At 37.4% G+C, this 1,153,433-nt stretch overlaps 1 protein-coding gene and 1 long non-coding RNA gene across 3 annotated transcripts; one reads left to right on the top strand and one right to left on the bottom strand.

Moving 5' to 3' along the window:
• Positions 1–291,163: 291,163 nt before the first annotated feature.
• On the bottom strand, positions 291,164–1,091,990 carry Lrrtm4 (leucine rich repeat transmembrane neuronal 4). 2 transcript variants are annotated; one of them, XM_042273499.2, is made up of 4 exons: positions 1,091,643–1,091,990; positions 1,091,139–1,091,221; positions 1,087,748–1,089,294; positions 291,206–292,378 (listed from the first exon to the last, which is right to left on the bottom strand). In XM_042273499.2, the coding sequence occupies exons 2-4, from the start codon at positions 1,091,140–1,091,142 to the stop codon at positions 292,157–292,159; spliced, it is 1,773 nt and encodes a 590-aa protein (XP_042129433.2). In that variant the 5' UTR covers positions 1,091,143–1,091,221; positions 1,091,643–1,091,990; the 3' UTR covers positions 291,206–292,156. The 2 variants fall into 2 exon arrangements, with proteins under 2 accessions (XP_042129432.2, XP_042129433.2); XM_042273498.2 differs by lacking the exon at positions 1,091,139–1,091,221 and having other exon boundaries at positions 291,164–292,378; positions 1,091,643–1,091,989.
• LOC143272171 (uncharacterized) lies at positions 577,169–587,192 on the top strand. Its single transcript, XR_013049610.1, has 3 exons — positions 577,169–577,272; positions 582,460–582,530; positions 587,054–587,192. It is a non-coding gene; the product is annotated as an uncharacterized LOC143272171 (long non-coding RNA).
• Positions 1,091,991–1,153,433: the final 61,443 nt, after the last annotated feature.

Below are 1,153,433 nucleotides of genomic sequence, written 5' to 3'. Positions count from 1 at the left end.
ATCTGTCCACAAATCTAGCCCTACAGAAGATACTAGAGTGAAAACTTCAACCCAAGGAAGTTAACTATACCCACAAAAGCACAGGTAATTGTTACTGGACTTGACATTGTTAATATATATAATGGAGTTTTTATCTGAATCTGTCAAATGTTAATGGACTAGACATCATTAATGTAATTCTTGACTGTATATATTGTATATACTTATTGGATAGTTTTTCTTGTATTAGTTATAAGCTTTTTTAAAAAAAATATTTAGACAAAATAAGGGGAAATTTGGTGGTATTGTGTTCCCCAAAATATTGTACACCCTAATAAACTTATCTGGGGTCAGAGACAGAACAGCCACTAGACATAAAGGGTACAAAATGGTGGGACTCACACCTTTAATCCTAGCATTCCAGAGGCAGAATTCCATGTGTTCAAGGATACAGCCAAGCATGGTGACTCACGCCTTTAATCCCAGAAAGCCAGCCTTTAATCCCAGGGAGTGGTGGTAGAAAGCAGAAAGGTATATAAGGCGTGAGGACCAGAAACTAGAAGCATTTGGCTAGTTAAGCATTTGGTTAGTTAAGAAATTGGCTGGTTAAACTTTTAGGTTTTGAGCAGCACAGTTCAGCTGAGAGCCATTCAGATATGAGGACACAGAAGTTTCCAGTCTGAGGAAAAAAGATCAGCTGAGAAATTGGCCAGGTGAGGTTAACTGTGGCTTGTTCTATCTCTCTGATCTTCCAGTGTTCACCCCAATACTTGGCTCCGGGTTTGTTTTATTAATAAGACTCTTTAAGATTCATGCTACAGGTAATAGATAATATCACACCAGCAAAATCCAAAGGGAAACACACACACACAACACACACACACACACACACACACACACACACACACACACACACACACACACACACTACAATCGCTATCACCACTACCAACATAAAAACAGGAATTGACAATCAATGGTCATTAATATCTCTTGATATCAATGAACATAATTCATCAATAAAAAGACACAGGCTAAGAGACTGGATAAGAAAACAAAATCCATCCTTCTGCAGCATACAACAAACATATCTTAACATCAAAAATAGACATTACTTCAGTGTAAAGGGATGGAAAAAGATTTTCCAATCAAACAGACCTAAGAAGCAACCTGGTGTGGCTATTCTAATATCTAACAAAGTAGACTTCAAACCAATATTAATCAAAAGAGATGGAGAAGAAGGACATTTCACACTCATTAATGGAAAAATCCACCAGGAAGATATCTCAATTCAGCACATCTTAGGCCCCAAATGCAAGAGCCCCCACATTTTTAAAAGAAACATTACTAAAGCTTAAATCACACATAGAACCCATACATGAACAGTAGGAGACTTCAACACCCCCTTTCACAAATGGATCGGTTGTCCAGATAGAAACTATGAAAAGAAACAATGTCACTAACAGACATTATGACTCAAATGGACCTAACAGTTATCTATGGAATATTTCACCCAAACACAAAAGAGTATACCTTCTTCTCATTACCTCATGGAACCTTCTCCAAAACTAACTAACTAACTAACTAACTAACTAACTAACTAACTATATATATATATATATATATATATTTATATATATATATTTATATATGTGTGTGTGTGTATTCAGTCACAAAAAAGTCTCAACAGATAAAAGAAAATTAAAATATCCTCCTGTATCCTATCAGAGCACCATGGATTAAAGTTGAATTTCAAGAACAGAAACAACAGAAAGCCTACAAACTCATGGTAACTGAACAACTCTCTACTAAATTATCACCAAGTCAAGGAAGAATGAAAGTAAAGACTTCCTAGAATTCAATGAAAATGAATGTATAATATATCCAAACTTATGGAATACAAAGCTAAGAGGAATGTTCATAGGATGAAGTTCCTGTATAATGAAATTAGAGAATTCTCAGATCAGAGACTTAGAAATGCATCTGAAAAATCTAGAACAAAATGAAGCAGACACACTCAAGAGGAGTAGAGGGCAGGAAATAATCAATCTCAGGACTGAAATCAGTAAAATACAAATAAAGAGAATACAAACAATCAGTAAAACAAATAGTTAATTCTTTGAGAAAATCAACAAGATAGGTAAACCCTTATTAAAACTAACTAAAAGGCAGAGAGATAATATCCAAATTAACAAAACCATAAATGAAAATGAGGACATAACAATAGACATGGAGGAAATCCAAAGCATCATGAGATCATACTTCAAAAAAACTGTACCCCATAAAATTGGAAAATTTAAAAGAAATGGACCATTTTCTCATTATGACCCACTTAACAAAGTTAAATCAAGATCAGATAAGAAGTCATTAAATGTCTTCCAACCAAAAAAAAAAAAAACCAAAAAACAGGTTTTAGTGTGTAATTCTACTTTCAAAGAAGAGCTAATACAAATTCTCCTCAAATTATTCCACAAAATGGAAACAGAAGGAACACTTCCAAATTAATTTTATAAGGTCACAGTTAGCCTAATACCCAAACCACCCAAAGATTCAACAAAGAAAGAGCATTACAGACCAAATTCCCTCAAGAAAATATATGCAAAAATACTCAATAAAATACACGCAAACCAAATTCAAAAACACATCAAAAAGATCATCTACAATGATTAAGTAGTCTTCATCCCAGAGGGGCAGGGATATTTTAAAATACAAAAATATGTCAGTGTAATCCACTGTATAAACAAAATGGAAGAAAAAAATCACACGTGATCATCTCATTAGATGCTGGAAAAAAACTTTGACAAAATCCAGCACCCCTTCATGATGAAAGTCTTGGAGTGATCAGAAATACAAGAAATATATCTAGACATAATAAAGGCAGTATATAGCAAACCTAAAGCCACCATCAAATTAAATGGAGAAAAACTTAAAGCAATTCCACTAAAATCAGGGACAAGACAAGGCCATCTACTCTCTCCATATCTACTCATTATAGTACTTGAAGTTTTATCTAGAGCAATAAGACAACTTAATGAGATCAAGGGGATACAAGTTAGAAAGAAAGAAGTTAAAGTATCACTATTTGCAGATGATGTGATAGTATACATAAGTGACTCTGTAAATTCTACCAAGGAGCTCTTACAATTGATAAACACCTTCAGTGAAGTGGCTGGATATAAAATTAACTAAGAAAAATTAGTAACCTGTTGGGGAATATTATTTTAAGGTGTGTTATTTTTGTTTATGTTGCATTTATTTAACTCTGTGAAGCTGTGTTACTGTGCCTGTCTAAAACACCTGATGGTCTAATAAAGAACTGGATGACCAATAAATAGTGAGGCAGGAGAGAGATAAATAGGTGGGGTTAGCAGGCAGAGAGGATAAATAGAAGGAGAAATCTGGAAAGGGAGGAAGATCGAAGAAGCAGCCAGAGAAGGAGGAGGATGCAGGGGGCCAGGTACCCAACTACACAGCAAGCCATGGAGTAAGATTTACAGAAATAAGAGAACAGGAAAAGCCCAGAGGCAAAAGGTAAATGGGATAATTTAGGTTAAGAAAAGCTGGAAAGAAACAAAATAATCTCAGGCTGGACATTCATAACTAAGAATAAGCCTCCATGTGTGATTTATTTGGGAGCTGGGTGGTGGACCCCCCAAAGAGCCAAAACCCCCTAACAACAATAGCCCTCCTATGTACAAATATTAAATGGGTTGACAAAGAAATCAGGGGAGCAACACACTTCACAATATCAACAAATAATATAAAATATCTGGGGATAACTGTGGTGGTATTGTGTTCCCCAAAATATTGTGTACCCTAATAAACTTATTTGGGGTCAGAGAACAGAAAAGCTACTAGATACTTAGGATAGACAGTTGTAGCACACACCTTTAATCCTAGCATTCCAGAGGCAGAATTCCATGTATTCAAGGATACAGCCAAGCATGGTGACTCACGCCTTTAATCCCAGAAAGCCAGCCTTTAATCCCAGGGAGTGGTGGTAGAAAGCAGAAAGATATATAAGGCGTGAGGACCAGAAACTAGAAGCATTTGGCTGGTTCAGCATTTGGTTAGTTAAGCAATTGGCTGGTTGAACTTTTAGGTTTTGAGCAGCAGAGTTCAGCTGAGAGCCATTGGGGTGAGGACACAGAAGTTTCCAGTCTGAGGAAACAAGATCAGCTGAGAAGTTGGCCAGGTGAGGTTCGCTGTGGCTTGTTCTATCTCTCTGATCTTCCAGTGTTCACCTCAATAACTGGCCTCAGGACTGATTTTATTGATAAGACTCTTTAAGGTTCCTGCTACATCTGGTGCCCAATGTTCGTGGTATGAATTCATGAAAAAGCTGCTTGCCTGTGGCCTTGTGGGCCTCACCTCAGACCCGAGCTACACTCAGCTGGTTGTGGTGGTGCATGCCGGTTGGATTTATTGAAGAAGGCAGAGGCAGAAGGATCCTGAGTTTATGGCAGTGGCAGTCTAGGAGAAGTTTTGGTTGGGGCCGAGCCACAAATGGTGGTGGGACCTTGGAGGCAGAAGCTGCTGCTCTGAGTTGCTGGCTCCTTCCCATCATGTTGGTGACTGCGGTGATGCTACCAGAGATGAAGGCTTTACTGCTGCTTGTTCAGAGAAGAATTGCCAGGACCATCGTGTTACAAGAAAGCATCAGTAAAGGTCAGTTTGGAAGTTTGGCAAGACAAATGGTGGGGAGAAAATGCTGTGAAGATTTTCTCTTCTAGGGAAGAATATTCGTGCTTCCAAGAGACAGACATTTATCAGACTGTGATTGCTCCAACCCACAGAGGAGGCACAAAAAAAAAAAAAATGTCTGCAGGGAACCATGGCCACGCCTAACAGCAACTGTGAAATCTTCAAAAAGTGATGGGATCCCACAATGATGATTCCACATAGACTATGGTAAAGCCATTAAGCTGGTTAACTCCATGGAAAGATCAACTCTGGACTACAAACTACTCAGGACAATTTTGAGATGGCTAGCTGAGATGATCCAGCCTGACAGACTACTTGAACAAGGACTTGAAATACGCCCTGCATTTCTCATTATGTAGTGACTGGACAAATGATACAGGACTTGACAATTAAACCCCCCAATTTTTTTCAGGATCCCCTAAAGATGTCTTCACCCCTAGAAAGCAGGAAGTAATTTTAAGAAAAAGACGCCCACATTCCCAAGAAGTGGGGTGGGTAGTTTTTGGTCGTTTAATGAGTTATGGATATTGTCATTGTTTATGACAGTTGGTTAGAAGTTGTTAATTGTTAATGGTCAGGAAAAAAGCTGAACATGGAGATGAGATTCAGAGGTTTTGTTTAAAAAAGAAAGAAAAAAGGAAAAAAGAGAATATAGATTTGAGATAGATCATTGAAATCTACTCTGAGAAAAAAGATAAAGAAATAATAGGATAAATGGGTAGATCACTAAATCTATTGTAAAAAGAAAAAAAGGGAAGATATAAAAATGACAAAAGGTTTCCAGGTTTTGGCTATTACAAACAATGCTGATATGAACATAGCTGAGCAAGTACTCTTGTGGTATGATTGAGCATTTCTTGGGTATATGCCCAGGAGTGGTATAGCTGGATCTTGGGGGAAATTGATTCCCAATTTTCTAAGAAAGCACCATATTGATTTCCAAAGTGGTTGTACAAGCTTGCATTCCCACCAGCAGTGGAGGAGAGTTCCCCTAGTTCCACATCCTCTCCAGCATAAAGTGTCTTCAGTGTTTTTGATCTTAGCCACACTGACAGGCGTAAGGTGGTATCTCAGAGTTGTTTTGATTTGCATTTCCCTGATGATTAGGGATGTTGAGCAATTCCTTAAATGTCTTTCAGCCATTTGGGTTTCCTCTGTTGAGAATTCTCTGTTTAGTTCTAAAGCCCATTTCTCAATTGGACTGTTGGTCGTTTTGATGTCTAATTTCTTGCGTTCCTTATATATTCTGGATGACAGTCCTCTGTCACATGTGGGGTTGGTGAAGATCTTTTCCCATTCTGTAGGGTGTCGCTTTGCCTTGTTGACCGTATCCTTTGCTCTACAAAGGCTTCTCAGTTTCAAGAGGTCCCATTGATTGATTGTTTGTCTCAGTGTCTGCGCTACTGGTGTTATATTTAGGAAGTGATCTCCTATGCCAATGCGTTCAAGACTACTTCCTACTTTCTCTTCTAGCAGGTTCAGAGTAGCTGGATTTATGTTGAGGTCTTTGATCCACTTGGACTTAAGTTTTGTGCACGGTGACAGATATGGATCTATTTGCAGCCTTCTACACGTTGATATCCAGTTATGCCAGCACCATTTATTGAAGATGCTTTCTTTTTTCCATTGTACACTTTTGGCTTCTTTGTCAAAAATTATATGTCCATAGGTGTGTGGGTTAATGTCAGGGTCTTCAATTCACTGAAGAATGGATAAATAAATTGTGGCACATATACACAATGGAATACTACTCAGCAGAGAAAAGTAATGACATCATATGGTTTGCAGGCAAATGGATGGATCTAGAAAAAAATCATCCTGAGTGAGGTAACCCAGACTCAGAAAGACAAATATGGTATGTACTCACTCATAGGAAGATGCTAGATGTGGAACAAGGATGACTGGACTGCTACTCACATTACCAGTGAGGCTACCTGGAAAACAGGACCCCAAAAAAGACACGGAGAAATGGATGAGATCTACATGAACAGCCTGGTCATGAGTGGGAACAATGAAGAGCAATGGTCGAGGGAAAGAGAGTGGGAGATCCTAGCTGGATCAAGAAAAGAGAGGGAGAACAAGGAATAGGAGACCATGGTAAATGAAGACCACATGAGAAGGGGAGGAAGCAGAGAGCTAGGGAGGCCCACGGAGATCCACAAAGATACTCCTGCAAAAGACTGCTGGCAATGGTCGAGAGATGGCAGGAACTGACCTACTCTGGTGATGGGATGGCCAGACACCCTGATAGTTGTGCCATAAACCCCATCCAAGGACTGAGGAATCTGGATGCAGACATCCACAGCTGGGCCCCTGGTGGAGCACTGGGAGTCTAACTAGTGAGAAAGAAGAGGGTTTATATGAGCGAGAATTGTTGAAGCCAAGGTTGGATAAAGCACAGGGAAAAATAACCAAATGAATGGAAGCACAGGATCTATGAACCAAAGGCTGAGGGGCCCCCAACTGGATCAGGCCCCCTGAATGGGTGAGACAGTCATTTGGCTTGATCTGTTTGGGAGGCAGCTGTGTGTTGGTGCCGGGTCCTGGGCTCGTTGCATGAGTTGGCTGTTTGAATCCTGGGACTTATGCAGGGATGCTTGGCTCAGTCTGGGAGGGGGGGACTGGACCTGCCTGGACTGAGTCTACCAGGTCGACTCTGGTCCTCGGTGGAGACCTTGATCTGGAGGAGGTGGGAAATGGGGGGTGGGCTGGGGGGAAGGGAAGGGGGGCGAGAGGGGGAGAACAGGGGAATCTGTGGCTATTATGTTGAACTGAATGGTGTTGTAAAACAAATTTTAAAAAAATGACAAAAGGTCATTTTGGTCTGAGTTTATCAGATGTTACTGGACTGGACATTGTTAATATATATAATGGAGTTTTTTGTCTGGATCTGTCAAATGTTAATGGACTAGACGTTGTTAATGTAATCTTGACTGTATATTGCATATACTTATTGAAAATAGTTTTTCTTGTATTAGTTATAAGCTTTTTTAATTTTAGACAAAAAGAGAGGAAATGTGGTGGTATTGTGTTCCCCAAAATATTGTGTACCTTAATAAATTTTACTGAATCTATTATGAAAAGAAAAAATACTTTTAAAAAGTAACTACTTATTTTAAATAAGATAAGTAATGAATTTTTTTGTCTGGGTTTTTCAAATGTTACTGGACTGGACATTGTTAATATATATAAAATAGAATTTTTATTTGAATCTGTCAAATGTTAATGGACTAGACATCATTAATGTAATTTTTGACTGTATATATTGTATATAGTTATTGGATAGTTTTTCTTGTATTAGTTATAAGGTTTTTTTTTAATTTTAGACAAAAAGAGAGGAAACGTGGTGGTGGTGTGTTGCCCAATATATTGTATAACCTAATAAACTTATCTGGGGTCAGAGAACAGGACAGCCACAATATTAAACATGAGGATAGGCAGTGGTAGCACACACCTTTAATCCTAGTATTCCAGAGGCAGAAATCCATGTGTTCAAGGATACAGCCAAGCATGGTGACTTAGCCAGCCTTTAAACCCAGAAAGCCAGCCTTTAATCCCAGGGTGTGATGGTAGAAAGCAGAAAGGTATATAAGGTGTGAGGACCAGAAACTAGAAACATTTGGCTGGTTAAGCATTTGGTTGGTTAAGCTTTTAGGTTTTGAGTAGCACAGTTCAGCTGAGAGCCATTGGGATGAGGACACAGAAGTTTCCAATCTGAGGAAAAAAGATCAGCTGAGAAGTTGGCCAGGTGAAGTTAGCTGCGGCTTGTTCTGTTTCTCTGATCTTCCAGTGTTAACCCCAATGCTTGGCTTCAGGTTTGTTTTAATTAATAAGACTCTCTAAGTTTCATGCTACAGATAACTATAACAAAGTAAGGGAAAAACCTGTACAACAAAAACTTCAAGTCTTTGGAGAAAGAAATTGGAGAAGATATCAGAAGATGGAAAGATTTCCCATGCTCATGAATTGGCAGAATTAACACAGCAAAAATGAGCATCTTACCCAAAGAGATCTACAGATTCAATGCAATCCCCATCAAAATTCTATCACAATTATTTATAGAGCTTGAAAGAAAAAAATACTCAAGTACATATGGAAAAATTTAAAACCCAGGATAGCTAAATCAATTCTTTACAATAAAAGACCTTCTGGAGGTATCAGCACTCCTGATTTAAAGCTGTAGTACAGAACATTAGTAATAAAAAGTGCATTGTATTGGCATAAAAATCAAATAGGCTGATCAATGGAATCAAATTGAAGACCCAGAAGTAAATATCTACACCTACGAACACTTGATTTTTGACAAGCCAAAATTATATAAAGGAAAAAAGAAAGCATCTTCAACAAATGCTGCTGGTCTAAATGAATTTTGGTATGTAGAAGAATGTCTATCACCCTGCACAAAACTTGAGTCCAAGTGGATCAAAGACCTCAACATAAATCCAGATATACTGAACCTGATAGAAGAGAATGTGGGGGAATACTTTTGAATGCATTGGCATAGAACACAACTTCCTGAACAGAACATCAATAGTGCAGGCACTAACATTGAAAATTAACAAATGGTACCTCATGAAACTGAAAAGCTTTTGTAAGGCAAAGGACACTATCAAAATGACAAAACAACAGCCAAAAGAATGTGAAAGGTCGTGACCAAAGCCACATCTGACAAAGGGCTCATATCCCAAATATACAAAGAATGCAAGAAACTAGACATAAAAATAAAAACAAAACAAATAAACCAATTTGAAAATGAGGTACAGATCTAAACAGAATCTCAAACTCAGGAATCTCAAATGCCCTAGAAACAGTAAAAGAAGTATTCAACATCCTTAGCCATAAGGGAAATGCAAATCAAACAACTCTGAGACTATTTTATACGTGTCAGAATGACTAAAATAAAAAACACATTCGACAGGTCATGCTGGAGAGGATGTGGAGTGAGGGGAACACTCTTCCATTGCTGGTGGGAGTGCACACTTATACAGCTTCTTTGGAAATCAATATAGAAGTTTCTCAGAAAATTGGGAATTGAACTATTTCAAGACCCAGCTGTACAACTCCTAGACATATACTCAAAGGATGATCCATCATACAACAAAGACACTTGCTCAACTATGCTCATAGCAGCTTTATTGATAATAGCCAGAAACTATAGAAACAACCTAGATGTCCCTCAGATGCAGAATGGATAAAGAAAATGTGGTACATTTACACAATGGAGTATTACTCAGCTGTTAAAAACAGTGACATCAGGAAAGTTGCTGGCAAATGGATGGGTCTTGAAAAGATCATTTTGAGTGAGGTAAGCCAGATCCAGAAAGACAAATGCGGTATGCACTCACTCATAAGTGGATATTAGCCATAAAGTAAAGGAAAATGGTGCTACAATCCACAGACAACAAGTAACAAGACAACAACACAATAACTCACAAAGATGGCTCAGGTGGAGGGGGAGGCATATATCTCAGTGTGAAGGGGAAATAGAATGGACATTGCCAGTGGAAAGAGAAAGGGGCCTGGAAGGGACAATTGGCATGGGAACAGGAGGGATCAGGTCGGGGAAGATGGAGGGAAAAAGTACTAGCAGAGTCTGCTAGAATCTGGGGACATCTATGGGATGAGCACTGGAAACACTCAGGAATTTATGATGGTGAATCTAGCTGAGACTCTTATCAATAGGGGATAATCAGGCAAGACTTTACTAGACACCAACTCAGAAACAAAACCTTTGACCTACAATTTGCCCAACTACAAAATCTGCCGGGGGTAAAGATGGTGTAGAACCTGTGGGAGTGACCAACTAATGACTGGCACTGCTGGAGACCTATAACCTGAGAGGGAGTTCACCCTTGGGGACCACGACGCAGAAGTGGGATGGATACTCCAGAGACCTAGGACAGAAATAAACATGAATGACAAAAGAAAGTCAATAAAACAATTCCTAATGATATTCTTCTATACTCATTGGGAAAACCAGAATTTTAAGTTCACATGAATGACAACTCTAATATTGTCATTTATTATTATTTTGTTTTTGAGATGAGATCTTGCTATAGTATAGCACAGCATAATATAATATGCTATAGTACATAGCATTGGATCTAGAATACAACCTAAGATAGACCTAGGATAGAACCAAACAAGAATAGGGAAAAAGTCAATGAAATAATTCTTAATGATATTCTTCTATACTCAAATATTGATGCCTAGCTCATCAGACAGGCTTCACCCAAAAACTAATGGAAACAGATACAGAGACCCACAGCCAAATAATGTCTGTATTCACCTTTCACCTCATTTCACTTAATGCCTCTTATTCATCTCTTCCATACCTGGCTAGCTGGCCTGTGAGCCTGCAGCAACTGCTTGTCTCTCTTATCATCAATATGAGTTACTTCTCTACTGCTGTGATGAAACACTTTCGGTTTGCTCTCTCTGTTTCATGCTTGTGGCTCAAGAAATGAGTCAGCTTCCTGCTTCTGTTTCCCTCCTTTGTCCTGGTGAAACTGTCTCTAAGCCTCTGGAACAATGAGCCCAAATCAACTCTTTCTTCTATAAATAGTCTGGGTCATATATCTTGTCTTCTACCAGAAACTCTTCAAGATAGTTCACCCCATGGGGCTTCATCTCCTAACATTTTATTATCTCTTTTAATGGGGCAGTACATAGCTGTGGCACCACCAGTTTATAGGGACTTTTCAGACTTGTTCTGAGATAGGATAATTCTACACCACTTATACAGAAGAGGATCAACACTCCTTTTCTTTATCCTTGCCTCAACCAGGTTGCCATTTTTCAGGCAGCACTTTCTCCAAAGGATATTTGTTAATTAATTGGATTTGTTTTCCCAACATCTATCTGTTCACATTATTTTTAAACTATAGCAACTGGACTCTGCACACATAAAATTGAGTAAGATAATAGGATATAGGACTCTAACTAATTTAATAAGTACAGTTCCTGGAGATTTTAGAGATCGGAAGTATGCATAAATCTTTCCTGCTCTGCTTTTCCAATGAGTACCTTAGGAATATCGTGTACTGATGTCTTCTGTGTGAAAATCAAAAGGACATTTTCTTCAGTTAAGTTGCTTCATCTAATTTCTCAAGATAATGAATGAGACCACATATTCCTAAGACTGGAGCCATCCATTACAGCATGGTATCACTAACAGTACTCCTGTTTTTCCACCAGAACTTGATGGTAAGACTATTGCTGCAGACACCACCTACTTTGGACAAGGACATGAAGAAACAAAGCTGGTACTAACAAGGGGCCTTCCGTTCTGCTGGCCAGCTTTCATAGCACCAGGAAGTGGTATTTAGACTGCTAATGAGGGTGTCATTTACTATCTGATCTGGCTGCAAATCCTGCATACTCCAACAATAACAAGCATGGCAAGGTATGCCTATGGGGGCAATAATGGCACAGGTATTATGGGGATCACCAACTACTTTCTGGTTGTTTTTATGTCCTGCTTCACATAAGAAAACTCATACCTGTTACTGTTAATCTGTACAAGAACCCATGGTTTGGGAACTCAGGGGTGAACATACTACTATTATTCCCTGAAATGGACATAAATATTAAACTGCCTTTTAAGTTCATCTCTACACCCATAGATTATTGAAGCTCTCAGGTCTCATCTTACAAACGTTCTTTAAGCAGTGGATAGGGGTTAACACCTAAACTCACAACTTGTTAGAGTGTAGAGAATAAGTGACCTTGGAGTTCTCAGCCACAAATGGGACATCTACGTTATATCAGCTACCTTTAAAGCTTGGGGGTCAGTGGAGAAGAAGCAGCAGAAAGATCCTAAAAGTCTGACTTCAGGAAGGAACAGAACAAAGCAGTTACAATTGCCTGCCCAAGATCAAGCTACAACATTATAAGACAGGGCATGGGGGAAGATCTCATGAGCTCCCACCAATAGATAGTTACTGGGGATTGAGAGGCAGGAAGCATTCTTTTTTTTTTGAGACAGGGTTTCTCCTTTTTTTTTTTTTTTTTTTTTTGTTGTTGTTGTTGTTGTTGTTGTTCCTGACCTGGATCTCACTCTGTAGACCAGACTGACTTCGAACTCACAGAGATCTGCCTGGCTCTGCCTTCTGAGTGCTGGGATTAAAGGTATGTGCCACCACCACCTGGCTAGCAAACATTCTTAACTGTTGATTCTTCTCTCTTGAAAACTTCATCCTTGATATTGAAGGTAAATACGATGTAATAATGTCATGAAAGAAGGAAGATGGCTAAGTAGGAATAACACATTTATAAAAGTAAAGAGATGCAGAGTTATCACAATGCCAAATATCATAAAGTTAGTGTCTGAGAAAGAGATTAGAGAGATAATACCATTACTTTACACTAAATAAATTGGATATTTAGTGAAAATACATGGGATCATTTTGCATTGATTTTAATGATTGTTCAGGAATGTCATAACAAATTTTTTTCTCTCCTATCTTCAAGTGAAGGTTAATTTTGATTTTATACTCTTACAAGTTTAAATATAGGCTTTGAAAGAAGCATGGTGCAGATCAAAGTAGAGGGTTTGTCTCTTGATTATATGAGGGTAGGGTAAATCTCTGCAGATTTCCAAGAGGTAAACATATCAGCTTGATTCTCTCACTAAAGAATTGTCTATGTAAAACAGAAGGAAAAATATCAGTGCTTCATGTGAATAGCAACCAACTATTTTCATTAGTCATGGCATTGGAGGAGACTTTAACATTTCTGAGAATTTATAATAGTTCTGTCGGGATGGAGGTGAAGCTCAATGGCAGAGTGTTTGCTTAGCATTTATGAGGGCCTAGTTTGGATGCTCAGAATCACATATTCACACAAAAAAACACACATAGAGACACATGTATAAACACACACAAACTTGCAACCTTATATAAACACATAAACACATAAATAGACATACAAACACATAGACACACATAGAAATACATACAAACACTCAAAAACACAAGCAAACACGGACACAAACACTGGCAATAACTTCCAACTTCTTTTTGTCTTTATTTTATTTTATTACTGGGGATTATTCGGCAGCAGATATCCTGGTCATGTGGTTCTTCCAATATTTCTGCTTTTTCTTCAGCAATGCTCCCTGACCCATAGGTGTAGGAGTTGCATTATGAATGCATTAATTAGGGGTATGTAATCTCAGTTGGTTAATATCTGAATTTTGAACACTTGTGGTTTTCTTTAATGATTTCTGTCTACTGCAAGAAGAAGCTAAACCTGCCTGTGGGTATAAAGGTAAATATTAGAATGAAGGTAGACATAATGGTTTGAAATGTGGCAGTAGTGGGATCTCCTCCAGATTCCATAATCTCACCAGCCATGGGTAGTTGGGTAAATGTACAGCACCAGGGTGAATTCTCTCCTGTTGAGCTGTTCTTTTTTTTAATTTTTAATTTTTTTTCATTACAAATATTTTTATTTTATAATTAATTTAATTTTACATATAGGTCATGGATTCCCCCGTCCTCCCTCTTCCCACCCTCTAGTCCTCCCGTCCCTGTCCACCTCCCACTCCCACCTCCTCCAAGGCAAGATTCCCCTGGGGAGTCAGCCCCGCCTGGTAGATTCAGTTGAGGCAGGTCCAGTCCCCTCCTTCCTACACCAAGGCTGAGCAAAGTGTCCCATCATAGGCCCTAGGTTCCAAAAAGCCAGCTCATGCACCAAGGACAGGTCCCAGTCCCACTGCCCAGGAGTCTCCCAAACAGTTCAAGCTAATCAACTCTCTCACTTATCCAGAGGGCCTGGTCCACTTCCATGGGGGCTCCTCAGTCATTGGTTCACAGCTCATGTATTTTGGCTAGTTTGACTATTTGTCCCTGTGCTTTTTCCAATCATGGTCTCGATATCGCTTGCTCATATAATCCCTTCTCTCTCTCTTGCCAATTAGACTCCTGGAGCTCCACCTGGGGGTTGGCCATGGATCTCTGCATCTGCTTCCACCAGTCACTGGATGAGAGTTCTATCATGACAGTTAGGGTGTTCGGCCCTCCGATCACCAGAGCAGGTCAGCTCAGGCACTCTCTCAACCATTGCCACTAGTCTATTGTGGAGGTATCTTTGGATATCTGGGGACATCTCTAGCTCTCTGCCTCCTCCCAATCCCATGGGGTCTTCATTTATCGTGGTATCTCTTTCCCTGTTCTCCCACCCTGTTCTTGACCCATGTGTCTTTTTCTTAGGGTTCTCTTTACTAGGTAGCCTCCCTGGAGTTGTGAGTTGCAGTCTGGTTATCTTTTGCTTTACATCTAGTATCCACTTATGAGGCAGTACGTACCATGTTTGTCTTTCTGAGTCTGAGTTACCTCACTCAGGATGATATTTTCTAGTTCCATCCATTTGCCTGCAAACCTCATGATATCATTCTTTTTCTCTGCTGAGTAGTACTTCATTGTGTCTATCTACAGTTCCTTACCTCCAGGATATAAGTGGCACTATTGCAGCTTTGTAACAATGACATACTGGTCATCAACATGCTTTGCAAGCATTACAGCTAGATAGGAACGTTTCTTTCTGGGGAGCTTGCATAGTTCCTTCTGATACTATGAGAGTGATGGGATTTACCAGCCAGCTAGCCTAGGCTGCTTGGCAAGCTATGGGTCAATGAGCACCTCTGTCTCAGAAAACAAGGTGAACAAGCTCCTGAAGAATAGTGCTCAAAGTTGACTTCTAGTCTGGAGACACGGGTTTATATACAAATATGCACACTTGGGAAGGATATATACACCCTCCTTCCAAGTATTTCTGAAATTAACACTTACTCTCAAAGCCATCTTTCTTTTTGCCGCATTATCTAAAAGCTATTCCTCAGAAAGGGGGCTTCTAGTATAGACCCAGACAGATTCCTTTAATGTGTCCAAAGTGTCGGTGTCATCTGCAGTAAGGCCTTATCTTCTGTTTCCGGAATGCAATCAAGGTCAACAGCAACAATATAATCTGTATTGTTTGGGAGAAAGGATTCATGGACTCTTTTGACTAACAACTCAAAAAGATGTTCCCCATGTCTGGCACTGTGATTTTTGTTAGGTAATCTATAGTTTAAAGGGAGCATTGTCACCACAGGAGACTTAGCTTTAATTAAACTGTTATACCTGCATATACATATATAATACGTAAGTATAATATATCATACGTATTTTCAGTAAAGATAAAATACTATAATTCCCTATGGCTTCATCAAGTGTCACTATCAGTATTATCTAATCCCCACATTCTGTCCTCTTCTCTGGTGTTACTGTCTCTTCTCCCTCCCCAGTTAAGTCTCCTCTACCAGTTTTTCCCATTTCCTCTTTCACAGCCACTGTAATCTACTGTGCCCCTCTTTATATATCCCGTATCTCCTTCTGCTCTGTGATTCTTTTTTAACTTTCCTGGTATCCTGGTATCTGAGTTTACTCTTATTATTTATTCACATCCAAAAACCCAGAGCTTGCTGTCATGGTTACACTCAAAATGGCATAGACTGTCTCTCTGAAAAGAGGTGGTTACCGTTAGAAAAGAGTCAAGCTGATCAAGACAGAGAGCCCTGCAGTGGTGGCACACACCAATCACCCCAGCCTTTGAGAGGCAAAGGCAGCAGGATTGATGTAAGGTGTGCACCGGTCAACTCTACACAGTCAAGTCCATTGCAGGTCATCCCTGGTCCACACTTGCCTCAAAAGACAAAACCATGTCCCAGAGACACACTTTGTTGTTGCTGTTGTTTTGTTTTTAAAAAGGAAAGAAAACCTAAATTTGGATTTTCAAAAATTTCCATGAGCCAATACGTTCCCCAAGCACCCATCTTTGAAGTTATGGTTCGAGTTGGGAAGGGAATTTGAGTTTTCTAGAATTACAGCCCAAGTAAGGATCTGATAGTTTAAGATAAGGATAACAGCAATAATATTTACCATCGCTTACACATGGAATTAGGCACTGGAAAAACACTCTACATTGAGGCTGTCAGAGCAGTGTGGGTCACTGTGATGAGGTCACTGGAGTCACAGGAGACCACAAAGGGTGGATGACCTTCTTGAAGGACTCCAGGAGAAGAGAAAACTGATATTAAATCATAATATTGTGTCTCAAGCCAGTTGTTCTCTACCACTGGGTTTGCTGCTACACAGAGAGGGTGCAAAAGTAATAGATGATTCATTTGTTCCTATCAGAACATAGACACGTTTGAGATTTGGGGTTCAAGGTGGACGATGAGGCCAGCTGCTATTTGAGTAAGAGTCTTACTAAAGGAGTTATTCAAATCACAGCTGAACAGAAAAACAGCAGAATGGTAGGGGCCCTGCAGAAAAATGAAGTCCATTTGGCAGAGTGAGGGTTCCTTCTTATACATTTTAGCTACCCAACATTACAACTCTCAAAGAGCTGAGACCCCAGAATATTTAGTACAATGCCTGGCTATCATAAACTGATAATATTTCCTATTGTTGCACAGCCAGATAGGAGTTTATCTTGTTGTTAAAAATAAGGCTATTTCATCTTTCCAACTTAAATCTTCATATCGGTTAAGAAGCTACAACAACATTTGCCCCACCCATCGCATGTAATCATCATCCAATCAGAAAATACAGGAGAGTTATCTCAAATCTAAAATGAAACTGAGACAGATTAAGATGACCTCAGCAGCTCTAAGCTACCAAACAGTCTAAGAGTGACAACAGAACATCTTCCTCAAACTCCTCACACCATTGCTCACATTTGATTGAATCAATCTCTCTAGGTTAAAAAGCAGGCATTCACAAGGGAAAACATCTTCACAGGCAATTCTGGAGCTGACTAGAAACTAGGGACTGGTGCTTTTGTGGAGATTCTGAAACTTGACCTTGCATTGCAGTTGCCTGAGGAGCTTTACGAACTACAGAGATCCAGGATCTAGTCCAGTGTAATTCAGTCAAAACCTTGGCAGCAGGGTTGATAGGATCCATATTTGCAGAGGTTCATTGGGCTGTTCTAATGCACAACTCAAACTGAGAAATGTTGTGTTAAGGAAAAGAGAATGCAAATGTGTTTATTGAGGTCACCATATGCAGCAAGCATGGGATTAGTACTTTGCATATATTACCTTAACTTCAACTTTAAATTAACCACATAAAATTACTGGCTATATCCATATGCTGTAATTAGGAGCTAAGGCAACCAAAAATCAAAGGGTATGTTCAAGGAAATACAGTTAGCACATGATAAAGTAATTGTTTCTATCTTTGCATCCAATTTTCTATTTATTATTTATTTATGCTTAAGATTTGTTTACATCTTATTATGTGAAGTGTGTCCATCTCTGTGAGTATGTACATGAAAATCCAGTGCACACAGAGGTGAGAAGAGGGCATGGGATCCCTTGGAGCTGGTGTGACATGTGGTATGAGCAGCCTCTTGTCTGTTCTTGGTACGGAACCTGGATCCCCCAAGGTTACTAAATGTTCTTAACCTCACCCACCCCTCTTCTATTTATTTATTTGTGGCATTACTTCCCTCATTATCTTTAGTGATTATCAGCAAAAGTCTGCAAACAAAACTCAGTTTAAAAAACGCTTCTTGGCTATTGAAATGTATTATTTACTTCATGACTTTTTTTTTTTCAATTTATGTCACACTACATGTATACTGCATAGGAATTTCAAAATAATCTGTAATCACAAATTCACAGGCAAGCCTATTCCGCTGACTGTGGCAGTCTATGTTTTCCTCAGAGAAGCCAAAGTTTTGAAACAATCATTAAAAGAGCCTTCAAAACTTAAACCCTTCAGGAATATGGTGAACAATCATAACAGCTTTAAAATGAGCAGACTCTCATCAGGTGTTTGACAATGCACATAAAACAGTTTCTTTTGGGGAGCCAAATTAAGGAACTTAGAAAGTGAATGATAAACCATTGCATTACCTTAGGGAAAAGAAAGTAAAGTTTTTAACTTCATGGTCCCCTAATGGGAAATCTGTATCTGGTGGTATTTCAAAAGATAACTTCACTTGAATTGTCTTAAAAAAGTGAAAGAACTCTTTATAAAGGCTTAACAATAGATCTCTCATTTCTTAAAAAGAAACAACAAGGAAAAAAGAAACCCAGTGGGAATAGGAGTTAGGTAGAAGAGGAAGTGAGTTTTGAAAACCCGAGTAACAGTTCACACTGTGAGGAGTTACAGAAAGTTTCATATATACTTTGCCATTTTCCCCTAAACCAGTGGGTTTGAACTTCACATTAACACAGCTGTAACACTAACTGTGTGCCTATTAATACTGTCTACTGACCTCAAAGACTGTGGCTGCCAGCTTGAGCGGATACCTACAATGCAGGAAATTGAAACCACTGAATCCACACATTAAATTTCTGGGAAGACAGATTCCTAAGCAAAGTGGCAGAGGTCAGAGACATCCTTGCTCTCTCCATTGGTTGATAAGTACTTGCAGGTGTAGGCCAGGAGATATTTTTTGACTCATGGTCAAACCAATTTAATGAAAAATATATATTTTCAAATGGCAAAAAAAAGATTGACAAGAGAAGCTCCCAAGCTATTGGCCTATATTTAAAATACAGTTGAATAAAGTACAGAAGAATACATCTTATTTACTGAAGGCAATGAAATGTAGCTGGGCCTATGATTTTAGTGGTTAGTAGCATTTCAGTGCTTAGAATAATGGCTGTCAATCATCAGTTTACTTGTGTGTTACTGGAATATCTGTTGGCTAGAATGACATTAAGAATGAATGTTTGTGTACATATAATTATTTTGTCATGTGTAGCTGCCATAATGATTTTGAGTTGTATTTTCATTTTGACTTACTGAAATGTATTTGCTAAAAAGTTTCATGCTAACAGAGTGTGTTAGCTGCTTTTCTCCTTGCTCTTGCCAAATACTTGAGAAGAAGCAACTTAAGGAAGGGAGGGTTTCTTGTGGCTTTCTCTTCTGTTTGAGGAGATACAGTCCATCACCACAAGGAAGTCCTGACAGCAGGAATATGAAGTGGCTGGTCATGTTCTGTCTGTAGCCAGTAAGCAAAGAGCAGATAGGAAATAGGGCAGGGCTATGAATGCTCAAGGGGCAGCTCAGTGGCTCACTTCCTCTAGTAAGTATCTACCTTCCAAAAGTTCCATGATTTTCCCAAACAGTGCCACCAACTGGGGTCCCAGTGTTCAAACACATGTGCCTATAAGGGACCTTTTAAATTCAAACAACCACAGAGGGCTACTATACATCAGTGGATTTCAAACTGGAGCATGAAGCAGAGCCCCGTGGAGGGTATATTAAGGCCTGTATCAATGGATAGTGACATTAGTGAGTCATCAAATTTGCTAAATTTGCAACCACTTGGAGACACACCTTTAGGTGTGTCATTGAAGAAGGCATTTCCAGAGATGATTAAACGAAGGGGAAAGACCCATCTTCACTGTGGGTAGTAAGTGGACTTAATATAGAAGTAAAAGGGAATAAGCCAGCTGAGGGTCAACATCCCAAGTTCTTTGCTTCACAAGTATCAGAGTGTTTGACTTACTAGCCTCATGGTGCTGAGGTTATGAGCTCCACTAGGCTTTTCCTACCATGGTGGACTATACCCTCGGTAGTCATGAACCAAAACACCAGCAAGAAAACAAATAAGACCAAAAATAAACAAAAGCCCTCCTTCCATTGGCTGCCTCTGTCAGGTTTTGTCATAACAACAAGAGCAGTGGCTAAACTTGTGAATTTGTTTGAAATGCAAATTTCAAAATAAGATTAACAATCACAAGGTGTTTGCAGCTGAATTGCAATACTATAACTTTGGAAGAAGAAGGAAAAGAAGAAGAGGAGGAAGAGAAGTATGGGGAGGAGGAAGAGGATAAAGAGGAGGAGGAGGGGAGATGTCTCAAAAAAAGGAAATTGACACTGGACAAGAAAGTAGGTTCAGCCACTCTAGTGTTTAGGGCTCTAGTTGAGTAACTCAATAACTATCTGTCTAGTTAGCTTTAATTGTCAATTGACACAGCCTAGAGTCATCCAAAAGCAAGGATTCCATGGAGAAATTGGCTAGACTGGATTGGTCTGTGGATATACCAGATTGTCTTGAGTATTAATTGATGTGGGAGGGTCTGTCCTACTGTAATTGGCACCATTCTTTGGGAATGTAGTCCTGAACTGTGCAAGAAAGCTGGCTAAGCATGAACCAGAGAGTGAGCCAGAGTCAGTGTTCTGGAGTTTTTTTTCTTGGGGGAGGGGTGCCACCCAATTCCCAAATAAATATACAAGAGACCTATTATTACTTTTAATGCATAGCCTTAGCTTTGATTGTTTCTAGCCAGCTTTTTTAGTTTGTTTTTTTATTTTTATTTATTTATTTTTTTGATACATGGTTTCTCTGTGTAGCTTTGTGCCTTTCCTGGAACTCACTCAGTAACCCAGGCTGGCCTCACAGAGATCTGCCTGCCTCTGCCTCCAGTGTGCTGGGATTAAAGGTATGTACACACCGACCAGCTTAGCCAGCTTTTCTTACCTTAAGTTATCCCATCTTCCTTTTCCTCTGATCTTTGCCTTTCTCTATTCTACACCAATCAGGTGTTTTAGACAGGCAAAGTAACACAGCTTCACAGAGTTAAACAAATGCAACATAAGAGAATGCAACACATCTTTGCATCATTAAACACATATTTCACAGCATAAAGGAATGTAACACATCTTCAACAAATGTTCCACAACAGTGTTCTTTTTTTTTTTTCTAGCTCTTGCCTGAGTTCATACCCTAGCTTCCTTCAGTGATGGAATGTGACCGTGACCTTGACATATAAGCCAAATAAATCCTTTCCTCTTCTAAAAAAAAAGACATTTGGAGGAAAGGTAATAGAACAGTAATTTAAAAAATAGTTTCTATTTAATGAACACTTATGTGCCTAGAGTCTGGCTTAGACCTCACAGATGAGAAAGATAAATCTAGAAGGACTTAAAGACACTCCAAAAGTGCCAGCAATAACACTAAAAAAATGCTTGTGACAAGATTTAAACCCAATTTTCTTCAACCCCAAAAGCTTAGATTTGGTCCCATACCCAATTCTGTGCTATGATACTCACTTCTTAGAACAACTGCATTAAATTTTCTACACAGAGTTATTTGACTTTTCTAAATGCAGATGTGTTCACCATTGAAATCAGATAATGTCCATTGTGTATATTGCATCAAAAGCTACCCCATTTAATATTGATCAGATCTTAGAAACAATGAAGGAAGTAACCATAGCTTCAGTGAGGTCATGATTTCAATAGCCATGTCATGTCAAGAAGACAGCAACACAGAATACTCCTTTCCACAAAGCCAGTCAAAATACTGGTGGAGATGGAGGAGATGATCGCCTGGACTCACTCACTCATCTTATACTGGAGATGTTGGCATATTGGTGAGGAAGGTAGAATCGGCTTTTAGTTGAGGGGTATGGATGGCTTCCTGTGCTCCTGAGGATGCTCCCGCACTCATGCACATATGAGCAGCACTAACTAGACACAACAGGTTATAGTAAAAGTCATGAGGTTGGGTTGGGAATGTGTTGGCAGTATATAAGATGGGCTGGGAGATGATGGAGCTTATAAATGATCAAGTATCATTATATACAGGTAGAAAATTCTCAAAAAATAAAAGAAAATAAAAATGTAAAATTAAAGGTACCTATAGAATACTGCCTTCAAATCACCAAAAGTAGGTAGGCATTTTGGAATTTCACTCTAATTTATATGATACCAAATATAGTTATGGAGGAAGGCGTAGAAAGTGAAAAATAAGGCTATTGGCACTAAAGCCACATCCAATAAACTGAATCTGATTATACAGTAATGAAACAATCTGTGTTCCCCAACAGACCAAAGCACAAACTCACAAAAAGAAACAGGGAACAGGATGGTGTGGCAATATCCTTTATACTCACTTATCTTCAACCCCCCCTCTGGCTCTGGGCATAGTGGAAACTAATCTGAAATCTGGGAGCCCACTCTACCAGCATGACTCCAAGGGAACTGGGAATCCCTGCATCTTAGGAATCCCAGGATAATCTTGAGAACAACCCATTGCAGACCTTTCCATTTTCTTAAAATGTATGTGTTCAAAACAGCAGAAAATCAGATTCTGATAAAAGATACTGAAATGCCGTCTCTTAGAAACTGAAATTGGAAAAAAGTGAGCTATATTTCTCCATAAAATATCTAAGGAGAGCATGCAGTCATCACGTGATGTGGAAAGTGGCCTGCACTGAGGAGTTCTCACTTATTGAGTAGTGAAAAAGAAGTAACAACTCTCTCAATCCAGTATGAACACACACACACACACACACACACACACACACACACACACGCACGCACGCACGCACGCACGCACGCAAGCACGCACGCAAGCACGCACGCAAGCACGCACGCAAGCATGCACCCACACTGGATGTGCAATTGAAAGGAAACAGAAAAACACAGCTCCCAACCTGCTTAACTCCATACTTATGTTCCTATTACAATTGGTAGTTAAAGTTAGTATGTAATAGCTGTGTTATTTTAAAAATATTTGAGAATCATTTGGCAAATATGGCAAACATTTAGATAATTGCTTCCGTGTGTTAACCAAAATAGATAGTTGAGTGCCTCAGTATTACTAAATAAAAATACTAAAATGTTATCACTTACATAAAGTAGAGGATAGCTTAATTTTAATGTACATTCTTAATAGAAATAACATGGAAATTTGGTAAACAAGTTTTTTATAAGGTAAATACTACAACATTACATTGAAATAAACAAATATATTAAAAGCAATTTGGATTAATGCTAAGAAAAATAAGAGAGATGAAGATTGGGGTCTTCAACAGACATCTGTATTTGAAATCAGTCATCAAAATTTATAGCAACCCAACACAAATAGGTCAGTGATTATGGACAGAGAATTCAAGTTTTACCAATAGATTAATAAATAAATGGAAGTACCTTCAAGGCTGGGCACATGGAGAGAAGTGGTAGAGAGTTTGCCTAGCATGTACAAGGCTCTGGGTATAATGCTCAGGACTGAAAAAATAAACAGACAAACGATGATGTGGTAGATATTCTCAGTTGTCAGCTTGACTACATTTGAAATCAACTAAAACCCAATCAGCTGGGTAATCTATGAGGGACTTTTTTTTTTTCCTTAACTAAATAATCCAAAATCAAAAGACACAATTTTAATCTGGATCTTCTGAGGTTGGAAGATACACCTTTAATTCAGTTCTTTTGAGGTGGGAAGATCAACCTTTAATGTGTGTCATGCTTTCTGAAGACCAGCCAAGGCATCTAGCTTTGTGGACTGGACAGCTACTGGATTCTTAAACCTTTTATTGGTAGATAGCCATTGTTAGACTAGCTGGACCACAGCCTGTAAGTCATTATAATATATATGTATATTATAAATACATGCATATATATATATGTGTGTATTATAAAAATTCTGTTCCTCTAGAGAACCTTGACTAATATAGATGGGCTCTACTAACTTACTACAAATCTACATTAAATAAAAAAGTAACAGAACCCATAGGATGAATTTTATTATTCTTTTCCATTTGTTGGTGAAGCATACATTATCTCAGATTTTCAGTTGAGTAATTGAATACTATATCAATTTTCAAATTTATTAATCATTTGTTTAGTAATTTTACTTCTAACACAGATACAATTTTACAGAAATAAATCTATCAATATTAAAGACAGAGATTATAATGTGTTGTGAACAAATATATTGATTATTAATTAATGTGTGTCCATGAAAAACTTCAGCCCTGCCTTCACCTAGTCTTAGCTGTGTGTTAGTCTCAGTGCTCACAGTGGGAAAGTGTTGACATCTTCAGATCTGGCCATTCCACCCTGTGGAAACATCCTTCGTGTTTTCTCCACTTACTCTATTCTTTGACGGCATTTTTATCTTGTTCTTGTTTTATATTATGTAGAATTGCTATGTCTTTATTGTCATTTCGATCACATTTATTACCAGATTTCTATGACAATATAAGCTTGTCTGATTATGACCACCTTTGGCAATTTCAAGTGAATTTCAATTTCAATTGAAGTGACTCCAGCTTCACTTTTATGAATGAATCCAATGTGTCCAGTGTCAGGAATATACCTCATACAAGGTTGTTGTGGTTCAAATTTGAAATGTCCCCACATAGGCTCAATTATTTGAACACTTGGTCCCATATGATGAAGCTGTTACTAGAGATTATGGAACTGTTAGGAAGTGCAGCCTTGCTGGAGGAAGCATGTCATTGAGTGAGGACTTTGGGGGTTTGCTTTGCCTCACTTACAGTACACTCACTGCTTCATGGTTTTTGAAGATGTGATTTCTCAGCTTCCTTCTTCTGTTGCCATGACTACTGATTACTCCCCTGCCTTTTTCCAGCATTTGGACAATCCCTCTGAAACCATAAGTCCAAATAAATTCTTCCTTCTATAAATTGATTTTTGCCGTGGTATATTATAACAGCAACAGAAAAGTAATTAATTCAACTATCATGAGCATGCTGTGCCAGGAATATACACTGGTAAGTTTGTGTTTTTCCATAATACCAAAATGAATGAAAATGAATTCACAAAGTTCAGCAGTGTGAATGACAGCAGTTTATCATATAATCCTGACTACCGCAGTAATCCGTAGAAGGTGGAAGCAGGTTCTTTTATTTCAACCTCAGTTACTAGTATTAATTCTCACATCACATCCCACACAGTAAATATATCTATATGCACATATGGCTTGCAGAATGAATGCAAATTTAATACATTGCAGCAGACTCCAAAAGGTTCCAGAAGTTGACTGACAGTGAGTCTGTGTTGATAAGATAATGAGCCAACCAGTGCTGGGAGGTAGTTACTGCTGGGTCCGAGTGAGAGTGGAGCTGCTGAGCTTAGCTACAAGGTGAAAGGCACCACCAAGTACAGGTCCAGATGAGTGAACAAGTGGATGGACAGGCATTTGAGCAGCTCTTGTCAAAAGCAAGGGACCCAGCTGAGCTGAACCTCCAGGGGCAGTCAATGTGTTTCTTGGTTCATGACACACACAGCAGGTATCAGATGATAGGTTGGTATTTCACCCTGATATTGCAATGTTAGGTTCCATCGATTTATGGGGTCTAGTTGAGGAAGTTATACCCTTTCCTTGATCTGGCATGCTGAATGTATGCTCGGCCTTATTCACCTAATATGATTTTAATATACCCATGTGCTCAAACATTTCAATTCTCCCCAATAAACTAATAGGGTGGTCTCTTTCTGTTCTTGGGAATAAGTCATTTATCAATCTGTGTTGGATGGGTGGTGCCTGATAATGATGCCATTTTTGAGACCACCCAAGGCAATGGTTCTCAATCTTCCTAAAGCTGCAACCCTTTAATATAGTTCCTTATGTTGTGGTGACCCCCAACCATAAAATTATTTTTGCTGCTACTTCATAACTGTAATTTTGCTACCATTATGAAATATAATGTAAACATCTGTGATTTCCAGTGATCTTAGGCAACCCCCGTGAAAGGATTGTTCAACTCCCCAAAGGGGTCATTACTCACAGGTTGAGAACTTCTGATCCATGTACTACAATCATTCTTCTTGCTCAAAATGGACTCAAAGATAATTGTAAGTAGAGCTTCCTAGGGTAAACACAGACAGAAAAACAACTGTTATATATAATATGATCTATCTTAGCATATGAAATGGCCTGATCTCATTATATAAACAAAAATATTTGTAAGTATTCAAATACCAGTTATTTACAAACATTTCAGCATATAGTAATGCATTTACAATAGTCTTTAAATTATTTTACAGTGTATTTTAAAGTAGTATAAATCAGTGCATGTGACATAAGTATATGTATGCATATATGTAATAAACTACATACATGCAAAATTCATAACATATAATCTCATAGATGTTTTTATTTTCTTCTAGAGATTCATTTCCATTAAAGTAAATAATAACATAATTTGCATTTATATAAGCTAAATGTAATACAAACATTTAGGTTTTATTATCCTGTCCCTATGGTAATTAAGGAACAAAGGAGGCTCTGGTAGCATCAATATCCATAGATTTGCTCAGTTTCAAAGATTGTAGCTATGGTAAAGCGTAAGATAAGCAACTAATTTAAATTAAACTAATTAGCATAGACTAGCTCATTGATTAACCTTCTTTTAAAAGTTAAAGCTCCTATTAAATTAAGGTATTTTCATGAAGAACGCATATCAAGTTTAAAAAAAATCATAAATGGAGAAAGATATTTTGTAAAGTCATCATTAAAATAACATTAATGTCATTGAATTTAAATTAAAAGTGGCTTGTATCATTAGAATTCCATTTACATTTCACATGTTCTGTGGGAGCCCGTTCTGGGGTTCCTCGTGGCTTTACCCAGCAGGTCCGAATAGAGGATGATCAGGACCACGGGCCTGAGTGCAGGTGTCTGAGATGGCCTGCACTTGGCTGTGCTGGGGGAGGAGGTCTTTTGCTCCACCCCTTGGCGTCTCTATAAAAACCCTGGACCAGAGACAGTCCGGGCCCGTTGGAATAGGTTCCAGGCCCTCTCGAGGCTATCCTTTATTTTCTATCTGTTTATCTCCACAAGATTCTCCGCTATAAATTCTTCTATCTAATATTTCCTGCTGCTCGCACTCAAGAAAACTCTGGGAAGCTGTGGGGGTGGTGGGTAAACGCCCCACAGAATGGCGCCGTGAACAGGGACTAAAGAAAAAAAGGGACTAAAGAAAAAAAGGGACTAAAGAAAAAAAAAGGGACTAAAGAAAAAAAGGGACTAAAGAAAGGGGAAAAAAGGGACTAAAGAAAAAAAGGGAAAAAATAAGGGGGGACTAAAGACAAATGAACAGGGACTAAAGACAAAGTAATAGGGACTAAAGATAAAGGAAAATAATAGTTTTAATACAGAGTTTTTGGTGAAAGTGCTGAGTCAGCCCTGCCAGTGGAAAGGCATGCCGGTGTTATGGAATATATATTTTTATATATATATTTTTTGGGAAGGCAGGCGTTTTATCCTCGAGAGAAAAGGAAAGCGGACTGGAAGGATGTCCGATGCTGCAGCGAAATTCTCTTCTGTCAAAATTTTCTATCTTCTATCCCTTTCTCAATTTCTATCTGTGATAAGTATAAGATATAGGGTAGTAATATAGTTTAGGAAAAACTTAGAAGTATAAGATTGTGTACGAAAAAATAAGTAAGGCAACTAGACAGAAAAACTCAATTTTCTAACTTTGGGGGCTTTGAAAGCAAACTGGGGAAAAAATCTTTCTTTGGGCTTTTCGGGTAGTAAAAAAGCTCTTCTTGGAGCTTATGGGGAAGGAAAAGTTTCCTATGGAAGCTTTTGACCTGGGGACAGCTGAAATGCTAAATTCAATCGGCAGGAGAAAGTAATTTCTCCCTGAGGCAAAAATGGGGGTGTAAGAAGTCAAAGTTTAAAGTTGGGAAGTTTTGGGAAAAGTTGGTCTTTCTCCTGGGGGTAAAAATCTTTCTCTTAAACTCTAAAGCTTTTCTTGAAAATTTTTTGGGGAAAAATCTCTCTAAAAAGCCTTAATCTTTTTCAAAAGCTCTCTTAAACTTAAAAACTAAATTTGTCCTTCTGGGAGATGACAAAAATTAGAATCACCTGAAGATATTAGTATGGGGACCACCTGTGATTAGCTCTAAGGGAAAACAACAAACTTAAGACAGCAAAACCTCTAAGTTCTTTCCAGCTTTAACAATCCTCCCTGCAATGCAGGAGGCAGGAAAAAGTTTCTAAAAACCCCTTCTAAGCTCTGTCTCTTCAACCTACTAAGACAGTGTACCCTGAAGGAAACGCTTGGGAGAGTAAGGGTGAAGAGCTACAGAGAGCCCAAAAGGGCCGGAAACTTTACTTGAGAAAAGCAAAAAAGCCAAGCTTTTCAGTTACAGCCTAGCTGAGGCATCAAGTGCTTTGGTTCTGAGTGAGCGTTTCAGAATGAAAAGGTGCTCCTAATCGTCCAATGCAAAGATTCCCTGAAACTGTTAGCATTGAATCCTCACTTCTGAGCAAAAACCCAGAGGCGACTGGCCAGCGTCTCTGAGTTGGAGTGCATTTCGGGGATACTAGGGTTCCTGCAGTTGTGGACTTCCTGGAGCACAGAGCTGAGGCAGGAAGGTGCAGGACCAGGGGGAAGATTGCTAATGAACAAACAAAGCTAAAGCCGATGGGAATGGCACAGTTATCTGCTTTCCTACAAGTCCCGGGGTTGATAGGTCCACAAATGCAAAAAGGAATCTGAGAAAAGCTTCCCTATCAGAGAAAGGACCTTTCTGGGAAAACAGTAAAGCTGAACTGTGTCTGAAGCAGTTGTGCTGCTGGGTCAGAACGCTGTCTGGGGAAAGAGCCCAGCCAGGGCAGAACAGGACTATCCAGGAGTAAAGCTTTCTTTTCTGTCAGAGAAAGCACCTCTTTGAGAAAAGCTTTGTGTCAACTGACTCCCTGAGATGAGGGAGTGTAGCCCTGAGGGGCGATTACCTCTGGCATAAATAAGCTCTGTCCTTGAGCACCCAGACAAGCAAACACAACCCACTGGGGGACTGGGCCAGGTGAAGGCCTGATGAGGCAAAACACCTGTCCAATGGGAGTTTAGAAATGGCGAAAACCTCCCTTGCTAAGCTTGATTTATGAACACAAACCTCAGACCCTGAAAAATAGAAACGTACAAAAGCCCCTACCTTCAGTAGCAGGGAAAGCCGCCGCTGTAGTGTCGGAAACCGTTTCTGGGGTAGAGGGGATAAACTGAGACCAAACTGGGAACTGACTGTGAGAAAGACTCTGAAGAAACAGAGAAGGGACAAAATCCTCCCCAGAAAATATGACCTGAAAAAGCTGCTAGAATTTGAGGCAGATTCAGGGGGAGAAAAAAAAGCCCCTACCTCCAAAGGCAGCTAGCAGAGGTACAGAGCTGCAGACAGATACCTGAAGCTCTGCATCTGGGGGGTAAGGAATAAACAAAATGAGAATAAGATCAGTGGGAGAAAATCTCTCTGAAAGAGCTATGGAAAAGCTGTTGTAAATGATCTTGTTTTTCACTGACTGGCTAAGGAAAGCACAAGCCCCGAGGAAAGTTGCTATCAGAAATGCCAGCCTCAATGCGCGCTAATGAGGCAGGTGTGGTTCTGATCGGGGGTCCAGTGTCAAATGAAGGAGAGACACCTGTTGAAGCCAGCTGAGGAGAATAGAAACCTCCCAATGTGCCATAGCTGAAAATGTAAAATGCTTGTTCAAATCTCCCGTTGCAAAAGCCAAAAAACTTTGTTCAAACCTCCCGGGCAAGAATTTGTAAGCAAGTCTGGTAAAAGAGAACCAGTTGACTCTCCGACCCAAAAAGAACTATGGGAAATGATATAAGGGACTGATATTATTATGGACTGATATAAGGGAAATGCATTCTGGGAAAGGTAGTTTTTCCGCTAAAGATGGCGACATTGCCCTGAAACACTTTTGTCAGCTCTAAAATTAAAATACAGCTTTTAAAAGAAAAAGGGGAAAAGTCGTCTAAGGGTTTAAGTATCAGTTCCAATGAAAGATTGAAAGGATAGGAAAGTAGGTGCTTCGCGGTTTGGGGCTCCGTTGGTAAAATGCCTTATTTACCCTAATAGCTGTGCAAAGTTTTTACGGTAGTTGGATGACAACAAGCTACCTATAAGAGCAAACAAGTCACTTTAAAATCCTTAAAATACCACCTAATAGCTGTGCAGTTTTTGGCGAAGAGCTTTACAGCAGCTAAATATGGTAATTTCTCCTTCAGTGTGAAGTGAAGTTTTTCAGTAGAACAAACCAAAAGTACTGCTGTGATAGAAATGTTTGTTTGAGTTGAAGTTCTTAGGGGAGCTATTATGAATTTGGGTGAAGGGACAGCCTCTAGTTAAAAACCGTTTACCACTGACAGTGCATCTCTGCCGGTTCGAAAAGGCCCACTCGCAACTTTGTGGTGTGGCTTTGTCCTGAGAATGTTACAATCCCCTAGCAACAAGTATCACAACTCTATAATGACAACAATCACTAAATCCCAGTGCTTTATAACAAAGCTAACTATAAACTGTAAACTTTAGAAATGATGTACGTACTTCCTGTCTAGTTAAGAGAATCTTTCTGATAGAGATGGTGATGATAATTAAGAGTAAGAAGTAGAAAGACGTATATAAGATATGTGAGTTTGTAAAAATTCTGTCTTGTTAGATCTGTGTTAAGAAATCTTTAGGTGTTTGCTAAATATATTTGCTAAAGTAGTTCTATAGTTTCCTTAAAGTATATATGCTAATGGTAGCCTAAAATAGATCTATAGAAGAAGTATCTAAGGTAGTCTTAAGACATGTAGTAATAAACTTGTAAGATGCTAGTTGTAAATGTATAAATAAGTAGATGTTAATATGTTGTATGTGAGTTTGTAAAAACGTGTAAATGTTGAATATGAGTCTAAATGCTTTGCAAGGCAAAAAATGTTATATGTGAGTTTGTGAAAAAGTGTAAATGTTAAGTGTGAGTCTATTAATGTATATGGTGAAAACACCTGAGACACAGGAGATAGTGTCCTAGTAGACTGCAAAATAGGCAGTCTGAATGGTTTCAAAAGCTCCAGAAGCCGCTAAGAAGCTAAGAATGGCGGACGCCAGAACCAGCACAAGGCATCCGCAGCCGAGATCCGTGGAATATCAACGCAGCACAGAAAAACCTGAGCTTAACAGCAAAAACGGTGCGGTTTAAAATCTTACTATACTAAAAAGGTCTGTCTGTGAGAACAAAAGTTGCAGAGACGCTTGTTTGAACAAAAATTATTAACTGCAAAAAGTTTTGGTTAAAAAAGTCTCTTCATATTTGGAAGTAAAAGCCTGGTACCAGAATTTATTTCTTATTTAAACTTTTTGAACTTAAAATGAGATAAAATTACAAAAACATTTTGGTTATGGATTTCTTCAAATTTGGAAGGCTAGTACCAATATTTATCATTTGAATTTTGGTACTTAAATGAAATGAACAATAGAGATTTCATTGCAATGGGACAATTTTGAGCTTACTTATAGTAATGACCTAGGAACGGTTTTCTGGAATTGGGTTAAAAAGGAAACTGTTTAAATGAAGAAATGTATTTCTACTTAGAATCAAGATGCAATTTTGTGTATGCGTATATGCTTTATTAACTGGAGATTTATGAATTGTTTTGTGGAACTGTTTATGTAAAAATGGAATTACTTATGGAACTGGTTTTGTGTTACAAATGGAACTGTTCAAACAGATAAGTTTGGGTTCCTCTAACTAGGTTTGAGACTTTGTTTAAAAAATTATAAAGAAAAGGAGGAGTTATGAGATTGAATTATGTTCGCAGAAACCTATTGATATTAATGCACCCTGGCTTTGTGGAATTGAGGAAATGTTTAAGTTTGATGTGAATACATCGAAGTTTTTTCTATGTTCTGTTAACAAGAAAATTCAAATGACTGAGTTAAAGTTGTAAGACGAAGAAAATTGTTAACTATATATAGCACCATATATGCTAATTCTAATGGTTCTGTTAAGAGTTTGTTTTGAGTTGTAAGATTGAGAGAATTGTGACTATGTATAGCAATATTTATGTTAACCTGTTAATGGTAATGATGAAGCTAAGGGATTCTTTAAGTTTGTAGTCGCCTTAAGAGTTTTGGTTTAGAAAGGGCTTGAGGCAGCTAAGACTGCTGTGGTCACCTTGGACCTAATTCAAAAGAGAAATGCCATCTATATCATCCTCTACTCCCATACTGGGAGGTGTAACAGCTATGGAGATTGCTGTAAGACATTAATAGTTGTTTTTTTATATATTAAGAAGGGGGGACCTGTGGGAGCCCGTTCTGGGGTTCCTCGTGGCTTTACCCAGCAGGTCCGAATAGAGGATGATCAGGACCACGGGCCTGAGTGCAGGTGTCTGAGATGGCCTGCACTTGGCTGTGCTGGGGGAGGAGGTCTTTTGCTCCACCCCTTGGCGTCTCTATAAAAACCCTGGACCAGAGACAGTCCGGGCCCGTTGGAATAGGTTCCAGGCCCTCTCGAGGCTATCCTTTATTTTCTATCTGTTTATCTCCACAAGATTCTCCGCTATAAATTCTTCTATCTAATATTTCCTGCTGCTCGCACTCAAGAAAACTCTGGGAAGCTGTGGGGGTGGTGGGTAAACGCCCCACAATGTTCTCTAATCTCTGGACTCTTACAAACAGACATTATTAATTGGCTTTTCTTCTTACATCATTTATATTTTGGGAAGCATAGACTGATCTGCACTGGGCAAACTTAACCAAGCAGACCACTAAACCCTGCAGAGCCAACGAAAAATGTGCTAATCAGAAGTAATGACTGAGTCACCCACCTAGCCTGGGGAGGTGACTCATCAGAGACATCAGGAGTCGGAATACACAATCCAGATGAAAGTAGTTTGTGCCATGAGGGACCAGGGGTTGACAGGAAATAGAATGCACAGGGAACAGGTAGAGGAATGCTGGATTCATAAGCCAGTATTTCTTTGCTACTCTCTTTTCCCTGATGCACAGTGTCCCAGTGCTTTGAAGATACAAGTGACTCATTTTTCTCTTTGTGTGGTAGCTTATAAACTTCTCATGTAGTTTCTTTGGATGTAGGTGTGGAGGGGTGAATGAGAAATGTCCTCCATAGTCGTGGATATTTGAACAATTGGTCCTCGGTTGGCAATACTTTTAGGGAGGTTTAGGAGGTGTGGCCTTGCTTGATGAAGTAAGCCACTGGGGATAGAAGCAGAGTCAAAAGCCCGGCTTACTTCTAGTTTTCTCTCTTGCATCATACTTACAGATAAATATGTGAGCTCTGACTTGTCTGCCCCTGATGCCATGACTAACACATACTTTCATGTTGTCCCCACAATTATGGACTCTAATCCTCTAGAATAACATGTCAATATATGTTACTGAAAGAAGGCCAGCTAACTGAAGTTGTTACGAAATGACTGGCTGGGAGAAACTAGGCTATCAAATTGAGACTTCCGAGCACGACCAATAAAGGAGAAGAGGAAGTCAGGAGTCCGGAGAGCTCCTATAAAAAGTCCAACCCAGAGCTGCAGGGCAGATTCCCAGCTGCAGGGCTCCTCCCATCCCCTTGATGAGAACTGTTTGCTTGTTCTAATAGTTTATTGTTTTGTTCATTGTTCTTTTCTCTGTGGCTGGTGTTTTTCTATTCCTTCATCATTCATAATTTATTTTCACTCTGTCAGCTTACCTTCAGGATTTATAATTGCTCCTTCATGTAAAAAGATCCTCAGCATCTCTACTTTTGTTTGTTGCTGGTAGTGGCTGCCTTGGCTTCCCTGCTTGAGGAGCTGGAGATGTTCAGTCTGTGGAAGTATATATATATCGAGTGTGTGTGTGTGTGTGTGTGTGTGTGTGTGTGTGTGAAGCACAATGGTAGGCTAACACTTTTGCTGTGGATATTGTTCTATATAAATAAAACACTGATGGCCAGTGACCAGGCAGGATGTAGGTTGCCAGGCAGGAAGTAGGTGGGACAAGGAGAGAGGAGAATTCTGGGAAGCGGAAGGCTGAGGGGAGAGACACTGCAGCCACCGCCAGGACAAGCAACATGTAAAGACGCCGGTAAGCCACCAGCCATGTGGCAAGGTATAGATTTATAAAAATGGGTTAATTTAAGATAAAAGAACAGTTAACAAGAAGCCTGCCATGGCCATACAGTTTATAAGTGATATAAGCGTCTGAGTGATTATTTTATAAGTAGATTGTGGGACTGCGAGGCTTGGGGAATCTGGAGAGAAGCCCTCCAGCAACACACTTTCTCTGTGTTTTTAAAATCAATGCTAATCAGGAAAGATTTCTTTTTGTGAAAACATATTGCTGATTGCATATGTGTGTGGTGCTAGGAATTGAATCTGGGGCTTCACACATTTTACAAGTCCCACTAATTCTAATCCAGCCTCATTGCTGGTTCATTAGATGAGGAGTCAATTGAAAGCCTCCAGGCCTTCCATAACTACTGCCAACTTTACTTTTTATCCATTCAGCATCTCATTAGTTCCTGTTCACCATTTCAACCTATTAAGCTACTTTTGGATTCTGACAAGATACACCTGACAATTTATAATTTTACTCTTACCTTTGTATTAAGAAAATACATAGTTTCCCATATCTGTGTTTTTGTGGTTCTCTGCTTCTTGCGTTTATTCATGAATTCTCCATCATATTTATGTAAGCAAGAAGTCTTTCATGAGAAACCTCATCATTAATGTACCGAGCAGATAAGCAGATATGGAAAGCCATGACAGGAAGTTTCTCTTCATTATCTCATTTCATTTCTTTATTTTGTTCTATTTTTTTTTTTTTTTTTGCAGCATGATAAGGAATAGGTTATTACAGAGAAACTGAGGCTCAGGGAGATTGAGCAACTGCTGAAATACTGAAATTTAAACACAAATGTTTCTTCTCTCCCATACCTTTGCACCAAAAGATAGCAGTCCTGACTATGGACAACAGCCCAGTCAATAAATCAAGAACCAGCAAAGGCAACAGACTTGTGATCTCTCCAGAAGTTGGCTGTGCATTTTCTTTTGAAAACTGCTAAGACGGTTGAGAACAAAAGTTATTTTCAGTAATGGAAACAAATCCAAATGCATCTTATATAAATAACCTAGAAGGACTTGCTCTAGGGAAAATATGTTTGAGAAGGAAGTATCCACTTAATTATAAAGAATAGGAAGAGGTTGGGGTAAAAAGGGACAGAAAACATCTGGTACCCAGATGCTGAGAAGATGGGGGCAGACTTGTGAACGGGGCCCCACCTTCTCACCTGTGTCTGTAAGATGTGAAACCACCAGGTGTGATAGGATGTAGAGATAGGTTAGTAGGTGAAAGCACTTGGTGTGTAAGCATGAGGACCAGAGTGAGAATCTCCAGCATCCACGTCGAAAGTCAGAAAGTGGCCATGCGCCTGCTGAAGTCCCAGTGCTGTGGAAGATGGAGAGAAAAAGGAGGGTGGCTAGGGTTGCTGACCTAACTCTGGGTTCAGCGAGAGATCCTGTCTTAAAGGAATAAGGTGTAGAATAATGGGTCAGGACACAGGAAGTCTTCTTACGTCTGTGAACATACATATGTACATGCAACATATATCACCCCTTGTTCACACACATACAAACACACACACACACACACACACACCAAGTGTTAAAACTTTCTAGCTCTCTGCTCAAAACTGGCTTCATCTTTGATTACTAGATATTTATTAATTACATACGTACTCTAGATATAAACACAGGCACAAACCTGACTGTCTCCTTCCCCTCATATTTCCTTTGTTTATAATCTTTACATTTTGGTTGAACTCCAGCAAGCATTACCTCCCTGTCTTCAAGGGCAGTCATCTTCAATCTTCTTGCATCCAGGTTCACCCTCTTTGATCCAAGTGACCAACTGCCAGGACAGTTTGGAGAAAAAAAACCCACATCTCATTCGAATATTTTTTGAGATGAGGTGGAATGCAGCTGCCTTATGTGTACTGATATATAAAAGTGAACAAACACCAGTCACCCCCATTAAAAGGTTAAAAGTATAGTGTTTACTTGAAGTAGGCCACCATTTAAATGGCAAATCTAATAATAGATGAGCAATACAGATTGATATAGATTAATAGGGGATAGAAGAGCACCTGTCCGTGGGAGAACTGCCCACTGTTTAAATCTAAATTCCTTTCTTATCCCATGTGTAGTGTACAGCAGAGTCCATCTTCCTTGGAGGTTTTTATACTTATTTTCATGGATAACCTGTAGCTTGCCAAAAGTTTTTTGAAGCCTAGTTCCACTCAATAAAACATAGTTGCCTTTTCTATTTTTTTTTTGTATTAGTACTGACTTAAATCAAAGTCATCAATTCAACTAACAGCCACATCCAGCTATTTTGTTTGGCTCTTTTAACTTCTCGATTTTGATTACTGGAGATGAAGTCTCAGGTCGGCTTCAAAATGGCAGCATTTGACATTTGCACTTTGCTTGACTCCTTTCCCCAGGTGAATGATCCAAGTGTATTTCAATTTATTGTATGTGACATTAACAAGATGAGATCTTTATTGTCTGCCCTCCCCAAAAGGGAAGTACTTCTGTTTTTAAAGGTTCTGTGGCATTTTTTATTCCTAATTTCTCCCTCAGGTCTTCTTTAATACACTTTCATGTTGATATTGTCTCCCCCCCACCTGACATTTTTGTCATTAAATCTTCTCTCAAGTTAGAAAAAAAAAGAAGAGGGGTGTAAGATATGAGACTCTTAAGAAGACTGGATGGGGAGATGTCTCTTAGGTGAAGGGCTTGCTGTGCAAGCTTGAGGCCTTCAGTTTTGATTCTGTATACCTTTGAAAGTCTGGACATGGCAAGATGCATCTGCAGCCCCAACATTGCAGGCATAGGCAGGTGGATCTCCAGGGCATAGCTCAAATAGCAAGCTCTAGACTCAGTGGAAAAGCCTGCCTTTAAAAATGAGATGAAGAGTGATGAAGAAGGGACCCAGAGTCTCTCCAGCTTCCACATGTGCATGTATGTGTATGGGGTATGAATATGTTGTATGTGGGCAAATGTAAGTGTGTGTGTGTGTGTGTGTGTGTTTAGGCGAGGATGTTGCATGTTCTCTACCAGTCTCTTCCTTGTTCCTTTGAGGCATGATCTCTCACTGAACCACTATCTCAGATGTTTCTTGTCCAGCTAGACTGGTGGCCAGCAAGCTCCTGCCATCCTACTTTCTACCTGCCCTCAGTGCTGGCATTATAGGCATAGGTGGGTCACATGAGTGTGAGGATCCAAAATATGGCCTTCATGCTTGAATAGCAAGTGTTGTTAAGCAGTGAGCCATTGCTTCAGCCTCCAATTCTCTATGTTATATGTTTGTTGTTAAAAGTAAAAATAGGCACCTATTTGAGCATAGTATCTTACTCAAGATAGACATTTAATCTCACTCATTAATGGAGTAAGCAATCCGAATCTTGTTCAGTTTTCTATTTGTGGTATTTTGGTTGTTTATTTCTTTTTGGTTTTTGTCCATTTTCTTGGAAGCCATGTTACTTTCCTATTCTCTCCAGCTTTGTTAACACCAGAATGGATGATGTCAGATAGCAATACTTACTGTTCAGAAATATACTCACTGGAAAGAGCTACACAATGCACTTCAAGTTTATAAATACAAACTTGCTGAAATCTCCACCACCATTTTTACTTTAGATTTTTATTGTGATTATCTTGCCTTGGGGTAAGCTTTGGGCCTATGCCCATCATAGATTTATTCTCTGCGTGAGCATTCAATGAATAACTTCATCCCTTTTCTAGAATATTGATAGCTATTTTGCCTCAATCAGAGCTCAGTATTCTTTCTCTTAAAAAATATTTATTTTTTAACCATGTAACTGTGTGTGTGTGTGTGTGTGTGTGTGTGTGTGTGTGTGTATGTATGTATGTACAAGAATTCAGGTGCTCTGGAGGCCAAAATGTGGGTGTCAGATCATCAGATTCCCTGAAGCTTCTATTATGGGTAGTTGTGAGCCATCTGACCTGGGTACTAGAAACTAAGCTCAGGTCATCTGTGAGAGTAGTAAATGTTCTTTACCCCCAAGCCATCTCACCAATTTCAGTAGAATATCTTTTTGATTGTTGGTGTTTTCAAGACAGGGTTTCTCTGTGTAGTTTTGGTGCCTGTCCTGGATATCGCTCTGTAGATCAGGCTGGCCTCAAACTCACAGAGATCTGCCTCCTGAGTGCTGGGATTAAAGGCACGCACCACTGCCGCCTGGCTAGAATGTCTTTTAATAGAAAGGTAGAGACACTAATGGGTAACTAGATACATCTAAAGAAGTTAAACAAATGTGATAATATAGTAAATCTTCATAGATGGTTAGCTAAGTGGGAGAATATTAAGACAGTTAATCTGGTGGTCAGCCTGTAGCCTTTCCAGTCACCCATGGTGATTACATTCTCCAGATTATACCTTAATATATCATCCAGAAGATAATGCAGGGGTTCATAACTTCCTATTCTGCCCTGTGGTTTTCCATGCTTCCCATTAGGGTTGACCTAGACCATATCCAGGAATGGATACTCAGAAGAATCACCTTACAACCCCCTTTGTAAGATTCCTCTAGAATCAAATAATTTTTATCTAAATATTTTCTTCTACACTAATTAATTAACTTATTCATTTATTGTGTGTGTGCACGTGCATGTGTGTGTGTGTGTGTGTGTGTGTGTGTGTGTGTGTTTGTGTGTATGTGTGTGTGTGTGAAGGAATTAGTTCTCTCTACTGTGGGATCCAGGAATCAAATCCAAGTTTCTATTCTTGGCAGCAAGCCATCTTGTCCACTGAGCCACAGCATCTTCCCAGACTTCTCAACTAACTTCTCTATCTGTTCCTCCTTCTTCTCTCCCTTTAGGATACTGCAAAACTGGGTATCAGGTGGGAAGAGTGGTTTCTTACTCTAGTTTTCAATCTATTCCTACATTTTTTTTTTTTTTTTTTTTTTTTGGTTTTTCGAGACAGGGTTTCTCTGTGTAGCTTTGCGCCTTTTCTGGAGCTCACTTGGTAGCCCAGGCTGGCTATTCCTACATTTTTAACTCTTGATTTATGATTAACTACCTTAAGAATTGTCACATTTTCTACGTGTCCTATTGTTCACTTCAGAACTGATCCTTTGCATAACTTTACCTATGCCCACACAATATCCAGGTAAATCTGGACTCATCAGTCTTCTTGTGTCTGCTGTCGCATCATTGTCTTGGTCAGTTCCTCTTGGTTTCAAACTGCTGGCTTTACATTCATGCTCATCTGCCTGGTCAGAGTGCCAAGAATGGTTTGGGTCCAGGGTTACTTCACTTGTGGCAGCTTCAGGTTATTTTCACTTTGAGTTGTTTTATGAAAATGAGTCTCACTCAGATATGGTAAAGCTGTCCAAGGATACTAGCAAACTATTCATGTGGCAACCTATTTGATGGACTATGATAAATTGTCCTTGTTTCAAATATAACTATGGATGCCCTTGCAATTGTCGATTTACTTGTCCATGTGCTTTTGCAGGGAAAAATAATAATTTGATGTTCTCTTTTGCTACTATTAAATTTTGTTCATTTGCTTGTGCTTGAAGATAGTTGGTGAAAGGCATTTGGTGAAATTATATAGCATGGAGAGGTGAAATTATATAGCATGACCTATTTTCTATCCTGGAGGCATCAATTAAACCTTATTTGGAGGAACAGCACCAGACCTATATTAAATATTTGTATTCACTCAAGTTATTAAAAAACGTGCAGAACTAAAAATGTGAGTATTAGATTTTTCAAAAAATTTTATGTAGAATTCTTCTTCAGACTTTCTGACTTACATCCCTCCTTCATGTACAAAAGTTGTGTTGGTTGTATTGAGAATAAAAAGTCTATTTTCTATGTGTCTTAAAGAAATGAGCCTGCTGAGGGGGAAAATAACAGCTATATAGTGGAGTGTTAAGCAGAATTTCTTCTTCCTTGTTAAGAGCAGGAGAAAGTTCCTGTGGCTCTCACATCATTAGGGGGAAAGCTCACCTTGTTGGCTGTGTGTTATCTTATGTGTTATCTTTCGACTTTCCCTGCAGATCTTTTTTTAAAAAACTTTATCCATGTGACATTTGCTATTGAATCTGAAAAAGAATGAGAAAAGATGAGATTGTCGCTCCTTGGATTCATCTGCCTGCATGCAGCTCAGTGAGGCGGTTCTGCGCTGACTCTTCCAGAACACAGCGAGGACTAGCTTAACTTCTAAGAATCAATGTCAACTTGGAGGATTAGGCCTCCATATTCCACCAAAAAGTACTCTTCAGATGTGAATTAAACTGCCACCCAACAATAATGATTACTGGGAGTTCACAGGGAAAAATGTTCAAATCTGTCTGCTCTACACTAAATGATTAAAACACAGCAATATTTGTCTTTAAAGTTGTTACTTCTTAAAAATATTAACCTTTCTATTATTAGAGAGATTGTCTGAATAGAGTACTACCTAAAAATTCTTTCTACAATATCTAAAACCTGAATATTGTGTGAATAATAAGAAATATTTAGAATAGTATAGAAATATATAATTTCCTAGAAAAGAAATTAAAAGATGAGCCAGGCATGGTGGTGCACACCTTTAATACCGGCACCTGGGAAGCAGAGGCAGATGGATCTCTGTGAGTTCAGGACAGGCTGATCTACATAGTGAATTCCAGGACAGCCAGAGCTACATAGTCAAACCCTGTCTCAAACAAACAAGACAAAACACAAAACAATTAAGAGACAGGTAAAATTCCACAGATTACAAACATTTTAAACAATAGAATGCATATTTGTCAATTTTTATACTTTTCATTCATGTGCTTATACTCATTGTTTGCTTACTGGTTTTCATTGCTTTGAGACAGCGCCTTACTATACAGTTGGGGCTATCTTGAAACTTATTAAGCAAATTAGTGGGCTTGAAACATGGGCCCCAGGCTCAGCCTCCGAAGTACTGTAAATGTGGGTCTATACCAAGGTTCCCAGCCTACACAGTCATGCTACTATAGTACATTGTTATTTCTGTTTCTATCAAATTACTTCTAACTAAATTACATAGAGTCTAAGAATAGTGAGAGATAAAAATGAAAAACTGAAGAATTTCCTAACTTCACTTTGTAAAAGTTGATTCAGGCCAGATTTTCAAAACATACTGATCAACCTGAAATTAATATAAAGATGCCCTATAAGTCAGAGGAAGGGTGTCTACATTGGGTTTGTCAATTTAAAGGTGGTAGGCTTAGCGTAACTAGGGATATTGTTATGGGAAGACTTGCTTATTTAACAATCTCCTGTTTTCCTGTATTATCTTGAAAGTCCAGTCTGTTATGGTCAACAGGTATGTGGAACTATCCCTTTAATCCTGAAATTTCTGTTCACCTTGTATCCAGAGCTTCCCTTTGGGTCCCCACCTCTTTTGCTGTGAAATCTGAAGTGGTCCATATGGTCTCTGGGTGCCAGACACCTTTCTGATGTCTTCTTCTGTTTTCCTCTGCACTCTTCCAACCTAACTGGTGCTTTGAGTGCTTTGAGTTTATCAACAAAAATGCTTCAGAGCTTATGTCTTCACTTTTCTTTGTGCAACAATATTCTCCCAGATAGTCAAAGGGTTTGCTATCTCAATGCATTTAGCTTTGCCTGGAAATGTCATCTCTGAAAGTTTTCTTTCTTTCTTTCTTTTTTTTTTTTTTTTTGATAATCTGTCTAATTAGTGCCATTCACATGCCTGTGACTACGGAGCTATCTATTGTACTATAGGCAGCTACTATGAGTGCTCATCCATAGATAGAACATCTATTGATATAAACCTCCCCAACGCGCGCGCGCGTGCGCATGTGCACACACAGAGAGAGAGAGAGAGAGAGAGAGAGAGAGAGAGAGAGCGAGCACAAGCTCAGGAAACATGGCAGAAGAGGGTCCAGAAAGAATGTAAGATCAGGAGGATTGGAGGGGATACTGTGAAAGGCTGACCTCTAGACATACCGTTGCTATTATACACATGAACTCAACAGCATCTCTAGTTATCTACACAGAATCAAGACAATTGAATGTGTTTTGAAATCTGTTGTTCTGTGTGGTCTGGGTTCTGACCTAACTTATGACTAACATTTTCTCTGGTATTTGGGGTAAGTCATATGATATTTCAGGGCATCTAAGACTCCATCTATTGATGATAACAACATATATTTTTCATGATTTGCAAGACTTAAAGATGTAGGGATCAACAGACTTACTAGCCATAAAAATACTTGGAAAATATTAGGTAAACTATAAGTAGGGCATTTTCTAAGTTGATATAAACACACATTCCCTGGCCCCTAAGTACTAGGCTACTAAAGGGCAAATAATAGAATTGGTGAATAGATAAATATTAGTTGCAGAATATTCTGCTTTAATTTAACAGTTAGGTCTATGGCTCTTCAAATACTCTGAATTTATATAAAAATCTCATTTTAAATAGCACTTTAACCAGAACATATCAAACAGACTACCAGCCTATAACATAATGGCTCTCAGTTTATATATGCCAAAGCAAAATTTTTAATTATGCAGAAAAATGAGAAAAATATCTTCACCCATTTCCATGTAGGGATTGAATGTAAACTGGTGTTGGCACTGGCAACATTAATATATTTTGTCTAATTAAGATAAGAATGTAGCTCTACAGAATTTAATAATAGAAAGAGTGCTGGTACTATATTAGAAACTTATGCCAAAGTCAAGCTATGTAGAGAATTGCAAATTCCATGAGTGAAAATAGATCTATAAGGTCTAAGCAAAGTGCAAAGAAAACTTGGAAGAGCTGGAGGATGGATCAGGTGTGGAGACTGCCTACTGGTCTTGTAGCACACCTTAGTTCAGTTCCCAGAATTGATGTAGAGTGGGTCACAACCACCCGTACTCCAACTCCAGGGGATCCCTGATTCACTCTTCCTGTCTCTGCTGGCATTACACTCAGGTGCGCATATCTGCACACATACACACACACACACACACACACACACACACACACACACACACACACACACACACACACAGAGAGAGAGAGAGAGAGAGAGAGAGTTACACATAAATAATAATAAAATAAATCTTTAAAAAGCTATTTCACAAAGTAGTAAAAACGACCTTTGCCCTAAAAAGGTGAAAAACCTCTTCCACATCATGTTTGTCTGCAACAAACCCACCATGCTCCCTGATGTCATCTGGGTTTTGTTTCAGTGATCAAATGTACCCCAAAGCTGCTATTTCCATAGTGATAGGATACCTTTTTGGCTACCATTTCTTCCTTTAGATCTCTCTGTGCTGGAAAGCATCACCCTCTGTAGGACATTACTTATCATTTGGGGTTAAGTGACTTTCACTAGTTGTTTTCTTTTAAACTAAGCATCTCTCCACAGACTTCCGGCCTGCAGTCAATACTTATTTGTAGTAAAAACCCTGGCATGAATTTATATACATCTTCCACACCGTAAAGTATGCGCTGCCTATGCAGCTGTAGGCACCATAAAGTATCTTTGCCTGGCACTGTAACTTCCCAACTTCTATAATTTTTGCATTTTCCAGGCCAGTCGTACAGGTTAGAACACTGTATCAGTTTGCACATTTTAATAGAGGTCCAATAAAGTAGTTTAAACAAAATAAAAAGATTGATGTTGGGTTCATGTGCCTATGCCTGAGAGACAAAGTACATTGATTACTTGGAATAAGTCTTCTTGCATCCTTAGATATACTCTCTCTTATGGTTCTGCCTTTTATCATGGGTACCCTGCTTATGGTTGGAGACAAAATGAGCATGCAAGCTTCCTATCATCATTTTAGCCAGTGGGAAAAAGAAAGCTAAAATGATGGGCATGTGGCTTCCTTTTAAGAATGTGGCCTAGAAACTTCAATAATCATTTCTGTTCTTGACTCACATTTGATCAAAATAACCCAACAACAATGGAGAGTGGTCAGCATTGCCTATATCTAGAATCCTTCTACCCAGCTGAAACTGTGGGTTCTCTTGCTGAAAGGAAGCATGGGGGCAGATGTTGAGTAAAGAAGACCATTATAATGATACAAAAAGAGGGGGAATGGATTTCTCATATATAGATTTCAAAGTTTGAATCTGATATATGAAGAGATAGCTGGTAAAGGGGGCTTTCACAATGACAAAGCCTTCTTTGGGTTCAGGTTGTTGTATTTAATCTGAATTTAAGCAGAGATGGGTTCTAACTGGGTCTGAATTATTTCCCTAAATTCTGTGTCATCAATAGATTTTATATGTGCCTTTCCTATACCTCCAAGTAAATATTGGCACAGGTAAACCCCCAACTCCATAGCCAGAGCAAGGTCTTCCTAATTTCCCCCTTGGATTTGTGAGAATGTGAGGCTATCAGGATTCTGACTTCGCTTCATGTGATAGACAATGGAGAATCTGGTTCTATCAAAGGCCAGGTTTTCTTCTGTCTCATACCAGTTGGGTCTTCTGATATGAGACAGAACCTCCTAATATTTCTTTTTGGCAATATACTTGGGTTTAGAGAAGAGATTCACATTCCAACCCCAAAGCCAGCTTGATTTATAATTGACTTGGGACCACAACTACCCTAGAGTTAAAGAGATATTGATGTTAGGCAGTTAGATATTACCCTGTAAAGTATATTGGTACTAATAGGTTTTTCCCTTCTGCTGTAGATGTCTGGGTGTCCAAGGCCTTAGGATTTCTTGAAGATGGGTATTCCTATTATTGTGTAAGAACAAAAAACAGAACCCTGCCCCAACCCTGCTTTGTTGAGTTTTCCTTATAAATGTAGAGTTGTTACATTGGTGAATGAGCTATTACTTCTCATTAAGAGGTTTCTCCTGTTCAAAGTGAATTTTTATTAATTTTGTGGGTATCCATAGCTTTTCTTCTTTTGCAGAAACAAAAGCAAAACCTCTTCCCCAACACAGGACAGATCCTGGTTTCCAGTCCAAGGTCAACACATCTTTGAAGTAAACTGCCTTGTTTAGCTCAGGAGTTTATTCTGTTGTCCAATGTCTCTCTGCAGCTGCTGTTCCTTTCTCATCAGCATTAAGAAAATTCAAGGTTAATAAAACATTATGTAATCTGTTTCTTGGAATCATTGTTACCTCTTTCTTTCTATTTAGCATATCCTTTAAAGTTTGGTTGGATCTTTCTATGACTGCTTGACTTGTGGGATTGTGTGGTATGCTTGCAACATGTTTTATATTGTAATAAGCAAAAACTGTCTCATTCTATTTGAGATATATGCTGGATCATTATCAGTTTTAACTTGTATAGGTATTCCCACGATGGCCATAACTTCTAATAGGTGTGGAATCACAGATTCAGCCTATTCAGAACTCATAGGAGTTGCCCATTGAAATCTTGAGTCGGTTTCAATGATATGGTGTATATATTTTAATCTTCCAAATTTTGCAGAATGAAACATATGCATCTGTCAAATTCAATTTCTTTGTACACCTTTAGGATTATTTCCTGCAGGTAATGGAGTTTGGTTATAGAAGGAACAAGCAGGACATTCTGTTACAATTTCCTTGGCTTGTTGCCAAGTGGTGGAAAAGTCCTTTTCCAAACCTTTGCTATTTACATGGTGTTCCTTATGAAATTCTAAGGCTTCTAGCACATTACATATTAATAACTGATCAATCTCATCGTTACTTTGTGTTAGAGGACCTGGAATAGCCATATGGGATCTGATGTGCATTATTTATGTAGGATGTTTCCTATTTCTGATGATTTCCTGTAATTGGATAAATAGTGAAGTTAATTCTGTATTATTAGGAATAAATTCAGCAGTTTCAGTTTGTAAAACAACTCTCTCTGCACATTGAAAGTCAGTAACAATATTGAGAGGTTCTGTGAAGTCTATTAGTACTGTAAGAATGGCATACAGTTCTGCCCTTTGTATAGAATTGTAGCAGTTTTGAACCACTTCACTTATGTCCCCAGTTTATATCCTGCCTTTCCAGATTTATTTGCATCAGTATAGAATGTGGGGACTCCAGACACTATTTTGTGCCATACAATGTGAGGAAGGACCCATTCAGTTCATTTGATGTATTGTATCCTCTTGTTTTTTGGGATAGCAATTGTTAATCTCTCCCAAAATGTTACTGCAGGTTCTTTGCCAGTATTCATTATTTTTCCATAAAGAGAAAATTTCCTCATTAGTTAAAGGTACTACAATTTCTGTTGGGTCCATTCCTGTCAACCAATTAAGTTTTAATTTTCCTTTTAGAATTAAATAAGAGATCTTTTCTACATAAGTCTTTAACTTCTTACTCAGTTTACATGGTAGAAATATCCATTCCAATATAATCTATTCCCTCTGCATTAAAATACCTGTGGGAGAGTATCTTGAGGGGAGTTTAACTAGAATGCAGTTAAGTTCTGGATTCACATGATCCACATGTACCTCTTGTGGTACTTTTTTTTTTTTTAACTTTCTTTTCTACTAGAGCCAATTTCTTCTTAGCTTTAGCTGATAATTCTTTTAGACTCTTTAAGTCCTTGTCCCTTGCCAAATTTACTAGTCCATCTTTATTTAGGTATTCCAATATGCTGTAAATAGGAAATGCTTCCTAACAATTTTTGAAAATCATTAAAAGTCCACAATTGATGAATTGAAAGTGAGGTAACATCATATATTCAAACATATACATGCTCTAACTTTAAGAAAAGTTTGCAGCAATTGTCTGATAATATGAGTTTAATGATAATGTAAATCAGACATTCACAGTCAATTCCTCCACCTCAAGTTCTCGTCTAGACAGGAGATGATGAGAACGTTCTGTCTGTCCTTGCTCCTAATTGCACTTAGGCTTGCTGTTTTAATGCCTTTCAATCCTGTGGCCACTTCTGTTTCCCACCCTATGTTATATAATCAAATCAGACAGTATTTTCTTAAAGTTAGTATTTAATTTAATTCAATATCTCTTATTATTAGGAGCTGCTAATAGCAAAAGTCAATGGGAGTATACAGCAGTGACAACTAGTGTTCAAAAGGTCAACCTACCAGAACTAAGGGTTCTGTTAGAGAAAACCATCATGCAAGGTGTTATGGAATTATTGCCTTTTGAATGAATTGGCTGTTTCTTGTTGTAAACTTCTTGTGTAATAACAGCTGTGGTTCTTCCCATTTACCATGCATTTCCATATTTTGTGTACATGTAATCTCATGATTGCATTTCAATCTTAGGCAGAATTTTCCCTATACATTTGGGGTAATTGGATAACTTTTCCCAGCTATGTTTATTTTTCATTAACATATATCTGGCAAAAGTGCTTCAGCTAAGATACCTTATTATCCAAGGACAAATGCAGATAGATAAACATTAGCTCAAACCACTTACAGATAAGAGAAATAACCACTAACAATTAAATCCTCAGCTTTTCACCTTCATCTCAGGTTATTTACACAAGACTCTAATTTAAAAGATTCACTGCTCACATTTCTGGGATGATATTTTAGCCACTTGCTAGTTCCTGGGTTATGGTAGTTATTTCGCACTGACCAAAGGAGATTTCTGACAAGGCCATATGGATAATAGGTGTCAAGCTTTGTTACTTGTACAAATTCACTCTCCCTTTTGGGTTGCAATTGGAAGCAGATAATTACTACTTTATGTGTGGACCCTTATCACCTTTTTCTGTGACCCTGAAAACTTCAAGCCTCACATTGCTTTGCCAAAGAATTACTGCTTGTTTATATATACTGGTCCCCCTACAGCACTTACGGGAATTGATTTAGAAGAACCAAAGATAAGGACAAAGATTGAAAGAACTAGATAGATATGAGAGAAAAGCAGAAGGGACTGAGAGAAAAAGGGACTGAGAGGAGCTAAGTATGAGAACAGAAAAGAAGCTGTGTAGATAGAATTGATTTATAAGAATAAAATGAATGGGCTAAAGAACTCAGTGTTGCCGGGTGTTGGTGGCGCACGCCTTTAATCCCAGCACTCGGGAGGCAGAGGCAGGCGGATCTCTGTGAGTTTGAGGCCAGCCTGGGCTACCAAGTGAGCTCCAGGAAAGGCGCAAAGCTACACAGAGAAAGCCTGTCTCGAAAAAACAAAACAAAACAAAACAAAACAAAACAAAAAAAGAACTCAGTGTGCTTAAATTCACTGAATATCCCTCAGACAAATCCTAGCCACTTGTGGCTTCCGTTGTGGACCCTGGTAGAAATCTCAGGGTAAGCACCTGTGGAGAATTCGGTATCTTATTTTGTATTTATGATTCAAAATTTATATTTTGGAATGTGAAATATTCAATAAAGACATATTCATTATTTTCCTTTAACTTTGTTACAAATAGCCAACAACAATATAACCACAAATCCATGTTGTGATGATGTGTCTGCTTTCTACTATGTTCTGCTCTGGCTGCTGTAAGACTTGGTCTCTTCTCTGTACTATCTTAGAAAAATATATTTAATAAATTTCAAAGTTTAAAAAAGCTTCAGGCCTAGGAGTGATTTCTCTCCTCCTATGAGATTCTTTTTTTTTCCCCCGAGACAGGGTTTCTCTGTGTAGCTTTGCGCCTTTTCCTGGAACTCACTTGGTAGCCCAGGCTGGCCTCGAACTCACAGAGATTCACCTGGCTCTGCCTCCTGAGTGCTGGGATTAAAGGCGTGCGCCACCACCACCCAGTGAGATTCTTAATCTGTTATATTCAGACAATATTCCATATGTGATTTAATGGGATCCAGTTACTGATTGGTACCATACTTGAAAAGAATTCAGGACAGAATATAATGAGTATACAAAAAAATAAAGTTCCAGTACCACACAGTGATTGAGACAATCATGTAGCTCATACTATATATCTATGGATTAATAATATATAAAACAACAATTATGCAACTAAGAGAAGAAATGATGAAAATAACAACATTTGAAAATTAGGGGGAAATAACAGGTATTTATTGCTTTCTGAATACTCTTGAAGAGAATTAGAAACCAAAATGTGGATTTTGAGAGTGCTTCCACAATAGATAATTATGGAAGAAGAGATAGATGTTACATAGGTAGACATACAGATATATCAATAGATAAATGAGCTACGTTTAGATATTGTTTGGTAATTGCCTCCCATCATTTTGTGTATGTGACTAGACATGTCAGAGTCTTTTAGATAACTCCTGGAAAATACATGCTTCCTCATCTAAAGAAAGCAGAAACTCTATGTAGAATGAGTTGTGCCATTCCTAGTATATCTAGCCAAAAGATTCCAAGCCATCATCGAGGTTCTTAAACATCAATGTTTCCTCCTACACTTCACAACAGCTAAGTTATGGAACCAGCCTAGGTGTCCAGCAACAGAGATGTACATAAGGAATATGTGTACACAAAGGAAAAATATTCATTTGTAAAAAAAAAAAAAGACTAAATTTTGGTCATTTCAGGAAAATGGATACTACTCGGGATAATTACATCATGCGAATTAATTCACTCTTAGAAAGACAAATATGGTATGTTTTCTCTTATTTGTGGTTCCTAAATTTTATACAGATATGTGAAATTACACACACACACACACACACACACACACACACACACACTTGTGTATGTCATGAAAGCAGAAGTCAAACTGTCTGAGGACAAAGGATTCAATAGAGGGAATCATAATAAAAGAGAAGTTAGGTTTGTATTAGAGCAGGATGTTTCACAAAGAACATGTGCTTCATTTTCAGTGGTTTGGAGTGAGAGAGTCTAATCGTCACAAGGCCACTAGTCAGTGCTTATCAAGAACAAGTGACAAAAAGATGCTCACTAGAGATGTCTTGATTAACTGGTCTTGATTTTGGGTTACATCACACCATCTCAAAAGCCAGTCTGTGTCAGGGTAGCAGGTATGCCACCACAGAGACCTGGACTCTCCACTTCTATCCATTTTCTACTCACTACCACCACGAAGTAGCTTCACTTGATTTAGAAAACTCAGCTGTGATACTTTTCTTGATAAACAAGATTTTTTTTTTTAAAAAAAGAAGCTCTTTATCATTTCTTCTCGCTTCTGTATCCTCAAAATGACTAATTTGTCACATCAAACGAAACACCCCACAGTTTGTTGCCTCTTTGAGTATGGTTTCATTGTTCCAATTATTTTTAATTGTGAATGTTCTCACTGTCTATGGATTATCCATGTCCAGGCTTTCATATTCACAGTGGTATATTTCTTCATAAACTTGATAAACAATCTTGAACTCTAAATTGTACTCTATGTGTTATCATGCCACAGCTGTGAGGTTCGGTAATAAAATGTGAACCTGGAGTCCACACCAGAACAAACAAGGTCATCATCAAATAACTGCTGAGATTAGCCTGCTTTTATCACTGGCTAATTGCTCTGTCTGTCTGTTGAACTGAAGAGAAAATGCAATATGCCTTTTACAGAGAGCTTTGCAACCAGCATGGTGTGGTAACTGTGTTAACACTTTGGGCTCTGCAATTTCCACAGTAAATGAGAGCACAGGCTTATCCTTCCATTCTATGGTTATTAAGTATCACTCATTCATTTGCCAGACTCTGCTCCATGTATTAGAGAAAGGCAAGAATAAGCTGTAATTCCTTCTTGAAAAGGTTTTTATAGCACACTTAGGGAAACAAATGTGTCATACACAAGTTCGTGAATGACTGAAAGCATGTTTATGGATATCAAGCCTTTAAAAGGGAAAGAGCTGTGATTATCCTTAGTTGCTATTTGTCATCTGTAATACATATACAAAAATCTGCCAAGGATGTCTCCAAAATGACAGTTTGTCAGTTATTGAGAACACTCACCAAAAAATGAGGAAATCAAAAGAATAAAGTCCACGAAGCAGGAAAATAGTCAAAAAGATGTATATTGGACACAGTTTCTTCTCCTCAGTGTAGTTCCTTAAGTTTTCCCATCATCGGTCACTTCACAAAGTCTTTCTGAGCTGTAGCATTCAACAAGGAACTACATAGAGGAAAACAGCATGCTTTTACAGGCACTGTAATACACAGCCATGTGAAATATGTGAGAACTCTGAAATACTTGATTTCGCTAAGTTGTCTTCTGACCTCTATCCAGGGCCTTGATATGAAATCTCCCTCCAAAAAGTAATATTAAAAAGTTTCCTTTCCATATCACATTATAGCAGAGAAGTACAAAAGCTTTGATTCCTGCAATCAAGTAGAGATAATCAGATTACATTTAAAAATGCCACATATAAATGTGTCACATACAATGAACTTGGCAGCATGCAAATTAAGCATTTACATCAATAAATTTTTATTTCCATGGCTTTCTGGTAATTGTTCAAATTGATTTTTGAATTGTGAGTGAGAAATGGCATTTAATGTTTCCTTCATTTCTAATTTTCCTTGTGGGTCTTTTCTGAACATGAACAATAGGCTACTTTGTTTCCTCTTGACATTTCTGAGTCAGTGTTTTGTAAACTAGCTAAGTACTTCTGATTGTGGTGTGAGGAGACGGCTCAGTAGGTAAAGTGTATGCTGTCTAAGCATGAGGACCTGTGCTCAGACCTAGAGTCTGGGTGTAATGCAGCTACAGCCCCAGTACTGGGGAAGCAACCAGGTGATGGGTAGGTCCCAGGGATCTCCTGGCTGGCTCATTAATCTGAAAGTGAGAGCTCTAGGTTCAGTAAGAGATGTTAAAAATAAACAAAGTGGATAGCAATAGAATTAATTTCCCCAAATCCATTTCTGGCCTTTAGATGTCATACATGGGTGTCCATGCCTACACCCACACATGCATAAATGGCATACACAGGTATATATACATGTATGTATGGTGGTAGTATGTGGATGTAATCCTTTTTTAATTTCATTTTTAGTGGGAAAATCTAATTTGATGTCTTCAGAAATCTTGCTGGAATCTCCTGAACACATGTTATGTTCCTGCATGGAGATGACATAAAGAGGAATGGACCATTCCAATGAAACCAGGAGAAGTGTAAGTCATCACTGCCATGTCTCTCAGTGACCCACTACTAAACACCCAGTATGATATGAAAACCACAGGAATCTAGGAAATATTTTGCTTAAATGAAGTAAAGCAACTACATTAAACTGCATCCCTGTGAGTTGCTATTTTCAAAATTTGCAGGAACAGTTGTCAGAGAGTGAAATGCAAAGTGTTAATATTCTAAATATGCAGCATCTTTTTCTGCTCACAGGCAAATATTTGCTACATTAAGATTATGACATATTGAACATCACACATGACTTAACTTACTTCCTTAATCATAACTGTGTATGTATATTACTGGTTTGCCTATAACCTTAAATACTCCTTAAAATATTGTATCTTAAGGTAATTTGATCCTAATTTCAAATGCTAAAGGAATAAGAAAAGAACATAATTTTCCTGTTGCTTCCAGAAGGGATGAAACAATTAAGGGAGAAAAAAATCTAAGTCAAATGGCAGAGTAATGGTTCTTGGTCTCCTGTCAATCTCATTATTAGGACCTCATAGATTATGGAGGGAAAATACTTTTTATTTAGTGTTGGGGAGAGATCACTCTAAAAGGGAAATAAGAGTTCTCTATCTTCTGAACCGAAAGAATCAGTTTCTTTACTCGGTGGATCCTCCTCTTTCCTCTTATCCTTGAATTCCTTAGTTCTTTCATTCTTATTTTGCATCAGGTTCCAGGACTAAACTCTTTTCAAACTGCAGAAGACTATGGATGTGTCTTTTCCAAATTACTTCTAATCTCTTTCTACAAACACCCATATGTATTGGTGAAATTATTAAGGCCACTCCACATAGTTAAAAGGGAGGATTATTTTGTGGGGTAACTTACAAGTGAATGGATAGTTTACAGAGTTTGGGAAAGGCATGGCACAGTCCGGCGGTGTTCTCTGGAGAACTCTGCTTGGTCTATCTCCAGTGTCCAGGGTTCAGGAACCAAGAGAACCGGCACATCCGGATCTCAGGTCTTCAGGGTCCTCTCTTGGCCACACCTTGTAGGCGTGAGAGTTACGGAATCCTCAGTGGGGATTGGAACTTCCAGATCAAAGCTGGAATGGCTACCACTACACATGTTTCTTCTAAACACACACCTATATTAAGCAGGATTAATCTTTTATTACTGTAATACTTTCTAATGAACAAGCCATTTAGCCGTTAATGCATTAGAAAGATTTGCAATGGTTGAATATGTATTCTATTAACCAATGGTAGAAGGAAGGGGAAGCACTATAAATAATTACATATAATCTCCTTTTCCTGAGTTGTCAAAGAATAGTGGACAAGAACCTGTGAATAAAGTCCTTCAACTTTCAGAAGTGAAGTTAGATGCTATGGATGGACAGTTCTGTAGTTTAATGTCCCTAAAGTTTGAACACTTGGTCTCTAAGCTGGGGTCACTGTTTGGGAAGGTCTTAAAACCATTAAGAGGTGGAGCTTTGCATGAGAAAATGCCTTAAGGCTTTATAGTCTGGCCCCATTTCCTGTTCCTTCTCTGCTTCCCAATGGCCAATACATTGTAACCAGCCAGCCTCCTGTTTCTGTTGCCAAGTGCTGTAGAGTATTATTTGAAGATATGTTGCATTTGTTTATGCTGTGGAACATTTGTTTTATGATGCAAAGATGTGATACTTTCTTTTATGTTGTATTTGTTTAACTCTGTGTAGCTATGCTACTTTGCCTGTCTAAAACACCTGATTGCTCTAATTAAGAGCTGAACAGCAAGACAGGAAAATCAATAAGCAGACAGAATAAACAGGAGAAGAAATCTGGGAAGAAAAGATTGGGGAGAAGGAAAAGGAGACGAAGACATCAAGGGCCAGTCACCCAGCTGCAAAACCAGCAATGCAGAAAGAAAAAGAAAGAGAGAGAGAGAGGAGAGAGAGAGAGAGAGAGAGAGAGAGAGAGAGAGAGAGAGAGAGAGAGAGAGAAGAAAGAAAGAAAGAAAGAAAGAAAGAAAGAAAGAAAGAAAGAAAGAAAGAAAGAAAGAAAGAAAGAAAAAAAGAAAAGGAGGCATATAGAATAGAGAAAGATGAAAGCCCAGAGACAAAAGGTAGACAGGGCAATTTAAGAAAAGCTGGCAAGAAACAAGCCAAGCTAAGGCCAGGTATTCATAAGAAAGAATAAGGCTCCATGTGTATTTATTTGGGATCTGAGTGGTGGCCTCACAAAAGAGTAAAAGAGTAAAATCCACCACAACAGACAAGCTTCCTCTACTGTGAGACTGTCTTCTGTAACTGTTAGCCTCCTTAACTAGTAGTGTTGGTCAGTTGTTTCATCATAGGTATGAGGAAAGGAAAAAGTGAGTAGTACAGATTCATTACCCTAATACATTATCAAAATGCTGATTTATGATGTAAGGAAACCTACAAATCCATTAATACACGGAAAACTAAAACATGTCTGTATAACAAAAATATGAATTTTAAATACTTGTCAAGTGGAATTTATTCATTCTGTGAGAATAAAGAAATACATCAATCTACCATTTTGTCTTTGTTTAAGTGAAAGACTGAAATACTTTGTCTTAAGATAATAAGAGAGATATTACAAGGCACCTGACATCTTCCTCTGCTTCTACATATGTGCCTGGGCATACAAAACACGCACACTCACATGCACATGCACATGCACTTACGTGGAATAAGTGAGGAACCATATTGCCTCACATTTTATTGACTCACATTTCTTCTGTAGATTCTGCTATGGGCTCTGGTTACATAATCTGGAAAATGAGCATGTTTCACCCTGGCAACTCATTAGCTGGACCACATTAGCATATGTGGAGACAGTTCCACTAGAGTGGATTCTATTCTGCCCTTAATAATCCTTCCTGTGATGGTTCTCCAAGCATACCAGTGTTGGCTAGAACAATGAGAAGGCAGAAGAAGAATGCTTCTTGTTTGGGAGTATAGATCTGTCTATGATTTAGTAAATAACTAAAATGTCTGAATACTTAATATTACTCTGCCATTTCAAATAACTTTACATGTTAGTTTTATTTGTTGACTCTGAAGTCAGCACTGTTACCTACACCTTAAAAGTAACAGAATTGGACAGCCATGTTGTTGGTTTTTTTCTTTTTTTTTTTTTTTACTTTTTTGATTCTTTGCTCTTTTGTGGGACCTGCCACCCAGCTATCAAATAAATACACAGAGTCTTGTTCTTACTTATAAATGCCCAGCCTTAACTTGTCTAATTTCTAGCCAGGTTTTCTTAACTTAAATTATCCTATCTACCTTTTGCCTCTGAGATTTTTACCTTTCTCTATTTCTGTATATCATTTTTCCCTTCTTATTCCGTTTTTGGATGTGTGTGCCTGGGTAGCTGGCCTGTTCTTTTCTCACTTCTTGATCTTCTTCTCTCAGATTTCTCCTCTTAATTATTCTCTCTGTCTGCCAGCCCCGCCCATCCTTTCTCCTGCCTTCCTATTGGCTGGCTCTTTATTAGACCAATCAAGGGTTTTAGATAGGCAAAGTAACACAGCTTCACGAAATGAATCAAATGTAACATAAAAGAATGCAACAGATCTTTGCATCATTAAGCCAATGTTCCACAACATAAACAAATGTAACACATCTTCAAATAATATTCTACAACACAGACCAAGGTTTCATAAGTAGATACACACTCAAATTTTAGGGATGAAAGTATTAGTGTAATAACAGGAAGTATTTTATAGTAGTAATTGGGGTCATGAGGAGTTGAGTTAGACTAGTATAAGCTGTCTAAAGCACTGCAGTTCAGGCATGGAGTGGTCAGTGTGGGGCTGGTGAAATAGGTAGAATAAGATACAATTATATCAGATTTATGGAAGAAGTGAAGTGTTCCTCCAAAGATACTGAAGTTTATGTCCACAAGTGTGGAGAGAAAACCAGATTAATGGGGTTTTAACAAAGAATTCTTTTATTCCTTCAAATTTTGTATTGTTCTTGGATATCCATTAGATGTCAGCTACAAAAGAATAATGAAAATATTACTGGGGCCAAATAAAAGAAACCTTGATGTAAAACACGACTTGTCTTATGTTTCAGTTGTTAATAATTTTAGGATGTTTCTATATTGTAAATCTAGCCTTTTCAAATACACTTTTATGTCTCATTTCTGACTATGGCAATCCTGTCCCTTTACCTTAAAAACTAAAGGCTGTTCAAAGTACTTAATTAATTAACACAGTGATAATCTCAGGAGACTATTTCCTCTCTGCAAATCTATAGACTAGATTCCTTGTCATAAGAATTTCTTTTCAATTGTTCCATCTAAAAGATGAATCTTTGAAGGTACCTAAACTTCAGAGAATGTCACTATACCCTTTGATTCTACATGTTAGCTTTCAAAAGTTTTGAAATTCTGATTTGAAATTATCAAATGCTTGTGATGAGCTTTCAAACAACATGAAGCCAATCTCCCTGTTTCTAGGTTAACGCCACTACCTGGGGTTCAGCCTCAAAGGGATTGGATTCTCTAGAGAAAAGTTTCTGAGAACATTGGCTGATGCTCCTGAGACAGGGACAAGACAACCCACTTGTGAACCTGTCCATTTGAGCTTGTCAAGTGGCACTATGGGTCATCCATTCATAGTACTTTCAAGCCCAGGGGCAACTTCCATACAAGTTTTTACACTCAGTCTTTTTATGGCCTCCCCTACAATCCCAGATCTCTCTCACACAGCTATTCAGTTTTCTAGACACTATGGTAGCTCAGGAGAAATTCAAACCATTGGTTATAAGGCCCCGTGTTCTAAACTTGTTTTTGACTCATGTTCTCAGCCACCTGCAACCCAAGGTTCCCCACAAATACTCTGAGCTTCTTTCCACCCAAACTGGAACCAATGTTACCTACTCTGTCACACTGACAACAAAAGAAAATACATAAAAATTGTCCCTATTAGATTTTTAATTAACTAATTTACTATTGTTATTATTTACTATTATTATTATTATTATTATTATTATTATTATTATTATTATTATTATTATTGTGTGTGTTTGTGCTTGAGTATGAGTTTTACTTGGGACAGTCAGCAAAGTTGAACTGCCAAGGAGAATCATTAACCACTTGAAATCTTCACAAGTGGGATAATTAAGTCAGTTGGTGGTGGCAATAAGAAAGGGCAAGCAGAGGAGACATGGTAGAAAAACATCATTTAGACTTAGGGTATGGTTCTGAAGCTCAGGGAAACAAGGCAAGATGTTTGCCTTTTAAATTGTCATCTACATAAGAGAATAAAGGCGAGGCTCTAGAATTGAAATGAGACAGAAGGGTGCTGAGAACCGGAGCTTCTTATATGTGGGTTTACTATGCATAATTTTATGGATAAACAAGAAAATCTGTGTCTGTAGGGTTTGGAGAGGTGGCACAGTTGTTATGAGCACTGGCTGCTCTTACAAAGGATCCAGGTTTGATTCCAGAACTCACATGACTGCTTACAACTGTCTGCAACTTCAGTTCCAGTGGGTCTCCTGCCCTCTTCTGGCCTTCACAAGTACTGCATGCATGTTGGACACTTGCATACATAGACATATAAAGAAATATGCTGCTATAATTGATTCTTCTCCAAAACTACTGCTATGAAATATACATTAAAAGTCTTTCATTTGATATTGGATCTAGATAAAGATAGGATTTAGATAAAGATAGACTATATGACTATAGCAATACATTGCCTTGGGATGAAATAATCAAACATCTGGACTTTGTGTCAACCTAAATAACCTCAACTGCTCTGCAAAAACCTATTAGAGATACAGAAAACTGCACAACTGTGCATATATTTGCAAATATTTCAGTAATTAAATCATCTGTTGAGTTCAGCTAATTGTGTAATAACAGAAAACACTGCAATACACTTCAAGTGTAAATGATTCACCATGCTTCCAGTAGAATTGTTTCCATCTTTTTGCTACTTCAATAAAAGAATAACACACTTAAATATATTGGATAGAAACACATTTTTAGTTAAATAGTCTTAGCTATAAAATGTTAATTGTGTTCATACTTGGATTGTGCTGGAGACACACATGACTTTATGTTTGTATAAAGACTAAACTAAAATATGGCAGTAGTTGAAGATATTGCTCTGAAGGGCTGTATAGATGGTTCAGCAGCTAAAAGTGGGTGTTGTTTTTACAAATGACTCGCTGACTTCCCAGGGCCTATGGGGGCTTCCTTACAGCTTTCAGTAACTCCTTCTTTAGGGCATTTAGCACCTTCTTCTGGCCTATATGGGCAATGCAAACACACATGTGTGCATACCCTTTCACACAATTACACACACACAAATAAAATCTCAAAATAAATATTTGAAAATGAATGTATCCGTGTGAAGACTGGGGTAGTGATTTCATACACATGCATGTAAAAGGATAATTCTAAAACCACAAAATGAACTTGTTAAAATAATAGAGTCATATTTTTAGGGGTCTACTAGAATGTAGTTTCACAATAATGGGCCTCTTGCTGTGTATTTGCCATTTAAGTCAGTATCTCCGTGCTTATAGTTGAACAAAAAAATGACAAAAAAACAGAAAATCATTTGTAATTCATGTAATGTCCAATTTATGCAGCTATATGTGTGTGTAAGCATGTATTTCCAAGTGCCATGGATAGGTGTATATTATGCATGCCTCCAGAGAAAAAAAGCAACATACAATATTTAACAGTGGATTTGAGGCTATGGGTAAAGTTATTATTATTATTATTATTATTATTATTATTATTATTTATTATTATTATTATTTTGTGTGTGTGTGTGTGTGTAGGCCAGAAATCAATATCAAGTACCTTCATCAATCTCTCTCCATCTCATTATTTGACCAAGATCTCTCACTGGATCTGGATTTCATCAGTTTGGCAAGACTATGTGGCCAGAAAGCTGTAAGGCTCCTTTCTCTGCCACACCAGGACTGGTATTTCAGACACATGTAACTTTTAATATTCATGCTGCAGATCTGAATTTAGCTCTTCATGCTTTCACAGCAAGCACTTTGCCTACTGAGTCCTCTCCTCTGCCCCATTATTTGTTAGATAATTTCCACAGATGTGCAAATTTTCTAAATTAAGCAACTATTAATTTTAAAATTGGATATAAATTATTATGCTGTTATGAAGAATATAGACATTTAGGAATATATATCAATTAATATATGCAACATTAATTATTAATATATTATATATTAATTAATATATAATATAAATCCTCATGTTTTCTTCAGCATGTATAAAACATTTTAGTCTTTTAGAAAATATCTACAATTAAGATTCATTGGAGTTTTCCATATAATGTAGAAACTGCATGGCCCATTATTCTACCTAACAGCCATTTCATAATTTCTCAAAGTTCTTCAATGGGATTAACTTATGAATAAATGTTTTAAAGGCTATTTCATTGTCCATTTTCCTATGTCTGGTGTCATTTGAAAGCTAGTGAGCTTTAGATTTGCAATAAGGTCTAAATTTTTGACTGAGACAATCAGTGGTCTACAGACCCTGAGTTCCACTACAAAGTGCAGAAGAACAAACTTGCAATGTCACCTTTGTCAGAAAGTCAGAAAGAGCCCTCATTATCTTTTTAGAACACAGCCCAAAAGAAACAGGGAGTTGATCCAAGGTTTCCTGGCTTTCCACCTATCTAATAATCTCAGAGATCTGTTTAAGGCTTCTGGTGAGCCAGGTACGACTTGAAACACAATTTATGTAATGTTTTTATTTAATTCTTACAGTTCCCAAATGTGTGAAACATTTGGTAAGTGTGGAAAGCTGAATACAGAGGGATACATTATCTAGCCAGTATGTTCTGAACTTAGGAGTCTCATGCCATAGCCATTCCTCATGATCATAGTGAATGACTGCATGCCAGCCTTCCAAATTAGGGGTGTCACTACTATTAGTAGATGAAAGTAGCCCAGGGAGACAAGATGGAGGAGTTTTAATTTTCTACTCATTAGTGCCACCTCCATAACCTTTGGCAAAGCCTTTCATTCCCTTTCACTTCTTCACATGAAAAATATAGAAGAATTTTCTTTTTTCCTGGAGCATGATTGTGACCTTTGTAATGTTCCACAGGTCTTCATAGATCAATCATATATAATTATGTGATTATGTGAGTAATATACAATACATTGGAAAATCATAAGGGTAGAAAATGCCAGGAGGATATATTTGCTCAAATAATTTTAAATGTCAAAAAAAAAATTCCTGAGGTAATCTTTATGGCCATTGAGATGGCTTAGCAGGGGATGTGTCTATCACCAAGCTTGAGGACTTGAGTTCAAACCCAAGGGCTGCTTGGTAAAGGAGAGGATCACCACAGGTTGTTCTCTGATCGGGTATGCATCCTAGGTATGTATGCATCCCTTGCGCTCAAATGTAGTGAAGTTAGTTTTGGGGAGGTGGTTCAGAGATTAAGGATAATTGTTGCTCTTATAGAAGATCAGAATTTGGTTCCCAGCAGCCACATTGGATAGCTTACAATCCCCTGTTACTCTAGATCCAAGGGATCCAGTGACCTTTCTGGCCTCCATGAGCACTGGCACTCAAATGTGCATAGATGAATATGTAAACATAATTAAAAATAAAATAAATCTTAAAAAAAGAATGACATGTAAGGGAGATGTGTCCGCAAGTAAGAGTTCTTGCTTCACGTGTGGAATGACATGATTTCAAACACATAGGACCCAGACAAAATGCTGGGCATGACCTGGAATGCCTATAACCTCACATCTGTAAGACCGAGGGGACAGATACAAGAGTATCATGCAACTAATCAAGATCTGGGTTGAGTACGAGATCCCATCTCAAAGGAGTAAGGTGGAGAGTAATGGAGCAGACACTAAATATCATTCACCGAAGCATGCACACAGGTGTGCTACTGCCCACAGACACACCCAACCCCCCTTCACATTTAAAAATAAATTAAAAAAATGAAATTTAAATAGATTACTCAAAGATATTTATTGTGAAACTTAGATCCAGTAAATATTTATTTTAAAAATATGCCCTATGCTACTTTATGGAGTCCGTATCCATCTTCTCACAGACGATATCTTGGGATCGTCCAGGTGGAATCTGTGAAAAGGGAGAGAGCCACCATGGAGGGCTGTGGCCTGAGCAGCAGCCGGATGCTGACATTGTATCCCTTTTAGAGGTGAGACATGGTTCTGCTCATAAGGTAACCGAACTACCAATCTCAAACTAAATGGAGTGAGCAGAAGGAGCAGCTGAGCAGAAGTACTCTTTGAAATCCCTGGACAATGGCGAGGACACATGCTGCAGATGCTATGTGTGTACAGAGAAAAGTGGTGCCACGTGACTTCCATTACCACTTCACAAACTGAACCTGGTAGCATTTGTAGTACAATTCCACAAAAGTACAGCTGAAGCAATCAACACAAAAGATGAATAAGCTTTTAAAGGAGAGTATAAACAGTCAAGATCTTTTGAGGCAAGGAGAAACAATGAACTTTAACCTGTTAGGCAGTATAATGTGTGAAATACATTTTTGCTCTGGGCACAGAAAAAGCCACTGACTAAATGAATCAGAAGAGTGTGGGAAGAAAAATCCACAGAGCTGAAAAAATAATAAAGGTAAATCTCAAATCAATATAATTTAACTTTTAGCAAAACAATGAAAATTATATTGTTTTGTCCTACACACCAAAGTGATGTTACATTAAATAAAATGATACAGAATAAATCTGAAATGTGTTGGAGCATTAAAGTCATAGTTTGCATTATATTCTAATTGGAGTCTTCTGTAACGTAAACTTAGATAATAGATGAGTCAAAATTATCATGTTAAAATCAATATTAACATCATAAAATGATTCTTTAAAGGTGTGTGAACCAGTTTGCAGCACAGAGGAGGAGGCTGGATAAACCTCAGGCCAAGCTCTCATAAGCCTTACACAGAGTTTGTTAAACATTCAAATGTTATTAGAATATAAAACAGTGCATCCAGTAATAAATGTAAAAACAGTAAACATTTTTTGACTAATCAAATTATTCAACCTCATTCTAAGAAGTGAAAATTGCTTGTATATATATACATACATACATACATACATATATATTTGTGTGTGTTTATATGTTTGTATAGGTATGTATTTTAAATATATCTATTTCTAGTTCATTGTATCTGCAGAAATTTAAAGCAATGAAAGCCTGGATAATATCAATCACTGGATAGGAATCAGTGTTGTGTTAGTCTAAAATTACAAATCAAAAATAAAGGAATATCTACCAAAAACTAAGAAATTTCTATGGCCTTTCTATAAGTATCTTATTTCTTGGTATATATGCCAAAGTAGTTGTTATCAATGTATGCATTAAAGACAATGATTTTTAGTGATTTAAAGGAACAAAACCGAAGAAAATTTTAATGTTCCCTCTTAAGGGATTGACTGAATGAACACAGATGTCTCCAAGGCCTTGTGTGACATACAACTATCATGCTACAATAGATAAATTGGAAAGCCTGAATATTTTAAATATTTATTATTATTGTTTTTTAAAATATTGATTATTATTTAAAATATTTATTGAATTTTAATCACGGGTACAAGTGCATGTGTCTGTGTGAGTGTGTGCCACATGTGGGTGTCCCTGGAGGCCAGAGACATTAGACACCCTGGACCTGAAGTTACAGGTGTTTGTGAGTTTTATGAAGTGTGTACTGGGAAATGAGCTCAGATACTATGTGAAAGTAATATGTGCTCTTAACCACTGAACTGTCTTTCCTGTCCCTCATCATTTTTTAATGAGTGTATGCTTTTTTCTTTGTGTGTGTTTGTGTGTGTGTGTTCACATACAAGTCATTGTGCCTGCATGCTTGCGGAGTTGGTTCTCTCCTTCTGCCTTGACAGTTGTGGGATCGGGTTATCAGTTTGTGCTGCAAGCATTTTACCTGCTAAGCCATCCTGCAACTTCTGATATTCTTTATTATCTCTTCAGAAATAAATACTTCTTTTCCTATTTTATTTGCACATAGCATTTTAAAGTCATCGTAATCAACACCAATGACTTACCTTCCTTAGTAATATTTTTGAAAGAACCATCAAATTTAATTCTACCCCACTGGAATCTATGTCCCAATTCCCATTGAAACACGTATCTTTCATCTTTTTCTCCTCATTGAACAAACAGCTTATGCTTTTGTGTATGTATGCACTGAATTGTATCTGCTACCTTATTTCTCAACAAATCTCAGGAAGCTAGCTGTGTATATTTCTCAGAAGCATTCCACATCATTGCCAAAATAAAATTCCTGTGCAAGTTACAATTCTTTTGTCCAAAGACTGTAGTTGGTTTCTGTTGTTATTTCTAATAAATCTGATGGCCTGCCTTTCAAATCTGCTTTTGCATTGGTATTGTGACCAATGCTAGCAAAGCCTATTTTATTCCTTAACAGTGTGTGTGTGTGTGTGTGTGTGTGTGTGTGTGTGTGTGTGTGTGTGTGTGTGTGTGTGTGTAAAAAGAGTTCAGGGCATTTTCCCTGTTTTGGAGGAGAGAAGCTATGTGATAAAAATTCTCTGGGTCCAAATGACCCTTTGAGAATGTATATGTAAGGCCTCATCATCAGCTTTGAGTGTATCTTCTCAAGTGGAGGTCCAGAATCCTCCAGTTGTTTCAGAACACTGCTGTTATTGAGGTAGCCATTTATGTTCACTCTCTGAGCCAGGGCTGGCCTTGGTGATCAGTTCTGGAGGTGCAGATGAAGTAGAATTGATGATGCATTTCTGATCCAAACTTGGATCAGGAAACACCAGCAGCTTCCAACTGGTTGCTGAGCCTCTGCAGCAATCCAGCTGCCCTGTGGAAAGTATAATTACCCAGAGAGCTTCATATTTCAGATGTCAGGGACTCTGGTGGAATCATCAGCTAAGCTCCCAAGTGACTGCTAACACCATCTCCACTTCCTGCATAAAATGTTCAGAGGATTTTAACCCCATAGACACTGACCTCAACTCCAGAAAAGGCTGTGAGTGTGAAGACTTGTTACTCTGCCCTTTCCCAGATTCCTCATGTGACTCTAGTATTGGAATTGAAATAGTTACTTGAAGTAGCTAAATTTGGGGGTGGATTGGTATGCAACAAGTATAAATGGAACTATTTTATGGAGATAAGTGGGCAAAAGGCCCAGATCTCTAAAACTGTGAAAATAAAAGTGGAGGACAGACTCCTTCACTTGGGGCTGCATGTGACCTAAAACCACAAGCAAAAAAAGCTGGGAGAAATAAACCATATTGTATCGAACCAATAAGGAAGCAATCAACAGATGGAAGGCACAAGATTTAGAACAAAATATTTCTGAACAATGCATCTGTTAAGAGGTTAGAATGCAGACTGTGTAAGCAACTCTGACAATGCTGGTGACAGAAACAGCCTCAGTAGAAAGCAGGCAAGAGGCTTAAAGGATGCCTCAAGATAAAGCACGGCGGCAGCTCCTGAGGATGGTCAGAAAGGACCATACTAGTTATGAGGACAGCAGAAACTTAAACCATGATGAAATATCATCCCATACGTGTGAAGATGGTCATTATCAAAAGGACAAAAGGTGCATATTTTGTCAAGTGTGTGAGCACAGTGTCTACTTGTAGAGGGTTACGAATATAAATTGTTTCAGCCACTATGGAAACTGTACAGGGATGCCCCAAGCACGAAACATGGCACTACTGGGACTAGGGTGGTGGCTGTTGATAAAGTGTTCATTACACAGGCACAAGGACATGAGTTTGACTCCTCAGAATCCATGAGAAAAATCTGGTGTGGTCATCTAATTTCTGTGTAGCCATAACATTGGAGAGACAGAGGCAGAAAGATCTCTGGGGCTCACTGGGCAGCCACCCTAGCTGACTCAGAGAGCTTTGGAATCAGTTAGAGGCTGTCTGGAAAAATAAAGTAGAGAAACATTGAGGAACACTCCCGTGTCACATTCTTGCCTCTGTATATACACATGTACACATATACATATTCAACACACATAAAATAAAATAAAAATTAGGAATAAAAACAAATACAAAAGTGGAACTACCATACAATGAAGTGAACACATGATCATGTATCAACACAATAGAAGTTAGGTCTTCACTGATCTTTTTTTTTTTTTTTTTTTTTTTTTTTTTTTTTTTTGGTTTTTCGAGACAGGATTTCTCTGTGTAGCTTTGCACCTTTCCTGGAACTCGCTTTGTGGACCAGGCTGGCCTCGAACTCACAGAGATCTGCCTGCCTCTGCCTCCCGAGTGCTGGGATTAAAGGCGTGCGCCACCACCGCCTGGCCAACTGATGTTTTATAGACATAGTTAATTAATAGAAAGAAATACAAGTGGCTGTCAACTGAAAGGAGCATATAGAAAATATGGAATGCATACAATAGTATTCAGCTGATAATAGAAAATCCTGTTGTTTGTGATGACAAAAATTAACAAGAAATTATAATATATTGCTTGGAATGAGCCAGACATAGCAAGATAAAAATTTCATGACCTCATTGACAAGAGTAATTAAAAGCAAGGAGCTCACAGAAGGAAGTCTAGGGTAGCACGGTGGTTAGCTTAGGCTGAGTAGTAAGAAGAATGTGAGGGTGGTGGTCAAACAAGACTAATATCACGAAGTCAATAGTAGTCCATTACTAATTTGAACATTGAAAGGGAAGGTTCTTGGGCTCTTACCCCAAAATGTAGGTATGTGTGGTAGTGGATACACTGTAGGCAGTTTGATGTAGCCATTGTACAATACATATATTAGTCAAAACATCAAATTGTGCACTATATAGACAATTTTTATTTTTCCCTTCTATTTATTAGGTAAAAAAAAATCACCTAAGCATATTTTCCGTCCTTCTTACTTGATCTTCCAAAATCACTTCACTTTTTTTCTAAAAGTCACAATGCATTAATGATAGCTTCAGAGATTTGTATTTTGTAAAATTTTGGCAAGGATCTAAAATAAGTGATTTTCAAATTTAATGTTTTCTTACACATAATGACATATATTTCAATTTTTTAATTTCTGTTTTTGTGTTGAAATCACATTAGCATTCTTGTTCTGTACTATCATTTTTATCCTTTATACTTGATTAAATAATCTCATATTCTTTTGATCCGATTTTTCTAAGATAAAGTGCTTCAATTCACTGTGAAATTTTTCCCATTTAGCTTACCAATTTTTGTTTTCATCTATATTAATGTAATTTGCATATATTAGCATGTTATATGACTTCGTTTTGCTTTTTCTACATTGTGTGTCTTAGGTTGAATACCAACCATTTATTATGAAATAAAAATGTTACAGATTTTTCTATCATTGAAGATTAGTTAGGATTTATCAGAAAATGGTAATTACAAATTTCCTTTCCTTTTGACTTTCAAGCTTATTTTAAGATAAAGTTATTTTATAGTTGTTTTAGATTTACTAAAATGAAGATAAAAACAGAATTTTTCACAAATTGCAGTGTCTCACTTCAGTATGATATATTTGCCACAACAGATGAAACAGCACTAATATGTTGTTCATAACTAAATACCATTGCTCACATTAAGGCTTGGTTTTTATGTGTGGCTTCTAATAGATACATATGTTTCATGGTCATAAATATCCCTGAACTTCATTGGTTCATTTTTCCTTTCTTTCCCTATGTCAATCATCTACCAGAGGATGCCATGGTCATTTCCAGTTTGGGACACCCCATGAATCAAGTAACTTCAGCTGTTCTAGTGCAGGTTTTTGTGTAGGTATAAAGACTTTGAAGGGTCACTATGGACTCTTCATTTCTGAATCTTATATAGGAAAACTTATCAACTGCTTTGCAAAATGGAAGTTTATTTTATTCCCAACAATCAGCCCATAAAAGGTGTGGTGATATTGTGTTCCCCAAAATATTGTGCACCCTAATAAACTTATCTGGGGTCAGAGAACAGAACAGCCACTAGATATAGAGGCCAAAAAAAAAAAAATGGTGGCACACAAGCCTTTAATCCTAGCATTCCCGAGGCAGAGATCCATCTGGATCTCTGTGAGTTCAAAGCCACACTGGAAACAGCTAGGCATGGTAACAAGAGCCTTTAATCCCTGGAAATGATGGCAGGAAGCAGAAAGGTATTTAAGGCGTGAGGACCAGGACCTAAAGCCTAGTTAAGCTTTTAGGTTTTGAGCAACAGTTTAGCTGAGATTCATTCTGGATAAGGACTCAGAGGCTTCCAGTCTGAGGAAACAGGATCAGCTGGGGAATTAGCAAGGTGAGGTGGCTGTGGCTTGTTCTGCTTCTCTGATCTTCCAGCATTCACCCCAATACCTGGCTTCAGGTTTGATTTTATTAATAAAGCCTGTTAAGATTTGTGCTACAAAAAGGCTTCTCTATTACATGTCTTTGTTACTATTTAGGTAAGGAAATCCTGAAATACAGACAACGAATTGTTTTCCTAGATGAAAATAAATGAGCTAAAAAAATGGCAAAAAGAAAATAATTTGAATTATTATTATTTCACTTTACTTTTAGTTATGTGTCTGCTGAGGGTATGTGTGCATGAGTGCACATGACTACAGAGGCCAGAGAGGGGGTTGGATCCCCTTGGGCTAGAGCGATAGGCAGTTGGGAGCCACTATGTCTATGTGGGTGCTGACAAAGTAAGCCCTGGTCTCCTTTAAGAGCAGCCAGTGCCATTGTCCATTGTGCCCTCTCCAGATGCCTGTATTTTAGTATTTAGTAAAGTTATTGCATTTTAGGACTCTTTTTTATCACTTTTTTTTTACTTCCTTGTATTTAGTTGGAAACACTCAGGTTTTATCTCGTTTTGTTGTTTTGCTTTCGATTGAATGTTTCTCTTTGAATGTATGTTTGGAAAATTTGAAAGCAGTCCATAAGTTGTAATAATGCATACTACTTAGATCAATTAATAACCATCCCAGCTGAACGTCAGACACCAACATTTTGCTTATCACCTCATTTCCTTGTTTTATGCTGCTGATAATTTCTTCTCATTCTGTTTTTCTGTTCTTTCACATGTGTGTGTTTATGCAGGACAGGATGCATGTAGAGGTTAGAGGACAACTTTTCGTTCTCTCCTTCCACTCTATGGTTCTGGGACTAGAACTCAAGTCATCAAACTTGTCAGCAAGTGTCCTTACATACTGTACAGTCTTGCCAAGCCCTATGGTCTCATTTTTATCATCAATATAATGATTAAAAAAACCCTCTGACTTAATAAGTTAATTGAACCTAGAGTTCTCAATTTATGAATATGCATCTGAAGGAGCATTTATTGATTTTCCATATTTTAAATGAAGAAATCAGTTCAATTTAAATTTTTGCATATGCATTTTATAAACCAATGGATTTTGTTGATTTAATGCGTGGTCACTTTGCTTTCTGGTGTTTATTGTTAATTTGAAATTTCTATGTATCTGATACTTTCAGCATTAAATATGTGCATTGATTTGTAAAATTAGTTTATATCATATTTGACTTAGTTTAAATTTGCATATGGAATCGAAGCAGATGAAGTCTAAAATATATTAGCTTCCTGTGATAGTTTGCTTCCAAAATTATGTTCTAACTCTGCTTCCTGGGAGTTATATTTACTTTTATCTCATGAATCTTGTTTAGGTGCATTATTCTGTTTTAGAACCATTAGTTTTCAGTTCTATGATCTTTGTCTATAAGGTTCAGATGTTACATTTTTTAGGTGGCTCCACACTTTCTGCTCCAATGTTATCAGAACATTGGGTCCTAAGCTGTGTGCTTGATATAGATTCGCTGACCCAGAAGTCTGAAGCAAATTGATGGTTAAGACATCCAGGCAGACACAAGCAAACCAGTTTTGAAATTGCTTTCTCTGTGTGGCTCCTTGTCCATGCCAAATAGGGGCACTCTGCTTTGGTGAGCATATGCACTGGGCAAAGGGAAGTATAAACACCCCCCTTAGTTTCTGGCCTTTGGATCACAGTACTTTCACATTGTCTGTGAATAACCAAAATTATTGGCAATTATATCCAGGATGCATGGGGTTTATTATATTAATTAATTTTGTTCCTGGGCAAATTCATATATGTATACAATACATACTGATCATTCCAACCATCCACCTCGCTATCATCACTGTCTATCCCTCCTCTTCCACACAAATCACATACATGCTTGTTCATTTTGCTTTGTCACCCATTGAGTTTAACCAGAGTTGACAATGATCATGAGTTTGGAGCAGTAATCACCCCTCTTCTAGAATCTATCAGCAGTCAATAGTTAAAGAGTAAAGGGTAGGGCCCAATGATTCGTTTCTTCTTCCATGAATGATTGACTATAGGAACAGTATTGTGTTCACCTAGTGCAGGTAACCACAGGTGTGAGTTAGTGATCACAATGGTTGCATTGAGTCTGGAGGATAGTATTTCACAACCCTTATTTTTGTCTTCTGCCTCTTACCTGCTTCCCACAACCCCCTTGATAATGATCCTCATAAGGTCTTAAACACAAAATTGCATTCCCATTTGTTTCCTTTCATAATGGCATGACCATAAATTAAGGCATTCTGATACTTAACCCTGGAACTGAAAACTAGAGAGTGTATCCAGCTGCCCATAAAACCCTCTTTCAAGATGCATGGAAGTGTCAGGGAATCTGAAGAGGAGCATTTAACTTTGGACTGAGATCCAAGTTACTTAAATAATACTAACATGGAGTGACAAACTCATCCTAACATATATTAGTCTTGTTTCTTTTTAATTTTTTAAAATTTAAAATATTTTATTTATGTATATGCATGTGTGTGAGTGTGAGTGTGAGTGTGTGTGTGTGTGTGTGTGTGTGTGTGTGTGTGCATGTGAGCACAGTGCCTGTGAAGGTCAAAGAGGTTGTTCAATCCCCCTCCAACTTTGGTGGAGGGAACTAAATTCAGGCCCTCTGGAAGAGCAGCAGATGCTCTTAACTGCTGAGCTATCTCTCCAGCCCCAGGGACTCATTTCTTTAAAAACATTAATCTCCCCATTACGTTAATAAAGTATCAGGAAAAGAAAGATGTACTTTTTATATGATTCAAATCTAAAATGCACCTAGAGTCCTGTTTTCAGTATGTGGTCCCCAGCGTGTAGCACCATTTCAAAGGGTCAGGAACCTTATGGGAAATGAACCTGGGTAACAGAAGGAAGTTACTAGGAGCGGGCCTTTGAAGGCTAGTCCCTCAAGCCTGCTTAGCTGATTTTCCCTGCCTAGACTTCTGTCATGTGAGGGGCCACTGCTTCTTACTCCTGCACCCAAAGAGAGAGACATTCCTAACCCCTTTCCTTCCCCACCAGAACTTATCAAAATCTTTCTGAAACACAAAGACACACACACACATACACACACACACACACACACACACACACACACACACACACACACACACACTTTAGGTTGCTTCTGTTAGGTTTTTCTGTCATAGTCATGAGAAGAGTAACTAATGCAGCATCTAAATCATTGGTTCTGCTAAAAGAAACAGTTATTTTGAAAATAGGCTTAAATATTTTCCAATCAAAAGCTTAGAAGGAAAGGATTATTTTCTTCTTTCTGTACAGGGTCTGAAGAGCTGTTGTTTAGATTATGCGGCTATTTATACTAACTACATCACAGAAGTACTGTTTGTTCACAAAACATTAGCAGTATCTTGTGTTGTATTTTAAAGATTTATTTTTCAATAAAGCTTTTTCTCGATTGAAGTGAAAAAGCCAAATCAATGTACCAGGGCAAAATAAAATAATACTAGCAAGTGATTTGTAATTTCTGGTGGTTATTTCTAGAACCTAATAAATTTCAATGTTTCTGTTTGTGTCTGTGTCTCAGACATTGCCCAAGGAAATAAAAAGCATGCATCAATTTTTAATTGAAAATTGTTCATATTTCTCTTACAGTTAAATTTTAAAAATTATTTTGAGGTTTTGGGGAGTTGACTAGATTCCTTATCAAGACTACATAGATGATAGATATAATATTTGGGTTTTTAGTACTTTTGTTGATTAGTTTTGCTGTTTTACAATTTCATGCATACATATTATGCATTCTAATTCCTCTCCTGTACCCCCTCATTGCCCTTCCATTCCCACCAACCTGCTCTTCTATCCTTGAGTCTTTCTCCCAGACTACTGATTTGGGGCTTAATTTTGAGGCCCATTCAGTTTAACCACACTGTCTGTGTGACAATTGGATTGGAACTATCACTTACAAACTGATGAGGTCATCAGCAGCTACATAAATAATGGTAGTAATTCCCCCTTTTCTACACTCTATTGATAGCAAATAGTGATGGGTAGAGCCCCTGTTTCCCTCCCCCATCAATGCCTGACCGAAGAGGCACCCATTCTTGTGCTGACCCAGCTCAGACATCCAGAACTGTTCTGAGTTTGTGATTGCATCAACTGTGTTAAGCTCAGAAGACATTTTTTTGATATTTTAGATTCATTGCATAAAAGAATCAATCTAATATAGCTACAATTCTAACACATAAGTGATTAGAAATTTTTTCAACACAACACACAAAACTTAGGGCACATGTCTGTAAAACAATAAAGGTAAAAGTTAGAAACAGAAGATTTGGCATCAAATAGATGGGGACATCAGTGCCTAACAATTTAACTGTGGCGTGTCCCCGTTTTACAAAGATAACACTTAAGTTAATCTCAGTTTTCTCATTAATAAAGACAAGCTAATAATTCAAATTGACACCCGTATTTGTAAATTTACACCTTCAATATATCTGTAAGGCAGTCGCAACTACCTTTTCCTCCATAGTTCTTTGTCTTCTCAATATCTGATCAAGTCATGCAGAAGATGAATGAGATCCCAGCGAAGGAATATCACTGTAGAAAACACAACAGAAAGGAAAACTATTCTAGTTTCATTTTGGTTACTGTGATAAAATATCCTGACAAAAAGCAACTATGGGAAGAAAGGTTTTATTCAGCTTAGTGTTTCCTGTTACAGTCCATCACTGAGGGAAGTCAAAGCAAGAATTCAAGTAGCTAGTAGTATTATATCCACAGATAAGGGCAGAAAGAAATGAAAGCAAGCAGAGGTACTTGCCTACTTGCTTGCTTAGCTGTCTTTCTTCTCTTACACCATTCAGAATCACCTACCTAATGACTGGTTCCACCCACAATGATGTGAGCCTTCCTATAGCAATTAAAAATCAACACAGTCTCTCACAGATGGGCCCACATGTCAATCTGACCTAGATAATTATTCATTTATTCATTTATATAGCCTTCTCAGATGATTCTATGTTGTGTCAAGTGGACAGATAAAAATAGCCATTACAAGTACATTCTGGTCCTTTTGAGATTTTGCTATGAAAAAACCAAAGTGGACTGGAAATCATCATAGAACACTGCATTTGGCTTTGTGCTCCTTTAGAGGTGCAAAGACGCCATTAGGACCACCTTTAACCATATTCACAATAGAAGATGATTTATTTCTAAGTCATCCTATGGACAAGCAAAAGCAGAGGTGGGAGGAGAGCTCAGGCCATTCACAGGCATTCCTGAATAATTATTCTTTGGTTAAGCATAAGTTAATGGAACTGGATTTCAGAGGGTACTGGGCTTCTACCTCAGGTTGATCACTAAGTGGAAGAATCTTCAGAGACTTCACAAGTCCCCTTTGACATTGCACATCACAGGGGAAGCAAAATTGTGGAGAATTATAGTCACCACACTTGAAAGGATATTGTATAATATAATACGGAGAAAAGTCCATGATTGAGCTGCGTGGATTCAAACTTATCAGTAGATGCATAGTGACTATATTATGGGACGCAAATGTAGAATGTGACATCAGTAAGTGATGTTCCAAATTATCCAATAGGGTGGCTCACACTCTCAGTGTATGGATATTGTAAAAGACCTCTGGAAAACTGGACAATTTTTTAGTGTTAGGGAGAAGCAGAAATCAAATGAAGTGAAATTCAGTTTGTGTCTTCCCTTAAGAATTTATGCTCAACTGAGGCAGGTTCAAGCTCTTCCTCCTGCATCAATGCTGTGCAAGGTGTCTTACTATAGGTAGTGGGCCTCCAAAAGCCAGCTCATGCACCAGGACCTGCCTCAATTGAATGTACCAGGCTCTGCTGACTTCCTATGGGAGGCCTTACCTTTTCAGAGGAGGGAATGGGGGGTGGGGTGGGGTGGGAGGAGGGAAGAGAGAAGGGTCTGTGGTTGCTACATAAAATGAATAAAAGTAGTTTCTAAATAAAAATGCGTATTCCCAGGTTAAAAAAAAAGAGTTTATGTTTCGCCTGGATAGATGGTTTATCAGTTAAGACCACTCACTGTTCTTAAGGATTTATTTACTGTTATCATATGTGGAAGAGTATTTTGCCTGTCCATATGTATGTGCACATGACTGGTGTCCACAGAGGCAAAAAGAATTTATCAGATTCCCTGTAACTGCAATTACAGATAGTGATGAGTAGTAGCTATGTGGAAACTGGGAGTACTTAGTAAGAGTACTTAGGCACTAAACCATCTCTCCAGCCCCAAGAGAACTTGCTGCTCTTACAGAGGAACTGGGTTTGGTTCCCAGCACTGAAATAGGGCATCTTATCAATACCAGCGACTCCAGTTACAAGGATCTGATGCCGTTTTCTGGCTTCCACAGGCACTGCACTTCCATGCGTGTGCGTGCACACACATCCACACACAAATGAAAAGCAACAGATGTTTAAATAAGAGTAATTCTTAGATAAATACTCAAGCACAGCACAAGTACTAGTTATGTTTGTGAACTCTTTTAATTAATCATCTCATTATGGCTACTAACTAAAAGATGCAGCATTGAACCATGCCCTATCATTACCGCTTTCAATATACATAGACTCTGTATCTTGAAGTAGTTAACTCTCATTGAACCATGCTGAGAATCCCCTTTTCAGTTACAAATGAAAAAGAGAGCACATCACATTCTACAGTCAATGTGTTTTTAAACCACCTTCAAAGAAGGATTGGTTGGAGCTGCTTCAAAGGCAGCATTCCTCCCTCGCCTCATAGCAGTATCATTTTCTCTATTGAGTGTCTCATAGAGAAGTTCTATTGTAGCCTGGACTCTCAACTGCTGGTTAGCAATATCAAAGAACTTGCAGTATAATTATCAAATGGTTCTAACCTGGAAAAGTGAATAATAAGAAGCACAAAGAGTGTGCATTGGGAGTGTGTGTGTGTGTGTGTGTGTGTGTGTGTGTGTGTGTGTGTGTGTAAGCTTCAGTAGTTAACCTCAAGTGTCAGTCCTCAGTCACTATCCATCTTGCTTTTTGAGGCAGAGTCTCTCAGTGGACTGAGGCTCACCAATGTGGATAAGATGGCTGGCCACTGAGTCCCACAGATTCAATAATCTCTGTCTCTACAATGCTGGTATTTTAAGTGCAAACCACCCTGCCTGGCTTTTCCTATGTAGGGTCTGATATCAGACTCTGGTCCTCATGCTTAAACAGTGTTTCTCCCTCCCCAAGATCACATCCCTTAATAAGCACGCTTTTGTGGCTGAGCTCTCTCATGCCCAAAGTTCCCTTGCATACTCTGGTGATGTGTGACAACGCAGTGATTGGCAGACTCAACAGATCACAGCCAACATTGCATACATATTACTAATATGAGTGCCTAGGAGACCAGCAATGCAAATGGGTATGTGGCATATTCTTGTGCCCCTATTGAACATGATTACATCAATGTGGATCCATATCTTGCTCAAGTATCTAAAGCCTACAAATAATTTTTCTGCATGTCCTTGAGTTAAATGTACACATTTATTGTGGGTGTAAGTACAGAGAAAGGGTAAAGAGAGCATTGAGAAAGTCACATAGATTTAGAATATATATGCCAGTGTAGGAGGGAGTGATCAGTAAAACAGCAAAGTAGTAGAAAAGACCAACTGTGTTTGGATCCTGATTATGATCTTAATCCCATATCTCAACAGAATGTGTGTGGAAAGATGGAGTCTCTGATGGGCTCTGCTCATGAGACTGACTCCCAATAAAACAACAGAGTAAAAATAGGTCAGGAGAAACAGCTCAGGAGTTAAGGATGCATGCCAACACTGCATAGGACTAACATTCAGTTCCCAGAACCACATGAAACAATGTCCTATAACTACAACACAAGGACATATAATACCCTCTTCTAGCCTCTGTAGCACCTGTACTCACATATGCATGCACATACACACACACACACACACACATACTTAATAAATTTAATATTTAAAAAGTATGCGTTTTTTGAATTGACTTATTTAATTTTAAACTAAAATAAAGGAGATATTAATTTATTTCCCAATAATTATATTCTTCCTCTATACAAAATTAAAATGTCAATAATTTAATTGAAATAATGCCAAAAATAGATAGATAAAAGCATATGAGACCTTAACCCTACACAAAAACTATAGGCAACTTACTAAGGCTGGATACAGGAGTGGTGATTTTCTTCAGGAAAGAATACACTACCAGGATGTCTAGTGCCAATCAAGTAGCTCTGAAAAATGTATGTATAAAAAACAGGTACCAACTGAACAGATTATATTTAGGGACATATATGTATACATTGCATTACACACACGCACATATATGTGCGTGTGCGTGTGTGTGTGTGTGCGTGTGCGTGTGTGTGTGTGTGCGTGTGCGTGTGCGTGTGCGTGTGTGTGTGTGTGTGTGTGTGTGTGTGTGCAATAACAATTAGTAAGAAAGGGGGCATGGATTTGAAGATCAGGGAGGGGTTTGAAGTAAAGAAAAGGAAGTGGCGAATGCCATAAATATATTATAATCACAAAAAAAGAGAAAGGAATGAAGAGAGAGGAAAAGAAGAAGTAATGAGCTTGAGTGGCCCACTGCTGTGGAAACAGATGCAGAACTATCTATTACAAATATAACAACAGCTCACACAATAGGGGTTTAGCAGATTGGATTTCCAAGCAAAGTGAAATAAGGTGCCTAACTTCAAGTAAGAAAGATAATTTCATCTTCTCTGGTCCTATTTTTAAGTTGCATAGCTTTGTGTGGTGAATCAGATAATGTTGTACCTATTTTAACTTTTATTTTTTATCAAGTCATTATACTAAAACTAAAGCCTCTAGCAGCAGATATTCTATTTTCATGCAGATCTTCTTATTAATAAAAGGTGAGCAAAGAAAAATTAGAGAATGTATCTGTAAGAAGCTGCCTCCTTTTAACTTAAATTAAAAAGCATTTAAACAATTCCAGTTAAGTCTGAAGTCATTTTTGTATTTGGTTCTTAATTGTTCAAAGCGAGAAATCTGAAATATATGTGGGTGCTCTTTCTTTCAGCTGCTCTTCCTTTTGGGGATTTATTTCACATATGAAGTCAAAGAAATATATTCAAACTGCAAACAAAGTTGGTTTTTAATTAGAGTGTTGGCAATTATCTCACTCATTTATATCTCATTTCCTATCTTAGCTGGTTTTACCAGGCATATGTCTTCAAATTACCTTTATAAAGGAAAAAAAAATGCATCCCTTCCATCCCCTCACGTTATTATCAGTTGGGAGATTGTGTTAGAATGGTGAGATAATTTTCATTATAATTGAAAAGAAACCTTAGTCACATCACATAAGGTGAACTCAATTTTTAGTTGTGAATATCTCAGAAGAACCTATTGCAAAAACTGACTCTGTGTTTGGTAGGTAAAAATTAGTATTCGCTGCTTGTCTAATGTGTTAAAATAGTAGAATATCTTATTTGTTGCACATATCTCCTGGTCAGAAAAAAAGCTGGATACAATGCATTGATTATTGAAATTATGAATGTAGAAATTATTGGGCTGTGGAGATGCATCTAGGTATAAAACTCTCACCATGCATGCGTGAGAACCAGAGTTTGGATTCCCAGAATCCACATAGTATTATATACAGTAATGCACATCTATAAATCTCAGTGTGCCTATGATGAGAGGAGAGTGGAGTCAGAACAAAGCCCCAACACTCATAGGCCAGCTCATCTGGATTTTGAAGTGGTGAATGAGAGACTGTGACTCAAAACAAAGCAGAAAGCAAGAGACAATACACAAGGCCATCTTTTAACATCCAGGCATTCGGTCTGGCATGTGAGCACCCACATTCTTACACATTCATAAACAGCAGTACGTACATATCACACACATATAATACACATCAGACATATATATGTATATATACATATGTATGTATATATCTATATATACATATATGTATATATACATATGTATGTATATATCTATATATATACATATATATGTATGTATTTATATATATATTCCACATACATAATAAAATTGAGTAGAATATAGAAAATAAATTATATTCCCCCAAAGTAAATACTTTCCAATTCTGTTACCAAACTAGCCTTTGCAGCTGATGCTAGATTTCTGCTTGCCAAGATGTCAGGGTGGAGGTGAGTTGGTTCTGAGCCCTGTGTAACTAGCTTCCAATGTCTTTTGCTGCAAGGACAATGGCTGACTATCTGCTCCACGAAGGGAACATGGGAACAGACTTGGAATATCCTAGTGATATCACAAGCAAACATAGCTTTAAGATGTTGGTGAATGTGCATAAAGACCAAAGGATGAACTTGGGAGCAGCCAAAGCCATGCTCAGAGAGTTTTAGGAACATATTATTACTGTAAACATGAGTAGAGAATGCAAATCTCAGGAAGGTCACAATTATGTTCCAGAAAGAAGCGTTAAATGAAATATAAAGAAAAAAAAATGTCATATGGCTTAAGACATCTCTGCCCTAAATGTGTGAGGATTACTTCCAAATGCCTGTGGTAATTTATTAGCAAGGGTGTTTTTCTAATTTTTTTTCACTTTTGTGATGGTCACATTTCTAGTAATATTTTAATTCTTTGGATATATTTCAAAATGCTCCCACAGAAAGGCTATCTATGGGTCTATGGAAATTGTTAAGTAAAAAAAATACTTTCTGTATAAGCATGAGGATCCAAGTTCAGGTCTACAGAATCCAGATAAAAAGCAGGCAACGTGGTGCATGCTTGTAATCCCAGTGCTGATAAAATAGATACAGGTAGATTCTAGTCATTGCTGGCTAGGCAGCCCAGCTGAGTCAGCATGCTCTAAGTTTAGTGAGAGACCCTAACTCAAGAAATAAAGCAGTTGATAGAAAAAATATCTATGTAGACATCTGGCCTACACACACTACACACACACACACACACACACACACATACATGAATGCACGAATGATTAGGTAGCTAATTGTAACTGTAATTAATGAGGCAATCCCACATAATTTATCTGATAATCAAGAGAAGTTTATTTCTGGGGTAACTTAAAGCCAATAGGGGCCAGCATGTATGCACCTTGAGTCTTAAGGGACTCCCTTTCAACCATGCCCCCTAGGGACAGTGTTTCAAGGTCAAAGGTGAAACAGCTACCCATTACATCTCCCTGCTTTTTGTCTAAATAAGAAAATTCTATGTATTGAAGAAAGAAAGTAACCTCTATTGATATTTAGGGTCATTTTCTATTCCAAATTTTATAAAACAAAACCCAAACAAATAGACAAAGGTACGCACAGATTGAAGTCTGAAAGAGAAAGGATAACTTAAATGAAATAGTTTTACAACCATAATGATTTTCTGAAACACTGTGTCAAACACATCTTTTGGCAGATTTCTATGAATTGAAGTTTATATCATAGGCATTGATTGCTGTGGGATGGTCTGTATGTCAAATTACTCTGATTTGTCAATAAATAAAACACTGATTGGCCAGTGGCTAGGCAGGAAGTATAGGCGGGACTAACAGAGAGGAGAAAAGAATGAACAGGAAGGTGGAAGGAGACACTGCCAGGCGCTGCCATGACAAGTAGCATGTGAAATGCTGGTAAGCCACGAGCCACGTGGCAAGGTACAGATTTATAGAAATGGATTAATTTAAGCTATAAGAACAGTTAGCAAGAAGCCTGCCACGGCCATACAGTTTGTAAGCAATAAAAGTCTCTGTGTTTACTTGGTTGGGTCTGAGCGGCTATGGGACTGGTGGGTGACAGAGATTTGTCCTGACTGTGGGCAAGGCAGGAAAACTCTAGCTACAATTGATCTTCTTCTAAACATGAATGGGTTAGTTTATGAGATTGCATTAAAAGCAAACTAATATACTTCCTTTTATTTTTCTGTCCAAAATTTTTGTTCCCAAACAGTGCAGACTTTCACTATAATATGATAATGTTGATGTGCTTTTCCCAGAATAGGATCCTAGGATACAGGAATTTGGGCACAGAAATATATTTTTAAAGATCTCTCTCTCTCTCTCTCTCTCTCTCTCTCTCTCTCTCTCTCTCTCTCTCTCTCTCTCTCTCTGTTTCTCTCTCTCTCTCTCTATCTCACTGCATGTATGTGTGTACCTGTGAAGGTCAGAAGAGGATTTCAAATAGCATGGAGCTGGTGTTGAAAATATTTGTGAGATGCTGAATATGGGTACTGGGAGCTGAATTCCAGTTTTCTGCAATAGTAGCAAGCACTCTGAATTACTGAGCCATCTTTCTAGCTCTGAAAACATGTTGGCTAGATACATGAAATATTATCTGATATTACCTAGGAATTTTTAAACAACTACAGTTACTTTAAAGGATATGTATCAGTTGCAGGTGCTGAAGAGGTCAGCTTTGGAGAGCCATCCACATCCTTTCTATGATCTCTTTAAGTAGAACTAAGTGTAATTAGGAATAAAAGAAAACTTGATGGAGATAGAAAGCTTTGTCAATATCCTGTTGCTAAATTTGTCTCTAGGGAGAAGTGAAGAAAATTAATTTTGTTTGGTTTTAATTTATTGGTGAGAACTGCATGAACTAGTTGATAAGATGTGACATTAGAACCTTACAAGGGGAAGTAGAACAAAAGGAACTATAATCTTCTGGTGCTGCCTTATGCAGAAGTATGCTCTCACCTGATGCTCTTTGTGTTGCCTGACTGCAGAATACTGTCTGCCAGTACAAAGAATCACAATTTGCGCACAATCCAATGCAAAGAATAAGGTGTGCATTTTAGTATGAGCTTAATAATCAGTCTCAATAGATTTCAGACATTTTGGGGGATGAGATGAAAGAGTTAGTCTTGCCAAGCCTTGTAAGATACAACTGTGTATCTATCTATCTATCTATCTATCTATCTATCTATCTATCTATCTATCTATCTATCTATCATCTATCTATCCATCTATCTATATTTTTCCTATGTGTTCCTTCATTTAAAAATAGACCTAAGTAGTAACTTAGCTCAGCTGCTAGTGCAGGGCCCCACTGTTGATTACAGTGCTGAAATGAGTGAATGTTGAGTGTTTAGCCGTATGCAGGACACTCCTTGAAGGCTGAAAGGCAAGGCAGAGAGAATTTTAGAGCTGGAGGATGGGGAGGAGATTTGTGAAATACCATCTTCCAGATATGAAATAGCTATCACCTTCACAAAATGACAAAAGGATGGAGTCACTAGATAATTCTACCAATGATTTTAAAAATATGTAATTCTATGTTTCCTATAGAAAATATTTTATTGTATGAAGTTTTTATGTCCTGATTTCAAAGTTAGACAAAAATAATATAAAACAAGGAAACTAGAGGCAAATGTCCCTCATGAAGCTAGGTATAAAACTCTTTAATAAAATATAAAATGTAAAAATACACTAAGTCCAAATAGGATTTATACCAGACATCAAAGATTAGTTCAGAGTAGAAAGTAACCTTCTAACATAGAGCCATATTGAGAGTTTTAAAATATATTCATATATATATATATATATATATATACATATATATATATATATTTAAAAGTTTTGGACTAGGTATTGAATAAAAAAGTAGTCTCCATTGATATTTACCATATTAAGTCATTTTCTATTCCAAATCTTATAAAACACATATATTTTATGAAATGACAAATATATATATTTGAAGAAACATTGATAAAATTTATTGAGCATTCACCATAGAAAACTTTGAGAAAATAGGAATAGAGAGGAACAACTTGAATTACTTACTGACTCCAAGGGGAACCATATTGGTAAGATCATATTTTGTGGTAAATGACTAGATTCTTTTCTTCTCAGACTTGGAGTCCTGTTAGTACATTCACTTGAACTACCTGTGCCATTGTGGTGGGAGTAGTAGCTAGTGCAATAAGACAATAAAAAACAAAGTAAATACTTTCAGATTAGTCTAGAGAGAGGTCTCAGCAACTGAGAATGTGTATTGCTTTTGCAGAGAATTCAGGTTTGTTTCTCAGAACCCACCCACATGGTTGCTGAGAGCTGCCTATAACTCCACTTCTAGAGAATGCAATGTCCTCTTCTTTTTTTTTTTTTTTTAAGATTTATTTATTTATTATGTATACAGAAGAGGGCGCCAGATCTCATTACAGATGGTTGTGAGCTACCATGTGGTTGCTGGGAATTGAACTCAGGACCTCTGGAAGAGCAGTCGGTGCTCTTAACCTCTGAGCCATCTCTCCAGCCCCACAATGTCCTCTTCTTATCCTCACAGGTACTGCACTAATGTGTTGTTATAAATACACAGAGACACATACATACACACATGATTAAAAATAAAAATGAACTCTTAAAAATAAAATTTTAACGGAACTCCACTCACTTAAAGCAACAATCTTTAGAGTCTTTTAGTTTTTTCTTTTTAATTTTATAATTTGACTTAATTTTACATATCAGCCACTGATTCCCCTGTCCTCTCTCTTCTCGACCCCCGCCCTTCCCCCACCCCACCTCCCATTCCCATCTCCCCCAGGGCAAGGAATCCCTTGGGATCCAGCTCAACCTGGTAGATTCTGTCCAGGCAGGTCCAGTCCTCTCCTCCCAGGCTGAGCCAAGCGTCCCTGCATAGGCCCCAGGTTCCAAACAGCCAGCTCATGCACTAAGGACAGATCCAGATCCCACTGCCTGGGTGCCTCCCAAACAGTTCAAGCTAATCACCTGTCTCACTTATGCAGTGGGCTTGATCCAGTTGGGGGCTCCCCAGCTATTGGTTCATAGTTCATGTGTTTCTACTCAAATAGAGAGGCAAACGGTGAAGTTTGCACTTAGTCTGCCATTTTTTAAAAAGATATTTTCTTCTTTATTTTTATGTACATTAGTGTTTTGCCAGCCTGCATGTCTGTATGAGGGTATTGGATCTCCTAGAACTGGAGTTACAGATAGGTGTGAACTGCCATGTGGGTGCTGGGAATTGAAACTGGGTCCTCTGCATAAGCAGCCAGTGCTCTCAACTGCTGAGCCATTTTTACAGTCCCCTAGTCTACAATTTTTAAGTTGATAAATACAGGTACTTTATACACTGGTAAATGGATCCTCTTTTATATTAGTTACTTTGCCTGTAACTTGCAAAAAAAAAGAAGGAGGAAGAGGAGGGGGAGGAGGAGGAGGAGGAGCAGGAGGAGGAGGAGGGGGAGAAGAAGAAGGAGAAGAAGAAGAAGAAGAAGAAGGAGGAGGAGGAGGAGGAGGAGGAGGAGGAGGAGGAGGAGGAGGAGGAGGAGGAGGAGAAGAAGAAGAAGAAGAAGAAGAAGAAGAAGAAGAAGAAGAAGAAGAAGAAGAAGAAGAAGAAACTCATAAAAGCAACAGAAAAAGCACACAGCTTGAGGGTACAGTTTATCATTGTAGGTAAGGCATGGTGGCATAAACTTGAGATGATGGTCACATTGAACTCACAGCCATGAATAGAAAGGCATGAATACTAATTAAAGCTAACTTTCTTCTTTTAATTAAGATCGGGGTCCCAGCTCATAGAACTGTGCTACCCAAATATACACTGGGTCTTCCCACCTAAATTAGCCTAGTGTAGATAATCCCACACAGTCTTGTCTCCTAGGTGACTCTGGAGCCTGTCAACTTGACAATCTATATTAACCATCACCTCTATAAAGCATAGGAGTTGTAGGCAGGGACAGACCTATTTCCAGGGAATTGTTTTCTCAGCCACTGTTTTTGTTCTAGGTTTTTGTGGTCCACCTTAGATCACTAGAACCCTGTCTGCTGTTTATATTCTCAGTAGGATGATATCACCAAATAAGGGACAATAATTGTTTCTGTGGGTTAAAAGTACTCTGTCTTATGCACACAGTAAAATTACACATACACTAAAAGGACACCAAGCACAGAATGTATGTGTTAATGGATTTAATGAGAGGGTCATAGGGGAAAAGGGTTTTTCAGAGATGTGGCAGAAAATAGTAAATTTTTATTCTGTTTTGTAAAACAGAATTGAATACCTACTTTGTATCTCTCTTCGACTCCGTGTGGTGATAAGTAATGTGGTGAGGATTTGTGAGTAATAACATGCAGACACTCTGTAATATTATACAGTCTTAGCTAACAACCACTCCGATTTCTGAGAATTATACAATGAGCAATGACAGACATGGGACCAAACACCTGTCACAGAGCCAAGGATCAGAGTAACTGTCTTCATGACTAGAAGGGAAAGTTTTGATACTAATGGAGGGAGGGAGGGAGCGAGGGAGGGAGGGAGAGACAGAGACAGAGAGACAGAGACAGAGACAGACAAACACAGACAGAAATAATAAAAGAAAAGAGGAAGAGAGAGAGAGTGTTATTTAGAAAAGGTTATCAGGTGAGATTGAAGAGATAATTCAGAAGTTAAGAGCATTTGCTGCTCTCAAAGAAGACTCAGTACTCATGTTTGGCAGTTTACAACTGTCTGTAACTCCAGTCACAGGAGATCCATTGACCTTTTCTGACTTACACACACACACACACACACACACACACACACACACACACGGGGGTGGGTGAGAGGAAATAAAATTAATATAAATCTTAAAGGCAATTGTCAGATGATTTTCTTTATATTTTATGTTTACTTCTTTCTCTCTCTTACACATAATAATCGTCTTTTCCTGGAAAATGCTGTTTGTTTTTGTTTTGTTTGCTTTGTAGATGTTATTGTTTTACAATTCTTGATTAAAGAAGAATTCAATAAGACCAGAGAAGTCTGTTAACATGTCCTGTGGCAAATTCAATAACAGCAGAAACGAGCTAACCATCAAGATTACACAGTACTGTGGTTTATGCAGGTAAGATCCTTGGCTGACTGTGACTATCATTCCTTAATGACTGATGTTGCAGGAACCTGGCACCTTTCTCTCTCTGGCAAGTCTATGCAGAATAAGTTATTAGCTTAGAATCATAACAGCACAGAATTTAATTACTTTAAATACTTTCAAAGAGGAAGGTAGAAGAGGCTGTTCTCAACACAAATCGACAGTAATGTTCTAGAATGGAACTCTTATAAGTAACAGTATGCTCTCCAAGCAATCTGTCTCTCATTAGAAATGATCACCTGTTTCACATGGAAGGAAAGTATTTATACACTAAGCTGGCAGCTCATCAAGTTTGTGAGAAAAATATATACCAATGTAAGTTGAGGCAAACTCAAGGAACCTATATTCCCATACACAACAAAGCAAAGCCAATTCCATCATAGGTTCAGAGCATGGGAACATGTACATATTGGTTGAATAGATAAGGAGATATTTTTTTTTTTTTTTTTTTTTTTTTTGGTTTTTTTGAGACAGGGTTTCTCTGCGTAGCTTTGCGCCTTTCCTGGAGCTCACTTGGTAGCCCAGGCTGGCCTCGAACTCACAGAGATCCGCCTGGCTCTGCCTCCCGAGTGCTGGGATTAAAGGCGTGCGCCACCACCGCCCGGCGATAAGGAGATATTTTAAGCTGAATCAAAATACTTCTTTCTCAGAATCACCTGTCTGTGTAAAATTTGAAGGAAATGGAAACTATGCAAGCATTCTAGAAGACTATATATAGCTCAAAACATGTACTCCAAGATCGCAAGAACAGGTGGAAATAAACAGAATGTTGAATCAGGGTATAGACAAATTTCTAAATAGTCTTAGTAAATAAGAAACACAGAGCCATATAGAGAGGAAATAGCCAGTGATCAGAGCAAAAGCCACAACTAACTTTAGCTTACCACTTGAAGTACCTTCCTCAGAGAGAGTGCTTCTTCCTGTCTGACTTGTCTTTTTATTGCTTTTCTGTTTTGCCTTCTCATTGGCTCTAGACCCAACCACATGACTTCCTTGTCACTGTCTGTCTATACAGACCTCCAGGTCTCTATGGTAGGTACTGGGATTAAAGGTTCATGTCACCACACATGGCTGTGTCCTTGACCACACAGGGACTCTGCCTGCCACGTGATTAGATTAAGGGCATGTGCTACCACTGCCTGACTGTGCTTATTGCTCGCTTTGACCTCTGATCTCCAGGCAAATTTGTTTAGTAACATACAAATAAAATCCCATTTCAGCACAAATGAAATATCACTATATCAGGGAATGTTAAGCCAGAATTGAACTTAATGAGCATTTTACTCCAAGACTCTAGTCATTTACTCTATGGCAAATGATGAAGACAAGGACACTGTGATCCTACAGCCAGAAACAAAACAGGAAAGCTCAGAATTGTGTGGTGGTAAAAGTGGGACTTTACATCTTTATATCCCATTATGGCCTTATAAGCCCATTATAGCCTTAGCTAAGTTTTGTGGTCTTTGGATACATAAAGATTTACCATTATACAAGGCCAAATAGTAAATATTTTAAGCTTTCTGACTATTCATGCTCTGCCCCATATTTTTCTTATTGATTGCATTTGTTATTTGACAAATACATATTCTATTTCTATTCTCTCTTATCTCACTCCTATCTTCCTCACTCCCCTCATCCTTACTAGACCTTTTCCCACACCTATGTCTTTTTTGATTACCCTCTGATTTTAATAAGAAGTATCTCTGTGGCCACATGTTTGGAATTATACATTGGAGCCTCGCAGGTTCACTGTTTGTACACAACTGCACTCAAAGACTGTTCTTTCTCCTTCTCAAATCCATCAGTTATCAGTTATTCAAGAGGGAGGGGTATGTTCCTTTGAGCCAAATATTCATGTTTACAACCCTTTCATCCTTTGTGACTATCACAACTTGCCTAGCAGGCTCAATTTCCAATCCTTGGATCAAAGGAAACTACTTTCCCTGTTCCTCAGTTTCTTCACTTTTAAAATGAGACTGGTGCCTCCTTTTCTAAATAATACTAATATTAAATTAAAAAAAAAAGAATTGTGCATGTTCATGGGGATGCTGGAGGGAAGACTAGGTAGTTAAAATCTAGACTCTTCTAGCAGAGGACCCGAGTTCAGTTCCTAGCACCTGCCTTGGCTCACAGCTACCTAGAACTTCTGTTCCTGGGAGGTTGATAGACTATTATTGCCTCTGAAAGACATCACACTCAGATGACACTATCTACACTTCTTGCACCCCTTCATCCTCCCACATCCCACCCTCACACATAGTTAAAAAGAAAAGAAAAAAAAAATAAGGTCACCACAAAATACTTAAATGCTACATGTTTGTAAGTTGTGGAGAATATCCTTACAGTACTTGACAAAGGCTTTTGAGTTTTAAAAATAACTATTGTTGCTGCTTTTATTTTTATCATACAGAATAATTTGACTTTATTTTCTATATACTACTGTGGGTATTCCACCGTAAACTAATATTCTGGGGTGAGGGATCTCTGAGATGATAATGCTTCACATCTATGTGTAAGTAAGTGGAAAAAATTGGATGGTGAACGAGAAATGGATGGTGTGATTGAATCAGTCATTGGCTGAAGTGGTGAAGGTCATTGGCAGTGGGCACTTCCTGTGTGTGTCCTGGGAGTGGTGCTGTATGCTTTTTGGTGTGAGTGTGGTGGCAAGGGTAGGATTTCAAGTGTCCTGCTCTATCACTCTCTGCCTTATTCCATTGAGACAATATCTCTCACTAAACCTGGAGATGAATTGGCTGTATGTAAGCCTCCCATCATCAACACTGAGCTTACAGATGTGGATGAGCATGCCTAGATTTTTATTTAGGTACTAGGGATTTGCACTCAGGTCCTCCTGCTTGTATAGCAGGCTTCTATACTTGCTAAGCCATCTCTCCATAAGCAGTGTATATTTCTGACAGGCTTACTAAGTGTTTGAGTACATGCCATGAAGCATTTGCAGCATGCAATCCACAGAGTGTGACATATGCTGGTCAGATAGAGGCAGAGCATAGTACTTAGTTTAAACACAACACACCATTGGACATGCGTCTCTGAGGATCAGGGTGTAAAGTATGGGGGTGTATTAGCTACTTCTCTAATTTCTGTGACAAAATACCCATGAAGAAGCATCTTAAAGAGAGATCTATTTTGGCTCATACTTCAAGGGATAGTACATCATAGCAGACAAATCATGGAGGCAAGATCATGTGTAAGGCAGTGCTCAAATGACCTTCACTGCCAGGAAGCAGAGAGGACTGAATGTCAGTATTTAGGTCACTTTCTGCTTTCATTGAGTTTGGCTCCACACACATCACTTCTACCTGTAGCTATGTTCCCAGGGCATCCAACCCCCTCTTCTTATATCCATGGGCACGGCACATACATGGTTCACAGACAAATATGCAGACAAAACACCCATACACATAAAATTAAAAGAAAATAAATAAACAAACTAGAGGATTGACTGATTCTGCAGTTGGGTCCAGATGAGTCTAGGTAAAGGTCCAAGAAAGATGTAAAGAAGGATGATGTGTCAGTGAGCAAAATGTTCCTTTACCTATTTTGATTTTTAAAAAGTTAATTTATTGAGATTTCACACAATATGACTTTTAATTTAAAATTGGATAAACCAAAATTCGAGCTTCCAGAATAAAACTTTTGTTAAAGCAGGACAGAGAAGGAAGTTAGCAGGTTTATACGGTAGGTACAATTGCTATTCTGAATGGTGCCACCTACAGCTGTCTTTTCTTTACTGATTGTCTCTCAGTGTTTCTGAAACAATTAAGCCAATGAAATGTAGATCTATTTGCTAAGGCAAGCAAACAGCAGTATTGTTTTTTCTACTGATTACAGTACCTTATTGGTCTTTGAAGTTGCATTGGTTAAAGAGACAGTGATCTGTTTGCTGTTGTCAATATTGTTACTTCAGAATTAGAAGGATGTATTTAGCATTAGAAATTGATTCTTGTTAAATAATTCTACACAGCAGGAGGATGCTCTAAGCAAGTGGCTATATTACAGGAACCACAGGCAGTGATTGTCATGTATTCAGCAGGGGGCTTGCATTTTCCTAAACATTTTTTCAGACCAATAATGATTATATGACACAAGGTCACACATAAATATTGAGGTCACAATGACAGAGATAATTTACTTCTCCTTTTGCTTCAAAATTTATAGAGCATAGAAGTCAAATAATGGTCTCATGGACAGCAATGTTTAAAATGCTCCTATATCCTATTATTTTTTGATTGCTTGTTTTTGAGTCAGGGTCTCCTATAGCCAAAGCTGACATAAAACTCACTATGTAGATGTGCTGGCTAGTTTTTATGACAACTTGACACAGACTAGAGTCATTTTGGAAGAGTGTATCTCAAATGATAAAATGTCCCCACTAGATTTACTTGTGGAGCATTTTATTGATTGATGATAAATATGAGAGGGCACAGCTCACTGTAGGTGCTGTAACCTCTGGACTATTGGCCTTGGGTGTTATAAGAAAGCAGACTGTGAAAATCATGAGGAGCAAGCGAGCAAAAAGTATTCCTCCATGAACTCTGTTCAGTTTCTGACTCTATCTTTCTATCTTGAGCTCTTTCCCTGTGTGCCTGACCTCATTTCCCTCAGTAATGGACTTACAACCTGTAAGTTGAACTAAACCCTTTATTCTCAAGTTGTTTTGGTTATGGTGCTTTATGACAGCAGTAGAAACCCTAACCAGGATAGTATCTGAGAATGAACTTGAACTTCTGATCCCTCTGCTTCCACTTTCTCAGTTCTGAGATTACAGATGTACACAACCAAGTTTTGTTTATGCAGACCTAGGTGTGAAAGTCAAGGCTTTGTGCATACTAAGCAACTGATGTGCTTGTCTTGAAGCCAAACACATCATTTTGATATCTGGTCTCTTTTGTTCCATAGGTATAAAAGACTCTGAAAAGAAACCAGTGTCTATATTGATCAACACCAATATTTTTTATCATAAACACCAAGGGATTCTTCTTGCAGGAAATGTTTTCAAGTCCTTGCACAGAATTGCTCACTTACTTCGCCCCACCACCATATTCTTTGTATGAAATCATTGTATCAATTTTAAAAGGATTTATTTACTTCTACTTTATGAGTTTGAGTGCTTGCCTGTATGTATATGTACCATGTTCTTGCAGTATCTGAGGAACCCAGTAGAGGTATCTGCTACCCTGGAATTGGAATTATATTTGGTTGATAGCTGCCATGTGGGTTCTGAAAAATGAAACTAGGTCCTTTGAAAGAGCAGTCAGTGCACCGAACAACAAAGTCATCTCTCCAGCCCATTAGATGCATTTTTTGAAGAGGAGATGAAAGCATTTAGGTGATAGTTCCCCTCTTTTAGAATATACCAAATATTGAATTGTTCATAAGCAGCAAAGTCAGGCTTCTTACACAGGTAGCTTGGCTCCAGAGTCTAAATTATGGAATCTCATTCAGTCATCACTTCTTGAGTCACTGTCGATGTTTTCTAAATATACACAGTCAAGAAAAGAAGACATCATAGCTAGAACATAACAGGAGGAAAATAATTTCATAGAATAGCTAGCATAGGTTGGGAGCATCAGAAGACCTTCATCTACTAAAGGGAAGCAATTTGCCTCTTTCCTTTCTGATGACATACTTTATCAAAGAAATTGAAGTAGTTCATTTAAGTGTTGCTTCTGACTAAAGAAAAGCAGAAGAAAAGTATTTCCGTGGCTATTTCAAAAGTCTAGGAATAATGCTATTGTTCACTTTTGGGCAGATGTGTTTAACAATAATATGTCTCAGAGCCACAAGGAAGATTTTGTTGACATCAAGTAATGAGACATCCAATTTTCTATGACTTTCTCTAGGCTGGAAACAAGCAATAAAACTCCCCAGTTTATCGAGAGACATGAAGCTTAATGGTTGTTTATGAAGGTGTGGAAATAAATGAAGTCAACCTAAGAGAACACAGAGAGGAGATTCAATCTGTCCTTTCTGTAAGTAAAGGAGTCAGCAAATATCACTTGTACTTGGCAGAAACTCAAAGACAGGCAGTGGAGGGAGATGCCTAATAGATAAGACAAGGCAAGGTGTCTATTAGGCACTAGATGGAAGTGGTTGACATGATCATGGTGGAAGCAGGCTAACTGGATTTCATGTGGTCGATTTAGGGAGCATATCCTTTTTTCTCATTTAGCTCTGAGGTAGTTACAGAGGCAAAAACTGATAACCTGGGGCTGGAGAGATGGTTAAGAATACTTGTTGCTCAATCATGAGGACCTAAGTTCAGATCCCAGAATTCATTTTGCTAGACACACAAACCCCTGAAAACCCAGCTGTAAGGTAGTTGATGACTTCTTCTTCTCTTCTTAAACAATTTCATACACATGTGTATACACACCAAGAGAGAAATAAAAATCTCTCCTTTTATAAGGCCCATTTATTTTTATTTATGTAAACGTATGTGCTTGTGTAAATATGGGCAGATACCCATGTAGATCAGAAGACACTAATGGATCCCTTGGAGCCTGAGCGAGAGAAGATTGTGAGCCACCCAGTGTGAGAGCTGAGAATCAAACTTAGGTCTCCAGAAAGAGCAATGAGAATTCTTGCCCATTGAACCATTTCTCCTGCACCTAAAATTAAGTTGGAGTTTATGGTAACAAAGGATTCAGGCCAGAGATTTTTATTTCATAGGGTCCGGCCATTGTATGTTTGTATATTAACTCTCACAGACAATTTTTTAAACATAAACTATGGCATGTTTTAGGACTATATGGGGAAGACACTCTGGAGTAATAACAAGATTAGATGCACAATGAAAGAAAAAATAGTTGCGTGTGCTAGGGTATAATGCCTGAAATCCCTGGGTCAGCATAACTGCCTGTAGCAAGCTTAGGTGTACAGGCTCAGATGGGGCTCCTGGCTCAAAAAAGGTCAGCAAATTTCCCATTGAGGAGCGATACTATTTGAAAGTCTATGCCTGGAAATTATCATCGGTATATTACTTCCACTGGGTAAGAGTGTGTTCTACCCAGGGCCTAAAAGATAATAACAGTAGACAGATGCTTATAAAGATAGGCATGTACATAACTAGAGATAGCCAAGGCTAAAGGGTGCTTGATTGGAGTAATAGAAAGGTGTCAAAGCAAATAGAATTGTGGAAAAGTAGAACTTGATTTGGGAATTGATAGCGGACTTCAGAGAATTAAAGCATCAGAGAACTGTACACCCAAGGATGGGAAGAAATGCTGAGGAAATTTGTTGAGTGCCCTGTAATGGTTGCTCATCATCACCTTGACACACCTACAATCTCCTAGAGTTGTCTTGTGAGAGAATTTCAAGAGAAACTGTTTAGATCAGGTTGGGATGTGGGAATGACCATGGTGCATCGTCTTTATTACCCAATGGATGTGAGAAGCCTTAGGATGAAAGTGAGCCTCATCATTTCCTGAGCCAGACCCTGGACTTTGTAACAACATGATGAGCAAGTGAACATGCATGTCTTCATTTCTCTCTCTTTGTGACTGTGGTGTCATGTGACTAGCTGTTTCAAATTCTTGGAGCTGTGACTTCAGGATAATACTGGTTTATAACCTGGAATTGTGAGTTAAATAAATCCCATCTCCTGATATTTTTAATATAGTATTTTTTTTCATAATAACTGAAATGAAACAAGGCTAGGGCCCATGAGCTTTTTAGAATGCACACAGGGCTTTGCATATAAGAAGTCACACGAGGTGTCCCTTAGAATATGAGTTGTAGTAATTGTGGTGATACTGCATGCTGATCAAAGAAGCTGTTGCAATGGTTCATTTCAGGAAACAGTTATTAAATACTGCTACAAAGAGAAATGTGTATACATTACCTCCTGTCCTCTAAGATGCTTAGGATCTTAAAACTGATGGAAAATTCAACTAATAATACAAGTGTTGAGCAATTGTGTTGTTCATTTTTCAAGGTCTGTCAGTGAATCAATCATGTCAAGTTTTGAAGGAAGTACTGGGTCAGGAAAAATTCTTTATCACCATTAGTTGTTATGAGTATCATCTGTCTATCTATCTATCTATCTATCTATCTATCTATCTATCTATCTATCTATCTATCTATCTATCTATGTATCATCTATCATCTATCTATCATCTGTCCATCCTCTTGACCAGGAGTTACAGGTGGTGGGGAGCCACCTGATGTGAGTTCTGGGAACTAAACTCATGTTGTCTAGAAGAACAGTTAGCACTCTCCAGCCTCTATTACTCAATATGCTCTAAGAATTATATTTATTTATTTGTTTATTTTTGTAAATGTGTGTATGCACATGCTGTGGTGTGTGTGTGTGTGTGTGTGTGTGTGTGTGTGTGTGTGTGTGTGCATGTATAGGTATACTTGTGCTACCATAAACATGTCGAGAGCAGCAGACAGTCTGTGGTAGTCAATTCTTTTCTTTTACCCTATATAACCGTAAGATTGAACTCAGATTGTCAGCCTTGACAGCAAGTGCCATTGCCCACCAAGCCCTCCCTCCACCCCTAAGAATTATATTATAGACCAAGTGAGGCAACAAAAACAAGATGTAGTCTCAATTACAGAATCATAGGGATGACAAAGAGAAAGATAATTGCAATTATAGCAGAACTTCCTTGCCTTGATTAGCATTGTAAAAACATACCACAGTAAAAGAGGAGGAACATCTGAGAATCCCAAGCCTGGACTAGGGCCCCTCAATTGGTACAATTTCATGTACATTAAAATCAGAGTTGCTTTCTGTTGGAATACAAGCCTCCCAGATGGTAACTGATTAAACTTGACCTGAGTGAACTCTCAAAAGAATTAATTCTGAATTAAGAGATAAATGAAGGGTTTGCTTTTTGAAATTTCTAATTTAGGAGCTCTTTAATTTCACACTAATTTAAGTCAAACTACTATATATTGAGACATGTCTCCATAGGGCTGGTCTGTATTAATTGAATACTCACACTGAAATTCTGTAATTGCTGCCAAGATTTTAAAATTATATATCTCAGTTATTACACAAGCAGATGAAATTAAGGATGGACAAAAAGAGTTATTTCTGATCATACATAAATATCTCCTTTAATACTGCAAATAGTTGTATCATAATAGTACCATTATGTCTAACAAAAGAAATTTTAGAGCCAGTGAGATGGTTCATTGTGTGAAGATGATTGCCGCCAAAGTTGATGCCCAGAGTTTAATCTCTGAGACACATACAATGGAAGGAGAAAAAATACGTCTGTACGTTGTACTCTGACTTCCACATGCACACTGTGGCACATGTGTATACACACACACACACACACACACACACACACACACACACGCACAAATACAATAAAGATTTTAAGAATAAATTTCCTGAAATTGTTATAGTTAGTTCTCAAAACTTTACAGTGCATTTAAAAACCAGTGTTGTTCCTTGAAAAGTAGCCACTAAGAATTATTATCTCAATTAAAAGAAATAAACAATAATAGGGCTTTTGTTTATGGAATCTAGTCACACTATCATGTTACAGCTTCCCATGTATTAGTTCACATGTGCACATATATATGCTGAGGTTATTTAGTACAACTAACAAATACATTTTTTTTCAAAACTATAGCCCAAAGTACTCAGTATTGATATGGGAAAATATCATACTGCATTCAACTGTTTAGCTTTTTTAAAGGATCTCTGACTATTTTCAGGGATAATATTGATAAATCACATGTGAATTCAAAATTTAATATATGCAACTAGAGTTAGTAGAGTATATAAACACACATACACAATAGGATAGTTTTTCTCAAATTACTAAGTTGGATCATGATATTTTCTAGCAAAATTTCTCCCAAATTTTCATAGGACTTAACAAGATACCTCACTTTTATAATTATAAACAAAACATATGGAATGTAATGGAGAAAATGTAGATAAAACATTAAATCCTGTGGAACATAATTATGATATAGAAATGACAAATGAAAAATTCAGTACGCTAAATAAACACAAATACTATAATCTATAAATTGCCATGCTTTTCAGTATGACATGTGATAGAAAGTACTGATAGAGTAGAGTTCTTTCTTAGTGTGTTGGAGGTCCTTCTGCATCATAAAAATTTGTGAGATGAAATACGAAGCATATATAGTAAAGGCTGAAAGTAAATATATTAACAAGAATGTAAATCTTTGCCTTGTACTTGATCTAAATAATTTCTGTAAGTGCCATGGAAGGGAGGAGTTGTAAAAGAAAGAAATGATGGACCAAAATGTTCTTCCAGGTGAAACAGAGAAGAAAACATGTAAGACCAAGCATTAGAAGAAAAAGGTAAAATATCTTAAGTTGACTCAGTCATTATAATGAATCAGAATATCTTATATAATTGAATATAGACCAAACTTCTTTAGAGGTTATTATTTGTGTGTGTGTGTGTGTGTGTGTGTGTGTGTGTGTGTGTGTGTGTGTGTGCATGTGAGTACATGTGCATGCGCTGGTGTCCACACATGTGTGGAGGTCAGAGGAGAGCTTGCAGGAGTTGCTTTTCTCCTTCTGCCATGTGAATCTTGAAGATTAAATTCATGTTTCCAGATTTACCAGAAAAAAATGGCTCCTTTTTTCACTAGCCCTATATTTATTAAAACAGACAAATAAACAAATAGCATGAGCTAGTTATTAAAGAAAGAAAGATAGAGAATCAATAGAAAATGAGCCAAGGACTTGGACATGCTGGCATACACTGTAATCTTAGAACTTGTGAGGCTGAGGCAGAATTGTCATGATGTCCAAGACAGTGTAGGCTAAAGAGTAGTTCTTGTCTGAAGGAAGGAAAGAAGAGAGGGAGGGAGAGAGGGATGTGCAAGGGAGGAAGCAGGGAGAATGAATGGAAATGAAACACTAGTTCACAAAAGAGATCATAGAAATATATAAAACAATGGGATTCTGAAACTCTCATTATGAAAAGTTCAGGGACATCTAATTTGCTGGAAATAAGGTTGTCAAATGAAAAATTCATCAAAACTTGGGATAGATGAGACTACACTAGAATGCCTCTGTACTGTTTGGGACATGTAAGGCTTTATAATACCATTGGAAAACAGCCATTATTCAGTTATTTTGATGTCTGTCATATAAAATCCCAGCACTTCTCCTTCAAAGAAAAGGGTTAAAAGAAAGTATACCACATATCCATTGCAATGTGTTCACTGATCAGCAAGATGACTCAGTGGTTAAGGGCGTTTGCTGCCAAGATTGTCCACCTGAGTTCAGTCTCTGCATCAGTCTGAAGAACAGACTCCTGCAAGTTGTTCTCTGGCCTACTCATGGGTGCTGTTGTTTGCATATGCATAAGTATACACACACACACACACACACACACACACACACACACACACTAAAGAAGGAAAGAAAAGCATTTACATGTGTGACAACACAAAACCCTGTTTGAGTAGCTAAAGTTTGGGAATAATGAAAATACACAACATCCAGGAGAATGGGTGAACTTTGTTTTTCCCCCTCTTTCACTGTGGGACACCTGGGAGCAGACCAAGTGAAAAATTTCATGGACTTTCATGAACCTCAGAGATAAAATAAAGTATTGGCGTTGACAAAAATACTATAAAATCATATAATAAAGATAAAAACCCGACCTAGCTTTAAGAATAATGCATTCATAGTGCAGGTATTCAAAGGGACTGAGGCTCATAAAGAAAGCTCAGGAGATGATTAGGTTTCCCCTTATGGAGAAAGGAAGAATCCATGGTAAGGTCAATATGTAGAGAGAAGCCCTCAGTGGGATTTCAGCAACAACAGTTAAAACTCAGAATTTTCAGTAGTGTGGTAAGGTTTATATGCCCTATTGGTATTGTTTTTACCTATTAAGTATTTGATAATAAATCAGAATCCTCTCTAATCATTTAAGAAATCAACTTTGAAATGTATTAAGATACTAAAATAAAACGACTAAATGAGAATATGTTTAAACTCTGATGTAGAAAGTGTTACCTTTATTTATTTATTTGCTTGTTTATTTATTTTTATTTTTTTGTGTGTGTGTGTATGTACTCACATTGTGGGTACAGGAGTATGAGGTCACCTTTACCTTTGTATGTGTGAGGGCAGAGACTATCAGGTCTTTTTCTGTCCCTCTCCAGTTTATTTACTGAGACAGGATCCCCTACAGAACACTAGGTCTCACCGATTTGGCTAGTCTGGTGGATAGCTTCCCCTAAGAGTCCTCTGTCTATGCTTTCCAATCACGAATAGTACAGACAGGCTGTCATGCCCACCTGGGTTTAATCAGATGCTGGAGATCAGAGATCAGTTCTCCATCATGAGCAGCAAGCCCCATTGACCAGTGAGCCATTCACTTCACTGGCCTGGAATGCCTACCATTTTTATGGTGTACAAGAAGGTGTTAACCAGAAATATTTACTCATGTTTTAACTTCAGAAGTAGTGGTCAAAATACACTCATATCCTTGAAGAGAAGGTGAGAGGCAAAGGCAAAGGATGGACTGAAACTTTCCACTGGGTATCTTTTGGTACCTAAGTTATAAAAATGATCATGCTATTCAATTATAAACAAACAAAATAAATGCATCAGCTTTGAGTAGAGCTGGAAGGTTGTGTTATTCACTACTAGAGGAAATCTTAGCAAGTAGGTAATTGGTGTATATTAGCAGATTTAGAATCAAAGAGATTAAAAACAACCTTACCATCACAGAATAATGGTAGAGCCAGGCCTTTAATGAAAAGTCATCAGTCAATTGTTCTATGAATAGATATGGGAATTTGGTTTAAAAAAAAGTTATGCCAAACTCATCAAATTCCATTCTAGGTTAGGGCTAGGGCTTGAGAATAAAGTGGAGTCATAGAGCTATCAATAAAAACACAAAGTTAGAATTTCACAAATATCGATGACTATCCAGGCAGCCAGCTGTCTCTGTCTTTTCATGCATTTTTTTTGGAAGTTGCTTGCTTGCATTTCCTGTTTATTCAGGTAATATTTCTCTTCTCAGGTCTTTGATGGGATTGAAGACTAGATAGTTACAGTTACAATCATTTTGTATCTTAGCTAAGAGCATATTAGGTACTAGATTTATATTCTTCAGGATAAGCACAGATTTTGGAGTAATCTCCATAATTTGCCTTTTACCTATGATCTGGACATTCAGTGCATTTTTTTTTTTACTTGACATTCTTCTTGGTCATAGTTCCATTCTTGTTTATGTTATTACCCTTCCTTTCTCCTGGACAATACTTGATCATCATTCTTACTGTATATGGTTTTGTATTAGGTTCAGAACCTTCTTATTTAGACAAAAACGGGAAGTGTAGTGGAAATTTGCTCTGCCCATGACCTTGGACTGTCTGGCCTGATAGAGGCAGTGCTTCTTGCCTGCCTACATGACCTCTTAAATGGGAAGAGGGAGGGGTTTGTGAGCTCTCTCTTGGATGCAGAAGGCTTCATGGCACACGGTTTGGTAACCTGGTCTGGAGCTTTTCCCATCTTTCCCTGGGAGATGAAGAGGCAACGGTGTCACTTCATTTTGTATCAGTGAGTCTGTTTTCCCCATAGAACCCCTATATAAATTGATATATATTTTATACATACCATTGAGGCTCTTGTTACAGATGGCCTGCTGACAAGGAGAACAGGGCAATAGGTGAAGAGGAAAGGGTATGCTGGGCAGTGCTGGGAAGTGGATCAGATTGAGAAAATACCCTAAGGAGGAGAGAGACTGAGTCCAGCAGAAACTTAGGAGAAAGTGGTCCAAGCAGGTGAAGCATGACCCCATGAAGAAACGTGGCCTCCAGACTCACAGAGTTCAATTTACTGATGCAAAAGTTGATGACTTCCCTTGCTTATGCTACTTATGGGAAAGATGAGACACCTTGTTTGTAAGACTTGCATGAACTTATTGTATAATAAAGGAAATGAAAAAAATATTCAAGTTTCCCTCATATTTTTAGTGGATTTAAACAACAGTAGGGTCTGGGGAGATAGCTGGTTGGTATTGTGCTTGCAAGGATTTAACCAGAGTTTAATCTTCAGCATACTTGTACTACTCTTTCAATCTCTTTATTTGTTAGGGGTTTGTTTAAATCATTGATCTTTTCCTGGTTTAGCTTCACTGCTTCTAGAAACTTGTTAATTTCCTTTAGCTTTTGTAACTTAATAGAGCATTAGTAGTTTTTTTTTTTTTTTTTTTTGAGACAGGGTTTCTCTGTGTAGCTTTGTGCCTTTCCTGGATCTCGCTCTGTAGACCAGGGTGGCCTTGAACTCACAGAAATCTGCCTGCCTCTGCCTCCCAAGTGCTGGGATAAAAGGCGTGGGCAACCATTCCCCGGCAATCGGCAAGCATTAGTTTTTAAAACAATCCTTTATAAGCTTCTGACTTTCCTTAGTGTCTGTTGTGTGTGTTAGTTTTCATCTCTGATTCAGTAATTGGGGTCTCCTATTTCTTCTGGTTAATAGACCTAAGGGTTTATTCATCTTGCTTGTCATTCTAAAGAAACAGCCCTTATTGGTTGATTCCCTGTGTCATTTTCTTTGTGTAAATATCATTAATTCCTGTTCTGTTTTTTATTGCTATTTTGGTATTGTTATTATTGAATTTGGATTTATTTTTTTCTTATTTTTCCAAATTGTCAAGTTGCAACATTAAGAGACATACTTGTGCATGTAAAAGTACCTGGGCATGGTGTCATGGATTTGTAATCCTGGTGCTGAGTAGGTGGACACAGGCAAATCCCAGGCCTTGGCTGGATAGGTGACCTAGGCTACTTGGTGAGTTCTAGGCAAGTAAGAAGCCTTATTTCAATAAACAAGATTGGTGTTGAAGAGAAGACTCAACAGTAAAGAACAGAGACTATTCCTCTAGGGGATCCAATTTCCACCTCAGGACTGAATCCATTGCTCCTTACTGCGTGGAAACCCAGCTTCAAAGGATATGACTTTTTTTTTCTGGACACTGTGGCCATTTGCATACATGTGTACATACCCATATGTACACATGCACATAATTAAAAATAAATACTTTGGAAAATACTGTGGATAGCACTCTAAGAATGACATAGGAGGTTTATCTGTGGCTTTAAAAGACATGTGGCCATATACATATATACACAAATGAACACACACACACACACACACACACACACACACACACACACACACACACATACACAGCGGTAGAAGGCTTTCTTCAAGAGTTACTCAAAGTTATGTTTTTTTCTGGTTTAAAAAATAAATTGTCAGTCTATAAAAGAGAAACAAGACAGTGAATATTAAACATGCAAATTGATAAAGGTTGAAAAGATCAGGGCACAGTCTACCTGGGTGGATCGGTAAAGGAGAAAGAACAAAGTTTTCAGCTTTCACCTTTCACCCCTCAGAAAAGATGCTGTGGTAAGGGCTTAAGTATTTTGCATCTTCCCTCTGCACACTGCTGCTTTCCTTGACCTTGCAAAAGCCATTTGGTATCTGCTCATGATCTGTGAAAACAAGGGCAATGATGTCTTTCCTCTCTGGATCCTTTGTGGTAATTTAGTGACTTTAATATCTCCCACCAACTACTATGCCCTCGCCTTTGTTCTCCAAGCTCACACCACTGACCTAATAATGGACCCAGTGACAGTCGTGTCCATAGCCACTTGCAACAAAAGAGTCTCCCTAGCCTCATATTGCAGGGTAATGAAGAGAAATTACAAGTGGTTAGAGAGATACAGCTGCCCAGGGAGGATCTGGGGACAGAATGAAAGGAACAGTCTCGCTGATGTCCTTATAAATGTGCTCCTAGCCTAACGGGAGAGGAAGCATGCTTTCTAGTTCATTTTCCACATTAGTGTAATGAGAAGAAATAGACAAACTGCCAGAGGGTTCATCTGGCTAATGTTTCAGCAGGCAGACGTGGCACAGCTCCTGCTAAAAGGGGTTAAAGGTGAGCAAAAATATATATCATTATAAGTTGCTTCTTCTGGCCTCACAAAACAGCAGAGTAGTGCCAGGTTGGAAAGTGGGTTTGGGAGGACACTAGCCACTTAGAGTTCATTTCTTCTACCAGATTCTGATTTTTGGAAAAGATTTTATTGTATTGAAACTCTGCTGTGTGTTATGTGCCTGGTGTGACAAGCCTAGCATTATGCTTCCTCTTGCTATAGATAGCTCCCTGGATACTCAAATAAATACTCATTTTTTTTAGAATGCTCATTCTGTCTATTTTCAAAATTCAATAGTGAGGGTCATTTTTTAAAGCTAAATAGCTACTCTTCAATATAAGGAGCATGTTTCCTTAGAACTTTGATGAGTAACAAATGAATGTAATACAAACATTCAATAAAGATTTGCCCTAGCATGTAGACTAGAAAACTACTGATTCCCAGCATGAATGCTTGGCAGTGCAACCATGGAGTGACTGGGAAAGGACTGTACTTATTAGACTGAGTACTACAGACCCACTGGGAATAGAGGTTGGTTATAAAGTTTTTACATGGTATAATTTTCTAACATGTCTCACCATCATTAGCTACTCCTGAAAACAACACCGTGAAACTGCAAAATTAATTTGTCTTATAGATGCTACAGTAGAGAGTTAGGTACAGAAATTATCTGACCCCCCAAAACATTGGGATGATTTTTCATGGCAGGACTTGTTCTGAGAGAGAAGATATCTATCAGTGTATCCACAGTATTTCATTGTCCAAGCTCAGCAGTAGAGAGAAACATCAAACATTTGCTGTATGTTTTATTCTTTTAAATCACTGAAATCTTGGCCTGTACAATGGCTAAGAATCTGAACATGGCTACTACCAAGCTGAAGACCTAAGTTTGATCCCTAGTGCCCATTAGGTGTAAGGAGAGAACTGACCCTTGCAAGCAGTCCTCTGACCTCCAGACACAGACCATAATCACACACATACATGTATGCACACGCACATGGGCACACATGCACACACATACAAACATATGTACACACACACACACACACACACACGTGTGTGTGTACGTGTGTGTGTGTGTGTGTGTGTGTGTGTGTGTGTGTGTGTGTGTGTGACTCAAAGGCAGATGCATAACCAAAAATCCTACCCCAGCTTGGATGCTAACTCATGAAAGCTACATCCCTGCCTGACTTGCAGGCAGCTCACATGGTACAGAGTCTCCTCTCCCCAGCCATCCTTATTGCTGATATGACCTCAGTGAGAGGGAGGGGTGTGTGAATACTGTAGGATCCAGGTGTAGATGAATTTCTAAATGGTCTTATTTGTTAAAAAAAACACAGAGACAAATATAGAGGTGAAAGCCTTAGATCAGGGAAATAGGGAAAGCCATCAGTAAACCTTACCTCACCAGCTCTGAAGCTTCCAAATGCGAGTTACTTCCTGTCTACCCACGCCTTTATTGCCTTGCTGTTCTGCCCTCTCATTGGCTATCTTAGTCCAGATACCTCAATTTCTCTCCCTACACAGCTCTGTCACTTTCTCTCTGTCTGTACAGACCTCCAGGCCTCTATGGTTGGTACTGGGATTAAAGGCATGTCTCACCACACTTGGCTCTGTTCCCTAGTGTGGCCTTGAACATACAGAGACCCTGCCTACTAAATGATAGCATTAAGGGTGTATGCTACCACTGCCTGACCTCTTTGTTTTCTTAAAATGGCTTGCTATTTTGTCTCATCCCCAGGCAAACTTTATTAAACCACAAATAAAATATTACCACATTTAGGAGCTACTGAGCCTTGTTGGGTTTGTTCCCCTCCTAAGCCTTATAAGTTTCCTACTTTCTGAATAGGATGGTATATTTCAGTTGGGTGGACAATGCTATACAACTACTTACCTTAAACTTAAGTATCACTGTTTTACCATATGGCTATGGATGATCAGACAAATCCCTGGCATTGGCCATCACTGGCTTGCTGTGCCAAGTTCCTATCTTAGGGCAAGAAGGAGATAATGATACAAACATTTGACAAGCAATTGTGATTAAATATATGATCCACTGTGCACATAATTGAAATTCACCAATTTATGCTCCGTAGAGGAGAATCATCTTAGTGATAACTACACTTAAAACCTATTGTAAAAAAGGCCCACAATTGATATTACTTTACTTCTTTCATCAGAGCAATTGAATACATAAAATAAAACATAAATGTCCTTGGGAAAGATGCTAGAAGTTTCTGTTGCTTTGAGTAGGTCTTTAATGTGATATGTTCGATATGCTGACATTGTTAGGTAGAAGATATACATGGAAGGAATCTGGAAAAGGATGTCCTCAAGACAACCTGAGCACTGTATTCCATTTGTGCAACAATTTAACCTATTATAAAATCCTGGCCCAGATATCATTGTGAAAAAATGAAATGACAAAATGTTTTTCTTAGCTCAGTTGAGACAGGATGTCTTCATTGATATATAGTGAGATCCCTCCATGAAATCATGAGTGATCATAAAAGGGACAAAAACCACTTTTTGTTTAAATCAGTTATGTTTATAAATATTTATTAAAGGGAGGTAAAATTAAGAATCAGCTTGGGCTATAATCAACATTCAAGGCAGAGAAGGAGTGACTCATCATAATGCAGTACCAAAAAGCAATGATTGCACCTGACCCATGGATGACCTTGGCCAGTCATCTGATTCCTTGAGAGTATAGTTTTACTTCAATCAACTGGCATTTAAAAACAAAACAAAAAACACAAAACTCTTCTCAATTAAGATGCAAGGAACACACACACACACACACACACACACACACACACACACATCCTGAGAACACTACAAATGGAAAAAAAACAATGTATAAATGAGTGATTATGGTAAAGAAGAGGTTTCTAGATACAGTCCCATAAAAAGAAAGTGGGTATCATTATGATCAGGAGTGAGGATAGCTTATTAGGAAACAATTCTAGATCCTACAATTTCTACAAAGAAAGTCATATAGAGAGATAAGAAGAATGGTAAGACAACTTTTTAATTTCATCTCTCTCTATATATATATATTTATTTTACAATACTATTCAGTTCTACATAATAGCCACAGATTCCCTTGTTCTCTCCCTTCCTGCCCCCCTCTTCTTCCCCCCCAGCAACCCCCCATTTCCACCTCCTCCAGATCAAGGTCTCCCCCGAGGACTGGGATTGACCTGACAGACTCAGTCCAGGCAGGTCCAGTCCCCTCCTCCCAGATTGAGCCAAGCGTCCCTGCATAAGTCCCAGGTTTCAAACAGCTAACTCATGCAATGAGCCCAGGACCTGGTACCACTGCCTAGATGCCTCCCAAACAGATCAAGCCAATCGACTGTCTCACCTATTCAGAGGGCCTGATCCAGTTGGGGGCCCCTCAGCCTTTAGTTCATAGTTCATGTGTTTCCATTCATTTGGTTATTTGTCCCTGTGCTTTATCCAACCTTGGTTTCAACAATTCTCCCTCATATAAACCCTCCTCTTTCTTACTAATTAGACTCCCAGTGCTCCACCAGGGGCCTAGCCGTGGATGTCTGCATCCAGATTCCTCAGTCCTTGGATGGGGTTTATGGCACAACTATTAGGGTGTTTGGCCATCCTATCACCAGAGTAGGTCAGTCCCGGCTGTCTCTCAACCATTGCCAGCAGTCTTTTGTGGGGGTATCTTTGTGGATTTCTGTGGGCCTCTTTAGCTCTTTATTTCTTCCTTTTCTCATGTGTTCTTCATTTACCATGGTCTCCTATTCCTTGTTCTCCCTCTCTTTTCTTGATCCAGCTAGGATCTCCTGCTCTCTTTCCCTCGATCCTTGCCCTTCATTGCTCCCACTCATGTCCAGGCTCTTCATGTAGATCTCATCCATTTCTCCGTGTCTTTCTTGGGGTCCCGTTTTCCATGTCAGCATTGTTTGTAATAGCCAAAACCTGGAAACAACCTAGATGCCCTTCAACTGAAGAATGGATAAATAAATGTGGCACATATACACAATGGAATACTACTCAGCAGAGAAAAACAATGACATCACACGGTTTGCAGGCAAATTGATGGATCTAGAAAAAATCATCCTGAGTGAGGTAACCCAGACTCAGAAAGACAAATATGGTATGTACTCACTCATAGGAAGATGCTAGTTGTGGAACAAGGATGACTGGACTGCTACTCACATCATCTATATATTTTTTAACACAGTATTTCACTATGTAGATCTGGTTGGCCTGGAAATCATTACATAGACAATGCTGTCCTATGCTCAAAGATCCACCTCCTCTACCTCCAGAGTACTGAGATTATAGTCGTATGATGATTCTTTGTTTTCCTCTTTGAAAATCTTATGTTCATATACTTGCCACATCCACTGTAGGGGTCCGAGAAAACGCTGAAGGAAGACCCAAGACTCAAACACTATCCAAGAACAAAGAGCATGTATTATTATTCCAGCATGCATGGGCCAAACACCTGTACAAAATGGTAATGACCCTGAGAGGAGCGTGCAGGCCTCTTTTAAGCAGAGCTAGGGGAATTTCAGGGACAGTTAGGTCATCTCAAACATAATTGGTTAAGCAAGCAGCAGCAGTTACACTGGTATACTTTTAATTGGCTGGGGTTTAGTTTTGTCATTTTTGGACATACTTGATAAAGTTTGGGCAAGTCTGGACATGACTCAGAAGGGGGTAGGGGCTGTAGGATTTGCCCTTGAAACACTGAGGGACTGACTCAGGCCCTATATGTGCTTTGTTGAGTGAGTTACCTGTCTGCCCGTCTCAGAGAACTGAAAACTAAATTCAGTTGTAAAAGTGGGGAAGTTTAAGCCCTTCACCACCTTATGAAAATATGCTATATTTGACTTTGAGTAAGACTGGATTTTGTCAATGGGAATTTACTAAGTGTGAGACAGTCTCATCTCCCATTTAAGTTTTTTGTGTCTTTAAAATGTTTTATAATGCCTCAACTCCATCGTTGAACATTGAGGCTACTAAAATATAAACTCAAAATAGTGTGATGAGTTATATTTTCAGCTTCAGTTATAGTGAGCTCATTTGTCGAGTCAAATAGAGTTTTGCATTCCTCTGCAGATTAAGATACAAGCTTCCTGATGCTGGAGAGATGGATCAGGTTTTAAGAACACTTGCAGAGGTTCCAGATTTGGTTCTGATCAAGAGGATCTGATGTCCTCTTCTGGCTTTGTCAGTGGGGCACGTGTGTGAACACATGCAGACAAAAGACAAAAAAACTTATAAATAAATAAATTAAAAAAAAAATAGAATACCCACAATGGCCTGAAAACTTTAGGACCAAGCCACAACCAAAAAGTTGCAGTCACATTTCAATATGCAGAAAGACACTTCACTCAGAAACATTCTACATGTCCCTGCAAAGCATTGTGTCCTTTGAGGTTGGACAAGATTCTCTTACAACCCAAGATGCAACTGTGGCAGCTAATTGTGTTTCTTCCTAGCTTAGTTTTGTGTGAACTAGGCAGGAAGTGGTTTTGGTTTTTTGTTCATTTATGTGTTTTGTTTTCACTGGAGCATATTACTATAGAGTATCAAGTTGCATGATAATTGAATTTGTACAGAAAGGGACCTATGTGGAGTGATGGTGGTGAAGGGTGGCTTTATTTCCTGAAGTTGTGAAGCATCCTCAGCAGAGCTCCAATGTGGTTCGAAGCACCTATGATCTGAAGCCTTCTAATTTATTCTAGTCCCTAATTTGAAATTGTAATATCCAGGTGATAGCAGCAGCAGATGGGTCCTTTGAGAGCTACTGTAGTCAAGATGGCAGAGCCCTCTTACTGGTATTAGCATCTCTGTGAAAAATGATGACTGAAATCTCCCTCACCCTTCCCACTACATTGTTTGAAAAGAGAAAATGTCTGTCTTGGACTTGCAATGGACATAGAATCTGTTGACAGGTTGATCTTGGATCCACAGTTTCCAGAACCATGAGATATAACATTGGATAGTTTATGAGCTTTTTAACCTCTGGTATTTTGTATATATCAGCCTGGATAGACTCAGAAACAAATGTTCCCTTTTTCTTCTTCTTTTTGTTGGGGTCTCAAGTAGTCTCAGTTCACAATCTTATTGACTCCACTTCTAAATAACTCAACTGCAGTTGATCATCACCACCTCCACCTTATGCAGGTCTGAGAATCAAATTCAAGGCTTCCTGTGTGTGATGGAAGCATTCTACCCACTGAGCTTCAACCTCCAGCCCTAAATCTTTACATTTTGTTTTGTCAAAACTGTAAACATATTGGACACAGAGAAAAAAAGTAAAGCAGAAATTATGTGCCTATAAATTAATATTAAATAATTTTGTTTCATGAAAAGATATAATGGATATGATGCATCTTTAAAATAAACATACTAATTTATTTCATGAAATAATTGCCTTATGTTATATGACCCTTCAAAGAGTTATATAGTTGAAGTTAGGTTTAAGCAAAAAGAAGCATCCTTAAGTGTAGCCTCATGTGAAAAAATTATAAACAGATGTAACTTTATGTTATAAAGTTTTTAAATAAAAATAAATCAGGTTACTTAAAAGAAATCAGGCTATATCTTGGCAAGTTTTATAGGCATAAAGCAATATACACCTGTAGGATTAAACTCATAATGAAGGTATACATAAACCTACTAGGCCTCTTAGAAAATTTACTGATTGGTTATAGTTTCTGAAATAATTGGATATAAAATTGTAATTCTCATATATTCATTTTTATTATTATTAACTCTGTGTGAATATGCAAGAATAATTCATTTATCACTGTTCAATTAAATTTAGTATGGCTATAATGTATGTGTGTTGAGTTTTTTTCCCCCATAACTCAGTTTTCCATGCTGTGCAAAATGGAATCACCCCAGTAGTGAAGAAAATGTAAAAAATTCACAATCTAATACCTAAAAAGTAAGTTATATATTTAAATCCCTTCCAACTCATATGCTAATGGAAATAACATTAATATCAGCTTATTGTATATCTCTATATGCTAAGTGCTGTGGTTTACAGTTTTATATTGCTCTTTACTTAGCACACCCACATTGTGAGTAGGCCCTGTTAAAATCCTCATTTTAGGAACTGGAGAGATGGCTCAGCCACAGAATACTTGCTGCCCTTCAGAGGCTAGATTCAATTCCCTGTGCCCATACTGGGTGGCTCATAACTTCCTATCACTCCACAGAAGGTTCTTCACCCTCTTCTGGGCTCCAAAAGTGTCAAGCACACACTTGGTACACAGACATTACCTAAAGGCACTCAAGCATAAAATAAAAATTAATGTCTAAAAAAAATCAAGCAGTTTACATAAAAGACTTCATGTTTGGTCATCATGGGATGGGGCAGGGATTGGTGTGATCCTCCCAGCTCCAGAGCCTATCCCTGATACCAATGCCATTACCTCAACCCTTTCTGAATACATGTTAACCTCTCTATTACCTACAGACTCAGCCATGTTTTGTCTTGTTTGTTTAATGATTGATGGTGTTAAATGGAACAGCATCGGAAATCTTGTTAACAGCAAGATATATTTAATCTATTACTTTTCCTTGATCTCGGAAGTCAGTCTGACATATAAGGAAATTAGATTAATCTGACATGATTCATTCTTTATAGAGTCTTGTTTATTACTCCCTGGTATGAGCTAGCTGGTGCTCATCTAGCTGTGGCCAATTGATTTTTGATGATAAACTTGATCTTGTTTTTTCTCTCTTACATTAAAATTTCACAAATACATGCTAATATTTTTTGATCCCTCTTGTGTTTTGGAGGATGGATACAAATGTACGTAACTACAGTACACTACTTTACTAAGAATTCTTTTAATTTAGTTTCCTGATTGTCTTTAATTTTAAGAATTATACACATGTTTGTTAAATTAATATCTTCTTCAAGAGACACTGATGGTAAATTGGGATCAATAGAGCAGAACACATAAAATGAAGATGCAGGTTGCCACCTATTTATTCATTAACATTCTGACTGAAATGAAACATTACCTTTCTTTTTAAAATATTGCTTTCATGATGCTTTGAAATAAAAGCAGATATATAGAAATATATCACAAATTTCATTTTTCAAATGCTTGCCTGACATTTGAATCTAGCATTTTTAATGCAAAGAAGCAAGGGTTTGAGGCTCACTTTTGAGATCCTAGGCTAACTGTATAAAGGCACCTGTAGCTGAGCATGACAAGCTAAGTTTGGTTCCTAGGATACATGTGGGGGAAGGAAGAACTGATCCCAGTAGGTTGTCCCGACCTCCGTCCCTACCTCCATGAGCATGTGTGTTATATGCATGCATGCGCACATGCGCACACACACACACACACACACACACACACACACACACACACACAGCTGTAATATTTCTAAGGTTCCCTTTCCCATTTGTTTCCCTGTGATAAACATATAAGACATTTGCTTTCGCTGCAAGATCTTATAATATTATTACTCAAAGTTAAAATGATTATTTGAAGATATAATAATCATATATCATATATAATCAAACAGTATTAAGAGGGTGTAAATAGCTTGGCAGAAATTGTAGCCTCGGTGCTTAAAATTTTATTAAATTCCGTATGATGGGTCATATTTCTGCTTTTTTTTTTTTACCTTACAGATGAGAGTTGGGACTTAAACTTTGTTTCTAGGGCATGGGAGAGATAAGATGCTGAAATATTTCAATTATTTTGGCTTTATCTTATTTTTGGTAATCCAGGATTGTAGGAAGAACAGGTGACCTCAGATGACAGTTAACAATATCCAATCACATACAACCAAGTATGCAAAGCAGAAAGGAGCAATTCTGTTTTAGAAGCACACAACAGTGGTGTGGGTACAGAGCCAAAGGGATGGAGGGCTATCTGAAGTTCTTTCAATATCCACAGCCAAATGCTCAGAATATAATTTCCATTTTCTTTTAGGTAATTCCTTTCCTCTCTACTATGCAGGCTTTAGTCTGTTAGTCAGTACCCTTGAGAAACTCCCAACTTGGCAGCAGGTATAAATCCCTAAATCAAAGAAATAATGTAAGCTGGGAGAGTTAGACACCATTTTATTTGGGCATGACACAGTTTTATTTGGGCATGACACAGTTTTATTTGGGCATTTAATACTCTTTATTGAGTTGCTAAAAATTCTGAATTTATTTAATTTTCTTATTGTATCTTATTACAATACTTCGTCTTCCATTTTCAAAGAAACTGTCTTTTAATATGCTTTTTCATAGATTTATTTTTATTTTATGTGTATGAGGGCTTGGCTGCATGCATATATGTGCACTATGTGTGTGCTGTGCACCCAGAGACCAGAAGATGGAATCAGAACCCCTGTAACAGGAGTTACAGGTGATTCTGACCTATCATGCTCACCCGAGGAACTGAACTCAGCTCCTCTGAAAGAGCATCAACTGCTCCTAACCACGGAGTAATCTTTCCAGCTTCCTCCTGCTACCTTGAAGTCTTTAAGATCATATAGTTCTTTCAAATATCTTCTCATAGCTTGTTGTAAATGGTGGGATACTTACTCCTCCAGTTATTAATGGTTCTTAGCAGCTGTTTGCACTCCTTTGATTCTTATCCCTTGTAATAATCATTACACTTGGAAATTCACTTGCTAACTTAGCAGACTGCAACTTTCGAAGAGTCTGAAATATTCATTTAATTACATAAAGTTACAGCGGCAGATAGAGGGATTCAGTAACAAAATGCTCGGCTCCAAATTTTCAGAAGCCTTTCAAGCACTCAGCTGACTAGTCAGAGATCTTTCTTCCCATTTGTTGCTGGAGGCAGAATGTGCAGGATGGTCTCATTATATGTAAGGAAAGTTTCCAGGCACACTGAAAACACACTAACAGAGTGGGTTTGTTATTATATTTAACTCCAAATATCATTAATCACTGAAGATAACATGATCATTTTCTTCTAGCAACAAAATCTTCATAAAGACCCAATATGAATAAAACTATATGTTGTTTAAATATTGTCTTGTTATTACTATAAAAGAAGCTTAAGATCATTAGGTATATTTATTTTTAAAGGATTTTTATTTATTTTTTACTGTGTGTGTGTGTGTGTGTGTGTGTGTGTGTGTGTGTGTGTGTGTGTATGTGTGTGTTATATTGTGAAGGTACCATCAGAGATCAGAATCTGGCATCAGACCCCATGGTGCCAGAAAGGCTGACAGGTTGTGAGCTTCCAGATGTGTGTTCTGGGAACTGAACTTGGACCCTCTGAGAGAGCAGCCCTTACTCTTAACCTCTGAGTAATATCAACATCCCTATGCTTACTTTCTAATATCCAAAAGAAAATACTAGTGCTGTGTGTGTCTTTTGAAAAGGAACTGTAGACAATGGTATTAGATGACTTATTATGCTTCCCTTGCCTCTGGTAGCTATAATCTTTTTATTTAAGTTGTTTCCTATATCTCAAGAAAATATTTTACCAATTATTTAATTTTGTATTTTCTCCTCAATGGAACAATTAAAATTGTAACAAACTTTATGCCTTTTCCCCACTTGGATTCTCTAGTGTTAAATACATTTTTTAAGTTGTTAGGGGTATCAATCTATATGAGATCTTAGTAACTTTCCATTATAATTAATAATACTTTACCTTATTTATTTAGTAATTTCCAGGGTGGGGTTCAATAAAACTTGAATGTGGTAAACAATAAATATATAAGTAAATAAGGTGATAGATATGCTATTACTTGTGGCTTGGATCATAAACATTCTCAAATTTCCATTGTTAAAGGCTGGGTCACCAGTATTCTTGTGTTGTGATGAAACCTTTAGCAGGCAGAGCTTTGAGGAAGAGTCAGGACATTGGGGTCATGCTCTTTCAAGGGACACTAGAACTTCTGCCTTTTCTTCTCTCTTTGCTTCTTGGCTGGTATGAAGCAAACATCCTTCTCCACTTGTTTTTCTACTGCAGTGTGTTGTGATGCCATCCTCTCATGGCAGCATGGATATAGGACTTTAGATTGAAATCCTGAGAAGGTGCGAGAAACATGCCTTTCTCCAGTGAAGCTGCCTTGTCCTAACATGTTCTTTGCTTTGGTGCAAAGCTTGGTGGTGAATGGGTGACAGAAATATGAGTCAATAATGTGAAGGGGAAGGACTGAAGAGAAAAGTTCAGTCACACAAGAGGAACTGAGTTTGATCCTCATAACCCAAGTAGAAAAGTGTGACATGGAACAAGCTCATGCTTATAATCCCAGGACTGGTGAGTCAGAGTCAGGAGTCCCCATGGCTCTCTGGCCAGTCAGTCAGCCATGCCTACTTGACAAGTTTCATGTCTCCAAAATTTTAAAAGGCATCTGCAACGGATGTTGTTTTCTGGCCTTCCAGTGTATGCACATCCCACAAACATACATCCATGCATTCACAGGTTTGTACATCCCCTACACCAATAAAAGTAAAGGAGAAACACAAACCATATCTAGAATTTATCAATATTTATTTAACAATGTTCCCAATATTTTTCTTACTGGACTAATACAAAGAAAATATTAATAGACATATGAACAGACAGGCAAAACATACTTTATTATTTTCTTATATTTTAGTTAAATCTATTAATGTTTACATACACTTATTAGAGGAATGTGGACTTGATGTAAAACACAGATATATTGCTGAACTTCAGAGTGACAATTTTTTAGAGTGAATATTTATTTGAAAATTGCTCTAAAGTGAGGGATCCCAGGATGCTCCTAAGACTTGAGTCATGTTGTCTAGACTTTATACCAAAGTTTCCCATGCTTCCAATTAACCTCAAAAAAGTCGATGACTCTATCACATAAGAACAGAATATTGGCATTTCTATATTTTCTCTTCCTTCCATTTCAACTCTCTGATTTTGAATTTTCTATTTTTTATATGTTCTGGAATGATATTTTCCATATTATCTGGGCTTCCTGTTGTCATTGAAATGGCACCTTTTTCTGCAGATGTCTTTCCTCCATTATGTACTTCCTAGGATCGATCTGTGTGAATATGTTTATCACACAATAAATGCTCAACAATTATTTTGCCTTTTCTCTTTCCCACCCAGAGTACAAAGCATTTTTCTGCATTGTTCCTCAGATTTCTATTCTTTTGAGCTAACCTTTACTCTTCCAATGATTTCTTTGTATATTGATACTATAGTTTAGAAAGACCGTGGTTAGCATTTGTGTCTGGGTATTCCTGATGAATCATTAGATTTCTTTCTTCCCTGTGTCACAAATAAGATTTGCATGCACAGCAAAAGCACAAATCATTACTATTTATTTGTTGCTGATATAAAATGCATTCCAAAGGGAGGGGAGAGAAAATAAATGGAAATGATTTAAAAGCAAGTTCACTTGCAGCCAAGATACCAGGATGATGATTTTTTTCTGCAGTATAAGTGACTGATGGCTTTACTGGAAGACACAATCTAAATTGTCCCCATCTGTGAAAGGTCCGTATTAATATTATTAGTAAACATTTGGAATTTATTTGATGCTTGATAAGCTAAAGCATCATAAAAATAAAACACAGGCTGATCTTCATTTTAGAAATGAATAAAAGTAATAAAAAGAATGAAATATGGAAGATTCTAGGTGACATATTTTTGCATAGTTTAGAATAATTTCATCTTAGAGCAATGCTTTTGGAAGAAAAATTTCATCCATACAGAAATGGCACCTCTTTCAATAATTATTATGCCTCTCAATTCCAATTTTAGTAACACTGATAATAAAAACTAAAGAGAAACATATTTTTATTGCTTTTAACTCATTGGAGTACACAGACTTTTAATGATTATGATTTTAACAAGTGTGATGCTGTTGGGTTTTGCAAGACTCAGAAAAGGCAAATGAGGGTTAGGAGTCAGAATTTTAATGATAAGAGCTGTAGGAAAGAAGTTAAAGGCCAAATAGGAAGTCCCAGAATAATTTATGATGATCCAAGATATTTAAAAATTTTTACAATTTGATGTATAAACCTAGGAAAAGACAATAGGAAATTCACACTAAGAGAGATGATATAATTCTCATGTGTATGTGCACACACAGTTGTGGATAATCTCACATTTCACCTTAAAGTAGAAATTAAAGCATGTAATGACTGCTGAGAGAAAAAGAAATAATCTCTCTTTGTGATGAGCCTCATCACTGATTGTTGAATGCAGTGGCCAGCTTGAAACCCTAGAAACACAAACAATGAAAGTGGACTCAGCAAGTTGTATTTATGTATTTGTGCATCTATACATATATGAAACAATAATAAGCAAAAAAGGAGGCTTTCAATATGAGAGTAGGTGGCATGGGAAGGGTTGGAGGCATAAAGGCAGGTTTAATGTATTTCTTCAATTAAAATATGTTAAAACAAAATATTAATGCCATTATTTATTCTTCTCATGCTAACTACATCCATAGGGTACCAATGACAAATTAACTAAATCACAATGATTATTGTCTTAGTTAGGGTTACCACTGTATGATGAAACACCATAACCCAAAACAACATGAGGAGGAAAAGATTTATTTAATTTATGCTTCTACATTAGTGGTCATCATTGAAGAAAGTCAGGAAGGAACTCAAGCAGGGCAGGAACTGACACCAGAAGCTTATGCAGAGATCATGAAGGGTTGCTGCTTTCTGGTTTGCCCTTCATTGCTTGCTCAGTCTGCTTTCTTACAGCACCCAGTACCTCCTGCCCAGAGGTGGCCTAATCCACAATGTTCTGGGCCATCCCCACATCAATCACTAATTTCGAAAATTCCCTATGGACTTACCTACAGCATGATCTTATGGAGGCGTTTTCTCAACTGGGGTTCCCTCCTCTCGGATGACTCTATCTTGTATGAAGTTGACATGAAACTAGTCAGCAAAATTATTATATGATTACATGTTAAAGAATGTAAGGTGCTCTGTTATTCTTATTCATCTTCTTTTTTTTTTTTTTTTTTTTTTTTTTTTTTTTTTTTTTTTTTTTTTGGTTTTTCGAGACAGGGTTTCTCTGTATAGCTTTGCGCCTTTCCTGGAACTCACTTGGTAGCCCAGGCTGGCCTCGAACTCACAGAGATCCGCCTGCCTCTGCCTCCTGAGTGCTGGGATTAAAGGCGTGCGCCACCAACGCCCGGCTCATTCATCTTCTTAATGACTGTTATTAAGACATTTTAATACTTCTGGTTCCTATAAGCGTTTTTGGAGATGTGCATTTCTACTTCTAGTCAATTTGAGTGCCCCTTGCTGAAAATCTTTGATGAAAATTATGTTATTATTGCAAGTCATAAAATGTCACTACTGTTTGATATTATATTTTGGACTTAACATTGTCCATACATGGGGTTAAAAATCACATACATTTTAGAATAGTTTATTGCTAAATATAAATTTTGAACAAAATATTTAAGTATTATATATTTAAAATTCTGAGTGTGAGTTTCTTTACTTTATTTTGAAGTCTGTTATTTTCAAAACAAATAATGACTTTTCTGTCTCTTTAGAAGAAACCAATATAATGATATCAAATGTTAAAATTATGAGATATATGCCATGGTGTAAGGTGATTTTGTGCTGTAATTATTTACTTGTTTTTTAAATGTGTGTCTATATTAATGCATATATTTTTGTCATGTGTGCACAGTTGTGTACAAATGAGGGCTCTGGATCTTTTGAATCTGGAACTTCAGTCTGTTGTGAGCCTTCACACATGGGGGCTTGGTCCCAAACTCAGGTTCTCTGGAAGAACAGCAACTATTTTAATCACTGAACAATCTCTCCAGAATATGTTTAAAATAATTTAAATACACATGCACACACACACCCATACATAAACATACATAAATGAAAATAAATCCTTATATAGTAATAATAATTATCTTCATTTTGACACTATTTATCACAGAATGGGCTCCTCCTCCTCCTCCTCAGAAACACCAAAGCACAGTGGCCTTTATTCATTATATTCTGGCTATTTTCTCAGATGTCTGGCTTTGTGTCACTGGCCTTGATTTCAGTCTGCTAGAAAGAGGTCCTTTCTGTTTCCCTCTCTTCCATTGCTAGGTGAACACCTGAAGCTAGCTGAATATATAGCTAATCCTGCTCTCAACGCTTAAATGAAGAGTAGATCAATTAATCAGGCCAGCTAGAAGCTGAAACGTCTAACTCATACTTAAATAAGGCATGCTCTCCCCATCCTTGACAAGCAAAGAAACACATTTAATTAATTAATGAAGTACAGAGAAAGGAACTAATTTATGTAGCTCTAGTGATCTCTCTTCAGTAATAGTTATAAAAATCATTTTCCATGTCATTTTACTGAGACTTCATCAAATATAAATCTCCAAAATGGAAGAACAAGCATAGAAATGCAATTCACAGAAGAACATTTTTAGCACAAAGAATGAGTAAACAAGCCTGCTCATAATGCATCTTGTTTCTATTTATTTCTACTATCTTTCAAAATGCATACCATGAATTTTTGTTTTGGTTGTGTGTATGTGTCCCTGTATGTGTGTACACAGGTGTGTGTGTGTGTGTGTGTGTGTGTGTGTGTGTGTGTGTGTGCAGGCCCATATGGAGGACAGCCTTGGTTGTCATTTCTTAGATTCTCCCCACTTGTTCTCTGAGAAAGGGTATCTTTTTGACTTGGAACTCAATAAGTAGCCTAGGCTATCTTACCAGAGAATTCCAGGGATCTGACCACCTCTGCTTCCTTAGTGTTGGCATTTCAAGTGTGTATAAGGCATGACAAAGCATGGAGAGCAGGAGGTAGTTATGTTTCTGACGGATCATACTTTCTAGTTTAACTCGAGGGTGATTAAAGATGCTTTATTTCCTATGAGGAATGAAGTTCCTCTGACAATCATTCCCAACCAGAAGAGGGAACAGAGTGTACGGAACAAAAGCCAAGAATATACCTGTGCTTCCATGGAAATCTTTGCTCTCCAAGGGCAAAGACATATTTCTGAGAAAACATCAAGAAGGCTGAAGTGGTATGAATCTAGCAGATACATCCTCAGTATTTGTTTGCACACAGTTTGTAAACATAATGAGAAGTATGGGATTTGTTGCTTCTACAGGTGCACAATTTTCTGACTTTTGACAATTTTTGTATAGTTACATTCCTGTGGAGGTAGACTTGACAGTTTTCAAGTGGTCATTGCTTTGATTACCCTGGAAAACTAAATAAAGGACCCATTTCTTTTTATGAGCCCAGGATGCTTAGGTGGAGAGCTGGAGCAGGAAAGGGATAAAAATGGAAATAAAAAAAAAAAAACTCCTTCAATTAGAGGGGCCAGAAATCAAGGCCTCTGATTATCAAGGTCAGGGAGAGAATGCCTGGACTAAGAATACAGCTTAGCCTATGAACAATACAGACCATGAGAGTTGAGTCCTTGATTGTAGGTCTCTCATGAATATAGCATTGCCTAGAGTCTAGGCCCTAGACTGTGCCCCAAGGCCAGTATGGGGAAGGGAGGAAGTGTTGCCTATGAGGTCTGCCAGGCAAAGGCTTGTAATTGCTGTGATCAGGTCTAGAAACCCATATTAGATCTTGGCCTGGAGTCAGACTTCTCTGTTCCCTTTGTAAATGTAAAATTGGAAAACAACTCATCCTAATTAGAGAGAAAATTATATATTAGAGAAAGGTCCATGCAAATCTAAATTACAGAGTAGAGATACATGACCTCAGGAACAAATGGCCTTCTGTGGTACTGTGGCAAGAGCCAATTCGACAGTGGTGAGTCTGCATGATGATACACTTAATAGAAGCTACAAATACTGTTTTCAAGAAAGAGTTCACATTGTGAGAAAATAATGGCAAACTATGCAGAAACAAAGCACATACAGTAACTTAACCAGGTGTGGTAGCACTTACCTGAAATTCCAGCACTTGGGAGTTAGAGTCAGGAGCTCATGGCCAACTTCAGCTACCTACATATCCTACCTGAAACAAACAAACAAACAAACAAACAAACAAACAAGCATAAGAGTACCATGTTCTACATAGGGTAAGAAACCAAGTCTTAGGTAAACCAGTATGAGTGTACAGGTACATGTGTGCATGTATGTAATCTTAAAACAAATAATATATTATAAAATATCTATTTGTGTTTATTTTATGTGTATGAGTACTTGTCTGCATGTATATAAGCATACCATGTGCATACCTGATGCCCATGGAAGCCAGAAGCAGGTACTAGATCCCCTGAAGCTAGAATTACAGACTACTATGAACTACCAGGTGGGTTCTGGGGACTGGACTGGGGTTCACTGCAAGGGCATCAAGCACTCTAAGCCACTGAGCCTTATTTAAGTCTAAGAGTAGCTCCTGTGGACAACTGGATTATAAAAATATTCCATAAAATGGTGAGGTTTGACAACACCCCATAATTAAATATCTTGAAATTATTAAAGGCACTGTTAAACAAAGAACAAGTTAAACAGATAACAGTCTGGAGGGCAGGCACAGGAGCTTCCACCTTTTGCTTCTATACAATGAAATTTACAGAGACACATGGGGAGTTACTGGAAAGAAGATGTATTCACGGAAAAGTTATCTGGGAACTTGGAAGGTCCAAAGTGACATTGTGTGGTGGTTTACATAGTACCCACCTCTGCCAGTTCCTATGATTGGTGCTTTTCTGAGCGTTACCTTCGGTCTTCTGAGGGTCAAGTAGATGCAGCTCTTCCCTTCTTTCTCTGTCTTCTCCTTTAGTGTGTTAATTTTTTTCTATTCCATCCCTCATTTTTCTTTTATTCTCCTACCTCACTGCAGCTCTTGGGGCTCTATGAAGCTCATTGGACCCTGCTATCCTATGAAATTTAAATTTGCTTCTTTGTAAGTCATCAGGTTTGATTTTAGATTGAGAAACATGTGTTTGGTAATAATTTAATCAGGTGAGTATCAACTATTTGATAGAATACAGCAGTGATATGTGTAAGAAATGAGGGGAGAAAAACATTATTGAGGTGTGAAGCTCTGTTATGCTATGAGTCCTATCCCCCACTAACTCTGGTTCATGCACTGCTATGTTCTTTAGCTATGTGTCCTAGTCAGTAAAGCTACCATAATGTGCCATAAGTTCTATGTCTGCAGAAAATAAATTGCTTTTTTAACGTTCAATGATTACCTAGTGGAGAAGTTCCTCTTTGTAGCTCATGGATGGTGTCATTCTGTCCATGCTCACAGAGTGAAAAGGAAGTCCTCAAACTCCTCATCGCCATTCAAGTGCACCCTTGCATCCTAATCATCTCCCCAAGACCTTGTGTGTGAATATCCTCATACTGAGTATTATGATTTCAGCATAGGTTTCATGGTACCAGATGTTGGGACTCTACATGGGCAGTCTCAGATGTGCAGCCACCTGTTTTGCTACACACACTGAGAAGAGTATTTCACAGTGTAAATGTCACATGTACCATTTCAGCCATGATCAAAGACTGACAATCACGGAAGTGGAGACCATCTTTGTACTTTTTTTATTTGCATCATCTTGACAACTCCAGTGCTTTCCCAACAGCACAATCATGTAGCTAGAGTTTTTCTGGTCCTGCCTTGCCCACAGTCATGACAAATCTTTGTCACCCGCCAGTCCCACAACCACTCAGACCCAACCAAGTAAACACAGAGACTTATATTGCTTACCAACTGTATGGCCGTGGCAGGCTTCTTGCTAACTGTTCTTATAGCTTAAATTAATTAATTTCCATAAATCTTTACCTTGCCACATGGCTTGTGGCTTACCGGTGTCTTCACTGCTTCTTGTCATGGCGGGCTGGCAGTGTCTCCCTTTCCTTTCCTGTTTCCCTATTTCTCCTCTCTGTTAGTCCCACCTATACTTCCTGCCTAGCCACTGGACAATCAGTGCTTTATTTATTGACCAATCAGAGTAATTTGACATACAGACCATCCCACAGCACAATCATTTCAGAATTTTCTTTTTTTCTAAACATAGAGATTTGTTGTAGAGGATTAAGCATCTCTTCACCTTGGTTTCACTTCTTTATTTTTTTCTTTTGTTTTATGTTTGAGAGGACTTTGCATGTATCTAAGTACTATGTGAATGCAGAGCCTGAGAAAGCCAGAAAAGTTATCAGATCCCCCAAAACTGGAGTTACAGACAGTTGTGAACAGCCATGTGGGTGCAAAGTCCTCTGAAAGAGCAGCCAGTGCTCTTAGAGCCATATCTCGAATCCCTCTACTCTTCTTAACCACTGGATCTGAGCTAGCTATTCAAACTTGTTTTTTCCTCCAGAAATTCAAAAAGTGAATTATTACCATTTAGTAAAATAAGAGAAGCTGGTCTTTGAATGACAGAATATGCATATTTTTCCTTAAAAATCTCCAAATCTTGTGACTCCAATGCCATTGCTTCTATCTCTTTCCTGAATGTTGCTTCATCTACCTGGTATTTAGAGTAATATTAAAAAAAACATAGAAATTTCAGAAGTACTGCAAAGCTCAGCCTGTAATTATTATTCAAATTAATCAAGAGAAAGTATTTATAAATAAATACATTAAAAATCCATGTGCATAAACAGAAAAGCATGGACAAAGGGTACAAAGTTGGACATTTTAATTTCTTCTTTTTTTTTTTTAAAGAAGCACCCAACTGCTTTTAACCTTACTTCTCAATTGTTTCATCACTCAGGTAGGTACATAATAATGGTGTTTTAATATTTTAATAGCTCTGTTTCCACATCTCATTTCCCTCAGGCACAGGAACAAATTGGCACTCACCTTCAAGGAATGTTGAAGGAAGCCTTTAAAGACATAAAGGATAAAAGCAAATTGCAAAGCTACAGAGACAAATGAACGTAGTTGTAATGATTTTTGCAAAAGGAATGAAAGTTTCATATACAAGTAAAACTTAAGCAGCCTGTTTGCTTTGACTTCTCCTTTATGTATCTTGAACCCAGTTGTCTTCTGTAGGCTGCTATTGGACATAGTTGGGATAACCCTCTAACATGGTAGATACAGCCCCTGCTCTGAGAGTCATACCTGACCTTGGATGGAGATCAATATAGCCAGAATCTTCCCATCTGTCTCCATTCCAACCCAAGCCAAGAGCAGAGTCTGCACCCACCCATGCTCCATGACTGAAAATATGAGAAGACAGGACACTTAGCAGTAGCTAGGTAGCTCTTGCCCTCTAAATTTGACCTCATCTTTTCTGCAAGTAAATTGCCAGCATTAGGTACCATGTTCTATTGTTCTCTGGCATTTGCTCTAGCTGAGCACATGGGAAGCAAGGACAGGGTTGTGGAAGAGCATTAGGGAATAAAAAAGAGATGTTTCTCCTCTAGTCTCTTATTTCAGCAGTGTCTCTTTGGTGATCCCTCCCAGGTTCTGGTTTGTGTTCAGCACCTGTGGTTTCAGCACCTGTGAGGCACCTCCCCCAACACACACACACACACACACACACACACACACACACACACCACTTGATACATGAAGATTAGATTCAACAGTAGCTTAAATAAAACCATGATCTTCATTCCTATCGTATTTCAAAATTCAGAAACGGTGCCCATAGTATAGATAATATTTGGTAATTTGCCATAATTATACCCTAGAAATGAAGGCATTGGATAATACAGACTAGAGATATATAATTAAGGCAACTTATTTGCCTTTGATCCACATTTTTATCTAAATTTCAGTGAGTCTCTGTGTGATTCAGTATTTTTGTTTTCTCCCTTTTGAACATTCAGCACATTTTGTAATTTGAAAACTATTCAGGTGAATCTCCTGAGCTGTATTGAGTTGCTGTAGGTAATTTATTGACAATAGTTCAGCAATTGTATATGGTAGCAAAGCAGGATGTGCAATGATAGTCTGACATGCTAAAAATAACTAACATTTGTTTAGTATTTTGCCAAGAATTATCTTACATGACTGATAATGGAACTGTTAAACATGCTTTATTATAACTCTCATTTTACGGATGAGGAGACCCGAGCTCAAGAAGCCTCTAATTTTTTTCAAAATCATTCAACTAAGAATAAGTCAGATAGATGCTAGAGAGAAATTCACAGAGCCTGGGACACCTTAAATGCAGGAATAAGCAGCTTAAAACACCAACTGTGGTCAGATACATCCAAGCCAGCAGAATGGGGCCAATACAAGGATGGATGGGGAAAAAAGGTTGACAAAGGAGTACTTGCAAAGAATTTTGGTGGCTGTGTTGCCAGGACTTAGTTTATCCATACTACTGTGTAATTTAAGAAAAGGAACTAGAAAAACCATGACATGGGATACATACTTAAGACTTCTTCACGGTAGACATGGAATACATGCTTGGCTTTACATTATTTTCATAGTAGACAAGTGTGAAAGGATGAGGATGGAACTCAAATTGTTTTCTGGTACCTTTATAGAGCAGAAAAGTGATTTTTGGTTACTATGCACATTCCCCAAATAGCCAAAGTGGGCTGAGGAGCTTACTGAATGGTAAAGAGCTTACTGCACAAATGTCAATTTGGAACCCAACTACTGAACAGGAAGAAAATAGTGTGATTTCAATTGGGCCAAATAATCTGAGTAGCTATTTCAGAAGATGGCCCCAAATGGTCTACGTATATGTGAAAAATACTTTACTCTAAATCAGGGAAATGCAACGTCAATGAAGTATCACCTCATTTGTTGTATGACTATTATTAACAAAAAAATGAAGATGGATGAGAATGGGAAGAAAACAGAATTCTTGGTAATTATAAAAATAATCTAGTAATTGCTCATAAAATTGCAAATGGAGCTAAAATAGGATCCAGCAATACTGTGACTAAATATTTACCCACTAGAAATAAAGTCAGTATTCCAAAGAAATATGCAAATCCTTATATCTCTTGTAGCACTATTAACACTAACAAAATGTGGATATACTTAAGTGTCTATAAACAGAAGAATAAATAAAATATGGTACATATACTTTTAAATATTATTGAGTCTTAAAATGAGAGTGGGATTCTATTACATGTGACAGCTTAAATTAATCAGGAATATACTATGCTAAATGAAATATTAAGTACAAAAACAGAATACTGCTCATCTTAGATACATTCAATGGAGGGAGAGAGAGGAGAACGATATAGATATAGATAGATAGATAGATAGATAGATAGATAGATAGATAGATAGATAGATAGGTAGGTAGGTAGTAGAGAATTCATAGAGGCAATTGATAAAACTATGATGACCAATGGGCTGGGTAGGGAGGAAGTGAAGGCATTGTTGATCAAATGACATATTTTAGTTAGACAGGAGGTTCATGAGCTGTGTGTGACTAGAGTTTCTTTAGACCACCAGCTACAGAATAATAACATGGAGAATTCTTATTAATTACGAAAGCTTAGCCTTAGTTCAGGCTTGCTCTCAACTAGCTCTAAAATTGTAAATTAACCCATTGATATTAATCTACATTCTACCACATGGCTAGTTACTTCTGCTCAGTACCATGCATCCCCCTTCCTCTGTATCTGTGCCTGGCTGGTGAATCTTCCTTTCTCTAATTCCTTCCCAAAGTTCCTTTCTCTGTCTGGGAGTCCTGCTTATCCTCTCCTGCCTAGCTGTTGACTGTTCAGCTCTTTATTAAAGCACTCAGAAGATGCCTCGGTAAAGACACAACTTCACAGTGTACAAAAACACTATCCCAAAACAGATGTGTTGTGAATACTATATTCTTGACAATTGTTAAGAGAATAGATTGTATTACAATTATTAAAACTAGTTATGTTTTAATTAGATTGAGTACTTTTATTATGTAAACATGTTTTATAACATGCACACAATAAATATATACGAATTTTATTTGTCAATTATTTGGTTAAAATGAACAAAGGGCTGAGGGGTTGACTTCATCGGAAGAGTGCTAGCTATACGAGCAGAAGGAACTTATTTAAATATGAAGAGTCAGCATAAAAAAGCTGGGTGTAATGAAAAGCACTTGTAATATATGATAGTGTTTAGTGGCTACTTGTCACAAACTTAGACATAACCTAATTAGAAGGGACCTCAGTTGAGGAACAGCCTTCATCAGATTGGCTGGCGGGCATGTCTGTAGACCATTTTGTTGCTTGCTATTTGATATGGAAGCACCCATCCCATAATGAAAGATGCCATTCCTAGGCAGGTGGAGCTAGGCTACATAAGAAAGGTAGCTGAACACAAACCAGGGAGCTAGTTAGTAAGTAGTGTTCCACTGTTGCTTCTACTTCAAGCTCTTACCTTGAGTTCCTGTCATGAATTTCTTAAATGATGGACTGTAGGCTATAATTTAAAAAAAAAAAGCAAAAAACAAGTCCCTTTCCTCCTCAAGTTGTTTTTGGCCTGTGTTTTATCATAGCAATAAAAAAAACTGTAAATGGAATAAAAATAAATATAAATCCATAATTCCATCTCTATGGAGGTAGAGACAGATGCATCCTTAGGGTTCACTAACCAAGCCAAGTCTATGCTGCTATCTTCAGGCCAATGAAAGACCCTATATTTAAAAAGGTGGCAGCTATTTTCATGATAAACACCACCTGAAGCTGACTTCTGGCAAGAGACAAACACATACATATCACATATGAATGAAAGAAAAAGAGACATGTAAGTATCTATTAGGACATATCATGTTTTATCACATTTCGTTTGAGAAGAGGAGTTGTCTGAGTCTATCTGAATATAATGAGATAAACAGATCAAGGAAATACAGTTATTGGCTTTACCGTCATTTTCCAGCTCTGTAAGTTAAGCATGAGTGTGATTTTGTTGAACAGGTAACTGTGTTTGACATACAGTACAAGGAGAATTCTTACGTCTGTGTGTTCCTTTTTGATACAGATGTTACTTGTAGTAACTGGACTCTTAACTAAGGAAATTCAAGTGCCCTAGCAATCAATGGTGGTACATTTATTTAAGCACTCAGAAGGAGAGACAAGCAGATCTCTGAGTTTGAGGCCAGCTTGGTCTACAGGACAACCAGGGCTACATAGATAAACCCGGGGTGGGGGGAAATAAAAGGAAATAAGTATTCCCTTACTGATAGAACTTTTAGTCTTAGAGAAAAAAAATGCATCAGTAGTTTCTCTTTATTTAAAAGAGCATCGTCCAGTACTGAACAAGATTCTCTCCCTGGCAACAAGCTTATGTTGCCATGTAACCAGAAGCAGTGGGAAATATTGAAGCTTTTCTTATAGAATGGTAGATTACTTTGATTCAATAATTCTGGCCTCACTCTGTTGTTGTAGCTTATATTAATATGCAGAAATGCAGACGTATTTGAAGTCCATGCATGATCTTCTTCTCTTGTCTCTCTGCAAATGTAGCATTTATCTTGCTGTTACATTTGTTTTTTATCTCAGTGAGAATTTGGAAGAGGTAGGCAGCAGGAAAGATGCCTAAGTGAACCCTACTCTTGAAAGCAATGCCCTCCTCAGAGCTTCGCTCTTAGAATCCCCAGACACAGCAGAGAGGACCATTCGTCTACATAACAAGCACAGAGACCTTTGGAAATAAAACCTGGAAATCCTTGAATGTATTTAGGTACATGTTGATTTGCTCATTTGTACTAGAAATCAAGTTAGTTCTAACATTTGGACCTGGATATATTCTAGTTAGTTGAATCAATAACATGTTGACAGAATACCAGCCATGGAGGCTTATGATAACCCATCTATTTTTCTTTTTAAGATTTATTTTTCAAAATGCTATTAATAACTTTTAACATTATTATTATTATCATTAGGTTTCAATATATAATGAGACATTGAGAAATATTGAATATTTGCACCTGAATGGCTTAGGTAGTGATTTGTAAGTCAAAGTTTCACACTGTACCCTGGGCTCTGATCTCAAACATATGACAATTCTTCCTTAGCTCCCAAGTTCTGGGACTACAGTCATGAGACCTTCAGATGCTATAAAGAGGGTCTATTTTATAGTAAGATATAGAAGTTGGAAAGTAATTCTGTGCTGTATGCTTATGTGTAGTATGAAAAGTGGACATACTCCCAGGGTGTGGTAGCATGCTGGTCTGAAGATTTGAGACTCTACCTAACACACAGCTGAACCCACAATGAGGTTCTGGGAAGAGGGGTAGGAAGTTCTTAGGGATGTGTTATCATCATGCTGTGTATCAGTAGGAGGGAAATTTTCCCATTAGGAAGATCTTAGGAAGTAATCATAGTAATAACAGTGATGAATATCAGAATGAATAGCTAGTCAGAATATCTAAAATCTTGCATTAGAATGTGAAGGGCAGCCAGGAATTGTCTAAATTCATTAAAGGAAGCATGGGATCTTTAAATTTGTACAGCTAGAAGAACAGGCCTATCATACATTTAAGTTAGTGATGTGGAAGAAAAACATAATTAAACATACAAATATTTTAACTGTTTTGTGAACTTAAACAGAGCTATTTTAATATTCCAATACATTGAAATATATTTTTAAATAATTTCCTAAAAGTTAAAATGACAGACATGAGTCTGAGTTGTAGTTTCCAGGGAAGACTTGCTGACATTAAGCAGTTCCATTCTGTCATTTCAGTGCCTGACAGTGTTCTGATCCATTGTTTCTTGATGATGCTCTGTATTCCCCATGATGAAGATTTATCTTTAAGGCCAACAGACTCTCATTACGTGAATATTAATGGCTATGTTGCCTTAACTTATTTTTCACCAAGCTACCATTGGCTTTTAATAACCACTAACAGTGAAAACATATATGCTACAGATATACAAAGTTTTCTGAGACCTTCACCCAGGAAATAAGAATGAGATGAACTGAAGACAACTGGTGGTTCATGGTGAGAAGCACTTCCTATGTACAGAGGAAGAAGGCCATGTTTTCTGCATCAGTTGAAGAACAAATTTTCCAACTAAAGTATGTTTAATTCTGGAGCAGATTCAAACATAGCCTGGAGGAGCAGAAAAGTAGGAGTGCAAAGGTAACTATCCTAAGATTTAACAGTGCTGGTAGAGAATCTACTTTTATTAGCCTCTGTGATCCTCTCAGGCAGGAGATATTAGTGAAGCTGCCAATGATGTGTCTATGAGCCCAGTGATGTGCTTCTGTGGTAAAGAGAATTCATGGACTAGACTTCATGTAATGGGGAATGTTATATGAGTTTGTTGATAAGGCACTGGGCACAGTGAAGTCAAATCTGTTTCAAGCAAGAATGGATATTTCAGGAGGGAGAATAGTCTGATAGAATCAAACTCCAATCAGAAAACTGGCTGGCTCTTGGGTTGTTGTGCCAGTTAAGAAAGAGCTGAGTTTTACTGCAGGTAGTGGGAACCCTCAGTTGTCCTGGGATTCAGGTCAGCCTTGGTGAGGGCACATCATGATGAACTCAATATGTGGCTTCCAACCTTGTCAAAATGTGGCTTCATTTTTCATGGGTGCATTTAAGCCAGCACTTGAGTAATTGGTGATAGAAACTAATTAATATGTACAAAGGTACAGTGTCATCATGTCCATTTGTAAAGTTTCTCATACAGTGACTTTGCTAGGTATTCAGTGGGATGAAAACATCCTCCTTCTCTAACTCTGAGATACCTCTGCATAGATCAGGCTTCCTCTACACAGAGACATATTTAAATCTATGTGTGTTAGCATTTGTTTAAATCCACTATGGAATAACCTCTGAAAAGTAGCTATTTATTTAAAATTTTTAGTTAACATCCTAGTTTTATTTCATTGCTAGGATAAAATATACCAACAAAAAGTTGCTTATGTTAGAAAGGAGTTTATTGAAAATTGAAATTCCAGGTTGAAGTCCATCACTGGAGAGAAGCCAAGGAAGAAACTTGGTACAACTAGTCAAATCATATCCATTAGTCAAGGGCAGAGAGAAATTGATGCACACATTCTTGTTTGTCTGTGCATATGCTGATTCCCCCACTCTTCTACAATTAAAGAGCCTCTGCCTAGAGAATGAAGCCATCCACCTCTGACTGGCTGCTCCTACATCATTAACATATGATTATCTCTCACAGGTGTGCCCACAGGCCAACTAGTTCTAGACATGATAATCTCTCACAGGTGTGCCCACAGGCCAACTAGTTCTAGACAGTCTTTCATTGAGAGTCTCTTTTCTAGGTTGTGTTCACTTGACAAAGTTAATCATCAAACTCACCTTTTTACTGGTTTTTATCTTTTAATCATTTTTATATCTTACCTGCGATTTATCATTCTAGTAGAAAGGTCTTGTGAAAAACACTTGAATACAGATTTATGAGTACTTTCCTCAAAGGATCCGTACCTTCAAGGTAGGTCTATAAATTGATTTAAGACAAACAACTATCTGATTCTCCACTGTGATTATTCAAGTCACATTTTCTGTTACCAAACCCAAAGGTTTGGCTGTTCTATTGATAAAGCAATATATGTGAGGGTTTATTAGTTACTTTCCCTGTTCCTGCGATAAAATGCCCCACCAAAGCAACTTAAGGAATGAAAGGTTTAGTATGGCTCACAGTGGCAGGTGATAGTCTATCACGATGGGTAAGACATGGCAAAAGAAGCTTGAGGGAGAAGCTAGCCACACTGAATCCATATCAGAAAGCAGAGAATGACAAATGCTCATACTCAGCTCACTGACTCATTCTTCTTCTGTCTGAGTCCTGAGCCCATGAAATGGTGTCAACCACATTCAGAATGTTTCTTCCCACCTCATTCATCTAACCCAGAAAATCTCTCACACACATGCCCTAAAACTTGTTTCCATTGTGGTAGTAGATACTAAATCCCATCAAATTCCCAAAGAGATTAACCATCACAGGGGCCTACCCAAATCTTTTGTGTCAAAAGAGTCCGTGACCAGTTAGCTACCACTAAGACATTTGGATTACTGTTATGTCCTTGATCGCCTTTCATATAAGTGAGCTCAGTACATGAAAGGTAAAAACGTACAAATGACAAACTTGTCTCTGGTGATTAGCTTATATTATTCTATAGTCTCTGATACAAAGAGACGGTATTACAAAACTCATCCCAGCTGTATCTTGTGATCATACGTGACTTGTTGAAAATTCACATTTCAAAGTGCTTAGGAAGCTGTTGACCTCTGAATGTTGCTCACCACAATTTCAAATTGAGCTTGGCCAGAGCACAGCTCACAGAAACCAAAGTAAGGCTTTTATATCAAATTTCCTTCCAACATTCTTTCTACTGACAATTGAAGTTGAGCTGATTGCTAATAAAAATATTTAAAGGATCCAAATATTTTACTGAAGATGAAAGGGTTTGGAGCCCATGAGAAATTCATTGATAACATATAACACGTATTCACTGTGATCTATAGTATATAATGAATATTATATATATAATATATATACTTTTTCATTTGAATAGCTATTTGTCTCTATGTGATCCAATTTTTCAGCTGCAAACTCATCAAAAAGTAATCAGATTGCCATACATTTACGCTTAAATATTTTTATTTTTTACTACTCAGCTGAAGTTCATAAAATGCTAGTTTCTCAAAGAGAATGGCCATGTTGTTTCTCCACCAGAGGGGTAATGTTATTGGTCTAATCTGTTATTGTTCACCATGAATGAGATGCATGTTTACTAGCTCATTGGATTAAGAGTGCATTGTCCTAGAGGCTGGCTCAGTGATAAAGAGCACTTACTATTCTTACAGAGGACCCTGGGTCAGTTTTCAGCATCCACATAGTAATTCACAACTGTCTGTAATTCCAGTTCTGTGGTATCCAACAAACTCTTTGGGCCTCTAGGTATTGCATGCAAATATACACATATATACAGGCAGGCAAACATTCATACACATAAATAAAAATAAGTAAACCTGAACAATGATTATGCTAGTTAATGTCTTGCATAATTTCTTCTGATCAGAGCTATGGGGTCCAACAGTATTCTAGATTATATATATATATTTGAGTCCCAGCAATTAGAGGAGATTTGACAGTTAGCAAATCTCCATGTTCTGTGAAGGGGTTGTACTTAAGTAATCAACTACTCTTTGGTTATTTGGCATTTGGGGACTCTGTGTTACTGACATGTCCTATGGGAGGATCACCAAAAATTTAGATACACCTGGAATTCCAAATAAAAATAAATCAACCTCACTCATAAGATTACATTAAGTAACCACTTTTCTGTTAATAGTTGACTTTATTATTAATGGATAACATTTGGTATATAGTAGATCTATATGCATTGTGAAATAAATTTAGAGATTATATAAGTAACAATGCTGCACATTCTACAATACAAATATTATTTACAATGCTTATTGTACAGAAACTTAGACAAACCAGTATTCTTTGATTAACCTGTTTTGTCTTTTCTGTCTTCAAAATACATACAGATTAAAAGATAAATACTTTTAAAGCTGCACCTTTTCATATGCCCAAAATCACACCAATTGTACAATGACCACTTAGTTTTTGATCCTTTAGTTAATTATTTTTTCCTGTTAAATGATTAGATAATTTCTGAAATGACCCTTGGTGTCGTGATTTTTGACATTGTATGTATTGCAATAGTTTATCTTCAGCAATGTGAAGAAAGCAAAATTCATGGCACTTACTGAATCTCCTGGAACATGTATACTCTGCTCTGTTTCAAAACTTTAAGCCTCAAGTCCTCACACATCCAAGTGAGTGACCTGCCTCACTACAGGGAGAAAGTCAAAGGAAGACATTGCCGACCTCAAGCCTTTCAATAGTTATTCTGTCTGCTAGAGAAAGGATCCTTTGAGAACCAGCCTTTTGACTATACATTCAAAAAGCTTCACACACCACAGACATTTCTCCCTCCCCAACCTCTGTGACCAGAGAAAAGTACTATGCCCGTATCCACTAATAATACTTAACATTGACGACTGTGACTAAAGAGAAAGGGGCTGAGTATGCAGGCCACATTTTAATAGAGCCTAGATTATCTGAACTAAGTTTAGAATCCTTAACATACACCTGATGGTTAATAATGGCTTGTGTGACACTGGGTGGGTAGATAAAGCTTTAAGTTTTAACCATACTTGTGTAAATGTCAGATACTGTAAAAGCAGAAATGGTTATCGTCCAGGCCACAGCATGGGAAAACCCAGAGAACATCAGCACTGATACAAATATAATACTTGGTAAGAGATTCATTTTTGGCAACTGTGTGAGCTATTTCTATCACAAAAATGAAATAAAAATATACTGTGTTATGATATTACTGTTATCACACATGAATAACTTAATATGATTTTTAGTATCAATAATAAAATAAAGAACAAAGTAAAGAAAGGGGATTCCCCCAAAATCCATGAAATATAAAGCAATTAAGATAATAAATTGAAAATTTTAATATCTCAAAACATAACAAGCATGGTAAGAAAAGAAATACAGATGGCTGATAGGTAATTTTGATAAAGCAAGTTTAACCTCAAGAATGAAATTACTTCTGAAACATATCATCTGTTGCAACTTGTTTAATAGCAAAATTTTAAATGATCATATCTAATGAGCTGAGAATTGTCATGGGCAGATGAGCATATATACTAAAGCTACAGTCTGGAAGTCAAAGAAGACATATTCGTTGCAATACTTTGCCTAGAGTTCTCAATTCTAGCACTAACAAGGTTGTTAATAGTGGCATACGTACAATTATCTAAAGGAAGAATAATAGATTTTTCAAATTATTTATAAACCCAAAAAAACATAAATGCCCAATAATATGAAAATTATTTAGTAATTAGTTTAATTTATGTTCACTTTCCACTGTTTCTGGAATTATTGCTAGGGCCTATAGGAAGGATGATATTGTTGATTAGTCTATGTTAAATGAATTATGTGAGAAACATATTCATTAGTTTCTTCTTTAGACTTCTCAACAAAGGAGCTGGAGAGATGACTTGATAGTTAAGAGAACTTGCTGCTCTTGCAGAGGACCCAGATTTATTCCCCAAATCTCCTTGTTAGCTCACAATTGTCTATAACTCTGGTTTTACAGGATCAAATAGCTCTTCTGGCATCTGTGGACCAGGAACACACATGGTACACAGATATACATGCAGATAACACAACCATATATGTAAAATAAAAATAGAGAAATCATTGAAAACATCAATGCATTCAAGTTAAAAGTCCCCTGATGCATTATCTAATCAAAAGTTGTCAGGCCTTAACACATGCGTGCACACACACACACACACGTGGGAATAATATAAATAGATTACTCGTATGAAATTCTCAAAACTTAAAAACATTAATATTAAATATTTCAAAAACTAATCAATGTTAATGAAATATAATTTTTCTTTCTAAATTTCCAAAACAAAAATAAAGAAATTTCTGTGTGGGGTAATAAAATACAGATTATATACAGATTTGAAATTACGCATTTTATTTAGTTTTACTTGTCAAAATTGTCCATATAGAAAGACATGAAACAATATTTGTGTAGTTTGTTATAAATTTATACTTAATCAAACTATAACTTCTCTGGTTAGCCATATCATATTTAATATTGCCTTTCCTGGAAAGTAAATTCATAATAATTCATTTAATCAAGATGTTGATTACTCTAGTTTCATTTCTGCTGGTATGATAAAAATATATCATGGAAATGATAAAACTATGCTGACAAAAAGCATATGCGAGTAAGATTTTTTTTTCTTTTTTGCTCACTGTTCTAGTTAACACTTCATCATTCCTGTGTGGGGAGTCAAGGTAAAAACTAAAGATCCAGTCACAACACATACACAGACAAGAACAGAGAGAAACAAAGTTGTGGATACTTTGTAGCTAGAGAGTTTCTCTCCAGCTCCAGCCAAGCCTCAGCAGTCCCACAGCCCACTTATAAAATAAACACACAGATGCTTATATTATTTAAACTGTTCAGCCTAATGGCTCAGGCTTCTTGTTATCTAGTTCCTATATCTAAAATTAACCCATATCTATTAGTCAATAAGTTGCCAAGTGGTTTGTGGATTACTGTTACCTTACATCTCACTTTTCATGGTGGTGGCTGGCAGCATCTCTCTGCCTTAGCCTTCTACCTCTCAGAATTCTCCTCCTTGTTCCACCTCCACTATCTTTCCTGCCTGGCTACTGGCCAATCAGCGTTTTATTTATCAATCAATAATTGCAACATATATTTATAGCAATACAGGACTTCCCACAGTAATGCTCACTTGCTTTCTGGCCTCTGCTCAGCTTGATTTTTCTATTCACATTTACTGCAGGGTTCTCTACTTAGCTAACAGTGCCACTCCCTGTAGGCTGGGTCTATATACAACATTTAACTTAATTAAGACATCCTCCATACACAAGTCTACAGACCAATTCTCACTGAAAGTCTATACCCCAGATGATTTGTGGTTGCGTCAAGTTGACATTTAAATCCAACCATTACATGGGTAGTTTTAAAATAAAATATGAACAAATATTGACATGATTGATGTGAAATTGAAAAGAGTTAATGAAAATAATACAGTCAAGACTCATCTCTAAAGGATTGTTATTGTTACACTAAACAATGATGTATAGAAACAATCTCAGGAATAGAAATATTCGTGGTGTATAAAACAAATTTTAAACTGGCATTAAGATCACAGATTATTTCAATAGGTTTGCAGTTCTGTATGACTAAGAAATGTTGAAGTCTTACAAAGACTTAGTTCACTCAGGAAGATATCACAGACACTTTGTAGCCCTCATAGTTATGGAGAAACACTTCCACTTACAAGTCAATAGTAAAAAGTGCAAAATTAAAAATTTATAGAGAATATAAAAATATTTTAAATAGCAAGAATTTTTAACACAGGGAAATGACTGAGAGAATAAAAATGTATAAACATGATAATAAACTACACATATAGGTATGTTAATGTTAAAATATTTAACATTGAAATAATATTAAAATAAAATATTAATGTAGGAAAGAAACATGAGACAAAATGTAACTTATGAGAAAGAATATGAAATTAATTTAAAAGTTCTTACATTATTCAATTTGTTTATATGAATTGCATACTTAGTACATGTCCAAATATGTTGGGTTCATATAATATAAAATTCATAATAAACTTGTTAAACACCTGAATACAAATTTGTGCTACAAGAGATTTCTTAAAATCAAAAATTTAAAGACTATGAAAGACTATTTCATATACTATGAAAACAATAAGCCACATAACTTGTGTTAAGCTTTTTACTACATGTTAGAAAACCGAAAAGATGTGCAAAAATACACAGAGGCTGATTAATGTTCGACAATTAGTGAGAACTGACTGATGTGAAATGTTAAAAATGCTTCAAAGATTTTATGATTTTTATATTTCAAATGCACATACACAGAATTTGTCTTTAAATGTATTTACCTCAAATAAGTTACTGCAAATAATGCATTTTCTTCCTTTATGTGTATACTGGGATAATTAACTTTTGCAATGTCTTAGTCACCAAGAAATTCTCAAGCCTTATCTAATTTAAAAATTCTGTCATCCATTTTCTTCACTTAGAAGACATCTACCTAAGCTGCTATAAGGATGGACAGAGTATGAGTTATACTCTGGGGAATGAATTTGCTCAGAAATTTGAAGAATGTTTAAATAAATAATAACTAAATAAGGGATTTTAAATTATCTGAAGCTTTATAAATCTCCTTGGGTCAAATTGCTAATTAAAACTGCAGAATATTAGCCGGGCGGTGGTGGCGCATGCCTTTAATCCCAGCACTCGGGAGGCAGAGCCAGGCGGATCTCTGTGAGTTCGAGGCCAGCCTGGGCTACCAAGTGAGTTCCAGGAAAGGCGCAAAGCTACACAGAGAAACCCTGTCTCGAAAAACAAAACAAAAACAAAAAAAAAAAAAAAAAAACAAAAAACTGCAGAATACAATTTCAAAAGAATTCTTCATAATTGTTAGTAAGGATAACATTTGTTAAAACTAAAAGATATATATATATATATATATATATATATATATATATATATATATATATATATTTTTTTTTTTGTTTTTCAAGACAGGGTTTCTCTGTGTAGCTTTGTGCCTTTCCTGGAACTCACTCTGTAGCCCACGCTGGCCTCAAGCTCATGGAAATCCACCTGACTCTGCCTCCCAAGTGCTGGGATTAAAGGCATGCACCACCACCACTCAGTTTAAAACTAAGAGATTTTTAAAGCTATACTGATAATTAATTGTCATTTTAAATTTAAACAAGAAAATAATTCTAAGAAGCATATAAAATAAATGAATTATTAAATAATTAATGATCATTAATCATGATAAAATATAATTAGCATGAAATTTATTCATTATTTTGATAAAATAATTGCTAGAATAAATATCTGATTTTATTTAATAACAGCAATAAAACAGGCAAACATAGGTAAGATAATTCACCAGAAAGGACTACAAAATTTCAAAACTTGCCTGTGAATAGCGGATATATTAACACAGACAGAAAAGTCATTTAAAAATATAACCTAAAATATTGGTTTGAAAACCAAAATGCAATAAACCATTATGAAAGAACTTATAACTTTAAGATATTGAATAACAGGTGGGATGATTTATTAACTAATAATAAGAGTGGGTGGATAATAATTCTAGGAACAGAATGAGTTGTTCAAAAACTAAGCAGAAAAGAGATATCTCATAAAATGGTTTTAATATGAGGTTTTATGAAAATTAATTTCTATTCTAAGTGTTGAAGAATTTTGAATATATTAAGAGGCTCTCAAATTATTTCACCAAGTCACAGTAATATGAAAAAATGCTAATAAACAGAGTTTTATAAGCAGCTATAGATACTGTTGAGTCTGCATATTCACAAATTCCAGTGTAGAATGATAACTCAGTTGTTAGAGCACTTGATGCTCTTCCAGCAGAAATGGTTCCATTCCCTCCACCCACAGGGCACCTCACAATAGCCTGTAATCCTGTTCCAGAGACTCTAACATCGCCTGTTATTTTGGGTACTGCACACATACACTCAGATACACATATATACACACAATTAAATAAATACTTTCTAAAATTCCCCGATAAATTAAGATCAAAATCCTTACTACATAACAAAGGGAGACTTACTTTGAGTGTGTAACAGTTTGCTAATATAAAATAACTTAGTGGATTATATTACATGAATTAGATCACATAAGAAGAGAGAAATTGACTATTTGTGTACATTACCTTTTCCTTAGTGTCTATACTAATATGCATATTGTGTTTATTAACAATTCATTATATTATCTCTTCATCCTAGAATACTGAAAGGGAAAAAAATCTCTAAACTAGGAATAGCCAGCAAGTTACTCATTGTTACTCTTCTAGGTTGTCAGCTTACATAGGCTAATTAATTCCCAAATCTACTTGTGATGTGGGTGTCAAATTCCCATATGCAAGAGAAGGCATAGAGCAAGTACATCACATGTAAGGAAACATCACCAGGCATGTCAAGACCAAGGCTGCAGTCCTAGAAATGACATTGTGCTAATGTGATTACCATGCCAGAGGGATGTAATGGGATTCAATATTCATTATTGTGCAGAGTTTAGAAAATCTCATCGATTAATATATGAAGGATTAATCTTAAATCAAAGGAAAATTCATTTTATAGTACAGAAATAAACTGAAATGTGTATATGTACTTACATAAATATCTTGAGAGATTATATGTCTTCATATACAATATTCATATATTATATACAAAAATAAATGTAATTTTAAAAACCTCAGAAAGAGAGACAGAAAGGGAATATATCAGGAGAGGAAGGGAAGGGAGGTAGGGAGGAACTGGAAGGAGTAGAGGGAGGAGAAACACTAATCAGGATATAGTGTATGATAAAGAATCTATTTTCAATAAAAGGAAAAATGATAAAAAAGAAATGCATGAAAAACAAAAATACTGATAACTTAAAATGTAATTAACATTAATAGTTGATTAATATAATATCCCAAACTCATCAGTCACTGTAATGTGTCTGGCTCTAAATTTACCTACTGTTTCTAATAAAGTTTTATTTTCTGATCCTTCAAAAAGTTAAAAAAATAGAAGGAAAGAAATTTTTGAATGTATTTTTATAAATAAAACCAAGTCTTGACTTCTGGCTCACGATGGAGCCTCTCACCTTACTAATTCTAACCTTCTACAAGCTTCTTGAAATTGATTTGTTTATTACATATGTTGCTAGAATTTTCATACATGTAGATGAAACTATTGACAACAAAAATTTGCAAATGTGTTTTGGAATTTCTATAAGTTAGATGAATGTATTTATTAGTGTTTTGGAATTTCTATAAATTAGATGAATGTATTTATTATTTTTTGTGTATTAGCACATATTAAAATTTAATTGCATTGTGATAAGGAGTTATTTCTTGACTTTAAACACTGTATTTTATAATGTGATGTGTCAGAAACTGTTAATAACATTCTATTCCCCTAAAATAAGGAACCAGACAGCAGACTAATGAAGGTTTCTCAAGTTCAGCTGAGAATCAGTGAGTTTATTGGGGTTAAACTCAAGTGCCCAGGTGCCCCCATTGGCCTCTGTTCAAAGAAAAGTCCTAACTGGAATCAATTTTTAACCTCTTATCTACTATAGACAAGGACTATATCCCACTGGTCAGAAGCAAGTGATGACCTGAATCTAGGGGAAGGTTTTATGGCCCTCTTTCATTAAACTACTGTAGACCTAGCTATCTACTTTACTGTTATGTTCATTTTGTTGCCATGAAAATGGGCCAAGGTCTCCCATAGTTCATCACAACTTCATGATTTCCATGGTCATGTAAAGCCAAGAAGAAACAGTCATACTACATAGAGGTATAACATGAAGTATTTACTAGTCTTATGTAAAGAGTCATGAGTAACAAATAATTTTGTGTGACCAAACTGAAGTATTTTTGGAATATTTATGTGTGTGTGTGTGTGTGTGTGTGTGTGTGTGTGTGTGTGTAATATACATACAGCTATGTGTGTGCGTGTGTGTATGTGTGTAGTGTGTCATCTTGATACAGGAAAAATGAGCATGGTGGGCAGTGGATTTTGATAATTATGACTCAGAATTGCCATATTCCTAAAATTACCTGTTTTTTCCCCTGTAATGATATCCTAGTTTTCTTACTCCAATATTTCCGTCACTATACAGTAGATTTATGCTCAATATCTCTTGTTTGTTTTTATTTTCTAATTGATATTAAAATTATGCTTAGACTCTGTAGAGATGGCTAAGCAGCTAATACACTTGCCTCACAAACATTACAACCAGAATTCAGACACCAATCACCTATGCAAATGCTGGACAGGTATAGGTGTCATCAGTAATTTCAGGCTTGGAAGGCAAACCCAGTGGATCTCAAGAGCAAGATATCTAGCAAGATGAGTTGAATCAGTGGGTTATATTTTTGATTGAGAGATCCTTCCTCATTGATGAAGATGGAAGAATGATGAAAGAGTCTGTCTATCTTGTCAACTAGGGGCTTACAACCTGCATATACACTTGTCTGTCTACACATATGTGTACATGTATACACATGTTCATACACATCAAACATAAATATACATGAAAGAAAGAAACAAATTGTATTTGGGGCCTGTAGGTCTACGGTTGTATATCTATATTTTTATTTCATTTCTGTTATTATATTCACAAATTATTTCTCAAAGATGTCAATGAACTTGGAAAAGTCTCATCCTTAATAAATTCATTCACTTTCACCTATTTTTATTTGCACTACCTATATCTCACTGTCCTTCATCTTTTATTCACTTATTTGTAGCATTTTTCATTCTTCATAATCCCTAAAAATTTATATGAAATGGATGAGTTTTCATTCTCACAAATGTGTAATTTCCTATAAAAACCACTTAGTGCACTTTGACTATGTGTATAATATTTAAATATTTTCATATTATTTTGAAGGAACATGCATGTCTGAGAGGCTCCAGTAGGGATGGCATAATTGAGCATGAGCAAGAAAATTTAACCATGTCCTCCTTTTTCCACGGAACTGCCACTCCACAAATCCAGTCTGGTCCAGAGGTAAACCCTGACCCAGGAGAAGATACCTCATTTGCATGGAACTGAAAGCCAAATAAGAAAATATTCTGATGCTGAGGTTGTCATTTGCTGAAAATCCTTCTGAAGAGGAATATCTCCTTCAGAAAAGAAAATGAGTTTAGCTCTGAGAAGTGAGCTTTCAAGACACAAAACAAATGTAAAAAAGGAAAAAAAGAGAGCTCTCTGCAGAACAAAAACAAGAGATGAAAGAAGGTTTTGAGCTATTGATACAGACAAAAATGAAGCCACGAATGAAAGGTGGCAATGAGAGCCTTGGGTCTTACTGTTTAAGAAATAGCTGATGTAAGATTCTTAAAGACTATGACAGAGAATCCACAAGCAAAATCACCTTTGAAGATTTTTTTTTCATTTTACAGAACATTTTTAATGCAAAAAACACAGCAAATAAAATTTACCACATTAACCTTTTCCCCTTGATATTGGGGATTAAATTTAGGATCTTAAGCATGCTAGGCAAGTGCTGGGGTACATTCTTTTTCTTTCTTTCTTTTTTTTTTAATTAAGAAATTTTCTATTCATTTTACATACCAAGTATAGATCCCTTCCACTCCCTCCTCCCACCCCCAGCCTTCCCCCCCATCTTAACCCCCATTTCCTCCTCCTCCAAGGCAAGGTCTTCTGTGGGGAGTCAGCAGATCCTGATATACTCAGCTGAAGCAGGTCCAAGCCTGCCTTTGAAGGTTTTAATGAAGTTGTGACAGACTTGATATTGGAAGAGGATCTACATGAAGTGCTAGAGGAAGAATTTAAGCTACTAAATGATGATGGTTCAGGGAAAATACACTTAAAGGATTTCTGGTGTGCTGCCAGAGAGTCTGTTTGAAATAGGGTGATGAGGAAATTGGGGCTGTGATAGAAGAACTTGATAAAGATGATGATGGAGAGGTCCATCAAGAGGAACTCATTGTTATCATGACTGGTGACACAGAAAGGATTACAAGAATCAACACCAAAACATTGCAGTTACCATCTTATATTCTAGTTTTGTGCCTGGAGTCCTGTTTAAAAAATCCAATTTATTTATTTTTCAAAAAGAACTATACTGCAGCATCCTTTGAATATGTATATTTTGCTACTGCTAAGTTTCATTTTATGAACAATGTTGCTAGTATAGTTTTAACTTCATATTTATAGTATAGATTTATGTAATGTATTAAAAACTTAAATCATGTGTTGTACATTATTTGAAGTATTAAATTTAGCATTAGCTAGCTGTTTTTATTTTAGTGCATATGTTTTACAGACTTTCATAATAAAGTATTTATTTTATTAATATCTTAATATTTTTAAGTTTTCTAATTTTTTTGATTCATGGTATCTGTTAACACTTGATTAGATTTTTTACTTGCTTTATTCTTTCATTTGTATTTTAAATAAAACTCAGAATAAACAAATGACAATATTATAGAACATTTTTCTATCACCTAAGGGTTCATCAAGTTTGGCATTTTGTATTTCAATACATAAGATTTGGTATTGGCCTAATTCCTTTCTTGAGAGTTTGGTACTTCATTTTGGAGGGGACAAGTGCCATACATGTAGATCTATCTTTCTTGTGTTTTATATTCTAGAAACCTGGTTTTGTAATAAAATTTGAGCTTGACTATTTACTAATTAAAATGTATGAGTACAGTTTCAATTACATAACTTCTCAAAATGAAAGATTTAAATTTTGGATTTTGATGTGTTAACACAGCAAGGAAATGAAAAAAATAGCCATAAAAAACAAACAAACAAAAAAACATTTAAAGCATGTTTTATCCAGATAAAGGAATGTTCCATGATGTATTGAAACACAGTGGAGATAGACTGTTCAGGAACTGATGGATCATTCTGTCTTACTAAAGTTGAGGCAAACTCAGATTATGGGAGTTATGTCAGAGAAAAAATGGTTCCCTAACACATCTTCAGTGATCTGCTTCTGACGATATGCACTCTCCTAAGATAAAAGTCGAGTTGTCAATTTCAGTGAATGCTATTTAAATTTTAGAAGGTCAATAAAATTTGAGACATTTGAAATACTTTGAGTCTGCTAGAGAAGTTTCTTACATCTTTCGTACTACAAATTAAGCAGGAAATTGCATAATAGTGGTGAAATTTTGTACAGTTATCTCAAAATCCAATTAATTGTTCATCTAAAGCATAGCAATTTTGAGTAGGATATGTATTCATGATGCTAACAATTTTCAGAGTAACAAATAGATGATGAAAATGAAAAATGATGGACCTTATTGAGGAAATGCCGCCTTGCCCATTGCCCCCTTGTATTTACCTTTTCTTATTCTGAAATGACTTGGATGGATTGTTTTCACTGCCTTTAACTTTGACTCACCTATATTGTTTTGCTGGTCTATATGGGACCTGAGGAGTTTCATCTTTTCTTCTCCATCTATCCTAACCTCAAACGCTCAGTGAGCTATTGTAGACTTGAAGACAACAGAGTTTCGCGAGCACCAGGAGATATTCATGTCTGGCTCACATTTACCATCACCCTAAGAGCAAGGGACTGGAGTTCTTCTGGGTACTTCCTTTCTCTACTATCTTAAGATCCTTGGAGAACTTTAAAGAGATTTTAAAACAACTGGGATTTCCCAGTCAACACCATTTGCCTTTGTATCTGGAAGTCTTTCTTTTCTCACAGACAATTCTCCCAGTCCTCAAGGGAGACAGACCTGTGCTGTATTAGAGAACACTCATAGAAACATTCTCCTCTACTGGTGATTGATGGTTCTCCAAACAGCAACTGTAGTTGGAAGATTTACTATGTCCTGGCCAGCAGGCAGTCTGGACAAATCTTTCCCACTCCTGTGCACCAAGTTAACACACAGAGGCTTGTATTATTTACAAACTGTATGCCATTAGCACAAGCCTACCGCTGACTAGCCTGCCACTTAAACTCAGCCCATTTCTGTTCATCTATATGTTGCCATATATTCTGTGGCCTTACCTGTGTGCCATTACATGCTGGTCCCTGGATGGCAGGCTGGTGTCTCCTCACTCAGCCTTCTTCCCAGAATTCTCCTTGTCTGCTTATCCTATCTATACTTCCTGCCTTGCTACTGGCCAACCGGCATTTCATTAAACCAGTGTACAAAAGCATTATCCCACAGCATTTCCCCTTTTCTGTTTAATTAAAAAGAAAGGCTTTAATTTTAACATAGTAAAATTGCATATAGCAAACAGTTATCAAGCAAGAATTACAGTTACAATATCTAGTCTATTTGTATTTGGCAAAATTAAAGAAAATATTCTATCTATCCTGTATTTGTGAGTCTAAATTTTCATATCTAATTTATCTTTTATCATAACCAAGGAAAATTATAGCTATCTAGACTTCAACGACACCAAAGACCTCAGAAGGGTAAAATATTATCTAAGTAAACAGGAAGAACATTGTAAGCAACTTTCAAAAATTTAGAATGACAGAAACAGCTGGCTACCTGGACAGTTACCCATGGAAAGGGGAGGTGGGTACAAAGTCCCAACCCTAGATGAGACGCAGTAGGCAATTGATAGCTTCTGGGAGAAGAGGGTCAGTTTTCTTTAAGGGTATGTTTACTGTTTGGACAATTATGTTCCAGTGAGTAGCTACACAGACAAGAATCGATGGGCAGTGCAAAATGAACTCCTTGTGGCTTAAAATAAAAAGAGTACACAAAATTGGGTGGTAGGGAAGTTGATGGTGAATCTGGGGTTAAGGTAGGGAAAGAGGGTGAATGTGATCAAAATATATTGTACAAAATTCTCAAAGAACTAATAAAAATGAGAAAAACAAGAGAAGAGCTGGAGTGAGTTTGACCCTGACTGAAGTAAAAGGCATGTATGTTCCTTAATAATGTTCTTGGCCACAGCACACACTGCCAGGCCAGAAACATGTGAGGACTAAAGGTCACTTTAGCTTGATCTTCTCTTACAGCCTTTCTAGAGAGAGAGAGAGAGAGAGAGAGAGAGAGAGAGAGAGAGAGAGAGAGAGAGAGAGGAGAAGAGAAGAGAGATAGATGATAGATAGATAGATAGATAGATAGATAGATAGATAGATAATGATGATAGATAGATAGATAGATAGATAGATAGATAGATAGATAGATAGATAGATAGATAGATAGATAGATAGATGATAGATAGATAACATAAAGTTGGGGTGGATAGGAAGATGATCTGGGAGGACCTGTAGGAGGGTGAGGACTATAATCAAAATATATTGTATGAAAAAATTTGCCGGGCAGTTGTGGCACAGGCCTTTAATCCCAGCACTCGGGAGGCAGAGCCAGGCAGATCTTTGTGAGTTCAAGGCTAGCCTGGTTTACAGAGCAAGATTCATGAAAGGTGCAATGCTACTCAGAGCTCAGAGAAACCCTGTCTCAAAAAAGTCAAAAGAAAAAACAACAACAACAAAAAAAAAAACCCAAAAAACAATTGAGTAAAGCTCTTAAAATTCTTCATAAAAAAATTATGGGCTCTCACTATTTTTTTTTCACTTGACCAGACAAGATTTATATAATATTTTAACTACCTACTGTACCTATGTGGAAAGACCTATTTTGATCTTTGGCTCAGTCATGGACTGAAAAGGCCCATGCTCCTATTCAGTGGAGGTTGTGAGGAGGGCCTCCTGAGGAAGATGCACTCCCAAAACAGACTCTATGGGGACTTGCCAAGCTAGAAGTCCAGTGAGTGGAGCCATAAATATGTCCTCATGTGTTTAATAGAATGTATATTAAAAGGTCACCAATAAAATGTTGACTATAACAAACAGAGGAAAATAACCCAGACTCCTAAGGAGAACCCACTCTTCTTATACTCCACATTGATCAAGACAAAGCCAGGACCCCAAAGGTCTTACCATTCTTATATCCTATTTCTTCAACCAGGTCTTCCCAAGATCTCAGACAAGAACTCAAAAACTGGACAAGAGGACTCAAGCCTCTTTTCTCATTTTCCTAACTTAATTCCCAAAGCTATTTCTTAACCAGGATGCTGAAAGAGAGAAAAGAAGATGTCATTAATGGCAGGCCCAATGTGTTACAGACCCAGGGTAATGTCTCCTTGAATATAAGAAGAGCCTTCCATAAGAACCTCCTTCCCTGCCTCACACAAAACCACACAAAGCTGTAGGAACTGCTGTCAACCAGGGCACATTAGTTACAACTGTTCAATACAAGCCCTCCACTATTACTGTGATGTTACTGCCACACCACAGATAATCCATTACCCTTAGGCTCTTTAAAACAAGATTTCAAATGTTTCTATGAGAGACATTCCTAACCAACTGCCCCTTTGTGGCTGATCTCCATGCTCCCCTGACTGACCAGTATTAGTAGACAGTGCTATGACCCTATACAAGAAAGGATCATTGACACCAATGGCCATGATTGGTCTTTCTGCTCCCTCAGGAGGAATGTGCAGGAGCAAGCAAATCTGAAGGGCATTGTAAGGACAGCATAGCTGAGCATAATCAAAAAAAGTTAACCGCAGCATCTTACTACAGAGATGCCCCCTTTAAAGCCAGTTCTGCCCAGAGCAAACTGTCAGAACTGCCATTGTTTGCATAATGAGAACTGAGATATAAAAGGGAGCAGTTCCTTTGTAAGAAAAAGCCATGGTCTATGTTCTTATTGCAAGCAGCTCCTCTAAGGCCCTGCCTACTGTCTGTTGGTGTTCACTTGGTACATGGTGTACCATCTCATTAATCTGATCTCACTACCATTCTGCATTGCTTTTATTCAAATAAAATTATTTCTTTAAAGCAGCATCGTGAAGCCATAATTTGTCTTTAAAACTGTAAGAATGTCATATTTTAAAGGATTATTTACATTTGCTAGTCACTCTTTCAATTATTATTGTTTCTACTTTGTACTGTTTTCTCTTACATCGTATTTTCTTTGATTGATTATATTAGCTGCAAGTTTTTTATTTTAGAATTTTTTGTTTTGCTCTAACTTGTAAAAATTACCATGTATTTTGAATTATTTTGATAATTTTGTGTCAAGAACAACATGAATATGACTGGTTCAGTACCAATATTTCTTTTGATTTCCCTGATAAAGATTCCAGGGTGTCTTAGAGTAAATGAAAAGTAAATTATAAAATCATGGTTTTAAATTCTCAAGCCTGACTTTCCCACTTCAAAAGCTCATGCAAAAATATCTGACACTTTGTCACCTCTGATAATTTCTCATTACTTGTACTTGTATCTGAAAGTGATTAAACTTTATGGAACAAGGCAGAATATTATTGTTACAGAAATAACTGTCTCAGCCAGGCATGGTGGCATAGGCCTGTCATTGTAGAGTGGAGTATCAGAATTCAAAAGCATCATTGATTAAATGCTTTGAGCCCATCTTGAACTACATGAGACCCTATCTTATAATAAGATCTAAATCAAATCTTACTTTCTTAAGTTATTCCCCAATCTGGTGTTATGTAAAATAGTAGAGAAGCCTTGAATAAAGAAAGGAATTAGGGCGTTTGCTTGTAGCATCTTGTAGCAACATTTGTGCTTCCAAGAGAAGAGGATAATCCCTCCCACTCTAAACTAAACAAACATTTGGAAATCTATCCTGGTTGGTATAGTTGTCACCTTGGCACAAGCTGGAGTCATTTGGGAAGAGAGAAACTCAATGGAGAAAATGCCTCCATCATGTTGGCCTGTTGACAAGTCTGTGGGCATTTTTTTTTTTTTGATTAATGATCAATGTAGGAGGGCAGAGCTTACTTTGAGTGGTACCACCCCAGGGCTGGTGGTTAGTTCAACAAGAAAGGAGGCTGAGTAAATCAGGAGCAAGTTAATAAGCAGGCCCCTCCTTGGCCTCTGCATCAGCTCCTGCCTCCAGGTTTCAGCCCTGCTTGAGCCCCTGCTTAGACTGGTTTTGATGGTTAACTATTATTCAGAACTTTGAGTGAAATAAACCCTTTCTTTCCAAAGTTTCTTTAGTCCCAGTGTTTCATCACAGCAATGGTAATCCCAAGACAAGTTCCTACTGTGATTTTCTTTCCTGATGGAATGTAGACTATAAGTTGTAAAAAAAACCCTTTCCTCCCCTACGTTACTTTTGGTCCTGGTGTTTGTCACAACAGTAGAAAGCAAACTAGACAAAATTCAACGATAGCTTGACATGTAGTTCTCTTTTGACAGGCATGCAGATTTACACCGAGGAGAGTTATTCTTCCAAATTTTATCATCTTCTAGCTTCACACGCCTGCTTTTTAACCCAAGCTTAAGTTTTCATATTGAGAAAGCCCTTACTACAGGAAACTGTCAAAGTTTTGTCTGTCACTCCACACAGTGGGAATACATGCATTTTTCTCTTTCACTGTCACATTTTTCATAGTGTTCCTATAGGAATTTCACAGCCCCAGACAAATACAAGAACCTTCAAGGCAGTGGTGGCACATACCTTTAATCCCAGCATTAAGGAGGTGGAGACAGGAATATAAGGCAGATGGAAACAGGATCTAGACCCTCCATTCTGTCAGAGGTAAGAAGTTTCTAGCGGCTGCTGTTCTGCTTCTCTGATCTTTTAGCTTGCACTCTTGACATCTGACTCTGGCTTTCTATTGTTAAGACCAGTTAGGATTGTGCTTCACTTCTGACTCCAAAATTCTAGTAATAAAGTCATGTACTACCATGTCCTTCCTGTAAACTGGAAAATTTCTCAGTGGTAAGCAACAGGATATCAACTATGTAAGTTAGTGTGTAGAATTAAATAGCATGCTGAATTTATATTTTTATTTAGAAAGAACACCAACACTTAATATCCATAGTATATTGATTTATGAAAAGCAAGGTAATGAAGTATATTCAGAATTCAACATAAGTTCACTATGATAGAGTGGATAAATTATTAATTGCCAACTGTCTCAATATATATTACTTCACTGACTTGTGCCAAAATAATACCTATAAAGAAGTGTTTTATTTTTAATGTTTGAGAAATCTGAAGCTTGTTAATTTGCATAAATATTCATACTCACAGGTTGAGAGGCTGAGAGATGAAGATAATTTGCCTTCCTAGGCTATCTGCCATTAAGGGGATGTTCTGAGTTTGTATTTTTAACTTACTACTTCAGTGCTTGGAGCTATGACTGACAGCTATTTAATAAGTCAAGATAAACAAAAATGTATGCTGATAACAGAGGTACCAGGAAGGTACCTGTAAAAAGGTTTGTACTGTTGTACTGATGTAGCAATTTTAACTTTGCTTGCATTACGCCATGAGGACATCATTTAGCCAATTACTAACTAATGTATTTACAGTAATTCCCCTTGCCACTCTTCACTTTTCTTGGTTTATCCATTTACCTATAAAGTCAACGTCATTCTTCCAAAAACTTTGCAGCAGTATCCTGAATTTTCAGATTTTTAAAGTTCATTTTTTATTGTTTAAACTCTGGTTATAGATTAAGCATCATTAGGGGCTGAAGAAAAAACAATATTAGAAGGTAAATGCCTATTTCCAAGTTCTATTCTATCAGGGTTCCATACATAGATTGTTAGTTCCATGAATTTATGTGCAGAACTGAAGTTAAGAATTTGGAAGAGAGCCTGGACCAGTTCCATGGGGGCTCCTCAGCTATTGGTTCACAGTTCATGTGTTTCCGCTAATTTTGCTATTTGTCCCTGTGCTTTTCCTAATCACGGTCTTGATATCTCTTGCTCATATCATCCCTCCTCTCTCTCGATTGTTGGACTCTTGGAGCTCCACCTGGGTTTGACAGTGGATCTCTGCATCTGCTTCCACCAGTCACTAGATGAGAGTTCTATCATGAGATAGGGTGTTCAGCCATCCGATCACCAGAGCAGGTCAGCTCAGGCACTCTCTTGACCATTGCCAGTAGTCTATATTGGAGGTATCTTTGTGGGTTTCTGGGGACCTCTCTAACACTCTGTTTCTTTCTCTTCCCATAGGGTCTTCATTTACCATGGTGTCTCTTTCCTTGTTCTCCCACTCTGTTCCTGATCCAGCTGGGACCTCCCGCTCCCCTAAGCTCATTTTCCCCAACCCCTCTGGATAAGTGAGACAGTTGATGAGCTTGAACTGTTTAGGAGGCCCCCAGGCAGTGGGACCAGGACCTGTCCTTGGTGCATGAGCTGGTTTTTTGGAGCCTGAGGCCTATGCTGAGACACGTTGCTCAGCCTTGGTGCAGGGTGAAGATGACTGGACCTGCCTCAACTGAATCTACCAGGCTGGGCTGAAACACCAGGGGAGACCTTGCCTAGGAGGAGGTGGGAACGGGGCAGGGGGTGGATTGGGGGAAGGTTGGGGAGTGGGAGGAGGGAGGACAGGGGAATCTGTGGCTGATATATAAAATTCAATTGATTATAAAATAAAAATATTTATTAAAAAAGTTATGTATGAACTGTATGTAGATGTGTGGTGTTCATTAGCCACTGTGTGGAAATGTGCAGGGACAGAGGGCACACGGAAAATCTGTGTCCTTTTAATTTTGTTGTGAACCTAAAATTGATCTAAAAATAATAAATTCTTTATTTTATTTCTTAAAAAACAGAATTTGGAAGAGAAGAATATGAAAATAAAAGGGAACTGCATTTTATTGAATGATTGCTCTATGATACAGTTTCCGGATACAATACATACTTTAAGTAACCACCAAAATAGCCCTTTGAGGGAAATATGTCATTCTTGATAGGTGAGAAAATTGTAATATGGAGGATGGATAGGTGGGTCCTTCCCATCTAATCTGGCCTAAAAGTTTTGCTCAAAACCAGATGATTTACTGTCTGTTCACTTGATATGAGTTTTATTCCATACTGGATGATATGTGGTGAGTGTGTGTGTGTGTGTGTGTGTGTGTGTGTGTGTGTGTGTGTGTGCGCGTGCGCGCACGCATTTCATGTGGGACAAACGCAGCTATCATTTCGTTTGTGTTTCATTTAATTTTTTTGCGATAAGGGCTCTTCTTGGCCTTCAGCTAATGTAGTAGGCTACTAACGTACCTAGCCAGTGAGCCCCAGTGTTCTCCCTGTCTCTACCTCTCCAGAACTGAGATAACAAGTTTGTGCAACTGTGCCTGGCTTTTTATATGGGTTATGGGGACTGAATGAAGGTCCTCTTCCTTGATTTCCAGACTGAACTATCATTTCATTTTTTTGTTTGTTTGTTTTTAAATACAAGATTCTATTATATATTTCAAACTTGCCTTTAGCTCACTGTTTAACAGGAGTCGTCTCACCATTTAGATCCTTTCATCTTGTCTCAGCCTCCCTGCTGCTGATGGAATTCCAAACCAAGCCCATTCACAGACTGCTGACACATAATTAGTGGGCTTTCAAATACATAGTAGACCATCTCCTAAAAGCTAGGAATTACTAAAAGTATCCATGCACTTTCTTCAAGAGGAACAGCTCTTACTAGACAGAAGATATAAAGAAATAAATGCATGCCAGAGAGAAAAGAGACTATGGAATGTATAAACAGAACAGGAGCTTGGAAACTCTTTCCTGAGAAGGTGGTAGAGATTTAAAACAGTAGAGAGTTACTTGTGAGTAACACTTAAAGGAGTTCTGTTGTACAGATTTCTAAAGGGACCTAAAAAATGTTCCCTCTCCCTTCCACCAAGTTCCATCTTAGGCTTGCAGGGAGTAATGCAAATTAAAGTAATGCATTTGATTTTCAGAACCTCATCTTTCCCTCAGAGCTTTCCCAATTATCATTATCCCTGGTAATATCAAGGCTTTGAAGAAATAGAAAATAAGCCTTCTCTCTCCCTACTGAGCTAATGCAAAGCTTATTAATAAACCTCTCTCCTCCACGAACCAATCTTTAGCAGACAAAGATTTAAAGCCTGTGTAGCATTAATTTTAAGCAACATGAAACAGAACTATATCTACATATCAGGCATAGTTTACAACTAGGAATTAAAGACAAAATTTCAGAAGTAACTTTGTAAGCTTATCCCATCTAAGAGAGGGAATAAAATACTTATTTAGATAGATGGTGTTAAAACTTCAGTATGTGTTTCTCAATAAGACCTATACTTCAGTGTCTAAACTCTGACGTGTAAAAGACAGACTCAACTCTAAATTTTGTATCCTAGCATGGGGTTATTTTCATCCAAATCACTAAAGTGATTAAGAATTGAAACACTCTCCTCATGCCTACCCAGTATGCCTCTTGATGTACTTTCTTACTCCATATTTTTATAACCTTTTCTTTTTCCACAGGTCTTTCAGATTTACTCATCTATTGGTCACCCAGTTTAATTTTATATGAAAGCGCCGCTGCTCAAATCCTCACTTTCTAACTGAAGTTTTGTTATTGCTCCCTGACTCAGCTCCAGGTTTTAATGCCATCTGGCAATCTTTCCAAAATAGTTCTATGATTTATCTACTAAAAACACCCATGTATGCAGTCCTTTTAACTAATTACCTAATTAATGAATTAACATTTACTTTTGCTTCATTTTCTATGAGATAACGTCACTAGTATGGGCTAACTTTGAGCTTCTGATCCTCCTGCCTTCACCTTTTGAGTGATAAGATTCTAAGCACATGCCTCCTGGTTTATGTTGTCCTGGGGATGGAATCCTGGCATTAGTGCATGGTAAGCAAGCACTGTGCCTACTGAACTACATTCCAAGCCCTAAGAAATTAATATTTATGCAATTAGTGTTATGTCACTTAACATAGCATGCAAGCATAACATGAAGCCAACCCAATTCTAACTTTTTCATTTCCTTCCACAAACATCTCTTTGCTTCAGATTGGCTATTTTCTTTGCTGTCCCTCACAATTCCCCTTTCACCTGGTACTTCCTTGTTTGAGAGCTCCCTGCCTCTCAACTACTGTAAAGGTTAGCCCAAGTGTCTGCACCTGTCTAGATAGACTTCTCTAATTCTCCAGAGAAAACTGTGTATCCTCACACTAGGTTCCTTGGCTGTATCTGTATCAGATACAACTCCTAACAATATAGTCTTTAAAACAGGGTTATTTGAGGCTGAAGAAATGGCTCAGCGGTTAAAAGCACTGGCTGCTCTTCCAAAGGATCTGTGTTCTGTTCCCAGTAGCCATGCCTGGTAGCTCCCACAACCACTTTGAACTCCAGCTTTTTAGGTTCTAATGCCCTCCTCTGGCTGCAGTGGGCACTGCACTCATACATGCATTAACAAACATAATTAAAAATAAAACTGCATTGTTTTTTCTTTTCATAATATTTGTATTGATTATTTGTGAATTGCACATCACGAACCTGATCATACTCACTTCTTAGTCCTCCTAGGTGTGACCCCATCCTTGGGGCCTCCCCCCAAGAAAGAGAAGAAGAAGAAGGAGGAGGAGGAAGAGGAGGGGAGGAGAAGGAGAAGGAGGGGAGGAGGAGGAGGAGGAGGGGAGGAGGAGGAGAAGGAGGATGAGAAGAAAGAAGACGAGGAGGAGGAAGAAGAGGAGGAGGAGGAAAATGAGAAGGAGGAAGAAGAAGAAAAGTCCAAATTTTGTTGCTCATATACTCATGGGAGCATGGTCAAACACCCAGTGGCCAGTCCTTTAAAGAAATCTGAGTTCCCCCACCTGCACATATTCACCAGAAGTCATCAATTGTGGAGAGATACACTTCAGCATCCTTTTATTAAAAACAGATTTTAAGAGTTCTCATCAATGGCTTTCTGCCTAGGCTGTTACTTTTTTGGAGGGGTGGGGTGAGGTGGGGGTAGGGTTGTCATATAGGCCTTCTATGTCCTTCTTTCTCAACTGTGAGTCTGCAGTCATCAATATCAAGTCAAAAGTAGCTTCCTTGTCTTATATTGTCACCAGGACCATGAATCATGGACTTGAACATGGTCTCTAGCATGGTACCCAGTGCGAGTATGTCAACATGGCCCTGTTCCCTGAACAGACCACAGACATCATCATAACCGTTGGCAGCAGAACAGGCCAATGATATCAACATGGCCTCAGGCTGCAGTAGGACCATAGACTCAGACAGGGCCCTTGTGGTAAGATGGACCACAGGGACATCAATGGGACAGCAACATGGCCTCAGGTGGCAGCACAGACCATGGACATCTGAATGGTCTTTGGTGGTAACATGGGCCATGGACGTCAGCACAGCCCTAGATTGTAATAAGACCGCTGGCCCAGACATGGCCATAGGTGGCAGCTTGGCCCATGGATATCAACATGGCCTTAGGCAGCAACACAGACATCCACATGGCTAGAGATGGGTTAGTGGTTAAGGGCACTTGTTGCTCTTGCAGCATCTACATGGTGGTTCAAAACCAAATCTTTTAAGAAAGCTTAAATGCTATCAAATTGGTAAACTTACCTACTATTTTTTTTTCTTTTTTTCCTTTTATTTTATTTTACAATTCCATTTAGTTCTACATAACAGCCACAGATTCCCTGTTCTTTCCCTTCCTGGCCCCCTTCCCTTCCCCCTAGCCCACCCCATTCCCACCTCCTCCAGGGCAAAGCCTCCCCCTAGGACTGAGATCGACCTGGTAGACTCAGTCCAGGCAGGTCCAGTCCCCTCCTCCCAGATTGAGCCAAGCATCAATGCATAAGTCCCAGGTTTCAAACATGACATTTCTAACTCATGCAATGAGCACAGGACCTGGTACCACTGCCTAGATGCCTCCCAAACAGATCAAGCCAATCAACTCTCTAACCTATTCAGAGGGCCTGATCCAGTTGGGGGCCCCTCAGCCTTTGGTTCATAATTCATGTGTTTCCATTCATTTGGCTATTTGTCCCTGTGCTTTATCCAACCTTGGTTTCAACAATTCTTGCTCATTGTCACTAATTAGACTCCCAGAGCTCTACTGGGGCCTAGCCATGGATCTCTGCATCCAGATTCCTCAGTCCTTGGATAGGGTTTCTGGCATGACTATTAGGTTGTTTGGCCATCCCATCACCAGAGTAGGTCAGTCCCGGCTGTCTCTCTACCATTGCTAGCAGTCTATTATGGGTGTATCTTTGTGTATTTCTGTGGGCCTCTCTAGGACTTTGTTTCTTCCTTTTCTCATGTGGTCTTCATTTACCATGGTCTCCTATTCCTTGTTCTCCCTCTCTGTTCTTGATCCAGCTGGGATCTCCAGCTCTCTTTCCCTCGACCCTCGCCCTTCCTTGTTCCTACTCATGTCCAGGTTGTTCATGTAGATCTCAACCATTTCTCCATCATTGGGCAATCCTTGTGTCTTTCTTGGGGTCCTGTTTTCCAGGCAGCCTCACTGGTGATGTGAGTAGCAGTCCAGTCATCCTTGTTCCACCTCTAGTATCCTCCTATGAGTGAGTACATACCATATTTGTCTTTCTGAGTCTGGGTTACCTCACTCAGGATGATTTTTTTTTGAGATCCATCCATTTGCCTGCAAACCTCATGATGTCATTGTTTTTCTCTGCTGAGTAGTATTCCATTGTGTATATGTGCCACAATTTATTTATCCATCCTTCAGTTGAAGGGCATCTAGGTTGTTTCCAGGTTTTGGCTATTACAAACAATGCTGATAAGAACATAGCTGAGCAAGTGCTCTTGTGGTATGATTGAGCATTTCTTGGGTATATGCCCAAGAGTGGTATAGCTGGATCTTGGAGGAGATTGATTCCCACTTTTCTAAGAAAGCACCATATTGATTTCCAAAGTGGTTGTACAAGCTTGCATTCCCACCAGCAGTGGAGGAGAGTTCCCCTAGTTCCACATCCTCTCCAGCATAAAGTGTCTTCAGTGTTTTTGATCTTAGCCACTCTGACAGGCATAAGGTGGTATATCAGAGTTGTTTTGATTTGCATTTCCCTGATGATTAGGGATGTTGAAGAATTCCTTAAGTGTCTTTCAGCCATTTGAGTTTCCTCTGTTGAGAATTCTCTGTTTAGTTCTATAGTCCATTTCTTAATTGGTCATTTTGATGTCTAATTTCTTGAGTTCCTTATATATTCTGGATATCAGTCCTCTGTCTGATGTGGGGTTGGTGAAGATCTTTTCCCATTCTGTAGGCTGTTGCTTTGCCTTGTTGACCGTATCCTTTGCTCTACAAAAGCTTCTCAGTTTCAAGAGGTCCCATTGATTGATTGTTTGTCTCAGTGTCTGTGCTACTGGTGTTATATTTCGGAAGTGATCTCCTATGCCAATGCATTCAAGACTACTTCCTACTTTCTCTTCTAGCAGGTTCAGAGTAGCTGGATTTATGTTGAGGTCCTTGATCCACTTAGACTTAAGTTTTGTGCACAGTGACTGATATGGATCTATTTGCAGCCTTCTACACGTTGATATCCAGTTAAGCCAGCATCATTTTTTGAAGATGCTTTCTTTTTTCCATTGTACACTTTTGACATCTTTGTCAAAAATTATATGTTCATAGGTGTGCGGGTTAATGTCAGGGTCTTCAATTCGATTCCATTGGTCCACATGTCGGTTTTTATGCCAATACCAAGCTGTTTTTATTACTGTAGCTCTATAGTTGAGCTTGAAGTGAGGGATCGTGATGCCTCCAGAGGTTGTTTTATTGTACAGGATTCTTTTGGCTATCCTGGGTTTTTTGTTTTTTCCATACGAAGTTGAGTGTTATTCTTTCCAGGTCTGTGAAGAATTGTGTTGGTATTTTGATGGGGATTGCATTGAATCTGTAGATTGCTTTTGGTAAAATTGCCATTTTTTCTATGTTAGTCCTGCCTATCCATGAGCATGGGAGATCTTTTCATTTTCTGACATCTTCTTCAATTTCTTTTTTTTTTTTTTCAGGGACTTAAAGTTCTTATCATATAGGTCCTTCACTTGCTTGGTTAGTGTTACCCCAAGGTATTTTTTGTCATTTGTGGCTATTGTAAAGGGTGATGTATCTCTGATTTCCTTCTCAACTTCTTTGTCCATTGTATATAGGGGGGCTACTGATCTTTTTGAGTTGATCTTGTATCCTGCTATGTTGCTGAAGGTGTTTATAAGCTTTATCAGTTCCTGGGTGGAATCTTTGGGGTCACTCAAGTATACTATCATGCCATCTGCAAATAGGGAAAGCTTGACTTCTTCCTTTCCAATTTGTATCCCCTTAATCTCCTTATGTTGTCTTATTGCTCTGGCTAGAACTTCAAGTACTATATGGAATAAGTATGGGGAGAGCGGACAGCTTTGCCTCATTCCTGATTTTAGTGGAATTGCTTTATGTTTCTCTCCATTTAATTTGATGTTGGCTGTTGGCTTACTGTAAATTGCCTTTACTATGTTTAGGTATGTTCCCTGTATTCCTGATCGCTCCAAGACTTTTATCATGAAGGGGTGTTGGATTTTGTCAAATGCCTTTTCTGCATCTAGTGAGATGATGATGTGTTTTTTTTCTTTGAGTTTGTTTATATGGTGTATTACATTGATGGACTTTCGTATGTTGAACCACCCTTGCATCCCTGGGATGAAGCCTACTTGATCATGGTGGATAATTATTTTGATGTGTTCTTGGAGTCTGTTTGCCAGTATTTTATTGAGTATTTTTGAATCATTGTTCATGAGGGAGATCGGTCTGTAGTTCTCTTTCTTTGTTGTATCCTTGTTTGGTTTAGGAATCAGGGTAATTGTAGCCTCATAGAAGGAGTTTGGTAATGTCCCTTCTCTTTCTATTAGGTGGAATAATTTCGAGAGTATTGGTATTAACTCTTCTTTGAAGATCTGGTAGAATTCTGCACTGAAACCATCTGGTCCTGGCCTTTTTTTGGTTGGGAGACTTTTAATGACTGTTTCTATTTCCTTAGGGGTTACTGCACTATTTAAATAGTTTATTTGGTTTTGATTTAACTTACATATGTGGTACCTATCCAGAAAATTGTCCATTTCTTTTAGGTATTCCAGTTTTGTGGAGTAGAGGTTTTTGAAATATGACCTGATAATTCTCTGGATTTCCTCAATGTCTGTTTTTATGTCCCCCTTTTCATTTCTGATTTTGTTGATTTGGATTCTTTCTCTCTGTCTTTTGGTTAGTTTGGATATGGGCTTGTCTATCTTGTTGATTTTCTCAAAGAACCAACTCTTTGTTTCATTAATTTTTTGTATTATTCTCTTAGTTTCTATTTTATTAATCTCACCTCTCACTTTGATAATTTCCTGGTGTCTATTCTTCCTGGGAGACTTTGCTTCTTCTTGTTCTAGAGCTTTCAGGTGTGCTGTTAAGTCACTAGTGTGAGATTTCTCCAACTTCTTTATGTGGGCATTTAGTGCTATGAATTCCCCTCTTAGCACTGCTTTCATAGTGTCCCATAACTTTGGGTATGTGATGTCTTCATTTTCGTTGTTCTCTAGAAGTCTTTAATTTCTTTCTTTATCTCTTCCTTAACCCATTGGTGATTCAGTTGTGCATTATTCAGTTTCCATGAGTTTGTAGGTTTTCTGTAGTTTTTGTTGTTGTTGAAATCTAACTTTAAACTATGGTGGTCTGATAGAACACAGGAGGTTATTCCAATTGTTTTGTATCTGTTGAGATTTGCTTTGTGGCCAAGTATGTGGTCGATTTTAGAGAAGGTTCCATGGGGTGCTGAGAAGAAGGTATATTCTTTTCTGTTAGGATTGAATGTTCTGTAGATATCTATTAGGTCCAGTTGGGTCATGGCATCAGTTAAGTCCTTTATTTCTCTGTTAAGTTTCGATTTGGGAGATCTGTCCAGTGGTGAAAGTGGGGTGTTGAGATCTCCACTATTAATGTGTGGGGTTTTATATGTGGTTTAAGCTTTACTAATGTTTCTTTTACATATGTGGGTGCCCTTGTGTTTGGGGCATAAATGTTCAGAATTGAAACTTCATCTTGGTGGATCTTTCTTGTGATGAGTATGTAATGCACTTCTTGATCTCTTTTGATTGATTTTAGTTTGAAGTCAATTTTGTTGGATATCAAGATGGCTACACCCGCTTGTTTCTTAAGACTGTTTGATTGGAAAGTCTTTTCCCAGCCTTTTATTCTTAGGTAGTGTCTGTCTTTGAGTTTGAGATGTGTTTCTTGTATGCAGCTGAAAGATGGGTCCTGCTTTCATATCCATTCTGTAAGCCTATGTCTTTTTATAGGTGAATTAAGTCCGTTGATATTAAGGGATATTAATGACCAGTGATTGTTCATCCCTGTTATTTTTGGTGGTAGTATGTGTGTACTTCTCCTCTTTTGGATTTACTGATGTGGTTTTATCTATTGCCTGTGTTTTCAAGGTTGTATCTGACTTCCTTCGGTTGGAATTTTCCTTCTAGTGCTTTCTGTAGGCCTGGGTTTGTGGATAAGTATTGTTTAAATCTGGCTTTGTCTTGGAATGTCTTGTTCATTCTGTCTATGATAATTGAAAGTTTTGCTGGGTATATTATTCTGGGCTGACACCCATGGTCTCTTAGTGTCTGCATTACATCATTAATTACCTACTAATTTTTATTCACTCTGCTTCAAGAACTTTGTCCTAGTGCTAATGATACTATTTCTGTATTTTTTTTCCTTCAGTAAGATGTACATCTGCCTTGACACAGCCAAGCAAATAAAATTTACCTAAAAACCAAAAACTTGTTGTTTTCATGTTGCATATAGGTCGATCGCTCAAAATTACTGTTTGCCCCTTCTCTCTTGGCACAGCTGGGTCCATGGAATGTTTTTTATCCCTGCTCTGTTTTAAGTCTGTCTGTACTCAGTGGTCAGCACATTACCATAGCAGCAGGGCTTAAAATAAAGGACAGCTCTTCCACCAGATAGGATTTGTTCTTAGCACAAATGTCAGGTTCAATCGTGGTTCCCAAGAGTTGCCTTGCTTTCCAGTTAAACTCTGGATCCTATCCAGCCAAGAGAACCTTCAAGCCCAAGTTCATTAGCAGATGCCATTGCACACAAGTGCAGATCCATCCTTGGTGAATTAAGCTACTCAGTGTACTGACCAGCACAGGCAAATGCTTGTTGAAATATCAATGGAGACTATGTTTGGAGAGGACAGTGTTGCCCAGCTAGATCAACACCAGCATCACTTCTACCCGTGGCCCACTTGTCTGAACTTTCCTGTGTCCTGTGGCTTGATCCTTTTCCCACTCTATGACATCCACCATAAACACCTGGGTAATGAAGTTGGGTGGGGGGAGGCACAGAAGCCTGCATCTATCACCCTACACTGGCTGCATTCTCTGCTGCTTCTTGCTTGATACTGATTACCAGTGATCTTGCGCTTTCCCTGTCTTGTGATGCCAGTCCTAGTCAAAACACATGTGGAAGAGGAATTATAAGTAGACCATTTCACTAGCAGCAAGTGGTTTTCCATTGTACAAGAATAGGCATATAGTGTATCTCCCCAGTGTTACCTCTGATGTTAATAAAATATATTCAGGTTTTAGTATATTGGATTCATACATGAGCATATGCATTAATTTTATTTGAAGTTCCATTGGAGATAAATGGTTAACTTTGTAGTTTTGGCTGGGGAGATGGTTTAGCAATTAACAGTGCTTTTTTTGTTGCTGATTATGATGGTGCACACCTTTTCCAGCACTTAGGGCACAAAGACAGGTGGATTTCTGCAAATTCAGTGCAGAATTTGGTTTTGGTTACATAAAGAGTTCCAGGAAAGCTAGGGCTGCAGAATGAGACACTGTCTCAAACAGACAGACAGACAGGCAGGTAAACAGACAGACAAGATGTTACTCCTCTTTCAGAGTAAGAATTTGATTTCTATTACTTTTTTCAGCCTGCTCACAACCACCTGCACTTTCAACCCAGGTGAAGAAACACGCGCGCGTGTGCGTGCGCGCGCGCACTCTCACACACACACACACACACACACACACAGAGAGAGAGAGAGAGAGAGAGAGAGAGAGAGAGAGAGAGAGAGAGAGAGAGAAGAAATAATATATAAACAAAAGGAACAGAACCTCGAGGTTCTATATGAGGTGTCTTGGACTTTTTCCTCTCCACTGTTTTCCAGTGTGCTACTCTACACTACTGTTGGCATAGACCTTATGTGTCATGTTTATAGTCTATAAAAATTTATACTAAGTCCAAAATACATATAAGTATTGGGGAAAATTATAAAGGCCACTCCACGTAGTTAAAAGGAAGGTTTATTTAGTGGATGACTTACAAATGAAGGAATGGATAGGTTGCAGGGGTCTGGGGAAGGTGTATCGCAATCCAGCGGTGTTCTCTGGAGCTCTGCACAGTCAATCTCCACCATCCAGGGTCCAGGCGCAGAGAGTACCCAGAAAGAGCGCTCGCCCATCCAGCTCTCGGGTTTCCAGCACCTCCCCTCGCCCGGCCTTGTAGGCGTGACAGTTGCCAGAGTCTCAATGGGGGTTGGAAATTCCAGATTCAAGCTGGAATGGCTACCCACTACATCTCCCCCTTTTTGTCTAAATAAGAAGGTTCTAAACTAATACAAGACTATATACAAAGGAATGGTTATCAAATATTGTCCAGAAATAATGAGGGATAATGACCTAGATAAGATGTAACTACAACCAATGCAAACAATATCAAGCAAGAAACACATTCTAAAATCCAGAGAAGTATAGAGCATAGGTAAATGGCATGTTATAAAGATCATTCAAAGGTATCCTATCCTAAAGAACCTGAATCTAATACTTAATATGTTCTATCTAAGCTATTATATATACTAAGTTGTAAGTTAGACATAAAACCTTAAACTCACAAATATAAGATAGATAGGACATCTTCTTTAATATTGTAACTATAATTCTTGCTCGGTAATTGTTTTGTTATATGTAATTTTACCATTTTAAAGTTAAAACCTTCCTTAAAAAAAAAAAAGAAAAGGGGAAGTGCTGTGGATATTGCTCTATATATAAATAAAACACTGATGGCCAGTGACCAGGCAGGAAGTAGGTTGCCAGGCAGGAAGTAGGTGGGACAAGGAGAGAGGAGAATTCTGGGAAGCGGAAGGCTGAGGAGAGACACTGCAGCCACCGCCAGGACAAGCAGCATGTGAAGACGCTGGTAAGCCACCAGCCACGTGGCAAGGTATAGATTTATAGAAATGGGTTAATTTAAGATATAAGAACAGTTAGCAAGAAGCCTGCCATGGCCATACAGTTTATAAGTGATATAAGCGTCTGAGTGATTATTTTATAAGTGGATTGTGGGACTGCGGGGCTTGGGGAACCTGGAAAGAAGCTCTCCAACAACATATAAGGGTTGAATTCTACAAGCAGAAGACTTACATCTATTTGACTGGCTATCATTGGTCCTAGATCACTTTTCTTCCAAAACATCAAATTCACTTGCAGATTCTGGGTATTTCCAGTGACATCAGCACAGGTGGAAATGCCCTTGCATGCCATCATGCTTTCAGAACTGCGCTGTTGGAATTGTCTGTTTTCTTTCCTTTAGAAGATGATAGATATAAATTGCTGGAGTGAGGTGAACCTTTGTCCTACTTCCGAATATCGCCTTTAGGGCACTTTTCCTTTTCTCTTTCCTAGTCACCAGACAGGGACTTTCACTTTAATAGTGAGCTATAGCATCTAAGGCAGAGCCAGAAAAAATATTTCATATAGTTATTGCATTTTGCGCTTGGCTGTCTTGTCAGCTACTCATTTTAAAATGTGGCGATATTATTAGCCAGTTTCCTTGTCTCTATTCAGCTCTGCTTGGTGAGGCTGCCATTCTCTGGGATTCCAGGGACCCATTTCATTAAATTGTCTATCATCTTGCAGAAGGTTTGTGGCAGGCAAGACAAGGTTTTGTGTCTGGGTTGGTGTCCCAATCCCACCACCAGAAGATGATTGGTTACAGAAGATGGCTGGTTCAGGCTCTGCATCCTGCATGACTAAGAGTCCTCACTAGGGTCACCCTCATAGATTTCAGGGAGTTTCTACTGTACTAGGTTTCCATATAATCTCCCCACAAAAGTGTCCCCTAACTCCAATCATCTCTCCAAACTCTCTCCCTTCAATATCTCCACTCCTTCATGATCCCTCCTGCACCCATCCTCACCCACCCCAGACCACCTTCAAAATCCATTCTATTTCTCTTGCTCAGGGAGAGCATACTCTCCCACCTTGAGCCCATCTTGTTACTTAGACTCTCTCCTTTTGTGGATTGTAGTGTGGTTATCCTTTACTTAACAGCTAATATTCAGTTATAAGTGGGTGCTCACCATGTTAACTCTTGTGGGACTCCTAATAGTGAGAGCCGGGGTATCTCTGACTCTTTTGTCTGCTATTGGAACCTTTTTGCTCCTACTGGGTTGCCTCATCCAGCTTTGCTATGAGGGTTTGTGACTAGTCTTATTGCATTTTGTTATGCTGGGTTCAGTTGTTATGCCTGAGAGGCCTGCTCATTTCTGCATTTTGGATGTGTTATATGAGAGAATAATAATAATAATAATAATAATAATAATAATAATAATAATAAATATTGTCCATCACATACCTTATTAAAAAACAATGACTGACTAAATTCTAAAATAACTAAAAAGACACAAATAGATTAATTGGTTTAAGTAGTTTTTGGTTAATATAGTTTTCAAGGTTCCTTGTTTATAAAATATCCATTGTATCTATATTAGAGATATGCAAAATTAATCTCCAATTTTAATTCTTAAGCCTGAAAGCGAGTCTATTTTGAATTTCCACACCACAATGAATCTCATGGGGCAGGGAAATATGATTCTATCAGAAAGTTTACATTGTGTCCTAGATAAGATGAAGAAAGGGACTATTATTGCCTTTCAGTGTTTAGAAAGATAGCAAAAATAAATAAAGAGATAGATAGCTAGAACAAAACAATTTCTAGAAAAACATCCTCTTTTACTGTTTTTCTCCTTACATTCTAAGTAAAGCCCTTGGTATGTTAAAATGAAATAATTAATGAGATGCCTATTTGAAGCTCATTTCAAAATTGTTCCTCGAATATTTTGATAATATCATGTAAGGACTCCTGTTCTCATCGAGTCAAGGTCTAAGCAGAGAGGAAAGCACATTCATATGGTCCATGAAGGGACACACCTCTAATTCCACACAGGAGGCAGCGGCAGAAGGGTCCTGATTTAAGGTCATTCTGGGCTACCTAGTGTGGTCCTTTCAGAACCAAAATACAAAAACAAAGCAAGACTGGAGGGCTGAAGAAAGGAGGGAGTAAGGGAAAGAAGGAGGGATGGAAAGGGGAGAGGAAGAAAAGAGAAGGGAAGGGGAGGGAAGAAGAGGGGAAAGAAAATATATATTCCAGAGCACTGAAAGAAATTTGGGGAAGTAAATGGTTTTGTTTGTTTGTTTTCAAGACAGGGTTTTTCTGTGTAGTTTTGGTACCTATACCAGGCTGGCCTCGAACTCACAGAGATCCACCTGGCTCTCTGCCTCTGGAGTGCTGGGATTAAAGGCATACATCACCACCACCGATCAGCTAGAATTAAATGTTTTAAAAATGCACATTATAGGGTCTGGAGAGATGTTTCATCAGTTAAGAATCATTGCTACAGCAGGGTTACTGGTTCATACCACCTAGCCAAGCTTTTAATGTGGGTCATGTTTTCACTGCAAAATCTTCCCAGCTTCCCTTTCTTTCCTTTCTTTTTTCCTTTTGAGACATGATCTTATGTAGACAAGACTGACCCTTAAATTGGTATATCCACTTCCAACTTAGGGGTTAGTCTTTATATACTTGGCAATAGGTCTGTGTCTCGGAATATAAACTTCTCTTTGATAGTCACAATTGACTTCTTTTGTTGTGGCTACCTTTAATGGTCAACTTGGTATAACCTGGAGTCTTTTTAGAGGAAAGCTTTGATTAAGGAATTGCCTTAGACCAGATTGGTGTGTAAGGATGTTATGTGGGCACTGCCTTGAATGTTCATTTATGTAGAAGGACTTAGACCACGCTGTGTGACACCATTTTCTAGGTCCTGGGCTGTGTAAGAGACCTTGCTCAGTGTGAGCCTGTGTGAGCTCAGTGTGGCTCAGTGTGAGCCAGCAGGTAGCATTTCTCCATGATTTGTGCTTCTAGCTCCTACTTAAGTATCTTCTCTGACTTCCCTGAGTGACAGACTATGATCTGAACGTATAAGACTCGTCAGTCTTTTCCTGCACTGAGCTGCATTGGTTATGCTATTTGTTACACCTACAGGGAAGAAACTACCTCTGTTGAAATCAAAATACCACTGTTGTGCTTGGACTTCCAAAATGAAGCTTGTGAGGTGCAACTACTATGGTTATAGAGGAGATAAGTAATAGGGAGAAAACATGGAGTGAAGAGAAACATTCCATCATCCCACTATCAGATCTCAATCTTCCAGGGATCCCACAATTAATTGAGGCAAAAAAGACTAAAATGAGTTTGATGGACACACTTGGTTGTCAAGTTGACACATTTGAGAAGAGGGAGCCTCATCTGAGGGATTGCCTGTATCAGATTTGCCAGCGGGTAAATCTGTGGCGTACTTTCTTAATGGCTAATTGATGTTGGAGGGCCCAGCCAACTGTGGGCAATGCCATCCCTAGGCACGTAGGTTTGGGCGGCATGAGAAAGGGAGCTGAACATGAATCTTGGAGCAAAGCAAGGTATCAGCTCCCCCTCCCCCATGGCCTCTGTTTCTGTTCCTTCCTCCAAGAGTCTCTGCCTTGAGTTCCTTCCCTGATTTTCCTCAATGATGAACCGTAACCTGTAAGATAAAATAAGCTCTTTTCTCCACGTGCTTTGGTCATGGTGTTCATCACAACAACATAAAACAGACTAACAGGAGGGTAAAGTTGATATCTGGTAGAGTATCTTCTTCTGAGGGTGGACCTTGTTAATGAAAGAATATTCTAGTCCAATTTTAAGCAGATACTTTTTTCCTTCCCCTCTCAGAAGCAGGAAGAGAGCCTTTCCTCCAGTTTTCACTGTGAAATTCTGGCAGTGCTCCTGGAAGTAAGATTTATGGGTGTCAGTACACCTCCAAGGCACAGCTCTGTTTGGATTTAGTTCTTGGCATTGTCCAGTCAGACCCTAGCAATTTGCCAATGCCCATGCAGCTTTCTCTGTGCTGACTTTGTTTCTCGGGGCGGTTTTTGCTTCAGGGTTTCTTTTCTGGTTCACAGTGGTTCTCTGGCTCTGGCTTTCTCTACATACTGGGGACGTTGGATGGTTGACTCACTTTTCCATTTGCTGAGTTTGGTTTTTGATCGTTGTTTTTGTGAATGTAAAAATGGTGATCCCCAACCTCCTGCAATTTTGTACCAAGAGTAGGAGGTCAGACTTGGGGAAGAGAAACTAATATTTTCCTGGTAACCAAATAGAAGAGTCAGACAAGAACTTCTGAAAGGAATAACCACCTCAATGCCCAGCCACCTCTTTAGGATAGTGAAGTAACTCCTCAAGAACCATGGCTGATCCATCCCAGGTGTTAAAATCCATATCATAGGGCTAAGGGGATGGCTTGAAAATTGCGAGGACTTCAGTTCAGATCCCTAGAACCCATGTAAATGCCAGGCACAGTGGTGTGCATCTGTAACACCAGCACTGATAGGAGAGAGAGAGAGAGAGAGAGAGAGAGAGAGAGAGAGAGAGAGAGAGAGAGAGAGAGAGAGAGAGGAATTTGAAGCTCATTGGCCAGTCAGTTTAGCCAAGGTGTGTTCCAGGTTCAGTAAGAAATAAGAAACCCTAGAATATAAAGTGTGGAATGATTAAAGAAGCAACTGGATCTCCACATGTATTTAAGGCTACATAGAAATGGGATATATATACACAGTATATTATGCACTGACACACACACACAGAGAGAGAGAGAGAGAGAGAGAGAGAGAGAGAGAGAGAGAGAGAGAGAGAGAGAGAGAGAGGCTCATATAATGTCAGAGTCAACCTGCTCACTGGACTGATTTTTCTATTTCTTGGCATTATTTTTACATATCTGAGCTTTTGGTAGCAGACCCTCCTGAACTTTAATCTCAGCCAACTTGATGATAGACTGGATGTTCCTTTTGAATCCCCTTAGGAAACACTCCAGATTATTGTGCATGAGTGGTATTCTGCCAGGATATCTTCTCATTATTTTCTGTAGCTCTGCACATCTTTCTTGGATTGGAGTTTTAAGTCAAGCTTTTTTTTTTCTCTCAGCATCATTACACTAGATCTCAAAACTATTCCACTTCATGTCACTCCGTGGTGATATTTTGTGCTGAAATGTGGTGATATTTTATTTGTGCTTTAATAAATAATGCTTGCCTGAAGATCAGAAGAAATAGCAAGCCATTATAAGTAAACACAAAAGTCAGACAGTGGTAGCATGAACCCTAAATCCCTTAGCAGGCAAGGTCTCTGTGTGTTCAAGGCCACACTAGGCAACATAGCCAAGTGTGGTGACACATGCCTTTAATCCCAGTACCAACCATAGAGGCCTGGAGGTCTGTACAGAGAGACAGGAACTGAAGTAGCTGGACAGGGAGCCAATGAGAGCACAAAACAGCAAGGCAGCAAAGGCTTGGGTAGACAGGAAGTAACACGTTTGGAAGCTGCAGATTTGGTGAGGTAAGGTTAGCTGTGACTTTCCCTATTTCCCTGATCTTTCTAAGGCTTTCACCCCTATATTTGGCGCTGTGTTTTTTTATTTAACAAGACATTTAGAAATTCATCTACATCATTCAATTGTGATTTAGGATATCCATCCCAAAAATACATATCTCATACATATGCACACACACACACACACACACACACACATCTTTATACATGCCTCTAATCATGAATATGTGCATGTATATGAATATATATATTTTATATGTACATGTTTATAGGCTTGTATATTCAAATATACATGTATATAAACATATATGCACTATATAAGCATATAAACATGTATATGTGTATGTATATGAGTGGTGTATGCATTTAAGTATGTGTATGTGACAATATATATTATGTGTGCATGAATATGTATGTGTGTTCATATGTACATGTTTATGCACATACACATATATGTATACAAATATGCATACATATGTGCATGCATGTACATTATACATATTGGTATATGTGTATGCATGCATACCTATGTCTATGCATGTACTTATATGTATGTGCTTATTTCCATGTATATGAAATATGTGTAAATATGTGTATGCAGCATATGTTTATGTAACTCTGAATGTGTGCACAATATGTATATATGTGTTTTATTCGAATTACATGCATCTATCTATACATTAGGTTAGGCACCCATATATGTATTTACAGTTGCACACATGGACATGCACACATATACATGAATATTTTCTGCCATATATTTATGTAAATTCCTGTTAACTAATAGAAAAAAAACATGATGGGGAAGATATGGTAATGCTCTAGTCAATGCCTTTGGTGGGATTTCTATAGTCTTTTCACAGAGTCAAGTAGAAAAATTAGAATATGCAAAGGTACCCAGGTAAAATTAATCTTGTATAATGAGAACTCTCTAGTACATAACTGACAACATTATGGTCCAGTTTGATCATGACTTAAGAGAGGAGATCATAGAATGAGGCCCATTTCAAGTCACCATAACTTTCTCAAGACATCAAGAGGCTAGGAATTGTCTTAGTGAGTAAGGTGCTTGCCCCATCAGTTTGAATTTCTGAGTTTCAATCCCCAAAATACATATAAAATCTAGGACTTGGGAGTGCATTTCTGTAATCCCTGTTGTCTAACAGTGAGGGAGCTGCATACAGAAGAATTATTGGAAACTCACAAGTCCACTATCCTAGTGTACACAGTGGCAAATGAGAAGTTATCCTGTCTCAGAATCTAAGGTTAAAGTTGAGAATCCACACCTGATATTGTCCTCTGACTTCCACACATACACTATGGCATATACATGCCTCTGCTCACACCCCAGAACACAACATGCACATAAGTACACGATAATAAAAAACTTTAGAGAGAGAAGACCTGCTGAGTTGATTAACTTGTAGGCTCATTTAAGGCATTTTATCCACAGCATACACCAAACGACGGCACTCCTATCCAATATAGATTACTGTGTTGTACACTGGCATTGAGGAGGTTTTGATAAATAAATTGTGTTTTCTCACCAATAGGAAATACTGTTCATACCTAAGCAGGGCTTATTTTTGTTGTTCTCTGAAACAGGTCATAGGTGGCTGTTGGACTAGCTATGTAGCTGAGACATCTTGGAGCATCTAATCCAGTAACTTCCAACTTCCAATTGCTGGGATTACAGACACAATCCAACATGCCTGTCTTGGGTTTAAATAATAAATGACCTTGAATAAAAAGAAAAAAGTGTGACATGTGTCAGTTACCATCGATCTCAAGCACAAAAGCAAAGGGAAACTGTCACACTGACTTGGGAGGTAAGCTCTTCACCATTCTCATTACCATAGCCTCCCCAAATGCTCACAGCTAACACAACAGGTTGCGGACAGATTCTTGTCATCTGGTGTGAAGATAGTTTCATAATCCTGAATGCTGCAACATCTTTTCAAGCAGGTTGGGGTAAGGCTTAACAGACATTTGTTAGAAGCCCAAATGCCTAAACACTGAATAAAAGGGGATTCTGGACAAGATTGTCAGTTGCATACTTGATCTGTGTTATGATATTTATTGGGCTGTTCCAGAAGGCTTTAGCTGTGCACATTTGGTAGATGGCATAAGTAGTCACTGCTATTCTGACTATAACCAGCTTTGATGTTTACAAGGCTTTACTAAATATTATAGTCCTCAGGTCTGGCTGAGAAATGGGTGGTAGCATATGGACCCAACACAAATTGACCTAGCAATATGAAAGAATTTATGAGTTGGGTTTTATAAGAAGATATATTCATCCATACTAAAGTATTGAAATAAAGTCATCAAGACTAGGAATTTAAAGCAAGAAAATACATCAGTCTGAGGGAGAAGTTCTACATTCTGCTCTTACACACCTCTCTGCAAGCCAAAAGATATACAATCTGTTTTAAAACAGCATACACGCATACACACACACACACACCACACACACACACACACACGAGAGACAGAGAGAATAACACTGACAGCTCATTAAAGCCATTTGATGATTTTACTTATTTATTTATAAGTTTATTTTTAATTGCCTGAGTCCAATTATTGATGCCCGTATGCACAGAGAGCCATCATTCTGTAATCTTATCCCTTAAAAAAACTGACTCTCCTTCCCTCCGCAACCACCAATTTTCAGTAGCTTCTCAGCTTAGAGGTCTTGAGGGCCCCTTGTCCCTTGTTTCTGAAGTGTTTGCCTGGCTTGCTCTTGTGTAAATGATTATTGCTGCTGTGAGTTTATGTGTGCAATAGCCATGTCATATCCAGAGATAGCCTGTCACAGCACTTCTTCCCATCTTCAGCCCTCACATTCTTTCCACATTCTCTTCTGTGATGGTTCATAGAAAATATGAGGTAGGGGGCAGGAATGATGAGGAGGGGTCCTAGGGAAGGGTGGGTATGATGATATACTGTACATGTGTATTAAATTTTTAAAGAATATTAAACAATGTAGGTGAGCTTTCAGTGTTGGCTTTGATACAGACCAAAATGGAATAGACTATCTCCAGGAGTTCATTTATTTAGGCATAGATTGGTTGTAATTGCTAGTCTTAGGTTCTGTGTTTTAAATGTATTTTTAAATTTTTAGGCAAGATTTTGTGATGTAGCCCCGACTATCCTGTATCTTACTGCATAAGAGGGCCCTTACTGTGAATGATGGCCTTTACTGTGTACCATGATAGCCTCAGAATCAAATACACACACACACACACACACACACACACACACACACACACACTGTGTGTGTGTGTGTGTGTGTGTGTGTGTGTGTGTGTGTGTGTGTGTGCGTGTGTACTTCTTGTATAAACCAGTCCTGATATTGTAGATTTCTAATCTAAGGTTGTTAAGAGAATCAAAGTAAAGACCAGCCTGGAATGTAAAGTGAGCTGAAGGCCAGGTCTGGAAACCTTGAGAGAGTTTATCTCAAAAACAAATATGTAAATAAACAAACAAAAGAAAAGAAAAAAGTTAAAAAAAAAGAGGTTTGCAAATATAGTTCAGCTGTAGAGCTCTTGATTAGTATGCACAAAGCCAGAGATTTAATTGTCAAAAACACCAAAGAAAACTACAAAAGAACCCTTCTTGGAAGTATCTGTTCATTCTTAAATAGACATTTTAAAAATACATGTGTTTATGCGTGTGTCTATATGTGAGTGTGTGTGGGGGTGGCAATATGTGACTATGGTGCCTGAACTGGCCAGAAAGGGTCCTGGATTTACAGGTGGTTATGAGACTCCTGACATAAGTACTGGAAATTCAACTCTGATCCAGCCCCAAAAGGGTTTTTTTGATGATCATCAGGATGCTAGTATGTTGAAAATTACTAAACCAAAGAGAACTTAAGAAAATAAGAGCCTAGCCTAGTAAGAGCCTCAAACAACTGTTTGTGGCAAATGTGTAACGTGAGACTGAATGGAAAGTTGGCACAGAGGGTAAGGATGTTCATTGCTAAATCTGGAAAGTTTGATTCAGTTCCTCAAACTCAACATGGTGGAAAGAGAGAATCAATTTCCATATGTTTTCCTCTGACCTCCACATACACAGCATTGCATGTTTGCATATGTATGGCACATGTAAACATGCACACATAATTAATGATAAAGAAGAGATAAAGAATGTGGGAAATCCATAACAATTTTACATGTCTTTAATGTCCAAAATGGTTCTGACCTGAAGAACTATGGTTCAGCGTCTTCAGTGGTTGGATGTATCATTGAGGGTTACTGAAGTTCACCAGGTTATGAAATCCAGACCAAAAGTGGAAGGTGAACTAAGAGAGGCTGAAAAGCCTTGAGGATCAGGGTATGTTCCAATCCAGATATTTGGCTGTGCAGGCTTGACCTGACTAGAGGGTCCTGGTGCATTCCAAAACAACAATCAAACATCTCTTCTGAATAGAAAATGCCTCTCCCAGAGCTCCCCTTCCTAAAACATACCCAAAACAACAAGTCTACGCCCATGCAGTGGCATGGAGCATGGGAAAAGAATGCCACCATGTTTCTTCATTGAAAAGCAATGGTTCTTAAATGGAGATGCACAGAGTTATAAAATGGAAATGAACTACAGAACTACATTCAAAATATTTCCTGTGAATCCATACTTTGATGAAATCACCTGTTCAAAATATTTTATTGTTGTAAAATAATCTTTTTTTACATTGTGAATATTTGTCAGTCTGATTGGTTTAATAAAAAGAAGAATGGCCAATAGCTAGCCGCAGAGGAAGCATTAAGGGCATTACAAGTAAAGGTAATTGAACCATGCAAAAGAATAAAAATGAAATAAAATGGATTAATTTCAGTTATAAGAGCTAGTTAGAAACAAGCCTAAGCTATCAACTGTGCTTTCATAATTAGTAAGAAGTCTCTGTTTGGTTATTTGGGAGCTGGCTGGTGGGAAAGAAAGCTATGCCTACAAATGGCATCCAATGCCCAGTCACATAAATCCACATAAGACCTGAGAAAGCTTTAAAAAGTTTCTAAACACATGAAAACAGAGCAAATCAAAGCTTCCTAGTTCCATGTCTCTCATGCTGGCCATGGTTAAGATACACATCTCCCGGCAGCTACCTGATTGCTTGAGCCACCAGTGTGCCATGAGCTGAGCCATGTGGTGGATTTAAGGTTTTGCTAATGCAGTTGGAAAAGGTTACAGATATGCAGTGAAGTTGGTTCAGATGGAAGAAAGAAAAAGAACCTCTAAAAAGGTTACAGTGTGTTTAAAAATGTATGTAGGTAGCCGGGCGGTGGTGGCGCACGCCTTTAATCCCAGCACTCCGGAGGCAGAGCCAGGCGGATCTCTGTGAGTTCGAGGCCAGCCTGGTCTCCAAAGTGAGTTCCAGGAAAGGCGCAAAGCTACACAGAGAAACCCTGTCTCGAAAAACCAAAAAAAAAAAAAAAAAATGTATGTAGGCTTGAGAAAGCAAAGTAAAAGGGTATGGACAGTCATGGAAAAAATAGTTTAAAATAATAGTAAAGTCTTTAAAGAGAGAAGAAAAGTAATATAAAAAGAATAAACTACATAAAGATGAACAATACACGGAGAGTCTGGATCCTATATGGTGTCTCGTTGGTTTGAATTTTCTGATTTGCTCATGAAAAAATGATAGCTGCTGAGAAACATTTGATTCTGGAAGCTGCTAAATTAAACCAATGTATATATTTTTAAAAATGTCTTAACTTCAAAAATGGAAATTGGGCAATGTGTTGGATTGGGGGAGGGGTTATGCTTCTGTTTCCACAGGAAATGAAAGGCTGTGGATTCCCCACAGATTAATATAGAACAGATTTGACTAGGGGATTCCTCCTGAGTATCTTGGCTATAGACATGGGCGAGGAAGTAAAAAAAGACTACAAGACAGGTGATGTGGAAGATGATGGATGTCTTGACATGGGAACAGTACTGAGATGAGATGAGACATGATAAATCTTGTTGGCTACAGAGTCCTCATATCTTATTATTGCATGCCATCATTTCATATGGCATGGACAGATTTGCATTACAAATTGATTATACAGTCCATAAAGACTTATAAAACTGAAAGATGCCTTTTACCTGCTCAAACATGAAAAAAAATCATCTTTAACTGATTTGTGCACACTGCATATTCCATACTTGTGTTCATGCAGATATGTATGTTACATTTGAAATTTTATAAATTTTCAGGGCAAGTAAACCAGACACCAATGAAAACAGGTGATCCTTGTGATCCAACCTCTCAGAGTGCCTCTGTTGCAGTTTTCTCAGAGTTCTGCAACAAGAACAGCCTCAAGGCTGCTGGCTGAAATGATACAGCCTCACAGGCTATTCCAGCCAGGACTTCAGATAAGCCATGTACTTTCTCTTTGCACAAAGACTAGACAACAAATGATGCAGCTAACTCCCCCAGGACTTGACCATTATCCCAATTTTCCCAGTGCCCCCAGACAGCAGAAAGCAGTCTAAAAAACATGATGCCTATATTCCTAATAGTGAATGGGTGCTTTTTGGTCATTGGTGGGCTATGGATGTTTATCATCATTTAATTGTTTGGTTACAAGTTGTAATTGGTCATGATCAGGAAAAAGTTAAACACAGGAGTTAGATTCAATGATCTCTTTATGAAGGAAAAAAAGGATATAGTATAGAAACAATAAGATAAAAAGGTGAATTGTTGAGTCTACTTTTAGAGAACCACTAGTCTCAACTATTTTACAGTGGTATGGATTTTTGTATATTAATACAAATTTAAGATTATTTTGTTATAGTGTATATATGTTTGTTTATATTCCTGTTTAAGATATTGTACATATGCAGCTCATTTAAAAAGGTTATGTAAAATTTTAGTCTTTGAAAGCTATTTAGGATAATAAATACAAATTAATAGTTATCTAAACTTATAGTCATGTTAGGTATGCTTTCAAGATCATATAGACATATATTTTAGATAGATAAATGATCTTCAAACACTTCAAAGGCCTATAGAATATGGCATTTAAAGTGCTTTAATAACATAAGGCTTTTTATGACAATGAAACATGTCTGCTCCTTGCAACACCAATGTTTTACTTCAGAGAAAGTGATGGACATTGAAGAAATTCCATATGAAGTTTGCTTCCTTTATGATAAAAGTTAGGCACTGGGCAAAGAAACTGCTCTTGCATCAACTATTAACAGTATGCTGTCCAAACTGGACAAGCAGGACACAAAACAAAGTGACTGCCAAACTTTGTCAAGACAAGGTAAGAGAGTCTTTCAAAATTTCTGCTTTACAGAAAAGGCTGTCAAATATTCTAAGCATATAGGCCAAAGATGGATGCCCCAATGTTACAGAGGAACCTTGAGTAACTATCCAGGCAGCCAGATGTCTCTGTCATTTCATACTTTTGGAAGATGCTTTCAATACATTTTATTTATTCACATAATATTATATCCTTCTGAGGTCTTTGATGGAGTTGAAGATTAGATAATTATATTGATAGTTTCCCTTAGTTATGATAAAACATAAATTAGGTACAAAACTTTAAACTCACCAAGGTAAGGCAAATAATAAAATATTTTCTCCAAAGTTTTCAAACACAAATGGCCTAAACATTGTGAATGTAATTCTTACCTGATATTTGTTCTTATTATATATTGCTTTACTGTGTTAGTTAAACCCTTTATTTTTTACTTAGATGAAAAGGAGGAAATGTCATGGAACAAACTTTTAGTATACTGTGAAGATTTGTCATTTGGATTGGTTTAATAAAAAGCAAAACATCCAATAGCTAGGCAGGACTTTCAGGGCAGAGAGGATATTGGGAATAAGAAGGGCAGAGATGCAGAGAGTTGCTGGCCAGATACGTAAGAAGCAGTGTGAGCATTACAAAGCAAAGGCAACCAACCCACATAAAAGAATGGAGATTAAAAGGAATGGGTTCATTTAAGTTATAAGTGCTAGTTAAAAAGAAGTCTAAGCTATTGTTTGAAGTTTCGTAATTAATAAGAAGTCTCTGTGTGGTTATTTGGGAGCTGGCTGGTAGAAAAGAAAAATCCACCTATATTTTATTCCTTATAAGCTTGTTATACAAATAAAGTTGTAATGTTGTGACAGCAAATGACCTCTTATTTATCCTCATTGTATTATTGTGTGATGCTTTATCATTTCTCTGGTTAGTTTTTGTCACCTTGACAAGCAAGAGTCACTTGAGAAGATGGAATCTCAGCTGAAGAATTGTCTCTATTTGAATGACCCATTGGAATGTCTGTAGCATGTTTTGATTACTGGCTGAAGTGGAATGACCCAGCCCACTGTGGGTGGTGTCAACCCTGGGCATGTGGCCCTGTGTTTTATAAGGAAGCTCTCTGAGCATGTGCAGGGGAAGCAAGCCAATAAATAGCATTCCTTTCTACATCTCTCTGCTTCAGTTCCTTCTTCTAGTCCTGTTCTTGAGTCCTTCCTTGACTTCCCTAGAAAATGAACTGTAACGTGTAAAAAGAAAGTAAATCCTTTCCATCTCAGGTGGATTTTGTCAGTGTTTTACTATAGTGACAGAAAACAAAGTAGGACCATATCTCTATGAGAAACCCTGTATTATAAAAAAAAAAAAAGGTGGAGGATGATGGAGAAAGTCACCTGACATCAAGCTCTGGCCTCTACTTGCACAACCACATGTATGTGAGTGAGAACATCTGGACACATAAACACACATAAGTGTATATGAACACATATACATGTATATATCACACACAAGGGTATACATGTGTACAGCATGTGCTTAAACACATATATGCAACACATCTGTGTGCACACAGGAACATCTGCGTATATGAATACCATGATGGATACACACAGGCATATTATACCATCATCTGCTGCATATGTGTACATACATAAAACAATTAGTTCACCACAACATCCTCTTTCATTAACATAGCTCTGGTGATGTACATAAAAAAGTTCTTGTGAAAATTACACACTGTTTCTCCTCACTCTAGATTTCCTAGGAGAAACTGGGTGGGAAATTTGTATTTTAAACAAACTTCCCAAGCTGACCTTTATGTGTTCTTTGGTTTAAAAGGCATTTTCATAAGCCAATATGACTGAATTTATTTACAATTTTGGTGGGGAAAAAGGCAAACAAAGAATGAGATGACAGGTTGTACTTTTGAGACTTAAAAGTTGGTGGAGGGTGAGGGGCATGGATCAGGACAGAAGTGGGCAGAAAGCCAAGCGCATTAAAATTCTGACTGGCTTCTTGCCTGATTTCCCAGTGACCTGGTCATATTTTAAGCAATTCATCAATCAAGGATAAATATTTATTGAGAATATGTGGCATACTCAAGGTGTGGTGCGATTTTTCCCAGTCCCTGGGCATATGGACATATGTTGTGTTTGAATGATTGATTGTGCATTATCTCTCAGTATTTCTCAATTCTGTTGGCAAGATGGATCCACTGCTACACCCAAATTGCCCTCAACAGGCTACTTATGAGGGAAGCAAAGAGGCCATTAAGTAAGAGACAGGTTTGCACAGACAGACCTCACAGGATTATTTTGAATGCAGATGAGGCTTTAGGACCATTTTGTCTAGGGCTGAGTATGGAGCTCAGTCAGTAGAGTGTATGTCTAGCATGCAAGGAGTCCTGAGTTTGGTCTCCAGCCCTGCATGATGGTGCAAGCCTGAAATCTTAGTAGTTAGAAAGTCAAGGCAGGGGGAATCAGTAGTTCAAGGTCATTCTCAGCTCCATTTCAGACCAGCCTGTGGTACATAATAGTATACCTTAAAAAAGGAGAGCAAGAAAGAAAGAAGGAAGAAAAAAAAGAAGGAAGAAGGAAGATCAGTTTTGGGTGTACATAAAACATGGTTCTTTACACTTTCTGAGTATAGGTAACTGAGAGAGAGAAGAGAGCAGGGAGAGGGAAGTAGAGGGAGAGAGAGATAAAGGGAGAGGGAGAGAGAGGAGAGGGAGAGGGAGAGGGAGAGGGAGAGGGAGGGAGAGGGAGAGAGAGAGAGAGAGAGAGAGAGAGAGAGAGAGAGAGAGAGAGAGAGAGAGAGAGAGAGAATGTATTATACACAAATGTATTCATGTAGGTGTATGTAGTTATGAACATGGGTTTATATCCATTTGAAGGCCAAAGACTGACATCTGATGTTTTCTTGATCTCTCTCCACCTGGTTTATTGAGACAGGGTTTCTCACTGTATTCAGAGCTCATTGACACGGTTAAGACTGGCTGACCAATGAGATCCATGTATCCACTTGTCTCCTCCCTGTCCAGTATTGGTATTACAGGAGCTTGCCACTTCCGTTGTCTTTCATGTGCATGCTAGAGACCTGAATTCAGGTTCTCATGCTTACATGCAGATATTTTACTGACCAAGACATTTTTTCATCTATTCTCTGACCATTTTAAAAATTATACTAGTGAAAAGTACCCAACACTGTAATAGTCTTTAGCATTTTTTCCTATGTTGGTCAGGTCAAGTTATTAAAAAACATAATTTGGATGGAATGTTGTGGGTTTTATTTGGGCTGAGCTTCTGATGCATCACTTCTGTTAGAAAATAATGGATCTTATAGGACTTATGTGACAAGAGGCAGATGAGTTACTTCACTAAATGTTGAAAATGAAATATCCTAAACTGTAAAGTACCATGTTCATACAGGCTGCCCATCAACTGTTAGTTTCAGATATATCATGACATAACTATACTTTATGCTTGATGTTTGCACTTTGCATATGTGTGTCATAATTTTACTTTCATATATGTTGCACGTGTGTCTCCTTGTGTATATGCCCACATATGTACAGTGCCCGTAGAGACAAGAAAAGTATTTTTGGTCCCCATGGAGCTGGATTTATATCTGGTTATAAGCAGACCAATCTAGGTCCTAGGAAATTTACTCTACTTCTCTGGAAGGGCAACATGTGTTCGAACCACTGAACCAAGTCCAGCCTCTGCACTACGGTGTCAATGGCAGACTATGTGAAAACAGGGGGAGGCAGAAATGGAAAGACTTTGGGTTTAAGATATAGGCTGCTTCTAACAAGCAGTGAGGGGCAGAAATCCAATTTGGTGGAAATGGTCCACAAGGAGCTCTTGAGGGTGCTCAACATGTCTTGTGACATTTTCCCTGTATTTGCTGTAATATGCACAAGAGCATTCATTGTAGTGATTCCAGCATCACTTATAGTTTGTTTGCTAATTTTAAAACTCTCTGCAGTGGTTTAGAGATTATCCAGTTAGTCAAACAAACAAACAAACAAACAACAACAACTGCTAACATGGCCCCATGTTCCTTTTATCAGAAATATTTTTTTGTACTCTTTACTAGTTTGTTGAACTAAAAACCAATTCTAACTCAGCATACTGTTGACTATATAATTTTGTGTCTGGTTAATTTTAGTGTGCCATATTTGTAAATATATATATATATATACACATATGTTATAAAACTGAAAAAGCAAAACCATTTTTATTTGTATGTTAATGTATATTGGCATATGCCTGGATGTAGCAGGAATCTTAAAGGTTCTTATTAATAAAATCAAACCCGAGACGAATTATTGGGGTCCATGCTGGTAGATCAGAGAGACAGAACAAGCCACAGCTATCTCACCTCGCCGGATCCTCAGCTGGTCTTGTCTCCACAGACTGGAAGCCTCTGAGTCCTCATCCAGAATGAATCTCAGCTGAACTGTGTTGCTCCAAAGCCTGAAAGCTTAACCAGCCAAAATGCTTAACCAGCCAAATGCCTCTAGTTTCTGGTCCTCACGCCTTATATATCTTTCTGCTTTCTACCACCACTCCCTGGGATTAAAGGCTGGCTTTCTGGGATTAAAGGCGTGTGTCACCATGCTTGGCTTTTTCCAATGTGGCCTTGAACTCAGAGATCCAGAGGGATTTCTATCTCTGGAATGCTAGGATTAAAGGTGTGAAGTGCCACCATTTTCTAGCCTTTGTATCTAGTGGCTGTCTGTTCTCTGACCCCAGATAAGTTTATTAGAGTACACAATATTTTGGGGAACACAATACCACCACATTTCCTCTCTTTTTGTCTAAAATTAAAGAAAGCTTATAACTAATACAAGAAAAACTATCCAATAAGTATATACAATATATACAGCCAAAAATTACATTAATGATATCTAGTCCATTAACATTTGACAGATTCAGATAAAAACTCCATTATATATATTAACAATGTCCAGTCCAGTAACATCTGATAAACTCAGATCAAAAAATTTTCATTACTTATCTTATTTAAAACAAGTAGTTCCTTTTTAAAAGTAGATTCCATAATCTCCCTTTTTATCTTATCATATCCATATTTTCTTTTTTCTTTTCATAATAGATTCAGTAGTCTACCTTTTGTCATTTTTATATCTTCCCCTTTTTCTTCAGTGTAGATTCAATGATCCACCTATTTATCCTATTATTTCTTTATCTTTTTCTCAGAGTAGATTCAATGATCTATCTCATATCTTATTCTCTTTTTCTTTTTGCTTTCTAGGGGTGAAGATATCTTTACGGAATCTTGAAAAGAAAATTTTTGGGTTAATTGTCAAGTCCTGTATCATTTGTCCAGTCTCTGTTTAAAAGGAAAGTTCAGGGCTTGTTTCAAGTCCTTGTTTGAGTAGTCTGTCAGGCTGGATCATCTCAGCTAGTCCTCTCGAAATTGTCCTGACCAGTTTGTAGTCCAAAGTTGATTTTTCCATGGTGTTAATCGGCTTAATGGCTTTATCATAGTCCATGTGGAATCATCATTGTAGGATCCTGTCATCTTTTTGAAGATTTCAAAGTCACTGTTAGGCGTAGTCATGGTTTCCTGCGGATTATTGTTATTATTATTATTTTTTGCCTCCTCTGTGGTTTGGAGCAATCACAGTCTGATAAATGTCTGTCTCTAGGAACCATGAACATTCTTCCCTAGAACAGAAAATCTTCACAGCAATTTTTCCCCACCATTTGTCTTGCCAAACTTTTCCAAACTGACCTTTGCCGATGCTTTCTTGTAACATGATGGTCCTGGCAATTCTTCTCTGAACCAGCAGCAGTAAACCCTTCATCCCAGGTAGCAGCATCACCGCAGTTACCAACATGATGAGAAGGAGCTGGCAACGTGGAGCAGTAGCCACTGCTTCCATGGTCCCACTACTGTTTGTGGCTCAGTCCAGGCCAAAGCTTCTCCCAAGCCTCCTAGGCCGGCCTCAAACTTGGGATCCTCCTGCCTCTGTCTCCTTCAGCAAATCCTACTGGCGTGTGCCACCACAACCGCCTGAGTGTAGCTTGGGCCTGAGCTGGGGCTCACAAGGCCACAGGCAAACAGCTTTTTCATGAATTCGTAACACGAACGTTGGGCGCCAGATGTTTAACCAGCCAAATTTTTCTCTGTGTTTCTTATTTAATAAGATGGTTGGTTACATCTACACCTGCCATATTATATAGGAGGAGCTCAGGGCACAACCAGAGTGAGCGAATTTTCACCATTCACTGTGTGGGCCCCGGAGATTGAACTCAGTTTTCAGGGGTGGTGACAAGAACCTTTACTCACTGAGTCATCTCACTGGCCCTGTATTCTTTTAATTTTAATTAAATGGATTCTTTGTCATTTCACACATATCTGTAATTCACTGATTGCTCTCACTCCACTCTCTTACTTCACTCCTATCACTAACAAGCTACCCCCACCTCCTTCCATTCCTTTCCCTCTCTTCATATCTCTTTGTTTTGTTTTCTGACCCCTGAGTTTAACTTGGGCTTTCTGCAGGAATAGAGGTGTGAAATTGTCCACTGGAGCCTGCTGGGCTCACCAATAGCTATGCGGCTGCATCATGCTACTCTCTCTTTGCCAGTATCTATCCATAACTAATAGTTCCCATGGGAAAGGAAGGATCTCATGAGCCTCTCATGCATCAAAAACTGACAGTTCATAGGCCCAGTCTTTTGCAACCCTTATCTTCTGGGCATGGCAAGGCCATGGCACTCATTAACCTATATTATTGTATTAGGAAAAATGAACTCACATAAGAAGCAGCTTGCCTGGTGGTTATAGAGAAAATTGGGATAAAACATGACTTCATCCCACAACTCCTATTGCAGAGTACCCCACTGTGAATTCTTCTAGGGCTTTTAATTATTTTGAATACTATTTATTAAAAGATAGTATACTAGATAGTTTTATGTCAACTTGACACATGCTAAAGTCATCTGAGAGGAAGGAACTTCAATTCAGAAAATGCCTCCAGAAACTAGGCTGAGCAAGCCATGGGGAGCAAGCCCGTGAACAGCATCCCTTTAAGCTTCTTCATCAGCTCCTGTCCCTATGTTCTGGCCCTTTTTGAGTTCCTATCCTGACTTCTTTTAATGATGAACAGTGATATGGAAGTGTAAGCCAAATGAACCTTTTCCTCTCCAACTTGCTTTTTGGCCAGGGTGTTTGACCACAGCAACAGAAACCCAAACTAAGATAAATAGTTTGAATGTATTCTGTTTATGGTTTTGAAATTTTATGAGTTTTAAAGCTGTCCTATTGAATTCTTAAATATAAATGAAGAAGGGGGGATGACGAAATGGCTCACTAGTTATAAACAACTGATACTCTTGTGGAGGATCCAAATTTGGTTTCCAGCACCCCCACTGGGAGGCTCACAATCATCTGTAACTCTAAACTCAGGAGATTTTTAATTGTCTTCCAGGTCCTGTGGGCACTGTGCTCACATTTATGAACACACTCTCAGACAAGAAATAAGAGTAAAATCTTAGAAATAAAATAGCTAGGGGTGGTGGAGGCATGCACTTGTAATCCCAGAAGACAGTAGGCTCCTGGGAGCTCCCTGGCCAACAAGCTTACCCTACATGTCAAGGTCCAGGTCAGTGAGAAGTAGTGTCTGAATCAAAAGGAAACCAGGCAGATTGTATCTGAGAACCACAGTTGAGGTTGTCCTCTGGTCTCCACACTCATTTGCATACACATATTCACATACATACAGGCATCTACACAATTACATACATATACACATGACTTTATCCGCTGTCAGGCTGAATATCTTAATATTGACTCCCTCAGAATCCTTTTTCTGTCCAAGCAAATGGGTGGAAATAATAATTTTGTAAAATCATTGCTTCACTAATAAGTCAAAGGAAACCAGTGGTCCGGATGTGAGGAGAAGAATCCCAGGTGGAGAAGGACAGGGGAACAGCTGTGTGAACCTAGTAGGCCATTAATGGCTTTAGTCTACAGATGTGGGTGTGTTCTGTGAAGGGGACATGCTTGGTCTCTCTATTCAAACATGTTTGGCCAGCTAGCTGTGTCTATTACTTCTCTCTACCAGTGACTGTAGTAGCCATGAAATTCCCAGCATGCTGGGAGGAAAGGATATAATTGTCTCAGTGCATCACAGCATACTCCAAATGATCATTTAATAATGTTTTGGTAACCTAAATCCTGTTTGTATCTTAGTTTTATCATGTATTTACTGAATATGCCCTTGACTATTTATAGCAAAATTTTTTCTGAGAGCAGAATGAGAGATGTTCATGATACTAATTTGAGTTTTTGAGAAAAGAAAATGATGTAGCATAGACAAACATATAAGCAAGCAGAAAGGTACCTGACCTATTGTCAGTACTCAGTACTGATGGCAAGATTATGTGTGTATGTGTGGGTGTGTTACTATGTATGTATGTGTGTATACATATATATGTATGTATGCTCATATGGAGACCAGAAGTTGACATCAGGTCTGTGGTTGATATATTATGCACTCCAATAAACTTATCTGGGAGTTAGAGAACAGAACAGCCACTATATTAAACATAGAGGCGCCTTTAATCCTAGCATTCCAGAGGCAGAGTTCCACTAGTATCTCTGTGAGTTCAAGGCCACACTGGAAACAGCCAGGCATGGTGACACACGCTTTAATCACAGCACTTGAGACCTCATGTTTTAATCTCAGGAAGTGATTTTAGGAAGCAGAAAGGTATATAAGGCATGAGGACCAGGAATTAGAGGCTTTTTAAGCTTTTAGGCTTTTAGCAACAGTTCAGCTGAGATCCATTCGGATGTGGACTCAGAGACATTAAGTCTGAGGAAACAGGATGAGCAGAGAAGTTGTCAAGGTGAGCTTAGCTGTGGCTTGTTCTGCTTCTCTGATCTCTCAGCTATCACCCCAATACCTGGCTCCCGGGTTTTTTTTTTTTATTAATAAGACCTTTTAAAATTCAAGTCACATTTGGCATAAATTTGTGGGGTAGGGATTTATGAAAAAGCCACTTGCCCTTGCCTTGCAGTCCCCAGCTCAGGCCCCAGCTGCACTCACCCAGTTGTGGTGGTGCTCAACAGTAGGATTTGCTGAAGGAGGCAGAGGCAGAAGGATCCCGAGTTTGAGGCCGGCCTAGGAGACTTGCTGAGGAGAAGCTGCAGCTGGGGCCGGGACAGGCCACAAACAGTGGCAGCTGGTCCATGGAGGCTGCTGCTGCTGTTCTGCATGGCCGGGTGCTTCTCCTTATGTTGCTGGTGCAAAATCAAAAAGGGATCCACGCTTATTGTATATACTTTTTCTTAAATTAGTTATATTTTTTATACACAAAGGGGAAATGTGGTTGATATATTATGCACCACAATAAACTTATCTGGGGGTCAGAGAACAGAATATTCTCTATATTAAACATAGAGGTTAGGCAGTGGTAGCAGACACCTTTAATGCCTAACATTCTGCAGGTAGAGATTCATCAGGATCTCTGAGTGCAAAGCCACACTGGAAACAGCCAGGCATGATGATATACACCTTTAAACCCAGCATTTGATATCTCATGTTTTAATCCTAGGAAGTGACTGTAGGATGCAGAAAGGTATATAATGTGAGGACTGGGAACTAGAGGCTTTTTAAGCTTTTAAGCTTTTAGCAGCAGTTCAGCTGAGAGATCCATTCATATGAGGAAACAAGATCAGTTGAGGAATTGGCAAGGTGAGCTTGGCTTGTTCTGTCTCTCTGATCTTTCAGAATTTACCCCAATATCTGGCTCTGAATTTTTTACTAATAAGACTGTTTAAGTTTTGTGCTACACAAGTTTTCCTCAATTACTTTAAAACATTGGGAAATAACCATGGAAATCAGCAATTTAATTAAGCAAACTGGCCAATAAGCTCTAAAGATTCACCTATCTCCACCTCCCCAGTGCTGGGAATATAGATGTATGCCAACATTCCCGGCTTGTTTCTAATGTGGAAACTGAAGATTCAGACTCAGGTATCCATGCTTCATCAGTAAACACTCCATTGACTGAGCTAGTTTCCTAGGCCCAGTAATTGTTCTTTGATTGTTTATTTTGTCTTGCTTCATTTTTTTTTTTTGGTTATTTGTTTGTTTTCATCTTTTGTTTTGCCTATTTCTCTCTATTGTAGAATTGACCAAACTGACATGTAAAGAAGAACATAGTTCTAATGTTTGGCTTGAATATGAGGCTGGGAAAATAGTTACTATATTACATGTATTAAAATTTCATTTTGATCATTATAAAAATATTAAGGTTTGTGTAATACAAGTAATACATGTAATTGGGATGAATACACATGCTCATTCTTGTCCTTCTTGAGGCCTGACAGTTATATTTCTTTTGTGGAAGCCAAAGCTAAAATTTTTTTTTTTTTTTTTTTTCTTTCTAGTTCAGTGTTTATTTCCTGCACAGCACAGTGCAATATGAAAAACAAACAAAAACAAAAACAAAAAAGCTTCATCTTCAGAATCAGCTCATAGTTGACAATTAAAATAATATTTTCAACTATGTCTATTTGGAGAAGTCCCCATGATTTTATTATGTGTACTCTTGACACTTTTCTTTTTAGAAACTCAAGAACAATTTTTTTTTTTTTTTTTGTCTTTCAAAACAAATTAATATATTTATTCACTTTTTTTTTTTTTTGGTTTTTTTATTATTATTATTATTATTATTATTATTTTACAACACCATTCAGTTCAACATAATAGCCACAGAATCCCCTGTTCTCCCCCTCTCGCCCACCCCTCCCCCCAGCCCACCCCCCATTCCCACCTCCTCCAGATCAAGGTCTCCCCCGAGGACCGGGGTTGACCTGGTAGACTCAGTCCAGGCAGGTCCATTCCCCCCTCCCAGACCGAGCCAAGTGTCCCTGCATAAGTCCCAGGATTCAAACAGCCAACTCATGCAACGAGCCCAGGACCTGGCACCAATGCACAGCTGCCTCCCAAACAGATCAAGCCAACTGACTGTCTCACCCGTTCAGGTGGCCTGATCCAGTTGGGGGCCCCTCAGCCTTTGGTTCATAGATCCTGTGCTTCCATTCATTTGGTTATTTGTCCCGGTGCTTTATCCAACCTTGGCTTCAACAATTCTCGCTCATATAAATCCTCTTCTTACTCACTAATTAGACTCCCAGTGCTCCACCAGGGGCCCAGCCGTGGATGTCTGCCTTCAGATTCCTCAGTCCTTGGATGGGGTTTATGGCACCACTATTTGGGTGTCTGGCCATCCCATCACCAGAGTAGGTCAGTTCCTGCCGTCTCGCGACCATTGCCAGCAGTCTTTTGAGGGGGTATCTTTGTGGATCTCCGTGGGCCTCCCTAGCTCTCTGCTTCCTCCCCTTCTCACCTTCTCATGTGGTCTTCATTTACCATGGTCTCCTATTCCTTGTTCTCCCTCTCTTTTCTTGATCCAGCTAGGATCTCCCACTCTTTCCCTCGACTGTCGCCCTTCATTGTTCCCACTCATGACCAGGCTATTCATGTAGATCTTGTCCATTTCTCCGTGTCTTTTTTTGGGGTCCCGTTTTCCAGGTAGCCTCACTGGTGATGTGAGTAGCAGTCTAGTCATCCTTGTCCCACATCTAGCATCTTCCTATGAGTGAGTACATACCATATTTGTCTTTCTGAGTCTGGGTTACCTCACTCAGGATGATTTTTTCTAGATCCATCCATTTGCCTGCAAACCGTGTGATGTCGTTGTTTTTCTCTGCTGAGTAGTATTCCATTGTGTATATGTGCCACAATTTATTTATCCATTCTTCAGTTGAAGGGCATCTAGGTTGTTTCCAGGTTTTGGCTATTACAAACAATGCTGATATGAACATAGCTGAGCAAGTGCTCTTGTGGTATGATTGAGCATTTCTTGGGTATATGCCCAGGAGTGGTATAGCTGGATCTTGGGGGAGATTGATTCCCAATTTTCTAAGAAAGCGCCATATTGATTTCCAAAGTGGTTGTACAAGCTTGCATTCCCACCAGCAGTGGAGGAGAGTTCCCCTAGTTCCACATCCTCTCCAGCATAAAGTGTCTTCAGTGTTTTTGATCTTAGCCACTCTGACAGGCGTAAGGTGGTATCTCAGAGTTGTCTTGATTTGCATTTCCCTGATGATTAGGGAAGTTGAGCAATTCCTTAAATGTCTTCCAGCCATTTGGGATTCCTCTGTTGAGAATTCTCTGTTTAGTTCTAAAGCCCATTTCTCAATTGGACTGTTGGTCCTTTTGATGTCTAATTTCTTGAGTTCCTTATATATTCTGGATATCAGTCCTCTGTCAGATGTGGGGTTGGTGAAGATCTTTTCCCATTCTGTAGGCTGTCGCTTTGCCTTGTTGACCGTATCCTTTGCTCTACAAAAGCTTCTCAGTTTCAAGAGGTCCCATTGATTGATTGTTTGTCTCAGTGTCTGCGCTACTGGTGTTATATTTAGGAAGTGATCTCCTATGCCAAGGCGTTCAAGACTATTTCCTACTTTTTCTTCTAGCAGGTTCAGAGTAGCTGGATTTATGTTGAGGTCTTTGATCCACTTGGACTTAAGTTTTGTGCACGGTGACAGATATGGATCTATTTGCAGCCTTCTACACGCTGATATCCAGTTATGCCAGCACCATTTGTTGAAGATGCTTTCTTTTTTCCATTGTACACTTTTGGCTTCTTTGTCAAAAATTATATGTCCATAGGTGTGTGGGTTAATGTCAGGGTCTTCAATTCGATTCCATTGGTCCACATGTCGGTTTTTATGCCAATACCAGGCTGTTTTTATTACTGTAGCTCTATAGTAGAGCTTGAAGTCGGGGATTGTGATGCCTCCAGAAGTTGTTTTATTGTACAGGTTTCTTTTAGCTATCCTGGGTTTTTTGTTTTTCCATATGAAGTTGAGTATTGTTCTTTCCAGATCTGTGAAGAATTGTGTTGGTATTTTGATGGGGATTGCATTGAATCTGTAAATTGCTTTTGGTAAGATTGCCATTTTTACTATGTTAACCCTGCCTAACCATGAGCATGGAAGATCTTTCCATTTTCTGAGATCTTCTTCAATTTCTTTTTTCAGGGACTTAAAGTTCTTGTCATATAGGTCCTTCACTTGCTTGGTTAGTGTTACCCCAAGGTATTTTATGTCATTTGTGGCTATTGTAAAGGGTGATGTATCTCTAATTGCCTTCTCAGCTTCTTTGTCCATTGTATATAGGAGGGCTACTGATTTTTTTGAGTTGATTTTGTATCCTGCTATGTTGCTGAAGGTGTTTATAAGCTTTATCAATTCCTGGGTGGAATCTTTGGGGTCACTCAAGTATACTATCATGTCGTCTGCAAATAGGGAAAGCTTGACTTCTTCCTTTCCAATTTGAATCCCCTTAATCTCCTTATGTTGTCTTATTGCTCTGGCTAGAACTTCAAGTACTATATTGAATAAGTATGGGGAGAGTGGACAGCCTTGTCTCGTTCCTGATTTTAGTGGAATTGCTTTGAGTTTCTCTCCATTTAATTTGATGTTGGCTGTTGGTTTGCTATATATTGCCTTTATTATGTTTAGGTATGTTCCCTGTATTCCTGATCGCTCCAAGACTTTTATCATGAAGGGGTGTTGGATTTTGTCAAATGCCTTTTCTGCATCTAGTGAGATGATCATGTGGTTTGTTTCTTTGAGTTTGTTTATATGGTGTATTACATTAATGGACTTTCGTATGTTGAACCACCCTTGCATCCCTGGGATGAAGCCTACTTGATCATGGTGGATAATTGTTCTGATGTGTTCTTGGAGTCTGTTTGCCAGTATTTTATTGAGTATTTTTGCATCAATGTTCATGAGGGAGATCGGTCTGTAGTTCTCTTTCTTTGTTGCATCCTTGTTTGGTTTAGGAATCAGGGTAATTGTAGCCTCGTAGAAGGAGTTTGGTAATGTTCCTTCTGTTTCTATTATGTGGAACAATTTAGAGAGTATTGGTATTAACTCTTCTTTGAAGATCTGGTAGAATTCTGCGCTGAAACCATCTGGTCCTGGGCTTTTTTTGGTTGGGAGACCTTTAATGACTGTTTCTATTTCCTTAGGGGTTATTGGACTATTTAAATAGTTTATCTGGTCTTGATTAAACTTAGGTATGTGGTATCTATCCAGAAAAATGTCCATTTCTTTTAGGTTTTCCAGTTTTGTGGAGTAGAGGTTTTTGAAATATGACCTTATAATTCTCTGGATTTCCTCAATGTCTGTTGTTATGTCCCCCTTTTCATTTCTGATTTTGTTGATTTGGATTCTCTCTCTCTGTCTTTTGGTTAGTTTGGATAAGGGCTTGTCTATCTTGTTGATTTTCTCAAAGAACCAACTCTTTGTTTCATTAATTTTTTGTATTATTCTCTTAGTTTCTAATTTATTAATTTCACCTCTCACTTTGATAATTTCCTGGCGTCTATTCTTCCTGGGAGACTTTGCTTCTTCTTGTTCTAGAGCTTTCAGATGTGCTGTTAATTCACTAGTGTGCGATTTCTCCAACTTCTTTATGTGGGCATTTAGTGCTATGAATTTCCCTCTTAGCACTGCTTTCATAGTGTCCCATAAGTTTGGGTATGTGGTGTCTTCATTTTCATTGATCTCTAGGAAGTCTTTAATTTCTTTCTTTATTTCTTCCTTAACCCATTGGTGATTCAGTTGAGCATTATTCAGTTTCCATGAGGTTGTAGGTTTTCTGTAGTTTTTGTTGTTGTTGAAATCTAGCTTTAAACCATGGTGATCTGATAGAACACAGGAGGTTATTCTGATTGTTTTGTATCTGTTGAGATTTGCTTTGTGGCCAAGTATGTGGTCGATTTTAGAGAAAGTTCCATGGGGTGCTGAGAAGAAAGTATATTCTTTCTTGTTAGGATGGAATGTTCTGTAGATATCTATTAGGTCCAATTGGGTCATGACATCGGTTAAGTCCTTTATTTCTCTGTTAAGTTTCGATTTGGGAGATCTGTCCAGTGGTGAAAGTGGGGTGTTGAGATCTCCCACTATTAATGTGTGGGGTTTTATATGTGGTTTAAGCTTTACTAATGTTTCTTTTACATATGTGGGTGCCCTTATGTTTGGGGCATATATGTTCAGAATTGAAACTTCATCTTGGTCGATCTTTCCTGTGACGAGGATGTAATGTCCTTCTTGATCTCTTTTGATTGATTTTAGTTTGAAGTCTATTTTGTTGGATATCAGGATGGCTACCCCTGCTTGTTTCTTAAGACCATTTGATTGAAAAGTCTTTTCCCAGCCTTTTATTCTTAGGTAGTGTCTATCTTTGAATTTGAGATGTGTTTCTTGTATGCAGCAGAAGGATGGGTCCTGCTTTCGTATCCATTCTGTAAGTCTATGTCTTTTTATAGGTGAATTAAGTCCGTTGATATTAAGGGATATTAATGACCAGTGATTCTTCATCTCTGTTATTTTTGGTGGTAGTGTGTGTGTACTTCTCTTCTTTGGGGTTTACTGTTGTGGCTTTATCTATTGCCTGTGTTTTCAAGTGTGTATCTGACTTCCCTCGGTTGGAATTTTCCTTCTAGTGCTTTCTGTAGGGCTGGGTTTGTGGATAGGTATTGTTTAAATCTGGCTTTGTCTTCGAATGTCTTGTTCCTTCCGTCTATGATGATTGAAAGTTTTGCTGGGTATATTAGTCTGGGCTGACATCCATGGTCTCTTAGTGTCTGCATTACATCTGTCCAGGTCCTTCTGGCTTTCAAAGTCTCCATTGAGAAATCGGGTGTTATTCTGATGGGTTTACCTTTATAGGTCACTTGGCCTTTTTCCTTGGCTGCTCTTAATATTCTTTCTTTATTCTGTACATTTAGTTGTTTAATTATTATGTGTCGAGGGGACTTTTTTTGGGGGTCTATTCTGTTTGGTGTTCTATAGGCTTCTTGTATCTTCATAGGCATTTCCTTCTTTAAGTTGGGAAAGTTTTCTTCTATAATTTTGTTGAATATATTTTCTGTGCCTTTGAGTTGGTATTCTTCACCTTCTTCTATCCCTATAATTCGTAAGTTTGGTCTTTTTATGGTGTCCCAGATTTCTTGGACATTTTGGTTCATGACTTTGTTGGCTTTAGTGTTTCCTTCGACTGATGGAACTATTTCTTCTACTGTATCTTCTATGCCAGAAATCCTCTCTTCCATCTCTTGCATTCTGTTGGTTATACTTGCATCCGAAGTTCCTGATCTTTTACTCAGGTTTTCTATTTCCAGCATTCCCTCTGTTTGTGTCTTTTTCATTTTTTCAATTTCCCTTTTCAGATCTTGGACTGTTTCCTTTGTTTGTTTCATTGCTTTTTCATGATTTTCTTTCAGTGCTTTATTGTTTTCTTCCAGGATTTTAATGTTTTCTTCCAGGACTTTATTGTTTTCTTGGAGGGCTTTATTGTTTTCTTCTAATTTGTTTGCCCTTTCCTCTAGTTGTTTACAGCGTTCTTCCAATTTTCTTGTCTTTTCCTCTACACAAGCCTCTACCTTCTTCATGAAGTTACTCATAAGGCTACTTTCTTCTGCTTCTTCCAATTTTTGGTGTTCAGGTCTAGATGTTGGAGGCGAGCTAGGTTCTGGTGATGCTGTATTGCTCTTCATTTTGCTGTATGTACTTCTGCTTTGACGTCTGCCCATCTCCTTGTGGTTCCTTCTTGGTCTTATCAGTGGACTTGTTTCACAAAGATCTGACAGACTCAGGAAGACTCTCTCTCTTGTCCAAAAGGGAGTTCTCTTGTCCAACTCTTTGGTCCAGAAGGGAAGTCAGGGGCAAGCTCTGGTCCAGAATGGCAGTCGGGGACAGGCTAGGAGCTCTGGTCCAGAAGGGAAGTCTTCGGGGGCAGGCTGGGAGCTGGGGCGAAAGCTAAAATTTTAAGTATTTTCAAAACATACCATATCAGAGTGGCTACAAGATATATTAATCTTAAGATGTCCAATTAAAGACTTCTGGTGAGAAAAAGAATTTTTTTCTTTTCCTTTTATTTTATTTTACAATACCATTCAGTTCTATATATCAGCCACAGATTCCCTTGTTCTCCCCCCTCCTGCCCCTCTCTCCTTCCCCCCAGCTCACCCCCCATTTCCACCTCCTCCAGGGCAAAGCCTCCCCTGAGGACTGAAATCAACGTGGTAGACTCAGTCCAGGCAGGTCCAGTCCCCTCCTCTCAGACTGAGCCAAGCATCTCTGCATAAGCCCCAGGTTTCAAACAGCCAAATCATGCAATGAGCACAGGACCCAGTACCACTGCCTAGATGCCTCCCAAACAGATCAAGCCAATCAACTCTCTCACCTATTCAGAGGGCCAGATCCAGTTGGGGACCCCTCAGCCCTTGGTTCATAGTTCATGTGTTTTCATTCATCTGGCTCTTTGTCCCTGTGCTTTATCCAACCTTGGTTTCAACAATTCTCCCTCATATAAACCCTCCTCTTTCTCGCCAATTAGACTCCCGGAGCTCCACCCAGGGCCTAACCGTGGATCTCTGCATCCAGATTCCTCAGTCCTTGGATGGGGTTTCTGGCACAACTATTAGGGTGTTTGGCCATCCTATCACCAGAGTAGGTCAGTCCTGGCTGTCTCTCTACCATTGCTAGCAGTCTATTGTGGGGGTATCTTTCTGGATTTTTGTGGGCCTCTCTAGCACTTTGTTTCTTCCTTTTCTCATGTGGTCTTCATTTACCATGGTCTCCTGTTCCTTGTTCTCCCTCTCTGTTCTTGATCCAGCTGGGATCTCCTGCTCCCACAGGCTCTCTTTCCCTCGACCCTCACCCTTCATTACTCCCACTCATGTCCAGGTTGTTCATGTAGATCTCAGCCATTTCTCTGTCATTGGGCGATCCTCGTGTCTTTCTTGGGGTCCGGTTTTCCAGGCAGCCTCACTGGTGATGTGAGTATCAGTCCAGTCATCCTTGTCCCACCTCTAGTATCCTCCTATGAGTGAGTACATACCATATTTGTCTTTCTGAGTCTGGATTACCTCACTTTGGATGATTTTTTTCTAGATCCATCCATTTGCCTGTAAACCTCATGATGTCATTGTTTTTCTCTGCTGAGTAGTATTCCATTGTGTATATGTGCCACAATTTATTTATCCATCCTTCAGTTGAAGGGCATCTAGGTTGTTTCCAGGTTTTGGCTATTACAAACAATGCTGATATGAACATAGCTGAGCAAGTGCTCTTGTGGTATGATTGAGCATTTCTTGGGTATATGCCCAAGAGTGGTATAGCTGGATCTTAGGGGAGATTGATTCCCAATTTTCCAAGAAAGTGCCATATTGATTTCCAAAGTGGTTGTACAAGCTTGCATTCTCACCAACAGTGGAGGAGAGTTCCCCTAGTTCCACATCTTCTCCAGCATAAATCGACAGCCTACAGAATGGAAAAAGGTCTTCATCAACCCCACATCTGACAGGGGATTGATATCCAGAATATATAAGGAACTCAATGAATTAGACATCAAAACGACCAATAGTCCAATTAAGAAATGGGCTATATGCCCCGGGCGCTGGTGGCGCATGCCTTTAATCCCAGCACTCTGGAGACAGAGGCAGGAGGATCTCTGTGAGTTCGAGGCCAGCCTGGTCTCCAAATCGAGTTCCAGGAAAGGCGCAAAGCTACACAGAGAAACCCTGTCTCGAAAAACCAAAAAATAAGAAAAAAGAAAAAGAAAAAAAGAAATGGGCTATAGAACTAAACAGAGAATTCTCAACAGAGGAAACTCAAATGGCTGAAAGACATTTAAGGAGTTGTTCAACATTCCTAATCATCAGGGAAATGCAAATCAAAACAACTCTGAGATACCACCTTATGCCTGTCAGAATGGCTAAGATCAAAAACACCGAGAAAAACAAATTTTAACAGTGTTGAAATAATTCAGAGATACTTGTCTAATCAGTAACCATGAATGGACATGCTTGGCTAAGACATGAATCTTCATCAATAGGAGGGCTGTCTTTCAAAGAGGGTCTCTCACATTTAAAAGCTTCAAAAGAACCTTAAGGCAGTCTCCTTTCTCTTTATATTTCCCTCTCTGCCTCATAATTTGAAACATCTTGTACTATTGTGTTATGAAGCATAAAGGTAAATAAACTTCCTTAAGAACTAAGAGCATAAGTGAGTTTAGCACTACGACATTGACTCTAGATTTCTAGGAGCTTAGCCAAGAATGTGTCATTTGGAGTAATTCCCGAATCATCCTTCAAATAATGATGAGTGCACCCAACACTCCTTTTGTTATATAAGTGTCCTTCCTGTCTGCCTTTACAGACAGCTACAGTTCAGGTGAATCTGATGTCTCTGAAACTTTCCCAAGCATCTCATTCATCTTATTTTTTTATTTATTTGTTTACTTATTTATTTATTGATGCAAAGTGATTGTTGCCAGTGCCTGGGGCTATTTTACAATGTTTCCTTCTACTCATTTTTTTTTGTCTGAGATTTTTTTTTTTCTAGATTTTATGGGAAAAGCCTGCTTTGACATCTTGGTGATTCCTAGTCATTAGAAGGAAAGGAAGAATGTAGAATCATACAAGAACAAGGACTTGTGGTACAAGTTGCTGGAAATATGCAACATGAAAGCAAGATATAAGAGGAAAGGGTATAAAAATCCCTAGGACTCCTGGGGGGAGGACTAACATGGCTACTTTGTGAATACAAGTCTTTCAGAGACAATTGATTATTGAAATATTAATGCATTTGGGCAATAGGGGAAAAAACTGAAGATAAATTAGCATTTTAGAACTCAGTGAGATTTTGGCTACATTGAAATCTACTCCAGTAATGAGGTTTCTACTTCAGAAATGACCTCAAAAACACTAATGTGTTAACCTTTAACATTATCAAGTAATACAGTGTATAGAAAGAAGTGAGAAGCCAATTAATGAATCTTATTAACTGGAAATGTCCACAATGTGTACCATAGCCTTGATACAAAATTACATCTTCAACTCTATGAAAAAAAGTTGTTTTCACAAAATATTGTTTGAAACTAAACTAGGGAATTTATAAAGAGGGAAAGAGACATAGCCATTCATGTACTATTAGGTAAAGATTAGAATTAAGTGACAATTCATACTGGCTTCATTTTATTGGAATGACTTTTCTATTTTAGCCAAAGTCCATGGTACTTCTCTTTATTAACATGCATGTAGAGCTCCAGTTAAATATTCAAAGTAAGAAAAGAACAAGAGCCCCATTCAGGATGAATACTAGAATCTTTGTGTTTCATGTGACATCATCCTGCCCTATCTGCCCTGAAGGACCAGATGCAACTGCCAAATCCAATGTGTTACAGCTAAGGACTTCCAACAGTCATTGTCAAAAAATTCTAGATCTTATTGACATGATAATTTTTTTTCCTGACAGAATAGCATATGCCCTTGAGAAGATCAGGCATGTTCAGTGTTGTATATGAGGGTTCTCAAAGGAGACAGATTTGATAGAATTAAAACCTATTAAAAGGTTTGTTATTAAATTGGTTTACATGATTCGACTGAGGCAGTCCAACAATGTCTTTCTTCATATTATCGAGATTGAGAATTTGTAAATTCTTAGTTCCAGAAGCTGTGTGCCTCAGCTGTGCCAATATAGTGTTGAGGGTATGGAGGGTTTTTGGAGGCTGAAGAATGTAGGTTCTGATAGCAACAAAAAGTGAAATCACTGGCAGGAGCAACGGGTTAGATGAACTCATGAACATGCTAGATGACATTCCCAGCAAGACGTGAAAGCAAGCAGGCAAAGCACAAAAGTTTCCCTTAGCTTCCTTGTGTCTAGTGCCTGATAGAAGATGCAACTCACATTTAGGGCTGCTTTTCACATGTCAGATAATCTTATAAGAAAATCCCTCACACGTATGTCCAGAGGCTTGTCTAATGGATGACTTTAGATCTTGTCAAGTTAATAATTGCTATTAACCACCATAATTTCTTATCCTTCAAAGAATGGTATACTTGTCATAATGTACTAAACACTTATTATAAGTAAAATATTTCCCCCTTTGTTTCCAATAAATATCAAAAAATAACTCCTTGACCATGTCATCATGATCTGTGGATCTTCATCTTCTATTATTTACGCCCATTCATGTCATAAAACTACCAAATGCACTATATTTTTTTAACAAAAGGTAAAATGAGAAAATGATAAAGAGAAGTATTTTTTTTATACCCAAAGACAAACTACATGAAGAAAAATTGTCACTTGTTTACCCTATCATCATTAATATCGTAACTATTCGGAGGGATGTTTTTCTTTTATTTATTTTCTCTAGATACAGCATAGTATTCACTTTTTCATAGCCCTTTTACAAGTGAACAATCTGTCCATAGTCAGACAGCCCAAGTATTCAATTTTAATAGATCAGGATCCTGTTAACACTCACATGTAGGGTAGTGATGCATCTTAGATAGTTACTTTTGAATATGATAGTCTATGAAATTTTGTGAGTTCCCTCTAATTCTAATTCCAATCTGTAATTTAGGATGCTCACAATTTACTATTCATCCCACAGTAATTGGGTAATACTGCCTAGACTATATCAGAACACATTTTCTGGACATCACATGTGTGAAATGGCATGGAGACAGTCTTATCACTTCTAATTAAGAGTGAATGTCACCTGTTCCGGTGGTTTGAATGAGAACGGCCCCATAGGCTCATATGTTTGAATGCTTAGTGATCAGGGAGTGGCACTATTTGAAAAGAATTATACTGTTTTTGTTTGTTTGTTTTTGAGACAAGGTTTCTCTGTGTAGTTTTGGTGCCTGATCTGGATCTTGCTCTGTAGACCAGGCTGGCCTTGAAGTCAGAGATCCACCTGGCTCTGCCTCCCCAGTGCTGGGATTAAAGACATGTGCCACTGCCTGGCTTTGAAAAGAATTAATAGCTGTGGCCTAGTTGGAGGAAGTATGTCACTGTGGGTAGGCTTGGAGGTTTCAAAAGTCTGTGCTAGATCATGTCCAGTGTCTGTTTCTCTCTATGCCTATGAGTGAGGATGTGGCTCTCAGCTACTGCCTCATTACTTGTCTTCTCAAATTCCCCTCCAGGACAATGGACTAAACCTCTGAAACTATAAGCAAACCGCCAGTGAAATGCTTTCTCTTATAAGAGTTGCCTTGCTCATGGTGTCTTTTCTCAGCAATAGAAAAGTGCCTAAGGCACCTGCCTAGTTGTAACTGAAGTTTTCCCCAAACAAATCAGAGCAACACATTCACAGCATACAGAGTGATATCCATGGCGCTTCCCCTTTTCGTTCTTTCTTTCTTTCTTTTTTTTTTTCAAAAATGAAGGTTTTAACTTTAACATAGTAAAACCTAGTGGAAATATTTATTGCTTAAGTACTAAAATTACAAAGTTCCAAATGAAAAGAGGTATTGTGATGATAAATGTGGTGGCTAATTTTGAGATACTCCACTCATTCCCAGAAATTCTCTACCAGTGACTATGAGTGTTTTCTAAAATATTCCTCTTTAGCTCTATAATCTAGGAGATTTCAGGCTGGTGAATATAGTTTGCCATAGCATTTGATATCATAATAAAATGTTTTTAAAACAAATATGCCTGCATTAATCAAAAGCATAGTTACCTTCAATTCTGGTTTACATGTCAGTTAATGCAGAGATAGAACAAATATAAAAATTGCTATCTTAATATTTTTTCTTTTTATGATAATTTATTAAAAGTGCATTGTCTAATTTTCTTAGTTCCTGATTTGTGGAAACTGAATTAGTATGCCAGATGTTATGTTATGTTATGTTATGTTATGTTATGTTATGTTATGTTATGTTATGTTATGTTATGTTATGTTATGTTATGTTATGTTATATTATGGTATGATATGGTATGGTATGGTATTGTATGGTGTGTTATGGCCATCCGTCCAACAGAACAAACTTGGGCCTTGATGGAGCAAGATCTCCAGGTTCTTCCATTGAGCTTTTTTTTTTATTTTTAAAATTTATTTATTAAATTTAATTTTACATATCAGCCACGGAGTCCCTTGTTCTCTCCCCCCCACCCCCCACCCCTCCCCTCGCCTTCCCCCCAGCCCACTCCCATTTTGATGATAAATGATGAAGGCATTCACAGGAGAAGTATGGGAATCTGGGACCATGCACAAAACTCCATGGAAGCCATTTTTTGTTTTCCATATCAAGTGAGGAACTGTCTGTGATGTAACACCTGGGACAGCTATTGTGCAAAAGCTGATTACTAGCCCATCGTAAAAACAAGTAGTCCTGGTGATAATGTAAGCAGTTGTTGTGAGAAGAGTAAGGGCAAACAAAAGAAGGAGAAGATTCAAAGCATATCTCCCTGAGGAAGTGAAGTGAAGAAGTAGAATATCTGTGTTAGTCAGGATGCTATAGTGGAACAGAACCCATAGATAAACATATTCACATATACTAAATTTTTTCTTAAGTCAGCTAATGCTAAAATAGTAACAACAGCTGTCTCACACATGAGAGTGGATAAGAACCTGGAGGAAGACACATCAGTCTCAATCTGGTGCCCTAGACCTTGAGTGTTCTCTGCAGAGCCGCTGGCCCTCTGTCAAAGACAGAAGCCATGAAGTAGGGGGTCTCATGCCAGCGAAATCTAAATCATCTAACTGGCAAGAGGTAAAGCCACAGAAGACAAAGACAAATAGCTTGCTTCTACCAGGCCTTTTCTTTTCTGGGCTGCTACCAGAAGGAGCTACCCATACTTGTGATATGTCTTCTCACATAAATTAAGGTGATCATGGAAATGCCTCAGTTGAGTTCCCTACACAAGTGATTCTGATTTGTGTTAAGTTGCTATTAAAATCAAAATTTATACTACCCATGATGGGGATGGGACAGAAAAAGAGAAAATCCATACATTTAATGCCAATGGTACCTGTGAAATTTAAATGCACATTTGTTCAATACTTCTGAATAGAAAAAAAAATGACTCATTAGTTTTGGAAATAGGAGCACTCCATAATGTTTGGATTTTCCTTTATAAAACAATTAGTTTTCAAGGGAAATTTAATTTTGTTTGTCAGTGTTTTTCCTAACTAAATGGAAAACTCTTATCGAGAGTTAATTATATTTCATTTGCTAGAATTTGTGAGAAAATAAAAGGCTGGGAAGGCAGCCGCTACTGAGCCATATGCTTGTAATACTCACAATCAACTTTCAGTTTTAATTTTGTTATGTTTGTTTTAAAATAATACCTATAATTAAAGAGGTACTCTCTCCTTTTGAGACTATGTATTTGTTTCAAGTTGTATTTGTTGAACACTTACCAGGTACTGAGGTAGACAATGGGATGTATTGAGTTTCAGTGCTATCCATCATGGTAGCAAAGCCAAGGCACACTTTCTGAGCTCATCTCTGTCAGTTCCTCCCTGTTCACATACTTCAGGAGGACAGGTAGATTTTCCAGAGTTTGAAGGAGGACAGGTATGTCTGCCATGCTATTCATATGGCTATCTTTATTCTCAATGCTCATCTTGAAGACTTACTTCTCAGAAGTGCCTCCTACAACAATCTTAGCAACAAAATATATGAAAAAAAAACCCATGTAAGGAAAGAGGGTTTGTTCTGCCTTGTGATTTTATGCTGCAGTTTGTCATGGCCAGGAAATAATGGTGGAGAGAGACAAGGTATCTGCATACATTGCAGCCATAGTCAGAAAGGAGACAGGGTTGTATGCTGGTACTCCATTCATCATCTATATTATATTTAATCAGGGACCCTAGTCCACAGAATAGTGCCATGTACACTCAGGGTGAGTCTTTCCATCAAAGTTAAAATCGTCTGGAATACCCCTAATGTCACTGCCATAGGTATATCTTCTGGATGTTTTGAAGTCCTGTCCAGCCAATAGTCAAGGTTAACAATTACACATCCACCTTTGACAACTTGACAGGCAAATGAATCACTTTAGTATCATAATATTGCACCTCTGACCGTTAACATTTCCTGTTCATTTCATAATGCAAGATACAGTTACTATTTTTCTAACATCTCCAGCATTTAAGAGCTTTAAATATGTCCATAAACTTTGATACCTTTTCAATTCATAACTATGTACTTCTACAAAGAAATACTTAATTTTGATAGTCAATATCAAATAATGTATATTCCATTGTAAAAGGGGGGGATGGGGATATAGCAAGGAAACAGCAGGTCAAATCAAGAGCAGAATCCAGAAGGGCAAGCACTGCATCCTTCAATAATTCCAGCTCTCACATCCACAGTCCAGGATGGTATCACCCAGGCTCCAACAGCCAGGGGTAGATCTGCTCTTCCATCCCTGTCAATGTCAACAACCACAGTCTCACTTTGGGCCAGTTATATTACACTCCTTCATGTCCCATGATCCTACAATCTCTATTATCCTTGGGCTTTCCTTGAAACTTCAGCTTCACCTCCATAGCTGTATAAAATGGGTTATCGGGACCTTGGTGCAGAGTATCTGCTTCTACCACACATTTCCTGACATCAGCTGATTTCTAAAATCTTCATGCAAACTTCCACACTCCATGTAATGTTGCATGCCTTCAAAAGTACCACCTTGTGGATGAAGCTTCTAAGACCCACTGCTGACTTGAGATATAGCCTGGCTCCTTTCTACCTGTGTCCCTCAGCAGCAATTCTGGGAAATCTCCCCTAAGAGGTTGTTTTAGAGCAGGGTACCACTTTAGCCAACTGTAACTCCAGCTGAAAGGGATCCAATGTCATCTACTGGACTCTGTGGGCACTGCACTCACATGTACACAGCCACATACAGTCTCACAGACATATACATAATTCAAAGTTGATAAACATGATTATTTTGAAAGGTTTCATGATCAAATGAGATATTGAGTAGAATGGAAATGTGAAGGGATGGTTCCTAGATGTAGGATATAGGTCACTGAAGAATATCTTTCGTTTCTATCATCTCTCTCATTCTTCTTGCTCCTTGTTTTCACAAAGTTGCCTGAATTATTTTTCCACTATGGCGCACTACCTCACCACAGGTTATAATGAGAGCAGACCAAAGGACCATTGATAGGACCCTCTAATAACTGGAGCCAAAGCAAACATTTATTCCTTTAAGTTGTTTTCTTGGGGAAGTTTGTCATACTGATAAAAAGATAATACACAAGGAAATTAAACTATTGTTCTCAGGAATGGTGTAGAAACCTATTGCAAGTTAATACTTTGACTCTATCACTACATCTCAGATTTCCTTATAAAACAGTAAATCTTAAAGCCCATTAATGGCTTTCAAAATTTTCAGTATTTCAAGAGCTTTCCTAAGCCTTGATTGGATTGTCCTTCTGTGCTAAGTACAGCGCCATCCCATCCAGTCCCCTGCTGTGAGATTTGTGAATCCTGTTATATCTAATTTTTAAAGCCAGTGTACAAAGGAGAAATGGAATTTTTCCCTCCTCTGGCTCCTTGTGGAAAGATAAAATGACTCTTGGGATGAAAGAACAATAGATCAAATGTGAAAACACACATCTAAAGGCATAGCAGGCAAGCAGAAAAGGATCTAGCCAGGCACTAGCTTCTAAAGAACTATTGTTCATATTGGAGAAAGATAAAAGAAAGGCAGGAAGGAGAAAGGAATTTGCTATTTAGGCTTTTTTGCAGCATAGAAAAGTGTGAAAAGTTCAACAATTTTCATTTTAGCTACTGCACTCAATATCAGGAGATAAAGAAATATGTAGAAGAAATAAAATATTAGTGTGCAACTAATTAGTGCAAATTCATGAGAATTGATCACAATAAAGCAAAATATATGGACAGAGTCCAACTGAACAGTTTTTTTTTTCAAGTTACGTCACTCCATGATCAGTTAGCAATGTCTGCATGGGTAGATGGTTGGGAATTCAGATGTTTTAATTTCTGGAGCATTCTTAAAATTCTATGTTTCAATTTATGTTTCAATGATAGATGAATGATAGAAAAATGATCATGAGCCATTCTGATTAGAAATATAAGATACACAGTTTTAACATACACACACACACACATATGTGTGTGTGTGTGTGTGTGTGTGTGTGTGTGTGTGTGTGTGTGTGTATGCTGAGGATATGAGAGACCATTGGATCCTCCTGCAGCAAAATAAAATATGAGAGAGGAAATACAAAGTATATGTTGAAAGGCATAAAGCAAATATACAGGTAGTGAATAAGTGTACAGATAGTGGGTACATTTTTGCCTTGTAAAATGGAGTTATAGAGGAGAGGAATGATAGATCAAAATGTTATTTCATGCAAAACAGAAAAGACAACAGATGAAATACTAGACATTAGAAAAAATTCCATTTAAAATAAACATGTTTGCTTTCTTGTAGAAGATCACATAAAATATATAATAATTTCCCCAAAGCAGTGTTTAAATGGAAGATAATTCCCAAATATTACTAACACTTACATGAATTTTCTTCCAAATATTAAGTTCTCTACATTAATAGTTATAAAATTTCGATGATATGATATCGATATTTATATGTGTTCTGATTTTTGATCAACAAAATGCACTAGAAATATTTTCATCTTAAAATTAGATGACATGACATAAATTGATTTAGGTTAATGTATTAATAATGATATGTTATTCCATTTTGTGACAAATAATCACTCAATATTTGTTCCCAAGTTACATATTTGTATAAACATATGTAATTATTTATTAGCATTTTCTTCCTTGAATGGTAGTATTTTACAGCCTTGCTTAATACTGTAACATCAGAGTCTAGTCCAGCTTATAAAGACTTGGTTATAATAGTTGCTGGAAGATGGACAGAGACAGACTAGAGATTTTAGGAGACAGAATTTTGGGAATAGAATGGGGAACATATGCGTCCTGTGGGAGTCAGCAGCAGAATTTGAAATCCAGAATTGTGCACGTCCTGAACAGTTGGCTGGGAATGTAGCTATGTGTGCCAAACATACCCAAGGTCCTGGTTTTGCTCTCCAGTGTGTGTATATGTGTGTGGGGGGGTGAGGAGATGGAGAGAGAGAAAGGAAGAGGGAGAGAATGGTTGATAAATAGCAAAGTATGAGAACTGATGGTTATTAAACCATGTAACCATGTACTTGACGTACTCTAGCCAGTAGAAAATGAAGAAAAAAATTTTATCAATGATTTTTTTTTTACAACTGTTATAGCTATGTCATATATTTGTTCATGGACAAAACATACAACAAGGAAAGTGATAGATTATAATACTTCAGTTATGGTAGTCCACTAGAATGGGTCTGGAATGGAGTAAAAAGAAAGACTCACTGTAAAGTCACCCCAAAACATATTAATATCTCTCGACAGAAATTTAGAAGCACCAAATCATCATTTGAAAACAAAACTAATCATAATTTTTAAAAGGATGGGCAAAGCAAAAATGAACAGTGTTAAAAGGAAAATGCAAACATTCAGTGATTGATTTGAGATGTCTGTGTGTGGAAAATCGGGAAATTGGGGTGCTGCTACATTTGGAGAACAAAGTATCTTCAAATTATCTGTGGTGTAAACTGGGTTATAGTTTCAATGGCTAATATACCATAGGTTAATACTCGATCAAATATAAGAAATGGTTTTCCAATCATATCAAGTTGTAAATTTTCTAAGTATTATTTCATATTTTCTGTACTAATGAACTTGTGGAAGAATTAACATGAATTTCAGAAACTAGAATCAGTAATACCTTGAATAGCATAGCTTTATGCAACTTGGATGAACAGGTGGATCAATTAAAATTGAGATGTCTTCTAAAACTTCAAAGTTTAACTACTGAAAATATATGTAGCCAACTGGGAGTATTTCATTGTTAGTAATTGTTACGGGTATGAGTGGGTACCTGAGGAGAGTGTGCATGGAGCACATGTACCCTTGGAGGCAAGAAGAGGGTGATAGACAATGAAACCGGAGTTACAGGTGGCTGTGAGTCACCGAATGTGGATGCTGGGAACTGAATTCAGGTCTTATAGAAGAACAGTCAATGCTCCTAAACATTGCTATTTACACAAAGTTTTTACACAATAAAGACCATAGTGAACAATATGGAAATTAATTTTTTATAATTTTTTGATTTAATAAAAGCTGAGAACCTTATGATTGCTCAAGGTTCTGTATAGAAAACACTAAACTGATATTTAGTTCTTTTAACATAACTAAGAACTCTGTTATCAATATATCTTAACTTTAACTTTCATCTGTCTATCTTTCCCTCCTCCTAAATAAAGTTATTATTCAAATCTTTTCTTCTGAAGATGTTAGCTGGGGCTGATGCATATCAAGGAGCAATCAAGTAATATAACCCATTCAGAATACTTTCCAGTTAATTAGTGCAAAGTACTGGATGCTGGAGGATTGCCCATCTTCACTCTAGAGAGAGCAAGTAGTGCTTACTTCTTTGTAGCACACTCCCAGGCTCTGTTAATGGTTGGTGTCTGGTGCAAAAGCCCAGAGGCTGAGTTTTAGTGCTGTTAGAGTATCCCGGGGCAGCATCAATTTCTGGCAGTGATAACGCATACAACGGCTTTCCGGCAGGACACTGCCACAGGGTTCCTGGCAGAGCCACTGAGCAAGGTTTTTGTAAGCAGATCCATATCATTTTTGACAGGACTAACATATGGCTTTGGATTTCTGGCCAAAGACTCTTCTGTGGTTACTATCAGAGGAGACCCTCCATGCTCTCTGGCAGCTCTACTGCACTATGTAAAGGATTTAATTCCTGGAAGTCCATTGCCAGGATGATTTGCTATGGAACAAATTTCAAATTTGGTTTCCTGCCAACATCAAATTCTATAGGTCATGTCAAGGCCAACCAAGCAGTGAGTGTTCAGTGTGGAGGTATCAAGCTGGTCTTTTAAAGCCTTCATATTCATGCATTGCCATGTCTCTAAGTACTCCTGTACCTACTGGTTATAAATGAAATATTTTCTCCATGAAATACTGCTTCAGCCATAGAATAACGTGTATACACATATGCGGATATAAGCAGTTTCATCTCACTTGTCCATGTAAGCTCATGGAATTCAATCATTTTAAAATTTCACTTTAATTTGTTAAACAACCAAGTATATTCCTGCTAAGAGCAAAGACAGAAAAACACACAAAGAAAACAAAACAAAAAATGGTTCCCTACAGCTCAAAGGGCCGTTGAATTCTTTCATCCTTTTCCTCTGATCATACACTATTTTAGGAGCTTTAATGACTGCAAATATATGAAAGAAACCTGTATCCTAAAAAATGATTAAAATCAAAATACCAAACAGTTGTTCACAATACATCCTTCATTGTGGATTGCATATCATTGAATTTTCCTATTTTTTAAAAATAGGTGTGTGTGTGTGTGTGTGTGTGTGTGTGTGTGTGTGTGTGTGTGTGTGTGTGTATGCAGGCTCCCACAAAGACCAGAAGATGGTACAAGACCCCTTGGAACTGGAGTTACATGTGTTTGTAAAAACATGAGATGGGTGTTGTAATATAAATTCTAATGCTCAGCATTGGGTAGCATGTGTTCTTTTTTTTTTTTTTTTTTTCTAAAGATTTATTTATTTATTATGTATACAGTCTTCTGTCTTGCACATATCCATGCAAGCCAGAAGAGGGCACCAGATCTCATTACAGATGGTTGTGAGCCACCATGTGGTTGCTGGGAATTGAACTCAGGACCTTTGGAAGAACAAGCAGTGCTCTTAACCTCTGAGCCATCTCTCCAGCCCCAGCATGTGTTCTTAAATACTGAGCCATCTCCCTAATTCCTAGACCAGTACTTTGTACAGTGCATAGCCTTGAAATACTTATGCAAGTCTACTATCACATTTCATTAGTATTTTCAAATGCTTCCACCCCTGGTGGAGCAAGCATCTCTCAGGTTAGCCTATAACATGCTTGTGTATTTGAGTGATTTTTCAACCTTATGGCTGCTGAATCTATGTATTTTCTTTGATAAGAAGTATAAAAAAATGAACAAGAGGAAAGCAAGCCTCCTTCATCCCAAAATAAGCAAAATATTCTTAGAAGAGTGATGGGGGAAATAGGAAAAAAAAGAGGGGTAATAACTAAGTAGGGGAGATAGATGCTTAAATAATCTTAAATAATATAGAAGTGAAAGGGGTAAAGTATCAGCAAAAATATCTGAAAAGGTGATAAGGAATCATACTATTATCTATTTACCTAGAAAAGGTACAAAATATAAATAAGTATATTCATATATAATTTAAGTGAAATTTTCTCATCTGGTCTGACCATGATCTCTCCAACATCCAAAGATCAGCTAATAAAAGTCCCAACACCAGGCATGACAACTCTTTTTGAGTTGTTGGTCAGAGTTGTCGAAAAGATACCCAAAGACTATTGCTGTTACCCTTGGTTACCCCCCAGAGGAGAAATATAGGTTCCTGTTGCTCAAAACATCATATACTTAAGAAACAGGGCCCAGAGACAAAACTGATTTGAGTGCCTACTCCATAAGACTGCTTTCATGGTACCAAGAGGTGCCATGCAAACTCCCAAAGGAGAGAAGCAATCAACATTCCTTCCAAGCTTTGGCACCTATGGACCATAACAATCAGCATAGCAAAAATAATCCTAAGGGAATGTAGTGCCAGGCATACCTTGGTAGTAGGAAACAGCTTTCTGATTAAAACCATTCAACAAGAGGGACATCATGCCTGGTACTAGAAGCCTACCCAAATACTCAGAGTTGGTGAAGGCATGGATCTGGGAGGAAAACCTACAGGCGCCACTTTACTGAACCAGCACAATCCCTAACAACATTCTAAATATTAGTCTTTATGCCCACAGATAAACATAGTCCTTACCAAATTTCCTCATCAAGAACATTACTCTTTGTATTGATAGAGACCATTACAGTGAACAACATCCAATCAAAATGCAGATTCGTGGGGTCCAGTCCAGTGGATTCATCTACAAAACTATTCCTCAGCCAAAGGGTTCATTGTGGAAGAGAAGGTGAAAAGACTGTAGGATCCAGAGTATCAGGGAAATTTCTGTGAGCTGTAACAGAAGCTACACCCATGAAGTCTCACTAGCATGGCTGCCTAAATAGGAACCGAACAAGGATAACAACAGCAACCTACAGAAAAAACTATAGATTGCCAAGGAATACTAAGAGATGAAGAAATAGTCACCTCCAGGAAAGAACACATTAACTGGTTATCCAGTTTCAAATGGTCAGCTTTAAAAACATAAATACAAGTAACATTATAGAGACTAAGAAGGTTATATATAGAAAAAATATATACATCATATACATATATGCATTTAACAATAATTATTATAAAAAGAGGCCATTAATTTGGAAGAGAGCAATGAGGGGTATGCAAGAATTTTGGAAAGGGAAGGGGGAGGTGATGTAATTATATAATGATTTCAAAATAAAAGAAAATTTTTAAAAGAATGTTTATTTTTTAACAAAAGTAAACACAAATGGTTGGGGGTTGCTTCATGTCTGGGTACTTTCAGAGTTCTATTTTACCAATTAATTCTATTTTCCAATTCATTTCTCTTTTTTTAATGCTTTTATTTAGCAAAGCTCCCAGGTGATTTTTGAGATACATTAGACAATCCACTCACTGAGGGCAATTTGCGTCATTCTAAAACGTTCATCTGTAGTTCAAAACAATTTCATCAGAGCCATAGATAAAAAGTCACTTGGAAAAGGCCATTGTACAGTGGAATTTGTACAGCTGGATTTCTTAAGACTTTAAGTCTCTCTCTCTCTCTCTCTCTCTTTCTCTCTCTCTCTCTCTCTCTCTCTCTCTCTCTCTCTCTCTCTCTCTCTCTCTCACACACACACACACACACACACACACACACACACACACACACACACACACACACCATTATATTCTTTTAAAATATCCCATTTAAAAATTAAATTTTACCTAATACATTGTGATTATAAATTGGCTCTTAGACACAAGTGCTGCATAATTCATTTCTTATCCCCCTTATAAAATGACATTCTCCTTCAATTGAACAGAGTTTAAACTCAAGGAACCTTGTGGATGTTTGTGAATTAACTTCACATGCATATGATGATTTAGGGAAACATTTCTAGGTAAAATACCAAACTAATAGACTATTATAAGATAAACAAGACATGTGTGACACTAGTTTGTTGTTCTCTTTGGTGTTTTCTGAGAGATAGAAAGCAAAATATACCTTGGAAGCTACCTGTCTAAACATTTTCTGAACACCCGTTGGGACTGAAGCCCAGGGTTGCTGAACGCATCACAGATGCAGCTCCAAGTCACTTTGACTTCCCTAGAGTCTTTGCTCCAAAGTCTGCCATAGATCACTGGCTAATATTCTTTTTTCTTTAACATGTGCAACGACATCCTGCACTAGATAAATCTCAGGCTGTATTTGTGCTTGCAAAGTATCCTAGTAATTCTCTAATTGTCTCACTACGATTGCCATAATGTTTACAACATGCCTTGACTTCCACCCTTAGTAGTATTTATTGTTTGCGTAATCCATAAATAGGAAGTAAGAGTTTGTCTTAGAACTTAAATGACTTGTTAAATGCTGTTTTTATTTAGTTCTCTTACTCTCTCTCTCTCTCACTTTCTCTCTCTGTCTCTGTCTCTCTCTGTCTCTGTCTCTCTGTCTCTGTGTGTGTGTATGTGTGTGTGTGTGTGTGTGTGTGTGTGTGTGTGTGTGTGTGTGTACATGTCTGAGGTTGATGAAATAATGCTAGCTAACTGTTCTGTCTTATTTTGAGGAGGCATTGTCTCTCAGTCAAGCCCAAAGCTCTCTGTTATAGTTAGTCTTAGTGTGATTGCTCTAGGTATCACCTGTCTTTTCTTATGGAGACCGTAATTACAGCTTTGCCCACTAACTTGGGTTCTGTGTATCTGAATTCCTCTTCTGACATTCAGATGGCAAGCATTAACTGCTGAACTGTCTTCTTCTCTGCCCTCAAATGGTGCTACTCAATGGCACCAGAGTCCAAACACTCCATCTCACCATAGAGTGAAGTTACTTGGGACTGATGATTGCCTTGGCATATGAAGTAGATTAAAAAGGAGGGAATGAAAAATAAGTCTTATGGTCTTATGATGTCCCAAGTTTTCCAAAGTTCTGTAATGAATTATGTTAATCCTGGTTACCACACTACGACCCTTTTATACCTTGGTGACATTGTGGATTCAATTCCAAACTAATGCAATAAAGCAATGAACACAATGTAGTAACTCATGTGGAGTTTTTGTTGTTGTTGTTACTCTGTGAATTTAGAAGTTATGATTCTTTTCACTCATTTATTTTCCTTTTATTGAAAATAGATTTTTTTCTCACATGAGATATCCTTATATGGTTTCCCCTCTTCTACTCCTCCCAACCTCTCCTCCCATCCAGATTCACTCACTGTCTGTCTCTCATTAGAAAACAGACTTCTATGGGAGGATAATATAAAAAAAAAACTAACACATTGGAATAGAACAAAACAAACAGGAAAAAGAGCCTCAAAACAGGCACAAGAAACAGAGATTTGCTCATCTGGACACTTAAGAATCCCATAAAGACATTGAACTGGAAGCCATAATATATACAAAGAGGATCTGGTACAGATTCTTGGACAGGCCCTGTGCATGCTGTCTAAGTCTCTCTAAGTTCATATGAACTTCGATCGTGTTGATTTAGAGGGCCTTGTTTTCTTGGTGTCCTCTATCCTCTATGGCTTTTACAATTTTTCTGTCTCCTCTTCCCAGGGGTTCTCTCAAACCTGAGGGAAGGGATCCGATAGAGACATCCCATTTAGTACTGAGTGTTCCAAAGTCTCACTCTCTATGTAGTGTCTGGCTGTGGATCTCTGTATCTATTCCCATCTGCTGCAGGAGTGATGGGAGATGTCTTTTTGTATGCTGTGAATATGTGCTGCTCTGATTGGTTGATAAGTAAAGCCATTTGTCCTGTGGCAAAGCAGCTTAGAGGCAGGCAGGAAATCTAAACAGAGAGACAGGAAGAAGGCAGGGAGAGACACCAGCAAGCTGCCCAAGGAGCAACATGTAATGGGACACAGGAAAAGCCATGGAACCTGTGGTGATGCATAGATTAATAGTTATGGGCTAATTTAAGATATAAGAGCAAGCTAGCAAAAAGCTTGAGCCATGGCCATGCAGTTATAATTAATATAAGCCTCTGTGTGTTTACTTGGGGGAAGTGAGTGAGAGAGATTTGCCCTGACTGCCAGCAGGCTGGGACACAGAAAATCTTCATACTACACAGGAGGAAGCTTCTCTGATGATGGTTAAGCAAGTCACTGATCTGTGAGTATAGCAGAATATCATAAGGACTCATAGGCATTTTATTGCTGTTTTTTTTTTTGTTGTTGTTGTTCTAACACAGGTTCCTAAATTTCATTTAGATTACCTTCATATATGTGTATATTTTAGGAAGTTTCTACTCTTTTTCCATACTACCCAGAAAATGGCCCTTAATTTAGCTGTCTCTTGCCATATTACCTTCTTTATCCCTTTCTTCTCTCTCCCCCCTATTTGAGCTTCATATTCAAGCTCCCTATTCATCTATAACTCTCAATTCTATTTCCCTTTCCTAACAAGATCTGTCTGTTTCTACTAGTCCCTTACTGTGTACCTAACCTCTGTGGTTCTACAGATTGTAGTTTGGTCATCACTGACTTAATATCTATTATTCACACATAAGAAAACACATGCCATATATTTATTTCTTACTCTGGGATCGGTCATACAGGAAGTTTTTTCTAGTTCTATCCATTTACTTGCAATTTTTTTAACTGCTGAGTAATAATACTACATTATGTAAATTACCACATTTTCATTATCTATTCTTCTCTTGAGGGACAGCTAGGCAGTTTCCAATTTCTGGTTATTATGAGAAGAACAACAATGAACATGATTGAGAAAATGTCTCTGTGATAAGATGAAGCTTCCCTTGATTATATGCCCAAGAGTGGTATAGCTGGATCTGTAGATAGACCAATTGATTTCCAGCTTCCTAAGGAACTGTCACACTGATTTCCATATTGGTTGTACAAGTTTGCACTCCCACCAGCAATGGATAAGGGTCCACCTTACTCCACATCCTCACTAGCATGATCTGTCACTTGTTTAATTGATCTTAGTCATTCTGACAGGTATAAGATAAAATCTCAAAGTAGTTTTGATGTGCATTGCCGTGATGATTAAGGGTATTGAGTATTTCTTTTTTTTTCATTTTTTAAATTTATTTATTAAATTTAATTTTACATATCAGCCACAGATTCCTTTGTTCTCCCCCCTTCCACCCCCACCCCCACCCTGGCCTTCCACCTAGCCCACCTCCCATTCTCATCTCCTCCAGGGCAAAGACTCCCCCGAGAATTGAGTTCAACCTGGTAGATTCAGTCCAGGCAGGTCTAGTCCCCTCCTCCCAGGCAAAGCCAAGTGTCCCTGTATAAGCCCCAGGTTCCAAACTGCCAGTTCATGCACTGAGGACAGGACCTGGTCCCACTGTCTGAATTCCTCCCAAGCAGATCAAGCTAATCAGTTGTGTTATTTATCCAGAGGGCCTGATCCAGTTGGGGGCTCCTCAGCTATTGGTTCATAAATCGTGTGTTTCCTTTCGTTTGTATATTTGTCCCTCTGCTTTTTCCAACCTTGGTCTCAACAATTCTCGCTCATACAAACCCTCCTCTTTCTCACCAATTGGACTCCTGGAGCTCCACCTGGGGCCTGACCATGGATCTTGCATCCGGTTCCCTCAGTCATTGGATGGGGTTTCTAGCATTACAATTAGGATGTTTGGCCAGGTGGCCTTCGAATACTTCAGAGATCTATTCAGAAGGCCTGATCCAGTTGGGGGCCCCTCAGGCTTTGGTTCATAGTTCATGTGTTTCCATTCGTTTGGCTATTTGTCCCTGTCCTTTTTCCAAACTTGGTTTCAACAATTCTCGCTCATATAAACCCTTCTCTTTCTCGCTAATTGGACTCCCGGAGCTCCACCCAGGGCTTAGCTGTGGATCTCTGCATCCAGATTCCTCAGTCCTTGGATGGGGTTTCTGGCACAACTATTAGGGTGTTTGGCCATCCTATCACCAGAGTAGGTCAGTCCCGGCTGTCTCTCAGCCATTGCCAGCAGTCTTTTGTGGGAGTATCTTTGTGGATTTCTGTAGGCCTCTCTAGCACTTTGTTTCTTCCTTTTCTCATGCGGTCTTCATTTACCATGGTCTCCTATTCCTTGTTCTCCCTCTCTGTTCTTGATCCAGCTGGGATCTCCTGCTCCCACAGGCTCTCTTTCCCTCGACCCTCGCCCTTCATTACTCCCACTCATGTCCAGGTTGTTCATGTAGATCTCAGCCATTTCTCTGACATTTGGCAATCCTCGTGTCTTCCTTGGTGTCCTGTTTACAGCTTATGCTAGAGAGGATGTGGAGCAAGGGGAACTCTCCTCCACTGCTGGTGGGAATGCAAGCTTGTACAACCACTTTGGAAATCAATATGGTGCTTTCTTAGAAAGTTGAGAATCAATCTCCCCCAAGATCCAGCTATACCATTCTTGGGCATATACCCAAGAAATGCTCAATCATACCACAAGAGCCCTTGCTCAGCTATGTTCATATCAGCATTGTTTATAATAGCCAAAATCTAGAAACAACCTAGATGCCCTTCAACTGAAGAATGAATAAATAAATTATGGCACATATACACAATGGAATACTACTCAGCAGAGAAAAACAATGACATCATGAGGTTTGCAGGCAAATGGATGCATCTAGAAAAAATCATCCTGAGTGAGGTAACCCAGACTTAGAAAGACAAATATGGTATGTACTCACTCAAAGGAGGATACTAGAGATGGAACAAGGATGACTGGACTGCTACTCACATCACCAGGGAGGTATTATTTTTTGAAGTGTTTCTCAACCATTTAAGTTTCCTCTTTTGAGAATTTTCTGTTTAGATCTGTACTCCATTCTTAAATTGAATTATTTGTTTTCTTGATATCTAGGGTTTTGCATTCTTAATGTATTGTGGATATTAGTCCTCTATCAACTGTGGAGTAGGTAAATCATCTTTTTCCACTCTGTAGGCTGCTGCTTTGTCCAAATGACAGTGTCCTTTGCCATAGAGATTTTCAGTTTCATAAGGTCCCATTTATTAATTGTTGGTCTTAGGGCATGCACTAACAGTATTTTTCTTTGTTCAGCCAGTCTTTTTTGTGCCAATGAGTTCAATGCTATTCTATAATTTTTCTTCTTTCAGGTTCATTTTATCTTCTTTTATGTTGAGGTTTTTGTTCCATTTGGAGTTGGGTTTTGTTCAAGGTGGTGCATATGAATATATTTGAATTCTGCTACATGTATCCTTCCAATTTGACCAGCACCATTTTCTGAAGATGCTGTCAGTGTGTATTTCTAGCTTCTTTATCACAAATCAGGTGCTCATAGGTATGTGGATTTATGTCTGTGTCTTCAGTTTGATTCTGTTGATCAGCATGTCTGTTTTAGAAGTTGTGTTTAATATATCCAGTGTAGCAGAATTTGTCTACACATAATTAAAATATTTTATTACTAAAAATTGCCAATATCCATCTAAATTGCTGGAGTAAACAATGTTACCAATTGATTTGGTTCACACAATGTATTATATAAATCTTCAATTTGTAAAAAGAAAAAAATGCAGTATTTACAAACAGCAAGAAATCAGAGAGTAAGAAATGAGGTATGGCTTAATACATATATAATACACTGAAAACAGAAATGTGCACAGGGCAAAAGAAATAAATGAATTATAAGTAATCATTGTTTAGTTTATTGTGTGTTAGTGAAATATTGTCTTATGATAACTTAGTAAGTGCCAATGTTTTAAGAGAAAGAACACAAAAATCCCTGGGATGGCTGAGTTGTGACCAAAAGAAAACATAAGAAAAATTAATAATAAAAGAAAAAATAACAAGAAGCAAAACCAGTGGAGGGATAAATGTGATGTGGTTGAGTCCCTGAGGGCATCAGTAGTTTTCAGGTGATAAAAAAAGAAGAATATTTTGGCATTTGACTGTACATTGCAAATGTTAGTCCTTGGCTGGTCATGGCATCAGGAATAGGAGAACACAGCGAAGTTCAAACTTCTAAAAGCTGAGATACCAATGGAGAAGTGAGACTACTGGCTGATTTTACAGAACAATAAGAGGCAGGCTGGTAGGCGAATGAGAGATCGGTGATTTTCTCTAATAGTGATGGATGCTTCTTAGCTATAATAGCAAATAACTTTGGGAGCATCAGGTTGGGATGTACTTGTCTCAGTTTGCTTTCTGTTGCTGTGATAAAACACCCTGACAAAAGGCAGCTTAGGAAAGGAAAGTGGTTTCAGGGTTATAGCCCGTTATTGTTGGAAGTCAGGGTAGAAATGCAAGCAAGAACTTCCAGCAGAAGTCAGAGTGGATAGATGATTCCTGGCTCACTCGCTTGGGCTTATGCTTAGGTTACTCTCTTATGTACCCCAGTCTACCTGCCAAGGGAATGGTGGTGTTCACAGTGGCCTGGGCCCTACTGCCTTCTTTAACATTCCAGTGAATCAAGACAGACAAACCCACAGGCCGATCTTATCTGGCCAATTTTTCTGCTAACATGTATTTCTCAGATGACTGTAGGCTGTGTCAAGTTGATGATTTAAAACTAATTAATAGTATGTCCCTCGAGATAAGGAGAACATTACAATTTTCCAAGAATGTACTGGGAAGGCATGACAGAAAACTCTATGAATGGTGTGTTCAGATATTATACTATTTGCAGAATGAGAAAAGAAGCCTTAGAAGTTAAATAAGTAAACTAAAAATATCAAACTAGTCTTGACAGAGGCAGGCATATAGGGGTGGTCAATAGCCAGTTCCCCCTTAACCCATAGATCACTGTTCTGACAGATAATGAGGTTGAGAGTTAGAAGGCACCCGATGCCACTCATTTGAAAGCACAAAGTTTAAGCCTACATTCTTAATTTCAGTCTGCGTCTTTATATTGAGCCAAGAATGGGAAATTGCAGATTTTGAATCCTTACTCTAAATGTACCATCCCTCCCTTCCCCTGCAAAGTTTCTGAAAATAATGCCCACAAATGAAACAAATATAAATAAATGAACGTATGTGATTTTTCTCCTTATCACCCCAAGGAAAATAATTTTGCAATAGCTGTTCAGCCTAATGAAAGCCATTATTGTTGTATTGAGTAGACAACACACTTGAGCCTCCCTTTAATGTTTACAATGTGCTGTTCCTCCTTTACAGCTAATCAAACTGTGTAATAATCAGGTACGCATAAGGTGACAAATTTCTAGGCTTCCCAAGGAAAGCGTAAATGACCTCTGACTTGCAAATTGGATAATTATTTTATGCTATATCACTAGCTATAAAATCTTTAGACTTAAATTGACAGAAAAATGCAAGCCTATCATTTGCAAATGATGCACTAAAATGACTAAAGGACATATTATAACTGAGTCACAAAAGAATCATTTCTTTAATTTTTCTGCATTTTTACTATGTTCTGATCATAAATATAACAGCTGTTGATTACAGAAGATGTAAGAGCATCAAAGTAATCCACAAAGAAGGAAATAATGATAGAACCCCACCACCATGGATAATTGCTATCAACATATGGAATATTTAAGCATATACATTGATGTTTTATTTTATTTTCAATTAACATTATATTTACCTATGCATGTATACATACAAGCATGAACGTGTACATACCACAACACAGTTGTGGAGGTCTGAATACCTGTAGGAGTCAGTTTTACCCTTTTATTATGTGAGTTCCCAGTAATAGAACTGATGTTTTCAGGCTTGGGGCAAGAGTCTTTATTCAGTGAGCATTCTCATTTGCCATGTTTTTTATTTTAATTTTATTCATTTCTCCAACCATCCTGCTATCCATCAATCCATCTGTCCATCATGTAATATTTACCAAATGTTCTCTGAGTAGCACTGTTCTACTCAGTGGAAACAGCCTTGAGTAAGACAAACTTCTGTCTGTATAAGATGAGTATACTCTCAGAGGGAGATATATAATGAGCAGATCATTAAAAAGTTTTCATCTTCATTTGTAAACTTCTTACCACGTAGTATCTTTGCAATTTCTGGATTGAGGTGGAAATTACCACAGTGACTAACATTTTGACAAAAAGGAGGACAATATGTAGACAGGAAGGCATTACTGAGGAATTAGTGTGGAAAAGATAGAGGAAATCACTAGAGGGATTGATTCACAAATGATTGGGGACCATTAGTTTCTAAGATATGAAGAAAATTTCTTCCCTGCAGAGCACCAATATGAGTTATACAATGGCATCAGGCTTGGCACATGCATAACTATGAAGTCTCATCTTTATGTTCTAAGCTATATTTGTCTGTCATATTTTTCACTTTGACTTTAGGAAATAAAAAAGTGGTTTGAAGCTAATATGTTTGCTTTATTCTTGTGTGGAGTATAGTGGGTTAGGGAGGTGTAAATGTGTATGTGTACATGTATCTGCCAATTTGTGTTAGTACATATGCCTGTGTATGTGTTTCTGTGCACGTGGAAGCCAGAGAAAAGCTTCAGGTATTGTTTTTCAGATCCTGACAACCTGAAACTCACTCTTTTAAACATGAAAATGTTTATTTTTAAATTATTATTATTATTATTATTATTATTATTATTATTATTATTATTCATATGTGGGGAAGTGTGGGTGTGCAACAACAGCTACCAGAACTTAGACTTTGAAAATGTCCCTTTTTTATTTGCAGGCTCTCACAGTTAAGAGCTTGTCTTGAATTTCAGAAGAGTTTTGCACAATGTTAGAATTGTTGAGATTTTGGAAAATCTTAGAGATGGACTAAATTGTCTTCTGCATTATGAAATCAACATAAGATTTAATAAATATTGTGTATGTCTGTGTATTTGAGTGTAATCTTGGATTTGTGATAATTAATTTTAACAATCAAGTTGATTATTTTAAAAATTTCCAGACTATCAGTAAGACAGTGAGACATGTCTTAGGTATAGCTATTATGGTGTTTTTTTGACGATTAACTAATCGGAGTTCCCATTCTGAGTCTATGAGACACCAACAAAGGGCTGGGCCCTAGAGTGAACAAGAGGAGAAAGAGCAGAGACCTGGATGAACACCAGCACTCATCTTTCTATGCTTCCTGATCAACAGCAATGTGAACAAGCAGCCACATGCTGGGGCCATAGCCTCAGCAGCTGCTACCACCATGACCCCTTTAACCATGGATTGATTGCATTTTAATATCTATGAGCCAATATAAATCTGTCTTCTTTTAAGTTGATTCTAGGCTGGTATTTGGTCACATGGTGAAAAATGTGGCTACCACCCAGGGCTAGAACATACTCCACTTCCTGGATTCTCAAATGACTGAATCTGTCTGTTAAAAATGCTCCAAATTCCTGCAATCACATAGTTCTCTCACTAGGAAATTGGTGAGTTGTCTCAGAAACAGGTGAATCTCTTTACAATCTTAGGAAGTATAGCTGTAGAGTTTCTAAGGCACTTCTGATTTCACATGAAAACAGCAATCACCCATGATTTCAACTATAAACTTTTATCATGATTCCATTGGTTTCAATAAAGAAACCTGCTTGTCACATCAGTGGCTCATATGCAAGAATGTCATCTCTCCTAGTTGTTAATCTTGATCATGTAGCTAGGTCTTATGACAGAATCAAACATGAGCTCATATTTTAAGAACGATTCCCAATAGAATAAGAAGTCATTTGATTATATTGGAAAAGTTATTATTTAGAAATGCATATATTATAAATTAGTTAAAATGTCATAATATGTAAGCTATTCATGCAAAGTAAAGAATGAGGTGGGGTCTCTAAGGCACTCAGGACAAAAGTTGACAAACCCCCTCAAATAGGTGATCCCTACTCACTGAAATGAGAAAAAATAGGTAACTCAATTTCAGTTGATTTCAAGTATAATGTGAATCTAGCCTGATGAGAATACAAAGTAATTTGGAGTTTAAAATTTAGTATGGGGACCAGAGAAATGGATCTGGGTTAATAGCATTCACTTTTACATAGGACCTGGGCTCTTTTCCCAGCACTCACTTTGCATAACTTACAACAGTCTGGAACTTCAGCTCCAGTGATTAGATGCCTTCTCCTGACCTCCAAGGGCAACTGTACACACACATGCATACTCATACATACACCAAGACACACACATGTACACACATACCTACATACATATGCACATATGTACACATTTGCTAACATACACATGTATACTCACACACCCAGACACACACATGCATACATCCACTCGATACATATGCACACATATACACATGCAATAACACAACACACACACACACACACACACACACACACACACACACACACACACACACCCCTCAGCATAGAAATTTGGCTGAGACAAAAAAAATCCTAGCAAGTTTCTCAAACAGACACAACCCTACCTAAGCAGCTTTTCTCAGATCGACTTACAGACTTGTAAAATGTGGATGGTTCACTTTGTTAGAGACTGTGAAAGTTGTGCTCAGAGTCTCTCGGGAGCTCAGTTACTCTTGTCATCCTGTTCTTTGTTGTATGTATTTCCTAAATAGCAACTGTATTCACAAAATCCTGAAAAATATGATAAACAAACTTAAATCCTCCCATCATAACAACATAAACAAGAAGATTAAATGGCTTGTTTGGGTGTGGGTTATTCCTATTCTTTGCCTTGATTAGAACAGTTTAGTGACTGCAACCCTCCCCCCTTTTCTCACTCCTATGCCATCTGGGTAGGCATACCCAATTAGCACATGTTGAAAGCTAGCAACACCTTTTCCAGCATTTTAAAGTTCTGGCAAGCTATAAAAGTTACTGTGTCATAGAAAAGCTCATTTGGTACATTAAGGAGGATTTGCAGTATGGATTTATCATATGGAATGATCATTTTCCAAGTGTGCTGAGAACACAGCACAATCAAATTTGGAAAGACCAGTTGAAATAAACGTCATTGCAGAAATACTAGGATTGATCTACTGCATCTCTTTCAAGGAGCCCTTTATCATTGCTACTAAAGAGTGAAGAAGTGTGGTCCTTAGGAACCTGACCTTGGTCTAAGATGCTCTACTCAGTGACATCCCATCAACTCTCAGAAGGAATTCTGGAGATGATTAAGGCTCCTATATTACAATGCAAGTTTTTATGGAAATTCTATTACTCCTATGCCTTTCTTATTGTGCTAAGTGCTTGGAAAAAATTGCTTTTCTTTAAAAAATATATGTAGTGTAATAACATGTGTTATATATAGTAACAATGGGTATTGCATTTCCCAAATATTTTGCAGTTGGAATTATAGATACAGTTTATTTCCCTGCATTTAGAGGCAGTGGCTAAGCAGTTTATCTGCAATTAAGGTAAGTGGGGAGATAGCTACACTGCTGATCCCTGTCAAGCAGCTTTATCAGGGCATCAAAGCTAACCACCCTGACAACTTCCTGTTCTTACACCAAACTCAAGCATTTGGGTCAACAGCTACTCTGTTTTCAATAATCTAGTCTACAGCAGAAATATTTCTTCTTTGGAAGGCCGGCTCTACATAACTCCTATGTGGGTTTCTTCTGTTCATTTCAGCTAATCAACATTGAGAGTGATTTGTGTGAGCCTATAATCGACAGAATTAAACTTCTGCATGTTTAGAGCTGGTGAATTTACTGAGTCATCTACTCCTGAAGGCTTAAGTTTAAAATCCAGATCCCACAGTGAAAGGAGAAAACTAACTCTCAAAAGTTGGATTCTGACCTCCACACCTATACTATGGTGCATGCACATCCACACTTACTCACATAAACACAATAACATATACAGTTTTTAAAATAAAAGTCGTTCATGTTGAAAAGAATGAGTTTTCATCTTCAACACAGCCTGCTGTTCTTTCTCACACAGTCATTTGGCACTCCAATGAGATCGTAATGTCCTTGATACCAAATTATGCTTTAGGCTATGCCTCACATTCATTTTTATCTCTTTCATATACACAGAGAGATGAGAACATAAGGAATTATACTGAAATTACAAATATCTCAGTTGCTTAAAAAAGTAGTTTATGGGCCGGATGGTGGTGGCACATGCCTATAATCCCAGCACTCTCGCGAGGCAGAGCCAGGAAGATTTCTATGAGTTTGAGGCCAGCCTGGTCTACAGGGCAAGATCCAGGAGAGGCACCAAAACTATACAGAGAAACTCTGTCTCAAAAAAAAAAAAAAAAAACAAAGAAGAAGGAGGAGGAGGAGGAGGAAAGAGAGAGAGGGGGGAGGAGAGAATGAAAGAAAGAAAGAAAGAAAGAAAGAAAGAAAGAAAGAAAGAAAGAAAGAAAGAAAGAAAGAAAGAAAGAAGGAAAGAAAGAAAGAAAGAAGGAAAGAAAGAAAGAAGGAAAGAAAGAAAGAAAGAAAGAAAGAAAGAAAGAAAGAAAGAAAGAAAGAAAGAAAGAAAGAAAGAAGAGAAAGTAGTTTATCATAAAATTCTTTGATATTTGGGTAAATTCATCTGAAGCTATTTTATTTTCTGCTATTGTAAAAAACGACATTAAAGGTACACAAACTTTCATCCCACACGTTTTAAGTATTCAGTGCACACATAAGTCTAGAGGCTCCACTGTAATCCATGTACCTCCTTTTCAGTTTTGAACTCCTAGAAGTCTGTGTCTTGTATGTTACCCCATTACTATCCATTAACTCAAGAGTAGCATTGCAGTCAGGTCAAATGGATCTATGTTTTCCCCTGATCTATTAGCAGGGTCTCCTCATTGGTTGTAGCTTCTCCAGATGAATGGTGGGACACCAATCCTGCTCTATAGAATTGATGGGTAAATATGATCATGTGCTCAATAGAAGTAGACATCTTGGGTGACTAGCACATCCTTCCTTCTGCTGTACTGCTATCATTCTCTTCCTAGTATTTGCTATTTCATACACACATACTGTGATGACTGAGAAAGATCTTCTTCTCTGTCAGAAAATACTTAGAAGAACATGGTCCAGATTGCAGATGAGTTATGGGAACATTACGTTGAGAAGGTCTCTCTGAACACTCCTCTTGTGTTGTCATCAAGATAATTTTAACTCTTCACTGACAAAATAATCATCCCTGCAAGCATTTGTCATAATAAGTTCTTTTGCAGGCCCTACATTTCCCTCACAGTTATAATTTCCTAAGTCCTTTAAAGCTAGGTTTGGGGCTTGTGCTGTGGCACCAGGGTTTGTGTTCCAGGGCCTGCTGTATCAAAAACTTGTCTGACCTAACATCCACTGAGATTTAGAATGAGGTCGTTTCTTTATAAATTTGCTTTTAAATACTAATTTAAAAGTTTTATTTGTGTGTGTGTTCAGGTGCCTGAGGAGACCAGAAGACGATGTTGGATGCATTGGAGTTGGACTTACAGGCAGTTGTGAGTTACCCAACATGGGTGTTGCTGAGAACACAACTTTAGTCCTCTGCAAGATCAACAAGTGTTCTTATCTGGTGAGCTATCTCTCCAGCTCCAATAACTAGATCATTTATGTATTTCCACAATCAATTCTCAAGCTGTTTTCTCTTTCTTGGTATGAATTTTATTTTAGTTTTTGGTGTATTCCTTAAATAAAACTCATTTTATAAATAGATAAACTGTTAGTCAGAATGTTTTGTTAATCAGAATTGAAATCTATCCAGTGTGACAAAAACTAGCTATTTTTGAAAACATGCTTAGTCACGAATCTTCTGATTTGCCGGTGTTGAAATGCCACTCTTAGAATTATCACCTTGTCAGATGTGACCCGAGGCTATGTATGGTGAGTGGAATCAGTGTCCCAGGAATACAGATCACTCTGTCCCAGTCAATTTTTTTAAACAACTAACCCATCTTGTTGCAGTCCTGCTAAAATCTAGTGTAAAAACAAATGAGAAGATGCATTAATGCAAACTACATCAATAGAGAAGTTTATTTGTTCTTTAAAGACACAGGAGCAGCATGGGCCATTGAGGCAGCTTAGTGAGTAAAGACTCTTCTCGACAAGCCAAATGACCTGACTTGGATCTACAGGACCCAAGAGGTAGAAGGGGAGAACAAAGTCCCACAGGTTGTTCAGTACTGCATGTACATTCACACACATATATACATAAATGAATGCCTGCATTTTTAAAATAATGATAGTTCAGTGTTTTAAAGCAAAAATTATTTTCCATAATTTTTCTCCATTGTGTTTTACATTATCCATTGTTATCTAGCATACAGTTTCACAGCTATGAGATGTATATCCTGCATTGCTTTAAGAAGTATGTACACGAGACAACTGCAATATGTGAAATTGGCTTAAGCGCTTTGCTGGAATTAGCCAGTTGTTGGCTAAGATAACAATCTCCCCACTCCACTAATGATGGAAATCCTCGAGCACATCAACAGGGCAATTGTTCTGCTAGGTGTCTGTTTTCTGATGCATCATCTGAATACTTATGTAATGTGGATGCTGTTCAAAAGATTCTGTGCTGTAAATGAAGAAAGCCAAAACCCGAGTTCCCAAACTGAATGAAATGTGTTCATTCCTCCCACATCAAAGAGGTGTCAAAAAAGACTGTCAGTTTCATAATTATGTCTCATGAGCAGATGGATGGTAAGGCATTCTGTGACATTTGAGAAGAAAATAATTTTAAAACCCTAAAAATATTAATAAAGGAACTTCTAAATAAAGTGCATGTTCCAACACAGGGAAAATGTCTAAAAGTAGGAATGGGCTTCTCAAAGTGACTAAAGATTCATTTGTCAGCTTGACCTTTTCTATGTTTACAGTATACATGCCATCAGGTTTTTACAGTAGGTCATAACAAAAGACAACCCTGGAGAAGGTTCTGGAATAGCTCCATAAGTTTAGCATTGATGAATTTATGGAGTATGAATCTACAGTTTGCCCCAGCTTTGAATCAAATGCATGAAGTAACCAATACAGTGAACAGGGTGAAAAATTGCAATAGGAAGTGTGTGTGTGTGTGTGTGTGTGTGTGTGTGTGTGTGTGTGTGTGTGTGTGTTTGTGTGTGTGCCTATCAATCTGTCTGTCTGTCTGTCTAATTTTAAACTTTTGCTCTATTCATTTAAAAAGAGCAAGCAAGGCAGAATACTGGGATGAAACTCTCAGATAAAATTCCTTCTATAACCTAAGGCCAACTTGGTTCTCTGAAGTTCCTGTGTATTGATGGATGCTAAAGATTTCCATTCTCAGAATCACCACACACTTTCACAATACTGTATTTTTCTGATGGTGTTTTTCGGAATCTGCTGGGCAGGTAAACACCACGACTTTAGGTGTAAATACTCTACCTGAAAAAGCTGAAAAAGAACTTTGACAGGTCATTTGTCCCTTTTGTTTTCTTCTGTCAGGCTCAGAAACTGGAGGGAGAGAAAATCAAGAGAAAAATCTGAAGAAGAAAGAGAGATTAAAAGCTTTAAAGATTAATATCCAATATTGGTTGATTTTCACAGGAGTTCTGAGTCATCCAGCACTTCTCTGCCGAGCACATACTCCACCACTTCATATATTGTACATTCTTTCCTTTTTCACATGTGCATGGTATGACTATGTGTGTATTCATGCTTTGCATATGTGGGGGCATATGTAGGCACATACGTATACGAAGGCCTGAAATTGGTGTTGGAATCATCCTAGACTACTCTTCTATTTGATTCGTTTAAATAGAGTCTTTCCTAAAATCCAGAGCTTGTCAATTCAGGCTTCTGCTCAGCTTCCTCTGAAGAACCCCTGTCTCCCACACTGAAGCCAGAACTACAGGCAGCCTACCTTGTCTGTCTGACATCTCTGTTGATGTCTGAGGATTTGAGCATGTGTTTTCATGATTGGAGATTAACAATTTAAAGATTATCCTGAGAATGAATAACTATCTCCATGTGGTTAACCATGAGGACAGTTCATCTGGTACTTCTGTGAATATGGAAATGAATATGATGGAAAAATGTCCCCTATCTGCACCTTCATTCACCACTATTCAATAAAAACTGTACAGTCCAGATCAGAATCACATTCCCTGTCAAAGATCATTCAATGTCCCACAATCCTTCAAAATCATCTGCTATAGAAACCGTAGTTATATCTTTCCTAGTATTATCAGGAACCATATTGATGCTTGAGGGAGAATGTCATAGAAAGAAATACACTGATCACAATAAGACACTTGTCACAGTAAGATGTCTAGCATAGCAAGACACCACTCACTCCAAGACACAGGTCATAGCAAGACACTATTTATTCTTGAAAATGATACTGACGGGAATGTCCATTTAAGTAAACTTCACCAAGATTTGTGTCCACTGGGCTAGGCAGTCTGAGTCTTGGGACCTCATCTGCCTTCTCTGCTTCCTTTGCACCTCAAAGTTGAGATAGTAGTATACAGCAGGGAGGAGCTACATGATCTTTTAGGCTTTCCTAATTATTTAGAGGGAAGTGCCATTCATGAGATTTTCTGTAATATGAATGCTTGACTACTGGTTGCTGAAATAACATTAATAATTTTGCTGAAGACCATTTTCATGACTTGCTTAGTTAGAATGAAGTTATGACTGATAGGAACCACTGAAGTTCTTTCAAGCACTAGATGTATATGCAAAGCCACAGGCACCGATGCTCATACATCACAGGAAGGCCATGTAAAACAGACAAGGTCTGGATGGAACAGAGTGGAGGCAGTGCTGTGTGCTCCACACTAGGCAGCATCTGCTATTGCAGTTGCTGTGATTACAGATCCACAGCTGCCCACTTAGCCCTATAGATTTCTCTGACTCAATACTAAGCTGCTTAACCTTTGTAGATATCCTACCCTTCTTCCCACAAGCAGATTGTTGACAGCTAACTAACATGAAGTATAAGATGGGCAGGGTTTTTTTTTTTTTGTATCAAAATTTTCAATTGAATCATCAGACTTTCCTGTGATCCTAAAACTCCCCTCAAGCACAAGATTCATACTTCTAGTCTCTTCCTATTTTTCTTACTTCCTTTTCTCCAAAGAACATTCCACCACTTAATCAATTATGTAAAAATCCCCATTCATTCTTCCTCCAAGAAGTCCTAAGAAAATGCAAATATGATAGGAACAATTGAACCATCAGGAAAGCTGGTTGAAAGAATTGAAAGGTAGGAAACAGGATGTTTCCCCCCAATGCATCTTAGTCCAATATATCCAAACATAACAGAGGCTCTGGATTTTGCATCTTAACAACATTTTGCAGTAGATAGTTGGGCCACTATGACTATTGTAAGTGAAAGACCCCCGAAGGCAGTCTTCCCTCTGGAGAGACCCTCGCCCAGAGATCACACCGAGACCACGAGTCAGATGCAAACAGCAAGAGGCTTTATTCAGGAACACGGGTACCCAGGGCAACACAGTCCCTCAAGAAGCTCAAGAGACTGGCGCGCCCACGGGCTGGAGTGGAGGGTTTTTATAGGGTCGGGCAGCAGGAGCACGGGGAGGGCGGGTTCAAACTCAGGGCAGCTCATGGCTTACAGGGTTCTGATTGGACGATTCAAATGAGGCCGGGTTCAAACTCAGGGCAGCTCGTGGTTTTTCCCCGAGCTTGACACGCCTGCTGTCTGGCTCCAAGTTGTTTTTCTGACCTTTAGTACCCTTTTCTGGGGCCAGGAGGCCGGCCGTAGACACCCCGCGCTTTTCAGACCTTACTTGAAATGGCGTTAGGCTAAGCTAGTATACTGGGGTCTTTCATTCCCCCATTTTCTTATCTCAGGGAATGGAATCCTCCATTCATGGGGAAGAATAGGGATGTGGCTCCATTCTCACCTGGTTGAGTCGTTGGTATTGTTGGGTCAATACCAAGGTCTGAACTATAGAAACACGTTCCCTGATAAATTGGACAAGTCTGTTTAGGATGTAGGGCCCGAGCGTCAGAAGGAGCAATAAAATCAGAAGGGGCCCTATAAGGGTGGAGATGAGGGTGGTGAGCCAGGGGGACCTTCCGAACCATCCTTCAAACCACCCCTGCTGTTCTTTAAAGAGTTTTTGTCTCTGTTCTAGTCTCTTTCTTAACTTAGCCATGCTATCTCTCACCACCCCAGTATGATCCGCATAGAAGCAACATTCTTCTCTAAGGGCAGCACATAACCCCCCTTCCTGCAGGAAGAGGAGGTCTAATCCCCTCCGGTTCTGCAGAACTACCTCCGACAGGGAGGTGAGTGACTTTTCCAAGGCACTCACGGATTCCTCCAGTGCCTGGATATCGGTATGCATGGCAACCTGGAGTTGTCGGAACTGGTTGGTTTCCATGAGGGCAGTGGTACCTGTGCCTATTCCGGTGGCGATCCCTCCCATTGTTAATCCACCTAGTATCAGGGCCAGGGTTAGTGAGACTGGCTCTCTTTTTATACGGGGGACCCCTGTTTCATATCAGGCATAGATATCTTCAGGTGTATGATAGACTATCCTGGGGTACAGTTCTATGAGCACACAATAATCGGCCGTGTTAGCTAGTATTGAGGGGGAGAGGCATGGTGTAAGTCCAGTGCTACAGGCCCAGTAAGTTCCGTTGGGAGCCACGAGATAATGGGGTCCTGGTACAAGTACCGGGGTGCGATTACACAGGTGTTGGTGGGTGTAGGGTACTGTCCCCAGACATAGTCCTTGTTCTGACACCTCGGAGATTGTGAGCTTATGCTGAGGTGTTGAGGCACATCCTGATGGGGGTGAAGAGGAATTGGTGAAGCTTCCGACTACGGCCACCCCCTCATAATAGGGAGGTGTGGAAACTAGGCATAACCAGCACTCCTGAGTCCGATTTGGGCTAGTAACATTGAGGGCTGAGTAAGCGCCCTCTATAAGATTCAATAGCTGGTCTCCCGTACCGGGTCTGGGTGGTTGGAGGGTGACTGGGGTTACAGTGGCATTCGGAGCCATGCTTGGGCGAATGGCCGAATTGGGTCGGGTGGTAGCCCTCGGGGGTGCTGGAGCAGGTAAAGAGGGGCGCTTTTGGTCAGAGAGAACCTGGTTGGGGCCTATAGAGGCGGAGGGCTCCTCAATTTTAAGTTTAATCATAAAGGTAAATCCCTGGTCCTGTCCTGTCATGAAAAATCTAAGTCCCCATGTTTTTCCTTTAATCCAATCTTGTGCCGTCCCCCTTCCTTTCTGAGTAAAGGATATGTTTAGGGGGTTGCAGGTGAAGTTTATACAGGGGCCCTCCCCCTCCCAGTATGTACTAAGCTCGCCTGGGAAACCCCAACAATGTGCTCGGGTGAGTGGGCGCCATGTGCGGCTTTCCCCTTGGGTAGTCCTTTTTACCCTAATGAGGTCCCAAGTGGATGAAGGCTTCCAATAGGTATTGCCAGTTGTTTCACATCCCCATGCTTTACAGAAGTAACTTTCATAACCCCCACATTGGCTAATCAGCTTTCTGTCCCTACCATCCCGGGGGCAGACATAGAAGGATAGTTGTGACAGGGCTGCCCTGGCTTCAGGGTGGCCACATCTGTATCTCCCGTCACTACATTTGCAAGTTCCCTTACCATCCTGACAGACGTCTGGTGCTCTGGGGTTCATGGGGTCAGTGGTAGGGATGTCCCAGTCCTCTGACCCTGCTGCTAATTGGCAGAGATCTGGATGTAAGTTAGGCCACCATGTAAAGGGGGTGTGAAAGGCGGTCGTTTGCCAGACCGTCTCCCCAGTTTGTGAGATGACCTGCCAAGTGAGCCTCTTAGCTAGGTGCGGGCTCTCTGCCGCCCTAGTCCCCTGGGGGTAGGTAGAGATTAAGAGGAGGGGGAGGAAGAGGAGCCGCGGGCCAACCTTATTTTTAAGGGGTTTTGTGTATGGCGCACTGTCCATGTTGACTTTCTGGATCCTGCTGGGTCGGGTTCCCTGGCAGCCTTCACATGAGAGGCGTGGATCCATGCAGCAATCCCGTCGACCTTGAGTGCAGTGGGGGTGGTCAGCAAGACAGTATAGGGCCCCTCCCACCGTGATTCCAGGCTCTTGGTCTGGTGTTGTCGGACCCAAACGGAGTCCCCGATCTGGAAGGGGTGGGGCACCACCGGCTTGTCTAGCTGCTCCTGATAAGCCTTGGCCAGGGGCTTCCAGACCTCCCTCTGCACCAACTGGAGGGCTTGAAGATGTGCTTCTAAAGTAGGGGTGGTGGCAAGAGAAGAAATATCAGGATGGAGAAAGTTTACAACAGGAGGTGGGGCCCCATATATGATCTCAAAAGGGGTTAGGCCGTGTGGGCCGGGGGTATTTCGGGCTCGATAGAGAGCCAAGGGAAGTAGGAGCACCCAATCTCTAGTGCCAGTTGCAAGCGTTAATTTGGTTAGAGTCTCCTTAATTGTTCTATTAGCTCATTCTACCTGTCCTGAGCTCTGGGGGCGGTATGCACAATGGAGTTTCCAATCAACCCCCAATAGTTTGGCCACCTTCTGACTTACCTGGGAGACGAAGGCAGGCCCGTTATCCGACCCCAATATTTGAGGCATCCCATACCTGGGGAAGATTTCTTCCAACAGTTTCTTTGTTACCACGTTAGCCGTCTCATTCTTGGTTGGAAATGCCTCGATCCATCCAGAAAAGGTGTCCACGAAGACCAGGAGATACCGGTACCCGTAGAGTCCAGGTTTTACTTCTGTAAAGTCTATTTCCCAATGAACACCAAGACGATGGCCTCTTTGGCGGGCCCCCTTGTTTAGATGAACCTTTCCTGCATTGACTTGAGCACAGGCTGGGCAGGTAGAAGTTACCTGCTGGAATACCTGATCCTGGTTCAGCAGCACTGCCCAGGTGTTTTCTCTGTCTAATAAGGTCTTCATCTTGTTTTTGCTCAAATGGGTCAATGCATGGAGGAATCTCAGCATATATCGGGTATGGGAGGTTGGCATGACCATCCGGTCCCCTAGTATATATGCCTGTCTTCTTTGTTCCCAGTCCGCCCCCATTTTCTTTGCTAGCTCATGGTCTTCTGGGCTATAGGGCACGTGCTCTCTCTCAGGCTGTGGTTCTTGTATAGCCATCAACTGGCTGTTTCCTGCTGGCTGGGAAGCCACTGTTCGGGCAGTCAGATCTGCCAGCCGATTCCCTCTGGCTACCGCAGAGTCATCCTTTTGATGCCCTGGGCAGTGGACAATACTGAGTTGGAGCGGGAGGAACAGGGCCTTTAGGAGGTCCAGGATCTCTTTTTTGTTTTTGATTTCCTTACCCGCGGACGTCAGCAGGCCTCTCCGTCTGTAAATTTCCCCGTGGACATGCGCAGTGGCGAAGGCATATCTGCTGTCAGTATAAACTGTGAGCTTCTTACCTTCTGCCATCCGGAGGGCTTGGGTGAGCGCAATCAGTTCTGCGCGCTGGGCCGATGTTCCGGGCGGGAGCGGCGATGCCCATACCACTTCCGATTCGGTGGTTATAGCTGCTCCGGCTCTGCGCTCCCCCTCTTCCAGGAAACTGCTCCCGTCGGTGTACCAGACAGCGTCTGGATCCTTGAGCGGCTAGTCTGTCAGATCAGGGTGGGTGCCATGTGCTTCGGCTAGAATCTGGAGGCAGTCATGCTCCTCGGAGGGGCTAGGCAGTGGCAGCAAAGTGGCAGGGTTAAGGGAAACTGTCGGCCCAAAATTTACCCGGTCTGAGTCCAGTAGTAAGGCCTGATAGTAAGTCATTCTGGCGTTAGAAAGCCATCTGTCTGGTGGTTGTCGGACCAAGGCCTCCACTGCATGGGAGGCCAGCACAGTCAATGGTTGTCCCAGAGTCAGTTTTCCCGCATCTTTGAGTAATACGGCAATGGCTGCCACCATGCGGAGGCATGGAGGCCATCCTGTAGCCACCGGGTCCAATTTCTTGGATAAGTACGCTACAGGTCTCCTCCAAGGTCCCCAGTCTTTGCACCAGTACCCCCTTGGCAACACCTGAGTTTTCATCCACAAACAGCTCAAAGGGCTTGGTTAGATCTGGCAGACCCAGAGCCGGGGCCTCGAGTAAGGCCTTCTTAATCTGTTGAAACGCTTTCTGATGTTTCTCCTCTCATTGGAACATGGTCCCTGGTTTAGTGAGGGGGTATAATGGGGCTGCCAGTTCAGCAAAGCCAGGAATCCAAAGGCGGCAGTACCCAGCCGTACCCAGGAATTCTCGAACTTGGCGGGGGTTCCGAGGAGGGGGGATGGAGATTATCGTCTCCTTCCTTGCTTCTGTCCTCTAAACTGAGGGCAAGGATTTGTAGGGGGTCTCCTTTAGGACCTGTGACTCTTGGTCCCTTCTCATCAAAGTAGATTTGTGCCTTCAATTTGGTTAATAGGTCCCGTCCTAACAGCGGATGGGGGCATTCAGGTATATGCAGGAAGGAGTGAGTTACTTGCCCTGATGCCAGTTGGACCTTTCTCTCGGCAGTCCAGTGATACCTCTTGTTTCCAGTTGCCCCCTGCACCAGTGCAGAGTGCCGGCTAAGAGGCACTCCGGCATGGGTTAGGACTGAATGTTCAGCACCAGTATCAACCAGGAAGGTCACGGGCTGCCCCCCGATCTTGAGGGTTATCCTAGGCTCAGGGGGGGGCTCCTGGCCTCGACTCCCCTAGTCCTCTAGATTAAGGAGGTCTACGGTTTTGGGCTTGGGTCGGTGGAGTCCTTGTGGCTTCTTGGGGCAGTCTCGGGCCCAGTGTCCCTTCTTCTTACAGTAAGCACATTGATCTTTATCAAGGGGTGACCTCCTTCGCTCTCCCGACCTATCTCCCTCTCTCCACTGTCCCTGAGACACAACGGCGGCCAAAACCTTTTTCATCTCCCTATGTTGTTTCTTGTCCCTTTCCTCACGTTTCTGCCATCTCCTTTCCTCACGCTCCTCAGGAGTTTCTCTCTTATTGAACACTTTCTCTGCTTCCTTCAATAAATCTGGCAAACCTAGCGCTTGCAAACTTTCCAACCGCTGCAATTTGGTTCGGATATCTGAGCTAGACTGGTATATAAATGACAGGATGACACCTGGTGCTTGCCCTGGGTCTTCTGGATCATACGGAGTGTACATCCTATAAGCCTCCTTCAGCCTCTCTAAAAATGCACCTGGTGTTTCTTCCTTTCCCTGTATCACATTCCTTACCTGAGCCAAATTGGTAGGCCTTCTGGCGGCCGCTCGGAGACCCGCTAAGAGCAACTGGCGATAGAGACGTAGATGCTCCCTACCTTCAGGTGTATTGAAGTCCCAGTCTGGGCGGGTCAAGGGAAAAGCTGCATCGATGATATTTGGGAGTTGGGTTGGCCTCCCGTCATCGCCCGGAGCCTGCTTCCGGGCCTCCAGGAAAACTCTCTGCTTTTCCTCTACTGTTAAGAGGGTCTGCAGGAGTTGCTGACAGTCGTCCCAAGTCGGCCTGTGAGTCACTAGGATGGACTCAATTAGGCTGGTCAAGGCAACAGGATCCCTGGAGAAAGGGGGATTATGTTGTTTCCAATTATAAAGGTCTGAGGCAGAGAAGGGCCAATATTGTAACTGATGGTTGAGGCCTTCCCGAAGCGGGAAGGCTTTGGACTTAGTGGGGGGGCCGGCTCGGCGGCCCCTGAGGCGGCCCGCGATGGGGGACTGGACTGCTTCCTCTTCTTCCTCCGAGTCCCCAGCGAGCGGGGTCATCACGGGGGGGGGGGGGGGGGGGGGGGGCGGCCGCCGGGAAGGTCGCGGCCAGTGCCGCGACAGGAGCCGCCGCGAGCGCAGCCGCCGGGGTCGGCTGGTAGGGCGGCGGTTCATTTACCAGCAGATCTACAAGAGGAGAGTTAGGGTCAGGGGGAAGGACAGGGGGCTTGGAAGGCTCCCTGTGGGGAAGGACTGGGTAGAGAGAAGAAAGGGGGTTAGGAGGCGCCGAAGGTTGGGGAGTGAGAGGGGGTTGTGGGAGGAAGGGCTTGACCCAGGGGAATGGGTTTTCAACCAGGGATCTCCAAATGGTGATGTAGGGAACCTGGTCTGGATGCCCATGGGGGCTAGGGGCAAACACCTTCCTCTCAACCTGTAAAATGAGAGAGAGATTAAATGACCCTTCCCGTGGCCATCCTACATTCATCATGACCCATTCGGCCTCACAGAGGGTCATCCATCTGTTTTTCTTGATGACAACACCTTCATTGCTCCCCCGGCCTTTGACGTCCGACCAATGGTCAGTAGTTAGGCTCAAGGGGGTAACGACAGTCTGTCCCATATTAATTCCTGGATGGAGAAGGATTAGACAAAGAACGCAAAACAAACCGACACCACAAACAAGAAACAGTTTCGCTGCGCGGCTCCGGTGTAAAACCGAAAGCAAAAACTCAGATGGGGACACGGAGTGTTTGAATTCTCCGTCCCCTGCCAGCACCACGTATCCTTCTGATACGGGGGTGGCCCCGAAAAACCGTGCCCCAGAGGGGACTTCCCGTGCCCCAGAAGGGGACTTCAGAGACCCGTGGAACGTCTTCCAGGGTCGCAGTGGCGAAGTCCGAGCTCGTCAGCTCCTTCAGCCCCACTGACTCCAGACCGATTCAGGCGCGCAAACAGACAACATTCAACATTCAGATAAACCGACAACACTCTGACAGGACAGAAACGACATACACTAAGGCCGGCCGGCTTACCTCCTGACAGTGGGTCGGTGGTCCCGAGGCAGGGGGTCTCTAATCCCGGGACGAGCCCCCAAATGAAAGACCCCTGAAGGCAGTCTTCCCTCTGGAGAGACCCTCATCCAGAGATCACACCGAGACCACGAGTCAGATGCAAACAGCAAGAGGCTTTATTCAGGAACACAGGTACCCGGGGCAACGCAGTCCCTCAAGAAGCTCAAGAGACTGGCGCGCCCACGGGCTGGAGTGGAGGGTTTTTATAGGGTCGGGCAGCAGGAGCACGGGGAGGGCAGGTTCAAACTCAGGGCAGCTCATGGCTTACAGGGTTCTGATTGGACGATTCAAATGAGGCCAGGTTTAAACTCAGGGCAGCTCGTGGTTTTTCCCTGAGCTTGACATGCCTGCTGTCTGGCTCCAAGTTGTTTTTCTGACCTTTAGTACCCTTTTCTGGGGCCAGGAGGCCGGCCGTAGACACCCCGCGCTTTTCAGACCTTACTTGAAATGGCGTTAGGCTAAGCTAGTATACTGGGGTCTTTCATAAGCAGTGGTTGCTTCTTGCTTGCAAAGGTGGCAAGCACCATCAAGAGATAAAAGAGTGAAGAAATATCCATTACTTGTACCAAATGAGAAAACTTGGAGGGCAATTCATGAACACTGTCTCTTGAGGCAATGCAACCACACGGATCATCCTTGACCATGCTCAATGCAAATCTATCCTTCCTTATTCATTGAATGTTTGAAAAATATCAGGTAGGAATGCCTCTTTGCCATAGAATTTGGTATTGTTTTGATAATGCTCAAGCTAGGTAATCTAAAAGAGGTGGATTTAGAGTAACTTATGATAAATTGATAGTCTGTGAATAGGGAAGAATTTTGAGTGTTTCATTTTTATTTATGTGTATGCATATTTTGTTTGCATTTATGGATGTGCATCATATGTGTGCCTGGTATCAGAGAAGCCAGAAAAGTGTGTAAGATTCAATTAAATTGGAGTTCAGGATGGTTGTGAGCTGCCATTTCAGTGCTCGGAACTGAATCTAGACCCTTTGCAAGAGCAGCAAGTTCTTTTAACAGCTGTGCTATCTGTCCATTCCCCAAACACTTATTTCATTATTTGTAATCATGTGTAGATGAGTGTGTCTGTGTACGGGTTTGGCCACATGGGGAGTACAGGGGCTCTTGATTCTGAGGAGGGAGTTGAGTTGTGTGCTACCTAACATGGGTGGGTGCTAGAAACAGACTGCGTGTCCTCTGCAAAAGCCATATGTACTCATTATCACTTGTCATTTCTACAGAAAATAAAATAATTAATTTTAACATTTAATATTACTACATTTTTTATCCTAAGTGATCTAAAAAGCTGTCTTTTAGTTCCCTGCTTTCTACTTTTCATATGCTTCTTGGATTTTGTTTATAGACGATTTTAAAGCCTTCAAGACAGTTTCGCCTATCATATGCAGATTGCCAATGTCATCAGACTTTTTCCCATCATACATTGATTTTAAGCCTAGGTTCCACTTTTATTTTAGGATTGTGAATACCCCATTGATTTTGCTTGTATCTGTGCTGTGCTATTGTGCAGTCTTTCATTTGTTGATTTTTAACTTTTCTTAAATTTATCTATTTAAAATAGTAGCATGCATTGGAGCTGTTCCTTGAACTTCTTTTTTTAACACTAACTAAGATTTGTAGAAGAAAGGAAAGAAAGAGGAAAGATGGGAATGAGCCACAAAGGAAGGAAGGAGAAGGGGCAGGGGTGGAATGATGGTAGAGTTGAACTCTGGGCATTTGATGGAGGCAGAGACAGTCAAGGTGAAGTTGGTAGACACTCAGCTATCTATCCGTTTTGGGGAAAAAACTTTCATGGATGTTTAGAAAATTTAGGCACTATTTAACTGCCACAGAGCAAAAGGAGCTTAAAAAATGTAGAAGGTCAGGGAAAGGGAAAGGTGACTCCTGAACTTCAGATTTACAACAGAAATTTATCAACATTAATCTTCTTTCACTAAATGGAAAAGCTTTAAGCATAAAAATCAGCTGTTTTCAATAAAAAATACCAATTCAGTTCAAAATAATATTTTAGAGACCACGAGAGATTACTAAGAATGGAAAATGTGTGAGGGAGTAAAGTCCTTTATTACAGGAGGAAACTCATAGAATTCTATGATTAGGTTTTATTGGTGTGTGTGTGTGTGTGTGTGTGTGTGTGTGTGTGTGTGTGTGTGTGTGTGTGTGTTTATCTGTATGGTGAATGCCATGTGAGCAGATGTCCTAGGAGTGCAGAACGGGTATTAGATCCTCTGGTGGTGGAGTTAAAGGCAATTTTGAGCTGCTGATCTTGGAGGCTGAGAAGCAAGTTCAGGTTCCCTGAAAGAGCAGCAAGCCCTCTTAACCCCTGATCCATCTCTCTAGCCCTCATGGATGAGTTATGAAAAAAATTTAAGTCAAGAAAAAAACTGTAAATCACCTTATTTTTTTTTTAAATTTAGACATATGTGCCCCAGTGAAGGAAATGGTTGTCAATTGTCTAACACTCTTTGACCTTCAGAATATATACCCTAAACACTCCTGGGGTGAAAAAGAGGTTGAGATAAGCAGATCACTAATGCAAAATCTCTTCACCTCTTTGAGAATGGATAGAGTCTAAGCTATCTCAAAGGGACAAAAGCAAGTTTGGGACAGTTAATTTAGGCATTTATTCTATTCATTGTGGCTGACTTTCTTTCCAATAACCTCAATGACACCATGAGACTTTAGCTGCCTCTGAGTTTTCATGCTCAGGATAGAAAATCCTCCAAGGGAATGGTCATCATGAGTCACCTTTCTGCCTACAGGGTTTGTCTCATCTCCACATATACACACTACACTGCACACACACACACACACACACACACACACACACACACACACACACCTGTTCTATCTACAGTGAAGTCCATCCCTCTATTGAATTCTGCAAGGCCATGATGAATCTTTGAGCTAGTAAGTTTCATGTGTACACTGAGTTCTTCTCATGTTATGTCTAATCTGTACTCCGTTTCACACACATTCTTCATATTTGACATAAGAGGTAAAAGTAACTGATGCGGGTTGTGGAGGTGGATAGAAAACACTAGAAGCCTAAGCCTAACTGTCTGAATTTATTTCTGCAATCAACATCCAAAGTAAGTGACACAAGAGAAACCATTCCACAGGCATTCCCAACCTCTACATGCTACATGTGCGCTCTCTCTCTCTCTCTCTCTCTCTCTCTCTTTCTCTCTCTCTCTCTCTCTAATGCAAACTAACTCAGTGTTTAACATAAAGATTTGTATCCTCTATTTTGTTTATTTGTTTGAATGCTTTGTGTTTGAAGAGATAGAATGAAAATTTGCCCCTAACGCTATGACTTCCCATTATGTTGGACTGTACCTCAGAGAGCCAAAACAAACCTTCCTTCACTAAACTGTTCTTGTGGGGTCATTTCATCTCAGCAACAAGAGAAAAGTAGCTCTCACAGCAGGAATGATAAAGTAGTTAATCCTGCCCCTTGACAGGACCTTCAAAATTTGTTGATATTAACAAAAAAGAGTGCTCCGTTGAGACACTGGAACATTTAGGATATCACATGGATATTGTTTTTATCATGCCCCTCTAGCTCTCCCTTATGTTCAGCATGCTCTGAGAGGTCGAAATGTCAAGGTTTCTTCGAATAGTCTCTCTCCCTTGGGCAGAGGAAGTGGCCCCTCTCTGTCTTGGCGCAGTGGTTCCCATGCAAGTTGATCAGCTGACTCAGAAGCCTGCTCTTTAGGTTTCAGGGCTGCGATTTCAGTTCCCACGCAGACAATCTCCATTTGGTCACCAGATTGGAAGGAGTGTCCCCCCGATTTTACAGGCCCCTCCGGAGGATTACTCTTCTCCCATCCCTCCCTCTGAAGCTCTGGGGAAATCTGAAGGACACACATGCTTTTGGAACTCTCCCTGATTATGCGGTGTCTCTGCTGCACGTGCCGAACGCTGGCAGATGTGCTCATTCTGCTGCCTGCTTATTTTTCTTCAAGTGGGTTGAGCAGCAGATGTTCCAGTAAGTGTTTTCTCCTTCGTCCCTTTACAACCCGACGACAAAATAGGAGCTGTGCACCTGCTAGTGCCCTTCAGATTTTCAGTGAGAACATTATTCACGTCCCCCCTTTCCACCTCAATGGAAATAGCTCACTTTCCCCCTGAGCATAGATTTAATTTTTTAAGGATTGTTTATCCCTTCATATTGTTTTCATTGACTTTTCTCCGGTTTCCAAGTGCCTTTCTCTGAAGTCTGATTATAGTTCTCCGTTTCTGACTCCTCTGTTTCTCTTAACCCAGCAGTAAGATTAACAAAGGGATTTTTCATACCCATCCTTTGTATCACAATGCTTGGGTCATGAAAGCTTGTCACCCAGCATTTTATAATTGCATTAGTAGATCAGATGAGATCATGAAAAAAAAAAAACACTCATTTTAAGAGAGTGTTTCTGAAATTGCTATTAAGGCAATAGCTGTAATAATTGTGTTTTAAATTATCACACACCTATTATGAGACTAACATACTATTTCAATAATTTCAAAGCCATTAAATACTATTGTTGAAGTGGACAATGTTGTTAATTATATTGCTATTTCATGAACATCAAATATATAACAGTTTGAACAGGGCATAGTGGGAAGATACCAGCAAACCTTGTTCATCTTTTGTTGACAACCTGGCACCCTGCCTCAGATCCATTAATTTTAATAGAAGGTCTTCAGCTTACCAAAACAGTGGATAAATAAAATTATTCATTGCTTTCACTGGAGGGCAATGTGTTATGGCAGCGTGTTGGATAGCTTTAACTGTCATCTTGACACAACCTAGAATCATTTGCACTAAGTTTTATTGAAGAAATATATTGATCTGATTGCCTCCTGGGCATGTCTGGGGTCATTTTCTTTATGAATACTTGCTCTACCATAGGAGGCACCATTGCCTGATTTTGTGCACCAGATTATGTAATAGTAGAGAAAGTTGTGTTAACACCAATAAGTAAGCAGGAATCTTTTTGTTTTATTCTCTCCCTGATCTTGACTGTAATTTAGTGCTTTAAGTTTGCACCTTGAGTTCCACACAATAATTGACTGTAACTGGAGTTGTAAAGCCAAATAAATCTGATTTTTAACAAAGTTGATTTTCTCAGGCTATTTTATCACAGAAACAGAAATGAAATTAGTTTAGGCAATAGCATTATGACTTCTAGATTTAGATCAACCAAAGTAGAGGTCACATTTAGGCCCTGACACAGGGTAGATCGATTGGTGTCCACAGGAGATGTTACTTAGCATTCCTAAGATGTGATTTTCTCATTGGCTCATTTTTATCTGTCATCGTCTTCTGGTAGGACATTCCATAGAGAATTGGTGGCATGTGCATTGACTACCTAGCCACTGTTTGAACATCACTCTCACGGCATGAGTGAGGTAAAGTGCTAAGGGTCAGTGGGAGATGACTGCTCCAGAATAAACAAATAATAATATGGAAAGTTAGAAAAAGGCCCTTAATAAATTCACAAATAATTCTTCCATCCAATAAGTAGGTAAAGGCCTTGGAGAGCCAAAGAAACCAAGACATAATGTTTATACCATAAACAGGTTAATTTTAAACCTAAGCAGAGACAATGAGAGAAAACCTAACCAACCAGTCAACTAATTAACCAGCTGAGTGATGAATCAGCCATGGAACCACCCCTTCTTTCACATACCTGTCCTTTCCCAGTTCAGGACAACCTTTCTGTTACTTAGATTATGTATGGTAACCTTTGTCAATATGCCTGAGTTGCTGTGGTTGGGGCCATAGCAGCACTGGAGACTGTGTTCTCACCTATTAAAATTAAGGCCTCAGGTCTGGGGCTAGTGGCACATGCCTTTAATCTCAGTACGTGGGAGGCAGAGCCAGGCGGATCTCTGTGAGTTCAAGGCCAGCCTGGTCTACAGAGTGAGATCCAGGACAGGTACCAAAACTATACAGAAAAACCCTGTCTCAAAAAACCAAAAAAAAAAAAAAGAAAAAAGAAAAAAAAAAACTTAAGCTCTCAGGTCATAGAGTATCAAACAGAGAAAAATTAGTAGCTCATTTTGTTCTAAGGATAGACAGAGTATATTTATTCCTTTATACACACCAAAGCCTCTGACTCAAATGTATCTATCTACCCAGCTGAGCAGTTCACTACTCTGAAATTTGTCAGAAATATCATACAGACAATAACTTGACATTCATCTACTTTTTATTTTTGCTTTATTTTATGTTATGTTTATGAATGTTTTGCCTGCATGTATGTCTGTGCAGCACCATGTCTGTACCTAATTCTATGATCCACAGAAGCCAGAAGAGGATGGCAGATCCCCTTGAAGATTTAGAGACAATTGTTAGTTGCTATGTGGGTTGTGGAACCAAACCCAGTCATTTGCTGGAATAACCAGTGCTCTTAATTATTGAGGCATCTCTACAGACCCTACTTGTCTATTTTTTTTAATTTGAAATTCAAATTTAATAGTGCAACCTTTTGGTGGTTTGTTTTGTTTTAGTCCTAAATTCCTAGTTTAGAGGAGGGAGTTCCCTTCAGGATGTTTTATAAGTGTTCATAAACTTCAAATCATGTCTAATAGGAGAAAAAGAAAGATCTGGATCAAACCTTTATGAAAACTCTTTTGGTTATATTTTTGCATCAAGTTTCTGAAGTGGTTCTCATAAAGACAAACTTCAGAAAATGAACTAATATGTGGCTAAACAGGTTAACATTTTAAAATATATCATTGCCTTAATCTTAATAAACTAACCTCCTATGGTAACAATCTTACTCTCACTTGACATATGAAAACATCAGGACTGGGATATTTTAGGTCCACCAATTTTCCTAGAACTTGGACTTAAGCTTGGGTTTTTCCAGTTGCCATGTGTGTTTGTACTTGCTGGGCTACTAACTTCAAACAATGGCTCTTAGGATATGACATAAATTATATTCAATGGCAAGGAATTATACCTGCTCGTTATTACCTTAAAATGGTTGTACTAATTATCTTGCTTATCAATATATATGATAAATATACTATATTTCAAATATTATAATGAATTAGGTAGGAGCTATCAAGAAAGCCTTTTGCTTTTCAAAAAATCAAAAGTTCAGGTTGAGCTGATCTCTCTGTGTTCACTGGATTTTGTGCTTCGTTCTGACACTGAGACCCCATGCTGTGTCGGGTGTGTTCTGTGTCCAGGAGAACCACCATTGTCCTCCAGTTTGTTCTAATACTGAGTCACTTCTCTCTTCCACTTCAGAAGCTCATCCGTGCAGTGTTTTTGTTCAATGTCCTTAATAAAAATTAAGTTTTGATACTAGGTCACTAACTGGTCAGTTTCCACAATGCTTTTTCTTACTTCCTTAGTTTGTGTCAATGCATGCTTAGGAGGGATATTTTAGACAATCTTTTCGGTGTGAATTTTGACTGGCACTGTCATGTGATGTTAGGTGTGGGATTTTCAACTTGTGACATAATATTGATGCTCAGGAAAAAAAATTACTTTTAGAGCATTTTAAATTTTGGATTTTAATTGAAACGTCAACCTTTCCATATGTATGTGTTTTTTGTAAAGATATGCAATAGAATTTTTCACTATTTCCTAGATTCAATCAGAAGTGAATGTAAATATCTGAATATAACATTTGTCATATATGAGATAGTGCTAGCAACTATCATTATCATTTCTGTGATTAAAAGACTCTTTCTGTGTGGCAAAAACAATCCACCAGCATAAGCAACCATGCTGTGTGTACTGATACTTATATTTTTTTAATAATCACAAATCAGAGATCATAAATTTTGATGGAAGAAGGGAATGGGAAAGGAATGGCATTCTAGCTTTGATAAGGCCCAGTCTCAGTGTGTGCTTTTTAATTTTAAGTATGTGGGTTTGTGTATGTGAGTATAGGTTCCTTCAGAGGGCAGAATAGTGAGTTAAATGCTCTGGACCTGGAGTTACAGATGGTTGTGAGCTGTCCAATATGGGTGTTGGGAACCAAACTCATAACTTTTAGAAGGTACCAAGTACTCTTAAACAACTAAGGCATTTAGGCAGCCAACTGGCATATTTTTCTTGCTCACTGAGTACTGTTGAAAACACAGGAACACCTTGAGTTGAAGTTGTTTTCCCATTGGCATTGTTGCATGGTTTGAATGACCCTGTATTTATTCACTGCTGTTTTGGTGCATTAGCTTGCTGCTACCATCTTCTACACACCAGAGGCAGCAGCCTTTGAGAAATAAAACTACTTCACACAATTTAATAAAATGAAGTAAACTTTTACCTTCATTACTAACACAGGACATGAAATCAGGCAGGTTTTCTCCATTGCATACAGGTCAGCCCACCTATTTTGCACTCTCTTTCTACAGATGTATATATGAATGCTAAACATTCTAGTTATCAAGAACATAGACATGTATACCTTTTCAAAAATATACAAGAACATTCCCACCACAGAACAGAGTTAAAACAGATACAACTTCCACTGTGAAGAAGGAAGCAAGATTAGTACATTGGATGCTCAACATTTCAAACACTGGCAAGGGAAAAAGGTTTTCTTTTGCTTTCCCAGTATATGTATCCACATGAAGACTTGCTGTTTGGTTAAATGCTAAGTTTTACATCCCTGCAGGCAGAGATAGCGATGTTATGGGAGAAAAGGGTACGTTTGAAGTGAGCTTAGACAATCCATTTTCCTTGCAGTTTAAGAGGTCCCTCTTCCATAAACTTACTTTAATGTAAGAAATATAATTTCACTGTAATTTCAAATTTGATTGACATTGTGCTAGTGAATCATCCCCAATATGGTATGTACTCACTTATAGGAGGATACTAGATGTGGAACAAGGATGACTGAACTGCTACTCACATCACCAGGGAGTCTACCTGGAAAACAGGACCCCAAGAAAGACACGAGGATCGCCCAATGACAGAGAAATGGCTGAGATCTACATGAACAACCTGGACATGAGTGGGAGTAATGAAGGGCGAGGGTCGAGGGAAAGAGAGCCTGTGGGACCAGGAGATCCCAGCTGGATCATGAACAGAGAGGGAGAACAAGGAATAGGAGACCATGGTAAATGAAGACCCCATGAAAAAAGGAAGAAGCAAAGTGCTAGAGAGGCCCACAGAAATCCACAAAGATACCCCCACAATAGACTGCTGGCAATGGTCGAGAGACAGCTGAGAATGACCTACTCTGGTGATGGAATGGCCAAACACCCTAATAGTCATACCAGAAACCCCATCCAAGGACTGAGGAACCTGGATGCAGAGACCCATGGCTAGGCCCTGGGTGGAGCTCTGGGAGTCTAATTAGCAAGAAAGAGGAGGGTTTATATGAGGGAGAATTGTTGAAACCAAGGTTGGATAAAGCACAGGGACAAATAGCCAAATGAATGGAGATATATTCTAAGCTCACATGACGTTATCTTTCACTGCCCCATGTGATAGTGTATCTTGAGTTCCAAAGAAGATATGGTAGTGACCTTTGCCTTCTGTAGCCAGCTCTCCCATCTGATTACATCAGTATTTAACATGCATGTGTGTGTGTGAAGCATGGATATATGGTGGATATATGAAGGCAGGTGCCCAAAGCAGCCAGAGTCATCAATTCCTCTTGGGACTGGAATTGCGGGGCATTATGAGCTGCCAAAGTGGGTGGTGGTAACCAAACTAAGGTCCTTTGCAAAGGTTGTATATTCCCTTAACTACTGAGCCATCTCTTCATTGCCCAACTTGTTGGAGCTCTGTAGCTTAGAAGTGTTGGTCCAGGTTATTTTTCTAAACAGTTACAGTACAGACTTTTATAATGTGGCTATTTTAATTTTAACTTTGCCTCCATTTGACTGCTTTTTGTAGTCTTTCAGTACATTAGATAATCAAATGAGATGAGTTTTCTACTTCAATGTGTTAGCACAGAACAGAGATATAAAGAGCAAAAATGAAAATGTGATTTTTCTTTCAGCTTTGAAATATTTATACTTTAATAGGTAAATGATCATTCAAATGAAATCAAGAGAATAAATTAAAGGTCTTTGATAATTTGTTGTCACATTTTATAACTCACAGCCACATGACTACTTGTAATGAATAAGACTTTCAGAAAGACCCAAGTAAGCACATCCTATGCCATGCCAGGACCAAACACTCTATAAAAGTTTTATACTAATGGAGAAGTACAATTCCATGTTAAGATTATGTTGCAACTATTGAGACCAATGGGATGTTTTCAGGACTAAACCTACAAATACTCCTGTCATCTATCTTTGCATGACTCAATGGTCTACAGAGAAGAAAAAAAAAACAACAGCAAAACAAAACAAAAAACCAGACAGATTGTTCAGTGGTGCCTATTATTGCTCAGAGAGAATACAGACGCTATGACTTAGTGATAGCAATTTCCAGTCAATCTAGCAAAAGACATGGCCTATCCTGAGTGTCCTGGAGGTTGGAAGAACATTGATAAATTTACCGAGCCACTGTAATGAGATAACCAGACAGAGTAGCTAATGGGCTGAGGCAATGACAGTTAAACATGATTTGCTAACATCTATGTAGTGGTGAGTGGAGTAGAATGTTGCTTGGTGCTTATCTTTTAGTTAAAATAATACTGTTTTCAACATTCTTGTAATATACAAGTTTGGAAGCTTAGATTCAGTATAGTAGACTAACCACCACCACCCCTTTATTTTTTGTTGTTTCAGATGATAAACTTTGGGAATCCAGAATATATAAATATTTCACTATCTTGATGAAGCTGACTAAAATGTCTTTTAAATTGCTTGGTCCTATGAAATTAGTATTTTAATGCATAAATTATAAAAATATTTGTAAAATAAGAACTTGAGAATTGAAAATGATGGTTGAAAATGATAATTACTCCTTTTAAAATAATTTCTAGTGGTTATTCCTTATATTACAGAATTTTAAAATAGCCCCAACTTTTAAAAGTAATTCTAAGATGCTTATTATAGCCACACATTAAGGTACTACCATAAACAAATGCAACTTTTTTATAGTCTTCTCTATGTAACTCTATTCTAAAACAATATATACTGCTAAAATTTGTTCCCATCATCTTGTACTAGGGGATAGTCAAATAATATAATTGGCCATCAAAATGTATAGGATTTTATTATACACAAAACCTTATCTTTCTAAGTCCCCTTGTTTATAGATTCTCTCTTTACTCTTTTTTTCCCCACCTTAGTTTCCCCCTTTACATCTTTACTTGTAAGTGTTCATTGTAAGGAGCCATTGGTCTGGTCTGAGTCCTCTGGTTTCTGCTACACTGTGGATACTTGGCCCTCACTGGGACTCTTCTTGGATATCCTATTGTTGCCTTGTGTTGTGGAGATCCTGTAGCTTTGGATCTGCAGGTTGGGCCCCTTCACATGCTCCAGAAATTCATAGAAAAGGCGAATGTATATAAGGGTGAGCTACCTTGTAATCCTAGTTCTGGACTTGGGTGATAGCTGGGTTGGTCAACCAGCCATCTTTCCTCCATCTTCACCACCCATGTGAATTATCCAGCGTTGCCTGGGCTAGCTTACATAATGAAGCAAGGAGCTGAGCAAGTTTGCCCACTTTCACACTCTCAGGTCCAGCTCACCTGCACGCAAACCACGAGGGGCAGCTCTGCTGTTTTGCCCAGGGGAAGTGCAGGGCCTGCTCTCCAGATTGCTGCATTGGTAAGGGTTTTATGTGTGATGTTTCTACAAACTTTCAGTTCAAAAATAACAAGTGTTTTTCATCTCAGTGCATTTTTGGCTAATTGATTCCAACATAAAGTCTACCTGTGTGGTTGAATTATATTTTTAAACTTGAGAGAACCTAGAACCATCTAGGAAGAGATGCCCTATGGAGGATTGTCCGTATAGGATTGGCCTATGGGCATATCTATGGGTGACTCTCGTAATTGGTTAACTGATATGGGAAGAGCCAGGCCACTGTGGGAAACAACGTCTTCTAGATGAAAGCATCTGAACTTTATAAGAAAGAAGTCAAGCTAAGCTCCAGCAATAAGTATTCATTTCAAGGCATCCATCTTTGTCTACTCTTTACTGTGACTGTGATGTGAATAGTTCTGGCTTTGACTTTCCCACAGACATGAAGTCTGATATGGAATTACAAACAGAAGTAAGCTTCTTTCTCTCTTGAGTTGCTTTTGTCAGGGTATTTTTCAGAAACCCAGAAATGAAATTAGAAAATTCAGTAATACTTCAGCAAAACAACATGTCTCTGATTCTTCTCTATAAGTGTCCACTCCACACTCCCTTGCTTCAATCCTTTCTTTCATGCAATTTTGTCTAATGAACTTGCCAGCTTATCACTAGTATTCTAGAACTCCTACATAAATTGACACATCTTGATTTTTCTTTTACATTTTTTTAATTCATTGAAAGCTCCACAAACACAAGCCAACACACACACACACACACACACACACACACACACACACACACACACACACACACACACACAAACACAGAGTGCTGGAGAGAAATTTCATACAATTTGTTTCCTTTCTTTCCTCCTCCTTCCCAGTGGCCTGGTTAGTCTTAGCTAAATAGCAAGCTCCATGTTCAGTGAGAGATCCTGTCTCATAACTAAAGTGGGAAGAGATTGAAGGAGACATTACTACCTCAAACTACCATCCCTGCTTGCAGGGGCAAGCATTCTACACACACATGGGCACACACAAATATACACCACAATAATAATGACTAGGACAGTCTGCTTCTATATCTTTAAATTGCATATATTTCTATTAGTTAACTAATTAGGCTTTGTTTGAGAAAGTTCAGTATTTGTCCAATTTGGGTTAATTGAAATTAATTGGAATGTCATTGGCTTTTTTTTTTTTTATCTATAAAAAGCTTTGACTTGGAATGAGCCTCTCTCTTGGAAATAGCACATGTCCTGATCTCACCCTGTCTTTCCTCTCAATTCTCATTAAAATACCAATGGGATTGGGAGAAGTGGCTACAGTACATCCAGATTTCAGTCTCTGTCAATGACAGATGGATTTGTAATAGGAAGGTACTTACCAGAACAGCACGCAATGAGTCTTTTCATCAAACAAGGTAGTGAACATTTGTCATCATCCCTACCATATGCTGTCAGTTTCATTGAGTCAAGATTTGTGATATACAAACAATAACAAATTTGTTGCTCATGATTCATTTTATTTTCATACTTTTGCTTAAGTGTTTTGTAAAGAATATCAGGATATAGTTTGAACACAATTAGGTATACAGTCCTTCTTTCATCTCTCTGTCCAGCAATCAAGAGGGCCATCAAATTAAAAAAAGAAAAAGAAAAGGAAACAACAACAATCAACCACTGAGCAAGACCCCACTAGGTTATTATAGCTGTTGGTAAGATGAAGAAAAAAAATCTAGTCTGGAGATGGTAACACTGTATGATGGAAAGAGAACAATACCTACTGTGACAATATGTGTTCAAGTTGAAAGGGTAAATATTCCAGTTCTGTTTAAAGTATTAGGCCACATGGAGATAGAACCTTTAATCTGTCCATACTGAGGATGCAATTATGATCTCTGAATGTTCTAGAAACAAAGATTTGAATGCAGAGCTGTGTGTACCAACCCAACATTCTAAATAGTCAGTCCAATCATTGAGACAAAAACATTTTGTCATAATCCTAGCTACACAAGATCATAAAATGATGTATCTAAAATAATTTATGAAAAGTTAATATGACTCAAATAAATTAACACGACTAACCATTTTAGAATCATATCAATGATGATTATCATTTTTTTGTTGAAGAAAACAAAATATTTAGCCGAGCAGGTCTAGATGAGAACTTTTAGCACAGTTTGAAATTATTGACAAATCTGAATTCTAGAAGGTACCACATATGATCAGAAATTCTGAGATGGATAGTCAAAAGTTTTTTGTCTTCAAAAGTCCTCTAAGAGATTATGGAACAAATTCAATTCATCCTGATACACACTTGGTATAATTTGGATGAGTTAATATGTCTAGAACCTCATATAGTACTCTAGTTTGTTTTCTGTTGGTGTGATTGTTAACACATTAACAAAAAGAAACTTGAGGAAAGTGTTTATTTGAAATCAAGCCAGGAACCTGGGAGCAGGAACTAAAGCAGACAAGAGTGGATGGATGCCACTTACTATCTTGATTCTCCAGGCTTGCTCATATGCCATTCTTATACATCCCAGGACCATTTTCCCAGGTGTGGCACCACCCACAGTGGGATGAGCCTTCCAACATCAATTAGTAATAAAAATTGCTTCTGTAGATACATCTGCTGTCCAATCTGATGGAAACAACCCCTCAATTGATATTGTCTCTTTCCAAGTATGTCTAGGTTTGTGTCAAGCAGACAATAAAGCTTTGTTATATGGTTTAAAAATGAAATATCACCAAAGGTTCATGCCTTACATGTTTGACCTCCTGCCTGGTGGCACTCTGTTGGGGAGTATTAGTATTGGTAACTTCAATAGGAGTGCTCCTGTTGAGAGAACTTGATGACTATGCTATGTTCTCAAAAGATACACCATGACTCTGGATCATTCCCTGTCTTCTATCTCCTCTTTTCATCTTCCTGTTTCTTCTTCTCTTTGCTTCTCTCTCCTCTCTTTCTGGTCACCAGAAGGTGGGTGAGATATTTGCTCAACTAAGCCTTTTAATAATGATACCTCACTACAACCTAGAAACAATGGAATCAGTCAACAATAGGCTGAAACTTCAAAAACTCTGAACCAAATAAAAAATTAAGCAACAAACCAACCTACCAAACAAAGAAACCCAAAAATCCATTTCATCCTTTAACTGGTTCCCCTCAGGTATTTGTTTATATTGACAAAAAGCCTGAGCAATGAGTATAAAATCAAACTTAACTCATATTCACAAGTGTGCACATGCATGTATAAGTCCTGTGATCAATCACACTTATTGAAACAACATAAAAATTACACTAGAATAGAACGACTTTTATAGAAAGGGAGGGAAGATATAGCTGGAGATTTCTCCAGTCCTGCCAAGGCCCACAGCCACTCAGACCCAAGTAAACACACAGAGACTTATATTACTTATAAACTGCATGGCCGTGGCAGGCTTCTTGTTATCTAGTTCTTATATCTTAAATTAACCCATTTCTATTAATCTATATGTTGCCACGTGACTTGTGGCTTACTGGTACTTTAGATCTTACTTCTTATGGTGTTGGTGGCAGGCAGTATCTCCTGATTCAGCCTTCCATTCCCCAGAATTCTCCTCTCTGCTCATCCTGCCTATACTGTACTTTCTGCCTGGATACTGGTCAATCAGCATTTTGTTTATCAATCAGAGCAACACATTCACAGCATACAGAAAAACATCTCCAGCAGGAAGATCTCCAAAGTATGCAAAAATAAAGAAAAAATGAAGTATAACCCCTTTTCTACGTTCTGAGATGTTAAATCAACATGGACAAAAGTCCAAGTATAGGACATGAATCTCTTAGGAGAAAATAGGAAAACAGTTATGTCATTGATTTTTTTTGGCAAGTGATTTTTTTTTAGATAAAACTTGAAAACACAGGAACAACACCAATACCAGATACAATGGACTATAATATTATAAACTTTTATGGATTAAGTGAGTGAACATGTGTGCTTAAGAGAAAGTACTTATAGATCATAGATCTGTTAAGAAGCTATGATATAGAACCTTTAAATAGCTCCTGTAACAATAACAAAATTAGAAAATGGGTTACAGGCTCATCAGTTCCATCACAGAGTTGACCTTAGGAAAACAGTTTATGTCATTGATTTTTGGCAAGTGTAGATGTAACCAACCGTCTTATTAAAATAAAAAACACAGAACCAATGTAAAAGAGAAAGCCGAGAGGTCAGAGCTCAGAGCTAAAAATCTTACCTCCTGCAGTGCTCCTAGCTTTCCGAAAGAGAGCGACTTCCTGTGTGTATGTCTTTAAATAGTCTTTCTGTTCTGCCTTCTCATTGGTTGTAAACCCAAACACATGACTGCCTCGTCACTGCCTATAAGTACCGTCCTCCAGGTCTTAAAGGTGTATGTCTCCAATGCTGGACCTAGCTCTTCTATCAAGTGCTGGAATTAAAGGCCTGCACCACCACCACCACGCTCTTGCTATGGCTCTAATAGCTCTGACCCCCGGGCAACTTTATTTATTAACATACAATGAAAATCACATTTCAGTACAAATAAAATACCACCATAGGCAAGTGATTTTTTTTTAAGCTAAAATATGTGAACACAGGAACAGCACCAATACCAGATACATTGGTCTATAATATTATAAACTTTTATGGATTAAGTGAGTAAACATGTGTACTTAAGAGAAAGTACTTATAGATCATAGATCTGTTAGGAACTATGATATAAAACCTTTAAATAGCTCCTGTAACAATAACAAAATCAGAAAATGGGTTACAAGTTCATCAGTTCCATCACAGAGTTGACCTCAAAGTCCATCTCAATACAGAATTTTGATGGTAACAATTAGCAGGATAATGTGTATTAGAATTACCAGATAACATCTTTTAATATTATGATAAAGCAATTGAGTCATAGTGACTTCCTATAAAATATAAAATTTTTTTACATATAGTTTGGAGGACATGGGGATCACAGTTCAAGGTGGCAGCAGGCTTCACAGGTGAGGGCCTTCATAAAGGGAAGGCATGCTTCATCTTCCTGCCACTGAAGTTAGGGAAAAAAAAGAAACCAGCATCCTCATTAACTACCTTTATAAGGGCATGAGCCCTCTGGATAAGTGAGACAGTTGATTAGCTTGATCTGTTTGGGAGGCATCCAGGCAGTGGGACCGGGTCCTGTACTCAGTGCATGAGTTGGCTGTTTGAAAGCTGGGGCTTATACAGGGACACTTGGCTCAGCCTGGGAGAATGGGAATGGACCTGCCTGGACTGAATCTACCAGGTTGAACTCAATCCTCAGGGGAATCTTTGCCTTGGAGGAGATGGGAATGGGGGGGGGGAGGGGGGAGAATAAGGGAATCTGTGGCTGATATGTAAAATTAAATTAAATTATAAAAAAATAAGGGCATGAGAAGGCACTCTCATGACGTAATTGGATCCACAAAGTCCCATTTCTTAATGCTTAATAGGTTTAAATACCTGAATAGAAGGGATTATGTTAAAACCATAGAAGCATTAAAAGATAGAAATAACTTTTATAAACTCTTCTTCTGTAATAAAAGATGGAGAAAAAAAAGAATGGTTCCTTTTTTTAAATTTAACTTTTTATTGATTTTTTTTTTTTTTTTTGTGGATTTCACATCATGCATCCCAATCCCACTCATCTCCCCAACCCCTCACTTCGGCCCTCTGCCCTTGCAAGCCCCCTCTGAAACAAAATTTAAAAATAAAACCTCCCAAAAATAAAACAAATATACAAAAAAGAAGCATATTAAAAATATTTGTAGTGTGGTCCAGTGAATCATGCAGCATACCCTTTAGTGCATACATTTTTACTCATATGTGTTCATTGCAATGAGTCTTTGGTCTGGTTCCAGGCCTTTGGCTTCCACTACACAGTGGATTCTGGGCCCTCATTGGGACTCTTCTTGGATATCCTATTGTTGCCTTGTGTTATGGAAAACCTGTAGCATTGAATCTGCAAGTCTAGCTCCTTTACATGCTCCAGCAGTTCATAGATGAGGTGGATGTCAGGGTAGGTTACCTCGTAGTCCTAGATCAGAGCCTGGGTGATAGCTGGGTTGGTCAGCCTGCCAGATTTCCCTCATCTTCACCACCCAGGAAAGCTCTCCAGCATTGCCCTGGCTAGCTCACTCAGTATAGCAGACAGCATTGGGTGGGGCCAGTTCTCCATAACTAGGAGGAAGTAACAGTTTTTAATGGTTTAGTTGGTGATCTAACGCCAACAAGTGATATAAAATTCTGATGGTAAAATTTTCAAGAAAAATTTAAGGTAAAGAAAATAATGTACCCATCTATTCTCATGAGAATTATGAGGACCATGTCTTCACAGTAAATGTGACTGAAATAGTAAACTTTGCATGGTATTGAATCTTCACGATGCTTTGCCCACTTTGGACAAATTTAAGGTGCACATTCAAACTTTAGACTTCAGGTTGTTTTTGTCAATGAATCATGATAGATTTGTTTTCAGCATACAATAAAAAAATAAAAACTAATTTGTGCATTTCAAAAGAGTAATTCTATCATTTGACTTCCCTGGTATATTTTCAGTCATGTTTTACATGCAATTTAAAAATACATTATTCTTTTACATTTATTCTGCCCATTAATTGGCCCTAACAACTAAATCTAGGACATGTCAAGGTTAAGTCCGTCACCTAGATATAGAAATGGAATGACAAATGTGACAGCAGAAATTGTATATGATATGCCCTTTCTACTCAATCATGTGTAGCATGTCACTTCTCGTCCAACTTATCATGAGGACCATTGAATGTATTTGACAGGACATATATTTGACTGTTAGAATGATGGACGTCTCTGAATGTGTAGACCTGGCTTGATGGGAGAGGATTATGAATGTGTGGCACCGAGGGCAGGTCCCCAACAGTGAAAAGTGGATTTTTACCTGACTCTGCACCGAGGTTCTGTGATATTTGCCCTGTTATGATGGCTGACAGTTTGCATGCGTTTTAGCTCTGGCCATCAGTCAATCTGCTCTGATGGGTAATTGCCAGCAGGGACCTAATTTTTCTACCTCAGTTGTCACATGTGTCTCTAATATTCTTATTCACTGTTAACAAGATTGACAATGTTGTTTCAGTCAAGGATGGGAGAAGTAAGGGCTCTCTCTTCCTGGAAAGACACAACCATACAGCTGGTTATATAAATAGCCCACAAGCCTTCACAACAGATATTGAAGGTTAAAACAGATGACAATGTCCAATGTCACTTTCATGCATTAGTCAATGGGACATCATTGACAGCATATTATATCGATGTGCAAGAAGTCACTTAGGTTTCAGAAGCAGAACGTCTCGGGGGCCCATTGAAAGCAGCTGTTTGATAAACTTTGTATAGATACATATCCTTTAAAAAATATGGCCTGGTGTTAAAGGAAAGTATTGTAATTCATTTTAATAAAATATAATATTGATATCAACTTTAAGTCTGGGAGACCATGTGAGATTTAGTATAATTTTTAAAATTCCAAATTACTAAGTAATTCCAACACACACACACACACACACACACACACACACACACACACACACACACACACACTACTCACCTCTGTACTTGAAGATAAGCATTCACAAGCATATTTTTCTAATTCTTTGGTTAATATTTGCTTTTGTTTTTGAAATATGGTCTCATATGCAGGCCTGGCTGGCCTGCAACTCACATGGTAGATCAGGCTGACTGGTATTCACTATATAGACCAGGCTTATTCTGAATTCACAGTAATCCACCTGCCTTTGTCTCCAGAGTGATAGAATTAAAGACATGAATGCTTTAAAACAAATTGTATGGGCCATTGTCTTTTGAGAAACAAAATTGTCATGTTTGTTTAGTACTTTTTCATTAGTTCTCTATTGTAGTGTAGTTGTAGTTGTATATTTTTAGTTTTTATGAATTATTTTGGGATAAGGAATCTCTGAGATTATCCATATGAAAATTTTAGATTTTTAATATCTGATGCTAAATCTCTCCAAATTTAACTTTTCAGCAGCATCACATAGAACTTTCCATTTTCTCCAAAAGGGGTATTTACTGTCATATACATACATAGACACATATGTAATATTTATTACATTATATTTTCATTCATGTGTATTGGATGTGTGAGGAGACATGCACACACACACACACACACACACACACAGACAGAGAGACAGACAGAGACAGAGACAGAGACAGAGAGACAGAGACTGTGTGTGCAGTTAATGGTAAAGCCTGGAAAAGGGCCTCGCATCCTTTGGAGCTGGAGTTGCAGGTGGTTGTCAGCCCTGGTAACCTAACTTCAGTCCTCTGGAAGAACAATAAACACTCTTACCATTGATCCATCTCTCCAGCTCCAAGCTTATGTACCACACAACCCCAAGGTTTGCTTACTGCTTTGCTCAGGAAGAACTGATTACTGATGGATGAAGCAGGATCACTGGACATTTTTATTTATTACAAGGCAAGTAGTATGAATATTTGTACAAACTAGTTGTTTATGAAACTCTGAATATCTTCTTATGTTTTTCTACATTTTTGACATTTTAAACATTATGGCATAATTACATGTCTATGAGAAGCTGTTGAAATAATGCAAGGATTTCTTACATGAGCTCATCTAGCTTTCTGCCATATTTGTGCATTATGTAACTGGAATGCAATGGTACAGAATTCCGATGTCACTTATATCAGTTTATATAGACATTAGAATGACACTTCTTCATCAAAATGGTCTCATCCATTTACAGTCACACTCCTTCCTATCCACCACATCTCTGACACCACTGATATCCAATAATAAAAAAATAACATCAATAATTTACATTTTTGGACTCTTTACACACTATGTATTCTACCTAGTTATTTATATTCAAAAGTATCATTTTATGATTACTGCCTTGACTACTTCCCTGTTCCCATCCATCTACTCTCAATTATTTTTAGCATTAATTTGTATATTTTTATACTTGTTAAATTATATGCAATTTTACACTTGAATATTCCCACTTCAGTTTTTGAATGGAGATATTTTGGAAATTCTCTATTTTTCTAACCCATTAAAGTCAACTGCATTGGTCAGTGTTTTCTTGAGCAAAAGAACTTATAAAATGAATCCCTCTATATACATAGAAATTGTATTTATTAGAATGACTTACAGGCTGTGGTCCAGGGCTTGTAATCCAACAAGGGCTGCCTGTGAACAACAGAAAGTCCAAGATTCCAGTACTTGCTCAGCCTACTAGGCTGGATATCTCAGCTGGTCTTCAGTCTACACTGGAATCCTAGAGAAATGGGCTCTGATGCTAATGAAGGAATGGATTTGCTAACAAGGTGAGGGGAAACAGGCAAAGAGCAAAAGCTTCCTTCTTCTTCTTCTGTGCCCCTTATATAGGCTGCCAGCCAAAGGTGTATTTCAGATTAAAGTTATATCAACCCCTCAAAGACCTGGATTGGAAGTTGGTCTTTCTACTTCAAATAATATAGTTAAGAAAAAAAAAAACTCTCAGAAGTATACCCAGCCATTTGAGATTTAGTTCATCTATGATACAGTCAAGTTGACAACCAAGAATAGCCATCACACCAGCCTTATATAATATTAAATTAAGTGCATGCAGATGAACATATGTATATATACTTGTATACTCTGCACCACTCTCTGTGGGCTATTTCTGGGTATTTAGATTTTATGTGAATGATATCTTAGCCAGAGTTTAGTTTTATCTTAACTATTGTAGCTTAGATGAAGTAAGTTCTGAAGGTTCAATCTTCTTTCACTTATTCTTGTTATTTCAATGACTTAATCAAATATTCATGCACTATCAAATCTCAATATGGCTTTTTGAAAATACAGAAGGCCCACTGAAATTGTGAATACAGCAGTCGAAATTTATTAATCAGTTTAGAGAGAATCAACATCAGCATAGAATGAATTCTTTTCACTCTGTAACCTGTAATGATTCTCCTTTTATGAATTTTTTTAAAGGCTTGTTTATTTATTATGTGATGTTTGAGTGTGTGCACTTGCTCTTGGAGGCCAGAAGAGAGCATTGGATCCTTTGGAACTGGAATTACAGGCAGTTGTGAGCAAACATGTGGGTGTTGGGAACTGAACTGGTCCTCTGGAAAGCAACTAACACTCTTCACTGGTGAGCTATTTATCCAGCCTCTTATTCAATATAGTATAATATTTAAAATTCTAGGTTACTTATTCAAGTTTCTTGTATTGCAGCATTTGTATAGCTCAGGTTCCTTCAAGGCTTGCATAATTATTGTTTTTTGTTTTGTATTTATATTAGTCTTAATTTTCTTTTTTATTAAGAATATTTTTCATTTTACATGCCAATCACAGATTCCCCTCTTTCCTCCTCCCACCCCTCCAGCATTCCCTCACCCACTCACTCCCCATTTCCTCCTACAAGAAGGTAAGGCCTCCCATGGGGAGGTAGCAGAGCCTAGTAAGTACATTAAGTAGAGGCAAGTCCAAGCACTTCCCCCTGCCTCAAGGCTGCACAAGGTTCTTATGAATCTAAATATTCATTTGAAAATATTTTATGTTTAATTTATGTATATATGTGTTTTAATATGAAAGTTTGTGATATAAGTGCAGATGCTCACAGATGCCAAAAGAAGGCATCAAATTCCATGTAGCAGGAGTTGTAGGCAGTTGGGAGTCTCTAGACATCTTGTGTGCTAGGAACAGAATTCAGGTTTCTTGCAGGAGCAATATATTCTCTAACTGATGATCCACACCTCCAAACACCGTGTGTGTGTGTGTGTGTGTGTGTGTGTGTGTGTGTGTGTGTGTCCATATGTATATGTGTATGTGATTTCCTACTCTAACAGTCCTAAATTAAAGAGTTTCTGAGAAATTTAGTTTGGGCCTTATCATCTCACATAAATACTTATGTTTAAACATGTCTACTACAGAGTGAAGTTTTAATAATATGAAGGCACTGTGTCCCATTTATAATGGTAGCATTTTCAAGTATATACTTATTTTTTTTTGTTTTGTTTTTTTTTTTTGTTTTGTTTTTGTTTTTCGAGACAGGGTTTCTTTTTTTTTTTTTGGTTTTTCGAGACAGGGTTTCTCTGTGTAGCTTTGCGCCTTTCCTGGGACTCACTTGGTAGCCCAGGCTGGCCTCGAACTTACAGAGATCCGCCTGCCTCTGCCTCCCGAGTGCTGGGATTAAAGGCGTGCGCCACCACCGCCCGGCTTGAGACAGGGTTTCTTGATGTAGCTTTGCGCCTTTCCTGGAACTCGCTTTGGAGACCAGGCTGGCCTCGAACTCACAGAGATCTGCCTGGCTCTGCCTCCCAAGTGCTGGGATTAAAGGCATACGCCACCACCGCCTGGCCTCAAGTATATTCTTATAAAAGTACAATTCTATCTTAATCAAATTCCATGAGACCTGAACCCTCTACATAGAATTTAATAAATCTGCTGATCAGAGAAATTTCTATACAGAGTAGCATCTGGCTTCATATGCTTCAAAATTTAGTTCTTTACCTCCACTATCAACATTTTTCTAATGCCAGGAGATAAAAGCCAAAGTCACTTAATGATTCCTCTGGTGACCCTACATTTTCAGCTGCAGGCAAGTCAGCAGAGTGAGCAGTGAGATTAGTCTTGGAAGCCACTCTTGCATGGGGCAGGAAGTTATAATTTATGGACACATATCAGTGTCTTGGAAACACATAAATATATCTGTCTAAATTCAAAACATGTTATTTTTTACCCAATTCCCACTTTACCTAATTAACTTTTTCCAGAAGAATACCAAACTCATTTTATTTTATGGAATAAAATGAAAATGCTCTTCAGAAATGTAAGTTTTATATTTGAGAAAAAAAGACTAAATGAAAATTCTCTTCAGAAATGTAAGTATAATATTTGAGAAAAAAAGACTAAAGGTAAATTATAGAAATATTCTACCTATAAATCATAGAACATTTTTATAGTTAAAATATTGAATCCCATGGGTGGGTGTAGGAATCTGAAAATGCTAGTAAACACGAAAACATGAATGCATTTATACAAAAGTTTATAAACTTTTAAATAATATAGAAAATAGTACTATATGCTTACATATATATGTATATATATATAGTTTATAGTCAAATCTTAATAACTAACAAATCTTGTTTATTCAAGTACTGTGTGAACATTAAGTTAATAAAGTGAAAACCTGATCATAGGAAAATCAGACCAGTTTTAATCTTACTTAGAGCTGGAATTTTCTCCAGTCCTGCCTGGCCCACTGTCAGGACAAATCTCTCTCACCCACCAGTCCTGCAACCACTCAGACCTAACTAAGTAAACACACAGGGACTTATATTTCTTACAAACTGTATGGCTTTGGCAGGCTTCTTGCTATCTATTTCTTCTATCTTAAATTAACCCATTTCTATAAATCTATACCTTGCCACATGGCTCGTGGATTACCTGTATCTTACATGTTGCAACACATGGCAGAGTCTGGCAGCATCTCTCTGCCTCAGCCTTCCACTTTGCAAAATTCTCCTCTTTTCTTGTCCTGCCTATACTTCCTGCCTGGCTACTGGCCAATCAGTGTTTTATTTATTAACCAATCAGAGCAACACATTTAACATACAGAACATCCCACAGCACTTACTTTTTTAAAAATTTATTTTCTATTTTCTTAAAAATTGTGTCCATATATAAAATGTGTCTTGGAGATGCTTATGTCCACTCCCTCCACCTAGCTCCCCCAACTTACCTTTCTCCCAGTTCATGTCTTCTCTTCAACTTTTAACCTGTTTATTCCATTGATCTCCAAGGTCTTATCAGAATAATAAATGTGTACAACACTATATGCCGATAGTGTCAAAATATAGCTATAAATAATGTTATACTAATAGACACATTTTTATTATTGCATTCAGTTACAAAGTTTTGTTTTTATAAGAGATAAATGTTAGAACACTTTGATTATATATATACATATATATATATATATATTACATCTCTTAGAAACAAACAAATAAATACCAATAATAGCAAAAAAGTCTCAGACTTTAGAATTTCCTGTGGTTTTATTGTGACTATTCACAGCAAAAAAAAATAATAATAAATAAAAATACTGTTTAGATCACAGATATAGACTTTTTCACTAAACTCATATTGACCTTGGCTTTCTATCCATCAATTCACATATTATGACTTTGACATTCATGTCACTTGATTATTATAAATTTTGTTAAGATACAGAATAAGAGCTGGAAAGATTGCTTAATGGATAAAGGCATCTGTTTCCAAGTCAAACAACCCAACTTCAATCCATAAAGAAGAAATAAACTTCCAAAAGTTGTTTTTTTGATCTCTATATAGGAACTATGACATGTGCACACACATATACAAACAAAATATACAAATAAAATTGTAATTGTAGAGATATGAGATTAAGTTCAGTATGCTAAGTTTTAATGCTCTGACCACTGATAATTTTGTTTATAGGTTGAAGTTATTGACTTTGTCTACCACTGACTCAACATTTTATTGTGCAGATAGAAGTTATTTACTTTGAAACATATATAATAATGAATTATTTCACTAGTAATTACTTTCTATTTTATTATTTAAGTTTTAAGTTATCACACTGTCATGAGCTTCAGTGTGGCATTTTTGCACCTATGTCCCAGTATACACTTTTCTATTCTGCCCCCTCAATCACTGTCCTCTCCAGTGCTGCTTCCCCCCTTCTATTACCCAGACTGTCTCTTCTTCTGATTTCAAGTCACATTTATTCAATTCTCTTTTTTCTTCCTCCTATGAGGTCCCTTCTGCTACTCTCATTATACTTGTATTAGTCTCAGCAATACTCACACACACAAATACATATACAACAGAGAGAGAGAGAGAGAGAGAGAGAGAGAGAGAGAGAGAGAGAGAGAGAGAGAGAGAGACTTAAATCTAGGCTCTACATTAAAAAAGGAACTTGCATCATTGTTCTCATTTTATTTTTCTTTAAGATTTTATTGTGTATAAAGTCACATTTTCTTTTTCAACATAGATCTTGGTCAATCTTTGAAAATTTCTAGAGATCTAACATAATGTTGTCACACTTTTAGGATGTTCCTTATATGAGTCCATGAAAATAAAGAACTCCAAACTTTACATCCCAGTCAGCTTGTTAGTAAAGTCATTCCCTTTTCCTTCACTAAAGGTCAACGTATACACTATATATACATTTTATTTCTAAGAACTTTGTCACTTTTTCTTTTGTAGTCATAATAGCTCCAATTCTTCTATTTCATTTGTTTGCAACTTACTGTATTTTCAGCTTGATTTTCTTCACCATAGATTGTTTTCTCTTGTCCTATATTGAAAACCAAGGTCAACCAATAGGGAGGGGATGAATTTTATCCTTGTGAAATACAATAAGAATGGAACAGGATGTCGAATCTTTGCTGCATTCACTTCCCTAATGAAACAACCATGCTCAGTGTTGAGAAGGAGGCTGTGGTTGCAAGACAGATGCTTCCAATGAGCAAGTTCAAGGACAGCTCAAAGATGGCACACTTGAGTTCTAAATTCTTGCATATTATAACAACTTCTACCATGCAAACGCAAATGATCCAAAAGTCTCTTATCTCTAAGATTTTAAAACTTTCTACTTTTAAATCTTTTATTTCTATGATTTATCTATGCTTTACTCTCAAGAAATTTTTTAAGATTATTGTGTAAACAGTATTTATCTCAGAATTAGTTTGTAAGTTCCCTGGGTGTGGTTAAAGAATCTTTAACATCTCTAACAAAATTTGTCTTAAAACTTATAGCATAAGGCTATAAAACCTATACATAGGAATTTTAATTTGCTACATCCTAGATATGTGATTCAGCTCTTATCTACAATATGCTGTATATGGAACTTAGATTCAACTCTTGTTTAGGAAAATATGTTTAAATAGCAACCATGTGGCTCTTCCATCTTGACTGATGACCTTCAATGTGTAAGCAATCACATGACTGTCAGCCATCTTACTAAGGCTAAAGGGTAAAAACCATGTGACTTCACCATCTTAAGATCATAATGCGGCATAAAGCAATAATTACAAAACTTCTCAGTCCTACTGAGCCCTTAATTGATAATTGCATCTCCTTTTAGACTAAGGAAACCACAACAGAATCTAAAATATTTTGGATTGTTATGAATTTTTGTATAGTGATAAAATTTTAAGATTATAAAAGCCTACTCAGATTAGCACAAGCTCATTTAAGATGTATGTTTAACTACTTATGTCTTTGCTGACAAGCTACTAGAAAATTTAGATAAGTAACAACATATGTTTGATAAATATGTTATATTTGATAATCAAAATTTGTAAATTCTTAAAATCTATAACTTTCACAGTAATATTTGTCCAAATTCTTTGTGTATTGCTTACTTTGCTTTAGCTACTTGGATAGCATATAAAACCGCTGCAATATTCCACAATGGTGAACTGTATCTATAATTAAAGAGTTTAATTATTAATACTAAAAGAGCTTCATTTTAACATATTTTTTTTAAAAGCTGAACCTAACAGGGATCAAAAATGGAATGTAAAGTCCTAGTCTTATAAAAGTTGCTTACCGCAAACTGTTAAGGATAATTAGAATCAGTCAACCTATAAATGATCAAATCTTTAATGTGTTCAGAACTATACTTGTAGTCATGCTAAGTACTAAATGTAATTAATTACATGAAAAGATTTATTTAGCCTCTTGTATGTGTTTTAAAATTAAGCCTAAAGCAAGCAACCAAATTAGGTACGCTTAATAGATAGATGGTCTTCAAACTCTTCAGAGATCTGCTGAATATGGCATATAAAATGTTTAATAAAAAAATCTTTTCATGATAGAGAAAAATGCTAGCTCCTGGCTGTGGTGATAATCTAATTGTACTGAATTATTATTTTGATTGTATGTTAATAAATAAAGTTGTCTGGGAGTCAGAGCTATTAGAGCCATAGCAAGAGTGTGGCGGTGGTGGCACACGCCTTTAATCCCATAGATATCTGTGTGTTCAGGGTCAGAGCTATTAGAGCCATAGCAAAAGTGTGGCGGTGGTGGCACATGCCTTTAATCCCATAAGATCTCTGTGTGTTCAGGGATACAGCCAGCATTGGAGACATATGCCTTTAAGACCTAGGGGGCTGTACATTCAGACAGTGACGAGGCAGTCATGTGTTTGGGTTTACAACCAATGAGAAGGCAGAACAACATACTTTAAAAAAACGAACCGACAGGAAGTAGGTCTTTTTTCGCGAAGCTGGGACAGCAGGAGGAAGGGTGAGATTTTAGCTCTGAGCTCTGACCTCTCAGCTTTCTCTTTTACATTGTTTCTGTGTTTCTTATTTAATAAGACGGTTGGTTACATCTACATTTGGCGCCCAACGTGACAAGAATCCATTAAAAACCGCTTGGCTTGACGGCAGGTCCGCTTTCCCGCAAGGGCGGCAGGCGGTGGCAGGCGGCGGAGGAAGCGGCAGGAAGCGGCCGGCGTCTTAGTCCGAGCTGCCGGCATCCTAGTCCGAGCTGCCGGCGTCCTAGTCCGAGCTGCCGGCTTCCTAGTCCGGGTAGCAACTTCTAGCCCGGGCCTAGGTCTGTGAACAGCTTGCCTAAAGCCGGTGCTACAAACAACTCAGACCTGCCCTGCCGAACAGGGCCCTGCCTGTAAAGCCAACGCACGTGGTCGGAGCTTAAGGAAGCCAGACCCAAGCCTTGACTCGGCACAAGAGGGAACACGTGGCTGCATTTAAGCTTTAGCCGGCTACGCTTTCTTGTGCGTTCTCTCTTTCCCCTCTCTCTCTCTCTCTCTCTCTCTCTCTCTCTCTCTCTCTCTCTCTGGATTTACACCTGGGACACTAGGTGGCTGCTTTGAAAATCCCCTCGGATTTCTACTGTTCTACGCAGATTTGGTAAGTCATAATATATCAGATATTTTAAAGGAAACTATCTAAAAGAGAATTTTTTTCCACATTAAAAAACAAATGGGTTTTATGTGTACATTGGAAGAAAATTGGTTTTTGTTCGAAATTTTAGGCAGTCTGGCAATGGAACAACTATATAATATTAGTATTGGTGGAATTATGCACCTTATCACTATAATAATCCACATTTTAATATTTAAAAAGATAGTCAATTTAAGTGCCAGGATAACAGCTTTAGAAGAACTTGTTAAACCTGTAAAAATTCAGACAGAAGAAATTAACAGTGAAGTTGTTTCAAGTCGGGATCATAAGGTTGCAGAAAGAAAGCCTGTTTTCACACAGTCACCCTTAATTTATCCTGTAACCGTACAGCAGATGCCTGATCAAATGGCTACACAAAATACTTGGGCTCCAATTGAAATGTTGGATTTAAAAAGGTTTAAGGAGGCAATAGTATCTTATGGCATGCATTCCCCATATGTAAAGCAAATGTTAAACACTTGGTCAACATATAATAGGATAGTACCACAGGACTGGCGGGACCTCGCACAAGGTGTTCTGGAACCCAGCCAGAGACTTCAATTTCTGACTTGGTTTAAGGAGGAGGCTAAAAACATAGAAAAACAATGGAGGGATAAAGGAGTACAAGTTTGCCAGGATCAGCTTATGGGCGAAGGCCAATATGCTTCAGCACAAGCACAATGTTTATATGATGTCCAAACCCTAATTTTATGTCGAACGGCAGCCTTGAATGCATGGGACAAAGTTGAGGAACCAGGAAAAAAATCTGAGTCATTTACAAAGGTGAAGCAAGGCCCAAAAGAGTCTTTTACAGATTTTTTTACAAAGACTGGCTTCAGCAATAAAGAGAACGGTCTCGGATTCAGAAGCTGGTAAGGCAATAATTGAATCTTTGGCCTTTGAGAATGCGAATGCAGCATGCAAAAGAATAATCAGGCCATTAAGGGCAAGATCTGCACCTATGGAAGATTGGATTAGAGAAACAATTAATGTTGAAGCTGATGAGCATGATGATACATGGGTAGGAGAAGTAATTCAAAAGGTTTGAGGAGTGTTAGATGTTTTGGATGTGGAAAGCAAGGACATTTGAAAAGGGACTGTAGACAGGTCATTTCCAGAAACAATGTTTCTTCAAGGAACAATGGCAACAGAATGCCCCTTCCTTCTGGAGTATGCAGAAGGTGTGGTAAGGGAAAACACTGGACCAACGAATGTAGATCAACAAAGGACAGACAGGGTAATCCTTTGCCTCAGTCTTCGGGAAACTCCCAGAGGGGCCTCAGGCAGGCCCCCAGTGCAAATCCAGTTCAAACCTTTCCGGCAGCCATAGAGGAAATGCCTGCTCTGGAGAGCGATTAAATAACCAAATGCCTATTGGAATAAATCATGCTGGTCAGGATGATGAAACAGAGAGAATAGAAAATTCAGGAGAAAACATAAAGAAAATTTTTTGGCAAACTTCTATTAATGAACAAAGACTAAAATTAACGATAAAAATAAATGGTGTTTTGTTGTCTGGTCTGGTAGACACAGGTGCGGACGTTACCATAATAGCACCAGAATTTTGGCATCCAACTTGGCCTCTTCAGGAGGTAAACGTTCAACTGTTAGGAATTGGGACATTATCTCAGGTGAAACAGAGTGCAAGATGGCTCAAATGTATAGGTCCAGAAGGACAGAGAGGAAAATTAAAACCATATGTGGCTAACATAACTATGAACCTGTGGGGTCGAGACTTGTTGCAACAATGGAATACTCAGATTAACATCCCTCCAATCTCAGAAACAAATCATAAACTAGCACATGTTACTGAGAGAAATATTAGAAGATATTGTTCTAATGAGTGGTCACCAGCCATCCATATTATACAAGAACAGGGCACAATAACTGATGATCTTCCAAAGACACCAACAGCTCTACCTTTAAAATGGTTAACAGACAAGCCTGTATGGGTCCAGCAATGGCCTTTAACAACAGAGAAACTCCAGGCTTTAGAAGAGCTGGTAGAAGAACAGTTAAATGCTCAGCATATTGAAGAATCAACCAGCCCTTGGAATTCTCCTGTATTTGTTATTAAAAAGAAATCTGGTAAATGGAGAATGGTAACAGACCTTAGGGCAATTAACAAAGTAATTCAGCCAATGGGCTCTCTACAATCTGGGATGCCTTTGCCTACTCTGTTACCAAAAGGATGGCCTCTCATAGTTATTGATTTAAAAGACTGTTTCTTTTCAATACCCTTACAAGAAAAAGACAGAGAAAGATTTGCTTTTACAGTGCCTACTTATAATAATTCTCAACCGGTTAAAAGATTTCAATGGAGGGTCCTCCCACAGGGAATGTTGAATAGCCCAACTCTGTGCCAATATTTTGTACAACAGCCATTGGAAGTGATACGTAAAAAATTTCCTAAATCTATACTTTATCATTATATGGACGATATTTTACTAGCTGACTCAAATGCAGATACTTTAGAAATAATGTTTGAAGAAGTAAAGAAAATTTTGCCTCGCTGGGGATTACAAATTGCTCCTGAAAAGATACAAAGAGGAGATTCTATTAATTATTTAGGATATAAAATAGAGCTACAAAAAATTAGACCCCAAAAGGTGCAAATTCGGAGAGATAGACTACAGACTCTTAATGACTTTCAAAGATTATTTGGAGATATTTCTCATCTACGAACTATTGTTGGGGTAAAAAATGATGAACTGACTAATTTGTTCAAAACCTTAGAAGGTGACAAGGACTTAAATAGTCCAAGAGAATTATCACCTGAAGCTGAGAAAGAATTAGCCTTGGTAGAAAAGAAAGTGCATGAAGGACACGTGAATCGTATTGATCCAAAGCTGGATTGCATTTTGGTTATCTTACCTTCTAGGCGTTCTCCTACTGGAATATTAATGCAGAGGGGAGATATTATATTGGAATGGATATTTTTACCAAATAAACCAAATAAAAAATTAAAAACTTATGTGGAAAAAATCTCTGACTTGATTTACAAAGGAAAAATGAGACTTCGTCAATTAGCAGGCATAGACCCAGCAGAAATTGTCGTACCATTAACTAAGGAGGACATTGAAAAATTATGGACAGAAAGTGAACCTTGGCAAAGAGCTTGCAGTAATTTTTTGGGAGAAATTAACAGCAAATATCCCAAAAGCAATAGAATTGATCTTATAAAGAGAGCTGATTGGATCTTGCCTCGAATTGTACGGCAAAAACCCATATCTGGAGTTCGTACATTTTATACAGATGCCAACAAAGAAGGAAAGGCAGGTTACAAATCAGAAAATTTAAGTAAAGTGGTTCAAAGTCCGTATAATTCAGTTCAAAAATCAGAATTGTATGCTATTCTGTTGGTATTAATGGATTTTTCAGAACCTCTCAACATAGTAACTGACTCTCAGTATGCTGAAAGAGTGGTGTTACATATTGAGACTGCAGAATTTATCCCTGATGCTTCAGAATTAACTTCACTATTTATTCAATTACAAGATACAATCAGGAAAAGGAATCATCCTTTATATATAACTCACATTCGATCCCATACTGGTCTGCCAGGCCCTCTAGCACAAGGCAATGATGAGATTGATAAATTATTGATAGGAAATGTGCTGGAGGCCTCAGAATTTCATAAAAAACATCACGTCAATAGTAAAGGTTTAAAAAAGGATTTTTCCATAACCTGGCAACAAGCCAAAGAAATAGTAAAGAAATGTCCTACTTGTTCCTTCTACAATCAAACGCCATTACCAGCAGGATGTAACCCAAAGGGTACTCAGAGAAATGAAATCTGGCAGATGGACGTGTTTCACTTTGCAGAATTTGGAAAACTGAAATATGTACACCACACTATCGATACTTATTCAGGATTTCAATGGGCAACTGCTTTGAGTTCTTAAAAAGCTGATTCTGTAATCACTCATTTGCTAGAAGTTATGGCCATCATGGGTATACCTGCACAAATCAAAACTGACAATGCTCCATCATATGTCTCTGTTAAAATGAAACAGTTTTTTGCTTATTACAATATAAAGCATATTACAGGCATACCACATAATCCTACAGGTCAAGCAGTTATAGAAAGATCAAACAGAACTCTAAAGGATATGCTAAATAAACAGAAATGGGTAACAAAAACCCCCAGAAATAGACTGCATAATGCTCTTCTAACTTTGAATTTTCTGAATGCCAATGAGAAAGGAACAACAGCTGCAGAGAGACATTGGATAATAGAAAAAACTACAGAATTAAATCAGCCTATATACTTTAAGGATGTGCTGACCTCAGAATGGAAACCAGGGTATGTATTACATTGGGGACGTGGTTTTGCTTTTGTTTCTACAGGAGAAGATGAGCTGTGGGTACCATCAAAATTGATAAAGGTTCGATTTGAACAAGAGAGACCTCTTAATTAGAGGAGGTGATAGTTCATCAACCAGCATGAACATCCAATTTAAACTAACTTGTATCAATAAAACATGCCTTTTCATTTCATCAGATAATAACTTGCCAAAAAGGAACATCCCCAAAATTAGTCTTGGGGAAAGGTTTTTGTTTTTGTCTTTTAGGAGAATGAAGGTTAAGGAATCTGAAGAACACTGGACAAATGAGACAACTGAAGAAAAGGGACAAATCATCTATCCCAAGAAACAGAGTGAAACGGTGTATGGGTATATATTATCTAAAAAAATTTTATGTCTTCCTAAATGTTTGTTTCTGCTTTTCTCTAAAGATTTAACACTATTGGTCTTCTAACAGTCCCAGTTCAATTAAAATTTAAAGCTGACTTTGGAGTTGGAGAATGGCTCTCTCCTTCTTTAAAATCAAGCATGTTGTTAAAAGGTAAATGCAAACTCCCTGTATCATGCCAGAATAAGAGCCATCTTCTGCTATGGTACAGGACAAAAGCAAAATTAATTAAGGGACTATTCTATTACTAATCTCAACTCTTTGATTCTATTCTGATTCTTTAAACTTTTCTCAAAGTATAAATTTTATATCAAAATTTACAAGATTAATATATATATATACATTTTAAACTTTGTTAAGATATGAATGGTCACATAGAGTACTAACTAATTCTAGAAAAAAGGCTAGCTGCATATATATGTTTTTGTGTTCGAGTCTCTTATCAGTTTTCTGCAGGAAATCACGGCCAGGCCTAACATCAACTGAAGTCTCCAGAAAGAAGATGGGGCCCCACAACAACAATTCCACGTGGACAATAATAATATCATTAAGCTGACAAACATCATCCACAGATCAGCTTTGAACTACAAGGTGCTCAGAGTAAATTTGAGATGACTAGCTGAGATGATCCAGTCTCAAAGACTACTTGAATAAGGACTTGAGATAAACCCTGAACTTTGGCATTATACACAGACTAGATAATGAAGGATATAGTTACCTCTCCTAGAATTTGACAATTAACCTAAAATTTTTCTTTCAGGATAAAGAAAACTTCGCCCATACCCAGCAGGAAGCAATTTTAAGAATACGACGCCCACATTCCCAAAGAGGTGGTGTGGGGCGGGTGGGTTTTTTGGTCTTTTTAATGGGTTCTGGGTCTGGGATAATTTTCAGTATTTAGGGGGGTTGGTTACAAGTTATTGTCAAGGGTTAGGAAAAAGGCTAAGCAAAGGAGATTAGATTTAAGGTTCTTGTTTTAAAAAAAAAGAGAGAAAGAAAGAAAAGAAAAAGACAATTACTAGTTTTAAATACTTTACATTGGATTGAATTGTTTTATATTGTACACAAATTTGAAACTGATATTGTTAGAAAATGCTATATGTATATTTCTAATTGTATTTATTCCATCCATTTAACAATGTAATGCAAATTTCTGATCCTTGAATGTTATTATTATCAACTATTAGGATATAAAGAAATGAAAGCTAGTAGTTGGACATTATCATAGAACTTGTAGTCATATTGGATATGTTTTAAAAATTGAGCAGAGATGTTTTAGACAGGTCATCTTCAATCCCTTCAGAGATCTACAGAATATGGCATTTAAAATGTTTTAATAACTTAGAAAATTTTTCTTTTTTTAGACATGTCAGCTCCTGGCAGTACCAATCTACTTTAGAGAAAATATGGGCATTGAAGAAACTGCATATGGAGTCAACTTTCATTCTGGCAAAAGTTAGCCACTGGACAACAAAGTATCCTCGAATCAACAGGACAAAATGGACAGACAGATCACGAAACAAGGGACTACTGATTCTTGCCAAAACAAGTGTGGTTATGGCTTTATCAAAAGGCATCTTCTGAGGCCAGGACAATATGGCCCCATCCCTGAAGTGGCCTTCGCATCCGGAAAAGGTACGGTGCCCTTTTCTTCGAAGGCAGCTTAACAGGCAGAGGGCCGATGGATTCTGTTGTACAATGGAACAGCAGCTGAAAGCTCATGCCTCTCAAAAGTAGACTGGCATTTAATAGAGGGATGTGGAGAAGAAGGGGATGCTGAGATGAAGCCATATATAAACAGCCAAGAAGAATGCACAGCTGAATTAAAAAACTATCAATAATTTCCAGAATTTAAAATCCTGAATCATGACAGGACACTAGTGGAATTCAGGTGTTTCTGGTACGTGGACTGCTCTCACCCAATGTGAGGTTGAACTGTTGACCTTGTGTACATCCTACTTCACAAATGAGTCTGTCAGATACACTAAGCCTATAGGCTGAAGATGATGCCCCAACACTGCGGAGAAACCTCAGGTGACTGCCCAGGCAGCTGGCTGTTTCTGTCAACTCACAAAATTTTTTGGAAGTTGCTTGTATGCACTTCCTGTTTTTATTTTTGTTAGCTACTATTATTCCCTTCTTGGGTCTCTGAGGGAGTTGAAGATTAGTTAGTTATGGTTGAAGATTAGTTAGTTATAGTTGAAAATTAATTAGGATAGAAAGTGCATTAGATACATCTTGGATTTACCAAAATAGGATAGATAATGGAATTGTTTTCTCTGATTTGTCAAATACCTGTTTAGGTATTTATTACTTGTATATATTGTATATAGTTATTGTACTTTTGTATATAGTTTTTCTTTTGTTAGTTATAACCTTTTGCTTTCTTTTTCTTTTTATTAAAATAGAAAAGGGGAAATGTGGTGATAATCTAATTGTACTGAATTATTATTTTGATTGTATGTTAATAAATAAAGTTGTCTGGGAGTCAGAGCTATTAGAGCCATAGCAAGAGTGTGGCGGTGGTGGCACACGCCTTTAATCCCATAGATATCTGTGTGTTCAGGGTCAGAGCTATTAGAGCCATAGCAAGAGTGTGGCGGTGGTGGCACACGCCTTTAATCCCATAAGATCTCTGTGTGTTCAGGGATACAGCCAGCATTGGAGACATATGCCTTTAAGACCTAGGGGGCTGTACATTCAGACAGTGACGAGGCAGTCATGTGTTTGGGTTTACAACCAATGAGAAGGCAGAACAACATACTTTAAAAAAACGAACCGACAGGAAGTAGGTCTTTTTTCGCGAAGCTGGGACAGCAGGAGGAAGGGTGAGATTTTAGCTCTGAGCTCTGACCTCTCAGCTTTCTCTTTTACATTGTTTCTGTGTTTCTTATTTAATAAGACGGTTGGTTACATCTACACCTGGCAGTACCCCTCGATCTCCACCAAAAGATAAGGCACAGAAAGGCTCCACCTGGTGCTTGCTTAAAATGAGGCAAAGCCAGGCACTGGGTGGAAAACTGCTGTTCATGTTGTCTGCTGCCAGGACACTGTTCAGACTGTGAACAAGCAGGACTCGCAGGAATTGATTGCACCACTGTGCCTAGACAAAGTAGGCCACCCCACCCCCTTTCAAAGTTCCTATTCTACAGAAAAGTTGGTCAGATTTTCTAGACCTGGCAGCTGGAGACTGAGGTTGCCTTGGGACCTTTGACCCCAAGATCCACAGAGGAACATAGAGTGGTTTGTCCAGGTGTCCAGTACGTCTCATTTTTAATAGATTTGAAGGCTGCTTGGTGTTACTCTTGTGTTACCCAGCACTGGGGAGTCAATGGAAGGAAGATCTCTGAGATTGGAGTTTGAGTCATCATTCTTGGTTCACAGAGCAAGTTCCAGGTCAGATAGAACTACACAGAGAAACCCTGCCTTGAAAAGAAAAGAAAAGAAAAGAAAAGAAAAGAAGAGAAGAGAAGAGAAGAGAAGAGAAGAGAAAAGAAAAGTACTTGCCATTGTGCTAAAAACATTATATACACCTAGACTTCTGGATAGAGGAAAGAGTGTTAATGTTTTTAACAAAAATCATTTTTGAGTTCTCAAGAATTTACTATGACTAAAAGACTTGAGCCTAGTGTTCTTTTTGCAATGTGAATTTCAGTAAAGATTACAAACAGTGGTAATTCTAACGTCTCAAAACTTTTACCTCTTTTTATAAACATAAAAGAATTCTTGTTAAGTTTCAGGGAATCAACTTGGATCTACTGTTCACAGGTCAAATGGACTCCAGATAAGTACTGTCAATCAACAGCCTGTTTCCCCACCTGCCTATTCCTGAATATTGGATCTTTTCCCTTTTCCCTGGTCTTATGACTCATGACTCCCCTCTCCAAGCTACCAGTGCCATGGGCCTGAACTCTCCTCTCCTAAACACCAGAACCATTGACCTAAAATTTTCAAATTTACACCTAAGAAAAAATTTCTCCTAAACTCCTTAACTTTCCTTTCTGTCCCTAACACAAAGAAGTCAAATTTGAATGGTTTCTTTAGTCCATTGAGTCTTTGTTGATGTTCCAGAAATTCACACCACCAGCTTAGTTACTCAATGAAAACAACTAAATTGAGGACTATGAGGAGGATGTTGTTTCCCTACTTGCAAGCACATGGTTTAGTTTCTCATTCATCTGTGGGAGAAAGCATAAGACAATTTATTCAGGTGGAAAGAAAACATTCCTTTTATCTCAAAGAAGCAGGGTCAGGCTACTTCAAGGTAGATCACTTACCCAGCAACTTTTATTTTATTTTTATTATTTTTAAATAATTAACTTATTTAAATTATGTGCATATGTTTGTGTTTGGGTACCTGTGAGCACAGGTACTCTCAGAATCCAGAGGTTGGATTCCTTGTAGCTGGAGTTTCAGGAGATTGTGAGCTGACTGAAGTGAGTGCTGGGCACAGAATCCACATCCTCTGGAAGAGAAGTAGTACCCCTGGACCACTAAGCCATCTCTCCAGCTTTTTGAATAACATCTTTAAAGAAAAATGTATTGATTTTTATTCATTTACAAAACATTCACTAGATATCTAATTTCCACTGATCTATGAACTCCCCATAGCGCCAGCTGGTGACAGCCACATTTCAGTCTTCAGTAAGGAAAGCAGGGGAGGAGACTCCTCAAATTCCCATTAAGATATATTTACATTGAGTCATAAAGGCTCATCTAACTCATTGAGGAAGAACGCCTAATCACCTATCAGTTGCTTGAAATAATGAGCACACTAATTAATATTAGTGCAACTGATACATGGTAAATATTTTACAAGGAATTAATTTGTTACTTGTCATAACCTTATGCATTCTGTTACAGGATAACTCACTTCAAAAGGTTAGGGTGTGCTGGGAGTATTTATAAATATTTACAAACAATTTATCTCATACAATAGTCCATAAATAATTTGTGATTTATACATTACCATATATTTAGGACATTCTGTTTACCATAAATATCTGAATTCAAGGAAATTTATTTAAAACCCACTGAATTCTGAAGTGACTGATTCAGTTTATTACAACTGGAAAGAATGGGAAAGGCTCAGTAGAGTTTTGTTTATTTGCTTTCATTTTGTTATCTTCACATATATTTACAATTTTAGAGGTAATTATATAGTGTGCCTAATGCTGAGATGGCTGAATATCAACTATGAGTGATTTATAAAATTAAATGAATGCTATTTGAGAATAATATATTTGGAAATAGACATATATGCCTTTTTATAAGGACATGAACTTGGGAGAAGGATGAGTTGGAGTAAGTTCTAGGGAGGTGGAAGTGGAAAATTGAAATAGATATAATCCAATTTTAGTGTCTCAATGTATGAAATTTTAAATAATAAGAAAACTATTTTAGAAAAGAAAAGAATTAAAATATTTTCTAGCAGAAAAATTCAGTGTTCCTTCTTCAGAAATCACTTCATAAAACTTCTTTACAGGACAGGATATATTTCAAAGCAAAACAGAATTACGCCATGACTTCCCTCTTATGCACAAACAATTTGCATCTGTTGAAAGCATTTTCACTTTTTAAAAAATTATTGTCATCATAGAGCCTTCTTCAAGTAACTGATGGAAGCAGATGCAGAGATCCATAGCCAAGCACTGGGCCCAGCTCTGGGAGTGCAGCTGAAGAGAGGGAGGAAGGATTATGTAAGAAAGGAGGGGGGTCAAGATCATGAGAGGAAAACCCACAGAGACAGCTGGCTGAGCTCCTGGGAGCTCACTTACTCTAGAGTGACAGCCAGGGAGCCTGCATGGGACCGACCTTGACCCTCTGCATGTGGGTGACAGTAGTGTAGGTTGGTCTGTTTGTGGGCCCCTAGTAGTGGGACCAGGAACTGTCCCTGGCACATGAGCTGGCCATTTTGGAACCTATTCCCATGGCAGGATGTCTTGTTCAACCTTAATGCAGGGAGGAAGAGCTTGGTTCTGCCTCAACTTGATATTCAATGCTTAGTTGATTCCCTTGGGATGTCTTACCTTTTCTGAGGAGTGGATAGCAGGGTAGAAAGAAGGTGGGGGAAGGGAACAGGAGGAGATGAGGGAGGGGAAACTGTGGTTGATATGTAAAATAAATTTAAAAATTAATAATAATAAAAATGGTTTTATGTGTATGGATGTCTTACCTGCATGTATGTCTGTACACTGTATGCATGCAGTGTCCACAGAGGTCAGCAGAGGATATCAGCTTGCCTGAAACTGGAATTACAGGTAGTTGTGAACCACCTGTGGATGCTGGGAATTGAACCGGGGTCTTCTGGAAGAGCAGCAGCCACTGTTATTAACCAACGAATCACCTCTACAGCTCTTCAACTTGCTTTCCTATCATATTATTCTAAACTATTCAGATTTTTAAAAACAAATTCCCACCATCAATAACTCTTTGCAATAATAGCAATCTTTCTTGTGGAGATTTGTGTTTTCACTAAAAAAAAATAAATAACGTTTGGTACATACTATTTGAACAGTACAGAAAGCCCCCAAACAAGCAAATACCAACAGGGGAGATGTGTATCACCCTGATTTGGGCATATATCTCCCAGTTTTGTGATTTTTTAAAAAAATAAATTGAATAGCTCTTAATTTTATTTTTTCCATGCCAGGTGTGGAGAGCTTTTCCTCCCCTGGGACATATGCTGGTTCATAGACTGAGATCATCTTAAAGCAGTGATTCTCAACCTTCCTATTGCAGTGACCCTTAAATAAAGTTTCTTATGTTGTGGTGACCCCCAACCATAAGTTATTTCATTGCTACTTCATAGCTGTGATTTTGCTACTGTTATGAATCATAATGAAAATATCTGATATGCAGGATATCTTATATGAGACCCCTATGAAATGGTCATTTGACCTCCCAAAGGGGTCCCAACTTACAGGTTGAGAATCATTACCTTTAACTGCAATCTATATTTTGAAATATATTTTTATTACTGTCACCTACTTCCACATATATTTTCTTTTAAAAATGTTTTTAGTTAGGCTTTGAAAATGTCTTCATGTGTACAATGTGTATTGATCATATCCATTTTCCACTGCTTTCCTTCAGCTATTTCTGGTGCATTTAACCCATCTCCAACTTCTGATCTGTATTTAAGAAATTTTTATTAATAACACAAATCCAGTTAGTGCCAACTATAGGTTCTAGAGCACTGACAGCCTACCAGGTCACCTCGCCAAAGGAGAGTGACTCTTCTTCCTCAGCAGCCATCAACTGCCAATAGCTTCTCCCCTTGTGACCAAAGTAATGTCATACACTTTGCTGTTTTTTGTTTTAATCGTCCTTATTTTATATTAAAGCTTGCCTTTAATGTGTGATATTGCTCCACAAGTTAGCATCTTTAGTAGATGCTCAGAATCAGGCCTGCAGTTCCCACCATTCTCAACTAGGAGGCTCGTTTATGCTGGATCTCAAGAAAAATGCAGCTTCTGTTCCTTGAGTTTTCTTGGCTCTTTGGCTCTCAGTCCCTTTTTGGTCACCTTGGGGACATTATCATTAATGCCACCTTTTTGTTCATAGGAGATCTTCCCAATCTTTGTTTTTTTATGTTATTCTTTGTGTGTACTGACATTATTAAATCACCAGTGGTTGAGCAAATTAAGACACTCTACATCATATTTTCACAGTGGTGGCATGGCTGACATCTTGTAGCAGGCTTTCCTGCACATTGCTCACATGGTTTGCAGTATCTGTGATCTCTTCTTGCTATATGCTAATAATAACCCCATGAAATCTCCTGTTACTGTGACCAAGTATCTGACAAGAAGAAACAGAGGAATGAAGAGTTCATTCTGCTCATAGTTTGTACGGTGTCCTAGTTATATGCCTGCTGTGTGATGAAATATCCTGACAAAGGAAGCTTAAAGGACAGTGGGTTTATTTTGTCTTGTAGTTCAAGAGTACCAACATCATAGTGGGAAAGTCAGGGCAGCAGGAACTTGAGGTAGCTGGAAACATTGTGTTCACAGTCAAGTAGCAGAGGGTGATGAATGCTTGTATTCAACTCACAATTGTCTTTATTTATGCAATTAAGGATGCCATATCAGGGGATGGTGCCACCCACGGTAGATGGATCACTCCAGCTTAATCTAACCGAGGTAATTCCCTCATAAGCATACCAAGATGTTAATCTCAGAGGTGATTCTAGAGCTCATCAAGTTGACAAATGAAATTAACCCTCACAGGCATATCCTGACCATCATGGAGGGAAAGGCATGGTGGCATGAGTGTGTATGTAGAACCCTTCAACTTCTCATGTTCTGAAAACAGGGAGATGAGTAAATGGGGATTGTTGATTGGCTATACAATCAAGGTTTACCCTAGTGACCTATTATCTCCAGCAAGGTTCAACCTCCTAAAGGTTCCACAATCATCTCAAACAGAATCAACAACCGAAGACCAAGTGTTCAGACACATGAGTCAATGGAGGACATTTCACATGAAAACAATCACAGCACGTACAGTGGTTAAATTTTTCTTAGATATAACTCTTTTCCAGAGTGCAAAACATATGAAGCTGATAAATCATGTACTGCTGTGAGATTTAAGGAGCACACACACACACACACACACACACACACACACACACACACACACACACACACACCACACAGAGGAAAAAAACACACAAAAAGAAAGTCAAAGGGAACCCCACAGTAAACCATTTTGTGTCCATCCTGCTGCATTTCAACTTTTGTAAAGTTCACGAATTATAGGGACAACACATTCACCAAACCCACCAAGCATGGAATGCTGTTGCACCCTTGCTGTGGATCATGGCACTGCTTCACCTGATGGATGCTGGCTGTGACTTTGTTTCCACTTTCTATTCATTTAAGCAAACTCCATATGGAGGTTCTTTGATGCCCAGCATTCTTTTTTGAAGTAGATTGGTGCTATTAGGAGCAGATGTATCTCACTGTCATGAAAAGCCTTATGTTATTAAAACATCTTTTAAAGCATCTTTATAATTTATGCCATATTCTATATATCTCTGAAGTGTTTGAAGACCATCTGCCTATCTAAAATATATCTCTGGCCTAGAAAACATATCTAACATGGCCACAAATTTAATTGTTATTTATGACTAACTACTAACCTACATTTCTTAATTACCTTATACGGTTTGTAATAATAGACTTTAAGGTCTAGAAATTTACATTACATTGTTTAAAAAAGCTTCAGAGGTACAATACCTTAAACAAGAGTACAAACATATATGTAGTATATCCTAACAAAAAGAACCTTAAATTTATATCAATATACAAAATTCCATACCAATATAAAATATTTGAGACTAGTGTTTGTTCAAAAATAGACTCAACTATCCACCTTTTTATGTTATCATTTCTATATTATATTCCCCTTTTTCTCTTCAGAAAGAGATCCCTGAATCTAATCTCCTTTATTCATTTTTTCTGACCATGACCTAAATATTTGTAGCCAACCTTCCTAAACGATGACAAATATCCATATCCCATCAAATGACCAAAAAAACCATCCACCCCACCTCTTGGGAATGTGGGCATTGTGTTCTCTAGAATGCTTCTTGTTGTCTGGAGTGCTAGAATTATTGAGGTACACTGAGAAAATTAGGATAATTGTCAAGTTCTGGATAGAATAGTCTGTGAGGCTGGATCATCTCATCCAACAGCCTCAAAGCTGTTCTGGATGCAGAACTCTGAGGAAACTGAAACAGAGATATTCTGAGAGGCTGGATCACCTGGACATTCATTTTCATAGGTGTTTGGTCTTCTTGCTCTGAAAATACACAAACTTTCAAAGGTAACATACATATCTTCAGTAATATAAGTATGGACTGTGTGTTATATACAAGACAGACAAAGACAATTTTTTTTATTTTATGTTTGAGCAGGTAAAATATATGTAACCTGTATTGTAGGGTTTTTTGTAGGTTTATTTTTTATTTCTGTAGCCAAGATTTTTAGGGGGGGTCTCCCCTAATCAAATCTAGTCTCTATCAACCTTGAATGAATCCATAGTCTTTCATTTTCTGTGGAAACAAAAGTGTAACCTCATCCCCAACATATTGTTAACTTCCACTTGTAATTAAAACATGAAAAATAGATATAGGCTGGTTTAATTTAGCAGTTCATAATCCAATGTCTCTCAGCAGCTATCATTTGTTCATCAGGAGTAAAAAAAAAAAATCACTCAACAAGACACCATTCAGGATCCAGACTCTCTGTGTATTTTCCACTGTTACATGACCTACCCTTTTTATTCTCTCTTTAAAGACTTTATCTTATAATTTATAAGCTTTTTTTTTCATAACTGCCTATACCCATCTTCTTCTCTTTTTTAAGTCTCTGCACATGTTAAAACATATTGTACCTTTTTAGAGGTTTTATGTGCCTGGACTTAAGCTTTACTAAGCATATGCAGTGTTCTCTGATTGGATGAGACAAATCTTAAACTTTCATGTCAGCTGCTGTATAAGTGGCTCAGCTTAGCACATGGTACTGGCAAATGGCACTAGTGCATGATCCTGATAGCTAGATCCAGCCTGAAGGCAGCAGTCTATAGCCATGCTTCTGTATGCCACTGAGCACCAGCCCACCTGAGAAACTGCAAGACTAGGAGCCTTATCCTGCTTTTTGTCTAGAACTTTTCTTATCTTTCCCAGGCTCTATGTTTGGATATTTGAGCCCCACACTGGGCACCATTTGTACAAGTCTTTCTATGTCCTGCCAGCCAGCTCCCAAATAATGACACTGAGATTGCTTATTAATTATGAATGCTCAGTCTATAGTTTAGGCTAGTTTCTAACTAGTTCTTATAAATTAAATTAACCCACTTCTATTTATTTATGTGTTGCCATGTGACTTGTGGCTTTTACCTCTCCTCCTGCATGTCTCGTTGACCCACCGCAGTTGGCTGACATTTCCCCTTTTCCTCCCAGAGTTCTCTCTCTGCTCTGAAGTCCCATCCATATGTATCCCTGCCTAGTTATTGGCCATTCAGCTTTTTATTAAACTAATCAGAGTAAAACATCTTCATAGTGTATAAGAAGATTATTCTACAACATTCATTGTTTACTTAAAGCTTGCTATTCTAAGTGGTGAGAGAAGTAATCTCTCATTGTAGTTTTCTGAAGCCTAGTTTTGGTTTCTATACCATACTAAGTAGCTGTTGTTTACAGGAATATATGACATATTTTGAAGTTACTAGAATTGTACAAATTTCTCAACAGATGAAAGTGATTAATGTCTTAAGAGTTATGTATTTACATAGCTTGATTTTATCTGTATGTGCTGCCTGCACACATCTCATTTTATAATATAGCTTCTAAAATAGATGTTATTTCTTAATAATAAGAGAAATTATTTTTAAATAGAATGCAAATTTACTTGGCAAAGAAAATATACAGACTGTACTAAGACATATTCAATCTATTCATTCATGCATTCAACAGAAGCATGTTAGGTTCTGGTGATGTAATCCTGAACAGAATGATTCTTATCTTCACAGAAACCCTTATTGCTAGAAGTCTTAGCTAGAGTAACCCTCATAGAGTCCTTGGAGTTTCTATTGCCCAACTGTTATCAGAGAGCCTTAACTCAGAAACTGATAGAAACAGATGCAGAGACCCACAGCCAAACATTAGGCATATCTCAGGGAATCCTGTGGAAGAGGAGGAGGAAGGATTGTAGGACCCAGTGGTGTCAAGGTCACCACAAGAAAAAGCACAGAACCAACTAACCTGGTTTTATAGATTCTCACAGAAACTTAACTGGCAACCATGGAACTTGCATGGTACTCATCTAGGTCTGCTGCATATATTACAGTTGTGTAGTTGGTCTTTGTGTAAGATTTCTAATAGTGAGAGCAAGGACTGTCTCTGACTGTGTTGCCTGCTTTTGGATTTGCCTCCTTCAGCCTTAATAGAAGAGGAGGTGCCTAGTCTCACTGCAGCTTGATATACCATAGCTGGCTAATATCCATGGGAGAGCCACCTGTATCTGAAGAGAAACAGTGGAGGAGTGAATAGAGGTGCTGAAAGGAGATGGTGGGAGGAGAAATTTTTATTGGGATGTAAAAACAAAACAATTAAGTAAACAACATCAACAAATCTGGTTTTCCCATTTATGCCTCTACCTCTGCCACACCCTGCTCTCTTCCTCTTACCTTCTTCCCTGTAGGATGATATTTCAGACACATTAACTTGAGCCTTTTGGACTGTCATTTATCACCTTTTTCTTCTCTTTCCTCACTCTGGTGTTGCAACACCTTCTTTCATTCCTCCTTTTAATATTCTATGAATGAAAATGTCTGATGAGACAAGCTGCTCCATACTCTGTTGAGGCCCTTTTGGAATTTCTGTCACTTGTCCTTTCTTGTTTGTCTTTTTCATTAAGAAAAAAAATACAACACAGTTAATAAAGTAAGGATTCATTCATTAGGTCCCCTTTGTCTCATTATAAAAGGAAGTAGTCAAAGTGATGTTCTTGATGGATGACTGGGTAGATCCAATGAATTTTGAAAATCTTACAAATCTCCTGGTATTCCCTCTAAACTGTGGTCAATAAGCCCAAGGTTATGTATGTATAAAGTATTCCTTTTTGATCTCAGAGGATATACTCCTTACTGTGGTTCATATACAGTACTGAACCCCATGTGCACTCTGTGCTTCTTAATTCGTTCTAACTGGAGATATTAGCAATGTGCCCATACAAGTTTCTTTGAGAACTCTTTTTTCTCCTCAAAGGAAGCCCTCCACTGCTTCTCTTTAAAATATCTGAGCTCTCCTCCTCGGAATTCCTAAATCATCTTATTATTAAGTAAATAATTGCCAGTAGAACATAAACTGCAATATACCAACAGTGTGAAATCAAAGATGGCTGATACATGATGAATGGATGGGTCATTCATATAACATGAATACACTAGAAAAAGGAAAGATTCATGTTCTAGGCAGGATGGAACAAGACTACAAGATATAATGAATCAGAGCATGTTGAACAACTTAAAATATGAAATTGCATATTTGTAGATTTTCCTGTTTAATATTTTCTAAATTATAATGAGTGAACCTTGAAGACTTAGGAGCTACAGAATACTTTTTGAGTCTTTCCTATTAGTTTATAAAGCTGTATAAAATGGGAATGCACTAATGTATGTTATAGGATGCATCTTTATGGGAAACATTTACTATAAATAGAATTTATATGGTACCATAAATCTCTCCTTACTTTAATATTTATGAGAAGAAAGTAGAATTACAACAGCAGCAACAAACAACAAATTATAAACGAGGAATGTGTTCCAAATAAAACATATATAAACAATACAAGTTTAGTAAAGTAAAATAATTCTCAGGTTTTTTAATCTATTTTTGTACCCATAATGTCAATCTAAACCCATAATAGATAATATGAACTCTGATTCTTCAATCTAAAAACATGATTAAGTTACCCCCACCTTTGGAGAACTAGAAGAACATGGTTTAGAAAATGTCAGCGCACTGACTAAATTTTTGTCAACTTCACAGAAGCTAGAGTCACCTGGGAAGAAGAAACCTTTGTTGAGAAATATCTCCACCAAACTGGCCTGTAGACAAGTCTTTGGTCCCTTTCCTAACTAATAATTGACATAGGGAGAGCTCAGCCTGCTATGTGTAGTGCCATACCTGGGTAGGTAGCTCTGGGAAGTATAAGAAAGCAAGTTGAACAAGACATCAGGAGCAAGCCAGTAAGCAGCATTACTCCAGGGTCTCTGTTTCAGGTCCTGCCTCCAGATTCCTGCTCAAATCCCTTTCTTGATTTCCTTTCATGTTGTAAGATATAAGATAAAATAAATCATTTTCTCTACAACTTGTTTTTGGTTAGTATTTTATCACACCAATAGAAAGCAAACTAACACAGTCACAAAGGTATCTAACACATCGTGTCATAATTTTTTTTAAAAAAATTATATGGAAAAGCATCAAAATAGCAATAAATTTAAATATATTTAAAAATTTACAATGCCTAAATATGTTTTATTCCCAAAACAATCATGATTTCTTTCAAATGACATTTACAAACCATTCATAGTAATAGTTACAAAAGATGATTATTCACAAGCAAATTAAAGCTGGTTTAAATCTGCCACAGATAATTTAACAGAACCTTATACTTCATGATTTGCTCACCCAACACCATGAGAAAATCATATTTGGGTGGATATTTACAATGTTGAGATACATTTGCACCATTCTCTTTTCAAAAAAGATTGAATTGAATGGTTATAAATGTCTGACAAAATGTTCTTGCAAAGAAAATATACTTTAAAAGGAAAATTATTTCATCCATGTATCCACTGATCAATATTTCCCAAATTTCTAAACAGTGAGCAGGACAAAGCTGTATCTAAGCCAGCAGGAGTCAGATCCTCAGGGATCCAACTGTGCTGATTATGAAGAGCCAATGATTTCAGATAGCTAGTTCATTAGCATAGATGCTGGTAAATTTTCCTGATCAGAAATAAGAACAAGGGCCTTGCTAACAGACACATGCAAATTAAAGGCACACTTCAGGCAAAGCAATCAATCTCACTTTGATGATACGTAACTAAACAGCTTCTGTAGTTGCTGCAGGGACAAATTCTAGTGCCATGGCAAGGGTTCCCATGACCTAGTCCTGTAGAGACACTCTTTTTAAGTATGTAGACTCCAAAAGGCTGAATGTGCTTTGCACCAATAACATTAAAATTAGATGAACAAGAAAAATTGTCTTCTAAGACTTAAGCAATTAAATGGGAAAAAAAAGTGAATGTGACCTCAGGTGCAAAGAACATGTGGCGGTTTTGAGAGTAGAAAACCTGAAACGATTATGGTTGGAAAGAATATCTGAAAATTACAGCAAGAGTGACATGGTAGTGTTCACTTCGCATACCAGCACTGCACAGTGGAGACTGAAGAAATGAGAACCAAGTTCAGGGCCAGCCTTAGCTACATAGGATAACCCTGTCCCAATAAAACCAAATAAACAATTAAAAATAATAGTATGGCATTATTGGATTATTATTATTTTTTTTTGCTTGAAGAAAGCTTTGTGATGTTCTGGCCCTAATCCTAGACTCACTTGTGTAACAGGAATCTTAAAAGTTCTTATTAATAGAAAAAATCTGGCGCTGGATATTGGGGTAAAAGCTGAAAAATCAGAGAAACAGAACAAGCCACAGACAACCTCACCTCGCCAACTTTTCAGCCGATCCTGATCCTGTTTCCACAAATCCTCAGACTGAAAGCCTCTGAGTCTTCACCCCTGGGGGCCTCAGTTGAACTGCTGCTTAGTTCCTGTCTCCTCAACACTTGTATACCATTCTCCACCCAGCCATGTCACTTCCTGAGATTAAAGGCGTGTGTGCTTTCCAAGCAAAGGCATGAGATCTCAAGTGCTAGGATTAAAAGTGTTTACCACCACTGCCTGACTCTCTTCTCTGTGTGACTTTGAACTCACAGAGATCTAGATGGATCTCCATCTCCAGTGTGATAGGATTAAGGGTGTGTGCCATCACTGTGTGGCCTCTATGTCTAATCTAGTGGCTGTCTCTGTTCTCTGATCACCAAGTTTTATTAGGGTGCACCACACATTTGTATACTTTCTTGCACAAATTAAGTTCCAGGAAAGGGCTCTTACTAAGTTAATTTATCAAGAATCCAATACCCTGTATCTTGTTACCTCAACATCTGATCAGGATTTTTTCTCCAGTATCATCCATGTAAGTTTTGATCATGTTCATTGAACAAAAAGCTGGGTATGTTAGCTTAGGGAGAAATGCTTACTCTTATTTGTCTCTTTATATGTGTATGTATAAACACCATAGTCATAAGCTCATACCTCTAAATTTGTTTGCACAGGTGTGTGTGTTCATATTTAATGTGTTTTATGACCTATACAGATGGTTGGGGGATATTTTGATTGCACTCTGATACTCCCGAGACTGACAATACAGTTTGCTTTGAATCTGAGGGTAGAGCTAGCTGATCAAAATTAGCCATAGAGGTCTTGGAGGACCAAGGACATTTAGAGACATAGGAAATAGTAGGGAGGGTCTTACAGAGAGGGTTGACCCTTTTCAGATCAAGGAAGGAGAGAAAGAGAGGAGGTCACTGGTTGCCTTTCTGACCAATCTTTCTTACCCCAATATCTGACTCCCAAACTTTTATTGATAAAGAATAATTAGGTAAACTCTTCATCCGGCATCCAATTTGGGGCATGAGATCACAAGCCAGCTGCTCACCACCAGCTTGCAGCCACCAAGGTTGCTACCACAGCTGGTTTTCCCTCCCTTTCCTGAGGCTCTCTGCATGAGTCTAGGATTTTCCCATTGCTGCCTCTCCACACCAGCCTCCAGCTTCTGACTGGCCCTGACACAAAATGTCACAGGTTGTTGGGCCCCAAACTTTGCCTTAGTTAGCCACCCACTCCAGCCTATTCTGTTATTCAGGTGGCTCCTGTGCCCTTGCTTCCTGCCATGCAGGCTTCTTCTGCATGTCTACCTGTGTCTCTTCTGGCTATATGGACAGGTAAGAATTAAGAAAGTATTCCCTTTCATTATTTTAATTGCCCCAATCTGCAGTGACTAATTGCTTCTACTCAGTTTCATATAACTCAATCCTGAGGCTCAGATCCTACTTTCAATGGTTCTGTGAAGGTGACTTTCCTGTGTTCTAAAGGAAGGGACTGTGGTCAGCTAAGGCATAGCACATTCTCTACTTTGCAGAATATGTGAACAGTTGGATGATTCCCAAAGTTCATGTTCACTTGTGTTCGAAAACAATTGGGTTTTGGTCATCAGTACAGCATGGAGCTATCATTTCTCAAGTCTCCATAGAGAGTTAGAGCTGCATATGTGATAGATATGTAAGAACATGTTTGGATTTATTCAGAAAAATAGTGCAAATTTGCAAGGGGAGGCTTCCCTGGATCAGGTACAGGCTCATTAACTTGCTTTACTCACTAGAACAAACAATACACCTAAGTTGTGAGTTGAAATATAAAAATTTACTCATGAAGAATGGAGGGGACTGCAGAATAAAATCACCCCTCTAAGGGGAAAATAACCCAGGATGTTATAAATTCTTTCATAACCATTAGAGATGTGGCCATTATCAAGTTCTGCTGCCATGGAAATGAAAAAATATCTCAAAATTTATGGGCAAAAATAGAGAGTCAGAATAATTTTTGAGAGCTTGATATTTTTTTGAAGGTAATAGGTATTGAGATAGATACCACCTGACACTCAAAGCCATGGAAAGTGTTAATACACAAACTGAAACTTTATCAAGGCAAATAGACAGGATCCTAATCTCCTAAAGATGGTCCTGGGTGTAGCCATAAATTTCTCTAGTCCTGCCCAGCCCCTGTGGTCCACAGCTGCTTATAAAATAATCACTCAGAGGCTTATATTAATTGCAAATTATATGACCTATGGGTCAGGCTTCTTGCTAGCTAGCTCCTATAACTTAGCTTAACTCATTTCTATTAATCTATATGTTGACACGTGGCCCTGGTGTTACCCATCTGGTGGCATCTTGTTGCTCCTGTGGTAGTGGGCTGTCATCTCCTCAGCTCCACACTTCTTCCTCTTGTCTTCAGTTTGAATGTACTGCCTGACCTTATCCTGCTCTTCCATAGACTCGTGCAGCTTTATTTATTATCCAATGGGAGCCACACATACTCACAGCATACAGAAAGATATCCCCCATTATCTGGGAGATCAGGAATTTAAGAAAGATAGCTTGGGATGTGTGTAGCTGGGTGCTGATGCTGGAATATGGCCAGACTGTGAGCAGGTGGAACATGCCTGACATGAACTGTGCAGATGACTAATAGGAAGGAAGAGTCGGGCTTCCCTCTAAGCTTGAATTGTGAGACTGCAGGAGAAAGCAACAAGTGGGGCTGGGAAGCAATCTCCAGTCACATCAGAATGGAGTCAGGTGCTGGGGCAAGGCAGCCTTGCCACAGCAGACCGTGGTCTTTCTTTTGGTCTTCATCTGAGCAGCACAATGGATCCTAAGAGGTGTTAGATTGTCTTTTTTCAAATGTTTTTTAATAGGACATTAGATATATAAATATCACAGGGAAATGAACATTGGATAGAAAATATTATATGTACTTTATAATTCTCTCAACATTTTTATGCTCTCAACTTTCACTGGAATTATTGTAGGAAGACCTTTGTAAGCTACTGTTACTTGGTTTTGAAAACTCTGGCTCATCTCCTTCATATAGACTTTCTACTGAATCTAAAGTGTGTTTATTTCAGCCTTCTAGGTCACCTACGACCCCTGTTGCCCATGGATGGCACAGTTTATTCTCTCCAGGTCCCTTGCTCACTGTAGTCTTACTCCTTGAATAGCTCATGTTCTTGCTTATCTCTGGCCTGATTGTTGCTTCTAGCTACTTTCCATGCAGTATTTCAACAAATATGTGGAATGGTAAACATTCAATTCTGCTGGTTCTTCCCCTTTGTTGCATCTGTGGTGTGAAATACAATTGCTTACCTCCTTGCCTGCAAAATTTCCCTGGGGTAGTGTAATCTCCAATAAAATAAGGCTGGGTGGCTGGGTATGCTATTTGTCACTGGATAAATATGTTTAGTTGAAATCTTATACCACAGAGTATGTCCTGTTTAACTTTTGTATAGAGGGAAAGGATCTTGTTACACTTCTACTGGTGATGTAATAATTTCAATTTTGGAAAAGGAATGCTGTTTATCCTACTTGAATCTGTTTCCTGTAAAATTCACTTATTCATTCCATATTTCATATACAGTTTCTAGCATTTAAATGTTCTAGTGCTCATACTCAGCAGAATTTCATGGTGAAAATTAAATAATCATCGATCTTATTCAGCAGTGAACCCTGCCAGCTACAATAACAACCTGCCTGGGAAGATGTGCAGATTAGTACAGTAGTGGCACAAATGTCATGTGAATAACCCACCATTTTCTGATTCCATTTAAGGTCATTTTACAAGATGGAATTCATGTCTCACACCATAATAAGGGTCAAGGACTTATAGCTAAATCAGTCATGGGCAGCAGGGAGAAAGCCTACTTCTATTTCTCTGCTAATTCATCCTATTATTGTTAGCTCCTAATGATCTCTCTTTATATCTATAGATTAGTGTTTATCTCAATTCTCATAACAGAGCATCATTTTTACAGTAGAGGAGATTAACACAAAGACCCACAACTCATCAAGGTACAGAGGAAAAGTAACTGTGTTGTGCACCTTTGTCATGAGACATCAATGTCTTATCCCTGCTTCCCAAGGCTCAAGAAACAGAAAGATTGTAAGAGTTAAAGGAGGAGGATGACTACAAGGAAACACTGTTTCCTGGACATAGCATTTTAGTTGCACATATGACCTCACAGCTGTTGTGACAGAATGCATAAGACCTGTCCAAGTTCAAGTCTAACAAGGTCCAAACACGGGGTTCGGGTATGCACAAAGACCTACATCTGGAGAGTAATTACTGCTAATTAAGTGCTTCTATAAAAGGAAGAGATGTTTTTTTTTAAGGGTGTAGCCCCTGGTAGGCTTACAATCCAGTAGATAGCCATACACCTTTGTACAGGCAGCAGTGATGGGACTTCATGTGTTTAAGAAATAAATAAAGACACAAAGTTGGATGGTATGGAGTGGGAAGTGAATCTGAGAGGATGGAATGATCAAAATGCAATGTATCAAATTCTCAAATTTTAATTAAAACATTTCTAAAAGAAAATCTTCATTCTTGGTGTAAGCATAATAGGAAATGAGACTTTGGGTGGTCTGGTTGTGTAAGAATTGCTAACTTCTGCCCTGTTTGTGCAATACACTGTGGTTGGAGATTTAAATACTTAGTTTAGTTGAAAAATTAAATACCTAATTTAGAACAGAACATTCTCAGAAAGTTCCACTACTGGTTTTAGAATCTACACCCACACTAATAGTCCTATTTCCCTTCCCTAGGTGAGGCCATTAACAGATATAGAATGTGTTCCCAAATTTACACTGTGGAAAACAAACTCTGCAAGTTCTCCAAAGCTTTTACTTCATTGAAGCATATTCTGAAATTTAATAAAATTGGGAAATTCTGAATTAAAATGGGTTATCTGCTACAAAAGTTCTCAGAGCTTTTAATACATTAAATGCAATGGGGATATCTGAATGGAGATGTAAAATGTAAATTTCTTTTTGGGATACTTGATCTTGTACCCCTTTTACTGTAAGACACAATATGAACTTGTGCAAAATCAGCTTGGGACACAGTCTTGTTCTCAGCATAACTCCTTAAAAAATTAGGATTCTCTAGAATACATAGCTAATTTAATTCTAGGATGACCTATTAAGAAATACTTTAGTACCACATACAACTAAAATGGAAAATAAACAATGTAATTTCTCCTAATAAATATATTCATATTAACTCAGAATTTCAAGGAAAATATATTTATTTCATGTGATCTCTTCTACAATATACTCCTAATCATATATATATATATATATATATATATATATATATATATATATATATATATAATTTTTTCTGAAATCAGATGGTTTGCTCTAATGTAGTGGTTCTCACCCTACCTAATGCTGTCACCCTTAAATCTAGTTCTTTATGTTGTGGTGATCCCCAACCACAAAATTAATTTATTGCTACTTCACAACTGTAATTTTGCTACCATTATGAATCATAATGTAAGTATCTGATTTTCAGGATATCTGATACGCATCCCCTCTGAAGGGGTCATTTGGTCTCCAAAGGGATCATGACCCACAGGTTGCAAACCACTGCTTGCATTGGTACTGAAGGTATTTTTTTGTTGGTTTTGCCTTCTTGTTTTCCATGAAGCTGAATCATGTTCTAAACTCTCTGTGTGGAAGTTTTTAACTCCAGTGTAGTTTTATGTGATGACAGGCTCTCTAAGGAGGCAGCTAAGGTTAAATGAGTTTCTGAAGGTGGAGATGTGATTCAACAGGATTACTGAGAGAAGACATCAGGGATCTCACTTCCTCTTGCTGCCCAGTGGGGACTCTAAGAGAACATTGCTGTCAGCAACCAGGAGGAGAGCCCGCATCAGAAAACAGGATGCAGGAACCTTGAAGGTGGCCTGCCTGGCAAAGGCAAAATACACATGTGTTGTTCAGGATTAAGGATTTTATTAGGACAGTCAGAACAGACTAGCACATTTGCTGATTAATCCTCATCTCGGGGGTTAGCTGGGGTGGATGCTCTTTGCTATTTTACTATCTAAAATCAAATCAGAATCCCCCTAAGAGATACAAGTGAACTCAAGAATTTTGATAACATGAATATTTTTCTTCCTAGAGAATAGTCCTCTTATGACTCTTGCTTTAAAAAAAATAGTTTGAGCTTGTTTAATCTGCACAGAATTCTGAGCTATAGTCCTGTTATTTTTCCTATAATATATCATTTTGGTAGAACAGATAAAGTTAATATGAGAAGTCTGAACTTCTTTGTTTTTCTGTATTATGTTATGTGGGGGGTGGGGGGTGGGGGGTTGGGGGCAGGAGTCCTAAGGAGAGGCCTTAGGACCAGTTCAGCTGTTGTGACTCAAGCTCTCCCTGTTTTTTTTGTTTGTTTGTTTTTGTTATTTTGTTTTTTTTTTTGTTTTTTACTGAGACTTAGACCTTTCACTGTCCTGAATTGTGGGGTCCTTTTTTTCCCTGTGGTCTGTTGGCCACCAGTCCATGAAGACAAAGGGACAGAAGTGACCACAGAAAGCTTTGTATGCAGCCTGTGAGTGGACTTAGCTCTCCAGGAGATAGCTTCAGTGAGTCAGCTCAACTTTATTCCAGAATATGGGGGATATATGGGATTGGGGTAGTAGCTGTTGCAAACCCTAATTTGCATTAGGTGGTATGCTCACATCATATAGTTGGATTAGTGGCAGTATGGTCCTGCGAAAATAGCTAGAGCTTGTTACTTAGTTACCATGTGGGGCAACAGGAGAAGAGTGTTTGCTGGGAACTGCCTCATGGGTCATTCTTGAAGTCAGGCATCCAGACCTAGAGACAGCCTCTAGATAAGGCTAGGTAGAGAGCAGGAATCCCCTGCTGGGTGGGAGGAAATATTGTGTCTAGCCCGGGGAGGGCTGCTAATCTATGGCAGACTTAAACCTCTGACCAGCAGGGCCTTGAGACACTGAACTGACCTGTTGTGCTAAGGTGGCTGGCCGGCCAAGGGGCCCCAGAGAATTACCCATCTTTATTTTCACAGACCTGGGACTTGAAGAGAGTATGAAACACCACACCTGGCTTCGGATATGAGTCCTGAGGGGCCCAACTCAGGTGCAATACTTGTAAGTTTAGTTCCTGCCGTGTTTCCCTTGATGATGGACTGTAAAGTGTAAGATGAAATAAGCCCTTTTTGCCTTGGGCTGCTTTTGGTCAGGGCTTAATTATGGCAACAGAAACCAAAGGAGAGCATCCCCTAAAATCCTTTTTCATGTCAACTCCTAGATCTTGGGTGACACCAAGGAACATGACGAACTGGCAGCTGAGGAGCACTGAGAGTCACAGAGGTGGTACTACCCAGAGAAGAAAACATCAGTGGTTTGTCCGGTGCCAAACAGTCAGCTCTGAAAACACACATACAAGTAACACATACAAGTAACATTATACAGATTAAACATGCTATATTTATGAATATATATGTATGCATATATATATGCACACATATATATGTATGTAATAATAGTAAAAAAAGAGGTCATCAATTCAAAGAGCAGGGAGGGATGTGTGAAGTTTGGAGGGAGGAAAGGATAGGAAGAAATGCTGTAATTAAACTATAATGATAAAAAAATATAAACCCAAATGCCTTAGGCAGGAAGAGTCAAGGTTGTCTTATTTCTCCTTATGACTGGCACCCCCAGCCCCAGAAATGCTAGAGGAACAAACAGTCATACCTAGTATGACCAGATCCGAGTGACTGGTTAGAGACTTGTGAATTTACCTCCCATTCTCCACACTACCTTGCATCCCTTGGTGATTTATAATCTCTCCAAAGTGGTTTGTATAGTTGTAACAATGAGCCAATCTCATTCAAGAAAAGACGGCTTCCCATACAGAGAGATCTGTTTCCAATTCTTCATAGCAAGTTCTTTGCATTTTAATTATTCATTCTCACTTAACCCAGATTGATTTGACATTTAATTTATTATTAGTTTAAAATACACGGAGTCCCTGATTTAAATAAGAAAGGCTGAATGCATTGTAGAAAATTGAGAACACTGTATCATCTGCAAATGTAGAAGCAGCTCTCCACTAAGGTTTATGCTTTTCTTCATGGCCAAAAAGAATGTACTCCTTAAATCAGCCTCTCCAAAATGAGCTGCACAGGAAATTTGTTCTAAAGGATTTGGTTAGCACTGAATTAAAGAAGACTACTGTACTAGAACAGATTTAGAAAAGCCAGGGTTGAAAAACATTTAATGTGTTTTAATGGAACATTTCTTGTTTTACAAGTATTACATTTGCTAATGTTTATGTTTTGCTCTTTGGTTTTCATAAATAACATTATTTATTAGTGCTATATGCACATTTTAGAAAACTTTCATAAGTGTTCGGTTATATAATGTTATTATTTGTTTTAAATAATTTTTATTTTTAATGTTCATTTAAATTTATCTACTAAGAAAATATTAGTGTAGACTTTGAGTTCCTGCATAGAGTTATCAACATATAGGGCTGTAAGCATCTATGCTTAGGGTTACCATTCTTCTAATGTGCCCCTTCACATCGGCAGTCTTAGGATATGCTGGAGTCTTCTTAGATCCCTTCTAGGACCTCATCCTAGACTCAATAAATCAGACATTTGGGCATGGAGAACACCAATTTCTTTTCAACACTCATCCAGGACACTGCACTATATGGCAACACTCAATAACCACTGATTTTGCATGCGAGGAGACTAGAAACTGATACCTCACATGTTCTCACCTATGGAGTAGTAAAGTTTAAAGGGAGTGGAGGAAAGAGAGTAGCTAGCTAGGAGGAAGATCAAGAGCAAGTGAAGGTGGCTGTGGTGCTTTGAATAAGAATGTCCCCCATTGGCTCATAATTTGAGTACTTTGTCACCAGGGGATAGAACTGTTGGAAAGAATTACAAGGACTAGGAGGTGTGACCTTGTTGGAAGAAGTGTGTCACTGGGGGGTGGGTTTTGAGGTTTTCAGAAGCCTGTGCCAATTCCAGTCTTTCTCTCTCAGCCTGCAGATCAGGATGTACCTCTCTGCTGCTGATTCAGTACCATGCATGCCATCATGCTCACCATCATGATGGAAATACTCTAAACCTTTGCAACCGTATGCAAAGCTCCAGTTAAATGCTTCCTTTTATAAGAGTTACTGTGGCCAGAGTGTCTCCTCCCAGCAATAGAACAGTGACTAAAACAGTGGCCAAAAGCACATGCTGGGCGTGTGAGGAGTAGAAAGCACTGAGCCTTCACCAGAGTTGGTTAAGTAAGAAAACATTGCAATATACAGGCAGAAATTAGGTGAGTGGTAACATGGTCAAAAGAAATAATAGTGTTCAGCTTTTAAGAAACCTGGAATCTCAGGATTTGGTAAAGAACAACTCAGAATTCCTGGGAAAATAAGAGGCAGAAAACTTTGTTATAGAAGTGCTGGTAACTCAAGATCTCTTCCTATTGATGAATACTTTGTCAGGTTTAAATGTTAATTTCAATGATAGATAACCCAAATTTCAGATTTTTTTACTGCATGTGCATCTCTGTATTGAAGAAATACATACCATGGGAGGTGGCAACTCAATAATCAGGTCTTATTCAGGATGTGCTCTATAGCCATGTGACTTCAGAATTAGATAGTTGCAGGGACGAGACCTTAAGAATGATCTAGATAAGGTAGATCCCTAAAAGTCTTAGATTCGCCAGCTAAAAGCTTCATTGTCAACACTACTTTTACTATCCAGGACTTAAACAGCAGACAGAAGTCCTTATGGTTGCCTTTCTCCAGGTTTATAGGTTTGGAGATGATCTTATGTGTGGCATCACTGAAATCCAACTTTCAGTTATTTGTTGATCAGTGACATGCACAATGCTCTGAACAATATTATATATTCTGGCTACTATATTTGTAGTTGTCTCCTTGGAAGTGTGACATTGACAAATACATTCTAAGTCTGTGTGATACGCTTGCATTCTTTATCACAGCATCACATTACAACATTCCTTCCTGGATGTCCTGTGACATATTTTTGTTGTTGTGTTGCTGATTTTGTTAAATTATTAAGTAACAAATTATGTAGTTGTTAATGAAAATTTCCATGTCTATTTATTGATATATGTATGAACTGTTCATAAAATGCACAAATTTAAGATTGGAGTGCTATATTTTCCATTTCTGCAGGTTCATGATATCAGCTATTTTGTAATAATTTAGACCTGCCATTTTCTCTACTCAGAAGTAGATAAAAGTGTAGCTGGAGGCTAAAGAGAGATGCTCCTGGGGACATCTTCCTGAGACCTCCATCCCCTGCCCTCACTGCTTCATTATCGAATAAAACTTGGTAGAATATTATAAATGTATATAGCTTTATTTTAGAAACTGCTTGGCTTTTCTCTGGCATCCTTCAAGTAAAAGTTCTTATTAATTATGTCATCTTCAGTCTCTGAAGTTCACGTGTGAAATACTGATGCAGACTTTCAAAGGGCTGAGAATGCAAGGGATGGTTACTCTTAAATACTTCTCAATTTTTGATCTCAGGTACTTACATACTACTTGTTGAAGTAAGTAGATGCATACTCTGTATTATTAATATTTATGAAGAAAATGAATCATAATATTTGGGAAACTGGCTGTTCCAAGCTATATTGAGTTTGGTATATAATTGTTTTTAGGGCTTATTTTGAGTCCCTTGTTCTGTGAATATTCCATGAGACTCTTCAGCTTTCAGACATCCAATAAATAATCTAGTATAAAGTCAGATTTCTAGTAAGGAGAGTTCTAAACAAGAGTAGGCTTTCTTCTATAGGGCTTTCTAACATTCTAACTCAAACACTCAGTAGAATCAACATAATTCCTGGCATCTAAAAGACAGTGGAAAATCTTTATATTACCTACAGTCACCATTCTGCATCATGCCATTCTTTCAGGTGGTGGAATGTGCAGCTCTCTAGGACAGTTAGCTTGCATAGCTAAGCACATGAATGAACCAGGAATGGAGTGAAAGTGACCTGCATAGGAAAGTTTGCCTGGTTGTGTAGATATCTACAAGGCAATGCAGCCTGAATGGTGATTTATTGGTTCCTCACATCTTTGCTTATAAAAAGCTTTCAGCATACAGATAATAAATTTTTTCTTTTTCGTTTTTCTCTTTGCTTAAAGGATCAATAATCTAATGTTAGAGTTTCAAGCCCTCTGATGAAATATCGCTATTTTTTATTTAAGGTATCTTTTCTTTGAAGCCTGTTATGCAGTATTAGGCCTGAAGTTTGCATTTCAGGACGTCTCCAGGACTACACAAGGAAAATTGCACTCTGATGTTTTCTTGTTTACCCGTTCTAAGCTTCAAGATATTTGCAAAACTCAATGCAAACTTATTCTGTCACATATAAATGATATGCATATTAAAATAAGTTCTTTGGAAATTTTCATGTTTAGAAGCTCAACATTTTCATAATGCTGTCTGTTTCCCTAACAGTTCACCTCATTGTTTATGTTTGACTTTAGGCAATGGTTGGGCAACTACGGTAATTTTAAATAGCAGGAGGAATCATGTCTACTTGGTATGCTTTTGGTTGTAAAATATAGAAGTAGACTGGACAAAGCTAACTTTGATCAAGATTTTTAGATGAAAACTCAATTGTCATGAATGTACCTGATGGTTTCTGTGAGAAAAGAAAATATCTCCATTTGAAAAATGGGAAAGATACCCATCCGTGAAAAAAAAATCATTTTAATTTGGAAAGTTTATTGGCCAAATCCTAAAAGCAAAGTCATTGCAGCAAAGAAGTATTTTTAAATTTTAAACTCATGGTCAACTCTTCCTATATTCATCAGTAAGAAAATACATATCATTTAGATGATAAATACTAACAAAAAATTAAATAATTGGACAACAATGGTTCTTTTAAATGTGAAAATAAGAGCTGTCTTGATTGAGTTTTCCTTTAGCACAACAGTTACAATTTTCTCATTTAATATGGAGGGTAACTTTAATTCTAATTTAGAATGGTACTTGAACAGAATGATGTTGAAAAGAAAAATGTATGTTCAGTACCCTATCTGGCTTTAGATAGCTCTGCTTTGTAGTTATTTATAACTTTGATAAAAATAATTTATAAAGCTCTTTTAATGTTAATTTCAGAGTTTAGACTAAATTTTTTAGTTCTTAAGGATATCTACAAAAATCATTGTCAAATACAAGATGTTTTAAGAAATGTAAAAATTGCCTTAATAAATATCCTCAACATCATAGATGTATCTTGTTTTAAAAAATAAAACTACTCAAATTGGACCAAAGACTACCTTAGGGAAGTGTCCATGGTGAGTTGGAGAATTATACCAGCACCCTAATGACAAGTAGAAAATCATATGACAGCCTGATAGCTGCATCATTAGAACTTTGGATGATTTTATTTTATTTTTTAATGTGTGTATGTATGTTTATATGTATATGTGTATGTGTATGTATATGAATATGTATATGTATACGTGTGGATAAGTCCATCTCTGTGCATGTGTCTATGGAGGCCAGAAAAGAGTATTGGATTTCTTGCAGCTAAATTATAGGTGATTGTGAATAGCCAGATACAGGTTCTAAGAATAAAACACTGGTCCTTCTCTGCAAAAGAAGCAAGCATTCTTAACTACTGAGCCATCTCTCCAGCCCCCATTACCTCCTTTGAGAGATGATTTAAAAAAATGATTGCTATGTATTTTGCTGTGTAGTTACTAATTCCCACATGGCTCTGTCTTTCCTACAAAATCATACAGTCTTTAATTATCCTACTGATACATTTTTCTCATGTTGCACGATATGTTTTAGAGTAAGGATACCTCTAAGTAATTTTTGGAACATGTTACTATCTCAGCTTCATTTCATGTATGTTTTCTACAATTATTGATGCTTCTCTACCTGACCATGGGACAGAGAAAACCATTGACAGATTCCTACATCATTACTCTGACACCAGGGAGGAACATTCCACACATATGAATATGGGCTATGGTATATCAACCGCCAAATAATGTATTTTATTTTTCAACATTTTTTCTTTTATTGATAAAAATTACACAAAAGCTAAGTGATAATTAAATTTAAAAGCAATATTACACATTATATTGAGTTTAGAAATTCATCCCTTGACAGTTTCTTTTACTGGACCATTCTTGTCAATTGTTCACCGAGAGCCTCTCTCTGCTGAGGGTAGTTCTCAGGTTCTTCTCCACTCCAGGTGTTCACTGGCCTGGTTATCAGGTTTCCTGCCATGATGGATACCAATGGAGGAATAAACCAGAGTTCTTAGTACCATCTATAATGTGTACTGAAGGAATATACACTTTGATGTATTTAACTCATTCCCATAGTTTATTGAATGTTGACGTCAATTTTCTTTACTTGAGGTCAGTGCAAAACAAAATCTTCTTTTGGTGCCATGTAAGTGCTCATATTTAGAAATAGAAAGTCATTCCACCAGGAAATTAAGAAAAAAATAAAATAAACAAAAGAATAAAACCAGATTTTAAAGGAAAAACAAAACGGAAACTAGGTCTCTCAGTGTTATGCACACTTTACAAGGAAAACTGTATTGTTTCCCCCAAAACTCCCACCCTCCCCCTTGTGGTTCTCATCCCAGGAACCATGCAGTGTAGAAAAATCAAATATACAAACAAACCTATAGATAGCTAGGGTGAAATCTATTTTTATAAGAACTTAACACTCTTGACTATTTACATCCGGGAGTACTTGTGTTTGTTTTATGTTTTAAAGCAAAGAAAGTTCTGTGTTCTCCCGGGTAGGTGGCAGGTTCACCAGCTGCCCAACCTTATACGCAGTTTGAATTTTGTTTTGTTTTGTTTTTTCTCACTATGCCCTAAACTTCTGTACATGAGCAATGGACTCTTGAGGCTGGAGGATGCTGGAAACCTCATCTCCTTTGTGATGAAGGTCTCCCTTCTCCTGGGAGCTCTGCATTAAGGAGTTGGCTACACGGTTAGTTTGTTATTCTCTCCAGGTAAATGGCAGGTGCAGCCGACCTGGCTATGGTGGCGATGAAGCTGTGGTCTCTCCCAAGCTCCAGGCTGGGGCTGTCGTCCTGGTCTATGGACACAGCCTCATAGGCCTTGTTGATGTGGAGAGGCTGGTGGGCCTGGCAGTACCCGATCACTGGTTGGTCGTAGCTGTAATATGGCAAGGGCTTCACATGGTGGGGTATCTGTATGTGAGAAGCAGAGAAAGTGATTGGTTAGTGCTAAATGTTAAAAAGAGAAGTCAGCTCTCCCCTGGTTCTGTTTTTGTTTCCCATGCTGATTCAAATCTTCTCTTGCTTGAAAACAGCAATTTTCCAAATTAATGACTATTATTTTGGTTATCATAATTCCTAAATACTTTGCAGGTAAATTATATACCAAGTATTTTTTATGCTTTTTTTTTATTCCATTCTCATTTGGCATATTAACATGAAAATGTTAAGAACAACCTAGATATCTATGAACATGGACAACATGCATCATACCTATGAAAGGCAGCTCTTCTTACCACTATACTATAAAAAGCACTCTACAGCCTACGTCTGAATGCACATGCTGCAAAAACAGGGAGGATCTGTTACAATGTGGCATGATAGGTCAAGTCCAAAATTAAGTGCAACAGAATGTACAAGACCTGATTAGTTGATTCTGTGACCTGAGTTCTTGTGACTTTTTTTTAACAGCCCTGTTTGGTTCTATCCTAGGTCTCTGGGCTATCCAGCCTCTGGGTCTTGACCCTCCAGGCAGTGTCAGCCATGGGCTTCCTCTTGTGGCATGGGCCTCAAATTGGACCAGTCGCTCGATGGCCACTCCCACAACTTCTGTACCGCTTTTAACCCAGCACATCTTGCAGGCAGGAAAAAAAATTGTAGGTCAAAGGTTTTGTGGCTGAGTTGGTGTCCCTGTCCCTCCACTAGAAGTCTAGCCTGCTTACAGAAGATGGTTGGTTCAGGCTCTGTATCTCCCATTACTTGAAATCTTTCTAGGCTCACCCTCATAGATTCCAGGAAGTTTCCATTGCACTGGGTTTCTACCTCACCCCTCTCAATTCCAGTCATCTCTCTGTAGCCAGAAGGATTTTCCAGTCCTGCCTGGCTCCGGGGTCCCTCAGTCACTTATAAAATAATCATTCAGAATCTTAATATTATCTACAAACCTTATGGCCTATGGTAGGCCTCTTGCTAGCTAGCTCTTATAGTTAATTAATTAATAATTAATAATTAATAATTAATAATCTATGTATCACCCCATGTTTCGTGGCTTTACCTGCATCCCATTACATGTTGCTCCTAGGATGGTAGTCTGGCGTCTCCCTCATTCTGTCTCTCTCATCCTGTCTCTCTCTTGGATTTCCCACCTACCTCTAAGCTGCCTTGCCATAGGCTAAAGCAGCTCATTTATTAACCAATGGGAACAACCTATATTTACAGCATCCCCCAGCATCTTTCCTAGTATTCTCTCCCTCTAGCCCTCTTCTTCCACAGGATCCCCACTCAGTCCAGTCCACCCATGAAACCTATTCTATTTAACCTTCCCAGGTACATGTTCCCCCAAACCCTAACCCCTTGAGTCCTCCTTGTTACTTAGTCTGTATAGGTCTGTGGATTTTAGCATGATTATCTTTTATTTTAAAGCTAATATCAATTTATATATTAGTAAATATCATGTTTGTCTTTCTAGGTCTGGGTTATATCACTCTGGATAATTTTTTTCCAGTTCCATCCATTTGCCTGCAAATTTCATGATTTCATTTATTTATTTATTAACAGAAGAATAATACTCCATTGTGTAAATGAACCACAATTTCTATAAAATTCGTAGGTTGAGGGACATCTATGTTGTTTCCAGTCTCTGACTACTATAAATAAAGCTGCTATGAACACAGTAGAGCAAGTGTCCTTATGGTATGGTGGAGCATCTTTTGGTTATATGCCCAGGGGTGGTATAGCTTGGTCTTGAGGTATATAAATTCCTAATTTTTCTGAGGATCCACCATATATTGATTTCCAAAGTGGATGTACATGTTTGCACTCCCACCATGAATGGAGGTGTGTTCCTCTTGTTCACATCCTCTCCAGCATGAGCTGTCACTTGTGGCTTTGATCTTAGCCATTCTGACAGAAGTAAGATGGAATCTCAGTGTCATTTGGATTTGCATTTCCACAATGGCTAAGGATGCTGAGGGGGTAAGAGGGAGAGGGAAGAGAGAAGGAGAGGGAGAATAGTAGAGATGGGCAGATCTTTGCCATTGCGGAAGTGAGAAGGGCTAGGATCTTACGAGATGTTAGTATGGACTTTGAAATGTTGAACAGGTAGTTTTGATACTGAGGGAGCCTAGAGGCCAGCATGGGCTTTGATATGCAGCCACAGGTGTATGTCAATGGAGCCATATGTCCCTTCTGCCAGGGGTAAAGGACTCCCTTTGGCAGATTGGAAACCAGTTCCTGAATAATTCTGTTGGCTTTTGTTTAGCCATCAGTAATTACCTTGTAGGACATGTTGAGTTGGGCCTAAACTCAATTTTTGTTGAATCAGTAGGTCTGCCCTTTTAAAGTGGGGAGTACTCTTTGAATCTGACATTGAAGTCTTTTGTTGATGATAAGGGGCAGTGTTCTCTTCTGTAACTGCTTCGCAGCTGAAATTAGTCTGTCATTGTCCAGATGCAGGAAGGCTGGAGTGGTGGTCAAAGGCTGGAGATCATGGAAGCATATGACGCAATGGCAGGAGACTTTTGTTAGAAGCACCTGATTTACTAACCCAGCCTGAAGGGATAGGGAGTAATCATACTGGCTGCACTGGTTTGCAGTGACTTTTAGCATATCCAGGTGTTGCTAGTTCTTCAGGACCACCTGAGGATGGTGAAACCCAGGCCACTTTGGAGCAGTCTGCAGGGCTACATTTGACTATGGATGATATCTGTCAATTGAGTAGAAATCTTCTAGGACAGATATAGACTAGGGACAGAAGGCATAGTTAAGGAGCTTAGGGGAAAATCTTTATCTTAAGTCTACATTTGAAACTTCTAGGCCCGTGGTCCTGGATTTTGGCAACAGATGCATGTGAGAAGCATAGTTAAGAAATGAAAATGGCAACTCCATAGGTGGAACAGGGAAAGTTTATTGGGGAAGCAATGAAATACAAGATGGGAAAACAAAAACCTCAAAGGTTACAAGGAGAACAGGTATCTTGGAAAAGAGGAGCCTATGAAGTGGGAGGAAGCTTTAAAATGTATAAGAAATAGTTGTGAGTAGTGGCTGAGGGAGCCTGGTGGCTAGTATGGACTTTGATATGATGATAGGTACTACAGGTATATGTTAGTTGGAAAGTCATATGTCCTTTCTGCCAGAGCTAAGGGAAACTACTCCTTTTGGAAAATGAGGATCACATTTTGAACATTTGCTTTTATAAACTGCCAGAAATCCTCCCATAGTCCATGTTGAACTGAGCTTTGACTCAATTTTGGACCAATAGTGGGCCTACGATTTTTTTTTTGTGGGGGTGGGTTCGGTACCCTTTGGACATTCTTTGTGATAACATCTTAATCACCTCTTTAATTAAGAAAATATCATAAAAATGTAAGTCATGAAAACAGAAGTGGGGACTGTTGGGGCCAGTGAGATGGAGATGGAGAGAATGGGGAAAACAGGTGATGACCTAAAAACACATACATACACATAGGCAAGCAAAATAAAAAAATAATAATTTTAAAAATTAAGAAGAAATGAAGTGTGGTATAAGCATAAAAATGTTAAAATGAAATCCATTTCTTTGTATGCTAAATAAAACATTAATTTAAAAATAAAGGACAAAAATTAGGTCTCTGCTAGTTAGCTTTCTTTTCTTTTTTAACTACACAGTTGTTGTGAAGCAATTTTTTGTGAGATAAAACCTTCCATCTTGACACAGGACGTTCAAAAGGGAAGTGAAACATTCCATCCTTCAGGGAAGCTCAATAACCCAGGAAAGAAACAGCTTCATGGCGTCCCTGACAGTGATCAGATTGTCAAGGACCCCTACTTTCTTAAATCACACATAAGCAGTAAGGACTTCTGAAGGACACCTCTCAGAAGACTCTTTGACAAGTCTAGCTGCCTGGAAGAGGCAGTGAGCTACACTCTTAACTACTGTGTCACATATCCAGCCCCATTTTTATTTCTTATCCATTCAGATATCTTTGTAGAAGGTAGCAAACTGTCTAGACATGAACTGTCATTTCTGTGTAGGGAAGCCCTGTGGGATTTTTTAAGTGAGTCAGATGATAGAGGAATGATTTGTGTCTTGAGTCAACACAGCTCTGACAAAGCACAGAAATGGAGGCAGACAACTTTGTTCAGGGAATTGAGCAGGAGGAGATATTTTGGGAAAGACTTTCCTATGAATACGATGATCCATTCTTATTTTGTTATTAATATGTAGAAAATAACTTGAAAAAGAAGTTAAAAATTTACCAGGTAATTTCCAAGTACAGAAACTTTTACTGGGCACAGAATATTTATTCTGTACCTTTTGTTTTTTCTTCTTTTTCTTCTGTTTACTATTTTTTTTTAATTTAATTTAATTTTATGTTCCACAACATAGGTGTGGAGGTCAGAGTACAACTTGCAGGAGTTGACTTTTGTCTTTTACCATAGCCACCCGTGCAGATCAAACCCAGGTCGTCAGGGTAGACAGCAAGTGCCTCTTCCTGCTGAGGCATGTCGCCAACACTTGTTCCACAATTTTCACTCGAAGGAATGGCTCAATTTTCTCTTTACAGATTAACCAGGTTAGTGTAAAACATCAAAGTTCACATGAAGCATTGGCTGTGGCTCTGTTCATGCCTTCTGTTGTCGTGGTCTCTCCCATAGTTGTTGTAGGTGGAAGACACTGTAATCCAAAAGTATGCAGTAGTCTTGTTTGTAAGAGAAAATAAGAGACTCATGAGCCTTCTCTATAAACAGGTTCATCTGAAGATGAAAACCAGCAGCTCATATGTCAACACTGTTGGATTTTCCATGTTTTTTTTAAAGCTCTTATGTTTACAATATTATGTAAGAGAACAATTTCATAGCCAAAAAAAATCATGAGGTTCAATGTCATTTTGATTCAAATATCAAGGGAGCATTATTAACCCCAGACATCTTGATATATATGTCATAGCATCTCTGAACTCAGAAAATTTGTTTTGCTTTTACAGTTGGACTGTTTTTTACTCTAGTAAGCAGGGGCCCATGGCATTTTCTCTATTGTACCTGAAACAAATTCTTACAAGCTAGAAACCACTGTAACATTTTTTTCTTCCAAACTGACCAATGGCAAAATAAATAAATAATCAAAAGCTAAATGAATTGGCCAGCTTTGAAAGGATAACTGCAGCATTTGCTCATTTACTCTTTGAATCTATTCTTTGGGGCATCATGTAATCAATTGAAATTGTGGTTTTGGAGCAGCTACGAGAAGGAGGTCTTGTGCTTTATAGTAATAATGTACAGTACATTAACCACCTGGGTCCCTGTGTGGATTGTTGTTTCCAGTAGTCAAAACAAAGTGTCCTTAAGTTCCCCTTATATAGCTTTCATGGTTTTGTAAATGTGCTCTTACTACTTTACAAAAGGATCCCCATGCTCCACCCATTCTCTCCTGAGCTCCACTCTGTAGCTCAGCAGAACAACACTATTTAAAGATGTCCTCATTAGCATGCCTGGCTGCTCATTGGCTGCACTGAAAGCTGTCCTTTATTTAAAGACAAATGCGTGGTGCACAGAATAGTAAGAATCTGGGAAATACATCATGCTCTTCTGTAGTTCTAACTTCTCTGGGTTATATGTACATTTGAACATAAGTCACATATAGACTTCCACAGAGGTGTATTTTATAACTACATCTGAAGTAGGTTACAGAGGGAAGAAGCTAATTACAAGTAATTTTGATTCTCCTGATTGCTGGCTATACCTCTGAAAATGGAGCAGTCCTGGCATCTCATTGGCCTAGGGTAACATTGAAAGTCTTTTCTGATCTTTACAAAATAAGAAATCTACTGAGAACATCTATTCCAGCTCTTTAAAGCTTAGCACTGTCCTTGGAAGCATATTCTGCACTTTTGGTCTTCCAGTTTCCATTTCTAGAGATGCAGGGCTCACAAAGGGGTATGCACAGTGCCTAATCAAAGCTCTCAGTCCTATCCTGTGCATCAAGAAGTTCTCAATCATTACTGAACTTTCTGGTTTTCCTAAAAACATCATTTACTTTTTACCTTGAATAAGTTTTTTTTCAACACAGTAGAAAGGTGTAAAAACAATAAACAACAAACACAACAACAATCCCCAATGAAACAGTTCTCTGAATTATGAGGGCCCATTGTATTAGTATTTCAAAGGCAGCCATTATGGAAATGGCATATTTTATATTTTTGGAAGAAAGACTGAATTACAGAGGTATGCATAGAGCTTCAAAACCTGCAATAATGACTCTGATTCCATAATTTTATATCTGTAATAATTATATTTAAAAAGAGAAATGAATGTGTCTATGCAGTAAGTGTGAGGAAAATATAAAATGGATCCTTGCTAAATTTGATCAAATACTTTAGAAATATCAACATGGAAATCCAATAGTGTTTCTTCCTTTTCTCAAAGGTTCAAACATTAGTTATAGGTAGCTGAAGTGTCTGATTGTTCTTAAATTACTGTGGTCTATCATAAGTCTTATTTATTAACTTTTCATGGCCATTGTTCAGATATCAGTATGAGTTCTTTCCACTGAAGTCATAAAAAGTTGATTTTCAATTTCCTAAATGACATTTGGATTCTAATTTCCAGAATTAAAGGGTTGTGTCAGGCTATTCAGACCATTAAAAAAGTATCATCATATAAATCCAGAGGAGGGATTCAATACAGCTGAATTGCTTAATGAAGACGGACACTTCATTTATTGGAAGTGAAACTGATTTAAACTGAATGGCAATTGCTAAGTGAATGTGTAACTTTGACTTTAATCCTTTTACTTTTTAGTATGTGATGAGAATCAAACACGTACATGTAAACAAGGTGGGGAACTGGTTTCATATTTCAGGAATGTTAACTGAAAGCTAACAGAACCTTAGCCGATTTAAGTTAGTTGGGTAAAAACTTAGTTGCCCCTTCAGCATATTGGAGGCAGAGATGGAAAAATCCCACAAAGCTCAGGGCTGACAAACAGCATGGTGCCCTGTCTCAAACAAGGTGGGCACTGAAGCCCAACACCTGAGGTTATGCTGTAACCTTCATGCTGGTGCTATGTGCAGACAGACAGTCACACACACGAGCATGTACACATAACACACACACACACACACACACACACACACACACACACACACACACACACACCTTATAGTAGAAAATAATCTCAAGAACTCAGGAGTTCATGAGGAATTCAATGCATTAGAAAAATGGCATGATTTACTAATAGGTAAAACCAGAAACATGAAGTTCTCCCTGTTTCTTCAGTGAATGGTGCCTTGCTCCAGTTTATATATGAACTTGGGTGTTATTCTATTTGGATTTGTATTAAATAGCTTATACTACCCTACACTTGTTTTATGTAAGAATCTGTCTTTTTACTAACTAGAAGGTAGTGGTTGCTCTTTGAACATAGAGCAGATGAGTCTCCAGTACCTCCTCTGTAACCGTGTAGTGAATATTCAGTAAAAGGAGAAATTATTTTAAAATGTAAAATTGAAATAGAATTCTCATGTAAGGGAGGTGCTTGAGTTTCTCCCAGGCATATGCCTTTGTAAAACAAAATTTTATACCCCAGGGTAGAACTTCAGAACCAAATAACAGATGCAGAAGGAAAACCCCAGAAGGTTTCAGAGGCATTGACAGAATGAAATGATGACTGCTCTGATTCTAGAACCATTTAAAGGAACTTCTAGGAGCCTGGCTGTTTCTAATAGAGAGAAATGTTGAGATACAAGTTTAATTATGGGAATAGGATACACCCATTTAGAAAATGCAATTATAAGTTTTATTCTGATTGACTACATTTTAGAGCAGCAAAGTTGAATGGTACATAAATAATGTTGGTTTTTATTCTTTAAATGAAAAGTGTATGGGTCTAAGGTAATGCCTGGATCTCTGCCATAAAGTATATGCTATTAAGGTACAATTATATAAAAGTGAATTTGCTATCATAATTCACTTATTTATGGGTTCATTCATTCATTCACATGACAGATACTTATCACAGGGTTGCCAAACTCTATCATGAATCAGTGCTAGTTTAGTCTTTCTATAAACACAGACTCTAGTGTTTACTACTGACATTTCCTTCGACAGCGTGAAAGTAGACATAGGCAAAATGTGGATGAATATTTTTAATATAACTTTACCTAGTGTCATAGTTAGCTTTACCTTTGAACTTGGCAGAGCCTAGAGTTGTCTGAGGAAATAGCCTCAATGGAGGTATAGTTGTCAGATCAGACTGGCCTATGTGCACATCTAAGGGGGATTGTTTTGTAAATTAATGTAGGAACGCCCAACCCACTGTGAATGGCATCATGTCCTGGGATAGTGGTCATAGGTGGTATAAGGAAGCTGATTCAGGAGTCCAAGTGAAGGAAGAGAGTCAGCAAACAACATTCCACCATTGTTTGTACTTCAAGTTCCTGCTTGAGCTCCTTTCCTGACTTCCCTCTGTGACAGACTGTGACCAGGGGATATAAGATTAATAAACCCTTTCTTGTCCTAAATTGCTTTTGGTTAGTGTTTTATTAAAGTGATGGGGAATGAGAATACTTATGGAAATGGAATTTGAATTTTATTTAAGGCTCATGGGTTGCAATATAATACAATCACTACCAAAAGTAAAACTCAGCTTGTTTGGGTATATTTCTGTAATGTAGGCATACAACAGTCCTCTGGGTCTGTAAAGAAGAAGAAAATGAAGCTGCTTTATCTGAAGAAATTATTCACAGCTGAATAAGTGAGATGAGCCTGGTCTTCTCTGACTACCATTGAGGTTGAATACTCATAGTCAGGAGAACAGAGTTCCCAGCATGTGAGCACTCTGGATTTCCAAGTGAAGACCCAGGTCTTGCCCAGAATAAAGCTCTCAGTGGCTCTCAGACAAAAAGCTGGACTCACACAACCTTGGTACTTGGAATTCAGACAGGAAACTTCAGGTGAGAGCTCTGAAGTCACCCCGAGGTCATATTGGATCAAGCATGCTATAGGAGGATCAAGGCAGACTGCTCTTTGAGTGAAGAGCTTATGGGATGCTCTTAAAGCAGAGAATGAGCTCCTGAGCTGGGGCAGCTTCTAACACAGGGGAGAGAACTGTGGTGATTCTGTGAAAGAGGTCACTGTGTTCAAAGGTCAGTAAATCATAAACAGGTAACCCACCTCTGCTTCCTCTTGTGCCAAAGTTAAAAATATGCCTTTTTTATTTTTATTTTTATTTTTGTATTTCTCAATCTCGCTCAGCCCTCTCTTATACCTAGGTCTTGGTATTCACAGTTCTTTTTTTTATAGAGTATGCTGTCTTTTTCTTCTATGTTTTCATTTTCTTTCTTCCCAACTCCAATGGGCTTATGCTAATCTTTTGATCCTCTGTTCAAATGTCATGTTTCTGGAGAGGTCCTCTCTAACCACCTTATCTAAAATACCATTCCATTCAGAATTACATATATAAGTTATCCCTTCTTTCAAAGCCCTGTTTATTTTCTGCATAGCTTTTATCAAAATGTTAAATAGTCTTAGTTAAGTCTTGTTAACTAGGACTTGTTATGACTTACTAGTTTCTGCCTCACCAAGTTGCATTCACTAGGTCCTTTCATATTCTTATCATTGATGATATTGCCATCCTTCAGTTTGGAGATGTGCATATTTGGTTTGAAGTTAGGACAAATTCAGTTGGGTAATTTTAACAACTATCATTATACACATGTTTTCTAAATAGCTACTTGTAGGTGAATTTACCTTAGCTTGGTGGTGAATTGCCCATAAATGTTCAGTCAGCTGGAGAACTCCTTTAGCTAAACGTTCCACCATGTACTCCTTTTATTTTTAAAAGTAATTTAATTTACTGGGATGGCTGTAATAGCCCACTCTGTTTGCACTATCAAGAAGAAAGGATAATTCTGTGTACTTAAAAGCAAATAAAGACTCCCACTTTTGAAAAATACTCACACCTCCTAATTATTTCTATCAAGTGATAAATTTAAAAGAGAGGCAAAAGAATGAGCCACCCGAAGTATTAGCAAGTAAGCAATGAGGAGAGCTTGAAACATATTGAGGACTGCTAGAGAGGACAGTTTTAGGCATTGGAAATATCAAAAGTCAACACAGTGGATGGTATTAGCCGTCTCTTGTGGTTAATCCTAGGGAGAAATGGTGTGTGTGTGTGTGTGTGTGTGTGTGTGTGTGTTATTGTGTGTATGTGTGTGTACCACCCAGAACTATAGCTGTCACTGTCAAGATCACAGGGTTTCTCTCCTGATTCTGAATAACCATACTCCAATATAAACCACCACACTCACATTCTCATGTTCTTACAAAACACAGAGCATCAGCATGGCAGACTTCTCTGGCCCTTGTTTTCTTGAATGAAATAGCAAGATACTCATATTCTCCAAAGGAAGTGAATCAATCCACAATCATGTATTTCATTGTTTTTTTCTTGGCCAACCCCCCAAATATAACATCTGGTAAGCATCTCTGTACAACCTACAGTATTTCTAGAAAGTTTTGTTTCTTTCTTTGCCACATTTCTGCTCTACCTACCAATAACATCTCACTGGATTCTTAAACTCTAGCATTATGACTCACCACCTGTCTTAGTTTTCCTTTTGCTGCTCTGATAAAATTCTCTGAAAACAGCATCTTCAGAGAAAAAACCTTTATTCTGACTCATAGTCTATTATTGCAGGGAAATTAAAGAGATAGTACCTTGAAGCAGCTGGTAGTATCACAGCCAACCAGAAAGCAGAGAGCGGTGAATGCACACTGCTGCTCACTCAGTTTTTTATGCTCTATTAATAGAGGCAAGAATCTCAACCAGGGAATAGTGCCACTCAGAGTGGGCAAGCTGTCTAACTAAACTAGTATGATCAAGATAATGCCCACAGGCATGCCCAGAGAGCCCTCTTCACAGTTATTATACTGCATGTGAATTTGACAATTAATATTAACTATTACATTGCACTCCATCCCAAAGAAGTATGTACAGCTTCCTCCTAGTACCTCAGATATTGTGTATATCAGTGTGAGGAGACCACATGTTTTTGCGCCCTGACTTGTGGAGACTAATCCCCATCATTGGACTTATCCTTGGTTCCTACTTTTTCAGTGCTCCCAACACACTGAATCAGAAGCTATTTTTCACAAAATGTGCCAGTCTTTCAGCAAGAAGCCTCATTGGGTAACACTAGGGAAGCTCATAAATTTTAAACTCAATCAACTAGCTGAACTTTTACCCTACCACTGAATTGGTTCATTGGTTTATTCTGAAAACTGATATATATTATTGTTGAAAAAATATAACAGATATTTAAAATATTTTAATATGTATACTAAGCAATAATATATAAATTCATAATTCTTCATAAACTTAGACCCTCAGAAAAGACCTAAATGCATGAAACAGAACCTATTATTAGATGTGGGTAGAGAAAGGTCTCACTATATTCTTTCCGAAATTTAATATTTTTTCTTCTTTTTTTATTATTAAGAAATTTTCTATACATTTTACACACCAACCATAGATCACTCTCTCCTCCCCCAGCCTTCCCCTCACAACCTACACCTCCATTCCCATCTCCTACAAGGCAAGGTCTCCCATGGGAAGTCAGCAGAGCCTGGTACATTCAGCTGAGGCAGATCCAAGCCCCTCCTCCCACACCAAGGCTGTGTAAGGTGTCCCACCACAGGCACTGGGCTCCAAAAAGCCCTCACATGCATCAGAGATGGATCCTGATCCCACTGCCATGGGGCCACTTCAACAGTTAAACCTAAATAACTGTCTCACTTATGCAGAGGGCCTAGTCCAATCCCATGAGGGCTCCACAGCTATGTATTTCCACTAGTTTGGCTAGTTGTCTCCTTACATTTCCCCATCATGATCTTCATGTCACTTGCTCATAGAATCCCTCCTTTCTCTCATAGAATAGATTCCTGAAGCTCAGCCTAGTGCTGTGGATCTCTGCATCTGCTTCCATCAGTTACTGGATGAAGGCTCCCCAGTTTGCTCATGGAGAATTCATTGATTTCTCCTTCACAGGGCAAACCATACATCCCTCTTAGGGTCCTCCTTGCTAGTTAGCTTCAGAGAATTAATTTTATGTGACTTCTGAATGCAACTCCAAGAATCAGTTGCCAAGATGGCAAATAATTTGTATTGAATTTCTTGCAAACATGAGCCTTATGATCTATTTATCTATTATCTATCTGCCTACCTATGTATGTATGTATGTATCAATCTATCTATCTACATATCTATGTATATATGTGTCTATCTATCCTCTGTTTCTATCCTCTTTCTGTTCTATCAGTTTTTCTGTCTCTCTCATATATATATATATATACCTCTCTACCGTATATTCATACATCTCTACTATCTACTACCTAATATATATACAATCTCAAGAAAAGATGAAATGGCTTTGTTAAATTACTATAAACTCTTTTAAAGTGCTGCTTTGAAAAATAGATAGCAATAGTGTGAATAAGCCTTTAGAAATGTTCAGAAATAAAGTTTGTCAAGAAAGGTTTTGTACATTTTCAATACCTGCAACAAAACTTCCAATAATGTAGTACATAAATCTATGTACCTGAAATGAAGAGAGGGCGTAGGAAAATGTAGATGATTGCACATGAAATATGTAGGCTATGACCAGCAATTCATTATGAGCATAATCATTTCTAGATAGATATATTAATACTTTAAAAGATACTGGTGGAAGCTAACATTATTGCTTGGTGGTTCTAGGCAATTAACCCCCTTTCTCTGATCTCTCAATCACTGTAATCCTGTTCATAGCAATAATTGCCCTCTTTCTGTTTACACTGAAGTATTGAGGATAGGAAAACTCTGTGATAAATTTGAATTTTTTTCTCTTTAAGTACTTGTCTTGCAAGATAAGCACAAAGGCCTCACTTTATAATAGGGAAATTTCATAGGTGTGTAAATGAATTCCTCATCTGAAATCACATTATGTCACTGATAGATCGAAACTTCTTCATCTAAACATTCCTTATATTGTACTTATTTTCTCTTTGTAACTTTCTTGAGGTTCAAACTTCAAGATTGAGGTCTATTTGAAAGTCTGAAACTGTCAGTACTTCTGACTCAAACTTTGAACCCTGAAAGACCATCACTGACTTACCCTGACACTGAGTGTTCTCGCTGCATTAGGTCTTTTCCTATCCTTCTTCCATTCCTCTATCTCCTCTCTGCTTTGGCAATTTGGGCAAAAATTTGGTCTGTCTCCTAGACCTAAATATCATTGGAGTTGTGTTCAGTTTTTAGTCAGTCTCTTGCTCAATTCACCAGGAATAGAAAGCTTCCATGAAATATTGAATAAGCCTATGCCTAAGATTTAATGAAATGTTTGGCATAAAAGTCACTGAAACATTAGTTTTCAAGTGCCTATAGTTTGACATGACAATATAAGCCAATTTCATAAAGAATTTATGATGAACAGTCAATTGATTTTTGAAAGCTATACTTAAGAAATATATGAGAGACAGGAGTAGTTTATGGGCATGCTGTTGAGAAACAGGAAGTCCTTTTGAAAAATAAGTGATATAGTTTATATCAGGTTTTGATTTGAAAATATACGATGCTGACAGGTGGGATTGTCAGTCTCTACTTTCTAAAGAAGTAGGACAGCAGGGAAACAGAAGTGTAGTTGCTTTTCATGCAGAACCCCAGGGGTGATGACTACTTCAATCCCTCACAAAAAACATAATGCATTTCAAAACTTAATATCAAAAGGCGAGTCTGGCTGACACCATGATAAATAGATCTACAAGTGGATGGAGAAGGCGGATTTTGTTATAGGATGAATATTGACCTTTCATTAGGAGAATTTGGTATCTGCAGCATGCAAAAGACATACATAAACTTGTTAGTTTCTTCTAGAAGATTTAAGTACTGTTTATAAAGGTACACAAGTTATTCTCCCTTCCAACTTTGTGGCTAACTGAGAGTGGTGTACAGCATTAATTATAGAACAGTATTGTCTTCTCACAGTTAAAGTATACTTTTAAAAGCAGATCAGAAACGTGTGCGATGATGGTAGACCAAAGCTGCAGCCAGTTTGCCTTCAAGGGTCTCTCCCAGTCTGTCTTACAGCCCCTTGCTGGAGAGCATGCTGTTCATGAAGACACACTTGGTGTCAAAGATTATTACAAATATTGAAAAGAAAAAAAAATAAAAAAAAGTATAGTTTTACTCTTCAAACTTTTCTCTTCTTATTTTGTTTCCTGTAGTACAGGGATTGAACCAAAATTTTACACATGCTAGACAAGTGTTATATTACATAGCTGCCTGTCCATCACACACACACACACACACACACACACATACACACACACACACATATACATATATATATATATATATATATATATATATATATATATATAAAATTTTTGAAAATGATCTCAATAAGTTGCCCTGGCTAACTTTGAACTCACTTTTTTTTGCAAATATACATATATATGTATACACACATATGTATGTATGTATGTATATGTATATATATATATATATATATATATTAGTACATGCATATATGTTAGTACAATATGTTCTGATCACTTTGTAGCCCTGGTTAGCTTTAAGCTTGAATCCTTCTGCACTGGTATCCTTGGTTGCTGATGTTACACAAGTTCAGCATCTCTAGCTTTATCCTTACATTAAGCATATACATAGTCTATAATAACTGTGACAATTCCCCTGTGAAGATAGAGTTTTCCTGCCTTGCCCACAGTCAGGACAAATCTCTGTCACCCACCAGTCCCATAGCTGCTCAGACCCAACCAAGTAAACACAGAGACTTATATTGCTTACAAACTATATGGCCGTGGCAGGCTTCTTGCTAACTGTTCTTATAGCTTAAATTAATCCATTTCTATATATCTATACCTTGCCATGTGGCTCATGGCTTACCGGCATCTTCACATGCTGTTTGTCATGGTGGCGGCTAGCAGTGACTCCCTTTCCCTTCCTGTTCCCTTAATTCTCCTCTCTGTTAGTCCTGCCTATACTTCCTGCCTGGCCAAAGGCCATTCAGTGTTTTATTTATTGACCAATCAGAGCAACAGATTTGACATACAGACCATCCCACAGCACCCCTGCAAATATCTCTCTAGCAGGATAAGAACAAAGACTTCCCTTGTCATTTCAAAGCCTTTGCTGAAAACATGATTCCTCCTGCTTCTAATATTTCAGGGTCTAACTTCAAGCAGAGTAATTACCTCCCCTCTTCACTTGTTGTAGAATATAGATGGGGGTAAACTACTGAAATTCACCTGAATGTGAGACATAGGAAACTTATTCTTGATGTGTCCATCACTCTAATCAGACTATGGGAAGGGGAGATTGAATAATGACAGACATTAAAGTGTAGAATGACTTCTGTTGGTTTTATTTCCCCCAAGGTTTATTTATTTGTTATATGTATGAGTTTTTGTCTTGTATATCTATGCACCAAATGCATATAATACCCATGGAGATTAGAAGGTGGCACCAGATTCCCTGGAACTGGAGATATGAATGGTTGTGAGTTGCTCTGTGGGTTCTGTGAACTGAACTCAGGTCATCTGCAAGAGCCGCCAATGCTCTAAACTGCTGTGATATCTCCCCAGTCCTGACCCTTATTTCTTTGATGGACTCTTGATAATCATCATTTCCTTTCAGTAACCTTGGGGTGCATAAATTTTGCATTTCAATACCAGACCACCGAGGAGAAAATGGTGATCACTAATATACCGACAAGACCAGAAGAGTCATTATGCTACTTGTTTTATTAATTTACCAATGCTACTCAAGGAGCTCTTCCTTATTTAGACGACATCTACCCTGAAAAGCACAAAGTAAAAAAGAGGTATCCAGTGATTAGACAATGTTCTTAATGCCGATCAGATGTAAGACTAAAAATACACTCTGAGATGTGAAATGAGTTACTTCAGAAGGTAAAGTCCATTTTTGCTTCCCTGCACACTCTGCTTATTTATTTATTTTTGTTCTTCTGAGAACACAAAACGTCCCTTTCTGTTGAGAGCAGGTAATTGTGAGAACATAACTTAGCTGTGAAATTCAAGTGTTCTTACAGAATAAATATTTTTGTTTTTCAGTACCCACATCTGGCTGCTCACAACAGCCTAAAACTCTAGCTCAAGGCATCCATCACCATTGGCCACTATGGGCAATTTTATTCATATTAACAATTGCCAACACATACACTGGATTTAATTATATATATATATATATTAAAAACACCAAACAAACAAAATTCACTAACCCTACCAAGTTTGTAAAGCTGACATACCAGTGTCTTCTGGAATCTTCGTCTTCTTGTCTAGTCACCTTTCAAAGGAGTTTGATTGACATGTGAAACCTCAGGTCTCACCCCAAGCTCACTGGATGTGAATAAATTACTCCTATTTGTATTTCGGTTTGCGGAGCACAGCTTCATGCACCAGTTGTTTGAGATTAAACATCTATAAGATGACAATGGTGTTTAATATGTGAGGACAGCTCTGTGTGTCTACACTGTCTAGATCAAAACTGCATAAAATCAAAAAGAGAGACCATCAGCACCTTCAGAAATGATGCTTCCTATGAGCATCAACAGTGTGAACTTGTGGGAAATAATAATTGTCTGATTCCATCTCAGACTCACTCAATAAAACTTCTGGCTTTTAGGCTTAGTTATCTATGTTTGAACAGTATCTACAGGTGAATCCCAACCAGTGTGGCAGGTGAGAGAGACAGTATAGCTCATTGGAGTTGCCCAATATGCAGAAAATACAGATTCCCAAAAGGCACTTACATAAAAGGTAGACTTTTTCTCCATCAGAGAAAATATAATATGCTGTATTAATGTACCTGAAAGAAACTGGACCTGCTTTATTTTGTCCAATTTAATATATATTCTTGTTTTTCAAAACTCACAAAAAATACTAATTCCTTAGAAGGAAGTGTTTCTCAGTGATGTAAGAAGGCCTATGGACAGCCCAGTGACCCTGGATATTCCTGGGAGAATTTGTCTGTCTTTCTTAGTAGGACAGTGGTCAGAAAGTCTTTGCTTTGAGTGATTTGTCATCGAGTACATACTAGTAGGAGTTATTTTAAAAAGATTTAAAGCTTAAATTGGTATTGGGTCCAAATGAAGACCAATCTGTCTTTGAAGTAACAGAGCAGGGGAAAAAATCCATGACTTAACTGTCACATACATGTGTATGGCAGTATATTCCTGTGTTTAAAGTTATGGAATCTTTGGTCAGCACACACTCACACAGATTGTCCATAACAGCCTATATGTCCATCAGGATAAAGATCCACCCAATTCCTGTCACTGTGGATTAGATCTTAACTCCATCTAGACTTACAAAAAAGAACCCCTCATGCAACTCTAGACACTGAGCCACCTGCTTGCTAGAACCACTTCTCACTGTAGAGTGTGCAATTTAGTCAATATGCTTTTGTTTTGCTGTGTCTTGTTCAATTCTACACTCAATAATCAAATAGTCTGGATACTACATCATAGGAAAAAAAAACTACATCTGGTAGCACCAGTTAGAGAAATGCTGTTGTGAAATTTCATCCCTAGTCCTGTATTGATCATGTTGCTTTTTACCTTTCAATAATAGAGGCCACAGAGAATATGTATATATGGATGTTAGGCAAATATCCATGTGACCTCAGACATGTAGGGCTATAATCTAGAGCTCATGAGAGAGCTAATTAAAATGTGTTTTTTATTTGTGAAAAATTTTGTTTGAAGTTGGAAAAGTTGATTTCCTATTTCAGAAGTCATTTCTCAAAATTAAAAAAAAATAAAACCTGTCAGTAAAATGTATTAAGATCCTTTATTATTAAAAACAAGCAGTATTTAGTACATCTCCTTTCATATATAAAGTACTAGCAAAAGAAATCTACTAACAAAGTCATGGCAGGACTTTTACCCCCAGCAGTTTAATCAAAACATGTGACATTACATAAATTATTTGTCTCCATTTGTATGCACTTAAATTTCTATTTGTTTCTCAGTCCCTCAGAGAACTTTTCTAGATCAACTGAGAACTCACACTATGCTACATGTTCCCAGAGTCCAAACTGGTCTTAACACTGGAAAGCACAAGCAAACTGAACACTTGCAGAGTCTCCCATTTATACAATTGTAGCTAGAGTTTTCCTGCCTTGCCCACAGTCAGGACAAATCTTTGTCACCCGCCAGTCCCACAGCTGCTCAGACCCAAACAAGTAAACACAGAGACTTATATTGCTTACAAACTGTATGGCCATGGCAGGCTTTTTGCTAACTGTTCTTATAGCTTAAATTAATCCATTTCCATAAATCTATACCTTGCCACGTGGCTGGTGGCTTACCGGCATCTTCACATGCTGCTGGTCATGGCGGCAGCTGGCAGTGTCTCTCTGCCTCAGCCTTCCGCTTCCCAGAATTCTCCTCTCTCCTTGTCCCACCTACTTCCTGCCTGGCCACTGGCCAATTAGTGTTTTATTTATTGACCAATCAGAACAATTTGACATATAGACCATCCCACAGCATACAAATAGTTACAAAGAGTTTATTCTCTTAATTTTTATTTTATTTTAATTTTTTTTAATGTGAAGGTTTGCTTGTCAAATGCAGCTGTTAGATAAATGCTTAGGGTGGTATTCCTAGACCTTTATATGTATTTTTCCTTCATCTTACTTAGGTCCTTGTTTAGGTTTTATTTTAAGGATTAATTTTAAAAGCAACATGTGTTATATGGTGACAAGAATATTAACAGAAAATTTGGGGAACCTCACCTGGGATACCATCCACTATTTGGAAATTGGGGACCATTCTTAAGGTTCTTAGTCTCATTAATAAAAGAATTTAAGAACAAACTAGAAAGGAAGCTCAAGAACAATTTTATTAGCATTTAAAGGAAAGTTTGTAAATATTGGGAGGTATCCAGAGGGTGGTTTGGTGAAGAACAGATAAATCTGCTTGTGGGCATTCATGTGGTAGAGTAAGATGAAACAGCTTCACAGTGAAGGGATTAAAAATCCCAAGTTACCAGAGAAAGCACACTCAGGCTCTGGCCAATATTTGAAAGAGAGGGAGACAAGAAGAAAATGGAAAATTAAAGAAACAATCAAAGACAGAAATGGGAAGGGGTGTGTGGTTAGAATGACTGGGTCAGCTATTTGGAAAGATTTAATAGAGCAGAAGTCAGACTGCAGACAGGAAACAATGTCTGACTCAGAACTACTTGGTCTGATTTAGATGAGAGCAGACAAACATCCCACTAAAATTACCTTGTTTGTAGGGATAGGGAACAGAGGAGTAGGAAGTCAGCACAGAGGACTCCACACGCAATCACTTTAACTGCTGTGCTTCCTCAACACGACTGAACAATTGCTTGGGAGAGCTGAAGCTCAGCCTGTCAATTCAAACAGCACTGGCTGGAGACTTCTCCTGAAACATACGGCTGTGTCTGATTTCCTGAATCACTGCCAGTTGCACAGAAAAGTAATTCAGTTTCTGGCTGTTTTCCCATGCATCTGCTGTGGTACCCAGAACAGGGGTGAGTCAGACCTCACAAGAGGCATCTTCCTCTTAGCATGTACCATGATTAATGCCTTCTTTTATCTCTCTTGCATTGGATTCTATATCCATTTTTTCCCCTATCATCATCTGATTTACTTTCAGTCTTCCCCTCTGAATAATGAAGAATTGGAGGAAAATTCACCCACATGATTTTGAGAAAAAAAAAAAAGTTATAGTCTGTTGTTTTACTTATCTCATCATAGAAAGAATAGAAAATAAGTGTCAAATTCAGGACACTAGGTGTAAGAGAATGAAAATACTTAAAAGAATATAAATAAGGACGGAGTTTTAGACTGAATGTCTATTCTCTCCTATGTGTTGAGCTTGTTGTGATTGTGATTTCTATTGTGGTATTGAGAGTCCATGCAAGTCAGTTACACATGAGGAGCCCAGTGCCCTTGTAAAAGAGACTTCAAAGAATTACATAAATAATACATATATTATTAATTATATAAATAATATAAATAATTACATAAATTGTGTCTCCATTTAAATTCCTAATTGTTTCTTAGTCCCTCAGAGACCTTTTCTAGGTCAACTAAGAACTCACACTGTGCTAGATGTTCCCAGAGTCCAAGCTTGTCTTGACACTGGAAATCTCAAGCAAACTGAACACTTGCACAGGCTCCCATTTATACAATAGTTACAAAGAGTTTTTTTATTTTTATTTGATTATATTTTTTTCAATGTGAGGGTTTGCTTGTCAAATGTAAACTCTTGCAAGATTCTGCCAAGGGGAAAAAGATTTTAGAATGCACCAGATACAGGGTTGGTCTATAGTGTTGACTTTACAGCCCCTAATCTATTCAGAATAATTTAAGTACACAATACTTTCTGTTGCAGCGACTTGAAGTAAGGCATCGTGATGGGTGATAACAACAGTAAACTTGAAAATGTCTACACAAATGTTGATAGCGTAGTGTGGAGTAGTGAAAAAAAAGGATTGTGAAAAGAGAAAGTAGGCAAAGGAGTTATAAAAGAGTTATGAAAATGATCAAAGTTACCTATTGTTCACTTCAGCTAGATTAAATTTTAAACATATTTCTTCTTGATTTGTCCCCCTGATTCCTTGTTTAAAATGCATTGACTTGTGAAAACATGCATATTTTAGTTCTTGCTCTGTCCTTGAGAGATACAAGGCTTTCCTCAGAATCTTGCCTAGTTGACATCAGGCATACTTTCCTCAAGGGTCTGGAAGCAATCACTTCAACATATGAGTTCCAAAAAATGGCACTTCTGTCTCAGTCACTGTACAACGACAAGAGTCTGACTTCTCTAAGTGTCTATTAGCAAATACTAGTGGCTCAATTCATTCTTTTCACAGCACTGGAAAATCCTGACTCCCCTAATACAATTGTTTTGACTAAACTATTTCTTGCCGGCTTTACTTTGTCTGGTTTATTTTATCTTCGATGAAATTCACATAATTCAGTTTAAGCTGACTTTTGAGTGATTTTTTTTTATTTATTTTTAGTATTGTTCCACTTAGGAATGTAGTTTGCTTCCAAAAGTTGAATTGGAATAAAACATGTTAGCTACAAACAAAGTTGATTCAAAGCAAATTAATAAGACATAAAAGATAAAAGTTTAAAATTTCCATATATATATATATATATATACATATATATATACATATATATATATCCAAAATATTTTAGAAAAAGTAATGAAAAATTCAAGAATTTTAAAAATTATAAAGATATGGGAGTTTTAGTTTTGAAGTAATGTATTTTATTTGCCAAATATAAAACAGTTCTATAGTTCCTATATTCCATCACTATCAAATTCTTCTTTGGTTTAAGAAAATTATAGCTAATTAAAAGAAAATATATTTTAAAAATACATATGCATTGTATTTTTTCCAATAATTAAATAAGCTTTAAATTATTACTAGAGAAATAAAGTATGTACAGTGTATCTTAAAAAAAGATTATAGATGAAAAATTAAGCATTTTAGAGGTTTATGGATCTCTTAAATGTGTCCTTTAATTTTTTTAAATCAGATATTACCTTAAGCATATGCTAGCTTAGGTACATTATATGTTATGTATTAAACTGTTCAGACATATTTACAAAAAAAACTAGAGCTAATTGTTATTGGAAAAAATTATACCCTATCAGCATAAAATGAGCAAACAAATTGTTTTTAGTGATTTAAAGGTAAATATAAAATCTTTTTTAATCTTAACAAAGGAAAAATGAAAATAAACATACTAATCACTTATTTTAACAAGCTGTGACAAAGAAAAAATCATAAAGTAAATTTCTGAAAGAGAACAATTTCATCATAAGACATTTTATTATAATAGAGCAAATTAAAAGAATGTAGCCATTTGATTAGTTACAGAAAAAATTTAACTGATACACTGAAATAGGCATAAAATACAACAGATTTCTTTCTGCCTACGTAGGTGTTCTTGTGCTTTTTGTAACTATAAGTCCTTTATGTAACTATAAGTCTCACTAGACCCTGTTTAGGAGATGCACAATGGACAAAAGCATATTGAGGACAGTGTTTTAAAGAGCGTGTGACTTACTGAAGAAAAGAGAAGCTATGATGGGAAATCATGGATCTAGGAGGAAGAGGCAACAGATAATCTGTGATCCAAGGCTGTGATATCAAACATCCAGTGAAGGGTTCGGCTTAGAGAAGACTTATCTGGTAAAGTCACGTGGTAAGTGTTCAGAGAACCTTCTGAGGTATGGGAAGTAATCTCAAGTGACACAGGCCATGTGGGCAAATATCTTGCTCATCTTAGCTCACTTAAATAGAAGAAACTAAGTGAATGGTCCTCTGAATTTTAACTGCAGTGTTCCATAGGGACCCTTTCAGATTGAGACATGGAAGGGAATGAGTGAGTTTTCAGGATGAAACTACTGAGGAGGGCTTGTTGCTTCTGAGTTGAATTACTAGGTGGGGATAATACAGTGTTTGCATTTTTAAACAGGGTTGCTATGTGAATTTCCTTTCTTTGAAAAATGGGAAAATGTAAATGACTACTTTGGGAAATTAATTTCCAAATAAAATGGTCTCTTTTGAGTTCAATCAATCCCTCAAGTCCTGGCATATTCAAATGATTTAATGTTGAGTTCTGACTACAGCTGTTTTTACCAAAGGAAGCATTGTTACCCGCTCATTAACTATTTGAAAATAATTTTTCTTCTTTAGTTCATTATCCCTTTTATATAAACAAATAGTACAGTAATTAATATTTTATGATTCATTGCAGACTTCAAAATTATTTTGGGTTAGCATCAGAATGTTCCATATTTGATCAAATGAAAAGTTTAGGTCCTATATTACCATTTGCCTATTAAAATAAACCAAGCCCATATAGATAATGCAGAGGCATTCATATGCTCTTATTCTTGTTGATTTATTTATTTTTAATAGAAGTATGGTTTATTTGGGCTTATGGTTCCAAGGGGATAGATTTTGTGATAGTGGAGTGGAGGCAGCAGGGGGCAGACATGCTGCTGGAGTAGCAGCTGAGAGCTCCCACCTTGACCTGCAAAGTTCTTACTGAGCAAGGAGATTAAACTGATATTTAGGCTTTTCTCTCATGTAACAACATAAAATGAATAATTAACATGTTTTCAAAGTTAGGAGCTCTGTGATATTTCATTTCATTTAAGTTGTGTTTATTATTGGACAATGCTGTTTTTCTGATGCAGAATATAATAGTCTCTTTATACCATGCATGGATGGCTTCCTATTACCATACTAATATCATTATTGCACATTTGAAAAGATTTATAAAAATACCACCACATAGGTAGCCAGCCATTCAGTCAGGACCAAATTTCCATGTTAAGTTTTCTATACTCAGTTCCACAAAAATGCAATACTGTGAAAATAGAGATGTAAATGGACCACACAGAAAACTGTATGTTCAGTTCCAGCTATCCTGAATACCTTGATTGTAAAATAAATTATTCTGTAAAGAACAAATTTAATTCACAGGCAGGCTCATAGTAAACTCAGCAGCAGATTCCTCTCCAAGATATACTACAGTAATTTGGGACTTTAATTTTATTCTCTCCTATCCAAATTCCCTAAAGACAGTGCTCACAACTCTTTGTTGTTGCAATATGGCTATCTCAACACTCAATTTACCAATAGTTTACAAAATAAATTATTTACTTATGGATCCTCTAAAGACAACATGCTGCTTAGATTATCAAAGGAGGAAGTATAATCACGTAATTGAAAATTCTGATCTTGTGTTGACATTGGCATCTGCTCTGAATAATTTGCATGAAACTCGGGGATAGGAATGTACTGCATGAATGACTAGCAGTATTTGTAACAACAGAAAGATTTTTCAAATGGTCATACCCTAATTTTTCTCCTCAAGTTAAGCTTGTGGAAAAATTAATGTGCTAAAATGAACGATTAGAAGAATTTGGCAGAAGAAAGAATCAAATTACAATGATGCAATTTATAACATAGAATCTGTTAAGTAATTAGTAGGTGGCTTGGATAACTTCCTGAGAAAGTATATTCTGTGACAGTGACCTTTAGCTGGGAAAATCAAATCAAATAATTTGACACCTTTGGGATCACTTTCTTTATGGTAATCTAGGACACATGTTCATAGCTTTTTTGGAATGTATTTTTAGTGTTTGTTTTCTGTTCTAGTTTGCTTCTCTGTTGCTATGATAAAACTCTGGCTAATAAAAATTGGGGAGAAAAAGGTTATCTTCTTTTAAGCTTCTAAGTTACAATCCATTATCAAGGGTAGCCAAGGCTTGAACTTAGAGGTAGGAACCCTGGTAAAGGTCATTTAGGAGTTCCAGGTACTGGCTTACTAACTCTGCTTGCTCAGGTATCTTTCTTATAGAACCCAGACCCGTCTGCTCAGGGATGGCACCACCCACATTGGGCCATGTCCTTCTTCTCAATTATCAATCAAGAAATGGCACCCCAAGCATAGCAAGTCCAAACTGGTGGAAGCATTTTTTCCAGAGAAGTTTCCCCTTCCCAAATGTGTCAAGCTGACAACAAACACTATGACTTTTTCACTAGTACTAATTCCAACTTTAACATGTATTTGTAATACATTTCTTCATAAAAGGTTATGAGCATAGTAAATGATTGGTTAACATATGTTCAATGAAGAACCCGTGGCTCGGTCATAGGTCCCAAAGGAGAACCTATTGCTATGGTTCTTCTAAATTGACCTAGTATTAAATGAAATCTTACGACTTACCCTTATACTCATAGATTTGTATGGCTTTCAACTCTTAGAGAAACTTCTATTTATAGTAGGTGATGATTAAGACAGACTTACAAGTGGTCAATGCAAGAAAAAGAGACTGGAGCATGCTCAGACCTAAATGGAACATTTCCACTGCACTTCTTTGGAGTTTATTCCAAAAGAGGGGACAAAAAGGGTGTAAGAGCCAGAGGTAGTAGAAGACTGTAAGGAAACAGTGTCTTTTGGAAACAGCAGGACAGCTGCACATGTGACCTCAGCAGTTGTGATAACAAGCATAATACCCGTGCTGAGAAAATCTCATCAAAAGCTAAGAGTTGAGTATGAAGTCACACCCCTCACCAAGGAGCCTATTGGCAATTAATACCTAATTGGAGAGGGAGAGTCGGTTTTCTTTAAGAGTATTTGAATACACTCCAATGGAAGACCACACATGCAAGAATATTTCAGCCACACAAATTGGACTTGATGGGTTTAAGAAAAAAAAAATGACACAAAGTTGGGTAAGTAAGGAAAAGAGGCTGGATCCGAGAGGAGTTGGGAAAGGGGGAGTGAAACTGATCAAAACACATTATATAAAATTCTCAAAGAACTAATAAAATGTTTATTAAGATATCAAAGTAAGAAAAAACTTTCTTGTTAACATATTTATGTAATTAAGATGAATATACACAGTGGAAATGAAACTTACTCAATGTACATGAAGCTTAATAAACTCCCTTCTGAATCAACAGCATGGCTTCACACCATCACAGTGTTGACTTTTCTTAGGGTAGATGTGAAAAGACAGAGAAGAGCCAAATAGAGTCTACAGAATTGCCTGTCAGTCCCCAAGAACCAAAATGACCAGTGGATGTCATCCTGAGCAGTACACTTGGCAGATTTCTGAAAAACACACACTTGAGCTACAAGATTCCTCACTGCTTCTGTCCTCTCAGTGTCTTCGGAGTCCCAAATTGTGACCTGGAAGAGTGTCTTGGGAAGCTTCATATTTTTTCCCTCTGCTTGTCCTAGAGAATATGCCTTCATTGACAGAAAGGATGTAAAATCTTTCTTAGTCGCAGAATAATAGTGATGTCTGTGATTTACTCTTCCATGTTTAGCAGCCATCAACTGTCAACAGTTTTTCTGCTAGCCTTGGGGCATCCAGAGCCCCTCAGCACTGCATGCTAAATTATTAACTGGCTTGATCTTGTGCAGGTCTCCTGCAGGTAACCACATCTGTGGTGCATTCATGTATATAAAAGCCTTGTCCTGTCCTCTTCCCAAAAGAACCAGTAATAGCTAAAAACAGATATAAATGATCTTTTCCAATTGATGACTTTTACTTGTAGATTTGAAAATTTGCAGATTGCATTTTTAACAGATGAAAGAAAGTCAAGGAAGTCAAAATTAGTCTGATCCACTGAGGTTTCATAATCAAAATTATCAGTATTTGTTCATTTTCAACTCTGTATTTCATTGCTATAATACTTTAAAATAAAAATAGCCATCACTGATTTTAATAAATTTTACAAATATGCACTATATAATTCTTTACTCTTTGGTACGTATTTTCAAGTCTCCTTTATTTTTTCCCATTTTTGTCTACAAATGGGAGAAGCAAAATAACCAGTGAATGAAAGGGACAATTTGCTTTTAAAAATATCTGGGGAAGGTACAGATATATGAATCTTTGATTCTTTCTTTTTAAGCACTCCCCTCCAATTTATTTGTCTTGAAGCAACAGATCCCTAGATTATTGCAAAGAAGTACATGGTTTTCCTGGCTGACAAACCCAACACATTTTGCTTAAAGATTGAAGGAAAGCTCGGCAGTTAAGAACTGCTTTTTCCAGAGGCCTGGGTTTTAATCCCAGCACCACATGGTGGGTGACATCCAACCATAACTCCAGTCTCAGGAAATACAACTGCCTTTTCTAGCATCTATGAGCCCTGCTCACACTTGGTACACATACAGTAAAAATAAATAATTTTTTTTAGCAAAAAAGAATCTAAGGAAAACCGAAAACTGGAGTATTATTTCACTTTGTCCAGTGTTTCATTTCTCCATGCTGATAGGATGGAGTACAAAGCCATCCTGGTCAGCAAATTCCTGACCCCACGATTTGCTGAGCACAGTGAAGACTAGTGGAGGGTAAAATTTCACTGTTTTTCTTTTTGTGAAAACAATTTCCAACATTAGTCTGATGATTCAGTGACCCTAAGGCATACTTGGGGGACATACACTGGAAGGTTCCAGGGAAAGCTGATGTCCACAGCTGGAGGAAGATGAAAGGAAGAAATGAAAAGGAAAGATAGCATCAATATGTACAGGAATCAATGATCTGTTGGGTAAAGTTAGGTCTTAAAAAAGAAGGATCTAGAAAATAAAACTGATCTGGAGAGCATAACAGTTGAGTGGGAAATGCTGACTAAGGGAAATCTCAGTATGTAAATAATCTGGATCTTAAATGTCCCTGGCAGGATTCAAACTGTAGGAGTTGTTTCCCAGGGTGACACTACTGGGACCTGAGAGAAGCTGTAAAGGGATTGGATTTCAAATCACTGAGGGAGGAGGGTGTGCCTTCCAAGGGCTGTGCCTTCAGAGGGGTGTACCTTCCTCTTCCTCATGTTAGCTGCCCAGGTCTTTCACATTCCTACCTCCAATGCTGCTTCACCATTGACTCTGAAGCAAAGAGGAAAATGTTTTATAGATTAGATCTTGGACTCCATGTGTCACAGTAAGCCCTTGTCTTATTGACTGACCAATCAGCTATTTGATGCAGCCTACAACTAACGCAAATCTGCAATTGTCCTAGGGAGATTAGAGTTTGTTTTTAAAAGGTTGTCCTGCCATTAGTGACAATTTCCAGCGGATAATAACATTTATCTCCTCCATCTACCTCTGCACTGCTCTATCCAGCATGCTCTGACTGGCCCCCCATGACGTTCTAATGCTTTACTCATGGCCAGGGTGCAAGCTCATCATAACAGACAACTGATTGTCTACTGAGGCCACTGAAAAAACAAGTCCACACTGCATGTGCTGTTAAAAATGGAGAGAGAAATTTGGAGCTAGGGAACAGAAAGATGAAATGGAGTTAATGGGAAAACTAGTTAAATCAAGGTCATATTACTCTTTTAATAAGGTTAGAGGATTTACAGGAAAGGCATCATAGTTGAATGGAAAACTTTATGTTGTCCAGAGTACACTTCTCCAAGATAGTGGATTCTAACCTCAAGGGACTCATTGTGCAAATATAAAAAATGAGTTGTGGGGCCTAAAGACAGGGCTGTCAGTGGTTGAAGCACTTGTCAAACATGAGGACTAGAGCTCACGTTGTACACAAATTACAGGGGTGTGTGTGTGTGTGTGTGTGTGATGGTTTACCTATAGTTCCAACTGAGATGGAGGGAATAGGTTCCCCAGAGTGAGCTGGCTAGTGAGACCAGCCATGAGGTAAGCTCTTGGTTTGTTTGAGAGACTTTGTCTCAATGAATAGAGTGAAGGAGTAGCCAAGGTAGCTTCGCAACACCAACTTTGGTCCTCTACATGCACACTTGTGCGCACGCGCGCTCACACACACAGACACATACAGAGACACATGCACTTGCACACATACAAACATTCATACACACACATACAAAACACGCATACATACACATTAAAATTGGAAAAGTTTAATTTTATATGTTTTATCACAGTGAATCAATATTAAGGAAAAGTAAGAAACAAACCCTGAGAACTCCCTGGCAGGGGTTCCAGGGAAGGAATTCCTTATGATAAACAATTATTTTCTTTCTATATACAAGTTTATTTGTTTTATACTCAGAAGAAAGCTCACCATATAGAAATGAAGTATTAAAAGAACAGTTGATTTTTTTTCTGTCCATTCTGGCATGTCCATTGGTGTCATCCTTATTTAGCTTGGATTTGGATAGCCATATGGGTGGCACTTTATGGATGTAACATCTGATATTGCTAGGAGACACAATATCACAGTAAAATCTCTAATCCTCTGGCTCTTACAAACTTTCCACCCCCTCTCTGCAATGTCCCTCTATACATATGCACATAAGTATACGTTTACATATACATATACATATATGCATACAAGGACAATTAATGACAAAAGAAGCCATGAATTTGAAGGACAGCAGGAGCTATATGAGAGAATTTGGAAGAAGGAAAGGGAAGTGAGAAATGTTGCAATGATATTATAACCTGAAAACTAAAAGATAAAACTTGCTGGGAAAGATCCCTGGTATTAAAGAGACAGATAAACATCCCATGCATTATTTTGAATATGTAAAATAAGTGGGAAGTTAAATTTCTCTCTGGCCTCTTGCTGTTGTTATGAGGAGAACATTTTTTTTCTTTCTTTTCTTTTCTTAAGCCTTGGAGTATTGCCTCAAACTCAAGAGGAGAACATTTTTGATCTGGAGTACTGGGTCACAATCATCATTATAACTGAAAGAGGTCATAGGGCAGTGGGAGAATCAAGTAAATAAATACTCCCAGCACAGTGTGTGAATGAATGTAATTGAACTAAGTACAAGGTCCTATGGAAATGTGCACAGAACTGCAATTGACTCTGCCCTCAGGTCAAGACAAAAGACATGTGTGTGGCAGCAACATGTGAGAGTTAGATTACAGAAGGAGTTATTCAATCATGTGACCTTCTCTGTCTCTCCCCGTGTATCTCTATAATCAGATATTGTAATTTTCAATACAGAATCAGAACAAACACAATGAGTGAATAACCTGTCTTTAACTCAATCAGAGCAAAAATGAGCTTGAACACAAGGTCACATTTACCAGTACTGGAACATCAGCAAAGACACAAAGTTTAATGTTCTCTACTTAACCCACGTGGATTTAGCAATGACTGAGATTAATGATATCCAAGGAAAATGGTGAGATAATTTCAAAATAAGTACAAGAAAGCCTGTAAAGCAAGATCTAGTTTAGATCAAATTTTCTGCTGACTTTTTAAAGGTATTCACACAAGAGATAAGAATAATCATATGATTCTGTGGAACTGTGTGTCTCTGCTCAATGTCCTTTTATTTATTTTTCTTTTTATTAAATAAAAATAAAAATAGTTTATTTTTGGGTGTTTTACATGCATGCATTTCTATGCACCACATTTATCCATTGATTATGGAGGCCAGAAGAAGCTCCAAATTCTCTGGAACTGAGTATCTATGTAGGCACCATGTAGATGATGAAAACTGAACTCTGGTCATCTACAGGAGCATCCAGGTTTTTTAACTGCAGAGCCATCTTTACAGGCTCCAATATCTTTTATTTTATATTATTAATTAATTAATTAAATTCTATTTCTGAAAACTTCAGAAGAGGACCCTGGGACTTTGTGGAGAGGAGTATCTGGTACCTGAAATGGCCAGTAGGTACCTGGAGTGGCCAGACAGATGACATCATAGTATAGGGACAATGGACAAAGGGGAATGTCACATTCTGGGAAGGTGAAAAGGCAGAGAATTTTCATCTCACTTCTCTGTAGACCATGGGAGTTTAAAGCAAGGGACACCTTTTGCTGGATTTTCCCATTCACTATTTTTGTACTGTGCTTGAATACAGATAAACAGAATAAACAACAGAAAGGGAAAGTATAGATAATGTGATCGCTGTAATGACTAGTTTCAGTAACTACTCCACAAAGAAAACTATACAGTATGAGTAAATCTTAATTATCTTTATTACATATGAACCATGCTATGATTTGAATGTAAAATGCCTTCCCCTGCCACCTGTTAGTGCTTGGTCCAAGAAAATGTGGATGATGGAGTCTAGCTAGTAGAGGTGGGTCACTGGGCAAATATTATCCCTGGTTGCTTCCTTCCAGACTCTCTGCATCCCATCTGCTGTTATATAAATGGCTATTCTCTGCTCCAGGCTCCTGAAGTCATGACGTTCTAATATAGGCTGGGGTGGGGGTAATTCACAATGAGACAAACTCTCTGAGCTACAGTGAGCTTTTCTCCCTCAGGTTGTTTCTGTTAGGTATTTTGGTCACAGTCATATAAAAGTAACAAATACAATGTGAATGCTAATATGTTCTTCAATTCAGTTTGGAGCCTAGTATTTTGATTATTTTAATCAATAATATACAAATGCAAAGAATATATCAAAGTGTTCTCTCTGCAAGTTGTTATTTGTTTGTCATTCAAATTATAGAGCGGTGGTGGCGCGCGCCTTTAATCCCAGCACTCGGGAGGCAGAGGCAGGCGGATCTCTGTGAGTTCGAGGCCAGCCTGGGCTACCAAGTGAGTTCCAGGAAAGGCGCAAAGCTACACAGAGAAACCCTGTCTCGAAAAACCAAAAAAAAATAAAATAAAAAAAAATAAAAAAAAAATTATAGAGCTCAATCCTAGCCAATATAAGGCTCGTTCTTCCTGCCTCAAGGGGAGAGAATATCCCAGAGATGCAGCCACATAAAAAAGGTGCTAAGTGGCATCCTCTTCAACATGCACTATACATACATCAGCGATGGTAGAGTAGGCAGGAGAACAGAGGAGAAAAGATAACACAGTTGAAATTCATCAGAGGAATTCCACCTCCACATTTTGTACCAACCTCCTGCTGACCATCCACCTCCTAGACTAATCATCTTTCTCTTCCAGGAAAAGTATTCCATAAAGATATCTCAAACAGCATGGTTGATGTAAGCTCTCTAAGGGGCTTCCACCTTGCTGGAGAGGCATTCAGATGAACACTGAAATTCTTCCTCAAGTAATATGTTATACTATTTTATAAGGGGACTTTGATTATTTTAATTCAGTGAGAACATGAAACATTAGTTTGTAACACACTCCTTTGTTCTTGCTGCTCCCTATTCATCTTTGAGTGTCAGTCACAATCATGACAAAACTCTCCACTCTGAGGTAAGAGTGCTGACTTGGGAGAGCCATATTCTAGGTCCTTGGGCTTATGAGTAAATGTTCTGAAGAGATGAAACTCATAGGGAACAATAATATGATTTTCCACACCTTCCTTTCTCCTTTTTTTTCTGGAAGGCAGATAATGAAGATCCATTCACTTTGAGGTGATCCTAATTTTCTTCTCTTCATCTCTAGTCCTCACCTGTCTCACTTAGAGGTTGATTGCATCTTCTCTCTGATCTGGAAGATCAAGAGAGCTCCTGCCTGGATGAACAGCCTGAGGCATGTGTCCTGGGGCACCTCTGGTGGAGGGAATTTGATAAAGGCTTTCCTGCTTGTTCTTTCTCCTTGATGGGTTTTCTTTCTTGCTTCGAAGGAGATCCTTTCTTATCTCTGATATGTTGGCTTCCTTTCACAAGCTTGAAAGAAAAAATAGCTTCATACTGTTAATGATGACATACACTAAGGTTGAATTCCCTCAACTTCTGTTCTAAGGTTCAAGCTTGAAGGCAAGTTATAAAGGCCACCATGGGTTTTTCCTTGCTCTCAAAATATGAAGCCAATATGTCTACTCTGCAGTTCCATTCTGGATAGCTCCTATTATGGCTCATTACTTTTTGGCTCTGAATAAAGACATATTAAGAGTTCTCAGCCCTTCAGTGGTGAAGAACACCTCTCCCACTGTCTACTGTGATTATTTTAGCAGCACTGGAAGGCATCATCTATTTAAAGAAACAAAGCTCTTAGCGCAAATCTACATTCATTAGTAGATTTGAAACTCAATGGAAGTATTTTGACTGCAAAAATTGGGGAGTAATACTTATAGGTAGTTATCAGAGAATTTATCAGAAAATTTAGAAGACTAATCAGACTGTTATGCAGATGATGAGATATAAGGCAAAAAAATGGGTTCAAAAAGTTAAGAAAAAATGGGATACTTCAGCACTAATTCTTGGGGAATAAATCTGTCCCTGCTGTATTTACAGGAAAATGAAGTAGGGTAAGAGAAGAGCACTGCAGATACTGGGCACAGCTGAACTGTATATAAAACACTCTTGAACTGAAAGGAAAACTAAAAGACATAATCATATCATCTATTATTTTCTCATGATGTGAACTGATGACAGGATCAAGCCATAGAACAACACACTCTACAGAAATACTGAAGACACAAACCGGAGGTTCCAGACGCAGACTTATTTATACTTCTGACCCTATTGGCTGTGGAAATCAAGTCAAAATATTGTAATCAGCTACTTTCTGATGTGAAATAGACTTGCAAACCCCAGAGAATTCTTGAGCGAAAGAAAAACCAAAGGGAAAAAAAAACTTAACTACTTTAGCTTATCACCCACTCAACTTTCTGTATCAGATCTAGGTCATAAATCTCATTGTATCCCAGTTTTCTCTATTATATTGTTTTTTTTAAGAGTGTGATTTGGCTCTTGTTTATCTACACATATAAACCTGGAGGCAGACAGAATACTTAAAATATAAATGCTCATATTTAGAGAAACAGAGATTTCCTCAGGAGAGGGTGAGAGAGAGAAATACAGAGAGAAAACTAAATACTATATATAAATTTTACTATAGTATTCAAGCTCTATTACAATTATGTTCTAGCACTTAAAAAGGGAGACTAAATCAGCATAAAATCAAATCAAATAAGTAAATATAAATAACAAACGTCATGGTACAATAATGAAGTCAGGACAAGGAGATGGTTCCTTAGATAAAACTATTGTCATGTAAGTGTCAAGACCAGAGCACAGAGATCCCTCATCTACATAAACATGTGGCACAGAGACCCCCTCATCCACATAAACATGTGGCACAGAGACCCCCTCATCCACATAAACATGTGGCACAGAGACCCCCTCATCCACATAAACACATGGCAGAGAGATCCCTCATTCACAAAAACACGTGGCACAGAGACCCCCTCATCCACATAAACACATGGGCAGGTACAGTGTCCTTCCTGTAATCCCAGAGCTGTGGAGACAGAGATGAGGAATCTCTGCTGCACTTTGTTTTTGGCAAGCCAGAAACAACAAGAATCTGGTTGGCAGAAATTCACATAATTAAAGTGAAATGAAGAGCAATCAAGGAAGACACCTGACATCAATGACCTGAGTTTAATCCCCAGGACCCATATAGTACAAAGAGAAAACTGACTTTCACAAGTTGTCTTCTGACCTTTGCAAGCATCACATGGAATGCACACCCACCTACCCACACCCACACACCCACACCCACACCCACACCCACAATAATTAAGAATTTACTTCATACTAATAAAGGTACATGGACCCTAAGTGCATGTGTGCCTCTGTTTTTTTTGTGTGTGTGTGAGTGTGTGTGTGTGTGTGTGTGTGTGTGTGTGTGTAGAGCCTATTCAATAACACACTTGTACCAGGATATAAGTTATACTAATTCTTCTAGTGACTATCAGAGAAAAAGATATATCAAACAGAGACTACTTCATGATGAGTAATACTGACAAATTTAGTCACCAGATAAGCACTGTACAGGAACGCTCCAAGAAGCTGTAGGGTTCTCTTGTTTCCCAAGGGTCCCTCCTTTAACATATTTTTCTGTAAGTTTCCATTACTGATGATTTTGGTTATGTTTTGTTTTCAGGTGCTGGGGATAACAAGGCTCAGCTTCATTCTTTTTGTGCTGTGCTTGGAAACATTTAAATAAGGAAACCTGATGATTGTACAGCTCTCTGACAAGTTCAAAGTTCATCTTTGATAACAAAATGAATTTGAGGGCAAACTGGAGACTGTTTCATAAAGATAACTAATAAATGTGCTTGTACTCATTTCATAAAACACACACACACACACACACACACACACACACACACACACACACACACACACCTTGCTCTTATAGTTCCAAAGTCTACTGAGCAACTATCTATAAGACATTTCTCTTTTATTAGGTATTATACATAGTAGCATTACATAGTTAGCAGTGGATTAACCGTCCACTGAGTGATGTATATACAGTCTATGCAGAGCTGGAGAGTTGGCCCAGGAGTTAAAACCACTTATCACCCTTGCAGATAACCCCCAGCTCTCACAATTTTCTGTAATTCTAGTTTCAAGATATCTAATGCTTTCTTCTGGCCCCTACCTTGAATACCAAAAGACAACTGTATTTACTGTTTTCCTCTTAACCAAGTCTGTGAAGTCTTAGAGAAAATGAAGCTAGAAGCAATTCAGAATTTACTTGATTTAAATATTTTACTTTTTAATCTTCTTTATTTTTTATTTTATTATTTTTATTTTATAATTTAATTTTACATATCAGCCACGGATTCCCCTGTCCTCCCTCCTCCCACCCATCCCGGCCCTTCCTCCAGCTCACTGAGCATTCCTGTCTCCTCCAGGGGAAGAACTCCCCTGGGGATTCAGCTCAGCCTGGTAGATTCAGTCAAGGCAGATCCAGTGCCCTCCTTCCTTCACCCAGGCTGAGCAAAGTGTCCCTGCTTAAGTCAAGTTGGAATTTGGTGGTCTCTTCCTTATGAAGCAGTGACATAATTCGGTAATAGAAGCCCCTGGCAGCCTAGAACATTCTTCTTTTGCTCATGCTTTTGGTAGAAGCTTCAGGACTCTCAGGGTTTGGAGCATGAAGGGGGAAGAAACTGACAGATGAAGACTCACCCACTTAGTGACAATGAGCCTTGCAAAGTAACTTCCATTTCCCCATAACTGGGTGCATTTTGATAATCTATATGGCATTATGAAGAGGAAGATGAGATTTGGAATTAACAAAGTTTAGACCTCTGTAAAGTATCCGTGCCTCTATAAACTTGTATCACCTCACAAATAAGACCTGGTTATACCATTAATGTATTAGCAGAGCACTGTTTCTTCCAAAAGACCACAAGAAAAAAAAATCTTTGAAACTTCCAAACTACTGCCATAGAATATCCATGTACACTTAGAGAGGGTTTATTCCTCTTACAAGTATCCATATAGTGATCTATATGAGCCAATACCAGGCTTTTTATTGAATAGTGGGGATAGCTCACTGGGGACTAAAAGCCGAAATCACTGCTGTCAGTCCTTCCACAGCAGCCCTCCTGGAGTGAAGAAATCTGGTCTCTTGGAATGATTGATGAGGCCGGAAGTGGGTCTGTTTCAAAGTAAACAGGGGTTGCTGTGTAAGCTTCATAAATTGCCTGATTATTTCTAATACTGAAAAGAAAGACAGAATTATATCCTTAGATCAGATGTAAATAATACCTGCATTAGTGTGAAAGGAAGCCAGGGTTCAGAGGAGGAAAATGAGTCTGAAGAAATTTGATGATCAGCCCTTGCTACCATCATCTTTAGAACTGTTGTGAGAATGGCTGGGGAGATGCCTCAGTTGGTAAAATGCTTGCATTGGAAGCATGAGGTCTGGGATTTGATCCCCAGAACCCACAAAGAAAATAAAAAACTGGGCTTCCTGGTGCACATCTTGAACTCCAGTGCCAGGAACTCAGAAACAGACCAATCTTTAAAGCTTATTGGCCAGAACACAAGCACATTAACAACTGCATACAAAACTCTCTGTCTCTGTCTCTGTCTGTCTCTGTCTCTCTGTCTCTCTGTCTCTGTCTCTGTCTCTGTCTCTCTCTCTCTCTCACACACACACACACACACACACACACACACACACACACACGCAAACACACACTGAAAAGGACTTAAAGGACTTGGTAGATAGCTCATTTGGTAATTTACTTGACCTGAGTTTGATCACTAGAACTCAGAGAAGGCAAAATGTACTTATAATTCCAGCAGTGAGGGGCTGTGGAGACAGGAAGACACTCCTTGGGGCTCCCTTGTAAGCCACCTTGCCTATGTTGTGAGTTCCAGGCCAAGGTGGAACACTGTATAGAAAACAAAACCAAGAACAGTGGAATATGCCTGAGGAAGAAAACCCCTCTGGCCTCTACACACATACACAGACAAACACACTCATACACAGACAGACAGACAGACACAGACAGACAGACAGACAGACAGACACACACACACACACACACACACACACACACACAGATACACACATACTTCTTGTTGCAAAGTATAACTAATGTAACTGATGTACTTTACAAGGTGTTTTATTTATTGTGTTATAATTTTAAGCGATAATATTCTTTCTATTATTTTGAGTTGGTTATTGGTACAGTAAATCCCTTTATCTTTAGTCTATTAAGCTGAATGATTAATTATTCTTAAAATTTTGTTAGTTTTGATAGACTACAATTGTCATGGTGCCAAAATGATTTTTTTCCCTTTCTCTAAAACTTCGGGTTTTAATTTTTTCCACCTTGTGCTAGAGCAGCCTTTTCAATTTAGTATTATATTTATAATTGGCTTATCTCCCTTTCTGGGTGGTGCCACATTGTGCCTAGTAGGATGTACAACATCATCAAAGCCCATGCCCACCAGACACAACAGCATCTCTGCCCGGCTCTGAAAGTCAGAGTATTCTTAGAGAATGGAATTATTCCTAGAAGGGGCAAAGGTGCCCTGAGTTTAAACATCACAGAGATGTGAGAGTTAAAATGCTCTCCAACTTAAACGATAGTTTACAGAAATTACAGAATAATAACATTAGTCTAAGGGAAGGTGTGAATTCACCAAAAGAAAACACTGGCAGATTTTATTAAAATGTCTTATATGAAATATAGAAAGCTAAGTAACTAATAAAATCTATGGCTGATATAGTGCCAATATATTCATAACATAGACATGCTAGTAAAATAATATAAAACTGAATCAACACATAAATAGCAACTGGCCAAAACACATGAAAATGTACTATCACATTGGACTCAGGTTCAGGTAGCACCTACATGAGCATTCATACAACCTCTTGTAACTACAGTTCCAGGGCATCTATCTGATGCCCTCTTCTGTACTCAATAGATATAATGCTTGCACATGATGAACATACATACATTTAGGCAGTCGTGCATATACCTATCATGAAAATAGAATACTTCTTTTACAATTTGCATATCTGTCATTTACAGTGCATTTTTTGGATTGGATATGAATTGTATATTAGCTGAGTAGGGCTATTTAATATAAGCGTTCCTTCTTAAACTCATGCTTTTATCGTACAAACTTTCAGTAATGCAGTAGTACTGACTGCCATAATCAAAATGTTGTCCACCAGATCTCTGGAACTTATTCTTTCTATTAAACTGAAACTTTATGCCTGACAACCATTCTCCACAGCCTACTCACATCCCATAATAGCAGCTATCCTACTCCCTGCTTCTGTGTGCTCAGCATCTTAATATTCTGAATGTGAGGTCTTGCATAATTGGTCTTTCTACATCTAGCTGATTCATTTAACATGTTCCATCAGCCCTCATGCTGTCACAAGATTTACTTCTATTGAAAAACTGAATGGTATCTCCTTGTGTACATGCACCACATTTTATTCATGTATACATCCATTGATAGGTATCTAGGTTATATCCATCCTTTAGCTAATATGAACCATGCTGCAGTGGATAGAACAGTGTAGCCATCCTTTTCATATACTGATTTCAATTCCTTTAGTCATATTTTATGAATTTGGCATCACACTAATATGAGAACCAGAAGATGACACTAAAAATAATGAAAATTCTAGACCAGTATCCTAGATATGAAAATGTTTGCATTGATTTCAACAGTGTAATAAGAGATTAAATTTTTAAGAGCTATCTGGATCCACAACCCTAGTGGTTCAATACATGAAAAATTACCATGTGATACATAATAGTCACAAAATGTAGGCTGGGGACTATATGCACTTCTTAAAAGACTAGGAAGATAACAGAAGATGCGTTTGATGAAATTCAACATTCTTTCATGAGAGAACTGTTCAGTAAATGAAAGTTTGATGGAACACCCCTTTACATCAGTGAAGGTAGTATAGGATGAATTCTCATCTCACATGTTGTCCAGGGTGAGAAAGAAGTGCTTCCTCTAGTAACTGGAACAAAATGAAGCTCCATCCAGCTGCTTCTAGCTAACATAGCACTTGAAGCACTAGCAAGAGTAATTAGGAAAAAAAAGAAATAAATAGAAAAACATTTCTAAAAGAAGAAAATTTGAATTTCTCTCCTTGACAGATTTATTTTATATGCATGTGTGTATTTCTCTGTGTGGATGTATGTATGTGTGTGCAAGTCCTGTGGGGATCAGAAAGTAGTTTAGAGGTAGAATGCTAGCCTAGAATGCAAACGTCCTCAGTTTAATCCAAGGATATTTTCTAAATGGCCTGCAGTGAACATTTCCATTCGGCTGACATCTTCCAACTTGGATAATGAGAATGTTTCTATTCATATAAGGGATGAGATTGGACTCTAATGCCTAAGATGCCCATGTAACTGTATGTTCTATGGAACACTGGCTTTTCTTCTGAGGGCCTGAGATTTTTGTATGATAGCCAGGTGGTGAATATCTGAGCACTTCCCACTGAAAAGATTGAAAACCAAGGCATTCATGGACATTTTCTTGCAGACAGAATTCCACATGTGATGTAGCAGTTCTTTGCTTTAGAAATTAAGCAAGCCCTCTCTGCCTCTTTGGGAGAAGCTCATCAAATGCATATGCCTATATTTTTTTCAATTTATTTCAAGCACCTATTCCTGTGTTGAATTTGCTTTGTATTCTCTTAATTCTAGAAAACATAGTTGTGGGCACATCTAACAGCTGAGTCTTAGAAGTCCTGGAGATGCAGGAGATTGTCAGGGTCATCACTAATACACAGACAATGGCTTACAGAAATGGTACTGTGTGCTAACAGGCACCCTCTTGAGAGAATTTTGTTCCAGTAGGTCTAGATAATTTCTTAATAGTGTGTATCAACATTCATCATACAAATACACAGACCTTTGCAAAAGTATTCATAATATTGCAATATTATCAATGTTTCATTTTGATATGCAAATATTATATATCAATTTACAGAGATTTACCATCAATATAGGACTGAATCAAAGACTAATGGTACATTTAGTTTCATACCATACTCTACTTTGAATTTTATTTGATGTGCCTGTTCATTGTATACATTAATATAACACACCATTCATGCCATATACACTATATCATTATTCCCTGACATTTTTACATAAGCCCTTTCCAAACTACTTATTGCTAGGTATATCCAGACCATTTAAAGCCTTCCACCATATAATCCAAAGGAAGCAGTGATGTGGGTTGGGGCAGAAATTGGGAAATTCCATAAATATTTGATGCTCTGATCATTTATGTTAACAAAGGTCAGTGACACTCTTGTCATAAGGACATGGGTGATCATGATTTCTGTATTTTTATTGTTTTGTTGTTATTGTCTGAGATGGTTGTTTCTTAAAACCACTTGAAGGAGCTAAGCTTACTTTTAAAGATCAGCAGCCTCCTTGAGGAAAGGAATCAACTACTGAATGTCTTCCTTTTTCAGTTAAATTTTCTGAAATTCCAATAAATAGATACTGTTCAGTTACAGGTTCACTATGTAAGAAAAAGCTCCGAAAGAATGAATTACTCAGCTATCCTGTTAGGCACACACCACACCTCACTTTTACTAGTACAAGAGGAGGTTGTTTCCTATGTGCTCTTTCTAAATCATCCCAAGGGTTATAGTGCACACTACATCAAAGTTTGGCAGAATGTGAAACAGGAAGATCAGAAGTTCAAGGTCATCCTCACCCCTAAAGCAAGTTTGAGGATAAGATAGAATACAAGAGATCATGTCTCAGAAAAAGCCAAGTTTGATTCAGATACTTAATTTTTTTTTATTTTGTTCAACCTCCTTGTAACTGATCCATGTAAATCTTCAGGGTGTTTAAATAGATATCATCTGATCCTATTCATATTTTAGAATATTTCATCAGTTTGACAATGGAAAACAGCTTGTTTAGGTAAAACTTCATAGTTTTGTTCCCTCATTAATGGATTCTCTGGTAATAAAATAGCTGTCAACTTAGTTTTGGATCCATCAGAAGCAAATTTACATTTCCTCCCTCTCCATATAGAAGACCTTACTCCTTTTTCTTCTGCAACTTAAGTTGATTTCAGAATATACAGAAAAGCAGCTCATAACTGGCATGTTTGCATCAATGACAATAAGTTATTTTAGGATTAATAAAGCATCATTTTCAATTCTGGAGCTTTTGATACCATTTTATTTTATGTATAGATACTGCTTCTTATTCTGTTTCCAACATCAGGTATATTGTTGATACAAACAGATCTTCCTAGTAGTTCATCATAGCTTTCATGCCTCCAGAGTCCACCATCTACCATAGTGACATTTTTTTTTTGTCATATAAATTTTGTTACAGTGCATGAACTATTTGTGAGGAAATAGATAGTTGGCCATCAAATTTGTCACAATGCAGATAATCTATTTGTGGGCCTATAGTACTCTTTCTGCTAAGTTCCAGGGTGCAAAAATAAACTGTACCAAGAATCACACATAAATTCATGAGCATAATTACTATTGTTTTTGTTTTCATTTATGTAATCCTCATCTAAGTTTTAAAGTCCTTTTTATACATCTCATGCACAAATTACTGAAGTAAAAGTGAGTCATTTGTCTGATTTTATATATATATACTTATATTCTTGAAATCTATTTAGAATATCAGAACACCTTCAATAAGAAATATCCAAGTATCTAAGGAAATATGCAGATTCAATTAAAATTATAAAATGAGAAATAAGACGGATATTTCTACATAGGTAAGCATGCTCTAGTAATTGGACATCCACTATCTAATAGTTGGAGTAGTTGATATATTTTATGGAAATGAATTAAAGATGTTTATTGCAGAGCTTGATAAATGATTATGAAGATTTTCTAAGCAAATAAAATAAAATGTGAGAGACTAATGACCAACAAGCAAACCTTCAACAAACAGTTAAGTGATGAATAAGAATTGTAATGAAAACAGAAAAACAAGTCTAGCATGGTTCTTGAAATGAGTTCTGTAATAATGTTACAATAGTTGCTTCCTAGGGCTACTGTACCAGATACCATAATGTTGGTGTAAAAAAAAAATAGAAATGCTTTGTCTTATAGTTCTAGACTTCAAAAACTGAAAATTTGTGATCCTGGGAGAAATTAAAATGCTAGCCAGGTGTACCCTTCTGAACACTTCAGAGGAGAGACTTCTTTAAGGAGCTGCCAGCACTCTAGGTGTGTGGCTGACCATACAATTTCATTCTCCACACTCAGCATTTTGTTTTGTTTTGTTTTGTTTTGTTTTATGAGACAGGATTTCTCTGTGTAGCTTTGCGCCTTTCCTGGAACTCACTTGGTAGCCCAGGCTGGCCTCGAACTCACAGAGATCCGTCTGGCTCTGCCTCCCGAGTGCTGGGATTAAAGGCATGTGCCACCACTGCCAGGCCACCCTCAGCATTTTTACATCTCTACTTCCATTCATATTCTCCTCTGTGTGTGCTCAAACTTCCCCTTGCCTACTCTCTGGAAAGGATGCTTCATGCTGTGTTGGTCCCCGTGTGGATGAGCTAGTCCCATGTACCTATTTCAAAGCCCTTACTTAATTATATGTTCAGACACTGTTTCATATGAAGGTAGAATATGCCCTTTCTGGAACTAGGAACTAAGTGGCAGATCTTTGTCCTGTCTACTATTGTCAAAATAATACAGCCAACATGCTAATACAGAGTATGGCAGCTTACAAATTCTAGAACGAAGTTAAGGGCACCAACGAACTTTAGTATGCAATAAGGCAGAAGTTTCAAATGCTTGGGGAAGGTTGTGAGTCAATAAATGGTTAGTTATGCTAAAAGAAAAAAAAGGAAAGGGAAGAAGAGCACATGTTAAAGAATGAATGTAAAAAAATCACCTAATTTTAAGCATTTTTAATGAATTTTATAGATTGAAAAAACAAATTATTAAAATAATGCATGTTGAATACTTGTATAAACTTTCAGTAAAGGATTTTTCAAATGTAACTAAAGATGGAAATTATAAAGAAAATATAGTATGACTAAAATTCATTTTAATTTCCAGATGATGGTAAGTTCAAACAGCCATAAGAAAAAAAATTACCTATCAATCTGGCAACATACTTGTATTGGTCTGAACTTTATAAGTCAGGTTTTTTTATATGTCACTTTTTGAGAAGACAAACATTTTGATAAGAAAATGAGCAAAGAAACTGAGAATGCTGTCCCATAAATGGTGGTATTCAAATGACTTATAAACTCACAGAAATGTACAATTTACTGCTATAGAGAAATGTGAAAAAAAACTAATGGTAAGGTAAGCAGAATGGGTCAGTGGTTAAAAGGCAACTACTACTCTTGCAAATAAATTCTGAGTATGGTTCTCAGCACACATATTGGGTAGACCATAACCACCTGCACCTCTAGCTTCAGGGGATCCCATATCCTTTTCAGGCCTCAAGAGACACACAAGCACCAACATACACAGAGACTCGTGTGTGTGTGTGTGTGTGTGTGTGTGTGTGTGTGTGTGTGTGTGTGTGTAGTTCAAAAGTTAAAATTAAGATATTTAAACTAATGACATTTCAAAACATTTACAATGGACACATTTTAAAAATATATTCATAAAACATGCTAGAGGTGAAGTGTGTGTAATCTGGCAGCAGCTACAATTATAGGAGTTTGGAAATTCAAAATTCTACTTACAACATGGAATTAACCCTGCTTGCATATTTAGTAATTCTGAACAAAAATATTAAATTTAATCATTTATTTATTTATTTATTTTAGTATACATGTGTGAGAGAGACTCTGTGTGTGTGTGTGTGTGTGTGTGTGTGTGTGAGAGAGAGAGAGAGAGAGAGAGAGAGAGAGAGAGAGAGAGAGAGAGAGAAAGAGAGAGAGAGAGAATGTGTGTGTGTGCGCGTGCATGTGTTGTGGGTGCATACACACAATAGCATGTGAGTGGAGGTCAGAGGACAACTTGCAGGAGTCATCCCACCAGTGGGTTCCCAGGATCAAACTCAGGTTCTTAGTCTTGACCACAAGTGCCTTTACTGGCTCAGTTGTCTCTTTGGCAATAACATTCATCACTTCTACTCCAAAGAATTGAAGCAAATGCTGTGTGATGATGCTCTTGTACACTGGTTTAATAAAACACTGATTGGCCAGTAGCCAGGTAGGAAGTATAGGCAGGGAAAGCCAACTAGGAGAATCCTGGGAAGAGGAAGGGCAGAATGAGGAGTTGCCAGTCAGACACAGAGGAAGCAAGATGACAAGGCAGAGCTAAGAAAAGGTATCAAGGCACATGGCTAAATATTGATAAGAATTATGGATTAATTTAAGTGTAAGAGCTAGTCAGTAATAAGCCTGAGCTAACGACCAAGCAGTTATAATTGATATAAGCTTCTGAGTGATTATTTTATAAGCAGCTGCAGGACCATGGGACCAGGCAGGACCAGAGAAACTCTATGGCTACAAGCAAATGCAACCATCAATTCTGGTCAAAGAAATCCTCACTAGGATTGTATAATGAGCAACAAAATTTCAACTCTAAGGTCAGGTTAGGAAGATCAAGGCATAACCACAGTGTGAAACTGTTAAGTGTTTTATAGAAAAAGGATACATGGATATAGAGTGTAGAGATGTGATAGAACATTATGTATTATGTGCATATACTTTGACCTGTATATATTATATATATATATGTATGTATATATATATGTGTGTGTGTGTGTGTGTACACATATGTGTGTATTTATATATATTCAATGTTAAAAAGTAAAATAATTTTAAAGTTTTATTTCTTATTTTTTATGTACTTGTATGTATGTGCACCTGAATGCAGATGTTGAGGGAGGCCAGAAGAGTATGTCAGCTCACCTGAAGCTTCAGTTATACTATTTGTGTGTTTTCTGCGATAGGTGCTGACCAGAACGTTTTAAGAGCAACAAGAGCAGTTAACCACTGAGCAACCTCTCCCCCTGTAAAATCTTAACAATATTGGTTTCTCCTGTATGTCATAATAGGTTTTATTTTTCTTAGTTCCCAACTTAAAATATTCACCTAAATTCTAAATTGTGTATAATGTTTATGATTGATAATATTAGTTAATTTACTTATTATTTTGTGTATATGCATATGTGTGTGTGTCACATGAGTTTGTATATATGTTCATGAAGGAGTACTCAAGAGTCCAGAAGAGTATGTCAGCTCTCCTGGAACAGGAGTTACAGGAAGTTGTGAGCCACCATGGTGCTACTGGGAACCAAGTTGGATTTTTCTAGCACTCCTAACCTCTAAGCCCCATCATGATTGTTTCTAACAATAACCTTTTATTATATAAATAATATACATATGTCATCTTTCAAAAAACCAACATTCAAATAAGCAATTTATAAAACATAAAGAAGAGAAAGGAGTCCACCCTATTCCCCTCATCTTATAAATACGATCATATTTAGGGATTATCCTTTTTTGTATCATTTCTACGTGCAGACACAGAGACAAACACACAGAAATAATTTGCATACACATATATATGCACACAAATAGATACATGTATATACATATATAAAAATACACATACATATATACATAACACACAGAGATACATACATACATATATATGCACTCACTATATTTAAATTATTTTTAAATCTTATTATTTTACATCTATGTGTATTTAACCTGAAGGTACGTCTGTGTACCACATTTGTGCCTAATGACCTTGCAACAGAAGAGAACACTGGATGCTCTGGAACTGGAGTTATGTATGGTTATGAGCTGCCATGTGGGTGTTGGGAATTGAGCCCAGGTCCCCTGGAAGAGAAGCCAGTGCTCTTAACTACTGAGCCATCACTCCAGCTAGAATATAAAAAGTACTCAACATCATTTAGACACACTGTGGTTTGGATGCATTTGGTGCCCATAATCTCATAGGGAGTGGTACTATTAGGAAGTGTGGCTGTGTTGGGGTGGATATGGCCTTATTGGAGGAAGTGTGTCTAAAAGATTTCTTATGCTCAGGATACTGCCGAGTATATCAATCAATTTCCTGTTGCCTGCAAGCCAAGATATAGTCAGCAACATGTCTGTCTGTACACCGCCATGCTCCTCACTATAATGATAGTGGACTGAACCTCTGAAACTGTAAGGGAGCCATCTCAATTAAATATTTTCCTTATAAGAGTTGCTATGGACATGATATCTCTTCAGAGCAATAAAAACCCTCACTAAGACACACACAGTTTCATTTTCCTGAAAAGCAAGTCCACATATTCTGAAGGATTGTCCAAGTTCCTTAAACAGGGTGGCATGCTTCCTGACAGTTCCATCACCTACTTCAGTGATGTGAATATTGTGATCATTGCCCTTTTCTCCTGCATACTGCCGAGGTATTCACAATGCTAAAACTTACTGAAAATATGGTACTGGACTCATATTTTTAGTTGAGCACAGAAAATAAATGACAATATTCTCAGTGTAAAGGGATGCCCCCCCCAGTCTCCTTTCCATTTCAGCAGAGACACTTCATTCACATTATGTAATATCTTGTCCTCCAAGCCAGCTGTGTTTTGTGTTTGTCAGCTGCTTCAAGTGATTTTCTAACAGCTGGGGCTTTTTTTCAGCCACATTTTACCCCAATTATCTTCCTCCATGATCTTAAAAGCTATTTCAAATGATTTTTCCTCCTGATTCAATACACATGTTTATAGTAAGAAATTTAGAAAATAGAGAATGAGATGACAAAGGAAATCAGAGTCAGCTGTAATGCTCCAACTGGTACAAATAGTGTTGCTGCATCTTCTTCTTTTTTCAGTCACTGGTTGGTTTTCCATGGAAGTGCAGCGGTCATACACACACACACACACACACATGGGTACATGCTCACACAAACACATGTGACCGTGCATTCACATGGGCACAGATACACAGGTGTGCACTCCCTGCCTCACACACAGAATCTTATTCTTTGTGACCTTCACACCTAATAGGAGCCTTTTGTACTTTTCAATGCTGTTAACTGTGAGTAGAGATGAACTGTTTGCAGCCATCCTCACCTCCTCAATTTCTTCCTCAGGGTCTCCTTGTCATTATGGCCACTTCATCTCTCACCGCTCAGGCCTCCCATGAGAGACTCTTGCGTGAATTTTTCTTTCTTACAACCCACATCCTATGCTACAAAAATCTTAGTAACAGTATCTAAAACAGTAGTTGCTCAACCTGTGGGCCGTGACCCCTTTTGGGGGGTTGACCAGCGCTTTCACAGGGGTTGCCTAAGACCATGGGCATATATAGATATTTACATTATGAATCATAACAGTAACAAAAATCACAGTTACGAAGTAGCACCGAAAAGAATTATGGCTTTGTGTCAAAACGTGAACTGTATTAAAGGGTGGCAGCTATGGAAAGTTGAGAACCAGTGCTCTAAAAGAACTTTAATAAAATAATCTGATCACTGTCACTTATGTCACTCTCCCACTGTCATTCCCTGACCCAGGGAACCAAGATTTATTTTCTAATCCGTGAGAGAAAGTTTCTACTTCCACCCTGGCCACCCTTATCAGTGATTATAGTCAACTTAGACATGCATTCCTGTTCAGAGCATCCCATTTAACTTAGTTTTCTTTTCCTGTCCTTTCGATAAAATACCCAGGCAGAAGCAACTGCCTGGAAGGGGAGGTTCATTTTAGTTCAAAGTTCAAAGTACATTCCATCGAGGCAGGAGTTGAAATTGCAGTCAGAAGAGGACAATGTATGGTGAGTTCTTGCTCAGCATCTTTGCTAGACTTGTGAAGTCCAGGACGTCAGCCAGGGACTGGTCCATCTACAGTTAAGTTGGGTATTCCCACACTAATTAAGTTAATCAATATAATCCCTAACAGACATGACCAGTAGTCTGGCTCTCAGGTGATCTCCATTCTGTGAAGTTGCCAATTAGTACTGACCTTGTCCCCATACAATGGAAAACGAAACTCGAAGCCTGTGTCTCATATTCCGAGGACCTGGGAGACAGGTTCCGGTTGTTCTCTGAATTTATCTCCTTCCTCCTCTGTTTCACTCAGCTCCAGCCCCAAGTACTTCCACAATGACCTATGAACATGTCTATCTTAGCATCTAAGGGACTTTGCAGGGTTCATTTTCTCTGCAAACAGACATTTCCCAGGTGCCCTGGGGCTCAGTTCACACAGTTATTCCCACTTCATTTGGGTCTTGGGCAAATGTCAGCACCTCAGTCCCTCCCTTCTTATCCAATCTCTTAACAAAAGTCATCAGCTGTTACTTTTTTTCTACATTCTGCTCAGTAGTTCTACACAGCATTTATCACCAGGCCTATGGCATATATTGATCTTCTCAATGTATTTCTTGTATCTCTGTAATATAGGCTGAATAAAAATAGAAACATTATTGTTTTTATCATAGTGTTTCCAGTGCCTTGACATTGGGTGACACACAGTAGGTCCTTGTAAATTTATTTAACTATCTTCCTATATTAGTATTTTTTTTCTTTTCTGTAAGAAGAGGCATTCTTTTTCATGTCTTACATATAAACTAAAAAGTAACTTATGTTATTGAAATGATTTGAACATTTTACAGCATTGTCCTTTATGCCAATTCCCCTATAATCTGTGCTTCTTTCAAAATCATATGAGAATGAGTATTTTCTTAAAATTTTATCATCACTGAGCTTTATCATCTCTTTTTGAAAATCAGTGTTTTTATTTCCCCATTTCAAGTAGCATTACTTTGAGATTATTTATCTAATAGGCCTGGAAGACGGAGAACTACCTGGACAGAGCAGTAATTCTTTTAATCATTTTTTAAATTAACTTTTATTGATTCTTTGTTGTTTCCACATCAGGCATCCTGATCCTACCACCCCCGCCCCACCCCCGCCCCCCGCAGCATCTTCCCTGTGTCCTTGCAGCCTCCTCCCCCTCTCCAAAGGAAATCATTTAATAGAAAAACCAAAAACCCAAGGAAACAAACAAAACAAATCAAGAAAGAAGAAAGCAAGAAAAAAAAAAAAAAAAAAAAAGGAATCCTTGTGGTTGTGGAAGGTGTGGTGTGGCCTGGTGAGCCACACACACATTTCACCCTTTAGTCCTTCATCTTCATTTGCAAGTATCCATTAACATGAGTCATTAGTATAGTTGGAGGCCTCTGTCCTCAGTCACACAATCCACATTGGGCTCTCACTGAGGCTTCCTCCTCCCTCTACTCCTGGAATTCTCGCTATTGTCCTATGTCTTGGAGATACTGCAGTTTTGGATTTGACACCAGCCCCCTTACCGCCCCTTCTATGCTCCCTACAGAAATTGGGAGAGAGGGCAAAACCTCCCTGGGCAAAACGGTGGAACTGGCCCTAGTGGTGTGAATGTGAGTGAGCTGGACCCAAGGGTCTGTGAGCAGAACAGTCTGTTTGATTGGTTGGTAAAGGTTATGCTGGAGAGCATGCAGTCTCAGGAAGGTAATGGTGGGGGAAAGCTGGCAAGCTGACAGCTTCAGCTGACATCCAGGCCCAGGAACCAGTTCCTGTGAGTTGGCCCACCCCAATGTCCACCTCATGTATGAAATGTTAGAGCATGAGAAGCAGATGAACCTACAGAGTAGTAAATTTAAAAGAAATTCTTAGCAAGTCATTTTGCCAAGATGTCATAAAACATACAAAAAAGTATTTCAATTTTTTTTTAAAAAAAAAATCTTTACTTTGAATTCTACTGGAATGTCATTTCCTTTTTCTGACTTTTAAGTTTGTTTTCACTATAATATCAAAATTAGTGCCTTTGTGAGATGACTGGTGTCCCAATGAAAACTATGGTTTGATGTCAATAGCTAAGCTCCATAAGCATACTGATTAAGTCTGGAAGTATTTTCAGAAGAAACTGGAATGCAACAGGCTGAGAACTAGTCACTCTTCCATAGCACAAGTTCCTCTCACTACACATGCACCTTTGGCTATGCTGAGAAGTTCTGCTCTATTATGTGATAATGTGACTACTAGACAAAAGTTTTGGAATGAGAAAGCTAAGGAGCCATCAAAGCAACTAAGAGCCCTGTTGTTCTTGCAGAGGACTGAAATTTAATTCCCTGCACCCACATGGCAGCCGAAACCACCTGTAACTAGACTTTCTGGGGATTAGACATTTTTTCTAGCTTCCTTGGGAATCAGGACATGCAAATACATGCACATGGGCAAAACACTTACACACATACATTAAGACAAATAAATAGAAAACATGAATAGAATTTTCATGATATCCAGTCCATGAAGTAGATTCATTTAAAATCAACACTAAGATGGAAAAGTCTGTGAGTCAGACTCAGTCCTCCCTTCTTGCTACCATTCATTTTGCCCTGTCCTTAAATAGTTGCTTATACATAGATCTAAATTCCATGACGATATTTTTTTCTTCTAATACTTAGCCTCAAAGAGTCAAAGGAATATGCTGAAAATCAGTTTCTGACACTTGTTAGGCATCAAATAAATATTGCCAGAGTACATACAAGTTAATGTTACCAGGGGTGGGGGTAGAGGGAAATCCTATGTTCCTCATATTGCCTCCAATTTCTATCCACTGTTGGGATTGTCACTGAGCAGCTGTCCAAGGGTCTGAGACACATGAGTAAGTATTTTGAAGAAGGAAAATGGAGAGGAGAGGAAAGTAGGGTCCAGACATGAGCATGCAGAAGGAATACTTTGAAGATGCTACCATATAAAAAAGAAAGCATGTCCCCTACAAGCTCAGAGTGGAGAGGTACATCATTATGTCTCCTACATTGTGAATTTGTCTAATTACATCCACCTGTGGGAAAAACATTTCCCTTCCCGGCTCTCATTGTAGGCTGGATATCCAGCTCTGATGCTGCCACCCATCTGAATACCACAGTAGATTTACATGTCAATAGAGATCCATACAATATTGTTAACACTCAGAGAACTCATGTGTGAGAACATGATGTGTGTGTGTGGGGGGGGTATATGATATGTGTGGGATGTGTGTTTGATGTGTTTGATGTGTGGGATGTGTGGGAGAGATGTGGTGTGTGTGTGTGTGTGTGTGTGTGTGTGTGTGTGTGTGTGTGTGTGTGGTATGTGTGTGGTGTAATATGTGTGTGATGTGTAAGATGTATGGGATGTGTGGGGTGTGTGGGAGAGATGTGTGATGTGTGTGTTGTGTATGTGTGGTGTGGCATATGATATATGTGTGATGTGGTTTGATATGAGTGGGAGAAATGCGTGATGTGTGTGTGTATGGTATGTGTGTGTTGTGTATGACCTGTGTGATGTGTGTTTGATATGTGTGTATATGTTTGGTGTACATGTATGATGTGTGTTTCATATGTATGTGAGAAGTGTGGTGTGTGTATGTGTAGTGTGGTGTATGATATGTGTGTGATGTGTGTTTGATATATTGTGAGAATTGTGTGGTGGTGATGGTGGTGGTGGTGTGTGTGTGTGTGTGTATATACGTGTTTCTTGTGAATTCATCCAAGGCAGAACTCTACTTGTAATTGTACTATCAACAATTCTTGAACAAAATCCTCAGGTACATTATTTATGTGTCCTGACCAGCAATGCAGAAGTGCTCAGCTGTAATCCAAGTTCACAATCATTGAGAATCAATATTCCTCCTTTGTGGAAGGTAGGAAGTTGTGGGCTACAAAAAAGGAAAGACACAAGCTTCTTTATTCTTTGTTGCCATTCATTGTTTTCATTATCTATTAAATTCACCCATTTATTTGTTCTTATATTCATCTTCCATTTTCCTTACTCCCATTACCATAAATATATTCCGTAAGAATTATACTTCAAATACTAAGCTTATTTTTTCCCATAGCAATAAAACATTAAAATAACTTATACTCCTTTTGATAAATGGAGTTATTTGAACTTCATAAAGCACTAAGAAAAAATTTATAGGGTAACTGAATAATAAACACAGCTAGTGGAAGTCTTGGAGGTCTGGAAGGGAAATGAAACAATGTCTGCTTCTTCCCATCTCGTATATCTAATCCAATTTTCAGATCCAAGATCCATTCTACTCATTTAAACAGCACATAAACTTTTTTGACATTTAATTATATTATGTATATGCCTGGTACGATAGGAGAACTGACAGAATGAAAAGTTCATTGAGTGTTTTCCTGGCTGCTAACCAATGAAATGCTCCCTGAGATGGGACAGTGGTTAACAAATGCAGATAGGTGTAAGGGCACTGGCAGTAAATTCTCCATCCTTAAGAGAGTGGAGGGAAGGACTGAGGGGCAGCTGGCTAAACTGTGGCTTTAATCGACGGGAGATTTTTGTTGGGATCGAAATGAGATTTAATAGGCTTAGCATGAACTTGATAAGAGCTTGTATCATCAAGAGACATTTAATTCGGATTAATAATTTGTCTTCAGGTTGAAGGCAAGTTACCCCTGCTTTCATTACTTGCCTGCCATGGGGAGAAGACTGGTGCAATGTTTTTTTGCAAGAACTTAGCCTTTTTGTGTGAGGCAGAACATGGGATGGGTATTTAATTATAAGAATGTGTGTATAGGGGATGCCTGTAGAAGCCAGAAGAGGACTCCAGATCACCCAGAACTCAAGCTACAGGCAGTTATGAACTGCAGAGCATGGGTTCTGGGAACTGAGCTCTGGCTCTTTGCAAGTGCTCTTAACTGCTGAGCCATCTCCTGAGTCCCAGGAGATGGCTATTTAATCCCAATTGGTGCTTACATTGCATTTTTAAACATTAAAATAATAAGGTTTTTCAAGGTTAGAGTTAGAGAAAGTTGGCACATCTTTGTGCCATATTCCTAGAGAAGGAATATGCAGACATATTTCATCTTGAAAGGTGTACACGGAAAATCATACCACCAGGGAATTGTTTATGGGGACAATCTTTCTTTACTTAAATCATCATGAGTAGTATAATCTAGCTTCTGTCAGACAAGGCCCATCTCTCAGCTGCTGTCTGTTCAGATGTCTTTTATCAGCCAGGGGCTTGCTTGTCTTTGGCTTATGTCAGGGAAATATGAGTTCGGTCAACAGACAAAATCAGTGACAAGTCTCAATGGCTTCTTTGTTCTTCATGTCCCACAGTCTTTCTAATTTTATCCAGTTGTATTTTAAAAAAATAATAATCAATGCATTTTAGATGCATGTTGAATTTATGTACAGAGTAATAAAAGTCATTCTTGGGGATGATGGGGGTTAATTTAGGTGATTCTCTTTGTGAGAACTGGATGGAGACTGAGTGACTTCTTTTAGGTTTTCCAACTTCTGCAGGGGGAGAATGGGGCAGATGGAGAAACTGAATTTCTTTAAAATAAATATTTTATGGATACTCACACAAAGATTGTGGAAATGGTATAGATTTTACCAATGTCACATACTCAATTTCACCAATTCTTTCTTTTAATATTTATTTTTACTAATCTAGTATGTGCATGTTTGTGAGAGGATGTTATGTATATGTGGGTACAGGTGGCTGCAGATCCCAGAAGAGGCAATCATGGAGCTCCTGGAGTTTGTGAGATATTATCCTTGGTTGCTGGAAACTGAAACTGGATCCCATACGAGAGGAGTATGCACATTACAGCTGAGCCATCTTTCCAACCTAAGCTTCACTAAATTTTGATACCTCATGTTATGAAGGTATCTTTCTTACAGTGTCATGATTAAAGGACCCTGTCGGTACATTGTGATAGTCCATTCAGATTCCCCAAGTCTACATCTCCTTGTCCTGGCATGCCTCATGACTCTTGGTCTTGATATCTAAGCCACCTCTGCCTGTGTGGGTATCTCAGACTGTCCTTATTTATTTATTTATTGGCTGTGCTGGTCAGATGTCCATTACTGGAATCATTGCCTCTGATAATCAGCTTAGAAGCAAGGTTTGTTCTGGTCACATCTTGGGAGGTTTCAGTACCTGCTATCCTGTGCCTGTGACAAGTGGACATGTAGTGATGGCAGCATGGGATGGGGAAACATGGCTTACCTTCTGACACAGAATAAGAGGAGGGTCTATGGTCCCATGCCTACACCTCCACAGCATACTTCCAAGGATGTAACAACCTCCTAATAACCCCCACCCCTTAAAGACTTCACCACCTCCCTGGGGACCTTGCCTTCAACACATGGGCCATCCATTGGTGACATTTTAGATCTAATTACAGCATTAAAACTGAGAATTTTGAGAAATTTGGGGCAAATGTGAAGCAGGAATCTTGAAGAGTTCCTATTAATAAAATCAAACTTGTGGCCAATTGTTGGGGTGAACACTGGAAAATCAGAGAGACAGAATAAGCCACAGCTACCTCACCTCGCCAGATCCTCAGCTGGTCTTGTTTCCTCAGACTGGAGGCCTCTGAGTCCTCATCCAGAATGGGTCTCAGCTGAACTGATGCTCGAAGGCCTGAATGCTTAACCAGCCAAATGCTTAACCAGCCAAATGCTTCTAGTTTCTGGTCCTCGCACCTTATATACCTTTTTGCATTCTACCACCATTCCCTGGGATTAAAGGCTCACTTTCTGGGATTAAAGGTGTGAGACATCATGCTTGGCTGTATCCTTGAACACATGGATTTCTGCCTCTGGAATGCTAGGATTAAAGGCATGTGCTACCACTGCCTATCCTCTATGTTTAATATTGTGGCTGTTCTGTCTCTGACCCCAGATAAGTTTATTAGGGTGTACAGTGTTTTGGGGAACACAATACCACCACACAAATGTTCTGTGGATTACTCAAATTTGGGATTAGTATGCACCTTTTTTTCCCAATTTTACTGAAATTCTGAAATTGAAGAAAGTGTAGTTAGGTTCCCCAAAAATGATTTAAGAGTTTATGTTGCCAGGGGGATATGTCACTGTCCTTGTGAAGTGTGAGTATCTGTCTGAATTCGCATTTGTTAGTTTTATCCACTGTTAAGTTACTGTTTATTCTTGTTAGTTTTTATTTAAAATGGACAGTCTCCGGGTTCCTGTCCCAAAGTCCTGCCTTGACTTCCGATCATGATGGATAATAAAATGTAAGTTCAAGTAACCCATGTCCTCTCCAAATTGCTTTTGGTCAGGATTTTATCACAGTAACAGGAAGTAACTAGGACACTGCCTTTTACTGTCCCTTTTATACATTCTCCACTTGGAAGAAGTCACTCTACAGGGTTCACACTTAAGGAAACAGAATTATGTGATACCTGTTTTGGGACAAATATTTACACAACCTATTTGTAATGTTTTTGTAATTGGCATTTTTCTATTCTACCTACATTTTACTCCTCTCTCTCTCTCTCTCTCTCTCTCTCTCTCTCTCTCTCTCTCTCTCTCTCTCTCTCTCCTCCCTCCTTTCCTTTCCTTCTCTCTTCCTGAAACAAGGTCTCTAGTCTCTGACTGACCTGGGATTTCTTACGTAGACAAAGCCTCCTTGAACTTAGAGATACCCATCAGCGTCTGTCCCCCTTGAGTTCTGTGCTAGTCTTAAAGGCATGTGCTACTTCACCCAGTGCCCTTGTGCTTCTCATCCTTCTGCCTGTATCTCCCAAGTGCTGAGTTTACAGGTGTGTGCACCCACATCTGGCTTATGTGGTCCAGCAGGGGATGGTACGTAGGGCTTCATGCCTGTGAGACGAACTGTCACTTCAGCTGTATCTCAGCTCTGCTCTCCTTATTTTTTACACATTCAATTGTTCATGAGTTTTAATATGTAAACTCTAATATATAGTTAATAATTTTGCTCCCAATATAATTTGGTGCATTCCTTTAACTGCTCAAACTGTTATAGTTTCACTTTCCAGGAGTGTACAATTTGCTCTGCACAGACTCTCATGTGGCTTTGCTGCTTGTGATGATGTAATAGCAACACGAATGCTGAAAAAGCTTCAAACTCCAAACAAGTGAGTAAATTTATCAGAGCAATCTCAGGTCAAACAGCTGAGATGATTAATACTGACTGCTTGACATGATTAAGAGTCACCCTGTAAGAAAATCTCTGGGCATTAATGTAAGCGTATTTCTAGTTGGTTAACTGAGGAGGTATGAAGAACCACCCTGCTAGTGGGCAGCACAATCCCACAGGCTGAAATCCTGGACTGAGTGAAAAGGGAGAATGCAAGCTGAGAGCTAAGCACCAACCTTCATAGCTCATTGCTTCCTTTCTGTTGCTGAGCTGTGACTAATTGCTATCACACCATCCATGTCACACTGTCCCGTATTCTCAACCTAACCAAAACAAACTTTTCTGTCTTTAAGTGTTTTTGTAAACTATTTTGTCACAGCCATGAGGCAAGTAACTAATGCTACCAAAAGTTAGCGGTCGGTTTTAGTGAAGAGTGTGTGCCAGGATACACTTCTTTACATGAAAACAGAAGCCAGGATTAAATCACCTCCAATCATCCATGATGACAACCCCATAATACCCAGTTATGTTATATAGATTCCTCCACAAGTAATAAGACTAAGTATATATTGACATGTGTTCATTCATGACTTATAGATTCCAACATCTGTGAGTAGATCTTAGGTTGGAAAGCAAACTACATTTTCCGTCTAAGTAAAAGATAACACAACAAAGGTATAAAGAGTTTCTGAGTCAGAGGGACAGCTCTGGCCCTGACAGCACCAGCCCAATGATGACTATGGGTTGACTCCCCTGCAGATGAAATCTGAAAGCAGGTCAAATGAATCTTTGAGATAGCCTCTTCATTTCTGCTTCTTTTTTCATCCATGTGAGAAGTAATTTCAGCCCTGGACACTCTATGCTTGGTGATTTTGACATATTTTTCTAAAACCACTTGTCACACTTGAGGGTACATTGTCTCGTAAACAAATGGCTGAATGCACCATCAATCACCTAGTGTTTGATCTTGAACTTGATGCTTAGCGTCACTCTATCAGGCTGGTGTTTATAGAACAGTGATTCTGCGCTCATCATGGGTACTGGAGGAGGCAGCAGGGGCTGTACAAAGAGGTGGATGCATAAATAACCAGGATTCGGTTAAGTGATATAGGCTTATACGCTCTGTGCTTTAATTTTCACAGTGACATTTGTGCTCCTTAATAACAGTCCATGAGAAAAATGATTACTGTAAATTAAACATAAATTACAGGATTTTAAACCTATCATTCAAAAAAAGTGATCATAGACATGATTTTAAATTCACTGGGACTCCCAGCTTAACTACTTCATCTTCTCACACACGTGTGTACCCGTGTTCACTGCTGTGTTCCTAGTACTGTGTGTGGACACCACTAGATCATATAAAGTTCTCAGTTATATTTCTTGCTTGTGTATCTTTATGATTCATTTTATTTTTGAAGTTAATTTTAGCAGACATTATTTTTAGAGAAGTTTAAACATCACAGAAACAGTGAGTGGTAAGTACACCCACTCCCATATGAGGATAGCTTACCCACCTTTGAAAATATAAATTATTTCTGAGAATTAATTCTACGACTGGGAATTAATCTTATAAAAGAAGTTCTAATTTGAACTAAATAAGAAACTCCAAAGTACTATTCAATGTCCTCATGTTTTATATTAGTAAAAAACAGTAAACAACTCAAATCCCCACTTGAGAAGTCTGACTCAATAAACTCCAGTACATTCATTACATGGATTAAAAAAAAAATTTATTTTTAATGAGAAAGTTTTTTCATGGAATAATAAATGAAAACATCTAAGATATTGTATCAAGTGGTTAAAACTGAATCAAGTTTCAAATTCAGGATTTCAGTACACTACTATTGATATAAGAAAATTAAATGTAACTGTGTATACATTTGCATATTCTTGTGCAATAGACAGCCACATAATAATGAATGACCATGGCCAATGAAATGAAGAATTGTGGGGTCATAAGGTCAGTGGAATGAAGATATATTAGTAAATTCTAAGTCTATTGGGATCTTTTTCTGAATCTTTGTGCTTTGTGAAACATGGGCACTGTTATTTTTTAAGTAAATAAGGGAATAAATAAATTCAATTTAAATGTTCTCTTTTAATGAGTCAACAAATCTTCATATAGAAAGATGATTGAAGTGGTTCCTACAAAAGATGAATGAAACTGACCTGCTCACTTGAATCTTAAGGTTGGATTAATTAATGAATTAAATAGATATTCATACTTTGAAAGTAACACAAAACACTAAAAGAACTAGGTAAATGGGTGATTTTTGTTTAAGTCACACAGATGGGATGTGATGGGATTGACCCTGACCATGTCAGTCTCAGGGGACACAGTTTTAATTAAAATGCCTTTCATGTTTATATCAACTTCACCTTTTTTTGCTTGTCTACAAGTCTGGATATCTAGCATATGAAAGCTACAATATATGATGAACTCTTTTGGCACAAAGTCATTATTACAATATAAGGATTAATTATTGGATAAATATAAGAACATCTATTGTGTAAATAGATCTGAATAGAGTCATTTAAGACTGAAAAATAACTAGTTAAGGAAATGAAAAATCAACTAGAATGTTTCTTTCTGTGGTGATATTGTGTACCCCCAATATATTATGTACCCTAATAAACTTATCTGTAGATCAGAGGACAGAGCCAACCACTAGATTAGACATAGAGGCAAGACAGTGGTGGCACACACCCTTAATTCTATCACTTGGGAGGCAGAAATCCGTCTGGATCTCTCTGAGTTCAAGGCCACACTGGAAACAGAGCCAGGTGTGGTGGCACACACCTTTAATCCCAGCACTTGAGATCTCATGCCTTTGCTTCCAAGTATTTAGGAGGCACATACACCTTTAATCCCAGCACTAGGAAGGAAGGAAGGAAGATGGCAGGGCACAGAAAGGTATATAAGGCATGTGTAAACAGGAAGTCTCATTCTGGAGGCTGAGGAGTTGGTAAGGTAAGGTTGGTTGTGGCTTGTCCTGTTTCTCTGATCTTTCAGCGTTCACCCAATATCTGGGTCCAGTTTTTTTTTTTTAGACTGTTTAGCAATTCATGTTACATCTTTCTTTGTAGTATATATTTAAACCGTGTCATAATCTTTTCCCAATTTTATTTAAAAATATGATATCTATTACTCACTAACTTAAATATGTTCTTTCAGAATATTTGGATGACAAATAGATTTTCCTTTGACTTTTTGGGTTCTTTAGTGGGTGGAGACCGTTGTAGCATTTCCTGGGTTGGAAATATTTTTACAGCCTAATTTCCATTAAAATAACTGAAAGGAGGGGAAAATGACACAATAGATGACAGCTGTGTTTTCCTCCTGACCACAGCCTTCCACTCACCACATTCAACACCAAGTCTGAAGGGAAATGGTCCCCACGTGTCTTTGCAATGGTATGCAAAGGCTAAGACAGTAAAGGAGTTTAAATTGACCAGGATGTGTTCGCTAATATTGCTTTTCTCAGCTCCTCACCTCAAGTTATTCTTAACAGTATCTTTTGTAAGAAAACACTCAAAGAATGGAAACCAAAGACTTAGACATACATGAATGTCTGTGCCGGACTTTCATCATTCTCTTTGACACTATCATCTGTATTATAGACTGTTATTCTTAATCTAGACTTGTGCTTAGACCATCAATTGAAAACAAATAGATGATGTAGTTTAGATTTTTCTCAATAATATTGTGATCACTGTGATGCAATCTTAGAATAGAGATATCGTTGTTAAGGTATCCACAGCTATGAAATAAGAATAAAGGAGCTGGGTCCCTGGCAGAGTTAGTATTAATGGGGCTATAGAAATCCCTTAATAGAACTTAAGAGGGTCACAGTTCCCTTGTCTGGGATTCTAGACATTACCCCCTCTTGTATCGTTCAGTGCCAACTGACCTTGGGATGTTAGAAGTGGAAAAATCAGCTCAAAATGGGACTCTATGATTCAGCTTCCTTGAGATCATCATCCATGACAGCATGAGACTTTCTGTTGGTATAGCTGTTTTTGAGCCACCCACGCTGCTATTAGTAGCCCCTCTACAATACTACTGTGTGTCCAGAAAACTCATGTGATAAAAATCTGGGACTTGGGTGGACTTGCTTCTGCAATGGTGCCCTCTCGGTGATGAACAAATGTTCATGTCTCCCCAGGAAAAGTTAATTCATTAATAGAAAGTGACTTGTTGAATGTGCTCACAGGTCTGTATTGTATTGCCATTCAAATTCCATGTGCATTGTCCTTCTTCCCTTCCTTTAATCTTAGTGGTGTTCTTATAGGAGAACTATCAAACTGTGGTCTGACTCCTCCACCCTCGGCCTCCATGGTCAGGTGACAAGGTCTATCAGTTTTCATGTTGGCAGTGGGGTCCACTGTGACAGGAAAATATCCTCTAACCTTCATTGACACTCCTGATACGCACCCAAAGTCTTCCTTACCTTTAGACACATAAACTTACTTTAAAAGTGAATTTAGGCATACTTCCGTTCTTTCAATTCTCACTGTTTAATGCAAGCCTTTAATAATTCTACTACACTGAAATTTCTGTATTTAATACATTTACTTGTTTTAAATTTAATCCATGCTTTATCCTTATACATTTTCATTTTCTATCAGCCCTTTTTCAAACTTCAGTGACAAATCTATCTTTCCTATCTGATTTCTTTTGTTTGTTTGGCTTTGAGTCAAGGTCTCATGTAACAGTCAGCCAAGACTGATCTTGAATTTGCTACATAATCAATTCTGCTTGCACCTTCTGAGTGCTGGGATTACAGGTATGGACCACCATGTCTGCTTTATAATGCAGAATGTAGAATGGTGGAATGTAGAAGTACCGTCTTATTCAATAAGAAACACAGAACCAATGCAAAGATGAAAGCCCAAGAGGTCAGAGCTAAGAGCCCTACCCTTCACTCTGCAGCTGTCCTCTAATACAACCCAGGGTCTCTGACGTGCTAGATAAAAGCTTAATTTTTATTTTTCACATCTCCATTTATGAACTTATTTTCTTCCTTTTTTTCCAATCTGACCCTATGTCCTCTGTCATCTCACTGCATCAAGTAAGAGGAGATGATATAAGGATAGATTGGGTCCAGTGACAAAACAATTAGTTGTTTGAAGATTAGTGGGAAGTTTAAAAAATGGTTCCAGAGTACCATGGAAGTAAGGGAGAAAGAAAACAAGAAGCTGGGATAAATCAACTTTCAGTTTGGTCTTAATCTCTGGGAGGTTGAATCCTCAGGATAGTTTCATGGTAAAACAGTGGATTCATTTTTTCATATGTTATCTTAAAGGAATCTCTGCTTCCAAACATAAAAATTGATAGAGTCAGGTTTTCTTAAGGAGAGTGACTTTGAACACATCATCCAGTCTCATGAAACTAACCAAGAAACTGAAACTCTTCTATAAAAAAGAAATAGGAAAGTAATTTTGATTACCCAACTGGTGATAGTGATAATGTACACTTATAATTTCATGATATGCCCAATCATGAGTGTTGTTATTGCCCTAATAAAATGAAAAAACTTTGAGGCACGAAAGGAAGAGGAAACATGAGCATTCTCCATTTCATTTCATCTGTTTTCTGGTGGCTGTGCCAATTATGGCTGATGGTCTGGGAACCATAACACATGTGACATTTATTATTTTGTTTCATTAAATCAAAGTGATTAAGCATGTCTTGAGGAAAAAAGCACAAGGTATTTCAATATACTAACGAGGGTATATATCTTATTGGTACTGTGATAAAAAAATATAATAGATACTGAAGAACACAAAATTAATAGGAGACCTTAATCTGTGATCAGACTATGAAGAAATGTACCATATATTGCACAGCAACACAAAACCAGAACCTTCCCAAAAGCACGTGTTTGCTTGTTTTATTTTAAAATAATGACTGTGCTTTGATTAAACATGTCCCTAAATCTATATTTATAGACTTGAGACATGAGTAGGAAAATAAATGCCTCATAACACCATAGAGAGGTCACCCCTCCCTCTTTGCTTTTTCTGGCCCTCTGTGCTATCTTCAGAGCATAGTAAAGAGTCTGGGGTGCATTAGCACACAGTCTGAGGATTTCTATTGAGAGGACACCAGACAAACTCATCTTTGCTGGTTTGCAAAGGGATTAGTTTAAACAATCTGACATATGAGAAAAAAGTGAAAACACATTTGGACATGGGAATAGTCAGGGAAATTATAGTAGTGCAAAAACAGGATTCCAGATATGAACAAAGATGATCTCTCTCAACAGTATTCTGCAAAGACCACACATTCCTTAGCTAATAGTATGAACTTTGTGATCTCAACATATGTAATGAAGACTCAGACTTGATGACATAGGAGATGCCAAGAATTCAGACAATTGAAAAATTTAAATAAAAAGACAACTAGATATTACACCAGAGGAATAAGAATTGACTAATACTGTAAGGATGGAAAATGACCCTGGTAGAGTGAAATAGAAATTACAATATAACTTAGAAACACATCATTCTAATGAACAATGTACAAATCTATGAATTTACCATCTACCCAAATGAGGACAAAGGACTAAAAAATTAAGAAAAGTATGTTTCCTAATGGAATTACCACTGGCTTTATAGTGGACTATTACCATTAACCCTTGTCTCAAGGACTGAAACAGTGCTCACTATGACTGGCTATATAAATCGAATAAAGATCAAAGGTGAGTTATTAGTTGGTACTTAATAGAAAACACATTAAGAACAAATTACTAGAGAAAGAACTGACAACTTCTTATGTAACAGAAGCAAGGAGTTGTGCCTCTACATGTAATTCCTTAAGTGAAGGCTTATACAGTGCCCAGCTATAGTTTGGCCAAAGGTATTTAAAATCAAGTCCATGATACCACTGAAATGTCCCCTCCTCATACTAATATTATACTTACATAGAAAAACAATAAAATTCTACCACTTAACTATGAGGCAAAAAAAGCTCTCAGACTTTTTTTTTAAAGAATTGAAATAATATATATGCTTTATTAATAACAATGAAACATTAAGAAGGAAGAGCTCAGTGGCTCACATGTGTAATCCTAGCTCTGCTTAGATGCTGAAGTAGGAAGGCTACAGTCTTCAAGCCAGTTACAGCTGCATATTGAATTTAAGGTCAGCTAGTATTATAGTGTGAGGCATTGTCTAAACACACACACACACACACACACACACACACACACACACACACACACACACCATTGTATCAAGAACTATAGGCAAAACAGAAAAATTCAAAAGTGGAAGAAACAAAAATAAGACCAAATAAAAGTGTATTTTCATTACTGAGTTTGGATGGAATGGTAGGACCAGATGCAGATCTTGATGTCATGATTAAAATATTGTCATGTTAGAAAGCATAGACTTAAGATGGTTGAATTAACAATAGGCTTAATGCTTACTTCTAGAGGAAACGAAATAAATAAAAGCACTGTTTGACTAAACCAAACAAAGAAAATCAGAAAGATTGATGATATAAAGCAAGTAAAATAAATCTTATTTCTAGAACAATTCATTTCCTTAAAACTGTATTTGAGAGTCGATTCCAAAGTTCACAAAGTCAGCAGAGGCAGCAACTTTTAAATGCACCTGTAAAAGTCTCTAACTATCCTCCTTTCAAAAACTGAAGCATGCCAAGGCCAGAGAGAGAGCTCAGCAGGCAAAATTATTTGCTGCCAAGGCTGATGTCCTAGGTTCAGTCTTCTGGACAATGTGGTAAAAGGAGAGAACATACTATCACATGTTCTCTAATCTATACATGGAATCAGTGACACACGTGTGTGTGTGTGTGTGTGTGTGTGTGCTCCTACAATTAAAGTTAAAGAGTAATTGAAAATTAAAAAGAAAAGGAACGAAGTGAATCCCAGAACCTCTCTTGTGTGTTGCACGGGCTGAGTAATGCAAAGCACAAGTCAGTGATGAGTGGGAATTCAAAGACAGATCATCCAAGGCATAATGGCCTCCTGACTATTCCTTGAAATGCTTCCTCTAATGAAAGCTGGGCATCTTAATTCCTAATCCTGTGCAAAATGTTTATTTTCTCTGAGACAACAAACCATAACTAACTTGTTAAAGAGCAGTGTATAACTCATCCAGAAAAGCATACATGAGTATTTTCTAAAATAACTGTCCTGTGAGTGAGTGAGTGAGTGAGTGAGTGAGTGAGTGAGTGTGTGTGTGTGTGTGTGTGTGTGTGTGTGTGTGTAAGTGCATGTCCTCCTATGTGTGGAGCACATGGGGATATGAGATTGTGTGTCCATGTGTTATGTGAACCCAAGAGAGTCTGTTAAAGGACCTCAAGAATTTATTAAGGCATTAAATGGGGATAACACACTCACTGATACAGAACAAAGTAGACACCTCTGCTTGTCCAACTGTCTTTGTCCTCTGTTCTGCCCAGAGGCTATGGAAAACAAATGTCTTGCTCTGTACACCCAAGAGAGTACAGGATCCCTATTCCTCTGCTCTTAAGAAGTCATGTAGGCAGGCAAGGCCAAGCTCTAGGGCTTTCTACTCCAAAGCTCTTTGATAAAAGGAAGGAATTCCCACAGCATACATGTACATATGCACAGAACACATGGAAACACATTTGCACACACGCAAAAAGTGTGCAGATGCATGTTCACAGAAAATAACAGACAAGTCCTTCAAAAGCATAGTAATAAACACACACAATAAAAGAATAGGGTGAGGGGTTAATTGATTTAATTATATAAAAATAAGAGTTCTGGAAATCAAAAACATAAAGAAAATTAAACACCAGAGAGATGGATAGGAGTATAGTGGAGAACTCAGACATCATTGCATACCAGATGTGAGATCTTAACCTAGTTTAATTATTATCTACTCATATACAAAAGGGAAATCATCCAGTTTGGTGATACTAATGACTGCACTGAGGATCTCCCTAAGATCCCAGGAAATATGAAAATGGATTCCCATTGAAACGACAAAACCAGAAATATTTAGTAGTAGTTTAAACAAACTGCATTAAACTCCTTAAAAATATCTCCTGTCTTTCAGAAGTGTTTGGTCAGTCATCAGGACACATATTTAACTGGGAAGATGCCCATCACACTGACGAGTGCCAAGCAACAGATTATCCTCTAACCAGAGCTTCAAAATATCTGTGTGCTAGGCAGAGCCAATCTCCAGAGGAAAAAAAAACAGGTATGCAGTTCTTCAGCAAAGGAAAAGGTATCTTCATCTTTGAAGGGAATTCATCCATCCTTGGGAAGGTCATGAACCTTTGATTTAGAAAGTTTCATTATTTTGTTTCTATACTCAAAATGCCACCTTTAGATTCCTGGACAAGTCTGTCTCTGGAAGAGAATGAACTCATGTAATAGACTATTGAGTACCTTTCTCCCCTAAGACCATTTATGCTCCTGGTAAATCAATAAAGATTGTTCTGATTTTGATATGGACTCCCATAGTGTCTGACCACTGAGGAGGTAATGGTCTGATCACATTGACTTTCTAATGCCTAAGACATTATTTGCCATTGTGAAACACTAAGTCAGAAATGTCCTGAATGGTTTAGCTCTGTGAACATTTCATTTGGCAAGATTTCACTTCTTAGGCCCCAATAGTATTTTTGAGGACTTAAATAACAAGTAGATTTGGAAATTTCAAAGGCTTATTATACTATTTTCAAATATGATGTTCTGGTTGATTTACAAGTACTTGTAAAGTTATTGGAGGAATTCAATGTGATTAAAGTAGATAATTTGCCAAAGATGCTATTATTACATTTTATGCTTTTAAAGTGTATGCATATATGTCTACATGTATGTATGTGCATATGAGTATATGTGTCTGTGTAGGCAAGAAAAAGGTGAAGGATCCCCTGGAGCTTCAGTTCCATGTGGTACTCTTCTATCTGGCATGGGTGGTAGGGACTGAATTCAGGACTCTTGACCACTTAAGCATCTCTCTTGCTCCAAAATAGTCTATTATTTATTTTGCTATTTCATAGCTGAATTCAAATGACTATAGAATATCTACCCTTATTAAAACAAAGAATAGAATACTACCTCAGGTTCTTAAGAGTCATGATGATCCCAGAAACTACATATGAATAAAGACAGCCATTTGGTGAGCTGTCATATATCTCATAGTATTAAGAAAGATATATTTGATTCTAAACATAAAGCATTTCAAGTGGTTAATTTGAGAATTTGGTAGCAATGTTGTATAAGGGCATAACCAACCCATCACCCTTAATTCTTAAATCGTGTGTTGAAAGTCAATATATTGAATGACAATAAGTCTCTAGCATATCAGCTTAGTTTGGGTCAACATCACTATCTGTCTGGACTCCAGCTACTCATGGTTGCTTTCCTCTTGCCTGTCATGTAGAACGCCAAAGCTGTCTGTCTATGAGAACTAGGTAGTCACAATAAGATTGTTTTTGTGGTTGGTGTTCAAAAATCTCTACTTCACAGCTAATGATTCCAAAAATAGCTGTCTATTTGAGGAACAATAGACCAAAGAAACAACAGAAGGAATAGTCATATCATCGAGAAGATGTTATGGTATGGGAGATCTTCAGGAAAATAAGACATTTGTTGCCAAAGTCAGAAAAGTCTTCCTAAGGCTTCCTTCTTTACACGCCAATTTGAATAGATGATACAAGGATTTATCTTCTCCATCATCTGTGTCATTTCCAGTCTTTTGAATTAGACTTAACTCCTGTGTTCATCTTTAAGGATAAGTGGTCTCTGTTAATGGTCTCTGATTGCCTGTGTGTGTCACTTAGGGTGCTCCTGAGTTCTCTGAAGAGTCCTAGCTCCCTCCAAGATTGAAGTAAAGCAGGAAAGCTCTTAAAAGTTCAAGAGCAAAGACCTCTGGTTCAACTCTTGCATAATTGTATCTTATTTGGGCTCAAGTCCTGTATATGCAGTGTTTAAAAAGGAGCCCTAAATCAAAAGAGAAGAGATATCACTGTAATGCACATTTCAAAGAAACTCTTCTGCTTTTTCTAACCCTGTGCTCTGAAGTGTTCTGAGAATAAAATGATAGCATTTAGAAAAGAGAGCTCCAAAATATCTTCTAGCATGATAACGTCATGCTACCCTTTGAGAGAGAATAAGGTGCACAGACCCATTAGACAGTTAAGAATTTCTTATCATTTCTATCAAATTGTGGATGATATAAATACTAGTTACAACTCAATTTGTCTTTGAGCTTGTCAATAACAGTCCCATCTATGTTTCTATAGTTGCAAGAAATGCTTTAATTGGAATACCTGTGAGTACACACCCTTTTCCTTCTTCACAATGGCTGAAAGCAAATTTGTCTCTAAGCTCCCAGATTCCTTTTAGTCAGGAGCAGTAGAGGAATGGAACACATTTAGCCCACATAGTACAGGGCTCATTAGTAACCCCTATTCACTCTTACTCCCCTTGACCTCCCACATTCCATCCATCCTGCCTGCTACTTTTCCTTACCACCTAGTCTGTAGTATTTAATGAGTAATTAGGCCTAGGGATTCTTATTCTACAATTTTCTATCATAAAATGCACTCATCAAAATTTTCATTGGCACCTCAGCCCTAAAGGCGCCAGTTTAGACTTTATTCCAGCTATGACCTTCCCACAAGTGCTCATGGTTCTATGTAGATGTAAAATTTCCTCACAGAAAGCTCATGCTTTCCTATAATCCATATCATTAGAAATTGTGATCTCACACTGCTGCTGACATAAGCCTGAAGTCCATTTTTGCTGGAGTTAAGATACTATGAAGACCTATGGAATAGCCCACAGGTGATAGACTAGGTCAGGAGCTAGTCACATGCAAAACCTAAGTCTTAGCCTGAGGGATTCCATCTATCCATGCATACCTGTGATGTTAGCTTTAATTGTTAACTTGATACAATGTAGAATCACACATTCACTGTTTAGTATAATTTAGTTTTAGTTTCTAAGTTATTATTTACTTTTGACAACTCCTCCAAAGTTATTTTTTTTTTTTGGTTTTTTTGAGACAGGGTTTCTCTGTGTAGCTTTGTGCCTTTCCTGGATCTCGTTCTGTAGACCAGGCTGACCTTGAACTCACAGAGCTCTGCCTGGCTCTGCCCCCTTAGTGCTGGGATTAAAGGCGTGCACCAAAACTGCCTGGCGCAAAGTTAAAAATGTTATTTTATCTTCCATCTTGTTTAATGGTGATGGTACTATCAAGGATATAAAATTATATTTGAGAAACACTATCACAGATAACAATATTATGAATTTTCAAATCTGCATTTGTGCATGTATATAATGCATATAATGTGAATACATACATCTATCTACCTATCTATTGATAAATAGATATATATAGAGATAGATAGATAGATGAGAGATAGATAGATTGATAGATATACATATATCCTGATAAAATGGACACACATACATACATAGTACTATAGTTAATATACATGAAGATGTTCTGATAGTTTTGTGTACAGTTTTCAAATTTGATATTTCTCTTTCTGTATTCACATTGGTTTATGCATTTCTACACATAAGCATGCATTTACTCTTGAAATAAAAAAACTCTCTACGTATTCAGCAAATCCCTGACACACTGTTCTCCATACACATAGGCATGCTTCATTTATTGATTAGTGACTACTTAAGTAGTGTCCTCTCAGTCTCCTGTTGATTCTTACATTGTTCATAACTCTTGTCTGTTTAGTTCATGGCATCCATAACCATAAATACAAAATTTAGCGGCTAATAAAGTCTTGCATTCCTTGGAAAGTGATCACTTAATAGTTTGTCATTTGGTATGATGCCTTACCAAATGGCTTATTCTAAATCCACAGTCTAAATTGAAATCCCACTCTAATGTACATGTCCACACACTACTGAACATGCTGACATCTAGAAGAAAGGCTATTAGGATACTAACATGTCGGTTCACTTTCTCATGGGAGCTACTGATGATGTTAAACTCTGCTCCAGTCTTCATGGAGATTTAGAACATCATGAAACCAGTTCCACATTACCCAAGCGCTTATGAGTGATGTAGCTACCATCTTTAGTATTTGCAATTTTTTTTAAATTAATTCACGGTTATTTGTTGTTTCAGAAAAGAAATACATTCTGTGACTGGCATGCATATTAGCAGCTTTCTATTCTACACACAAGCATACCATGTTGGTTCACTAAACTTAAGATAATTTTATCATTGGCATCTGAAGGCAATATATCCTGTAGGGGCTCAAAGGACTGCTATACTAGGTTTGGATAACTTTCCCATGACTTTTAGGAAGGTGTTGGAGGTTTGCTTATTCTGGGAACTCATAGCTACACTCAACCCCTATTTAAAGCATTGCAACACAAAGTTCCCACTTTCTGAAAATTTGATCTTCAATATACTGGTAGAGCAAATTGTGTTTTGATACTAAGAGATATCCACATTCATTTTATTGTATTGGCTTTCCTTATCATGTCTGAATAGCTTCTAACCAATTTGATTATGAGCAATTTAGAGGTTTGTTTTCAGCCTCCGTGTCTCCATACTGAGCTACTTCTGTGCAACACACACTCTCACAATCCCACATATTAACATTCACACACACTCATGCACATACACATGCACATACTTACACACATGCATATAATCACACACACACACACACACACACACACACACACACACACACACACACACACACACACACACACTTCTCTGACCACCAGCAGCCATATTACATATCTCATCATTTGCAGGGGTTCATTCTCTGTTTCCACGCATCCACATACTGAATTTTCTTCCAATACTATTTAAAAGGGTGAAGACTACTAAGATTTTCTTAGGTACTATGTAAATATTTGTCTAAGAGCAAAGAAATAGTTTTAACTGTTTTATAAAAATTTAAATTTTCTTGACACACAGTTTCAGGCTCATCTCCTTCACCGTGATGAAACACTATGACAAAAAGTGACTGAAGACAAAGGGTTGATTTTAGTTCACAGTTCTAGGTTACAGACCATCACTGCAGGGAAGTCAGGTGGAAAACAAAAGGTTCTAGTCACATCACATATGCAGTCAAAAGCAGATAGAAATGTGAGTGTGCCCTTTCATTTTCAGGCTTGATGTACTGAGCTCAATTCCTCTGCATTTATAGAGATCAGGACTCCCACCTGCCCAGCCTAGGGAATGAATACCTACCCACAGTAGGCTAAGTCTTGTACCCAAATCCAGGTTATAGTAATTTAAAACATATTTTGTTCATTATTCTGTTAAATTTATATGTGTCTTTATCTAGGCATATGTATAATCATATATGTGCTTGTCAGTACTCAAGAGGACAGGGAGGGCATTGGATGACATGGGGATTGAGTTATAGGTAGTTGTGAATGGCCTAACATGAGAACCAAAATCTGATCCTTTGTAAGAGCTTTAGTTAGCAAGTTACATAACCTAGAATCACCTGGGAAGAAAATTTCAATGAAGGATTATCTACATTGGGTTGGCCCGTGGGCATGGGTTTGGGAATGCTTTGATTAAATTAATTGATATGGGAAAACTCATGGAAAATATACAAACCAACAGGACACACCAGCCAGTGGAACCAGAAGCCAAAATATCAGAACCACTAGGCCACTGTTAGGTTGCTAAAGCTGAGAGATGCCCATGACACATTAGGTAGCTTGTGACCATCTTAGCAAAACTGGAGAGCTAGAGCAGGCTTCGGGCTAGGAAGATTGGTGGTAAATTTTCTAGAGTTTCAGGGCCTCATTTAACACACAGTACTGTGTGTGAAATATGAGTTCTCAACTTGGGTGAGTGATTGTGTTTGAAAATACAGATTGGGGAGTTGTTTAACATGGACATAATGGTGAAGACCATAAAAGTAAATGAACTCTGCAGGGGAGTGATCATGAAGGGTGAGGAGTTTTATTTCAGTGCTCCTGTTTTGTTTTGTTTTTTATAAGAATCGTCCCTGACTTACTAACCCACAGCCCTGCAGCAAACTTGACTTGTAAATATGTCATTTGTTTTCCACTTTTGTGTGGATGTTCTAAGTGGTCAGTCTAGTTTAATCCATAAATTTGTCTATCCCTAATATATTTTATCTCAGCTCAGAAGACAATGTATATTAAACAAATTGCTTAAAATATATAAGCTGTCCTCACACACAAAACAACTTTCAAATGTGTGATGGAATAATCATAACTAAGATGATTTTAAGGCTTGTGGTTGTTTTTCTTACTTTAAATGTACTGTAATGTCTACTTATAAATTAGTACTTATGATATAGTATTAACATATTATAGATATGAAAATGTTATTGAAATTATTTAAAGTTGTTCATGTTAAGTTATTTAGCTTAATATTTTCCCCTAACATTAATCTTGTGACACAAAATATTTTATAAGTCATTATCAAGCACTTGGAAATAGAGATAATTTTCTACTATAGTAATTTTCAAATTTTTCCTCTTAAGGAAAATGGATACTTTCTTTGTGTACATGTAATATTACATTTCAACACAAATAATAAAGACAGTTTATTCAGTTTTCCATATAAATATATTTGTCTTTTCCACAATGTCACTAGATAAACATCACATGAAAAGTCATTTTTTTTGAGACAGGATCTCACTATGTAACTATAGCTGATCTGAGACTCTCTGTATAGATCAGGCTGGCCTTGAACTTATGGATATCTGCCTATATCTGTTTCCTGAGTACTGGAGTTCAAGGCATGTGTTACCATTCCAATCTCATAAATAGTTTTTAAAGAATGTTCAGTTTTCTATGCAATTGACAACAATGATTTATCTACAGAAGCCACAACTTTTGGTTATAGAGGGTATTTTCAAATATTTGTTAATGTGATATTTATTTGTGACATCTTGACGTAGTCTATGATCAGCTGTGAACCTCTTTAAAGAGGAATGGTATAGATCAGTTTGGTTTGTGGGAAACTGTTCAAATTAAGTTAATTGATGTAAAAAGACCCAGCCTACTGTGGGAGGTATCATTCTCTAGGCAAGTCGTCCTGCACAGTATAAGAGAGGAAAAGAAACTGAGCACAAGCAAAAGCAAATAAGTGAGCCTGCATGCATGCATGCACCTCAGGTAAGATTTGAGGTTGCTGTATACACTGGCTTGCAAAGGTTTTACTATGCAGCCAAAGTTCTCTGCAGCTATAGCTGTGTAACTACCTGGTTACAGAAAACAAATTTTCCCTCCCCCCCATATTTTGATTCATCCTATTTCAGCATGCATGTAGGTATCAACTTTGCAGAGTTTTTTATTCTACTGTACTAGAATATTTGTTTTTAGAAGTTCCACTTGAGCTGTTGACTTGAATGTCATAAAAGTTGTTCAATGAACTATCTGAGTATTAAAGTCACACTCCTAAACTGAAAATCTAAAATTAAATATACTTCAAAATCCATTTTTTATTGCTTATCATATACCAGAAAGGCATTTCATAATTTCACGAAATAATAATTTCAAACATTATAATAAACTACAACTAAGGTACAAAGTGTATATACTGTGCATGCTTTTTTTTTGTTCTAAAGTTAGGTATCATCCCTGAGACAGGTTGTTAGGAAAAAGCAAGTATTTCCAAATTAGGAACTCCCCTGGTTCCAAGTATTTCAGACAAGGTCAGTCAAGCTCTAATTTCTCCTTATTGAGTGTATATTATCTACATGAATTTTCTCCAAACACATAGCCTTTCTGAGTTCCAGCTTTGTTTTGTTTTGTTTTGCCAAAACAATGTTTCTTTATGTAACAGCCCCGGCAGTCCTGGAACTCACTTTGTAGTCCAGGCTGGCTTCAAACTCACAGATATCCACATGCCTCTGCTTCCCTACTGCTGGGAATAAAGGTGTGTACTACCACCGCCAGCCTCTGGGTTTTAGTTTTTATCACATGAAGAGCTATGATAATTTATAACTATGTTTCTGTGCATGGGATGGATTGCTTTAAGTGACTGCACACCGCAAATTGTCTTCCTTCTTTGTTGTTTTAACTTTAATCGTGCAGATGTGACATTTGTAAAAATTCTATTCCAGCAAACTCTGAGCTTCCTGTCTTACCCTGACTCCACCGTCTTCCACACATTTACCCCAGAAGCCTATCTCTTGTACTTTCACCTAAGTTTTGGTTGTAAAGGCAGTGGTAAGAATAATACTAACAATAACTACAGGTTACTGTTCCATGTTTGGTTTTGTCAGAGACAGATTCTCACATTGTAATGTGGGCTAGGATAGAACTCATTAACTAACTCAGTCAAGCTTAGTCCAATCTTCCTGCATCCGATTCCTAAATGTTAGGATTATAGGTAGAAACCACCACACCACACTCTAAGTAACAGGTAAATATTAAAAATTGTGCTAAACAATTTCCATGCATATTCTGTAATTAACATGACAATTCTCCATGATACAATACATGCAATCAATACAAGGATTAAGACATGTATTTTCTGGAATGTTTACAAGAGGTAGGTGGAAGAGCTGGAGCTCAAAGTCTACCCAGAGATCCTAGAGTCTGCTTGATTTATATAGAATATGTTTTCTAATATCTAGGGAGAGAAATAGAATGTAATGCGCGTGTAGGAATAAGGGCTCTGGTGGTTATCTGGGATTTAGTTACTTAAAGTTGTCTAAGAAAATTCATTTGCACAGATTAAACCCTTTTATCTAAGAACATTAATATAAATTCTATTGCTCTGGTGACTCTACATAATTTACAATATCATGAAATCAGAAGACTTTTCTCTAAGTTGTATGAAAACAGGGTGAACGTTAAGTTGGCTTAAATCTGTCATCTTTAAACTTCCCAGAAGTCAACAGCAGAGACTTGTAGTGAGGAAGAGGCTTAGTCAGTAAAGTTCTTACTGTGCAAACACAAGAACTTGACTTCAGATCCTCAGAACCTATGTAAAAGCTGAAGATATGGTGTGCCTTTAACCAGGAATAGGTGTGGGGGCAGACAGGTGGACAGGTAGCTCTCTGTCCAGAAACAGTCTAGCAAATCTGTGAGAGCAGTTTTTGTGAGAGACTCAAGTCTCCAAATATACACAGGAGTGAGTACATATACATATCATACACACATAGGGTAGGTTGCACAGCAACAAAACTGGAGATATTTGAGCTTATTTATTACCATTTATACTTATGGTCTATACATCTCTTAGAAGTCAGTTAATTAGTACACATGAGGCACTGTTAAAATGACTTTAGTCAGACAATTCAAAAGTATACTTTCAATTCTTTTTCCCTGAACAACTTGGAAACTGCCTTCCTACATCCAAGATTGTGATGACTTCACTGCATGCTTCCCTACAAGTAGGCAAGTGGCTGAGTATGGGTTTATGCACCTGAGTGTAATGCCTTCAGAGGCCAGAAGTAGGCATTGGATCCCCTGGGGTCAAAGTTGCAGGTGATTATGGGTTATCTGACGTAGGTGCTGAGAACCACACTGGAGTCTTCTGCAGGACCAGAGCACAATTTCAATCAATGGCCCACTTCTCTCAATCCTTGCCTACTTGTTTTAATTTACACAGTTTCTTTATGTGTATTAATGGATTGTTGACAAGAAACACCACATCTCTCAATGGAAAGAAAGGAATTTGGGTACCATTATAGGAGACAAATTACCTCTAGTCTTCTGCAGTGTAAATATTCTGCACTGAGATATTTTTGTAGCATTATCCAAAGGATATTTTACCACTCCATAATGTTAATTATGTAACTGTTAAAACAAGAAAAAATAAAAGGCTACATGAGGAAAATATGAAAGAATTTCCAATTATTGTTGATGACAGATGGGGAATCAGTGAGAGACGAAGAGAGAGATATTTTATCCTCTAATGACAATTTCTGAAAGGGGATTTCTCAAACCTTGCACACTAGATTGCATTCACAGTTCTACTCAGGTGTAATAGGAGACCAGACTCTAAAAGAAATGGAACAAATGCTCACTTAGATGTTTATATAGGCTGGAAACATTTACTGGCCTTGTATTCTTTTTTTTTTGGCCTTGTATTCTTAATGGATGGATTGAGAATAAGAAATCTGTAGTATATCTTTTTTTATATCACAGCTTGAAAGTACAGTATAATAACTTTATAAACAATAACTGTGTCACTTATAATTAAGACTAATTATATTTTCCACTATTTGGAGCCTCAGTTGGATATCAACTCATCTAGTGATATGATTTCAATCCTGTCATTTCCAATTAATCATGCTTGCCGAATAGGGATGATTGTTGTGGGAGAATGTCACAGGGATGTTATTGTATTATTAAAATGCTATTAACTAGTATGATTTCCCACAGAATGAGAAAAATCACATTTGGAAGCATGCACTTATACAAATCATGCAACTGTTTCTCTATTAATAATATTTTATTGATAATTCTAAAAATATTCAGGTAAATTCTAAACATGATTTTGTGTTTTAAAAGAAGAATCATTATAAGGTATGGAAGGGACATTTGTTCCTTGAGTATGAGGATTAAATTAAAAGTCAATCATAGCTGGAAGTTTCTCTGGTACTGCCTATCCTCACAGTGGGACAAGTCTCTCCCATCCATGTCCCATAGCTGCTTGGTCCCAAGTAAAGACACAGAGGCTTATATTACAAATTGCATGGCCTATGGGTCAGGATTCTTGCTAGCTAGCTCTTATAATTTAGCTCAACCCATTTTTATTAACCTATATGCTGCCACATGGCTGTGGCATCACTGGTCTGCTGGCAACTTGTTGCTCCCATGGCAGCGGGCTGGCCTCTCCTTGACTGCACCCTTCTTCCTCCCATCTTCAGTTTCAATACCACCTAACCTTATCCTTCTCTGCCATAGGACAAGGTAGTTTTATTTATCAACCAATCAGAGCAATGCATATTCACAGCATACAGAAGGACATCCCACAGCACTTGCCCTTTTCTGTCTAATCAAAAAGGAAGCTAAAAATAGCTTCCAAGTTGTGTCTCTCAGGCAAGCCATGATACAGAGACACCGCAGTGGGTGGAATTGAGCTACAACATGGCGGGTTCACAGTGTATGGGCTTGACCTACAGTGTGGTGGATTCCTGCCTAGATACATAGAGGTGTCTCCAAGTAGTGCAGCACATCGTATAGTGGATTTAGCTTTTGCTAGTACAGACAAAACAAAAAACAAACAAACAAAAAGATTCTGGGCTACAGGCTGCTGGATGGAGACATAGACCCACTGCTTCCCAGAGACAGCAGTGAGCATCACTCCCCCAGAGCTGATGGTAATGTACCTCTGCCATGTTGGGAAGCGGAGGTGGGCAGAGTTAGCAGCCAGGGCTGCCTCGTCAATCCTAGCCACTTTGCAGTTTAAAGCAATGGATCAGAAAAGGATTATAGATTCACAATAAGACAGATTCAGATGTAATAAAACTCTAAATAGTTTAAAATATGTATAAAAGTTATGTAGGCTTGAGAGAAAGAGAAGAGAAAGGATATAATCATAAAAATAAAAGTCTTAAAAATAATACACATATATATATATATAATAAGACACATAAAGATGTAAATTACACAGAGAGTCTGGATTGTATTTTCTTTGGGATTTTTAACTGCAGAAAGACATTTGATTGTAAAGCATACTCAGTTAAGACTATATATATATATTAAAGGTATCCTGACTTCAAAATTTATGTCTAACGATCTGTTGCTTTGGAAAAGAGGTTCTGCTTTTGTTTCCACAGAAGATGAGAACCTGTGGATTGCTTCCAGGCTAATATGGTTTGATCAACCAAGACCACCTGAAAGATTGACACAGCCTCACAGATTACTTCAGCCAATATTTTACTATAATTCTTAATTTTCTCAGGATTTCCATTAGAATGCCAGTGCCCTCAACCAGCAGGAAGTAAAAGGAGGAGCTATGTCCAAATTTCCAAAATATTGTTTCTAAATGTTTATTTTTAGTTAAAGGAGGTTGATTATAAATACAATATCTTTCTAAAGAAGAAATGGGGATAAAGGTATGATAGGATAAAGAGTAGATTTTGAATCTACTTTATAGAGCAACAACTTGTTTGAAATGTTTTACGTTGATGTGGATTATGGTTTATTGATACAAGTTTAAAGTTAATTTTGTTATACTATATATGTATTTTTATTCTTGTTTGAGGTATTATGTTTCTGCAACTCATTTAAAATTGTAATATATAATTAAAAACACAAAGTAATTAATTATATATGATATTCAAACTTATAATCATGTCAATTAAGTTTTCTAGGTATACATAGATATATTTCAATTAGGTAGATAATCTTCAAACACTTCAGTAGTTGAGAGGGTGCCTGAACCAGTCTACTCTGGTAACCAGATTAGGGAATACCCTAACTGCCATCATAGAGTCTTCCTCTAGTTACTGATGGAAGCAGTTGCAGAGTTCCATGACCAGGTGCCAAGCCAAGCTCCAGGAATCCAATCAATGAGAGAGAGGAGGGATTCTATAAGCAAGGGATTTCGAGATGACGATGGGAAAACGTACAGAGATGACTAGCCACACTAGGGGAAAACCATGAACTGTGGACCAATAGCTATGAAGCCCCCATGTGACTGGACTAGGCCCTCTGGAGATGTGAGACAGTTGTTTAGCTTGAACTGTTTCGGGGAGGGGGGCAGGCAGGGGGATTGAGATCCATCCCTGGTGCATGAGCAGGGTTTTTGGAGCCCAGTGCCTAAGGTCTGGCACCTTATGCAGCTTTGGTGCAGAGGGCGGGGCATGGACCTGCCTTAACTGAATGTACCAGGATCTGCTGACTCCCCATTGGAGGCCTTACCTTTTACAAGGAGGGGATGGGGCGTGGGTTGGGAGGGAAGGCTGACAGAAGTGGCAAGAGGAATGAGAGGGGCATCTGTGGTTGGTATGTAAAATGAATAAAAATTTTCTTAATATAAAAAGTCTTCAAACACTTCAATGTCCTATAGAATATGGCATTTAAAATGTTTTAAAAACTTAGACTTTCCTGGACAATGAAACACTTCTGCTCCTGGCAGCACCAATTACTTCAAAGAGGATGATGTGCATCAAAAAAACTCCACATGGAGTTTGCTTTCTTTATGGCAAAAATAGCTATTTGGGCAAGAAACTGCTCTTGCCTGCACTGCTTGATAGTATGCTGTATAAACTGAACATACAGGGCCCATAGGAAAGTGATTACTGAATTTTGCCAAAACAAGGCAAAATGGTTCTTCAGGTTCTTGCTTCACAGAAGAGACTACCAAACATTCAATAGGACACAGGTAAAAGCAACTGAGAGACTCTGAGCCTATAGATTAAAGATAGATGCCCCAACATTACAGAGGAACTTTGGATGACTGTCCAGGCATCCAGATGTCTCTCTCATTTCTAGAATTTTGGAAATTATTTACAATGCACTTCCTGTTTACTTAGGTAATATTATATCCTTCTGGGGTCTTTGATGTAGTTGAAGACTAGAAAGTTATAATTTTCCTTAGTTGTGATTAAAGATAGATTAGATATGAAACTTTGGCCTCACTAATATAGAGTAGATGATAGGAAGTTTTCTTTAATTTTGCCAAGTACAAATAGACTAGATATTGTAATTGTAAGTCTTGCTTGATAACAGTTCTATTATATGTAATTTTACTATGTCAAAGTTAAAAACCTTCCCCTTTGACTAGACAGAAAAGGGGAAGTGCTGTGGGATATCTTTCTGTATACTGTGGGTATGTGTTGCTCTGATTGGTTGATAAATAAAGCTGCATTGGCCTATGATAGGGCAGGATAAGGTTAGGTGGTACATTGAAACTGAAGACAGTAGGAATAAGGATGGAATTGAGGAGAGGCCAGCTCACCGCCAAAGGAGCAACAAGTTGCCAGCAGGCCAATAATGCCACAGCCACATGGCAACATATAGATTAATAGAAGTGGGTTGAACTAAGTTATAAGAGCTAGCTAACAAGACACTGGGAGAGGGTAGGAATTAATGTGATACTTTGAAATCCTTAACTTTTCACTATGATATAATTAATCCCAATGATTATCGGTATACAAAACTAAAAATGGTTATCAAAATGATAGGAAGTTTAAGAGTCAGTTTGGTAAATTCAAAAAGCAAAGAAAGCTAATCAATGAATTTATGAAAAAATGTACTCAGCATTGAAGATATGAACAAAGCAATGAAAACTGTGAAAAGTATGCAAAAATAAAAGCAAAAGATAAATGAGTAATAAAGTATCAAATACTCAATTTACTAGAAAAAAGGAAGTTAACCCTTAAAAAATTACAGATAAAACAGAAAATAAATTAGGAGAGGAAGTTATTGAGGAGCTGTGAGACACTAGGGGGCTGCATAAGAGGAACAATCTGAAATTCTTATATGGCAATTCATTGTATCTGTGTACTGGACTGGGCCATGGGACACCAGAGAACTGGGTATTTGGTTATTTCTGGGGGTCTGTGGAGTTTCCTAGAAGAGCTCAGCACTTGAACCTGTCAGTGTGAAGCAGACAGTCTTTCCAACAGAGGTAGGTATCATCCAATCAGGTGAATTAAACAGGAAGTGGCAGAAAGGAGTTTAACCTTAAGGGATTTCTCTCTTCTCCTGCTACCTACAGGTACTCCTTGTCTTAAGAACACTCACAGAGAGGTTGGGTTCTGTGGTACTGTCCTTACCACTGACTTCATTGGCTCTCCAGCTTGTGGATGACAGATGATAAACTTTGTCTGTGTAATTAAGTTAGCCAATGCTTTATAATAGAGGCCTTTATAGTAACTAGAGACATGCTTCAGATGGTAAGAGTGTTTGTTCTTCTGGTAGAGGATTGGATTTTAATCCCAGCAGCTCATTGGGTGGCCCATGACTGCCTATAACTCTAAGTTCAGGCAATGTGATATTCTCTTTTGGCCTATATGGACACCCACATGGACATTCATGCAGACACACACACATACACACCGTTCCTTAGATATGCTTTGAAATAAATTGGAAGGTTTATACATTGGATCTCTAAAAGATAAGCCAGTGGTTGACAACTCTTTTGGTACATATAGGTAAATTTAAATAAGAAGCAGTAAAGGCAGGGTGTTGGGGTCAAGCCAATAAAAGCAAAATAATTGACGAAGGAGAGACAAAGAAAAACACAGGGAACAAGGAGAAATCAGAGACTGAAGAATGAAATCTACAATTAGTATAGAGTCCACTAATTTCTATTTGAGCCTGAATATATGTTGAGAATTTATATTTAACATTATAAAATTAAATAAAAATGTTCTCCTTTTAGTGATCTATAAGTCTACATTCACATATTTGCCTATATATGTATGTATACATATTTGTGTGTGTGTGTGTACTTAAACATATACTATATGACACAAATACATGCACAAATTTGCATCTGATTTAAATCTCTCTGAAGACTTTTCAAACTTATATGCCAGAAGGAAGTGGCTATACAGAGATAATACAAAAAGGAAAAATGTAGCTCTTACTACAAAATTTGTTATGACAATGCTGATTGAATTTTCAGTAGAAATGTCATATTAAAATTAAGTTCTCATTTAAAAATCACATACTGAAATAAATGCATAAACTATATTCCTTCTAAGATATATTAACACTAACCTCAGGGTGAGGAGAATTAGTGTTCCTGATGAGCCAGGATGGGCCAGAATTGATGGGAGCTACATCTAGCTACATCAGTGTTTTTATAGTATAATGCTACTCTTGCACTATAATGCTACTCTTGCCTGTTGAAAACTTCTCACGATGAAGGGTTAAAACAACATCAATTATAGATAGATCTGTCTCCAAAGCCCCCACTCTAAAACACCCACAACACACTTTTTAAATAATCACTTGAAAAGTTGGAACCATTTCTCATGGCTATTCCTATATTTGTCTAGATTTAAGCTCAGAGATTAATTGGTCTGGTTTTTTTCCCTTTACATAACAGAATATGCTGTCTTCATTTTCAAAACATAAAAAAAGAATTTTTTAGTTTCCAGTCAGGAGACATCAATACAGAGATTGGTAATGTGTACTCATGGACTTCTTTTAGGCAGAGGTGTGGTGGAGTGGTGAGTGTGATTGCAGTTAGTGAAATCTATTTCCCAAGATCAATTCTTCTTTTACTTTTCTTTAGTCTGTTTGTATGTCAGGCAATGAATATCTTGTAATTTATTTTTAAAAAATAACAAAATGCAAAACCTGGTTCTGGAGAAAGGACTCAGTGGGTAAAATGCTTGCTGTTTGTTTTGAATGCAAGAGGATCCAACCTTCAAAACCCGGCACCAAGTAAAGGTCAGGCATGGCTGTATACCTGTGTAAGCATACATGTATACCAGGACAGAGAAAGCAGGATCTCATGGCCTAATCTAATCAGTGAGCACCAGGCTTACGCTGTCTCAAAATTTTCTCTTAATAGAATGTTAGAAAAAGACATTAATGTGAACCTCTGCTTTTTACCTGCATGTACACAAATGTGGACCTGCACACATGTTCGTACACAGAAACATGAATTTCAAACCTAGCCTGATGGAGAGCTTAATGGGAAACATTTGGGGAAAACATTTTAGGATAAAAGACTACTATGGGCTGTTGAGGGATGTGAGTGCTGGCATGGGAGCTAACACACACAGGCAAAGGAGAGCACTGGACACGCTTAAAATATATCCATCCCTTTGTACACACATTTTTCTCCACAGTCTGATTGTCACTAGGAAAGCTGCCATGAAATGTATTTTTGTCTCTTTTGCTTCCAAAATGAAATGACTGTTTATAAACGTGTCCACAGTGTGGACAGCATTCTTCTCATGAGCAGTGCAGAAAATATGAGACTTTTGATAAGGAGGTGGGAGAAAAAGACTTCTAAACATGAGTCTGATTCAAGGCCTAGAGAGGGACATCACAGAAATAAGGGATGTTGGGGATGATCTGGAAGTCTGCAGATAACATTAAAAATGGAAATAATTCCAAAGAGCTGAGTTGTAGAGCTCAGCATGGTGCATGTGATGTGTCAAGTTTGAAACATTTCAAAAGCCACTGAAGCTCAGAACTTACACGTGTTAAGAACTCCCTCATAGGGTGAGGGAGCAGCTCAGTGGGTAAATGTGTTAGGTCCCTAAGCCTAAGGATTGTGTTAAATCCCTGAAAACATAATGAATAGAAAGCAGTGATAAGCATCTACAACCCCAGCACTCCTATGCTTAGATGAGGGAGGCAGAGGGTTCTACTTACTTTTGGTTGCTGTGACAAAACACTAACCCAAACCAACTTGGAGCAGAGAAGGTTTATTTCATCTTAGAGATTAGAGTCTAATATTGATAGAGTGAGGTTAAAGAAGGAAGTCCAGGTAGGAATCTGGAGGCAGGAACTGAAGCACAGACTCCATGGCTTGCTCAGTTTGATTTCTTATACAAGCCAGAATCACCTGTCCATGGGGGGCACTGGTCATTTTAATCATTAAGAGAATGTCTTAACGACTTGCCCATGGGCCAATCTGATGGAAACAATTCTTTAATTGAGTTTCCCTCTTCCCAGACGACTGTAGCTTTTGTCAAGTTGACAATAAACTGACCAGGGGGAAACAAAAGGAACAGAGACTTGCCAAGAGGCTTACCTACTTGTTTGCATGGAATATGCACAGCTGCTTAGCCAGCAAAGACCCTGTGATTCAACACAGCCAAAGGCAAGAACAGACCCTTGGTAATCATCCACTGAAAACACACTCACATGCACACATGCACATATACATGGATACATATAAATTAATGAATGAATAAGTTTTGAAATAAAAAAGTAAAATGTCAAAAGAAAGAACTTTGCAGTCTGTGGCTTATTTCTTCAATGCATCACAGAGCTCTGGTCCAGGTGCCACTTTATCTGGAAAGATTTGCTCCAGCCTAACAAAATGTATTCTAAATAATTACAGGAAATAACTGAAATGACCCAAATGTACATATCAGGTTGATGTTCTGTATTTTATATGTGTATATACATGCACTGTCTCATCATTTGCTGATATATATTATCCATCATTTTATCATCTCTCAGATATCTATCTGTTCTACCCATCCATCCATCCATCCATCCATCCATCCATCCATCCATCCATCCATCCATCCATCTATCCATTGTTCCATTCATCCATCCATCCATCCATCCATTTACAGGAGTAACTGCCAAATAGCATAATAACATTTAATCAAAAGAAATACATTGAAATGTAAATATGTCTTGGTAGTTAGGATATAAAGTTGATTTTCATATTTTGTCACATCACATACAATTGTTATGCACAATCATGTATACTGAGGTCACCTTTGTGTTCTGTTACTTCAAAGACAAATCAACCTAAAAATTTCCTAAATGTATTCTCTCATCTGGTAGAAGATAGCTTAAATGTTCATATTTACTCATAAATGATGTTAGAGAGGAAAATAGTCACATGATAAAGGCAAATAATTAGTTATTACAGTTGAAAGGAATGATAATCAGGTTCTTCTGACTGAAGGACTAAAGATAGACTTTTGTGAAGAAAAGATATTAGAGTTACATTTTGAAAGACAAATAGGGAATTATTTATTAAACCACTGTCATCTAGATAGATCAGGCTCCAAAAGGCAACTGTGAGTAATTGATTTCTTGGAAAGTCCTTTGAAGGTATAAATAGCTGATTCTTTGGGGGAAATCGGTCCTGGAGAAAGGCTATACGTTTTCTGAATTAATATCTTTGGTTTTCTACCCCTTTCCTTCAATACATACGTCTTCCACTGAAAATTCTACTTAAGGTGGTGGTGGCACACACCTTTAATCCCAACACTCGGGAGGCAGAGCCAGGTGGATCTCTGTGAGTTCGAGGCCAGCCTGGGCTACCAAGTGAGTTCCAGGAAAGGCGCAAAGCTACACAGAGAAACCCTGTCTCAAAAAAACCAAAAAGAAAAAAAAAAAAAAACAAGAAAGAAAATTCTACTTGGCCAAGCATATGTCAGTTAGAACATAACATTCAACAAAATATTTCCTTCAGATACAATTGTTATTACTCAAATACAAGAAAGACTCCATAGACCTTTTCTTTGAAATCCAAAAGAAATCCTCCCTCTGTTGATTAAGGTCCACAAGGGCCAATGACTGTTCTGCTGCTCAACTTCTCCTCTTTCCGTTTCATTTTATGTGTCGCTTGTTCTAGTCTTCTTCTCTTGACCCGTGCATTGTGTGTCATAAAGTGAGGTTTTCTTGAGAAGATGATAGAAGGTTGAAATAAGGGTTGATAACTTACGTTCTGAGATATGTGAGCATGGTGGACTGTGAAAAGAGAATGGGCCAAACCAAGAAAAGAAATCCTCCTAAAAGACCGTTTATCTCCTACGAAGTGCCTTGTCTTCTGCTGGAGGAATTCTGCTGTCAGTGTAAGCTCTTCCACTTTCTCTTGGGAAAGTACAATCTTACTTCTGGGTAAATGAAAACCCATCTATTACAATATCTATATCCAAATGAAGGAAGACTGAACACACATAGTTGAAATATTTATGATGGGGATGAAGTGATACAAAAATGTGTTTAGACAGAGAAAATTATTGATAGTAAATTCTATACATTCTGGAGAATGGTGATGGGGGATATGACATCAAAAAGTGAGTACATTGGCATCATATTTAAATGATAACTTAAGCATAGCTAGTTCTCTCAGGAGGGAAATATGCTGATCAATCAACAGTTTGTTAACATCTTTGAATAAAATATAGAGTATTTTCATATAGAACACAAGTAACAAATATTTGGAATAGATTATAATTTTTTATATTTGAGTCTATTTTTGTTATTTAAGGTCTCCCACAGTATTTAAAATAATACTAAACAACCCCCTAAAACTTGAAGACCTTTATAAAAACACAAACAAAATGAAACAAAAATGCAGAGGAAATGCTAGTGGAAAGACATTTTCACACAAATAAATGCATTTACACATTTGTTTGTGTTTCATTTTTATTCACTTGTGTGTGCGTGCACGCATGTGTGTGCATGTATATTGTAAGTGTCTGAAGAGGCCAGAAGAGGGTGCAGATACCCTGGAGTTTCAGCTAATTATGGTACTGAGATCCCTGATACATTGCTGAGAACTGAATGTAGCTCCTCTGGAACAGCAGCAAGCAGCACTTTTAACCACTGAGCTATCTCTCCAGCCCCAATTTGCCCATTTGTATTAATGTGGAATGGAAGGTTTTTAGTAGGTGTCAAGGGAAAGGTAGAAAAAGAATTGAACATAACTATGGAGATCGGAGAATTTTTTTGCCACTAAGTGACAACTATTAGACATTAAAGTGCAATTGCTTATCTTTGAATTTTAAACCTCCATCATTTGAGACCTTTATCAATTTAACTTCAACTTTCCAGTTTTACTGTCCTACAAATTCTCAGATTCAACAAGGCTTGCCATGCTGGATAAACTATTTATGTCATAGACATATTGATGCTTTGTCATTTTTCCTCTTTTTCAGCTATTCATTTGTTTTCTAATTTCCCATTCCTAGCTAACGTTCAGCATTTCCTCCATTAACAGAAACATATACTAAAAATGCAATGAACAGGGAAGCTGTTATATAACAAAGGTTAACAGACTATGGTAGCACAGGATGACAGTAGACTTTATTCACTAAGGAAAGAATATTCCAGTTTTGTTGTTCCATTAATAATTCATAGATGTTTTGTAAGCAAATGAATAACTCTAGTCTTCTCTTTTTATATTTGATGGAGATAGAAACAAGTGGTGTTTACAGTTTCTATGCATATTTGTCTGTGTTAGGTTAAGAGATATCCTTAGTATTGACTTTCAACTTGACATTCACTAGAGAAGAATGAAAAGATTTTCAAATGAGTAAGTGTGTTTAGCAGGTGAGTGTGTATGTGTCTTTGATGGGTTGACTTGATTGATAATTGTTGTAGAAGGACACAGTCCACTGTGAACACTACTTTTCCCAGGACAGGTGGTCCTGGGCTATATAAGGAAGCTATCAGGGCAAAAGCTTGAATAAGTCAGAAAACGAACCAGCTAGAAGCTGTAGCAGCATGCTCCAAGGGTTGTGCTATACTTCCTTGACTGTGAATGAATTCCCTGGTCACAAGTAATGCTGCCGAGAATAGCAAGCAGGCCTGTCTTTTGGTTCTGGCTCTGATTTCCTTTACTGACTGACTGCGATTTGGGTGTGTAAAGTGAAAGAAATGTGTTTCCCTAAATTTATTTCAGTCAAAGCACTTATCACAACTGTAGGGAGAACCTTAGGAAAATCAGAAAACCCTCTACATATGATAGGCAACTGTAAGCTCTCTCTTACCTGTGTGTCCCTCTGTTCATCTGAAAGGTCTGTGCATTCATGACATTGAAAACATGTTTGTGTTCAAACATATGCTTCCCAGTGTGTGGTCCAGTATTTTAAGTGTTTTCATAACAAATAATCTGGTCATGTCTGGCTGATTCTTAAAGTTTGTTAATCCCAAATAATTATAGGGAAAGTAGAAAAGGCTAAGGATACTTGAAAAATGGATCAACTACACACAGCCAGTGTTTACAGACTATCAGTTGATATTCTTCCTGTATTATTGCAGACTTTTGCCATCCGTCCAAAAGATTGACTCTATTTCTAAATATATGTAATCCCCCAAACTCCAGTTGATTTTGGTTAAATAGATGTGTCCAGTGTGGGTGTATCTGGAATCCCACTTGGGCTGAGTGCCCAGCTTTGCTAGTCCTGTACATTGAAGGGACAGCCTGAGCAATTCTATTTATATAAGAGTTCAGCCTTATGCTCAGATTTGCAGGTGTGGCCATAAATTTCAGATGACACACAGAGTGGGAAGCACACCAAATCTGAAATTGTAACAGAGCTCAAGGCTCACAGAAACTTTTGTGAGATGCTTAGGTTTTATGATTTGGGGTGGATGCCACAATTTTTTTTTCTTCCAAGTTCAATAAAGCAAAAAGGATGCCATTGAAGCTGAAAAGCTTAACAACCACTTTGCCTTTATTGAATCTGTAGCTAATGTACTGAAATAGCAGGGGCTTCACTGCAAATGTAATTTGGGGTTTTGTCTCAGCATTTCCTTGTGATGAAAAATTGAGTTTGCTTGGAGTTTCTGAAAAAAGGTAAAAGGTGAAAACACAGACTGGACTTCCCCTTCCCCACATAGAGTCAGAAAACCCTCCTTAGAGATCATGTAACCTGCTCCCCTTGAAGCCTTCCACCAGGCAAACTATGGGTTCAGGTACTAGTGTGACATCAGTATGGCCCTCTTTTCTTAGTACTCTGACAGAATTTTAAAGGTGATCCTCTGTTCATTCCGAGTCCACAATTATTCTCATCTAAGGAAACTATGATATTCAGCCTTTTCATTAATTACTTAGCTTTGAAACTTGTTTTCATGTCTCTTTAACCCTTGCACCCGAAGGTATATTACATTCTTGAGCTGGAGGAAGAACCTGAACTCTTCTGAAACTGTGACTTACTAATCATGTGTAAACTATCTCTGGTCACAGCTGACAAACACAGAAGGAAGAACACTACTTTCATGGTTCCGGGCATTTAATGTAGCACAGTTTTGCAGAGGTTTCTATGGTTAAAAATCCAGGAGTTTCATGTTGTCTGATCCTGTTCAAGTACATCCAATAATGCTGAATTGCCCTCTGAGATTTTACCTGGATTATGAAATGTTACCTCAGCAACTTTATTTTAAATTCCTTTCAAGAGTCAGTGGCATCTAGAATCCTACTACAAATTTCTAATCCCAAACAGAGCTTCACAACACTTTTTATATTGTGCCTACCTCTCATTACCATCCACCATAGAAGGAGAACTCAGCGGAGACACCCATGGTTACCACTAGAGTTCTTTCTAGCTTTGAATACTCTCCTGTGCTCTAACATTGACATCCCTCCATTTTCCCCTACAATACAGTCTCAAGTTTTTCCTCTTACCATGAAATTTCATGGCTGTGTCACGATCTAGGTGAGGGACTCAACCTCAGCATTTATTTGTTTCTTTGAATATTGTATGTGACTGTGCATGGGTGGGAGATGGGGCTGTTGGTAGAGATCAACACAGGTGCCTTTCTTCAGATGTCTTCATAAATATTTCATTCTTTCTGAGACAGGGTATGTTGGCTAGTTTTATGCCAACTTGACACAAGCTAGAGTTATCTGAAAGAAGGGAATTTCAGCTGAGAAAACTGAGAAAAAGATCCAGCTGTAGGTAATTTTCTTATTAGTGATTGATGTGGAAGGGCCCAGTGCATGGTACAATTTGTGCGCTGCCAGTCCTAAGTTCTGTAAGAAAGCAAGCTGTGCAAGCCATGATGAGCAAGCCAGTAAGCAGCACCCCTCCATCATTTCTGCATCAGTCCCTGCCTTCAGGTTCCTGCCCTGCTTGAGTTCCTTCTTGCTCCCACAGCTTTTGATGATAAACTATTGTATGGAACTGTGAGTGAAATAAAGCTTTTTCTCCCCAAGTTGCTTTTGGTCATGGTGTTTTATTATAATAATAATAGCCCAACTATGACATGGGGTTTCTTGCTGAACCTGGAGCTAGTGGATGGGCTGGCTGGGCAACAAGGCACTGGGGTCTACCTGTTTCTGCCTTTCCAGTGATAGATTACAAGGCCATGAAACCACAATTTTTAAGGTCTATTTTATTTTTAATTATATGTATATGTGTGGTGCCAGGCTTCAGTCCCATTTCATTCCAGTATGATATGACTATTTTGCACTAACCCAACCAGGAGAGGAGGAAAGAGTATGACTACCAGGCAGATCCTGAGTGGTGGAGAGTATGATGGGAAAGAACATCCAGCAAGTTACTGTCATTTTTAAATGCTGTTTGGGAAAGGAATTTTTTGAAGGGGGTTAGTAGGAAAGTGTATGTTTTAATTATAAACCTAGAACTTAATGAAACATGTGAGATCTTTTCCTTACAGGAATAAGTTTGGGTATGATCTCTCTCTCTCTCTCTCTCTCTCTCTCTCTCTCTCTCTCTCTCTCTCTCTCTCTCTCTCTCTCTCTCTCTCTCTCTCTCTCTCTCTCTCTCTCTCTCTCTCTCTCTCTCTCTCTCATCTATCTATCTGAGAGGACTGAGCAGATTCTACAACAGGCTGCTTAATCTTCTCTGAGGGAACTAGGCCTCAGTCCTTGTGTTTTGGAACCAAGCAAGCAGTTTCTGAGGAGAAGCCACAAACAAAAAACAATCAATCTCCAACATCCCCAACAGCAAGGACGAGGAGGCCTGGTACATGCAGTTCAAGCTTGAGTCATAAACAACTCAAGGTAATAACAAAATGAGGATGAAGTCTGGGACTTGTTCAGACCTACCCCAAAATGGAAAACTGTGCCCTGTCCAGCCTCTAACTAGCCCTGACCAATTAGAACTTACTGATATGATTGCCACTTACTTGAGCCAATCATATCTACAGTCACCTAACTGCCTTAAGACATCCCCTTGGCTGTGCTTAAAAGGACCTCCCACATCTCTCTCAGGGTCTTTGCCATATTGCCTTTGTGTGGGACGGCCAGCTCCAGCATGCTAGAATAGAAACTCATTTGCTGATTGTATACATGGATGGTGGTCTTTTGTGGGACTTCTTCAGGACCCTAATACTACCTATCTATAACTATGTATCTATGTATTTACATATTTAAATATATATATAGAGATAGATATAGATAGATAAATATAGATATAGATAGATGATAGATAGATAGATATTGATATTGATATTGATATATGTGTGTATATATCAGGTACAAGTGCTTTCTATTCTGTGTAAAAGAATAAGATGGAAACTGAGAGGTGAGAGAGCTTGTAAAGAGCTTGTAGAGATCCCAGTGCCCTGTTGCCCAGCCAGCCCATTCACTAGCTCCAGGTTCAGCAAGCATGACTATTAGAAGTTTCAGGGTAGGCTGAAAAATCAAAGGTTTGTATCGGATGGCATTTCAGGTTCTTCAGTTTGGTTTTGGGAGTTAACAAGGACTTAATGTGATTGTATTCACTGGTAGGGAGACAATGCCCTGTACAGTCTGGCCAGTGAGTTGGGGTAGAGGCTATAGTCATTTATATACTTGTGTTAGAGAAAGACAGGTTAGAAATTGATTCAAGAGATTTTCAAGAAATATAATCGACAAACTGAATTGAATTGAGATAGGTTCATGGTCCCCATAGATTGTTTTATTTTCCTTTCTTTCTAGTTTTGTTTTTAATGCAAGTCTACTTTGTTTCTAGACCCAAATTGTTGACTGCTCCTGTCACCCTCTAAATATAAACCAATTGCTTTCTTGCTTTATTTTTCTTTCTTGGTACAGAGGAACTCTAGTCCTTGCCCTTTACATGTTAAAGCAACATTAGAACATAAACTCTTCTAAGCTGGAATTGATTTACCTAAGGGCCTCTACGTAAGTTAAGTGTCTAAACTTACCTCTTCATAGCATCATTCACAATAGACTGAGTGGCAAATATGTGTGTATAGATAAGATAATGAACAAAACTACCTTAATACAAAAGAATAAAGCTCTTTAAAGTAAGTTTTAAAAAATTGTGTGTGAGAGTAATGACCTGTATGTATGTATGTATGTATGAGTACCACATGCATGCAGTGCCCACGGAGGCCAGAAGATGGTGTTGGATGACCCAGGATTGGAGATACAGAGCATTGTGACCTGCAATGTGGGTGTTGGTAATTGAACTAGGTCCTTTAGAAGAACAGCCTGTGCTCCTAACTGCTGAGCCATCTCTCCAGCCTTTGATACCATACTTTAATTAGACTTCAGTAACATATACAAAACATACATTTCAAAAGGTGTGGTGGTAATCTAATTGTACTGAAATATTATTTTGATTGTATGTTAATAAATAAAGTTGTCCGGGGGTCAGAGCTAGTAGAGCCATAGCAAGAGTGTGGCGGTGGTGGCACACGCCTTTAATCCCATAAGATCTCTGTGTGTTCAGGGATACAGTCAGCATTGGAGACATATGCCTTTAAGACCTAGGGGGCTGTACATTCAGACAGTGACGAGGCAGTCATGTGTTTGGGTTTACAACCAATGAGAAGGCAGAACAACATACTATAAAAAAACGAACCGACAGGAAGTAGGTCTCTTTTCGCGAAACTGGGACAGCAGGAGGAAGGGTGAGATTTTAGCTCTGAGCTCTGACTTCTCGGCTCTCTCTTTTACATTGTTTCTGTGTTTCTTATTTAATAAGACGGTTGGTTACATCTACAAAAAGGACTGACTTTTTAGAGCATATAAATAAACTGAAAATTTATTATGTTGGTTTTCTCCAAAACCTAATATATGTACAATCTGACCACACATTTAATACACACTGGGTTTGATTTCTCAATGTGAAAAAAAAATCAAGAGCTTTTTCCTTTCAGTTCTGGATATTTTGTTTTAATTTCATGTGTCTCTATTCACGTAAAATGTCCATATGCTCATTTTCTGTCTTAAAAAGGCTTAACACATAACAACATCTCTCTTCAGGGTCTTAAATTTTAGCAACAGGGTTTCTGAACTTCCCATATCATACACCCTTTTCTCCTTGGTAACTATATTTGATTTCATCTGTGAATGCACTTCCACTCTCAGGAGATAAGCAACACACGCTGTACATGCTCTAAGTCACAGGTGGGAGAACATTTCCTATAATTAATGTCCATTGTCCCTGCAAAGAGCCAGCTAATGTGGGACAGTGAGAGGCTAGCACTGATATTTTGGGAGGCTGCAGGCAAGTTTTCTTTCAGCTTCCCATCAAGTAACATATATGCCTTTAAGTAAAGGCATGATATCCTTGACTTAAGCCCTGTTTCCATATGATAAAACACTGCAAAGGGTCAAAATCCAAAGTGATGAAGATGGCTAAGCAAAAGCAGGAAGTGGACTTGCTCCACAGCAGATGTGCAGGCAAATAACACTCTGGATGCCAGTGTTTTTCAGGGACATGGTCCCTGGTGTGTTTCTCATGCTTCAGTGGTCAACCCTTTACCCTTGCACATACCAGCAATAGTTCAGTGGGTTCAGTGGGTTGAAATGACTGTGTGAGCACAGACACAATTGAACACATTAGCATTAGCATGTGTGCACAGGCACACACACACACACACACACACACACACACACCACATACACATATACATACATACACATTCACACACACATCCATACCACAAATACGCACACCACTGTAGCAGGAATCTTAAAAGTACTTATTAATAAAATCAAACCCGAGGCGAGTTATTGGGGTCCATGCTGGTAGATCAGAGAGACAGAACAAGCCACAGCTATCTCACCTCGCCAGATCCTCAGCTGGTCTTGTCTCCTCAGACTGGAGGCCTCTGAGTCCTCATCCGGAATGGGTCTCAGCTGAACTGCTGCTCAAAAGCCTGAATGCTTAACCAGCCAAAATCTTCTAGTTTCTGGTCCTCACGCCTTATATATCTTTTTGCTTTCTACCACCACTCCCTGGGATTAAAGGCTGGCTTTCTGGGATTAAAGGCATGTCACCATGCTTGGCTATTTCCAATGTGGCCTTGAACTCACAGAGATCCAGAGGGATTTCTATCTCTGGAATGCTAGGATTAAAGGTGTGAGTGCCACCATTTTCTAGCCTTTGTATCTAGTGGCTGTCTGTTCTCTGACCCCAGATAAATTTATTAGAGTACACTATATTTTGGGGAACACAATACCACTACACACCACACTTATACATACATAGGCATACATATATGCACATAAAGTAAAGAGGAAATTGGGTTGATGGTTTGTGTGCAGGAAGGATCAGATTGGAAAGATGAAAGGCAATTAGGATTAATGTTTATTGTATTCATGTATGAAATCTCAAAAGAAAAATAAAAGAAACATATGAACAACCAAAAGCCTCTCTGAAAAATTAAAAACAATAATAGTAACAACACCAAGCCTATCTTGCTTGTTGAAATTTGTAGTTATAAAGTAGTAAATACCCAGTACTCAGTTAATATTAGCAATCACTCACTTTCCAGTGCACACAACTTCCTGTTCACACAAAACTGAGTGATCGCTCTTACTGAAGACTATCTGCCTTAAGGTGTTCTGAACTCATTTATTTACAAAGTATTTACTGAGAAACAATGATAAGCCTGGAGCCATCCCAAGCATTTGAGATACATCAATTTGGAAAATAGAAAAAAAATACTGCTGCTTATGTGCAGCTGATGCGCAGAAGAGAATGACCAGAGAAAATAAAAAAGACATCACTATGTTATGCCATAATTCAGAAGTTGATCACTGTTATGAAAGAAAAAAAAAAAAAAACAGAGTCCAATGGCCTAAGGAAGACAACTTCAGTAACACAAAGCATAGTCTAGATAGATGCTGAGAACCTTGACAGGGCACATTCTGAAGAGAGGGACTGTTTAGCCATGTAGATTGCAGAGGGAAAAACTGCTGTCAGAGAGGAGGCTGGGGCTGCAGCCCTTTGTCCTGAGGTTCTGTGGCCAGTGGTAGCCAACTGAGGAAGAGGAGGGAAGAGGAATCAGAGATGTGTTTGTCCATTTGGAATGGAACAGTATTGCTGAGAAAACAGGGGCAAATGACCACCTCCCATCTAGGACAAAGACTGACAGTAAGAATGTTGTTAAAAGATTTTCTCAGACAACCTGGCACATGAGGTAAGTTTCTTCTTATACCTTACAAACACTCATCCAGCAGAGAGGCATGCTTTCCCCTACATAACAGGGGAAATCAAGAAGAAAACTTTCTACATTTTTATTTTATTTTAAAGGAGAAAAATATACTCTAAATTTCTTTCATTTGATAAATAATAGAATTATGGTAAATACTTTATCAAGTCTCTTTCAAAATCAGACTACATTTCAAAACACATTCTGGGAAGAGATTGGCATGAGAGAACAAAATATGTCTGTCTTTCAGCAGCTTGCTTCCTTGTCCTCCACTCTCAGCCTAATGAAACCACTAAAAGCATGTTAAAAAGTCAGATGACATTAGATAAAAACTGGAAATAAAAACGAGCAAATAACAGCATTAGCATTGTCAAAAGCTTCACTGTTTTCTGAAAATATCGAGCCTAGAGGACATTAATTTGGAAGAAGAGAGAGACATGGCACTAGTAGGCATTTCCCGAACTGTGTTGTATTGTTGAAAACCATAATGACTTTACAACAATGCATCCAGCTGCCAGGGTTTGAGTGGTCTGAACACCAGGGGAAAACAAACTTCATTTCTTTAAAGATGAAAGGCAATGTTACAACTCATCCTGTAGACATTTAATACAGAGAATATTTTTAGAGCAATGAATAGAATTTTACATAAATGGATATTCTCTATCTTTTTTTTTTTTTTTTTTTTTTTTTTTTTTTTTTTTTTTTGGTTTTTCGAGACAGGGTTTCTCTGCGTAGCTTTGCGCCTTTCCTGGAGCTCACTTGGTAGCCCAGGCTGGCCTCGAACTCACAGAGATCCGCCTGGCTCTGCCTCCCAAGTGCTAGGATTAAAGGCGTGCGCCACCACCGCCCGGCGGATATTCTCTATCTTAATCACCACAGCAAAGAAAGAAATAGAAAATTAGAAATGTAAGTAAAATGTATATTTTCAAGTAATATTGTGTCAAACGAAATATTAAGTTTGATTGAAGTGATCTTAAGAAAGACCTCCCTCAATGTACCACAAGACCCAGCTATACCACTCTTAGACATATACTCAGAGGATGCTAAATCATACCACAAGGGCAGTTGCTCAACTGTGCTCATAGCAGCTTTATTTGTGGTAAACCTGTAAACAACTTAGATGATCATCAATTGAGGAATAGATAAAGAAAATGTGGAATATTTGCACAATGGATTATTACTTAACCAAGAAATTTGAAGGCAAATGGATAGAACAAGAAAAAAATCATCATGAGTGAAGTAACCTAGAGCCAGAAAGACAAACAAGGTATGTGCTAACTCATAAGTGGATAATAGCTGTAAAATAAAAGATAACTATACTATAATCCACAGATATAGAGAGAGTACGTAACAAGGAGGGTTCAAGGTGGGATGCCTGCATCTCCCTGGGAAGGGGAAGTAGAAGAGATTTAGTGAGTGGACTGAAGGCCAGTGGGAAAGGAACATGAGCGGATAGGGTTGGATCGGTGAAGGACGAAAGTATGGAAAGAGACTACTGGAAAATGGGGGCATTTCAGGGTCATGTAAAAACATGGCACAAGGGAATCTCCCAGGAATCAACAAGGATGACACCAGCTAAGACTCCTAGCAACGGTGGATAAGTAGCCTGAACTGGCCATCTCCTGTGACCAGATTGGTGCCTAGCCCAGTTGTCATCAGAAAGGTATCATCTAGCAATTGATGGAAACAGATGCAAACCCACAGCCAAACATTAGACAGAGTTCAGGAAATACTGCAGAAGAGGAGGAGAAAGGATTGCAGGAGTCAGAGGGGTGAAGGACACCAAGAGAAAACTCAGAAGCAACTATCCTGGGCTCATAGGGGCTCACAGAGACTGAACCAACAACAAGGGACCCTGCATGGGACTGACCTAGGCACTCTGCATACATTAACAGTTGTGTAACTAGGTCCTTTTGTGGTACTCCTAACAGTGGGAACAGGGGCTGTCTCCAACTCTTCACTGGCTTCTCGGAGTCTACTCCTCACACTGGGTCACCTTGCCCTGCCTTAATACATAGAGAAGTGCTTAATCTTACTGCAACTTGATATGCCATGTTCTGTTGATACTAAGGGGAAACCTGCCTTTTCCTAAAAAGAATGGTGGAGGAGTTGATTAGGAGATGGAAACAGAGGCGATGAGGGAGGGAAAACTGTGGCTGGGATATAAAATAAAAAAAATTGTTAAAAAAGAAAACAAGAAAGATCTCCTGCTTTGTAAAAGTTAGTATTGAAGTACGTAAGTCTGTTACTAAGAAACAGTGGTCTACAATCAGCACACATTGCCTGAGTCCTGACTGAACTCCAGATGTTTGGCTGCAAGGACTCTCAGTCACAGGGTTGAATCCTTCTCAGTGTTAAATTATCTACAAAGCTCATTCTAAGGATTTTTGATAAAAGTTGATACTTAAAATAATAGGTACTTATCAATGAAACATGGCATTGCCTTTAAAATATGTATCAAATAACTTGAAAACACTTCTCATTACTATATGTCATTGAACTAAATATAAAGTGCATTTATACACTTTATATTATATATATACACACATGTATTTATGCCTAAAACGAAGGCTATTCAAATGCAAGGAAGTTTCTAATTGCTTAAGTTGTGTGGTGGTATTTTTGGGTGACTTTCTATCTCTTCCTCGACTACACATTTTCAGAAATAAAGACACATGTATTCGGTTACAACTAAAACAACAACAAACCCACAGCAGCATGTTTCAACTTGTGCACAAGCCAGAAGTTCCCCTTAATCTTTCAGTATATAAACATGTTTGTGATTTTTAAAAATATTAGACACATTTCTCTAGAAGTGCATTTGTGGCATTTTGGGTTTCAGGACTGGAAGCATGCCTTCACATACCAGTGTTCAGGCCTGCAGGTTTGTGCCGTAAAATGAGGTTCTTGCTACTCCTGGCATCACACCTTTGGGTCTGTGCTTTTGTCTCTTTTCCTGTTTTCCTGTTTTCCTCTAAGTAGGTTCTTCTCAGTATGTTTCAATTGATTCTTGGGACTGTTAGCATGTTCAGCAAAAAACGAAACAGAACCACTCACAGGACACTAATAGTGCTACAGTTATACGAAAACTATAGTGCATAATTGGTATTTGTCATGGTTGATTTTTTTATGTCACTTTCACTGCACTGACAGTACCTGAGCCTTCACCAATGATTCTGATTGGGCTTGAGAGAATTATTTGTATGACATTAGCATTTGAATTGGCAGACCTAATAAAACAGAACTCCCTTCTCAAAGTCAATAGTACTCACACTAGGAGGTGCCTGAATCACACAAAGCCTGGACCTGGTATTAGGTTCACATTTATGACAATAAACAATAACCCTTTCCAAATAAATCCTGTGTTTTTCTCTTATTGGACCTCATAAAGCTCGAAGAGCTAAGTACATTACCTTAGTGAGGATGACAAGGCAGGGTTACTGCAAGGACACTGGGGGCAAAGGAATGAGACTGATTCAGAGTTCTGTCCCTTTCAGCTCAATCTGCAAGCCATGTCCTCCTCCTCCTCCTTCAGTTTTCCATTTATTAGGAAACAGAAAGAGTGGCTTCTCCTAGGTTTGTTTAGAGAAAGATATTTCTGGCAAACACACTGAACAATGCTCGTTGCCACACTGGAGACCTGAAACATGGTAAACAGGCCTGGTGCATTTCCCAGGGCTTAGAAGACTTGCTTAACACCAAAAGCTTTGGTTCAATATGTGACATACTAGGGAGAAAAGGGGTGGGCTTTTATTATTTTCGAGGAAAAATGGGACATAGAAAAGACAAAATTACATACTAAAAACTAAGAACTGGTTATTAGAAAAGTTAATTCACTTGGAAGTAATTCTTTTTTCAGTACCCTTTATAGTGTCTAATAAATAACATTTCCTAACACTACAGATTGTGACTGAGAACAAAATGTATAGATAATCAAATACATGAAAATTCTTGCAGTATGTGGTGATATTTTATTTGTGCACTCCAATAAAGCTTATCTGGGGATCAGAGGAAAAAGCCAGCCACTATATTAAATATAGAAGTCAGACAATGGTAGCACACACCTTTAATCCTAGCATTTGGGAGGCAGAGATTCATCCAGATCTTTGTGAGTTCAAGGCCACACTGGGAACAGGGCCAAGCATGGTGGCACATACCTTTAGTCCCAGTGCTAGTTAACTATAGAGGTATGGAGGTCTGGACAGACAGACAAGAAGTGATAGAGTTGGGTGGAAAGAGAAAGTGATGAAGCTGGACAGAAAGAAAGATGTCAGAGCACAGAGAGGTATATAGATTTGAATAGACAGGAAGTAGCTCTCTCTGGAGGCTGAGGAGTTGGTAAGGTGAGGTTGGCTATGGCTTGTTCTATTCCTCTGATCTTTTGGTTTTCACTTCAATATTTGGCTCCAGATTTTTTATTAATAAGACTGTTTAGGAATTCATCTTACATTAGTACTCCAACTATCTGTTGTTGAAAACAAACATAATTCTAACAGCTAACTAAATTTCCCTAGTTCCAAAAAGTATTTATTAGACTCAAGTGAAGTCAACTAGAAAAGCTAGAATATAGTCTTAGACTACCTCTTTCCTTTCTCAGGACAACAAAATCCCAAACTCTTCTTTTGAAGTAATCTAGACCACTTTCTATCAATGGGATTAGATATTTCAAAACTGTTAAAAATAATCTCAGATACAAATGACTATATGGCATCCTCTTTCATAAATTGGTCAAAAATAGGTGGCAAAGTAAACTTCCAACCAATCCTCTTAGCAAATCATAGTCCCTAGAATGCCAGAATGCTGCCTAAGACACACCATTACTTTCCATGATGGCATGGCACTTATCTGCCTTGTGGATCTTTCCTGTTCAACCCTGAGCACTGTGGAGATATAATACAGCATGGTGATGATTTAAAAAGACACACAGAAAAAAGTAGAAAGTATATACTGACCTTTCAAAAATATTATCATAGCCAAAGACGTGCTACTCTACAGTACAGATCAGTCAGGCTAAACTATCTCATTGGTTTGACTTCAGGATTCAGAGAACCCTTCACAGATGTGCACCATAGCTCTTAGGTGAGCTCTCAGAGGCTGTTTGGGGTCCAGTTGTGCATGCAGAGTGATCAAGATTTGTGTCTGAGGTCAGAGGATGAAAAGTTTTCCCGATGTTTATAAGTGTATTTTTTTTTCACATGTAAAACAAATCCACATTCCTAAAAGCAGATACAGAACATGGCATATCTCAGAACAGCTTAGAACATAGCCTTCTGGGCTGGTTACAGATATTATATTTTAGTCTTTATTTCATGCTTGCCTTTCATTTAAGGAGTATATGAATGAATGAGAGACAAAATAGACAGAGACTGACAAAAACAGACAAACAGACAAGGAGACATACAGATAGAGCAACACACACACCTGCACCCCACTACACAAACACACACACAGAGAGAGAGAGAGAGAGAGAGAGAGAGAGAGAGAGAGAGAGAGAGAGAGAGAGAGAGAGAGAGAGAGAGCATGAGCACATAAGCTTTCTTAGGAAACCCCTATGTTAATTTTTTTATGAGTTGATGTTGATTTTGCTTATTCTTCCTAAATTGTGTAAGAGCAAACACTTGGCTATAGTGATAAGAGGGGGGTTTTATGTGGTGACTTAGAGATACAGGATCAGTTCCTACAACCTCCAGAATTATAAATATACTTTCCTTTTCTCTAGATTTAGACTATTGTACAACAAACAAACATACAAAAACCCAGGGAGTTAGAGACAAATAGAAAAGATACATCAGATACCAATAGAAAAGACCTCTCAGAAGTGGAAGAAAAGACACCAAGTGTAAGAGGAAAGGCCTGCCTATGACACCTCACACTGCAGAGGCATTGAGAGGAGACAGGAAAACAAATCAAAGTTATTAGCTGAGACAAAGTTTGAACCAATTTTTCCAGTTACACTTTGTTTGAAGTCTTTTGATTTCAAAGTAGAAAAACCTATTCAATATTAAATGATATAATTTTTATACATTATGTTGTCTGTCTAGAGTTTAGTTCCTATATATCTAAGTTCAGACATATGTACTCTTTTGAGAATGAGGTTATTTTCATCCTACCCACTTAGTATTTCAGTGACTCCATCAAACTTTTTTTTAGTACATTCCTTCTATTCCATTCACAGAACGCAGGTGACTATTAAACACCTGGAGGGTGAGCCTCTAACTGCATGTGAGTTCTTTTTGCACCAGCAAAGATCTCTCTGTACTTTCACAATGGATCTTCATTCTCTGCCTCTTTCTGATAGGCCTCTCTGTCCTGAGAGGCATGGAGGCCCTCCACTTCTCCATGAAAGTAGTTTGGTCTGTTTGCAATTTTAGTTTCTCACTGGACATGTATGAGACTATGGTTGCTCCTGTCTGGCAGAATTCATTCTGGTCACTGTACACCATCTCCATTTTTTTTACAGGGAAAGTTGACCTCACCTCAGCTGCTCCTCTTTCCTCATAAGAGCTTTGGGACCCTCTAGGCTGTCAGAGCATCATTTCACTTTCCTCCTCTAGGAAATATTATCATGATACAGGGGATTCTAGGCTATTCCTAAACTTACTAGTTTGAGTCACAGGTATAGAAACTTGCAAATCATTCTTGGACTGAGGAATGCAGTACAGCTGCAAGTGTGGCAGCCTAGCATGCGCAAAACTGTGAGTTTGATTTCCAGTACCATGTATACCAGATGTGCCAGAAGATGCCTGTAAAGGTAGAAGCAGAAAGTTCAGAAGTTCAAGGTCATCTTCTGCTATACAGAGTGTTTGGTACTAGGCTAGGCTACAGGAAACAAAACAAAAATAAAATAAACAAATATAAAAACAAACAAGTGTGTGTGTGTGTGTGTGTGTGTGTGTGTGTGTGTGTGTGTGTGTGTGCTTATGCATGCAGGTTATTTCTAACCTGCCCACCTAGCACATCAAGGAGTAGAGAGTGCTATTGAATATATTCCTTGATCACTCTCATTTTTACATATTGAGGCAGGGACTCTCACTGGAAACCAGAGCTCAAGGGATTAGCTTGTCCAGCTAGTTGGCTTCTAAATGGATCCCAGTTTTCCAACCCTGAATATTGAGATACGATAAATGCTTGACCTTTAAATGGGTTTGCGGGGACTCAAACTCTGGTCATTTTATTTTCATGGCAAGCACTTTACCCTCTGAGCCTTCTCCCCAGAAAACAAGGCAAGCGCTAAAGTTTTCTACTGCTCTAAACAAGGACACTATTCCTACAAAGATATCAAATGATAAAAAGGGAAACAATTGCTTCCAAATGTCAGCAGCATTTGCCACACCAGTGCCTCTGTATTTGTGGCTGGTAAGTCAATAGTAGTAAGACATATTTTATTCCTGGAGCAGAGCAGGGCCTCTCAGTGAAGTCTTTGTAAAGTGAAGAGGTGAAAAGGACACAGATTAAAAATCAGTTCAAAGCATCACTCAAAAAATGGTATCTTCAGGTTCTGGCAATCATTTTTCATTTGATGACGTCACCTAAAATTTGATGAAATTCATTTTTTATTCAGAGAGGGTCATAGTAAGGTTGGTGAAGCCAGTTGCCACATCTCAGGTGAGAAACAAATGAAGAGAAATTCTAAGGTCTTGATACATCTCCCAAAAGTTATTGCTTTGGATTACATCCAATTACAATAGCTTTAGAATCATGACCTTCCTGAGTAAAAGGAAAAGGAGATTGGATTTTGAAGAGAAGGTGGGAAATATTATACATGTGGAGACATAAAGACACATATTGGTACATAAATAAAGCAGTGATAATATCGATAACATCAAAGGATGTCATTTAAATACTGCTTCTCTGTTAAACTGAGTTCTATTGAACTGTGTTTGAACAATCATTGAATTGAAAATGTGCATCTAACTCATATTTATTTGTAGACTTTGAAAGAGAGTTGGAAGCAAGTAGAAAAATACAGTTTTGTTGGGGGGGCTGGAAGGGCAGGAGGAGGGAAGAGAGGGGGAACTGTGGTTGGTATGTAAAATGAATAAAAAATTCCTTAATTAAAAAATAAATGAGGACACTCAGCTGGCAAGGTGCATTCTTGTCTTTTTGGAAAAATCTCTGTTAGAGGTAGCATACCATCTGTATATTAATTTTTTTAACTCAGAGATGATACTGTTACAAGATTATTTTTCTACTGTTCAATTATCTACATGTGCAGGGACAGAATTTCAAAACACATTCCACCATACCAGTATTCTGAATTAGAATCACATGGCTGAAGCTGTGGTTTGAATTTGAGCTTCTTCTCTGCTCCTTATAGGTTCTCATTTGAACACTTCGTCCACAGCTGGTGACACTGTGTGGGACGTCTGTGGAACCTTAAGCAGCTGTAGTATCACTGGAGGAAGTTGATCACTGGAAATGGACCTGGAGGTTTCATAGCCTGACTCTTGCCTCCTGTTTGCTTTGATATTGTGTGTATGTGTGTGTGTGTGTGTGTGTGTGTGTGTGTGTGTGTGTGTGTGTGTATGTGTGTGTGTGCCTGTGCCTGTGTGTGTGTGTGTGTGTGTGTGTATGCATGTGCTTGTGTGTCTGTGTGTCTCTGTGCATGGAATCTGACCAGGTAGTCTCTTGCTTCTGATGCTGTATCCTCCCAACAATGATGGAGAACATCTTCCTGAAACCATGAGCCAAAACAAGTCCTTTGTTCTTTAATTTGCTTTTCTTGTGATGTTTGATCTCAGCAAATAGAAAGTAACTAAGACAGCTTGTGACTCACATATAGCCAGCACTTGCTACTTCAGACTTTCGTGTGGCACTGTTTTCATTCAAGTTCTTCTGTGATTTGTGAATATGTCCACGTCTCACAACCCTTCTGAAATTCTAGAAAGATAAAAGTCTAGTTTCTTATCATCAGACACTTATATATAATGCAGTTTTTTTCTCAAAAAGATGTCTTGGTCACTTGGGATAACATGTGTGTTTCCATGTCAGAAAGTCTAAATTCAAAGATTATTTCAATAACATCTTCACAGTTAGGTAGCGTTGTTGTTAATGTGGAGATGAACCTTATACTACTTAACATTAGATTTGACCTTGCTTTTGCTCTTCTCTCAGGCAGGTAGATTTTACACTGATTCCCTTGTTTTACCTTGTCTAAAGTCAACTGTAGGCTGGTTCAAGTGCTAATGCTCAATGGAGCTTTAGTTATATATACATAAATACCTCCCACAGAACTGAAGTAGGATGCAGAAGAAGGAAAAGTAATGTTGCTTCTATATTTATTGCCAGTTTAAAACATGTGATTGTTTTTCTTGTGTGTATATGGCCCTGCCCCATCTCCCTAACATGTGACTTTAACATTTGTTTTTCTTGTGTGTATATGGCCCCGCCCCATCTCCCTAACATGTGACTTTAACATTTAGAAACATTGATTCTGTATGAGATACATAGCACTTTTTCCTTGACATATTATGTGGTATATAATGATAAACTTAATAAGAATAAATTTTCATCCTACACTTGAATGTTTTAAATATTCTAAAGATTTAAATAATCATTAAGCCATGAATAGATAACCACATTTAACATGAGGAAACTAGCAGGATCCATCCCACTTAGATAATAGCAATTGGGGTTTGTAAAGTAATTGGGATTACATCATATAAGAAACTAGAGATAGTTACATATAAGGAGGAACTTTTAATAGCCTTTATCCAGCATTTCAATACGATTACAGAAAAATGAGAATTGATTGAATTGGAGGCTGAGGAGATGTCTCAGTGGTCAAGAGTGCTTGGTATGCAAAGGTGGGGAAAGGCATTCAAATTCCCAGCACCGTAGCTGTCTAACATGTAACCTCAGTACTGGGCAGGTCAGAGACAGGATCTCTGGGAATTGATGCCCAATACCTTAGATATAGGTCCAGTCATGAACCCATCTCAAGAGATAAAGGAGGAGAGGCATAGAAACATGACACCTGAACTTTTTCCTTTGGCCTCTACCAGCAAGCACAGGTTCTCTCTCTCTCTCTCTCTCTCTCTCTCTCTCTCTCTCTCTCTCTCTCTCTCTCTCTCTCTCTCTCTCTCTCTCACACACACACACACACACACACACACACACACACACACACACACACGATCATACATGATACATAGAGAGATATACACCATATAATTTATCTAATTGTATTTTTTAATTGCATTTGTTTTTGTAAGTGTTGCAATTGAGGTCCACAAGCTGAAAACAGAGCAAGATACCTTCATCTTGGTCTGGAATCTTGTCATCTAAAGATGGAATGAAGTACTTACATAAAATTATCCATACTCATTCCTGGAAAAAATTTTGTCAGAAATTTTAAAGTAATTGATAAAAATTTTATACAACCGATTACATCTTTAAATGATGAAGAAAGCTTACAATCCCATTCAAATCCCGACCTTTATTGCACATTTGTTGTAGTGCTGTGAGAGACAATTGTTATGTATAAAAGATTTCCCACCACCATCAATGTGTCTTGCTTTGTTGCAGAATTTGATGATGAATGTCGCTTGTCTACCTCCCTCAAGATTAGTCCTCACATCTAGAACTCAATCATTTTGAGGGTCACTGGACCCTTGAAGCTCAATGAGGATCTGCCCAGTGCTCTATCCTTCTCTTTGTAGCTTGGAAGAGCTCACCAGTAGAAAAGTTTTGTAAGCAGTGGTCTTTGACCATTTTCCTCAAGTTTTTCAGGTTCCCAGCTGGGTACCATACTCTCCTGACAGCAATTTCACTTTCCTTATGACTTGGCAAGCAACATGGGTCGATACTGTGATTTTTTTTTCCATCTTTCACTTTTGGGCCCCATCTTCATTCTTTATATGGCTTTTCTCCTAAGCCAAATTAAAAAAGAAAACTTTTCATTCCAAAAGAAAAACCTTTCGAGCTCCAAACCGTATCCTTTTCCAAACAATTGCCAACTGATGTATCATATCTCGTCACATCATTCTTATTATACAGATCTTGTCTCTTAGCATCATAACACCTGAGTAGGAATGATGGGCTGAGCTGAACAAGGGGCTTGAGGATGCCACGTGCTGCTCACTGGATGGGTTTCTTTGGTGCCTCACCAGACATTCTGCCACAAAATGCAAATATGAATGCTTGCAAACACAGCTGGACACAAATCAGTGTGAGTAAAAAGGGTTTAAACCCCAACTACCTGGAATGTGGCTTAATATCTGAGAACAACCTTTGTTATCGATTTCTTCCAGTTATATTTGACTGTGTGTGCTAAGTGTGCTGGTTTTCATTTTGGGTTGCTTCTTTTAATGAATATTAAAAATTTGCTGTTCTAATAAATCCCCCAGGGAATTTTTAGTTGAAGTGATATTTGCCTTTAGCTTCATGTATAAATGATGTTATAGTGATTCTGAAACCATAGGCAAAGCACTCCCTGAGCTGGGCAGCAATTTCCCCCACCTGATTACGCTATTTTCAAATGGAATCACTAGCTTTACCCTGTGAAATACGACTCTTCCAAGTGCAGTTTTCAGCACTATTGCGTCTATGTTGTTTACAATAGAAAACATTTTGCATGCCATTAAAACACTCAGTATTTAAATTCTTTCCTCTTTGGATTCCTAAAAGGAAACACATATGTTCCATGATGCAGGGGGTTGAGATTTCAGTGACTTTAATACGCATTGGAACATTCTAGATTGATTAACCCATGAGCTCTTCATACTGATTCTTACTACCATATTGACTAGGAAGTTCTGTTGAATCAATCCAGCCTGAGAGACATTTCTTGTTGACCCAGACAGTGCATCCTCTGCAGGATATTAGAAATTTAACTAAAGAAAGTTTTGGGAAAAGAACATAAAAACATATGATAGAAAAAAGATGTTTTTTTCAACTGAACAGAGTCACTCTGTTGACTGTAGAAGAAAACTGTCACAACAAATTCTCAAAATGAAACTAGACTTTAAACAATGTTAATATTCTCATTTGGTAAATTTGATAGCTTATGATGTATCAGAATCAAGATCCAGTCTCTACTCCTACACAAGCCTGAATCACATATTAAAAAATTCCAGTATCTTCTATCTATAGATAAATAGCATGGTCAGTTTTCAACAAAACTCTTTGAGTGTTAACAGAAAAGAAAAAAAAACTCTCATGTATATAGCACCTTTCAATCAGTGTGTTCTTTGTACACCACACGTGGTTAATTTTCTCCTTCAATACATGTGTTAAACTCCCACAGGTCTCTCAGCAATTTTATGAGGTCTATTTTAAGATTATATTAGAGAAAAGATTTAGCAGGATAAAAAATGCTTTGTGAATCCTTACTTCAACTTAAGGAAGTTCAAGTTATTTTTGCATTGAGTTGTATGTGGAAATATCGCTGAGACTATAACAAAAATGTCCAAGGGATTTGCAATAGGCCATGAGTAAGTAGGGTACTGGTCAGTTAAATAAGAAGTATAAAATAAAAAAAAAATCTTTAACTGAGTGAAAGTCACATGAAAGAAGTTGAAACAGATGTGTGAGCATTCTCAGGGGGCTTTTTAGATAGTCTTTTATATATCCCACACTCCACTAAATTACCCTTTGTCCCTTCCTCTACTGAAGTGTTCTCTTGATAGCTCTACTGGCCACAGCACTGGATCACTTTCAGAAAAGGATAGGAAATCCATTTAACTCTATAGCATGATGAATTAGTTACTTGTCTCCTTGCCTAGAAAGAACAGCTGACAGAAGCAACTTAAGAGAGGATGGGTTTACTTTGCCTCACAGTTCAAGGAGACACTGTTCATCATGGCTGGGAAAGGCAGGCTGCAAGGGAGCTTCTCATCCCATGGCACCTATGGCGAGGAGTTTGTTGCTCTGGGAAGTAAAGTGGAAAGAATGTTGGGCAACACTACTCTCAGTGAATCATTTCTTTCCATAATGTTTCATCTACCTCAAGTTCCACATCTTGCCCAAACACCAGATCAGGGAAGACTAGGTAAATACTTGAAGCAGTGCAGGACATTTTGCATTCAAACACAACACATGGCCAACTGGTAACAGTTTTATTTTATCTATCTTGGGTTTTGTGATCAAGTCTAAGGTAAGACCAGCAGGCCCAAGTGTCAGGTTAAAGAAGCTTGGCTTTCTCTTTGCCTCTGTGTTATATACTAAGAGTTGTCCTCCTTTGTCTTGTGATTGTTTTATTAGGTTTACTTTAAACTAACAGATGCAGGCTAAAAACTCAGATATTTCTTTGTGATGCTATTCAGCTTATTCTGACATTGATTTAAAAATGTTTGGGAGGTGGGAAAGGAGATGATGATGATGATGATGACTACTATTATTATTATTATTTAAAAGTTTAGACCTCTAGGTGAAACTCTGCAAAATGCTTCTTCAACCCAGGTACATACTTAAAGAAATGACTGTTGCTTTGTGTGATGAAATTAACTTAGGCTATTAAAATAAAAATATATGATAACCAATGATAAAATGGATCTTTTCAATCTAAGGAAAAGGCTTAAGAGTTTATGTTGCATGGAATAAGAGTTTGAAAGAAAGAAAAAAAGATAAATGCTGAGTAATGATGACAATAGCCTTGGGGATACACAGTGTCTTACCTTTTATCTAATAAATTTACACTTGAACCCTTCAAAGATGCCTTCTGAGTGAAGGACAGTGTAATTCATTTTGGAGAGAAAGTGAGATGTTTTCAACACAAATGTAAAGGAGGGAGATTTAGAAAGACAGAAAACAGTTACCCAGATTGGAATAGTGTCAGAGCATATAGATTAACAGTCCTGTCTTGTGAGGAGTGGCCAGGCCTCTCTCTCCTCACTTGTCATTAGGGTCCTTCATGTATTTCTCACCCAAAAGAAAGACAAGCCTCTCTCTCCACTGAGTCCTGCAGGATTTCCTACTTAATCAGCATTTTTACATACTGGTGAATTTGCTTCCTTTTCTGGAAAGAACATACATTATAATTTGAATCTGTGCAGATATGGACTGAGCTATTGGACAGCACCCAGTACTTAAGATGTCCTGTGGGGGGAAACTTTTATTATGTCTGTATAAGCATAGACATATACAAATTTTGTATATGTCATTATAATCATATAACCAGAAATCCAACTCCACATTGACCATTTCCTAAAAGTATGAATTCAAGGTTTTGGGAAAGAAGAGGAGGCAGATGAATATGAGGACGAGAGAGAAGAGGGAAAGAATGGAGAGGAGGAGGATTAAGAAGGAGGGGAGAAAGAAAAGAGGAGGAAGAAGAAAAGAGGAGAGCATGAGATTTTGGGGGAAGAGGGAGAAGAAGAGGAGGAGTGGAGGAAGTAGAACGGAGGATGAGAAGGAAGAAGAGATGAGGAGGAGAAGCAGAAAAGGAGGAAAGGAGGAAAGGAGAAGGCAGGAAGGGAGGGGTAAAAGATGAAGTGGAGAAGGAAGAAAATGAGGAGAAGGGGAAGAAGGGAATCATCAGTAGCAGCTGCTTCTAACAAATGAATTTGACAAGTACAGGTCATCAGGAGGTGAATGAATGTTCTCCAGGCATGTCTCCATGGTGTGCTTGATGCTTCTGGTAAACAAGGTAGCAGGTGTCCTGCTTTCTGAAACCTTCTAGAGATTTGCTGTATTTACACCTTTGCCCACACCAAAATTATGGAAAACTAAGCAAGCTTCCTTTTCAAATGATTTTTCTTCTGTAGAAAACATCACAAAAAGTCTCTTACAGTGTGAATCAACACTATTTGTAATGCTATAGAAATGGAGTGCTTATAGTACAACCTCATGTTTAGTATGCCCTAAACACAATCATCACACAGAGGGCTCCAATGAATGTGGATACAACATTGTGTAATGTCAAGATACCATACACAGAAATGTGTCCATTCCTCGGGTCTGAGCAATCCACACTTTTATCACTTTTTTTTTTGTAGTGAGGTTGCTACTCTGAGTGACCCAACGTCACTGCCTAAGACTGTGTCTGCAGAGTTCTGCATGTTACAGATTGTGCAATTAGGCTTCAGCAGAGTACCAGAGGCACTGTAAAACCTTTGAAAAAATCAATACAGCATCAGTGTGAACAGCCATATTTTAAAATGGCATATTTTGTTCTGTATCGAACAACCATTGTCCTAATTTCCATCTTAAAAAATTCTGTGGTTGGACAGGAACTTGCCTTAACCTCATTTTTCCAAACTAAGACTTTCAGATTATTGTATTTTTTGTATTTAATGAAGTATTCTCCTCAGAAGAACTGGGCAGATGGCTCATTGCTTGTTGTACAAACAAGAGGACCTACATTCAAACACATGTATCTAAGCAAATCTAAATGTGGTCTCCATCATACTTAATTCTAGTGTTTGTGTGGCAAGGCAAGACCAGATGCAGGAGAAGCTCCTGGACCAGCTGTATTGACAAACACAGTGATGAACACAAACCTGGTGTGTGATGGGGGCTGATAGCCAAGGTTGTCCTCTGATCTGAACACATGAATTGTTGCACATACATATCCAGAAATCACACATCCTTATAAGCTCTCCCTCCCTCCCTCCCTCCTTCTCTCTCTCTCTCTCTCTCTCTCTCTCTCTCTCTCTCTCTCTCTCTCTCTCACACACACACACACACACACACACACACACATATACACAACAATGTAGAAAATTATATTATGGCAACATTAATTTTTGGAGGCTTGTGAGATGACTCAGCCAGTAAAGGCACCCAGGAAAAAGAACTGGCAACCTGAGTTCAGTTCCTAGGAACCACATGACTGACAGAAGAACTGACTCCTCCAAGTTCTCACTCTGTGAGATGTGTGCCTGTGTATATGTGTATACAACACACACACACACACACACACACACACACACACACACACACACACTAAAAATGTGAAAAGAATTCTTTTGAGAAATGGTCTCATTTTCTATTTAGACAAGGGCTGGCATGGAACTCACAGTGATCCACTTGTTTCAGCCTCCCAATGTTGGGATTAAAAATAGATGTCACCACACACAGCCTAAAAAGAATTGTAAAAACGCATTAGCTTTAGAAAGCTTTGGGTTTGTTCCTCCCATGTATCATATATTGAAATAAGAGGTGGGCAGAACAGCAGTCTTTTCCAACATCACACACTCAGTTGTTAGGGAATCTGGAGCTCAGACTATACTAACAGGAAACTAGTGGAACAATACATATAGGGTTATATAAAGACACAGTCTCAACACATTTTACATATCCCAAGAAAACTTGTATGGGAAATAGACTCTACACAATATAGAGCAGTGGTTCTCAGCCTTCCTAAAGCTGCAACCATTTAAAATAGTTCCTCATGTTGTGATGAACCCCAAACATAAATTTATTTTTGTTGAGAATTCATAACTATAATTCTGCTACTGTTATGAATCATAATATAAATATCTGTGTTTTCCAATGGTCTCTGTTGACCCCTGTAAAAGGGTCATTTGACCCTCCAAGGGGTCTTGACCCAAAGGTTGAAACCACTGTTCTAGAGTGAGTACCAATCTAGAATTCTTGATCTACCTGCCTCCACATCCCCGGTTCTGAGATTATAGAAGTGTGCCTCCATGTCCAGATAACATTTCTTTTGTAAAATTACAAAGTCCTTGAAGGTGGTCTCTTCCATGGTACTCAAACTGTGGTTTATTTCCTTCTCATTGAAACCAAGCAGAATGCACCCAAGTTCTTGGCATTTCAGTCTATGTTTAAACTACAGATGCTTTTAATTTTTGCTGTTGTTAATGGATTGTCGAATTCACTATATTCAATGAAGCCAGGTATCATATAATGAACACAGCTGTAGACTCATCATCACCCTTGACAACTAGGGAGGAATTAATTTCTCTAATCAGACCATTGAGGAGGCGCTGACTCTTCCCAGAGTATAAGCAAAGGATTTCCAGTGATCCTCCCCCATCAGTTGTTCATCTTAAACTTCAGTATAGACCAGTAATATCTTTTGATTGTACATATCAGAGTCAAGCCCCCTTGATTTCCCAAGCTGGCCTTGAATTGACTGTGCAGTTGAGGATGATCTCGATTCCTGGTCCTTCTACCTTTTAAGAGCTGAGATTACAGACGTGTTTACCACCATTCATGCTTACTTAGTTACACTAATTTGTGAAATATTTATTTTTCACTGTGAAGCTGTGTTTTGCCAGCATGCCTTCTGTTTGGTTTAATAAAGAGCTGAATAGCCAATAGCTAGGCAGGAAGAGTTTAAGCAGGATTACTGGAGACAGAGAGGAAGAAAAGCAGTCACCAGCCAGACTCAGAGGAAGCAAGATGGGCAGTATGGAGACATCAGGGAGGCACTGAAGAGGTTGGATATATAGTACAGAGCAGAGGTAACCAAGCCATGTGTAAGAATATAGATTGATAAAAGTAGGTTAATTTAAGTTAAAAGAGCTAGCAGAACAAGCCTAAGCTAATGGCCAAAGTTTCATAATTAAAAATAAGCCTATGTGTTATATTTTGTGACCTGGCAGCTCAAATAAAAGGCCAACTATGCACTAATAACTTTGCTGCAACATTATTGAGACCCTGAGGCAGAAGACCTCACTAAGACACATTGGTCTCTAGACCTAGAAACACTGTTCTAGTTTGACTTGCTATGATTTCAATAATTATTTCACATCAAGGGATAAACTCATTGAATTTGTTCTGAATAATGATGGTGGGACACAAAGAAACAAGGGGATGCCACATGGGAACATGAAAGTTTTCTTAATCTTAACCAAAGATTACAATTGGAATCATAGAATATTGAATAAAACCAGAACAAAGCATTAATAACAACACAGTGAACTAGTTGGAACAAAGATGGAATGGTATCAGTAAGTGAAGAAATAATTGATTGCATCGCAAAATGTCTGCCTACAATGAAGTGATCCTTGGAAGGTCACTTTCTGTTTGCCTGTATCTCTTCCTTTCTGAAAGTGGGAGTGTGTATGTGTGTGTGTGTGTGTGTGTGTATGTGTGTGTGTGTGTGTGTGTGTGTGTGTGTGTGTGTGTACAAGCACATGCCACAATACAGTTGTGAAAGTCAGGAATAAACTCAGGTGTAAGCCCTCACTTCTTGTTTTGGTCAGGGTCTCTTGTTCATTTTTGTACACTGCAGGCTAGCTGTCCCAAGAATTTCTGTAGATTCTCTGTCTCAATGCCCTGTCTTGCTATAGGAGTACTTGTGTTGATATTATGCTACTGAGACTGGCTTTAGGTGATGTCTGGATGTTCAAACTCAAAGCCTCAGCTCTGGAGCTCTCTCCAAAGTCTCCAGTCTTCTACTTCCTCAAGTGCTCATATGTTATCTCCAATAAGCCATTCTGACCTCCAGAGCTCATGTATGGTCTTTTTTTCATCTGTCCTAACCATATGGCTCACTGACACTGAAGGTATACACACACACACAGACACACACACACAGACACACACACACACACACACACACACACACACACACACACACCTCGGTTGATAACTGCATAAACAGGAGTTCAAGATTCCGGAGAATACTAGAGTATCTCTCATTCTTCCCCACACCAGCACAGTATGCAATAATTAGTTCAGAGGATGTATGTAAAATTTTACTTTATAGGGTACAGTGACACTGCTGAGCAAAGCCCAATTTTTTCCATGCACGTGGTATACATGTATGTGATCACTTTTCCAGATATGCAGGTGCACATGCGTGGGTACTTATGTAGGCCAAAAGTTTGTGTTCTGTCTCTGGATCAAACCTAGAGCTCACTGTATGGTTAATTCTGCAAGCCAGATGGCTCTAGAGATACTTTGTCTCAGTCTTCCAAGCCTGGAATTACAGTGGGCACTCTATGTAACATACAATTTAGTGAGTTTTGTGGATCCTAACTCCAGCTCTTACACTGGTGTAGCAAGGACTTTCATGGTTGATCTATCTCCCTCACTCCTTGTACAGCTTGACTTTTCCAATTTGGTACAAACCTAGATATATTTGGTGAGGGAGAATCATATTTAAGAAAATGATTCTAAAAGATCACCTTGTAGGCAGCTTTTTGAGGCATTTTCTTGATTACTGATTGATGAGGGAGAGCACAGACAATGGTGGGTAGTGCCAACCCTGAAGAGGTGGTTTCAGAGTAAAAGGACCTCAGCAGATCTGGCAGGGCAAACCAATAAGCAGTATTCCTCCATTACATCTGTTTCTATTTCTGTTTCCAGGCTCCTGCCTTGAGATCCTACCCTGATCTCCATCAATGAAAGACTGTAAGCTGTAAGCTTAAATAAATAAACCCTTTCCTCTCCAAGTTGCTTTTGGTCATGGCTTTCAACACAGAAACAAACTAGAATTACCTCAAACAATTCATTTACAGCCTTTCTGTTTAATGATAAGATTCAAATTTCAGAGTGCTTGAAAAGAATAAGATACCCACATTGTAGTACAATGATAGGTTGCTCAGCTTTGCAAGCCCAATGTTTTGCTTGTCATATGACCCAGTTAGTCACCTTTATAAACAGCCTGGCTAGAAAACCAGTTTTTCAGGTGGGGTGTGCAGTCCTTAAAGAAAATATTGAGTTCTCTTTCATCAATCAAATGGGTAAATAAATTAATTGTCCAGTCTTTAAAGTTTTGGATTGCCTTGTGACCATGCATCCTATGAAATAAACACATGCTTCTAGGTAATAAATCAGCATACAATCTTGCAGTTAATGTCCAGGATCTGCCATTGGAAGTAGAGATTTTAGGAGATGAAGCATGTGAGCCAAGCTGATAGATTAATATACCAAATTGATGCTAATGTACTTAATACATGAGAGAACTCACAAACTGAATCATGTACAGAATGAATTTAAACATTGATTACTTCTTTGGAAGGTCAGCCTCCTTAGATCATTAGCATTTCCTGAAAATGTATAGGGTAAATGCTTCCTAACATAAGAACAAATCATATTTATTTTAACAATGAATTTTAAAAGCTAGGAAGTATGTTTTGATATCAAGAAAGATATAAGACATCATGCTTAGCATCCAGGGAGCATTTCATACACCAGATCATTCTATAAAGAAATGTACATGTTTCTCTTTTCTATGTATTTGCATATGATTTTCCTTCTAGCTGAAATGTTCTTCTAAATACTTTTTTGTCATGATTATTCTTCATATCTTACCTTAGACTACACTGAAGAATGCCTTGACTTTGGTTTCAAACAGCTTTTCATCATTTTTTTCTTGTATTCTCCTAGTAAGTGCCTTGTTCTCTGTCTCTCTTTCTCTCTGCCACACTCTTTCCCTTTTTCCATCACTTAATTTCTCTGAATCGTTTTTTTTATTTTCATGCCTAGACTAATACCCTAATAAGATTATGCTTTAATTTTATACTCCTAAAACAAGCATAGATCAACCATATAGGATAAAGCACAGGGACAAATAGCCAAATGAATGGAAACACATGAACTATGAACCAAAGGCTGAGGGGCCCCCAACTGGATCAGGCCCTCTGAATAGGTGAGACAGTTGATTGTTTTGATCTGTTTGGGAGACATCTAGGCAGTGGTACCAGGTCCTGGGCTCATTACATGAGTTAGCTGTTTGAAACCTGGGACTTATGCAGGGATACTTGGCTCAATCTGGGAGGAGGGGACTGGACCTGCCTGGACTGAGTCTATCAGGTCGATCTCAGTTTTGGGGGGAGGCTTTGCCCTGGATGAGGTGGGAATGGGGAGTGGGCTGGGGGGAAGGGGAGGAGGGCAGGAAGGGGGAGAACAAGGGAATCTGTGGCTGTTATGTAGAACTGAATGGTATTGTAAAATAAAATAAAATAAACAGTAAATGTAATAGATGAATGAGGTTAATGAATATCATCATTTGATAAATATAAATGGGACAATAAGTACATTTGATCCAATTACTGAAAGGAAATCAAACAACTGATTAATGTTTCATGAAACAGGTTAATTATTGTTTATTTATGAAGGTTTGTTATTTCTAATGCTTTGTTATTTTATGATGTTTAATGATGTTACTTGTTTAATGATGTTATTTCTAATGCTTTGTTATTTTAGTTACTGGTACAGTATCTAATTTTGTAACAGAACCCTTGTGTCTATTTCTGATGATCTCCAAAGAATAAATTCCGAGGGACAGAATACTTAGATAGTGCCTGATTAATTAATTATTGCCAGATTATTTTTCAGAAAGATTAGATAATTATATTGGTAAGAGTGTTTATTTTTATTTATGTGTATGTGCATATGAGTTAAGGGCTTATGGAGGATAGAGAGCATCATATTCCCTGTAGCTGGAGATACAGGTAGTTATGAGTGACCCAACTTGGTTGCTGGAAACCAAATTCTGGTCCTCTGCTAGAGAAACAAACAACTGTTACCTGCTGAGCGATATTTCCATTTTCTATTATTTCTTTCTTAAACTTCGCTTATGTGGTAGGTGAAATTCAACTCTTATTACAAAGATAACATAAATATTGGATCTGTTCTTCATGGGTTTTTATATATTGATTATGAGGATTTGCCTCCCTTGATCGGTTATAATTCTTTGCGTATTTATTTGATAACATGTCTGGTCCATTGTACAATGAGATTGGTATTTAATTTTAGAAATAATTTTTAATCACAAATATTTTGATCACAACAAGAAATACTGAAGCCTGGGGTGGAAAGCAAGGTGGCACATGGGTTAAAAAAAATAGCCACAAGCTCACTGAAGTACAATGTTGTTTGTTTTTTCAGTGCTGATGCTCTTGGTGGCCATTTCATCACCCTGGCATCTTCAAAATACTGCAGTGCTCTGCAGCCACTAGGCTGAATTTTCACCCAACCTCTCCTGGGATATCATCAAGTGTGAAGCCCCAGCTTTTCTCCATGGCCCTTTTCTGCCTTCAAAACTAGTACCACTTGGGTGACTCTTATATTATATTAAGGTTTGCTGCTGTCATGAAGTGCAAACTTAGCCACATCTAGAACATAGCCTCCGTGTTAAGGATACACTTCCCAAAATATTTCACCTCAATGCTGCTGTTCTCTTCTTAATCACTACTAAATTCTTAGCTCCAGCTTACCAGTGTCAATTATCTTGGAAAAGCAAAAGTTTTACTTCGGTAGTACTAGTCTTTTCTTAATTATGGCTGATTCTTCAGCCCCAGAAACTCAGATACTCAACTCAAAATAGAAAATGTTCCTAATAGAGTCTTACCTCTGAAACTACACAAGCCAGGCCTTCATCATCAGCATTGTTCTGAACATTCTTATTTTCCAAGCATGCTTTCTTATAGTACCCAGAACCACCAGCCCCGGGGTGGCCCCACCCACAATGGGCTGGGCTCTTCTACATCAATCACTTATTAACAAATGATGTACTGGTTTGTTCTAGCCTGATCTTGTTGGGATGTTTTCTTAATGGAAGTTCTATCTCTCAATTGACTCTAGACTGTGTCAAGTTGACAAAAAATAGCACACTGTAAGAGTTTGACATCGTTGTATATGTTAATGTGACTTACCAGATCCTAAGCAAGCTAGACCCTCAATCAATGCAGTTTCCCCAAAGCTATCCGTATGTGTTAACAATGCATTCTGTGGATTGTGTCAATTGCCAGCTGTAGACTCTTACTTCAGCTGAATTATGTTACAGAGTGTGATTGAAATGCCTGTTTCCAGGTCCGAACAATGGTTCAGAGGTTAAGGGCATGACCTCCTTTTCTGGAGGATCCAAGTTCAGTTTCTGGCACCCACATGGCAGTTTACAAGCATTTGTAACTTCAGTTTCAAGGGATCCTATACTTTCTTCTGGCCTCCTCAGGCAATGCACCCACATAGTAAACATATAGACATGCAGGTAAATACACGTACACATATAATTAATCATTCTTTTAAATCCCCACTTCTTTATAGGAATATCAATATGGTAAAACATCCTGCACCAATACAGAATGCCAGTCATGGAGCCAACCATCTTTCAACTTCTTTCTTTCTCTACAATAATTGAATTTAAAGGGCTTTACTGCAGTTCCTCCAAGGAATTCAATCTCTAATCAAGTCTAATTGGTGTTTTCCCATGAGGTGAGAATTAGCTCACACACAGAAAATAACTTAGTATGCAGAAAGAGTTCTTAGGGAAAGGAAAGATCTTTTCAAACAAATGAGTAAAGTTTGGATTAATTTCTATTAAATTCCTATATAGTTACAGTCAATGGAAGGATAACTTTTCTTATAACAATTCTTAATTTAAAAAGTCACATGAAAATAAATATAGTACTAAACTGAAGAGATATCAAGTTATCTAAAACCTCACATTATTATATTGTTATGTAATCTATGATATTTTAAAAGTCTGACAAAAAGTATTTGAATGGATATTATTTTACTGGAGGATTTTTGTTAAGGCACTTTGATGTATGAGAACCTGTGTACTTACCTTTAATTTAAAACTATAGAAAAATCAAAGAATGTAACAATTAATACTCAAGTATAGTTGAACTAAAATTAATCACTGTACTAATAGTTTTTTTTTTTTAATTTGCCTCAGTAAGCTTAACAACTTCTTACACAGAAATTTGAATGTGGTTCCTTATGTTTCACTAATTTTCCTTGCTCCTTCTTGCATCCTTTTTCTGTTTTTAAACTTTACTTATACTTATTTATTGTGTGTGTGTGTGTGTGTGTGTGTGTGTGTGTGTTTGTATGTTTCACAAAAGAATGCAACTTGACTGAATCAGTTCTCTCCTTACATTATACCATATGGTTCCCAGGGATTGAACTCAGGTTATCAGACTTGGCAGCAGGAATCTTTACCTGCTAAGCTATCTTATCAGTTCTAGATCCTTTTAAAAAAATAAACAAATAACAAATATTTTATAATTCATTTTAGAGAATTCTGTTTGTTATAATAAGTTTCACTTGTCAACTTGAAACACCTGGGAAGAGAGAACCTCAACTTAGGTATTGCCTTCAACAGATTGGCCTATGGGCATGTGTGTGGGACAGTTCCTTGTTTAGTAACTGAAGTAGGGTGTCCTAACCCACTGTGGGCAGTCCCAGACCTAGGCAGGTGAACCTCAGTTGTATAAAAGGTAGCTGAGCAAGCTGGAATAAACAAGCCAGTATTCAGTGTTATTCTTCATTGTTTCTGCCTTCAGGTTCCTGCTTTCAGTTCCAGCCTGTATTTCCCCTAGCTACATTTGGTTAATGCCAATAGTGTCGAGGAATTGATGGGGCAATGGAACTTACATGATTGAGGTTTGAAACAACTGTTTCTAATGCCTACGTTTTAGAAATACTATATGTCTCATATTTTGTGTATGGTGGAGTGTACTTTAAGAAAAGATAACATTCTGTAATTGAACATATTTAAAAAATAAACTAGAGGAATGCAGAGGGTCTTCATATGTTTATCATTGTAACCCATTTTGTGATAGTTGCAAACATACTTTGTGGTATATTGAACACTTTATGCTCTACTTGATTAATAATATTTGTTAATTAACTCATTAATTACAACCAGATATTCAGAAAATGGTCAATTGGTTATTCTTTATCAAGTAATACATCTATATTTTCATGAATTGGAATGATTGTTTAAAAAATATTATACAGCTAAAGACTATTTTAAATTGTTTTGCTACTGATTTTTTTCTAGGTGAATTTTTTGGTTTTGTAATGACTATTTAACCAGTATAAACGATGGTAAATCTACTAACTCACCAGCACTCCATAACTGTTTGCTAGTTACTATTTTCAGGGTGAGTGTTAAGTAATGTTGTTGGTTATTAAGATCCTATATCAAATAATCAGAACTGAAATATCTTATTTTTGTGTTTTATATTTTCACAGTACCTTATCATGGAATTATATCTGTATTTATTTCAGGAGTATAAACTGAAAAAAATGTTTGTTGATTTCTTGTTTTAGAGATTTTATTTTCTTTGCGATGGACCCATTATCTGAGGTTCTTAGATATGGATTCAATATAAAGCCTGAGTAATAAAAGGAACAGCTGAAACTTGAGAGTTTAGTTCAGCAAAGTATTTCATAAAATGGGTCACAGGTTACAGGGAGAGAACATTCAAGGGGATAGCAAAGGGCATGATGGGTCAGAGAAGGTGATATGGCATTATGTAACAGGATTTCCAGCGGGGAGTGCAGTATTATAGGAGAAGAAAACCACAAACTCAACTGTTTTTAAAATTAACCCATCGGGGACTGAATGAAGTCAATAGTTTCAAACTGTCAGAGCCCTAGACCTATTGGCCATTCTTCAAAACAGGCTTATGGCTGTGGAGATAACTGAATGAATTTTTCAGAGAGGAAACCACAGCCATTATTATTACAGAACAGCATAGCTTTTTAACACAGGGGTGAGTCTGCAGACAGTGTTTGCTTTTCAAATTTACATTGATAATATTATATGGTTGGGATTGGGGCTATTATATGACTTTTCTTAGGTGAGACACAGGCTTTACTGTTTTCTTCTTATTGTCTCTCTCTTTTTTTTTTTTGTGGTTTTTCGAGACAGGGTTTCTCTGTGTAGTTTTGCGCCTTTCCTGGAACTCACTTGGTAGCCCAGGCTGGCCTCGAACTCACAGAGATTCGCCTGCCTCTGCCTCCCGAGTGCTGGGATTAAAGGCGTGGGACACCACCGCCCGGCTTCTTATTGTCTCTTTTACCTGTTTCCATTTTTATTACATATATTGAATTTATGCTAATTCTACTGTATTACTAATTTTACCAGTCTGCTTCAAATGTCTGGGTCCATGGTCCAAGATCAGCCAGGGTCTGGGCTGATGTCAATTGCTTCTGTTACCATAGGGAGGTCATAGGAACCATGTGCATTGAAATTTAAGGGTCAGGCTGAGCCAGACCTGTCCCTCACTGACCCCGGGATTGCTGATCCTGCCCCTAGCTGGACTTTGAAGCAGGAGGGCTGGCACCCCACACTCCACCACACCCTGCCCCCTTGAAAGAGCTGACCCCAGCGCTAGGAAGGTGTCCCTACAGGCTTGGGAGAGCTGTCCCTGATGACATAGGCCCAGGAGAGCTGACTCTGTCCCTCACCTGAAGGGGTGGTCCCAATGGCCTAGACCGACCAGCTCAGCAGCTACCCAGATCCACATCCTGGGCCTTGGGTTGCCCCCCTCTCCAATAGCTGCCCCATCTATGACCTATTGGAGTGCACAAAGGGACTGGTCCTATGGAGCAATAACCGCAGGATCTCCGTGACTCAGGGCAACAACAGGTGAGGGCCCAGTGATGATGGCATACCAGAAACCAGAGGCCTTGAACCAGATCAATGCCTCATTGTAATGAGCATTCTGCTGGTGGTCTGATTGGATAAAAAGGGAATACATGACACATCGTAGCTCCCAATGCCATTAGAATGAATGAAAAGGTGTTGGAAAGTTGGGAGGTCTATGTGGGATTTTTGTTTATTTTGTTGCTGTTGCTGTTTTGCTTTGTTTTTAATTAATTTGTTGGGAAGGCATATTCCAGGGGTAAGGTGCAGACAGGGAGGGACTGGGAAGTGTGTGTGGTTGAGGTACTTTGTGTGAAATTTACAAAGAATCAATAAAGAATCACTTTTAAAAAATTTAGAAAACAACAAAAAAGTGAAACTTATTTTTCTTTTAATAACTGTCATCAAAATTGAAAAGAAATATTTTAAAATTATGTTTGTAAATCCTAAATTTAGCATATTTATTATATTTTGAACTATATAGTCTAAATAAATATAAACTGCAAATACATAAATATATAGTACAGATAACAGAAGTATAGTTGTTTTTATTTAGTCTAATTAGAAATGACTGTAAGTTTTGTGAACTGTGCTTTATGTTAAAATATATATTATGAAACCATTTTTCTGGTTGGAGGAGGATGCATTCAGTAAAGGCCATTTGGGTTCATCTAATAGCATTTGATAGACATTGACTATGAATCATAACTTGGTTTTCAGTTGAATTCTGAGTATGAAAAGTCATTCTCCAACAGTCCCTCACATGATTCAGTAGGGAGCGAGTAATGTTCAACTAAGTCAAAATTTCTACTTAATGAATCAATTCTCTCTCTCTCTCTCTCTCTCTCTCTCTCTCTCTCTCTCTCTCACCATCTGTTAGTGTGCGTATGTGTGTGTTGTTAGTTTGTCTGTGAAATTTATTTCTATATGTGAAAGTTGTTTTAGTTTGTATCACATTTTCCCTTAATTCTTATTGAAAAAATTATTTTACTTAATATATTTTAGTAATAATAAAATGATGTTAAAATAAGTGAGATTACCCTGTTATGTTTACTTTTCAAGTTAAAAAGCAACAATATAGAGCATATTATATTTTGCTGAATTAAAGAAATTCCATAATGGCCATATTATTATATGGAAAATTATAAAATAATGATGTCTATCAGGAAGGACATGCCACATAATCTTGGGACATTACAATATTATCCTGCTCTCCACTGGGTCTGAATCCAGAACCAATAGTGTTTTCTGGAAATTGGCTCCCTGAACAAGGAAAAACCAATTTCTGAAAATAGCAGCTTGTCCATGAGACAACTCAGAAGGAAGCTTACTTCTCTGCCTGGTCAGTGGAGCTCTGTCTACCATAACTCCAGCCAGAAAAAGAAAATAATTGTTGTCCCAGCATAATTAGAAATGGTACTGCTTTCCTGTCCTCTCAGAGGACTACCTTGCAATCCCTCTTGCCAGGTGTGTTTGCTATGGCTCACTATGAGATTCCAGGTTTTCAATGTCACATCTCCAATCTATACTGCAGCCAGGCAAGCATACTTGGCTTTGCTCACTTGGCCAGATCTCTCTGTGGCCACAAAGCAAGAAGAGCCAATGACTCCAATTGCTGCTCCTTGGGTTCTGCTTTGCAGAGTTGTATCAGGACCCAGAGCTCTGCCTCCTAACATGCAGTACCTCTAGACCTGTGTGAATGTCACCTATGGCCGCATTAGTTCATAGTAAGTGCCACTATTAGGAGCTGTGGCTTTGTTGGAGTAGGTATGGCCTTGTTGCAGGAAGTGCCACTGTGGCGGTAGACTTTGAGGTTTCCAGTGATCAAGCTGCTGCCCAGTGTGTTAGTCCACTTCCTGTTCCCTTCTGATCAAGTTGAAGCCAGCACCATGTCTGCATGCCTGCCACCATATTCCCCACCATGATGATTATGAACTGAACCTCTGAAACTGTAAGGGAACCACCTCAATTAAATGTTTTCCTTGTAAGAGCTTCCCTGGTCATGATGTCTCTTCACCGCAATAGAAAACCTAACTAAGACACCAGCATTGCCTCTCCTTCAGACAACAAGCGAGCCTGCATATAGTCTGATTGATTATTTTGCACTAATGTTAACCCCTGGGAGTAAAGACTGCATTCCTTTTATATCTTTATTTCTTCAATGTGGCAATGGGTATAATACCAATTTTCTTAAACAGTGGGTTGCAATTCTATATAAGGTAGTGTTGCTGAATCTGATTATTGTGAAAAAAGGCAAGAGTAAAGGATCTCTTTCTTATTGTGTGTGTGTGTGTGTGTGTGTGTGTGTGTGTGTCTGTGTGTATACACACTTGTGTGTGGGTACCCATGGGGCCAGAAAAGGGAGTCAGATCCTCTGAAACTGGAGTTACAGGAACTTATGAGTCTCTCAAGGTGGTTGCTTATAACCTAACTCAAGTCCTCTGCCAGAGCATCGAGACATCTTAGCCACAGAGTCATCTCCTGAGCTTCTATACCAATAGATACACAGATGCATAAAGATCAAAAAGGAAAGAAATTCAAGATCCAGCACCTAATAAACCCAAGGCTTTTCTGACAGTGTCTTGTTGTACAACAGCCCAGCTTCTGAACACATGCCATACAATTACACTGGGTCTAGATTCCAAACTCTGACATTCTGGACGGTAGTGCTTTTGCTACGATATATTTGCTCCTATAGAAACACAACAATTTCACTATAGAAAACAAAGACATTTCTCTATCAGCACTGCTCAGGTTAGAACAGTACATCTTTGGGTTTGAGTATATGCGAATGTTTTGTCTTTACAAACTGCTGTTTGAGAGTTGCTGACTTGAGTTTCTTCACAACACCATTGAGTGGATGTTGGCTTACAATTAGGACCTAATTTCCAAGCATTTCTGAAATGACCTATGCTTATTTCTGCCAGTTTGTACTAAGTCATTACGAGAAGCAGCATTGTCAGCAGCAGTGGTTATGAAATCAAAATATTGATCAACTCTGAAAAATGTTGAGGATGCCATTTGTCCTGCAGTGCCAAATGTCCAGCCAGGATTTAACTATGTAAAAATAAATAGGCACATTCATCTCACTGATATGTAAATATGGTGCTGTCTTTAATGAATGGTAAAATTTTATATATACTAAATAATTCTTTTGAAATTGATTTGTAATTTATTATGAGTTTGAGTTGTATACCTATTTTATTTATGTGTAAATAAACCGAGGTTTGTGAAAGTTTAAAGTGCATGATCTGACACACAGTAAATATCCTAAAATATTAGAAAACTGGGCTCACAAGATGGTTCATTATGTAAAGGTGCTTGCTACCAAGGCTAATGTCCTGAGTTCAAGCCCTGAGACCCATATGCTGTAAAGAGGGACTTGACTCTGACAAATTGTTCTCAGACCTCCACATGTGTGTCGTGGCACTGGCCTTACCACCTCAAAATCAATAATTAAGATAAAATCACTGGACAAAAGATGTATTTATTAAGGGTTAGTGTTCAATAATGTACATTCAGCATTTTCCCAGCTCCTAATTCATCCTATCCTGGCCACTGGGGAATTTTTGCTGACATGTTCCCACACCATGATGAACCCTGAAAAGCTAAGGAGACATAGCCTGAGGAAGCCAGCTCCCCATATTTCCCTAGCAGTCTTGCATATTTACTTGACAGTGATGATTGACAGCACTCAGTATGGAAACAGACTGTGTTTACAAAACCAAGCTGAGCTTTGAAAGCCCAAGTTCTATGAGCTACACCATACAGCCACTCAACCAACCTCAAGGGAAGTACACGGCTGTGGGAGAGGAATGAAGACCAGAGGAGGCCCCAGTAGCAGAAAAAAAGTTTCTTAGACTTGCCCATCTTCCCAATTTTCTTCACAAATCCTTGCCTCAGGATCTAGAGATTTTTGAAACACAAAGCAGTCATTAATACTTTCCTTAAAGCTTCCTTTACAAGCTGCTGTGACTTCTATGACTGGAAAAACAGAAGTGGAGTACAGAATGTACAGGCTGATACAGGCAGATTCTAAGCAACAATGAAAAACTGTCTTCACACTGATTTTAAACTAATCAGGATTGGGATGTTTTCCTGGTACCAGATTTAAGTTAAGCATGACAAATAAAGAAATGAGAGCTTTCAAAAAGTGCCTTTGAATTATACTTTGATTGAGGGGTGGATAATCTACATTGCACTGTATCTTTGACATATTAATTTAACAGAGTTTTCATATCAACTGAACAATATCACTATTTCCAGAAAATCTTATCTTTCCTGGGAAGAAGAAAGAGGCTTACAGAAGTAAAAAAAAAAAAAAAACTTGCCCAAGTTTAGAACTAATTAGAAATGAGCAGGGTATTCAAAATCAGCTCACAACACTCCTATCATACCTACTGAAACTCCTGATTCTATTGAAAAGAAATCACATATTTATCAAAATTTGGAAAATATTAAATCCCAACAATAAACAAACAGTTAAGAACTCTATAATTATGCCAAAAGATTGACTATATTTATAAAAGAGCTCATAGTATATGAACAAACTGAAAACAGACTAAAGATATTAAATTATATTTAACTTATGACTACTGTGTGTGTGTGTGTGTGTGTGTGTGTGCGTGTGTGTATGACGTAAAACAAAAAGAATAGATACAGTGGTAGAGAAACACAACACAGGCCAGTCCAAGACTTCTCTGTTCTTTTGAAGTATCTGCAGGGAGATTTTCAAATGTAAAGATATTGAACTAACTCAGCCATTCTATTCTTCACACTGTATTCAAAGCTGATCAACAAAAAAGGAATAAAAATTCATAAACAAAACCATTATTCAAAAGAAATTCTTCAGTGCCTGGAGAGATGGGTCAGCAGTTAAGAGTTTGTACTGCTCTAGCAGAGGACCCCATTTAGTTCCCAGAACCCATGTCAGGTGGCTCAAAACCACTGATGGCATTAGCTCCATGGCATCTGATACTTCTAGTCTCCCATAGAACCAATACTCAGGGGTAAATATACACACACACCTGTAGTCAATAATAAAAGAAATCTCTAAAAGTACTTCACATTAATCTATATAAATGATTTAAATGTCCAAGCAGACATTAAATATTACTGCAAATATATGTGTATTTGTGTGTGTGTATGTGTGTGTGTATAAAAATAACAGAAGGCAGAACTATCTTATATAAGATTGTGTGTATAGTGTGATCCTAAAATGTAAACACAGATTGAAACATACCTCCTATAAGGAGTTGAACACTGATAATTCCTGGGGAGGGAAGGACTAGTTAATTGTTCTTTTTTGAATATTTTCTCTTGCCTATGATTTTTGTACTGTCATCATGATACATAATTGTAAATTAAAGCAAACCAATACAACTCTCAAACTTTCTCTAAAACATGTGATAAAACAAATATGAAAATTTGTAAAGAAGTCTTGCATGTTAAGTTGTGGGGTGAGATTTTTCTCTATTATACTGTAGAAAAGGGGGTCTTATCTTAGCTGTCCTTTTCTTTATCCACAGCCAACAGCACTGCAGTCAATAACTGCTTATTGAAGGAATACTAAAACCTGCTCAGGATGTGAGCTGCCTAATAAACAACTTTTACAGCGAGACACTAGAAGAAAAAAAATAGAAGACTAAAAAATATTACCAGTTTTGGGCCTGTCCATGGAATATATTACATTATTTCAATTGATCAATAATTTTGTCCATAAACTTTCCAGATTAGCAAAAGGAAGATTTTTTAAATATTTTTGAAGATAATAGAATGTGTCAAAAATCAATATGAAAAAATATTATTTCCCAAATAAAAATATAGCATTATGCAAAACAAATAGAAACTATGCCTGAAAAGAATGTTGATTTCAGTTATTTATTTACTTAGAGACAGGATTTCACTATGAAACACTCCCTGGACTAGAATTTGATATGTAGAAGAGGCCGGCCTTAAATCCACAGACCTGCCTGCTTCTGCTTCCTATGAGAGTCCTGGAATTAAATGCATGCCCAACACACTTGACTGAATATGATTTTTCTCAACAAAGTTAAACTGAAAGTCATGGGAATTAATAAATAAATTTTATAAAAGTGCAATGAAATACATACCTTGAGAAAGATTACTTGAAAATTATGCAGATATTTTAAAATATAATGTGTTCCCTATGTTACAACGAAGGACATCTATTTCAACCAACAATGAGGTATTTAATAATGATTATGAATCACATGAGATGGCTCAGATGGTAAGGGCACTTAGTGCTAAGATTGACAGTCTCAGGTTATCCCTAAAACCCAGGATTCACATGGTGAAAAGAGATAACCAAATTTTGTAAGTTGTCCTCTGACTCCACATATGTACTGTGACCCATGCACACACCACACACACACACACACACACACACACACACACACACAAAGTAAATAAATAAATTCACTTTAGTGAGCCATGGTGTTTGACCATCTAAGTCACACACATTTCTGGGAATTTATCATTAATATAGAGAGTGTGAAATGTACACATTCAGTGTTTTAATGTGAAACTAGAACATGTACCAAATTGCCTTGTGTTAAAAAATTTTGTATTTCTGCTTTGTGGAGGTTACTTTAATGTTAAAACTTAGCAAGTGGCCTATCCAGAACATTTGATCTTAATCCTTAGACCAACATTATGGAAGAAGAGGACTCACTCCTGCAAGTTGTCCTTTGATTTTGACAAGCCCAATATGGCACTTAACCACCTCCCAAAGTACATAAATATATCTCTTAACGTTTTGTAACGGTCAGTAAGAATTCCTGTGATTCCACCTCTGTGCAACTATTTGCCTAGTAATACAACAAATAAAGTAAGAATATAGTGTGGCTTGAATCTGGAGGAAGAAGTGATACATGTTCAATTAAAGATGGGACAGTTCACACATGGAATGCTCAAGAGAAGAAACTGAAACAAAGAAGCAGATTCAATGTGAGCATTTGTTAAAATGTCTGGTTATAGAAACAAGAAATATGAACATAATTTTCCTATAAACTATAAATAAGCATTTAGAAAACGAAGTCAGTGAGAAAGATTAACAAACAACTTATTCTCTCTCTCCTAAGAACCATTAACACTGTTGTCACAGGAGTACTGGCAATGAAACCAAAGACATTTGTGACATCGTTAAAAGGAATAGAGAAAATTACAAGTCTTATGATGGCTAGACAGAATGATTTGATATAGGGGATGAACTGTGTATATAGTTAATCTATATTTGGAATGAATAATTTGATTGTAACATACTGACTTTCACATTAGATTTTTATACATCAAAATTGAGTAATGAGGAAAAGGTTTTTCTGTGAGTACTAAACTTTTATTTTTTTTTTTATAATTTTTATGTGTTGGAGTGCACTTTTGAGGGTACAAGTGTGAGCATGAACACACCTTGGTGCCTATGGTGAGGCTGAGGTAAACCTCAGGTGTCAGTACTCATTTCCACCTCGTTTGAGGTAGAGTCTCTAGTTTGTTGCTCCTGCACATGCCAGTTGCCCCTGCACATGCCAGGCTAGCTGATTACAGAGCTCTTGGATATTCTGTTTCTGTTTCTCCTCTTGCTTCCTGAGTGCACGCACGGGGATTACAGACCCACACTATGAAACTGAGACTCTAGAAAGTTGTTCTCTGCTTTGATGACCGTATACACTGTGGTATATGCACCCACGCTCACACTCGCACTTTGTAGTGGTACATAAAATGGAAATCTTCCTTAAACCCCAGAAAACACGTACATCATTAAAAGCTTATAAATCCAAAGGGCAAGGAAAATCAAAATAACATAATCTAATTATCTGGCAGTCAATAGATTATAACCTGAGATTATGACTTACTACTCTTGATCTGTCCAGATGTAGATATGAATTGCAAAATGAAGATAATACTGATTTATTAAGTGGAAGTCCTAATGGTCTTATAAATAAAGAAAATGATAAAAGTTTCTTGGAGTTGGTCATGATGCTGTTTGTCAAAAGTCTTAGAAATTAGTATATAACTTTATCAAACTATGTAAGCCAGCTCGTTATGGGGATCTACTTGATAGGACATATGTCATCATAAAAAAAAAAAAGATACATGCTTGTCTATGATTTCAGGGTGTTCACAATAGCCAAGATATGGAACCAGCCTAGTCTTGGTTTCTGTCAGCTGATGAATCCACAAAGAATATCTGATACAAACGCAAAATGAAATTTTATTCCTATAGGAAGTAAGAAGTTATGTCATTTGCAGAAGAATGGATGAAACTGGATCTCATTATGATAAACAAATCACACTAGAAAAAAAGCTTACATGCTTTCTCTTGTATGTAGGATCTAGAATAAGAAAAAATGACATAAAAGCAAGTCATGATTCAGGAAAAGGTTCAGGGAAAAGAGTAAGTGTAGAAAAAACAGAACAAAGGGAGTGTCAATATAACCAAAGCACCTCATGTAATGTGTGAAAATGTTATAGTGAAACATCACAGTGTACACTTAATATATGCTAATAAAACAGTAAAAGTCAAAATAAAAATATGCTTTTTGATGTAGTTATTTTATAGTAAGAATATATACATAAATATGTAAAGTCTGCTTATTTTGTAATAAATTTATGCATGCATTTATGGAAAATGCAGTTAGCAAAGTATTTCTTTAGAATCAAGTATTTATAGTATGAACATACAAAAATACTTATGTATATATAGAAAAACACATATTCATATAATTATCTTTTTATATATGGATATATTTGGATATATGGATATATTTCCTTTTTTGTGCTATGTGACACACATATAGAAATAATGTTCATGAATATGCATAAATACACCAAACATAAATACATATAAATTTGTGTGCACATGTGTATACATATATGTGTGTATATATGTCCATATGCATGATTTGAAAAAGTAAATAGGTTAGCTGTGAGTATAACATTTGAGCAATAATGAAATGTAGAAAATACTGAAGATCTGTGTCAAAGACTACATAAGTATTGATAATTTCTATAATGACATGCTAGTAGATAATTAAAACTACCATAACATAATATTTATCCTTTTGGCATAATTTTAATATGCATATATAATTTATAATGACAATTGTATTGAGAATATAAGTTGTATATACCTTGTTTTTGGACAAACACAACTGGACCTAAAAATTCGTATCTCATTTTTCAAAATATTATATTAAAAACTACTTAAGTTTAGTTGAAGAGTTTGGCTTCAGTCATGGGCACTTCGCAAGCAGAATTATCTCCTTGACTTCAAGTTCTACTCAAAAAAATCATTTGTTATACCTTTTTAAATTTTACTGTGGACTGGTGATCTCCTTGCCTTTTGTGTTATTATCTCTAATGTTTTTTATCTAGCATTGTTTTTGCTGTTTTCATGATGTAGTGGTTTCAATAGTTATGGCCCCCATAGACTCATGTGTGTCTATGCTTGGCCCATAGCAAGTGGCATTATTAGGATGTATGGCATTCTTGGAGTAGGTGTGGTCTTGTTGGAGGAAGTGTGTCACTGTGGGGGAGGGCTTTGGTGTTTCTTCTATGTTTAAACTACACCCACTGTGACTCACAGTTTCTCCTTCTGCTACATGTGGATCAAGATAAGGGTTCTCAGCTCCTTCTCCAGCACCATGTCTGCTTGCATGCTGTCATGTCCCATTGTGATGATAATGGAGTAAAACCTCTGAAACTGTAAGCCAGACCCAATTAAATGTTATTGTGGTCATGGTGTCTCTTCAGAGTAAAAGAAACCTTAACTAAGACACAGGACATAGTAGTCAATGTTTTTTGCATCTAACCTCCTGTTCTCCATCCCCCAAAGGAAAAACACTGATGACCGGTTGACTGACTTTAGGGCAGTAGTTATGGTATTTGGTGCTTAGATGTCCTTTTCTGCTCTCCATTCTTTAATGGAAAGAATTTGAGGCTAAATTCTGTTCAAGGAATGTCAGAATTCTACTATAGAGGACACATATATTTTGATTTTTTTGTTTTGTTTGCATGAGGAAATTGGTATATTGAACTCAGCTTTCCCCTGGCAGTCTATCCATTTCAACTTTGGTCCAGAATGGCAGTTGCATATAAGAAAAAAGTCTATTAAAATTGAATATAAAACACTTTATAACTATTTTTAATGGAATAAAGGAAAGAAGATGTGATTCTTATTATGGCCAAATGAATTAGAACTAGTAGAAAATTAATGATATTGTCTTAATTAGCAAGTTTCTTGCCAGCTTAGAATTAAAGCTCTGATTTCTGGTTTAAGAATATTCTAGTATGGAGATCCTATCTAGAAGCTTAGATCTAGTTACTGAAATTTATCTGTATCATACCTCTTCCACCCAAGGTCCAAGGATCATTGTTGAAGAGGGGGTAAGAAGATTATCAGAGCCAGAGATATGGGGGGAACATATCTGAAACAGTGTTTCCTGAATATGGCGTGGCTATTGTACCTATAAACTCACAGTAGCTGTGGTTGCTTGCCCAAGACATGCACAAGATCAATCTGGTCAACATTTAGGCAGGAACCTAGGATTAGCCTGTAGGTGAGAGCTGCTAAGGCAAGGATAGTCAGGACTTTTCCCCCAGGATTATGGTGCTGGTAGATTATTTTATCCTCCAGTAGATCCCTGACATCTATGCACCTAAAGATAGTGTTAACTAAGCAGAGTGTGTTTTTGTTTTGTTTTGTCCTCTTTTTAAAAGATGTTTAAAATGGGAAGAAAAGTGGTGGGGAGGATGTGGGAGGTTATGGAGGCAGGGTGAGGCTATGTATCATCAAAATATATTGCATGTATATATGAAATACTGAAAGTTCTGTATATTTAAGAAATTTTTGATTAAAATAAACAAATAAATCCTGTGCTTATTGTAGAAAACAACACAGTTATAGTCTTCAGAATTGTGCATTCTCTGTGTATCATCTTACAAAAAGTAAATAAAAATATACCTTACTATAAATATGTCTTGTTTGTGGTGATATAAAAATAAAAATTACCTCAATGATGACTCTTACAGATTACATGTTTACTGTTGGATTTATATGAATGAAAGAAATTAAGGTGTTGATATTAGACTGGAGAGTAGGCCATACACGTATGCTGATGCCTGGGCTCCAGAGAACCCAGGATAATGAGGGAGGCAAAGGAAATGTCAAGTTAAGGATGAATCAACTAAGAAGAGTCAAACAGGCATGGAAGGATTCAGCTCCTATCTGAGGTGTGAATTCCATCACATTCTCAGTGGATACTTGAATAAGCTAATAGAGAAAAATGTCTTGCTTCTGTGACCTTTGTTTCATTGCAAGCAGAAAGAGAAAAAGAGAGAAAAGTGGGCAGAGAGTAAAGAGGAGAGAGGAGACTGAAAGGGAAGGGAGGAATAAAATGAAAGAGGAGGCCGGGCGGTGGAGGCTCACGCCTTTGATCCCAGCACTCGGGAGGCAGAGCCAGGCGGATCTCTGTGAGTTCGAGGCCAGCCTGGGCTACCAAGTCAGTTCCAGGAAAAGGCGCAAAGCTACACAGAGAAACCCTGTCTCGAAAAAAAAAATTGAAAGAGGAGGAAAGGACAGGAGAAGAGAGAAAATAAAAGAGAGAAGAGGAGAATAAAAGAACAAAAGATACGCCAGACAGGAGAGACTGAGACTGAGCTAGAGTGAAGAATTGCAAAGCCAGCGATCGAGATCTATGGAGCATTGGCTGAAGTATCGAACCTCAGTTCATCTCATCATATTCTGTTTTGCCACCTAGTCTTAGATGAATGACTGCAGGGACATTCATGGAGTTCTGTCATTCTGTCAAGAGGGAAAAAAAAAGCTGAGTTCATTCACTGGTGAAGGTCTCACCTAGGATCAATGAAAAGAAATGAGTATAGTATACATTCTGTCAAAAGCAAGATAGGATGTGAGAGGCCTGGACTGGGATTTCATCATACCACCATTGCTGCCTGATATTTCTGTGCTCAGAAGCACTAGAGGTATGGTTGTCAAGAGCCACAGAGCTGCTTGCTGGCCTTGAGACTTAATGAGAGCCTAAGCCTCATGAACACAGTCAACACAGTTCTTCCCAAGTCAGAAGTCCAAGTGAGTGTAAACCAGTAATGAGAAAAAAATGACATTTTACCCTTGATATTTACAACCTTTGTTATGCAATATTTTAATTTGTGAGTGTGTGTGTGTGTGTGTGTGTGTGTGTGTGTGTGTGTGTGTGGGTGTGGGTGTGGGTGTGGGTGTGTGGGTGTCTGTGTGATGTATGCCATCATCTGTTCATAGCAGCCACAGGATGTTACTGAGTGCTGTCCTCTAAAACTCTGTGCATTATGCCTTTGAGGAATCTTCTCTCCCTGAACCTGATTCTTGAATCAGGCTTTTGACTACTGTGGCACCAGAAATATTGCTAAGGTGACCAGTATGCAGTAGACTATACAGAGTTTAGAAAGTAGGTAATGTTATCTGACCTTAGGGCTTCATGATTTCACAGCATATGTTCTTACCCACTGAGTAATCTGTTATGTCTATGGTTAAGTAGGATTTATTTAATTATCAAAAATTGCTTTAGATGATAAATATGCATACATGATCCTGTTTGTTATAACCACATTGTCTTGATTATTTTAGATTTCTTCTCCCTCAAGTCAGCCAATGTTACATGCTAGTGTACATTAATGCAGAAAGCTTGACTAAAGATTTATATATAAACTTGTATGTATAAAACATTATATATATATATATATACATATATATATATATATTTGCTTCTATATGTATAAATTCTGCTTGACAAATACTTCAGATAATGGCAATTGTCTAGTCAGGAGAATAGCCAGTTAACTGCTCCAAAATCATACATATAAAAAAAATAGCTTATTCAATGTGCCATTATTCACACGCAAAATACAAATATATGTGGCATTGAAAGTATACCATAAATCTTTATTTATACAGAAGAGGTAAAAATTCCTAAATTAGCAGAGTCAATTTTGCCTGGTTTGTCGGAAGAGAGTACTAGACATAGCTGATGTTAGCAAGAAGGCTGCAGGGACCCAAAGGAGAATGCAGAGAAGGTCTCCCAGAGAAAGAGAAGCACTTAATGGGGAAGGGAAGATAAAACAAACCTGAATGGAAGAGTGAGTCATCAAAGGAATGACTGCAGGTGACAGAGCAGGAGACCTGGGAATTCCAGGGGAGACAAGATGGGGCTTGGGAATTCCAGGGGAGACAAGATGAAGGGGTGAAGATCCTAGCATGAGGAACACCAGTAGAGGGAAAGATGAAAAGACTGCATCAACAACAGAGAATCAAATATTAGTTCCCAACTTCTCAGAGAATAGAAATATGGAAAAACTTACATTGTTCCCCATAAAGTAAGGTTGACATGCAGGTGGAAATGTATAGTATTTAAAAATGAGCATCTATGAAATTTTTAACATTATATACCTAATAGTGTAAGTTGTTAATTGTGCATCAAAATAGTGTGCTGTTGCCCGGTGTTCTTAGAAAATCAGAGAACGTTAACATCTAGTCCTTTGATAAAAGTTATATTCATAAATTGTGATAGAAAAGTCATCATTATTTCTAAAGATACTAAAAACTTTCAGGTTAACAGCCCTTCTCCCTGATAAAAATATATCATGAAAAACAGTTATGTATCAGTGACACACAGAAAGATAAACACACATACAAAAAATTAAGGTTCATTTACTCTTCAGTTCTAAAGGCAGCATTTTCTGTAAGAAGGAAATATCAGTTACATTCCCACCATGGATGTATAAATGACACAGCTGTCCATTACCTTCACTAGTACTTAATGTAGCATCAGAGGTAATAACCAAACTACTCAGATAACTACAAATATAGTAAAACATCAAAATAAGGCAAAAAATAGTAGATTCATAGTAATTGAAGAAAAAAGATAATTTTGTAGAACATAAATGACATTTATGAATAACTTCAAAGCAGAACTTAACAAACTCTGCCTCCTAGTTTGGTCAAGGATTTTGATAAGTAAACTTACACCAAAGAATATTTATGTTCACTTAGGCCTATCTGTGACTGTATAACTGTATGACTGTCTTTGTTTTCTATAGTGTGTGTTTATGTGTGATATCAAATATAAATACCATGTATATATAAGATGTACACACACACACACACACACATACATATATATATATATATACATATATATATATATATACACATGTGAGTTGATTTATTGATAACAAAGCTTAAATTATTAGTATCTATAATGTCTCTGTAGCAAAAGTGTATTAAACACTAGACACAGACATTCTATGATAAGATTGCATACAGTAACTATTTCCTCAAGGTGGATGAATAGGACATAAACAGGAAAATTTCAGTTCAGTACTATTTATAGATCATTAAAGAGTTAGTTAGAGGGCCTGAAGAAATGGCTCAATTGCTAAGGGTGCTTGCTGCTCTTCCAGAGGCCCTGAGTTCTATGACCAGCAAGCATGATGGGCAGCTCACCATTGCCTATAACTCAGCTCGAGGGGCTTTGGTATCTTCTCTGGTCTCTAAAGGCATTTGCCTATATGTGGTACACATAAACACAGACAGACACATGCACACATGCACATAATTAAAAACAAAATAAAATTATTTTTAAAACCCTGGTTGAAAGAGTAAACACAACTAATGAAAACACGGGGGGAATTAAATAAAAAAGGTTTCCAATTGATTTGAAAAAAAAATGACACAAATAAAAATGGAAGTTTATCATATGTGAATGGTTTCAAATCACTGGAAAGAATGTGAACCCTTTGCATAAATGTTATGAAACACTTAAAGAGCCATGTAACAAAGGATGAGATCAGATTAATAACTCCAATCAGAGTAAGACCCAAGTGAATAGTCACTCTAAACAGAACAGCTGAAGCCATGCAGGCATGTCAGTCTTCTTTATTCTTAGTTTTACCTTCAACAAACTGGGCCTCAAAATATTATAGCATTATAATTGCAATTGTAATTTACACAATGCAGACTTCTTTCTTGTTATTGTTCTTTGACATTTTTAGTGTGTCTGATGTTTACAGAGCATTGACTTTGAGTTTGCTATGGTAAGTACTTTAGAGAGTAAAGTCATAATAACTGGTTATGTATGCATAGACAATATACAAACAATTCTTCATTTTATTTGAAACTTGATACTGGTAGATTTTGAAATCCTTGGGTGTCTTGAGCCCAACCTCCTACTGAGAGCTAAGATACAATGGTAGAGGAGATCATGGATGGGTTAACTCATGAAGTGGTGATAAGGTAGCTTTTCTGATTAGAACTCAAAATGAAAATTCATAGACAGAAAGGACGGATTCTTTTGACAAAATTTCAGCAAAGTTCCTATAATTAATAAAGGCAAAAGACAGATTATGATCAAGGAGAAAATACCCATAGGTTACGTCATAGGAGCAGAGTATAGAAAGAGCTATGAGAGAACCAATGCAGAGATCCACGGCCAGGCCCCAGGTGGAGCTCTAGGAGTCCAGTTGGTGAGAAAGAGGAGGGTTTGTATGAGCAAGAATTGTTGAGACCAAGGTTGGATAAAGCACAGGGACAAATAGCCAAATGAATGGAAACACATGAACTATGAACCAATAGCTGAGGAGCCCCCAACTGGATCAGGCCCTCTGGATAAGAGAGACAATTGATTGGCTTGATCTGTTTGGGAGGCATCCAAGCAGTGGGACTGGGTCCTGTACTCAGTGCATTAGTTGGCTCTTTGAAACCTGGGGCTTATACAGGGACACTTGGTTCAGCCTGGGAGGAGGGGACTGGACCTGCCTGGACTGAATCTACCAGGTTGATCTCAATCCTCAGGGCAGTCTTTGCCATGGAGGAGATAGGAATGGGGGGTGGGCTGGGGAGAAGGCAGGGGGACTAGGGAGAAGAACAATGGAATCTGTGGCTGATATGTAAAATTAAATTAAATTATAAAATTAAAAAGATAAAAAAAGAAAGAGCTATGTATGGCAAAAGAGAGTACCAGTGAGGATAAGAGGCCAAATACTCTCTATCTCGAACTCTGTATAGAAAATAAATTATTTTAATAGTATTGTGGTGTTGCATAAATTGCCATAAAGCATCATTTTAAGCACTAGAAAATTTAAATTAAACTGACTTCCAGCCATAGTTATATGATCAGTTCATGTGGTGATTTGAAAAGATTAAAATGGCTTTTAGCACTTTTGGAAGACAAGATACTACTAGTATCTCTGACTGATGCTGACGAGGTAGGCCCATATGACATATTTTTGCACAGGTATTGGGCTCTTTGATTATTAACATATAAAAACATACCCATATGTGGAATGGGAAGATGTCTTTAGCTGGTAAAGATGCTTACCAAAAAGTCTGAGGATTTGAGTTCAATCCCCATGTACCACATGTTAGTAACAGAGAACCAGCTACCCAAAGTTGTTTTCTTGCTTACACACAAGTACACATGTATATACACAGAGAGAGAGAAAGAGAGAGAGAGAGAGAATAAATAAATAATGTAATTACATTTGAAGTATACAAATATGGATTTATACAATTCTAAATTTAAGTTATATAAATGTAAAATTGTCAAAACCCATGTGTCTAGAAATTATTAATATACTCATGATAATGGAAATAAAAATACTATTTGCTGTTACTTAGCAAGGCTAACATATGCTTCTCACTTCTTTACATAATTTCCACATGTCATCTCCCTGAAATTAACATAAGCTAATACATCGGCATGTGTTCATATACATTTTACATGTTAACTACAGCAAAGCTATGGAGTAACTTCACCGAGTTGGTATTCTTGGTGCAGTACTGTCAGGATTCAATCTTGGTGTCTCAGCTCCTAACCAATTATCTACCAATATTGCTTCTTATTACCTAGCATTAGCAATTTTCTGAGCATATCAGATAGGATAACTGAGGATGGGAGGCAAGGTTAATGCCATGCCTGGGTGACCTCCAGGATGATAGAAAATGTCTCAAAATGCAACACATCTATCCAGATTCTAATGACTGACAAAGCTGTGCCAGGCTCCTATTGCATCAACTCACAGGCATTTTAGAAAGTTCATCACTTTATTTGGCTGCCACCACTATCTCTGTGACTTACAAACACCCAATCCTACTTCGAAGCAGGGAGCCTTTCAGAGGTGAAACCATACTTTCTCCATGGCAAATCTTAAATTGTTGAGAGATGTGTCTCAGTTTCATTTCTGTTGTTATGATAAAATTACCCTGACCAAAAATTTAATAAAATAAAATAAATACAATGTTTTAGGGGGAAATGGGTTTACTTCATACCTAGTTACAGTCCATTATTAAAGAAAAGTCAAGACAGCGACTTCAAATAACCAATCCCATGATGTCCAGAGTCAAGATAATGCATGCATGTTTCCTTAACTATTTGCTTGTGCTCAGTTTAATCTCCATTCGGTGATTCAGAGAGTTCTAGAACCTCTACAGGGGAAGAAGGCCCATGACTCCCATGAGTCATCCTATGATCATTGGATATAAGCTATGGGCTCCCACACATGTACACATATCAATAAAATGTAATAATATTTTAAAAGAAATTTGAAAAGGAAAAAGAACAAAGGTCTCTGTAGTTCAATAGACCCTATGCTCCTCCCTCTAACCACACCCTACGCTCAACTTGTCAGTTGACCTCTCGGGGCTGAGTAACTGCCCACTGGGTTCCCTTTATCAATCTCATCTAGTTTTCTCTGTTAGAAAAGTTACTTAATAGTGTTCCTGCTCCATTTTAGGCCTTAAACAGAATGAGGAACCCAGACTCACTCTCTGTCCAGCTTTCCAAGTAGCTGTGGCAGTGGTGATATGCTATACCACTGTCCCCAGCTGTCCCAAAGCTCTTCATGGGCCTGTGATATATTATAGATCCCACCTGGCTTTTATTGCTTCTAGAAGAGACATGGGGAGCAGTACAGGTATGAAAGGCACAGTTTCTATCATCTTAGACCTTAAAATTTTTGCATATGAAAGCTGTATTTTTTGGTGGGAGGGGCTCCACAAACAGTAATGTATATTAGGAATTCCCACAACACATAACAAAAAGCCACAGAATGTGACTTAGGTTTGATTTTAAAAGCACAAACCATCAGCATGGGAAAAGGAGACTCAAAGTGAAATAGATTTATGAAAAGCTGGTGGTTGATTCAGATGTTAAGCTCAGAAAGGCACTGAATTCTTTTCTTTTAATATTCATCAAGGCATTCTAAGAAAGAAGTGAAGTGTATATTATTTTCTGAACTTCCCCGACTCACCTTTCAAGGAACATCCTAAAGGCTGCTCCTTGGGAATGTCTTTGGGAAGTAGGAGTTTAAAAGGAAATGTGACAGGGAACTCTAATAGAGAGTGCTACTGAATTCTGAGGGGATTGTCAGTCTTTCTTACTATAGTATTAAAGTCCCCAAAGCATGGATGGATGTTAGAAACCATGAGCAGAAGATAATTATTTAATTTAAACTTCAGAGAAGCAGCTATAGCTATTAGCACAAGTTATAGAGAAAAAATACATGTAAAAAGGTTTGAGAAAAACTGACCATGGAGTTTTTATATTTAAATAAATTATAAAATGAATTAAATTTTTTTCTTGGTGGTTCTTATTATTATCATCATTGTTACTTCTCTCTCTCTCTCTCTCTCTCTCTCTCTCTGTGTGTGTGTGTGTGTGTGTGTGTGTGTGTGTGTGTGTGTGTGTGTGTGTATACCACAGAACATGTGTGGAGGTCAGAGAAAAAATTTTAGGAGGTACTTCTGTCCTACTATGTAGGAATCCAGGACTGAACTCAGCTATTCAGTTGTGGTCGCAAACACCTTTACTCACTGAATTCATCTTTCCTGTTCCATATAAGTTTAAAGAAAAACAAAAATTGTGTATGAACCTACAATGTATCCATTTATGACATTTTGTTTTAGGGGAAGCATATTTACTTAGTGGCATCTGAAATAACTTCAACACTAGTTTGTTTAAGACATTCAAGGAGAGCCTGGTGGTGGGGGCACACACCTTTAATCCCAGCACTCAGCAGGCAGAGGAAGAAAGATCCCCGTGAGTTCAAGGCCAATCTGGTCTACGGAACTAGTTCCAGGATAGCCAGGGCTACACAAAAATACTGTTTCAGAAAACAAAAAACAAAAAACAAAAAAATAAAACAAAACAAGACATGGAAGGAATTGAGTTTGTCAAAGAAAGGCTGAGAAGATGGTTCCATTGTAAGTAGAAAAAGTAGCAGCGGTTTGAGCAGAAGACTTGAGTTCCGATGCAAGTACTCATGGTACACATCCAAAATCCCAGAGCTGGGGAGGAGGATACTAGAAGATATCTGTAGATTCCTGAGCAGCCCATCTAAACAAAACACTGAGCACAGGATCAGTAGGAGATCCTGGATAAAACAGTAAGATAGAGTGTGGTGGAGGAAGACACATGATGTTGACCTCTGGCTTCTACATGCATATATAAGCATGAAGATAAGATAAATAAGTGAACACACACAACACACACATACACATGCACAATCACGTCTAAATGAAACCTATAATTTTCCAAGATGAATGGTTTTGCTTCAAAATACTCCTAAGTTTAGTAGACATACAGTAATTTCTGATAAACTAATACATTTTGATAACACTAAATTGAACATTTTAATCTAATTATATTTCTCTAAAAGAATTTTGTGATGAGTATTTTTAGCCTTTGAAAAACAGGTAACTGTTTATTTACCTTATTTTGAAGTAATATATACGTGTATGATATATATGAGCATATATACATATACATGCATAATATATATATGTATATATATATATATATAATTATTGTTCTCAATTAGCCATATATAGTCTAAGAAAAACAACTACCTGAAACATGCTACTTTAGGAAAACAATTAGTAACATATTTGTGGTTGCCACTAAAATAATGCGTTCACATTCACAAGGGAGTTTACTTACAGTAGAACTCAGAGACTTTAATGTAGCCTTGTGTGTGTGTGTGTGTGTGTGTGTGTGTGTGTGTGTATTTGAAAATACTGAATAAACTAAATTGAGTCTTCTGCTAGAGCTGAAGCAGAGATTCCCCACTTGTCTATTTAAATGTCACAAACTTCCTAAGGCAAATTCATCCTAAAGAGATAGGCATGTTGTCTGACAATCCCTAACTACATACCTTGGCTAGAAGTAGGAAGGAGTGTAGTTTTCTCAAAATACCCTGTCCTTATTATCATGTACTTATGAAATGCATGAGCTCATGTTTAATTCTGAAGAATGAGAAACATTTGAAAGGAAATATTAAACTCCCAAACATCTTTAAAATATTCTCTCTCTACTCCTATTTAGCTCACACTTTAACACAAAGAGATAATCGTTTCTCAATAGTTAATGATAAATATCTATGGACAGGTTTTCCTGCCAATGATAATTGATGTGTCCTGTGAGGAGATTTTTGAAAGATATTCAGTGGTTTTAACCAAATAAGTTTGCAGAATAACTAAACCAATCAATGCCAATCAACTTCCCCACTTAAACTCAAATGCACAGATTGTATTGAAAAACATCAATCAAATACCTGTGTGTAAACATAATTGTGAGGATTTTTGTCAATATATGTTGATACAGATTCACAAACATCAACAATATATGTAATATTCAAAAAATAAACTTTAACTATTCGGACTTCTTATTCTTGAAGCTTCAATCTACCCAATGAAGCAGGTTTCCTCAGGTCTGTGAACAGTGTTTACCTAAAGCATCCATCTGCAACCTGGTCAGCCTTCTGATGACAGATATTCATAAGAGTTTCAGTAGTGGTAGATAACTGAACAAGACTGAGACAGAACGACTCATTTGACCTCATTTTCTTATTTGATAACATTACTATTATATTATCCATTGTATCTAGGTACAAACTTTGTGTGCTCATGGTTTCCAAACTGACTAGTTTTGAAGGAAATATGTTTAATTCAAGTTATTAATGAATTTTTTGTAATGTATTAAAATATTTAGATTTTATGTTGATACCATAACTGGAATCAGATGAATTTTAATTAATCAAATATCTTTATTTCAAATTAAATTTTAATTAAATTAAAACTATTTAAGTGTGTTTGTGTGTGTGTGTGTGTGTGTGTGTGTGTGTGTGTGTGTGTATTGTACATGTTATAACATGCATGTAGGGGGCTACTAGACTTTTGGGAACTGGTTCTCTCTTTATGATATATGGATCCCAAGGATCAAACTCAGGCCATCAGACTTGGTGACAAATGCCTTTAGTTCCTGACCACCTTGCTGGATCTCAGCTGATGTTTTACATACACTTCTTTTTTTTAAATTAATAAATATAGATGGCCTATGACTCCAATAAATCTGAAATCTTTTTTTACTTTGTTTCTCTATAATAACTTCTTTTTTATTTTTTCTTTTATTTTACAATACTATTCAGTTCTACATAATAGCCACAGATTCCCTTGTTCTCTCCCTTCCTGCCCCCCTCCCCTTCCCCCTAGCCCACCCCCCATTCCCACCTCCTCCAGATCAAGGTCTCTCCCGAGGACTGGGATCTACCTGATAGACTCAGTCCAGGCAGGTCCAGTTCCCTCCTCCCAGATTGAGCCAAGCGTCCCCAGGTCCTGGGCTCGTTGCATGAGTTAGCTGTTTGAAACATATACTTCATTTAACTACTTGTAACTAGCTCCAAATATTTTCTCAACACTCCAACTTTTAGCATGGGTAATGTATCGATGCTAGTATAAAGCTACTAATTGCATTTGGAGAAATTATTCTAAAATAAAATAAATGAAATAAAATAAGCATTGCAAATACTGTGAAAAGAGCTTGGGTACGATTTTTACTCAGGTATGCACCTTAGTGTGAGCCTTGAAGCTCAAATACTCCATGTATTTTAGGTGTCTAACTTACAATCCCCCTAAATCTACATGGCCGATGGTGCAATAACATACCTATGCCACCACGGCCAGCTTTAAGTAGCTAATAAAAATAGCCTTCCTCCTCAACTCAACAAGATCTTCCTGGTTATTTGATTCTAAACTTGCTCAGCAGAAGCTGTGTTTTTAATGTATGGATATAGATACACATATGTGTTAAATATGTGTATCTACTTGTCTAGGTATTTATGCTGTTTATTTATAAGCTAGGTGTCATGCATGATCAAAGAAACAATAGAAAATTAAAGTAATGCAATTCAAATGACTGATTCTTGCATATTGTAAAAGATGCATTATGATCTTGCAGGTTTTTGCCTCTTCACAAAATTCATTTATCAGATATAGGTGAATGACATTTTATTTCACAAAGAAACAAAGGCAAACAATGTGATTATTTAAAAGATGAAAGAACCAGACTTCATCAAATAATCTTAGGTAGATATCTTCCCATTATAAGGTTTCACAGCATCATTTGCATCTCTATTTGTGGCTTATCTACTTTGTATAGCTTTCTGTGTTATTAGACAACTCTATTTATATAGAACTCGTGGAAGACAGTAGACTGATTTTATCTAGATAAAAATATCTCAAATGAGCTTTGTGATTAGACTGCTTCTGAATTATTTTTGAAAAAAAGTTTTTATTTTATTTTATTTTTATGTGTATGAGTAGTCTTTTTCTGCATGTATGTATGGGCAACATATGTGTACACTGCTCACAGAGTTCAGAAGAGGGTGTCTGATCCCTTGTTTCTATGTTATAGTTGCTTGTGAGCCACATTATGGGTGTTTGGATTCAAACCTGTGTTCACAGGAAGAGTCGTGCATAATGCTCTTAACTATTGAGCAGTCTCTCCAGCCTCGACCTTTAAATTTTTTCCTTGGCAATTTACCATTAAGTTGTATCATTCTGATGCCTCATCTGTGTTTTTCTAAACTTGTACAATATCAATTCAGCTCACAACTATCGTCTAAATTTGTGACACATTCTCAGGACAAAGGCTGGCTTAGATGGCATACTAAGCTAAACTCATTTATCCTCCAAAATGTAGGAACTGAAAATGATTTGGAATGAAGCATCATCAGAACACATGTTGGGGGAGTTGGTTATACACGAATTGCTTTACAACTTCTTTGAACTCTATAATCATCCGTTATCTGTCTATAAATCCAGTAAACTCTTCAGGGTGAACAATTAAGACAACAACCTACCTACCTCCATCTTAATGGAGTATAAAGAGCCACAGGGGTAAACACACTGGCAAAGTGCACTGGTGTTTGTAGAGCCCAATGCTGCTTTGTTGTAAATAATTAAGGAAATGGCCAACTTCCACGCCAAATATGGAGGGCAGCAGGACAACCCCAATTACTTACATTGACAACTGAATTAATCTTCGTCTTTTCTTTCTCTCTTTTCTGCAGCATATGGGCTCCACTCAGCTGTGGAAGATAGTGGAACCTCACTGGGATCACATCTGTCAGGTTATAGGTTGAAGACAAGTGCTCAGCAGGCTTGCATGCTATCGTGTGGAAAGAAACAGGTACAGACTTGGAGCAAGCAAACCAATGTCCTTGGAAAAAGCACTTTGCCTTGGTCCATGGCTGTTACATGCAAGTGACTCATTGGATAAAAAGCCATGAAATATCTTAGGGTTGAATTTAAATTACTGACTCTGTGTTATTTATGCCAGAAAACATTTCATCATACATATTTTCATGCACACAAATTTTAATAGTTTACTATAAGAAATGTCTTTTTCATGGTGTGTCCAAATGATCACTTGGAAATATTTTAAACATTCAACATTATGATCCATATTATCAGAGCAAAAAATCAAAACTGAAGGAAAAATTGTGCTGTTTTAATTTCAAAAATAATCATTTACACTTGATAAATATGCTCTAATTTGTCCCATAACTTGGACCATGGCACTGCATATTATGTTCTTGTAGAGAAAAAAAACTACCAAGGTTTAACAATTCATGTGTATGTCTGTGTGTGAGTGTGTGCACAATGTGTGTGTGAGTGAGAGTGTTCACATATCAAAGTATACTCACGACCTCAAAGGACAGCTGAAACAGTATCATTTTGCTTTTTTTCTGCAAGTGTATCAGGTTAGCTAGCCTGTAAACTTCCAGAGATCCTCCCTTCTCTGTTGCCCACCTCACTGAAGAAACACTGAGATTCCAGATATATAGATATTCATTAGATGACTAGTTTTTACTCTTATGTGGATTCTGAAGATTCAAACAATGGCCCTTATTCAGAATACATTTTTATTCACCAAGCTATGTGCCCAGCCTTAGACAGTTTCTGGTAGCCACCCAGGGTGTCCCAGTTTATGTGATATATTCTTTTTACCAAGGGTATATGTTATGACAACATAAGAAGAAAATGTAAAAAGCCTACATAATTAATTTCTACCAAACTAGTACGAATTCTACAAAAAGAGTGAGCTATACATTTTAAAAACAGAAACTAGAATAAGTCCAATCTCTGTAGGTGTTCTTGGTCTGACTTTAGGGACAGTATTCTCCTGGTGCTGCCCAGCAGTGATGGCTGAGAAAGGCATATTCTTGGTTATTTTAGGTTCAGAAAGGTGGTGGTTGCTTAACAACCCTGCTGTCATTGCTTGTCATGAAGCAACCCACGTTGTCTGAGAACCTAAAATGAGGAGGCTGACTGGGATCTGAATCTTAGCAGTTTGTTTATCCAGTAATGAGTGATCTGCCTGTTAGTGTAACTGCCTTTAATGCTGCAGTCAGAGAACCTGGAGAGGTCTGACTTGAGTTCATGAAAGGCTGGAAGATTGAAAAACACGGCCACATGACACTCATGAGATCTCAGATTTTATTTACATCTGCATCTAAACTAAAAATAAAAGTTTGTTTTCTTCTCAACTACATTAGGTGTCACTGAAAGAAAAAAGTTAGCACTCAGAGCTTTTATTTTTTTAAGTCTTGTGTGTTGTGTGTAGAATCCCACATGTGTCACTGCATGCATATGGATGTCAGAGAACAACCCTGGGTATGTTTTTTATTATTCCTCTTTTTTTGTCTTTTCATCCTCTTTGGGATAAGGTCTCTGTAATTTCCCAATGTGTGCACCAGGGCGGATGGCCAGTTTTCTCCTAGAGTCTCTCCGCACTCCATCTGCACATCCATAGAAGTGTGCTACTGTGTCTGGCTTTACATCTGCTTTGGAAGTTAGGATTGAGGTCCTCGTGTTTGCACAGCAGTGTTTACTCACTCTGCAGGCCCTGATTCTGAATTATCCTAAAGATTGCTTATGCTGTAGTAATCAGCAGTAAATACATGTGAGCTGTGATGAGGTCTCAAACCCTGAGATACGTATTGAAAGTATTGAAAATAGAGACTGAAACAGTTATCACACCTAGACCAAAGTACAGGAGTAACAACTACAACCAAGATGAATCCTTGCAGCAGAGACTACCTTTTAGTCATTGCCTGAGTTATGGCCCCATGGATGCTCTTTCCCTCAGTCTGATTTCTACTGCTCAGATCCAGCCTAGCCATTTGCTATGTGCACCTGTTTCTTTGACTGTCCACTTCTTCCCAAACATGCTCTTCTGCTTGTTCACTTAAGGACAGAGCTACAGTTGCTTTCACACACAAAAAAAGAGTCTATGCAGATTTTCTATGTGGGTGGAATTATATCACCAAAGGTAAGAAAATCTCATTATTATGGATTTTACATACAACAATATATTTCAATATTTTACCTTTTCCAATTATAAATGCCAACTTCAAGTATATCTCAAAGTAACATTAAACCCACAGTTTCCTTTACAGATTCTTTTTAAAGAAGAGGTCTAAGGCAGTGGAAACACAATCCCACAAAAAATCTTTTTTTTATGAATAATTATTCCTGTGGATTTAATTTAAGAAATATCAATTGAGATACCCATATAATGATAAAATATATATAATTGTTTTTCTGCTTTTAAAGTCTACATGAAATACAATACATGCTCATTATGGAGGAAATATGCACATTTATATCTATTTCTGTTATGAGCACTGAGCCTATAAACCACACACACACACACACACACACACACACACACACACACACACACACACACGATGGGTCAGCCCAGTACCACTGAGTGTATTTTTCCAGCCCTTGTTTAATTTTTTATTTTGAAGTAGACTTTGCATAAAGCACCCAGTGTCAGCCAGGTGGTGGTGGCACACACCTTTAAACCCAGCACTCGGGAGGTAGAGGCAGGTGGATCTCTGTGAGTTTGAGGCCAGCCTGATCTACAAAGTGAGATCCAGTAAAGGCACAAAGCTACATACAGAAATCCTGTCTCGACAAACCAACGGAAAAAAAAAAAAAAAGGACCCAGTGTGATCTTGACCTCATTGCATTACTCCAGCTGCCTTGAGTCTGAGAACCTTCCTTCCAAGCTAATTTAGATCCGAGACTACAGGTCTGGATCTGTTGTTCTTAATTCTACTCTATGCTTACATAAAGCAGCCTTTAGTTCCCAATACTTCAGTCATTTGCAATTCCAAGAGCAATTTTTGAATATCAGTAGATTACCTGGCAATATTTTTCACATAAAACAGTTGTTTTAATAATTTCAATTGTGTGTCTCAAATCGATTTTCTGTTTTGAGTCAGAGCTTGGTGATGTAGCTCAGACTGGCCGTGAACACATGAGCTTCCTATACCAGCCTCTGTAGGGCATGTGGCTTCTTCTACTCTGGCTTGAAAGCATCACTATTGTAGGAAAAGATAACTTCAAAACAACACAGTTGTGGCTGTAGTTCAGGAATATTTCCCACACAAAACATGGGAAATTTATCCTATGTAAATAAATAGACTCTGGTGCTGCAGGCTATATGGAAGATGGACATTAGACCTAAGGGAAACATTTCTTGCTGGAAGATATATTAAAAAAATAGAATATATATATATATATATATATATATATATATATATGTGTGTGTGTGTGTGTGTGTGTTTATGTATGTGTATGTGTGTGTGTACATCTATAGAGGGAAATTTATATAGCAATTTTGGAGAAATTTTAGACTAATTCTGGACATCTACTTTTATATTTAGAAGTTTAAATGTTTAGAATTTCACAGACCCGGAGTTTAACATAAGAATGTGATTTTGATTAACTTTCACTCAGAAATAAGTAGAGATAACAATTTTTACGAGCAAACCATATTACAAAAGATGTTTATCTCCACAACTGAAAAAATATATGCAATGTTAGCTTCTGATAGCAAAGTGAATAACTGTTTAACTAAAATATAAAAGTAAAAATAGTAAAAATTAAAATGGAATATAAATGAACATATACATTGTGGTTTGAAAAAAACTCACCACATTTATCATAAACCATGGAGAAATACTAAGATGATAAATTGAGCAAAATTCTCAAATACCAAATACGTGTCTACCTTAATGGGGCTAAGATCCCGTTGAGGGAAGAAGTAAAGACAGCTAGGTTTTGTTTGCTTGTTTGCTCTGTTGTTTTCAATTGCAACATATTTTGTAACAATACATTATGAGTACTATTGGCAGGAAAATCAGAAATTATGGATGATGGATATGACAGGTTGGATGGAGAAGGTAACCTTCATGCGGGAGACAGTATATGATCCAAAATGAAAAGGTTGGCCTAATGAGAAAGGTCTGGGGACCTGAGTTTGATTCCCCAGACCCCGCATGATGGAAGAAGAGAAAGATGTAAAGAACTCACAAAATTTGTTCTCTGACCTCCACACGTGTGTTGTGGCATCTGATACAGTCACCAACACATGTGCACCAACACGTGCAAGCATACTAGACAAACAAAATAACAATAAAAAAAATTAGAAAAACTATGAAATCTATAGGGTTTGTCGTGGAGCTATAGTGGATCTCAAATGCTGAAGCAACAGTAGCTTCAAAGGACCTAATGTGAGTTGATGCCTGGTTCCTGAAGGGACCAACGTAACATTGATAACTAAGACAGAGGATATAGGAGGATACTTAAAATCAAGACCGGGGTAGAAGAACTGGGTGGTATTATTATATATGAGTATTTCATTCTTTGAACACTAAAAACAATCCCAAGTTTATGAAAAAGCAGAAAATATACTGAGTTAGATATTGGTAAACTATTTGGCAGAAGTCACCCACTGGGTACCAAGTTCTAGGAGATTTAGAACATTCCTTTCTACTGGAATCATAATACTGTACTAACAACATCATTTTCTTTATGATTGATACCCACCCTTATTCTGTTTAGAACATGGTTTAATAATATAAATCATGCTGGGATAATACTGCTTTTTCTGGTATCTTCCAAAGGGGTATTGAGGCTTTACGTACAGGAGAAAGTTAGGGGATGGAGGGAATGCTCATTGAAAATGAGAATATCATTTACGATTTCTTATGTGAAATATGAGCATAGATCTGGAACTCAACACAAATTTATTATTTTATAATACTCTAGTTCAAAGATTAGGCAACAATCTTTTTAGTGAGCTAAAATTAAAGGCATCAACAATGCACTATTCTTTTTTGAAAAATCTTTAGTAGAACTTTTTTTTTGTGGGCTTCCCAGCTTTCTCATGTCTGCATGCATTTCTTGTGTTTTTATCTTATGGTATCTTTTCTCCAATATCATTGTTAGATATCTCCCACAATTCCCCCATAAAGCATCTCATTGTGCTTTTCTTTTCTTTTGCTTGTGATGGTTTTTATGATTCCTGGCTCATGTATATGGCTCCATGTACAGTCTTAATTGTTAGTGACTCAGCCTGGTGGGCTGTAGGTTTCAACTGGACAAAAATAGGAACTTCCGTGGGAGACCATCATTGGACAGCTAAGAAAGAACAGTTTAAAGAAATACTACCTGGAATCAAGGATGTTGGATTCCCAAGTCCTTTTGACCAAGACAGAAAAGTTACAGACATATGGATTCTATCTAAAAGAAATGAACCTTACTCACAATACTTAAGGTTTTTGTTAAATCTTTAGTGCTGTGTGTGTGTTTGTGTGTGTGTGTGTGTGTGTGTGTGTGTTACACATAACATCTTCAGCACACAGGATACCAGCGTACATTGGCCATCTCCACACATTCCTGCTCCTCTTGCCCATACTGTAAATAGGTCATATCCATATTGTTTTTTTTTTCTATCAGCCTTAGTAAAAGCAAAACAACCAAATCCTTTGTGATTAACTAAACAGCCCAGTCCACATCTCAGTCATGTTGGAACCTAGGTGGTGAATATTCAATAATAATTCATATTCACACGTTAGTAAGAGTTTTGAGGTAGCTTCTAAATCAACAGGAATTCTTGAAGTACAGATTTGAAACACACAAATCTTGATGATCAGAAGAAATCAGGCAGTGTGGAATTTTGAGACAGAGCTGGAAGAAGGGAGATATGAACAGAAGCATCTTAGGACCAACAGCTAAACTAATGTCCCCAAAGACAGCAAGAGATTGTCCGTGAATGAAATACTATCTGTTAGCAAACTTTGATTCATTTACGTGTTACCTGGATGTGTTCTTCAGGAGAGTTCTGCTACACACTCACATTTTATATTTTATTGAAATATCTTGAAGCCTGCAGCTGCTCTAGTTTGAAAATGCTCTACTGAGTTGTTCATGTGATAGCTCACCACTGCTAGATTTATCATGTTAGAGGTTTTTTTGATAATGTGACCATGCTCATTGAAGGTCTTAGCATTTTCCACTGTCTCTTAATTAGCTCTATTTTCAGGGATTCTGAGTGACTATTTCTATAATAAATTAATACTTTAGATGAGTCAAGGTTAATGCAATTTTAAACTGCCACCTCTATTCCACAGCTTCTCAGCTTGTTAGTGTGTGCTGGGTGACTTTATTTTTCAGCTACATTTCATTAATACCACAAAAGCTTATTTTATTTGTACTTGATAATGTTTGTTGATAACATTGTGAATTTGAGCCAAATATGATATATTTCTGGTAGATATAAATGGTAGAAAGGGGACTTTTCTTATATCCTGAACATTTAGGGAGTTGGTGAATACTAATCTGATTCTGGAGCCTTCAGAAATTGTGCCATGTTTCTTTTCTCAATTATTTATTTTTGATTATGATAGAAATCCTGAAGGAGTGCATTATATCTATTTGGCAGTAACCAATAATTAAAGAGGCTGAAGGTGAAAAAGATATCCTTGAAGCTAGGGACCATTCTTCCTATGCAGGATTATACTACTTCTATGTGCAAGGCTGGTGTTTTGTATTCAAATTCATTTAACTGATGGTAGGTTTGATTCTCATCCCTGATATGAACTAAAAAGAAGAGGATAATGTCTAATGTCTGTAGCCTGGTGAAGTTAGTACACAGAATTCTTTAATTGACTACAACCACTCTGGAGGCAGAACAGCATGGGGCTTAATCTCATGGGAAGTTTCTGTGGTATGATCTACTTAAGTATACAGAGCAAATCTTCCTGTTGTCCACTAGGTGTGTCCACTGATAGCCTAAACTGAATTTGACAATTCATTGAAAACAAAATAGTTTCCTTGGGGATGAGAAAGAAGTAAAGTTGCTTAGAGCCATGATGAAAACCTAGGTGTTGTCCTGTGATCAACAGGGTGGAAGTAGAAAATAAACTACTAAAAATTATAGTCTGACCTCCACTGATAAACATGCAGTCACACACACACACACACACACACACACACACACACACACACACACACAGCACACAGAGAGAGAGAGATGCACACACACGTTCAATTTACACACATGCACTCGCCCATGCATATACACTCTAGCACATACACGAAATAAGTACATAAGTTGAAATACTTAAAGTTAGAGGAATGGAAATGATGTAAAAACAATGTGCTTGTATATGAAATCATTCAAAAATTATTTTAGGAAATTTTTTGTAAATTTACCTGGAGAAATCAATTGGAGGGAGGCAGAAATATTTACCTACAGAGAAAATGGACGAAATGCTCACTTTGAAACATAAAATTAAGGAAATACAAAAGGATAAAGGTAAACCTTGACTTGACCAGACATACTTATTTTTAGGAAAAGTGAGTAATAGAGAAAATTGGTTCTATTTTATACCAACAAATGTTAAGCATTTTCACATGATTTCTAACTTCCTGTTTACACTACCAGATTGCTTTCAGAATCCATGCAATTTACCTGAAGCCACAAGGGGCACCAGGTGTGAAACACCACTGTTCACTACAGAGAAGCAAGCAATGCTGAGCTGAACCCAGGCACCTGCCTCAGGTTAGACAATATCAGTTGCACAACACTGAACATTCCATCAGAAAACATCCCAGAAGAGATTACCAAGTGAAAATAAAATACACCACCATCCTTTTCTCAGTCTCAGAGAATCATGTCAATATAGAAATGAGAGCAAAGAACAAATATTTATAGTTTTGTAGAATCAGGCACACAGTGTAAATAAGACTGATGTGTTGAGAACCTTGATGTATCCATAGGCTTTTGCTAAAATGTGGTAAAATCATGTAGTTAAGCTTCTTGGAATTAACTATGTGAAAGGAAAAGAGTGATGAAGTCGTGGACTCTCCTGAATTCATAAGTTTATAAGGCAAAGATGATAAAGTCCAAGATTTAAAAACTACCCAAAAAAGTGCCTTCAAAGATTTAAACTTTTAACGTGCACACACACTCACACAAAAACTCTCTGGAGTGTTCATGTTAAGTTGATGAAGTGCTTTTCATCTCAGTAGTAGATAGAAATTCTGTAAAGACCAAGCCATGACCTATGGAAAGAGACTAATGAAGTAAGCTTGGATGGAGCACATTAATTAATTAATTTAGTTACTTAGTTAGTTGTTTTGACCTGGACTTTATGTCTTATTATCAATGTGATACACAAAGGCAAGGTTAGCCACAGAATGTGACCTCCTGGGTATATCTGAGTATTTCCCTGGGTCTCCAGCCTTAGGGGTGGGGTAAAGTTTACACACAGCAGTATTGTCTCATGCAACAGAAGCTAGATTTCTTCAATTCTGTCTTCCTAGGGAGCTCTATTAGGAGATATGGCAGGACCATGTTGGTCAGAGGAAGGTGTACAGATCAGTGTGGCTGACATAGACAGGGCTCTGGGGTCTGAAATCATGCTTGTGGAGTTGAGTGTGAATTTACCGCCTCCACTGGCTTGCTGGAGTCCCTGAAAGAAGTGTACAAGGAAGAGTCTCAGGTAGTATTGGGTCTAGAATGATGGAGGTAAGATGTAAATAAAAGAAAGCAAACAGGCATCTCCAGAATCAGAATTGTCCTTCTAATAAGAAGAACTCTAGGCCACACTCTCTGTGGAAATAGAGACTGTGTGTGCCAGTTTGGGAGTCTTGGGGTTTTCAGATGGAAAAAGGGGAACTTTGGAGATGGAAAAACCCGTCTGCAGGTCTGTTCCCCTGCAGTCAGGAAGTAGTAGACACCAGTGGGATGGTTTGTGGATGTGCTTAGCAGGACACTTCCACAAGTGTCATCAGTCAAGTCAATGTTCTGATCTACAGCTTTTCAGTCCACCTGAGGCCTTTCAGTAATTAACCCTTCATTCCAGACTCTGAGGACAGATAAAAAGTAGGGTGCAAATATTCTCCTTTTGGTTACTTCCTTGGAGGGTGAAACATGGATGGTTTTGGTTACACAGTGAAACAGATTCTTCAAGGAGGTTGTATAGGTGTAGGGATAGTAGAATGGGGGAGGCAGAGAGAAAAGTCAGTGAGAGGAGGTGGGTGTCCATAGACAGGGACCCATTTATAGGGTAGAGGAAGGATTTGTATTGTGTCTCAAAGAGCAGTGTTTACTAGGCAGAGACGAGTAGAATCACAATGGGAAGGGTGTCAATAGTTAGATAAGTCGGAGGAGAGGAATAGCTCATCATAAGGTGTTGTAAAAAGAGTAGAGAGATGGTAAGAAGCTAGAAAAAAGTAGAGTTGTCTTCGAATGTCTGCTATGGATTTAGGAGTTGATAAGTTGTCAGACATTTTGCAAAGATGTAGCCTGAGACCACTGTGGATCCATAGTGATGACAGGTCAGGAGCAGTCCAGAAGTGATGCACAGACAGACCCAGCAGTCGGATGAGTAGGTGGGATTGGCTGCCTTGAGGAGCTGATGAGTTCTGGTTAAGGGTACTCAGATGTCTTATGCAGAGGTTAAAGTGAAATGTAAGAGTGGAGTCCATAGAAGGATCATAATCATGGGGACAAGGGGAAAAGTAAAGGGTTATGGCTAGTAAGAAGACTTTTTTTCTTTGAAAAAATAGAGATGCTGTGGGACCCTAACAGGGGTGAAGTAAGGGTGGCAATGTGTGAATCTAAGGATTGTAGTACAGAGTATAAAAGAATTCTTAAAGAAAACTTTCCTTCCAAGTCTAATTATTTGGGGTGACAGGGACAGGAGTCAAAGGTTTAGGGACAAGAGTCTAGGGAGGGAGGGCAGAAGAGGACAAGGGCAGGGCACAGAGTTTAAGACATCAAAAGCCTGATGCCAGGAAGCTGGGTTTAATCTTTCAGGGGTTTCTTTCTCTGTCGACCTGGAGGACATCTGCTCTTCTCAGGCATGCTGGTTTCTACTCATGTCACCCAGAAGCCCTAGCAGGAGGCTTGCTGGACCACAGATTCCTTGGGGAGTTTTAATGGTAGTATTAAGTAGATGCTTGTTTGTCATATATAGTATGCAGAATTCAAGTAGATTTTTCTAATAATGGAGTGGATGCTTCTAGGTATCCTCCAGCTCCATGTCTATAAGTAATTATTCAAAAGTTACATAGCAAATATCAATGTATGTACTGCCAACAACTTTTTCTTTATTCTCTGTGAAGAGTTCAATGGGAGAACCCACCAAGGAATTAACTACAAAAAAAAAACCCTTTTATAGGAGAACATGATTTGATGTCTTGAGGAACCACATTTTCAAATAAAATAAACTAATACTAAATGTATCAGGTTTGGTTCCAAAGTTGTTGATCAAGAAAGTAAAGACCACTGATGCTCACAGACCATGCAAATTTTGAGAATGACAAATGTTCGGAGTACAGTCCTTAATGTTTATAACTAGATGTACTCTTATAGTAATATCTTTGTGAAAGTAAGCACTCTGTGCCCCTTTTATTTTGTAGAAGTGGGTGGATCTATCAGGAGAGATCATGTAAGCATTTGCAATAATATAACAGATCTTCAGTGCCTCTAGAAGGCAAAAAAAAAAAAAACAACTGTTTGAATGCTCTGTGGGGAGTCTTAGTAGGCAGATGGCATAGTGGAAGCAACAGTGACTTTGATGTTAGAAGACCTATTTCAAACATCATACACTATTAGGGAGTTTTTTTGACAAGAGATAGCAAGAAATGTCACATATGTTTATAGAAAGTGCCAGATAAAAGTATAACACTACACACCATGAAGTGTTAGAGTGAAAATTACGACAGCCACAAGCTTTGTGCTTGTCAAAGACATTTTCAAGATGCTTCATTCTTTATCCTTATTGCTAGAGAAAATATTGCTAATCATATTGAAAAGCATTGTCAATTTCCCATCGTGGTCATAGATTGATGGTCTTACTTTAAGAAATATGTGGGTCTAGAGAGATGGCTCAGTTGGCAAAGTGCTTACATGCAAGCATGAGGACCAGAGTTGGGAATCTCCAGCTGCCATGTAAAAAGTTGCTTTGGTCTGATGCATTGGCCTGAGGCATTGGTATGATGCACTGGTCTGTCTGTAACCTCAGAACATGGGAGGAGGATTCCTGATGATCTCTGCCAAATGTGGTTTACCAAGTCTATCTAGACAATGAGAGTCAGACTCAGTGAGAAAACATTCTCAAAAAATAAGGTGGAAGGTGATTGAGAAAGATATCTAATTTTAATCTCTTATCTCCACATTATAAGTGTTAATGAATGTGTGCACACACACATGCAATGAACACACACACACACACACACAAATGCAAACAAACACAAACACATACAGAATATGTGTTCTCCTCCCCAGATAGAGCTACTGTTAGAATTGTTAATTACCCTGTGAATAACTGTGTGTCTGAAGAGGCCTTTGAGTTAAATAAACACAAAAGAGCAACTGAGTCCCTTAAATCACAGAATTACTCCCTTATCTGAAAATAAGAGTTTGTAATATGTTAATTGCTAACTGTTCATCCTGACAACTAATTACAAAATATTAACTAACCTGTTATATTCTCTGTCCAAAGTGCTTCAATTTTTTTCTCCTACATAGACATGAACCTGAATTCTTTCATTGGGTACTTTTTATCTTTTTTTTGCCATTCTTGTGCATTCCACAGAAATTCTAATTGGCAATAGAAAGGATGCCAATATTTTTGATGATATTGACTCATGAAGTTCATCTTTGTAAGATATCGTTAATCAAAGGATGCTTATTGTTGAACAATGATGCAGTGAGGCTATTTTAAAGTAGAAAAATTGTTGAATAAAAAGTTTTTTTTTTAATTTTATCTATAATATTTACACATTTAAATAGGGAAAAAATGAAAGGGACAATGTGCTTTCCTTAACAGCGAAGGAGCTAGAAGATGTTGTTTTTTCTTGAAGTCAGAGAATAAGATTCAATCAGATACTGAATTTACAAAAGACGCTGTCACTGGGGATTTCTATAGATAGATGTGCTATGAAGCTAGAATAACAAAATGAGAGTATCCCACTATAATATTGGCTAATTCAATCAGCACTATTGATAAATCCCATAATTATTTAAATTCATTAAATTTTTCTTGAATGTAAGAATATCATTCCCTGGGCAGCAGAAAAAAAATGCTATCATAGAACTTGATGTTTCTGAAGGAGATGGCAACAATCCCAAGAAAATCTCTCCATTTTTGCAATTTTATCAAGTTTCAAAGATTTGTACTTAAGAGATGCAGCTTTCCCATGGTTCCCACAAGGGCAGTGGTGGTGGAATCACTGTCCCCTTGAATGAATCAATTTTGGGATACTGATACCCCCATTCAGAGGGAAGAAATTGAAGGCAAGACACATAAAGAAAGGCTAGAGAGAGTGAGATAATGAGGAAGAGAGAAAATTCAAGAAAGATGAAACCATTTCTCTCTGATGAGATATAGTACACACATTCAGTAAAGACTAGAAAAGAAAGTGAAGATGTGATTATGAATGGATGAATAGAAAGGATGTGTGTGTGTGTGTGTGTGTGTGTGTGTGTGTGTGTGTGTGTGTGTGTCTTGAAATTGCCTCAACTCTACTGCAGTGAACTAGATTTGTGACTGTAGCTGGAGTTTTCCCTCCGGGTCCCACCAAGCCCTGGCAGTCAGACAGCCCACTTGCAAAATAAACACACAGAAACTTACATTGTTTACAAACTGTATGGCCATAGCAGGCTTCTTGTTAACTGTTCTTATATCTTAAATTAACCCATTTCTATTAATCTGTAAGTTGCCATGTGGCTTGTGGCTTATGGGTACCTTACATCTTGTTTGTCATGGCAGTGGCAGGCAGGTCTCTCCCTTTGTCTTCTTGTTCCCTCAATTCTCCTCTCTGTTAGTCCTGCCTATACTTCATGTCTGGCTACTGGCCAATCAGTTTTTATTTATACAGAGCAATATCCACAGCATGTAACGTGAACATTTAACATTTGTTCTGATAATTTTTAAAATCTCAATTATATATAACATTCTATTTTCAATTTTCATTCACCTCTAAAGGTCTCCTTTCATGTGAATACCTATACATTCAGGGAAAGTGATATATTTCCTCTTAAAGATATGTACTAGAGCAGTCTTATCCATTAGGTTTCTTCCCATTATTTAGCTATTATAAGTAATGATATGATTGATTTCTTGTGGGAATAAAAGTTGATCTACTCTGAATTTTTTTCTTAGGAAAAATCCCAGGTTGTAAAGTCACAGTTTACAGGTAGTATAGAGCTCCATATTTGCTAAGTGATTAGAGGCAACATAATCCAGAAAGATCTTGCTAATTTATAATTAACTACAATCACCTTTGATTGACATAGTCTGCTATATTATCTTATCACACATTGTTTATCAGTTGCAATCTTTAGTTTAATAGGCAACATGATTCAACCTAGACTCACCGTACAAAAGAGTCTCAATGAGAAATTTTCTATATCAGGTTGGCTTCTGGGCATATCTGTAGGTATTGTCTTGATTGCTTTGATCAATGTGGGAAAACCCAGCTTGAAAGTGGACTACACAATTCCTGAGTTTAGGCCTTGGAATGTGTAAGATTAGAGGAACAATGCTGAGCTCTACATACATACACATTTATTCTCTCTGCTCTTGACTGTGATAGGATGTGACTAGTTTCTTCAGGTTCCTGCCTTGATTTCCCTGTGAAGATGGACTATAACCTGGAATTGTAAGCAGAACATACCCTCTCTCCCCAAAGTTATTTTTATCAGAATATTTTCCCATAGAAGCATAAACAAAATTAAGACATGACCCTATGGATAACCTTTATAACTTAGGGCTTACATGCATTTTAGCAATATATTTGTATCTATTTATTCTGCATCATTTATGAACATAATACATGTTTTTCCTTGGAAATGTTATCTGTATTGATGTGATATATGTCTGGGTATTTTAGACACATGATAGTTTATCAATATAATTGCCTCTTGTTTAATATGTTTTGTTTTAGCTAAAACAAATGACTGAAAATGTTATTTATATATTCTTGTAATGTTAATGAACTGTTTTTCTCATCATCCTCACTTGAAAATGATTGCTCATACAGGATGATTGACATAAACTTATTTAACTCAATACTATAGAATGTATTTTTGCTAGTTAGACCTCTTTAAATGAAATACTAACTTTTCAGGAAGACAATTTCCAGTATCCATACTGTCTCTATTATTATCATCATCATTATTTCAGTTACTTTGAAAGGTGGTGACAGACTCAGGAGGCAGAGGCAGATCTCTGTGAGTCAGAGGTCAGCCTGGGCTAGAGCGTGAGTTCCAGGACAGGCTCCAAAGCTACACAGAGAAACCCTGTCTCGAAAAACAACAACAACAACCCCCTCCCCCCCAAAAAAGTGGTAGAATTGAACCCAGAGCCTTGACTATAGTAAGTAATCACTACCCCCACACATAATTATTCTCTACCGATTACACAAACTAGACAATATGCCAAGGAATAATAATATCAGAAAACTGTTTCTCTCTTTTTTTTTTTTTTGATTATGCTCTAAATTAATGTTTGAATCTGAACTGTCTCCAATGGAGAGACATTCAAGGATTTGTCACTGCCCTGTAGTGCTCTGGAATGGTCATGGAAACCCCAGGAGGTAGTGTCTACTGCTGGATTTGACCTTAAATGGGCTGTTGGGCCTTGCCCCTCCCTCTTCTTCTTCACTGTCTACCTTCTATGAAGTGACCAAGTCGCCTTCACCAAATAACTCCCACAGTAGTATAAATCTCATCGCACATCCAACAAAAGAGCAAGACATCCAAAGCCCTGAAACCATAAACCAAGTTAAATCTAATTTCTGTGTAAACTATTTATCACTGATCTTCTGTTATAGAGATGGAAAACTACCAGAGCCACTAAATTTAAATGCTTAAAAATCTGTTCTTTAATACAAACAAAAAATATGAATTATGAAACAAATGTTTAAAGAAAAATATATAGAAACAATGTTTTATAGTAAAGGCTTAAAGTATTCTTTTATAAATCCTTTATTTCCATTATTCTTGAACAACCTTAGACCTTTCTTTCCCAGAGTTAATATTTAGTTGATGTTTCCTGGGTTTTTAATTAATATCATCATAACATGCCATATATGCATCATTTTTTTTAACTGGACTAGATTTACAAACAGCATTACAGTGTTTCCATTTTCCATTTATTATACTTACATTTGCTTTTTAATTGTGTCTTTAATGTTTTATTATTTTTTTTCTGAGTTTTGTTATGAATCAAGAATTCTGGGCAGTGGTGACACATGCCTTTAAACCCAGCACTCAGGAGGCAGAGGCCAGTGGATCTTTGTGAGTTCGAGGCCAGCCTGGTCTACAGAGCGAGACCCAGGAAAGGCACAAAGCTACACAGAGAAACCCTGTCTCGAAAAAAAAAAAACTGAAAAAACAAACAAACAAAAAAAAACCCCAAGAATTAATGCTTTGTTCCTTGCACTCTTTCTTTGCATTTGGAGCATCTTTCAATGTTGCTTTCATGGTTTGAAACATTCATGGTTTAAAACCTTCAATGGTCCATTCAAAACTGCATATTTTCTGTTTCTACAGTAACATAAATTGGTGTTTATTATATCATGATCATGAAGTAGTTATTGATGTTATTATATCACTTAAAAGTCAACCTAAAACACTGAGTGCTGTGTGAGAATGAAAAGGAGAGATTTCCATGTTCTAATGTAATTTACGTTTTTTCTTCAAGTTCTATAAATTATATTTTATTAAAATGTTATACTAAATATTCGTAAATTGAACTTTATTGAATTTTAATTTTAACATACATTTTACTATATATGTTTATTAAAAATAAAAATTAGATTTATTTCCAAGTTCAACTGGGTTTTCTTTTGTTTTGCAGTAAAAGTTATATTTTTAATTACATTTTTTTGTTTAATTCTTACAAAGAGGTGTCTAGATTCATTACATTTAAAATAAAACCTCATGTTTGAGTGACTTTCTTGTTCTTTTGTGTTCCTCTGATATCATAGTAAAATATTCATAGTACACTAGAATATATATACACATAGGCTTTATTTATATGTAGTATAAATATATTTGTCTGTCTTTAATATATTCATTTTGTTGAAGATCAGATTTTGACCAGTTTATTCGTAAAGATAAAGAGAGTATTTTAGACAAAGAGAGCAACATAGTCTTTGTTTCAACAGTCTCCCTTTACCATTCTAGCCCTTGACAATGTATAAATGATTAAAGATGCATGTTATATTATGCATCTTTATATTATATATATATATATATTATATATATTATATATTAAATGGTTTACAAAAGAGGAAGATGGATTGAGTTGGCACATGGATTGTAATTTTTCTAAATGATGGTATATAAAGTTTCTCAAAACTACCTATAGAGCATTTAAAAAATCATGTTCTCATTTGTTTATGTATAGGTGCAGATATGTGCATACAGAAGATAAGAAGAGAATATTAGATATTATAGGGATGGGATTACAAAGGGTCATCCATTAGATCCTTTAGCATCCATTAGATTCTGGGAGTTGAACTTGGGTCCTATGCAAGAGTAGTAAGTATTCTTAAGTGCAGAGCTGTCCATCCACTTCTCTAAGATTTTTTACATTTTAAATATTGTATTTACCTTACTTTCAAGTAGTGTCATTCTTAAGAATATTCCTTTAATAACATGTAAACAGCATAAGAGATTCAAAGTTAAACACATATATGAATAAGTAAATAATAGTAAATAATAAAATAAAACAAACCCTTCAATCAAAAATGAGTAAATAAAATGAACAGATTCTTCCGAAAAGATGAAGATGATGGCCAATAAGAAGATGGGAAAATAATTCAACATCCTTAGCCTTCAGGCAATGCAAATTAAAATTTAACTGGGTTTGTATTTTAACCCAGTGAGAACTGTTGTCACACAGGAAACTAATGGCAACACATGTTTGTGAAAATATGTGAAAAGCGAAGTTCTTTTTGTACTATTGGTAGGAATAGAAACTGGTTCAGCCAGCATGGAAATCACCTTGGAGTTTTCTCAAGAAAATAAAAATAGAAGCTCCAGATAAACCAGCTATACCGCTCCTGGGAACATACCCAAGCAAGTTAACAGCATCACACAGAGACTTCTCATCCATCTGTATTGTAGCACGAGTCACAATAGTTGAGTTATGGAATCATCTGAGTGTCCATCAACAGATGGAAGACAAAATCTACTACATATTCACAGAAGAATTATATTCAGCCATAGAGAAGAAAAGAGTCATCATTTGTGAGATCATATTTAGCAAGATTAGGCAGACTCAGTGATGAATATTATTTCTTTGTCAAAAATATTACATCTCTCTCTTTCTTCCTCTCTCTCTCTCTCTCTCTCTCTCTCCCCCTCTCTCTCTCACACACATTCTTACACACATACTTATACATACTGTCAAAGTCTAATGAAGACTATTTTGGAAGAAGAATAGAGTTAGCAGTAATGGCAGATAGGGCTTAGGAAGGCTAATGCAGAATGCATGTGGTAAAAGTGTAGAATATACTTAAATAAAATATTATTAGGAAACACCCACATTGCTTTTCATAATGTATAATATATATTAACCTACTTTAAAAAAATCTATCACCTCCATTTCATAAGCAGCTCCTAGCAGACTTTGTTTCATAGTCTTCAAAACTGCTGAATCTTCCTTTGAGCTATTAATCTACAGAGGAAACTATGGAAGAGTCTCTACCAACCCCTCACCTCCTCTTCACCTCTCCTTTTCCCTCTGCCTCTCTCTCCTCTATGTGGCTGGCCTATAAGTCAAGAACACCATGATTAAGATTCCCGAGTGCTGAGGTTGGAAGCTTTTAGCCACGTGCTATCATGCTTGGCTTCAGTTATTTATTATATCTACATGGCTGTGCATTCACCATTATAAATCCATGGAGTAAAAACAATCATGATGATAAAATTGAACCTCAAGTTTACTTTCTTTATTGGTTAGTTTTTGCCAACTTGACATAATCTAGAGCCACCTTTCTGGGAAAGTGAACCTCAGTTGAGAAACTGCCCTGATAGAATGATTTGTGGCTATGTCTGTGAGAAAGCAACTTGATTTATGATTGATGTGGGAGGGCCCAGCCCACTGTGATTGGTGTATTTTTTGTGCAAGTGGAACTAGGTTTTCATAAGAACTCTAATTAAGCATAGGTTTTTAAAAGTAGTCAAGCCTTGAGTCAGTAAGCAGCTTTCTTTCCTCCATGGTTTCTGTTTTAGTTCCCACCTTGACTTCCTTCACTGGAGGATTGTGACCTGGAAGTGTAATCAAAATGAAGCCTTTCATTGTCAAAAATAAGGTGTTTCTAGATTTGTGGATGTATGTCAGGTCTTTGATTTGATTCCATTGATCCACTTGTCTGTTGTTATGGCAATACCATGCTATTTTTATTACTATAGCTCTATAGTAATATATTATTATATTATACTATAGCTCTATAGTAGAGCTTGAAAAATACACAATGCAAAAAATAAAGCGTCTTCATCAAATGACATAACTTCAACATAACTGGATGTTGGCATGTAGAAGAATGTTAATACATCCATATCTACTGCCCTGCACAAAACTCAAGTCCAAGTAGATAAAAAAAAAAAAACCTTAATATAAACCCAGTTACACTGAACCTGATAGAAGAGAAAGTTGAAAGTAGCCTTGAATGCATTGGTACAGGAGACAACTTCCTGAATAGAACACCAGTAGCATAGACACTGAGATCAACAGTTAATAAATGAGACCTCATAAAACTGAAAATTTCTGTAAGGCAAAGGACACTGTCGACAAGACAAGAGGGCAACCAACAGAATGGGAGAAGACCTTCACCAACCCCATATCTGACAGAGGGCTGATGTCCAAAATATCTAAAGAACTCAAGAAACTAGACATCAAAATAGCAAATAACCCAATTTAAAATGGGGTACTGCTCTAAACAGAGAATTCTCAACAGAAGAATCTCAAATGGCCAAGAGACTTAAAGAATTGTTCAACATCCTCAGCCACCAAGGAAATGCAAAGCAATAGGACTCTGAGATACCATCTTACATCTGTCAGAATGGCTAAGATAAAAAACACTAATGACAGGCTATCTTGGAGAGGATGTGGAGTAAGGGGAACACTTCTCTGCTGCTGTTGGGAGTGCAAACTTGTACCTCAAGACCCAGCTATACCAATCATGGGCATATACCCAAAGGATGCTCAATCATACCACAAGGACACTTACTTAACTATGTTCATAGTATCATTATTTGTAATAATTAGAACCTGAAAACAACCTAGATGCCCCAGAACCAAAGAGTAGATAAAGAAAATATGGTACATTTACACAATGGAGTATTAGTTATCAAAAACAGTGACAGCATGAAATTCACAGGCAAATGGATGGAACTAGAAAAAAAATCATCCTGAGTGAGGGAATCCAGACGCAGAAAGATAAACATGGCATGCACTCATTCATTAGTGGACATTAGCTGTAAAGTAAAAGAAAACCAGCCCTTCCTTCTTAACTAGGTTCTCTGGGGCATGGGACCATGAGGGATAGGGTTGGGCGGGTTAGGGGTAGGACAGAGGGGGAGAGCAATGAAAGAAATGTCTTGATGGGAGGGGGGTTGGATTTTGGGGTTAGGGAAAAACCTGGTGCCAGGGAAACTCCCAGAAATCCACAAGGATGACCCCGGATAAGACTCCCAGCAATACTGGAAAGAGTGCCTGAACTGCCTTCTATAATCAGATTGGTGACTACCCTAATTGTCACCAGAGAGCCTTTATCCAGTAACTGACTGACACTGTGCAGAGTTCCACAGTCAAGCACTGGACTGAGCTCCAGGAATCCTGTTGAAGGGAGGGAGGAAGGAGTGTATGAGCCTGGGGGGAGGTGTCAAGGTCATGACAAGGGAACCTACAGAAACAACTAACCTGGGCTCATAGGAGCTCACACACTCTAGATTGATAACTAGGGAAACTGCATAGGACAGATCTAAATATGTGTGACAGTTATGTAGCTTTGTCTACTTGTAGGACTTCTAGCCATGGGATCAGGGTCTGTCCTAGGCTTTTGGGAACCTATTCCCCCTACTGGAGTGCCTAGTCCACCCTTAATATAAGGGGAAGTGTTTGGTCCCACCTCAACTTGATATGCCATGTTTTGTTAACACCCATGGGAGGCCTGCCCCTTTCTGAGCAGAAACAGGGGAGTGGATGCACCAGGTGGGGGGCAGAAGGGAAGCAGAGGCAGGAAATGCTAGGAGAGGAGGAGGGAGAGGAAACTGTACTTGGGATATAAAGTAAATGAAAAAAATTAATTAATGGTTAAAAAAAATGAAGCCTTTGTACCCAAAGTGGTTTTCGTCAGAGAGCTTTATCAGAGCAATTGAAAGCCAACCCTGACACTCCCTTTTATAGTTCATGTCATTTTTAACAGAGGCCATGACAGTCCTTGCCACTCTCCTGTCCTTGCAACTGACATTCTTGTGTTCCATGCAGGCGGGTTACCTATCAGTTATTCACAGCAGTCTCAGTCCCTCTTCCTCTGTTTTCATCTACCCCATGCTAGTATTTTTATTGAGGTCCACCACTCCCCCTGCTTTTGCATAAAACTGGAGATTGTGGAAGTTAAATACAATTCTTTCTGAACCTCTTTACCACACTCTTGAATCAGCTTGGTCAAAATATGGTTTTGCTTTCCCATTTCATCCAGGAAGAGTGGTAAAATAGCATGTGACTATCCAAGCTGCTGGCTGGAGTTCCACTCTAAACACTTGCCTCACCTATCACAGTTCAGGAAAAAAAAGAAAAAGAAACGATGCTTTGTTAACCATGCATCAAAACCTCAAGAGGTCATCACTGTAAAACACACCTGTATGGAAAAGCCTGCTGTCCTAATACGTATACTTGGCACTCCACTAGCTGCTAGAATAAAGATTACAACCACAATATAGCAATAAAGCTCAAGTGGAAACATGAGGTTTTAAAAGGTAATGTCAGGTATGAGAGTTTTTCCAGGAGCATTCAGACACCAGTACTGGCTTTATAGGCCCAGATTTACATCACATCTTCTATGTCCAGCTGTGAACCAACCTGCATCATATCCCTTGATATAATTTCAAATTTTACTGTTATTTCAACTTGCCCATCAGTATTTACTTTTATCTAGGAGTATATTTCACTTACCATCCATGGCATACAAGCATGACGTTGCAGATATGCCCCATGCACAAATAGAAAGAGGTGTCCTTGGAGTAAATGGGACAGCTCAAAATAAAGTATGAAGAATAATGTAAAAATACAGAAGTGGGACTATGGTGTATCAGTTTACTATGAACTGAAATATTCTCTCTAAGATGGAGGGGGGTTAGAGGCCAGGAGACTCAGGAGAAAATACCTTTCACTGCTCTGAGAAAGCTGAAATTCACCAGAAATACAAGTTCCCTCCTCAAGGTTATGGAAGCCTTAAACAACTGAGGACACAGAGACTGACCAGCCAAGCTGTTTTAGGACATTTCCTAGCCTAGATATTATACAAGGAGCCCCAAGTATAGCTCCATGATTCCTGATTCAGGCTGGGGTATGCTTTTCCATAAAGCCAAAATTGCCTTGGGGTTGCCTTTTCCCCATAGGTGACCTGTTACTCACATGCATAATCCAAGTTGTAATCTTTACTTCAGTCTGGCCGGTTTTCCCATCTGGGGTCAATAGACATTTGCGCCAAGTCTCCCCTAGAAGAGTCTTACATAGCACCCAGAAATCATCTACACCATTCCTATTAATGATCTTCTTATTGTTGCGATCATTAGAGGTTGGTTTTGTTTGTACTGAGAAAGTCTCATGTAGACTGATCTTAACAGATTTTAACCAAGACTGGCCTTGAACTTCTGATTATTCTGCCTCTACATCCCAAGTATTCATCACACCCCTCTTGTTACAACCATCCTCATGGCTTTATTAACAAGAAGCCTTTTGGCATTTTTTTCCTTGACCACAGCCTATTTCCAGTATAGAGCAAATAGATTCAGTTGCAACTAGCTGGTCAGATGGCTCCAGGATCCTCATGTCTCTGCCTCTTTATCCATGAGATTACAGGTGCTTTCTATGCTGGGAGCACAGGTACTGGAGATCCAAAATCAGGTCCTCATGATTTCCAGTTATTTCCTTAATAGCTAAGCCAACTATGCATTTTTCAAACGTTTTTCCTCAGTTCCACTAAGCTAGTTCAATGTTTTGTATAATAAATTTTATTACATTTTAATTAAAATTCCACTTAGATAATTTTGCAATGAGAATTTACCACTTTTTAAAAAAATCAACAGCCTATCCCTTTCTTTTCATGCCTATAGGTGACAAAAAGTCACCAAGAAGGAATTTTTCCCAATGTTTAATTTAATGAAAATAGTTAATTCATCTGAGGTCAAAAGATGATATTGGATCCCCTGGAGCTTCCATTACAGGAGCTTGGTAGACACCTGACATGGATGCTGAGAACAGAACTCTGTATCCAGACAGCATTAGCAGAATGCATGCTTAACCACTGATCCATCTTTCCAGCTCCTCAAGTATAAGCTTTTGAAGTGTAGCAAAATATGAAGTGATTTCCAGTATATTCATGCAAAATGAATTTATTGATTTAACAAACTGAATTTCACTATAGTTATAGTCTTTCATACTAATGGATATGAAAAAGTATACATCTAATTTTGCTTTCTCTTATGTAAACCTTAAATCCAAAGTATTTATGAAGAGCCTCGAATCCAGAGGCTTTCTGGGTCTAAATTTCTTTAGCTGCACTTTACAAGAGCAAACCTTCAAATGTCTTTCTATGTAGCTTGAAAGCTACTAGTGAAGCAGAGATGTTTTCAAAACTAAATCATGTTTGCTTACCACAAAAGTTATATGTTAAATACTAAAGCAAGAAATGCTGAAGTGGATGTCTGGGGCAGTGGAAATCACCTGGCCACCCTGGATGAGACCTCACTGGCTGACTGGTAAAAACAGTGGGAGTTCCCATTGACTGACCTATGTTTTACTTTGCCATCATCCAAGCTCTAGTAGACACCATGACACCATTGGCCAATATGCATTTTTATTTTACATCAGACTGGTGTTACACCTAATTTTATGCAAAATTACCAAGGACATTTTATCATGTTTATTTTTCTACTGGGCATGCCTCATTCTCCTTTTCTCATCTTTCCTTAACATCCATTTTTAATGTCTTTTTTGGAATTGGAATTTAGTTATTACTTATTTATAAACCACTTTGAGAAGCACTTACATAAACTGAGAAAATATAGTACAATTCGTATTTTCCACAATAATCAATGAAAACAGGCTTCTTTCCTTGTTCATTCTTGTTTATTTTTTAAGTCATTGAGTTTATTATTTTCCTATACACTGCTTTTTTTCTTACAAAGTTTTTCTTCTTTGTCCATACAAATATCATAGATTTCAGAGAAGTTTTTCTTGCACAATTGTAATATTATTATTTGTAACACACTTTAGTCAAATCACACTGCATTAACATTCTACATAGAATTCTCAGTATTGCTACTTACTTGGTGTGGTTTCTTTACTACTACATTTTACAAAGGCTAACTGGAGCACTGTGGTTTTATTGGCATAATCAGCTATTATGTCATTCATTCGGGAGGTAGGCAGCTTGAATGCAGTGTATGGTCAGGTCTTGCATGATGACACTCCACACTGCACATTCTCGAAATAGCAAAGCAGATGATACAGCCATCCTGAATATTACTTTTGCCCAGATGGGAAGTGTATTCTGCAGATCTCTTTTGATACTAAGCTTTTATTATTATTATTTCATTAGGTTCCTAACCATCTCTCTTTCTTCATTAAAAAAAAATCTGCATCCTGTGTGTGTGTGTGTGTGTGTGTGTGTGTGTGTGTGTGTGTGTGTGTGTGTGTGTGTACATGTGTACTCACTTATGCATGCCTGTATGTGAGTACGACCACATGGCATGGCTGTCCCCAGAGCTCCCGTGAAGGTCAGAAGACAACCTTGGATGTGGGTATTCCACATCATCTTGTTGTTCTCTTGATGTTCACTGCTGTTTAAACCAAGCTGTCTCCCAGTGAGCTTCTGGGGCTTCTCCTGTCTCTCTCTCCCATCTTCTTGGCAGAGAACTGGGATTACAGATACTTGTGGGGCAGTATTCAGCTTTTGAAAGGAAATTTAAACTCAGATTTTAAGCCTGAGTGACCAGCACTTTTACCTATTCAGTCAGATCTCCTCAACTCATCCTTTGTATTTATTTTCATTATTGTGGATAAACATCTACTGTGGAAGATGCTTTGAAATCTCCTAAACATAATAGGACTCTGGCTATCTGGACAGCAGTTTGGTAGCAGCTCAAGTAAAAAAAAAGACAAACCGATTCACATCTCTCTGAATGACTCCATTGTAGAAGTACTTCTATTTTTGGAATATCACTTAACCAAAACACATACTTTAAGTACTTTAAGAGCAAAGCAAATTATATACACTACAGTTTCTCCTGGTAATTTTTAAATTAGAACTCAGCCAAATGGCATCTCACTGTTCTTATGACATATTTTCCTCAACTTGACTCTTTTTGTCTTTTAGAGTTTCATGTAATAGCATAGATGAATGATATATTTATGCTTTAGCTCATTGGAACTCAAGACATCAAGGAACTGGTGATGACAGCTGATTCACATATCTATCTCAGTTTCCAAAGTGTGTTTCAATTCGTTTCATTTTAAAAGATGTAAGAGTAGGTCCAGTGCATGTCAACTTTCTTTAAGCATTGAAAGTGGTAGAAAGAAAGATACACAGTGCACTCTGCCATCATGATTGCTTTAACAGTGCACATTAGATTTAACAGTATTGATGTATTGGAGGAATTTGAGAATATAATGAAATTACATGTAATTTCATCCATGAAAGACTCTAAGCACATATAGAAAATTGCTCCCATTTGAGTCAAAACATCACAATGGAAAATACATACCTCAACTCTTTGCTCCTTGCTACCATTCAGTGTATGGGCTCTAGCTTCACTGAGCCACATCTTACAGTCAAAAAGAGCATCCAATTTCATGCTGTCCTTCCATCTCTTCACAGTTACTAGCCAGCTGAAATCTTCCTGTCTTACCTCGAGTTCTAAGTTGACTTCCCATGACTCTGTCCTGTCTGATCATTTGCTTCTGAGTGGATAATACTCATAAACTGCCTCTAAGCAATAAGCATGCTAGAGGTGTGGAGGTATTGTTTCTACTTTCATCACTTATTACATGACAAATGGTGGAAATGTAAAACTGAAGAATTATTAACTTCTGTCTCAATTATTTTTCTTTTGCTGTGAAGAGACATGATGGCTATGACAAATTACAGAAGAGTTTATTGGAGTTTACAGTTACAGAGGGTGAGTCTGTGACCTTCTTGTGGAGAGCATGACAGTAGGCAGTCAGACATGGTACTTGAACAGTAGCTGAGAGCTTATATCTTGATCTTTGAAAATTCAAAGCTTGCCCATAGTGACATACCTCCTCCACAAGACCACACCTCCTACTCCTTACCAAATAGTTCCACAACTGGGAACCAAGTATTCAGATGTATGCTCTTATGGGGCCATTCTTATTTAAACCACCCTGGTTCACTGTAATTATAATAATAGGTCATTTGGAATGTGTTTCTACTAATAATGTGAAGCTCTTTAAAAGACAATGTAGAGGAAGTCAGAGATGAAAGAAATTATGGCTACTTCCCTGTTTACCTCAAAGAAGTAACAGTTGTGCTAAGAACTCCAGTATCTATTATGACAGAATAATCAGTAACAGTAAACTGAAATCCAATGTATCTTTTCATGCCCATATATACAAACTTTTGCAATACAAAATACCATTCTCTTTATTTTGTTTTCATTTCTTAGCTATTTTCTACATGTAAATGTATGAGGCTTTTTGAAGCTCTATATTTTCTAAAATGCATTTTTAATCAAAATTTTCAAACGTCATGAGCCAAAATAGTTCACCCGCTGATTTTGGGGGTTTGCTGTACAACTGTTCATAATTAATTCTGTTCATAAATGATTCTGCTTTTGAGAATAGTACTCAAATAATTGCACACAATAAATTTGTGTAGAAAGAAGTTCATGACTATGTATAACCTTTACATACTGCAAAAGCTTAAAATATTTTCTAATGGGCTATGTTAACATGTCAACTACCGTTACACTTGTCTTTTTCAAGACACTTTATACACATGTCAACTACTGTTACACCTCTCTTTTTCAAGACACTTTAGAGTTTTATGATAAACTACAATTGGTGTAATGTTTTTTATTTCCCTATGCTTGTCTTTACCATCACCATGAGCTCTGTCTGATTCTTCTTTTAGGAATCATGAACTATAAATGGATTTCTTTGAATATCTGCATTTTCATGAATGAAAACTCAGGTTGCTTCCTTGTCTGAGGCTATCATCTTTTCCTAGTACTTTGAGGGGTTACTGGAATGTGGAATATGTCAGACTGGCTTTTTAAAGGATTAACTAATGTCTTAGAATCCCTTACAAAGATGAACTCTGTATAGAAAGTTACATTATGGCCCACTGATAATATGCCTAATCAAACTAGTTTACAGTCAATAAATTTTATATACAACTGTTTTTATTCCCTCCTGATGAAGGACCAGACTTTTACACTATTGAGGAATATAGCAGTCAAATAAAATAAAATTTAGTTTTAATTAGTAGAAGTGCTGTAATGAACCTGTTTGTACTTCCACTGAGTAAAGAAGAACTTCCCCTTTTGTGTCTATCCTGTACTCAAGCCACTTCTATCATTTGGAGGTAAATAGCTAGTGTCAGTTTCACATGTTTATACTCAGATTCAGAATTACCTCTTGTAGTCTCACTATTATTGATTGAAACCTTAGGATCCAGATGTCTGAGATTGTGTTGGATTGTGATAAAACTGAGGTTTGGGGATGAATAACGGTGACTTTGCGTGGGAGAAGTCCATGAAGTTTCAGTTCTGAGCTGAATGCTAGGGAACAATGTGCTCACCACAAGGCACCTACTGGCCACTCTTTCCTCAATGCTACAGTACTGGGGGATGAGATATAATGATAGGTGATTTTTGACAAGAGGCTCTGTCCCCGTTAACAAGCTAATGACACTTACATGGTGTGGGCTCCAGGTGGGAGAAGTAGTTTCCTTACAAGGGATATAACTGGACCACACTCATTCTCTCTTACTCTCATCTTTTGCTGTGGGATGACAGAGCAAGATGATCCCAGCCTCCTCAAGAAACCGACTCTTCTCTATGGTCCAGAGCCAACCCATTTCTACTCATAGCAAATTACCTAGTCTGTCATACTCTTTACAAAAACAGTCATAGTCTGTATGAAAACACAAAACAGACTAAATTCACCTGCCTCTGTATATTGTTCCTCGTCTATAACTTCTGAATATAAGAGAAAAACTCACCTAGATATAAATGTTCCTCCTGGTTTCAGCTGATTATCCAGATTGAGTTATTTGATGTGGAAGAGCCACATTAAATATGGGTGGCATCAGCCTTTAGACTGAACAAAAAGGAGAAAGCAAGCTGGGCACCAGCTTTCATCTCTCTCTCTCCCCTTTTTGAGCATGGGTACACTCTGACCAGCTACCACAAGTTCCTACTATCATGATATCCCCAATATGACAGACTGCTGTACCCTCAAATTATGAGCCAAAATAAAACCTTTCTTCTTAATTGTCTTTTCCAGTTCTTGGTCACAGGGGCAAGATACATGACAAATACAGTTATCTTATTCTTTTATTCATTTTAAAATGTGTTCTTACTGTGTTCCGTAGGATGGCTTCAAACTCATTATTTTCTTACTTCAGAATTCCAAAAGCTGGAACTAAAGTACTATGCCACCATACCTAGCTAGACAATTGTTTCCCAGAAAAGTCAAAGAAGGTGACAAATTTTATAAAAATATATGCTCCAATTACTTTTTAATATTTCCTGTCCCTGTAAGTCATAGAAGACAGTACTCCAGCATTGTGTATGGCTTTCAATGAGATGTAAAATAGTCAGTCACACAATAAGTGTTTGTTTAAATGAGAAGAAGGACAGGAGACATGTGGTTGTGCAAAGTGGAGTTTGTGACGAAAGTCACACTTTAGAATCACACTCCACATCTGATGCCTAAAACCCTTTAAAATATTGATAAAATAAAAATTCAGTGCTAATTGGAATTCTCTATTTTGACTGTCAGTTCTCTTATTTAAAGCATTAGAAGTGGCACCATGTGTAATTGACTGTGTAACAGTGCAAACCATTCCAAAGTGTTATGAATATGCTTAGGCAAGTGTAGAGTTGGGGCTGGGGATGAGAAGGCTTTCAATTTTGTGGCTTAAGATCACATTCTGCATTGTTCCTATGGGCCTGACCGCTAGTCACAAAGAAGCTTTGAGGATTTTTGATGATATGTAACCATCAGCGGAAAGAGATCAAAGGGTGGAATTTCCAGTGCTAGGTCTTGCATTTTAAAGGCAGATGCACCTTAAAGAATTTCAAGGACTGGGATGGAAGCAGCTGGGCTCCATGAGAGGTATAGTATTCTACCTCAAGAAGGAGAGGAAGCAAGCAGACCTTCCCTTCAGATCATCAGGAAAAGGGAATTAGGACCCTGAACTCTAGCCTCTCTGGTACTTAAAAGCTAACTGAAGTACCATTGATCCATCCAAGAAGGCAGCATTACCTGACAAAGCTGTGATATAATTTATGCTACTTTCAGTGTTTCTTCATGTATCCAGAGGTAAAAATTAAGAGAATACTACAAAACAGAATTTGGGGTATGTATTTTACTTATGCTTATTTATTTATTTATTTTATTTATTTATTTATTTTGTGTGTGTGTGTGTGTGTGTTGGGCAGGGTGTTATGTGCACAACAACAACTCCATGGGTACAAATTTCAGGGAACTACTTAGGAGAATTGGTTCTCTCCTTTTATCATATCAGTCCTGTGGTTAGAACTCCAATAGTTAGCCAATGTGGCAAACACCTTTACCCCGAGTCATTCTCCAAATACCCCAAAATAATCTTTATATAAAATGATAATAAGTATATTTTCTATTATTGTTTCTATGTTACCACATTAGATTTGATGTTACTAATGCACATTTTTAAGCAATGTAGGATGCTCTCAGAGAAAATTTCATGACAAAATAGAGGGCCAAAGTCTAGACTAAACTACTGAATGGAGATGCCTCATGTGATACTAATGAATACACTATTTAATTTCAGTGTTAGTGATTGGAGTAAGTTCTTGAACATGCTAAACTGACCACTGATTTTTCTTAGTCCTGATGATGATATTTTTGTCTTCATGTCTGACTGATTTGTTAAGAGGATTTCTGGAAAGTTTCAAGGACATACAAAGCTAGAGTCATTAGAGAGGAGGGAGTCCCAATTGAGAAGATTACCCCATAAGAGCAGGCTGTAGAAAAACCTATTGAGCACTTTCTAAGTTAGTGAATGATGCTGGAGGATCCAGTCAATTGTAGGTGGTGCCGTCCCTGTGTGGCAGTCCTAGGTTCTATCGGGAATCAGGCTGAGAAATCCCATGGGGAGCTAGCCTGTAAGTAACACTCCTCCACAGTCTCCACATCAGCTCCTGCTTTCATATTTCTGTTGTGTTTGAGTTCCTACCCTGAATGCCTTCAATGATGGAATATGATGTAGAAATAATAAGCCAAATAAAACCTTCCTCCACAAGTAACTTTGGTCATGGTGTTTCATCACAGCAGTGGTAATCCTAACAAAAACACCGCCTCAAGAAAATAAGGCTCAAAATGATAAGGGAGGACATACAACATCCTCCTCTGACCTAGTCACACATAAGCATGAGCATGTGTACCTGTAAACACACATGGGCAACAGATACACCATGCACGCACATGTATATGTACACATAAATGCACAAAATAAAATAAACTTGTTAAACATGACTTTTTCCTATTAATTTCAATGAGTAGTTCTGTCACCCTTTCATTTGTCTAAACCAAAAACAGGACTGTCAACTGAATGTGTTGCTTGTTTTCCTTCAAACTGATTCCTAGGTCTCTGATTCTCTCTCTCTCTCTCTCTCTCTCTCTCTCTCTCTCTCTCTCTCTCTCTCTCTCTCTCTCTCTGTGTGTGTGTGTGTGTGTGTGTATTTGGGGGTATTCTTTTCAATTGTCTTCTAGGTAATATTCTTAGAATCCTGCTGAAGTTGGCAAACTATTTGAGCCGTTTTTGTTTTTGTTTCCCTTTATTATCTTTTTGTAGAAAGACTAGCACTCAGTCTTGTTTTGACTTCAGGCTCTGTGTACTAATGGTGCAATTTCTAAGAGCCAAACCACAGCGAACCCATAAAACTTGTCTTAATGGGATTTTGCCTTGAGCACCATCTGTAAGTAGGTAGGGGGTTTCCACACTACTTCATTGTTGTGATGTTTAGGTGAGTGTCATAGGTTCTTTTTGGCCTCAAGCTTTATGGGATACCCTGAGCACTGGGGAATCCTCAGTGGATGCCCATGTGTGTACAAGCATTTGCATGCACAGCATGATCACTTGCATCAGCAGATTTGAACAGAAAGAATGCATCTTTGCTGTAAATTTTGTTCATCTTTTGTTGTTTTCTTCCTTTACACGTATTAGTGCTTTTGATGCAAGGGCAATCCGATCTAGAAGCACAGAAGTAACCACAGATGCCACACCAGAAGTGTGCTCTCGGCACCATCTGCTTTCTGCTATTCTCCCTGGTCATTGATTTCTTGGGAGATTTTCTTCAAACTGGTTGGGACAATCTTAAGGCATGTTGAGTGACATATGGTGTGCTTTCCCGGTACTGATTTTGGGAAGAGCAAGGGATGAGAAAAACAAAAGGCCATATTGAGAAGTCTGGACCTGTTTCCTCGATAGACAGTCAGGCATCCTTTCTGTCCTTGGTCTCCTAGTCTGTAAAATAAGGAGAGATTTTTTTTAAAGGATGGCTCAGAAGGGCTTTGATGAAGGAGAAAACATTAAAAATACTCTGTATGTGATGAGGGGCTGTGCAAAAATACATCATAATCATTATATATTTTCTTAGTTTCTTTTAAATGTATCTAGATCATTTCTTTGTGTTCAGAAGAAAGGCATCTTCCACCTAAGTCATAGTGATATTTGCACAACTTTTGTGATCAGTACCTATGAGCTCCTAGATGTGTGTGTGTGTGTGTGTGTCTTTCTGTCTGTCTGTGTATGCATGTGTATGTGACTTGTGTGTGCATGCATAAGTGTACATGTATGTGCATATGTGTGTACGATATGGAAGTTTGATGCTTGTGTGCACTTGTGTGTGTGTGTGTATGTGTGTGTTTTAAAACTTATTTTATTTGTGTATATTTACAAGAGTCTGTGTGGATGTGTGGGAATCAGAGCCTCTGATGTTATAGTTACAGGTGGTTGTGAGCCTCCTTTGGCTTCGTGCCAGGAACCAAACTGGGGTCTTCTAGAAGGGCAGCAAGTATATTGAACCACTGAGCCGTCACTCCAGCTGTGACCCTGTTTGACTATTGAGGAACTATATTTTACTTTGAAATATCATCATTCAACAGTATCTTCCTATGAGAGCAAAAGTATATAAGATAAAGTATTAGTGCAATGAGAGGGAAGCTAAAGGGAATGAGTAGGGAAATGGAACATAGAGAAAAAGAAAAAAGAATTTATGGATATAAAATTGAGAGGGGGTTGGAGTGAAATCTCAGTTGTGGAGACACTGGATACTCATACCAAGAACCTGGATTTAATTCCCAACACCTCCATGAGAGCTCACAACCACATTTAACTCATTTCTAGGGAATCCAAGGTCCTCTTCTGGCTCTAGATGGCACCTGCAGACACACAGTGCAAAAACATGTATGCAGTATACACATAACTCACAAAAATAATGAAATAAATAAAAATTTGAAGTTAGGAGTATGCCGGGTGGTGGTGGCACATACCTTTAATCCCAGGACTCGGGAGGCAGAGCCAGTTGGATCTTTGTGAGTTCGAAGCCAGCCTGGTCTACAGAGCAAGATTCAGGACAGGTACCAAAACTACACAGAGGAAGTGCTGTCTCGAAACCCTCCCAAAAAAAGGAGAATGTATATGTATATTAACAAACATTAAACATAATATCTGTAGATGTCAATATCTAGAGAAAAAAATCAACACTTTCTGTAACAAGACAAAGGATAATAGAGAAGAGAAAGCTGTTTTCTTTTTCTACACGTAACTCCTTGGCTTGAATTCCGACTGTTCTGATATAATATTTTTCTCATAATATCTTTGTGGATTCATGAATGTAGTGCAAAAATGCTTGCTGTGTTAGTAACTTGCCAGTTCCTCCACCTTCTCCTCTGCTCTTCTTTATTCTCCTTCTCTCCCTCCTTTTACTCTTCTCTCTCCATCTATTCTCTTATTGTTTTCTAATCATTCAATGCCTTATTAAATACCCACTGTTTCTCAGGACTAATACATTCCTACTGCCTGGATATGATATGCACATACACACATACATATATTCATATATATATATATATATATTAATTCTGATTTACTTATCAATTTAGAACCATAATGGAAGACAGTCCTGATAATTTCTCACCATGAAGATTGCAATTAACAAATTAGATACCAAGGTATTTCATAATCCTGAGATCAGAGGCAATAGGCCATTAGCAATGCAAAGAACCTAGCTGGTGAAAATTAATGACCTAAACATTAAAAAATAAAAGTTTTGTCAATCTATGTGACTCTAGGAGCTCTAACATAGGAGTTGATCTCTGTAACCAAGGAGCCTTGTGTTATTCCTGCACTCTACAATTCATACTAAATGCTCTTCATGCTATTTCTCTTTCATAGTAAAGATTGATTATTATAGAAAGGTTCTTCCATCACTGAGATATTTCTCTGGAGGGATTCACATTCAAATAGCTGAACTTCAAACTGTAAAATTGAGTTTATTACAAAATTTTTCTTTCTTAGAAAAGTGGGAAAATTCTCTTCCATTGAGATTTTCCCAAGAGCTATTGATGAGACAGAAACTTGCTGTCTCCCACCTGTAAGCATCATAGGCTTCTTTCCTTCCCACAGGTCAAACATCCCACAGAAAGGTATTTGTTCTGTATATTCTGTTCAAGTAAGGCAATTGGACTAAGAGTTCATGAATATGAATATGAGTGGAAGTATTGAGCATATATGGTATCTTTAAAAGGAAGGGAATTCATGTTTCTACTGAATTTGGTCTGACATCTTTCTTTTTTTTCATAATTGAAATTCAGTTTTCCTTTGTAAGAGGAAGGTTTGCACTTATCAAAATTTACAAGCAAGTTATGAATACCTGATGTTCTCTGATAACATTCTCAACAAACTCATGCATCAGGAGTAAGAAAGCAGTATGGGCAAATTTTATAATATATTAAACATATTTTAAGTCCAATTACTTTCACCTTAAGGTTTCATTCTTTTCATCGTAGATCACATCTTCTACAAAAGAAGAAAAGGGCTCATTTCATACACACACACACACACACACACACACACACACACACGCACATACACACACACATCTATCTATCTTTCTATCTTTCTATCTATCTATCTATCTATCTATCTATCTATCTATCTATCTATCTATCTATCTAGGAAAAAGCCCCAAAGAAATACATTTTAAATGACAGAATTTCATATATTCAGATATTCAGTTGAAATCCATTTGGAGAAGTGGTTGTTAACATCCACATATTCCTTAATTTTTGAAAACCTGATTTTTGTATTCTAGTTTTAAATACCAAGTCAAAATGCTAATTGCAACAGAAAGTCAACACAACAGTAGTAAATCCATCTAATTAGCATATTTTAAATCTCCTTGAACTGTCATCAAGATTTTACTCTGAAAATTATATCAAGGTCACCAGTTAGTACTCAAAGAAATGGATTTTCTGAGATAACTATACCATTATACTGATTATAATCTTCCAGTCACTATAAATTCTATGTGGTTCCTGTGTTTCTACATAGACATTCTATTTTTCCTTACACTATCTACAAATTGGTTGATAGTGGTGGAGGCTGGTCATTTGCTTTAGCATAGCCATGGGAATTGAATTTTACAGATTTGACTACATGGAATAATTAAAGGAAGATAAATAGAATGGAGGCTTGAAAAAGAGAGAAGTGCTCATTATTATTTGAAAATGTATTGCTAAAATTAGCCTCAGGTATTAATAATTGCATTCCTTCCAGGACATCATATTTTAAAATAATTATGTGCAGGGTTTTGATCCATTGGCATACTAGCGGTATCTATTATGGTGATTGAAAACCGACAGATAAATCCCTTCAGTTACAAGGTGTTGACTGGATCAGAGACTAATGATATAAATAAATAAAGCAGGAGAAAATTCTGAGCCCAGTGTTAGTGTCAGAATCAATGAATTACCCTTACCTGACACTGATCAGCACCTAGAAATTCTGGCTTTAAAAATGCATTCATGACGTTTCAGAGAAAGGGCATGGAAGTTCCTCTCTGAATTCAAAGTTTACGTGTTTCCTTTCTCTACTTAACTCTAGTATGAATGGTAAAGGCTTAAAATATATATGGCATAGATCGCCCTGCACAGGTGCTGCTATGTTGAGAAATAATGTCTTCCAGGAGTGCCTGAGACATTGATAAAGCTCTCATTGATTCAGCAGCATCCACTTCGCAGGCTCCTCCACTTCTCAGAGTGCCTTCATGTTAAATGGAAAGAGAAAACTTGATTCTGCAGTGAAGTCTTAGGAGGATTTAAACAAACCTGGGTCTCTGTCCTTGACGCCCCTAAGATTTCTTCAGAAATTCCATTATGGCTATGGTAAGTGTAGTAATAAGTAGTATATACAGTACACACACACACACACACACACACACACACACACACACACACACACACACACACACACCTCAAACATATACGTAGCTACCAGAGTACAGTATATAATGGAAGACATTGAATTAGGGACCAGAGATCTGTTCTGTGATCAGAGACTTCACATTAGAATTTTTAGATCTTACTGTCTCATTTGAAAATGCCAATTTGCCATAATTTCAGGTCACTAAAACATGTATGATGAATTTCCCTTAGGTCATCACAGGAATTTGCTTTTATGGTGTGCCTTTTTAGGAGACATAGCAACCATTTTCTCAAAATTCTCTACTTGAGATCTGTATGTGTATCCAGAGTGGGCAATTTAAGAATGTCAGTCTGCCACCAGATATTTCCAACTGGGAAGAGATGAACAGAATCAGGTCTTATAAATGAGCACAAGCCAGCTGGTTTCAGCACACTTCTGTCCCATGAAAAAATTATAAAAGATAATACCCTGTAGTATGACTTACAGAAAGCAAATGCCATGAATTTTTCATGAAGTGATATGTACTACAGGTGTGTACTGTATCCAAGTCAGAGAAACAAAGGCTGCATCAGAACTATCAGTGCTAATATAGTATCCATATAACATTCTGTACAACAAACATAGTCATTTCTCCAGTATGTGTGTGTAAGAATAAATGTATTTATATATGTGCACATGAGTAAGATATGCATTTATATGTGTACACATGTGGAGGCCACAGAAGAAGTTGTTTGTGTTGCCCCCTACTTTATTCCCTGGAGACAGGGTCTCTTCCTGAACATGAGCTAGGCTGACAGCTAGGAAGCCCCAGCCATCCTCCTAGTTCCTTCCTACCCCTGACACACATACACACATACACACATACTGTAGCAGAGCTGGAGATGCACATGTAGGTATGCAGGATTTCTTATATTGGTACTGGGTATTTGAACTGAAGTTCTCATTGAACTGGATCTCCACCCCATCATTCTGTGTTTTGATGTAAAAAAAAAAAAAAGCAACAACCAAAAGAAAAAATGAGATGACTTAAATTCTAAATTTACTTAAATATGCTCAGTATTAAACATCCTGAATTAAACATAAGTTCACTAAAAATAGTAAAAATATGTGATCATTAATAATATAATTAACTTGATTGTGTAGATACTCACTCATCAGTATTTAAGAAAAGGATAAAAGGAAGACAAAATCAGCCTTGAGTAGTTAGGTACTCAAGTTATAAGTAATGGGAACTATTTCTTTCAGGTCAAATTCCATACTGTATGTGACAGAATACTGTTTTCACACTTCATTTTCTTGTTCAGGTGAATGATGAATTTCCAATTCAAAGGGTGATATATACTGGTTACATCTATCTATCTATCTATCTATCTATCTATCTATCTATCTATCTATCTATCTATCTATCTATCTATCTATGTCTATATCTATCTATCTATTTATTTATCTATCTATCTATATCTATCTATCTATCATCTATCTATCTATCTATCTATCTATCTATCTATCTATCTATCTATCTATCTATCTCTATATCTATCTATCTATATACATATAAATCATTATGTTCAGTGACAAAAATAATGACACAGAAAGGCATTCAAAGCACAATGTGGGAGCAAAGACCAAATAGACATAAAAACAGATGGTTTGGCTTGGTCATTTTATTGCCTGACTTTATAGGAAAATTACATTCACAGCATATTTTCCTAGATAAGCCACTGAAATTTAACTCTGTAACTCCCAGCTATAACTGCATACACAGGACAAAGTTATCCACAAAGATTTTCAGCTGATGTACCTTGACTTTTGGTCCTTTTCCATAACAAGCAAAAAAAAAAAAAAAGAAGTAAAGAGTGGTATAGGCCTTTAAAAAATGCTACTAGTAATAGTGCTCCACTATGACATTTTTTCTCTGTCATTTCTCTGTCACAGCATCATAGAAGATATGATACCAGAACCAGCATGAAAAGACTCAAATTTTAATTTATAAATTAAAATGTCTTTTTGTCTTTATTAAGAAATTTTTATTCATTTTACATACCAACCACAGATCCCCCTCTTTTCCCTCCTTCTGCTCCCCCCTCCCCAGACTACCTCCCACCAACCCACCCACCATACCCTCCTCCAAAAAGGTAAGGCCTCCCATAGGGAGGCAGCAGAGCCTAGTACATTTAGTTGAGGCAGGTCCAAGCCCCTTTCCCTGCATCAAGGCTCAGCAAGGCATCCCACCAAAGGTAATAGGCACCAAAAAGCCAGCTCATGCATCAGGGATAGATTCTGATCCTACTGCCAGGGGCGGGCCCCTTAAACAGACTAAGCTACACAACTTCTCACTTATATAGAGGGCCTAGTCCAGTCTCTTGTTTTTAAGCTTATTTCTGCTTATGCACTAAATAATTTTTGTTTCAGTTTTATATGAGATGATATGTTGATTGTATTTGATGCAATAATAATGATTTATGTTTTATTTATGTGTTTGTGTGACATGAGTGTAGTGCTCATAGAGGCCAGAAGAGGGTATCATAACTTCTGAACTGGAGTCATATGTGGTGACATGCAGCCCAATATGGGTGCTGGAAACTGAATTCAATTCCCCTGCAAAAAAAAACAGCAAGTGTTTTTAACTGCTGTGTTGTATCTCCATGCCCCATTTCTCTACATATTTAAGACTATACAAACCTAATACCATTTATGTGGATTCTTGGATCTGGTCATCCTTTGTGAGAATAGGAAACTCAAAGAAGCAGTGCTTTTCCTTATAATTGGGAGGCTTATAATTGATTCATTTTACTTTGTTAATATTTCTCAGAGTATTTTTCTCTCTCCAATATTTTAAAATAAATGTATTGATGAGCTTTGCCTTCCTATCTGTGCCATTTAACTAAACAATTTATAAACCAAATTTTCTATTCGACAAGCAGCACACATCAGTTGTTCAACAACTGCTATTATTCTTCCAGTCCTCTGTTGTAAAGTCCATCTGATTGGCAGGTGTTAGAGACATTACAAGAATTAGTCTTGATTCTTAGGCCAATATAAATAAAACGCTTCCTTTGGCCCTCTCTTCTCGTTAGGCATCTGGTAAGCACATTATATTGACCTCATTCTAGAAGTTGTGACAGATTATTCTGATATATCTAAATTTCAAAGACAAAGAATGTAAATCATCTTCTGCCTCAAATCATAACAATTCTTTCAGAGCAATTTTACTGAAAGAACAGCACATGTGTCTTTAGGAAGGACACCTTCATGGCAATGTGTTACTGCTTGTAAGTTTGCTTTGGGATACATGATTTAACAATTGAAAACCTTGTCTATGAGTGACAATGAGCTGCATTTAAATGAGTCATCTCTTCACAAAATGAGATACTACATTCTGAGCATCCTATTTCCCCTCATGTTTGATGAAATATTCAAAAAAACATAACATTTAAAGACTAAGCAAGTCTTTTTACAGGAAGAGGTTTTTGAATACCATTGTATAATTTGTTAATTGAATGCAAGCAGGGACACAAATATAAAGAAAGATGACACTATTCTTTAGCATATAAGTGAATAAATAAATTTAAGGAAGAACAAATACTAAATGTTTGTAACTATTCTAAGCTTACTTTTTTGTTGTTTAGATCTGTATGAGTATTTGCCTGATGTATGTTTGTGCTCCATGTGTGTACGGAGGTAAGAAGATGGCTAAGTTCCCCTTGGAACTGAATTTAAAGATTGTTGTTATCCAACTTGTGGTACTGGAAACTGCACCAGAGTTCTCTGCAGGATCAATAAGTGCTCTTTACCACTCTTCAAGTTCACCAACACTCTCTAACTATTCTAATTTTAAATAAAATTTCCCATGTTCAGCATCTGTTTCTTATATGTACTCATTGCGGGTCTACAGGTTTAACCTAGTCTCTATCATTGCTATACAGTGATTTAGTATCAGAGATGCAAGCAAGGGCATTACCAGTGTTGGAGAAAGAGGAAGAGTATAGTTTGCACACTAACCTCATATGCTATGTAAGGTTGTGGTTGTTAAAGTACACATTATTTATCTCACAGACACTATAAATATCACACATTTCTTCAAAGAAAATTCATGAGAGGAACAGAATATTATACTGTAAAATTATGGCTCATTTGAACCTTTAGAGTTCCACTGAATAATTTATTTCATGTTAACATTTACTTGAAACAGGTCATTAATCATTTTTTCTATTTCATATATTTATTTCATATTTATATAGGGTTAAATAACCAAATACTTGTAAACTTTCATAGGGTTAAATAACTTAGTGAACTTATTTAAATTATGCACAAACATTGCAGGGTGTCTATATAATCAACACATACAATAATATCTAGAAAAACAAACACACAGCTCAATCAAGCTTTATACGGAATTCCAATACCTACTGAGTGCTTTCCATTTTTGTTCTTTCCAGAACTGGGGCAAATTCTCAATACAAAGAGCTCAGACAGTTGTTTTAGGTTTGGGGATTAGAATTTGGCTTGTTTATTGAAGGAAATTGAGTTAAGAGTGAAAACAGAAGATGAGACAAAATAAACAAAAATTTTAAATGAGCTATATGGGAAATACAATTTCAATGATAAGACCAAAGGAAAGGAAAAAGACAAAAGCAAAGAGGAGTGGTGGCATGAGCAGCAGGCTGCATGCTCTTTGCAAGCATCTTCCATAAATTGAAATATATTTCACCAATTCCCAGACAAAACACAGCTATAAATTAAGCACATTCAGAATGCATTCAAATAAGAGTTCCATGATGAAGCAGTAAGGTTTAGAGATAATTATTGCTTGGCTCCCTGGAGAAATCAAATAAATAATTATATATTTCTGATGCTTAAATTTCTGGGCTAATATTTCTTTGCAATAAAAATCTTATTAAACAGAGCATTTCAGCCAAATTTTACCAAAAATGGAACATGCATGTTTTATTGCAAAATTTCTCTGACCAAGAGGTTCAAACTGATTTAGGGGATGATGTTTGTTAATGTGCTTATATTATGGTACATTGGGAAGGCAACCAATGCCAAAAAGCCAGAGCTTTCTTTCAGTTTCTTCATCTATATGTTTATGATATTTAGGATGTGGTATAATTTGCACACAATTCTCACAACAATTGGGGGAACACTATGCATTGGACCAGAGAATGCAGCTCATTTGTAGAATGTCTGCAGAGCATGCACCATGCACAAAGCACTGGATTCCATTCCCAATTCTACATAAACCAGAACTGTAATTCCAGCATGAGGGAGATGAAAACTGAAACCTACTCTTTGCTGTTCATTTGAATGGTACTGCCATCCACTCATTTTTTTTTAAGTCAGAAACAGGAGCATCACCCTGAAGGTCTTGCTCATCTTTCTTCATGAATGATTCTCTGCAACAGAGGTCACATGTGCCTTCCATATATTTCTGTTTCCTCCCATGTCTGTCTACACTCAGGGCTGTTATTCCCCATGCTGTACCTGGACTGTTTCTGTATCATTTTGCTGGTATCTCTGATTTTGGTCTTAGTATCAGCTCAGCTTCTCTGTGAAGTCAAGAGTGTACCCTCTGGGTTAGCTGTGCTTGCCTCGCAGGTTCATGCCTTCCTTACCCTGTTAAGTACACTCAGCTATACTAACTCTCTTTCTCAAGCAGTCTTTCCTGTTTCTGTGCTGACAGCTTGCCTAGAGTCACTTTTGATTCCCCTCTCATGTGTGTTCTCATGCAGGTCCTTCAAACAACTTTCTCCAATCCCCTTTCAATGTCTCTACATGGGGCTTCTGTATAGCCATTCACTCCAAATTGAAGCATTTTAATAAGGATCAGGATGCAAAGAAAACTTATAAGTCTAGAGAAATCCCTGAAACTCACAGGACTCACGAGTTCTCTGTCCAAGTTTATATGAGCAGTAACAACATTAGAATCATCATTGGAGCATTATGCAAGCTGTGTAAAGAGCTCCAGGGATGGAAGTTTCATGAGTCTTCACTCACACCAGGAGGGCATTTTGACTAGGCAGCAACCTTTGAGTCACTACGGTTGAAAGTAACGCATCATTAGCACTCTTTAAGCTACCTCAGTGAAGTCACTAGTTTACTAAGTTAGAGCTGGGTTCTTTATTGACCATCTCCCCAGGAAAGTCACACAATGGGGCTTCTGTGGTTCAACAGTTCTTTCCTCTTAACATGTAGGGCATCAAATTAAATTATCAGCAATTATCACTTACTCAACAATATTGAGCATTCTCTGAAGGGACACACTGGCCTTGCTCCCAGCTGTGAACCAACTGATTTTTCTAATGCTCAAGAAGTATTAATTTTGCTACCAATACTGATAGTGAGTGAGCAGAGCAAATATATTATGAGAATAAACATATCTTATAACCATGCAATTGTGATATGTTCTCTATAAACAAGGACCAGAAGCAACCAAAGGAAAGAGGAAAATGATGGTGTAACATGTCTTCAGTGTTTTCCTAAAGGCAGGATTATTCTTATTCTCTGAAAATGTGAACAATAAGAAATTCAGGGCTGGTGAGATGGCTCAACAGGTAAAAGAGCATTGTTAAGCTGCTCTTCCAGAAGACCTGGGTTCAATTCCCAGCATGTACATGGCAGCTCCCTATTGTCTGTAAGTACACTTTCAGGGCATCGGACTTCTTAACACTAATGACCATAAAATAAAACTAAATAAATATAAAATGGTTAAACTGCAAAAAAAAATTAAATATATTCAGTTGGGAAACTAAGACGTTCTCTTCCAGATCTCAACAGAGTTTATTTTATAAGGACTATGATGGAACTGTATGAAAGCAAGGAGAATCATCTCTATAGTGAGCTGAGAAACAATCAAAACAGTCTATTTGGAGATTATGTCTTTTATATTTGACAGGAAATCTGCATCCAGGAAATCACAACAATACAGTTCTCTAAATAAAACCTGAAAAGGACAACACCAGAGACATGCCAGTGTGGATGAAGGTTTCCATAAGCGCCGCCCCCCATGCATAAAGCACTACACGCAATTAATGGTTTCTGAGGGAGGGTGAACCACTCTTCTCCAAGGATGAACCCCCTGATAGATTAGCCAGTACCGGAGGTCAGTCCTAAACACTTATGGGCCACAATAAATGAACATAGTAGATTGTATTGATTAATGGAATAATAAGTAACAATTAAAGTATCGAAAATTATATAATAAGATGTCATGAATTTGAGAAGGAGTTTGGGGATGCAGGAAGAATTGAAGGTAGAGGTAAGAGGGAATGATGATTAATACAGTATTCATACACAGAATTCTTAAAATAGTTAATTTTATATGATAGGGAAATATTTACAAATATTCTTCCCCTCAGGTATAAGAAAGGAGGTGACAGTCATGGGCTTGTACACAGATAGTCAGAGAAGTTTACATAAGACCCTAGGGATTATATGAGGCAACGCACTTTGTAGACAAAGAAAATTACCCTGGGCAGTTGTAACCTAGAAATAAGTATTTGAAAACTTCAATTCAAGATTAAGGCAGTAACAGGTTTCACCAACACCATGGACCTAATAAATGTCAAAGTAAGAATAATATCTAATAAGGGTATAAACCAACATAATTACTTAAGAGTTTTCCTTCAATCCTTTAAAAAGAAGATAGAATATTGCAATAACCTCACTCCAGGGAAATTGTTCATAAAAGTAAAGTAATTAATATATCTAAATTACACTCTTTATGTTTTCCCGAGGAACAAGAGTCATACGAATGTACATTTATTGGTCTCAGAGTAACAACTTTGTCAGTGTGGAAACAATTGTTTTGCAAATGCCACCATCATAAAAGGCATCATGTTTTATTTTAATAGGATGGAAATGGCCTTGGAAGGTAGGGGCAATACTGGTGGAAATGAAGAGTAATCAACTGTAGCATGTGTACAATGCACTTGGTATCAGAAAAAAATGGTACTTATGGTATAATTCAGAATATTAATTTTTTCTACTCGATAAAAAGCACCAGAAATTTCAGTAAAAACTTACATTGGGCACTTGAAAAAGACCTGTATATCTATAATGCACTAATCTTATGTATTCTATAATGAAACTCAAAATTGGGGAAGAGGATTAAAGATACTGACTTGTAAATGGAAAACAATTAAAAAAACAAAATAAAATATGTCAAGCACTCAAATTTTGAGCAAGTGAAGAAAAAATAGACATATAATTTTTGCACTACTCGTTTATTTTTGTTTGTGATTTGTGTGTGTGTGTGTGTGTGTGTGTGTGTGTGTGTGTGTGTGTGTGTGTGCATCACAGAGTATGTGTGGAGGTCAGAGGACAACCTGCAGGAGTTGGTTTTCTCTTCCCATCTTGTGAGTCTGATGCCATTGCACTGACAAGCACCACCTTCATCGAAGCAATCTCACTACAGCAGTGTGAGTGTGTGTGTGTGTGTGTGTGTGTGTGTGTGTGTGTATACCTACCCACTGCTTTTTCAGAAGAGATTTGAAGAAGGTGAATTTTATAATCAGTGCTATAAAATACAGCAAAACTGGTTTATAAAGTTGAATTCATTCAAGAGTAGAGCAATAACTGCATCCATAATTAAGAAATTATAACTTAAAAATCAACATATCTATTCTTATCTTCCCTCCAAAATAAGGATTTTTCTGAAAATAGCAATAATATTTCAACAGCTTAATGTCTACTTAACATCCCACTGTAGTGTCATTCAAGTATGACATCTTGTCAAGGTTCCCAAATACAGGCCGATAGTGTGTAGTCTCATATATAACATGTACAACTTCCTTCCTTAAAAGCGAAATTTTCCCTAGATGTAAATGCTTTTGTATGTAATGGATGGTGTGCAGATGCTGTCACATGACCTTTAGGGAAACTGAGGCTTGGGGAGATATGTATTAAGTACAGATAGGACTCCTTAAAGTAACAAACTTCCTATCCTGATGCCCCCATTTGCACCATCTTGACACTATAATGGTGAATTTAAATAAAAGTAACCATTTAAAATATAAAAATTAGCCAGGCAGTGGTGGCACATGCCTTTAATCCCAGCACTCGGGAGGCAGAGACAGGCGGATCTCTGTGAGTTTGAGGCCACCCTGGGCTACCAAGTGAGTTCTGGGATAGGTGCAAAGCTACACAGAGAAACCCTGTCTCGAAAAACCAAAAAGAAAAAAGAAAAAAAAACAATAAATAAATAAGTAAATAAATAAATAAATAAATAATTCTTATTTTCATGGAAATATGTACATTTCCTCCCATTATGTTTGCAAGTTAGATGGCAGAGTAAATATAAAATCAGAACTAAGCCTTTAGAGTAAGGAGAAAAGAGTGGACTAGTAACAATAAGGGCTGAAGAGCCATTCACATCAAGAAACTCTCATCTACACTGAATGAAGGTACAAAAAATATTGTTTCTGAACTCTTATAAAATGTTTAATAATGAAATAATTACTACATTGTTAAGTTCAGTAAAGGATGAAATAAAGCCAAATATAAAACACTTAAAGCCTGATCAATTTGTTTTAGAGTTTTTTTCAAATAATGATTTCATGAGCTTGTGTTTAGAGAGAGTATGTACACTTGAGTGCAGGCCCCTTGGAAGCTTAAAGAGGATGTCGAGTCCCCTAGAGTCAGCATACAGGTAGTTAGGAGCCACCCTGTGTGGATGTTGGGAACCAAACTCTGCTGCTCTGAAGGGGCCATGCAGGCTCCAACTGCTGAGACATATCTCCAGGCTCAAGCCTTTACCAACCCTTTAGACATGTAACAGATGTTACAAATTTTACAAACTCATAGAGTAAGAAATTTCTCTATAACTTCTAAATTACACAACATAAAATAGAAATAATTTGTCCCTATAAAGTTTTATTGAACTTTTAAAATGCCGTTTGAAGCAGCATTCAGTAGATGAGAACTTATTTATGTGTCGTTATTCAAAAAATATCCTGTCTGCCAAATGAGGTCCACCTGTTAGGCACAGGTGGAAAAGACAAAAAAGCACCATTTTCCTTTTCTTGAAATTATTTCAATACAACCAGGAAGATCTGAAAGGAAAGACAATTATGAATTATAAATGAAACATAATTGATGAGTAAATGAGTCAACAGTTCTGGATGCAGAGAGAGACTTCAAATTCCATTTCTGTTCACAGAATTTTAAGGAAGAAGGAAAAAATGAAACTATTAAAATGCTAAGTGCCCTTGTCAACTGAAAATCAACAGGAAGAATGCTGAAATGATAAGATGACGGTAATACACAGCAACAGAAGGAAAGCTAATATTTATTTGAATGCACTCAAAGATCCCAAGGCTATACTGTGAGATGTTATGTCCCTTCTCTCATTTAAGAGGCCCCATAGCCGACTGCTTCTAATTCTCCATTACAGAGATGAGAAAGTTAAGAACTAAATTAGACAGACAGTGTAACTTGCCTAGAATAGTAATGAGAGTAAGTGAATGTGCATGGAACTGCAGTCAAATACTCTATAGAGAAGACACAATAAAGATGATGTAGAAGTGGAGAAATGAGGAATTGCTGCATAGAGCTATAATTTTCCAATAGCCAATGTTGTATGGAATAGTTGAGACTTAAGTTTGATAACTCATTCTTGTATGATGAAGGAATCAATTTATACATATGATGGTGTACAAGCTCATTTTATAAACAGACACAAGAAAGATGGGTAGACATTTTTCAAAATACTGCAACAAAATTCTACTATTTATAAATTATTATAGAGGGTGGATGTTCAAACAAAAGTGTGGCAAAATACTAGACTGCTGACCACAGTGTCATTTTACTGACTTTAAAAGTTTTGTATTTAATTTTAATTCTTAGGTATGAAAGAATTGGCACACACAGTATGTCAGAAACCAAGCAGTCAAAATGAAAGCGGGCTGTTCACAACAAAATAAATTAGATGTTTCTGAAATATAACAACCTGTTTTCCTTACACACTCGCCTAAACCACTTTTATTGCATGCTCTACTCTGGACTTTGACAATTTTTTACTGTTTCCATTTTTTTCTCATCCTCAATCTGTTTTATACACAATAGGCTAAAGGAGGAAGTTTTGTTTACAGGAAGAGATAAGATTCTCAAAAACTGTTAAAGTTTCAAGACACATGTGGAAAAGCCAAGATCTCATGTCACAAAATAGAAAAAAATATGTCACCAAAAAGCATAAGCATGTGGTTTGTCCTTTTCTATGTGTTTCTTCTAGGCTCAATGTTGTTGATATTGAAAGAAAGGAGCTTTATATTGAGAGCTGATGACAAATCTGCACAGGGGGCATGGTCTTATTGTCCCCATAAATCCTATTTGCCACTTAATTAGACTGAAGATGTGTGTAACCTGCATAACTGAATCCACTTGAGCTTTGTCAAGTGAAGGCTAATGTCTTTGCATTTTATTCTTTCCTTATTGAAGTCTATTGGATCTGTTTGTAAAGGAAATTTAATAATCTTATATTATTCAGACACACTTCATTTTAGGGTGTCTCATATTTTTCATTTATCTGACTTTCATTTCCAGTAAAACTGGTCAGAGGGACTTCATTTTCAATCAATTACTGGGTCTGATTATGATTTTGCAGGTGTTATACAGTAACTTAATAATAGTTCTTAGTTGGCTAAGTCACTGGAGCTAATTTAGAGTGGAAGTGTATATGTAATAATATATTGCTGCTCTACTGGATTTCAAAGGAATTCATTATGATTAATAACATTACAATAGCATTTGGAGGAAGTTATAATGAATTGCCACAAGTTATAAGGACTCATTGAATAATTTTAATCTTACTACATTTAAATATTGAACCATAAGTAAATTAAGAAGTTCTTAATAATGAAATTTCAAACTTATAATAATACTATTAATCATCACTAGATTTTTGTACATTATATAGAAAAGGATTTATGATATTTGATAGATTTTATTTAAAATATTTTACTTATTTTGATTGAATGGTGTGTATGAGATTTGGAGCCTGTGGTAAATATGTCCTTATAAAATACTACTTTGTTTCTCATGACTGATAGACATAATCTTCCCATTGCATAGTTCATATTTACTCTCAAATTTAGCTACTTCCCACAAGTCAAACGAAATGAAGTGATTTGAGGGCAAACATATACAGTGTGCTTTAGTTAGCAAAATACATTAGCATTCAATTCTCTTTGCCTGGGTACCCTCATTTATTAAAGATATGTTCCATATTGAATCTAAGTGAAAGTTACCAGAAGTGTGTTTAAATAAATGAATAGATGCTCAGTTGCTGCCTGTGTATTCCATAGTGAGGATTCAAGCATGACAAGCCAGACTTCTTCCTCACATGGAACCTCCAATAAGCTTGATTCAGTCCCATGGACAACTTAACACACAACAAGGAAAAGTCTGCTCTACTATGGAAGAGAATGCAATAATTTCTTTCTGCCTTAATGACCTATGGACTGTTTCATAGAGTAGATGCCTCTTGTAACCAGGTTTAATGGATGGGATACATTTGAGCTATTAAGTGTGGCTGAGGGTGTTTTCCAAAAATCTGAGCAGAAAGATAGTAATCCTCATCCACTTTACTGTGGAACAGCATGATATCAGGATTTTCTCTGAAGGCCAAGTTCTTTGTTTTGGTTGGTGTGTCTGCAAAATGCACTTTTCCCTGGGAATTTGTTCAATTTTGACAGGATCTTTATTATTAAACACATCAAGAGGTTTAAAATACCTCAAGCTATTATGATACTGATATTATATTATGATATTGATATTATCTGAGCATACAATGTTTTTTGCTACTATATAATGCAAATATAGAAAAACAGGGCTGGGGAGATTTCTCAGTTGTTAACATTGCTGCTACACGTGCATGCACAAAGACCTAAATTTGATATCCTGGATCAATAGAGAAATTGGGTGTGGTTACACATGTAGTCCTATTTCCCCAGAGGTGCAGATAAGTAAATGTCTATTCAGAGAGACTCAGGTCCCAGTGAGAGATGCCATTTCATAAAAGAAAGTGGATGTTTCAAGAATTATAACCTGAGCCGGGCAGTGGTGGCGCACGCCTTTAATCCCAGCACTCGGGAGGCAGAGCCAATCGGATCTCTGTGAGTTCAAGGCCAGCCTGGACTACCAAGTGAGTTCCAGGAAAGGCGCAAAGCTACACAGAGAAACTCTGTCTCAAAAAACAAACAAACAAACAAAAAAAAGAATTATAACCTGATGTTGATCTCTGGCCTTTACAATCCTGTGTACACATGTGAACTTCCATGTGCATAGAAACACACACACACACACACACACACACACACACTTGCACAAATACATGGGGAAAATTCTGTAATTATTTCAATAGAAAATATGCAAAATTGTCAGGATCATAGTCCAATTGCTAATATAGCAAAACTGAGATTCCTGAGAAAAGCAAGACATAAGAAAAAATGAGAGCTAAGTTAAAAGAAGTATGAAAGGGACAAAAAAAACAAAACACAATACACATTTCATTCAATACACAATTTAATACCCATGGACAATTGAGATTTTCCATGATTTAGATTTTTCCATGCTCCTGATGTCCTGTGATTTAGAACCTAGTTTTAACAAAGCAGGACTTCTCCGGAAAATACATTCAAGCACAAAACTCTGAGGCGTGCTCTGGGTTTTGTTTTATGTTTCTTTTCATTTTTAAAAAAGGCATTTTAAATTGACTTTATTTATATGTATGATTGTCTTGCTTACATGGGTGTATGTGTAACAATTTTGTGCCTACTGCCTGTGGAGGCCAGAGTACGTCAGACCTCTGAAACTGGAGTAACAGAAGTTGTGAATAGCCATGTAAGTTCTGAAGACTAAAATTCCAGTCTCCAATAAGAAAACCAAGTGCTTCTATCTGCTGTGCCATCTCCTCAGCTCTACTCTGCTTTCTTAAGAACTGGATCAAGAAGTAGAGGAAAATGGCCCAGGGAACATAAACTTGTACTAGTCTTCCTGAGGACCTAAGTTCAGTTCCCAGCAAACACATCAGAAGGCTCATAACTCCCTGTAACTCCAGCTCCAGGGGATCTAATGCCCTCTTCTGGCCTCCAGGAATACACTCATGTGTTGAAAAAAAACAAAAACAAAAACAAAAACAAAAAACAAAAACAAAAATACAACCTTAATAAATAAATAATTTAAAAAATATTTAACGGAAGAATCATGCCAGATGTCAATATGTCTTCCTTTAACTACTAAACTTACTTTTAAAGGGAAACTGAAGAGGCATACAATGGTATGTAATGAGTAAGCATATGAACAATGATGTCAGGGAATACAAACTTCAGTAGTCCACAGGGATAAGGTTTAGGAAAGTCTCGCAAATAGACTCCTGAGCATGTTTGCAGTAACACAGTAATCCTTAAATAACTTTGCCAAGAAACAGTAAAAACAAGACTAGTTTTGAAGAACAAACTAGAATCAGATCTGAAAAGTTTACCTCTATGGCCTTTAGAGTATCCCTGGAAATTATCTCATGTAAGTTGGGTCACAAACACAGCATGACCTCAAATATATGCAACTCAGTTTAACCAAGTATGTGACAAAAGTTTTTGGTTTCCACCTCTGGTTAATGCCATATACAGGGAACTGTTTAAGAAAGTTCTGTAATTTTCAAGACAAAGAAAATGAATATTTTCTTTTCAATTGCCAAGGCTAGAAAAATATGAGTCATTTGGTGCATCAAGGCAATCCTGACTCATGTGATTTATATACTATTCTTTTGACTGGAAATGCTCAAACCTTCAGAGAATAGAGTTTTACAAACAACTGTAAAAACCTTGCCTTCTCAGTCTGCATAAATCATTTTTCATGTGAAGTTATTTTTAATGTTAAAAAGATATCTGGAAATATTGTTACAGTCTTCCAATAAACAAAAGATCCCTAAAGCAGTTTTGACTTGAATGTTCCTTCAGGAGAAATCTGGCATATTAAGACTAGTTTCTGAATTACAAAAATCAAGAACTTTATTTCACTGTTTAGTTTCCTGGAGCCAATAAATTTGTCTTCAGGAAGAGAGAAAAAAGCAGACAAAACATTCTAAGAATAATTGCACATGAAAAATTAACCTTCATTGCATGCAACTATCTCAGATAAATTAATTTTTGAACATTTTGCCTCTCTTTCAAAATGCTGAGAAATCACCACTTATTCTACCCCTAAATTTGGCCATAATTTGGGCATTAGAATCAATTGTCCTTGTAACAAAGCAAATCTAAGACAAAGAGGCTATTTTTAGTGTGATAATGCTGTGGCCTCATAAAATAAGCTTTGGGTGCAAGGACAATATGATGAGTCCACATCATCAAAAGCCATAGAGCATAAATTAATTGCTTTGAGAACTGATCTTTGAAAGGAAAAGACAAATACTTCTCACCTAGTTGGGTCTTGTATTTTTGTATTACTTGATATATTGGAGACAGTTTAGCTTTTCTATTTATGGATAATTACAAAGTTTATCACAAGTAAAAGCTATAAGTGTCTCATAGAAATACAAGGTTTAGATTATTTAATAATAATGCATGCTGCATTCTAAATGAGCTATTGATTAGGAATTAATAAAAGGCTATCAGGAAGTGCATTAGTCTATTTGAGTAGAAGCTATTCAGACTAAAGCTATTACTGCAGCAGCAGTGGCAGATTCTCTTGCCTTCCTGGAAAGAGCTGTGCTGTGACCATTAATACATCGTGTAATTGAGTTAGTCGGGAGCTGTTTTATTCAACAACATCTAAGTGTGCCCCATTAATGAAGCTGGAATGAACTTGATTTTCCCAAATGTCAGGAAAGTCTCATTGCTTTCCTGACAATGTATCTCCAAATTTACCAGACAGATGCATTCATGTGTGGCCTGTTTTATTTCAACACTTTAGAGGAGGAATACATCAATGTAACTTAAGACAATATCTACATGTTAATATTTCTAACACTAAGAAAAAGAGAAATATACAAGTATGTCATACATAATTCAACAATTACTTGGAACATAGGCAATCTATAACACTATTAATCAAGACTCCAGCCTCAGATGAAGAACTACAAGCAATAAATGACAGGTGAAAGATGGAAAATCTGTATTCTCTATGAATAAGCCTCCTGATAGGTTATTTGATCCCAAGTGGTCAATTTTAGATATACACACAAAGACATACACACAGAAAATAAACAGAACACACACACACACACACACACACACACACACATACACACACACACACGCATATGTAATAGTAAATGTTCTTAATAAAACACAGATAGACAGAAAGATATGTAGGTATGTAAATAGATATAGATAGATTAGATACATGTAATGATGATTAAATAAGAGAATGTGAATGTAGAATGGTCTATGAGATGCATGAGAGGAGTTGGTGAGATGAGAGGAGGATGGAAATGATATAAATACTGTAACCACATATGAAATTACCCCCAAAATTACCAAACTCGAATGCCGAATTATGATTTTTTGCATAATATTTTTAAAAGTTAGTAAAGAAAATCTGTATGAAGAAATTATTTCTACATATTTTACATTTTATAACTAATCTTTTAAGCACAAAGTAATCAAGATAAATTATTAGCAGCTAGCAGCATCTTTTCTATTGTTTTGTTGGTGAGTACAGTTTATTGGTAAATGTGTACAAGGTATAAAAATCAGGGCAATGTGACCTGATGCTTTATTGAACTTTGGACTTTGTGATCTTTTACATTTGCTTATTTATAGTTTTCTTAATTATTACCACATAACATTGCTCTCTTTCTCTCTATCTCTATCTGTCTGTTTCTTTGTCTCTCTGTGTCTTTTTCTCTCTCTTTCCTCTGTCCTCATTCCCTCTACTAATTTACTGTTATTATTTACATGTTCATTCCACAATGAGAAAAATGTTTTTCTATTAATTATAGAAAAGATCACTGAATCCTATTTTTTTAAACCACAGAATAAGATATTCTGAGACTTTTTTCTCACAGTAGGAAGATAGATTTTAAGATTATGAGTTTAAGTGGAAGGACAGTGATGTCAGCAATATGGCCTCCTTTGTAGGTCCTGATATTTCTTCCATGGCAGCACTGATTTATCAGCAAAATTCTTTCTGAACATTTCTAAAATCAGGTAGGAGGTAGCAGTATTTCCAACAAGGCAATAGCCAAGAACTTCTTATATGAGATAATGGAAGAATCACCGTTTCGTTTTAACGCAGTTCTACTCCCAAGCCACACAGTTCATGACTGAATAAAAATCGACAACCTGCCACTTCTTCTTGGGAAGGAAAAAGAAATCTAGAACACTATCAGTATTCTAACTTCTCATATGAGGTAGCAAAGGGACTGGCAAGGGATGCTGTACTGGTTGGTGTTTTTCTATTAACTTAACACAAGCTAGAGTTACATAAGCAGAGGGAGTATCAGCTGAGAAAATCCTTCCATTAAATTGGCCTGTAAGCTAGACTATAGAGTATTTTATTGGTTTCTGGTTGATATGGTTGGACCCAGTCCACTTCAGCTTGTGCCGTGCTGGGCAGGTGGTTCTGAGCTGTATGAGGAAAACAATTAAACAAGGCACATGAAGCAAGCTAATGAGCAGGACTCCAATACATTTTCTGCTTTGGGTTCTGTCTCTAGGTTCCTGCTTTGAGTTCCTGCCCTGCCTTCTATTCTTGGGGAATACTAAACTGTAAGCTGAAATAAACCTTTTCCTTCCCAAGCTTTTTTTGTTCATGATGTTTTACCACAACAGAACAAAACCAACTTGGACAGTTACTGACAAGGAGCTGGTATAGTATGGTAACCTGATTCCAAGGTAGAGAGAGCAACATGTGCAGGAACTTAGGACATCACAACAGAACATGTAACCACACACACAAAAAATAAACAGTATACTAAGTAAAATTAGATGTAAGTGCCATGATAACAGCTTCTCTCATGGAAGGAAAAAGTAGAAGGTGTGTATAATACTCAGCTTCTGGAAAGCAAGTCTGGGGTACTAGGTTATGCCCTGTCTGTCTGGGATGAATGAAAGTGTTTGTATGCCCTGGGGTCCTTGAAAGGAAGCCTGAGCAGCTTGTGGCAGGGTCAGAGAACCCACAATGGGTACCAGATGGATAAAAATGTTTACACTTCTGAGTAAGAACATGATAACCTTTGCAATTCAAAAATAACATGTACAAGGCTAAAGAAAACATCCCTCATCAGAAAAGATCTGACTAGCTTCCCATGAAGCTTCCCAGCTTCCACCTGGGCTGATGGGTGAAGGTATCTTTGTGGGTGAAGTCAGTGTGAAAAGACTGGTAAAAGAGACTGTTTCTTTTCAAATCCATGGCTCACAACTAAATTTATGGCATGTGGAGAAAAAAAAATGAACGTGTCCCAAGGAAGTAAACCAAGCAATATTAGGAATCAGTCTTCAAATAATCCCATATACATGAGTCAACCTTATAAATAATTCAGTACTATCATCGATACATAATAAAACAAGAGCTAGATACCAAGAAAACTTTAAGAGAACAATGTAGAAATTTTGAAGGTGAAGAATATACTCCATGAACTGAAAACTTCTATATGGACGTTCAACTGAAGGTTTGATTGAGTAGGGAAAACAATGGGCAAAATCGAGGAAAGATTACTGGAAGTTGGTACAAGAAATCTTAAAGCAAAAAAATGTAAACTAGTAAATAAAGTATAAATGTCCCTCAGGATCTCATCAAATGAAGTAGCATCCCATTTCAGGGGGGAAATGGACAGACAGAGGAGAGATCTGTGTCGAGAAGGAATGGCAAAATCCTCTGAAATCTGGGGAAGAAAGTGGATTTTCAGATTTGGGAAGACAGAAGGGCTACAACCAGGATGAACATAAAGTGCATGCTGAGAAACGATATTTTAAAATGTTCCAAAGTCAAAGACATAATGTGCCAAAATAGGAGAAAAGCAATTTACATACAGAAATGCCTCTACAAAAATGTAGGTTCTCTGGGGCTATAAAGATAGTTTGGCAGTTAAGAGTACATACTGTTCTTTCAGAGGTTCAAAACTCATACAGCATTTGGTGGCTCACAACTTCATATAACTCCAGCAATCCAGATATGATCTTCTCTTCTGACTCTTTTTTGTCATCTGCATACATGTGTGCATACCCACTGTGGAGGGGCTACCCACCACCCCCACATTTCCCCACACTGCTCTTGAGTAGGAGCAGCAGGAAATACTAGATAGAAGGATAGAAGGGGGAGAAACAGATAGAAAATACAGGATAGCCTCAAGAGGGCCTGGATCCTAATCCATCAGGCCCCAACTGTCTCTGCCCTAGAGTATATAAAGGAATGCCAAGGGGTGGAGCAAAAGACCTCTCTCCAGCACAGCCAAGTGCAGACCATCTCATACACCTGCACTCAGGCCAGTGGTCCAATCATCTCTTTATGCAAACCTGCTGGGTAAAGCCATTAAGAAACCTAAAAATGGGCTCCCACAACTGACAAAGGCATGCATACACACATAATCATAACTATTTTGTTTATAGAATATATGTTTGCTTAGCACATATATTGAAGAACAGAAACAAGTCATGCAAGGCATGCAAAGCATTGATTCAAAAAGTGCTGCCAAAGCATATTACGTTTAGAACAAATATCTTAGAGAAATCAAGACAATAGTTGAATAGTTTGTTTTATTAGAAATAGTAGAAGATTCCTTCATACTGGAATAAAGGGCATCATATGGCAACAGTAAAACAAGTGTGATTATAAAGATCATTGGTAAAACTAAACTTATGACTATGAAGAGAATAATGTAATACTTTATCAGTTGTATAAAAATAAGTTTATATTTGGAATAAAGGTAAGTTGGGAGCCAAAAAATAGCTATAACTAGACTGGTAATGTAACTTAGCATGTAAGATGCTTGCTGCCAAACCTAAGGGCCTGAGTTCAAACTTTTGGACACATATGATGAAAGGAGAGAACCAACTCCTATGAGTTGTCTCCTGACCTCCACACTCACACACACACTAACACACACACATATACACACACACACCACAAGTAACTAAGTAATAGATTAATTAAAATGAAAACCATTTCTCATGAAAATAACTGTAACTTTTGAAATATAAAGGATTTACAAAATAAAAAGTAATTTCTGATACCAATAAAAAAGTAGTAGTGGGAGAAAATAAGATTTATGTTTTTCAAATTAAAACCAATTAGTTTAAAACCAATTTTCATAGTTATAAAACCCAAGCCTCACAATAAGTTCAAAACACCAACATAAAATGTAGAAAAATAAATGAAATAAAATGTCATAAAACAAGATGGAAGAAATCAATAGAGAAAGTTTAGTAAAATAATCAAAACATAAAATATTTCACTGTATACATGCATGAAATTCTAAAAAATAAAACATAAATGGTAATTTACTGAATAGCAGTAGAACAAAGATTCAAAGGACATAAGGGATCTCTTTACCTAAGCGTTTCATACCTCACTGCCATTTATTTTTTGATGTTATACCAGTTTCATTTCTTAAATAGAAGTGATAGAACTTTTGCCTCGTGGGCTAAACTTCTAAATCTAAATCATATATCTCCTTATGAGCTAAAGTGAGAAAGAATCTAAAACTCTTTGCAGAATGCTTGACATGTTTTAATTAAGTGCCGAATTGTCCCTATTTTTAAGGACTAATGATTATGTCTAATATATTGTCCCTGGGCTGTGGAAAGGTGATAGAAATGAAAGGCTGTGTGATGATTTATTTTTCCAATGAGATTTTGTATTTGATGCTTATGAAAGACTAGGTAAAACAAAAATATCTACTTCAGCTTGCCTATTATCATTCAAGCAGCAAATCTATCAGCTCATTATCCATTTTTATTCGTGTTTAATACAACAACAGAAGAAAAGCCTTCTCAATATTGGGTGGAATTGGACACTGTAGACACTGATATATATCACCAAGTAGAACAAACAAATAAATATTTATTTAATATAATTGGAAATCTTTGGGCAATGGGAGCAGATGATGCCAAAATATGAAAGGCTTGTATGCATCCTTTTCTTATAATTGAATTTTTCAATTGCTGCAGAATGGCTTTGGGAATATATTGGAAGCAGAATTTCTCAAGTCTATCAGCTTGCCAACACGTTTATACATCAAGAAAAAAAACCACAAAGTTTCCCTTTGTCTCTACCAAAGTAAAGAATATTTTATCAGGAACATCTGCCTGAGGTGATCTTCAGGAATCTCATTATGTCATTTCTTCTTTGTATCTTTAGGTAGAATTGTTTGGGTAAAACACATCCTGGGTTAGCTACACTCAAAGCTTCAATATGACTAATAATTTCACACCAAGGAGAAATTTCATTCCTCAGCTCCCCTTTCTTATTAAAAATTAATGGTTATAGTAAAAACAAATCTACATTCCAAAGTAAACACTTGGTAATAAAGTATAAAAACATATCCCAATGTTAATGAAATTAATTCAGTTATATACTTTGATGTTTGGTTTCATTAATCATTAATATATGGTCAAATATAGACATTGATAAATGAAACAATATTAAGTCTCACTAAACGTGAGCAATTTTGTTTTTACAAATCTCATTGAAGGGATTACTTCTTTTCCCTACAGATGTGTTATCTCTGTTTTTCTGACAGATTCATCACAGTGAAATTTATATACACTGACGATGCCCACTGCATGTTACCTCCATGCATTTATGTTGAGTCTAAACACAGTAGAAGTCTTCTGGAGTTTCTAAGATTTTAAGGTCATGGAACTGAGGGCTGGTGAAATGTATAGACAGACAGATTTTGAACTTGGATGTTAAACATGATTCCACCTCAGTAGAAATACTTAGTGGTTCTAGCTAGTGATTTGAAAGAGAAAGACTATATAAAATATGTAATTAATGTCTGCAATTTTCATCCAATGCTTCTGTATCTACTGTTAGTAAGGAGAGTGAAATTCCAATCTTCTTTCCTATGGCTAAATGCCTTCAATTAATCATACACGTAACAGTGCCACTTCTCCTATGCTAAATTGATCTATTGAACAATAAAAAAGTATACTTTAGAAACATCTACTAGAAAATCTACATGAAAAACCTAAAGTTTAATATGATTATGATTTTTGTTCTAGAGAAGAAAGAACAGTTTAAAGGCAAATTAAAAAGAATGCGGAAATAAAATTTAAAACAAACTCATGGAGGAGACAAGAAAAAGACAAAGAAAATCAAACAGGTCAAAAGCTGTGCTTTTGGGAAGATCCATAAACTCAATGAAATGGTTAAGGAAAAAATAAACAGATTGGGTAGAAATGGGGGAAAGCCCTTGATACTTATCACATGTGCACTAAAGAATTAGAAACAGCTCTGTATTTATAACTTAAGTATTTCAATTTTTTAATTTTTCCTTTTGCAACTGAATTTAAGGAAGCAAACATGAAAGTATATAAAGGTACCATAACAGAACCATTTGCAAAAGTAATAGCAAAAACTGAAGAAATTGTAAAACTCACCTTCCTTACATAAGCACATTAGAGTTGTACAAGAGAATGAAGAGATAATGTATAAAAACTTATTAAAATGAAAATACTTTCCACTGGTGTTTTAAAATTAATAAATATTTGCTGTAAGATAAAATCATTTCTTTTAAAGAAAGCAAATTTGCATTTTCTATTTATATTGTTTGAATTATATATATTACAATATTATTAATGTTTTAGTTTTGAGTTTTGTATGACTGAAAGACAAGAAACATAAATACTCCTCCACCCCTAAATTTCCCTCTTTTAATTCTTAGGTTTCTCTCCTTCCTTTGTAACTAATTTTCTGGGAAACTTTTCCAATTTTTATCTTCTATTCACTTCATATTCGAATCTTGTCCTGTCAAACTTCTGTCTAAGAAACCAGTATCATATCTTTAATGACATTTTCATTATCCAATTTCATTGTGACTTTTTTCAGTCCTCATACGATATTTCAAAGCATGCTGCATGGTTGACTGATCCTCTTGGGAAGCCATTTCTGTCGGCTTCTCTTCAACCTGACAGCTTCAGGCTGCCTTTATTACCTCCTCTATTTCCTCAGGGTTCTCAAACATTTACTAAAAATGCACATGGCCTCTCAATTTTTACAGTAATATACTTCTTTGTATAACAGTACTCTTAAAAATATCAATTCTCCTGTCTATCAAACTAATGAATTTGTAAATTAATCACCTGGCTCTCAAGTTAATATTTCTGTCATGTATCAACTGTTGAATATCCTGAGCCCCATGTAATACTGTCTTCTTTTTTCTACCTGTTATACCTTAACTGTATTCTCTGAAAAAAAAAAGTGTTTACTTTTGTGTTGTTATTCTCAGTATCCACAATTAAATAAGTGATAAGTAACCCATACCTTGCACATTCTTATAATGCTCCAAATTCAGTGAATCAAGAAAAGCTATTGGTTTGTAAGCCCTAGGACCAAGGATACAGCTCAGTGGAGGAGAGCTTATCTAACATATATGAAGGTAAAGAAGCTGAGGGTGCAATCTCCATCATAGCATGAACTAGGTATGGTGGGCCATACATGTAAGATCAGCATTCTAGTGTAGATACAAGAGGACCAATAGTTTAAGGCCAATCTCAACAAAAGAAAGATTTCAAGGGCACCCTGAACTGCAAAAGAACCTGTCCAAAAGAAAAAATAAAACAAATAATTAACAAAACCACCAACTCGCTAGATTTAAAAAAAATTATTTCTTTTATGTATATGTCTGAATGTATATAATATAATACCATTTCACGTGTGTTCAGTAGCCATTAAAGCCCAGAAGAGAGCATTGGATGGCCTTGGAAATGCAGATATCGGTGGTTGTGAGCTGCCCTGTGGCTGTTCAGAACTGAACTCAGGTCCACTGCAAGAATAGCAAATGCCTTTAACCACCGAGCTACCTTTCCAGTCCCCAGATATTATCTCCTAAACAGGCCTCTGATCTATTTTTTTATGTATGATTAAAACACTTAATTACCATCCATCAGCCTAGTCTTATAACCAACTGTGCTGATCTTTCTATGTTAGAGATTTTCTGTATCACTTGCAATAGGAAGTGATTATTGGACCCCATGATGCCTAAAGAAACAATTCAAATTAATATTGCTGAAATGTAGGCATGTGACTTTTTAAAACAATTTATACCTCATTTTGTAAAGTCTTCTAAAATAACTTTTCCAATTGTTATTTCATACCCCATTGAACAGATCATTCAAATTCATCAAATTGTACAGGTTTATTGAAACGTGTGTTTTTTATTTCTTTTCTTGGTTTCTCCTTCTCAGCTATACATTTTCTTTTTTTAGCCCAGACCTATTTTTTCAAAGCTTGCATTTTATTTCTTTTCTGTGGTGTGTGTTGTGACGTATGGTGTGTACATGAATGCACAGGTATGTGTTTTTTGAATTTTAAAAGATATTTTAATAAAAAAAACCCAGTACCAGATATTGGGGTGAAAGCTGAAAGATCCGGGAAGCAGAGCAACCACAACCACCACCTCTTATCTCACCAACTCCTCAGCCTGAAAGAGTCTCTAGCTGAAAGTGATGCTTCTACTAAAAAGCCTTTAGTTCCTGTCTCCTCACATCTTATATACCTCTCTCTGCCCAGCCATCACTTCCTGGGCCTAAAAGTGTGTATGCTTCCCTATACTGGGATTAAAGGTGTGCGCCACCACTGCCTGGGTCTGTTTTTTCTTCTAGACTAAGTTAATCTCATGTAGTCCAGGTTGCTTTGATCTCACAGAGATCCAGACAGATTTCTGCCTCCCTAGTGCTAGGATTAAAGTTGTGTGCTACCACTGTCTGGCCTCTGTGTTTAATCTAGTGGCTTGTTCTGTTCTCTGATGTTCAGGCAAATTTATTAGGGTACAAAACATATCACCACAGGTATGCACATTTGGGTACCAGAGAAAATGCTGAGAGTCTTCTTCTATCACTCACCTCTATTACTCACCCCTGAGACAGGGTCTCTTAAGGAACTGGAAGTTCACCATTTCACCTAGGTGGCCTGGCCAGAGAATTCTAAGATCCTCCTGTCTCTACCCACTTCCCAGTGCTGGTGTAACAGGCACACATAACCATATTTGGCAATTTTCCTGAGTGTTGGGGAAGTGAAAATCAAGTCATCTTCCTTGCACAGTAAGTGCCATTATCCTCTAAGCCACCAACAGCCTCCCTCATGATACCCTACTCCCAGCCAATGGGCTTCAGTTGAGCAAGTAATGTGTCTTTATGTATCTCTGTTAACAATACCTAGCTCAGTGCTTGTTGGAACATGCTTGCTAAACAAACAGGAAGACAAGTGAATATTAACTGAGGACTCACTCTTTATTGTTCAAATATTTACTTGATTAAAAAAACAACAGTGGTTGATTAAAAGATTAAAAATGTAAGTAAGCCAAAATGAAGAAACTCAAACTTCAATTACACCATTCAGATCGGTGTGCTGTTAACATCTTGGGGGATATTTGGACATTCATTTATGCAAACTCTGTAGGAGAAAAAATAGCTCTGAAGCATATATATAAACTGTTTAATTCAGTAATGATAATCCAATTAGAGTGAATTAAAACAGCACTGGAAACCCTCTTCAAAAGGAAAACACTCTGCAATGAGCCTAGAGTCTTATGTTATGCAGAGCTATTAAAAGGGAACACCCACATCTCTGTAAAACATAAAACAAAATTAATCAAGCTTTTGGTGCCCCCTCTCCCTCTACTTTCTCTCTACCTGGTCATCTCCCTATCTACCCACCTAATTATAGTCCATCACTTAAGAGATACAAACCCAATTTAAACTTTCACAACCCACAGCTAGTCATGTTTTCCTTGGTCACTTTTCCTTTATCCATAGCTAATTTAGCCTTCAGCTAGCTTTTCTATTTTGGCCAAAGGAACTGAGGAATCAGTGTGTATGTGCATGAAGAAGAGGGACCCATAGAGTGTGAATGACAAAGGCTGTGGATATATCCAAACCTCCTGGTGGGATGTTCAGCCTGTGACACTTCCCTTCTGGCATTGAGACTTTTGGCTGGTCTTCTGCAGTTCAAAGGCTTTTGCCCAGGAAAGCATTTAAATGAATCCCTCTTTTCATTGATCTTCTGTTTAAAGACTTCCCAAGCCCAGAGCTTTGTTTCAACACATTAATGGGAGATGTAGCTTCTTCTGCCGGGTGCCCAGGGAGCTGTCAATTACCTTGTTGTCACTTATCTTGCTAATTGTAAACTAAAGACTCCCCTGCACTCTTTGCCCTTCCCAGAGGGCCTTCCCCTCATCTGTACAGGAAATCCAAGGTACTGATGTCTGCTGCAATTTTTGGAATTGAAGCAATGCAATTATTTAGAACACAGAATTACACTTCAGGAATAGCTGTAGGTTATCCTTTAGGATATCATTCTTGCATGTCAGCAGTCACTAACATGGCTGACTAGGCTTTTATAAAAAGGAGTTGAGTGCCAAGGGAAATTAGCACAGACTTTGCCTTTCATCTATTCATCTTTCAAATTAAATGTTATTCTAACTGGAAGTTTTAGTTGCTTTTTATCCCCCCCCCTTTTTTTTTTTACTTTTCACTTTCATTGACCCTAGTAGACTCCAGGTACTAAGATTCAAATATGCATGGACTAATATTTCAGTGTTTCTCTCAGAGAACAGAGGTGTGATACCTCAGTAAAACCCCCCACTCTATCGCCTACAGACAAAGAGAAGCTTAAACCAGGATTCCTAAGTGTAGATAAGAACTTAGACCCCTTTTCCCCAGGTGGCTGTATCTGCTACAGGGATTTTGGAAAACACAGTCAGGATATTCGACCAAAAGACTAAAAAGGGAGGCGGGTTAAAACAAATTATATGGTCTGTGCCTTTAAGAACTAGCCTCACAAAGAAAGGGGAGCGCTCCTTCCAACCTCTCTGCTGTGAGTGAGTGATTTGGAAGAGCCTCCCTGGAGGCTTGTAAACTTAGAAAACACCTTACTTTTGCATTCTGTACCTAAAGTCTCCAGTGGTGGCTTTGGGGAAATGATCTAGGCACAACAAGACCCTCACTTTATTGTCTCAAAAAGGGGGCCTTAGACAAAGATATCTCAATATAGATAGACCCAGGCCAGTTTCAAGTCCCCAGAAATGATGGCGCCAGCCCCAGAAACTCAAAAGAACAGAATCAGGATGTCTGATGGTAACCAATTAGCCACGAGATGCCCCTCTCTGGAGATGAGTTGTAAAACTCCGGACAGGACAAACAGATAAGCAAGAATAAGATAAAGTCCAGGCCCGGGAAAAACTGGACCAATCAAGGATGGACCTGTACTAACCCCCTCCCCTCTAAGAAATTTTATGGGTTTTGCCTATAAAAACTAACTTCCCCAAGAAAGAATAACTCTTCCCTGCCTCACTTGAGATGGCTTGAGATGAGTTCCCTGTCATGACTTGTAACAGATAAATCTTGCTTTTGCATTCTGGTATGCTCATCCTTGGTGGTCCCTCTGGGGGTTACGGGCACAACAAGAGGTACTAGGGTTTTTTCAAGAAACTTAAATCTAGGAAAATTTTTGAGTGCTGTGTTACCTATAGAGAAATGTTTTGCCCTTTAGGTAACAAAACAGCCAGCAGGTCAGTCAATCCAGATAGCTAAAATCTTATTGAACATCAAACCAAGTTCTTAATTTTTAATAATGATATTTTAATGGTAGCAAAAATCCTTATAAGAACAAATAAAAATTGATGATGGTGGTGATGATGATAGTGATAACTATAATGTTGATGATGATGATAATGATGATGTAATAGGGCTGAGTTTCAGCTGCATTCTGAAAATAAGACTACAGAGCATTTGCCGTATGTTTTAACTGTTATTCTATTAAGCATTGCAAAATCAATGAGTTGAAATTGATACCCTTTTCTTTAAAATAGAAAATAAATATAGTAAGTTAAGCATCAGAAGCAATGTTTATTTGATACAGAGTCTCCAGACTTCTAAATACTTTTCTTTTTTTTTTGAGACTGAGAACAAGATTCTTGTAACTTCAAGTCAAAAATGACTGGAAAGATCAAATGATTCCATTAACTTATTTCAGGGGGAAGATATTCAAGCCTTTCATTAGTTGATGTGTCTGTGGTTACTCAACATGTGCTTTCAATGAAGCCTTTGAATTTTGACCCCCAAACACTGAAGCTCAGTGTTTTACAGTTATAAATGTGAATAAGGACACAAGAGGGTGGGATAATTAAAACCCTTAGGCATCTAAGCCAAAGTACTTCAGCCAGCATGTCCTGTTTAGAGAAACGGAGGCACACCAGAGTAGTCTGCTTCAGAATAGCTTTTCTTTATCTCACACTCAAGAAATCTAATAATGGTTAAGCAATGGGAAATCATTTTTGTGCTATTAAAAATATCAGTGGCTGAGGAAATGGTTCAATGAAGTGCTTGCTATATAAACTTGAGGACCTGAGTTCAGATCTCCATCATCCATGTAAAAATGGGGTGTGGCAGTGTATGCCTATCATCTCACTTCTAGGAAGTCTGAGACAGAGGGATCTCTGGGATTGGCCAACCAGTACAACCAAGAACCAGTTCCAGGTTTAGTGAGAGACACTTTCTCAAAAGACAAGGGACCTAGCAACTGGAGAAAATGCATGCCATCAAACCTAGGTCTCCACATGCACAAATGTTCATACATGACCCTGCACAGTTACATACATACAATGGGAAAAGAAAAAAAGTTTAAAAGAGAAAATTCTCCACTGTCCTTTACTGTTTTTAATGAACAAGATAAGTATATTGGCTTGGGCCCTTGCCTACAATAAACTCTTGATTCATGAGTAGTTATATGAATTCAGCAATATGTGTGGCATATAACATAAACACTGTAAGTAACGTAGAATAAGTATTGCTCTTAGCTTACTAGCCCCCAAGAAATAATTGGTTGCATTAAGAAATTTCTGATTTCTAGCTAAAGGAAAAGAGCCTGAAGCCATTTCACACCATCTTCACGTATGTTCTGTCAAAAGTTATTTAAAGTTGAGCTTTACAGCCTGGAGCCATAGAATGTAATTAGATTTCTATTTGATGATAGAATATGCTGATTTCACTGAAAGTGACATTATTATGCCAATATGCTATGGACGGAACTGGAGAAGTTGAGTTACAATTAATTTCATGGTTTCATGGAAGAACCAAGACAATGACAGTGTGGAGACACCATGTAGTTAATAAGAGTCAGAAAGTCACTGGATTGTATTTATTTATTCTTTAGCTTCTACTTCTCTACTCACAGTATCTCTAGAATTCACAAGGCAGAAACCACTCCGATAGTGAAAAACAGTATATGCATGTAATATAAAGGTCCAAGTATCCTAAGATTTAGAGAGGGGGGTTTGAGTGACAGGATCATGGGCTGAAAAGTCTTCCAGAATAAAAATTAATTCTAACAAGGGCTTTCCCAAAGTCTGTTGTGAAATTTATCAGCATCTGCCCTGGTAAGATGGTCATCCTTAGCCAACCGTACCCAAACTTGAAAGTGGTGAGTTAGAATCCCCAATAATACACCTCTGAAGACATCCCTGGCAACCTTGAAGGTAGAGATTTTCATCACTGCCTTCTAAAGACTGAGGGACATTCATAGGGTAATATCTAAGCATATGACTAACATGTTCTTAACTGGTTTTGTTGAGATGTTCCATCATGACATGAGGGATAACAGGAGAGATCAAGACATCTGAGTCCCATGTGAGATAGTAGAGTGGCAGGCTCCAGCCTTCTGTCTAATCAGAGTTCTAATCCCAAGGAAGGTATGGATGTCAGTGGAGGACACTGCTAGAGCAATATTGAAAACAGCTTGGATGTTTAAAGTAGGGATTCATGACACAGAGAAACATAGAGATAGCTCTATGGTTAATAGTGTATATGGTTCTTTCTAAAATTCTGTTCACAGCACCCATGGGAATGGCTCACAACCAGCTATGACTTTAGTTCCAGGGCAACTGATGCCTTCCCTGGGTCTCCACAGGGTCCTAAACCCATTTGTGAATACATACACAAGCAGACCTTCTGTGGAATATTTCTTTGCACTGTGTGAATATATGTTGCTATAATTGGTATAATAAACAAGTTGACTGGCCAATAGCTGAACAGAATATGGTTAGGTGGGAGAGCCAGACTAGGAGAATGCTAGGAGGAAGAAGAGTGGAGTCTAGAGTTGCCAGCAAGAAGCAAAAGGGCATAAGATGAACATGCTGTGCTAATAAAGGTACCAGAATGTTGCAGAGGGTAAACAAGGAATATGGGTTAACTTAAAATGTTAGCATTAGCTAGTAACAACTGAGGTATTGGCCAAGCATTTGTAATTAATATTAAGCTTCTGAGTGATTATTTGAGAGTGGCTCCAAGACAGGAAAACCCTGTCCTACACAGACCCAGATATGCATATAATTAACAGCAAAATAAATCATCAAAACGGAAAGGAGTCTAAAGACAGTTGAGAACAAATACATGAAGTCAGAACTTTGTTGGTCTCACTGTATTGAAATATAGGCATTAAATGGTATTTTAATTTTTTTTTTATTTTTAGTTGTATTGGTACAAGATAAAAAAAGAAAAAAAGAAAAAAAAAAAAAAAGAAAAGCAGCCATGTCCTCATGTCACTCCCAAAACATATGGACAAAGCAGAGATGTAAAAGGAAATCAATCGGACTAAAGGTACAATGGGAACTTTTTAATAGTTATTTACTTTTCTATAAAGTATAGGCCAGGCAGTCTAGCAACACTGTTGCATTTTATCCCACAGGTTGTTGTATTTCATTGCCCCACTGTCAATGTGTACCATCATCATACTTCCTTTACAGCCTCCATGTAAAAAGCAACAATGAAATACAAGTGTTGTTCTAATACTTTCTCAGATGTCAGACAGTCTTGCAAAACCTCAGGGAGTCTCGGCAGACTTCTTTGTAGTACTGGTGGTCTTCTTGGAAAGATCATTTTTTTTTTGAGAACCCTGTCCAGGCACCTTCTCTCCTAGGCTCCACACTAGGGCCCACAGCCACTGGCAGCTGTACCGGAGGCCAGAGTAGTCCTAGGTACCACGGAGAAGACACTACCTACCACCTACTGAACCCCCTTAAGCCTGTCAAACAACCCCAGTCTGTACCCCCTCCCCTAGGACCCATATCCTGGCCCATTTTTTGGCTTTACCAGAGGCCAGACAGGACCAAGGAACCCTAGGTAAGACACCACCCACTGTCAGGTAACACTCCTTAAAAATCTGCCCAATAACCCCAGACTGCACCCCTGAGCCCCATATTAGGACCCAAAGCCCTGGAATCCTTATGGGAGGCCAGCCTGGTCCTAGTAACTCCAGGTAAAGGCCTGTCCACCACCCAAAGAATCCCTTTAAAGCCTACCCAACACCCACAGACTGCACCCGCTCCCCCCATCCCCAATGCCCTCACTCCCAGTTTCAGACCCTGGTCTACAACTTTTAAAGAAGACTTCCACTTGACTAGAGACCAAATCTAGGAAACACAGGTCTACAACTGTAGAACACAGGCTGGATCTAAGGACCCCAGTGCCAGCAGTTGTACTAGAGGCCAGGTTGGTCCTAGGGAACCCCAGAGGCCAGACCAGATCTAGGGAGTGCCATCCACCTCCCCTTCACTACCCCCAGCCCCATATACCTATCAACAACTTTGGAAGAGGACTTCAGCCTTACCAGATAACAGGTCAAATCTAGGGACCCATAGCTCTCCAAAAAACCAGAGGGGACACCCTACTAAAACTGAAGACATACTAATCATCAAAACACTCAGCCATTTAGGCCAGAAGACTGAGAGAAAAGAGAAACCAAGGAACTAAACATCCATCTAACCAAGACAAATGTAGGAATCGATACCCAATTATCTAAATCCAGATGTCTAAATGCCAGTGTAAGAACAAAATGAATAACAGGAAAGGCAATATGACATCACCAGAGCCCAGCTATCCTATAATGGCAAGACCTGAATAATCCAACACAGCCAAAGCACAAGAAAACAACCTTAAAATTTACTTTATGGAGATGATAGAGGTTTTTAAATAGGATATGAAAAAAATCCCTTAAATAAATTGAGGAAAAGAAAAACAAAAATTGGAAGGAATTAATAAATACCTAAAAGAAAACCAAGAGAAAACAAAGAAACAGATAAAGGAAACAGGTCAAAATCTGAAAATGGAAATAGAGCAATAAAGAAAACACAAATACAGGGAATCCTGGAAAATGAAAATCTAGGTAACCAAGCAGGAACTGCAGACACAAGCATCACCAACAGAATATAAGAGATGGAGGAGAGGACCTCAGGCATTGAAGACACAATAGAGAAAATGGATTCATCAGTAAAAGAAAATGTTAAATATAAAAAAATTCCTAACACAAAACATCCAGGAAATCTGTGACAGCATGAAAAGAGCAAACATAAGAATAATCAGCATAGAAAGAGGAAAAGAAATCCAGCTCAAAAAACTCAGAAAATATAATTAACAAAATTACAGAAGAAAATTTTCCCAACATAAATAAGGACATGGGTACAAGATACTTACAGAACACCAAATAGATTGGATCAGAAAAGAAAATCCCCTCATCACATAATGATCAAAACACTAAACATACAGAACAAAGAATATTAAAAATTACAAGTGGAAAAGGCTGAGTAACATGTAAAGGGAATTCTACTAGAAGGATACATGACTTCTCAACAGAGACCCTAAAATCCAGAAGAGCCTAGTCAGATGTCTTGCAGACTCTGGAAGACTATGCGGGTCAACTCAGACAACTAAAGGAGAAAAACTGTCAATCACCACAGATGAAGAAAACAAGATACTTCAATGCAAAGTCAAATTTAAACAGTACCTATCTATAATCACAGCCCTACAGAAGGTACAAAAAGGAAAACTCCAACCCCAGGAAGTTAACTACATCCACAAAAACCCAGGCAATAGATGACCTCATATCAGCAAAACCCAAAGAAGGGAAACACATACACACACACACACACACACACACACACTACCACCACCACAAAAAAATGACATGAGTTAACAATCATTGGTAATTAATATCCCTCAATATCAATGAATTCAATTTGCCAATAAAAAGATACAGACTAACAGATTGGATACAAAAACAGGATCCCACATTCTGCTGCATATAAGAAACATACCTCAGCATCAAAGATAGACATCACATCAGATGTGATTTTTTCCAATCAAATGAACTTAAAGAACAAGCTGGTATACCTATGCTAAATCTAAAAAATAGACTTATAACCAAAATTTAATCAAAAAAGATGGAGAAGGGCATTTCATTTTCTTTCTTTCTTTTCTTTTTTTTTTTTTTTTTTTTTTGGTTTTTCAAGACAGAGTTTCTCTGTGTAGCCTTGTGCCTTTCCTGGAACTTACTTGGTAGGCCAGGCTGGCCTTGAACTCACAGAATCTGCCTGACTCTGCCTCCTGCATGCTGGGATTAAACGCGTGTGCCACCACTGCCCGGCTTCATTTTCATCAAAGGAAAAATCCACCAAGATGATGTCTCAATTCTGAACATCTATGCTCCAACTGTCAGGGCACCCACATTTGTAAAAGAAATGTTACTAAGCCTAAATCATACATGGAACCCCACACAATAATAGTGGGAAACTTTAACACCCCACTCTCACCAATGGACAGGTCATTCAGACAGAAACTAGATGAGAAATAATGAAACTTATAAAGGTTATGACTTAAATGGATCTAACAGATATCTACAGAAGATTTCACCCAAACACAAAAGAATATACCTTATTCTCAGCATTGCATGGAACCTTCTCTGAAATTGACCAGTAGCAAGTCTCAACAGATACAAAAAGAAAAAAGAAAAAAGAAAAAAAGGAATAACCCCCTGCATCTTATCAGAGCACCATAGATTTAAGCACAGTTTCAACAACAGAAACAACAGAAAGCCTACAAATTATGGAAACTGAACAGATCTCTACTGAATTACCACTGGTTCAAGGAAAAAATAAAGAAGTTAATGACTTCCTAGAATTCAATATGAATGAATGAATGCACAACTTATACAAACTTACGGAATACAATGAAGGAGGAAAGTTCATAGCATTAAGTGTCTTCTTGAAGAATTTGGAAAGATCTCATACTAGTGATTTGACAAATAAACAAACATACCCAAGAAAAGTAGATGACAGGAAATAATCAAACTGAGGGTTAAAATCAATAAAATAGAAACAAAGATAACAATACAAAGAATCAATGAAAAAATTAGTTGGTTCCTTGAGAAAAATCAACAAAATAGATAAACCCTTACCCAAACTAACTAACAGGCAGAAATAGAACATTCAAATCAACAATATCATAAATGAAAGGGGGGACATGACAACAGATTTTGAGGAAATTCAGAGAATCTTTAGGGCATACTTCAAAAACCTGTACTCCACAAAATTGAAAGATCTAAGAAATGGAAAAAAATTCTTGATATATATCACTCATCTATGTTAAATCAAGACCAGATAAGCAATTTAAATAGATCAATAACTCCTAAGAAAATAGAAGCAGTTATTAATAGTCTCCTAACCACAAAAAGCCCAGGGCCATAAAGTTTTAGTGTAGAATTCTACCAGACATTCAAAGAGATAATTTCAATATTCTTCAAATTATTCCACAAAATAGAAACAGAAGGAACATTGCAAATTGTTTCTATGAGGCCAAAATTATTTGGATATCCAAACAACACAAATACCCAACAAAAAGAAAGAGAATCACAGACCAGTTTCACTCATTAAAGACAGATGCAAAAATACTGGCAAACCAAATGCAAAATCACATTCAAAAGATCATCCACTATAACCAAATGGGCTTTATCCCAGAGATGCAGGGAGGGTCAAACATATGAAAATCTATCAATTTAGTACACCATATAAACAAACTGAAAGAAAAAAATCACATGGTCATCTTAGATGCTGAAGAAGCCTTTAACAAAATTCAGCACCCCTTGATGATAAAAGTCTTGGAGAGATTAGAGATAAAAGGAACATACCTAAGCATAATAAAAGCAATTTACAGCAAGTGAGTTGCCAACATCAAATTAAATGGAGAGAAACTCAAAGCAATTCCATTAAAATCAGGAACAAGACATGGTTGTTCATTTTTTTCTAAACCTATTCAATATAGTACTTGAAGTTCTAGTTAGAGCAATAAGACAACTTAAGGAGGTCTTACCTCCATCTCCTTCAGCATGACATGTGCTGGTCTAGACACAGCTGAAATTAAAACTGCCCACTGCCCCAGTCATAAGGCATTTGGAGCCCTTCATGACATATATTTTTGTCTTGTGTCATCTCATTTTTCTATAAAGAATGTTTGCCAAGTTAAATTATGGAGTCCATTGGAAGTAAACATTTTGTTAGACTTAATTATGTCTCCTTTTCCTTTATTCCATTTAAAAGATGGCATGTAAAAGTATGCAGCAAATTCTCCTTTCTCTACCCATGTTCAAAGGTTGGAGCTGGTTTTTAACACATTAAGGTGGTTCTGCTTTCTATAATGCTCATGCAGTAAGATCGTGTTTTGACCCCTTGAAGAAAGTCTGTCGTCTATGGAGAGGCTAAGAGCTGTATCTGATTAGAGTTGCATGGATGCTCTGACAGAAGTAGGGATGGGAGAGTAGTAATGTTTAATTTAAATGATCAAAATGTGTTTACTATGATCTCTAAACATCTTGTAACTGCATATTACAGTATACAATATTATAGTATAAGAAATTTTTTATAATTCCATGAATATGGGTATTTTGCATGAATGTATATTTGTGAACCATGTGTGTGCCTTGTGCCTGGAGTAGCCAGAAAAATGTGCCAGATTCCCCAAAACTATAGTTATAGACAATTGTGTGCTGTGGGATGTTTTGTATGTCCTGTGGGAGCCCGTTCTTGGGTTCCTCTTGGCTTTACCCAGCAGGTCCGCATAGAGGATGATTAGGACCATGGGCCTGAGTGCAGGTGTCTGAGATGGTCTGCACTTGGCTGTGCTGTGGGATGGTCTGTATGACAAATGTTTTGCTCTGATTGGTCAATAAATAAAACACTGATTGGCCCGTGGCTAGGCAGGAAGTATAGGCAGGACTAACAGAGAGGAGAAATAAAAGGACAGGAAGGTAGAAGGAGTCATTGCCAGCCGCTGCCAGGACAAGCCACATGTAAAGATACTGGTAAGCCATGAGCCATGTGTCAGGGTATAGATTTGTAGAAATGGATTAATTAAAGATATAAGAACAGTTAGCAAGAAGCCTGCCATGGCCATACAGTTTGTAAGCAATATAAGTCTCTGTGTTTACTTGGTTGGGTCTGAACAGCAGTGGGACTGGCGGGTGACAAAGATTTGTCCTGACTGAGGGCCAGGCAGGAAAACTATAGCTACAACTGTGAGCCATTGAATGTGTGTGTTGGGGATGAAACCTGGATTTTATTATGGGAGAACATACAGGGTTCTTAACCACTGAACTATCTTACCAGTCCTTACTTTGTTCATATGCTTAAGTTAGAGGTATTTTTGATTTCCTACTGTTGAATATAGGAACTGTGCATTACCTTTAACACACATTTTTGAAGACAGACATGCCATTTAGTTTCTCCAGTGTCTATAGTTTTCATGTGGAAATAACTTTTCTTTCACATTTGGAACATGCTGTCCAAGAGAAATGCCTTTCACATAAGACCAGGGCTTTCACAGACCCTATCACTTCTGATGAGCTATAATATATACTTTGGAAAGTAATGCTCATTTCTAGTCTATCAGGGCTAATACAACCCAATAACCCATTTATGCAATTTTCCATCTTTTTGGAAGATGGATGCATGAGCTTGATTTATAAAGAATGACAAAATGAAATGTAGATGTCTGGACAGAATAGAATGATCAAGGAAGCAAAAGAACAGGTCCAATCATGAGCACCTGTCCTCCCTGTTGAGATACTAATTCTCAAGGTTGAAATTAGGAATTAGATATCACAGAATAACTATAATGTAAAGATACTTTTTACATTTTCTTAAAAAAGGGATCAATGAAATGCATACCCAGAAAAATAAATGCAACCAGTGTTGCTTGTTATTTTTTTTTCACATTTTGAAAACACAGGAATAATCTCTGCTTCATACTTAAGATGTCATATCCATATTTAAGGTGTCACCTTCATATTTACGGTGTCATACAAGGAACACAGCATTTAAAAATAATTTCCTTTTCCTTAGAGAAAAGTTTCACAGTCTCTTTATATAAGTGCAATCTCTATTGCTGAATTATGCCATTAATAATGCATGACTATGATATACAGAGAACAATACATAACATATATCCACTGAAAACAGGTGCATCTGGTCTTGGCATGCATAGCATGTATAACGAAAACATATTTTGAAATATATTTTGGGTTTCTGAATCTTGAAATAGAAAAACAAGTGTTTTCAACTACTATCATTAATTTAGAGAATGGTAGAATGTTTTAAAATAATGACTACTACATTATCATCATTATTATTATAACATATGGTGTATTTTACAGTTTTAACTACACTCTCACTATAGCTATAAACTTTCTGTAAATAAAAGAAAAAGAGATTCCCTTGTGATGCACAGATATAAAAAGGAAGTAAAGAAAAGTGAACTAATAACCAGTTATATGTACCTAGTTTAGTCTCTAATAAAAGCAGTCCTCCATATGAGCACAGAAGACACATATTTTCAGTAAATTTTTACAATAATATGAGAAAACCTGGATGTACTAATGATAAAAAGTCCACTGACTAGTCTCCTAGTCATGGTGTTTACTATAGCAATAGAATATGAATTAGAATAATAACAAACAAATAAAAACAAAACTACACTGTGCTTCAGAAGATTTTTTGAAAGTTATATACTTTATTTTTTATCTGCTTTATAATTTCAAAGCCACATACTCACTTTCTTTAAATCTAACAAAATCAATAGGCATTCAGAAAGCTATCCATGGTGATAATTATCTTGGCATATATTTTTAAATAATTCTTTTTTTCTCTATTTTATAAATTGTTATGTTTTTCTGTTTCTTGGTATTACATGTCAATAAACCATAAGACATTTTGGAGAGTAGCTAGCTATTTACAAATGCCCTATGGTCAAGGAAGAGTGAGAAATAAACAAATGTTTATCAACAAATAAAGATCCTACCAAAGAGCCCCCTTTCTGATGACCACTTGGCATATTTATAAGAATTGACATGAAGATCTCCATGGAGATCATGTTTATTTCAATCTCTATTGTTGTCAGAAGTTTTCCTATGTCCCACCCGGTTGGCAGCAGCTTATAAAATAATCACTCAGATGCTTAATATTAATTACAAATTCTTTGGTTTATGGCTCAGGCTTCTTGCTAGCTAGCTCTTTTATCTTAAATTAACCCACTTCTATTAGTCTATGTTTTGCACCATGGCTTTGTGGCATTACCTGTGTTCCATTGCATCTTGCTCCCCTGGCAGTACTCAGTGTCTCCTCCAACTCTGCCTTCTTCTCCTTGTTTCTCTGCTTTGATTCCACACCTGGCTCTATTTCTGCCTTGCCATAGGCCCTAATAGCTTCTTCGTTAACCAATGGTAGCAATATGTATTTACAGCATACAGAAAGACCCTCCCATGACACTCTATTGTCCAATAAATGAGTCTAGTTTAGAAACTGTTTTTCAATTTTAGTGCCTCTTAGGATTACTTTACAAATTCATTAAAAATACAAATTGCTGTGCCTAGCATATTCAAGGCCAAGGCACTAAAATTTTTTTCCCCACCCAACTCTTGAAAATAAAACCGCATATAAACCACTGGACTTCATTTCTAATGAATTAGATCCAGGGAGTAGAGACACTTCTGTATTCTAACCATTTTCACAGGTTCTCCCTCTGATTTTCATACATTTTTATTTTAATGTTCATTGGATTATATTTCCTTTTTCTGCTTTGTATGTTTTCTTCTTTTTTTAACTCATACTTTTTTTCACCACAAACTTTTCCACAATAAGTAGTATAATAAAGAATTGAAATATATGAATTGAATAACAAGAAGAAAAAGAAGGAGGAGGAGGAGGAGAATATGCCATGGACTGAAGGGACTTGTGCTGGCTAGTTTTATGTCAACTTGATACAAACTACAGTCACTGGAGAGAAGAAACTTCAATTAAGAAAATGTCTCAATAAGATTAGGCTATAGATAATCCCTTAGGGTATTTCCTTAGTTAGTGATTGATGTGGGAAGTCCCAGCCCATTGCAGGTAGTGCCATTCCTGGGCTGGTGGTCCTGAGTTCTATAAGAAAGCAGGCAGAATGAGGAGTTAGTGGCGCACACCTTCATTCCTAGAACTCGAGAGGCAGAGGCAGGGGGAACTCTGTGAATTTGAGGTTGGCCTGGTCTACAGAGTGAGTTCCAAGACAGACAGAGCTACACAGAGAAACCTTTTCTCAAAAAAATAAAAATATAAATAAAAACATAAAAACAAAGAAAGGAGGCAAAACAAGCCACAGGGAGCAAGACAGCTAGTAGTGCTCCTCCGTGGCCTGTGCATCAGCTCCTGCCTCCATGTTCCCACCCTGTTTGAGTTCTTGCCCTGACTTCCTTCAATGATGGACTAGGATGTAGAAGTAAGTAAGCAAAATAAACCCTATTTTTAATACCCAAATTGCTTTTGTTTGCTGTTTCATCATAGCAATAATAACCCTGCGACAGGACACATAGCTTCTGTCTACTCACCAAGTTTCCCTTCCTCATAATGATTGCATAACTAGAACCTGCTATTGCCAATCAAGTCTTGAGAATGGCCATCTTATGGCTAGACCCCAAGTTCAGACAAAATGAGTTGGTTTCACGTCCTCACCAGGGTTTGGGAGAACAGTTTAACAAGAATAAGTGGCTGTCATTTGTAGATGAATTTCTAACCTGTCTTATTAAATAAGAAACACAGAGCCAAATACAGAGGTACAAGCCATACAGACCAAAGCAATAGCCGCCAACTAACCACCATGCCATAGTTTCCCAAGAGAGCTTCTTCCTGTTTAACCTGTACCTTTATTGCCTTCTGGTTCTGCCTTCTCGTTGGCTCTAAGCCCAGCCACATCACTTCCTCATCACTGCCTGTCTGGACAGACCTCCAGGTCTCTATGGTTGGTACTGGGATTAAAGGCTTGTGTCACCACGCTTGGCTGTGTCCTTGAACACACAGAGACTCTGCCGGCCATGTGATCGGATTAAGGGCATGTGTCACCACTGCCTGACTTCTATTTATGGCTCACTATGACCTCTGATCTCCAGGCAACTTTATTTATTAACATACAAATAAAATACTAAATTTCAGCACAAATAAAATATCACCACAATCATTCTCATGCAGTAATCCTTTACCCCTCCTTTCATCTTCCCAGTAAAGATCTGGGCTCAGAGGAGAACTGCATTCAGAAATACCATCACCTCTTGTCACATTTCTGCCACATCTTACTCATCTTACATTTTTGGCCATTTTATTAAATACCATTGCATCTCAGTTTTTGTATTTTGAAATAAAATGTGTATATCTTTGCCTCATTAATGTCAAAGCATGGTTAAGAAAAAATAACTAGTTGGGGAGAACAAAAAAATGGTTTGTATAAAATAGTTTCAACCTTCACACAGCCCACCCTATTGCAGGCAAAAATCTACAACTTTTGGCTTTTATTTTTATAAATGATATTGTAACAGTATTTTCATTTACTTTCCTATCATATAAGTAATGTATCATTTCAGAGCCCTTCAAGAATAGCATGTGACATTTGGGTCAAAACACACTTAAAATAACAATTACACGAGGGCAAATAAAATCAAACCACATCTTACATATACCCAGTTGTAACTGATGAGATCAGAGACTCCTGTGCTTGATATTAAGAAATTTGCATGATAATTGCCTTATTTATTAGAATGGTTAATTAAGAAAAGGACAATCAATCAACACACAAACAATAAGGTTCACTAAGGTAATCAGTAATTATAAGATACATAGTTAACTTATCATGTACTTATTTTCAGTGTTCTGATATCATTTAACAGACTATCCTTTGAATAACATTACAATGTCTTCCCCTTTACTATATTTCTAAATCCTTCTGTAGTGTAGGTACTAATAAATTCCTCTTCCCCACACCCATGTCAAATCTCATTCAGGTTTATAAGATGAAATGGCCTCAAGAAACTGAATGGTGTCTGGTGTGTTTGTGTGTGTACAAGCGTGTGTGTGTGTGTGTGTGTGTGTGTGTGTGTGTGTGTACAAGCGTGTGTGTGTGTGTGTGTGTGTGTGTGTTTGTGTGTGTACAAGCGTGTGTGTGTGTGTGTGTGTGTGTGTGTGTGTGTGTGTGCTGTTTGCATGTGTGCACATTTCTTTTTTTACTAGGGAAACCTCCTTGAACTATCAACTTCATCACATTCCTGTTCTTTTTCTTAATCTCCTCTCATCATTAAGAATTTCTAAATGAAAATGTGATTTCATATTCACTGGCAAACCTCAATTATATGAGAAAGTATTCATTAATGTGTATGGTAGCTAGAGAGATGAATCTGTGGCTAAGAGCACTTGCTGCGTTTGCAGAGGGCTGGAGTTCTGTCCCTAGCACCCACATTAGGAGGTGTACAACTAGCTCCAGGGAAATGAACATTCTCTTCTGGCCTTAAAGGTACTCACATACACATTGTGTACACACATAAACACACACACACACACACACACACACACACACACTCACAAACAAACAAATTAATCTAGGTCCAGTGACATGTGTCAGTGAGTAAAGGTTGTCACCAGAACTGATGACTTGAGTTTGATTCCCAGGGTCCACATGATAGGAGGGGAGAACCAGCTCCTGCAAGTTGTCCTCTCACCTACACATGTGTGTCATGGAAGGTGTGTGCCCACACATAAACTAATAAATAAATAATAAATAAAATAAAACAGAAAAGAATTAAATATCTAAATGTTAGTACTGTGGATATCTATATGCTGTGAATGTGTTGCTCTGATTGGTTAGTAAATAAAGTACTGATTGGCCAGTAGCCAGGCAAGAAGTATAGGTGGGACAAAGAGAGAGGAGAATTCTGGGAATAGGAAGGCTGAGTAAGGAGATCCCCGCCTGCTGTCCAGGGAGCAGCATGTAAAGGCAATAGGTAAAGCCATGGAACACGTGGCAACATATAGATGAACAGAAATGGGCTGAGTTTAAGTGTAAGAACTAGTCAGTGGTAGGCCTGAGCTAATGGCTGAGCAGTTTAATTAATATAAGTTTCTGAGTGATTATTTTATAAGCGGTTGGTTGCAGGGTCCGTGGGGCTGGGCAGGACTGGAGAAAACTTCAGCTACATGTTAGTCATATTAATTTTCTGTTCCTTCTCCAATTTTGTATTTTCAGATTTGAAATCTTGCTAAGATCTTCTCTTGGGAATAATATGTGTGTCTCTTCTTCTTCTTTTTTTTAACCAATTTAACTGCAAATACCCATAAATTTGCCCACCTGGTGGAAATAGCAATTCTTGCTCGGAGCATACACAGCATGAAGACATTTCATTGCAAGCTGACTCTGAGTGACTGTAAGTGTGGACTAGGTCTCCATGTGAAACAGAAATTAAAGGCACCCACTAAGTATTAACCCACAGCAGTTCTTCACACTTTAACCAGCTAACTATTGGGTTCCCAAATATCTGATTCTGCCTTCCCATACCCAAACCGCTCTGTTAAAAATGATCATAAACTGTCACTGGATTCATGTGTCCTTATCACCAAGCTTACAGGGAAGGTTTGTTTTCTTTGGACCACCCATAATACACAGAGCAATGTGTAACATTCTTTTCTTCTTTCTATGGTGATTTCCAATTGGCTATTCCTTAATATTTCAGCCAGGAAGAAGTGGTTATAAAGCCTAGGAAATATGTTTTCTCTTTTAAAAACCTATTAGAAGAAAACAAATAAGGATTAAGACTTAATGTATTTTTTTTAATCCAAATGTAGTGGAAACAGTGGGATGCCCTTTTATGATAACTATGTCTAGGAAAGAAATGAAAGGCTTGCTGAAACATAAATGGCTTTGATAACTCTGGAGTTGAAAACCTTTATTTACATTCACTTGGTATGAATGGGAGCTTCCATATGGTCAGACCTGTGGCTGATGAGTCTACAGGGAAGGTTAATATGTTATCTGGCTCTTTTAGCACAAATTATATTTGGATGGCAACCATTAGCCTTCTCAGAATTTTCTTTCCTTGAACCTACACACAGTTCCCTCCTTTCACCAGCAGGTTCAGCACGAGTGACTCGGGAGGGAGGCTTATTTCTTTCCCCTCTACTGCACACAAGCAAGGCTTTGTTGAGAGATTTTCTCTGAAATCATTTAGTTGTTTGGTATTTAGACCAGAGGAAAAAGAAGACATGCTTGGCTTAAGTTGGAAGATTTTATTGCACAGTTATGCTGCTTATGATGAAAGATTATAGTCAGAGACATTTTTCCTTATAAAAGTACATTTGTCAATGTACTGTTTCTACACTTATTGTTTGCAACTCAAATGCTCACTGCTGTCTAGCCTCTTGCCTAAAGCCCTAAAATCCTAAGCAATGAATGCAGTAGAGTGGCAGAACAAAAATACAACTTGAGAGCTACCATGCAGCTCTTAATCATTCCTTTACCCATTTTGTCTTTATTCATTCAATACATATTTACAGAGGTTATATCTCTAATGTTACTCTTACAACAGCAATTGAGATTCATACTAGCCTGTGTGCTCCTGGAGGCCTATTAAATATACCTCCATGTGAATGGCTTCCATGGGGCTTTATTTATGTTGGTAGAAGGTAAAAGACAGTGTTGGGAAGCTGACATTATGAGATTTAGGTGGGAGTAGGGAACTGGCTTGAAAACACAGTGACATTCCTACCTGTATATGAATTTTTGTTCTGGGTTTGAGGTGACAGAAATGTATGGAAACTGTAGATTCTATTTTCATATAGCAGTATATGTGACATGTAGAGACAACCTGAAATCCTTATATCTCCAGACAAAGAGAAATGGGACAGAGATGAGAAGAGGGCCCACACCATTTCTTTCTTGAGCAGAAAAGACATAGATAGATGGTCAATAAGAATAACTGTCCTGATATTCCAATCACAGGCACTTTGGGAACTGCGGATTACTTTTCAGACATGGCCTAGTGCAAGAACCACACCACACACAACCAATCCAGAAAATGCCACAGAAATGGCATAAAGAAACCCAGTCACAACAATATGATTCTCCCAGGGGTTTTGCTATGGTATAGTCCTTTACACTGTGTGAATATATGTCCCTGTGACTGGTTTAATAAAGAAGCTGATTGGTCAATAGCTGAACAAGATAAGGTTAGGCAGGAGAGTCAAACTGAGAATGCTGAGAAGGGTGTAGTCAGAGGAGTAGCAAGCAGAGGTAGAAAGATCAATGCTGTACTGAGAAAAGGTATCAAGCCAGGAGGCAAAGCATAGGTAAGAAATATGGGTTAATTTATATGTAAGAGTTAGTTAGTAACAAGCCTGAGCTATTGGCGATCATTTATAATTAATGTTATGTCTCAGTGTTGGCTAATTGGGAACTGGAGGGCAGGAAAGAAAAGTCTATCTACAGGGGTTGATCCCAAGTTCCTGAGGAACATGCACTTTTGCCACAAAGCACAACAAGAAAGACCTGAAGAAGATGCAGGCAAACAATTCAAAGACAATAAGTGCATGTGCACAAACATTCAAAGCCCTTGTGAAGCCCAAGGTGAGTAAGCTCATGGTGCTAAAGGGCTCCAGCCACAAACTCAGCCATCTTAGCTTTGTTGCTCAACCCACATTTGGGGGAAAATTTAGAAGCTATATGGCCAATGGTTTTCGGCTCTGCCAAACAAAGCCCAAGGTTCAAACCAAGGCAGAGCATCAGCTCTAGCTCAGACTCAGGCTTCTGTTCAGCTTCAGCTCAATCTCCCAAAGGTGCCCAGACTGCTGTGAAGGCCCCATAGAAAAGGTTTCTATCTGTCAGTGTAGGGACAAATAGACTGATATGACATGCCTACACACTATTTGCAGATTATCAGTACCTCATGCTATTTTTCCAAATCAACATGAGGGAAGATCTGCTTATAAAAAAAAAAAAAAGAATAAAAGAATGACTGTTCTGCTTCTAGTACTATGTACTTCCTCAATTAAGTGACACTGAGTTGTAGTATTTTCAGACAATGTGTGAACACATAAAAAAATCTCTTAGAGACTGCCCAAAGTATTACCTATGTGTGTTCATGTTATTGAGATTCAATGTGCACAGGTACAGGAAAGCAAAAATGAATATTGTTGTTCTTAATTTGACTTCACTGTGGCCTGCAGATAACTAAAACCAAAGAAAGATCTCTTTTTTTAAAGAGATAATTAAGGTTGGATATAGTGACTATATAAAGGCAATACCTATAATAGAGAAGAACAATATGTCCTATGCCAAACAAGGGTACAGGGGTTTGTATATGTGGCTCAGTTGGTAGTGTGCTTGCACACTGTGCACAATGCTTCAGGTTTAATCCCCAGCATGGTATAAAATGGACATTGGGGGCATGCATATAATATCAGAACTCTGGAGGTAGAAATGGAAATACCAGATGGTCAGGGTAATTTTCTGGTAAGTTCAAGGCTAGCCTGGGCCATTTGAGGCTCTGCCTTAAAGAAATAAATAAAATAAGTAAATTCAGGCTTATGTGGCAGGGTGTTATAACCCATAGCAGAGTATACAGTAATAAAGAGACTGTGTGCAGAACATAGACTACAGGGAGCATGTTCTGAAAGATTTAGAAGAAGAAAATAGAATAGGCCCCAAAGCACCATCAGTGGAAGAGTAATAAAGTGTGTCTTCATGAACTTGAAAGTTGGAGGAACAGGTTTTAGTTAAAGCATAAGCAGTAGATGAAAAATAGGAAAACTTAGATCATAGAAAACTTGAAATAGATTTTAGCACATGCCAACATGGCAAATTGTGAAAATTGTAGATTATTGAAACAAAAGTGAGATTTTTTTTTTGGTTCTCCATTATTCTATTTTTTATGGTAACTTTTGTCCTTTTTCTGCTACAAATTACTGTACTCTGCCCAAATGTTGACCCAGATCCTTGGAAGAGAGATTCTTCTGGCTTTCATTCCATTCCATTGTATCATAATATTGATTTTGGATGATGAAAATTAAGCTTAACTTCTCTTGAATAACTACAAGTACAGTCCTTAAACCTAGGTCTTTCAGGTGACCATAGACAGTGCAATGGATGAAGCAATAGAAACCATATTTTAATAGGCAGTAAGACTATCATGCATGCCCTGTGTCTCAGCTACTTTCATATTGCTGTGAAGAGACACCATGTCCAAACAAACTTCTAGAAGAAGTTCTTTGGGCTTACATTTCCAGATAGTTAGAATCCATGACTATCATGGCAGGAAGCATGGTGCTGGAGTAGTAGCTGACAGCTTCCATTATGATTCATAAGTAGGAGGCATAGAAAGCTAACAGGGAATGTTGTGGGCTTTTGAAATCTCAAATCCCATCCCCAGTGACACACCTCCTACAACAAGGCTACAACTCATAAACTTTCCCAAAGAGTTCTAACAACAAGAAAACAAGTATTCAAATAGATGCATCTGTGGGGACCATTCTTATTCAAACCAACACATAGCAATCAAGAGGTCAGATTTTAGTAGTCAAGAAGGCCATCATCAATACCCTAAGAGGAATAAGGAGTACTGGAGACATCTTGCAGGTAGGGAAGTCCCTGAGTGAAGCTGTGCCTGAGACTGAGACACTCTATTCTCTTTCCATGAACCTTTTAGCAAGTCCTTCATTTGTTTATTCTACTTAGAGTTCAGCATAGTTTTTTGAGGAGTTGAGCCTAGATGCTTGCATGAATCAGACAAGTGCTTGACTACATACCTATATCCTCAGGCCAACATTTAGCATCTTACACTTGGGAAAGAAAATAAAATGGCCATGAATAATAGATGTAGCTTAGATTTTTCAAGTATATGATAAAAAATATGTATTTGTGTATGTGTGCTTGTGTCTGGATACAAGCATGAATACTGCGTGCATGTGGAGATCAGAGTAAAACTTGCAAGAGTTGGTTCTTAGGTCCCAAGATTAAACTCAGGGTTTGTAGCAAGCATATTTACCTATTGCACTATCTTGCTACCCTACATATGATTTTTAAATGACAATTCTAGGTGGCAAAGAAAACACAATGGGATATTTCTACTAAGTGATATATGTATATCACATATATACTCACAAGAAGATTTGAGAAAAAGGCAGCTCATAATGCAAAGTGATCCATTCTCTTAGAGTATAAACATTGACATAAGTGTGAATAAAATAGGCAAACTCTGGCCTGTTATGCTGACAAGGAAAGAAAACCAGAAAGGAATGTTTAGCTCAGGCCCCAGCTGGAAATCCAGAGCAAGGCCCCCCTGCAGTGGTCAAAGTCAACACAGGAAGCAGTTTTATCTCAGAGTTTGGTGAGAAGTACAGAGTAAGGTCTCCTAAAGTTGCTGGAGTGAACAGTTGATGATTGTGAGCACCTTCCCAGTGTTTAAAGCTCATGCCAGAGATAGTGGGGCACTAGATGACATCATTAACAGTTTAAGAATAGGAGAGCTGAATTTAATTACTGTTTCTATTAATGCATTGGATTTCATTAGTTTTTAATTTTGAAAAGGTTAATGGAAATTGGAAAACTAAGTTTTATATGGTTACACACCACCATTTAAGTGTCCTCACATACCCAGTTAATATACCAACCTCATTATTTAACATTAGCTTTGGTTTTCATGTAAAATTGCAATACTATGGTTTGTCAAGCTACTAGATGCTATTTGACCCAAGTTTAAGTACGTGTTTCCATTGTACATGTTTTAAAATTTTTATGTTTAATGAAGAAACCGAATCTGGTTTATCATGTGGTTATAAAAAAAAGTGTAATATATATTCACTCACTATTATCTCTGACTGACCTTGTCATAGACACCACATATTGGTGCATGTGGAAACTGAGAAGGTGTGATAATGAAATTGACAGTGTGTTTTCTGAATGGAAGACTCTGAGACAGCAGAGAAATAATTAATTTCTTGACTATCCCTTACTCAAAAATTTGAGCTTGAGTTGGCAACCAGGAACAAAAGAAAGAAATCTCCATTCATTTCAGTATATACTCCAGTTGCTAGAATGACCTAGTAGAGCCAGCTGGGCTTTGGAAATCCAAAATGACTTTGGTTATAGTAATTTAATGATAGAAATGCATATATCTATATGGTGCATATATGTATAATATATGAATTCTGTATGAATCACAGTATGAAATTCTTAGTCACATAATTCTGTTGATACACATTTTGCATATTTGTCCAGAATTTCACTTACATTTTTATGTGAAAGTCTCATTAAAACTACAAACAATTATTTCATAATAGTTATGAAATGCAAAAGGCTAAATGTCCACCAGTTGAAAACTGGAAAATGAAATGGTGAAACATATACACCTTGGTATTCTATCAAGCTGTACAGAAAAAATGAAAACAATAAAATTCATAAGTAAATGGGTAGAGTATAAAATATTATTCTGAGTAAATTATCTAGATAGAGACAGGCAAACACTACATGTTCTTTCTTAATTGTGACCCAGACCTTAATCTTTAAATATGAATATGTAACCTGAGTAACTACAGAAATCAAGTAAAATATAAAGTAAAAAGAGACTATGGTGGGGGATCTAGAGAGGGGATACAGGCATTATAAAGGGGGAAGGGAGAAAATGGGAGGGGGACTTTAACCAGGAAGGAGGAAGAGGACAATGGAGTAGAACAGATAAAGGGAAGAAATAACAATAAAGATGTGTGAGAAAGCAATAGTGAAATATTAATTTTTACATTTACTTAAAGTACATAATATATACACTATGTATCTATATCTATCTATCTATCTATCTATCTATCTATCTATCTATCTATATGTGTGTGCTTGATATATTGTTTTTATAAATAAGACCTTTTAAGATTCATGCTATGTGTGTGTGTGTGTGTGTGTGTGTGTGTGTGTGTGTGTGTGTGTGTGCAGTTTAAATGAAGTTATGACACATGGGATCATATTGCTTCCCCCCTCTCCCATCAAGAGCCTGAGATAACAAAATCCCCAGTGCCAGGCATAGAAAACCTCCTTTCAAGGTGTTCTCACGGTAGCCCAAGAGACCCCCAAAACAATATGAGTCATCGCTATTTATCTTGGTTGTTTTCCAGAATGTGAATATAAGACTTATTTCTGAAAATACTGAAGACTTCATGTATAAGACTTCATGGGATTGAGCTGGCAATGACCAGGAAGCGTTCTTCTTGAACACTGGCTTTCACAGTATCAAATGATGCTATTCAAATTTAAAAGAGGGGAAAATCAATCTATAGCCCTGCCCATCTGTGAAGCCTGTGAACCTCAATGACTATCTCAGTAAGATTTTCCCAATAGGGTAATACTTGCACTTTTATCTTGGTGTTAAACAACAGCTGTCTAGTTAGACACAAAGCTCTCTAAATAGCATGAAATTCATACTTGGTAATGTAAGCTTAACCAGGTACCTATGTCTGGAGAGGTCATCTGCCCTACAGACAGATCTAGTAGTGCCATTTTTCTATGCCAATATAATTTTGGACTATATTCTAAAGGTACATCCTTATATCTACAGATAATATAGCACTCGCCCCTCATTCAAACAACTTCTTTTTGCAGCAGATGGAAACTAGTGTAGAAAGCTACATGTGGTCAAACTTCATAAGTTAAGTGGCACTTTTTGTGTAGGCTTAGGCAGTGGAATCTTCTTGGAGAAATGGGGGATGGTCTTTAGGATTAACCGTATTACACTACTTCCAATTTTCCCTCTCTGATTTGTGCTTGCAGTTCAAGATATGAGTTCTCAGCTTCCTGCTCCTGCCAGCTTCTCTGCCATGATGAACTCTTATCTCTCTAGAGCTGTTAGCCAAAATAAAGGACTCCTGTAAGTTGCCTTGTCCCTGGTATTTTATCACAGCAACAGAACAATACCAAACATGGGGATCCCAAATCCCACATTACAGAACAGTGATGTGTACTGATTTTCTTTTCTTCACAACCACACAGGAGATTGGAAAGGAAATGGCCAAGGATCTCATTTCCAATCATCTCCTAATCCAGCTGAGAGGGATGAAGAGAATGGTGAGGCCATACAGATTTTGAATTTCATTTTATTCATAATGACCAAGGATAGAGCCCAAACTGCAATCTTATCAAGATGCCAGCTCCTTAGAAGCTTGTGCTGTCATGTGCTGACCACATATTTCTTTGTGTACATTTACTTTGTAAGTGTGTAGCTGTTGCCTGCATAAGTGTGTGCCACATGTGTGCTGTATGGAGGCCAGTGGTCAACTGCTGTTATCATTCCTCAGGTAGACTCCACCTCGCAGTGGTTTAGGTTGAAAACAGAGTAGCTCACTGGCCTGGAGCTCTGTAGATGTGCTCCTCCTCCTCCTCCCGAGTGCTGGGGTTCCAAGCATACACCACACTGACTTCTGAAGCTTGAGTTCGCAGATTGAACTTAAGTCATCTGCTGAGTAAGAACCTACTGCTTGCCCTGTGGCCTCAGTACTCTGCAGACATTTTAAGACTATCAAAAACTGAACAAATACTAATCAGGAAACTTACAAAACTGCTCTGAGAGTGACTCTCTGGGGGCCTTGAGTGTGGAGACCTGCCACTCAATTCAGATGCACTACATGAGTCCCTGAACAACAGGTGTTATTGATGATTTTTAATGAAGCTTGCATGTTAACATGTTCCCCTGCTCTAAGATGCATTAACAAATTAGTAACAATTGCTCTTAATTACCAAATATAATTGCTATTGGTGCACATTTATTGTCATTTCTTTCCAAATTTAAAAATGTTTATGTTTCAAAAAATTGTGAAGATCCAAGGCTAGGAAAATGGCTCAGTTGGCAAGCATCAGGACCTTGGACCTGAGCTTGTTCTTCAGAAACTACATTAAAACAAAACAAACAACAGATAGAAAACTAGACCCAGTGGCAAGGGCATTTGTAACCAATTCTGGAGAAATGGAGACAGGAGTTCCTAGGGAGCTTGATAGATAGCCAGTTTAACTTAATGGGAGAGCTACAGGCCAATGAGAGACTCCCAATTAAACAAAAAAGTGAGTAGTTCTTGAGAAACAATAAACAGGAGTGTCTTCTGGCCTCTACACTTTGGCATATACAAGTGCACATGCACCTAAATGAACAAATACATACATTTGCACACAGACACACACACACACACACACACACACACACACACACACACACACATATTCATGTATAAAATGGTAGCCTGACTGCTACATTTGTATCATTATGCAAAGAAAAATCATACAGGTTATAGAAGATTATGTTGGGGAAGATCAGTTTTTCTCACATTCATAGTATAATTTTTTTATTTGTTTGTTTTTTGATTTACTGAAATGCATGAGTGGCCATGAGATTCAGTTTTGTCCCATGTGACTCACAGAATGCTTGAGAACATTGTACATTTAAGTCATCTTCCCTTACCCCTGTTCTTCCTGCTCTAAGCTAGGACATGGTTCTGGAGTAGGAAATGGCTGCTGACAACCTGAGGCCAAGGGCCTTACATTAAGGTCCTCAGAACAAAATACAAGCAAACACTAGAGACACTGGAGACTTCCTGGAGCCAGAGCATCTACAAGAAAGTGCTAATGCCCAGCTTTGCCATGCTGAGAAGGCAAGCTACTCATTTCAACTCAGGTAATTATATTTGCTGAAGCCCAAACCATGCTGAACTCCCTTGCTCACTCAAGTCAACTTGATTATCAGACTGAAATGGACACAAAGCATCCACATTTGCATAAATCCCCATAAGGGAAGAGCTGACAAAGAAAGAGTTGTGTATTTCCAGAGTAAAGTTAGGATAATTTTCTGTATTTTGGAGGGGGTCAGAGGATAAAAGTTTCATGGTTGGAATAGTGTACGCACTCAAAGAAACTTGTCCTAGGGTAGTGTCTTTTAAAACTGATGAATTTAAGTGGCTCCTCTTATGCATTTTCCCCAGAGGGAATTCTTCACCTGTTATCAAAGCATTGCTACTGTTGAGAAAATTCTTTAAATTTCTAGTACAAGATTATTTTCCCTAAAAATTAAATTCTCAATTAGATTGTTTTGTTTCAAGACAGTTTCTCTGTGTAACCCTGGTTGTCCTTGAACTCAGGGATCCAACTGCCTCTGTTTACTAAGTGCTGGGATTAAAGGTGTGCACACAGGTCCCACTTCAATTAGAAGTCTTGATGGGAAAGTTTATATGGGAAATATCTAAAAGTTGTGTATATTTTAACAAATCACAGCTGTGAATTAACTGGAAAAGGTGATGCTTCATTTACAAAATTGAGAAATTTCTTCCTTTATAGGAAAAAAAAAATCACAGATTTGGTTTCATCTTCCAGCCCTTGGGTCCAGCATTTCCCTTCTTTCTGCTGCCAAGGCCACAGGAATAGAAAGGCTACACAAGAAAAAGTAGCCTGGCTCTTTCAGACACCTTGAATGGCAGCTAGGAAAACAGAGACATCTTTTAATTAGCTTTAATAACACAAAGCAGGATGAAAGATCCCCTCCTGAGACAAAGGATCCCAACTGCTGAGAGGAGGTTGGTGAGAAATCTGTTCTTTCTAAATCTTGCTGTGTGATTTGAGGGATTTAGAAAGGATATTAGAGGCTTCCAAATAACATCTAACAGGCAATGAAAATATATGGACTCAAATACTTTTGTTACTATTATTATGTTCTTTATTTTGTGCATTGAGGAGGCATGCACATGCCATGGCATGCCTGGGGAGGTCAGAAGACAATGTGCAAGAGTCAGTTCTCTCTTTCCACCATGCAGGGTCCAGGGTTGTCACTTTGCATACAAGCACCTTTACTCACTGAGCCATCCCACTGGGTCCTTGCTTTGATTTTTAATGAAAGCCTAACTTGTTTTCATGGCTGGTCCTCAATAGCTCTGTTAATTTTCCCAACACCCTGGGCCCTCTGCATATACATGACAGTTGTGTAGCATGGTCTTGCTGTGGGATGGTCTGTATGTCAAATTACTCTGGTTGGCCAATAAATAAAACACTGATTGGCCAGTGGCTAGGTAGGAAGTATAGGCGGGACTAACAGAGAGAAGAAAAGAAGAACAGGAAGCCAGAAGGAGTCACTGCCAGCCGCCACCATGACAAGCAGCATATGAAGATACCTGTAAGCCAGGAGCCATGTGGCAAGGTATAGCTTTATGGAAACAGATTAATTTAAGCCATAAGAACAGTTAGCAAGAAGCCTGCTATGGCCATACAGTTTGTAAGCAATATACGTCTCTGTGTTTACATGGTTGGGTCTGAGCAGCTGTGGGACTGGCGGGTGACAAAGATTTGTCCTGACTGTGGGCAAGGCAAGAAAACTCTAGCTACAAATGGTGCCCAACATGGGGCAAGAGTTTCCACCTAAAACCTGAGAAAAAAGATTCAAAAACGGAGCTAACAACAGTTCCTAGCTGTTTCTCTCAAGTTAGTGGCAGCCTGTGTGTTTGAGCTACTATGGCGGGTTACTGGTGTGTGAGCTTGACCTGCAGTTTGGTGGGAATGAGGCCTCTGCAAGTGGCACATTAAGCTGCATGGTGGATTTAGCCTTTGCTAGTACAAAACAAAAAGAGGTTTCTGGGCTACATGCTGCATTGATAGAAGCATAGACCCACTATTTCTGAGAGTTGACGGCTCCCAGACCTGGCAGAAAATGTACCACCACCATGTTGGGAAGCTGAAGTGGGCGGAGCCAGCAGCCACAGTGGCAGCACTGTTTCAGTCTTTGAATGCTGTAGTTTAAAGCAATAGGCTCAAGGTAATATAAAAATAAGCCACGTAAAGATGGCTACTACACAGAGAATCTAGATTATGTTCTCTTTGATATTCGTAACTGAAAAAAAAAAAAACATTTGATTGCAAAAGCTGTTAAGTTATGCCAAAATGTATATTTTAAAGGTACCTTGACTTCAAAATTTGGATGTAAGCATATGTTGCTTTGGAAAGGAGGCTCTGCTTTTGTTTCTACAGAAAGCCAGAAGCTATGGATTTGTTCCAGATTAAGATACATCATGTTTGACCAGCCAAGACCCCCTGAAAGGTCTCTGATGACACCACAGCCCAGATGATCCAACATCCAGAACCGTTTCAAGGCAACTGGCTCAGACGATATACCCTCACGGACTACTCCATAATCCTAAAATTTTCTTTGTGTCTCTATAAGATACAGTGCCCCCCTCCAGCAGGAAGTAGTAAGAGAAGCTACACCCAAATTCCCAAATATACCAAGCTGGCTTTGGAGATGTGTAAAAGTTAAAACCTTATTCTTTAAAAAATGAAAAAGAAAGAAAAGAAAAGGGGAAGTGATGTGGGATGGTCTGTATGTCAAATTACTCTGGTTGGTCAATATGTAGAACACTGATTGGCCAGTGGCTAGGCAGGAAGTATAGGCGGGACTAACAGAGAGGAGAAAAGAAGAACAGGAAGCCAGAAAAAGTCACTGCCAGCCGCCACCATGACAAGCAGCATGTGAAGATGCCAGTAAGCCATGAGCCACATGGCAAGGTATAGCTTTATGGAAATGGATTAATTTAAGCTATAAGAACAGTTAGCAAGAAGCCTGCCGTGGCCATACAGTTTGTAAACAACATAAGTCTCTGTGTTTACATAGTTGGGTCTGAGCAGCTATGGGACGGGCGGGTGACAAAGATTTGTCCTGACTGTGGGCAAGGCAGGAAAACTCTAGTTACATGGACTACTTGTGAGACTTCCAGCAATGGGAGAAGGGGCTGTCCCCAGTGCTTTGCTGGCTGTTAGGAACTTGTTTCTCATGTTGGATTGCTTTGCCCAGCCTAAACACAAGGGGAGGTGCTTGGTCTTGGGGCATCCTGATATGCCATGCTTTGCTGATGCCTATGGGAGGCCTGTCTCTTTCTGAGCAAATAAGGAGGAGGGATAGATTGTTGGGGGGATGGAGGGAGTCGGACGAGAGGAGGTAGAAGAGGTTGTGGTTGGGATGTAAAATAAATAAAAATATATAAACAAAATATAAGTAAATTGTAAAAAAAAAGTGATGAAGAAGAATGTTTAGGCAGTCTGAATCATGGACAAATAGAGTTGTCCTACAGCTGTTCACACACCTCACAACCTTTTAGTTTGCACTGCAAGGGTTAAATTCAAAGCCTTGACCTCTAATCTCTACTGACATCCATTCCCACTCAAGTTCTCCTTACAAATTTCCAGGAGCAGAAAAGAAACAACTTGCTCTCTGAACCTCAGAGCTCTCAATTCAGTCTTTCACTGTGTTGGATCATACCACATTAGATATGGGATGCTGGGCTATACATTCACAATTCTTTACATTCATAGCTCAATTTTAGCATCATGTATCATATCCAGCTCAGGGTTGGCTAATTTATTTCTATCTGCAATGACATTAATTTCAGATTTTCATCAGAGTCTTGGCAGTGCTACTGTTTTTGAGATGTCTCTTGTTCATACACATGTATGAGTTTTCAATTATGGACTTGAAGTGTGTACATTTACAATTTAGGACCTCCTTTGTGCTGAAAAGCTTTTTGTCAACTTGACACAAACTAGAGTCATCTGGGAAGAGAGAATCTCAATTGGGAAAATGCCTCCATCAGATAGCCTATAGATAAGTCTGTGTGCCATTTTCTGAATTTTGACTGATGTGAGGAGGGCCAGTTCACTGTGGGTGGTGCCATCTTTGGGAAGGTGGTCCTGTATATATATATATAAAGTAAGCCATAAAAAAACAAAAACAAACAAACAAACAAACAAAGTGTGTTCCTTAATAGCCTTTGCTTTGGTTTCTGCTACCAGGTTCCTCTTTTGAGTTCCTGCCCTGACTTCCGTCAGGGATGGATTGTGATGCAGAAATATAAGGCAAATAACCCCTTTCCTCCAAAAGTTTGTTCTAGAAGATGTTTTATCATATTACTATTAGCACTCTTGGACTCAGCCACTCCTACAACTGCTCTGTAGATTACGTTGTGATACAAAGCAGTACATACCAATTTTTCTGATTCAGTAAATTTGATTTTTCTTTTTGTTATAAATAAGTATAGAAAATATATTACTTCAGTTGTAGTGCATAGAGTTGTTGATCGAAATTGCTTCATGCATTACATAGTATGAATAATTTGATGCTAATTTTATATGAAAACCAATAGCTGATTCTAGGGAGAAGCTTTCCAATAAAATATGAATTACTCTATGCAAGGCATCAAATTTATTATTTTATATGAATGGCATAGGATTTGTGGTACAATTATAAAAAAAGGAAAACATAACCTCTACCACCATATATTACCATGCTAAAGACTGACTTGGTAGTGAACAGATTTATCAATTTGAAGCTGTGTGCTTGGTATGATAACTAACAGGTATTAACAGACATCAGTGAATTCTAGTTTAGGACTATAAGAATCACATAAATCATCAGTCATCCCTTCAAGTTTCTCCAAAAAGAGCTGCAGAACTATGCAAAAGCCCAACAAGATCTACTGAGTGGTTTGAATAGGATTTAAATGTGGCAGTTACACTGTACATATTGTGGTAAATATTGTTGAAGTCTTCCTTAAATAACCATAATCATTAGATGTTTATGTTCAACAAATACAACCTTTTTTTTTTCCAGTTTTTACTTTTCTCATGAACTTAACTGTTCCTGCCAAATTTGGCAAAAGAAAAATCCCAGTTCTTTCCAGGGAGCTGGGATAGGTGATGAGCATTTCAGCTATTAGCCACAAATGGGTAAAATAAATCCTCCTGCAGTGTTGAGCAAAACAAATGACCTGGGAGGAATTGTGCCTTGCAAAGCAGTTTAGGCACCATCAATCGTTATGAAAGCAGAATGAATCTTTTCTTAATTCTCACTCCAAGTATCTTCAAATTGTTTTTTTTTTCCCAAGAATTTGAAAGCCTTTCTAATAGGTACTCTTGGGAATTTAATTTCTATAAACCATTATATAAATAGTTAGATTTTCACTCTGCTGTCTCTCTTTATTCATGTGGTGTTTCAGCTGTGCCAGTCTTAGACATAGTGCTTGTCTGAGGTAGCATATAAGAAAACTAGGTCTGGAGCACATTTATTTCCTTAATATTCTACCCATAATAGTCCATCAATTTCACACAAAGAAAGCATCAATGATGGTGATGGATTTAAGGTGAAAAAACTTTCTTTTTAGACATGAAATATTTTTTATGCTTGTATGTGCCTATTCGTGGGTTTAGGCACATGAGTGCAGTTTTCCAAAGAGGGTCAGAAGAGGGATATGGACACCTAGAGCTACAGATGTGGGAAGTGTATACTATATACAAATCTTGGGTCCTTTGCAAAGCATGCATGAGCAGAATGTGTTCTTAAATCTCTCCTCCCCCTCAAATAGTGATTCTTAAAATACTGACTTTATTACTTAAAGAGTAAGTGTTCACTTGTTCTCCAATCTTGAGAAATTATTGACATTTTTTGATCTCCAGTGTGTAATAATGGCATAAAGAAAGATTGTACATTTTGATTCTAAAAGAAGGAGTTGTACTGTAATGTGAAGTTACAATTACTTTTTTTGAGAAGCAGACTACCAATAGTTTAAGAATGAATATTCTAGATATTTCTTTTCTGTTTGTAACTCAGACTTGGAAAGATGAGGATAACTAATTATTAACTTACAGTAATTGAATCATTTAAAAAAGTGGCATTTCTTTTTGGATTATTGAGTATTGCAGTGACACTATACTGTACTGTGTTAAACTATGAGTATACCCAAGGTATACAGAAATGTATATGATTACATTATATTTTTCAATAAATAATAACCTTTGGCTACATGATTGGTAATAGGAGCCATGTCGATACAAAGCTGAATAGACAGTGGCTGGGTGGGTGTAATTTTGTGTGGCCTTTTTTGAGTGAGCTTGTGGTAGCCTCTGGTCAAACATATCATTGTGGGAGAATCCTCTACGAAACTCACATAGTCATTCCTTTGTGAGAAGCATTCCTTCATAACTTCCTGGAATTGTGTAATTATGTTGTTGTTGTTGTTGTTAGGAATAACACAAGTGACTCCATATGATCATGTTAATATTTCTTCCACATCGTTAAATCTCCCTTAATTTTAGGATCTGAAAACATTCATATAAGTAATAGTACACAGACTGAGCAGATTATTTTAGGAATCTATATGTACATGCATATACTCATATGCATGTAATAACAATTAGTCAGAAAAGAGGCCATGCATTTGGAGGGGTAGACCTATATGAGGGTTTCAAGGGAGGAAAGGGAATGGAAAAATGTTGAAATCATATTACAATCTCAAAATTTAAAAATAAATACATAAAAAGAATAAAGAATAGCATTGTCATAGTTAGGATTTCTATTGCTGTGAGGAGACACCATGACCACAGCAACTCTTATAAAGGAAGTCAATTAATAGACATTGGCTTAAAGTTTCAGAGTTTTAATCTACTTTCATGATGGGACATGGTGGGATGCAGGCAGATATGGTGTTGGAAAAGGAGCTGAGAGTTCTACATCTTGATCTGCAGGCCACAGGAGTCTGAGTATTGGGCATAGCTTGAGCATATACCCACCCCCATAGTGACACACTTTCTCCAAGAAGGTCATACCTACTCAAACAAGGCCATATATCATAGTGCCACTCCCTATGGATGCCATTATTATTAGTGTGTGTGTGTGTGTGTGTGTGTGTGTGTGTGTGTGTGTGTGTATGTGTTTTCTTGGTAAGTTTTGATGGGCATTGGAAGAAATGCCATCTTTCACTCAGAAACCACATGGCTTTTACTAATAATCATGAGTTTGCCGTAGCCTAATACACTAGCTTTTAAGTAGAACAAGATTCCAGGTGCTGCAATTCTTAACAAGGATTAATTGCAGAACAATGTCAGGAAATACTGTCTTCCTAAAATATCAAAGCTCAGTGAATTTTTTTAAATGACTGTTAATTGATACACTGAAGATTTAATTCATTATTCCTCTAATGTGCCTCTTAGAATCAAATGAAATCAACAAAGCACTGCATAAAAGTATGATACTTTTTAATGAGCATGCAAAATTTATTTTCTTTAACAATATGGCACAAAAAATTCTATTAGAAAAATTATAAACTTCATCCTGTAAAGTTAGAAAACACTAATTTATGGCAGCCTATCAGAGTTGAAGGTTTACCTTATCCAAGCAATGAAATGAAGTGCGGGCTCAGAACACCTTCTGACATTTTGGGGTAAATCAAAGAAAAGTTGCAAGTGGGGAGCGCAGAGTTGAATCTTAGAGCTAAGTTTGAAGCTGACTAGTTTGTAAGACTTGGGACTGTAGAGAGAACTGGAAACTAAGAAAAAAACCTTGAGTTGTAGATTTTGCTATGTGGAGATATGATTCAGAAAATGCATGTAAGAGACAGAAAGCATGGAAAAAGTTATTTTGAGCTCAAAGGACCATGCAGAAAATCACTTACTCATCCCTCCTTATGGGTTACAAGCACACATAGTTATAAGACATTATAGTCTAATGCAATGTGTTTTATTCCTGAATTTGTGAATTTTGATTCAGCAAAATCATAATTTGATGTTTAGATTTAAGATTTTTGTCCATGTCTTGCAAACATGATGGCTAAAATATATCCATGTCATGTGAAGCACAGATATAAGAGGAACTCTCAACAATGTCACCTAATCACAGTTTTCAGAGCTTTTTAGATCAAAAAGGAAACTAGAGAACTTACCACAAAGGGAAAAATTTCCATAAGATCCTGCATGTGGCACCTAGCAAGACACATGCTTAGATGGTGTTTCACTCACAGGAAAAGGTTGTGAGAAAGCTAAGAATCCCCATCTGGGGCAGATGTTTAGGATCTTAGGGTGGGGGAGTTGAGATGTCTACCTAAGTGGGATTAGTTCAGTAACCCAGATGAAAAATCATGATTGTGACATCTCTGTGCAATGGAAACCCTGCAATTCCCATATATATGTTAGAATTCCTATTTCAGTTGTAGCAACCAAGTGACCCAAATAGGCCAGCAACAAGTAGAAATTAAATACATGCCAAATCACCGTGAGTACTGCACTAGATCTGAATACCACACACTAAGGCATAAAGAGAAACTAGTAACAAAAATAGAGTTAACACAGAGGGTTCGTTTTAAAAAGAACTTCCTTTAAATACTCACAACTGCAAAGGAAGATAGTACAAGCATAAATCCTTGCCAGGAAACAACGAAGTAAAACATGGGGACACGGAATTCCAACATTGACTGGGGTAGAAAAACACTAGTTAGAAAACCTAGAATGGAAAAGTATTGTAACCAATATAGAAATCACTTTCAAATGGGCCCCTGGAGGAGAAAATTAATGACTAAAATAGGATGTAGAAAAATAAATGTAAGAAATGTGAAAAAAATTTATACTTTGACTTACAATGAAGAGAATATTTTGAAGAATTAAAGAAAGAACATGGCAAATAGTTTGTGTTTGAATAAGAAATGGACCAGTTTTTTTGGGGGGGCAGGGTGGAAATCCAGGAAAACGCATGAGCCATGAAATATGTATTGACTGGGGCTGGAGATGGCTTAAAAGGTAAGAGCACTTGCTACTTTTACAGAGGAAATGAGTCCATTTCCAAGCAGCCATATGTCGAGGCTTTTAACTGCCTATAACCCCCAGCTCTGGAGGTCCTCCATGGACACATGCACACACCAGAGCGTAGATACATACATAGACTCATGCACACACATGCAAACACAAAAACATCAAACAAACCTTTAAAAATCAAGCATTGATGAAGAAAAATATAAACTACAGACAAACACATTAAAAAGCTGGCAAACAAGCTTAGAATCCTTCTTAACATGAACATGAAAACAAGTAACTGCACAGTGATCCCAAGGGCTCAGAAAGTGCTTTCAGCAGTAATAAGAAATTCTGAAAGTCCTGAGGTATTATTTTCTGAAGTCTGAGAGAAACTCACACCCAACCTTGGGTTGTACATGCTCATAAACTACCATTGACAAGTGTGCTTTAAAGTCAACTCTGCTTCCAAACACTGGAAGTCTGTGATATAAGCCGGTGCTCTCAGACTAACCAACAAAGGTATAGCTTGTGCAGAAGAAATGGAAGTTCACACACTGGAAGGAAGCAATGTCAGAAGGCACAGAGTGGTTAAAACAATGATGGATTGCAGGAGAGGGGCAGGCATTAGCTTCAGTGGTGTGCCTACTGAGAAGAACAACTTAAGGATGGAAGGATTTTGTTTGGCATGCAGTTTGAGGGTACATTCTGTCAAAGTGGAAAAGGCATGGTGGTGAAAACATGAGGAAGCTTGTCATTTTGCATCTGTAGTCAGGAAGCAGAGAGAAGTACAATACGACTCAATTCTGTGTCTCCTTTTACTCAGTTCAGGGATGGTTTCACCCACATTCAGGGACGGTCTATTCAGTTATTTTCAACTATTGTAGAACATCCGCACATACAGGTACAGAGGTGTGGCTCCTGGGTTATTGGAACCATGTCAGATGACAGTCAAGATGTACCATCCCAGAGGTTAGCAAATGCCAGCCCAGGTCTGAGGTGCTGGGCTGTAAAAAAAGCACTTGGCTGCCAAGACACTGAGAATGTCAATTTTTCTTGAGCAATTAACTCTTGGGTCAAAGTTTCTAGCCAAATTTTACTTCTTATGCTCAACCTCTACCTCAGAACATCAAATGTAGAAAAAAGTATCTGAAAGAAAACAGCTGTAGGAATTACAGACAGGAATCCACTAGAATACAACTTACTAATCTTTTCAAGATATAGTCATACCTGGGAGATGGGGGGAATGTGTTAGGATGTTCTTTTGCTCTTTTTTTTTTTTTTGAAAAAGAGTCCTATTAATCAAATTATGTACATTGTATTATCTAGATGTCCATCATTAGCTCTTCTACTGTTAACCCAGAATAAACAATTATACAATTGGCAACAAAGTGTTGTTCAGATAGCACTGCGTTCCCAATAGATGTGAGATAAGAGAGATCCGTAAGTGAGGAAGGGGATTCCATAATTAGCTGAAGACATGCCCGGAAGAGACTAGACATGGGCAAGGACACTTTATTGTATATGGATACCATGTCACCATGTATTTCAGTTCTTTTTTTAAAATTATACATTTATTTGCTTTTATCATATGAGTGTATTCCCTTTCATATATGTCTGTTCTATGTGTATATGTACCTGGTCCCTATGGAGGTTGGAAGAGTGAGTGTATCAGATCCCTGGAACACGTGTTCCAGGCAATTGTGAGCTACTGTGTGGGTTCTGGGAATCAAAACCAGGTCCTCTTCAAGAGCAGCCAGTGCTTTTCACTGCTGAGGCATCCTTTTAGCCCCACGTAAGTTCTTAAGATGTTTTCCTCATCATTCTTTACAGAATACACAGCAACGAGATGAGCTTTCTATTGATGTAAGATTTCTAAGGCTGGTGAGACACCTCAGTAGATAAAGGCACTTGCAGCCAAACCTGGTGACTTGAGTTCCATCCTTGGAACCTACATGGTAGAAAGAGAAAGCCTTGACACTTGCATGTTGACATCTGAAGTCCATATGTTACATGCGCGCGCGCACACACACACACACACACACACACACACACACACACACACACACACGCACACTACATAGACAAAATAAGTAAATAAATGATAGACAATATCTCCATAATACCCTCGATGCCATTATAAGAGATCAAAGAGTTGGTCTAGGTGACCATTGTTTAGAAAGTCCATGCTACTGAAGCAAGCCTCACAGCAACCTCTGTTGTGAAATCATGGAGGAGCCATCGCTTATCAGGTAAGTATCTGTGGCCTATAAATGGAAGCTGGATCGATCTCTGGAAGTTTCCAAATTCTTAAAACACAACAAGGAAAGAAATAGTTAAGCTACTGCTTTGCAGAATTACAGAGAGAAGCCAGCTCCTAATGATTGCATTCAATAAAGTAAGGTTCTGTTCCTAACATATACCTCTAAAAGTTAATAAGAAAAATTAAAAACAGGAAGAACTACAACGCTATGTTGATTACTAAGTGTTCTCCATACAGGTGATGTCTTATCTGAAAAATGTGACAAACTTCTCAAGTGTTTATGACTGCAGTGGGAGGCTAACAGGAAAAGAGCTCTGATAAATATTCTTTAGAATTAAATGTACAGAGATACTAATGACTGATGCTAAATTTCTAAGGTGAATTTGCCCAGGTGAAGTGTAAAAATAAAAGCATAGCTGCAGAAAACAAGATTACATATACATATATATTGCATAATAGAGTTAGTGGCTCAAGATTTACACCTCTGAGAACTGTTTTCTTAGGGGACACACTCCATAAGATTCCTTCCTATAACTAGACAGTGTCTGTGTATATTCAGGAAGCAACAGAGACCATGTAGTGAGCCTCACCCCTGTACTTGGTGAGAGAGGAATGCTGGTCTTGGCCAACAGAGAAGGAGCCAGAGCTAAGGGATAAGGTGCAGTTGGGGTATTCTGAATATTTATGTAGAATCATACAGCTTTTGGATGTGTTCCTCATAATCCCTTATTTCAAAGCAAATAAAATTTTAATTAACCCAATTTCCTTCATTCTGATTCTATCCTACCTGGGCACTGATCAATTTATCAAGCTCAATCAAATGAACTTCAAATATTGATGACATATCTGACAGTGATTTGTAGGGAAGAGCACCACTTTCAGTTTTTATTTACTTATTTATTTGGTTATTTGTTCATTTATTTAGTTTCCGATGTAGTTTTAATACATAGGCCAAGTGTGTTGATTGTAAATACATGGATGTGTCCTAAAATTGGTTTCTCTCACTATCAATAGGATGATTTAACTAATCTTTTTTAAATCCAATGTTTAGATGATTTACTTGAGTATAATTCAGCCCTACAGCTCAGATTTCACACATGGACTCTAAGACCTTGAAGTAATGTGACCAAACTGAGGTAATATCTACAAGACCTAGCAAAAACAAGCCAGTTACCTTTGAAACCACACTGTGCTACTTGCTCTCTGACTCTACTTATATTTAATTTATTTCAAGTCATGGTTTCTCTTTATAGATCAGTGTGGCCTCAAATTACAACCTTTCTGAATTGACTACCCAAGACCTGAAATTACTGGAATTTGCCACTGTGTTTGGTTTATTCTACCAATTTATGCAATCCCTTTCTAAGCAAAGACAAACTCATAAAGCCATTGCTAGGTATATAAAGTTAGTGATTTACCTAGAGGAAGTTAAGGCAACATTTTAAGCATTATCTACTCTATCATGAAGCACACTACATTTACTATCTCAGGGAACTTGTTCTGTTTCATGTTTACTGCTTCATGCATTAGTTACCAAGGCGACATCATCAACCCAATAGGTAGCAGAGGATTACTCAACCATTTTTTTCCAGCAGAAATACATTGTTTGTCTGCATACCTTAAATAAAGGTATGTTAAACTGTTGTCCTACCTATGTTAGAATGTACTTATGTACTGAACAAATATAAAGAATCATCCATGCACATACACACATGCAAAGACAGCAACAATAATAATAGAGGCTAGAGAAATGGCTCAGTGGTTAAGAAGGTGCTCTGCTCTTAAAAGAAGATTGAGTTCTATTTCTGTAGCTCATATTAGGTGGCTCACAGATGCCTGTAGCTACAGCTACAGGGGCCTAATACTTTTGGCCTCCAGAGGCACCTATTCTCAAATGTGATGGTTTGATTAAGAAATTCCACCATAGTGCTTGGAATTTGAACATTTGGAGTCCAGCTGGTGGGGCCGTTTGGTGTGATTTAGGTGGTGCAGTTTTGCTGGAAGAAGTATGTCACTAGTGGTTGGATTGGAGGATAGAATCCCTTCCTGTTTCTTGTATGTGTCTTCTGCTTGGAGATTGCAGTTCAAGTTGTAAGCTCTTAGAAAAGCTCCTGGTGGTGTGCCTGTTCATGGTGCCATGCCTCCCTGCCCTTGATGAACAACAACAAAAAAGTAACTAACACAATAGCACATAACCACATGGTTACCTTCCCCACACAGCTAATGGCACTTAAAATTAATTTTGAAAAGTAAAGTAATAATTGTGGTAACAGCAACCAACCGCAAAGCCAGGAGTTTAGAGGGAGGAACAGGAGTTTGTATTTGGCAGGAACCCCTTGGTAGTTTCTGTTTGCTTTGAATCTGAAGTTCTGTAGTTACATGTATATCTCCTTGTAGGAAAAAAATAAGGGTGAAAAAATGAGAGTCATTTCTGCAATCTCTGTTTACCCTTTTATCATTCCTCTCATCCCCTTCTCCCTTTTCATCCTTCCTTACCATCAGGGAAAAGCAAATGTTTCTGTTGGTCTACCCTGGCTTATGACTCAAGCTACTACAAAATCAATACATCATCTTAATTAAATCAGAATCATAAAGACTATTTCTCAACAGCAGAAGACTTGTAACTACCAGCCTTAATGCATGTTTTCTTTGCACTTCCCATCTAAAGAGAAGATGTAATCCTCAAATGAGCAGTTGCAGAAAAGATCTTGATAGAATCTCAAGATGTACTTGAGCAATTGGCACACAGTAATGATGACTATGCCTTAAGATCTCTGGGGTCCAATCACAGAGTGATACAAATACAGCAATCCCAGAAAGAGAACACAAAAGGAAACCAAGGAGGCTGATGAAGCAACTACAAAAGACACTGTGTGGCACAGAAACAGTTTCTCTGGATTTCATAAAACCAGCATGCTGTTTGCCTAGATGAGGTCAAGTAGATCACATCTGTTTTGAGCCATGAAAGCAAGTGAAGGACCTTAGAAATTTCCCTATCTTTTCCACCTTTCTGAATTTAAAATTAGAATCAGTTAAGTTGTGAATATGGAAGAAAAAAATCTGTACAGATTAGCCAAATCAAAGTTCCTTCACCTAGATAATACTTAATTCAATTTTGTCATTCATAACACACCACTTCGAATGTCCATATACACCCATTTGTCCATCTGTCTCTAGATCTCAAATAAGAAATCATATTAAGCAATGACATAGTTGTCAGACTCTGTGTGTGTGTGTGTGTGTGTGTGTGTGTGTGTGTGTGTGTGTGGTGTGTGTATGAGTGTATGTGCTTGTATACATGTAGGCAGGGTAGCAGAGATTAACATTGTCTTTCTCAGTCATTCTCCAGCTTAGTTTTTATGACAGGGTCTATTATGGTCTTGGAGTTTGACCCTTCCATTTGACTGCATAGTTAGCTAAGTCCAGCAAATCTTATGTCTCTTTCCCAGCAGTGGGATTTCAGACATGTAATGCCATGGCCTGCTTTATTTGGGTGCTGGGCTCTGAACTCAGGTCTTCATGCTCACACACTCTGTGCCTCATTGACTCCGCATCAATGTGGATGCCAAACTTTCCTCAAAGTGTGCACACATGGTATTTTTAGATGGCTCCTATTGTACCTTAAAAGCAAGTTTTTACAGTTTAAGAGTGTATAAGCTGTGGTGTGACAGCCCAATAAACTATGAAAAGAAGCAAATGGACAATGATAATAGCTTCTTTCAGCCGGGAAACTGTACAGTAGATCACTCTCCTTTACACTTTACTGAAGGTAGACTGAAAAGTATAACCTACATGCTCTTCTCGTCTTCTTAGCCTCATTTAACTTGATGAATGGACCAAACACTCAGACAATGGTTGAGATGGAGGAAGACAGGGAGAGTGAACCCCCAGGTGGAGAAGCATGACCCTGAATCAAAAGCAAGAATGAGCCTGCGGAGGCAGCTGGAGCATGGTGGCATGCTAAGCCCTCATTAGGGAGCAATTTGCTCTTCGGGACTGAATGTACAGTCCATCTCCTTCTTTGCCTTAAAGGACTTCTAGGCCAAATAAAGTGATACTAATTGTGTGGTCTCCTGCCTGACAGAGCTGCTGACATTTCAGATGCCAAAGACTGCTATAAGGAATGGGCTGGGAGAGGCAGGCTTAGTATGCAAATCTGCAGTAAAAAGGCTGCACACATTTATGTTCTTTCTCATGCTGGGCTTCTCTTCGGCATATTAGGAAAGAATTGATCCCTAAGGAACCTGCAATTTCTTATACTGTTGAATGTCTGGAGGAACAGCAGACTGCAAATGCTCAGAATTGCTGTGTGTGTGTGTGTGTGTGTGTGTGTGTGTGTGTGTGTGTGTGTGTGTTTATGTTTGCATGTGTTTGTGTGTGCAACTATACATCCATGTGCCTAAGTGATGAGGTCAGAAGTCAAGCGTGGGTGTCACTCCTTAGTAATTGTCTACAGTTTTTATTTTATGAGATGGTGTCTCTGCTTGACTGCCTGATCTGGCACTCGCTGTGAAGGTGAAACCAGCTAACCAGGGAGTTCCAAAGGTCTTCCTTTCTCCATATCCACAGTGCTGGGATTAAAAATCTGCTATCAACATCAACTTAAAACAACCAAACAACATAGACTCTGGGGATGAAACTCAGATCCATGTGCTTGTGAGGAGAGCACTGTACTGACAGAACCACCTTCCAAGCTCAGAATTGTCCTTTTATAAAGGCCGTGCTCTAGACAAGAACAGGCACAATAATATTATTAGTTAATTCTGATACTGTTCAGTGCCTCATGGCATCACCACCTTGCTCTCCTACACTTTTTTGTTTTTAAACTTTGTGGAACAGGAAACAAGACAACAGCTTTCTCCTGTTGCCTTGGGAACCTGCCGATTAGAAGAGTGGAAAAATAACCAAAGTCACGTCCTCTGCTCATCCATCTTCCTCTTGTTGTCCTCTGTCCATTCCATGGAGTTCCCATATCTAGCTTGAGAAACTTCTTTTGTAAATTTTATTTTAGTGTTCTTCCTTCCTGTCACACTGTCCTTCCTGTCCCCGTGTTCCTTTTGTCCCTCCCCGTGTTCTGCCTGAAAATCAAGCTATGCCCCTCCATGTTGACAGTGTCACCCAGAGACACCCTGTTTCTTATTTGCTCAGACTGTTTTGGCTCTTAGAAAAGCATCACTCTTCTCTAACACTGTTATAAGAAATAAAGAGAAATATATTAAAATTGTCTGGGTGTACATACTTGTGATTCTAAGAGAAGACTAAAATACAGAGGACTGTGAAGACAAAGAGGAGGTGAATATCTGCCTTCCCTGTGTACAGTGTTAAGAGAAATAGTGAATATCTGTAGACACTGCACAAATATAACAATTTTTAAAAGATCAGAAAGATGACAATCATGCATAAAATCTTCTAAGATACATTAGCTAAATCGTTAAATCTATTCTCAAATCATAGAATACATGCAGGAAGCAATTTATGACTCTAAATTATATATCTCAGTGTGTGTGTGTGTGTGTGTGTGTGTGTGTGTGTGTGTGTGTGTGTGTGTTATGTGTGTTCACACTTGTGTATGTGAGTATAGGAGCATGTATACTACGGAACATGTGTTGTGATTACAGGATAACATCAGATGTTCATGCTCAACTTCCACCTCATTTGGAAAAATAATCATAGTTTTTGCTGCTGCAAACATCAGACTAGTTTTTCCGTGAGTTTCCAAGGATTTTCATGTCTCTGTGTCCAATCTCACCATAGGAACATTGAATTTTCAGGTACCTACTACCTTTGTCTACTACTATGTCTGGCTTTGTGTAGGTTCTCAGGATTCAAACTTAGGTATGCATGCTTGCTAGCCAAGTACTATACTCACTGGGACATCTCTCCAGTCCCAAATCAACATTTCAATCCTTAGGAAAACTGAGAATAAGTACTTCTGAGGTCTTTGGAAGTGTTATCTGCAATAGTTCTTTTCATGACCACTAAAATGGCAACACAGGTGTGTTCACAGATTGTACGTTTGGATGGTAAATTTGCTGCAGGTAAATCTTTCTTAAGGAGACCGAATGAAATAAGGTATTTACAGTATGCTTATACTGGGTCAATGCAAGGGGAATGCCCTGATCCTTTGATTCTGCTTTGCAGAGAGTTCTGTGAATAGAAAATTGCCTTTTCCTCTAATTGCTCCCCTGATATGAGCTGATGAGTAGAACTCCATCACCTACACCATCTACAGAAGACACGGCAGAGGTTAAGTGATTCTGCCCTCCACCCAAGATAGCTTTCACATGGCTTCATTGTTCCTTTAATGATTTGTGAATTCTCTTTTGCAGTATTCTCATTAAATTACCCAAGATATTAATATCTGCTACACCAAACTGAAATAGGAATGGAAATCAGATACCATGCCAATCTAAATAAGGGTAGAATCCTATTGTTTATTCAAGTTCCTACCATGTTTCTCCAGGCACACCAACAAGGGAAAAAAGGGGCAAAGAAAACAACAACAACAACAAAAATTCCAATGCGTTATGTTGTCAATGTCATACATAGCATCAAACTTTACATTTTCATCTGACTGCAAAAAGAAAGAAGTATTTGAGTTTGACAAAGTGCATTTGTGCTTATCCCCAAATTCATGAAAATTAATGTGTAAAGACTCTAACTTTGATGTCCCTTATAGTTGTCCAATTTATGATATTGTTATAAAAAATTCAATCATTTAAAAAAAAAAAAAAAGCAGAGATACCCAGGAAGCCTGGCTCAGGTCGCTCAGTACAATAAAAAGGAAGCAGCTTTTTTATGAGCCAGCAGCACTTTGGACAGTTTGACTTCTCCACTGATGTGATACTGGTTAAGCTGCTGCTGTTTTGCCATGAGTAAATAATGTAAGGTTGAAAGGGATTAAATGCAGCAAGTGTTGGGAATACAGAGTCTACCATCTGTCCATTTGAATAACATCTGGATAGTAGGCTAAACCCTAGTCTTGGTTATTGAAGACTATTAGCCATATAGAAAACTCTTTATTAGTGTCAAATAATTTACATCAGCTTTGCCAATGCATAACCACTGCCTAGAACACTGTGAACTCCTCCAATTATATAGATTGTATAATTGTTTTCAAAGGCCTGAAGGCATGGCAAGGCTATGGCTGGCTATGCCTTTTGGATGGCTTGCTTCTTTGTTTTGTAGAATTCTGTGTTTCTGCCTGAGTAAGCGCTTTAGGTATAACCCTTCATTGTGTCTTGCCCTGTGCAGGCTCTCAACCACACTGGAGCTGAGAGGAAGGAAATTCATGTTGAAACACGGCTAAACAGTTTTGCTGACATCCCCCTGTCATGTTTCATTCACACAGTGTGAACCCCTGGAGTCTGAGCAGCACTTGAGATTCAAACACAAATGCAGACAGCACACCCTCACGAGAATTGGCACCAGTGAAAAACTTTGTCAAAATGGGTTTGGCACCGAAGCATCAAATGTTTGCAGCACTCAGCACTTGGAAAAAGCTGACACCATTCTCAGATGACTCATGGGACAACCCAAAGGAAAAATGTCAGATGCAGTGACTTCTCTCAGGAACTGTGTGATTTCAACCCTGAAGTTCCTAAGTGATCTGATTTTTTTTCCCCACTATGGATTTTCTTTAACAGAGGGAGCCTCACCAGTCTCCCTTCGAATTTGAGCATGCAGTTTGGAATGACAATAGTTATTTGAATTTCAAAGGAGATTACAGATGTGATTTTTGTGTCCTGATTCATCTCTCCTAAAAAATTGTAATTGTACAATTGAAGATTTCAAAGCATCCCATGAACACCAAGATGCATGGGCCCTTCATGCTTGAAAAAAAAAGTATAATTGATCCACAGCCTTTTGTCTGCAATTCAGACTAAAGCCAAGACTGCTAATCATTCTGTTTCAGACACCACATTTAAGCTCCCTTTAGGTACTTCTCAACTATCCACCATCTACTCTATTTCCATGTTCATAGTCTACTATACTTCCCACCTTTGCTGCTTCAAATTGATAAACTGAAATTTTTTGCTCTGAGAAAAAGATTTTCTATTAATAATTTCTGGGATTTATCATGATGTAAATATATTTTCTGATTAGTATGGAAAAGAGACAAGCACTTTCCACATCAAGAAAAGATTTCCCACTCTTCTATTGTTCTCTTATTTTGTCCCAAACAGTTTATCATCATTTCTTTTCTTAAACACAAAATTCACCAGTGGAGAGAAAATCATAGCTAGTTTTATGTATCATCTCAACATACCTAGAATTATCTGAGATGGGAGTCTTAACTGAGGAATTACACAGATCAAATCAGTCTATGAGCATGTCTGTGGAGGTATTGTCCGGATTGCTAATGGATTCCCCAGCCCACTGTGGGTGGTGGTGTTCCCTAGGCAGTTGCCCTGTTTGTATAAGGAAACAAGCAAAGTATGATTCTGAGCAAGGAATATCTCCCATGGTTCTTGCTGTACCTCATTAGCTGTGAAGTATTTTGTTGTTCAGAAGTAATATTGTGTATAATAGCAAGAAGTCCTGTCTTCAGGTTCCTGCCTTTGCATCCCTGCTCTGACTTCACTGAACGATAGATGTGGAAGTGTAAGTCAACTAAGCTGTTTCATCTTTATGCTGCACTTGGTCATGCAGTTACATAACAGCAACCTTAGAAATGAAAATTGAATAGGGCCTCATTTTTATAAAGTATTTATTCATTTTATTTTTCCAATGACAAGTAAGAATTTTATACATGCATAATTTACAACAAGATGTTTTAGTCATTGTATGCATCATAGAAAGGCTAAACCGGGCTTGTTAACATAAGAATTAACTCATATTATTATTATTTTTAATGAGAACTTTCAAATTTTATTCTTAGTAAATCTCAGAAAACCTCTGTTATTGCACAATCACTTTGAAACACAGGAAGTCTTTTGAATTCATTCCTATCAACTAATGAAACTGTACATTCTTTGTATTCTGTATTTTTTAGTATCAAAAACTCCTGTGTCTAGTGCCTAGCATTTATTCTTTGCTACATACTTTAAATTATGAGTAGTCTACATGTAAATGAAATTCTATTGTCTTATATTTCCATGCCTGTGTTATATCACTCAACATATGTCCCCAGAGTGCCCAGCCTAATAAAACATAGTAGGGTTCCTTTTATAATGAAAGGAAGAATAAAATTCTATTGTGTATATTACATAAATTGTGTTTTCTTTATCCATTTTCCTGCTGATGGTCACAGGTATATTCCATCCTGTTGTAAAGGGCATGAAGGCACTGTTATCTTTTTGGCAAGCTATTCTCATGGAGAGAAACATTCTTCAGGGGTTTGAATAAAGTCATATCTGCTTTTCCATATCCTATCTGTAAAAGTGACTGATGCTTCTAGAGGCACTTGCAGAACACTTGCTAAGTGGATGCATTTACTTTCCAGAAAGAAATTCACCACTGAAGTTTTCTATATGGACAGCTTCCTAATTTCAGACTGACTGTATGCTGAGGACATGAAAGGAGATGTTAGTTTGCTTTTCTCACAATGTGACCACAAGAAAAAAATAGTGAAACAGAACTGATGAAACGCACATTAACTACCAATTTGAATGCTTTCTCTAATATGATTTGTCAACATCCAGAATAAGTAACCAATAGTTTTTTTTTTTTTTTAGTCACATATTTCAGGTATGAGGGTAATTATCAAACATTCAATTTTTTCTTTAACACTACCTGTTAAAATAGATTTCTTTTTTAATTTTTATTTTATGAATACCATTGGTCTATATGTATATATGCTCACCATGTGAGTTCCTGGTGCCCTCAGATCCAACAAAGGGCACTGGATCGCCTGGGATTGGAGTCTATTGTGAGCTGCCACGTGTGGGAACTGAGCATGGAATTTGGGTCTGATGCCAGAGCAACAAGTGCTCTTAACCCCTGAGCCACTCCCCTAGTTTAGTCACCACAGTTTTCAAAGGTAAGAAAAGAACTTGATTTTATGTATTTGACCTAAATCATTACATTCCAATATACTGTTTTAATATGATCACAATTTTAATCAAATTGCTATTAAGATTATATGTGTGTGTGTGTGCTTAAATTTTACATTAAACTTTTTAAGTCAAGGCTGCATTTTTAATTTTATTTCCATATAAGACATTTGAATTGAGGCCAGTTGCATTAGTTTACTAGCTATGAGAGTTAGTGGCTCTCACATTGGATTATACAGAGATTAAGGATGCATTCTTGCAGTCAAATCTTATATATCTATGGGATTACTAGAGGAGTCTATTCCAGCTTAATCTCTGTGTTCAAGTTGTGCATGATCTCTGTGAAGCTCGGCTTGCAAAGGTGAACAGTTGTAGTTGACAGGTGAGAATAGAATGGAAGTGAAAAGCAGAAGGGAAAATTGCAGCTTTTCCAGTCTGGATGCGCTAACTCAAAACTCAAAGAAGCTGATGCTCTTTCCCATGGACCTAACTACCACTATGTTACAGAATGGGCAGGTGCCAAAGGAAGAGACCTATTGGAAGTTGAGTGAGATCTCCATAACTACATAGGGATCTGGTGTATCAATAGAGCAGGTGCCAGATGACAGTTTCAAGTTCTGCACCAAATCTTTATATTTTATTATTTTTAAATTGTGTATGGATATGTCTATGTAAGTACAGGTGCCATGTGTTCCCATGGCATCAGATTTCATGGAGTAAGACTTAAATGCAGCTTTGAGTTGCTCCTCATGGGTGTTAGCATCCAAACTCAGGTTCTCTGTGAAAGTAGAATGTGCTCTCTTAGCTACTGAGTCATCTCTCCAGCACCTTTATCAAACTTTAAATAATAAACCATGGCTTTGTTTTCTTCTGTCTTCCACATTTCCTGCAAAATACTCTTGGTGGCTGATACAACCCTCAAACCATATGGGAAATGAATCCTGGGAAATATAACTTCAGCTTAGCCAGATTGATGCAATGTAACCACTCCATAAACGGATAGTGAAGCTTACTTGGGGATTTCCAAGTCCTGTCAAACTTGGAATTATCCTTCAGAAATATTGTCTCAATATTATAACACAGGGGACTGGAACAGATGTTCCAATGAAGCTCGCTGTGTTACATAACCCAGTTTTACACTGGGAAATTAATGCCTACCTAGATTTTATTGGTGTCTTTCTTTCTTCCTGTAGTTCATTCTTTTTTGTTTTAAACCCAAGTCATAGGCAGCAACACAACATTGTTCAAATGCTAGGATGTTAAGGGATAAAAATAATCACACCTGCAAGGCTCATGCAAGATTGATAAATGTTAATTGGGCAGGAAGCCAATATTATCCACAGTTTTTTTTCTTTTTCTTTTTCTTTTTTTATTTAAGAAAAGTACCAGGAGATTTTTATGAATAGAAGTGGCCTTACAAATGTCCAAACTCCATCTCCAATAAAGGGATACCACGTTTGGTGACTTCCAAAATCACCAAAGCTATGAAACAGTTCAGCCAAATGGGGAATCTGTTTTCAGAGATTTAACAGAATATAACTCAAAGTAAGAAAAGCTGGAGATATGGCTCAACAGTTAAAAACAATTGTTCTTGCAAAGTATCTAGCTTTCTTTCCCGGCACCCACATGGCTGCTCATAGCCATCTGTAGTTCCATTTCCAGGAGTTCCAATGCATCTTCTGACCTCTGTGGGTACCAGATATGTATACGGTACACATATATACATATAGATAAAGTGTTCATACACATAAAAAAGCAAACCTAAAGAGAAGATTACTGTCAACAAAAGATCGTTATTTGTAGTCTCTTCCACTATTTATGGCATACCTATATAAACAGTTGGCATTAAGTAACTAGGATTGTGACAAATCCATATTGAAAACAGGGTAAATGTTTAGAAAGATCTTTTATTCCAAATTGTCACATAATTATAAAGAATATAGCACTAGTGGTATGAATATGTAAATGATGCCATGAATGAATGACTGAATGGATAAATGACCATCTCCACATTTTCCATAATTCTCATATTTCCTAGTTTTGCTCAAAGATTTTCCTTTGAAAGGGACCACTACTCAGTCCACTTTGGGTCAACCCTGAATCAGAAGAGTGGCACCACACAGAACACCGAGGCAGAAGCTCAATCTAGGTCTGGGCCCTGACTCTGGTTTGTTTCTTCGGCTTCTACTGGTTGTCTGCACAGAGAGGCTGTGATGTGTGACCTGCCCTGGCAAAGAAGAGCCAGGAAAAGCACATTACTATTTATTTCTAGCAGCAGAGAAGGGTGTCACCGTCCAGCCTCTTGCCTATGAAATCCAGACTGAGGTTAAATGCAGCCATTAAATAAGCATCACAGAGAAAGTCACAAAGTGAACAGAAGTTGAGGGGTTTAGAACTGTAGCACAAATCTTAAAAGTTATTAATAAAAACAAACCTGGAGCCAGGTACTGGGGTCAGTGCTGGAAGATCAGAGAGGCAGAACAAGCCACAGCCACCTCACCTTGCCAATTCCTTAGCTGATCCTGTTACCTCAGACTGGAAGCCTCTGTGTCCTCATCCGAATTGCTCTCAGCTGAATGGCTTCTCGAAAGCCCGAAGGCTTAACCAGCTCTAGTTCCTGGTTTTCCTGTCTCATATACCTTTCTGCTTTCTGCCATTACTTCCTGTGATTAAAGGCATGAGTCACCATGCCTGGCTGTTTCCAATGTGGCTTTGAACTCACAGAGATCCAGATAGATCCCTGCCTTTGAAATCATAGGATTAAAGGCCTGTGTGCCACCATTTTCTGGCCTCTATGTCTATCTAGTGGCTGTTCTATCCTCTGACCCCAGATAAGTTTATTAGGGTGCACAATATTTAGAACAGTTCTAGACTGTGAAGTAAAGGTCACTGAAATGGCTCAGTCTTACAGACACTTGTTTCAAAGCCTGGCAACACAAGGTTCATCCCTGTCACTCATGATGGAAGGAGAAAGGTTTTCATCTGATGTATAGGCACTATATGCTAAGCTGTTGCACATATCCTTGCCTGTGGATGTGTACACAAACACACACACACAAACATATGCACATCCACATACATAATACATACACACAAATACATAATAACATGTAGCATTTTTTTGTCTTTTTTTTTTTTTTTTTTTTTCTAAGTGAAGTGAGAGGTAGAGGCAGGAAGATCAGAAATTCCAGGTAATCTGTAGACTCAAGGATTGGAGTCAGCCTGGGCTACATGTGTCTTTTTCTCAAAACTCCAAGATAAATAAATGAACATACTCACTATGTGAGTAGGATACTTGTGCCAATGGTATCCCTAAAACAAGTAACTTGCTGGGCTATCTTGAAACAAGATAATAATCAGGGACCCAGACTCTGACCCATGGTTAGAGGTCTGTTGCCAGCTCTAAGGCCTTCATGGAGAACACTCTTTCCTCCATATCCACCGACCTTTTTGTAAAGAACTGAAAAGAAATCAGTACAGATGGGTATTGTTATACACAAAATGTTCTGTTTAACCCACAATATAATCAAATTCATTGTCAAGTGGGTCTGAGCACAGGGGCTTTGCTGTGCTCAAAATTCCCATTTGCTCTTGTTGATGATCTATTTTATGGATGTCAGGTCTTCCTGGACAGGCTTACCTTCCTGTAAACCAACTTTACCCATTATCTCTTAATGGATATTCCCTGATTTTTCTTCCTCAACTGCACAAGAAAGACGTTCAGCTTTTAGAAACACTCTTTTCAAGAGAATATGGGCAATGAAAGAGCAGGAAAAGTACCTAAAGAAACACACACACACACACACACACACACACACACTTGAGAACCATAACTTCCACTGAAGGGGAATCTGTAAGGCTAATTGAGTGACTAGAACTTCAATGATTGTGAAGAGTTTGCAATGTGGCAGGTCCAGAGCCAAACTCTCTTGGACCATTTTTAGCCCCTTATTATAATAGCTATTTATTGTCTTCTTCTGTATGCAACCTATCATATTTGTGAGACTTAATTAAATCATCTAAATCATCTGCAACATACAAACACTAAGACTATGGGTAAAGAATTCCTGAGGCTGATTACGAAGGTATCCTGTTTCTTTGAAGCCTATATACTTGAAGATTCTCCCAGTGAATTTGAAGTGTCTTAATTCACAATGTTTTTTTTTTTCTTTTACTATAGAAACTTTATAAAACTGTTAAGCACATCAGAACATAGAATATAGAATTCTGCGAGATCTAAAACTTTGTTTTGGGGCCATAGCTGCTTGAGTGTGTGTGGTAGTAACACATTTTCCAAGTGGAGAGAATGAGTCAGCATAAGAAAGACTTAAGTGTGTTCTCGCTTTCTGAGGCCTGATAAGTATGGCTTCCAAGCCAATGTGTCACACCAGCTACAGAAGGCTCCACTTGTACTGCAATTAGACAACATCTGAATCAAGGACCATCTACCTCATCCCAACAGATGCTGAGTTACCTCTCTCCACCCAGGCTGTTTCTGAAGAAAAGCAGCACCTTCTGCCTCTGCAAATGCAAATACACATTCCCCTACAGAGGTCCCTGTTCAGATGATAAATAGAGGCCTTGAAGTGTTTCCTCCAGCGAATTACATATTAGAATTACACTTTCTATTTCTGGGATCTCCACATTCTCACCTATTGCCTCATTCAACATTTGCAGCCTCTGGCTGCAGAAACTGATTAGGCAGCAAGGCCAATTGGAGATCCAAAATGATACTTTATTGACTTTTTTTTTTAATAAAAGAGAAGTAGCCAACAGAGAGACTTGTAGTCACACTCTCTCCTTGACTTTTGTTAGGGACATATCTTGTTTTCTTTATTTCATAGGAACAAACCAGAGTTATCCCTGCTTCCTGTCAATTACACTCAGTTGAAATATATCTGTTGTTGCTTGTTTTAAAGGTATAAATAAAGAAGCAACAGTGAGTCATAGGGTTGGTGTGTGTTATCCCCTCACTGTCATGAAAACAGGATACTGATTATCATAGAGGAGAGGCAGGAGTAGTCCAGAAAAGAAGAGAGGCGTAGTATTATAACCGAATTCTCCTGTTTTACGCAGTCACGTCAGGTAGTTCACCTGCACTCTTAAAGTGAGAGTTAAATTAAGTCTCTGTACTTTGACATATATTTTTTAATGATTTACTTAAAATAACTGTAGGCTGAAATTCCTATTATAAAACAAATAATGGCTCTACTTCTTTCCTTCATTCTCTTTTACTTAAAAACATAATGTTTCAGTAGATTTTACTTCTTTTGTTGGGGGTGGGTGATCAAATGATAAGGCAAACATGTAGAAGGCAGAGGGAAGTTGGCAGGAGTTGGTTCTCTCTTTCTACCTTGTGCTGGAATCACACTCAGGTCATCTGCCCTTTATGTACTAAGCCATCTTGCCTAAACCCCTTTATGCCTCTTTCCTGTCTGATTGTGAATAAGATGTGAAAGATGATTTTCTTCTTATTGTAGCTTCCCCAGCATCTCCACCAACTCTAAGATGTAAATATAGGTGAAAGGAACATTTTTCTAACACTAAATAAAAGTACAGTCTACTTCTGTCATGTGTTTATGTATCTCCTAGAGAGAAGACAAATTCTATACGTAAGGTGTGTTTCATCAGACCTAGCCATGGTCATAAAAGATGCAAATAAAATATACTATTAATTTAAATATCTTCTCTCTTCCTGTTCCTCTCTCTGCTATCCGGAATGACCATTAAAATAACAAAGAGGAAGACTAAATGGTCAGGGGCTATTAAAGATAAGCTTTTAGAATATTTATAATTAATTTAATAATTAATGGAGCCTTTCACAAGCTTTTAACCTATACAGATGCACTTACACATAGCATGGTTGTATAACCATGAACCAGTATATACTAGAGAATATATGCAAAAGAAAAAGTGTTAGGGGTGGAGAGTTTGCTCAGCAGTTAGGAGCTCTTGCCTTCCTACAGAAGACTGGAGTTCCCTTCCCAACACTCACAGCAGGACGCTTACAATCACCTGTAATTTCAGATTGGACACCTTCCTCTGGCCTGTATAGACATCTGTACTCAGGTACACACACACACACACACACACACACACACACACACACACACACACACACATTCACATGAATAAAAATTAACCTTAAAAGTAAATGAAAGAATAAGGTTAGTTAAAGATAGATAAGATATGAAGCAATAGTCATATGATACTTTAATATGAAAAGGGGGTTTGTATAGAATTGAGATAAATCATCTCTTGGATAAATTTAAAATTGACTTATTTACAGATGTTACAGGGACTGGTTATTGGGAAACATTGAAAAGAATTTACTTACATTTGATGTTTTTGAAATATAATTTTCATTTCAAACATTTAATTTCTGTGATATAATAAAAAGCAGGTTCCCTTATAAATGTTTTATTTTCTTTGTACAAATGCCCATTTCACCTAGCAGCAGGCTCCAAGCTCTGTATGGCTTTTGTTTTGTGCCTTAGCTCTTTCTCTGACTGTGAGCAGGTGACTGGAGAGCAGGAAGATTCTTTGATTCCAGAGGGGTCTTTCATTTGTTTATGACTGGAGCTTTTCAATTTGCATCCTTTTGAAGAACAAACCAGCATCTCGAGACCCTCCTTGGCTGCTCTGCTGTATAAGGACCACCATATAGGATGGCTATTTCATTTGCTCCTATTCTTTTGTGTGTATGTGTTTTGGGGAGGGGTAGATTGGGTCTGGACTTGTGCATGTGAGGGCACCTGCATGTGTGTACATATGTATGGTGTGAGTGGAAGCCAGCAATGCACATTGGATTTTGTTCTCAGTTGCTTCCATTGTTTTGGATGCAGGGTCTCTCACTGAATCTAGAACCTACCAAATTTGTAGTCTTGCTGTCCAGCAACCCCTGAGATCCCCTAGTCTCTGCCTTACCAGTTTTTCAGGGCTGGATTTTGCCTGTATTCTAGTTATCAGAACACTGCTCCTCATGTTTTCAACTTTTGTTCACTGAACCATCTCCCCAGCCCCACTGATTCAGATTTTTTTCTTCTGGTAAGGAATACACTTCCTCTGTACCTTAGGGGAATCACATTCCACCCAATTTCTAGACACAGCAGATTTTTATTATCATAAGGAAAGCATACTTTGCCTTGACTTGACTTAAATTACAAACTGCTAAGAGTTCAGATGAAATTAAGGTTGATGTTAACTCCGAATGCTTTCTGACACAATTGGAGAATTCAGTTTCAGAGAAGAGTTTAAAGTCTAAGAACTCACATCCTTGATGAAGTTCACAACATCTAATTTCCCTACAAATAAATGGAATGTCTACTACAATATCTTTTGTGAAAACAAGCCTTGAAGACCTGTAGAACATATCAATATTGTATTTTAATTTAAGAACATGTTTATAGTTGAATATGTTGTAGCATAACTTCTTGGTTTGTTTGGGATTTTTAGGGGTATATGGTATATGATGGGGAGTATGTGTATGTGTGTGTATGAGTGTGTGTGTATTATGATGTATGTATGTGCATATGTGAATGCAGCATATGTGTGTACATAATGAGGTCAAAGAGTAACATAGGGGTATGGTCTTCTCCATCACTATCGACCTTATATTCTTGTGACAGGGACTCACACTGAATCTGAAGCTTTCTGCTTCAGTTTTGATGGCTGGCCAGCAAGTCTCTAGAATTCATTTGCTTTTCTCCTTCCCCAGTGATAATGTTCTTGTCCCTCAGTGCTGTGCTCATCCTTTACATAGGATACCAGAAATTCAAACTTAGGCCCTTGTGTGCACACAGCAAATACTGTTTCTCACTGAATTATTGTTACACTGCTTACAACTTAAAAAAATATTTAAATCTCCATATTTCTACTTAGTCTATTATCTCTACCTCTAAAGAAAAAAAAATGAGGAATACTGAAATAGAAATATAGTGAACTTACAATTCCATCTTCAAATTTATGTCCGGGAAGGTGTCAGACAGATTGTTCATCCCATAGAGCTGTGAAAAACCTAATGACTAGGATAATAAAACCAGGTTTTAGACTTGTTATAGAAAGTAGTAAAGATAAGTAAAATAATATCAATTAAAAATTAGTTAATAATTGTGTGTAGTGTGCATGTAAATTTTCAGGTGAGTGTGTGCATGTGTGTACATAGATATATTTGAACATTTGTCCTCATATCTGTTTAATTCAGAGGTCAAATCCTAGTATTTTCCTCAGTTCCCTACCTGCTTAATTTTTGAAAATGGTTATCATACTGAATCTTGAGATTACCAAATTGGCTGCCCAGGGAGCACCAGGGAGCCAGGCCCCTGTCTTCTCACTAGCCCATGCTTGGATAACAGATGTTATGTCACCATGTCTAGCTTGTAAAAAGGTGCCATAAGTCCCAAATCAAGTCCTCATGGTTATTTGGCAAGCACTTAACCAACTAAGCTATCTCCCCCAACTCTGCTACATTTTAAACTATACATTCAAGATAGATAGTGTATAGGTATATCTTAATATTCAGATATATTGGGCTACTATTGCCAAAATCACATTGGTTACGATATCCTTCACAAGTGTTGTTATAGTTAAAAGCTCCAAGGTTTGCTCACCTCATAAGTAAGTTTTGGTGTGGGGCTACCATTTTCCACATTCCAAAGAGAAATCACAATTATTTCCATGAATGTAAAGAAGCAAGAAAACCTGTGTTTGTTATTGTTTGCATTGAATTCTGCGGGAAATAGGAAAGCTATTTTACTACATAGTCTCCCATGTGGAAATGAGATTCTGTATGTAAATCACTGTGAAGGAAGCAAAATATTCAGATTCCATATTTGAAAAGGTGGGAAACAATATTTTTCTACTGAGAAGACAGTGATGAACACTGTGGAGTTTACAGCATTGCACCCTAAAGGTGTTGAGCAAAATGGACAGGGGCTATGCTTGCTTGAAATGTAGTAAGTTTTTTGATGGCTAATGTAAAGTGGATAATGTTTTACTTGAATTTTCAGCTGACTAGACAGTTTGAGAAGTTGTTGTTCCCTCTTTCAAATGCCCTGAAAAAGAACTTTGTTCCATTTACTTGAAAATGTATTATTTCAAGTCATGCATGTCATTTATATTTACACATTTATTTGTGTGTATATGTATGTGTGTGTGTGTGTGTGTGTGTGTGTGTGTGTGTGCAAATCACAGTACATGTGTGTAGGTCAAGGGCCATCTGCTACCATCATTTCACTCATTCCACTGTGTGGTTCCTGGGAACCACACTCAGGTCGTCAGACAAGGTATAAATTGCCTTTACTGCCAAACGCTGACTAGCTCTGTATTTCTGTGTTTTAAGTTATGATAAGAAAATGTGTCCTTCTGCAATTACTGGAAGTTTATATCACTTACATAGACGTTTTAAATCCTAACAAACAGTGAGGTATATAAATGCTTTATTTCACTGCCTAAGCACTTAATCCCTGAATAAATCATACATACTGTCTCACAAAACTAGTTTGAGTACTTGTGGTATGCTATTATTAATCCTTTCAAATAATTCTTTTGATATCAATTGGTTTATGCTTACAAGTTGCTCTCCTCTTGTGCTGTTTACAACAGAGCTAATCTTTGCTCCCTGAATAATATCAACAGGTTTTTTTATCCTTAAGGAGTCCATAGAAAATGTTAGAGGAGGTCTCTTCTAAGCATAGATATAAAAAAGAAGTTTTGCTTGTCGCCAGCTACTAGTCCAAAGAGCAATTATCTCCCCTTGTTCTGGACAGACAGTAAGAAGAAATGGAAACATGCCTTATCTTCCTCCTTCCCCACTCCCTTCCTGTTCCCATCCTTCCAAATCTAGGCTCTTTTGTCCCCTTAAAGCCAGAGTGCACATTATGTCAGTGTTTTAACACATGTGTGTATCACAATATGAACATTATTGGGTGTCAAGAAGCATGGGGGCTCATCGCTTCTTTCTCTTGCACAGCAGCTCAGGAGTGAGAAAAAGGAGGAAGCCAGGCTAGAAGAGAGGTTCAAAACCAGGTGGGATATAGATGGGGAGCCAAAGAAGAAGACCCAAAGGAAGAACATAATGTCGTGAAAGCTTGACTAATTCTACCCTCTCCTCTGCTCTTGCAACACTTGCTGCTTCTGTTTTATATTTCTTATTGTAGGTGTCATCTTGTCCACAAACAGCCACATAGCCCAACAGGAGATTCTCAATTAGGTCAGTGTTCAAAAACCATAGAAGCCAATAACCACTCTTTTAGGTGTTGATCAATTATCTTGATAAGTAAGCCAGTGGTGGGCTTGATTGCCTATAAAATCAGCATATAAAGCCCTGAAACAATGGATGCAAGCTCCAGAATAAGTCAGGCATTATAAAGGTAATCAAAAGTTTGTTTTCTTGGCGATAAGGGGTTCTCCACATCTCTTCTTTGGAATATGTTTCATGGTGACCACACTGAGAAAGAGAAATCTTCTTTACTATAGCAAGGATAACTATAGCCAGCAGTCATGCTCTGAGAGTGTTCCTTTTCTTTTCTTTTTCTTTCCTTCCTTCTTTGTTTCATCTTATTTTTTCTATTTTGAGGCATTTTGTTGGCAACATTGGGACAATTCTCACTAAAATCTGAGAATGTAGAAGGACTATTCTCCTGACTTTATAGATGAGAGAAATGAAGTTCAAGAAGTTAGAGACTTGGAAGGAAGAAATTTACTATGGTATCTGCCACACTACAAGATCTAATTGTGACTAGAATAATTCTCGTGACATCCCCATCTCTTCAGTCATGATGGTTATTTGTGGTAAACTGTGACTACCAACAAGACTGGATTTAGAATGACCTTGGAGATGCACCATCAGGCATGTCTCTGATCTTGTTTCCTTTGATATACAATTGTAGCACTATTCCATGGGCTGAGGGCCAAGACTGAAGAAATCAGGAAAGCAAACTGATGGCCAGTTTTCATTTTTGTCTGCTTCCTTACAGGACAAGGAGACCAACTGCATCATGCTCCTGTCACCATGCTTTCCCTAAAAGTATCCAGTCTTAAACCATGGTCCAAAATACACCTTGCATTCTCTAACTTGCTTTTATAAGATATGTTGTCATAGCACTGTGAAAATTAGTGTGAACACTCCTTCTTGCTTTTCTGGTAAATTATTTATGGATCGCCTCCATGGCTAGTTATGAAGATGCTTTGCTGACCCAGAAAATGTAAGGTCGTCTCCTTTTATTCCCATGTCGCCTTATACCAAAGAAAGTGTTATGTAAAAGCATGGCTCAATTTTTAGTGGGAAATAGAAGCTTTAATCTGAACACTGCTTTTTAAGGTTATAAAGTTGGAGGAGATGAATTGAGTATAGAAAGGGACTAATACATGTTCTTTAAAAATAGCCTACATGCTAGAGTAAATGGTCACAGCATGCCAAAATTAATTTGCAGTGCATGCCTGAATCAGTGCATTAAAGGGTAAGAAGCAGTGACGTGCAGCTAATCTTTATCACCAGGTGTGATAAGAAGAGAAAGGATGGATATACACTCATGGTAAAAATGACTTGCTAACCAGTACAGAAGCATTTTAATTTCTTAACAGATGGCAATTAGACCAGAAGAGCATCAGTTCTGAGTGTGCAACACCACCTGAATCACTGAGAGCCTCTTAAATGTGTGTAGTTAGTAGGAAATTTTCTTAACAGTCATATTATCCAGTACACTCCAGTATTGTCATTGCAAATCTCATGTTTGGGAGCAGTGGAGAAGGCTCAGTGGGTAAGGTAGTTGGTGTGCAAGAGTGAGTACATGAGTTTGAATCCCCAACATTCAGGCAAAAGCTAGGAATGACTACACAGGCCTGTATTAAGTACTGTGTGTAGTGGAGACAGGAGGATCACTGTGGCTTGCTGGCAGTCAGCCTAGCTAGGTTCAATGAGACTGTCTCAAAGTAAAAAGGAAGAAGGTACTTGAACAACCCTTCCCCCCAAACACACAGAGAATCAAAGTTACCTCACATATTCTTCTGCTGTACTATATCTTCACAATGAAATAACAAAATACAAACAAAAACAAAAGCAATACAATAAGTACTCACTACAATAAAATTTTAAAGATGTTTTGATTAATTCAGGTTTTTTGTTTGTCCTTTATCTTACACATGAGATTGTACCACATATTTCTTTTTCTTTTACTTAAGAAAAAATTTCATTTTACACACCAAAGATTCCCCTCTTCCCTCCTCCTGCACCCTCAGCATCCCCCTCCCAAACCACCTCCCAGCTCTCCTTCCACAAGAAGGCAGGGCCTCCTATGGGGAGGCACATCCAGTAGAGGCAAGTCCCAGCCCTTCCCCCACCTCAGGGCTGCAGGAGGTGCCCCATCATAGGTAGTGGGCTCCAAAAAGCCTGCTCATGCACCAGGGATGGATTCTGATCCTACTGCTGGGGCAAGCAGATCAAGCTGCACAACTGTCTGGCCATGCAGAAGGCATGAAAGTTGGATCAATGGCTATGGAGTCTGCATGGGACTGCACATATAATATTCTTCACACACAAATAATAAGTTAGGAAAATACGGTAAACTTCAAGGCATTTGAGGTTACATACACTTCAGGGATTTTAGAATATATAATTATTCCCATGTCTTAACCATATTGATTTTAATTTATTACATTTTAAATTTTTTTAATGTCCAATAGCATGTATTTACTATGTTTTTTTAGAAAAGGCCAATCTTTCTCAATACAGAATTATAATTATTGTTAAAATTAGTAATGAGATGTTTTCTTAGGTTCCTTTATTTAAAGTTTTGAAAAGAAGACAAGCTTGTAAAAATGCAGAAAAAAGATGGCCTGGTCTGAAGGGGAAACATCCCTCATTAGCTCATGTATTTTAATACATTGACCCTATTTGGTTGCTGTGTTTTGGAAGGCTGTGGAATCATGAGGGCAGTGGTTCTTCTCCTTCCTAATGCTGCAACCTTTAAAAGAATTCCTCATGTTGTGGTGACCCCAACCATAAAATTATTTCTTTGCTACTTCATAACTGCAATTGTGCTACTGTTTTCGAATCATAATGTAAAAATGTGATATGTAGTTATCTGATATGTGACCCCCCCAAGTGGTCACAACCCATATGTAGAGAACCACGGTTTTAGGAGATGGAGTCTTCATGGAGGAAGTGAATACCTGGGGGTCATCCTTGAGGTTTGGAGGCCTAGCCCCTCTTTCTGTGTTTTTTTCTGCTTCCTGGGTGTATATGAAATGTGATCACCTGCCTCATGTTCTCATTTACATCTCTTTTCTGCTCTGACAGAGTCTGTTCTCTCCAACAGTCAGTCATTCTCAATAAATGATTCCCTCTTTAAGCTGCTTTGTGCCAGGCATTCCAGGCATTAGGTCACAGCAATGAACAAACTAAATAACGCACACACACTAGCCTCATTATTCCCCTCTCCATATTCACAGCACACTTCATGAAGTTTTGCTCACATGAAAAATTCATAAACAATTATTGGTACTACATACTATTAGATGCATGGATAAAAGGAGTGTTATTTCAACTTTACTAGAGATAGAGAAGCCAATATATTTGAATTTGAAAATACAAAGCAAATTTGGAAGAAACAAGAGGTATCAGATTGCAACTTCTGACTCACCAAGGAATGAAAGGTACAGACATTAAGAAAGTTGGCCAATATTCAACACAGAAATTAATGCTAGGAGCCAAAACGTGAATGGTGATCTGTCTCAGAAACCACTTAAAAACATCAATCCGAGGATTTCCAGGAAAAAATACCTTGAGTGTGGATCAATGTTTTATCGCTACCCCCCCCATGCCATTAAGATAATCTAGGTGCTCCCAAAAGAGCATCCAGAGATGAAAAGATTGTGATTTGCCCAGGCATTAGGTTCTCTGAGATGATATTGAAAGAAGGTAAAAGGAATAGTGGAATGACCTTACAAATTATCGTCTCTCTGTTTTCAATGAAAAGTGGGCCATTACAGTTAGCAATAGGAATATATAATAAAAAAGGGGCAATATGACTCTGACTAAAAGAAAATAGAATGAAAGATACAAATAATAAGTGGGATGGTGTCAGGGAAGGCTAAAGAATGAAAAATCTACCAAGAATTTGAATATCAGAAGACTTAATGTTGGAATCATCTATAAAGAGCTGATCTCATGAGACAAGAAGGAAAACTTGAGCCTAGGAGCAAACTCATACACAATGTTCTTCCATTCCTCCATTGTTCCTGTTTCAGATTTCTGCTCTACTGATTTCCTTCCTTGGCTTCCCTGGATAATGGACTGTAACCTATGAGCTGAAATAAACCCTTTATTTCCCAAGTTGCTTTTGATCACAGTGTTTAGCCCACATAGAAGGATTAGAGCAGTAAGTAAGAAAGCAACAACTAAAGATATAAATGCTATCAAGTATGTTCTTGCTCAAAAGAAAAGTATTTGTCTCTGTTAAAGGAATCATTTTCCACCTCAAAATAGTTTACAAATGAGTATCTGAAAAGGGTAACAGATGTTATCTTGTGCCTATTCCCTTATGTATTTGTATGTGTTCCTGTGCATCTCTCTGTCTGTAACATACATCTATGAATTAATATTTTGCAAGGGTTTCCTTTAGACTGTAGTTTTCTGTCCCGCTATTATCTTTCTAAACTTCCATCTTCTCTCTCCTCTCCATCTCAGTAGTATATCTCCTTTTGTTGTCTGTAGTAGCAGGATCTTAAAAGGTCTTATTAATAAAAACAAACCTGGAGCCAGGTATTGGGGTGAACGTTGGATGATCAGAGAAGCAGAAGCCACAGCTAACCTCACCTCGCCAATTCCTCAGCTGATCCTGTTACCTCAGACTGGAAACTTCTGTGTCCTCATCCGAATTGATCTCAGCTGAACTGCTGCTCAAAAGCCTAAAAGCTTAACCAGCTCTAGTTCCTGGTCCTCACGCCTTATATACCTTTCTGCCATCACTTCCTGGAATTAAAGGCATGAGTCACCATGCCTGGCTGTTTCCAGTTTGAACTCACAGAGATCCAGACGGATCTCTGCCTTCAGAATGCTAGGATTAAAGGTGTGTGTGTCACCATTTTCTGGCCTTTATATTTAGTGGCTGTTCTGTTCTCTATGGTGGTATTTTATTTGTACTGAAATGTGATTTTATTTGTATGTTAATAAATAAAGTTGCTTGGGGGTCAGAGCTAATAGCAAGCCATAACAGAGCTGGGCTTTCGTGGCACATGCCTTTAATCCCAGCACTTGGTAGAACAGCTAGGTAGATCTCTGTGTGGTCAAGGATACAACCAGCATTGGAGAGACACACCTTTAATCTCAATACCATAGAAGACCTGGAGGGCTGTATACACAGGCAGTGACGAGGCAATCATGTGTTTGGGTTTATAACCAATGAGAAGGCAGAACAGAAAGACTATATAAAGACAAACACACAGGAAGTAGGTCCCTTTCGGAGAGGTCTCTTGGCTTAAGAGGCTAGCTGCAGCAGGCGGTAAGGCTCTTAGCTCTGACATTTTGGCTTTCTTCTTTGCATTGGTTCTGTGTTTCTTATTTAATAAGACGGTCAGTTTCATCTACAGTTCTCTGACCCCAGATAAATTTATTAGGGTGCACAATATATTGGGGAATACAATATCACCACATTCTGGCACAAGTCTTGACTTGATTATCAATTCTTCCATTCCCAACATCTCAGTAGATCAAGTCATGTTAAAGATGCAAAGGGTCAAATCTCATTTACCTATTCTTCACTAGTTCTTCCAGTACAAATCACCACCTTAGGCCTGAAATATTCCGTTTGTCTCCTGATCAGCCATTCTGATGGTGTCTTCTCCAACTCTATAGTTGTTTCCTGCCTCAAAGCCACAGTGAAATGTGTTTGCAGAAGTCAGATAGAACTGTACCTCCTCCTTCTAAGTGCTTTATGGTTCCTAATCTTGATGTGTGAAACACGCCATATCACCAGGATCCCCAGTCTCTATCCAGAGCTCCCAGCCTTAGCTGCTGTCATTCTAGCTGCACTTGGCCTTCACACATCTTGACAGTCTGCAGGGCCTATAAGCTTACGATTGCCTTTCTGTGAAGCATTTCCCTCAGTTTGCCACCTGGATAACTTCTTCATTTACTCCAGGTCCCTTCCCAGTTTTTGTTATATCAGAAAGGTTAGCACAATAATCACAAAACAGCAGTCAATCATGCTCTGTCCCTCTGTTAATTATCTGTGGAGTTTTATAGCATTTACCATCTGACTATGTCTATCTTTTTATTATGGTTCTATTGCCTTCCACTTGATTATAATTTTATGAAAGTGCACATTTAGTTTTGTTCATATGTCCAGATGCTAGAGCAGAAATTGGCACAAAGTAATGAGATATAATCTATTTATCAAATAAGTAAATTGTGATGATTTTTTTGTTTGCAATCTAACAAATAAAGCTTGCCTGAAGATCAGAGTGTGGAGCTAAGCCACTAGTCAGCCATTGACGGCAGGCAGTGGTGGCACACACCCTTAATCTCAGTACTCAGGAGGCAGAGGCAGATGGATCTCTGTGAGTTCAAGGCCGTACTGGGCTACACAAGATTGATCCAGTCTAAAAGAGAAACAGAGCCAGACAGTGGTGGCACAAACCTTTAATTCCAGAACTTGGAATCTCATGCCTTTAATCCCAGCACTAGGGAGGTGGAGACAGGAACTGATATGGCTAAGCAGAGAGAGGAATGCAAGGCAGGAGGAGAAAGGAGCTAGGGCTCTTTAGCACTGAGGCTGGCAAGGTAAGAACTCTATGGTGGTTGGCTGCTCTGCTTCTCCGATCTTTCAGCATTTACCCGATATCCAGGATTTTATTAAGACCAATTCAGATTCATGCTACAGTAAATAAATAATGAAATCACTGGGGAAAAGAAGGGCTTGACTATGAAGGTCATTTTCTTATATGATAGTTCATTTTCCTATGAAACGTACAGTTTGAGGAAGCCAATGTCTGAAACGTATTGCAAAGTCATATATTTGAATGCTGGTGCCTAATATCAACACACAAGTAACATAAGACTCATCCAGAGTCTCCTTTAAAGCACTCTTAACTTTTAAAGCATGTTTATTTGTAGTAATTACGTCTCAATAACTATATGTTTGGGTTTACTCATTTGTCCTACCATTGGTTTTGCTTGGCTGATTTTATGGAGAGATAATGTAAGGAGTTTCTTTCTTGTTTGTAATAGTAGTTAGTTAGACCCTAGAACAGGGTTCTACCAATTTCACCAAGTAAGAATGATCCACCCACAGCATAAACTTAATATTTTTGCTTAACTATTCAAGAAGTAGTACAACCAAAAAAAATATAAGAAAAAGAAAGAACACTGTTTTGAGATTTTTTTTTAAGTTGAAAAGAAACAGAAAAGAATAACTTTAAACATAGCTTCAAAGGAAAGAACAGTATTGCTTAGGAAACAACATGAGCCCTAGTCTTTTCAATATTTAAAAGTCATATTTTCCAAACAAAATTGTTGTCACCAGGATTGATTATTTAAAATGGGCTCTCTCAAGAAAGCACGGGATTTATATTTATGGAGGCATTTATTGCACACTAAATGCCAAGTAAAGTTTATAAAAAATATCTTTATTGAAATCTACCCACAGTGAAAGGCATTTTCTATTAGTAGTATAATTAGATCATAATTAAGTAAGTAATAAATGCATAATTAGGTTTTTATTCTTATAATATTAATACTGTATACAAAACTGGCCATGAGGCTGTAAATAATATTGACAAATTAAATCAGCATTTCCCCATGTAGTGAATAGGACGTCACTTCGGAAGAGATATTTGTAAAACTGAAATGTTCAATATTCTACTAGTAGTACACAAACCTTATCCCTTTCTGTTATGCTAATATATTATAACATTTCATACTTGAGGTGTAGATAGCATTACTCTAAAATCATCTAAAATTTATCACTGGAAGTTAGATTGGTCCTTTTATTCATATACTTCATTTTGAGCATGAATGCAGACAATTCCTACTGTACTATCTCAAAAGTTAACTATTTCATGAAGAGAATTAGAAGCTACAGACAACTAGCTTATGGAAGATGAGAGAGATTCTAAAAGTGTTTGGTATATAATGGACCTTATAGTTTGTACCCATAATCTCAGACTTTTTGAAGTTAAGTTAGTCAGAACGATTGAGTATTAAAGTCCAGCCTGGGCTATGTAGCAAGTTAGATGTCATTCTGGGCTATAGAAGGAGACCTTGTGTCTCTCTGCCCCATTTTATTTCCTGCGTAGGGATCCTGAACTGTGTAAATTAGAGAACACAGCCAAGAATGCATTAGTCACTCTCTGGTCTTGGCTACAGATGGACTGTGCCCAGTCCCCTCAAGCATCTGCCTCTACAACTTCCCTACCATGATTCACTGTGTCAGAATAAACTGCTTTTTCCTTACTTTGCTTTAATCAGGCTTCTAATTACAACAGGTAAAGCAAGTAAGCCACATATGTTTTCATGTAAACATGACCCAAAGTGCTTGGCTACTGAGGCTCAGAATTTAGGACACTGCAAACTGTCACTTGTCTTCCTTCATCACCTGGCTGATTGACAACTAAGACTTTGCCATTATTAGTCAGCATCTCAAGGATGTATCATTGACCAAGAAAGATATTTGAAATATGGTTTGTACTGAATATTTATTTCTGTGGAAAAAAATGTTATGCAGTTTGATCATACCTTGGAGACCATCTGTATACACTAAAGATGATAAAATGTATTTTAAATCATTTGTATGACTTAAAAATTTCAAATTGCAAAATCTGCCCTTAAATCTCTAATTTACAAAAGGCACAGAAAATACATACAGGACTTCAGGAAATATTTTAAAGGGAGCATTCTTGTAGTTACAGATCAAGTCAAGAAACACAAATGTGTCTACACCATAGATGTCTAATTCCAGAATTTCAGTTCACTCACAATGTCTTTCATCCCTGCAGAATCAGGTTGTCCCTTAGCCTGTTAACAGAGTTCTATGCATGTCTCAACTATTATTCATTTTTTTTAAAGAAATTGTTGACTTTTTCACAGTATGCCTGTGGTGCATTAATTTTCCCTGTCATCTTGACACACTCTCGAATCATCAGGGAGGAGTATCAGCGAGGGAGTTTAGAATAGATTGGACTATGGCATGGCTAGGTCTGGATTGGATTGTCTTAAAGTTAATTTATAAGGGAAGACATCATCCACAGTGTATGGCACTATTTCTCAGTATATGGAATTTTGAACAATATATGAGGGAGAAGACTGAGGTTAACATGGACATGATATACTAATTCATTGATTTCTGCTGTTTAATGTGGATACAATGTGATTAGTTCTCCCCAGCTCCTACTCTAGTAACTTTCCTCAGTGATGGACTATTATCTGGACATCTGAGCTACAACAAACCATTTTTCCTATAGATTGCTTTTGTCAGGATGTTTTATCACAGTAACAGGAAACAAACAGGATGCAGCATCTTGCATTTCTGCCAGCGATGTTCTGAGTGAGCCCTTCCCTCTAAGTCCTCTCCATACTTTGGTGTGGCTGCTAATAATATTTTCTAACCACTCTGATTGGCCTAGAGTGACCTTTCACTGTGAACTTAATTTGATTTTTTAACACTTCACGAGGTTAGATAAGATTCATTATGATCTGCATAAAATCTAAAGTGCTGTGTCTTTTTCCATCCAGCCAATGAATGGACTTTTTTATGATTTAGGTATCTTGCACTCTAATTTAAAGAATACGTTTATTTACTCTTTATTTGTGTATGTTGGGGGAAGTTTCTCACTTACTATATGCACATATGGAGATCAGAAGACAACCTGAGGGACTTGGTTTTCTCCTTCACTGTATGGGACCCAGGGATCAAATTCAAATCATCATGCTTAATGGCAAGCATCATTATCACAGAGACATGTCACCAGTCCCAAGTTCTTTCTGTTCTAGATGTTAGTCCTTTGCATGATATTCTGCAGGAAATACTTTCTGATACTCCACAGTTTCACTTTTTCCCATTAACAAAGTCTTCTACTAGATGAACGGATATTTTGCAATTGATTCCAACAAAGTTTGTGACAGCACTTTTATCCTTTGCAATTATTTTCTGTGTTTGTTGTGAAAACTATTTAGTATTCTTTTAATGATTTTGAGATTCCTTCTTGTTTAGTTATTGTTGTCCTCTTTATACTGTTTTGGTTTTGCTCTCATTTTCTTAGCTCCTTATGCTCATTTCATTTTGTAGGTTTTTTTTTTAATGTGGATTATGAGGTTGGATATCATTTTTCAATATTTTATTCATGTTAATATACTATGTAATTTTATTTCTATTTACTCTGTCAGTTTTACCAGTCAAATTATAATTGAGTACTGCATTTGTTCCTTGTCTTCAGAGAGGGCCTGTCTTTGTAGGCCACCCAGCTTGAATAACCATGTTCCTACCTCAGTTTCCCAGGTACCAAGGTGAGGGGCATGCATAGCAAGACCCAGCACTTTTAGGTTTTGCACTTGCTTCTTGAAATGGCAGCCCTGATTATGATTTAACGAGTAGAGACTTTTCTTCTTATATGCATTATGCATTTAGTGTTATAAATTTCCTTCATATCAGTGCTTTCTCTGTGTCCCATAAAATGCCCATAAATAAGAATTCTCATTTTTATTCAGTTTAATATACTTCATGGCTTTCTTTGAGACTTATTTTTGGCTCACAACTTTTTAAAGGGTATACCATTTAATTTCCTATTATGGGGAACTTTTTGTCTGCTATCAATGCAGGAATCTAATTTCTTATTTTTGCTGTTGACACTTGCATTGTTTACATGTTGTGATAAAATTTTGAATAAAAAAAATTGCTTTAAATAGAAAGGGTTTTCTTTGGTGCACAGTTCCTGGTTAGAGTCCATCATGGAGAATAGTCTTGATTGCAGGAGATGGAGGCACCTGGTTTTGCCACATAGGTGAATAACACAAAGCAGAGAGTGATGAAATCATGCTAATATTTGGCTCACACCTTCCATTTAATATAATCAAGGGTACCAGCTACAGAGTGGTCCTGACCACACTGAAGTTGGATCATCACATATCAAGAAACACAGTCAAAAAAAGAAAATCCCCAAATGTCTCATCTCTTAGGTGATTACAGATTCTGTCAAGTTGACATCTCTACCCTTCATAACACCTAAAGAAATATCCCTTCATTATTTCAGGGTTTAAAAGAAGATTTCAACTTTCCATGATGTCTTGATTGACACTGTAGTAAGGATGTTGCGTATTTGACACTATGGTAAGGATGGTGCCTAGTCCAGAGGCTATGAAAAGCCTAGGTCTCGGAGATTTCTGCACAGCCATCCCTCAAGGAAATGGGAAGGGACTTAATCATGCCAAGTGGATGGACAAGCATAGCAAGCCCATGGTCCTGACTGCTGTCATGGTACAGCAGATCCTGCTCCCATCAAACCCTGGAAGGAATCCCAGCTCTTTACTCTGCTTTCCCTGATGCTACCTTAGTGGCAATATTAAAGTAGCTTGTCGCAGCCTCTGGATGATGCAAGTCTGTTCTCCCCTCATAGCTGTTCCAGGAACAGGTGACAGTGGGGTGGGTTTATTTGTTTTTCTAATGGTGCTTGGATATAAAAGCATTTGTTCTGTAAGTATGTCTTCTGTTCACTTGTTTGATTTTTTTTCTTTTTAGATTGTCCTTAGGCTAGAGAGAGCTCTCAACTTTTTCTGCATAGCTTGGTACTTCTGAGCTATTGACTCATTTGTGTTCAAACCTGAAACACATGAGACAAAAATATATAAACAATAAACATCACGTTTCTCAAGTCCATCAGTCTTCAGTCACCCTGTCTTTTTTGTTTATAGCTTTCTTTAAAAGACTACCAATTTTTCTTATGCATGATAGTCACGAATTTTAGAACTCTTTAGCAGAAAAAACGGAGTAAACTAGATTCATTCCATTTTCTTTGAAGTTAAAAAGGCTCATCTTTAGTTTTTGAGTTGAGAAGAAGGAAGGGGAGGAGAAAAAAAAAGATGCTGACAGGGTATACATGCTAAACTCAATACTGACTGATATTTGTAGATTTTCCTCCATATTTTTCTTTCTTATGAAAACCATTTACCTAGATACTAATTAGATTGAAGTTTAAATACAAATCAAATCTTAGCCAGGACTGTTACACAGAGAAATCCTGTCTCAGGAAAACCAACAAACAAATACCCACATAACAAAAACAAATTTTAATGTCTAATACACCATTTTTTTGTCAAAAGGTACAGGCTTTTAGCATCATTACAAGTCATTTAATCATCTAATCAATATGATTAAACCATATTGATTGAGTTGTATCTGATAGTTTTTAATAAATCATTTTCTTAATCCATAAAGAAGTATAAAATGCTGCAGTATGCATCATTCATTTTAAGTTGGGCACTAGCTAATTTTCACATGACTCAAGCAACCCGATAAACAGGTGTTTTTTAATGGTATGTCCCTTGTGTGGTCTTAAGTCAGTAACTTACTATGTTCTATGTTAACTCATGTGGACATTTTCTTGTTACAATTTTAGTCATCCAATTCTGGTTTTCTAACAGATATTTTCAGAAACTCCTGGGGAAGCTAATTTATGAATTCCTGAATGCTGCTTAGAATTTGTCTGGACTCTTTACCATTGAATGTTGAAAGGAATAGATAAAAAAAGTCTTTGCTTAAATAAATTTCATTTTTTCTTTTTCGTGTGTGTGTGTGTGTGTGTGTGTGTGTGTGTGTGTGTGTGTATGAAGTGGGTGGTCACCTGCAAAAGCCAAGGAACAACATGGCTGCTTTCTCCTATTATTCTCCTACCATCCCCCTCCTTATTACATTTAAATAGTGTCTCTCTCATTGCACTGCAAGGGGGCTGGCTGTGAGTCAGCACCAAAGCCAGCAACTCTCCTGTCTCCACAGGACAAAGGATGGGTTTAAGGAGAGTATGGGAACTTCCTAATTTTTATGTGTGTCATGGGCTTTGAACTCAGGTTCTCATTTGAGTAGCAAGCACTCACCCACTGAACCATTTTCCTGAGTTTTCTATTTATTACTATTTTCAATAATATTGCATTATTAAATATTATTAAATAACACTGCATTCCTTTTTTCCCATTGGATAATACTGATTTAGAAAATTTTAGTTGATGATCAATAGTTATTGATAACCAGTTTTTTCCTTAAAATCAATTTCTGTTTCTCTGAAGCACAACCGTTTCCTCCTTCCTTGCTTTCCTCCTCTTCTCCCTCATTCCTCTCTGTCTTTCTCTTTCTGTCTCTCAGTCTTCTCTCTCTCTTTCTCCCTCTCTCTGCCTGCCTTTCTGTCTCTCTGTATCTCTGTCTCTTTCTATGTCTCTATTTCTGTTCCTCTTTTTCTCTGTCTCCCCCCACCCTCCTTTATTCTTTCAGTAAAGGCTATGTAATGCATTCAGTGTCTACTGTTTACCTCATCACTCAGGAATGTGCTATGCTTCTCTGGTAGGATTCCATATCGCACCTGTCAGATTTGTCTTTCTCTGGGTTTAATGTTTGTATTGTATCTTGAATATTCAAACCTTTTCATTGTGTTTTCTTGAAATTGAAAATATTGTTTCACATTTTAACTTACATTTCTATTAATATGCATTCATTTGCTTTCACACTCCTAGTTTATCTGGTTATTAGTTTTTGTTATATTTTCAATTCTCAGTCTTAACTGAGATCATCCTAATATTTCTTAATCTGTGTTTTTCCTCCCTCCCTCCCTCCCTCCCTTCCCTTGTTCCTTCCTTATTATTCTCTTATTCTCATTCTCTCTCTCTCTCTCTCTCTCTCTCTCTCTCTCTCTCTCTCTCTCTCTCTCTCTTTTATGCTGGGTATTTTATTCTTAATGTTAGCTCAGTTTGAATGAAAATTCTACTTTGGGATAAATATATCTTGAGGAGAACCTACTACTGTCATTTTACCTAAACCCATATAACTTTTAACTGCTAAAAACTTATACTTGTAGCCACAAAGATTACAGCTCTCACCCCTCATCAAAGAAGCTTGTTTTACAGCAGATTGAAATTGATACAGAGATGAACTAAAAACTGATTATGGGTGCCCAACCCAAATTCATACATCTACAACACAATCCCTACCCATAATGCTCAAAGAAGACAGTGGTAGAGGCCCAAAATTGCTCTAAGAGCCCAAGGACCATGATGTCTGATGCTAGATAGTATCCTCTAGATTTGGTAAGGAAACAAAAATGAAATATCAGTGATATGATTGCTTAAACAAGATCTGCATAAAGACAGCACTGGTTGGCATGCCAATGTGGATGGGGCCATTCTCTCTCCTAGAGGAATATACACATAGCCCTGTGTGTGTGTGTGTGTGTGTGTGTGTGTGTGTGTGTGTGTGTGTGTACGTACCTGAGTGCCTACATGCATGAGTGTGTGCATGAGTGTTTGTGTGTGTGTGTGCTTCGTGTGTGTATGTGTCTGCTTGCACAAATGCTTGAGCACACAGCACGCATGCTTGGAAAGATCAGAAGACTGACTATAAGTTTAGAAATATGAAAAGCTGCCCTAAATTCATATAATTTTGATAGTTCAACTTTCCACCCATATGAGTTCTCAAGAAATTCTGTTGAATAAATTGCCCAGAATAATATCTGATTTTTTTTGTAAGAAAGACACTCTCTGATACAGATGCAAAGAGACTAATTTATAGCTTTCATACATTGTGCCTTGGTGCTTCTGCCAAAACAAAGTACACTGTGCTCTTTCGTATCCCCAAACTGTATAGTCATACAGCATTTATCATTACAAATATTTTTACTTCAGTTGGTAGTTAAACACATTTAGCCAATAATGACATTTAATTATTATCAGGGGCTTTGGAAAAACTCTGTACCCTTAGAATAAAACCTGATTAAGCTCTAAGGAGAAGCCTAATGCTTTTCAGACTTCAGGCTTCAACTATCCCTGGAGGGTTTTCACATGCTCTACTCTCTAAGAATTAGTCTAGACTCTTCATTAATGAAGATGTGTTATTCCCACAGAGATGTTCATGTTACCATGTAGAAGCTAAAGAATACAAATTGATAGCTTGTTCATACATGAGAATAGCAATGGATCACCTGCCTAAAAAAATAGTGTGGACTGAAAAGCAGATGTCATACAGAAGCATTGATATTTGAATGAAGAGAGATTTGTGAGTACTGGAGAATAGAGACAAATAAAATAAATGAAAAATAAACTTAATTTTTGGGAAATAGTATTTCTGATTTTATTCATGCAGGGATTGCACAACATTTAGGAATATAATATCAATGTTCTGAGTATGGGTTCCTGTTTTGTTCAAAACTTAACCATTATTAATTTCTGTATCTTAGTGATTTTACCTTTTTATAAAGATTTATTTGCTTTTATTCTATGTGTATGAGTGTTGTGTCTTCATGTAAGTCTGTCCACCATGTGCATGCCTTGCCCATAGAGGCCAGATGTGGTTGCAGAATTTTCTGGAACTACAGTTACAGATGATCCTTAGCCTCTATATGAGTTCTGGAAACTGAACCCATATACTCTGTAGGAGCAACAAGCTCTCTTAACCACTGTGCCATCTCTCCAGCCTCTCAGAAATTCTACTTTAAGAAAGTTGCCTTGATAGCTCGTTCTCAACGGAAACATTCTCTACTATCCTGACTAAAGTGAATCTCTTCTAACCACAGTGTGACTCTTATTATTCATACCCACTTGGCATTTTCTAAGTGGCACTTTTAAATTTTAGTTTCCTTTTTTTACTTACTAATATCTCTTATTCCTTAGTTATGTCACATATTCTGTCAAAATAGATGTGTGTAGACAATGTTATGGCTCTATGTTTTTGATCTGATAACTCTGGCTCTTGGCTAGATTACTAGATATTGCTAAATTCCAGGACAAAGGAAACTGTATTCCAGGTCAATCAATAGTAGTGACGGAAGCACCAGGATAATGAAGAATTTAAAAGATACATTTATTTTATTTGTGCGTGTATTTGTGTGCATGTGTATGTAATTAGGTGTGCAGTATCTACGAAGGTCAAAAGAGGACAACAAATCTACTATATCTGGAGTTGGAGGAGGTTCTGAGGCACTTTGTGGGTGATGGGAAGTGAACTTTGACTCTCTGTAAGGGCAGCAAGTGTTCTTAACGACAGAGCCATGTCTCCAGCACCTAATGTTCCTTTTATGATTTATTTTATTATTTTTACTTTACAAAGGATAATTTATCTATTTCCTACTTATGTCATCTTTGGAAATCTAAATATGACTTCTGTCAATCCATCCAGACATCGAAATTATTTTCTAAACTAGGATTGTGAGGGGTTGTTCTAAAAATTTCTAGAGGTGATTAAGCCCTATTTAATTCTGTTGAAAATACAAGTTACCAAGATACTTTCCATTCTAAGACGCCCAAATAACTTTACTTTATTACCTCAGATGATCTAGAAATTAGACTGAAATGAGGAAATCAATTTTACCAACTTTATTAAACCTAATTCGTATCATAGAGGAAATAAGGTGGGTTTCCCTGGATAAATAGTGCTATCTGTAAGGAAATCAAGTTCTAAATATATCTAACATCTCCTCTGTATATAGAAGCAGAAAATATGGATTTCATAGATCTTGATTTCTTATTAAAAGTCTCCATTTAGTTAAATATGTATTGAAACAACTCACCAGTTTTTCATTTGACATATGAACAATAGTTATTAGAAAGCAACATGGTCTCCTCTTATCTTGCTTTGAGTCTTCAGTTCATAAGGAAACCCATCACTGGGATCTCTGTGAACCATACTATTTACCTCCGAAATCGTTGCCTTATCTTTCTGATATGCTTTGAATATGGAATGACTACATAGATTTATGTGTTGCAGTCTTATATACCAGCTGGTGGCCCTGCATTTGGAGATGCTGAAAAATTAGGATATGGGGCTATGGTATATGAAGTAGTTCCCTGATGAAGTGCCCAGAAGATAGATTTTGGTACCTAGACCTTCTGTCTCTTCTGTTCAGGTGTTCTAATCTAATCAGTGACCTGTTTTTCCCCTCTTCTGTCCTTTGGACATAGTATTTGCAGTCGTGGTGGTCCAGTAACCATAGAAAATATTAATCTGAACTGAACACTCTGAATTTATGAGCCAAAATAAATATTTATTCTTTTTATCCCAGGTATTTGTTGCGTGATGCCATCCTGATTAGCCCACTTCCAATGAATTGGATTTCACATATTACCCAGCTCCTAAATATTCTGCTTGCCTTTCCATGTAAAAGCAATATTCATATAAAATGTATAAATATATATAAGCTACATTTTTAATTTTTATTTTTAAGAAATTTTCTATCATTTTACATACCAACCACAGATAGCCCTATCCTCCCTCTTCCCTCCCCTGACCCTCCCCCCGCCACCAACCCACCCCCTATTCCTGCCTCCTCCAAAGCAACGTCTCCCATGGGGAGCCTGGTACATTCAGTTGAGGCAGATCCAAGCCCATCCCCACTGAGCCAAGGGTGCATAAGGTATCCCACCATAAGCTACATTTAAAAATCTATTATCTTGTCATTAGCTTAACCATGGAAAACCTCATTCATTTAATTCTTTGGTTCTCATATGAAGATCACACACAGATCTCCATTTAAACATATGTAAGAATTTAAATAGCCAGAAGGGATATTTTAAGTGGGATTTAAGCACACAATTTGTGTATGCATATTTTGTTTTCCTTTTTCTCATCTCTTCAGCTTGGAGCATCTACAACCAGAGTTTATTTTTGCATGCAAAATTGAATAATTACAGATTGCACATGCTCCCTCAGTGTTAATCTCAGAATTTAAATTGGTTTCATATTAACACATTTAGTAAGAAGTACATATTCATATTGCTCACTATCTGTAAAATAAGAAGAGAACTCTGTAGGAAAGAAGCCTGAAGCCAGAAAATCCCTCAGGCTCTCTGTTGTATTTGAAGAGGTAAGAGTGGCCCTCCAACTACCTCTATTAGAGTTAGCTAACTCTTTTCTACCATGAAGAATCCTTAAAACTCCTTCTAAATATTTATTAAACACTATTTTAGTTATATGGAAGTTCTCATTGGGTTGTAGTGTAGAAAAATGGCAGGAACTAATTCAGTAGTGTTCAAACAATTTTCAATGATTCTTCTTGAGTATGGCAAATGAGGAGAGTGTACAATTGCCACACTGCACTCAAAATTCATTTTCTGGAATGATTCTAAAAAATGATTATTTTCCATGGACATTCAGACATGGATTTGCAAGTAGGACTCAATTGACCTTAGGCATGTTGAGCTAACTAAAGTTCTAAGTTCTAAGTTTTTGTTTTGCATTGGTTCAATTGGCTTACCTTTTTTGTAAGTTGCCATTTGTGTTCTGAAAGTCTAAATTTTGATTTCGGAAAAAAAATATTGCTCAGATTCCAGATTTCATAGAGTCATAATTTGGTATCCTAAATTTTACATGCCAAATAGCGGAGGAAGGAACATTTTCAGGCTCCATGCAATTTAAAAAATTTGCTTTAATTATCCCTACTAGCACCTGCCAGGGACTACTGAGAATGCTGGACTGATGGTATGATCATTTCCTCACTCCTGTTTTAGAGTCCTTCATCCTTTGCAAAGGGAGACCTCAGGACATTTATTTTTGAGGCATAATGAATTAATTAACTTTTCAGGCTGTGTGGTGGTTCACACCTGTTACTGCAGCACTTGTGAGGCAAAGGCAGGAGGGGGATGGCACATTTGAGGACAGCCTGGTATTCAAAGCAAAACATTGTCTCCAAACACCAAACCTACATAGACTAAACAAAATCAAACTGATACAGAAGAAATGGATTTTCTTGATGATTCAAGTAGGTAATGCGATCTTTGAAGTGTTTAGTATACTGGTAAATACAATTCTAAGCTTTGTTTTCTTGCATTTTTTTGTTTGTTTTGCACATTTGATTTCAGTATCAGACTAAAATGAATGAGTTCAGGAAATGTATTATGTATGGTCTGTCTTCCTCACCCAAAAACAGACATTTTTTTTTTTTTTACTGCAAATTATATGGGACAATTTGCATATCTACTAGTCCGTGGGTAGAGTCAATAGATTACTAAGATCCCATTGCAGTTCCCGATAAGGCAGAAAGATAATACATATTTACAAATATAATAATCGACAGTTAATGGAAAAATAATCAAAACTTTGTTGCTCAAAGATACATAAGGAAAGCTGTAAATTTATAAATGTGCTAAAGAACTTTATTGGACCAATAAAGAGTCAATGAATCTGACATCCTAGAATGAGAAAAGCACAGTTTATAAAATGACCACATATTGGTTAGTATTGTTTTCTCCCTGCTTTTGACTTTAGGTATGAATGCATCATAAAAAAGTAAGAAAAATTTAACTATTCCCTTTAAAAATATTAAGGGAAGTCTGCTGTGGAACACACTTTTTCTATACTATGAATATGTATTACTCTCATTGGCTAATAAAAAGCTGATTGGCTAATAGCTGGAGAGAAAGAGATTGAACACGAGAATAAGACTAGGAAAATTCTGGGAAGAGGAAGGGTAGAGTAAGAGAGTTGCTGGCAAACACAGAGAAGCAAGAGGAAAATGCAATACTGAGAAAAGGTACCAAGCCACATGACTAAACACAGATAAGAATTATGAGTTAATTTAAATGAAAGAGTTAGATAGTAACAAGCCTGAGCTATTGGCTGGATATTTAATTAATATTAAGCCTCTGAGTGGTTATTCAGGAGCTGGCAGGTGGGAGAGAACCATCCTTTACAGAAATCAATGGATAATATGAAATACTCAGGTGTATCAGCTTTAGTGACGATTTATACCCTTTAAACATTGCTGGTAGCATTTTCCTTTCAGTGATATAACTGAATCTTCATGCTCTGAGATCATAAGAGTCCTACATGATTGTAAATATAAATAAAGCAAGTGAATACACCAATGCATTGTCGATTTGTTAAAAATATAATAGGGTCCAATGACATGGCTCAGGGGATAGGACATTTGTCCACAATCTGAGCACCTAAATTCAATCCTTGATTAAAAAGTAGATAGAAGAAAATTAAATCCATAGTTTTCCTCTGACCGTAACAAGCAAACCATACTATACACATATAATAGTAGTAAATAATAAGAAAGAAAAAATATTATTTAAAAAATGAAAAAGCCCACACTGTCTATTAAATCATTAACTTGTTTGCATATTCAAATGAGATCTATATTATACTATTCTTTTTTAAATGTTATTTATTGTTTGATCATTTTTATTTTGTTTTAGTCTTTATAAAAATGCAAAATTCATTACAAAATAATTAGAACAACATTAGGCTTTAAATATGGGAAATTCTCTTTAAATTTTTAATAAAATAATATTACAAAAGGAACAGAATTCAACATCACAAATTTATTGTCAAATACAAATAGAACCCTACAAAGTAATTATTTTTCTAGGTGATGATTATTTGATGTTATGATATACCTGCTTTATAAACAACCATAGTCTATGGATCTTGTAATATCTTATTGGTTAAATAGGATTATTATAAAGAATAGTTTAATGTAAGGGAAGAAGAGGGAGAAAATAAAAGAGAGGGTCTGGTATCCTGAAGACTGATTTTTTTTGTCCAAGTCTATGAACCCCTGTAAAACTATAAAGAGTTTCCATGAATTTGTAATTAATAAATTGTTGATTAAAAAGATATCTGTTCCTTCCTTCCTCAGTGTTTCTCTCTTGAACCCCTCTTATTTTCTATACCTTATATTATGGTGATGGATGGAGTAACAGGTCTTCATTTGCTAACTGCTCAGAGATAATGACTAAAAATGAACAGGTTTTGTTTAATCTACTGAAAATCTGAATGAGATCCACATAGGCTATAACCCTATGAGACAAAAATGTATTGTCAAGTTGATGAATTTCAATGATGCTTTGGCAAACTCGGAATTAAAGAAGAATTCATGAAGTTTGATTTGATATTCAATGGTAAACTGCCCATAAAGCAAAAATGCTAAGAAACTTTCCAATACAGCTTAGTATTTAAATGTAACCCATATACACTTTCTAGTGAACATGAGCATTGTAATTGGCCTCAAGATGAATCTGAAAATAAAAGAACAGAAATTTAGAAGCAAACCTGACACTCCTTTTTTGTTTTTTTTTTATCATTACAGAGAATGGAAATGGTCCGTCAGTTTTTCCTTCTTTTTTTCTACATAAATATTTTAATTGCATTTTGAAATTACATACAACATATTTTGACCATATTCACCCCAACTCCACCTATTAGCTTTCCCCTTAACTCCTCTTAGATCCACCCTACTTCTGCAACTGCATGTCCATTAAAACAATTATTAGCCCATGAACTCTAATTAGTGATATTCATATATTTCTTGGTGTGTGTCAGACATTGTAGTGTGGTTTACTTGACAGGAGCCACATTTTTAAAGAAAAGCAACCCTGCTGGGTGGTGGTGGCACTCGCTTTTAATCCAAGTACTCAGGAGGCAGAAAAAGGAGAATCTCTGTGAGTTCAAGGCCAGCCTGTTCTATAGAGCGAGATCCAGAATAGGCACCAAATCTATACAGAGAAACCCTGTCTTGAAAAAACAAAACAAAACAAAACAAAAACAAAGAGAGAAAGAGAGAGAGAGAGAGAGAGAGAGAGAGAGAGAGAGAGAGAGAAAGAAAGAAAGAAAGAAAGAAAGAAAGAAAGAAAGAAAGAAAGAAAGAAAGAAAGAAAGAAAGAAAGAAAGAAAGAAAGAAAAGCAAGCAAATGTCCACAGTTGGGGATGGGGGCTCATGAACCCCCTTCCCAATCCACACTAGAATGTTGACTGACTTTTGTCTTTTGCTGGTGACTGCAGCTTCTGTGAATTCATCAAAGCTTTTGGAATTTTTTTTTTTTTTAACCAACTATAGGTCTGTCTTTTAGTGGCCTGGAAGAAAAATATACATGCTTCGGGCACTATTAGTGGGTGACATTTCAGGTAAAGGGAGATGTGTCATGTTTCCCTGAACCCCGCCTTTTCCCACCTAAGATTCTCTAGGTTTCTTGATAGTTACCTGTTTTCCTTTAAAAAATATCTGTTCTCATTTTCAAAATGTTTATATATGTGTGTATTCATTTGTGTGGGGTTTCCTACAGAGGTCAGAAAAGGGTGTCTGATCCTCTGAAGCTGGAATTACATTTGGTTGTGAGCCTCCTAACATGAATGTAGGGAATTGAACTCTGTAGCTCTGCAAGAGCTGTGGGCACTCTTGACCAGTAAGCACTGCTTCAGCCCCAATCCACAAGGTAGATTAACTCTGCCTGGAAATTAGGATGAAAGTATGGCTTTTTCAGTCTGTAATTCTTTCATATTCACATCTCATTGTCAGTGGTGTGTGAGCAGATATGGTTCTGTGGGAAGAAGAGGTCATCCTTTCAGTTTTGCTTAAAGATATCATAGGCAGACTCTAATCTAGGCATTCAAGTTCAGGCTTAGTTCTCTCATTGCCACCCCACCATCTTCTTTGTGGTTAACTTCTAGCACCAGCTGCCCAACTCTGTTCCTAGGGACAAAGGATGGTGATTCAGGCATAGGCTCAAACCATATTTTATTCTTCTCCAACGTGATATGCAACATGGCAAGGCACACTTATGAGAAATATGTCATTCCTTGAAGGGAATTCTTATAATACTTATGTAGGGTTCTGAATCTGCATATATCAATGTCATTGTTTTCAAACTATGTCTTCTACAACGACCAGAATCAAGTAACAACCCACAGTGACATTTCATGTGGAGAGACAGAAAGAGTTAAGTCTGTACAGTCTTACTCAAAAGAATGAAATACAAGAACATTTCATCACAACCAGAATATTATCATATAAATGTGCAGATTACAGCCAAACTCTATGAAGGATGATGAATCGGGACCTGTTTAATGATCCTATAATCTGGCAAAATACCTCCTGCAGACATTCTTCATCTTAAAGCCATGAGGGATTCTTCTTGGAATAATGACTAATAGATGCTAAGTTCTCTGTGTAAGTAAAAAGACATCAGTTATAATTTATCCCCAATTAGCCAAACAGCTTTAAGCCCACAGCTTGGGCAAAATTCAGCCCTACATCTCCACAAACATGTCGGCCTGCAGACTGACTCTGGGAGTAGTACATCTTGTGGGGAAGGATATAGAATTCTTCCAGTTTCTTCTGAGCTTCCTTATGCTTTAGACTGTATGCTATTCCAACATCAAAAGAAAATGAAGATAGTAATCATTACTGTATCTGAAATTTTATGGAAAGCCTTGTAGATATTTTAATGAACATTGTAGATCTTATTGTATTCCAGCACTGGTCTCCTAATCTGGAAATGCACTTTGAAGAAGAGGCTACCCTCAGCTTTTGAGAGCCATGAAGCCGTTTGAACATAAATCACACAAAAGCTGTGAAGGTAATATTATTTTAATAGAGCTAAGTATATACCACAGGAATAAAATAGTTCAGGCAAAGAACATCTGTGAAAGGTGGTGCTTAGATTCACTCATCATTCTGCCTCTTTCATCAGACAGTTTAAACATCAGTTTCTATAGAAAGCTCTAAGCTGCTAACCTCAAGCCCATCCTCTTAGAAGGAGAGTTATTTTGGAAAAAGAGATCCATATAACTCTTAAAGCTGCTATCCAAAATGTCCCTATGGCAATGCATTTTCTCAATAAGTTGAAATATTATTCAAGTGTTCAAGTGTGTTTGTGTGTGTTTGTGTGTGTGTGTGTGTGTGTGTGTGTGTGTGTGTGGTGTTTGCAAAAGGTGGGGAATTTGGTAGGAGTGAAAAAGTAACTTATTGGTCATCTTTTTCTTGATTAGTAGTGGGTTTTGGCTATGAAGAAGCAAAGTCTACACACATGCTTATGTTTATGCATGCAAGTATATAAACAATACCAATATATTACATGTGCACATATAATACCATTATCTATTCCTATACAAATGTGTGTGCATATACATGTATAGGTTGACACAAATGAGGCTCATATTATGTAGAGAAAGTTGTATGCCTATCACAGTTATCTATTATTAAGTCTTCATTGTGTTGTATATATTCCTTCTAGATAAGCTAATTTGGGGGTGAGATTGTTTAGTGCTTAACAATACTAGATGTTTCTTCAGAGGATCCAGATTCTATTCCCAGCACTCACATGGTGGATAAAAGCTGTCTGTAAGTTTAGTTCCAGGGAATCTACTTCCCTCTCTAGCCACATTGAGCACAGGCATGCAAGTGGTTCACAGACATGCATGTATACAAAATGCCCTTACAGATAAAAACTTAAATTGTGTCTACATAAGAAGATAAGAATGACAATTTTTTTTCAGAAAGTGATAATAGGGTCAGAAAGATGAATCCAGCCCAAATATATTACAGTGAAACAGAAAGATCTAATGAGCTCCAGAGATGTGTGAAATGAATCCTGGAATTTGTTTAAAATGTATTTATAACACGACTTTTTGAAAATTTCAAACAGTAGAGCAAATCGAATAAAAACAAACTAAAACATCTTCCAGTGAATTTCTGGGGTCTCATTACTGAAGTACAAGAAAAATAATTCTGGATATGCTGTCATTTTGCCTGTAAATTATGTATTTGTTCACCTGTTTACTTCTCTATTTATTTATTTATCATTTCTTTTTCTTTTCTTTCTATCTTTACTTATTTATATGTGTGTAAGCAAATGTGTGGTAAAGAAGAATTTTTGAGAGTTTGTCTCTCCTGCTACCTGTGGGTCCTGGGTTTCCACATCAGGCTTGGTTGCCAACACCTTTACCTACCATATTACTGGACCTGTTCATCCTTTTACACAAAATACAGATTTATGTTTCAGCTGAAACAAAGTTGCCAGTGTTTTTGATAACACCTACCCTCTATGCTGTGATCAAATTTCCCAGACAACTAGAAAAACACTGTTCGGTTTCTGTTTGAACCCAAGTCTTCTCTTTGCACTGTGTGTGGTTCTTGTCCCCTAACTATGGAACTGTGACCTTCCTTGTTTTCTCAGCACCACTGACTCCTTAAGAGACCATGTGAGTTGTTCTCTAGGAAGTCTCTCCCTCTGGACTTATTTTCTTTTTCCTCCTGCCCTCTAACAATGCTCTTTTGCTTTCTCACATCACTTGAATAGAAATCAAATCTAGCATCTTGCTCAGATTCAACTATACAGAAAGACAACTTCATAGGTTTCTTGTGCTCTGTACACTAAAACTGAATCAGTCATGGAGGCCCAGAATAACGAATAGCTGATCACACAACACACATTCTTTCCTTTGAGATGCTTTGCCTTTTTAAATTTTAATTATTATTTTAATCATATGAGTGTGTTCCTGTGTGAATAGACATGCATGCCTGGTGCCCACTGAAAGGAAAAGAGAGTACTAGTTCTCTGGTAGCTGGAATTATAGTCAGCTGTGAGCTGACAAATGTGATTGCTGGGAACAAATCCCTGGTCATCTGCTAGGGCAGCAAGTATGATTATCAGCATCTATTTTTTTTTCCTAGAGCAAAAGTTGTCTTCATTTAAATTTCTCTTCAAGCTACATTTCTGGAGTAAACTTTAAAGACACTAAGGCAACAGAAGTACAAGACTGACAATGAACACATACTTCATTTCTTAGAGAGAAAATAGTTATGGTATTTTTGTAAAAGTTGGGTTGGTGCCCACTAATAAGTTTTATGAATCTACGAAACAGTACTGTTGAAAGTACTCTGCATGGGGATGGCACATAGCCCTAGAAGATGCATCCACCTGAAGCAGGGTGCCTGAAGTACTTACTGTTCATCTGGTAGACACTAATGTTTTGGCATAGAGTACCCAAAGCATCCCAAGCAAAATGAGCTCTGCTATTCCTAGGAACATGGTGACTCATTCACACAGGGAAAATGGTAGGAGGCATGTGATTAAATATTAAAATTAAATTGCAGTTTAAAAAAGGTCCAAAAGGGAGTTTTTGCCATTTTAGACACACACTCACACACACACACACACACACACACACACACACACACACACACACACGCACCAAAGAGATTTTTTTGTAATTCAGGAAAGACATGATGACTTTGAAGAATGTGAAGCTTTTCCATCCTAGTTATAAACAAAACAAATGAGTTTATTTCTTATGCATAAATGAATGAAAGGAAACAGAAACCTAATGCTTAGAAATGAGATTCTTTTGATTGCTAATTTCTTCTAGGGTAGGACATCCGGTCCTTTTCTAGAAGCAAACTTTCAACAATCAAGACACCATTCTGCCACAAGTTTAGTTATGTCTTGGAAATTGGTTCAGAAATGTATTACATCTCAGCTGGGGAGGAAACTCTACAAGAAAAATTCTTTATTTTGATAAGCCAGCCCAATCTTGCTTAACCTTTAGCTAAGTATTTGCTAAGTACAGTGCTGTAGGAATAAGCCATCCTTAATCACTTTGGGGTATGAATTCTATTTTTTTATATTAATTCCTGAGCAGAATCCTCAAATAAACTAAGCAGTACAAGCACAGTGTATTAGTTGACCATAGCTTCTCTAACAAATAGTAGAAAGAGAATGATTGCAATAGCTGAACATGCTGGGGAAATTCCAGAAGCTAGAAGCCAATGTGGAACCTGGGCTTGGCTGGGCTGGTTCCTTCTGAGATCTGAGAGGAAGAACCTCCTCTGCTCCCTACAATTTTCCATCGAGCATAAGTCTTCACTGAACTGTAGAAGCACTGCCAAGGTGGCCATTTCTCTGACATGATCTCCTTGAGTGTGCTGTATCCACATCTTACCTTGATTCCATCACTCACCTAAACAGGTGGCCAACCTTCTCCAATATCACCCAACTACACCTTCAGTTGCATTTGCCATGATCTAATTTCTGAACAAATTTTACAGCTGAGGTGGCAATGATTAGACTTGAATTTATGGATTCTAGAAGGACACATTTTTAACCCAAACACAGCAGACCAATCCTATTACCATGGCAAGTTACTTGGTCCTATAAATATTGTCATTATAGGGAAATTAGATATTGTGTATTTTTTACAATTTGGATATAGGGTTGTTCTGTGTATTATGGAAGTTCAACAGATGTTGGTGACATTCCAACCTCCAATCACAACTAAAAAACAACGAAGCCAGACTGCTCTAATTCCTAATTCTTCTTTAGGGATAATGTAGAGTAGGATAAAACATCTCCAATGAGACTGGTTATGCAGCTTTCAAGTAATTTCCATGTTCTCATTAGAAGTTGAAAATAAATATATACAAGCTAACTGATATTACTGCCCTTCTGCAGTAAAAGTGAAATAAGGTACCTTTTTCAAAGCAGGATATTTTTGTTGCTTTGTTTTTAAATAGGACTTTTTAAGATTATAATGTAATTATATTATCACTCTCCTTTTCCTCTCTCCAAGATAATTGTTTTCACATCCAGATATAGAAATATATTGTCATGAAACCCATCTCTGTAGTCAGAGTTTTCCTATATCCCACCAAGTCCTGCAGCCACTCAGACCCAAATAAACACAAAAGGCTTATATTAATTACAAACTGTATGGCCATGGCCTATGGCTCATGCTTCTTGCTAGCTAGCTCTTACAACTAAACTCAGCCCATTTCTATTAATCTGTATGTTGCCACATGTTCCATGGCTTTACCTGTGTGCCATTACATGCTGCTTCCTGGACAGTGGGATGGTAATCTTCCTTGCCTCCCCTTTCTTCTTTCACTATCCCCCTTGGATTTTCCCACATGGCTCCATCCTGATCTGCCATAGGCCAATGCAGCTTTATTTATCAACCAATCAGAGCAGCACATGCAGCATACAGAAAGAAATTCCATAGCACATCTCTTAATTTTCTCATATTGTAAATCTCTGGACAATTAATTTTATTTTTCCCAACATAAATATAGGTATTTTATTAGTTATCTTCTCATTGCTGTAACAACATGCCTTACAAAAGAAGCTTGAGAGAGGAGGAGTTGATTCTACCTCACCGATTAAGTAAAGATATAAAACATCATGGAGGGAAAGCCATAATGAAACAGCTGGTTCCATTGAGACCAAATTAGGAAGCATAGTTGAGACAGGAAGTGATTTTACACTATAGAGCCTCAGGGGCTGAACCAATTTAGATATTCTGATTTATCAAAAAAGCAGTAATATCAAATTCTTATATGAATTACTATGATTTTATTGTTTGTGGTGAATTAAAGTCAAAAGAAGAATGGAAAAATTAGCTGCCACAGTTACACACACACACACACACACATACACACACACACATATATATGTATATATGTATATACACACATATATGTGTATATATATATGTATATTTATATATGTATACATATATATGTATAGCCAAGGACGGTGACTCAGTTTGACTTCAAGCTGGAATCTGTGGAAATTAAGGTAGCAGAAACTTCTAGAAAGAATTTGTGCAATAGAATAATTATCAATGTAAACCTGTGTATGTGACAGTCATTGATTTCCCATCATGGAAAAAGTCTCAACTGTCTGCATGGTAGTGACAGCGGCAGACAAGGTCTACAGTCTAAACCATATTTTCTTAAAAAATTTATTTATGTATTTTTTTTCTTGCAGGAAATTATATGTTATGTCTTTGAAGGAGCCCTTGGAAGCCAGAACAGGGTGTCTGATCTCCTGAAACTGAGGTTAGAAGCAGTTGTAAGCCACGGTGTAGGTATGGAGAGCTGAACCACTATCATATGAAAGAGCAGCAAGTACTCTTAACCACTGAGCAATTTCTCTAAATGCATCTTGAGTACTGTCAAATACGCTTCTTACCTCATTCTTCAGCTAGCTATATAGCCTTGACAATACCTAATTCTCCTAACTGTTCTTTCTAGTCCAGTAAGAGGAAAAGAAATCATATTTTTTTGTGGACTTTATAAATAGAGATGTAAACACAAACTAGTTGCTGAGAATTATGTTCACCATAGTAAACACTCATTAAATATTTACCATCATTGTACCATTGTTTGTATGACAAACATTTTGATAATCCAATCATCCATTCTCTAAATAATCAGCCCATAATAATCAATGGCTTATGTTTCCAAATGACCTAAAAACATTGCTTACCTTTACTCTTCTATATAAACATCAAGAAAACAAACAATAGACAGGACTAAAACTTAGAGTAATGGTTCTTAACCATGGGTGCCTTTTTGCTCCATGGGATACCTGGCCACACCAGCAGACAGTTTAAATTATGAAGAAAAAATAGAGATCCCCCTGTCAGGCAGGAAAAATCCAGGCATCCTGCTAAAATCTACTGTGCATAGAAAATCCCCCTCTTTACATGAACCATCTGCTACAAATTATTAGCAAAATTCATATTTAGGAATTTATGAATTACAGCTGTGAGAGTGGTAGAAAATGTAATTAGAAAAGGATGCCACATCCAAACAATGAATGCTCCAGTGCTCAGCTACTGACTGGACATTCATACTGCTTCCTCTATTGCTTGGTGAATGACACAAAGAGAAGCTGGGAGGAATTTGAGAGTCAGAAGATAAAGGGAAGGACTGGGAAAGTCTATCATCTGGGCATGACACAGCCAACCACGATCTCACAGCAGTACAGGCTGTCAACAAGACTGGACCTGCTAAGAGTCAATCATAATTTAAGGAGGGCCTCATGTAGCCCTACTGATCCAAGCTGAGCTGTGAGTCATTAATGGACTCTGGGAGGCATAGACATCATCTTCAGTAGTGTGTCCATTGATGCAGCCACACATTCTAATTAATAGCAGCAAAATCATGGAAACATAGACAGCCCCGTTAAACTCAGTGTCTTACAAACTGAGGAAAAAGTTGTGTTGGCAAGAGATTTCTGTGGGATGGTAATAGGGATTGAGGGAAATAAGAGGGAATGTCAGTAATCATAATGCACTATATACATATAAAGTTGTCCAGAGAGCAAAGAAAAAGAAATAAAAAGCCCACAAGGGTGAATGAGAGAGAAGGCATGCCTCCCTTGAAGATGAAGTTCTCTATGCTAAATGAATTAAGAACTACTGTCTGATATCCAGGAGGTTGACTTTAAAAAGAAAGCTTCTAGGATCAGTAAGAATCCATCATCTTTATGCCTACCATGCCACTAAGCAGTGGAAACCAAAATGAATGAAATTCCCCAGTGGATCACTGGCCATGTGTGCAGGTCTACTCATAAAATTAATACACATGACACTGTAGCTAGAGATGACTTCCCAGACTTTTTCCAAGGGACAGATAATATAACACATTTTCAAAGGTCTCTAGGTAGCTCTAAAGGCAGGTTTTATGTAAAGCTGTCATCTGCCTGCATTAACTGTTTACACAAAGACTAAATTGATTAGAAATTTTACAATCTGAGCACCTGGATAAAGTCTTTTTTTTTTAAATGTCTGCTTTTCACTCTATCACCTTGTCAATTAAAAAACTAAGAATAGTGGGTGGTTTCCAAGGCAGTAGTGGAATCAGTTCACACCCACCCAGGTCCTTCAGGCCTGCTACTGAATTAAAATAGGCGTTTGTTTCTAATAGCTTAAGTATTTTCATTTCCCTGTTTCCTTAGAAGCTATCAAAAAATGTGTAGCTTTTAAGAAATGCATTTTATGTTATCTATTTTAGAGATACGGTAAATAATCTTTGATCATAAGAGACTTAGTGACCAATTCAAAGCAAAAACAAAGCAAAGCAAAACAAAAAACTGTAAAGCAATAATATTAACAAGCACTCATAACCTCAAAAAAGGAGTGTTAGAAGTAATCAAGGGTCAGAGTATATAGCTCGGTTGGTAGATTGCTTGTCTAGCACTCATAAAGCCCTGGGTTCCATTCCCAGCAGTGCATAAACTGGACAGGGTGACACATGTATGAAGAAGGATGGCAAGATGTTCAAGATGACCTTGGGCTATGTAGTGATTTTGAAGCTAGTCTGAGTTCCATGTGATCCTGATCTCATACCCACCCTCAGCACTCAGCTAAAATGTTAGACACAGAGACAATTGTTTATAATTCCAGAGCTATGGAGACAGAGACAAGTGGATCCCTGAGGCTAACTGGCCAGTCAGACAAGACTCCAGCAAGTTCCAAGTCTGATACACCCTGTATCAAAAATCAAGGGAGTTTGACTTCTAAAGAAATGCTACCCTTAGCCTGGTGGAGGTGATGCCTGCCTTTAATCCTAGCACCTGGGAGGCAGATTCAGGCAGATCTCTGTGTTGGAGGCCACCCTGGTCTATAGAGTTAGTCCCAGGACAGCCAGTGAGTTCCAGGTTTACACCTTGAGTTCCAGAGATATGTAGAGAAACCCTGTCTCACAAAACCAAAGAAACAAAAATTCTGTCATAGATTGACATACAGCTTTCACATTTGTGTTCTATGTACACACACACACACACACACACACACACACACACACACACACACACACACACATTAAAACTGAACAGGACAGCCATGATTCTCAAAAAGTATTCTCAGATCCCTGCTGTCTTTTACTTGGTTATGAGGAGGATGCAGTACCATCCCATGTTTGGAAGTACTGCTCTGTCACGATCTGCATAACAGAGTTTGATTCTTGGGATTTTATAAGCCCCACTTCCACTGCTGTAGGCTAGGCAAGTGCATGTATTTAAATATCCTTATGAAAGGTTCTATTAATTTTCCATTTAGTCATTTTTCTTACAATGCCATGGATGCTGACATAGAGATTCAGAACAAATGCGATTAATATCTTTGGTGTAAAGTTTAGCTTCATTGATTACTTTCAGGCACATACAATAGAATAGCTTTCCATTTGACTTCATGGATGCAATAGGCTGTAGTTCCCATCAATAATTTTGGAAAAGTAGCAAATGATTCTAGGATAGAATTTTCAAATGAAAAGAAATGGTACTTTTATCTGCACAGACCAAAGGAAGGCAGAGAGATGCTGAGACTCAGTCATAGTGACTAGAACCTCACTGCATAAATAAACAAAAACAAAAACTAATAACAAATCAGCAGAAAAATGTAAATGTTTCACTAAAGTAGAATGTAGACATAGCAGAAAATCTGTGCAAGTGGAAATGGTAAACATTTTTATAGGTGTATGAAAACCCTACTTCTGACATCTTTGTTGTTAATTGCTATTAATGTTTAAGTGTAAATGAGATACACATATTTTAAAGTGTAAAATTATAAGTGAATCTTTTAATTTAGTAGGATCACCCAATGGTAATGGTGGAAGGTAAGAGAAAGTCAATAGAGGAATGAACATGCAGGATGAAACTTAGTATTCACCAGTATTTAAAAATCAATACATAGCATCAAGAGCTAATGATAACAAACTTGTGCAAATAAATAACAGAAGGACATTTGTCGGTATAAGACTCTCTATTTCAGAATAATGCCCTTAAAATTTGCTTTGTTTTTCTGCAGATTTATTTGAGGTCCAGAATGATTGCTTACAGCTGGCAGCTTGCTAGTCTCCTAGTGATTTGTATAATTATCTCTATTGAGTTAGTGTATTGATCTGTAGCTGCTAGCCATTTCAAAATTCCCCCTTTATCCTGAAAGAGGTAATGGAATTAATGAGTATCTTTGCCAAACATCACAAGAACATTAAGCACACAATTAGGTCAGAATATGAAACTGTTGGAGGGGGTATAGGAACCAAGTAAATTTAAATTTTAGTTAAAATAGATTGAAACAAGATGTTCCCACTTAATTTGTTTGTTAAATAAATGCACGATATGAAAACAATTCCCAAGAAACCCAGAAAATTGACTAGAGAATCTTCAATCCACCTGACTTGGTATGAGTGGTAGATATTCAAACCCAAAGGACTATGAATTAGGAATGTATTGTATAAGTTAAAAAATAGTATGTGACAGATACCGTAAAGAAAGGATCAGAATTCTTCTGCCTCTGAGTTGGTGTGCCTGCAGTGGAGTCTGGTTTTAACAGTTTTCTTTTTCTAAAACATGAGGGGGAAGACAGGACTCAGCACAGGAAGTCATTTAGAGGCATGCATTCTGAGCTTGTGGGAATGAACCTTGGTAGGGATGGCCAGTACTTACTGTGTAAGCTCCTAGAATGGCTAGGGGAAATGTACATTATTTTAAAGAACAAGTGGATACATTGGGACTATGTTTAGCTACTGATGCTAGAATACTTTTACACAGCTCTCCACTCTTGCTTTTTCAGATGGCCAAACCTGGAGAAAAAAATCTATATTACAATCATATTGAAGAAGAGGGTGACAAACATTTCTCACCAAACTCATGAAGCAACCCCAATTAAACTCAGTGGCAAAAACAAACAACAACACACAAACAAACAAAGAAGAAAGAAAAGTAGACAGAGTCCTTTGTAGGAAGAATAATTTCAGTGATTGATGGAAAGGAATGAAATAAATAAAATTCATTATGTTCCAGTGGATGGCTAGACACCCTTGGAAATGGTGGTAGCAGAATGGAATCACCCACTGCCTTTAAAAAATGCCATTGCTCTTAGTTACCTTCCAGAACTTGATGGGGGAAAATATTGCTGAAGACAGCATACATGCTTGAGTCATAGGACATGGAAAAATCAAACCAGTACTGGAAGTTATACAGCTACTGGATAGATTTCATAGTGCTCGGATGTTGCTGGAGGGCTTCTCTCCAGGTTCCCCAAGCCCCGCAGTCCCACAATCCACTTATAAAATAATCACTCAGACGCTTATATCACTTATAAACTGTATGGCCATGGCAGGCTTCTTGCTAACTGTTCTTTTATCTTAAATTAACCCATTTTTATAAATCTATACCTTGCCACGTGGCTGGTGGCTTCCCAGCGTCTTCACAAGCTGCTTCTCCTGGCGGTGGCTGCAGTGTCTCTCCCTCAGCCTTCCGCTTCCCAGAATTCTCCTCTCTCCTTGTCCCACCTACTTCCTGCCTCGTCACTGGCCACCAGTGTTTTATTTATATAGAACAATATCCACAGCACTTGCCCTTTTTTCTTTTTTTTTTTTTAAAAAGGAAGGTTTTAACTTTAACATGGTAAAATTATATATAACAAAACAATTACCGAGGAAGAATTATAGTTACAATATTAAAGAAGATGTCCTATCTATCTTATACTTGTGAGTTTAAGGTTTTATATCTAACTTATCTTTTATCATAACTGAGGAAATTACAACTATCTAGTTTTCAACCACATCAAAGACCTGAGAAGGAACATAATGGTACCTGAGAAATGGTAGATGGATGCAAGCAACTTTCGGGAATCTTGCAAGAGTAGACCAAGACAGCTGGCAGCCTGGACAGTCACCTAATGTTTCTCAGCATTGTTGGTGCATTCAGATTGGCTACAGGCCTAGAATATCTGACAGACCATTTTCAGAAGCAGGAATTTTCAGAGACCATCTTACCCTGTCTTGGCAGAGTACAGTGGTCACTTTCCTTGTGTCCCGCTTGTCCAGAAAGGACAGCATTGCATTTGTACTGTCAGCCATCAAGGCAAGGGCAGTTCTTTGCCCAGTAGGCCATTTTGTGCCAAAAAGACAAACTTCCAAATGGAAATGTCTTAGAAGCCCAACATTCTCTCGGGATCAATTGGTGCAGCCAGGAGCAATTGTGTCTCACATCAACAGAATTTTAAGTTATTTAAATGCCATATTCTCTAGGTCTATGAAGTGTTTGAAGATTACCTATCTATCTGAAATATATCTATGTATACCTAGAAAACTTAACTAACATGGCTACAGATATGATTATCATAGATGACTAATTATTAATCTATTTTTAATTATCCATTACAATTTTAAATGAGTTACATAAACATAATACCTCAAACAAGAATAGAAATATATATATATACACAGTATAACAATATTAACTTCAAGTTTGTATCAATAAACTAAAATCCATACCAATGTAAAACATTTTAAACATAAACTAAAATCTATACCAATGTAAAACATTTTAAACAAGTTGTTCTTTAAAAGTAGGTTAATTAATCTATCCTTTTATCTTATCATCTCTATATCCTCCTATATATCTATATTATATCCCCTTTTCTTTTTTAGAAAGAGATCACATTTATAATCAATCTGTTTTAAATAAAAATATTGGTTTTCTCTGTCCAGAGGGCTCTTCTGATTTGGGACACAAGAATTGCCTAACCATTTTTTTTTTTAAAGCAATATGTCTGGGTTTAGAGGGGGAGTGAGCCAATTCCACCTCTAAAGCCAGCTTGGTATATTTGGGAATTTGGGCATAGCATCTCTTACTACTTCCTGCTGGAGGGGGGCGCTGTATCTTATGGGGATGTAAAGAAAATTTTAGACCTATGGGGTAGTCCGTGAGGCTGTATTGTTTGAACCAGTTGCCTTGAAACCGTTCTGGATGCTGGATCATCTGGGCCATGGTGTCATCAGAGACCTTTCAGGGGGTCTTGGCTGTTGAAACCTGATGTATCTTAATCTGGAACAAATCCATAGCCTCTGGCTTTCTGTGGAAACAAAAGCAGAACCTCTTTTCCAAAGCAACATATCCTTAAATCCAAATTTTGAAGTCAAGGTACCTTTAAAATATACATTTTGGCATAACTCAACAGCTTTTGCAATCAAATGTTTTTCTTCAGTTACAAATATCAAAGACAACATAATCCAGATTCTCTGTGTGGTAGCCATCGTTACGTGGCTTATTTTTTATATTACCTTGAGCCTTGAGCCTATTGCTTTAAACTGTACCATTCTAAGACTGAAACTGTACTGTGGCTGCTGGCTCCACCCACTTTAGCTGCCCAACATGGCAGTGGTACATTTTCCGCCAGCTCTGGGAGTCATCAAGTCTCAGAAATAGTGGGTCTAAGCTTTTATCAAAGCAGCGTGTAGCCCAGAAACCTCTTTTTTTTTTTTTTTTTAATACTAGTAAAGACTAAATCTACCACACAGCTTAATGTGCCGCTGGCAGACTCCTCATTTCCGCCATACTGTTGGTCAAACACACACGCCAGGAACCCGCCAGTGTTCAAACCCGAGTTTTGCGCCGTCTAGCTGATCATATGAGACAAGAAGCAGGAACCTGGTTTTGGCTCTGTTTAGAATTGGTTATTAAATATTCTCAGGTTTAAGGTGGAAGCTCGAGCCGTTGGGCGCCATTTGTTGCTGGAGGGCTTCTCTCCAGGTTCCCCAAGCCCCGCAGTCCCACAATCCACTTATAAAATAATCACTCAGACGCTTATATCACTTATAAACTGTATGGCCATGGCAGGCTTCTTGCTAACTGTTCTTTTATCTTAAATTAACCCATTTTTATAAATCTATACCTTGCCACGTGGCTGGTGGCTTCCCAGCGTCTTCACAAGCTGCTTCTCCTGGCGGTGGCTGCAGTGTCTCTCCCTCAGCCTTCCGCTTCCCAGAATTCTCCTCTCTCCTTGTCCCACCTACTTCCTGCCTCGTCACTGGCCACCAGTGTTTTATTTATATAGAACAATATCCACAGCACTCGGAGGTTCTGTGAACTCTATTTAGAGAAACGTCCTCAAAAGTGTTTCCTCCTGTGAACCCTTTTGAGGTAGTATAATGACTGGACTGGCAGGATACACACACCAGTGCAGCCATGACGCAGAGACTATGAGAGTAACCAACCGTTTAATTGACTGGATTTAAATCCTACTCCACAAGGTAAAACCCAGGCCTACTATTGTCAACTGGATCCGCAAACCTGTGCTATCTAGATCATAGGCCACATGGGAGAACCCAATAACAATAGTCTGTTAAATGGACATGACATTAAATTGCATCCCCACCTCTAATCTTCATACTCATAGATTAGTGCATCTCACAACACTCATCAAATAAGCTCTTTTTAAATGGTAAAGATGATTAATACTAAGACCCACAGTAGATCAATGTACAGAGAATTTGTGAGCATGAAGATTCTTAGCTCTAAAAGGCACATCTATATAAAAAGTTCTCTCCCCTCAACACTTAGTGGTCATTTCAGAAGAGATGGTGGACAGATCATACAAGAAAAAGAAAGTTGATGTCTGCATCAAAACAGTGCTTCCTGGACAGAATAGCACAGTCTACCGTGAGCGCACAGAGGCTTGGACTGTATGCAAAAGACTTCAACTAGATTAAGCCATTTAAAACCTGAGCAATGATGGAGGAGAAGATCATGAAGTCACACCACTATTGGAAGATTTATTGGTAATTGATGGCTGCAGGGGGAAGGACAGTCGGTTTCTTCAGGAGTGAAACCCCTAAAAGTCTACCCGCATTTCCATAAATGGTTCTACACCCTTTTACTTATAGGCAGTACTGAATTGACCAGTAGGGTGGGAGAGAGAGAGAGAGAGAGAGAGAGAGAGAGAGAGAGAGAGAGAGAGAACACATATGAAGCTGCAAGGGAAAACAGGAGAGGGTAAGTGGTAAGAAAGGAATTGGAGAGTTGGAGGCAAGGGAGTGGGGGTGGATGTGATCAAAATACATATGCATATATTAATATTAAATAAACATTTAAAATTTAAAAAGTACAAAATTTTGAGGGAAAAGTGGTGGTAGACTATGTCAGAAGTTGGAGTGGGAGGGACTAGAGGATGTTTTTCATCAAAACATATATGCATGCACAGAAAAGTAATAAGTATTATTGTGTTTTATTTTGCATTTAATGGCAATGGCTATATTATAGCCATTTAGTTAATAACAGAAAGGAAAAATTGTGTAGGGCAAATGGAACAAGTATATTTAAATAGCTAAATTAGCTGCTTTGAGGAAAAAAAAAGAAACCTTCAGTCACTTATTTTTCAGTTGTTTGGCAGCTCACCCCCAAAAATACAGACATTACTAAAACTCCTGACTTACCTAGACCCATTTATAACTACAGGAATCATCTGTGTATTTAAGGGAATCCTGAGTTGTAGACAGAGAAAGGTTACTGCTGGCTTAACATTGTTTTTTTTTTTTTTGGTTTTTCGAGACAGGGTTTCTCTGTGTAGCTTTGCACCTTTCCTGGAACTCACTTGGTAGCCCCGGCTGGCCTCGAACTCACAAAGATCCACCTGGCTCTGCCTCCCGAGTGCTGGGATTAAAGGCGTGCGCCACCACCGCCCGGCTTAACATTGTTTTTAAAAGCAGAAATCATCAGAATACAATTTCTTTACTTTGAGTAATTGCTGTTTTTAAAAGTGAAACAGGCATTCAGTGAGTGGAAAAATTGTAAAATCAGTGACTGGAAAAAAATTCGGTTTTGTCCAATTTATCATCTCAACAAATTTGTTTTTGACTTACTCATTTGCAACAGTGCTTGGCAAAAAAAAAATCCATTCATAATCAGATCTCCTGATTCTCACAGTGCTGGGATTCAGCAGCTGCACTGTGCTCACTTCAGCGGCAAGGCTAGGGAAGGGACAGGCACTGGGACAGTTGTCTCCAGCTCTCCCTAAGCAGAACAAGCAGATGAGATGCTGGCTCAGCCACCCCAGTGTTTCCACATTGAACAGGTGCTGTCCATCACATGGTTAGCCCCACCTCCTGCACTGTCTGCTTCATCTCCTCCATTCTGGTGAACTCTTGAAGAAGCAAATTCAAAGGACCCAGCATCTAAACTGCTGCTCTTACTTGCAACCAATTCTATGGCACCTGCAAAACACATAAAAGAACTCTTCAAATTAGACTTTCCCTCTCTTCCAGGCATACATTTATATTTTTCTATATGAAAACAACTGAAGACCAACCAGTGGTCTAGGAAAAGATAATACCATTTAAAGACAAGCACAGCAGCCAAAGGATTTGAGGACATGCAGTTATGTGAACTAAACTAGCTTCAGAAAATTAAAAGGCAGGGGATGGAGCTCATGGGTACACTACTGGTTTAGCAAGAGCTAAAGGAAGCGAGAGACAGAGACAAAGATAAAGTGTGACAGAGGGAAGTAGGAGATAAAGACGAGGGAAGAAAATTAAAATTAGTCGCCACAACTTAAATTTACATCTTCTTTGAGACTTTACACACACTATTAAGCTTCTACGTATTGAAAAGAAACTTTATGGCGATGACATCGTTATCTGAGTTCAAGGACAATAGCAAGAATAAGACTGGCCGCAATCCAAAGGCAAACTGGGCAACAGGGAGCCGTCTAGAGCAGAGAGCTGAATAAATGACAACTCAAGCCTCAAGATCAGTGGGAAAGAATGAAATGAAAGCGATTGGAAAATAAGATTAAAAACAAGGAAAGACTAAGGAAAATTGCTCATGGAAAGACATATTCACACAAGTAGTATTTAAGATATGTGATTACCATACCACAAGCCAATTGTTGTATAATTATTCGATGTTTCTGGTTTTCAGGATAGCAGGGACTGTTCACAGATTCACATCTCTCTTCCTAAGAGGATTGACTACACAGTCTATCTAATTTCATTTGTCATTTCTCAGTTACATAAAGTCAAGCCTCTGCACAGTTTTGAAAGACTGTGATTATTTCCACAGACATCTCAGGCATGCCCAGAGTGTAGTTCATAGGACATAGGGAAAGTTAAATTATGGTGCTATTGCCAAATTAATGTCCACACCTGTAGCCTTACATGAAGTTCCATTTATGCAGAGATGTACATATGCCTGCCATAAGCTTCAATAATAAAGTGACTGTCACAGAAATGCTACACAAAAAAATTCATAAAAGTACCCATGCTCTTTTGCATCCTGTAAACAACCAAAATTACTTTGTGGAACATATCCTATAAATATTAATAATATATAAAATTGTGATACTATGATTAAGCATATTTGGGGGATTGCTCAGTGAGAAACATAATTGTTGGATGATCACAAAGTCTAGAGTTCAAATCCTTAGAGCGCACATAAATTCTGACATGGCAGTATGCACCTGTAATCATATATGTCTAGGGGACAATGGGGGACAGAGTCAGGAGTATTCCTGAAGTTGAGAAGCTAGCTAGCCTGGTGAACACAGGGGCAGAACACAAAAGACCCTATCTTAAAAACAATCGAAGGCAAGGACCAACACCCAGTGTTATCACACACACACACACACACACACACACACACACACACACACACACAAATATATGCACACAATCCATCACACACACATATATACAAAAAGTGGACATAAAAATTTAATTAACAGTCTATCACTATGTGTACCTACCATTAAAAATGATCGTGAAGATGTATGTGAAAATGTTTTGAAACTTGGAGCTAGCTAAACAATTTAATTGGATTATCTTAGCCATGAGGAGACCATTCATTAATGGCATGACTACTCAAAGTCAGATAACACACAATTTCGTTGTTAAACGCTAGTACAGACATGGTTAGTTTTACTTTTTCTTACCGTTAGTGAGGTGCATTTTAGGACTTGAGAACAAGTAGAGTTAGCTGGTGCTTCTAAATCCTTCTCTGTACATTACAATCACCAAGGGGGAACTTTTAGAGGGAATGTCCTTGCTGCATCCCAGCCCTAGGAAATGGCAAGCCTTTTGAACTTACCTCTCGTATGCTTTCAATGGAGGGTCAAGGTCAAGAGAGACCAAGCTACCAGAAGTACCGACTATGCCAATTTCCTAAACCCACATTATTTCTAACAAAAGTGTGCATATTTGTCCTTATTCCCACAGTTAAATCAAATTTCACCCCCTCTACAAAGAAGCTCCTTTTTGCAGTGAATAGAGACAATTACAGAAAGCCACAGCTGGTTAAAATGAAGAGCATAGACAAGTGAGAGTGGGATGACCAAACGGAATCAATACATCTCCAACACAACCTTAACGCTAAAGCTCAAGGAATATTGAGGGAGAGTGGACAGACAGATTATCAGAACCAGGAGGCCACGCCTACACTGTGAGGCAATGTCTTCTGTGTATGACAGGGATGCTGACCACAGGAAAGCACAATAGGGTCACCTGAACAAGACCTGCACAAAGACAGCAGCAGTTGACATGGGTGAGAGAAATTTCACAAGGCCCATCCCTAGAAGAAAAGCTACAAGTAATCAATGCTGCTGAGAGAGGAAAATCAGCTTAATCCATGGACAAGGACCCTGAGCAATCAGGAAATATCTCAGTTAACTTTTGGCTCTGGCCTTTATATGCATGGGCACTCTCATATTTGTATGCTCATGGGAACAAAGGCACATGTATGCATGTACAAAAGACCCATAACAATAAAAACTCACATGCTCTCTTTTTAATTAGTGAAAATTTGGGTGCTAAAGTGAAGACTTTTGATGCCAGTAATGAATTTTGGCCGTGTAGGCAAAGCATGAGAGATACTCAGTTCCCTTCAGGAGATGAAGAGGTGGGGCAGACTCAGGAGTTCTCAGCTATCACTGAAACCTAAAATGTGTCTGTGCTTTCTCTGTCATTTATTTCTGTTTTTTTTCCTCCTCTGCATCTTTCCTTTCACATAGCAATTCTTTTGACTTGTTGACATGTTTCATTTGTTCTTTAGATCTTTTGGAGAAAAAAATTCACCTTTTTATTTTTTGATTACAATCAGAACAGATATTATTATAACTATAACATAAGATTTTTACACACTTAAAATGCAAGATATGCTTTTGTAATTTTGTTTTCTATATTAGTAGTGAGACCCAAACCATATTTATTTGGAGAACTACTTTAAGCAGATACCTTATGTCAATTCAATATATTTAACACTGAATCAATGACATTGAATATTAAATCAGTAACTCCCAGTATTTGTAACTTGAATTTATTGTTGAATACCTATAAACACATTTATTGATAAAATATCCTGATCCACCGAGGACTGGAGATGTATTTTATCTAAGCAGCTTTTGTAAATCTCTTTATTACTTAAGCCAGTTGTCATTTTAAAAATACATTTGATTCTTCTCGCACTAATTTTTGTCAGTATCCTGTATTAATCTGCTGAACTTGGCAATGGTTTTCAGTATCTGAAACTGAATTTAATCATTTTTCTTGTGGTTATTTAGCATATTTGAAGCAAAGGAAGCAGGCTGTCATCCTTAAAGAATGTACTGCAAAATAAATAGATTATGTTTGCCTCAACTTAAAAAAAATAATCCTGACAAATGTCTTTGAATTTGGAAGGCCATGATCCTTTTCAGCAGTAACCTATTATCTTGTCACAGTGGATGCTTTTTCAGTAGAGTTGTCTAAATATTCCAAAGATGTTTTTCTCTTCTTGCCTCTCCCTTTAGTTTTCCTCTTCCTTCCAATCCTCCTCTTCCATGTACTTAACAACCCCCTTCTTTTCCTCCCCCTTTCCTCCTCCCCTCTGGTTTTCTCCTCTTTGTGGTCTATTATATAGCATTAGCATTGGCATATTGAAATGAAACAAGAAGAACTAAGCAAAATGGCTTATGTTTGGCACAGAATCAACACAAGCTCTGCCTGTGAGATGACTCACTCCCTGATCACCAGTTGACCAGCATAACTTATTTTTAGTTGAATCACTGCTAAGACACCTAACCATTTTTTTCTCCTTTGCAAGCAGTTTGCATGGGATTTCTAAAACTGAGCAAGCTCTTCTTTGATGGGTATTTGCTGTAGCAAATAATTGATCCACATACAGAAGTTAGTGTGATGGCAATGGTAGACCAGTTTCTACTCCATGGTCTTTTCAACTGATTATGTATTTTCCTTGACAATTTCATATATGTATGCAGTATACTCTGTTTATTTGTGCCCCCCACTTCCTCTATATCCTTCATACTCTTGCCATACACCTTCTTCCTCATAAATCCCTTTCCCACATTCATAACTTTTTGTCCTGTGAACAACTGATTATATCCAGGGAAGTGTGTGTGACCATAAGTTTAGAACTGTCCTTTTTGAGCCTGGTAGGCTCACCCTTGAGTACATAGCTCAAAACAATGACTGTCCCTTCCCCAGAGTCTATCAGTAGTCAATATTTCCCTAGAGCAGGGTAGATAGAGTTCTGTGAGCTACACCCTCCCCTCAAGGTCTATAATTGACTCTTGACAATCCCAGTCTAATTTAGGCCCAGTGCTGGCAACCTCAGCTACCTTGAGGTAACGATTGCATTAGCTGTGTCATGATAGAAGATGAAGTCGCTCAGCCCTTTTCATTATCTTCCAATTCTTCCACCTTCTGCTCAAAAATAATAATAATCTTTCAGTTTCTCCGCCATCCTCAGGTTTCACATATCAAGCTGGTTTTCAAGGAAAGGTTTGTTTTTCAAAACACAGGTTTCTGTTGTTGTTGCTTTTTATTAACTTTGTTTCTGAAATCATGGCAGGGAAGTGGCCAACCACTTTCACTGGCAAAAACTTTGGTCTTCATGTTCAATGACCCTCCTCCCTTTGTGAGACTGGAGTGATTAAATGGGGTTCTCTGAAGACAGACATGTGATACTGGGATGAAGTGGAGTCTGTCTGTATCCATCGGGCTTTTGTTTGGCTATGTAATCTTAAGCCAATTACACAACTATTTTGTGCAAATATTCTCTGGTTGAATAAATAATAATTTTGTATTATAAAGAGACTCTTCAAGTAAATAAGTAAATATGGAGGATTCAGACAATTATCCTGGTAAAAACTGCATTGTGTCATTAGGAAAATGTATTTAGGTGCATGGGCTTTTGGACTTTTTAAAACTTTCTATCAAAAGAAACATACATATTTACTTATTTGTATTTAAATGGGCACTATTTCTTTGGTAAGCCATCCCCACATAATGGGAATAAATTTAATAATTCAATGGCTATTTTGAGTTCATAGCAAAAGATAGGATATCCAATGTTGAAACTGGGGATAATCTATGTATGGTAGGGCTTTGGGTATGAGGTTTATTTATATTTTATTATTTTTATTTTTAAAGATTTATTATTTTTTCTGTTTGTGTGTGTGTGTGTTTATACTGCATGTGTGAATGTGCCTGTGGTGGTTTCAACTGGCATCATATACCAGGGAGCTTGAGTTATATGCTCTTGCCATCTTCCTAACATTGGTTCTGGGAATTGAACTTGGGTCCTCTAGAAGGGAAGCAAGTGATTTTAACCACTAGGTTATCTCTCCAGACCTATTTATAATTTAAAATAAATTTTAAACTATTTAACAGATCTTCTCTGTTCATGCATAATTTATTTAATACACAAAATGAGCCATGGATGTGCTTCATCCATGGGTAGATGGATAGAATCCTTGCTTAGCTTGCACAAAGCCTCTGGTTTTAGCTCTGGATCCACCTAAATTGTATGTAGTGGTGCACATCTGTAATCCCAGCACTTGGGAGGCAGAGGTAAGAGGATTAGAAACTCAAAATAAATTTTGAGTACACAATTTGGAGGTTAGCTTAGACTATAGGACTAAAAAAAATCTTTAGTGTGATGGCTAGCACACAGTGTTAGAACTTGATCAGTTATTGTATGCTCATACTCTATGTATAGCATACTTTATTTTAAATTTAATTGCAAAATAATATCAATAGTATCACTTATAATATGCAGGTAGTCAACAGCTTTTAATTGAACTGACGTACTGCTTAAGGTCAGAAAATCTCACCTGTCATTGGACACCTACAACTACTCAGGGGTAGTGAGGTCATGGATCTTAGAGGAGCATATACTATTACCAATTGGATTAACCAGCATGCTTCTATCACTACATTCTAAACATATATCAATATGTCAACAGATAAATATAGATCAAATAAGTATAGACCAATCCTGCTCAAAGAAGCTTCTCTTTATAGCAGATTGAACCCATTTTAGAAAGTCACAATTGTGACAAATGAAATCAACAACTGTCTTTGGGTGCCCAGCACCAATAAATACATGCACAATGCTACCCCTACACTTAAGGATCAGAGAGCATAGCAAAAGGAGGGCAGAAGTATCATAAAGTGGCAGAGGACTAGGGAATCTGCTGCCAGTTTGAGTCTTCTAGATATGACAAGGAAGATACACCTATGAAATCTCAACAAGATGATTGCCAAATAAGACCTGAAAAATGAAAACACCAATTGACATGCCAATTTGTTTGATGGAAATCTCCTGAGACCCCACCCCTAGATGAAGAGCTACAGAGAATTAACAACGAAGGAGAGAGGGGGAATTTAACTTCCCCAAGTATGGGAACCCTAAAAAAATGTTATAAAACACTAATTAGGCAGGCCTGAATTTATATATACAAACAAAAATAAATGAACTCAGCATATATATATATATATAATATGTTTTCTATTTTATTGATACACATAACTATGTATATTAATGAAATAACAAAAAATATAGAGCTGAGACATTTAAAACAAATAACACTTCACTACAATATTACAATAGCCATGTCATTTGGACTATAAAATCTTGATTTGACTCTTAATTTTGTCACATTCTTGATTCACGACACTGAAAAGGTTATGGAAATAATTTTTAAACCTGAGTTTCTCTACATCTAGACAATGGGCTGCCCTACTTACTTCACAGTTTCATGGAGAGACACAAATTAGATAACGGAACATTCCTTAGATTATCAATAGTGGGACCAATTTTAGTTATTATAATTATATTTGACTAGTCTTAAAAGTAAATTTGTGTCTCTAATGCCAGGGATTCAGATCTTAAGCTTTAGGGCTGCCTTTAATTCACTGTAGTCAGTAGAATGGGGGGAAGGATATCTTCAGAAATCAAAATGCTGTAATAAACCTGCTGAGACACTGAACGCCCACGCATTAATTACTTCTCCACTCAATTTGATGTGGAAATTTTTAAATTGAGATCTGTTTTGTTCTAGCCTAGTATAGTACATTCATCTAAGAGTTTATTACAATCACACTGATTTCTCTAAGAAGAGAGTTAGTATGTTAGTATGGTGGTCAGACTGATCTGATTAAGACTGTTTTGTATGCCATTTTGCTAGAATAAAACAGAATGCTTTTCATATATTATGTGTATCATATAATTTATATAATGACTTTCAAAAGTAGTTTTTTTATTATATATACCACATTGAATGAGATCTAGACAACTCCAATCTTTTTATTTCTCTGATGAATTAGTGTGGATAATTATAAGTTGATTAATCATTATTCTCTCTTTCTTTATAGACACACGCACACACACACACACACACAGAGAGAGAGAGAGAGAGAGAGAGAGAGAGAGAGAGAGAGAGAGAGAGAGAGAGAATCACAAAGATCGCCCCCCTCAATCTGTTCACTGAGAAATGAACATTGCATTGTCTGGTAAAGAAATAGGGCTCAAGTTGACTTTCATAGACATCCAGATACACAGGGCCTAGTATTTGATAGCTCTGAATGACCAAATTAAACGGAATATTGTATATTGTATATAGTCTCCTCAAGAACATGTGAAACACAATTCATATTTAAAGGAAGACTACAGTGGAAGTGGCCACTGTTCCAGGGTATGTGCAGGGCAGAAAGTGGAGAGCACAGAGGTTTGAGAGGAATGCCCTGCACACTTGCTTCATTTTTGAAAATTGGCTTGAATTGACCCTTGGAAAAGACTAATATTTTCTTTCTCTGTAGATCTTTCTGCATCTTTACATCATGTGACACACCTCAGGGATAACTGCTTCTTGCACTAGACAGTAATTCTCCTGCTTAATAAGATGGAAATCTCAGTATTTACAGAGTTTTAGAGCTTCTAAGCTAGATTAATCAAAGAACACACAGCAGAGAGAAAAGCTGAATGTCATTCATTATCCTATATAAATGATAAAACTCAAGATCTGAGGAGAGTAACACATGCAATTACTGCAATCAATTTAGAGTTAATAATTATTTAATCAGTGTTTAAACGGATGAACAGTCTATCTAGTAATTAATGCAGGTGTTCCAACTCCACACAGCCTTATCTGGAAATATGACCTTCTGCCTCTGCCTACTCTACATGCAGAATTATTATGTTGGTCCCTTAAATCCGGAGAATTGAGGCAAACTCAGAAAGCAACCTGGTATTCCTCCCCACAACCAATGTCATAAGATATATTTTCATATATCTCAAGATGTATTCTTTCTTTCAGTGAAGTGTGGCTGAGACAGGTGGCTTGGGGTCTCCAAAGCTTAATCACTCTTTAGCATTCTGTGATGCTGGCACAAGTCCCAGGAATCTTCAGCATGATGCAGGCAAGGATAAGGGGAAGGGGGAGCTCAGTTTCTGCCAGTGAAAATAGCAAGGCTCAGACAATCTTCACATAGTTTTCCTGAGAATCAAGTCCCCTTTGTCCTTTTGTGAAGGAATAAACATCTGGATATAACTGTGCTCTGATATTATTTTATATATTTTATTCTCTCTCATTTCTCTCTCTCTCTGTTTGTGTGTGTGTGTGTTTGTGTGTGTGTGTGTTTATGTGTGTGAGAGAGACATACACAGGGAGAGAGAGAGAGAGAGAGAGAGAGAGAGAGAGAGAGAGAGAGAGAGAGAGAGAGATATTCTGTGTGTCTTAGTATTTATTTCTGTCTCTGTGTGTAGTTATGTGCATACAAGAACAGGTGCCCTCAGGGGCCATAAGAGATCATTAGAGTGGAGTTTCAGATGGTTGTGAGCAATCAGACATAGGTGTTGGGAACTAAACAACTCTCCTCTATAAGACCAGTACATGGTCTTAAATATTGAGCCCACTGATACTGCCCAAATCTTTCTTATGTATTGAAAACTTTGTCTTGATCTTTAATGCTCTTTGTATTTATTAAATTCAATCAAATCAGCACTATTCTGTTCTTGGAAATCTACATTGCTGAGAGAAATATTAGTGAAAGCTTGGAGTGTGTGTATGTATGTGTATACATGTGTACTAAATTGGTAAATAGGAAGAAATATTATATGCATGTGCATATACTGACAATGTGAATTTTAAGGAAACCAGAAGCTTAGGAGTTGTTCCTTACATTACTTATGATTCAGCTTTATCTGACATATTATTTCTCTTTCCTTCCCACTCCCCCCTCTGCTCGTGTGTGTGTGTGTGTGTGTGTGTGTGTGTGTGTGTGTGTGTGTGTACGTTGATTTGCATGCCATGGTTGTCAGAGGGTTCAGATCCTTCTCCTTCTGGGGCTAGATTGATAGGCAGTGATGAGTTGCCCAACATAGGTACTGGGAACTGGGTCCTCTGCAAGAACAACACATGATATTAACTACTAAGCCATCTTTTCAGCCCTCATTCCTTGCATTTCTCACCCTACCTATGTGTAAACATCAACTAAAAGATAAATGCTGTGGAATACGTTAACAATTTCATTTTGGAACCCTTACAGTCTCTGGTGAAGAAGCAAGGAGTATTTCTGACATTATCTCTTAGTATCCACCACCGATAATATTGTATAAACTTTAGACAGTGATAGGAAGAAAGCGATAGTTTGGGGCTGTATGATTACAAACCACTTAAAGTGGACTTTCATTGGGCACCATGACAGCTACCTCATTCATTGCAGTATCTATCTGGCTGATAGAGTACAGAGGGTGACAGAGGAAGCTAAGAAATGGAATCTCAACAACTTAATATAGAAGTTGATTTTTAAAGTTGGCATTTCCTTACTCTCTGATGGAAGACATAGATTCAAAAGCTTTGTAAGGCATCTTCAAAGCAATTTCCCAGAATGCTTCTCATCCACATTCTTCATACCACAAAATCTGCATGTATATTAGAGGGACTAGCTTACCATCAGGTGGGTTACACTGTCCTTTAAATTCCCAGTCCAAGAGATGGATGGCATCAGTGGTTTGCAAGATACCTTTCTTAAGCCTGTTAAAACACTTCACAATTTAGAGAAAGTAATTCCCTGTAACATAAGAATATTCTCCCTAGACTGAGATTCTGAATAATACTTTGTTCTTTTCTGATTGTCAGATATAACCTACTCTGAGGAAGCTACTAGACACATTAATTTATTCTGAAGCTAATGTGGTTTTGCATAACTAATCCCCAGGTACTACAACATGTGGAAATTTTATAGATTTTCCATAGTACCTATCACACTCTTCTGATGTTTATTCAAAACACAATGCTTGAAAATTTCATGATAATTAATAATACTGATGATTCATTGAAAATCTATTCTCTGTTGTGATCACAAAGGGGAATCTAAAAGTATTCTTTCATTTAGTTAACACAAAAATGCTTTCAAATATGACCACCATCCACTAAATAAGAAATTCCCTGTATGTATTGTTAATGAGTGGTAGAACTGAGTTTTCATCTAGATGTCAGCCATGTAAATTTTACTGCTTAGATTATATTATTATCATTACCCTCAGAGAACTCACATTATAATTAGGGATGTTTATTATGAAAAAACTATTTAAACACAATGGACACTTGACGCATGTGCTTGTTTCCATTGACTGCCTGTTGTTGGGTCTTATCTTCAACATCTCAACTTACCCAGAGAGCAGGATAAATACATATTTAATCAAAGGGTGGATAAATACTACCATATGGTGCTAAATCACATTTTGTAACAATATTGTCTGACAGAATAGTGTTCTGGATTATATGAAATGAAATTTCATGTAATGCTGGGAAAAGCCTGAGGCCATGAGTCAGAGAAAAATACTAGTTATCAAAAAGAGGGATATAACAAAACAATGAAATATATGATTATAGCTCAATGGATTCTAGTTCTGAATCAGTATCCTTTGCTAATCATACCAGTTTATTCTCTTCCCATTAGATAAAAGAAAATTTACATAACTGACCATATACTAAGCTTCTATATGCATATAGGAGGAAAGGGGAAATGATACCAACCCATCTATTTCATGTCAAATGAGGTTGCATTTGTAAAATACTATAGCAGCAAAGACACAGTTAATGCTTTACAAGTGTTTCTTCAAATAAAGATGAAATAATTCTGTCTGTGTATTGTGTCAATCACTATGAGATAAATTAAGGATGTTGTAAATATGAATCTGTAGCTTCTCTGAGCAAAATACAAATGAAATATTTTGGAGTTTTCTCCTTGTCCCACTCACACAGACAGGCAGACAGACAGACAGACAGACAGACAGACAGACAGACAGACAGACACACACACACACACACACACACACACACACACACACACTACATATGAACTTGCCTTGGAGAGAGGTATAACAGCATACTGCCTAAATACTCAGATGTTGACCTTCAGTTGACTTCTCTGACCCCTGGCTCATCAATTACTATTTTCTGAATTTCAATATCATTACTAAAATTTGTAAATACCTCATTTCCACCATCTATAAAGCTGGGCCAATAGTAATTTTGGACCTGTGGTCTGCTGTGTTAGATATGTGTTAGATAATTGGAAAGACTCAACAACTTATAGACCTGTGAGTAAACACCTAAAAAGACATCACATTCGCAATTGCCTCCATATATGGCTATAGAACTATGTTCTGAAGTTCAAATTCTGTAGATCTATTTGTTTTTAAAGTCACAGATACCCCACAGCAAATAGTTAAAAAGGAACAAAGAGGATCATCTATGGGTAGAATTTGAGGTGCATAAGGTTACACCCAAATTTGCTGTGATGAAATGTCAGCATGAAGGAAAGAAATGGAAAGGAACTTGTCTTTATAGGTGTTTACAAGGCAGATGAGGACTCAGGTTTGATGCAGGGAGGGGTGGTTTGGTTCTGCCCCTACTTGGTATGACAATATTTTTAGATTTTTAAAATGTTTTCTGCTAGTATGTGTATGCATTATGTGGGTGCCTCATGCATGCAGAACAAAACCAGAAGAGAGTGTTAAATCATCTGAAATCTGTAAGGAACTCAAGAATTGGAAAGTGAATGCCAGTCCTATGGAAGAGCAAATAGTACTCTTAACTACTCAGCCATCTCTCTACACTCCTTTTGTAATGTGTGTGTATGTGTGTGTCCTTCTATGTGTATGATTGTATAAGTGAATATAAGTACTCTCAGAGTCCAGAACAGGGTGGAATTGAAGTTATATGTAATTGTATATATATAATAAACATATATGTATATACATCTATACATACATATAAAATCTTCAATGTCATACTTCACAGAATATATATATATATATATATACATACACACACACACACACACACACACACACACACACACACACACACACACACATATATATATATCAATGGAGTTGCAAAAACCACAAACAGCCATAACAATCCTAGTGAGAAAGAGCAATGTTGATCTCAAATTATACTACTGAGACATAGCAGCAACACCTGTGTGATATTGTCTCAAAAGCAGAATTGAAAACAACAGATAGTAAAGGATCCAGAAAACAATTTATACATCTCCAGCCATCTAGTCTTTAACAAAGTTGTCAAAACATACATTAAAACAAACAAACAAACAAACAAACAAACAAAAAACAGCTAACTCATGCAATGAGCACAGGACCTGGTACCACTGCCTAGATGCCTCCTAAACAGATCAAGCCAATCAACGGTCTCACCTATTCAGAGAGCCTGATCCAGTTAGGGCCCCCTCAGCCTTTGGTTCATAGTTCATGTGTTTCCATTCGTTTGGCTATTTGTCCCTGTGCTTTATCCAACCTTGGTTTCAACAATTCTCGCTCATATAAACCCTCCTCTTTCTCGGGAGGAGGGGATTGGACCTGCCTGGACTGAGTCTACCAGGTCAATATCAGTCCTCGGGGGAGGCTTTGCCCTGGAGGAGGTGGGAATGGGGGTGTGCTGGGGGGAAGGGGAGGGGGGCAGGAAGGGGGAGGAAAAGGGAATCTGTGGCTGTTATGTAGAACTGAATGGTATTGTAAAATAAAATAAAAGGAAAACAAACAAACAAACAAACAACAACAACAACAACAAAAGTCTCTTCAACAATGACATTAAATTCCTGAAGGAAAACCAGTAAAAGTCCTTAAAGATAAAACACCAACAAAGACTCTGAATTATTATTATTATTGATATTTAAAGAATCCTTGGTGGATTTTAGATGTTTAGATACTGATAAGAAATGGGTTGTATGAGTTCTTACATTGGTTTACTTCAGCTTTGTAGTAAGCGCTAATACCAGGAAGTATGTCACCAGTTGGACTTCTCAAGATCACTTTATGGTGTTCCTTACATTTTAGGTCCTGAGTCAATTTTTATAGGAAAAGGCATTCATATTTTTGTCAGTCATTGAGCTGAATTAGCAGGAAAGTTAAAGTATATTACTTTTTAAATCCCCACAGTCTACAGACTTTTTAAAATTTTAAATTTCTAACATTTATGTAATGTCTATGTCTGTGAATGAACATGCCATTATACGCATATGGAGAAGACAATTTGTGGGAGTCACTTCTCTCCCACTACCTTGTGGATCCTGGGGATTGAACTCTGGTCATTAAGCTTAGCAGCAAGCACTTTTACCCCCTGAGCAATCCCATTGGCCCCCTATTTAAGTCCTTAATTACTTTGAACATCATATGCTCTTTCTAATGAAAATTATTTTTGTCTGCTTCACTGCATTTATGCATGACTATCCTAACTTCTTTTGCTGGCACTATAAGTGAAGTTGTGGCTTCATTTTCAGATTGGTCACTGTTGGCAGAAACAATGACCTCTAGGATTAGCATAGTGACCTCTCATTATATGATCATAGGGAATTCATCTATATGATATAATTTTCTGTGTGCATATTCTTTAGCTTATAAGGTAAAGATAGTTGTATATAAGGGATTTTGTGTCAGGTGGGAATGGTTTGATTTCCTACATTGCAAAGTGAAATAATTTTATTTCCATTTTTGTTTCTCATCTGTGTGACTATGATAACTAGGACAAATGAAAAGGATTCTTGTTTAGTTCATGGCCTTAGAGGAGCTTCTATAATTTCATCATAAACCAGGACTTTCATAGACCTTTCTTAATGTATTTATCAGACTGAGGATATTTCTCCTACTTTTGTGTGTTTCCAAGTAAAACATAATCACACAGATTGTTGGTTTTCATCAAATACTTTTCCTGAGTTCATTGTGATGAGCATGTGGTCTTGTACTTTATGTTACTAACATGGTGCATTAAAATGTTTAATTTTTACATGCTTAGCAAATTTTGAATTCATGCACTAAATCCCACTTGGTCATGCAGTGCGATCAATTTTACACTTTCAAATTCTGTTTGCTATATTCATTTTTATATTTCTATTCATAAGGGACATTGTTGTATGGCTTTTACTTTTCCATATTTTTTTTTCTGTTCTGTGCATCTGGATAACAGGGCGAGAAGGAATTTCTCCTCTACTGTAGTTCCAGGAGAGCTTGAGAAGAATAGGTAGTTATGACTTAAATCATCAGTTCTCAACTTACATGCCATGGCCCCTTTGTGCATGCATCAGAGGCAGGGTTTCTCTATGTAGTTTTGGTGCCTTTCCTGGAACTCACTCTGTAGACCAGGCTGGCCTCAAACTCACGGAGATCTGCCTGCCTCTGCCCACCCCCACCCCCACCCCCGCCCCCCAGTTCTGGAACTAAAGGTGTGTGCCACTGCCCAGCATGTTTGTAGCATTCTTTATCATTGTTAGTATTTTATTCTCTATTATATTATTTCACTTTCTTATTTTAATTGATTATGCATTTATTTTAATTGTGTATGTTTCTCTATTTGTGGTTATGTGCATATGACTGCAGTGGCCACAGAGGCCAGAAGCATGCATCTAATCTCCTGGAGCTGGGGTGACAAATGGTTGGAACTATATTCTTCAAGGAGAGCACATACTGTGAATGGCTGAGCTAGCTCTCCATTGTCATGTTCTGTTTTACTCATTTGAACATTTTGTCTCCTTGAATTGAATCATGTGTTTAAATGTTTGAAAGATATCTGATGCTTTTGAAGAACCAATTTCTAGTATTTTGTCATCTCAAATATGCTTTATAGTTTCTGTTTATGTCTAGTTTTCTCCATCATTCATTCCATTTTTAAGGCTTTCTCTGGCCTGTTTTACCCACTGTGTTTTGAAGGTGATGGGGTGTTATTGATTTGCCTTCTTCTCTATTAAAGCAAGTCTTTCTAGCTAATGCATTTTTCACAAACCTACACTCTTGATGTAACCCATAAATTTCATTTCATTTTCAACTTCACTTAAAAGCATTCTTAAGCCCTCAGCCTGTTTTCTTCTTTGATGACTTTCTGAAGTACTACTTTTTGTCTGATTTCCTCATGTTTGTAAAATTTCCAAATCTCACTGGTTTATTGGTTTTTTTTTCAGTTTTATGAAACTATTTTTAGAAAGCATGCTTCTCATTGTTTTTAACGATTTATTTTTTTATTTTGTACTTGAATATTTTTCCTGCATGTGTGTATGTGCTCCACTTACTTGTGATGTTCAAGGTGGCCAGAGGAGGACATGAGACTCCCTGGTTCTAGAATTACACATGATTGTAAACTACCGTGTGGGTGATGGGAACCAAACCCTAGTCCACTGAAAGAGCAATCAGGACTCAACCACTCAGTCATCTCTGAAGCCCCAGCTCAAATATCTTTTTTTTTCCTTTTATTTTATTTTACAATACCATTCAGTTCTACATATCAGGCACGGATTCCCTTGTTCTCCCCCCTCTTGCCTCCCCTGCCCTTCCCCCCAGCCCATGCCCCATTCCCACCTCCTCCAGGGCAAAGCCTCCCCCGAGGACTGAGATCAACCTGGTAGAATCAGTCCAGGCAGGTACAGTCCCCTTCTCCCAGTCTGAGCCAAGCGTCCCTGCATAAGCCCCAGGTTTCAAACAGCCAACTCATGCAATGAGCACAGTGGAACCCTGTACCACTGCCTAGATGCCTCCCAAACAGATCAAGCCAATCAACTGTCTCACCTATTCAGAGCGCCTGATCCAGTTGGGGGCCCCCCAGCCTTTGGTTCATAGTTCATGTGTTTTATGGCTGAACACAAGGCCTCCATTGAGAATGAACTACTTCTTGAAAATCTGTGGTCTGTTCTGACAGGGTGTGGGCATTCTTTGGATGCTGCTAGGCATGTTTTCCTGTAGATGTTCAATGGTATGCTCAGCTCTCAAATTACCTGACTACAATTGTCAAATTATGTCTTCTCACATCAATACTGAGTTTTGGCTTCAGGCATCTGGGAGTTTTGTGGCAAGGTGTCTATATATTTATCATTATTTTAGCATTTTGTTCATTTTTTTTCTATGTGGAATCCTTACTTGTTTAATGAGTTAACTAATAACCTGTAATTTTAAAAAGTGTCATGTGACAACTCTACAGTTATTATTTATTAATCAGCTAATGACTAAACATTTTCTCAAATGCTTACTAAACCTAATTCCCGAATCTTTGCCAGTCTGTAATCTCTGTTTGGGTTTGTAGTCTGGGTTTGACTTAAATTTTAATGAGTTCATTTGAAATTCTAACATAGCTTCCCCTTCCTCAATGTGCAGAGCTTCATAGTCAGAGAGTAGAGAGACTATTTAGGCTTCTTAGGTCTTGGCTCAGCATGTTCATCTTTCCCCCCACAGTATTGGATTGCTGGGTTATGAAGAACACATCAAAAGTGTTTCAGAGACATTAAATCCTCATACTTTTTCAACTTCTTCCTTTCACTTTTGTGGTTGGCCTGTTCTCTGCCCAACTCTTGGATTGCTTGTCTTATATGTAGCCCCAGGTATCTGCAATGTTTAAAACATTTACTTGTACATGTTTTGGGGAAACAGTCCTCATTTGAAGAGCTTTTAGGTCTGACTAACTGCACTAAGGCTTTATCAAGACAAGCTTTGAGAGAATGGACTTTCAAGAATCTATCTGACCGAGCAGATGAGGGTAGTTCTTCAGAAATGAGGCTTTGAAAGATCTGTTCTCCCCTACATCTTCTAGTTCATGGAATGTGGGATTTTCTTTTTTTTCTAGCAAGGCCAGTGAGGAACCAAAGTCAGAAAATAGGACTAACATAAAGTAAAATAAAATGTCACAAAACTCATGAGTTTTTCCCTGATTCATCTTTTTATATGAAAACTTTCCACAGGTTGTTTCCAACCATTGGGTAGTCTTGCTATTTACATAAAGTTTCTCAAAATGTTCCCCATTTTACTGGAATTTATGGAGTGATGAATTTTTTGAGCTTTTCTCTCTCCTTTTTATACTGACATCCACCACTCAACATAGATTTTTTTTAAATATTATATTCTTTCTTTGATGACATTATGCAATTTCATCACATTTCCCACTATTACACTTTCTTCTTCCTAACCCCTCCACTACTCTCACTGAAAATAAAAATATTTAAAAATAAGATGCAATTGATCAAATCACATATTAAAATGTGCAATTTTGTGCTATACAGAAAGGTACTCTAAACAGTACTGTTACTTAACATTAAAAGAACTGAGAGATTGATTTTATTCAATCTTTTTTTCTTGATTTTCTTTCTAAATTTTCTATGAAGGAATGGAATTACATCACTTAATAACATAAACTGAATTTGTTTTAAAATAAATTGCTGTTTGCCTTCATAGTTTTGTAATATTACATTTTAGTAATCTAAAGTTAATTTAGAGTTATTTCTGGTCAAGTTTAAAATTTTATTTTTCTCTTTAACCCTAGAGATCCCAACTCTTTAAATAGTATACACATACAAATTATGAAGGATAAAGAGTGTTTCATAAAATGCCCTGAACATTCTATTTTTGAAGTAAAGCAATGAATCATCAAATAGTTCTAAAGTATGATATGAACTTTAGCATTGATACAATAATTACATAACTTGAACTTTGGGGTTTTGTTGGTCAGCATGCTCCAACAATACAATTCCCCTCCTAAACCCCTATTTATATATTTATATTTTGTTATACAAATATTTAAAAGGATTTCCAAATATTTTACAGTTTTTCAAATATTTAAAATGCTAATTAATTAATCTATAACTACAACATATACTTTAATAAAATTCAGTACAAATTTGAGGATGTAGGAATTATGAAAAAACTCTGGTAGTATATAAATATTAATTTAGTTATTATTTTGAAACACTAAATATTTTCAGTGTGATGGAGTTTTGTAAAGCAGAACTGAATTTCCTCTGAATTCTCTCCCAGATTTTGTAGATGTAACTTAAGCAATCAGTCATGGACATCACTAGCAGTAGAATAAGAGAAGTGTCTCTTCCTACTGCAAGATGCATACAAAATTGAAAGATCTGTCTTCTGAAGTTCAAACTGTGTCACAATTGTGTACTTGTAAAAGTAAATCCAAAATTAATGGCTTTATTATTCTTAATATCAACAAAGTATACTGTGCCTCTGAATTAAAGAACAGTTTGCAGTTTCTGCTGTCGATAAGGTTCTAAGACAGAAATTTAAAAAGCAACATCTGTAAGCACATCAACATCTGAGCCATCCTTTGGGTATTGTTCTCACTGGAGCCTAGGCAGGGGGAGTGTCATTGACAGTACCTATCTAGAGAAGCAAAGCTAGTGACCCGGTAGAACTCTGTTAATTTAGTGCATGTTAATAAGCAGCACAGTTATTTTTGTACTTCTCAAAGCCTTCAAAGTTACCAATGATTTAGTATTGGGGCACACATTATTTACAATGTCTTTATATAATAGTTAAAATCTCTAAAAAGTTCAGTTGTAAAAAAAAATGTTATTGGCAGTTTTCACTTTTTCATTCTATGCTGTCAATTTAAAAACAACTGACTGAGAACTAATAGCTTCTGTAAATGGCATAATAATGGGAAAAATTTAGTCAACCAATTACAATGGTGACTATATTTTAAATTATAGATGAATCCATTCTAAGTGGGTGTTCCTTAAGCTCCTACATAGCCAAACCATGTTTCTGTAGTTACAAAATACTTTTCTGTAAGTTCATTATTTTAATAGAGGCCCAAAGTCTGTAGGAAAAAACTAGCATCTAAATACACACATTATTTTTAAATTAATTCAATGATTTAGGACATATGGTTAATTAAAATTTGACATGTCATTCTAGTTATGCAAACTGTCTTATCAACTGTTTTATTATGTCAAAATTTGTTTTACCAATTTCCCTGAAAGACAACAGAGGACATGATGCAGAAGAGATGAGAAACATTCTGTTAAAGCTTATTTTACATCATGATAAGTTTATATTAAGTTTAAAGGCCAAATATGGGAATGATGAGGCAGCTCTCTAGGTTGCTGTGTAAACTAGAGGACCTGAATTCTGTCACCATCTATATTTGAATACCATGATGGCAGCCTGGGCCTGTAACTCCAGCATGGGGTAGTGGAGAGAGTTGAACCACTGCAGAACTGAAACTTTGTCTCAAAGATTTTAAAGTGGAGCAATAAAGCAGGACCCTTTATTTTCTCCTCTGGATACCACATGAGCATGGGCATACACACACACACACACACACACACACACACACACACACACACACACACACATTTTAAATTAACTTACAATTTGTATTCTAGTAAGTGCTATATAATAAAAGTTAAGAACATTTATGCAAGTATAGAGAAGCAGAAACACCCTTAAGCACAACATATTGAACCTTGTTCTCACAGTGTGGTGCCCATGACAGCATCAACATTACTAACACCTTATTGTTGGATTTTCATGTTTCATTCTGATTCCAGACCAAAATGATTAGGAACTGTATTGAACAACATGGAACCACTATAGAAAATTAATTGAGTGTGCCAAGATCGCATATCCTAGCCTTCAGAATTTATACACTCAATGTACACACAAAGCCATAGCACTCTATTGTAAATATTTTATTATTTAATAATTTGTAAATGATACTTTCTAGTTCTAGTATTACATAGCATTTTCTTTTTATTCAAACATTTCAGCCAATAAGTTCAGGAACAAAATCCCTATCAATGTCTCCTCACTCACTGCAAAATTTGGTCTTTATTGTATTGATATAGATCTTTTCCATATTATCTATTCCCCATATTTTGAATACAGACTCATTTTTTGAATGTTCTAACCAGTGCTGCTATTTTTAGAGGTTGCGGAAACTTTGGGAGGCAGTTCTGTTTGCAGGAAGTAGGGTTTTAAGGTATCATTTTTGCATTATAATTGATCCTCAGCAACTTCCACTCTCTCCCTTTGCCATGATCTGAAGAGCTTCTGTCACCATGTCCTACTGCCTCAGAATGGACATCAAGACAGTGGAACAGGCCAAGATGGGCTGAAACTCTGAGCTGAAACTTACCTGTCTTTCCTACTTCACACTGATAATGCCCAGCATTCTGCCACTGCTATGGAAAAAGTAGCTAATACACTACTATTCATACATGCAGTAGGAAGTCCTATTCAAATTTATTATCATAATTGCCTGAATATGTCCATGAGTGTACGTATGCCACATGTGTGTGGGTGTTCTCAGAGGCTAGAAGAGAGCATCAGATCCCCTAGTGCTGGAGACACAGGTAATTTTGAGCCACCTGAATGTTGGAAACAGAATCCAGGTTCTTTGGAAGAGCAACATGTGCTCTTAACTGCTAAGCCATCTATCTTATCCCTCATTCTAATTTTTAATAATTAGTTTTAATAATAATCACCTCCCTTACTATTATTAATTTAATTCTGTGTTCTAACACCTCCTGTGCCATTTATCAAATCTTGTTTCAATATCATGAACCACAAATCATTGTTTACTCAATCCTTAAGGCTGCCCTGTTCTATGTGCAGATCAGCCTTCTGATACAAAACACCATTTTTTATTGTTTAGAAACAATTTTTTAAATATATTATAAAATAGGAGCATCAAGCATTAACAAACTTTATTGTATATCATATATCAGAAATTCTCTTTTTATATGGCAAAGGTAAGCCCATTTCTTACCTTTAGGTATCGTATATTTTCCTGCCAGATTTTATATGTGGGTGCACAAGTTACAGTAACTAAATACCATGGTTAAATATCCGACCTGCAAAGGTTTTTCTAAGACCACCTTGATATGTATATTCTTGCCTAATTTCAGATGAGGGCATTTTCTTTAATATATATGATTTTACCATTCATATTTATGATGAATGCATTCTTAATTAGTGCTACAGTATTGTTGTTAAATGTTGTTCCCACAGTGCGCTTTCCCTGTCAGCATCATTGTTGCCAGCATATGATTGTTGAATTTTCATGTGTCATTCTGCCTCCCAGACCTAAAGGACTGGGAAATGTATTGAATAACATGGAATAGTAGCATTTTGCTATACATATTATCATCATGTACATGTTACTTTTATGCAGTATATTTACAAGTCCATCATTTTACTTCAGTGATTTTTTCCATTACACAGAGTTCTTTCAGAAATGTGAGATATTGTGAGGAGTCCATTTTCAATTCTTCCCCTTTGGTTGCATTTCTGCCACACCTCAGTTTTCACACGTGTCCTCGTAGGTGAGCAGCTCTTTTGCCAGCAGCATGGGGTGTGTGGCTACATTGTTCTTAAACCTGTCCTCTTGGGTATTCTGATCAGCATCTTCATACCTGCAGGTAAAATTGCATTTTTCTCTACAGTCCATTGCAATTGTTCTTGCATTGACAGCACATCTTCATATTCCTTACCCCTTGTGTTTATTGTCAGCCCTGTGCTAATATTTCCTTATTCCATGTTTCTGAAGTATGAGATATGTCTTACATAGATGTATGCATATGTGGACACCATGCTGCTTTATTGGATCACAGTGATCAAGTAGGTGTACAAAGAGCATTATTGATGCAGAGCAGAGAAGGAGGAAGATATTCTAGAAATCAGCTCTAAACATTACCATGACAGCAGATCAATTGCTGCAGATACGGGTGTCTAAAAAGAGTAAAACAAGGCTGAGGCTGGATCTGCCTATAATTCCCAGTTGGCCTTGCGAAGGTGGGCCAGTATTTGAGTTAATCATATTGGTTCCATTAAGCAATGGTTTAAAGGAAAACCAGGTACCCTGGCACATGTTTTTATACTTTATTTTTTTCCCAGAATTTAATGAGAGTTTGTTCTTTTCTTTATTTTAGAGTCTGCTAAATGAGTATATGCAAACTCTGAACTAGTTAAAAGTTTAAGCTGGAAATTCTCTCTGAGTCATGGAAGATCAATAAGGAGATTTTGTATTGTGTTTATTGTCATCATTAAAACGTGTGTGTGTGTGTGTGTGTGTGTGTGTGTGTGTGTGTGTGTGGTGTAGTGTGGTGTAGTGTGTATATGTATAGAGTAAGAGAAGGAAAGAGAGAGGCTGCCACTATTTGATGAATCTAAAGGCAGAGTAAATTAACTTGGAGTATAGGTAGAACATACTTCAAATATATATGATTGAGTTGTGATGGTTTGTCTATTTTTAAAAAAAATGGTTATTGGATTATTATTATTTCTTTCATCTTAAATTAATTTATTTATATATGAGTGTTTTTTTTGCATGTGTCTGTTTTACCTCTGTGTCTGTCTGTGTACCATATATGGGCCTGGTTTCAGGAGAGATCAGAAGAGGATATCAGATCCTGGAGCTGGAATTATGGACAGCTGTGAGCTGCCATGTGGGTTCAGATTAAATCCAGGCCCTCTGCAAAAACAAGTGCTCTTAGCCACTGTGCCGTCTCTCCAGCATTGATTAGTATTTTTTCAACTTGTAAGTATTGGGCTTCATCACAAGCTGGAGGGATTTTCTGTCCGCTTATTTTCCAGGGAAGGAAATCAGAAGGTAAATTGTATGAAATTGCTTTGGAATAAATAGAGACAGGTTTGAATTTGCAATTTTATGGAGTAAAAAAAATTGTGACATGCTTAGCAGCAATTATGGGGTATAACAAGGGTGACAATGACATCATTACCTTAGACTCCTTCATCAGTTTGTCATATATATAAGTTCTGGGTTATTTTGTGGGCACTGTGTAGCCAACGGTGATAATTAGAATCAACATGGAAAACTAATTTCACTTAAGTTCCAAATGAAGTGTCATAAGTCATTAAAAGGTTTCTTTTAGGCCCATTCTCGTGCAGGCTAGTTTCCCATAACATTCTAGTAATTTCAGTACCCTGTTAGTAGGTGAAGAGTCTGGCCCTTATATAAAGCCAAAAGAGGGCATTTTTTATTTTCCCAGAGATTTCATTTGGAGACAAAGATGCTTCAGGTAAGCCAAACATAATTAAAAGAACATCTCCAATAAATGAATTGTCACTAGTGACAACACTTGGCAGAGCTGTCACTATCCTTAGGAAACAGGAATATTCTCTTAGTGTTGCTTTTAACTAAGCAAGTTAACTAGTCTAATTCATAGAGATACGTGCTATGCATAGCTACACAGTGTTTACTCATTTGAAATATTTTAAAGAATGCTTTGTGAAATGAATCCCTCATGGATACAACTTCATTCCAAGGTTGAAAAATAAGATAAATCTCAGCTTCTGCCACTCTACAAATGCAAGATGTATAGCTGGTGAATAAACTAAGCCATACACTAAAAAACAAAAACAAAAACAAAAACAGACATTTCTGTAAGAACTACCGTGCTAATGAGAAGGACACCTGGCACTGTTTGCTTATTCCTAACAAATGAGCATGACACTCTGCTAGTGTTTCTTTGGGGAATAAGGCTGCTGCTTCTTTATATATTGAAATTAAGCATGGGTAATGTCACTGAATGTGTGTCTAAACAACCCTAAAATGTTGTATTAGTGAAAATGATAGGACATTGGTCATGCAAATGAACACAATTCATGTTTCCCACATTTCTCAGTCTTAAACAGTCTTATGCTGTGAGAACTATTTAGGTGCCCAAATTACCCAAGGGATAATGAATTACTTAACTGTAGTCTTTGAGGAAAGATGACTATGAGATCTTATTTCTAGATCAGTGAGAAAGTTTTGAGTTTCAAAATTTGCATCAATTTATCCACTTATCAAGAAGTCTGTTTTTCAAAGACCGGAAAGATGGAATTGTTGCTAAAGTGCCTGCCATGAAAGCATGAAGTCCTGAGCACCCACATAATAAAGTGGGTGTGGGAGCACACATCTATAATCTCAGGTCTGCAAAGACAGTGGAAAGAAGCACCCTGGAACTCACTAGTCAGGCAGTCTAGCCCATCAGTGAGTGTGAGGTTCAGTAGGAAACCTCACCTCAAAACATAGGCTGGTGGGTGACTTAGAAGGGCACCTGACATCAGCTTCTAACTCCAAAACCACATGATGTATGTATATTAATACAAATATGAATGTACACACACACACACACACACACACAAAGAAATCAATTTTCCTGTTCTTTCTATGTACTGTAAAGATCATAAGGTTTTACACACACACACACACACACACACACACACACACGGGGGGGGGTGATCTATTGTTCTTCTCTTACACTCTATTCTCTTCCTCAATGGATTGTTGACTTCTGTGGAGGTGGTATGAAAATCATAATTAATTTTCCTAATTATCTGCCTTAGTATGCACTTTAGTTCCTCAAGATATGAAAAGCACAGGGAATTAGCAAAGAACAGAATAACTTTTAGAAAAACATTTAATTCCATATTGGTTCATGGGTATGCCAACAAGACTTGTTTTCACATATAAAATCGCCTTAATTTTGTCAAAGGTTTCAATGTTGTCTGTATCTTTGTTGTATAGCCATAATCACTTAGAGGATGTGAGATGAGGAAAGTTGGCCTGGAAGCAACATATTTGCTTACTAATTGCTGTTCTAGGGAAATGGTAAACTTCACTACATGCAAAAAGGTTCAACAAGGTGATTAGATGTATTTTCCAGTTCTCCCTGACTTTAGTACTAGAGATGAGTCTCTGATGACTTCTGTCAGAAATCTCTCTCCTGATAGATATTTGCAACCTTTACCCTCTTCTGAATCTGCCTGTGGACCACAGTGGCAGCCCAGGTCATGAGACCATCATAGTTGTTCTAAATTGTATTTCCACATTATAGTTCAGTTAGCTTGGAACCTACTGAGATGTTTTATATGCTCTCTCTCCACAAGGACTTAGAGCATCATAAACAGGGCTCCTAAGAGGCCATAGGGATAGCAAGCAACTGCTGTTAATATCAAAAGTAAATCCCAGTGTATTAAATAAAACAATGCTTTACTTCTTGGTCTGTTTCTCTAAGTGTAGGGTGGACTTAGCAATAGCCTCTAAAAGAAGTCTGTTGACCAAGACTGAAGGAGCTTGCATGTTGATTAATGAGCAAGTTCCATGGAATACATCCATAGCACTTAGTACTTGTCAAATAATTAATCTTCATAGATGCCTGTAACAAAGCATACACTGCATCTTTAAGTGAAGAGACACAGGCAGAAGGAAAGAAAATAATGTGTTCACTCTTGTTCAGGCCCTGAGGCTCTTTAAACTTGGCTTCCCAACACTGCAGTCAGTGAGGTCCAAGCTTCTCTTCTTTCAGAAGCACTTGGCTCCTCTTTTAATTCTGCAAGGTGGATAAGTCTTTGCGATTTGATTGTCTGAGGCAATAAGCAGTATAGCCGCTACCATATCATGGATCTCCACCCCCATAAGCCATCTGTCACCTGCCACACAATATTCTGATGAAGACACTTATTAAATTGGTTCTAAGTGTTAGATTTTCTCATTACCACTCTTTTCATTCTCATTTCATTTATAAAACAGCAGCATGTCAGGGGAAGGATATCTTCCTTTTTGAAAGCATGTATGAATACACACACACACACACACACACACACACACACACACACACATTCTGCTGTCCTCTTCTGTGGTCTTGTCAGCTATAGAGAGACTAGTGCTTAGGAAAAAAATAGTGCTATAACCTAAAAGAGAGCTTCCTCATTGATTATAAACCATATGCTTCTACTAATCAATATTTTATTAACTTAGAAAGTCTTGTGCATGGATGAGCTGTCCTGATTTATGGCAGAACAGCTGTCATTATGCTGGGGAGATGCTTATCTTTGGGGACTTTGACAGAAATCTTATTATCTGGAACACATCCAGTTCAGTAAGAAACCTTGTACAACAAACAAAACACTAGAAAAAATGGACAGGTTTGGGTTCAAGCTTCCTTCTTCCTTAAATTCCATCCTGGTCCATCCCAGCTGATTTAGTCAAGTACTACAGGCAACTTTCTCATGAAACATAAGCATTCAGTTCTCAAATATGTGAATTCTGGAGAATTCCAAATCTAACTCTGGAAGGTTTTGAGGTCAGTTTTCCTGCAGATAAAGGGTGTCTTCCTTATATGTCCTCACACAGTGTGGAAAGGGCAAGAGCTCTCCCTTGGCAATACTTTTTGTGATACCAAACTCAGTTTTGAAGAGTCAGATCTCATGACCTATTCACCTCCCAGAATAACTCTTCCTATAACTTCACATTTCAGGTAGGATTTCAAATTTTGACTGCTGGTAGATGGAAATATTTAGCCATGTCAAGGCTCACAATTATCTCTAACTCCATCTCCAGGTGGCTTCAATTCCTATGCTGTTCTCTGATAACTGCACTCATGTGTGTGCACACATGCATACAGAGTGGGCAGATGATTAAAGTTAAAATGAAAAATTTAAAACAAAGATAGCTACATGGAAATAAAATCTGATATCTCTATTCATATTGGATTTGGACTTTATTAATATAGAAATGCAGCCTCTTATGAGATTAAAGCTCAAGAATGGGATCTTTTTTTTAAATGATTTTAAAATGTTTATATTAATTCCTTGAGAATTTCATAAAGTGTATTTTGATCATATTCACCAGCAACTCCTTCCGTTTCTCCTCACCAAATTAAGTCAGCCCACAATCTAGCATGTAGGGGAAAGACTCATGGACCCCCACCCATAGCTGAGGCACCTTGGACCCTTGATAGCTTCTGGGGGAGGAAAGAAAATCCATTTTCTTTAAGGGTATGTCTCCTTGTAGGCCAGCGACACTTTAGTGGATGGCCTTCAGCTCGGGGGTATGTAAATGGCACAAATTGTAGTCCGTGTATTATTAAAGAATTGTTTAAAGGAATTATTGCTTAAATAATTTGATGAATTCTTATATGGCACAAGCTTTCATGAAAGTTTGTAGATGATGGCCTGTAGGCTAGATGAGGGCCAATGCATGTTGTGGTACCTAGAGGTTGATTGACTCACAGCCTTGCCTCTTGATTTACACCTTGTCCAATGTTGACCTCGTCTGCCTTTTCAGGGCTGAGTAGTTAGGACAAAGACTGGGTGACTTGAGAATCTCAAACCCATGTAACATGTTTCACATCCGGGAGGGTGCTCAGATTCCTGGGCAAGCTTTTCCATGAAGCTTGGTGATTATCCAATACAACCTAGTATGAGAGGCAAGCACAATGGCATACCACAGTAGTCCTAGCACCTGGGTGCTGTGGATATCGCTCTATATAAATAAAACACTGATGGCCAGTGACAAGACAGGAAGTATAGGTGGGACAAGAAGAGAGGAGAATTGGGGAAACAGGAAGAAGGAGAGGGAGACACTGCAGCCTCCGCCAGGACAAGCAGCATGTAAAGACGCCAGTAAGCCACAAGCGACGTGGCAAGGTATAGATTTATAGAAATGGGTTAATTTAAGATATAAGAACAGTTAGCAAGAAGCCTGCCACGGCCATACAGTTTATAGGTAATATAAGCATCTGAGTGATTATTTTATACGTGGATTTTGGGACTGCAGGGCTTGGTGGAACCTAGAGAGAAGCCCTCCAGCAACACCTGGGAGCCATAGCAAGAGAAACAAGGCGGAGTAGAAGAGAGCCTGATCTACATGGTGAGACCAAAATGAAATCAAGCAGAAAGATGGGGGTCACACCTGTAATTGTAGTACTCCAGAGGCTGAGGCATGAGGATCTGAAGCTCAAAGTCATTCTCTATCACTTGATTTTGAGTCAGCCTGGGCTATGCAGTACCTGGTTCCAAATAAGCAGAGAGGCATTCAGCACATACTAGCTACTAAATGATACTATAATGGTAATTTTACCTCTACTTTTTTTAATTTATTTTTTCTAATTTTATATTGAAAGAATTTTAGAATGAACATGGCCTTCATAATGAAAACATAAGTGTTAATTTAATATGCATTTATAATAGTAGTATATTTTTAAAGCACTCTAAAATTTCCACATATGGGAACTGAGGTTATAGCTCACAGGTAGATAGAACACTTGCCTAGTATATATGAAGCCCTAGGTTTAGCCCCCAGAACTTCACAAAGGAAGACAAACAAAAATACATTGTCATTATTTGCTACCTTTTTCAAGAGAACTTCTCACAGGAATTATTCAAACACAAACTCTCTAATTCTTTAATTCTCAGGCTTTGAAAATCATTCCCATCAGGATTTCACCCACGTAAGATTTTTTTTTCAATTAATTTTGCCATTCAACAATTCAACACACAAATACTATACATATGACAACTGTTACTCCCCCATTTCCTACCACACTGGTCAGTCCTCTCATCCTCAGAACTGTTCATGACAGTAACCCGGGCTCTTTGTGGCTATAAGTTTGGAGCTATCTGGTGGTGCCTGGTGGGTTCAGCAGTTGGTATAAAAATAAAAACAACCTATCCCGAATTCCCAGATAAAGTATAGGACACTAAGAGCCACAGCACTATGACTGTTGAGGGGGCTGGTGCTGCCTGCAGATAACTTACAGTTGTTGCACTGCCTCGAGAGCCCCTGTGTACTTTCCAGGTCCTCTTCCCCAGTGTTCTCTGGGAGTTCCAGAGGTGGTATAAGTGACTTGCTTACAGCTAGGCCCACAACCATTGCTTATTCTCTGACTTATGGGCAGCCATGGATTTACACATCCATAGTAGTCTTCTGTCAGCAGAGGCTGTGATTAAGGTCTTCAGTGTACTCAGGTTGTTAAATTCAATGTTTGATTCTCTTTTATTTTGACTTCCTAGAGACATTTGGAATGGTTGGCTGTTCCTTTGTACTCAGAGTTCTTTCTATACCTTGAAGTTGTATTTGTGGCTGCATTTTAATTTATTTTTGCAAATTTAAGGCCCCTGGGTAGAGAAATTGCTCTATGTAGCATAGACTTAAGCCTGTTCCTTCATTGGTATCAGAATCGGCATATATATAATTTTGTGTTTGATGGCATCCCCAGCTATACTTGGCTACATGTGGCCCTCTGCCCAAAGACTGGGTACCCCTGGTATTTTACCACTTGTTTTTTACATGTTAATTTTATTTATTTATTTATTTTGGTTTTTTGAGTCAGGGTTTCTCTGTGTAGTTTTGAGCCTTTCCTGGAACTCACTTTGTAGACCAGGGTGGCCTCAAACTCACAGAGATCCGCCTGCCTCTGCCTCCCGAGTGCTGGGATTAAAGGCGTGTGCCACCACCGCCCAGCCTACAAGCTAATTGTATTATCTGTCCCTCCCATGGAAGACTATCTCCAGATACATGATGGCCTTAATTTTGTTCTGTGGTACATACCTTATGTGTTAAATATTATCATACTTATTCATTTACCTATTTACATGTGTGTGTGTGAGAAAGAGAGAAGGGAAGAGGAGAAGAGAAAGAAGAGGAGAGTAGAGTACGGGAGAAAAGACAGGAGAGGAGGGGAAAGGAGAGAAGAGAAAAGGAAAGGACAGGAGAGGAGGTAAAGGGAGAGAAGAGGAGAGGACAGGAGAGGAGAAGACAGGAGAGGAGAGGAGAGGAGAGGAGAGGACAGGAGAGGACAGGAGAGGAGAAGACAGGAGAGGAGAGGAGAGGAGAGGAGAGGAGAGGAGAGGAGAGGAGAGGAGAGGAGAGGAGAGAGCCCGTGGGAGTTGGTTCTCTCCAGCAACAATATGGGTCCTGGGAATTGAATTCAGGTTATTAGGCTTTATTCATAGCTGTTACATCCCTTAGACCTAAAATAATACCTGGTCACAGTCTATATATACTTACACTTGAGAATGTACACAATGTTAGCATCTATGTCCATATGCATAGAAGCAAACATATTTACCTGCCAAGCACGCTTAAAAAAAAAATAGGTGCTTATCACTTTGAAAGTGTTACTCTGTAGAGGTGACTTTCCTCCCATTTAATTGCAGGTATAATTTCAAATTGGAGACCATGCATATTTTCTCAAATCTTACATTTCAGGAGCAGTTTATCAAATTTGAACCACATTCTAGGTAGACTGTTTTAAACCATCCTAGACTTCATTTTTTCAATAATGCTGCATATTCCTTCCCATCCAATTCATCTAGCATCCTCACCGAAACTTGCCCTTCTAACTTCATGTGTTACCTTTTGAAAGCCACTGAATCCTGTAAGCATCACCTGCATGTTCATGGGTAGACATTCAGAATAAATCCCCTCCTTATCCCTCTCTCTGTCCCCCTCTCAGCAGCCATCATTTGTTAATAGCTAGGCTGCAGATTCCATAAGCCCCTCCTTCATCCACATCGTGTATCGGGCAGGCTTGATTTATTTCATTGTTCCCCCCCTCCATGGGAACAATGGGTAATTTCAAATATATTAACAGCTAAAAGCTCATGCAATGAGTTTGCCTAATTCCCCCTGTTAAAGATGACTACACAACTCTAAAAACAGCATAAAGAATACTATCCAAAAGAACACATTTGTTTAGAAAATGCAGTCAGTACAGAAAATGGCTGTTGGGTCAATACACAGAAACCTATTAGATACTTAGACAGCCATACATGTATGTGCTTGTTATTCCTTTCTTATTTCAAGGGAAACTAATAAAAAGCTTCGAAGACATCACTGCAGCATGGGGCTCGAGAGAAATTTCAGAGGAAAGGAATAACCAAATATTCCATACAAAACACGTTTGCTCTTTTCTCACAAGAATTTCGTTATTTCTCCAGATATGCTGCAGATTTGATGGTAAAGAAGTACTAATAAAGACCAGTACCAGTGAAGACATTCTCCATTGAGGCTCTACCTCCTAAGTGCCTCAGACCCTCCCATCCAAGGACTACCACCTAGGGAGCAAGTGACCAAACACAGGAGCCTATGGGGCATCCGAGTTCAGGCCATAACCCCCAGTTAGTCTTGCTGTTAAAGATTCTGAATGTACCACGGTTGCTATCATTCCTTCCTCCTATAGTAATTGAACAACCTGACTTTTTTTTTAACTCCACACACAATCCTGAACCACACAAGTGCCATCCCTCCCACACACATGTATAAACAAATACCATTTGAAAAAAAAAAAAAACTAAAGAAGAAAACTAACTCTGTCTTCCATCCATCTTTTACCTTAGTTTCTTATACTTCCAGAATGGGATAAAGTAGCTGAGTGATTAATTCTATCTGGAACCCCAAGGATGGGCACCCTACCTTTAGATTGGAAGGTGCAGAGCTGAAGCCAGCCCAGGTCCTCAGGACTTTGTGAAGAGTTTTCAAAGCAGTCTCTGATTTTGTATTGAACATATTGGTCTTGATGATGTTTTAAGTGCTGTGCTCTTTCTTACAGCTACCTGCAATTCTAACACATTTGTTATTTCTATATTAACCCTGTTACATTTTTTTGGAATCACCTAATAATTTAGTGTCATATTTATTTTATTAACACACATTAACAATACATTGTGACATTTTCACACATGCATGTGATGCATTTTAATTATTTTAAACTTCAAGAATGTATTCTCAATTATCTGCATCCTCTTTGGTACCTCTGTAAATAATTGTGAAGAAAATGTAAGCTGTAGAGCCTTCCAGAATTTAGTTGGCTGTTTATCTTGTATCGTGTATCTGCAAATTATTTAGTCTTTCCAAATATCAAAAGGTTTATTCAATAAAATAATTAAAAGATACCTAATATTTAAGAGAATTATCTAGATGCATATGTTGCATTGTTTTATGTCAAGCTGACAAAAATTAAAGTCTTTTGGGATGAGGGAAACTTAATTGAGAAAATATCTCCATAAGATCAGGCTGTAGGCAAGCCTCAAGGACATTATCTTAATTGATGATTTATGGGGGAGAGCACTGCCCATGGTGGATACTGCTATTCCCAGGCTGATAATCCTAGGTTCTATAAGAAGGCAGGCTGAGCAAGTCATAAAGAGCTAGCCAGAAAGCAGGACATCTCCATGGCCACTGCAACAACTCCTGCTTCCAGGTCCCTTCTTTATTTGAGTTCCTGCCTTGACATCCCTCAGTGATGAACTATCATCTGGAAGTGTAAGTTGAAATAAAGCCTTTCCTCTCAAAGTTGTCTTGGCAATGGTGGTTCATTACAGCAATAGAAACCCTAACTAAGACAATGTCTTACATGAAATTAGGCAGAGTTGAGAATTTACATTAGGCACTAAATTTTATCTCATAAATATAAAAGCATAGACAAAATGTTCTGTACTTTCCATCTTATGAGTGGTATAAAAACAATGGATGATTAATATATACTAAAGTATAAAACTTAATAATAGCATTGATAATTTTAGATTATATTAATATATCAAAAGTAAGTTTTTAATTACGTAACTTTAAATCAAGGCTATTGCCTTTCATATAAGAAAAATAATATCAGGGTATGGCATAACATGCAACTCTGAGCCGAGAGAGCTAGCTGGAAAGGGGGGGGGGCGCATTCCAGGGTCAAGTAGAAGCCTGATGCAAAGGAAACTCCCAGGAATCTGCACAGATGGCGGCAGCTAAGACTCCTAGTAATTGTGCATATGTATCTTGAACTGGTCATCTCCAGTGGCAAGGCAAGGCTGCCAGTGAAGGTATTGAGACATCAACCCAGTCACATAACTTTTGACATACAGTCTGCCCTGCCATGGGATGTGCTGGGGTAAGTGTGGCACAGAGATTGTGGGAGTGACCAGTCAGCCATTGGTCCAGCCTGAGATCCATGGCATGACAGTGAACCCACCCTTGACACTGCCTGGGGTGCCAGGACCCAGAGGCTAGATGGCCTAGAGAGCTACAATAGAACTGAACAGACTGTAGGAAAAAATGTCAATGAAATGATTCCTAACAATGTTCTGCTGTATTCATAGATTGGTGCCTAGACCAATAGTTATCAGATAGACTGCATCCAGCAATTGGTGGAAACAGCCAGAGACCCACAGCCAAACATTAGGCTGAATACTCTGGGTATCTTGCTGAAGAGAAGGAGGAAGGAGAAGATGTAGGAGCCAGGGGGTCAAGAATATCACAAGAAAATCCACAGAATCAGTTGACCTAGGCTCATAGGAGCTCACAGAGTCTGAACCAAGAAGCAGGGAGCTTGCATGGGACTGAACTAGGCCTTGTGCAGATATGTGACAGTTGTGTAACTTGGTCTTCTTTTGGGACTCCTAACAGTGGAAGCAGGGGCTGGCTCCGACTTCTTTATTGGCTTTTGAGACCTTGTTCCTCATACTGAGTCACCTTGCCTGGACTTGATGCAAGTCATCTTACTATAACTTGATATGTCATGTTTTTTCTCCATATCCATGGGACACCTGCCCTTTTATGAGTGGAAATCAGGAAGAGTGGATGGGGTGAGGGAGGCAGCTGGGAGGTGGGGGAGAGGAAATGGGAGGGGAAACTGTGGTCTGGATGTAAACTAAATAAATAAATTAATTAATTTTAAAAAACTTGCACCCCTTGCAGAATTAAATTTGTAGGCACAAAAATGATTTCTAAATTAAATGAAACTCTTTTTAATGAAAAATAAAGCCACTCTAATCTTAGTCAGAAAATATAAAAGCCTAATATTTAGATTTCTGAGAAAGACATATTTGTGTAAAATTGATGAGATGTAAGAAATTTAGCTTATGAAGAAATAATTTGTAGAATTCTTAATCTCACATTCTATTGATGTGTATATATTTATATGCATTTATCAGACTACTTAACTTCTTCACCATCAAAGAAAATATTTTCACCATCAGCATTTCTGCATAAACAGTTCTTTACCTAGAAGTGTGATGTGTAACAATAGCCATGGGACGTCTGTTCTCAATTAAACAACCTAACAAGCCTCAAGGGTTTTCCTTACATGTTGCTGTATTGTTTGTATCCTTACTTTTGGTGTGCAAATAGACAGGACAGATTAACTTCTATTCATTGTTCCCCAAAATAGGTAATTTCTTTTTCATGTTAACACTCAGAGTTACACATTAAGAAAGAGTAGTGCTAGGACTAGAGGGGGGCATAACAGCAATGGCTTGCTGTGCAAACGTAATATTTTGAGTCTGGATCCCTAGCATGCACATAAAAGCTAGGCACTGTAGCTGTCGTCTGTAATAGCAGTGCTGGGGCTGGTAGTGAGGCCTCAGGAGACTCCCAAGGACTCACTCACTGGACAGCCCACAACAGTGAAGTCCTGGTGTAGCACTATTGTGGAGGATACAAAATATGGTACACAATACACAGTTAAGCGTACCCACAGGTAAATGTACACACACCCATAGACTCTCCCCTCCACAGAACACATTGCATATGTTCATCCCTATGTACACACACACACACACACACACACACACACACACACACACCACATAGCTTAGTAATGTGGCTGTGCACTCCAGCAGAAAGCTAACTGCCTATACACCATTTGCTCATTTTAAGTTAATACTACATGAAATACAATTTTCTGCCTGACACATTTCCTTTAATTTTTACTGAGAAAAATACATTCAACTTAATAGAGCCTTCCAATTGTCTTCTATTTCCAAAGTGACACGAAACTCTTAGTATGTTTTCCCCATTTTGTGTATCATCGAATGATTTTCTGCCTGTTTAAATATGAGCTCAAATTAGAAAATGATTAGCTAATGTAAAATATATAGTGCTAGAATACTTTCCAAATGTTCTAAGCTCTTAAATCTTCTAAAGAGTTCCCATTTACATGGATATCCCAGTCCTCAGAAATCTACATGGGCAGCAAGGAGCCATAATGTACATTCTTTGATGCTGTTGTTATTATACTTCCATAGAAATTGACTTTTGAGACCAGAAGAAATCAGGTGAGTTGATATTAAAAATAATACACCATGAAAGATCATGTGATCCTGTTGACTACATAAGTCATAATCCCACTGAAGTTGGACTAGCATAAGCATCAGTGATGACTGACATTTTCCACAGAGCAAGTTAATGCATCCATCATTGTCTCATATACCTTTTCCATGCTGGTTCATTCCATCATCCCAACCACCCATTGCAGTAGACACTGCTATTCACAGGTCAGGCTTGGAAATGGTCAAAGGATTGTCTAAGACATTTGAGAGCTGGCTCTAACATCAACAAAGCAAATTGGACTGTCTTCCAAGAAAGGTTTTGTATTTTTCACTAACAACTTTCATTGTCTCTTATGTGTCACTGTACCTCAAAATTATTAAAATATTTTCATATGCAAGTGCTCTCCTATGATTATTATTGGAAGCCCTATATGAGTATTTAAAATATGGGTGTAGCGAGAGGTGTGGAAGGGAGAGAGCTCAGAGGTAAAGCAGTTGGCCAGCATGCTCAGAGCACTAGCTTTGATCCTAGGCACTACACAAAGAAATGTCCCTGAGCACAAATCTATAAATATCAAACATGGTGAATTAACAACAAAAGTCAGTGTTAAGAAACAGCTCTGAGGCCGGAGAGATGCCTCAGCACTTAAGAACACCAGTTGCTTTCCCTGAGGACACAGTTTCAATTCCCAGCACTCATAGGGCAGTTCTCAATCATCTACAACTCCATCCCCACATTCTCTTTCAGCCTCTGCTGGCAGCAGGCACATATGTGATACACACACACAGACACACTCACACACACACACCACATACACATACCACCCCCCCCCACACACACACATTGAAGCAATGAGAACACAACAAAGAAGAAAAAGTGCCTATGGATTGGAAGATAATATCCGTATTTCAGGCAGGGGTACACACACACACACACACACACACACACACACACACACACACACACACACATATATGTATGTTTATAAAAGTTGGAAGAAATTCAAACAATTCAATAGCAAGGGAAAAATATCCCAAGAGAGAGAAAAAGAGGGAGAAGGTTGAGGAGAGGGGAGATTGTGGATGGACTTATGAGAAAATGCTAAAGATTTCTGATCATCATAGAAATGCAAACTAAAACTAGAGCATCGCTTAATTCTTGCTAGAATGTTTATTATCAGAGACAAAAGACAATCAAGTTTTATTGAACACATGGAGAAAAGAGACATTTTGTACACAGTTGGTGGGGATGCAAAATTAGTTCAGTCTCTACAGAAAACAGTTTGGAGGGTTAAAAAAAAAAACCTCAAAATAAGAACTACCGTATTTATCTAGTAATCCTACTTGATATAGCGAGAGGAAATGAAATTACTCTGTTCTGTTGAATAGATTTCTGTATTCTAATGCCTATTGTAGGACTGTCAATCATAGACAGAACCTGTGTAAGTGTCTATGGAGGCCTGATTAGACAAATAAAATGGGTTACAGATACATGGTAGAATACGACTCAGCCTTAGAAAACTAAATTCTCACTTGCCATACCATGGATGAAATGAGAGATCATTATGTTCTGCTATGAAGCAATGTATTCATATATGGGATCTTCAAATGACAGAGGTTATCATATGTGGGAAAAGCAGGGAAATAAGGCGTTAGAAGTGATCTGTATATCACTGAGATATAGTTAACTAGACTCGCAACAGTGTGTTCTTGCTCAGCAGCAAGATTATAGAAGATGAAAATACAGGTTTTTAAAAGCTAGAATCAATATTTCTGACTGTTTTCACTATAATATATGATTGTTTGAGGAGCTACATATATACACATTTATATATATGTATATAATTAGATTTAAATACCCCACAATGTATACATGTGAAGAAATATTTCACGGTACACTATAAGCATATATAATCTTTATGTTTTTGTTAAGATGAATTTAAGTTAAAAGGAAATAAGAGATTTCCATAATATGATGTATATTAAAAATTTGAATAATCTGATTTTATACCTTGTTAAGAATTGTTTACAGGATTAAAACTATACGTTCTTTTTAAAAAATATTTAAATTATTAGTTTTGTGTATGTGTCTGTGTCTGAGTGTAGGTTTGTGCACATGTGCAGGTTCCTTCAGAGTTCTTAAAGGGGCATTGGGTCCTGTAGAGCTGATGTTCCAGGCAGTGTTGAACTGTGATATGGGTGATGGGAACTGAACTTTATCTCTGCAAGAACAGCTTGACTTCTGATCTGTGTCTTTCCCCTATACATGCCTGTTTTATAAACAGATATATACACATAGAATTTAAACTTATGTAAAGCTGTAAAACAATGTTCAGAAAAGTGTAAAAACTTCATTATGCAGTTAATATTGATCAACTGTGCTTTAAAAATGGAAACAATAACAAAAGTATAAGTAAAATATTAAAACATATTTCTGAATTTCTTATGAAGGAGAATCATACCGGAATTTAGATAACAAATCTTAAATACAATAATATGCATTCATAATACACATGATAAAATGATGTTATAAAAATGTAGCATTTTGATAAAAATTTTAAGCTCTGATATTTACTTTTTCAAATGAAGTATAGAAGCTACTCATACATTCGAGTTAATAAAAAATAGTATGATAATAAAATATCAGAGTAGATAAGACTTAAGTATTACTATAAATATAAAACACAATAGAAAAGTTCAATAAAAAGGTATGGTTCCCACACTCATGTCACAGCTGCCTGTAACTCTAGTTCTAGGTCCTCCACTGCCTTTTTTTGGTCTCTTCAGATACTACAATCATGTGTACATACACAGAAATAGACACACTTAGACACACCAAGAAACTAAACTAAGTATTTTGTAGAAATAAATGGAGATAAAAATTCCAAATAGCCCTAAAACTTGATATTAAATTAATAATTTCATATAAATTTTATGTGGAAGAAAAAGAGCAAAATATGTCAATTCAATTTAAGGAGAAGTTTTGGAGAACAGTGCTGTAATATAGTCTTTTGGCAATATGACAATTGCAATATGGTTATGGTAGTAAACAGTAAAGGTAGTCATAAGAAGATAATTGACAGTTTGGAGTATCAATATGGAGAGATAAAATGTTACACAGGACAAGGCAGGTATTTAAAAATGTTGGCCACATGAAAGCTACTCCTGGGGTCGAGGGGAAAGTTAGATACAAGCTGCCTAGGAACAAACTTCCATTATAGTGTAATTATCTTATGGTTTATCATATATATATATATGTGTAAAATATTAAAACATATATAAATATATGTTTAATATATATAAATATATAAAATAGATATATGTTTTAATACATATATATAAATATATAAAATATATATATAGTTTTTTTTTTATTAGTGGTGGTGCATGTTCTACTAATTGTTCTTTTTGAGGGGTGATGAGGGGTGTGTTATGTGTGTGTTATATGTATGTGTACACACACATGTCTATTTCGGTAAGCTGACCCTTACCTGCATATCTGGAAGCGAGAAGCTGAATCTGAATGTCTCCCCTCTATGTCTCTCCACCTCACTATTTGAGACAAAGTCTTTCATTTAACCTGGAATCCTTGGTTTCAGATGAGCTTAGGGACCCGAAGACCCAGGGTGCATCTACCTCCATCTACCCAAGCACTGGGATTACAGCTTTGCACAAATTGCTTGGCATTGTGTGAGAGTGCAGGGGACCAGAACTCAGTTCTTCATATATACTTAGCAAGTATTTTACCCACTGAGCGTTCTAGCAAGCCCAAGGCAAATAGTTATAGCTACAATTTCAAGATCAAAATTTAAAAACTCAAAATTTAAAATGGGAATAAACAAATACAAGAATATTGATGAGAGGTTTTACTAAGAAAACAGGCATTCGGATGTGATTAATACAACCCACAAATAAAAAGCTTGATAAAACTGATCATGCTTCAGCAATTAGAAGGCATTACTACTAAGATGAAGATTAATAAAGGAAAATGAAAATCACTGACTAAAATGACCAAGTAGAGAGCATATTCCCACAAAAGTCAGTTACCCTCATAGGACAAAGACCATCTATGAATCACTAAATACAAACAGATTAAAGAGAGATGATCAAAAGCTATGAAATGTAAATTCATAAAATGAACAGCATGAAAATGGAGGAAGAAAAATATCTAACTCCACTAATAACCACCCTTCAGGCCACCGTGAGACACCAGTTCACATCCACAGGCTTAACATAATGAAAGTTAGATGATGTGGAAGGATGATAAGTGAAAGCATATCTGATAAACGGGTAAGTTACTAACATGGTAGAGAAACTGTTGTCTTGGGTGTCACAAGAGTGTTCATAACAGTATTGGTTCCCAGGGAAAACAAACCCATCTCATTTTTAGTTCACATACAAAACTATAGTCCCTCTACAGTGGAATGGAAAATTAAGGGTAAGATAGTACCATGGAATATACCTATGGAAACAGGTTCTGGCAAGATGGTTCAGTGGTTAAAGTTGCCTGGGGCCAAGCCTGAGAACTGAGTTTTGTCTCTGGGACTCACAGGGAGGAGAGAGAGAGCCGACGCCTGTAAGTTGTTGCTCTCCACATATGCACTGTGGTGTGTGTGTGTGGGGACACACAGACACAAACACACACACACACACACACACACACACACACACACACACACACACAATTAAACATGAAAATATCCAAAATGAATGAATCACACCCCAAAAGCAAGTTTAATAGGTGTACTCTAATTTAATTTATATGCTTATTAAAACTTCTTTATGGCTGTTGTATAATGACTAAATATATACCTATATGTAAAATAACATGTAGAATGAGCATAATGATTTAAAATTAAATAAGATAGTATCATCTACTATCATGTGAGTGGTTTTTATGACTGTATAGTGCAAACAAGACATAAAAACAATGTCATTGTTTTACAGTAGCTGAGTCATCCTTTTTATTACAAAGTATTCTATCCCTAAGCTAATGATTAATTTTTTCCCCCTGCTTGGTGTCCTTTGGTCCATTGGCAAATATACTATGAATTTTCTGTATTCTGCATCATTTACACATTAACCTTCCTGTCAGCCCCAGTCTACCATTTTGACATGCTTGTGTTAATAATGTCTGCAATGGATTTAGGAATAACATCACTATTTATGAATTTAAGTCAGCTTAGTATGAAAAATTCATTTTCTCCCACAAGGCACTTTATCAAATATCACCCATAATACCTCCACATGCTTTTCCAAAATCTAGACTCCATATTGGATTTCTTCCAAATCCCAACAACAGATACCATAAGTAATAATAATAATAAATGATAATAATAATTATTATAATAATAGAAATAGTGTAGTAGAAAATACATGGGAGTATTTAAGCATTCTTGTTGCATTGGAATTGAGTAATATCTTAGGCTTATTTAGGGTTCACAAGAAAATTATTGTATAGTCCAGAACACTCTTTAGCACATTTATTCTGGCTTTGGCTATTTTACAATTACTTACAAAAACTGAGGAATGTTGGTAGCCTCAAAAACAACTTTAGATTTGTGTGTGTGTGTGTGTGTGTGTGTGTGTGTGTGTGTATGTGTGTGTGTGTGTGTGTGTGTGTGTTGTGACATATTTCCCATGTCTGCCCAAATGATCATTATAGTTGACCCATTAAAACATTGTTAACTAATGTCTACATTCTGCCTGCATGTGGCTTTTTGTGTGATATGCAAGTTGCACTTTCTGCATTCCCATGCTCAACTACCATTCCATTCCACTGTGTTAATGGTAGGAGCTGAATTCTTTTGCATTTTTTGTTTGCAGTCTTCGAGCAACAGGCCATATCTTATTCCTGCCTGTGCCCAAACACATGGTTTGTCAAATCTATGTAATGAGAGTTGCTGCCACAGTACTGGCTCCTGTACTCTGGGCTGAAAACGCACATGGGTCCAGTACCAGCCAGGCCCAGTTTTCTGCTTGGAAGCTCAGTCTCTTCTTAATCTCCACTCCACTCTCCTCTGCTCAGTTTTCCCAACAGAACAGGCCCATCTTGCTGCCCATGGATTTTGGCAAGACAGTCTCTTCTCACTTCTTTCATCAGCCTTAAGAATAATTTCCCTATAGCAGAATTACCCAAAGTTCTTTTGGAAGGCCATCCTCTCTTTACACAGATGAAGGTTGAAGATTCTACAAACCTTGAAGCTGTTCCTTGACTACATCTGACAAAGAAGCCTGTTTCAAGATGAGGATCCCACCATAGCATACATTTAAGCTCCTTCTTAAAGTTGCTACTTTTTAATAATGAGTGGAATACAATACAACCATTGAGGTAGGTGGTGAATACTGGTATGTCTCAGCCAAAAAAATGTCCTGTATGAGATTTCTAATTCAAGGAAAAGACTGAAGGGTGCTTAATAACAAGAAACTGTGATTCTTGGGCTGTTTAGGAAATAAGAGCCAAAGGAAATACCTTCCTTAGAAACCAAGGCTGGACACATTGCAATGATCTATAACCTAAGACTGGGGTAGAAATAGTTTTGGAGACTGATAGAGAGGCAGACAAAACCATCTGTGCATGTGTTATCTACTGATGATTTTGTACTATAAGTGTGTGTATGCCGGGCGGTGGTGGTACATACCTTTAATCCCAGCATTTGGGAGGCAGAGGCAGGTGGATCTTTGTGAGTTCGAGGCCAGCCTGGGCTACAAAGTGAGTTCCAGGAAAGGCACAAAGCTACACAGAGAAACCCTGTCTTGAAAAACAAAAAAAAAAAAAAAAAAAAAGGAAAAAAAAAAGGTGTGTGTGTGTGTGTGTGTGTGTGTGTGTGTGTGTGTGTGTGTGTAACTAACAGAGTTGGTGTCACAAGAAAACCTTACAGCATTTAATACCTAAGCCTCTAATTAAAAAAAAAAATGCAGGCTGGGCAGTGGTGAAGCCAGCCTGGTCTACAAAGAAAGTTCCAGGACAGGCTCCAAAGCTAGAGAGATTATTAGCCCTGTCTCAGAAATTAAATAAATAAATAAATAAATAAATAAATAAATAAATAAATAAATAAATAAATAAATACAGTATGATGAAATGGTAGTTCCTAAGTTAAAAAATAAATGCGATACCATGGACATTGAACTAATTAATTTTGACATTAATTCAAGATTTTGAATCAAGCATAGGAATTGACACTGGTGGACATCTCCTCCTGGGTTTTCATTTGGGGCTAGAGTAAGAAGAGGGTATGTTAGAGTTCTGGGGAATGGTTGTAAGAATCTGACAAGGGCAGTCAGAGCATTTAGAGAAGAAAAATTATACTGAAACTGGAACAACACAAAATAAAATCTTTCAGCACTGTGGCCCCTAGAGATGTGAGGGTACAAGAAGGACTGCACAGGCAATTGAGAATTTAAATTGGCAAAGTGATCCTAAACTTCCTCCTCTCTCTTTTGTCATTAAAGATTTAAACAATGCAGTACAATATCCAAGAGTATTCTCCGGGGTGTGAAAAAAATAGCCATTTCTCTCCAAGAGTAAGAAAGCACTTGTTCACTGGGCATGTGAATTGATTTAGCTGTTAAACCAGGGGGACCAATCATTAAACTCTATATACCAATATCCTCTTAGGAAGACATTTAGAGTGAAAGTTGAAACTTCTCGGTGATTTTAATAGACATTCTGAATATGATTGAGTAGAACACATGCGCGCACACACAGACATATTTATGTACAGATTAAGCAATGTAGTAGGGAAAGAGGGAAAAGTAATCCACTAAGACAGGTAAACACTAGGATGGAAAGATGGTTTTTAAAAGTATATTGGTGGGGCTGGAACAATTTCTCAGCAGTTAGGAGAGATTGTTGTACAATGGTAAGGATGAGAGTTCAGGTCTCAGCATCCACATGACAAGCTGACAGTCCTGCACATACATGTAACTCCAATCTGATGCTCACTTTTGGCCTCCATATATCCTCACAGGCACATACACACACACACACACACACACACAGAGAGAGAGAGAGAGAGAGAGAGAGAGAGAGAGAGAGAGAGAGAGAGAGAGATACATGCATACACACAGAGATTAATATTTTTAATTAATTCTCTGTGAATTTCATACATACAGACAGTATGTTCTGAGCATATCATATTCTTCCCCTCCTATCTTCTCACAAATCTACTCTACATCTCCACCTCACTCTCAGCTTTCTGTTTATTTTTTTTCTCGATCCACTGAGTTCAATTTGTTCTGCCCATATATGCATAGGTACAGGACCCTCAAGTAGATTGTGCTCAACCAGCCAGGAGCAACATCCTTAGAAAGCTGGCTCCCCTGTGGTGGTAATCTAATTGTACTGAATTATTATTTTGATTTTATGTTAATAAATAAAGTTGTCTGGGAGTCAGAGCTATTAGAGCCATAGCAAGAGTGTGGCGGTGGTGGCACACGCCTTTAATCCCATAGATATCTGTGTGTTCAGGGTCAGAGCTATTAGAGCCATAGCAAGAGTGTGGCGGTGGTGGCACACGCCTTTAATCCCATAAGATCTCTGTGTGTTCAGGGATACAGTCAGCATTGGAGACATATGCCTTTAAGACCTAGGGGGCTGTACATTCAGACAGTGACGAGGCAGTCATGTGTTTGGGTTTACAACCAATGAGAAGGCAGAACAACATACTATAAAAAAACGAACCGACAGGAAGTAGGTCTCTTTTCGCGAAGCTGGGACAGCAGGAGGAAGGGTGAGATTTTAGCTCTGAGCTCTGACTTCTCGGCTTTCTCTTTTACATTGTTTCTGTGTTTCTTATTTAATAAGACAGTTGGTTACATCTACACTCCCCCTCCCCCAGAACATCAAATTTTCATAGCTCTGTAGTTAGGGGGGTGGGGGCTCAAGTGCTCCTTCACCCTCCAAGTTGGAATTTTGATTGGCTAGATCTTGTGTAGACAGCCACAGCTAATGTGAGTTCATGAGTGGGTTAGCTCTGTCATGTTCAGAAGACACTGTCTCCTTTGATCTTCCTAGATCTATAACTTTTACAATACCCCCACCCCTTCTTCTGTATAATGTAAGTCTTGAATATATGTTGGAGGCAGCAAATAGAAACCACAACTGAAAGAAACTTAATTAATTAAAACAAGGCATTCTCCTAAAAATTGATTTAAAAGACTTCTTATTTTATTGAAAATCATTTTTATATAACAAGTTCTTATTACTGTTTCCTCTTCCCAAACCCCTCTAAGATTCCCCACAACAATCAAAATCTATACCCTTTATATCTTTCATTAAAAACAAACAGGCATCTAAAGAATACAATACAATAAAATAAAATAAAGCAAAGAAACAGGAATAGAACGAAACCAACAAGCAAACAACCAGAAGAAAAAGATCCAAAGAAAAACATGAGATATATAGATACTGAAACACACAAGAATACCCTGTAAACATAAAACTAGAAAGTCATATGCAGAGGACCTGTAAGGTAAAAACATGAATAAAACAGAATGATCAATCAATCAATCAATAAAACAAACAAACAAACAAACAAAAAAAACAGTCCTGTCAAAACCTTATGAGACACAGAATCTCCAAACACATGCCCTGGAGTTCGTTTTGTGTTGGCCAAGTGCTGTCAGGCACGGGCCATGCCTTAAGAGTGGTTTGCATCTCCAGTGAAATTCCATGGGAGAGAACTGATTGTTCATATGCTGCTGGTTATCATGTGGGCATAGATTGTGGGTTAGGGATGGGAACTTGTATCCACTTCTCTCAGTATTGAGATCATGTCTGGTACAGGCCCATGCTGGCCCTGGGAATGCTACCACTAACACAGTCTCTGAGTTTGTCTATGTGTTGGTCCTGCTTGATTTAGAGGGACTTGTTTTCTTACTGTCCTCCAACCCCTCTGACTCTTACACACTTTCTACCTTTAAAAAGATTTCAAAAGGAGAAAATGAATGATTCAGTTCAGGTGGAAGGCAGTTCTCATTCATGCCCAGTAATCCGGGCCCAGGCATCTGACAACTTACTAGCCAGTTCTACGAAACTGCTCCACTGGTGTCACAAGCTTCTGAACAAAACAACATTCTTTATTTCCATTCATAAAACTGTCTCTTTTAGTCTTCACATTAGTTAATATAATCTACTCCCTGTTACTGACGGCAAAAATCTAAAAGATGTGCTTTGATTTTTGTGTCCAACTCAATACAGAATTCATCAGCACACTTTATTGAGTTCATCTCCAAATCCCTCTCATCTTCTGTCAGTCTGTTTCTTTTCTACATGGCTGTTTCAGGTACACTTTATCTGCCTCCTGAACTGACATGAGGACCTCTCACAGGCCTCCTTGTTTCACCTGCTGTCCTCGGCATCCTTTTACCACAAGATGGCCAGAGAGATCTTATCAAACTTCAAACCACACTCTGCCATGCTTCCCCAGAATCTCTAAAAGTCATTCTTCTGTAAGAACACAATGCAAGAATTTGAAAGCAGTGGGGACACTAATTCTGATGTTCATACACATTCTATTTTATAAAAGTCTGGAAATCAGGGAAAACAAGACCTCAAACCACAACCATATGGTGACACATCCATACAAGGTTTAAAATACAGGCAGGGGGTAAATGAATGGTGCCCACAAGAGATGGCGAGAACTTCACCAGAATTTGGCAGGAGGATGCAATAATGGATACTGGGTCTCAGATCAACCAAGAGAAGCCACTGGGCACAGCATAAGGAATCTTCTTGATCAGGTTACTTAAAGTAGAAAGTTCTACCCTAAATGTGGGTTTCACCTTCCAGTAAGAGTCAGATAATAAGAGGTTTATTGGGAAATCTCTGCATGTCAGAGGTAAGGAAAGCACATACCAATATAAGCAGTTAGGAACTTATTAAGGTGGCAATGAATGGATAATTTTAAGGATGCATATTTTTGCATTAAATTCCTCAATATCAAAAGGAATAATGAAGATTCTCACATAGTGAGACTTCAAAACATAGACTTGCATTTGTATCTATCTAAAAAACAAGTAAAACATATAGAAATATGGCAGTATGCCTGAAACATATGAACAATATAGAGTGTGTTTTTTTTTAAATAATATTCATACCTAATCATTACAGGAACTTGAAAGACAAATCAAATATTGAAATGTGGTAACAGGGAGGGAGTGAAGGTAGAGCAGTTAGGACAAAGTCACAGATGGCTCAGATTAGAACTTCCAAATATGATACTGAAGATGTGATGGACAGACAACACTATATTGCATACTTTGAAGATTCAGAAGTGGAAATATATTTACCATAGAGAAATAGAAGATTGAAAATATATTCATATATTTATATATTTATTTATACATGTACATATGCACTAAAACCTTATTCAGCCCCCTGTGGTGGTATTGTGTTCCCCAAACTATTCTGCACCCTAATAAATTTATCTGGGGTCACAGACAGAACAGCCACTTGATACAAAGGCTAGAAAATGATGGCACTCACACCTTTAATCCTAGCACTCCAGAGGTAGAAATCCCTCTGGATCTCTGTGAGTTCAAGGCCACATTGGAAACAGCCAGGCATGGTGACACACTCCTTTAATCCCAGAAAGCGAGCCTTTAATCCCAGGGAGTGGTGGTAGAAAGCAGAAAGGTATATAAGGCATGAGGACCAGAAACTAGAGGCATTTGGCTAGTTAAGCTTTTAGCTGGTTAAGCTTCAGGCTTTTGAGCAACAGTTCAGTTGAGAGTCATTCGGATATGAGGACACAGAGGCTTCCAGTCTGAGGAAACAAGACCAGCTGAGAAGTTGGTCAGTTGAGGTTAGCTGTGGCTTGTTCTGTTTCTCTGACCATCCAGCATTCATTCCAATAACTGGCCCTGGATTTGATTTTATTAATAAGACTCTCTAAGATTCCTGTTACAGCCCCCTGTTAAGATGTATAATTTTAGGGTTTTTTTTTTTTTTAGTTAGTAAAATGTGAAAAAAGCAAACAGTATCCAAATTCTACAGAACCAGCATTTAAAGTAGGAAATACAAAAGTAAATATAACAATTTTTAAAAGGCAATCATGTTCAGCAAATTTTCATCCTTGACACAATAAAAAAGAACAAACATCAGTGCATTTATGTATCACAAAAATGTACTCAATTAAACTATGTGTAGGTGTTAATAAACATATACTGAGGCAGTACACTAAATTCCTATATATGGTAAAAAGGAGGATATATATTTTAAATCTACTTGCATGCTTTTTTCCTATATTTGGTAAAAATAGAACTTCAATATGCTTTAAAATAAAAACACCAACAGCTCACATTCTATGGCAATAGTGATTACAAAGAAGGAGAAACTAAAACACCACTGGATATGTAAAGTATTCTGAAAATCAATAGAATGTGCAATTACAAATTGTTTCAGGAATTATAGAGTGAAATTTCATACAAATGCTGGATTGGGTGACATTTTCCTCAGAAACACTTCATGACTCTGCAGATATTTACATTTCAAAAATAAACAAAGTTAATTAACCCGCTTACATCCTAGGCTTAGTTTTAAAACAACCAAGAAGAGGAATTAGGTGAAAGGAGGATTAAGGGAAACTGTGAAGAGACTGAATCAGGAGAAAGTGGCAGGAATAATCTAATAATCAAGAAATTGAGGAGGACACAGCTGAGAATAACAGAAGATGAAAGAGATGAAATATAACTCATGTGTGTTCAGTATTAGCAAAGGAAAGTTGATGGAATAAAAAAAAATGGGTCAAAAGATGAAAAGGAAGATGTAGAGGAATCAAAATTCTCCTGGAAACGTGATTGTTGCAAAACCTTGACACCACTGGCAGTGCTTTATACAATTCAAAAGGTAATCAACTGAAAATCTGTTACTGTCTTTAGCAAGTGCCTGTAGGGATCAGAAGACAGTTTTGTAACCCTGGGAGCTGGAGTTGGTGTTCTTGAGCCAAGTGACCTAGGTTCTTGCCACGAGCAAGGAATCTCCAACACATCATCTCTCCAGTCCTATAACTAAAAGTGAGTTCTGAAAGCCTATTTATGGATCCTTTTAATTTCTTTTTTGTTTCCTTTTTTGGTTTTATGAGACAGGGTTTCTCTGTGTAATTTTGGTGCCTGTCCTGGATCTCGCTCTGTAGACCTGGTTGGCCTCAAACTCACAGAGATCCACCTGGCTCTGCCTCCTGAGTCCTGGGATTAAAGGGGTGACCACCACCGCCCAGCTCCTTTTAATTTCTGAAAGAACTCCACAATTCAAGGTCCATGTTGAAAATAAGTGCCAGTATCTTCCAGAGTCTGTACATAGACACACATAAAAGTGAGTTAAATATTAATAAAAATACTTTGAAATGAAAAATACATAGCCACTTCAAGAAAAACATTGTAAAATGTAGCCTGGTATACCATGACAAAAATCCATGAAATTATAGGGAGACATCTTCCAAAGGCATTGACAGGTAGCAATGTTTTAGTTTTACATTTTCAAACCAGCCCACAAGTATATGTTGCATGAATACAATTTATTAGAATATTACTAGAGGCACAGTCATAAAGACTAGGTTGTTCCTTGCTCTCACACTCTGTCCCTGTTCCAACTCAAATCTCCCATTCCCTTATCCTCCATTGCCCCCCACCCCAAGTTTGCTCATGTAGAAAGAGATACCATAATAAATGAAGACATCATGGGAATCGGGAGAAACAGGGTGATAGGGAAGTTCCCGGGAATCAACAAGGATGACCCCACCTTAGACTACTAGCAATAGTTGAGAGCGTGTCTGAACTGGCCTACCCTGGTAATCAGATTGATGAATACCCTAACTGTCATCATAGAGCCTTCATCCAGTAACTGATGGAAGCAGATGCAGAGATCCGCAACCAGGAGCCAGGCAGAGCTCTAGGAGTCCTATGGATGAGAGAAAGGAGGGATTCTATGGGCAAGGTACATCGAGATCATGATGGGGAAATGTAAAAAGACTGTCAGCCAAACTAGTTGGAAACTCATGAACTGTGGACCAATAGCTGTGGATCTCCCATGGTACTGGACTAGGCCCTCTGGATAGGTGAGACAGTTGTTTAGCTTGAACTGTTTAGGGGTCCCCCAGGCAGTAGGATCGGGACCCATCCTTGGCACATGAACTGATTTTTTTTGGAGCCCAGTGCCTATGGTGGGACACCTTGGGCAGCCTTGGTGCAGGGGGGTGGGGCTTGGATCTGCCTCAACTGTATATACCAGGCTTTGCTGACACCCCATGGGAGACCTTGCCTTGGGGGAGGTGGGAATAGGGTGTGGGCTGAGGAGGAAGGCTAGGGGGTGGGAGGAGGAAGGAGAGGGGGATCTGTGGTTGGTATGTAAAATGGATAGAAAATTTCTTAATAATAAAAATTTTTAAAAAAAATTAAAAAAAGATTAGGTTGTTTTGCTAGGGTATTTCAGAATACTTTTAAATTAACTATTCTGCTTGAAAATATTTTTTGGAATGTTTCCACACTATAATTTCATTTTTGTAATTTAAAAAGTTATAAAAATAAGTGCTACATTTGAGTGTAAATGTAGCATCTGTTTTTTGACAGTCAGAAGATAAGGAATTCACGCACAAAAGTGTAGTAGCCATTCTATCACTTTATGAGTCAAAGAACTGAAGAGAATTCTTCATATTGAAGTACTTGTCATCTCTGTGTTGAACTAGGAAAATGTGGGAAACAGCAGGATGGAGAAGAGGTAACAGACCATGGGAATGCATGGCTGTTTCTAGGGTAAGCAGGTGCACTCTTATTAATCTCACCGTATGATAATATACGCAGGCGTCTGCAGCATAACTGCACAAACATTTACTAAATCTTACCTTCAAGAGTTACCAAGGCTCACTTTTTTTTTTTTTTTTTTGGTTTTTCGAGACAGGGTTTCTCTGTGTAGCTTTGCGCCCTTCCTGGGACTCACTTGGTAGCCCAGGCTGGCCTCGAACTTACAGAGATCCACCTGGCTCTGCCTCCCGAGTGCTGGGATTAAAGGCGTGCGCCACCACCGCCCGGCACCAAGGCTCACTTTTATCTGTTCCCGTTTTCCTTCTAAGTAGAAGTGGCTCATGTCCACTTATTTTCTCCAATCAGTGATCAATAAATTCAGATACTAATTTCCCCAGAGTCAAATGGTGACTATACATGTAACATATCCATATTCACTAAAAATTGCTCTGCAAATTAATATGACTATAAATATATCACTCCAAAAATCCCCGAATGAAATGAAAAGCCTGTCCTCATTGACATGGTTCTTACTGTAACAAATCTTTAGTAGATTTTCACAGCTATAAAATTATAATTGATTTAGAGGAATGATGGAAGATAATGTCCTGTGAAGGGTTTAGAAACATAGAAATTCTTAGAGGAATGAGGAATAATCAACTTTTCATGAGTGATTTCTAAGAGGTACAGTGAAAGTGGGGTTGGTGCTTAGTACACAGAAGTCCACGACATAGAACCTGAACAGCTTTAAAGAGAGTAAAATAAAATTCCTGCTGGCAATATAATGAGACTCTAGAAATACAATGTGTTTAGTCAGAGTTTTGTAACTTGGTAATTATGCAGGGTACTGTATAGAGGAAATTCAAATTGTGTCTGTGGCTCACTCTACCTAGAGCACTGGATTTATTCATTCTGTAATATTACTTGTAGCAGAAATAGAAAAAGCAATTCAAATTTAAAGTAAATACTATATCATAGTACCATATATAAAAGAAATTAAAGATTTGTTGAATGCATAATTATTCTCTGTGTGTAAACATTGCCATTTAGGGATAGCTAACTCATAACTTGTGCTGTGATTTTCAGGAGCATTTTGAAGTTGCTCAAAGCAAAGTAAGATTTTTCTTTATGAGGATTTTTTTTCCATTCTGACCATGATGTACAGACTTTCTGTTGCCCTATATAATCCAATAGCATCTCTTTTAAAACCTATCACTGTTTTTACATATTAGGTGGTTTTCACATTTGAAGTAATTAGTATATAACACAGTATTTTAGTCAATATACCAAGACATGCAGTTGCTTCTAAAATTACTCTTAGAAGGTTTTCATCACCCTTAAGAGAGCCCCCCTAAACCTGCAGTCCACAGGTGCACACAGGTACACACTCACATACACAGTAAAATCATAGACTTGCCTTCTCTGATTAGCTATGTGAGTGTGATTTACAATATCTGTCCCTTATTCCTGGCTTCCTTCACTGGGAGACATAAACTTAAGCTTCACTCATGTCCCAGCAGATATCCATTGTTCATTAAATTAACATCATTGCATGGTTTAATAGTTGTCATTTATCAGTTGATGGAGATTGAGTTGACTCTTTGTCTGTCTGTCTGTCTGTCTGTCTGTCTGTCTCTCTCTCTCTCTCTCTCTCTCTCTCTCTCTCTCTCTCTCTCTCTCTGTGTGTGTGTGTGTGTGTGTGTGTGTGTGTGTGTGTATTTGAGGTATATACATGTGTGCACATATGTAGGCAGGTACCTGTATGTGAAAAGCCTACAGAAGGGTATGTGATGGCCTCTCTCATTCTCTGCCTTATTTCCTAAAGGCAAGCTCTGAAAGTGATGCAGGCTGCCAGCATCACTCAGAAATCCTTCTGTCCTTGCCTCCCAATTAATGAGATTATAGGTGTTTGTGGCCATGCTCAGTGTTTTGTATAGGTGCTGGATATCTGACCTCAGGTCCTGATGCTGTGCTGCATGTGCTTTATACACTGAAACATCTCCCCAGCTACAATTTTACTTTCTATGGATCTAATTCTATGGTTACTATGAAGTATGCTTTCAATGTTTGTATAGTTTTAATTATTAAAAATAAGAAATTGGCAAATGAGATGGCTTAGTGGGTAAAGGCATTTGATACCAAGACAGTAACTTTAATTGTGTAATATTGGACAGAGAAAATGTTTTAGAAAGTTCTACTTTGACCTCCACACACACTATCACATGTGTGCATCTACACTAAAAAGCAAAAATATTAAAATGAAAAAATGTATGATCAGGCCGGGCGGTGGTGGCGCACGCCTTTAATCCCAGCACTCGGGAGGCAGAGGCAGGCGGATCTCTGTGAGTTCAAGGCCAGCCTGGGCTACCAAGTGAGTTCCAGGAAAGGCGCAAAGCTACACAAGAGAAACCCTGTCTCCGAAAAACAAAAACAAAACAAAACAAAACAAAACAAAAAAAAAATGTATGATCAAAATCCTTAGAAACATAAATATTTAAATGAATCAGTGGAAGACAAAAAACGAAAGATGTTACTTTGTTCCATTAAAAATGATAAAGGTACTTAAATATCACTATTTATATCATTAAATATATTATCAAGATTTAAATATGATCCTGATAATATAGACACCTTTATTTTCTAGAATTAAGGCAATACATTACACTCATAGTACAGCTCATAATTTTCCTCATTATCTTTTTTCTTCCGTATTTTACTCAAAGCATCTGATCCATACAGGATCACTAAGTTAATAAAATATTTTATTTTCCTCAATGACCAAATACATAAACAATTCCTAGCCAGAAGTTATCTTTTTAATTAAATTGTTACTAAAATGTGTACAGTTTATCCAAACTAAATCATGTGAGAAATTCATAGTGTTTGCACATACAAATGTGAAATGTGTGTGCAAAATCTGGTGTTTTCAATATCACAAAAAAAACTTAATTTATTCAAGCACTCTGAAATCATTCATGGAACATAGTTCGCTGTAAGTGCTAGAGCAAATTTCTGCTTGAAGATTTCTAGTAAATTGTCTGTGTTTATTTGCGTGCTGTTTAAGGAAAAGCAATTCCAACCCATTAGAAGAACTTGGCTTTCCATCTGCAAAATTCACATGTCACTGTGGAGAACTGAAAGCTGCTGACAGTCATATTCTAGACATCAGTTCACAAGTAAATTACCATTTCTTACATTCACTGAATTTAGAAATTCAGTCTAGAATAGAGGGAAATTCTCTCTCTTTAGGAAAATCTCTCTTCTTATCACACTGGCTTGGTTTGATTATACAAGGTCAAAGATTTTGGCAAATGATGTCCCTGCTAGAAATTAATAGATTTCTGCAACATCTCTCCTTGTTAGGCAAAACCAAATGAAACCAAACATCACTGAAAGATCAGTAAAGAGTATAGTGATACTATTTCTCCAAAACAAAATTACCATGTCTATTTGCCTAAGTATATTGTTACTAGGGCTGGAGAGTTGTCTCAGTGGATCAGAGCACTGACTGCTCTTGTAGAGAACCATAGTTCAGTTCTCAGCACCCACATGTCTACACATAACTGTCTATTGCTCCAGCTCCTGGGGATCCAACACCCTCTTCTGACCTCTGTTGTGCACTCAGGATGTACACACACATGCGAACTCATTCCATCAGCCCTGGCATGGAAATCTCAATACTCTGAGATTATATTTCATGTACAAACTATTGAAAATATTATATAGAGTTACTTGTAGGCTATGCTACATAGTGCACATGAATTATAAATGTGTTTCATATTTGGACTTTGGGATCTTCCCTTGAATATGTATCATGAAAACCTATCAAAATCCAGAAAAAATGGAAGTTCAAAATATTTGGCATGCCATGCTTTTAGCATAAGAGATATTCAATCTCTCCTTCAATTTTCTATATGTATAACTTATTTGTGAATATCAACTCTCTTCTTAAAATATAAAACTAAAACACTCCAGGGTAATGAGATGGTATGGTGTGTAAGGACTCTTGTCACAAAGCCTGAGCACTCTTGTTTGATCCCTGAAATTCATATAGTGGAAGGAGAAAACTGAGTCCACCATATACAAATATATAAATAAATGACATTTTAAAACCTTAAAAAATATGAAGAACTCATTATTTTGGTGAGTCAACTGATCAAGTTGTTATAAAAAGAACGTTTCTTCATTTTTTTAAGTGCCTACATTACACCTCATATCTACATTATTTTTCCATATAACTTCTTTTTTAATTTTATAATTTAATTTAATTTTACATATCAGCCACGAATTCCCTTGTCCTCCCCCCTCCCACACACCCCCACCTTCTCCCCCAGCCCACCCCCCATTCCCATCTCCTCCAGGGCAAAGACTCCCCTGGGGATTGAGTTCAACCTGGTAGATTCAGTCTAGGCAGGTCCAGTCCCCTCCTCCCAGGCTGAGCCAAGTTTCCTTGTATAAGCCGCAGGTTCCAAACAGCCAGCTCATGCACTGAGGACAGGTCCTGGTCCCAGTGCCTGGATTCCTCCCAAACAGGTCAAGCTAATCAACCGTCTCACTTATCCAGATGGCCTGATCCAGTTGGGGGCTCCCAGGGTCAAGGGAAAGAGAGTTTAGGGGAACAGGAGATACCAGCTGGATCAAGAACAAAGAGGGAGAACAAGGAATAAGAGACCATGATAAATGAAGAGCACATGAGAATAGGAAGAAGCAAAGTGCTAGAGATGTCCACAGAAATCCACAGAGAAACCTCCTCAATAGACTACTGGCAACGGTGGAGAGAAAGCCTGAACTGACCTACTCTGGTGATAGGATGGGCAAACACCTTAACTGTCAGGCTAGAAATCTCATCCAATGACTGAGGGAAGCAGATGCAGAGATCCATGGCCAGGCCCCAAGTGGAGCTCCAGGAGTCCAATTGGCGAGAAAGAGGAGGATTTTTATCCACCAGAATTGCTGAGACTAAGATTGGAAAAAAGCACAAGGACAATTAGCCAAACTAATGGGAAAACATGAACTATGATCCATATAACTTTTTAATCCTTCTTATCAGTCCCCTACCTTGCAAAACTTCTTTTCCTGTATGTTTCCTATTCACGTCATTTGTACCTTTGTACCATCAATTTGCAATAATTAAAGATATATTGGATTTTCCTTGAAAAGTTATGAAGGTTTTTTTTTTTTTTTTTTTTGTTCTCACTGAGTATGTTTCTTCTCCTTATACTCTGGATACAGAAGGTCTCTTTTTGTTTTTTGGTTGAGTCCCTGTAGCTAAAGCAACTAAAATCACAGTTGAATCTAAACCCTGTCTCAATAGCTTTGCTCATAGGTGTGGCTAGCACATTATCCTGATGCCTAGCCTTCCATATGCAGTGGGGCAGATGCTGTCACTAATAGCTTACGCTCTGAAATACAGTCAAGGGGCCAGAGAAGACTTAAGTGGAAGTAAGAAAGGAGGTATCTGAGGCTATAACCACCACTACAACATTGCCTTATGTGATTTGGCTCAAGCATTTAAAACTTGTGAACATGAGCACTGAATGCATTCGCTTCTCTCACAATTCTGTAATTTTATATTATATACAATGATACTTTATTCACTTGTAGGAAAAATGAATCACAACACTTGCAGGAAAAGGGATGGATCAGGGTAGCACACTATAAAGAAGGTCACCCAAATTCACAAAGATTGAAACCATGTGTTTTCCCTCATCTGTAGATTCTAGTCTATCATGTATAATGCATATATGTATCTCTCTTTCTTTCTCTGTCTCTCCCAGTATGAGTGTGGGTAAAACCTAAAAATAATAGAAAGAAGATTAAGAAAGAATAAAATTTGATGATTAGAAAGAGTGGGTGTGGGCAAAATTACTCGTGGGACATTAAAGAGGAAAAGAGAAGTGAGAATCAGAGGGGCAGAGGCATCAAGTGTGGGGAAGATGGGAGAGAAAAATGGTTAAAAACATGTTCTTTTACAAAATACATTAATAATTAAAATCTGACATGGTCATTTCAAAAATAGAATACTTTAAGAATTAAAATATAACTTAATTACTTCATCTCAGAGCATTGTGTATTGAGAATTAGGAAATACCTCTGTTAATGAAAAATAAACCAAGTTTGTCATTGTAGAATACATACTTCACACACACACACACACACACACACACACACACACACACACACACACACACACACATCTCCATTCCCCAGAAATGAATTTCTGCCTTTTACTCATGCTGGTCATTTTTAATAAAATTGACACAAGCTAGAATCATCTGGGAAGAGGGAACCTCATTTGAGAAGATATCTCCACCACACTGGTCTGTAGGCAAGTCTCTAGGCCATTTTTGATTAAAGATTGGTGTGAGAGGGCCCAGACCACTCTGAGTGATGTCACCACTGTGCAGGTGATCTGGGTTATATAAGAAAGCAGGCTGAGAGAGCCAGGAAGTAATGCAATAGCAAGGCATTTCTCAGTGGTCTCTGCTTCAGTTTCTACCTCCTGGTTGCTATTTGAGTTCCTGCCCTGACTTCCCTTAGAGATGGAATGTGACCTCAGAGGTATAAGCTGAAATATATCCTTTCCTCCCAAAGTTGCTTTTTGTCATGGTCTTTATGACAACAATACAAAGCAAACTAGATCATAAATTTTACTTCTTGTTGTATGAATTTCTATAGACAATTCCATATGTGTACTCCACGGTCCAGGATGATTCCAGGTTGTAAATACTCAGTCACTACATGTATGAGTTCATTAACCTCTAATAATCCAGCTCCAGAAAATCTGACTCCCTTGCTGGCATTCATAGGCATCTGCACACACATACACACACACACACACACACACACACACACACACACACACACACACACACACACACAAACACATATACACACACAGGCACTCACGCACGCAAGCACGCATGCACGCACGCTCTCTCACTCGCTCGCTCACTCACACAAATAACCAAACAAAACCACAGGTATTTTCAGCTAACTTTAAACCAGAACTTGAATGAAATTTGAAGGGAAGGGTGGAGATGGAAATTTCCCAACTACAACTTTCTTAAATAGCAAAGAAACACCTTTCAGAAGAATGGTTACTGAAACTGACTAAGAAAGAGGTGTTCCATAGTACAAGTGCAGGGATGTAAGAGAATGTTCCAGTGGATCATCTCTGAAGGATTCAATTATGAGATGAACAAAGGTTTCAAATCCTTCACTAATTTTCTAGGTCAATAAAGTCATTTCATGCTACTAAGATTTCATTTTCAAAACCAGATTGAGCTATCTTTCTTAAACTCAACTCCACTGAAAAATTCCCCAATATGGTGCCTTTTAAACATAAGGCACATATGTATCTTGGTAGGAAATCAAAACCTGTGCATAGGAAAAATTCCTTTGGCAGCTGTGACAGAGCCCAAGCTTGTGCTCACTTCACTGATTCTCTTTATTTGTGTCAGTGGAGGAGAACTTTTCCCATCAGCATCTTTGCTTCCTGACTATCTGAAAAAAAAAACATAGAATTTAATTTGTTTTTCTGTGATCTATAGTTCAGCAGTACAGAAGCATGTCTTCAAAATAATTTGACACCAAACCTAAAATGAAAGAAGGAAGAAAGAAGAGGAAGGAAGTGAGGGAGGGAGGAAGGAAAGAAGAGATTTGCGTGTCAGTGTTTGTATTCTATCCACTGGCAAACTGGGAGATAATGCCATAAGAGGTTAAAAAACAATAGTTGGGGCCTGGGGGATAGCTGAGCAGGTAAAGGGGCTTGCTCTGAAACTCTGGCAATCGATGTCTCATCCTGAGACACCACTTAAAGATGGGAGGAGAAAACAGGCTCTACATAATCTTTCTCTGACCTCCAAACACATTGTAGCTTGTGAGACTACACACACACAGTATGCACAAACACACAGACACACATACAAATCATATACATACACATATCATGCACATGTGTGCACAGATAGACACACACACACACACACACACACTCACACACAAACAGTAAATAATATCTTTAAAGATAAAAAGGAAGTATTAGTGCCAAACCTTCATTTCTAAATGGAAAAAAAACCCAGAAATTCTTGAAATAAGAGGTAAAATAAATTTAAAAAATTCTTTCCAGAGAGGACAAATGGTATTGAAACTCAACAATTTAAAGGATAAGGGGGTCATCAACATAAGTCCTTTATTTCTGTGGTTCACATTGAAAGATATAAAATAATTAAAAGTCATTCTGCTGCTTTGAAAAACTGTGATATTTGAGTTCACAGAAGGAAGCAGCATTATTTACAAATATATATGATGTTTATATAATAAAATTAATTTTATTTTTATTATAATATTTTTAAAAATTAACTTCTTTATTAATTCTTCGGGAGTTTCCCATCATGCACCCCAATTCTACTTATCTCTCGGTTTACCCATATCTTCCCCTCCACCCTGAATCAGCCCCCACAAAACAAAACAAAACAAAGCAAGCAAGCAAACAAAACCAAGAACAAAACAAAACAAAAATATTTTAAATGAAATATTTAAGATTTTTGTGCTGAGAAAGTTCTGTAAAACAGCAGAAATTTCATGCAAATGGGGATTATGATGTCTCTTGGATTCTCCTTTGCATGTTGGTTTCATTTTAATTTCCCTGTGCAAATACCCAGTTTTCCACTCTTTACTTATGCTAATTGTAATGGTGTTTAAGTTACTGTACTGAGAGAGAGCTGGAGGAGGGGGCAGTGATGGCTCTAACCCATGTGGGAGCTTCCACTGCAGTCTGAACCTTAGATGTAAGAATTTGTGCATGCATCTGGTGAGGCTGATGTGATGGGAAAGTAAAAGTTACTGAAACTCATTGTATATATTATTTATTTATTATTCATTTGTTTTGAGGCAGAACCTCACTCTGCAGCCTGCTCTGGCCTGGAACTCATGACGTATACCAGTTTGGTCTTGTGCTCAGGATTCTCCTCTTTTGGCATTAAGGTGTGCCCTACCATGCTCGGCTATTGTCTAATTTTAAAAATAACAGTTATTGAAAATTGTTGTATTATTGGTCATAAATTATCGAACATGTTAATACTTCTAATTTAAAAATAACATGGAAGTGATATTTTAGAGACTTAGATTTATATATACATATGTATACCGTAGAGAACATAAGGCTTTATAACCATTTAAATGCAAAATTTGGAAATTTAACAAGGTTTATAAAGGTCATATTAGTGCTAGATGCATTAAAGAGTTCAAGTTCTATTAAAGGTAACTATGCAAATACCATCAAGTAAAATGATCAAATTGAGTTTAACGGGGATTAATAAAATGATATAGGAATGACATTAGAAGCCTTAGCTCAATGTCAACTACTTGAAATATTTCTGAAGCACACAGATAGAGCTCTAACAGAGCAACTTGTTTTTAAGTATATTACTAGAGAATACTTTCACAATTTAGAAAATACTAGATGTAAATATTTACTTCACGATATTTGAATAAACATAATTATAATACTTCTATATGTTATTTGAAAGGGGGCACATTAGTCAGGCATATTTCTTTTCTTGTTGCTTTGTTCCTTGAAGCAGAGTTTTACACACATCTCAGGCTGACTTTGTACTTACTCTGTATATGAGTCAGAGTTTGATCTCTTTATCTTCCTGTGTCTACAGCATTGGGATTACAGGTGTGTACCATCATGGCTGACATGGCACACACCTACATGCCATTCTTGAGGGGGCAGCTGATGTGTACACATGTGCTTGAGAATGTAGAGGCCAGAAGTCCATGTTATGCATCTTCTTCTCTCACCCTCCACCTGACACCATGAGCCAGAGTTTCTTTCTGAACTTGCAAATTACTGTTTTGGATAGATTAATAGGACAGCCAGAGCCTGGCATCCACCTGTCTCCACCCCTGAATCACTGGGTTATTGGCATGTAGCACAGCATCTAGCTTTGTACATGGATGCTAAGGATGTGAACTCAGGTCATGCTGGTGCAGAGAGCACTATACTCAGTGAGCTCTCTCCAACCTGGAACACATCATTCATGCAGTCTGCTTGTGAGACCCAGAAAACTGGCTCCTGGGCAATTAGACAACAATACTCTAAGCTCAGCTACTCTATGAAACTACTTGCTCACCAATTTGATAATAAATGAGAGACAGACAGAAAATAAAAGCTCCTGTCTAAAACCTAAGGGACAAAATTCAGTATTCTGTAAAGAGGAAGAAGTAATTGCTTTTGAATAAAATATTTCTGTTAATTTATCACCCTGAGTGGCTCCACAATCCCTTGTGCTTCCTTAAAACTTCTACATGATTAGGATATGTCAAATTTCATAAACACCTATTCCAAGAGTCAGGAAATATGAAACCAGATACTAAAAGTTCCTGGCTCCATTCAAATTGTTGGGGACACATACGGATCAGGAGCAATTCCGATATGTGAAAAGTGTCTTCCCTTGTTTACCAAAATTAAATGCATAAAGTAATTTTCATAGTCATAACCAGGCATGAAAAAATGACAGATGAAGAGAAATGAAAGTAACAACACAGAATATGAGCAAATATCAATAAATATCATAAAATTACCTTATGTAAAACCAAAGTAGGGATTTGTATGTGATTATATTATTCATAGCTCAATATTTTAACTTGCTTTTTTGGTATGGCTTTTAATATCCTCAAACTGAAGAAAATTACTATTCCTTTTAAATTTCATTGAATAATTTTCTGTATGTTTTGTATTATATAGACATAAATAAATAAATACCTCAACTAAGTGTAAAACTCAAGGGGTTGTGACATTTCTTCTAGCACTAACCTTTAGCATTTTATGGGATACTATGTCCTTATAAATAATAGCAATATTAATAACACTTATGGGCAGAAAATATTCACGTTCATAGCTGGAGAGGTTGTTCAGTGTTTATGAGCACTGGTACCTCTTTCAGAGAACCTAGGTTCAGTTCCCAGCATCGACATAGTAGCTTACCACATTTGGGAAATTCGGTTCCCAAGGATCTGATTCCCTCCTGCGGCTGGCACAAGAACTAAGCACACATGTGGTCCACAGGCACACATGCAAACAAGCACTCATAAACTTACAAAAGAAGAGAGAAAGATTATCCCTACTAACATAGTTTCTTGAATCTAATCTCTAATATAACTCCTGACTATAATTATTGTTTTAATATAGAAATACATAAGAGTTTTAAAGACATAATGTGGGAGGGCTAAAAGATTGCTCAGAAGTCAAGTGCACTTGTTGCTCTTGCAGAAGTCCTGAGTTCAGTTCTCAGTACCCACATGAAGCCACTCACAATTTCCTATAACTCAAGCTCTAGGGGATCCAGCAGCCTATTCTGGCCTCTGTGCGCACCTGCATGCATGTGGACACACACACACACACACACACACACACACACACTTTGATATATGCATACACATAAATAAAAAATAAAAATAAGCTTTTTTTTTATAAATTGGAGAGACATTTCAATTAAAAGAAATTCTTTTTAAAGCATTGTGGATTTATCTAATTTCTTTATCTTCCACAAAAAAGGAATGGAAACAATTTGCTACTTAACGCAAAATACAGTCTTGGCAATTTTGCTTTCACATTCAATGTACTCTTTCTAACAATAATGTTTATTGGGTAGCAGAGACAATTGATTTCCATGGCATGTACTCCAGAATCCCTGTTAAACTCAAGTGACAGAACTAATCTAACAGAAGGCTTCACCCTTTATCCTCTGCCTTGACAGCAAGTAGAGGTAATCTAAACGCATCTCTTGGAAATGACTAAACCACACACTTTATAATCCAGTAAACATAAAAGCTGTGGGGAAGTTGGTGGGACCACCCATGGAGAATGCAGACAATATTAGAAGCTAAGAGACAGAATTTTTGATGGAAAAATAACTGATCCACTAACTAGTTTGGAACCAGCCTTAGCACTAGAGGACATGAAGCCTTAGTCATTCAACTACTATCATAGTATTCCTGTATCTGAGAACTAGACTAAAGACTGAATCAAATATCCAAGCAAGGGTGAAGAATGCTTCTAGGGAAATGGAAATCAGCAGGGATATGCAGCTCTGGGGGTTTTCTGAATTGGGATGGGTAAGATATGTGTGCTGTCAGCAACAGTCCTCTGCACTTACTCTTTATTTTCCTGATTTTCTTCCACAGTACTCATAATACAAATCATTATTCCAGCTGAGTTAAGAAACCGATACTAGTGCTTCAGAAATGATTATCAGGACCACTGTGAATAGAACACACCAGAATGTGCTTATAAATTGATTGATTACCATTATCTGTAGCAGTTTTTATATTTTAACTATTTGTATGCATGTGTGTCTGTGTGCATATGAACAAAAGAACCTAAAAGGGGTGTTGGGTTACTTCGAACTGCAGTTACAGACAATTGCCAGTCTCCTGACCATTGTGCTGAACTCTGGCATACTAAAAGAGCATACGTGCTCTTAAGTACTGAGCCGTCCCTCCAGCCTTCAGCAGCAGGAATTCTGCACACTTTTATTTTCCCTATCAAAGAGTTTTTCTTTGTCAACAACAACAAAAAACATATTTTACATGTCTTCTGTGAAACACTTGTTCTCAGTTCTAGAATATGGTTTAAAGAGTAGATAAACACTTCTTGTATATATTTGTTAAGCATCAAAGAAGATAATATTACAGAAAGATATCCTTTAAAGGCAGAAGAAAAAAAAAACTACAGCCATTCCCAAAGGCTGCTCTCTCCACTGTTGTTGGAGACTGTGAAGACAGGCAAGAATTTGAGTACCTGTGTTTTGCATCTGGTTATCCACCCTTTCCAGTCAAAACTGAGCCATACCTCCATTTATAAATGTGAGGTTGTTGACGCAAAAGAAATGAATAAAGATTTACTGTTCCACACTAAGGAATTCTTCAATTTTTAGAGTCTCCTTTTCTCTTATTTCATTTTTGCACAAACAGCAAAGAGAATGAAATTACACACATTCTGTGCATATATGCGACTATGAGTGATGTTAAAGAGATATGGAGATATTTGAGCTCAAGACTCAAAGTTAGAACATCTTTTTTTTTTCATTTAAATGATTTGAGAAATTCTGTATAAAAGAAATGTCATTTGAAGTTACTGATAGAACCCTAAATCATCATATCATTCAAATATATAAATGATTATATATTATGCATATCTGTGGATATATATATATATATATATATATATATATATATATATATATATATATATAGTGTGTGTGTGTGTATGTATGCAGGAATATAACATGTGCCATGTGCATATTATATTACATTTAGATACACACATGCAAATATATTTTATGATTATATACCTAGATGCACTATGTCTATCTTAGGTAAAAAGAAATGGATGAATTGTCTGAAATAAAGAACTAAAATAGCTGTGTTAGTCTCAACTGAATTGATTAATGAAATTCTTAGTTGTTTATCCCCTTTCAGGCTTTTTCAAGAAATTCTATGCTTTTATGTTAAAGCTAACTTGCCTTAGTTGTTGTTTATTTCATATCTGTTGACAATGACATACTCAATGAAGATATTCTTAAACAGCATTCTAGAAGATAAAATGTAAATTGGAAAGAAAACCAATATCATATTCAAGTATCCTCAACAAGGATTAGTATATAAATAAAAAGATGTAAAAGTTTCAAATTGGGACTATTAGGTCTAAAATAAGGAGAAGTAGAGAAACAGTGTCATATTGTTTCTTTCTCTTGTCTCTCTAGGGCTCCTTTTCTCCTGTGTACTAAAGGGAAAGAATTTCTGCATGAGGTATTCTTAAGGCCAGTAAAATGGTGAATCCATTATAAGAAAGGCTATTTAAGTAAGAAAGATAGATCCCCTTCATAGGAAATCAATTTTAGAAACTTACTTTATATAGATTTCTCTTATCCTGCAAGAGAAATGTAGGTGTGGAGAGAAATGTGAAATGACAAGGGATCTCTTCTGCTCATTGCTGGAAGGACCTGGTACTGTTAATGGGGTTCCTTGGGGAGTAGATTCAATGACATCTAGAAATGGATGAGCTAAGTACACAAGGGCTTTCAGGATGAGAAAACAAAAATGAGACACTAACTTTCTGCAAGGTGTTTCAACCCTTGGCTTTGCCCAAAGAGGCCTGTGTTAATTTGAGTCCAAGGATATTTACCCATCATTTTTTTTCTGCTTTTCTCAGGGCAGCTACAAATTCTATCATACATATCCTAGGATTTGTGAAAGGTCTTGAAATTTATTCTCTGTTTTTCTACTGGCTTTTGGAAAGTTTCTCTACTCCTTTTATTCACAAATATGCCTTTCTTCTCTTTTCACCACTTTTTATCTCCATTCAAACATACTAACAAGCTCACCAAGTGCACAAGGGTTTTATATTTGACAAGTAATTATTTTATTCTCTCAGTTTAAATGCCATTGGCTTGCTCTCTGGCTGTTCCATTCACTTAGGTGCAGCGAGCTTTCTTCTACAGCCTAGACCCGTTTGCTTATGAAGGGTGCTACCCACAGTGGGCTGGTCCCATCTACATCAGTCATCAGTCAAAATAATCTCTCATAAACAAGATAATAGGTCACTTTGATGTGGACAATCCCTCAACTGAGAATTCCTTGGGTGATTCAAAGATGTGTCAAGTTGACACCTGATGCTAAGTAGGAGAGAAATTAAAACAGAAATCAAAGAGTTCAAGCACATAATCGATTCCATTTCTAAGCAAGTAGTTAGGTCTTTAGGCTTTTTTTCACCTGGGGACTTGTTTCTCAGTATAGAGTTATATAATAACCACGAAAGAAGTTCTGAAAGTAACAGGTCTATATCAAGATGTGCATTCAAATTAAATACTAAGTTGTATCCCCTTGATGTATCTGGGCTTTTATGTTTGTGATTGACTCAGTCAAAATAAACAATAATTTTTCAGTGATACCAAGAAATTTCATCATGAAAATCATATAAGGCCTCCTCAACCTCTTGTTGATAGTCAAAAGGAATAATTCGCTGATTAGAAATGAGAATTGTATTAACATATTTTTGCTGAAAACATGTACTGAAGTTTATGTTTTTTATTTAATCTTTTTACTTTTTACACCATTTGATGTTTCCATGTGCCTTTGAAAATAGGTTTTCCCAATAGAAATCACTTTTCTGCTGGACTCTTCTTTAGTTTTCTTGGGCTTCAGCTTCTCAAAATGTGTTTTCTAAGATCTGACACTATGACCATGGAGAGAGCACCTGATGTAATGTAGTAGATAAAGCTTGAAGTTAAAACAAAACAAAAGTAATGGTTCATGCCCCCTTTTATGATATGACATCTGTACTACTCAGTTTCCCCATAAAAACTGTTTGGTGCCAAGGCCCACCATTTTGTCTCTTTTCAGTAAGAGGCCTGAGCTCTGAAGTCAGGGATAGAGAGTCACTGACAGCCACAACATTAAAGAAACTATGAGGAACCATAAGAATATGTGACATGATGTAGCCATTTGGGGAAGGGGATGTACTCAAGGAGGTTGAAAACAGGCCTATCTGGTTTCCATGACAAACAGAATCACACAAAGCCAGCATTTTGCTAGAAATTATTTAGTCACATAACTCTAAATTACATCACTGTTAATAAATATAAGCTGCTAATTCATAGTTTCATAGATATTGAGTGTTCAACATCTTAATGCATTCAAGAAATCTGTGCTGGTACCATGTTGTTTAAACTTTAATTGGCCCTTACATCCTTTTATGAACTTCAAAGTGTTATTGTTAGCAACCTAGGATGTGCACCAAATATTTCAAACTTCTATAATATCAAGGTCAGAATCTGAATGGCAGTCGCATAAGTAGTAACTAGTGTAACATGCATGCTTCTCCAAAGACTTCCTCTAGAGCAGCAGTTCTCAACCTGTGGGTCACAGATCCAATGGGAATAAAAAACAGCCCTTTCATAGGAATCAACTAAAACTATCAGAAAAGACAGTTATTCACATTATTATTCATAATAGTAGCAAAATTTGTGTTATGAAGCAGCAATGAAAATAATGTTATGGTTGGGGTCACAACAACATGAAGAACTATATTAAAGGGTAGCCACATTAGAAAAGTTGAGAATCATTGCTCTAGAAAAACCTAAGGTCAACATCTTTGGGAGGCTCCTACTCATGAGGATATGTTTTGCTTTATAATCTTTCCACAAATTCTTTGAATTTTTCAAACACCTAGTATTTTAAATGCTATTTAGAAGGATTTCTGTAACTGAAGCTCAGTATATGGCCACATATCTTGTACATGAGCAAATAAATGCACAAGGTTTTCTTCCATAATGACCTTGCCATCACCTGACAAATGACAATGTTAGAAATGAGAAATACCTCAGAATGAGTTGATTCAAACGTTGCCAATCATGTTTGCTCCAGAAACAAATCATGAAGCCTTTTCGCCCATCTGCTACACACCCAGGTGATGTGTTCCTAAGCAAATTCCCTTTAAAACGTTCTCTACCACCGCACTCCCCAGCTTCATCATACTGTTAAGTTACTATTAAGGAAGGTTAAGTCACAGGAGTAAAGCAAATATACAAATCATTGAAATTCCAAAGCAGAGGCTGGAGAGGTAGCTCAATTGTTAAGAGGATGCACAACTTTTGCAGACAACCCATGATAATTCCCATTCCTCACAGAGGATGGCTTACACCTGTTATGACTCCAGCTCTGGGGAATCTGACAACATCTTCTGGCCTCCATCAGATCCTGCACTCAAGTACACATATGTTAAAAAAAGGCCGGGCGGTGGTGGCGCACGCCTTTAATCCCAGCACTCGGGAGGCAGAGCCAGGCGGATCTCTGTGAGTTCGAGGCCAGCCTGGGCTACCAAGTGAGTTCCAGGAAAGGCGCAAAGCTACACAGAGAAACCCTGTCTCGAAAAAACCAAAAAACCAAAAAAAAAAAAAAAAAAAAGACACAGGCACATATAAGTTTAATTAAAAATTAAATAATAAAATTTTTAAAAATTAAGAATCACAGACATTTCTATATTCAGATTTAAAAATGTGTGTAGTCATGTGGGTCCAAGCATGGTTATACAGGTAGACATAAATTTGTGTGTATATATATATACACAAATTTATGTCTACCATATATACACACACACACATATATATATATATATATATATATATATAGAGAGAGAGAGAGAGAGAGAGAGAGAGAGAGAGAGTGCTCAGAAGACAATTTCAGGAGTCCTAACTCAAGTACCATCAATCTACTTCTTGAGACAGAGTCATTCACTGTCCTGAAACACATTGCATAGGATAAGCTTTTTATTCATCCATTCCAGGACATATCTGTCTCTGTCTTCCTAGCACAAGGGTTATAAACTGCGCCACCATGCCCAGTGATTTGGCATGGATTTTGCATCAAACTCAGGACCTCATGCTTGTATGAAAAGCATGGTAATAATTGAAAAATCTCCCCACTTCATATAACTAGAAATTTTAAGACAAGGCAGAACAGCAGGCAAGTGGGTAGAAGAAAGACGTGAAAGAATCTGAAATACAATGGAGATTTGGCAAAGAGAAGACAAATTCAACATAGAATAAACAATAAGCAATGAGTGAGAACCTGGCACTGCTCTACCCAGGTTCATCTACATTCTCGAAAACATCTGTCAGAACTTAACCAGCCTTATAGTAAATATAGCAGCTTCACAGGAAATAGGCTTTGAGTTATTGAGCATAGCCAATGGCCACAGTAAGCATTTGGGTTAAATTATGTCTTCGTTGCGTTTTATTTGTTTAGAAATGAAGTTAAGCTAGTGTTGGCAGCTTTGCAAATAGCTGAGACAGAGACGGGCCAACTCAGCACTAACAGAAGTAAATATCGAGTATGCTGTCTGATATAACACAAAGGGTGCATTTCCATTTTCAATTCAAGAGACCTGAAAAGGAGTCCTATGTAAAATTCAAAAACTGGATTAGGTCAGCATTTCCTTCTCTTTAGACAAGCCAGCTTCCTATCAAACACTGTCCATCACACTTATGTCCTTCTCTCATCATAACCATAGTCCACAGTTGTCTAGAAACAGTCTATGTCCTAATTACAAACTATTGACGTAAAGACTCAGGGCAATAATCACACAATCACTTACGTTCTTCATTTAGAAATCAGTATCACCAGAGACAGTGCCACATGTGTAGAAAGAGAGAGACCACAACTCAAAAGAATACCATGAAGAAAACAGTAATACTGATGATAATGACTTCTAATTCTCCAACACCAGCCCATTTTAAAATCTCAAAAATCTAGGCATGGGATCGCAAATGTAAGAAAATGAGGGTAATTTGCTTGCTTAAGCATTTTAATTCTTCTTAAGTTAATTTGGTCTATTTCCTGAAAAAAAGTGATGTCCAATGTTTCTGAAAATTTTCAAGGAAGAACTGGTAGTGAGAAAGTCGGGTGCTAGGAATATGATTGAAATTCTCTTACAACATCACCTTTGAGAGCTTGGTGTGGTGGGGGTATGAGTGTGTGCACATGTGACTTCAGTTTCCTGGATCTGTGTGTGTGTGTGTGTGTGTGTGTGTGTGTGTGTGTGTGTGTGTGTGTTAAAAGCCAAAAGTAGATGCTTTTTCTCTTCTGCTCTCTCTCCATCTTATTTCTTCATAACACAAGGTCTCTCGCTGAACCTGAGGATCACCAGTTCACCAAGACTAGCTGTCCAGAGAGCTTCACACATGTTTTGACCTCCCAATGACTACAGTTATAGGCATGTAACACTGTGTCTCCTTGCATCAGAACACCCAGCTTCTCACATGGGTCTACATGCCAAATCAGGTCCTAATGCTTACATGGGAAGAATTTGATTTAGTGAGACATTTCCTGAGCCCTCTTAAAGCTGAAAAATAATTTAGAAACTGAGCCTTTGAAAGCAACTGCCACAAATATGCAAACCACAAGGAAATGAACTCAAATAACTTAAAGGGCATTAACACAGTCAAATGAGTAGATGCATGCTTATCTTCATATATTTTCAGTACTGCCCATCATTTGTAGTACTCAGAAAAGCATTTTATAAACCAAGCTGATATTAAAATTAGTATCTAAATGTGAAAGTTGTTTTAAATGTTTCAACTACTTTCCCAGTCTATAAACTATACTTTCAGTCTAGGTAAACAGCTCCTGGTCCTCTAAGTTTTATTTTCTAACATGACTTATAAGACTTTTGTTTTACCAGGCTTCGGCTCTTCAAAAGAAATTTTAGTAAATTTTTCTCTCTCTCTCTCTCTCATGTGTGTGTGTGTGTGTGTGTGTGTACATATCTACATATCATAGAATCTAACATTGGTACTAGATTCCAAATCATATCCTAATGCTTATATGAGAAGCGTTTAACAGACCAAGCCATTTCTTTTGCCTCTGGAGGCTTTAAAATTATATATATATATATATATATATATATATATATATATATATATATATCCAAATTGTTTTTTATTACATTGTAATAGTCCTGAGGATATAGACAACACCAATCAACAGTGGAAAATTGAAACGCAGAAAATACACTGTGTGTAAGTAATAGGAATAGAAGCCCAGGGCTTGAACTGCAGTAGCTCTTATCTTAATCACAGTTTTGTTCTCTCTGGTTTATTATATTCATCTCTGGAGATCATGCTTCTAAACTGTGCTAGAGCCAAAGTTGACAAGATGAGAAAAATCTTCCCTTGCCAACAGATTAAAATATAGACAGAATACATATGTATATATGTAATAAGCCTGCCCCACATAAAGGCTTGCAATATCTGGGGAAAAGGTGATTTCTAAACTTTCCTCTGTACTTTGATTATTTGGAATTAATAACATTGAAACTGAGGGAAAATTGTAGGATATCAAATCATTCTGCATTTTGTTCACTACAAATATTTGAGATTTTTCATACAAATGTTTTCCATACTAATGCTTTTATATTACTTAATTTTTGAGATTATAGTATAAAGTTACTCTTTCCTTTTCTTCTCTAATATGCACCAGATATCCTGAGAAATTTTTTATAAGTTGAAAGTCATCACTATCATGCTCTGTGACTTAGATCTTGTGATCTTGATCTTATTTCCTTGGTTTCCTGGGATGTTTGGCTCCAGGACTTGACTTGATCTAAGAATTAAAGAGTTATTGTGTTTTTGTTTGTTGTGTTATCATACAGACATAACCAAAACACTGTGAGGGGAGGCGGGAGCCGCCCAGGCCTTTGGAGTTTGCCCCACGTTGGGCGCCAGATATTGGAGAAATTATTTTGGCCACTCCACGTAGTTAAAAGGATATTTATTTAATGGCGTAACTCACAAATTAAGTAATGGGTAGGTCGCAGGGTCTGGGGAAGGTGTAACACAGTCCAGCGGTGTTCTCTGGAGCTCTGCACAGTCAATCTCCACCGGTCAGTGTTCTGGCACCGAGCGAGCGCCCAGAGAGAGCGCTGGCCCATCCAGCTCTCGGGTCCCCAGGCGCCTCCCCTCGCCCCGCCTCATAGGCGTGACAGTTGCCAGAGTCTCAATGGGGGTTGGAACTTCCAGACCCAAGCTGGAATGGCTACCCACTACAACATAGGGTATCAGGTGCACAGAACCATAAAATTTCTGTGCACATGTGTGTGAATCCTGGGGATCCACAAACACACACACACACACACACACACACACACACACTTCATTTATATATGGAGGTATCTGTGTATCCATCATCTACATAACAATCATTATTATATATATTTATCAATCATCTATGTATATCACTTATAGATACTCTATCACCTATCTATATATTTGTTATATACTTTATATAATTTACATAGTTATTTTCTTTTAAATCACCTATATGTCATCTATTTATTATCTATCAATCATCTATCATTTATTTTTCCTCAACTATATCAGTTTCATTGACTAGTGAAAAAGTTAACAGCTTTACTTATTAGAATTGCACAAATTGCTATTTTAAATTTAATAGTATCCAACTATTCATAACTAATTACTGAATTCACAAATGAGTGACTATTACATTTGGCTACTTCATGGTAAGTAAATAACCTGGAAAATTCAGCAATAGCTCAAAACAAGAAGATCTTTGACCCCGGAACAATATGATTCCCTTCTACAAATTTTACAAAGGGACAATAATAAAGAAAGTGAACATGATGTTTCCTTATATGTTTATAATTTTTGAATAATTTTAAAATAGTTTCACATAAATGCTTTAATCTTATTCCCAGGAAATACGACTCTAAAATTCACAATGTATCAGTTTGTTTCTAATTTAAATCTAAAAGTTATAAATATATCAAACAAACATATTAAAAATTATTTACGAAGCTCACACTTTCCTATTGGAAATGCCACATATTAATCTAAGTTTTTAGCTCAAGTTAAAGTTACATAAAAAGATTATGCCATCCCTATATTTTAATGTCATCTCTATATTCCTACAAAAGTAGCACTAACAGTAATCACAAAATAATCATGCGTCATTTACCAAATGCTTATGTGAGTCAATATCCATGTGTAACACAAGCTGGACTCAAAGCTTTAAATATATTCTTCCCAATACATGTAGTAAACCCACAGCACTAAGTTATCTAGAGCATCTATGGGAATTTTGAAATCTGACTTCCAGCTTACATACAGCAGAAAAGTTAAAAAGGAGATATGGCCCAGCCATTTGGGGCCAGATATAGGCAATGCAATTTCACTACCTTCACACATTCACACTGTTGAAATACCCTGCAGGATTTCAGCTGAGTCACTGAGCTGGCTAGTTTTATATCAACTTGACACCAGCTAGAGTTATCAGATAAGAGGAAACTCCAATAAAAAAAATTACATCCATAAGAGCAAGTGGTAGGCAAGCTTGTAGGACATTTTCTTATGGATTGATATAGGAAGTCTCAGCCTGTTTTGGGCGAGACCAACACTGGACTTTTGGTTTTGGGTTCTTTAAGAAGGTAAACTGAATCAGCAATGAGAGCAAGCCAGTAAGCAACACTCCTCCATGCCTTCTGCCTCTGCTGCTGTCTCCAGGTTGCTGCTCTGTTTGAGTACCTGCTATACCTTCATTTAATGAGATTGTATAGTGTGGTGTAAGCCAAGTACAAGCTGAATAAATGCTTTCCTCCCCAATGTGTTCTTGGTTCTGTATTTTTATCACAGTAATAGTAACCCTGACTAAAATAGTCACCATTTCTCAGCCAGTTCCTTCAAGTAAACTTGTGGTAGAGCCTAAAGTACATCATGTTATTTTTTTTAGCCAATGTCTTTAGGGATGTCCAAGGAAGATGTGGAAGTGTCAATGAGATAGGGAGAATAAAGTCACCATGAAAGCCACGTTTGAGATTGAACTGACACATAGGAAACTCTGGAGCTATGCTGTTGCTCCTGAATTGTTGTACCAAGGTGTATCAACATAGCTAGGTCTTTCTCACCCTATAGGTATCAGTCATTGAATATGGCATGTCTTAGAAAAAAAGAGTGTAGCTAGTTTTCCTGCCTTGCCCACAGTCAGGACAATTCTTTGTCACCCGCCAGTACCACAGCCGCTCAGATCCAACCAAGTAAACACAGAGACTTATATTGGTTACAAACTGTGTGGCTGTGGCAGGATTCTTGCTTACTTTTCTTATAGCTTAAATTAATCTATACCCTGCCACGGGGCTCGTGGCTTACCGGCATCTTCACATGCTGCTTGTTAGGGTGGCGGCTGGTGGTGACTTCTTCTGCCTTCCTGTTCTTTCTTTTTTCCTCTCTGTTAGTCCCGCCTATACTTCCTGCCTTGCCACAGGCCAATCAGTGTTTTATTTATTGATCAATCAGAGCAACTTGACATACAGACCATCCCACAGCACAGCTAAGTGCAGACCATCTCAGACACCTGCACTTAGGCCCGTGGTCCTAATCATCCTCTATGCGGACCTGCTGGGTATAGCCACAAGGAACCTGAGAACAGGCTCCCACAGGACATACAGAACATCCCACAGCAAGAGAGTGACCATAGACACAGTTATTCTTGTGATTAAGTCAGTTCCCAAGAGAACTCAAACCAGAAGTCTCCTATTAATCGCATTCCCAAGATTCCTCCATGAAGAAACAGCTGAGAAGACTGTCACAGTCCTCACAGAGAGTTGGGCAAGACATGATCACTGCATCACATGAGCAAAATGATCAAAATGTGGTTTGATGAGAATACTCATACTGATTATTTACAAGAACATAGAATCAACAATGATTGACCTAAAGAATAATGTACTGACCCACAGATGTGTGTGTGTGGACCACAGTTGATGTGGTATAGACCTCTGCTCTGGTGAGAGGCCATGAGCTATAATGGAATAAACCCAGAACAGCTACATGTTTCCTACATGTACAAATATAACATATTCTGAAAAGATAGAAAGATGGTAAAATTTCTTTTTGCTCTTCACCTATGAATTACCCCATGAGAAGATGATTAGAGACAAAAATCAGGCAGTACACGTTATCTGGGAAGTTTATAGATGGTGGTAGCTGGAGGAAAAAGACTAATGTAAAGCAGAACTGCACTATTTACATAAGGCCACTAGAAAGCTCTTCCTCTCAAGGATACTTAAGAGGATATTGGATTGATAAATGGAACATTGCATAAAATTGGAAATATATGCTTAGATATGAAAATGAGGTAGAGTCTTAATAATGTAATAATGCAAGTAATGGAAGCCAAGACTCCTCCTCCTACTTATTCTCTCTGCCCTTTCAGCCCTGCCTATCTATCTACTAGCTAGCTATTTCCATTCAGGTTTTTATTAGACCAATCAGGTGCCTTAGGCAGGCAAAGCAACACATCTTCTCATCATTAAATAAATGCAGCGTAAAAAATGTAACACATCTTTACATAGTTAAAGTAATATTCCACAACATTCATGTATATATAGACAGTATTCGTTAGACTTAGTGGCTTAAAATTAATTAATTAATTTTTTAAAGTCAGATAGTTCTGTAAGATAGAACCTAAAGTTTACAGAAAATAAAACTTATTTAACTAGGTTTTTTTTTTTTTTTTGTGTGTGTGTGTGTGTGTGTGTGTGTGTGTGAGTGTGTGTGTGTGTGTGTGTGTGTGTGTGTGTGTGTGTGATTTCACTTTTCCTTAGGCAATTTATTTAGAGAATTAGGGGAAAATCAAATCTTCTAGCATTCTAATCAGTATTAAACAATTTACCTAGTCAAGCAACTTGTTGAGGTAATACAAGTGAACTGATAACTCTTTCATTCTTTTCATGACAGAAAAAAAAAAACATTCTGTTAAGTGAGAGAAACTTATTGGACACAGAACGAGAGTTTAGAGAGTCTCGTTTATCTGTAAAATCAATTTGAATTAATTTATAAACAAAAGTAGTCATCACTTGATGACAAGAGATGACTTCATAAACATGAGTGAAGCTTTTAATTTTGAAACAATACAACTTCCCAAGGGACAAATGCATGCAATTCATAAGTGTCAGTGTCAGAAGAGTCTAGCCAATTTCTCTTTCTGCACACACATTTATTTTCTAGTAAATGCATAGATATACCAAAATTCAAGAGTTGTTCCCGAAATGTTGATGTTTAGTCTCACCTGCTCTGCTGCAGAGCAGAAGGAACAATACTGGGCTGCTTTCTGGGCTCCCGAGGGGCTGGGCTTTGAAGGATTACAGCGCTGTGGCACTTACATCATGCAATCACATTTCTGTCCAGCCACGAAGACATTTATAATGGGCCTGGGAGATGGCTCAGCAGGTAAAGGTGTTTGCTGTCAAGCCTAGCAACCTGAGTTTGATTTACTTTAGCCACATGGTGGAAGAAGAAAAAAACCAACAGTTAAATTATCCTTTGACCTCCACATGAATACCATAGCAGGTGACATCTGTACATGTCACACCCACAAATAAACAAGTTTAAAAATGATGACTGACCCCTCCCAAATCGATTTTTAAAAGACACTCATAACTTGGGTTTGCATTCTCATCTGCATAAGGACGTTATCTCTACAGCCTTCTCTGCATTCCCATCTACCACCAAATGCTTCACATTTTTTTTCTAAATTCTAATCACTCCATTATATGGTTGCAAACACCAGGAAAAGTTATTTGATGTCCTAAGATGTTATTTTTAAATTAACAGGTTATATAAAAAAAACAGAAAACTGCAAGCTGATAAATTTCTAAATAATCTTTACAAGGCATAGGGATAAAGATTTGGTGGTTCATAAGGAAGCATGCGGTAGATATTACATAATAGGCAAATAAGTTGGGGAGACTAATCTTTATAGATGCAGCAAGGTATTGAATTTTTAAGCTGTAGATATGCTAATATTTAACTAATTAAAACATTGCTACATTTAGTTATTTTTTTATATTTATTGATTGAGCTGTTGCTTTTTTTAAGATTTATTTATTTATTACATATATAGAAGAGGGTGCCATATCTCATTACAGATGGTTGTGAGTCACCATGTGGGTGCTGGGAATTGAACTCAGGACCTCTGGAAGAGCAGTCGGTGCTCTTACCTCTGAGCCATCTCTCCAGCCCACATTTAGTTATTTTTGTGTGCCTGAATAATGTCAGAAGGTGGTGGTTAGAGGACAACTTATTCTTCTATTCTTTCACCAGAAGGATTACCAGGGGATGACAGTCAGGTCTTCATGTTTGGCAGCAGGTGCCTTTAGCCACTGAGCCATCTCTCATCAGTCCCCCTTTTGATTATTCTTAAACTGTTAGAAGGTCTCAATATTTACTGTAATGGAGCGAATTTTGTGCAGCCCTTGGAAAATTAAAAAATAATTGAACTTATTTTTAATAATAGACTGCAATTTGCAAGCCTTGTGATGTTAGACCTCCCATGTTTGATCAGTCTAAACACTTTCTGTAGACATAGTTGGTTCTTATTTATGGTTTTAGCAATACGGCTACATGTCTTGGCATGGGAACTATGTTCCACCCCCTGGCAGGGACCACTTATTTAGAGTGCTTGCCTTCCTTTCTCACTTGACTCTCATGAACATGTGTAATTATCTCTCCCTTGGGTTGCTATTGATTGTACTCTGGCAAATGCACTCTGAGTATGCCTTGGATGTCTTGCAAGATGAAAATAATTTGGCACACCTTGAAATATTGGTGGGAAATGAATGAGGGGATGTATTTGTGACTTATGTGAGAGCGCCGTTAGGTTGGGGAAGTTCGTTTAATCAGCTTGCTAAGAATTGGGTAATTTAGATTGACCCTTCCTTTTGCAGCCATTGTTCTATTTTCCTAAGAGCTAGAGAAACAATGAGTTAGTATTGTTTTCAACACATTAGCTGCCACATTAACTTACTTATTAAACGGGAATTCTTATGCACTTCCTATCACAGACCTGAAGCTAGTCCTTACACTAGCATTTATTGTGCAATAGAAATAATAATTTTCTTAAAGACAGCTGCAAAGAAGAGTCACACTTTATACTTGTTATGACCAAATAACTGAAAGGAAGAAATTTAAGGAAGAAATAATTTCTGTTCCCACTGGTTTATTTTATCAAAGTCTCTTACATGTAGATGATGAATGTAAGTCACCTTTGCCTTCCCAATTCCCCATTCTCACCTAACCGCCTTCTCCCACTCTTCTCAAGTCCCCCTACTTTTGTATCTACTTTCTTTATGTGATCCACCGAGTTTAACTAGAGTCGCATACAATGGATTATATTGGCTCAAAGATTGAGGGGAAATCTCAATTCCCATTATGTCCAATTTGACCAGAAAACCAAGGCCATGGGCTAAAATGGTCAGCAGCTAGTTACATCAGGAAGCAGAGAACAATTGGACAGGAACTGGGGCCAGGTTATACTCCATGAGGCATGTCCTTGCCTCAGACCAACTTCCTCAAGTTAGGCTTCACCTCCCAAAGCTTCCAGAACCTTTCAGACAGTACCACTTTCTGGGAATCATTGTTCAATCACATGACCCTGTCCTGGAGACAATTCATGTTCAAGCCCATCAGAAGGGAAGAACAGGCAAAAAAAAAAAAAAAAAAAAAAAAAAAAAAGGTAGCATGTAGGAAATATCTAGAGCTGATGACTCAGGATATGTAGACTTCATAAGCCATTTCTGAACTAGTGTGAAGTATTGTGTGTATTTATGATGCAGTGAGGAAGACAGAAAATAGAGCAAGCTTCTAGAATGACCTCCCATGTCATGTGACTTTAGTTTCTTTTTTTCTTAATTTATTTTTTTTTCATTTTACAAACCAGCCACAGTTCTCCCTCCCTCCACTCCTTTCCCTCAGCCTCCACCTTCCTCCCACCCCATCTGTTGTCCACTCCTCAGAGAAGGTAATGTCTTCTGTGAGGAGTCAACAAAGTCTGCATATCAAGTTGAGACAGGACCAAGCCCCTACCCCCTGTACCAAGGCTGGGCTCAGTATCCCACCAGAGGAAATGGGCTCCAAAAAGCCAGTTCGTTCACTAGGGATAAATCCTGGTCCCACTGCCAGTGGCCCCCAAAACTGCCTCAGCCACACAACTGTCACCCACATTCAGAGAGCCTAGTTCACTCCCCTGCAGGCTCTTCAGATGTCAGTCCAGAGTCAGTGAGCTTCAACTAACTCAGGCCAATTGTGTCTGTGGGTTTCCCCATCATGATCTTGACCCCTTTGCTCATATAATCCCTCCTCCCTCTCTTTGACTGGACTCCCTTAGCTGTGCCCAGTGCTTGGCTGTGGATCTTTGCATCTGCTTTCATCAGTTACTGGATGAACATTCTATGATGACAATTACGGTGTGACTTTAGTTTCTTCAGGCTTGTAGGTTATCTGTATGTAGCAACATCCTGCTCAGCCTAGATGGGAGGGGACTGGACCTGCCTCAACTGAATCTAAGCTGAATCCCCAGGGGAGTCCTTGCCATGGAGGAGGTGGGAATGGGGGATGGATTGGGGGGAGGGCGAAGGGAGGGGTGAGAGGAGGGAGGATAGGGGAATCCTTGGCTGATATGTAAAATTAAATTAATTAAAAATTTTTAAAAAATGAGGATACAAAAAAGAAACTCTTCTTGTATTTCTGACTTTTTAAAAAGACATTGAAAATGTCAGTGGAAAATCTTCATTGGATGGATGAAATCTAAGGAACTGATTTTATTAAATTGTGCTTGTATTCATTATGCCACAGTTTTTTTCTGGGCCAATGATTGGGAGTCTTATTAGCCAAAAATTGTGGACTACAGACACAGTGAGTTTGACTTGAGGTTTTGATGTTCTGGAGATGAAAGAACACATAGTGGGCTTTTAAAACTTGTGTATCTTTCTGATTACATGTTGAAATCCATACTTCAGCTATATTGCAATAAGTCAAATATTCCATTTTATTTTATCTGTTGTTGTTTTTTTTCCTTCCTGTGTCCACTAGAATGCTTCAGTGAAGTTCTACATATGTCTCACAAATCATTAAACTTTAAGAAGAAAGGAATCATTCATATTGGTAGTTCTCAACCTGTGGGTTGTGGCTACTTGGGGGTCATTTATCAGACATCCTGCATATCACATATTCACATTACAGCTCTTAACAATAGCAAATTACAGTTATGAAGTAGCAATGAAATAATTTTATGTTTGGGGTGTCACCACAACATGAAGAACTGTATTAAAGGGTCACAGCATTAGTAAGTTTGAGAACCTTTGGTCTAGAGCGTTCATCAATATCTCAGATTGCCTGATACATTGGGGAAAAAAAGGTAGGCTGGGGAGATGCCTCAGCTAGTAAACGCACTTGGTATATAAGCTTCTGAGTTCAAATCCCCAGCACCCATGTGAAAAGCTGTACATTAATAACCCCAGCACAAACACTAGGTCAGATATAGGAGAATAGCAGCCTCTAGGTACACTGAGAGGCTCTGACTTAAAGAAATTCATTGGAAAATTTATAAATAGGGTACTCAAAGCCCCCTGTTTCTCTGACTTCAGCCCCCATGCACAAGATCACAGTCATATAGCACATGCAAATATTTACATTTGAGAAAGAGAGAGAGAGAGAGAGAGAGAGAGAGAGAGAGAGAGAGAGAGAGAGAGAGAGAGAATTAAGAAAAAAGAACCGTTCTGTCTCACTAGATTTCTTTCCGTCCAGAAAGCACCTTCCACATGTGCATACCATCCTGGATACTGAACTAGTGCTTGCTAAACATATCTCCGTTGTAAAGACTGTGGGAACACTTTTGTCAGGGGGCTGAAAAAACAGTGAGAGTTTCCATTTAGGTGCTTACTTCCTAAACTGTCAGGCTTTTTCTGGGAGAATTGATCCAAGTTAGGAAAAATCTGAGGTGAAAAATGTATTTTGGAGCTGCTGACTGTGGCAAGGGGAGGTGGAGGGCAGGGTGACAACCATTCATCGGGGCTGCATGCTTCACTGCTTAGCACCAAGTGCCCACCTGCCAACAGCTCACACATCACTGAACTTGGGTTCCCATGTGGCTACCAAAATCATTTTCTGGCTTAATCCTTGTGCTTAGTGTTGCTCCAAGGGAGAGCTCTCCCTGCCTTCCCCACAGAGCCTTCATGAACACGTTATGGACTTGATGAAGATAATCAATACAGTGCTCTGGGATATTGTTTTTCTCTAAGCAAGGCTGAATATTTGTATTCATTCCTCATTAATTGTGACTTTAATGCTCTTTCTAGCTGCCACTTGGATGTCATCAGTTTGGGCAGAGAATAAATAGTGTTTTAACAGAGTCAGGGCCTCCATAACAGAGTGGAGGTCAGTTGTTAAGTAAGTCTGGGTAAACTGGAGGGAGTTTTTCCTGATAGGAGCTCGAGTGTCTAGGAGGCAATGATGACAGGATTAGAACTTCAGTGATACAAACTCAATAGAATCCACTTTTCCTTTGTACTTTATCTTTAAAAACAGAGTTCAAAAACTTTAGGGTACCATAGTGTTGTCACTCAAACCTGGACAGAGCTCTTTCATTTTCGTTCTTGACTTTTTCTTCCTTTGTCCTTTTCATGTTAAATAAAAATAATACCCTATGAGCAAAATGTAGATTTGCCAATTTCCAAAATGAAATGCTAGACGTGCAATTCTGTGTCTGCCTTGTGAACTGAGTCAGGAGCTGTATTTAAAGATTGTGTAGAAACTTCCACTTACTTACTCAGATCTCCCTTACAAAATTCTGCTTGTCTTTATAGTTGAGATGAAACTTTGCATCTATGTCTATGGCCAATTAGAGGCTTCATACAGCTGAAATATCTATATATATTCATATAATGGATGAATTAACCATAATGTCTCTCTACTAAAAAAATAAATAAACTGAACTAGGCATGGTAGTGTACTCATTTCATCCCATCACTCAGCAGGCAAAGGCAGGTGGATATTTGTGAGTTTGAGACCAGCCTGGTCAACAAAGAGAGTTCCAGGAAAGCCAGGGCTGTTATGCAGAGAAACCCTGCCTAGAAAACAAAAACACAAACAAACAAATAAACAAACCAAAACCAAGCAAACAAACAACAGGTTAGAACTGGAGAAAAGGCTTTGCCGTGGTTAGCACTTGCTGCTCTTGCAATGGAGCTTAGTAGTTTGATTCCCAAATCTCAGGTTGGGCAGCTTAAGGCATGGAGTTTCCAGGAGTCTCCAGCTCCAGGGCATCTAACAACTCCCTCAACTTTCTCCTCTGTGGCCATTTACAAACTCATGGAATATAATCACCCAGACCCATACATGCATATAAATAAATTTAAAATGGTACTAATAAATTTTAAACAGGCATTGTAACAACTACAAAACGGTCTGTGTAGATTGGAGAAAGGCATGGCCAGTACTGTTTCCTTGTATTCTGAGAACTAGTGTAAATCATCATCTATAATAACATAGGCACACCTGTGAGACATTATTTTACCTTCTGGGCATGTCTGTGAGAGGTTATCTTGATTAAGTTAATTGATATAGGAAGATTAGTCTTACTGAGTATGGGACCATTGTTTAGGCAGGGGTCCTGGACTGTAAGGTTGCAGCTCTGATACTCCTTGCTTTCTCTTTGCTGATTGTTGGTGGAATGAGACCAGTGGCTTCAAGCTCCTGCTGCCTTAATTTCCCAGCATGATGGACTGTACCTTGAACCAATAAACCCTCTCTCCCTTGAGTTGCTTTTATCAGGGTCTTTTATCACAGTGACAGAAAGAAGTTCTAAGATGCATATATTTTATGGCCCTGAGTTAAAAAGTAATTGAAAGCTTTATTCAATAGCATATTACTGTGTCAAGCTTTCCCAGCCCCAACCTGGGAAATTGCACTCTGCAATGGCTCCGTCTTCCTGAATTGCCATTATCATAATATTTTGCTGTCTCTCTGTTCTCATAGTTACAGTTCCACATCTCACTTTCAACTATCATTACATTGACCACATGCATGTATCCTTAGAAATAACTTTATTGAAGTATCATACACAAACATATATAAACAATATAATATGTATACATATATGTCTATATTCATGTAGTGTTTCGTGGGTTTGAACACAGAAATCATTCACGATAGCACCACTGCATTCAAAATAATATTTGGCAGATATTTCAACACCTCGCCTATTTTCCTTGTTTCCCTTCACCTACATATATTGTGTGAACACACAATACTATGTGAATAATTATAGATACCCTGTTGTACTAAGTTCCTTAGATCATACTCCTGTAGTATGTAGCCACTGAGAAAAAGTTCTCATTTGTTACACTCCACATGCTCAGAAACCATTATTTTGTTCTCTATGCCTGTGAGTTTGCCTGTGGTAGCCACCACATAAGTGGACTATTCCCATATTATCCAACAATCGTAATTGTTAGGTACCACTGGCCAGAAATGCTATGTCTGGTTATATACCCGAAGCAGTACAGGAGAGGATGTGTTAATAAACATCTTTACTCTTCTGTTCCTTTCCAACAATATTCACAGAAATCAAGACGTAGAAAATGACCAAGAGTCCACTGAAAAACCAATGAGTAAGAAAAACTTTATATACTATTAAGCCTGAAACAGCAACAACAAAATAGTATAAATGTATTATTTGTGACATTGTACATAAGCAAATGGCATTCATTTCAGTGGGTTCAGTTGGTCTGAGCCAGATAACTACTGATTCATATACTCTCTTAAATTCCATCTATGTATACAATAGATCATCATTGCCATTCTCCACTTTCTCCATTCATCTCCTTTTTCCTTCAACATAACTTCTTTTAGAATCTGCTCCACAACTTAATGTCTTTTTATAGATGACCCACTAAGTCCAATTGGTGCCACTCATATACTCATGTTCATTGACTGAGGTGTGGGAAAGCAATCTTCCAGTACACCCCTAGTCAACACTTAATGCAAAGCAAATGAAAGTAGAAGAATCACTGTAAGTAAACTTCAGGACTAGAATGTCTTATTTTTATTTTTCACTGTGATACAGTTGAAACAATTTTAAATTGTTTTTGACAACATCACATACTTTTTGAGAACTTCATGTGTGACTATTGTGTTTACATAATTTTCACCTAACCCTTCTCTCACCAACTCATTCTGTGCACTCACATCCTTATTTGTAACTCCATGTTTAATTAGTGTTAAGTTTTGTTATACACACACACACACAAACACACACACACACACACACACTACTGAAATTTATTTAGCATTGCTTGTATAAGTATGTGTTTAAGGCTAACACTTGGGATTGGATAAACTATCTGGGGCCTCATCTCTGGACAAGAGTGATTCTCCCTCTCTTTACCAGCTATTTCTTGTAGCTCATTTTTTAAAATTAATTAATTTATTTTACAACCCAACTGAAGCCTCTTCTTACTCCTTTCCTCCCAGTTCCTCCCTTCCTCCCCTGCATACCTCCCCACAATCCACCCCTCTTAGATAATCACTCAGAAAGGGTCAGGCCTCTCATGAGCTTCAGCCACAGGTAGCATATCAAGCTGCCATTAGACCAAGCACCTCCCCTGTATTCAGCCTGAACAAAGTAATCCAGCATAAAGAATAGGTTCCCTAGTGCCTATGCTGGGACACTTTGCTCAGCCTTGGTGCAGGGAGGAGGGGCTTGGAACTGCCTCAGTTGAATGTACCAGGCTCTGCTTACTCCTCAGAGGAGACCTTGCCTTGGAGGAGGTGGGAATGGGGGTTGGGTTGGGGGGGAAGGCTGGAAGGTGGGAGGAGGGAGGACAGGGGAATCCATGGTTGATAGGTAAAACGAATTGAAAATCTCTTTTAAAAAAAAAGACAAGGGAGATCTTGCCTTGGAGGAGGTGGGAGTGGGAGGTGGATTGGGGGGAGGAGGGAGGGCAGGGGAATCTGTGGCTGATATGTGAAATTAAGTTAATTATAAAATAAAAATACTATAAAAAGAAAAGAAAAGAAAAGGTTCCCAAGAGCCAAAGAACTCCCGTTGCTTGTAATCCTACATATAGACCAAGTTATACAACTGTCACACACATGTGGAGGGCCTAGGTTGGTCCCCTGCATGCTCTCTTGTTTCAGACTCTGTGAGTTCCCATGAGCCAGGCTATTGGTTTCTGTGGGGTTTCCTGAGATGCTCCTGACCACCCTGTTTTTTAAAATCTCTCCTCCCTCTCCTCAGCAGGACTCCCTGTGCTTGGTCCCAAAGTTTGGTCATGGGTCTCTAAATCTGTTTCCATCAGTCGCTGGATGAAGGCTCTCCAATGACAAGCGGGGTTGTAACCAATCTGATCACAGAGGATGGCCAGTTCAGGCTATGCATCCACTGCTGCCAGGAGTCTTAGCTGGGGCTGTCTTAGTAGACTTATGAGAGTTTCCCTGACATCGGACTTCCACCTGACTCTGTAAAGCACCCCTTTCCAGTCATCCTTCATCACGGTCCCCTCTGCCCACTCCCCCCTAACTGATCCCTCATGTTCCCATGCCCACCTGCCCCCAGTCCAACCAGATCTCTTTCCTCTACTTCCCCTTCCCAGAGAGATCAATGCATCCTCACTTGGCCCTCCTTGTTAGCCTCCCAGAGTATGTCGATTGCAGCGTGGTTATTCAATTATGAGTGAGTACATACCGTGTTTTTCTTTCTGGGTCTAGGATACCTTACTCGGGATGATTTTTTATAGTTCCATCCATTTGCTTGCAAATTTCCTAATGTCATTGTTTTTCACACCTGAGTAATACTCCATTGTGTAATTTTACCACATTTTCTTTATTCACTCTTCAGTTGAGGCATATCTAGGTTGTTTCCAGGTTCTGGCTATTACGAATAAAGCTGCTACAAACATAGTTTGTACAGCAAACTTCCTTGTGGAATGACTGTGTATCCTTTGGGTATATGCCCAAGAGTTGTATTGCTGGGTCTTGAGGTAGACTGATTCCAATTTCCAAAGGAGCCATGGAAGTTTGCACTCCCACCAGCAATGGAGGAATGTTCTCCTTGTTCCTCTCCAGCTCAAGCTGTCATTTGCAGTTTTTTTGATCTTAGCCATTCTGAAAGATGGAATCTCAGAGTTGTTTTGATTTGCATTTCCCTAATGACTAAAGATGGCAAACAATTCTGTAAGTGGCTCTTGGCCATTTGAGATACTTCTGATGAGAATTTTGTGTTGACCTGTATCCTATTTTTTAACTGGATGATTTGTTTTTTTAATGTGTAGTTTCTTGAGTTTTTTTTTTAATATATATATTTTTGAATAACCCCAGACGTGGGGTTGGTGAAGATATTTTCCCATTCTGTGGGCTGCCATTTTGTCTTATTTACTGTGTCCTTTGCCTTACAGAAGCTTTTCAGTTTCATGAAGTCCCATTTATTAATTGTAGATCTCAGTATCTGTGCTGCTGGTATTCTATTAAGGAAGCTATTTCCTGTGCCAATTCATTCAAGGATGCTTCCCACTTTTTCTCCTATCAGGTTCAGTGTAACTAGATTTATGTTGAGGTCTTTGATCCACTTGGACTTGAGTTTTGTGAAGGGTGATAGCTATGAATCCTTTTGCATTCTTCTACATGCAGACATTCAGTTATGCCAGCACCATTTGTTGAAGATGCTTTATTTTCTCAATTGTATAGTTTTGGCTTCTTTGTCAAAAATCAAGTGACCATTGGTATGTGGATTTATGTCTGTTTTTTTTTTTTTTGGATTCAATTCCATTGATCCATCTTCTTATTTTATGCCAATACCATATTGTTTCTATTACTAGAGGTAAAGGAAGCTTACAGACCATTCTTGGAGCTCTTAATTTAGGTGTCGAGCCTTGTGAGATTCCCCATCTTGTTGGTATGACAACCCTATTGTCATTGTGCTAGTCTTATTCTAGGGAACATTTGAGATTTTTATGGGTGCAGCTTCCCCATCATTTATGGAATACATTATCTCATAGCAAATCAGCTGAAATTTTTTTGTTCTACTTACTACTATTTCATAATCACAGTCACATATGCCTTATTCTTCATTGTAAATAAAAGCATGTCAATAATAAACTTACTCATAATAGGCTGTTAACAAATTTGGTAATTAAGTTTTTAAACATGTACCCAAGAGAGACGATAGCTTAGCCAGAAAAAGCCACAGAAGAAAATGAGAATTCAGATATAGTTTATGTCTCTCTGCTCACATTTCATAATTTGCAACAGAGTTTCAGGTTCAAGTAATTTTTACACAGGTTGCCAAATGCGCCCACAAAAGATTTTCAGCTTCATCTACAATGGATCTGAAAAGGTGGCTTTATGGACATTATGTGAGACATGATATTGGTCTCCCACAAGAGACAGGAAGTCTGCCTAAAGAGTCCCCATTCAGCATCACGGTGCAGGTGTACCATTCACCCATGAACAACCTTGGAAACATTTCACTTCCTGTGTCCTGGTTCATTCATTCGTAAAATAGAGAACAGTCATACCTTCAGGGTTTTTTTCTTTCATCTGACCTGAATAAAATAATGAAAGAAAAGTACATGTGAAGCAATTGCTCCATCGTTATTTTTCTCCTATTCATTCTCCATCCTCTTTTATTGACTTCCTGTAAGATTTCTTCTGCCTTGCAATTTGTACCAGCTCATTAATACATTCAATGCTCCCAGGTGACTTCCTCTCCATTAAAGAAAGACACGCAGAGATGAGTCAGGGGAGTGCTGTGTTCTCTCGTGGCATTGATGTGCTGCACCTGTGCTGTCTGAGGCTATGGGAAGGTGCCTTCTCACCACCTGTTATGTAGCAATTGGTCACAGACTTTGAGTGTAGGCTGCTTACCTTCCTAGATGGAAACGTTTCAGCAAAGTGACTATTTTTCTCCGATTTCACATGTACATCGGTTGACTAAATGATTGACTTCCGTGCATATGTGTGTATTTGTGTGGGTTCCATCTGCTAAGGCATAGATGTGAATGTTAGAGGGGAAAATGTGGGAGTGGGTTCTCTCCTTCCATCTTGTGAATTCCTGGGATTGAACTAAGTTTGTCAGGCATAGTGGCAAGACGCTTGACCCTCTAACCCTTCTCACATTTCAAAGAGAAATACCAACAAATGCCAATTTCATGAGAGAAAAGGTTCTTTGAGTCACTTTCTCTTTTTTTAAAATATGAAGACAAGGACAGTTAGGATCATGTAAAAGGATGAAGAATTCCATTCCCAAGTTATATGCAATTTAAAGGGCATTGTGCCTTATTTTAAAATCTGGATTTTATTTCATGATAAGAAATATCATTGTAAAATGTTGCAGGTGGATATTCCTTGGAACAAACTGAGCATTTTCAGGGTTAACAGTACTTTTTCTCATTAATGCTAAACCTTATGAACAATTTTAGATATTTGCCTAAGGGAACACACAGTACAGGCAAACTGTCAACCCACATGCATGCAGACAGAAAACTCAATCAAGCTTTGTGAAATCTTGTCAGGAAAAATAATTATACTCTTGATTTAAAGAGTGCATTTTTTTTGTCCCCAGTGACAAAGGAAACATTTAATTATCAAAAGCTTGTAGTGGTCCACAGTTGACATCTAATTTATTTAATTACACAAAATATGCTGTAAGACATTATGTTTCAGATAGCTTAGAACTTTCAGAAGTGACTCTCAGGCACTGAGGAAAAGTCACTGTCCTCAACACTTTTGTGAATTACTAAAAATCTAATGATGTCAACACAGGGGAATATTGGGGCTGAGCAGAACATCCTTCTGTGGCTTTGTGCAGGTCTAGGGTACATACCTGACCCTTTAATAAGTGTTGTGGCATTCTTTGGTGGTTTGATTGTGAAACGCTCCCCATAGGTTCAATTGTTTGAGCACCTTCTCCCCAGATACAGTGTTGTTTGGGAGAATTATGTAACTTTCAGGAGATGGAGCCTTGCTGGAGGAAGGGAGTCCCTGGGGATAGGATTAAAATTGTATACCATGGCTCCATTTCCTGTTCCCTCTTTGCTTTCTAATTTCAGATAATGTGTCCAGCTCACCTCCTGATCCTCTAAGCATACTGACCCTGTATCGATGAACTGTACCCCTCACACTGTGAGCAAAAACAAACTGCTCCCCGATTAGGTTGCTCTGATCAGAAAAGAAACCAATATGCATTATTCTAAGACCCATGCCTAATGTCTTTATTTTGTTGTTGTTATTTGTCTTTGTTTTGTTTTGTGGTTTGAGACAGTTTCATGTTGCTAGGCTATTTCAAACTTGCTATGTTGTTGAGGTCGACTTTGAACTCCTGATCCTACTCTCCCCACTTTCCAAATGTTAGGATGACAGACACTAGCTACTAAATCCAGCTCTGCCTACTAACTTAAGATTTTAATTCTATATGCTTTATGGTTCATCGTATAGACAAATGAAGAATTTCTTCATTTAACCATCAATTTTTGTGCAATTAACTACCCTCAAGTGAAACAAAAAATATAATAATCATAATTACACTATGGAAACCGTGGTCAACCTCTTAAATAAAATGCATAAAGATTTCTGTTTGTTTTTTTTTACAATGAAATTGGCAAAGAAAAAATTACAAGCAAAATATTTGGGATGATAACCATTCAAAACAAATGTGATACAAGAAAAACAGTCACTAATACTCCAATATTTGAACTTCAAGCAATTTATACTGAAATGACATGATACATGTACAAAGACATTCTTTGTACTTATATTCAGCCTAGATATATGTGTTGATACACTATGTCCCACAATATATTATGTACCCTAATAAAACTTAACTGGGGTCACAGAACATTACAACCACTAGATTAGATATAGAAGCCAGAAAATGTTGGCACACACACATTTAATCCTACGTGAGGCAGAGATCTGTCTGTATCTCTATGAGTTTAAGGCCATACTGAAAATAGAACCAGGTAGTGATGACACACCTTTAATCCCAGGACTTGAGATCTCATTTCTTGCTTGGAGAAGACACACACCTTTAATCCCAGGAAGTGATGGCAGGGAGCAGAAAGGTATATAAGGCATGAGGACCAGGAACTAGGGCTTTTAAGCTTTTCAGGTTTTTTAACAGCAGTTCAGCTGAGATCCATTTGGATGAGTCCTCAGAGGCTTTCTGTCTTAAGAAACAAGATCAGCTGAGGAGTTGACCTGGTGAGGTTGGATGTGGCTTTTTCTGTTTCTATGAACTTTCAGCTTTCACCCCAATATCTGGCTCTGAGGTTTTTTATTAATAAGACCATTTAGCAAGTTGATCTATCTATCTATCTATCTATCTATCTATCTATCTATCTATCTATCTATCTATCTATCTATCTATCTATCTATCTATTAGAAAACAGAAATAGAAAAACCTAAAAACAAACAGTAAGGGACAGAGCTCCAGAGTCTCAGATGTGTATTTATCAGATTATGAAAGACAATGCATAAGCTTTGGGTTAGAGAATATGTTTCTTTTCCTTTGTTGAAAATATTCTACTGCTGTTTTCTTGTGGAAACTCCTTAATCACTGTAATTCATTATAACTCTTGACAGTGTGAATATTAATAATATTTTCTCAAAGTGCTATTTTGAAGACTAAGGAATATATTGTTTCCACCCAGCCTATGCTATTAACTTGCAATTTTGTTGTAATTACACCTAGCAGTCTCTGCTAGCCATCCAACAGCAATAAACATGGAAAACTATGTCAATGAAAACATGGAGTGGGCTAGTCCTAATTATCTCAATTAAAAAATAGGAATCCTATGTAAAGTACAATCCTATTTTAAACATAAAAATACAATAAAACATGAACACATTCTTACTTTATAGTTTATTTTCTATAATCATCACATGTAATTGTTCTATTTTATAATAAAAAAATTTATTCTTTGCTAAGCTGCATATATTGATATTCCTTGGATTTTAAAGGAATGATTATGCTGGGGATGCTATGAATGTATTGCTTTGATTGATTGATAAATAAAATGCTGATTGGCCAGTAGCGAGGCAGGAATTATAGGCAGGACAAGCAGAGAAGAGAATTCTGCAAACAGGAAGGCTGAGTCAGGAGTCTCCAGCCAGACACAGAGGAAATGAGATGTAAAAGTATCTGTAAGCCATAAGCCACGTGGCAACTTATAGATTTATAGAAATTGGTTAATTTAAGATGTAAGAGCTAGGCAATAGTTAGCCTGATCTAATGGCCAAGCAATTTTAATTAATATGAGCATCTGAGTGATTATTTTATAAGTGGTCTGTGGAACTGTGGGGGCCCGAGTGGGACTGGAGAAAACTCCAGCTACATAGTCATCTGACTTTTTAGTTGTATCTAATGACATTAAAGCTGTCACAAAATAAAATATATGTTTTGAAATCTGATTTCATTTTCATAATGTGAGACAGTACCAGGGACAGACTTTAAAGAATGAGAAAATACCTGGAAATGTTTTGAACAAGACAGCGATTGTAACCAAGTGACTCCAGATTCTGCTCTAAACACAGAGAAACTGTCTTTTATATACATGTGTATATGCATGCATGATCTGAATCAAAGATAGACTTTCTCAAGTGGAACCTTCAGCCAAGGTTTCTCATTTGTGCCAAGGGCTCTATGCGCTGGCGGTAAGGATGCACACGATGGAAGGTGTTTCTATATTTGGCAGAGCTGGAATTGAGCCCTTATGTAAAGGAGAACATTTTGAAGAGTTGCTCCATCTCTGAAGAAAGGACTAGAAAAACAGTGTTCCCATTAGCTGCAGGAAGCTTAACTTGTAAAGAAATAGAACACCAGGCTCCCTCCTTAGTGCTTAAAGGACTCCCAAAGGTGTTTTATGTGGAAAAATGGATGCAGTCACGTTAAATATAAGCACTCAGGTATAAATGATTGTATTTATAAACACCATGAAAGGAACTGAAGTACTGTAACAAAACAGTATTAGCAAATAGGAAACCAGTCACAAAATATTAGAACAAACATTATAAGACTTTATTAACAAAAGAGGTTAAAGAAATACTGTTGGTAAAAGCCAAAGGAGAGGGCATTAGTGGGAGACAGCCAAATGAAGTGGGCAGATGGGGAAAAGATCATTTATAGAAAGAAATAACAAAGCAACTATGTTATAACTAAGAAGTGTTAGAAGTAAAATGAGTTAATATACTATAATATATTCAAGCATGAAAATGAGGCTATAAGTGAAAAATGAGTCGACAAAAATTTGCATTTTAAAAGGGACACTGATGTTTAAAGAAGGCTGTATATAGAATAATACTAGAACTATAAGATTAAGAACGGGCAAGTACTGCCATATGTAACCTAGAAATCAAAGGACAATATCAATTTAATGAATGCATTTAAATACAAAGTTTATCTGACAAGATGGCTCAGTGGGTGAAGTGACCTGCTGCCAAATCTGAATATCTGGGTTCAAATGCCCACAACAGCTGGTAGAAAGAGAAGTGGCTGACAAAGGTTGTCCTCTTGCCTCCACATATGTGCTATGACATGCCTGGACACACACAAGTACGAATGCACACATGCACACACACACACACACACACACACACACACACACACACGCACATGCACATGCACACACGCACATGCACACGCACACGCACATGTACTTTCTCTCAATTTCAAACAATATAAGGGAACTGGTCTTTCCTAACACTGTATTCCTTAAAGTGCTGGCTGCTTATTCAACACATTTTAATTTCTTTTTTCTTGGAACTGGGGCAAAACTTATTATTAAATGCATGTATGAGCATGTGTGTGAGAGTCTGTGTGTGTGTGTGTATGTGTGTGTGTGTGTTTAGCCCAACTTTTATGTTTCTTCTGGGGATTCCTGAGAAGAGATGGATATTTTTAAGAAGGATGGGTGTGATATAGGCAGAAAAAAAAAGGTGAAACTAATATGTATAAATTTTGCTTATGGTTTCTCAAGTATGGGGATTGATGGGAAGAAAGACAGTTCGAAAGATCAGTGTTGTGTTCTCTAAAATCAGGAGAAAGCATAAGATAACGTTGAGAGAGCTCTGTCAACATGAGAAGAACCCAGGTGGTGTTTCCTATGAAGCGAGGCATGATGTAACCTGTTGCCAATGATGGACACCTTGTTCAGAGTTCAAGTCTTACAAAAGGAGAGATGAAATCTTCCTCGACTGCAATTTAATGTTTCCTTGAAGTAAATACAACAAAACACACAGATGGACGGATGAAAGCCTAATGGATATTAGATCTGCAATTCTGTTTGGGGATGACTTCACATCTTTATGTTAGGTGCTCCAGATTCCAAACTGATATTGTAGAATGAATGAGAAACAAATTAAGCACTCAGTCAAATAATATGAAGGCAGGCAGTTGTCTGCCTTTTTGGTTCTCATCTCTCCTTAGAATGATGGAATGTCGAAATTAAAAAGGAGCTCAGAATATGATTCTCCATTCTAGTATCTCATATCATTTCCTAGCCATATAGTTAGCCTCTGTATAGGAGCCATACTTTAAACCTAGGGAGTTTTCTGGCTGAGCTTTGAAGTCTGAAACCAGTGGATGATTGGCAGATGGACTGATTCAAGTGCTGTTTATTACCTTAACCAAAATGAAGTCAGTAAAAACTTTGTGTAGATTGACACATTGTTTTCTTCATCTTCCACATGAACTTTTCTCAGGCATTTAAAAGCAGCTGTCAAGTAGGATTTGCAGATTTATGAAAGAACTGTCCAATTTGTCAATGACTCATCACATTTGTTGCCCATCACTCTAGATGGAGTTTTCACCTTTTTCATGCTGCATGCAGTTACTCCGTGCTTCTGGTCTGCTGAGACTGAAAGTGCTCCTATAGAATGTAACCTTCAGGGAAGACACTAGATGATCCATGTGTAAACGAAAACAAGCTAGTATCTTATCTTTCTAGTGCACACTTTCTGATGGTTCTTAACCACCACTGGGAAAAATAGAAAACAAAATTTCTAATCTAGTTTCAGAGGTGTGTGTGTGTGTGTGTGTGTGTGTGTGTGTGTGTGTGTTTGTAGGAACCATGGCGTATGTGTAGAAATCAGAAGACAACCTTGGAACGTTGACCCTTGCCTTCTGCATTGTTTGAGATAGTGTTATCTATTGTATATTACTGTGTACACCAGGCTAGTTAGTTTGTGAGCTTTTGGGCATGCTCTTGTCTCCACCTCCCATCTCACTGTAGAAGTGCTGGGATTAGAGTCACATGCTGTCACTGCAGATTTTATGTAGATTCTCGGGCCCTAAACTCAGGCCCTCACACTAATAGAACCTGTCACACAACCTGTACTTTATTTACCCATCCATCTCGCCAGCTTACCAGATACTCTTTTCTGCTAATTCCTTGTAACAGATACTAATGACTAAATCAATAGGCAATGATCAAATGAAAGCATCATAAGCAAACAATGTAGACCATTTGCAGTTTAATTATCAGGACCCATGTGACACATCATCATGATAAATGCCTTGTCTAATATGTTTTGAGTGGAAGAAATTAGGAAGCTACTTTTATCTATTAATCAATGGTATTCCAGGCATTGTAGTGGTCTACCACCCTCAGTGACCTTGCAAACAGTTGACACGTTTCAGCAAATCCTTAAAGCTTTATCTGAAGCCCTCTTGAATTGACCATAACTCTACATTTGAAAGGAGTTGCCTATATCTAGGCTTATAGTCATTGATATATAAGCAGCGTTTTCTAAGGTATGTGGAAAGAAGTACTGTTGATTGTCAGGAATAGGATTCTCTATGGGGAGCTTCCCAGATAAGAGATGCCAAGAGGAGAGGCAGATGCTATTATGTTCCTATGCTTTCCTGTACTGCTTTGTCAACAGCCTCTAGAGCAGTCAGTATGGAAGAGTGCCTGCATCATAGTACAATGCTCAATAAAACTTGGCAATTAGAAACTGCTATCCTATTTCTCATTCCATTTTCTCGTTGTGTGTCTGTGTGTATATATGTGTATGAGCATGTGTCTATAAGTGTGGTGTGTATGTGTGTGGGTACACATGTCTATAGCTATACATGAATGTGTATGTGTGATGGGAAGCCTGAGCTTGATACCTAGAATCATTCATTGAGGTAGAGTCTGTCAATCAAGCCCAGATCTTACTGAAATGGTTAGAGTAGTTAGCATACCCTGTCTCAGCCTGTAGGTGCTAACATTGCAGGTGTCTCTAACACTCACTAGATATTTTACATCTAACTTCAGTCTTTGCACTATCATGGCAAGTGCTTTATGTACTGAACCATCTCTCTAGCCCCTAGGTACTGTAACTTAGTGATTGATAGTTTTCTTAATATATAAATGGCTCAATTGCAGTAAGAAATGTGGAAATTATCTGGAATTATTCTGCCAGATAGGTTCATTTTTAGTATCTTAGTGAATAATACATGGGTGTTTGGGATGGTATGCTACATAAATCTGAAGGCTCCTTTTACACTTTCATTATTTCCTATATTCATTTAATGACAGCATACTCTTTTCTTGTTCAGCAATAAAGGGATATGATTAACACACCCCTTAATAATTAATGCCTATTGTTACTCAAGACCTATCATTCTGAATTGGTTTTAGTGTTGACATCCTTTCCCTTAAGCTGTCCAGCAAAGTGTTAACCACTTACTAAGGTGAAAACTGGGGGGAAATATTTGGGCCAAATGTTGCAATTTAAAACCTATGAATCAGAAACTGGAGAGATATTTCAGTGGTTACAAATATGTATTATTCTTGAAAAGGAACCAGTTTCAGTTCCCAGTACTCACACCTGGAAATTCAAAACCTACTGCAATTCCAGTTCCAGGGGTCTGGCGGCCTTAGGCCTCTAAAGGTACCTACACTCACAAGCTCAAACCAACACGCACATGCACACGCACACAAGTGTGCGTGTGCACACACTTGAACACACACATGTACACAATTAAAAATAAAATAAATCCTTGGCAAAAAAAATATATCACTCACCTGTGGAGATGTCTTTTTAAAGACACAAGGGAAATTCAAACACATACCAGTTTAGAATTTGCTTGCTTCCTCTAAAATGTTTATAATTGAGTATATAGTCAGATAATGTGGGTTTTTATCTGTTGATTTCATCTTAAATTCTATTGTGCATTTCCAAGTCTGTAGTTTGAAATTCATTTTAAAGAACACCTTAATGCATAACTCAAATTGTCTTTAGACCACAGTGATGACAACAGAATAGACAGGACAAAGCCCAGAAGTCTGATGGCACAGTTGAGGAAAATTCAGTCACTAAAGGATGAAGGAAACTCCATATCTTTGAATGGTAAGCCTAGAACTATTACTGTGTGAGCAAGCAGAATTAAGATGTCAGTGATCCCATTTCTTGAAATATAGTGGTAGCTGGAAGAGTCACTCTATTTTAGGAAAGCTTATTTGGCATCTACATAAAGGAAGTTGAAGACGTCAACTGTGCAGAGTCAGATTAAATGTAGGTATACACGTCCCAAGCCAGTGGTCTTTGAAACATTTCACTTCTCCTCTTGTATGTTGCTTGGGGTTTGTGTGGAATAAGATTGTGTGAGATCTCTTGATTGTTTGTTCAGGGGATTGACAGGCACTACACGGAGTAAGTAATGACTTGTCACAGGTCGGTATTTCAAGAAGACTGCGTAGTTAAGTTTAGAGTGAAGTCACTTAAGGTTGAGGGGTTTAACTTTCGATTTCCCATTGATTTATGCCAGGTTTTACTCTATTAAAAATTAGACCATAAAACTGTCCTAATAAGGATGGTTCGGACTTTGACTAAAGAAGGTAAAAAAAAAAAATGAAAATAAGAGTCAGCTCATTTCATTACTAAGACAAGACTGATTTATTTTCAGCATGATTACTGCATATCCAGGATGCCAGTCTAATGCAGTCAAAACTGGGGAGCATCTTGGCTGTATACTTAAACTAACCCCTCTGGCTCACTGGATCTTCTCCCATTCACTAAAGTTACAGTACACACTCATCAGCCATCAGAACTCTTTTTTTCTGTAACGTCTGAATTTATTTTTTAGATACATAACATAACATCATTAAAATTATTGAACCCTAGATGAAATCTCATATTTGAGAGCCAAATACAAATGTTACAAGAAAGCAGATAACAAAGTTCAGGCAAACATATCTATCTATCGACAGATAGATAGATAGATAGATAGATAGATAGATAGATAGATAGATAGATAGATAGACATAGATATATATATATATAGATAGATAGATATAGATATATGTAGATGTAACCAATCGTCTTTTTAAAATAAGAAACACAGAGCCAATGTAAAAGAGAAAGCCGAGAGGTCAGAGCTCAGAGATAAAATCTTACCTCCTGCAGTGCTCCTAACTTCCCCGAGACAGCTACTTCCTGTTTGTCTGAGTTTAAATAGTCTTTCTGTTCTGCCTTCTCATTGGTTGTAAACCCAACCACATGACTGCCTCATCACTGCCTGTAAGTACCGCCCTCCAGGTCTTAAAGGCGTATGTCTCCAATACTGGCTGTATCCCTGAACACACAAAAATCTACCTAGCTCTTCTAACCACCATGCTCTTGCTATGGCTCTAATAGCTCTGACCCCAGGGCAACTTTATTTATTAACATAAAATTAAAATCACATTTCAGTACAAATAAAATATCACCACAGATATAGATATTCAGAAGGAGAAGAAAATACGGAGTGTCATATGGCTTGTGATTATGTATATAATCAAAAGCTACATATGTGTGAGGGACAGTTTGATTTCTACATTGCTCGACTATCACAGTACAACCAGAAATTACAAATACAACAGAAACAGGAATTATAGGTTTCCCAGAATCAGACAGTGCATGACTGCTACACTCACTCCAATCCAGTCTTCCGTGAAACAGTCATTAATAACCGGAGAATATATTGTGCAGAAAAATAAACCATGACATTTCCCTTCCCTTCCCTTCCCTTCCCTTCCCTTCCCTTCCCTTCCCTTCCCTTCCCTTCCCTTCCCTTCCCTTCCCTTCCCTTCCCTCCTCCCCTCCCCTCCCCTCTTCTCCTCTCATCTGTTCTCCTTTCCTTTCTCCTCCCCTGACCTCTTCATGTCTGTCCTCTTTCAGTATCCTTTTCACTTTCTGTCCTCTGTGTTTCTGTCTTTCCTGACTCTTTCATCTGTTCCTCTACTGTCTCTCCTTCCTTCCTCCCTCCCTCCCTCCCTCCCTCCCTCCCTCCCTCCCTCCTTCTCTCCCTCTCTCCCTCCCCCTTTTCATTGTCTCTCTTCTCTCCTTTCTTCCCTCTCTCATCTGTCTCGACCATGCTTTCTCTCTCCATCTGCTCTGACTATCCTCTCATCGATCTCTGTCACCCGTGTCTGTGGCTCTCTGCTCTCCCCAACTCCCTCCTCTTTCTACACACCATCTTTCTCTTTTGTTGTCTCTTTTGCCCTTTGTGTTTCTCTATTGCCTTGTCTCTCTCCTCTGTGTCTCTGCAATTATTTGCTCTCCCATTCCTGTCTCACATTTTTTCTCTTTTTCCTGTCTTCTCTTTCTCTCTCATCGATTCTTCTTTGTGTTTCTTCTGATCTTTTTCACTTATTTTGTGCACATGAAAACAACCATCATAACTTTTGCCAGTGAAAGAATGAAAACTACACCTCTGGAGTCTAGTGACCTAAGTACAGATCCTGACGTTCATTGTCGGTGTATTGGGGGTGTGTGAAAGCAATTCAACCTCCACTTTTTGCCTTGATTACCCCAAAATAGAGATATAGATTTTCCCATCCCATAAACATGCTTAGAAATATACACAAAGCATTCATAACAATAAACTTTCCTGCAAGAAGCTTGCAAAAACGTATTTTGAAGATCACTGTATTGAACAAATGCCAATGTCAAATCCATTTTTATTTGGAAAAAAACTAATTTTCTCATCTCTGTTACTAGCTTATGAATTGATGATGTCATGTGTCATATAAGTACATCAAACTAATATCACATACACAAAATAATAACATTTAAGAACAGAATGAATCTGGAAGTTTGCATAACATTCTATCTAAATCTTTTCTGACATCATGTAATTCTGTTAGAATCAGGCATAGATAAAAACCAATGAATTATATGGCTTCTCAGGACATTGAATTTATTGGATAAATTTAATCCTTTCTTTATAGCTTTATATTCACTCTAATAAATCTCTCTAATCTGTTTTTCCTTTAAATATTTACAAGAATAAATAGACACAAGGGAGGAATAGAGATTGTTTTTTGCACCATGAATAAATCCATAATAAGTTTACCAAAGTACCACAACAATGAAGAAAAACTAACTCATGTATATACTGATAGGAACCATAGATTTAAGAAATATGTACACTGAATTTCCCAGAAAAATATTTGCATTTATGCTAAACTTCTACAAATAAAATGAAGTAATTAAAACTTCTTGGCTTATGAAAGTTGGAATGTTACAGATCCAGAACCAAATTACCTTGGGGTATTGTTTTCAGTATCTACCAACTCAAAGGCTAAAACACCATCAGATAGCATCTGAGGCCTACAGAAGAGACTTGCTTATTTTGCAGGTGACCTGTCCACCTGATATTGTGACAAATGTTTTTAAATATGCTAGGATTTGTGACTTTCTTCATTCCTTTATTACAAAAACTTCATTAAACTGTTACCATGGTGTAATTTCAAATATGTGTTTGTGGGCTACAGTCACTCATATATGACCCCAGAATAAATCGTCTCTCATATCTTCTGTGGTAAGAGTGTGTGGGGGAGTGGTGTGCAAATGCCTGAGGTTACACTGATGCTGAAACTGGCTTGAGAGCAAAATACCACTTGTGTGTAAGTAGAGGGATACTCAAAAGAAACATGTCAATCCTGCCATGGAATAGTAACTTTATCAGATAGTAATACATAGGAAGAATTGAAGAGAGCTTGTCCAATCTATGCACTGTATAGATTTGGAGAAGTGTTTCAAGTATTGGGCACTATCCAGAGTGTTGTCCTCTCAATTCCAATATTTGAATTTGACTGATTGGTTTGGAAATCATAGAGTAGCAGTGGTTGAAAATGGTTTCATAGAAGGTAGCAGTGTCCTGCAAGAGCAAAGTAAGCACTATTATTCCAAAACAGTAAACAAGTAAAAATATGAAAGACCATAAACTTTTAGAAACAAAATTAGTGTTTGCTGTACAAGTAACAAAGAGTAATATCAACTGCAAATATAGAAGATAAAGTTATCTAGGCATACATTTTAGGAAAAAAGGAATATCCCAATTCAAAAACAAATAGCAGAATCAAGCCGGACAGGCAGTCATCTGCTTTAGTGAAAGGGGGAAAGCTAACTCTAACTAATAAATGTAAAGAGATTCAATAAAGAGCAATAGCCTTGGAGAAAACACAATTAACAAAGTCATTCAAAGTGTACACAGTAATGTCTTCAAATGATATCTGGTAGAGTTAAAAAATCATAACAACATAGAGATGCCTTACTACAAGATACAGTATAAAATCTCAGGAATGAAACAATGGCACTTATGTATTGGGGCAATAAACAGCTACCAAGATCTACAGGTGATCGAAAATGCAGAGAATCAGTGGCTGTAGATTGTACTCAATCCCAAGTGGGATATCTATAATAACCTCTACACCAAAAGCTCAAGAAATATTATGTGTGAGGGGTCAGAAAGCTTTTAAGAGCCAGAGGACCTGGATGCTCATGGACAAAGATTGCCTTCTAGACATGACAATGTGTCTGCACTCATGAACTCTCAATGATGGGATTGTCTACACAGGACTCCAGTGGTCAGCATGCCAACTTAAATGGGAAAAATTAACAAAACTAGACCCGTAGATGATGAGCTTCACACAGTCAATGGTTCCAAAAGAAGCACAATCAGTTTTCTTCAGGGAAGATGTCCCAGGTAGGGTTCCCAACTAAGCACATGTGTATTCTGGGGCAACTGAGTGGACTCAAGAGGTTGTAAACATAACAATAATAATTATAAAATTAGACATCATGAATTTGAGAAGTGGTTTGATAAGAGACATGGAAGCAACTGTAAGGAGAGGGGCAGAAGTGAAAATCATGTAAGTACAGTGTAATTGTGCACAAAATTCACAGAAAAAAATAAATGACAAAAGGAAAAACTAAATAGTTCTGAAAAAAAGAAAGACAATGGAAAGAAAAGAAAAAACCTTGTGCCCATGTGTAAGTGGGCACCTGCTACAGATGTGTATAAATGAAGAGATTCTTAATGGTCTGCTATCAAGTTAGAGGATGTATATGCAGTGTGTAGGAAAACTCTATAGGTAGTAAAGCAAGCTGTAGAGATATTTAATGTGTAAACAGTTACTGGTGATATGCATTCATTGGAACCACAGTGAGTAAAAGACACATCTGTTTAAAGCTGTCTTCATCTGGAGGGAAACACCAAAGTTTCTCACTATTGTAACTGTATGATATTTGGATAGGGCAGGAAGCACAATGGGCAAGAAATAAGGAAGTGGACTTCTACAAGTTCTTTCAGTTCACAGGGAAAAAGCCAATGATGTGACATTCTCTATGATCTCAGAAGTAATAAAGTTTCATGTTATCTTTATTTATCAATATGGCATGTTCTACAAGAATCCTATTTATAATGCAAATAGCTGGATAATCTTAAAGCTGAGCAGATGAAAACCCACTTAACTGTACATTGGTGACAATACTCCAATGTTATGAAACATTATCGAAAAACAAATTCACCATACATGGGTTTAAAGTGTAAAAATAATGCAATCTGGAACAATCTGTCCAGAGCAATGTATGAGTTCAGTACATTTTGTAGAATCACTAAACAGAAAATAATTGGTAAATTAATAGCACATACAGACTCATTATCACAAAGAAAAGTAAAAACCCTGTCTAACAGTGATGGTGTCACATGAAACAAGGAAAACCAAAGACACTGGACTTCACTGCTGGGGATTAAACAACCAAGATAATAAACAATGACATGTTGTTTGTAAGAAATAAAGGAAAGTGCAATAAGAAAGCTAGAGAGCCAAAGCCAATTAACCTTGGGATCTAAGAGGCAACAAGAAGAATGATGTTCATCACTTTAAATGTGTTGCTGATGCTCAGAATGCTGTGTGTGTGTGTATGTGTGTGTAAATGACTGCAGAATCTAGTGTTCTTTCCTTTTTGTATGGTTTAGTTACCTGTATTTAAATTTTCTTGTATCAGAAGATATTTTATTAAAAACTTTAATTAATGTTATTCTGAAAATATATTGAAATAAGTTATATATTTAATTAAAATTTTAAGTCATTTCCATTACAACAGTTTATCAGACTATTAAAATTATATTTATGCCCGAAGGTTTTAACATTTTCAGTGAAATTTTACAAGTATTATTAATACCTTGTACCCTTTTCTATTTTGCTTTGATGAAAAAATTCCTCTAGTCTTCCTTAAAGTTGGAAAGCCAGGGTCTAGAATTATTCACTGTGAATTCTTAAGACATTTACATAATTTGAGTCAATTTTTAATGTCCTTTCTCTCCGTCTGTGTCTATCTCATAGTCAAACATATAAGCACATGCCACTCCTTAAAAAGCTTTATAACAATGATTTCACTTAATATTTGTAATAATTTTCCAAAATATTGTCACTTTTCCAAAACAAAAATAAAAAAAATGTGGCCAGAGAGAGGATGATCCTATCTTGCATCTCATCTGTAAAAAGCCATGATGCTGATATCTATGCCCATCCCATACCTCTCATAGAATACAAAGATAATTGCAAATGAGAACATCATTCTTTCTAAAATGACTTACTTTTTCAGTAGCTGAGATTGACTTCAGGACCTTAAACATGATAAATAAGCACTTTAACAGTAGCCTAACCCCCAACGCCATAGGGGAAGTACCCTGATAGGTTTTTTTTTTTTTTTAACTGATTATAAACTGTAAAGGAAGTATGATTATTTTCCTGCCTTTCTTTAGAGTTATTGCTGGTGTAACATTACTGCCTATAATGCAATGCTTAAAAAAATTAGATCACTATGATGATATAAAACATCTTTCCTAGTAGAGTGTCATTTAAAATTGTCACTGAAGGAAAAGAAAAAAAAAGGTCAGCATTCCTTATCAATTTATCCGTCTCTAATCCAGCCTCAAATAGGACAAGCACAATCCATAGATACTGATCTGCACATGAGTTAAATCATACTTCTTTGCTTAAAAACTGACAATTTTTATTTTCATCTAGAGAAATATTCTAATATTATCTTCCAAGGCAGTAACACTAATAACTAGAAAGGGATCATATGTAGCTATATATATATATATATATATATATATATTTTGGTTTTTCGAGACAGGTTTTCTCTGTGTAGCTTTGCGCCTTTCCTGGAGCTCACTTGGTAGCCCAGGCTGGCCTCGAACTCACAGAGATCCGCCTGGCTCTGCCTCCCGAGTGCTCGGATTAAAGGCATGCGCCACCACCGCCCGGCATAGCTATATCTTAATGGTGGATGTTTTTATTAAATAAAGTAGTATTGATTTAGGAGAACATTTATTCCTCATATTCCTTATTTTTCATTTGGAAGAATTACTAGTGTTTGAGCCACAAGCAAGTGATATTAAATCTACTCTTTGTTGGTGGGTTTTACATATCACCCAATATATACAGAGACCCACCCCATTCTCCCTAACATTCATTCTCTTCACTGGAAAGATGAATGTGTTGATGAGAAGTTGTTGGAAAAAAAGTGAAGCATGTGTAGATGGCTTCCCAACTTAGAGAGCCCGGGCTATCCCCTGCTTTCCATGACATGCTCTATTTCCTCTGCTGCAAAGACATGATAAAAACAAACAAACAAACAAAACAAGCTTTGCTGATCATGGCATGAAATATGAGATAGCCCACTGAATCCCAGACATAGAGGCACTATGAAGACATCATAATGAGTGATGAAGTTTATGCATTCATTACTCCATCATTTCTGGGTGTGAGTGGCTACATAGACAGTTACTTATACATCACTCCCTCTCAAACAACTGTAAGTGTGTGTTTTATAATAAGAATTACCTTTAAATGTAATTAAAAAGGAAACGTGAATTAAACTGATGCAGGAGCTACAGAGTGTGGAGTGATCATGGCTATTATGGCTAGTGACAGAGAAGACAAACTAAAATGGAGGAAGGAAGAAGTTTCAAATTACACACTGTCCTAGTTTTACACTAATGATTATAGAGTTGTCCACAATCTTTATATGTTTTTTCAACCTAGCCAACGAGGCTGAGAGAAATGGTTCCCATGTCCTACATTGGACAACTAATAACCTCCTATAATTCAAGCTCCAGGAGATTTTACATCTCTGTGGCTTCAGGCTTCTACAAGCGCACACACACACACACACACACACACACACACACACACACACACACACACACACTACGTAACCAAGCACATACACATATACATAAATAAACATTAATCTTTAAAAAGTCTGGCCTATGCCTATGGGCAAGATGTACATTGTCAATAATGAGGTCAGTAGAAGTAGAATTTAGATAGGCCTAGTATGAATTCCTCTTTAGCCATTTGCCAACAGTGTGACTTTAGGCAAGTTACCAAATATCTAATAAATGTTTAGCTTTGTCCAATGTGAATTGTGCATCCAAACTACAAGCAGGAAAATCAGGAAAACGGGGAATATGCTTGTCAACCCTTCAGAGTAGAGTTTGGTACTTAATAGTTAAGAGATTTGTTAGTTAGCCAAATTTATTTTGTAAAGACCAGTCAGAGTATATGAGTACCATGTTTAATATCAGAAATCAACCAGCTACCAAAATGAGTAATATACAAAATTGTAATCCTTATTAATACCACACCAACTTTCATTATGGTGAACTTTGGTTAAATTAACTCCCAAGCCCTTGTAGTATTCCTTTATGTACTGAATTATATTTTTTGAGAGTTGGAATATCCATATCTAATTGTTTTTTATTCCTCGGTGTTCTTGATAAGTTCTTAAAAAGTGTCATTAGACTGATTAATTATGTATAATAAATACATATATAATATAGATATAAGTGTGTGCATGTGTGTATACCATGATCATCTTGTGTAGTGATCAAAGAGCACTGACATCTCCATCTCTGTGTCATTATTTCATGATTTGAGTCATTCAGATTTTATTCATAAGATGTATAATTGGCTGTGTTAAAATACAGTGCCTGCCACTGATTATGCAACACTAGACTTATTTAACTCTGCCACAGTCAGGTTTCTACTGGTATGATAAAGCATATAACCAATAGCACCTTACAGTGCTTCTTTGAGGAAAGTCAGAGCAGAAACTCAAGGCAGGAACCTGGAGGTAGGAACTGAAGCTGAGGCAATGGAGCAGTGCTGCTTACTGTACTGTTAGCAGTGACTTGTTCAGTCTGCTATTTTTAGAGAATCCAGAACCACTTTTCCAGGGATGACTCAGCCAACAATGGACTGGGCCCTCACACATTAATCATGAAACACTGAAATGAGCCAGAGAATTGCCTACAGATCCCTCCAATGGCACCAATTTCTCAACTGAGATTTTCTCTTCCCAAATGGCACTAGTTTTTGTCAATTTGACAAAATAAACAAACAACCAGGACAACTTCTATAATTTTGCCTTTGGATACCCATTATCCAAACCTCACTTTCTCCCCAAGACACCCTTTCCAGCCCCCAGCAACTACCATTTTACATTCCAACAGACCTTGTAATGTTGAGATAGTTCTTGCTCCATGAGTCTCTTCCATTTCATCATCAGCTGTTTGTCCTATTTTAAACAAGTACAGCCAGTACCTCTCACACGATACTCATCTGAGATATCCTTGGATCAAATGAAAACTAAATATGTCTAGATCATCCTGTTTGGATTGATGTTCCAGGACAGTGGGAGTCATGTCTTATATCTTATTTTTCCACTGTTTTACACAGAATACACACTTAATGAAAATTTCCAAATGAAACTAAATTAATAAAGCTTCCAATATCCACATAGATGACACTGCATCTCACAAAATTTTGAAATAATTAGATTGTGTAAGAAAGGACAATATAAAATTAAAATAAATCATCACAGTATTTATATAAGGAAAGGTTCTCTAGGATGTGTGTGAGTTGACTTGAAGTAACTTCCCATTCAAATAGTGCTGCTAATGTATTTGGTCATTAGCAATGGGGGTCCTTCAACTGTTACAGAGAGATGTGCATTGGGTATTCAGTCTTTGCCATCCAGTTCTGAGAATAGCAGCCTGCTTTTCCCAGGGTTTTGCTCGTGCCCTTTTGTTTTTATTTTTATTTTTGCTTATTTTCTCGCATACAATACCTTCCAACCGAAGCCTCCCCTTTCCCCTCCTACCAAGTCTCCTCACCTCTCCTCTTCCCAAAGTACACTGTTCCTCTGTTTCCCTTCAGAAAAGAGCAGGCCTCCCAGTGTTATCAACCAAACTCCACACAGCAAGATGCAATAGGACTAGGTACAAACCCTCATATTAAGGCTGGACAAGGCAACCCAGTAGGAGGAAACAGGTCCCAGGAACAGGCAAAGTAGTCAGATACACCCCTATTCCCCTTGTTGGAAGTCCAATAAAAACCCCAATCTAAAGAACCACAGCTGTGTTCAGAGGGCCTAGCACAGCCCCCTGCAGGCTCTGCAGTTGCAGTTTCTGTCTTTGTGAGCCCCTCTGAGCTCTACTCAGTTCATTCGGGGAGCCATGTTCTCTTGCCCTTGACCCCTCTGACTCCCCTTCTTCTGTAGAGTTCCCGAGCTCTTCCTAGTATTTGTGGTCTCGGTACCTGCTCCCCTAAGCTTTGTTTCCTTCCCGGTCTTATCCTCCACCCTCACTGTACTCAGGTTCTTCTGAGAACATTCCTCTGATTCATTTTTTTCCAAAAGATTCATCTTCTTAGCATGTATCCAAATTGCAGTCCTTTTAAAATACTGTGCTGGTCACCTCTTAAAAATAGTTCTTTATATTTTTCTTATCTTTGTAAAAAAAAAAAAACCTCTATTTTTTTTAATAAGAAAGAATTGTGAAGCTCCTTGGCTCTATAGCTAACCTGTAAAAATATGTAGAAAATGTTCTTTGTACAATCTTTCAAGTTGAAATCTTGTAGAGAAAATCAAGAGCAAAGAAAAAGTTAATCACATTAAAATAGTTTTTTCTTATAAATAGTAATCCATGTCTCCTAAGAAAATAAATTACAGAGAAATTTATTTTTAACAATAATCATGACTGGTGCTGAAGAGATGGCTCAGTAGTTAAAAACATTTATTGCTCTTTGGGAGGACACAGGTTTGATTCTAAGCATTGACATGGGGGCTTACACCCACCTTTAACTTCAGTTACTGGGAATCCAATATTCTTTTTGACCTCTGATGATACTAGTTATGCCCATGGTGCATATTCACATATCCAGGAAGAATGAGTAAAGAAAATGTGGCATATTTACATAATGGAATATTACTGAGCTGTTAAAACAATGACATTAGGAATTTTGAAGGCAAATGAATGAAACTGGAAAAAAAATCATCCTGAATAAGATAATCCAGACTCAGAAAGACAAACACATTAATACTCATAATTCAATAGTAACTGTAAAGTAAAGGATAACCAGGCTACAATCCACAGACTCAGAGAAGCTAGGTAAGAAGGGCCCAAACGAGGACACATGGATTTCCCTGAAAAGAGAAAATAGAAGAGATCTCCTGGGTGGACTGGAGGTGATTGGGCATGGGAACTTGAAGGATCAGGTTAAGGGGTAGATGAGGAAGAAGGTAATGAAAAAGATGACTGGAAAGGGGGGCTTTGGGGAGTCAGGTAGAAACCTGATGCATGAGAAATTCCCATTAATCTACAAGGATGACCCCAGCTTAGACTCCTAACAATAGCGGATACATAGGTTGAACTGGCCATCTCCTGTGATCAGATTGGTGACTAGCCCAATTCTCATCAGAGAGCCTTCATCAATTAACTTAAGGAAACAGATACTGAGATCCACAGCCAAACATTTAGCCAAGCTCTGGGAATCCTGCTGAAGAGAAGAAGAAGGATTGTAGATGCCATAGGCGTCAAGTACATCACAAGAAAACCCAAAGAAACAACTAACCTAGCTCATAGGAACTCACAGAGTTTGAACCAACAACCAGGGAGCCTGCATGGAACCAACCTAAGCCTTCTACATATATGTGACAGTTGTCTAGCATGGTCTATTTGTGGGACTCCTGGCAATTGGATCAGAGGCTGTCCCTAATGCTTTGGCTGGCTCTTGGAAACCTATTCCTCATACTGGATTGCCTTGTCCAGTCTAAATATAAGAGAAGGTGCTTAGTCTTATGGCAACTTGATATGTCATGCTTTGTTGATACCCAAGGGAGACCTACCTCTTTCTGAACAGAAACAGAAGAGGAGCAGATTGAGGAGGAGGGTCAGAGGGGAGTTGTGGGGGAGGAAATGGGAGGAGAGGAGGCAGGAGAAACTCAGCTGAGATGTGAAATAAATAAATGAATAAATAAATAAATTCAATAAAAACACTCATACACGCAAGTGAACCTCCAATATATATATATATATATATATATATATATATATATATATATATATATATATATATATATACACATACACACACACACACATACATACAACCCTCTGGATCTGTTTAGCATAGCTGGGTTTATAATATTTCTGGGCTGACCATTTTGTACTGGATAAACCTGGGAGTTCTCTTGGCTGTAACTAACAGTTGGCTAATGGGATATGGCACATTCAATAGGAGTGAAACCCTTCCTGGTACTAGAAACCTAAGCAATTTCCAGGAACTAGTGAGGTCATGAATCTTAGAAGGGAACCCACTGTCACTGTGCTAGACAAGCATCATTTCTAATTGCATTCTAAACCATATCCTTACACACACATGAGTACAGTTCTCAGCTCATCAGAGAAGCTTCTCTTTCAGCAAACAGAGCTCAGTACGAAAAACCACAACCAGACAGAATGTAGTGATAAATGGATTCGGGAAAGCCCATTCAAAACAGATAAATCAATAAAATAACTCTTGCACCTAAGAATTAAGGAACACCATAGAAGAGGTGGCAGAAAGATTGTAAGAGGCAGAGGACTGGGGGTTCTGTTATGAGATTGTGTCTCCTAGAAATGAGAGGGAAGCTTCCCCTGTGATACCATAACAATATGGCCCCTTAAACATGACTGGATGAGTCAAGAAGGAACCAAACAAAGTTATTAGAGAATTAGAAAGAGACCAGTGATAGACAAGAAAGCGGAATTAGTGCAAAGAATGGGGGATGTGTATACTATCAATTTACCATATACGTGTATGAAAATGTCATAACTAAACCCATTATTTTATAAAATTAAGATACATCCCAAAACCTGCACTAGGTAGAATAAGATATAAACATAAAACAAGCATTTATAATCAGAAAAAATTAACATAACAAAAATAAACATACTTAATAGACCACACAATTTATATCATCCTAACTTTTACTAGGATAACAATCACAAGCCTGTGGGAAAATAAATGTATAACACTTAAGCATATGGTTTTGAGTATAAAAATTGTGAGAAACATTATATTAAATGTGGAAAATATATATTTCTATATGTCATTTTCTAGGTGAAACTAGTTTACCACTGATGTATCAAAAAAGAAAAGAAGTTGAATGAATAAAATGCTATATGGAATATTTATGAGGAGAAGTCTAGGAAGATTTGTGTTTTATATTAGGAAAAAATGTTTTTGATGTATTTGCCAACCTAACACTGGAAGCATGGGAACTGGTCCCACCTACACTATATAAATGGTGTAAGAGTGCAGGTAAGGTCAAACAGTATTCATTAAAACATACCCAACTGATAAATATGATAAGGAATTGTGTTGTGGAATATTACTTTAATGAGACAAAGATGTGTTAATTTGTTTATGCTGCATTTGTTCAATGATGTAAAGATGTGTTAATTTGTTTATGCTGCATTTGTTTAACAAAGTAAAGATGTTGTCTTGCCTACTTAAGGCACCTATTTGGTCCAATAAAAACCTGAATGGCCAATAGCTAGGGAGAGGCAGGGTTGGCAGGCAGAGAGAATAAATAGGAGAAGGAATCTAGGCTCCAGAAAAAAAAGAGAGAAGAGAATGAGGGAGAAAGAAAGGGAGACTCCCAGGGCTGGCCAGCCAGGTAGATGCTAGGCAGACACAGAGGAAGCAATGAAAATAGGACATACAGAATGAAAGAAAGCTAAAAAGCCCCAAGGCAAAACATAGATGAAGGGAAACAGGTTAAATTATATTATAAGAACAAGCAAGAAAGGAGCCTAAGCCAAGGTCAAGCCTTCGTAAATAATAGTATGTAGTGATATTTTGTTTGTGCTCTAACAAATACAGCTTGCCTGAAGATGAGAGAAGCAAAGCAGCCAGTCACCAGGGAAACTTCTTACCTCTAGGAATCCTCAGACTGAAAAGGTTCTGAGCTCCTGTCTCCACCAACTTTATATTCTACTCTCCCCATTCTGTCTCCTGTACCTCCTGTCTGTCTGTACAGACCTCCAGACCTCTATAGTTAACTAATGGCTAGCTCCACCCTCTGATCTTCAGGCAAGCTTTATTTGTTAGAGCACAAACAAAATATCACCATGGTAAGAGGTGACTTTGGCTGCTCCTTCACTACTCTGTTCTTTCAGCATTTACCCCTTTATCTGACTCCGGGGTTTTTATTATCAAAACCAATTAGAATTTGCACTACATCAACAAGTGTCATGTCATGATCTGGGAGCTGGTGATCTGAGAAAGCCTGCTACTTTTTTTTTAATGGAACTCATTAGTTTTAGTATTTTAATACCATGTTAGTATTTTTGTCAAATGTATCTGTCCTATAAAGCTAGAATTTTATACTACTAAATGTTAATAAAATAACAATGGAAGTAAAATACTATTAATATTACATATTTTGAGTATTTGTGAACAAGGCTGTGCTTGTGGATAATATGAAACATTGAAAACCTACCTACCTGATGTGTTTTCATGATATATAATTATGATTCTTGTTTCCACAAAAACCAAGATTATCAGTCAGGTGGTTTGGCTCAAGACTAGTCAGAAATAAACTTTATTTCTAGATCTGTTAAATGACACAGAGTTCCCTCAGCCAAAGCTGTGCTTTGTTATTTTTATTTCACTATAAATCGCAGATGCATTCCTTGAAAATTTTAATTTCTCATAAGAATCCAACATGGAATTTTTAATTTTTTAAAAATGTTTTAAAGGGTATGTTACTAAATAACAAACGATAAAATGAAAGAACAAGCCGAGCGGTGGTGGCACACACCTTTAATCCTAGCACTTGGGAGGCAGAGGCATGCAGATCTCTTTGAGTTCAAGGCCAGCCTGGTTTACAAAGTGAGTTCCAGGAAAGGCACAAAGCTACACAGAGAAACCTGGTCTTGAAAAATAATAATAATAATAATAATAATAATAGTAATAAATGAAAGAACAAAAGAAAATTGGAGAGAAGAAACTATCTTAAAAGGTTAGCAAAAAATTCAGTCAACTATGTCACAGTTTTGAAATTTAGGAAATCATTTCTGTCCCAAACAAAGTAAAAAAAAATAAACATTTTCTAAAACAAAATATTCAAAGGCTGTCTAGTTTGGAGAAAAAAATTAAGAGAACTGCACATTAAACATGCTTAAGATCAATTCTTCTTGTGTCTGGTCCCTTTTTTTTATATTAATTTGTGTTTTCTAGAATCTAGTTGGTTGCAGATTCTAGCAGATAATATACCACATGTGATTTCAAGGTTAACTCTACTGCAGGCTTATATTCGTCAGAAATCTGATTAGTATATTTTGCTTGTGTTTGAAAACATTACAAATGAATTTAACAAACATTTAAATTTTTGGGAAAACCAATTATAAAACATTTTATCAAATAAAACAATTCATTATTCTTGTGTTAAACATTCCATCTAGTATTGTTATGAAAAAGCAATTATTTTACATATTTCCTATAAATCTGTATGCATACAAATTTGATGAATATAATTTTTAAAGTCACAGAATACTTGTGCAGTCACCGTGTTCAACTGTTTCTAGAAAATACCAACATCTGTTATTTTTTATGACAGAATAGAGATTTTTTTATGAAGTAGAATGTAAGCCAGCCATTTAGATAGGATTTGTCAGGAAACAGAACCACTGTATTCAGTTCTGAAATGAAAACTTTTATTGAAACAAAGAAAGAGAACAAGAAAAACACGGAGGATGTGCAAAAAGTTAGAGGAGGGGAAAATTTGATTTAAATACATTGTATGAAAAACAAATAAAAATTAGAAAACAATAAAAATACATTTAAGAAATTAAAAATAACAAAGAATGCATCTGAACTTTTTGGGTAATGGAAAGCAAGGAACAACCATAAAATTTTATCCTACATACAGGAAGTGGGATGGGGTGGTTGCTCCCTTGGAAGTTGCTGCCATTCCTAAGGCATTTCTACCAGTTCTAAGACATCATGAAAACACTCAAGCTCCTTTGAAGGTAACTTATAATCTGTCTACTTACAAGGTGTAAGCACACCCAGAGAGTATGCTACTATGCCTCTCCAGCCTTATTAATAGCATTGCCATCTCATAAGGGAATTATGACCTATAACTCCTGGTAATCAAGATTATTATTAATGTGGACTTAATACTGTGTTTTTTCACCCACAGCATTAGAGTGCAGATGAAGCCATGAGGGCAGTTGTTCTATGAGCTTCAGTAAAGACAACCTGACATTTTAATTTTTTTCATTTGTAGTCAAAGAAACCTACCTCAGAGCAGCAAATGCATTCATTTTTAAGGAAAAAAATGGGAAATTTATTTTTAAGGACAATTCAAAATAGTTATAAAATCATAACATTGAAATTATCTCGCATTTGCTTTACATAAGATGTTATATTCACTACATAAAGTTGATAGTTTACATAAGAGCCCACAGGGCATCATTAATTTACAAAACAGGTCTTAGAACAGAAAATTAAATAGTATGCATTTTTGTCATCATGTATTTACTATATGTTAATTTGTATTCTTAATTATTAAAAATAAAAATATTCTATGCAATTTCAGTAGTTAAGTGAAAAAATTATTATTTTTTTTCAATTTGGCTTTACTATACTGGCATGCCAATGGAAATACATTGGGATTAATTTACAACTTGAAAGTGCTTACTGAAGTATTAGTATTATTAATATTCATGAATATTTTTCTCGGTTCTGTTCCATAGACATACACAACAGGGTCTTCCTAGAGAGATGATTTATAGAGAATTTTGAAATCTAAGCATTTAGAGCTCAAATAAACAACTTTATGCATGTGTTCAATAAAATTTGATCATGACAAGAAAACTTAACATTTAATATACAGAACTATATTTTAAATTAAGATCACTCACTATTGAGAGCTCTTCAAATACCTGAAAGCTGCATTTTATTGCCTACCATCCTTATGCAAATTATAATGTATTACACAACGTTTTGCAGTTTAAGCTAATATGATGCACTTATACATAATGTGAATGTAATAAAAATATAGATATAATATTGCATATACATATAATCATATATGTAGATAATCTTGAAGATCTGACGGTCAAACTACAAGTGAACTAACCTCTTTAAACATGAAGGATATGTCCTAAGACTCCTGTGTGCATTTTGTTCTCATATATTTATTATGTATCTGTATTTTAACAATTTAAAAGAAATATACACCATTCTATTTAATGTATTAGTTTAATGTGAAGAATTAAATGAATAAAATGTGAAGCTATCAAGATAGCTGAGTGGGCAAAAGGTCTTGCCACAATGATCTAAGTTCAACCCTGTGGCCTCCAAGATAGAGGGAGAAAATAAATCATGCAACTTGTCCTCTGACCTTCAGTCCTGTGCTATAGCATGTTCACACACACACACACACACACACGCACACACACACAAACATAGACATACACAAGCATACACACACAGAAGTATACACACACATATACACATACACAAGAAAACACACTAAAAGAGAATTAACTGGTAATTTTTGCAAGAAAAACAGTACTCTATGAGGCAGGGCCGTGGTTGTGCACGCCTTTAATCCCAGCACTCGGGAGGCAGAGCCAGGCAGATCTCTGAGTTTGAGGCCAGCTTGTTTTACAGAATGAGATTCAGGACAGGCACCAAAACTACACAGAGAAACCCTGTCTTGGAAAAAAAAAAGAGTACCTTATGGACCCTGGATAACAGACTAGGGGAAATAAGTGAATAAAATGCATACACTCTTTCATAGTCTTAATTATGTTGAACCTAAGACTTTTTTAATGAAATTTGAAAGTAAAAATTTGCACACAATATTTAACATGAAATATGATAAATAAAACATAAAAAATAACTGGTGTCAGCATGATGGAGAACATCTCTTATCTCAGAACTATAGAATCTGAAGCAGGAAGATTCAAGGCCAGTCTGTTCTACATAATGAGTAGTAATCCAGTCAGACCTTGCCTCTAATGGGTAGGTAGGTAGGTAGATAGATTGATAGGTAGATCGATAGATCGATAAGTAGATGATAGATAGATAGACAGATAGATAGATTGATAGATAGATTGATAAATAGATTCATGCATGAATGAATGATAGTAAAATAGGTTGAGATATCAGGATAATTGAAGAAATAGCTCTAGCATCAGGAGCTTTATTATAGTTTTGAATGTTCACCAGAATTGTCTTCATTGATTACTTTCCTGATCTCTGTCCATTGCAAGTTTAAGTTCATAAATCTAGCAATTTATTATCCTTTAATTTCAAAAAATGCATCTTTTTATAAGGAAAACATCATGAATGTATACTGCTAGTTCAAAGATAAACAGAATTGAAAGTAAACATTCCTGCTTCTTTCTAATTTTAATGGGTATCGCTGCATCTTTTTCTCCATTAGGTAATGAAAACAAATTAAGGCATCATAAAATAAGTGTGTAAAATATCTAGAAAATTAGGAAAATAAATGATCGTAGCATACTATTAATGTTACAAAATTAACTTTATTAAAACTATGTCCTTTAACCTGTGCACATTGTGAGAAACAGGAAAGTGGTTGTCATGACCTTTTCCAAGCATCTGTATTTAAAATGAGAAACAGCAGCTGTTGCCATTAAGATGGGCAATGAATTAGAGGATTGTGAGCACAGTCTGATTCTCAAAATGGCAGCTGAAAACTTTTGAGCATTAACCTTTCAGCCAGCAGCCTCCTAACTGTATGTGATGGCTCAGTTTGAAATGAATCAGCAAAAGCTGATGGTCCCTGTTAAATGAAGTAACTGCACAGACTTTCTTTGCACTGGCCACAAACTTGGAGAGTGAATCAAAGACAGTAAATTGAATTAACCATTCTTCCTGCTGGCCCAAATTGGCAAATTCTAAAAGTTAAAGTCCTCATAAGATAGTCAGTTAACCATCTCCCATTTCACACAGTCTTCTACTGACTACAGTGCTGAATGAACAGTAACAGAATGTGTTTAATGATTTCTACTTCTGGCAAAAGGCAATTCTTGCATCCAACTCTTACATTGTCTTGAGCAGAAAGCAATTTTGATATCCATCTCAATAAAAGTCTCAATGGATGGATGAGGACTCAAGGCACAGAGTTCTTAGTTCTCTCCACATGTACCTCCATTAATTCTTCAAGACATATATTTTTACCTTTACTTCATTAAAAGTTTGTTTAGCCTTTCCTCTGGCCCCTGCTTCATTCTTTGGGGATGTGTTCTAGGTAAAGCCTCTGTAACCTTAGGCAGCCTCACTAAGGTGATTGATTATCCAATACTATGATTTCAGGTTACTGTTTTTAGAAAATACTAGGATTCAATAAATGATTCAAGTCTTACACACTTCTATTCAAGAACATTTATATACTGAATATAATATTATTATTTGAAACTCTTGAATAATTCTAAATATTTTTATGTATATCTTCATATATTAAAATACCTTTGACAGTATAAGTGAGTTGGGAGGCACTATAGCTAGTGGACTAGTATACTATGGACTAGTAGCTAAATGTGGAATACTTTTGACACTTAAAAAGTACATTTTAGGTATCTATGTGAGCATATAAATGCTGTGTGTAGTGGTGTTTGGTTACCTTGAGCTGGTGTTACAGGTGGTTTTAAGCCATTGAGGGTAGGTGCTGGAAACTGATCTCAGAACCTCTGGAACAGTAGGGGTGCTCTTCACCACTGTGTTCAACTCTCTTGTAGTGAATTTTGCATCTATTATGCTATGAGACTGGGAAATTTAGGTCCATAAGCTGAAATTTATCTTTTTCAAGCAAACTGTGGTAGATATGAGATACCATATGTAGGCTTTTTATTCTCAATTAAATTGACGATTAGTGCAACAGGAATTAGACATTGAATACATTTATTGCACTGATTCATTTAGAAATTATTTTTTTCAGTTCTATTAAAAGCTGTATCAAATGCTTCTATTATAGTTTGCTTTATTATGTAGATTGTACTGATGTGTGTGTGTGTGTGTGTGTGTGTGTGTGTGTGTGTGTGCTACTAGGCAGTAGTGACACATGCCTTTAATCCCAGCACTCTGGAGACAGAGGCAGGTAGATCTCTGGAGGCAGAGGCAGGTAGATTTCTGTGAGTTCAAGGCCAGCCTGGGCTACAGAGTGAGTTTCAGGACAGCCAAGGCTACAGAGAGAAACTTTGTCTCCAAAAAACAAAGCGGGGCGGGGAGGGGGAGGGGGGAGACAGAGAGCGACAGACAGAGAGAGAAATTCAGGTATTTCCTGTTGGTACCTCGGGCTATCTGGTCCTTAGTTAGGTTAGGTCTACATAGCTCATGTTGCAATGGAGTAAAGCACTCAAGAACTTGATATCATAAATAAAGATAATAATTTCATGTCTGTAAAATAGGTGCTTTAAGGGTGGCTTTGGCAACTGCATTTTCTCATAAGTTGTAAGATGATGTGTCTTTCGGACTACATGCTTCTCTCTGTTTGGATAGCAGAGACTTGAACAGTGCAGACACTCCATCCAGTCATGACACATGCCATTTCCTGGTTTATAGAACATCGACTGAATTGAACAGAGCCCCATGTCATCACAATAATGAAATCTCAATGCAGAGAAAAGAGAAGATCGGAGTGTTAGTAGCAACTTCAAACCATTCTCTTGTCGCATAATCACACATGTCTGTCAGTTCCAGGTTACAGCATGGTCAGCCTGGATGGGTAGTCTGGCCTTTCAGTTATGCTTCCAGTTTCAGTTCTTTGACTAAAAAACACAACGACAATCAGCAGCCTGCTGAAGAAAAGGATTGGTTCAACTTACAATCCGTATCTATCAGTGAGGGGATAGTCAAAATGGAAATATGATATGAGTCCATCACATCGAAACTCAGCAGAAAGAAACAAAGGCGTCAGTCCTTGCTTGCCTGCTTGCTGTCAGAGACAGATTTCTTCTTTCTCATTTCCCTCTGTCCAGGAAATGGTGCTGCCCACAATGGGCTGCGTCTGTCTATATCAATTAATAATCAAGGCAATCTCTACATACCTGCTCATATGCCAGCATGATCTAGGTAATTTCCTCATTAAGACGCTCTTACGTGTGGTGCTAGGTTGTTTCAATCCCCCCCCATTTTGCTTAATTTTATCCATCTCATCCTCTTCCAGTATGATTTCTGTGTCCTTACACTCCCTCTCAAGTTCATGACCTCTTATTTCAGCGAACAGGTTAGAGTCCATTCTTGAGTGAAATAAATGAAGTAACTCAAACAGAAATAACTCATGCAGAACCCATGGAAGAAGAACGTTGTTTGCTGACTATCTCACAGTCACATGCTCAGCTAACTTTCTTGTACAGCCCAGACAGCCTGCCTAGGAAATAGTGCCTCCACTTGCCTCTCCTACATCAATTAGCAATTGAGAAAATGCTTATACTCATACCTAAAGCCAATCAGATAGGGATAATCCCTCAACTGAGACTTACCTTTTGAGACAACTTTAGGGTGAGATGAGTGGACAGTTAAATCTCACTAGGACAGTTGCCTACTTCTAACTTACTGTGTTCTCAGTCACTGTGGTCCTACTCTGAAAATACTTTTGTGCCTTGATCACGAGTCTTACTGTTTTCCTAACAGCATTTCTGATTGTTAATTCATTAAATCATATTAAAAATTTGTATTAAATAAAATTTCCCCTGTAGACTCTTAAAAATGAATCAGATGTTTGTATAGTAATAATGATAATACTAATAAATACTGTTACTACTAATAATAATGATAGCAAATCTTAGCTTTTGTCAAGCAACAGGTAATAAAGCTTTATGTATTTGAACTAATTTGCCTCTAAACGACTTCTTTGAGACAGGTAATTTTACAGTGTTCATATTACCATGAGGGAATGAAAAACACAAAGGGTGAGCAATTCTCTCAAGATCAAGTGACTAGCGACAGGAAGTGCCAGGACTTGACCTCAGACTCCATGTCTCCATGTCTGTGCTCTGGGACACTGACTGAGACAGCTCCTTGATGGGAAAGTCTCCTTCTGCTGAGGTTTCTAAGTTTGGAGTAGGCATTGTGTCTGCTTTAGACTAGATGATTTCCAGTTTGTACAACTGTAAGTCAGGTTAAAAATGTTGTGTTCAATTTTATTTTAAAACAAACAAAGAAAACCCCTTTTATCTCTAAAACACATCAGGTCCAACATAGTGATAATGACTGACTTAAACACCCACTCTAACTTCTATGTAGGTCAACAGGAAAAAAAAAAAAAAACTAAACAGAGAAACTCCGGAATTCAATCATATCATAAACCAAATAGATCTAATACATATCAACAGAGCACTCCATCCTGAAACCAAAGAGTAATGTTTAAACCTTAACAATAGGCTTACTACATGGAACTTAAACTCATTCACACAATTTCTATTCCCAATTCTCTCATTGAAATTAAAATCCAATGCAGTATTATGGGATATTTTATATTTTTGTGTTCTTTTTCCTGCTTCTAGTTTTCTTTTATTGAAAATAGAGTTTTCATACAATATATTCTGATTGTGGTTTCCCCTCCCTTAACTCTTTTTGAGATCCTTCCCACTTTCCCTTCCATATGAATCCACACCCTTTCTGTCTCTTTTTAGAGAACAAACAGGCATTTAAAGAATGATACTAAAATAAAATAAGATAAAATAAAAACAAACCAACCAGATTAGGACAGAGCAAACAAACAGAAGCAAAAGAACCACAGAAATAGCACAAGAGACATAGAGGATGCAGAGACACCCTTGTTCATATACACAGCAATCCCACAAAAGCTAAACCAGAACCATAATACATATGCAAGGAGAACTTACAGTGCTTTTGTTGTTTATCTTAAAATAAAATTAGGTGCCCCTATGTTAGAAGAAGAAGGAGCAAGAGGAGGAGGAGGAGGAGGAGGAGGAGGAGGAGGAGGTAGATGAGAGGGGTCAGTGGGTAAAGGCACTTACTGCCAAAACTGAAGATCTAAGTTCAATTCCTAGTATCCACCTAGAGGAAGGAGAGACCTGGCCTAACCTGTCTCTCGTAAGTTGTCTGCTAACCTCCACATGTGCCTGTTTTTAATTGTAAACTCTCAGATGTAGGGATCTTCACAGATAGATATGAAAGAACTGATGATACTTCATTTGTGACGTTGTAAGCTGCCATGTAACTGTGATAATAAACAAGAATTTGTCCGAATATGATGCCAAATAAGGAAGGTTTACTCATGACATTAATTAATGATAATCATAAGTGAACTTCAAGAATGTCCAAGAGGAAAGGGTCACTCAAAAACATTTGGAGGAAACAGGCACAAGTGGTTCATTTATTTCCCTGAAATGTTAAAACCTCCTGCCAACATTTTAACAATATTTCAGTGTCTCTACAACACAGTTGGACACAGAATCTTAATTTCACAGAGGCTATTTGAAGTACAGATTCACAATCTCCTATTGGAATGAATAACCTGTTTTCCCAGCTTATTGGCCAAGGAATCCAAATTCCTTTCCTAAAGCATTTTGGGTGTTTTGTGACCCCTGAAATATCCCTTAGAAGTCAGGGGGTGATAATTTTAGAACTAATAAATCATAATGTAAGAATTGTGCTTACTATGAATTATTTAAGGAACTGAAGAAGATAACATAGTTTTTTTGGCACCTTAATCATGTAAATGTCTGATCAAAAGTTGCACTTCTCTGTGGCCAGAAAAACAATTGAAAAGAGAAGTGTGTGTGAAAAGGGGAATTCATAATTAGCACATATGTACATTCATAGATGTACATTTCTAGTAAAAACACATCCTTAATTCATATTTGGAAAAAGCAATTAAGTTTCAAGAATTTCATGAAGAGCATGAATATCATTTGAGAAAATATGTTATGGAGTGCTAGTTTGTTGGCAAGAATCATTTGTAGGAAAAAATGCACAGCAAAATATTTTCATTCTGTTATTTTTTTCTCTATCACAAGTTACAGCCCAGAGATACAAAGGTCAGCACATAGAGTCAGTGTATTCTTAGAATGGAAGTGTATTCCTTAGAAGGAAGCTGAAATGGTTTGTCCTGTCTCCTGTCCCCAGAAAGATTGGCATAATTTAACATGATTATTATTCTCCTATAATTTATTAAATGAGCAAGGGGTAGATAAATATAATCTAATGTTATTTATGATTGCCATCTAGAAATTTCAAATCTTGGTGCTTAAATCCTACTTTCCACCACTGTCTTCCCTCCCCAACATGGAGTGCAATTCAAGGGTGCACAGAATGGCACATTTGAGATGGATTCATTTGTGCATGTTCAAGAATAATGTATATAAACATATCAGTGCAGATATGCACATTCTTGTTTTCTCAAAGCAATGAAGGAAGATTACCATTCATGTGGTCATGGCTTAGAACCAATGGCTTACTGAAGAAGACAGGTAATGAGGAAACATTAAAAATATAATAGAAATGATATCGAAAGACGAATCAAAAACTCTTCACATAGGACTCTGGTGTGGTATGTGAAAACCTGGATTGTTAGTGGTTAAATACTATCCAGATGTGAAGAGGGGCTTGCAAGTATATATTAGGGTCTCAGAAATTACCTATGAAACTTACCTGGCGTATTATTATCCTAGAGAAAAGAGCTGTTGCTTGCTTTTGCTTTTGACTACAGTTAGTCTAAGCCTGTACACTAAATTCCATTCTTTGGTGATGTTCTCTGGTTGCTGAAAGCCATATGTTTATTTAATTAATTAAAGTTTGGGAAAAATAATTACAGAGGCTGTAAAAATTGCTCAGTAGTTAAAAGCATTTACTGCTTTTGTAGAGGACAAGGGTTCATTCCCCAGTCCCCACATGTTGGCCCATAAACTTTCAAAATTCCAATTCCAGGGTATCCTACATGCTCTTCCAGCCTCTGAGGGCACCAGACACCTACGTGGTATGCATACATACAAATAAGCAAACACTCATTCATAAACTAGAAAAGAAAATTACCATTTCAAAATGATACTTTATCTGGAAATAAATATTTACAGGTTGTGACAGAGAAATGGCATGCTTTTTCTGAAGATTTTTTAGGGTCAAAGCCTGAGCTCATGTAGTACCAACAAGCGGCTTGGCAATCCATCCTGAAACACCAACTGTGAAGACTATTATTGAAACCAGAGAATGGAGATTGATTTATTGTGATCGCACTAGGAAAGGGGACAATTAAAAGGTCCAGTGACCTCTAAGACTGTCCGATGGGGACAGCCATGAGATTTAGGTTTAAGTAGAAAGCAAGAAGTACGCATAACTGAGCATTCCTGGTGGTTACAACCTTGTGCATTTTCGACCCATCATTGTGTCAGCTCAGGTTCATTCTTGCAAGGTGGTCTGATAAATTCCCAAAACTGTATGAAATCTCTTCCATGGAGAAAAGATCTTTCTCTAGCTAACACCAGGACTTCAGACTTTCCCTTTCTCTACCAAGAAATTCCTGGGTAATTATTTTAGACAGGTTTTCTCTAAATAGTCTTAGCTGACCTGGAACTGACTACATAGACCAAGCTGGTCTGGAAATCCCAGAGATCCAGCTACCTCTGCCTCTAAAATGCTGTGTTAAAGGCATGCTCAACCATGCCTGGCTCCTAGGGAATTTTGATTCCTTTGGAACCATTGTTTCAAAAATCTGATAGCCAAAGAAGGAGCATAAATGTTTCCCTTTAGAACATCTCCTTTCCTGCCAGGGTGAAATGTATATACACGCACGCACGCGCGACACATGTGTGTGTGTGTGTGTGTGTGTGTGTGTATGTGTGTGTGTGTAGAAAATAGGATAATCAAATTTCAAAGATTAGAAATCAAAAAGAGACAATTTCACTGGTAGAAATGGCTAGATTCAGTCAGTGTTACTCCAATCTCCATGGTGAACTTCATGAAATGGGGTATAAGAACACAAGTGAGATTTCATGACTTTTCTTATAAATGCCCTCCACATTTAAAAATCACACTTTTATTACAGATAAATGGAATAAATTATAAAGAGTTAGCCATGAGCCTCCCCTCCTAAGATTTTTAAAGAACTTACCAAATTTCTAAATATGACTTTTCATTATGCTTCTTATCAGAGAGACTGCTGGGGAAGAGTGTCACCGATGCTATTTCAGATCTGTCATCTAGAATCTTCTAATCTGCCAACTTTCTGCAACTAGGAGATGAGCTCACGTAGAAGCTGACAAGAGGTGCTGATGAGTCTAGACTTTCCTGAAGGTTGTTAAAAGTTTAAGTTGCCCCACTGTGCAGAAACTCTCTGAATTGGCTTGGCAATTTTTATAATGACAGCTGCTGTCAGGTGACAGGGAACATTATGCAGTTCAGGGAATGTGGTCGTAAGAAGCAAAGGATGCTGGAAATAGAAATGGTCCCAGGTAGAGGAGAGAGTGATTCATGTACACCTGTAACATCTCTCCTCATGACCTAGCTGTTTCGTTATTTCCCCCAGTGAACTTTGAAAGCCTCTGCTTCTGCTGAGGATCATGATTCCTTCCTTGCATGGGAAATGAAGGGAAGCACTTAATGAAATGAACTAGAATATAACAAACCCAGACACCTCAACTGGGGAAGGGGGGCAATGACATTTCCAGGTGTCAAAGCTCCAGAGAGAAGGCATTGCTACCAATTTGTATTCTTCGAAGCCCTAGTACAAGCATAACTGTAAGTGTAGTGCTGCACACACTCATGTGTAGATCAGCTCTCAGTTATGGTTCTTCAAGTGGTTTGAATGAGAAATGTCCCCCAGAGGTTCACGTATTTGAACACCTAGCCCTCAGTTGTTGGCACTGTCTTGGGAGGTTGTGTAAACTAGGATGGGAAGTCTTACTGGTGGCAGCACATCACTCAGGACTGGCTTTGAGGGCTTATAGGCTCACCGAACTTCCCATTTACCGTCTCCATTTTCTGCATGCATGGACAATGAGAATCATTAGCTTCCTGCTCTTGCTAACAACGGCTGCTGCTTGCTCCTTTGCCTGCCTACCCTGGTGGACTCCTTGGTGACATAAGCCCAATTAAAGACTTTTGTCTATAAGCTGTTTTGGGTCATGCATGGTATTTTTATCATAGAGACAGGAAAGCAACTAATAGAGTGTCCAAACAAAAATATTTATATTGGGTTTATATTGGAATGTGATGATGTTTTTTCTAGCAAAACAAAATCTAAGACATAGGCTGAGACTTTGCATCATTCCTTATGCCAAACTGACCTTAGCACCAAGGAGTTACTAAAATTTCCAACTTGCTGTGCAGCTCCAGAGATGGTTAATGGGATAGTGCAAGCCTTTCCTATAACGTGGAAGCTTTAAGGAAGCAACAGCAAGTTGTTACTTCCGACATTTTTGTCTCTGTTTTCTGTTTCCTCTACATAGTGCTTTTTAAAAAATCTAGATTATTTACCTATTTTCTAGATTTAAAATTCTCCAAATTTAAGAAATCTTCGTGGTTTGTAGGAATAAAGAATATATAAGAAATGGAGATCGTGATCATTTTCAAGAATCACCATGACCAGGAAGAACTGTGGATTCTTAGACAAGTCCCTGCATCATCAAGGTGCCCAGTTTGCTGGCTTCACACTTTTGTTTCTTATCTGCTTGTGGTCATTATCATGCTTTGAAAAGTTCCGAAGGAAATAAGAGGATTCAGGAGTAAAATGTTATTGCCACTCACAAGAAGTGAGAAACAGGCTGGTCAACAGCCAAAGTTCAGCCTAAGCTGATCCAAGCTTCCATGGAAAAATCAACTGGGGTTCCTGGAACTGAACAGGGTAAAGTTACCATGAACATAGACCTTATAGAACTGGACGGAGCAGTAGCTGCCAAGGTGGCACAGTCTCTTGAAACTTAGTCCTGGTAGTTCCAGACTTTGGGTACGATGTTGAAAAGTAGCAGTGGGACTCAGCTCACAGATAGGTCTTCAAGAACCCCATGTGTTATGAGGGTGAAAAGACATGCAGACTCAAAACAGAGCTATGCGGAAGCCATAACAAAAATGTGTTTATAGGATGTTGCTCCAGTCTGTGATGTTCAGTCTCCAGATACTGCAACATGACATTGTTCCCCATGAAGTTCGCACTCTGAATCTTTCCCACAGAGAATTTAAAAATCACACAAAAAGTATTTCATGGTTTAAGGTAATGTTTTTGTTTTGTGATACAGTTGCAGCTATTCTGGATCACATGCCGCTTTGTGGGTGGAGGTGGTCACACCTGCTAGTATGTGTGAGCCTAAAAAGCACAACAGATTAAGATGTGGGAACAGTTCAGAGTCCAACTACAGAAACTTATTACAGAATAAAAGAATACTCTTTGCAATGGATGCAGCGTGTTGATGCACAGTGTACAGCCAGCACTTGGTAACCATGCCCAGAAGGGATACATAAAACATTCAGCTAAAGAAGTGTGCTATTCCTACAAAATGCATGTCAGAATTAAAGCTCAAAGCAATGTTGATCTATGTCTAGTAGCTTGAGTTAGAATGCATTTTCCACTTTGTAGGTCACAGAGTCAGTCACTATAGCAACCCTAGACATTATTTGAACCTACATAGAAGAAACTGTTATTGTTACTTCAAAAGTAACAATAGGCCAACATCATATCTAAGGACTTTGGTATTAAAATACGCTGTGTAGGTCACCCATTGTTTACACTGACTCTTGAGCAATGCTAAGTGTGGTGATATATTGTGTTCCCCAATATATTGTGCACCCTAATAAAGCTTATCTGAGGTTCAGAGGAAAAAGCCACCCACTATATTATACATAGAAGTTAGGTTGCACGTGCCTTTAATGCTAGTGTTTGGGAGGCAGAGATCATTCCAAATCTCTGTGAGTTCAAGGCCACACTGGGAACAGAGCTAGGCATGGTGGCATATGCCTTTAATCCCAGCACTAACTGTAGAGGTCTGCAGGTCTGTACAGACAGACAGGAAGTGATGTAGTTGGACAGAGAGAGGAGATGAGATGCAGAACAGAAAGGAATATAGGCCTGGGTATACAGGAAGTAGGTCTCTTTGGCTGAGGATTTCCAAGTGGTAAGAACATGGCTGGCTTCTTCCTGATTTTCTCATCTCTCAGTTTTTACCCCAATATCTGGCTCTGGATTTTTATTAATAAGGTGGTTTAGCAATTTGTCTTACATCTAAACCAAAAGAAGGCATCTTGTCAGCAATCTAAATTTAACATAGACATGTTATGCAGGAACGGAATACAGAAATGCCTTTTACTAATTAACTAGGTAAAATGGGGGTAAAACACTGTGATCCTTAGTTACTCATACAGAAACTAAACACAATATTAATGGCAATTGCTAGTACTGTTATAAAATCGCTTGACTATGCAATAAAAATATTTAAAAATAATTCTTCAAGGATGATGGTGATGATGACAAAGATGATGATGACAGTAATCATGAGAAGAATGATAACATTGACGATGATGATGATGATAAAGATGACAATTATGATGACTATAACAGTGGTGATGGTGATGATGATAATGATAATGAGGAAGACAATGATGATAATGATGATGAGGATGATGATATGATGATTACAAAATATATGCTATTGGTGAGGACAATGCTGCTGCTGCTGCTGCTGCTGTTGCTGCTGAAGATAGTGATGGCTAGGATGGCGATGATAATGAGGAAGATGGCAGTGTGAGCAACAATCAATGGACTGCATTCTCTAAAACACAATGGAACATTTTACGGATTGTAATCCAGCAGTTCCTCTGGTTAGGGAATCAAGCCGGAAGCACATACAGCTTCTCCTGACCAACTCCTGCCTGTCTTCTAGCTCCAGATTGCTATCACTTCTGACAAAACAAAAGAAAACAAATCAAAAGCTCTCTGTGTATTCTGTTTAGAGCCACGTGCCCTAGCTTTGTGTGCCCAGGGCATCCTTCCTTGATAAGAGCCCCATCTTTGATTCATTGTGAAGAGCAGATAGAGTAGCTGATCTCTCCCTCAGTATACTGTGAACTCCATTAAAGTTGAAGGCATTTCAATCCACACCCCACACCATGCAGAGGACTAAGTAGATAGGAATTCTAAATAAATACTTGTTTAGCGAACTGAACACACTGTATACCTCTCTACTTACTCAGTTAAAAACATCACAAGTAAACCATCCTGAAACCCCCCCAACCCCCCCCCCAAAAAAAAAACTACCAGCAGCCAGGATGTAGTGATGTTATTTGAGGCATAGTCATGTAGATCCCATGTTGCCCTTGAACTGTCTATGTAGCTGTCTGACCTTCCTACCTCCTCCTGTAAATGCTGAGTTCATAGTCCTGTGGTACTTGGGATCTAATCTAGGGCCTTGATGGGTGAGATAATAACTCTATCAACTGTGCTGTACCAGCAGGTTTTCAAGTGTTGTTTCATGTGAAATTCTCTACAGTTAAAGTATAAGGCAGTTGGTAAGATGTAATTTCAGAATGAGTTTGGAAAAACATTGGCTTTATAAAATTTAAAAGCAAAAGTTTAGAGACTTATACATTTGGAAGATGTAACTTCCTTTTTGTCCTAGGCCAAGGCAGTGTATGCATACAGTACCTTAATAGTGTCTATTCAATGAAAAAAAAATGCTTATCTTTGATTCCAATGATCCCACAGTAAGTCTATGCCAGATATAAGCCTATATTTTCATGAGAGTAGGAAGTAAGTGAAGAAACAAAACACTAAACAAAGAAGATAACATCAGATAGTGAAAAGTTCCATGAGTAAAAAAACAGTGTTTGATAATGGGATGCACAAGGCTGGTAGTTGGATTTTTCTAGTAAAGTGAGCATGCAGTTCTCTCTGAAGAAGTGACTTTCAATTACAGATTTGAACCATGAAAAGTAGATAGCCTTGGGAAAATGAGGAGGACACCATAGCAAGCAAAGAAGTGATGTGGGTAAGAATTCTTCTAAGTAGTTCTCCTAAGTAAGTGTGTAGGATCAAAGGACCAGGTGGCTAAAATGGTGGAGCAGAGAAAGAGAGAGAGAGAGACAGAGACAGACAGACAGACAGACACAGAGAGAGAGGGGGAGAGGGAGGGAAGGAGAGAGGGAGGAAGGGAGACAGAGGGAGAGAGGGGGAGAGAGAGAGAGAGCAGAAGGTGAGCTGAGGTCAGAGGGGGAAGTGTCAGACTCTAGAATTTCAGAACAGTGGCAATCTGGATGCTATTGTGATTCCAATAGGACTCCTTGGATTTTTGTCAGCAGATTTAAATTACAAAAAGAAAACCTAAAAACATCATGACTATTATGAGGAGAACATAGCCATTCTGCTACAATGCTGAGTGAACACATGCTATATAAACTTCAGACATCATTGACACTTACATCGCTGGAGATTTTGTTTCTTTTTTCAATGCTACATAATGATTTCAAAATCACCCTGGCTGAACACATCGCTATAATTGTTCTCTGTTCACCAACATCCCCCAAATGATTTTGTTGACAGATCAATGAACACGGCCTTAATTAAGGCAGCATGGGTCACATTTCACATCAAAGACAACTAATTTACATTGAGACCCAAAATCACCACACTATATGAAAGTCTCCTACAATAAACCCAATGTGTGGTACTCAAGAGCATGCTCTCTTCACTGAGGCAGGAAATTGACCCACAGAGAATTTCTAATCTATAACTTCAGAGCTTAGAATGTTGCACATATTCCATGCAGAATATGACTAACCACCCTTTTCTCTGTCTGCTATCCTCTGAAATTCAGACGGAAGGACCTGGAGAGTGTTATGAGCTTTTTTTCTTTCCTAATTTCATTTCGTTTTCTCTCCAGGAAATTTCTGGGACGAGATTCCATGCCTGTTTCAGGTTTCTTTGAAGCTGTCATTGTAGTCAAGTTGTGAGTGATGCCAAGCCAGCCTGGCGTGTCATTTTGTGGGGCTGAGTTGAGCTCATGAGCATTTGTGAGAAATCCACGGGATGCCTCACTAGTAGGTCCCCTTGAGGTTGCATTGTGCAATTATCCTTCAAGACCTTCAACAGATGACAATACTGGGTAACTTGAAGATTTCCAGAGGTCTCTGCCTTCTCTTTCACATTTACAACTCATAAATAACATGCAGATTAGATATTTTGTTTCATCATTCACTAAAACAGTCTTTTCTTTGAGTCTAAATAGAATTGTGTTAGGGCGTTCTGTTTTGAGCTTTGGAACACCTGGACAGAGAATTTATATGGTGAGTTCAATATTTGAGAAGGTAAAAATCAGCACATGAATCATCTTTTAGAAGTGGTATATGCTGTGTTATTTATCTTGAATCACCAAACTAGAGTTACTTGGAAAGACAATCTCAAGGAGGGATAGTCTCAGCTCTAGGAAATTTGACTCTCTACAACAGACTGGCCTGTGTGCAGCCTGTGATGTAATATATCAATGAATTCAATTGATGTGGGAAGACAAAGTACACAGTAGGAAGCACTATTCCCTAAGCAGATGTCTCTAAGAGCATAGATATCAGGGCTAGAGAGAGGACTCCGCAATGGGAAGCTTATACTGCTCTGGTAGAGGACCAGAATTTGATTCCCAGCATTTGATTTAAGCCACTCACAAACCCTGCAATTCCAACTCCAGGGAATCTGAATCCCTCTCCTGGTCTTCATCAGCACCTGCATAGGTATGGTAAACACAAACTCACACAGGCACACACAAACTCCTGTAAAATAATGCATTTTTAAAATTAAAAATAACAATATATAGAGAGAAATCAAGTTGATCATGAGTAAACAAGAGAGCATGCATTCCTCTTTTCTCCTGCCTGTGGATGTGATATGACTAGCTGATTTGAGTCCATGCCACCTTGACTTCCTTACTGCAAGGGACCAGAACCTGGAATTGTGAACTAAAATTAACCATCTTTTCTCTAAATGCTTCTTGTAAGGGTATTTTATCACAGCAACAGAAATGAAAGTAGAACAGATGGGACTGGATTCTGAAGAGATCCAGCCCCCTCCTCTTCTCTCTTCCATGTAAAAAAGAGTGGGATAAAAGTCTAAGAAGCCTCTATTGCTGAGGAGAAATAGAATAATCTTTGAAAGGAAAACAGAATTAATATCTGAGAAAGAGTTTCCTTGCAAACAGGAGGAGCCAGAAAGAGTGGGCCATTTGAGATTTGTGAGATTATTTACTTTTCTTTAGAAAATTTTTATTACATGTGTTTAATTTATTATGGTAAGGGGTGTTTGCCACAGTGTGAATTTGAGGTCATAGGATATCTTGGGAAGTTGATTCTGAAATTCTATCATTTGGGTCCTGGGAATGGAACTCAGATCATCAGGCTTGGCATTAAGTACCTTTATCGGTTGAGTCATGTGGCTGGCTTGACACTGGGTTTTCTGAAAAGGAGGGGAGCTTGAAAATGTATGAAAGACACTGCTTGGGACTGCCCATGCATGTGTAAGAGAGCAGAGGTTTTTTACTAGAAATGAATCCATGCACAACTCAAGTGTTTGCTGAAAATATTGCAGTCATCATCCTGGAAGTTTAGGTGAAAGTTAATTATATTTGTACTGTGTAGCTAACAATGATATTTGTGGGTGAATTTACTCACTGTGTGTTTGCCCACTCAAGTAAAAAAAAAAACTGGATTATTTTTAAAAAGCAGGGTGTTGGGGGAAATAAATAATTCTGTAATTTGTTATAAACCTTCAAACATTCATGTTTTTCCAGGTGAAATTCCCCCTTACATGCATCCACCTCTCCATTTTTCCATCCATCTTGTGGTGTATGATGCTGACCACAGCCCCCCAACCCTTTCTTCTCCTGTAGCATTCTTAATTAAATTTATTGTGTGTGTTTATATGGGTACATGTTTATTTGTTTGCACACATATCTATACATGTAGGTGCACATGTATGTGCCTACATGCAGAGGTCAGAAACCAACATCTTGTATCCTCTTCAAATGCTTTAAAACTTACATTTGGAAACAAGGCTTCTCATGGAGCCTGGAGCTACTGATTTAGTAGCTTGGCTGCTGACTGAGCCCCAGGACTCTTCCTGTTTCCCTTGCTGGTGCTGAGATGACAGATATATTCCACCCAAACTAGCTTTGTTATGTAGGCACTGGGGATTGAATTCAGGCCTTCATGCCTGCAGAGCAAGCCCTTTACCAAATAAGCTATCTCCCCAGACCCTCCATTCCAATCTCTTATAGTACTTGAGCTCTTAACTAGTTTGTTTATCCAAATACCAAGATTTTGGTCAATTGATCATTGGAGGTCAATTTTGTTTCCTTGATTTTTCATCTGGTTTTCTTAGATGCTTTGCCTATGTCATCCACTATGAGAGAACCTTCTGCAATTGAATGCATGTTGAGCTTATTAATACCTCCCTGGGAGACAATCATTTAACACTAAATCAGTATGGCTGGGAGCATGATGAGAACACTGGTGTTTATGGGACCTTCAGAAGGAGTTTGTAAAGCACAACCAAATCAGCCAATGTTAGGATTCAGCTGTCACTGAAAAAAAGAAAAAGCAGTGTATTTGAGCAGCTTTTGTTTTTGTTTTTGTATGAAAACCAAAAATAAAGTTAATCAACATAGTGTCAAAGGGGAACACCCCAAATTTTGATTTTGACTCCTTTGTGCAGGAGCAAGGTCAATATCCTTTAAATCATAGAGGAACCCCTAGTGTTCAGTGCTCCTGACAGCAGAGCAGCTTAAATAGTGTTCATTTGTGAGAACACTCGAACATGTTGTCAATCTGGCTACTTACCTGCATGTAATTTATTTAGTGCAAATAAAAAAAGCAAGGGCTCCAATGAACTGTAATTTTCATAGGTGATTTTCTAAAAGGCAGAAAAGCCAACACAAAACAATTACAGTGAAACAATGCTCTGACCTCAATAATCACACATTGAAAATACTTTTATCTGGAAAAAGCCATTAGAAGAAGCTGTGAACGAGGTGAAAGCAGCTTTTGTGTATTTTGGATAATAGTAACTCAGCAGGACTGCCTGAGTAAAACCTTCTGAAATCAGCTTCCCATGCCACAATTCTGCTTCTTCAGAGAGTAACTCTTTGACTCCTGAGTTCAAAAACTTCTCCGCTCGACCCAGAATATATTCATAGAGCCATATGCCCAGATTTTTTTTTTGAGAATTACACTTTCCCTGGGATGTGTTAGACACTATAAAATGCACCATAAATATACCCAGATCTATCTTTTTTTTTTTAAAGAAAGAGTTACTGTGTTGCTGACAATTTCTGATATGCCAAGGGGTTGACTGCATATCTGAAGGAGAAGCCAAGAACAAAATAGTTTTAGGTTGTGCCTTATCTCCTCCAAGCCTTGGGTTGCCTGCTTTTTACCCCACTGAAAATAGCATCTGGTTTCTTATCTCACAATAACACAATTCCTTTTCTGTCTTTTCTTGTGCATATGATTCTGAAAGTTCCCTTTTTGTGTTTTCTTTCCTGTCTTCTCATAAAGCTCTTGAGGTAGCTAACATTTGGAGAGAATACAATCTTATGACCTAATTTCAAAATCTGAGGAAATGTCCTAAGTTAACATTAAAAACATTAAAATGAAAACTGTACACCACATCCCTACTGTGATTAAGCATCCATCACTTTTTAACTTGCTTATTATTACTTTTCCATGCTCATAAGTCTATGTCTCTCCAATTGAATCTTTCTTTTACTGACATCTTTTAAAAATATTTATTGTCATTTTTAATATGTATTAGTTTGTCCACCTGTAGGAATATGCATGAGAGTACAGGGGTTGTTGAAATCTGGAAGAGGGCATTGAACCCCCTGAAATTGGCGTTACAGGTGGTTGTGGGGTGCTTGGTGTGGGTGCTGAAATCTGAACTCTGGTCCTTTGTAAGTCCAACAAGTGGTCTTGACTACTGAGTCCTGTTTCCAACCACTCTTGTTACATTTGTTTCTTTTTGTATATCACCTTTCCTCACATACATGGTCCATGGAATCACTGGAATTGTAATGAAGGTTATATTCATCCCTAATCTTGCACACTGTTTTCCCTTCTGTATTTTGTATATTCTGTGTCTACTGATGGTTTTGAATCAACAAGAGAATTTTTCTTCTTACAGCCTGTACCTGAGGGCCCTCAGCCATTTACAAACCCCCAAGTCAAACAAGCACATTTCTCTATAAGGCAGGTTTATTTTGCTCAGAAATGTTTTGTTCTAAATGGGTATAAGTAGGAAGCACACAGAGGAACAGAGCACAGTGTTTCTACATCAGCAGGAACTGGAAGCTTGGTAAGCAATGAATAACAGAGGGTGTAACCAACCCATATATTGCCTGGAGTTTGTAATGAATGTGAAAATGTCACCACATTCTGAACCTCATCTGAACAAACCCCATGGAATTTCTGTAGAAATCAGAACCCAAATCATTCTTGAAAAGGATTCATTATGGAGGAATAGTACATGCCGCAGAATAATTATCTTGTACACTGTAAAGTTTTGTCACTCAAATTGTTTAATAAAATGCTGATTGGCCAGTAGCCAGGCAGGAAGTATAGGTGGGGCTACCAAACTAAGAATGTTGGGAAGAGGAAAGGCAGAGTTAGGAGTCACAAGTCAGATGCAGAGGAAGAAGATGAGAATGTTGCATTGAGAAAAGGTACCAAGCCATGTGGCTAAACATAGATAAGAATTAATTTAAGCATAAGAGCTAGCCTGAGCTTATAGGCTGAACTTTTATAAGTAATATTAAGCCTCCAAGTCAATTATTTGAGAAGCGGCTACCAGGTATTTGGGAGTTGCTGGCCAGACACTGAAACTTCTGCCTACAAGTGTCAGAAGCATGCAAAGGTTGAACATGACTGGAGAGAAACAATGTAAAGGTAGATTCCTGTAGAACTAATGTCTGCACTAGGACTTGATGAAAAAAAGAACATATTGTTATCAGAAACTAAAGCTAAAGCTTTAATACCAAAGTTGTGCAGACACAGAACGGAACCAACCAGTACCAGATCCATGAAAGTGAATTAGATAATAACTGAGTCTACACCAAGAGAGCAAGAGAGAATGAAAACGGTTTCTGCCATTCTCATTGAATTAGTTGTGTTTTGTTTTGTTGTTTTCTGTTGCAGTGATAAAATATCACGACAAAATCAACTTATAGGAAAATGAGTTTATTTTGGCTTATGTTTCCATAGGGGTTGAGTCCTTCCTGACAAGGAAGACATGGTAACAGTCAGAGAAAGGTCATCACAACACTGCCTCTACCAATTTGATCAAAATAAGTCTGGGTGAAGATAATCTATTTCAGTAACCATGAACGACAGATTGCCAAGGAAGCCATCACAAAGAGTCTGTCCACATGACAATTCTTTAGATGCTTTAAACATACCAAGACTTATATATCAAATATTTTAGATATTGTCTATATATTTCAAATATTTCTGTTTTTTTATTAAATGTAACTTGCATGAAACTTACTTTAAACTTGACTATATTCAGCTCCATGTCCTTATTTTATGAAGCAATTAAAATTTTTGTGTATTTTATCCTGCTCATTAATTCTTCATGGATATTTTCTTTTAACTTAATAATGAGCTCTTTGTAGAAATATTCAATGAGTAATATGTCTCTTAGTCCCAGTGGCAACTGACACATGCTATGCATAGAGTAATGGTTTTGAGATTTTATGGAATATGCCTTCTCTTTCTTTATCAGTTACACTAAAATGTATGGAATAGGTTCAGTGAGATGGCTCAGTGGATAAAGATGACCACCACCAAGCCAGATAATCTAGTGTTCACCACTGGAACCCACATGGAAAGAAAAGACCACTTCTATCAGTTATGCTATGACCTCTATAAGTATACCATGGCTTAAATGTGCCCATACCCACATAAACATAAATAGGAGATACAGGTGATTACTTAAATAAATAATAAAAAGCAACTATGAAGTATTAATAAAGGGACAGTAAGTTAAGAATGTTCAGAAAGAAAATAATTGTTCTGGGTTATTTTATAAAATACTAAAAATCATCATAATGCTGAGTATATTTAAAGCTGAATTTCTTTGCATTATGAATCATTCATAGATAGATTTGGGGAAACTATTATTCAGTGAATTTTAAATGGTTTGAGTTATTTCTCCCTAAGTCTTATAATTTGTGTGATAAATACTCTCTATGTTATGTAAAAAAATTCTTGGGTAAGAAAATTTTAACTAACATCCTTACATCAAGTAAATGACAAAATCCAGCACTCTCAGGTGGCTGTTCTTGATCACTAACTGGAAGAGATTGAGAAGCAATGGGATCAATAAATTTCACCTTTGGGTGAATCTAAGAGAGTCTTTCCTTTTCCCAGAGAATTAGAAGATGAGTTCTCAAATTCAAGATTTGAGTCCCTTCATTGACTCAAAATTTGAATAGACTTTTGGGACAATTAAGATCTGTGTAATATGAAGACTGGTAAAGAACTATGGGTCATGCCGGGTGGTGGTGGCGCACGCCTTTAATCCCAGCACTCGGGAGGCAGAGCCAGGCGGATCTCTGTGAGTTCGAGGCCAGCCTGGGCTACCAAGTGAGCTCCAGGAAAGGCGCAAAGCTACGCAGAGAAACTTTGTCTCGAAAAACCAAAAAAAAAAATATATATATACATATATAAAGAACTATGGGTCACTGAGGCTGGGTCCTTTGACTCTGCTTTGCCCTGCACTATCCTGTCATTTCTGGATACTGGATACTGAGAGCAAAAACAAAACTGAAGTTGCTAACCAGTCAAAGTTAGAGATACAACAATTTCTCTAGGAAAGTTTTCACCTGCAATGAACATAAAATGCAACACAAGGAGGTCAGAGAAGAACTTTGTGGAGTTGGTTCTCCTTGCACTAACATGTAGGTTCCAGGGATGGAATTCAGGGCACCTGCCTTTCAGCTCTCTGCCTCCTTAATTTATTTTCCAACAGTTAAAGATAATAAAGCGTCTTCCATGTCTCATGGAGCTTACCTTACATCATGAATGCCAAAGCTTCCAACAGCAGGTTTCAAGCCTCCAGAAACCCACTTGTTAATCTTGTAATAGACAGAGCTATTCCTTCTCTGCTTCAGCGGCTCCTTCCAGTGCAGATAGAAGCAATGGGGCAAGTGTTAGGCCTAGGGGAAGCTTACACCCATGCTTTCATGGGCCTCTCACAGTGACATTATTTATCTCAGTAGTGGGCTGGATAAGGAAGAGCGACAGAATCAGTGTAGATCCAAGCCATCAGTTCACCATTCATCCACATCAATGAGAGATTCTTCCCTGTGTCCTTAAACACCTAATACAAAAACTAACAATTATTCTACTCTGGTGATAAAGGTTTCCCACTGAGCATATACATTAGTTCTAAGCAGAAGTGTAACTGCTTGAATAGTATCAGTTTCATTAAATTTTCCTTTACTACAGAGTAAATTAATTTAATTGACTTATGTGGTATCATGTTCACAAAAGTAATCTATTGTCAAGTTGAGGTAGTTAGTGTAAGAACCTATTTTTTTTAAAGAACAAAGAGACAATGAGGCAATTGAAACAATATTTAGCTTAAATGTTAAAAAAGGGGGTTCTATGTTTCTATTACAATTCTGAGAACTTTTATTTTAATTTCCTGTTGCAATAAAGAGATGGATATTCCTTTGTAAAATTATTATTATTATTATTAAAAACTCTTGGTACTTGTATTGACCAGTTCCATGCCAGATTCACAGTTTGTTGATAATAAATAAAACTATTTCTATACAACGAAGATTATTCCATAAAATGGCAAAACTCAGTGTGTCCTCTTTTGGTCAGTGCCAATACGTTAACTTATTTTGATATTTCAATATAAGAAGAGATATGAGAAACTATGTGAGGCTTAAGTTAATAATACTATCCCAAACTGAAATATGAAAAAGAGGTGGGTAGCAAAATTACTAATTTTTATGTAACACTTTTTAATCCTTACTAACTCATTCTGATGGACAATCATCTCTAGCCATCTGTTAACTCTTCTCCCTAGAAAGAAGATTTATGTATAATTCTAAATTATGTATAATTCTATTGTAACACAACCCTTCCGTGAATTAAAAAGATGTTGAACTGTCTAAATCCTAAGGAGGTAGTCTCTTATCTTTATCCCATAGTGATGTAGTTTTCCACGAGTCTTTGTAATAAGTTAAAAAATATATCTAGACTACATTTTTCTTTGAATTAAAAATGTCAAAGAGCCAAATAATTAAATTGTCTAAATCTATATTTGATAACTTTCCAATTATTTCCTTGCACTAGCCATATATATAGCTTAATGGCATCTGCTTAGGAAAGTGAATGCTTTGGTTACCAACATAAACAACCTTTAAGTTTTAACAATCAGCTTTCTTGAAATTTTAAGTGGTATCAATCATTGACCAACATTCACATTAAAAGAGAAAAAAATCACCAGGGAAGAGGATAGGAGGAAAGAATGATCACAAAAGAAGATTTTGAAAAGAATAAGGTCACCTGTGGTCTTTACTCAGTATAAAGATTTTTCAGCTACCTAATTAATGAGAAGAGCAGGTTGTCCCAAAATATGTTTCAAAGTTCTGTGGTGCAGTCGGACACTTCTATGCCCAGACACACCACATGCCTTTAAGAAAATGTCATGGACTAATTAGGAGATAGACTAACACTTTATCTTCAGCAGGGTGGAATTATGACCTATTTTTTTCTTTAAACATTCTTGGTTTCTCCTCATTAGACAGAAATTGGCTAATTCTATCATACTTACCACAAAATGAGTTGAAGCCCTGTTTTGAGGTGAGGCTCCCATGCTTAGTGCCTGTCAATTTTATTTGAAGTAACTTGAGGCTCTATTCCAATCCTTGTAATAGAGATGTGCTTGAGAACCATCTAAGCATTCAGATTTTTCCCTTCTTTTGAACGTTAATTGAACTGTGCCCCATGCAGTTTCTTAGGAATGACTGATTTTAATTGCCACTGCTGAACAATGTCAATTATAGTAAAACCTGAGAGATTTTAACCTCTCGAGCAGATTTAATTAGGGTGAGGTTTTAAATAATTAGTACACATTAATAAACATTATTTGTTCCTGTAACAATTATTGTTAGTGGTGCCATTGACAAATTACGGGGTCAGACATGAAAATCCCGATCCTACACACCATTGGACCACTGCCTTATTGCTTGTGACATAAAATGCAGATTGTTGGAGCAGGTATAAGATCAGTGGAATCTTCTATGCACTGTGCAAAACCTGAGGCCTAGGAGGTTTTGGAGATTCACCCACCAGCTGCAGCACAAAAATGCAGCTAGTGGCTGAATAAACGAGAAGACTTAACTGTGAAGTATATCTAAGATAGCAAAGAGGCAAGGAAAATCTCCCTGGGCAAAGGACAATTTTAAATGACCTCAATACCATTCAAAATAAAGAACTAGGACCGCCTAGTGCAAGCATAAGTTAGCAATTTAAAAACAAACAAGGGCTGGTTTCCTCCCCTCCACCCTGCTCCTTCCTCCTTACCCTCCTCACTACTCCATCCCTGCCTCCTTCACTCCCTTCATTCCCATCTTCCTTCTCTTTGATGACCTTTCCTTTCTACTTTGAACTCTTGGTCTTCCTGTCTCTGCCTCCCAAGTGTCTGGATCAAAAGTAAGCTCCAGGTTCAGTACTAAATTTTTATTTAAATAATTGACTTATATGCTGAATGCAAATAAACTAGCAGTGTGTCTGCAATTTCTGAAAATTAATTCTTTTAGCAGAACCTTTTTTCCCCAGGTGGCTATTGTGGCATGAGCTATGCAGATCTTCTGTATCTTCCTTCCAAACCAATCCTGTTCAGTGAGATCACAGCAAAACTCTTCTGTTCTCATTGCACAGTATGTAGCAGAGATAAACTTTCAGAAATATTCTTTAACAGAACTAATGTTTGCTTTTCCTAAAAGCTGTGGCTCAGAATTGAGTTATTTGAGATATTTTATCATGTTTTATTGCAGTCTTTCATCCTCAGCATAATCTTTTCACCAGAAAGACATAAAATGAATGGAGAAAAAAATCTTGGCTACTCTCCCTCCTTCCCCCCAAATAATACATCCTTTAATATCTCTATTCTGATTGTTTTATTAATTTTCTATACATGTGGGCCTTGTGATATTCAGAATTGTTTTCAAGTCAATTTGACGTTTAATATAAAAGATAAACACTTTTTCTCATCAAAAAGACACAGAATTTGCTCCAAATGTTTGAAATTGTATGGCCAGTTTTCTTTCTTTAAGGACAATATCCAGCCGCTCCCCAAAGTTATCACCCAGTATATTTCCTGTAGCAAACCTCATAGGAGTAAAGGCAGCATGAAGCCTAGACAGTGGGCTTCTGTGACATATTCACTGCATAGGTAAATAAGTAAAGCATTGTTGATACCGTGATTGGAAAGAAGAAGAAAGACTGTGCCCAGACATCAGCATCTCAAAGGAAACTGGGCATCTACCACCCTGAATTACCAGCTCTCATCAAAGTGAGCTGGGGGAGATGAGACTCTACACAAATGAAATACAATATGTGATGGCATGTGCTAAGCATTGTTGAACTAGCAGACTATGCCTGGATCTTGCAATAACTGTGACTTATGACAAAATCAGATTTTTTTTTACTTCAGAATTCCCTATTGTTAAATAATTAGGCATGACTGAATTTATTTCTCCCTACCAAAATAATTTCTATAATTTCCTCCTGACATTTTTAACTGATTTGGATAAACACTATCTCTTAGTATGTCTTCTTCCTCTTAAGATTTAGAAGGATTAATTCCACAATAAGAACAATTGGAGAGCCCTGGAGAAGCTGGGTTGTCACCACTGGCTTCCTTTTGTGTATATTATGTTCAAGAGTATAGACAAGTAGAAAAATAGGTGTGAACTAATAATCTGTGGGATTATTGGCAATGAAGCACCACCTTTGGAGTAACTAAAATAAAAAAGCACAAGAGGCCCTTGATCCCTCTACATTATAAATGTGGGTCTCTAGACAGTATTCAATCAGGAAACCCACAGTGACAATATAAAAGCTTGATTTTTTTATTTTTTCAAGACAGGGTTTCTCTGCATGGTTTTCGTGCCTGTCCTGGATCTCACACTGAAGACCAGGCTGGCCTCGAACTCACAGAGATCCGCTTGGCTCTGCCTCCTGAGTGCTGGGATTAAAGGCATGTGCCACCACTGCCCAGCTAACAGCTTGATTTTACTGAGTGGGTCTGTGTTAAAAAAAAAATAGCCACTGTTATTGTTCACAAAGATGAGGTCTCCTAAGAATAAAGGGGTTTCTTGTCTCTAAAGCAGAAGGGAGAGAAAAGATCATATACACTATGATATTTCCCTGACATGTATTCACAGCAGATTGGGAATTTACAAAAAGTGGAGTCTTATAGAGTAGGGCTTGAGATTTCAGTTGTGGTGTGATTTGGGGGAATAACAGAGGTAACACTCCTGAAAGTGCTCTAGTATGTCTGGAACTGTGTGTGTGTGTGTGTGTGTGTGTGTGTGTGTGTGTGTGTGTGTGTGTGTGTGTGTGTTTGTGTGTGTGTGTGTGTGTGTGTGTGTGTGTGTGTGTGTGTGTGTGGTGTGTGTATCCACTCATTTCTCTCTTGAGCCATTTCTAAACAAATATTTATTGAGTTCTGGTATGATAAATCCTTGGAACTGACTTTCTGTGGGATGAGATTAATCTCATGCTTTTCATGAATGTTTATTGAGTCAATTAATAATGCATAGACACATTTTAATTATACATGTCTTAGAAATAGCTAATTACCATTTGCTTAGACCTATATATGGTGAATATAGATGGAATACATAGTATGCCCATGAATGGATTAAATTTATCTGGAGAAGAAATAAAAATACACATGAGAACAGATTTGAGTTGTCTCATTATTTTATTTTTCCTTTTGACATAAAATAGACAATTCCAGGCAGGTGGTGGTGGTGCATGCCTTTAATCCCAGCACTCAGGAGGCAGAGGCAGGCAGATCTCTGTGAGTTCAAGGTCAGAGGCCAGCCTGTCTACAGAGTAAGATCCAGGATAGGCACCAAAACCACACAGAGAAATCCTGTCTCAAAAAAAAAAAAAAAAAAAAAGAAAGAAAGAAAGAAAGAAAATTCCAAGATAATATTTTGAAAAGGAAATAAGATAGAAGCTTTTATTTACCTTTCAAGATGACATCAAACAGCTCTGTGCAGAACTGAATACTAAGTATTAATTATATCTCATAAGGATTCCCTTCTTACCTCTTCAGAGCAGAAAGAATAGAGATCCACATAAGTATGCTCCTTATATTAATTTTGTAATTGTTTACTTTTTAAATATATAAAGTTGGACTTTTTAAATTGCTATTTTAAAAATTATTTTAGTTTGTTTTCTAGAAAATCGTGCTAATTATAGATATTTCAGAACAGTTTTGTGACTATAAGGAATAAAATTCTATTTTTATAGTTATGACATTTCAAAATATATGCTATGTTTGTGTACCTGAGAGTATGTACATCATGGTGGACATGTGGAGAACTTGCAGGAGATAATTATTTCACTCTACCACATAGATCTCAGGGATCATCTTTAGGTCATTGGTCTTGGTTATAAGCACCTTTATGCACTGAGATATCTTACCAGGTCAGACCAAATTTTTAAGACCAACCATGAGTTTTTCGTATAAAATATTGAAAATGCTATTAAACAAAGTAACGTTTTTACCTATATCTTCCCGAGAACTCTTTAGTTTTACTTTTCTTCTGGTCTTGGTAAGAAGTTTTGGGAGCATTAGGTAACACATAGCAAAAAGACAAATTTTAAATGGCTAAATGTAAGCTATATTTTTTCTAGAATTGATAATCTTAGAACAATATTTTTCCATACTGCATAGAAATATTTAAGTTTGGGCTCATGTTCTATATCAATAACTCAAAAGAGTAAATACTACAGCAGACAGAGACTACTACTAAAGTCCACAACTGGTAAAAATATATATTACTGACCATGAGATGCTTACCCACACACAACTTTTATATCTACAACACAAGTCCTACAACTAAGGTCTGTGGGATGGCAAAGAAGAGAGGATAGAAGACCGAAAAAGCCAGAGGACCAAGACATATGTTAGGAGATGGTGTCTTCAAACATATGACAGAGAATCTGCATTCTTGAAATTTCTGCAATGTGGTTCCGTAAACAAGATCTGCAGAATAATAACAGCACTTGACATGACAATGTGGAATAGAAAAATCTTACAAGGCTCTACCTTTGGACTAATCATGAGCTGCTGAGACATGGAGAACCAGTTCTTTCAGGAAATTAAATATTTTTCATATTATCAAACTCAAGGGGTCAATCCTAACACATGTACATACATATGAGTTTCACTAAATAAACTCAAGAGGTTGTGTATGTGTGTGTGTGTGTGTGTGTGTGTGTGTGTGTGTGTGTGTGTGTGTGTAGCAATATTAAAGAAAAGGCCTTGAGTTTGATTGGGAGCAGGAGAGACACAGAAAGAGTTGGAGAGAGGAGAGGATGGGTGTGGAAACAATGTAAATACAGCACACATCTATGAAACTCTCAAGAGTCCAAAAACAGAAATAAATACTTCTGGCGCCTGTTTCTCTCTCTAATATTTCTCTACTGATGTGTTTGTTATATGGGAGGTATACACATTTTGTTCATGCCACAACAAATTCCTGCCTATGATTAAGGAATGATTTGAAAAAAGATACAACTTAAAAATCAAATAAACAAAGCCGGGCGTTGGTGGCGCACGCCTTTAATCCCAGCACTCGGGAGGCAGAGCCAGGCGGATCTCTGTGAGTTCGAGGCCAGCCTGGGCTACCAAGTGAGCTCCAGGAAAGGTGCAAAGCTACACAAAGAAACCCTGTCTCGAAAAACCAAAAAAAAAAAAAAAAAAAAAAAAAAAATCAAATAAACACATTTTATGCATGCTAACTAAATGAAACACTTCTTTTGGTATAGGTTTTTTTTCTCAGCACAAATGTATCAGTCAAGTGTGGTGGCAATGGCCTGTCATCACAGCCACTTAGGAATAATGAATTCAAGAACAGCTTAGGTGAAAGAGTGAATTCAAGGATATATGGGCAAATTTAGTAAGGCCAAGTCTTGAAAGTAAAGCCATATAAAGAGGCTGAGAACATAGTTAAGTTGCAGAGTTCTTGTGTTTGCCTAGCATAAATGTAATCTTAGGTTCAATGCTCAGAACGCTTAGGCTCCCACGACAAACATATGTCCAATTAGCCTGCCACTGATTTATTTTGGAGTCTGAACAAGAAACATCATTGGGTAATATTTATGTGAAAAAACATTTTCAGTATTTGATTACATTTATTTATTTGGTATATGTACTTGGATGGTGAGGGATTTCTCAATAGGCAATTGGGACCAGTTAGTTATTTCTCTCCTTCCATCATGCATGTCTGAGAAATGTAAACACCTTTTCCTCATGAGCCATCTTCCAGGCCCTTTAATTTTTTACGCACAGGCACCAGTGAAATTATTCTAGCAATTGTGTGACTTAAGCACATGATAAGTTTTAGAAACAGTTATACACAGTAACTCATATCTAGATGAAGTCTTCCAGTTCAACATACCATACCTCTTTCTTTACAATTAGTCATAATTTTAATAAATTGCCTTACACTTTACACGTTACTGAGTAAAAATATAGTGAAATGAGATCTCTGATGTGATGACTACTTTTGGATGACAACTTGACACATCTTGGAAGAAAGAAACCAACTGATATATTGCCTCAACCATATTTGTCTGTGGTCAGATCAGAGGTCATTCTTGATTGCTAAGTAATATAGGAGGGTCCAGCCTACTGTGGGTGATACCAGCCTGTCAGGTAGGCTTGGTCTGAATAAGGAAGGCAGGTGAGCAAGTCAGAAAGTAGTGTTCCTTCATGATCTCTGTTTCAGTTCCTACCTCTAGTTTCCTGACTTGAGTTTCTATCTTGGTTTTCCTTCATGGTGGACTGTAGCTGATATGATGAAGTAACCCACACACAACATTGGATTTTGTCATGGGGTTTATCACAACAACAGAAAGCAAACTAGTGCATTTTAGGAACTCTTATTCCCATCCACGTCCAGACAAACAATGGGACCAGGTCAGTGTCACAGCCATCACATGGCTGTCTGCCTCTGTAAGAAAAGAACTGTTCCATTATGAAGGAATAATGCTCCCATCCCATCTCCTGCCCCTAGCCTTGTTTTTATGAATGTTAGTAGCAATCTGCTTTAAGAATTTAATATACAGCCTCCAAGAAACCAAAAGGATGAAAACTGCACTGTTATAGAATTCCAAACTGCTGTAACACACATTCAGTGTTTACTTTATTTTATTATTACTGCCAATGGGCTTTGCTGAGTGAAATAAATTTAGCACTAATGAGCATATTTTGAAAGTTTAAAAACACAATTTAATAAATGATTCAATGCAATCTCCACAAAAATGACTCCAAGAGGCAGGAGAGTCACAGAGCAGGAGAGAAACCACGAGGAAACACAGGAGCACAAACTAAATAATTGCAAGCAATTATAAGTCTTACATTAGCAATTAATCAAGTTGTCCTTGTTGCTTTTCAAAATCACAAACTTATACAATGACAAAGCTAGGTCAACTTAATTATAAATGTTCACAAGACTAGTAACTTGGCTAAATTTAGCTACTTGTCTTTGTTTTTTTTTTTTTTATTTGTTTTGTTGTCTTTTTTTCTCTCTACATACAAAGCATTTTAATAGAGGACTTACAGTATAACCTGGCATCTAATAGTCACAGTTGGATTCATGAGTTGTATTTATTATTCATGAGTTGTATGTATTATTATTACTATTATCTTTTAAAGATGGTTATTGCTTTATCATGAAGAACAAATTTTCTAAACTGTAAAATATGCTTCTACTTTCCAATTTCTCTCTTATATATATAGCTAGGTTACAACTTTAGTCTTACAAATGACACATTCTGAGACTTCTCTTTTTTATTGTTGTTGCTATCTAAGTAGTAATATATTTATGTGAAACGTATCATCCATTATTTTTAAGAAAAATAGAATTAATAGGTAATGGAGTTAGGATTAAAGTTAACACCAACTTAATTTTGAAAAAGATACAATTACACATTCGCATAGCACAAGGCAAGCCTAGGCAAAGAATATCTGAAATTCTTGAGAATTAGAGAGATTCAGAGTTTAGTTTAAGTTCCAATACAGATCTAAGATCTTAATCACAGTGGGTTCGGTCTAGATTAACAGTCTTTCCAACATGCATTTTCTGCCACATATCAATTTTGTATTGATTTCCGCAAGTGTAGATCTTTCCTGTTCTGTTTTGTGTCTTGTCCTCCTCTGAGGACACTCCTTCTGAGTGCATTTAGCACGGATTGCATTATCTCAAGTGAAAAGGAAACCTTCTTATTCCTGATAAATCTGTATACTGACTACTCAGTAAAGGTATGTTAGTGTTCCAAACTCTGAGACAACTGTGGGAATTCTAGTCAACAGGACTTACAATCCTGACACCTTGAATGCTGAGGTTTACCCACCTGATTGTACCACAGGAGCATCTAACATTTCCTCTGAGACTGTGGACCACCACAACAGGAGAAGGGAAGCAAACATAATAACCTCCGATTTTTTGATGTTTGTTTGTTTGTTTTGCTGGGTTTTTTGCCCCCAGCAATAGGTAGTAAGATTCCATCTGATTGGTTCTGTTTGTTTTGGTGGTGTTTTTCTTCAGTAGTAAATCTTTATTTCTCTGAGATGTATGTCATTTCCCCTGCATGTAACAGGTCTTTCTATGACTATTATGGTCTTTCTATGACTATTATATTACAAAGAACAAAGAAAGTTGGATAACCTACTCTTTCCCCAGCCAATCAGTAATTACAGAGACCTGATCCCTCATACAGGAGGGCCTAGAAGTCTTTGGGACAATGGAGAAAGGGAGGTGAATCATCAGGTTGGACACAACCCTCCTTAGAAGCAATGTCTCCCCAACTGTGAGGAGGGAAATCTCCTCTACCTGAGAAGTCTGTGGCACTTATAAACAGTTCTTCCATTTTGCACTAATCTTATTTCCTGTGTTTATTTTTTTTACCTAATTAAAAAAAAATAACCCTTTTGCTGATATCCCTTCTATCCGTGCATCCTGATGTATGTAAGATATTTATTCTCCACACATACAAGTTTAAAGTTTGGACTCTTGTCGACAGGCCATCTGAGGGATAGTACAAGTGCTACCCTTGGTCATTAGAGTTGAGTTAGCAGAGCTGGACTGCAGCCAAGGCTTTGTCGGTGTATTCCTCTTGTGTATCATAAAATCCATGAGTCCAAAGCCATGAGTCCACTTCCTTTACTTGGTAACTAATGTCTAGCTTTGATAGTGAGCCTTCATGTCCACCTGGCTGCATTTAGAGTCACCATATAAATGTACATCTGGATGTATCTATAAGAGCATTTCTAGAAATATTTGACTGAAACGGAAAGGCCTACCTTCAGTGTAGGCACACCATTCCAAGGGCTGGTCCTGGACTAAATACAAATTTTAGCTAAAAATAAACACATCCTCCCTTGAGTTACTTTTATTCAGGTGTCAGCTCACATCAATGCAAAAACACCACAGAAAATAGCTGTCCCAAGAGGTCCATCAGCTGTTTTTTGTTTTTGTTTTTGTTTTTGTTTTTCTGTCTCCCAGTAAAGAACAAGGATGTGCAGATGTGAACTTAGACCATCAGTTCTCTTCCTCTTTTGAATGAAAATCACCAAAGATTTCAGAAATTGCTTGGCCAATTCTGACTCCAAATTGAATGATCATCCCTCTAGGCCTCAAACACTCACCAGTAGCATTATTAGACAACACAGACTGTCCTTTCTCCCTGCTTAGAAAATCTGTTAAATCATTTTCTAAAATACCACACATTTTGTTTGTTTCTCCTCTATCAAATGACTGTTCATCTGTGGTCTATTATAACATGTATTTTAATCCATAGTTTGGAATGTCTAAATCCCCGGCTTCATTTTTTTTCCCTCTCTGCTCTCCTTTACTCATTCCTCTGTGCACTGGTTAGCTTTCCATGGCCAACTCGACAGTTACCTGGGAAGGGGAAACTGAAATTGAAGAGTCACCTAGATCAAACTGGTCTATGGGGCATTGTTTTGACTTTCAGTTGTTCTGGGAGGACCCATGCAGTTGTGTGTTTGGTGCCTTTTTTAGGCAAGTGGTTCTGGGCTGCATAAGAAAGCTAAATGAGCAAGCCAGAGAGTGGACCAGCATGTCCCCATGGTTTCTGCTTCAGTTCCTCCTCAGCTTGATACCCTCTGCTGTTCCAGATTCTTCCCTGACTTCCATCAATGATGGGTGTTGACCTGGAATGAAACCTGAAAAAAACTCTTTCCTTCCATAAGTTGCTTTTGGTCAGTGTTTTATAACATCAACAGAATGAAACTGGAATACCCTTGGAACTTCACCATACTTCATGACTAAGAGTATCATCTACAATTAATGTATGACACCCTTATACTTCCATATACACTTGAAAATCTCTAAATCTGGTCTTTCCTTGTGCAATCAGTTTTTCTTAAAGGAATAATAAATAAACAAGCTCAATTTTTCCTCATGCTATAAAGAAATATTTACTTATATCCTTATATAATACTGAACATTTAATGTTTGACTTGTCCCACATCTAAACATGCCCAGTTCATTTCCCCAATGATATTTTTTAGGGGGAGATCATAATTTGGCATCATTCATTCTTAATTTTTTCCCTTCTCTAATGCTCACATATATGCCATTAATATATCTGACTGATCTGCCCAGCATTCCTCTTCAACTCTAGGACTCCAACACCACACACATAAAAAAGAACCATTGATGTTTCAAAAACATGGTGTAAATTAGCGAACACAGAAAAGTAGAAAGACTGAAAAATGTCCCACAATTACTCTGAGGGAAAAAAAATGATTTTGAGACCATTCAACCTTTCCTGTTAAGCTCTAGGGCCCAAATGCACATCCTGGCAGGTTTCTTACCTAAGGCCCAAAGTCACAAATGCCTGAATGTTTTGCTGCCGGTATTCAAATTTCTACTTAAAAATTACCCATGAGTGTCACCATTCAAAGTGCTTTTTACATCAAATGCATGTTGCATAAATTAATTTTTAAGCTACCCATCTTGCATTGCAGTTCATTGTTTTTATCAGTGCACGATGTCTGTCCTTATTTATTGTCTAATTACATTTCTCAGGGGAAATGCCCTGGAAGAGAAGAGGGCTGTGCTCTTCTCTCTCTCTGAGCCTTATATCGATTCCCACACTGCTCAGTGGAACATGTGAAGTATTGCCTGTAGAGCTGCCAGTACCTACTTGATTTTATTCCCCATGTATAATATTTAAATGCAGAGTGTGCAATTGCTCAAGATATATACTAAAAAACTACACCATAAATTATTAATCGGTAATTAATTGTGCAGTGCCAATGACTAATTTCCAAAATTTGCTTTTAAGCCCATGTAAGCATGACACTGTTAAACACTACTGGACAGACACCACAAATATAAATGAGAGACCCTTGTGTTTCAAAAAACATGGTGTAAATTAGCGAACACAATCAGCAAATTAAAAAAAAAAAGACTGAAAATGACCAACAATTATTTTGAGGGAAGAAATGATTTTCAGATCATTCAAGGGTGGTGAGAAGAGATTGGTATATAACTGGTTATTGGACGATCTTCTATAACTTAAATATTACCCATTACTGGCTAAGACTTTAGGCATTCTGTTTTCTAATTTTTTAATGGTGTTCAGTTTTGTTCTCTGAGTCTCTGTTTATTCACTTGTATAATGGAAGAATTTATAAATATTAATCGAGGAAAATGTAGATTAAACATATAACCAGCTACCTGACCCACACTGACCCCATCAGTATGATAAAAGTGACACTGAGTAGATGGGTCAATGATATGGCTTTGGAATAATGGGTTTATAGTGAATATACACTTTAAAGCATTATTTTATTACTTATTTGTGTGTTTGTGTGTGTGTGTGTGTGTGTGTGTGTGTGTGTGTGTGTGTGTGTGTGTTTAAATATGTGTGCAGGTACCTGCTAATGCCAAAAGGGATGTCAGAAACCCTGAAACTGAAATTGCAGGGTCCTCTGTAAGTGGAGCACATACTCATAACTTATGAGCCCACTTTCTGCCTCATGATTATATTCTTTACAAGTGAGCTATTTCTTTAATAATAAGGATAGATAAGCTGCTATAAAGAAGACTGATTTATAGTTTATCTTGGACATTTTGTCAATGTTCTTTCTTATGTTTCTAATTAAGAAAGATCTAGCAAATAAAGACAAAAATGTGAACTTAAATTTAAATTTCAGATCTTTTAACATTTATGTTATGGTAAATATTGAGTGGAACATGCTGATAATTTACAAATATTTAGAGCTTTGTGGAAAATTAAAGGCAAGTGGGCCACCTGAATTGTATTTTACAAATTTAAATATAGACCTTATTCTTATTTTTTGAAAGTGATAGTTGACTGATAAACCATTCACACCTAAACACATTCTCACACAGACTCCCCACATTCACACATTCATCTATATGCTTGCACACAAAGAATCCTCCTGTATACTTTTCTAATGTCATCTACCCAGCTGATCACAGCGAACTCTATCACTGAAGAGAAGATTAGAAAACCTGCAGGGACCATAGAAATTTAATTAAGAACTACTTGATTATGAAACTTGGATGGGCAAGCTATGTGCTATAGACTACATCTGGTCCTCAGCCATGTGTTGGTATGCCCCTCAAGTTAAGAGTGGCTCTAAATGTTTAGATACTTTACAGTTTAATTTAATTTGTTTAATATTTTAATTTACACATAAGAGCATGTTCATCTACTATTTCCCATAAGCTTCAATTAATTCTGGATCTTATGGAAGTCTGGTAGCTAATGTACAGGACTGGCATCATGTGAAAAAGAAAGACATTAAGCTAAGTTGTGTGTAAATCAAGCTGTGAACATTCACATATCACAGATGATAATATACAGCATTATAAACCAATGACTATAAAATTGTGTTTGATTTTTAAAAAAAAAATATTTTTGAGAGTTTACGACAAGTATAGACTGAAATATAATATCTATTCCCTTACTCTTTCAATCTCCATATATTCTCCCCCAACATACCCTTTCCTAACTCCATATCATTAAAATTTTTTGATAACCCACTAAATGCATTTAATGCTACCTGTAAATTCATGAGCATAGATCCATTGGCTAGAGAACTGGAAACATAATATCCCCTAAAAAGAATGATTCTTGAGCCGGGCGTTGGTGGCGCACGCCTTTAATCCCAGCACTCGGGAGGCGGAGGCAGGCGGATCTTTGTGAGTTCGAGGCCAGCCTGGGCTACCAAGTGAGCTCCAGGAAAGGCGCAAAGCTACACAGAGAAACCCTGTCTCGAAAAACCAAAAAAAAAAAAAAAAGAATGATTCTTTCTCCCCCAGGAACTATGAAATGTCAATGGCTACTTCCTAAGGGATGGATCTGGATGACATCTTAGCCAACTATTGAGATTCTGGCTAATTTGATTTCTGTGAGTCTTCATCAGGTAAGTACAGCTGCTGTGGCTTCATGAGTGTGAAAGCCGTGTAATATCCATAAGACAATATTTCAAAGTAGTCCTCTATATATTCCTGCTTTTACATTGGTTCTGCCTCCTCTTCAGTAATGTGGCCTTGAGCTTTGGTGATGGTGGGATAATAAAGATGTACAATTTGGGAATGAGTAATCACAGTCTCTTAGTCTCGTTATTTTTTCTAGTTACGCATTTCTCTATTGACTGCTGCTCAATGCACAAAGTAACTGATCTGATCAAGTTTGAGACAATCCCAGGTCTATTTTCAATAGAAGCAAGTGGAGAGTGGAAGTTTGAGTTGAGCCTCATTTGACATTTTGTATAAAATTAAATAAATATTTTATACCTACCCCCAGTGGAATTCTATTTTTTAGTCCTTTTATATTCACTCAGGTGCCATTTTAAATATGTAATACAAAACTTTTTATGTATTGTGGTTCAGAATTGGTTAGGGGAATTTTATTTTCCACTTTTGTTTCTCTATTTGGTTATAGCTTTGTACAGCCGAAATTTAGTTCTTCTCTGTCTCCTTGCAGACTTGTTGTAAAATTTCACTGTCTTTACTTAACAGTAGTTCTACTAAGTAACCATTAGAAATATCAAGACCTAAAAGGACAGTTCCTAATCATGAAACTTAACTGTTACAAGCCTGACATATTTATCCATTAGTTCCACGCCATTTCCCTTCCAAACGCATGGCAGACACTTGATGTTTTTGTCAATATAATGGACACATTGAAATGGGTCATGAAAAACTACATTGCTTAAAGACACCCAGGTCCTGGTTTTGACAACCATTCTTTATTCCTTGTGTTCTGTGCTGTTCCTACAAAGAACCCCCCACTTGATAAGCTACTCAACCATGAAAATAGCGGAGTAAAAGGGCCTGACTTCACATCTTACAAAAGATGCTTTCTCTTCTCTGTTCACAAAACCAAATCATGGTAATGATTTCAAATAATCTGTGACTGCAGTTTCAGGGTGGCTTTGGGCAGAATATGTGTCTACAGCTGTGAAAAATATGGTCTTGGTTGATTTCATTTAAGAGCTAAGCAAAATACACGTTCTAATACATTTAATATTATGGTATATTTAAAATATCATGGCTCTTATATTGAGATCGGCTATTTTATTCGCTTTTCAGATTTATAGAAACATTTTAATTAATACAAGCTGAAAATTTTAATCTTAGGTATTTACCAGCCTCCCTAGTTATTCTAACTAGCTTAAATTGTCAAGTTGACACACCTGAGAGAGAAGCTCAAAAGAAGAATTTTCTAGACCAAATCAGCTTGTGGGCAATTCTTTGTGTGAGTGTCTTATCACTTATCCATTGAGAGTCATCTAGTCTGCTGTGGGCCGCATTATCCCTGGACAGGTTGTCTTGGGCTGAATAAGTAAGCTAGCTAAGGGAGAGCCTGTGGAAAAGCCATATCAAGCAGCATTCCACCATGATTTGGGCTTCAAGTTCCTGTTGAATTCTTGTGCTGACTCCTCCCAGTAATGGCCTGTGACCTGGAAGTATAAGCTCAATATAACTTTTCCTCATCTATTTGTTTTTGGTCAGAGAGCCTTATCTCAGTATCAGAAAGGAAACTAGAACACCTGTGTAGAATTTTAAAAGAAATGCCCTTTCCTGGGGCTCTACTCAGACCTGTTATGAATTTCTGGAGGATAGAACTTCAACATCCACACCTTTTCACAGCTATCCATAAGAGCTCTCAAATTGAAAGTCACAAGAGTAGGAGGCAACCATTATGCTTAAGGTCAGAGGATTCTCAACTTGAACTGTTCTATAGATCTACCTAAAAGATTTTTTGTGTGTGTGGTGGAATACAGAACAGATAGTAAAGGTCTGTATCCATAAGTTGCAGATTTCAGTTCAAAAGACTAATTTCCCAACTAAAGAAGAAGAAGAAAAAAAAGGAAACAAACCACAAAACTTACTTATGTTTATTTTGTTCTAGATCACTTACAACACGGGTTTATGAATGACTAAAATTTGCACATCTCCTTATGCTACCCATTTGTTTGAAGCCTGACTGCCTTCTTGTAGGGCCAGAAATGATAAGACATAAAGAGAGCTCTCAGAGAATAAATATTTACCCTGAAACTTAAATTTCTAAAAGCTAACAGTACTGGATTGCCTGCTTAGTAGTGGTTAAATGTTACATTTTATTATGCATTTTAACACATTATTTTTTTTTATAAATTACTGTTGGCAAGTAATAGTTGTTATGGGAAGGAGACCGTGATCTCCAGTGGTGTAGCCACAGCTAAGCTGCTCATGCTTCAATAACTCACCTCCCACCCATGATAGGAGAGAAACTTTTATTAAACTCATTCAATCACAAATAAAATGGAAACATAAATATTGGAACATAATTTTGAAACAAAGGGCTTGGAAGAGGGGTCAGGGAGGAAAATGGAAAATCAAACACTAATTAATTTATATTATTTATAAATATGTCTCAAACTGACCAGTGATAAAAAAAATTTAAGGACAATTGAAATTATAGTTATTGAAATAATTATTTTTGTTTTGTTTAATGATGCTTGAAGGTTCTTATAAATAATAAACTCTTATGTTTATATGTTTAAATGAACTGCACAGAGCAGAAGAATGATGCAATACAATACACATACATAACATGAAATAACAAAAGCAATTCCAGAGAAGAAAAATAATGTTTGGAGAGATTGATTCACTATTCTACTTTCACTTCATTGTGAAGAAGCAATGGCCCAAACTACTTGGGGAGGGAAGGGTTTATTGGCTTATACTTCCTGGTCACAATCCATCATTGAGAGAAGTCAGATCAGGAACTCAAAACAGGAACCAAGAGGTGGAACAACTTGCTATTTCACACAGCAGTTATCTCCATCAGGGAATTCACTCAAAACCAAGGACATACATAAGAAACAGGGAACGTTACTGTCTAACTCATCCACTCACAGGCTTAGCTAGCTTTCTTCTACAGCCCAGAAATACCTGCCTAGAGATAATGCTACCCACCTTGGGTTGAGCACTCCCATTATCAATTAGTAAACAAGACAATCCCCCCACTTCATGCTCATAGATCAATCTGATCTAGGCAATTTCTCAATGAGGTCTTTCATCTCAGATGACTCTAGGATGTGTCAAGTTGATAATTTAAGCTAAGTAGAAAAGTATTTTGCTTCACAGTATGAAAGGATACAGTCCATCATGACAGGAAATGCATGGTGACAGAATCAGGAGGTGACTGGTATATGACATAGTCAGATAGCATAGAATGATGAATTCTAGTGCTAAACTTGCTGTGTCCGTTTTGGTCAGTCCAGGACCTCAGTCTATGGATTGTATCCACTCATAATTATTATTGACTCATTGCAATTAATGTAATCTAGAAAAATCCTCACAGACACACCCAGAGATAGTCTCCTAGAAGATTCTACATCCTGATCAGCTGACAATAAGGCAGTAATAACAAAGGCAAAATTAAAAAAAAAAAAACAGGTAAATGAAACCTCCAAATGTATTAGGTAGTATGTTTCTGCATTTAAAATTACTGATACTCCCTACTACATTTTCTGAGGAGGGGCAAGGGTAAATAAAAGCAATGAAGAGTTATTATAAACACTTCTTTTTCTTTTTAAAAATTGTTTACAGTATTCACATGAAGTGGAATGCAAGCTTGCTTCCTCCAGGAAAACTAGCAATCCTGTTATGAAAGCAAAGATTAATATTTACATTCACTTAGGTTTGTGGTTCTGTGTCCTAGGAAGGGATGGAAAGACTGAGGTGGACTTTTCAACCATTAGTCAGTATCAAATCCCACATTGCTGTTGTTCTTGAGTAACTCCTGGGGCCTGAAATCAACATCTGGATAACACAAAACGTGTTTTGAGAATCTTATGAGATAAAATACAGCTTTTGCTAATTCCCAAGAATCTACCAAGGTCAACCACAATGTAGAACAAGCCAATTCCATTGATTGTTTTTAAGGTTAGGCTCTCTGATCCTTATTACATCTTATTTATTTCTTTTGGATGAATGTGTATGTGCGTGCGTGAGTGCGTGTGTGCGTGCGTGCGTGCGTGCGTGTGCAAGTATACCATTGTGCTCATCTTTAGGTTGAGAGACCAACTTTGGAGAGTTAATATTTCCTTTTTACCACGAGAGATTTGAAAATTCAACCTGGAGGTGGTTAGTATTGGCAGCCAGCACCTTTACCTGCTGAGCTATCTCAACACCCACAGACCCACAGACCACAAAACACTCTGCAAGTTGTTAGCTGAATTAGATATCTTCTCTGTATTTTTCTAATCCTGATGTTTCTAGCCAGCTTCACTCATAAATAAGTGAGTCTCCTTTGTTCAATTGTGTATTATTCTAGGTATAAACATTTTTAAGCGACAAAACAGTGTATTTCACTACATCTAACAGCTGTGCATCAGTTTAAATGTGTTGTGGAATAATGTTTTTGTACACTGTGATGATGTGTCTTTGCCAAGATGTGTCTTTGCCATGGTGCCTTCTTATTGGTTTAACAAAAAGCTAAAAGGCCTTTAGATGGGCAGGAGGTATAGGTAGGACAGCCAGACACAGAGGACTTTGAGAAGAAGAAAGGCAGAGTTGATAACCTGACAGAGAAAAAGCAGTGTGGGTAGTACAGAGTAAAGGTAATAAAGCCATGAAACAAGAAGTAAATTGATAAAAATGGGTTAATTTTAGTTATAAGAACTAGTTAGAAATAAACCTATGCTATCAGCCAAGCTTTCATAATTAATATGAAGTCTCAATACGATTATTTGGGAGTTGGCATGTGGGACTAATGTGAGAAATCCACAGATGTCTGGGAAGAAGACTTATTTATTAGAGGATGAAATAGTGATCACACACTCGTGAATACTGAATGAAGTGACACAATTGCCTCTTTGTCTCCCAGGGAAAGATAGGGAAACCTCCAGACTAGTTTGCAGAACCCTGTATCAGGAAGCCTTCCACATTCAAGAAAGCATGGCCCCCTTTCTGTTCCCTTTTAATGATTTAGGCAGAAAAGGAGTACCACCTTTATTGGGCCAGGTAGCCCAAGGTCATTGGCTGAGTGATTATCCACTACATGGGACAGAGAAAAATCTGACTACATAAATGTTACAATCTAATTAAAAATTTGTGAGTATTGGCACCTGAATTTACCTCCTGCTTTGTCATAGATTGGGAAACAGGCAAGATGCTTCACTAGTGTAGTCAGCGAGATGGAAGACATCAGGGGGATGAGTCCAGTTCTGAGAACATTTCTCTGCTGTGTAGGTGCTGTCATGGTAAGTAGCCCCCCGACAGCAGAACAGTATCGTGTCCCTGTTTTGCTGGCCAGTATTTAATAATAGAAATAGTTCCAAATAAAATGCTTAATTCTTCTGAAACTTTAAATGTAGTGGGTAGCCATTCCAGCTTGGATCTGGAAGTTCCAACCCCCATTGAGACTCTGGCAACTGTCACGCCTACAGAGAGCTGGATGGGCCAGCACTCCCTCTGTGCGCTCTCTCTGTGCTGGGACGCTGAATGGTGAAGGTGGGCTGTGCAGAGCTCCGGAGAACACCGCTGGATTGCGATACACCTTCCCCAGACCCTGCGACCTACCTTTCACTTAATTTGTGAGTTATGCTATTAAATAAATATCCTTTTAACTACGTGGAGTGGCCAACATAATTTCTCCAATATTTAAACATTTTGGATTCCCATTATTCACACAAGATTAATGAAATGACTTCCCAGACATCAAACCTTTCCATCACTGCAAACACATCTATAATATAAAGGCTGGGATGACACTGTCCAGTTTAAACCTCTCTGTAGAAATCAAAGTTGAATTCGTTGCCTATATCACAGTACAGACATGAAGACCAACTGGTAATGCCATTACTGTTGTTACTGTCATCGTTTGCCTTTATATTTTATCAATCTAATTATGACACTACTAGATGAATATGTAGGATTAATCTCAGAGGGAAAATGTAGCTGCACATAAACTTGTACATATCTAAAAATTAGAACAGTAGGATGGTTTAAAGTAATAAATTATTAATATTTTAATAATATTAATTATTTTTATTAGTAAAATAAAAATTATTTTTTCCAATATTTTAAAAAAGCACAACTTCACCAAATAAGTCAAAATAATTTTACTTTGTCTTTTTACTTAAACAATGGATTGTTTGTTAATGATAGTGATCAGTGTCATATGACATTGTACCCAGCAGATGTACAGAAGTGGATTTGAGTTTGTCTTTAATAGCATAATATCCATTTGAACATGTGCCAGCTTCTTTAGATTAATGAGATATGGACAATAAATGTGAAATAAACAGATAACTTCACAAGGAATACAAACTATTAGTTTCCCAAAATGGATTAACATGGTACACCTTCTTAATTCCAACACTGAGGAGACAGAGGTAGACATATCTCTGAGATGTCAAGGCCAGTCTTGTATGCCAAGCAGTCAGGACTACATACCAAGATTCTGTCTCAAAAAATAATATTTGTTTAGAATTCTTTTCTATTCAAAGTGTAAAATAGAACTACACACATATATGACCTTCTTAGGTACTTCTCTTATATTTTTCTTTAGAGATATGAGAAGCTTTCTCTCCATTTCTAGTTCCTGGATAAAGAAAATGGGGTACATTTCTGTGTGTAACACAGCCTATTATACAATGCTTTAGGATTAATAGGTCTATTTTTTCTTCATACATAGCACTCAAAATGGAAATGCTTTACCAAATTCATTGCCATGTTCAAGACCCTGAGCCTGCAAGTGACAAACTACCTCAGTGCTCCAAGTGAGCTGCAATTTTTTTGTTTCTAGTTATTCTTCCCAACTCCTTCTGCTCTTGTTTGGTGAGATTTTGAGATTAGAGAGTTAGAAGGACAATTTCAACCAACTCAAAAACTCTCAGAATTGGGTGCTCTTCCAATAAGTGCATGCAGAATACTTTAAAGGAAAGTATTAAGGATACATTTATGATGCAAAAAAAATATTTCACACAAAATTTGAAAGAAATCATTATCTGAAAATTACATTTGTACATGTAGTCAAAGAAATAATTCATAAAAACTTTGGTGTTATAACCAGGTGGCACAATTTAGATAATCAATACTAATCAAATGCATTCTGAATAATATTAAGTATATTAACAGAGAGCTAGTATATTTGATTTTATTCTTTATTTCTTTAAAGGTAGATTCCAGGTAGCTCCACTGCATTATGTTTCCATATAAGTCCCCAAATGCCCCCAAATTCCAGTCATGTCTCCCCATTCTATCATCTTCCATTCCTTCCCTGCTGTGGGATAATGCTTTTGTACACTGGTTTAATAAGACACTGACTGGCCAGTAGCCAGGCAGGAAGTATAGTCAGGGTGAGCAGATGAGCAGAAAACTCGGAGAGAGGAAGGATGGAGTCAGGAGTCACCAGCCATACACAGAGGAAGCAAGAAGACAAGACAGGATTTGGAAAAAGTACCAAGCCACATGGCTAACTATAAATAAGAATGATGGGTTAATTTAAGTGTGAGAGCTAGTCAGTAATAAGTCTGAGCTAATGGCTGAGCAGTTATAATTAATATAAGAATCTGTATGTTTATTTGGGTCTGAACAGCTACAGGACACAGAAAAACTTTGACCTACACTTCCCCTCTTGCCTGATCCTTTTGTTCTCATTCCCACCTACCCCCAGTCCACCCCACAAAATCTATTCTGTTTTCTCTTCCCAGGGAGATCCATGTGTCTCCCCCACCCACTGAGCTCTCCTTGTTACTTAGCCTCTCTCAGTATGTGGATTGTAGCATGATTACTCTTTACTTAACAGATGATGTCCACTTATTAATGAGTACATACCATGTTTGTCTTTCTGGGTCTGAGTCAGGGTCACCACACTTAGGATGAATTTTTTTCTAGTTACATCCATTTTTCTTGAAAATTTCCTGGTGTCATTTTTTTACACATCTGAGTAATACTCCATTGTGTAAATGTACCACATTTTCTTTATCCATTCTTTAATTGAGGTATATCTAGGTTATTTACAGTTTCTGGTTATTACTAATACTTTTTTTAAAGAGAGTAAAATGGATGGCTATGAGTTTCGTGGACATGGGGAAAGGAAAAAGGCTTGTGAAACATGTGGAAGGAAAGGATACTATGACTGAGGCAAAGGTTAACTCTTTGAGTGCTCAGATTCCACTCCAGAGAGGTTTTGAGACCATCCTGTCAGTCAGTGTGAGCACAGCTCTGCCAGCCTCTACTCCTCTAATTCTCACCTAAATCCCTTGATAACCATACTAGAGATTTTATATGCTATAGGTAACAAAATGGAGACACAAAGTGTTTCTTGTAAAATGTCAAGGCCATGTACTTGATAGTGAGGCTGACAGGTACCTAGGATGTGAGAAGGGGTTCATAATAAACTTCAAGTTATTTTATGGCTGACAACAGGCAGCAAGTTTCAATCTCCATGTGTTTTTGGTCCAAGGCAATAAGTTGCTAATTCTCCAAAATGTGAACCATTTCCTCTTACATGAGAAACGTCATACTGTACCTGCTGTATGGCAAGGACCAGAGGAGGCTAGGGTACCTATTCTTATCCCAAATAACCAATAATTTCAGTTATTTCTATGCTCATGGACATAAGGGACTCAATCCTCGTTATAGAGGGGTATATTAAAACTTTTACCAATAGAAAAAGAGAGCACAAAGAATTATCAAAACCCTTTGTATTCGGTGGTCTCCCCAGGGATCCTTTTCTACACACCAAGTCCATAATTCTTGCTAAATATCTTGGTGTTTTCCTGTCTGCTAATTCTTTAGCTAGTGAAGACAAAGAGCCCACCTATAGTAACACTAACAAAAAGCAGGATTGGCTGAGAACTGCTTGATTCTACCCTCTTTTACTGATTACAAACCCACCAAGAATCCCATCACTGCTAATCAACACAAGGGATTCCAGGATTCACCTGCATTATATATGGCTTGCAAATTATTCTCCATCATGATGTTTAAATATTCCAGAAGTATGTCATCCTGAAAGTGATATTTTGGTAAGTAATTATTTTTAGAGGTCAACATTTTCTAAAAATGAATTTTCTACCAATGATTGGGATGGAAGCTCAAAGGCATAATTATGTTGATTTAAAATAAAAAAAATTAAATGTCAATACCCCCCACACTTGCAGACAAATACCAATATTTCCATATACCTGCAAGAAATTGGAGGACCTCAGGCAAGAAATAATACAGAGCAAACTAGATTTGAAGAAAGGCCAATAAACCTATCATGCATTGATTGCAAGACAACAGCTAACCTCATAAATATGAAGTGCAGATTCAATAGATCTTAATTCAGGATGCCTCAATATGGAGAAGGAAGTTCCTAGAGTTATAAATCTTGGCTCAACCATAGCTTCAAGAAAAGTCAACAGAGTGCTGATGTGCTTTAAATGTGGAATGTTCCCTAGACTCATTTGTCTGAACACTTGTTCCCAAGCTAAACGTACTGTTCTGGAAAGTTATGGAACCTTCAGGAAATAGAGCTGTTCAGGAAGAAGTGGGTTAGTGGGAGCAAGACCTGGAGGTTCTATTGCTTGATAACATTTCCTTTCTGTTTTCTACTTCGTGATACAGATACAATGTGACTTCTGCCTCCATGCCTTTTCCATCAAGATGAGCCATATTTCTTCCTAAAGCTTGAACCAAAGTAAGCCTTTCATGTCTTAAATTAATAACTATCAGGTATTTAGACACAGTAATAAGAAAAGTAACTATATTAAACAGCAGTTTCCTCTAAATCATATTTCCCCAGAGAAGGGAGGCTTCTTAAGACAGGAAGTTAACTAATTTAACAAGAAGCAAATAACTCATGCATTTCAGGAAGTTCCTGAAACTTACAACATTCATAAGGCCCCTCTATATAGTTGTATACACAGTAAAGATTGCCAAGGAAAGAGGTTATCATTACCTGTCCAGCTGTTTACCAATCATGCAGAAAGCTTCAGGGATGTAACTGTGCATAGTCATCATTCATATTACAATGGGTTTCTCAGGGATGTGTTTACCTTTGAGTCATTCGTATTTTTATAAGTAACTCCCTACTTGTACTCCTGCAAGTAAATGCAACAATCTCATTGGTTTACCAACATGGACTTTGGTGGGGTGGTTTATCTGTTATGTCTTTAGTGCCCTGTCTGTGGTGACTAGACATTAGACCACATTTTCCAGGGAAAATCATATGATTAAAACACTTACAGTAATGCCCTATGGATCCTACAGAAAGTCAGACAACCTCAGGAAAATAAAGATTTGTAACCAAGGATTAAAACGCTATTTTTAATCTTTGGTATTTGGCTTTTCCTGGGTGGAAGTACATTAAGCATGAACAAGAGAAGTTTATTTCTTTCACAGATCCAAGGCGTGGCCAGGCTTGGTTTTTCTTATGCCTCCATGTTTGCTTTATCCATTGCTACCTTCTCACTATTCTTTCACATGGTGACCAATCTTGTGGTGCTCTTTCTGGCTCTGAAGTATAAGTATGGCAGTACTGAATTGCTTCTTTGCCCTCTTTTAGTCCCCTCTGACTTCAGCCGTCCTTGAAGTCAAATGATTTTTCCAATGCCTGCTCAACTACATTATCTTTATCGTCTGTATCACCTATAACATTTACTAGTTCAGATTTACTTGCTCTAAGACAGATCATGATAGAGTATTTAACAGTGTGTGTGTGTGTGTGTGTGTGTGTGTGTGTGTGTGTGTGTGTGTGTTGTGTTAGAGTCTGAGTGCAAGATTTTTCATGTTCTACTTATACTTAGGCATCCTTGTGTGGAATGTATTCCCAGCCCATATCCTCTCATTTTCAAGGACACAAACAAACAGAAATTACTAAAATTGATATAGCAAGTATCCATCTGCTGTGAGTTTGAGGACCCCAGGAGGGGCGTTTCAGTGAATGTCTCAGCTCTGTGCAGGGCTTCTACTGTTCTTTGTACCTCTTCTCTCAGAAATTGCAATTCAGCAGTAGGTCTTTATTTCCAGAAGAGTCCCTTAGCTTCCTATACACTAACTGAAGGTTTTTCAATGGAATTCTTGAACCAGCTGTTCAGGGAAGCAAGTTCCCATCTCAGAAAAACAAACAAACATAGAAGAACAAAACATAGGACATTGGGTATGAAACTATAATAGCGGGAGCATCCAGAATATTGGATGATTTTTAAGCACCATGAGTAAATTAGATGTCAACTTTAATTAATGTCTTAGAAAATATCATAGAGAAAGAACAAGACAACATAAATTTTAAGAGCAAGCTAGGAACATAAGAACAACTTGAAATGTATTGTATTATAGATTGGCATAAGAACTGAGATGAAAATCAAAAATCAATATGAAATTAGTCTTTCTGTGCTAAAGAAATATTCAGTTAGAAAAATCAAAACTGCTTAAAAACTTCCAAGAAAGATAATCACAGAAATTAAAATTTGTGTTTTTATCTACAAAAATCCTTAATCCTCAAGGGCAAAGTTAGTAATAACAAGTTATTGAGCATCTATGGAGAAACAGCAGCATATCTAGTTCATAGTGATAAACATTATATGATGGTGGTAGAATTTTCTTGCATATCACTCAGAGATCTGCATAAGTTTTTACTGACTCAAGAACATATATAATGTTTTATATATATATATATATATATATATATATATGTGTGTGTGTGTGTGTGTGTGTGTGTGTGAGTGTGTGTGTGTGTGCATGTATATGTATATATATTTTTCTATCTGTAATACATGAATGATGGCAAGGCACTGGGATGCAAGGAATATGAGGTGCCATTTAATAAAACAGCATGTGCAAAACCTCTCAAAAGTGTAGTCCAGATGGCTAAGAACTTATTCCAATAAAGCATTGGCAATGAGCAGAATGAAAAAATAATAAATAAAAAGTTCTGTTTTTCAAACAATTAAAGCAGTGTTTTTCCCCCTGTGGTTACTAAGTACAATTAAAAACAGTAGAGATGACTAACAAGAAGGCTCAGTGGGTAAGGCACCTGCCACCAAGTCTGATGGCATGATCCTGTAGCCCACATGGTTGAAGGAGATATACTATTCAAAGTAGTCATGCACATATCCACACATATATTGTGGCATAAACACGTACACACATAGTCAATTAAAATAAAATACTTTTAAAAACAGTAGCTAGAAACAAGTCACAAGGATGTTGGCATCTAAGGCATAGCATTGGGGCTTCTGGGTTTTTCTTTTCTTCTTATATTTCAGATTTCATGCTGAACAAGCTATTAACCTGAAAATACCAGGGAGTGGAGCATGAGGACAAGCCTGCTCTTCTCTGACAGATCAGTGAAAAGGCAGCTTATTAAGAGAGAAAATTCAGTCCCACCCCTGGAAACCTTGCCTGGTTACAGAAGATGGCCAGTACAGACTCCATGTCCTCCATTACTAGTAGTCCTTGTTAGTGTCACCCTCATAGGGCCCAGGAACTTATTAGTGCACTAGGCACTAACCCAGGTACAAAACCTATAACCTGTCCTGCCTGCAAGACGTGTTGGGGCACTGGTGGTTCAGAGCTTGTGGGAGTGGTCTATCAATGACTAGTCCAACTTGAGGCTCAGGCCATGAGGAGGAGCCCATGCTTGGATGGACAGGAAACAGGGGCTGAATGGACCAGAGACCTAGGGTATAACCAAATAGGACTGGGGGAAAAAGATTCCTAATGATGTTCTGCTATCCTCATATACTCATAGTGCCTAGCCCAACCACCAGCAGAGAGGCTTCCCCCAGCAGCTAAGGAGAACAGATACAGATACAGGCCCACAGTGAAACACTGACAGAGTTTTGGTGAACAACGTATAAAAGAGTGAGGAAGGATTGTAGGAGCCCAAGCGGTTGAGGACAGTAGGAGAATACAGCCTATAAAATCAACTAAGGTTCATAGGAGGTCACAGAAACTGTGGCAGAAATCATTGAGACTGCACAGGTCTAAGCTAGGTCTTCTGCATATATGTTTTTTATTGTTTAGCTTGATGTTTTTGTGGGACTCCTAAAAGTGAGAGTTGGGATACCTCTGACTCTTTTTCGAGGTCTGAGAACCCCTTTCCTCCTACTGGGTTGCCTTGTTCAACCTTGGTATGAAGGTTTGTTCTTAGTCTCCTTGCGTCTTGTTATACCATGTTCAGCTGGTATTCCTGGGAGTCCTGCTATTTTCTGAAGAGAAACAGGAGGAGTAGATTTGGGGGAGAAGGGATGTGAGGAGAACTGGGAAGAGTAGAGGGAGGGGAGGCTAAGGTCAAGATATATTGTATGAGAGAGGAATAAATTAAAATAAAAAAGGGGGAAGAGAAATTCTTAGAAAATATTTATTTATTCCAACAAACAGAGTAGGATAAAACACTACGTCCACCAATGTCATGAAATTCCTATTGCAAAACCAGACTTCTACCCTCTACTGACTGCAAAAGGTAGCCCAGGTTCTTCCTGACAATGGACATGGATCACAGGAAGCTACATAGTGAATAAAGACTTTCACTTTGTCAGTGATGACTGGATCTTCTCTTTGCATTAATATTAAGAGAGATTTCTGTGAAACTATACCTTTTCATCCACACCTGAGAAGAATGGCATCTAAGTACTTTGAACTGGCAATCAGAATTCACCCAGGGGAGCCAATATTTTATTACCAACTAGCATCAAGAAGGATCTCCTCCTCTTCTCCAGGGTCCACCACAGAGCAGAGGGATTTACACTCTCAATCTGACCTCCCAGTGCAAGGCAGAGTGTTTCTCTCCCTGATGCGATAGTGTCGGCTGAGATTAAACAAAGCAGCATTCGAGTAAATCTTGTCTTGCATGCAGTCCCCCAGTATTAAAGATTTAGTAACAATAATGAAACTCTAAATATGTCAGATGACAGGAAAATCCCCACTTGAATTATAAGAACATCCTTATATATCAATATCCAGATGATAGAGCTGTCAAAAGAATCAGACCCCTATCATCTAGGCTCAGGGCTCTTCCTAGGAAAGGGGGTGAAGAGCCAGAAGTAGTGGGTAACATCAAGGAAACAACGTTATCCAGACACAAAAGGTCAGTTTCATAGATGAACTCAAAGAGATTTTGACAGCATGTGCAAGACTGGTGCAAGATCAAGTCAGACACAAAGCCAGCGTGGGGAAAGGGGGATGGACTTCCACGCTTATCTGAAGAGCTGTGGGTATTTTATAGCTTCGGGAACAGAGGTATCAGTTTATACAATGATGTGAAACTTGCTTGGTTGGCAACACGCTAGGATAGGCGTCACTCTGAAGGTGGTTGCATGACATAAATTGGGTTCCGTGGGAAAACAAAAGAAAAGAAAATTCAGAGTTGTGTGGGGGTAGGGAAGTGAAAGCGGATATAGGAGTAGTGTGGGGAGGGGGATGATTATGATCAAAATACCCTATTTAAAATTTTCAAAGAATTAATAAAATATTATTTAAAAATGAGTATCTGATAAGTATATAAATTGTCTGCCATAGATTTGGTCCCATTATCAGTTATGAATACATGCAGTACACATTTCAAAAATAGAAAACTCAGGGAAAATATGATATAAAAAAGAGGAGGGCCAGAGAAGGTGTCCCAAATATACAAAGCACTTCCCAAGTGCATGTGCGGACCTGAGCTTGAATCCCCCAAACACCCACCGAGCTGGATGCTAGGCCACACATCACCAGTTACAGCACATTTGTGGTAAGATGAGAAGCAGAAAGCAGACATAGAAGAATCTATGGAAGATACTGGGCCACCTAATAAAGTATACTCAGAGGAGGAAAACAAAGCGACCCTGTTTCTAGAAGGTGGAAGTCAAGAACCAACACCCAAGCTTGTCTCTGACCTCCTCAGATAAGCAGAATATGTGTATTTTCAAACACATGCAATATATATATATATATATATATATATATATATATATATATACTCATTTCATACACAGAAAAATGACATACACATAAACATGTCACACTAACACAAAACTTTTTAAAAATCCACAAGGAGAGATAATCAAACTTATTTATGTTGAGCATCAGGTAGAATAAAATAATGTGAATGTTGGCGTATAAATTGCTGATCCTTCAGCACCTTTTGGATTCGTACAGAAGATCAAATTGCATATTATATGTTGTATTTAATATTAAAATCCTAGCATATAGCATATTATAAATTATGTATTATATAATGTTACTATATAATAATAAATTGCATCACTTTAACAGCGAAACAGTGACACTAGACTGTTTTGGTTACATACATAAGTGTGGATATGTGTGTACACTGTATATACCATTGTAATATTTAATTTTCATTGTCAATTTGAATAAGTTTGAAATTAACTAGGAGATGCACTTCTGAGTATGTCTGTGACTGGTGGAGAATCACACTGAATGTGGGCAGCTGCATTCCATGGGCTGGAGCCCCAGACTTAATAAATAGCAAAGAGAAGTAGCCATCAGAGCAGAAGCGTGCATCTCTCTCTGGTTCCTGATTGCCAATGCAATGTGAGCAGCTGCCTCATGCTCAGGTTGCCTCGCCTTCCACATTAGCGTGAACTGCATCCTCTTGAGTTATGAACCAAGTAACATTTGTTAAGCATTTTGTCACATCAAAGACATGAGTAATTAAGAAAATTACATACATTTTTACTTATTATCATACCTACACCTAAAATAGTAAGCTGTTAAAAACTAAAGAAGAATGTTTAAAAAGGAGACAGAGAGAAATGACACTTCACATAGAGAAAGCAAGTCCCAAATGATAGTCAATTCCTCATGAGGAAACATCAAGGCAAAAAGAAAGTGCCACATCATCTTTAAACACTAATGAGAAAGGACTAGCCTCAGAGTCTATACCCAGCAGGAAGCTTCCAGGAATTAAAAAAAATAAGAAACATCCACAGATGAAGAAAAATGAGTTAGAAACAAAAAAAACAAAGAAAAGGAAAATTGTTGGGAGACAACATACTCTAAAATAATGGTTACAGAAAATTCTCTCAACGGAAAGAAAATTATTAGCTATCAAAGTCTGAATTGCAGAACACCAAAAAGAAGGGACAACCGAAATGAAAGGCATGAGTAAACACTGACTTTTCATGTGCTTTTGAGGTTTTGGTGTTAGCAAAAATTACAAAGCTGGTTCTCAATAATTATGGAAAAATAGACAATTATTTTATGCTACCACTTTTAAGAAAAATATTTTCAAATAATATGCAACAAGACTTTGGCACATTTCAACAAACATTAACAATAAATATTTTAGAAAAATAGCAATAAAAGCAACTTCAAATTAGTAGCTATTTTCAATGGATACAAAAATATCCAGAAATGATCTCATAATTCAGGATAAAATATTGTAATCTTTCTATAAGACTGGATACAGGGAAAGGTACCCACTCTCATCATTACTGTTCAACATGAATCTGAAATTCCAACCACCATGATGTGACAAGAACAAGAAACAATGGGAAAAGATCAGAAAGAATGAAAAATCCCTTTTGCAATCGACTTAACAGCTTATGTAAAAAGAATGAAGAATAAGAATATACACAAAATACACTTTCCTAAAAATAATAAATTAGCTTAAACAGGTCCTAATTTACAATAGATTTTTAAAAAAATGTTTATATGCTGCCTTTAAACCAGGAAAAGCCACAAATGAAAATACAATATCAGTTACAACTTCTTAAGAAGGCATTGCTTAGGCATGCATCTATTAAGACATGAAGAGTATGGATGTTGAGAAAAACCTAAAATGCTGAAATCAGAAAATATTCCAATGAAAAGGGAGATTTCTTGTGTTCATGGTCTCACTCAGCCCAGTAAATGCATTTGTTATTTCTAAGATATTTTGCACAATCAAAAAAATTGATAAAAATCCCATCCCAACAATATATTCTATACATATAGATAAGAATATTATAAATCATAAATATGTGATATTCCTGTTAAAACTATGAATGAATTGGAAAACGAAGATTATCATCAATGAGCCAAGAGAGACCCTCCCTTCCTTCAGTAACTTGTGCTGACATTTTGTCACATCAAAAAAAAAAAAAAAAAAAAAAACAGAAAACAAACAACAGGCCAGGTGATGGTGATGGTTGGTGGTGGCACACGTCTTTAATTCCAGTGGTGGAAGAGGCAGCAGAGTCAGGCTAATCTCTGTGAGTTCAAGGCTGGTGAGTTCCCAGATAGGCTTCAAAGCTACACAGAGAAACTCTGTCTTGAAAAAACAACAACAACAACAACAACAACAACAAAAACAGAAACACAAAATAAAAAAGAAAGGGATCTCTGCAATGTTGCTGGAAAGTATAATAAAATGGGGGATGTATGTATGTGTGTATGTATGTATGTATGTATGTATGAACGTCAGCAGTAGAGCACTAAACTAAAGTCTAAAGTGTGCAAGGGCCTGGTCTTGGACCCCAGTATATAGAAAATGATGGATTAATAATAATTAAATACGTAAGTTATCTATCTATGTAGTTTTTAAAAAGGCACCCTAATTATAGTAATGTGCGATGGGAGATATTCATTTGTAATTCCAGCACAGAATACTGAGGTAGGGGCTCTTGAGTGTGATGCCAGTCTACCCTATATGGTGAGAAATTGTCTCAAATAAACAAACCAAAATCAGTCTCTATAGTAATCAGGGCCCTACATTATTGAGAAAGCAGTAGATATATAAAACATGAAGCAGAAAAGAAAACTCAGACAGACCGAAAGAAACATAGGTAACTGATTCTTGACAAAGCTGTCAAAGCAATTCTACAGGAATAAAAACATCTTTCCAACAAATTATACTGAAGCAGCATTACACCAATAACTAAAAAAATATTAACCAGTACTTAAAACCCACACCAAAATTTCATTCCGAATGGATGAAAAGTGTAAATGTGAAAATAATTGATACATTTTGAAAATATTGAGGGCAATTCTTGAGTCTGTGACCCAGGTAAAGAGTATGTAAACATGATAGTTAAAGCACAACTCACAATGCAAAGAAAAACTGATATACTGAATTTTATTACATTTAATTTTTACCATATATATATATATATATATATATATATATATATATATATATTTTCATCTGTAAATTCCCTGGACAGAGAAAGAATAAAATGGTAACACAGAGAATGGAAGGAAACATTTACAAAATTTAAACTGATAGCATTCTTTAGAGATTGAAAACAAGCAACATTCCCCATTGGGGGTAGAAGATGGATTAAAGTGGCTAATTAAAAAACTCTTGAAAACTTGAAGGGACATTTTACTGAAGAGAATATGCAAATAAAAACATATTGTGAAATGTCCCTCCTTTATCTGTACCCGTTATGGAGTGCACACTAAGACCAGAGTGAGGTATTAAGACACACAGAATGACTAAAGACAAAAACAGTGAGTACATCCAAGAGTGATAAAGATGAAAGATGGGAAGCAGCACCTCCGGGTACATCAGCATGCAGCACACAGACTGCACACGTGGTCTCTAGGGTGATGGACTACTTCTCCATCTTGATTGTGTGTTCCTGCCGTTCATAATCTTCCTAAGATATGATAAAACACCAAAATATTGCAATCATATTCTATCCTATAGTCTGCCTTGTTCCACTGTTATACTGTAGTTATGTAAGATGTATGCCACAGTGGAGCAAATAATTTATAATTCATTACATATCCCAATATACTTAAAAGAGGGGTATTTGTATGTTCTTATGAGAAAATAATACAAATTTTAGACCAAAAACAGCAGATCACTCTTAATTGATTACTGCTCAATTAGATTTGAATCAGTACCACAGTCAACCACTTCAATCTATGTAAACATTATGTCCTTAAAACATGAAGCACAAAATAATTCAAAGTATGTAACAAAATATCTTATGACACTGGGTGTCTTAGACATTATTCTATTGGTGCAAAGAGACACCATGACCAAGGTAACTCTTATTTTAAAAAGCATTTAACTTTGGGGACTTGTTACAATTCCAGTGATTAGTCCTTTTTCATCAAAGCAGAGGGCATGGACACACTCATGGCCTTGGGGCAGTAGCTGAGGCCTTTACATTCTGATCTATAGGGAGAGAGAGACACTAGGCTCAGCCAGCATTTAAATATATGATCACAGGGTGCAATCTCATTCAAATCACCACATTTGGTAACATTAAAATCATTTGGGAAACTTAAATTATGTTAGTAAAGAGCACGGGAAGGTAACTCAGTGGTAGAGTCCTTGGAAATCCCATTTAAAGCTGTGTAGAACCAGAGTAAATAATTGAACACAAACACAGTGATAAATGCACAGGGAAGAAGAGAGTATGGAAGGAATGTAAAATGTGGAGGATGGGGAAAAGAACTATGAAATTGTCTACATGGCTGCTACATTTATGAATTCACAGAATATGAGGTTACCTACACAAGACACGAACAAGATCTAGTTCTTGAATTCCTAGCATGGATAGAGGAAGGAATGTCAAGATCCCACCCCCTGCTGGGGAGCTATTGGCAGTTGATAGACGCTGGGAAAGGGGGCGCCACTTTTCTGAGGGTGTGCCTAAGAGCCTGCTGCTCATCCACCAGTGTGTGGCTCTACATTAATGCACCTTCAATCAGCACTACTAAAATGCAGTTGTTTATTAAAAATAAATAAATAAATAAATAAATAAATAAATAAATAAATAGATAGATAGATAGATAGCTTTTAAATGGCCTGAAGTTGAAGGGAGACATGTTTGAGATGGGAGGAACTGAAATGGGGGATTTAGGAGTGGGCATAATCAAAATACATTGTAACATATGCAATTTTCAAATAATAAATTAAAATACTACCTAAGATGGAAGAAGAGAAAATCTAGGGGCTAGAGAGATGTCTCAACAAATAAGAGCAATGCCCGTTTGTGAAGAGGGCCTGAATTCAATTGCCAGCAATCACATGGTGGCTCACAGCTGTCTGTAACTCCAGTCTATGGGACCTGATGCTTTTTCTGGATTGCAAGGGCATTACATGAGACTGGTGAACAGACGTGCTGACAGAAACACTCATAAGCATAAAATACAATTAAAATTAAATAATATTAAATTTATAAGCAAAAAATGTAACCTACAGAGGAAAGTAGGTAAGTATTTTGTTAGAACTCTGCTTGGACAAATCTTACTGCACACATATATTAATAATTTCAGGAATAAAGTCATCAACAGTAAAGAGATTACAAAATTATTAAACAAATGTGTAAAACTGAATAGCCAAGCTACTAATATTTTGAGTTAACTTATTTATATTGAGCTAAGATAAACTTTTTAAACCTTAGAAAGAAGGGAAATGAATATTTGCATGTTTGTAATATTCTCTATTCAAAGATTTCTTTGGAATTTTCATCAGAATGAGTGTCTTAGTTAGTCTTAGTATTGCTGTGTTGAAACACCATGACCAAAAGAAATTTGGAGAGGAAAGGGTTTATTCTGCATACACTTCTATGGAACAGTCCATCACTGAGTCAAGTCATGGCAGGAACTTAAACATACAAGAACTTGGAAGCAGCAGCTGATGCAGAGGTCATAGAGAATTATTGCCTACTGGCTTGCTCCTCATGGCTTGTTCTCCCTGCTTATAGAACTCAGGACCACCAGCTCAAAAGTGGCACCACCTACAATGAAATGGGCCCTTCCACAACATCACTAAATAAAACAAAAATGTGCTATTGACTTGCCTACAAACCAATCTTATGGAGCCATTTCTCAGTTGAGGCTCCTTCCTCTCCAATGACACTTTAGTGTAAAGTTGGCATTATAGTAGCCAGCACACAGATTAAATTCTAATAAGACTCATTGAGAAGACTATGGGCACCATTTTCAAAAAGATGCTGGGCATAAATTAAAACATACACCAACAGTAATTATGAAGACATTTAACAGACATTTGGGGAAGGAACACTATAGGAGTAGGGAAGATAGACATTTATTGATACACAATAAAATATATAATAAAATTACAATAACTAAACTTGTACAAATTGGCCAAAAGTTACTACAGAGCTTTTGATATTAATTCGACTCACACAAACCAAATTTAAAGAAAGAATTTGTTATCTTCTAAAGAGCCAATATCAGTGACAAAATGTAGAAAACATCTGGAATTTGAGTTGAAGGATAAGATGGACCTAAACTTGAGTCCTGATTTTCCATTAACTATGTGACACTGACCAGATTTTAATGTTTCAAGAACACCCTCAGGCACATGTAGAGTGATGATCCTTCTGCCTTCACAAAGAGTCCTAGTGTTAACCAAGACAAAGCCCACAGATCTGATGGACTGGTGTGAAATGAATTCTCAGTGCAACTTATAACTATTTGACATTGAGGTCATTAAAATATTTTTTAGTTTTATTTTAATTTTGTGAGTGTGTGTGTGTGTGTGTGTGTGTGTGTGTGTGTGTGTGTGTGTGTGTGTTGAGCACATGAGTGCAGGTTCAAGCACAGGGCAGTGGTAGCAGATTCCCTAGATCTGGAGTTTCAGGTGATTCAGAGACACTCAACCAACCTGGGAGCCAGACTCGTGACCTCTGCAGAAACACCAAAGGCTCTTAATGACTGAGTCATCACTCCAGCCCCCCAATTCAACAGTTTTTAAAATCTACTTGTGTTTTTTAGAGTGTGTGTCACCAAAATGAAGGTCACTAGCAACTAGGATATAATTACTTCTGTGGACAATCTGAGAAGTACACAGACAAATGGAAAAATAGGTAGTGTAGAGTGAGTTGTTCCTGCACTATAAAGGTCACGAGCACAGAGCTTGCTGACTTGACTAGCCAGTGTGATCAGCAAGGTCGAGGATAGAGAGCCTAACCAGGCTGTCCCCAAAACCACTCCTCTGCCCTGGTGCTAAGATCACAGCTGCATGCCACTCCATTTAGTTTTGTTAAGGGTGCTGAGCATTGACCACACATTCTGCTGACTATCCATTATCTTCAGCCCATTCTCTTCCTTTTTCAATGCTGGATCTGGTTTCCTTCAATTTGGCCTCTGTACTCATGACCTTTACAGTGCAGGAACAACTCACTCTACACTACCTATTTGTCCATTTGTCTGTGTACTTCTCACAATAGTGTGGGACTTTGATTCAAAATGTAAAGGTGGATAAAGATGAGGAAGACACACAACACCAACTTCTAGCGCATAGGCTCACAAGACTGCACATGCATGTTCATTTATGAACATTCTATCTTCTGTCTGTCTGTTTGTCTGTCTGTCTGTCTGTCTCTCTCTCTCTCTCTCTCTCTCTCTCTCTCTCTCACACACACACACACACACACACACACACACACACACACACACACCTGACAACAAGTCATGAGTATCCATCTGACAACTGTGATAACTGAGAGTGAGGAGAACAACATTGAAGGAAAGGAGATGCCTTCCCCCTAGGGAATAATGAAAGAGAGATTTCCAAGAGCAGGGAGACTTAAGATGGGAGTTAAAGGCTTCCTTTCCCAACCAACAGGAGATAATTCTGTCTGAGACTGTATGGTGTCTCTGATTAATTTAATGTCTTTAATTTTATTATATTATTATTATTATTATTATTATTATTATTATTATTATTAATGTGTATGTGTGTGTGCGCGCGCGCCATGGTCCATATGTGTCAGTCAGAGGACAACACTCATAACTCAGTTCTCTCCTTCCAACTTGAGGTCTGACCATAAAACTCTGATTGTCACCAGTTTTTAACTCACCCAGTCATCTTTCTGACCCTCTTCTACAGTCTTTAAGTAAAGATATATTTCCTTAATGTACACAACATCTGTTGTTATGAAGAGATTTTTTTAGGATATGCATCATTCAGGTAAAAAGTAAACTCAGCTGACATTTTTTAAAAGAGGGCAATATGGTTGTATAATATGTATAATGACAAATATGGTGGCATATAATTGTCAACCTAGTTCTTGAAAGAAGGAGGAGGATTTCCAGGCCAGATAGGGCCATATGAAGAAACTCTATTTCAGAAAAACAAAACAAAACAAAGAATAGAAAATATTACCAGAACAAAGTCTATAGAGAAGTCATTTCTAAGCTCCCACACTAGATTGTAGTATTTCAGCTATCATCAAGCAAAGGGGTAGCTATGGAAGTGTGTTTGTGTATACAGTCAGTGAAATTACTACTATCAGTAGTCAGCCTAGATATATAATTCAGCAATGCACAATTAAATACACACAGACCTAACCACTCCTTGCTATAATTGACCAATATGTCTTTATAATAGCCATTAACTACCACTGTGGCATGAAAGAGATTCTAATCTGCCATGACTTAGTTCTTTATCTTATTAGAAGTCTAAATACAAACTAACTTGCAACAACAGAAGCTAATTCAAGTACACTTACAGGCACATATGAAACAAACACATGTCAAAACATAGCATTTTCATGGGTAATAGGATATTTATTTGGACTGGATTGTTAGAGCTCTAATTATCCAATTTAGAAGGTAAGGGGACACTTTGCTTATAAGAATAAAGTCTTACCAAGACTGATCAAAATGTACTGTGGAAACGTATGCAAGTGAATGCCTCTGAAAATGGAGAATGACTTAGATTAGTGATTTCTAATATGTCATAGTGTGGCTAGTACTTCTTACGTTATTATTAAGAGATAAAACAGTAGCCTAGAATATACACATTACATATTATTTTATAAATATTAGGCAGAAATTGAATATAGCATAAAGGAAGCATGAATATTGCATTCATAGATAGAAAACTGAGCTATGTATTCATGTTCGCAGTTTTTAAAAAAGGAGCTAAGGTTATTGTGAACACTGGACTTGCAAGACTGCTGAGCAGGTGAAGGTATTTTCAACCAAGCCTAAAGGCTTGAGTTTGATATCTGATACTCATGTGGTGGAAGGAGATAACCAGCTCCCTCCAGTTGGCCTCCTATCTCAAACAACTTGTCTTTGCACATGTACACACTTGCATTAAATAAATATAATAAAAAATTTAAAGTGTACTGTGACTACAGTATTTTGGCATTCTCAAATTGTTTGTGAATAGTACTAATAAAAAATATAATAAAAAAAGTGGAGATGAAAGAAAGCCAATGTTTGGTAAAGATGAGAAAAGATGAATGGGCAGAAAATTATTGTTCACTAAATATTTAGTATACCATACATTTTTCAGTCATCTGGGAGAAAAGCAGGTTAATGGGACATAGTAGATTCTAGGGGCTATACGAAGTACTATATGTTCATTAGACATAGGCAGAGAAAAGCCTACTCTCGGGTAGCTATTTTCTACAAGTTGGAAATTCTCTACTAGATGGAGCCTACTTAACTCTCAGGAAGTAAATGGAACTTGGAAGTCTAAAGAAATCACCATACACAATGTTCAGGATGCTACTGAAACTTACATAAGCCATAAGCTCTTTGATTGAAACTATATGTCTTGCTGGGTAGATTATAAGCTCTTTAACGGAAGCTATATATCTGTTAGATAGATTATACTCTCCTTCCAGTCAATCTATCTACAATACATACTAGGATATACATGTATATAACTTCTGTCAGCCATTACTCATCATGGGGTAGATTTTTAAGTGGTGTTTCTGTTAACTATCCTCTCACACATACATAACTCTGAAGGCTTCCTTGCTTCACCAAAATAAATTCAAATGGAATTATTTGGTTGTCATTGCTGCCATATCTGGTGTGAATAGGTTCCATACCCCTAGAAAAAGTCACATAGAACTTGTACATTGTATCTATCCTTGTTTCAGAATGTGATCTCATGTGACATTCCCATTGATCATGGTCCCTGAGTAAGAAGACCTCTAGATGTCACAGACTGGAAACAAAGCACAAGGATCAACCACAGTTGGGATACTTTGAGGCACTGTATGTGTGTCTCCATTTCATTGACAAATCTAGTCTTCCCTAACTACTACACATGTATCTGAGAATGAGGGTCCTAGGATTCAACATAGACAAGTGGATCAAAATGGGTGCTACCAGCATTATAGCCACAGCTTATGGAGTTAGAGGACTTCTCATTTGTTCATGAGGTTTTACTGACTTTGATAAAAAGATAAAACAAAACAAAACTAAGCAACAACAAAAAATAGCATCTAGACTATAAAATAAACTTTCCATTGTTCAGAACTATCGGATTTTCTGAGAAATTACCCTAAAAGTATAATCCCATACACCCTTTCATGGCTTCCAACTTCCTGTGGTTAACATCTCATGTTACTATTATGCATTCCTTGTGATTCATTAGGCATTTTAATACATGATTCTTAAAATCATTGATTTAGTTACCTGTCTTCAGTTTCAACTTACTGATAATTTTTCTATACCAGGATCCCTCTCAAACTGCCTTTCCTTCTTCTTTTATTAGATTCTGCTAGACTGTAATAGATTTTGAGACTTTCCTCCTATTTGATGAATCTCATACTTTACTGAGGATCTTGCTATGTATTTTTAAACTCTTTTGTAGGAGTTGCAATGATGTCTTTCTCTTGGAAAAACTGAGTTTATGGATTGGGGTAGTAATTACAGAGCATATAAAGGGCATTTGCATATTATGATTTTTTTTCACTTCTAAATTCTGGTACAAAACAACAAAAATATATTGCCTTTTCCTTCTGGAGGCTGGAAATTCAAGATTAGATGAAGTTTCTTTCTTTCTTTTTTTTTTTCTTTTTGCTTTTGTTTGTTTGTTTTGTTTTGCTTTGTTTTGTTTTTCCCTAAGATTTCCTTCCTGAATTTTTAATGATAACCTTCCCCCAAAGTTCTTGCAGACTTTCTTCTCTGCTGTTTTCTTGTCTTGTGATCACAAAGAATGAGGTGCATTGACAATGAAGAGAAAGATAAGGAGTATTTATTAAGGACAAAAAATGAAAAAGAAAGCCCTGGCAGCCAAGATGACACCAGAAAGTGGAATGAAAATGAAAATGGTGCGACTATCTTTGTATGCACTTGTATGAGGTCTGACTGGCTAGTGTAGGTTTGCAAAGTAAGGTGAAATGTAAGGACAAGTAAGAGAAGAACTCAACTAACTGGGAAGGGTTTTCTATTAGGCATCTCATCACTTTCCAGTCCCCTTTGTTACAGGAATAAAAACTGTTGCAGGATTGTGTATACTCTGTAGTTTCCATATTCATTTCTGGACACCAGCTCTTGCTTCACATTAGGGCCCTTCTACTTCTGTCAGCTTATCAGTACCCAGTAGCATGCATGTGTATGTGTGCGTGAGTGCGTGCATGTGTGCGTGAGTGTGTGCATGCGTTTGTAGAAGACAGATACAGACAGACAGAAAGAGAGACAGACATGAACAGAGAGACAGAGAGCAGGTATCCTCTGATTTCTTATTAAGGCGCTAATCCTATTAGATTTCTTATTAAGACAGTAATCCTGTCAGATCAGGATCCTTCCTTCAAAACTTTTCTACCCTTAACAACATTTTTCCTTAGTGGTCCCACTTGTAAATAAAGCTGCACTAAAAAGTAAGACTCTGCCATACAACTTTGGGAAGACATAGATATTCAGCTCATGACAGACTTTAAAAAAATTAAGTTAACTGAAAGAATCAGTGACAAAAAAAGTGAAATCTCTCTTCTAGTAGAAATTAAAGAACAAAAAGATTGTTTTTGTTATTACTGAGACTATCATTGGCATAGCTATAATATTTATCTGTCAAATTTGCAGGAAGATAGTATAACATAATTAGATATAAATCTATTCAAACCAACCCTAAAATGAGTCCCTCCCCCCTCCATATAAACACCAAGAGCAATTAGAAGGAAATGGTCATCTCCATCCTGCTTTGCTAATGAGAACTGCCACTATGAAATGACTGTATTCTTTTAATTAAAAAGCCCATCATGAATCTATTCACTATGCTGCTCTCTGAACTCTTAAGAATAAATCTACTTTGTTTTAGTGGAGTGTCATCTTTAGAAGTGTTATTTGTTTTCTAAGATGATGAAATGATGGTGACTTGGAAATTATGAGAAAACATTTACCATGGAATGTCACAGTAGACGGCTCTTAGGTAAAATTTAAAAGCAAGAAGGAAGTTGTATCAATACAGTATGCTAAAACACAACAAAGACTTCACTAATGCAAAGGGGATATGAAACAATTTTATAAAGGTGATTTCTCTACTTCTTGTTTGTTTGGCATATTTATGAAACTGTATTAGAAGTACAATAGCCATATTTGATTAACTGAACAGTAAAGCCATGTTATAGTCAAATGTCCAAAGGATCATGATACCTAGTTTCCATTTGGTTTAATATACTTAAAACCTGGAGAAGGGCTGGGTGGTGGTAATATCAGCACTCGGGAGGCAGAACCAGCTGGATCTCTGTAAGTTCAAGGCCAGCCTGGTCTACAGAGTGAGATCCAGGACAGGCACCAAAACTACACAGAAAAACCCTGTCTTGGAAAAAAACAAAGAAATAAAAAGAAAAAGAAAAAAAACTGAAGAAGGGGGAACATTAAGAATACAAATCTCTTTACTGGGTAATAAAGTTAGAATCACATACTTATATGGGAATGGTGGGTAGTAAAGTACAGTATAGTTATGATGTTGTTGTGGGATAATGCTTTTGTACACTGGTTTAATAAAATGATGATTGGCCAGTATCCAGGCAGGAAGTCTAGGAGGGATAAGCAGACAAGGAGAATTCTGGGAAGAGGCAGGCTGAGTCAGAAGATGCCAACCTGCTGTCCAGGGAGTACTATGTAATGGCACATAGGTAAAGCCACAGATTGTGGCAACATATAGATCAACAGAAATTGACCGAGTTTAAGTGTAAGAGCTAGTCAGTAGTAAGCCTGAGCTAAGGGCTAAGCAGTTTTAATTAACATAAGCCTCTGTGTGCTTACTTGAGTCTGTGTAGCTGTGGACCGGGTGGGACACACAAAAACTTCCAACTACATGATGTAATAATAAAAAATAATTTTATGGTTTGGGGTCATCACAACATGAGGAACAGAATTAACAAGGTTGCATTAACAGTATTAGGAAGGTTGAGAACCACAGTTTTAAAATGTTGCAGGTGAAACAGATACCATATGAAAACATTCAGTATCTCAGATAATTAAGTATGAGTAGTTATTAGTCACTTATCAAGAATGAAAGGCAAAGATCAAGTGAGTTTATCACACAGTGATGGAAATCAAACATGTTTATACACTATCTCTAAAATAATAATAATGATAATAATAATAATAATAAATAATAATAATAAATAATAATAAATAAATAACAACAATAATAATAGGAATGAGAAGAATAAGTGTTTACAGAATGCTCAGCACAAATGAGACATTTGTATCAAACTGGACCCAAGTGTCAGGGATTATCTAGGAAAAGAGAGGCAGAAATGTATATGGACAAGATCTTCACAAGATTAAGCCAATCAACAACCTATCATTGAGTACAAAGGGGTTTATTGTGATTTGAATGAGAATGGTCTCCATATGCTCACATATCTGAATATTTGATCCCTAGTTGATAAGTTTGTTTGGGGAAGCATTAGTTGCTGTGGTCTTATTTGGGGAAAGTATGTCACTGTGGGTGGTTTTTAAGATTCAAAAGCCCATACTAGATCCATTATTTTCCTTTCTATGTGATCAACTTCTGAGTAGGATATCAGTTCTCAGCTATTGCTTCAGTACCATGCCTGATGGATAGCTGCCATGTTCCCCATCATTATTGTCATAGACTCACCCTGTTATAGTGTAAACAAGCCCTCAATTAAATTATTTATTTTATAAATTGTCTTGATCATGGTATCTCTTCACAGCAATAGGAAAGTAACTAAGACAGGGTTCATAAACCCCAACTATTAACTAAGGAGCTATGAACAGTTGACTGCATCTTAGGGAGGGAGAATAAGTTTTCTTTAATCCTGTGGGCCCTGGTAGGTTGAACCTGCCCTAGTGGATGACCCTACACCCAGGAGTATATGGGCAGTGCAAATTGTAATCCATGTGTTATTTAAAAGAACAACAATGGCAAGAAGAACATGCAGGTAAAGTGGTACAGGAGGTGAGTGTTCCTGGGAGGAGTTAGAGGTAGAAACAGGGGGTGAAGGTGATCAAAATACATTGTTATCAGTCTGTACAAGAATTCATGAATGTATTTTTTAAGGTAAGAGAATGAAAGCTGTTGAGTCACTGTGAATTCAGGACAGGGGGGAGAAATGGAAGTGTAGAAGAAGGAGGAGAAGGAGGAGGAGGAGGAGCAGGAGGAGGAGGAGAAGAAGAAGTATTAAGAACAAAATATTTACTAATTTGTGGAGAAAAATGAACTGAAAAGAATTTTATGGAGAGAGAAAGATGTGCATACTAGAGTCTATAGAAGAATGTTGATGAGAAGAGGTCTGTCAATCCCACAGATTTCCCCAGAGAACCTCAGTTACAATATTGGTGATTCAGAACTAAGCACACATGTCCACACATTCTCCTGAATATAGCCAGCAAGGATACTATAGACATATGAGTATCCTGATGCAGAAGATGTCAGGCACAGTAAAGTATCAGAGTGGAGTTTGGGTAAAATGGGCCAAGTGAAGCTAAGGATTTATATTGATTTAAAGAACTTCCCCATTCCCTCCAACCTGCTCTCAAGAGTCAGATCAGAGACAAAAGTTTGACAAATCTACAAAACAATTCATTTTAAAGAAGCAGATTGGTAAATCCTTGAATGCTGATATTCTGCTACAGGCATCCCCAGCTCCCTTGTCCAAATAAAAGATGCAAGGTAACTATCTAATTACAAATCTTACAACTATCATTTCAGCATCTTAAGTACACCTAGAAGAACCCCCAAGAAAGAAGAATATGTGGCAACTTAAAAATTAAAGAATATTTAAAACTATCTACTTAAATTATTCCAAATAGAATAATTTAAAAATTAAACTTGAAGGCTTGAGAGAAGGCTTATGGTTATTAACACTTACTATACTATTCTAGAGGACCTGAGTTGGAATTCCAACATTGACATGGTGGCTCATGACTGCCTGAAACTTCAGTTCCAGGAATCTGACAACTTTTGACCTCATTGACTCATGTGACACCTAAATCTACATACAGGAAAAACACTTGTACATATACATTAATAAAATGATATAAAAATCAAGCCTGAAAGTCTAACCTGAGGCTAATTTAGACAGATTTTCTGTCTGAGTACATTTCTACTGCTATAACAAAATATTAGAGATTGGGTAACTTATAAGTTATAAAAATCTCTTTCTCATAGTTCTTGAAATAGTATGGTATTGTGGTTTGAGTCTGGAGAATTCCACAAGGATCCACATGTTAAAGGCATTATCCATAGTCCATGATGCTATTGGAACACGGTTGAATTACTGAGATGTAGAACCCACTGAAGGATATAGGTCACATTGGTATGTTTCACTGTAGAAGACATCAGGGTTACTGCTCTCTATTTGCTTCCTGGCCACCCTGAGATGGACAGGTCTCTACCAATCATGCTCAACATACGAGGCTGCATCACAACAGGCCCAAACAAGAGGACTAAATGACCATGGATAGAAATCATAATCCAAACTAAACATTCCTCCCTTCTGGGTTATTTGGCTCAAGCATTTTGTTACAGTAATGGAACACTAACAAGATGGGAAGTTCGGGGGTCAAGTTCTGTAATTTTTATTGTTTCTTAAGGTTCTAAACTCTGCTTCCAAAGTGTCACCTTGAACTCTTTGTCTTCATGAAGAGAGGAGATCTGCTGCTCACAGAAGAGGGTCAATTCAAACCTGAGGGAGGGCCTGTTTTATAAAGACACTAACACATCTTGAGGACAAAGCCCTGGCAATCTAGGTATCTCTCAATAAGCCTGCTGCCCAATGCTGTGGTGTTATAAATTAAGTTTTATAACAAGTTTTACAGAAGAGAAAGATACATTCAAACCATAGGGCCATCATGAACTAGTTTATACTTGATTTTCCTAGTTTATTAATTATGTAACTTTCCATTTAAGAAATGTCCTGCTTTGAGTTACAAATCATAAAATTACACTATTAAAATATTAGGATTTCCAAGGAAGTGAAAATAATATTAAACTAGAAAATTTATAGGCCTCAATAAATACATCAGCACTGAGTATGGAGAATCAAAAACTCTCAGAAACAAGGATTAAATGTATGCACCTTTATACTCAACAATGATGTGTGTTTAAACAGACATAATTGAATAATCAATTTTCCAAAGTCCTCAAAAGGTCCTATGGGTTGTCCTTCAGAAACAGAAACAGCCTTATAAGGTACTCAGTATTCTGTCATGTCCGCATATTTCTGTCTCAAGATCTTACTGTATTACTTATTTGTGTGTGTGTGTGTGTGTGTGTGTGTGTGTGTGTGTGTGTGTGTGTGTGTGTGTGTATACCAAGCATAACTGTGCTGAGTCCTCCTTTAGACAAGACTCTTTGGGAAGTTTGCCCTGTGTTTTCTTTTCCTTACTTTCTTCTATTTTTTTTTTCTTTCTTTACCTTATTTTTTTCCTGCACAAGAACTTACTCAGTTGATGATTGTTTTGAATGTGATTTATGTAAAATACAATCTGGTTTAAGAATGGAAGAGAGACAGAGCAGACATAATGGTGAGACCCCTTATCCTTAGAACCTTGTTCTATTGGAAAGACTTTGAGTCTAAACTCCAGGCTCCCAGGTCCCTTGCATCTTGCATTTTGGTATCTGGTTACTAAATACCTTGGTGCCTCTTGGAGGACAATGCTGTCAGCTCAAAGCTGACTTAGCTGTGTCTTTGCCTTCTGTACTTGCTGACAGACACAGAAGTCGAGGTCATCTGGCCATGGGAATGTGCTGAAGTGGAAACGTGACTACTTATGATCTCAGCAGTAGCAAGTATCTGGGTTCACAGATAATGTAGTGCTTGAGTCTCTTCCTCTTTCTGCAGAGGATCAGGCAAAAGGGAAAAGCTCTGTCTTAATAAGTTATGTATTTGGGTCACTGGTTTTTAAAAAAGAGGGACAGCTTAGAAAAGTGACCTAGAAAAATCTAAAAGTTGGGGCTTAATTGTAAGGAAAACATTGAAAAGGTAATAGGTCTCACTCCAGCTTTGGAAAGGAGAGTTGTGAACCACATGCCTCTGCCCTTTGACACCCTCTAAAGGAAATTATTTAAACTGGGGCCCCTCCATGAAAACTAGTGTGAAAGTAAGATTGCCTTGCTTGGTTCTCTTCAAAATGTTTCCCTCTGTTGGAAAGATAAGTCTTAATATCTTATCATGATAAATTTAGGATGAATGGCATTACAGAATGGAAGTGTATGGGGACATTTTCAAGACCATATGCCCCTCGTTCATGAAACCCCACTCAAGAACCATTCTGTAGCCCCTATTTAAATCTTCCTCAATATTTGGCCATGACCACTTGTGATGTCATTCCCAATACTTCCTCTCTTATCTCACTATCTGTTTAATAGAGACTATGCAATAACCTTCTAAAACGTTCCCTGATTTCTGTTGTTCCTTCTCTTATTAATTTACTAGGCTGTCACTCACCTTGAAAATGTTTCAATATCTGTCAGGGACCAAACATGAACCATGGGAAAGTACTAGCTACACCAGAGAAAAAGCCACAGGCCCTAAACCAGATGCCCCCAAAGATAAAGAACAGGGCAGGTAGGTCAGGTAGCACAGCAACAGAACAATGGGCCCTGACCAGTGAGTGACCTTATCACCAAGCCTCACGACTTGCACGTCTTCCTTCACCTGCACGTACGGCATGTTGCGCACCCCTTCCCTCCTTCCTGCCCCTCCCCCCTCTCATGCTATATAAGCCTTGCTGAGGAGAATAAAATTTGCAGCTTGATCAGAACCCTGTCTTGCTGTCTTTCTTCGTGTCTCCCCGTCCCTTTCATTCTCTCCCGCAGGTGGGTTGCCCCTGTTGACACCCCGCTGGCTGGGGCAAATATCAGTCTCACTGTTCATTTCACACCTTTCTACTTTCAGTACCACTAACTTTTTGGCTATGTTCAAATCTCTCCTATTGTGATTAAATGTGTTTCATGATCTAGTATCCAGTTATTCAATCTTATTTCCCAACAAAACACACCTCGATCTACCAGACCCCAGGCATGCATAGCTACTTGACAGACACAGTAGTTTAACTATGAAACATTATTTGAAGTTCTTTGCTTATATTATTTTAACACTTTAATATATGTATTTATTTTTATTTATGTGTATGTTTGTGTGCCTACATGAGTTTTTGTGCTCCACAAAAGTTGAATACGTTGGAAATGAAGTTACAGGCAGTTGTGAGACACTTGATAAAGATGATAGAATCTGAACTCATGTGCTCAACTCTTAACAGCTGAGTCATCTCTCCAACACTGTTGTTTTACATGTTCAAGATACTGAATTTTTAATTTCCTAAAACTTCTGACTCTTTTACTATGAATTCTTTTTGACAAATACTTAGGCCTCCTTCAATAGGGGTCACTTCCAAACTCTTTTAAGGCACTCTCTTCATGGATCCCAAACTTCTCCTCAATCAGCATAGTTATGACTTCCTCTGAAACACTCACTTTCCCCTTGAATTTATCAACACAGTACATATTATATGGACTCAGATGAGAATTTCATCAATTTTGTTAGGGAATCCTCATCACATGTTACTTTGCTAAACTCTTTATGAGTTGATAACTCTGTTATATTGGCACTTTAATAGGGATATCTTGGAGAAGAGAAGGATTTCATAAGCTACAAGAATGGATCTGCAAAAGGAATTTCAAGCCTTCTAATGCACATGATCAGGACTGTCTGGGAAAAGCTAGGAGAAGGAGAGAGGAGGAAAGGGAAAACAGATGAGCAACAAATCACCATGCCTGAGGAAACTAGACAGTTGTATGATGCAAAGTAATTAAAATTAAACAAGTGTGTTGATCACCCTTTCTAATCCTTTGACCAACACAATGGAGTCAGCTTGTAAATCTTAAGGCTCTTTCTTTCTCTTGCAAGATACCAAGTTATTCAGAATTCCCACAAGCTGTACTTTTATATATAATTTCAAGACTAGACAGTCTTTAAGCAGTACATTTTAGAATGCACAGGACTTTCTATGACAGATTTTTTCCAGTAAATTCTATCTGAATATTTTCATTCTGTGTGGCATAATAATGTCTAATGGGGACCACTTTTAATCAAATTGTTTTTTTCCTGTTAATTTCCATGTCTATTCAGAACATCCATTAAAGTCAATATCCTTAATTTAATGGAAGATTTCCTTTTGAAGTTGCTACATTTTTTCTGTTTAAATTAACACCGAGAATGTGTAATGGATGTGTTAAATACATAATGCTGTTAATGGGAAAACTGCATAAATTAAACACACGTCCAGTCCAATCACTTTCAAGGCATTTATTTTATTTTCAACAGTTTGATTCTCTCATGCAGTGAACCGACAGACCTCTGCCATACATTATCTATTGCCCTAATTTTATAATCACCATAGCAAACATTTGAGTCACTAAAATTTTCTTTTTATTTTGATATAGTCTTATCACAAGCAAATTCATAAGCTGATATTCAAATTTCTGTGGAGGACATATTTTAAAAGTAGCTTATGTGTCTTTAGGTCTGTGTGCTCCCCCAGATTTTTATTTGTTTATTTATTTATTTATTCATTTTTTTTGTGTCATACTCCCAAAGTTTGAACCAACACTGGTTAAGTCTTATTGACCTTGACTGTCTTCTTGTTACCTGTGGATCATTATTCTGCTGGCCATGGTGACTGCAGAGCCCCCCCTCCCCTGCATCTTCTGAACCCACTTTGAAGAAAGTATTGCACACTGACATTCTTCAAACTTCATTAATTCTTTTTAACAGAAGATCGGTGGTTCTCAACCAGTGGGTTATGACTCCTTTGGGGGTTGGTTTGAAGGACGATTTCACAAGGGTCACATACCACTCAGATATCTTGAATATCAGATATTTACAGCATGATTCATTACAGTAAGAAAAACACAGTTATGAACTAACAACAGAATAATTTAATGGTTGGTGGTAACCACAACATGAGAAACTGTATAACATGTTTGAAGCATTAGGAAGGTTGAGAACCACTGCATTAGATCAACTTTACTATGCTGGATGGCCCTACATTCATATGTGGGCTAAAATTCAACTCAGTAGGTTATTAAAAAATACAGGACATGAAGTTGGGGAGGGGTTGGGAGGCTGAGGTAGTAATCTGTGGGATGTTAATTGAAATTTTTGGGGCAATTATGATCAAGTATACTGTGTGTACATATGAAATTCTCAAGTAGTTAGTGGGAGATTATATTCATTAAAATTTAATATTTCCTTTTCGACTAACCCTGCATAGTTTCTTACAATAGAGCCCAAGCTCCCTTTTACCCACAATCTGCCTGCCTCTCCCTATCACTCTTCTCCCAGTCTCCTGAGCTGGGTTTTCAGGATTATAGATATAAGACACCATGAGAAGCATTATTTCCTATTTGGAAATAAGAGTGCCAAAGTATCATAGAATAAGAACTCATAGGTAGTATTTATACTTCCTTGCTTTACTTTGAAATCTCCAGCCTTTTAGAAAAATAGATACAACATGTGAGGTTTTAAATTTATTACCACAAACTAATCACACCCTAATAGAGTCTACAAACTTTGTGGTAGGTTATACATGCTTCTGTAACTTGGAACTTCTTTTCCTTCTAGTACATGCAATGGACTTATTTCTTACTTTTAGTAGACAGAAAATTTTTAGTAGTGACTCACAAAATATGTGAATATTTTAGTCTCTCTTATAAATATATTCCAACAGTGCTTGGGAGTCAATTTTGATTACTGTAGTGGCATTTGTACTCATTCTAGGCTTATAATAGCCAGCACTATGTTTTGCAAGATTTATATTCATATATTCTTCAATCCTATCTCTCTCTCTCTCTCTCTCTCTCTCTCTCTCTCTCTCTCTCACACACACACACACACACACACACACACACACACACACACACACACACCTATGTTTAGAGTACTAAGAATTTGGACAACCAAGTAGGAAATTTTATTTTATTTGCTCATTCTATGAATTAATATGGAAAATAATCACTCACAAACCTTGCTGCTATTGGGTGTCCAAAGGAGACAGAATCATGGTCATTCACAGGGTGATTTGAAATGTAGCCTGAGCTTCCAGCTGTATCTGACCTGTGCTGTTGAAAATTCTCAAGCTGCCAAGAACTGGAATGTAGCATAGGTGCAAAGATGCCATGACATCTGATGAAAATCTGCTCCTCTTATGAATCATATCACTATAAAGGGAATCTTTAAGGTTTTATAGTCAACACAAATGATTCAAATTTTATAATCAGAAAATATTTTAAAACTATGTGGCTCCTCCACCTAGCATATTCCAAGATTATAATTGGGATATTCAATCAGTTACATTAGAAAAAGTCCATTTAGAATGTCTCAAAAGGTGTGGTTTTTTTAAAAAAAAACACTATTTTTTCCTGTTATGTTAAATATATGGACCTAATGAGGTTGGATAACTTTACAGCTATAATACAATAGCTTTGGGATTGTGTCTTAATGCAGTCACAGCATCCAGGACAGCTCTTGTAGCTAAAGTTTTCCTGTGTCCCATCAGGACAAATCTCTCTCACACACTGTTCCTGCAGTCACTTGGACCCAAGTAAACACACAGAGGTTTATATTATTTATTAACTGTATGGCCATTAGCTCAAGCTTCTTACTGACTAGCTCTTACACTTAAATTAACCCATAATTCTTATCTATGTCTAGCCATGTGGCTTTGTACCTTTTTTTCAGTTCTGCCTTCACATCTTGCTTCCTCTGTGTCTGGATGGTGGCTCTTGACTCAGCCTTCCTCTTCCCAGAATTCTCCTTGTCTGCTTATCCCACCTGTACTTCCTGTCTTGGTACTGGCCAATCAGAATTTTGTTAAAGCAGTGTACAAAAGCATTATCCCACAGCATTTCCCCTTTTCTGTCTAATCAAAAAGGAAGTATTTTAACTTCAACATAATAAAATTACATATAACAAAACAGTTAACAAGCAAGAATTACCAGTTACAATATCTAGTCTATTTGTATTTGGAAAAATTTAAGAAAATATTCTATCTATCCTATATTTGTGAGTCTAAAGTTTCATATCCAATTTATCTCTTATCATAACCAGGGAAAATTATAACTATCTAGTCTTCAACTACATCAAAGATCTCAGAAGGATACAATATTACCTTTGTATCTTTTGTAAGCAACTTCCCAAAATCTAGAATGACAGAGACAGCTCTCTGCCTGGATAGTCATCCAAAGTTACTCTGTAATGTTGGGGCATCCATATTCAGCCCATAGGTCTAGAGTCTCTCAGTCACTTTTCTCTATGTCCTGTAGATTGTCTGGCAGTTTCTTCTGTCAAGCAGGTCCTGTGAACCAGGACTATTTTGCCTTGTAAAATTCAGTGGTCACCTTCCTATGGGTCCTGCATGTCCATTTTTATACAACATTTTGTCAAGCATTCCAGGCAAGAACAGTTTCTTGCCCAAATGGCTATTTTTGACAAGAAGAAGATAAACTCCATATAGAGTATCTGCAATGCTTATCTGTCTCTTTGAAGTAAATAGATTCTGCTAGGACAATAAGTGTCTCAATGTCCAGGAAGCCTATGTTTTTTAAAGGAGGAAGACAAACTTCCAAACGGAAATGTCTCAGAAGCCCAACGTTCTCTCAGGATCAGATTGGTGCTACCAGGAGAAATTGTGTCTAAAAGTCAATGGAATTCTAAGTTATCAAAACATTTACATGCCATATTTTATAGGTCTTTGAAGTGTTAATGATTATTTGCCTAATTGAATTATACCTATGTATACCTATAAAATTTAACATTACTATAAGTTTGATTATCATAGAAAAATAATTATAATCTGTATTTTTAAATTATCCATTAAATTTAAATGAGCTGCACATTATTAACATAATATCTTAAACAAGAGTAGAAATATACATACAGTATAATGTAGCATGAATCTTAAAAGTTCTTATTAATAAGATCAAACCTGAGGCCAGTTCTTGGGGTTAACTCTGGAAGATCAGAGAGACTGAACAGGCCACAGCCACCTCACCTCGCCAGTTCCTCAGCTGATCCTGTTTCCTCAGACAGGAAGCCTCTGAGTCCTCATCCAGAATGAATCTCAGCTGAACTGCTGCTAGAAGTCTGAAAGCTTAACCAGCCAAATGCTGCCAGTTTCTGATCTTCACACCTTATATACCTTTCTGCTTTCTACCATCACTCCCTGGGATTGAAGGCTTGCTTTCTGGTATTAAAGGCATAAGTCACTATGCTTGGCTGTATCCTTGAACACATGGATTCTGCCTCTGGAATGCTAGGATTAAAGGCATGTGCTAGCACACACAGCCTATCCTCTATGTTTAATATTGTGGCTTTTCTGTTCTCTGACACGAGATAAATTTATTATGGTGCACAATATTTTGGGGAACACAATACCACAGTATAACAAAATTAACTTTAAATTTGTATCAATAAACTAAAATCTATATCAATGTAAAACATTGTAAACAAGTTGCTCTTTAAAAATAGGTTCAACAATTCAACCTTTTATTCTATCATATCTATATCCTATATTTCCATATCATATCCCTCTTTCTTCTTTTAGAAAGATATTCACTATGACCAATAACAATTTGTAACCAACAACCTAAACAAAGACAAACATCCATAATCCATTTTGGGGGAATGTGGGCATAGTTTTCTAGGCTACTTCCTGCTGATAAAAGGTGCTGTATTCTTATGGGGATCCTGTGAAAATTAAGAATTATGGTCAAGTCCTGACTGGAATAGTCTGTGATGCTGCATTCTCTCAGCCAGTTAGTTGCCTTGATGCTGTTTTTGGATGTTGGATCATCTGGGCCATGGGGTCATCAGAGCCCTTTCAGGTGGTCTTGGTTTTTCAAACCTGATGTATCTTAACCTGAAACAAATCCATAGCCTCTTGCTTCCTGTGAAAACAAAAGCAGAGCCTCCTTTCCAAAGCACATATCCTTACACATAAATTTTGAAGTTGAGATGCCTTTAAAATATACATATTGGTTTAACTGAGCAGCCTTTACAATCAAATGTCTCTCTGCAGTTAAAAATCCCAAAGACAACATAATCCAGACTCTGTGCAATTTCCATCTTTATGTGGCTTATTTTGTATATTATTTTTACTGTCTCTTTAAAAGACTTTGTTTTTTTAAATTTTTCTGTTTCTTTAATATAGCTGTCTATGTTCCTTTTTTTTCTTTCAAGCCTACATACATTTTTACACACAGTGTAAACCATCTAGAGGTTTACATTTCATCTGAATCTGTTTTACTGTAAATCTATCGCTCTAAACTGCAGCATTACTGGAGCTGAAATAGAAGCTTTGGCTGCTGGCTCTGTCCACCTTAGCTTTCCAACATGGCAGAACTACATTTACCACCACCTCTGGGAGAACCATGTTCCCCACTGACTCTGGGAGGCAGTGGGTCTATGCTTGTATCCAGCAGCATGTAGCCCAAAACTCTCTCTCTTTTTTTGTATTAGCAAAAGCTAAATCCACCACACAGCATACTGTGTACCATAGAAATGCCTCTCTGTAACCCGCCATATTACAAGTCAAGCCAGCTTGCCAGGAACCCGCCATAGAGTAGCTCTAGGCTGTGGCTGGCCTAGAGACACACTAAGAAGCTGCTTTCAGCTCTGTTTTAGAATCTTTTTTTTTTTCAAAAAAAAAAAAAAAGCTTTCTTAGGTTTTAGGTAGAAACTCTTGAAAACTTCAGCTATAACCCTTGTGTCTAATGGAGACACAGAGAATCATGGACAAATAGACTAGAAATATCATTGGCTTTTCTCTTCTTTACAGAGATGCCCAAACTCAAGGAAATTGATGGTGTGAAGCTGGAGAAGACACAGTGGGATCACCAGGCCCATGGAGGTTGGGTCCTATCCTCTAAACCATGAAGTTGACTCTGTATATTAGCCTATCTGTGGACCACTAGGACATGATGATGAGCACCAGTGTGTGAAGCGGTGGATGCCCAACTGTCATGGGTGCCACAGACTATCTAAAGAGAAAATTCATTTTTTTTTTTTGTAATACTGGGGACGAAATCTAGGGCCTCAAACATGTTACATAGGTGTGCTGCCACTTTCTTCTGTCCCTACTGGTTAGTTTTAGAAAGAGAGAGAATGGGGGAGATGTAGAAGGGGGAAGGAAAGAAGAACAGAAGGAGGAGAAGAAAATGGAGGAGGAGGAGGAGGAGGAGGAGGAGGAGGAGGAGGAGGAGGCAGGATGTTGACTGTGGACAACACAAAGCCATGCTGAGTCATGTATTGAAGGACAGACTGAAAATAAGCTCCCTTCTCCAAGCTTCCACTGTTTCTCTTGCCCCACATTTCTTATCCACCTGTAGCAGGAATCTTAAAAGTTCTTACTGATAAAATCAAACCCGAGGCCAGTTATTGGGGTCCATGCTGGTAGATCAGAAAGACAGAACAAGCCACAGCTAACCTCACCTGGTCAACTTCCCAGCTGGTCTTGTTTCCTCAGACTGGAAGCTTCTGTGTCCTCATCTGGAATGGGTCTCAGCTGAATTACTACTCGAAAGCTTGAATGCTTAACCAGCCAAATGCTTAACCAGCCAAATGCTTCTAGTTTCTGGTCCTTATATATCTTTCTGCTTTCTACCACCACTCTCTGGGATTAAAGGCTGGCTTCCTGGGATTAAAGGCATGAGTCACCATGCCGGGCTGTTTCCAATGTGGCCTTGAACTCACAGAGATCCAGAGGGATTTCTGTCTCTGGAATGCTAGGATTAAAGGCGTGTGCTATCACTGCCTAACTAGTGGCTTTTCTGTTCTCTGACCCCAGATAAGTTTATTAAGGTACACAATATTTTGGGGAACACAATACCACCACATCCACCTGTGCTGATTTGTTTTGTTACTTGTTCCTTCAGGGATTTTGTTGTAACTTTTCTATGCTAGATCATAAAATCTCATAAGACAGCACTGGTTCTTTTTAATGTTTCTATTCTGCCCTCCCTCAAGGGTATTGATCAACCTCTTACATAATTTGGTACAAAATATTTTGTGAGTATTTCTATAGAGCTGAATACAGCCTCATACAAACAATAGAAGCCCAGCAAATATACCTAACTATAATTTAAAACTATGACTGACTGACAAAATTATTCTCCAATCCATGTTATTGTGCAACCCCCCCAAATTGCATAGAAATAGGCAAATTGATTTAAATTTAATTAATTAAAATTTAAGAGACATGATTCTATAAGGTCCTCAAGGTCAGTGTAGTCAACATAGTGAATTCCAGGTCAGCCAGGGCTACACTGTCAGACCATGTCTGGGAATAAAATGAACAAACAAACAAATCACCCTACTCTATTTCTTCCTTGGCCCCACAGATTTGTGGGAGAGCACAGGACTATAGGAATGGCTCTACACTTCCTGCCTAGACAGACCTCAGTCAGCCTGGCTTTTCTTTTTAAAAAACTTGATTGTCAGTTTTGACTTGGCTTGCATGCCTCATTTCAAGGCAGACAAGAAAGAGCTCATTGACTCCTAAGGTTAAAGTAACAATGAATCAGAGATAGATAGATAACATAGGTAAAAGACTCTATAAGGTGAGAGGATTTTCCTGGAAGTTTTCTCTGGAAAAGTCTGCTGACATGTATTTAACTATTGTTGAGAGTTTTCATATGAGTTCCACAACTAGAGTTAGCAATCACACTTCAAGTGACACACCAGGATAAGACTGGATTTTCCAACATTCAGAGTTTAACAAGAAGCACATGAACTAGGAATTATCAATTGCCCTGAATAAGGGGCAGAAGCCAAAACAAGGAGAAGGAACAAAACAAAACAGCATCACATAAACTCCTGATTAAATCTCAACTATTGTTCTCAGGTCAACACATCCCAATACCCCCTCCTCTGGACACACCATTACATAGTATACCCATCTAAGAAATAAAAGCTGCTGGTTTTGCTTGTTCAGATTTGCCCATGAATGAACAAACAAACAATGAAAACTCCAACTTGGCTGCTTTAGAGTCTCAAGAAAACATTATACTGTAAAATTATATATTTTAAAACAAGCAAAATCACACTGAAGAGAGAAAGAAGGCCAGGAGGATAAATGGAAGATAGGTGAGATAAAAATAAAATTCGGATCTTGTTGAATGAAGTGTAGATAGAAATAACTATTGCATAATTTTCCAATTATGTATGTATATTTATATATCTGGTCTCCAACTCTAGTTGCTAGAGAAATTTATGGAGGGAAAGACTAAAAAGCAGAACAGTGGTGTTAAAACTATCCTTATCTTGTAGTATCCTGAAGAGACAAAATCTTTCTTTAATAAAGGGTCCAGTGGAACTTAAGTACAAAAAAAAATTCTAGGAATGAGACCACATTTTGAGTCTAGAGAAAGAGAACAGATATGGGTTAGCAACTTGGTTACATTATTTAACTTTGTTCTTGAGATGTCAGCTTGCTTCAGGTCCCTGATCAGTAGCCAATGTTTAGGGTTCTGGACAAGGTCAGTTAGCATAGCAGGAATAGTCAAATGTGCTTGTTATAATTTTCAAAATTGTGGTATATAGGGCTTTGGGAGATGGCTCAGTTTGAAAGGTGACTACTACTGTGCAAGAATAAATATGTTTGGATCCCCAACACCTGTATTAAAAGCCTAGCATGTCCATGGAGGCTACACCTGTAACTATAGCTCTGGGAAACTGGGCATAGCAATAAGCAGATTGCCAAAGCTCATTGGCCAGTAGCTTGACGACTTATAGATTAACCGAAGGACTCTACCTCAAAAATAGAATAACATGAAAAAAAAGAGAGAGAGAGAACAGTTGGATCTCTATGAGTGTAAGGCCAGCATGGTGTACAGAGTAAGATCCTGTCTAAATAAATGAATGAATGAGTGAGTGAATGAATGAATACATAAATAACTGTGAAGAGTAATAGAGGAGGACACTTGATTTTTTTTTAACCTGTGGAATCCACCACATACACTTGTGTACACATGTACATACACCCACACTGAAAGGTTCACACACACACACACACACACACACACACACACACACTCATTACAAATTGCAGTGAATGACAATGTAATGAACACACACTCTTTTTTCTGGGTTTAGGACCAATATACAGCAATTATAGATCATTGCAACCTTTACTTTCCTCTCTTTCAAATTTGCAAGTACATCATATAGAAAATAATTGCAAATTGCCTATTACATCAAAGAACATTCAAAACTACTGATTACTAGTACATATACCATAGAGACCTAAGACACTGGCAATTTAGCAGCATGGATATCCATCTTGCTTTCATCCATGTACCCTTTCAACTGCCTGTATACTATGGTTACTCCCATGCTTTGAGGATGTTTGGTTCCTTTTTTTTTTTTGACAGCATGTATTATATAGAGAAGAAATGAATGGGCATTATCTTTAGAGATGATCAGAACCCAAGCCCCTAGAAGGGGGAACTTGGACATTTTCTGGCTTCTGAGGAGCCTATTTCAAGGTTAAATCTCTTCACTCCTATGGGAAAGCTGGTGATCTCATTTTCTGAGGTGGCAAATGGATCCCAAGCTGTGTAGCTTATTCACAGTGAACTTTACAAATGACTCATGCAATATGTGATTTGTGTAATTACCTTTACATTCACCTGTCATATTTACTCTAAAATGTCACTGAGTGCTTTGGCAACTGAAGATGGGGAAACTGAGGCTACTCATTTCAGATTGATCACAATCCTGACTAGTCTCATAAGAAAAATAAATCAAACTCATTTCCCAGGGTTAGTTGCATTACTTCACTCCGGATTCTGCCTCCATCTTCCTCCCCTCTTTCCCACCCTCCCTGATTCATTTCTTCTCTCTCCCTCTCTCCGTCTTTATTTCCCTCTGTACTCCCAGAAGAATCCCTGCTTCTAAGTCATACCGAAAGCTCATTACCATGTTGGAAAGATGTGGCATTTTAGCTGGAAAGGTCACATGGCACAGTAAAAAGAGCACAGAACTTATAATTAGAAGTCCCAGGTTCAAAGCCAGGTTCTCCTCCTGTCTAGCCCCTATTCTGCCCTTGCCCACTTTTAATCAGCAAAATGACCTTAGGCAAAGTAGATGAGTTTCTGTTTCCAGGAGGTCCTTTTTATTTTTAGCATTTCACGTGGAGATCAAAAGAGATTAAATTGATGAAGCCTATAAATTTAGCAGTTAAATTCACACACAAATGAATTCAAACTCCAGTTATAAGGTAAAATCCTTTCTTTGCATGTAACATTGTCTGTGCATGCTTGATTGACACCTCTGAACTATGCCTTTCCTTCTTCAAATATCTCTATGACAATAGATAAGAGACTGAGGTTGCTTGAGAATAATTGTGATAGAGCACCAAATGTCACTCAAAGAAATGTTTTCCTAGCTGATACTCCCCTGATGATATGTGTAGAGAACTGAGTGGAGCAACCTAAAATTCCCGACTTCAAAGCAAACCTAGAAAGAACAAAAAGGGACATTTTCTGCAATGTGAAAGAAGAGGGAAGATCTTCGTGATTGGGAGATGCAGGTAAAACACCCTCAACCTCCTTGACTTGTTTGCAGAGTTCTCATTAGAAAGTAGTGCCTGCTCTGATTAGTTATCCTTAACTGGTACTAGATTTTCCTCCATGACCATTACCATGAGCATAATAATACAGCATTCACTAGTATGTTTCATGACTTTGGTCCATAAAGATGAATAGCATGTCCTTGTAAATTGGTGCAAAGCAGTGAGATGTCACTAGTGCAGATACTTCAGTGTGGTTCTTATAGGTGATGATAACTGCAGTGGAAGTCCACTGGAGCTTGCTACATATCTGCATGATTTCAGACATTGGTGCAAGTTCACGTAGACATTTTTCATTTCTTCCCTTTACTTCTGTCTACTTATTTTTTTCCCTTTGGCTCTTTCTTTCTTTTTTTTTCTTTTTCTTTCCTGTTTTGGGGACAGAACCTCATATAGTTCATTCCCCACATCCAGCTCACAACATAACTGAGGATGCCCTTGAATTTCTGATCATCCCCTTTCCATTTCCCAAGAAATGAAATTATAGGTATGTGTTATCATCCATGGCTTTGTGTTACTGGGGTTAGAACCCAGGGTTTCCTAAATTCTGGACAAACACTCTACCAAATTATCAATATCCCCAGAGGACAACTTGCAAGAAGTTGTTATTCCTTTCCTCAATCTGGGTTCCAGAAACTGAACTCAGGTCATCAGGTTTGGCAGCAAACACCTTTTCACATTGAGTTATATCTCTGGCTTTTATGTGGAATCACTCTTACATGAAGTATATTGCCTTACGTGTTTTTTATTATTTCAGATACAGCATATATGAAAACTGATATGTATGTTCTTTCTATCTTCATTCCTATAATTACTTAAAATATCTAACATTCAGAATGAGTCTATTGTCACATGATTCACTTAAGGATGTGATGTTAAATTTCTAGGTTCAGTTCAAGTGCTACTGGTTACTGTTGTTATAGCCTTGCCCTTGCATTTTTACTATCTTAGTATTTTGACTGAAAGGATGTCCATACCACATAGTAGACCCTGTGAGTTAAGAACCGCAGTACAGGCGCTCAGCACACACATCAGCAGCTTGCATGCAAAGACCTCTAAGTCAACACTATTATCTTAATTTTTAATAATTATTTGAACATCACAAGAAACTTTCCTTTAAGTAAAAATTACTTCTAAATCAAGCTCTTTCTAATTGTCCTGTCAACAAGGAAAACATCAGCAAACTTGTCAAATGCCTGGCTGAACTGCCACCCTTTCTGAAGTCTCTAATATCCCTTCATGTGTTAAGCTACTAACCCTATTAAAAGAAAACAAATGAATCAGTCTGACATGACTTAGTCTTGGCAAACTCTTATTGAAGCTGTGTGCTGTCTGCTCCTCCTTGGAGTCACTTGTTAATAAGTTTGATTATAATTAGATCAAGTAGTTCACCAGAAATCAATGTCAGTCTTATTTGGTTAATGCTGGATTAGTGTCTTCCACTTGGTATGTTTTTCATTCCAGAACCTGTGATGAATGTTTTCTACAAGACAAGGCATCATGGATGCCTACACAAAGCTCACAGTCTGGACTGTTTCACTCTTAGTTTTCTGAATAGTCCTATAAGTCAGGGTTCTTTGTGAGTCTAATGATATTTCCAGAGTTCAAAATTTATAGATTTAGCTCTTCACTGTAACTTCCTTTTGGACAGCATGATTTCCTTAGAGGCCGCAATCAGATATTTTATTTACAGTATCTGCTGCTGCTGTGTGTTTCAGAATCCATAAGCACTCAATTGCCATCCATAGCATGGCACAGCTTTTGCCGATAACAAGTACATCCTCTCAGGTTGTTTACATCACCCTTATGGGACTCACAGTCCCAATGCAACCTACATTAAATGTGCTATCTCTAAATAGCCACTGATGAACAAAGTGCTGCTGTGTTTCATGTGGCAGTTTGTTTCTTAGACAGATAGTCAAAATACAATTAGAAATTGAAACGATGGGATGAGAAGTTTCACATATAAACTTCTTATGGATTTCAGCTTTTATGGTGAAAGAACGAATCAAATTTGTGCTTTAGGTAACAGAGTTGTCAATTTACCAAATTATCCCAATGCTAAACTCTTAGTTGTTGTCTTCAGGAGTACAACAAAGGTGGCATGACCTACATTGAGTGAAAAGGTGTATGGACAGTGAGACAGAAGACCTAACTTAGTAAAGGACAAAATACAGCTAAACTCAGAGCAAACAATGCAGTAAGGGAGTATGCCAGGGGACAACTTGATATGTCAGAATTTCACTTTTGTCCTGCTACATAAATAATTAGAAATGTGACACAGAAAGCAGATGCTAGTCACACTGTGAATTATAAGAAAATGTATGTTATCGTTTGAGTGTTGCCTATAAAGATCACAGTGATCCCATTTGTCTTCCACATCTCTGAATACAGTGTTAATATGAGTGGGCAGGATGGCTCAGTGGGTAAACGCACTTGCTGCAAAACCTAAAGACCTGAGTTCAATCTCTGAATCTACATGGTGAAAGGAAAACTAATTTCTGCAAGTTGTCATATGCCCTCTGCAAGCACACACACCTATGCCTATGTGCCCATGCACACACAGACACACACAAATTGATTAATTTTAAAAATAAAATTATTAGACATTTTAGATGTACTCTAATTTTTTTGTAATTATTTTCCTTTTTTGGTCAAATAAGTGTATCTTGAAATCTATTGGATATTGATAGACAACACTTCTTAGTACTGTCTAAATATAGAACCCAAGGCTTGATACATATTCTAGACAAGCACTCTAACAATTGATTTACCTCTCTAGGAAACAATGTCTCCGTGAGGCATGTTTCCCATGGGGAAAGAACATACTAATCTTTTTGGACTTATTAGTGTAATACTCACAATATACTATGTACTTTTGTGCCACAAAAGAATTATATTGTTACTATTAGTTAATATTAGTTGACAGTCCATATCATAGGTCTGAACTTGTCTGAAAGGATGGGAAAATAATTTTTCTTAACATATAAAAAGTCTAATGTCCTTAAATATAGAATATAGTTTTAAAACCTGCAACTATATTTAAAATTCCAGTGGACAGTAACCTATTTACTCTTATTAAATGTAAATGAATTACAGAGAAAATAAGTACATTATAGTGGGAAGCACATTCTTAAATAACCCTGTTCCCAGGTCACATTAAGTTAAATTTTCTTATAATTCACAGTGTGACTAGCATCTGCTTTCTGTGTCATATTTCTAATTATTTATGTAGCAGGACATAAGTGAAATTCTGACATATGTCATCAAGTTGTCCCTTGGCATACTCTCTGTACTACATTGTTCACTCTGAGTTTAGTTGTATTTTGCCCTTTTTCTAAATTAGGTCTTCTGTCCTGCTGTCCATACACCTTTTCATTCAATAGCTTAAGACAGCCGTCCCTATGCTCTTCATGACACTTTAGAAACATTGTCAAAACTTTACTAGAAGTTAATGATGGTGTTAAGAATGGGATTTACATCCTTTAACAGTTCAGTACTCCTTTCAACTTAACATGATGCTTGCTTGCATGATTTCACAGTAGTGAAGGAAAAGGTATGTTTTGAAATTAGAAAATGAAGAAATCAAAAGAAATTGGATGTTGGTAATCTCCACAGTCCCTGAAGTCTGCTTATCTACTACTAAACAGGCAATTCACTCAGAAGCCAGGGAAGCCTTAATACCTTCATCAAAGCCCTCTTTACAATTACAGAGCTATTAAGAAAGTATGTAGCATCGAAGGTGAATCTTAAGTAGCTTAAACATTGCATTTAGATGATGAAGATAACAGCAATAATACTTGCTGCTACTAGAAAGCCTTTATTCCTGCAGGCTTGGAATATTTAACTAAAGGTCAAAAGACATAAAACTCTGATAGTTACAAAACTGAGCTGCAACTATTTCATTAACATGCCATCTTTTTTCTTTAATGTTTATTTTCTTGCAGTAGAAACATATTTAATATCAGTCTGAGACCATTTTTTGCACACATTCTCTTTAGAAACCAGTAGGATGTTTCTATTTTCAGCAATAGAAAATATCTTAGTGATTAGCTTTGATGTTCATTGAGTATGATTCAATCTAAATAAAATTAAAAACAAGATAGAGAAATTTCACATGGCCAATGGAAACAATAAAATTATACTAATGTGAGGAATTGCAAGCAAAATGAGAAATTTTATCAGAAAAAAAATACTAAATGAAATACTGGACCTGGGAGATGGCTCAGCAGTTACAAGCATTGATTTTGCAAAAACAAGGCCCAGAGTTTGTATCCTAGCACCTGCTGAAAAGCCAGAAGTGGTCCTGGCATGTCTGAAAATGCCTGGAACTCCAGCATAGATGAGTGGATAGAGATTGTAATTTGTTGGGGCTTGCATGCTGATAGCTCAGAAATGTGACTTTTTTTTTTCAGGGAGAGACTCTGCCTTAAAATAACAAGTGAAGAGTCAAAGAGGTGATACCTGACACCATCCTTTGGTGTCTGTTTATACCTGTGTGCATACACACACACACACACACACACACACACACACACACACACACACATACACTCACTCACTCACTCACTACACACCTTGTATATGTTAATCCATCCATAAACAGAAAATATCCTTTAAAGAGAAAAGCATTTGTGGACAGTATAAAAAACCCATAAGCATAACTGATGGCAGCCTTTTAAAATTTTAACAATTATGCTCATCTCCACCTTTACAAATGTATGGTTTGATTGATAAACATCTCCCATGGTCTTGGGCATTTTATTGCTCAATTCTCAGTTGGTAGGGTTTTAAGAGATGTGGGCCTGCTGGAGGAAGTATAACATGGAAGGTGGGCTCTGAGATTTTAAAGACTCAATCCATTTGTAGTTCAGTTGTTCTACCTCTTGCCTGGGGTCCAAGATGTGAGTCCTCAGGGGCTTCTCCAGTCACCATGCCTGTTGTCCCCATTCCAGTGTCATTGATTCTATCACTCTGGAACCATAAGCTCAACTAAACTCTTCTATAATTTGCCTTGTCATTGTATTTTATCACAGCAGTAGGAAAGCAATTAATACAGCAGTATAGAAAAATTCACAGTGGTTAGTCAAAGCAATAACATGGGGTTAAAATCATAGTTCAATCAGTAAAGTGTTTGCTACCCTAAGTGAGCATCTGAGTTTGGATCCTGTTTTACTCAGTGTTCTATTTCTGTGAAGAGACACCATGACCAAGGCAACTCTTCTAAAGAAAAACATTTAATGAGGGCTGCTTTACAGTTCAGAGGTTTAGTACATAGTCGTTATGGTGGGAAGCATGGCTGCACACAGGCAGATATGGTGCTAGAGAAGTAGCTGAGAGCTCTACACCTGGATTTGCAGGGTGCAGGAACAGAATGATTCTGGTTTTGAAATGGGCCTCTTGAAACCTCAAAGCCTACCCTCAATGACAGACATCTGCCAACAAGGCCATTACTCTTAATTATTTTCAAATACTACCAACCACTCCTTGGTGTCAGGTAATCAAATTTATATGAGCCTATGGGGGCCTTTCTCATTCAAACCACCATAGATTCCCAGGGTCTAAGGTAAAACTTAACATGGTTGCTCATGTCTATAGCCCCAGTCCTGAGAAGATGGAGACAAAAGATTCTAAACTCCAACTTATTTTACACTGATTGTAAAACTGAGTGCTATTTAAAATCGGAAATTACTAATTATCCTATCTTTATGTAACTATGTCTAGTGTTAACTACATCATAAAACTAACCTTGTTGATGAAAATGTACTTTTACCTCACATTTTTAATTTAAAGCTCCTTTCTTTAAGCACTCTAAAATGTAAATGATTATTTTTTTCATTTGACAGGCTTTCATTTATTACAACCAAGCAACCAAAATTGCACATATAGAAATACTAAGGCATCTCTGGCAATGAAGGAAGTGTCATTACAGAAACTTCATGGCAGAACTGTAGACAAACAGCAGATGCAAAGAGGAGAACTGTTAAACGGGCACTTTGCAATAAGCCCCCAGTTTAATCTAGTCCAGGCTCTATGGAGGTTGTCCTATGTAACAATGAGAAAAGTGTAATACATAAGTGTGCTTTTTTGATGGGGGATTCAAATTGAGGATTATGAGTTCCCTGAAGGGAAAGAGATGGAAACATAGTCTTCTTTAATAGCTGAGCTCTGCTTTGTAAGAACAGATGTTGTATGAACTCAGCACCTCCTGCCCTCAGAAGGAAAAGACATTCTCTTATTGAATTATGCTTTTCTTTCCTTCATCTGGTTTAGGAGATAAGATTGCTTTTTCATACCCAATCCTGCCAGGACGTTTTGGCATTTTGAATAAACAAGGAGGGTAGACAAGATGGAGGATAAAATGGGGAAGGGTTATAGTCCCAAAGAAGGCCTCACCAGACCTTCTTTAAGATGAAAAAAAAATGTGTTTTGAAATGCACTAGCTCGAGAAGGGAAGCACAAGTGGGTTAACCGAGAGGGATGGGGTAAAGCCAGTGGGGGAAACCCTCACTTAGCACAGGGCTGGTTTCACATTGTGTTCATTTAGAGTGCAGAAAACCTAACAGCTTATGAAGAAGGGTTTCACAGTCACAGAATAAAACAATCAGGGAATGTGTTCTACCTGATGGTAATTGTTGGAAGCTAGACACCAAGCACCTTGAACCATTAAATGGACACTGAACACTGCAATTGCAGATGTGAGCAACATACACAAACTAAATTCTTGGAATGTAGTAAAGGACAGTGCATGCAGTGCTGAATATTGGGCAAATCTTATATCTGGATACTTGATAAAGAAAACCATGTTGCCAGCTAGAACGATGTTAATCTTCTATTTAGAAGACATAATAAGACTGATATAGAAGTAATTATTACCCAAAAGGGATTTTAAAATAAAAAACCCTGAACAGTGATAAGACATGCCAAATTAAAGGCCATAGGGTAATTTTTTTAATGAATTAGAGATGAACTGTTAAGTGGAAATAGTCAGGTAATTTTAACAGTTAGGAAAATATTTTTTAAAACACGGCACAAAAAAGGACAAATAGAAGAAAAAATGCAAGCAGAAAAATTAATTAAAAAACAAAAAGCAAATAATTCTCAAGAGATATAGGATACAAACTTTATTTAAAGTGAGCAAAACATTTAGATTAATGAGGGGCTTGGCCAGAGACTGTAAAGAATGACAAGCAGAAGGTTGATCCTTCTGAAGGAAAGAGGAAAGATAAACTACAGGAAAGATGAGGGGTTGCCATAAAGTTCCTTCCTACACGAAGATGTCCATAAACCATGAGAGAGGAGGAATGCAATACTTTTAGGAGATAAATACTGAGTTCATTTCTGGAATCAAACCATTCCATAACTCTTTGCAATTGCTCTAAGATTTAAAATGATTTAATTAAAACAACAAAGTGATTGCCATCTCATTTTCATTTTAGAATATTTCTAAGCAATCTAAATTATTTTTCCCATGTCCTATCACAGTGTATTTTTGTATCACAGTAGGGTAGGGAATTACTGCTGGTTATATCAAAGTGTCTGGGTTTTTGAGAATTATTACCTTATTTTGTTTATTGATTACTTAAGTTATTTATTTATTAATGTGTGTGTGTGTGTGTGTGTATGAATGTGAGTGTGTGTGTGTGTGTGTGTGTGTGTGTGTGTGTGTGTGTGTGTGTTTAGGTGGCATGCATGTGCTGTGACATTCATGTGGAGGTCAAAGGACAACTTTCAGGACTTAAAAAATTCAATGTTGGGGCACAAGAAATGGATCAGCACATAAATACACCTGCCTTCAAACTTGATGATCCAAATTTAATGCCTGGGACACATGACACTAGGTGACAAGTGACTCCCACAAGCTGTCTTCTGACCCCCACACCCATACTATCATATATGCATGGCCACCCATATTTACATATAAAATAAATAATTGGAGATGCATTTCAAAGTTCATCGTTTTGTGACATCAACATACCAATGGTACTAGACTATAAATAATTCATAAGAGCAGAGTAGGAGGAATTACATACAGAGGAATAAAATGTATGTGGATTAAAATTTCTCACACTGTAAAAATTAGTTGTTAAGCTGGGCGGTGGTAGCGCACACCTTTAATCCCAGCACCCGGGAGGCAGAGGCAGGCAGATCTCTGTGAGTTCGAGGCCAGCCTGGGCTACCAAGTGAGTCCCAGGAAAGGTGCATATCTACACAGAGAAACCTTGTCTGGAAAAAGAAAAAAAAAATAGTTGTTAAGTAACAATGCCTTGCTTACAAAGATTTTAGGAAAAGGGTGCTCTAGCTCAGGCTTACTGTGACTATCCTGATAGCTCCCTTCCTAAATTCCTTTGCAGCAGAGTGTATGCTGTGCCAAATTGCTCTTCTATAGTGTCCTGGAGAAAGTCAACTGTGTTACTAATGGAAGATCCTCCTGGGTTGAAGTTTTTCAGGCTGACTGATTGGTTAAAACCTCACAATGTAGAACGTGCAGGTATGGACCTGAATTATCTTGAGATACCTTTGGTCTCCCAGGTAACCATTCACTGTCCACCTCTGTGTCTGACCTAACATTCCATGCACAGGAAAACATTTGAACTGCTTCTAAGGAGACAACCAGCTTCTACTATCCCCAACATCAGAAATGTTCTCAAATAACATGAGTCCCATAGCAGAGCTCTTTCTTTTTTTTTTCATGCATCAGTCTGATGTTTCTACAATGTATCTTTTAAAACCTTGATTTATGACCTCTTTATGTTCTGTTACTATAAACATATATGTAACCACATCCATGTTGGAACATGGTATTTCAGGCAAACAGAATCCATTTTCTAGGGCCATAATCATGCTGTTTGCCTTAGAATAAACTCTTTCTACCTGCAAGGTGATGGCTGAAGTTTACATCACCACTGTGAATCATAAAATTCAAGCTACAAGACCATCACCACTACTTTTAAGGAAGCCATTGATCAGTGAATTATTTAGTCATTAACATGGTGGATATTTTATTAATTACAGTGTGAGAAGGACTTGTTTGCTTAATATGCAAACATACAATATTCTCTCTCTCTCTCTCACTGTGTGTGTGTGTGTGTGTGTCTGTGTGTGTGTGTTTGTGTCTGTGTGTGTCTGTGTCTGTGTATCTGTGTGTGTTCTAAGCAGGTCAAAGTCAGTTGGCTTTTCAACCATGCTTTTAACCAAAACAATACTTTATGCTATTATAAGGAGTTTACAGTGTCCCTAACACAAGCTTTTATTTTTTATTCTTCTGACAATAACATATTTTAATTTAGGCATTAGAACAAAATGGGAGTTTCATTTTCCAATGGAATGATTCAGGATTTGAACTGGCTATCTTCTGTAACTAGGCAAGGCTTCCAGTGTTGGGTCTTAGATACCAATCCAGCCATAAAACCTTTGACATACAACTTGTGCTGTCTGGAAAATATGTGGGGCAATGGTGGCTCAAGACTTGTGGGAGTGTCTAACAGTGCTCATAGGGGCTCACAGAGACTAAAGCTGCAATCATGGAGCCTGCATGGGTCTGTGCTACGTCCTTTGCACATGTTGTGGTTGTTTATTTGTGGGACTCCTAATGTGAGAATTGGGTTATCTCTGACTCTTTTACCAGCTCTTGGGATCCCATTCCTAGTACTCGTTACTTTGTCCAGCCTTAATATGAGTATTTGTACCTAGTCTTAATGCATGTTATTATGCTGTGTTTGGTTGATATCACTGAGAGGCCCGTTCTTTTCTGAAGGGAACCAAGGAACAGTGGATCTGGGGAAGATTGTAGGGAGAAGGGTCTGTAGTCAAGATGTATTGTATGAGACAAAAATAAAGAAGGAAAAACAAAAAAGGAAAAAATATAGAAAAAAGTTCAGTCACTGCCTTTTCAAATCTGTATGTATGGAAAAAGTTTAGGTGATTTTTGTTGTTCATTAACTACAAGTTTGTGCTTGAAGTGAGGCATCCTTGCAGGTCTCCTGTGCATTGTGATTATCATAATCCCTTGAGTTACTCTCATATTCAGAGCGACACTAATATTAGCCACAGACTTCATACTCCATGACTTATGATAAAACCTGATTACTTTATCTCATACCAAAAATAGTGTGTGCAGGATCAAGAAAGCATGCTTATTGTTTTGGGGGTTTTTTGCTTCTTTTCATTGTAACATTAAAGTTGGCAAGCATTTGCAATTTGCAGTGTAGGATTATATACAACATATCTCCCTCTGAATCTATTGTACCAGGAGTGGTTGAATTTTGTGTGTGATGATTATACAATTATATTTTGTATGAATTCAATTATTTGTGTGTGTTTATGTGTGTGTACAAAGGCATGTGTATGTGAAGGCCACAGGTCTATTTTCAATATCATCCTCATTTACTCTCCACCTTATATTTTTAAACAGAATCTCTCATGGAGATTGAAACTTGGCAGAACATGGCAATTTGGTAAGGCTGGCTAGCCTGGGAACCTGGGTATCCATCTGTCTCTACCTCCCCGGCACTGTGACTGTGATTCTGCACCGCCGCATTCAGTTGTTTTCATAAAGCTTCTGGAAAGAGAACTCAGGTCTTCCTGCTAGTAAAGCAACATCTCCTCAGCCCCTTCATATTTCAAAACTCCTTGGTGAATTCTGGTCAATATGAATAAATAAGCCTTAATTGTCTATGTCTTTTTCTCAGTTTCTCATTTCTCAAAATAATATTTCTTCATTCTTTCTCTTGACCCCTGGCTCCCATGAAGCTTAGCTATTAATTCCCCAAAGAGAAATCATCAGTACTATCCAAGAGATATTATCTTCTGATTGAGATATTCTAAAATGAGTTGAGTCTTATCAACAATCAACTCTTTTACAGACTAAAACAAGGAGAAAACAAATAAAAACAAGTGAAAGTCTTAGTGTGAAATCTTAAACAATGTGGTTCTTTAGGTGCTTTACAGGAGATTAAGAGGTCCAGTCTACCTGCCTGGGTCCTTCCAACAATGAGGACAGTAGCTGCTAGGTGAGACTTCATAGGATATTGCCATGATTGATGTTCATTGTCAGCTTGATAAGAAATCTCTAGGGAGTTTCTAGATTAGGTTAATTTAAGTAGGAAAGCCCATTCTGAATGTAAGTAGCATCGTTCCATGGGCTGGAGTTATGTAGTGAATACAATCTGAGGAAGGTCAGTATAACTGTTCATTTCCTTCTACTTCCTGACTGGTGACATGTGACCATCTGCCTCACACTGCTGCTACCTTGCCAACCGTGATAGACTTCACGCTCAAACCTTGAGCCAAATCCAACCCTTTTTTCCTTTGGGTGCTTTGTCGAGAATTTTTGTCACAACAATGAGGACAGTAACAAATGCATTCCCTGCATGCTATTCATCTAGAGGTACCTAAGTAACTGATACCTAAATTCAGTGTCCTCTGCTCCTTCTCAAAGCCCAAGTTCTCAGAATAATTCAAGTTACTTCTGGCTTCATTTGCTCAGGACTTCTCTCAGGCTCATGACACTGAGATAGTTACAGTTCTTGCAGTTTGTGTTCCTCCTCTTGGCATTGGTTGCCTGACATATTTAGGCCTCAAGAGCACACATAGGGTCATGGCAGGTCAGGTATCTCTCAATTCCACTGCAGAGAAACTTCATATAGAAGGATGGAACTGAGGCCTTAAGCCCCTTACTGCCTGTCAAATTCCAATGCTAACACCATGTTCTAACCAACTGAACAAGACAGATACAGTGCCCTAGTCAACATTGAGCTCCCAGTGGGTGGGTGATAGTTTGAAGCTGCCACACATTTCTCAATACCAAGAAAATTAGGATTTTATCACACTGCTGAGAGATGGCAGTAAGTCATGGCTGTGCTAATAAAAGAAAACTCTATCACTGCTTTGCGTTGAGTGCTGGCGTTAACAAAATTGTCCCAGAATTCACCATGATTTGTACAAGGTGAGATTTTGTGAGAAAAGACAAGAAAATGAATTATTCAAGTAAACAATTTTGAATTATTCAGAAAACGGAAAGTCTTTTTGTTTGATTGATTGCTTTTGATTTTGTTTTTTGAGACAGGGTCTCTCTGCCCAGCCCCAGCTGTCCTGAAACTATGTAGATCAGGCTGGCCTGGAACTCACAGAGATCTGCTGGCCTCTGCTTCCTGAGTACCAGAATTAAAGGCATGTGGCAATGCTGCTGTCTTGTACTTCTTGTATTGTGCCAAAAATCTGGTTTCACTAGTGGGAGCTGCCTCAACTGTTCTACAGATGCTTAGGAAACAATGGAACTGGCATGAACAGTGTCATAAGATGCTTGCTCATGCAGCACATCCCACTCTTCCATTACCTACACCTGTTGCACTCTCCCTGCTGTTATTTATTGAGTTATCTACTAGCCATTTAACACCATTGATTCCTATCACTTTTCCACTGTGGCCAAATATATGTGCAAGCTGTGGAGGAAAGTTTTCACTTCTAGGTCCTGTATATCTAGAGCTTAGCAAACCTTGATTATATGTTAACTGAATTTTGAACAGTTGTGGATTTGAGCTGTGGTGTTTATGTGACGGAAAAAGAAGCTTCTTTGATGAGAGATGAGAGCTACACTGATCTGTGGGTATAAAGATGTGTGTTTTGAATACAGTTACAAATGATTTTGGTTTAGGAAAGTGGTAGTAGTAGGGTTTTCTCTAGGGTATAATGACTCACTAACCTCAGGTAATTGGCTCAGTTTCCAGAATTACCCCTTATTGAACTGGGTTTAAGTCCAATTAGACAAGTGTTAGTTACCTCCAAGATAGATGTGCCAGTATTGAACCCTTGTGGATATCTAGTCATGCTGGCCACTGTTGTGGTTCACAAGCTTTACAGCTGGTTAGAACAACTGATTGCTTTTCTTTCTTGGCAGCTGACACAGAACCTCCAGACAGTACGAGAGGTAGTCCTCTGTGAGGAGACTTCCTGATCTGTTCTAGCTCAATTTCAAAAAGTCCTGTTTCTGAATAGTGTGGTGTCTTTAGCAATAGAGTTAACTTCGAGTTCTGGCAGGCAACCAAGGACAACAGCAATGCCTTATATTGTTTTTAAAATTTGCTGGAGTTTGCTGGCCACCAGCTCAAAGAGACTGGGAGCTTTCCAATGATTGAAAATTGGGGATTTTTATTAGATAGTATAAGGCTCTTGGGGGAAAACATTATCACCTCAAATATATAATTTCAATTATATATATAATTATATATATTCCTTTATGTAAAAATAAATAAGATTTTGCCATGTCTTTTTAAAAAACAAACAAAAATAAGAAAGAAGGAAGTAAAAAAGGAAAGAAGGAAGGAAGGAAGGAAGGAAGGAAGGAAGGAAGGAAGGAAGGAAGGAAGGAAGGAAGGAAGGAAGGAAGGAAATGGAAAGCCAACCAAGATCTCAATATTAAGCTCCTTGTTTCTCAAATTCTTCTTGCATTTTTTGAGACAGGATTTCTCTGTGTAGTTTTCGAGCCTGTCTGGGAACAAACTCTAGAGACCAAACTGGCCTCAAAATCACAGTGATCTATCTGCCTCTGCCTCCATAGTGCTAAGAATTAAAGGCATGCACAACACCACACAACCTTCTTCCATTTTCATTTTATTTTATTTCTTTATTGATGCTTGGTATTGACCTTGGGCCTTATGCATCTTAGGCAAGCACCCCACCAGTGTGCTATATCCTCAGCTTTTCTCCATGTATACTTTGAACATTATTATTATTATTATTATTATTATTATTATTATTATTTGGTTTTTCGAGACAGGGTTTCTCTGCGTAGCTTTGCACCTTTCCTGGATCTCGCTCTGTAGCCCAGGCTGGCCTCGAACTCACAGAGATCTGCCTGGCTCTGCCTCCCGAGTGCTGGGATTAAAGGTGTGTGCCACCACCACCCGGCTACTTTGAACATTATAAAACTAAAATGTGTAGCTCCATTCTAAGAAGCTATACACTAACAAATTCTTTGTTTACATACTGTGCTGCTTAGTTTTAACTGCCAATTTGACACAGTCTAGAATCCCCAGGCAAGAAAATAATCTTAATGAGGAATTATCTAGATCAGGTTAGCCCATGTTCAAATATATAGGGGAGTCTTGATTGTTGATTATTGTGGGAGAACCCAATCCATAGTGGTATGAATGGTTCCCTAGGCAGGTAATCCTGAAGAATATATAAGAGAAAAGAAAGTACTGAGAGCAAGCAAGCAATGATTAATGCATGTTCTCTTTTCCTCTATGAGCTTGACTGCAGACATGATGTGACTAGCTGCTTAAATTCCTGCCACTTTTTCCCCTCAGTGATAGGTGTGCTAGAACTGTATGTTAAATATGCCACTCACCTCTCCAAGTTACTTTTTTGTTTTTTTGTCATGGTATTTTATCAAGGTGACAGAAATTAAAATAGTTATTAAAATTACTTCTAATCATGTCAAATTAAATGTTAGTGGTGAAAACTAAGGACTCCAACAATATAACAATTATCAGACACAAATGAAATTTCTAGGTAATTCATAATTTCAGGTAAGATAAAATTTGTTTGGAGATATCAGTAAGTGAAAATAGCTTAGGAACAGAATATAATACATAAAACTTCATACACTGGCAATTCTATTTACATGGTTTTCTAATGGAAAGTCCTAGCTAAATATATTGTCTTTTATTATTCTTTGTGTGTGCTCTTTGTGTGGGCATGCGTGTGTGCGTGCGTGTGTTTGGTGTGGGGGAATGCATGTACATAAGTGTGTGCAGGAGTCTAGGGGAGTCAGAAGAGGCAGTTGGATACCTTGGAGCTGGAGTTACAGGCAGTTATGAACTACCTGCAGTGGGTGCTGGGAACCGAGCTCAGGTCTTCTGGTAAAACAAAGCACTCTTAACCAGTGAGCCATCTTTCAAGGCACAAATCTTTTTGTTGCATGATAAAATCCCCACTCTGATTATTTCTCTACAACTTCTGCCAGATTTGGAAACTGTATCTAAATTTTAAAATTCAGGAGGAAAGCACTGTCATTAATAAATCATAAATTGAACCATTTCCACAATAAACAGTAAAATCATAGATAAAACGGTGTCCTTGGTAAATAAACAGTGAAACAAGAGAAAGTTTAATTTGGTAGAGACCTCTCTCTACTGCCAAGGCTGGTCCTGAGAAACCCCTGCTCAAATGACATTCCTTAGTGTCCTTGCAGCTGTCAATGTATAAGAACCTTCAACCACCTGTACAATGAAAATATGCTTCCTAACATGAAAATGTCAGTGTTTTCTGGGTGTCCTTACCTGATTGGCATCCAGAAAATGCTGTTACTGTATTTTAATATCAAATATTGTATATGCATATTTGAAAAAAAACAGAAAATATAAGACAAGAAAAATCTGAGTGGAACAATATCCTGTTGATCTGCACATGCTATTCACATTTACAGCCTCTTTACCGATTCTACCACCTGTGTGAGGATGAGGCCATGTGATCTATGGATGATGGCAGAAGTGTGTAACAGCAGAGAGAAAATACTGCAGCTTTAGTGGGTTCCTTCCCTGTCCTGGTGACACCTGGTGACATCTCATGATGATTTATCATGTCACAATATGACAGAACTTTAGGCATGTTTGCCAAGGTCCCTGAGTGACTAAAAGGAAACAAGTCCTTTCTTTGGACAGTTTTGAATTTGTGCACAAGTAAGAAGTGATAAACATTTGTGTATATATATATATATATATATATATATATATATATAGTGTAAACATATGTATATATTTATATAATATATATATAGTTACTTACAAAGATTACATGGCTAGTATAAAACATTTTGAAAAAAAGAATAAATATATGTACATTTTGTGTGTGTGTGTGTGTGTGTGTGTGTATAAATGGATATTATGTGTATCTATGTGTAAGTATATGTGTGAGCTCACAAAACAGTAATTGCTTATCTCTGTATGCCAGGCAATTCTATGTTATTTTAATTCTCTGTGTTTGGTGCTCAAATTTTAGGAGGAGTGCTTGCTTGTCTGCTGACCTCCAGTATATATTGAATAACAGAATTGATTTTCAATTGGTATATAGTAAATGATCCTAGAAAGAATAATACAAAGCAAAATATGGTGCTTGAATATTGATCCTTCACTTATTTTGAAAGTCATAATAAAACCCAGCTCATCAGCTGTAGATATCTTTGCTTTTTTAAATGATAAAGTGTAGAAATTCCCTACTTTCAGGGATAGCAATAAAAGTTACATGCGTTTGGTTAAAACATGCTGATATAAATTAAATATGCTAATTTAGCATTTAGAGGAGTGAGGGAAATAAGCATCATCAGAATGAAATAAAGGGATGATAAATCAGAAGTTCTGTGCCTGGCAAGGTATTAGAGTAGCAAATGCAGAACTGAGGCTCAGAGCCTGTCTTCCATATGTCTTCCAACCTAACAACGTGAAATTTATCTCTTGAGTGGGCAGGAGAGTGCACATTAATGGACGCCACTGAGACACTTTTCCTGCCCTGCTTGTAACTAGACTCAAGTGTGCCCCAAATTGCTCCCTTGTGCTTGGATTTATTTTCTTCTCAGAGGCTCTGGATATTGTATTTCACTACAAAGAGCTAAAAAACATTGCAATCATTATTTATAAATCTTTTAGAAAAAGTGCATTTTCTTAGCAGGAACTATGGCAACCAGGAGCTCAAAATGCCACAGGAGCAGAACTGCTTCTTACTGCATGGGGAAACACACCCAGGATGTGCACTCCATCACCGCCTATCAGGGTCAGAGACCCTGGATATATACCATGAAAATGCCTATTTCAAAACTGGAAAATTTTACGTGAATCATCAGTCCAAGGAGTTAGCTAACTTGTTTAATTCATGTGTGGTATCTGAGCATGATTTAAATAATATAATAGCAAATCGCCTTAACTGTGTTGTATCAAAGTAGCATTTAAGTATTGTATCACAAAATACATTTATACGATCATCATGGAAAATTCATAAACATGGAATGATGGCAGGTGAGTTAAAGCCCTCACATTTCAAAGGTGCAGCCAGTTTTTTTCTAATTTTGGAGAGTGCTCATGTTTGTAGTGTTTATATTACTACCATTTATGATACATTTGCTAACCTTTCTGGAAACAAAATTCAGTCACTCCTCTTAAGTGATTAAAGCAAGCACAGTTACTATTACATATTATTGCAGAACTGCATCTTCTCTTTATGTTTTGCTATTTATTTGTTTGTTTGTTTAGAGGCAAAGTCTCACTGTGCAGTGAGATGGATGGCTTAGACCTCACTATGTAGACAAGGCTGGCTTTGAACTCAGAGAGATCCACCTCCTTCTGCCTCTCCAGTGCTGTGACTAAAGGTATGAACCAGCAACAAAATTTCTTTAGTTTGCATGTTACTTTAAAGCATACCTATAAAACTCTTCCATATTATATTAAGTACAGAGCTTTTTTATTTTAGCAGTTGATTTTCTGTTTATTAAAAACTCACTATCGCTCACCCGTGCTTATGCAAGAAACACTATTCAGATCCAGGGAGAGGGAGGTTTAGGCTGAAGAAGCAACAGGGAAGAAGAGAAGGCAATGCAGGTGAAATTGTAGACATTTCCTCAATATGTGTGCTTGTATGTTCTTACCATTTAATCATTACAGAAGTCATCTGTATTATGTGGCATCATGTGCCTTCTTTTCTTTCAAGTTGAAATTTGCAATGCCAGTAATTTAGAAAAAAGGTATAAAACATAGTTATAACATTCATTCTTTTATATCCAAAGTTTTGTGCTGCTTTCAACCTTGCATAAAGAAATTTCTTTGAGCAGTGTGTGGTTGTTGATATAGAGAGACTTGTAACTGGTGAGTGGTAAGACAAGTGACAATGAGTGCGTGGGTCAGCCAGCTGAATTGCAAGCCCAACCGAGATTCATGGAACATTATAACAGAGGGGATAGAAAGAGTGTAAAAGTTGGAACTGTAGAGAGCTGTGGAGAGTTGCTTTCTGGCATGAAAGTACCTATGCAAGTTTGGATGCCTGTGAAAGACCTGACCTACATCCAAGCAGCCGGAGGTTCCACATGGAGGAGGAAAGCATTCCAAGGCCTTACTCTTAGCTGAGGAGCTAGTAGCAGTTGATGGTTGCTAAGGTAGGGTGAGTTACTGTTCTTTGGAAGTGTGGCAACTAGTAGGTTGACCATGCTGTAGTGGATTGTACCACACCCATGCAAATATGAGCTACACTAATTGAATTCAGTGTGTTATTAATATTTTTTTAAATATGCGAAGTACATATTGGGGAACCTGAGTGGAGCTATAGGAAAATATTGTGAGAGACAACAAGTTTAAAATTGTATACATGTATGAAATTTTGGAAGAATAATACAATTATGTAAAAATAGCAGTTTAGGAAGGAGGAAATCTCTTTATGAATACCAGGATGTATTTTCTCATTATTTATTTTACAAACCAGCTCACCAAGACACATCTCCTCTAAAGCTGACTGTATTGTTCAGTTCGCCTGAGGTTAAAAACACAAATATAAGCCAGTAGTAGAAAAATTCCCTTCACATATTTCACTATACTATGAAACAGGTACTCTATAAAATATTAAGGATTGCTCTTCTGTTCAGTAATACATTATTAAGTAACCATATAAGAAAATGGACAATATTTGTGCTTTTAAATTTTATCACTTCAAATGTTAATACTACTTAGTTTTGTTTTGTTGAAAAACATAATATCATGATAGGTAGAATAAATTGTCACAAACAATTTAAGTATGCATGTCTACCTTAAAACACTATCAAAAAAATAGTTTACAAATAATGCCACCATCTGAATCTCTACACAGGGGCATTGTGGGTCTTGGAAAGATTTTTGCATGCCATTCACCAAGACAGAATTCAGCTGTAATTACTATTAACAAATTGTAATGTTTCCTAAATTACCAGAGCCATCGTTTTTATTAACACAACTTGATACAAAATAAGAAAGAGATTGCTAAAGCTGTCACATTAATGTCCCTCTGAGACACTGAATATAATAGCAATCACTTTTGTTCTGTCCCATGAGACATCATAGGAATGCAGGAGGCAGCTGGCAACTTATTCCTGTAATTATATTTCTCCCCGTGTTTCAATTATTTGCCAGAATTTTTGCTAATAGAACTATAGACAGATCCTATCCTATTCCCCTCATATTAAACTTGATCATTATTGGGTCAGGGAGAATTTTCAAATACCAGATAGATATCCCATATTTTGTGTCTGTGACCTCAGCTTGTGAGTTAATAGTGGCGGGGGACAGCCAAGTCACTGCAAGAAATAAAAGTTAAGATATTGCCTAGCAACTCCTCAAAATATGAGTGTCATGGAAGACTCACCAGGAATGAGAAAAAGCAAAAAAAAATCATTTAAGAACTATTTTAGACATAGCTTCTGAGATTCTATGTCATCTAGGTAGAAAGGAAGAACTGAGCAGGAATGAGCTCATTTTCCATGCATCAGAGAAGCCAGAAAGGAATAGATAGAAATGAAGACATACTTTTCTAGTTATCAGTGAAAATTCATAGTGAGGCAGTAAAATTTCCATCAAAGATATTTCAAAACTGTGTTCTAAATTTAAAGTAATAAAAAGTATTCCAAAGACACAGAGAAAGGGTTGAGTCATGATGTCTTTCTGTCTTCATTCACCTCAGTCTTGTGTCTGGCTCTTTTTTTAAAATTTAAATAAAAATCCATTAGGTAACGCTTGTGTCATCAAAAGTTTTAAACAGTTTTGCCATTATTTTTGGTTTTAATTACTGTAGTTTATAATTAGTACATGGATATTTTTGCAAATAATTTTGAAACATTAATATTGGCATTCCAGAATCACTCTGATGCAGTTGTTAGAAAAAAAATACTATATAGGTTTAAAATCAAAATCCTCTGTCCAGTATTGTTGGGAGGATTAATTGAGAAATAAGAGTGTACGCAGTCTCTAGATTCTGGGTGTGGAAAGGAGTTGTTAACAAATACTGGTTCACACTCACTCTGATTGATATCTAATGCCTCACAGGTCCTCACAAGTGTGTTTAGGTTGCAACTCGAAGTTGGAGATACTCAACATGCTAATATCTTCTTTTTTAAATTTTTCGACTGATATCGGAATTTTTGTTAAGTGGTCTTTGATTCTTAGAGAGACTCTTTTAAAGCCAACTGAAAAAGATTCGTGTGTGTGTGTGTGTGTGTGTGTGTGTGTGTGTGTATTATCACAATATATATTATCAGTTAGAAAATCAAGGAGTTTTCTGTGAGACTATGTCTCCTAGTAGTGCCAGGAGCTAAACCCATAGACCTCATAAACATACCTACCTAAACACGATCTGAACAAGGAAAACAGCAGTGGGTGTGCCCAAGTTGACTGGAGATAGCCCTTGAGGCCTCAACATTACACAAAGAACTACAAGCAACTAAGTAATTCTGAGAACCAGAGAAATAGTCTCCCCCAGGGAAGAGCACACCAACTGGTTGTCCTATACTAAGTGGTCAGCCCTAAAGACATGCATACAAACCACATTCTATAGATTGAACAGGCTATATTGAGAAAGTGTGTGTGTGTGTGTGTGTGTGTGTGTGTGTGTGTGTGTGCGTGTTCAATAACAATTAATGATAAAAGAGGTCATGAAAAAGAGTTTCTCACTAAATGCAGAGCTGGCTATTTTTCAGCCCAGGCTGACTGTCTATCTTCACCCACTGATCTCTTCTCTCTGACCCCTGATAAGCCAGGGTTGTCTGGGCATTTCAATGTTCAAGTTTACATGGGTGCTAGAAATGAGAGTTCAGGCAAGCATGCTTACAGATCAAGTGATCTTACCACTGATTCATGTCCCCATCCTCCAAGTATTCTTTAGAACATATATAAAAGATAGTCAGAAGTTTATTTTAAATTTTCAAAATGTTTAAATATTAACATTAATTATTATTAACATTAACATTAACGATTAACCTTAATACTTTTTCTAACTCCACACATTTGAGGAGTAAAGTTTTAATCCAGGCAGTAGCTTGCATAATTGGTTATATGACAAAATATTTTGTAATAAACTCTTTTCTCCCATGTTACACTTCATTTGTTAAAACAGGGTCTTAAAGTTATTCAAAAGTTGATATACATTACACCAAATGTTTTAGACACCAGCAATCCCAAGCACTTAGTATTCAACATGCATAGCCCTATATGTTAGTGTATGTTTTCAAATTTTCATTGCACACCCACGTGCTTCTCGTGAACTGTAAAATTCATTGCTCTGCTATGATACTAATAGTTAATAAACTTTTTGATAAGTTACTTCACAGAAAGTTGTAAGTGTTGTATTTTCTGAAAAAATGTGTTAACTGGTAGCATAATCAGAATAACCTATTTTATGTTTTAATGATATAACCAGAGTCATCTACTTTATATTTCACATTAAAATAAAACTGTACTTCTTAAAGCTGAAAAATTATACTAATAAAGTCATTACAAAGATTTCTTATATACATCCCAAAAGCATAAAGAAACTAGAATAATTGACTCTACTTTGGAATACAAGTTGAATCATATATCTCTATTTTGCTTACATGTAAAACATCGTGTGTGTGTGTGTGTGTGTGTGTTCATGTGTGTGTGCACACATGCATTAGGATGTGCTCCTGCATGTGCAAGTGCCCTCAGAGGCCAGAAGAGGGTGTCAGATACTGTGATGTTCGAGTTACAGATGGTTGTGTCCCACCCAACATGTGTGCTGGGAACTGAACTCTAATCCTCTAAAAAACAGCATGTGCTCTTTCCCACTCATCCATCTCTCCTGTTGATATTTAACTATACTTGTGTGACCACACATATATTTTTCTACATCCCTGCATACTATGAATGCATTGCACAGAAGCACCCTCGTTTTTATATGTCTTAGATATGTGGGTATTCAGAATTCAGCTCAGCTTTCCAATATTTTCGTCAGTTGCAAATTTGTCTGATAATATACCTAAGCAAAGTTAGTTTAAGAGAAATTTCAGGTACAAACTTTTTTTAAAGAAAATTACTCTCCACTGCTTTTGAGTATATAAAGAAGAGAAATTAAATTCTATACCCTTTGCTCATGCCGCACTGACAGGTCCTGTTGTATCTGGAGCACAGGATGACAGGTTGTGGGGTCCATGGCTCATATCAGCGTGAGACTGTACCCCTCCACACCAATCTTCTGCAATTCACTATGGTTTGTGGATGTTTCAAATTTTTCTTATATTACAAGACCCTTAAACTTGATAGTTATTAAGTCACACCTGAGACACAGGGAACTGACATCCCTCAAATATTTTGCAAATGTGACTCCAGTTATATTCAAATGATCAGGTGATACTTCCTTAAAATCCCATCATTTCCTCCCCAAAGCATTAACCTGAGACCAGTTGATGGTAAACTAAATGGTATGCTGTGTGATGGCAATACTCAGAATATGAGAAAACAATAACAAAACACCCTCCATTTGGTGGGTGCAGGGCAGTCCTATTGGTTTAAAAATATCTTTACTTTATTTGATTACGGTGGCAATTGTTGAAAGAAAGAGGAAACTGTCAGATAATGAACTGAGACTGATGGGATGAGATTGCAAATACTCTTAGTCATTTAAAGGTAAAATCAAGTAGCTTTGGCGATGATTCTTAAAAACAGTAGCTATATTTTTCTCTCCTATTTCTTGTGGTCTACTATGAGTATTAAAATATGATCAAATAAAAAATGAACAGATTGGAGATCAAAGTAAAATTTTCTCTAAACTAGGAATTATGCCTCACTTTTACTTCTTGTATTTCTCCTTCTAATATCCAAGATTTACGAGGCTCACATATCCATTAACAAATAACACAACTTTATGCTATGTATAACTTTAGTTTAGAATTTTTATTAATGTTCTTTTTATATATGTGCTTATATGAGTGTGTCTGCCACAAATCTATAACTGTCCATATATGCCAGGGGAAGTTGGTCGATCATTGGATCACCAGAGCTGGAGTTAGAAGAAATTGTGAATAACCCAATTTGAATTTTGAGAATCTAATTCAAGTTCTTTGCAAGTATAGTAAGTGCCCTTAACTACATTCATCATTTTTATCTGTTTATTTAAATTAGTAATTCAATCTTACATATTATTGTGGTTTGAATGAAAAATGTCTTTTTTAGGCTTATATATTTAAACACACCTTCTCTACTTAGTGTCACTATTTTGGTAAGTTTGGAACATTTGGAGGTAGAGCCTTGCTGGAATAGGTAACTGGGGATGGGTTTCAGAGCTTGTGGCTTTACCTTACTTCCTGCACGTGTGCTGTGGATATCACTCTATATAAATAAAACACTGATGGCCAGTGACCAGGCAGGAAGTATAGGCGGGACAAAGAGAGAGGAGAATTGGAGAAACAGGAAGAAGGAAGGGGAGACACTGCAGCCACTGCCAGGACAAGCAACATGTAAAGACACTGGTAAGCCACCAGCCACGTGGCAAGGTATAGATTTATAGAAATGGGTTAATTTAAGATATAAGAACACTTAGCAAGAAGCCTGCCACGGCCATACAGTTTATAAGTAATATAAATGTCTGAGTTTTTTTTTTTTTTTTTTTTTTTTTTTTTTTTTGGTTTTTCGAGACAGGGTTTCTCTGTGTAGCTTTGCGCCTTTCCTGGAACTCACTTGGTAGCCCAGGCTGGCCTCGAACTCACAGAGATCCGCCTGCCTCCGCCTCCCGAGTGCTGGGATTAAAGGCGTGCGCCACCAACGCCCGGCGTCATCTGAGTTTTTATATGTGGATTGTGGGACTGCAGGGCTTAATGGAACCTGGAGAGAAGCTCTCCAGCAACACACGTGGATAAAACTGTGTTTAACCAGCATCCTGTTCCTGCCACCATGCTATGTCTTCTGTCCTATGATGGACTCTGTTTCTCTTTTATTACACTTGAAAACAAACCCTTTCTGCCTTAAGCTGTTTGGGCCTCGGTATTTTATTGTAGCAATTTCCAAGATATGGTAAGTCAATGGTAGCACAAAGCTTGAGATAGTAACCAAACAACAACTGGTTAGGCTTAAGGCCACTTTGTGAGATGGAACCCATACCCAATAGGGCTTGGTTCACCATGAACCTGAGACTGGATAACCCAGGGAACTAGGATAAAACCAAATAATATTGGTCTAAAAAACAACACAAACAACCTTCTAAAAAAACAAAAAAAATGTGTGATAAAATGACTTCTAATAATATTCTGCTATACTCATAGATCAGAACCTTGTTCAGCTATCATCTTGAAGCAGATGAGAACAAATATAGAGACCCACAGACACAATATGCAGAGAGTGAGAAATCTTTAAAGATTCCATCTTAAGTTGGACATCTTTATCAAATCCCTCCCCTCAGAGCTCAGGGAACCCTAGTGAAGTAGCAGCAGAAAGAGTGTAAGAGCCAGAGGACATGGAGGGCACCAAGAAAACAAGACCTTCAAGTCATCATGAGCAAAGCTCATAGAAACTCAAAGAGACTGATTCAGCACACACAGGTCATGCATGGTTTGCATCAGGTTCTCTGCAATTACATGATGTCTTCCATTGAGAGCTTTTATGTGATTGGTGAGTGTGTGAATGAGTGCATCTCTGATTCTTGTGCCTTCCCCTGGGCACTTTTCCTTCTGATAATGTGTCTTGTCCAACTTTGAGGTAATTGTTTTTGTTTTATTTTATTATATATTATTTTGTTATGTTTTTAAAAATGTATGAGTCTATGCATACATAAATTAAAACCTAGACACTAGAATAAACTTAACCTCTGAACTATCATTTATACCTGCTGGGAGAGAGAAAATCAATTTTTTTCAATAGAGTGACACTGGGTATATTGGCCACTCCAGAAGAAGCCTCATGATCAGGAGTAGCTGATATATATATATATATATATATATATATATATATATATATATATATCATATATACACATGTATGTATGACATACACATACATACATACATACATACATACATACATAATGGACTACACATATTTTTTAGACTGTTTTTATTTGGTTAGAGTTTAGTAAGTTGTTTTATTGGTTTTTTTGGGGGGGTTTACATGTTTTTTTGAGAATGAATTTAAAGTTAGGTGAGTAGGGAATGGGAGAGGATCTGGAACAGAATATGATCAAAATATATCTAAATTTAAAAATTATTCTAAATAATAAAAATATATAAAAAGTAAAATTAAGACACATGTGAATACAAATATCACTTCTATCATACACATTTGTTTTTGCTTGGACTTTTATTTGCTTGGACTTTTATTTGCTACTTTGTTAAAAGGCATGTGAGAGAGTAAAAAAATACTTGTGAAATGTAGTGATTTGCTTGTAAATCATAAAAATATCAAACTCATTTAAATATATAATACTAGTAAGTGATCCATGGAAATGGAAAGCCAGGGATTTCTTTAATTTTTATATTTATTTTATTTGTGTACCACATGTGTGCCTGGTGCCTATGGTGGTCCAAGGACAGATTTGGATGCCCTAGATCTGGAGTTACAAACAACGCTGTGCCACTCTGCAGATGCTGGGACCCAGACCAGGCTCCTCTGCCAGAGCAGGAAGCTCCTCTAACTGCTGAGCTATTTCTCTAGGCCCTGGCTTTTAATTTTCTTTTTTTACTCTTAATCCTCAGGAAAACATGGCTGTTACTTTAGTTTTAATATGATGGTTATAGGTATAGTTAGAAATAAGACATGAGTATTTATTTCAAGTCACACACACAAAAGAAACACACAAACAAAAAACAACCAATCAACTGACCAACTCTTAGAGTCTGAGGGCTTAGTTTTCATTGTACTTCATTGTGTGAGTTTTGCAGCAGTTATTTATTCCTCACCGTTATGATTTTAAATAACATACCTAAGTTCTTGTTCTGTCCTCTTAGATGAAGTCTCCTGCTCCACATTATGTAAATGAAGACAAAAATCCTATTAAATTTCTCCCTCTTTCCTGCATCTCTCTCCACTCTCTGAGTTCTATTACCACTGAAAGACATTGGCATCAATATTCCTTCTTATAAGACAAAACTTCATTGTAAGCCAAATTTTGCCTCTCTGTGTGTAAAATTTCTATCATGATAGGTTTCATTTTGGCAAGGGACAGTTCAGTTCAGCAAACTGTAGAGCTCTTGAAATATCATACTTCAACTCTAAACAAGCAAAATTAAAAAAACAAAATAATAGGACAACTGCAAAAGAAATCTTAACCATAATCTCAAATAATTTCCATCACCTTTTCAAATTCTGTGTCTCCCAGAGTGGGTAATACAAATTGTCAAACAAGTATGTGAACGCCAGCCTTCCTGTTTGCCAATGTATCTGTCAGGAAACCAAATGATGTGCTCACAAGGGTAGAAGGCAGAAATGAAGTGGTTTTAATAATCTTTGCCCAGAGTTTCCAAATGGAGCAGAGAAAGCTTGGCACAGTCCAAATAAACCACATTAGAGTGTAAACAATGACCCAGTAAAACCAAATGGACAGGTCATCCAGGAAGAGTGGGCTGACAAATGTCTATCTCTGCTTTTCCATCCTTAAGATTTAAGGTTTAGGAAATGTGAAACCTTAATATAAAAATTATACCCACCATCTAACCTGTGTAAAACGTTCATCCAGGAATGGGAAGAGGCCTTAGTGGTTAAGGGTCTTACTAAGCAAAGATGAGGACTGGGTTCAGACCACGAAGACCCACTGAAGTACCAGGTAGGCAAAACAGCCTGTTTATAATTCCAGTGCTGGAAGATAAAAAGAGAATCCCCAGAGCAAGCAGGTTAGCAAGACCTGACTTATCATTGAGCTCTAGATTTGATTGAGAGACCTTGCCTCAATGAATAATGTGGAAGGGTGACATAGAAAGATTCCTGTCTACCACCTGGGACTTCTATATGCTCATACACCTGCAAAATCATCTGTTCTTTGCAAAAACATACATACACAGGAACTACGTACACACACACACACACACACACACACACACACACACACACACACCATGTAGAGATAGATGGGTGGCTATCATCCAAATATTAAAAAAGAAAGGAAGTATAATGTCTGCAAAATGTTATGTAGATACATACTTTGGCTATATGTATATGCAGATCTACATCTAGCTATAAACAAACTTGCCCATCAATAGATGTGTTACCATTAGTGTCTACTGAAATGATGTCCACTTAGGCAAGTAGTAGATCTAGCTGAAGCTTGTGTAAGCCTGGATCAGGAAGATGAAGGACTGCTAGTCTAGGCAGTCTGCAAAGCTTAGTAGTTAAGATGTTAGCTTCAACGATAAGTAGCCCCTGCATTGAGCACAAAACTTAGTGGAATACTTGACAAGCAGTTTTTAAGATAACAAAAGCCTGGAATCATAAAGGATGTGTTATGGGAACAAAAGGTTTAAATGAGCCATTCTCATTTGATAGCATGGAAGTTTATACAGCTATAAAAATAAAAATAAGGGTGAAGATGGACACCCTGCAACCCACAAGTGAGTTTTAGCAGTGTGATTCCTGTTCTCACAAGTCTCATTGGGGTATAGTCACACCCACATATTTAGACATAGAGCATGGCTGCTTTTCTGACACATTAAAGAAGTTGCAACCAAAAAAAAAAAAAAAAAAAAAAAAAAAAAGCCGGGCGTTGGTGGCGCACGCCTTTAATCCCAGCACTCGGGAGGCAGAGCCAGGTGGATCTCTGTGAGTTCAAGGCCAGCCTGGGCTACCAAGTGAGCACCAGGAAAGGTGCAAAGCTACACAGAGAAACCCTGTCTCGAAAAACCAAAAAAAAAAAAAAAGAAGTTGCATCCTTCTGGCAGATAACCTCTGGAAAACAAAATCTGAAATATCTGCTCTGTATTCTTTTCAAAAACTTCTTACACCGACTTTAAACAAGCACATTTAAGACACATTTTTACTAGTTAGTTTCCTGTAGAAAAAGAATGGTAGAAAATTTGATATATTGGTTATAATTTGCAATTAATTTTTGTGTAGGGAGGTATGTATGAGTATATACAATGGGTTACACACGACAATGTTAACATGGGCCATTTCATCATTGGCAGATTAATTTTTTTTCTTTCTTTTTCACTTATTCATAAAGAACCATAATGCCTAAATAAAATGGGGAATGATATTTATAAATAGAAGATGAAACAAATTATTACAGGAGCTTATATCTTTAATTGTGCAAGCATTGTTTGGAACAGGTAAGTTTTTATAAAAGGAAAATAGAGTCTCCATATGGTAGAGAAGAGAAAGGATTTCTAGTGCAGGGAAGTCAGCCTCAAGGACTGTGGGAGCTTCCTCCTCGTGCAGGGCATGCTCCACATCAATTCAAGGTTCTGCAAGTTTGATAGCAGCTGTCTACAAGGGTAACAACTGATCCTTTTGATCATGGTCTCACAAGAATGGAAGGTCTGTTATTTTCATCTGTGTTCCTTCAGCCAAAGATAGAACATCTGTCACTAATCTATTGTCAGAAGCAGAAGCAAATGCTTCTCTTGATCTGAGTTCCCATTGTTGGTATAGGAAAGCAGGTTAGCTGTCTACAGCAGTGTGTCAATACCGTCATATCTTGCCAGACCAACACAATTAGCTATATTCTCAGTATTAATAAATAGTGCAGAATAAATAACAATGATTTGGAAGGGAGAAACAGCTCAATTGTTCAAATGACTGCCTGTAAGTGAACAAGGACTTGAGTTTAACCTCTGGAACACACATAAAACAAAATTGGGTGTGGTGGTACACACTTTTAATATCAGCACTGAAGAAGCACAAACAGGACAATCTCGTGGCTTTCGAGTCAGCCAGCCTAGCCTACTTGGAAAATTCAAGATCAGCAAGAGATCCTTGTTCAGAAACCAGCCTGGACAGCATAGTTCCTGAAGAATGACAACCAAGGTTGTCCTTGGCCTCCATACCTATATTCCTCCATGGGTACATATATACTTTCATACACCCAAACATGCATACACATATATACACAGGGAAATCATGACAATAGACATTAAAGAAATATATACACATCCAGAAAATATATTATATAGGTATGTGTGTATCTTAGTTAGGGTTTTATTGCTGTGAAGAGACACCATGACCACAGCAACTTTTAAAAAAGGAAAACTTTTAATTGAGGCTAGTTTATAGTTTCATATGTTTAGTCCATTGTGATCGTGGCAGGAAGCATGGAGGCGGCACACAGGCAGACATGGTGCTGGAGAAGTAGCTGAGAGTTCTACATCTGGATTCCCAGGCAACAAAAAGAGAACAGTGACACATTTCCTCCAACAAAGCAACACCTACTATGAGTCTATGGGAACCATTTTCTTTCAAACCACCATAGTGTGGATGCATCTCTATGCAGGTATGTGTTAACATAAAATATATACCTGCATGTAAATACATATTGTTTTTCTATCTTTTTTTTATTTTGTGATTTTAATATGATTAAAACATTTCTTCTTTCCCTTCCCACTCTCTAAATCCTCCTATATACCTCTCCCTGCTTTCCTTCAAAATCACAGCCTACTTTTCCACTAATTGCTATTGCATGCATACATGTGTAGGTATATCTTTAAACCTTTGTTTGGACAAAAAATTTGCATAAACAAAAACTGCAAAAATATTTGACAGACATTTAAATCTTATAGAAGTCACTTCATGTTGAATGTGAATTTAAGCTTTTGACTCTGTCTTGTTTTTTTTTTTTGTTGTTGTTTTGTTTTGTTTTTAATAAAGGTGTTAAGGATAGCAATATTATTTGAGGTTACTGTGATCTATTTTGTTAAATTACTTGGACCCCTTGAATTCAAATTAATCCTTAAAACATTTCCCTAAATTAGCATGCTATACTGCAAGGTAGAAACTAAAAGCTTAAAAGCCTATGACTTTTGTTTTTTGTTTGTTTGTTTTTTAACAAGTTTTGCTTTCTGCTGGTTTAAGAGGTAAAGCGGAATCTGGGTCTAGAGAAAAATTGCATAATAGAGGGCACCCAAAGGCTCAGTGCTGAAGGGGAATAAAGGGCTTAATCTTTGAGGATTGAAAAGTGTCTGGAACAGGTGTAGTGAGCCCTATTAGCATTTACACATCACTAAGCCCCTCATTTGCATGTCATTAAATTGTAGGAGACTGTTGCCTGTCTCTATTATAAAATTGTTTTGAACATAGAATGGTCAACATTTATGAAGCATTTTTTTAAAGATATATTTATATCTTTATTTATGTATATGTGTGGGGGCCCTGAAGTGTGTATGCCATCTGTGTGTGAAAAAGGACAGAAGTGGGTATTGGATCCCCTGGAGCTGAAGTCATAGAAGGCTGAGAGCCATCTGACATGGGTGTTGGAAACCTAAATTGGTGCAAATCTTTGCAACCACTGCTCAGTCTCCTCCAGCCTCACAGTATGTATAAAAACCTCATTTGTGATGATAAAGTCAGTGATGTAGAATGGGATGGTGACTATCAGTGCTGCTGCTAAGAACTCCCAGCAAAAACCCAATGAGTAGAAGCCCTTTGAAGAGACTTTTAGAAAGGTTTTGCTCACTCAGTTATAAGCTCAAGGTGTAAATCAGACACAGGTGAAAATTAAACAAAATCCAAAGATATAAAATCTTTGGGATTTTCATCTCTCTTACAGAATAAAATTTCATAAAAACTTAAAAGAGTTGGACCTGTAAGATGGTTCAGTGGATAAAGGCTCTGACCACTAGTTCTGAGGATGTGAGTTTAAGACCCACATAGCAGAAGAAAAAAATCAACTGAAACTTGTCCTCTGGCCATATGAGAACAATGCTATGTATGTGCTCACACACACACACACACACACACACACACACACACACACACACACACACACACAGAGAGAGAGAGAGAGAGAGAGAGAGAGAGAGAGAGAGAGCAAATTAAATTATAATAAAAAGTTAAAAATACTTAGAAGGGTATAATAAATTAATGAATGGGAATGGTCAATTTTTGTTTAACTTACTCTGGCTGTCTTGTTTAGATATGAGACAAGCAGATCCCCCCTCTGCACCCCCTCCCTACTCCCCCTCCCCGCCTAATTCCATTTTTTCTCTTTGTTCTTCCAAAATTGACTAGAAGATGTATAATATATTATTTTCTTTTCTCTGGAGAGACTGGAGTCTCCAGAGAGTGTGGATGAGTTTCAGATCCTTCACCATACCCTCAGCCATCAAACACTGTAAAAAGCCCCGTGTCTTTGAAAGGTTATATGACTTCCATTCATTTCTCTGCCCCATCCCTTGTCCTAAATATCAGTTTATCCCTCCATTTCTTTGCAGTCTGTATTTTCTAAAGCTGTGTATAATTTCTCTCTTACTGTTAATTAGGTGTCGCTTGAAGTTTCCTAATGATATACAGTTGACCTGCTTATTCCTGAGGTATTTCAGCCCTTTCTGGACTCTTGGTTGTTTCAATAGGGGATAAATGCTGCTATTGAATTTGATTCAGCCACATCAACAAAATGGCAACAAAATTATGTAAAGGCAATTTTATTTTATTGACAGTAGCAAATAATTTTAGATCTGTAGGCACAGTTTTAATTATCTACTTTGGACTTCTGTTTCAAACTCTGAAATTTGTGGAGCTGGGGCCATCTTAGTGATAGAGTGCACACCCACATACTCCAGGCTGTAGTTCAATTTCTAATCCAAAAAAAAAAAAGTAAATCTAAAATTCAAAACCCAAAAAAAAATCTTCTTGATTTATTTTTCATTTGTTAACATAAACATATTGCTTTATTTATTTTCCCTTTAATTAAAAGCAGCTGATGATTTGAGTTACATACAATTATCTAGATGATAATTAAACAGGCTATCATTTTCAAGTTATTAGTTAAACCTTAAGTTTTCATAAAATCTTGTCAAATTCAAGGGAAATCAGGCATTCAATGAGCATCATCTAAACTAGATTTTTAAAATCATTAAAAAAATAAACAATTAAATTAACTCTAAAAAAGAAAGAGATGTGGCATGGCTTTCCTAAAATCATAAAATGGCTAAGAGAAGGGATGAAGAGATGGTTCAACAGTTAAGAAAGAGACCTTACCACTCTAGCAGAGGATATGAGTTCAAGGACACCAAGCTAGCACAACGACATGTACATATACAGTGTATGCATTCAGGTAAATAATCAACACAGAAAAGAGAAACCAATAAACTGTTTTGTTTTTTAAGCTTCAAATGCTAATGGGGCAATATTCAAACACTGAAACACAAAAAAATAAAGTCAACTGAGCCAGTTTAGGTGCTTTTTTTGCTGAACATGGACAGCAAAGTTTTCTGTCCAGCAGGGTTAGGAATTACAGAGCGCCAGCCTGAAACGGAAATTACAACAAAGCTTCCTCCTTTGGCATCATTCCTCTCTCCTTCCTGGAGAGGACACTGTCCTCTACTCTGTGAAAACCTGTGTCAAGTACACTGGGTGTGTCTCACCCAAATTGTCTGTGCAGATCACAAAGAACTCTGAGCCAAAAGGAATTCAGAGGGAGATTTCAGTGGTAGTGGAGGTATGTTTGAATTACAAACACTCTCCCCTGCCCCCACATACCCCCCACATGCATCACATATATGTGTATATATACATATTTTTATTAACTTGAAATTTGTAATGTTATTTATATGCTGCTGATTTCAAAAGGATCTTTAAAATTCACTGTCAATTAGAACAGTGACACATTCACACAGCATACAGAAACGGCTAGAATATTTTCTCATTTAATACTAATATTATATTGTAAGCTTCTAGTATCATTACATTTACCAAATTATAAATCAAGACTTGTTTGCTGAAAGGTCATGGCCATAATATCTACTACCAGATCCTTTCTGAATGCTGCTGGTTATTGTGAGTTATCCCAAAGGTCTAATTCTCCCCCTCAGCAAGACAGAGCATCAAAGAGGATCAGTCCTGACTGGAGAACTCTGACCTCCCTATTTTCAACAATTACTTTGGTAAAGGTAATGTCATTGTAAATCCTTTCTCTGCCCTTTGAGATGTAAATATTTTTAAAAGCCTCTTTCAGGTTTTACAACCCATGGCTGTCCTTCTCAAGGCTCTAGGAACTATCTTTTAAATATAATCAGGGTAGGGAACTTCCAACTACTTTTCCTGAGGCCAAAGGAGCAAAAGTCTGCCTGGAGCCTTGCTCTCAACTATAAAACCACTTTCTGACCTGAACACAGTTTGAGTCTTTACTTTCACTTGTATGATGTTAATTAATAAATATAGATGGCCTATGACTCCAATAAATCTGAAATCTTTTTTTTTTACTGTGTTTCTCTATAATAAACTTCTTTTTTTATTTTTTCTTTTATTTTACAATACCATTCAGTTCTACATAACAGCCACAGATTCCCTTGTTCTCCCCCTTCCTGCCCCCTCCCCTTCCCCCCAGGCCACCCCCATTCCCACCACCTCCAGATCAAGGCCACCCCTGAGGACTGAGATCTACCTGATAGACTCCGTCCAGGCAGGTCCAGTCCCCTCCTCCCAGATTGAGCCAAGCTTCCCTGTATTAGTCCTAGGTTTCAAACAGCTATCTCATGCAGAGAGCCCAGGACCTGGTACCACTGCCTAGATGCCTCCCAAACAGATCAAGCCAATCAACTGTCTCACCTATTCAGAGGGCATGATCCAGTTGGGGGCCCCTCAGCCTTTGGTTCATAGTTCATGTGTTTCCATTCGTTTGGCTATTTGTCCCTGTGCTTTATCCAACCTTGGTTTCAACAATTCTCGCTCATATAAACCCTCCTCTTTCTCGCTAATTAGACTCCCAGCGCTCCACCTGGGGGCCAAGCTGTGGATGTCTGCATTCAGATTCCTCAGTCCTTGGATGGGGTTTCTGGTACAACTATTAGGATTGGCCATCCCATCACCAGAGTAGATCAGTCCCGGCTGGATATTAGATGTGGAACAAGGATGACTGGACTGCTACTCACATCACCAGTGAGGCTACCTGTAAAACAGGACCCCAAGAAAGACACGGGGATCACCCAATGACGGAGAAATGGATGAGATCTACATGAACAGCCTGGACATGAGTGGGAGCAATGAACTGCGAGGGTCGAGGGAAAGAGAGCGGGAGATCCCAGCTGGATCAAGAAGAGAGAGGGAGAACAAGGAATAGGAGACCATGGTAAATGAAGACCACATGAGAAAAGGAAGAAACAAAGTGCTAAAGAGGCCCACAGAAATCCACAAAGATACCCCCACAAAAGACTGCTGGCAAATCTGAAATCTTTTAAAAAATCTTCTAGCCGGGCGGTGGTGGCGCACGCCTTTAATCCCAGCACTCGGGAGGCAGAGCCAGGCGGATCTCTGTGAGTTCGAGGCCAGCCTGGGCTACCAAGTGAGTTCCAGGAAAAGGCGCAAAGCTACACAGAGAAACCCTGTCTCGAAAAACCAAAAAAAAAAAAAAAAAAAAATCTTCTAGTCATTATTATCATCATTGTCATCATCATCATCATCATTGAAAGAAGGAATCTAGCCCTGGCAGGCTCTTGCTCTGCCTCTGCTGGATATCTTTTTATCTCCTTAGTGTTACGGCTTTCTTTAACAGCCAAACAGTGATTCTGTCCTTGCACAGGACATGGTATATGATTTTAAATCTCAATTTTCCAGTTTGTTTTGTTGTTCTCCTGGCCGTTTGGCTTTTAGTTTGGTTTTCTGAGATAGTTTCACAAAGTACAGGCTGACTTGGATCTGATCCTCTCTTCTCTGCCTCCCAAGTGCTATGCCACACCCAACTAATTTTCCAATTTGTAAAAGTGAATTTCAAACATCTGGCCAATAGCCTGTTGTCTAGATCAAAGGAAATGACCTAGGTCAACACTATAAGGAATGAAGCTCAGTGAAACTGAAGCAAAAATACCTTCTAAGAGATTCAATAAGCAATTGCGAGAATATCCCAGTAAACACACAAAATAAACATATAAAGTAAGTTGAAGCTACAATAAATTGTTAACTAACACACAATGTACCAGCACATTAATGAACGGTCCTGCAGACTTGCTTGTTGGACAAATCATAAAGAGTAGACATAAACGTCTATTGTTTTCTGAAAGACAGTCTGTCAAAACACATGCAGGAATCTATATCAAAAGTTCAGCATTGGTAAATTACCTTATGTTTTTATTTGTAGATTTGTTTCCAATAATGAGAAGTTGAAACTTACAAAAGAAATAAAACTATAGGAAACAACTTTTTAAAATCTATATACAATGAAATATATTAGATACATGTCTAGAACAGCTTTTAAGAATTTTTGGTTAGTTTAGAACATTTTCATGATAAAATACGTAATTGAAGATAGTATATTTTGTGTGTTGTCATCCACATAGTATGAAAGAAGCAAATTAGGATACATGCTATAAAATATGAAATCTATTTGTAATCTGTACCTCTTGTTATCGTTTATAAGGAATGATTAAAAAGCCATAAATGTGATACAAGTAGACCTGTTGGTAATCACCATCTAGTTAAAAAAGATCATTATCCTTTATCACTCATAGAGATTGTGTATTTCCACACCATTTTCTCATTCTCTTTAAACAATACATAGAACTTTTTATCATCATTTTTCATTTAATTCCTTAAATTCTGTTATCTCCTAACAAACATATGATTTCTCACCTTATTTTATGATCACAAGGCTTTTCCATGTGAGTAGCCCATCCTCCCATGTTGTATATTTCATCATTTGGGTTTTAATTGGTGTTTCTATAATAGGTGGTGCAAACTCACTGTAGCGGTACAGTCTCAACGGAGGGTGGGAGGTCAGTCACATGTCTGACTCTCAATTAATAGAATGGTTAAATTCTCTTCCAGATACATAAATATGCCTAGAACTGCCCATTGCTTGCTGATTTATAAAACAAACAAAAACAAAAAAAAAGTCATCTGACCTAAGAACAGACTCAAGATAAGTTCATGGAATGATTTACTCTATCCTCTGTAGAGGATTTTATTTACTCAAAATATAAAAGTTTTCTGTTGTAATTTTTGTCTCTAAAGGGAGATTTTATTTTAAATTCCTTATGCTTTTCTTTTGGTTAAAACATGTGCATATTCTGAATCAGTAGGAAAAAATGAGAAGGCTTTATACAGTTAAATAGGGCTTTTGTGGAGAAATTCAGGCAGCTCAAATTAAATATTTTCTACCTGAAAACTCTATGAAGCAGCAAATTGAGACCCTGTGCTTCCGTGGGTCAAATGAAGATCACATTATCTTCCTGATGAAAATTAAAATGACACCTGGAAAATAGAAGGAAACTTTTCAAGGGGTAGAGTCCAAATCTAATAATCTCTTTGTTTATTATCATTGTGACTTGACATTTTATAGTTTAATCTAATTTGTTTTTTAAAGAGGTATTATTGATTCATTTGTATGGCATTTTTCTTTTCAGTGTACAGAAGTGTTAATTTTAATTTGGACATGTGTAATATCTTACAGGATGTTGATGCGTTCTGAACACTCCCATTAGAAGCTTAACTGACATGACAATCTGCAAGAATGATACTTGAAAGCTAGGGTAAATTTTATTGGCTTCTGTAGAATCCCGAGTGTTATGGCTATTGACACATAATTGATGTTTTTCCTCTTATAACATTGTATATGAAATATTAGACTTATGAAAAGTTTCATGCATGTGGAAATCATGAACTAGGGCTGGAGAGATGGATTAGTGGTTAAGAGCACTGGCTGCTCTTCCAGAGGATCCAGGTTCAATTCCCATCACAAACATGGCAGCTCACAACTGTCTGTAGCTTCAGCTCCAGGGAATCTGACATCCTCTCACAGATGTATATGCAGGCAAAAATAGCAGTGAACACAAATTAAGAAAGAAAGAAAGAAAGAAAGAAAGAAAGAAAGAAAGAAAGAAAGAAAGAAAGAAAGAAAGGAGGGAGGGAGGGAGGGAGGGAGGGAGGGAGGGAGGGAGGGAGGGAGGGAGGGAGGGAGGGAGGGAGGGAGGGAGGAAGGAAGAAATGAAGAAAGAAAGAAAGAAAGAAAGAAAGAAAGAAAGAAAGAAAGAAAGAAAGAAAGAAAGAGAGAGAAAGAAAGAAAGAACAAAAGAAAGAAAGGAATATTATATCATGAGCTAATTTTGATTCAATGTTTTCAACTAATCTAGTAAAATATTGTTATGGCTTTTTTTCAGTTAGATCACTAATTAACCTTTAAGATCTGAGATCTGATCCAGTATGATAGATTACATTGTTCTATCATATCTCCTTATGTTTCTCCAAGTCATAACAGTTTCTGAGACTTTATCTTAATATTTTCTTTTTGTTTTTTTGTTTCTAAGTTGAAATTTATTTCAAATAATCATATTAAGACACATAAAACCCTAGAATAAGGATTTTATTCTTTTTATTATTATTATTATTATTATTTATTTTATAATTTAATTTAATTTACATATCAGCCACGGATTCCCCTGTCCTCCCTCCTCCTGCCTCCCCACCCTTCCTCCAACCCACCCCCCATTCCCATCTCCTCCATTTCAAGGATTCCCCTGGGGATTCAGCTCAGCCTGGTAGATTCAGTCAAGGCAGGTCCAGTGCCCTCCTCCCTTCACACAGGCTGAGCAGAGTGTCCCAACATAGGCCCCAGGCTCCAAAAAAGCCAACTCATGCACTAAGGACAGGCCTCAGTCCCACTGACTGGGGGCCTCCCAAACAGTTCAAGCTAATGGACTGTCTCACTTATCCAGAGTGCCCGATCTAGTTGGGTGCTCCTCAGCGATAGGTTCATAGTTCATGTGTTTCCACTATTTTGGCTATTTGTCCCTGAGCCTTTTCCAATCATGGTCTCAACATACTTTTCAAATAATTTTGATCAATACTTGTCAGTTATTTGTACAACATACTTTGTTTTTAATCTGACATTTTTCAAAGCTAAAATGTTATGGGATGTTCTGTCTGTTAAATGTGTTGCTCTGATTGGTTAATAAATAAAACACTGATTGACCAGTAGTGAGGCAGGAAGTATAGGCAGGACAAGGAAAGAGGAGAATTCTGGGAAGTGGAAGGCTGAGGCAGAGAGACACTGGCAGCCACCACCATGAGAAGATGTTAAGATACTGGTAAGCCACGAGCCACTTGGCAACTTATAGATTATAGAGATGGGTTGATATAAGATATAAGGACATTTAGCAAGAAGCCTGCCATGGCCATACAGTTTATAGGAAATATAAGTCTCTCTGTGTTTACTTGGTTGGGTTTGAGCAGCTGAGGGACTGGCAGGGAGAGAGATTTGTCCTGACTGTGGGCCAGGCAGGAAAACTCTAGCTACACTAAAGTATCCTAGATTTTTGGTAAAAGCATCACAAAAGCGATGTTGGGCCAGTGCAAGTACATTCTTTAAATTAGCTATAGGACACTGTTCATCAATGTCACACTCTTGTTTTTCAGGGCAGGCTATATTCTCGGATCTGTCATGGTAAATTCTGGAATGGGGTAATCCTGAAATGTTTGTGTTCAATAACTCAAATTCATGTGATGTCTGATCAGTAATTAACATTAAGGAAAGCAAGGCATGGGCCTGGGGAAATGGCTTCTTCTGAAAGAGTGCTTCCTATACATTTATGAGGACCTGAGCTCTAGTCCCAAGTATCCAGGTTAAAAAGGAATGTTGGTATGGCCACCAGCATGCAGCTTTGATATGACAGAAATGGGAGGATCTCTGGCTTGCTGGCTGTCATCGTATTGCTTGTTCAGTGGGAGCTTCTATCTCAAGAGAATGGGGTGAAGACCAACACAACAGTTCTCTAGGTTGTCCTCCTCTGCCTCCTTACAGTGCCACACACACACATATTTTTCTCTCTCTCTAGTCTCTGTCTCTCTGTCTCTGTCTATCTCCTCTCCCTAGACCCTTCTTGCAAAAAAACCCAGCAAGGTATTTTTTACATTTTAACCCCTCTTATTTCAAATACTATAAAGGCAAATAAAATGTTTTAAATGGGTTGATTTAATGGACTGATGTTCGTTTTAACGGGTACATATTAAAATATGCCTGTATTACTACAGGGCCTGCCCTGAATTTCAATGGAAATTAAATAACAGCCAAATCCTTCCTGCTATTGACTCAACTTAAATATCTATCCTTTAATATGTCAGCAGGGAAGCAAAGTTTCAGAGAGCTTGTAACTAGTTTTGGCCTGGTTTGTGTGGGATATTTATATACTGTGTGAAGGTGTGTTGCTGTGATTAGTATCATAAAAAACTGAATGGCCAATAGCTAGTCAGGATAGGTGGGACTTCCAGAAAAAAGAAAGGAACTCAGGGTGATTCTATGTGCAAGAGGGACACCAACAAGACCTAGAGCGAGTTGAGGGATTCAGACACACAGAATGAAAGGAAGGTTAAAAAGCCATGAGGCAAAATGCAGATGAATATAAATGGGTTAGTTTAAGTTATAATGGCTATTTGAGACAAGCCTAAGCCAAAGGCCAAGTTTTCATAATTAATACTAAGTCTCTGTGTCATTATTTGGGAGATGATTGGTGGGACAGAGAAAGACTTGCTACAGCTTGGTTTTACGTCTTCTATTCTTGTGCCAAGGTGAAGTAGGAGAATAGGGTAGATAGAGTGATTACAGAGGTATCAAGATTAATGTGAAAAAAAAACAAAAAACAAAAAAAAAAAAAACCCTAATGGCAGAGGAACAGAAGCTGACTGACCGTTGCCTACTTGTAACAAAACAAATTTGTAAAGAAAGAATGAAGCATATGTAAATGACCCATAAAAGGAACCCAAGTAGCTCTGGTTTGGACCTAGGCTCAGCCCTGGTCAGTATCCAAGTTCCTTTGTTTCTTTCCATTAATAAACTATCTCCTCTTCTATTGATATCTGTCAAAACCATCATTCAGAGACCCAGGGATGTAGCCATCTTGCCAGTTGCACTTCAAACTCAGGTTTGTGCCTAGAAGAGTGGAGAATAGATCAATTAGGGGTATCAGACTTTCTAGTAGATAGATGTTTACAAATGTCCCTAAATGTGACAGAAGGAAACATGAAAGCAGCAGTTTTGGTGCAATTCACAACTGAATTTCAACAGTAAAGACATCTATATTCTGAAATAATCTTGACGCACAGATGCTGGAGATGCTGAAATGGAAACTGATTGTGGGAGGAAGATGTTCTGTTCACTCCCAAAGCTGTAAATTCATCTTTGCTTTTACTCTGGGAAATTCAATGTTAAAGCTTGTGAGCTTGGAATTTATGTATGAAGGTCAGCAGGCTTGCTTCTTCAGCAATGCCTACTTAAAGGGGAACTCCTTTTACATAAACTTTCAATAAAATGTGCAAAGGGAAAGGTCAGACTTTTAACCAGCACCTGATTTTTCTTTATAGAAAGTTATCCTGGACCTAGGGTTCTCTCTTTCCCCTCTGCCTTCTTTCCTTTGTTGTCTTTCAACTTTCCCAGAAGTTGTTACTCTGTTCCTTATTTCCTACTGTGTTTTATATTGATGTCAGTCCTGCTAAATCTCTTTAGGTTCAACATGGAAAGTACCAGAATGATAACTATAACACACAGGCCTAATGGCATTTTAACAAGAGACAGAAGCGTAAAAATAGCTCTGAAAGTAACAGTGGTTTCTCATGTTTCAGTCTGCCAACGCCAGTAGGTTAGCTTTGTGTGCATCCTACGTTTCCTACAAGGGAGCCCCACCTCTTAGAACCTGGTTATGTGAGAAAATGGAAGTCTTTCTGAAATTGTAAATATGACTTTTTCATCCATTACACTCGGATGATCTCAAAGGTGTTCTGAGCAATCTTTTACAAAAATCAAGTTAACACAAGTTTCCTGTGTGACTTCTTTAATTATATACATACAAACACACACACACACACACACACACACACACACACACACACATATATATATATATATATATATTAGAGATTCATGGCTGCTCAAAGTGTGGAACATTAAAAAGCACTGAGTGCCCAGTGGATGGGTCATCTCAAACTCTCATAATCCAAGGCTTGGAGAACGTTGCACATGAGAGGACAGAAGGAGTTTAACAGCAGTGATGAGAAGAACTGTGGTACCATGACTTCCAGGTGACATGGCCAATGCACTCAGCCTGCACAGGACCAGCCTGCTAAGAATTCTACAGGCTCCCCCCTCATTGGAGAAATTATTGGTTATGCTTGGTAAGAGAAGGAGAGGCACTCTCCCTTGGGGGTGTGGCCACTGCTCAGATGCCACATGGCCATATACCTTTGAGCACATGGGTAGCACTAACTGAACTCAGTTATTAATAATTAAGTGGATGTGGATTTGGGAGGGAAAGAGAGTGGAGGTACTGGAGATAGTGGAGGATACATATGCTCAAACTATATTGTATAAATATATGAACATTTCAAAGGAAAAATGTTATTAAAATATATGTACTTGAATTTATGATTATTATCAAAATGCTGCCTAGTGTTATTTTCACATTCTCATATATTAATTCCTAAGAAAACTATAAAGGAATAAGTCAGGAAAGTATATGCTATGAAGTTGACAGAAGAAAAATGGAAGCCATGACAAAACAAAGAAAAAGATTAATATAGTTTTAAGACACTAAGATTTTCTTATATTATTGTAATTTTACCCAATCGCTAATATTTAAAATAATATAGAAAGAAAGTGTGTCATAAAGAGAACATGAGTTAAGACAATAACTATGAATGTATCTGTAATAAGAAGTATGTTGGTTGTTTACTTGAACTACACACGCATATAACTTTTGAAACACATTGTTGAGGTATCCTTTCTTAAACTAACTCCAGGTTCCTTCCTATCTCACCTCTCTCACTATTTGATAAGTGCTGATATTTGATAAGCCGCACTGGGCTTTGTAAGAACACAGGTTAATAACAATAAAATATATAGACTTTGCTCATGTCATGGGAAAATATCACCTTGTCAAATTTCTGGATAGTTTTATTAAAAAGAAAACTCTACAGAGAGGGGATATTGAAGAGAACTCATAACTTTATTACAGAAAGCACCATCTGCTGGTTAGTTGAAATGTATACATCTTCCATCTGTCTGTCCTGAGATCTTTAAGAAAGGGATAGGAAACTGTCTTTTTTTTTCCTGTACTCCTGAGCAGGTTTCCTTCTGACTGTAAAACTCACAGGAAGAGGAGGTAGATTTTTATTGGTAAAATGATTTAGTCTATGTGTGTGCACATGCAACAGAAATGGAAATCAATATTTTCAGCTTGCCTTTTATTGGAAATATTAGGAGGATAAATGAGAGCATTTTCTGTTTTAAATCCTGCTTGTATAACCAGGAGGTAGTTGTTGGTTTAGAATCCCTCAAAGCAAATTTGAATTACAAAATTTAGATGGAAGTGTTTTAACTATCAAACCTTAGAAAATAACATGGGCCAAATAAATGTTAGATCAATAAAGAAAAACAAATAAATTAATTGCTATGATGTAATGTTAAGTGTGACCAAATTGAGGATGTCTTCAGACTCTTTATTCATAAAGCAGATACGTTTAGCCACACCAAATCTGAAGTGTGACTTTAACACAAGCAAGAAGAAAATGATATGTTTTATTTTTTAAGTAAAGATCATCATTCAAACAATGATTTCTGAAATTTCAAAACTATGGTCAAGCCTTATTCTAGGAGGTTTACAGACAGTGTAAGTATTGATCCAGTGGATTATCAGAATGGAACAAAGAGATCTAGGAATGCTGCATGTTGTTTTTGTTAATTCAATAATTCTCATTTTCTGTATTCTCTGGTGGGGACTAAAGCAGATTATTTCCAATTGAAAATTAAGATGTGAAATTCTGTAGGTGGGTAAAAGTTAGCTTTTAAAAAATTAATCCCTACCTCTTTGACACACAAAGAAACTGAGTTCCAAGGGTAATTCAGTTAAAGTTGAGGTGTCACATGGAGACATGAAGGCATTTCCCTTAGGCTTCTGTTTCCAGAGGTCTTTCCAAGTCTGAGAACTTTAAAGTATTGCGAGGTTTGGGAGGATGAAGTTTTACTTGTGTGCATATAAATCCCTCTAACTACTGTGTTATCCTTCTTTACCATTCTTGTAGGGTTCTGATGAACCAGCTTAAGTAACACAACTGACGGAAACAGTGCACATTGTATCTGGATATTGAAATCATTTTGTGCATTAACTCTCAAGGCTTCAAGATAAGCTTCCATAGCACAGTAACCCCACCCATGCAATCAGACAAAGCTTCTATTTTCATTAAATTGTAGAGTGTTTTCAACAATTCAATTAGCATATACATTTCCAAATGTTGCAATACTTCTGCATCTAACCAGCGACTGGATGCTTCATATGAATCCTGAGGGCAATGATAGAAATAAAAGGTTGGCATAGTTTCATGGGGAAATGCCTTCTGTCAGAAACCTTTATCTTCTCAGTTCCTAACATTAATAGATACTGCAAACAGGCATCAAAAGTAGTATAAAGCCACTAAATCAGAGTCGGGGAAAGGCTCAATAGTGAAGAACACTAGGTATTCTTTCAGAAGAACTGGATTCATTTCCCAACAAACATATCATGCATCTCACAATACTTTTCACTCTATCTCCAGGGAATCTGACATCCTCTCTTGGCCTCCTGGGACATCTGTACCCAACAAGACATCCACCACCACCCCATACACAACAAAATCTACCATTCATCGTCTCTCAATTGTGTTCAAATTTTCTTATTGGTTTTGTTCTTATTGGAATTCCACAGTGTTGCAGACAATAGTTAGTGGCCATGTCTTTGTTGATCATACACCAGCCTCATTCATGCTTTTCTATTCTTCCTAGTTAGCTCTTATGGACACCACATTATTATTGCACACTGACCATGACTGCTACTTGATCAAAATCCTTCCAAATAGTAAATCTAAGAACATGTTTTATAACTAGAGTTTTCCTGCCTTGCCCAAAGTCAGGACAAATCTCTGTCACCTGCCAGTCCCACAGCCGCTCCGACCCAACCAAGTAAACACAGAGACTTATATTGCTTACAAACTGTATGGCTGTGGCAGGCTTCTTGCTAACTGTTCTTATAGCTTAAATTAATCCATTTCCATAAATCTATACCTTGCCATGTGGCTTGTGGCTTACCAGCATCTTTACATGCTACTTGTCATGGCAGCGGCTGGCAGTGACTCCCCCCACCTTCCTGTTTTCCCAATTCTCCTCTCTGTTAGGCCCACCTATACTTCCTGCCTGGCAACTGGCCAGTCTGTGTTTTATTTATTGACAAGTCAGAGCAATTTGACATACAGACCATCCCACAGCAATGCTTCCTCAGAATGTGATTGCTGGTTTTGAGAATGAATTATTCTTTCTCCAGTTTTCTGCTGTCTGAGGTCAAACTGGGATCTATTTTATGATAAAACTCTCACTAGTGATAATACAGCCCTGTCAAACATCATTAAGGCTCTGAATTTTGCCAGGACCCAACCAAACAGTTGTACTTTTCATTTACATAAACTAAGCATTTACTTTTATTTCTTATAACTTTATTTAACTTTTGTTTCTTCTGCTTGAAGCAAATCTATAAACTCAGTGGCGTAGGGGGTAGATATAATGGCTTCCTCACTCCCCATCATAACTATACCACGTTCAGAACAGCTGGGAGAGGCAGTTTCTTTTGGAAGCACCCAATTCCAAGGAAAAGTGCACAGAACCAGTGGCATTAGAGAATATCCTTTAGATCCCCTATCTGAAAGACAGCAGAGCTCTATTTAAATGCTCCTCTTTAAATAGGAAACTCACATTCTTAAACATCAAATGTGAATATGAACCTGAACTCTAGCTTCTGCATTATTTGTTCAGGGTCTTAGGTTAGTGACTTAACTTTATTGAATTTCGATTTCTTCAAACAAATCGTTTAGCAATAATAGTCTCTTTTTATAAAGATTTACTTTATTTTTATGTGTATGCATGTGTTTGTGTGTGTGTGTTTTTGTGTGTGTAAGCACACATACATGCATATATGCACACTTTGAGTGTTTGTGTACTAGGAGCCAGAAGTGGCATTCAGTTCCCTGGAGGTGATTGTGAAACACCTTGTGGTACTGGGCATTTAACTCAGGTCCTCTGCAAAAGCAGCAATTGCACTTAACCTGTGAGCCACATCGCCAGCCTCAGTATGTTTTAATTTGCATGAAGATGAAGAAGTTAATACACAAATGGCTGAGAGAAGCACCCTAGAGTAGTAGCTTCACAGTATCTAGTAGGTCATTCTTATTCTTAATAGGTTTGTATTTAGTACTTTCCATCAGAAGCTTTCTAACAGAATGAAAAATCTTCAGACTCATTACCCATGTTATAAAATAAGCAGGGGTCTCAAAGAGCTTAGATTAGCATGCCTGCAATACTTCTAGCTTTCTCTCTACATCCCACAGGCACATGGCATGCTTGCAGTTTTCCTTGACAAGTGTTTACAGAGCTCTAAGCTTGTCTTAAGGAGTTTCAGAGAAGGGAGAGAGAGTAGCAAATTTGAAGGAGATGAGGTTTCCCCATCCTCCGGGAGTTTCACAGGCTTATAGGTTGTAAAATATTTGAAGGGTTAAGTTCATAAACACAACCACACTCAGACACATACATATTGCAAAAAAGAAATGCACAAAAGCAAAATGGAGGCAGAAGTTGGTGCCTCAACTATAGTCTAGGAAGTAAGAGGAAGATGAGTATTAAAATTCATTTAAAATTAAGCAACGTATTTTGGAAACAGTACAAAGCACAAAACCCTATGGGCAGAAGAAACTGTTCTCAGAACTCTGATATCTTGCAGCTAAAATAAACTGGGGTTACATTTAAGAGAAGTAAGTAAAAAGGCTGTTACAATCAAAATTACACTATATTTTGGAAAGTGTGTTGTAGATTTGAGGATTCACCTCCAGAGATTTAAGAAATGTAGTGGTGTAGTTTCATTTTAGTATTTAAAGTCAGCTGTGGATAATTTGTTATAGAAAAAATTCGATAAGCATAGCAGGCAGATTTTGAAGGACAGCTAAGAGGATATATTATTTGTATTGAGTGAAATTATTGCCTCTTTCAAGAGCGATGGTAGAATGATAATGGTACATAGCAAAATCAATCATCATTTAAGAATTTGAAGTAATAAACAAGAAACCACCTACCGATGATAAAATAGATACTGTGATGTCCATTCAGCTGCTTCTCATCACTGAACCACCAACTGAATTTTTGTATTTGTTTGACAGCTTTTTTTCAAGGGGGGAGGTCAGGTAGGGTCCTGCTCTGTAGCCCTAGTTGGTGTCAAAGTCACTATGCAACCCTAACTGACCACAAACTCAAGCCAATATTCCAGCCTCACAAGTACTGGGGTTCTGGTGTGGGACCATATTTAGCATGAATTAGCTATTGTTAATGTCATCTGCTAGCTTTACATTTTATCTTTTCTCCCGAGTCTTGGAAGTGCAATTTGTCACTTACTTGTTAGACCCACAGCCCAGCCAGACATCATCAGAATATTTTGAGACTTAAATCCCTGTATCTAAAGAACCTGAAATAAAACAAGAACGATGAAACAGCCAAAAGATTTCCCATACACTTCTGAATCCTCTTACCAAAACAAAAATTGCAAAAACTCAGCTAGAGCCTGTCATAGACATGAGTTCAGCGAGGAACATATTTGGTTTAAAACATGTATTAGCAAAACAAATACAGATGTCAAGTTATTCCTCAGCTGTAGAGCTCCAGCTTTGAGGAAGGTGTGGAGAGAAAATTGGATTGTGTAGATATCATAAAGAGTAAACACACTAGAGAAAGGAAAAAAATAGCACAGGGAACAGGTCAAGACTCCCTGAAAGAACCAGAAGTGTCTGGGCACCATTTGTGAATGGAATATTCTGTGCTTTCCAGAAGAACTAGTTGATTTATATTGAAAGCTGAGATATTTGCTTTGTTGGCTGGTGTGAGAAATGAGATGGTCTCTTAAACTTAAATTGTATCAGTATGTTTTGTGTTTTTAACCTCCTTATAGTTCATATTGCTAAAAATTGAGTGACAGAATCCTTACAAAAAAGCATTGGGCCGAAAGAAGGAAAGATTCATTGAGGCTGGAGAGATGATGCAGTGGTTAAGGATTTTGGTTGCTCTTGCACATGGCAGTGCACTTCCATCTGTAACTCCAGTTCCAGGAATCTTACACCCACTTCTGGCCTCTGTCAGAATGGGGGACACATATGTTATGCAAACATACATGCAGGTGAAGTACTTTTACACATAAAAATGAGGAAAAGATTTGGGATTTTTATTTATGATTTATTTATGGGTTATGTATATGGTTACATCAATTTATGTGTCTCTCATGTGTGCATTGCCTGTAGAGGCCCAGAGAGGCCATCAGATTCCATGAACCTGCAGTTACTGATTGTTATGAGTCACCAGATGTTGGTGCAGAGATATGAACCTTAGTCCTTTGGAGGAGTAGTAAGAACCCCTAGCCTCTGAGCTCTATTGCTTTCCTTTTTCTAATAAAAACAATTACTAGGCCACACATCAGTATTGTGGGAGCTGACTATAGTTCATACTCAGACTGTCCGTCATTTGCCTCCAAAGGTATCTAGGTAATGTGCCATAAAGCATAGAGTCTTGGCAGTTGTGGAACCAGCAGAAGCCAGTGAGGTGAGATGGCTCAGCAGATAGATGGAATTGCCCCAAAGTCTAAGGACCTATATCTGAACCTCAGAACTCTCAAGGTAGAGCCAGAGAAGTGTGTGAGTGCTGGGGGGTGGGGGAGCTGCACATCATGGTGTCCATATTGGAGGTCAAAGGACAAATTCAAGAGTCAGTTGGTTCTCTCTTGCCACCATGGGATCCAGGGTTGTCAGGCTTGTCTGGAAGTAAGCACTTTAACTTTTGCGCCATCACATCACATCTATTTGCTTGGATGAATGCGATGAAGCACAAGGATGGCTATTCTCCAGTTAAATGTGGAAAGTTCACACTGTGGACTTTAGAATCGCAATATGCCTAATTGTAGCCAACTATTCACAGATCTTGTGGAAACAAAAGATAGCAATGCTAAAATTCAAAAAGTTCTGTACTTCCTCCCACTGGGCAAATCACTACAAAATAACAGTAAAAAATGATGTCACAGAAAAATGTGATATGAATTATATATATATATATATATATATATATATATATATATATATATAATTCAAAACTTGATTCCTACAGCTTGCTAGCATTATAGAGCCCATGAGAGTAGAATTCTTTTTTTATTTTTTTCCCAGGATAATCCATAGCATATGAAGAGTAATAACGTTATTTTGTTATGCCTAATAAAGCTCATTCTGCAAAATTACTCCTTGGCTATAGCATATCTTTCTTTTTACTTGAAGAAATCGCTTAAATCTCTGTAAGTTTCAGAAAAAGGAAAAAGGCTATAAGTTAAACAGGGAGGGAAAGGAATATGGGAGACATGAGGTCTTTCATCATTGTATGATTTTTGCATTTGAAATAGATGGCATCCATTGTTAGTTTTCTGTTTTTCCTCCTCTTAACTATATGCACACCTCCCTTCTCTAGACACAGTGCTTTGGGGACACAAAGAGCTGTTCACAGAATGATTCCTCTTAAGTCCATCATAATAATTGGTAAGGGGAACATATAATGATAAGAAGTAGGTAAAAGGGGGCTGGAGAGATTGGTCCATGTTTAGGAATGCTTGTTGCTTTGTAGAGAACTGGAGGTAAGTCCTAGGACCCATGTTGTAGGTCACCACTTCCTTAATTCCAGCTCCAAGGGATCCAAGACCATCTTCTGACCTCTATGGCCCCTGCATAAGCATGCACATCCACACAGAGTCAAATTTCACATAAGAAATTTTAAAATCTTTTAAAAGGGGGAATAAATAGAAGAAAAGAAAAAGAAACATCCATAAAAATGCAGAGTCAAGAGATTGAAAGGAAGAGAAAAGGAGAGAGAAATATTAAATTACAAAGAAGAGAAAGAACAAGCCTAAGAAAAACAGGTGCAAAGATGTGAAGAGTCTGGGACAGAGAGGTATCTTGCCAGATTTCCTGTTCTGTGGACTTATAGCTGGAATCTGAAGTTATCAAAATACATGTGTGGAGAGACAGGAGACTGCCTTCCTTATTACACACTGCTGTAAACCCAGGGTGACCTCTTATTTTTGGTAATAAAAGTTATAATTTCAGCAAATCGGTTTTATCCATTAACTCCATTGCTGGCTTGATATAACCTCAGATTAAGTTAAATTTAAAGTCCAAGTGAGCTCAAAGGTGCAGGTGAAGGTTGTTGCTATTAAATATAACCGAATAACAGCTGTGTAAAATCCCAGCCACATAAAATCCCTCCTCTGGCAGCCACAACAGCCTGCCTGTTCTGCTTGTGACTGCTGACAGAATTCACATGTTTTTCCATAGAGAGTCCTGAAGCTTGCTGCTTGGGTTGACATTTTTTTCCAAGGTATAGCCAGAATGTGGAGACTTCAGTAACACAGGGGCAGACGTCTCCTTCCCTTCACCCCTGCCTCCTTTCCTTCTTCCTCTCTGCCTCTACTTTGATCTACTACCATGCCATTGGAACAATTTCAAGCCACAGTTTGAGGGCACAAGGATCAGAGCCTAAAAATGACAGTTACTAAAACTATAACTTCCACAATATATTATACATTCATGAGCACAATGTGAAGCCCACGAGGGAAAGTGCAGTCAACTATGATGTATGTTTTACAAGCAGTGTGTATGGGAGAAGCCACACAGAACTCACCCTAGAACATGGCAGGTAATTTATTCCTAGTTAGGGATCTCAGACCACACCATGGGCACGTAAACTGAAACAAGCTGATGAATGACTTCCATACTTTGGCCCTGATATGCCAGAAATTATAGTATAGTATAATATAGAATTCCTCAGAACAGACTTCTGAAAACTACGTGAGAAGAAGTAATAGGCAGAGACCCAACAGTTACCTAGGTACAAGGTTTAGGATCATATTATTTTTGTCTGTGTTTAGAAAACAATATCATCTATTGGCTAGAAGGCAGGTGCTACATGGATATATGGGTAACTTTCATAGTCAAATGATTGGTAAAGAAATGTCCAGGAGCTAGCTTTGAGTGTGTCTATGAGGACAATTTCTGAGAGGATTAAGTGAGGGAGGAAGAGCCGTCCTGGGTGTGGGTAGTAGCATCTCATGGGATGGGGTTCTAGACCAAGTAAAAGGTCAAAAAAGAGAGAGTTGACTGACAGGATTCTTCTTTCTGTGTTCCTAGATCCACACAATGGTGAGCAAGCAGCCTCAAAATCCTGCTACATTCCTTCCTCTATGATGACCAACTGTGCCCCTTACAAACATGAGCCAAAATAATCCCGTCTTCCCTTAAATTGCTTCCCATCAGTCATTTGGTCTCACCAATGAAGAAAATAAGTAAATAATACATATGGGTACATAATAATCCTATTATTATAGGAATAAGCTAAATAATCCTGTTTAGCTCTAGGCAGTGAATTTCTTTGAGCGAAGAAATATCTAGAAGCTGATAAAGGGGCCCACTGAGTCTAAGGCATGACTTAGTATATGAGGCAAGAGGATCAAGGGAAAGGAGTCTATGGGCCACATCTCTCTTCCCACTGAGCACCTAACTTGATTTAGTGAGACCCTCCAATAATAGAGTGGATACTTTGAGTTTGTATTTCAGAAATATCACTTGACAAATTAATTATCACTTGGTGGAGGTGATTTGAAAGGACAGAATTATAGGCAAAGTATCTCTTTTTCAGTGCAGATTAGACATTCACCAAAAAATTGGGATCAGTTTTTATTTAATTATTTGTTTCTGTTCTTGGTTATGTTGAATGTACCCACATAGTTCAAATGACTTGTTAACTACCCACAGAAGGAGATGACATGAATCCAATTAATGATGCTTTATTGAATGGTGTTGATTGCAATAAAAATAGTGACATTTAAAGTATTACTAATTGTTTATATGTTGTTGAGTGGTAAGAAAAGTGTTATCTCAATGAGTTTTATTCTATGCTAAAAACAACAAAAAATAAGTTGCTAAGCAAAACTTTACTTACAAAAACTTCAGCTATGTAAAGAAATATTTTACAATAAAAATGTGCATTTAAAATTTGATTTTTAACCTACACAAGCCTTGGTCTGTATATTTATTTTATACTTACATGAAAAGTGTATGTCAGCATATAATGGTTGCTATCATTAATAACTGGATTTTTTTGCTGTTATGTTCATCTGTGCTGTCAAAACCTCAACTTGCTATCAGAAAAATCTTTTTTGCATGTAGTGATATTTAAAGTGATTTTTGTTTGTTCTTCAGAATTTCATACATTGATGTATAGAAAGATGATATTTATTCAGATTCTCCCCCAAAATACCCTGCTCCCAATTTCATGACTTTCATCTTTTTGATAACTGACTAAATTCAATTAGTGCAGCCGAAAAATAATGGATATAGGGCCAAACAATAGAGCAGGAAACCTGCCAATGGTCCAATGCACAAAATCGAGTGATTCTCCCTCCTCTCTCAGCTATCAATTGCCAATAGCTCCTCACCAAAGAGTATGGCCTGGAACACAATGTCCTCTATCTAGACCAAATATCTGGCTGGCTTGATCTTGTGCAGGAATCCATAGATGCCATAAGTTCATGAGGGCAATGGCAAGGTCGTGGCCATAAGACAGCATTTCACAGCCCTGCTGCCCAACCAACAGCTTCTAAACACATTCATTAACAATGTAAACTATAGAAATTCTCATGTAATTCTTTCTCTGTGGTGAATTGAATTCAAAATTCAGCAGTTCATAACCATTTTCTGTCATAAGAACAGGAAATGTTAAATTGTCAAAATATCAAAATGCCATTTTATCAATTATGGAAATAGTGTGACTCAATGTAAAGTTCTACTGTATATATTATGATTCATTAACAGTTTGTCAATGGCAAGGATGCAATTCAAACAATTGTTTACATAATTGAAAGGAAAAAGCCACAAATGGTAGGTGGATATTAGAGACACAGTAAGTATAACATTATAGAACTAATTGTTTCAGCTGTGTTCGTTCATACTTTGTTTTAATGTCTTCCTCTGTGGTTATTCAACTAGGTTTTTTCTTCATGCTATAATGACTCTTTCTCTTTCTTAATTCAGATGTATATTCTTCAGGTGGTACAGCCTTGGCAAACACAATAGGGAAAACGAAAGAAAAGAATATACCTCCCTTACAGCAAATCTTGTAGAATTATATACCAGTCCCAAATGATAACTGACTTTTACTGAGAATTTAGATGTGTACAAAATAAATCACCTGTTATCTAATTGGCTGTTTGGCTTGTGCAAGCTCTCTTTTACCAAGTGCTATTTAGTGAGTTAATAGGTGAAAGAGGATGAGTGACCAGGCCTGTTCTAGGATACGAGGAGAGAAAGGCCAGTTGTAAGCTGTTTTGAAGAGGCAGCCCTGCAGCCAACTGCTTCTGCTGGAGAAGTATTCACAAGACAGGAGACATTCAGGCTAACACATGCAAGTGGTGCTGTGGGATGTCTTTCTGTATGTGTGGATATGTATTGCTCTTATTGGTTCATAAATAAAGCTGCATTGGCCTATGACACAGCTTAGAGGAAGGCAGGAAATCCAAGCAGATAAGCAGATACATGGGGAGAAGAAAGGAGAAGAGAGACACCATCCTGCCGCCCAAGGAGCAACATGCCAGCAACTGGTAACACCACAACCATGTGGCAAAACATAGATGAATAGAGATGGGTTAATTTAAGAAGATAGAGCTAGATAGCAAGAAACTTAAGCCACTGGCCATACAGTTTGTAATTAATATAAGTCTCTGAATGATTATTTCATAAGCAGCTGTGGGACCTTGGAGCCAGGCAGGACTGGAGGAACACAGGGCTAGGGAGGGCTGGTCAAACTTCCAGCTCCATTGTGGAGCATTTGCCTGTTGCATGGGCTTCTCTTCTGAAGATATGTGATGATACACAATACTTAGGAAATTTTTGCTTTTTGTGTGTGTAAGCCCAGAGTAGAACCTTCTGTAGGAAAAAAAAAAAGATTCAGGAAGAAGCGTTTAAGATCTTAGACTTTTTTTCACCACTCAACTATTTCTTTTTTTTTTAATGTTTTATTTTTATTAATTCTTCTTCCATACAATACACTTGACCATAGCCTCAACTCCCTTCACTCATCCTAATTCTAACATCCCCCACATACACTAACCTCGCATCTCCCCCAGATTTACTGCTTTTTCATTTCCATCCTGAAAAGGGCAGGTCTCCTAGGGATATCAACTGAACATGCATACCAACATGAAATAAGACTAGACATGAATCCTCATATCAAGGCTGGAAAAGGCAACCCAGTAGCAGGAACAGGTCTGAAGATTAGACTAAAGGGTCAGAAGATGCCCTGACTCCCACTGTTAGGAGACTATTTTTAAATTTACTTATAGTGTCAGAAAATGTAATTGTAGTGAATAGCAGATATGAGAATGTTAGCTGCCAACTTAACAAAATGTGGAATCACCTGGGAGATGGCCATCTGGCCATGTCTAGAGAAGGTTGTCTTGATTTCATACACTGAAGTTGGAAGACCTGTCTCCTGTGGGTGGCATCATTCCCTGAGCAAGGGAGAGAGTAAGTCAAATGATGACATACATCCATTGCTTTCTTCCTCTACTGTACATGTAAGGTGACCGGCTGTTTCAGGCTCCTAGTACTTTGACTTCCCTTCCATGATGCACTGCAACATAGAGCTGTGGGATAACAGTTTTCTCCTTTAAGGTGCTTTCACCAGAGTGTTCTAGCTTAACAGCAGGAAAGAAAATAAAACTTCAGTAAAATTTCTAATTTTAAAAAATGTAATTTGAGTATTTGATCCTTTTTGTTAAGTTGACCAAAGATTATATGGGGTAGACGAGGAATGGTTCTTTTTAAAAATGTTTCCTCTAAGGATTACTCGAATTTTTAGGTGTGTGTGTGTGTGTGTGTGTGTGTGTGTGTGTGTGTGTGTGTGTGCGCGCGCGCGCGCACACGCGCACATGCACGCACGCACGCACCACACATGTGTAAGTGCATCTGGAACACCAAAGAAGGTACTGGATCCTTTGGAGCTAGAGTTATAGACACTTGTGATGCACCCAATGTGGATATTGGGAATGAATCATACGGTCTCCTGGGGAAACAACAAGCAAAACCTTTGAACCACCAAGTCACCTCTCCTGTTCCCAGTGTGGGACAGTCCTTTCCAACTGTATAAACACAAATGCAATATTTTACTTCAATATTCTGAAAAGTGGATATATTGTTATGGACAAAAGCAAGTACATATTTTAATGAATTAAGCTCAGTTTTGGGTCCAGTTTTCAAAAGCATAAAATCAAATCCATTTTGATATCAAGGCAAAGTGACAAATATTGTTATGAATAATACAAATGTCAATATGTTTCCTAGGAAGAATGTTCATTTTCAGTTTTCTAGAAAAATCTATTTTATATTGTAAACTGTCTAAATTCCTTTATTGATTTTTTTTTTCAAAAACTTCAAAATGCAGTCTGGCAAAACACAAAACAAACATCCTCTTTTTTTTTCTTGTTGTTTTATTGGCAGTATTTCCTTTAGCATCAGTTTGGACATAAATAAACCAAACAGTAAATATGGCCTTTCACAGAAGATATTAAGTTGTATGTTTAGGAATTTCTTAGGATGAGTTCGTGGAAAGAAGATTTAAGAATTGTATAACTAAAGGGTAGAGAAATGGCTTAGTAGTTAAGAGCACTGGCTGCTCTTGCAAAGGACTTGAGTTCATTTCCTAGCTTTTACAATGGTAGCTCAGAAGCAGTTGTAACTCCAGTCCCAAGCAGATTTGATGGCCTTCTTGGGCTTTGCATACACATGGTACACGTATATACATGCTGGCAAAACTTTGCATACATAAAAAAATTATGTAAATCTTTAAAAACTACATAACTGCTCTATTACTGTCCTAGTAACTAGAAAACCTTTCAGAATAGATCTTCTCAACAACTATGAACTTGATTTTGCATTAATGTCTCAAGTACAGGGCCCTACCAAACTGAAGTATGTGTAGTGAAGATACAGAGAGTGGTTGTAGGATTCCTTGATCATATCAGTCATCAAATTGCACTTTCAATATACTTTTAATTACATCCACTAAAATCTTGCTAACCATATTGGTCTTGTAGTTTAGCAACACCTTATTTTAGGTTTGATCATAGGTCTAACTGCTTTTTCTCCATATTAACACAAAAATGACTCTGTACTTCCAAATTCATTACATGTTTTCAACACTTAGTTTTTTTAGTTTAATTTGTAGAATGTAATAGACACCAGCTGTTCTATATTCTCTCACCTATGTTCTATAATTGTTTAATTTTAATGTTATACTCTCATAGTTATTCACATCTAATTCTTGGAGGCTTATAGCTGGAGTTTTCTCTGGTCTCATCTGGGACTCGCAGCTGCTGCTCAGACCCAAATAAACACCGAGAGGCTTGTACTAGTTTCAAACTATATGGTCTAATGTTTCTGGCTTCTCACTATTTAGCTCTTACATCTTAAATTAATTAATTTCTATAAATCTATACTTTGCCATGTGGCTTGTGGCTTGCCTGTATTTTATATTTTGCTTCTCCTGGCAGCAGTTAGCAGCATCTCTTCTCTCTGCCTTTCTTTTTCTAGTTGGAATGTTCTGCCTAACCTTATTCTGCCTCACCACTGGCCAAACAGCTTTATTTATCAGCCAATCAGAGCAACACATATTCACAGCATATAGAATGACATCACCCATCAGAGGCTCTAGTCTCTAATGAGTGGCATGTGCATAGCTTTTGTCAGAAGTTCCTCCATCATTCCCATGGCACAGTGCTGTAAAGATGAGCCATGTCTGAGTGAAAAACAGAATGATACTTTTTCTTTGCTGCAGTATTCTAAGTGCTGTACAGGTACCATTGCATGTACATTTTTTATGAATTGTAAGAATAAAAGTAATACCCTGCATTTACATTTTGACTAAAATATATCTAAAATGCTAACAAAGCTAACATGATAGATACTAGCAAATATTAGTAATTTTTTACTTCTCTCACAAGTATGGGGATTCAAAGTCTTGTGTTTGCTAGGTAATCACTCTAGCACTGAGCTAACATCCCAATCTCAAAAGTATCAGTTTTTAATTGACCACTTTCTTCACTTTTCCTTCCTATAGCTTCTATGAAATTTTCTTTATCTTATTCCTTATATATTCTCATTTTATTGGATCAAAATTCTTATAGAGAACTATAATTTTTCAGCTTATGTCAATTTGTATATTATACACTTGACCCTGTTTTTAAATCTCCTAAGTGACTCAATATGGAAAGAACGTTTCTACTGTATTTTTCTTGACTTAATCTACATAGAATACTTTATTGGAACCTCCAGATCACTTCCCACATTGAAGTCAACATCGCTAACCCCATGAAACAATTTATTTTATGTGCAGATTCTATGACCTCAGCACCACCTCAGGTGTCCTTCAGTTTGCTTGGGTCAACCTGACTCTTCCTGTATTATTTTCTCACACAGGCAAGCTTTTGCCTGAGGCCCATTTTATGTCTTACATCTCTTCCTCTGATGCTTAGTTACTGTTTTACTTATCCTTGTGTCCATCTTGAAGTTTTTGCTTCCATTGTACCTGCTCAGCAAGGTCCATCATCCTCACTTTCCCATCAAAGCATTCCTACTCCCCTGTATATTTTGCAATTTCTTTCTATTGTATTGTATTTAAATTGTTATTTTAAAATCAATACTTTACATATGAGAGAATTATTTAAATGAATCTAAAATATGTGAAGACAGATTTTTTTCTATGTCGTTTTTTTAAATCTTCTGGATAGGGTCACTATGTAGCCCAGGATATCCTAAAATTTATTAAATAGTCTAAGTTGGCTTCAAATTCATGGCAGTTCTCTTGTCTCAGCCTCTTCAGTGCTGGGATTATGGGCACGAGCCATCATGCCTAGTTTCATGTCTGTTTTTAATACCTGTAAGTTTCTCCTGCCTACTTTTATCAGATGAACAAAAGCATGTGTTTCTTAAAAAATAAAAAACATTAATCTTATTTTTCTAATTTTCACAATTTTAATTTAGTGTAATTTTGTTGCTAGTTGCATCTGTGTTACAAGGATGAAATGCTTTTACACATTTCCTCACAAATTTCTTCATGCCTTTAGAAGAAGGTTAAATGGAAATTTCTCTTGCATTTTTAATACATACTACTCTAAACAATGGAAATATGTTTTCTTGTACTTTTTCATCCCTAACAGACTTAAATAACTAATCAATCTCCCAGTAGGCATCCTTTCGAATTAAAGATGAACTTACTTATGAGTATGTTAATATATTTAATTCTTTAAATTTTCAAAATAATTTGCAAAAATGATCTCACTGGAGACAGCATTGTTTAATACAAATACTATTAAGAAGTATCTTTGCAGTCTGGCAGACCTGGGTATTTACACAAATTCTGACATTTTCTTGTTATTTGGTCTTAGATGCCTTAAGCTCTAGTTTTTCAATCTTTAAATAGGAACCAAACTCTACTATCCCCATGTGAGTATGAACAGCATGAGGGACTGCCATGGAAACCTATGTATGATGCTGACAGTGGAGTTCTGAACATTTTCCTGGCACAAAGGCATGCCTGACCTAGATGTGGTTTACAGGTCCATATCTTCTCCTGGGCACAGTCTTCTGGGTTGCATTTATGTCTTTAACTCAGCCAGGATGTTTCATGTTTTAGAAGCTTTAGGGCTACTTGTAAAGTGTCCTTTGTTAATCCATCATGTTTAATACCTCCTGGACACCATATGCTAGTTGAGAGCAGGGAGGAGAAACTGTAAGGGGTGTACCCCTCACAGCCTCTGTCTCACCCTTTGCCTTTGCTGTTGAAGCACTGTCTCATCTGCAGAGAGAATGTAGATGAGTTGGGGTGCTAGACTTCCAAATGAGTTCACTTACATAGGCTGTTTTTACCACTTCATTAGTTCTCATTCCAAAGTTACCTTCCTGCAAAAGTCTTCCCTTACCACTTTATCTGGCATATCTACTTCTGCCTCGCCTTTATGCTCCACTCCTTTCTCGGCTTTATTTCCCAATTACTGTGTAGACTAAAATTTGTAACCAGTGATGTGGGAAATCATGTAAAAATCCTAAGTGGATATTTTGTGTCTGGAATGATATACATGTAGATGAAACAGATACCATGGGGAATGTGAGGGACAACATCCTCACATACTTTTTAGAAACCGAAAACAGGTTGTTGGTGAAGTTCTCAAAAAGAACGTTTTCATCAAGTCAAATTTATTTTCCTCAAGAAATTTAGCATGCATCTGACTTTACTACATACGTATTTGAGACACTGGAGTAATGGCTCTGCACTTAAGAGGAGTTGCTGCTCTACCAGAGGACCTGAATTTAGTTCTCAGCACTTGCACTGGGCAGCTCAAAACCACCAGGAGATTCATGACCTTTGATGCTCTCCTCTGGCCTCTGTGGGTACTCTCACACACAGCATATATGCACACACACACACACACACACACACACACACACACACACACACACACACATATATATACACACATATACATATACACAAAAACAAATCTTTAACATGATGTGTGTGTGTGTGTGTGTGTGTGTGTGTGTGTGTGTGTGTGTGAAGTTTATAGCTTCAAATTTGAATTGCTAGTGGAATGTTGTTTAGTAAACAAAAAGTATTAAGTCCACAATTTAAAAGCTCACAATTTGGGGGTGAGCAGGTAAAGATTCTATGTTTACAACTTGAATGGAAAAACTTGGATAAACGTGAAATCTGTCATGTAATAATTCTCTGAAGACTGCATGGCTAAGTACATGGAAGAAATAAATTACTGTTGCCATATTGTAAATCTTGGCTAACTGTTAGGCATTCACATTCAAGGCTATGATTGTAAATTTAAATACTGAAATAACAGTAAATTAGTTGCAACAAACTCATCCATAGATTGTTGACCTTTGAATACTTTTTTATTTTTACATGCACAGAAAGAGGAGGGGGTCAGAACTGAGATGGAATTATGAGCTGGAAATTCAAGTTAATACAGAAATGAAGTCATTTATACTGTCACGGTGTTTGTACTCTCGTGATGAATCACCTATTGACCATTAGAAATGATTGCAATTTGTCCCCTATAGCTCACAATTTCAATATTCTGTGAAGGCATTTGACACCTCAAGTTGCTTAATAGTATAAAAATATATATCTTGTGCAGAAAGCATGATCTACATTTCAAAGTGACAAAGAATTATTTTTTAAATTAGTAAGTGGGAGTGTAGAGTGGAAATTTTAAGAGTATATATATATCTCACAATGTCATAAATTATACCTGAGTCAGAGGATATTCAAGCAAAGTCCCTAACATAAAGTTATTCCCACTTCAGATAACCCACCAGCAAAATGACATACTATAAGAATACAATGAAATAATATTGAATGTTCTCTAATTATTTGTTAGGCTACAGAGAATGTAGGAATCTATTTACTCAAGCATACTGTTTTAATAATGAACATGAGTCAGGCAGTCTTCTCTTTATCTAGGAAATCATGTAGATTAGGTCCACATCTTCAGTGTCTATCTGAACTTACCCAAGTGCATAAACCATGTCCCTATATCTTTTAGATTAAACGCCTCATATCCAGGATCTTTAATCAAACCTTCGTAGACTACTTGCTATTGCAGCTATATGAAAGACACACGTTCTCTATTGTGACATCCTTTATTTTTGAGAATTATAATATAGTCTACCATTAGTCTCTTCCTTTCTTTCCTTTCAAATTGTCTCATATACCTCTTCTTTTTTTCAAATTTATGGCCACTTTTTAATTATTTTTATTACATCGATATATACATATATCCATATATATAAAATCTGCAAGTGTTACTTGTATGCATGTTTTCAACACTGACCATTTTATCCCCTTCTCTGAGGAAGACTGTTGTTCCTGATCATAGCATTCAGTTGTTTGTAGTTGTTGGTGTAGAGTGTGGCCTTGCAGACTTTTCCTCATTCACTTTAGCATGTCTATTGTTCTTGTTCAGCTTCTATCTCAGCAATCACATTGGTGATATTTTATGGGTGTAGTCTCTGACACTACTAGGAGACACAGTCTCAGAGCAAACTTCCTGATCCTCTGGATATTACAAACTTTTTGTTCCCTTTTCTACAGTATTCCCTGAGCCTTAGGTGTGGTAGTAGTTTTGTAGAGGTATCCATTGGGACTGGACTCCACAACTCTGCATTCTGATTGGTTGTGGTTTTCTGTAGTGGTCATATATTCTCACTTACATTTGAGCCTTTATCTTCTTTGTATTCTTGCTTCCTCATTTCATCTAAGTTGTTTTTGTTTTGAGGTAGGCCCCGATTATCTTGGAGATGTCTGCTTACGTGTTATCCCTTCATGTCAGACATTAACTTATCCTGGGATATTTCAGCTGCTGAAGAACAGTCCCTATTTCCTATAGAGTAGTGCTTATCTTATTCTCATTGGTAATGAATATTACGTTATTTTACTTATTAGTATATTAACCCTTTGAGGATAAAGTGCTTGTAAACTGCTCTTGAGAACAACACAGAACATTCAATTAATATCTGTTACATAAAAAGAAGAAAATTAAAGGTAACTGGAAATATAAACTAAATGCTAAAAGACCTTAAGGACAAGTTGTATATATTTTACAAGAGTAAAATGGTGACATTGAGCAATGACTTTTTAATATGACTAGTGTAGACATGAACAGGAATCTCCTAGTCATCACTTATGGGTAGAAGTGACATATTTATAAAGACAAAGAGCTTGGCAAGAATTGGTTGGAAGAATCCTTTTTATGGAACAATAGTTTTTGAAAGACAGAGGGCCTGACAGAATCTACAAAGGCACTGGAATTGAGAAAATATATCTAAGTATTTGTGAGTTGTTGATCAGCTGAGGGGAGATTAAAATTAATAATAGTGAATTGATCTAAAATTTGAATAGATTTGTCTATTGCAGGATTTTAGAAATGCTTGTGATGTCTGTGTTCTGTATCAATGCCAGTGGACACAGGGTTATAGTGCATATGTAGCCTTTTCTAATTATCACAAAGAGTTCTTTCCAATGAAGCATTCTTGGAGAGGTAAGAGACCCAAATCAGAACACTGGTGGAAACATTGGACCAAAACGTGTCTCATTCAGGGTCAGTATTATACAGAACACACACTAGATTTTCATTACTGTGGAGGGCTAGAGTTAATATTTATTTCTGATTGGTAGAGGTTAGAGGCTATTTGTTTGCAACAGGTTAACATCATGTAAACACATGTGAATTCTTTTTTTTGTCTTTTTCCCTTTTATTAAAAATATTTTTTTCTCTCATAATATATCTTAATTATGGATTCCCCTCCCTGTATTCCTACCAGTTTCTTCCCACCTATTCCAAACTTGTTGGGTAGAACAGAGTAATGATTCATACACTTATTACTATAACAACAAAGTGGGTCATAGATCAAATGTTCATGAATGTAGTTTTGACAGTGCTTGGCTAGTGATTTAAAGGTATACAGTTATGAATGAATGAACTGTAATTATTTTAATTCTCAAAAGGACTCTGAGTCCCTAATAGCTGACTTGAAATTGTTATCAATGTAAGGGAAAGTGGTACCAGGTCCTGGGCTCATTGCATGAGTTAGCTGTTTGAAACCTGGGACTTATGCATGGACGCTTGGCTCAATCTGAGAGGAGGGGACTGGACCTGCCTGGACTGAGTCTATCAGGTTGATCTCAGTCCTCGGGGGAGGCTTTGCCCTGGAGGAAGTGGGAATGGGGGTGGGCTGGGGGGAAGTGGAGGGGGGCAGGAAGGGGGAGAACAAGAGAATCTGTGGCTGTTATGTAGAATTGAAAAGTATTGTAAAATAAAAAAAATAAATAAAAAAGAAATAGCTGCATGGGCATGGGGGCATGCCCCTATAGTCCCAATATTCAGAAGGCTGAGTCAGGAGGAGCGTGGGCTACAGAGGGAGACTGTCTCAAGTACAAAGACAAGCAGGTAGAGAGATGGCTCAGTGGTTAAGAGCACCTATTGTTCTTCCAGAAGACCAAGGTTCAGTTCCCAACACCCACATGGTTGCTCACAACTATAGCTCAAATTCCTGGGTAACTGTTGACCTCTTCTGGATCCAGGCACATACATGGTACACATACACACACTCAGTCAAAACACTCATACATATAAAATAAAAATTATTAAAACTTCCTTTAAAAGAACAAGGGCAAGGAACAGGAAACCATGAACAAATTGGATATTTCCACATTTAAAGTCTCTCTTGGAGCTATATTTCCAGAAAGGAAAACAGTCATATTCTTAACACATGTAAATTCTAACTATTCATCTTAAATATTAAACAACGCCAAGACTAAAAAGCTCTGGGTCAATGAAAGAGTGGGAGCATTGGATTCAGAGAGAACCTAACATTTCCATCTTTCTGTCAAGTAAGTAGGACAATTATTTAGTATGTCTAGACCTCAGATTATTTTATTGACAAAATGGAATCATTTAATTTGGAAGGTAACTTTTCCTTTAAAAAAAATGTAGGGTTTTAGATACAGCTTAGTAGTAGAGGGCTTGCCTAAAATGTGCAAAGCCTTGGGTTCCACCCCAATACTGCAATAAACAAGCAAACAAACAAACAAATAAAAATAAGAGTGTTTTCATCTCTGTTGTGATTGTTTTATTTTTGTGTTTTCACAAGAGACCTCTTTGTTGTGTTTCTGGTAGAAAAACATATGCTTATGATAGATGTGGCAGCCCATCATTCGTCCATCAGATTTGCTCAGGCAGATTGACCCTTAGAATCATACAGCATCAGTTGCAAGTAGAGTCCTAAGAATGTTTGGAGTGCCTTTCTAAGGAATTCAATCTTCACAGGAAATAATAGTTCTTTCCAAGACTATGACCCTATAGACTTGGCTGATAGGAAAGACTTTTTCCAACAAGAAAGTGTGGCCATGTTGTGGAGAAGATTCCACCATGCTAGACAGGTCAAGAAGTCTACACTTCAGTTCTACATCTAGTGATACCTTTAAAACCAGCCTCTGCTGTAATTTGAGGTAAATTGAGAACCTGAATCCTCTGTACATTAGAAATTTCATTAGCTCTTGTCTTCCTTAATCAAAGTAGTCCCGGTTAACATAAGTATAGCTATTCATTTTCAGCCAAAATGAAGACTTCATGTTTCCTAAAGAGCATTATAATAGAGTTCCCATTACTGTAGTTTATCCCATTGTAAAATAGTTTATAAAACCCAGTTTAATGCTTCCCAGACAATGATGTAACTCATGTGTCTAAAATATTAGCATTTCTCACACCTTCCTTCATTTCATCCAATGACTGTATTAACTCTTCAAGTCTAGATGCTCCCAAACTAGTAGCTATCAATGCATTTTACTCTTTAATCTATTTTAAAATCTCAGATTGAAATTTCAATGTAACTTGCATAGCTGCATTTGGATAATTTCTGAATTTCTCAAAAAGAATAAAAAACAAAACAAAACAAAAAACAAACAACAACAACAAAAAAAAAAGAAGAAGAGGGAGTTGTGCTAGAGTTTTCCTGCCTTGCCCACAGTCAGGACAAATCTTTGTCACCTGCCAGTCCCATAGACACTCAGACCCAACCAAGTAAACACAGAGACTTATATTGGTTACAAACTGTATGGCCATGGCAGGCTTCTTGCTAACTGTTCTTAAATTAATCCATTTCTATAAATCTATACCTTGCCATGTGGCTCTTGGCTTACTGGCATCTTCACATGCTGCTTGTCATGGTGGCGGCTGGCAGTGACTCCTTCTGCCTTCCTGTTCTTTCTTTTCTCCTCTCTGTTAGTCCCACCTATAGTTTCTGCCTGGCCACTGGCCAATCAGTGTTTTATTTATTGACCAATCAGAGTACACATTTGACATACAGACCATCTCATGGCAGGGAGTCAAAGAAATAATCAAGAAATCCAATTGAAAAATATCATGGCTGTGATTGTCATATGACAGAGAACTGTGATATACTCTACAGACATGTTTTCTTGGTAAATACTTGTTTATAGAGCACATATTACATGACAGTTATTATTGGAAAATGTTTGATAGGTTAATCCTAATTGTGAAGAAAAATAAGAGGCATGATCAAGAGGGTGTAGCTTGTGCTCTGAACTCAAGGAACAAGAAGCTGTTGTACACATATAACTATGGAACAAGTCAGGGATTCCTTTTCCACAGGAATATTTAAGGTGTTGTCAAAAAGTAGAAGTTGAACAACCAGGATTGCTTGGAAAATATTCAGGAACATGGAATACCAGATGTAAAAGTCCCCAGGGAGTTAGGCTGTGGCAGAGACCACAACAAAGGGGATAAAATGGAATAAAGGAGGCTTATGCATTTCAGATTAAACACACACACACACATGCACGCACGCACGCACGCACACGCACACACACACACGCACAAGTACACACACATGCACACACGCATGCCTGCATGCACACACATTTGCTCTGGCCAGTGAGTGGTGATCAGGTAAGTTTGCTAAAATGGACAAAAAAAAAAAAAAAAATGGAGCCTTGTAGATGGCTTAGTGGATAAACTGCTTGCCACATGAATCTGAAGACCAGAGTTCAGATCTGAACTGTCCATGTAAATGCAAGGTAGATGTGGAAGGGTCCACAATCCCAAAGCACCTTAAAGAAGGATGGTTAACTAAACTAGCCAAATTTGTGATGTCTGAGCTAAGATGGGAGATCATTCCTCAATGTATAAGGTTGATAGCAAGTGAGGAAGACATGAAATGTCAACATCTGACCACTGCAGGCATGTGGACACATGTGCAAATCCACCAGCAATCACTCACATGATTTTGTACACATGTATATCAGGCACACATAAACATGCAACAAATTACTATTATTATACAATATAAACAGGAGTTTACATTGTATAACATTCTATTAACAGTATCTAAGACCAAAGACAAAATTATAAAGAAGACAAGAAATAGTTCATAAAACATAACAAATACCAGCTGATTCAGAGATGACATAGATGTTAGAATTTATGATAAAGGCTATAAATACCCGTGGTGACAGTGCTCAGGAGATAAGGTTAAGTGCCTTTTGAATAAATAAATCATAACAAGTCTTAGCATAGAAATACATATTAGGTATATAAACTGAAAGTTTAGTGTAAAAAAAAAAAAACATTAACAGGTTTAATGGGATGATAAGAATTAAACAGGAACCAGGCAGCAGAGTTGAAAAAGAACAATAGGAATTATCTAATGGTAAGAATAAAAGAAGATTTGGAGAGATGAATGTGGAGACATATGATTGAAGTAAAAGTAAGATGCAGAAATAAAGAGTTAAGTCATACCCCCTAAACTTCTTAAGTTTGTTGAATGTGATTAATTCACATATTTATCAAGCTCCAAGGCCCTAAAAAGAATGATTATGTAAAACACAGTACAAAATACACCACACATTTTTCCAAAGAGGGAAACAGAAAACACTGGAGTAACCAGGAAAGTCACCATTCAAGTAAGTAGAAGGGCACTTGTAAAAGATTAAGTTAAATTATGAGAACAAAAATATTTCAAAAGAAACACACAACAAAAGAAAATACATTAAAAGATGTACAATAGCAAATAAAACAAGTCAATAACCATGGCAAATGTATGTGTTATACTCACTAAGGGAAAAAAATACAGATATTGTCAGCATTTGCAAGGTAAATGTTGAATGTATCAATGTTGAATGTATCAATGTTGACTGTTATGCTCTGAGCATCACAGTAATAAGAGAAGGAAAAGGACAGCCAAAGTCTGGGGAAGACATTTTCAAGCTGTATATTGTGAAGATGACTGAAAACCAGAGTGTACAGAGGGATCGAAATACTCAACTGCGGGAACCAAGCAACACACTGGAAAAAAAGAGTGGACAGAACATTTGCACAGAAACCTCATGACACTCATGTGACAGGACATGGAGTTGCCTAGAAGCACATTAAAATATATCCAATCTCTGCAGCCCAGGGGCAATAAAAAGTAAAAGCACAAAGATCTACCCCTGACTACCTTCTAAGACAAGAATGTGCAGTGATGAGGACTAATAATTCCCTGAGAATGAGGGAAAATGATAAAGTTACTCTGGAAACAATTGGGTAGTTACCTTTAATGAGAAATATTAGCCAAATGAATTTGTGATTTTACTCTTAGATAATTACCTAAGATAAATGCAGTCTTGCATTTACAGAGATTCATATCAAATGTGTGCAGTGGCTATTTTTATCATAACACATACACACACAAACACAAACACTAAACAAATAAACAATCAAACAAATAAATGAAGACCTTCTGAATATCATTCCTGACAAAACATTCAAACACACCATGGTGCTTTTGACAAGACAGTATTATCTACCAAACAAAGGGGAAATGAACAATACATTTACACAACATCCAAAATCTCAAAAATATTATCAAGGTGTCACATGTGTTACTGTGCGATTTCTTCCTAGGGCACCTAAAAATGGTGAGCTATAAAAATGAAATCAAGGTGCATCCTTTGCCTCACTTACAGTGGGAGAGTCTCACACAGAGTAGTGCTTGGCAAAGTCATTGAACCACTCTATTTCCAATGGGCATGGTTGTTGCATGAGCATGGCCTCATGGGGTACTGGGGAGACAGCTTATTCAGTTAAATGATTTCCATGTAATCATGACAAATCGAGTTTGGTCCTTAGAAATCAGGTATAATAATTGTGTTTGGTGAGAATAGAGACAGGTGGAACCATGGGACACACTAGCCAGACACTAGAGCCTATACCACTAGATCCAGACAAAGTGGATGGCATCTCACTAATAATATCTAAGGTGTCCTCTAGCCCTCTAGCAAAAGAACAAAAGTGATTTTAGACAATAAATAAAAGTTAAAGAATTTGGAAAAATAGTAAGCTATTTAGAATACTACATTTATTACATAAGTCATAAATTATGCTAAAATATGTTTTTATGATAAATAAATGTTAATCAATAAAAACAGATCCTGTTGAGAAAATACCATACTATTCATTAGTCCTTAAAGGTTAATAACTAGTTCATGAAGATTTCTTGTATATTTGTTGCTTAAAAATTATACTCAAATAAAACACAAGTAAATACATATTTAGGCATTATATAGAACATTGATTGAGTTACATTCAGTTGGTACGATACTCAAAAAAAGATGTATGTCAGCTAAGCTTAGTGTCGTACATCTTTAATCTTCACTTGGAGAGGCAGGCAGACCTCTGTGAGTCAAAGGGCAGCCTGGTCTGTGTATTGAGTTCCAGGACAGCCATAGCTATACAGTGAGACCCTATCTCAAAAACAAACAAACAAATATTTCATATCTTTTTAAAACTCATGTAAAAATTAAAATAAACCATGTTTAAAAAATGCTCAGATGTAACCGTACATATATTTATGTTTGTGGGTCCTTCTACAGAAAAAAAGACATAGGCAATTAGGTTATAGAAAAAGTAGTGTCCTCACATACTGTTTAAACCTTCAAACTGTACAACATTCCTTAACATTTTTCAAAACTCCCTGAGGAATGCTACTTCTGTAAATCAGAAAAAGACGCAATCATGAAAGCAGTAAGTAGTACAGGGATGCCTTTTGTGTTGGCAGGCAGCGTCTCTATATCGCCTGTCTCAGTGAAATGTAAATAAGCAATAATTAAAGCTTCATTATTTAGTGGTAATTTTGGTGAAGAAATTCTGAACACTGTGTTGGTACCTAAATGGAAGTAATCATAATGGATTTTAAAAGTGCAATCACAGAGTAAAAGGCTAGTTTGTAAAGTTCTTAGTGTAAAATACAAAATACATATATATATGTATATATATACAAATATAAAATACAAATATATATATACACACACATATAAATAATTATATATATATGTACGTATGTATGTATGTATGTATGTATGTATGTATATTCATGTGTTTGTATTTGAGTTCTGAGACACAGCATAAAGTAGTCCAAGCTGGCCTTAAACTCACTGCATTGCTGAGGGTGGTTTGAACTCCTGATCCTCCTGCCTCCATCTCCTGAGTGCCAAGATGTCAAACATTTACTGCCATACTTGTCTCATAGCATATATTACTTACCGTTTTAAATAGTTACAACTATAAGAACAAAGAGGACACACACAAACATATGTATATGAAACAGAATATTTCAATAATACACGTATGTTAATTTTTGCATGGACCCCAGAGAGTAGAAACTACTATATTTGCTACACACACAACCTCTGTTCTCCTGTCTAGACTCACTTTGTCACCTGCCCTTCCTGAAGTATTGCTTCAGTAGTGGGCATCCTTGCTCTCTGACTTCCATTTGATTTAACCAAGACAGAATGCCAGCAGACTTGACCTGTAGAAGGATATTGAAGGTATTTATTTCTCAGCGTGCCCCTCGTTGTCTGTGATTTGATAATGGTTATATGATCTGACCAGAGGCTGTAACTCCTATCAGGTAAGTTAACCCTGATGCTGTAGTTTCCTGGGACTTCCAATTATCCTGACCTTTTGTTTGGACCCCTGATGTGTGAAGACTTCACTCTGCATAAACACAGGGTCTTCAGCATGTTTTGTCTCTGTGTCTCCAGCTCTGTAAGCTTCACCTTTGCTAAGCTCTGTCCTTAATCACCTCGTTTTCATTCAGTTATTTGTTCCCAATACCAAATAATGCCTTTGCAAAAATATCAGCGCTGCACAAAAAGCATTTGATAATTATCATGGCCATGTACAACAAAAAGTATATTAAAATGATAATAAAAGATGATTAAATACATGCAAATATGATTTAAAAGCCTCTGAAAGCATTCCTAGTAATGTCAGGAAGAGGGCAAGGTGATGTTTAGCCCCATTTCCTAAGTCAAAATTGTTCTGGAGGATTTGGTGAGACCAATGAGAAAATGTACCAATTCAGAAAAGTAGAAATGATGCCCAGCTAAATGATGATAATAGAGATTAGCGAAAGCCACTGACATGTGTGCCCTGGTCACAAGCAAAACAAATACATCACAGATGAAACTCTGTCTGCCCTCTTGCTTCTGAAAAAAATGGGGGGAGAAGTAGTAAATCATTTATTCATAATTTCAGTGAAAAATAAGAGTAAGAAGTTCTTATAAATGACTGGTATAGGGCTGTAGAGATGGCTTAGCCATTAAAGGCTAGGCTCACAACCAAAAATATAAATGACTGGTATAAAAGTAGTTCAGAAGAAATGCAAGCACTGGTATACTTCTAGAGTAAGGAGAAATTTTGCTCTTGGGCATAAAGTTTATTTTCATACTTTTATATAGTTAATTCTAATTTAATTAACACTAAGTATTTTAGCATTGTGCTAGGAAAGCAAACACTTGTGGGAATATTATTGTTATTTTTGATGTTTGTTTTTGTTTGTAGGGGGAAATGCTTGGTTATTCTTCAGGTTCACAGGAATGAATGCATCCAGAACAAAGACAAATTTTGCTTAAGAACAGGGGAAAAAGAGGACTGATTTTTTTTTTATGTTATACTATGTAGAGCAGTGGTTCTCAACTTGTAGGTCATGACTCTCTTGGGGAGTATGCATTGAATGACCCTTTCACAGAGGTCACATATCAGACATACTGTATATCAGATATTTATGATTCATAACAGTAACATAATTATAGTTATGAAGCAGTAATGCAATAATTTTATGGTTGGGGGTGACTATGACAATAGGAACTGCATTAAAGGGTCACATTATGGAGATTGTGAACCACTGGCCAAGCATGTGGCCAGATGTCTATAAACACTGTAAGAAAGAATAACTTATTAGAAGACAAGAACAAGATAATTGTCAGGGACTGAAGACATGGCTCAGTGGGTAAGTGTACTTAACTGTGAAAGCATGAGGACCTTAGTTCAAATCCTATCACTTCCATAAGAAACAGAATATAGACATCTGTGCACTTATGACACTAGTACTGTGAATGGGATGGAGACTGAAGGCTCCCTGAGGCCTGATGTCATTAGCCTAGATCCAGGTTCAGTGAGAGATCCTGTCTCAAGAAAGGAGGGAAAGAGTGATGGAGCACAACTATTCACCTCTGCTGATCTCCATGAGGGCATATATACTCTAAACATGTGTACACGTTGCACAAACAGGTAGCATAAACATGCACAGACATTTTAAAAAATATGTAAATAAATGAAACAAAGACATCAAAAGAAATTTTCAGTTTATTTAATGATATGTCATGGAAATCAGTTTCCCAGTTCAATATTTAAAATAAGAGTGTGTCAACAAACCTCCTCCTTTCTAGTATAACTAACTGCATCTAATTCCCAATATCAACTGCAAGCTCTCTAACAAAGGGTATTCAGCTTCAGAAGAACTTTCTGCTCATTCACAGTTTTCCTTACAAAGATTTCAATGACTCTGAGGGGTTAGAAAATGGATTTAGAAAATTATAAAGAAAACTGATAAACTTGACATAAACACTAATGACCCTAAAGAGCCTATCATCAAGGATTGCACAGCTATGTGTATGATTATAAGTACCCCTGTTATCAGGAATCCAACTCTAAAACCCATATAAGAAAATAGACTATATCTGCAAGACATAATTTTTAAAATTTTAAAATTATTAAAACAGGACAACAAATCAAGTGAACAAAAATAAGAGCATTGATGCTATACATTGTTAACCTCAGATGATCATGTAAGTATTTAAATAGCATGTACAAGATTGTTTGGACTCAGCAGTACTCAAGGAGTGACTGATAAAATATACTGCTGCTGGGAAATGTCACACCAGTCATATCAGTGAAAAAGCTAAACATGTAATCAAACAAAATTTCTATCAGTAAAAATGTAAATTATCCTGAGCCAGCCTCACACCAAGTGTTGGGATCCCCACAATTAAAAAAAATGTATTTTTATTCAAGGTATTTGCAGTTACTTTCAATTTCATGAAAAAAAAGCAACTATGTTTGAAGATGTAAGCTTGATGGCTTTTATTGCAGTATTTACTACATTATAATGTAAAAGACATGAAAGAAATTGAATTTCCTTCAGTGGTGTGATGGTTAATGACCTGTTGGAAAATAGGAACCATGGAAGATTAAAAATAAAAAAATAAAAATAAAATAAAAACAGAAATGAACCAAGTGACATGGAAACATTTCCACATGCTGTTTTTAAATGGTGGAAGAGAAACATAAAAATAATACAAGTTTGGGCAAATCAAAGAATGAGAGTCCTCTATATATGCATGGTTATTCAAGAGAATATACACATGCAATTTTACTTTGTATAATGCTACATACTTAGGGCTAAAATATAGAAGGACTTCTAGGTAGTCCTCATATCAGATTACCAGGTGCTTCATGTGCTTCACGTGTTCAAGGAAGAGACAAGCATCAAAGGGGATTTTTTCTTTTTCAGTAGCTTGGGGGTGGGGCAAGGGAAAGCCCTTTATCACTGAGCTACATCTCCAGCCCCAAGTCATGCAAACAGAACTGCATGTTTATACTATGTATTACATTGTGTATCAGGGAGTGAAAGTACATAGGAATTTTGAAATGTACATATAAAGGGCTGGTGAGATGACTCAGCACTTAAAGAGTACTTGCTGCTCTTTCAAAGGATTCTATCTACTTCAGTTTCCAGCCTCCATGTCACACATCTCACAACTGCCTATAACTCTAATTCAAGGGCTCCAATCTCCTCTTCTGACCTTCTTTGGACAGACACACACAAGCAGCATACATACATTTACATAAATAAATGTAAACAACTCTTTAAAAAAACTGTGCATACAAATCTCTCTGTAAACATTTATGCAGAAATAATGAAAAATTACAATAAGTGGATTTAGAAGGGGCTGGGACGATGGCTCAGTGGTTAATAGCAGTGGCTATTCCACAGAGCACCTAGATTCAATTCTCAGCGACCACACAGAGGCTCACAACCATCTATAATCCAGTTCCAGGGGATCTGTCAATTCTCTTGACCACATAGGGCACTGCATACATAAAGTCACCTTAGGCACAAGAGCATATCTTAGTTCTCATCAAACACCTGAACACCAATCTGCAGTTGGGATAGAACTACATGCGTGCAAGGAAGCCACAGAGACAAGAAGAGGGCAGAGGGCAAAGAAAAGGGACTTACAAATGGTTGCAAGCCACCATTTGGGTGCTGGGAATCAAACCCTGTTCCTCTATAAGAGCAGAGGATGCTCTTGAAAACTGAGTCATCTCTCCAGTTCCCATTGTCTTCTTTTCTTTACCTTCTTTTTTCTTCTTTTCTTTACTTTTTGCATCTGCAAGAAGCTGTTCTATGTCTCTATGTCCTCTTGACTCTGAGCCTTAATCTTTCATTTTATGGAATAAGAGTTTGAAGCTATTTGTTTAGTGCTCTTTAGATGGTGAAATAATAATTAGATTTTAAGAGTGAAGTCATTGACTGATTTGATGTACAACCCACTACCAGATGGCCAGAAGAAAAATTGTTCATTTCCTAGATCTGATTGCAATGAAGAAAAAAATTAAAGCTCTCTGTCAGTGACCTTACACACCAAAGACAGATTATTCCAACAATTATGAAGTGATCAGCCTCACCCTCAGATCATTTTGTGGACTCCAGAAACTGCAATTAATTTTACGTGTGTGTCTTCTCGTTTGAAATACTCTCTCAAGGGATTTCTTGGAAGGATAATCAGTTCTCATGATTCCAAGTGCTTCAATTTGAGGATAGACTCAGCTTGTCTCTTCTTACATTACTTCATTTTCATGGAGCTATTGGTCTAAATATACAATTAAGGCAAGCCTTAAGACATACAATTCCATTTTCCTAGGCCAAAACAATCCTTTTTTTTCTTCTTTGCAATTTTTGTGGATATTCTATGTTATGAGGAATTAGAACAAATAATTATGCTTGTGTTTTTTTTTCTTTTGGGAAGATATGTTTCATTTTTATTTATGTGTCCATTTGTGTGTCTGGGCACATGTATGTGTCCAGTATGTGTAGGTGCCAAAAATCTAGAAGAAGGAATCAGATTCCCCGGAGCTGAAGTTAGAGATAGTTGTGAACTGCCTGTTTCTGGTGCTGGGACCTGAACTTGGGTCTCCTGGAACAATAGCAAGTGATCTTAACCACTGGGGCATCTCTCCAGCCTTGTTTGTCTGTTTATTAACACAAGCTATTATAAGAAACTTTTGAGGGACTGTTGTCTGATATAGAAACAAAAAGTAATTGAAGACCGGGGTCTCCACTGTAAGAGTTTTAGTAAAGGCCTAATTGGAAGCATCACACAAAATTAGTTGTTGTAATTCAACTTATTTGTTTGCATTTCTCAGGACTTTTAAATAATTAAAATCTATGACTAATTTTATCTCATTAATTTGAATAAACTAGACATTATAAAATGAAGACTTTTTCTTTACAAGACCAAATATTTAATAAAATGATCATAATTCAAATATTATTTAAAAACACCATTTTATGATTTAAAAGTAAATTTGGAGCCATTCCTAAAGAAACAAGCCTATAAGCCTATGGTACTAGCTACTTGGGACCCTAACTCAGATCACAGATTCAAGGTCTGTCCATGGAACTCAGGAAGGTCCTGTCTTAAAAATATGTAAATTAAACGCTTGATATGTAGTACGTTGAAGTGTTTTCCTTCCATTTACAAGACCCTGGGATCAATCCTCAGAACTGAGCAAGACAGAGGAAAGATATTTGTGTAAAAATATAATCATTATAATTTTGTCTCTTACATTAACAGAGGTTAACATATAGTGCGTGTGTGTGTGTGTGTGTGTGTGTGTGTGTACATACACACATGCAGCATTCATGTAAATGTAGACGTTATGCACTCATGTGTGTACATCCAGAGGCCAGACTTTTGCTGTCCTTCTCCATTTCCCTCTGCTTTATTGCATTTGAATAGAGTCTCTCAGTGCAATTAGAAGGCTCATCATTTTTTGGCTAGTCAACTCACAGGATCTACTTGTCACCACCCTCTAAGACTGAGGTCATGCATGATTTTGGGTGGCAGGTGTTGAAGATTTGCATTCAAATCTACAAGCTTTCCAGAGAACATGCTTTTATTCACTGAAACACCTCTCTAGCCATAACAATTTCATTATATAATTTCAATAGGCTTTCTTTGCAAAAAATGTGAATAACGTTTGTTTCTTATTTATATTCTGGGCATATATTAATAATTCTAAACTCTTCAATGGAATGCATGAAGATTAAATGTATTTTTATGTAAGTCTAAATTAGAATACTAAAAGTACCTGGAGACAGAGACATGATTCAGTGGTTAAGAGAACTGTCTGCTCTTACAGAGAACCAGGGTTAAGTTCCCAGCACATGGTAGCTCACAACAATCTCTAACTACACTTCTAGGGGATTCATTGTCATTTTCTCACCTCTATGTTCCACCTCTGCACTGCATGTTGGTGGAAAACATATGTCCCTCCATGTAGACAAAATACCGACACTCAAAATAAAATTTAAATATTTGAAAGAGTCTATAGTGCATTCTTCCATATCCAGATAGCTTTAACTTTTCCTTCATTTCAAGTAAAACTGAAATAAAAATTTTTATACATGCACAGATTTTGAATTTTTTAAAATGTAATTTAGTTGTGTTTCACATTTTAACTACTACATTTAACAACTTGTATGCTATCATCCAATTAATAAAGTGAAAGTCCTATTTATTACACCACCTTTAGTTATAAGAAAATAATATTGGATAAAAATGTTTTAGTCTTTCCATCTGATGCCAGCTCATCTGTCAATAGGAAAGAGGTTGGTTTTGACATAAAGATGAATTATGCAGCCCAGAACCATCCCTGTCTTATAATTTCTACAAGACAGTAAAGAACTCATACAGAATACTCTGTTTTTGTACCCAGAAGCCCTGAGAAGATCTCTGAAGAATCTATTCCCACTCAAAGTTTCTATGTTGAAAATACCCTTTCTGTTGTCAAAATATTCTATTAATCTCCAGATCCCTGTTTACTTGCATAGACAGATTAATAAAGCCTTCGCCACTTGAGAGACTAAGGCATGTATTTTGAAAAACAAGAACCTGAACCTAGAACAAGAGTGATCAACCATGAAAGATAATTTAAAAAGAAAAGTTGGGAAAAAAATCACAACATACTGACTAGGAAAAAAAATTTCTACATAGGCAATAATAAAATGTCTGCTGAGAGAAGGGAAATCTATTGTTTCGGTGCAAGAATATGGAAACCATGTCATTCATATCTCCTTGAAGTTTATGTTGGAAATAAAGGCAAGGCAGGAATTTCACAATACTGTTTGTAAAAACTAGATCATAGATGAATTGAACATCCACAGTGTCACTCAGGAGAGTTACATAGCCAAAGAAGCATTTCTCAAGCACTTTAATATTAGAGATACTTTTTTTTGTTTGTTTAATAGATAACATGAATTTTTTACCTTAAGGACATTAGAACATTTAGAAAATGTAGAAGTATTTTAATCTCAAGATTGCAAGCCTTAGGGACTATCAGAATGGTACATGGCTAAATACGATTGCTGCCAATCCTGAGGACCTGAGTTCCATCATTGGGAGACACATGTCAGAAGGAGAGAAATGACTCCCACAAATTGCTTATTTTCACTTGCACACTGTGGAATGCATATGACCACACATAAATAAACAAATAAGTAAAATAAATACATGCAAAAAATTGAAGATTACAAGTATTGAGTAATGACTGAATGACAGTAACATTGCATAAAGAGGCATGGATAACTTAAGAAAACAATGATTGACAATATAAAAGGGGAGAACTCAAAGAGAAGGAGTATTAGGTATTGCTATGATACACAGGTCCTCAGACAATAGAAGAAATTAGTTTTTAGAACCACTGCAGCATCAAAATTGCAGGGAATAAAAGAGGTTTTTCAATTGGTTAGAATTAAAAATATGGATCAATTTGCTTTGCAGCATGCTCAGTGAAAGGAATCAATGGGAGGATTTATTCACCTGCTTCCTGTAGATGGATTGTCATTTTTACTTACTGGATTGACATTAGGTGTCTATGTGATCACAGCACCAGAAGCTAAACTTAAGTGTAAATGTTCTCTTAAATAATTAGGGGACAAGCATGGTGGCACATACTTGTGATGCCAGCACCCAGAAAGGGGGAGACATAAAGGGCAGGGATTCCAGGACAATGTTAGTTGCATAGTGACTTTGAGGTCAGCTTGGACTAGTTAAGAAAAATGTCTAAAATAGCAACTTAATAAGAATATTATCCAAAGAGTAGCAGGCTTAGTTTAGATTGTAGAATGTCAGATTTATTTACTTTTTATTTTTATTTTTATATGTGTGTGCGTGGTGTGTGTGTGTGTGTGTGTGTGTGTGTGTGTGTGTGTGTGTGTGTAGCACAAATCTTTGAAGGTCTTATTAATAAAAACAAACCTGGGGCCAGGTATTGGGTTGAATGCTGAATGATCAGAGAAGCAGAACAAGTCACAGCTTCCTCACCTCGCCAGTTCCTCAGTTGATCCTGTTTCCTCAGACTGGAAGCCTCCAAATGGGTCTCAGATGAACTGCTGCTCAAAAGCCTAAAAGCTTAACCAGGCTATAATTCCTTGTCCTCATGCCTTTAAACACCTTTCTGCCTCCTGCCATTACTTCCTTGGATTAAAGCATGAGTCACCATGCTTGGCTGTTTCCATTGTGGCCTTGAACTCACAGAGATCCAGGTGGATCTCTGCTTCTGGAATGCTAGGATTGAAGGCGTGTGCTACCACAGTCTAACCTCTATGTTTAATATTGTGGCTGTTCTGTTCTCTGACACCAGATAAGTTTATTAGAGTGCACAATATTTTGGGAAACACAATACCACCACATCCCTCCCCCTTTTTTAAATTTTATTTTATGTGCATTGGTGTGAGGGTCGGATCCCCCAGAACTGGAGTTATGACAGTTGTGAGCTGCCATGTGGGTGCTGGGAATTGAACCTGGGTCCTCTGGAAGAGCAGCCAGTGCTCTTCACTGCTGAACCATCTCTCCAGCACTCAGCTGTATCATGTGTATGCCCACAGAGGCCAGAGAAAGTGTTTGTTGGATTCACTGATTTGTAGTTACAGAAGCTGCCCACTGTGAATGCTTGGAATTGAATCCAGATCCTCTGCAAGAGCAGCAAGTACTCTTAACCAATGAGCCATTTTTCCAACTTCCAAATTCAGTCTCATCATTTAATATTTTGATTTGTTAGTTTTTCAACCTGTGAAATGAGGATATGAGCTAATCAAAGGCATCACAGTTATAGTCTATTTAATTAATGCGTTTAGGGTATGTGGTGCATCTGCTGCTCATGAATACGAAATTACTGATAGCCAGGAATTGATTCTGCCTTTCAGTCTTTGAGGACTGCAGTAGTCCCTTGTGTTGTCAGTGAGGAAGGTGCTCTATTTAGACCCTGTACTTTATATTATTTTGCATCTCATGTTTATGAGCTAGAATAAGATTAAATTAGGCCTTGCCTCAGATCTTCTATTATTGCTATGCTTGCCATTTACATTTATTTTCTCTAACATCAAGACATTTAAATTGATTTCATTTTTTGTTTAGATAATGGAAGTACAGGCTAATTGCAAAAGTCTTTGCAGAAGATAAACAAAAGGAAAATGAAAATTTGAATAACATATTACCAAAATTGTCATCATGCTATCACAAAATGAGTTAAGAGTGATGCTAACCTTTTTCAGAATTTCCCAACAAAGCAATGGATTAGCACAGCTGGAGGAGTCTACAAAAAATGGAGGGCCAGGGCCACATGTTCATGTCTACTTTTAAATTGTAATCATTGCCTAGAAGAATTCTTCCCCAAAATTCCTGATTCTCCTGATACTAATCAAGTGCAAAACATCTAGTCAGGATAAATGTTCACTCAATTCTTCCCCAGAGTTTTGCAGATATGCATGAACATCACTGACCTGCAAAACCATAATTCACAGTTGAATCTCTGTTTGAAGCTATATTATGTGTTAAATAATATCTTTTAAGACAGGAGTTACCACACAAATGGGGCAACTAAACTATAAGTTACTTAAGTTTAATGTAAAAAAGATACGAGGTTTTCATTCCTAAATGTTTTTATGCATTTAAAAATACCATCACTTTAAATGGTCATTACTTTCGCTCACCTCATATGTACAGCACTTCAAAGATAATGAATGGGCATTATGGGGACTAAAAGAACAAAGGTTTTGTAGAGTGACTCTTATTGTTTCAACACACTTGCCCTTGTGTTCTTCTTTTCAGGATCTTTTTGAATAATACTAAACTGGAAGCAACATGAAGATCTGAATTAACATGTGTTTTAGGCTAGTCTTTTACTCACTTAAAATATCAAAATAATTTTCTAAACCTTTCCCATAAAATATGATGGTTTATATCAATCCCAGCATTTGGGAGGCAAAGCCAGGTGGATCTCTGTGAGTTCGAGGCCACCCTGGGCTTCCAAGTGAAATCTAGGAAAGGTACAAAGTTACACAGAGAAACCCTGTTTCGGGGGGAAAAAAGAAAGAAAAAAAAAGAATAAATTGTATTCTGGTTTCATTTTTAAAGTCTTCATTTCATAGAGAAGGGTTCCAAGTCATTAAATTCTTTTTCAATAAAATAATTGCCTGAGTTCAATTTTAAAATTAAAAATGAAGTGTTGATATGCACTCACTAATTTCTTTCTTGAGATATATTTATCACTAAATCTAAATTTTCCCATTACCTTATAGATATGATAATACTTAAATAACTTTATAGATTTTGACAAATTATTTTTAAAAACCCCTTTATTAATAACAATGCATAATACATAAATATTAGAGATTTTCCTGCCCATGCCTATCATACCCCTACTAAGAAAACTGGGCTTACAGAAGTACCTTCTTGGGCAGGGCTTTTTGTGGGTTTTGGGAATCAAACTAGGATCACCATGGTTCCTTGGCAAGCGCTTTACCAACTGATCCATCTCTCCAGCCCCAAGTAAGATTTATCATCATCATCATCATCATCATCATCATCATTTTTCTCTCATATAAAACATCATCTAAGAAATTCTTAAGTACTGGGGAGTTTTTAATTGTCTATTATTTAAAAGTACCACATTATGTTAGCTTAGCTACTGAAATTTGGGAATATCACTATCCCAAATCCCTATGGTTTTCTACTCAATCCCTTCTCAACTCTGAGCCATTTTTAATTAGAGAAAAATGTGGAAGCATTCATACCCTGAGGATGCTTAGGCGTTATGAAGTACACCGTTGTCAATGGCATTATCATTAAGAAGATAATTAGATTGTTTTGCAAACTAAAAGTAGTGTAGTACCACAGTAATTAACCAGCATGGTGGGCGATGTGGCTCCATGTCTCATTAAGCTGTTCAGATGCCATGCTCTTACCATAATGATTACTCCCTGTTCCCTATGAACAGCTACTTGGAGACTGGTCCAATTCATTCCTTCACCTTGAGACGTCTATCTGCTAGACAGTCAAAGTCAGTGGTAGAGAAGGCAATGGTGCTGTCTGGGTTTTGACATCAGGGTTATGAGATAGAAGACTGCAGCTGCTGATTAGTCCTTCCTTTTACTTTTTGTTCAGAACACAATAATGGATGAACATTGCTTCTAAGTCTCTCATCACAGACGTCTTAGGTTAATGGGTCAATAATGTTAGAGTAGCAAAATAATCTGGTCAAGAGACCCTCCAGACTGGGTAGAAACCTAACTTTTGGTCTAGAATGGTTCAGACACTTTGGGTAATAGAACATATTTAGAAAGGTAGGCTTACTTTCTACCTTGTGAAAGAGACAGGAAATAGCTAATTCCTTAATGAGATACTCAACTTTTGCATCCTAGAACCTCACTCCTAGTGTAGGAGCTGCTGATGGACTACAACCATATAGTGTCCCAAGTCTGCCTTTTCCTGTATAATTCAGAAAAGCAAAACATAACCTTTTCTCCTTGCTCTCTCCCTGGCATGCTTGAGTCAACACTTTGGGCTTTCCCTTCAACATCTTTGGCTTCCCTATTCTTTCTCTAAAGCTGCCTTCCCTGCCATGTACCTGCTTGTCTACTATGTATCTGACCTCCATGACATATGGCATGGCTTTTCTGTTTTCTTTTCCATCCCTCTTCTTTAGGCAGCAGTTAAGTAAAACCTTACTGACTGCTGGCCAGGCCTCAGGATTCTTTCTTAAATGTTAATGAAATTTTCTCTGTGCTCACATTCTTAAAGCCTTTATTTATGAGACTAAGAACACCGAAATGGGGTCCTGATTTCCCATGTATTAATAATAGCAGAGGAAGTCAATTACTCAATCTGTACACAACTCAGGTTGACCTAGACTAAATATTAGTGTGCTTCTTCAAATTGAGAAATGTTTAATTTTTATTATACATTTTTAGCAATTCAGCCTGAATCTTCAGAGGAATCCACACACATTTTATTATTGCTTGCCATTTGACAGAAGAGAAAACTGTGGCATTCTCATGTTGCTTACTCATCTAGTGTCAAATAGTAAATGGCAAAGAAAAAAGTTAAAATTAGCTAGTCTTCAGTGGCAATTGGTCAGCCCTTAAACATACATACAAGTAGCATTATATGGACTGAGCAGGTTATATTTAGGAATACATATGTATATGGATATATGCTTGCAATGAAAATTAATAAAAGAAGAAGACTTGAATTTGTAGGAGAACGGGAGGGGGCATATTCGAGGACTTGGACAGAAGAAGGTAAAGAAAAAAAATGTTGCAATTCCATTTTAATCTAAAAAAAAAAGCAGCTAAAAAATTACCTTCTTTTATTTTCCTGGAACTCACTTGGTAGCCCAGGCTGGCCTCTAAATCACAGAGATCTGCCTGGCTCTGCCTCCCTAGTGCTGGGATTAAAGGCATGTGCCACCACTGCCTGGCTAAAAATTACCTTCTTAACCACAAGGCCAGTATTGCCCTTTAAAGCTTATATTACTTCCATAGTTGAAACTCATGGTAACATTTATCATAGAGTGTGATAAAAATTTCATCTGAATGAACATTTTATCTACTGCCATTGTGATTGGCTGGTTAAACATGTTCAGTCCTTGAAACTGCATATTAAAAACTGAATAAAAGTAGGAGACATGGAAGAAAAGTAAGCTATAAAATTAGGAAAACAGAAGGAAAGAGAAGAATGTGCTGGCAAGAATACAACATGTGAGACCACAGACTCTAGCCTGAGTCTGATGTCAGTAATGTGATGTAATCCAAAGTATTACTACCACCATGCCACTGAGTAGGAGAAATGGTGATAATTTCCCTTTTGTCCTTTAAGAGGTCAGGGTTAAGAATAGCTTCAGGTATTCTATGTCTTGTCATCCTGACATGGTTTACTAAGTTTTGGCTCTAACCTCAAATTCCATTCTGACTCAGAACTGTGATACAAATAATGAATGATTAATGGATGTATTCTTCACAGCACTGTGCCATAAACATTAGGTCTTTAATAAAAAGGAGTCAATTTGCCATAATTAATTTTATTCTTTCCCCGTTCACAGCGCATTGAGCAGTTCACATATATGGATATTTATCTTTTCACAGAGGTGTTAAAAACTGCTTTGGGATTTTTACTTCAGCATATTATGTAATATTGTTTTTGGAACTGAAAAGAACTAATGCAACTGAAATATTTTTTGTATAATGGAAAGCTTCACTTACAAGTGGTACATAACTACACACATGATTGACACATTCGCCATAGTTACTGACTTACTAAAGATAAATGGGCTGCAGTGTGCTCCCTCTCAACATACCTAAATTTGAATCCCAAAAGTAAAATTTTAGTTGTTCAAGTTTCTCCTCAAATGAGCATTTAAAAGCAGTGAATGTCAAGGATAGGACTCAGAACAAGAAAGTGTTCCTTTACTATTTATGCGACTGTGTTTGTGGGCATATTTGCATCCAATATCATCACACCTGCCACTAGCTAATTGGCTGCTTCTGAGCAGAAGAATGTTTTGCTTGTCCTCTTTTTTCAGCATGCACGTGTTTAAAATTCCTTTAAAAAGAAAAAATGGAATTTTCAAGTTAACTGTTATGTAGAAAGAATATATCTGGAGAAAGTTACAAAATAGATTCAATTTTCAGGGACTTAGAGAATTATAGGAAATTGTATATTCAAGTCCAAACAAGGAAGACTGTTTTCAGTAGAGGTCTAACTGCTCACTTACAGGCAAAAATCTCTATCTGGTCATATTTTCAAGGAACAGTAACCTAGCAGCCTAGCAGCCATAATGAGAACAGATATACTTCTCCCTGAACTTAGAGAGCTGGCTGCTTTCCTATTGTGTCTCCTGAGAGTCCCATGAGGCCCTTTCATCCCCCTCTCGCTTCTCCATCTCCTGGCACTTTGCTTCATCTTCTGGGAGTCAATAGGCTCAAAGGAGGCCTCTGGATCCAAAAGGAAAACAGCACCAACTAAATTTATCCCAACAAATTGCTATCTTAACAGCAGGCAAGTGCAACAAATGAGTCTAGGTGTCAGAGTCATCATCATAGCCCAAACCCTCTTTATTATTTTTTATTATGCTTGTTGTGATGGTTTGGTGAGCAGGTATGTACAGACTAAAAAAAAAAAGAAAAAAAGAAAGAAAAGAAAAAAAAACACTGCATGAATCCCTGATAATCATATAATTCTACCTCTTAGCAGATAGGAAACATTCATTTAAAACAAACTTTTAAAATGAATGTTGACCCTTGTAACACAGAGCAGTCCATTTTTTTTCTGAATTCCATCAATAATTTCAGTGGCCAGATTTTCAGCTACTGAGTTTTCTATGTAGGGATAAAAGTCAGAAGCTAATTCAATATAAGAACCAGTAATCTGCAAAAGGAAGATAAGTGAGTGGTATCTTCTTAGTTCCATGGGTAGAATCCTTATGTGTACTTTGACCTCTCTCCTTGGGAGAGCACAGCCCACAGAATCAACTCAGTAGAGTTCCTGTGGCCCCATAGAGACTGAATTGGCAATCACTGAGTGTGCTTGGGTCTACACTATGTCCTCTGCATACATACCGTGGTTGTTTAGCTTGGGGTATTTGTGGGATTCTTAACAAAGGGAGTAGAGATGTCTCTGACTCTTTTGCGTGTGCTTAGGACAATTTTTCTTCTACTGTGTTGCCTCATCCAGCCTTGATATGTGGATTTGTGCCTAGTCTTATTGAATCTTTTTATGCCTTGTTCAATTGATATCACTGGGAGACTTGATCTTTTCTGAAGGGAAACAGAAGCAGTGAGGGACTTATCTACCTCTATCCTGCAAATAGACTTCTCCTGAACCATTAAACATAAACTATTTCCTTCAGATACATATCCCATTTAATTAGTTGTATTATCTTCATAAAAGCAATATATTATACTTTTATTAATTTAATTTATTCTTAGACATTATTTCAAAAACATCCCTACCAACCCTTTCTCTCTCCCTCCTCCCTACAAATCTCTCACATACAAACATTTGTGTCTATTTCTTTTGTTCTGTGACCTACTGAATTTAAGCAGTCATTTAATGACTGTTGGGTTTAGAATTATCCACTAGAACCTGGTGGGTGCTGTGTACCACTGAAAACAATGATTACTCTTCTGCAAGGAACTATCAATAGCCAGGAGATGAGAAGAAAAGGGCAGATCCCCTAAGCCCTCCTCCTCTATTAACTGACTATTGATAGGGATAGTTACTACATGGGTTCAGTGCAGGTTAAAAAAATGTCTGAGTTAGTCAGTGACTGCCTGGAGTTTCAAGAGTGGCTTTGCATAGTCCTTCAATCCCTTTTCCAGCATTTACAAATATTCCATTCCATCTTCCACAGTACTCTCTGAACTTTAGAGGGGTGTTACAAATGTCATGTTTTATATTTAGTTCATACTTAATCATATGAAAAATGTTGAGTTTCTTGCATTCAGTTAACCTCATAAAGTCTAGATTAAAATACATATAGTTATATGTGAATTTGAACCTGCCATGTTTCCATTTTTCCCCTATGTTTGAAAGGGACAAGGTTGTGATAGATGCTGTGGGTGAGGAGATAAGAAGGAATGGTAACTGGCTATCGTTTCAATATATTGTGATTCAAGTTAAAGGAAAGGAACAGACAATACAGATACTGAGATAAGTCTGTGATATCTGCCTCCTAAGGATTCTATTCTTTAAAAACATAAGCCATTGTCTCACTTGACAGTAAATTTGTCCTTCTGATTTATGGGAAAAGGAACATTGTCTCCCTTCTCAGTGACTTTTCTCAAATAATAAATGAAAAGCATGTTCATGACTGCTGAACAAAAAGTCAAAAATATAAAATAATTTTGAATTTTTTAAGAAGTTTAGAAATACGTGCCCAGATGAATAGTCAAACATGGCAAGATTTTGATAGGATGAGATAGATGGATGGATAGATGTATGATCTGCTAAATTGTATTATTAAAACCATTCAGACCTCAAAATTGGAGCAAAGCATATCATTTTTATTTATATACAATAAAAAATCATTATCAGCCTTGTGTTCTCTATTCTAACCAGGATTTATTATGATTAAGAATTCTCTGACATGCCCTTTCCAAGAACTACCTTAAAACCCTCAGCACTCACAGCTACTTGGCAACATGATCTTTTTAGACTTCAAAAGAACGAGGGACTGGCGAGATGATCCAGTGACGAAGAGCACCAATTGCACTTTCAGAGGACTCAATTTAAGTTCCCAGCACCCACATTAGGTGGCTCTCGCAGGGACTTATACACACATGATGCACATACACACATATACATATGCATAAATAAAAGTGAATACATATTTTTAAAAAGAACTGAGGTATATACAACTACACTAATTAATGCATGAGGCCCCTCCTTTCTGTACATGATCCAAGAGGAGATAGATGTGTGTGATTTATGGAGTTCTGCATTTTCACTGTAGAATCAGAAGTGAGTTCCTCTCTACCATCTCAATGATCAGCTGTATATATGAATTTATAATTATGTGAACCTAGATGGATAGGAAAGTTAAACTTACCTCAAGACATTACTTAATAAATATTACTTTTGTTTTGTATCAAAAAAAAAGACTGAAATGCGATTTTTATTCTACTACAGGGCAACTCAATTCTGCCAGCCCGCAGTGTCAGCAGGTATATTTAAAAATTTACAGATCCATACCCTTTGAACTCCTCTGAGCCTTTAGCAATATACACCCTTCCCATAATATGTCTTTATATCCCTACTTCTCCCATACTGACAACTGATAACCACCAATTTCCCTGTGATGCTCCCCACTGTTTCCACACCACTATCTCTCTCCATAGCATGACTGACTTGAAAACTGTGACCTCCTAGACTTGATTTTTTTTCTCTTAACTTTCTAACCCTTTATTTAAATTTCTACTACTTCAACTAATCTTTCTCTCTTTTTCTCATTACAAGTGAGATAATGGCTTTCTTTTTGCTTCAAGGCAGCTTTTATTCTTGTATTGTTTGAGTTTCTCCTCTGATTTGAGCTCTAAGGTCTGATAGCATTAACCTTGTTTAGTTTACAAATCTTTGACCTCTCCTTAACTGTTAGCTCTTCCTCCTCAGCCCTACCTCTAACATTGTAATCACTCCTTCTTGCAATGTTCTCACTAGTTACTGACAAAGTAATGATACAACCCTCATGCTAAAAGGTTATATCAGGAACCTCAACAAAATTATGATTATTATTCAACTAGTATAGCAATGTGGACTGAAGATACACAACTTATTAATGAGAGAGAGTGTGCGTCATTACCACAGGACATGAAGCATGAGCTTTAATGCTTTCATTTGGTTCTCATACCACTCAGTCTATAATTGGTGACATAAGTGACCAAAAGACACGGGGGCTTTGCATCATAGCCAAAGGACCACCCAAGCTCAGGGAAACCCTGATAGTAATATAGGCTGTTGACAAAAGTCTTTGTCCCATATAGTCACCCTCTTTGTTTTTCCCATCAGCTTTCAGCCTGCCCTCTGTCATTAAAGGGATTAGCATCTCCCAAGGTACTTTCTCACACACATATACTGAAGAGCTTGAACAAAAGCTGCCAAGAAAGATAAAAACAACATAGAAAATTGGTTTTCACTAGATTGACTTTTGTTTATGTTTTTATTATATTGTTTTAATTTTATTATATATATATATATATATTTTTTTTTTTTAAATTTTCACATAATTAGATAGTTATTTGGATGAGCATCTCCTGCCACTGCATGCTCACTGAGCTTAGAGAACTTAGAGGACAACTTTAAGAAGTCAGTTCTCTCCTGCCATACTGATCCAGGGTATCAAACCCAGGTAATCAGGAATGAAGACATGTGGTCTTTTTTGTTTTTTTTTTTTCAACCGATTGAGCCTTCTAACCAGGCAAATTAATTTTTTAAGTATATTGAGCAATGGGGAAATAGCCAAGTGGACAAAATGCCTGTTATACAACAAGGAAGACTTGAATTTAGATTCCCAACACTCATGGAAAAAGTCAGGTGTGGTGGTATATGCCTGTCACACAAAATTATGGTGGTGGAGAAGAAAGAGGTGGATTCCAGTGGCTCACAGGCTGGCCACCCTAGAGGACACTGTGAGCTGTAGGATCAGTGAGGGATATTCTAAAACGCAAGGTGGGGAGACACAGAGGAAGACACAAGAAGTTGACTTCTGTCTTCTACATATGTATGTACATGCATGAATGAAAGCACATGCACACTCACACTGAAGTGCACACACACACACACACACACACATCAAATAAGCATGCTCTTTGTTCTCTGAATGTTAGACATTTTTTTTATGTGATGAACATAATCTCAGACTCAAAGAACCCAATTGAATTCTTAATAGACACAATGAATCTTGCAACACATTGCAGAAATAATGGTGATTTTTTTTAAAGCTCTTAATTACAAATCGTAAATCATACCTAGTCATTTCATTATAAACTGCTGCAAGGTTTCTGAGCATTGAGGTCTGGAAAAAATCTCTACATATATTAGTATTGACCCAATAAAGAAGAATAAATTGTGAATAACATATGAGCATTAGCAATGTTTTCTCTGCTCTGCAAGACATACAGATAGACACTGAGGCAAACCATCACAGCAGCTGCTGGGAGTGTCCATTTAATTTTGAGACAATGGTTGGAATCACATTATATTAAGTAACTCTGTATACTGGGTCTTCTGAGGTAGGAATAAGAAAACACATTGTGCCAAGTTTAGCTATTGTGAGTTCAGAGTTCAGGAGAAAATTCAATTCTTCTGGAAATGAGTGCAATGGAACAGCTGGTCAAACACAATTTACTCGCTCACTGAAATGAGCTTAATGATTTCTGGGGAAGCACAGAAGAGTTTACTAAAAAGGGTCATAAAGAATATCAACCAGATTTAAGACACTTTTGGTTTAAAAGAGCATCGGCTTATAGACTGTGCTGCAACCTTCTCCAATTCAGAAAACAAACCATTTCAACAAACTTAAATGAATAAAAATACATAACAATACATGTCAAAGCTACAAAGACAGAAATAAATATTATACGGATTCACTGACAAGAATTTTTTTGGGTCATTGACAGCTTATAGCTAAGATCTTTGAGAACTTTTCATCAATTCTAAGAGAAATAAACAGGGCTGGAGTGGTAGCCCAGCAGTTAAGAGCATGTATGGATTTTTTAGAGGACTCAGCTTTGATTTCCAGTACCAGAACCAGGAAGCTCACTACTAAGTGTGACTCAGCATCAGATGAGCTGACTCCCTCTTTTGGCTTCTTCAGGCAACTGAAACTACATGACACACAGACACACGCACACACATACATAAATAAAAATAAACCTTTAAAATGTAACAAAATAAAGCAACCTCAAAAAAGTAACAAGTTATGTGTTTGAATTGCATGATAGAAAACCAGAACTTTTGCCTATAATAAAGCTCATTTGGGAAAAAATAATTAAAGAACAGTTTAAATGCTGCTGGCCTCCACATTGAGATTATAAAGTTACTCTACTATAAATTGGATGCTGTATTTGGAGGTATATTGAAATATTATGACATCTCCCTACGCATTTATTTTATTTTATGTATTGGATTCATTAGAGGCCATAATATAGCAAGAGTATCCCCAGGAATCTGGTATTCATTATGTGCCCCAATATAATATATAACCGAATACCAAAGCCTTTTAAAAATCTGATTTCAGTATTGTAAGTAAACAGGCAAACTATAAATATTTTTGTTCTATCACCATTCCCTCCCCTTTCTTTGATTAAAATAAATAATTATTTTTATCTGTATGAATGTTTTGCATACAGTGATGTATGTGCCCCATGTGTATTCAGTGCCTGGGGAAGCCAGAAGAGGGCATCAGATCCTATGTACTGTAGTTACAAGTGGCTGTGAGCAGTTGTGTGGCTGCTAGGAACTAAAACTAGGTCTTCTACAAGGGCAATAAGTGCTTTTAAACACAGAGGCATCTCTCCAGCCCTGTTTTCCTTCACATTTTAAGTTATGTTGAGAAAAATAACTTATACAAAATAGTCAGAAAGCAATACTGGAGTAGGAAAAATGTGTCTTATATTTGACAGTGTTAGAAAGCCATGCCATGGAAAGATGGACAGGAACCTGGTTAATACAGGATACAATATATAAAACACTTGTTAAAACTCATAAAACTGGCCAGAAAGAATTTGGCATTCATCTTTCCATTGGCTGAGACGTGAAGTTAGAGGGCAAGTGTATATTCATATTTAGTCTATCCATAGTTTCTATGGATGAATAAAGATAAAATTTTCAAAGAAGTTGAGTTCTAATAAAAAGACACAGGGGGACTTAAAAGATGTCTCAGCAGGATACAAGCAGGTCCACAACATGGAGTTTCATACCAAGAACCCAGATAGTGAAAGAAGATAACAGACCCCTTCAGGTTTTCCTCACACTGCCACATATATATTCTGGTTTGCACACACCAACACACATGAACCAGCACACAAAATAAATGAAATCAATGTAATCATTTTTTTTCAAAGAGACACAGAAAGATGTGAGATATGAAGAGACAGCAGAAGAAAGAAAGAGAAATGAAAAGTCTGGGGTCTGTAATAAAATGTTAAATGGAAGATTAGAAAGCAATTCTATAGAAGGTGGAAGTCAGTGCACTGAGAGCAGAAAACAGAACTGACCAGAAGAAGGCTTAACGGGGGTGACCTCTCTCCTGTTGACTTAACAAGGAACTAATGGAATCTCTCTCTCTCTCTCTCTCTCTCTCTCTCTCTCTCTCTCTCTCTCTCTCTCTCTCTCTCTCTCTCTCTCTCACACACACACACACACACACACACACACACATTATTTTTAATTCTGAGTTTAAGTCTGAGTGATTTCGATATCTTTGAATAGACTCCTATATTTTCACCCAATAATAATTCGAAGATTTAGACTAAGAACTTCTTTGTGTATGAAGTCGGCAACATACTCTCTAGTCTCCATTGGTCTCTGTAGAGGGATTGGTCCCAAGGGCTGTTGGCATTTATTGAAGTCAGTCTTAATTGACTTTAAAATTGTTGGCTAGAGGCTATCTGATATTTGTCTATACCAAAACTGCAGATATAACCTTAAATGTTCTCTTGTATCATCACTTTATTTTGTTATAAATGTTAAATTTCAAAAGTCATCTTGGAATAGAAAATGTCCTGCCATACTTTGAAGGAATGGAAGAAAATGTAATTTCTGCTTTTTATCATCGAACCTCTAATTTGTAAAAGAGCCTCCTGAGGGAGATTAACAGATGTACCATAAATCTCCTTGCCACATTCCTAAATTTCTCATACTCTCTTCCACTGCAGTTCTGGTTTAAGCCCCAGCCTTTTAATTTAAATATACATTACAGGCCATTCGATCTTCAAGTCTGTAAAGATTGGGTTTTGACTGCTTAGTTTTTCTTTCTGTGTTAGCTTTACCAATCTTTGAGAGAGTAAAGATTGCAAATTTCAGATTATCACTTTGGGAAACATTTTACACTAATTAAAAACTATTTGTGTTAAGATCATAACATGTGTTCCCTCTTATTTTGTTTATTTAATTAATTAACTGATTTGAAACAGAGTTTCTGAGCCAAGATGTCCTGGAACTTCTTATGTAACTTAGGATAACCTTTAACTCCTGATTTCATGTCTGCAACTACTAAGAGCTGGGGTTTAGTGCTTGTATCACTTTATCCAGTTTTAAGTGTTACTAGGAATGGAACCCAGGAACTTATGAATGCTAGGCAAGTACTTTATTATATAAGCTACATCTCTAATCCTCCTACTTTTGATATATAAATATGTACATGTTTACTTTAATACATTGATTAGCTGGGAAGATATATAGACCTATGAAACTATTACCTCAAAAAAGGTCATAAACTTATTTACACCAGGGACTGGGGAGATAGCTTAAAGTTTGAAACACTTGTGTACATCTGAGGACCAGAATTGAGATTCCTAAACATCATAGTAAAGGTTAGGAGTACATGGAAGGGTGACAGTAATGCCAGCCTTGGAAGACACTGGGCAGGGTTTTCCAGAGGACATTGGCAAACAGTACTAGCCATATCTGCTGTCTCTCTGGGTATTTTTGACAGACCTTACCTCATTGAATAAGGTGGAAGAGTGATCCAGGAAGATCACTCCATTTTCATACCCCATATTCTTGTGCCTACACACATGTAAACTTGTGGATAAAACACAAACACACACATATGAAAATATAAAATAAATAACACACAAGTAAACAGTTTCCTGTAAATTCTTCATCATTTGTTTTATTTTGTGATAGAACCATTTAACATGAGGTACACCCTCTTGACAATAAAAGTAATATCATTAACAACATTCCCATTGTTGTACAGCAGGTCTCTGCAAAATAAGCTTGCCTGACTGAAAATTTACACCTGTGGGATCAACTTTCTTTCCCCTTTCCTCTGAAGCCCCTAGTAATATTCAGTTTACAATGTGTTTGACTTTTTTTTAAATAGCTCTAATAGATGAACACAAAGGAACACTGTTCTTTTGTGACAGGTTACAGTTTTCACTAGAAAATGGAATTAAGGGACTGGAGAGTTGGCTAAGCAGTGAAGAATACTTGCTGGGCTTCTGAAGGACCTTCTAAATCCCAGCACCCACAGGGTGGTCCAAATCATCTTTAACTCCAGTTTCAGAGGATGCAATACCATATTCTGACCTCTGAAGGCACTGCACACATGTGGTGCACAGATATACACACAGACAAAACACCCGCACACATAAAATAAATCTTTAAAAAGAATACAGAAATAAATAACATGTTTACAGTTATTTTCATCTTTCTCTACAAAAGGGATGACTGCAAGGAGATATTGTCTAGAAACAGCAGGGAAGCTGTACATATAAACTCATGGTGGTTGTGACAACATGCACAAACCAAATCCCCCTACAGGGATTTGGGCACAAATTCCACTCCTCCCCTGTATATAATGACAATGGTTAGTTTCTTGTAGGATGAGACACTTTTCTCTAATATTGTGGCACCTCATAGACTGGCCTTTCATCAGTGGAGGGTCACACATACAAGAAGTTAGGCAGCACAAATTGGTCTTGAAAGATAAAAAAATAAAAATAAACGTGTAAATAAGGACATGGAGTTGAATAAAAAATAAAAATAAACATGCAAATAAGGACATGGAGTTGAACTGGGAAAGACTTGAGGGGTGGAAACGGTCAAACCACATTGCACAAAACTCTCAAAAGATGTTAAGTAAAAACTTTACTTTTCCCCTTAAGGTGGAAACTTGACATGTTTTGAATGAGTAATAAATTTTTTAGGAAAAAAGGGACACAACTAAACTAAGAAACAAACCCACAAAGGATGGCAAATGTTAAAGGGTGCATCACTTATTCAGTGAAATTTGCAGGCTCTCTGCCATCCCTTTTATTCCCACCCAGTTGCAATCACTGTTCTAGATTACCAGCAGTGCTTCCAAGCATGGGAACATTGGAGCAGACAGCTTGAATTACCATCTGTGCCCCAGTGTCAATCCTCTCTGAGGCCTTGAACATCTGACACTGCACCTAGCTTCCTTCCCTCTGTGTGGTAACTCATGGCTATCATTGTATTAAGGAAATCAAAATCGAAAAGCAAGGAAAATCCTTGGAAACACGCAAGCCCTAAGGGAGTGATAAGAGAATCTGGATATTGTCACCAGCCTTACTTTGTTACAGACCTTCTGCGTGGAGTCAAAAAGAAACTGTTAGAAACTTGTAACACACATTGCAAATTCTTTCTTCCTTCCCTCCTTCTCTCTGTCTCTTCTCTTTTTCTACTTCTCTGTTATTCAATGCATTTAAATTCAAACCAAAGAGATATTATGATGTAACATAAATTGCTAAACAGTCTTATAATTTAAAAAAAAAGAGCCTGATATTAGGGTGAAAGCTGAAAGATCAGAAAAGCAGAGCAAGCCACAGCCAACCTCACCTAGCCAACTCCTCAACCGATCCTATTTCCATGAATCCTCACTTGAAAGGCCTCAGCCAAAATGAGCCTTTAGTTCCTGTTTCTTCATGCCTAAATATACCTGCCATATTACTTTCTGGTATTAAAGGCCTGTGTGCTTCCCAAGCAAAGGCAAGAGATTTCAAGTGCTGGGATTAAAGGTGTGTGTCACAAATGTTTGGCTGTTTCTCTCCTAGAAGGAGTCAATTTCATGTAGTCAAGGGTGGCTTTGAACTCCCAGACATCCAGAAGGATTCTGCCTCTTAAGTGCTAGGATTAAAGGTACATGCCACCACTGCCTGATCTCTATGTCTAATATAGTGGCTGGCTCTGTCCTCTGATCTTTAGGCAAGCTTTATTAGGGTACACAAGATATTACCACATTATGAACTTATTTAATAGTACAAAATCAGCTCTAGAATGAATCTGGCCTGTAAGATAATCTGTTGTGACCCTTCATACATACTAGTCCTGTTGTCCTTAAGGGTTTACAGGCGTTTTTGGGTTTCAAGGGTATTTTATGTGAAAAACATAGATTCAGTTATATATATTTTTACAAGGTATTTTGAACTTTTCTTTTAATGGGAATCCCCTCTTATAAAATTATTTAAATAAACTTTTGATATTGCAATAGCTTCATAATTAAAATTTACTAAGACAACGAAGAGAAAGTATGTGTAATTCTAATAAAATTTCCTTTAGTGAATGCAATTGTCCCAACAGAAACCATTGCTACGGCAATGTGCAATCAGCACACTCTTGCTTTATTCTGATCTTACTGGGTTTTCCTCATTCAGTGAAAAGATCTGTATTGCCAATGATACTGAAAAGGCTCTGAAATCTCCTCAGCCTTTCCTGCTCTAGACAGTTTCTCAGATTGTCTTTGATTCTGATGAAAGAGTTTGGCAAGGGGTTTTTAGAATGTATTCAATTGAGTGCTACCATATTTTTTTCTTGTGATTACATGGTGTTATAAGTTTTATGGAAGAAGAATGCAGCAATAAAGTGCTGTTTCTATGGTTTCTCAACTGTTGTCGGGAAGCTTGCTATCAACAAGATTGATTACTGATGATGACAGCCTTGTGCACCAGACTGATGTGGGATGTGTGTTCTCTCTATTGGAAAGCTACTTTTGACCTCTTCCAATACCTACAATCTGGAAGCAGATCATTACACATATCCACTTCTCAAGAAAGGGAGAATCAAGCACCTTTTTCTAGACATAGATCACCTGTAAGAAATTCTTTTGTTTGGGATCTCTCTCTCTCTCTCCCTCCCTCCCTCCCTCCCTCCTTCCCTTCCTCCCTCCCTCCCTCTCTCTCTCTTCCTTTTCTCTCCCTCACCTTCTGCTTTTCTCTCTCCCTAGTTATTTAACTAATACTTGGATGAAACAGGCTCACTTGTCTTGTAAGTCACAATGGGAGATGACAGAAGGCATATTATGCTGTGTACTGGACTGCTCGTATCTGGACCATTCTTTCAGGTTGGCTACTGTTTGCATGTGTGAGTCCGCTGAGATGACTCCAGGTCTCTATTGACCACACTTTCTGGAACTTCAAGATACTCCAAAATCATGGACATTGCCTTCCTCAGCTGTTCAATCATTTCTCTAATAAACTGCAATTCTTCATCTTAGACAAGACAATGAAAATCATGGCCTGGGCACAGCCATTTTTTAAAAACAAAAACTTTCCTTTTTGTTCATAATATATAAAAATTGCTATTGGTTTTTATAATAAAATTGTATGATATAAAATGTTATGCACTGGTATTTTATAGGAAAATGTTGAATATCCTTTTTATTTTTAATTTTTATTTACTTTACATCCTGACATCCTCCCTCCTCTATTCCAAGTCCCTCCTCCACACCCCTTCACCCCCCATCTACTCCATTTCTGTTCAGAAATGGGCAGTCCCCCACCTCAGACATCAACAAGACATGGCAAATCAAGTTACAGTAAGTCTAAGCACCTCCTCTTTTATAGAAAATGATATCAGCTTTCACGATTATATTTTTTGTTTAAAGTTGTCATGTTTTGTAAACCTCTTATTTTGGACAGGTTCTCAGGAAGAAAAACTGTAGTACAGTTTGTTCATCTGACTTCAAATTTTATGCTTCCTGTTAATTTTGATATTTATGGACACTGATTTATAATTCTACTTAAAAAAATTGATATATCCACAAATTGCCCTTTTGAAAGTTTGGTTATTACAGAGAAATGCTTTCCCCTGAGAAGAGCAGAGCATTTTTAATCCCTTCATTTAGTTATAAGAAAAATTATATGGATAGTTGTTTATTAATAGTAAGTACTTCAGTCAAAGTCACCCGAGGCAAAGAGAAAGTGTTTATTCTTTTCATTTCTACATGTTAACATGTTTGTTTGCAAATTTTTCTCCAGAAATATTTAGGATTTTTGCATTTTTTAGTTTTTAAAATTATAATTTATTACAATCTTCCTTCCTTCTCTCTTTTCCCCCTAAATCCTCTTATATATTCTTTTACACTTTCCATTAAATTCATCACCTCTCTTTAAAAATGTCAATTTAAGCTTTGAATGTTTTACATATAGTGTATTAATAAAATTTTACCAAGTGTGTAAACCCTTAAAATTATTAGGTTTTCAACCTAAAGTTAGTAACTTTGGTTATACTAAAGAGAATATTTTTATTGTTTTTGGACTTATTGGTTTATAATTATTAGCAACATCTCTTTATTCTTTAGAAATCCTATAAAGGCTGGAGAGGTGGCTCAGGAGTTAAAAGCATCTGTGACTCTCTAGGGAATCTGAGTTCAGTTCCCAGAACATACATGGGGGCTCAAAGCCACCTATAACTCTGTCTTCATGAGAACTGCCTCCTTAATCTGGGATCTTTTGGCATTGCATATACAAGATGTATGTGCATCCATATAGGTACACACACATCTCACACTTGTAAAGTATTTGAAAATTATAGACTGAGGAGGTTGTGCTTATGTATTTATGATACATATATCTGTGTGTATATACATATATGTGCACACACACATGCATGCACATACACATACATTTGTACAAACAATTAATGAAAAGAAGAGGTCAAGAATTTGAAAGAGAGCAAGGAGGGGTGTGGGGGTGTTTGAAGCTAGGAAAGGGGGTGGGAAGTGGTATAATTATAAGCTCAAATGTTTAAATAAATACATTTTAAAACATCCCGTAAATACCATAATTCCATTAACTTTCAGTAAACATCAATTTTCTATACTTTCAATATTTTGTCTTGTTATCTTCTCTTGTATTTGTTAATTTAAATCTTTTCCATTGATATATTTTTGGAAATTACTTTTCTCCCTATTTCAATTCTTTTTGCTTTTTACCTTATTCATTTGTTTTGGTAATCTTTCTTGATTGAGGCATGTACATTTCTTGTTTCCATATGATAAACAAAACTAATGAAATAATTTTATAATTAGAACTAAAGATTTTATCTTAAGTGCTACTTTAAATTCATTCCACAGTGCTGGAGAGATGGCTCAGCTGATGAGAAGACATATTCAACGCAGGTTCAATTTCAAGCACTTATGTTAGATAGCTTAAAACTATCAACCACCTGCAACCCAGGTCTGGGATAGTGAACCCCTTTGCCCTCCACCCTCTGCTGGTATCTCTACACATGTGGCATGTATACAGACACACACACACTCATGCATATGTACACAAACACTTAAAAAATGAAAATTGTTCAAAAATCATTCTAAGTCCTTAGCTATTTGATTTTCACTGTTGAAATATGTATTTCAATAATAAACCCTTTATAAAACTGTTCCTTTCTAGTTGTACATATGCATGTGTGTCTATCAGTGTACGTGTATGACTATATGTTGGTGTGTGTATGTAGAAATTGTGTCCAAGTGTACACATATGATTATGCATGTGTATGCAGGTATGCTTGTATATGTACAAAGTATGTGTGCCATGTATGTATATATGTATACATGTATATTGATCTCTGTTAATTTATATGTGTGTATATCTATGCATATGTATGAATATGTGTATGTGATACATGTAAAGTATTTATGTTTGTGAATGTGTATATATGTTATTATATGTGTTAAGACCCTCTTTCTCCAAAGGTTTAAACAACCATTTCTACTTAAAGTTAACTAATAAGGACATTAAGAATGCATCCCCTGTTTGTTTAGCCCTGTTTGTTTTTAACTAATAAATTGTAGATCCTGAGTGTTATACTTTAAGTACTCTCTGTAAGAAATTTTTCTTGCAGTTCTCTACTTACTGTCAATATGGAATTTTCTTTTATGCATGTGGAGTATGTATGTAGCTCTGTGAATATGCCCACGTGTGTGCATGCTGGTATACAGGCAAGAAGAGTCCAGAGGTCAGTATCAGGTGTCCTTTTTGATAGCACATTGTAATACAAATTGCTAAACAGTCTTATTAATAAAAGACCCAGAGCCAGATATTGGGGGTAAAAGTTTGAGAGATCAGAGGAATAGGAAAAGCAACAGCTAACCTCACCTCACAGATACCTCAGTCTCCAAAGAGACCTACTTCCTGTATACACACACACACACACACACATATATGCCTTTTTGTTCTGCCCTTTCATTTCCTCTTTCCACACAGCTACATCACTTCCCGTCTGTCTGTACAGACCTTCAGACCTCTACGGCTAGTGCTGTCACCATGCCTGGCTCTGTTCCCAGTGTGGCCTTGAACTCACAGAGATCCAGATGGATCTCCTGCCTACAGAATGCTAGGATAAAAGGCATGTGCTGCTACTGCCTGACATCTATGTTTAATGTAGTGGCTGGCTTTTTCCTCTGATCCTCAGATAAGTTTTATTAGGGTGCACAATATTTTAGGGGACACAATATATCACCACAGCACATACCTCATTTTGAGGTAGGGTCTCTCCTCAAACCTAGGTTTAGGAATTAGTCTAGACCACCTGGCCAGCACATTTGGGATCCCCCTGCCTCCCTGCCACACTCCCTGTGTGCTGAGGTGTCAGGTGCACAGCTGTGCTTGACTTTTACATAGCCGCTGGGAACCCAGCTGAGCTGTCTCCCAAGTTCCTAGAATTCCCTTCACTAATGTTGAACTATGTTTGTATTTTCACTGGGGTGGAAGTGAGACATTGTACTGCTATCATTTCAATATTTATGTGTAAATTTAATACAAATATTTGACATGACAATATATACTTAGGAACTCCATGACTGCTTTCTCCAGCATGATCTGGCATTTGCACTGTTGAGATACAGAGGCTCCTGTGGTCCTCACACGCTGTCTCTGCCATTTATTTCGCTTTCAGTTCCTATTTATCTCCTTTCCCTGCTTGCTGATCTGAGCCTTAGTTCTATGTAGTGTTTTCTATCTGGAGATCAATTTCTTGCTTATAATTGTTTTTCTCCTGGGTTTTCTATATTTTGTTTACTTTCTTTCTTGAATCATGCTACTGTAATAGGCCTTCAGAATAAGTTCTATGACTAATTTCTATGTTGCTTTCTGTTTTATCATTTTGCTCTATGGTAGTTCATCTGAGCAAGGAACTGACAATGGCAATTATTTTTCCCAACAAAAGAAAAAATATAATTTTAGCATTATATGATCTTTATTGATTTTGAGAAGTTGGCTAGGACATGTTAATTGTAATTGATCTATTTTCTGCATGTGGCTCTTTAAAACTTTCATTTAGTGTTTGATAACTCACATTTCATTAAGTGATGCTTGTTAAATCAGTAGTCTATGAAGCTATAACTCTTAGCAATGATCTCCAGTCACATACACATCACTTAACTTATGACTGATTAAACAATATGCCACACCACAACAAAGGCTGGTCCTGCAGGGAAATCTTTAATAATAACTAAATACACATTATATATTCAGTTTTCAAATACTTCTATAATTTCCTTTTTCTTGATACATTTTAATGTTGGGGACTTTTCATTTCATGCAAAAATCATAAGCATGGTTCATGAGAAAACCAGTTAGCAACACAACCCTTGATGGTACTTTGTTCAGGAAATAAACCAAAGACTTATTCAGGTGCCTTGTTTGTTTGTTTGATTTTTCCCCATATATGGCAACTTAGTGTTCATGTTCCCAGAAACTCAAAGTTTTCCCAGCCACCTTCTGTGATTCCAGGATAGGCACCCACAGAATGTATTTGGTGGAAATGAAGCAGCAGTTGGTGGAAACTGCTCCTTCTGTACATCTTGGGAAGTTCATTGTGATTTTATTCCCATAGTATTCATTTGGGGAGGTATGAGGAGCATTAATGAGTGAAATATTGAAACAACAACCATAGAGTAGCCATTTATCCAAATGCTTATAGGACTTACACCAGTGCTTTGTTGTCTAAGAAGAAGCAAGCTTGTTTAAAATGGAAAGAATTTTTTAAAACTATATTAAAGTTTCTAATCTGGGATTAAGCTAATATGTAGATGATTATCTAGAGCAAAATGCACACTTCCCATCCACCTGAATTTCACTACACCTGGCTTGAATGAAATGCTGGAATAATGTGTTCAGTTGCCGAGAAAACCTGCAGCTTCAAAAGGTTACCTTGTTCACTAGAAGTAACAATCTTGCTGCAGAGCCTCCCTCCTTGCTGATTTTCTTAATCCATAGAAGAGGATCATATGAAAGAGATGATTTATGCAACAAACTGAGCTTTAAATATTATACATAGTTTATATTTCATAAACTAAGATAAGATAGTCCAGAGAACTAAGCTGCCCTGTATTTATCTAATGATACTTTTGCTATGTTTAGAAATGGTCATATTACATTTTGTACATTTCAGAGTTTCATTCCCTCCACGACAACCTTTTTTTTTAATGTACATGTTTTAGCTTATTCAATGACATACGATTTTAATATTTTCTTCTTATGGACAAATAAAACAAGGTCCAGAGATATGTCAACAATTTAAACTCAAAAGGCTCTTAACTTTTACAGCTTAGACTCTAGATATTCTATTACAGTTTCTTTGTGGCAATACTCCTGACAAATATGTTTTGCTAAGTCTAAAGAAATTCAGATGCAAGCTTGCACATAAGAGCCTTTATGATAAGGTATAATGATTCTGTGTTTAATTACCATAGTCCTAGATATAAAGGAAAGGGGGAAACATGTTTGAATAAATAAGGTATGCACCAGGATGTGTGAGGGAGGCAGACATATATAAGAATGTGCCTTTTTTAATTAAAAACTTTGTAACTTAGGAAACACAGGATGGTTTCTTTAAAGAGATAACAACAACAACAAAAAAGAACCCTACCCAACACATAGGTTTAGAATGAGAGAGCTTGCCTTGGGAAGGGTAAGTCTGAACAAAAATTTCAGCAGTTGCTGTGAAACATCATCAAAGGTGCCTACCAAATACACTGCCTTTCAAAGTACTTCCTTAAAGTACTGAACTTATTTAGTTGCTAGGGGAATTAAATGAGAAATAATCAGAGATAGTGTATGCTAGAATTATCTGCACATCCACGCTTATTTCAGGACTGTTCATGATAGCCACAACTTAAAAGAAGTCTAGGTGCCCATTCATAGTCTAATGTACAATGTAAATGCGGAGTGCTGTTCAGACAAAAAGAAAAAAAAACATGCTGTTTGCAGGTAAATGGTCAGAATGAGGAGGACCATGTTAATGGAAGTAAGACTCAGACATACAAGTAGCACACATTTGTCCCTTATATGTGGAATCTACAACAGAAAAAAGATATGAAAGTAGAAAAACAACTTAGGAGAGATGAAGAGGACAAGGGAAAGAGGGGGAAGGTAAATAAGCGAGGGTGGTGGGAGATGGTGAAGATATCACAATGAAACAAAAAATTTATGTGGAATTTCAGACATGTGAAAACTGAAGTAAGATTTTTATATAACATGTAACATATAAAAAAATCCAAAAACGTTGATTGCTTGTCTCTGCTTGTGTTAATACTGTGACAAACATTAAATATTTTTGTATTAAGAGAGTAGTATCAAACAGTTGAATAATTCAAAATTCAATGATGACCAGGCGAAATATTAAAGGAAAAACAGGATCCAGGTTGGATGTTGCCAACCTTTCTCTCCTTCTGTCTCAAAAACATTGGCAGAATGTTTTTGGCAAAGAGAATAGACTAGCACAACTGGACACAAAATTTATGAAGGAAAGTGAATAAAGCTCAGAGGTAAATTTAAATTGTGGACTTCATCTTACTATCAACTAGAATGGTTCTCTGCTAAGCGGAATTTTGCACACAGAAAATGTGGGCATGGAAACTCTTTGAGAGTTGGTGTTTACAACCCTTTGCCACACAATTTTTATAGTCAGAAGTGGGTGGGAAGGGAAAGGAGGTACAGAATGGAAACACCTTTCACAGGTAAGAACACACTGTTTAGGAAATATGATTCCTAGAGTAAATAATCACAGCAGGTTCTCACAGGCTCAACCCTGATTCTGAAAAACAGATCAAACCGTAATGGAAAAATGGAAAATTTCAAAAGGGATTTGCAGTGAAATGCACTCTAACAAATCTTTTGATTTTACAAATCCTATTACTAATTCTAACCACACAATTTAGAATATTTTATCCTCAGGGCTTAGCCAAAACTCAGTGAAGGAAGAGCTCTATTAACAATGAGCAGGAGAAAAGGGCTTTGTGGACTGGAGGCCCAAAAAGAATTCAAGCAGACTCACAGGTAAGAACAAATCCTCTTAGCAATCGTTGGCTTTGATAATATTTACAAAGGAAAAAAAATCTTCCTCGATCAGTTAACTCTCTCTTAACTATATGGGCAATCACAATGAGGAGACTTAAAGTGAATACTAACCAAGTGGCTTCGGATGCAAAACACGGGATTCCTGACACTAAAATCATCAAATTAATCAAAGCATGTCTTGGAAAACATGAAATCACCCTCCCCTTTTTCTCTCTCTCTTCTCTATCTTCTCCACTCTCTGAACAAAAGAACCCGATATCCTAAGTAGAATTGACATTTCTTTACATTTCCTGTTCTTTTACAGAAAGGCAAAGTTATAAAATACACATATGATACATACTGCAATCTTAGAACATTGATGCAGAAGATAAACAGATTATTTGCGAGATAAACTTTTTAAGATAGATTATTGATCATAATTTCTCAAGTTGTGCCCTCAAATTAGTGAATCTGAAGAATAAAACATTAGCAAATAAGAAAGGATGGGGAGAAAAGAAAATATATAAAAAATCTTTTGGTGAAATCTTAAGTAAGTAATTTTTCTATAACAAAAGACAAAGAATGCACAGCTGTCATAAACCTATAAATTTATGGATTCCATGTTTACTAACAAATTACCAGAATTAATCTTGCAAGCCATTAACAAATTGTTTACATAAATCTGCTAAATAAATAAAATAATTGGAAGTATTGTGACCAAAATTTGTTTCACTTATTTAAAGAATTATAACTCTTGTTTTCTAATGTTCCAAACAATATTTATGCCCCAGTGCACAATATTTCTATCCCCAAAAGCCAGACAATGGTCCTTCCAGGGCTATTAGCTTCATTACCTATGAATATTACATAACGTTTCTGACAGACTGACTCTAAGTGTTAGAGCAAATGGATTAATGAAAATTCTCTGGGACAGGATAACAGTTATAGATGCTACATTATTTGATCATGTTGTATTGGACTCTCCTTGGGAAAAGGGGATGGAATGAATTATATACATGCTGATTAACATAACAAAGTGGGTCTCCTAAGTGAATGATTTTGATTTTTTAAGAGAGTTTCCCATGGGGTTGCATGTGCCTGCATGTGTTTTTGAAGCAAAGGACAGATGGGATATTTTTTGACAGTGTCTTTCTGAGGCAACAATTTCACAGACTGGCTGTCAGATCTCTGTATTTACTGGGGTTTTTGAGGTTTCTTATGCCCACATGAATGACTGTGTGTGAACACTGTGCTGGACCACTGTGCACCACCACTACCTCTGTAATTGGTGGTGTGTAAGGGAAGTTCACTCTACCTGATCTATCTGGAGTCTTCAAGAAAATTCTGTCTATACACTTGGTGGAAAAACAGTCAGCTTATCTGAAGCAAAGTTACTCTATCTGATGAAGATATACATGTAAGCCGGGAGCATGATAATTGATCATAGGCATAAAGCTAAGAGTGAAGGAGATAATGTCCTCATGCTTTGTGTTCTGACTAGAAACAATATTCAAATGTTCTGAAACTTTTAATGATTTCAGTTCCTTCTTTACTTCATGTTTTTGTCCTTCCAAGGATAAAACCCTATTCTCCCTATGTTGTTGAAGTTACTTATAGATGTAGAGTGTAAAATACTGATGACTTGAGGTCTTTGCAAGGTATGAGGTCTTTGTATGCCTGTAATGTAAATTGTTTTTCCAGACAGTGTGAGAGAGGATGGTGGTCTCTGAAGGAGGGAAGGAAGGGTCAGATTAATTACCTCAATAGCAGAAAAATGAATATCCAGGGATAAAGTAAGGCTTGGTGAAAGGTACTTACGTGGTGTTGGTAGAAGAAATGAATCTGCTGAGAAAGACTTAGATGAGCTAGAGCAGAGCAGTAAAATGGACCGTAAATATCATCTAGTCAGAAAGAGAAGCCTCTGGCCACTCTTCCAGGTCACTTCGTGAAACTGATGGCTCACAGATCTCATACAAGGCCAACATGTTATTTCTCTACTTCATTTAAGATTGTGACATCCAGAAAAAGGCAGTGTGCTGGGTCAGTTGTGTAGATTGGAGATGAAATACAGAAGAGTGTCTCTTTTCATTATTTTTTTTGTTTGTTTTATTGATATATGTACTTATTTCGCATGCACAGTGGAGCCGGTGGAGACAACAGCACAGATTTTAGGAGTAGGTTCTTTCCTTCTACTTTGTAGGTCTGGGATAGGACTCAGATAGTCTGGTTTGCCTGAGCCATTTAACAAGTTGACTTTATCCTTTTCACTCTTTGTTATTTAGCATAGCCATTACATTATTTTCCCCATGCAGTTTTTTCACAGTTCAGTACAATATAAAGCAATTTTGAAACTTACATTGTACTTTCTCCTACTTAGAATAACTAACAAAATTTCTATTCTGCGATAATAAGATTATTTATGTACCAAATCACAGAAAAAAACATAAAAAACTTCCCCTACAAAATGTCCTGAATTAGTTTGGTGTTGGTTATGTTTAAAATTTTGAACTTAAATGGTTACTATGTATAAACTCCTGATATTACCTAAGCAAGTGACTCTGGCACATATTTCTGATCTATTTATTTCCTGAAACCTGTCTTTATCAATGTTTTCGATATCTGTTTGATTCTCCCTCCCTTCCCCCTTTCCTTCCTTCCCATATTTCTCTTTATTTCTTTCCTTTCTTCCTGTCCCCTCCCTCCTTCCCACCCATCCTCCCTTCTTTCTTTGTCACAAGAGCATTCCATTCCATGCCAGTCACTTTCTGTTTAGTGAATCTAACAGAAAACATTGATAGAAAACTTTAGTAGGGACTACAGACAATCAATCTGGGCATAGGAACTTCTAAGTGTGTCCAGAGAAGCTTGGGGTGTCACATATGAGCAACACACACAGCTGACAACACTTGTCAACTCCTGTGGAGCTTAAAACTTGTGTTCAACATAAGATAGCATCTATTTACTCTTCTCATTCCCTGGAAACACTTCTGCTCTGTCCCTGTTAACCCAAAGGCAGCTGTAAAGGAGGGGTAAAAAAATTACTTATGTTATGTTGCAATATGAATAATGCCTCCAACACTAGAACAGAGCAGTGTCTGGATGAGAAAAGAAATGGGAACATATGTGAATTTCCTTGTGACATTATCACGAAGCCAATATCTTTCTATGGAGTGAGATATAATTTCACATAATTATATGGTATCTGTTTTTCCATATTCCATGTTGTGATTCTGGAGGCACGCATCACCTAAAGTTTCTTTAACTTTCCAGAGGCACCAAAGAAGCAATTTGTGCTACAAACCAATTCAAATCTCTAGTAAATGTGTGGAAATGAAAGCCTGAGGGAAACACCTGCAAAGGATGACTCCCGGTCTTAGTGGCAGCAATCAGGATGCTCTTCACATACTAGGAAATTCAAATTGCAACTATAATACATTTATTCTATATAAACATGTTCTGTTTGATTTGATTTTCAAACTGGTAAAATTTTTATTTCTTTCATTAAATTTGAGTGGCCACAGCACATTAACAATACAATACTGAATGTTTTAGACAAAATAAGGGTTATTTTCAGAAGAAAATAGTGTTATTCATTTTATAATCATTTACATTTTGATGAAGTGTATATAAATTTGTATATTTTTCTAAAGAACTATATTTTAATTTTCAATCTTTTGAAGGTTGAGTACAAGGATTATTAGAAAAATAGAACACTAACAAAATGCAAAGAAGACTAGTAAATACTGGAAGAGAATGGGGCATGTTTGTTTTCTTCAGATAGGCTGTTTAAATTTTTTATAATTTAGAGACAATGAAATGGAGCCTACTGTTTACGGAGCATGACCTGCTTAAAATTTGCAATCAGGACATGACAAATTCTTCATTAATGAATATTTAATTACTTAATTACTGATCAAAACAGTGAAACCAAGCAAAAATATTCTTATGAAATCTACTGCTTGAATGGGTCAAATGGAAACTTTCTAATTGTATTTTCTTTAACAGTTAAAAATTTACTTATCCACAGAAACAATAGAAATGTGTGTATGCTTTTATTTATATATATTTGCTCCCACCTTCATAAACAGCCTTTGAAAGTACACCACAGGAAAGCTGAAGACTTTTGCCTCTGGAACAGGAAGCATGTGGATGAGACCTGCATAATTGCAACACCAGTTGACATGCCAACACAAATGGGGGGAATCTCATAAGGCCCCACTCTTAAATGAAGAGTTATGAGCAATTAATGGTTGCTAAGACAGAGGGGATCAGTATTCTACAGAGAAGAGACTTCTGATAGGTTATTCAATCTGAAATGGACAGCTATAAGCACATGTTCATAGGAGTACCACTGAGTGAACTCAGATAATGAAAATATGTGTAACAAGAATGAAAGAGGAGGATGAGTAGAGAGGACATAAGAAGAGTTGGAGAGGTAGAAATGATGTATACAGTATCCCTGTAAGAAATTCTCAAAAAACAATAATAACAAAATGAGATATCACAGCTTATATTTCTATATAATATCTAAACAAATGTTTGTAAGTGATTTACACAGTAAGTCAAGAGTTTTCCCTACAGTGTGCAGGCATGGTTACATGAGTCAGTATATGCCGGATATGAGTATCCACTGGCAGAAGAATGGGTTGAAGGGACATTTTGTATACACAGTGTGACACTATTCAGTCAGCTTTTAAAAATGGAAGCAAGTGAGACACAGGTGAAGTCAGCGAAATAAAGCTAAATAAAATAAGCCAAGCACAAAAAGACAAACAGCACATTCTCACTATATATAGAAAGCTGGAGTTACAAAAACAGAGAGTATAATGTTTACCAGGGTCTGGTGAGAGAGGTTTTAGAGAAGGTCAAAGAACACAAAATTTCAATTATAAAGTAATAATAAGTTACAGTGAACTCCTATACATTGCGATACCTATGAACATAAAGTATTTGAACATTAAGGAGAGTAGATCTTTTTTTAAATGTATTCTGTTTTATTTTTATTTATCAGTGCATGTGTGTGTGTGTGTGTGTGTGTGTGTGTGTGTGTGTGTGTGTGTGTGTGTTCTTGGTTCCTGAGGAAGCCAGAAGAATGCAACAGATCCTTTGAAGCTGGAGTTATATGCAGTTATGAAGGGCTCTATATGGGCACTAGGATCTGAACTTAGGCCCTCAAGATAAAACAGCAAATGTTCTTAACTGCTAGGCTGTGTTCCAGCCCAATTCAGACTAGATTTTTTTAAAATGGTATCACTATACATGTAAAACAAACAAATAAGAAAACAAAAAACAATAAACACCAAAGAAAACTATAAACACAAAGAAAGAAAGAAAAATTTGTGAAAAAAGTCACATTTAAATAATAGTCTTGTGTATTTCACTAGATACACCATGAAGCAAAAACATAAGCCCACCTCTTCCATGTGTACACTGTTCATCAATTATATAAAGCAATTTGACAGCTAAGGAAAAATAAAAGATCCTAAGAGCTGTCTTAAATATTTTGCTTTATTTTCTCTGCTTTATCTTTTAAACACCAACTCATCTTATTTTGCCTCTTGTGCGGATGTATTATAACACAAAATGTCTCTCCTTCATCCAATGCCCTTAAAATATGCTAAACGGTGTGCATTAAGGTTAAAAAAGGCAGCCTTTCCCCTCCCATGGCAGAGAGTCTACTGAGGAATCCAAGGAGCAAAAAAAGGCAATTTTAATGTTGGATAACAATTGTTAGAACCCGGTAAAGTTGGAACACTTCTAATTTACTGAAGAGAAGACATATGCCATGTCTGCTGGGTAAAGGTTTCTTTAGGAGAGCTTTGTGGGAGAAAGTGGTGTTCTTTCCAGGCAAGAGGTTCCAGAGAGGTTGAAGCTTAACTATGGCAGGAGCCTAATTTTCCAGTGTTCTGGAGAAAGGCAGATTCAGACCACGCAGATTTTACATTTAGTTTAGACTTCATCTTGAGGGCTCTGGAGAGCCATCAGCAAGATTTTAGTGGACTGCTGTTATTAGGTTTGAGGTATAGAACAATCACTCTCCTACAAAGCAAAGGATAGATTGGAAGAGAAGAAAAGAAAACAGTTACTAGACAATTAGAATTACTTGGGAAATGATGATTAATGGTCAGAAGGAAGGAGTTGGCAAAGGGGACAGAGATGTAGAGATAGAGGTAGATGTGTGTTGATCAAGTTTAGGTCTCATGCTGCCAGAATAAAGAATTCCCATACCCCAGGGTTTCTCTCTTATATGAAATACATATACTCATAAAATTTAAATTCAAGGTAAATTATAAGTAATTTCTTAGTATAAACACAATCTAAAATAGAATAAATTCGCACTAATGAAACTAAATGTGCTTATTTTTCTTGTGTGGGAAGCCTCTGGCTTCCATGTTTGTCTTTTATATAGGAAAGTAAAGCAATATCACAATTTTGTAGACTATGAATTTCTGAGTTTCTTAGGTCAGTAGTTTCGTTCTTCCTGCCATGTTCAGGACCTATTTTCAAGTCATGAAAAGGAGGCACTGAAAGTCTTGTCTGGGGTAACATTGTTCTTAGGCACCACAGGCATATGATCCTTTAAATTTTAACAGCTACAGCAGTAAACAGTAATGGTATTTGAGCTTTAAAATACCTGCTTTGTAAAGGTGGCACAGAAAGATTCATGATCTCATCAGAAATAACAGCTTCAGGCTCTGAAGTAGCCAAGACATGATAGGCTTACACAGTGTGGGGACAGGCCACCAAACTGCTTGAAAAGGACCTTTCCTTTGTCTCTCCAGATCTTTGATAAATAATTGAAGATTTATAAGTTGAAACTATATAGCAAGTTGCTCTGGTGGTTCATTGATTATAAATATACCCTCTTTGTAGAATTTTATATAACCTGACTTGAGTTTGGTTTTCTACAATTAAAATATGTTTGCTGCCTGTCTATGCACAGAGACTGACAAGCCTGGATGCCTGGTACTATTTTTGAAATCTCTATGCTTTGGGTTCATTGGATGGAAGCCTTGTTTCAAATTACTGTAAATGCTGTGATGCATCCTTACACATGGACACTCATTTAAGCTCACATCAGCAATTCTGTTTAGATTTTTTTCCCTTAAATGATCCAGTCTTCCACATCAATTTTTGCCAGCTTTAAATAATTAGATATAAATGGTTGTGATTCTGTAACATTTGCCAAGGAGTTAATATTGCTCATTAGGAGTCATTTCATATGTTTCCTGTCTTGTAATTGATATTTGTACTGAAACATCTCTTTGAACATGAAAAACTGGAGCATGTTTTGAATCATTGAGATGCTATCCTTACAATGTGCTTTGTTGGTGTGTTGCTTTATTAAAACCACTAAAGGATGCATCATTTAAAGAATGATATAGCATTTAAATTAGGAACTATCATGACACAGACCCTTCATATGTGTGTTCACATATACATGCATACATCTATTATGTGTATTCTAAGTTTTATTTCTGCATGACTTTAATCTTATAAACTGCTCAGCTCAGGAGATGCTCATCCAAGGAATTCATAATTTTCTCAGCTTATATTCTAGATATTTATGCATAATTTTCTCACCTAAGGCTTTTTCAGGTAGCAACTGTGTTTAATTCATCTTTATATGTCCCACGATGGCTAAACACAGCTTTGCATACTGTGAGCGCTTGTTAAATGTTGTTAAATGAATGACAGAAAAGTAAATTTTGCTTATTTGAATCCTCAGTCTAGAAATATTTTTAATGCAAATGCAGTAAATAATCTTCATAAAAGCTCCTTGCATACTCTACATTAGAGATATTTTCAGTCTCCCCCCCTCCCCTGTTGTGCTACTGTGTATGCACTACACACGCAAGAATGCATGTAATTGTCAAAGTGCACATATGGAGTTGGAGGATGATTTGCAGGATTCTGTTCTCTGCATCCACCCCATGGATACAGGAATATTGATTCTGATCATCAAGCTTAGTGGCACGTTCCTTAACCTGCTGAGATAACTTATTACCCTCCAAATCATTTTATTCCTTATTTATATATTTTATTTCTCAAATATGAAACTATTATTTGTATGTATGTATGTATGTATTTTAAGCTACAACTGTAGGTTTAAAATGATTTAAAATTGATAGGGAAAATAATTGAAGTTTATTGTCCTGCTTTCTGATTGTAAGATTCTGCATGGACCACTGAAGTATCATGGCTCAATCAGTTTCTAATACATCAGCCAGCAGTCTAAGAATTGGAAAGTTCAAAAGCTCATTATGTGTGTGTATGGGCGGGGGTTCCAAGACTTGACATGGCCACTGAATAGGCAACTAATGCTGCCATTCTCTTCATAGAAGTTGAAAAATACAAATCACATTTTGAATAGGGAAGACACTCAGGCTTTGAAATCTTCAAAGGTCACCTGCTTAATTGAAGTGAAATGGAACCTAATTGAAGGCCAGCCATCTACAACTTGGAAAAGCAGCAGTTAGGTGACAATTGGATGACAAAGAAGAAAAAGAAACCCAGAAAGGGGAACACTGGGAAGCAGGGAGAAAGTGCACCATCTTTCCCCTCAATACCTTTGCCCATCACACATTACAAAAACAGACGTGACCCAATATAACTGCATTAGTAGCTTGGGATGAACATACAGTTTAATTTCTTTGTTCAAAGAAATATGAATGTTTACATCAGTAGAACAGTTTTGATCATATGTGGATGCACAAAGTTTTTTTTTTCTTTCTGGATTTATTATAATAAAACAGCTCCACACACAAATGAACAAAACATACCAACACAATCTCAAGAAACTTTTAAATCTGTTGCTTCGGGAGCAAGCAGCATGTGACTACAACTAAGCCGGACTCATTTGTGTCGCTAGGTCAGGGTGCCCCTGGAGGCTGCCTAGCTCTCTTGATGTTACTCTCAGTGACACAAAAAAGAAGGCAGAGCAGGGCAATGTCTTGTGTCAGGACTCCAGAAGGGGAGGTTCTTATAACACAGAGAAGAATCAGTTCAGTTTCAAAGCGTTCCTACTGGAATTGCCCATGGCAGTCCTGACTCAGGATTCTAGGTCATTGACCTAACTAAATGAAGCTGCATCAGTCACCTTGCCACACCAAGGCCTCCAAAGGAAAGACTGTGCAATAGTTTTGCTGACAGGGACAAGAACAACATAATTTTCTCACAATATTTGAGGATAAAAACAAACCCAATGAGACCATCTTCTCTCCCTACTAATAAATAAAACAAATAAATCTCTTTATTTCCTCAACAGAAAAAGAAAACGAAGAGAGTATAAAAGGGGCATGCATTATAAAATATACTAGAGACACAGAGTTATTTGTGGCAGTACTGATTCATTAAGACTGTCAAGGGGCTTGGGTCATAACTTAGTTGGTAGAGTGACTGCTATATAAGCTTGGGGACTTGAGATTAACCCTTTATCATTCACATTAAAAAGTCTGGTGCAGCTGTAAGCACATGTCACCCCTTTGCTGGGGTTGTGGAGGCACATAGATCGTTGGGGCTTGATGACCAGCTAGGCTAGCAGAATCAACAAGTTCCAGATACAATCAGAGACCTGTCACAAACAATAAGGTGAAGGGAATATGGGGATAGTTGAAAAGGAAATAAAAAAGTGTAAATGATTATAATCCATTGTATTCAAGTATGGAATTCTCTCTAAGATTAAAAAGGGAACAAAAGGAAATAAAAAATAGAGTGAAGAGAAATTGAAGAAGACACATCATGAAGCCTTCGCACATGAACGCTTGCACAAACACTTATGTACACACATAAATAATGAAATAGACAAAATATTGACTATTTAGTCAGCTTGATCCTAAGGATAGTTTTTCAAAAACATATCAGGAAATGAAAAGTGGAAAAAATGTTCTGCTCTGAAACAAGGAGCAAAAAGCCCACATAATCATTTAATTGATTTCTTATCTTGTATTAATAATCTAGGGCAAAATGTTTCTGTATCACAATTGCCACCAAACATGGAAATCATGGTCTGGCACTTTCTTTTTCCAAGACAGTGTTGCAGTTACTCATAGAAGTCTCAAGAAATAGGATCAAAGGACTAGAAGGTTGGGATCATGCATGATCAAAATGGCTTTTTAGTACCTGGGTACTCTCAATTGTTTGGCCATGGTGTGCCCTGTCTGTCAGGGAGGAGCCATGGTGGTTTCCTGTACAGACATGTCCTTGTATACAGATTCAAAATCAGTACGTTTGAAACCAAGCATACAGCAGAGACAAGCTCTTGGTGAACAGTGACAAGGCAGCTCTCTGCTTCAGAATTCAGAAGTCCTGAATGCTGTTGACTGTTAAAAGACAGTAACATTTTCTGTTTGTTTATCTAGGAGATGAACTCCATGTTTTTGAAACTTCTCAAAGCTCTCATATTATTTATGTATTTAAAGTTGATGTATTTTTAAAGTTTGACTCTGTGCTGGTATGATAAATAGCCAGTTACTGCCCAGATGGGTGTCATCCTGCAAACCACATTCATTTACAGAAACAGAGGTACCCCACATCTTGTTTTAGTATTTGTGTAAGAAAATTAAAATCCCAGTTTAAACTGTCTTCTGCTGAAACTGTTATTGTCAAACCTGCACTGTTCCTGGATGTCTCCTGGTAACTAACTTGCCAATTGTTCAACGAGAGTAGACAGAGAAATGGAAACTCAGTCCTATATAGATAAAATATGTGGGTTTTCTTCTTTCTGCAAGAAAAACATAATTTGTAGATTGCTGCTAAAAGTGACCCCTGAGTATTAAGACATGCATTCAGTGTTTTGCACCTGGAAATATCAGGTTTTCAGTAGCACATTTTTGAACAGATAGAAAATTACTGATATGTAAGGAGCCAATTAAAAGCTTCCACATTAGCTGGGCAGTGGTGGCGCACACCTTTAATCCCAGCACTCGGTAGGCAGAGCCAGGCGGATCTCTGTGAGTTCGAGGCCAGCCTGGGCTACCAAGTGAGTTCCAGGAATAGGCGCAAAGCTACACAGAGAAACCCTGTCTCGAAAAACCAAAAAAAAAAAAAAAAAAAAAAAAGCTTCCACATTGTTCTTGATGTCAGTCAAACAGAGCAGAGTGACTATCAGTTCTCTGAGTCTGTCTCATCATGAGATGCTGAACACACTATATAACAGTGTGTCAATGTTTTCATCTGTAAAATGGGGTTATTTACACTTTATACATTTATTCTGAATATTATGTAATATAAGTTAGATTTGTCGGTTTCATCGATGATTATTATCTTACACTGAAATTATCTCTTCATATGGAAATGAAAAATACCTATACTCAGTTTTTTCTATATTTGAATATATGTGACTTATCAATTTATAAATTGCATGAAATAGTTTGTGAGCCAACACAAGTAAGGAAATAAATAACATTAATTGAAACATTTAGATGTGGAAGTCTTAAGGATGAGGAGATGACTTGGTGAGTAAAGTCCTTGCCACGAAGCATGAGGACCTGAGTTTGGGTTCCCAGCTTCCACATAAAAGCCAGTTACAGCAGCAAGCCTTTGTAACTCCTGATAGAGTGGGCTGGGGGTGGGGGATCCTCATTGTTCCCTGGTCAGCCATCATGGTTGAACTGATGTGCTCCAGGTTTGATGAGAGACGCAGTCTCAATACACAAATTGCAATTGAATGAGGAAGACACTCCTCAATATCTCACCTGTAACCTCCAGATGTACATGCACACACACAAAAAAAAACCACATGTGCATACCTGAAAATATGGACACATACATAACACACACACACACACACACACACACACACACACACAATACAAAAGGAAGTCTCCACATATATATTATTAGTAAATGATTGACAAATCAGAGAAAATAATTCCCTTATCTATCCTATTTTACTAAGTCCAAAATGTATCTAATTCACTTTCTATCCTAATTAATCTTCAACTATAACTAACTAATCTTCAACTCCCTCAGAGACCCAAGAAGGAAATAATATTAGCTAACAAAAATAAAAATAGGAAGTGCACAAAAGCAACTTCCAAAAATTTTGTGAGTTGACAGAAACAGCCAGCTGCCTGGACAGTCACCTGAGGTTTCTCTGCAGTGTTGGGGCATCATCTTCAGCCTATAGGCTTAGCGTATCTGACAGACTCATTTGTGAAGTAGGTTGTACACAAGGTCAACAGTTCAACCTCACATTGGGTGAGAGCAGTCCATGTACCAGAAACACCTGAATTCCACTAATGTCATGTCATGATTCAGGATTTTAAATTCTGGAAATTGTTGATGGTTTTTGAATTCAGCTGTCCATTCTTCTTGGCTGTGTATATATGGCTTCATCTCAGCATCCCCTTCTTCTCCACATCCCTCTATTAAATGCCAGTCTACTATTGAGAGGCGTGAGCTTTCAGTTGCTGTTCCATTGCACAACAGAAGCCATCGGTCCACTGCCTGTTCAGCTGCTTTCTAAGAAAAGGGTACTGTACCTTTTCCAGATTGTGAAGGCCACTTCAGGGATGGTGCCATATTGACCTGGCCTCAGAAGATGCCTTCTGATAAAGCCATGACCACACTTGTTTTGGCAGGAATCGGTAGTCCTTTGTTTCGTGTTCTGTCTGTCCATTTTGTCCTGTTGATTTGAGGATACTTTGTTGTCCAGTGGCTAACTTTTGCCACAATGAAAATTAACTCCATATGCAGTTTCTTCAATGCTCATATTTTCTCGGAAGTAGATTGGTACTGCCAGGAGCCGACATGTCTCAAAAAAGAAAAATTTCTAAGTTATTAAAACATTTTAAATGCCATATTCAGTAGATCTCTGAAGGGTTTGAAGATGACCTGTCTAAAACATATCTGCTCAATTTTTAAAACGTATCTAATATGATTACAATTTCTATTGTAATGTCTATAACTACTAACTTTCATTTCTTTATATCCTAATAGTTGGTAATAATGTAAAGTATTTAAAACTAGTAATTATCTTTTTCTTTTCTTTTCTTTCTTTCTTTTTTTTTAAAACAAGAACCTTAAATCTAATCTCCTTTGCTTAGCCTTTTTCCTAACCCTTGACAACAACTTGTAACCAACCCCCCTAAACAATGAAAATTATCCCAGACCCAAAACCCATTAAAAGAACCAAAAAACCACCTGCCCCACACCACTTCTTTGGTAATGTGGGTGTCATATTCTTAAAATTGCTTCCTGCTGGGTATGAGCGAAGTTATCTTTATCCTGAAAGAAAAATTTAGGTTAATTGTCAAATTCTAGGAAAGGTAACTATATCCTTCATTATTATCCAGTCTGTGTATAAAGCCAAAGTTCAGGGTTTATCTCAAGTCCTTATTCAAGTAGTCTTTGAGACTGGATCATCTCAGCTAGGTGGTTAGAAGAGCTAGGTAGATTTCTGTGTGTTCAGGGATACAGCCAGTATTGGAGACATACACCTTTAAGACCTGGAGGGAGGACGGTACTTACAGGCAGTGATGAGGCAGTCATGTGGTTGGGTTTAGAACCAATGAGAAGGCAGAACAGAAAGACTATTTAAACACAGACAAACAGGAAGTAGCTCTCTCGTGGGGAAGTTAGGAGCACTGCAGGAGGTAATATTTTATCTCTGAGCTCTGACCTCTCGGCTTTCTCTTTTACATTGGCTCTGTGTTTCTTATTTTAATAAGATGATTGGTTACATCTACAAATGATAACTTTATATTTATCTGTATCAGTATTAATTCTATCTTGAGCACCTAATGCTGTGTTCACCCCATTCAACTGAATACAAAAATCTAACACAGTCATATAGTTTGGGCAATAATGTGATTAATGTGAAACTGTATGTATGACAGTAGTCTCAGAAGATGGCACTTTTTACATGAATGTTAGTCATCATGTCATATAAGTACATGCTATGATGCTCATAGAAGGATCAGATTCTCTGACAGTTCATTCCCAGCATGGGTACCCCTTTGTTAGACGATGCCTGATCATTCTTTATAGAGTTCACTTACTCACTATTCATTTGTGTGAAAACACACAGGGAAGTTCATGAAATATTTACAACATTATTCCAGATATGGTGCGATACCAGGACCACCACCAACTCTTTGCTGTCATCTATGGAACCCTGTGGTTAGCTGTAGTGTGCAGAGAATCACATTTGTGTCTGTGCACTTTCCTTTCCAACTGGCCATGGATCAACAATTCAGCACGGAATGTCAAAACAAAAGTCCTTGCCAACACCATCTTAAACAAAACTCTGAATTCATTTTGTTCAAGTGCTACAAACTAAAAAATGAAATAATGAAAATAAATAACAATGCAAAAATGATGTGTGTGTGTGTGTGCGTGCGTGCGTGTGTGTGTGTGTGTGTGTGTGTGTGTGTGTGTGTGTATGTGTGTGTGTGTGTTCCCCCTTTCTACCTATATATGGGTTTCAGGGTTCAAACTCAGACAACTAGGCAAGCTCCATTACCCACTTAACCTATTGCTAGACTCTTAACATATACATCTTGAAAGTCATTTTGAATAAATCCCATAGTGGGCATATCCACAGAGTAGCCATTCTCATGTGATAAGGAACAATTTCAAACTACATAAAAAGTTAAAAGTGGTTTTTGTCTTGTTTGTCAATGTAAGCAATACATAGGAGATTATGAGAGTTGAAGAAAAACAATAACAGTGTTGGAGCTTTAAATTACAATGACAATGCTGGCAGGAGTGGAGGCCATTGATTAGTGATATCAGGTAATCTGCAAGACAGTTATTTATGTAAACAATAGACAATAGTAAAGTGATTTTGCTACAAGAGAATTGAGCAAGAAGATCAACTGGAATCGTCTGAAGACATGTTTCTTACAGAAGATTGTTTGTACAAGGGAGCTCAATAATTCCTGCTGTCTTATTATGATTCTCCACTTTACATACAGGAAGGTCATGTATAACAAGAACCTTTAAACTGTGGCTTTAAGCACATATAAATACAATAATTGATGAGTGATCCCTGGTTATTTATTTGCTTGTTTGAGAAAATGTATATAGAGTCGAGAGAGTGTGAAATTCATGCAAGGAGTCAATAATAATAATAATAATAATAATAATAACAATAATAATAATAATAATAAATGCAACTTAGAATTTCCCTTAGTTTTTCTTTAATGTGTGTGCATTGTCAAGTCTATTATTATAACAATTATGTATCACAATAATTATAATATTTCCACTTATATAGCTAATGTTTTACAGATACAGGCTTAGCATACATCTCAGAGTATGTTATAAACCTGAACTTAAGCCTGAGATTCTTTGATTCCTTATATCATGGCCATCATATATATTTTAAATCTTTCCTCACCATTTTGTGTTAAATGAAGTAGCTTGTAAAGAGGCACAGGAAGAAAAACCTGTATGAGTTATTCCTATTAGTAAAGCACAGACATCAGCAAATAACAATGAAGGCAAAGAAAATGTATTCTCAAGCAATTTGATGATTCATGATACAATGGGTTGTGATCATCACCTGATTGATTTGTCATCTCAAAAATGTTCTATTAACCCAAGCCTGTTGATCAGAGTTGTAGCAGTTCTCATGAAAAAGAACACAAAAGAACTGTAGTTGAAACAAGTCTGTGATTCTCCTTCCAGAAAATGCAAGGCTGTGAGGCTCCTGGTTGAAAATGCTGGTTTCTTTCCTGGATCTCTGACACAATTTTTTGAAAAAATCTCCAGCTCACCACCAACTTCCTCCATTCATATAGAAACTCATACATATAATCCTAATATTTTGCTAAATTTAAAAACAAAACCACTAAGAAAAGGTTTCTCCCACATGATGGATAAAAAAGAAAAGTTTTTCCCTTACTGGTATGACTTTAAGCTGAATATTGTTGCATAAGATGGCTTTCTATACTTCTTCCCTACAGGGATACTCCCATCAAGAACTCCCTGACAGGAATTGTTTTCACTCAAAGTTATCAGTTGGCCTTATGGTTTCATTGAGGTGACTCAAACTTCAAGTCACACGTGTATTCTAGAAGAGATTTCACAGGCTGCAAGGCTTAACACAGGACGCAGGAATGAAGCGAATCCCCACAGGTCAATCTACTAAAAAGTCAGATATTATTCTATTAAGGAGTCAGTCAACCATCATGATTCAGGAGCATTGCACATCTGATGGTGATATAGTTTCAACTTCTAACTCTCTCGACTCTCCATCTGCATAATTTCTCCTAGGTTCTCAAAGAGATTCTCAAAGAGAATCATGTTTTCCAATTGAATCATCATGCCAGTATATGATCCTCCTCTCTCATCCATGCATTATTCATTCTCTTAAGGCTGTTCTCAGAGCCCCAAACACTTCTTCACCAGAATTTTCTAATCACCACCCATGCCATCTCCCACTATCAAGTAAATGCAAAAGTAATTTGACCTGGGACATTGTGATGGCTATTCTTGGTTGTCATCTTGACTACATATGGAATTAACTAAAACTGAAATGGTTTGACACACCTGTGAGGGACTTTTATTTTTTATTAAATTTTTGAAGTGGGAGGACCAAATTCTAATCTGGATCTCTGATGGGAAGATACACCTTTAATTTAGACCTTTTAATCTGGGCAACACCTTCTGCTGGCAACTTATGTAAGGGACATGGAAGAAGGATGCTCTCTCTATTTGCTTGCTATCTCTTGTGTTTGCTAATAGGTCCATCCCTTGGCATCAGAATAGTGCATAGATACCTTTTTGGGGATTCCAGCATATCTTGAAGACCAGCTGAGACATCTAGCCTCATGGGGTGAACAACTACTGAATTCTTAATAGGCAGTCTTTGTTGAATTAGCTAGACCACAACTAATATGTCATGCTAATGACATATATATATATATATATATATATATATATATATATTCTAAAAGTTGTTGTGCTAGAGAGCTCTGACTAATATAGGCATGTATCTCTCTTTTTCACTTTGTATATGTGTAGGTTGGTTTGGGTTTACTTATGTGCATGTGGATGTGGAGGCCAGAGGTCAATATCTGGTGTACTTAGGACATCTATCACTTGATTAGTTAGGCACAACCTACTTGAAGCTGTGTCTGAATCCAAGACCTTGGTATTTCAAATATATCTTTCAAGAGATTATTCTCTGAACATCTTGCAATCATGCTATCTTTGAATGAATGGATCCATCAGCAATCCTTTCATAAAGCAGCTGTCCTTCACTTTTTTTGCCCTCAGGCCAACTCACACATGGTGTGGACATATATAGGGACCATCTTTGCTGTCTCCATGCCACCAAGAAGCAGACTTAATCTAAAAATCTGTGCACCTGCTTGCCTGATGTGATGGTTACTCTCAGTTTTCTGGCTTGAAAAAAAAAAAAGGTCTAGGAAACAGATAAGTAATTCTTCTGAAGGGGTATTGTGTTTTTCAGCAAACTAAATGAAGGGAAACCCTACTCTGAATATGGATGACAGCACCCAACAGGCTTGGAGAGCAGGGGGAGATAGGAAAAAAGATGCCTGTGTTTGTTCACTGGACTCTTCCTGTGCAGATTTGTTAATTGCTCTATTATATTTTCTGTTGCTGCTCATACCCACGACCACTTCAGTTATGAATGCAAACTTCCTATGACTCTTCACTGAGGTTCCAGGATTTCAGTCTCAGCATTGGTCACACTTGTTCTGAGACTTCCAGGTTTCAGAGCTTAGAAGCTACCAGTGTCTTCACACATCCAACCCAATCAAGGTAATCTAGGGACTGGAAAAACTCTGATCGTGGAATCTGATAGAATAAAAATTCGATACACACATATGAATGCATCTATAAATAGATATAATCTACATGATCTGTAAATATAAAGTTTTCATGAGTTACTGCCACCTCTATTCTGTTTCTCTATGATAGCTATTGTGTTGGAAAGCCCCTCCAGAGGTCAACAGGAAGAAATCTCTTCTAACAAACCCCAAAATCTAAATTACCTAGTTCCCATAGCTACCATATGTCACCCAGTTGTTCCTCGTGGCTATATAACACACATTGCAATGCAAACACGCCATATTTCCATTTTTTACCAACAGATGTATGTGTAGTTGGTAGGCACCCCCTTTCCCATTCTTGTTCTAGTTACTAGCAAAATTCTTTCAGAACAATCTGTACATTTTCCCCAGTATTTTTATTTCATTTTCTCTTGAATGTTACTCAACACTTCACAAGTTAGCTGTACATAAACCTTCAGTGTTACAGCTATGGCTAAGTCTGCATGTTCTCCTCAACACTGTGTCTTCCCATGGGTCATATCCTTCCTTCATTGAGTTCTTTACTTTGTGACTGCCACTGTGTACTTTTTGTTTTGTTTTTATCTCCCATTTGAAATGACTGTTCCTCTTTCTCACAGTTCATGTTTCTTTCTCTGTTGCCTACAGCTGAGTAATTGGATCCACAATTTGCTCTAATGACTACTGCTGAGTAATTGGTCCTACAATTCACTCAGCTTCCAAGATGGAAAGACTCAGAACTGTCTTTGGCTGCATTTTTCTTTCATCTGAGAGAGCATCTATCAGCAAGAGTGTAGGTGGCTTTTAACATACACACACAGCCACACACACACACACACACACACACACACACACACACACACACACACACACACATTTCTGCTACCACTGCTATCACATTGTCTGATTTGAATCCCAGACTACTTACCTGGAAATCTAATGAAGTACCTGATTTCTCCTGCTTCTTATTTTCATTATTTCTCCACAATTTTCATATCATTATAACACGGGGCAGCTAGAGAGGAACAGATGGCACCATCTCTGTGCTGTAAGTCATTTTCTTACCAGAATACAGTCTGTGAAGGGCCTATGACCTTGTGCTTCTTATAAATGTCCCAATTCAACAGCCTCCTTTTCTCTGCTTCCCTTCTGTTGACACAGTATTTTCCTCTCTGCTCCTAGCACATACCAAATATACTTCTGCCTCAGAAGTTTTCATTTTCATTCTAGCTTCTTGGAAGTGGTCATCTGGCTTCCCAAGTAATATATACTATACACATACACACACACACACACACACACACACACACACACACACACATATATATATATAAAATAAATAAACATATATATAAACATACACACACACACACACACACACACACACACACATATATATATATATATATATATATATATATATATATATATATAAAACAAGGAACTTGAGATAACAATGTTATCTAAATGTTTAAAAATGGAAAATGAAGGCCACTACTTCCTGGAGTATAGAAATTATACAAAATTAAAATGTGAATGTTCATAAATAGATTTTTCTTTGCTTAAGTGCTTTTTATGGCTGTTTTGCACTTCATGTACTTAGATGTCTGGTTTCAAAAGGGAAAACATGGCTCACAATATAAATATTTATTATTACTATTCTGACATTAATAGAAAATGTTGGCTCATTCTCAGAGATGGATCTTGCCATCAGAATACCTGGACACCTGTTAACACTGCAAATGTTCATACCTCACCAATATTGGTTAATCACAGAACCTGGTGCAAGACCAAGAGGCTTGCACTTTCTCAGACCTCAGAAGGAAGATGATGTATCATAGCATTCTAACATTCACCATGTGAATGCCATTTTAATGTGGCTATCATTTAGGTATATAGGTTTAACTACTTATAAAACTCTATGATTTATCCCATATACAATTAGACTGGGAGGTCAGGAATTTGAAATCTGATGATGTAAACAAAGAACTTAGTTTGAGATTCTCTGGAGGATTCCATTAATTTTGTCTCTGTGTTTGAAATAATGATTAGTTTTCAAATGTTCCTTACTTATAACACCCCTCCGTGTGTGTGTGTGTGTGTGTGTGTGTGTGTGTGTGTGTGTGTGTGTGTGTGTGTGTATTATACACCACACAGACACAGATAGACAGACAGACAGATGGACGGGAACACACACACACATAAGAAAAAAATAGATTGAGTCTCTCTAACTTGTGATGGACTGGCTGATGTATAAAGCCCCAGTATGTCCACTTTTGCAATCCTGGGATTATAGATGCATGCTACAGCACACACACTTACATAGATGCTGGGATTCACACTCAGGTCTTCATCCTTGTGCTTGCACAGTAAGCTTAGTGTTCACTGAGCTATCTCTACAGCCCTCAGCAAATGACTTTTAATGTTACTAGGAAATTTGCAGGTCATAAAATTGGACTGAGCATAGATTGTTCCTGCCATGAGTTCAGGTTTTATCCCCTAGTAGCTCTATATCTTATACAATATATTTAACTACCATTGGGTTGATACCTAATTCAGACTAAACTTTGACTTTACTCTGCAATAATTATCATTCAACATGACTAATTGTTGTCCTGAGATTTGGTTTAGGAAGTGATATGTCTATTTCTCACCATTTAGATGAGGAGACACAAATTTTATGAACGGAAATTTGGTGGCCATTGTTTAAAAAAATATTTATGACATTTTTTGTTTGTATTGTTTTAGGAACTGGCTTGTAGTTAAGTAGGGCTCAATGTGCTTCATTATTATCATTTAAAGGATCTGCCTTTTTATTCCACATGAGTCTGCTAAAACAATAAGGTGCCTTTCCTAGAGAAATAAGATTTTGCTGTTTCTATTGTTGTTTATTGTTTTACAAGGAGAAAAGCCCTTAAAACATTTTTTATTGTGCCACAACTGCAGACTAATATTCTGGCTTGTGATTCAGCAAGCCAATCTCCTTTACAATATGGCCACAGAACTAATTTGTAGAAATGAAAAGCAAATTTGAAATTGTTATAATTGTGTGCTGGGGGAAAAGCACACTCCTTTACTGATTGTGCTCTCTAATTTTCCCATCATCCTTTTTCAGCTGGCTGATACTTAATATTTGCAGAGCTTTATGCAATTTGGTACACCTGTATTTCACCATGGTAATTGCAAAATCTATTAAATTCTAACAAGTATTAGACATTCTCTGTTGGGCATTTTGTATCCCACTTCAGAAAATGACAAATTTAAATCATTTAAGGGCCAATCCAAAACACTTACCTCTAAGAAAACTTAGACTAGTGAAAGGTTTCTTCAGAAGAAACGCTGGGCCCACACAATGGCTGGATACCCCACTCATGTGTCATAATTCTATTGTGATGTCTCATTGACTCTGCTTAATGAAGTATCATGTAAACTCGAGAGATGGAAGGTTTTCTTTCACCTCCTAAATTTTTATGAAAAATAGTAGAGCCATGCTTAGACTCAGTTAGCTCAAACCATTATGCAATCAGTGTATCTCACAGGAGAGGTGGAAAGCTAATTAAAACGGCCACGGGGAACTTGTTAATAGGCATCAGCAGCATGCAGTAAAAGTAAAAGTGGAAAAGAAAAGCATTTAGTGGAGCACCAGGAATTATTGGGCATCTGGCATTTGATGTTTCTGTTTTTAATGAACCCCTCCTCAGTCTATGTTCTAGACCATTGAATTTCCACATGATTGGTAAATGTGATAATGTCACTTTTAAAGGTAGATTTATAAACTTATTAAGCACTCTGCAATCAGCGTTACTAAATAGCAGGTGTAAGCTATGATTTAAATTACACTTATAATGTAGTTTTTAAATTCTAATATAAAAAAATACCTCAGCTTCCACAGATGTTTGAGTTGAAAGCTTCCACTTATCAGTCTCACTCCAATTGCAACCAAATTAATACTGTTTACTTTGATTTATGGGCAATAGGCTAAATTTGACTTGAGACCCTTTGGGGAATTATCTAAAACCCAATAGTACTATTAAATTCTTAGCCTATCCAAATAGCAGTGGAGCGGAGGAAGCCTCCTGAACACAACAAAGACATGTGACATGGCCCATTTCCTCTCTCTCTCTCTCTCTCTCTCTCTCTCTCTCTCTCTCTCTCTCTCTCTCTCTCTCTCTCTTGATTGTTTCTTTGTTTGTTTTTTGAGACAAGGTTTCTCTGTGTACTTTTGGTGCCTGTCCTGGATCTCACTCTATAGACCAGGCTGGCCTTGAACTCACAGAGATCAGCCTGTGTCTATCTTCCTAGTTCTGGTATTAAAGGCATATGCCACCACTGCTTGGCCCATTTCCTATCTCTTGACCTTAAATTCTAGTGCCTCTTCTATGGAATAATATGAATACCGTGCAATGTGATTTTTTTAAATCAGCCTTTGACTATAGCTTCATGTGAGCATGAGATAGGGTGTGTTCCTTCTCTTTCACACCATTCCTCTTCTTTCTTCTTTTCAAAAATCACCTAACTAAGAACTATTTATGTGCAATATTTAAACCAAACATATAACTTCAAAATTGTCTTCTGATTATCCACAATAAATTTAGAAAAATTGCTGCTCTAGAACAATGGAAAGGGTTTACTACTGTAATGGAAAATTGGCTCAAAGTCGAATTGGAGGAATGATAATCAACTATTAGTGTTGAACCATCTTCAGTCTACTTAGAATAGTCTTGCTGTGTATCCATCAGTGGTTTCCCTCTACTCTTCTCAGTTAGTCAGGTCTTCCTTCCTCTCTTTGTTAGAATGATTTCTATTTCTCTTGATCATTTTGGCCCATTCGAATGTCTAGCACATCCACTACATGAAGGCCTCTGAACATTTAAATATTGTTTGAAAGTTCCATTCACGCATGTATTTTTTTTAATCAAACCCATTATCTTCCTTCCAGTTCTTCCCCTCTCACAGCACTTTTCCCAACCAGTTGCATGTCCTCCGTTCTTTGGGGTTATAACCCAGAGCATACTTGGTTCTGTCTGTATGTTCATGGATGCTGGAATAACCATTAGAACACAGGTAGCCTCTCATGTCTGCCCTCCCCATAATTTATTAGTTGCCAATAGCTCTTCAGCTAGGGGAAGTTTTCATGTGTGCCTCCCAATCCATGCTGAATTTTTTTTGCTGACTTGAACTTGTGAAGGTATTATGCCTGCTTGCACAACTGTTGTATGCAACTGCCATGTCATGTGAATACTATTTCACTGAAGACACTTATTGCCATTGGCTTTTACATTCTCTCTGCCATCTCTTCCTCAGTAGTCCCTGAGAAAGGGGAGGAAGGTATGATTGATATAGATGTCTCAGAATTGAGCAATCCACACTCTACCAAAAGCCTTCTTTGTAGAACTGTGTCATTATTTTCTTCATCACTGTATCAAAGCTTGACAATGAATATTTCTGGTAAATACTGGAAAGGAAATGAAGGAATTACTGCTAAAACTATAATCAACAAATATTATCACTCATATTTTAATATGCCAAATATTTTACATAGTGCTTTTTCATTTTTTTTTTGTGGTATAGAAAACTGGACAGAGAATGAAGCAGGGAAATAAAAGAGAGGAAGGAAAACTCTAAAATCTGTTAAGGAGTCTTGATTTAAAAATCAACTAAAGGCAACTTATTAATTATTTTCTCACCTAATCCATGCAATAAGAACCCCTACATGCAGTATTTCTCTTGCTAATATTAAATAAATAGAAGGAAATATTTTGTGTCAAAACAACAATAGAGTTGGGAAGGGCTGCTTTTTGAGACATAATCTCATGTAACTCTGGTTGAAACTAAACTCATAATGCATAAGAATGTCTTGAATTCCTAATCTTCCTGCCTCAGCCTCCCTAGGGTTGAAATTATAGGAGTACTTGAGAGTTTTGACAACAGAATTTTATGATGATCTCTGATGATTCTCAAACCATGTAGCATTCAGTGCCAATGGAGCTCCAATATATTCTGTGTGCTAAAAGATTAGTCTCATTTTATATAAGGGCATTGAATAGGGAAAAAAAAATTTCTCTAAAGTCACAGAAAAAAAAACCCAAGGAAATATTAGATTATACCATTTTTGTACCTTAGACAAACATGACAACTAAAAAATACACCTTCTCATTCTAGGAAGAAATAGCAAGAAGAAATATACTGCCTAGTGCTCACTGTTAGATAAATTCTCCCTCAGCTGCCTACTGGAGCACACCCTTCTAAGTTAACAACTGTGTAACTGGTCAATAAACCCCATCTTCTAAATGGAGAATTTCTAATTCTAGGAAAATAATTTATTCCTTGGGTTTAGATTATTGAGCTCACTTGTAATTAAAAGTAAATCTTAACAAGAAAACTGCACAAAATTGATACCCGGCTACTTGCATTCTATTGCTCAACAGGGGGATGGGTTTACTTGGGTCTTCTTTTTCTATATCTTCATTGAAGAACAATTTGAAAATGGAACATGAAAAATAATAGTTTGGCCAAAAGAATATATATATATATATATCACAAATTCACCTCTATGCAAGATTTGGAATGTACTCTGAAACATATTTGTTATATGAAATTGAAATGTTATTTTTGAACGAAGTCTCTTTTTTTTATTAATTGTTTGGGGCCTGTGCATGTGTGCCTTTATGGGATTGTGTGTGTATGTGTGTGTGTGTGTGTGTGTGTGTGTGTGTGTGTGTGTGTATGCAGAGGTCAGAAACATCTTTGAGTATAAGTAATTCATTAGGTGCTTCCCACTTTGTTCATTGAGACAAGATCGCTTTACTGGCCTGGAGTTTAGGAAGCAGGCAAGGCTAATTGGCGAGAGAACTCCTGGGATCCATTCATCTCTTCCACCTCAGTGCTGGTATTTCACACATGTGCCACTCTAATCACCTTGTTTATGGGAGTTTGAAGTATTAAACTTTCTTCTGAATTTTTATCAACAATAAGAAAACAGGTGATGGAGATAGGCTAACTAAACAAGTACTTTACTTATATTTTAGTTTGTCTGTGTCTCAGAGATAGCATGACAGTCATTTTATTGTGTAAACCATCTTTGCAACAACACCTTCAAATTTCTATTGCTGAATCAACATTCTAGTGTGTGAAAATATAGATATGCATAAGAACACACTTTTTGACTATATGGTTGTTTTAGGTTTAGCATTGTGTTTATTACCAGACTGTTTTATGTGATTTTTGTAGTTAAGGGTTTTCAGTAAGTCTTGGCAGCAAGAAACTTGGCAAATTTCATTATGAGCATTAAATTGACTTCTGATAGCTCTGCCTGCCATTCTTCAGGCTGTTTCAGTGTTTCTAAAACTGGCCTTAGATACTTTCCATAGGCTTTATACAAGAATGTGGGAACTTCCCTTTGGGAGAAATAGATATCATCAAATATCCAGACAAAATGAAGTACAATCAGTGCCCAAGAACTTGTTCCGTTGGTCCAATCCCATCAAATGTGTTTTTTGTTTCTGTTTGTTTGTTTTGTTTTTTACTGTTGATAAAGGTCAGAGGAAAGTTTATAAACCAGGATGTTGATTCACAATACATAAAAACAACATGTGCATCTCAAGGGACAACTGTAAAATGAGAGATTGTGATATACCCACTCATTAGAGAATGTTATTTAACTTTAAAATAGAACCATATCTTACCACTTGTCTGCAATGGCTGGACTTGAAGATAAATGCCATTAGAAAGAGAAGAAGAGGGTTGGTTGCCTACTATTACATGATGAGTTAACAGCAGGAAAGATAATCCCAAAATCATTCAGAGAGAGAGAGAGAGGGAGGGAGGAAGGGAGGGAGAGAGGGAGGGGGGGGGAGAGAGAGAGAGAGAGAGAGAGAGAGAGAGAGAGAGAGAGAGAGAGAGAAAGAGAGAGAGAGAGAGAGAAGTAGTTGTTACTGTTGATGAAGGAAAATATTGATAACAGAAAGAAGTAGGTAAAAGGAAATACGAGTATATTTTCAGGATTTAAAAAACGGGACAACTCTAGATCTATAAAATGCAGCCTGAGGCTAATAGGTAAAGACATTAGATCTGTCAGTTTGTCAGTTTTGTTAAATCAATACATTTTTATTTGGTCCCTATGTGAGATACATATATGCTGGTGTGTTTCACTACTGTAACAATTTTAATATTTGTATTTTCTGGTATCATATTGGAAATCTCAAATGTAGACAGTAACATTCATTGGAAAATGAAGATGAAGTCTGTAGAAACACACACAGGCTTCTCTACTGTGACATTCAGAAAATTACCAACCACTTAAGGGAAAATATTCTCCCCTCAATATGTTCAATATTTAAACTATATTTTGAGTTTGGATACTTTTAAATCTTCCTTCTGTTTAATATGGTATTTTCCTGGCTTCCTTTTTTAAATTTTTTTTCATACATGAATATATTTTATTTGGTCTAATCTACTCCTTATCCCTTACAATTCTTCTTCCTAAGTCCTTTCTCCCACACCTACATCTCTTCTTCATGTCTTCTTTTTGAACACACACACACACACACACACACACACACACACACACACACACACAAATACTCAGGGCAATTAGTCTTGTCTGCATGTGTGCAAGTATAAGGTTGTCCATTGCAGCATGTTGAACCAAGAAGGAGCCCCAACCCAGGAAAAACTGACTCTCTTTCCTCCATATTCAGCATCTGCTTCCTATAGCTTATCAACTAATAGTAGGGCCATGTTGGAATATTGACTAGGTTGAATTGTGTGGATCTTGTGTAGCAAACTCAGCTGCTGGGATTTCATAAGTGTAACTGCATGTTAAGGTCAGAAGGCACTGTTTTGCCCTGGCTCTCCTGAACCTTTGCCTTTCACAATCCTTCTGCTGCTCTTCTTTGAAGCTCCCTCAGCCTTTAAGCAGGGCTGTGATGTAAATGTACATGTGAGAATGATCACTCCACAGAAACTTGGTCCTGCCCTTAGGTCATCTGTGGTGCTTTGTGTTAAGCTCCATTCACTTCAAAAAAGAGCTTCTCTGAAGAGAGATGGAAGCTGAACTCATCTACTGATGTGAGAATAAGTATTTATCGAGCCAATTACAGCCATTCTTCTTGTCTCCTTCATAACAGGGATTGAATGTGCCTCCTAATTTAGGGAGATTTTAATAGCTTAAGACTTTTAAATCCAAATCGATATCTTAAAAACATAAAAATTGTACATATTTATGGGACACCATGCAATGTTTTGTTACATGTAGTTATTGTTTAAACCGGGGTAAATGTATCTGTCACCTTAAACATTTATCATGTCTTTATAGAGAAAACATTCAAAATCCTAAGAGCTCAGAATTTATCACCGCTTGAAATATTTATCCAGGCATAATATTTTATAGACAAAAGTGAATTTTGAATTAGGTCTTAAATCCCAATTTGAAAAAAGTCATTAAAAAAGGCTGCCTCTAATTAGAACTTTGCATCTGTCTGCTGAGTTCAGAATTTAAATCCCTTCAAACTGTTATATAAAATCAATTCTTAATTTGCTGAAATACTGTCCACAAATAATCATGATTGTGTGTTTGCTCACAAAAAAAATAAATAAAGAGTTATTTAACCCCTGAATGATGTGTTCTTACAAATTACTCGTGACCTCTGTGTGTTTCCGGCAGTTTGTGAAACTTCCTATCACAGCAGCCCTCTGTGTCTGTGAAATTTGCTTCCCAATGGGGCTTTGTCATTTTGTGTTGTAATTGCCTTCTCACTTCTCTCTGGTCCCACCAGACTAAAGCTCTTCAAAGGAAGAAATCTGTACCATAGTGAATCCCCAGTGCCCAATCATGGAGGAAGAATATGTTTAATAAATATATTTCTATAAAAAAGTGAATATCAATTAAATAGTCAATTAAGAAAATGTGTAAGAACTCACTTGTGTGTGTTCTATTATCTACTTCTGCTGACACTATGCTCTTAATGAGGAGAGATAATTAATGACCTAAGCATTACAACGAAAGCATTTCTTCCAACTTACAAACAACATTCTTTGCCTGTGTGTGTGTTATGCACATGATGTAGTATATATATGTGTGTGTGTGTGTGTGTGTGTGTGTGTGTGTGTGTGTGTGTGTGTGTGTGAATGATGTATGTAGTGTGTCACTATGTGTATTATGTATATGTGAGATGTATGTGTATGATGTACAGGTGTGAGTGTGTGTGTGTGTATCCTATCCTATAGAGGTTTTCACTTTTGTTTGCTTGATTATTTTAAGCAGAAATTATTGAATGATTTTATTTAATAAATATTTGAGCTGGGGAGATAGCTCAGTAGTTAAGAGTGCTTTCTCATCCTGCACAGGACTCAAGTTCAGTTACCAACACAACTTAGTTTATAACTGTTTGTGCTTACAGCTTCGGAGTGTTGGGCCCCCTTTTTCTAGTTTCCTAGGGCTCCTGAACAAAGAAAGCATACATTCATATGCACACAGGCACTTACATTAAAAATAAAAACAAATGCCATTTACTTGACTCTATTGTTTTAGAAAATATACCAGAACATTCAGCCACCAAGTTTAAAGAACAGTGATAATTAAACTAAGAATAGAAAAATACATGCTTCATGACCCTTGCCTTATAGGTTCCATACCTATGGATTCAGCTAATTACAGATAGAATCATTCAAAAAGGTAAATTGTAGCTATAAGTATAGACAAGCTTTTCTGTTGTGTTTTCATAGCCTAAGAAATGCACTGCCACAAGAATTGGTAGATCACTTAGACCAAATTAGGCCTTGTAAATAACTTGGAGGAAAATTTCAATAACATATGGATATATGTGCATGGATTATGTACAAATACTGTACCTATTAGTAAAAGCAAATCAGCATTTGCATGTTGGTATCCATGGGGATAACTATGAATGTGCTTATCCTGAGTCAGGGGGATGGATGTAGTGGCCAACTTCTAGTGCAGTAATTTTCTTCTAGATTCACAGCATCCTTCCTATCTCATATGAACTCATAAGTAGAGATAACTTCAACAAGAAACCTTGGCCTACTTTATAAATTTGCAACAGTATGAATCAAACAATTAACCTGACAAACTACACAAAATGTATTCTATAAGATGCTTTTTAGAAGATTTTGAAAGAGTCCACAGAAAATATACCTAATACATACATACATATATATTTAAGCATGTATTACCATATATCTATCATCTATTTATAATTTATCATTTATTTACCAGTTACTTAACTGTATATCTATTACATATATATTCCTGTCTAGCTACCTATCACCTGTTTATTTATCTTCTGGCTGTCATGTACCTATAAACTATTTATCTTCTTCTATCATTTATCTATAACCTATGGACTTATCATCTATCATCTAAATATCTACTCAGTCATGTATAACCTCTAATTTATCTACCTATTGTCTCTCCAGCTATTGTATAACTATTATGTATTTATTAATATACACATATATCTTATATCCATCATCTATCTAGTATCTATCCATTTGTCATCTATCTATCTAGAATCTATCCCTTAATGTATTTGTCATCTATCACCTATATTCTGTTCATCATGTATCTATCTATTTGTCATATATCTACCCAACTTCCATCTTTCCATTTATCTACAGCTACTTAATATATCATCAGTCCATCATAGGAAAAACAAGAGTAAATAAAACTCACAGTTTTTAACTTAAAATGCAACAGCACAATCTATACCTATGTTTTTACTATGAGAACTTGAGAATGCAATGGGAGCATAATCAGTAGAAACATTTTCAAGCCAGATACAATCTGGGATTGATATTAGAGAAATGGGGCCAGACACATGAGTAGGGAGCCAGATCTATTGTGATTTTTAGTCTATTTTAAAGACTTCCCTTCCCTGAAATAACTCCCACACTGGTGCTTGAAACCTCTATTAGATTTCTTAAGCCCTAAAGATTCTAGTCCTTCCATTTCCCTATTAAATTGCAATTGCTTTACAGGATGTAACACCATAGGAAGCACCAGCTAACACCTGATCAGGGACTGCTTCCCAATGTGTAAGACAGCTAATTAAGTGGGATCAGTCCTGTGGGAAAGTCCATTCGGAATGGGGTGCATATTGGTGGAGAGGAACCCCAACTGAGAATGCAAGGTACTAAAGAAAGCTTGGTCAGACTGAAGTTTATCCTAGAGTTGCATGAATTGGAAATTGGCTGTCACTGAAGACTGACCCTTCAGCAAGAACTAAGTTGGAAGCCTTGGGGGTGTAGGGAGGTAAACCATCTGCTGGACAACAAATTTAAACAAATCTATCACAGTCTCTGGTAAGGATACTGAGTTTTAAGGCAACACAGTTCCTTTCCAACTGATTTGTTTTTATGCATGGACACCATGGAACTTAAGACAGCCCATCAGCATAGTGCGTTCAAGTGAATTCTGTTAACATCCAGTGAAGACTTACTCCAAAGAAGGCTTGGTGTTCAGGTAACACATACAACAGATGGACTAGACACAGGTCTTGGTATCAAGATTACTAAAACCAGTATAATAAATGACAGACATTAGATTGCACAGCATGATCTACAAAATATTATAAAATGGTACATGTAGTGGGTAGCCATTCCAGCTTTGATCCAGAAGTTCCAACCCACACTGAGGCTTCAGTAACTTACACACCTACAATGTGGGGCCGAGAGGACCCTGATGAGGATGTATGGGCTCTCTTGGTTCCTGGACCATGGACACTAGAGGTAGACCAAGCAGAGTTCTCCAGAGAACACCGCTGGACTGCGCTACACCTTTCCCAGACCCTGTAACCTATCACTTCACTTGTAAGTTACCCCACAAAATAAACCTCCCTTTTAACTACGTGGAGTGGCCTTAATAATTTTGCCAATAGGTACAAATTAAATAAATGTGGCAGAGTTATTACTCAGGGAGAAAGTTCCCAGAAAAGGTTCACTGTTTGGTCTGAAAGCCCCTTCCTCGTTCCTTTAACTTCTCTGCAGATCTGTCCCAAAGGAGTCCATTATCTCTGTCTTCAACTGCTTTGTGTCTCCAAGCGATACTTGAGACATTAAGTAAGACGTGATCAGCAAAACATGAGGAGGGTAGTAAGAATAGGGTCATTTATTCTTAGACCAAGCCTCAAAGAGGCTACCTGGAGAGAGAGAGAGACGACAGAGAGACAGAAAGATGGTCCAACAGTTAGGAACACATATGGTTTATTCATAGTAGCTGATTTCAGTTTCCAGTGCCCACATTAGATGGCTAACCACCTGTAAGTCCAGTTCCAGGGAATCTGACATCCTCTTCTTCTGACCTACACATACACACATACACACGCACACGCACATGCACGCACACACAGGCACACATACTCTGTGTGTGTGTGTGTGTGTGTGCGCGCGCGCGCGCGCATGTGTGTAGCACAAATTTCCAAATGGTCTTATTAAATAAAAAATTCAGGGGAGCCAGGTATTGGGGTGAATTCTGAAAAATCAGAGAAGCAGAACAAGCCACAGCTAACCTCACTTCACAAACTTCTCAGCCAATCATTTTTTTCTTCAAACTGAAAGACTCTGATTCCTCATCGAATGGATCTCAGCTGCCCTGCTGCTAAAAGCCTAAATGCTTAAAAAAGCCTAGTTTTCTAGTTCCTGGTTTTCATGCCTTATATACCTTTCTGATTCCTGACATCACTTCCTGGGATTAAAGGCATGTGTCTTTCCCAAGCAAGACATGAGATCGTAAGTCCTCAGATTAAAGGTGTGTGCCACCATGCCTGGCTGTTTCTAGTGTGCCCTTAAACTCACAAACATCCAGATGGATCTCTGCCTCTGGAGTGCTAGGATTAAAGGCATGTGCTACCACTGCCTAATCTCTATGTTTAGTATAGTCACTGTTCTGTTCTGTTCTCTGACTCCCAGATAAGTTTATTGGGGTGCATAATATATCAACCGTGTGTGTGTGTGTGTGTGTGTGTGTGTGTGTGTGTGTTATTTGATAAAAAGCCCCTAAGTTTCTAGTACAGCATTCATTCACCAGTATTGTGGTGTGTTTACTTAGCTAGTTTACAGAAGGATAGCTTCTAGGTAGAGTAATTTTCTTGACATTGAACGATATGGCTAATCCAGGAATGTTGGTACATGTCTTCAATCACAGCACTCAGAGGCAGAGACAGGCAGATCTCTGTGAGTTTGAGACTTGTCTGGTCTGCAGAGTGAGTTCCAAGACAGCCAGTACACAGAGAAACCCTGTCTCTTGGAAACCAACCAACAAAATACAAAAGAAAGAAAGAGAGATAAATAAATAAATAAATAAATAAATAAATAAATAAATAAATAAATAAATAAATAGCTAATTAAAATCTCATCTCTGTCTTTGAGAATTACACAAGCTACTGAAAATAAGGTTTTAGTTTTAGATTCCAAGGCCATGTTACCTTAATTTTCCACGAACAAGCTATTGTTTTCAAGATGGTCCTCTAGTGGCTGACCTCCTTGCCTAAATTCCACAGGCTGAACTATGCATTTTTCAGATATTTTTAATGCAAACCTCAGAGTACCTTGAATAGAAACATATCAGTGGGAACAGAAGGCAGTGTGTGGAATGGACAAGGCTTCCTCTCATAGCTAAGTTGGGAGAAACATTTCAGTTTTTGATGAAGCCAGAATTGTAGCAACATAGGAAATAAATTTGTCTCAGAACAAAGACTAGCAGACAGTTGAAGACCAACATTCTCTAAATATGCTGCAGTCCTAAAGGTTCCCTAAATCTTTAGAGCACACTATAGTGACATCTGCTCAGCTACCTTGCAAATATTCTGTATTTGCAAGCAATTTGGAAGCAGCTACTAGTGTTTAATTTTGGGATAATGCCTTCTTTATGTACAAACCCCTGGAGGATTTTAAACAGCTGTCATGGGGATCTTGGTGGTAGTTGTTGTAAATAGGAAAATTGGTTGCTTCAAGTCATGAGTCGTGTCAGCGAGGATTTGATTAGTTGAAACACAATGCTATGTCTGTGCCATCAGGAACAATGAGTGTCCACTTGGCCACACAAGCATTAAGAATAGGAGAATGCAAAATTGACAGAAATTGGGGTTGGAGAGATACTTCAGTAGGTAAAGACCCAAGGTTGTTCCCAGCACTTGAACTCATGCCAATAACCTCACAATAGTCTGTTACATCTAGCTACAGGGGATCCAATGTCTCTGCCTTCTGTGGGCATCTGCATTCATGTGTGCATACCTATAAAAAGACATATATACACATACATAGAATTGAAAACAAAATATTTGAAAATAATAATTAAATTAACAGAAATTATAGTCCCTAATGAAGTATGGTTTGAAAAATTATTCCAGATTTTTAAGATTGCAAGCCATTATTCATAATGTGTAACAAAATAATAAACATAGGAAGGAAGACAAAGATTTGTGTAGAAATGGCTTAGTTGAACTTTCAGCAACGTAGAGTTGGCACAAAATCTTGATTGGAAGGCATTTTTTTACTTTTATAGCTTTTCAACAAAACCCCTGAGAAAAACAACTTAATAGAAAAAAGATTTTCCTTTTAGCTCACAGATTGAAGGTACTGTCCATCATGGTGGCGGAAGCCTGTAGCAAGAGCTGGAGGCAGCTGATCCCACTGAATTGACTTTAAAGAAGAGACAGCTGGAAGCAGTATTTAATTCCCTTCCTTTTGTTCACTCTGACACCCCAGACCATGGAATATTGTCCTTCACATTCAATATTAATCTTCCCCATTAATTTTATGTAGGAACTCCCTCAAAGACATGCCCAGAAGTTTTGTCTCCTAGGTGATTGCAAATATGTCAATTTGATCATCTTTATCAACTATCAAAGAAAGAACAAAATAATTATCATTTTAACTTATGCCTGTGAGGTATTGACAATACCCACTCATAGATGCTTCTCAATTTACTTCTAAAATGCATTTTCAGATCTGTCATTTTTACTAATATTTTGAAAGAAGTACTTTACAATTTGACTTCATTTATTTTTTTATTTATTATTGTATGTGTCTGTGTGCATATACATAGGTGCAATGTAACAAGTGTATAGGTCAGATGACAATTTTTGGAAATCAGATTTCACTTTCTACTATGTTGGTCTTGAGAATCAAACTCAGATGTCTGCTTGTGACACGTGCCTGTATCCAGTACTCAAGCTCACTGACCCTTGTATACAGATTTGGAAGTACACAGGAAATCCTTTTGACTCATTTTTCTCAACTGTAGAAGGGATTTCCACTCTAGTACAACCACAGTCAAGGTCAATTACAGAAGACCATGAAGCAGATACTAGTGTTATAATCGTTGTTGCATGATCATTAGAAATCTTTTCACTTCTTGTTGAAAAGGTGTTATTCAAACCTAAAATATATTTCCTCATTTGTTAACTTGAAAAGAACGCAAATGTGCCACAATCTAGTTTCTGAGATATAGATTTTTTTTTCCTAGGGAAGCTATTTTCATGGAAAAGCTGCAATTCCCTGGTCTCCTAAACTCAATCTCCAAGACAGGGAAGATACTTATGATCTAAACACCAGGAGTAAATGTACTTCCTAACCTCTGAACCAGACAGCATTACTTGTCAGGTGACTTTTTCAATGGATTTAAGATAATGTAATCAGTATTGGAGAATGTTCTTCTCTTATATGAGAATCAGAGAGTGAGAGCCCCTGGTGAATGTGGCAAACTATGTCCAGCAGAGAAGAGAATTGGTCTTGAGACTCTAGAGTCTTCTCCCCGAGTTCCCCATAAATGCATTCTGTAGCCTCACAGGGTGAAACCATGGAAACAGATACAGGATTTTTATAAATGGATGGGACTGGCTACCATAAACAACATTTTTATCTACTTATATGCAGAACTATGTTAATCCCTTTGGATAAGATTTGGACTGTGGAAAAGTTAGGTTTCTATACTCTAACCAGACAACCAATTGTTCACTAAGAGTCAATGAGCTTTTTCCTAAGCAGGGTTATCACAATTGTGTTTTATTAAACCAGGAAATTCAGAAAGTCTTTGATGCACTCATCTTTTGTCAACGTGATTATGGGTTAGGAGAATATACTCCTACTTGAAATAAAAAAAAAAAGCTAATTCTTGCTCATGAGGTAATGTATACTATCATATAGTTATTTAGAATTTATTGTGATTAATACTATGAGAGTGAACTACTGAAGCCTGTGATGATCACTTATCTGCTAGTTTTAATTGCCTAGGGAAGACTTTGCTGCACTTTTGCCAAACTGTCTGAGTGAGTGACCTCTTGTGCCACCCAAAAGCCTGTTATGTTTCTATTTATCTCACACTCTTCTAATTGTCTCGAATCCATTGCCAACCACAGGCACTAACAGCAACAAAACCAATTAAAGACCATGGGTTCTGTAAGGCCATGATTGTAATTATAATTTGCCATCAGTAAAAGATGCCCCTTTTCTCTGTTTCTCTGTTTCTGATACTGGTCTTGGGTTATTCTGACTCAAACACACTTTCTCAGAAAAACAAGTATTGAGAAGCATTAACCATGTATTCATATATTCAGTATCCCATTAATATCAATCATGTCCATGTCTTATGAACAAATGTTCTTGTCTTCCCCACATGACCTTTTCAACACACACACACACACACACACACACACACACACACACACACACACACACACTACAGTGTCCTGTAGCCATTTTCTCCTTATTGGAACACTCCCTTCAGTTTTGAGAAGTAAACAAAAGATACAAGCCCTGGGAAGTTGCCAAATATACAGTATTCATAAGGTTCCTTCACAGTGGTCTTATAATCAGAAATAATTACTGGAAAGAAGAAATACCCGGACCACTTGACCTGCAAAGAAGTTGTGCAGAAAGTTTCAGGGAGGTAGACTGGAGAGTCATAACCCAGGCTGAGTTAAGCTTTTTGGTGATACAAATGTCTTTGGGTCATTCCTAGTCTTATTAGTAACCCCTTTTCCATGATCCTATAAGTGACCCCATTAGAGCTAGATCTGGGTGGAATCATTGTTTTGCTCTGTCATCCATGCCCTATCTGGGGTGGTGAGGGAGTCATTCATGTCACACCAGGAAAACAAACACAAACAGAAGTAGATAGCCATTTGTAACACCTAAGGTACCTGTTTGGAAGATAAATCTCAAGGACCAAATACCAAAGGAGAGCCAGTCTTTGACATTTCACAGTGTTCTGATCTCTTGTTTGTAACTCCCCATAGAGTACGATGAAGTCAGACAAAATTCTTTCATAGCCTACTGAAATCCAATTATTTCTGAAAAAAATTAGAGACATTTGATGGTTGTGATGCAGGATGGAGTGAACAAGGATTAAGGTTTTAAATTTTAATCCTATATGTCCATTCCAGAGCATGACAATTCAGTTTCATTGGAAAATGACAGATGAGTGTGTTCATTTTACCCCCACACTTCACACTATGATGATTGTTTTGGGGGAAATCATATTGCTCTATGTAATTCTTCTAATTACATGAAGCAGAGATCATGTCATAACTACAAGTAACAATATTTTCTCAGGGAAACACATATCTTGATGCACTTCACTCATTGTATTGTTAATGACACTACACAATGTCCAAGTTGCCTTCCATCTTCAAAGAACATGAGCATATTAATTCCTAATTTTCTTTGATTTCACCTTTGCAGCTGCTAAGGCTTTTCAGTGACATGGACATTTATCTCCATGACCTTTTTGAAATCTGGCATCCATCTTTTTTCTTGTAAAACACATGTTCTATTGACTTCCTGTAGGAAATTTTACACATTCTCTTAAAGCCACAAAAAAGATTTTACCTTCTCACTGTGTGTTTAATCATTTTGCAGACTATAGCTTCATCCCAGCTGTCAGTTTGCCCACAAGGTCCTTTCCCATCCCTATTTGAGGGTTCAATTAAAATAAATTATTAGAGCCTTGTTCCTCTCTTACAATTTTTCATTGTGATTTCTTTTTACTTTTAAAGTTTATTTTGTTTTTAATATATATATATATTAAATATATATGTATATTTAGTACATATATGTGCTGGTGTCCCCTGAGACTAGAAGCTAACGTCCATTCTTTGGAGCTGGGGAAATAGGCATTTGTGAGCCATCCAACCAAGTTCCTGAAAACCAAACTAACCTGGTCCTCTGTGAGAGCAGTATGTGCTCCTAACTGCTGGGCCATCTCTCCAGGCCCTTTGAGCTCCTGTTCATGTCTGTGTGAACCTCTGACCTTAACTCTGTGACAGCAAATCAAATCTAATTTTTACAACACATATATTAGCACAATGTTTTGTATTAAGTTCTTCAAAGACATCTGTAATATGAATAAATAAATACAAAAATCATTAATTAATATCATTGATTATGTCTGTTAACTAATGGCAAACATGGTTTGATTATTAGGTTATAACTGTATATGTTTACGCATTCATGTAAAGTATCTAATCATTTCTATAATGGGAGCATCAATTTATCTTTCTTAGTCTATATGACATTCATTTTTTGCATAAAATAAAACAAAATTTAGAGCTTTTTTGTAGTTGAATGGCTTTTTTATTCCAACCTGCTTTATTATTTTGCAGAATAATATTTTTTTGATTTTGTCTTTTAAATCCTGTGGGCTTTAAAATCATGACTACAAAATTAATAACAACTGAAATTACTCACAACTTTGAAGTGATTTTACTAGTGAATGAGGGACCCACAAATGTACAAACCCAATGAAAATACAATTTTGATTTTAGTTATAAATGTAACATGCATTAGTCAGCTCATATTTTATGAAATTATGCATGTATTATACATATTCTGTATGTATATAAATAAAGTATCTGTCAGAATTCTCTCTCTCTCTCTCTCTCTCTCTGTGTGTGTGTGTGTGTGTGTGTGTGTGTGTGTGTGTGTGTGTGTGTGTTTGCATGCATGTCTGTGTTGTATATGCACCTATGTGTGGTTGTACTTGTGTGTTCCAGAGAGGATACTGGGTGTCCTGCTGTAGTGCTCTCTATCCCTCACTGAATTTAGAGCTTGGCTAGTATGTTTCAGCAATTCTCTAGACACCATACTTCATGATACTAGGTTATAGGTGGCTGCCTAGTCAGTTACACTAAGCATTTTAAAGTAGGTACTGGGTGTTTGAACTCAGGACCTCATTTAATCATAGCAAAAGCTCTTGTCCACTTAGCCATTTCCTCTCCTCTGTGTCACTATTCTTATTAATGCTTTGAGTTTATATTTAAAGGCATCCCAAACTCCTAGAAAGCATCATAATTACAGGATCACAAAATAGTACGAACTCATTTTCTAGAGTAGAAATCTGCCTCTTCTGATCCAATCTAAATATCACTAACAAAGTTACCATTGTCAAGGCAGGTCTCATTGTTATGCCCAGTAACAGCATCCTAGTAACTACACCCACTTCCAGCACAAAGGAAGTTTAGATACATTTATCTCACCAAGCAAAAAAGTGTCCTCTAAAGAAAACAGAAGGGATGGGGTGAAAGTGAAGGAAAAGTGAGACTAAAAGAACTAAACTATTGTACCAGTATCAACAGATCCCTGAAATAAAGAGGCATCATTAAACTATTGTGCTTTTTATCCTAAAACGTAAAAGTGTATCTCAAAATACTATCTAAATTACGAGTTTATGAGCCATCATATGCTCATTCCCAAACAACCAACCATAGATAACTATAGTTGTTATATATTCCATCACTGATTCACTCAACAAAGACTTTGAGAAGCTCCTCTGGAGGAAACATGCCTGTGAGTGCTAGAGATAGATCAGAGAGAAAAACTTACAAAATTATCACCCCACATCACTTAGGTGCTTATGAAGCAGAGAACAACATATTTTGTGTGTATCAATTTCTTTGACTTTACAATTTTTATTTATATTAAGGATTTTTAAATGGAGAGCTTCCTAATAGTTATTGTAGAATATTTAATATCATTTAAATGCAACAGCAATGTATTCTTTGTTATTTAAAACATCTTGTAGCATAAACTGTGTCATTGCACACTGCATGAATATTCATCTGTCATCTTTACTTCCTGACACAGAACTTTCTCAGATGCAGGACAGTAAAAAGCATTAGCTATTTTTGTTATGCACTAAGAAACTGTTTTTAGCCGGGCGGTGGTGGTGCACACCTTTAATCCCAGCACTCGGGAGGCAGAGCCAGGCGGATCTCTGTGAGTTCGAGGCCAGCCTGGGCTACCAAGTGAGTTCCAGGAAAGGCGCAAAGCTACACAGAGAAACCCTGTCTCAAAAAACCAAAAAAAAAAAAAAAAAAAAAAAAGAAACTGTTTTTAGCAACAAATATAAAGTTTTTTTCTCTCAAACAAACAAAAAGTTTATACTATTGATAAAAGGCATGTTTCAAACTCTCCAAAATTAATGATCAATAACCTTTAAAAGACTTTTATTTTATTTTTATTTTTGTATGTGTTTTTTTATTTCAGAAGTTGAGAAGTTCAATTAAAACTAGAAAAGTACTCATTAAATTTTACTTGTTAATATTCTATTACATATACTTGAATTTACAAAGATTCTCTAAGAGCAAATATCTACAAAGGAATTGGCCTAGGATTTGAAAGCCTGATTAGAATATAACCATTTAGTCCTTGGATGGGTTTATGGCACCACTATTTGGGTGTCTGGCCATCCCATCACCAGAGTAGGTCAGTTCCTGCCGTCTCGCGACCATTGCCAGCAGTCTTTTGAGGGGGTATCTTTGTGGATCTTCGTGGGCCTCCCTAGCTCTCTGCTTCCTCCCCTTCTCACCTTCTCATGTGGTCTTCATTTACCATGGTCTCCTATTCCTTGTTCTCCCTCTCTTTTCTTGATCCAGCTAGGATCTCCCACTCTTTCCCTCGACTGTCGCCCTTCATTGTTCCCACTCATGACCAGGCTATTCATGTAGATCTTGTCCATTTCTCCGTGTCTTTTTTTGGGGTCCCGTTTTCCAGGTAGCCTCACTGGTGATGTGAGTAGCAGTCTAGTCATCCTTGTTCCACATCTAGCATCTTCCTATGAGTGAGTACATACCATATTTGTCTTTCTGAGTCTGGGTTACCTCACTCAGGATGATTTTTTCTAGATCCATCCATTTGCCTGCAAACCGTGTGATGTCGTTGTTTTTCTCTGCTGAGTAGTATTCCATTGTGTATATGTGCCACAATTTATTTATCCATTCTTCAGTTGAAGGGCATCTAGGTTGTTTCCAGGTTTTGGCTATTACAAACAATGCTGATATGAACATAGCTGAGCAAGTGCTCTTGTGGTATGATTGAGCATTTCTTGGGTATATGCCCAGGAGTGGTATAGCTGGATCTTGGGGGAGATTGATTCCCAATTTTCTAAGAAAGCGCCATATTGATTTCCAAAGTGGTTGTACAAGCTTGCATTCCCACCAGCAGTGGAGGAGAGTTCCCCTAGTTCCACATCCTCTCCAGCATAAAGTGTCTTCAGTGTTTTTGATCTTAGCCACTCTGACAGGCGTAAGGTGGTATCTCAGAGTTGTCTTGATTTGCATTTCCCTGATGATTAGGGAAGTTGAGCAATTCCTTAAATGTCTTTCAGCCATTTGGAATTCCTCTGTTGAGAATTCTCTGTTTAGTTCTAAAGCCCATTTCTCAATTGGACTGTTGGTCCTTCTGATGTCTAATTTCTTGAGTTCCTTATATATTCTGGATATCAGTCCTCTGTCAGATGTGGGGTTGGTGAAGATCTTTTCCCATTCTGTAAGCTGTCGCTTTGCCTTGTTGACCGTATCCTTTGCTCTACAAAAGCTTCTCAGTTTCAAGAGGTCCCATTGATTGATTGTTTGTCTCAGTGTCTGCGCTACTGGTGTTATATTTAGGAAGTGATCTCCTATGCCAAGGCGTTCAAGACTATTTCCTACTTTTTCTTCTAGCAGGTTCAGAGTAGCTGGATTTATGTTGAGGTCTTTGATCCACTTGGACTTAAGTTTTGTGCACGGTGACAGATATGGATCTATTTGCAGCCTTCTACACGCTGATATCCAGTTATGCCAGCACCATTTGTTGAAGATGCTTTCTTTTTTCCATTGTACACTTTTGGCTTCTTTGTCAAAAATTATATGTCCATAGGTGTGTGGGTTAATGTCAGGGTCTTCAATTCGATTCCATTGGTCCACATGTCGGTTTTTATGCCAATACCAGGCTGTTTTTATTACTGTAGCTCTATAGTAGAGCTTGAAGTCGGGGATTGTGATGCCTCCAGAAGTTGTTTTATTGTACAGGTTTCTTTTAGCTATCCTGGGTTTTTTGTTTTTCCATAAGGAATCTGAAGGCAGACATCCACGGCTGGTCCCCTGGTGGAGCACTGGGAGTCTAATTAGTGAGTAAGAAGAGGATTTATATGAGCGAGAATTGTTGAAGCCAAGGTTGGATAAAGCACCGGGACAAATAACCAAATGAATGGAAGCACAGGATCTATGAACCAAAGGCTGAGGGGCCCCCAACTGGATCAGGCCACCTGAACGGGTGAGACAGTCATTTGGCTTGATCTGTTTGGGAGGCAGCTGTGCATTGGTGCCAGGTCCTGGGCTCGTTGCATGAGTTGGCTGTTTGAATCCTGGGACTTATGCAGGGACACTTGGCTCGGTCTGGGAGGGGGGAATGGACCTGCCTGGACTGAGTCTACCAGGTCAACCCCGGTCTTCGGGGGAGACCTTGATCTGGAGGAGGTGGGAATGGGGGGTGGGCTGGGGGGAGGGGTGGGCGAGAGGGGGAGAACAGGGGATTCTGTGGCTATTATGTTGAACTGAATGGTGTTATAAAATAAAATAATAATAATAATAATAATAATAATAAAAAACCAAAAAAAAAATTCCAATTCAAATAATTGGAAATTTGCTATTAAAGGAATAGCCATGTTTACAGATGCATGGCTTTAGTACAATGCATTTAGAAGTGCACTTTAAAAAAATTCTCATCTGATTTCTTCTTGTGGCTCACAATTTATTCATGATATGTTAGTAAAGGGCTAGTTTGATAATTTATATTTTCAGACAAAGGGTGGATATTGCCTTTAACAAATTAAACATTATACTAATGCATGCAGACAGTCACTGTTTGGAGGAATTAAGAGAATAAAAGGATGTACATTTTTAAAATTTAAAAAAAAAAAAAGAATATAACCATTTAAAACATCAAGTACCAAAATGTGGTATGTTTACACAATGGATTATTACTCAGCTATTCAAAACAATAACATTATGAAATTTGTAGGCACTTGGGTGGAAATTAAAAAAAAAAAAGTCTTCCTGGTTGAGATAATCCCGACTCAAAAAGACAAAACATGGTATGCACTCACATATAGCTAGATATTAGCTGATATATAAAGTATAATCATGCTGCAATCCACAGACCCAGGGAGGCTAAGTAACAAGGAGTATTCAAGGAGAACTCAAGGATCTCTCCGGGAAGGGGAAATAGAATAGATTAGAATGGATTTTTTTTTTTTTTTTTTTTTTTTTTTTTTTTTTTTTTTTTGCACAGACTGGGGATGAGTGAGGATGGGAATAGGAAGGATTAGATAGGGTGGTGTGGGGTGTCAGGGTGGAGGAAGAGGATATTGAGAAAATTGCCTGGAGTTGCGGGGGGTATTTGGGGGTGATGTGAAAATCCAGTGTAGTGTGTACTTCCTGGAATCTATGAGAGTGACCATGATGAAGACTTCTAGAAATGTGGTATAGCTAAAGTTTTCCTGTGTCCTGGCCTGCCAGCAGATGGGACAAATCTCTCCCACTCATGTCTCCCAAATAAACACACAGAAATTTATATTACTTATAAACTGTATGGCCGTAGCAGGTTTCTTGCTATCTGTTCTTATATCTTAAATTAACCCACTTCTATAAATCTACACCTTGCCCCGTGGCTTGTGGCTTACCAGTATCTTACATCATACTTCTCCTCCTGGTGGCTGGGAGTGTCTCCTCTCTGCCTCAGCCTTCCAGTTCCCACAATTCTCCTCCCTCTTTTTCCCTCCTATACTTCCTGCCTGGCTACTGGCCAATCAGCACTTTATTTATTAACCAATCAGAGCAACACATTCAGATCATATAGAACATCCTACAGTAATGGGGGATACAGAGCCTGAACAGACAGTATTCTGTAACCAAGCAAGGCTTCCAACAATGGGACTGAGACATTAACTCAATCACAAGCCCTTTGACTGACAATCTGTCCTGCCTGAGAGATGTGCTGGGGTAATGATAGCACATAACCTGTGGGAGTGGCCAACAAATTGCTGGTCCAATATGAGGCCCATACTATGTGAGGTGGGTAGCCCATGCCTGACATTTCCTGGATGGCCAAGAATTCAAAACTGGATAGCCCAGAGACCTAGAATAGAGCCAACTATAACTAGGAAAAAAAAATAAGAAAGTCAATTAAGTCAGTGAAATGATTCTTAATGATATTATGCTGTACTCATAGATATGTGCCTAGTATAATTTTCACTATAGAGGTGTCATTCAGCAACTGATGGGAACAGATACAGAGGCCCATAGCTAAACACTAGGAGGACCTCAGGGAATCCCACAGAAGAGGGTGAGGAAGGATTTTAAGAGCCAGAGAGGTCAAGGACACCAGGAGAATACTGTCCACAGAAACAAATAAGCAGAGCTTATAGGAGCTCATAGTGATTGAATTGACAATCAGGGAACATTGCTTATAAGTTATGACTATGTACACTTGGTGTTCCGTGGGCTTCCTAACAGTTGGAGTAGGAGGTGTCTCTGACTCTTTTGCCTGCTCTTGGGACCATTTTTGCTTCTTCTGGGTTGCTTCATCTAGACTTGATATGAGGGTTTGTGCCTAGTCTTATTGTAACATGTTATGCCATGTTTGGTTGAAATCCTTGGGGGGCCTTCTCTTTTTTGAGAAGAAATGAAAAAAACAGTGGATCGGGGGAGAGGGTAGTTTGGGGAGACTGGTAGAAATGAAAGGAGGGTAAACTTGGGTCAGGATGTGATGTATAGGAGAAGAATGAGAAAAGGATATTTCTGTCAGTCTTGATGAATAAATCAACAAATGGCAAAATTAAAAGAAACAGAATAAAAAAGTATGATTATGAGCACAATGATCTTGGGGATAACCCTGATTCATCATCCACTTCAGAGGCTCACAACCACCTGCAATTCAAGCACCAAGGAATCAGGCACCCTGTTCTGGTCTCCACCAGCACTGCACTCATATACAGATGCCTACATACATTCTACACATATGAGCTCACACACATACACACACACACACACACACACACACACACACACACAAACACAAACACACACACATACACAATTTTATATAATTAAAAATAGTAAAGAAAAATTAAGAAATCAAATACTAGTATCTTAATTTTCAAAGAAGGGTTGCAATATAAATTTTTGTTTTCCTTATGTCCAAAGTCAAATTAGAGAAATGCTGGCCCCTCACTTTAAGCATGTGGACTCATCTCATTACTTGTTTCCTTAGTAAAATGAACTTTATAGATGATGCCATGCTGTTTTATTTTATGGCTGAACAATATTCCAGTGTGTGGGTATCTTCTGTATTCATTATTAACTGATTGGGCACAGGTTGATTCCATACCTCAGTGTTGCTGGGTGCTCTTCCATTACATGGAGGCAGAGCTCTTATATTAAATGGAGGCAGACATTGATTGAATATCTGATTTTATTTCTTCTGCTAATGAAGACACATCATGTTCTTAAAAAATGTTGAGGGTAAGGCTGTTAAATATTCTCACAATGAAAACATTTGCTTGACACAATGCTATACCAGCTAGCAAGATGTAATTGTTTTAGAGTCTTTTCCAAACACCATGCTATGTGCAGTAAATACACATAATCACATATGATTTGTTAATGAATTAGCATTTTAATGAGAAGATCTAATCATCTGTTTCCATTCAATCAGATGATTGACAGCTTTTTTTTAAAATCCCAAATGCCTTCACTAATCACATAGCATGCCTTTCCTGTAGCTCCTATCTTTACAAAGTTAGATAATATAAGTAGATAAGTCTTCTTAACTGCAAAGAGAGTCATTTGCAGAATCTGGTGTGGAAGTTGGGTTTCTCTCACTTAACCCATTTTCACAGTTTCAAAATTATATCTGGACTAGAAATGCTAAGAATTCAGGGGTGTCTAAGTAGACAGAAAGGTCATAAGACAGCTATTTCTCTATTGATTTTCAGTACTGTTATTTCACCAGACAAAGGCTTCCACGAACTTCTAATAGACAAAACTTACTTCTAATAGACAAAACTTATTTCATCAAAAGTTCCAAAATTTACTATGCATTGGCAAACTTTATTTGAAAGCATTTGTTTGCCAACAGTTTTTCAAACTGTCCTTGGTATGGGAGTGCACATATATATTGTGTCTCATGTGTGTTAGTCAGAGATCAACTTTTAGGAATTTGTTCTCGCCTTCCATGCTAGATTGAAGAGATTAAAGTTAGCTCAGGATTTTGCAGCAAACACTTCTATCCACTGAAGATTCTTTCTGGCCCAGCTTCCTGTTTCAGATTATTTCTTCTGTAGACATATGATTATGTTGCTACAAATCTTCATGCACCAATCATTTAGTCCATGAACTGTATCTAAGGATGCACAAGAGGAAGCGGCATGGATACTGTATTTTAAATCTATGTCATCCTCATACTGACAAATTGTTAAGTCAGAATTTTAGAACCACTGGCTTACTCCACAACTAACTTCATTGCGAAATTTTATAATAATAAGTGAAACTTGATTGTTTAAAGCTCATGAGTTAAAGTCAAAATGCAAGGCACTAAATGCAAATTATATTTCTAAATTATATATATATATATATATATACAGATATATATATATATATATACAGATATATACTAAAACAAATCTAATTCCTCCTCAAAAGCTTGCCAACTTACCTGTCTCTGAACATGGATAGCTTAAGAGAGTACTCTCATCACCCTTAAATTTTTATTAATTTTCAAGTTTGCATTTATTTATTTATTTATTTATTTATTTATTTATTTATTTATCTATTTATCTATCTATTTATTTATTTTCACATGGACCAGATGACTTTTTCTGGTGACTCACAATCATAATTTCCTTAAAAAAATCTACTTAAGAAATCTATGATAATTCTTGTGAAATCTCAATCCATCTGGACTACCACTGTTTTGTACTTCTATAGGACTTTATATAAAAGTCAGTAAGGATGCTACCCCAGGCTTAGTTCAATTATCCTTATTTATTCAATCATGCTTGATCTTCTAACTCCATAATAAACTTACAAATTTCTAGAAGTACTTTTCAATCCCATTATTTATTCATTTATATGAATTACAGAACTGTATAAACACCAAATCAGAGAAGGATATAAAATGAGCATTTATTAGATTGTTAATCCAAAGTCCATCTAACAAAAAGTCCACACAGGGTATGAGAAGTCTCTTTTTAGATGTTGGTCTGGGTTCTTCAAAAGACTCCCAAAACATTTTAGGCTATTAAAGTTGTTCTTGGTTACCCATGAGGGGTAGAAAATAAGAACCTATTGATGAAGATACCATGAACTTTAGAAACAGGGCCCAGAGGACCTGACCTAGGTCTAACCTGAAAATATCCTCCCTGAGAACTAAACTTTCATAGTGTCAGAAGGTGTGATGCAAACTTCCAAAGGAGGAAAAGCAAATAAAGTCCTACCTAGATATTAGTACAGTTATGAGCCACAATGAAAATATGCATGGCACAATAAACACATGGAATCAGTAGTGGCATGGATATCTTGGCAGTAACCAACAGCTTTCTAAGACACACTGAAGAAGAGGGATGCCATGCCTGGTACTGGAAAACTAGTTAACTGATCAGTGAAAGAGATGTCATGGTTGTTGGAGGAGAACCTACAACCAGCAATTTACTAAACCAGTATAATCCCTAAAAACAACCTATAAACATTTGTCTTTATACCTACATATAAATGTAGTCATCATTCAACATCAAGGAACTGTTCCTCTCTGTTCCTCTCTTTGGAACAGAGGGAGACCATTACAAAAGATCACAATTAGTCATAATACAGGAAATTTAGTATGAGATTATGTCTCTTAGGAGAACCACAGAAGCCACAACCATAAGGGTCTCATCAAAAAGACTGCCAAGACATGAGCTGAACAATGACAGGAACAACAGATATCCCAAAGTGGACAGGTGAAGACCATGAGGGCTCACTCCTATACAAAGAACTACAGGTGGCTAAGAAATGATGAGAGCAAAAGAAATAGAATTCCTCAGCAAAGAACACACAAACTCATTATACAGTACCAATAGTAATCCCTGAAAGGATACAATTAATAACTATTACATGTATTGAGCTTGTTAAACTTAGGAATATATAAGTATATACTTATACATATACATATACATATATATCTACAATAACAATAAAAAAGGAGGTCATGAATTTGAAAATGAAAGGAGTGATATGTCCGAAGTTTTGGAAGGAGAAGAAGGGAAGGGTGAAATGATATCATTATTTATAATAACCTCAAAAATTAAAAAAAGTAAACAGGAGCATAAGTGACCTGAAACTAAATTTTAGAAATCAAGGTAGACTATGACACCAGAAACAGACTAAGGCTATAAGCTACAGAGTTAATTTTGGGCTCCTGGTTCTAGTTGAGCTTCAAACATAGGAACTCTTTTTCTCTATTCAGATACTATAATGTGGTTGATTTATAGCTGCAAATATTTGATGGAATGCATATAAGGAGGTGAAGGATGCCTCTCTCTGCAAGGATACCATGCATGTATTATAATTTCATGGATAGAAGTTGAGATACTGAGAAGAGGTAGTGGAAAGTTTGATGTAAAATAACTATTGAGCCAGCTAAGTATATTTAAAAAATTACTTAAAAAATCTAGATGAGAAACAATTTCTCTAAACAATTTGTCCAAAAATTCAAGTTAACAAAATTGTTCCCAATAAAAAGAAAAGTCTAAAAAAGCTATTACCATGAAAGAAATAATGCTGTTTGCCCAGCACCAAATATATACATATGTTTTCCAAATCCATCAGAAACTTAAAAGAATTTTCTTTATAACATAAAAATTGAGGAACACTTCAGCCTCTAAGCTACATCTATTCAAATTTGAAATTACAGAGATTTTCATGAAAACTTTGCAATAAAATGAGATAAACATTGTTCCTACTATTCTTTAGATTTTATTGGTAGCATTAATCAAATTAAAAAAACACAGAAAGAGGCTTAAGAATTGGAAAGAAATATAGGAAAAAATCTATTCTGATTTCTACATGATGCTATTTAGTTATATGGAGAGCTTGAAAATTAATGGGAAATGTATTATATACAAAATAATTGAGGAAGTAGAAAATTATAAAATCAACATGCACACAAATCATTGGCTTTCATCATAAAAAATAACTTTTACAAGATGAAATTTGAGGGAAAGCGATGATAAAAGACTTCCTAGGAAAAGAAATCTATGCAAACACTTCACAAGTAGAGCCCAAAATATACTCTCTTCAAAAGCATGGAAACAAATTTGAAGAAAGGGAAATGTGTTTGTCATTTCTGGAAACAATGTAATATCAGCATAAGGACTGCTCATTCTTTGTAAATATTTAAGGTAAATATTAAATTAGAAAGTTTCTGAAGTAAAGAATAAAAAAATACAGGAGTTCAAGGTCAGCTTATACTACATGAGACCAGAAAATTAAGTATGTCTTTTATTTGTTTATTTACTTTTTTGATTAAAAATCTCAATCTGTAAAAAAAATGACTAATAGTGGAAAGTAATTACTCAATGGATATGGAGTCTAGATGTCAGAAATTATAAGCTACATTTGGTACAAGGCAGAATTCACTCTCTATAGGACTGGACTGGTAAACAGTAGATCACCAGTCATGGATGGGGCTATATCCCTTCCTGATTGTCTATTGGGTAGTAAAAAGTTCTGTCAGAGAGGAAGCTGTTGTTTTCACTGATGTTCTGCTTGGCTTTAATGAATATTTCCAAACATGAGGTCATACACATGATCCCTAGGAAATTCAATGGCTCTCAAAAATATTTTTCTGAAAGAGAATTATAAATTTTGGGCATAATCCATGGTGTCATGTGGCTGAGTCATATGGCAAATTTAGTTTTAGTTTGTTTATAATTCCTCACACAGATATCCGAGGTAGCTGCATTAGTTTGAGATCCAACTTATAGTAAAGGACAGTTCCCCTTTCTCCACATCTTCCCCAGCATTTGCTGTCTGTTTTGTTGATCTTAGTTGAAATCTCAAATCTTTTTTAATATTTAATTTTTTAATATTTAATTGGTTCTTTCCTTATTGCTAAGGACATTGAACACTTTTTGAGCTCTTTCTTAGCTATTGGGGGCTTTTGTATGTGTGTTTATTTATTTTTGTTTTTGAATCCCAATCAAAGCTACCCCTACCTCCCTTCTTCCCAGATCTCACACACACACACACACACACACACACACACTTCTGCTTAATCCACTTCTCATCCACTGTTTCTTTTCTGATAAAGGTGGTCTTTCATGGATATCAGCAAGCCACTGTATTTTTACTTCTTCTTTTGAGAGTTCTGTACTCAGACCTAAATCTCATTTTTAAATTTTTTTTTAATTGCTTACTTGACTATTTTTGAGTTCTTTAACTATCATGGATATTACTCCTCTATCATGTATGGCTGGCAAAGATTCTCTACTGCTCTGAGCTTCCTCTTCATTTGGTTGAATGTTCCCTTTGCTGTACTTAAGCCAACACAAGTATGTGTGCAAATGTGAATGCAGAAAATCTCATAGGGCCCCCAAAACTATATAAAGAACTATAGGTGGTCAATGGCTGTTGAGAGAAAATTCAGTTTCCACCAGAGATGAGCTCCCATGTGAGTTGTCTAAACCCAAATGGGGCATAGGGAAGAGAAGAAATGATATATATGCCATGCTCATGTATGAAGTTCTCTAAAAATTAAAATTATTAATAAAAAAATAAAGAAATAGGCAAATGAGTAAGTGGGTTGGGAGGCAGATTAGAGAGCATGGGATGTACAGTTATGAATAATGTACTTTATATGTGTCTGAAATTGTCAAAGGACATATTCAATAAAATTATATACATATACATATATTTCAAAACAAAAACATGCTTTATATAACTGATTAGTGACCTTTTGGCACAAATACAAGCCAAAGTCAAATAACAGAAAATCAAAAGGAAAAGTTTTCAATGTCTTTATGTTAAATGTAAATTTACCACATGATTCACTTATATACTTCTATGTATTAATCTAAGGGAAACACAAATCTCTCAGGGCTTGTTTATAAATGTTCCTAGTAACATTATTGACAAAAGTAAAATAAAAAATAAAGCACTCAAATATTCATAAATAATAATTGATCATAATATGTCATATATTTACCAATCATAATATTTGGAAATAGGAAATTAAGCCCAGATATAAATAAAAAAATTCATCAACTAAAGCATAGTCCCATAAGTTAAGTGAAAATGGCCAGTTATATGCTGTCAAAGTGTATCTAGAAATAAATCATCTGTAAAAATGTATCATAGATTGTTGGCCTACTGTGGCCATGTTTAGGAATGCTTAGTGACATCTGATGGAAGCAAGAGTCATTGCTGAAGTCAAGAAAATGATCTAAATTTCACATTTCATGTTGGATGGAAACTTCTACAAGGTTGGGAACAATTATTTAATTTTATACTTAAAATATATAAATTTTATTTCATATAAATTAGTTATAACTCAAGAAAATTTATTTTTAATAGAATTGAGACTCACATGTATGTACATTATACTTATTATGTAATCTAGCATTCAGGAGAATGAGGCAGCAGATTTCAAGGTGTCAACCCAGCTTGGAGTACATAGAATGTTCTAGCTAAGCCTATGTGACATAGTAAAACCTTGTCTCCATAACAAGTAAGCTAATAAATAGAAAATGGATAAATATGTAGAAGTTACAATACAGAAAGACCTAAGGCATTTCGAAATATATAGGATAAAAAATCTCTCCAGTGAGTTTGAAACATGAAGTTTTTGAAACAGAGGTAAAGCACTGTATTGAAAAAAAAATAAAATATTTAGTAATTCTATACAACAGAATAATATAAAATGATTTGGGAATTGCCAAGAAAAAAAAACACAGATAAATTCTTTTCTAGTTTGTATGTAGTTTGATTTCACTGACAATAATTAAAATTTCACATAAAATAATTCAACATTGAGATAGAATAAAGAATATACTGATATATTTTGATAAGGAAGGACAAGAAAAATACATTTGAAAAAGTAACTGTGACACAAAGCACAAGATTGGGCCAAAATTCTAGCAAGGTTTGGAAACAACCTCTTCAAATCCCACTCCCAGTTGAGAAGCCATTAGCACCTGATGGATTCTGAGGGATGGAGAGTTCCTTCTCTTCAGGGATGCAGCTCCTGAGAGATTACCCATGCTCCAGTGGATGGCCCTACATCCACCACAATTGAAGGACCTTACGTGGACTTAGTGTTAAACAGGAAAGAAAGAAAGAAAGAGAGAGAGAGAGAGAGAGAGAGAGAGAGAGAGAGAGAGAGAGAGAAGGGAGGGAGGGAGGGAGGGAGGGAGGGAGGGAGGGAGGGAGGGAGGGAGGGAGGGAGGAAGGAAGGAAAGAAGGAAGGAAAGAAGGAAGGAAGAAAAAAGAGCACAGGAATTTGTAGGGAAAACTATAAAGCATAAATAGAGGAGGAAATGGATGGAAGGGAGTAAATGATGAGTGGTTTTCATCAAACTAATGCTATAGCCTATGTATATCATGGGAGTAACTAATACCCCTTTGAAAGATGTGCTGCATGAGATGGAACCCATACCCGACACTGTGAATGAAGCTAATATATTGAGATCATATCCCCAGGGGAAACCGACTAGCATGATTCTGGTAAATGAACATAGCAAAAAAAGAAAGAAATCTTTAATTACATATTGCTATACCTGTACATGAGTTCATTGTTTAACCTTCATCAGAGAAGCTTCTTCTTGCAATAGATGACAATTAACAAAGGTACTGACAACTGGTCAATATTCAGAGAATAGAGACTGTGAAAAGCTTGGCTCTAATGTGATGCCTATATCATCACCCTCCCCTCACAACTCAACGATCTATGCTGAAGAGGGGCTGAAAGGTTTAAAGAGTCAGAGGTGGTGGATGACTTCAAGAAAACATAGGTCCTTAGAAATCTAGACTCAGGTCCTCCTGCTTACACAGCAAAACTTTTACCCTCTGTGCAATCTCTACAGGCCCCACAACAAAGCTTCAGAACCAGTATGTTAAAAAGTCTCATCTGGAAAAGAAAAATAGCAATCGAAAGGGAAGCAAGCATGTCCACATAACTGACATAAAATGAATATAGCTAACAAATATGGAAAGTAACCCATCTTGCTAATAACTGAAAAGTAAGTGAAACTGTACTGAAGTCTTCTGTCAGACTGGTAATAATACTCAAGACTGACCAAGGACTCTGAGAACAGAGGGAAACACACTCATGTATTCTTAGTAGAAAACTAAACTAGTTTATTCCCTACTTGGTGGAGGTGGATCTTTCTTATGTATTGAAAAAAGAGGTTTTTGTTTTCATTTAACAATCCCATATTAAATATCTTTCCAAATGATTGATTAATAAAATAAAAAAAAGATATGTAAAGCTAAAAGCCCACCATGGGTGAATGTATAACAACATTTATTAGACCTGGAAAGCACTAAATCACATATAAAAAGGAGATCGGTTAAAGAAACCATGGCATAAGAATATGGGTGTGACAAGACTATTAGATAAGAATGGCATATGCTTGAAATCCAAGACAGTGGTTTTTGAACAGTAAAACGTTTCTCCGCTGAAGGACTTCTAGTAATGTTGGGGACACATTTGGCTGTTACTCCTTGTGGTAGGGATGATCCTGACATCTACTGAGTATGAGTAGCATTGTTAAACACCCTACAGTGTCAAATAGCCCCTTACAGCAGAACTACCAGGCTCACATGTTAATAGTTGAACTGGAGAAACCTCAATCTGAACTATCTCAAACAAACAAGATGTCATGACTTGGATGAGAATTGTCCCCCATAGGCTCATGTATTTCAACAGTTGGTCACCATTAGGGGACACTGTTGGAGATATTTATGAAAACTTCACCAGATTGACTTTGGTGTGAGAAATCACTCCCAGAAACAGAGTTTGAGGGTTTTCAGCCTTATGTCATTTCCTGTTCCCTCTGTCTATTTCCTGCTAAGATTGACTATATCCTTTGGAAAACATAAGCAGACACGAACAAACTCTCCTCCCTTAAGTTGCTTTTGGCAACAGTATTTTATCACAGCAACAGCAGAATAACTAACACACTGTCATTTACTTTAGTCGAAAAGAAGGTGTTTACCATCTTTGCTGGTGAATCTTGATTGTTAACTTGACACAATTTATAATCCCCACAGAAACACATCTTGGGGTGTATCTATGAGAGCATTTCCAGAAATGTTTCGTTAAGGCAGGCTGAACCACTCTGTGCTGGGGTTCTAGTCTGAATATGCAGACAGTGAGCTATGCAGTAAACTTTATTTCTCTCTACTTCCTGACAGGGCCAGCTGTGGAAATATCCTTTTCTTAGCTTGCTCAGTTGCTGAGAGCACTCCCTTTCCTTACTTATTTCTGTTTGTTTGTTTGTTTGTTTGTTTGTTTGTTTGAAATAGGCTGTTATGGAACCCAGACTGACGATGAACTTATTCTGTAGGCAGGGTCCACCTCTGTGGTGCTGGGATGACATGTGTGTACCACTGAAGTCATGTTCATGCAGTTCTGGGAAGTAAACTCAGTATTTCTCATATGTTAGGCAAGCACTTCTCCAGCTGAACTACACATCCAGCCTGAGATGACTCAATTTTTTGGGGGGTTGCTGGAATGAAGGGTTCAACACCTTTCTGACTGAAAGATCTTCATTTTCCTGCTGTGTTTCTTACTCAGTGTTGATCAACTGAAATCAGAACATTCACAGTGCAGAGCAAATAATGAAAAAGCTAGATAAACAAGAAGGACAGAAAACAGGTTCATTTTGATCATTTTAAACATAACCTACAAAGTGCCATCCTTCCCTTTTTGCAAAATTCTGCTAATTATAAGTGAAACACTGTCTCCAAATCCTCCTTAAGAGGGTAGGATTGAACTAGGGCTTGACTGCCAAGAGAAGAAATTGAAGGCCTGTGGTGATATATTGTGTGTCCTAATAAACTTTGCCTGAAGTTCAGAGGATAGAATAAGCCACTAGATTAAACATAGAGGCCAAACAGTGGTGGAACAGACCTTTAATCCTAGCACTCGGGAAGCAGAGATTCCCTCTGGATCTCTGTGAGTTCAAAGCCTTCCTGGACCACATGAGATTGACTCCGTCTAAGAGAGAAAGAGAGCCAGGCAGAGGTGGCACACACCTTTAAACCCAGTACTTGGGAGTCACACACCTTTAATCCCAGCACTTGACTTCTCATGCCTTTGCTTGGGAAGTCACGTGCCTTTAATCCTAGCACTAAAATGGAAGTGATATGGTAAGAAGAGAAAGGTACATAAGGTGTGAGGAGACAGGAACATTTCAGCTGAGGAAGCTCATTTGGCTAGAGGCCTATCAACTGAGGCTTTTCGACAGAAGCATCCCTTTCAGCTAGAAGCTCTTTCAGCTGAAGTCCTTTCCTCTGGGGCTCTTTCAGGCTGAGGAGTTGATGAGGTAAGAGGTGGTGGCTGTGGCTTGCTCTGCTTCTCTGATCTTTCAGCTTCCCCAATATCAAGCTCTGGGTTTGTTTTTTTGTTTTTTGTTTTTTTTTTTAATTTAAAGACCATTTAACATTTGAACAACAAAGGACAACTTAATCTTTACTTAGAAAAGAGTTAAACAAATCAGTGATTACTATGTTGACATCATTAGCTATTAAAATTACAGCAGAGTGAAAAAGAGATATAAATAGATGACTAAAGATTAAATGTCTTATGGTTCTAAACTGAGATTTAACCATTAATTCAATTGTGTGTGCGTGTGTGTGTGTGTGTGTGTGTGAGCATATGCCCATGTATGTGTGTGTACTTGTGTAAATCTATGTATATACTATTTATATATACTTAGAGAATATCACACATATATATTATGTATGTTTATCATTTTCATCTTTCACTCCTTGCTAACTTCTTGTAGGTACTCCAACCTCTTTCCTCTTCTAACTTCATGTTATCTTCTTGGAATCCATGGAACTGGAACACAATAATGTTGACCATATATGTGTGCATGGGTATGAGACCATCATCTACAGCATAGGTAACATACCACAAGCCATAATTCTGAGGACAACTTACTGCCCCTCCCCATTAGCCATCAACTATTCACCCTGTGGGGGTGGATCTTGGTGAGTCTCTCCTCCATCCCTGCTGGAACATTGACTGGCTCCATTTCCTTCATAGGTAGCCATAGATACTGTGAGTTAATGAGTGTATTAGCCTGTTATTTACCAAAAAGTAAAACAAACAAAGAAACAAACAAACAGAAATTTGGAAATGTGTTTTTTTACCAAAAGTAAAACAAAACAAAAAGTAGGGTTTTGAAAAAATTCAAGCTGAGCAGAAAATGCAAAAGAAAAATGGGTCATGGAGGTCACTGCAAGTATCAAATGTTTAAGGAAATAAACAGAAATTCCAGCACACAGCACAAATAAGGAAACACAAGTATAAATAGAAATAGTAGCTACAGTAAATTTGAAGACACATATATTCACAGCCATGAGTTCATAAGTATATCTATGAAAAGAATAATATCACCTACCTCATCTAAGGAAAACTTGTATGCTAACTCAGCATTTTGAAAGCTGATAAGAGAAAATAATGCAAGTTTATACTCACTAGTAGTTGTGTGTGTGTGTGTGTGTGTGTGTGTGTGTGTGTGTGTGTGTGTGTGTCTTAGAGTAACCCAGTAGTCCCCTACTAGGGTATTTTTTTCCCATAGCAGTTCTTTCCATTGTATGGATGCAATTTTAGCTGTAATAGATGTTGTAGATCCTGATATCATAAGTAGAAAGAAGAGTGATGATATCAGCTTGACTGGATCTAGGGTCACTATGGAGACATATCTCAGGGTGTATGTGTGAGAGAAATAGAGATAGAGAGAGATAAATTTAGGTTAATTGAGGTGTGAAGACACACCCTAACTATTAGACTTAATGAAAGAAGAAAGGGAAGCAAGCCTACCAATGCAAAATTCTAAAGGAGATATATCAAATTTCTTTCAACTGTTAGAATTCAAGGAATCAAAAGTGAAATGTAAACACTAGCCCAGCCACAAACCTATTGATCAGTAATCTCCCCTGCCTGTAAAATATGTTAAGGCAAGTTTTCTTCTATGACCTTGTTGAATATATTTTCTGTGTCTTTGAGTTGGTATTATTCTCCTTCCTCTATCCCTATTATTTGTAGGTGTGGTCTTTTCATGGTGTCCCAGATTTTTTGGACATTTTGTGTTATAATTTTTTTGGCATTGGTATTTTCTTTGACTGACAAATCCATTTCCTCTATTGTATCCTCTACACCAGAGATCCTCTCTTCCATCTTTTGTATTCTGTTGGTTATGCTTGCATCTATGTTTCCTGTTTATTTACTCAGATTTTCTATTTCCAGCATTCCCTCTGTTTGTGTCTTCTTCATTGTTTCTATTTCCCTTTTCAGGTCTTGAACTGTTTCCCTCATCTGTTTCATTGCTTTTTCATGGTTTGCTTTCAGGGACTTATTGTTTTCTTCTGCTTTATTTGTCTTTTCCTCTCGTTTTTTATAGCGTTCTTCCCATTTTTTTGTTTGACTTTTCATTTTCTTTATTGATTTCCTCCATTTTTTTGTTTATCTGTTCCTCAATTTCATTTTTGACTTCTTCTTTAAAAGACTCTAGCATCTTAATGATGTTATTCTTAAAGTTTCTTTCTTCTGATTCTTCCACTTTGTGATGTTTAAGTCTTGCTGTTGGAGGAGGGCTAGGTTCTGGTGATACTGTATTGCTCTTTATTTTGTTGTAAGTACTTCTGCCTTTATGTCTGCCCATTCATCCTTGGTCTTATCAGTGATCTTGGTCCAGTCAGAGCTGAAAGGTTCATAGCAGCATTATTTGTAATAGTCCGAACCTGGAAACAACCTAGATGCCTTACAACTGAAGAATGGATTAAGAAAATGTGGTACATATACACAATGGAGTACTACTCAGCAGAGAAAAACAATGACATCATGAGGTTTGCAGGTAAATGAATGGAGAGAGAAAATAATCATCCTGAGTGAGGTAACCCAGACTCAGAAAGACAAACATGGTATGTACTCACTCATAGGAGGATACTAGATGTAAAACAAAGATGACTAGACTGCTACTCACAACTCCAGGGAGACTACCTAGTAAAGAGTACCCTAAGAAAGACACAGGGATCACCCAATGACAGAGAAATGCATGAGATCTACATGAGCAAACAGGATTTAAGGGGGGTAATGATGGGCAAGTGTTGAGGGAAAAAGAGCTTAGGGGAGTGGGAGATCCCAGCGGGATCAAGAACAGAGAGAACAAGGAAAAAGACACCATGATAAATGAAGACCCCATGGGAATAGGAAGAAGCAAAGTGCTAGAGAGGTCCGCAGAAATCCACAAAGATATCTCCACAATAGACTACTGGCAATGGTCGAGAGAAAACCTGAACTGACCTACTCTGGTGATTGGATGGCCAAACACCCTGTCATGCGAGAACTCTCATCCAATAACTGATGGAAGAGGATGCAGAGGTCCATGGCCAGGCCCCAGGTGAAGCTCCAGGAGTCCAATCAGCAAGAAAGAGGAGGGTTTGTATGAGAGAGAATTATTGAGACCATGATTGGAAAAAGCACAGGGACAAATAGCCAAACTAATGGAAATACATGAACTATGAACCAATAGCTGAGGAGCCCCTAATTGGATCAGGCTCTCTGGATAAGTGAGACAGTTGATTAGCTTGAACTGTTTGGGAGGCCCCCATGCAGTGGGGTCGGGGCCTGTCCTTAGTGCATGAGCTGGCTGTTTGGAACCTGGGGCCTATGCAGGGACACTTTGCTCAGCCTGGGTTAAGGGAGGAGGGGACTGGACTTGCTTAGACTGAATCTACCAGGCTGAGCTGAATCCCCAGGGGAGTCCTTGCCCTTGAGGAAATGGGAAAGAGGGATGGGCTGGGGGGAAGTTCGGGGGTGGGGAGGGCATTAAGAAGAAGGACAGGGAATCTGTGGCTGATATGTAAAATTAAATTAAATTATAAAAAAAAAATGTTAGGGCAATGATGGCACAAAGCTTTTGGGAGTAACCATCCAATGTCTGATTTGACTTAAGGCCTACTCCATGAGATGGAAGCCATACCCAAGACTGCATAGGTGACCAAGAACCAGAGACAAGACCTAAGGTTAAACCAAATACTACTGGTCTAAAAGAAATTAGCAGTAAATTATACCCTAATGACATTCTACTATACTCACAGATCTGTGCTTTAGTCAGTCCTTATTCTTCAGCAGATGAAAACAAATACAGAAACCCACAGCTAGACATTACACAGAGAAAGGGACCTTGGAACACACAGCTCTAAATTGGATGTCTCCATTAACTCTCTCCCTTCAGAGCTCAATTAACCCTATGGAAGAGGAGAAACACGAAGCTCAAGAGCCCCAGGGGATAGAGCAAAGCAGAACAAAACCCTCTAAGTCAAGTGATAAAGGCTCATATGAACTCACAGAGACTGAAGCGGCAAGCACGGGGCCTTCACAGGTCTGCACCAAGTCCCCTGTCAATATATCACAGTTTTCAGTTTAGTGCTTTTATGGGATTCCTGAATGTGTAATGAGTGGATATCTGATTCTTGTGCATTCCATTTGGGGCTCTTTTCCATCTGTTGGTTCGTCTTGTCCATTTTCAATGTGATGGTTTTAGTTTTATCTTACTATATTTTATTGGAAAAAAAAAGAGCAACAACACTATTGAGACAAAAAATTGCCAAAACTTACCTGAGTGAAGGTCAACCTTTTATGAACATTTCTTTGACCATGCTTTGAGCTGTGCAGTGCATTATGTCACTCAAGGGTGAGTAGTCTCATCCATAATAAAACTGACTAAACATAAAAATATCTATAGTTTTCTTAAATATTGTTAGCTGTGTTTGAAAAAAAAACAAATGATATAACAACAAAATATATCTAGTGTATATCAACTCAACACAAATCTTAACATGATTTCTTTAATATGTCATTTCCATTTTGGAAGATAGAATGTTAAATATTAATTTCTACATTCTATTTATATTAAAATATGTTATCTTTTAGCATGATCCACTTACAAGACTCATTTTACTACTAGATAATGACCCATTAAATAAACATCACTTTTTAAATTTATTTTTCATCTCCTACTTACCATTTCATTCCCTCCCCACATTTTTCAGCATTATAAATAATACTGAAATAAATGCTTTCTGTATACTACATAATTTCTCATCCAGACTCATTCATTTTAGGGTGTATAGGTCAGGTATAAATTCCTCTCTTTGGAATAATTCCCAGAATTTAAATAACAGAATATAAAGTCTTGTCCTTCTAAACATTATTGAGACATAAAGATAAATCACTCTTCAGAAATTTGGAAAGCAACTGGCTACAAAACTGCACATTTACTGAAAATTATCCAAATAAGATGTGTTTGGTTAGTCACCGATATTAAGATGGTAGTGTTGAGTATACTGGAGCTGTGGCATAACCAGTGATGTGTCTTCTGTGCTCCTGAATTAGAGGATAGAAGGAAACCATCTTATCAGCTTTGTTATGGTCTCATTTGTTTGCTGAAATAATATAAGGACCAGACATGGAAGGGATCTGAAGCTATATTTTGGCATTAAAATGAACCTACAGGACCTTTTGAACCTTTCAGTAAAATCCTGCTGCAAAGTGATGTCCAACCAGAAGTTGTAGACAAAAACATGATATTTCATTTTCTAGCCTATGTGACAAATCAGTTAGTTGGGAATGAATGTGGAGTTATCCACTTTACAGTACCAGAGACTTCATTCAAATGTCCCAGAACACTCAAAGGCTTTCAGTCTATAAAACAATCCTCCATATTCTATTTAACAACTTTATGTAGGCTTCTATTTTGTTTAGTTGGATCTATTGAGCTGCCAGTAGGCTATATATATTTGTTTCATGTTCTTTGTCTCTTTGTGTGTTTTGCTGTTAGCACAATCAGTGTGTAGATATTTTGTAGCCATTGATGCTGGTGATGCCACAAGAGACTGAAGAAATAACGTTCATAATCTGAAGTCGAGCTGCCTGGTTTTCTGCAACATGTGTGGTATAATAACACTTGTATAAACTTGGTTTTCTTCTGGATAGATGGCAAGAATTCTAGACTTTTTACTTTGTTGCAGCAATTACTGCTAAACTAGTCAGTAGAATACAAGATTTGAAAGGAAAGGTTTTTGGAATGACATATCATACCACATTCTCAATGGATACTGTGGTACAACGTACTCAACTTCTTGATCTTTAAAACATCTCTATAATATGTCTTAGTTATTCATTTTTGCTCATCAATGGTCAAACCTGAGAGCACAAGTTAGAGAAGGGAAACATTATTTAGCCCTCGTTCAGAAGGTGCAGTCAATGGATATTTGGCACATGTGCTTGGGCAATGCATTTTTGTGGCTGGAGATCAAAGGGCATGAAGTTATTTGCCTCATGTAAGACAGGAAGCACATAATCAAGAGAGCCAAGGATCAGATGTAACCGTAAAAGGTGCACATCCACTGACACAGTTTCCCAACTGGTTCCCATCTCCTCACATTTCCAGAGTCGTTACCTTAGTAGTAACGGCTCAGGATTAATCACTCAACACCTAGTCTGCAGAAGATTTTTTTCCTGCTTGTTTAAGACAAGGTTTCTCTGTGTAGCTTTGGTGCCTGTCCTGGATCTCACTATGTAGACCATGCTGGTCTTGAACTCACAGATCTACGCCTGCCTCTGTCTCCTGAGTGCTGGGATTAAAGGGTATACCATCACTGCCCAGAGACTTTTTTACATTCAAACGTCCCCAATGTTTCACTATACAATGTGCTGGTACCAGCTTACTGCCATTCTGAAAAATATCAAGTATAGTCTTTATTACTAAAGCAATAATGATCATGAAGTAATTCATTATTCTTTTGTGGAATATTTTAATCTCAGCTAAACTTCCTTGATTATATGGAACACGTATTTTGCAACATGTATCTCTTAGCAGTTTTCTCATAGCTGAAATATTTCAGGCACAGAAAATTTCCAGAACCCATCAACTAACAACCATGTGATTACTGTATACATTATCCTTCTTGTTGATATGAATTTCTTGAGATTTTTCAGCAAACAAATGTACACACTTGCTTTAAATGGGAGTAAATGCCATTCTTAATCACATCACCACTTCTGTAAGAAGTCATGCTGCATTTTGTCAGTGACTCAAAGATGCCAATAGATGGCATAGACACGTGTTAAAGAGCCCATTATTAGTCTAGCTTTAAAAATAAAAACTTCAAAGTGCCAGGAGGTGGACTAATATATTCTTTTTATTCTAGATACTTGGTATTTTAAGTTGAATATGAAACATCTTTGAATCACAGTAGCAGATTCCAGAAGATGATTAAGCACAGCATCTATTAAAAAATGTATTCCAATTACTAAAAAAACATGCTAAATAAAAACACGCTCCTACAGTTAGAACTCAGCATTGAGTAATTTTCAACATTTTTTAGTTAATTTCTTCAGCGTTCCTTCCTGTTTTGATTTCTCCAAAATATCACAGCCTATGAAAAGCAGGGACTAAGTTAGAGTGTTCCCAGTTTCATAGATGCATTTCTTGTAAATGCTTCTCAAAGTCCCCACTTTTTTGGCCTTCTCTATATATTTTAGTCTAAGTCAGTGGTCCAGCCCATCACTTTGCTTCCCTACCTCTGGTAATGACTCACAGTCAGCCTCAGTTTTCTAAGTAGGTTGGATATTATTCGATGGTATATTACCTAACCTTCTAAGCAGCATTTTCTTTTATTATCCTGGACCCAAATTTGTCTTGATTTTTATGACACTTTTTTTTGAATTTCTTGCCTTATGTCAGATACATTCTCTCTTTGCCCCCTTTGAATGCCCCCATTTTCTTATGGCCAGAATCCTTCAATGTTCAGCATAAAATCTGCTTCACTGTGTACCATTTCCCTAGGTGTCACATAGCATAACAGTTGACAGTTCTATTGTCAAGTCCAAAGGAAACTCCAATTCCCCAAACTCTAAAAGGCAGTTCAAATATACAGAAATGAGCTCAACCTAGACTATAGAACAATTTCTGGTGCTTAGATAAAAGTCAGTATTCCTCAGGAACTTGTGAAGCCAGTTCCCATCTGCCAAATGAGTCATCTCAGTTACCTCTGGTAAAAGGGCATATGGCTCTCCCGTTAACATATACCTGTGGTGCCTATCAGCATATCAAAGTCTATACTAGCCTCCAGGTTCCCTCAATGCCACTCAGGAGTACTTGTTATACATTTCAAAGCCCCCACACCAGTCTCCTGGCCCTTTCTTCCTTCCCAGCTACTCATTCTTCTTATAATCCAGCTATTCTCACTATGATTGCTCTATTATCTATCTCTTGCTATTGTCCCCTCTCTAACAGATATCCCTAGCTATGTACAGCATGCTGGATAGGTTCAGTTTGCTTTTTTCTTTCTCTGTTCTGGACTCTTACAGATGCATTTGGATGTTTTCTTTCTCTTGTCCACAATAAAAAAACTACCGTTTAATCATATCATGGAACAATCATGTTAAAAGATCTTATTCTATTAAAGAGGTATTTATTATTTATTTTAATGTGTGTGTGTGTGTGTGTGTGTGTGTGTGTGTGTGTGTGTGTGTGTGTGTGTGTACATGGATGCAGATGCCTACTGGAGCCAGACCAAGACATCAGATTTCCTTCAACTAGAGTTACAGGCAATTATGTGCTGCCTGACTTGGTGCTGGAACTGAACGCTTGTCCTCCACAAGGGCAGTACATACTTTTATTATTATTATTAAGAAATTTTTATTCAATTTACATACCAACCACAGATCTCCCTTTCCTCCCTTCCCCCACATTCTTCCCTCCCAACCCACATCACATTCCCACCTTCTCCAAGGCAAGGCCTCCCATAGGCAGTGGTAACACACACCTTTAATCCCAGCACTTGAGAGGCAGAGACAGACCTCTAGAGTTTAAGATCAGCCTGCTAGTCTACGTAGTGAGATCTAGGATAGCAAAGGCTATACAGAACACACTTTTTTTATTTTACAATACCATTCAGTTCTACATAACAGCCACAGATTCCCTTGTCCTCCCCCTTCCTGCCCCTTCCCCTTCCCCACAGCCCATCCCCCATTTCCACCTCCTCCAGGGCAAAGCCTCCCCTGAGGACTGAGATCGACCTGGTAGACTCAGTCCATACTCTTAACTGCTAAACTTGCTCTCCTGCCCTATAGATCTCATTTATAAATAAAGACATTTACACTCATGGCCTCCTCAACTTCTTTTGCATGTCTCAAATGTCTACATCCGAGTTCTGAAATCAATAGTCATTAGTCAGCCCTGACACCCATCACCCTCATGTCACTATCCAGTCATTCCTTTTTAAACTTTTCTGAAGTATACTACACTTTGTTCATGGTCATTTGCATACGGGCACCTTGATCACTCATGCCACTTTCTTTGTTTCAGCTGCAATTGCCTCTCTGTTGACATCTGTAGTAGAAACCTTACATCTCCCTACACTCCCCTCCTTGGCTGCCAAACAGCCAATTGTCAGCATTCATGTAGAACTTAGCTTCTGTTGCATTAACCTGTTAACGGCATTCCTTTGATAAACATTGGCCTGTTTCCCTCTTTTTCCAGAAAGGTTTAACTTTCACTTACATACTTTTCATTTTTCTTCTTTTTAACCCATTGTGGTAATCTGTTGCCTTGCAACCTCAGGACCTTTTGTGTGCCTACATTGAGTTTCCATTTTATTAAGTAAGAGATCAGTTCCATTTTTGTTGTTGTTTGCTTGTTTGTTTGTCTTTACTTATCATTCAGCAAGTTGCTTAAAACTTGAGAGAGACTTGTTAAATACAGAAAGCAGTTGTGAGTCAAGTATCCCCACCCTGTGAGCATAGGTGCTGTTGTAAAAAGAAGCACCACTTTGCATTCATTCATAAGCATGGTAACAATGATCTTTCCATATGCAATACAAAGAAAATCTACTTCACTGGTAATTTGAAGTTAATATTAATAGAATGGTATGAAGTTATGAGGCTATTTTTGAGGACAATTATTATGTGTGATGCAATGATACAGTTGACTTGAAATAACATGTATTTTCACATTGAGATCTATGGTTAACTGTCTGTCATGGGAAGAGAATATGAAGAAAAATATTGTGTTTTGTTCATGTGTGACCACTGAATTGATCTTCAAAGTTCATTTGGGTAGAAGAAAGTCTTTGTTCAGTGACATATAAATTGGTGTTACTAATGTTTAGGTGTTCATGTATTATAACACTTTAGAGAAATGGGGAAGACAGTTATGAATTTGCCCGCTCTGTCACTTAGCTACATTATTTATACATCAAAGCTAAAATGCCTGTGCTGCTCATTCAGTAACTTCATTGGGAAAAAATCAGTGCACAATCATTATGAAGTAGGATAGAAAGGCAGGTGAACTTGGGGGACAAAAAGTCTTAGGTCCAAAGTACGTGCCCAACCCCTAAAATGACACAGTCATTCTGGCCTCAACTCAGGCAGTACTCTTGAGTAAACAAATAGATTGTGCCAGCAGGGTTAAAAAAAAAAAAAAAAAACCTTAACTCAGCATTGCTTGAAAACAAGCCACTACTTCCTTTATGTCCCCCTTCAACTATGGGGCATCTAGTTTGCTATCAGCACATATCTGTAACATATATAAAAGCCAAGGAGCTCGTCTAGCCCAAAAATCTTCCTCCCTTCTGCCTTAGGTTCTAGGCTGTTCTGGTTGATATATCTCCCTCCTCTGCTGCTACCACTTTTTTTAAAACTGGCAAGGCTTTCTTTGCCTTTTGCTCTTCTCCCTCTACCACCCAGAGATAGCTATGATGGCTCTGAATTTCCCCAAATAAACCTTTCTCTCCATTGCTGGAGTGGTCTAGTTTGGCGGCTTCACTGCACCATCACTTACAGAAAAGGAAAAGAAGTCCCTCACTCAGGTACCCAAGTGAAGCCTCTTACCACAAGTCAAGTACTGTTAGCAACTGTGCAAGGTCCTTTTTTCAGAAATAAAGCCTGCCACTTTTGGGGACTCTAACCCCTTAACAGGGAAAGAACATGTATGAAAGCACTCAGGCCACCCTAGTGGCTCCTGGTTTTAGTTTATTAGATGATACTTTTATCACTGGAACTCTGGAGTCACTTCACTTATCTCTCCCACTGAGAGAAGAGGGTGCGGGGAGAGAAAGAAGGAGGAAGAAAGGGAGAGGAGCAGAGAGAGAAAACTAAGTTCCTTAGTAACTTTTTTGTTTTAATTTTTTAATTATAAATTATGTTTCTCCCTTCCCCTTTCTCCCTTCAAACTCTTCCATACACTCCCTCCCACTTCCCTTCAAATTAATGCCCCTCATTTGTTATTGCCTGCATATACGTACTTATGATGCATGTTCCTAAAGAAAACTAGTTGAACATACATAAAGTTCCTTGTGTGTATGATTTCAAGGCTGAATGTTTGGCACTGGGCAACCAAGTAGTGTGCTGTTCCCTGAGGAGGACCGCTTTTCCCACTCCCATTTTTTCTCAGTTGCTTATAGTTCCTATTGTAGGGTTGAGGCCTTGTGATCTTTTCTCACTCAATTTGGCAAGTTTGTTGGTGCCCAGAGATTCCTGAGCTAGAATTAGCCTGAAATGTTCCCTCCCTGAGAACTGCCTTACACAGTGGCATAAGGTGCCATGCAATCTTCCAAAGGAGAGAGACAATTTACAGCCCCACTCAGCAATGATGCCTATGAACCATATCAATGACCAGCATAGTACAATAACCCTACATGTGCAGTAATGGTACACATACTTTGACAATAACCTACCACTCTCTAATTTAGCTTAAGATCCACTCTATAAGAAGGATATCATGTCTGGTAATAAAAACATAGCTAATGACTCTGTGCTAGTATAAACATGGCTATTGGAGGAGGATCTACAACCACTGATTTGCTAAACTAACATAATCCCTTATTAGGGATTATAATAAATCCCTTATTAGGGATTATTATAAACATTTGTCATTATAGCCACAGATAAATGTAGCCTTTACTTCTCATCAAAAAAAACTTCTCTTTGCAACAGATATAGACCATTATTGAAAACCACAACCAATCAAAATATAACGTAGAGCCTAGTCCCAATGGATCGATATAACTGCAAACACCACAACTCCTATGGCACAGAGAACATTAAGGAAAATAGGGCAAAAAGATTGTATGAGTCAGAGGATCAGGAACTTCACTGTCAGATTTTATGTCCTAGTAATATCAGAAGTTATACCAATAATATATCACCAATGTTAATGCAAGATTTGGAGGTATAACTTGAGAGTTTCCTAAAGTCATTTATGGCCAATGCTAAGACAATCAATTGCTTACTCTCTCTGAGGATGTTTCCCCAGTCTCTGTTTGAAAGCACACACTTTCACTTGTGTGTGCCTTCGTTTATTCTGATTGCCTCTTTAACTCTCATGGTTAAGCTTATAATAAAATGTTCTTATTAAAATGTCTATCTCTGATTTGCCATAGTAGCTAGTCATGAAATTCCTTTCTGAGAAGATCCACAAATCTCAGTTTCATCTGAGTCAAGAGCCTTCAAAATTTAGGACACATGATATGCTCAAGTTCATGAAGATGGCAGTGTGGAGTATGTCTGTGTCAGCTCATGCTCCCAATCAGGGGACACAAACATAGCTCTTTTTGATTAAATAAATGTAACTTGGAAAGTCTGGTGAGTGTCCATATACTTATCAATGCACCTTGGCCTGTCAAAATTGTGATCTGGAAACTGTTTTGGCCTATAATTTAACAAGTGGAAGTCACATTACAATATCATAAGGGCTTTTATCTCAGTAAAATATGTTTTCCCCAATTTTGGTCAGATTTCTAAGGAATTATCTGTGTGTTTTAGAAATAGGCTCCAAATAAGTTCAAGATCAATTGAACAGGTGTTGAAAACTGAGGAGACAGTCAAGTTTGTCTTCTGTTCTCATTAAGATTCACAGGCAAGGCCACTAGTGGCAGAATTAGAGTAGTGAATGGTGGATGTACTAACCACGAATTCCAATAGGGTGTCATTATTGAGACTCTGTTAACAATGCAAATAAATTTTAATTATTTTGTGATTAAGTTAAGTGCCTTTCCTACCTTAGAATTCAGCAATATTTGTGGATATTCCTCTGTGATGATGCTTAGCAAGTGCATGTTGACTATCACGACAATTAGGGGGGAAAAAAAAGAACAGAGCAACATTAATTGTGCAGTGGTAGGGAAAGTTTAGCGATGTCATTCTCAGGTTTGACAGTAATTTTATTTAAAGGCTTTTATAAATAACCTAAAGGTGGGAGTACACAGTGAACTATCCACATTCTTCTAAGCTCAGGAATGCTGAGTCAGTGGGAGTGGAGTGCTGCGGGGTGAGAAATGGCAACCGAGAGAGAATGTGGGCTAGTGTAAAGAGAGGCATTAAAGAATTATTCTAGGTGCAGCATTAATAGACTACGCAGTGCCATTTAGATCCAAGATGATGATTACCGTATGCCCTTTCATTCAAAATGCAAACACACTGTTGTAAATTTCTCTCTCTCTCTCTCTCTCTCTCTCTCTCTCTCTCTCTCTCTCTCTCTCTCTCTCTCTGTATAAAAATAAATTAGTCCTTACAAAAATATATCTTCTCTTCCATGATATTGTATCATTTTTTTCAAGTAGCCAAGATATAGAATCAACTAAAATGAATAATAAAGAAAAGGTGATATATTTACTTGCAATAGGTTAGTACCCATCTATATAAAGGAGAAAAACATGTAATGTGTGGTCTGTTGAGCAATATGTGAGGAAAGTAAGTCTGAAAATAGAAATGCACATAATAAATAATCTCATTTCTGGGACCTAAAATATTGAATTAATATAAGAAGAAGAACATAAGAATGTTTATTGCTAGGTGGTGGTGGCGCATGACTTTAATCCCAGTGCTCAGGAGGCAAAGCCAGGCAGATCTCTGTGAGTTCAAACCCAGCCTGGTCTGCAGCGCAAGATCCAGGACAGGCACCAAAACTACACAGAGAAACCTGCCTTGAAAAACCAAACCAAACCAAGACAACAACAACAACAAAAGAATGCTTATCATAGATAAGGGCAGTTTGATGAGGAAGACATTAATAAAATATATTTATTTAAACAGGAAAATTGAGTTGAAGTATATTGTACAACAAAATGTTTCACTTTAATAAGAACACACAGTTATATATTACATAGTAATATATAGTTTTCACAGACCGTATGAGTGACTATGGTCCTGTAAGTCTAGGTTGCCCAGTGATGATATAGTGACTCTCATTTATGTAGGTCCACTCTAACATATTTGCCTAAGGCAATTATGCATTTCTCACTATATATTCCACATTATATGCTTTAAAAAGCAGAAGACACTGTGACAAAGTAGTGACAAGATACATTAATTAGCAAAATTTGGCTAATCCTCAATAAATCTATTCTTAATGTATCTTGCTGTATATAGCAAACACAGACAACATTATCTGACCAGTAATATCAATATTTTCAGCTTTAAGTCCTAAAACTAAAGCAAGCCATGGTGGCACACACTTGTAATCCCAGAACTCAGGAGACTGAGGCAGGAGAATCAAGCACTGAATGTCAATTTAGGCCACAAAATTATCCTGGATCAAAGTAAGTTTGTTTCGAAACCAAAACTCCAATACAGGTATTTGAAAATGCTACAGTATAATCCTTTCATTGTAGCATCTTTCTATATCCACTGAGGCAGCTATGAAAAAATGCTTTAGAAGAGATATAACAGTTAATTTCATGTGTACCAACAATGAGATTAGGATAACTGAATATCTAGTAAATCATATTTTATGGTTTGTTGGTATGGATATTTACATGGGAAATGGCATGTGAATCTATGGGCTGAGTAAAGATATTTACACTTGACATGGTCATCATCCAACTGAATAGGAATTCTGTGGGATAAAAATCCAGAGGAAAGACATATTCACATTCTACTTTACAGCTTGGATATCTTCATTCTCTTGATATATATATATATTCTAGATAAACTCTGGAACTTTCACAAGGCTCAACATTTAAACTGAGAGCTGCTGTATTGTCTTATCTAAGGTGCCAGTTAGGAAGCACCCTATTGTGGTACTTTTCTGCCACTATAGTCATTGATTCCTCTTGGATACATTTCCTCACTTTTATATATTAATGCATTGTGTGTTACTTATTGTTATCTTGCCTACCTACCTTTAGTTTGTCCATATCTACCTGACTATCTGCATAATTTTTATATCTGTGTATGTATGTATGTATGTATATATATATATATATATATATTCTGTCTACCTACCTATATCTACCTATCTATCTCTATCTGTCTATATGTCTCTCTATCTCTCTATCTATCTATCTATATCCATCTATATATCTATCTATATGTCACATATCTGTTACTTATCTGTATCTACTATTCCTATATTTCTACATACCTGTGTCCTATCTATCTCTATTATGTACTCATCTATAATCTACCTATTATTTATGTATTTGTGCATCATTTATTCATTTCTCTTATTGATTCTCACTGGGGAAATATTTCTGTTTAATTTGTAGACAATATAAACTTATTGCTTACATTCAAAATCTTAGAAGTTCAAGATAAGAAACTAGCTGATCCAGAATCTTATAAAGTTTCACTTTGCACTTCAAAGACAACAACTTATATGATTTTACATGGCATAAAGGGTAAACTATTATCTCAGATCCTTTCTATATGGCTCTCATACATTTACAATGGTTTCTCTTTTAGGGACTAATCTAAGCAACTCTCAAGGCCCAAGCACATAATAGTAGCACACTGGGTATTTGATTTCAAAATGTGGATATTGAGAAAGTACCATCATTCATAAATAAATTCTGTACCTGGCTTCTCAAAATTAATGTACATCTTATATGTAAAATATATTAACGACTCTAACACACCTCAGTCTTCACTCATTCTAGCATCCACTCTTAAGTACCCTGTCACCTAAAAATAATATATATAATCCATAGATGAGACTCAAGTTATGATACATCTGAGGTAAATTTCTCTTTAATTGCAACATTATGAGAAGAAAAATGTGCTTTGAAAATATAGTGGTGTGGCAAGCCCAGGATCAATATTACAATAAAAGAAAGGGAACCTGTGTCTTTACTGGACACAACCCAGATATTCACTCTCTTGTTTGAATTTCATTGTTTTCCCCCAGGCTCCATCACATCATAAAATCATATTGTATTTCAATTTCAACATGCATACTTTAAAGGACAGAAAATTGCAAGTAATAATACTTCTTAATAGTATTTCAATTGTGAAAGAGGCAATTTGTATATGGTATATCCTTCAAAAATATAACATCCATTAAGCTCTGGAAGGGTAGATTGATCTCATTCAAGTAGAGAAAATTTCTGTATTGGCAAATGGTGTCACTGTCATCATTAATCCAGATTAGAGTTCTTCTTCTCTGAAAAAGTATGACTTGTTGTATAAATGAAAACCAGTCTCCACCATAAGTTCTCATGATGATCGCTTCATTACTAAATTTTAATGTACACATAGTAAAAATAGAAATATTCAGAGATTAATAGATATGTGTATAATATAAAGATAGTAGATAGACACATACATGTGTGAAAGATATATACACGTATAAGTATATGTACATAAATATATAAATATAAACATATATATGTGTGTATATACATGAATATGTAAATGCAAACATATGAAATACATTTAGGAAAATGCTGACAGGAAGTTTTTAAACTACTGAAGTGCCATTTCTTCCCAGATAAAAGCAGTAAATATGAGAAAGAGAAGGGTCAAGTAAGCCTGCACTTTTCCATCCTTCTTTCCTCATTGCTTTGGTCTGAGGACTATTCTTCCAAGCCAAAATATTTGTATCCCTGGAAGCTATTCTAATTTGTACCAGTAGAACAATGAGAACAACTCAGTGTATGTTGGCTTCCTTTTGCAAAATTGGTGGGAAGAGAGGTAGGGAGAGTTTAAAAAAACTTCACCATCTTTAGACATTCAGAATGAAGTTAAGAAACACAAACATGAATCTAGAGGCTTATTTCAATCCCGTAACATCTGAGCTTGCCATCACTGCCTCTGAGCCTTGTCCTCCTACCACCAGGAAAACATTCAGCTACTTGGACTGCTGTCTTGTAGAATCAGCAGAACTGCCCATTCATCTCCATAAAAGTACAGAGGAATAAGCTCAACAAAGTGTCAAACGGTTTTCAATTTCTGAGCACTAATTCATTTCATGGACAACTTTGATATTTTATCTTGTTTTGTGTTAATTCATTGAAAAGTTTGTACAATATGTTTTGATCATATTTGCCTCTCTCTCCCCACTCATCTAAGATCCACTCCCTCTTTTCTATCAATTCAACTTTGTGTCCCCTTTTCTTAACCCACCAAGTATAATTTCTGCTACTTACTTTTCTCTTCGATGTTTGAACTTTTCCTGCATTATGGCCCATTTACCAATGTCCATCACATTAAAGAAAACTGATTCTCTCCCTCTCAAAAATTTTTTATTTATTTTTATTTTATTTTATAAAAAATTAATTGTACATATCAGCCACGGATTCCCCTGGCCTCCCTCCTCCCACCCACCCTCACCTTCCCCCCAATGCAGCCCCCATTCCTTCCGCCTCCAAGGCAAGTTCTCCCCTGGGGATTCAGCTCAGCCTGGTAGATATGGAGAGATACTCAAAGTGATTCCACTAAAATCAGGAACAAGCAAAGCTGTCCAGTCTCCCCAAACTTATTCAATATAGTACTTGAAGTTCTAGCCAGAAATTCTTAATTGCATATCACATATTAAGAATGTCATATGCCTGCACAGGTAGACAAAGATTGAGATAACTTTGGTCAGAGCTTAAATTGAAAAATAATATCTGCCAAATGCCTCCATGTCACAAGTATTGATAATGGGAAGCAGAGAAATAAAAAGTTAACAAAAGATCTAAAATGAGCTGATGACCACTGAGAACTGAGGATTTTCATTTTTTTTAACAATTTCAAAAAGATGTATGCAAAAATTAACAACAAAGAAAGACGAATGGGACCCCAATAGATCAGTGAAATAATTATTAATATAAATAGTCTGTCAACAAATAGCTCTTTTTTTCAGTTCTGAAAAAGGGACCACAGACAGAGATTAGTTAGGGCTCTGGAAAACCCATTCTACAAGTTACAATCTTCATAGATATTCATATACAAAATAATTCCAACTGCTATAATTTATTAGATACTTGTCCTCTGGCTTAGAGGTTCAGAATTCTGCAAACATTTTCACTGAAAGTAGTTTTATAGCTTAGAGATAATTAGCATAGAATTCATCCTCTAAATGTAAGGTGCAGTGACTTGCCCAAGTATAACAGGAATAGGTGGAAGCCTTGGGAAATCAAATCCAAATGTATGCATACCAGCATAATTAATCTTGAAGAACTATAGCCTGTATCCAGGACTAGGATGATGAAGACAGCATCAATACACATGGAATTACTTCTTGTTATGGTGGGGTATCCTGTGCTTTATCGTCTGTCTACTAGCATCCCTTGTCTTTACCAGCCAGAGCATAGCAGAAATCTAATGTCCACTCAGGACAAAAAAAATGGCTAGAGTGCTTAAGGACCACTGTGCTACATTGAATATAGCTGAAAGACCATTTGCATACTCTTTTCCTTTACCAACTTGCTTTTTCTCTTTTTATTTTTTATTTTTTGAGATATCTGTTGATAGCATAATTGAGCTTAAAGAATAGAATCCCAGTAATTTAAAGATTGGAAGAGACACAATGATTACAATTTGTGGAAATAAATTATGCCAGAAAACATGTCTTCAAGCTTTTTTTTCTCAGTGATTCTCGAATAGAATTGCTTTGTTGCAGAAAATTATTAGTTGAACTACCTTACCTGTATACCTAAAAAAAAGATCATTATGTCTGTTTTATGTGATATAGTAATGTAAATTACATATGATTTAATTACAAAGATAATTATGTGTAATATAATTGCAATAATAAAATTAAACAATAAATATAAAACTTCTGTAACTGCAAAGCTGGGAGATCAAGGATGTGTGCAGCATGACCACACGACTGATGGAAAATCATCAGAGATCAACAACCTAAGAGGACAGGTACCTGATTCGTGCCTTTTTTCTGCTTCCTTCTCTTGATTCCTTTGTATGTGCACCTGCCACTGGATATTTTTCATTTTTCCATTCACTTGGAAATATGTAACTATGAGATACATCAACAATTTCAAATGAGAAGCACAAACAGCACTGAAATTATTTAATTATCTTTGTAAGAAAATGTAGTGCATATTTTCATAAGCCACTGTAAGAAAAAACTACCTGTCAGTAATTAAAAACTTATGGATAAAATCAAGCATGCTGCAGTATGATAGAGTTAAATCACTGACTAGCAAACATGTGCTGAATCCTGGCAATACCACATTAAATTATGGCTAGAGTCCTACCACAGTAAATTATCTGTTTGAATATCAATGCTAAAGTTATTACATAAACATGCAGTTGCAGCCACAGTAATTGCCTATGTATAAAATATTACTTATGGCCACATATACTTAATATAATTAATTTATGCCACAAAAAAAACTAAAAGACACGCTTCAATACAATGAGAAATAAATTTATGAGACCTGGAAGAAGGATTTATTTATTTTATGATGGATTGCTTCTGGGTATGATACACATAGAAACAAGATAGAAGATTATGAGAAAACTAGAAGATTTAAACAACTGAAAGGTCATGATACACAGACTATCAGTGACAGTCTTTACAAAAAGAAGTAAAGATCTTAGCTTTCAACTTTATCACAGTTTCTTGTCTGTTACGAATTTTATAGTGGCATGTCATAATAATACTCTCTAATTTATTATATGTAATAAAAGTAATGTTTTATGTATATCAAAAAAGTCCTTCTGTTAACTCTAAACTCTTAACAGGTGTTAGGGAGCTAAACTAAGTGTAACTTACTCTCTTTGAACTACACATATAGCAAAGAGAATTTTTTAATATTTTAATAAAAATTCATACCATGCACGTCAAGTTAAGGTGGGTGTGTTGGCACATGCCTATTATCCCAACCCTTGGGAGTTGGAAGGAAGAAGATAAGACATTAATGTTATGCTTGACTGCAAACCAATACCAAGACCAGCCTGAAATACATGAGGCTTTCTCTCAAAACACCTGAAAAACAGTTGAAAATTGCAAAGTTAAATATTTTAGCTTTGCGCCTTTCCTGGAACTCACTTGGTAGCCCAGGCTGGCCTCGAACTCACAGAGATCCACCTGGCTCTGCCTCCAGAGTGCTGGGATTAAAGGCGTGCGCCACCACCGCCCGGCTCGCAAAGTTAAATATTAATCTGCTTAACTGTTCTATAATAATGACTTTCACATGCCTGGTTTGTATGCTGAAGGAAAAAATATGATTATATTCCTTGACACTGATCTGATTATAAAGAGCCCAAAGTATAATAAATTTACTAAAAGAGTCCCTTTTAATTAAGATGACCTTTCAATAACACAGGCCTGTTATACTCCTAGTTGGCTGAATGTATGATTTTTACAAATTTTTGATCAAGCAAAATGTTGGGTCTCTCTAGGGAGATGGTTCAGTGAGAAAAGTGCATGTAATGAAAGAGTAAGGATCCAGTTGGTATCTCTAGATCCCATGTAAATCCACAGTGGCTGGCATGTGCCTGTTACCCAAAGTGCCTGATGAAAGATGGAGCCAATACAATCCCTCAAAGTGTATGGGTCAGTGAGCTAGGCATACACATCTGCGAACAACTAGAGGTCCTGTGAATCAACCAAGTCTCGAGGTAAGCATCAATACTGTAGGTGTTATAGCATTGCTCACACACATGAACAAGCACAGACACAGATGTTCATGTATCACATACACAAGGTAAAATCATCTAGTGTATTTTAAAATATCAGCAGTGGTATTTCAACATAAACATTAAGGTCATTAAACAAACCACTCTGAGCAGCAAGCACAAGAAACTGTAAATGTGCTTTGCATTTCATAAGACCTTTGTGTTGTACAGACATTCAACTGTCTAACAAACTCTATTTGTTGACTCATGCATGGAAACAAGGCAATTACATTATCTCAAGCCCACTGACTCTTTAAGCCATAGCATTAGAGTGATTAGACTCCACATTCGAGATAAAATATATTAAAAACTATAGCCAGGTTGTTTGGAAGAAATTGGGGCATAACCTTTACATATAAAAGAATGGAAACCCACTGAATTGGAAAAAAAATTATACCTCTGTAAGTGACATAGAGCTCCCTAGATAAATGTAAAACATTATCATTGCTCTTGTAAAAGTCAACAAAGTGATCAAAGAGAACATAAAAAGTGCATTGCAGGAAAATGGAGAGATGGCTCATCAATAAAGAGCACTTACTGTTCTTGCAGAGGCCACAGATCTGGTTCCCAGCATCTACAGGGTGTCTCACAACACCCTATAACTCCAGTTTGAGAGGATTTGGTGCCTTCTGTCCTCTATATACACATGGTGTGTATAAACGCACTCTCAGGCATGAACAAAAATAAAAAAAAATCTTTTCTAAAAGTACATTGCAGATACTTTATATAGGAAACTTAAGGAGGAGTACTTAGAGTATATATTAGATTATTTTGTTTTCTCTGTACCATTTAAAATGGTATCAGTTGCTGTTTAGTATTTTTCCTGAATAAACAGTAAAATAAACTCTTATTTATCCAGAATTAGTAATTGTTACTGTGGTATTTACATTATGGCCTGTGATATCCAACATTCATTTTATAGCTTAGTTTTATCCACAACTGAGAGGAAAGAAATTGGTAGGGGTGTTTACATTTGCAGAATATACCTCAATGTAGATTTTCTCTACTTACAGAAAGATTAGTTGCAATATTTTGTCCTTTTATTTGTCTCCAATATTGCATATATATAGAATATAATAAATTCTGCTCTTAATTTCTTTTAAAAACATTTTAAAACCCAAGTTTATTGGACATGCAACAATGATTTTACATACTAAAACACACTACAATAGATTACTTTAGTGTTTTAAGTGGAAGAAAAAGTAAGATTTTCAGGATAAAATACAAAATAGCCAAATTTCTTTAAATTAATGACAGGTCACATAATTATATTTCAGAGTCTATAAAATATAATTCATGAAGTATGCAAAATATGTACAAATTATATTGCTATTCAAAGAGAGGAATAAAAATTTTGTATTTGGGGAGTGGTAAATCAGATTATAAAGCTAAGTAGAACTATGAACAAAAACCTTGATACTGATTACAGACTACAGAAATTGATAGAGTAATAGAAGGCTTTTGAAAGATTTTGTTCTTTTAGCTGTAACAGGGGGTTTCAAGTTGGTGGCCATGTAAAAATGACTTTTTCACTTTTAATAATAATAGAAAAACAGAAATCACGGAAGTATTGAGAAAATAAAATGGTTATTAGTACAGGTGCAATTCCAGTTAAATCACCCGTGAAGCTTTTGAGTAAAAAATACATTCTGATAATCAAATAATGTGTGTGTGTGTGTGTGTGTGTGTGTGTATGTGTGTGTGTGTAAGGGTATGCAAATTTGTAAGTCAGGTAATACCCTCAGTTTTGGGCCTTGTCTTCTTTTGTCTTGTTTTGAGACTGTCACACCACCCTGTGTATGCCCAGCCTTGCTAGCCCTGGAGCTTCCAAGGATTTTCCTGTCTCTGTTTCCCATCTCACTTTAAGACCCCATGGATTACAGGTGATCACTATATTGTTTGCTTTATGTGGTCTTTGGGGATTTAAACTCAGGTCCTCATGCCCAGTAAGCAATTTCCCCACTGATCCTTTTCCCTGAACCAGGAAGCAGAGAACTCATACTCAAGTGATTGCTGTTGATAGAGACCTAAAAATCTCTGAAGTTGGAAATGACAGAAGGGTTGTACACATGACAATAGAGCTAGAGTTAGCAGCAGAGGTAAACCGTGCCAAGGCATCATTCAGGAATAAAAACGTATTCTGTAAATTATTCCAGACGGGAGAAATGCATAACTGCCCCACAGCCTCTGCAGCAAATATGGAACTTGAGAGAGTGATGTTTGGGTCCCACTTTATAATGCAACCTTAAGTAATGTTGTGTTAAAAAAAACATCTTTGAAGGTAAGATTATGTGACTATAAAAGTAGAACAAAACAGAGCAAATTCAGAATTCTGTAAATGTTAATATGAGATAATTTCCCACTTAGAGCTCTTAGCAAACCTATATTGAGGTGTTTCTAAGACAAAGTATGTAACATTCTTCTTTTCCATTTCCTTCTTCACTTTTTTTTCTACTTTCATGTTCTAGAAAAACTTGAATGTGATTAACTCAAGTCAAAAATGATCATGGGCATGAATCTAAAGTGTGTTTTTATTTTAATAAGTAACATTGAAGGTATTATGGCAGCTTAGGAAATCAACAACCAAATTTGAGCAAAATATCAGTGCAATGTTCCCTTAATTAATCTTCAAATGAAGTGCCATAATATGCAATCTATACAAGGCTATAATGTAGAAGTCAAAATTTGTGCATTAAGAAAATATGTATTTTCTTGAATTAGTGATAAAATATTATAACTAGCACTAATACACGATTAGAAATCTAAGTCACTTATATTTTCTTTTATGTGCGTTATTTATTTAATCCACTGAGCAGAAACTATAAGGCAATGTACTATTATTTTGTATGTAAAATAGTTTATGTAGGGACAACTTAAATTATATTGATTGACTTTTTGATTGAATGAAAGACATTATACTAAGGCTTAGAGCACATTGGAAAATCATTTTACCATTGGTTTATATGTATATTCTCTCCCCCTTTTATATTAAAAATAAATATGAGCTATCCAGGGTGGCCTTGGGCTCACTCTATGGCTCAGACAGTCCTCAAAATTGTGATCATCCTTAGCATCCTAAGCATCTGGGATTACAGAATTGGTCACTTATCCCAATTCATCAAGTCCTGTTTTAACTGACAAAAATAAAAATCAAAATGTTCCAAGTTAGCAGTCACAAAGATTTTGTCCTTAAATTTATACTGCACAGCTAAATGTTGAAATAGATATATACTTTCTAGGAATATAAATTCTATTTAGTGTTGTGGCTATTCAATAATGATGGATTCATGAAGAAATAGTGGATGAAATTAAATATATTTCAAACAGACTATACTATGTGCAAAATGGAATATTCATTAAATAAGGTAAAGAAGATCCAAAGCTTGTATGAAAGATAATAAGATTTGAGGGTACAGTCAACTGGGAACAATATCTATAAATACAGCTGATCAGCTTTGATAACATGTATGACCAAGCCTAAGGGCCTCAGTCCTCAGGAGAGGATTGACTCCAAATTTTGTCCTGACTGCCAAATGCATTTCATGGCACATGCCTGCTGTGGAGTGTTCATGCCTCCCACACACAAAAATAAATATATGAAAATGTAAAAAGTGAATATATTTCACCTCTATAGTAAAACATGAAAGTGCATGTTTGCTTTGAAAATAATTTTATTATGACCATTGATGTTTGTTTTCAGATGTGAATGCCAAATAAGAGAAATTCAGTAGCTTCCTTCCTTTTAGTTTTCAAATCAGAAGTAATTCAGTGTTTATGAATTAATTAGTTGATACAGAACTGAATCTCACAAAGCCAATGAAAATAAGATTTATATTTTATCATTGTGGTGTCTAATACTGCATATAACTTTAAAAACACTGCATGATGCTCCCAAAATTACTATAGATGAGAATGACCAGAAAAACTGTTGATGTCCTCGAAAAATTCATAATTTTACTTCTTCAGCCAAATGGATTTCATGCTGAAAGGATGTGAGTGATGTTTTAATGCAACTATCTGATTGTTCATTTTGTGTATAAATTAAAAATGTTCTCACAGTTTCAAAGGAGAAGTATTATGGTTGTTCACTTTAAAATCATTTATATTATTTAATATTATGAAATCATTCTTATCACAACTAAATCAGAACTGGATGAATAAAAACTGATTTTTGGAGGCAGGGTTGGAGAAAAAATTAGTGATTACTAGCATTGCTCCCATTCTGCAGGGCCTGGGTTTAATTCCTGGCACCTACATGGTGTCTCACAACTCTGTAGTTCAACAGATGCCTTTTTTTTTTTTTTTTTTTTTTTTTTTTTTTTGTATTTCAAGATCTGTGTAGCTTTGCTCCTTTCCTGGAACTCACTTTTTAGACCAGGCTGGCCTCGAACTCACAGAGATCCACCTGCCTCTGGCTCCAGAGTGCTAGGATTAAACGCGTGTGCCACCACTGCCCGGCCTTCAACTCTGTAGTTCAAATCCAAGAGAATCCAACACTTGCCTCTGGGCTCCTGCAGCCACTGCACCCATGCACATGGTGCAGAGACATTAAGAGGAAACACACATATACATAAAATAAAGTAAAATCAAATCAAATCAGAAAAGAACAACACACACATGTAGCTAGAGTTTTCCTGCCTTGCCCACAGTCAGGCCAACTCTCTCTAACCCACTAATCCCGCAGCAGCTCAGACCCAACCAAGTAAACACACAGAGACTTATATTGCTTACAAACTGTATGGCCGTGGCAGGCTTCTTGCTAACTGTTCTTATATTTTAAATTAATCCATTTCTATAAATCTATACCTTGCCACGTGGCTCATGGCTTACCAGCATCTTCACATGCTGTTTGTCATGGTGGTGGCTGGCAATGACTTCTTCTGCCTTCCTGTTCTTTCTTTTCTCCTCTCTGTTAGTCCCACCTATACTTCCTGCCTAACCACTGGCCAATCAGTGGTTTATTTATTGACCAATCAGAGCAATTTGACATACAGACCATCCCAAAGCACTTCCCCCTTTTTCTTTCTTCCTTTCTTTCTTCCTTTCTTTCTTTCTTTCTTTCTTTCTTTCTTTCTTTCTTTCTTTCTTTCTTTCTTTCTTTCTTTCTTTCTTTCTTTCTTTCTTTCTTTCTTTTTAAAGAGGAAGATTTTAACTTTTACACATCTCAAAGCCAGTATGTTTGGGAATTTGGGTGTAGCTTCTCTTACAACTTCCTGCTGGAGGGGGCGGTGCTGTATCTTATGGGAACACAAAGAAAATTTTAGGATTATGGAGTAGTCCATGAGGGTTTATCGTCTGAACCAGTTGCCTTGAAACGGTTCTGGATGTTGGGTCATCTGAGCCTTGGTGTCATTGGTGACCTTTCAGGGGGTCTTAGCTGATCTGAGATGCTGTGGGACTGGCAGGTTATAGAGATTTGTCCTGACTGTGGGCAAGGCAGGAAAACTCTAGCTACACACACACACACACACACACACACACACACACACACACACACACACACGCACACACATGCACACACGCACATAACACAACTAACCCTGATTCTGATAATACATTTGTATACTTGGATATATTTATGGGGAATCTAATTATTTCTATATCTCCATATCAACTCAAAGAAAACTTGGTAAAATTTATTTAAATCCTTAGAATTAAAATCTATATATACACATTAATGAACACCAAGCTAGAATAAATGGGACAATAAGGAATGTTTGAGGTGTTTCTTCGTTCCTTGTTTAAAACAATTAAATAATTTTATGATCTATACCTAATGCATAAAATTGCACGTGTTCCTTCATTTCATCTCACAAAGCAGTTATTGAACAAATAATAATGGAAGTAGTATAATACTTATTGTAAGCTTACTAGTTTCCACAAATAGTGCTGTGTTCTGAGTGGGTTAGCTCTTCAGATGTTCACAATCCCCATTTGGACTTCTGTTCATATTCAAGGAAATAAGTTGACTTGTCTAAATCCCTTTACTCAGCTATTTCACACATGTTTCTCATCTGTCTCTCCTTACAGAGACATTAAAACTTTTAGGTTTGGACAATGAGAATGACCAAAAGAAATTTTTTTTTCTCAGTAACAAGTGCCCTGTTACTATATACAGTCATTGTTTATATTTCTCTCAGTATATCTTTAAAATATACTTTTTTCACTCTATATTCATGGTCAACAAAATGGACAATGGGCAGTTTCTGTTGCTTGAGCAATTATAACTTTGTTTCCTGGTAGCTTGGATGCACATTACTTTTGCCCATAACCCATAGGAGGGCCATCAGGAGCAGCGGGTGATGACTGTTATCTCCAAATCTTCCTTTGTATCTCCTCACAAGCACAATAAAGTGATGACAATGACATGTGCAGAACAGTACTCACAGTCTTAAACAAAATGATAGAAGGAAAGAATCAGGAAAAGCAGTAGAGAATAATACTCTGCAGAAGTTCTTGGACCACTGATGTGTCTCAGTTGGCAGAGAGCTTGCTTGGCACGGTTCTGGATTCCATATCCAGCAATGTGGAAACCAGGTATGTTAGCACGTGCCAATAATCCCAGTGCTCAGCAACTGAAGGCAGGGGGCCTAGAGGTTCAAGATTTTCTTTGACTACATAGTGAGTTCGAGCCCAGTCTTGACACATGAGACCATGTTTAATAAGCATTTATATATTACACATAAAAATGTAACATTATATATAATATATAATGAAATAATATCTAATACACAAACATATTCCCTATACCATAAGTGTTCATGATATCACATAGAATAACGTGGAAAACCTGATCGTTCTAAATGCAAAGAAATTTCAGAAATACTTTGACTAATTAATTTAACTTAAAATTTCCTTTTGTCAATGTCATTAAACAATTAATCCAGATATATTACCTGAGTAGGAACCTCTAGAGAAAAATCATGATCTGTTCTTGTCAGTAGTTCAATTCCTTTCTAAGTTTACAAAACAGCGTTGTGTCTTCCTATTGATTGCACTTCAGGTTTCCTAAGATGAGCAGACCAATTGAAGTATCTGTGCTGGAGAGTTGGGTCAGAGTTTGAGACCACATATTCTCTTTTATAGGACCTGAGTTTCATTCTCAGCACCAATTTCAAGTGGCTTACAACTGTCCCTTACTCTAGGTCCAAGGGATATGACGGCCTCTTCTTGCATCCAAGAGCACACTGACTCATGTGCTCATAAACCAAACACAGCCATATAATTAAAAGTAAAATAAGGGCACCAGATCTCATTACAGATGATTGTGAGCCACCATGTAGTTGCTGGGAATTGAACTCAGATCCTCTGGAAGAGCATCCAGTGCTCTTAACCTCTGAGTCATCACTCCAGCCTCAGTATGGCAGTTTCTTAGAAAATTGGGAATCAATCTATCTCAAGATCCATCTATACTACTCTTGGGCATATACCCAAGAAATGCTCAATCATACCACAAGGACACATGCTCAACTATGTTCATTGCAGCATTATTTGTAATATCCAGAACCTTGAAACAACCTAGATGCCCTTCAACTGAAGAATGGATAAAGAAAATGTGGTACATATACATGATGGAGTACTACTCAGCAGAGAAAAACAATGACATCATGAGGTTTGCAGGCAAATGGATGGAACTAGAAAATATCACCCTGAGTGAGGTAACCCAGACTCAGAAAGACAAACATGGTATGTAGTCACTCATAAGTGGATACCAGATGTAAAGCAAAGGATAACCAGACTACAACTCACAGCTCCAGGCAGGCTAGCTAGTAAAGAAGACTGCTGGCAATGGTCGCGAGACGGCAGGAACTGACCTACTCTGGTGATGGGATGGCCAGACACCCTGATAGTTGTGCCATAAACCCCATCCAAGGACTGAGGAATCTGGATGCAGACATCCACGGCTGGGCCCCTGGTGGAGCACTGGGAGTCTAATTAGTGAGAAAGAAGAGGATTTATATGAGCGAGAATTGTTGAAGCTAAGGTTGGATAAAGCACCGGGACAAATAACCAAATGAATGGAAGCACAGGATCTATGAACCAAAGGCTGAGGGGCCCACAACTGGATCAGGCCACCTGAACGGGTGAGACAGTCATTTGGCTTGATCTGTTTGGGAGGCAGCTGTGCATTGGTGCCAGGTCCTGGGCTCGTTGCATGAGTTGGCTGTTTGAATCCTGGGACTTATGCAGGGCCACTTGGCTCGGTCTGGGAGGGGGGAATGGACCTGCCTGGACTGAGTCTACCAGGTCAACCCCGGTCCTCGGGGGAGACCTTGATCTGGAGGAGGTGGGAATGGGGGGTGGGCTGGGGGGAGGGGTGGGCGAGAGGGGGAGAACAGGGGATTCTGTGGCTATTATGTTGAACTGAATGGTGTTGTAAAATAATAATAAAAAAAAAAAAAAAGAAGACTCTAGGAAATACACAGGCTCGCCCAGGGATAGAGAAATAGATGAAATCTACATTAGCAAACTGGGGGTGAGGGGAAGTAATGGAGGCAAGGGTCAGAGGAAAGAGAGCTTAGGGGAGCAGGTGGTCCTAGATGGATCAGGAATAGAGTGGGAGAACAAGGAAAGAGATACCATGATAAATGAAGATGCCATGGGAATAAGAAGCAGAGTGCTAGAGAGGTCCACAGGGTGCTAAAGATGACTCCACTATAGACTACTGGTGATGGTCAAGAGGGTGCCTGAACTGACCTATGCTAGAGATCGGATGGCCGCCACCCTAACTGTCATGATAGAACCCTCATCCAGTGACTGATGGAAGCAGATCCAGAGATCCACAGCCAAGTCCCAGGCAGAGCTCCAGGAGTCCAATCAGCGAGAGAGAGGAGGGATTCTATGAGCAAGAGATAATGAGATCTTCATTGGAAAAAGCACAGGGACAATTAAACAAACTAGTGGAAACACATGAACTGTGAACCAACAGCTGAGGAGTCCCCAAATGGATCAGGCCCTCTGGATAAGTGTGAAGGTTGATTAGCTTGAACTGTTTAGGACCCCCCCACCCCTCCCACCCCCCGCCAAGGCAGTGGGACCTGGACCTGTCCTTGATGCATGAGCAGGCTTTTTGGAATCTAGGGCCTATGCTGAGACACTTTACTCAGCCTTGGTTCAGGGAGGAGGGGACTTGACTTGCCTCAACTGAATATACCATGCTGGGCTGACTTTCCAGGGGAGACCTTGCCTTGGAGGAGGTGAGAATGGGGGGGGGGGTTGGATTGGAGGGGAAGGCTGGGGTGGGAGGAGGGAGGACAAGGGAATCCATGGTTGATACATAAAATGGAATAGAAAAAAATCTCTTAATAACAAAAAGTAAAATAAGTATTTTTTAACACAAATGATATAATCCACATGGAATACTTCTGTAGTTATCTAGAGTATAGTACAGGCTCACTGGGCACATGCAATCTAATTATGTGATTATTACTATTAGCTGAATGAACATCATGCTGATGATCTGTGTCAAGAGAGCTTGCAGCTACTAAGAGGGTTTCAGAGAAAAACAACTTAGCTCATGGGGGGAGAAAATAGAAATTTTGTAAAGTAGATAGATAAACTTGTTAGGGACTAGTCCAGCCAGGGTGTGTAGTCTGTGCTGTTCTTTTATTCTAAGAGAGAAATCACAGAGGGAGGTTGAGGATTCATTTATCAACTCTGATCTTATACAAGTATTTGTTTTCCAGCAATGAGTCCTAGGGATTGGAATGTGGAGAGACCAGATGTAGATGCATCAATTAGATCTCCTGGTTGTATATATTCAAAGGAAAGAAGAGTGTTATGTGGGAGGGGCTAGAACACTTAAGTTATTTTAATATACCTGGACAATACTAACAAATAGGTATATAGTATATGTTTCCCTTAAAGTGGGTATTAGAAATAAAATTTTAGTCTTAGAATATCTGACACTCAATAAACATTAATAGCCTATTGCAATTATGTGTACATAGTCTTAGCTCAATGAAGGACTGGGATTATAAAACATATAGTTCGTGAAGACTTCTGATGCCACATATGGTATGATATAAACATTTAAAAGATACAAAATTGTCTCACAGGACTTTATAAAAAATTGGTAGCATTCCTAATATAGGTATATTTTAGGAATGCATCAATGTGTCCAGTCTAAATGAAATCTGATTGTCAACAAATCAAAAACTCGCCCATCAATGTTAATAAGGTTCTTAGGTAAAGCCTAAATGAAAAAACAAAACAAAACAAAACAAAAAACAAAGACAACGACAAAAACATGACAAAGAGAAAGCAAAGATTGAGGGAAGACAGAATTAAGAGCCCATCTTAAATACACCATGAGAGATTTTTTGAAAGTACTTAAACTCTTTGAGGAGAGATGTGAGAAGTAAGAGTTAATTGTATAACTATGAATAACAGCAAGTTCAAATGGTCTGTGTGTTGAAAAATTGTGGCTACCAAGGGGGATTCAAAGAAAGTCAGTGAAAAGCAAGCTGAGGGGCAATATATAACAGTTTATCAGAAAGTGGAAAAGTCTTACAGTAACCAATACAGCCAGAGATTATAATCTGGGCAATCACTTGTTCTGCCACAGTGCTACAAACCCAGTCCGTATGACAGTATTGTTCGAGGCAGCAGACCAGCTTTATTAAATATCTCATTTGATATTAACTATAATTAGCATAGCAAAATTCAGAGACTGTTCTAAAGGCAGTCCATAATAGCTACAGTCATGTCTCTTTAAACTAATGTCCAGCATTTTCAGTTCTCATGGCATTAGGTACATGTTTGTAAGTGTTATGCACATTGGCCAGCTGTATGACAGGTATACCACCTGGGTGCCCACCAAGCAAGCCACAGAACTCAAGGTCGCCAGGGGGCCATTTCTTCAAAAAATATAACCTTTGATTTTCAGCAAAAATACATATTTTCTGAGGTGAGGCTTCACACCATGGTGACATGATTACTTATTCTTAAGACTGCTTGGTGTTTTTGCTGACAAAAGTGATCATTTTCTTGGCTGAGCATTAGTAACAGATGACATTACAGACATGTGATGAAGTTGTCCCACACATAAATGGCCCTGTATTTCCTGTATTACCCACAATAAACAGACATCCTAGTTGTTAAAACGTAAAATAAGAAATGCATATTTTAGAACTGAAAGACTATTTTAATATCAACTTCAGCCAGCCTAATAATCAGTAAAATTATAACAAGTGTGTTGCATTTATAGACCAGTGAAATTTTTCTTCAGTGGGTTACTTCTGCCATGAGCAATAGTTATCTATTGAAAACTGCTGTAAAAAGATCATCTCCAATACCTTCATTTTTGCTGGAATCTTACTGAAAAGGAGATGAAAGGAGGCAGTGAGCACATCTCTATACCTTCTCTTTTTCTCTCTTCTCCCTTTTTTTATTCCTTTATTTCACATTAATACTTCCACAGAAATGGAAGTATTAATTTGTGGTTGGTAAATATGTTTGATAGAAGACTTACATATCCTAACTATTGGCATATCCTCTGTTCTTACTCTAGTGATAGCATCTTGATCATTTTTAATAAGGTGAAATTAACTATGCTTAAGAACCTGAAAGCCACCTTTTTTCCAGCAGGTCTGAATGCTGTCTTGCTTGCTGAATATCTATGCAATGAGAACAGGCTACTACAATTTGTTTGTGCCTCAGATTTTTTATTTTTAAATTGAGTGTCATAGTCATGTTATTGTAGTAGAGTATTATGAGAATTACATGAATCAACCCAAGAAATACACTCAAGGAATACCTGATATCTAGTAGATATTCTTTTTTATTTTATTGGCCTCTGGAAAATATTTCCTTCTGCAATTTTCATTCTTTAAAAATAATTTCTTCTGTGTCTTTAGATCGTTTTGGAGTCCATATGTGTTCCTGAAACATTGTTCAGCTTTTGCAAACACATGCAGAATTCACATATTGTATAAATTTCTTTGGGCACAGCATTTTATCTATCTATCTATCTATCTATCTATCTATCTATCTATCTATCTATCTATCTGTCTGTCTATCAATCTATCTATCTATCTATCTATCTATCTATCTATCTATCTATCTATCTATCTATCTTCTATCTATCTATCTGTGTGTGCTAGTGTGCATGCAAGTATGTGTGTGGGTATTTATGTGTTTATATGTATGTGTGGTGTTGAATGTTTAATTCTGTATCTTACACATCCTGGGAAGATGCATTACCATAGGGCTATTAACCCATCCTTTAAGATAAAATCCTTGATGATATTCATTGAATAGAGGTTAGACTTCCAGTTAATGTCTTATTTACTTTAAGTTGATCTGTCCTTAATACATATGCTGAATCAGAAAACCTAAATAAAGACAATTTTTACTGAATATATATATATATATATATATATATATATATATATATATATATAATCATTCAGTTTTTGTGTTTGTCAACATGGATACTGCAGTCATTCTAGCTCACACAAAAAATGTATATGGGGAGTCGTCTTTTGAAATTATGGATACCTTGCATTATTTTTCCTCTTCAGTTATATTCTGCTCCATGCAATTGTAAAGACAATTTCCAAACAGCCTCTGAATGACAAAAATGAGTCCAGGTTAAAATCCTGGCTTTATCTGCAGCTGATAGTAGTTGCCAGTATTAAGCAAGAAGGCATTGCTAGCACTGTGTATTAAGAGGCCAAGAATAGTCTAGGCTGCTTTTAACCTCACTCATCATTGGTCTGCAACTCTGAGCCCTTTTTGGAGTATAGAAATAGGTTAAGTTATAGTGTAAACTAACACCTTTTGTGCCTCAGTGACGACATTAAACAATGTTGTTTCTCCTCTTTGTTTTTATTCACACAAAAGAGATTCAGGAATTGGGCTTTGGTCATGAGAAGAAAACACTTTCCAAAAGATCCTGTATAGTATGATTTTCTTCATTCATTATGTTTCCCTTAGCACATGGGATTTCCCTTCTTAAGCAATATTCTATAATCTTTTTTGTAACATTTTTGGTGAAAGGTGCCCCCTCTCTCTACTAGAATAGACAATCTAGATAATAGATAAGGTTTGAAAAGACACAAATATAATCAGTATTTTGAAATCGTGTTTGAGAACACACTTGAGACTTCACTGTTTCGTAAAATAAGTGTCAGATAGACAACTGATGAACTGAGTCATGATTAGAACAAAGGGAAGGTAAGGGGAAACTAATCCAGTGATAAAAATACATTTTAAATGTGTCAATGGAGCAGGATTAATACAAAGGGTTACTTTACTGTAAATACATTATACCTTAAAACATGCACAGTAAATACACCTTTTTTTTCCTTTTTTGAGATAGGATCATTTGTGCCTCAAACTGGTCTTGACTATATAGCCAAGGATCTTGCACTTTTCATCATCTTCTCTCTCCTTCCCAATTTCTGGGATTATAGGCTTGTGCTGCTTAACACAGCTTGTTTATCTGGTGCTGGGGGTTAAATCCAAGGAGACATTCTTGTTACTGAATGAACCACATCCATAGCAATAAATGCTGACATGAAAATTATTACATGCTGGAGTTGGAGGGATGGCTCATCAGTCAAGAGCACTGAAGTCCTTGCAGAGAACTTGTGTTTGTTTGCTGGAACCTACTCCGAGGCTCATAACTGCCTGTAACTATCATTTCAGGGGATCCAATTCCATCTTCTGGCCTCCCTGGTTTCAGACCTGCACATGGTGCACATATTTATATCTAGGTCAACACTAGAAGATAATAAGTAAATAATTAGAAATATTGGAATATTTGTGGGAGAAGACTCATACCTATCATCAGGTTGTTAATATTTATATAAAACTCTATATGTAGTTCAGCATTATAGGTTTTCAAAAAAAAAACTTATTCTAAGGCAAATAATTTGTGGGTTTATCTATACATGCATTGATGTCACAGAGAAATAACTATATTTTCTTATGTAAAACTGTGCCAATTAAAACCCTAAAGAAATACAGAAACCAAACAGATACCTAGCTGACTAGAGCCACACAGAAAGCCATTGAATAGAAAATTTATATCAATTTCTTTAGCCACACCCATGCACAGCTTATGTAATTTTCTTCACCCAGCTAGTTTATAAGAACCCCCATGACAAAGATTTGTCCTGACTGTGGGCCAGGCAGGAAAACTTAAGCTACAAATGGCGTCCAACGTGGGGCAAGAGTTTCTACCTAAAACCTGAGAAAAGATTCTAAAAAGGAGCTAAAAACAGCTTCCTAATTATCTCTCTCAAATGAGTGGCAGCTTGCTGGTTTGAGCTACTGGTGCGTTCCTAGCATGTGCACTCGACCTGCCCTATGGTGGGAATGAGGCCTCTGCAAGTGGCACATTAAGCTGCATGGTGGATTTAACCTTTGCTAGTACAAAACAAAAAAGGTTTCTGGGCTAAACACTGCTTGGATAAAAGCATAGACCCATGATAGCTCCCAGAGCTGGTGGAAAATATAACACTGCCATGTTGGGAAGCTGAGGTGGGCAGAGCCAGCAGCCATAGCACCTTTTCAGTCTTAGAAATGCTGCAGTTTAAAGCAATAGATTCACAATAAGACAGATTCGGATGGAACAAGACTTTACAATGTGTGTAAAAATGTATGTAGGCTTGGAGGAGAGAGGAAAAGGAACATAGAGAGTTATATAAAGAAATAAAAAGTTTTAAAAAATAAAGTCTTTAAAGAGACAGTAAAATTAATATAAAAAATAAGCCATGTAAAGATGAATATCACACAGGGAATCTGGATTGTGTTGTCTTTGGGGTTTTTAACTGCAGAAAAACATTTGATGGTAAAAGATGTTGAGTTAAACCAATATGTATATATTAAAGATACCTTGACTTTAAAATTTGGGTATAAGGATGTGTTACTTTGGAAAGGAGACTCTGCTTTTGTTCCCACAGAAAGCAAGAGGCTATGGATTTGTTCCAGATTAAGATACATCAGGTTTGACCAGGCAAGACCCCCGAAAGGTCTCCGATGAAACCATGACCCAGATGATCCAACATCCAGAATGGTTTGAAGGCAACTGGCTCAGACAATACAGCCTCATGGACTATTCCATAATCCTAAAATTTTCTTTGTATCCCCCATAAGATACAGCATCCCCCTCCAGTAGGAAGTAGTAAGAGAAGCTATGCCCAAATTCTCAAATTAAATGTAATTTTACTTTGTTAAGGTTAAAACCTTCCTTTTTGGAAAAAAAAAGGGGGGGGGAGTGCTGTGAGATGTTCTGTATGTCCTGTGGGAGCCAATTTTGGGTTCCTCATGGCTTTACACAGCAGGTCTGTATAGAGGATGATTAGGACCAAGGGTCTAAGTGCAGGTTTCTGAGATGATCTGCACTTGGCTGTGCTGGGGGATGGTCTGTATGTCAAGTTGCCATGATTGATCAATTAATAAAACCTGATTGGCCGCGGCTAGGCAGGAAGTATAGGCAGGACTAACAGAGAGGAGAAATAAAAGAACAGGAAGGCAGGAGTCACTGCCCAAGCCGCCGCCAGGACAAGAAAGATGTAAAGTACTGGTAAGCCACGAGCTACGTAGCAAGGTATAGATTTATGGAATAGACTAATTTAAGCTATAAGAACAGTTAGCAAGAAGCCTGCCACGACCTTACAGTTTGTAAGCAAAATAAGTCTCTGTGTTTACTTGGTTGGGTCTGAGTGGCTGTGGGACTGGCAGGTGACAAAGATTTGTCCTGATTGTGGGCCAGGCAGGAAAACTTGAGCTACACCCCCAGAAGTCAATCATTCTGATTTTTACCCCCAATCAGCAAGGCTATGTGTCTTGTTATTGCAATGTCTCTGTCATTGTAGCCAGGGAACATGAATAGAACTGCTCTCTTATGGGTCATGTGTTTGTTTCTCATGTATGATTGACAGTTTTGTGAGTGTTATGAACTCAACTTCATTTTCTCATAAGCCCTATGCAGTTTATTGCACACTGTTACATAGCTCAGTGGTTTTGGGAGCACATATGTTCAGTTACAGCCTACCCTAAATGTAGTTTAAGGAGGTTGGTAAACAGTACAGCTATTGTTGGATTAGCTTGCTGTTGCTACACAAATGTTTTCACGATGACTGTTGAATATGGGAACTTTAGCATTGCCCTTGTACAGCTATTTCTAAACCATTTCCCTTTCCATACAGAGGAAGAGATGGAATTGTTTATTTAAATAGCAGATTAGATGTAAGAGCCATGGGGGAAATCAAGAGAAAGGTGCACAGAGAGAAAACAAATTATGAAAATGTTCCTTTTCCTTAATCATTCTATAATTAATTTCTTACCAACTCTCAGGGGACTATAAAGTAGGCCATGTGCCATGTCACACAGAAGGTGGCATTAGCGCTTCTGTCACTGTCAGGCCAGCTTTGCATAGAAATCAGCTGTTGGGATGTGGATGGCTGTACACTCTCTGACCTCCTGCAGCGCCCATGATTTAACGTCAGCCTCCAATAGATGATGGACAAGGCTGCCGACATTGAGTTCTGATAGAGATGATAAAATTATGACTTGTAATAGACACAGTACATCTCCAGACTCATCATTAAATTATCCTTTTGCCTACAGCAACAGCAACTAAAATTCTAGCAGAAAATAATTTACAGGTTCATATCTCTATCATTCTTTTCATATTACAAAAAAAATCAAAATATGTCTCATATATTCATACTCATCTCTTCAGCCTGAATTGTTAATTTGCCATTAGCAGGTGGGTTATAATAGAAGAAACTTGGTGGGGGGCAAAGTAATTATTTCTTCTTCTCACCACTCCTTTTTTAACTGCATTTGTTTTTGGTATAAAAGATGGAAGTATGTTTACCTAATGCACATACATAAATAAGCATACATAATAAGTATGTATGTGTATGTGTGTGTGAATGTGAAGAGATAAGTTGGAACTTTTATTTCTAATTATGCCCCATTTGTATTAACAATAAAAAATCATGGGGCTTGGCATCAATGACATCACAGCTGTGAAGAATAAACACTTTCCCAACTTTGCAGTATTGGGTTCACTTTGTTCTTTCTCCTTCATATCAAAAACAAGGACAGAAAGCAATGTTTGGTAATTAAACTATTTGAGGCTAACTGGTAACTGGTAAACCTCCCATGCAAATTCCCTATCTGAGATTCTCATGTGGGTCACCATTTACATATTCTATGTGGTGTGTGTGTTATCTTTATTTTATAGGAGAAGGGGAACACAATGAGGTCTAATAACTTATCAGAGCTCACAATCCTCCTAATTTTCCACGTTACTGTTCTGAGTTACATGTATTGGAATGATGGTGTTCTTCTGAATATCACAAGAAGGACAGAGTATAAGGTCAGTGCAAGGGGAGAATCTTGTGTGGTTTTTAATATCTCCTTGATAATTGAAAGTACTAGAACCTTGGAAAGAAACTATAGTATGTATTTGACTTGTAGTTCTCACATGAAAGGTAGCCAAAAAAAATCCCTCCTGTCTCTGCTCCCCTTATTAATAAAGGATGGAGGAACCTTTATTCTCTGCCTTTCAGTTTTAACCAATAAACCCACAATATCAAGAACAGATGAAGACTGGAGAAAGAAGGAGAAATAGGAGACACAGTGTTAGATGAAATGGTGACCACTTAGAATTTAGTGAGAATGTCTGTCTACACAGGCTGAATGGAAACTTCCATACACACCCTTGTGCAGTCATTCAGGACAGATAACCTCCAGCTTCACTGGAGACATAGATTACTTAAGATTTTTTAAAGAATAATCTAAAGAACTCAGACTCCTTTCTGGAGATGTCTCTATTGAGTACTCCCACACCAATCCCAAATGTTCAGTCATGTTGGTGCACTCTGCTCACAAGGTCTTTGGGGTAAACTAGTGCTTTAGTATTTAGTTTTCTCTAATTTTATCAAAGACTAGGGTGATGGCAAGAAAATTAGCATTGCATTTATTTCACACATGGAAAAAGGCTTTTAAAACAAAATAGTAAGCCAATCCACAAGTTTCATGTGGTTGAAAAGGGTAAGCTACTCTTCTTAGGAGTTAGGGTTAGAGACAGAGTAATGGAACAGTGAATGCTAAGATTACCTAGGCAAGCACAGTGGTATAGATGGGAGGAATAAGCATGAGACAGGAAGGATGGAGAAAAAGAGAGAGGGAGGGAGGAGAAAGGCTAGAAAGGAGGGAAAGAGGAAGACATGGAGAGAAAAGGGAGGGGAAAAGAGAGGAGTCTTTCCTACACCAGAAGAGTCTTTATCAAGAATGGAAGTTGCAGTTATTTTCTAAATCTGAGAGAGAAATGGAAGTATGAAAATTAATAGACAGAAAGGACTTTCTGCTAAAATTAAAAAAAAATCAATATTGTAAACCTCCCTACCTCAGTGAAATGATTATCAAAGGTTTGTTTTATATAAAATGAAGCACTATTTCAGATGTTGTTTAGGAATAGCATGACTTTTGTTTGGGGGAGACTCTCATTATATAAATAGAAGTAATATCAGGCAGGCAGAATTAATATTAATGTCCACACCAGGAGATGATGATTAGGGAACAGAGATGAAAAATAGAGTTGGAAAATAATCTGAAGGGTATCTGGTAAATGATGAATTATGAAAGCTGCATGGGATATACATGTAGGATTATGGAAAGCCCAGGTTGAAATGATAGAGAGTCTTTTTCTGTCCTGCCAGCCGGATCCCAAATAATTACATGGAGACTTCTTATTAATTATGACAGCTCAGCCTATAGCTTAGGCTTGTTCCTAATTAGCTCTTATAACTTAAATTAACCCATTTATATTTATCTACATTCTATCATGTAGTGTTATCTCTCTTGCATTTTGCACCTCCTATTTCTTCTCTGTGTCTCCTACCATCTTCCACACACCTAGATTCCCCCTCCTTTTCCTTTCTATCCCCAAGAAACTCCAACTCTATCTCCTGCCTAGCTACTGGCTGCTCAGCTCTTTATTTCAACAATCACAGCAACACATTTCCACACAGTGTACAAATATCCCACAACAGAGAGATGCCTAGGACACTGAATATCCTGTTATTTGAGCTCCCCAACATTTAAATATTATCAATTAATTTGAAACATTTTAACATATTATAACCCACCAGCTCAAAATGTCTTTGTCTCACAGTTGATCCATATTTCTGTCTTTTAGCTGCAATTGAAGGAAAAGCAGCCCCTATGTGAAGAAAGGAAACCTTTGAAATTCTTCAGCTAATTATACTGTTCTGGCACAACACTATCCTTTATTATTACCTTACAACTAATCCTAACATTTTGGTAAAAGTTAGCATACAAATATTTATGTCTGTGTAATCTACATCTTATTTTGACAATTTAGGATGAAATGTTTCATGTTTTGGTCTGAACTTTTATTTTTGTCATGTCTGAAGGTTGTCCATGTTGAGCATCAGATTTAGGATGAGACAAATGAAAGACTGTACTGAAATTCAGACAGCACTTTATTGGTATGGCCAGACCACAAATTCAACAGGATCAAAAGTCAAGAGATGCTTCCCCTTGCAGTAAATGGGAACTAACACAGACCTGAACCAGGACAATGTGCAGAAAGAGAGACTTTGTAACCCTTAGTCTTAAATAGGATGTCTTCATCAAAATCCTCCTCTCAGAGCCCAACAAGCTATTCAGAAGGGAAGGCAGAAAAAATTGTGAGAACTGGGGCAGATGGATGATAGCAAGAAAACAGTGTTTATCAGGCACAGCAGGACTAAAATGACAACAACTCAGTGAGACTATAAGCTTGCCCAAGTCCTGCACAGGTTCAGACAGATGGAGTCCCAGTGCTGAGAGGGGAAGAGGACACAAGCCCCCAAACTTAACTCAAAAGTTATCTCCAGTGTCAACAGCTCACAAAAGAAAAAGTAATTTTTCTCCAATGGATTCTCACTGGGAGTATAAACCACACATAAGGGTAGTCCACATGGCCAGCAGTAGATGGTCAACACAAAACAAACTCAATGATATTTTTATGGAGTTTGTTACATATTTTTTGTTCTTTTGCTTGTGGTTTCTGATTTTCTGTTTTTATGTATGGTGTGTGTGTGTGTGTGTGTGTGTGTGTGTGTGTGTGTGTGGTGATATTTTATTTGTACTGAAATGTTATTTTAATTTTATGTTAATAAATAAAGTTGCCCTGGGGTCAGAGCTATTAGAGCCATAGTAAGAGCGTGGTGGTTAGAAGAGCTAGGTAGATTTCTGTGTGTTCAGAGATACAGCCAGTATTGGAGACATACGCCTTTAAGACCTGGAGGGCGGTACTTACAGGCAGTGATGAGGCAGTCATGTGGTTGGGTTTACAACCAATGAGAAGGCAGAACAGAAAGATTATTTAAACAGGGACACAGGAAGTACCTCCCTCTCTCAGGGAAGCTAGGAGCACTGCAGGAGGTAAGATTTTATCTCTGAGCTCTGACCTCTCGGCTTTTCTCTTTTACCTTGGCTCTGTGTTTCTTATTTTAATAAGACGATTGGTTACATCTACATCTGGCGCCCAACGTGACAAGAATCCATTAAAAACTGCTTGGGGCCGGCTCCCTAGCCGGAGCAGCTGGCTCCCTAGCCCCGGCCCAGGTCTGCTTGGGCTCAGGCTGGACTGTGAGCTGCTTGCTTAAAGCCAGTGCTACAAACAGCTCAGGCCTGCCCTGCTAAACAGGGCCCCTGGCTGTAAAGCCAAGCCTTGACTCGGCTCAAGAGGGAACAAGTGGCTGGCTTTAAGCTTTAGCCGGCTACCCCTTCGCTTTCACTTTCACTTTCGCTTTCGCTTTCGCTTTCTCTCTTGCTTTCTCTCTGTCTCTCTGTTTCTGTCTGTCTGTCTGTCTCTCTCTCTCTCTCTCTCTGGATTTACACCTAGGACTCTAGGTGGCTGTTTTGAAATTCGCTCGGATTTCTACTGTTCTACGCAGATTTGGTAAGTCATAAAGGAAACTATTTAAAAGACAAATTTTTTCCACATTTAAAAAAATGGGTTTCCTGTGTACATTGGAAGAAAATTGGGTTTTGTTTGAAATTTTAGGCAGTCTGACAATGGAACAACTATATGAAAAGATTAGTATTATGGGAATTATGCAGTTAATCACCATGCTTATTCTCATTTTACTATTTAAAAAGATAGTCGATTTAAGTGCCAGGATAACAGCTTTAGAAAAACCTGTTAATTTTAACAGTGAAGTTGGTTCAAGTTTGGATCATAAGGTTACAGAAAGAAAGCCTGTTTTCACACAGTCATCCTTAATTTATCCTGTAACCGTACAGCAGATGCCTGATCAAATGGCTACACAAAATATCTGGGCTCCAATTGAACTGATGGATTTTAAAAGGTTTAAGGAGGCAATAGTATCTTATGGCATGCATTCCCCATATGTAAAGCAAATGTTAAACTCTTGGTCAACATATAATAGGATTATACCACAGGACTGGCGGGACCTTGCACAAGCTGTTCTGGAACCCAGCCAGAGAATTCAATTTCTAACGTGGTTTAAGGAGGAAGCTAGAAACGTAGAAACACAATGGAGGGATAAAGGAATACAAGTTTGTCAGGATCAGCTTATTGGAGAAGGCCAATATGCTTCAATACAAACACAATGTTTATATGATGTTCAAACCGTAATTTTATGTCGAATGGCAGCCTTGAATGCATGGGACAGAGTTGATGAACCAGGAAAAAAACCTGAGTCATTCACAAAGGTTATGCAAGGCCCAAAAGAATCTTTCACAGATTTTTTAGAAAGACTGGCTTCAGCAGTAAACAGAATGGTCTCAGGATCAGAAGCTAGTAAGGCAATAATTGAAGCTTTGGCATTTGAGAATGCGAATGCAGCATGCAAAAGAATAATCAGGCCGTTAAGGGCAAGATCTGCACCTTTGGAAGATTGGATTAGAGAAACAATTAATGTTGAGGTTGATGAGCATGATACGTGGGTAGGAGAAGTAATTTCAAAAGGTTTGAGGAGTGTTAGATGTTTTGGGTGTGGAAAGCAAGGACATTTTAAAAGGGACTGTAAACAGGTCATTCCTAGAAGCAATGTTTCTTCAAGGAACAATGGCAACAGAAGGCCCCTTCCTTCTGGAGTATGCAGAAGGTGTGGTAAGGGAAAACACTGGACCAACGAATGTAGATCAACAAAGGACAGACAGGGTAATCCTTTGCCTCAGTTTTCGGGAAACTCCCGGAGGGGCCTCATGCAGGCCCCCATAGCAAAACCAGTTCAAACCTTTCCTGCAGCTGTAGAGGAAATCCCTGCTCTGAGCGATTAAATAACCAAATGACTATTGGAATAAATCATGCTGGTCAGGATGATGAAACAGAGAGAATAGAAAATTCAGGAGAAAACATAAAGAAAATTTTTTTCAAACTTCTATTAATGAACAGAGACCAAAATTAACGATAAAAATAAATGGTGTTTTGTTGTCTGGTCTGGTAGACACAGGTGCGGACATTACCATAATTGCACCAGAATTTTGGCATCCAGCATGGCCTCTTCAGGAGGTAAACGTTCAACTGTTAGGAATTGGGACATTATCTGGAGTGAAACAGAGTGCAAGATGGCTGGAATGTATAGGTCCAGAAGGACAGAGAGGAAAATTAAAACCATATGTCGCTAACATAGCTATGAACCTGTGGGGTCGAGACTTGTTGCAACAATGGAATACTCAGATTAAAATCCCTCCAATCTCAGAAACAAATCATAAACTAGCACATGTTTCTGAGAGAAATATTAGAAGGCATTATTTTGAGTGGTCACCAGCCATCCATATTATACAAGAACAGGGCACAACAACTGATAATCTTCCAAAAATACCAACAGCTCTACCTTTAAAATGGTTAACAGACAAGCCTGTATGGGTTCAGCAATGGCCTTTAACAACAGAGAAACTCCAGGCTTTAGAAGAGCTGGTAGAAGAACAGTTAAATGCTCAGCATATTGAACAGTCAACCAGCCCTTGGAATTCTCCTGTATTTGTTATTAAAAAGAAATCTGGTAAATGGAGAATGGTAACAGACCTTAGAGCAATTAACAAAGTAATTCAGCCGATGGGCTCTCTACAATCTGGAATTCCTTTGCCTACTCTGTTACCAAAAGGATGGCCTCTCATAGTTATTGATTTAAAAGACTGTTTCTTTTCAATACCCTTACAAGAAAAAGACAAAGAAAGATTTGCTTTCACAGTGCCTACTTATAATAATTCTCAACCGGTTAAAAGATTTCAATGGAGGGTCCTCCCACAGGGAATGTTGAATAGCCCAACTCTGTGCCAATATTTTGTACAACAGCCATTGGAAGTGATACGTAAAAAATTTCCTAAATCTATAATTTATCATTATATGGATGATATTTTACTAGCTGACTCAAATGCAGAAACTTTAGAAAGAATGTTTGAAGAAGTAAAGAAAATTTTGCCTTGCTGGGGATTACAAATTGCTCCTGAAAAAATACAAAGAGGGGATTCTATTAATTATTTAGGATATAAAATAGAGCTACAAAAAATTAGACCCCAAAAGGTGCAAATTAGGAGAGATAGACTACAGACTCTTAATGACTTTCAAAGATTATTTGGAGATATTTCTCATCTACGAACTATTGTTGGGGTAAAAAATGATGAACTGACTAATTTGTTCAAAACCTTAGAAGGTGACAAGGACTTAAATAGTCCAAGAGAATTATCACCTGAAGCTGAGAAAGAATTGGCCTTGGTAGAAAAGAAAGTACATGAAGGGCACGTGGATCGTATTGATCCAAAGCTGGATTGCATTTTGGTTATTTTACCTTCTAGGCATTCCCCTACTGGAATATTAATGCAGAGGGAAGATATTATATTGGAATGGATATTTTTACCAAATAAACCAAATAAAAAATTAAAAACTTATGGGGAAAAAATCTCTGACTTGATTTGGAAAGGAAAATTGAGACTTCGTCAGTTAGCAGGAATAGACCCAGCAGAAATTGTCGTACCTTTAACTAAGGAGGACATTGAAAAATTATGGACAGAAAGTGAACCTTGGCAAAGAGCTTGCAGTAATTTTTTGGGAGAAATTAACAGCAAATATCCCAAAAGCAACAGAATTGATTTTATAAAGAGAGCTGATTGGATCTTGCCTCGAATTGTACGGCAAAAACCCATATCTGGAGTTCGTACATTTTATACAGATGCCAACAAACAAGGAAAGGCAGGTTACAAATCAGAAAATTTAAGTAAAGTGGTACAAAGTCCTTATAATTCAGTGCAAAAATCAGAATTGTATGCTATTCTGTTGGTATTAATGGATTTTTCAGAACCTCTCAACATAGTAACTGACTCTCAGTATGCTGAAAGAGTGGTATTACATATTGAGACTGCAGAATTTATCCCTGATGCTTCAGAATTAACTTCACTATTTATTCAATTACAAGATACAATCAGGAAAAGGAGTCATCCTTTATATATAACTCACATCCGATCTCATACTGGTCTGCCAGGCCCTCTAGCACAAGGCAATGATGAGATTGATAAATTATTGATAGGAAATGTGCTGGAGGCCTCAGAATTTCATAAAAAACATCATGTCAATAGTAAAGGTTTAAAAAAAGATTTTCCCATAACCTGGCAACAAGCCAAAGAAATAGTAAAGAAATGTCCTACTTGTTCCTTCTATAATCAAACACCATTACCAGCGGGATGTAACCCAAAGGGTACTCAGAGGAATGAAATCTGGCAGATGGACGTGTTTCACTTTGCAGAATTTGGAAAACTGAAATATGTACACCACACTATCGATACTTATTCAGGATTTCAATGGGCAACTGCTCTGAGTTCTGAAAAAGCTGATTCTGTAATCACTCATTTGCTAGAAGTTATGGCCATCATGGGTATACCTGCACAAATCAAAACTGACAATGCTCCGTCATATGTCTCTGTTAAAATGAAACAGTTTTTTGATTATTACAATATAAAGCATATTACAGGTATACCACATAATCCTACAGGTCAAGCAGTTATAGAAAGGTCAAACAGAACTCTAAAGGATATGCTAAATAAACAGAAAGGAGTAACAAAAACCCCCAGAAATAGACTGCATAATGCTCTATTAACTTTGAATTTTCTGAATGCCAATGAGAAAGGAACAACAGCTGCAGAGAGACATTGGGTAATAGAAAAAACTATAGAATTAAATCAACCTATATACTTTAAGGATGTGCTGACCTCAGAATGGAAGCCAGGGTATGTATTACGTTGGGGACGAGGTTTTGCTTTTGTTTCTACAGGAGAAGATAAGCTGTGGGTACCATCAAAATTGATAAAGGTTCGATTTGAACAAGAGAAACCTCTTAATTAGAGGAGGTGATAGTTCATCAACCAGCATGAACATCCAATTTAAACTAACTTGTACCTGTAACACATGTCTTTTCATTTAATCAGATAATAACTTGCCAAAAAGGAACATCCCCAAAATTAATCTTGGGGGAAGGTTTTTGTTTTTGTCTTTTAGGAGAATGAAGGTTAAGGAATCTGAAGGACACAAGACAAATGAGACAACTGAAGAAAAGGGACAAATCATCTATCCCAGGAAACAGAGTATATGGGAGTATATGGCATATGGGTATATATTATCTAAAAAATTTTATGTCTTCTTAAATGTTTGTTTCTGCTTTTCTCTAAAGATTTAACACTATTGGTTTTCTAATAGTCCCAGTTCAATTAAAATTTAAAGCTGACTTTGGAGTTGGAGAATGGCTCTCTCCTTCTTCAAACTCAAGCATGTTGTTAAAAGGAAAATGCAAACTCCCTGTATCATGCCAGAAAGAGCCATTTTCTGCTATGGGACAGGACAAAAGCCAAATTAATTAAGGGACTATTCTATTACTAATCTCAACTCTTTGATTCTATTCTGATTCTTTAAACTTTTCTTAAAGTATAAATTTTATATCAAAATTTACAAGATTAATATATATATACATTTTAAACTTTGTTAAGATGTGAATGGTCATATAGAGTACTAACTAATTCTAGAAAAAAGGCTTCAGTTAGCTGCATATATATGTCTTTGTGTTCGAGTCTCTTATCAGTATTCTGCAGGAAATCACGGCCAGGCTTAACATCAACTGAAGTCTCCGGAAAGAAGATGGGGCCCCACAACAATAACAACAACAACAATTCCACGTGGACAATAATAATATCACTAAACTGACAAACATCATCTACAGATCAGCTTTGAACTACAAGGTGCTCAGAGCAATTTTGAGATGACTAGCTGAGATGATCCAGTCTCAAAGACTACTTGAATAAGGACTTGAGATAAACCCTGAACTTTGGCTTTATACACAGACTGGATAATAATGAAGGATATAGTTACCTTTCCTAGAATTTGACAATTAACCTAAATTTTTCTTTCAGGATAAAGATAACTTCGCCCATACCCAGCAGGAAGCAATTTTAAGAATATGACACCCACATTGCCAAAGAAGTGTGGGGCGGGTGGTTTTTTGGTTCTTTTAATGGGTTTTGGGTCTGGGATAATTTTCATTGTTTAGGGGGGTTGGTTACAAGTTGTTGTCAAGGGTTAGGAAAAAGGCTAAGCAAAGGAGATTAGATTTAAGGTTCTTGTTTAAAAAAAAAAAGAAAGAAAGAAAAGAAAAGAAAAAGATAGTTACTAGTTTTAAATACTTTACATTATTACCAACTATTAGGATATAAAGAAATGAAAGTTAGTAATTAGACATTACAATAGAAATTGTAGTCATATTAGATATGTTTTAAAAATTGAGCAGATATATTTTAGACAGGTCATCTTCAAACCCTTCAGAAATCTACCGAATATGGCATTTAAAATGTTTTAATAACTTAGAAATTTTTCTTTTTTGAGACATGTCGGCTCCTGGCAGTACCAATCTACTTCAGAGAAAATATGGGCATTGAAGAAACTGCATATGGAGTTAATTTTCATTGTGGCAAAAGTTAGCCACTGGACAACAAAGTATCCTCAAATCAACAGGACAAAATGGACAGACAGAACACGAAACAAAGGACTACTGATTCTTGCCAAAACAAGTGTGGTTATGGCTTTATCAAAAGGCATCTTCTGAGGCCAGGACAATATGGCACCATCCCTGAAGTGGACTTCACAATCCGGAAAAGGTACAGTGTCCTTTTCTTCGAAGGCAGCGGAACAGGCAGTGGGCCGATGGCTTCTGTTGTGCAATGGAACAGCAACTGAAAGCTCACGCCTCTCAATAGTAGACTGGCATTTAATAGAGGGATGTGGAGAAGGGCATGCTTAGATGAAGCCATATATACACAGCCAAGAAGAATGGACAGCTGAATTCAAAAACCATCAACAATTTCCAGAATTTAAAATCCTGAATCATGACATGACACTAGTGGAATTCAGGTGTTTCTGGTACATGGACTGCTCTCACCCAAATGGAGGTTGAACTGTTGACCTTGTGTACAACCTACTTCACAAATGAGTCTGTCAGATACCATAAGCCTATAGGCTGAAGATGATGCCCCAACACTGTGGAGATACCTCAGGTGACTGTCCAGGCAGCTGGCTGTTTCTGTCAACTCACAAAATTTTTGGAAGTTGCTTTTGTGCACTTCCTGTTTTTATTTTTGTTAGCTAATATTATTTCCTTCTTGGGTCTCTGAGGGAGTTGAAGATTAGTTAGTTATAGTTGAAGATTAATTAGGATAGAAAGGGAATTAGATACATTTTGGACTTACTAAAATAGGATAGATAAGGGAATTATTTTCTCTGATTTGTCAAATACAAATGGACTAGACATCGTTTAGGTATTTGTTACTTGTATATATTGTATATAGTTATTGTACTTTTGTATATAGTTTTTCTTTTGTTAGTTATAACCTTTTGCCTTTTTTCTTTTTATTAAAATAGAAAAGGGGAAATGTGGTGATATTTTATTTGTACTGAAATGTTATTTTAATTTTATGTTAATAAATAAAGTTGCCCTGGGGTCAGAGCTATTAGAGCCATAGTAAGAGCGTGGTGGTTAGAAGAGCTAGGTAGATTTCTGTGTGTTCAGAGATACAGCCAGTATTGGAGACATACGCCTTTAAGACCTGGAGGGCGGTACTTACAGGCAGTGATGAGGCAGTCATGTGGTTGGGTTTACAACCAATGAGAAGGCAGAACAGAAAGATTATTTAAACAGGGACACAGGAAGTACCTCCCTCTCTCGGGGAAGCTAGGAGCACTGCAGGAGGTAAGATTTTATCTCTGAGCTCTGACCTCTCGGCTTTTCTCTTTTACCTTGGCTCTGTGTTTCTTATTTTAATAAGACGATTGGTTACATCTACATGTGTGTGTGTGTGTGGTTTGTGAGATTTCTTGTTTTTATTGTTTTGTTTTTGTCTGTTTTATAAAGATAGAGAGAAAAAGATGTGGAGGTTGAAGAGGTAAGAGCCTGGGTGGGGGCTGGGGGGGGGGTGGGAAGAGGAAACCATGATTAGAATATACTGTATGGGGAAAAAAAACTATTTTCAATAAGAAAAGAATTGTGTGTTCTCTTGCTTTCTCCTTCTGCCCCTGTTTCTCAGTGCTCTCTTTCATAGTGCATTTTATTTGTGTCTGTGTATGTGTGTATTTGGCTGTCACTCTAGTCTTTTGAAATCTTGTCAACACAACAATGTTACTATATAGTTATTGCTTCATTCCTAAATTCCTTCCATTTTTTGCTATTTGATTTGCACTTAATTTTTTTTTGTTTTTGTTTTGTTTGTTTATTTTTCTTCTTATATATTATTTTTATTTTATGATTAACTTAATTTCACATAGCAGCCATGGATCCACCCCTCTTCTCCCTCTTCCCACCCCCCAGCCATTTCCCCTAATCCATCCTCCACTCCCACCTCCTCCTCCAAGGCTAGGTCTCCCCTGGGGAGTCAGCCCAGCCTGGCAGACTCAGCCAAGGCAGGTCCAGTCCCTCCTCCCTACACCAAGGCTGAGCAAAGTGTCTCAGCATAGGCCCCAGGCTCCAAAAAGTCAGCCCATGCACCAAGGAACAGGTCCTGGCTCCACTGTCTGGGGGCCTCCCAAATCCAGGGAGGCTACCTAGTAAAGAGGACCCTAAGAAAGACACAGGGATTCCGAGAGAGAGAGAGAGAGAGAGAGAGAGAGAGAGAGAGAGAGAGAGAGAGAGAGAGAGAGAGATGATGAGATCTACATGAACAAACTTGGGAGGAAATGGAGGACAAGGGTCGGGAGAAAGAGAGCTTAGGGGAGAGGGAGGTCCCAGCTGGATCAAGAGCAGTGTGGGCGAATGGAGAGGGAGATACCAAGATGAATGAAGACCCCAGGGGAATAGGAAGAAGCAGAGTGGTAGAGAGGTCTCCAGAAATCCACTTAATTTTTTAAAGTTACATTTTATTTTTCTTTTTGAGAATTTCATGCATGTGTACTTTATTCCTATCATTTCCATCTTTCCTACTCTACATTACAGTTCTGAATATCTATTACTCATACCTCATATACCTGGGTAACAACTTCAGATGTGATTATATCTTTAGCTATTACAACTCCTATTTTAAATAAATGTTTATCTTACTATAATGTATGCCTTTGGTGTTGGAAACAAAGCTTTGTTACATAGTCTAGGTAGGTCTTGACCTTTGCACTGATCCCAGGCTGTACTAAAAACTGTGACCCTCCTGCTTTATCATCTTTATAGCTGGCAGGTATCACCATGCCCATACTCTCCCTTACTAATAAATCACACATATACACACACCAAGATGTTCTCATTTTAAACTTTACACATATTTCACATGCCACACACAGAAGTATCAGGGATTTTCTCTTTTAACCTAACTTTTATAGTTGGTATTCTTCCACAGTGATGTCAGGAAGTAAACTTTGTTCATTTCCACTGCTCTCTCATGTTCTGTTGTGTCAGTTAAGACACTTTTCACGTGCTCACAGAGATTCATGTTGTTAGTGGCTTTGCCTATTATCAGCATTGTTATTACAAATATCTGTGTGAGTGTGTTCAAGACTATCTGGGCATACAATTCTCTGTGCAGAAACACCAGGTTTCCGAAGATCACGTCTGTGATATATACTTTCTGTCAGGAATCAAAGCATTCTGTTATTTCTGATTATGCCTAATGAATCTATGAATGCACTTTCAGATTTTTAATAGAATATTTATTCAAATTTAAGCATATAAAAAGGCAATGAACTTTCCATGATCTATGGAAAATGGCAGATTTAAGTCATTTTAATGCATGTGCAGCAGATATTGGCATATTTGAAATTTTATGATCTTGATTATCAACTGAATTATGGAAACCCTTACAAGCCCTTCTGTATCTATGTGACTTACATTGTATTAATATATGGAATAGCAGTTGATTGAGTCTAAGACTATTTTTTAATATTTATACACATTTTTGATTGTTGTTTGTTTACTTTGCCTGTAATAGACATACAGAACATCACGGCCTCTAATTAAAGCAATACAAATTAACTGTAGGGTAATTTTGAGTATTTTATTTTACAATAGAAATATTTGAAATCTAATGGAGGTTGGAGAGATATCTCAGTGGGTAGCAGAACTTGGTTTTAAATAAGCCATCACAGAAAAAGGGAGACTAACCCTGAGTCTGTCTGCTTCCCAGAAGCTACAGTGGTATGGTGTTGGCAGGGCTGGCCCAGCCAGCTGTAGTTTCTGGTGCTCCATGAGACCACAATGATGTTCTGCCAAATCAGATTGTTTGGGGCATAAATCTGGATAAGGCTACTGGAGATATCACCTACAATCAATCCTGTTTTCCCACTTCACTGTCAATAAATTCTATTTAACTCTTCTGAGTCATTTTTCTCCTGCTTTCAGCACTAAACTCTTGACTGGTAAAGTATGTTAGATACTTAAGCAGTTCCCAGTCTGCAATAATGGTATGTCTTATTTCCAGAATGCACGAACCACAAATGCCTTGTTGGTTTTCTATTCCTAACAGCTAGGTCAGCACAGTGTAGCATGAACAGAACAAGGCATGCCTTAATAAATGCTTGCCATTTGTATTTCAGAAGTAGCAGTCTCAAAAAATTAGTTATAAAAGGGGTCACTGATGTAACAAAAGATTATTATTATTTTTTATTTGAGATAGAATCTTATTTGACCTGGTTTGGCCTCAAATTCACTATAGAGCTGAAACTGGTCTTAAAATCCTGATGTTCCTACCTCATCCTCCAACTGCTGATCTTATAGCTGTGTGCCAATATCTAGCTATTATTAAATTTTTATGGTATATTATGGTAGCAAAGAACAACATTTCCCAGTAGTTGGCATTGAAGTCAGACATACATTTTAATAGTGTAAAAGGAGAACAGCTTTATTAAGTTTCCAATTCTATATTTAGGTAAAGACTTTATCAATAAAATTAGATAAGGAAGGTCAACAGTATTTCTATTCTTCACCTAACTGCCATAATAAACACTGACTTTGGATTGGAATCTCAGAAGCTGGGACACATAAAACAAATCTGTTTAGGAAAACAGAAATCAAATTTATAAGGAGTATATACCCACTGTTCTTGCTTCTTTTTATTTCCAGAATGTAGAATTGAAACAACACCCAAGAATCTGATGGCTGATTTTCCAAAAGAAAATGTATCTAGTCACGTACCCAAGGCTTGCTATTTTTACTTCTAGAGTTCAATGCAAAATTACTAGCTAACTTACATATCATGTTATAGCTAGACAGTTATAGTATTCTAGGGTTTATTCTTACCAGCCCAAACTGTTTTATAAATTCCTCGAGATTTAATCCTAACATGCCCCTTTCCCTACTACAGATACTTCTCTGCTGGAAAGGACTTATTCATCTTCATTGTCTGCAATTTCAACTTTAAAATGGGTTTAGTACTTAGCATCTTAGCAATCCCACTAAACAAAACTCTAAGTTATTTTCCGTTCTTAAAACATTTGCAGTATGGAAAGACACACACACACACACACACACACACACACACACACACACACACACACACACCACTTGACAAAGCTCCTCTGGAGTACATTACATTAGCATTTGCAAATCTTAGTTTTGCAACCTGGTCCAGTATGTCTTGGAGAACCTCATCTGAAGTTGAGGTCTTCCTTAAGACATTTGTGGGGACTCGATTCCCCCCTTGTTCTTCAACTTCCTTAGTTCTCTCTTTCACAGTGGTGTTGTTAGACAGCATCTAGCTTCTTCTGATGCTTCCACATTTTAATTACCCACATCATTTAGTCCCATTCAGTGTCTGAAGAGGCAATCAATAAGTATCTGCTGGTTGATCTCTACAGAAGATCTGAGCTCTTCCTCATGAGCTAGAGAATGAAAAGTGGAACTGAGTGAACCGGATTAGATTTTACAGTAGAAGACAAAATTCACTGTGCTATATACTTCTGTCTTCTGGCCTTGCATGTGGAAGAATGTATGACTTCACTTAATCTTTTTTATATTTTTGGTTGTGAGCCTAGGCTTTAACGGCTGAGCCATCTCTCCAGACCCACTTATACTTTTTTAAAGATTATTTATTTTTATTCATGTTTACATAAGTATGTCTATTTATGTGTATACCACTTGTGTGTGGGTGCCCTCAGAGGCTGGAAGAAGGCATCAAATCCCTTGGAGCTAAAGTTATAGGTGATTTCAAAGCACTGGACCTGGGGAGCTAGGATCTGAAATTTGATCCTCTTGAAGAGAAGCATATGCTCTTAACCACTGAGTAATCTCTCCAGCCATGCTTAATCATTCATTAATGTTATTTCTTAATTATCTCAAAGAAGTTAGTAAAGAAGCTTTCATATTTTTCTACATGCTTTTGCTAAGTTCATGATATTACCATAGTTTTGATATAAGAATGTACAATATACTCTTCTATCTAATAGGTCTTGCTTTGGTATATTAAAAACAAATAACTAAAGAACTTAGGAACTATTGTAGTTGAGTGAGAAATGTCCCTCATAGGCTCATATGTTTGAGCTTAGTCTCTAGCTAGTGGTGCTGGAGGGGACGTTATGGAACTTTAGAAGGTGAAGCCTTACTTCAGGAATTACATCACTCTGGGTAGGCTTTGAGGTTTTATAGGCCTGCTTCACTTACAGTTCTCTTTCTCTGCTGCTAGAATGCTGATGCAATGTGATGATCTGCTTCATGATTTCACTGCCATGTTTTTCTCATCATGACGAACATTATCACTCTGGAAAGTTTTATCAAATAAATTCTTTCTCCTTTTGATTGTTAGGGTCAGACTATTTTATCACAGCAACAGAAAAAAAAGCTTAAACAACAACTAATTAAACAAATAGATGGATAGATTTTAGATAGCAGAATACCATTAGATATAATCCACAGCACTGTGGACCAGAAAGTAATGATGGAGAGGCAACTGCAGGAAGAATGGGTGAGCTATACCTTCAGTGAGAAGAACTGAGAATGAGCTGGGGAATCCTTTAGTTAAAAGTAATTGCGTCATCAGTGAGTCTGGAGTGCTTAAAAGTAAAATTCCTATTTTTTGTTCAGCCTCTAATCCACAGAGTATTGGAGGGACCTAGCATTGGGAGTGCTGTAGGGCTGGATGCAGGCAAAAGGGAGAGAGATACAGAGTTCTAGAAATCCATGTGACAGTTCATTTTTTTTTTTTTTTTTTTTTTTTTGGTTTTTCGAGACAGGGTTTCTCTGTGTAGCTTTGCGCCTTTCCTGGAGCTCACTTGGTAGCCCAGGCTGCCCTCAAACTCACAGAGATCCGCCTGGCTCTGCCTCCCGAGTGCTGGGATTAAAGGCGTGCGCCACCACCGCCCGGCCGTGACAGTTCATTTTTATATTCCATGCTCTAGAAATCCACAAAGGCTCAGATTAAAGGAATTTTATGATCTGAACTATGGATTAAAAAGCTGGCATATTGGGATTGGGGCCTGGAGAAAAAAATATCAGCTGGTAAAGTGTGTGTAATGCAAGCCGGAAGATTTGTATCTGATCTCTAGGACCCACATGAAAACAAACGCCAGAATAGGTTTGTAATCTCAGTACATGGGAAGTGAAGACCTCTAGGGCTCCCTAGCCAGAAAACCTAGCCTAATTGCTGAATTACAGACCAGTGGCATTCTCTGTCTCAATAATCAAGGTGAATGGATCTTGAGGGACATCTGAGATTGTCCATTGGGCTCTTCTCTCTCTCTCTCTCTCTCTCTCTCTCTCTCTCTCTCTCTCTCTCTCTCTCTCTCTCTCTCTCTCTCCTCACTTCTTCCCTGGCTCTCTCCCTCTCTATCTCTTTCTCTTTCTCTTGTCTCTCTCACACATATAGGCACAGTATATACACATTTATTTTTCAATTATGTGCAGAATATCTCACAAAAGACACAATGAGATGCATAATATACTATTTATTAATTTACTACTGTGATCTGTGTAGCATGGAATAGGAGGATAAGACTGGAGTTGGGGAGAAATTGACAAAAATCCAACTGTATGGTGTTATAATGAACAGGAATTGCTGATCTGCTCCATATGGGAAGCATGGGGTCACTGGAATCAAAACCAACTCACTCCCTATAAGCGCTTTAGATTCTGCTCCATCAAACAAGAAATTATGAGATTTTTGGAGAGTGGATGTGCTCACTTTAATGACATTTCCCACAAATGAAGAGTTTCTGTAAGAGGGACAGTGGAAGTCTACCTTGATAAAACACAGCAGTGCAACAATACTGAATTTTTTGTTGTTGTTGTTGTTTTGTTGTTTTTTATTTTACAATACAATTCAGTTCTACATATCAGCCACGGATTCCCTTGTTCTCCCCCCTCCCACCCTCCTCCCCTTCCTCCCATCCCACCCCCTGGAGGAGGTGGGAATTGTTTTAATTGATAATTAGCAGGCACAGAAAGACACTGTCAGAAGTGACCAGTGTACACCTACTGTTATGTGTCAAAAAACCTGAGTAGAGAAAAACCTTCTTTGTACTTGGTTTAATGCTCTGATGTCACTGTTTTGGAAGGCTTACTATTTCTTTAACCACTAGTCTTGTATTTTTATTGTTGTTGTTAATCTTTGAGGCAGGGCTTCACACAGCCCAGGTTGGTCTTGAGCTTGCATTGTTTCCTAGGATGACCATGAATTTATGATCTCCCTACTTCTATCTCCCTGCTGCTTGGATTATAGGCATGTTATGCAGTACTGAAGTTCAAAACTAAAGTTCATGCATACTAGACCAGCACTCTACCAATGAACCACATTATCCTCACTGCACTTTTTTTTTGGCACAGAGTTCTTCAAATCCAGGATTTGTCTATGCTACTAGAGTCATACTCAAGAGTACTATGATAATTAGCTTTCTCATACCTTTGACAAAATACAGAATCAACTCCAGGTAGATGTTTATTTTGGCTCACACTTCAAGGACACAATCTATCATGACCAGGAATACATGGAGGTTGGGTCAGCTCCCTCAGTGGTAACAAAAGACTATAGGCAGATCAGGAAGCAGAGGCAAATATTATTTTCAAGACTGCCCCCAACTACTCACTTCTACTGTGATTGCTCCATGGCCCAGAGTTGTCACAAGGTTCTGAAGCAGGCACTATTTGAGCAACACATATTCAAACACAGCTTTTGCTGGAGATTCTAGTCCAAAGAGTCATAAAGTGAGTTAGCAACAGGAGAAGTAATAGACTTCTCATCTAACATTGATAACTCAGGAGCAGTATGTCTAGGGTCACTAGAAGAGCTAAGACTTGCATTTTCAGCTTCTCTGTATGCATTCAGTATTGTTTTTCATAAGAACAACTGCTCCCTGTTGCATGAGTGTCAGGCTGGAGCTCTCTAATTGGTTGGCCACTCCCACAATCTCCATGCCATCTTTATCCCAGCACATTGTATAGGCAGGACAGGCCAAAGGTCGAAAGTTTTGTGGCTGTGGTGTCCCAATCCCTCCACTGGAAGTACTGCCTTGTCACAGGAGATGATTAGTTCAAGTTACATATCTGAAAATGCTACAAGTGGCTGTCTTTGTAGATTCCTGGGAATTTCCTTTGCAGCCTAAATGCAGGGTGAGGTGCTTAGTCTTACTACAACTTGATATGCCTTGTTTTGTCAATATCCACGGGAGGCCTAGGCTTTTCTGAATAGAAAAGGAGGAGTGGATGATGGGATGTGGGTAAAGGGAAGGTGGGGAGGAGGGACTGGGAGGAGAGGAGGGAGGGGAAACTGTGGTCAGAATGTAAAATAAATTTTATAAAATGCTGATTTTATTATAAAAGATTTTGATGCTTACTTCTGTGTGTGTCTGTGTCTGCCTCAGTTACATGTGGCCTTCAGAGGCCAGAGGGCATCAAGTACCTTAGATCTGGAATTACAAGAGGATGTAAACCACTCACTGTACTATAAGGTCTTCTGAAGGGTAGCAAGCACTCTTAATCACTGAGACTTCTCTCTGGCAACTGCAAAGCAATTGTTGATTTTAAGGCTCTGGCTTTTAAAGATACATTTTTAGTCTGTCATAGCTGTAATGACATATCATATCAGTAAAATACTTATCATAGTACTTGATGGCAGTTTTTAACCTTGAATTCTGCTTTTCTCAATATTAGCATTTCTATCCAAAGTTATATTATCTTTTACATGCTTTTGTCCACAGACATTGTCCTTTTTCTTGTGGCCCCTGACATTTTATCTTGTAAAGCATCTTTTACAAAGAATGTGATGTTGAATTGTCTTATTCTATATATCATTTAATTTATCCCCAGTTTTTTGGGTGCCTCTTCCTTCATGATCTTCCTTTTGTTTTCCTTCTGATTTCACTAGCATTCTCTGCCATTCTAATTGAGTGTTCTAAGTATTTCTACTTTCTAGGAATTTCCATCCTGTTCTTTTCATCAGTACCTGCTTAATTTTCAAAACTTAACTCAAAGTTTCTTTAACATTCCATCAAATAGAAAAATTAGGTCACTTATTTGTTAATCGTTTAACGAACATTTCATATATTTTTAAAGCCTATGTTATCATTAAGTATTATGTATTTGTTTATTATTAGTTCATAAAACTGCAATTGTGAAATTATTCTATAAGACCTGTTAGATAAGAGATACAGTGATATAAGTTTATTTTCATTAACCTTAAAACTTATAAATATGGTCTTGTTGGGTTATGTACATATTCCATTTATTTATTTGTTTAATTTTAGGCCAGAGTCTCACTCTGGCTGCAAACCCACCACCATTTTTCCATATCTGGGATTATAAGTGTGCAGTGACTATATCAGTTCTCACAATCTTAAAATAATGGGGAACTTATTCATAGGCAATCTGAAACAAGCATCTGGTCTTATATGAAGCCCTCCCTCAATCATTAGGAGGTATCTCTTTTTCATAAAAAAAATGATTTCAGGGCTTTACTTTAACATTTCTTAGTGCTCAAGTCAGTTATTTTGAATAAATGACTCTAAAAATTTATGCAATGCTTAATTAAATTGTATGACTATAAAGAAAATACTACAATCAGATTTTAAATAAGCTCAACATACATTACTTCAACATTAAGTTCTCCTACTAGCACCAGAAATGTGTGATATGTGCTGGGAAGCAGTTGCCATTCTCATCCAGAGAGAAGCCATGGAGAAAAGTCTATGCACGTCTGTTGTTTTGATATCTTGCTGGCATCTAAGAAAGTTAAGTAGGACCAGATAACTTTGGGATGAAATTAGGAGCCATGTTTGTTTTGCTCAACAATAAATCATCAGCTCATAGGTTAGCATTAGACACATCAGTAATCATCCAAAGTAAACATTCATTTTGAATAAGTAAGTGTGACATATTCTATTATAAATTTCAATAAAAATTCCCATGCAAGCCAGGTTTTTATGCACGCTTGTAACCCAGTACTTAAAAGGTGATTATGATTTCCCAGCCAGCTACATAGTAAGACATTGTCTCAAACAAGGAAACCCAAAAGAAAACAAACAGCTCCATGCATTTATTATCATGAATGAACTGTACATTGTGATAATCCTGAGCTATAAAGATTATAGAGATAATTGTTTTCCAAATGATGATAGGTCAGGTTGTGTGTGTGTGTGTGTGTGTGTGTGTGTGTGTGTGTGTGTGCCCTTAATAATTTGTATAAGTATCTTGAATGCTTTCTTACACATATGAAGAAATGGTACTCATGGGCAGCCATCAGTCAACTACTCCCATGTGATTTTGCAGGGTTTCCCCTGAAACTTGATTGGACCCAAATGCTATTGTTTCCATGGCAAGCTTCTTCCACAAAGGCTTGCCTCTCATACACCACATGTAATTTTAATGTAGGATAACTATTCCTTTCTCTCTGAACTTCTCTTCCTCGTTTTAACTTACTCTTCCCAAACTTCTTTCTTCCCTTCTTCCCGTTTTCCCCTCTTCCCTGTTATCTCTGCTCTCCTGCCCTGCCCTCTTTTATTTACTACTGGACTCCAGGTGCTCTCGAGTTGATCTGCTCAATACTTGACTAGTATCTCTTGACTCTCTACACCCCAATTGCCTTTGAATTTTAACCACTTCATGTGAGCCTCCCAATTACAGAGTCAGTTATTCATTTTTTTAATTGGCTTTGTAAATCCAGGAAACTGCTAATTGATACAGCCCACCTTTGAAGGTTGCTCACCAAGATCACCCCCATACCCTTTTTCAATCTTTTTGTCTTCTATCAGTGGCTATAAGCAGACCTCATTTTACACTGGTTTGTTTAACATATTGTTTATAGACCTAGTATACACTGCTTATAAGATACTTAAATATTGTTTAAATCTGGCTTTGTCTTTGGAAAAAGCACAGGAACAAATAGCCAAAATGGAAACCCATGAACTATGAATCAATAGCTGAGGAGCCCCCAACTGTATCAGGCCCTCTGGATAAGTGAGACAGTTGATTAGCTTGAATTGTTTGGGAGGCATCCAGGCAGTGGGACCGGGTCCTGTTCTCAGTGCATGAGCTGGCTGTTTGGAACCTGGGGTTTATGCAGGGACACTTAGCTCAGCCTGGGAGGAGGGGACTGGACCTGCCTGAACTGAATCTACCAGGTTGAACTCAATCCCCAGGGGAGTCTTTGCCCTGGAGGAGATGGGAATGTGGGGTGGGCTGGGGGGAGGGGGGATGCAGGAGGGTTGAAGGACAAAGGAATCCGTGGCTGATATGTAAAATTAAATTAAATTATAAAATAAAAAATACAACATAAAAAAGATACTTAAATATTTCTTCCTCTCTCACATTAAACACTATAGTCAATATCCAGAATTAGCTGAATTTCACTATAGAAAATCACAACCTCTTATTGATAGTATTCACTTCAACCTTATAATTATTAATTTCAAGCATGCCCTTAAATTTTCCAGAAAGTTCAATTGTATTCTTTTCCTTATTTCTTATTTACTGCACCAACTTGGGATTTATTGGGAGGCTCTAATGTCCTCCTGAAACTGAAACACATTATTTTTTACTTTTATTTATTTATTTTTTAATTTTACATCCTGTCTGCAGTTCCCGCATTCTCCCCTCCTCCTCTTCCCTCTTCCCAACTGTCTTTCACACCCCCCCAAACCAATCCACCATTTCTGTTCAGAAAGGGGCAGGCCTCCTGGGGGTATCAAGCATGGCATATCAAGTTGCTGTCAGACTAAGCTTCTCCCCTTTTATTCAGGTCTGTCAAGGTGATCCAGTATGAGGAATAGGTACACAGGAGCCAGCCAAATCATTAGTTGCAATAATACTAATAAGTACCTCCCCTTGTATTAGTAAGTCTGGGCAAGGCAGCTCAATATAATAAATAGGGTTCCAAAAGTTAGAAAAAGAATCCAAGACAGTCTCTGCTCCCATTTTAGGAGTCTCACAAACAGACCAAGCTACACAACTGCCACATGTATGTACATGGCTGATGTAGTCCCATGCAGGCTCCCTGGTTGTCGGTTCAGACTCTGTGAATTCCTATGAGCCAGGTTAGTTGATGGAACACATTCTTAGCTGCTGGGGTTTTCTAATACTCTATAGAGAAATAGTTAAACTATGAATCTACTTTCTTCCCAGCATATCACATTTACTTACTTTCTTCTTTCTATAAGTATTCTATACTCTTGAGCAAACACAGGTTAGTTGTGCAGCCTCATAACTGATGGCAAATCTCCATTTCTTCTTATTCACCAATGGAGAATATCTTCCTTTTCTTCCAATGCTCAGTCTCTGTCTCTGTTTCTTTGTCTCTCTGTGTGTCTCTGTCTCTCTTTCTCCCCTCCGCAACCAATTGGATTAGTTCTATCTACACACACACATCTGCGCTCATAAACTCCCACAAGTGTATTTTAATATTCATAATAATAAAATTCCCCCTTGACCTTGTGCCCATCCTGTTCGATGGCCAAATTTTATACTGTCATTTAAAAATACTTTCATTTTGTTTGTTTTCTTTGATAGATATTTTCTTGAAATAGAATTATATCACCTTCCTCCTCCATTCCTCCCTCCAGCCCCTCATTCCTCTTCTTTTTTTCAAGTTGGTAACATTATTTCTTTGGTTATTATTGTTCTCTCTCTCTCTCTCTCTCTCTCTCTCTCTCTCTCTCTCTCTCTCTCTCTGTGTGTGTGTGTGTGTGTGTGTGTGTGTGTCTGTGTGTGTGTATGCATGTGCACAAATATGTATAAATAAAACATACCAAGTCCATTTTGTTGCTTATGTATATGGTTTCAGGGCTGACTACTCTGTATTGGACAGTCAATAAGGGGGCTCATTGCTGGGAGAGGCTAATTAGCCTACTCCCAGCAGTCATGTTATTTGCCTGTAGTTATTTGTCTAGGGGTGAGACCTCATGAAAATTTCCCCTGTCTGCATTACAATGTCCATTGACGTTGCCATTGTTCCAGTCTTGTTTATACAAGTGATTTTCAGGTCACTGGTGATCTCACCTTGTAAGAAAGGTGGCACAAATCCTGACTTTACTTTTTGCAGCCCAGTATATATCCATTAAAGCTATTAGATGCCTCCTATCACACATATCCTCTAACTACTTTCCTGATTCTCTCTCTCTCTCTCTCTCTCTCTCTCTCTCTCTCTCTCTCTCTCTCTCTCTCTCTCTCTCTCATCTCACTATTCTTTTCTGACCCTTCAGTTCTCCAGCTCTCTGTGAAGGTCTATTTATTCCCCACCAGGAGCTCTTTGGCAAGTGTTCCCCTCACTTGGTGGCTTGATTTTGTTCATTGGTTTCTAAAATACTATCTATATGGTGATTAATTTTAAACTCCATTTCCAATCTTGATCGCTTGTGAGAGTCTCAAATGTCGTCTTAAAATTAACAAAGCCGCTTCGTTACACCCAGTTTTCCCCTCTTGTCACAAAATCTGTTGCTCCTTCATTTCCATTTCTCAGCAAATGGGAGTTGGCTAGGCTAAAAGTCATCCTGATTTCGTTTTTCCCTTCCACCTGCATCTCTTCGCACACATTCAAAAACTCTTTGAGTTCCCTGATATAACAGCGCATAATCCATCTCCATTGCTTCAGTTCCAACCCAATCCCATTTGCGGATCGGCGGGCTCATGGCACCTGATTCTTCCACACCAACCTTTCTCCATACCTTTTTTCACTTTCCACAGAGAAGCCAAGATATTTTAAAATGTGAATCTCATCATACGCTTCCTACTTATGAACACTCATACAGCTTTCCATTGCCCTTAAATACTCCGCAGTGCTGTATCACATGCTATACAGCCTTATGTCATCTTCCCACTGTTCCCCCCTGATTCCCTGAGCTCACTTTTGGCCTCCCTCTAATGTAGTACATTGAAGCCATTTCACTTTCTTTGTCTCTCAATTATGTTCACTTCACTCCTGCATATCTTGACCTTTTCAGTACCTCTATCAAGAATGATCATCTGACATACCATGAGCTAGACTTTCTTCACATCATGTCTCAGTTTAAAAGTCCCTTTTCTGAGTATCACAAGATGCTTCTGAAATGTCCTTACCCATGCTCTTATTTGAGCCGCTGGTGCCCAGTTGGTGATGCTATTTAGGGAGGCTCTAGAACTTTCAGAAGATAAATCCTAACTGTCAGAAATAGGATTGGAGGGATGCTGATTTGTGTATTATATTGCTTCTGGTTTCTGAAGTTAGGTTTCTTCCCTGTACTCTACCATATGAATGAGATATAACAGCCACATACTCCCAGATACATACCACATACTCCCAGATACATACCTGAGACATACCACCCAATTTTCTTAGACTATATTTACATCTCTAAATCTGTATGCAACACACACACACTCACACACACACACTACACTTTGGGCATCCGGTTTGATTACAATTAAAATTAAGCAGGTAAGAGGAATGGCAGCTGTTTCATAGGCAGCAGTGGCTTGACACATTAGATTAACTTTCTCTCCCTCTAAAGCCTAGTCCTCGCATTTGTCCAATATTTTCCCACCTCTATAGAGTACAAACAGTCAATAATTCTTTTCCAGCTGTGGGATTTGAAATGGGATCTACCAGAGATTACTTTGATCCTTGTTCAAATATCTCAGGACCAGACAAAAGGATAAAGGACACATTTCAAAGTTGCTCTCTTTTTGCCTGCCAGGCGAGGGTAGCAAGGGAGCTATAGACAGAAAGAGCCAAGGCAGTGCCTCACCTGTCTGCCAAACCATTTACTTGTACATTTCTCAGGGCAGCAGGCATTAGCTGGGTCACTGGAGCTCTCTGCAGCTGGCACTATTTCTTCCATTTGGAGCCAGCTGTAATGGCAATGCTCTCACATATTTAAACATGGCTATGGGAGCTGGGAAAAAACATCACGGCAGGGCTTTCCCATGCAATGGTCTTGTGTTTGATATGAATATAGGGAGAATGATGAGCTGAATGGATGCTCAGCCAAGTATTGCCATTGGCTCAGGCTTCTGGTGGTGAAAACAAGAGACTACTAGAGACATTGCTACTGGAGAGCCTGTTCTGTACATCTAGTCAGACTTTTCTTTCCTTGCAGAGAATATTGGTGTTGTGGATGGTTCTTTTGTAACATTCTTGGCACAACCATTTATTTTGTAAACACCTTAAAATATTTCCACACTGAAGTGGCATTCTGAATGTGGTGTTGCTATAAATTTCACTTTTATTTGTTGTGGTGATTGCAATGGGAAGTAAAAATGAGATAAAATATGTGAACCTTCTGGCTGAGAAGATGTATTAGTTGAGGACTTACATTCAATCTCTAGAATCCCCCCAAAAGGCAGGCATTGTGCACTTGAAATCCCAGTGGTGGGGAAGTAGGGGCAGGCAGATCTGTGGGATTCTCTGGCTAGGCAGCTTGGCTGAGAAGGCCAATTAAGACACCTTGTCTCAGATAAAAAAAATAAATAAATAACAAAGACAAGATGGATGACTTTTGAGGTATGATACCTGAAATTGACACATGAGCTCTGCACAAATGAGCATACACCCATACACAATGCACCTGCACATACATAAACACAAATAAGTAAATTCTGGGTGCCATTTCAATATGACACTACTCAGGTTTTTACTGGTGGTGACAAAAGGTCTGACAGAAACCACTTGAAAGAGTTTTGACTCATGGCTCCAGGAGTTGCAATAATATTCACTTTGTGTTGTCCCTGCTGGCCCATGTTAGCATGAACATCTTAGCACAGAGAACAGCAAAAATCAGAGCTTCTACTTCAGGGCACAAAGGAAGAAGAGGGATTGGCAAAACACAGGACTGGGACTAGGAACCAAATGCATCCCTCAGTGCACACAACCAGGAACCTACTTTATCTGCCTAGACCCACTATGTGATAGTCCCCTTGTTTATAAATTTATCAGTGAATTTGTGCACTAAGATTTAAGCTTTCAGGATGGGACCAATGTCAATGATGACATCATCTAGCACCCACCACAAGAGCTTTCAAGTCTATTGTGCATCCAGACCATTGACTGAAGTGATGTCAAAAAACCCAGAGTGTCATTTCTATGAACACATGTAACCGTGCTCTTTGGTTTTGCCTTTCATAGCCTCAAGATACTGTTTTGTCTTCCAGCTTGAATTTTTAATTAAAATACCTTATGGGAATTATTTCTTGAGGAACTCTGTAGTGTCCCAAAATCAGCTGTTTGTGTCTGTTTCAAAAGTTCAGACATGCATTCCTTGTTCAAGTTGACCATGGGTGGGCGGGAGAGATGGTTCAGTAGTCCAGAGCACCTTTTGCTCTTTCAAATTGCTCAGGAATTTGGTTGTAAGCACTCTCATATCATGGTTCATAACTGACAGTAACTCTAGCTTCAGGAGAACTTATACCCTCTTCTGACTTCTGCAAGTACGAGCATGCCCATGGTAACACAGACACAGACACACAGACACACAGACACAGACACACACACACACACACACACACACACACACACACACACACACACAGAAACAGACAGACATACACAGACAGAGATAAACATAGGAGAAATGAATGTGAAAAATAGCACTAAATAATATCACAAACTTCAAAAGCTTCAGTCCACAAAATGCTTGAAGTTATAAATATTCATCACAAAGTACCGGCTTTTCCTTCAGCTCATTCCTGAGAGATGTGTGCTAGGTTGTTATTTACCCTTTGTTACTCTATATATTGCTATGTATGGATCACTTGAGAAGCAAGAATGGACTTTTGATTCTTTCAGGTCACACAAAATGATTACTTACTGTGCTTAAAAGAGTATTTGTGGGTAGTTATATTTTCTATGTTTAAATCAAGAGATTAAGCATAACTTACATAATGACTAAATGTGTGAGTTATCCCATGAACCTGATTAAAAGACAATTTTTATAAGATGCAACTTTGGATAATTTTAAACTGGGGTTTGGAGCGTTGGCTCAGTGGTTAAGAGTTGTTGGTTCTGTTCTTGCAGAGGGCTTGTGTTCTATTCCTAGAATCCACACAAGTTGGCTTGTAACGGCCTGAAACTCCAGCCCCAGGGAATCTGATCCCTCTTCTGGACCCCATGTTCACTGCATTTGTGTGCACATATACACAGACATACACAACAATACAAATAACAAAAATAAGTATTAAAAATGTTTAGATCTTGGACTTGAACATATCTGTTCTAAGTCTCTGAAGTAGCATGTCCCCATAAAACACTGGCCACTTGTAAAAAAAATCATGTATTATAAGCCATGACATTCATCTAAAAAGTCTTATTAAACACATTTAGCATCAAATTCAGGTGAAACCCTATGGAATATATTTTCATAAAAGAGTTGCAGAAATGAATTATTTTGCTAAGGCTCATTTTCAAAGCATTGCATGCTTAGTGGAGGAATTCATATACACTCACTCAAACCACCCTCTAAACAAGCAGCAACAAGTGCAACTGTAACATTTTACCACCGAATGGTGTGGCTTTTGAGTAATCATCTGTGCTAACGAGTTTTGGTAATTGTTGAGTGCTCGTAAACTCATCTCACCAGACTGCAGTGGGCTCCTGCCTTGCATTATCCTCAGACACACAATTCTTATTTCAGTAACTATTATATTATGTTCCAATCTATCTTCAGATCATGATGGGAAATGATAATCTTCAAATTGCTACATTTTTCTCTCCACTTGAGTAAACTAATTAAATGGATTCTACTTTTGCATTCTCTGTGAATGCCCAGAGGAATACAAGAAAACACTGAGGGAATGGACTGAATGCCAAACTATTTGCAGAGTTAATGATCAGCATATAGTTGTTTGTAAGTAGTATACTGACAGTATGAACCTGCCCAGCATATCCACATTACTCTAGTCTGTTATCCATGATCCGTCTTTCTCCCCTAAGCAAAAGTTTCCCAAGTGAGTCACATATCTCAGTTCATTTTATCTTTTAAAATGAAAACATATCAGAAACTGCATATAACTCCATATATAGGAACCAAAATGGCTCCTGGCTTATGGCCAAGCTGATGGTGGCAGTTGTTTTCTATGTAACAAGTTAAATCATGTAAGTTCTTTGAGCTCTCTGTTACCAGTAAAAAAATAATTCAGTGGAACTGTTAGTTGAAGTTTGTGACAAATCTCATTTTACTTATTTATCTCAGAAAAGAGGGAAGACAAAGTTCACCGCAGGTGGTTTCTCTCTTGAGGCCATTTTAGTTGGTCCTTATGACCACAAAAAAATAGTTTAAAAGAGAAACTTGCTTGCGTCATAGTGCAACATAATTATTAACAAGCATTGTTTTAACTGATCAGGACATTTCGGATTTTAAAATGATGTCACTGCTGTCTCTGCTGCAGTTAGCTCAAAGATGACCATGTTGTAAGTCAAAAGCAGGAAATACTATGAAATCATCGTGAACATAACTTTGTTGCCTTTACCCTACTTGTAGAAGTAACTGAAAAAAAAACAGCTAAATTTTAACTATTTTCAGTGAAAAAAGAGAGAGAGAATTCTGCCTCATAATCTGTATCTCACCCCAGAGACACTTACAGTTTTATTCATCATTGATGAAACATGTGTTTTGAATTTCTTTAATAATAGAATTCCTCTATATATCTGTATTAATTATTATATGTGTGAAAATAGGTTTGCATGTATTAATATTGAATCCATCATTTATGATTTAAAATATACGATTCAAAAGATTGTATTTCATTTTATGTGTATGTGTGCTTGTGAATGTATGTATATGCACCACATGCATGTAATGCTTTAAGAGGCCAGAACAGGGTGCCATGTACTGTTCAACTGCAGTTCTTATAGGTGTCTCTGATCTGCCTGACATGGGTGCTTGGAATCAAACCTGGGTTCTATGGAAGATCAGCAGATGCTCTTAACAAATGAGCCATTGCTGTGGGACGGTCTGTATGTCAAATTGCTCTGATTGGTCAATAAATAAAACACTGATTGGCCAGTGGCCAGGCAGGAAGTAGGTGGGACAAGGAGAGAGGAGAATGGTGGGAAGCAGAAGGCTGAGGCAGAGAGACACTGCAGCCACCGCCATGACCCGCAGCATGTGAAGATGCTGGTAAGCCACCAGCCACGTGGCAAGGTATAGATTTATGGAAATGGATTAATTTAAGCTATAAGAACAGTTAGCAAGAAGCCTGCCACGGCCATACAGTTTGTATGCAATATAAGTCTCTGTGTTTACTTGGTTGGGTCTGAGCGGCTGTGGGACTGGCGGGTGACAAAGATTTGTGCTGACTGTGGGCAAGGCAGGAAAACTCTAGCTACAAGCCATCTTCCCACCTCCTAAATGTATACTACACAAAAGAGAAACAAGTAAGGACAAATTATTAATCACCCAGAAATATACACAATTACATGGACTTAAATTTCTGGTTACTGTATCTTCATATGTAAGATATTTATTCAGTTTTAGTACTTATTGACAGTTATAATATTTGAAAACACACATCCCTGTCACTTCAAGTTTAAGAAGGTTTGGAGTCATACAGACTGGAATATCAGAACACTCCATCTAGGATTTTCATTAATATTATTCAAAGAAAAGTAAATTTAGCTCCAGGAAAGTATCCTTTTCTTCCCCCTGGAGCCAAGGAGATGGCTTTGTGGGCAAAGTGTTTGCCATATAAACATAAGGTCCTAAGTTTGATCTAAAACCTATGTTAAAGTCAGACATAGCGGTGGGCATTGGGCATTTCAGCATTAGAAACAGGCAGGCAGATCCCTAGACTCAGACCATTCAGCCATTTGGTGAACTCCAATTTCAGTGAAAGACTTTCCCCCCACAAACTAAGATAGAGAGATTTAAAGGAAGAAACCCTGCATTGACCTCTTGCCAGTATACACACACACACACACACACACACACACACACACACACACACACACACACAAGAAACCATAAAAACCACATACAGAAAATATTATCCTAACAATGTTGTTTTGTTTTCAAAAAGCATGAAAGAAGCATTTTTCAAAAAGGAAAAGTACACACTTGATTTTCATTTGTTGTAGTTTGATCAACTTTTTTTTATCAATAATCAACTTGTTTTGAAGTTATAACACATCACAGCTTTCAAAATGAACTTCCCCTACTCTGGCTTATTTGAAATATTCCACATGGGGCCAATGAATTATACATAGCAACCAATAGAATAATGTTCCAATCAACCAGTTCATGGAGGAATTATTCCTCACTGTGGTCATATGTCTTATTTGTCAGCTTCCTTAAGACAAAGAATGCATTGGTTATCCCATCTTTCAGAGCATATTAATATTGGTCACACAGTAACTCTTGAACATTTCAGTACAATAGAATTTTGAATTTACACTACTTTAAGAGCAAACTCTGAAAAACTGAGATTATCTTATCTTTCCTAATAACATATCCATTTCTTTCAAATTCTGAAACTTCATTCATTTGTTGTGTGTATTTGTATATGTGAACACATGTGCCATGGTGTGTGTGGGGGTGTCATGGGGAGTGTCAGTTATTTCCTCTATGATATGGGTCTGAGTCAGGTGATCAGACATGGCAACAGGCTCCTGGCAGCAAGTCCCCATACATTCTGAGTCATTTTGCCATCGATTTTTTTTTTTTAAATTCAGCAGCTTAGCAGACATCTTTTTACGAGTCAGAAAAATGTTCCAGATAACTCTGTTACCATTCCAATACATGGAAAATTCCACCAAAGTACCTTCTATGTCCTGTGGTAAGGTGGGGTTGTTGGGAAGGTTGCTGTCTTCCCCTAGACTTTAGGAAAACTACAATTTGACTCTCAAGTTCAGACCATTACATCTGTAACACAAACCATAAGAGAGGCATCTCTATCAAAGTCAACCAACCAAGTCTCCCAAAAGAGGATCATTATTTTGTCTAAGTCAGGAGTTGATCCAGACACTGGCAAATTCTTCCATCACCAAGGAATTGCTAGGACTTAACATCCTGCCACTGTAGCTCAGTAGCAAACAGAATCAAGAATCTCTGAGAGTCCATGCTTGTCTTTACACTTCCTGGTGGAGCATGCCTTTGTCCAGAGCCAGAACTAGTTAAATAACAATCTTCCTGGGATGAAGCAAAGAAAATGCTATAGCATGATAAAATTCAAGACTGGATCAGGAGGAAGAGATAGATAGATAGATGATAGACAGACAGACAGACAGACAGACAGACAGACAGACAGATAGATAGATAGATAGATGTGATGGAAGATCTCTGAAGAGCTTCCTCCTTGTTCTTAAGACTGCTGCCATAACAGATGATGTGCTACTCACAAATTCAGCTCTTCCAAATGGAAACAAACAAACAAAAAAAAGTTCTTGCCTCTGCTCTGAGTAACAATCCCCTTCAGGAAAAGTAAAACCAAAGAGTGTCACTTGTTTAAGATTTTTGAGCTTAGGGCAACAGGTTTTGCTTTAAAAGAATATTTTCAAAGGGCTTTCTCTGTCTCTCTGTCTCCCTGAGATGTCTATGCCTGTGTCTATATGCAAGTATTAATGATCAGGGCAATCAGAATTAAGAGAGAAAGACTAGGCAGAAACTAGAATGGGTCAGAATAGAAAAGACTAAGTACCCAAACAAATATAATTGTTTTCATTATGTATGACAGACCCATTGTTAGCTTAGTATGCCATTCTAGTAAATAAACAGGAAATTCTTCATGTGGCAAGATGATTCCATAAAAAATGTATATGATTCACATAAAAATGTATATGTTAAGTATATAACAAATGTTCTTGTTATGCAATAAGTCAAGATCTCCTACACAATCATACTAATGAATTTACAGAGGTAAAGACATGCTGATATTGCCACAGTACAGTGTGAGAATTTCTTATGGCTACTAAATGCATAAGATGTATATAATCCCCCAGGACAGCTGTCTTAGTTAGGGTTTTTATTGCTATAAAGAGACACCATGACCATGGCAACTCATATAAAGGAAACATTTATTTAGGTGGCTCACTTACAGTTTCAGAGTTTCAGCCCATTATCATCATGACAGAGCATGACAGTATGCATGTAGATATGGTGCTGAAGCTGAGAGTGCTACATCTTGCAGGAAACAGGAAGGTGACTGTCAGTCATGCTGAGGGAAGCTTGAGCAAATGAAACTCCAAAGTCTGCCCTCACAGAGACACACTTCCTCCACAAAGGCCATAGACATTCCGACAAAGCCACACCTCTTAATAGTGTCACTCCCTATGAAATTATGGGAGCAAATTACATTTAAACTACTACAATAACCTACTAAAGAAAGCTGTTATTTGTCTAAATAATAGATCATTACATAGTGATGATTCTGGAACCAAGTGTTATCAATGTTTTTTGGGTCCAGCCCTCAAACCTCTTTCAGGGACCCATAAAGACACTTCAGCAAATGAGGGATATCTAATAATCTGAGGGTGAAGTAATTAATCTGTTCATATCAGACTTCATTGCATGTCTCTTTAGTCTCCTGCTTCTCTAAATCTATAGCTTCTTTTCAGCTGTCAATCTTAGCTCCTCTCTTGCCTGACTACCTATAAATTTCTAACAGGAGATGCCTTGTAATCCTGAGAAAAGTTTGAAAACCCCCAAGGTCATAGCACACACCTAGGGTAAGCAATAAGGAGCAGAACAATTTACCATTGTAACGAAAGGTTCCAAGAACTTAGGACCAGAGGGCTGGGGCACAGTGTCCAGTGCAACAAACCCTGAGACAAAGCTTTTTATCAGCAGACTTGGCAAGCCAAGAATCGACAGGCATTTCTTAGGGTAGTTTGTGTTTGTATCTTTGGTAAGACACCTGCAACTCTGCCCTTGTGCATCACTGTAAAGTTTTAAATTTATGATCTATTTACAAAGGCCTTTAGTCTAGTTTGAACTTGCTCTGAAGTAAAAATGAGCTAAATGTGGGCAGTTTGTGTGAGACTGAGGCAAGAGTGTTATTTCCTTAGTCTAAGCAAAGGGAACAAGTCAGACTTTAAGTGTCTACAGTCTCATGGAACAATAGATCTAGTTATGAAGCATATCCTAGTATATTTTCTATACATCAAAACTGTACAGTTAATGAGAAGTCATCATCCTGACCATCCATGGATATATGTATGCCCATAAGATTGAGGTGTAAGTTACATTACATATACATATTATGTGAAGATATGTGGTAATGGGGAGATATCATAGCTGTAAATACACAATAAATCTCCAAGAACCAGCCAATTCATTCAAAAGGCAATAATTCCAAAATTCCCTTTGTTTTGGTTTAACTTTCCATCAGAATCTTTGACTCTGGTGAGTTGGTCTTTTGGTGGTAGCTGAATTTCTCACTGCATAATCCTGTAGCCCACAATAAGCTCAGTATGATGGCTCCTTTCAAAGTCTAAAGTTGTGTTCATCCACAAGCATTGGTACATTAATCCCATTTCTAGCCTTTTATAACAAGTAGAATAATGAGGAATACAGAGAATATATTTTCTTACACTTGTCCTGCAGGAATACTGTAAGGTGTAATGTACTACTACTGGTACGGGTCACCATGTGCATGCTCTGTGGTGGTGTAGGGTATACAATGATAAAACATATTAACATTGCACCATTATGAAATAGCTTTTTTCATTCTTGCTAGGATATAATGGTTGATTATAACTTTTGAGCAAATTAATTAGCTAATGAGACTAAAGAGTTATACATATGATAATATAATATAGTATAAAATATATGACAATAAATATAATATAATGAACAGATACTTATTTACAGAAAGATGAAATAACTCAGTGATATATGTTATTTAACTCAAAATATTTAACTATTGTCACTGTTTCAAGTATTCAATTAAAAAATTATAAGTATGAGAAGCTGGTCTTCTCATGGTTTTTAAAAACAGATGATTATTTTCCAGTTCCAGAGCATGTGTACAATTCAAGAGCTCCAGATTCACTCTCAGTGTTGAAGGGGCTCCTCTCACACATGAACTCATCTTTGGCACATTTGTTATTCACAACAAGATAATCTCTAGATTTATTTCTTTCTTTCTTTCTTTCTTTCTTTCTTTCTTTCTTTCTTTCTTTCTTTCTTTCTTTCTTCCTTCCTTCCTTCCTTCCTTCCTTCCTTCCTTCCTTCCTTCCTTCCTTCCTTCCTTCCTTCCTTTCTTTCTTTTACTCCAAAAAAACACTCTTCCCAGAAGCAAATCATAGGAGGAAGGAGCTTATAGAGTCCTTCCCCATGGGAAATCACAGCAGGAAATCAAGTAGGAACTTGAAGCAGAAACCATGGAAGAACAGTGCTTGCTGTATCACTTGCTCATGCTTAGCTAGTTTTCTTACCCATACCAGAACCTCCTGTATAGGGATCATACAGTATGCGGTAGGCTGAACCTTCTTGCATGAAGTAAGGGTCCTCCACTGACAGGCCCAGGTAAGAGTCCCTTCTCAAGTGACTCTAGCTTGTGCCAAGTTGACAGTTAAAGCTAACTATGACAACAGGTGACCGATGTTAAATATCTGGCCATTCCTTGGGGTGACTGCTTCTGGAATCACGTGTCATTGATCACCTTTGTCAGTGTATGGGTAGATACTTATCAACCTTAATGGAAACCTTCTATTAAGGGGCACTAAATCAGAAACTCTGAACAGAGCAATATAAATGTGCTGTTTAGCAAGCTAACCAGGTGTTTCTTCTGTAGACTAATGATGGAAAAGCCAGCTCTTTAAAAATATTTCCTCCCAATACACAGATGTTGTACAATGAGATAGCTCATGAAATCATTAATATCTTAGAGTCAAACCAATTCTCATCTCTGCTTCTCATGAGAGTGAACACAGTGGGGAAAATATGGAATACATCACTGTCATAGTCTCAGAAACCATATTCTTCATTCCTCACTGTAGCTCCGCAAAGCAATATAATGTGCTGATAGTTGTTCAGCTGTCAGAGATACATAATCTTTATAAAGACTGAGATTAATTGCAGCATCCATATAACATACAGTATATCTATTAAAACCATGCCTTGCAAAATGGCAGGTGCTCAGGAAATGTTTGATTCACGAGTGAAGGGAACCTTCTTTTTACTACATAAGTGTGAGTCATTTGGCCACAAATTGAACAAAATGTGCATCTTGAGAGAATGTGTGAAATGAGAACAGATTATATCCACTTAGACTTCCTTTCATACAACTTGCCCCTACTGCTTGTATGTTTTTCCTGTGTGGGAGAAAAGTGAATTTTAAAAATTCACAGTTGTGAGCACTATGTTTACTCTCACCAAAACATTCACATCCTAGAAGCAAATACTGGAGCTGGGGAGATGGCTCAGGGGAAACTGCCATTGGCATGCAAGAACCTGTGTTTAAATGTCTAGGGCCCATGTAAAGGTAAAAGTCCAGTGTGAGGGCAGGTACCTCTCATCCCAGTGTTGAGTAAATAGCAACAAGGGAGCCCTTAGGAATTCACTGGCCAACTGGCCTGAATGAAAAGGCAAGCATCCAGGTTCAGTAAGAGAATCGTTTTTTATTTAAAACTGACCTCCTATCTGTGTCTGTAAAGTTCTCAGTCCTAAATAGGACATCTGCACAATCCTCCTACCATAGACTTGGGGAATATCACAAGTGGGGCAGAAAATTATAAAAGCTGGATAAGGGTAAGGGGTGCTGGGAAATTCTGTGTTCTGGACATGGCTTGGCTAGTTCCCCCATGAACTCACCACAGCTGTAGTTACTGAACAAGTTCAAGTCAACAAGATCAATTAGGCAAGACCAATAAGTGTGTTACTACAGAAAAATGGGAGGATATTAAGAGAGGAAAGAGATGTGTTTAGGATACCTGTTGCAAATTGAGAGGGAGGAGTTGTTGTGCATATGATCAAGAGGAATCATTTACATGTTTGAAATCGTCAAAGAATCAGTAAAAGACATTCTGCCAAAAATACGACCATTTTGTGTTACCCACATGGGCAAACACATCTGCTCACTCATGCAAAAACCACATTGAAATAAATACCCAAAGAGACCCTCGTTAACACTGGAGGTTTCTCTCACTGTTGTGATTGTATTATGGTGATGGGAATGAGGAGAACTTCCAGTAATATTATTACAGAGAGAGGCACCAATAATTCCCTCATCTCCTTAAATCTGGTTCAATCCATTCACACATTTCTCTTTCCACAAATTTCACCCATCTGTGATCCTGTAAAATATTTTCTTTCAGAAAACAATAGTTTCAAATCCAAGGGTGTTCATTTTTGGATTTATGGATTGAAGCATTTTTTTTATGTACATTGTGTGTCTGGTCTCTGCACTGATTAGAATGGTATTCCAGCACAATGCAGAGAGGCAGCTGGCACCAAAGGTAGTGTTGAAAACTGCAGGCTTCCTGAGCACACTGTGGGCTATCTTTCCTCTGCACTTCTCTTATGCTTAGTAACTATAATCCATTCACAGAGCATAAAACTTGTCTAACTCTGGCCCTAAGCAACCATGACTCCTTTTATGTAGAGAGAAGATCTTTGTTTTAGAGAAAAACAACAAGATTTTAACTATGGGATACATTTCTTAGAAACAATAGCATTAAATTCAGATCAGCTCTCCTCAGAGTTTCAATTCTGAATAAAGCTTATCAGAAAGGGGCAGATGGGGACAGTACAGGCTGTGAAATTTAATTGGATGGAAGTAAAATAGAACTCGGCTTGTACAGTCTTCTGATTTTTAAAAGACCCCAAATTAATTAACTCAGGGGAGTCTGAGCTAACAGGGCCTTTGTTACAAGTTAGAAAGAAAAATTAAATCATGAGAATACCCAGCAGCTAAGTATCCATACTTTGAATTTTATAACCTCAGAGATGAAATTAGTGGTCTGAAAAAAAAAAACAATATAATCAATGGAAGTGGCTCATACAAAATAATCAAACTTTTCTGTTTACTCTTCATTTATTTTGCTATTATGATGTGTGTGTGTGTGTGTGTGTGTGTGTGTGTGTGTGTGTGTGTGTGTGTAGGGCAGAAGACAATTTTGAGTGTCATTTTTCAAGAGCTGTTCTCCTATTTCTTTTCTTTTTTCTTTCTTTCTTTTTCTTTTTTCTTTCTTTCTCTCTCTCTTTTTTTTTTTTTTTGAGAGAGAGAGGGTTTCTCATTATAACCTGGAACTTGCCAAGCAGGTTAAGCTGTCTGGTTAATGAAGGCAAGTATCACACTGTCTTTTCCTCCTGAGCACTACAATTTCAATTGGTGCCATCATGCCTGGCTTGTCCTGTAGGCTTTAGAGATCAAACACAAGTCCTCAGGTTTACAATGCATGCACTTTAGAAATGGAGTGATCTCCCTAACATGCTGTTCATTGAAAAAACAACAACATTAGATGTATGTGTGTGTGTATGTTTTGTTTATCTGTATGTATATGTATCATGTGCATGTATGCATTCTTAGTCACTTTGGAAGTAAAAGAAGGAGTCAGATTCTCTGAAGCTGGACTTATGGATGGATGAAAACCACCTTAAGAGTACTGGGTACCAAACCTGGGTCCTCCAGAACAGTCATAATTGCCCTTAATTGGTGAAGCATCTCTCAAGAACCACCACTGTTCATTTTTAAAATGTTTATTTATTGTATACTGTCATTAACATTTAAAAGAAAGCATCCTGTTTTGTGATTATTGATTTTTCTAAGTAAGAATGAAGAATTTAGGTATGTAAGTTCAAACATAATTTTCCTTTCACTATTCTATATTTTTGGAAGGATCGGTCTCTAATAAAGTACATGTTGCTATTATAATGGATATCTACAGATATTTTGTTATAGATATTCTTGTTACAGACATTGAACATCAAAATTTACATACTGATATTTTAAGTTAAGCAGGATTATTTCCCCTCCACTTTTTTAATTGACTGACTGTATGGTTGAGGAGAGGAGTGGAGACCAAAGCTGTTTGTTTTTCGTGCTTTTGGCTCTTGGCCTTTCCATTGTTTCTGCTCAGTATGCTGACTGTATATGCTTTACTCAAGAATCAGCAGTTTAACGCTGAAGGTTTTCAGGCCTATAATATCAGCACTTGGGAGGGAACAACAAAACAATCAGGAGTTCAAGGCCATCCTCAGCCACATAAGCTAGTTTGAAGCTAATCTGGGATACATGACACTCTGTTCAACAAAAAGAAAACTTAGTTTGGACTGAGCAGCCTGATCAATGACAAGAAGCCTCGGTCTTCACAAGACACAATCCCAACTATGTCATTGCTACTGTGTAGAATTCAGAAAGGACAAAAACCATGAGACTGCTGCTGTGGGTCCTTAACCATCAGGAACTATCAGGCATGACTCATGGTCTCTATGCATTTTAATATCCATTTAAGGTCTGTGGTTTCTTGGCTGAATAGCTACTGTAAACACCCCAGGAAAGCAGATACATTTATTAGCACTTAATTGAGTGTGTAGAGGCATGGTGGTATCGTGTTCCCCAAAATATTGTGCACCCTATTAAACTTATCTGGGGTCAGAGACAGACCAGCCACAATATTAAACATAAAGGCTAGAAAGTGGTAGCACACGACTTTAATCCTAGCATTCCAGAGGCAGAAATCCATGTGTTCAAGGATACAGACAGGCATGGCGGCACATGCCTTTAATCCCAAAAAGCGAGCCTTTAATCCCAGGGAGTGATGGTGGAAAGCAGAAAGATATATAAGGCGTGAGGACCAAAAACTAGAAGTATTTGGCTGGTTAAGCTTTCAGGGTTTGGAGCAGCAATTCAGCTGAAAGCCATTCGGATATGTGGACACAGAGGCTTCCAGTCTGAGGAATCAATATCAGCTGAGAAGTTGGTCAGCTGAGGTTAGCTGTGGTTTGTTCTGTCTCTCTGATCTTCCAATGTTCACCCCAATAACTGGCCTCAGGTTTAATTTTATTAATAAGACCTTCTAAGATTCCTGCTACAGTCCCTTCCATTTTAAACCAGCAGGACAGTAAGAGGTATCTTTGAAATATATGATTCATGTGAAATAAATTAGGCATTTGGTCATGAGCTAAGATTAGTCTGAGTATAACTAACATGATGACAATAGACTTTGACATAATTTTAAAAGGCATGTTGTACTAAAATTCATCAAATGTGGGAAAATGTGACAAAAAGAAACTAAGTTTTAATACTAAAAATGATTGAAAATAATCTTTTGGGGAAAAGTCACTTCAAGTGCTATAAAATCAATATGTCAACTCTGAAATAATGTTTTGACTAAATGTCAGAAATTATTTATTGATTTGTCTTTTTCTGACCATTCCTGCATACTTTTAAGTTGCTTTCAAAATCATTTGCTTGGTTCACATTGTTAGCCAGAAGGATAAAAACCAGACAATTCTATTTTATTGTTGTATTTTTAATTTTATTTTTTCCTTTATTTCCCTCCAAAATGTCTATGGTATTGTCAACATCCACCATGAGAGGTTCTCCAAGTAGCTGTGTTAGCTGTTGAACACACCCCTTCTGTTAGCTATTCTCTCAAGCATAACAACTGAATGGCTTGATAACAGCAGGAAGCAAGGCCTTCATTAAGGCTACATTAATGATCCCTATATTTCATTATCACTGGTAGTTTTCTTATTGTTCTGTTTGTATGCTTGTGTGACAAATATTTAATATTCACCATGAACCCAGTGCTCTGCAATGCTCTTAGGAAGTATACACACTAAGAATCTTTATTAATAGAAACTACAAAATGCATCTTATGCATATCTTGTCCACTGGGTGTACAAGGTCCAGTAAACTAGGGGTTCTGGTATGCTTCAAAATATATTTAGCCTGAAGTCTCTCAGAATAATCATCATTTTTTTTAATACTGGGATTTTTCATCTTTAAGTTCTCATTGGGAAAGGACAAATACTTGGTACAAAGGGTTCCAAGTCCATTTTAAAAGCTCTTAAACCAGCCTTGTGGAATAACCATTTTGACTGGAGGAGTCTGGATGGCTTGATATAATGCTCAGTTTCTTCCTACTTCTCCCTTCCAGCCTTTTGACTTACCACTTGATATCCACCCTGTTTTGGTCCTGTCTTTAGGGTCCAAAAGAATATTTTTTTTAATGTGAGCATCAAAGAAGATATGAGGGGAAATATCTGTGCGAGGGGCCCACCTGATTCTTCCATGCCATAGAAATGCATGCATTGTGCCTGTCTTCCTTATTTGTTCTGAAATGTAAAAGAAGCTTTGGTCTTTCATTAGGAAGCATGTCTGTAGTTCCTCAGGTCAGGGCAGAGAATGTACTGCAGCTTCAACTGCTTTTTTTAAAAAATTTTATTTTACAATACAATTCAGTTCTACATATCAGCCACGGATTCCCTTGTTCTCCCCCCTCCCACAACCCTCCCCTTTCCCCCAGCCACCCCCCCATTCCCACATCCTTCAGGTAAAAGCCTCCGCCGAGGACTGAAAGAACAGAGAGGGAGAACAAGGAAAAGAAGACCATGGTAAATGAAGACCACATGAGAATAGGAAGAAGCAAAGTGCTAGAGAGTCCCACAGAAATCCACAAAGATAACCCCACAATAGACTGCTGGCAATGGTCGAGAGACAGCCCAAACTGACCTACTCTGGTGATGAGATGGCCAAACAAGCTAATTGTTGTGCTTCAAGTGCTTTTAAAATTCACTTTACATTTTATTTATTTATTTACTTATTTATTTATTTATTCATTCATTCGTGTGTGTGTGTGTGTGTGTGTGTGTGTGTTTGCAGGTATGTTAGTTTGTGCTGGCACCTGTAGATGACATAGTTTGATATCAAAATCACTTTCTTCTCTCTTTCTGCACTTTGTTTTTGAAATGGGGCCTCACAGTGAGCTCACTATCTGCTTGGGGCTCCCTCCTGTCTTTACTCCACAGCACTGGGGAAATAGCATCAGGTGCTGATCATGCTTTCACATGGATCCTGGAGATCAGAAATCATGTCCTCATGCTTGCCCAGCAAGGGGTTGACACACCGAATGCTTTCTCAGGTCCTTGGCTCCTTTTATTTATTTATTATTTAGAAAGAAGGATAGAGACAGAGTGAGGAGGACTGTGCAAGGGGAAAAACTTTATTGGACTAATGTAATTAGGCTACAGCGATGATCTCTCATATCTGCACACTGTGCCCAAGAAGAAGCCGCGAGGGTTTGCCATTGAAAGCCAGGGCAGCAAGCACCCCATGGCACAACACAGAAGCGCCTTTATTTCACAGAAAGCAACTAATAAACTCCCACAACAGAAGCCTATTTGATGGAAAGAGACAGAGAGAATGTGTCGGGAGAAGAAAAAAATTTACAAAGAATTCAAACTGAAATTTAGTAATAGAGAGCTAATATACTGAAAAAAATAAGCTTACTGCTAACTGTAAAGACACAGCCAAGAAGGAGAGGGAATTAGTGCCAGGTTAATACATAAATCAAAATTTTGCAATTATGCAAATGAGAAAAGCAAAGACTTTATTTCATTTCCGTCTGATTCCAGAATAAAGGCCCTAATTTTGATGAATATATGAAATGATATTAAGAAAGTGAGATGATGAATTGCAGCAAACTGGAGATATCAATCTTCTTCTGAGAAAGGAAGATGATTAAATTTTATACATGGATATAATATATGTATTTAAAACATGTATATGAATACATATGCTGCTATAAATATATTCTAAATTATAATTTATGTATTTAAAATGCAATCTTCACTTTTAAAACACATTGTACTCTTCATAACATTTTTTGCACACCTCGAGGTAGATAATATTCAGAGCATTAGTTCAGTTTTGAGTTGCTTAGTGATTTGCTTGGTTAAATCAAGAATTTCTATGTAAAAAATTGTGAAGCATGGGATGGAGAGATGGCTCAGTAAAGAGCACACCTTGCTCTTGCATAGGCTTCACAATATAGCTCCAGGACCCTCTTCTGCCCTCCTCGGGCACTTGCACAGAGGTGGCACACACACACACACACACACACACACACACACACACACACACACACACACTAAAAAAATCTTCAAAAATATGGTGCAGCTAATCACATTAAATTCATGATTTTGGAAACAAAAGGTGATTTATTGCTTTGACAAACATAGTTGGGCAAGTGGTGAACTCAGGGTTTACATTAATTAAAAGCTTTGTTTCTCAAAAATGATAGAAAGCTACAGATATGGAGAAACATGTGGAGGCTGAAGGCCAAAGCACTTTTAAGTGCATAATATAAAGCACTGGGCACGTGAGTTTCATACAGAACTCATGACCACTTCTTGTATGCCCTTTGATGGTAGAATATTCCATTTTCCTCCAGTTTATCTAACTTTTTACTTTAGAGCTAAGAATTGAGAGCCATGTTTTCTGACTTTTGGCATAAGGACAAACAGATGGGTGGGTGGTAAGAATTTTGGAAGGCAAACCAAGTGGATGCCAAATACGTTGAAAATCACACAAAACACAGACAAAATTGCACAAAGCAAGTGTTTAAAAACAGAAGATACTTTGGAAAAAGGAAGGACTAAGAATGTATTTTTAGAATAACTAAAACAATAGCTTCTAAAATGGTATGTGGTGTGTTACAAAATAAAGCCACTTGCTGAGCTAAACAGAGACTCTGGTCAGAGGACAGATTTGAGCCAAAGGAGTCTGATATCAAGTAACCTAAAGATGCTAAGATCCTCTTCACACTATCTACTGTTGACAACCAATGAAGCAGCATCCTGCCACCACAAGTGAGTTCCATGAGAACCAACCAAGTAAGATTCTTTTTCTCCCTTTTCTTTTTTAGCCTATATTTAAATGGTGCTGAGAAAGAACCCAGAAGAACTTTGTGAATGCTGGCCAAATGCTTTCTATCTGAGCTACATTTCTAATCTCATTTGTTTATTCATATATTACTTATTATTTTAAGATAAGGTCTAGTTAAGTTTGCCAGACTGGCCTTGGACATGGCCGTTCTCCTGTCTTACCATCCCTTGTTCCTGGAAATAATGATGCCCACTACCAGATCCACCTCATCTAATTACTAAATCATGTTTGTTGTAAGATTTTGCCTTTGTTGCTACAGATTGCGAAATCACATGCTGTGGCCTTTAATACAGAATGTGATTTCTTTTATCTCTATGATATCTTCACCTCTCCATTTAGATTTTAAGGAGGACCATATAATAGTAACGCAGGAACTGACTCAAAGAAACCTATGGACTCAAGCAGCATGTGGTAAGACTCCATGTTGATAATGTAGATATTAACAAGTACTAAGATCCAAGTTTGTGTACTAATTCACATGTGGGATTCAATTTCTAGACCTCTTTCTTCTGAACACATATGATCAGCTTCTCCTTCTACTACTTTGTCTTCCATATGATGCTGACTTCTGATATAAGTTTATATAATTTATGTAGTTTCCAGACTTTTCCTCCAAATACCTTACACAGTTGTCTCCCTCTATTTGAATGTGATTCCATTTTCCCATCTCTCACAAAGAACTCACAAAGTTACCATCAATTTAATGATTTCTATAGATTGTTTACTATCAACTAATCCTATGAAGTCTATCAACATAGCCCAAACATGAGCACTCCTGACAAAGCTGTTGAAAAGCACCATTATTTGTCAGTGAAACAATCACTCTAAAATGCGGGGTTTGGTGGTTTCTTGAATGGATAATTTGACTTTCAGCAACCTTCCGTATATTCTTTGCAAATGCTGCATTTTCATCAGGCCTTGTACCATTCATCTTCTACAAGGTGTAGTGGTTGATCAGCCATTGCCTTCTCTAATGCTGCAGGGCCTGCTCCTTTGCCAGCTCTCTGCACCCACCTTCTTCACAATCTACTCACCCACTTCAGCCTGCCGATCCTCACATGAGCCCCCTATAACACAGTCTTGAGGCATCTGAACATCTTGTCTCCTATCTGGTATCCTTTCTGGTAAACATCTGCTTGGCACTTTTGTCAGTTCTTTTGAGCTGTTGTACTATGGAGACACAATTAGTTACTATCAAACACACTTGTCACAGAATCACCATCTCTGCCCCTTGTTTGATTAGGTTTCATCCATAGTTATTATTGCCATGTAAGGTATATTAGACACACACAGACATAGACATATGCACACTATGTCACAATTATTAGGAAATTCAAGTTTTTCTCACTCACAGATTTCTTTAATTTTACATTTGCTACACTTTTTTGTTGCTCTTGTTTTGGTTTTATTTGTTTGTTTGTTTGTTTGTTTTTTCAAGACAGAGTTTCTCTGTGTAGCTTTGCACCTTTCCTGGAACTCACTCTGTAGACCAGGCTGGCCTCAAACTCACAGAGATCAGCCGGGCTCTGCCTCCTGAGTGGTGGGATTAATGTGTGCCACCACTGCCGGACACATTTGGTACCCTTGATTCTTCCTGTTACTCACGTGGTTTACTTAGAACTTTGAAAAATCTAAAGCAACCAAGAAGCAGTTCTCCACTGGGAATATTGCTAGATGATTCTCTCTGTCTGCATATCTTAGCAGTCCTCTAATGAAGAGGTGTCCTTTTCATGGTCTATTTTGTAATATTATTACTGTCATTATTATTATTATTATTTTGCATTTTGGTGTTTGTAATGGCTCACAAGTGTAGTAACTTAAAGAAAGCACTGTCATGTCTTATAAAGAAAATATGTGTACTAAATGAATTTTTCTCAGGCCTGAATTTCCGAACAGTGAGCTATGAGTTCAGTGTTAGAACAACAATAGACTTTGCACAGATGAACATGTGAATCACAGTGATAAACACACACTGACTGACAAAAGTTGAATGAGCTGAGGCTTTCAGGAACAACTCTGTATTTTTATCATAGAGCCAATGGTTTATAGTATGCTAATTCTATACTCATCACAAGTCCATAGCACAGACCTCAGTGAATAATGAGACTCAACTCTTTGTGTTTGTCTTCCATCTATCTTTGTTATGTATTTTTCATAACATAGAACAAAGCATCATCTATAAAAACTGCTTCTTGCATAGAAAGATGGCTCAGCTGGTAAACAGCTCACTGTACAAGCATTAGGACCTGAATTTAGATCCCCAGCGCCAACTTTCAAAGCAGAGCACAGCAGCACACCCTGTAACCACGGGGAAGAGAAACACACAAGGAGGATCTTGGGGATTTCACTATCCAGTCCTTCTCTCCGAGGTGATGGGTGACTCCCAGTTTACACATGACGTCATCTTTTAAAGAAAGATGGAGACTTATGGGGGAAGACAATTGCTATGAACCACTGGCTTCCTCATACTTGGTTCCTTATTTAATTTCCTCAATATTTAAGTGTGAGCCTTGCTAAGAGCAGTCATTCTGCACTGCAAACACATAATCATGTATTTCATTTTGCCTATTAATTAAATATCTGTTGGACACTGAAGACACTGGATATAAGCTGATGCTGAGGTCCAAAAATACCAATTGCTATGATGGGAAACAGATTTAGGGTTCCTACCTATCTCCATAGTATTCACCCTAAAGCTACTGGATAGCTTTATGACAGCTGAAATGACTAAAGGGATGAATGAATGAATGAATGAATGAATGAATAAAGTAGCAAGTCAACTTCCAGAATATCAAATACTAACCTGAATTCATCTTCATTGGTCACACATAAGCCTGTGAAACTTGTTGTGGACCAACTTGGAACACAAAGGTTTATTATTATTATTATTATTATTATTAGTATTATTATTAATTATTTATCCCAAGATATAATTTTTAAATTTCACTTTTAGGGACCAGATTGGTGACTAAGACTGAGAACTGCCTCTGTACTTGACAAAAACCTGAGGGATTTTGTTTTAAAGTGCCTAATTTGGTTGGCTCACACCTTTAACTCCAGCTCCAGGGGATACTATACTTCTGGATGTTGTGGGCAGTTGAATTCAAGGGCACATATAACACCTCATGCACACTCAAATACATAACTAAAAAGCAATAAAACAAATCCTTTCTATTTATTTCTTTTATTATTGTGCATGTGTGATGTATGTGCAAGTATATACACAGAATGAACATATATGGAGGTCAGAGAACAATTGTATGGAGTCAGTTCTCTCCTTCTACTTTGGAACTCTTGTCATCAGGTTTATGTGGCCAGTGTCTTTACTCATTGAGGAAACTTGCTGGCCTCGTTAGGATATTATTATTATTTTGTTGCTGTTATTGAACTAAAATACAAAGTATATTCATGCAGTTATTAAGCTATGCCAAAAGGATCCTGAATATATAGATCGTAGATTAAGGATATAGAATCACAGAATATAGAATTTAATTCTGTCTCAGGACACATTTGTCTGCACTTTAGAGGATACTGTTTTAAACACATCTTTCACCCCCCTTTTCCAGATTATCAAAGCAGTCAGGGAATCCTATGAATCTAACAGCAATTTGACAGTTGCTAAATATTGTGTCACGTTAAAATAATGAGTAACCATGATGGACTGTTGATCATTCCTCTAATGTTTGAAATAATTGTTTATTAAGGAACTTGTAAGGAGGCATGTTGTGGAAGCTTTGGCTGATTGTTATAATGAGAAGCCATGTAAAATCCAAGACCCACAAAGAGATGAGCATTTCTTGGACATTAGCATTGCATTCTCCTTGAAGTAATGGGATTGATTTTATGCACAGTGCTCACCTGACAGCTCTATTAGCCTTTTGTTGTTGCTTCTTTCCTCTTTTTAGAAAATGAGTAGGACTAGTATACGAGTGAAATTAAGTAAAGAAAGGACATTGACCTGATGGCAGCTGGACCACTGTGACAGAGCGCCTTGTACTTCAACCTTGAGATCTGGTTTCCCCTCATGAGGGCAGCTAAGCTGCCACTTTGACTTAATTGTTTCTTTAGGGAGTAAGAGCTGATAGTGGCCCATGATTTGTGTTGATTTTCAATAAAGTTACTGCCAGGGGTATTTAAGCCAAAAATATCTGCCTGACAGCTTTATTGGCACCAGAGTATGTGACAGTAATAAAGAGGAAAGTACAGTTTCCTCTGATAGACAGTCCTCTCTTTCTTTGGTGAATGGATATCTGATCTGTGTGCCAGCCTTGCCAAGTGGGCTGTGCACAATTCACACACAATACAAAACAACAACTACAATGACAATAAAACCATTTACTCAATTATATGTTCCTTGACATGATATGTATTGAAACAGTGAGTGTTTTGTTGGTTTTATTTCTAGGTCCATTATAAATAAGAATCAACCATACTATTTATGTTTTGTTTGTTTTAACTGAATAAAATTACATAAAAAATAACATATTAAAGGGGTTTTCTACTAAAAGTAAGGAGAGAGAGAGAGAGAGAGAGAGAGAGAGAGAGAGAGAGAGAGAGAGAGATGGGCCAAAAGCCGACAAGAAAAATGGAAGAAATCAAGACATTTAAGGAGGTTTTTTTTTTTTCTTGAGATATTTGACACTTCAGATATTTATGCAAGATTTTTTGTATATAAAAATGGTTATACCTAATTTTGGGTTTGTTGACATATATACACATATAGCTTTCTGACTAAGTCAAACTATTTTTCTTAAACAATTTATTATAAGTTAAATAGTCATAGAAACCCATTTCTGGGAAAATTCAATAAAACAGCTACAGAAATTTCTAGACTAAGGTTTCCCCAGAATCAATATATTAGTCTGATTTAACACAGAAAAAAAGTCAAAATTAAGTCAAGGTAATAGAATGGTCAAACTTACAATCACTCTTATAAGAATCACATTACTAAATGCTGATCAGATACCATAAACACTTCATTGTTATTGTTCTTCATTTTACTTTATAATGAACAGATATGTGACATCTTTAAATCTAAGGTGTTAAGGATTAAGGTTCCAATTAATTGTTTTCTAGATTGGACAATGGAAACATTTGACTCACTCTTATTTGTGAGATTAGCAATTCTTTCTCATTGAATTCAGAAAATAGTAAGTACTTGCTCTGAAGAAAGGCTTAAATAAGATTGAATCTACCAGGCTGAGCTGAATCCCCAGGGGAATCCTTGCCCTGGAGGAGATGGGAATGGGGGGTGTACTGGGGGGGTACTGGGGGGGAGCTGGAGGAGGGAGGACAGGGGAATCTGTGGCTGATATGTAAAATTAAATTAAATTATAAAATAAATTAAAAATAATAACTATTACAAGGGATGTTAAACAGTCCCATCCCGTGCCAATATTTTGTAGAACAGCTATTGGAAATAATTCATAATCAGTTTCCTCAATCTAAAATTTACCATCTAACTAGCTGTTTCAAATATTGACACCTTAGAGAAAATGATTGAAATACAGAAAATTTTGCCTTATAGGGGATTACAAATAGCTCTTGAAAAAATACAAAGAGAAGATTATATTAATTATCTAGGGTATAAAATGTGTTTACAAAAAATTCAACCCCAAAAGATACAAATTAGGTGAGATCAATTGTGAACACATGTGTGGATTATTTGGATCTAGAGCTTGATTGTATTCTGGGTATTTAATGTTCTATGCATTCCCCTTCAGAAATTTTAATACAGAGGGAAGATAATATCTTAGAATGGGTATTTTTACCACACAAAGAGAGTAAATCATTAAAATCTAGGTAGAAAAGTTTTCTGAGTTTATTCTCAAAGGAAAATTAAGACAGTCAACTGGCAGGAACAGACCCAGCAGAAATTGTAGTACCTGTTACTAAAATTTCCTATTTATGGGCAGAAAATAAACATTGGCAAAGATCTTGCAGTAATTTGGGGAGGGCAAGATTAGCAACAAATATCCCAAAATCAAGATAATTCAGTTTATATAAAGAACTAACTGGATCCTTCTTCACACTATATGGGAAACACCCATTTCTGAAGTCCCTATATTCTATACTAATGCAAACAATTCAGGAAAGGCAGGTTATAAATCAGGAAATTCGAATAAAGTGGTTCAAAGTCCTTATGATTCTGTTAAAAAGTCAGAATTATATGTTATTTTCATGGTATTATTGGATTTTTCAGAACCTCTTAATATAGTTACCGATTCTCAATATACATAAAGAATTGTTTTATATACTGAAACTGCTGAATTTATTCCAGATAAGTCAGAATTGACTTTGTTATTTATTAAGTTAAAAGAAATAGCCAGGAATAGAAATCATCCCTTACTTATCACACATATCAGATCCCATACGGGTCTATCAGGCCCTGTAGCAAAAGGTAATGATGAAATTGATCAGCTATTGGTAGAAAATGTGTTTGAAGCATCAGAATTTTATAAGAAATATCATGTTGATAGCAAGGGTTTGAAAAAAGATTTTTCTGCCACTTGGCAACAAGCCAAGGTAATTATAAAGAAAAATGTCCTACTTATTATTTGTATAACCAAACTCCACTACCTGCAGAAAGTAACCTAAAGGGTACTCAAAGCAACAAAATTTAGCAAATGGATGTGCTTCATTTTGAACAGTTTGGAAAATTAAAATGTGTACACTGTACTATAGATACATATCTCAATGAGCAACTGCTCTGTGTTATGAAAAAGGCTGATTTTGTAATCACACAGTTGTTAGAAGTTATGGCTGTCATAGGATACCTGTACAAATTAAGACTGACTACTGGGGCAAGTCAGTTCAGGAACTCTCTCCACTATTGCTAGTAGTCAAATTTGAGGTCATTCTTGTGGATTCCTAGGAACTTCCCTAGCACTAGGTTTCTCCTTATCACCATGATGTCTCCCTCTATCATGGTATCTCTTTCATTGATGTCCCACTCTGTCCCTGTTCCAGCTTGAACATCCCATTCTCTTATGTTCTCATCCCCCAACCCCTACCCCCTGTAGCCCCCTTCATCCCTAGTTTACTCATGGAGATCTCATCTATTTCCCCTTCCCAAGGTGATCCATGCATCCTTCTTAGGGTCCTCCTTGTTAGCTAGCTTCTCTGGAGCAGTGAATCTGGATATCCTTTGCTTTACATTTTGTATCCACTTATTAGTGAGTACATACCATATTTGTCATTCTGAGTCTGGATTACCTCACTCAGGATGATATTTTCTAGTTCCATCCATTATCTGCAAATTTCATGATGTCATTGATGTGGTGGGAGTGGCTTGAATCAGCCTCTACTGAATGTACCAGGCTCTTCTGACTCCCCATGGGAGGCCATACCTTGTTGGAGGAGGGAGTTTGGGGTGGGTTGGGGGATAAAGTTTGATGGGGCGGGAAGAGGGCAGAGAGAGGGATGTGTGGTTGGTGTATAAAATGAATAAAAATTCCTCAATAAAACAATCAAAAAGAAGAAAAAGAAAAGACTGACAAGGCTTCAGCATATGTTTCTAGTAAAATGAAACAGTTTTTTTGCATATTACAACAAAAATCATATTACAAGTATACCACACAATCCTACAGGGCAAGTAGTTATAGATAGCTCTAACTGAACCTAAAAGATATGCTTAATAAACAAAAAGGGGTAATAAAGGCCCTCAGAGAGAGATTGCACAATGCTTTATTGATGTTGAATTTTCTAAATGCTAATGAAAAAGAAGCAACAGCTTCAGAGAGGCATTGGATAAGGAAAAAAAAAAAAGAAACCAAACAAACAAACAACAACAACAAAAAAAAACTGCTGAGTTTAATCAGCCTGTGTACTTTAAAGAGGCATTGACCTCCAGATGGAAACCAGGATATGTGTTATATTGGGGAAGAGGTTTTGCTTTATTTTTTCCATAGAGAAGAAAAGCTATGGTACCATTAAAGATTAGATTTGAACAAGAGAGACTTCTTGCTTAGAAAATGTGGTAGTTCATCAACTAGTGTGACCATTCAATCTAATCTAACTTAGAAGATTAACAAATGCTTCTCATTTGATCTGATATAACTTACCAAAAGGTAAACTCTCCAATTTTAGGGTTGGGGCAGGGCTTTGTTTTTGTCTTTCCAGGAGAATGAAGGCATCCAGATAAGGAATCTGAGGATCACTGGACAAATGAGACATCTGAAGAAAAAGGACAAACAATCCAAAGAAAAATTTCCCAAGAAAAAGAGTAAATTGACCTATTGGTATACCACATATCCAACAGGATAAAATGTCATAAATCTTCTTAAATGTTGTTTTTTTGCTGTTCTCTACAGACATACAATGCAAATGGGTTTTTGTAGTCACGGTTCAATTAAATATTAAAATGGACTTTACAGTTATAGTGTGGCACTCTCCTTCTCTAAACCTAAAAACATACTTGTTAAAAGAAAATAAAAAATCTCTCTCTCATATCAGAAGAGCCACCTGATATGGGATAGAAGAAAAACCAAAATTAAGGGACTATTCTATTGCCACTGATCTCATAATTCTGTGGTTTTATTTTGACTCTTTAAATATTTTTCTTAAGGTATAAACATATCTCAAAAATTATAAGATTAATATATATGTATTAAAGTTTTTGTCATGATATTAATAGACATATAGTTTACTTACAAATTTTAGAAAAAGGCTTCATCTAGCTTCTTGTATATGATTTTGGGTTTGAGTCTCTATCAGGTAACTAGGAATTAGGTTTATGTACTCTGGATGTATATGTCAAATTATGGTCTTTTAACCTATTGGAGATCTGTTGCATATGACATTTAAAATGTTTAACTTTTTTGCAGTGAACCATGACCACATCTAACAGCAACCTTGAAAATCTCCAAAAGGATGATGGGGCTCCACAGTGACAATTCTACCTGGATTGTGGTAATGCCACTAAGCTGACAAACACCACCCAAATATTGTCTTTGGAATACAAATGGCTCAGGACAATTTTGAGATAGCTAGTTGAGATGGTCCAGCCTCACAGACTCCTGTAGCCACAACTTGAGATAAGTCCTGCACTTTCCCATTACACAGGGATTGGACAACAAATGATACAACTAGCTCTCCCAGGACATGACAGTTATCCCATGTTTTTCAGGGTCCCCAAATGATGCAATCTTGCCCAGACATCAGGAAATAATTTTAAGAACACAGTGTCCTAAGAGTTGGGGTGTGCTGTTTTTGGTTGTTCAGTGGGCCATGGATATCTGTCATCATTTGACTGGGGTGGTTACAAGTTGTTATTGCTAATGGTCAGGGAAAAAAAAAACTGAACAAAGGAGATTAGATTAAGGGATTTTGTTCTTAAAAGAAAAAGGGGGAATATGGAAATGATGGAATAAAAGGGTAAATTATTGAATCTACATTTAAACCAAAAAAGCAAATAAACACTAATCTAAATATTTTACATTGGTATGGATTTTTGTATGTTGATACATAATTGAAGTTATTTTTATTATACGATATATATATATATATGCTTCTACTCTTATTTAAGATATTTTTATATATTGATACAAATTTAAGCTTATTTTTGTTAGAATATACTGTACATTTGTTTTTACTCTTGTTTAAGGTATTTTATCTATACAGCTCATTTACCAATGTAATGTAATTTTCTAGTCCTTTGAAGTTATTATTACAAACTATTTAAGATAATAAAGAAATGCAGGTGAGTAGGTAGTCATCTATTACAATCAAACTTGTAGTCATGTTAGGTATGTTTTCAAGGTCAAACAGGTATATTTTAGATAGTGTTCTTCAAACACTTCAGAGATATACAGAATATGGCATTTAAGATATTTTAATAACATGAGGTTCTTTTTTTATGACAATGAGACATGTCTGCCCAAAGATGGATGTCCCAACATTACAGAGGAACCTTTGGTGACTGTCCAGGCAGGCAGTTGTTTCTGTCATTTCTTAGGAAGTTGTTTGCTCTGTGCATACTGTTTACTCAGGTAATTTTATCTGCTCAGGTCTGTGATGAGTTGAAGACTATATAGTTATAGTTTTCCTTCTTACCTAATTCAGAAAAGGAACTCACAAAAGATGTGTAAAGTATATAAGTTTGAGAGACATAGAAGGATAGTTTTGGGTTGGTAATACAAGTTAGGATAGAAGTGAATTAGGTACAACACTTAGGACTCACTAAGGTAGGATAGATATTTTTTCTGAATTTGTTAAATGCAAATGGACTGGGCATTGTTAATGTAATGGTTGCCTTATATATATGCCTTGTATATAGTTATTGTACTTATTGTATATAGCTTTACTATGTTAGTTAAAACCTTCCCTTTTTATTTAGACAAAAAGAGGAAAATGTTGTGTGATGTTTTGATTGTGGTCAGACAAATAAAGCCTGTTTGGGGTCAGAGGGCAGAACTAACAACTAGCTGATCATAGAGTTATGGAGGACTATAGAAAACAGGAGACAGGAAGTAGTAATGCAGGGCTGAGAGAGGATCTTGGCCCTTTAGGGGGAAGGAAAGGTAGAGATAGGAAGCGACTGTGGCTGCTCCCCTGCTTCTCTGATAGTTTAGGTTTTTACTGACTCCCAATTTTTTTATTGATAAGATTAACTAGATTAATGCTTCAATTACTTTATTATATAAATGAGTTCAAGGTTTTTGCAGCTAGCCATTGACTACTAAGTGGCCCCTAGCATGATTCATAGAATTTTGCTTATACAGAAAATGTTAAAATCTTTGCATCATACACATATACATAGGTATGTGTGCTCATGTCTGCAGTTACCCAGGGAGGTCAACGAGTGGTATCAGGTTTCTTGCAGCCAGAATTACAAGCCACTGTTATCCTCCTAAAGTAATTATGTGGAACTGAACTCAGGTCCTCTACAAGATCAATACAACTTCTTAACACCTTAGCCATCTCTCCTGCCCCTATATTCTACTTTTAAAAACAAGTGTAAAGTGAGAAAATGAGGCAGCGTGTGTAATCGACACGATTAATGCTTGGAGGAAAACATAAATAAAAAACTCCAATCAGTTTTCCTTCCAAACATGGAAGACACAGAGCAGTTCCTCCTACAGCAGAGCTAATGTCCTCTGTGGGAAAAGCAACCCATTAACCGACTATTCAGAAGCACAAAGCTTTGATTTTGCAACTCATGGCATTCATTGCTGATTGATTTAACTTTAATTTGAGAGAATATCCTTCATAATGGAGGGAATACCTTCACACCTACAAAATGATGGTTTAATTTGTGTAACACACTTCTATCAAAAAGCTGTTTAGACTACAATTAGATTATTTATACAAATGTACCAGGTGTGTTAAGTGGATATAAGCACTTTACTAGAATGTACAGGAAAATAGATTAAATGGTCTTCATCAGATTTACCTACAGATAAGTTAATGATGAGTGTCTACTATTCCTGTGGACCAATGCATCATATATGTAGTTTTTTTTTTCAATTTTACAATACAATTCAGTTCTACATATCAGCCACAGATTCCCTTGTTCTCTCCCCTCCCGTCCCCCTCCCCTTCCCCCTAGCCCACCCCGCATTCCCACCTCCTCCAGGGCAAAGCCTCCCCCGAGGACTGAGATCAACCTGGTAGACTCAGTCCAGGCAAGTCCAGTCCCCTCCTCCCAGGCTGAGCCAAGCGTCCCTGCATAAGCCCCAGGTTTCAAACAGCCAACTCATGCAATGAGCACAGGACCTGGTACCACTGCCTGGATGCCTCCCAAACAGATCAAGCCAATCAACTGTCTCACCCATTCAGAGGGCCTGATCCAGTTGGGGCCCCCTCAGCCTTTGGTTCATAGTTCATGTGTTTCCATTCGTTTGGCTATTTGTCCCTGTGCTTTATCCAACCTTGGTTTCAACAATTCTCGCTCATATAAACCCTCCTCTTTCTCACTAATTAGACTCCCAGAGCTCCACCTGGGGCCTAGCCATGGATCTCTGCATCCAGATCCCTCAGTCGTTGGATGGGGTTTCTAGCACGACAATTAGGGTGTTTGGCCATCCCATCACCAAAGTAGGTAAGTTAGGGCTGTCTCTCGACCATTGCCAGCAGTCTATTGTGGGGGTATCTCTGTGGATTTCTGTGGGCCTCTCTAGCACTTTGCTTCTTCCTATTTTCATGTGGTCTTCATTTACCATGTTCTCCTATTCCTTGTTCTCCCTCTCTGTTCTTGATCCAACTGGGATCTCCTGCTCCCCCAAGTTCTCTTTCCCTCGACCCTCGCCCTTCATTACCCCCATTCATATCCAGGTTGTTCATGTAGATCTCATCCATTTCTCTGTCATTGGTTGATCCCCATGTCTTTCTTGGGGTCCTGTTTTCCAGGTAACCTCCCTGGTGATGTGAGTAGCAGTCCAGTCATCCTTGTTCCACATCTAGTATCCTCCTATGAGTGAGTATATCAATGGGACCTCTTGAAACTGAGAAGCTTTTGTAGAGCAAAGGATACGGTCAGCAAGGCAATGGGACCTTATGGGAAAAGGTGTTCACCAACCCCACATCTGACAGAGGACTGATATCCAGAATATATAAGGAACTCTAGAAATTAGACATCAAAATGACCAACAGTCCAATTAAGAAATGGGCTATAGAACTAAATAGAGAATTCTCAACAGAGGAAACTCAAATGGCTGAAAGACATTTAAGGAATTGCTCAACATCCCTAATCATCAGGGAAATACAAATCAAAACAACTCTGAGATACCACCTTATGCCTGTCAGAATGGCTAAGATCAAAAACACTGAAGACACCTTGTGCTGGAGAGGATGTGGAGCTAGGGGAACTCTCCTCCACTGCTGGTGGGAATGCAAGCTTGTACAACCACTTTGGAAATCAATATGGCGCTTTCTTAGAAAATTGGGAATCAATCTGCCCCAAGATCCAGCTATACCACTCTTGGGTATATACCCAAGAAATGCTCAATTGTACCACAAGAGCACTTGCTCAGCTATGTTCATAACAGCATTGTTTGTAATAGCCAAAACCTAGAAACAACCTAGATGCCCTTCAACTGAAGAATAGATAAATAAATTGGTACATATACAGAATGGAATACTACTCAGCAAAGAAAAACAATGATATCATGAGGTTTGCAGGCAAATGGATAGATCTAGAAAAATTCATCCTGAGTGAGGCAACCCAGACTCAGAAAGACATATATGTAGTTTTAAGTTAAGTCATGTTCATGTTTCAAAATTGTCTCATAAAAAGATCTATTTTTTGAGAACACACATTATGATATATTCCTATAACACTCAAATTTAATTTTTTTGTTTTGTTTTTCGAGACAGGGTTTCTCTGTGTAGCTTTGCACCTTTCCTGGAGCTCACTTGGTAGTCCAGGCTGGCCTCAAACTCACAGAGATCCGCCTGGCTCTGCCTCCCGAGTGCTGGGATTAAATGCATGCGCCACCACCGCTCGGCGCAAATTTAATTTTTTTAAATATTCACTCTTCTAACCAAAAAAATAAGTAATTTTAGTGTATTTGTTCTGCAATTTCCAAATGTGTCCATTTAAGTAAGAAGTTTGGGGTGCTGAAAATGGAGTTGTTCTTTTTTAACCCAGCACTTAAATGCAAGTAGAACTGTGTGTAATAGATGGCAGCTCAACTTTGTAGAGTCACAGGGCTGTACCCCCACCCCCTAAAACAAGAATAAATATAGGTAACTCTTAATGTATTAAAATATTCTCAGTTTTTACTTACTTATTCCAAATCTGTTCATTTTATTTGATTTGTGTGTGTAGAGTATGTGTATTTATATATGTGTTTGTACATAATAATGTGTTAATCTATCTGTAGGTTTACTTTTTCTTTTTAATAAAACACAGATTTTTTCTGCCTTTTTATTATTATCAAAATTTTTCTTAAGATTTTAATATGCAAAGAAAATACCATTTATTTTATTAGTCTATTTTATTGCCTTACAGAGCAAGAGTGACCTTTTTTACTATAAACATAGTGAAAGTTTTAATAAAAGTAATGGAGTCTTTACTTAAATGGTAAAAAGGTGTCCAGGGAATTTTGTACAAGTGGAAAAGACTCATAGACTACCAAAGCTCATGAATGGACTCCTAAAGCAGATGAAGACCTTCATCTCACTTTTTATGCTAGGTTGTATGTTTTCCAATACATAAGTCTGCTTTTGAAGGTTGGAAAACTATCTGCTGAAGGAAGTGGGTGACCAGGAGCAGGACTTTTCCTTGGCTACTTGTGGGCTTTCTATGCTTCCTGTCTACCATAAGATGGACAGCTTCTGCTACACTCTCCCAGAACCATGGTACTCTTCTTCACTTCTGGCTCTAAAACAGAACCAAGTGGCCAAGAACTGATATTTCTGATGCCATGAGACAAAAAGTTTTTTTTTTTTTCCTCTGGGACGCTGTCTTTGTCAGGTGTTGGGTCATAGTGACAGGAGGTTTAACTGATATGGTAGTTGTCCCAGCATTGTTTAGCCTCTGGTACCTTTTCCAGATAATACTATCTACATATTTTCTAATTCTAAATGAGTTCACTGATTCCACATATTCGTTGAGTAAGTAAATTATTGTTATTGATAACAAGCCACTAAGAATTTGTAGGAGTGGATAATAGTGTACTAGCTTCATTGAGGGTCTCTTTATCACTAACTAACTGAGGTCATTTTTTTTATATCCTCCTGAAATGTACGAAAAAATTATTAACATGAATATAAATATATAGAGCCTGTGGTAATGGAGCAATGGAGGCTGGGGAGATGACTGAGCTGGTAATAGAATTGCTGCTGAGCCATGAAGACCTGAGTCTAAATTACAAACACAAATATTAAAGCCAGGCCTGGTTGGCTGATAGATACAAACCTAGAAAACAGAGAATGGTGGATTCTGATAGCTTGATGCACAGTAATCCTACCTAAGAATGGTCATTTGATGGTGCAGTGAGAGACACTGTCTTGGAATAAGGCACCCAACAGAGACACCCAACATCTGCTTCTGGTCTCTACAAGCATATGTATCTTGCAAACATGTGTACACACATCACACACATGAACACATACATTAAAGAAATAAAGAAGAGGAAATAAATACACAAAATAAAACACATAAATATGTAAGTGTAATTATCTGCATCATGAGCCATACATTGAGTTTAATAGGAAAACAAAAACACACAAGTGCATTTAAAATGAACATTATTTTTAATAGTTCTTTAAAAAACAAAAGTAAAATGCAAAAAGCACCACTGAGAAAATTTTAAAAATATTAGGGAAAGACTGGAAACTACTATTTACAGTTAAAATTCTAATTTAAGTTTATTTTGGATTGTTGTTACATTGTTGTACCGACTCTCTCCAAATGTTTCAACAGAACCTTTCATAACTCTCCAATTGTCACGATAAATCTGTTATTTAAACATTATTTATATTATCAATAGAATTCATAAAAATTTATAGTCTAATTGAATATTTTAATGCAAGTTGATTTTCCCCCCCAGGAAACAATGAAATGATGATTTGTTTTAACTGGTGAGTTCATAGTTAATTTGTTCTATTCCCCTCAGGAAGTACATGCGGACATGTGTCCATTGTAGCAGACAGAGGACAGTCTTGGGTATCATTCTTTGGGTGCCTTCTACCATTGTCTCTGGGAGGCAAGTTCTCTTAGTGGCCTGGAGCTCACAAAGCAGGCAAGGCTAGCTGTCAATTAAACTCCAGGGATCCTCCTTCTTCTGCTTCCTCAGCACTGGGATTTCAAGTGCCTACCACCACCCTTGTCCATTTTACAAGGGTTCTGGGGATCAATCTCAGTTACCTGTGCTTGCAGGATGAGCAATTTATTGAAAGATTTGTGTTGTGAGTTCAAAAAAAAAAAAATACTGTCCCTTAGGGATGTAAAAGTAAGTGTTAAATATATAGTAAAATGAGTATTTAAGTGCATTTCTCTTTCTTCTTCTTCTTTCCCCAATTAGTGATGTAGGTTTTATTGTATATATGCATATGATCAAATAGATAATAAATGCTAAGCTTTGCAGGGTAGGTTATTAGGCATTCCAGAGCTCTGCTAACACAGGGAATGAGTAATGGTGTCAATAGCAGGAGATGTAAAGAGAACCAGAGTGTAGACCACATAATGCTTTTACTGGCCTGTTGTGATATTCTAGGAGATTCTAGTAGAGGTCCAATTGAGGATTAGTGGAAATAAATTTAAGAAACTAATAGGAAACAAAAACACAAAATGAAGTGCTTCTGAAATTTTTGAATGAAATAGGGAAAGTATATTCCAGGACTCTACCCATGTGTTTCTATACATATCACCCATCCTGAATATAGCAAATCCCAAATTCAGGTTTGTTTCATCATTGGCTCCACCCTGTAAACTTGAGTCTTTATTTCAAACTCTTTTATGAATGAGTTCATTAGTTCAAATTTTGCTCCCTTCCCTTTTCTTTTCAAAAGAGTACTTATTTTGAAATGTGTATTTACCAGTATGTTTTAGTTATATATTTTTGTGATTTGTTTCATTTATAATTGTGTATATGTGGGTATATCTATATGTAGGTGGTTGTGAATGCAGAAACCTGTGGAGGCCAGAAGAGAGAGTGTGATTCCTTGGATGTGGAATATTAGGTCGTCATAAGCTACCTTGTATGGAATGGAGAAACTTAACTGGAGGGCTCTGCAAAAGCAGTAAGTGCTCTTAAGTTCTGAACTGTCTTGCTAACCCTCCAGTTTCCTTTCTGCTTCTGTGCTAACACCGCCTGACAAAGCACATCTCTAGAGAGGAATGGGTTTAATTTGGCTTATACTTCCACGTCTCAGTACATTACAGAGGAAAGTCAAGGCAGGAATGCAGATGCAGGGATCTAAAGAATAAACCATGCAAAAAAAAATGCTGCTTGCCAGTCATCTCACATCCATATTATGTTTATCTGGCTTTCATACACTGCCTGGTACAACTTTCCCAGAGATTAGTGATGGCCATGATGGGCTGGGCCCTGCTACATAAATGAACAATCAAGAAAATTCCTCACAAAAAATGTCCACAGGGCAACCTGATCTGCAGAATCCCAAAATCAAGATTCCCTTTTCAGGTGACTCTAAGCTGTGTCACATTCACAGTTAAAGCTAAATAGGACATCAGCATCATACATCATTTGAAACAATGCCTTCTATACCCTTTCTAGATATTATGAGGCAAGAACTGCTAACATTCTCTTATGGATGCAGGCAATCTCATTGAAAATTGTTCCCCCTTTCAATGTGGTGTAGCTTCAGAACTACGTGATCACTTAGAGTTCAGCCTTGTTTCTCACAAACCAGTGCTCCTAGTAATATACTTGGTGTCTCTTCAACTTTTTTCATCCCTTGTTTCTATCTCACTTATTATCACATTAGAAAACATCTCAAACTATTCATAAAGAATAGTCCTTTAGAAGTATTAATACAAACTAGGTCTGAAATAAGGATGTTATTTGTACATGAAAGAGTGGATATCCAGGGTACATTTATGTATGTGTGTGCACATCTGAATGTGTAAATGTGTATAGATGGATGTAAGAGGAAAACTTTGGTTACTGTTCTGTAGGTTCCAGGTTGTTTGAGACTAGGTGCCTTATTACCTGGAACTTGACCCCACAGGTCAGGGAATCTGACCAGCAAACTTTCAGGAACTTGACTATCTCTGTCTCTTCCTAACAGCAAGAGTATGTGTATCTATACTCATGCCAACATCCCCAGCTTTTCATACCACCAGTGAGTAAAACTGCCACACTCAGATTTTCATATCAGTAGTGCATAGATGTACACACTCCACCAGACCCAGATTTTTATACCATCAGTGAGTAGATGTATACATGCCATTGTGCTAAGCTTTAACATGGAAAACATGGAATCTGGAGTTCATGGAAACTAGAGTTCAAGCTCAAGTCCTTGTGTTTGCAAATAAAATCCTGTACTGACTGATCCATTTTTCCCAGCCACAGAATATTTTTAAATTTCACACACTTTTTTTACTTATTTTTTAAAGTTATGTATATGTGACTACAATATTCAAATGGATCACAAATGTGTTGCTGCCACAGATTCCTCTGATTACATGGAGTTAAAGTCACTGATACTGGAACTGGTATGGAAAGTTTGCATACACTGACATATGTGAAGGAGCCTCTTGGAAAATGATCTACATTTTCAAGATTTTCAATTACATAAAATTGAAGCACTCTTTTTTTTCCTTCATCCCTTCAGAGAAAATTACTTCTGCAGAGCTGTAAGTGTCTGATGTGAACTATGGTGTATATTCTAATTGTCACATAGGATTTATGATTTTTATCATTTTGGAAAGTAAAAACCAATTGTGATGATCTTGATCCATTCTCTGTGGTTAAGAATCTTTATGTAATACAGTATACATTTTTATATGTGAACTTTTCTGCCTGCTAAGTCACTTAGTTTCCTTGTTGACATGTTCAATTTGATTTATTTTTCTTCTCTCTTCCCATCCCTCCCTCCTTTTCTCCCAGTAGCCCCCACTCTATCCCCCATTCACTCCTCCTTCTTTTTCTTCAGAAAAGTGTGAACTTGCATGTATATCAGCCAGCTATGGCATATAAAGTAGCAGTAAGCCCACCTCCTCTCCTATTAAGGCTGGAGGAGACAGCCCAGTGGAATGAAAGGGTTCCCCAAACAGGTAACAGAGTCAGAGGTAACCTCTGCTCCACAAGATGACCAAGCTACACAACCGTAACATCCATGCTAATGAATATTTTTATGAGAGGAAATGGGAGAATCTCTTAACATTTTTTGTAACACTCATCGTAATACATACAGGAAGTCTGACACTCTAGAAATGAATTTTTTTTTCTGTTAACAAAGTACAACTGACAAAAAAAGATGAAATAGACAGTCCATTTTGCAAAAGCATTAGAAGTTTCAAAACACAAATCCTTGGGGTTTCCTGGACAGTGAACCTTAGCAGGATGTTAATCTGTCCAGACTCCTAAACAAAGATGACTAACAGTCAGGAGACCTTGACCTGAAAAGCTGTGTGACCTGCATTAAGCACAAAACGAGTGGCCAACCTGTGAGTCCACAGGAGCCACTGTGGTGTTTGGGGTTAGAGAAGAGCCCTACCAATGCTTCATGTTGTTTCCTGTTCTCTCATGTCCCTAGCTCTTCAGACCTCCCCAGAACAACCGTACATTTGATGTTCTCACAAAGCCTCCAAATATCTGATTTTCCAATAATCTAGAAATTGGCCAAGACTGATGTCTAAAGGAAAAGAATTGCATGCTTCCATTTCAGGCTGTACTTTAAAACTGATCTCATTTTCTATTAAGATCTAAGGTCGTCTGTACTCTTAGTCTAAATTGACACATGGTAAAGATACCACAAAAATACAATTAGTTGAAGCAAGCTTCACAGGTTTGAAGCATTCCATCAATGTTGTCAGGATTGGGAAATTGGTATAAGGGAGAGAGATATGTCTAACTTGTATGATCTGCACCCATTACACTGCTTGACATTTTATTATCTTCTTTAGCCAATCACGATCTTCTAGTTTCTTTCCTATTGCTGTGATAAAGCACACTGAAAACAAGCAACTTAAAAGAGGAAGGGCTCGTTTATCCTCAGATAGTCCAATGACAGTCTACCATCACAATCAAGACACACCATCAGGAGCTTGAGACAGCTGGCCATGGCAGAGCCACAGTAAAGGGCAGATAAATATTAATGTATGTTTTAGTGTTCAAACTGCTTTCTACATTCAGGCACAGCCCAAGATCACTTGCATAGGGAATGGGGCTACCAAGGGTGGCTTGGGTCTCCCTACCTCAGTAAACAAAATCAAACCCACAGTCATGCCCACAGGTCAACATGACCTAGGCCAGTGGTTCTCAACCTTTCTAATGCTATGACCATTTAATTCATTTCCTCACATTGTGTTGATCCCCAACCATAAAATTATTTCCATTGTTATTTTATAACTGTAATTGTGCTACTGTTATGAATCACAATTTAAATATTTTTGTAGATAGAGAATTGTCAAAGGGGTTATGAACCACAGGTTGAAAACCACTGATCTAGCTAATCCCTCTATTCTTAGTGATTTTATATTGTGTAAAATTAGATTGTGTCAAATGCAATTAGAACTAACCATCACACCTGGCTAATCCAGTAAAGCTGATATCTAGATTTCTCCATTCATGGGGTAATTGTCATGCTTAAGGAGCCACAGAAGAAAGGAGATGCAGAGAGAAATCACCACTACCATTGCTCAACATTGATGACATCACTCAGGAATATAAGCCAACCATTTTGGACATGTTTGCTACACAAAGTGCTCTGCAAAACAGTTGCACTTATTCTCTCTTATTGAACTCTTTGTAGAAATCTGTGAGTTATAATCAATTACTACCATTGTTTCTCAGAGAAGAGTTCTGATTCTCAAAGAAACAAACAGGCTTTCCCAGGATTATAGACCAAAAGTATGGGGTCACTGAACTTTGAATGCAGCAGCTGCACTTGAGAACTTGCTTTGATATTTATGACCAATATCAAGGTGGAGAAATAGATGGATTGGTGTTAGCAAGGTAATCTGTTCCTTTCCCTTTCCTTTAGCACATGGCAGAATAGCTAACTAGGGCACAAACGTTGTGCTCTGCCTTTACCCAAGAACTTAAATATGAAAACATAAAATCCTTGTAAAATGAAGATAATTTAGAAACAGGGCTGGGTAGATGACTGAGTGTGAAGAATTGAGTTGGAAGCCCCAAACCCTACACAAAATCAGACAGGGAGTTGCAGACAGGAGAATTCCTGAAAGCTTGTGGGCCAGTTAACTTGACAAACTCAATAGCAAAGAAGACATGCTGTCTCAAACAAGGTGGGAAATGAGACCAACATCTGAGTTTGTCTACTGACCTCCATAATATGGCTATAACAAACCCCTTCACCCACACAGGAAATACACACACACACACACACACACACACACACACACACACACACACACAGACACACACACACAAAATAATAATTTGAAAATAACAGTTTTGTTATTTGTTCATCTTCTTGATCCCTATGCCTTCTTCCCCCTTCCATGTTCTTTTCTTCTTAATTTGAGAAGACAAGTTTGGATATGGATGGTATTTGTCACATGCATCCTTCCCTGGTTAGTTATTTTCCCTCCTGTGGGCACAAAAGAAATCTGAAAAGTCTCCTTTCTAATGATAGCATGATTAACCAAAGAGTGAAGAGTTAATAGCTGAGAGAGGAAGAATTTATCTTCCTCGGGAAGAAGTTCTTTAATTTGCCATTGGCCAGCATTGAATAAAAAATTTATATATATATGTGTGTGTGTGTATACATGTATACATACATAAATATATATGCAACTCTAAACTGACTCAGCAGGTTGTACTTATATATTTGTACATATATATGTAACAATAATAGTCAAAGAAAAAGAGGACATTAATTTTAAAGGGAAGTGTTGTGGAATATTACTTTTACTAGTCTAAGATGTGTTACATTTGTTTATGCTGATTTTGTTCAGCTGTGTAAATACGTGTTGCTCTGCTTATCTAAGGTACCTGATTGATCTAATAAAAAGCTGGAGCATCAATAGCTAGGCAGAAGAGGGATAGGCAGGGCTGGTTGGCAGAAAGAATAAGCAGGAGAAGGAATCTAGGATCAAGAAAGAAGAGAGGAGAGAAGGAGGGAGAAAGAGAGAGATGCCTGAAGCCAGCCAGGCAGCCACCAGACAGACAGACATAGGGTAAGACATAAAGAATAAAAGAAAGGTAAAAAGCCCTGAGGCAAAATGCAGATGAAGAGAAACATGCTAAAATAAGTTATAAAAGCTAGTTTGGATAAGCATAAGGTAAGTTCCAGCATTAATACTTAATAAGTCTTTGTGTCCTGATTTGGGAGCTGGTTGATGGCCCTAAAGAAAGTCCGCTGCATGGGGCACCAAAATGCTCTTTTAACTTCATCACAGTGTCTGCTCTTTAAACTACCAGCAGACCAGCTATTGTAGCCCGATGGAATTCTGGTACCACAGACAATGTCTCTGTTGCTGCCAATAAAGGTAGCTTTAAATTTCTATTGTTCTAATAAAACTTGAGTTTCAAAAGTAGGGTGAAAATATGCAAGCTCATAGAGTTAGAGCAGTAACTGACTAACATTCTCTCTTAGCTGGCATCCCCATAAGCCTCTCTCCTTCCAAACTTTCCCAACTGAAAACCCCGTGCTATGTTCCTCCCTACTACTTCCTGTCAAGTAGTTACTAACCCCACCTTTTTGAGCCCAGGTAAATTTTGCTTAATTAACACACATGCAACACATCCTTACTAAACAAATGTAACACATCTTTGCCTAAATAAACAAATATTCCACAGTAGGGAAAGAAATTGGAGGAAGGAAAGGAAGGGGAGAAATGATGTAATTGTATTTCAAAAAATTCATAAAAGAAATTAACGCTAGATTTATTTCATTGTAATTTAGTTCCCACAACAAACATAAGCCCAGGCTGGAGGCTGTTTGATGATGAGGTGGCTTTTGTTTGTGACCTGATACTGACCCTCACCGGTATAGCATCTTCCAGAATGCACACATTACTCTAACTTTTGTGAACCAATATTTTTGAAACAGTAACAAGAACATAACAGTGAAGAACTTTCTACAATTTCTTTTCTTCTTTTTTTCCTTTTAGAATACTACATTAAGTTTATTTTGTGTTGATCATCTACTACTAGACATGAAGTCTACCCTTGACTCTGATTTATTTATTTGTTTGTTTGTTTGTTTGTTTGTGGTTAATGAAGTTAGGAAGCAAAATCTTCATTTCAAAAAGGTTTTGTGTTTGGACACAGGGTTTCACTGTGTAAGCCTTACTATTCTACAATTTCAAATCAAATCTTCCATGTTTCAGGTCAATGAATGAATGCACTTTTCCTGAGTGTGTGTCTTTTGCTAAAGTAGACAGTAAAGGATGGAGGATTCTCAGGGTGTACATTCATAGATGATTCTCACTAATTTAAAATTGCTGCTGCTTTTTTCTCAATATGACTCAACTGATATTTGTTCCAACTGAGAGAGAATGAGAGGCACATTTATTTCCCATTTTATTCCCTGCAAGGCATTGACTTATAAATCAGATACCCTATGTGAGATGTTGGAGTCTCCAGGAAATAACAGAAAAGATAGAAAAAGAAAAAAATCCAAATTACTATAAAAGTAATGGCAATTTCAAAAACAAAAACATCCCATTAACCATGGGCTCCTCTCTCTCTCTCTCTCTCTCTCTCTCTCTCTCTCTCTCTCTCTCTCTCTCTCTCTCTCACACACACACACACACACACACACACACACACATTCAGACTCACCTATGTTTAAATTTCTATCACACTTTAAAGCACCAGGAAGTAAAAGAAGTCACACATTCCAAAGAAGTCTTGATTAAGAAAAGAATACTTAAGTAATTACATGATAAATTTAAAAAGTGGTCTTAAATTCTTATATGATGTTAGGACTGTCTAAATATGAGACTCTGGCATGCATGTAATGCAATACATAAACAAGCAAATATTTTTTTAAAAAATATTTTGTAAATTAATACATAAAACATCAATCTTCTATCCAACAAATTTCAATAGTATTATCCCAGATTACCTAGGCAGTTAAATCATCTTGTATCTGCAATGAAAATAATCTATAGCTATAATAATCTACATATATTGACCAACTATTGCAGGCCAGATACATAGAAACACTGAGACAGTACTTTAGCTTGATTTTCTATTCCTGATAACTCAGTCTTAGAAGGTCTGAATCCTATAGCATCATATAATGAATTAGGCTACATTGATTGCTGGTTGGAGTCTGAGTTACAGGGTTTTTGGAAACACCTATGTAAAGAAGAATAAGGCCACCAATAAGTGGGTAACATGGATGTTTGAGGCTAAATCCTGGGCTCTTTCATTTGACACACAAGCACTGAAGCTAGACATCGGTGAGTTCCCCAGTAACCAGATTGTTTTCCAGTCAAACACTAATGGTTCATCTCTTCAGTATTTTCTTTTTAAGTTCTCATATACTCTAATTCTTGTCAATGTTGATCAGACTATACAAAGTGTGGGATTTCATCTGTCTGTATTTTGGTATATAACCACAATTTTGAAACAAGTATAACAAGTGTGTCCATGGATTCGGGGTGATTTTAAGTGAGGACAAATTTCCTTTTATTAAAAAAGTTTATTTTATAAATTTCCAGGTTTTTAAAATTATTGTGTAGTGTGTGTGTGTGTGTGTGTGTGTGTGTGTGTGTGTGTGTGTGTGTATGCACGTATGCTTAAAAAGTGTGCAGAGTCTTGCAGATACCAGAAGAGGACCTAGAACTACTGGGAGCTAGACTTTCAGGCTATTTTAAGGTACTCAATGTAGGTACTGGGATCCAACCCAGGTCCTCTGTGAAAGCAGAAACGCTGTTGTAACTGCTGAGCCATCTCTCCAGCCCCCTCTTTTATATGTTGAAGTGGCCCAAGCTAAAGGTAATGCCAAGAGTCATGACACCAATGATTATAACAAAATTGCTTAAATTTATTACTAGTAGATGTAATTGGGTTCAAATTTTAGCTATCCAAGAATGATTTCAGATTACCAGTTGTAGTTTTCAGTGGGAGTCTTCATCTGCTGTAAGGGGGCACTTCTTAGATGAGCTGTGGAAATTCCACTTATTAGTAGTTTTAAAGGCTAAGATTTAGAATGTATTATATGCTTATCTAGGGAAGTGGATACATTGAACATCTCAGCTTTGGAATCTATGGCCCAGGGAACAAAGAAGAAGAGGAGCAGAAAGATAGTAAGAGCTAGAATACCAAGAAGACTGCTGGGAAATAGTTTTTCCTAGAAACGGAGGCATAAACAAGACTTCCACAATGGGCGGATCAAGAAATATGGTAAAGCAGAAAGGGAAAAACACTGAGGGGCAACACACCTAGACAGAGAACTACAGTCGCCTAGTGCATGTCTGGCAGGAAATGGAGAAGTGGCCCCTCCCAGGGATGAGGCTCTTTATTGATTATACAATACAAAGTGGTCAGGCCTGAAGTCATATATACACACACAGAATAAAAATGGACCCAACAGGTTTTGTGTGTGTGTGTGTGTGTGTGTGTGTGTGTGTGTGTGTGTGTGTGTGTGTGTGAGTAGGGGAGCATTTGCCTAGTTGGAGGGAAGGTGCCTGGAAAGGAGTGGAAGAAAGACAGTGATGGGATTCTTTTTTAATTAAAATGTATCAAAAATACTTCCAATCATGAAAAATGGAAGTTAAACATTATTTTCAGAGTTTTTTCTTTTTATTGCACTGATGAAGTCACATCCCCTTTACTCTTTTTAGCAGTCAATAAAGAACAATCTTGCAATCAGTGCACTTAATGACTGTAACCTGACTTTATCCAAGCACAAATAGTGGCTAATGGCATGTTTGTCAATAAAGCACACCAAGGAATATTGAAGTGCAGAATCTTCCCAAAGACACTTAACACACACAGAAAAAAAATCTCAGAGATTAAAAAAATTACTCAAGCAATCAAGACTTCAAGAGCAGTTGAAAGTTTCTCTGCTAGTTTTGTTTTGTGGAGTTATTTACCATTTTGTCAAATGATTTTTTTTCAAATTTTTTACAGTTCTCCATAAATCATAAAATTTACTGAACTATTTAATGTAAAGTATAAATAGAACATATATGTAAGAAATTCAAATTCAGCTGTAGAAATTGTGTAAAGAAAATTTCCATTATGGTAGATCCATGTGTGGAGAAATGGCTCAGATGCTAACATGCGGCTGTGCATGTCTGACGACTTGAGTTCGTCCCCACACATCTCTAGAAGATGTGGTCCTGATGGTCAAATTCAGGTCCTAAGATGTGGTGAAGGCGAGGGACAAAGACAGAGTGCAAGTTTTGGGCAAACATAAGAAGTCAACACTGTTACTTAGGAAATCAGAGGTAAAATTGAACTTTCTCTTAAATATGATACTCATATCACCATGGACCAATGAGATCCAAAAAGATATAATGAATCTTACCACTTTTATTTTTTTTTAATCTAAGGACCAGCTTTGAAGTCTTTTTTTTTATTCTTGAGAAAGTTTTCCTTTTTTTAAATTAAGAAATGTTTTATTCATTTTACACACCAATCAAAGATCCCCTCTCTTCCCTCCTCTGGACCCCCCCCCCCAGTCTTCACCCCCAATGCACCCCTGATTCCCTTCTCTGAAAAGTTAAGGCCTACCACGGGGACTCAGCAAACCTGGTACATAAAAGACTTAATAGCCTGGATGCTGAGTTGGTTGCTTTTTTCATTACTGTGACCAAATACCAAGCACAAAAACAACTTAAAGATTTATGAGTTTCTTTGGGCCTCTACTTTAGAATACAGTTCATCACACCAAGGAAGGCAGAATGGCAGGGATAGCTCTCAGCTGTGGTAACAGAAATATGAAGTTGTTTGTTCATATGTCTGTCATCTAACTATTACCAGGGTCAAGCAATAAAACCCTAAGGATACAGTAACCTACTTCCTCCAGGTAGGTCCCTCATATACAGCCTACAACCTTCTAAAACAATGGGAGACATTTCATTTTCAAAGGACTAGTATTACTTAGAATATTAAGCTAGTCAAGGGTCAAGTAATGAACAATCTAAGTTGTGTGTGTCTGTGTGTGTCTCTCTCTGTGTGTGTGTGTGTGTGTGTGTGTGTGTGTGTTATTGTTATTGTAATGTGTGGTGTAAGTATGGGTGTGGACATCACATATACTAGTACATATGCATTTGTGTGCATTTGGAAACCAGAGGTGGAGATCAAGTCTCACTTTCCATTTTTTATTTGTTTTTTTGTGACAAAGATGGCTGGACAACTGAGCTTCAGAGTTCTCCAACTACTGCCTCCCCAGATTATACCAACATGCCCAGGTTTTCAAGAGAGTTCTGGAGACCTAAACTCAGCTCCTCATGCTTGTACAACAAGCACTTTACTGACTGAGCCATATACTCAGCCTCTAATATTTGGTCGTAAAGAAGTCAACCTTAATTTACCAAGCAGTATGAAAATTTTCACCTTCTTGCGCACAGTTCCTTAAAGCAGGACCACAACCATTTTAATATGTACTACTTTTCTTTATTTTTATGATATTTTATTGAGACATTATCTCATGTAGCCTAGGATGACCTCGAGCTAAGAATGATCTTGAATTCCTGAATTTCCCATATCTCCCTCTGACGTGTTAGGGTTTCAATTCTGCATTATCCTATATCCTATATCCAGCTGAGATTACATTTATAAAAATAAATACTTCAAATTGATATACCCAATAAATAATAATTATTCCCCATCTATACTTCTTCCTTGGTTGCATCTTAAAGACTATTTTAATCAGTTATTGCCTCACATTGTTTAAAATGTCCACTGCCTTCCACACAATAAAGTGACTTTGTCAGAAGCAAAGATGGGGGAATTTGGGTCTAATAAAACTTTAACAGCATGTTGTGAATAGATTTTAGGAATAAATTAAAAATTCATGCATGCTATCTCCTCTCTAATCACAGAGGGAAAGGGAATATTACATTCCATTTTGATATATCTCCCATTTAAGAAAAGAAAACAATACTTTCTGGCATTCATTAAAGTAGAATTTTAAGTAAGAAACCACAATGTACTCATGGTATAACGACATTAAAGAAAAAGATGGTATAATTATGAATCATGAATTATAAGGGTGGATCCAGGATAATCACATATTTCTTCTGAGAAAGAGAGACTGTATTATTAACCAAGTTTAAATTTTGGGAAATGGAACGAAAAGACAAAATCTTCTAGAGATGGTCTACCAACAGACATAGCAATTTCAACAGCTTTCCATATATACAATTTCTTTCACAAGAGCTACAGATCAGGTAGGAGGGTTGCCTTTAAGACATGAGGAGGATATGGAAGGAGGAGTGGGGAAGAGAACAAATAATTTAATTATATTTCTAGAATATGTACTGAAGATATAAGGTAGGAAAGAGCTATCTTCATCACCTGTCTTCTAACGCCAATAAGCATGATCTGGAGATGCCTTCCATATGGAAGAGGCCTTGAACTTGAAGCCAAATACCAGGTCTATCACAATGAAATCTAGCAGGTGACAGAGTCTATGTCTCTGTTCCAACGCCTATACATCTAAGGTAAGCTACAGTGCCTACACTAGCCAAACATGGAAACCAGCTTTACCTCCTCTTTCAAACTCAACTGGCAGATCTTAGAGCAAGATTGTATAATTTTATGGGATGGGGCAGAAAAACTAGCAAAGGACTTAGCCTTGGATTCAGTACTCAATATCACCAAAGCATAAATGGACATGTTTGAGGCTAGAGATGGGAGACAGAGCCTCTTGGCCTCCTCTCCCACTATGTGGGAGACTTGCAAACCTCAGAGACAGACTTTGGTTTTGACAAACACTGTTGCCAGCTGTGGAATGTGTCTGGGGTATATGGTCTCTAGGAGAGTGCTGATTCCGGTGGCTGAGGCTCAGGTAGGATTCAGATTAATGACAGCTTTGGTGCCCCTTTACCATCAATGCCTTAATCTCAGAAATCACAGAAGTAGCTAGTCCTGTGCTCAGTGTGGAAAATTGGGATCTGTCATGACACCAGGATAAACTTTAGATGGTGGCAGAACTGATATAGGGTTCAGACTGCATCAGTGCCAACTATGAAGTCCTTGGTGTGTGTATACATCTGAAATTGTGTGGTTTAGCTGTGAATCACTTCAGCATCAGTCTGAGTAGTCAAAAACACTTATGACTCAGAAGGAGATATTATATATATATGAATATTCATATATATTCATTTAGACATATAGTAGCAATAACAGGAAAAAGAGACTGTGAATCTGAGAGGACATGAGATGGGTTCATGGAAAGGGCTCAAGGGAGGATAGAGAATAGGGGGAAATGATGTTATTATATTTTAATGAAAAATAAAAACCATTTATATAAAGAGAAAAAGTGATGAATTTGATCAGTGCCACTAAACTTAAGGAAGTACAGCATGGAATAAACCCATTTGCTGAGTTAGACATGGCATTAAATATAGGACCTTTCCTTTGAATGCAATACCAGGTTTATGACAGCTAATATTGGGAAGATCCCAACAGTGCCAATTGATAAGCATGCTCATTAACTGAGCTTCCAAAACATTTCAAGTGTGGAAAGAAACTATGTAGGACCAATCTTTCACCTGGATGATATAAATATACCACAGGAATATATCATCAGTGGTCACTTACAGTGTTCATGGACATGAGTCCCCTTCAATGGTAAACAGATTATAGAAGTGTACTTCTTGGTCCTGTCACATTTTGAGCCTTTTCTTAGTAAGCTGTAGTCTCAGAGTATGAGGAACATTTGGCATAAGAGCAGGGGAAGAAGGTCTGTATGTGTAGGAGAATCCCAGTATATGGCAATATGCTAATGTCTATGTAAATGATCTCTGGGGTCTCATAGTCTAAAGATGAGGTCTTTCTCCTTATTCATCTCTACTAAATACACCTGCTGTACATTTGTCAGGATTCTCCGGAGTAACCCTCTAGAACTTAGAAAGCTACAACACATCAACAGTGATTTGTGTTAAATATGGATTAAGGAATCGACTATTGTTGAAACAAATGCAAGTGTCTTTAGAAGCAAAGAGAACAGTTTGTTTAAATCTTCAAAAAGATTTCATGGGTGCAGCCTTCCTGTCATATATAGACACAGTCTTTTAGCAGACATACTGTTCCATTGGCTGTTACAAACTTTCCAACCCCTTCTGTGATTTTTCCCTGATCTTTAAGTGCAGTTAAGTTATAGCTGTATCTGTTGGGGTTGGGCACCCCATAGTCAGTTTTTATCCAAATTTTGACCAGTAGTGAATTTCTGTAATGATTCCAATCTTCTTCAAAATGAAATTTCTTTGATGCGGAGAAAAAAAAAAAAACACTAACAGCATGATCATAACCAAGACCTGCACAATGATCATAAGCAAGACCTGCACAATGGTAACACCAGGTTGCATCCCAGTATTGATGGGAGAAATCTCACAAGGTACTACTGAAGAGCTATAGGCATGTAATGACTAATTTTTAAAAACAAGAGAGAGAATCAATGTTCTGCTGGGACAAGCCTCTGATCTCAAGTGATTGGTCCTAAACTAATCTACATATTAGCAACACTAAATGAACTCAGCAAGTTATATTTAAATATACAAACATATCTCTGTCTCTCTCCCTGAGTGTGGACATGGACTGTGGATATAAATATGGAGAGAGATGGGGAAAGTGAGGAGGATAGAGAGGAGGAGAGGGAGAGGGTGGGTATGGGGAGAGAGAGGGGAATACAACAGTAATAGTTAATGCAAAAGAGGTCATATAAGGACATTTTTGAAACAGATAAGCCCAGGCACAAGCTGGTTATGAAAAGTGAGATACCCGATCCTTAAATCCAGACTGCACTTTTCAAAGTAACAAGCATCAAAAGCTTTCATGGTGTATTCACTTAATCCCCAAAATAAGGTGCCAGAAATTGGCCAGATGGTCATCAATATAATAGAGAAATCGGGTATAGAATTTGAAACAGCAATTTTAAAGAAACTTGATGGGGAAAAGTTTCATGAAAAAGAGTGAAATGAGTTCAAATACTCTGAAAAATAAATTTAATGAAAAAGTAGAATTGATTTAAAAAGAGCCCCAAGTCCTTGAGTTAAGAACACACAGTGATATTAAAATGTAGCAGTGGATATTGATAGTTGTATCAGCCAACCACAGAAGAGAATCTATAGTCTAAGACATGTTGTGTTGACAATATGTAGTTAGAGAACAAAAAGATGACTTAAGCAGAATGGAGGAAAGCTTTGGGGAAGCACCATGTCAGTGTTAACAAAGCAAGCATCAAGCTTATTAGGGTTCAAGTGGAATAGTTTCATCACATTCAGTCACTGGGACTTCACGGAGCCTGTAACACAAATCTTAAAAGGTCTTGTTAATAGAAAAAACTCAGAGCAAGATATTGAGGTGAAAGCTGAAAGATCAAAGAAACGAGAACAATCCACAGCCAACCTCAACTCACCAACTCCTCTGCTGATCCATGATTCCTCAGACTGAAAGCCTCTGAGTCCTCATCCGTGAGGGTCTCAGTTAAATTGCTGCTCAGTTCCTGTCTCCTCACGCCTTATATACCATTTTCTACCCAGCCATGTCACTTCCTGGGATTAAAGGCATGTGTGTTTGCCAAGCAAAAGGCATGAGATCTCAAGTGCAGAGATTAAGGTTGTATGCAACCACTGCCTGACTCTGTTCCCAGTGTGGCCTTCAACTCACAGAGATCCAAGTGATAGGATTAAGAGTGTATGCCACCACTGTCTGGCCTCTATGTCTAATCTAGTGGCTGGCTCTGTCCTCTGATTCCCAGATAAGTTTATTGGGGTACACAATATATCACCACAGTAGCCTGTTATAATTAAAATATATTTTAAACCTCATGGTGACTACAAATCAACTATCTATAATAAACAAGCAATAAGCACACCAAAAAAGGAAAAAAACAAGTTATCAAACACTTGCATTACTGGAAAAAATGCCTTAATCACAGGAGGATACTGAGAAAGAGAAGGAATTAGCAATTAGAACACCACTAGATGTCAAGTCAGAAATGTCTGTAGTTAGGGGTTGGAGAGATGGTTCAGTAGATAAGTGTGCTTGCTATTCTTCCACAGGACGTGAACTATATTACTAGTACCTACTTCAGGCAGCTCACAATCACCTACATGTAACTCTAGTTCCAGGGATCTGGTGCCCTTCCTGGCCCTTGTGGGCACCTTCCCATACCTGCACATACACACAAACAGATACACTGCGCATATATTTAGAAGTCTGTAGTTATGTCCTTGCCAATAACTATCTTAAATACTTATAAATTAAGTTCTCAAGTTCATTCATACAGACTCAATGGATGCTAACTACAACGAAGCCTAATTTTACATACCCTGAAAAATGCTCACTTCTTCACTAAGTATTTACACAGAAGAGTGAAAGATGGGATAAGATATTTTATGGCAATAGAATCCAGAGGGAAAAAAAAGCAGGAACAGCTGCTCATGTGCTTCATGTTGAGACACAAAATCACACAACACAAACTTAGGAAACCCACAGTGAGAGCCAGACTCAGTAAGAATAATGCCAGATTAGCACCCTGATTTTGTCAATGGATGGATCATTCAAGCAGACTTTCAAAAGACACAAAATTAAATTGCACTCCAAACCTGTGAGAGTATTTTCATGGTACTCCATAGAAAGCCTGTCCATAGAATCTTCTCAGATTGATATGATTGATCATAAAGCAAGACTCAAGAGGATTCTTGTAAAACTGAACTTAAGATAATTATCTTTTTGGGGAACCCACAACAAGAACTATTTGGAATCTATTTAATTACATTAAAATAAATATTACTTTTCAATAATGAGCATATATCAAAAAGGCAGTAAGATCTCAGATAAACAACCTAGGTCAAATGCAGAGGATCAAGGAAAGAAAAAAGAAGAAAAATTACTAAAAGAAAAGAGATTGTGAACATTATTGAAAGAAACATGAAGGAACAATTTAAATTATTAGTAATATGAAGAACTGATTCTTCTAGATGAACAAAATAAAAAAACAAACCCTCAGCTTGACTAAGAAAAGGTGGGGGGAGACTTAACTAAGTAAAATCAAAGATCAAAACAAAGAAGACATTAGAACTGATATCCCAGAAAAACAAAGATTATCAGAGATTAATCCACACAGTGGTATACAACAAAATTTGATCAACAAGAAGACATGAACCATTTCCCGGACATATTTACCTCACTAATACTGAATTATGAAGACACAGAGAAGCTTAACAGCCCAATAGCATGTAATGAGATTGAATAAGTAATAAAATGTCTCTCAGCAAAGAAAAAAAATCAGACTCAGGACAGAATGATTCATATTAACTTCAACTAAACATTTAAAGAACTATCACCAATTTTCCTTAAATGTAAAACAGAATAGTAAGGGTGTTCCAGTTTCATTATGCAATGTTAGTGTAATGTTGGTACCAAGTCCAGATGATAATAATGAGACACCAATGTTCTTAATTAATATTAATGTCTAAATCCTCAGCATAGTGGTAATGAGTCAACTTTACAGACATGAAAATATTATTCAACACAACCAAGTGCTATACATGATGGTTTCAAATCAATAATGCCATTCATCATGTAAACTGTGCAAAGGACCAATACCATAGGTTTACAATATGTGCAGAAAAAGCATCTGGTGAAATGCAACAACATTTCATAGTAAAAGTACTAAAGAAATTTGGTGTAAAATAATATAATGCAATTAATAGTTTTTCCCCCTGGGGAACATGCATGCATATGAATGTGTGAGTATATATGTGCACATACACCTATGCAGAAGCCAGAGCAAGGAGCTAGGCTCTCTTTCTCAATGGCTCACCAAAATTTGAGATAGGGTTGCTCACTGAACTATAAGCTTGCCTGTTTGGCCACTCTGGTTGGCCAGCAAGCTCTCTGGATCCACCTGTCTGTGGCACCCATGGCTGTGGTTACAGGCACATGCATATCTGCCTGGCTTTTTATGGATGCTAGAGATTCTAAACTGGGTCTTCACACTTGTAGAGCAAGCACTATTACACAATGAATCATCTCCTCAGCCCTAATAAAGTTCATTTGTATATAAAAAGTAAGAAAGCCAGGCAGTGGTGGAGCATACCTTTAATCCTAGCACTCAGGAGGCAGAGGTAGGCAGATCTCTGTGAGTTTGATGCCAGCCTGGTCTAAAGAGTGAGCTCCAAAGCTACATAGAGAAACCCTGTCTCGAAAAACACCAAAAAAAAAAAAAAAAGTAAGAAAGCAGCAAGTGTTATACTGAGTGGAGAAGAGGTGAAAGTACTCTCTGTAAAACTAGAAAAATCGAGGATGCTCACTTTAAGCACTGCAATTCTAAATAATGCTGGAACTCCTAAAAAATACAGACAGATAAAACCATAAATAACAAGAATCCAAACTGAAAGATGTCTAATTACCACTGCTGAAGAATGACATAATCTTATATATCAAATGATTCCAGTGAGGGCTGGAGATTCAGCTTAGTGGTTAAGAGCACATGCTACTCTTGCAGAGGACCCAAGTTCATCTCTCAGCACTTAATGTAAGACAATTCACATACACATACATATGCAGAAACATTCAAATAAATAAAACTAAAATAAATCTTTTAAAAAAATAAAATTGAAAAGTCATCACAAATATGACATAAAAAATATACTAGACCTAATAAAGAAATTCAGCTCATTGTCAAGAACCTATAAACACCAGATGCACTAGAATATGTCAACAGCAAGTGAGCTATAATAGGAAGTTGAATATAAATTTCATTTAGAATATGTACAAAAAGTAACACCTAATAATAAATTAACTAAAGATATGAAAATCATCTAAAGATAAAAAAATTACAAAATACTAATTAAATAAATTGGAAAAGATACAAATACACAGAGAGGCAGGGAGGGAGATCAATCATGAAAGGCACCTTTATTCATCAACTGGAAGAAAAGAAAAAAATTTTGTAGACAACAAAGTCAGTGAAGCTGGTATTGCACAAGACACAATAGAGGATGAGACAGACAGGGTCATCTAAAGTACACAAGTTTGATAAAGTACAGGGCAAGCCAGAGGCAGCACCAGAAAAGGATATACCATCTCTGACAAATGATTAATATGCAGAATGTGTAAGCAATATCATAATTTCAAGTACCATTACTACACAAAAAAATTGCACCAACCCTAAGGAAGGTACACAGATGAGCATCAAGCAGATGAAAGTTGTGTTAACATCACTGATCATCAAAGAATCACATGTGGCACCCACAGTGAGGTATCACCTCAGTCCAGGAGCATGGCTGGAATCTCCAGGCCAAAAGTCAACCTCATCCTACCTTAAGATATAAAATATAAAATAAAATGAAATAGAAGGAAAGGGGGAAAAAAGGAGCATGTTGAAACTTTAATGAAGTTTTAAAGTCAGATAATTGTACATAAACTAGCAATATGTCAACTTGGTACTTAGGAGAAAGGCAGACAAAATGGACTAATTCCTAATACTAGAGCCTGATCAATTCCAGTAGTGAAAAGAACTGAGATGAAACTTCTATTTCTATTTATTCACTTAAAGTCTTTGCCATTGTATGAGCCTTGTTCTAGGAAGGATCTTATATCAAGTACTGAACAATTTGGTATGAGATGAAGGACTTTAATAACCTTATCAACTTGTATCTCTACAATATTCAATAAAAAGGATGTTACACAGACCCTACTACTCTAACAGGGTTATGAATAAGCAATACATCAAGGATGGGTCAAATGGTCTCCTGCTATCTTGATTTTACAGTAGTAGTCTGTGATACTTATCTTCAAAATTGCCTTTTGTCTAGGATGCTACATTCTCCCTGAGCACGTGGAAACATTACTATTTGGGAGCAGATAGCTCATGTGTTATTTCCTTAGGTAGTCCTTCAAATTTTCAGTTAAAGACAACTGTACCACAATATTTATAGCTTGATCTTAGTAGTCAGCTTTATGGTGATGGTGGAACAGTACTTTGATATTAAGATATTAAAAAAAACTTTTCTATTATAGACTTCCTTGTAACTTCACAATTAACAGGGCCATAACTAAGAATAGCTTGTTTAAAAATAAAAATCAAGTAAACTTATTTCATTTTTTTTTACTACAAATACCATGTTGCTCAGACTAGCCTCTGGTTCCTGTGTTCAAGTAACTCTCCTGTCTCTAAACTAAGGACCAGAAGTATAATACTTCATTTTAACAAATAACTGAAAGAAACACAATTTGCATTTTCAAAATGCTTGCACCTCTCAGAATTTTCTTGATTTTGAAAACGCAGACTATACTGCTTGTGAAATAATTATCATGGCCTCAAAACAGGCTTTAATAATTTAGTATTTCAAAGAGAACAACTGGAAAGCATTGTAGACAATCCTATTGATATGATAAATGTGAAGTCCTCAATTTCTAAGCTCTATTTTCATGTATTCCTCCCACTCTTCTTCTGTCCTGGGATTCTTGGTACTGAAAGGAAAGTTAAAAGCTGATAGAATAGATAAGATTTGTTCAAAGGACATGATCTCTCTCCTGTGAAGAACACATGGTATCATCTGAATTTTAGATATATTTAGGTACTACAAACCTGAATTTATTCAACTGGTATATAAACACACTATATTATAAAATATGTCATGTCTATTATAACACAGTATCTTGATCAGTGTGTTTTAAAATATCTTAGTCAGATGTTATGATTTTCATTTTTCTAATCTACCCAAATTTAAAACACACTGATTCTGAAAATCTACAATGACAAATAACCATTATAAACTGCTATGTTCTCCTCAAAATTTTTACCAAAAACAAATATGTATGAAGGATTTTGAATAGTAATGAATGGGAAAACAATCCGTTTATAGATAGTAAATGTCTTTCTGAAACCATTAGGCAACACAGGCAGCCTATGCTAGTTCCAAAGGTTTATCTTAAATAAGTACAGTCTGCATTGTGAAAGAATGATCCCTAAAAGCAGACAAGTAAGCATGTAATACCCCTGCTTATTGTCCACAATTTCCAGCAGAATGTAGGCATCATAACACAAGTAAAACGCTCAGATCTTCAGCTTGTGATTTGCCCACAATACATGTCTACAAAGTCACATATCAGAAATGTAAAACAAATGTGTCTAAGAAGAATTTGGGACTGGGCCTTTCTAATTTGTGAGCATGAAGGGAGCAAAGAGCAAGTTCCATGCCTGGAAGTATCCAGAATTGGCATCAGTTAAGCCAGTGTTGTTTCAATATTTAATTAAAGATGGAGTGCCTGACTAGATGAGAGACAACGTTATGAGGTGAAAAGTGAGGAATTGTGAGATTAAAGAATGTAAAGGCACACTGATAATACATTATATATTTGAGTATAGTGTTTACACAGAACTCAAAGTAAAAAAGAAAATAATTGAAAATGTTAAAATATATAGCACAGTAAAGAAACACATCTCTATATAGACCTCAATTCTGCTAATTAGTGGGCATGCACAGCCACAAGAACAAAATGCTGGGGTGTTGAACATTCAGACCACAGGAAGAAACCCATGTCATATCACATTTTTGTTGTTGTGAGAATGTGCTGATGGTAGCTCAAATTATAAGTTATTCATGTTTCTTTATGTCTTGCTGTACAAAATAAGAATATCACCGCAAGTGTAAGAAGATATGGGGGAGCTATAAGAAGACCTGGGAGTATGCTCCTGATTACAGTAAAGGGCGCCCAGTAAGAAAGTTTGCTGGTAATTTGAACAGCCTGCACCTGTTTCTAATCAACTTGCACAGCTGCTGCAGACAGACAACCCAACATAACAGCAAGATGCAGTGGTCAGCCCTGATGCTCTGTGTCTTTGCAAAACCTGTATGTGCAAATCATGAGCATGTTAACAGATACTAATGTGTGGTGTAAATGAAAGCTAAACTGTCCTCATGATTATTGTCACGTGCCAACTGCTAAGGAAATGGATATATTCGTTCTTGCCCAAAATGTCCTTGTATTTTAAGTCAAAGTTACTCTAAAGAATTTAATAGAACCATCTGTGAGGTATGCATAAGTTCAAATAAAATCCCAGTCAGTTAGGCCATTACATCAAATTTTCAAAAAAAAAAAAACATAATTATGTGATGATCATCCAAGAAGATACATGCTCTAAATATGAGGAGTTACAGAGAAAAGCAAATTGTTGAAAATCGAAGTGACACTGGAGAATTTAAAAAAAAATTATCTGAATGAAAAAGCAAGAAAGAAATGAGGAAAGAAATGTTGAGGAGCAATCACAAAAAAGAGGAAATGAAGGCAACAGTGAAGGGCAATCCCAATGAAACAAAAGGAGAATGAAGCCCCATTACAGACAGAAAGAGAAAGTAAAAAATCAAATTAATAATTAAATGGAAATTAGATATGTGAATTGTAAAACTATACAATGTCTTGCAAATACTCCCATTCCTAAAAATTTGAATTGTGCCTGAATTTAATGATGATGAAAGTGAAATTCCATGTCATGTAGTGAAATACTTCCTATGGTTTAGTGATACAGAACTCCACAGAAAAAATTCAATACAAGGGGTAGAAAGAAAACATTACTGATAGAACCAAAGAATTCTAAGGGAAAATAAAATGAAGAAATAATAAAATGAATAGGAGGAGTATGTATAAAAACATAAATGTCATGGTAATAACTTGGTCATGAGAGAAGTAAAAAATATCAAATTCTTTGTTTATATAATAAAGAGAAAATTTTACTTTATTCACTTTTCACTCATATAATTAAGTTTCTAATAAGTTCCTTTATCAATATAAAGGCAATGTTTTAAGAACACAAAATAAGACATGCTTTCTGAAATAATTTGAGTATTTACTCAAGTAATATATAAAATTGCTCAGTAAAGAAAAGAAAGGGGGAAATGTAAGCATAAATCATGTGATTATATTATAAAACATGAAAAATTGTCAAACATAAAAGATTCAATTCAAATGATTAGGAGTTACAATACAAATTAATCATATATAACTTTATTTACAAGGATATTCACAAAAAATGGTAGAACTAAACCATTTTAAATATTATATATCATTTTAAAATGTTTTTGAAAGTAAAAATCAAAATTAATATGCAATTGCATAAAACTTTGGTAACAGTAATTTTCCTAGATAAGATACATCTATATCTTTCTTTTTTGTATTTCTTGGAAGGAGGAAGAACACATTCTTATGAGTTTTTCTTTATTATATAGTTTTATTAATGTGTATGGGGGTGCGAATCTGTGTTCAGATGACCCACAGAGGTCAGAATGTGGCATCAGAAAGCTTAGAGCTGGAATTACAGGCAGGTGTGAGGCACAGATGTAGGGGCTGTAACCAAGCTCTGGTCCTTTACAAGAGCAGAAAGCACTCATAATAACTGATCCAGCGCTCAAATCCACATAAGAATATTTATAATGTTAGAATTTAGAGATTATAAAGTAACAATGTATATACACAGGTGCAGCCATGCTCTGAAAGGAAAGAGAAAATATAATCCTCAGTTAGGATAGATCAACAAACAATGGGCAAGCCAAAATTATGAAATTTAAGTATTTGGAGGGGCAATTAATTAAAAATTGTGTCATTGAAGCAAATAATACATTTATGCTCAAATCCAAGGATACTAGAATTTGTTTTGCTTTAGTAAACAAAGACAGATTTCATTTGTTTCAATTAAAGCAAATTATGTAATAAAGCTGTAAATTAACTGCAATTATTGTTAAAGACCTATATATCTGCAGCTACAAGCAAAATGATCATTCTCCTTCATAAATCTAATTGCAAAAAAGAAAACAAAACACCAAATGAAATTTATATGAAAACTATTTCTAGTAAGAAATATACCCACCAAAATTTATGTGTTGAAGATAAAACCAGAACTGTAATCAGAAACAGTATTAGGGTCTTATATGTTTTCATCATACAACAGAACAGGAAATTTTTAAAATGAAAATTTCCATTTATTATGTAACAATCTCTGGAAAATATGGTTTAATAAAAGATACAGGTTCAAAAAAATTAATCAGGCAATAAATTAGTAAAAAATCAGAAACTATAACCATCAAATATATCTTCAATTCATTTCTGAAATGATAAATATTTCTTGTGGAAACAAAAATGAATAAATAAGGATTTGTTGCTGTTGTTGTCCATGTAAGAAATATACTAGGCATCAGTATTTAAGGAAAATGTGATATCAAAGAGAAGGAAATGTTTTATAAGACCATGAATAGAAAAACTATAAATTTTATTTTATTTAAATTTTTCAGTTTATTAAATACTCTCTCTCAAAGCTAATGAGTAGCAAAAGTTGTAGGGGTGGTCAATGTCAGCTTTTCTTATAAGGACATAGCAATAATGTCAAGTTTTACAATTAATTGTTTTATAATTAATTGTGTTAATAAAGAAGTCAAACAAACTAGTGCTTACCAGATTTAATTGCAGATATTGTTAAAATCACTTTTCTAGCAATTCACTTTAGCCACACAGAATCAAGATATTCTTTGAAATAGACATTTCTGTATCTTGTAAATAGATTTAATAGTCAATTAATGTTGACTGAAAGTTAAGAATCTTCATAGCTCTGCCTTATTAATTGGTTTGTACAAATCACCTCTACTGATGGGACATAACTATGCAGTAAACTTTATTATTTGCTTCTGATAACATCCTCATGAAAATAGGGGAAAATTCTCTTAATAATGTAAAAAAGAAAAAAACATTTTCAGCAAATGTCTGTGACTTTTTCTGTATAATGGGGATCACAGACATCGTCTGCACTTCTGCTCAAGGAGACAAAAATCTATATGAGAAAAAAGTAATACTACATTTTTAAAAAGTATATAAGATAAAGACATAGCTTTAAAAGACTTTTGGTTTGTGTTTCTTCCTTAAATTTGCTTGGCAATCTACTGCCCAGTTTTTAGCAACAAACTTAACCTTGATCTTTATCATTGCTGATATATCTCATTATTTACATTGATTCATGATTATCTGTCAGTCATGCTAGCGATCCCTCAGCCCACAGATCTTTACCATTGAGACATGACTCAAATTCTTTCTGTAGATTTGGGACACTAGATCAAAAAATCATAAAGGAAGTTTAGCAATGGACTCAGTCTCTTCCCATTATTCTAGTTTTGTTTTTCTTGTCTCCTTTTTATTCTGTCTGGCCCAGCCAGAGGGTTTCTTTAAAACTCTGTATGTATTTTTGGCAGTTTTGGGGGACCATAATAGGTAGAGATATGCTGCTGCATTATTTAAAGTAAGAATTATATGTTTTAGAATGCCTTTGTGTTGATACAAACAAACAAAAAAAAAAAAGAAAGAAAAGAAAACCATGTGAACAAGACTGAATGTCCTCACCCTCTTTGGATATTTCCATATATCCTTTCATTCCCACCAACACTAGATTGTTGTGGGTTAGTATGAAATTACTGCAGATTTGTTTTAAGATGCATAGTCACTCAAGATGTTCCTTTTTTGACTTTCCCTCCCAATTTAGCATAAATACTTTGAGATGAACAAATGTAGCAGTGTGTGATCTTGTACTGTGCTTCCTATTTAATCTTATAAGACATAGAGTCAAAGCAGTGTGAATGTATGACATCACTCTTGTTCCTTTGATGTACGGACAATAATTATCTTTTGATAAAACCTCTATGCTTTTTCTTTTGAACTAACTGTTAAGTATCGCCTGAGATCAGTTGTTCTTCTGTGTGGGTTTATATTGAGACTGTATTTCATTGGTTCTTATGACATTCACATGTTCATAAGTTCAAAACACATTGTACAATAATTTTTGTAATACTTGAAGCAAGGAAATATATCATCTGTCTTTGCAATTCCCCTTTGATTATTCTTAGTCCTTTGTATTTTGGTAAGAAATTCAGAATTTTAAAATATGTCTGATAGGATTTTCCAAAATAGGGTTTTAGTTTTGATCTTATTGGATACATAGATCAGGCTGGGAAAGCTGACATCTTGAAGTCTTCTAAACCAATTTACACTCTGTGCATTTATCTTGGCTGTATTTTGTGGTTTTGAGAAGTCTTAGGTACATTTGTCAGATTTATCCTGTGTTTCCTGCTTTCAGTGATGTCATACAAGATAGTTTTGAATGTTTTTTGGTTGGTCTTAGTTCAAAAAATTATTTTGTTATATAAAAAATTGTTTGCTATAAGCTTGCTCACTCATATTAGTGGGAACCTTAACATATTACCTTACATTCTCTAAAGTTTTTACATTGCAATTAGAACATAAAAGTAATTTGAAATTTCTCATCTATTCCAGATTTATTTATCTCTTTCTTCATCTACTTCAATTAGCCAAACAGTCTATTTAAAGTGAATGGAGTGGTGAGCCTAGGCATCTATAGCTACCCCTGATCTTACACAGAAACTGCTCATTAGACCCTGATACATCATCAATAATCATTTTTATTACAGATTTTTCTGTCAGTTTAAGGAAGTTTCCTTCTATCCTAGTTTCATGATAGTTTTTCTTTTTTAATAGGAGATATATGTTGGATTTTGTCAACTGCTTAATTTGCATATGTTGAGGTGATTAGATGCCAATTACATGATGAGTTTGATGCATTGAGTTGATGATGATATCCCAACCAGCTACTCCACAGATAACTCTCTCTTCATCATGATTACATATTTTGGAGTAAAGTTTGATAAAATATGTATAGAACTTTTACATTAATATACATAGGGTATATTTGCCTCTGATTTTCTTTCCTTGAATTTGTCTCCTCTTGAGTACAGTGATGTCCTTTATGAATAGGTTGCGATATGTTTCTTCCTATTTAGTTTTCTCTACAATTTTCTTTATTTTATGAAAAATATAGATTTTTTCTAATGTTCGCTAGAATTTACCAGTGATTCTATCTGCTCTTATATTTTTATCTGTGGAAAGAATTATAAATATATAATTTCTCTGAGAAATACAGGGATATTCAGTATATGGGGAACTCTCTAGTAGTTTTGGTAGTTTGGGCCTTTAAGGAAGTTACAAATTATATCCAAATTCCTAAGTCCACTGGAAAATAAACTTGTGCGTTCTTGGGCTCTGCGTGTGCTTAATATCCGCAGTGACACGCCTCTTGTGGTAGATCTAATTTATGGACTTGATTTAGCAGAAGATAGATCTGAATGACATTTTTTCAATCGTGTTGATTTCTCAGAGTCAACTTCTGATTTTTCAGCTCTGTTTATGTTTCTGCTTTTAACCTGAGGCATTCCAACTTTGCTCCCCATTAATAGTTTTCTCCGTCTTTTCTACCCCAGCTTCCTATTGGGGAAGTTAACCTACTGACTTGGGTCTTTTCTAACAGATGCATCTTCTGTTGTGCATTTTCCTCGGAGAACCAGATGTGACTTCATTGTCCTGGAGTCTCCAGTCAGGCTCTTCTTCCGTATCTTCCTATATTACACTTTTCACTACCTTGAAGAATTCAAAAGAACAACCATCTACAGCCACATATGTCCAAATATGTATATGTGTTATGTATGTATATAAATAAATAAATATATATAGTGTATGAGGTGTATATTATATATATGCATATATATAATGTATTAGTTTTATATAACATACATACACATTTGTATCCTACATATCCATATGTGCCTTATCACTCATAATATATAATATAAAATAAATTACAATATACCATTTACACAGACATATATAGATATGTATATAAAGTGTATATGAATATTGCACACATAGACACCCACACTTACATACATGCATAGCTTACATGTAATTAGGTAGATATGTATGTAATGATTTGCACATATGATCTTACATAATTACCATATTTTAAAAAATCACATGACATAACCTAAACTAAGATTATTGATGAGTTACAGTAGCCAAACATCACCAAAAAGAGGTGATGTCTGGGGGAGAACTTTGCAAACAGAATAGTGTGACAGAAATAGCTACTACTTGCTAAAGACATTCACTACACACAGAAATTGCATAATGTTTGGTACCACCTGGCATCTTGGTATCACCCTGTGGAGTACAAAGAAAAGCATTATTTTATAAATAGGAGACTATTTTTAATAGATAAAGTTGGCATAGGCTACACAGTCTGTCTATGATTCTACAGCTAAATGTGGGAAGGCAATTGTTTGATCTTAGGTGCTTTAGACTTCAATGTATTTCTAAAGAAAAAAGAAAAATATGATTTCTCTTTTTAATTTCAGCCTCTCCATGTCACTCTATGGCATTTGTTCAAATATGTTCAGATTTCATTACCTGTGAACCTCAAACTCAATTGGGAGAAATCTTTCATCAAGACTTTAACCGTATCTTTCCCATATAATAGGAGAAAATTCTACCATCCGTGAAAATTGCTTCCTCCAATAGAGCATATCCTCGGAAAAACTGTCTTCTTAGAGAGTGCAGAAAATTATAGGAGTGTCTGTGCCAGATTTCACATTTTTTTTTTTACTGGAGGCTAGTTTCCTCCTGCACGGTTTCGTCCAGGGTGTTCGAAACCATTTATTGCTTTACGGTTCCCTACTTGCTGTCTTTTGCAACTATCCAGCACTGAATGCAGGTATATTTGTAGCTTCCCACCTCTTTCTATACTAGATCAGGCACATGAGTAAAGGCAGAGCCCTAAACTCTAAGACACCTGAGCATTGCAACCCCCTAGGGCTGGTTGGTGTCTTTCAGGTTTCCTAAAATTATTAAAAATCTGAAAGGAAGTTGTGTTGTCCTTACTATGTTTGTCTATGCACATCACATCTCACACAGCACTATGTCTGCAATACCATGACTGTGTAAATAAACCCTTCTTTTTTCATTTCCTTCTAACATAAATGTCAGTTATAAATTCATAGAAACCTTATGGTACTACTATTGAGCATATCAACTATATATTCAAAGTCTCTCTTAATTTTTCTTTCAATTTTTAATTATGGAAATATGCATGGGATTTTCAATGTGAATTCAGTGCCCATGGAGGCCAGAAGTGGGCAGGAAATCTCCTGACGCTGAAGGAAGAAGAGGCACTCTGTATTGGTGCTGGGAACCAAACCAAGGTCCTTTGCAAGAGTAGCGTGTTCTGTTGTGTAGTGTTTCCAGCCCCTGCAATTAAAATATTGGTGGCAATTTAAAAAAATACATGCATGCAAATATCCCTCATTTTTGAGAGAGTCTAAGTCCACTTAAGAAGTAGCAGATCCTGGGCTCATTGCATGAGTTAGCTGTTAGAAACCTGGGACTTATGCAGGGACGCTTGGCTCAATCTGGGAGGAGGGGACTGGACCTGCCTTGACTGAGTCTACCAGGTCGATCTCAGTCCTCTGGGGAGGCTTTGCCCTGGAGGAGATGGGAATGGGGGATGGGCTGGGTGGAAGGGGAGGGGGCTAGGAAGGGGGAGAACAAGGAAATCTGTGGCTGTTATGTAGAACTGAATGGTATTGTAGAATAAAATAAAATTAAATTAAAAAAAAAAGAAGTAGCAGCCAATCTGTGTATGGATTATACCTCCAATTTTAGATATATTATCTAATCCAGGGTTCTAAGCTTGCTAGTGATTCCTCCTTAACTACAGACAGTCTATTTAGTTTCTGTGAAAACAAATTATGGGTAGTACAACGGTGCTCATTTGAGAGTTTCCATGAGAGACATCCTGCAAGAGGTGTGAGCACTGTTGATTATCATTAACAAAGGGTAGGGTCGGGATTCATGAGGGTACTGTGGATGTAGGCCAGGGATGTGTTTCATAAAATGCTCAGATACCACCCAGTATCATCAGTTATCTGAACTGAACTTTCAAAAGTGTTGAGGCTAAGAAACCTTTACATTTTTGTTGCTTGTAGAAGGAAGGCTGACTGCTCCAGAAAGAACATATGTATTATTCCTGAAAGAACATCTTCCTGGTCCTCATTTTCTACACACTTACCTGAACCTGCCCAGCTGTGGCAGATGCTACTCTTTTCTCTGGAATGCACAGAAAAAATTGACATAGCAACAAAGAATCTAAATGAACGTTCAACCACTGCCTGGTTCTGTCACTACTTTTGATCAGTGCACTGTATTTGGTAAACTAGAGTGGGCAGCATGCGAGTGACCAAAGCTGCATTCTCCAGTGTAATCCTAAATCAGTTAATACTTCCAAATGACAAGTGAAGCTTTCTAGCAAAAGCTATTATCTTTGTCCTGTGCAATGCAAAGAAAAATAATGTTTTCATAAACACTCTGCAAGCCCTTGGTTTTCAGAGATAAAGTGACTAACTATTCTAATTGAATGACGATTACTGTGGCATGCACCATTTGCGATACGCACCATTCTTGCACATCAATGCATGGGTGTTGTGGCCTACACCAGATGAAAAACGGTGGTCAAATTTAAACAGAGTACTCCCTAATCATTTATATTAAACTCACAAGATATTTGAATGTTTTTCTTCATACCACCTCAGATTTGAATACAAACAGAAGTTAGTAAAGAACAAAGAAAAAGAATAAAGATAATTTTCTTCTGTAGTTCAAGACACTTAAGAATACCTTCAATTGGGAACTGTCACCAGATCTTCTAATTGTTTTCTCTTCCTACAGAAGAGGCTTGCTATTACATTTAAGCACTTTCATCATTGTAAATATTCTATGTTCTTAGCTCAATTTAGCCCAATTATCCACATAATGTTTTTCCTCCTCAGAACTACCACAAAAATTTGAGGGGATGTTGCTGAGCACCTTAGGACTCATAATTAATCAACATAGCTTTAACACTTTGATCAATGAAATTTTAAAAACTGGATGTGAATTTAGTGATGGGGATGGGTTGGTGATTAATAAACAAAATAAGTAATCCATTTTTATTAAGCCAAATAGCATAATTTGAAGGACAATTGGAATTAATATTTGGCATATTATTGTTATGGCTACAATGGGCACATCATAAAATACAACTGTACAAACATATAGAATATAGATTATAAAGCATAAAAATACAGATAATATTGAAAAAGAAAAAACATTAGGTTGTATTAAATATAGAAATAGAATATTTACAAATATGTTTTAGATGAGTATATTTTACTCATGAACAATGATTCACATAAGCAGAAATTTTATCATATCTTAGAAGATAGAATTAGAAATGTGTTATTTCACTCTACATTGTTCTAAAGAAAACAATTCCAATAAATAATATCAAAGATGACTTATTATTGACTTTGTATTTCTACAGGTCACACATCTGAGTAACTCCAAATCCTCCCTTGCATCCTGCTAGAAAATCATTTTCATACATTAGAAAAAGGCTACATCTTTCTTTACTGTTGTGGGAATATGTAAGGCATACTATATGAACTGAAACTAAATTCCTATAGATAAGCAGGGTTGAGATTAGTATAGCAAGAAAAATGTTATTTGTAAAGAAAAAAATTTATTCTAATATTCACAGAAATTATCCAGGTTAGTACACAATGGAATATGCTCAATTATTTGTTGCTAGTATTTGTTTTTCCAGAGTGTCTCTAGATGATTGGAGAAACACCATTGTGGAACTAAATCTCATGTCAATGTGTTGCATAGTTCATCATTTTATAATTCAATAGAGAGATTATATTAAAATAGTCAGAATTTTCAGATAAGAAAAATGAAAGTAATTGTATCCACTATACTGACTATCAGCATGAAAAAATAAGAGCAACGTAAAAAGTTTAATAAAAAATTAACTCCTTTGCTGTAAGTATTTGCGAACAGGCTATATACATATTAATAAATGGGTACATAACCCATAAACATAGTATGTCAAATATATATGAATAAAAGTTAATATATGCATATGAGTAGCTACTTAAAATGTTTAAAGTTATTAATAAAACTTTAGAACTGTGATTAAATGGAAGAGGATTTTGAAAAACTACAGAAAATGCTTGACAGTGTGAACTGAGCTGAGCTAATGATTTGCATGGCAAAAGAATGCTTTAAAGAAATCAACCATGAATCTATTAAGTAAAAGTAAAATAAATATTTATTTAAGATTTTCTAGAGAGAACCTCCATATAATACAAAAAAGACATAAGTAAAATAAATTTTAGAATAATTTATAAGAAAGTAAATTTGTGATTATACAATCAAATACATTTATAATAATAAAAAACAAATGTTATTCTCTGAAGAAACAATTCAGTTGTTTATAAAAGTTAAAAGATTAGTGAAATATTGTACAGTCTATGAGAGTCAGTAAAATTATGAACAAGCAAAGAAAAGCAATATATAATAAAGTAATTAGAAACTACAGAGCACATACAAATAGGAGAAATTATGTATGTCATTAGTGAGCACAGTGGTAAATGGCAAAAGAACAGGAGATAGATTTGATTATAACTGAAACAGATACCCTCAAATAAAAACCTTAGAATTATGAAATGAGATAAAATATAACTATACAATGTAAATAATTAAATATATTAACATAAACATATGTTCAAAGATTATCCCAAATTTGTTTATTCCAAGTTATTAACAAAATAATTTGCAACCTCAGTAAACTGAAATAGTATTATACAATAACATCCTGCTTATGTGAGTGCTCACTGGTATACAAAAATTCATTCAATATAGTCAATGAAATGTACTATTTCAATTTTTTTTACATTTGTTATGTGTTACATATTAACCAAATAGAAAATCCTAATACAAGTTGTAAGAAGGTGTGTGTGTGTGTGTGTGTGTGTGTGTGTGTGTGTGTGTGTGTGTGTGTATTAAAAATGGCCACAACAAAAGTCATAGAAACCTAGGGCAATTGCTTACTTTAACCCTTAATGAACTAAATACTACAATCTTTCAAGACAAATTTTACAAAACTATTGTTAAAAGAGTGTTTATATTTAAAAAGCAGTAACAAAAGAGGAAAAAAATTGAAAAGTATAATCATATTTCTCTCTGTTAGGATTTTAAGCTCCCACTGAGTCAAGACAGGGCATGAGTTACTGGAGTCAGAAATCCCGTACTAATTTTGCATGGACTCAAGTAGGAATGGTAAATATTAAAGAACTCGTTACCTTGCCCTGACTGTGCATTATCTTGGCCACCCATGGATTTTAAGTGTGGTTTGGAGATGGAAATTAATTAGGAAGAGTTGAGTAGCATTCTACAACTAGGATTGAAAAAGGTGTGGGAAAAGGAAGAAAACAAATGAGGTGGAGATAATGAAAGACAAACCCAGGGCTTCTTTGGTGAAGTCCTGAGAGAAGAAGAAGAGGTGTGAGAGCGTGACCATTATTCAATATTCTGTGGAAGAAAAGAGGATAGAGATGTGGGAATGTGGGAGAAAAAGAAGAAGAAGGAGGATGAGGAGAAGGAGGAGGAGGAGGAGGAGGAGGAGGAGGAGGAGGAGGAGGAGGAGGAGGAGGAGAAGGAGAAGGAGAAGGAGAAGGAGAAGGAGAAGGAGAAGGAGAAGGAGAAGGAGAAGGAGAAGGAGAAGGAGAAGGAGAAGAAGAAGAAGAAGAAGAAGAAGAAGAAGAAGAAGAGAGAGAGAGAGAGAGAGAGAGAGAGAGAAGAGGATGATGATTATTTCATAAAGAAGATATTCTATTATACTCGGGTAGAAAATATTTGAGCTTACAAAAAAGAAGTGGGAAGAAACTGTCATGTCTTGAAAAGTACAAAGAAAGGAGCATTGGGAAAGGTCCTAGAGTTTAATATTGCTGAATTATTAAAGTAAGGCACCGAATCAAATGTCATTAATGTAGTGGTAATGAAGACAATGGCAAACTTAGCAAAAAGGGCTTCTATGGTTGGCAGGTTGTGTTCACAGATTGTCTCGGGCTGAAGTTGGATAGTTCTCTAACAAAGGGTGGGGTGGGATAAAAATGGAATAGAAGAGGATTTCAGGTTAGGAAAAACGTTTGCTATTGATTTTTAGCAATAAAACCAAATTATGTTTAAAAATACACAGAAATGATACAGCTTTGTGTTATCAAATGATAGGTCATGAGTCAAATCCGGTCTGTAAATATGCTTTGCTGGTCAATGTATGTCTCCGTTCTTTACGGAGTGTCTACATTTTTTTTCATGCTACATTAATGATGAAGTAGCTGCATTGTTCTAATAGAAGTAGACTGTCCCAATACAGATGAAATCCCATGACTCTATACAAAAGACAATAGTAACTAATACAAATAATAAAATACTACTTTGTATACCAAAGCAGAAAGACAGAAGAATTCCTGCAGACTCTGTTACTGTTAAACTTAGGGAAGTAGGATATATAAACAATTCACTTTAAATAGGATATAAATGCCCTCAAATTTATTTTACAAATCTATAAATTTATAAATCTAAAAATATGAAACCATTAGAAAATATGGTAAAAATCAATTCATGAAACTATACAAAACTATGTTTGCAGGAATATATCATCTTAAAGACAAAAATATATCTAATGGTCCAACAACTTTATTCTGAGTCATAAATGAAAAGATTTAAGGAGTTAACAATCCTCCTTATATTTTGTAGCATGGTCAACCTTAAAGAGCACATGACATGATTACAGACATCTAAGAGCAAACATGCATCGTTGTATATTCTGCATTTTCAAAGTCATGAGGAATTTCCTAGGAAAATATAATACAAAATTCTGATTCAAGGAAGATCAAAAAAGTTATATCAATACTAAAAAAAGGAAATATTTTCTCAAAATAATACAAAAGGTGTCTATATTTACAAATTTTTATGGAAATTATATACATTCAAGGAAAATTAGTTTCTGTACTATTTTAACCACTTTATCAAATGATAAATTATTAAATATAAGTCACTGATAGGGAAAGTCATATGAAGCCCTTTATTAAAAAAAAACGAAACAGCACTGGTAACGCATGCCTTTAATCTGAGCCCTCGGGAGGCAGAGGCAGGCGGATCTCCGTGAGTTTGAGGCCAGCCTGGTCTACACAGCAAGTTCCAGAATAGGCTGGAAAGCTATACAGAGAAGCCCTGTTTCAAAACAAACAAACAAACAAACAAAAAACAACAACAAAAAACCAAACAAATAATAAAGAAAGAAAGAAATGGAGACTGGTAATGAGGTGGCTCAGTGAGGTGTAGTACTTGCTGCTAAGTCTGGTGACCTGAGTTCAATCCCAGGGACCCACATGGTAGGAGAGAACCTGTTCTTGCAAGTTGTCCTCTGACCTCGACACATCTGCTGTGAAACACAGATACACACATACACACACACACATACACACACATACACACACACACAAAGAGAGAAGTAAAAACTTCCAACAAATCTCAAAGAGTGTTTATCTGGAAAGGAATTACATAAAAGACTAACTTCATTATAGGAATTCAAATATTTGCATGAGAAATTAAATGTATAATTTTTAAAATATACACCTAAATATGTATAAAATATGCCTCTCAAAAACAAAAACTACAATGCTGAAAATATCTGTTGCATTTGGTGTCAATATTTATAAATTTGTTTTATAAAAATGTTTCTATATTTGCCATAAGAAGAATTTGGCTGAAAGAGCGCTTTGTCTGTTACTGCAAAATAACATGTCATTCGATATGACTACACACTAATGGGGATAAAAATATATTCTTTGTTGAACCAAAGTAGGCTGTACAGCAGTAAATCAACTTAGTAAGTTAGACGAGTACATGAATTTGGAAAGGGAAAAAAGGGGAAGGGGATTGGAGGAGTTAAAAAGGATAGAGCAAGAGGTGAATTTAATCAATACATGTATGAAATCTTCAAACAATAAATACAAAATTTAAATATGGGCAAATAAAAATAATTTATCAAAATCAAGAACAAAATGTTTCAATGTGTATCATAATTTAATAGTATTCTAGAAGATTTAGGTGTTAGAATATGTAAAAAGTAAGAAATACAGTTTTTATTTTCATATCTTCTATTTAAATTTTTGAACTAGAAATTTTAAAATCACTTAATAAAACTAACAACATGAATTGATATTATAATAACTATATTGGCATTTTAGAGTGATGCCAGGCAGCTGCTGTTTAGGTTAGAAGAGGCTGATCGCAATGGAGCCTTGGACCACTGTCCTGTCATCCACAATGATTCCTTTACACAATTACAGATTTCTATTACTTTAAAAGGATTTCATTGGCTCACATACTTGTACCTAAATTGAGTGTGTGTGCATGTATGTGTGTGTATTTTCAAGAGAAACATACAGAAATATGAACATTTTTATTTCAATTGTACATATCAAAATAGAAGTAAGATAGTCTTTATGAAATTTATGTTGAATATAACTATTACAGAAAGGACACACACTTTCATTCATAAACAGTAAATTTATATTTGAGTTTAGAAATACGCTTCTGATACACTTCAGAAGGACTATGGACAACTGGCAAAAGTACAAAAGTGTCTGAAATGCATGAACGCTTCCATGTCCACCTCTAAGTTAAAGATTCCGGGGGAAAATATAACTCTTTAATGAGAAAAATAAGTTAGTGTCTATTTTCCATCCTGTGCTAAAATAAGGTCTGAAGAGATTAAAGCTGAAATATAAAACTGAACATGTAGACAAAATGATCAAAACATAATGAATGCCTGCTATATCCACAATAGGAATTGCTATTAAAAGAGAAAAAAACTGCTGCCATGGTTAGACTTGATGGCTGTTCAGATATTATATTACAAATAACCAATAGCAAAACATGTAAGAATAAAACCTATTACATTAAATGCAGTGACTCAAACCAGGGATGTTGATGCCCATGTGCAATTCCAGTATTTGGAAGGTAAAGGCAAGAGAATCAGCAGTTCAAGGCCATATAAGGGGTTTGAGACCAGTTTGAGCTACAGATCCTGTATCAAAGGACAGAATAAAAACAAAACCCCAAACATTGAGGAGCAAGCAAAACAAGGCTCTCAGATTGTTACAATAGACAATAAAGTTGGTGTGCATGCAGAAAAGTAGAAATGCTTCTGAATCACATGGACACATATAAAAAGCCATGTATAGTTTAAAGTAACTTGGAAAAAAATGAGACAAAGGTTATTTTACTTTGTTTTTTTTGGGATCATGTATTTGCATGAGGATGTTGTTGAAGAAATAGTTGTTAGTAGCATCCAATATGTACATATGTAAATATGTACGTGTGGGTACAAGATAACATGTGAAAAAGAAAATAAGGAAAGGATATAGAAGGTGATATAGAAGGATGGAATGCAGATAATGGATACAAGTCACAAAGGAGGATATAAAGTTAATGGTTTTTCTAGTTCTAAATCTGTTATGGAATCTTTTTTTTCTTTTTTGTTGGTGGGTAACTATTTGATAGTGAAAGTGAAAAATCTAACTGTGAAATCCTACTGTTTGGGGTTTTTGTTTGTTTGTTTTTGTTTTTGCACAGTGAACTCACAGAGACCTTTCTCTCCCTGCCCCAACTCAAACAGGTTGTGCCATTAGGCCCATCTTCCTTAGGTTTTAATTTGCAAGTTCTCTACAGTAGAGTTTTAATTATGAAACAGAACTGGTTATGAAGTGGGGACCTTCATAACTGTTTGACAAAAGGAAAAGTTTAAGGAAAATATGAAATATCCTATCAATATCATGAAATAAAACATATTTAGTAAGTATTTCTTTTTTATCATAAAATGAGGATTTTAAAGAATTTGTTTATTTTTTTTAAATATCTAGATTGCAGTATTACAGTATCAGGTTTATATTATTTATGATCCACACCTATACTCATCCACCTATATTATGATGTGTTAGAAGTAAATATGTGAATTTCCCAAGGATTTTCCTCTGCACTAGCATTTTAATAGTTTTGCTTAATATTTTAATAATTTTGTCTTTCAAGACTTAAAAATAGTTATAAAATTAATTTATTAAAGTTATAACAGGAAATAAATAAAACTTTGAAGTTAAGCTACATAATTTGTTTATATGTTTAAATAGTTATATCAGATATAGAAGTACTAATATTCATCCACCCATTGTTTAGTAGGAGTCACACATATATATTCTAACAACATCATATAATACAATGGAAATATTTTTTGCATGTAATTAGTCATTGTGTTTCAGTCGAGTTTAAGAAGAAAATTCAATGAGAATATAAACAGATATTATAATAATCCTAGTCCGTCTTTGTTTCCAGTGGCTGATCATACACACATTCCTGAGGAAAATGTTATGCTCCAGATGAAGGGAAATATAATGGAATACTGATTTAAAGTGATGCTTACCACATGTCATTTGAAAAGAGACACAACACTTGTGACCAGGGATATTTAATTTTGATTTTGAATTGCAAATGTGCAAATTTTATATTCCTTTGCCTTTCAAGTTCTAATTTGGGATCTAATATTGTTTTCATTTTTTTAAAAAAAATAACAATTAAAAGGAAAATAAATTTAGAATTTAGTACTAAAGTCTGTGTCAAAAGATGGACAGGAAAAAATGAGGCCAGGATATTAAGGTTGTGGCAAAAAGTGCAAGAGGGTGTCCTCTGTGGTTTAGAATTTTCAGTAGGAATAGCTGTCATTTAATTGCTACCTGTGAGTACATTAGGATCAAAGGCATCAAGGGAGGCACTGGCCTGGGCCCATCACTCCATCACTGTACACATGGTGGCAGAGTTACCATAAAGATAGGGAAACAAAGGACTCAGAGAGCCTGAGTAAAGGAAGGCCAGCTAGAGGGTCAGAGTGTCTCTAGGAGAAAATAATAATAGGCAGCCTGTTAAATAGTTTGTATAAGCATAGGTGTGATAGAATAAGTTAAATGAAGTTTAGCTGAAACTTCTTAAAGAGAATTACATTTGGACCATCATTTTCCAGGTCTGAGCCAGTTTACTGACCTAAAAGCTACATAGAATGAACATCAGAGCCAATTGAGGAAGAAAACTGCTACCGTCCCCAAAAATTCATATTATTTAACTGCCTGTTTTTTCTCAAGACATTTGTAAAAGGATCTGCCACAACTTATCAAGGTGACTGTGTTGAGAAATGATAAGTTATCAGACCATTGGTTATTCTTGAATATGATCTCTGATGGTAATTGCTGGAAATCTAGGATGCAGGATCAATATGACTTCCAGAGTGAGGAATCAGGAGCTCATGTCCTTCTAACAGTGGGTCCCTTATCACATTACATGATTATGACCCTAGTTAAAGAACACCAGATTAAAATATCATGTGGACATCTCCATATTGGTGTGATTCAGCATGTTCAATCTTACAGCAAAACAGTTGTTAAACCTACTAAAATTAACATACTTTTTCTTATCCTCCCTTCTTCTTTCCCTCCCTCCTCCTTCCTATCTTCCATTATTCCTTTTTTCTTCTTTCCTAACAAGTATCTCATGATCACAGACTGACCTCAAATTCATAAACAGCTACAGATGATTTTGAACTTCCGATTCCCTGCTTCTACCTCTGGTGTACTGTGCTAAACCTGCCTGCTTCTGGAGCTGATTGATTAGAGGGCTTTGTGCATACTAGGTGAGCACTATACAAATGGAGCTCCTTTCTCAGCCCATAAAGTTATTTTATTTGTGTACTATGTCTGTGTTTTGTTTATATTTGTTAAGGATCCTGACTGCTGGTCCTTAATACTTTGCCCCTTAGTTAATAACATTCATTGTTACATATTCCTTGAGAAAAGCTAAATGTGTTACTTTACACTACATAAGATTTATGGGACAAAAATAAAAATGAGGTAATGGATGTTTCTATAAAAGAACTTTGGTTATAGACAATAAATATAAATATCCACAAGTATGAAATCTGACATACTTGTGTATCATTTATAGAGATGGGTACAGGGTAGATAGATAACATAGATACATAGATAGCCATGTTCCACATATCAGTATTTCAGTTACCAAAGGACTATTTATATAAGGAATACTCTACAGCATTAAATTTATTTCTGAAAATGAAGCTACCCTAGTTTGTCTTCACATGCACTGTCATATTTATACCATGATCCAGATTTTCATTAGGAAACAGTTCTCAGCACTCCATTTCTTGCTCCTTATGCATCATGTGGACACTACATTAAATTCTTTCTTGTCTGTGTAAGAGGTCATGTTAACTGAAATCTTACTGAAATTATGTAAATACACAGTACAGCAGTATCACATCTTCTTTAAATTAGTAAGTATTTAAACCACAATCTGTATCCTATATTTTGCTGAAAACTCCCATATTGGAGATACAAACATATGGGGGAGCTAGAAGCACTTTTGGTTAAAAAAAAAAATGAACTGAGCATCAATAGTTGATGAGACTTGGGATTTAGAGTCGTCTTTCTAACACATTTCTTTTTTATGGCTAGTACCAATAAAAGAATTATAAATATTGCTTTCTTAGGAAGGTGAATAAAAGTCTTAACCAATGGGATATTTTAAAAATCTTAAGGTATTATTAAGTATTACTGTTCCTGTACGCAAACTAAATTACAGCTCAGACAGGGGCCAGAAAGATCAGGTTTATTATTCAGGTTAGAAGAAACATAAGCAGAATACTTGCTTCTAAATCATGTACATTATTGGCATCATTATAACTAATAATAACCAGGAAAATAATGCATCCAGATTAGATATTGCATTTTTTAGTAGACAGCAAGGCTTCCACTTAATAATCATTTATATTTACAGTGAAGGAGTGCAGAGTTTTCAAACAGTATCTCATTAATCATGTCAGCCAGTTACTTGGAAAGTTATTATCCCAGTTCAATAGATAGAAAAATTATATCATGGAAAGGTCAGTTACATATTTACTTGTCCAATCTTGGCAAAGCAAGGGGAGTCAGTTTCAAATACGTGACCTCTTTTCACCCTTTGATCTAACCACTGGACCAATGTAAGACTGTTCTGTGTAGTAGGTAGCTGTCAACTTAAAACAGTCCATGGCTGACCTCTCTGCTCTTACTTCTACAGATCTATAAACACAGAAAGAAATATCAATTTTTCTTCTATCACAACAACAAAAGAGAAGATGTAGGAATTATTAATTTCAATTTCCTTTTCCTCCTGTCTTTTGTAAGTTCTTGTCAATTGTTGGTGCCAAAACTGCACAGATCAAACTGTTTATTAGTGACATCATCATAATCAAATTTAGGATATGAAAAGATGAATTTGAGAATTTTAATTGAACATGAGTACATTTAACACATTTGTTAAATCAGTAAGGAAAGCAATAAATCAACTTTTTAACAGTTTTCAACACCTCAAACATGTTGCAGTAATGCTGATTTGAGAAAGAAGAGTGGAATGAGAAAATAAGACATTAAAATATGATTCTTTTTATTTTATTTCAATCTGATTCCTCTAATAACTATTGGTATTACATAAGTAATATTGACATGGTTGAGCTTTCAACCCCAAAATCCTCCTAATGAAATAATGTATAACTCTTTATACTTCAATATGCAATATGTATTTTACTGAGAATCTAAAGAAATAGCTCTCTTAAGCAAGTAGTTTATATTCACCTGATTTGAATAAAAACATTTGTCCATCCTTTAATTCAGTGAGATTTGAAGACCCCAAACTTTGGAATATTATGTGGAAGTGAGCATTATAAATTTATGTGGAACTTTTAAAGCTATAGCTACTTTCTCTTTTCATATGATTATCAGGACAAGACAATTAAAGAAAAGCAAAGTAAGAATTAATAAGATGGCCCTTATGTCTAGGGTTAATGAGTATATCTTTGCCACTTGCCCTGACATCTGGAAAAGGAGGCAAGGAAGAAAACTATGTCAAAGCATAAGAAATGCTGCTTCTTACAAGGTGGTAGTGAGCAGTATTCAAATTTCAGACTAATGTGGGACAGAAAAGAACAACCAAAGGACATCTGAAGTACTCCCCTGACTTAGAATTCTATTCAATATTTTCCTGTAATACTTAAGGTGAAGACAAATCCCATAAACTCAACAAATTAGTAAAGAACTAGTTATACATAATCAAAAGAAAAATCAGCATTATTCTAATATAGGTATATTTATTATTTTTCAGCAACAAGTATAAGAGAGTATAAATGTTTAAGTATATATGGATCATTAAAGAGAGTATTTCAGAATTATTTTGATGCTTATATTGAAGAAAATTATTTATATCCTACTAAAATATTCCTATGTATAAAATAATGCCATAAAATGAAATCACTGTATTATGTGTAGAAAAATTCATTATTTAGGGTTTGTATTCAATGTTTTCCCTTTAGTCATGTTTATTTATAGTTTTTGGATAATATATGTCTAAATAGTTTTTAAATTTACAGTATTTTCATGACTTTTAAAATGTTTTATCAGCTTTGCTGTTACTTCACTTCCAAATTTTATGTTGATAAATACTACAACAGGGCCAATGAGATGCCTCAGTGGGCAAAAGCACTCACGCCAAGCCTGAAGACCTGACCTGATTCCTCAGTCCTACATGATAGAAGAAAATTACCAACTCCTGAATATCATTATCTGGACTCCACATATGTATCATTCCATGCATGCATATACAATATATTTACATATATAAACGTAAGTAAAAGTATTGTTAAAAATAAACATCCTAATGCATATATTGCAATCAAACATCTTTCTTCAAAAGAGTAATCTCTCAACTGTAGAATTTATTTAGATTTTATTTCTGTGTAGTGAAAAATTATTTTAAACTTTTAGCAGTGTTTTAAGAGAGAATTGGGAGCCGGGAGGTGGTGGCGCATGCTTTTAATCCCAGCACTCGGGAGGCAGAGCCAGGCGGATCTCTGTGAGTTCGAGGCCAGCCTGGGCTACCAAGTGAGTTCCAGGAAAAGGCGCAAAGCTACACAGAGAAACCTTGTCTCGAAAAAACAAAAAAAACAACAACAAAAAAAAAGAGTGAATTGGGTACTGTATAGGAACTACCATTTGAAAACCAATGATTTTGATACAATAGAAAATACTGTGATTTTTATCAACCTTCCTCAACTCCTCCTTAATATTTCAATGGCTTATGGAGAGTATGAGAAAAATAGCCTCATAATTTCTCTCCCTTTTAAGAATATTGAGATTTTATTAAACTGACTGGATGAATTATGACTCTTCTAGTACTGTAGAAAGCAATTTTAATTTTTAAAAGGTATTCAACATCACTTCACATATTTCCCTTACCAAAAAGAAATACTAATGTTCCATAATCCCCAATGCTTGGTAACACACAAGGTGCCACACTACCCTTGATTTACTGAATCACAGAACTCCAGAGACATGAGCAGTCAGATGAGTCATCAATGCTGATGTTGCCAAACAACCTCTAAAGCACAGTGTTGTCTATGAAGGCAAATTTGAGGATAGAGATGATGTGCTTCATTCAATATAGAAAAAAAATCAGAACTAAGAAAAATAATGGAATTATGTAAGTTAGTGTATTAAATGAAATCTATACATTCTTAAGTCCTTAGACTCCTCAGCTTGGATTCTCAGAGCACATGCTTCTAACCATGTCTTCAGATGCTGTTTACAGTGAATTCTAGAAAAGAACTGAACCATTTTAGTTAGTTAAAAAAATCTTTCCTGAATTTGTCATGTCAGATCTTGTTGGCAGCTGTCACTCCTCACAAGTACCAGTTTCAAATTCTAATGAAAACACCATTCACAAAGAGATTTTAATTGGATCAAGTCAGACAATCGATATTTTTAAAAGACATCATACTTTTAAGTGCTTTCAAAATAAGTAGCTTCTTGGCAGAATGTAAGATACAAGCACGGGTATATATACCTCGATGTTTGGATGCTCATCATGCCAATGTGCGGCATATATATTTTCTCCCAAATGGGAGGATTGTATGACCACTCACCTGAGCAGCCAATTTTTAATAATTCAATGTGCACTTTCTTATTCCTTTTCTCATAGCCAAAGGAATAAAAATAGCTTAGTTTCTCCTGTATGTCTCATCTTTCTGGACTTAATTCTGTACATGACTGCAGAGATTTTGCAGAATTTACTGGATTGAAGATTGCTTTGACTTGGGAAATCCTATGATAGTGGAATACAATACGAGTGATAGATCAAAGAAAAAGAATTAGTTAATTCCCTATCATAATAAAATGCCAATATATCATAGAGATTCAAATTTGAATTCATTAAATGCTTTTATAAAAATAGATTATGTGATTACTTAAAAACAATATTTCTAATGCCGGGCGATAGTGGCGCACGCCTTTAATCCCAGCACTCGGGAGGCAGAGGCAGGCGGATCTTTGTGAGTTCGAGGCCAGCCTGGTCTCCAAAGAGAGTTCCAGGAAAGGTGCAAAGCTACACAGAGAAATCCTGCCTCAAAAAAGAAAAAAAAAAAACAATATTTCTAACAAACCTTAGTAATTCTAACACCATATTTTTATTGATATTGAAAATAGTCATTAACCCTAAAGTAACATATATTTCCCATTTTTCTCCCATATCATCTGTCTTCTACAAGTGTGTATATATCTATAAAAAGACATATGAATACACTGATGCATACATGTATACTTCTTATGTAAACACACATATACACAAATATATACCTTCAATTATAATAGTTCACCCTGACATAATGTAATTCATCAAAATAGGAGTTGTATATTCTATAACTGTTTCAGTAAGTGGTTAATGAGACAATGACATTGGCCCAGTTCACCTAAGAACCCTCTTTCAATATGTATTAAAAACTTCCTGTTCTTGGAAATCAATTTAGCAACCTAAAAAAGCCAACTTCTAAAGTGCCAAAAGGAGATAGCATTACTTCTTAAGTCAATAGTTTGCACTTGACCTAATACCATCAATTATGTCTGTACAAATTGTTAGCTGCAGCCTATACCATCTTGCTGCACAGTCATGAAAGACAAGAATAAACTGTCTATGTTATATACTTATTTCAAAATGTGTAATTAAAATAACAAAAATGTGAAAAATAAACAATTAAGTTGTCATACATACTGACATTTTCCTTAATGGTAGCACCATTAGCATTATGGGATAGATGCTTCAAGATAAACTTTTAGGACTTCACATTTTAAGCACTTTGCATGATGAATCTTGGAGACTTTCTTCATTGTCTTTCATGCTTCAACAATGGCACTACTTTAAAATGTGAAAGACAAACTAGAAGTTATTTCCATTTTCCTTCATTCACATAGGCTAATTTTGTAAATGTGGTTATTTCTATCAGTTGAGAAAGCAAACCTTAGAAGAACCATATATTGGAAGGTTTGTTCTTTACAATACCTAGAGATGAAATGCTATAAAGAATGATGCATATGCAGTCATCATCTCTGTGATATGATTGAGAAGAAGTGTAATATTTCACAACCTAGTTTGGAATGTAAGGACTGAAGGTGCCTCTGGTTTAATAACATCTTCCTAAGTTTTAGGTAAGTGTCATCAGCTTTGAGTTCATTTTGTTTAGTCCTTCAGAAGACAGGCAAATTAGATGACTGCTCAATCAAGCACACTGATTTGCTCAAGATGGTGACAGATACGTGTAAGCTTCTCATACTTATTCCATTAATCATATTAATCACTCACATCTATCTACTGAATTCTTCTTTTATAGATGTGAGAAATTTTTACTGCCTATCCAATTAAATTATTGTCTCCCAATTTATTAGTCTGATATTTGCATAGGAACTGTTCAAAACTGCCCCTTGCAAAACACACAGGGAAATATATTTAAGATAATATTTTCTGAGTGGCTGCTCACAGTTCCCATCTTAGTAAGAGAGCATAACAGTTTCGTGTTGCTATTAACCAGACTAAGTGGGTATTTCAGCTATGTATAGTTTATGACAACTAAATGTATCACAGTTTAGTGGAATGACTCTTCCATTGAATACCTTCTTTTTCAAGGCATTGTCTTAGAAATTTCACAGTCATGGCAATGTGTTCTAGTGGAATCCTTACTGCTTTGATAGTTTCTTATTATGTTTTTTTTTAAATCACAAATGGTATTATAAACATACAAATAATTGTTCGGAGTCTATACTGCTGATATTATGAATTATGTAAACAATGCCAGACTCAAGACAGAATACAGTAACTGCTAAAATATCAATTTGGGAAAATAGTTGCCTCATTTCCTGGCTCTGTTTCATAGAGTACCTTTCGTTAAAGGACATTCTCTTAACAGCAGAACGTTTTGTGACAAAGAGAAGATGCTGAGAACCTCTCTGTCATTTCCTAATTTAAAAAATATCTGTCTATTACTAATATCTAAATATACTATCCAAAATAGGAGTGATATCTGCATTATTGGGATATACCTAAGTTTCTGAATAAAATGATGCTTTTTAAAGTTTAACTTTCTTAAGTTTTTTTCCTTGGCCCATTGAAGGCAATGTTGAGAAAGATATATAGCCAACCATCTTCCAAGTTCCAAGACAAAGAGTTTTCATCCCTAGTAGCTGCTACTTGACTCAACAGTATCATTACAATATTTTATATGCTACTTGCTGACCCATGTTTCAGTAATCAAATCTGCCATTTCACTTTCATAGCTAGACAGTCCTCTGCTCAGCAAATATGGTATTCTGTGTTTTCAATTACATTTTTTTGAGATAAAAGATCTTTTATTTCACATCATGGTAGAGTTCAGGAATTTTGAAAGAAAATATCTGTAATTTCACATCTCTGGAAAAATTTTAGGACACCTGTTTTCTAGCCCTTCTTTAAAGTCTTTCTTCCTTCTTGGTGAATTTTGACTCACCATTCTAATCCAGAGAAAATAAATGAGTAGACATGGATTTTTAATTAGCTTTTATGGTACCAACCTTTCAAGGAATCAGAGATATGACAAATACCTAAAATAAAATAAGATGAAATTGCATTCTGAACATTCACCTCTAATGCACCAATGTGGGCTTGCAAGAAAAAACATCAAGCCTTGTTAGACTTTCATAGAAAGCTTTTATTCTCTTTAAGGGCATTTGCTTATACAGGTTTCTTTGGGGGATTTATTGTTTGGGATTATGTCTTTTATTTTCAGTGGTACACAAACAAGAAAAAAAGAGAAAGAGAAAACAAACTCAGCAAAGAACAATTAAAAGAGTCCAAACCGTACTAGGTTTGAGATTATTTCAAATTCACCCCATCTGAAAACACTCATTAAAGTCTGCATTTGGGTCTGTGGAAAACTTGGTATGTGTTACCAAACAACAAATTATGTTTCCTAACTGATATAAGGAGCATTAGAAAGAGCACCATCTTTAAACACTCATTTAAACTCACTTTTGAAATTAGGTAATATCATATACTAAAAGAGAAAATTGCCAGAACCAATGTCAATTCTCTAAAATATTCTGGCAACAAAACCTGGTAGTTGGATGTTATACAGTATGATTTTACCAAGGAAAGACCAACATACATAAAATATAATTCAAGTACAAAATGGAAGTGGGAGATCACTGTTCTATTCATGTAAAGTGATCTGGTAAGTGATCTTTTAAATTAAATACTCAGGAACTGGACCAAACTTATTTTCATATAAATGAACAGAATCCAACATGAAATCCAGACACGCCTTTGAGGATTCTATGCAAATGAGGAAGACTCTAGCAAAAGTTACACCTTTTAGTCATAAATATTTGCATCACTTAGTTTTGAGTCAGATTGACAAGAGTTCATGTCATTTTTTGTTTTTTTGAGGACGATAGCAAAAGTGACAAGCATACTCTGTGATGCCCATCATTATGTTACTGCCAAGTCATCCACTAGACGTTGGCCTTCTGTTAGTGACCAGAGGAGCAGGCAAAATATGGAAATTCAGTTTCTTTCCCATAAAACACAAATAGCCAGCACTTAAGGATCCTTTGGAAAGTAATCCATGTCCCAGTAATAAAAAACAAAAGGAAAGTAATGACAACAGAAAGAAAGCATCCTTAGAAGATTAATATCATTCTATGCAGTTCTACAGCAGGCCTTGGATATTTATTCTATATGCTGGCTTAACAATGAAAGACACACATGTGGCATGGCTGTGACTTCCTAGTTGCATGCTTTAACTCAAACTAAAAGTTAATAGCAAAAAAAGTCAAACCTTGGGTCAAATGCTCTTTGGTTTAATCTTTACTATCTCCTATCATTTTGGTTTCCTTCTTGAATTTTAAATTAAGCTGGCCCTTTCATCTTCACCCCATTATAAAAGTCAATCACCAAGAACCAGACATAAATTTCAGAATGGTTTTGTTTGTAAGAATTCATGTTTCCAAGTCCAACCCCTTTATACAAACTGTTTTAGGGGGAAAAAAAGATAGGAAAAAAAAAAAAAACAGGTGTTTTAACATAGTATTTTATTACAACTTAATCCCATCCTTGAATGATTTTCTTTCAAGTTTCAACCATTTTTTTAAAGTAGTCAGTTTCCTGGTGGTTGCAATTTAATTAAGTAACCTTTCACACTGAGCAAAACCCCAAAGTAAAAGGGTCATTAATCTTTCTAGTGATTAGACACACCGCTAGAGCCTCAAACATTTACCTCTCCTTCCCCGCAGTAGAAATGGTTTTAGGAGGATCACGGTTCATACCTCACACTCCCTGGAGCCAGAGATGGTATATGTGCAGGGACCAGATCCATTAACCGATATATCCATGGTCTCAGAGTTCGTCGGCTTGTAGTCCACGTAGTATTCCTGTAAAGGGGAATTCATTTGTCTCTCTGACTCCCTTGCCTTTTTCCGCCGCCTCTTCATAAGCGAGTGCTGTTGGAGTTGTTTCATACTAGCTGGATACCTTTTCCAAGACACATAGATCACCAGGAGAATCATGGCTACCGAGAGGAACAGAGCCACACTCCCTGCGATGATTTTGTGAAATGACACGTGCTCGTACTCATGATCCGTCCCTGGAATCTGAAAGCCCGGGGATGGACTCGCTGACTCCAGGGTGGCTGGGATGGCATCAGGTTTGAAGATGGTAGGTTTGGGGATGAACGGGGGCTTCTGGGGAGTTTGAGGCGCCAGGTGTGATCTTTCTGTGTTGACCACCTGGACCTCAGAGCAGATGTTGTAAGTCTCCACAGCATCGCTGACCTTCTCACCCTGTATGTGCTTAGGCCCTGCGCATATCATGGTACTCTCTTTATTCCCTTTGAAATTCTTCAGCCAGTAGAACAGAGGACAGATGCTCCGACTGCATTCCCACATGTTTCCAGACAAGGTGATGGATATTAAGGATATCCATGCATTCACGGTCTCCTGGGAGACGTTGGTGAGCTTGTTGGAATCCAAATTCAATTTTTGCAAATTTGGGAGGCATTTAAATGTCCCAGGCTCGATCGCTTGGATGTCATTCCCTGATAGATCCAAGGTGTGCAAGGAACTCCAGGTCCATGTTAGGCCTTGGCTGACAGAGCGGATCCGGTTCCACTGCAGGTAAATGGATCGCAGGTTGAAGAGACGAGGAAAATGCGCAAAGTTGATCTTTGAAAACTGATTGTGCTCCAGATGGAGCTCCTTCAACTTCAGAAGACCAGCAAATGCATTTCGGGATAAGCTTCTGAGACGATTGTAACCCAAATCCAGAAAGTCAAGGTTCCTGCAGTCTTGAAAAACCCTTATGGGCACGGTCTTTAGGGAATTAGATCGCAAGTGCAAAATGATGAGTTTCCGGAGGCCTTTAAACTGCTCAGATTGCAAGGTCTGAAGTTTGTTGTAGGAGAGATCCAGGTTGCGGAGATTGGGGACTGGGTGAAATGTTTTATTGTGCAGATAGGTAATTTTGTTGGAGCTTAGAATTAATTCTTTCAGTCTGCGGATCCCTTGAAAGGCATCTTCATCCACTGAGCTAATGTAATTATGGTCAAGATAAAGCCATATAAGCTGGTTAAGGCCGGCAAACTGATTGGATTTGAGTTTCTGAATGCTGTTGAACCTTAAGGATAAACCTTGTGACCCTCCAGAAATGTTCTCAGGGATGTCTGCAAAGGCGTGAGACTCACAGTACACAATCTTGCCATCGCATCTGCAATTCTTCGGGCAAGCTCTCTGAGCCCCCGTCAGCATAACCAGCAGCAGGGTGGGAAATAGCACCAGAAACACACTCATGCCTTTCAGCTGCGTGATTAGACGGAAACCTACAATAGCAAAGAGAACACAGATGCACACTGTCAAAGAGTCACAGTACAGCACTAGTGGCTCATCGGGATCAGGAGGGTCCCGTCTAGTGTAAGAATGAGATAGTTCATTTAAGAACACATTTCAACACTTAAATATTTTCTTTCCTCGAGAAAGCTCCATGCTTGCTGTTTAGATTTCATTCTTTCTTCCTTCATCTTCATAATATCACAGAGCTGTAGAACTGTGAAAAACCTCTCTGAGTTTCAAGAGTTCTACTCCATCCCAACCCTGAAAAGCCCAGGGCATTTCTTTTTCCTGAATGCTAACATTTGAATAACAATAATGTTTGGCTGTCACTGTATTGACCCATAGGACTACACTGCATCTTTCAATAAGGTCAGAAACATGACTTAGGAAACCTGGTTCTTATACCTTTTTCCTATTTGAGCAAATAGGCTGTGATTTAGCAAAAGAGCTTCCGGGATGCTGTCAAAGTAATCCAAGTTTGCTCTGCCTGAATTACCTACTGACTGCATACAAGGGTTGCAATCTCTGAGACCTGAAAAATGGCATAGGAGTATGCACAGACAGCCCACAAAACATGCTTCATAACAGTGTAAGGTCCCCTCAGTTGGTTAATAAACATACATTATTGCATACCTTGGCCTCATGCCCAGAGACACACGAGCTAAGATACGTGATTACCCATACCACAGCCACCCCCAGCTCTAGCTAAGACGTCAAATTCTCATTCAAAATGTGCAGAATATAAACTAATCGTGTTATTAGAAGATTGCATGGGTTTTTTCCTCTATATAATTGCCCTTGCAAATTTGAGAAATAAATAAGGAAGACCACTATCTTCGCCCCAAGCATCCTGACCTGCTCAAGTCTCTCACTGACTGTTTTTTTCATCTCTCCCCTGACTCCATTAACTTCAGAAAGCCTGCAAAGTTGCAATCTATTAGCATTTATGCCGCATTTTCAAGTCATTGCATGCGATGGGACTCTTCTCCTCCTTCAACAGTAGGTATATTATTTCTTAATGGGGAAGAGACAGACAGACAGACAGAGAGGGGGGGGGCTACTGCAGGCTGCAATTTCTTTTCTTCTTTGGTAGTCATCTTTTAACCAAGAGTCAATCAGCCAATATCCTAGTCTAAAAATTCTCCCTCTCTAGAAGAACTGTCTTTTTTTTTCTTTTTCCTCTTCTTCGTTTATTTATTTACTTATTTATTTAAAATTAACTTCATCTTGCACTCGGTCTTCTAGTCAGCTACAGACTCATTGAAATACAACCCAGCTCTCCCAGACAGAAGAAGGGGGGGGGGGGGGAGAGAAGCCAGTCACACTCCAAAAAATAAAACTGGCAAATGACTACTGGAAATTTGGAAGCTGTATTCAGGATGCAGCTTCCAAGATCAAACAAGCCTCCGGGGCCACCTCTTACAAAGTAGGGACCCCACCCCTGCACACACACACACACACACAGCCAAGTGTTAACAGTCGTCCTGACAGCAACCTGAACACAAGCGTGGCTCATATGATCAGGGAACAGAAGCAAACACGGTATTTATTTCATGCTCCATTCCCAAGCTGTGGGTACGCAGACACTAGAGACAGTCTTAAAGCTATCCCTCCAGAGTGTGTTTAAGTCCGCGTTATGCATTTATGGATTTAAAAAAAAAAACTGCCAAAAGAAAAGGATCTAAAAATATAATAGCAACTCCAGTGAGACAACTGGTAAAGTGGAGGTTGCTGCTTTGTGCCTGTTTCCTGGTCTTTTAGCAGCAAATTCCCAGTTGAGGATGAGGGGTTAGGATCAGCTTTGCTAAGACGAAAACAACAAAAGTTCGCTTACCCATCCTTTGTCATCCAAAAAACGTCTGCCCCCCTCTCTCTGCTTTCTTCTTATTTGGTCTCTCCTGTAGAAATCACCACCACCTTCATGACACAGTGCAGCTGTCATTCAAACCATTCTCAGCCCGCATGTGAGCCAGTAGCCCCATGTAAACTTCCCCGGAGAGGACAGGCAGGCAGACACACACACGAAAATAATATAGATATACATATACTTAAAAAAAAATCAGCAGGGGTGGGATGAAGGGGCAGGAAAGAGGAAGCCGCTCGGGTGCGGGGGTCGGAGGGGGGAGGGCCTCTAGGCTCTGAGGACCATTGTATAATTCACTAGGGACACATTAGCAGTAAATTGGCAATCTGTGAAAAGAGCTACAGCCCATCTCGGAGGTAACCAACTTCTCTGTGGAAAAAGAGAGAGAGCGAAAGAGAGAAAGAAAGACACAGGAGAAGGGGGAAAAAAGAAAAGAAAAGAAAAAAAAAGAAAGAAAGAAAATCCTCAGAATACCTGGCATTCCTTATTGTGCTGGCTTTTGCCATTCCCAGATAAAGCAATTCATCCTCAGGATTTTTCAGTTGTTGAAGCAAGCAGGCCGCCTGTGCTGTGTGAGACCCCAGTTTAAAAGCTATGCGGGCTAGGTTTATCCATTTAGCTGGTCAGGTTGAAAGTGTTTTGTAGCTGTGCTGAGAGGCAGCCCTTGTCTAATTCAGAAGGCTTTCCGGAGACTGATGGTGCTCAGAGCTGGTTGGTGCTAATGCTGGAGTTTGTGATACACTGAGTGCCCTCCGCTGGAGAAAACAGATTGCACATTAAAGACGGGAACAAGTGAGCTTGTCAGGGCTGTGCAGCCTTCTCTGCTCAGAAAGGGAAATTAAAGGCGCAGGATCACTTTTCCCCTCTCTCTCTCCAATAATATAAATTGTGAAAGGTTCCTGTCAGGGTTTATGCTTCACAGCTGCAGCAGATGTTAGCAACTCTCTCTCTCTCTCTCTCTCTCTCTCTCTCTCTCTCTCTCTCTCTCTCTCTCTCTCTCTCTCTCTCTCTCTCTCTCTCTCTCTCTCTCTCTCTCTCTCTCTCTCTTCCAACGTCTGTGATTAGTAGGTTTTGAAAGTTGTTATGGCCTGAAATGGTTTTCTGTGTGTCACAGATGATACTGTCTCATTTGCAATAACACGAGTAGTTCCTTTTGTATTTATGATTGTTGTTGGTTTGCCTTTATTTATATTTTTTAAGATAGTGACATAAGGAAGATCTCCTACCCAGGAGAGGGCACAATACGGTTGATTTTTAAAAAGTACTTAATTGTGTGAATTTTATGCCTAATCCCTCCATTCTCAGACTTTGTCAATAACATCTATTCTGTCTTCAATTTTGTACATTTATCAAGTGATTTATAATATGATTTTGTAAAAGTTCATATATTTAGCCTTAATACTTTGTCAGATATACTATTTTACCAAGTGTCTGGGTACACAAGCCTGAATTTCAGACAAGAGCTGAATTAAGGCTTTTCAACTTTTTTGCTGGCAATTTGGGGATGAACTTTTTCTTATGCAAATTATCTACTGTGTTGCACAATCCACCGTGAAAGAAAGGAGTGCTCCAGTCCTATGTGATCATGGCACTTCTCTAAAATTTGCAGGCTATCCTAAAATTAGGACTGACAAAATCATAAGATATTAGAGGTGAGTAATTTTTAAAAACCTATACACTTTTTTTTGTAAGCTTCTATGGAATGCTTAAAAATGATAATAATACTTTACCTCCACTTAAAGAACTATTTTATGTATATGGGTATTTTGCCTGCATGTATGTCTCTGCATCATGTGTGTGCTTGGTGTCTACAGAAGCCAGAAGAGGGCATGAGATGAACTGGAATTGGAACTATGGAAAGTCAAGTCTCCTTGTAGGTGCTGGGAATGGAGCCTGGATCCTCTCCAAAAGGAGTACATTGTCTTAACCACTGAGCCACATCTCTGGCCCTATATGTCCATTGTTGTGTGCCTCAATTTTACTTATTTCATAATTAATTGACAGACAATGATCCAAGAATATCTAGGATATCCCAAGAAAATAAATGCAGTGTAATGCACAGAGAGTCATCCAGGTAGGACTGTACATCTAATTTAGCAGCTTTGAGAACTTCAAAGGGATTTTATATAAATATCTACAACTGGTGTCCATCCTGGCAAATGAATGGTTTTAGAAATACTTTGATTTTTATTAGATAATCAAATATTATTTATTAAAATAGAATAAAGAGATGAATAACACCCATAATTTGACACAGATTTATGAGCAAAAGGTATAAAACAGTTATCTAATTACTAAGATTTCTCCAAGAACAAAAAAAGATATCTTCTGTCCCCTACATACATCCCTCCCATTAACTGATACCTGAGTTTCCATTTTAGAAATGTGTGCTTTTAGCTTAAAGCTTAATACCTGTTAAAAGGCAAATTCATACCATAAGAGGCAATGTTATTATGGGTACTGAAAAGAAATAAGTCAATCAATGAAAGTAATACTCATACAATGCCTTCAAAATATTGTAGTTCACATGGAGACACAAAACCCACCCATATATTCAATAGTAGTATACTGGCTAAGGGGAAAATATTGATTTGGAAAATAAAAAGGGCACTCTACCAGTAAAATTAAAAGAAACTTTTTGATTGGCTGACTAGATATCATGTATAAAGTAGGGCAAGTAGAATTAGAGAACTTAAGTACTAGAAGAAAATGAGAAGCAGTGGGTTTATTTCCAGGAATATTTTCATTTGCGTGGGGGAAAAATAAAATGTTCAGAGCAGATTTCTGGTAGAAGATGGGAATAGGGTGTATTTGATTTCATCTGCTGTGATATTTTGTCTATATTTTCTAGTTTCTCATCTCATGAATATGTAGTTAGTCATGATGTTTATCTATCCACATATGTGTAAGTTTTCTTTTGTTTGAATCTACAATATGAGAACCCCTTTTGACAGTTGATTAGAAAAAATCTCATTTTTTGTGTGGTAATTGGGTAATAATTTGCTGAGAGTATGAAGATCTGTGGCTGGAGAGATGGCTTAGTAGTTAAAAGCACTTTCAGTTCTCGGAGAAGGCCTGGGTTCCTTTCCTGGCTCCAATATCAGGAAGCTCACCACGCCTCTACTCCATCCCCCTCAGCGAATTTTAGTTGCAGGGGAATGCAGAGCCTCTGCCCTCCATAGGTACTCATGCTTATGTGCACTTCTACACACAAATACACATAGCTAAAAGTAAGATAAATCTCTTGTTTTAAAAGTATTGAGATCTAATAAATACTGGCAGGGCATGGTACATACACACTTGGAGGCATCACAACACTCAGGAGCCTAAAGAAGAGTCCAGACAACCCTGGCCTATGAGCAAAAAGGTGTTTGTCTTAAAAACAAAGTGAATAATCCCTTAAGACCTAATAGATACTGCATTGCAAAGTTGGTGCCATATTCTATTCTTATTTTGTAAAAGATGTAGTCAAAATGTAAAGATGCAACAAACCTACTATGATGATGTAAAGAGATACTGAGTGGGATGGAAGATATTGTATGAAAGATTTGTTTGAGAAAAGCCTGCCCAGGTTTTCCTTCTCCCAAGAATGAACATGTGTGCACACACATGCACTACACACACACACACACACACACACACACACACACACACACACACACACTTCACTCAAGAGAAAATGTTGATTTATCACGTCCTTAGACCATTAAGCACAGAGAAAATAACCACTGTGGGCTCCTTTTTGAGTGTCCCACAGTGAACCCCCTGTGGAAATTGTATCTGATTCTTGCTGAGGAAAACCAAGAGAAGATTAATGGGTTTCCTAGAACTAAGGAAAGTTAGGTTGTATTGGACACATCTTTCATGTTCAGCATTTGTCTGGATAAAATCATGAATATGAAGCTTCCATGAAAGAGAAGATGGCTAAGTATGAAGTCAGCTTGAGTCCATCTGAAACCCTGATAAGAGATGCAAGAGGATAAGTCTCACTGTTTACTTGGATAAAACAATGGACAAACAAACAAATAAATTAAAGACAAATGTAAGTCAACAAAGTATGGATACATACCAGAAAAATACAAAGGAGAGATCACATTTGTATTCATTAATGGCAGAGAGGCTATTGATGAACTACCAATAAACTTAAGAACAAAAACTTTTCACTGTTTCCTAGGCTCACAGATCACAAATGTTTACAATAGTTTAAGTGATTTCAGTCATGGGAAGGTCAAAACAACAGCTATAAGTGTGGAGGAAGAAATCAAGATAAGAAAATTAAAGACCTGTTGTGTTGTTCTCAGGTAGAAGCCTGTCTGCCATTGATGCTCAGTGAAGAATTTGAGAGGAAAGCACGCTTTCCTTATAGTATGTTGCCCAAGGCAGTTCTCAATCCCAATATGGCTCAAAAAGCCAAAAGATTAGAAGCCTTGGACATAGGACATAAAATATGAGATTTAACTCATAAATTCATCCTAACACTTTTGCCTACTGATGGGACTTCATGAGGAATAAGGAAGAATCTTTTGTTGTTACCACAAATACCTTTTAGTGCCTGCAACTTGGAATTTGAAATTTTCTCTGACAGAAATACACAACACAGAAATCACCAAAGCCTGTAATTCAATGTCTGATTTTGTGTGTGTGTGTGTGTGTGTGTGTGTGTGTGTGTGTGTGTGTGTGTGTGTGTCTAGACCTGAGAAAATGACAGTGAAAAAAACCAAGAAGAGAATAAACTTAAGGTTGTATTGTATCTGTAGCTATGCAATTATAAACACTGCAAAAATGAGCAGTATTCTTGTATGAGGAAAGCATATTCTGATGGAGCAATGAAGTTCATCATTTTTAACAAAGTTTACCTAATGTGAAAACAATCAGATGCTGAAGGCCAGGAAGGAGGCTCAGTCAGGCAAGCCAGCTGCGCAAACATGAGGTATCAAGTAAGATCCCCAGTACTCATCTAGGTAGAATCACGGTGGCATAACCTAGTAATCCCAGAACTGGAAAGATGGAGACAGAAGATTACAGGTGACAGTTGGCCAGAAAGCCACCCTACCCTCATCAGCGCATGGAGTCTCAAAATATATCTCAGGACAATAAGGTGGGCATTTCCCGAGGAGCAACACCCATGGTTGACCTGTGTTCTCTACACACACTCACATGCATGTGTATACACTCACACATAAACATGCACACACTCAGACACTACTTTTGATAGCCTTACATTTGGAGCGCCATTGTGACTTCCTTCCCATCATGAATAGGACTTAGATATATCTTGTTCAGTACTCTGGTCATGCAACTTGTTTTAAGAAAAAAAAAATTGCTAATTTTGGCCTCCTTTGAGAAATCCACTTCCCTCCTATCTCAAAAGTAGTGAAGGACTACAAGGTATGGGGAAGACAACTGGAAAACTAATGTGTACAGCACAGACTCCATTGCAACTCTGCAACTTCTGTGCCAATGTTTCCAACAATCCTAAAATATGCCTGCATTGGAATGCTCATTACTTTCAAAATTGTAATAACATTTGATAGTGACATGGGACATTTGTCTATTTGTACATTTCTGTTTTGTATCAAGCATGAACCTGTCTAATTATAAATGAAAAAAGTGCTTTAAATGTGGATTAAATAATTAGTAAATCAGTTGGTCAAGTGCTCTGGCAACCATCAATAAGTCAATAAACCAAGAAGTTAGTTACTATTTGTAAATAGTCAATGTCACCTTCAAAACTTTCCTTCTTCCCTAAGATATTACTTGTTCTCCCTGTTAAAGGTCAATATTGCTAAAATCTTAAAGATACATGTAAAAGATACCTCAACTCAAACTGTTTGAAAAGAAAATATTATTTTAGATAGGTTCAATGAAGATTCCATAGTCAGATAGAGTGGTCCTAGTTGTTATCCAGTTCCTTAGGCTCCAATTCTTACAATTAACTACCAATGTCTTTTTCTCAGTCTAATTCTTGTTACAAACCCAGCATGGTGGCTCAAGCCTGTAATCTTAGCACTGAAGCAACTTAGGAAAAAGGATGGCACCAATTCAAGCACTGTGCCTTGCACAGCGAGAACCAGAAACATGAAACCAAACAGCTAAAAACAACAGAAAAATGATTTCTGCTTTATTCAACCTCTGTCTCTGTCTCCTCTCTCTCTCTCTCTCTCTCTCTCTCTCTCTCTCTCTCTCTCTCTCTCTCTCTCTCTCTCTCTCTCTCCCTCTTTCTCTGTAAAAACCCTCACTTTATGTAGTGAGTCTGATTCCCACCCTGACTTCCACCACACCTTTTCTTTTCCTCAGATCAGAAAAATGAGATCTCGTGGGTGGTTGACTTATACAGATTCTATGCTTTGATTGGACAGGGCAGTAACTTCCAAAAACAGACTGAAAATGGGAGGAAAAGAAAGAGGAAAGAGGTATGCAATTACAAAATGATAATATATAATTTTAATGGATCTGCCCTGAAAAGAGTTAGGGACCACAGAAGGAATACTTGGCTCATACCACTAGACAGTGAGCAGAATAGAAGACTATCACCCCAGGCCAAGAGGTTAAGAAAGAAGATCAATTTCATCTTCCTCTGACTAAAGCTCAAGACCTTAAAGCTATGTCCTGGTGTTAGGATTGTTTATATTAGCATTATAAATGAGAGAGAGAGACAGAGTTATCAATGGAGGGTGGCATACATAGAAATATTTACAAAGCAAATAAGTCACAGGCCAACAAAACACAGAAACAAAAATAACAAGCTCAAAACACAAGTGTATTTAATAGTGTAGTTTCACAGTAGCTTCTTGTGGCTAGCTAGTTTTGATACTGTGCATGCAGTTTCTGTATCTGGGGTCCACATTACTTGCGCATCTCCTAGAGAAGGTGGTCTTTGAAATTCTGTGTTGATATATTTGAAGAGCAGAGTATGTATGTGGATATTCTCTGTTCCTACTATTCTAGCTTTGTTAATAATGTGCAATTTGAGAGGCTGGGATTGGAACATAGGCTCAGATTCCTCAGGGCTTATGTGTTTACAAAAGTTATGGTATTTTTGTCTGCTATTGCCAAAGAGTGGTGGGAATTCTGACCCCCTAACTATGTCCACTTGGTGCAATGCCATAAACTTTGATCTCCTCCTTTCCCTATGTTGAATTCCCCAGAAAGAGTTGAGTGAGCTGGATTATGCAAGGGGTAGGCTGTAATTTCCCTCACTCCATCTGAGAGTTTAACTGATCATGAAGACATCCACTCAAAGAGATCAAGCTGCTGGACTCAAACACCAGAAGATGCTAGAAAGCAACCACATAAAATCAAATGAAAGACAAATATACAGTAAAGAACACTGAATCCTAGTAATAATAGAAAATAAATTGGCCAAAATTATAGTATAAAGGGGAAAATTTTTTTTTGTTTGTTTGTTTTTGTTTTTTTGTTTTTTTGTTTTTGTTTTGGTTTTTTCGAGACAGGGTTTCTCTGTGTAGCTTTGTGCCTTTCCTGGAACTCACTTGGTAGCCCAGGCTGGCCTCGAACTCACAGAGATCCGCCTGGCTCTGCCTCCCGAGTGCTGGGATTAAAGGCGTGCGCCACCACCGCCCGGCCTAAAGGGGAAAATTTTAATTAGCAACAAAAATTAATAATAAAGGGGAGAAAATGACATTCAACAAAAACATTTTTAAAGGAAGATAAGAACCAAGAGAAAAACTTTGATTAAAGACTAAACTAAAAAGGATAAAAATAGTAAGGACATATAATTAGAAAAGAAAAAATCAATTTCTAAAACTTCTGCCAAGAAATTGTAGTTGAATTGGAATTACTGTATTCTTGTCTTCTAACACCAGAATCTCCAGGTTTGGTGTGGGTACTGGCTCCCAGCTGAGCTCTAGCTTAACTCTCTTCTTCTACTAAATATGGGAATGCAAAGGCTGAGCCCTGGCTTGCCCTTTTCACCAGGTCTGTTAGCATAACAATTTCCCACTATGTTACAATCATTTCAGAGATGTTTGCACACCAGGAGTGTGCAACATGTTTTGATGAATGTTGATGGTACATGAACTAAGTACATAACACTTGCTCTTATATTTTCTGTCTGTGTACATATTAATATGGCTAAAGTTAGTGAGTCTAAAATCCAGCAATCTTCAGAAGTACATTAATAAACAGGCAGATGATCCTTCCAGACACCCTCAGTCCATGCTGGGTAAGTAAATGCCTTACAGGGGTTCCTGTTGCATTTCCAAATGCCTTAGAGAAAGAAAAAAAAAGCTGATATACTATGAGTTTTATGCTGGAAAGGATATGGAAGTTCAAGCTGTGTGATCCCATGACCTTGGTTTCTATGCTTTCAAACTTATCCTCTGTGTCAAATTCCATGTACTAGGTCTTACTAGCCACAGACAATGGGACCACTGATGACCACATCTCCCATTGCCCCTGCTTCTTAGACATCTAATGAGGGTAGTGATGGAACTGTACCTATATAACACCAACTCTCACTGTTACTTCTCACCAAATTAGTATAGTAAGATAAATGCAAAAACACTGAATTTAAAAAAGTTTTATATTTTCTGAGCCCAAGAGTAATCATCTGATTTGAATGTGGTGCTTAGTTTTAATTGTTAACTTATAACAATCAAGAATTACCTGGGAAGAGAGTCTTCCTGAGGCATTTTCTATACTGCATTGGCAGGTGAATCTGTGAAGGACTGTCTTAATTCGCTTAATTGATATGGAAAGAATCAGCCACTCTGGTTGGCACCATTCCCTAGGAAGGGTTTCCTGAGCCAACTAAGAGTGGAATTGTAGAGCTGAGCATAAGCAAACAAGCAAGTGAACATGAATGCTGTGTGTGCTGTTTTAAGGTGCTAGTACCCTTAGCTCTACCAGTGTCATACTTCTTGTACAGGCCTAGGAAGTTGGCATTCCTCAGCATTTCACAGTGGCTGGCTGTGTAGCTTCTGGAGAGTGCTAGACATCAGGATTCCTCTGCACTTGGCCTCAGCTAATGTTATAGCTCCTGAAGTTGGGGTGCCTCCTGTGGTTTGAATGTGAAATTTCTGCCCTAGGCCCTCATGTTTGAACATTTGATCCAGCGGTGATATTCTTTGAGAAGGTTGTGGAACCTTTTGGAGGTAGAGCCTTACTGGAAGAAATAGGGCATTGGGGAAGTTCTTGAGGTTTCATAGTTTGACTACCACTTCCTATTCTTTCCCTTCTTTTTGATGCAATGTAACCAGCTGGCCTTCTGTTCCTCCCCCTTTGCCTTCCCCATCCTATCCAACTGTGAACGAGTACAAAATCTTTCTTCCTTAAGTCGAATCTTGTCAGGTTGTTCAAGACAACAAGAAAAGTAACGGAGACAGTATCTCAGTTCTTTCTGTATGTGGGTTTGACAGCACTCTGAAAACTTTCCATTGATTGTAACATGGGATTTGTGTTTTCTGGCTCTTTACAGCCTTCTACCCTCCACATTATGTGCTGGCTAATTTTGTGTCAAGTTGACACAAAGGTAGAGTCATTTGGGAAGATGGAAACTCAACTGAGAGTGCACCTTCCAGAATGGTCTGTGGACAAACCTGCGGTATATTTTCTTACTTTGTGATTTATGTGGGAGAACTAGAGCATTGTGAATAGTGCCAGCCCTGAACAGGTGATCTGGGAGTGTATAAGAAAGTAGTTTGAACAAGCCAATGTAGGGGAGCAAGCCAGTAAGCAACATTTCACTGCTTTGTGCAACAGTTTCTCCTTCCAGTTTCCTGCCTTGAGTTACTGCCCTGAATTCAATAGATGATGGACTTTAAGCTGTAAGATTAAATAAACCCTTTCTTCCACAATTTGCTTTTGGTCATAGTGTTTTAACAGCAGTAGAGACCCTAACTAAGACACATCCTTAGCTCTCCACTCTGGCTTCATTTCCTTATACTTTCATTCCTCTCTCGTTTCTGTGCTGCCTATCCTCTTGAAATGTTCAGCTAACTCTTGTTGCTATTGCCACTGTGAAAACTGTAGCAATTTTACAGGCAAATATCACCACCTTTGCTGTAGCTGATGATGCTGTCAATCTCTGGCCTCTGACACCATCTCATCTGCAGCTGTCAATACACCTAGTCACCCTTCTGCTTTTTTAGCTCTGCTGCCTACTGTTCCCTGTTGGTATTGTTGTTGCTCTGCTGACTGTATCACTGATGTCTTTCCTCACCCAACATCACTAAATGCTGGGAGAAAACAACACTCAAGAAAATCTGTTTGGACAGGCAAGGCAGCACAGGGGAGTGTCTACCAAAGAGATAAGCTGAATAGCTTCCCTGAAGAGCAATGGAAGGGATGTTTGTACCAGTTAATTTGAGTTAAATTTAACCCAACAACCAATCCGATGTTTCTTTCTTGTAACAGTGATAGAAGCCCTCTGCTCTTGCACAGTATAAACAGATGTAATATGCAAGAAACTCAGGACACAAGGGCTGTAACTCAGTAATTAGAGCAGCAGCCAAACATGGCAAAGGACCTGTGATTCATCCTTAAGAAAAGCCTGGGTGCTGGAACACAGGACTGTCATCCCAGCTGGAAAAAACGGGCATTTGAGATCATTTCAACTTAAGTCAGCTTACAGTTCACCTGGGCTTCTTGAAGCCCTATTTAAACACCACTGCCATAGTAGGACAGTTAGATATTTTTCTTTTCTGAACCAGGGAGATGGATCAGACAGTAAAAGTATTTCCTACAAAACTTGATGAACTGCAAAACTGAGGAACAATCTCCAGTCTGAACCTCAGAAATCACATGGTAGAAGGAGAGAACTCCCACGAAGTGTCCTTTGATCTTCATACACATGTAGTGTCATCTGAGTGCCCCATCAACATCCTTAATAAAAATAAATAAAAATTCAGATAATCAGGCCAGAAAAGGCATTAAAAGTCTAGATGTGGCAAATGTATAATCAATCATTCCTGCTAAGAATGTTCATACCAAGGAGTTGTAATCATTACTACTAGGAATTATGATGGTATTTTATTTGTACTGAAATGTGATTTTAATTGTATGTTAATAAATAAAGTTGCCCGGGGGTCAGAGCTATTACAGCCATAGCAAAAGCTGGGCATTGGTGGTGTGCGCCTTTAATCTCAGAACTTGGTAGGCAGAGCTAGGTAGATCTCTGTGTATTTAAGGATACAGCCAGCATTGGAGACACAGGCCTTTAATCTCAATACCAACCATAGAAGACCTGGAGGTCTATACAGACAGGCAGTGACGAGGCAGTCATGTGGTTGGTTTTACAACCAATGAAAAGGCAGAAGAGAAAGTCTATATAAAGACAAACAGACAGGAAGTAGGTCTCTTTCGGAGAGGTCTCGACTGAAGAGGCTAGCTGCAGCAGGCAGGTAAGGCTCTTAGCTCTGGTCTCTTGGCTTTCTTCTTTGCATTGGCTCTGTGTTTCTTATTTAATAAGATGGTTGGTTACATGTACATTTGTCCCCCAATGTGACAAGAATCCATTAAAAACCACTTGGCTTGGCTTGGCAGCAGGTCTGGTTTCTGATCTGAGTGGCCCGGTTCCCTAGCTGGGGCCCAGGTCAGCTTGGCCTCAGGCCTGACTGACTATAGCCCCAAAGGGTTGCACACAGCTGGAGCTACTTGTTTAAAGCTAGTGCTACAAACATCTCAGGCCTGCCCTGACGAACAGGGCCCCTGCCTGTTAAGCCAACGCATGTGGTCGGAGCTTAAGGAAGCCAGAGCCAAGCCTTGACTCTGCTCAAGTGGGAACACGTGGCTGGATTCAACTCTTAGCCAGAACTTGTGTCTACACTTTCTTGCTCTTTCTCCCCCCCCCTCTCTCTCTCTCTGTCTCTCTCTCTGTGTTTGGATTCACACCTCAGACACTAGGTGGCTGTTTTGAAATTCCCTCAGATTTCTACTTTTCTACACAGACTTGGTAAGTCAAATAAGATCTCAAATATTTTAAAGGAAACTATTTAAATGAGAATTTTTCCCACATTAAAAAAATGGGTTTTATGTGTACATTGGAAGAAAATTTGGCTTTGTTTGAAATTTTAGGCAGTCTGACAATGGAACAACTATATGAGAAGATTAATATTGATCGAATTATGCAGTTTATTACTTTTCTTATCCTCGTTTTACTATTTAAAAACATAGTTAATTTAAGTGCCAGGATAACAGTTTTAGAAAAACCTGTTAAACCTATAAAAATGAATTATAGAGAAATTCAAATTCAGACAGAAGAAATTAAGAGTGAAGTTGTTTCAAAATTGGATCATAAGATTACAGAAAGAAAGCCTGTTTTCACACAATCACCCTTAATTTATCTGGTAGCCGTAGAGCAGCTACCTGGTGAAGAGAATAGACAAACACCTTGTATTCCAATTGAATTGTTAGATTTATGAAGATTTAAGGAGGCAATAGTCTCTTATGGCATGCATTCTCCATATGTAAAGCAAATGTTAAACACCTAGTCAACTTATAATAGGATTCTACCATAGGACTGGCAGGAGCTGGTACAGGCTGTTCTTGAACCTGGAAAAAATCTCCAGTGGAAAATGTGATTCAAGAATGAGGCTAAAAATATAGAAAAAAATGGAGGGATAAAGGAACACAAGTCTACCAGAATCAGCTTATTGGAGAAGGCAAATATCCTTCTGTACAAACACAATGTTTATATGATGTCCAAACCTTAATTCTATGTCGAACTGCAGCCTTGAATGCATGGGACAGAGTTGAGGAATCAGGAAAAAAACTGAGTCAATTACAAAGGTTATACAGGGCCCAAAAGAATCTTACACATATTTCTTACAAAGATTGACTTCAGCAGTAATGAGAATGAATGGTCCTGAATTCAGAAGCCAGTCAGATAATAATCAAATTTTTGGCCTTTGAGAACGCAAATGCAGCATGCAAAAGAATAATCAGGCCATTAAAGGCAAGATCTGCACCCTTGGAAGATTGGATTAGGGACATGGTTAATGTTGAGGCTCATGACCATGATGATATGTGGGTAGGAGAAGCAATTTCAAAAGTTTGAGGAATGTTAGATGTTTTGGATGTGGAAACATTTGAAAAAAGACTGTAGACAGGTCATTCCTAGAAACAATGTTTCTTCAAAGAACACTGGTAACAGAATGCACATTCCTTCTGGAGTATGCAGAAGGTGTGGTAAGTAAGGGAAAACACTGGACAAATGAATGTAGATCAACAAGGGACAGACAAGGTAATCCTTTGCCTCGGGCTTCTGGAAACTCCTGGAGGGGCCTCAGGCAGGCCCCCACAGTAAGTCCAGTTCAAACCTTTCCTGCAGTTGTAGAGGAAACCCCTATTCAAAAGCAATTAAATAACCAAATGCCTATTGGAATAAATCATGCTGGTAAGGATGATGAAACAGAGAGAATAGAAAATTCAGGAGAAAACATAAAGAAAATATTTTGGCAAACTTCTATTAATGAACAAAGACCAAAATTAACGATAAAAATAAATGGCGTTTTGTTGTCTGGTCTGGTAGACACAGGTGTGGACATTACAATAATTGCACCAGAATTTTGGCATCCAACTTGGCCTCTTCAAGAGGTAAATGTTCAACTGTTAGGAATTGGGACCTTATGAAACAGAGTGCAAGATGGCTTGAATGTATAGGTCAGGAAGGAAAGTGAGGAAAATTAAAACCATATGTGACTAACAAAGCTATGAACCTGTGGGGTTGAGACTTGTTGCAACAATGGAATACATTGTTGAATTAACTTCCCTCCCATCTCAGAAACAAATCATAAACTAGCACATGTTTCTGAGAGAAATATTAGAAGGTATTATTCTGAGTGGTCGCCAGCCATCCATATTATACAAGAACAGGGCACAACCACTGATGATCTCCCAAATACACCAACAGCTCTACCTTTAAAATGGTTAACAGACAAGCCTGTATGGGTCCAGCAATGGCCTTTAACAACAGAGAAACTCCAGGCTTTAGAAGAACTGGTAGAAGAACAGTTAAATGCTCAGCATATTGAAGAATAACCAGCCCTAGGAATTCTCCTGTATTTGTTATTAAAAAGAAATCTGGTAAATGGAGAATGGTAACAGACCTTAGAGCAATTAACAAAGTAATTCAGCCAATGGACCCTCTACAATCTGAAATTCCTTTGCCTACTCTGTTACCAAAAGGATGCCCTCACATAGTTATTGATTTAAAAGACTGTTTCTTTTCAATACCATTACAAGAAAAAGACAGAGAAAGATTTGCTTTCACGGTGCCTACTTATAATTCTCAACTGGTTAAAAGATTTCAATGGAGCGTCCTCCCACAGGGAATGTTGAATAGCCCAACTCTGTGCCAATATTTTGTACAACAGCCATTGAAAGTGATACGCAGAAATTTCCTAAATCTATAATTTATCATTATATGGATTATATTTTACTAGCTGACTCAAATGCAGATAGTTTAGAAAGAATGTTTGAAGAAGTAAAGAAAATTTTGCCTTGCTGGGGATTACAAATTGCTCCTGAAAAGATACAAAGAGGAGATTCTATTAATTATTTAGGATATAAAATAGAGCTACAAAAAATTAGACCCCAAAAGGTGCAAATTAGGAGAGATAGACTACAGACTCTTAATGACTTTCAAAGATTATTTGGAGACATTTCTCATCTATGAACTGTTGTTGGGGTAAAAAATCATGAACTGAATAATTTGTTCAAAAGCTCAGAAGGTAACAAGGACATAAATAGTCCAAGGGAAATATCACCTGAAGCTGAGAAAGAATTGGCCTTGGTAGAAAAGAAAGTACATGAAGGGTACATGGATCATATTGATCCAAAGCTGGATTGCATTCTGGTTATTTTACCTTCTAGGCATTATCCTACAGGAATATTAATGCAGAAGTAATATATTATATTGGAATGGATATTTTTACCAAATAAACCAAATAAAAAATTAAAAACTTATGTGGAAAAAATCTCTGATTTGATTTGGAAAGTAAAATTGAGACTTCATCAATTAGCAGGAGTAAACCCAGCAGAAATTGTTGTACCTTTAACTAAGGAGGACATTGAAAAATTTTGGACAGTAAGTGAACCTTGTCAAAGAGCTTGCAGTAATTTTTTGGAGAAATTAACAGCAAATATCCCCAAAGCAATAGAATTGATCTTATAAAAAAGAGCTGATTGGATCTTGCCTCAAATTGTACAGGAAAAACTCATATCTGGAGTTTGTACATTTTATACAGATGCCAACAAACAAGGAAAGGCAGGTTACAAATCAGAAAATTTAAGTAAAGTCATTCAAAGTCCTTATAATTCAGTTCAAAAATCAGAACTGTATGCTATTCTGTTGTATTAATGGATTTTTCAGAACCTCTCAACATAGTAACTGACTTTCAGTATGCTGAAAGACTGGTATTACATATTGAAACTGCAGAATTTATTCCTGCTGCTTCAAAATTAACTTCACTATTTATTCAATTACAAGATACAATTAGGAAAAGGAGTCCTCCTTTATATATAACTCACATTCGATCCCATACTAGCCAGGCCCTCTAGCACAAGGCAATGATGAGAGTGATAAATTATTGATAGGAAATGTGCTGGAGGCCTCAGAATTTCATAAAAAAACATTATGTCAATAGGAAAGGTTTAAAAAAGGATTTTTCCATAACCTGGCAACAAGCCAAAGAAATAGTAAAGAAATGTCCTACTTGTTCCTTCTACAATCAAACGCCATTACCAGCAGGATGTAACCCAAAGGGTACTCAGAGGAATGGAATCTGGCAGATGGACGTGTTTCACTTTGCAGAATTTGGAAAACTGAAATATGTACACCATACCATCGATACTTATTCAGGATTTCAATGGGCAACTGTTTTGAGTTCTGAAAAAAGCTGATTCTGTAATCACTCATTTACTAGAAGTGATGACCATCATGGGTATACCTGCACAAATCAAAACTGACAATGCTCCATCATATGTCTCTGTTAAAATGAAACAGTTTTTTTGCTTATTACAATATAAAGCATATTATTACAGGCATACCACATAATCCTACAGGTCAAGCAGTTATAGAAAGATCAAACAGAACTCTAAAGGATATGCTAAATAAACAGAAATGGGTAACAAAACCCCTCAGAAATAGACTGCATAATGCTCTATTAACTTTGAATTTTCTCAATGCCAACGAGAAAGGAACAATAGCTGCAGAGAGACATTGGATAATAGAAAAAAAAAAAACTACAGAATTAAATCAGCCTATATACTTTAAGGATGTGCTGACCTCAGAATGGAAACCAGGGTATGTATTACATTGGGGACAAGGTTTTGCTTTTGTTTCTACAGGAGAAGGTAAGCTGTGGGTACCATCAAAATTGATAAAGGTTCAATTTGAACAAGAGAGACCTCTAAATTAGAGGTGGTGATAGTTCATCAACCAGCATGAACATCCAATTTAAACTAACTTATACCAGTAACACATGCCTTTTCATTTATTCAGATAATAACTTGCCAAAACGGAACATCCCCAAAATTAGTCTTGGGGAAAGGTTTTTGTTTCTGTCTTAGGAGAATGAAGGTTAAGGAATCTGAAGAACACAGAACAAATGAGACAACTGAAGAAAAGGGACAAATCATCTATCCCAGGAAACAGAGTGAAATGGCATATGGGTATATCATCTAAAAAATTTTATAAGTCTTCCTAAATGTTTGTTTCTGCTCTTCTCTAAAGAAATTTAACACTATTGGTCTTCTAATAGTCCCAGTTTAATTAAAATTTAAAACTGACTTTGGAGTTGGAGAATGGCTCTCTCCTCCTTTAAACTCAAGCATGTTGTTAAAAGGAAAATGCAAACTCCCTGTATCATACCAGAAGAAAAGAGCCATCTTCTGCTATGGGACAGGAGAAAAACCAAATTAATTAAGGGACTATTCTATTACTAATCTCAACTCTTTGTGATTCTATTCAGATTCTTTAAATGTTTCTTAAAGTATGAATTTTATATCAAAATTTACTATATATAATGTATATATATACATATATATAAATGTATATATATATATATATATACATTTTAAACTTTGTTAAGATATGAATGGTCATATAGAATACTAACTAATTCTAGAAAAAAAGGCTTCAATTAGCTGCATATATATGTCTTTGTGTTCGAGTATCTTATCAGTTTTCTGCAGGAAATCACGGCCAGGCCTAACATCAACTGAAGTCTCCAGAATGAAGATGGGGCCCAACAACAACAACAATTCCACGTGGACAATAATAATATCACTAAGCTGACAAACATCACCTACAGATCAGCTTTGAATTACAAAGTGCTCAGAGTAATTTTGAGAAGGCTAGCTGAGATGATCCAGTCTCAAAGTTATACTACTTTCCTGCTTCTTCAATATTGTCCCACACATTCAAGGCTGCCATGTGACATAAAGTGAGGGTGTGGTCATCATATAAGTATTGTCTTTGTATATCAGCATATTCACCTTCTTCAAGAAGTTGATCTTGGGAAATTTCCATACCTGTAGTCCTATTCTATTTTTTAATGGTCTTAGCCTCACTTTTCACCAGTTCTTCCATTGTAATTGGGGACCAGCCTCTAAAACTGTTGTAACAAAATCTTTCCAATCTTGAGGGATAACTCTATTACAAGGTGACCACAAGTTTATTATCTCCTTCATGAAAGATGAGTCAATGCTATATGACACTATTGCTTCTTTAAGTCTCCTCAAATCTAACATTTGCACAGGAGTCCAGTCAGCTCTTATACAGCCTTGAGGATATCTATCACTGGGTAGTTCCTTTAAGGTTACTGGTTAGATTAAGCTTGACTGTTTGAAAGCCTTAGTCTGTTTCTCTGTAACCTTATAATGTAATGTTGAGATTGGTTCTTCTTTAAATTCTTCTGCCTGGGTCTGAATATCTCTATGATCTATTTTAACAAGGTTTTCTAAAACTTTTATTTTGGCACTCATATTAACCAACTTTTTTAATGATAATACAAAAAATGATCAAACAAATAATATTTATAATGGACATTACATATATCTCATCAATATTAATTATCCTCTCATTTAATTGCGCCATCTTCAGACCATTTAATGTGTAGTCAAACAGAGACCAAATGCCTTCCATTGTAAAAATATTTCCCAATTTTTAATGTAGGAAAAAAAAAATTTTTTTGAAACAGTGTTTCTCTCTGTGTAGTTTTGATGCATGTCCTGGATCTCACTCTCTAGAACAGGCTGGCCTTGAACTCACAGAGATCCATCTGTCTCTGCCTCCTGAGTGCTGGGATTAAAGGTGTATGTTTAAAAAACTTTCTTATAACTAATTCCTCCCTTTATGAAATCTTAATTTATTTACCAAATCTGCTGACAATAATGATTCAGATGACGATGTGGCAGAAGCCCAAGGAGGGGACCTAGAGAAAGTCAAAGCCCATTGGGAGAGGAAAGAAATGAAAGATACAGCTGCATGCCTGTAGGTTTCTTTTGGGTTCTATATAAATTTTGTAAATGACTCAATTTTCTTTTCTGCTTCTTTAATTATGTCCCAAGCATTCAAGGCTGTCATGCACCATAAAACCAGGTGTGATCATCATATAAAGATTGTCTTTGTATATCACCATTATCAACTTCCCCAAATTGATCTTGAGAAATTTCCATACCTCTAGCCCTAGAGCAAGCCTCAGAGAGCTAGCCAGTAAACAGCATCCTTTCCTGGCTTCTGCTTCAATTTCTGCTTCCAGGTTCCTGCCTCATATCAATCAGTTCTTGTCTTGACTTCCTTCAGTGACTGACTTTGATGTAGACATGTAATCCAAATAAAGCCTTTCCTTCCCAATTTACTTTTAGTAACAGCATTTTATCATAGAAAAAATAGCTCTAAGATATTGTGTTTGAAATTATACTAAACATGCTTTTTTATTTCTATTATTGAAAATATATTTTTTTTGCACAAAGTATGTCCTGACATGACTTCCCTTCCCTCTACTCCTTCAAGTTCATCCCCTTCTCTCCTCCTATCAAGAGCCATTCCATTTCTGTCTCTCAGAAAACAAACAGGCTTCTAAGGGATAATAATAAAATATTATATAATAAAATATAAGATAACACAAAAAATAACATATCTGAGTTGATAAAGGCAAAAAAAAGCAGAAGGAAGAGATGACACAAGAAACAGAGATCCACTTCCTCACACATTCAAGAATTCCATAAAACATTTAACTGGAAGCTACAACTAGAGGACCTGTTGATGACCTGTGTAGGCCCTGTGCATGCTGTCTCAATCTCTTTAAGTTCATGTGAGCTTTGGTCATGCTATCAAACATGCTTTTAATATTTGTTGCCAAACCTATATTGACATACAATGGAAATGTAAATTGGAGAAATTATTGTCTATCATGAAAAGCAAAATGTTACAAGACTCATAGAAACCTTTCCCAATTGAAGCTCTTGTTCTCATTTTTACATTAATGCTTCATTCAAGTAGTTCCATTATGGTACTGCTATAAATAGAACAGCATCACAAAAATAAACTTGGAAAATTAGGAAGAATAGTCAACTGAAATATTTTAGATCAATTACTAAAATAAATGTGCACCCACTAAAATATAAACTAATACATAAAATCACATCTAAATAAAATCTGGGAATCAAAATGACATTCATCTTAATTATTACAGCCATGTACAAATTTGTACTCAAACAGTAGAAGAAGAGGTGGAAGGACTGTAAGAGCTGGAGGTGGTGGATGAAGCCAAAGACAGCATTTCCAGATACAACAGGTTGGATGCACATACTAAGCCATGAGATGGCGACAGCTTGCACAAGATCTGTACAAGCTTAGGATAGGTGAAATCCCACCATGGAAGAGGCAAGCAAGAAGAAAGTTCCACAGCTAGCTAAGGAAATTTTGGCATTTGATTTCTGCCGGTGTAGGGAAAGTAATTTTTCTTCAAATGTGTGATGTTTGGTATACTGAATACACTCCAGGTCAGGGCCAACATGCAGGAGTAGGCACTCAAGAAAACTATACTCCATGTTTTTATTTTTGCTATTGCTGTTTTGTTTTTCTTTTTTTTTTTAAGAGAAAGCATACAAAGTTGAGTGGGTAGAGATCAGGGGGTTGGTAGAAGTTGGGGAGAGGAATGAATGTGATCAAAATATATTGCATGGAATCCTTAAATAACAAATAAAAACATCCTACTCACACAAAATGTAAAGTAACATAGAACATAATTATCTGATGAATTTGCAACTATTTGAATAAAATTTCTAAGTATAATTTTCTTTGTGCAGTCCCTAGAATGATGGAAGACCTTTACCCAACAGAGTGCAATTTTGCCCTGAACTGTTAACAAGTTTAATTAAGATACAGTGCTAATACCAAACCCTTGATTCTGTTACATAGGAGTTCTAGAATAATTCTCAAGGTTTTATTTTTAATCATGGGTATGCATGTGTGTCTATGGGTGTGTATGTGCACATGACTGCAGCTGTCCAGAGAAGCCCAGACAGGGTTTTTGGATCTAGAGATAAAAGCAGTTGAGAGACATGGATGGATGCTGGGAACCAAACTTGGGTCCTTTGAGAGAGCACTATGTGCTCTTCACTGATGTTCCATGTCTCCAAATCCTAGAATATTTTCAAATTGTTTAAACTAAATATCTTTCATAATTTTTATATATATATATATATATATGTGTGTGTGTGTGTGTATGTATATATTAAGAAAACCAAATATCTTATATTTTTATAAGTTAAAAGATGTTGAAACTTATATAAAGAAATATTTTGAGGACTTTGTTTATATTACACATGTATAGCCAGGCAGTGGTGGTGTATCCCTTTAATCCTAGCACTTGGGAGGCAGAGGGAAGAGAATCTCTTTGAGCTTGAGGCAAGCCTAATCTACAGAGAGAGTTCCAGGACAGCCAGAGCTGTTATACAGAAAAAGTTTGCTTCAAAAAAATAAAAATGAAAAATAAAAATATAGAAATAAATATCTATTTTAGATATAGATATAAAAAGTACTTAGGCCGGGCGGTGGTGATGCATGCCTTTAATCCCAGCACTCGCGAGGCAGAGCCAGGCAGATCTCTGTGAGTTCGAGGTCAGCCTGGGCTACCAAGTGAGTCCCAGTAAAGGCGCAAAGCTACACAGAGAAACCCTGTCTCGAAAAAAAAAAAAAAAAAAAAAAGTTCTTAGTATTATTATGATGTTGCTGATTAGAGTCATCTTTACAATGTTGTAAAGAGATTACTGTAGTTCAGTTATTTTCTTTACATTATCTCATATATCCAGAAATGAGGTTATAGGAATTGTCATCATTTTGTTGTTTTTAATTAGCTTTGACCTCTCTAAAGGAAACTTAGTTTCATCAAATGAGCAATAGAAACAGCATAAAATTATATACTTCCTAATGTTGTTTGATCATAGAGATCATATATATGTTTATATAGAAAGAGTATATACAGATGTGTGTATAGAGAGTATATATATGTATATATATATATATATTCATATATGCATATATACATGTAGTCTATATGCATATATTTGTATATATCTTTATACTGGCATCCATGTTGATAGTATTTCAGTATACTTGTATTTATTGAAAATATGTTAACAATATTTCTATGAAATATTATATCATTTTAATCATGTAGTTACAAGCATCAGTCTCATGTGACAGTACCCCTGTGTACACAGACCTTTATAAAGAGTATATTAAGTTGTTTTGATTGAGCCACTGTATCATTAGCAAAGTTATTTAACCTTAATTATATATATATATATATATACATATACATATATGTAAATATAAACATCTATATTTATTTCAATATATTTGCATTTAATTACTATATGATAAGAATTTTTCCCCTTAGACAAATTATATAATGGCCAATGGAGTCTGTTTATGCATATTGTTGTATTTAACTATCTATTTTATACTTTAAGGAAGATTTCTGTGTTTTTATGTTTATTTACTTTTAGAGGACATACACTTGCTAGTGTTTGTGTTTGGGAGTCAGAGAACAACTTAAAGAAGGTACTTGTCCCTTTCCATGTGGGTCCCAGGATCCAGATCTAGTTATTAGGCTTGGTGAAAAGCTCCTTTACCCTTTCAGCCTTCCTATTTACCCATTATTTCCTTTATATAATTCTCATTGTTGGAACATTTCCAGGCCTGCTCATATTCTTTAAGTAAACATATTTTGTTTCATTGCCTATAAAGTCATGACTCATGTTTATGATCTAAACTCATCTTCCAATGGATAAATGCCTTAGAAACACCCAGGTTTCTAATTTCTCTCTCGTCGCCTCTGTTTTTGAACTTTAATATTCCCTAACTATATGCTGATTTATAGTAAAGAAGCAAAGTGTAGTAAGTGCATCAGGAAAAAACAAGTCTCCTTTTTGCTCTTTACAATCCTTATAAACTCTCAAAATTTGGCCATTTTGCTATTCCAATGATTTTAAATAAAATTTCTCCATTTAATATACAATATAAATTAATAAATAATTTCATAAAATTATTTTTGATAAGCTACAATTTATTATTCTTCTACCTAATCAAATTAGGCATTTTTATAAGTCAATTATATAACATCATGAAAGTTTTCACTTAAAACAAATAGACTTCCAAATAATAATAATAAAAATTGGGTCAGTGACACAGCTTAGCAGATAAAGGCCATTGGTGCCATGTCTGACTTCTTGTGTTCAGTTCCCAGAACCCACATGGTAGTAGAAGGAGAAACCCAGCTCTAACAAGCTGTCCTCTGACCTCCACACATATGCTGTAGCATGTACATCTGGTCATGTGTGTGTGTCCACATGCATAAACAAATGAACAAATTTTAAAATAACTAAAAGTAAACAACCTTAAAACTAACCTGACTATAAACTGTATTTTTGTGCAACTATGTGAAACACAAATGAAAAATGATGATCTAAATTTACTTTTAAAGATATTTTTGTTATTTTTAAATTATATATATATAATTTAATTATCTGTGTGGGTATGTTCGCATGAGTACTGGAGTCTATGGAAGCTAGAGGTGTCCTGCTGAGGCTGGATTACAGACGGTTGTGAGTAGCCAGGTGTGGGAACTAGGAACTAACTTAGGGTCTCTGCAATAGGCCTATGCACTCTTAACTGATGAGCCATCTTTCCAGCCACTCAGCTTTTATTTTAAATGAAAACTTGTCACTACTTTAGAATCATTTTGTGGTTAGTCATGGAAGAAAGACATGTTCACTAATGCTATCAGGTCCCCATCTGACCCGGAATCCCTGTCAAATGAAGCAGATTACATTGTGTTAATAGTGACAATAGTAAAGACCTATAAAGACTAGAATTCAACAGCAAAGAGGAGAGATTATTACATTTTGCAGAAGCAAAAACAGGACACCCTGAATTTGGACATTGATCATAGCAATTCATTCTGGCTTTAAGGATTAAGATATTATTAAAATGGAAATCAGAATTCACTAGATATTATCCTGAAAATTGTCCCACTGAACAAATATGCACTAGAAATACTGATTTTTCACATACGTGTGTGAACATGCACACTCACACACTTATATTCTGTAAATATATTTCATTAGTTTAATTCAGTTTAGAAATACCACAAATATGATCCCATGAAAATACAGTGTTAAAATGTTTCCTTTAAAAAAAAGTCTCTGTATTTTAATTTATATGTATATGTGCATCTGTGTGTTTGTGTGTGAGCGAAAGAGAGAGAGAGAGAGAGAGAGAGAGAGAGAGAGAGAGAGAGAGAGAGAGTGTGTCCCTGTGTATAAAGTTTGTGTAAGTGTCCATGAAGGCCAAAAGAGGTTGTCAGCTCCCTATTCTTGAATTACAGTCCATTAGGAACTGTCCATTGAGTGCTAGGAATTGAACTTCAGTTCTGTGAAATAGTAGCAAGTGTTCCCAACTGCTGACTAAGCTCTTTAGCACCTAAAGTCTTCATTTGCATTGAACAGCTTTCACATCTAACTTATCTACAACTAGCCATTTCTATGACAGAAAAATGCTAATGAAATGTGATGTCAACTGAAATTTGCAGAGGAAACTTTAAGGCTGTGGTGTGGTGTGTAGGAAGTTCAGAGTTCTTGTGTTACAGGGATACTCTTTTTTCTCAGTTATCTCACAACTCAGGGATCTGGTTTTTAGCAATGCATATATCCTAAATGTAATGCAATGTGATTTATTTAACATACATGATGGGAAGTAATGGATAAGTACGAGTGCAGAATGAAAAGCCTGTGAACCCAGAGACATCTGTGAGCTGGGAAGAAGTGCTGGATATGATATGCTTCACTGAAAATTCAGAGGAGATTGTTCAGCTCAAGCAGGGATGTTCCCCACACAGGGGAAGCAGAACAGACTTCCATAGTTGGTACACTTCCAGCAGTGCAACAGAACAGCAGGGGAATCACAGATTCAAGGTGAGTCTGGATACAACAGGGGGGGCACTGTCTCAAAACTGAAAAAAACACCAGAGATGGCTGGCTGCCTGTGGGCCAGAAGTCATGTTGCATTTCATGGTGACTCAATTTGCATCCCACACCAATGCAAAATGCCAGAAAAGAATTATTTTAATTAATTAATTTTTTTTGTTTTTGTTTTTACATCCCAACCAAAGTTTTCCCTCCCTCCTTTCTTCTCAGTTCCTCCTGCCCCTGCCACCCCTCCCACCCCATCCATTCCTTCACTTCAGATACAGGCATCCCGTTGGATATCAGCCAGCCATTGTATATCGAGCTGCTGCAAGACTAGGCACCTCCTCTTCTTTTAAGGCTGGATGAGTCAATCTGGCAGGAAGAATGGGTCCTCAAACCAGACAACAGAGTCAGAGACATGCCCTGCTCTCACTATAGGACGATCACAGAAAAACCAAGTTACATAACTAACATACACGCAGAGGACGTATGTCAGTCTCATGCAGGCTCCCTAATTGTTGGTTCAGTCTCTGTGAGCCCCCATGAGCCCAAGTTACTTGGTTCTGTGGGTTTTCTTGTGGTGTCCTTGACACCAGTGGGTCTTACAATCTTTCCTCACCCTGGTTCCCAGGACTCCTAGAGCTCTGCCTAATGTTTGGCTGTGGGTCTCTGCATCTGTTTCCATCAGTTGCTGGGTGAAGCCTGTCTGATGACAGTTGGGCTACACACCAATTTATGAGTGTATGAGAATATTATTAGGAATCATTTCATTGACATTTTTTTGCTTTGTTTTGTTTTTGCCAGTCGTGTTTGGTACTCCTAGGTCTCTGGGATATCCCACCTCTGGGTCCTGTCCCTTAGCCTGGTGCTCCCTCTCAAGGTATGGGTCTCCAGCAGTGCCAGTCTTTATCACTCTCACAATTTCTGCACCATCTCCCCCGCACATCTTGTAGGCAGGACAAACTGTAAATAGAAGGGTGTGTGGCTCCCAGTCTCTCCACTGTAAGTATTGCCTGGTTAGAGGCAATGGCCAGTTCGTGCTCAGTATCAATACTGCTAGGAGTCTTAGCTAGGATCACCCACATAGATTGCTGGGAGTTTCCATTGCTCTAGGTTTCTAGCTCATCCCAGAGAAAACAAAGAAGGAGAGGCAAAGAGATCAATGAGCCTCAATGGCAAGAAGTTCAGTGTGGATCAATGGCCTCTAATCTCTCAGAAACACACATGCTTTCCAGTTTACTGAGAGACCCTGCCTCAGGGTAGTAAGTCAGAAAATGATAAAGAAAAACATCCAAAGTCCTTCTCTGGCCTCTGCACCTGCCTGTGCATATTATTTTATACATATGTTTATGGCAGGGGCATTTGCAGGTATGTATGTACATACATATACACACATGCACACACTAAAAGTAAAAATAAAACTACAGGCAAAAATAAAGGGAAAAAAATGAGCAAATAAACAAATGACCAGTAGAATTCCTGGTGTTGGTGCCTCATTTTGGCAATGGGACCTGAATACTTGATTCAGAGGACTGCTGGGTTTTAGAGATAGATCCTCTGTACCTCAGTACAGATGCTTAGAGTCTGAAGATGTCTTGTTGTTCCTGTTCATAGGTGCAGTGGAGCTCAGCTGAATTTCAGGCAGTGAAGGGAAACATACAAAAGTACAGTCCAGGACCCTGAAATGGTTTAGTGGGTAAAGGCACTTGCTGGCAAGCCTGTTGACCTGATAGAATCCCCAGACACACATGGTGAAACAAGACATTTGATTTTTTTAAGTTGTCTTCTGACTACCATTTGCATACTGTAGTATGAATGTGGGGACCAGTCTACCATTTGCCTATTTGACAGGCTGTGTACACAATAAGAATTCATTTGATTCTAATAAATGCCAAATTCAAAATTCATTCAGTCCTTCTTTCGGGTCAGTTAGTACTCTAAATATTGTTTTTTTTCAAGGCTATATGGTGAATATCATTATCATTTTCATTTTACTAATGATGAAACAGGCACGGGTTTTAAAATACTTTGCTCAGACTGCCTAGACAATATGGGGTGTGACTAACATGGCAAATCCAGACAGTGAGGCAATGTGGCCTACACGTCTAGACTGGCCCACAGACTGGGCCATACCACTGGGTGATCACTTGGGTCAGCACAGCCAAGAAAAAAAAAAAAACTCTTCATCCTCAGCTGGAGATGAACTATGGCAAGGTTTGTTTATCATGAAGTTGGATGGACAATGATTGACCCACAGAGCTATGTAAGGCAGTGAACTCACTCCAAGCCAGGAAGATAGCTGTAGCTGTAATTTCTAACTATCACCCCTTGAACAACAGATATGTATGAGCTGAGTCCAGTCTGATCTCCTTCAAAGAGTCAAAGAAAAATGTTGAAATGTTTTGTTTATTTCCTGTAACAGTGAAGGGAGGTAGCACTTATCTATAAGCCTAAGGACAGAAGAGAACTTAATGGAGGCCTATGGTTGAGTGCTACCCTTTTCCTATGTAAGTGATTTTATTTTCAACTAAGCAACTGACCTAAAAGTAAAAATCATAAAACTCAAGAGGGACTTCTTTTGTTTAGAGTTGCGGCAATTTTGTCTCAAATTGTGTATTTTCACAAATATAATTCATTGACTCCAAAATGGACCAGAAAAATTAAGAGCACCTTATACCATCATCACACATTTACAGAAGGTCTAGTATTTACTTAGAATGACAATGAGAACATAAATAAATAAGATGAATATTCATTTCAAGACGTTCTCACTCTGGTTTAAGAAAATGATGTGATGCTTATGTTCAAATCATAAAATTTTGATCCTAGTTTATCTTATTTCATTTTATTTTATTGTTATTCGTTAGGTGTTTGTTTTCCAATGAGAGAAAGAAAGGGTGTGAATGGGGTGGAAAGGAAGATGGGGAGAATATCAGAGGAGTTGAGGAAGGGGAAACCAGAACCAGAATATATTGTATATAAAACATTTATTCATTTCTTATAAATTTATTTTATTTTATTGAAAATAGTTTTTTCCCTTCCATCCAAATCCACATGCTTTCTGTGTCTTATTGGAAAACAAACAGGCTTTGAGACCCTTTTCATCACATTGAGTTGACTTAATGTGAGTGGAGGTACTTAGTCTTACTGCAACTTGAAGATATGCAGTGGTTGATATTCTTGGAAGGTCTGCACTTTTCTGGAGAGAAAACGAGAAGTAGTTGAGGGGGGCACAGGGTAGGTGCAGGGGAGGGCTTGGAAATAGAGGTGGGAGGTAAAACAGAGGTCATGATGTAAAAAAAATAAAAATAAAAAAGATATTAAACAAAAAACAAGCAGACATTTAAAGAATAATAATAAAACAAGACAAAATAAAACCAAAACCTCTATTTTCAGTAAAAGAAAAATAGAAAAAAAAAGACTCTAGCTGAAAATCTACAATGCACAATATGGTGTGTTGTAGAGAAAGAATTCAAAATGTAGACTATGAACATGATTCATTGCCCATGTGGCTAATGTAGCTTTTGACAGAGAACAGATGTACAAGGCTGGACATCATTTGTCTGTCAACAGAAGTGTCAGAAAACTCTCCTTAATGAGTCTTAGGCAGCAAAACATTTCAATCTCTCTTATGTCATTTTCTCCGATTGAATCAAGGCATAGGGGATATATGTGAGCTTTATTTTGAGAAACTTGTAGCCAAAGTGAACTTATACTTTAAGGTGTTAGAAAGTTATTGCCTGGGATTGGCTTGTAATGTAACATAGTCACACACATTTGTAACTGTGATTATCATGTGCTAATATGTCATGTCAAAATGGTGCAAGAAGTTGGGCATTGTTCAAATGAACCAAAATGTTGATTAATGTAATTTTCAAATGCCAAAGTAATTAAAATATTTCTAAATTAAGTAATTTTTTGTTTCTTGATTTTATAGCTAATTTTCATGGACATAATGAAAATGTAAAGCCCACAGATACATTTAAGAAAATAATTGTAATAAATAAATAATACAAATTTTAACACTCCCTTTCTTTCTTGTATGCAAATGTGGAGGTAAGAGGACTGTCTTTAGGAGCTGGTTCTTTCCTACCCTTACTGAGTGGGTACTGGGAATTGAACTTGGATCATCAGCATTAGCCACAGATGCTTTTACCCCCAGATGTTTCCCAAAAACCCAAATAAATACTCTTTTAAATATTTCCATTGCATAATAATCATATATATCTTATGCATTTTCCTTCTAATACACATGTAATGCATTACTTCTGCTTGTATGAATTTTAAAAATTATTCCTATGAGAAAGTGTTTTAGCTAATGGAGCTTATTATACTATTGATCAGTGACCAATGGTTGAATGACTTGTTAAGTGGTTTGACTAAATGCAACTCTTAAACACTTTTACTTGAAACAGATTTCATCAATAATGTTTGATCTTCCAGGGGTTCTTTCAAAAGAAATGTTGGACTAAGTGTGTATGTGTGTGCACAGAAAAGCAACACCTTAATACAAATTTCTTCAGTTTGGCACTATTAACATGTTAGATCAAATAATTTCTTCTACAAGGCATCTCATACACTGAAGAACATTCCTGTATAATTGTGTCTGTTTGTATGTGTATTTGTGATATATATATATATATATATATATATATATATATATATATATATGTTGTAACAGGCCTCCAGACCTTAGCAGAATCCCAGACCTTAGTACAACTGACACTATGTTCGAAGTACTATTCAGGCCTTGAAACCCAGCAAAAAGACATCACCACTTCCTAAAATGAAATACAAAGAACTAAATCATAAAATTTCATAGCTGTGGAAAAGTCCATAAATCTATTAACTCTGCTTTTTTGCTTCTGTAATTCTGTTTCTGGCTAACTGTTCTAGCTAACTGAGATGTGACAACCAGATTTTTGTGCTTAAAACTTATCCCAAGAAAGGATTGGAGATGTGGTCACACACCCACTCACTGTAGTCACCAGCAGGCTAATAACGACTTTCTATTTGCTTAAACCAGTGTCTGAGTAATCTTCTCTGGTGAGTACTCACAATAATGTTGGATGCATATGTAGGCATATGATTGCACATGTATGTGAAGGCCAGAGGCTGGTGTCTGGTGTCTTCTATGATAACTCTCTATTTTTTGAGGCAGAAGCTTTTGTTGCAGTTATATCTCATTGATTTATGTAGCTCTTCTACTCAGCTTGCCCCAAGGATCCCTGTCTCCTGCTCCCAAGTGCTTGGGTTACAGCTAGGTCACTACACATATCTAATGTTTCCATGTGAGTGCTGGAGTTCAAGACTCCATTCATGGTTTTCTTACAAATGCTTTATGCATTGTAGAATTCCCCAACCTCACAGTGTGAGGTATTTAATGATATTGCTAGATTTTACTCTGTAGTTACTTCTGACATCTTCCCTCACCAGTTAGGAAAACTCCAAATGTATGAAAACTAGGCTCTAGGTTGCAAATTCAAGGGACCAAGTTCCCATATGTAGGTCAAGTTGGCCTCAAAATTATTATGTAATTCAGGCCTCACACCCATAGGTGATGCACTTGACACTGCCTCCCAAATTCTGGAATCACCAATTCACACCAACTTGTCCAGCTCACACTGATTCCTTCCTGATAAGAGAAGGAGCAATAAAAAAAATAAAAATCACAAATCAAGATAAGAATCTTGAGTATTTTTTTCTAGAATGTTCATGAAGCTTGGCAAACAATATTTATTGTAAAATATTTTGGGGAGTTGAAGCCAATGTTTGTTATTAGACTAAATTAAATAATACTAAATGGCTAATAATACACTATTTTTTAAAGGTATGATGTATAAAGGAAAATAATTCATCTCTCCTTACAATTGAACTTATGTGAATTCCCAACTACAAAAACATAATAATGAAAATCACTGTTTACAGGGCTTTTTTAAGATTTATTTTTATTTTTATTTATGTGTATGTGTCCATGTAAGTGTATGCCATTTGATTGTGGGTATCTGGAAGCCAGACAGCCTGAAGCTGGAGTTACAGACAGTTTCTCAGGGAACAAAACCAGGTCCTCTGTAAGAGCCGTAAGTACTTTTAACAAGTAAGTCATGTCCCCAGGCTCTTGGCAGTTTCGTTTGGTCCTGAAACATTAACACCTGAAAGTCTAATAGAATATTTTTACAGTGGAAGATGAACATCATTTTATTACAAAAATAGTGAGCATTTCAAAATGATTTACTTCTCATCTTATTACCAGTAATAAAAAATTGAATGCTACTTGACAAGTAAAATAACTTAATAAGAAATAGCAACTGTCTAAAAAATATGTGAATCATATCATAAATATGAGCACACATTTTTAGCTGCTAGAAAAGCCTAAACAATGCGTCATTTCTTGAAACTCACAAAAATAATTGTATCCAAAAGGAAAAAAAATGGTTCATTACAATTCTTAATAATGGTTTATTACAACTCTTAAACATTACCTTTAACTAATAATGGCAGTAAAGAAAGAATTGGCATACCAAAGAGTAATTCTTATCTTCTACAGTGAAAACAATCTTTAGTGTCAATGATCAGTCGAGACTTAGTCATGTCTTACATAGACTCGTTGTGTCAGTATGAGGACCTGAGTTCAGATCCCCAGCAGCAATAGAAAAAGGAATCAGCTTGGAAGACTCAGCCCTAAGCTAGATGTCTCCAAATTTCTCAAATTTCTCCCCTCAGCACTCAATGGAATTTGATGAACCCTGCTGAAGAGGATGCAGAAAGAGTGTAGGAGCCAGAGAAAATAAAGGACACCAAGAAAACAAAATCTTCTAAATCCCCATGATCAAAGCACTATGAACTCAGAAACTGAGGCAGCATGCACAGGGTCTGCATAGGTCTTCATCACATCCTTTGAATATACCTATGGCTTCCAGTTTAGTGTTTTTATGGGACTTTTGAGGGTGCAAACAAGTGGGTATCTGTTTCTTGTGTCTGTTCTTGGACTCTTCCTTCTGTTGATTTTGTCCAATTCCAATGTCTTAGTTTTGTTTTATCGTACTATATTATTATATTTCCTTAGAAGTCTATTTTTTCTAATGAGAGACAGAAAAGGAATGGTTCCAGATGGTGGGAAGAGCTGGGAGGAGTAGAGGGAGAGAAAACCATAATCAGGATATATCGTATGAGAAAATCTATTTCTAATAAAAGGAAATAAAAGAAGTAGGCCAAGCCATACCTATTCTGCAACCTCAACAGTCTGAAGATGGAAGCAGAAGGAATCCCAGTGTTTCTCACTATCAACTTAGCTCAAGTTCAGTGAGAGACCCTGTCTCAAATTAGTAAGGTTGAGAGTGATAGAGCATGGCACACAGCAACCCCCCCCCCCCGCCGGCCTCTGTGTGAATGCATTATGCACACACACACACACACACACACACACACACACACACACACACGAGAGAGAGAGAGAGAGAGAGAGAGAGAGAGAGAGAGAGAGAGAGAGAGAGAGAGAGAGAGAGAGAGAAAGGGATAGGGAGGGAGATGCATAATTAAAATGTGGCAAATATTAATTTAGAATGAGTAATTTGTGTCAGTTTGAAAACAATTCAACTGGCCATGTAGTCATTACTTTTTTCTTTTACTAAGAGGAAGGAATCTGAGTTTTATGAAGTTCCCTGTTGCCTTATCATGTGTGTTTATGATTTAGGTAGAAAATGAAACTTCAGGCAGTATAAACCAAGGCAAGATTTACTAAACTTGTTTCATGCTGCTCTCCCTCAGACACACATTTCATTTCAGCAAATAGAATTGCTCATACATGATAGAGTGTTACAACACCATGAGTCTTTTTCAACATGTTCACAGCACCACCACACATATGAACAGAAGTTGTATCTATGGCCCCCCTGACACACCTTTGTGAATGCTAAACACAGCTCTCATTGCAGAAGAGATGGTATAGTTTATTCTCTGCCAAATGGGTATGGTGATATTTTGTTCAGAATAATCACAGGGAAGAAGGGTTCAGGTTGTCCTATGTGGCATATTCCAACATATAAATGATCCCATGAACTTTTTACAGCTACTGAATTAAAGAAAACTGTAAACACATCCACCAATTATTGTGTTAGAAACAGAAAGCAGGTTTAGAGCAATATGAAGAACCCTCTGCTGTAGGTTTTATATGATAGCTGATGACATTTTTTAGGACTGCTGGAAGCAGGTGATTTGCTAAGAATACATTGTAAAGGTTTTATCCCTTAGTCATACTGATGTAATGTCAGATACAGAGTTAGCAATGAATGGTTACTACTGAGTTTAATGATAGTCCAAGATTACTTTGGTTCTAGACATGCAATATTCCACTTCTAGAGGTGTGATTTAATCTGCCAATAAGCTTTAGAGACTCTTCCATATATTTATTTTCATGCTAACTTTAGTTCATAGGTTTCCCTGTTGGACAAGCATCACTCATTCTTAGAATATGATAGACATCATGTTGGCCCACACAAAGTTCAAGCAAGCAAAAATTGCTACATATATGAGAAAAAATGATTTTAGGCCACACCCATTACTGAAGAATTATTGATAGTGATTGGAGAGAGAGAAATTACACTGAATAATGAAATAAGACCCTTATGAAGCCAGTCAGGAATTATAGTCTTTTAAAAAGGAGAAGGTCTGGATAAGCATAAAAACACAACAAAATATGATAAAAGAGAGAATATAATATCATAATCTTCATTTGTAATTTCACTAAAAACAAGATCAGCATAATTTCTAAATTATATTCATTATTTAGGAAAACATACTAAAAGCTATCCCAATATTTCAAGTTTTAACAAATCTAAACTTAAAATGGTATTTAATAAATGTGTTATAAAAGGTTGGGAGTTGGTAGAAATACTATTAGAGGCACTTCCATTTTTATTTTTTGGGTATCTAATTTTGATACAGTTGAGATGTCCATATGGATATGTGGACAGAAAGAGTTGGCACTAGTTTCAGGTGAGAATACAAGCCCATTGTTATCTTGCCTGTAAATGACAGCATGCAGACAAACATACTGGAGAAGGAGCTGAGAGCCCTACATCTTGATCCTCAGGAATCAGGAACTGAACTATCTGTTGGGTGTATCTTGAGCATATTTGAGTCTTCAAAGCCCCCGACAGTAACATATTTCCTGCAATAAGATCACACCTACTCCAACAATCCAGAATAAAAGAATTCCTGAAGGTATCATTATTCTGTATTTCAACTTGTACTACAAAGCTATAGTAATAAAAACCACATGGTATTGACATAAAAACAGACATGTTGATTAATGGAATTGAATTGAAGGATGTTGATCAATGGAATTGAGTTGAAGACCCAGACATAAAACCACACATATATAGTCACCTGACTTTTGATAAAGAAGCCAGAAATACACAATGGGAGAAGGACAGCATCTTCAACAAATGGCACCAGTCAAACTGAATGACTTTATGTCAAAGAATGCAAATATATCTATACTTACCACTCTGCATAAAACTCAACTTCAAATGGATCAAAGACCTAAACATAAAAACAGAAACACTGAACATCATAGAAGAAAAAGCAGGTAATGGCCTTTAACTCAATGGTATTGGAAAAGATTTTCTGAAAAGAATGACATCAGCCCAATAACTAAGATCAATAAATTAATAAATAGGGCCTCATGAAACTGAAAAGTTTCTGTATAACAAAGCATGTCATCAATAGGACAAAGTGGCGACTTACAGAATGGGAAGTACTTTTATCAATTCCTCATCCAATAGAGGACCAATATTCAAAAGTATATAAATAACTCAAGAATCTAGATGTTATAAAATCTAATTACTCTATTAAAAATGAGGTAAATTACTTATCTGCCATGTGGCATCATGGGTGGAGGAAAGATACCACCCCATCAATACCTGAGGCAGGTGGAACAGTTGGCCCTGAGACTGTAAGATCAGGAGAGCTGTTCCTGTCCCTCATTACCTGTGGCACCCTGCAGAACAGCCCCTATATCTCACCTGGGCAACACAGTAGAGCTGGCCCTGAAAGTGTAGGTGTGGGAGAATCAACTCAGAGGGCATGAAAGTGGGAGAAATGGCCCTGCCCCTTGCTCATCACTGTAAAGAGTGAACTAGCCAGGGCAATGCTGGAGAGCTCACCCTGGTGGTGAAGACAAAGGAGAGCTTCTTTTAGAGCACCAGGTGGGGAGTGAAGTGTGAGGGTCAGTCCTGTGGACCTAGGGCTACAAGATAGCTATTCCACAACACAGAGCAGCAATGGGATGTTGAAGAAGAGTCCCAGTGAGTGCCCAGTGTCAATGGTGTGGCAGACACCAGGGGCTTTGAGCCAGACCAATGATTCTTTGGGATAAATGCCTGCATGTAAAAATGTATGGGAAAAGGGGTTTACTGTATCACACTGCAGTTTCCATGATGGGATTCTCCCTTTCTTCCTTTTCCCCTTCTTTCTTTTTTGGGGAAGATAGTTGAGATCAGGAAATATGATGCAGAGATAGGATGTGAAAGATACAAGAATAAATAAAAAGGAAGTTTAAATAAATAAATAAATAAAATTCTTTAATTTCCAAAAAGAGAAAAAAATGGTGTACAGATCTAAACAAAATATTCTCAGGAGAGAAATTTCTAATGGCTGAGAAATACTTACAGAAATGTTCAACATCCTTAACTACAGGGAAATGCAAATCAAAGATTTCATCTTACAGCCATTACAACAGCTAAGATCAATAACACAAGTGACAGTTCATGCTGACAAAGATGTAAAATTAGAACAGTCATTCACTGCTGGTGGGAGTGCAAACTTATATAGCCACTATGGAAAGAAGAATGATGGTTCCTCAGAAAGATGGGAATAGATTTACCTATACCACTCTTGTATAATTACCCAAAAGAAGCTTCACCCTATCAGAGGGACTTGTTCAAACATTTTCATTGCTACTCAATTTATAATAGCTCTGAACTGAAAACAACCTAGATATCCCTCAACAAAAGAATGAAGAAAAATGGTATATTTACATGATGAAGTATTATTCATCTGCTAAAAAATAAAAGATATGAAATTTGCAGACATACGGATGGGATAAGGAAAAACATCATCCTGAGTGGGGTAACCCACTCAGAAGATACATGTGGTATGTTTTCACTTCTATGAGAATATTAGCCGTTAAATAAATAATAACCAAGCTACAATCTGTAGACCCTGAGAGGTTAGGCATAGGTTAGGGAGGAACTAGGGAAAACATATAGATCTCTCAAGGAATATGAAATAGAGTACATTTTTTGAGTTCATAGAGGGTGAGGAGCTCTGGAACAGGAGAATCATGTGGGGAGGAGGAAGGAATTAAGGGAAAGACAGCTAGAATTGAGGGGCATTTGAAAGGTGGAATGGAAACCAAGTGCAATGGAAACCTCCTAAAATGTAAGAAGGTGGTTCTAATGAAGTCTCTAAATAATAATAATAGGAGAAATGGAGTCCCAACCGACCACCTCTTGTCACCAAATGAAAGTTCCACTACCTGTACATGGAAATTTCTCAGGTAACATCTAGTCCTTTGATCCAGACAGATCTCTCCCTTCAATGGTCCCACAGCTGCTTATAAAATAAACACTCAGAGGCTTAATATTAATTAAAAACTGTGTGGCCTATGGCTCAAGATTCTTGCTAGCTATCTCTTATAACTTAACTCAATCCATTTCTATTAATCTGTCTCCCCATGTGGCTTTGCGGCTTACCAGTAATTTTACATGTTGCTTCTCCTGGTGGTGATTCACAGCATCTCCCCTATACTCCTTTCTTCTCTCCTCTCTTCAGTTTGAATGTACTGCCTAACTATATTCTGCCTCACCATTGACCAAACAGCTTTATTTATCAACCAATCAGAGCAACACATATTCACAACATATAGGAAGATATCCCAAATCACTTCCATTTCTGTCTAATCAAAAAAGGTTTTTAACTTAACATACTAAAATTACATATAATAAAACAGTTATCAAGGAAGAATTATAGTTATAATATCTAGTCTATTTGTATTTGGTAAAATTAAAGAAAATATTTTATCATCTATTTTTGAGAGTTTAAATTGTCATATCTAATTTTCCTTTTATTATGACTAAGGAAAACTATTATTATAAGTATCTAGTCTTCAACTCCATTAAAGACCCCAGAAGGATATAATATTATCTGAATAAACAGGAAGTACAAGCAAGCAATTTGCATAATTCTAGAAATAACAGAGACATCTCACTGCTTGAACAATCACCCAAAGTTCCTCTGAAATTTTGGGGCATCTATCTTTAACCTATAGGCCTAGAGTCTCTGACATAGCTTTTAGTGAAGTAGGAAATTTTAAGGACCACTCCGACTATTCTGACAAAGTTTGTCAGTTGTTTTTCCCTGTGTCCTGTAGAATGCCTGGAGTTTCTTCTTCAAAGCAGGAATGTGAAAGTCCGTCTCTCGCTGCAAAGTTCAGTGGTCATCTTCCTATGGGTCCTGCATGACAAGTTTATGCAGCATCCTGCCAAGCAGTTGAGACAAGGACACTTTTTCCCAGTGGAAAACTTTTGGCCCAAAGGAAGCAAACTCGATTATGAGTTTCTTTGATGCCCATCATCCTCGTTGAAGTAATTGTTGCTGCTAGGGGCACACATGTCTCATTTTCCAGAAAAGTGTAAGTTCTTAAAACATTTTAGATGCCATATACTGTATGTTTTTGAAGTGTTTGAAGATTACCTTCCTAATGGAAATGTAACTATGTATATCTAGAAAACTTAATTAACCCGACTATAAGTTTCATTATCAAAGATGACTAATTATTAATCTGTATTTCTTAATTATACATTACAATTTTAAATGAGTTGCATAAACACCTTAAACAAGAGTAGAAATATATATATGCATATATACATATATATACAGTTTAACAAAATTAACTTTAAATTTGTATCAATAAACTAAAATCCATAAGAATGTAAAACATTTTTAAATAAGTTATTGCTCTTTAAAAGTTGATTCATTAATCTACCCTTTCATTGTATCATATCTATATCCCCTTTTCTTCTTTAGAAAGAGATTGCATTTATAATCAACCTGCTTTAAATAAAAATGAACACTCATAAATAATATTTTGTAAATTTGGGAGTAGCTTCAAATACTACTTCCTGCCAATTGGGGAACATGGCAATCTTTTGGGGACTGTGAGAAAATTAAGAATTATAGTTAATTTTTGGCTATAGCAGTCTGTGAGGCTGTATTATCTCAGCCAGGTACCTTGAAGCTGCTTTGGATGCTAGATCATCTGGGCCATGGCTATCATCAGAGACCTTTCAGGGGGTCTTCATTGATCAAACCATATTAGTCTGGAAGCAATCCACAGGTACTCATCTTCTGTGGAAACAAAAGCAAAACCTCTTTTTCAAAGCAACATGTCCTTCGACATAAATTTTGAAGTCAAGATACCTTCAAAATATACATATTGGCTTAACTTAGTAGCCCCTAGAATCAAATGTCTCTCTGCAGTTAAAAATCCCAAATACAATACAATAATATGCATTATCCAGACTCTTTGTGTAATTTTCATCTTTATGCAGCTTAACTTTTATATTATTTTTACTGTGTCTTTAAAGACTTTATTTTTTAAAAGTATCTATTTTTTTATATAATTGCCTATGTTCCTTTTCCTCTCTCTTCCAGGCATATATATATATATATATATATATATATATATATATATATATATATTCAGTGAGGACAGAACCAAGGGCCTTGAGCCTGCAGGCAAGCACTTTGCCACTGAGCTAAATCCCCAACCGTATATTTTTACATATATTGTAAACTGTTTAGAGTTTTATTCCATCTGAATCTGTCTTATTGTGTATCTACAATCCTTTTCTGGCTAGGAGAGATTTTAAACTGCTAAACTGAGCAGCAACTTTGGCTGTTGACTCCACCCCATTAGGATTTCCAACATGGCAGAGGTTCATTTACCTCTAGCTCTGGGAGCCATGAACACCTCTGACTCTGGGAAGCAATGGGTAGCTCAGAATTTTTTTTTTGTACTAGCAAAAGCTGAATCTACCACAAAGCATACTGCATGGCTTAGAGATGCCTCAGTGTACCACAGTGGGAATCTGCTATGCTGCTCTCAAGTTCAAATGCTAGAGCATCTCTGTACAGTGACATCTCTACACTGCAGCCCCCACAAGACACATGAACTAGGAAGGTGGTCTTAGCTTCATTTTAGTAATTTCTCTTAGGTTTTAGGTGGAAATCCTTGCCCCATGTTGGGTGCCAAACAGAGGCAGAAACTTCTCTGGTCTGCCTGTTCCTGTGGTCCATCCAGATATCTCCCATCCATAGTCCTACAACCTCTTACAAAATAATGACTCAGAAGCTTAATATTAATTATAAACTGTATGGCTTATGGCTCAAGTTTCTTTCTAGAGAACTCTTATAACTTAACTCAACCAATTTATCTATGTCTTGCCATGTGCCTTCATGGCTTACCAGTACTTTCACTCCTTTCTTCTGGTGGTGTCTCACAGTGTCTCCCCCACTCTCCTTTCTTTTCTCCTCTCTTCAGTGCGAATGTCTGCCCAAACTTTTTCTGCATTGCCATTGGTCAAACAGCTTTATTTGTCTACCAATCAGAGCAGCACATTTTCATAAGGTACAGAAAGACATCCCACAGCAAGTACCAGGTCTGAGTTACATCCAATTGAGTTGTTGGTCAAAGGAATCACATGGTATTCTACCAGACAACTTATGTTGTTGCTAAGACAATAGTTTGCTCTCCACAAACTGACAGCAAAGTTTTATTGCTGAAGACAAGCCCCACACAACTAGTTGAACATGGAGAAGTTGAGCTGGTGTCTACATAGAAACTTTTTCCCTGTTTTCTAGTGTCGTTGGTATAAGAAGATAATCTACAGAGGGCCATAAGAAATACTTATACACTAACCCAGCCTCAAAAACCTTGATTTACTATGCTGCCTTGTCTGCAAAATATATTAAGGCAATGGTGGGAGAAAAAGAAAAAGTTTGTAGGAGTAAACAACCAATGTCTGACTTGACTTAAGGCCCACTCTATGAGATGAAACCTGTAATCAACACTGCTTGGGTGACCACGTTCTAAAAAATAGATAGCCTAGGGACTTGAAAGTGAAACCAAATACAAGTGTTCTTTAAAAAAAGTAAAACCAAATACTACTGTTCTTAAAAAAAAAGTATTGATAAAATGATTCCTAATGATATTCTGCTATATGCAGTGGTTATTTCATACTCACTAAGGTAGAATTCAGTGTTTATAAGATAGAGCAGTACTTGTTCAGCCATTATCAGAAAGGCTTCCTCCTGCAGAAGATAGGAACATATACAGGAATTCACAACTAGAATTTATTTAGAGATAGAGAACTTAGAATACAAATCCCTAAATGGGATGTCTCCATAATATCTCTTCCCTCAGATATCAATGAACCCCTTAGAAGAGGAGGCAGAAAGAGTGTAAGAGCCAAAGAGGATAGAGTACACCAGGAGAACAAGGCCCTCTGAGTAAAGTAAACAAGGCTCACATAAATTCACAGAGACTGAAGCAGCAAGCACAGGGCCTGTGTGGATCTGCACCAGGTCCCCTGTATATGTGTTTATGGCTACCAGTTTAGTGTTTTTATGGGATTCCTAAGTGTGCAAACAAGTAGATCTCTGATTCTTGTGCCTTCTCTTGGGCTCTTTTGCTTTTGTTGGGTTGTCATGTGCAGCTTTGAAATAATCGCTTTGCTTTATCATATTATACTTTATTTTGTCATGTTTGGCTATTATCACTTATAATTCTGGTTTTTCCTATGACAGACAGAAATGGAATGGACCCGTATGCCAGGAGAGCTGAGGAGGAGCCAGGTAGGAGGAGTCAAGGGAGGGGAAATTGTGATCAGGATACATTGTATGAGAATCTATTTTTAATAAAATGATGGAAAATCCATTTAAAAAAGAGTGTAAGAGCCAGAGTGGATGGAGGACACCAAGAAAACAGGACCCTCTAAGTTATTATGAGCAAAGCTCTTATGAATTCAATCTGTAGCAAGATGCGTATGGTATGAACAGTTTTTAACCAGGTGCTCTGCACTGATATTATGGCCTCCAGTTTAGTATTTTTGTGGGATTCCTGAGTGTGTCAATGAGTAGGTTTCTGATTCTTGTCCCTTCTCTTGGGCTATTTTCCTTCTGTTGGTTTCTTTTGTCCAATTCAAATGTGTTAGTTTATTAGTGTTTATTATATCTTATTCTGTTATTTTTTTAAATGAATGAATGAATGAAAACTTAGCCCCTAGAATAAAGGTTAACAAAGGTACTGTCATTTATACCTGCTAGGAGAGGGAAAATCAGTTTTCTCCAAAGGAATGACACTGGATATATCAACTACTCTAGGGCAGGTCTCATGTTCAGTAGTTGACCAACCACTAATGGACTCCTAAGGTTGACTTTTGTGTGTGTGTGTTCTTGTTTGATTTGATTTGATTTATTTTGAGAGGTGTTTTATTTATGTATGCTTTTTGGTTTTGGGGAGATTTTATTTTTGTTTTGGATTTTCTTTTTTGAGAAATAATTTAAACTTGAACGGCTAAGGAGAAGGAGAGGACCTGGAAGAACTTGAAGAAGGGGAGGGATGTGATCAAAATATTTTGAAAGTTAATAAGAAATTGACAATACAAATACAATTTCTTCAACTTATCTTTTGTATTTCTATGTGTTTATTTCTGGGAATTAATTGGTTAAGAGAAAAAATTACATAGATTCTATGGTTTTTAAAGTCTTACCCAAATTTGTCAAGACATGACATCACAACCTATTGGAATTATGACATATAGCTTAAAAGGAATAAGAGAATCCAGAAACAAACTATCACATGAAGGGTCCAGTGATTTTTTGGTAAAACCCTATTCTCTGAGAAAAGAATATTTTCTAAAATGATACCAGTAGTGTTTGGTAAACTATCTCTATATGTGAAGAATAACCTTGGACTTTACTGTTGCTGTCTGAATGTGTTTTTCCCAGAACTCAGATGTTGCAACTTCTTCTTCAAGTGTGTGATATTAAGAAGTAACCACCTAAGAATTGAGTAGGTCATGCACAGTCAATGTAATCTTTAGCAAAATAATATGAGCATAAGTTACATTTGTTCTTACACTCCTCAGAAGTGTACATAGTGCCAATGAGATGGCTCTACTGTTAAGAGTGATTTCCTTGAAAATCTGATTACTTGAATTCCCAGAATCAACATATAAATCCAGATACAGTAGTGTACAAACCTGTAATTACATGTCCTTCTCTGGAGTTGGGAGACAGAAACAGGAGAATAGACAAGAAGTCCACTGTCTAACCAGACTGGAGTACAGTATGGAAAGGGGAAGAAATAAGGAGAGACTGAGAGTCAACAAGGTGGAAGTATAGAACAGACTCCTGACACCTGAACGTTGTTAGTTATCCTCTGACCTTCACATCATGGTGTGGCACGCACACACACATACATACATACATACATACATACATACATACATACACACAAAACAAGCAAACAAACAAACAAATAAATACATACATAAACACAAAAGCTTTAAAATGAGAATTATTCTTTGGACTCTTGATGTTTTGAGCTATGTGCAAACACAGCCTCTGTGACAGCAAAAATATTTAGTATGTGAGCTCTGTCCCTGCAGCAACCATCTCTGTCCCTCAGATACTCAGATCTCCATGTCCCTTTTCATTATGCTGCAAATTCTGTATAGGTAACCAATATTTTCTCAGATGTTCTTTGAAAGAGAATTCAAATAATGAGCTATTTTCAGAATTTCACTTCAAAGAAGTGAGTCTGAGATTCAATGAAACCTGTCTATAAAATTGGATTTATACTATTTGCCTGTGATTACACTATATTCTATATTCACACCCCATCCAACATTCAGAACTTTGGCCACTATATCTCAAGGTATCTAATATTAATATATGAGGCTAGTGCAGTAGCCATCAAATTTCAATATCTATAATCCCCATTTACACATATACAATTTGTGTAATAGTTACACTTCATTTAATAGTTTTTGTTTTATCTATTTTATAAACCCTCCCATTTTTAGCCTTCCCTTTCCTGTTCTCCAACTCTTGTGTACTTGTGTGTCTGTGTGTGTACATGGGTGAACATGCTATGTTAGGTTATGTAGATGTCAGGTAAACTTGCAGAAGTCAGTTCGGTTGTTGCCTAAAAAGTTCAAGCCAGTCCACATTCTTGCCTGGAGTAGGAAGCAGGTCATCAGTCTCCACCTCTAATTGGAAAGCTACTGAAAGTTGATGAATTCTGAGGTTAAGGGAAGTTATATGTCTTTAAAGGCATGCCTCGTGGTAGATAGATTACACTCTAGTGGTTAGTTCCTAACCTATACATGTATGAGCAGCACAAATTGGAGATATGTAATTACATTTAAAACAGTAAGACAGAGGACAGGATATGAGTGGTAGCAAGGCATGGTAAGGGGAATTAAGATGAAATGTCGCCCAATTACGGAGAAATGGCTGAGATCTACATGAACAACCTGGGCGTGAGTGGGAGTAATGAAGGGCAAGGGTCGAGAGAAAGAGAGCCTGTGGGAGCGGGAGATCGCAGCTGGATCAAGAACAGAGAGGGAGAACAAGGAATAGGAGACCATGGTAAATGAAGACCACATGAGAATAGGAAGAAGCAAAGTGCTAGAGAGGCCACCGAAATCCACAAAGATACCCCCACAATAGACTGTTGGCAATGGTTGAGAGACAGCTGGAACTGACCTACGCTGGTGATGGGATGGCCAAACACCCTAATTGTCATGCAAGAAACTCCATCCAAGGATTGAGGGATCTGGATGCAGAGATCCACGGCTAGGCCCCAGTAGAACTCCGGTAGAGCTAGCGAGAAAGAGGAGGGTTTATATGAGCGAGAATTGTTGAAACCAAGGTTGGATAAAGCACAGGGACAAATAGCCAAACGAATGGAAACACATGAACTATGAACCAAAGGCTGAAGGGCCCCCAACTGGATCAGGCCCTCTGAATAGGTGAGACAGTTGATTGGCTTGACCTGTTTTGGAGGCATCTAGGCAGTGGTACTGGGTCCTGTGCTCATTGCATATGAGTTGGTTTTTGAAACCTGGGGCTTTTGCGGGGACACTTGGCTCAGTCTGGGAGGAGGGGACTGGACCTGCCTGGACTGAGTCTACCAGGTCGATCTCAGTCCTCAGGGAGGCTTTGCATTGGAGGAGGTGGGAATGGGGGGTGGGCTGGGAGGAAGGGGAGGGGACAGGATGGGGGAGAACAAGGGAATCCGTGGCTATTATGTAGAACTGAATGGTACCGTAAAATAGAATAAAAAGAAAAAAAAAGAAAAAGAAAAGTTGGGAAGAATACGATCAAAACACATTTCCCATCATTATCAAGAATTAATAAAAAATATAATAAATGAAGCCCATCTGTACTTACACTATATAAGTTCTAGGTATTGAATTCAGGTCATCAGGCTTGGCAACAAAAACCTTTATCTACGGAGCTATCTCACTGGCTCTTGAGATTTATAGCGTCTTCAAACCTACCTTAGAAACATGTCTTAGTGATGTTCTTCAACATAACTTTCGAAACAATGGTATTCCCTATAAATCAGCCACCATTTATACATGGATTTTCTCAGTGTGCAAATGCTTTAATTAAGTTTACACATGTGATCCCATTTAAATCTCACAGCAAATGCAATAGAAAGTTTAATAACATCACCAGATAATCGAAGAAGATAGAAAATAATTTAAATGCCAATGCATCACATGTACACAAACCCTGTTCAGCATCCTAGAACTCTGATTAAATTTTCAAACCTTTATTTAATTGATCTAATCTAGAAAGATATTAAGGTTCCATTTGCACATAATTTTCCTGTCTACTTTATAATTGTATTTCAGATATTAATTCTATGATTTAATGCATTTACAAGCTGCCTTCCATACATGCATGCACACATACACACACACAAACACACATACACAATCATAGGAAATAATTTGTTCTAACTTAGTACTCCACGATTATCTATAAGTTAAAATTAAATATGTATTTATATTAAATATAATGAAATATCTTCAATTTTTGAAGATTCATTTTATTTGTATTTGTGTGTACATGGTTATAGGTGCCCAAAGAGGCCAGAAGAGGGCATCAAATTCCTTGGAGCTGAAGTTGCAGGAAGTTGTGAGCCACCTTGTAAGTGGTGAGAACTGAACCTGGATTCTTTCCAAAAGCAGAAATCTCTCATAAACTCCAAACCATCTCTCCATCACCTAATATCTTTATTAATGTATAAATTGATTTTATCTTGCAGATTTCCTTGTATATAAAGAAATAAATATTTCCCAGAACATAATAATAATTAAACTAGTATTCTAAATTGCCACCATTTTGTAGAAGAAGCTGACATATAAATTTCTGTTCAGACCAGATGTTAACAGGAGATAAAAAATAAGCACCTTTAACTATATAAACACTGAACATGACAAAGGAAAGATCGGATAACATGCCAATCAAATGCAAGTTATGCCATGAACAACTATAGTTCTCAGTTTCTCAAAATTGTATGTCCATCAGAATTACCTGAAGGCCTTATTAAGATGCAGATCAATGGCTTGATTTCATCCTCAGGTTCTGAATGAGTATGTTTGGGGTATCTCAAGAACATGATTTTTTTTGTTAGTTCTATGTGTTGCTCAGTTTCCCAGGATGTTCACATTTCAGATCACCAGTGTATACTATTTCCACAGCACCTACTTATTGCTTATTTGGGGGGAATATTTGGGTAATCTCCATATTAATCAATTTTCTCACTTCTGTGACAGCATACCTGGCAAAAACAACATAATGGTGTGAAGATCTGCTTTGTCTGACTATTAGAAGCTGTTCTCCATCATGGCAGCAAGAGTATGAGTCAGCTGATCACACTGATTCATCAGTCAGGAGATAGAAAAATGAATGCTGGTACTCACAAGTAATTCATGGTCATTTATTCATTTTATTAAGTCTGTTTTAGAGTGGACCATCCTTCCTTAATTAAAGCTATCTGGAAAACCCCAGACGCGTATTCTCTGGAATAATTCCGAATCTCTTTAAGGATGAACCATTGGAAGTCTGGATAGATTCAAGTAAGCACAAAATTCATTTCAAACAAAACCAAATTCAGAGCCAGGCATGAACTCGTCAATTCCATGAAGGTGAGGAAGCTGGGAAGGATAAATTTGAAACAACAGCTAGTTTCTGGCTTCAACTACTAATGCAGATTATGTAAGAACTTTTCTACAAAATCAAGCTGAGCTAATTGAGGAGCATGTCCAGATAAGGCAGTAGATTATCAATGTTCATAAAACAGCCTTGTATTAAAATATGCTAGTAGCTAGAGAGAAAAGTCAATATAGAAATTCAGAGCTTTGAACACAAAACAGACTGTCTTGTTGGCTAATATAGCCCCCAATTTTGGGTTGAAGTCAGTGTTTCATCATTAATTCCTTTATTATAGGTTCTTTAACAAATATGTAAAATATACCATTCTAAGTGGATGCTTTATGAACAGTTCAATAAAGTGAATATGACAGAGCATCTGTTTATATCCTGGTTTACTGCATATTTAAAGCCCTCTGTTGAGACCCTCTCATAGTTATTTTTCTATTGCTATGACAAAACATCATGACGAAGTCACCTTAACAAACACATTCAGTTTTGGAGCTTATGGTTCTAGAAGGTGAGAGTCCATAACCAATATAATGTGAAGCTTGACAGCAGGCAAGTAGGCATGATGCTGAAGCAGTAGTTGAGAGCTTGCATCTGATTAACATGCATGAGAAGACACACACACACACACACACCCCTCCCCCCCACACACACATCAGAGAGAGAGAGGGGGGGGCGTGAAGGAGGGAGAGAGGGAAGGAGGGAGGGAGGGAGGGAGGGAGGGAGAGAGAGAGAGAGAGAGAGAGAGAGAGAGAGAGAGAGAGAGAGAGAGAGAGAGAGAGAGAGAGCGCACAAGAGAGCACTAACTGGGAATTTCCTGGTCTTTTGAATACTCAAAGCTTGTCCCAGTGACACACCTCTTCCAAAATGTTCATAGTTCCTAATCCTTCACAAAACACTCTACCAACTGAGGAATCAACCATTCAAATATATGACCCCATGTAGGTCATCCTCTTTCAAACCACCACACTTGTCTTGATAATGCTGTGTTATCATTACAATAAAAAGAAAAAAAGAAAGTGATTAAGGCATGCACTTGCATACACACATACAAATAAAATCTTCAAAAAACAGTCTTCTTATATTTAGTCTACTTTCCCTCTCACTATTTTGTTAATAAGTTTTCCTGTTTGTTCATGAACATATTTGTGTATCTATATGTATATCAGTGCATATATATATATATATATATATATATATATATATATATATATTGACATTTTGTGTAGTTACTTTTCACTGTTCTGAGGTCAAGAGCAAAATCATATGTCACAGAATTCCCCATAGGAAGACTATAACCTTTTATATATTGACAAATAAATGAGGGGAATTGTTTTTTCCCCTCTACAAGAGCAGACACATTTGTTGCACTAAGGTTTGGGTAGATAGTCTTTTCTGAACTGCCTCTTACCTTTTCATGTCTAGCAAATACAACTGAACAGGAAAGAGGACCTCCAGAGCTCTTGCATACTCCTTTATTCATTTAGCAGTCCGGAGAATGAAATAAGAGAAAAAGGAAATCTGACATGGCTTATCACATGATAATTAGACTTGGCACTTTTGTTTTGTTTTGTGAAAAATGAGACAAAACAAAAATATTTGGAGTATAGGCTTCTGAGCAATTAAATCATAGGCTAGAACAAAGATTTCTTGGAAAAATGACAAATCAAAAAAATTTTTAGTAAAGCTTAGGATAATTTATCAATTATTTTTAAAAAGATAAGTTTCTCTTGACTTACTTAAAATGTGCTAACATATAGGTATATTAAAGACATATTTTATGTAGTCCATATTGTTTTTTGTTTCTAAAGTTTTAGATTAAAAACTTCATGCGTATTTAGAGTGGTCCAGATTGTAAAGTCAAAAACTCTTAAACAAAAATATAAAACCTAATGAATGGAGCCCAGTAATAACACAGACAACATTAGAAGTGGATTGGCAAGAATAGACCTCTTTGCAAAATTATTTTAATAAAAATTTTAGCATATCCCAAGAGATAGATGAAGGTCATATTAAGGTTTCAATATTGCTTCATAAGATAGCAGACCTAGCAGAAAGAAAACAAACCATAATTAGCATACCATAGAAACATATCCTGAAACAGCAAATGCACAAATTTTCACAATAATAATGAAATAAAACAAAAAAGTGACCCATTACTACCAGAACAGACCCAATCCATCACCCATTTTAGTTTTGTTCTCAAGATAAAATTAAACTCTTCCTGTGACCTTCCTTATGTAAGACCTTGTCATCATTCATGTGAACTTTGGGGGAAAAAAAAACCCTGAAGTCTTGCGCTTGTTTTTTTTTTTTTTCCAAGTATATCCTTAAGTAAGCAGTGCAGTGATTATTTTGCAAATATTAATAAACAAGCTATGCTTATGTTCAGTGCTTTTTTCAGGCAAGGGTCTTCTGGGGGTGAGTACAGCACAGGTATATTCTTGTATATGCTTACTGTATCACAGCAGTCTGCTCATACAGCTGTATGCCTTCATTATATAGACATGTGGGTGTGTTAGGGCCATTGCTTGCCTCTCTGATGAACATATCTTGACTTGTCTGAGTCTTGCACAGAGTTGCATCATGACCAAGAGAGAAGATGCACACAAAACAGAAAGGAAAAAGCACTTTCCTGTGTTTCCATCCTGAATGGCATTCAGGAATAGCTGGTTAGATTAGTTTGTTCTCTCAACCTCTAGGATTACACTTCACACAGACTGTCCACAGCTCTTCCTCATTTGTGCCTCCTATGTGCAGGAGCCTTACGGCAGTTCATTGTAATTTATTCTTTTCATCCCAGAACAGGACTTCAGTGAAATCTAGGTTTACTTGCCCTTCTCTCAAACATCATGTCATGCTACATGTTTTGAAGAACTTTCAGAGTACTCTCTAGAGGGATAGCATTTTCTAAGCATGTTATTACTTTGAAATAAATAAATCAAAATTTAGTGAATCTACCTACCTCATTTATTGTTATTACTGATTCTGAAAATAGGCATTGAGACAGGTTAAGAGCAGATTTTTTTTGTCCCCCTATTCACCAGGGTAAAGAATTTCAGCTATACACTCCAAAGGTGGGGGATGACTCTGAAAGTCCATTCACTACAATGTCTGGCAAATAGTATTACCTGGTTTGTACCCTGTGCTTTTTAGAACTATGCCTTGCTTCTCTGTGTGGCTTTACTCCCATGAAACATGGCAGGCCCACTCATTTTACTTAGTAGTATGATGGCTAATACTGCTGACTTGACAGGATCTAGAACAGCTGAAGAGATAAGCCTCTGGGGATTCTCATAAAGAATTTTCTTGATTAGGTTAACTAACATGGGAAGACCCACTCTAAACGTGAGTGGCACCATTCCATGGCTGGAGGTCTGGAGAAAGCTAGCATTAGCTCTCTGCTTTCTGGTTATGGATGCAATGTTAATAAATACCAGGCTTTCCTAGCATGTTGGACAATAATCCCTCCCACTTTCACCCAAAATAAACCTCCCTTCCCTGATATTGGTTCTTGTCAGCTCTTTGGCCATAGCAATCTGAAAAGTAGGCATGTTGTTACCTCAAATCTCCCACCACCGGTGGCACAGTGAATAGGAAACCAGCCATATTTCCTTGTTAGCCTCCATGGAGAGCCATGACATAATTCATTGTTGAAAAATATAGTCACAATTCTGAACAGATTTCAAATTGACTGCCAACTGGAGGAACCATATCAAAGAACTTGGCTGTCCTGTTTCAACACTTCCTAAGTACTTTCCTCTGACACTCCCTAAGGACTTTCTCCCACTTATTTTATACTGAACCAATTATCCATTTCCACTTTATAGTACTTTGATCATTGTTATGAAAGGTGAGATTAAGAGGTGGAGATATATAGTCTCTCAAGAAACTCGTGAGAGGCGTTTCTTTGAAAACCTCATTTCCCTCCATGCATTTGCACAAAGAAGTGGAAATGAACATGGACTTTGAAAACAAATCAGATGATCCTGATGATTAGAGCTTTGCTGCTGATGAAACTGAATGATCCACTCATTAAAGTTCTCAGAGAATTTATAGCTTATGTAGAATCCATAAAGTATGCAAAGTCATTATAAAGTCAAGGATAATGGGCAGAAAAATCCAACAAAGTTTAGCAAGGGGATACATTAAAAATGAAGGTGAACCTTGCATTGCTTATTCTTGCTTGTAAACCTGACTACATCTGGAATTAACTAAAATCCAAGTTTCTGGAATTAACTAAAATCCAAGTGGCTGATTCCAAATTTCAGGGATTTTTAATGATTGAATTATTTGAAGAGGAAAGATTACCTTGAACCCATATCTTGGAAGGTAGGAAGATCCACCTTAAATCTGAGCCACACCACCTGGTGGCAGCTTGGAAAGGAAAAAGTGACACTTTCACTATTTACAGATGATATGAGAATATTCACAAGTGACCGCAAAAAAAAAAAAAAAAAAAAAAAAAAAAAAAAAAAACACCTTCAGTGATGTGGCTGGATACAGGATTAACTTAAAAAAAAAAATCAGTAGACCTCCTATATACAAATGATAAATGGGCTGAGAAAGAAATCAGGGAAAAAACACACCTTAGAGTAGCCACAAGTAATATAAAATATCTATGGTAGTTCTATCCAAACAAGTAAAAAACTGTATCACAAGAAAATTAAGTCTTTGAAGAAAGAAATTGAAGAAGATATCAGAAAATGGAAATAACTCCCATGCTCATGGATTGATAAGATTAACATAAGAATGGCAATCTTACCAAAAGCAATCTATAGATTCAATGCAATCCCCATCAAAATCCCAACACAGTTCTTCACAGACCTCTAAAAATTATGGATAAACAGAAAATCCCAGAACAGCTAAAACAATCCTGTACAATAAAGGAACTTCTGGAGGTATTACCATCCCTGATTTCAAGTTCTACTCTAGAGCTATAGTAACAAAAACAGCATGGTATTGGCATAAAAACAGGTGAATCAATGGAATCAAATGGAAGACACTGATGTAAATACACATGCCTATGAACAGCTAATTTTTGACAAAAAAAAAAGCCAAAATTACACAATGGGAAAAAAAGACTCCTTGACAAATTGTGCTGGCATAATTGGATGTTAGCATGTAGAAGAATGCAAATAGATCCATATCTATTCCCAAGTGGATAAATGACTTCAACATAAATCCAGTTACACTGAACCTGATAGAAGAGAAAGTTGGAAGTAGCCTTGAATGCACTGGCACAGGAGACAACTTTCTGAATAGAATACCAGTAGCACAGACACTGAGATTGACAATTAGTAAATGGGACATCCTGAAACCGAAAAACTTCTGTAAGGCAAAGGACACTATCAATAGGACAAAGGAGCAGCCTACAAAATAGGAAAAGATATTCACCAACCCTACACCTGGTAGAGGGCTGATCTCCAAAATGTATAAAGAACTCAAGAAACTAGACATCAAAATACCAAACAATCCAATTAAAAAATGGATTACAGATTTAAAGAGAGAATTCTCAACAGAAGGATCTCAAATGGCCAACATACACTTAAAGAATTGTTCAACAACTTTAGCCATCAGGGAAATGCAAATAAAAACAATATTGAGATATAATCTTATACCTTTCAGAATGACTAAGATCAAAAACACTAATGACAGCTCATGTTAGAGTGGATGTGGAGTAAGGGAACACTCCTCCATTGCTGGTGGGAGTGCAAACACACTGGAAATCTATATGGTAGTTTCTCAGAAAATTGGGAATCAGTCTACCCCAAGACCCAGCTTTATCAGTCTTGGGCATATATCCAAAGGATGTTCAATCATACCACCAGCAAATTTTCTCAACTAAGTTTATAGCAGCATTATTCAGAATAGCCAGAACCTGGAAACAACCTAGATGTCCCTGAACTGAAGAATGGATAAAGAAAATGTGGTACATTTACACAATGGAGTATTACTTAGCTGTTAAAATTATATCATGAAATTTTCAGGCAAATGGATGGAACTAGAAAAAAAATCATTCTGAGTGAGGTAACCCAGACTCAGAAAGACAAACATGGTATGTACTCATTCGTGAGTGGATATTAGATGTAAACTGAAGGATAACCAGGCTACAATCCACAGACTCAGAGAGACTAGGTAATAATTAGGGCCCAAAGAGAGACACATGGATTTCCCTGGGAAGGAGAAATCAAAGATATCTCCTGGGTAAACTGAGGATGAAGGGGGATGATGGGGTCATGGGAACAGGAGGGATCACTTTGGGTGGGTTGTTGGTGTGACAGAGTGGGAGAGTAATGAAAGAGATGTCTTTATAGGGTGTGCAGTTGGAGTTAGGAAGAAATCTGGTGCCAGGGAAACTCTCAAGAATCCATGAAGACCTCAGCTAAGACTCATAACAATATTGGAGAGGGTGCCGGTACTGGCCATCTCCTGTAATCAGATTGTTGACTATCCTAACTATCATTTGAGAGCCTTCATCCAGTAACTGATGGAAGCAGATGCAGAGATCCATAGCCAAACACTGGGCCAAGCTGTGGGAGCCCTGTTGAAGAGAGAGAGGAGGGATTGTATGAGCCATAGGAGTTAAGGTAATGACTGGAGCACCCACAGAGACAGCTGACCTGAGCTAGTATGAGCTCCTGGACTCCAGACTAACAGCCAGGGAGCCTGCATGGGACCAACCTAGGCCCTCTGCATTTGTGTGACAGTTATGTAGCTTGGTCTGTTTTGGGGGCTCCTAGCAGTGGGATCAGGACTTGTCCTTGGCACTTGAGCTGGCTTTTGGGAACCTATTCACCATGCTAGGTTGCCTTGTCCAGCTTTGATACAATGGGAGGAGCTTGGTCCTGCCCAAGTTGATGTGCCATGCTTTGTTGACACCCATGGAAGTCCTGCCCCTTTCTAAGTAGAGACAGAGGAAGAGTAGATGAGGAGGGGAGTAGATGGGAGGTTGGGGGAGAGGAAAATGGGAGAGAGGAGTGAAGAAAAATTATGATTGCTATGTAAAATAAATGAAAAAATAATTAATAAAAAGTCAATAGTTATCATCAAAATAAAAAAATAAATAAAGACATGGAAAAGGAAGTACTTGCTGTTTTCCTGCTTACCCTCATTCTGAATGGCATATCCATTCCTTTATTGGTTGAAGAGCATATTTCTTGGGGATTCCAATGTAACTAAAGACCAACTGAGACATCCAGCCTCATGGACTGAACAACTACTGGATTTATGAACTTTCTATTGGTAGACATTATTGGTGGACCGGCTGGACCACAGCCTGTACACCAATCTGTAGTGGGTAGCCATTCCAGCTTTGATCTGGAAGTTACAACCCCCATTGAGACTCTGGAAACTGTCATGCCTATGAGGCGGGGCCAGGGGAGGCACCTGGAGACCAGAGATCTGGATGGGCAGCGCTATCTCTGTTCCAGGACCCTGAACAGTGGAGATGGACCTAGCAGATCTCCAGAGAACACCACTGGACTGCGATACACCTTTCCCAGACCCTGCGACCTACCTATCCCTTAATTTGTAAGTTATGCCATTAAATAAATATCCTTTTAACTATGTGGAGTGGCCTTAATAATTTCACCAATACCACTCTAATAAACCATATAAGCCGTGTGTGTGTGTGTGTGTGTGTGTGTGTGTGTGTGTGTGTGTGTGTGTGTAGTATGTATGTATGTATATATAATGGTTAGTTCACATATATGTGTGTGTGTATATATATATATATATATATATATATATATATATATATATATGAACACAAATATTCATTCTATCTTTTCTGTTCTTTTTCTGGAGAAGTCTGACTAATACAGACCTCATAACTGAGGAGACATTTGCAATTGATGGCAGCTGGAGGAGGGAAAGTTTTGACTTCCGAGTTGTCTTCTAATAGACTGCCCGTGTTCCACTGAATGGCTCTACATCCCCGAGTCCATGGTGCAGGACTCATTGCCTTTAAAAAAGAATACACAAAATTGTGAGAGAAAAGTTTTAGGGTGTATAGAAAGAGTTGAAAGATAGTGGGTGTGGATTTCCTTAATCATCAGAGAAATGCAAATCAAAACGACTCTGAGATACCACCTTACACCTGTTAGAATGGCTAAGATCAAAAACACCAATGACAACCAATGTTGGAAAGGATGTGGAGCAAAGGGAACACTCCTCCACTGTTGGTGGGAATGTAAACTTGTACAACCACTATGGAAATCAGTATGGCGGTTTCTCAGAAAACTAGGAATCGAACTACCTCAAGACCCAGCCATCCCACTCTTGGGCATATACCCAAAGAATGCTGATACATACCATAAAGATACATGCTCAGCTATGTTCATAGCAGCACTATTTGTAATAGCCAGAACCTGGAAACAACCTAGATGCCCATCAACGGAAGAATGGATGAAAAAAATGTGGTACATATACACAATGGAGTACTACTCAGCAGAGAAAAACAATGAAAGCATGAAATTTGCAGGCAAATGGATGGAACTAGAAAAAATCATCCTGAGTGAGGTAACCCAAACCCAGAAAGACAGTTATGGTATGTACTCACTCATTGGTGGATTCTAGATATAAAATGAACAATCAGACCACAACCCATAGAACCATAGAGGCTATATATATAGCATGGAGGTCCCTAGGACGACTGTGGCATATAATAAATTTCAGTTTTACTCAATTATTGAAAAAAAATAGCCAAATGAATGGAAACACATGAACTATGAACCAAAGACTGAGGGGCTCCCAGCTGGATCAGGCCCTCTGAATAGGTGAGACAGTTGATTGGCTTGATCAGTTTGGGAGGCATCTAGGCAGTGGGACCAAGTCCTGTGCTCATTCCATGAGTTGGTTGTTTGAAACCAGGAACTTATGCAGGGACACTTGGCTCAGTCTGGGAGGAAGGGACTGGACCTCCCTGGACTGAGTCTACCAAGTCGATCACAGTCCTCGGGGGAGGACTTGTCCTCGAGGAGGTGGGAATGGAGGGTGGGCTGGGGGTAAGGGGAGGGCGTGGGAGGGGGGAGAATAGGGGAACCCATGGCTGATATGTAGAACTGAATGGTATTGTAAAATAAAAAATATATATCACAAAAAAAAAGAATACACAAAATTGTGAGAGAAAAGTTTTAGGGTGTATAGAAAGAGTTGAAAGATAGTGGGTGTGGATTTCATTAAAATGTATGTGTATATGAAATTATCAAATAATAAATTTTTAAAAATTGAGTACACAATGAAAGCTTAATTTTCTTTACATTATTAGAAGAAAAATGTAAGTATGTAACTTAAATATGGGTATAAATAAAGCATACATACTTTTATGCTGTGTATCTTTATTGAACGTTACTATCAAGATGGATGTTAGTGCAAAAGTTGGTGAGGTCTGAGAGATGGCTCATTGGATAAAATCAATTGCTGCCAAACCTGAGGATCTGAGTTCAATCTTCAGAACACACATAGTGGAAGTTTGTCTCTGACATCAACATGCACACTATGACATGAGCATATGCTCCTCCCCAAACACAAACACCAATAAAAAATGTACTAAAATACATTATAAAAACTAAAAATGAAATTGTGAGAAGTTATTTACATTGAAAGTAGAAATGGTGTTCAGGAACAAATGTTTAAATTGTGCATGTGTGCTTGTAATAGACTCACACAGGGAATTAAATCTAGTTAAATAAAGCTTTATGAAGTATTCAATAAAATTATGGATCTAGGTCTCCTCTTCGCTGAAATACAGCTTTGATATTCATGGAGTATACCACATTTGGTATATTTTGATTGAATATTTATGACTTTTCATAGTTAATATGCTAAGTTATGCCAAAGAATTTTAATGCATTTTATTTTTACAGTGCTTCCACACGTGCATTTCATCATTACCATTTTTAAGCATCAGCTTTTTATCAGGTAAGCTTGTTAGACTTACTACTGTGGAGGGATTGGGGGCCCATTTATAGGTTATTATTTAGGGCTTTGGCATAGGTGTCTTCCTCATAATTAATATGATTTTGTTGTGGAAATATTTGCTGCTAAAACACAAATGTCCTTTAAAAATAGATAGGATTTTTATACTCAAGAGTCCAATTAAGAGTTCTTGGAGAATTCTAACACTGGTGTATGTTTTGAGACTGGGGAATATTATCTGTTAAAGAAACATATTTGTAAAATATTAGTGGTGCAAATGTCTCTTGGCCTCAAGTGGAAATGGCTGAAATGATCATGACACTTTATTAAACATGATAGCAGCACTGGAGCTCTTCTCTCAGAGGGGCTCTTTCAATTTCCCACTTGCATGTCTTGAATCTCTCTTCATTCCATAATTTCCTCCATTAGTGGAGCCCTAGGCAAATAAAAAATAAATACAAACTGAATGTTACACTTTAAAAGAGCAACTTAACAAGAAAATAAATGACATTCTGTACATTATCTTACCCCCAAAATACCAACTCAGATACTTGTCTCTGATCCAGATACCAAGTTCTTTGCATTTATGGTTGGGAGTGGAGGATTGTTGGAGAAAACACTACAAACATATGAATTAAGTTTTAGTTTTTAGAGGTAATATTCCTGATTTTTATTACTATTCTTCTTATTATTATTATTTATGATCAATTACTCTTTGGGGTGACTATGTTAGGATTTTGTGATTGTGTTTGGAACTATCTCTATGGGAGGAAATGCACATCAAGTACTATAAACTTGGTCAAAGTTTATGGATGAATAGAGACATGAGCTCAGGAGGAGACCACAGTCCTTACTATAGCTTTCTTAAATTAACATGCTGGAATATTATCTTCTAAATACTTATGATTATACCCATAGAATAGTCTTAGAGGTGCTTAACCTGGGAAAAGGAACTCCTTGAAAAGCATGATGGTTACTATAGAGAGGTTTGTCCAGGTGGAGAGAATTATTGATGAATGTTTACTACATAAGGCATCTGTATCACTCCCAGCCCACTCAACCAGGGCACAAGGACTGTGAGAGAAGAAAGGTTAGAAATAACCAGAGGTTAGAGAAGAATGTCATGAGAAATTCCTATATTGAGTTTGCAACCCTGAACACACAGCAGCTGTGCATACCTTCCCAAGATTGGTCCCATTAGTTTTCCAGAATGCAAAGAGGAGATGCCCAGGAGATGGCATCCCTTCTTGAGAAGCATATGACTGATAATGGTTGCTAGCCCAGGAGATGTTATTTCCTGTAATGATATCAACACTAAGAGACTAGGTAATAAGACAGGTAGGTTCAGAAGGGAAGAACAGAGGAAACAACATTGGGTAAATATGATCATTATACTTTCCATAAGTGTAGAAAACTGTCAAAAATAAAGAAAACTGCTTAGCTGTCATCAATCATCAATTTTTCAACAAGTACTTTAGAATGCTTCATATGTCAGCAAAATGATGATATTTTGTTAAAATGAACTAAGGAAGAGAAACCTAAAATCTTCAATTTTTAGTAAATAGAGCCATGTAAGTTTAAATGTTTCAGAAACATATGCTTCTAATCAGAGAAAACAAACAAACAAAACAAAAGAAAGCAAAAAACAGAGAGCAAAACGAAATTCAAAAATTATCCTAAAAAAGATTCAAGTAAAAGTAAACATGTTCCTACAATTAAAACCAGGATAAAATATCACACAAATTTTATCAATTTTTTTCCAGGTACCTGCCCTAGAAAGAATTCTCCCAGAGTCCAGGAAAGACTTTACCAGCAGTAGAGAATTAATCTGAGGGATATCAAAAGAATAAGGAACTATAGATAAAATATTAATACAATAATATGATGTCATTCACCAATTATAAATTATTAATGTTAGATGATAGTCGGAAAATTAATGGTGGGAATTCTATGATCCTTCTCTTTGTGTATATCTTAAGGTTTTCTAAAACAAAAGGTGTGGTATATTTATTGACTTGTTTTCATTTTCAGTTGTATGTAGTTGTGTTTGTCTGGGTCTGGGTACATTCACGTGAACGAAGATGTTCATGGATACCTGAAGAGAGTGTCCCATTGTTTGGAGCTGGCAGGCTTGAGCTGCTTGGTGCAGGTGCTAGGAACTGAATGTGGGTCCTTTAAAACAACAGTGCATTAACCAATAAGACAAGCAAGCTCTTCAGCCTTGAAAGAAAAATATTTTGCAAACTTCTTTTATTTGTGTGTGACAATGCTCACATATAATTAATTATCCATTCACAAAAATAGTTCTGACATTTCCTAAAGACAGGTTAAAAAAGAGCTGGTAGCACAATCAGGCAAAATCAAAGGCAAACCAGTGAACTGTCGGGATGAAAAGAGACACGCCTCAGCTTTGGTCATGCAAAGCTAAAAAGTGCCAACTCAGAAGGGTTTATAAGATAACACACCAGAAAAACAGCCAGCAGGAAACCATAAGCAGGAGGATAGGCATAGTGTAATAGTTACATTGTGAGGTAGAAAACTAAATTGGACAGTTTTATCTTTAAAATTGGGCTTCGGCATTCTTCAACAATATCACAGATTAAGAACTTGAATTTGTCCCTAACCATTAAGTTTCAGTGTGATCCACACAGGTTCCCCTTAACTGATACTAATAAATCCTCAAAAGATACTCTCTACTAAATAATAACCCTTGCTCTCTAAGACACTATGAATTTGTGGATCAACATTTTCACTAATAAAGATAATTGTTGTTCAACAAGCAACTCTTCTCCTGATTTTGCTTCCCACGTATAAAATGTGGATTTTTTCCTAGATCCAAGTCAGGCCAGAGGCACCTTTCTCTGTATAGATGGCCATTTTCTCCACCCCACCTTTGCTCTACCCCATATTCTAACTGGCTTCATAAAAACTACTTTTGAAGCCTTTGAGAATGAATATTGTAGGCATTGCAAAGACATAACATAGGAAGTAATTCAGTAAGAGATTTAGTATTGGGACTCAATGTGTGACCACAATGAATGATGATACCATGAAAATTAAAAGACAGGAAAAAAATACAAGCCTTGAAGGAGATAGGTAAAGGATGTGTGTTTATGTATGTACACACACACTCATGTTTATATATACAAACATACTCTCATATATATGTTTACTTACACATGGTTTAAAGGTGTACACACATATATGAATATATGAATAAATATGACTTTATGTGTATATATTCTATGTGCAATTATACATATATATTCACATATATGTTTTCACACATATATTTGTAAAATAACATATAAAATACATAGAGGAATTATTAAAATTTTTAAGAAGTGTGTCAGCTGTTAGAATGATTCAGGGAACAAATAATATGAAATAAATGAAAATAAAACTACATGAGTACACATGGTTGAAAAGTTTAACAGGAATTTATGTTTAGGAAATAATTCTGTGCAAATGACAATATACTGCTTTCATAATGTGCTCTGCCAAATGTTCATAATTAGGGGTATTAAAATTCTCCATAAATTCTATAAAGTTAGTAAATGATCTTGAGATTCCACATGAAATTTCAGCTAATTACTGCTCAGTGTCAGAGACTGATATGTGATGATCCAAAGGGCCATTCATCCTACTTACATAAACAAATGTGTTTGTCATGAATAAGGCTAGAGAGATGGCTCAAGAGTTAATAACCATTGCAGCTTTTCCAGAGAAACAGAATACAGTTGCCAGTAACCAAATCAGGAAGCTCACAACTGCCTATCACGCTAGCTCCAGGAAGATATGACTCACTTTGCTGACCTCCATTGTTACCTATACTCATTTGGGCAGGCACACACACACGCACACACACACACACACACACACACACAAATACACACATAAACCTAACTAAAAATAAAAGAAACCATACATATGCAAATAGTGTTCTTTTTAAATACATATAGATAAATTATGTGAATACCAAGTTTCTAATAGAATGGTACATATCCTTTATTTCTAAGTAGTATAGTATTTGGAGGTTGTTGTTAGTGTTTTTTTATTTTTCATCATGGCAAGTTTTAAAAAATGATGAACAATTATAAACGAACGGTTGAGAAATTATCATTTTCTCACAGATTCTATGAAAGAAACTAATGTCTTTAAAATTTCATAATCTCATAAACTTGAATTACTTATATGACTATTGATTTAATAATAGTTAATTATTTTCACACTGACTATGAGTTTGCTATTTAGCTGAAAGCAAAATAAAAGCATCTATTTAATTATGAAGTTTGGCAGAACTAAAACAGACTCATTTTAGACTTTCAACTGGCCTTTCCCAAGCTGTGCTTCACGTTGAGTCCTTTTTGGCACAGGAAACTCACTGCACACTGGGAAAATGTTAATGCTATTCTGATGGATAGCATTCTATTAATAATGTCTGCAACTTCTGATATATTTTCTTAAAGCCTTGGTAGCTAATTTGTCATGTTCCACGCCTTCCATATTTAGTCCCTTGCAGTGTCAAAACAATATTGCCGAACCCACCTTCTCTGGCTCCTCCCTAACATTCCCACACTACCTTCCCAAGTTGATGTCCTCTTCTTTTTAGAAAACTCACTGAGTCTGAATAGTGCTGCCCATCATATCCATGAATGAAGTCATCAAATGATGAACCAACACAAAAATCACTAAATTGAATGATTCATTCTTTTGTTTTCATGCTTCCCTAAATATTTTTGTATAAAGAGATTTGTTGCATTTGGGTTGTGTACCTACCTTGCATGTGTATATGTCTATGGGATTCCTCAAGTGTGCATGTGAGTATGTGTGTTCACATGTATGTTTGGTGTACATGCACATGTGTGCCCATGTAGAGGTCAAAGGTTAATGTGGCTACCATCACTCTCAATGTTCTGTATCCAGACAGGATCTCTCCCTGGAAGACACAGTGTAACCTAGTGTAGTCTCACCAGACAGCTTGTCCCAGGAATCTTGTCTCCACCTCCTGATAGCTGAGATTTCAGGTAGGTTACTCTTTCCAACTGACATTTTGCCATGGACTTTGAAGGTTTGAACTCCGGTTTTCATGTTTATAGACCAAGGGCTCTATCTACAGAACCATCTCCCTGTCATGTCCACATTTTCATGATGGTAGAAGGAATATGAATCAGATCTATGGTTTTCTTTCTAAGCCATACAGATAACCGTGTGCAAACACATTATAATAGAATTGTTTCCTAAATGTCTTGATACTTCTCAGGCAATGAACTTCTGGGTTCTTTTTTTTTTTTAAGCAGCTTTGTTTAACTTTATATGCAAATAATATTTACATGTTTAATAAAATGATAATGACTCCACATTAATCACTTCATTGGAGTTCACAGCTTACACTTTTTATATTTATTATCATATTCAGGTAGGTTAGCCTATTCAGTGATGAACAATTTGCTGCTCTAAACTCTATCAATCATCAAAATAGTAGCTAGAATTTATTATGTTATTGCGGTCAGTGTGTCAGACAGGATTTAGATGTTTCAACATTAAGTTGATACATTTGAGTTGAGTTCCACAGAAAAGGGGTCAGGGAAGAGGTGCACCACAGATGTCTGCACAGGAACACCACTCTCTGAACATTCAGTAAAGACACTAGCAGCACAGGATAGACAAGGAACCCCACTACACAGAATGTGGGTTCAGAAATTCTTACTGGTGGTCAGAGAGTAGGTTCAGCATTTAAGAGCGCTGGCTGCTCTTGCAGAAGACCAAAAATCAATGCCCACCAGCTCTAAACCATCTGCAACTCCTGTTCTAGAGGACCTGATGCCTTATTCTGGCCAATGTAGGCATTATGCTTACAGAAGATACACAGACATGACTGGGTGAAAAATCCATACATATTAAGTAAAATAATTTCTAAAAAAAAATTACAAAATGAAAGGTCTAACCAAACTTCTCAAAGGGCATTCTGGGGGAGAAGAAATTACTCAAAATGTCTATCCTACTTTGGATCAAAAGACTAAAAGCTTTTGCTCACCTTCTTCTCTGGTATTTGCCTGTAGATCTAAGGAATAGTTTTTAATGTGGAAAAAAAGAAGAAACTAGAACCAGGCATAATGTCTATGTATTATAGAGCAAATCAACCTAGACTATTATCAGAAAACTGATTTTCTCTTTGCTAGAAAGCATGAATTGCAAAAATTTTATCAACATACATTGTCTAAAAAAGTAAAGGCTCTCTTCATAAGAATGATCAAGTGTGAACAATTAGATATTGAAGAGTCCAGTCATACACTCACAACTGATAACTGCACTGTAGGAAGTGAACATGGGTATCCTCTGCATCTGACACAGCTGGTACATTATTTTATTTTTAAATTTATTATATTTCTTATATTTAGTTTGTGTGCATAGCTGTGGATGTAGGAAGACAGCTTGCATTGCAGTACACTATTCTCTCCTGACACAATGTGGAACCTGGAAATCCACCTCAGGTAGTCAATATTGACAAGAAGTGACTTTACCTGCTGATCATTCTGGTGGTCCCAAGGCAGATAATCTCTATGATATTGGAACCCAGGGACACTGAGGCCACTT

Source organism: Peromyscus maniculatus, chromosome 3 (assembly GCF_049852395.1).
Source record: "Peromyscus maniculatus bairdii isolate BWxNUB_F1_BW_parent chromosome 3, HU_Pman_BW_mat_3.1, whole genome shotgun sequence".
Taxonomy (NCBI): domain Eukaryota; kingdom Metazoa; phylum Chordata; class Mammalia; order Rodentia; family Cricetidae; genus Peromyscus; species Peromyscus maniculatus.
The sequence above is the reverse complement of the archived record's forward strand: the minus strand, read 5'-3'. Positions and strand labels throughout refer to the sequence as shown.

Bases quoted from the DNA above. Each gene is read 5' to 3' on its own strand.
- Lrrtm4 (XM_042273498.2), bottom strand. The intron at 292,379-1,087,747 runs GTATGAACCGTG...TCTCACATACAG, and splicing joins CTGGCTCCAGGGAGTGTGAG to ATACCCCACCATGTGAAGCC.